The following is a 1,072,674-nucleotide window of genomic DNA, read 5'->3' on the forward strand; positions in this document are numbered from 1 at the left end:
TAGAAGAAGATAATATCTTTAAAGTTAAATAAATTCTTAAATATTAATAATATAATAATAGAATAGAGTATCTAGTTAAATAGTTAGAATATAATAATAGTAATAATATATAGAAACTAGATATAAACCTTATAAACTACTATTAATATCTTATAAAATACTACTAATATTAAAGAACTTCTAATAATTAAGTAGTAACTCTTTAAAGGCGCTCTAGATACTAGATAATAAGTTTAATAATAAACTCTTAGATAGCTCTAAGAACTCTATTATCTATCTAGCCTCTTTATATTCTAATTTCTTAATTTTATAAGACTTAACTACTATTATATCTTTAGCGCGATAATCTAATAGATCTATCTATAGCTTTAGCTACTCTTTATAAGAGCGCTATATATATAACTCTTCTAAGGCTTTCTTATACGCCTTTATTACTATATCTTACGTATTATAACTTTCTTTAATATAAGCACGTAACTTTTTCTTTTCTACTACTAAGCGTTTAAATTCTAACTCTATAATATAGATATTATAATACTAGCCGCGCTATAGATACTTATTATACTTCTCTAAATAAATATAAACCTTATATATACGCTTATTATATATATAAGTAGAGTATTTCTAAACTATAGCTTTTTTAAAAGAATTAATAAAGTTATAGAGATAGTAATAATAATTAGTGCTAGTAAGAGATTTCTACTTAGGTATAGTAAGATAGAAAATAAAGTAGCTAACGCTACTTATAACGTAGAGCTACTCTAGTTATAAGCTAAGCTTTGCTACTATTATATAACTTAAGAATAACTTACTAGAAGAAGAAAAGATAGTATTATAATCTAAAGAAGAAACTTAAAAACTAAGATTCTATAGGTATTAGCATACCTAAATAATAATCTAATAGCTATAAGTAGTTATATAACTTGCTTAGTGCTTAGTACTCTTAGTATAACTAATTAATACTAATTAGACTATAGAACTACTTAGTGCTTAGTACTCTTAATATAACTAAGTACTACTAAGCAGAGTAATACTTATTAAGTATATAGCTTAGGTACTAAACTCTTATAGCTTAGTATATTTAACTTTATATAAGACTCTAGTATTTAATCTAAGAATTATACTTCTTTCTTAAACTCTTATAATATTATATTATTCTACTAAACGTGCTAGTACACTACTCTATCTAATATACTTGCTTATACTCTAAGAACTAACTCTTAGGTTATCTTAGAATAATCTTTATACTACTTAAATAAAAATTAATCTACGTAGATAACTATAAAGCTTAATACTTATTATAAACTAAAAGCTAATAGTAAACTAAAAAGAACTAGTCTTATCTTTAGAAGACTATAATCTTTAGATTATATAAAACTTAGCTATAATATAATAGCGCACTAAGCTCTAAGATTACCTATCTATTAACTATTAAATAGATATATATATTTTACGTTACTAACTAATACTATATATTTTCTACTAGTTATATTATATATCTATTACTATATAACTAATATATCTTTTATAATAGTAACTAGCTTATATAAATAACTAAATACTTATAAAAAGAATATAGATAAAGAATATAATACTAATAGATATATAGACTATAGTAGAATAGCTAATAGAAGTACTATATTACTTAGCTTATATAGCTTTTATAATATAAATATTATATTTATATTATAATTATACTAACTTTATACATTATATAAAGTAAAAAAGTAGTTTAAGTATTAGAACTTACTTTCTTTTTAGAGAGAGGTAGTATTATAAATTAAATCTATAATCTTTATCTAATTAGGTCTAGCTTTAATTAGATAAGAAACTTTAAATATTTACTTCTACGCTTATATAGACCTATACATAGAATCTTACTTATTACTAAACTTAACTTTTATAGCTCTTTTACCTAGTATATACTAAGATTTTAAGAAGATTAAAAAGTAGATTTTATTATTATTAAATATATTTATATTACGTTAAAAATATATTCTAAATATTCTAGCTATTTAAGAAAAATTAAGATTAAAAAATCTAAGATTTATGCGCTAGTCTAAATTAGGTATTCTTAATTAGGTATAGTCTATAGGCACCTACAAAAATCCGATAGTTAGATAAGGTATAGCTACGGGCATAATAATATAGCTAGAACTAAGACAGAAGTAGCTATTAAATAATGTTAGGAGCGGCGTAATCTATAACTGTTATTTTGGGTGTAGATAGTGAAGTCAAACGCGTCGACGCGTCGTTTGGTCTAGCCTGAGGCGGAATGACAGATTAGTTAGCGGGAAATGTCGGGCAGGTAAGCCGAGCGGTTAATGCAGCACGCGTCAACATTGTCAACAGCTTCCATACACTTATCAGCAGATGCTTTATGTGCACGGTATCCTGTCGAGATATATTCCATTCTGTACCTAAATATCACGCACATGTGCATGCGAACAGCCTTTAACTACAGCCTATCCCACCCTTCGTCGACCCTTTCGCCGCTCCATCTCCGATCCGCGTCTCTGCGCTGTTGGACTTCTGCTATGACACCGTTTACATTTACAGTCATACACGAATCACATGCTCTCTAAGCACACTCCGTCCATCCACGCCCCTTCTCAGTACCTTCTTCTCCTCCAATCCTTCAACAACGCCGATTGCACCCAGATTCGAGACGTCCGCCAGTCGCGCGCCACCGACCTCTCCATAAAGATTGGGTGCATCTCTCACCCAAAAGATCAGGGTCGGATAATCGTCATCCGTAACGGGTTGCCGCGCTTTGAAGACTGTGATCTTGGAGATCATCTTGTCACCTCCTCGTTGCTGTTTGTGCTGGGCAAGGAAGAAGCCGACTGCTACACCGCTCGGAGAACCTGCAGTACAGTCTGCCAGCGCTGTATCCCTACAGCTTTCCCCATCAATAACAGGGGTATGGCAATAGCTTTCATGCCGAACACACTGGACATACCTAAGATAGCGACGGCTTCGACAGAGGTGATGTCGAAGTCAGTACCTGGCCATTCCTGGATACTGTCCACTTTCGTGTGCCACGGTGGCGGCCTATAGGTCTTGACGGCGAGGTTCAGAATGCCCAAAGTCTGCTCATTGTCGACACTCAGACTCCAAAAAAAAAGCTTTGATTGGAGTATCGTGAGGCAATCGATTCCAGAAGCCCCATGCAAAGTCAGCGTTACTTCGCAAAACCGGTAGGTCTCTCGATCGTGGTACGTTTGGTCGCCACGAGACTTTCGCAGATTCTCGATCGCTTTTTCTACTTATGAAGTATACCAGACCCGCGTCAGCGTTAACGCCGATGCTGGAGAATGCACCAGTGACCTGAAATAGCAGCGAGGTAAGAGAAAGATGAGGAGAGATGGATTTATCCTCCTGTTCCATCCATCGGGATTCAGATGAGTACTAACCCCTTTCTCTCCGGTGCCAGAGTGTTCAGTCCACCGGCTGTTTGATGAACAAACAAACATGCTGGCAGCGAAAGATCACGATTGTCACTAAGTGGATTCAGCGTCCGCGCGCCATCTTGAAGATGTGGAATGTATTCTCGTGTTATTTTCCACTGAATAATACTGCGCTCTAATGAATACCACCTTTCCTGCTTCGTAATTGTGACTGCGGTCACATCATCCATGAGAAACTTGCGGGCGCACTGTCCCAGCCCCACAAGCCAGTAACAACGGAGGCGGGAGTGTGACGCATACTTTGTAGTGCCGTCGTGTTGAGTTTTAAACACTCGCAATTAACGCGAAATCATCGATCGGCAAGGAATGCAATGCTCACAACAAAAGTTAGACGGCCGGGCAAGCATAATGTGTAGTCGTTCTCAACTTTTCCCGATGCAGTAGTCCGTGGTGTGTAATTCTAGGGAAGGTTTGCCGAACCCCGCATTACCGTGTACACACACGCGTCTAGCCAGCGCTCGCGTCGAGACCATTTCAACGAGCAATTGAACTTGGTTATAAGCAGCGATAAGTTACGATGTTCTTTCAGACAGTTGACCAGAATCCATCTTCTTACAAATCTCCATCATGAACGGCCATGCGGAACTGAGCAAGCGTCAACGCTTCGACGTGCCTGCCAAGATGAAGGCATTACAGTAGGCATGCTCGGCGCGTGACCTACGATGTCTCATTGCTAAGATAATCAAGATACTCTGGCCCCGAGAAATTCGCAGTCGAGACTATCGATGTTCCAACAATCGGTGATGACGATGTTCTTGTACGACACACTATTCATCACCCCGCGGTATTTGCTGCACTAACACACGAAAGGTCAAGATCTCAGCCTGCGGTGTATGCGGAACAGTAAGTAGAAGAATTGGAGAAAGTCTTTGGGTATACATCATACTGACCACCTTGAAGGATTTGCATTACCAGTAAGCTCCGGATCCGAAAAGCTTGCGACGCATGCACTGACTCGGCATGTTCACATCTGCAGCAAAGGCGAGTTTCTAGCAAAGGTGAGATCATTGGGAAATTATGTATTGGGCAAAGCTGATGTTCTTGAAGTATCCTTTGATACCCGGTACGAGCGATCGTTTACTTTCTCATACACCTCACTCACCTTCCCAGGTCACGAAGCAGCAGGCACTGTCGCCGCTATCGGCAAGAACGTTCATAACGTCGCGGTCGGTGACCGCGTAGCAGCCGATGCCTTACAGCCATGCCTGAACTGTTTCTACTGCACGCGTAGAAAGACCCAACTCTGTGAGAATGTCATCGGGTATGGCGGTAATGTTCCGGGTGGTTTCGCAGAGTACTGCAGATACCCAGCCCGTATGGTCTTCCCTATTGGTAACCTACCGGATCTAGAGGCCGTCTTGCTCGAACCCGCCGCATGCGCAGCCCATGGTATTGAGAGAATGCAGATGGAGGTCGGCAGCAGAGTACTGCTTTTCGGATGCGGACCCACGGGCATGTTACTGGCTCAGTTAATCAAGATGAATGGCGCTGCTCATGTATGCAGCACATCCAAAGGTTGCGCGTAACTACTGACACGGCCTAGTTGGCCATCGCTTCAAAAGGCGGCCCGAAACTCGATCTCGCGCGCGAACTCAACATTGCTGACTCCTACATCACCATATCTGACGATAATCCCGGAGATGACATGGCCGCGCTCTCGACCGATAACCCCTACGGCTTCGACATCGTCGTGGAGGCCACCGGCGCACCCACTGTACTCGAAAAGGCCATCGAGTACGTACGGAAAGGCGGCAAGCTAGTTGTTTACGGTGTATACGACGAGAGCGTCAAGATTGCATGGTCGCCCTTCCGGATTTGGGAGAACGAGATCACGATTCTGGCTAGCTTCTGCAGCATGAGTCACATACCGCATGTCTTGGAGTATGTGAATGCTGGGAGGTTGAAGTTGGGCGGCATTGCGAACAAGACGTATCGAATCGAGCAGTGGGAAGAGTGCCTGGATGCGGTGAGGAAACAAGAGGTTGTCAAGGCTGCCATTGTGTTCGACTAATACGGACGTAGTAGTAAGAGAATAGATAGAAAATTGCAAAGTCTAACAAACGAGATGTCTCTAAGCGGTATGGACAAGATGCTGACATACATTGGCGTAGCGCTACTAAAGCTATGACTATTCATGAGTACATCTGCTTGTGAAAATTGGTATTCGCCAGATCCACGGCCCGCTTCGTAGCCTCAATGAGGTCCTCCTTTGGCAGTCCCAATTCATCATTGTTCAGCTTATGATCCCTTTCGAACAGACCTGCCTCATCGATAAAGTACTTCGTGTACAAAGCTGTCGCAAACGACATGCGATCACCCATCATCATCTTCTCCCTAGCAGTGGCCAAGCGCTGCTTCAACGGCTCCGACGTAATCTTCCAGTCTTTCTCCGTGGTGCCAGTAACCTTCTGTACCGCCTCGAACATCTCGCGCTGGTTGAGGGCGAACGAGGATACGAAAGTCATCCGGTTGCGGTACTGCTCCAGTGTCGGCCCGTTGCCATCAGAGACTGATACTGGCAAAGATAGCAAGTTTGCCACAGCCAGCCCGGTCTGAGGCCATGTGGCAGTGTTCAGCCGCTGCTTTCCATCGTCAAAGTACACGACCTCTCGTTTCGGAATATCGATGCCGAAGTAAGCGCCGCTGAGAGAGTACTCATACCAGAAGCCAGAGGTCACGCCTATCCAAGAAGAAACTCCGAGCGACTCGATGAGCTTGCGAGCGATCGTCTTGCCAGGCCCGATGGTTTCGTTTTGGATCTCCTCCGTGTTGTACATGCCGAACTCGTTTGGTAGAATCCATGGTACGCCGGCTTGAGCTGCTCCGCGGATGAGCTTCTCCTGCGCATTACCACCGAACACGCTCATTGTGATGATGAGCGCATCTTGTCCAGTCAAAGCTTTGACAATGGTATCCGGGCTGTCGTAGTCGATGCGTGCGACGTGGACGCCGGATGGGAAAGTGGCCTTGGACTCCGTACGCGTGACGGCGGTGACGTTAAAATGGTTCTTCGCAAGGAGGGCGGAGGTAATGTATGAACCGACGTTGCCGTTGGCACCGACTACGGCGATGTTCTTGAGTTTGGATAGCAATGACATATCGCTAAGTGTGAGGGCGATGAGGATCTTGTGGTTATCGGTACCTACGTAGAGTGAGGAACACAGAAGCGTGTCATATTGTCACTTAAATACTTGGGAGTGACTTCCTCCTATGCACCTCTTGAGGTACATTAGGAAATATCGATGTTTGGGAGGCATGCGGTCGGTATTCGGTCGTAACCTTCTAACTCCGCCCATGCATAGACAAGGAGGTGCTCCTATGCTGCAACCAGTGTAGCTCGATGAGCCAATACACACAATGTCGACTGGCAACACTGCTGGATCCTTGTTCAGGCCTCCAGATCCATACAGGGCAAGCTAAGTATGCACCGAAGTCCGATCGCTGACATGATGTGTCCGAGCTGGATAGACGTTAAAGCGCGAGCGCCGAAGTGTGTGGTGATGTCATCTACAGATTCGGTTAGCGCGTGTGGCTATGGCCCGGGCGCCCATCTCCACATCCGCGGTCAACAATTCCGCGCATGGAAGACGCGTCAAAAGGAAGGGTGACGAATGTAGCTCTAGGATACCTAATGCAAACGCAGCGCGTCTGCTGTGTGAGGTAGGGAGGCTTACGGGCCGGTGCGAAAATCAAAACAACGCGACTACAGGACAATGAAACATCGAGCAACGCGAAACGTCAGCTTCGACGTGTTGTGACACTACATTACGCACCAGGTAACTTATGTGTATAGGCTGCGTTATTTGCAAATAGTAGAGGTAAACGTGCACGCACGTTCACCTATCTAGAGATAGCTCAAAGCATCGAAACAACAAAAAGGCTACGCATGTAGATTCTGTACATAGACACCTTACATAGAATAGTTACAAAGGATCCACATGTATGATACGTACACCGAATCCATACGTCGGATCCAGGTTTAGAACGCGCCCCGACTTCTCGTCATGCGAGTTTCCCCCTACCAAATCAAATGCCACGCAATGCTCGTTGCGCTCGTCATTCCGCTGGAGTCTTGCGCGGACGAATGCCACGCCGCATAAGTCTGGCCGCCTAAAGGAAGCAGCTCGGCTGCAGGCGTTCGCCAATCATGTGTCTTGCACAGCCCCTCCACCAGGGAACGACAGTCTCAGGCCAGCCTGATTCTCTCGAGCAATCGCGACAGCATTGCCTCGACAACGACGCAGAGCCTGCGACATGACGGCTATTCAGGACTATCAGTACCGACCACTCGTGGAAGATGACAACTCGCGCTTCATACAGTTGTATCCAGCGGCGCAGTTCGACGATCCCATACACGTAGATCTCGTCGAGCGGGCGTACGATGCCTCGAATACCGATGGCCCGACCGGCTACGAAGCTTTGTCCTATACGTGGGGCACAGATCTGGATTCGGCTTACATCTTTGTTGCGCAAGATTCTCGCTTGCTTGTCCGTCGCAATGTTACCCAGATCTTGGGGTATCTGAGGGACGGTATTGCCCCAGGATGTACTACCCGGACCCTGTGGATAGATGCTATATGCATCAATCAAGCGGATAATGACGAGAAAGGAAAGCAGGTTACCATGATGGGGAAAATCTACGCATGTGCTACGAATGTGCTGATCTGGACCGGAGAACCCGGACACGATTTGCAAGCGTTCAAGGTCGGGCCTCCAAATAAATACTTCTTCACTGGGGAGGACGACGACATCACTCGTGCAATGAAGTTCCTCGAGACTGGATGGTTTACTAGGCGCTGGGTAAAATACTACCGGTCTTCGAACGGATGATACCGTAGCTCATGCGGAGAGTATGGCGACACTCTTGACACGGTACTCTGTTACCGAATGTGCAGATGGCCGCGACAGGATATACGCACTGAGAAGTCTCAGTTTGACCTCAATTCCAGTTGACTATGAAGTATCAACGAATGAGCTATATTCTCGTTTGAGCCAGAACGAAGTGGTCCGATATCCAATGGGCATCATGAGCTGTGCTGGGGCCTTCGGTATCTTAGCAGCCTCTTGGATCCCGGACTGGAGATTGCCCATGCGACACAGCCCTTTTCAGTCTTCTCTCAAGATGCAATGCCCGACGTTGCCAGGAGAAGGGGTATTGGTTAGCGTTACAAAAAGTTTGCTCACGATACAAGCCACCTTTGGCGGCGTCATCAGCAGGGTTGTAGATTTGCCAGGCAACCCAGGTTTCAGATACGAACGAGAAGACGAGACCCTGTACAGGTGGGGTAATGTTTTCGCCCAACATCACAAGATCGCGATGTCGGAGCTGACATTGATGGATGAAGTGGTCTTGTGTTGTACTCTGAGAGCGATACTTATTGAAGATCTGGCGAACTCTCAACCCTCTGCCCATGTACAAGAGCGGCCATTACTCAGTGAAAAGATAATCCGCCGCTGGGGAACATACAGTACGCAAAGACTTGATGAGGAAGTTTTGCGAACGAAAGCAAGAAATATGGGACTCATTTACACAAGGAGAGGCCGATCATGCTTCTTTACCGACGCAGGGCAGTTCGGCTTGGGACCCGACTCAATACAAGTTGGCGATTGCCTTGTGAGCATGCCAGGGTGCGACTCCATGATGGCACTACGTCCGGTCGAAGTTGAGCAAGATATCAAGCCGATACATGGAGACATTGGACCATCTCAGTATCCGGCTATGACGGTCGTCGGTGACTGCTGGGTACCTGAGCTTGTCAAATCTAATAGTCAAAGTACCGCATCTAATCTTCGCACATTTCACATTGTGTAGAAGGGCAAAGCCTAGCAGCATCTGTACGTACTTTTCTCGATGAACATCTTGCACTAGCTAATAATGTAGGGACCGCGACAACACATAATCAATTCACAAGCGCGATCGACTGTCATGCGACTACAGAACAATCTCATCTCAGCGAGCTTCACCTTCATGATCAATCCCTTGGTGCTCTTCTTCAACATACTCTTCATCTTCCTCTTCCTCGTCCTCAGTCCTATCACCCATGACCTCCGCATTCTCCGCATTTCTCTGTGGCCTCGCCCGGCGAGGTCGTCTGACAAATATTGCACCTCTTTGCGGTGTGCGTGGATTGTTTGGCGCTCGAGTAATCACCGGTGTGCGATGTGGTCCACTCTGCATCGGCACTGACCACGCGGCTCTTGCACGCGCCTCACCCCTCGATTGATCCCGACACATACCCGTCGAACTTGCACCTCGCCTTCCTAAACCAGGTGAGGGTGGACGAAACTCATATCCCATATGCCCGCGCTCCCTATATTCGAAACCACCATACCCTTGGCCCATTCCACCGAAAGGCTGATTGAAGTTGTGATTGTGCTGGAATGTCTGTGGCCTTGGAGCTGGCGGAGCTGTACGGTATTCATCCTCAGAAGGTGTATACCAAGCTGAAGCGGCAAATGGGTCGGGCCGTCTTGGACGTTCGATTCCATAATAATGCGGTCCTGGTCGGGCTGCGGGCATTCCCAGCGGGGCTTGCGCCGTGATGGACGTGCTGAGGCCTGCCATGTTCCTCGCCCAGGAATGCAAAGCATCCAGTTCACGAAGGAAATTGTGAAGCTCGGTTTGCTCGATAAGGAAGTATGTTGACCGCATGTTGGATGGTGTTGTCTTATGAGCTTCGAGGAAGTATATTGATATAGTGATACCTTCTACTTGGGTTCATCGCAGTGAGGCAGAAGGACTTTCTATATACACGTCCAAAGTAAAATGCGCTGGTCTAGATTGGTGCGCTCGTAGGCCACGTCTACTAATTGCGTACTCCGACAGTGGAAACGAACGCTTCGCAGAGTGTTTGGCGAGCATACAGGATTTGTTTGGCATTGCAAATTAGGGCTGTTCGCTACATCGCACTATACAGTCACGATCAACACGGCCATTCGCTAAGACTCACAAAGCCACTGTCCAACAGACTCAATTAATCATCACAAGTATCAAACTATCGAGAAGATATTACGAACGCATAGGCCGTCGCAAGTACCCAATAACAACTGAACTCAACCACATCTTCCCGCACCACCCACCCACTTCATTCATCACAAGGCCTACGCCTACCTTCCTTCCCACTCTCTCATTCCATCTGCTTCTCCCATATCAGAAGCACCCTGAAAATCAACACAACCACAACAGGCAGCCAGAACGCTATCAAACCCCTATCCACATTCGTAAACCGCGACACATGCTCTCCATCATCTGGCTGATTTGGGTGTAGAAAATCCTGAGTATACACTAGCATGCGCTCGATGATATAGTAGGAGATAGAACCAGCAAGGCTGACCGCGAATAGGATTTCAAGCAAAGAGAGGGCGATTACGAGAGGTAGGAGGAAGAGGGGCGGATGGGCGCGTTGGTCGGGCATGTTGCTGAACGGATGACGATAGGTTCAGATAGTGTTAGTCAATTTGGTCAAGACGAGGATGGAAGTCATAGCAGAGCAAGATGTGGTGAATGTTTTATCGTATATTTTCTAGTCTATTTCCTCGTCCCCCGTTTCCGTGTTGATAATAGCGCCCTTTACATCAAGCGGCCGCGGTGATAATGTTGATGATGATGATGAACATGCAACTGCGTTCGCGTCGCTTAGCCGCAAAGCTGCAAACGCTACTAGCGATGATGCAGCCCGTGAAATGTGTGATGGTAATGTCGTCGAACGCAGAAGTAAACGCAAAAAAAAAAGATGAAGGAAAATGAAGAAAAGCAAACGCCGTGCTTTGTTCTTCCGTGAACAGTTTCCGCCCAGTATGGTATCGTAATGCGATTGACCAAACGCCTTGCTGTGTTCTTCCGTGCACCGCTTCCGCCCAGTGTGGTAATGTGCAGCAGATAATCAAACGCCGTATGCAAAGAGGAAAAGTGTATCCAGAGGCTGGTCGAGATATCCTGCAGCCAAACACCGAATGCAAAGACCGCGAGGTATCCAGACGCCGATCAGGATGTCCTGTAGGTAAACGACAATAGTGTGAGAGTGAGGTGTGTCGGCCTGCCATGAGGGTGTCCAAGCATGCCTCGAACGGATGTGGTGATATAGTCTTAGAACGAGTTGTCGGAGATGTTTGATTTCGCAGGTTCATAGCCAGGGTAAGGGCCAGCGTGCTTCATCTGCCAGTGCAATTCCGCAGACTGCTCGCTCTTCTGAGCTTCTTCCTCAGCCTGCTTGGAAGCGAGCCAGGTTGTGAGCTCAGTCTCTGATCGTCCGGATCCTCTGTGTTCTTCGGCTGCTGCTCTGTAGTTGGCTGCGCGACCTTGGCTACCTTGATGGCTGGGCTTGGCTCATCGTCGTCAGAACGAGGCCGCTTCAGCTGAGGCGCCGGTTGTGTTTGCTGAATACGTTGTGTCTGCGGCTCCTGATCTTGCTGAGCTTGTGGAGCTTGCAGAATACGTTGCGCCTGCGGCTGTCGATGTGGCTGAGCTTGTGGAGCTTGCAGAATACGTTGAGGCTGTTGCGCGAGCTGTTGCGGCTGCAACACCTGCTGTAGCTGCCGGGCTGGTTGATGCTGCTGCATTTGTTGCATTTTCTGCTGATGTAGCTGCCGTGCGTTTTGCATTCTTTGCTTGTAGACATTGCGAAGATGCAGCCCTTGCTGCAGTTCGGGCAACTGTCTGAACTGGAGCGATCGCTCAGGATTGAACGAGTTGACGTATTGCTGTACGAAGTTCTTGAAGTGTGCCTGTTGCGCTGCCTGTTGATGTGCTGCCTGTTGTTGCGCTGCTTGTTGTTGCGCCATCCGCTGCTCGCGCGCCTTCTGAATCTCTTGCTGTTTACGTTTCTCGATCGCGTTCCTAACGATCTCGTTTTGCTTCTGGGAAGGCAACTGTTGGAACTGTTGCTTTGCCTGCGGGTCCAACCTCTGGAAGTAGGCCATTCCAAACAGGGCAAATTGGCGGTTCAGGCGTGCCTGAGCCTCCTCGGAAGTGGGAGGCTGCGCTTGCATAGTGGTTGGGGGCGACTGTGACTGAGTTGACATGGCCAGAGGGCGCAAGTACTGGGCCATCATCTGCGGACTCATTTGCTGGCGCGTCTGAGTCTGATAGCGACCGAGTGCGCCCTGTGGGGTTTGCGGGCCGCTGGTGTAGCTATTCACGGAATCGCGCCTGACGGTGTCGTCGTTTGCTGCCATGACGAGCAACTGGTGTGGGCTGAAAGAGCAAAGGTAAAGGGTTGTAAAGATGAGAGTAGCGGATGAAAATACTCAAGGTTGTGGGTGCTGGTGATCAAAATAGAGGGTTGTAATAGTCAAGATGGCGGGATGTGAGAGTTCAAGTTGAAAGAAGGTAACAAGGCGGAAAAAGCCAGACTATATGGCCTCTGTGTGCGCATTACCACGCTCACCTAACCGAACGGAGCGAGAGATCTTGCGAGAACAGGTGACTCGATCGGACGGCCGGCCACAATAGAAGCGGAAGGACAAGTGAGAGTGAGAGGGAATAGCAATGGCCGCGCTGCTACTGGCTGCCCGAAAGTCGTCGACCACAGAATTCAGGGTCCAGTGATCAAGTCCCTTAACGCCGAAATCCCAAGAGTCTGGCAGTGTCCAGGAGGTTGAAGAAACAATTAGTCGCAAAGGGACCTACATATAATAGTCTTGCAAAACTTACGATTCCAACGATATCGATATTGAGCTAGTATGCGGGAAGGTGAGTGGGGGAGCACGGGCCTCCAAGCGACTTAGAGGGAAGTGCGCGCGGGTTCGCCTAGGGACAGATAGCAATGCAGGCACGTTTGTCAGCACATGCTGTACCGAATCCAAGGATCTCAACAAGTGGAGAGCTCTTGCACATCGTTCCGAAATTCTTGTAACCTTGCTAGTGCGCCAGAATACCACAAAGATGCCGCGGTGTTTTACACACTCCGGCAGCCCCAAAGCGCCCAAAATAGGTAAATCAAACAAAGTGCTCTCGTCTCGACCTGTGTGACAATAATCAATATGACATCTTCAGACTTCCAGTCCGAACCATGGTTGAGCCCCAGTCTTGAACGTGGACCAGCGTCTATACGTAGCCTGCCAACACGCGTCAGCCCACAGTGCCCCAAACTCCTCTCATGATGAGAGAGCTGTCATATAATACCTTTCCTGGCGCCCTGGAAAAAGAAGCGGACAATGAAGACCTGCAGTCCTGCCATGGTCATAATCAAGCCCGACTCCATCAAACTGAAGTTGAATATCCTCTTCTCGGTGCTCTTGACGGTGCTGAAGTTGCGGTTCTCGCGCGTGCGGAAGTATTTCTGGTTGCGGGAGATGGTGGAGAGTTGCGCGGAGAGCTTGAGGATGGATTCTTCGAGGACAGAGGTCTGCTCGGGGGAGGAGCCCTGCTTGGATGGGATTTTGGCGCGGGCGGCTTCGTTCTCAACCTAGAAGAACATGGAGTCAGCATTATGGTTCGGCGATGTCTGGGGAGATATGGCCAGGTGGTACGTACGGCGATCTCGAAATCGACCATCTTCTCGGCAAACGTGCTCATCTCATTGTTGAAGCAGAAGCGGTATTCGCCCACGTCAAGCGCTGTGAAGACAAAATCGCCCTGTCGCTCCTTGGTGCCGTCGAGAATGACTTTGTCTGTGGGGCCGACAACCGAGTAGTCGACATCGAAAGAGCCTCCGGATTGCACCTGTTCGCATGTCCGTCAGCTCGATTGTCCTTGGATCCTGCTACTGCTGTATGACAGTGTGGGTTTGAACAGCCCAAAGCAATTGCGCATTGGTCTTCTGGGTGGAACACATACTGCAAAGTAAAAGGCCAGCTTGGTCCCCTTGTTCTCAACGGTCGCGAAGAAGCATGCTTTCTCGTGTGCTTCTAATCGGTAGGTGAGAGCGGTTGCGTACACAGCCGTGGTATATGCCAGCAACGCGCTGAAGAGGGTGAGTAGTGACCGCATCGTGTTCGTTGGCGTGGACGACTGCGTTTGTTGATGCGTGCTCGTGTGTTGGAAGTTACAGCTGTCGACATCGAACGTCGGCGGTAGTTTTTGCCGACGCAACGCATGCAGGGAGGGAAGGCGCGGGGAACGAGCCACCAGCCAATGAAGATCAAGGCGACCGCGGACAGGTAGCGCGAAATGCAGATCCTCGACGCGTAGTCAAGTCATACTTATCATGTTGCGCGTTCATATGAACCTGTTGCGACAGCTAATAGTTTTTATCTTTGTTTTCGGAATTGAAAGCCGTGGTATATTGTTACGTTGTTCCTTCCCGGATAGGTGCGTGGTGTCTGGTACCATGGGATGGGTGGAAAATTCAGTCGACAATCACAGTGCAAGTTACACTGGTGACATGAAAGCAGAATGATGATATCTTTGAGACTAATCTACACTGCTTACTTACTGATCCAAAATGATACGCCATAATCATGTGCCCAACGCCTGCGCCAACCCCCCACGCACGCTACTCCGCCTATGCAATACTTGCAATATTTCAAGCTCCATTGCGCCATGTATGTTGGATTGTGCGCAACCAACGCTTTATTGCCACTCCTTGTGAAATGCTGGCAAAACTTTGCGGACAATCTCATGCCGATCGTACCCGTGCCGAGTAATGTCGCGCACCGTGCTTTTCTTCGTATCTTACACAGTCATTGCGCTGCTTCAACGAATGAAGATGGAATCAGTCTTTCCCCAAAGCGTCTTTGTCTTGGCGGGGTGTTCAAGACCAAGTGATACATCGTCACGCGCACCTACCAAGTCCCAAAGTACTTCATCTGTGACTTCGTCAGTGCTGCAATATCGCCATTGCCAAAGTGGCTTACCGTCATCGATTGGCTCAGGCTTCGCGTATTGACCCTTGCCGACAAGAGAAAACTTGATCTTGTCCAATTGCTTGCCCTTGATCTTGGTGAAGTCTGAGAGTCGTTGTTTTGTTTCGCTAAAAGGCTCGCCCTGATGTATATTAGTGCAAGTAGAGGAGGTAGGGTGATGGCTGCGCGTACCTCTTTCAGCGCAAACTGGAACGGGATACCATGTGCCTTCGATGGCTCCCTGTCAAAGTGGAATACCGAAATCTTCTTCGATGCATCGTCTTCGGGGTAAGGCGCAGCAAAGATTGACGTGTAGTCGTAGAGGCTCATGACAGAGTGATCTGGCGGGAGGACCCTGTGGAACTTGTTCACATGTGCCTCGTAGACCCGCACCTTTTGCATCACCTCGTCGCTGATGCCCGCTTTCTTTTGCAGCGCTTCAACGAGATCCGCAACTTGGGCATTCTTGGGTACCATCAAAACGTGCTCCTCCTGTATGACGTTAGTTTGAAGCAAAAACAATCACTGTGTTCAACTCACCTCTTTGCTGAGACCCTCAGGGAGCCACACCACCTTTACAGGTTTCCTCAGCTCTAATTCCTTCAGGCTCATATCCAAGACCTCGTAAAACAGGGCATCGTTTCGCTGATTTGCGCTTGCCGAATAGTTGTATGGGCCAGGGAAGAGGATGTTGTTCAGAGTTGACGTGGGGTTGTACTTGACAGGGTTTTTAGGCTTGCCGGCAGTGCTAACCGTCGAGAAGCGGATATAGCTAGAGTCGGTTTTGAGGTACTCAGCCACCTTGCTGGAGAACTGGTCGTACGCCATCTTTTTGCTGAGAGTCAAGGAGAATGTGGGTAGATCTGTATCAGGCAGTTTAGGCACGAACTCGATGCTGACTCTGTTCAAGAGGTAGTCGTAGAATTCCTTTGCCTCGGTGTAGCCTCCCGCAGTGGTTATCTGTGCGGTTTCCTTGTCGCTCAGTACGCGCTGGACCGTGATGATGTCACCATCTTGTATCTCCGAGGCTGCCAGTGTGACTTTTGGCTTCATCGCTTCGATCATATTCTGTTTGATCTCCTCAGAAAGCTTGATCTGCGTACCCGCTGGCCAGCCCAGCATCTTTGTGATTGCTGGAGTTAGATCGGAAACCTTGTCCTGGAATCCGGCGTAGAAGGTGCCAACACCGAATAGACTCTGCTCTTCTGCGTCGAAGTGCTTCAAAAAGATCATCAATGGTCGGTTGTTAGCCTGACCCTTGAGGTCCACTAGCTTCTCGCCAAACACTGGCGCGCCGCTTTCGTCGCGTTCTTGAGCTTTCTCGATCCACATCCTGAACTGCGACTGTTTCGTGCCATGTTTACTTGCAGCCTCTTCGACGGTCATCTCCGGGAATTCCAGTGCGGTATCGGGGCGAATCGTGCCGTTTTGTCTATTAACCATCGACCATGGCCGCAACATATCGGCTTCGGTTCCTAGATCTTGGGCGACCGTAACTGCAAAGTTGGCCATAGTTGTGCTTCGGAGCACACGGTAGACCCTTGGGCTAGCAGGTGTGTCTGCGTCGGCTTTCCATGGAACGATGTCAAAACCTTGGTGGGCCTTGAACTGTTCATCTGACGCGACCGCAACGTCCATGTAGAGATGAGCTTCCTCGCGTTCCTTCTTCCTGCGCTCAAATAATGCCCGTTCTTCAGCCAGTCGTTCTGCCAGATGCTTCGGTGGTTCTACCGCCTTGCTGTCTATAAGAACTTGATCAAGCCTCGTCTCCCTAATGTATACCAACATGTAGGCGCTCATTGAGCGTTTTGCGGACCAGGCTCTGGTGTAGGGATTGCGTTGGCCAGTGTTCCCGTTGGCCTGGGCGTAGTCACCACCAAAGTTTTCTTCCAGCGCCTCACGTAGTGTCGCTCGAGTCACACGGTCGTCGTCGAATTTGTAATAGTGGCCGTCTTTCGTTGGCTTCAGGAAGGCGTAATAGTGACCAGCGTTGAGATCACCGCTGTGAACCAAGACGCCGTGGAGGTGGTATATCCAGGATTCGGATCGATCGGCTCCGTCGGAGAGATATGGCGCAGCGTCCCACACTTCGGGGAATTCGTAACGGTCGTTCACCTTCATCATGGCGTCGCGCGTGAAGTCGTATTCGAAGCGCTTCAGCTGGAGATGTAGCACTGGCGGGAAACTTTCGAAGATGACACCCTTTTTAGCGTCTTGCAACCCAAAACCCTCTGCAAAATACTTATTTTCGCCGTCCATGGTCTCGACCTGCACGTAGTCTTTGAAGCTGTCGTCCAGGTTCTTGTTCCCGCTCACGTTCAATTGTATGTCCCAGAAATCCTCAACCCGGGACGATTCATAATCGACGTTGATACACGATATGTAGGTCTTCATCTTACCAACAAACATGTTGGTCAAGGCACCCTCGGCTTCAGTGCCCTTCATCCTCTCGTCGAGCTTGTCCATGAGCACACGGGACAACTCCTGTACGTCCTGCTGTTCGAAAATCTGCTTCGAGTCCCAACCAAACGAATGCGTCAGCTCTGTGGTTCCTACGGCGTTGTTTGATGTTTGGAGAAGGTAGAAGAGTCGTTGTAGGGCGTAGGCGCTATTCGAACGATCGGCTTCCTCGGCAGTCGGGATCTGGTAGACAGCCTGAAAGAGTCAGCTGTAGTTCTATGTGTTGAACTTCCTGGCATACCTGGCGGAAGGCATTGGTAAAGAAAAGCGACTGTAAGAGCGAGTTCAGGTAGCATGTTGCGCCCTGGTTCTTCAAGCCGACCATGCCGGTCTCTTTCTTGGAGTCGTAGCTTTACAAGTCAGAAAACATCGTCGGCAAAACTGTGCATCCGCGAACTCACTTGATGAAGTTGTGCCATAACACTCCCGTGGGGTCTTTGAGCACTCTTATGTATGCGGTTACATTGGCCGCATTGTCTTCTACCATTGGCCGTCCCCGGTCTTCCCAGGAGTTGCTGAAGAGTTTTCTGAGCTCTGCAAAGCGTGTGAAGCCCCAGTCGCCTTCGTCGGCAGTAAAGCGGTGGTGTGCGGTGTGTGTGGTGAATATGGTAGGGTCCTTGGGGTTCCAGAGTACAAGCATGAACTCGACACAGGCATACCAATCCTCTGGCATTTGCTTTTCTTCATAGGCCTGCTCCAGGTAGAAGGACGCAAAGTCGACGTTGTTACCGTACGGGAAAAATAGTATCCGCCAGGGATGACCGCCGCACTCGAAGATTGGGCCATGTTCACGTCGTGTGAGTTGGCGCCAGTCCCTGATCTCCCATGTGTTGTATACTTCGGCCTCGGTCTCGTACTCCGGGTTCTTGGGCATGTGTCTCTTCATGAAGGCATCGTACTCGTCGGCGCGGGGCTCGGGTTCGGCGTCGACCTCGTCCATTTGGTCGTCTGTGTCGGGCGTGATTATGGCCACGTCGGCCTTCTCGTCGTACTCGTGGTCCACGAGCATGTCGCTTTCGATCTGCGTGGGTGAGTGGGTCAGCGTGGCCGCGTCTGGCGAGACGCTGGCGAAGGCGCAAGCTTACCTGATCCATGGCGGCGTCGTTTTTCCGGCAGGTGCGGATGGAAGCGGGGGCAGATGGCACGAAAGAGCTGCAGAAACGCGTCGCGGGGGCAGTCACGACTGGGTGCGCTCGACACTACAAGGTGAAAAGGGAAGCTGCGCGCCTGTCGCCTAGAGAAAGGAAGGTACGGGTGGGCAGCACTTGCGCGGGCGGGATGCGGGTAAGGATAGGTTCCTCGCTAAAGGTGGCGGCAGTGGAGATATGACGATCGGATTATTGTCGTCTGGAAAACTCCAACATCAAGCATGTGCAAGGGCGAGGTGGACAGAGGGCGCACAAAGACAAAAGCTGGGGAGCAGCTCTCGAGGCTCAGAACAGCAGCTCTCTTTCGACGGATGCAGCCTTGGCGCTCGATACAGTGGAGTGCGTCAAAGCAAAGCCGCGGCCTACGACGTCATCCGTCCAACATCACATACTGGCAAGCGATATGCCACGCGCATATTTCGAGCTACAAACGCTCACCCAGCATGTTTGCCATTGTGCCGTGATATGACTGGCGGTGCCGTGAAATGCGCGCCCCTCTGCTTTTGCGACCGTTAATTAGAGGCTGTGAGTGAAATCCCCAAAAGTTACGCCGGTTAGCGGAGCCCGCCGTCACATGCCCCGTATTTTGCTACAGCTCCCTCAGCGAGCTCCACCACATGTGCGCTCTCGCACCAACAATTATGAGTATAGGAGCACGTAGTCTCGCGTCTTGCGCGCGACGCTCTGCTATTTTACGTAGAGCACCTCCAGCATCGCCTGTCTCTAGGGTACAAATTCGACATCCGCATGCCGCAGCCGTCGCGCCCGCATGGAGACCGTCTTCGGCCCTGGACGAGTGAGCACATAGGAAATGATCCGGCCAACTTCCACAGCTGACATGTGACTAGATGGGTGCAACGTGAAGCCAGACCCATAAGCTTGCGCCAGTTGACTTTCTTTGGAAGAACTTTGACAGAGTCTCGTCTCATCGACTCGGCCAACTACTGCCGTCTGGAGCTACCCACGAGGTGTGATCTTGGTATCTGACAAGCGAAAATATAAGTGCTGAACACGTGTAGACTTGCGCACCGCTTGCGTGATATCCAGACCCTACCATACGTCGTCGTCGCGAACCCTCATCTCGCCCATGTATACGAGTCGTATTTACGCGCCTTCGAACGCTTCCGCCGCGTACCCGAGATAAAATCGCTGGAAGATAATGAGAAGTACTGCAAGGTGCTGGAGGAAACATTAACCGAACATGCAACTGTCATACCCCGCCTCGCTATTGGCGTACTGGAAGTTCGAGGCCTGATGAAGGCTGAAGAGACGGACAAGTTCATGACCACCATGTTGCGATCGGTATGCTCCCCCCTCCATGCACAGCGTCGGGCAATGCTAATCGATGCAGCGCATCTCGCGACGCGTCATTGCGGAACAACATCTAGCACTGACCGAGACTTTCGATTCGCCATGGCATTTCCCACAGGCTGAAGTCCATCCCCACGACCAAGAGGCAGTCGGCGAGATATTTCTGCGTTGTAATGCGAAGGAGATAGTCGAGAATTGCGGCAAGACGATGCAGGAGCTCATTAGGACCGCTCAGGGCCCGCATGTCGAAATTCCTGAGATCAAGGTCTACGGTCACCTTGACGCGACATTCCCGTACATTCTGAGTCATCTCGAGTATATCATCGGCGAGCTCTTACGCAACTCTATCCAGGCTGTCATCGAGGAGCGCAAGTCGAAAGACGCCAAGCTGCCGCCTATTGAGGTATTGATCTGCGAAACCTCGCAGCACGTTATCATCCGAATTTCTGATCAAGGTGGTGGTATCCCGAACGAAGTCTTGCCATACCTGTGGAGCTTCAGCAAGGGTCCTAGGCGTGAGAAAAGGCTGCGAAATTTGGCGAGGGTACCAAAACTACTGGGAACATTGCAGGAGCTGCAGGTGCCTGGAGGTGAATCTGCAGCACAGGTGCAACAACGTCTAGATAGGAGGTCCAAGCACGGCGATTCGGGGCTGTATCACGGCTCGCTGTCTTCTTTGACTAGCCGCGCACCAGACCTGCGTCTAGGTATTGGACTTCCCATGTCGCGACTATATGCTGGTAGGTATCTCATGACAATGGCGGGGCTGCGCAGCTAACAATCTTGCAGAATACTGGGCTGGCAGTCTCGAAATCCACAGCCTGGAAGGCTATGGCGTCGATGCCTTCCTTCAGATCTCGAAGCTTGGCAACAAAAATGAACGACTTACTACACGAGCCTCAATGGACGCCATATAGATGGTGCACCCAGGGAGAATCTTGCGGGTGTCCCGCCCTGTCGTGAGGCAAGCGCAATCTCCACGCTGCTCAGTCACCACACAGTACCACGGCAGTCGCTCACGAGTGCCTTCTCAACGTCAACGGAGACCTTTGGCTGGATTGCGACCTTCTGTCTGACAATGACATTACCATTACATCCAGACCCCGCCCAATCATCACGACGACGTATTCTTTACGAGCATCTCTCACGACAACATGTCTGTAGAACATCTCGTGAGTACACTCAACCCTGCTTGCGGACTCTACTAAACCTCCCAGCCATCGCTACGCACCGATGTTGGCGCTACTGGCCATGCCCATCCATCGCCGGTAGCCGATCCCGTCTCATCCGACAATGCGGAACGCCAGCACTTGGAAAGCCTCATAGCTAATTTAGCTTTCGATACCGATTTGTACGGTCATGGCTTTCACAAGAATTGCCCGCCACAGGACATGCACTGTCCTCGCATGAGGTGGTCAGAGTTCGAGCAGAAAGGTAGGACCGATACCTTCGAGCATGTTGCGGTACTTTGCTAATGCCCAACAGCGACGGACGTCGATTACCTCGACGTGGTCATGTGCTGGAAAGGCATATCAACTGCCCAAGCTGTCGAGCTCACGATATGGGAGCGCGTCTTTGAGCAATCTCTGGTCCCACAATTCGAGAGTCACATGAGGCGAAACATTGTTGCTGAACTTAGCGCATTACGAGGTACGATACCCATTCTGCACTTTAAATTTCCAGACTGTTACAGACATCGCGCGGCCGTAGGAACTCATACGATGAACAATCTGAACACTCTGGAGCCTACGTCAACGCTGGATCACCTACTGTGCATGCTTCTATGCTGACGAACGTTGCAGATCATATTGCCGAGGACGAGCTCTGGCCTTGCTTGAAACAGATCATGCCCGCCAAGCACAAGCGTCTTGTTCGAATTGATCTTCCTAAACTCATCCACGACATGATCGACGCTTTCTACGATGATTTTCGGGCCGTCCCTACAAATACCAGATGGTCGTTCAGGTCTGGCGACCTACCAAACTTCGTGTATAATTACATCATGACGCAGGATTACCTCCTCCGCTTCTCAGACGGGTTATACATATCGGTCGATGTCGATATTGCCTGGGAAACAATGCCTGTGCTCATGATCTACGCCGCCGTCGTCTCGCAGCCACCCAATATCAAGCTCTGGCGTATGCCCTTTGGCCCGAAAGACCGGAACGCCTTTGTTCTCTACTTTGAACGCATCTTTAGCGAATCAGGATCTTCAAGCTACGAACACTTCCCCGAGGATGTTGTGTGCGAAGTGAAGAGATACGACACGAAGGTACGATACCCATGAGTCTCCCCTCACGTTACGTTGTCCACTTTGCGCTTTTTCTTCTTGATTTCGGTTGCAGACCTATCCAGTGCTTTCCTTTCTCACTGGAACGCAATTGCAGTTGTTTACTAGACTATTACTTACAGCATGGCTAGGAAGACACACAGACAGTGTCTGAGACAATTGTTCAAGCCAAAATGGTCACACAATTCCCAGGTCACGTACGCTACGAACGTGTATTGCGTCATGCGGTCAAGGGCGAAGTTATGGACATATATCAAGTCGTTGCAACGCCAGACGACTACATACCACAGCAGGAGGAACCGTCGACGCCTTGGGTTCCATCGTACACTAGTACGCCACTGTCCAAGACTCGCCCCCGTAAAGCACGTATTTCGTCTCTACATGAATGTTGGAATGAAGCATTTGCATACTTCAGACGACAGTCTGATGAGAGCCTCGATGACAAAGCGGACATCTCGGCCACATCGATTGCGGACGCATCCGTGCTGTCTGATCCTGAGCTGCCAGCCGAGTCGCCCAGGAAACGAAAGGCTCCATTGCGCTCCACAAGCCTGGACGGAGCGTCGACCTTGAACTCGGCGGACTACGAGTCAGACACTTGTCTCAAGCGTCAAAAGGTGGAGTCTTCCGGCCATCTCGACATGCTCACGACTTCTACGTCTACCGAGTTCATCGAGCTGCAGAAGAAGTGCGCTGCGATTGCACAGGACGTTGCTGCTATGCGCAAACAACTCGGCCCACTCGGTCAACCTGTGAACGGCAGTGATTATGATGTGTTGCGGCATAGTGAGGATATTGTGCGTCGTTTGAGGGAAGCAGTCGGCTCGTCACGCCCCTCGACTCCAACAGTATCTGCCACCAAGTCACCGCAGCCACAGGGCGAAGACCGACAGAGATCTCCTATTGAGAAAGGAAAGGCAGTCGTTTTACCTCCTACGCCTCCCATGGAACAACACGACTCATTGCTCCCCCGATCACCTTCGCCAATCTGTCTCACCAGCGAATCTGAAGAGAGCGGCAGTATTTCTTCAAACTCTGCCACCAATGCCAGCGGTCTCGGTGCTCAACAGCGCGGTCATGGTGATAGCGCAAAGCGGCACCGTCATTTGAACGAGCTTTCTCAAGACGAGATCCAGAAGAACTATCGCGAATTCGAGGCGGCTGCCCAACGCAGGATGACGGATCCTACCTACGCGCCCGTCAGCGACGTGGGTGACATGAACTTTGAACGCATTTTTCTGGGGGATAGCGAAGCGGAGGATTTGAGCCTGGGCGACATCAGTGGGTTGAGTGAGGAGATGAGTGGATTGGACATGGATGAGAAGTAAATTGGTGAATTAGGTTATTGTTCGTTGCGTGGACTCAATGCTTGGATTGGGTCATTGTCCATTGTGTTGTGTTGATGTTCACACTGGTCTATCCGTAGCGCAAGCGTAGTATCGAAGACTGCGTATCTCTTGAGCTTTGTTGCAGCCCGAGGTCTACTAAGTGACATCATTAGGGCATCCACTGCGTTTCATACCAACACGCGGAGGCAGCAAGCGACCACATACGCCTTCATAGTCCTGCCTGTCTGCAGCGTTCGACCCGGTAGAGACAATCTCCCAACCCTTCTCGTTCGAACTAGCACTAGTAACGAGTAGCAAACGCGTGCGAACGAAGTATCCTCTTCGCGCTATGGGAAAGTGCTGGTCCAGCCCAGCAAACATGGAACGAACGACTTGTCGGCACTATATGTACACTCTACGATAATCGCTTCTGCCTACTGCCTTTTCTGCTGCGATCATGGCTATCCATTACTTTGCAGATCAGTCTTGGCTCGATATACTACTGCTCACTCTGCCTGTTGTTGTACCTCTTTTGATCTCGTTCTACTTCGTCATGACTGAACAGCCGAGACCAACAGCACATGCCAACCCTTCTCCGACCTACAACGACACGAGAGATTCACGCGAACGGCTGGAGCATGTTATTGGTCCTGCTCTTCACTTCCTAGATACGCCAAATCCGCAAGTACGAAGACGCCAAATCGCCCGCCCAACCTCTCCGCTACCGTTTGAACATGGTATGTACACGCCAGATCCACGTCGCAGCTCAAGACATGAAAGACGGCGGATCAACGAAGACGATCTCATTCATCGTGAATATGTTCGTCAGCTGTTGACCCGAAGATTGCAATACCAAGACTTCGAGCCTAGCGACGTAGTACCGATGCAAGAACCAGACATCCCCGAAATCGTCGCGTCGCACCAAGACCCTTGGATTCCAGACAATTTCAGACTACCCGCCGCCGTCGAGGAAGAAGAACAATCATCTTCAGATGAACATACTTTCGTGTTAGTAGATCGCAGTCGTAATTCTTCCTGGGAAGTTGTATCTGATGCGGAAGAGCAAGAGTGGCAGCATGTTAAGCCTCATCTACGTGGTGGTGGGGGCGACGAGCCGGTAGCGCTCAGACCGGTTCGTGTTCGCATGACTGGGGAAGAACTTCGCGAGCATATTCGCAAGAATCGCGCTGAGACGTTGGCGATGCTGGAGTATTACAGTAAAGCTTCGGTAAGGGCGCGCGAGAGGGATGATCGAACTCGCCGGTAGACGGGCCGTGATGATGATCAGGAGGTTGTTAGTGGGGTGGCGACCTGTCTCATCGCATACTGAATAAGCGCAGGAAGCGACAGTAATTGATTGTTACCCAGCGTTTCTAGGCAGCTTGTTTTTGAGATTCAGCATTGCAGTGAATGGTTTTAAGATTCCACTTGCTTAATCGGAAGTACTACGGTGATATTCTCTTGGGTGCTGCGAGTCTGTGGCACAGTACATAGTATGCGCTGCACCTCACGATCCTTATAAGTATCGATACGCAAGCAAACTATAGAACCTATAGTGCTGGAAACTGCTTCGCGCCGTGCTGTGCAAGAGCTTCTCCCGTACTGCGTTCCCGTTTTGGCAAAACACCGACGACAACATGCCTTCTTCGTCACGCCCCGCCCCACTTGACGTCATAGGTACCTTGCCTCCTCCGCACCCATCTTTGCACAACGGGCGGTATCTCATCTGCCATTCTTTCGGATATTTACACGTTTACTACGTCAAATCTGAACACCCTTGGGACGCGGTCGTTGAATCAGCACAAACATGTCCTTATTGCGACGCAATCGTCAGAGGCTGCCGTGGCTGGCTGGATGAAGATGGCAAACATGACTGGACCCCAAAGAGCCTGCACTTGCGCTTTAGGGATGACAAATTGTACAAACAAATCCTGGAACCATACAAGGGTGGCGATGTGGCCTACAGATACGATGATTCTGACCAGGAAACGACGTCCATAGCAATGCCCGCTGAACGAAGCATCGAGATGGTTTTTGCGTCAAAGTACTTATATATAAGGATCTTTGCTCCCGATTGTTCGTAGGTTCTATATGTTGATGCCTACGGAGGACTAACTATTTCAGCAATACCAAACGCCATTTATTGGAGCCGCTTCGGTGCCTTGCGCCGCACGACTGGCTTCACTGGGTCGGCTGCTGCGTTTCAGAAAGCGAGAACATTGCTGCAAAACTGTATCCAAAACCATACAGCCTGTAGTAGTGATAAAGACCAGCATCTACCAACCCGGCTGCTTGATCTAGGTTCGCATGACGCCGACCTCGTTCAACTGGTTGAAACCGCTGGCGAAAATGGAAAGTACGCCGCTCTTAGTCATTGTTGGGGTGCTATTGCACAATTCACAACTACGAGGGCCACAATTCTTGAAAGAAAAAAGATGATTCGTCTCGGGCAGTTGACGAACACATTTCGAGAAGCTGTTCAAGTAACTCGGGCGTTGAACATTCGGTATCTTTGGGTAAGACCCTCGTTCATGATCAATGTTTCTGGATTCATCAGCTGCGTATACTGACATTACAGATTGATTCCCTTTGCATAGTGCAAGACGATTATGATGATTGGGCACAAGAAGCATCTCGCATGTCGACTGTATATCACAACGCGCTGATTACTATCTCAGCAACGTCTTCGAAATCGGGTGAAGAAGGTCTGTTCAGAAAATGGCCCGATCACGAGATCCGCATCCGTTCGGGAGACGAGAAAGCGAGCACCTTCATCTTCAGTGACCATCGACAACATTTCACCGGACAACTGCAGCCGGATGAACGTACAAAGCCATATCCCCTCCTGAATCGGGCTTGGGCTTATCAAGAACGCCTACTGTCTCCCCGTGTTCTACATTTCGGAGATAGCGAGCTAATTTTTGAGTGCATGGAAGAGCTTCGATGCGAGTGTCGTGACGACCGAACTGCGAGTACGCAGATCATCTGGACAAAATTTATCAAGGAACCGAAATTATATCTGCTTTCGAGGACATTGCTTCGCCAAACCGCAGGAGAAATATGGAAGAGTATGCTCAGGCAACACAGTTGGCTGCAATTGACCTATCCAAGTGATAAACTGGTGACTTTGGCAGGACTCGCAAAGCAACTCGCGGAGCCTGGCGACCAGTACCTGGCAGGACTCTGGAAAAGTCGGATTCTTGAAGACCTCACATGGCAACGTGCAACACACTTTGACGTGCATCCAAGACCGGAATGGAGAGCGCCTTCATGGTCCTGGGCTTCTATAGAGGCTCCGCTCGCTCCCGCCGGCGACTTTTCTAGAATCGAGACACCAATGCGGCATGCGGTATCAGCCCAATTGATCGACTACAAGATAGTTCCAAAGACTGCAGACGAGTACGGCGAGCTTCGGTCAGGCACAATCCGCTTACTCGCTCATTGTGCGTCAGTTACATGGGTAGAAGAGTCCGGGGAATGCGAGTGCGGTAGGACGGAATACAACGTCGTCTTCCCTAATGGCCAAGAGAGGCGGGTTAAGACCGATGCCATAGACGAAATCACGTCAATGCATAGTACAGAAGCTGTACCTGTAGAGACAGTATGCGTCTTGATTTCTGAACACCAAGATCTGCGTACCTCACTTGTCCTTCGGCGATTAAAGTCAGAAAAAGAGGACTTCCAGCGTGTGGGAATCACGGGCGAAATTGGCATTGAGGATCCTATGGAGGATGTATGGAATCTCTTCCCACGAGAAAAGCGCATAGTGACAATAGTGTAGCTATGTACATCTTCATGTGGACGTCGAACTGCTTCTAGTTACATTCTCCTCGATATCATTGTGGCTGCTATGCTGCTCGAGTCAGGAATAGAATAGGACCCCGTCACTGCTCATCGATCCACCGGACCTCGGCGTTGCAGGAAACATGTGGAATACCCATGTATTTCAACACCATTTTAGATGAGAGGAACGGTGAAAGAGTTAATTTTAGATGTGAAAAGTCTGTCTACGCGCGTTTGCGCCGTATCTGCTTCCGGTCACGGTGATAGTGAGCAGGGCCCCGATCTTCGTCTCGTAGGTGTGAAAGATGCTCGCGTATCAGCACACGTGGTGAAAACCAAACCGTTGACACTGTACTCACATGATACATCAGCTGGCGGAGCTCGTCACCCTGCTGGCTAGCGTCAAGTACCTTCTCTTCACCTGTTCTTCCTACGCATTCTTTCTCATTACTACGTACAGCAGAGCAACATCGCTCAACCAAGCTTACAACAACCCTATACCAACAACACACACGAATACCAAAATGAACACGCCTCGCCAACCACCTGCTCAGCCACAAGCCCCCGGCCTGATAACATCATCCCCTCACACTCTCCAAACCTTCGACCTAACCGCACCCATCCTGCGCTTCGACTTCCCCACGCCCGCCGCCCAAGCCACCTTCCACCGCGCCTTTCTGCAAGTGCGCAACGAAAAAGACAAAGCAGCTTTCATGCAGCGTTTCTTCGATAGTTATGACGGCCAAGTATCTATTCCACGAAGGGTTATCATGGATACAAGTCAAGATGAGGAAGTTGCGAGGAGGCTACAGGAAAGTCTGCCAGTGGAGCTAGATACAGGGAGGGATGAGCATATGGCGAGACAGCTGCAGGGGCAGATGGAGCAAATGGGAATGGGCGGATTTGGAGGAGCTGGCGGAGGTTCGGCTAATCGAGGACACGGTCAGATGAATGAACGAAACGACAGCACAAACGGTAGAAGATATGGTGAAGGAAGCAGAGGCGTGGTCGTACACGATGAAGATGAAGCGTACTGCGCAAGAAGACGAATCGAGCGTCAGAGGGAGATGCAAGAATGGGCAACCGCGGCGCAAGGATGGACGAACGCGGCTGACGGAGCCTACGTTGACACCATGGAAAGGTTAAGACACCAGTTTAGACGGGCGGGCCTTCAAGATCCTGGTGCGTATCCTGGACAACCTGGATATAGCAACGCGCCTCCTCGACGAAATCCTCGACTACCGTCTCGCCGCTCGGAGAACCAAGGAAATGAGTTCGAGGACTATCATGGTAATGGTGGGCAGGGCTCTTCAAGATATGGTCAAGGTAATGGAGGGTATGGTTACGGCTATGACCCGCGCCGGGATCACTGGGGTCATCGAGGTGGAGGTTATTAGATGAACGGGTGGTGATAGTGGTTCTTGGGTTTGGGCTCAGCAGATCGTTGTAGAAGTCTGCAGCAAGCAATCAAGAGATGAAATTGCGGGAGTACCTCCAGTTCTGTCCCAGTGAAAGTGAAACTACTTCTGACTCGAAGTATACCTACCAGACAACGACGATAGTGCTAACGCAGACACCGCCTCCAATCATCCATTGATGCAGGCCGGTAAATTACCCGCTCGTCAGCCTCGTACGTTAGCGCACGCCCTCGAAAAGGCTCTGGTGAAGCCGACGCTTCTCTTGGTTGCTTTCCCTTCTCCGCCCTGGGCGTGTCATCGTCTGGGGGCGTGATAGGCTCTTCGTTCGGTGGCGTGGAAGGGCTGTCTTTCGGGGGCGAGGAGGGCTCCTCGTTCATCAAGATGATACCCTCGCACAACATGCCGACATACTCTGTCTAAGTGTTATGCGTCATTGGCCGCTTGTGTACCTTCCTGACCTTCTGGATGTTGTATCCATTGGCACAGTGATCAAGGAGGTGGTCGAGAGGCATTCCGTCGTCGGAGAAGAGCTCGCCAAGTCTGCCCCGAAAGTCATCGCGGTCGATGGGGTCGTTGTGGATGACGTCGTCTGGTAGACGTTTGCTCAAGATGTGCAGAACGAGGGAGCAAAAACAGCGATTGGGGGCGTGATCCTGGTAGTCGGACGATTGTATCCATTGGACAAGTTCTGGGACAAAGATCATACGAAGATCCTCTTCGTTGGGCATACTCCACGGGATTGGATGTCGGCCAATGTGCAGAGGTGCCAGATCTTTGGGTCCCGCCTCGTAGCGTTTCTTCATGAACCTTTTTGTCAGAATCAATCTTAGCCTCTTCGGGTGTATCGCGTTTGGATCGATCGTGGGTGAGTCAACCGTCGTTGGTGAGTCAACCGTCGTGGGTCCGTCGGCGAGCTTTGGTGACGGAGGTCCTTGCGGAGAATCGCGTCGTATAGGCTCTTTGGGCGTCTCTTCCTTCTGTGTGTCCGGGAACATATCATGCGCGAACCCCGCCTAGACGCCCGGCAATCTCCTCGCACATACTTTTCCATAGCCTATGGGGTAGGAAAACGACCGCGCCCTGAGAGTTGGTATGGGCGGAGCCTTGTACTCGGAAGTATCCATAGCGATAGTATCTGGACTTTGGCGATGTGAAGGTGAGGATATGAAGATAGCGCAATAACGATGTGGTGGTGTGCTGGAGTGTGGTGACTGTGACTGTGAGTGGAGTGAAAGTGGTGTTTGGGTCAGCAAGATGCGCGACTGCTCTGACCACGTCGATATTCTTCCGCCCTTTCCATCTTGTGTAGCTTCCCTGCTCTTTCCTATCTTCACATGGGAAGGTGCCGTACCCGGACGAAACCATGCCACGAGCGACGATTACAGTTTCTACAGCCTCGTAGTAGCAGCCCGTCGTTGTTGTCACAGCGCATATCTGTTGGAAGGCCTTTGTACGATCGTAAGAGATGGTAAAAATAACTGAGTTCTTGTAGGTTGGTGTATATTACTATAAACGTAGGCGCTACCAAGGTATACCCAAGTTCGGCATGCGCCGGGCCGAGGTAGGATCGAGGCGGTATCTGAGCATCATTGGGGGACATCGTGGGAGCATGCCGACCCCAAATCCTCCTTGAACGATCTTTACAGCTCTCTGCAATAGCAGAAACAAGCATCTGGATTCTTCCTGTAATTGAAGTAAGCTTCTACCTTTCTCGAGTCTGCGACGTGATACATACAACTGTACTCTGTATACCTGAACTGCATCTGCACCAGGGAAGCAAGTGTCTGCACAGCCTTTGTTTTGGCCTACAGAAGGTTATAATTCGTTAGCGAGTGACCAGAAAAGAAAACGCTAGTACGAAAGATTGCTTACATGCTCGGTTGTCTGCAGTAGAACAGCTCCATTCATCTTTTGGGATCGCGTCTCCACCTTTCAGGCAAAAGTACCTTATCTCGGCAGCGGCGAGTGAGGTGAATAGCATTGCGGCAACGATTGACAGCTTCATAGTGAATGATTTTGGGGTGCTGAAAGTTTTGTGATTAGAGTGAATGTAGACTGCTGAGTAGAGATGTGATTCTCTGAGGCGGTCGGTGGGTAGCTTTTGTATGCCACGAGCAAGCCACAGTCTCCCGTCTCACGCATGGTACGCCATACCATTCCAAGGAACTGCTCAGATAGAGTTTGAAATTCAAATTTGGCCGGGAGTCTCCTGGTAAGATTTGTTAAATTTGGTGCTTACATTCAAGGGCATGAATTGTGTGCATCTTACTCCATACCACCTGCATAAAATTGGTATGGCGCGCTACGGCTGTAATGCTGCATAGTGCGTGACCTAACTACTTTGAATGATTCGGCACGCTGTAGACTTCGGCCCGTTCTCACCTCTTCTACCGGAAGTCTAGACTATGATTCGGAGTTTGGTCCGTTGATACAGCCCTCGAGTCCATGAAGTTCTGTCTTCGTGCACGAAGCCTGAAACCAGGAAAGCTACCACTCAGCACAAGAGGTAGTCATTGTATGGAAAGAACAAGAAACCGTACCTAACCGTTGACAGGAAAAGCCATACTGGCAGCTTTTACTATTCAAGAGTTATCTCAAACAGTATACTTAAAGTCGCTACACCGCCTGAATTGGCTCGTACCGGCTCGTACATCTGATACAGAATACGGCGTCTGGTGATGCTGAGTAGTATCTCCGCCTATCATTCGACTGTCTTAGTGATGCCTGGGTCTTTGTGTAGCAAGGATGGCAATGTTGTGGCGGCTGACAAGGACGGCACTCTCATACCAGAAACGGCCCGCGACGATCTGTTGACCCCTAATTCTCTCATGTAGATATTCGTCTTCGCTGTGTCTAAGAGTCGAGATCATGCCAAGCTTCTTTGTATACAATAAGCGGTGTGATAAGTTCTAACTCCTCGCAATACATCCTCCATCGATGCGTTGACGAAGTAGCGATCGTCGTAAGCAGCACGCACCTTCCTAGCACATTAGCCATGATCAAGCCGCGCGATGTACGCTTTGACCATCATTGTTGTCCAGTCTGGTTCAAGGTGTGGAAAGAGCGACATCGAGCAAGGGCAGTTGCTGGTAACATGCAGGGACGGACTTACATGGGGCAAGAACGGCTCAACCATGACAGCCCACTAAGGTACACATCGTCTTGAGTCTTGTCAACGTCTCAACGTCAGATACGGCGGATATCGGTGAGACCTTTTAAGTCTGAGTGAATTTGGAGCACATGAGCTCTTCCATAACGTCGCAATCACGATCCACTGAGCTCTTCGATATAACAGTTCGTCAAAATTCGTATTCGTACAATGGTATCACTCTTCAAAGCCCATCCACTCGCCTATATCCTCGCCTTCATCACTGTCAACCATCTCTTCATCCGATATCCCATTCTCTATCGCTTTGACCCCAAAGTCGAGTTGGGCTGACTTCTCCTTCTCCTCTAGCGGCTGCGCAAGCAGATATTCGATGCGATAGATGTTCTCATCAGCTAATCTCGCGAGCTCAGCCTGTATCCGGCGAACGGCTTTCTCAACGCTTCTCAACTCGGCCTCAAGTCCGCCCTTGTTGTCCTTCATCCATCGACCGTGCTTGCTGAGCAGTGCCTCGATCCACACTAGGTTGAATTCCAGATGCGGGGACTCGTCGGCTTGAAGGGCGACAAATCGTAGTAACCGACCGAGATATACTGATGGTAGGTCCTTGACTACTAGAGCGACGTTGCTCACGGGCGTAGCTTCATATACGCGGCGAATAAGGTTGCGCTCGTTTAGACGGAAAGCCATGACCAGTGCCTTGAGGTAGTCTTTCTGTGCGAGAGTCTCGAGAGTTGTCGCCGGTGTGACGGTGATGTCTAGGTCGAAGGGATCGAATTGGAACGTGTTGTCAAGTGAGTAAATTAGTAGACCTTCTGTTGAAGCGGCACAAAACGCTCGGCCAGTTGGCGAAAACGCGACAGCAGGTACGCGTACTTCCGGTCGTGTTTTCCGCGCGCCAATGCCCTTTTGCGCACCAGGTAATGTTGTGTCGCGCCGATCTTCCAGATCGGACGCTTCGCCTTGGTCGTCGATGAGACCTTGTGGCCCAGCATCTGTGAGCCGCTTGCTGTTGAGGAACTCTTGTGTGCCATCGAGAGAAAGGTTCACGGATACAGTGAACTTCTTGAGCAGCACACCAGACTGAACATCGTATAGACAGATGTACTTAGAGTTGCCGCCTGCCAATACACACGTGCCGTCTGCGCTGTACTTCACCGACGTAAAGGCCTTGGTGCCTGCTACGTTGGCTGCAGTGCGCCGATCTGACATCTTGCGACCACCGGAAACGTCCCTTCGCGCATCAAGGCCATTTTCTTGTGCAGCATCGGACACGTTCCAGAACGTCAGTTGTCCATCGAGAGTTGTGACGGCTATTTGCTTCGAATCGGGGCGGAATGCTACAGATAGGATGTCGGCCATGAGTTGTAGCGGCTCGCTTGTTTGGGTGCGAGCAAAGATGTTCCAGACGCGAACAGTCCTGTCCCAACTTCCACTGACCAGCGTACCAGCATCAGGAGAAAATGCTAGGGATGATACAGGGCCTTCGTGACCAGATAGTCTGTCAAGCAACTGGCCGGTCTGAACCGACCAGATGTGAATGTCGAAAGAATCGATCGAGCCCGCGCATACGACCTCGCCGCTTGGGTCAACCGCTAGGGACGAAAAGGAAAGCCTCGATGGCGCTGTGAAAGTGCGGAAGTTGCGATACCGGTGGAGATCCCAAGCCCTGATGGAGCCATCAAGACTGGCTGTGAACAAGACGTTTCCCTTCTTCGCGAATTCGCAAGCCGTTACACCGCCCATATGTTCTGTGAATGTGACGACACAGAAACCGGAGTTGACTTCCCAGACTTTGATCTTTCCATCGTCTGCCGCTGTTATTATCCGTTGACCGTCTGGCGAGTAGGCGATTGTGTTCATCGAATCGAAGTGTCCCTGCTGCTTCAAAATATACGATTCCGACTGCCATTCCCACACAAGCAGCTGGCCGAGTTTCGACGCGCCAAACGCTAGCCATTCTCCGGTCTTGTTGATGGCAACGTAATCAATGTCGTTCTGCGAGATGCTGAGGCTGGAGATTTGCGCAAACTCTGGTAGCTCGTGGATAAAGAAGGCACCGTGCGAAAAGCCTGTGACGAGCAGTTTCGACTCGGGATGGAAGCTGGCGCATGTGACGTGCGCATTGTTCTGATGGAAAAAGTGACGTTCCTGGATGCCCCACTGTAGGTTCTCGTCGTCGTCTGGGTCGGCGTCGGCGGGCGCGTCGTAGCGTAGCATGTATTTCCAGACGAACAGCGCTCCGTCCTTGCTGACTGTATAGATGGTCTCTTGGTCCTTGGAGAACCATGCGCCGACTACTTCCTGCCTGTGTCCGCCCAGTGTTGTCTGCGCATGTCCTTCTGCTTGATCCACGCTCCATATCCGCGCCGTCATGTCCTTGGACGCGCTCAGGAAAAATCTCGAGTCGCTAGACCATTCTATGCTCTGGACTGAATTGTAGTGTCCTGTGTAGATCCGGTGGCGCACGAAGGGCGCAAACTCAAGGTCACCCTCCGCAACGTCTGGAGTGGATGGTGTGTGCCATACTTCAATCTGCCTTCCTATGCCTACTGCGAAATGCCGACCAGAAGGAGAGAAAGCGATCGAGGTGACTTCGCCGCGGAGAGAAAAGTGGTAGAGTACGATGCGACGAGGAACATTGGTGAGGACTGCGCGACCGTCTTCATCGACGGAGAGGAGGAGGTTTCCGCGGGGGTTGAGTGCAAGACGTGCGATGTTCTTCCGGTGCGCAAACGGAAGCGTGTATGATTTGGAGCTGACTAATGATCAGCGCATATCGAGAGAGGCAGTCGCGACTGTGAGCCTACCTCACAAGGTCGAAAACCGTGACGCGGTTACCAACCGGCGACAGCAGACATGTGCCATCGGGTGTGAAGAGAAGATTGCCTCTGCTGTAGACGGTGCCCAGCAGGTTGGAGAACTGTGGGTGTCAGACGCGAACATTTGCACGGCAGCACTCAACTCACCTGAAAGTCAGTCTTCATCTTCAAAGTATCGTGGCTGCGGTCTCGTCATGTCGTGGCGGGCATGATGGTCGCATCTTGAACTTTTTCGAAGCTCGGATCATCGCTGGACGCGCTAGTGGAGTAGTGTGCATTAGTCGCGGTTTCCCCGTTCAGGGTCAGTGCTTGCCGAATGGGCGACTGGCAGAAAGGGGACCCAAATTGTCTACCAACACCACACCTCCTCACCAGACCCCATATCGCACCTCGTTCAGCAACCTCACTGCTGACTTGCTTTTCATCCGCCACCTCCACGTATGTTTTCACGCCGCACTCCCCGGACATCAGGCTGCATATAGCTAACACCACGCAGACCCCATACACACCAGCGGTCAACCACACATCAGCACAATGGCCGAGTCCGCGTCCCCCATTGGCATTGCCAATGTACGTATACCATCTGCTAAGCCTATGTCTTCAATTCGTATACTAACATGCATTGTAGCTGCCCAACCAGAGGTATTATCAACACAGCGGACACGCAACTTCGGCCCTAACGTAGCACAGGCACAAGATTGTTGCAAAGCGCGGTGCTGCCTTCACCATAATGGTACGCACACCATCCCCATGACCAATCGACTTCAATCTAACTAGCTCAGGTTGCTGGCGAGTCTGGTCTCGGAAAGACGACCTTCATCAACACCCTCTTCTCCACCACCATCAAGAACTACGCCGACCACAAGCGACGACACCACAAGCAGATGGACAAGACCGTCGAGATTGAGATCACCAAGGCCGAGCTCGAGGAGAAGTTCTTCAAGGGTATGCAGCGCCATCCTGCCATTCGTTCTCTATGCTAACGCACCTAGTCCGTCTGACCGTTATCGACACCCCCGGTTTCGGTGACTACGTCAACAACCGCGACTCGTGGCAACCCATTATTGAGTTCCTCGACGACCAGCATGAGTCGTACATGCTTCAGGAGCAACAACCGCGCCGCTCCGATAAGATCGATCTCCGTGTCCACGCCTGCCTGTACTTCATCCGCCCCACTGGCCACACCCTGAAGCCCCTGGACATTGAGGTCATGAAGAAGCTGTGCACACGCGTCAACTTGATCCCGGTTGTAGCCAAGGCCGACACACTGAGCCCAACAGACCTGGCCAAGTTCAAGGCGAGGGTAAGTTGGTCCATCTACATGTCAACAGCAAATACTGACCGCTTTTAGGTGCGCCAAGTGATTGATGCTCAGGGCATCAAGATCTACACTCCCCCCCTCGAGGATGACGACGCCGCCGCCATGCAACACGCACGCGGTCTCATCGATGCCATGCCCTTCTCCGTCATCGGTTCCGAGAAGGATGTCCAGACCAACGACGGCCGCACCGTCAAGGGCCGCCAATACGCCTGGGGTGTTGCCGAAGTCGAGAACGAGGAGCACTGCGACTTCAAGAAGCTCCGCGCTATTCTCATCCGAACCCACATGCTCGACCTCATCCACACCACGGAGGAGAACCACTACGAGGCCTACCGCGCTGGCCAGATGGAGACAAGGAAGTTCGGCGAGGCGCGCCCAAGGAAGCTGGACAACCCCAAGTTCAAGGAGGAGGAAGAGGCGCTCCGCAAGCGCTTCACCGAGCAGGTCAAGGTTGAGGAGCAGCGCTTCAGGCAGTGGGAGCAGAAGCTTATTGCTGAGCGTGACCGCCTCAACAAGGACCTCGAGGCCAGCCACGCGGAGATCAAGCGTCTTGAGACGGAAGTGGACAGCCTCCAGGGAAGCATCAACCGCTCTCACGGCCGTCGCTAGACGCACCTTTTGGCGTTGGTGGTGTTGCACGTACAGAGATGGTGCAGCGATTCAGCATGGTCGCACTAATTCTCCACATTCTTCCTTCAAGATTCCCCTTTCTGTTTCCGTAACTTCGGTTCTCATATGTCTGTAATGTCGCGCCGCCGTGGGGATCACTGTAGGCGACGCGTATCTAGGCTTGAGCTAAAACAGCATGTCATAGCTTATAGTTGTATAACTTGGTATTAATCTATTATGAAGACCGCTGGTCGCTAAACTCGTTGTTGGGTATAGTGATGTTGAGATGGTAGACTTAAACCTGTAATCCGCCAAACACCCTATCCAGCTCCTCGCCTTCTTGTGCCTTGCGCTCTGCCTGCGGATCTAGATCCATCAGGTTCTGCTCCGGCACCTTTTCTTCCTTAGCCGACTCATTATTATCGCCAGGTCCCTCCGGCTTGATGATATGCACACCACTATCCAACCACCCAGGCGCAACCCTCCTCTTCTCCGCGAGATCCTCCTTCCGCCTCCTCTCCTCCCACTCCGCCAACGTCCTCCTCGCGTCCGCTTCTAGCTTAGCAAGGTGCTCTTGTAGCGCGACACACGACGTGAGTATCTGGTCTGGATGCGCTGATGTGCCCGTTGATGAGGTGACGTATGCTGGCTTCGAGGTGGTGGCGTTGGGGTTGGACGGGTCTTGTTGTTGCTGTTGTTGGGAGAGGATCGACGGAGGCAACGTCGACGGAAGGGTCACGTAGGAGTATGGCAGGGGGACGGATGTGGGGAGGGAGAGGAAGGGCGAGAGTGTTAGGGGGACTTGGGCGAGGAGGGGGTGGGGGTCTGTGGAAGTGGTGTTAGTGAGGTTCGCGCTTGTTGTGCTGGGTGGAGGGATGCGATGCGACGGGTAGCCACACTGCAGAGCGCGCATGTCTGAATGCGACGATGCCGAGGTCCTTGTTCCACTCTCTTTATGCTCTCAAGCTATACCCTGGAGTTGGAGCTCACAAATGGTCGCATGGTCTGGCTATGCGCGCGCATTGCGCTGGGTGTGCATTGTAGCGGGGAAGAGGAGCACTCACGTTCGTCGTGCATATTCGATATGGCTATACGCGTACGTCAGGGTCCGTCGATTTTGCCAAAGTAGCAGTATCAGGGCGTATATTCGGTCTTGTCGAGTACGGTGGGGCGTAACTTTGCGGGAACGGTGTTGCAGGGCTTGGGGTTGTGGAGGCACGAGGTGTTGGTGGGGAAGCTCCAGGTTGAGTGGAGCTGCTGATGCAGGTACGGAGTTCCAAGGTTCCACGGTTGGAAGCTGCGGTCACGCGTTATGCATGTGAGATAGATGCGGGCAGATTGTTTGTGGGGCGCATACACGAAGACAGTCTTGGGGAACGGTTTATCTTGCGTGTTGATGGGGAAGTCATTTCTTGTGGCATTATGGATGGATCTTGAGTGTAGCGAAAGTGTATCTATATTTCCACTACCCTTTCACTAGATTGCATTTGGGTTGGATCTTGTATGTACTTGACGCAACAAGAAGAAGAGAAGTTTATGTATGTGCGCGTGAATGTCCCCCATGTTTGCCTACCTGATCTTGGCAGAGCAAGTGAATGGTCTCGGACCGGGAATTGTGTAGCTGGTCGGGATCGGCCAGTACAGTTGAAACTTAATCCCCGGGTCAGTCGCTTTGTATGCACCTGGAAAGCTGACAGTCGCCGGACTGGCACTGCCACCTCCTGTCACATTGATTTGAGCACACTCCATATAGAGTTGAGCACCGGGGTAGTTTGAGGCGGCATGGAGAGCAATGAGCTCTGCGCGAAGGAGGTACCTGGAAAGACCCGTGTCAGTCGACCATATAGATTTGGCAAGAACTTGGAGATGACTTACTGTCCACTGGGAATGCATGACGGCAGTACAAAGTCTACCAGGCCCTTGTTGTTATACAGTCTTGTAACGGCCCACTCGCCATTGGCATCCATACCATCCTCGTAGATCTTAAACCACTTGAGTCCCGTCACTTTGGTAGACAAGGCATCATCGACTCTGGCAAGGTAGACCATGATGGGTCCTAGATGACCGGGATCAATTGGATCTGACTTGTCCGTCTCGGGCTTGGAATCGAGCGTGTGGTGCCACTCGGCAGTGAGCTTGTCTCCAGCTTTGACCTGACAAGGAGTAAGCCGAAGCCATGTGGCGTTATAGCTTATTGCGCAACCAGCGTACATTGATGATGTCTTTGGGAAGAGGCGTTCTGTAGGGGTTTATGCTGAATGCGGGTCAATCTAGCGCTTGGTTCCACGCTTTGTAATGCTTTACCCGCCATTACAGATCACATCGTTTGATGTAACGTCCGTTATTGGTCTGGAAACGTAAGTGAGTTGGAGTTCAAAAGGCGATTGCGGGGTGCATTACCCGTCGTAGGTCTGTGTCGTGCTGTTAGCAGGGGAGCAACATGGGAATCGTGAACATGCTCACCGGCACTCGAATCCCCTTAGTGTGTCCTTGCGCCACGCCATTGACGTGTAGCTGGGTGAAAATTGTGTGTGCCGAAGCGCTGGCCAGTAAAGCATAAGTAACCGCATAAGCCTTCATCATGTAGGCTACTACGTTAGATCCTGAATGTCCTCATCAACGCGTCGATGAATCTTCCTATATGCCATTGTTGTGCACCGTTCTCAAGCTGTCCAAATGGAACACGGCATTATTGTTCAAATCTGGTCGACCTTCCAGTTCGGCACGCATGCGACTCGCGGTAGACTCGCGTGACCAGAGACACTTTAATCCCAATCTATTTCGCCCGCCGTAACGCACTTTTGAAAATATACTGTGTATGCACGAGACACGTGCTTCGTGGATTCTTCAGAGCATAGAACCCTCGGCATATTCCAAATAGGCAACGAGCACCAATGCGGTCGTGACTGCGCGTTCTTTGAACCGGCGGTTGGGTGGAAAAACCGCAGTATTAATTACAGGGAGGAGGATATGACCGAGACATGCCGCGACACCGTGGCGCGGCTCTTGGAATGTGGGAAGCGAGAGGAGGAATGCGTAATATAATAGATTGTGTGTTACTGGTCTGGTCAAGTGTTTCAATCAATGAAACGTGCGCGTCTTGTCGGTCAGCGAGAAGGCTTGGAAGCCGTCCTTCATCTTGGGGCAGCCTTGCGGAATATGCGGGAAGAAGCCGGTACCGAGAAGGCTGTGGCGGTTGCACGAGGTCAAGGGCACAGACTTGATAATCCTTCCGACGAAGCTGGTGGTGCAGATGGTGCATTTGAAGAGGCTGATGCGAGGCGAAAGCGCGAAAGTGACGGTCCATCCCACCAGCCACTAAACGATTGTGGGGAAGTCTGGGCCCGAACGGGCAAGGGGCACATGGCTAACGGCGATGCTAAGTCGCAGTCCCGGCTTCTGTCAATCTACATCAATCAATCCACCCATGCCGCCGTAGTTTCGACATATTAACGACTAACCTTGAATCTCGGCCAGATCACCTACGTTTTGAAACAGCCAATGACGATGTCGCCCACGGTAATCACGCTCCTCGCTTGGCCCATCCTAGCCAGCGCGCGTCTTCCGTACCTGGTTCAATGCGCACTTCTGCCGCCTCCAGAAGGAAGTTCCCCAGGTAGTGGCTTGGCCACGGGTGTCAACCCCATACACGGCGGCGTAGTCTAGCATAATGTTGATATGTATATAACACGTCCGCACCCTGGCATAGCGGTAGAGGCCACAGCTACAACTTGTGCTTGTCAATTCATCTCATCTTCGACGTGCTGGTAACAAGTCTCCAAGATGAAGACCTCTTCTTTCGTTCGAGCGGCTTCGCTGCTATCCTCTCTTTTCGCCCCTCTCGCTCTTGCGCAGGAAACATTCACCCACGAAGGCACCGGTATTGAGTTCTGGCGCCAGACAGTCAGTGACGCCCAGACTGCAGGTGGTTTCGAGTGGGGTTGGGTACTGCCTGGAGAACCTACTGGAGCCAACGACGAGTACATTGGTTACATTGTAAGTTATAGCAAGTCTGCGTCGATGCTGCAGCCGCTAATGTTCCCCAGAAAGGTTCGCTCGAAGCAAACAGGCAGGGATGGTCCGGTGTCAGCCATGCTGGTGGCATGCCAAACTCTCTTCTCCTCGTTGCATGGCCGGAAGAAGATGCCGTCAAGACCAAGTTTGTCTGGGCAGGTGGCTATGTCGCTCCTGAGGACTACACTGGCAACGCGACTTTGACTCAAATCTTCCACTCCGTCACCGACACACACTTCGAGATCGTCTACCGATGCGAGCACTGCTGGGTCTGGAACCAGGGCGGTGCTGAGGGCTCTCAGCTTCCCACTACTGAGGTCAACGTTATCGGTTGGGCCCAGCATGACAAGATCTATGACGGTACCTGGGTTTTCCACAACAAGGGACAGTCTCAGTTCGGCGCTCCTACCGCGGACGCGAGGAACGCAAAGTACACCGACTACCTCAAGTTGGTAGGTGGCCAGCCTTCTGGTGCACCTACACCGACCAAATCTGGTCAGCCATCGGCTACGCCCACTCCAACAGCACCTGTCAAGTGCCAGGGATCGCCTGCTCCTTCAGGCTCCTTCGACTACATCGTCATTGGCGGTGGTGCTGGAGGTATTCCCGTAGCAGACAAGCTTTCTGAGTCTGGCAAGAGTGTTCTTATGCTCGAGAAGGGCCCGCCATCTCTCGCCCGTTTCGGCGGAAAGATGGGTCCTGATTGGGTTACCAGCAACAACCTGACCCGCTTCGACGTTCCCGGTCTTTGCAACCAGATCTGGGTTGACTCTGCTGGTGTTGCTTGCACCGACATTGACCAAATGGCTGGCTGTGTTCTTGGTGGAGGCGCTGCTGTCAACGCTGCGCTTTGGTGGAAGCCTGTTGATATTGACTTCGACTACCAGTTCCCTAACGGCTGGAAGTCAGCTGACGTCAAGGGCGCAATCGACCGTGTCTTCAAGCGCATCCCGGGTACCGACACTCCCTCCGTCGACGGAAAGCGCTACAAGCAGGAAGGCTTCGATGTCCTATCCGGTGCACTTGGTGCAGATGGCTGGAAGAGCGTCGTCGCGAACGACCAACAGAACCAGAAGAACCGCACATACTCTCACTCTCCCTTCATGTACGACAACGGTCAGAGGCAAGGTCCTCTTGGCACTTACATGGTCTCCGCCCTTGAGAGGAAGAACTTCAAGCTGTGGACCAACACCATGGCCCGCCGTATCGTTCGCACCGGTGATACTGCTACTGGCGTTGAGCTTGAAAGCGGTGTTGGCGGCACTGGCTACTGCGGTACTGTCAACCTGAACCCTGGAGGCCGTGTCATCGTTTCCGGTGGAGCTTTCGGATCCTCCAAGGTTCTCTTCCGCAGCGGCATTGGACCAAAAGACCAGTTGAGCATCGTCAAGAACAGTGCCCTCGACGGCTCGACCATGATCAACGAGTCTGACTGGATCAACCTTCCTGTCGGCCAGAACTTGAACGACCACGTCAACACCGACCTTGTTATCAAGCACCCCAACATCTCCTTCTACGACTTCTACAAGGCATGGGATGCTCCCATCGAGAGCGACAAGGATCTATACCTCTCCAAGCGCTCTGGTATCCTTGCTCAGTCTGCGCCCAACATTGGTCCCCTCGCTTGGGAAGTCATCAAGGGAAGTGATGGCATTGACCGATCGCTCCAATGGACTGCTCGTGTTGAAGGCCCCGGTGCCAACGACACCCACCACCTCACTATCAGCCAGTACCTCGGCCACGGCTCTACCTCGCGTGGTGCGCTCTCCATCAACGGTGCTCTCAACGTCTACGTCAGCAAGGCACCCTACCTACAGAACGAAGCCGACACCGGTGTAGTTGTTGCTGGTATCAAGAGTATGATGAAGGCTATCCAGAAGAACCCGATGATAGAGTTCCAGGTACCATCACCCAACATGACGGTTGAGGCATACGTTGCCAGCCTTCCCAAGACACCAGCTGCCCGTCGCGCCAACCACTGGATCGGAACCGCGAAGATTGGAACCGACAGCGGTCTTACTGGCGGAACAGCCGTCGTGGATCTGAACACTCAGGTGTACGGAACGAAGAACATCCACGTTGTCGACGCGTCTCTCTTCCCTGGGTAAGCTCACCCTCAATATCACACATGATCGTCGAACTAACATAGCCCAGTCACATCTTCACCAACCCTACATCTTACATTGTCGTGCTCGCAGAACATGCTGCTGCCAAGATCCTTGCCCTTGGTGCAAGCAGTGGAGGTGGTAAGCCTTCGTCGTCCGCTCCGTCATCCGCCAGTACCGCTAAGCCCTCATCTTCCAAGGCTCCGACTAGTTCGTCAGCTGCCCCTGTGAAGCCATCGTCAACACCAGGAAAGTCATCGGCTGCGCCGACCAAGACATCTGCAGCACCATCAGCTGTACCTACCAAGACGGCAAACGCCTGGGAACAGTAAGTGGACAAAGAACTTTCATGCATTGAACACATACTAACTTCGAATCAGATGCGGCGGTCAAGGCTACACTGGTCCGACAGCTTGTGTCAGTGGATACAAGTGCGCAGTGAACAACACATGGTTCTCTCAGTGCGTCCCTAAATAAGAGGCGCACATCCATCTCCTGCCCCGGTCTCGACATTCGATACATCTGGGGCATCTTCTTTGTACATACTTTAGCTTCAGTGAATATCAATCGCTCATTCTGCAAAATCGTGTCTAAAATGCCTCGCTTGACCTCGTGAGCTGATGACTCCCGCAGAATGTCTAGGAGCCGAGGTGGCAGATGCGTGACGAATGCGGAATAGCGCGCGTCTTATCGCGCCCCGCATTCATCGGCCTTTCATCCCAACTGACTGACCATCTCATCCCAACTTTCTTTTGCGCTTCCAACAACATTCTTTGCGCTTAGCATTCCTCAATCTTACGTGACTTGGGTGTTGTATACTTCTTGACTGCTTCGCACGTACATGATGCCATCCAACTGCCCAGCCACTTCTGCCAAGCGCGCCGATGACGCGTCGAAAAACGTGACGGAACTGCTCCATCAGCGGCTTCAAAGTAGCCCTAAAGATGACTGGGGACGATTGTTCGAATGCTGGGGCTATGATGATTGTGGTGACTGTCATCGAAGTAAAGGCCATTGCGGGTGGTGTGCGATTGTATGTTCATCCCTAGGAAACCGCGGACTATCACTAACTCACTTTAACAGTCCTCGACGTGCCTTCCCTTGCCTACGGACGCTTTATCAAAAGCTTTTCCTCTCCTTACGCCCATTCGCTACGACTCGATATGCGCTTTACCATCTGAGCGCTTTGAGCTGCGTACCTCGGGGTTGGGCTGTCAAGTGTCTACAATCACTTTCTTGACGTCCATCGTGACTATCTTCTGTACGCTTTTTGGCGTTCTGGTACTGTACAGTCTTGCAAAGTGTATCAAGTGGGTTGGCTTTGGGGCAAAGGCAAGTAGAGGCGGCTACGCGCTCTATGAGGATGGAACGGAAGAGGTATGGGTGAGAAGAGGCGAAAGTTGGGGGAAGTGGTGGCGAAGAGTAAATGGCGAGCAAAAAGAATTCGAGGTTGAAGAGGTAGATGGAGGGACGCATAAGAGAGGCTTCTTCTGGTGGAATACGAGGGATGCAGAGAGAAGGCCGTTGCTTGAGTGATGGGCTATAAAGCTGATTATTTGGCCTACGTTGAACGACATTGATATACTGGTGGCTCATTCATTTCTGCACTTCGGCTATCTGCGTCATCATCGCCTGCTCGACACTCACTCGCCCCTCACCTCCGCGTCTGCCTTCCCAAATACGTCATTGTTCAGAAACGTCCGAGATTTCACTTCCAGTCCTCGAGCGATATCGCCTGCTCTCACCAAGTCCACGTCCAAGCTCTCACGCACTAAGGCCATATAAACAAGCCCTCCTCCGACCAGCTCTTTTCCTCCACCGTACACCCCGATAACACTGCGGTACCTTACCTCCAAGCAACTTTTATTCAATTCACAACTACGAAGATTCTACAGAAAGCTACTCCACTAGACATGTACCGGATGCGCCAACGCGGACGTTTCGGTCGAGCCAATCCGATGAGGATGCCCGGCTCCTTCAGTGACAGCGATAGCGGCGATCAATTCAGTCCCGCTGCTCACACCCCGCCAAGCTCTGACGAGTACCCATCGCCTTCCAGCAGGATGTCTCCCAAGGTCAACACCGCTGGTCTTCGACCACTCCAGGAAATCGCTGAAGAGGCTAACATGTGTGCGGCGTCCCAGCTTGCATTCGATAACGACGATGAGGCCTTGGCCCAACTCGAAGCTCGGATCGAAGAACTCAACGCTGAGTATGAGCAAGCTCTGGGTGGCCAACCTGGTAAGAACAAGGAACACGGTCCTGCGGACGCCTTCAGTAACGAGCGCGAAGAACACGACGAGCAAGATCCCGCTGGACACGGCGCACACGGCCGCAACGGACCCGCCGGACTCCGAGGGCTGGTTAACGCCCACGAGATGGCAGTGAAGAAGTCTATTGACAGTGCCCGTGACATGATCGGGGCGTTCCCCTCAGCCGTCGATCTTTTCCCCGTGTACAACAACATGCGCTCCGCGGTTCAGCAACCCAACCAAGTCGCAGGAGGTATGATAGATCAGACTCAAAGGCCCTACGGGAACTATCGACGTCAGGTTGAGACACATTCACTATCGCATACCGACACTGCTCCTCCTCGCTCGGCGGAAGTCAAGGCTTCTCCTTCTGCTACACGCGCTGATGATCAGGGTGAAGAGCAGTCCGTGAAGAAGAAGTGGAGTACTGTTAAGGTCAAGTCTGGAGATGATGATGGCAATAGCCCAACTGCAGACCGACCAAACCTCCATTCGACATTTTTCGACACTTTTGTCTGGCCGGCTGAGCTGTCCACGACATTGTCCCATGCTCGCGCTGCAACGAGGGCATCTAGGTCACCGCTTCCTGAGCTCAGGACTTTCGAGGACGTCCACCGCCAGATTCGCGAGCAGGATGTCGAAACTATCCTGGACGCCGACAACATGGCTACTCTACATTGGGTTAAACGCGAACTCGCTCCTGTTTCTTCCTCGAGCGGCCCTGCAACCCCAAAGCCCGAGCCCGCTACTTCGCTTCTAGACCGCATGCACCTAAAGCAGAACGCGCCTAGCCAGTCATCGCTAGAGGCCCGTTGCGGTGTCCACACGGGTCAAGATCACAACCTCGACTGTATTACCCTCAAGGAAGGTATCTCACCCATCGATCTTCTGAATCTTCTAGATAACTCCGACATTTCCGATATCGAGTTCGAGATCGAAGACGACTGTGCCGAGGTCAAGAACGGCGACGCGACTGCCGGGACTACTACTTTGGAGCCGCGTAAATTCGTTCCGACTGTTACGGAAGACAAGAAGCAGGCTCGCGTATCAGTACAAGGTCTCAACTATGCTCTCAGTATAGATGGAGAAGAGTACAGCGACTCTGACGCCGGTTCGATTCCCGACCTCCTCTCTATGGACAAGGGTCTGCCAGAGAAGTCTTCTGATGTCGAAACCGCTACCGGCTCTGCTTCTGCTGACAGCACCCCCGCACCGGACGACGCTATGGTGGACGAGTTCCTGGACTTTACTTCCAACGCCTTCTCGCGCGATGAAGTCTTCGAAATCCTTCGTATGTGTGGCGCGAATCTGGTTGTTGCTGTCTCCATGTACCGCAACGCCCGCAGTCTTGATCATATCCGACAGATGCTGAGGGCTTGGCTTGCGCCGCTTGAGAACGCTGGTTTGGGAGAAATGGATCGCCAGTCCATTCAAGACGGCGTAATGAACCCCTTAATGGTCAGTGATCCCTCACAAGCCTTCTCACCTGTTCACAACGATGAGCCTACTGGAACAACGATGGGTGTGCGAGATGCCGACCGTTTCAAGGTACTCCGACCTTTGAAGGACATCGCAAGCTCCACAGAGGAAGACGAGTCCAAGAAGGACCAGGACAAGGCCAAGAACAAGACGGGCGCTGTTCGTGCAGCCCCCTCTGCGATTAGTGACGGACATGGCGGTTCAGGTGGGCCAAGGGATCCCCTGTGGGCTCCGTCAAGTTGGGAGTACGAGTGTAATGACCTTGCTTGGTTGATAAACCCCAACTCCGCGCCTGGTAATCCGGGGTCTACTGGACCAGGCCCACAGAGCTCAGGAGACGACGCATGGGCTTCCATTGGCAACCTTAAAGACTCCAACAACGCTCCCGAACCAGAAGCTCCTGTATCTACTGACTATACCGTCACCTTTTGGGCCACCGTCGAGTCTGGCGACAAGACTGTCCACATTCCCATCAATAGCAGCGACGTCTCCGGTCCCGAGAAGAACATCATCGAGAGCAGCACTGGTATGAAGAAGATCTGGAAATGGGCTCAAGAGAAAGGTCTCAGCGACAAGATCAGCCTTCAAGACGCTTTCGATCTCGCCAAGGACATGCACTGCAAGGACGAAACCGACCAGCCAGTCATTAAGGAGCCTGAGCGCGCCACAGAGGCCCCACGTGCTACCTGCCGCAGTCGTAGCCGCAGCCGCAGCCCATATCCACGATGGGATGCTCCCGCTGTAGGTCTCCTCGGTGTGAACTATGTTTACCCCAACCCCCCGCGTGTTCACCCGATGACCTCTCCGATGAGTCCGGTCGATCCGGCCCACCAGGACGTGTGTGATGAGGGCGACGGGTGGTCTTGTTATTAGCCTTTTTGGCTTGAAGTCTTTTAGGGTGTGGAGCCTTCTATCTCATGTTTTACGGATTTAAGAGTGATTCTCCGCTCGATGGCCTTGCTTTGTTTGTTCTGGATTATGGGATTGCGCATATGAACAAGATCACGGTACAAGGTCATTGGCTTACAAGGCTAAAGGATGTTTGCGAAAGGCGGGTTTTCTGTCAGAATGGGTAGTACAGATAACTGCACTGCTTAGTGCTATGAACGTGGAGAATATTTGTAACTTTGTCTCTCACTGTATAGTGATCTTACTAACCCCAGCATTGATCTCTTAGGCATGAAAGATAAACTCGACACTAATATCCGCTCGCACCATAATCTTGGCCTAAACAGACTGCGAATTAGCTTGGGATGAACGTGTGGTGGATGAAGAGTAGTGCACGATGCCGACAAGCCCCACACTCTATTCGCATATTAACGTCCATGCAGGTCCATCCGCAACGCACCCATGCTCGAGCATGGTAGTCCAGATTATTTCCAACGGCAGTTCACACAGTCTAAAAGCTATTGTAATCTTTCATAAAGCTGAGAAAGATGCGAGGAACAACACCATTACCATCAATTGACTCTACATTGCCGCTCAATTGCAAGCGTCATCATCCCTCACTATGCGCCCTTCAACCGTTCTCAGCGCCACAGCGCTTCTTCCCTTCGCAATGAGCGCCTGCGAACGCGAATTCCTCGCGGCCTTCACATCACTCTACCTCTCCGCGCAAACCATCGGCAACTCCACGCTCCTTACAAACTACATGCTCCAAAACTTCACCTACACCGAGAACTTCAAACCCGCAAATCTCTCCGCCGCAACATCCATCATCAACACGCCCCTCAACAGCACCAACTCGCGCGTCTTCCTAGACCCGTATCTCTGCAGCGCATTCACCGAGATCATCGTGGCAGAGTCAAGCCACCCGTATGTTCTCGGCGTGCGCGTAGAGGGTAACGGCAAGTTTGTGACCAAGATGGAGACGCTGGTTAGTGATGAGGGAGATTGGCTGTTCAATGCTACGGGCACGGCGTACTGGAATGCGATGCAAGATTGGTCGCCTATTCCGCTTGCGGATCAGGATACCCGCGAGGTTATCAAGGCGGCCGGCGATGCGTACTTCGACCGTTTTGGCAACGTTAATGTTACTATCCCGTTTGGTACACCTTGTGCCAGGCTCGAGGGAGGTGCGTATACAGATACGAGTATGACGAATGGTGAGACCTGTTCTCTGGGCCTGCCGAGCACCGTGTATGTACAGGATCGCCGGTATGTGGTCGATGTCAAGATGGGGAGTGTGAATATCTATGTGGGGTTTCCGGGGTTGGACAGAGCCAGCGAGATACCGGCGCCGGATAGTCATACTTTCCGTGTCGAAAAGGGGAAGATTCGGTATGTGCATACTATCTCGACTTGCGAGAATTTCGGGTGTGGATTGAATGGGACATATGTACCGATTGGCGGTGGGAAGAAGACGGCGAGAGGTATCGCTGCTCCAAGGCTTCGAAAGACAAGACGCGCGTTATAGGAAGATGGTGAAACTGGTAAAATTCGCTTCGTTATAGCATGCATCGCTTAGTTTGCTATTCTATACTCGTACCTTCAGGTTCAATCCTGTGATACTCCACCGTCCCACAACCAGTATACAGCTTCCTAGCAACACTGCAGTTCCCGCGAAGATCTGCGCGCTAAGATAACCTCCACCATTACTTTGTATCAGCGCTCCTGCGATTGGTGGCCCGATGAAAGTACCCAGCCCTACTATGGCAAGGCCCTGGCCATTTCTCGTACCTACTTTACTCATATCCTTTGTCAGCGTAGTCATTACAGCCGGGAAGATTCCTTGAAATCCTGAGACAAAGAAGCCATAGCACACTGCCCAAGCGTAAAGGCTAGGCTCGCTGTTGACTAGAGGCCAGAAGTAAAGTACAAAAGCGGAGACGAAGCAAAAGGGTATTAGGATATTGTACGGCCCAGTATACTTGTCGGCGAAATAGGATGGTACGATACGACCAAGGACACCGACACCATTCAGTACTAGGAGAATGTTGATGGAGGTTGCGTATGGTAGGCCAAGGATGTCGATCGCGAATGACGAGATATAGTAGAAGGCGAAGTACTGCCCAAGGGCAATGAGGAAAACTCCCATCAAGAATACACTATACGGCATCTCTCTGAACGCGCTGAGTTCGAGCACTGGGCCAGACTTCCTTGGAGGTAATCGTGGTTTCAACAGCGAGCTGTAACAAATTCCCACGGCCAGCATCATAAAAGCCATGACCCTGACGGTCCATGGGAAACCGATTCGGGGAACTAGCTGTCGTGCGATCGTTGGATAGACGAGACCACCTGTCGCACTGCCGCTGGCCATGATTGCGAGTGCCACGCTCCGATTCTTCGCAAAGTATGTACTGACAAGTCCCAGAACGGGCGCAAACTGCATCCCATTCCCGACTCCATTCATTACACCCTGCGCAAGGAAGATCTGCCAGTACTTCGTACATAGACTCGTCATGAACATGCCGAGGCAGGAAACGAGCATGCCAGGTATCACGGACCAGTAGAAGTATCCCGCATCGAAAAGACGACCGGTCAACATGCCCAGCGAAAAGTGACCCAGCATCTGGAAGCTTCCGATCCAAGATACAGCCGATGGTTCGAGACCCAGGTCGAGCGTGTAGTACTGTTGGAAGACGCCGAATGTCGCAATCATCCCCCACGTGTTGAAGATAACGAAGTGGCCCATGAACGCCTGCACCCAAGCTTTTGTGCCGCCGTCCGGCGGTGGTCCAGGGTCGATGACGGATGCATTCGAACGAGCGGTAATCGTCTTAGCCAGTCCGATTACCGACTTCTTGGTACGAGACGTATGCGAGGCGTGTGTTGGAATTCTTTCGATCTCCTCCTCTTCGTGCTGGGATGCTGGTCTTGATGGAACCCTTATTGAGGCGTACGACGCGTCATGATGGCGTTCGTGATGGCGTTCGGTGTGCGCTTGTCCGAACTCCGATATCGTGGCTTTCTCGACATCGCGGTTGGCACTCATCTCAATGGACTGAAAAGGATGTTGCCAGTTGCCTGGATTGATAACGTAGACAGAAGACTACAGCTTCAAAGAAGTGGTGTGGCTGGTGTGTGGGTATACGAAAGAAGCGCATCCTTCGGTGTTTTATCCGACGGTCAACCATCTTTTCGACTCATCGTCCCCACTCTCCGGCCGCGGAGGCTAACTGAGAACCGATGCCATCTTGAGCTTGGTTGTTGGATCTGTATGCATGCTGCACGCAGGATGTCCAATTGCGAAGCTTTGCCTGGAGATATGGGGAAAGCTTGTGGCTGCTTCCCCAAAATTTCGGCAATAACACCGCGTTGGTATACTTCACGCTAACCTAACTGGGTACGCGTCTCGTCGATCTTCAAAGCGCGCCCTACGGCTCCATCAACATTGCCACACGATACCACAACCTACAGTGGATGGCGTGATGTTGGCATCGCTATATTTTTCGTACATAAGCAGGAATACCTAGGTAATTAACGGGAATAGAATGTTGCATACCAAGTTGAGACTGCGCATCAGTCTGGAACGTCACACCGCTGTTCTCGATAGCATCTTCAGAGGACACCGTTGAACTCATGGTAGGCGACGCGTCGAGACGTTTCTTGTACAGGCGTTGCTCGGGATCCTCGCACATCTATTGCGCGATGTTGCGCATCTCGTTGAAGATGGGAAGGCTCTGGCGAGCATAATGAGCGGAGACTTCGTATGGCTTCGATAAACTACTGCCAGCATCATGTATGCACTTGGCTACACCTGGCAAGAGACACCAGTAGTGTGATTGCGACATGCTAATTTGTGTTAAATTCCCAGTCAGATGAGTGATGTGAGGATATCTTAGGACATGCGAGCGTAAGAGGATGGAGCGCCGACGCCTTCTCGCTTGCAAGTGGTAGGACAGTCGAGCCAGGTCTACCGTAGCGGGTGGACGAGGTGACGAGAGAAAGAAAGGACCATATACGCGTAGGAGGCGATTTCTACAGGTCGATACACAGTAGATTTCTGACTAGCAAAGTCAGTAAGTAATTAGGTGACGTTATTTACAGAATATGGTATGCAAGAAGATTGACGTCCGAGTGTGACATCTACTCCCCAAGAGAGGCATATGTATTCAACATGGGTTGCTTGGACCACCGTCGATCAGACATGGCCTCGTCCAAATCCGCCTCATCAGCACTCCTCTTCTTATCTGAAGGTGGCGGCGTAAACGGAGAAAGCTCTTTCCGATTCTTCGATACGAAGTACACGACATCCTTCAGCGTTGGTTTGCCCTCTTTCCTACTTCCCAGCCACTTGATGTTGACCAACGGTAGCCCTCTACTCGAGAACAAGGCCGGCAGTTCCTTCGTCAATGATCTTATCTGCGTCTCGTTGATGGTCTCATGCTTCAGTGCAAACCCCAGATGCAGAAAGCGTGCGTGGGACGATATACTAGGGCTTTGCGTCGGACGCTCTTTCTTTGGCTTGAGCTTCCTGAACTCAATGTGTCGGCTACTGCCCCCGATTCGCCGCCATACTCTTGGAGGTGAGTCAAAACGTTCCTTTGCCATGCACTCGACAAGCTCGTGGGTGTCAAAGTAACTGCCATAGGTACCGGCACTTTTCACGGCTAATTCCTTCAGATGTCTAATGAGGCAGCGAGTGAAAGAGTTCTCGCCGGGCTCAGGGGTGGGTGCACCGATACCTGAGGCGGCTATCATCTCGAATGTTCGACCGTGCTCGGGGACGTTGCGCATAAGGTCGCCGGCGAAGCAGCAGTCCATGATAGTGAGGACGTTGGCTTTTACTTTCTCGATTAGTGTCCTCTCAGCGTGGTTCCAGACTGCTCGAAGGTCAATTTTTACATCGTCGGTCCTGGTATTGCTGTTAGCTAGACTCCGTATCCAGGTGGATTTTGCTTTGGGATACGTACGGTGAGAACTCGAGGACCTTGTGAGCCTGGTCGTAAACACCATGACCAGCGTAGTATACTACAAGCAGATTGTTTGGGTCATCGTTTTCGTACACCCAGTTTAGTACTCCCCTCTCAAGCTGGAGTTGCGGCCTCTCCTCCTCTAGTTGTAGCTCGGTCACTTCGTAATTGAAGATTCTTCTGAAGACATTCGTCAGGTCGTCGACCTAGTGAGTGTAAAGTTAGTATTGCAATGCCGAGATGATCAGACGATAGACTATTTCCATACCTCTTGCCGCACGCTCAGCTGATCTATCGCGTCTTGCCATTTGATCATCAAAACATGTACATTGCGGTATCCATCTGGCAGATCCAGATGCTTTGCGATTGACTTGTCCCAGCATTGTTGGAGTTTCGCTTCATGCTGATCATCTCGAGAAGAGCGAATTTCTCCAGGGTTGAGGCTCAACGGCGAAGGAAGGGAGCTAGTGTCGTTCACCGATGATCTAGGTGACAGTGGGTTGGGTATATCGCAACGACTTGGCGGTGCCATGATGCGAGAATAACTGGAGGTGCGAATGGTGATCAGGATTGACTCCTGTTGACGAACGTGCTACATGTTCGCATATCTAGCCTTGTCATACACATTGTGGGGGCCGCGAACCTGAGGCTGTGCTTGGTCATGGCCCCATCATGCCAGTCAGCCACTGAATATATTAATTAGCCAGCATGCAGATAATACTAGCCACACGATCGCATGGAGAGTCCTCCACGCTCCAAAAGGCTAATGCTTCTCGGACTCCGCCTCATAGAACGCCTAGTGTTATGCGATTATTGGCGGGGTAAGGGTAGGCGAACGATCAGTAACGATAGGCAAACTGCTGCCTGCGAAAAAAGCAACGATGGCTCACCGGCACGCTGCACCTCGCCCACTATTGCGGCAGTGAGATATCTTCAGCTGAAGATGGAGAGGGCGTTAAAAGCCTCGACTCAGCCTGATATGAAAGGCTGACAACGAGGCCCATTTCCGACTCTTACACGGTTCTTACTCGCAGTCATGACCGACGAAGGACGACAAACAACGCCAGAGGAGCAGATCGATAACCAACAGCAGGTATGGCCTTATCTATCAGTATGTTGTGTGTTGCGCACTAACTATAGGCAGACGGAAAAGGTTGCGAGGGATCGTGCAGCGACATTGAAAGGGTTGGGGGCTGAAGTAAGCGTCATGCACGCCCCTGTCGAGTAAGCCTAAATGCTGATTGGTCGCAGACTGTCGCAAAATACTCTCCCGGAGAACACGTTCAGATTACAGAAGTCATCGACAACAAGCAAAAGAAGAAGAAGCTTTATATAGCGTTTAGCCAGAAGATATCGAAGTCGAAGACGGAGTATCAACTGACTGAGACGAAAGGCGATACCACAAAGCTCTACATGGACAAAAAGTGGTTTCCTGAGGTTAAAATCCACCCAGTTTGAGACACCTGGACCAATCAATGTAATGAGGCTTGACCGGTGAAGAAGCACATCACTATTTAGTTTCCAGCTGGGAATGACAACTGATTTCGTCTGTTAAGGACATTTCTCATGTCTTCCATCATCGGGTAATATATCCATGTTTCAATCCCTTCCATCATGACTTCTCCCTCAGCATCACCGAGTGAGAAGGAGTTCTCCAGCCCATGTACACGGTACTCTAATGCATCTTCATCATCCACTTTTCGTTCCAGCACAACTCTAAACTCGCTGCGACATGTAGCAAACAGCTTCGGCCTGTTGCTACCAAGAAAAAAGCCAGCCGATGTAGAACAGCAGGCCAAGCCTGAGCCTGCCATTGGCGAGGACGAAGATGATGAAGACGATGATGGCCCTATCTTCTCACCCGGTGGATCAGGGCCGTATCCGACCAAAGTACGAACACTCGAAAAATGTCCGAACGGCTACGCACGACTCGCAGCCTACAATGCAAGTGAACAAAACTTCATGCTCTACCGCGGCTTCAGCAACGTCCACGCACGCCTCCTTCTAAACCTCCAAGCTAGCATCCAGAAGCTCGAAACCGAGCTAGACGACATTGACCGCTTCCACGACACTCTTCCCGAGGCCTCCAAGAAGCGCCTGCGATCCTGGGATCTCGACATCGCAGCCTGCAGACAAGAGAAAGAAGAAGCAAAAGAAGACGGCGACGAAGACGAAGCCCGAACGCGAGAAGACATTCTAGAGGAACTGAGAATCAAAGTGAACCAGTACGACGAGTTACTCATCAAAGCAAGAGAGCTCGTCTCTTTCCAACGACCAACCGAACGTGATTACCGAAGCGTGAGGAACTGGTTCCACAATATTGCGCCCCTCGTAGACGAGGAGCAAGATTACATACTCTGGAAAGAGGATATCGTGACGCTCAGACATGGGAGGGAGTGGGCGGGTTTCGACGGTATGGTCGAAGCGATGTTGCACAAGATGGATGGCCCACTTGTCCAAGTGAGTATTCTGCATTTCTCAGGTCTCCGGGCTTTACTTACAACCCGTAGTGGCTCTTCCGGACCGAGGATCAGAGGCGTAAATCCACGGATGAGAGGAATTACTACTTTGCTCCTTCGAGGGTGTCGACGCTGGTCAATCTCTTCATTACCATTGCGCTTTTCTTGCTACTGGTAGCTCCGGTGTTGGCGATGTATCGTCTCTCGACTATCAAGACAACGGAATGCGTGTTTGCGGCTATCGGTATTTTGATGGTTTTCACGCTGCTGTTTGCTGCAGCTATGTCATTACTCACGAAGGCGAAGAGGCATGAGTTGTTTGCCGCAGCCGCAGCCTATTGCGCCGTCTTAGTGGTTTTCGTTGGGTCTACTAACTTCAATTGACTTAGAAGATGCTAGAACTATGCTGAACATATCAAAGGCTCAACATGCCTCAAATGCTTCGTGAGCCCATGTTTTACAGGCCCCACGTGCTTCAAATACTATAAGTTCAAGCCTTTGTATGCTCCTCAAATAGCTTCTTCTGCTTCTCCCATTCCTTCTTGAGTTTCTTCACCCTTCCCTTAGCCACATCAGCACCATCCTTATCCTTCGTCGGCAGACCATCCTCATCCCACGCACTATACTCCTCAGTCCTGAACATATCCTTGGGGTTAATCTTCGCTTGCTCCGCAAGCCTAGCCTTCTTCTCCGCCTCCTCACGTTCGCGTTTGAGCTTAGCTTCAGCCTTTTGGCGAGCAATTTCCTCTTTCTGAGAGCGGGCGGCTTGCAGTTCGGCATCGACGGGGCGAACCATCGCAGGCGCGTTCTCGCGGTCTTCGAGGTAGATACCGAGATCCCAGAGGTGCGTGTCGCGGAGCTGGTCGCACAGGTCAAGGTAGTCCTTTGCTGGTGCTTGCTTCTTTGCGAGGTCTTGTAGAGACTGTTGGAAAGTGGAAAGGACTTCGGCATATGGGACTGCTTCTATGTCTTGTTGCTTCGCGGGGTTATGCTGGGCGATGATAGAGTCTAGGTTCTCGTTGAGGTCGCCGGCGATGGCATGCTGCCTTACTTGGTCGCGTTCGCGTGAAACAGCGTATACGTGCTCTTTGGCGGCCGAAGGAATGTCAATGCCAGCCCAGCCGATGCCACCGTCCCAGGGGTCAGCTGAACCGTCAAGGCCGAATATCCGGACCATTCGAGTGATGTAGCGAGCGACATCGAATGAGACATCGTCAGACAGTCCAGCCTTGTCGGCTGAGTTGTATTCGGTGATGAGGCTGGAAATCGCACGCATAGCGGTAGGTGTGTCGAACGAGTCGGCTAGCGCACTGATGTTACATTAGTAAAAGTTTCGAAGCCCATCTTCTCGTGTCTTACCTGTGCACTTTCTCCTTCGCAGATTCGAGAGACTGTTTTACCTTCTCGTCTTCAACACCAGTCGAACTGATGTTTGGATGTACTTCAAGATCCCGAACTTTGTAGAAGAAGTTGGTGACATAACTTTCCCATGATGAGCCCGACTTTCGCATGTCTGGTGTGATTTCGATGCCGTCATGCCAGCCTCCGAGAAGGAAGATGATGCGCAAACTCCGTGCATTCCAATCACCGCGACTCAGGGCTTCGCGGATTGTGGTGAAGTTCTTCAAGCTCTTTGACATCTTGGAACCGGATATAGACAGGTGACCCATGTGGAGGAAGTAGTTCACCCACTGCGCACCGCCTTCCTTTTGCCAGTAGGCTTCTGATTGTGCTAGTTCGTTGTCGTGATGCGGGAAGCAAAGATCGATACCTCCACTGTGTATGTCCATCTGTTCGCCTAGAACGGCCGAAGCCATGACGGAGCACTCGATATGCCAACCTGGCCGACCCGGACCCCATGGGCTCTTCCATGCTGGTTCTCCCGGTTTCGAAGACTTCCAGAGCGCGAAGTCGGAGTCGTTGCGCTTTTCCGAGGTCTTGACTGTCGACAGAGCACCTTCGCCATCTGCTTGCAGATTCGTGTCACCTCTGTTCCATGGCTCCAAGCGTGCGTAGTGGTTCCCCTTTCGCTTCTCGAAGCTCTCAATATCGAAGTAAACAGATCCATCCGATGTGCTGTATGCCATGCCGTTCTTGATAATCTTGTCCACAAAAGCTACGATATCATCACCGTACTCAGTCACGCGAGTGACGACATCCGGATCCAGGACGTTGAGTGCTCGCATGTCCTCGTTGAAGCGCGCTTCATACTTCTTGGTGAGTGTTGTGAAAACCGAGTGGTCGCTAGCATCAATAGTTGAGCCATACAAAGAGTCGAGGTAAGGTAACAGTACGTCCTCAGCGCCAGCATAGAAAACCTCCACGTCCTCAGGGGTCGACTTCGATGGAGCCAGCAACGACGTGACTGCTGTGCTGGCCGTCCGGAGATGCATCTTGATCTTCGCTTCCTTATCGCCTGGCGGGCCAACACCATCGACAGACTTGCCCTGGATGACATTGGCATACTTCTCTGCAGAATCGCTGTTGAAGCTACCGATGTTGACATCGTCACTGAGCAGAGGGAGGTTCTTCTTGACATATGCATCAAACGCTTTGATGGTAGTGTTGACAACTTCATCCGTTACAGTTGGGTTATCGGCCTTGAACTTGGCAAGAAGATATTGTTGGCGCCCGCGCAGGATGATCTTGTCGTCAACGTCTGTGATGTTCTGAACGAACTTCAGCCTGTAACCGTAGTAGTGGGCCAGAATTCTCCGCAGAATGTCATTTGTGACGTAGTTTCGAGCATGACCCAAGTGTGCATCGTCGTAGACGGTAGGACCGCAGCTGTACCACTTGACTTCTTTGCCTTCAGGGTCGATAGGTATGAAGTCATTTTTTGATCTCGTCAAAGAGTTCCAGACTTTCAATTTTGCTGGGCTTGAACCTTTGGGTTCCTTCCATGGAGGTTGGGTGCGCGCCGGTGTCGACATATTGGCTGCTAATCTTGGCGATATCTGACTCCGGTGTATCCAAGTGCAGTTGGTTTTCGAGAGTAGAAGTGGGGAAGGCGATTTGACGGTGCGGGACAAAGACCGGAAAGCAAGTACCATCAATGTGGCGGGAAACGGGACTGTAAGGAGTGACGAGAAACGGTGCTAGTAGTCAGGCCAGGTGTAAGTCCGGGAGCCGCTTACGGTGAGTCAGTAAGTGATGTTCTCGTCACGTTCTGTTGGTGGTCTCTGAGTGAGCAATAAGAATCCCTGTCAGTGAGGGCTTGGCGTTCCCCTCCAATAGCGTCTTCGAAAGCTCCCCGCTGAATATCTTTTTGTTCTCTCGAGCTCCGAGTCGCGATCGCATCATCTCCACATCTTTGGTCTGTCGCGACTTCTTACACTCATGGCGACGACACCTTCCCCGTTCCTTGACCCGGGGACTTGCGCGACAGCAGATAATCTCGGTATATTGCAATTGCGCCGCGATCAACTTATTCCTGCCGTCTTGAGACCCGAGGCCGATTCCGACTATCCTGAAGGCAAGGTTGAGAACACGCGATTCGGCTCTTTCCCACATAGCACACTCGTCGGTCAGCCTTGGGGTACGCAAATCCTTGCGTCACTCGTTGACACTGGATCGCGCGGAAAGAACAAGAAGCGCAAGAGAGACACAAAAGATGAAGGAGAGGGCACACCAGTTGCCGAGCCAGATACGGCGAAGAAGGACATCGTAAAGGCTGCCGCAGCGAGTAGTGGTTTTGCGCATCTCATACCACCTACGCCAGAGATGTGGACGATATCGTTACCGCACCGCACCCAAGTCGTATACACGCCCGATTACAGTTACATCTTGCAGAGACTGCGCGCAAGGCCGGGCGACCACATAATCGAGGCCGGCGCAGGCAGCGGAAGCTTTACGCACGCGTCGGTACGAGCCGTCTACAATGGCTACCCGGGGACACAAGCTACAGAGCCCGAGACAAACGGCGACGAGGAGAATGCAGTGGGCACATCCAAGAAGAGGAAGCGCAAGACACGGACTGGCGGCGTATACAGCTTTGAGTACCACCAACCGCGCGCAGAGCAGCTACAGCTCGAGATCAAGGATCATGGCCTGGATCCTCTAGTCACAGTGACACATCGCGACGTATACAACGACGGTTTCAATCTCGAAGATTCGACAGGCCCAGACGCCGACTGCGTATTCCTCGATCTGCCAGCACCATGGCACGCCCTCAAACACCTCACGCGCTCCCCTCCCTCCTCCGCCGCATTGAAGTCCGTCGCTTCAGACCCATCCACACCAGATGAACCCACAACCGACGCACCTGTGCCGACTACTTCCTCCTCGAAACCCTTCCGCAGCCCCCTCAACCCGCGCAACGCAGTCCGTATCTGCACATTCTCGCCCTGCATCGAACAAGTCACAAAGACCGTCTCCGCCCTCCGCACCCTCGGCTGGGTAGAAATAGACATGGTAGAGATCAACGCCAAGCGCCTCGATGTACGCCGTGAGCGCGTCGGTCTACAAGAAGAAGGTGTTCGCGGCGGCAATGCGCATCCCGCGAATGTGCAGGAAGCAGTACAAAGACTCAGGGACGTGGAAGGCCGTGCGGCAGTATTCCACAGCATGCAGCGCGAGAAGCAGGAAGAGGTCATGCGAAAGGCTGAGGCGCGGAAACGGGGGGAGAATGTGGGTGAGGGCGGGGAGGTGGGTAAGGGCAAGAAGAAGAAGATGGAAGGCGTGCCGCCGAGTAAGCATGACAGGCTTGCCCAGTCGAAGAAGGACATGGAGAGCCGGACACTGTTCAAAGAGGGCAGGCTGGTGCATAGGACTGAGCCGGAGCTCAAGACGCATACCTCATATCTTGTCTTCGCCGTACTACCACGGGAGTGGACCAAGGAAGACGAAGAGAAAGCGAAGAGGAAGTGGGGTTGAAATTGGAGCATACGATATCAATGGAAGATACCCAGATTACGAAAACTATTCTTCAAAACAGGAGCTCTGTTCCTCATTCCTAGAAAAGGACATCTGCCTAAAACTAACGAGAACACCTTCAACAGACACCCACTATCCCCACACAGCGTCCTTTGCCCTATGGCTACCACTCCTCCCCGGTGGTGTGCTGATACTGTGCGTCCAAGCCTCGTTTCCGTCGATGAACAGCCTGTAATTAACAAAGCTTTGTTCTCCATGCTCAGGTGTGGTAATCTCTACAGCACCAAACTTGCTGTTACCGTCGGGAAGGTACTTGAGGCATACATCCTCATCATCTGTCTCCTTGTATGTTCGGAAGGGTAGATAGAACATGCTCAGCGGGCTGGTGCTGAACTCATGTACCGTAGCGCTCGTAGGCCACTTGCCATCCTTCGGTGGTGGAAAAGAGGTAGCAGCGAATTCGTGACGGTCACCGCTGAGGACTACGACGCCGATATCGTGCGCGGAAGAGAGGTCCCATGCAGCTTCCAGGATACGTCTGCGCTCATATAGATGCCCGCCCCATGTGTCTTCCGACCCGAATTGCCAGTTCTTTGTGAAGGGTGTACCCGTGACAATGAACTTCCAGTGAACACCCGGAGGTGGTAGTTTATGTATCCAGTCCAGTAGATCGGAGAGCTGCTGGGCACCGAGCATAGTTTTCGTGGGGTCGGAAGCGTCTTTGCTCGCGGGGGTACGGTATCGTCGCGTGTCGAGGAGGAAGAACTCTGCTGGGCCTTGTGTGAAAGAGAAGTAAGTAACACCTTCGCGATGAGGAGGAGGGTTGGGCGCGGCATTGTAGTGCGTGAAGGCGTCGTAGGCTGGGACTGCTACACCCGTCATGTTGCTGTTCCAGTCATTGTGGATCTCATGGTCGTCAATAACGTGGATCCATGGCAGGTTCTCGCTCACTGCCGGCCACGATGGCGAAGAGTAGACCTGTCGGTACTCGCGCCTGTATGTCTCTACATCGCTGCCCTGGCGATGTGGTACGTCCACGTAGATGAAGTCGCCGAGGAACAGCATGAAGTATGGCTTGAGTTCGGGCAGCCAGCGCGCTAAGTGTTTCATGCCGGGGAATTCAAGGGGGTGCTGGAAGGGAGTGTACGGGACGCGAGGCTTGATGCAGCTTGAGTGCACGAAAGTGTATTTGTTGTCCTTGAGCATCGATATGCGACCTGGTTTCGGAGCGGTTGTGAAGGTGCCTGATATGTTTCCGCGTGAAGTCTCGACGATGTACTCGTAAGGCAGATCGGGTCGCAGGTGTTCGATGTTCATGACGGTGGTGAAGTCGGTCTCGTTCGTGAGCCAATACTCGGGTTGGCTGGCGCGATGGGTCTTGTGCATCCACGATCGTTCGGTTCCATCGATAGAGCGATAGAGGATCTTCACGTCAAAGGCGTACGGCTCTCGCACTAGGATCTTTGCGCTGTTTTCAGACACGTAGCCGACGCGTGCAAAGCTCGCATCGTGGCATTGATGGAGTAGCGGAGCGCGATAGACGACGTCTAAGGCCATGGCAATCAGAGCCATGTTGATGCCAAAGGTGATCCAGCTCCACATAGCTGATGAAGGACTCGGGAGCCCAGTGAGCAGTGTACGCAGCACCTTAGGCTCTCTTTCTTCATATTGAACAGTCTCCTGGACGTCAAGCTCTTTGAGTGGCCCATCATCGGCACCGTCAATGAGCTGTACTTCTTCGCCGGAGTCATCACCGCGTCCACCAACAGTTTCCTTCACGATGATATCAAGTTCATCGGATATGATCTTGTATTGCGCCGTGTCCTGGAAGCTGGTGAAGAAGGAGGGGATGTAGACGAGCGTGAGTGCGGTCGCAAGTGCAGGTACGATCGTTGTGGGTATCTGCAGAACGGTTAGCTACATGCATCAAGCAGTCATTCTCTCATGCATACCCATCGCAGAAAGATCCATATGCTCAGACGGAGTGTCAAAGAGCTAATGAGGGTAAGAACATCGCTCGCAGATGCCATGTTTGCTAGACCACAAGCATCACTCGGCAGAGGTTTGACGGGGAGAGATGCGCGTCTCGAAGCTTGTGAAAGTGGAGCCATCGTCACGCCAGACGCGAATTACCATGACGTCGTTGGCGCTAACGATGGAACAAGCTAGCGGTTCTGCGAACGCGTCTGTGACGTGTGACTTTGCCATTCACTCACACCACGAACTACAGTCATCTACGATACAAGACCCATCGCGTTCTCAAACTTATCATCACGTAGATATTATGGATAGGCTTAACAGCAAAGAAGGATGCGTCTTACCTATCTGAGGATGCATGCCCGGGCTGAGTTAAGCGACATGCATCTTCAGCTCCTCTACCCGTCAGGCTGAGATACTGGCACATCCTCTTTCCCCGCTTTCCAGATCTCCGCCTCCGGCATACAACATGCGTCTTATCAACACAAGGACTCGTAAATTCCAAGAGTTCATAGGCGCATCGATCCCCCCATACGCAATTCTATCGCACACGTGGGGCAATGAGGAGGTGTCGTATAGGGACTACGTTGAAACCCGTGATGCCTCCATGAGAGGCTACAGGAAGATTGTCAAGACGTGTGAGATCGCGAAAGAAGCTGGTATTACGCACTGTTGGATCGATACCTGCTGCATTGACAAAAGCAGTAGCGCTGAGCTTACGGAAGCGATCAATTCCATGTATCGATGGTACAAAGATGCAAAAGTCTGTTACGTCCATCTGGAGGACTTGGCTTCCGCTGCAGCGATAAGTGTCGATTTACCGAAATGCCGCTGGTACGCCCAATTACTCCATCTACGCTTTGCGTACTGAGCACACTAGGTTCACGCGTGGTTGGACTCTCCAAGAACTGATTGCTCCACGCGACATTCAATTTTATAATGCCAGATGGAACTACATCGGTCTAAAAACGGATCTTGTCGATAATTTGTCGACCATCACTGGCGTGGGCGTAGAGATCCTACTGCATAATCGGTCATTGGACCTGGTGTCAGTGGCAACAAGAATGTCTTGGGCGGCAAAGAGAAAGACCACGCGGACTGAAGATATAGCCTATTGCCTCCTTGGAATCTTCGGCGTCAATCTCCCTCTGCTGTACGGCGAGGCTGAAAAGGCTTTCCAGCGACTTCAAGAGGAAATCATTCGTTCGAAAGCCGATCTCAGTATATTTGCATGGCAATGCACGCGGCCTCCAGGGGTTGACAAATGGACGCTTACCGGTGTTCTCGCACATTCGCCAAAAGACTTTGTCAATGGTCACATCGTGCAACGTGTGTATGGGAGGGACGTTCGCGAGTTCTCCTTCACCAACGTCGGCATTAAAACGCGTTTGCGCAACCTTTGGGCTCAAGACTACGGCTGTGTTATGCAGTTGAACTGCTTTTCGATCGAATCGGGAAAGCACTTGGCGCTAAGACTGCGCAAAGTTGGTCCAGAAATGTACCTGAGAGAGGGGCCGTACGATCTTCTAGAGTATGCTACTGGTGCATTTCACGAGCGACGATCTGTTGAACGATACCTCCTTACTGCCATACCGGCAATACCAAGATATTCGGATCGATTGGATCCATCTGTAAGGTTCCATCCCGCAGAGAGGCTGTTAGGTTTCATGCGAGAATTTCCCGTGCGCGTCAAGCTACCACCGGAAGTTCATCTAGCCAGGATGTGGCCAGCTGACCGATGGGATGAAGAAGACCGGCTGTTCTTTGTCTCTGGCGATCCGCGTTGGGATTCGTTCCAGTTGAACCTGCGCTACGAACTCAATTACGATGCCAAGTCCTCCGACGGGACTGTCACTGAGGCTACCACAACCTTTATCTTTACTCTGTATGCGTTAGGATGGTCTCATATACAGGTGGATGCCGTAGATCGTGCTTCATTCGGCCTCGTAGACCGTCTAGAATATGGACCAACTGTGGACAAAATTCACCGATGGATTGTGGACGAGGAACCGACAACAGCTTCAATATCCATGTGGTTCGCGAAGGAAAACATGCCGAGACACCAATTTCTACGCTACGATATACCTCAGTCCCCTAGTAGCCTGGTAATAAAGATTGAAAGCACGCTGGATAACACTGTCACCTTGACAGCAGAGGAGATACCTACTATCAATGCGCCAGAGTGCGTCACACAACACTGGCCTGAGTTCAGGGACTACTAGATTAATGTCACGAATTGCTGATATGTGTACTACACAAGTCAGATCTCTCTTATCGTAGTCATTCCCAAATCTACATCTTCTACCAAGTGTCCATACATGATAGGCGATGCATCCTGTCCAACAAATTCCGCATCCTCAGGTGTCACATCATCGCCAAGAGAACCTATTCATTACCACCCCTATTACTCAGCTACGGACCGTATGAGCGAATCATTTGATCAAACTTGGTATCCTCAATTCCGTTCATCTCACGAGCAATAACACCCCGATCCTAGGAGGAGGATAAACACTCACTCACAACGGATATTAAAAGTGATAAATCTAGAGGCTAACATAGCATGACAACCGATCGAGCTTTTGATTTAACACCCGTGGAAATTTGCAAGGCACCTGTCAATTCTTTCGTTGCCTAGGGCACACACCTTCATCTTTGAGATCTTCGTGGAATTCATCTTCAAAATGGAAATGGGACTCCGCGACAGCACGAACAAACGATTGACGAGTACTTTCAGCGTGCATGTTTTGAAGGTTAGGCAGGAGCTCAATATTCGTCGGCAGATCAGAGTCATCATATAGCCGGCCACCCAAAGTGTCACTCAAAGTCATTGCAATCGAATCATCACGAGGCGAGCACGAACACGAACACGAGATGCTCACTAACACTCCGGGGCCAGGCATTGTTGTCTAAAGAACTAAAGAAATGGATCATTCTGCGTATGGACCTGTTTGAAGGGTTGATGCATGGTCTAGATAGAGGATGAAGTGCTGAAGAGGATTGGTCGTGATACATAGCGCTTGAATGAGAAGCCGGAGTGGAGAGAGATTTGACTGAAAGCAGGATGGTGGCACAGAAGCGCAGTTAGACCAAAGCGATGGGGAAAATGGCACGCCAGACGAAAGTGTCCGACCTGTAACGCAGTGATAGTGGGGTCTTATTGCTGCGCTAAGCTTTTCGCTTGAACAGACAACAAAGATGTCGATTAAAGAATCCGTTCGATAGAACTGCGATGACCAAAATGACGACGATATTTTCTTGCTCTTCCCTTACCTCATCGTCCGTCAATCTATCACCTAACTTCCCGTCCACCTCCCGTCTCATCTCCACAAGCATCCCTCGCGGCCGATCAAACAGCCCTCATACGCAGCCACAACCACATTCACATGCACGCCATCCATCCTCACCTCCGCAATCACAATCACACGTTCCTGCATCAGCATCCTCCTCCACAAGCTTATCTTCCTTCGACGTCGTTTGCCATGCGCCAAGTACCCTCTTTCCTTTTCCAGAAAATATGAGCGCATTCGCGGACCCTAACGTGTTTCACCTTGACGAAGGAACAATCATAACACGACATGACGGAACGCGACGCAACGCGACATGAGACGGGACGGACGACGGCAGATGTCAATACAGTAATCAACCCACCCCATTGTCGTCGTAGTCGTAGTCGTGGTCTTAGTCGTAGTCGTGGTCGTGAGATTAAGGCATATCCCGGCCACAACAACACCCAGGTACGCACGTGCCCCACGGAGAAATCTTACATTCGAAAGGAAGAAAGGCGGCAAGAAGGGCGATCACAAGGGTATCGTCGGAACGCTGTTTCTGTCTGGTAAGTTTGAGATGAACGGGTATCTGATCGGGGTCGGTGGTTTTCACGGCGAGAACAAGGGGAATGCGGCAGCGCCGAGTCAAGTCACGGGCGTGAGGGTCCTTTTTGTTCGTCAATTTCGGACGGCGGGTTATTGACAGGGTTGGGTCGGATATTGAGATCGCCTGAGTGAGGCTGTACTTTTTTTTTCTCTATCTCGTGTCTATCTGGTAGGTGGGGTGCGTCGTGGATGTGACCGTGTGACGGTGGAGTGGAGAAGGGATGGGCGGTGGGTGGAGTAAAACGGTCGTCGCGTCGGGGGACAGAACGGTGTTTATTGCAACTTAGTCAGGATAGCCGAGCATGGATGCTGAGAGTGAGTCGAGATAGTAGTCTCATTGGCGGTATGATTGATGGAGCAACGGAGGGGAACGCATGGACTACACGTGTACTGTGGCAAAGGCAAAGCAAATTCCCATCGTTGTTGCACTGCAAGTATACGCGGAGAGGGCGTTGTCAAGTCTTTTTCCTCCGGCTCTAGCAACTACTCCAAAGTACTATCGTTTGCATACCCGAGTAAAAAGCATACAGAGTTCACACATCCAGCCGACACGTACGCTACACATGTCGGGTGTCTGTAAACTCTCGGTGTTAGCCGATAGGCTCCATGTTTCGTGGTCCAGTTAGTTTCCTTCTGTTCGCCTCGTTCGTCTTCCCTAACAGGGACAAAACAAGGGTACCTGTCCCCACATCAGTCACCCTGCGAAAGCCAAGCCCAAAGAAACACAGCGCAAAACTGGGTCTTTGGACGCCTTCGGTCCGCGGCAAAGCAGGGTGCTGGTGGGGACGGCGGAACTCAGTCGGTCCTGGGAATAATGCCTTTTTTCCGGAGCCGAAGGTGTTGTAGGAAGAGGAAACTTGGATTTTGGAAAGTTGAGACCCAAGGTCCACTGTAGAGAGGGTCTGGCAACGTCATGTTGGACCGTGGTGTTGGGTTCACGAAGGTTTGTTGATGCCTGGTTATGCTGGGAAAGTTTGTGGTTGGAAACCTGGTGGTTGGGCTGCGTGATGTGGCGTCATTGTGCATGCGCGCTGTCGACGTCGTTGTCGCAAGTTGATGGCGTGATACTCCGGAGTACCATGAACATGTACGTCACAAAGCAAAGGTGTTAGCCATGATCTTGGATTCTGGAGGAGCGAAGTGACAGGCAAGGTGTTGTAAGCGAAGTAGATTCTATTCTTCTCGTCTCGCTAAGTGATGACGACTAATTGGGATATCGTGACTGTTCGTTCCGAAACAAAACAAAGTCAGGCTGCAAGCTGAGCGACAAATTGTAAAATGACAAGAAAATATGCATGCTGGATGCGATGATAGCGACAGATGGATGTGTGGCGGCGAACACTTCGCGATTGCCAACGACTGAGCAGCTGGGAGGGTATCGTAACCTCTAGAGGACAAACAGGAACGGAGAGTAGAGGACAAGGAAATGCCATGTCGTGCGCCATGGGTACACCGGGTATTATGCGCTAAGGTTGCTTAAGTGCCAAGGCGGCGAGCAGGGAAGAAGGTAGTGGCTGGTAGAGTAACATGTACAAGGTAGTCGCATGCTGGGGTGGTTCGTCTATGCATTTATGCGAGCGTTTCGAAACAGATTGAGTTCTTGATGCGTTCATAGGGAATCCATGAAATCCATTAGTGACTTGCGTCGTCGGATTGCGCGGCTCTTGATGCTGGATGTCGCGTCATCGGTCTCGCTGCCAGGAAACTCTGGTATGACGAGTGTAGGCTCACGCTCGTTGGCGCCCCGGGCGGTCATTCTGCCCATGGTGGTGCCCATGGTGGTGGAACGCTTTTGCTGCATAGTGCTGAGTTGCGGGACCGGAGGTGCGTTCTCGGGTGTGGGTGCCCGCTTGGACTCGCTGCCGCGAGACTTGGGTCGGAGGATGGTAGATGCGCGGCGGAGCTTGTTTGGGCTAGAGAAGTTGTCCGAGCCTTGGATGGGTGCAGTCATGGGGGTCATGGGCGCTGGTGTCAATGGTGTGGTGGGTCCTCCTGGGGCTCTGCCGTTGATGCGAGAGTCATATGGCTTCTTCGCTGGCGAGATGGCAATCTTGGCCAGGGACAGCTTCATAGAGATGGAGCGTAATCGTCGGTGCGCAGCGGGCTTCTTGATGATGGGCGATGCCGCGCTCTTGTTCTGGTTCTCGTAGGGGTCGGAGCTGAGGAAGGACAGAGCGGGCGACTGGGGAGTTAGCGGGGCGAATTGTGATTGCCTATGCGATTGGTATGATGATTGTGATGTCTGTATCCGTGACAGATCAAGACGGGACTTTGTGGGAAGGTATACGGAGGAACGAGCGGAGGTGGAGGGCCGGCGTGGTGGCTCGCTCGGTGCAGGGGAGTAGCTGCGACTTGAGCCGGTCTGGAAGGACGATGTGAAGGAAGCGGAGTCGGGGTATGTGCTAGGCTTCTGGGTGATGGGGCTGTGGCTGGTAGAGGGTCGTCGAGGCTCGGGGTCGGCGACGGGTGATGTGGAGCGAGACAGAGGTGGTGAAGCCAGGCGGCTTGTGGGCATCACCTTCATAGACAGGCGCTGTGCCTCGTCGGCCTTGCGTAGCTTGCTGGCTGTGGTAATTGGAAGCAGGTTCGCGACTGAGGCCGAGCGCGGCTGCACCGTTGGGCGATCGACAGGTGAGCGGCAGTCGACCTCAACGACCTTGGGACGACCTGCATTCGCGTAGGAAACTAGCACTGCCATGTCGCAGCTCTTTCCCTTGTCCCATCTCGACACAGACATCGTCCTCGCCTTGCACTCCTGTGAGAGGTCGTGGACAACCACGTCATCGTAGTCATATTCTGATTCCGAGGCGGAACCGTCGTCGGCAGTGAGGTCTTCTTCGCTGGAGAGGTATCGCTCCTGGAAAACTCTGCCTTCCTTCTTGGTGGAGGGACTCGAAGTTGGTGCAGCGGCGGAGTCTATGCGCAGGGTGTCGGGAGCATCGTCGCACAGGTTGGGGCTCGAGGCGGCACTGTCAGTACTGGAGCGCTGTGGGCGGGCGACAACTTCAGGCTTGGCGAAAGTCCACTGCTTCAATTGCGAAGTCACAGCAACGTCGACCATGATTGCAGAGGGAGAATGTAGTTGCACCGGCGTGGCGGGTCCGGTGGGTGATATATCGGACTGGCTATCGGACTGAGCGGCAGCCGGGACGAGTTGAAACCAAGGCGTGCAGGTGCTACGCGCCAATGGTCGGAGACGTGTGCGTGGCTTGGGAGCACCAGGCAAGCCGGCGCTGAGTGAGACTGGGTGTTGCACGGGGTGTTGTGTTGGAGCGTGAGATGTCAGAGGGTCAGGTGTAGGCACTGAGGGGCACTGTATGTAGGCGTGGTGTGCAGTAGGGTGGGTTGAGAAAGACCGACGCTATATTACGCACATTGGCGAGGGCTGTATATATTGCAGCACTTTCCAAGGCTGCCCACCCCTGGCAGGCGTCGAGGTTTCAAGTACAACCGAGGAGCGAGGGAACCCAAGAGTCAGTTCACCGTGTCGGTGCGCCATTCATCATCTCACGCTGGACTAGCACAGGCACGCTGCACTGACGCTTGGGGGCTGCATGGCGCAACTCTGCACTGAACTAGCAGATGCGCTCAGGAACCTGATGTGAGTGGCCCGCAGAGGGTTTCAGACGGCACACCCTCAGCAGCGACACTGCCAGCGAGCGCCATCAGAGCGCCTGCTGCGAACTCATGGCGTGCACACCCGACTGCTGCCGTTGCAAAAGCCCGTGGGGCGTTGCGATGGCAATGTCACCAGAGGACGGCACGCGTTCAAGATCGCCATCCTTTCATCTTCGCGCGAGGCCGCCTTTTCCCTTTCCAGCGCCCTCGACGGTGACCTGACAGGTGTTCCTGTGCCGCTCAGGGGCAGCACCACTCAGCGCCCGCCGTCGCCCACTGGGGTGTCCACCGTGTGGGGTTGGCCCAGGACCCGGCGACGCCATTGCCGAAAGGATCATCGATAACTGTCACCACGTCTTTTTTTCACTGCCCGCTCTAACCGTTGCTTGCCTTGGTTCAGTAAACCTTGACGGGATGGATGGAGGACCCTTCTTCTGCAAACTCTCCCATGCAGGCCTCCCCTCCCCCCAGCTGGACCTGCCTCCGACGCCTGCCGCTGCCCGCCCCCAGCCCCAGCCCCAGCACGCCCGTCGTCGCACTGCGCTGACGGCACGAGAATATCTGCCTCGTCACGCCCACGCCTAACTCTGAGCGCATGCAGCGGGCTCCGAATCCACTTGGCATTAGCCCTTCAGGAACACGCTGATCGCCTGGCTCTATTCTCGGTCCAACTGCCATGGCTCCAGTTTACCTGCAGTCTATCTGCAGACGGTGTGCACGGTCGCTGCTTCCCCATTCGTCGCTGCACTTTCTGTAGCCCACACCGCCAACACCACCATCAGGCCTCCCTGGGCCCCGCGCAGCCTATACCTACAGTTCATCGTGCCGCCCTCTCAATCACAAACCGCAGAAATTTCCATCGAGTCAAGACGTGTCCCGTCATTTGTCTGCGAGGGTCTTCTGATTGCCTGCAGAGTCAGTCACGTCGCCGAATGCAGCCACTAGCATCTGCTCGGCAATCTGTGTAGATTACACTACGCCTCTAGCAGCTTATCGTCGGAGTTTAGGACCGTACTAGTTGGCTGCTCGCAATACCGACATGCTTTGCAGAAGGCTGATCAACGGTTCGTTGGAGTTGTAGTCGCGGCCAGTCATCTCACGAGAGAGCCTCGCTGCCTGCTGTCAGCATATATCGCCCTGGAAGCATCGGACTACCAGTTCCGGACTCTCACTGCAGCATCGCTCGGACCATAGTCCATTCTTAGTCACTACCGCTGACTTCAGTGTGTTCTGTGGTAGCTTTGTGGTAGCCTTGTTGCACCTTGACAGTCCGGCCCCCTAAGCTTGCGTCACAAGGCGCCCCAAAAGGGTCCAATACTCCAACACCAACGACCGTTTCATCGTCTGGTTTCTTTTCATCAGGTTCGCAGCAGTTCAGACGATTGTCCGGTTCACGCCCATACATACCGTCTGGGCCCTGCATGGAGAGAAGCGTGTCTCACACGCAGTGTCTTCGTGTGCAGTGACGCTTGCGCACCCGTTGCCACGCTCAACCGTACCGCGTGGTACCAAACTCGGCCTCGGAAATCTCGTCCTGATCGTCTCGACGTGGTAACGACATTGACTGCTGGCGATACATGCACAGGACCGAAACACCCCTCCACCCGATCTGTTACCGTCATCGCATTGAAGTGGCTTCAAGGGCACGATCGATTCACAATAAGGCCACAGGCAAGCACAAGCTGAGAGACACGGCCCCATCGTAGCAGAGACATGCGTCTGCGTCTGTGATGATGCAATCCAGTTGCCCCTCCACCCTAGCTGGTTCAGACGCTTCCCTAGGAATCCAACACATACACGAATTTTCGGCCCCGTGGAGCCGCACAGGTATTGTCTGATGTAAGGTCTTACTTTGACGCAGCGATCCGCGATCGAGCACCAGTTGGTGTTCCCGCCGTACTACCAACGGAGGTGACAAACCCAAGGATTAGGGAGCACAGGCATCCACACGTCGTGCTGACAGACGACTCGCGGTGCGCCGAATCACTCTGGACATTTCTTCATTGATCCTGGTTCATTTGCGACGCCTGCGTATCTGTATTACAGCCGCAACAGTCGCGCCGTCATGCTTGGGAGTGAAGTACTCCGTGGGGGTGTACCGCTAAAATCAGTCGATTGCCAGGTAAGACGGGTCGGAAAAATATCAGTAGAATTTCAGCGATTGACGCTTGTCTATTAACGGCGAGCTACTTTATCTCCACGGCTAACCATGCAATTAATGAGAAGCCGTCAGTCGGGATCGGCGGGCCAACCCAGGAATTTCGCAGCCAACACCCACGGCTAAGCAGAAACCTTCTCGAACATCTGATCATCGGTCGTAATATTGCTCGCACACCACCAGTCAGTGTTTGCTTGGAAGCGAGTTTCACGTATAGTATCCTCGACCGACACCGCGGCATAGCTGTACCGGCTGCTGTGTCTTGACCACCATCGCGGGGTATGCACCAATCAGAACAAGACTCGTGTATGGCGCAAGCAACGACATCTAAGACATGGCGATACCGATATTACAACAGTCGGCAGGGATCGAAGATTAGCCGGTTCATGTATCGCCCGGGTAAGGACAGCAGAAATCCTGGACATTGACGATAGTGCAGACAGATGGAGAATCGAACAGCAACAGCTTGCGACCGGACCTTTATGGCTTGTCGTTAGCAGTCGTGCGACACTGGAGTCAAGCAGCGCGCTTGGTGACGACTTAAGTATTCACCTACACGGTGCACTCACAGCCATCTCTATGATTCATTGCGCAGACGCGCGCACTGGCAACTGCCACGTGCCATCGCATGATTAGTCGCGGTCGCATGGTCAACCGATCATGACCCCGAATGCAAAGTGCTCGCCTTCTGGCCGCTCTATTGGCTTCAGCTCGCGCGCAAGGAGCAACACAGAAGACGCAGACACCCGCAACTCACAAGGCGAACTGGACTGACTGCGCACTACCTACAACCTTACAGTATCATCTCCAGGAACAGCAAAGGAGTAACTGGATCGAGACTGAAATCTACTTCTCAACAGAAACGTCCAGATAAGACCCGATAAGCGACAAAAGCAACAGTGTATAACGAAAAACGTTCGCTTCGGATGTATGCGATCCGTATCCAAGCTTCCCCGCATGACCTCAACCCATCGGCGACATCACCGAGGCAGCAGCAGGGGAAGCGACAAGCCATGGGCGGTTACATATCAATTGTGCGACGACGAATCTGTACATCGAAAACCCTGAACGTCCACGGCATCCCCTTTTGTACCTGACGGCCAAGGTGCGTTTTCGCAGATCTCATGGATTAAACGTGGAAATCGATGGATTTAAGTTCCTAGCCGCGTACTTGGCGTGTCTTGTTCGAGACTCTCGTACCTTTTGTTTACTGAAAGCGCTCGCATCCCCGCGTGGTAGATGCCGATTGTTGGGGCAGAAGAAGAAAATATGCAACAACAAGCGCTCTGCATGTGACTTCGCATCGTTGGGACGAGATGTTCATATTACAATGATTATGCCTTTGGATTGACAAGTGTGGTACTCGCTCCAACATACACTCGCTTTTTTCTCTTCGTTTCCAGTTCGTTTCGAGTTCACCTTTTTCCTTATATTCGTTCGCGATCAATATACCCGATCTCTCAACAAGGAGAAGATGGCAACTATGCTCATGCAGACTGAGGTCCAGTACCAGGCACCGGTCATGATGGTGGCGGCAGTGTCTACGCCGCGCAAGCTGTGGGAGCATCCAGATCCGAAGTCCACAGCGATGTGGAAGTTTATTCAGGATGCGAACGCGAAAAGGGGGTTGCAGATGCAGGTATGTTTTGCTTGAGGACTTGGTGATACAGAGAGGGGTGCATGTTTGCGTGAAGCATCGTGCGCGTCTGGCATGTTCTTTTGTTTTGTCAAGAGGCCGTTGCCGATGGCCATACTTGGAGTACACGAACGCAAGAACATGAAACTCAACCAGACTCATAGCATGCCGCACACCTTCGTCATCGTCTATGATGAAGCCAACAATTTTCAAAGACGGTTGAACACCACTAACACGCTCTCTACAGACCTTCCGCGACCTCTACAACTGGAGCGTCGGCCCCTCACGCACAGACTTTTGGGAAGACATGTGGAAAACCAGCAACCTTATCTATTCCGGCAACTACACAACCGTCGTCGACACCTCGCTACCGATGGAAACAAATCCGCACTGGTTCCAGGGCACATATCTCAACTTTGCTGAAAACATCCTCTTCACCGCCGACCCCACTTACCCCGGCGTACGCACCACAACCCACAAAGAAGAAAGCAAGATCGCTCTTACAGAAATCCGTGAAGGAAACACAGAGATCCGTCATTTGACATGGGGTGACCTACGACGACGGGTTGGTGTCCTCGCGAATGCGCTTCGGGCTAGAGGAGTCGGAAAGGGGGATCGTGTCGCTGTCATTGCATCAACGAGTTTCGACACTTTCATTGCGTTCATGGCGACGGTTGCTGTGGGTGGCCTTTTCAGCTCAAGCAGTACGGATATGGGTGCCAAGGGCATTCTCGAACGATTATTGCAGATTCGACCCAAGTACGTTTTTGTGGATGACTGGACGGTATACAACGGCAAGACCTTTGACCTTCGACCTAAGATTGAGCAGATCGTTGCGGGGATGGAGATTGGAGGCGTGGAAGAGTTCGAGGGTGTTGTTGTGCAGCCCAGGTTTCCTGGAAGACCCGCCGATGTCGCAGATCTGGCTAGGACTGTGCGGTTGGATGAGTTTTTGCAAGTGGCCGGAGGGGACCACACATTGACGTTTGAGCGAGTGGCATTCAGGGATCCGTTCCTGATTGTATACTCGAGTGGAACGACGGGCGTGCCAAAGTGTATCGTGCACTCCACTGGTGGCGTTCTCATCAACGTCGCGAAGGAGAGTATACTGCACAAGGAGATGACACCCGAAAGCGTCGTTCTACAGTACACAACCGTAAGTCTTCCCCCGACCCAAATTTACCTCCCATCTGACTAATTAACGCAGACGGGTTGGATAATGTACGTCGTCTCAGTCCAAGTCTGCCTCTTCGGCACCCGCTCCATCCTTTACGACGGCTCGCCCTTCCAACCCACACCCGAAACCTTCCTCTCCATCCTCGAAGAACAAGACGTAACCGACTTCGGCACCTCGCCCAAATTCCTCCACGAGCTGCAAAAGCGGAATATCACTCCACGCACCCTCTTCCCTTTCAAGTCTCTCAAAAGCGTAGCAACAACCGGCATGGTCCTCCCCGAAGCTCAATTCGAATGGTTCTACGACACCGGTTTCCCCGCTCACGTCCATCTCCGTAACATTTCTGGCGGCACTGACATCGCAGGGCGCTTCGGCATCGAAAACCCGCTCGAGCCCGTATATAGCGGTGGCTGCCAGGGCCCGTGTCTAGGCATGAAAGTCCAAGTCTACGACTCCCTCATCGAATCTGGACCCGGGTGCGCGGTACCAGATGGCGAACCAGGCGAACTCGTCGCCACGGCGTCCTTCCCCAACCAACCTGTTTACTTCTACGGCGACGACGCGGCAGGCACACGCTACCAATCTGCGTACTTTACCCGTTTCCCTGGTGTATGGACACACGGCGATTTCATCCAGATGCATCCCATCACGGGCCAAATCCTCTTCCTCGGACGCGCAGACGGCGTGCTGAACCCCAGTGGTGTGCGATTTGGCTCTGCGGATATCTACAGCGTCATTGAAACGCATTTCCCTGCGATAGCGGATAGTATCTGTGTTGGGCAACGGAGGCCTGGCGATGCGGATGAGAGTGTTATGCTGTTTCTGAAGATGAATAAAGGGTACGAGTATACGGATGGGTTGGTGGATAGGGTCAAGAGGAAGATTGCTGAGGAGAGGAGTCGGAGACATGTTCCCCGGTTTGTGTTTCAGACTTGGGATATTCCGGTGAGTTTTGTTCTTATTTCTCTGACGAGTTTCTGAGAGCATGATGCTAACGTACGTCACAGACCACAGTGAACCTGAAGAAAGTCGAATTACCCGTCAAGCAAATCGTCTCAGGCAAGAAGATCAAGCCGAGTGGGACGCTAGCGAATCCAGAGAGTCTGAAGTTCTACGAGCAGTTTGCGGATGTCGAGGAAGTGGTCAGGAGGATGGCAATTGAGAGGTTGTCGATGGAGAGGAGGAGATGGAGAAGTAGTACTTTGTAGGTGGAGACTTCGAAAGATGATAGATAGCATGTGTGGCGTCCCTGTTTCTTTTCTCTTCTTCCCTTCTTTTTAGATATCTTTTCTTTCTTTGCATCTTTATACCTATAGGCCAGCTCTGGCATGTCGCGATGCATGTATAGCTTGGCTGTAATACAAATTATTCTGTCAACCCTCTTTACCGTCATCTTAGCTTTGAGCGTGGAACACATCTCGTCGACCATACTCCCTGGCCAGGCGGACACGTTGCAATATCTACACCTCACAGATCTCGGCATCAGCACATGGGCACATTTCAGCACCCCGAAAGATCAAGTGATTATAACCATCTCATTGAAAACCCTGACCTTTAACCACTGAAGAAGGGATCTCGGCGCTTCGTACCGCCATAAACTAAATCGGCGCGCGTCTGAACACTTTTCTTTCGCCAATACGCCGTTGAACGCCCTTGTCATGCCTCCACATCCTCCATCTTTCATCCCGTCACATCGCCTTATCTCCGACTATATCCCACACCACCATCTCCCCACTGCTTTGTCTCCCGCTCGTAAAATGCCGTTGTTACTGCGTGGTGTGCCCGCTTAGTTCTTCTCAGCAACCTTGTTCTCTGCTTCTCGTTAGCCCCAATTCCCCAGATCCACCCTCTTCAGAGCTATTGCAGGTGACCAAAAACATACTCTGCTGCGTCAAAAGCAGTCCATAGCGCTTCTTAATCGTAACCCTGTGCCTGCTGTACTTGTCGTCGGGCGAGAAACGGGCCGGGTGCGCGCTCTTGCTGACTTCGCCGTCGATGACCTTTTTCAGCGTGTAGATGCGCTTGGTCGGGTTCGCCGGGTCGGGGATGTACATGAGATGCATGCTAGATTTGGTGTTAGTTTTGCGCTCTTGTAGTCTCCGATTGTTTTTGTGCTGGAGCTGCTGCGCCTGTGGTTGGGATTGAGGTGGTGCTGGTCGCGCGCCGTGTGCAGATGCAGCTTCGCGCCGGCTGTAAGAGTGAGACTCACATTCCGGTATTTCGTATTCCTAAGATTTACAGTAGAAGATAAGAGTGCGGCTGAGCGAATGCGATAGGTGATGTTCAGTGGGTAGTGTTGTCGCGTAAGGATGTCGCGATAAAGCAGAGCTCGAAATTCCAGTTCCCGCCGGCGGAGTTTTTTGCGGACCACCGAGCTTTCCATGGTTTGTGCCAAGACACCACCCACCCCTGCCACTTTCCCGGACTCTCTTTGCAGCTTGTTTGGCTCGTTTGCATTGGTTGCATTGGGGAAACCGACACATCATCCACTTTGACTTACGCTTCACACAAGTTACTCTACGCTTGTCGCATACACACGAGATATTCCTGTGAATATGGCGCGCTTTCAAATTCTTCTCGCGGTTCTCGCATCGTTTGTCTGGGGCTCGAGTGCACAATTCGGCTTCTTCGATCAGATGTTCGGTGGTGGTGGTGGACAGCAGCATCAGGAGCCACAGAATGTGAGGAGTGATGCTAGTTGGTATCAGGCGCAGTACGAGGCTGGTATGTTGCACTCTTATTTTCTCTTGCATTATATTGCATCTATATCCCCAGCCTCATAGCTATCTACACCGCTTCCGTCGCGCATGCGCCTTCTACAATGACAGGAAAGAGCGGTACCAATGTCCTTTGCTAACAACGTCTCACAGCACAATGCTCCCACTACCTCTGCCCCGGTACCCTATCCTGCGTCCACTTCCCGCACCACTGCCCCTGCGCATGGGAGAACGTCGAAGACAAAGTCGAACTCGGTGACGGTATCGCGATTTGTGGAAGCAAAGGAGGATGGAACACTGGCGAGTTCGGCAGGAAGGTCGAATTGGCAAGGAAGGGGCTGCTATAAGAGGGTGATGCGCTGGTTATGTCATAAGAGAGTGTACGCAGTTGAGGACGGCGACATCATGGCTGGCCATGGAGAGCTCATGTCAAGAGGATACTATCGCATGAGCATGACTGGCACGGGCATACACATCGGTCGAGAGGGGCATGCGAGAAGCTTGAAAACAGGCCAGGTTGGCCAGGTCATGAATTCGTTAATTCGCAAAAATACCAATAACGCCTTTGCTATGCAATGAGTACTCCGACTTTTCATCTCTTGACGTACTTGTACCGATACGTCTGTTTCCCATCCTTCGCCTCCCTCTCATCGTCGATGCCAACCTCCTCTCTCCCCCATTGCCTCATCAAGACCTTTCCCAGCAACTTCTTTTCTTCCTCCAACTCCCTCACACTCTCCGTCCACTGTCCATCACGCTTGCCCACCACCGTCTTAGCCTTCTCCTTCATAAGCTTACTGAGAAGAGCGGCTAGCTTCTCGTCCATTTGCTGGTTGATAGCAGCGTTTTCAGCAGCTTGGTTTGCGAGACGAGTCTCAAGGGCTTCGTTCTCGGAGCGGAGGGTTGAAATTTGAGCTTCCAGGCTAGCTATCGTGTCTTGGGACGATGGTGTAGGTGTAGCCTTGAAGGTTTTGTTATTTCTGCGAAGGGTGGAGAGTTCGGATTTGAGGGTCTTGGTTTCCGAGACTTGTTTACGGATTATGTCGCGGAGGTTTGCAATCTCGGTATCTTTTGCGTTTGTCTCGGTTGCGGATGAGGAGATGGTAGTATCGTCGTCTGTGTCCTCTTCTGCAAGCTTTGCAATAGCGGCATTACGGAGCTTCTCTACCTCGTCTTTGGCTCGCTTCAAGTCTTTGGTAAGACTCCGCTTCTCGCTGCGCTCTTGCTCGAGCAGAGCACCGGCTTTGCGTACAGCGTCTTCTGCCTTGTCCCGGACATCCTCCATCATGGCCTCGTGTCCTTCCGCCATGTCTTCGTGCTGGTCGCGTAGCTGTTTGAACTTGCTCTCGGCTTCAAGCTTCAGCTCCTTCATCTTGTTGAGCTTCTTCTCAATGTCGTTTACGCGGCGATCTGCCTCCGCGCGAGCATCCTGCAAACGATCATTGGCATCTTCAAGGTCTTGCTCAAAGCGTTCCGCATCAGCTCTGGCCTTGGCACTATCGCGATGCGCTTCCGCAAGCTGTTGGCGAAGGTTCGTGTTGCCTGTTTCTAGGCTCTGTAATCGACCCTGGGCTGTGTTCAGACGTTGCTCAGCCTGTTCTGACGACTCCACAAGCTCTGATATCTGTTGCTCCTTCGCAGCAAGGTCGGCTTGAGTAGATCGCAGTTGCGACTGCAACGATCGAATACGCGTTTCGAGCTCAGCTACCTGTGGTTGTCCCTCAGTTGTCATCTTCGTAGTGCCGGACAGCTCAAGTTGCGACTGGGGAGACTCGGGTTCTCTGTCGGCAGCAACAACATGCTGAAGTTCTTCTTCCTTAGCAGCTAGGTCTGCAAGCGCAGATTGGAGCTGCGTCTCAAGAGAATTGATACGCGCCCTCAGCTCGCCTGCATCCCGGTCTTGCTGTTGTTTCGTGGTTGTATTCGCGCGAGCTGCGTCAAGTTGCAACTGGAGATCTCTCATGCGATCTTCAAGGTCAGCTGTACGACGACGTTGCTGGTTCGTTACAGTAAGCTCCCTTCGTGCAGCCTCCAGATCTGACTGCAATGTGCGGAGTCGAGAATTGAGATCGAGATTTGTATGGAACAATTGTTGTTTAGCTGCCACATCAGCATGCGAGCATTCCACTTCGAACTTCGCCGCCTGTAGCTGTCCCTCGAGTTCTGCAATGCGGGCTGTCTGGCTTCGAGCCTGTGTTTCGATAGTGGACCGCATATCGTCTCTCCTTCGGGCTTCCTCACGAGCTGTCTTTGCCTCGGACGTGGCCGTTTCGAGGCTTAATTGCAGAGCATCCGCGCGGGCTTGGACCGATGAGAGTTGGTCGGCCAACAAGAGACGTTTCTTCGCAGCATCCTCATCCTCATGTCCAGACTCGTGTAGTTGCGTTTCCTTCAGATCGTGTAGCTCGCGCTCGTGTATTTGGCGCACCTGGACCAGCTCTGCTTGCATCTCTTCCAGCCTCTGGTCTTTGTCTTCCACCTCCTCGGTGAGTTGACGCTTGGCTTGTTCGAGAACCCTTCGCTGCCGTTCGAACTCTTCGAGCATAGTCTCCAACTTTGTGAGGTTCTGGAGGCGCATCTGCTCTCCAAACTCATGCATCCTGGTCTCCAGTGCATCTTCTCGCGCCTTTACCTCGGCATCCGCAGCTGCGCGAGCAGCTTCATGGTCTGCACGTTGCTGCTCCAAGCTCTTCTCCAAACTTGACACCTTCTCCTTGTGCTTGTAGTTGTCGTTGCGTGTGCTCTCGAGCTCGGAGCGGGCATACGAAAGGATCGTCTCAAGTTCGGTAATGCGCGATCTCGAAGTAGACTCTTGCTGCTCCAGCTGATGTTGTAGCTCAGCAATCTTATTGCGCGCCACGTCCTGCTCACTCGTATCGATAATGGCTGAAGTGTGCCGTATAACCGTCTCTTGCGTGGGCTTCCGCGGTGTATCATAGTCTTCGACGGTAGGCTGTAGCGATCGCGCTTTCGGGGGTGACGACCGGGGGACTTGGAGGAAGCTGTGCCTAGGCGCATGTAGCGGTGTTCCTGTGAGCGCGCCCTCCATCTCCGTGTCTGGTAGATTGCTGAGAAAGCTCCGAACCTTCTCGTCGTTCTCCATGGACCTCTCGGAAGCTGGCGAGCTGTGCTGGCGCTCGTTCTTGGTGCCATTCGGGCGCCTGGTAGGAGAGGCTGTGCGAGATGTATTACTTCTCCGCCGCTCCGTGTCCTCCACCACAACTGCCGGCTCACCCACTTCAGTCGCATGTCTACTTTCACTCCCGTCTTGTATGGCGTCCATTCGTATTACTGGTCGTTTCGTGTTGGCCTCCTTTCGCGATTTTATCTGGGCCAGCGGTAGATCTGCCGTCATCCAGTAGGTCATATTCATGGTGAAGTCTTCCGGCCCCTCAATCTCGCTCGTATCCACGTGATCGACTGGCGGTTGGTGGCTATTTTCCAGTTCGGTAGACTCAAAGGTCGAGTTGAGGCCCAGGGCGTCCAGGTCCATCTCATATTGTGATCCATCTTGGGATGGGCGGCGCGCCGGACTGCGTTGGGGCGATTGGAAGCGCGTGGGGCTGGCCGTGTACGATGAATGTGTTCGGACCATGTTTGCTACATGCGACTAGGAGCTACGGATGTCGCGATGTCGTGATGCTGAGATGCGATAAGAATTGTGCTGCTCGTGTCTGTTTGTTGTGGTAACGCGCATTCGACGTGTCTCGCGAGTCAAGCGGCCATGCACGGGCCCTCAACACGATTCAGAACCAGGGTCCAGTGCAAGTTATGTTCTTCCAGAATGCTACCAAAAAAAGATGCTAAATTTACATCACTGAGGAGTAGGCCTTGAGATTTGAGATTTAGTGTACTGCTATACTGCAGTCCCGTGTGATTTGACACTCCATGGATAAAGGCTGCCCCCTTTGCCCTACTACAAACCCGCTGACCACCTACCTCTCAATTCGCTGTCTCACACATTGCGTCCACGGGCATTACAGCATATAGTTTCTAGAGTGAGCAGATCTCCGACAACACCATGCTACTTTTCCCAAGTGCAGAATCTCCACTCGTTATACCCTCCGTTTGTGTGGCCATGCTAAAACATTGTAAATCCGAGAACCATGCGAAGATAGACGGCGTGTTGGGAAGGGTGGCACCATGCGATTGAGATCGCGAGGTTTCCGCACCGCCAGAGCTCTAACAGATAGACTAGCAGGCCGTGCGACCACACTGCCCTTGTACGATTCTCTTCGTCCTTCTCCGTGCTGATGTCTCACGCCTTTCTCCCATCTGATCTTGGGTTACGCAGCATGGAATCCTCACTGGGTGAATCTCTAATACCTCGTTAGTCGGCCGGAACGTGCTTTCCTTTCTCTTGCTGAGTGAAGCTGGTGCTTATCAGATAGGCTCATCGGTCGCGCTTCGCTGAGTAGTCATCTGCTGGTGTAGCAGTCATGATCGGTAACAATTCGTATATGAAGCGAGCCGGCCATGGACGCCGCGCTCCAGTCGTGGCCATCCGGGTCGAGCTCAAACTCCGAGCAACCGCGTTGGATGGCAACAATGGTACAGAGATCGCATTATCTATGGACGCAGTGCGACCACATTGCTGTCAAACTGCACGCCATAGCCAGGCCGTGCCATGTCGTTTGCGAGCCACTATCAGACCAAGCCTTGATAGGCGGCCATAATGTCTTGAAGACTGCCCGTGTCGTACTCGACGTCTAACTGGCAGGGTCCATGTCATGCATGCATGGCGGGAGGTCTCCCGGCTTCCGTGAGCATAGAAAGAATAACAGCGACGCCTGTGACCTAGGGAGGAGTTGGATGAGCTGGCGAGGGGTAAGAGGACAATGCGCAGTAAGATGGTGAGCAGCCCCCACGCGTGCTACTTGAAGCGTCTCTCGCGCGAGCTTGTTTATTAGACGTGCTGCATATGCGGCGTGTGCTTGTGGGTCCGGGATGCTGAACCGAGAGGGGTCCTGCAGACGACATCATCGCATGGTGGTCATGTCGGTCGACTCCGAGCTGTCCAAGGAACGACCCACCTTGACAATGCTGCTCTCCCGAACTGCGGGTAGTCGTTTAGGTTGCCCTCTGACCCGCGTGCACGTCATTGCGAGGGGGTCCAATGAACGCGCAGGCGTGAAGAAGGGTGCGCAGGCGAGATGAGAGATGATGCGGGGTATGCGCCTCGTTGGTTACACGACAGCGCGCATCGAGGTACGGGCTGCTCTGACGTCCATGGTCGAATCTTCATCTGCCCGTGAGTAGTGCCGACTGCGGGACGTGTATGTAGGGTAGCATCAGCGCGTATCGCGACGTGGAGCAACGGGCGATTGATAGTCAAGCAGGGTCCGGTCGACAGCGGCGGCTATGCTCGGCTTCCCGCTCAGGGACAGAGGGCAGTGCTGCATGCACGCAATCATGTCCCGCAACACCCATGGACTTCGTGGGGCTTCACTCCATGTGCTGCTGTAGCTCGTGCTGAGAGGCATGGCGTTCGTCATCCGGTGCGAGAGGGAAGTCGGTTGTTGCGGTTACCACACGCCTTCGCGAGAGTCTGCCCGTCTGCGGCGCGAGAATATCGTCTTCGCTGCCGTGCAACTCAGTCATTGTTTTTGGCGTAGATCAGGTACCCTCGAGCACAAGATAGATTGGGTGCGCGTCTGGTTGCAGCGGCGGCATGGAGACTGTTCGTTGCCCGCATACGAGCACGGACGATCCCAAGGCTTGCTTGCAGCTCGTCGAGCGCTGCATGACACCAGCAACAAAGGGATGCACTATTGTGGCTGCTTCTGACGTCCCATCCGCATTGTTGAAGATGACATGCTCTGCTCGCCGCTGACTATTGTTTTGCCGCCGGCCACAGAGCCAATCTCCCAGCATCATGGGCGCGCCGTCGTGGAAAATTCTCGGGGTGCCTCATCGAGTCACCACACCCGGATATCAGCTCCACTCTTGCCCGTCGACTCACATAAAGCGTTGATGCTTCCTGAAAACCACCGGCCCACCCCGCCAGCATCGACAGCTGCCACTACATACACTGCCTTTTGACCGGGTTCTGTCCCACGCCTTCACAGTCGACGTCAGCAGCAGCATCCGCTCTACGCGCAGGACCGATTCCTGCGTCCAGCCGTCTTCCAGGCGTCCATTCCCGTCCAGTGTGCCACCCCACGCGCCCATCTGGCCCCGCGCATTGCGCACTCTGCCCTGAAATCCAACTATAAGGTTCATCCACCTGTACCATCCGTGAGCCTCCTAGCCAATTAGACAAGGATTACCTGCATCAATCCCCACGCCGCATCTTTTACCCCAGACTCACGGCATTTTGTCCTAATCCAAGCTTCGAGGTCACATACAGCAGCTTCCAGACCGTGCTCTGCCATTGTGTCACTTTCACGCATGCCATCGGTCCGTAACTGAATCGGTACGATTGCTTACAGCACCTTGTGTCATATACACCCGAGGTATCCAGGCGCCACACATCCTGCTCTCCAAGTTACACATCTCCGGCTTGTGGGATGAATTTCGGCTTCAAAAACAATACTTCGCACTGGCCCGTTGGACAAGAACACATCAACCGATAGTCTGGTCAGATCCCCCGCATTTTCATCTGTGGCTGCATGCCATCATCGCGATCCTAAGCCTCTCGGAATAACGATAAGCTTGCTTTTTCTACGGTTTCTGGAGGCTCCACGGACCTCTTAGCAAGCCTCGTCAAGCTTGACTTGCCGAATCGGAGAGTGATCCCGAGTCCAGCTACCCACGGGCACGCGAGCGATCGTCATCGAAAACGCCTATTCTTATCTATTTTTTGTGGCACGTAATGGACTCATCTTTGACACTGCTCAGTGCGAATATCCGTATTCTGGTACGTGGGCCTTCCCCTCATCTTTTTCTGCTGCATTGCATGGTAGCAAAAGTGTCCGTGTCTTACACCGGAGAGAGCCTTGGTGGCGCGTCCTTCATGCACGACATAACGGCAGGGCAACTCTTATAATTCGCCTCCCACACTGAAATTTTCTCTCCCATGGACATCAGCTAACATGATCACCTTCAAGGATACCCAACTCGCTCTCATACACATCCCGTTGCCTCTGTATCGCAACTTCCTCCAGTCCATTCTTCAACTAGTTCTGCCCAATGCGACGCGCAAGTCTTATGGGAACGGCTCTGGCGCCGTGCAGCCGCCCAAAGGCTGGCCCTGCGAACATCCCTTTGTGAATATCTCCATTACACCAGTCGAGTGCTCCATAGTATGCTCGAGGACGCTTGCGAGTGAACTATTTCTGCCTGTTCTCAACCTGCTGGATCCTGAGTCAAGAGCGTCTGTCAGTATTACCACAGATGACTATGTCGTAATGCAAGTCGATGGCGAGGGACTTGATGCAGGACAACGCGTCTTGGAGCTGACAAGTCCTCTTGCTCTGGCTGGAATGTAAGTAGAGGCCTTCACAAGGCTTCCGCACAAGGCTGACTCAATTCCAGTCCCATATTCTTCATCACCACTTACTTCTCCGACTACATTTTGGTCCCACTGCGACACCGATCGCAGGTCGTACAAGCGCTAGAAGAGCGTGGGTTCCAGTTCGAAAAAGACACTTCCTCATACGTCAACTCCTTCCAACATGCCCGCAAACACTCAGCCGCATCACTGGAAGTTCAGCCGCCCAGCACCCCTCCGCCAACCACAATTTCGGAGCTTCAAACCAGGACCTTCGCTACACTCAAGCGTCGTCACATCGTTCCCACGGTGGATTCGAGCATCCGGCTCGTGCAGTGCGCCGGTCGACGCGACAGTACAAATGGCATGTCTCAAGCTCGAAACCGCAACAGCATGACAACATCCGCCGACGACGCACTCCACCTCGGTCTCGTAAAATGCCTCATCACGCAGCCATATCCGAAATTTTTATCGCTCACACTAACTGATACCGAGTCTGCCGCGCTGCTGCTCGACCAAACTTTACTACCGCATTTCGCGCAAGATACTCTCCTAGGCTCCAGAGATGAGTTTTTGACACCCATCACCTTGGACCTGCGAGGTCTGCCAATGGAAAGCACCGGTATCGTGTGCGGTGTAGCTGGCAGATTAGTCGGCGAAACCACAGGGCAACTGGAGGATCCTGTTGAGATGAGTTATTTGAGCACCGCGCGTGCTGGAACCGTCATGGTCGCTGAGCAGGAGCTGGAACGTGCACTTGATGCTCTGCACGGCGCTGAAAATGGTATTTTATCGGCAGATGAGTAGTTGTGCTCGTGTATGGGTGCGGCACAATTCCTTTTTGGCTGTGACGACCGGTGCTGGCTGAATCGAGGTCGCTTGCGCCTGCCAAGTATGCGGCCTTCACTTCCCACTCGGCTTGCATCGGCTCCTCTCTTCCACTTCGCGACGAACAACGTCGCTACGATTTTCGCATTCGCTGTATAGGATAGGATTTGGCGACTGGATCAAAAGTTATCATTTATGCGTACAATCAGTAGCTGTGTAAATGCGTGACGCAGCGTCTTCGCCCTAACATCGATTTGTACAAGTGGCCGCGTATACCTCACGCCCGCGTGCTGCAAGGCAGGAGCGCCCCGCCGCTGCACCTCTCCTATCCTACCCGCATGTCGTCGATATGCACGACGACATTCTTCGAACTTCTAGTTTCCATAGGCAATCTTGTTGGTTCACATAGACGCAATGTGATAGCCGTCCCTTCTCACCAATCACGATTCATTAGCTCTTTTGGCCCCCACTGCGGCTGAGGTCTGACATGGTTCAGCTCAATCTCATCAAAATAAGCAGCGATGTTCTCACACTTCGACGAGTCTGTCAGTACTCTACCAGGGGAAGTTCCAGTTTCATTACAGCGTCTAAGACGCAAGGCCGACCGTGAGCGGCTTCGCCATCATACATGTCGACCGCTACGCACTCACCGCTGGCCTTTGTGGAGAACAAAGCTGCACCTGTGAAGCTGATCGAAGTGACCAGCGATGGCCATGCAAGGAGACTGGAAGTGACCGACGACTTAATTGAGGGATACATTGAGAAAGACTTCACGGCAAGTTGCACTGGCTTCCAGGATAGATGCATTCTAACGTGAGGAAAGACCCATGGTAGCAAGACTGAGCAGCCGGCCAATGTAGAAACTATTAAGCTCTTGTGAGTATGGTCACTAAATACACAAAACTTACCGCGCTGACCCTCTCTGTCACAGTTGGTCGAGGCGCGTAGGGGAGTACAATGGCAGTATGACACCTGTGCCTCTGTCGTCGCATGCATTTGCGCGCATCGCTCCGTATGCTCGGATACCAGAAATCTACGCCCGAGTTCTAGACTACAAAACTGCGACATATGTATTCGCGAATCCGCAGCTACCCTCATTTCTCTCGCGTACGTCGCCGAAAGAGTTGCGCAATAGGTATTTGAGTAAGCGGGAGACGCACACAAATGCCAATTATGCTGCTAATGCTATACTCCAGGCTTTATCCTACAGTCTGTACCCGGTACAGGGTCACTTGTATGCGTCAGCGCTTCTTTTACGTACGACTTCTCAGCACGACACATGTACATCTTTATGCATGGCCTTGCAAGCTATAACTACGACCGCTTTTCATCAGTCATTGAAGAAGGCGCCTCTAGCGCGTCTGCGTTCTTAGTTCCGAGTATCATCATCCGTCACAATCTCGTGAGGCGCGTAAAGGCACTGAACCTTTGGCAAGATAAGATATATTGGTTCGAGCGGAGGGTCGGCATTCGATACGATCACCAAGATAACCCTGAGTTATCCAGTATCGATTTCAGCACGCTTTCGAAGGGTCTGAATGGCGCCACCATCAATATCGCACACATAACGTGGCTGTGTAAAAGCACTACGCGTATGCTCGACTTTCTAGACGAGGTTACAAAGAGATACAGAAAGCAAGCTATCGCCAATAACGTGTCCGAAGACGATGCGATTGAGATAGAGCAACTGCTCAACGACTCTCATGCGCACATGCGATCCTGGAACACAGGCCTCGAAGATCGGGCAGAGTACCTTTCCAAGCGAGGACAAGCTCTGGTACAGACTGTGAGTACCACCTGAGGGTTATACTCAGTATACTGATATCTTGTACAAGATCTACAGTGGCATTGCTCAGCGCGACTCCGCAATAAGCCTCAAATTGGCGAACACAAGCACGAGCCTTGCACAGTCGTCACAAAGCATAGCGCTATCAACCTCACGCGACAGTAGAGTTATGAGAATCATCGCCGCCATCACCGTGTTCTTCTTGCCGGCAACCTTTACTGCCGTAAGTTCATAGCATAGTGTAGTATATCATACATCATACGTGCAGATCTAATACTTGGCAGACGTTCTTCAGCACCTCCTTCTTTGACTTCAAACCCGATCAAGGTGACAAGGTCTACTCACAGTGGATTTGGTTGTACTTCCTGGTAACAATAATCTTGAACTTGACTGTGTTCTTCGGCACATGGTATGTATGGCGAAAGAAAGAGCTGGAAATCATGGCATCTTTCAACTCAGCCGACAAAGAGCCAGAAACCCAGACTTTGGAAACATCCGGAAGAAGACTTGATCTTGACATGGCGCAGTATGTTGAGCAGGAGATTGGTCACGCGGCACCGGGGGTGAAGTCGCACACGAACTCATAATTTGATCAACTAGGCCAGCGACAAACACGTTACGCCGAACCAGAGGCAAACGCATAGCGAGAGCGAGAGGAATCCGGAGCACCTCTTACCAGAAAAAGATACCAAAGAGGCCTAGAGGCCTAGAGACTACATTAACATAAACACATGCAAAGTAGGCAATCTAGCGTCAACGTAGGCTCTGAGGTGTTTAGTCTTTTCCTAGGTTCATGTCAGAGAGCAATTGAAGACAGGCATTGAAGAAGTCATACAGGATTTCCCACTCTCTGATCACATCATCCACCTCTGAACTGCGCCTAAAACTCTCAACCCCGTCCATACGCAGTCAGATACGCCTTACTATACGCCGGGTCATTCACGCGCAGCAACGCAAGCTCAAGAAGTCTTTGCGCCCGCGCGATAGCCACGACAGCCTCCATAACAGGATCCTGCTTCAAACAACGACTACCAGGGCATACATTCTGGACAGCATCGTCTACCGCGGCATAAGCTTGAGCGAGCGATTCTTGCGCCTCCTTCACCCAAGCGCACTGGTATGCGCGGTCGCCATATGGAATACCGCGTTGGATGTAAAGAATCTGGGCCTCCAACTCATCGATACCAAAAGCTCCTTGCGCCATGACCTCGTCGACGCATCGAATGAGTTGCTCCTCGGGAATGGACTTGGGAGCTTCTGGCACGTCGTATAATGAGAGCAGAATTAAAGGCTTGGGCGATGCATCAGCCTCATGGTCAGTGTCGCTTGATGACTTGGCACTGGTGGCTACATCGGAGGTACTTGGTGGACTGTCTTGGTCGTATTCTTCGTATCTGACGTTAGGACTGAAGCTTACCCGTCGCGAGTGACTGGCCTTGGGGCCTTTCATATGTGTCTTGTGATATGGATCGGCTGCTCTCTTTGCCAGTCGTGTGAATGTGTCGTATCGATATAAAAAGGCCTCTAGAGTGGTAGTTGGCGGCCCACCTCGTGCGCGGAGTCCATGGCGTCCCTCGATTTGCGCCGTGTTTGGTGGCCTATTCTTTGACGGTTCGGCAGCTATCGTCGTGATACTAGTCTGCGTACCGCTATGACAGACTTTGTTGCCCTCTAATAAAGTGCTCTTTTCTACCGATTTGGACTGGCTATAATTCGATGGCCCGGCAGTTATCGGCGGGACACTGGTCGATGTATCGTTGACACTGGCTTTGTTCTCATCCAACACCTTTGTTCTTACTGGCATAGCCTGACCCGGCTCAGAAGGCTTGCTGTTCGTAACACTAGTGAGTGAACCGATAGCACCGGTTTTCTTCCCGTCCAACACATCGCTCGTCTCTGCGGATTTGGGTTGGCTATGCGGAGAAGGCTCAATGCTCGCAGCAACATCCTTCTTTACCTTCTTTACCACACCTAAACGGCATAGCCGCTTGATTGACTCCTCCAGGGCGAATGAAACAGCTGCCTGTTTGGTCTTCGGCTTTGCAGAGCATATGTCGGCGTCGATTTTGCTAGCCAACTCTGCTCGCTCTTGATGCACGAGACTTTCCTGCAAGAAATCAAAAGCAATCGGATGCAGAGCCAAAATAGTCTTGCCACTGCTTTTCGAAAGCACATAGCTGCGGAAATTCGGCTTGGTTCGAGCTTCTTCGATAGTGGTTTTGAGAGACCATGTCTGGACGGTCTGAGACTGGTTGTCCATAGTTGCAGAAAGGGCGCTGATGCGTTGAGATTTGTTGATGGATGGTGAAAGAACAGACCGAGGCTGAACAGTGGTGGCCGAAGGTCTCCTGAGTAGAGGCAATTTGGGACTCGATGGTCAGTGGAGTTGGTTCTCATAACAGTCAGGTGAGGTTTATGGCTGTTCGTGGGGCAGACTTGTAGACCGTGCCACCGACTGCCATATCAGGACCTTGTTGAATCGCAAACACGGATTTTCTGCGCCACGATGCAGCGATCGGTGTTGATTCACCAAGCCCTAGGGTCAGGGGACTTGTTCCCTGCTTTCACAGCAATGGAACTGATAGCGTTGAACTGTCAACGACCTTGTCAGGAGTCACGCTCAGGCGATGTGGACAACACCCTCGTAGCATTACGGATATTTTCGCTGCGACTCGTCCAAGATCAATACGGTGGGTCCAAAGTCCTGCTCCTCGAGCGTATCACTATTGATTCCTCTCCTGATGTTGTCGTTCTGAGCTTCTTCTTCCGTTGCAAAGCGGTAGCAACGCGTCTCAGCTAATCCAAAGCGCTTGCCCTTCACGAGGAACGCTTTGATACCTCGATGCGTGATGACAGCGATGTTGCTATACGTCGCGGCAAGTTCTTTCAGCCTTCTTCGCACTCTCTCAGCACGCTCAGTAGCGCCTTCAATGCTATGCTCTGGATAATCCCATTCTTCATGGCACTCTGAGAAGTCGAATTGCGGAAAGTTTGACGCTAGCTCTTTTCGCGACAAGCCCTTGTTACACACGGCGTCGTTGGCTTCTCGAAGATCGGGCCAAATCTGGACGGGGATGTGGAAGGAAGCTGCGTCCGTCAAGAATGGAAACATGTTTATCGCAGTTTGTATGGTGCGGGTCATGGGCGAGATGAGGATCAAATCTGGCTGGACTGAAAGATTAACGCGTTTGGTGGAGACGTTGCCGCCTTTTGTCAAGGGCGGATCTCGGTGTGGATAGCCGCGCTGAACGTTGTGCAGTGCTTCGCCATGGCGTATGATATGTACACGCGCTGTCATGGTGTTCTTACAAGCAAACCTTGGAATGGATGACGCGGGTGTTAAATGTAGGAGCACTGAAGAGCGCTGCTCAGGGTTATCGATAAGAAGGCCCAAAGGCTTAGCATCGCTTGAGTCTTTGAAGCTCCCCGGGGCCGCTCCTGCGTGCTCGACTTCCACGTCATTGCACATATCGTCGTCAACTTCCTTTCTGAACGCGCTCCGGAGCTACTGGCCAGAATAATGGATTCGCTGCTTCTCTGTCACATGCCCGAGGTATGCAGCTGCAGCTGGGCCCCCTTCGACGGCGCATGAACTTGTTCAGGAGATGGCGGCACCCACCGTCATCGATGCCAAGGTCGCCGAACGATCTCCGCTATCGGATGTTGCATCGATCTGCATCTGATAAGATGAGATTGATAAAATTCCCCACCACTTACTCCGCTGGAGCCAATCGCGAACACCGCACGTACGACGTCAACCTCTTTTTTAGGCAGAATGCTCGTACTGCGACAAGGTATAAGAAAACTCTGCGAGTGTCTATCGGCCGTAGCATTCGTGCAGTGCCCTGATGCTGATGGGTACGCGATGTGTTTTCGAGGCGTGCCGTGGGGCTTATAAGAAGCAAATTGAGGACTTTCATACCCTCAACATCTAAGCTTCTGCGGTGTTTTTCTCTGCCCATCACACCATGCGGTTCTCTGGCGTCGTTCTCGCCTCGCTGGCGTCCATCCTTGTCCATGCGCAGAACAACACCAATACAACCTCATCCTGGCCATGGCAAACCTTCAAATCTCGCCCGGGTTTCGAGCCCCCAGTACTTTCGGTCAACAAAACTGGTGACACCGCACCGGGAGTTATTACTTTCCCTCAGAGTGGAGGTGGGGCTCACAACTACAGTCTGAACATCTTCCAAGAAGATGGCGAGTTGGTTTGGCAATCTGGCTACGGCGACTACGCCGCCTTCAGAGTCTCTGAGCTCTTCGGCGAACCCGTACTGGCCTACTTCAGTGGCATCTCTCTCACAGAACCTTGGGGTTTCGGGTATGGAGTAATCTACATCCTCAACCAGCAATACGAGAGCATCTACAACGTCACTCTCTGGAACGAAACATACCCACTTGAGAGCATCTACCCGCTGTACGATCCTACCCAGTACCAACCTTTCAGCTGGGTTGATATGCACGAGAATCTTATCACGCCTGAGGGTACGATGTTCATTGCCGCTGTGAATGTCACGCCATGGGATTTATCATCCATCGGCGGCCCAAAGGATGGGTGGGTTGTGGATTCCATTGCGCTCGAGCTCAACGTTACGAACAGCGAGATCCTTTGGCAGTGGAGCCATCTTGACCACGTGGACGAAGTCTCGCTCGAAAGCGCTGTGCCAACGTATCCGCTTGGTGAGCTAGGCAAGAACAGCAGTTACCCTTGGGGCCCTTTCCACATCAACTCCATCGAAAGATTTGAGGATGGAAGTTACTTGCTCTCTTCAAGGCATTATTGCTCCATCTACAAGGTTTTCCAAAACGGCACCGTGGCATGGACTTTGAACGTAAGTTCTCATCCCAGTTCCCATCCTTCCGACGGTACGCACTAGTGGTGAGCGCCATGCTAACGAGACCCTAGGGACACTCCGGTGGCGACTTCGCCCTTGAGAATGGTCTTTCTTTCTGCTACCAACATGACGCGCGTATTCATCCGTCTCGTTCGCCCAACACCACCACCATCTCTCTGTTCAACAACGACAACAGCGCCGTTGTACCTAAAGTCAACGAAACTACCGGAATATTCCTCTCCATCGATGAGCGCACGATGACTGCGACATTGCTACAAGAACTCGCTGACCCAGACGATGTCATCTACTCAGTCAGTCAAGGCAACATGGAAGTTCTCCCCTCCAACCACTCTATCATGGGATACGGCAGCGTCCCGGCTCTGAAGGAGTTTGACCAAGATGGCGATGTTGTATTGACTGTGAAATGGGGAGAACCAGAGAAGGTGCAGAGCTACCGCGCTTACAAGGCCGAGTGGGTTGGTAAGCCGAGCACCAAGCCTGATGTGTACGCCTGTAAGGCGAGCGACGGCACAGAGGTCTACATGAGCTGGAATGGTGCCACTGAAGTTGACACGTGGACTGTATTTGGCGGTGCATTCAACGGAACCCTTAGCAAGGTCGCCAGTGTTGAGAAGTCTGGTTACGAGACCAAGACAGTCGTGGGTCACAAGCTTGGGTTCGTGAGGGTAGAGGCAAGTGGCGAGGAGATTGAGACTGGTGTCTCGCGTGTCGCAGCGGTATCGGAGATGTGCTAGGCATCATGTGAACGATGGAAATAGTAATCGATGCATTACGCATCTGTATGTATAAATCGACACTTCATAGTACTCTCAGCCTACCATGGGTAGCCTCCTGTATTATGAATAAACTTTCCACATTCCTCGTCTCTCTTGCCATCAACAAGCTCCATAATGCTCTTCACGGTGTCCTCCGCACTCCTCGCACCAAACTCCACCTTGTTGTAAGGGCCTAGATTGGAAGCTGTGAAGCCAGGGTCGTAGCAGAAGACCTTCATCTTGACATCATCTGCCTCTTTCACAGCATCATCATCGCCCTCCCCAGCCTTCTCGAAGTCCACCTGCGGTACACCCAGCCCGTACTCCACGTACATACACGAGCTGATCATGTTGAAGGCGACCTTGCTGGCGCGGTATGGGACGGCTTGGATCTTGTACATCGGGCTTTCAGTGGAGAGACGGCGGCCGATTGATCCAGCCCCTGACGAGATGTTGATAATGCGCGGATTCGCGCTCTTCTTCAGCAACGGAATGACGGCGTTGGTAAGAAGCCATGGGCCTGTTGCGTTCACGTCGAAAGCTGTGGCCAGGCGTTGGCGTTCCGTCAGACCATCTGGTAGGGCAACTGCAGCGTTGTTGAAGAGGATATCGAGTTTGCCGTATTTCTTCTCAATGAGCGTCGCCGTTTGCGCGATGTGGTCATCGTTCTGCAAGTCAAGATGCACGAGCTCAATGCTGCCAGAAAGCTTGCGTGCCTGCAGGTCTTCGAGGGCAGCCGACCCTTTTGTAGTCGATCGTGAGGCGAGGAGGACGTGATATTGACCCCGCTTGAGGAGCTGGTGAGCGATCTCAAATCCGATGCCGCTGTTGGCCCCGGTGACGAGAGCAATCTCTTTCGCGATGGACTGCATTGTGAGTGATGTGGGTATTTGAAGAGATCAAGATAAAAAGAGGAGTGTCTCAGTGACTTCAACATGGCTTAACATGGGCTTAAAGCCACTGTAATATTTATTTTGTACCTTCGTGAGAGTCTGGCTGCAGCCGGACTTATGATCTCAAATTCCGCAATGATGCGCTACAGTCGGCCTAGCGGTCGTGCCGCAGTCGTGTGCGTAAACTGTGTCTATACGTTGAGACGGTCATTTTACGACTAGTCGACGTTCTCGGGCGGATGAGAGTAGGCCAGGCCGGACTATCTGGACGCCTAAAGGCTTCAAGCCGGCGTTGGAGGCTCGGAGTACAGGTTTTGCACTTTCAATCGCCGGCGCTAGCATCGAAATGGACTAGAGAAATTGCACAAGCACCACCCCGGGGCCGTCCACGGGTGCGCTGTGGGCGTCATCAAGAGCTAGCACGCTGTGAAGCATCGTGGAAGAGTCAAAAATAGCTGAATTCGTTTTGCCATGTATTGATAGCATGCAAGTATATAAGATCCTTCGAATGTATCGTTACCTGACCTGCACTGCAACCCCATCATCACCCCGGATTTGCGGAGACAACGAATCGGCTCGCAACTCTCTCACTGCGACATCCGGGGACTTCAGCCAATCTTGCTGCACCAAACCCCTACCGCGCTCGGTCATCTGAAGATGTGGAAGCTCCTCCCGTAATGCGGTGATGCCACCTTTGACGCTACTTGCGGAGATGGCTTTGGCGCGGAGCACGCTCGTCGCGACGCGGGCCGTATCACCACCGTAGCAAACAATATATACATCTTTGCCAGCAAGGTCATGCGCACTAATGCGCTCGCTTGTGAATGTTGATTCCAACTCTTTCCATTGCTTCTCGAGAACCGCAGCATCCGAGAACGGGCTCGGTGTGGAGGCATTCAGGCTTTGTAGCGGTAGGTTGTACGATCCTGGGATGTGACTGGTGACGAAGTCCTCTGGCTTCCTCAGATCAAGCAGGACAGCACCGTTGTTTTTCTCGACGGATTCGGCAAACTGCGATAGCGCTCGTGTAGGTGTGAGTTCCCATGCTTCGTCGTAGCGGTACAGATCGACTGCGGTGAGATTCTGCAGTTATGTTAGCTATGTTTGACAAAGCGCGACAGCATGAGGGCCAGCCGCGAAGATACCGAAGGAAAAAGCGCCTCTTACCTCGTTGTGTATAGGTCGAAAAGCGGAATCTCCAAGCTTGTCGAAATATTCATCGATGTACTGATATGGGCCATCGCAGGCCACGAATGCGCAGTCGATGATGCCATTGGTGTTGGCGAGGTCGGATAATGTGCCGTCGCTCTTTCGTTTTCCGAGATAGTTGAACAGCCCTAACAATGTTAGCGGCTATACTTGTAGTGTCAGATTGTCCCACTCACCCTGCAAATTGAACCCCGAGGACGGACCACAGATCAAACCCGCGCGGCAAAGCGCCAGGGATAGACTGAAAGCATCCTTGGAGCCCACCTCCTCAATGGCATCCACGGAGTCGCGCCATGGGAACTCGACAGGGCTCAGAAGAGCGAGAGATCTAGGTCCTGGAACTCGATCGCCGGCGGCGGTGCACACGCTGGGCTCTTGGTCAGGCTACATCTCCATAAACTGTGAACATGTATCTACTCACCCTAATCGAACCACAGACGGCTTGGCTAACTTGAAATATTGGCCGAGCCCTGTCATGGTCCCAGACGTACCCATGCCCGCGCACACGAGACGAATGTTGGGTAGTTGTTGATGAATTTGCGGTCCGGTCCATTTGACGTGCGATTGCCAGTTCTTAAGACATTAGCTTATGCCGCGTCGACTAAAGGTGATGAGGTAGCTTACTGCGTCGTTTTCGTATTGATTGACGTTGAGGATTGCTTCGTCTTTTTCGGCCATGGTTCTAGCTCGATGTATGCCGCCGCGTTCGTCGTGTGGTTCTGGTTGAGAAGGACCACCAAAGAGCGTACTGCCAGTGAGTTAGATGACTTCGAGACATAAATGATTACCGCCCGTACATGTCCAGTCCAAAGAATTGCATGAGCCTGAGTTTTGGAGCCGAAGTCTTGTTACTCAAGAAGGCGCGAACATCTTGTATCCCGTGGTTGATGCGAGAGACCAAGGCCAGAGATATAACGGTTGATCCTGAACTGTACTCGACTACTGTCTTGGACTTCTCTGGGTGGACTTCTTTGGTCAACATGTTCAACGCTGGCATCATATCAGCATTGATCGATGCTGACTATGTCTGATTACTTCGCACTTACCAGGCATGATCTTGACATTGTTCGAGGGATGCATAGACATCATCTTCGCATGTATTCTGACACCATCGTTGTAGTACGGGTTCAAGCTGGGCGGAATCTCAACAAGAGGAATCATGGGTGTGCGGTCGGGATCGAAGTAGTTCTGGAGAGCATCTGGCCCCGAATAGGCGTTCAAATAATTCCGTGAGACCATACTGAAGTGAGCGAAAGTTGTACGAGACAGTACGAGTGCAGCCCAAGCGCTGGAACGGACTGCTCTTTAACTGAGCGCTTTCGCGGTGACACATCGGAGCCTGCCTGTCGAAGTCGATATTGAACCAAATGATCTACAGCACCGGGATATTTTTGCGTGGGCATCATGCAACATGCAACGATGAAGGTGCTCATCGGTGTCACTTCATGGGTGCTAGTGCTGGGGCGAAGATCAATCCCGAAGTGGGACTCGTACGGTAGGATTCCCGCTGCGGCCATGGGAACGTCCCGCATCGGCCAAGACGTGTTACTATAATTTACGGGCGAGAGCGCAACACAAAAATTTCCTGGATAGGGCTCATTGGACGGGATGGTGATGGTAGTTGATGGCTTCGAGGCACATTGAGGCACATTGAGCACATTGATGGCGGCGAGTCAGGACAAGACGCGCTTGTGCTAGTGTGGTTTTGTACTAGCGTTGACGCGACATGGGCCACCCCACGGGTGTTCTGGAGTTCCGAATGTCACAAACCTCACCATGTGTCTGCCTGACACGACGACAGGGTATGAAAGCACGTCTGACGTGCAGATATCGCAATTCTTCACCGAAGCCCACCGCTGCGTGGAGCACACGCGCATAGTCGCCCTCATTGTACTCAACAGCGTCCCCGATGAGCGCGCCACGAACTGGACGTGCTGCGACACCCTTTGCTTATTGCTTATTGCTGGTAGCTGTCAGTCATAGTACCTGGACTTAAGAATATTTGGCAGCCAACAGGACCCAAGAAGCTAGTGCACGAGCGTAGACCGTTACACATCTAGTTTGCATCGCATACTTTGCAAGGATGCATTCGGCTCCTTGCGTCTTACGTCTTCGGAAGTATACACAAAGTGGAAGATCAACCGATCGGCGTGGATGGACCAGGTTGAGTACTACATGTCAGATTGCGGTCCCAGACTGCTTTGGCATCTGCACCGACGTTGTCTCCACCGCTTCAAGTCGTAATCATATCTGTCGAACTCGGCCCGCGTTGAGTCGTGCTACTCTTTTATCAAGCCGTCCCAAGACACCACAGACTTCGTGAAGACGAAAATTCGAACCTTTCTGAACCATGGCGACAGGAGATCAGCCCCAGGCTGCCATGAGCACACCGGAAAAATCTCTTGCGGAGCCCTCCTCAATTCAGGCGCCGAAACAGCCTCCAGAATTCAACGAACAAACCAGTACGGTATGCGCAGATGACATTCCGAACTTTGCTGACTCCATACTCCAAAGACTATGTACCAGTCAAGACGATCATTACGGTGGGTACTTACCCAGCTATTCTCCCTTTCGGCACTTACGTATCAGCAGATTTTCCTTGCTTGCGCGAGCGTCGACTTGTTGGCCTTGATGGATCAAACAACACTTGCAGCTAGCTTGACCATCGTCAGCAAGGATCTCAACGCCAGTAACGAAAGCGCGTGGATCGCAGGCGCATACTTCTTGACGTCCACGTCATTCCAACTCCTCTACGGACGGCTTTCTGACATTTGGTCCCGCAAGGTGCTCTTAGTTATCGGCATTGGCATCTTCTTTCTCGGCTCGCTAGCTGCTTCCTTGGCAAAGTCCGCTCTGCAGCTGATCGTCTTCCGTGCATTTATGGGCGTTGGAGGTGGCGGCCTCATGACGGTTGCGCAGATGATCGTATCGGACATTGTGCCTCTTCGCGAGAGGGGAAAGTATCAGGGTATACTCGTAAGTGACGTTGCAATGCGTTCTGTGACATAGCGCTCACTTCATGTCAGGGCTCTGTTGTAGCTCTGGCGAATGGCATTGGGCCAGTGATAGGTGGTGCACTCGCTTCCCAAAGCCACGATTCTTGGTATGGACACCCTACTGACATGCAATCAAAACAAGACTAAGCCGGTTGCAGGAGGTGGATCTTCCGGCTGAACTTGTTCCTATGCGTTCTTACTACTGGCTCCGTCATGTTCTTCATGCCACTCAGAAAGGTCAACGGTAGTTGGAAAAGGTCAGTACTGGCTACCTTCGCTCATGTCAAACACTGACAATATCAGGAAATTAGCAGCAATTGACTTTTTCGGAGCGTTCCTGGCTCTCGCTGGGTCTGCATTGCTCGTAGTATGTTGCGCGACATCATCAGTCACCATCCTGGCCAACGCTAACCATCCTAGCTCGCCTTGACATGGGCTGGGGGAGAGTACGCTTGGGGATCGGCGCATGTCATTGCAACCCTGATAGTTGGCATTGCAGTCTCAGCTATCTTTGTCGCGTGGCAGTGGAAAGGCACCAGCGTGCCATTGATACCGAGTAAGTTTGCCCCAGGCAACAGGCAAAGCTTCGTGCTGACCTATACCAGTGACCATCTTCACATCCAAAGTCGTCAACGGTGCCGCGCTAACCATGTTCGTGAACGGCTGGAACTTTCTTGTTCAGGTCTACTACATTCCTTCATTCTACCAATTGGTCTATGGCTACTCAGCCGTGAAGTCCGGAGCACTACTACTCCCCATCACGCTCACACAAAGTAAGACAATGTATCTCAACCACATCGGTTCGTGTCTAACTCTCACATAAGCTCTCTTCAGTACCCTGTCAGGTCTTATTGTACACTGGACCGGTCGTTACAGAGAGTGCCTACTGGTAGGCTGGGCGATATGGGCGATTGGTCTCGGCCTGATATCGACACTCGATAGCCCATCTCTCGGAAAGCAGATAGGCTATGGCCTGCTCGCTGGTCTTGGTCTTGGCAACACACTGCAACCCTCACTCATCGCTGTTCAGGCGGGGGTAGAGCGCAAACACATGGCTGTCGTGACCTCGACGCGCAACTTCGTACGCAATCTTGGCGGCACCCTTGGCCTCGCGATCTCAGGCACTGTAATCAACAACGCGGTTCGATCATCACTGGTTCCATACGGGCTTTCGAGGCCAGAAATCCGGCTGTTGCTGGATTCGCCAGACATGTTTCGGGAGTCGGTCGGCCAAGAGCGTACCAATCTCGTCAGAGCCGCACTTGCAGCAGCGTATCAGCAGGGCTTCCGGATTGTTTTCATCGTTGGCGCAGTGCTTAATGCGCTCGCATTTGTCGCTGCTTGGTTCCTGATGCCTCAGGTGGAGTTGAGCAGAAAGGACGATGCCCAACTGAAAGAGGAAGGCAAGAAGAGAGATGAGGAAAAGCGCGGCACAGCTTCCCCTGCATAAAAGTTTTGATCAGGAAGACCGGAGGCAACGGCGAGACGCGTGATACAACACGATGAGCCAATTTTCGGACATCAAAGATCCAACAACGATTGCAACTACCGACGAAGCAGGATGGATGCCGGGTAAATAATAGATTACCATCCATAGAGTCATGATTACTATACACCCTAGCAAATCGGCCCCACATCGAAGAAGTACACTAATGCCCCGCGCAGTTACTATAAGTGCTTGTTTCGTTGTCAAGCATAGATAGTAACCGAGTAACGAAGCTTAATTGCACATTAATTCTATAATGTCGTTCAAAACCATAGTACTATATCAGTCGAGCATTCCTCCAAACATGAGTAGCATCATGATATTTCATTGAGACTATCGACAACCGCAAGCATGCTCACCAGTTTTCTCATCGCTCTCGCACTGACTGCAACCGGTCTCTCACAAGCACCAGAAGGCTACCGTTCGGTGTACATAACATCGGCGCAAGATACCAAATTCGTCGTTGTACCGAAGTCACGAGCCGCAGGGGCAACACTCGTGGTGTAAGACGATTGTCTCCTTTTTGTTCTTATGCCAATACATTTGGTTAACGTATGTATCAGGCAAACCCTCACGTCTACGCCGGCGCAATCATGGTACATTAAGTCGCCCAACAACGCCACCTCCATCCAGCTCGCATCCACAACACTCTGCATGGATGCAGGGCCGAAGTCTGGCTGGAAAGATATGGCCAACATCTACCTCCGCGAATGCGTTGCTGGGAGTGAACAGCAGACCTGGAACGCCATGGCTGATGGACGTATTGCTCTTGCTGCTAGCAGTGGAACGCAGCAATGTGTCGATCTACAGTATCTGCGTGCTGTTCAGAATAATCCGGTCGGACTGTATAACTGTGCAGGGCTGGGGAACACTGGGGCGGCTGACAAGGGGATTAATTGGCCTTTGAGGAATGCTACAGTTGTGTAGGCGAAACGAAGGGTGGTTCGTATAGCATCTGATGTAGCCTAGACGGTCGAGAATCTACTCGACTCAATCATCAATGGCATGTTCGGCGTTGGGCATAATCGTTTTGCTGATCTAATTGGATGTACGTTCTTTCTCGAGGGATTCGATGGTCTCTGGTCATGAACGGGCTGGCGGGTTCATCAGGCGGACGGTCAAGTGCAACATTGTGTGGAGCTGACGCCGGCCCGGTCGTCAATGTCGAGAAACTGCATCCGCAATGAGCCAGGAGATGGGGCAAATGCCGTTAATGCGTCATAGTGTCAGAGGGTCGTGAGAACGGACGGAGGGTTGCAGATCAGCCAAGGCGACCTCGGGAAGACGGCGGGGCTGCGCACGAGCCCTCTGTTCCACCTCAGCTTCCGGATGTTCAGTCCGTCCTGAACTTACATCTGGACTGTCCTCAATGTATCTGCATAACGCATGACTAGAAAGCCATACCGCTCTAAAATCTCACCCGATAAGCGCTCAATCGAAATGATCGCGATACCCTCAACGTCTCCACTCTCATCGAGGCTGCCACCCTGTTACGTCACAACTCAGCCGCAGTCACGAGCACCCACAGCACGCATGCGCGGACATCTTTGTATAGATTCAGAGTTTCGTAAGCTACCTAGAGTCTCCTGAGCCAAACGCTTACACATCAGCGCCCATAGTATGACACGGCAGACAGATGCTTAAACTGCAAAATCGCGCGCCCATCCTCCAAAGCCAACCCGCGGAACCTGTCCATGACCATCTCCTTCATTCGCTCCGCCTTTTCGCCCTGCAAATGGTAGCCAAACCTGTTCCCTGTGCTATCGTTGCACCAATTCCACAGCGCGTCCACGCTCTCGAGCGTACGCGTGCCAAAACCGCGCGACATCTTCATATCGCCAAACCCAGCGGCGCTCAGATCGCGCTGCATCTCCGGCAGGCTCGAAGGCCATATAAAATTATCTGTTGGCTCGCCGAGATCCTCTAAGACGTCATCGCGGACGTCCTGTATAGGCAGACGGAATGCGCCGTCCTGAGTCGCGATACCAATAGCAGTGCCGGGCTTGGCTAGAGTGGCGGCTTGAGCAAGGAAGAGAGGTTTGTCGCTGAACCAATGGTATGACATGTTGCAGTGTATGGCATCGAACTTCTGTCCTGCGAACATGGAGAGATCATGCACGTCGGCGACGTGGAGCTCTACGTAGGGCTTGAGCGCCGGATACTCCTCCAAGGCCTCACGCGCCCGCTTGATGCTGTACTTGTCTAGGTCGAACCCCACGACTTTCCCAGTCGGGCCTACAATTTGCGCAATGTCGAGAACGTCGCTTCCGGGACCGCAGGCCGCCACGAGGACGTGTTGGCCTTTGGAGATGTTCATCATCTCTGTCAGGGCATGGCCGTAGCCGCGCTGCATCGTATTCGTACGGCTGTAGCGATCTGCTGTTGTTTCGGTGGCTGTACCCCATTTCGTGGGTTCTTCGGCTTGGGTAGCGAGGACGGACATGATGTACTAAATTCTAAGCAGTTTCAAACAGATGGAAGAGGTGATGTCTTGAAATGAGTACGAGATGGTAACCTTGGAACTGCTGAGTACTTTCAAGTTATATGCATAGGATATGCTGCGATAAGCACTTGCGGGAGAGCACCCCATTGACACTTCGTACGAGCCGGCAGATCCCATCACCCTCCGCTGAATGGTGTATACTGAGCGGGGAAGCTCCGAAGATCCGCCGTTTCCTGGACCTCCGGTCTGACGGCTGCGTCATACAGTCACGGCTGCTTCGAGTGCTTTCTTGTAAAAGACCGCAATGAGGTCCGTACATTCGTCTACGCTAAGCATCCGGACATGGGGAGGGCTATACACAAGAAGCGGCCTCGGTGTCTCTTTCGCCACCACTCTCGCAATACATACGTGTTAAAGACCCATCGATCGCCACGGATACAGAGTGACTGCGATGACTGAGGCATTGACTTCGGCATTTAAGATTGGGCAGCCCAAGACGTATCGGACAAAGGGTTCTGTGGGGTCTCCCGGCCCGACTGTGTTAACGCGTGCTCTTGACAGATAGAGTTTACACTAGTGTGGGACGCCCATATGTCTCATCCAACCTTCTTCTCGATGTTCGAAACGCACTGGTATGCAGAGCTTATACTAGTTCGGCGCCTGGAGTTTGTTATCTTATCAACGTCAGTTCCCGTTGAGGCATTCTCAAACATCTTATTGAGTGATGGCAGCAAAGCTGCGGATGCATGATGGTATTGACGCCCATAGGTACAAACCCAATTGTCTTGGAAAAAAAAACCTTCTAAACCTAGCTAAGGACATTTACGTTAACTCTGACGAACAGACTCTAGAGCTACGCGCCAGTATAGTATCGCCATGAACATCTAGAAGCTGTGAGACGCCAAACCGCCGAGATCATCTTCGCCACCAAGGCCGAGATCAATCGCTATCTTCGCCGAAGTTTGATCACGGCCTGTTTGTCAATGACATCGTCGCCCAGTAAATAAGGTTGTGCACTACCTTCACAACTCTTCTCACCACTCCGACATTCTTACCTTCTTACCCTGATGGAGGGCGCATCTCGTCGCTGGGCCAAACAAAGACATTAGGTTGATCAACGCATACATCGGATCCATGACCGTCACTATATGGAGCTGATGAAAAGTCGAGAAGCAGAGAACTCATAGGTCTTGGTACCCTTCTTCGATGTTGCGGACCCGAACGTGACATGGAGGATAAGATTTACGTATACCGTGTCTTGTATATCTCAACTTGATCGGCATGGATAATACATCGGGGGAAAGAAACATGCCCATCCATATGCTGCAGAAGTTACTCTAATAATGCCACCTAGGCATTCACTCACACAAAGAAACACAACGCTGAGGTTACCGGCATCATGTACTAACAAGGCTCTGTCTCGATTGTCCACATCGTATCAAACACCACAAACAGTGTTTATAAACACACCACTCACCTCCAAGTCTAAGTACAAATCATCCCATCGTACCCAATACTGACATCATTAATCCTCACTACGCAAACAATCGCAAAACAACAACCAGCATGTCACTCATCACCATCATCAGAAATCTAGTAGATTCCGTGTCCTACAATTGGAACTGCCACCAGTGCGGTAGTAATAACGTGGCGAAGGAGCACCCGGCTCAATGCGCATCGTGCTCGCATTTCCATTGCTGGAAGTGTGAAAACATCATTAACTAATCTACGTACGATGTGCGGCTAGTGTACTTCATTTGCCGTCACGAACATATATCTCATGACCATCTGGGCAGTCTTTCTATATGCTAGCTGAGAATACAATTGTGGTTTTACTTGCGCTCGAAGAACCTCGTCTGGATGACATGTGAATGCCAATACTTGCACATGGATCATAGAGCGACAACTCTTTGCATTAGTCTCACACAATGCGCGCACACTTTATAGGGCAATGCTGGATACAACGCAGTGTACTCAATCGAAGTGATACAATGTTCTTGACATCTTTCAGTCTGACGTACCCGATTCTATAAAAGAGAAGTTCTCACTACCCTCAAAGCCTTCTCTCTCTATACCGCCATACATGATCCACCGTTATCACTTAATAACTGCACGATTGTCTGGTACCTTAGTTTGCTTCTCAAGCCATCATCTCTTTCTCACTTACTCGCGAAGAAACGGCTTGCGCATCTGCTTCGACCATACTACCCTCCACTATGCTCATTTGCAATAACTCATTTATCGGGCTACTTGCCGGTCTATCCTGTATCTCAGCAGCTCCTCTGGAAACCTTGGCGAGTGAAAGCACTTCGACAGCGGCACATAACACTAGAAATGTAAGTCTTATATCTTAGTCTATGCGACTGCGACTGCGACTGCGAGTAACCTTTACTAATACCAAGGTTTAACAGGCCCCTCAATTCTCCCTTCAACTTCTGTACAGCGTCTGGGATGAGGATAAATACCTCTACATCGCCCAACGAGGGAAGCAAGGAATAGCATGGGGGCCGTGTGGGGGCGACGAAAAGAACAATTCCTTTGAGCTAATCCATTATACAGAATTAGGCAAAGACTCCCGTCCCAACGCCATCGATCATCCTCCATTTCCCAGCAAAGAAGTAAGTAAACCTTCCCTCTTTCCCTCTTTAACATATGCTGACCTCGATGTTCTTGACAGGTTTCATTCCCTATCGAAGTACCCGGCAAAAAGGACTGCCGTTACGAAGGCAGTGGCGTCGACGCGGGCCAGATTCGGTGCAGAGATGAGGCTGTCGTTCAGTGTGGGAAGGATCCACAGTACGATGAGCCTACGATCACGTGTTCAGGGGGGAGCAAGTACCATCGCGGATATGTCTGCGAGTTCTGAGTACCCGTAGACTTGAGTTTGGGCGTTCCGGAATGGATGGTTGGGAAACAAGAGAGACGTATAGCGGACTGCAGTCGTGTGACGAATCCACTGGAGAGACGTCGCTTATGGTGTTTGTATGATGGCGGATGTTCATGTAGACAACACACGACTCTTAGCGTTATTGGAAGATTGTGCGCATCGATCGTGATTGCTGCTCTGGTGATTGCTCCTCGTAACGAGTAACCAACGTTTCGTCGTCATGTACGTCTAGAAACGTGGTGTTGATAATGTGAAGGGTAAAATGCCGGTGGTTACACGTTGCCAAGCGCGAGACTGGGATACGAACGAAAGGACACTGTGGCCCTGTAAGGGATGTGACGAATAGCAAACGAAAACGAATTGACCGGGCCGCAAAGAGTATCATATTTGCAGTGAAAACATGTTTGCGATAGTCAGGTCCCGCCGGAAAGAGTGAAGTAGTCCGGGCAGCTGTGATACCATTACTTCTTATATGTCGTGCAATCTTGGCGTCACTTCGGAGTTGTCATATTGTACAACATGGTAAAGTAGCGATACTTTGAATGCTTACTGTGATGCCTACGCAATCTGGTAAACAGGTCCTCTTACAGCGTACTGCTGCTTATAAGAAGGCGGGTAGTAATATGTCCACGACTGACCATCACCCAACACAGCAAGCTTGCGGAAGCCGAGATGATGTTCTACCCTTTTCTCCTCCTCTGTGCCAGTCGCTCCTTCGCTCTGCCGGCCAGCACCACCGATGTGTCGCGTTCGATAGACGACACAAACCAATACATGATCCTGGACGAGCTTGGCATACCATTGCGATCACCATTCATGCCAGGTCTCGTTCCTAGCAGCGATGAACGGATTCGGAAAAGAGATATCTGGAACAACACAAGGGTCAAAACCGAAGCGCCTTCCAACCCAAGCGCTTCAGACAACGCCTCGCAAGTCCGGAAACCAGCGGCCAAAGACCAGCTCACAGCTCTCGCCGAAATCATTCTGTTCCCAAGGACTTGCGAAATTGATCAGCAGTACGAAGTTCTCGCGATGGCTGAAATGTTCGTGAACATCGGTGTCGTCAAAGCTGATCTGGAAGGGGGCATACGCCGAAGCTCGTCCTTATGGGGCGAAGATGTTCCAGGCAAAGAATATATAACCACATGGATGTATGTGGATATACTTGACGATGGGCCATTGGTGACGTCGGATCTGATAGAGAACATGTTCTATCTGATGATATATGATGAATCTTGCTATGCTACACCAGGCCAGACCAGAGGCGGCAGACTGCGGGCGGTGCATGCGCGTACGGGTAGGGAGCTTGCCAATGTGGTCATAAATGCGGTGGACTCTAGAGACGCGTAGTATTAGGCGATGGATCGCGTGGATTGGGAAGGCAATGTATTTGGATGATCCTTTGGAGTACCCAGGCCCTTCAATCCTATTTCACCTTCAAGTCTTTCATGTGCGTATCCGGATCCGCTTCCACAACATACTCGTCCAATTGGACCAAGCCCAGCAGAGCCTCGTCGTCGACAACGTCTGTCATTGCTGGTCTCTTTTCTGTTTGCTGGCTACGAGCTGCCTTCAGCTTCAAGATTGTCTCTTCATTATATTTCTTGAAAGCCTTGGGGTTCTTCTTCTCCCTATGCGGATCATGCGACTCGCTCTTGAACTGGTATCCTCTAACTCGCGGACCTTGACCAGACTTCTCGGGAAGCGTAGGTTCGTAATAAGCCTGGAAATCGGCCATGTCAGCGTCGAAGGTACCCGCTTCGATGGAGGCGCGAATGCCGGTAAAGAAGGCCGAGAGAATGGCGTGGTTGTGTAGCTGAATGAGTACCCAGCCAAGCATTTCTTTGGCAGCGAGCAGGTGCTGGAGGAAGGCGCGATGATGCTTTGTGCAGGCGTAGCATGTGCAGCCTTCGGATAGCGGGGTGACGGACAAAGCATGCTCACCGCTCCACATGTCGATGCCTAGAGAGCGGCGCGCGCTTGTGTTGCCGTCTCCGACGGGCGCTGGGAAGGTGAAGTCGAGGACGATACCCGCGTCGGTCGCGTCGGCGAGGAAGGGCACGGTGAAGACGTCCACGCCCATGCGTACATGGCGGAGAAGCTCCTGTGGGCTGGCAGGGACGTGGAAGGATAGTCGTGGGAGGTGATGGAGCTGGTCGGGTAGGTTGTCGAGTAGATAGGCGTCGTAGATGGCGAGGCCGCTGATCTTGTCCACCATGTCGTCTAGCAGGTGATCCAAATACCATGACTGTAGGTCGCGCTCGATGGGCAGGATGGGCGCAAAGATGCTCCATGCTTTCTCGTCCTCGTCGATAGTGCCCTGCTTGGCTACCATGTCACGCAGCCACACCTCGGTCCTGTCGCTCATCCGGTCTTTCCGCTTGAGACTGATGGCCTCCTGCCCGACTGGTATATCACCCAGTCCCACGACGATGTCTGGTTGCAGCTTCCGTGCCGCGGCGGCATAGTACTCGGAGCTGAGAGTCGTAAAGCCGACCGACGTCAGGAGGCGTATCTCGGTGTCTGTATTCCCGTGAGGGCTGGCTATGGGCGGATTGCGACGCGCACCCAGGACGAGGAGCGTGTCTTCGGGGAGGGCGATGAACTTGCGCAACGGCTCGGGCACGTCATACTTGAAGACTGGCGGAGTCTTGTGCGGGCGCTTCTCGACGACTGCATGCTGTTAACGGGGCTTGGTGGCATATATGGGGAACGTTACGTACAGTCCTCGAGCGCGACGTAGACCCCGCCAACATCGGCGCTCCGTCGGAAGTTGTCCTGCGATACATGGGGTATGACGCCTCTGGACGTGTTGCCAATAAAGGCGGGTGTAAGGATACTCTTGCGTCCCGGGAACGACAGGCGGCCGAGTCGCGGCGCAAGCGAGCCTGACGTCTTGAGGAGCGTGAAATCCAGCATTTCAGCCGGCAGTTGACCAAGTTTCCTCGTCGAGACCCCGTCAGACATGGTAACACTGAAGATCTGACTGTTCAATGTCCAAAGCTTTCTCTCGGTCCATACATCAAGCGGCAGCTGTCGAATACAACTCCGAATGTCGTTGCCTATGGTGGGGCGTCCATGTTCCTGCCGACTCATCGTCGAAAATGTGGATGCGTGCACGTGCAAGCGTGTCAAACCGCGTAAGGCGTCCGACTACCTCTGATTTCTACATCTGTCCTCAATGTTCTTGAGAAATTAATGGCTGAATCCTCTTATTATCGCATCAGACGTGGTCATGGATCGCTGAAGCCGCCTCCCACAGCGATTGCCCATGTCTTCACCAATGACCAAGCACGACCACGATGAGCCACCTCGCCAGACTCTACGCGACCCTACCACGAGAAAACGATATCAGGACCCATTAGTCGTGTTCGTTGTAGTTCTCATCGCTTTCCTGGCCTTCTACCGCATCTACAGCCCTTCCGCTACCATAAGCTCACCATCACTTCACGACAATGACGTCGATATTCAGGTTGTCGAGACTTACAATGAAGACCAACTTCAGGAGGTTGCTGCCTTGATGGACGAAATCTACACCATGCTAGCAAATGCCTCGTTCATTCCGCATGACTCTATCAAGCGTGGCCCACACCAAATCAATTCTACAGCCAGTCCCTGTAGGCGCGATGCAGCCGACCTGTGCTTAATGGAGATCCTCCCATATGTAGACGTCCCACTACTCGACGATGACCATTGGTTATGGGGTGGCACTTTTTTCGATTTCCGGATAGATAAATTCCTGGGCTACGGCTGTGATCCTGACGAAGCAGACAAAGACCCTTCGTTCCTCATGCGGCCAGGAATGGTCCACTTGACCAATGGCGGCTAGGATGGCTGGGATCTCTACAGAAGTTGGCAACTCCAATATGACACTAGGAAGAATGCAATTAGGGTCTATGAAGGAGAGGAGAGGAGTGATTACCAGCCACAGGTCAATGGGTGCTTGGTTCAATTCCGAGATCCATACAAGAGCGAACAGTACAGATCTGGTCACAGATGGGAAGACACCCCTGTCATTGGAGCGATTAACTCAACGGGAATTCTCTCGGTGAACAGGCACAGCCGTGATTGAACGAGATGGGCCGATGCGCCAACCTTCTTGAGGAGGATCAGAGACGCGTATCGGAGCACAGCATGGACACCATGGGTGGCCGCGAACCCCGCTGATCGACCCGCTGATCCGCGCGTCCTTCCGCCTTCCCACAACATCACATCATCGCTTCTGATCAAGAACGGTTGGCCCGAAAAGCTTGACATCGATCAGTTTCGGGCTGACTTCATCCGGGCGCAGCACAAGCCGTCAGGACGAGGCTGGGCCGAAGGTGCTTTCCAACAGATCAGAACTTACCAGGATGATCCAGATGATCCAGCCAACATCTACTATACCAAGAGAGTTCTACAACGATACCAGGATCGTGAACTCGACGAGGAGATCAAATATTCCACTGGAGAATTGAACAGGATGATGATGGAGGCGGAAAGAGCAAAGAATGAGATTGATCAACACGACAAGAATTACGAAGAAGCGAAACGGCAGATACAGCGGCTGTGTCCAGACGGCATCTGTGTCGAGGCAGAGGATCTCATTCTTTGGGAGTTCAGAGGACTAGAACAGACATATGCAGAGGCACAGCTCAAAGCCGACACTAAAACACTGTGCGAACGCCGCCCTTGGAGGCTGGACGAAAGGTTTTATGATAGACATTTGTCGTCAGATCAGCACGCAAGTTGTGTCACCCGACTCAACTTGGAGAGACACTGGTTAGAGTTGGCATACCAACAGTCCCGCGCCGATGCCCTCGTTCATTGCGCTCGAAGCAACAAGGATCTCCTCCCCTCTGCCTCATTCGAGACCATCGCGAGTATCTACATTGCCGATTATGAAAGTAATTATTACGGGTGGAAGATTGAGGATATCAAAAAGGCTTTGTCTGGTGACATTGGCGATGAAGCCCTTCGAGAGCCCTGGAGCCGATTAGAGGTTCTGGAGGAGCCTCGTTCTTCTTCTGATGACAGATTGTACGACTAGAAGATATATGGTCCGGGTATCAACATGAAGAGCGATGGTCACTATCACAATGGTAAACGGTAGCGATTGTTCTCACTCTTTTCTCGATTCATATTGCATTCATCTTCACTTCACTTTCTTTCACTTCACCTTACTCGATCACATCACAACAGATTAAACCGCCAACTCCTTCCTCAATGTTCTGGCAAGCCAGAAACATTAATGAAAAAGCATAAGGAACACAACAAGTGAATGTTGTGGAGGGCCGCCCCACCTCGCGGCGCTCGATGACTCGCAACCATGCGTCGAAGAGTCTCTCTTCCAAGCCGTGCACGGAAAAAGCCAGTCGAGAAGGCGATGCTGGGGGTTAGCCAGCTGCTGTGAGTTAGTCGAGTATAGCCCGGGGGGCGTGTGGATTGTAGGAGGGAGGCAGGAAACGCTGTTTATATAGTCGGCTGCTGGCCTGCCAAGAGCGGCCGGATGAACCTGTGGGCCCGGATTTCACATGGACTGTGCTCACACCGGTATCCGTAGTTCTGCCGGCGGTATAGGGACGTGCGGGACGAGGTGAAGGCGACGTGAAGAGGACTTGCGACAGTCTGGACTGGTGTGGTGACGTCAGACCTTTTACAGCGGTCGAGACTCAATAAGCGCATAATCTGTCTCAGAAATGGAGTATGAGAGTCTCTGCCGGTTAGTGGATATTGCGCTACACCATGAGCCCAGTGGATGAATGTCAAAGTCACGTGCGGGATTCATGTGCGCCAACTTTCTCAATGCTCGTCCTGCGAATTTCATCAAACGGCATATGATGATGAGATGCGGCATAAGAATGACTGTACACTGTTTTGAAAGAATAGCCAGCGACAGCATATGTCTTCAGACTTGATGGTCGTCACATCGCTTGTCCAGGGTTGCCCCGCAACTGACACGCGATCCCACACGACCCCCACGCCAGTACGCGGTTCAGACTGCAGACCTCGGGAGTCGCGAAAAAAATCAGCCGCGACCAATCGTCACTTCATCATGACAGACCGCTTAGATATCGTCATCAAAGACGCGAAGGCGCTCGTGCCAGGTCGCAAGACATTCTTTGATCTCTCTGGCGAACTGCGAAACCAGATCTACGACCTTGCGCTCGACAAGCAATACCAGCGCGTACCCTTGAATCCGTACTATCTCAACAAACCCGACCCGTACATTGCTCTACTACAGACATGTTCTCAGATATATAAGGAAGCGCGGAGCTACCTTGTCGAGAAGCAGGTTGCTTACGTCCCAGTAATGACCGGTATGCAGTACAACTACGGAGGCGTCCTGGACGAAGACTACGGCCTGAGCAAAGAGACGACAGACACCATTGCAGCATCACTGACCGACTTCATGGAAGTGCATTTCCACTTGCACATCGATATTCTGCGTGTCTCGATAGACCGCCGGTGGGACGGCAGCGACGACTTCCGTCTTAATGATGCAAACGGAGAAAAATGGAACATAGTCGCCTTACTCGACACCCTTCACCACGCCATCAAGAACTATATTCCGCACTCTTGGAACCTGTATCTTGAACACGAGCTGGGAAAGCGACGTGCGACGGTCCACCTCGACCATCTACTCTCACTCTGGCCCAGGATCTCACCAGAACACCCTTGCGTTCCTATCGCTGCGATGCGCGACCTCGTCGATCTCATGGCGAAAGACACCATGACTGAATGGCAGATACGGTATTACATCCCGACTGGCCAGGCCGGTGTATCGATCAGATACGGATGCACGATGGACGACGATATGGCCCACGCGATTCGCGACACGGAGCTAGCGCAACTACGCAGTTACGCGAAAACGTGCGGACACGACAATGTCACCATCATCGCAGAGCTATATGGTGAAAACACCGCGTGGGAGTATGGGGACAAATCCGACAGCGTAACTAGGCTGCGTAGCCCCGCTACGGATTTCTGGCCAAACTTGCATTTCGACCCTTGGAAATACTCCATGCCGCATCACCAGCATTGGAACAGGTCTTATCCCGGTAAGTGAAGCACTATTTCGGTTCTTTCTGTGAGATCTTCTTAAGCTAGGAGGATACATTGATATGGAAATACATACTTGTCAACGTCCAATGACGTATATGCTGCAATACCAATTCTGCCACTAGGCAGTCCCCTCAATTTACCATTACTAACGACACATGCGTAGAAGAAATGCCCATCGAGAACTTTGAAGAAGCCGCCCTGTTAGCCACTCACGAAGATCGCCCGCGCCGGGCAGACTGGATGGAGATGCTGCAGCGGAGGGACGACCAGGCTGAGCTGAGGCGGCGGTACGAGGAACATAGGTCTTGGGGTGTTGGAGCGTCAAGCTGAGAGAGAGCGGTAGCAGGCATCCAACGCCTTTAAAGACGAAATGCATGCAGAGCAGACATGTACTGCCACGTTGACCTAGAGAGAATCCAAACACCCTAGAGCCAACGTTGACGTTAGGCCACCCACTTTGTATGTTTCTTTATCGCAACGTAGTCTGCAGACTCGTTTAGTTTTGTTCTCGTATGAAGTGCGGCGGATCTTGCATCAATCGCTGGATAATGACAACGTCATCTCTGATTTCATAGCCTATTGTAGGACTACCTCTAATACCCCAGCTTCGCCACCCTTTCCTTGCCCAAGATATCCGCCAGACTAACCAACTTGAAGCTCGCCTCTTTCGCAGTACCTCCGCCAGCCAACTCATTAGCATCGTCATGCGTGACAAAAAGCCCGTTCGGGAAGTCCTTGTTCAGCGCATTGCCCACAGCAGCGCATCCATCCGTGTTGCTGACGTGGTCGATGCCCTTTGCCTTGTTGTCAACGATAGTGAACGTCTCCACGTACTTGTGCGGGGGCGCGCGCTCGTAGATCAGATATGCGGAGATTCCCTGCGACGAAACGATGATGTAGCCGCCTGGACCTGACTTGGCTGGCACAAGCGTGATGCCCTCAACGTCGGCATGGAGATCACTTGCGTCGCCCACTTGCGCGATCTGAACACCGGTGTTCGAGCCAGTGGGTTCGGCTTCGTAGCGCCAGATGCCGAGTGGTTCTTCGCCGATGAAGAGGTAGCTGGCACCTTCGTCCGCAACGCAGCCTTCGACTTGGCCGCCTGAGCCGCCTTGAAATTCGCGGACGAGCGTGGTTTGTAGGGTGCCGTTCGCGGTCGCGCTGAGTTCGTACTGTAGGTATTGCGCATTCTTGTTGTTGACGAAGAGGTACTCTTTTCCGGTAGTCGGAGAGCGGTAGTTGCAGGAGCCGTAAGGTTCGTAATCTTTCGGTAGCAACTGTTTACCACCAGAAATGGTGCTAAGGTAGCCTGTGCTGTTTACTTCGACCAGGCTTGGCGATGTGTTAGCAGATGTTCTGAGAAGTCATGCGATGGTACTCACCACATGGTATTGTCACCGCGGCATGCTGCGAATGCGAGATCGACCTTCCGGGAACCGAGAGTGAAGTTGTAGATGACATCGACGTTGTTTGGCTCTTCAGCCGTCAGGTGCTGAAGGAGATTTCCCTGCAGATCGAAGACACCAAAGCCTTCGCCATCTTCAGACTTTGTTGTGGTAATGATCTTGCTCTGGTCTGGTCGAGTGGAATGGATCCAAATCGCAGGGTCGTCGCCGTCTCCGCCGTTTGCATCAGTCTCGAACTTTGCGGTGACCGCGACGAACGAGCAGTCTGGGCCAGTCCACCCATCTTTGCACTTGCAGATATTTGGGCCAGTACACTTGCCACGTCCAGAACAATCGTTTTCGCAGGTGACGTTGGAGCAATCGCGACCAGTAAAGCCGGCAAAGCAGAAACAGTCCTTGCCTGACACGAAGCCATTGTTGGAGCACTTCTTGGTGACGGAGCTTTCGCAGTGCTTGCAAGCCTTGTTCTTGGGACTGTACTGTGTGTTTGGCTTGATGCTAATGGATTTGAGCGCGCCGTCCAGAGAACCTACAGCTACCCCAGTATCGTCCTCTCCCTCAAAAGCGAAGGCGAATGCGCCAGATGGGTATCCAGCAACTGAAGATTGAAGGATGGCGAGCGAGCCCTCAATAGAAAGATCAGAGATGCCGCCCAATGCGATGCTTCCCTTCTGCTTGATGTCGGAGTCGTACACATCGATGACCTCGTCGTGGGCTACGAACAGATAGTCGGCGGATGCGCTGTGGTAGGTAGCAAGTCCCGCAACTTCGATTTCCTCAGTGACAGTCTCAATTTCGGGTGCCTGGATAGACTCCGACGCTTGGAAAGAGTACAAGGGTAGATCTTCGGCCGAAAAGAAGATCCCGCCATTCGCGAACACGGCGCAAGTTTCGCCTTCGATAGCAACGGGAAAAGTTTGAACCTATGACCTTTGTCAGTATTACTGCCTTTGGCCACGATCAATAGACAACAGTACCTCCAGGATCTCGACCCGGCTTTTGTTGCTCCGAATCAAGAATTGCACAACCATCTTCTTTCCGAAGAGGAAGATGTAACTTTGTCCGCTCTTGCCACTACGCCACACGCACGCAGTACTCCAGTCCCCCAGCTGCTTCTTGTTATTACTTTCGATCATCTGCCCACTCTGAGCGTCGAAGACCCTGATCAAAGAATCTGGAGCTGGGATATTGACGATCAGATCCCTACCGTCGATGTCGTGAACAACGACAGCAATCTTCGAGCGACCAGTCTTCTGATGCGACTTCTTCGCAAAGCTCGAGGAATTGGAGACAGAGAATGTCCGGAAGCCACCATCGGCAGCACTTCCATCATTGATGACCAGTACAGGCGATTTGCCGTAGACGAAGTTGGTATTGTCGCCCTCGAATCCAGTAGCGGCTGCGACAAGTGTGACGTTGGCGTTTTGGGCTGCGACGAACGATGTAATCACACTCGCCCATACGAGGCATCGCGCGAACGTTTTCATCTTGTGGCGGATGTTGTCAAGATCAATGAGGGCGGCCTGACTCCATGAGCCTGGTCGTCGAGGCCGTTTTATATCCCAACATGTCTACAAGTAATGGGCTGAACCTAGACTTCCCGCTGATCCATGTGCATATGCAGTCCATGTCGTTAAAGCCCTTCGGAGCACCGATGTTTCGAGGAAGAATCCACAAAACTACGCGACATTGTCGTTAGGGGCGCGATGCATGGTGTGCCTGCTGCTTTGGGTTAGGTCGGGATGGCTGAGCGGCCAATAACGATGTGTGCTATTGAAACGTGAGACGGCCGGGCAAGATTCGAGGCCGGGATCAACATGAGGAGAACGGAGAAGGATGGAGACCTGGCATGGTCTTGAGGTGTGAACATGCACTTGAAGAATTGTGGTGACATGCCAGGCTCGAGCAGAGGGTGATGGTATGTCTACCAAGTTGCAACCATTGGAGATTGTGTGCCACACTAAAGGCGATAAGCCTGATCGCGCTTTAGCTTGATCATGATTAGAATTGGTCCTTGTCCTGCGGGTGGACTCTGACACGGATGTAGATGTAGATTAGAAGTTGGTGGGTTGATACTTGGGCAGCTTCCAGTACCCAGTCTTCTACTCATATCTCGTTGGCATCTCCAGGCGCGTTCCGCAGGTGTTGTTTTACACGCAGAGCTGGAAATTCACGTTTCTGGAATGTTTGCTGTGCGCGAATAGAGGGCATTCTTAGTGTATCACTACGAGATTGAAAGACCTCGGGAACATTGTGAGAACGATGACGCGCGCTGTGCCAAGGCGCAGATCCGCACCCGTGGCACCAACAGACGCGACAGGAGGATAACACGACCCCGACGACATCGCGCAGCGATTCATTCGAATACATGCCTGCTGGCAGAAGAATCGCGAGTCCCTGTATAATTTCTCGGTTACCTACTCACGTTCATCCTAGGTCTCCCCTTCTTCCGACGCGCCGCATCCGTCCGCACGATACGCCATTTCGGCAGTACTCCCATTATCATCTCTCCACGATCAAGGGCGATGTTTACAAGAAGAACGATTGTTCCAAACACACTAGGGCTCTAGTCATGGGCGATCTATACATGCTCGGTTGAACAACGTACTCCACCAGGGACATACTGTAGCATGCGTCCATGTTCGGAACCGATCGCATGACTTTTAGCCATACGCTACAGCCATACAGTGTAGACGATCATCGCACGCGTCATGGATGTAACCTTCGGTCACGATAATTACCTTGGATGGACATACCTAGCAAAGCCGACACATGATCAAGTCGTGGAAGACTTCTCGGTTCAGTGCTCCTTCATGGCGAGCATACTGAACTGTAGCTGGCATATGAAAGACGGCAGACTTGAGGGGACGAAACACAGGACACAGTGATCGATACTTCGTCTGGAATCCATATGGAACAATCGAGCCCAAGCCCTCGGCACTCTATACCCTTTCTCCTGCGACGATGCGGCACTCTGGTGGCTCCAAATTGCATCTCCACGCGGCGAGAGAACCTGCTCTCAAGCTTGTCACACACTTGAGCATCCCAGGTAACAAAGGACCCCGTGGTCTTGATGCCAACGAGTAGTCATACAGCCCCGCCAATTGGATCGACGCGGTGATTGAGTTGATTACTCGCCATTCGCGACCCCGCCTTCTACGCGTTGCAGCATGCACGATACACCCTGGCCATCTGTGCATCCTTAAATTGCCCTTGCGAGATCCAAGAATACAAATTGTCCGGGGAAAGGCACCAAGAATGCTTAGCTATCGGTACATTCGCGATGGATTGAACCACTACCTTTAATTCGTTGCTCGCAAGCTAACCCCGCACTGTACATTTAGCGCCACGGCTCTTGACCTCATATACCGAAGTATAATCACTTGGCAACGTTGAAATATCCATACGAAGCGCACTACTCTGAGATGCATATGACGGGGAGACCATTTTGGGAACTTAGCTGTGCGACGAAGTGACAGCCTGATCGCGTCCAGCAATGAGCTCTCGACTCCCAAGGCGGAGTAGATGTCCATGAATCCGTCAGACATTACCGCATGATCAGTTCCTCATATTGTATGAGCTCATGGTCGGGCTTCTGGAGACTGGGCAATATGCATTGTGTACTTTGCACACAAGCATGGCTAGGAACGAAGCCATGAGACGATCCTATAAGTTGGCAGCATCATGTACTCCAATAACGGTGTGACATCCCACATCCTTCATTCAGCTCACAGTCTTCCCTTTCATCATGTTGTCGACTTCAAACCTTGCGGTGTTTCTGGGTGTTTGCGCCTCCCGCGCATCTGCCTGGGTCATTGGAACGGAGCAGTCCGAAACTCACCCAAAGATGACCTGGCAGCGCTGCACAGGCAGCGGGGGCAACAGCTGCACCAACGTCAACGGAGAGATTGTCATTGATGCTAATTGGCGCTGGCTACATTCCGTTGGAGGCTACACCAATTGCTTCGACGGAAACGAGTGGAACACCACGGCGTGTGCGACCAACGCCGCATGTACCAAGAACTGTGCTATCGAAGGCTCAGACTACCGCGGTACCTACGGTATTACGACTTCTGGCAATGCTCTTACTCTCAAGTTCGTTACCAAGAACCAATACTCCACCAACATAGGCTCTCGCACGTACCTCATGAAAGATGCAAACAACTATGAGGTAGGGCAGCGCACCATATCTAGGTATTACACAGACGCTGATCGTTGTTGTTTGCCGTTTAGATGTTCAACCTTATCGGAAACGAATTCACCTTCGACGTCGACAACTCGCAGTTGCCATGCGGTCTCAATGGAGCATTGTATTTCGTTTCCATGCCCCAGAAGGGCCATGGTGCACCCGGTGCAAAGTATGGGACTGGTAAGTCACAGGATTCGCCATTCATAGAGCATGAACTGATACATTCCAGGTTACTGTGACGCTCAATGTGCTCGAGACCTGAAGTACATCGATGGCAAAGCCAATGCAGAGGGTTGGCAAGCATCCGAATCTGACCCCAATGCGGGTATTGGCAGAAATGGTGCATGCTGGTGAGTACGTCAGTCTGCTCGGCCTGGCCCATTCTGACGTGACTCAGCACCGAGATGGACATCTGGGAGGCAAACTCAGTCTCCACGGCTGTGACCCCACACTCTTGTCAGCCTGAAGGCTACTCAGTCTGCACAGACGATACGTGTGGTGGAACATACTCGCTCGATCGCTATGCCGGCTCCTGCGATGCGAATGGTTGCGACTTCAACCCATACCGTGTCGGCGCGAGGGACTTCTATGGCAAGGGCAAGTCTGGTGTAGACACATCAAAGAAGGTGACAGTTGTCACACAGTTCTTGGGATCTGGAGGATCGCTCAGCGAGATTAAGCGCTTCTATGTGCAAAACGGCAAAGTCATCGCCAACCCGGAGCCCACAGTCCCTGGCATGGTATGTGCTCACGTCACCAAGCCTTATGAACTCCATTCTGACAATCGCACAGACAGGCAACTCGATCACCCAAGAATGGTGCAACACGCAGAAGGAAGTTTTCCAGGAGGAAGTCTACCCCTTCAACGAGTTCGGCGGCATGGAGTCTATGGGCAGGGGCATGAACCTGGGCATGGTACTCGTAATGAGTCTCTGGGACGATCACTACGCCAATATGCTTTGGCTTGACAGCAGCTACCCTACTGATAAGGATCCGGAGCAGCCCGGTGTCGCCCGCGGCGAGTGCGACGTCAACAGCGGCGTGCCAGCCGATGTAGAGTCTGCTAACCCGAATGCGCAAGTCATCTTCTCGAACATCAAGTTCGGGCCCATCGGCAGCACTTTCGCGCAGCCTGTTTGAGTTTATCAGGACGCATGATGAGCTTCGGGGTTGCTTTCACTGTCTCTCTGGTTCTGGCTCTACGCAGCCTCATTGGTTACCGCTTGTACATAAATCTGTCTGATCATGTCATTCGCTTCATTCTGATCAGATAGACGGAAAAATCGACGCTGTACAGTTTTAAAATACACTGTAGGCAATAAACATTCGTTCAAGAATGCGCACACTTGACTCTAGCGCTTTCACCTTTGGCGGTGTGTATTCACGGTGAAATACTGGTCGGGGCAGGATGGGCTGCTGTCAGCTCAAAGTGAAAATGCCCCTAACTTCTGTTTCTCATTAGCATGTCAAAACATCCTTGGAGCGAAGTAAGAACTTCTAAGTCATTATTCAACCCTCCCGAAGTCCCCTTGACAGCACATGATAACACCATGGCTATGGACCTACAGCTCGAAGAAACATCACAACAATCAATTGCGCAAAGTGCGTTGGCCATACCAGAGCTCACGGAAAACATCCTGAACCGTTTGCCGGATATTCACGATCTCATTCATGTTCGAGCAACTTCAAAGGCCTTAAAGACCATCGTCGACGGAACACCCAGCATCCAACGCCGCTTGTGGCAGCTTCCCACCCCAATCCCACATGACGAAGACCCACATTACCCAAATTTGCCACAGATCATGTCCACGTATCCTCTCAAGCTGAGCTACCAGGAGGTGGAATGGGCCCTAGAGGGGATTCGTCGCATGGAATGGGATTTTTATGACGCAATCGAGGCAGGCGAGGATGAGGAAACCGCAGCCGCGGCGCGAGAGCAGCAATGGGAACGTCTATGGCATCCGTTCGAGAAATTTAACTACACGTTTTCCCTTCAAACTTTCTTCATTCTGACACCTCAGCAACATGCGTTCAGGTGCGACAGTTGCCGGCGTCTTCACCCTCCATACGCTGCCTCGGGCTTGCATTCCTACACAACCACGAAATCTGCGGTCGAGGCTATGGTTCAGAATTGCTCTTTCGATTCGCTCTTGGGAATTTCGGAAGTGCAGATTACCGGATGGGGCCTGCATTGGACGAAATCGAGGGTCGCATGGCTGGCCGCAATAATGTGTACGTTCTAGCGTTGTTTGCCAGGGCTGTGATCAACGCTTACGAAACCGCAAAGCAACGCGGTGTTCTTCAACATTATTTCATGGCGCCCGTGTACACAAGGCTCATTCTGACTTGCGTCCAGAGTTACGAACCCGTGGATGTGGCGAATACCATTGTTCGCGATCAAGATGGCATCAAGTTGGGGCAAGTGCTACGCGCTCTTCTGCGATTTTGTGACCTGACCTTTACACGCGGTCGCGCTAAGGTACTGACTGTCAACGAGTTTTACGTCATAAGTGGAATGTATGCTGAGACATGGAAGGAGGACAAAGCCTATATCGCCCAGCTGTACGACAAGGCACAGGAGGAGTTGTCCTGCTTGCAGGAAGGTTATTCGGATGAAGACCAAGCAGCTCGTGATTGAAGTAACGAATGCGCCCAGAGATCGCAGCGACTGATCCTGTATCTAGAAGCAGGAACTCTCGCATCATGGATCAAGATCTTCTTTCTTTCAATCTTGAGCGTTCGCTTCGGTACACCAGAGTCTGTGTCGCATAGCCGAACCAAGTTCGTTTTCACTGAGATATCGAGATCCACGTCACAACGGCAAACATGAGCGTCTGCTTCGTATGGAGTAAACGCGATCTGTTCTCACATGGCCGAATACAAATACTCTCTTGTTCTCTCTTGTCATGTTCGTGCGTGTCCAACTTGTGTTCTTTCTTCCAAATCTTTCCTGATTTGGCCCCAATCTGTATTTATCATTGCCTGCAAAATTAGCGTACGCTCCGCCTAAGCCTCTCCCCCACTGTTAGCCAGCAGTGCCTGCAGCATCTACCGAAGATGCTTGAAGATCGTGTGGAAGGTGCGACACGTTGTTGGTTTCCGTGCCCATGCGACGACTTAAAGGAGGATCAGTGCGATTGCTGCTCGTGGTAATCGCATGCGAGGATGGGCCACAAACGCCCAGATGGTGTTGCATGAGGCTGCTTGGGCGGCAGTGGTGACGTAGCTGCCTCCTGAACCTGGCACTAGCGCAATTTGGGTTAGCTCAAACAGGACGGACTTTGACCTGGGCAACCACCGCAACTCCTTCTCGACATCCCGAGGTCCCATCACTACCACGTGCGCTCATCATAATTTCCCTGGTATCGTGCAATAAGTTGTCAGAGGCTTGTGACATGTCGTTCAGTCTGTTGGCTGAGCATGAGACCGAGAGATGCACACTCCAGACTTCGCTTGACCTGACCATGGCCGATTCGTGACCTAAAGCTTGTTAGCTGGTATGTGACTGCCTATTTCATCTGGCGAGTATAGTGGATCAATTGCTCTATATCTAACATCTGACTAAGCGCTAGTCGACGTGTATTACAAGCGAGTCTCCAACCCTTCGTTAGTATTACGTGTAAGGCGTTCACCCGCTGCGTATAAACCATCGCTTACCTCAATTGTCGCCCTTGTTCCTTCTTCACCGACTCCGTCCCCATCATGGTACACCCTAACGTCGAGTCGCGCTCGGCTGCACAGCAAGTTACGATAATACCCGAACTTCTGGGCGCGATCTTCATACATTTCAGCATATTCGATCTACTGCATGTAAAGCAGGTTTGCAGAAGATGGCGCGACTGTGTCGGAAACCTAAACGAGCTACAGCCAGCTCTTTACAAGCGCGCCACACCGGTGAAGCCAGGAGATAATCCGCACTTCAAGCCTCTAAACCAGGCGATTGCCGCAGCAATTTCCTCCGACGGGCCGCCATTTGGAGAGTTAGTCCTCAAAATCGGTCGTGAATTTGAGCAACGCTTGGAATTATTGGTCGGACCTGATACGGCGGATGGCAAGACCTTCGACAATCAACGTGGTTGGCTCCAGAAATTGGATTTCTACCACACCGCATTCTGGATGATTGCTCATTTTGATTATCGGAATCATGACCGCGATACCATAATGACCATAATGGAGCCCCTCGATTGCGGCAAATGTCACACGTTTCACCTCTGTTTCCAGTGGAATAACTTGCACCCGTTGCTTCAATTTTTGAAAGATGTCCCATTGTTATGTATCGACGGATACAACTCGACGGTTGCCATAAGACTCAGAAGTCCAATTTCGGATTGGTGGGAAGGCATCGAACCCAGATATCAGGTGTTTCAAAATGTCATGGACCTCGCAGAACGACTGGAAGACGTGGACTCGATCTGTGCAAAATCTGGGTTGCAACATGACATTGGCATTCAGCCTTCGGGTCTCCGGCTTTCGGTAGCAGTCGACCAGATAAACGACGACAGGCTTTTTTACTATTCCACGGGTACATTGAGACGATCAGGTGTGCTCATCCGGGACTTCTTGGAAGGGATCATGTGGGGCAGCCGTCACTTGGCTATCACTGTACAGACTGATGCCTTAACAGAAATCGAGCCAGACGCGCTTGCCGATGCGCAAGTCAGAGTCATGGCGATGAACGAGCGTATTGCTGTGATGGAAGCCCGCTCAGCACTCTGGCGACAACAAGCACAGAGAGGAACGGATCCGTTAGGCCGCAGATTCGGGACGCTCTAGGGGTTCTAGGAAACTAGAACGAGAATGTGCAATGATGCAGATCGTTCAACATGTGCTTTGTAATAAATCTACCCTACAATGAATCAGATTCCTTTAATCCGTAATCATAAGAGTCTCACTTCCTATGAGACACATTCGTTACTGTTTCGGTATGATGAGTGTTCTGGTGTGACTATGAAGAGGAGGGTTAGGGTGAAAGGTCGCAATGTGTGTAGTTATGAGGTCATTGAAAGCTGACTACTGGCTCGCAAGCGAACTGTGGTTTCCTGCAAACTGTATCTAAACGGTCTAACATACTCTATGCATATCATCACCGTTGCTTACCTCCGACCTATCATCCAGGAGACACGTCGGTCTCGCGTAGAACTCGTTATAACCCAACGTCTTCCATAAGCCAATTTAAACCTCTTCGATTGAGATCTCAACAGGAATCGCTTTTCGCAGTTCAGACCGACAAGTAATAATATGCGAACAAAGGCTGAAGAGTTCTTTGAGAAGTTTCGCAAAGTCGAAGTTGTGTGTCTCTTTCTGACCCTCCAACAGATAGCGATCGATAGCCGGATCTAGCTTGGCGATCCCATCTATAGCCTGCACCAGACGAACATACATGCCGCTTTCATGGAAATCAAGGCGCTGGTCAAACCCGAACAGTCTCTCACGACATACGGGACAAGTGGCTCTGCCTCTCTTAAGGTGATTCTTGAGACAGACGGTACCGTGAACGTGGCCGCAGGGAGTACGGATAGCTGGCTCAGTTCTATTCGAATGCGAGAAAGACACCCCGTAGTCGTAATAACAGGCATAGCAACGGCGGTCGGTCTCATCATTCGCTGCCATTGCTTCTTCGGTACAAGGTTTGGTGAAGTTCGATACCGCTGGGTAGATTGGTGGTCGTTTACTAGGTGAGACCTCACTGCTCGTGTCGGAACCAGAGTCGTTATCTTGAGAGTCGAACAGTACAGTGTCCTCCATATCGTCATTGTCTTCTTCAGCACCATGATCGTTTTCGCCTTCTGTGGCCTCGTTGTCGCTCCCGTCATAAGAGGACGTTTCGCTAAAGGCACCGTTTCGCTTATCAAGCACCGCATCTAACTCACCGATGAACTCTGCTTGCTTGTACCGACAGCAGGTCAAGTATGAAACCATACCGGTGAAAAGGTACCACTCCAGACACGTAGAGCTTCGACTTCCTTGTTCATCGAGGTACTCTTTGTGCATCCGATCGCTCAGGCCCTTGCGTAAGCTTTCATATTCCAATGTAAGCTCACGATAATGCCCTTCGGTTGGATACTGTTCTTTGCCTTTAGCTTGACGTTGCTTTAGCCATAGTATTCGGGCCGCGAGGTAGGGATGTGCGATGGACTCCTCGTATGTGTCGATGTCTAAATTGAAACGGGGAGGGTCAATAAGTTTGAAAAAGGGCTGACCTTCGGCGCGATACGCCAATGTCCGAGCGAACAGTGCTGCATCTGCAGTGTAGGCTCGATAGTAGTCTCTGGTCCTTTCCCGGTGCAACATCGGCCATCCGTCAGAGAGAGAAGCGATCTCCGTTCTCACTTCAGATGAGTAATTAGACGCTAAACCTTGATCTAGATTGTCTAAAGAGACATGATTAGCCTGGAAACAGGTGTACAAAGTCAGTACATGCATTGCATTCATTTGGCTTCGGGAATTGACTAACCACGAATGTAAGCAACGGTTGAGCTTCTGCCGTGTGTACTGAGTCAAGATCAAGGAGTTGCAGTCCAACGTGCTGCAAGACTTCGAACAATACTCGGTTGATGCGGGTTGTTGAACGATCCAACAGTTTGAGATGTTCTTCGAATTCTATTCGCGCGGCGACATCCATCGTGTTCATTGACTCTGGTTCAACACAAGAGCTTGATTGGGGCGCGTGGATGGGCCAGATGTATGGGGTTTGGATTGCTATTCTGTACCGTTTGTCGATCAAGCAGGCAGCGATCTAGCAAACTTGTGGTTTGATAGCATATCACACACCAAAAAAATAAACGAGTCTGCAGACTGAATTAAGACAGAAACCTTTAAAGTAGGTAACCTGGCGTTAACGTAGGCTCTAAGATATCTTGTCTTTTATTAAGTTAACGTAATAGTACTGTGAATAAGTCTGAACATAGAAGAACTCGTCAGAGAACACCCACTATGGAGCAATGAAACCACATGGTGATCGAGCCGAAGTAGCAAAGCAGCCTGAAGCCTAATAGCCCTGCGAAGAATCTCGGGCAGTGAAATGCGAAATTCATGTAAAAGCTTTGGTGAAACACCCCATCGCCAAGTCGTGTTGTCATCAACGTAAGCTATTTCGCATTCCTTGGGGTAACTCCCATAAGACAAGTATTGACCAAGATAGGTGCACATTTTCGTATGACGACCTAAGACGCACCGAGTAACCCGACGAATTTTTTCATCACGTGGACAAAAGGACAAAAGGCATCAGGCTCCAGCGCAAGAATTAGAAAAGACGAATGCAACGACTCCAACAGCCGCTGTTAGCTGTCTTGGTATTCTGTCTTGCATCAAGTACTGCTCCTCAACGGGGCGATAGCTTGGCTTTAGGTCGCATGGTCTTCGCCGACTACACGCTGCATTTTGAGTTCGCGATTGTTCGGTCCTTGTAGCCTGGTGGTGTCAACCTTGTTCAAAATGTTTCAAAGCCCAGTTACAGGCCAGGAAACATGTTGATCATGGTAATCGCGCCTACGAAGCTGGGAAGCTGTACCGAGTCCCACGTTCGTCGATAATCGTCGACATCTTGGTACCACCTGGGCAAAGCTTGAAACCGTATGGGAACGATGGAATCGTAGCATGAGGCATGCTGGTCGCTATATGGTAGATGGTCATGAGGCGTCGATGGAATACAGCCATCATGACGAGACCAACGGTGCGTCTGATGGTGATTAGGCAAGTGCCGGCCAAACAAGATACCAGTATCTGTAAATTATGGCAAGGATACTGCAAGGATGCAATAGACCAAATGTAGTGGAAGTACTGCCCGGGCACAATCGGAGAGCGCCAGCGCACCTCGTGACGACACGCCCGGGTTTGAGGGTCGCATGATCTGGTGTCGCATAAGTATTGGCTGCACCCTTCGCCGGATGATGATCGCAAGAACGTGATACTCACCGCCATGGTCACTCTATATATTGTCGCTAGCACTTACACTGTCTGCTAAATACGAAATCCAAGAGTTTGAACGCATCAGTTTGTCTGCCCTGTCGATGTCGAGAGCCTGAGGTGCGACATCTGTTTTGCCCCGCCACCCCGCCTCCTCGGCTGTGGCGCCCGTTATCGCTTATCGCGACATTTCCGCATCCGTCTTCGGCGCGTCATCTGCTCCTTCGCGTCGACACGCCTCAAAGGGTGGGCAGCCTCCCCTAGGAGCGTCTTACGTATCTCGAGCTTGAGGACAAAGAGCCTCGTCTCCTTTCACTCGCCCAACGCGTAGTCACTTCTTTCACCCTACCCGAGCCAACACCGGCCAGACGTCCATCAGGCGGCACAACTACACCATCCTCACGTCACGATCTCCACCAAGCAGCAAGAAGCGAGACCTCATAGATTAGCCGTCCGAAAGCCTCGAAGAATCTTTCGTCCCATAGCGCCAGGCGACAGTCGTATCACTATACCACCACTAATATTGCGATCGACCCTCTGTAGTACACCATGCCGAGCTCACCAACGCAACCATTCCCTCTCTACCTCTTCCCTAGTCTTCCCTTCCGCCGCCGCCGAAGCTCTGCCATCAGCACCTCGACCACCTCCGCATCTCCGTCCTCCTCTCCGCCCCAGCCGACCTCTTTCTTGACGGCCCAACCGAACTCACATCTGCGCTGTCAGAAGTGCCTAGCCGACCTCATCCCCACGTCGGCTATCATAAGCAAAGGGTTCACTGGGCGTCATGGTCGCGCATACCTTGTAGGACCTCCATCGGCATCCAGCGCGTTTGCTGGCGGTGACATGTCAGCGACAGGCTGGAAGGCGGGCGACCTACCGAACACTTTGACGCACAAAGCCCACGCTCGTCAGCTCGTCACGGGTGCGCATACCGTTTCCGATATTAGCTGTCGCAGCTGTGGTACCGTGTTAGGATGGAAGTACGTCGATGCTGCTGAAGAGACTCAGAAGTACAAGGTTGGCAAATTCATACTGGAGACGAAGAGAGTCGTCAAAGGCGCGGAATGGGACGAGAGCGTAGAAGAGGAAGACAACGGCATGGTGCTGGAGAAGGAAGGTGACATCGAGTTCGATTCGCAGGACGAAGACGAATGCGAGGACCTCTTCAGTGGCATCTGGAGCCCCCAACTTGCGAGCAAGAGGAGGAAGCGCCGTGCCTACGGTGACATTGACTTGTCGGTGTGAGCTTGTCGATCCTTCCACATCCACATTGCGAATGCTTCTGAGCGTATATTACGGCGCATACCCTACAACTCAACACGAGAAACGAACGAATACCCCGGAAAGATAGATACACTTCCACTTTTGATACCCAGGAAAGGCGCATGGTTATGGCGTAATGGCTTGCTTTTTCTCAACGACATGCGTGTGTACCTAGCTTATGAATCATGGTACACTGCGATAATTTGATCGTCACCAACTTGTCCACAAACAGATCTCTCCGTGCATTGATGTCTTGTGAGCCATGAATCATGCCAGTAAGCTGTCAAGGCTGCGATACTCTCGCTTCCCCGGGATAGCCAATATGCCGCGTTCACAACTTCGCACTTGCGCCCTTTTCTCCCTTTGCCACCTCAGCAACCTCACTTGAGCTCTCAGGATTCCACCCAGCAATCACGTCCTCCACAACATTGATCTCATCCTGTCCCCACACCAACCCGCCAACTGCTTTCCACTCTCCACCATCCGTCTGTCTCAGCACACGATACGTAGGTACGCCGCAAAGACCCAAGTCCTTAGCCTCCGCAGTCAAAGCTCGTAGTTTGGCTTTTACCTCGGGCTCGTTCGCACGCGCGATGAGGTCCGCACCATCGAAACCGCCTTCGTCAAGAACAGCGCGGAGTACGGAGTCGTCGGACACGTTCTGGTTGTGGGACCAGCATGCTTCGACTGTGCCTGATCAGCATGCTGCATGACATGTGTAGAATGTACCGAGAAAGGGCCAAAGTGCGACTTACACAATAACTTCGTCGTCTCCGGCTCTACGATAGCAACCCTCAACACAGTCGGCGTCCGAATGGGAAACGTATCGGCCCAATGAAACTTGACCTGCCGACCACCATCCTGCGCACTAACAGCATTCCAGTACTCCGTCCAGTCCGCGTGATCTTGTCTCGACCACTTCGCCTTTGCAGGACTAACCGCCGACCCTGGTAGATTCGGCGCGCCGATCTCTCTAAACAGAATACCCAGCAGGAATGGCTTCATGACAACCTCCAGTCCCGAACCAAAGTTACTCTTCAGTCTGTCCAGTTGTGTGTACCCCAGAAACGCCCACGGACTGCTGAAATCGAACCAAAACTCCACCTTGACACGACCGTGAGGCGTGTTCCTAGGGATGCAACGAGGCATCAAACTCTTGAGTCCAGGGACACCACTCCACGCTTTCCCAGCTGAAGAAGAAGAAGAAGACGAAAGAGCAATTAACGTCGCCTCAACAAAATGCATACGATCCTGTCCCCAAAAGAATCTCCCTTTCTTCTCCTTGCCATCAACCCCCGTCCAAACCGCATCCGGGATCCAAAACCCAGGAACACCAAACGCACCTCTCTGGATCGCTTCTTCAGTGCTCTTTTCCAACTCTTTCCTCGCATTCACATCAGCAAAACACTCTTCTCCCAACCCTTCCACCCCACACTGCCTCGCAATTTGTAGAAGCGTCGTGTTGGAATTCACATCTTGGCCGTCTACCCAGTAGGCTTGGAATAACCTATCCGTAAGCAGCCTCCTCTTTTCCTGGTCCTTCACACAGTACAACAAACGTAGTGCATTGACTGTTTTGCGGGGGTGCTGGGGCGGTGGGTTGTATCGGATGTTGTATCTGCGTAGTGTGCGCTGCATACCCTGTGCTGTAACGGCTTTTTTGGTGGAGTTGAAGACATCAGAGGCGGAGCCGCCGGCGCCTTGGGGCGCGGATGTTGCACGGTAGATGGCGCCTAGGAGGACGGGTTTGTAGATTAGAGTTGAGGATGTACGTTGGGCAAGGGATTGAACGCGGGTCGAGGCTATGTAGGCGAAGGGGCAGGAGATGTCGTAGTTGAACTCTAGGGTGGGGGCGGCTGGCGCCATGGTGGTCGGAGGTTGGGTTGTAGATGACGGCTAGTTGTTAAACTGCAGTACAGAAGAATGGATAAAGATGAGTTAGTCTACAGATGCAAACCATGAGTAAGCTTGGGCGACTGGTCAGCTTCAGCTCGGTATACTGTAGCGTTGATGTGGGGTAGATTCAGGTACAGCCGAGGTCCAGCTATGCGCCGGAACACCAACACCTTATATCATGGAAACTGACTCAGAGAATTGATATATTTTTAGTATCCACCTTTTACGAACGATGTTGTCGTCTACCGCACGTGATCGATGCCTCTAGTCTATGCATAGTTGAAGCTAGTTCTGCAGAGTGGACAGCTCGAGGCATCACTACTCTTGAACCACTTAAACAGACAAACGCCGTGGAACAAGTTCTTGCAAGTGTGACACTTCTTGTCAGGCAACTTGCGATCGGATCCGACTATACTATAGCAGATCGCACATTCGATCTGGCCCTTGAGCGCTCCATCGACGTTCCTCTTGAACGTGGTCAGCGCATCGATCAGGCTGCCGTTGAAGATCGTAATAGCTCCCAGAGAAGTTCTCAGCCATGATTGCCATTTCTGCTCGTTGACGGCAACGCGATTAAGGCCTTCGATGTGGGCATTTGCAAGAGGGAATGCGGCAGGCAGAGAGATCCTCATCGCCATGGTTTGTTCGTCGACAACGTAGGACGCAGTGATCTCGCGTGCGCGGTTGACGACCTTGACCGCGAATGCTGAATCGGGCTCAGATGCGGCCTGTTCCTCTGACCATGTGTTGACTGCGTTGAGGGCGGCCACAATCACAGGTGGTGACACGTACTTCTCCGTCCAAGGCTCGAGCGCGACGACTATGGCGCGCGACTTGCAGCTCTTGAACCAGGTCTTTGTCAGAGATGGAACGTCGCGCAGACACAAGAAGTACAGGTGTGTAAGTAGCCACTGCAGATCGCGCTTTGGAGGCTCAACATCTGCTTCGTATGTCGTGATGTCAAATTTGGAGACGTCGACCGGCTTGTTGTGCGCGTGGCCAAGAAAGTCGAACATGAAATCGAGCAGACCTGGAAGGTATTCACCTTCTCTGATGTGCTCAACGTAGTCGTTCTTGACCTTGAACGATGCATGTTCCAGGTGATCGAATACCAGCAACCAGCTCAATAGGTAACCGCGCAACGGCAACGGCACACTGCGTTCAAAGTTAGCGTCAGCAATCGCTGCAAACGTAGGCGCGTCGATGATCAGAGATAGCAACTCCTCGGGTAAACGCGCGGTAGTCTTCTCCAATGCCGCATCGATAGATATCTGCTCTTGAGCTGCGGGAATCTGCTTATGCAGGATGTCGAAGGCAGTTTGCTGAACAGGTTGCGACTCCACGTAAAGAAGAGGGAAAAGTTCTTCAGTGGACTCCAGATGCTTGAGCGACACCTTAGAAATCTGGCGCGCCAGCACATCATTAACCATCTTGAGTGGTTGATGGAACTCATCCGGAAAGTGCTGCGAATGCTTCAAGATATTGATAAGCCCATCAGCAACTGGTTGCTCGTTTTCTTTCCAAGCATCGAGAAGATCGTCGTTGGGCTCTTCGGCTTGCGTCAAAGTTCGGAGCTGTGCGTATAGTTTTAGGGATGCGTGCACGAGAGGAATCGGGCTATCCATGCCGGACTCGTTTGACTCCAGCTCTTTCGTGGTCGCCCAGATTCCGGCAAGTGCACCCAAGATGCCAGCCCAGTGCTCACCGTACATATCGCCGACCAATGGAAGCAATACTGTCAACGCGCGACACAGTTCGGCCTTGACAGGACGCGAGAGTGCGTCTTCTTGCAGCCACGGTACCACATGCTGAACAAACCGCATAAGACGAGGACCGGCGATGCTTTCCAAGATCCCCTCTTGACCCATAACACTGTTCAATAGAACAAGCTGCTGTAATGCCTCTTGCGACTTTTGCAGGGCATCGATACCTGTCAGATCGGCGATGACCTCATTACACATGCGCTCACAAGCCTTTGCATATGACAGTGGCTCCTTGAAAGCGTTCAGCAACGCAAGAATCTGGAGGGCGTTCTTTGAACTTCGCGTCGTTTTGAGCGTTTCCTGAAGTTGAGCAGTCTGTGAATTCTTCCAACCAGCGATCTCAATGGCATCAGCGATTATGACAGCGTACGCTCGTGCGTGATAGTAAGCTGGAGATGTCGCGCTGGCGTCTATGCTCGCCAAGAGTGTGTTGGCCCAGAACAACAGCGTAGCGTCGACGTCATCCTTCGACCACGTCGCAGCAAGGCTCTTTAGTTCGTGTGTCACAAGAGTTTGAGCATCCGTGATGAAGGTCATGGCCTCGGCTTCAACGTCTGAGTTGTAGTGCGCCCAGAAACCGTTCGCGCCAGCGAGACCAAGATTATCATCTGCAAGTTGTACAGCGATCGCAATGTTGCGGAGATAGGCAGCCCGAAGTTCAGAAGGAAGCTTGTCCATGGTGAAATAGTCGGGGTTCTTGAAAAGCCTCGCCACGTATTGCGTGATTCTGTATGCAGGAGAGTAGCCATCGGCGTCTCGGGACATGGTTCTGATCGTGGAGGGCATCTGTCCATCCTTCACAAGATATAAGGCGCCACCAAGGGGATTTGTGATGGCCAGAGATGACTTTGGTACAGCATTGAGGAATGGCTCTAGAGATGCATTCCAGTCGTCGATGCTTGGGAACACTTTAGCAGTCTCATCCCAGTCACTACCAGCTTTGACAGACTGCTTTGCCAAGTCAACCAGAGTCTCGACCGAGACCGATGTGGGCGTCGCGTCTCGCAGCCCTTGCTGAATGAGATTGTAAATAGATTGCTTGGAATCAGATCCGGATGATAGTATTGTCTGAATGGAAGCATTGACGGCTTTGGCGTCCTGTGCCACTTCGTCATCTGGAGACTCCGAGGCGAGAAGTAGGCCTTGCAGAAGGCCGGAGCCTTGAGGACTGGCGACAAATTCTCGGAGCATCGGCGGGTTTGACTTGACTATCTGACGTAGGCCCTGCAATGAGTACGGAGCCTGGTGCGATATCGAGAGGGTTTCCGTCATGTAAGCGAGGATCTCATCTGTTGTTTCTGGGGAAAGTATCTTGGCTGGCGATTGAAGCATACGGTTGAACGAGTCCCATTCGGTAGAGCCTTCTACGGCTTCGCGTACGTTGGCAGTAATGTACTTCTGCAACTCAGGGTCCGAGGTTGCAAGATCGAACGAGGGCGGGATCTTGGAAGAGGTAAGAATTGCTTCAAGGGCCTTGGTCTTCGCGGGAGAGTCGGTCTCTTTGAGAACAGTCTTGAGCGACGCGCTCCACGCATCCTTGAAATACGCGCGATCGGACTTGGTATATAGTATGTCGATCAGGTATGAAGACGAAGGAGATAGCACAAGACCCGGGAGATCCTGTTGTATGAATGACTCTAGGTCTTGTTCGGATTTGGTAGATGAGATCAGGCTAGGATTTCGTTTCGGCAAAACCGCGATGGTGCCCGCTGCGCCATATGGCTTTCCATTTCTGTTCTTGAGTACTTCCAGAGCTTCCCCAAGTATTGACGAGCAAGCTTGGGAACAAACAGATTGTAGCTTCGCCAAACTCTCGATCGTGAGCGCTCGGTCTTGTATAGTTGCGAAGCGTGTGGCGTGTTGAATGACGGTCGTTTGAGACTTCTCGTAGTCTTTCGACTGCTCGGGGGCCAGGGTTTTGATAGCATCAATCAATTGTTGTGAGAGAGTAGGCCATTGCTCTTCTAGCACGACGGCCATTCCTTCAATACCTAATGCTTTAGAAAGCAGACCTGGAGCATTAGAAGGCACAGCCCAATGCGAGGTCTCTAGCGTCGATCGCAAGTACTGCGTTATGATTGGTAGTACCATCTCCTGGAGGAGCTTGGTCTTGTCCTCATCACTCAGTCGCTGAACCAGATACCCAGCCACTTCCAGGTACGCTTTGAATCCCGCTTCGTGATTGTACTTTGGCTCGTCCTTGCGGATAATGCCACCGTGCAGGGCGTTCAGCAGCTCCACGGAGTCGGTACTGGTTTGTGGCAGGACTTCTTCTGGTATGATCTTTAACAGTTCAGGTATGCGGGCCCAGATATCACGAGGTCCTAGTTGAGAACCCTTCTTCAGGAATTGCCGTAGGCGTCTGTCCACCCCAGTCTTGCTCTTGTAGTCGGTAGTCCACACGGAGGGGTGTTTGGAGGTGAGAAGGGTCAGAGACTCGACGTAATCGCCGACAGAACCGGTCTGATCGGAGTTCAGCCCCTCAGCTAAGTAGGCTTTGCTCAGGGTATCGAGATTCTCCTGGACAGCAGCGTCCTCCTTCGCAACGCATGTCCTAAGAAGACGGTGCACTGCGCGCCGTATGCCAGCGTCATTGTATGAAGCAAATTGCCACAGCTTCTTGTCGCCAATCAAAGTCTCGTAGTCGGCGTGGTATTTAGAGAGCTCCTCGGGCTGCAGGTTGTTCAACAGGCTGCCCAGTAAGGATATGCAGGCCGAAATGACGCGGCTGTACTTTGCTTCGGCGTCATCTTTGCTGACTATCCGCTCGTCGCTCAGAGTCGCCGTGCTCTCCTTGTCCACTGCATCGCGACAGTACTCTAGTATGGGCTGTTGGTAGACCTTTCGAATGCTCTGTAACTTTTCGGGCGTGTTGAAGACTTGTCGGAGCGAGGTCTGCGTCGCGTCGACTACCGATCGATCGCTGTCATACAGACCACATAGCCAAGCTGCCACGCTCTTAGGCATGTGTCGTGCTATGCGCTTGCCGGCGGATACGGCGAATTGGCCGTGGACGAGATGGGCATTCTGGCGAACGGCTTTCGCGTTGTCGATCGAGGTTCGCGGGTATATCTTGATCCATGCCTCGAGCAGGCCCTCTTCGACTGGCTCTTGCAGTGACGATAGGTAAGATTGTATGTCCTCCAGCGCCTTGGCCTTGGTTGTGCTGTCTTTCTTGGACAGGTTGCGGAAGTAGACGACGACGTTTGGGTCCGAGATGGCGGAGAGGTCTGGGGGCTCAGACACGTAGGACAGGGGCGACGTGCTCGCGCTGAAGGCTGCTGATGCGCCGCCGAACGCGCCGAAGGAGGTCGTGGCCGCCCGCGCGCTGCTCGCCTGGGCCTTTGTTGCACGCTTTGACATGGCGGGGTTGGGTGAGGGCAGTGCCACTCAGGGTCGAGGTCGGAGGAGAGGTAGGCGGGATGTCTTTGTGGCGACGAAACAAGTGAAAGCCACTGCAGCTACGTATCCAAATACACAAAAGAAACACACGCTCGCACGTCAGTCACCATGGCAGAGGCTTGCGGATTACGCGAAATATGCGGCTCTGCTTGATGACGGCACCAACTGTGGGTAGCGGAAGACGGTGGGGACATCCCTGCCCTTTGGCCAGGCCCGATCGGTCCTAGCGTTGTCGCGCTGACCGCGACCGAACTTCGTCTGGAGGCAACGCACACTCGCAACTTCTCTTCATTTCCACCAACTCCCCTCCGCTACAACAAAATCCGCGCGGGCGGTGGACCATCAACATGAGGTTCTACATCGATAACCTCCCCGTGCTATTCCCATATCCCCGAGTATATCCAGAGCAATATGCCTACATGTGCGATCTCAAGCGCACCCTGGATCAGGGTGGCCACTGTGTCCTCGAGATGCCTTCAGGAACGGGTAAAACCATTTCTCTGCTCTCGCTCATCGTCGCTTACCAGCAGCACTATCCTGAAAAACGGAAGCTGATCTACTGTTCGCGTACCATGTCCGAGATCGAAAAGGCCTTGGCTGAACTCAAGGCGCTGATGAAGTACCGCACTACCGAGCTGGGCTACGAGGAAGAATTTCGGGGTCTTGGATTGACCAGTCGGAAAAACCTCTGTCTGCACCCGTCCGTCAAGCGAGAGAAGAGCGGCACCGTAGTAGACGCGAGGTGTCGCAGCTTGACTGCTGGCTTTGTGAAGGAGAAGAAGGAGCGCGGCGAGGATGTCGAGCTTTGCGTGTACCACGAGAACTTGGATCTTCTGGAACCCCACAATCTCATACCGGCTGGTGTATGGACTTTCGATGGCATACTGAAGTATGGTGAGCAGCAGAAACAGTGTCCTTACTTTACAGCCCGGAGAATGATGCCATATTGCAACGTCATCATCTACTCCTACCATTACCTCCTAGATCCCAAGATCGCAGACAGAGTATCGAAAGAACTATCCAAAGACTGCATTGTCGTTTTCGACGAAGCCCACAACATCGACAACGTGTGCATCGAATCTCTCAGCATCGATCTTACCGAGGATGTACTCCGGAAAGCCACTAAAGGTGTCAACAACCTCGATCGCAAGATTACAGAAATGAAGACCAGCGACGCGACCAAGTTGCAAAATGAATATGCAAAGCTAGTCGAGGGTCTCAGAGCTGCCGATGAAGCGCGAAACGAAGACGCCTTCATGGCTAATCCAGCATTACCAGACGATCTCCTCACAGAAGCCGTACCCGGCAACATACGGCGAGCAGAACACTTCGTTGCCTTTCTCAAGCGCTTCATCGAGTATCTCAAGACGCGCATGAAGGTTCTCAACGTCGTCGCAGACACACCACCAGACTTCCTCAAACATTGCAAAGACTTGACCTTCATTGAGCGGAAACCACTCCGATTCTGCGCCGAACGTTTGACATCGCTTGTCCGCACCTTGGAACTCACTAATATTGAAGATTACCAGCCGCTCCAGGAGGTCGCTACCTTCGCCACGCTAGTTGCCACATACGAGACCGGCTTTCTCTTGATCATCGAGCCTTTCGAATCAGCAACGGCAACAGTACCAAATCCTGTTCTACATCTCACTTGCTTAGACGCGGCCATAGCCATCAAACCTGTCTTCGAGCGCTTCTACTCCGTCATCGTTACTTCCGGAACCATGTCTCCGCTGGACATGTACCCACGCATGCTCAACTTTAATACCGTTGTTCAAGAATCGTTCACCATGACACTCACACGGAAGACATTCTTACCTATGATTGTCGATCGCGGTAACGATCAGAACCAAGTCACATCGCAATTCGAACACCGCAACGACTTGCAAGTGCAGCGGAATTTTGGCAACCTGCTCATTGAGTTCTGCAAACTGACCCCAGATGGTGTCGTCGTATTCTTCCCATCATACCTCTACATGGAGAGCATCATCTCAGCTTGGCAAGGCATGGAAATTCTTGACACAGTCTGGAAGTACAAGCTCATCCTCGTCGAAACACCCGACGCCCAAGAAACCGCCCTCGCGCTAGAAACCTTCCGCACAGCCTGCAACAACGGCCGCGGCGCCGTCCTACTTTGCGTCGCGCGAGGAAAGGTCAGCGAAGGAATCGATTTCGACCACCACTACGGCCGCTCTGTGCTGTGCATGGGTGTACCATACCAATACACCGAATCTAGGATTCTGAAAGCGCGATTGGAGTTCCTGAGAGAAACCTACCGCATCAAAGAAGCAGACTTCCTCTCCTTCGATGCCATGCGCCACGCAGCCCAGTGTCTAGGTCGCGTCATTCGCGGTAAAGACGACTACGGAATCATGGTCCTGGCGGACAAACGCTTCAACAAGAAGCAAACCCAGCTCCCCAAATGGATCCAACAAGGCCTCGACGCTAAGAGCACAAAGCTGTCCATCGACCAGGCTGTAGGCGCCGCAAAGGCCTTCTTGAAAGACATGAGTGTTCCGTTCAGCCGAGCGGAAACAGAAGGACACTCGTCGTGGTCGCTGGAGGATCTGGAGGCCCATCAGCGCAAGAAGGAGGCTCATGGTATTAGTGGGACTGATAACCCGGCTATGCGCGCGTTGGAAGGTAGAGCCGAAGTCGAGCGCATGGAGGTTGATGAAGTGGATGAGTTCGGGGGCACGGCGGATGTTGATGCTGAGATGGCTGAGATGGCAACTGTCGATGCATAGAATGGCGCAGACGACAAGCCAATCCCTCGTGGATATCCTTACATGAAGGGCGGTGTTAGTGAGACCGGCAATTCATCATCGTAGCGCTTGGGTTGGATAACGCATCTTGGGCGCGCACCAAAGGGTGATTTGAAGTATAGTAGAAGAATAGAATTGAAGGCGCATGATAAGCCGCGGTCCTAAGATCATCCACTTGACAGATGTATGCGTGACTTTACGGTGAGGTGCATGTCAGAGTAGGCATGTAGAATCGGGTTACAAATATCGCATTCAACTATGAACCTGTCAGGACATAACACCCTGCTAGGAAACCATACACATTCCAAGCGACCGGACTCCATGCGTGCTACTTAGGAAGAAGAACCAACGCCCCAGTCCGCCATGCAGAACTCCTGAGGAAAAGAGAAACTCGGACCATATGCTGTGTTGTAGCGACAGACACCAAGAACCCTAACCACGTTCCATCTTCTCAGCACGTTTATATCTCCATATCCATGAACAACCATTTCTTGCTTGTCAACTCTTCGCCCTGGCTGAACTCGTCGAGCGTTGTGAGGCCGAAGCCGATCCAGCCCAGATCCTTCGTTACGTTGGCCAGAGCGGCTTGGTCGACGTCGCGGTCGATGCACAGGACGAGACGATCGCAGGAGAAGTAGTCGACTTCACAAAGTTCGAGGAGGGCCATGAGACTGTGGAGCGTTAGTATATCAATACCGAGGACGCGAATATTGACTTACCCAGCCTTCAAATCTCCGTTGATGACGGATTCATCGAAGAAGATGAACATGGCCCTCTCGTCTTCCCTCTGAGCAACGAAACCCCGGAACCTGATGCCACCAACGTAGTCCCACATCTCAATGTAGTCGGCTATCGCACCCTTCTCCTCCTCGAACCGCACCATTTCAGGCGCAGCAGAGTCAGTCGAAGAGTCCGAGTAGCGACGAGCATCAATACCGTAGTCGTTGGTGATAGCGGTGGTTGCAGTCGTAGTGTTGTCATATGGCATACCCATCACTAGCGAGTTCTGGCGATGCTGGCTCCCCTCACCCAGGAATACAGATCGCAGTGTCTCGCAGAAGAGTCTCTCACACTCTCCCGTGATGGTGTATGCTGCCCCCCCTCTGCGCGCCTTGCCACCTTGGGCGGTGGACGCGTTTTTGGCGGCGAGGGGGGGACTTGAAGGGGGTGATGGAATTCCCTGTGAATGTTAGTAGTGCCACCTACATAGAACGTAAGGCGTGGACACACCGAGCTGACCTCAGGAACACCACCCGGCCCCGGCAGACGGGGTAGTGGAGTAATGGAAGCCGTGAAGGCTGGCAGTAGCGGCGTTTACGGAGTAGCAGCTAGCGCGGACATTGCTCGCGGACGAGTACGAATGAATGCTACTATTACTACTCATACTACTACTGCTTCGTTTCGTCATCGCCATTGCTACAGTATTGCCACGGTTGGTTCGGTATTGGTGAAGTGGGGTAGTGGTGTCGAAGACGGTGGTGCGTAAGCGAGATTGTTCTTTGAGGTAGTTGCGGTATTGTTGTGTAACAGAGGGCTTGAGTCGACGTTGGAGTTGGGCGAAGATGAAGAGGAGTTGGGTTATAGCGTTGTGGGGTCTTTGGGGCTCGTGCACGCGTCTCGCACTCTGAATGGCCCGCCACTAGCGCTAGAATCTTCGCAATCTCGGAAGCCTCGGTTCTGCATTTTATCGTAATGACTGACGTGAGTTTGCGAACGTCGGAACCGAAATGTGAACAGCAGGGTTGCAGCATGTCACCTCGATCATGTGGCACTTTTGCAGACATGGCGCGTTCTGGATGTTGCTTGAAGATTGTGTATTACTACCGCTCGTACATCTCAACCGGAACACCGTGTAACTTTTCAAAGTAGCTTCCTCAGCGAACCTTTGCCCTTTGGCAACATCGCCTTGCTATATCACTTACAGACCCGCCATATGGAAAAGACATTGGCGAAGAGGACTGAGAGATCCTTCCTCCTTGCACACATCTAATGAAACAACCCCAGATTATGCAAGTCGGATATCTCAGACGACGCGCTATGCAGTTGATACAGAGACAGAAACGGAAATGAGAATGGCGCGAACGCACGCACGCAGGCGGAGTCCTGCATGGGAGTGGATCCGATCCTGACGGGACCAAGTGGACCCTACTGCGCGTGGATTTTTGCAAGGTCGCGCTTAACCGACCGAGATGCACTTGATGTCGAAGATCAAGTCAGAGTTAGGAGGAATGTCCGGGGGAGCACCCTTCTTGCCGTAAGCCATCGCCGCAGGGATGGTAAGACGACGCTCGCCCCCGGCGGTCATGCCAGCGACACCGACGTCCCAACCCTTGATGACTTGACCGACACCAAGCTTGAACGAGAATGGCTTGCCCTTCTTGTTGGCTGCGTATTCGTTAGTCATGGTGGTACTATATGGAAGTCCGACAACTTACAGTCAAAGACCTTGCCGTTCTTCAGCTTGCCAATGTAGCGCATCTCGACGCGGTCGCCCTTCTTGGCGGCTTTGCCCTTGCCCTCCTTCTTGTCGTCGACGAGAACACCACTGACGGTGCGAGGTCCCTTGGCGGCCTCCTTCTTTGCCTCTGGCTTGGCGTCAACCTTGGGGGAGCCAGTTGGGCCCTGCTCAAGGTTCTTAGCGAACTGAACCTTCTTCTTGTCGCTGCTGGGGGTATCAACCTTCTCAGCCTTCTTCTCTGGCTCTGCGGCACCGGCAACAGCCTGGCCGTCGTTCTTCTTCAGCTTCTTAGCCTGCTTCTTGCTGAGCTTAGCATCACCGTTGGTCTTGCTGATCATGTCATCGAGGGTAGCATCATCCTCAGCAGCGCGCTTCTTGCTTTTCTTGCTGGCGTCAACAAGCTTGGGTGGCTCCTCATCGTCAGAGTCAACCTCAGTGATCCTGGGGTCGTTCATGCCATCGAGCTCATCATCCTCTGATTCTCCCATACCGTCGAGCTCCTCGTCTTCGGAGCCGAGATCGTAGCCGAGCTCGTCGAGACCATCGTCCTCGTCGTCTTCCTCATCATCCTCGTCGGGGAAGGCGAGGTAGTTACCGGTAACGTAAACGTCGTGAGTGCCGCTGACGGAAAGGTAGACCTCCTCACCTTGACGGACGGTGATGTCGAGCGGTTGCTGGTAGTGCTACGCAGGTATTAGATGGAGTCTGTTTGGAATTGTCATGATCAAGCATACCTTCTCGGGGTCGAGAGTGCACAGAACGAGCTCTTCAGGCTCGTCATCCTCATCCTCATCGTCCTCGTCGTCCTCGTCGCTCAAGTCGTCATCGGTGACCTTGGCCTTGCCCTTGGCCTTTCCCTTGCCGTTGGTCATGCCGTCGATGTCCATCTCATCGGCCTCAAGCTCTTCTTGCAGCTTCTTAGTGAGGGCTGCCTGCTTGGCCTTCTTTGATCGGGCAGGATCGCTGGGGCCACCGTTCTTCTCGCTCTCGCTATCGTCGGAGTCGGACATGTCCGAATCAGCTTCAGGGAGCGCACCAGCGGCACGCAGACGAGCAGCGATAGCCTCGATGTCACCCTCCTCGTAGTCCTCATCATCATCATCGTCCGAGTCAAAGTCCATGGGCACTCGGATGAGCTTCAGAGTCGCGCGAGGGTGCTTGTGCTCGTCGTCGATTTGAGGCTCGGCATCTGGGTCGATAGCCGCCATGGTGATGCGGAACTAATCATTATCAGTACTTTGCCGTGGAATTGCGCATGCGACAGAGTTTTACTGCGAATTTTCGGCGCATAAAACTTCGTAACGCGGAGCAGGTAGAACCGGGCGTCAAGGCTACTCACAGTGGAAGACTGGTCGTCAGCAGCCAGGATGGGAAAGTTTCCAGCTGGAATGCGACGTCCGTAGACGCCTACGGGAATGGCGGACGACATCTTGGAAGTGGTCGCAAGTCTATGTCTGAGAGAGCTGACGGGATTGTTGAGAATATGAAGTCGGCGCACGTTTTTGTTGCTCAGGAAGTTGCACAGCTCGAGAACAGCTGGTAGAGCAGGATGATAACGAAAAGCGAGAAACTGAAGAGCAGCGACTTCGAGAGGTAGAAAAAGTTCGCCAAGGCCTGCAGCTTTCTCTTAGCGTGCTTTCACCGCCGGCAGAACGATCCACTTAGCGTCGCTAGCGTGACGTATTCGCGGTCCTCCAACGCGCCACGGCACGCGCCTTTCACCACCAACACCGATTTCGACATGCGGCAGCCGACGAACCTCCGCGACGCCCCATCATGACCCCGGCCCCGATGAACGCTCTTGATCCACCACACCACTGTCACCATGGGCTCGCGTCTAGAGAAGAACTCCGAGTCGGTCCGCAAGCGCATCGCCAGCCACCAGTTTGACGGCGAGGATGGAGAGGAGTACCGCGGCTCGGCCTTTGGCGGCTTTACCGACTACTTCAGGCGGAAGAAGATCAAATTGCAGAATCTCGATGCCGACATACGAAACCAGGCCGGCAACAAACCTCAAATCTTCAAGGGCGTCGTGGCGCATGTCAACGGCTACACGCAGCCATCGCTCAACGACCTGCACACCTTCATAGTCCAACACGGCGGCGGCTTCATGCAGTATCTGGATGGGAAGACTACGGTCACGCACATCATTGCCAGTAGTCTGACGCCGAAGAAAGTCGTCGAGTTCCGGAGATACCGAATCGTAAAGCCCGCGTGGATCGTAGACAGCATACAAGCGGGCAAGTTGCTGCCATGGAGCGAGTACCGAGTAGTTGATGAGGGCGAGAAGCAGAATGTGCTGGCTTTCAGCAAGGGCGGCATGACTAGCACCGCGAATGTCAAGACAAGGGGTTACCGGGACCAGACTGATGCCAGCTGGTACACAAGTCAACTGAGGGGAAGTCAGGCCGGTCCTGCGAGTACACCAACACCGAGTAGCAGCATGCGCGCGCGCTTTTCGAACAAGAAGCAGCGGCTTCCTACACCGGACGGTGATATTGAGGATCTGCCACCCTCCCGCGGACCGGAAGGCCTGCCCGGCCAGGCTACATCCGGAGAGTCGAGTAAAGCTGCGAAGCTTGTTACACCACTCAAGACCAGCCCTTTGGTAGCCCCGGCCCGTATAGACGACGTGCCGGACGATGTCCACGATTGTCTCTATACGAACCCGAGCCCTCCTCCGCCCCAGCGCGCAGAGTCAAAATACGACACCGAAGACCAAGCTGAGCAACTACCTCCGGTACAAGACGCCCAAAAGCCTAAGAACCGGGAGCTGACTGCCGAGGAGCACAATGCAATACTTCTACGGGATCCAAAGGTTCGCAAATCCACCGTTGTCGATCCGAATTTCCTCGAACAATACTATCGTGAATCACGGCTGCATCATCTGTCGACATGGAAGGCCGATCTCAAGTCCCAACTGCAGGCACTAGCGAGCGAGAAGACCTCGTCGCAGAGGGCCAAGCAGAAGCGCGCCCCGGGCGCTCGGCGCTATATTCTCCACGTGGACTTTGACAGTTTCTTCGCAGCAGTCAGCTTGAAGAAACACCCAGAATACAAAGACAAGCCGGCAGTTGTTGCGCATGGCCAAGGCAGCGGGTCTGAAATCGCGAGTTGCAACTATCCTGCCCGAACATTTGGTGTCAAAAACGGTATGTGGATGAAGCGGGCTCAAGAGCTTTGTCCGGACCTTAAAATCTTGCCTTATGACTTTCCCGAGTACGAAGCCACCAGCCGCGCCTTTTACGATGCCATATTGGCTAGCGGTGGTCTAGTACAGAGTGTTAGTATCGACGAAGCGCTCATCGATGTATCGAATCTATGCATCGCTGCTGGTGGTAGTGATGGCAAACAATACTCCGAAGGCAGCAGTCATCGCGAGCAGGCGAAAGCCGAAGAAATTGCACTCAATCTACGCGACGAAGTCAGATCTAGGACTGGTTGTAACGTTTCCGTCGGCATCGGTAGCAACATCTTGTTAGCCAAAGCAGCCTTACGCAAAGCAAAGCCTGCCGGACAATACCAGATCAAACCCGAAGAGGTATTAGAGTTCATAGGTCAACTTCAGGTACAAGATCTGCCAGGCGTCGCTTGGTCGATTGGAGGCAAGCTTGAGGACCAGGGAGTCAAACTCGTCAAAGACATTCGCGAGCTTACGAAAGAAAGGCTCGTCCAGATACTAGGGCCCAAGACTGGAGAGAAGCTTTACGAGTACGCAAGAGGTATCGATCATCAAGAAGTAGGGGAGCAAGTCGCCCGCAAGTCTATTTCTGCCGAGGTGAACTGGGGCGTTCGCTTTGAGAACCAGGAGCAAGCTGATGAGTTCATTGCAAGCTTATGCGGAGAGCTCCAGAAGAGACTGTTGAAGGAGAGGGTAAAGGGCAAGCATTTCACGATGAAGATTATGCGACGTTCTCCAGACGCCCCTCTGGATCCTCCCAAGCATCTTGGCCACGGCAAATGCGACACGCATAATAAGAGCCTCACGCTTGGTGTCGCTACCAATGCCAAAGAAATTCTTACGAAAGAGGCATTAGGCATACTGCGCGGTTTTGGTTTCACCCCAGGTGAGCTTCGAGGCATCGGCATACAGATGACAAAACTTGAGCCTATGAAGAATGCCACGGATGGTAGTCTTGAAGGCTCACAGCGACGACTACAATTCAAAGTCGGCAACGCGGAAACAGCTCGTGTGGCGCGAGCCCCAAAAGCAGTTGAGGAAGACCCCATCCAAGACGATCCCGAGACCCCACGAAAGTCCAAAGCCTCGTCAGGAGAAGAGCATGTCCCTTTTGGCGCTCAGACACTCAATGCATCAACACCTTCACGCCGCCCGCTAAACATGTTAGGCACGCAGTTCATCATGCCCTCGCAGGTTGACCCCAAAGTACTGGCCGAGCTACCAGAGGACATTCGATCAAAACTGCTGCGCCAAACGCGTCAGTCTTCTCCTACACCTGCACGCAATGAAGACAAAAGAAGCAACCCTAGCACACCTACAAAAGCTTTGCCTTTCGCTATGACAGCCCTCCCAGCCCAGTCTCAACTTGATCCCGATATACTTGCTACGCTACCAGCCGAAGTTCGTGCCGAGATACTTGCACAGTATGACGCCAGCATCACTCCCTTCTCTCCCTCTCGCCGTCCAAAGGGCGCAGACCAAACGATATTACCCCAATCGCCACGCAAGAATAGAATCATAGGTATTCCTGCGAAGAAAGCCATTGTACCTGTTAAGCGTGGTAGAGGCCGGCCACCAAGATCTGCAATGCTTGCTGCCGCTGCTCAAGCAAAGTCCATTAGCATGACTGGTAAAACTCTCACTCAAGCCAATTTCATCTCTCTCAAGAACCCCGCACGAGAAAGTGAGAGTAGAGAGAATTCCGCCGGCCCAAGCGATGATGCTTTTGAAGCGCCCACCGTACCCAAACCACCAAAGGAAGATGACCTTGACCCAGCCTTCCTCGCTGCGCTACCCGAAGACGTTCGCAAGGAAGTACTCGCACAACACAAAGCCGAGAAAATGAACGCTTTTCGTGTCTCTGTATCACGCAAGGCTAAACCTTCACCGGTAGTCGAACCGCCTATAGAACTACCCACGATCAAAGTCCCTCGCCCTGTAAAGCCGACCTTTACAACCGACAAACTCTCGGCGCTGGCGGACTTGAGGGTCGCCATGAAGCAATGGATTGGCGAGTTTACTGACGAGGGGCCGTATAGCGATGATGTTGTTGCATTGATCAAGTATCTCAGAAAGGTCGTACTGGAAGAAAAGGACATTAGCAAGGCTGTTGGCATGGTGAAATGGATCGACTACGTCATTAATTACGAGGCGGAAAAAGACGAAAACTTTTCGAAAGAGCCATGGGAAACAGCTCTTGCGAAGATCAAGGACGGCGTCGTCAAGGCGGTGAAAGAGAGAGGTTTGGGCCGAGTGTCTTTTGACTAGTCTATGTATGTTTCACGACCTATCACGAATGAACGAGCCATGCCACGCTGCAGTATGTGCGCCAAATTCGGGTGACACACGGGGATGCTCGATTTGATCAATGGAGAATAACCAACGCAGAGCACGTTCTGCACAGCTTTGAAGGTGAACCATGCGGTCCAGAGAGATGCACACAGATGCGGTCTACGCTAAGACCTCGCAAGATATACAGTCATACCCTATGACTATGGACATATGACTCCAAATCACATCCGTCGCCATGCATCATCAAGAGGTTGGAGCTTTTCTTCGAACTATAAATTTAGGTGTCTCAACGTGATAGCCCTGTCTCTCTACCTCTTTACAACGCTGTCCCCTCAAAGCCTACTCAACGTTTACGTCTCGACGAACCTCGATCCCTATCAGTAATCAAGGTTACGGCATTGACACAGTGCTGACCACAATGATGCTCTTAGTCGCAATAACGATAGCAGCCTTAGTGAGCTTGGGGTCTACTTCAGCAGTTCTCCACACCCCATCGGTGGTTTCCACAGCTACTGGCGTCAGAATGCCGCCCACAACCGCTACGGGCCATGTTCCGAGATCAAACACTCGACGTCGATCTATTCAGATGTTGCTTGATCAACAAGGACTAGAGCTGGCTTTTGGGGTCTTCCTTGGACCCCCAAGGCAAGGCAGTTGAGCCCTGTTTAGCACCAAGCTTCGCCTACCTCACTCGATGGGCACCGACTCAGATTTCTACGTCTATAAGCTCTACTACGTCAGGCGCACCTATTTCAGTTCCTGTTCCGACTGCTCCTCTTTATCATGTACCGGAAGTAAGTCTTGATGTGCCGTATTGTCACGCCTGAAGCATCGCGCTGATCAATTATATCGTATCAAGTCCGATAGTATCGCGTTTATCGACATAAAAGGTCGAAAGGATTGCTGGTACAAGAGTGACGGTCATCAAAGGACATGGATCGATTGTGATAGTGGCCACTTCAAAGACTGTGAAGGTCTTGACCCGCAGGCTGATGACCCGGAGATAGGATGCGGTGATGGCCGCCAGTTCCGACGCGGCTTTTATTGCGAGTTCGAAGAAAAGACCTAGTGTTGGAGTTTGGTAAAGATGGGTTTGAACAAGATGTACGGTATCTGAGTCAAGTCTGATCGTAGCTGAGTAGCACTTGCTGGATGAAGCTCTGTCTAATCACAACGTCTTGGTTCGCATTTGCTACTACGAGCGCATGCTGCTCGATCGATCGCCTGTATCGTTTATCCGAATTCAATACCTCATGGGGGCGTGGGGAAACTCGGGTGAGGAAGAGCTTACTGTCCACACAGGTCTATCTTACCTTGATGCGCGCGCTCGCTCTTCACAGGTCACCGATTGCTCCCGCCCCGCTTACAGTTCCATGATACGCGATTTTTAGTCCTTCGCCAATCTAAGCTTAGGCGCTTATCTACTCGGCTCTCACCTTCACCCGCACTTTCTTTCTGCTTTACAAAACCTAGCCAAGCTACTGCCATCCAACCCCCCAACTTACACTCGTCATGTTTTCGTGGCTCCCTTTACTCGTTTGGCTTGTCGCGTATCTGGTCGCGCTAGGTATCGCGGTACCTCTCGAGGTACCTAGCCCGCACGCACTCTCGAACAGTACATCAACGGCAACATCTGATGGAGCTATGGTCAGTACTTCATTTCAGTGCTCCTCAACAAAGCAAGACTGACCTTAGTACAAGCATATCCGCGACCCCAGAAAACTGAACTCCATCCAAATTATCTTCAGGAAGCAACTTGCGGGAAAATATAGAACGAGATACTATTACCACTTTCTCGAGGGCCCTTCTGGTATCTCGGCGCCACTCTGCAGTCTGGGATATGGTATGAAAGACTTCCACTTTGTCAAATCTATGGGTCCATACTACTACAAAGGCGACCCAATCGATAAGCCCGTGCTTCCGCCGGAGGTGAGTCTGCAGAACGCCGGCATGATCTGTGTCTTTCATCGATTCGCCATGAGCAGGTACTGACTCTACGCGGTATAGATGACTTTCCCTCTTGATCTCCCAGGCAAATATGTCGGCTGTCAATATACCTCAACAGGCGGCGATGCAGGCTGGCTTGACTGCGGCCCGGGTCGCGAGATTCTGCATTTCAAACAAGACGCTCGGTTTCATGATCCAACCCAGGAATGCGACTGGAGAGAGAAGGCATGGGATCATCGAGGTTTCTTCGTCGATACTTAGGCGCGTGCATCGCTAAGACGTTGTGCTCGAGGATGGCTGAGGCTGGAACATGCGCACAGCGCAGAGCAGAGATACTCTTCATTGTGCCAAGAATTGCATGCACATGCCGCTCAGTCTTTCCTCCGTTTATCACAGTGCAATGTCTTAATGCTTCCATACTACGTCTACCATTACTAGTGAAAGACCCTGTGTTTGTTTGCAACATTCCTTTGTCTCCCGCAAACGCTCGACCGCTGCTCTTCACAGCTCACCGCTTCTCTACCTCACTTTGAAGACTGATTACTTCAGGTCATCGACAAGCATTTAATCTACATCGAAGCTTCTCATCCACCTCTCTTCCTCTCATCAGCGGAACACAAGACCAAGATCAACTTCCGATTCGCCATGCTCAACTGGCTTACTTCACTTGTCTGGCTATTTGCCTGCCTAAGCCTTGTCTTAGCAATACCTGTCGACACGCTTGCTGGTAATGTCACATCTATAGCAAGGCGCGATACTGCGAGTGTAGGTTCATCAGCCCTTTTGACGCAATCCTGTAGCACTCTTGCCAATGAAGCTAACTACGCACTTCAGTATCCGTACTCCCTCCAGCTCATCCTAAGTAAATTCCCTGTTCGCCGATACAACTGGTTCATCTTCCAGGGACCCCAAGGAATCGCAGTGGATCCTTGTCTGGATCCTAAAGATGATCCGAACTTCGAACGGGTTTACTTCGGAAGGGAACTTGCGGGCGAGGAGGACGACATCGCCCATCCGCCGTTTCCCCCTTCCAGTGTAAGTAGATTATTCTCAAACACTTTGCTGAGGATTGCATGCTAACTCGCACTCTCTTGTAGGTATACGCTGACATCGAGTATTCCGAAGACTGCCATTACATTGGTAGCGGCGTCGACGCTGGTCAGTTTCGATGCGGAGATTACTACATCATCGATTGTGCGAAAGATCCGCGCTACAATGAGGCAACCTTCAGATGCCCGGATGGTCGGGAATATCACCGCGGATATAACTGCGAGTTCTGAGGAGGCAGGCTAGATGGACCCGGGCTGATGGCAAGCGTATGTAAGGGTTGACCGCATGGTTTAAGTTGGCTTATCTAAGTGGTCATTTCACCCAAAATATGCACGTACGGTGAGGAATGCACTCGTCCTCAAGCAATATATTCGTCCTCAAGCAATATATTCGTCCTCAAGTGATGTGTTCGTCCTCAAGTAATGTATTTGTCCTCAAGCAATGCACTCGGCCTCGAAAAGTGTGAGCGTGAAGACAGGCCCGTGGGCGAATTCTGACGCCTTATTTGCCCTCTGACCATATCTTAGCGACTGCTGTTTGCTTCATCCGAGACTAACTGCAATTGGCTCCACACACGTGCTACTCTTGCGCGGTTGCCTACTTAACGCACTCACTTCTCACCACGAGCTTGTCGAGACATCGAACCCCAACGCCAATTCAGAACATCGCGTCTCCGTTCATACACACTTCATCAACTCGACACAGCCTGCCTACGAATCAATAGCAACTATGTCCTCCTTAGTCACCTACCTCGTATGGCTCTTCGTCGGCCTCGGCTTCGTTCTTGCCGCACCCGCTGAGCAGTTTGCAGACCACCCCACTGCCGTGAGTGCGCGATGATGTTGAACTTCAAGCATCGTACTGACTAAGTTCAAGGGCCAGGGTCCGTATCCCTACTCCCTCCAGATCCAGGTCGAGGAGGTAGATACCAAGTACTACGTGTGGGACATCTTCCAGGGACCTAGCGGCGTAGCCGTGAACCCCTGTGGAGACACTCGCTTCGAGAAGGTCTATCATGGCGAGCCCGGATGGCATACCAACAAGCCAGACATGGACAGCCCTCCTTACCCTAAGAACTACTTGCCGTTCGTTCCCGAGGTGAGTTGGCTGCTATCATTAGACGCGCACCGTACATGCACTGACTCATTTCTAGTTCGAGGTCCCGATCGAGTACGGCAACCGCGGCGACTGTGCCTACCACGCTACTGGTAAAGACGCGGGCCAGTTCCGTTGCGGCGACTACTACATAATCGACTGCGCCAAGGACCCTCGATATGGACAACAAGTTTCCTGCGGTAACCCGCGTCCACGCTACGCTGTGGCCTGGTACTGCGAGTTCTAGAGGTTGGATAAAGAATTTGATGAAGAGCGACCGTGAGGGTGGGCAAGGCGCAGCTTGAGATGTGACTACAAGTCCCCTGCCTCCTATAGATATGGGAATACTGAGCCATTCTACGTAGAACCAATGAATGTATGAAGAACGCTCTCACTATCGCTCTCAGTCTCACTCTAATTACCCTGTATGGCAAAGCGCGAAGAGCTGTCGCCTAACTTGGTCGTTCGCACGTCCCCTTCCGCCCGCCTTTTCGCCTGCCTTTTCGCCTGCCTTAATTTTGCCCACTAGAGCCGTCAGGTGCTCGCTTCTTAGCCAAGAGATCATAGAATATATATGTAGCTCACAATGGCTCTCGCTCAGCCTCTATCCCTAACACAAAGCTTATCCTGAAGGCCTGGACGAAACGCACAATAACATCTCCCTCAACATGCTCGCGTGGCTCACCATCCTCATGAGCCTATCCATCAGTCTACTATTTGGCGCGACCACTGCAACATCTGCCCAGTTCTTGAGCCCCGAGGCGCGGGCTAATCGCACCGCACATGGTCTGGTACGTATGCATTATGTTCTGGGACGCGGTGCTCTACTGACCTTATGTTAGCAAGCTGATGTGTTCACCAATTCGGTTCAGATCATCCTTGAGCGTTACTCGATTGCGGACTTCTACTGGTCGTTGTATCTAGGTCCTTATGGTGTGAAGATGAATGCCTGCAAGACAGGAGACTTCAAGCTCGGCTCGCAGCTAGGTGAATTGGACTACGATCACGATGACATCAAGAACCCCCCAAACCCGCCGGCGGTAAGTAAATCTATCGATTGTAGCTTGGAAGTGCATATGAAACTGACCACAGCGTAGGTGGAGCTACATGTTCCCGAATGGATGGGCCGCAAGGACTGCCATTGGAAGACCAACGGCCACGGTGATGTCGGTCAATTCGTATGTGGCGACTGGCTGATCTACGACTGCGAGCGAGATGCGACTTGGAACGATGGAGTGATCTCCTGTACCAGCCAAGGTTGGTCGTACCATCGGGGATACGCCTGCAACTTCTAGGCTGGGGTTCTTCGTGCGCTGCATAACTTGGCAAAAGAGTCTTTCGTCGCTTGAGTAATGTGCTGGACGGTCTTGGGATTGGGATCTTTCTGTCTGCAACAGGGCGGAACATTTGATTTCCTCTTAGAAGCCGGACAGCTGGTTACCATCTTAGACACTTGGTGAATCGAATTGCGTATCCCTTCCAGATACACATGCTTATATTCTACTTGTTTCATGGTGCGCTAGTGGGCGAAAGAAAGCGCTTTACTATTTGTTTGCTTGTATTTACTCGGTGTGTGTTGTTCGTCTCTCGAGGGTGTCACTGCCTGCGTGTCACCCAATCGGTTCACTTTCGCTTACAGTATATAAACCCGTCCTGCTGCTCGAGCCAGCCTTCCTCTCCCGAACGGCTCTCAAAATCAAGAAGCAAGTAGCACGTTCACTACTACGCCGTTAAACATGCGGACGGTCACCTCATTACTTGTCGGCCTTGCCGCTGTTCCCATTTGCACGACTTTCGCTACACCCGTCAATTGTGCCGGCGTACGGAGGTCAGAAAATGGTAATGATTGGCGCCCCTCGGTCGGTTTTCTGAATACCAAGATAGACTTCACCGCTAAATCCGAGGTAGGACTACTACGACTCCTCAGTCCAGATCCTTTCTCCTCCGATCATCCGGTACAGAATACTATTGGCAAATGTACCAAGGCCCAGCCCTAGTATCCGTGGATCCTTGCGGCTACCCAGACCCCTTCAAGGTCGCGGACTTCAAAGGCGTGTACCATTACGGACGAGACGCGATTGACAACCCTCCGCAAGCTCCTGCCGTAAGCCATGACATCTCTTGCGCAGGCTTATGCCAGATCACAGAGATACGCTGTAGCTGACAGCACATTCTCAGATGGATCTCAAGTTATTGAAGTGGATGGACCATGATGATTGCGTGTGGAGAACGCAAGGTAACAGAGACGTTGGGCATGTAGTGTGTGGTGATTGGTTGGATATGCCCTGCGAGGTGGATACTTCGTACAACCAAGGCGTGTTGAACTGCCATGGGAGGTCTTTCCATCGTATGTACGCTTGTAGGTACTGAGCGCGGGTGAACGAGGTGCTGGTTGCAAGCGGGTCAACTTCGGGGTCGCGTCAAGGAAACTCGGGGGGCTGGTAGGCGCTTCTGATCGAGGCCCCACATTCCACAGCTTTGGGTACTCGCAGTATGCACATTGCGATGGCGTGGTTTGCATGACCAGATATCCTGTTCATTAACATTTCCATGCGCACCTGACTATCGCTTGCCAACCTTTGAGAATTTCGAGGACATGCCTTTGGCCTCGCGGTTGGGGGAAGAAGAGACGTGAGCTGGAGCGTGGGCGATCATCAATGACGACACTTACTAAGCCCGGAATGGTTAGCATTCATAGCCATCTTTGCGATGTGAGTTCAATTTCGATACAGATTAGCTGTGCCATCGGCGCATTTCATTTCCAGCGCAATGCAGAGATCTGTGGCTTTGGCTATCCTCGTCTCAGTGATTGGCATATTCTGTCTCAATCTTCTCTTCTTCATCGACTTCTCCAACCAGTGTGTATCCTTGAGGTTCCTTCACAGCCGCAACGAATATAACGCTCCCGACGATCAATGCCGCGCCAGCGAACTTCCACCATCCCGGCTCCAGTCTCCATACAATCTTATCCGCTAGCATAGCGAACACCACCTGCAGGTTTACTATGTGAAGCGCTTTCTTTGAATCGCCGGTCATCAAGCTCGCTGCCATGAGCCAATGCATAGCAAACCCCAATATGCCCAGCACGCATACGAACAACCATCCTACGGCGGTAGATGGGAAAGTCAAGCCTTGTTGCTGTATGATGAGCGATGCGCCGCTGAGTAGCGTACATATGGGCGCAAAGTATGCAACCGTTGTCATCGGGTGTACGTGCTCTCCTAGACACGACATCGTTAAGAAGGAGACTGCGCCACCGAGGACACCGATAAGAGCCGCACCAATGGCCAGCGCGTGTTCTCTAGACGTATTTGTTACATGAGCGCTCCAAGGCTGCAATACGCATAGTAAGCCGATGACCGCAACTAGAGCTGCGAGGACTTGAGCGACAGAGCAGCGCTGCTGACCGGGTAATAAGCCGAGGAGAAGTGCAGCGAGAACAGGCGCGAGGAAGTTGATCAGAGTCGCCTCAGCTAATGCGAGATAACGCAGAGAGACGTAGAAGCCCCAGATACCGAAGAAACCCGCAACGCCTCTTACGACGAGTAGAGGGCGCAGCTTGGGAGGACCAAATGCGCCACCAGGGATGGCTCCCGGGGAAAGTAATATGTACGTCCACGACAGAATGGTGATTATCGACATCATTCCAATGAGCATCTGGAGAACATCAGTATTTTTGTAGGTGGGCGGGTAGCATATTTCCATACCTCGGAAGTACCGACTGTGGTGGTGCCTGAGCCGCCGCTACGCTGCGTTCCCAGGATGCGCCCCAATGTCGCCAGGATAGTGGAGCATACTTGCGCCAAGAGCATAAGAATGATACCGGCATTATTATGAACGATGTCATAGATTGTATTTGTCAATGATGTAGCTGAAATCATGGTGTTGTGATGAGGAAGGTGTACGGAAAGCTCTCCGATGGAAGACGAGCTCGGGATGCAGGAATGTGAGACTTTACGTGTATTTGAAGTGTTTCACGCCTCCTTTCAGCACAACCTTCCCAACTGCGCAGCGGAACAATCCCTGTATTCTTTACCCTTGGTCGCGTTATTTGAAGAAGGAAATATGTGCCTTGAAACTCAATAATGCGGCTTTGCTGCGTTCTGCCGCACGTGCATCAACAAATTGCGGTTTGCGCAAAGGCTGCATCATGATGTTTTTGTCAACAGACTCAACAGGAGGCCATTCCATCTGCCTCGCACGCGGTTGATGATGAAGTTGAGCTTGTCCTTTACTACCTCGTTAGCAAAGACGAGTGTCCGAAATGTATATCCAGCCCACTGCCGGTAACTGGACCCCAGCCATCTTTGCGGCATCGAGCAGGATTCCTACATGCGCCAGAAGGTTATCGCTAAATATGTGCGACAATCACTATGGCTGTGAATCTTCGCCGGTGACCCCTCATACCTTCTCTTATCCTTGGCCTCGAACCCGTCCTTGTGCAGAGTGCGTACTATCTTCCCATGCCTCCTTCGTGATGCGCCAGATCCACTCATTCCCAAACAACTTATCTTCTATTGCGTCAGCCGGAAATCCGAGCTTCTTGTTCATCAATCCCTTGAACGCAGTATTAGCATCTACACAAGCTATGTGTATCTCATCTATGCCCAGGACAGCAAAGCCATGATCAATGGCCATACACAACGACTCATAGCCGTAGCCTGAGCCACGATAACATGTGTCCAACATCAAGCCTGCGTCACCAATCAGCTTGCCATCAGTCTTTCTTCTGCCAATCCAGCCCAAGCCGCCGGTACCGACAGTCTTCCCATCTATCTCGATAACGATGTTGGCACGCTGCAGTGGTAAATCGACGACCTGCCATTGCCTTATCAAATGCTCAATGGCGTCACTACTGTCAAGACCGGCACACGACTTGTCGTGCTGGACATTGCGATAGTCGGTGAAGAGTCGTAGGAGTGCAGAAGCGTCGTTCGTGTTAGGAAGGCGGAGATGCAGTTGGGGAAACGTAAGCGATGTGATACGTAAGTCGCTTTCACCTTCGGACGATAGATTCGTCGAATGTGTGTAGAAGACGGTACTACCGGTAGCGACAAGCGCAGGGTATTCAGTGCCTGCAGGCATGGTCTCGGGGTTTCGACGGGCTAGGTAACACTCAGAGAATCGGAGGTTTGCGCAATTGACTAGTGGTGTATGCAGATGGGTGCGCATACATCAGCTTCTTCGTCGATGCAACGTACGTTGGGCGTGATTGTGCCCGCCTCCGATGACGTGACGGCGTTCACCCGCGTTGACGTTAGGTATGATGGCAGCCAACAGATCAAGGCCTTGTTTGTTTCTGCTGAGTAGACTGACTACTCTGCGATCACAATACTTGCCGTAGTCGGTGAAGCTCGGTGAGGCTCCGACGAGGGTGTTCCTGTGGGTGATGGTGTGAGGCACATTTGCGGCATGGGGCTTGGTGCCTCTACGCTATCCTGGAAATGGAAAATTGCACGTGGCCCCAGCTCAAACGTGAAAACAAAGGAGATGACGGCACCTGCATGCTTCAACACCACCTTCCTCCTTGTGCATATGCCGGAGTGGAGTATATGCAAACATCATCTCCAAGTTTCCAGAGCCCGATAGGGCTTGTTCTTCCACCAAAAATATGCTGTGGGCAGCTGGCAAAGGGTTTTAGGTCAGCTCAATTCTAGCTTTCACCATCGTGCTGAAGCCTGGACACATCAGAGCTCACGACAACTTCAACGACGTACAACGTCTTGCATTACAATATCTCTTCTCTGACCTTTGTACCAGGTTGTCCACATTGGGCTGACATAGTAACGGCTATTGCGCGCATGCTGGACGAACGGAGAGTGGCGGTGTCAGAGCATCGCTAGGTACCAGATTATCGCGTCGCCATCCCCAACATACTACGTATATGTACACCCATTCGTTTGATGCCTGTCGCACGGATCCCGGGGTACCAGAAGCCGTGTGATCATCGCCAAAATTTGTCTCGCATTCGCATTAGACTAGAGATAAACTACTGCGCGACTATGCGTGGAACTCATTTCCTCTACACAACCGCTGTGGCAGTATACTGTGATTCGAAGCAACGTGGATGGTGAGATGGGTCACAGTCTTGCTACTATAGAAGGATTGGCTCTCGCCGCAAGGGTGTCGGCTCAGATGCACTAAACGCGCAACGCAGATCTTCCAGTCGCCACTTGCAAGATAAGATACACTTTCAAAGAGATCTGTCAATGGAAATTGTTGAGGCTAAACCTGTAAAACCGCCTACAGACTTGCATTGCGTCGCTTATCTGAGTATGTGCTTCGTCTCTAAGCATGTCTTTAGCTGACAGCGTACAAATCCTTTGACGATGACGATGACGATGTTGAGGCCCTTCTTGTGGCTTGCAAGGGGCTTCTGATTCAAAGAAGCATCGGAAAAAGTAAGACATAGTCTACAGACACGGCATCCACTTGGCTAACAGCCATGATCGCTTGAGGTGATGATGGTCGCGGTGCAGCTGCAGGAAGCAGACATGTTCCAGCATATCCTACACCGCCGTATATAAGACTCAACCTCTGCGTCTATTCTAGCTAAAGAATTCTTCAGCATCGACCGTCTGATCGAGAGTACATAAAATCGTTTTCCACTGCATCCCGCAAGAAGTCATTGCCTTCAATCCCAGCTTCTGATTACTTGTGGAAAGACTCAACCAGAGTTTAGCCAACAAGGTGGCCGCATCACTATGGCCGTCACAAAATCACAACAACAGCGTACGCTCATTCTTGATATCGGCGATGTGCTGTGTCACTGGTCTATCGAAAATCTCACTGCCATCTCTCCTCAAAGTCTCCACGCCATCACCCGATCGCCAACTTGGAGCGAACTGGAACGCGGCTGTATTAGCGAGACAGAAGCCATCCTAGCTATCAGCAAGGAGCTCTCTCTCGATCCTGACGCCATCGATACCGGGCTCATGGAATGCCGCAAGACATTGCGCGTCGACCAAGAGCTCACATTCCAACTCAAAGAGCTCAAAGCTGAGCTAGGTGGCCATCTCAAGGTTTATGCCATGAGCAACATTGCCAAGGAACATTTCGCCTTTGTCAAGACCGTACTATCCGACTGGGATCTGTTCGACGGCGAGTTTTTGTCCTTTGAGGTTGGCATGACGAAACCTGATCTACAATTTCACCAGAATGTTCTGGATAGCCTCAACTTGAGCGACCCTTCTTCCGCGATCTTTGTGGACGACAAAGTCGCCAACGTCAATGCCGCCCGCTCCTTCGGGATTCATGGCATCGTCTTCGACTCCTCGACCGCTCTTATTCGTCAGTTGCGTAACCTTTTGATGGATCCTGTTGCCAGGGCACGCCGCTTCATGACCGTGAATGCGCACAAGCACACATCGTGCATTCAGGATGTCGCCCCCGTGATTTTTGATCACTTCGCCCAATTCCTCATACAAATTGAGTTGAATGATGATAGCGTCATCAGTCTCTCACCACCCGGCGCTTCCAACGCTGATGTCAAATCGGACATCCGACAGGCCCGTAGCCAAGGCAAAGCATGGAACTTCTTCAATGGCCCACCAGTCGGCACAACGAAAACGTGTAAGTAGAATCGATGAATAGTTGTGGTATATGTGCTGACTCCGTACGCCTGAACCTAGACCCTGATGATGTCGACGATACAGCTCTCGCCTTTATTGCGTTCTCTCCACCTGCAGCATCTGCCAATCCGATCTTGGACCGCATCGTCGCGAACAGGCACGACAAAGACGGTCTTATCATGATCTATCTTGGTGGCACGAGACCCCGTGTATGCCCGTTCATTATGCTCAACGCCGTCCGTGCCCTCTATAGATACGGACGCGGCGCAGAAGTACAGCCCGAGCTCGAACACATTCGTCGCGTCCTTCTGAAAGGCGGCCATATCGATGGATCGGAACACTATCTTGCCAGCGAGACCTTTCTGTACTTTCTGGCGTGTCTCATCGAAGATAATCCCACTGCACCAGAGGTCCAGTCGCTACGTAAGCCAACGGTTGAGGCCTTACGTCAACGCGTCAATCGCCCCGGGGATTCTTTCGTCCTCGCCTCACGTGTCTTAGCATGCCAGAAGCTCGATGTGGAAACCCAATCTGACCTGGCATCTTTGAAAGAGTTGCAGGAATGTGACGGAGGCTGGGAACTGGCGTGGATATCTCGTTTCGGTAGGAGTAAGAAGATGATTGGGAACAGAGGAATACCTACGGCTTGGGCTATCAAGGCACTGGAGTACGAAGCCCAGCCATAGTTACACGAGAATGCTCTGCCGGCAAAAGGTCGACATTATAGAATAACACTTTGTGTTAAAATTATCTTATCACGGTTAACGGTCTACTACTGAACTCAGCTGATCCATCAACTCAAAAGAGTCGATACAATGTCCCATACACGGCGACGGCGGTACATCACTGTATACCGACAAAGATGTGCACCCACTGATGAATACCTACACTGCCGATTGACACGGAGGTGAAAGATGTACCTATGAAGGTTGTTCGCTCTTCCATCACGCTCTTACTATCGCACTCTCACTATCAGTGACCAGCAGACAGATACAATCACAATTTTCGACATTCTAATCGCACCCTCAGCACCATCATACACCTCTCGGCCTTTGCAGTCGCACGAAATTAACAATGTCTACAGGATCTACTGGCGAGCGATTCAAGTACCCTGATGACGAATGTCTAACAGCGTACACCAAGGCTTTGAAAAAAGGTAGACTGCTGCATACACAGGCTCATTCTGACCAACCCAGCATTCCCCGGAGCGAGTTCCAATCCGTCTCCGACATTGAAGAGTGGGGCTATGTTCTGGATGTTAAAACCGACACCCGGATAGGGATTATGTGTTCGGCGCAACATGTGCTCGAAACTACCAGGAACGGCGAGACCTACCTGGCCACCGACGCCTGGTTCCTCAATAATATATATCTTGATGATGGCATGATCGAATCGGCGGCTAACTACGCGCCTCACGCGTTAGCATCGGGCTTGGTGAAATCCGTAGACCAGCCGGCGCGCGCAACAGTATCTACGCTGTTGCCCAAACTATGCCACTGGAGCGACATGGCATACCTCATTTGGCTGCATGTTACAAGCAAAGAGTCGCCAAAGCCTGTGTTACGCACCGTCTCTCACTACGGGGACAGTGTTGCGTCTGAAATGGTAGTACAGCATGTAACAGCTGGAGTACAGCCGCGCAAATCTGGGCCTTATCTCGAATACGAGTTTGATGCAGACTCAGACGAAGGCTTAGCGATACTTGGGACGCCTGAAGCAGCTGGTACCGCCTACCTACTGGTACAACATAGGGAGGGGTTGGGTCGTCGGGTTGTCGACAAGATTGTTGCTTCTGATTTCGCGGATCCAGAATCTAGGCACTTGCAAATTCTGTTTCACATCAAAGAGGCGGAGAAGGTAGATGGACACGGCATTTAGTTGAACGTAGTCGGTGTCTGGACGCATCATGTAGTTGATCGTATTCAGTTGCTAATTGATATTCGATAATTCGAATGTCGTCGCACATTGTTCGGCTCGGACAGTGCATTGACCTTCCACACTCTCCCCCTTGCATCTGACAACACGATCTAGTCATCTTGGCTTATCCTCTCTGCCATCACAGCCTGGTTCTTCTCGTTGGCATGTGCAAACTCCCTGTATCTCTGCTCCTCATCTGACTTGCTCGCCCTTACAACTCTTCGGTTCTCTTTGTTGAGCCCCATGCAGAGCCTTGGGTTCTCGTAGAACATAATGTCGATTTGCTCAAGCGTGCGTCCGGAAGTCTCGACGCCAAAGAAGTAAGTCAGCGGTACAAAGGACGCGCAGACAGCTGCCCAGACCCAGAAGTAATGGCCGCGGATGTTGTCAAGACCGATTGGGGTAACCATGACGACAACGAAGTTGGACATCCAGTGTGAGAAGACGCCAACCGCGGTTGCCTTGTTGCGGACACGGAGAGGTTGGATTTCGGCTGAGTAAGACCACGATACGGGCAATATACCGAGAGTGAAGCAGTCGAGATACAAGAAGATGAATGCTACAGCTGCTGCGGCACTGGCATAGCTGTTCTTAGCCAGACATCCGGCGATAATAGCCATGCATGCTGCGCAACCGGCTGAAGAACCCATGACTGACCACCGCCGCCCGATCTTGTCGATGTAGAAGTATGGTGGCCAAGAAAATACGGCATACTGAGTGAAGGCCACAGAAGCGAGGATGAGAGACATGCTCGGGGAGTAGTCGAGGTACTGCTGGAAGATGTAGGCGAGGTAATAGCACAGAGCGTTGATACCGCTCCACTGGTTCATCATGTATGGACCCATCCCAAGCACAACACGGTGTAGATTACGGGTCTTGGTGGCGTTGCTGAAGACTTCGCCCCAAGTGGGTTCTTCTTCGCTGCTCTCCGCCGCGATGGCGTCGAGAATCTCCTGGAGTTGACCTTGCACTTCTTCGTCATCCAGAGGCTTGTCTAAAAGTCGACTGATGGTGTGTTTCGCCTCATCAATCTTTCCACGGGATGCGAGCCATCTCGGTGTTTCGCACAGGAATGGGCAGAGCGCCAAGACCATGAGCGAGAAGAGGATCTGGCACGCGACGGGAAACCTCCACTGCAGTGAGCTTTCGGCGTACAGTGTCGCAAAGCACAGCCAAGAAGCGACCGCGACACCGATGATGATCAGAGCGGACTGAACGACGAGCAGCGAACCACGGTTGTGCGCAGGCAATGTCTCCGACTGTAGAATTGGCACCGCGACCGTTGACAGTCCGACGCCAATACCACCAATGATGCGCGAGACAAACATCTGCCAGTAGTCGAAGCTAGCGGTCTGTATAGCAGCACCGATTACGACGATGAGGTTGGCGAGGATAATAGAGCGCTTGCGTCCGATGCGTTCACCGAAGACGAAAGCTACGACGGCACCGAGCGCGCATCCAATATCGTAGATAGCGGTAACTAGTCCCGTCATCGTTGGGTTCGGGTTGCCGAGGGTATCCTTGAAGCGCTGGCCGCCCAAGATACCGCCGAAAAGTCCTTGATCATCTTCAATCGTGTTAGCTATCGAACCACGATGTAGAGTGAGTTGCTTCAGGCTTACATCCGAAGAGAAGGAAGTCAAGACCAGAGGTCAATAGAATAACCGCGATGAGGCTCTTGCCTCTTAGTTCAAACATGATGAAGAAGACCCTGAACCCAATAGTCTGGTAAGCAGGAAGGGACAGCAGAACAGTATGATCGTGAGCCAAACATGTGGGCCGCAATCATGTATCCTTTATACTCGCAACCCCGTAGAGATGTGCACCGGCATCTCCTCATTCAGTTTAACGTCGATGCTTCTAATGAAGCGCGAGGTATCCATGTGGAATCTCTTAGCGGACCGTGTCCGGGGAAATTATGGATACGCGGGGAAGCAAATGCGGAGGTGAGGAATGTCAAAGCTTGCGCAAGAACAAGGCTTCGAACAGGTACACTCATGGCGTTGCATCTGGGCTGAAGTCATGCTAGCTGGGCCGGCTGGGCGAGAATGCGGGGTTCCGCTTTAGGAAATGCCGCGTCCTGAGTGCGGAAGGTTTGCCGCGATTGAAGCACCAGGTGATTTCGCGGGTTCCTGTCAGCCGTCAGGATGAACTTTAGGTGGCTCTGACTATGACTCGCACTGTCTCGTTGTTCTTCGGTGATGAAACATACCTAGGTAGCAGTACACAAGCTTGAACCTCCTAATCGGTCGTCAAACCAGAAGCTTCAAAAACGCTCAATTGTATACGCGATGCGTGTGGGGAACGCTGATGCCGGTAATCAGAATCTCGGATCGAGATACTGCGAAGACAAGGGTACACATCCCGTGTATGATGCCCGGGCATCTGGGAGTATCAATAAAACTCTTTACCTTCCTGGATGATGAAAACGCGTTCCCAGGTTTTGAATACGTTGAGTAGGATCAGTACACGCAAATGTAAGTCAGAAGGATGAATTTGGGGCAGTATTGTACGATGGAAGCATATCTCGGGTACGTGTACAATGCAAACATATCACCTTGATGTCGCGGCAAGGCCGTTTTTATGAGATTTATGAGTCTCTCAGCGAAAGGTAGTCTTACTGCCCTTGCTTCTTTTCATTTCCACCATCTCGTAGCCTCTCCACCTTTCCATGAGCCTTGCAATTCTCTCACTCCAGCTCACCTAGCATTTCTCTTGTCGCGCTCAAGCTCTTGGTATCTCCGTAGATCGCCGCGATCAGACTTCCATCGATTTTCGGGAATTCGCGTTGGAGCACTTCGACGTTATCGTCATCATCGTCTTTTCTTCCTGCTGCCTCGTAACTCTGCATGACCTCGATTTGGTGAGAGCGGTCCTGTCCGGTGGGAAGTGCCATCTCCGTAGCTGTGCGACGAGGTGGTAGACCTGGTGGGACTTCGTCTTGTCCAGGGTAGGAAGACTGATTTGGATAAGAAGGCTGAGGCTGTTGTTGCTGATGGTAGGGTTGCTCAGAGAGTCCATGGGGTTGGGACTGCATGAATGGGTTGTGCGATTGGGCTTGGCTTGGCTCTTGGCTCCATGGAGAGGTATCCTGGTGTTGAGGGGGGTATTGCGCATACGGCTCTTGAGGAGGATGTTGGCCTAGCGGATTTGGGGGTGGCTGTTGAGCATACGGATTCGGAGGCGGGTCTTGCGCTGGTTGGTAGGCTTGGTAGGGGTTGTGGCTCGGGTTGCTCTGGCCTTGTTGGTTTCCTTGGTCCGCCCACGGGTTGTCGTTGTGGTTGGAGGCCATGACTGCAATCTATGTACTGCTCGATGTTCGTGTGATAGGGATTTCGAGGGTTCGAAAAGGAGTGCAGCGCGCTTGTTTGGCAAGCAGGAAATCTTGAGGCTCAGGGCTGACTGTTGGCTGACGAGTACGTGAAGGCGCGGTAGACGATGACGTACGCTTAGCGCACGTGCCTCTTCGCCCCGCTTCAACCAACAGATCCTTGGAAGCCAGGCGCGTACTTGCTGCGAGGTCTAGAGGAACTTCGTACACTGGACCACGGGTCGTATGTCAAAACTCCGTTGTCAAGACAGTCGCCTCGACTTCCACCACCATTGTGCTCCGTAACCATGTTCAGGGTGACAAGTAATCAGCGCGATGTGTGCAAGGAGCCTCGCCGGAAGCGGACACCCCTTGCATAACGCGGGCTGCTCCTTCAAGGTGCTTCTAAAGTACTATATATGAGCAAGCCAGGTAGGATGCGTAATTGTATCTTCATATTCACTGTATGAGAACACGTCCTCTCCATCGTTGCAGTCATGGCAGCGCTGAGCTTTCAGCCCTTTGTCCTCCGTTTGTTCAACGCGCCACTAGGTGTTGACTTCCTACGCAACTTGAGTGCCAAGATCTCACCTTTCTTCGACTGCGAGCGCGATCGATTGTTTGCGTATATCAGTGATTGTAAGAGGAGAACTTTGCGGCGAGAGATGAGAGAAAAGAGGCTGGAGGCCAAGAGGCATGGTAGGCGATGTCGCGCATCTTGCTCGCCGTGTTGAACAGGCTAACAACATATTAGAGAAGCAGCAACAACGCGCCGAAGAAAAGGAAAAACAGCAGAAAAACAATTCATGGAAAGAAAGGAACCGCGAAGCACAAATGAAACTCAAAGCCAAGATCTTGCAGAAGAAGAAAAGTAAGTCCATGTCTAGCGGATAACCATCGCTCGTGACGTTCATACATCAGCAAGATCATATCGTTGACGCTCGGCAGGCGGTAGTAATACCAAAACTCGTTAAGGTCTCAACTTTCATGTCAGATGGCGTTATTGATCGTAACATTAACCCGAACACAATGGATGTACAGACTGCGCTCAAAGTTCCAAAGACTCCAAGGTTATTCCAAAGCTATGCCAGCCGCTCTAACATCTAGCCAATATATTGCTCCAAGAATTGGAAGAAGTAATGATGAAAATACAGTGTTGGCTCGCATGCACAGGTAGAGTTAGAGGGTCTGTCTCTGCATTACATCGTTCTGCGTCGCTCAAGTTCAATGCCATTGATCCTCTCCACGTCTAATTAGTACCGTCAGCGAAAATTGTTGAAATACATGATGGAATAACGAACCCAGACTCCTGCTTCTACTTCCACATCCGTTCTTTATTAGATGCCATAACAGTAGACCGATCGGTATGCACGTTGCGAATAATGTGGCCAACGCGATGATGGCTTCAGCAGACAAGGAAAACATCGACGAATAGTTGAAACCGGTTCAGGTATGAAGGTGACAAGGTATTCACCGTTCGTAGGTTTCGAAGTATCTCGGTCGGAACAGCTTGGGCGCAAGTTTGAGAGAAGTGTCGGGACGCGCCTTGGCTGCGGGTGGTCTGGCATACATGTAAGGTCATGGCCGCGGTCGTATACAAGTCAGGTTCCGCATCATTGGCTGGACAGGTAGGACAGTATCACGTGTTGTTGCTGTTGTACACGTAATTATCTGGTTTTGCATGATTGGCTGGCCTTGTGAGTGACTGCATACGAAATCTCGTAAATGAGGCTAGCTCAGCATACTCAGGTTTCGCGTCATTGGTGCAGTCCCAGGCAGAGCCTCCAGCGCAACCAGTATATGAGCATGTCTCTCTCTCCTGCATTCGGGCTTCTCACTCCAGCTCCGATCGATCATCTACATCCGTAACCACGGAACCCAACTTCCACCATGATGGCGAGGAAGCTCTCGGAACGATTTTCTGACGAGGTCTGGACATCTCACAAGCTTGCTATTGGAGAGCTGTACATTGGAGAAGACAGGAAGCTCTGCGGCCATGAAGGTGTCATGGACATCATGACGAGACGTTACGGTTTCTCGCCCAGGTATGCATGAATCTGGGCTGATCATACTGCATTAGGCTGATCTTCGCACAGTGAATCGCAGTATGAAAGGAAGTTTGCTTCTTGGGGCATGCGCAAGAAAATCACCGGCAAGGAATGGAATGCGATTCTGCCTCGTGTGCAGGAAAGAGAGGAGCGTGGTCGGCAGACACTCGTTGCTTTCAACGGTGTATTTCTCGACAAGAAGCGTATGGAAAGAGAGCTAGATCGCCGTCGTTCCAACTCGAACATGCGCCAGGGTTTTGTGCAAGGTATGGAGTTCTTCGACATGCTTTCATAGGACTAGTTCACAACAGTCGCAGTCCCTCCAACCCCTCCTGGCTTTACAATACAATCGCCACCAAACACCACCGACACAATTGAGGATCAGATCATGTCGGATCAGGGAGCCCCTCCAGGCATTATAGTACACTCGATACCAAACACGGCCGCCACACATGAGGATGAGAGCATGTTGAACGCCGGACCTCTTCCGGGTTCTGGAGTACAATCGCCATCGGATACGGCCGATGGACATCAAGATGAGACAATGTCGGACCCAAGTCCTCCACACGTGGGTCCAGCGGAGGCAGCTGTTTATGGCTACCAGACCTTGAAGCCAATATCTCAGGTCGCGCCTACAGATACCAAACTTGGTCCATATAGGCCGTCAGTGTCAAGTGAACACAAGGTTTTCAGACAGACGCTGACGCATCTGCATCGTCCAAAGGGGTTTGCTGCTTCCTACCTCCCGCGCGAGAAGAAGCTGTGGTTCTGTTGTGCATGTAATGGAGGGTCAAATCTGACGGCGATTAATGAAGGTTGCTCATACTGCTTCGATCACTGGCGTTGCAGTCGCTGCTACATGGTAGATAAATGTTGAAGATTGATGTCGAAGCAATTATGGCTAGAACTGGCAGAGTGTGCCCAAGCAGGAGCTGGATCAACGGCTCGTACATCAAAGGTATTTCGCGCAGAATATGATCAATTACTGCTTTAGACCCTCGTACGTGCGGTAGCCCATGTTGTGTCTGAAGCAGACGTCGCTAGCCCGCGGCGGCGCGTTGCAGAGCCGTGTCTTTGGTCCAAAATATGTTTTGGGGGTTGATCGTGCAATCCAGAGAGGTCTTGTGCGGCAGGTTGAGCAAAGACGTGGTCAGGAATAGGTAGGTCTTCAGGAGCGGGTACATATGGATGAACGGCGTGAGGTCGCGGGGCACTAGGTCGCCTTGATCGTGAACGTGGTTGCTGTTCTGCAGGCGCAGCTCCTCTTACATCTCCATTCATAACATGTACCTCCTGTATCATTGCTGGCGCAATCATCGTCCAAGAATAGGGCGCAGGTAAAGCAGGCATTTTGTCATGACACCTCTGTGTACTGACTGAACTTGATCTACCACGCCTACGGCGGGAAGAACGGCGTCTATGCTTCTGGCTACTGCTTCTTTCGGTCTCATTGTCTTCATTTGCCGGCCTCCCAATTTCTGTGCTGTTGTTCAGACAATGGCAGCCACTAGCCGGTCTTCCATGTCTTTCATGTGGAATATCGCTAGGCTCGATCATTTCCGGTCCATATCCGCACGTGAGCAGTGTACCGTCTTCTTGCATATGATGTCGAAGCTGCGAGAGTGACCGGCGCGGATGACGGAGCAAGTAGAGCGCAGCGTTGAGCCTCCCACCTTTCTCTGAACCAGGTGTAAGTAAAACGTCACATCCCATCGATACCGAGTTCTGGACGACGATCTTTGCGTCGCCAGCAATGTAGATGCCATTGTTGCGAAATGAAGAGGGCTCATGACGATGAGATGATGAAGTGTGACGATTTCGTTCTGGCATCCTTGCGCGTACATAGATATCGAAGAGGCAGCCGGGAATGTGCTGATAGACATTCGAAACAACGTTGTGTAACGTGTGCAGATGGAAATGTTTGCGACGCACTGTTGGCGGTGGACAACGGAAGTAAGGCGGACGCAAACATCTATATTGTACGCTTAGCAGACGTAGGAAGTTATATTTATACTTCGCCGTTCGTCCCCAACATATTGAGACGTTTGAACACAGGTGGCACCGCGATATTGGCTTAGGATACTGGATCTCTGGGATGCGGTTAGGCATACTGCAACTGTGCATCGATAAGCATGATAAAACGGGACCATGCAGCGAAAACAGAACTGAGCATCTTCGAAGTGTTTCAAGCTAATGTCATCAATCAATCAGTTACCGTTCGTCGGCTTGGATGCCAACGGTTTTCGGTGGAGGGCTGATCCCCAAACCTCTCAGAGGTACCAAACATTGTTCGTCAACGCTCTGTGAACTTCTGACTAGCAAAGCAAGAGGTTTACGCAGGCTCCTCAGTCTTCGCCCGCTTTCCCTCCGCACCGCCATCATCGACTTCCAACTTTCTCTTGCTGCTGCCAGCATCGTTTGACCCTAAAGCTGCCGGTGCAGGCGCCTTGACCTTCTTCTTCACCATGCCCGAAACATCGTTTGCGCTCTTGGTAGCTTCCGCAATCTTTGCTTTTTGCGTTGCTGCGTCTGCTCCCAGAAGCCCACCTAGCAGTCCCTTGAACACCGACGAGTCGATGCTGTCGAACTCCTGCTTGTTCGGATCTGACTTCAGGTCTACAAGACGGGTCTTGAGATCCTCGAGCATGCCCTTTTTGTCTTCGATGATGACTTGCTTCTCCTTCTTCTGCTCTGGCTTCAACGTGTCGGAACCGAGTGCTGCCTCCTCCTTCTTCAGGCGCGCTTCCAGACTTTTGATGGCGAGATCTGTCTGTTCAGCAGCCTCGTTCCGCAGGTCCCAGTTTATGCCATCCTCGTCTTCCTTTCCTTGTTCCTGCTTAGCGGACGCATCGGTCGTTTGTCCAGTCTGGTCTTCCCGTACTTTCGAAACGGATGCGAATTCGAGCGCGAGGGATAGCGAGTAGTGTGCCTCTGTGACATTCTCGTGCTCGAAGGGGTATATTTCCTCTTGTAGTGCAAGCGCTTTGCGGGCGTCGGATATGGCGTCGTGAAATCGTTCGTTCTCGAGCGAGATCTCGACGAGGAAACCGTGGCAGTCGGCGATGCGCTCCTTGATGACGCGCGCCTTCAGGCTCAGCTCCGCCTTGCCTTTGCCCTTGTCTGAAGCGTCTCCTTCTGGGGCGTCTAATTGCCTCTCATACAGGACGCGGGCTAGCTCGAAGATCTCGTACGCGTTTCCGAGGTCGTCATCGTCCTCCTCTTCCTCGCCATCCTGCATGTCGTCATCTTCATCCTCGGAATCGGTCCAGTTCTCATCGCCCTGAAGCTGGAAGAATGGCGTCTCGCCTACTGGCTTCTCCTTCTGCTCAGGCTTTGCGGCGCTTGCACCTTCACCCGCCTCAGCTTTCGCGGCCTTTTTTGCCTTTGGCTTCTTCTTCTCCTCTTTTGCCACCTTGTTGCCTAGCACATCGCTCTTGGCGACTGCCGACCTGTAGAGCGCGCGCCCGTAGTAGAAGAGGAGCTCGGCGTTCTCAGGCGCCATCTCGCCGTTGAGTTCAGCTTGGATCTCGACGGCATCGGCGTAGTGCTCGGCAGCGGCGTCGTAGTTCTTAGTCGAGTAGTGGATAGAAGCAGCCTGCGACAGCTCTCCCATCTTCTCTTTCGTTCTGGGCATGTCTTCAGTCTCGGTGACGGTCGCGAGCGGTTCAGTGGTAGGGTCGGCCATTGCGTGAGATTTATCGTGTTTGTGTGATATATGCAGCGTATGCGACAACGATATCAGAGTTTACAGGCCGTAAGAGTAAGCGTGAAGGATGTCGAGTGTCGTGTTTGGGCAAGAGGCTCGGTGGTTGCTAGGAAAAGTAGCTCCGTCTCTAGCGCGAAATCGCGCTGGAACGCGTCGCACGCGTAAAGTGGAATCTCATGCGTGCACATTACCACATTGCGACACAGCACAACTTCACCTTCACCACACCCAATATGGCCACCTCAAGAAGACTGGAGAAGCCCTCGGCGGTACCCTCAGATCTAATCCCGTCCTCATCGCCAGCGTTCGGAACCCCGGTTCATCCCATCAATCCCCGCCGAACCGCCCCCATACGCGCCCCGCCTGCACTCAAGCCAGTCGGCAAGTCCACTGTTCTCCCTATACTGCTCCCTCCTGCGACACTACGACCGCTCGCATTTCGAACTTTCACAAAGAAACACAACCTCACCCTCACATCTTCCGCCCTCCAAGCACTAGCAACGTTTGTGGGGAAGCACTGTGGTTCGGGATGGAGAGAAGAAGGCCTGGCCGAGAAGGTCTTGGAGGAGATCGCCAAGAGCTGGAAGAAGTGCGGTGGTCAGGTCATCGTCGAGGGCGACAATGAGACGCTCAAGGGCATACTGAAGACCCTTGAGGGCTCGATGAGTGGAGGAAGGGTAGTGCAAGGCTCAAATCTGGGCAGGCAAAGCAGCTTCAACTTCGGGCCTGAGATAGCTGGTCAGATGAATCGCCCGAGTATCGACACCAACAACAGTTTCGGCATGTCCAGCCTGGAAGTAGAGGACAAGGACGAGGAAGATGATCTGTTGAAAGATCCACGAGAGTGGATGAAGGTCATTGGCGCCTTCGAGCAGCCAAAGCTGATATACAATGCCACCCAGAAGCACTTTGAGAAGTATGTACCAGTCGAGATAGAACGGAGTGTTTACTAATTATGCCAGGTCTGCCAAAAAGCCATCGCTGTTCCCAGATCCCTCACACAAGACCGAGCTCTTCCGTCAACGCTACCACATCGTACACCAGCGCATACTCCGCAACGAGACGTTCCAAGCACCTACCTTCTCTACGGCTCGTTCTGCTACCCTCAATCGGACGGGATCAATCGCGACGTCACAAATGAACAGTATCACCCCAATTGCCAACTTGCTTGGTCGAACCGGAAGCACGCATTTGCTGCTAGGCATGCTCACAGTCTCGGCCACTGGTGCGCTTTCACTCTCAGACCTCACGGGTACAATCACATTGGACATTCAACACGCACGCCCAATCCCCGAGAATGGCGCCTACTTTGCACCAGGCATGATTGTTCTGGTCGAAGGCAGCTACGAAGAGGACGCCGGAGCCACATCAACTCTAGGAGGCAGCGGTGGTATTGGAGGCACAATAGGCGGTAAATTCCTCGGCTTTTCGGTCGGACACCCTCCCAGTGAACGCAGAACAGCAACCTTGGGCGGCGCCGAAGAGGTCGACAAGAACAGCCTGGCTGGACCAGCGTTCGGATGGACAGACTTCTTAGGTGTCGGTTCTCAGCGTGCGACCGGCACCCGTATGAACAAGATCGCATCAAAACTTCTGGATCAAGAAACAGCACATAACATAGTCATAGCCTCAGACCTTCATTTGGACGTTCCATCGACGTTATCAGCTCTCCGTACCCTACTACGCACATACACACCCGATCCCACCGACGCCCATCCAGTCTACCCTCTCGCTATCATCCTGATGGGAAACTTCAGTTCGAAAGCCAGTCTTGCAGGTGTGCCAGGAACAGGTAGCATCGAATACAAAGAGCATTTCGACGCACTTGCCTCCGTCCTCGCCGACTTCCAACCTCTCATCGCACACACCACACTCGTCCTCGTCCCGGGCGACAACGACGCCTGGCCGAGTGCATTCTCAGCCGGCGCCGCTACACCGCTACCACGAAAGCCGATCCCCACAATGTTCACAAGCAGAATCAGGAAGGTAGTCGCTGAAGCGAATCGCGAAATCTGGGGTGCAGGCAAAGCAAAGGGTAAAGAAGGAGAAGTAATTTGGACATCCAACCCCTCACGCCTGAGCTGGTTCGGCGTAAAAGGCGAGATGGCAATACTACGAGACGACGTAGCCGGCAGGCTGCAAAGACAGTCGATACGATTCAACAAGCCACCAGCCGATGTAGACGACGAGATGCCATATGCACCAAGTCATCAGCAGCAAGAAGCAGAGCAGCAAGACGCCATGGATCTCGATCTTAGGATGCCGCCACCCCGACCGCAGCAACAGCAACAAGATGTTGATCTTGATACGCAAACTGCACGTGCGCTTACGCGGACTATTCTTTCGCAATCATATCTCAGCCCCTTCCCGCTTTCGGCGCGGCCGTTACATTGGGACTTTGCGCATACGCTGAATCTCTACCCGCTGCCGACGAGCTTGGTACTAGCGGACAGCGAGGCACCGGCGTTCGTGGTGAAATACTTTGGCTGCACGGTCATGAATCCGGGGAGTATAGATGAGAGTGGGGGGCGGGGCAGGAGAGAAGGGAGGGCGCGATGGGTGGAGTTCGATATTAGGACTTCGGCTGGTGCTGTGAGGATGGAAGGGTAATGTTAGATAATGTGAATGTTCATGATCTTCGTTTCATCGGCGTTTCTGTCTTTTCCACATAGGGACCACCCCATCCATGGGAAAAACTGGACAGATATCTGCACGAAGTGAATTCAAAAAAGCTAATAAGGCTACGTTGCCTAAAAACTTCTTAAACCCTATGTTTTTGTCGTGATGTAGACTTTAGCGCACCTGTTTAGTTGTTCCCTCGTATATGGTAGGACTACGGACTACACGGATGTTTTGTGTTGCGTTCATATGCACAAGGATACAATGTCTCCACCTAGACTATGCGTTACGACAGAGATGCTAGCTGAAATGTCAAGTATGCAACACAAGAGTTCCATTAGAAATTATCTACATCGGTTTCCGCTCTTCCGCTTCATCCATCCAACCAACCAACATAAACACACATCAATTCCAATCAAGTCATGTACAAAGCTCAAGCTCTTAAACTCAAAAAAGCGAGGGGTATTGCGGCACACGCGCACGTATGCCGTAGCATCACTGAAGAAAGCCCGCCCGCCCGCCTGTACGTAGTAAAAAAGGTAAGGAAACTGGTATCATTGTTCTTTTCGAAGAGCTCGTCGGAGCCAATCGAGCGCTGAAAAGGAAAAAGGAAGACTAGACAGACGTACAACACAGAGCGTAGATGGAAAACAAGAAAATTGATGGTCGTCGTGGTTTCGGGCTCAGAGGCGTAGGGTGGGAGACTGAGATAGTGGGGGTGAAGTAGATCGATGACAGGTCAACAATTTGTTCGAAACACGAATAAAGGACGCAACGGAAATGTGCGAGCGGTTCGATGCGGTAGACGACGAGTGTTCGACTCTGTGGCGTTTGGCATGAACGGCGAAAGCCCCAGGGTGGTCTTGATGTTTCCTCGCAGGTCTACAACAACGCGAATTAGCCATTAGCCAAACGCGCTCAATCGTTCAGTCCGAAAACCCGCCTTAGGCCTTGGAACTTCTTCTTCTTTCCGCTCCTGCCATAGGAGACCGAACGACCCTGCGCGTCCACGATGGGTGCCGAGACGTTAGAGACGAGGCTGGAACGGGTGGCGAAGCGAGGTCTACGGGGCGCGACACCATCTGAACTCACGGGACGATCGTCAGTGCCGATGGTGGGCGGAAGTGGCCATTCGGGAGTCTTTCGACGTTGCAGCTTAGGCGACCTCTGAGGAGAACTGGGTGTCGGGTCGCCGAATTCCTTGTCCTCGTCGATGGGCGTCATAGGGTGAGTCATGTCGCGGTTGCGTTGCGCGGGTGGCATGGGAATCTCGTCAGGCGCTGGGATGTTTTGCACAGCCTGGGGTTGCGCCTGGACGGCTTCTGGTTGGGCTGTAGTTTTCTTCTTTCCCAGACCGAAGAAGCCACGCTTCGTCTTGACTTTGCCAGCAGCTCCAGAGGACGAGGGCGCATACTTGCTGTCACGTAAAGAGCCAGCGGATAGGGCTGTACCTTGTGCGCCGGCGTTGCCAGTGGCGCCACTGGTTGTGTTCGTCGCTGGTGCTGATTGCGCAGCCACGTTGGGCGTTTCATCGTCGGCTTCTTCTTCCAGATCTGTGGAGTCGCCGTCTTCTTCGCCTGCTTTCCTAGGAATCCCTCGTACCGGCGCTAGACCTGGGGGCAGGGTGTAGTCGAGAGGCTCGTCATCGTCTGAATCATCAAATCGACTCTGGAAACGAGACGGCCGAGCGTCGTCATCTTCGTCGCTTGAATCAGCGAACCGACTCTTGAACGGAGCTTTGATGGCCTTGGCAGGTGTTGCCTTTTGCTTTGATGGTTTTGGTGGCTTTGGCTGCTTGTTAAAAGTAGGCATTGGCTTCGCCTGCGTAGGCGACGAAGGACGCACATCAGGTCCTTTCCGAAATCTGCCCATTGGAGACAGAGATCGGATGCTGAACTTGGAAGATCTGACTGGTTCTGGGGTAGGAGAAGAGGGGCGCATAGACCTTCGCATGGCGGGCGACGGTGATCCTGGAGGAGAGATTGCGCGAACTTGCTTTGGCGCTGGAGCACTTGCTCGCATGGTAGGCGCAGGTTCTTGTCTCATTGAGCCACGCATGGTGTATCGCCCACCTTGTTCCCGTCCGCGCTTCCTGACACGCTGGAAACTGCTTGCAGACGCGTCTGAGTCACTGTCGTACGTGGGTGCTGGGGCGGCCATCGGTTTCGTGGCAGGCGCGCTCTGTGGTCTTCCCTTGCCGACGGCAGCAGCAGGCGGGATGTTCTTCTTTTGAAGAGCACCTCGAGGTTTGGTATCCATAGGTACCATACTGTGGCGTGATGCTGCTAAACCCATGCCTGGCGCGGGTGAGGGATCGGCTGAACGCATGCTCTGTCGCATCTGAGGCTGTGCTCTAGAAGCTGCAGCTCGAGGGCTGCGCATACTCGATCGCATAGTTGATCCCATCTGAGGTTCGGCGCGTGGAGCCGTGTTCGGACCTCCTCTCATGGTTCGCTTCATGTGAATCTCAGGAGTATCTTCCCTCGGCGCCGCTGTTCGCAGCGATGTCTTATTCTGCGGTTCAGCTGGGCGCGCCGACTGCGGTGCAGGGCTCTTCTTCAAAGCGGACTTGAGAGGTTTTGTCGGTGTTCGATCGGCCGATGCAGCGGTCCTTGGGGGTGGTATAGCAGTAACCTTGCGCTCTGGTGTGGTATCCGGTGTATACTCGCGTGTAGCAGATGGTCTAGACCTTTCGTCTGAGACTGGGGCTTGTGTGACTCGAGAGATCACTTCTTTTGCATGCGATGCTCGCTCGGAAGGTACTTGGGTCTGCTCCGATTGAGAGTCTGGCTTCTTCAGAGACGCGTTCACACCACTCCAATGCTGCTGAGCAGCGTTCCAGTCTTGTGTTGGTGTAGTGTCTGAATCGCGGTTGTCATCCACAGACGTGTCTAATTGGAGCTTCGATGTAGGCTTGTCCGTGGAACTTGCATTGGCATACTTTGAATGCATCAAGCCAGAAGATGCCGGAACGGCCGGACTTTCCATAAGTGCATTGATGCTACCAAACCCGCCTTCGCCATCGGTGAGGTCTTCATAAGCATCGCTATAAACGCTGCTGTCATCCTCGGTAGTCTCGTCGTCTTCCTCAGTCCGTGTGAAAGACTGTTGCTGTTGACTCGTTGAGTCCTGGTCGGGCATAGACGTTGCGGACTTGGTTGGAGTGGGGGTAACTGTGCGTCGGTCGGACTCAGGAGCATCGTCGCCCCAACCCCCAGGTATCGCCATGTTCTGGTAAACAGGTTCAGGCTTCTCGTATGGGCTAGGAGTAGCAGGCTGGAGTGCGATGTTGGGCACCTCAACGATCTGTTCCGTGATTGGAGCAGCCGTTGCTGGTGTCTCCTCTTGTGACGTAGACAGGGACTTGGGCTCTGGAGCAGGGGGCTGCTTCGAGGACTCCATAGGATTATGGGTGTCTGAATAGTCGCTTGAGTCTGACACATATCCACTCCCTTCAACGGAGGTGACTCCAGGCGGTAGAGGGCTGTCTTGTCCGTGCTTCTGGGCAAAGTCTTCGGCAACAATGTTTCCAAGCGCGACGTCGCTGGAAGCGTTTGAAGTCGGGAAAGTCTCGGTGACCTTCTCAGCCATGTTCTCCTGCGGTCGTCGCTCCTTCTCGCGTATGCTGCCGAACGATGGTAGAGCAGGGCGTGGCTTCATGAAGTCCTCGAACTCGTCCTCTTTTTCGGCTATGGGACTCCACTTGGACACACTGAGACCTCCGTGAGGCTGCGCAACTGTATCGGCCTGTGTAGGTTTGCTTGGCAGTACTGGATCCTCCTCGAAACTAACACGCACAGTCTTCTTCTTCTTCTTCCTGCCTCCATCGTCAGACGCGGTGTCAGATGCATCGCTTGGGGCAACTTTGGCAAAGAGACGTCCGTTCGAAGTAGCAGGCGATTCGCCGCGGCGCGATACCGAAGGCGAGCTCTTCAAGGCAGATTTCGCAGGTGATACTGAGCGTGGCAGGGGGTCGTGTTTGGTGCCAGCAAGTTCGACAGCTACAGGCGCAAAATGGGCAGTGCGTGGTGGGCTCAGCGAAGTATGCCGATCGTGCGTGTCACGAAGGCTGCCACCACCATTAGAGCTTGCAGGTGTCGAGTTGGCTGGGGCGGCGATGCGAGGGTACGCGCTGTCCTGGTTGATAGCGAATTTGGGCGAAGGTACCTCGTCTTCGTGGCCGGCTATAGTGCCATATCCAGAGTCGTCCAACCTGCGACTGGTGTTTGCCTGCTCCTGAGGTGGGAAGTCGGCATCAACGAAGTCATCGGAGTGTCTCGTTACTGTAGCGGTACTGGGTTGCGGTTCGGGAGTGCGCGACACAGGTATCGGCTCTTCTCTTCTCTGTGATGCTGGCTGTTCCTGGCGAACATAGTGGCGTATAGGACTCGGTGAGCCGCGGCCCATCTGGTTCTCTGGTATGTGGACGGAGTGAAAGGTGTCGGCATGCTGTGACACGAATTGTCGCGTGGGCTCGGGCTCGGGCACTTCGTGCAGCTCTCGATGACGGGCCATGGCATCTTGCTTATGAATGAATTTGCGCGTCGAAGGGTCGTAAATGGCATCCGGTGAGTTCGGATCGACGGGTCGAGGGGCTTGTCGCGGCACATATGATTGCGTCTGTACAGCAGAGCCAGATGGCTTGGCGCGCATACTGCCACTCGACAGTCTTGTGCCTTGCAGACCCTGTGAAATCTGGTGCGTTTGCACTGGGCGCTCAGAGGCGCTCTGAACCGATCGTTGGGCATTCTGGAGGTCGTAGCTGGAGACACCACTGGACGTCTTTGGTCGCGATGTCGAGGCCATGCGCTGGACCGCATCCTGATTCACCACAGGGCCGCCAAACCATCCTTTGCTCGAGGGCGGAGAGGGGTTCTGGCGTGTGCCTACGGCGCCTGGGGACATTGGGCGGGAGAAGTTTACGGATCGCAACGCGTCGTCCTCCTCGGACACCTGAGCGAGATGGCTGGCAGGCCGTTGCCCTCTCCCAGTAGGATTAGCGCCCCTATCCAGGCTGACGCCTCTGCCTCTGCCTCCTGGCGCGGGTGATCCTCCACGGTACGTAGGCTCGAGGCTGGACGCACGCCGGTGAACGACGCTGCCCTGCTGCTGCACGTTCTTTGGCATTGGCGGAACCGGCGGCGCATCTGCATCCGCTGGACTTCCTCCGGCGGGTGATGGCGCGCGAAAGGAGCGCTCCGTCATGGATCCTGAGCTCGACTGCCGGCGCAGGGGGCTGGGCTGTTGTCGCGAGATGCTGCCGTTTGACGAGAGCGAGCCGCGGCGGGCCATGCGCTTCGTGACTGTGTCGCCTACGGGAGTCGGCGTCGTGACGTGGGTGCGCAGGGCGGCGGCGGCAGCAGCCGACGAGAGGTCGCCGTTGGATTCGGCATTCTTGATGAAGGCCTTGGAGGCGGCGAGCGAGGCGGATGCGCTGGGCGGAGGGGCTCGCTGGGGCTGCATGGGCGACATTTGTTAGCATCGCGTCGCCATACGCCTGCGGAGCGCGCCAGGAGGTTTGCGCGCACACGGAGAGAGCACCTACCGGATTCGACGCTGCCCGTCGTCGCTTGCCGAACATGGTGGCGGTGGTGAATTAAAGATTACTGCAGTTGCGGCTGGCGCTGCATTGCCGTGTGATGCGATGGTGTGGTGGCTTTGGAGATGCAGGTGCAAGGGTCGTCTAGATGATGTCACGCCTGCGGCGGAACCGTGCGGCCTGGGTGAAAGAGTGGAAAGCTACCTGCGTCAAACCGCCAAACGAAAAACAAATCACGGGCGTCTCACGTGTGGAAGGATTGGAAGGGTTGGAAGTGCGAAAAGGGCTCCGAGATGCTTCTGGGCGGAGTCGACTTGTTGTAGCTAGCAAAACAAGTAAGAGGATCGTCATGTTCCCGGACACCCCAAAGCTTAGGTCGGACGTGTTGGCGCCGCAGAGGCCCGCGAAGCCTCGCGCCGGCGCATTTGCATCGTCACAGAAAGTGTCAAACACCTCATCGTCTCAGCTACATGGTCAAACAGGCACGCATGTCGAGGATGCGGCTGTTGCACGCCCAGGGAAGGCGTGGCTTAACGTTGCCAGATGCAGTCTAGACGTGGCCCAGAAGAGACATGCATTGTTTACGTTCTAAGTCTCTTCACCCTCACGCCTGGTGCTTGCTCACATCCATCATCGCAAACGCGCACGAACTTCTCCTGAGACTCTGCCGGAGCGGCAGCAGTGCTTTTCCACGAGCCTGTTTCTTCTCTCACGCGCCGGTACTTTCACGGTCCCTGATTTGCACCTCTCCAGCTAGTAACAACCCTGAGCCCCAACACCATTCTAGCCAGTCCCTATCCGGCGCCACTGACGTAGGCGATATCTCCAAGAGCAACCGTCGTAGCGCCGGGCGCCGTACGCTTTGTGATTCGCGATTCTCTTCCAAAACAGACACAGACGTCTACAGCGTTTGCCTGTCAAACGTCGCACAGGCACCCATGTCCAGTTCCAGGGACTATTGCGACACCATGTCGAATACAGATCGATTTGATCATTGCAACGTGGAACGCGCATTTTTGCGCAAGGCCATGTGGGTTAGGATCGACGAACTGGCCCACCCAGAGCTCGAGAAAGATCGCCCAGACCGCACATCTCTTCCCCGCGCTAACTGCTAACATCGTGACGATTGACCAGCACTGCCACCTCCCGATTCATCAAACAGAAAGCGACCGAGTGTATACTTCATCCGTGCGCCTGCCCTACTCTATTTGTCTTCCGGTTTGCTTTCGTCTGAGACTCCATCAGCATGGCATCACCAGCGTCGCGCCTGCCGCCTTTGCCATTACCACACGGCATCGTCGAGAACTATGTCTACTGTCCATCAAATGGCATCACCTTCCACACGCTCGAAGCTGGGTATACTCCCCAACGCGATAAGCCTCTCATCATCCTCTGCCACGGCTTTCCGGAGCTTGCGTTCTCTTGGAGGAAGGTTATGGTGCCCATCGCTGATGCCGGCTATCATGTGGTAGCCTTCGATCAACGTGGCTACGGACGCACCACCGGATGGGACAACTCTTCGTTCCCCAACACCAACTTATCCCAGTTTGCTCTGACCAATGTCGTCCGTGATGTGGTTACCCTGGTTAATGCTCTGGGTTATCGAGAGGTGAAGTGTATCGTCGGGCACGACTTCGGTGCTGTCACTTCCAGCATGTGTGCTCTGATGCGTCCAGACCTCTTCAAGAGCGTTGTCATGATGAGTCATCCTTTCAAAGCTCCTGCACAGCTGCCATTCGATATAGCCCACGGTGGCGCTCGCGAACCTGCGCCATCGCCTGACATTCACGCTGAGTTGGCAAAGCTGCCCGTGCCAAGGAAGCATTACAAGTGGTATAACAGCACTAGTACAGCCGGGGCCGATTGGATCAATCCAAGCCAAGGGCTGCATGCCTTTCTTAGGGGCTATCTTCATGTCAAGTCAGCCGACCGGGAAGACAACTCACCACACCCTCTCAAGAGCTGGACAGCCGAAGAGATGGCCAAAGTACCCAATTACTACATTATGCCGCTGCACCAGTCAATGCCCGATACTATTGCTGACATGATGGCCAACCAAGATAGCTCGGCGACTGAAAGATGGATGCCTGACCAAGACCTTGATATCTACGTCCAGGAATGGTCAAGGACAGGCTTCCAGGGCGGTCTCAATTACTACCGAATCACCACCGATCCACTTCTTCAAAAAGATCTCGAGCTATTTGCGGGCAAGAAGATCGAATGTCCAAGTACCTTTATCTCAGGCGCGACGGATTGGGGCAATTATCAGCAGCCTGGGGCCCTCGAGGCCTATCCCGAGTCATGTTCAGACTTTCGAGGGATCCACTTGATCGACAACGCAGGACACTGGCCCCAACAAGAACAGCCGAAGAGAGTCGTTGAAGCGATATTGGGGTTCGTTCGCTATCTTTAAGTCAATTGCAGCTGCGGCGTATACGACGCTTGACGGAATATGCGATTCTCCCAACTTATCAATTATGCGGCTCCCGATCGTCCGCATATTTAAAATCCGATTCAAGCCACCAACAAAGGGGTTCCTTCCGTTTCAGATCAGAGATGACCATCTTGTTGAGGCTGCTACGCCGCTACGCCGCAATTCCTTCTCATCTTCGGTCGGCTAGAGTTGCCGCCCGTTTACTCGCCGTTACCCGAACCGAGGCCGGCAGTCAGGTTCGTAGTTCAGCACGACTCGAAAGACTCGTGATGTGCAGTATTCCAAAGCTTCGTCGCAGTCAAAATCCACTATCGTCGCAAACAGAGTTAAGTGCTGCAACATCAGTACTCCATCGCAGCAATCGGAAGGAAGAAAATCAGGCTGAATACCAGTCTAAATTTCACAACTTCTCCACAGTAAGTACATACGCGAGCTTCTATTCTCAAGAAGACGGAAGGTACATATGCATTGCATCAACGGCAAAGACGGCCTTTGCGGTTTGTTGAGCGAGAGGATTTGAAAAAGGCTGCACAATGACATTGTATTTAGCTGCTCAAGCTAGAAGTGAGTACGTCTACGATCGCTTAACTGCAGGCAGGTGGCGTGGGTATCCGATTCCCCTGATCTCGCATGCAGCTCGCGGCAGTGCTGACTCGGCGCTAGAGCCTATTCTTACCAGGTGCGCTTAGCATATCATCGAGCATCAACGTGCAGGATCACACTTGTCTCCTTATGAATGAACAGACGGCAGGATGGAAGGGATTGCAGTGTATAAGAGAACGGGACGGGCGGAGGGCATTGTTGTGTGCACAGAACTTTCACTACCGCGCAGAAATGACCGCCTCTCCTCCTCCAGCCACTTCGTCCCGTACTTCATCTCTTTCCTTTACCAATACTCTTGCAACCCTACGTCACTTGGTCAAATGCTGCCGGGAAAGCACGCAATCGCCACCCACTAATAACACGAGTGATCAGTCAATGCGTCCAACGGTCCACGCAATTGAGCAGTCTAACGCATCACCTAACTTGCTCAAAGGCTCGCTCAACCAATCTCCTTCCAGCTCCTCTGTATCGAGCGTGTGCGAAGATGGGTACATCAACAAGAATCTCGCTATCACTCAACATATACCCATCGATTACCAACCCGACACATCTCAAGAGACATCTCAACCGCCACTTGATAGCGACGCGAAAACCTACATACGCAGTCGCGAAGATACTCTCGATCCTTTGAGTCCTTCGAATCAGCCATGCAATCGATCAGCGCCGCTTCAAGAACATTCTCCTCCAGCAGAATACGCAGAGAACTATACAGCGCCACTGACGAAGCAGTTGGACGAGAAAGATATCGGTGTTGTGACAACAGTTACAATGTCTTCGCAATTGTCGTCATCGATGCTCTCGAAGCCAAAGATCACATTTCGACATCGAGTGCGGGACATCTGTCTCCATTGGTTTACAGCATACCGAATACTCATCGGGCTCACCTTCGCTGTAAACATCGCAGTGTTCGCTGTCATGGTCAGAGGGAACCGTCACGACCATCTCGGCCTCTCTGGACCCCTGATTGCTGCCGCCGCCAATATCTTCGCCGCCATTTTCGTACGCCAGGAAGATCTTATCAACGTCTCCTTCTCCTTTGTAGCCAGAACGCCAGTAAGCCTACCATTATGGCTCCGGAAGATAATCGCAGACTTCCACCACTACGGCGGACTACACATCGGCTGCTCTATATCATCACTTCTATGGTACTGCTACTTTGTCTTCTTGGACACCAACCACTTCCTCGATCACTTCGGGCAGCGCAAGGCTTCTGGCTGGATGTGGGCCGACATCATCACCTGCTACGCCTTCCTCACAGCCATCTTGTGCATCTGCGTACTAGCGCATCCACACCTGCGCGTAAAGTTTCATGACGCCTTCGAAAAGACTCATCGCTTTGGTGGATGGACAGCGTTGTTGGTACTGTGGCTCAACGCAGGTGTGTCGAGTCGCAACCCCGGCAGCCCACCCCTTTACGCAAACGCCGCTCTCTGGCTGCTAGCCGCCACGACTTTCCTCATAATCCTCCCATGGACGCGTATACGGCGAGTACCGATAACTACCGAACCCGTCTCTAGCCGCGAAGTCAAGGTTACCTTCCCGTACAAAGACATGCCCTACACGTCCACCACACGCTTCTCGCTAAGCCCCGTCCTCGAATGGCACGCCTTCGCCACCGTCCCGTGCTCACCGTCTCCTGACGACCCTTTCGCATACATTGTCATCTCTCAAGCCGGCGACTGGACAAAGGCAATGATCAAATCTCCACCCACACACATGTGGCTTCGCAAACCCGCCGCCAAGAACTTCCTCTCTTTCGCTCCACTCTTCAACTCCCTGTTGCTCGTGGCTACAGGCGCAGGGATTGGCCCATTGCTCTCACTATTATGCTCACCTGCGATTGCGAAGATGCGCGAACAGGGCAGACAGGTTAGGGTCATGTGGTGCGTGTACGATCCCGATGCTGCGCATTGGCAGTTCGTCCAGGATATCATCCGTAAAGTGGATCCCGAGCCTAAGATCTTCGACTCGCGCGAGGGGAGACCGGATCTAGCGTTCGAAGCTGAGTTTATGAAAGAGCATTGTGGGATAGAAGCTGTGATGGTAGTAAGCAACCCGACGGTTACGAGGGAAATTGTTGAGGGGATCAAGGCAAAGAATGGTGCTGCATATGGCGCGGTGTTTGACTCTTAGATGTTATCGTTGGTTTAGTCTGGTGTGAGCATGGATATGCTCTGCTATCTGCATTGATGGTTCTGTTGCTCTTTTCGGTTATGTTCACTTCGGCTTTGGCTTCGGCCTCAGTCTAAGAGCAGGCTCTTCCGTCGCAGTAGAGCTGCGATTACATTCTTTATCTGTATGAACACTTCCCGGGTCGGGTTTCGATGATGACCGTGCATGCAGATTGTCAGTAACGTCGTGCGATATATCATTTCTTATGTAGTAAGACTGTCAAACAATCTCATTGTGTATCAGTTTATCTTGTCTCTCACGATGTCAAAGGTAAAAGCAAATGAAGACTAAAAATTACAATTTAGAAGTACTACTACTATAGCTACTACTAGGTATTAGAGCTGCCATTACAAGTCACCAGTTCTCTCGATGCAGTAACAGTCTTTACATGACCTCAACAACGGCGGGGCCAGCGATGATGGTGTCATCAGTAGCGGCAGTGTTGCAGCTGGTAAGGACAACGTAGCTCTGACCGGCAATGCCCTTCTCGGGGACGGTAACCTCGAAGCCACCCTCGACCATGGTAGCCTCAACGAAGACGGGGCCGGTAACGGTGATGAAAGCGGCGTAGACCTTGCCGTCGACCTTGTAGCCGGAGGTGGCGAGCATGACTTTGCTGCCAGCCTTGATCATCATGCTACCGTCAGAAGCGGAGGCAGCAAGAGTAGGGAACGCCTTGACGGGGAGGGGAGCGTTGGTCTCGGGGCAGGACTTGATGAACTGCGCAGCGAGGGTGTAGACCTCGTTGTAGCTCAACGGGTTGTCGAAGGGAGCGGGGAAAGGCGAAGCACCGACGGTGTTGCGGATGTATGCCGAGTGGCGGGCCTCGACAGTGAGGATGGAGCCAGCGGCAGTGAGGTAGGTCTTGGACATGATGTCGGCGGCGGCACCGAGGTAGGCGCTGACACCAACGCCCTCGAGGACACTGGCAGTGGCAAGGAAGGACGCAACGTCCTTGTAGCCGAAGTCGTAGGTGCAGGCCTCGACGGGCTTGGCTCCAGCAGCGCTGAGCGCACCGGTCAAGAAGGAAACGTGGGTCTCCTCATCGGAAGAGATAGTCTTGATGCGGTTGTAGGCCTCCTCGGAGAAGTTGGCGGCCTTGAAGTCCTCGACGGTGAACTTGGCGAGGGCCTCGCGGTAGAAGGTGTCCTCGAGGTGCTCGAGAGTGAGCGCGTAGTTGAGGATGACACCGTCAGTTACGCCATCAGCACGCTTGATGGGGGATGCGGTGGAGACAGCCGCAAGAGCAGCGATGGCAGCGATGGTAGACTTCATGGTGATGATGGAGTTGAGTAATTGAAACCGAGTAGATCGAGTGTGAGGAAAGACTGTAGATGCTCAGAGTAGTGAACTTGGTGAACTGTGAGATGCTTCTTTCAATCCAGCGGCACCAATCCTGTCTTATACCTCCCGTGTCCATTCCTCCAGGCCTCTTTGTCTCCGCCTCAATCTCCCGTAACCACCTCCATCACAAAGCTTACTACCCCTCTTCCAGCGTTCGCCCGCACCACCTCATCATCTCATCTCCCAAAACCTATAAGCTAGGCACAAAACATCCCGTAGACGGACATGCTTCCATCCGGCGCCAGTCGAGATCTCACAGCCCAAGCTGCCAGCACCCCCGATCAGTCTAACCTGAATGACTCCAAGTAAGGCCGCCGTCAATCCCAAATCAGGCCGAGACCAACGATCAGTATTACCTGATCGAGCACTGCAGCAAGGGCTGTTAGTGTGGAATGAGGGAGAGTGAACAAGTAACAAGGGTCCAAGGGCGATGTTCCCCGCAGAAAGTCGCGGTAAGTCGTTTAGTCATGTTTGTGTACCACGGAACCTTCACCTTCCGGACAGACGCTAGCGCGGTTAAGCTCAGAAATGACGTCGCGCTACTGCGAAACCATACCAATGCCGACCTAGTGCCTAGGTAATCTTGACCTTTTTAGTCAGGGGAGTAGGTTGTACAATTGTCATCTTTTGACTACATGTTCTGCGGAAGGTTTTTCTTCCTTCGCTCGCGGCGACCGTGGCTTGGGTGAGATGCAGATCTACGAGAGATAGACAGGGGAGGTTGTGATGGTGCTATGGAAAGGTGAGCTTCCGAGGGGCAATGTCGGTGGGAATGACTTGGTGGACGGGATGGACAGGTGGGTTGTTACGTGATGTGAGCTGTACAGAGGAGCCCAATTGCTAGAGGCTGCGAACTGAATGCGCCTTCTGCTTTCGTTGTCTTTTCTAGGAATGTCATCGTTCAAAGAGTCGCTGATAGGTCAGCTCATTATTCCAATAACGGTTCTTTCTCTGCGGAAATTCCTATCTGGAAAGGTATCCAAGACCGTGACCCCGGAATCACCACCGTTAGTACAAACGCCTCCAAACATCACGAGCGGAACTTCCCACCTCCACATTCTTCCATGCCAATTACCCTGGCCTAGCCAGGTACAGACCATGCGTTGATCTAATATCTAGCCGCCTTCTGTCGACGGTAAAGTCTGTCTCCGTACTTTAACCCGTTAGTGACGCCTTAAGTTCAGATTAGTTTGGTCTAGCTGCCGTGATGTTTGTTGTCGCTGCACCCTTGCTAACTTGTTTGCCTGCTGATCAACACTCTTTTCGCGGGATATATGGCCGATGCAGCGGGAAATAGGCGCGGGAACGTGATCAACTGTTTACTCGGAAGACGTTTGATCCGATCAGAGTTGAATTCATCGACCGGGTTTTCGGCTCGAGGGTTGCCACTTGTGTTTGGAATGGAGGTGGACTAGTTGGTAAGTTGTGGATGTGACTGGTAGCTTGTTTGGAGAACGGACGAGGCCGTATGCGGAGTATTGGTTGGTGTACGCCAGTGATAACTGCCGCGTTTCGATATGTCCTTAGGTCGCAATTGAAATTAAGAAAACTAGGGAGGTGAACTGTGCGCGTGCTCGAAGGCGATAGGTAACGGGATGGAGTACAAAGAAGGGTGTCGAAGGTCGTTCCTTTTCGGATTCCTTTCGCTTCTCCCTCGCTTCCCTCAGAGTTGACATATAATCATACTTCAGTCCTTCCCGATCGAAACAAAAAAACTCAAACGTCTCCTACCTTCAACACCACATCACCTACACAATGAAGTTCTCTACCTCTTTCGTCGGCGCTGCCGTCTTGCTTGCCAGCACTGTCTCTGCTGCGTAAGTCAACCTTTATCCCTACCACTCCCACCTTTATCCCCTCTGCCCAACCTAAGCTCACTCAAACTAACACTCCTTATAGCGAAGCCCCAGCCGTTACAACCACCCTGACCGCCAAGCCCGGCTGCCCCTCCGCCGCACCCGCCGATGTCATGGTTACGCGCTCCGCCGTTGCCGTACCATCTTGCGCCGCCGGCGCCAACGAGACCAAGCCCAGCATTGTCACCATGCCTGGCTACGGAACAGGCATGATGGGTAGCGCCACAGGTACAGGAATGATGCCGGAGTTCACTGGTGCGGCGTCGGCGAACATGATTAGCGGTGTTATCGTTGGTGTGTTTGGTGGATTGGCTGCTGCGCTCATGGTCTAAAGTTCTTGCGGAGGTGGACCGTGACGTGGATGTTGGCGATGTGGGATGGAGATGAAGAGATGTTTGATGCTTCAGGTGTCTGGTGCATAGACATAGAGGTTGTAAGAGCTGTGTTTTCTAGTCAATACCTTTTCGAAGAGATGGGGGAGATGATAGTAAGTAATGCTAATAGTGGTTGGGAGAATGTACAATGACTTCTCGGCTGGAAACATAGTCGTTATCACACATGAAGCACGTACCTTTACTAAGTTGCCGTGATCCTCGCTCCATGGATTCTCCTTCTCATTACCTGCGAGTGACGGGCATGTAGTAATCATCCCCGGTGGGTCCAGTTGACGCCATCTTCCATACCCACATGAGCACATACCCGCCGTGGAGCAAACTTTGACGCAACTCCATGACGCGGCCAGGTAACGTAAACTCGACAGACTTAAAAGCCAAAACGATACGTCTCTTGCATTTATATTCCCGTACATGCCCTATCTACAATGCTCTTCACATATTTTCGTCTCCGTAGCTTACAAAGCGCGGAGGAAAACGCAGCACAAGACCTTCAGACCTTGACAAATCCACACACACAATAGCCAGCCGGTTTCATCACATCCCGGTAATCATATATATACACAAGTAGAGGGCTCCTTCCCTCCTGAGATTATCCAATGTAAAGTACCTAACATGTCTCGATATAGGCTCATCCAGACGAATCCATTCCCAGAACACTGGTGTGGCATTCAAGCCCACAAAAGGAGGGAGCAAAAGAAAAAGGGCAGAACTGTGCCCCGAGTATACAATTCGCGGAAAGAGATCGATGGAGCGGTCGGAAAGAGTCGCCGCGATGATGCCGAAGATGAAGAACGCCCGCCAACGCCATGCCGTCATGCAAGAACTCGTATGAGAAGGGATGCTATACGCGCTCGTATCGTATCTAGTTGTCGTACGTCGAGGGTAACGATTTGCCGCCGCAATCGGGGATCTTAAGCCCGGGCTTCAGTTTGCGGTTGACGTCCATGAGACCCCACTTGTCTTCCCACTCTTTGCCCTTTTCGTTATACTGGATCTTCCATGGCTCGTCAAAGGCTGAGAACCTAGGGAAGTATTAGCGGCAGTCTATCGAGGCTGGATCACAGGGAGACTTACCAAAAGTACTCTGTCCCGTTAGTTAGACTTGGGCAAACCCAGTCTTCCATGAATTGGTTCATTTCGTCAATACCGGCAACAGAGCCTCCGGCGCAAGTGTCAGCTGCACCACAGTCGGTGCCGCCTCCAGATGGCCAGCCAACCTCGGCGATTACCTGGTGGATGTCATTCTGGGTTGCGGTCAACGACACGTCGTGGGTTTGCCAGAAGTTCCAGGTCCAGGCAGCCGCTTCCTTGACATCAACACCGGCAAAGAAGGGGTGAACGTTTGACATGACAATGTCGACCTTGGTGGCCATGTCGCCAGTCCAGTTGTCACCCAGATCAGCCATTGCGACAGGCAGCTGGCAGCTGTGGTCCGAGATGTTCTTGCGGAAGTCGGAAATGTGTCCCAGCAGCTCGGTCTCAGACAGGTCCTTGCGGTAAAGCACCTCGTTACCAATGATGATACCCTTGAAGTAGTCGCAGCCATAGTCATCGAGAATGTCCCATGTTTGGGAAATCTGACGCTCCGTTGTAGTGTCGTTCTTGTCGAGCCATACACCAAGCCAGATCTTCATGGTGTCCTTGATCTCCAGTTGGTTGATGGCGTGGATAAGCATCTGTGTTTGGTTGCAGTCGGTTCCGTACAAGCGGACTGAGTTGGTCAGTTGCGACATGACGGCCAAGTCTCGGGTGATGTTGTTCTGCGATGGTCCGACGTGGAGACAGTCTGGGTACTGTGTGTTCAGAGGAGTGTAGTCCATGCCGGGAAACACCTTATGCAAATCGGCGTTGTTCATCAAGGCCTTGATCTCGGAAGAGTCCTTGCCGAGGTCCTCCTTGTTGTCTTTGGCGATATCGTCAGCAGATTGAGCAGACTTAGCAGCGCCGTCCTTTGCACCGCCACCCTTTCCGACAGTAGCACCGAGGACACCGCCCAGAATTGCACCTGCGAGGATGAGGGTGATGATGGCAATGGCGATCCACATGCGCTTCTTCCTCTTCTTCAAGTCGTCTTCTGCTTTCCAACTTGCAACCTTTTCTGGGACAAGCTCTCCACTTCCGTTGACCATGGGTACGGCGTCGTACTTGGTACCGTCGCGTGAGGCAGCAAAAGCACCAGCGCCCGCTGCGGCAGCAACGCCTCCGTTGTTTATCGATGACCCTGGCGAGCCATTGCGACTGCTGCCGTCCCGCGAGCCACCGAATGGCACGAAAGAGCGTCGCTTGTTTTGTGGAGAGTTGTGGTCTGGGCCCATTCCCCAGTCGTCATCGTTGTCGACATCGAGCGGGTTGATCTGGCCCATCTGCGGCGCGAGGTTCTGAGCGGACGAAGAGTAGCGGTTGTAGGGCGTGTCGGCGTAGGGGACGCCGCTGTGCGGGGAGTGTGGCATGCTGTACATGGAGCTGTCACTCGAGTACATGCCGCCGACGAGTGGTGCGCCGGAACCGTAGGAGCGTTGCGAGTACATTGGGCGTGGAACCATGGGCTGGTCGTGACCATTGGGGTCATTGAAGGGTGATGACTGCGAGTTCCTGTTGGGGACGCCCATGGGCCGTCCTGGGCCAGCCATGCCTCGTGCAGCGTGCAGGCCGCTCTCGCGTGGGTGGGAGCCAGCGACGCCGCTGGCGATGCCGTTGATGCCGCCGCCCGGAGCCGTCTCGCCCATGTTGTCTGAGCCGGGGGTGACGCCTGGGGTCGAGTAGTCGGAGTAGTTATTGGGGTCGGTATACTGGCGCTGGGCGTGGAGGCCTACGGGAGTGCGATGGGCTGGCGGAGGCGGCGGATTGTCGTCGGACGGGAGGGCGTCGTGCTGCTGTCCTAATGGCCAGGCCTGGGGTTGCTGGAAAGCCATTGTGAGTGCTTGTTCGAGGTTTTGCTACACACCTCGCGTGCAGAGGCGAAAACAACCTGCGCGGGCAACGCTTGGTGGAGGTCGCGGACGGCGGCGCGCCGCTCTGCGGATCGAATGGAGGCGGACTATGGCTGGGCCTGGCTAGTGTTTGCGGCGCGGAACACGGTTGGCTGGGTGGTTTGTTCTTCACGGCGTGGGATCTCGCAGGGATCCGGGCAAAACGAGCGAAAAAGATAATGCTGAGGCAGCGTGTCGCAGAGGCGCAGGCGCGGTCGCAGTGGTGGAGAGAAGGTCGGAGTCGTGCAGTGGCCGAGATGATGCAGGTGTGTTAGGCGGGTAACACGGCGCTGGCACGACAGAGGCTGACGGCTGCGACTGCGCGATGCGCTAGCCCGCTAATTCACCCAGGAAACCACCACGGAACCCACTGTGACGTCTCCGCCAATGCACCAGCCCCAAACACACTCAACAGGTTTTGCGACAAGATAACGCCTATACCGACTGCCCGCCTTTTCCCCCCGACAATGGCCCTTCTGGCGCCTACGCCGGTCTCGTTCATATCACGATCTCCCTCGTGTCTGCCTCTTCCTGCGCTGTGTTCCCTCGCGCCTGCCTGTGCGCCCAATGCAGGCAAGAGCGATATGCCCTCAACCAGAACAAGCAGTTGCAGTGAGGCCTTGGCGCAGCCGCGGGAAGCCCCATCCACAACGGCAAGTGCTAGGGTGGAGCCAGAGGCAATTTCCCATATCAGTTGGACCTTTCACGTTTATTGCCGCGAAGCCTCTCTGGTATCCTCCCTTTAATCCCCTGCTCATCCTGCACGCCTTGCACCTCGTCTGCTGTCGTCTCCGCTGCCTGCAACTGCCATGGACGTCTTGTCCGCGTTCCTTCCATGTTCTATTCCTAGCTCCTCGTGTCAGCCGCTACCGCAAACGGCTCCACCGTGGAATCTGGAGCGACCTACTTTAACCCATTTAGTCTGCATTCAACGCCGCATAGCCTCAAAGTCGCCTTCGTCTTTGCAACTTTTTCACTCACTCCCACCTGCTCATTCGAGGTCGTGTCTCAGCCTGGGCATGCGCGACATCCAACGCCCTTGTAGCGATCTGACCGCCGTGGTGAAACACAAACACCAGATCAAGATCGCCATCGGTCCCCGGCTGATAAGACATGTTGTGCTCACCACTCGCTCCTACCCCGCGCCATTGAGCGAATCTAATCCCGCCGTGCATTCGGCGCCGCGTCAGCGTCAAGTCATCCTACCAGACTCTAGCAGCCTCGACTTCTCTGGCTCGACTGTCAACACGCGCAGCCACCCAGCCTCCCGTCTGCTGCATACCTCATGTACCACGTCACGTCTCTGCAGTCACAGTATTGGCCTGCATGCACCACGCCGCGCAATACATCTCAGCACGTTCTCATGTCTATGTTAACCAAATATCACCGACTGCAGCAAGCCAAGCTTCAATGGTAAGCCGGACCATGTTTCACATCGCCCACACAGGCAACTAGGGCGATTCACCCCGATAAATTTAACGTCTGTCCACGACTTTCCACGTTCAAAGTCTGAATTCGTTACTTGCGAAGGCCAATTTCCATCATCTGTTTGACCTGCATGTGCTAGAAGATCGCCATGCTTCCATTTCTCGGTCCATAGATCAGGGTAGTGTTCGCGCTCCTTCCTATTCTCATCAGTTCATCTGCGATTCCTGCATAGTCTTTTACAATCCGAACAAGCATGGTTGAGTGTGCTATGGTGTAAAGGGTTGGCCTGATGATCAATATCTACTTATGAACGCGTCTACGTAACGGTACGGACTTGGCGCAAATACTACCTCATACGTGAACAACTTGAGATAGCCAATACTCCTCAGGGTCGGAGCAAGGCAAACTACAGCCTCGGCGCAATCAACCTCCGATTGTATCTACACGGCGCGATATTATTGGAAGGCACCTGGGAGAATGGACGCCTCGTCGAGTCTAAGCCCAGAAGGTGTATCGCTTGGCGCATGATTTTCCTAATTCAGACATCTCCATTATCACAACGAGGACATCAGCCTTGATGATAGAATGGGAAGAGGAACATCGAGCAACGTTTGCGTATATATGTTTCTCCCCTTGCACCTCAGTCGAATTCTTCATGTCAATTTCCCAGCTATTCCATTTTCCAATATCTCCTGAAGCAATGCCACCCCATTCAACAATCCACACCACCATCGCCAGCCTGACCACCGGCCCCCCTCTCGTCATCGCTATCATAGGCGGAACCTCAGGCATCGGATCCTACATTGCCAAAGCCTTCGCCTCGGTTTACCACAACTCGAAATCCAAACTACGCGTCTATATTGTCGGCCGCAACGCCTCGCGCGCAGAAACTTTGCTTGCAGAAGTGCGCTCCACAAGCCCAAGTTCAGAATGGCGATTCATAAAGGCCCATGACTTGGCGCTGATGAGCGATGTCGACGCCATATGTGCGCAAATCAAGAAGTATGAAGAAGACCCATTGAACGGGGGAGAACCGAGGATAGATATGCTATACATAACCCAAGCAGAGTCACCACTTGCACCATCGCCGCGTAAGTCTTTCCCATCTGCATTCGCTTCCAGCAAGAAGTGAGCCGAGAAAACCACCCTCCCCATCACCCCAACTAACCAACCTCACCAGCAACAAAAGAAGGTCTCGACACCCAAGTCTCCCTCCTATACTACTCCCGCATCCGCTTTATCCTCGCCCTTACACCCCTTCTTCTGCGCTCTCAAAATCCAAGCGGCGCCCACGTCATCTCCGTCTTTGCAGGCACGATCGAAGATCCCATCTCCCCGTCTGCCCTTCCAATCGGCCCACCAACGCCTGGAAAGCACGGCGTCACATCGGTCCGCACGCACGTCGCTTTCATGAAGACCTTCATGTTCGAGGCCCTAGCCGAAGAACACGCTGGCAAAATCGCTTTCATACACATTTATCCGGGGTTGGTTGACGGTCCAACGTTCCTTAGTAAAGTGAATCCACTGTGGTTTCGCGTGCTGTGGCGCATAGCTAAGGTGTTGATGGCATGGTACATGACGAGTCCAACGGTGTGTGGTGAGGTCATGGTGTTTCTGGGTATGGGCAGGTATCCCGCAAGGGACGTCGGTGTATGGGTCAAAGAGGGCGAGGGAGGGAAGACGGTGGCTGATGTGGCGTTTAGTAGTACACGGGAGAGGGGAGGAGGTGCATATACGGTGGGGCAGAGGGGTGATGAGAAAAAGCAAGTTAGTTATGCCAAGCTGAGGCAGAGTGACACGAGGGACAGGGTTTGGAAACATACCATGGGTATATTGGGGAGTGTTCCAGGTTTGAGTGAGTAAGTTGTGAGGAGGAAGGGGGCTTGTATATGACGAAACGTCATCCATGCATTGTTTGGAAAAGAAACGTGGGGACATCAGACTGATAGATGAAGATCGTATTTTGTATCTTGCACCACCTCAAACAGGGAACAGGCGTGTTTATAACGACCAGATCTATGTAGGACTCCTCTAACGGAACACAGTTGCGCAGCTCAGAAAGTAACATTGCAGCCATCACTGCCAGAGGTGTTCGCAATTCCAGTCTTGCACCACGCCACCACCGAAAGCAGCGTGGAGACTAAACGAATCAGTCTGGCAATCGGCAAACTCGGCGGCGAGCCCAGCAAAGTCGTTGAGGTATTGCTCGGCAGTCTCTCCACGGATTCCTGGCCCATGAGTTGCTGGAAGCGGGTTGGGCGTTTGCTTCGAACTGACAGGCCATGTAGGCGTAACTTTTGGAGGTGGGCGTATTGAGGACGATTTCGCGCGCTTAGCTAGTGACTCAGCGTCGTCTCGTTCATGCTGATGACCGCTGGCGGTAAGCTTGGGTGGCAACAGCTGCTCCATGCAGGCAGCCATTGTTCTCCTAGTGGTAGAATGGAGCTCGTAAAGTCGTCCTGGGGATGATTCAGGGAGCTGTACGCATTTTAGCGCCAACGAAAGGAAGATGATATCTTTGAGATCATCTGCTTCGCCACGACCCAGTCTCGCGATGAGGTAGTTGATAGTCTGCTCTATCTTTGCGACGAGTACATGTTCGTTGTGTCCAGACATCTGTTGCTCTAGGTGTTGGCCATGCGAGCTGGCCTGGCGGAGATGCTTGATGCGTTGGCATACTGTGAGAGCAGACCACAGGATATCTTTTTTGCACAACCAGAAGTAAAGATCCTCCTGTGACGGTGACGTATCTTCAAGCGCTTGAGGGTAATAGAAGTTTGAATAAGAGAGTATGGCCACCGATGAATCGACACATTGTACCCAGGCCTCTGCGACTTCTTGCTACCAAGTTGTTAGCACAAACTTTACCCCAGAGGAAGATAGGAGACCTCTAATTCTTGGAAGAACGTTCGACGAATTCTGCGTTCAAGATTTCATCGTCTGCGTAATAGCTAAGAAAACACGTACTGATTATAGGTCAGCTAGACATCTTACAAAGTATCCGCGGGGGCTAATTTACCTTGATAATCCTGATAGTCGAAGAGGAGTGGTCTGTATAAGCACAATAGCGATCGTCGAAGGTAAAAGTCTAGGAGAATGCGATGCAGAAATCCACCTCGATCGCCGGTTGCTGGCTGGCTGTGTTGCAGGCTGAGGGTCAACGGTAGAGAGCAACAAGATCTTTGGATTTCACGCCCTATTTCAATCGCCTCGCCCACATCAGGGATTGGGCGTTGTACAAGCGAGGAAGCCCTGATTCGATGCGGAAGAGACATAGCAAGATATATCTGGTAGAGGCTGTCAGTCAGATCGCAAAGCGGGCGGGGAGGAGGTAGCTTCGATGAAGACTCGTCAAAGTCCTCGTCATAGAGATTTGCCGGTACCGGACAGTAAGATCCGAGCTCTGGGATTACCAAGGGCATACCCGTCATGATAGATACTTGTACTTCCGTTTCCAAAACAGACGCCCATAGCCGCTTTCGCATCTCCATCTGGTACGGCGAAAGATGCTTTATCTTCGCAGGATCTATGTGCAAACCCATGGTCATAGCTGACCGCATTATGGCACCGCTGCGGCTCCAAATTCTATCTGGGTCAGAGTGGCTTACGCTACCAGACAGTAGCACAAGTAATTCGACTTGAAGAGTTGATAGCTCCGTTCGCTGCTTTCGTCCAAGTTCCCCGAGCCATGCCTGGATGTGGTCGATAGCTGCACCCCGCAAATAGGCTCTGTAATCGTCTGCTTCATCGGTCTTGGCCGTATCGTCGAGCAAGTAAGCCCTGGTCATAACGCTCGTGAGCAGTGCGAGGATGCTGGATGTAGAATCAAGCCCAGATCCGCTGTCAAGCCACAGTCTTTCATACTGACGCATGAAAGTGGGACGGTGTAGAACGCGCATGGTACGCTCAAAATACTGGAAGTATATGGAGATCAGCTTGTCACAATACGGCTTTGGTGGAAGAGACTCCCATAGCTTTAGTAACGATGGCGATCATCCAGAATCATGCTTCCGCTCAGGCGGCCGAATTGGATCTCCCTTTGACTTGCTTTGAAGAAATTTGACTTTCTTTGCAGACGCCATCAACTGCTCATCACTAGCCATCTTGTTGAGGAAGTCCTTGACATCGAGGAACTGTGTTCTGTCAGTATCATGTTTCACAGATGGTTTCCAATCCTCTTGCCTGATTAAGGAGCGTAGTTTTGTCATTCTGCCCAAAATACCGTGATCTACCTCCTTCAGCCACGACTGTGCCAACGAGAGGCAAGTCTGCTGTCGGTGTTGACTGCTCGACCTCTGCTTTTATTGGATGTTCGCGCGCACGTTCAAAGCAATACATGTCGACATCTGGTAAGGCTCAATGCCTGGGTAAGATAGCAAATCCTACTGGCACGGGCCAAAGAATTATTGATGCGCCGTCTGGCAAAGGATGTGAAGGATGCTTTGTGTCTACCGACTCTGGATGTAATTGCCGCATTGGAGTTTGCGGCTAAAGACATGTGAGGGATGCGCGGACGGGTCTTTCCTCAAACTGCAAGCAAGGCGGCAAGCTAATGCACGTCCGCGGCGTAGTCGAGGTGTCCACTAACCCCTGACAGGGACGGCACTTAAGCGTTGTCGAGTGCCATGATCCAAAGACACTCTCGAGTTATCTATCTAAAGATGGCTAGGTAGCTTCATGGTCGTGTAAGAGGAAGGATAGTAGTGACGAAAATATGCTAAAGGCCTACGGTGCACCTGAATAGAGGTGCTGGAAGGGTTAGCTAACGTAACCTAACAAAAGGCCTGTCATAGCATGCATGCCGTGATGGGACCACGAATCGAGGCACGTGACACTATATCAGCAATTGGCACGTGAAGCTCGTCGGTCGCACCGACTGTCGCGTGTGTTTGTGTTGAGAGTCGAGGGTGGTGAAGGAGTCTGGAAGGCGGTGGTGACGTCTAGCTTGATTCGCCTAGAACCCCACACCGAAGGTCCCTGAGAGCAACGGCGAGATTTGCCCGCCATAACAACACGTAGCTTCCCAATCCGCAAGTAGCAATTGGCATACATTCCACACATCAATTGCGTCTCCCATAACCACCCATTGGAACATTGACCGCATTTTGGCATCTCCTGCAGGTAAGTGCCAGGGAACAGCTGCAGGCCCCACCTGCATCTGAAGCTCTCTGGACACAGTAGCTAACAGCTCCCCTCGCGTTCTGCAGCTATCCGACGTCCATCATGAGCAACCTCTTCGAAGCCAAAGTCAAGAGCGTCCTTTCCGGCGACACCGTCGTTCTCCACAACATCAACAACCCAAAAGCAGAGCGCACACTGAGCTTAGCCTTTGTCACCGCGCCGAGACTGCGACGAGAGGGAGACGAGCCCTTTGCCTTCGAGTCACGCGACTATCTCCGCCGTCTGCTGGTAGGCAAGGTCGTCCGCTTCCAAGTCCTCTACAAGATCCCGACGGGCGCGAACCGCGAATATGGCCTCATCGTCACACCGAACAAGGAGATACTGCCGCAACAAGCCGTCGCGGCGGGCTGGGTGAAGCTGCGCGACGACGCCGGCCGCAAGGAAGACTCGGATGAGGCTGCCAACCTACTCGAGCGACTGCAAGTAGACGAGGCGCGCGCTAGGGCAGACTCCAAGGGCCTCTGGGCGGAGACTGGCGGCAGGATCAACTCGTCGTCAGAGCTGAGTGACGCGACCAAGTTCGTGGAGCAGAACAAGGGCAAGGACATCGATTCGATTGTCGAAAAGGTCTTGTCCGGTGACCGCCTCATCGTGCGATTCCTCCTCTCGCCCACCGAACACGTACAAACAATGGTCCTCCTCGCCGGTGTCCGCGCCCCCGCAACACAGCGAACAAATCCTTCCGACGGGAAGGTGCAGCCAGCCGAGCCGTTCGGTGACGACGCCCAACAATTCGTCGAGACGAGGCTGTTACAGCGAGGAGTCCTCGTCGAGGTTCTGGGAACAACACCGAATGGCCAAATTGTCGCAGACGTCAAGCATCCTACCCAGGGCAGCATCACACCTTTCCTGCTCAAGAACGGCTTGGCCAAATGTACCGACCACCACACCACCCTCCTCGGCCAGAAGATGGGCATACTTAGGGGCGCTGAGAAACAAGCAAAGGACGGCCGCCTGGGTGTATACAAGGAACATGTTGCGCCCAAGATCAGCAAGGCTGGAGAGCAAGAAGCCACCGTTAGCCGTGTCCAGAGCGCAGACACCATTTTCATCCGGAACAAGGCAGGCGCGGAGAAGCGCATCAACCTCAGCAGCGTCCGTCAACCCAAGCCTACCGATCCCAAGCAATCGCCATGGGTAGCCGAGGCCAAGGAGTTCTTGCGCAAGAAGCTCATCGGCAAGCACGTCAAGTTCCACGTAGACGGGAAGCGACCGGCGACCGAGGGCTACGATGAGCGCGAAATGTGCACCGTCACCTTTCAGGGCAAGAACGTTGGTCTGATGCTTGTAGAGAGCGGCATGGCATCCGTCATCCGCCACCGACAAGACGATGCCGACAGGAGCCCCATCTACGACGATCTTCTGCTGGCCGAGTCCACCGCACAAGCTGAGAAGAAGGGTCTCTGGTCAGACAAGTCGCCCTCTGTCAAGCAGTACGTCGACTACTCAGAGTCGCTCGAGAAGGCCAAGCGCCAACTCACTCTGCTTTCACGCCAACGCAAGGTACCAGCCATTGTCGATTTCGTCAAGTCTGGCTCGCGCTTCACTGTACTAGTCCCTCGCGAGAACGCCAAGCTCACCTTCGTCCTCTCCGGTATCCGCGCACCTCGATCGGCGAGAAACGACAGCGAGAAGGGCGAACCTTTCGGTAAGGAGGCCCATGAATTCGCGAACCGCCGCTGCCAACAGCGAGACGTCGAGATCGATGTCGAGGACTGTGACAAGGTCGGTGGCTTCATTGGCACTCTGTACATTAACCGTGAGAACTTTGCGAAGACACTGGTTGAGGAAGGTCTGGCTACTGTACATGCCTACTCAGCAGAGAAGTCTGGAAACGCAAACGAACTATTCGCAGCCGAGCAGAAAGCCAAGGACGCACGAAAGAACCTGTGGCAAGACTACGACCCGTCTCAGGAAGAAGAGGACGGCGAGGCAGCGGTAGCTACCGAAGCTACCAACGGTGACGCCGCATCATCAAGAAAGGCAGACTACCGCGATGTTATGATCACCCACGTCGAAGATGACGGAAGGCTTCGTCTCCAACAGATCGGCAGCGGGACATCAGCGCTGACATCACTCATGAGCGCCTTCAGCAAGTTCCACCTCAACCCTGCAAACAGCAGTGGCCTGCCAGACGCGCCCAAGGCGGGCGAGTTTGTAGCAGCCAAGTTCACTGCCGACGACCAGTGGTACCGTGCGCGCATTCGACGCAACGACCGCGAGAACAAGAAGGCCGAGGTTGTCTACATCGACTACGGTAACTCAGAGACAATCCCGTGGTCTCGTCTTCGCCCTCTCTCACAAGCCGAGTTCCTGCCATCGAAGCTGAAGCCACAGGCCGTAGAGGCTCAACTGGCGTTCATTCAACTCCCTGGCAACTCCGAGTACCTTGCCGATGCCGTCAGCTTCATCTCACAAGAGACAGCTGACCGTGAGCTCGTCGCAAGAGTCGAGGCCACCGAGAAGGACGGCATGCTTTGGGTGACACTGTACAACCCGGACCAGAGCAAGGACGGCACTGAAAGCATCAACGCCGACATTCTTAGCGAAGGTCTTGCGATGGTACCCAAGAAGCTGCGCCCGTGGGAGCGCTCGGCCAACGTGCTGGCTGCCATGAAGAAGAAGCAGGACGTGGCCAAGGAGGAGCGCCGCGGTCAGTGGGAGTATGGTGATCTCACTGAGGACTAAGCCTGTACATAGTTTTACTGTTGCATAGCAAGGAAAATAGCGGCACCGAGTGCGAATACTGTACCATAAAAGCATGTATTACGATTTGCACACAGGCAACACCCTTACATTTCACATGTGCTACCAAAAAATGCCTCGTGATGGAGGTCTGGCACCGAAGCTGCGAAGACGGCCAGGTGGAGGCTTAGGCGGAGATGACGACGAGGTGATTGGCGGCTTCGGCCATCCCCCACCCATCCACGGCAGCGCGCTGAGGCGGTGCCTGTAGGCAACCACCAAAATGCACCCCAGTCACGCTGAACACGGGTCTTGCGCCATGACGGCTACCTTCCAGGCAGGCGCATTGCAGACATCCTTCATGACTTCGTACACGCGCACTTAATACCCCCTCATCCTCGCTCGTCGCGCGTCAGAACACCCGTTGCGACACGTCTGAAGCAGTCGCGACCATGGAGACCATCAGTCGACTGCCCCGACGCCTGACACAGCTCTACTCCGACACCAAAACCACATGCGATGCCGTCGTCGAGCAGGATACCAAAGACACGCCCGAGTCGCACGCACTGCATCGCAAGTTCAGGATACAGAAGGACCGGCTGATAACATGGGGCGTGGACTGGAGCGACAACTCCAAGGGCAAGCAGGGCGACATCGACGAAAGCGTGGAGGAGGCAGGCATGACGGAGACGGTCACAAGCGTGCTCGGAACCATCAAGGAAATCCTCGACGAGGCAGAGCAGATGCACCCGGGCACGTCTGCTGCGGGTGGGGGAAAGACAATGTCTGGAGAGAAGAGCCGGCCTGACCTTCCCTCGTGGGCGGCCGCCGACAGGTCACGTTACGAGGACCTCATCAAGGACCTCACCACCTCTATCGACATACTCTATGATCTCTCACGGAACCGCAGAGTTCAAAGAAGCAATGAGCGTGGTATTAGTCCAGGAAAAGCTACACCGCATCACAGCACATCGACTCCCGTCTTCTTGTCGCCTGACTACAACGCCTCCGACCTGACGCTGGTCAATCCTGCTACCTTCCCTCTGAATGCACATACCCCCAGATCTCATCTTCCACCCAAGCTAGATCCTGCAGACCTAATCCTCCCCGACGAGGAACCTCCGCCATACGAGAGCGTTGGGACTACTTCTGTTCGCGTCATCGGCCGCCTGCGGTCTCGCCACAGTTCCACCAACCCCTGGAAGACGGATGGCAGCAGGAACATAGAGACTTGCGTTTTGATCGACTACGCGTGCTACGACCCCGCCTACCGTCTCACTGGCGTGTCCCCATCCACCCAGCGCCTCGAGAGCCTTTTGTCAATACTGACAAAGCTGTCCAACAACCAGTCCTTCCACGGCACCCTTAAGTGCCTTGGGTATTTCGAAGATCCAAAACAGCCGCGCTTTGGCCTGGTCTTCGAGCTGCCCACCTCAGTCTACTCAGGGCCAGCCGATTCCCACAAGCCAATCGACGAGCTCAAACCAGTGACGCTGCTCAGTGTATTGCAGACGGGCTCCAAGTCTTTGCACAACCCCAACAGTGCCACCCCGCCACTTGAGGACCGCTTTCGTCTAGCTTTCACGCTCGCCTTGACCTTTAGCAAAATCCACGGCGACGATTTTCTCCACCAAGACGTCAATAGCAGCAACATTATGGTCTTCAAGAAAAGCAAAAGGCAGTCTGCGAATAGTAGAGCATTGCAATACTCGCTGCGTTCGCCTGTAATATGTTCCTTCGATCTGTTCTCTGACTTCGACATCGACACCGACAAGGCGAAACCAACGCTGAACATCTACCGGCATCCGGAGGACCCCAAGTTCACTGGAAGTCAAGACCAAAAGTACAATGCCAACTTCGATCTCTATGGCTTGGGGCTGGTGCTACTCGAAATAGGATTGTGGCAGCCTCTACTTGACCTGTGGAAGCAAAAGTACACCCTGAGCGACTTCAAGCAACGGATAGAAGATGTGTACATCCGCAGGCTCGCTTCAAAATGCGGAACAGCCTACATGCAGGTTGTGCGCGACTGCTTCTGGGCAGCGGATGTCAAGGGCGACAATGCGATCGATGTTCCGCAGGTCTACACTCGCATCCTAACCAGACTGCAACGCTGCTGCATGCTGGATGAGTCGGAACCTGGGTTTGACTTGAGCGAATTGAGACCGGGTGCTACACCGGTGCAGCAAGCATCTCCATTGAAGCGCAAGAGCGCGAGCCAGCCACAGATCGTCACCGATGGCCAGTCAAGTCCATCCTATAGGAGTGCAAAGCGATGGGCGTTGGAGAAGGGTACACAAGCCTTGGAAAGGACCAAGTCTCTCTCAAAGAAGTCACCAGATCTTTCATTGGCTCGTAATCCATCACGGAGCTCGCAACACTCCATCCGGAAGAGCATCTCAGAAAGTCTTCGTATGATGAGCCCTAAAGAAGAAGCATCGGAGATGGAGTGGGAACAGAAAGATCCTCTAGATGAATCAGGCACTCTCGTCGCTACCCCACCAAATTCACAAGACCCAAGCGATAACTCTTCGCTGTACAGAGAGCGCGTGGCGACTGCCGCTTCAACGATTCAGCGTGCATGGCGACAGTCGCGCGCCCCCTCTAATGGATGCGCAACGCTACAAGACTACAAAGACAAAATTACCATCATCCAAAAGGCTTGGCGCCAGACAAAGCAGAAACGCAGTAATACCACCGTCTCGGCCCTTGTCAGTGACGGACTGCGACACTGGCCGCAAGCTACTCTTGGTTACCCAACACCTGAGCCAGAGATACAGAGTAGGACGGTAAATTCGAGTGAGAGCTACGTCACTTCGTCTATACAGATCGAGACCGATATAGAGCCGACCCCTCGACCGAAGCTACGTCTCTTCCCAGTCAAATTCACACCTGAGATCGTGGAAGAATGGCACTCATCCATGTTGCCCCGCCTTGAGCGTCTAATAGAACGGGCGCTCAAGGATTCTGAAGAGACTGTTAGCATTGACCTCGTCGCCATCGGAGAAGTACTAGAGAAAGCCAAGCCTACTGTGTTTGTTACCTGTACTAGTGTGGCAAAGGTCAAGGCCATTCTCAGCCGTCGCTTCCGCTTTGACGAGAATATGTATGACCTCAAGGTCCGTAGGGGAAAGATCAGGCGGTCCAAGATGAGCCGTTCGTCGCGCCGAACTAGGCCACCGCATCGATCCATGATGAATACCGACTCCTACGATGCGGACATGGCTGTGATGAACCCTTACCATCAGGATCGCCCATTATGCGGGGCTTCCATTGGAGCGTTCAACGGTGAACATCTGCCTCCGGTATCCTATGGTGGGGTCATTCTGGTTGACGATGAGCCATTGGGCATGAGTGTCCATCACCTACTCGACATACCGTCCGAAGACGAAGACGACGTTGGCGAAGAGCCCGATAGCCCTTCTCCGAGCGATGTGATGCTGTCCAGCGCAGCGAACAACCCTTGGTTAATGGGTATGGGTGCGCAACCAGATCTTCATCTAGAATCGGATGAGCCCGCTGGAATGTGGGATCTTGAACTATCAGACGATGAGGACATAAAGAGCGAGGAAGACGACGCTGACCTTGATTCGTTCGACTTCTCTGACAGTGAGCTTGAGTCTGACGATGACTCTGCGGAGGGTATGCCGATCCGACACTGCACACAAGTTACAAGCGCTAATCCCATTTCAGATATGGCAGATTCTCATATTTCACACGCAACCATGGGCGACATTGACGGCATTGCGCCAGGCGAAGGCGAGGAGATAAAGATCACACAACCAGCCATCGATGACGTGGGCGCTGACTTCTTCCCCTGCGAAGAAGATCGCGACGACGACCATCTCTCCTCGCACGAACTAGGCCACGTTCACGCCTCTTCCGGCATCCGCCGGTGGAAGCGCGACGGCATCCTCCACGAAATCGACTGGGCGCTCCTCAAGCTCAGGGAAGACCGCCTCCAGCCATATAACGTTTGCCAAGGAGGTCGCCGCTTCTGCCTGGGCTCCATGACGCCGGAACAACGCGCCATAGCCTCCAAGCTGGAGAAGCCAGTCAACCGCCGCACTTACACCCCCGAAGAGGACGAATACCCCAACGGCGTAGCCCCCGCATCCACCCTCGGTGGCATGTCCGTACACTGCTTCGGCCGCACCACCGGCCTCCAACCGGGCATGGTCAGCAGCGTCATGTCCGCCGTCCGCATCTACCACCGCAAATCCTTCTCCCGCTCGTGGCACGTCGCTGGCGGCTTCGGCATCGGCGGCGACAGCGGAGCCTGGGTCGTACAAAACGGTCATCACAAAGTCGTCGGCCACGTGCTTGCCTTTTGCCAAAAGAACAAGATCGCTTATATCTGTCCCATGGAAATTCTTCTTGAAGATATTAAGCGTACCCTAGGCGCCAAGCGCATCTACCTCCCTGGCTCTGTAGAGCAGACCCTGTACAAAGCTAAGAAGGCGAGGCACCACGATGTTATCGAAGACCTGGGGTCGCGGGTGCAGGGTCTAGGTATAATAGACTCTGCGGTCGATGTTAGGGAGAGTCTCAGTTCGGGACCGCCGGGCAATGGTGGTCTCTGGGAGAGACTGGAGAGAGGTGGGGATAGTGATAAGGAGAATACGAGGTCGGCTATGCGGAGCAGTATTATGCGTGTCAACGAGGGCAGAGATGGGGGTTTGGAAATGAGTGTCAAGTAGGAGTAAACGGATGACTTTGGTTAGGCGTTCAGGAGGACGGTATGGGAAGGGGGAGGTTATACCCTGTTGTTTTATTGATGTTCGTTTGAATCAGAAGACCTATCGATCTACTCATGTCGAAGTTTACAACCTCAGCACCAACGCTGAACAGATCCTCAACTCCAGACCCTGCCTCCAATGTCCTTGCACAAAGTCTTAACATCCTCTCCTTTACCTAATCTTGCCCAATACTCTTCTATCTCAGCCGGATAGCCCGTCTCATTGAACGGCCTCGTCCACTCACTCGCCTTACTCCGCGCTATACCGCCCCAGTAAGCCATCCTCTCCGGCCGCTTCCCGTCTCGATTTGAAGCGAAGTGGATGAGTAGAGATCCAGGACGGGCTAGTGATGGTTTGCCAGGCTTGTCTGGATTTGGTGGGAAGCCATTGAACCACCTTTGGGGCACGTAGGCAACGGCGGAAGAGAAGTATGGCTGTGAGTCGCACGATGATTAGTTGATACAGTAAGTAAAACGTGAATGAGGTTTCCACCTACACGTCTCATAGTCTCTTCCATAGCACTTTGCTCACTATACTTCAACTGTATATCAGGATTATACTCCTTCAGGCTCAATGCTGCCGAGAAGAGACGGATCGCCCACTCATTTACTCTGATGAGGAAGACGCCGTTGTTCAGACCATGCCGATCATTCGTCACCACCAAATTGATCTTTTCATCTGGGGGCAAGAAGGCTTGCAACGGAACATTAGGATTCATCAAGATGGTGTCGCGATCATGCCAGAAAAGCCACTCCAGTCGTTCCGCAGCTGGCTTGGCAAGTTCGGCTCCAAGAATCGCGAGCAGGAAGGCATGTTTGGACCAAAGACCAGGCAGCATGCGCTCGCGAAGTATGAACTCGGGGTACCCGTGGAGGTCATTGTGAACCTGGTGAGAAGCGATGGCGGCTTCGTAGACGGGATCTTCCGGCCCGAATGAGGCCGTTACTTTGCCGATGCGTGGGGAAGACTGTGATGACAGCGCGGGTGCAGACGAGGCCGGAACGGAACCAAGATGCGGGACATGTGTTAGTAGGATTTTGCTCGAAACCGATGAATTTGTCGAGAAGAGGACAATAGCAGCGAAGCCTAGAATAAGCAATGTGGCGTATTTCCAGAATCGAGAAGAGGCTCTTGGAAGAGAATACCGCGAACACGGGGCTTGGTTGTCGTCAGACCATACGCTGGATATGGAACTGCGCCTGCTTTCGCTCATGGTGAGTGCGCGTTGGTGAGTAGCGCAAAAGCGGGATGACTGTGGTTAAGAGGGGAGGAGAGCGTCATATGGGATTGGCTGAATGCATCGATGAGGAAGTGGCTGAGGGAACAGACACGTGTTGGCGATCTTGGATCTCGAGATTGAATTGGAATCTTGGAGTTTGACGATTTCGAGAGATGCCATGGTTAAGGTGGCTGCTACTGCCAGGGCAGACTCGTGGACGCCTGACATGATGCCAATCGCGCCTAGCGGAGGTTTCGCCGACTGCGCCTCCAGCTAATGCAGCTAAGTGCTTATGCTGGCGTCGCTGCAAAATGAAACGCGTACGTATGTCAATGCCTTTAGCTATTGAGTATGCGTAGGCTTGGAGGCTAGGAGCACATATCACGATGGAGCACGCGCGGATTTTGATAGTTATTGGTCTGTAGCAGCCATCCGGCTATGGAGGGTAAGTAGCCGGCAGGGAAGCTGAGCAGCGGAACGGGAACGCGGTAATTCGGTATGGCATTGTTGTAGGCAGTGGCAAGCTGAGTGAAAGCGGGAGCATCGTTTGACGGAGGTGTTGATGCTGCTTGCGTCGAGGCAACGTACGGCTGTCACTGCCTGCTGCAGCGGTTCTGCCAAGCCGCTAATGGTGTCTGATCTCTAAACACTGCAAGACACCGTCTGAAACCCCAGCCTCATGGCATGTCAACATCGCCAAGCCCATCAGAGCGAATAACATTTAGCTATGTGTCGCGTCTCTTTCCGTGTCAAAATTGCTTCCGGAGCCGGCAACGAGGAGATACAATCGGTAGAGCACACAATCGGCTGACCGTCTTTGGTTGATGATTCTTTACTCATTGATCTTGACCCGTCCTATCGACTCACCCCTTCAGCTTCGGAAGACGGGCTCGATATGGTCGAAAAAAAGGGACAGCAGGTAGCACCAAGTCCCATTGCGCTTGCGGAAAAGATCAAGGACATCTCAAGCCTCCTAGTATGTTGATCGTATTATCAAAGGATTCTACATGACATGCGGAGTCGGACATCCGGAAGAGTGGATGGGCAGTGAACGCTCGCTCCGACGGGTTGCAGCCGATGGAGCCTGGCATGACTTGTCTTCAACATGCTGATCATCAACAGTCAACAAAGATGCCCTTTCGACTTGCCTAGCTGGTTCGAACATGACCAAGCGCCTCCGTTGCGATACGTTCGACACTGACTTTGCCTTGGTCCTTGGCTCCTCCGAGGCTGTCAGATACAGTAGCTGATAGTCTCTTGTTGTCAATCGCAGGTGGTTTGCAAGTCTCGCGCAGCTCGCTACACGGTCAAGGTGTGCAGCAATCCTGACAGACGGAGCTGATACTAAACATGGTGGATACGAAGAGAGCTTGGGGAGCGGGCTTGAATGACAGTGTAGTCCATTGAGGCCGATTGGGAGCTGCGAGAGAATTGGTAGGGTAAATGGGGAAGACTTTACTGCTGACCAGAGTAACACCGAGAACATATGCGACGTCTGTACGAGGACATCCTGCACTTGGGGCTTTCATCCAGGCTTCCTTCGTCGAACGTGTCTCGGTCGTAACCTCAATTCTACTGTCACAACTGCGTCGACCCGTTGAGCTTGCATCTGCATGTCTATGAAGCTTTCATAGTGTAGTGGATCAAGTACGTGCTTCAGGGCCCACTTTGCGACGTCTTCAAAGCTTCGCGTGGCTGATCTGATATCTCCGTGTACGGATGGTTGGGCGCTATTTCGACCAAAGAGGAAGCGCTAGTGCGAGTGCAGATGTGGCGCAGCCCCTGAAGTGGTCTGTTCTTTGGCGAACACCACGAACATATGGGTCATGAACAGTCGGGCAGAATGCAAGAACAGCGTACGGCATATCTATGCGTTCCTTCAACGGCCCCTGGTATGGTGAGGTCAGAAACAGATGAGGTACTCTCGAGAGGCGTGTATGGGCTCATCCGCGGCAAGGTTTGCTTCACTATTCATATTCTGATGCACTCTTCTTCCGTGAGCTGACTATACTGCTCAACGGCTTACACGAGCTTCGCTCTGACGGTCAATGATCAGCCAAACTGGACGTGCGTCAAGAGGACGGGATCTTTTCGAAAACCACGCTATTGGACACGCAATGGCCACAAGGTCTAGAATGAAGTGTTAAAATAGACACAGGGATCTTATTGGATACTGGAAGCACATTCACCATTCTTACCTTAAACGCCTACAGACAAGCTCACCTTTGACAGCGTGTGCCGGGGTATCAAGCTTTCTGCCAAGTCGGGAAAGGCCCACTCAAACAGTACCCTTACTCCTCCTCCCGGTTCGCCGTTGAGGGGTTCAGCATGCATAAAAGTGCGTTTGAAAACTCGGTGAGCGAACTTCTAGTAAGGCAGAGTCTCACAAGTGTCAACTAGAGGACTTCTGCATGACTGCGTTCAAGATTTCGACAATGCCCTTCCTTTCAGACTACGTGCAGCTCACGATAGATCGGCCCAAATGGTACTGTATAACTCCGACGCTTGTACTTCGTATCCGTATGTACATTTGGGTCGACCTCTAACGAACGGTATGCTCATGCATTGCGCACGTGTCGCATTCTAGAGCTCAACACCCTCGGATTCAGGGTACCAAGTAAGCAAGCGAGCGGCAGACTCTACCGTCCCAGTATCTCAGGGGCGTGTGTCTCTCAGACCAATCTACCCACTGGGTGAGTATATATGGACGACGGTGTCTCGCAGTCCATATACTCATCCACATCTTCTCTCTAATCATCAACACCTCTTTCCTACACTCTTTTTTCTTATATTATCTCACCCCAGTCATTCGTTATACACGATCTTATTACATCTAATACCTAATTTTAACAACACTCATCATCACCATGAAGTACGCACTCATCTTCGTTGCCACTGCCGCTGCCCACGAGGCCTACGGTGGATACGGTGCGCAAGCAGAGTCCAGCTCCGTCGTCAAGCCGAGCACCTCCGCGAAGCCCATCGGATACACGACTATCGTGCCCGGCTATGGCAAGCAGCCGGTCACCGTGACCACTCAACATCAGCCGTACCCCACCTGCGTGTCCCCCGCCTATGGTGGTAAGGACTGCGCCAAGTGGGATGAGGATGCCTACGTATCAACTGTCATCAAGGACTACGACAACAACTACGCTACGATCACCAAGACCGCGCAGCCCGTTGTTGTTTACCACACCAAGAAGACCATCACCCACTCCGCTACTGCAACAGGCGGCTACGCGGCGCCCACTGGTCTGGCCCCTAAGAACGGCACTGACGGCTGCTGGTACGAGCTGTACGAGAAGATTGAGTCGGTCCCATACAACCAACTCGGTCCTCACGCACTTCCCGGATACCCCGGTTCCGGCCTTTACAAGGAGGGCGAGCAGAAGCAACCCGTCAACGTCAAGGAGTACAAGGGCGGAAAGTGGTCCGAGTACGTCCACGAGTACTCTTACGGCACTCCTAAGCCTGAGGTCACCACTTACGAGAAGCCTGGCGTCTACACTGTCCCAAGCAAGGACGTCACCGTTGAGCACCCCGTCACTTACCCAGCTGAGGCCACAAAGACTGCGAAGGCTGGCGAGACATGCACCTACGGAGGCCAGTACATCGAAGCCAAGCAGACTGGCTACATCACGGGCGCTTACGGTGCCTACGAGACAAAGGTCAACGGTGGCAAGACTGTCACCGAGACAGTGATCAAGCACACCACAATCTATGCCTCCACCACCGGCAACTACGAGGTCGCGAAGCCCACCACCACCGTCTACGACCACGACACCGAGGTCGCATACCCCACCGCTAAGCACTACGAGGCGGGTGTCTACCACCATGAAGCTCAGACTGTCACCATCACCAAGCCTGGACAAGCCTATACTTGCGAGTACGAGCAGACCAAGAAGCACGAGGCTACCTCAGCACCTGCGAAGAGCAGCGGTCATGCAGCCTACCCTACCTCCGCCTCCGCTCCCGCTCACGACAACTCTTACGGCCACAACAAGCCATCTGCTACTCCCAAGCAGCCTACTGAGGGTGACAACAAGTACCCCTCGTACCCCGCCGGTCCCATGAACGGACACTCATCTTCAGTCCACGAGGCATACCCAGCTTCCACTCCTTCTTACCCCAAGAAGTCTACTGAGGGCGAGAACAACTACCCCTCTTACCCTGCCGGTCCAGCCAAGGGTCACTCCTCATCTTCGGTTCAGGAGTCTTACCCAGCTTCAACTCCTGCTGGTGTCTACTCCAAGCCATCCTACAACGGCGGCAACGCCTATGGCAACAACGGAAAGTCTACCATGGCCACCGTCTCCACCAAGGAGTACCCACACCCGGAGTCCACCCCTGCTTACGGCACTGATTCATCAGTGATGGCCAGCTCCACGCCCTGCGAGAGCAGCACTGCTTCCGTTACCCCTGCTTCATCGTCCGTCTACAGCGCTTCTACCCCCGCTGCCGTCAGCTCTGCTCCTGCCTATGGCACTGATTCGTCTGCCGTTGCCAGCTCTACCCCTTGCGAGAGCAGCACCGCATCCGTCACACCTGCCAAGTCCTCCAGCTACAGCGCTTCTACCCCCGCTGCTGTCTACTCCAAGCCCTCATACAACGGCAACAACGGCTACGGCGAGAACGTCAAGTCGACTCTCTCCACCATCTCTACCAAGCCTTACCCTGCGTCCACTCCTGTAGAGCACTACCCCGCGAGCGCCAGTTCTACTCCTTGCGAGAGCAGCACCGCATCCGTCACACCCGCCAGCTCATCCGTCTACAGCGCCCCGGTCTACAGCCAGGCTACCCCCAGCCCAGCCGAGTCTTCGTCCACCAGTACTGAGGTCTACAGCCAGGCTTCCTCAACTCCTTGCTCTTCCTCTGTACAGTCGACCCCGACTCCCGTCCAACCGACTTCCACTCCTGTCTACGAGAACGCATACCCCGCTGGCGCCACCTCCACCCCTTGCGAGAGCGACAAGCCTTCCGCTACTCCTGTTGTTCCTGCCGCATACACCCCTGCCCCTGCTGAGAGCTACGGTAACACCCAGACTGGCTACTCCAGGCGTAGTGGAATGAGCCAGCGCCGCGCTGCGCAGTAAATTCCTGTTCTTCTATAAATAATTTCATTGTGTTAAAGATGTATCGAGAAGTAGTTAGAGGGGGATGATCGAGTCAGTAGATGTGTATGTAGGATTCAATGAGAAGTCTTGTATCAAATTACCTAGTGTCTGTGTATGGGATATGCGCTGGTTCCAATGTGGTTGAGCTGAGAAAGTGGGGACTCATTGGTTGTTGACGTCCACTTGTTGGTTGTTCCCTTCAAAGATCCCACATCAGACTTTAGAACGGCTGCTAATCTGAACGATACACGGAGCTAACTATTGACAACCTTGGAAGGCAAGACTTAGCGAGCGGGAATTGGTGTTCATGAAGTGGGGCGTTTAGCAAATGGAGAAAGCTAGGTCGAAGCGAGAGCGGGGTTCAATTGCAATTTCCAGCGTTGCAATGTTCGACGTGTCGAGGACGCTTCACTCATGAGTCCTGGCCGCATTACTAAGAATATGTATTATAAATTTGCTCGATTTCCCATCAAGCATTCTTGGTCCAACGGTAGGATAATTGCCTTCCAAGCAATTGGCCCGGGTTCGAGTACGTTCTATTCCACATCCATCATCATCAACACCTCACTAACACACAATAGCTCCCGGAGGATGCACAGCTCCTTCTCACGATTGCAACGTTGACTACTTTTTTTGCGTTTCCGAAGTCCAGTTTCGACTTTGCGATGGACATGTCTGCCGCGAACCAACTTTTTTTTTTGATGGTTTTAGATGTGAAGCCCTGTTGAGATGTTCTAAATGTGCCCTAAAATGTACCTTGAATTTGCTATCACTATGTATGTGCTGCAGGCCTAGAGCTGGCTAAACTCTTGGGCGCAACACAACAGTGCGGGGTGCTGCCTTTGTTATCAAGCAACATCTCGCTTCTGACTTGTGGCTGATTAGGTAGCAACGCAGGCCATCAAAGTGGGCAGGCCTAGAGCCATTGCTTGGTACTCGAGAGCTTGTTTTTTAACATGAGACGTGCACATCAGTTCAGCTCGCATACTGGACTGATAACACGTACGTTGCCGTCCTGGAGGACACGGATTCCTGCGGGACTTTGCAGCTCCGTGTCAGTCCAACGCAACATTGCGTGACAGCTATTGATGATCTCGCTCTACTCTGACGTTACTAGCGTGCTGGATAGAGAAGTAGTAGCTGGCACACTGATTGCACAGACAAGCTCCAAAGAGCGCAACTTAACTACTCTGGCGGGCACAAGCCTTCGCACCCCTCAAAACCGGTGACCCCAAAATCATGGTTCAGAGGCATATCATCTGCATTGATTGGCTTGCGGCTAGCCCTATATCGCCATCGGAGCCTCTGATGGTCTGGCTCTTCGGCTGGATGCGTTGGCTTTGCAGTGCACTGCGGGGCTTCAGACGCTCGCTCCGAAGTGGGGAGTCGGTGAGCTCACTTGAGGAACATGGCGAACTGGAGGCCCCGCCTGAAGTTTAAGGCGCCTGATTGGACGCCATGTTGCGAGATTGTAACAAGTCACCGACATCTTGATTGAGCTGCCATATGCGCCAAGTATGTGCTGAGGACACACATGAAAGGAAATGACGAGGATGTTTTGCGGCGTAGGTATTATATAGTGTGCTGACAGCCTGACCTTTGAGCCTCACACCTGGCCTCTGCAGTCATCCGTCGTCATCTTCGCCTGCAATACGCTACCACTCTCATACATCGAGACGAATACGACTCTGCAAACATCTCTTGATCTCTTTGTGAAGCCATCAACATGACTTCCCACAATCAACCCATGCCGCCACCAATCCGGACAAACACTGTCGATTCGCAGAAGTCACGGTCGTCGTCGGGCCAAACATCTCCACCCTATTCCCCAGCATCACCAACGGCCCGCGCAACAGCTTCACCGACCGAAGCATCTTTCTTCGGCGCCATTTCAGCACGCATCCGCGGTCGCTCACGAAGTCGCTCTCGTGGAGCCACGTCTCGCAAACGCTCCAAGTCGCCCATGGTCATGCCACCTGAACAAGCACCTTATTCACAAAGGCATGCTTCCGCTACAAGCCCTATCAGCCCGACACGACCAACCGCAGGACCGGTACAAAGTGACAGACCCAGCATACAGGCTGCAGGTCGGCGAAGCACAAGCGGAAGCGACCCATGGAAAGGACGGCATTCGAACGACTGGCTGTTCAACGGGTACTCGCTGACTGCTTCGGCAAAAGAGCTGGTCCAACGACGGAAGTAAGCAGTATGGGTGGCTGATAGTACTGCTGGCGGTACCACGCTCGCTAGCGAGTGTCTGACAGCGTTTGACGAACGTTACGAAGAACGATAATGATATGGCTGAACAAATTCGGTTAAAGGTTACCGGGTTTACTGGAGAGGCGGGCTGGGCAACTGGGCAGATCGCTGCGTTGTTGTCGCTACCCAGGTATCTTCACTCGCGTTCTTACTGTCATTACCTTGGTTGTACATTAGCTTTAAGCATGCGATTTGACATTACCGTATCGAACGCCATGTGTCGCATGCCGTGATGCCACGTTTGTCAGATGTGCTCGCATGCTGGAGTGGCGCGGCTCCACATTGAACCATACCACACAACAGAGTCGTTCCATGCTAGCAAAGATGATATGGCATGTCAGAGAGTTCGGAGTGGATTTGCGCAGCTTCTTTACATAATCAGCCCTACTGACTCGCGGCGTCTGCTCCGGTCCCGCACCTGCCATCCATGCCATGTACCAGGTACCAAACGATTTCACCGCTCCAGTGAGTACCTTCATGTCTTCCTGTGCTCTGTGCTTTTGCGATGTTCGCGACAAACACGCGACGATGATAGCGACATTTGATACGCGTTATTCGGCATCGCCTCGTCGCCATGTCCTATCATCGGAGTAACGACATGAGGCCCCAGGTAGCCTAATCTGCTGCGTCGAACCCCGAAGTATGACCCACCACCCCTCAGTCACGCCGCCTTGAGGTTGATCATCGTTCGGTACAGATATACGCATTCCGAACCCGGGGGAGTATCTTTCGTCACACCGCATCGACTTGTCCTTCAGTGCTGGCACCAAACAGCTCACGTACTTAAGAGTCAGTCGCAATCCGTTCCGAATCTCCAAACCTCCCTCCGCTACCTTCCCCAATCCTCGAACCCATCATGAAGCACGAACGCGCCACGCTTCCGACGCCTACTTCGTCAGACTCTTTCTGGCACAGCGAGCCGAATGAGTTTCTACTGGGTCATTGTACGACAGAGGAATTGCCCGCCGAGGCTGACATCGTTATCGTGGGATCTGGTATAACCGGCGCAAGTGCTGCGAGGTATCTTTCAGAGGAAGAAAGGGCTACTGGCAAGAGCATTGTTCTGCTCGAGGCAAGAGAGGCATGCTGGGGCGCTACAGGAAGGGTAAGACTACTGCGTCGATTCCACATACTTGACATGGGACAAACCATTTGGCGCACACTTGCTGACGATTGCGCAAACAGAACGGTGGTCACTGCCAACCTCTCCTCTTCGACCGAAGCAGCGACGTCGCTGAATTCGAACTCAAGAACGTCGCCGCAGTCAAATCATACATCCAAGACAATGGCGTGCCATGCGAGTGGCGCGACGTCACCGGCTGCCGCACATTCTGGACCGAAGGTGCGATGAAGGAGGCTGAAAAGGAGATAGAGCATCTCAGGGAGATAGCGCCCGAGATCGCACGCCACGTCACGATTATCAAGGACAAGGAGGAGTTGAGGAAGCATCGCGTCTCGCCCGACTGTGTCGGGGCGACGCTGAGTGAAGGAGCTGCGAGTCTATGGCCATACAAGCTGGTCACGTTTGTCCTTAAGAAGCTTATCAAGACTGGCCGGCTCAACCTACAGACCAAGACTCCCGTCACCGAGATTACCTCGTCAGATGGCACGCACACCCTCCACACACCCCGCGGCACCATCAGCAGCAAGACTGTCATCCTCGCAACGAACGGTTACACATCAGCCATCTTACCTCACTTCGCCGATCTCATCGTGCCCTGTCGTGGGGAGATGTCAGCCCTTTTCCCACCTGAAGGATCGACCCTTCTGCCAGACTCGTATGGCATGGTCGGAGCACTCGGTCAGCCAGAAAACAACGACGACTACCTCATCCAGCGCCCATTCGAGGGCGTTCCAAACCCAGGTGGTCATCTGATGTTTGGCGGCGGCCGCGGAGCTGGAAACTTCCCAAGCATAGGCATCTCGGATGACAGCGTGATTGACGAAGGCTCCGCTGCATATCTCCGCGGTGCGCTGTTGAAGGTCTTGAATTTGGGAGGGCAAACCGAGGGCTTACATGAGCTTAAGGCTGCGGCACAGTGGACTGGCATCATGGGATATTCTCGTGACGACCACCCATGGGTGGGCAAGGTGCCCGATAGAGACGGCTTATGGCTGGCCGGCGGATACACAGGACACGGTATGCCAAATGGTACATTATGCGGCAAAGCAGTTGTCGACATGGTACTGGGCGAAAGCGACGGCAAGGACCTGACCGCTGTGCACGAGGAGATGGTTCAGAAGGGAGACATCCCCAAGAGCTACATCATGACAAAGGAGAGAATTGACCGGGCAAGGCAGATGCTTACGGTACAGCAACAAGATGCGCAGGGCGTACACATGAATGGCGTTGTATAGATCTCAATGACAATAGTATTTCGTTCTCTTCGCATTGGCGTACTCGTATTGCGATCGTTGAACTTGCTCATCTCATGATCTTGTGATATACGTGTAGAGCAATGCTGCCGGCCGTGGAGCCATTATCACTATGTTTGCAGCACAAAGATGGCCTTTAGATCAATCGGCGCGCGGATATTAGCGTCTAAGGCGTTCCTCCGCTTACAAGGTTCCCCACTGGAGTACCAAGCCCGGCCGATTACCAATACCCTACTTTCCATGATTGCGCTCCCACAAGGTCTCAAGTATACAGGCCTATATCAGCGTTAATCACGAATAGTCAACATACCCATACCACTACATCACTACCCGACCAACGTCTCATCTTCGTTGACAATTGCACCTGCCAATACGGTCCCCTACGCCAACCTTCAACATGCCAGCAAACTCACTCCCTTCGAAGTTCGGAGTCATCATCTTCCCCGGCTTCCACCTACTCGACTATGCCGGCCCCCTAGATGCCCTCAACATCCTCTCCGCCGACCACCCTCTCACGCTCTGCACCATAGCCGCAACACTAGACCCAGTGCCAACCCAGAACTCCATGCAAGACAAGCAAGGCTCCCAGTTCTCACAATCCATAGTCCCAACTCATACATTCGACAACGCACCGGATGATCTGGAGGTGCTGCTCCTCCCAGGTGGGCTGGGATCGAGGGGACCAGGGAGCGACAAGTGGATGAAGCCACAGGTCGAGTATCTCAAGAGATTGGATTTGAGCGGCAAGGGGAACATAAAGTGGGTTCTCACTGTTTGTACGGGTAGTGAGATTCTAGCTAGGACTGGCTTGTTGGACGGTAGGAGGGCTACGACTAACAAGCGCGCGTTCGGCGATGTAAGTGAACATACTTTTCATTTGCTCACTTCACTTCGGACATGTTGTTTACTCTTCGCAAAGGTCAAAGCCAAACACCCGAATGTCGAGTGGGTTGCAAAGGCTCGCTGGGTCGTGGACGGTAATATCTGGACTAGCTCTGGTATCTCGGCTGGAATTGATGTGACATTTGCGTGGATTGCGGAGGTATTTGGCGAGGAGGCGGCACAGTATGTGGCGGATCGGAGTGAGTATGAGAGAAATGTTGATGCGGGGAATGATCGGTATGCTGAGCGATGGGGAGCTGTGTAGTTAGGTAGAACGACATACGCATGAAGAATGAGGACGTGACTCTATGGGCATAGCATGCATCACCTTGCATAGTATCTCTGGGTAGTGAAGTTGTTCATCTCATGTGAAATTAGGAATCTTGTCTATAATAAATATCGCTATGCTGTAAAGGCTATCAAGGTCGTGACGCTAATATGATACGGAGTGACCGCTGCAACAGACGCAAACATCTATACATCTAAGGCTGTCGACGAAGAAGGAAAAGGCTACTTGCGGTTGCGGAAAGCAGCGAAAGGAGGGAAGAAGTACGCAGGGTGGAAGCACGTCAGCACCGTGCAAGCGATAGCCAACATCCTGAATAATATTAGTATAAAGTCTTTGCGGTAAGGATTTGGACCAGTGAAACTTACATTCCATCGAGGAGCAAGAACTCCTTCTCATTCCTCATGAGCGAGTTTCCCCATCCACCAGCCATCTCGGGCAAGCGGTAGATACACCTGATAAGCACAGTCGTGTACGCGAGGACGATCATCCAGCCAAACAGCTTAATCTTAGCCAGGCGCACAGTTCCCGTCTCCTTATCCATTTCATACGAGCTCTTCTCGCCCATAGCCTGCTGGTTTCTCGCCTTGCGGTACCGGAACACGTAGACGACGACAAGAGCGCCACACACCGCCATGGTGACGACCTGGAACGCGATACCGGCGACAATCAGGTTGTTACCCGCGTCGATGAGCGCCTTGTTCGTTGTGCCACCCGCGGCCGCCATACCACCACCGCAAGCTTGGAGAACGATAGAACCGAAATCGCAGCCAATGAAGATCCAAGGGTAAAGACGCGGCTTGAGTAGCGAATGCTGAGGTCCACAGTACAAGACAAAGTGCTTGAGCGTGAGGTAAATCGCAGCAGCAACGAAACTCGGGCCCAGAACCAAGCAGCAAATCTGCAATTTGAATCCAGACTCGCTCCATGGGTTGTCATTCATGATAACACGGCCTGCATATCCCGCTGCTTCGAGGAAGGTTCCGACGGCCAGTGCGGCAGTGTAGGTCCATGTGCGGCTCAGAACGCCCACGACGAGCGTGCCGATGCAGAGGATGCCGAAGAGGGCGCAGAGGAAGGCGTTGGCGCCTAGATTAGGGCGGTACCCGTAGAGTGTTGCGAAGACGGGGCATTCGGGGCTGACTTCGAGACATTGGCGGAAGTTTCCTTTGGGCCGGTCTTCTTGTGCGGATACGACGACGAGGAGTTGTGTTGCTAGGGCCAGGGCGGCGATGAGGCCGGTTCGTGCGTGGGAACGCATGGGGGGCGAATGTGCAGGGACGGAGGATGCAGACAACGATAGACGACGAACGAAAATGTGGAATTATCAGAACGTCACTCTACAAAAGAAGAGCAAAGATCCAACACGAACGAGAACGCGGGCGAACAACGTGGGTAGGTGGACTAATTAATCCCAGCCCAGCAGCGCCCTCCCACTCGCAACAGCCTAGCCCTTTATCATGCACGTAGTATACCCACCGACCGTATACACCGTGTTTGTGCTGCCAGACGGCGCCTCTAATCTCTTTTGCCTCGCTAGAACGGAGAAGGCTCTAAGCGACGCAAGTCTTGCCGTGCTTGACCGCGCGCCATTGGCTCAAGGCCGCGGCTCCACCCAAAGTCATTGACGCTCACGCCTTGGCCTCGTCCGATGCATCTAAGCGAGGGCGTGTCGCGACCCGGCGGATGGGTCGTGTTGCGACGTCTTGTACCCGCGGACGCCGTTTCACCGTTTTCGACCGCACGTGGTGCGATAAGGATGGGGGCTCTGCCTTCCGTTTGCGGTGGCGGGGTGCGAGGCTTTCGCTGCTGCCTTCATTCTCTATCACATGGAAGGAAGGCCTGTGGATGATGGGGGGCTAGTGGCTTTGGGGGTGTGGCGTCGTTCGGCTTTGGTTGTCGGGCTGCCGTCTTCCCGGTGGTTTCTTCGTCTATCATCTGTTTTTCGTTTCGGCTGGCGAGGCTTCCGTCTCTAGTGTTTTGGAGGCGAATACTCGATGCTGTTTGGTTCTTGGGGCGAGACTTTTTTGCACGCGCACGCGCATGACGGGCGTATGCTTACAGTGTGTAGGTGGTCTCTATGATGAGTGGTTGCGTGACAGATGACATGTAGTTGCTTACTGGTAGATTGCGCTAGCCGACTTGGCTTTCATGACCGTTGCTTCCACATGCGTACTCAACGGTCGCTTTCTTCCTCACCAATCATTATTCTTGGTCGGATTCGCGGGGCTTATGGCTTCCGCTAGTCTTCAATGCAACATATACGATGGATGTTACCGATCGAATTCGTGATTCATATCAATACTACGCCTTCAAACTCCGCCTAATGCAAACCCGCTTTCAGTAAAGCGCCCAAACTCCCAATAATGCCAGAAATCAATATCTTCAGCCTGCCACATCCTCAACCCTAACCCACCGCTCCTCCAAAGCAAGAACCACCAACTCCTTTACGCTACCCAGACCCTCCTCTCTGCCCAGCGCGACGGGACACAGTAGTTCACTGACATTCTGCAACACCTTATACAGCCTCATAGCCTTCTTCTCCACTTTCTTCTTATCCACCTCGCCATGTTTAGAAAGGACAGGACGAGAAGAAACGTGGTGTGGTGCGGAAGAGAGAGCAGCGAGGTGGTTGAGCAATTTATGCAGGAGGAAATGCATCCATACGAGGTTTGTCTTGGGGTGGAAATCGCGCCAGACGTCTTCTTCGGACTCCTCTGTCGTTGGTATCGGTGCAACGTCTGGTACCGTTTCCTCACTGTGTTTCCTGGGCGATCGCCGAGGCATTTGTGGTTCGTCATCGCCCGAGTCGAAGCGAATGTGGGTGTTCTTCCTAGGTGAGCGGCGGGGTGTGACTGGGGCTTGCTCTGGCTCTTCCTCTTCCACATGTTCCTCTTGCGGTATATCCAACGGCTCGTATTGCAACGGATTGTCGAAGAGTGCTGCGCCACGCATATAGCGGTAGATCTCATATTGGTACTCTTCACTTGCATCGCCTTCGAAGAGCGCGGGGTCTTTGTTGAGATCCAGGTAAGCAACGTCCACCATCTCCTCACTCGCAGATGCGGCTGTGGAACTGGAAACATGAGACATAACAGACGTCCTGCGGGATCGGGATAATGAGGCGAGGATATCTGCACGTGACAAGGTGTAATCGATGACAGTCGTATCGAGGCCGGTAAAGCGGAGTTTGCGTCGCAAAGGGTCTTTGATCGAGGGCTGCAGCACGTCTCCACGTGAACGTGAAGACCGAACGCAGATGTTGCCCAGATGCAAGTCGCGGTGCTCGAATTGGCACGCCTCTTCTGCCTTGCCTACGCTGATTGCTACCCCCCAGAAGACGTCCCAAGCTTCCCATATTGACGACATGCCACCTGTTTCCATGATCTTCTCGACGTCCGTACCAGCGTCTTGCATCTCTACTACAGCCCAGAGCTGGTACTCGTCGTAACTGGTCTTCTTGCTGGGATCGGGGAATTCACTCTTCTTTCCGCGTGGCCGCGCCTTGTTCCATTCCTTCCACGCATCGTTGAAAGACGCTGAAGGTCTCCCCTGCACAATCGTGAGGTCGCGGAAGACGGTGAATCCAGGTATGTGGGTGAGATTTTGAAGGAGCTTAACCTCAGAAGCAACATCATCAACCTGTGACTTGTACGCGTCGTCCTGTTCACGCTGCTCCATCTCTTTTTCTAACTGCGCTTCGCGATCTCGAACCGCACGAGTGTGTAGCTGGCTTGGTAGGGAAACAGCTGGTGGTGTCTTGAGCGCTACGAGTTTGAGCACCGACTCCTCCTTGAGACCATTCGCAGGTGATATCGCAGATAACCGATATACCTCTGAGAACGAGGCCTCTGCAATCTTGGTAACTTGGAAGTGCGGCTCCAGCTCGTCTGACCACTCCTGGAACCCTATAAGCTTCTTTCTATCGCTGAGCGCCAGTAGTGGCGAAGCATAGGCGGTGTATATGTCTTCAGGTTCAGGTGTCGGCTCGGGCGTAGGAAGGCATGCTGCCTGTTGCGTCGAGGCTAGTTTTGAACGAGCTGAATCCGTGGGCACTGGAGGCTTTGCAGGTGTAGCTACTATATCCTGGGCGACGATAGTAGGAACCACGCGTTTCTTCTCTTTCTTGGGTTTCGGGATCGATCGAGCCAGTTCGTCAACGTTGTGTGAGGCATTGTGTAAGGCGTTGATGTTGCGATCGCTAAGCACCTTTCGCGGTCGACGTGGCTCTTTGAGCATATTGACTCCATCCTCCTTGGGGCCCTTGATAGATAGAGCCTGCATGCTCTCGTCCAGTGCATCTTCGAATGGGACGACATTCTCCTTTGTGGTATCCTCGTTGCGCCCAGGCTTCGTTTTGCGTGACCGCGATCGTTTCCTTAACGTACCCTCATCTTCCACAGGTGATGTTTTCTCTATCCGTAATTTGCTCAATCCTTGCTCCAATACTGACACATTGTCTCTTTCTGGTTCTGTTTGTCGCCGGAGGTCACGTGTCGGGCCGCTAACCGCAATTTCCTCCTCGTTCTCTCTGTGCGCAACTCCTTTCTCTGGTGACAAGAACGTTGTGAATGCAGTCCGCCCTCCATTCCTCTTCTTTCCGTATACGACTTTTGCGGGCATCTTCGAGGGCCTGAGCGAATGGTGTAGTCGGTTGTCGATTCGTTGAGGCTCGATGGAGGTGCCAGGGTTTGGAGGGGTCTCCACGACGGAAAGTTTAAGCGAGGCGTTTCCACGGCAACAACCTAACGCGTGGGCGAGACTTCCTGAATCACGACATGTCAGGAGTCATCATGCGCTCGAAGGATGACGTAGATCGTCAAATCAAGCGTTTCACTCAGATCAAGACCAGTAGTAATAGCACGGCAGCGACAGTTTAGAGAACCCCGCAAACGATTCCGCAGAATTAAAATTAAAATCAACAGGTACTCTGTGATGTTACAGAGGCCTCCTAGCACCTCCCAATGCGATATCAAATGAACGCTCTTCCAATTGAGCGTCTAAATCGTGTACATGTAAAGTGAGAGTCCAATCTCCCTTCTAGACCCAGAAGCAGATTGCACGAAGAAGTTGCCCAAGTGACCGGCAGACGGGCAGAAACTGGGTAATGGGACTAAACGCTGGAGACAACAAGGCGAGGGTACTAGGCAATCGGACAAAAAAGAAATAGGGTCCTTGAAAAGCGTTGGAAGGGCCTGAGGATGTGATGTTGGGACAATTTACAGCCAAGTGAATTTTGGTGATTGATAGGTGAGTGGTTTCGGGGATCGAGGAACGACGGAGCTCAGTTGTCGCCACTGTCAACCTCAGCTGGCGGTGTCTCAGCTTCCTCTTGTAGTATGGGTTGCGGTATGACACCGAGACTCTTGCGTTTACTCTTTCTCTCTGAGTCTCCGTCTTTCTTTATGCCATTTGCCTCGGAGGACGCGGAGGTAGGGCTCAGGGTGCTGCTCGATTTCTTGTTCGGGGCCATGCTCGAGTAGCCTACGGTGAGTTTGGATGTGCTGTCGTTGTTCTCGGACTTGTCGGCAAAGTCTTTCCACTTGCGCCAACCGTCGAAGTCGATGAGTGCTTGCATGCAGCCCCACTCCTTGACCTTGCGTTCAAGCCAAACAAAGTTGACAGGCTATTGTATGTGTTAGTAAGAATTGTACTAGATTAGAACATGATTCCTTACCTTAGTCAAAAAGTCGTTGCAGCCAGCCGCCAGAGCCTCGTGTCTGTCGCTCTGCAGCGAACTGGCTGTAAGCGCGACGATAATGACGGGGCTCTTGAACATGCCCTTGTCACCGAGGCGGTCATCCTCGCTCAGCTCGTCCTTGCCGTTGCCCTCTGATCCAAGTCTATTGTTAGGGGCCTCACTACTGCCACTGCTGAAGACGCCGATACTGTTGACACGCTCCAACCGACGAATCTCCTTGGTTGCCTCCAGACCGTTCATGACTGGCAGCTGAATGTCCATGAGTACCAAATGGAACCCGCCTGCCTTCCACTTGGTGACTGCCTCTTTTCCGTTCATTGCACGCTGCCATCTGACCTTCAGACGCTGCATGAAAGCACCCAAAACTCGCAAGTTAATGATGTTGTCTTCTACAATCAACACATTGATGGGCGGCACTGAGCCATCCAAAAGACCGGCTGGCAAACTCGGTGCTTCCACCGGCGGCTTTGGTCTCCGCTTTTTCTTATTGTTCGGTTGGGGCGATGATATGCGTGGGGTGGGCGGAGTCGACTCATGGAGGGTTTGTGAGTGAGAGATGGGGTCGGCTGAAGCTGGCGGGGTGGGTATCGCGTTGTTCGAGGCGGCAGAGTTCTTTGCTTCGGAGGCGGAGGAGTCATGGCGCGGCCGGTTTGGAGGGCGGACAGACGTGGCAGAGGAGGGGATGCCGCCGCCGAGGGTGGTTGGTGAGGCCGTGTGCGTTCTAGGGTATTTCGGTCGATGGGCGTGCAGCGGGCCTCGTCTAGTACCGCCGGGTGAGGGCAGTGCAGGCAACTGTCCGGTGTTGAGCACAGCTATCGAGTGGGGCGCATGAGGCAGGGGCATGCGGGCCTCATGCGGCTGGCCCGAGGCAGCGGGAGAGGGAGCGACGACGGGCATGGGCGGAAAGTACTCGGTCTGTGGGTGGACGCCATCTTCGTGATGGTAGTAAAAGGGTACGCGTGGTGAGGGCTTGGGGGTCCTCCGTTGGGGCACGTCGATGATGAGGGCCTCGGTCACGTTCTGGCCGCCGGGGAAGTAGGCATCCAGGGTGCGGCACATGTCCTCCTCGGGGCCCAAAGTGCGGTCTCCTCCCCGCTGGTTGTCGCGCGGGACGATGCGCAGTGTGACGTCGGGCGAGTCGAAGCTCCTTCCCAGCGAATTGGCGTACTTTTTGAGGATCATCTCGCGGACGTCATCGACCAGGTCGTCCTCGCGGATCTGCACCAGCGTGGCCGAGGCGCTGGGCCGCTTGACCCAGATCTTGCGGTGCAGCATGCCAGCGCTGAAGTTGGCGGGTGCTCCGCCAAAGTAGTCGGCGACGGTGGGCGGGCCGGTCTGGATGGCAGCCTGGGGGATGTCGGGGACGAGCAGCTTCTTAATTATCTGGGCATCGGTCTTGTTGACGACGGACTGGCGGCGGACGAGGGCGGGCGATGGGTTGTGCGAGGTGTCGTTGCTGCTCGCGGGGACAGGCTCGGTGGTGGTGTGGTCGCTCGGGGCGGAAGAAAGCGACGATGGCTCGGCGCGGTTGAGCTCGGCAGGCTGCTGCACTACGGGGTGGAGAGGCGTGGGCGCCTCGAGAGTCACCTCTGGGAGGACGACAGGCACGTCGGCAGAGGGCTGGCGCTGGTGGTGGTGGTGGTGGCTTGCGGTGCTCGCGATGCTCGTGCAGGTCGAGTGTCGATCTCGCGAGGTGTTCAGGCTGCCAGTGCTGCCGTTGCCGTCGGCCTGACTGTCGGCGGCCACTCCAAGCACATCCGACCTGACCATGCGCGGATCAGCTGTCTTGTCGTCGGGAGTCTCCGCGCCAGACACCTCGGGCAGCTGCTGCAGCGAGACGCTCTTGCGGAGGGAGCTGGTCTGCGGCGGGCGCGCATGCCTCTCGCTGCCATGCGAGGAAGTGAGTGAGCGTGCACTGCTCGACGTCGCGCTGCTGCGTCTCAACAACTTGGACCGCGCATTCTGCAGCCGCGTCTTGATACTGCTCATGCCAGCAACCAGCCGGAGGCGCCCAGCATGCAGTTTGGAGATGCGCTGCGAGGCCGTCGTGGTGCGGGCGTTGGGTAAATAAATGGCGGCCTGGCTGCTAACGAAGCTATGGGGTGCGCTTGGCCTGGCTGTCCATCACTTGCCGGTAATCCAAGAGGGTCGTGATGCGGCGGGCACACCAGAATGAATAGACAACTACGATTAGAACAAGAAGGAAAGGGGCATGGATCGATTACTACAAGACACGAAAAGGAAATGCGTCGTGTTGTGCTTCTTGCAAGCAAGTATTACCATGTTAATCTCAAAGCGCGCTTGGGCCTTGGAAAGAGGAGCGCATTCCCCATGCCCCCTCTCACTTATGCCGCCCAACTTCCAGGCCTGCCACCGGACTGTCTGCCCAGTCTGCCTACGTAGTTATCATGCCATCAAGGCCCTGAAGTGTCCAAGACGTGTTTGAACCCAATGGCAGCAGCGTCGTGCATCACAGCTGAGCGCCTGAACTCTGCTTCACAGGCTACCCCAGCGCGTTCATCGCCAGCTCATCTCCACCTCACCTCCTATCTCCTCTGGGCCGCCTGTACTCCAAGGCGTAGCCCCTCTGCACCCGCACACCCATCGTCGATTCCTCCGGATCTCGCGATGCAGCCTTCGCCACATATATGCACCTCGTTGCGATAACCTGATATACGGTATGGTCTATGCCAGATGTGGTGTGGCTGATGAGGGCACCACCACAGCCCATTGGCTGACATGTGCAACCGCACTTCCTAACACGTCGCTACCATACATAAGTAGTCGCCAACTGCAACGCTTATCACGAGATGCGACTATTATATTCACAGACTTGACGGACCTACTCGACTTGTTGCGGCGGTCAAACACCATCAAAGTTTATAGTAGAGATTTATGTCGCAGTTATGTTCCGTCGCTACGTCAGCTTATTGTCGCCAACTCAATCACCACGGCTTCATATATCACATTTTTGTCCCATTCTTCCACATACGACCACAGGATCATGAAACCAGCGCTTCCCGTTCGCTCAGCGGTACTTAAGCATGATACCGGCAGATTAGTACTCGGGTGGGTGACCACCGGGGAATCCCCGCTGTTGTATGTTTTTGCCTTCTTTTTTGCCATTTTTTGAACACGTAGATGCGTGCGTTCACACTTCCATCACCTCGATTAAGAAGAAAATCGAGCGCACCCTGGAGCCTACGTTAGTGGCGGTGAACCCACTTTGCATGATTTCATATTGATGTAGGCTGCAGACCTGCTCATTTTTTTCCCGTGTATGAGGTGCCATACACTTGCCTCCTTGAATGACGGCAGAGAAGAAGTGAAGACAGGAGCACGAAAACCAACAAGGGTGATTTAGTAGTGAACGTTAGCAATGCTTATACCTCATACATAAGATACGTTCACATTTCATAGAGCTGGTATGCGCTTCATACCAAAGCGTACCGGTATCGCTTTCAGCACGTATAGCGTGCGGGCAACGGGGAAACTCGTCATAACAACAAAATACCCCACCAAGCACAAAGCCCCCTTCGCCTTCCATTTACAATGCTTCGTGGTGGACCCGGGTTGCATATCCAATGCTCTCCCTCTAGCCCTCTGTCCGAGTCTCGATCCTCAGGCTCGACACATCACATCCAAGGCGACGACCCGTTCTCGGGCTTCCCCTTGTGAAGCCCAAATCCTCAGACCTAAAAGTCCTTGAAGCTCTCTTCCCATTTGTCGCTCAGTTCCTTGGTATATGGGTCTCTCTTCTCCGACTCGGGTTCGTATTCATCAAAGTTGCGTGTGTCAGCGGGCCCTCTTAGATGTGGTACGATGGGTCCCTGGACTTCGCGGTTGTACAGCTTCTGCCAGTCGATGTTCTTAAACCACTCATGTTGTTTCACACGTTGAGCGCCGCCTGCGACGTTACCCAGTCGCTTGGATGTGTCGACGGTGCAGAGGCCGGAGATGAGGTCGCGTGCAGTGGGGGACATAGCAGAAGGGAAGCGCACGCGTCCTTCTACGATTCTACGGGATGTTAGCTCTCTTCTCTCGAGTATCATGGATGCTTGCGTACTGCTCGTAAATCTTCATTGGGTTCTGGTCCCAGAACGGTGGTTGTCCCACGAGGAACTCGTACACCAGGATACCAAACGCCCACCAATCGACTGCTGTGCCGTGGCCTGTGTTCCGGATGACCTCGGGTGCCAGATACTCGGGTGTGCCACAGAGTGTGTAGGTCTCTCTATTCTCTACCTTCTTGGCAAACCCAAAGTCCACCAGCTTGAGGTGGCCTTCGGCGTCTATGAGTATGTTTTCGGGTTTTAGGTCGCGATATGCGACGCCTTCCCTCTCATGGAGGAACTCTAGGATGAGGACAATCTCGGCAGCATAGAACTGTGAGGTGGGCTCGTTGAAGCGCCGTGCTCTCCGCAGGTAGCTGAAGACTTCGCCGCCGGGGCAGTAGTCGAGCTGTCCACCATGTCAGTCATTGACGAGTGCTCGCAATAGGCGCCGCTACGTACCACCATGTAGAGGGAGTCCAGGGATTGGAAGCTGGCAACCATGGTGGTTATGAACGGGTGGCCAGCCACTTTAGCCAGAACATTGCGCTCGTTCCGGACGTGCTCGACTTGCTTGAGCCGGATGACTGGGCGACGGGCGTCAGTAGATGCAAAGGGCGCATGTCGAGGGCGCAGACGTACCATCGACTTTGCGCAGAATCTTCAATGCGAAGACTTTGTTCTCGTCGCCCGCCTTTGCGTCCTTCAATCGCACCAGCCACACGCGCGCAAATGTACCTGACGTAGAGTCAGCGTCCTGTCCTCGTCTAGCGGCGTGGACAAGTATGCGCACCGGTGCCGAGGGTCTTGATCAGCTCAAAGTCTTCCTCGCGCAGGACCTTGGACGAGTGGCCGACGGGCTTCTTCTCCGGGTCAATGTCAATCTCGTCGTGGCTGAGCGTGTGCTTTTGCGCCTCCCATTGCGCCAGGTGCTGCTTCTCTTCCTCGCGCGGCCGGTCCATGGCCGAATCGGTGCGGTCGTGTAGCGGGCCAGAATGCGACGGTGAAGAGGCCTCCTTCTTGTCCCGGTGGTGTTGCATGGGGTGCAGCATGTTCTTGAAGGTAGTCGCCATGGTGGCGGGTTATGCGCCTGCGACAACGGGGTAGGGGTGCGAGTAGTAGGCGCGATCGAGGGGTCGGGTGGGTTGCTCAGGTGCTGTCTTATCCGGAATCAGTAACGGAAGCAACTCATGGCAGCAGGCACAGGCAGCGGCGGGGTCAATCGTCGGGTTTGCAGGTGCGTAGTAAGCAAACGTATCGTGAAGGGCAGCCTGTGTTTAGGCGGGTCGGCCGGGCGTGTAGCACTCGACGACCGCGGCCAAGGGGCACGTTGGACTATAAAGCGGGCGCGACCAGGTGCATGCATGGCGGGGGCTTTTGATCACTCACTCAATGACGCAGGGCGTGGGGACTGGGCTTGCGACAAAGCCGACTTAAGCCTGATGAGACGGCACGCCGCTCCACTTGTCGAGTACGAACCTGATGTGTTTTTAACTTTCCGATGTGAGCAAACATAGTGCCTTTTTAGGTTCCTGTTAGCTACTGCTTAAACAGACTTCCCGTACTCGGCCGCACCAGACGTAATTGCACGCTATCGGCCGACGTTCTGCCATTCTGCCTGTTCGTCTCATTTCGATACGAATTGCCATACGAGGATATAACATGCTATTCGACTGTACTAGATATGCCCAAACTCCGAAAACTGTAACTCCAAGTATTGCATGCTCGTCAACTATATCTACACCATGTAGTCGTACAAATGCCCACCACCAAGTTTGTCTTTAACGTAGGAGTTAAGTGTAGACGCTTAGAAGAGACAAGTATTGTGTGATTTGCAGCTCAGCCACTTGCTCGGGTGTTGAGGATGAGGGCGACAATGAGTCTGAAGATGTTAGTTGTTGGCTAGTCACATCATTCCGTTGGACGTACCCGTAAAGACCCAGGACTTCGGCGAAAATGAGGATGAGGACCATGCCGACGAAGATCCTCGACTGGCGCATGAAAGAGCGTACACCCTACATATGTCAGTGTGTGCCGCCATTGTAGAACCAACGCTACATACGGCGTCTCCCACAATTCCGATCGCGTAACCCGCAGCCAGGCCAGATAACCCGACTGACAGACCGGCAGCCATGTGCATGAATCCAGCATACAGCGAGTATGTGTTGTCTGGCGGCGGCTTGATGTCGCTAGCGATGAGGACGGATATGACGAGGGCGTAGACGGCCAAGATACCGGACATGACGATGGGGATGAGCGACTGCCCTTGTTAGCCGGAGCTCCTACAGACACCAGAGACAGCTTCCCACCTTCATAATCAGGTCTGGCCTGTATGTTCCGATACCAGCGATGCCGATGCCAGCTTTGGCTGTGCCATAGGCAGCTCCAGCGCCTGCTGCCGTTAGCTCCTGCACGTCCAAGCGGTTGGGCCGGGTCTCGTACATCCAAAGATCATCTGGCCGCGGTTCGTATATTAGTTCGACAGCTACGTGGGAGGGGTGCTACTCACAGCAAACGCGATTCCGCTCTGCGTCGTAGGTTAGCTATGAAGTCATCAACACGGCGTGGCACTCACCATGCCAAAGAACGGCGCGAAGCTCGGCGCGAGCTCATTTGACGACATGATGCCTGCTCGGGTGGTGCGCAGGTCGGGCGGGTGGTGTAGTAGCGAGGGAGTCGACGCGTGATGGGTGAGGCGTTGAATGATTGATAGTCGTTGCGCTGGGCGTTCGTAGGAGAATGGCACTAGGCTGCTTCGGGGGGCAGCACGCCCCAGCGCTTCTAATACACACGATCGTGGATACGACTACACCATACCCGCCCATTTCGCACCTACACCACCTCGCATCCTCACGTATCTTCATTCAGGACGGCCCTGGGTCCTCGCTGGGCGGCTTCAACCCTTCCTGCCCCAGTCGCCCTCCTCCCCTCGGCCACACCCCGCGGCACTGCACCCCGACCAGGCAAGACTGCGCAGAGACATGGCCGACTACGGGAACCACCAACGTCCAGAGTATGCGCGCGGCCCCAACCATGGCCAGCCCTCGGGCGCACGGGAAACCGCCTTCACCAACATCTTCGGCGCCAGCCCCCAAATGGCCGGCCGCTCGCAGACCATGACCTCGCAGTCTCACATGCGCATGCCCGACAGAGCTGCCACCATGTCCAGCCAGACTGCCGACATGATGCAGCGCGCCCCGCCCATGCGCCAGCCGGTCAATGGCTATGATCGTCGCCCTCATCCCCAATACGACGCGCGCCCGGGCAGCAATCCCGGCGAGCAGCGGCCCATGGACCCCCAAAATGCCTACAATCGCCCCATGCCGAACGGCTACGGCCAAGACCCACGATACCACCAGGGCCCTCCGCAGCCTCAACGCCAGCCGCAGCCCCAGTATCTCCCCCAGCCGCTTCGCCCGGAGCGTCAGCCATACGGACAGCCCCAGCGCTTTGACCCGCGAACCTCCCCTCCAGGGCAGCCCCCCTTCACCAAACCCATACCCAACCGCTTTCCCGGCCCACCGGGTCCTGCAATGAACGCTGACCCGTATCGCTCGCAGTCACTAGCTCTGAATCCGCGCCCGCAATTCACCCCCGGAGGACCTTCTCACCCCTCGCAAGCAAACACCTTCCGCCAACAACCATATATGAACCACATGGCACGGACTACGGCCCAGGGGCGTGTTGTTCCAGAACGTCCCGACGAACGGACAATGTCTATGACCTCTTACACCAGAGACCCAGAGCACACTCAGACAATGAGCGGCAGGATCATACCAAACCGAAGACGTGAGTCTGGCGGATCGGAAATGGCACCTGGAGCGCCCGGCCAGCCCCAACATATGAACGCTGGACTCCCGCCAAATCCTAGGAGCATCAGCCAAGGCAGCGTGCCAACCCAGTCCCGCACCATGTCTATGGCATCGACCGTTGTGCCTCCGTCCGAACGAACCAACACCATGTCTTCGATGACATCGCGTCCTGATTCCACCCAGACTATGGGTAGCAACGCCAGCAATAACAGGACCTCTAACCAGTCCATGACCTCGCTATCACAAGGGCAACAGGTTCCTGCCGCCCAGCGACGCGCGCCGCTCGTGTACCCCGCCTTGCTATCACGAGTTGCCGAAACCTTCCAGGATCGAGTTGGGCTAACAGAGAAAGAGAAGGACGGTCTGGTGTACAAGAGTGCCTTTACCGGCGCAGACGCGGTTGACCTCATTTCGTTCATCATCAAGACGACGGATCGTAATTTAGCACTGCTTCTCGGCCGCTCTTTGGACGCCCAAAAGTTCTTCCACGATGTGACTTACGCTCACCGGCTACGAGATTCGACCAACGAGATCTACCAATTCCGCGAGACTATGGTAGAGGACAAGTCCGAGATCAACGGCGTCTTCACGCTTCTCACCGAATGTTACTCTCCCACGTGCACCCGCGACCGCCTGTGCTACTCCATTGCTTGCCCCCGCCGCCTCGAGCAGCAGGCTCGTCTGAACATGCGCATTCAGCCAGGTCTCAAGCGTGAGGAGTCCAGGGCGAGTTTGCATGAGGACAAGGACAATGAAGAGCAGAAACTCTGGATCAACACTGTGCCTAAGGAAGTTTCTGAGAGTGTGTCTGAGAAGGAGCAGAAGCGACAAGAGGTCATCTCTGAGCTCATGTATACCGAACGCGATTTCGTAAAGGACCTGGAGTATCTCCGCGACTTCTGGATGAAGCCTCTTCGTAACCCCGCGACTTCACCCATCCCCGAGCACCGCCGCGAGAAGTTCGTCCGCACCGTTTTCTCAAACTGCCAGGAAGTCTACATGGTAAACTCGCGTATGGCCGAACAGCTCACGAGGCGCCAGCAGAAGGAACCCGTGGTTCGGAATGTCGGAGACATCTTCCTCGAGTATGTGCCACATTTTGCGCCCTTCATAAAGTACGGTGCGAACCAGCTCTTCGGTAAGTACGAGTTTGAGCATGAGAAACGCACAAATACCGGATTCGCCAAGTTTGTCGATGAGGTAGAGAGAATGAAGGAATCGCGAAAGCTCGAGCTCAATGGTTATCTTACCAAACCAACAACAAGATTGGCCAGGTACCCGCTGCTCTTGGAGAACATCGCAAAGTACACAGCCGATGACAATCCCGACAAGGAAGACATTCCTAAGGTCATCAAAATTATCAAGGAGACTCTGTCAAAGGTCAACGTGGAATCTGGAAAGGCGGAAAACCATTTCAATCTGATGCAGCTCAACAAGGACCTTAAGTTTAGGCCTGGAGAGTTTGTGGATCTGAAGTTGACCGATGAGAACCGGCAATTGGTGTTCAAGGGTACTTTGAAGAAGACTCCCACTGAGACCACTGGTGACATTACTTGTTACTTGTTCGATCATGCAGTTTTGTTGGTCCGAGCGAAGACTGTCAACAAGCGCGAAGAGCAGAAAGTCTACAAGAAGCCTATACCTCTGGAGTTGTTGGTCATCACCCAGATGGAGGAGGTCAATCCCAAGTTGGGAATTTCCAAGAGACCATCAGCCAACTTGATCGCTGGCAAAGCCATTGCCGCTGCTACTCCAAAAAACAACGACCCCAAGCAGCAAGGATACCCTATCACCTTCAAGCATCTTGGAAAGGGCGGTTACGAGTTGACACTATTTGCCAGCACCCCCATATCTCAGCAGAAATGGATGGAGCACATCGACACACAGCAGCGAAGTCTGAGGGAGCGAAGTAACATCTTCACTAAGACGATCGTCAACGAAGGCTTTTTCTCTCCGACCATCAGGGTCACCTGCGCTGTTCCGCTGGGTATGTATCTCATCATTCTACTAATAATCTCGATACTAACTTTTGACAGACGGTGGTCGCAAACTGGCTCTTGGTACGGATGCTGGTGTTTATGTCGTGGAGCGGAAGCCAAAGGATGCCTCCATGCGACCTCGTCGTGTTTTGGATTGCAAGGGTGTAACCCAGATCGAAGTTCTCGAACAACACGCAATCGTGCTTGTGTTGGCCGACAAGACGTTATATTCATACTCGACAGAGGCTCTGGAATCCGACGAGACCCAGTCCATGGTCAAGCGGCCACGCAAGATTTGCCACGCCAACTTCTTCAAGGCTGGCATCTGCTTAGGGCAGCAACTAGTGGCTGCAGTCAAGACATCCGCGCTCTCGACCACTATCAAGGTGTACGAGCCAAAGGAGCAGATGGGCAACAAGAACAAGAAGTCAGGTTTCGCGAAGATGATGCTCTCCACTAGCGGAGCAGACCAGCTCAAGCCCTACAAGGAGTTCTACATTCCCACCGAATCGACATCGATACATTTCCTGCGATCCAAGCTATGTGTCGGCTGTGCACGCGGTTTCGAAGTTGTTAGTCTGGAGACGCTTGAAACACAATCGCTGCTCGACCAGGCAGATACCTCGCTTGACTTTGTCGTACGCAAGGAGAACATCAAGCCAATTCATATCGAGCGTATGGCAAGCGAGTTCCTGCTATGCTACACAGATTACTCCTTCTTCGTCAACCGTAACGGCTGGCGGGCGAGGCCCGACTGGAAGATCACTTGGGAGGGCACACCACAAGCTTTCGCCATCTTTAACCCCTACATCCTTGCCTTTGAGCCTAGCTTCATCGAAATACGCCATATGGAGAGCGGCGGTCTGGTGCACATCATTACAGCCAAGAACATTAGATGGTTACACACTTCGACACGAGAAGTAAGTCAATCACATAAGATCACATTCGTACAGAAAGCTAACAAAATACAGATCCTGTACTCCTATGAAGATGAACTCGGCACCGATGTCATTGCCAGTCTAGATTTCTGGCAAACTGCAAACGGTGGAAAGCAGTCGCTTGATGTCCAGCGCTCATACGAGAAGAGCTAGACTTGACAGTAGCCCGCAACAAAACCTTAACGTCGAGCCTCTACCCTCGAACATACGAGCACGAAACCAGTGGCAAGCGCATAATCACAGCCACGTATGCACCATCTTTTCTGCTGACGACTGCTTTGCGGTTCTCTATGTCATCCTACTTGTCAGCGGAGGCATGCGACATTGTGGTCAGGGACAGCTCAGGAAGTGCCTCGACCGAGCCGCGGGCGGTGGCGATGGTTGATCACGTTGATTATTACTCTCCTTCTCTGAGGTCAAGAGGAGAGAATACATTTGTATCATAATAGACTCGCACGGTGATTGATCTCGTTGGGTTTTTCAAAGGCAACTAGGCTCAAAATGTGTTGGAGGCATACCAGGTAGTGCGATTGTTGAAGACATAATCTGAAGATGCGATTTAGCGAGTTTGATTACGTTCTCTTTCTTATTTGTCATCTCTCTACCTCAATCCTGAAGAGTTATGTTTTGGTACTATGGCTGAGCCTTTTAGTTCGCTTCACTTGCTCGCATCCCGACACCATACCCGAGATGCGGATTAACCGCCGTTACCGACGCTGGAAGTGGGTATCTCCACCGTCACTAACACTATGGGAGGTCTAGTCGGATAACGTGTTCCTTAGTCTATGGCTAGCTTCATGGTCGGTCCTATTTCTCGAACCATCACATGACGGGGTTCAGCTCAGTGTAGTAGTACCTCCGATGTCGTTCCTTGTCACTATACTGCCGGAACATTATTATTCTCCTACCGGCATCTATCCACTGCTTCTTCACCGATCACACGGCCAAACAACTATCTGAATCGAAAGCATCGTTGCTAGAATCATGGCTCCCGGTGTACTATGGGTTGCTTCACGCGTCGTGAATCCTGATAAGCTTTCTACTGAGAAGTTCTGCGATTGGTACGAGAATGTATGTACTTCGATCCTTCTTCATGAGCAGTTTCCCATAAAACCACGAAGAAGCTGACAAGAAATGAAAGGAACACATCCAAGAAGTCATCAGCCTCGGCGGCGTGCCCTCCGGTGTACGCTACCAAGCCATACAACCCCAACCACCATCTGTCTACAGCAACGAATTCCCATGGCTAGTACGTCCCCAACTTCATAACCACAATGACCCCCATCTAACCCCCAAACGCCAATAGGTAACCTACGAATTCCCCGACCTCGCCTACAGAGAAAGCGAAGACTTCAAAAACATAGCCGGCAAGAACCCTCCCAGCCAAGAACTAATCAACACAATATACAAAAACTCCGCCTTCGCCATCCGTTTCTACGAAGAGATCCAGGCCGTCAAAGGAGCCACTTCATCCCGGACTAAATTCGTCATCTCGGCCGCTCTCCAACCACCCAAAGACGCTTCTTCAGATGCAGACTTCGATGCGTGGTACCGCGAAGAACACCTTCCGGTTCTTTCCCGCGCACCGGGCTTTGTGCGCTCGCGCCGGTTTAAACTAGCCGCTGCATCTACGCTGGAGGACTTCCAGTTTGGAGATGCGATGGATACGGCGCCGAGGTATTTGGCGTTGCATGAGTTTAGTGGGGAGGTACTGCCTTGGAAGGAATTGGAGGCGAGTGGGCAGACGGAGTGGGCGAAGAAGGTTATGGGGGGTTTGGTCAAGGAGGAGGTTGGGTTGTATGAGGTCAAGAGGGTGTATAGTGAGGAGGAGTGGGGGAGTGTTGGGAAATAGAGAGGAATAAATGATTTGTACATGTTTTGACTTTGTCTTATTGAAGTTGAAAGTGTCGTCTACGAACGGCTAGTAGACTTTGGTTGCAACGATATTCCTTGGGTGACTACCTAGGCACGTCTGCTTGTAAATGTAGATTGGTATCATTACCTAGCTATCTTTCCCATTGGCTGAAGGGTCAACGTTATCTGATATCGCTACATTTGATCAGAGCTGTCCTTCGAGATCGCTCCTTAGCTTCTCAAACATCTGCTGCCCCATGTGCGTCCACCAACGCGGTATGTGAATTCTTTTCGGTAGTAGCATCTGAGTTCAAGCTGTTCCAGAGTTTGCTCGGTTTCGAGAAAATACCGTTTGGTACACATCTTCCCACTATATCCAATAGATTGTAGACTGCCTGGACTTGGTTCTCGCGGGCGATAAGAATATCGTCTTCTCTGTACACTATCCTCGCCAATGCATCGGCATCCAGTTTGGTACTTCCCCACTTCAGGACGATCTTGAGTGCCTCGCTAACTGGAATCCACATATTTTCGCATTCATTTTCATGCGACATGTGAAGTTTGCTAGTTCTATCTGATTGCAGGTTGAATGCCCATCTACATTGTGGTAATCGAGAGACAGTGATGGTAATCTACTAACCACTTCCACAATGGCTTTGAGTTTGATGTCCTTACGGCCCCGGACGAGGAAGCGGAGGATTGATGTTGTCTGTCCCATCACTTCAGAATGTAGTGCAACCTCCTCGCTGGAATCATAGATGCGATTCTTCTCTTGCCTTCCCTCGTACGGATCAAAGGTGTCGGCGAATGCCCAATGCTGGATAGTATGGTGCTCTTCTATTCGTGCTCTTTGGCGTGGATAAGTGCGCCCTACTTACAAAAGAAGAGGGTTGAACATGCTGAGCATACAACCTAGGAAACTACTGAACACCCTGGAGCCTACGTTGACAGGAGATCATCTAATTTGCATGTTTTCATCTAGGTGGATTCTAGAGTGTTTGGTTCTTCCCTTGTATGAAGTGTGTGAATTCCAGAGATGTCGATGTCGAATGACGAGTTTCGACAACTTTGGTTCCAAGGAACCCTTAAGATGGCGAGCGGTCCAGAAAGTGTATTCCCGAGCACTCATCAATATTTCACGAGTTTATTTCGTGCTCTCGAGCGGTGCGTAATCTTAGGTCTTGCCCTTCGCGATATATGCTAGCCTCGCTCACCACTCCAGGCTCAAACTGTCAGCCCAGCTGCCCTTCTTTTCAACCTTGTACGCACTCTCGACATTTCCGTTACCCAGATCTGCGCCGTAGAAATGCGCAAAGTAACCTCTTCCGACCTCTTCCCACTTGAGCTCACCCTTCTTATCCGCATGAACCTGCCCGTCGCCATCGGTGCCCGCGACTAGCACATCGTACTTGATCTTCAGCAGCCACAGCTCCGAGACGTCGCTGAAGAACTTGTCGGCAGTGCCAGGTACTTGCTCCGACGTTGATAGGTGGATGTATCCGTCATTGCGGTCGAGGTCTGAGAGCGGGAGACGCGCGGGGAGAGGGGATGGCGGGGCAGCAGGGAGGATCTTGTAGAGGTAGGTTGGAAGGGGCGAGGGAGCCGGCATTGTGGCGCGTAGCACGGATTGCGATGAGTGGACAGATCCCGGTATTCAAAGTGCGGTGAGAACAGCTCGTGACAGGCGTGTGAGAAAAGATGGTAGTTCGGGCACAAACTAGAGAGCGTCACAAGTCGCGAGAAATGCACGTTATGCTCATGATTGGCCGACGCGAGATTACGTGAGACAGGGCGATTATCCACCCCAACCACGGAACCAACATGCCTCTTGAGCGCCACAAAAGTCAGCCTGGACGAGATTCATAGGCAACCATGTCGCGTCCGTCTTCGCACCGTGCCTCGACCCATCCGCAACATAACAGTAGGGTTTTCCTGCGCGCCCCGTGGTGCGGTACATTTACGTCATCTTTCGGGCTTCGCACAACCGCACGAGCTTTGGGTGCCAGAGGGCCACCGCAGAACACGTTGGCGACCAAAAACACCTACTCGTGAGACCCAGACACACGATTGGACGCGCGTGACAAGACCATCCTGTTTTCCACTCAAATCAAGATTCGCTACCACTCATATGCACCCACGATAGTCGCCAGGCTGGGTGTGCGCGCGGCTGGGTAGGATGCTCCGACCAGCAACGACAGTTTTAAACGCCAACGAGCCCGACCAACATGGTTTCCATACGACTCACCCAGGATGAAATGCACCACCTTTCGGAAGAGCAGGGAAATGGCCAGACGCGCTGCTGTGTACAGGCGACGAATGCGACACCAGCTGGGTCGCATGTGACTTTTGGTTATCTGAACAAAGGAGCTGCAAATGTCATATTCAAGATCAGACCCGAGACCAGCACTGTCGCGACACGTTTCCAGTTCGTCGATGTACTTTCCAAAGACAAAAAAACTGGCGTAGCAACATCAGTACCCCATCGAAGCCTGATGGGAAGAGTCCTCCGCGTACCCAGAGGCGGCCAGAAACATCTTTCGTCCCTAGAAATCCTGGACGGCTTCGAGCATGCAATCCGGCCACTCTTCCTCCCAGGTCCACGGAACAAACCCCAACAGCCCGCTCGCGATCTCACAAAGCACCTCATGGACCACGAAGGCGTATTGCTCCTACCAGACGTCATGAGCCACCTCTACACGCGCGTCGAAAAGCACACCTTCGCAACCCCCCAGTCGCGACGAAAGTGCTGGGGCATCCTCCTCCCAGACATGTCGCCCACACCCGGTACATCCATCACCCTCGAAGTAAAACCGAAATGGCTCGCGCAATCCCCCAACGCACCCGCTGGAGCAATCCGCTGCCGCACCTGCGCCATGCACGTTTCCGTACCCAAGAAACGGGATAACTATATCTGTCCCCTGCAGTTACTGCATGGAAACTCCTCGTCCCTACTACCATGGTCCCAAGCAACAGTTTCCCAGCAATTCGACAGCAATACTGGTAAAGAAACCCGACCATCCCCCGTCGTCATCTCCGCGCTTGTAAAAGCTCTTGTGGATTACCTTGCCATCGGCGACGGCCTCGCGCTCCTGCAACACCTCCTCAATCTGCAGAGTTCGCTTGATCCGCGGGGTGTGCTTTGTCGACCTAAGAGTAGTGCGGAGGCATTTGATCACAATCTTAGGCTGGCCATGACGCTGAGGGACTGTTCGATGTTCATCAAGGTTGCGTACGATAAGGCTGGTGTTACGGGGATAGAATCGAAATTAGGGGATTTGGACTTCAAGTCTGCGGAGAAGATTGTGGATTGGATGGATAAGGAGAGGGGGTTATTGCTGGATGGGTCGTATACGAAGAATGTGAAGGAGGGGCCGGTGTGTTGGCTTCAGAGGGGTTTGGGCGTTTGAGTATGTTTTATTAATGGTAGGAAAAGCTTTTTCGGTTTGTGTTATTATATTTTGGTTATGAGGGGGTATAATGTATGGACACTATAGAAGGAAGGGTCTCAAGGGAACGAAAACAGATCGATGGGTTTCGAGGTAACAAGCACATTTAATCCAGATATTTACATTGTCGCTAAAGAGGGAAGGAGGGTATCTATATAACGCCAATGCCCATGAGATCCTATCGTAGATGGCGGGGACTCCAAACCTGTCCCTCGCCAGAAGAAGAAGAATAAAAGCGCTATAATGGCGTAACGAGAACACACCGACAGTGTTTGTTCATTCAATCATCAATCATTCATGCCATCCACCACGCCAACACTTACGCGCCCTCGGGGGTAAAACAATGCACACGAACGGTACCGTCTTCACTCCCGCTGACGACCCTCTCGTCACTCAGCCCCACACAGGTAATAGGACCCGTATGACCCGTAAGCGTCCTCTCGTGTTTCCCCGTCCGGGGATCCCAGATCTTGATCGTCTTATCCTCTGCTCCACTGACCAGTCTAAGTGAATCGGCGGCAAGCGACCAGATACCTTCGACATGGCCGAAGAAGCGGTGGACGCAGCGACCGGAGGGGACGTGCCAAAGACGAATGGTACCGTCGAGAGAGCCGGTGAGCATGTATGAGGGCGGAGACGGACGGGAGGGGTCGTCGGGGAAGAAACTTGGTTCTTCGGGGTGACTGTGGTGGTGAGAAGAAGAAGACGAGGTATGGGCGAGAGGCGGGGCGGTATCCGAGGCTAGGGAAGCGGTATCAGATGTATCGTTGTTTGCGTTTGCGACAAAGTCGTCTTCGTCGATTTCAAAGGCTTGCGGGAGGGGCAGCACTTGTTGGACTTGGCCGACGTGGCCTTCGTACGTCTTGATGCAGCGGTGGGTGTCGAGATCCCATAGCTTGACGGTCATGTCGTCGGAGGCGGAGAAGAGGGTGCGCGAGGGGAGGTCAATCTTGACGGCGTTGACCCAGTCTGTGTGGCCTATTAGGGTGGTGCGCTTCATGTGGCTGAAGTCGTGCACCATGATGGTGTTGTCTGAAGATCCGGATGCGAGGAGTTTGTCTGCCATGTGTAGGCCGATTACACCATCGCTGTGCCCGTTCATGGATTTTACAAGCTGGCCTGTCCGCCAGTTCCAGATCTTGATCGTGTTATCCAAGCTTCCAGTGATCAACTTGCTGTCTTCGAACTGCAGGCACCGGATGCCTTGTGTGTGGCCTGTGAGGGTGCGGATTTCTTGGCCCGTTTTGATGTCCCAGACTTTGATCGTGGCATCGTAGGAGCCGGTAATGAGGACTTGATCGTCGAATTGCAGGCACATGACGCCGTTGGTGTGGCCCTTGAATATGCGTGTCGAATAGCGCCCATACTTCCAATTGCTCCCAACCTTGTAGCGATCCTTGTATACATCCTTCCATGGTCGCTTCTTAGGATGATCGAAGTATGATGTGACTTGGTCTTGACCTGCTTGGAGGCTGGTGCATGGTCGTTTATTCGAAGCTTCTGGGGAAGAATCGTCGTCCGGCACAGAGCGCTTGGTGCTGGCAGCGGGGTCGGGGCCTTGGGATAATCGATGGGCGAGTGTATCTGGTGAGGTCTCGGGCTGTGGGGTGATGTTTGGTGACCATTCGTTGAGGCCCCGCCCCGATGCGCGCAATTGTATCCGTCGCTTCTCATGGCGCAAGCGACGTTGGTCGAGCAGCGGGAGTCCCCAGCCACATTTTGTGCATTTTCTGTCAATGTGCTGCTCACACATCTTGTGCCAGACGACATCGTCGTCAGCCAGTTGTCTCCACCGCCGATTGACCTGCGAGGCCTTGCAGAGCGAGGTGGTGTCGAGATAGCAGAGGATCTTGAAGCCCAATTCGGTGGGCAGTGCGCCGAGAAAGTCGATCTTAATGAGGTTTCGGACGGAGGAGGATATGAAGGAGAGTTGAGGAAAGCAGCACTGGGCGAGAATGCCCTGCAGCATGAGGTTGCGATGGCGGGAGGGAGCCGCCGAGAAGAGCGACCAGACGTTGGCAATGCTCTGCTGGTCGGCCTGGGACTCTCTGCCGAGTTGTTCTTGCAGTTGTTCCATGGAAGGCTCGTCTGCTTGCCGTCGACAGAGTAGGTCGGGACGGTGTCGATAGCAGAACTTGGTGTTGGCAGTGCGTGGACGCTCGTCTTGCCCTGGGCTGTTGGCGCCGAGGGGGTTATATTGTTGGGGAATGTGCTGGGCGAGGTATGGCGTGATCATCTTCTCCATTTTCTTCGACTTGTTCGCCTGGGCCTCTTCGGCCTCGTCTGTGCTTGCGTGCTGGTGTCGTGTCCGCTCCGACATGCCTTCGTGGTCGTGGCCATGCATCAGGGCAGCGTGCGGGTCTGTCGAGGTGGCGGCGGTGAAGTCGTCAGGCGACGAGTCTCGGGGGCGCCATGAAAGACGTCTGGGTCGGGGAGGAGCGGTGGTGGCGTGGGTGGTTTGCGACGCCATGGTCAATTCATGGGCTGCGGCAAGATGCGAGGGCTGTCGAGATTCCGGGGCGATATCGCGTGCGTGCGGATGTAACGGCGACTCGATGGCACGTTGCGCATAAATAATGCTAGCGAGCGACAGAGTTTGGGCGCACGAAGAGGTGGAATGGCGCAATGGCAGGCTTGGATAGCATCTTCAGCACGCAATGCCAATGTCTCCGCAGCCCTGTGGACCCTGGCACGCTTGCACCCCATGCAGCCGCTCGGGCCATCTCTAGTCGCGCATGCCATCATTCACCATCACGAGCCTCGCATCGCGAACTACCACTCGACCGGCACCGCTGCCACTATGCCCAACACCCGCTGCCGTGGCCGCCGACACGATGGCCTCTCCACCCTCGCCCGCCTCGCCCACCAGCAGCGCTGCATCTAGGACGTCGCTGGACCAGGACCACGCCCAGTCGCTCACGCTCGAGCATCTCGTCAAGCACTTTGTCGCCGCCAAACGCTCCCTCAACACCCAGACGGTCCTATGGCGCGCCACCGACATCGTCAACACGGCACGTGACCTGCTCGAAGAGAACGCTGTCGTTTCCGCCAAGAACACGTCCATCCGCAACCTCGTCGAGCAGCAGGTGGATGCCCTGGAAGCCGTCCGCCGCGGCGTAGACGTGGTCGAGTCGGAAGTCCAGGCCGAGTTCAAGCAGCTGCTCCACGACGTCGACGCCTCCTTTGCCGGTGTCAACTCTACCCTCGCCGTCCTGCGCGACACGCCCATTGAAGGCGCCCTGCAGCCTCCGGGCACTCCCCAGAAGCATCTCTACGACTTCATCGACAGCGCCACCGTCTCCAACCTGCAGTCCACACTGCGCGCCTGCATAGACCGCTACAACGATGCCCACGCCACGCTCGACGAGAGCTCCCATGTCTTCGATACATGTCTGGATAATCTCTACTCCTCCATCGAGAACGTGCCCATGACACCCGTGTCCACGTCCACTCCGAGTCCCATACCCAGCCTATACCATAATCTTGAGGGCCACGCAAAAGAGGCTGCGCAGGCATTCCAGTCGCTTGTTCAGCACTATGACTTATGCATAACAGCCTTGCGCCACACAGAAGGAGGTTCCGCTGCTGCCACCCAAGCAACAGGAGATGCGCCAGTCCACTCCGAGGATAACGGTGCCGCGCCTCCCGAGCCCATGAGCGAAGACGAGCGCCGCGACATGCTCAACGTCTTGCAAAAGGACGCGCAAGAGGTGGAAGACGTCGTGACCGAGATCCAAGAACGGGGCTCTGAGATGACCTTCCTTCTGGGCCAGATCGAGAACCACATCCGCCACGTCCGCAGCGAGTCGTCAGCCCTGTCCAAGATACTCGAGATGATGTCGCAAATCACTGGCCAAGTCAAAGAGCACATTGTGACCTCACGTTCCTTCTATGCCTCATGGCTGGAAGACACACGGCCTAGCCTGCTCAGCGGCATCGACGAGTGGGAGAGCCAGCGCGACTTCTTCGAACGCTTCGACCTTGCCTACGCCGAGCTCCTCGTTGAGGTGTCGTCACGACGGAGGCGGCACGAAAAGGCCAAACGGAAGGCTGAGGAAGCGCAAAAGGAGCTAGACAGGATACGCCTCGAGGATGAACGTGCAAGGGAGCAGTTTACCGTGGCTCAGGGTGACTTTCTGCCCTTGGATATCTGGCCGGGTCTGAGGGATCCGCCGCGACAGTACGAGGTCAGAGTTGTACCCGCTAGTGTAGAGGGTGAGCAAGACGAGAATGACCAGGAAATATACGGTGGCCAGAGTATACCTCAACTAGGGAGGACCGTTGTTGAAAGGGCGCTCACGCGAGTTAAGCGACGAATGTAATTGACTGGTATCATATATACTTGCTATATAGCTCTCACGTCGGCTTCCGTCCATGAGTAAAGTAGAAGCGGATATACATATGCACATCCTTCCTCCTAATATCCGCAACCACCTTGGCGATCATGACCCGGCACTCGGACTCACTCCAGCCCATGACCTTGCCCAAGAGACCGAGAGTGTAAGGCTCGATGCCCATGGACATGTGCTCGCGCTGGTAGCGGCCGATTTCCTTCATTTTCGCGTCCTTGGCCCAAGGGCCGATAGGGATCTACAGGTACCGCATTAGCCTCGTAAACGGCATAGTGTAGGGGAAAAGGGTAGACATACCTTGATGAGCTTCTCGTGAACATCGATGAACCCTGCATCCGTCATCCGCTGCTTCAGGCTGTCCCCGGCCGTGATGTCCCTTCCCCACGTTTTAGCGGCAGCGTGGCACAACTCCTGCCACTAGAGGTAGAGGTACAAAGTCAGCATACGTCCCACATGCACTTCGTACAGTCAAAACTTACCTTGAGCATGTCGGTTGCCAGCTCCATGGTCCCATCGTCACACTCACACAACGCAAGCGGCTCCTGGAATTCCACCCAACCGCCGGGCTTGGTATGCGTGTATGTCTGTCGCACCAGCTTGTCCCAGTCGGAGATGCTGCCAGACATGGTTCGGCAGTGGATAAAGTCAAAGGCCTCGTCGGGACTGTAGACCCATTCCGACTCGGCATCGTCAATGTAGAACTTGACGTTGGGCGGCACCCACGTTGGCTGGATGGGACTGAGATCAGTGCCTATGACCTGTGCTCCTGGGTGCTCGTCGGCGAAGTCTATGGCCCAGATGCCGGTGCCGGTGCCGATGTCGAGCACGCGCTGGGGCGCAGGCGGGATGGGTGCATCGTAGAGCTTGCCGCCTAGGATGAGCAGGAAAATGTGGTGGAGGAGATCGAGGCGGTCTTGCTCCTGTTCGTCTGCAGAGGTGGAGGTACAAAGTCAGCATTGGTCTCACATGCACTTCGTACACTTAGGACTGACCGTTCGGTAAAATGTATGAACCGGACCGGTAGCCGTGGTATCGCCGCCCATTGGAGTATTCATAGTTGAGGATAGTCGATGCGATGGACGTGGATGCCGTGGATTCGCCGCCGAATGCCGAATCGCTATCGCTGTTGTTGGCCGTGTCGACGTCGAGATGCAGGACGGATTGCAGGTTGCCCTCGGCTGTTGGATCCTGCGGGGCTGACATGCTGTGTTCCAGTTCTTTTCCAAGAGCGTTTGCACTCGCGGGGTCAGGCCTCGCCTTATATCTTCCACCTCTCTACTTTCGTCGGCCATGCCGTAGGATCCAGGATGCCGGGTCAAACGCACCCCATTCCATAATCAGTCTGCAAACACCACATGCCTTAGCGACATGTAGGAGCGCACTCTGCTCTCTAAAGAGCGCTTCGCCGCCTGATCGACTTACTGCCTCTCTGACAGCCAGCCGTCATGTCTCTTCCCGCTCTGTGCCTGCTGGCGTACTTTGTGTACCTCCTCGCACGTGTCGTTTACCGCCTATATTGCCATCCACTATCCCGCTTTCCTGGCCCCAGGATTGCGGCAGCCACAAGCTGGTACGAGGGCTACTACGAAATTGTCCACAAGGGGCAGTACTCGAAGCAAATCTCCAAGCTCCACGATCTCTATGGCCCTATTGTAAGAGTGACGCCTGATGAACTGCACATACGAGACCCATACTTTTACGACCAAGTCTACGCCAAGAACGTCCACCTCGACAAGGAGGGTTGGGACAAGAGGTTTGGGTGTGCAGGCGGCCTGCTGCCGACCGTTAACGCGGAGCAGCACAAGCGACGCCGTGCTGCGTTGGCTCCCATGTAGGTGCTTCAACATGTAGTGCAAGGCACCTCGGCACGATTAACGCCTGTTGTCAGGTTCTCACGCCGCTCCATCCTCGACTTCATACACATCATCCACCGCCATGTCAACACCCTCTCCGTGCGCATGCAAGAGTTTGAGGCTCATGCAGAGCCGCTTAACCTATCCCATGCCTTCCCCGCCCTGACAGGCGACATCATCATGGACTACTTCTTCGGCTTCAACTACAACCAGCTCAAGCATCCTGAATTCGAGTCATTCCATGATGCATTTATTCGGGTTGGCGGTGTGGGTCACATCGCCACGCAGTTTCCCATGATACTTCCCGTGGGTTATATTTAGATCATTCAAGATGTGCACCAGTCACACGTGGAACTGACATGGTTTTTGCAGATTCTCGATTGTATCCCTGACCGTATCAGCGGCTGGCTGCAGCCAGCAGTGAAGCCAGTGCTCAAGTTCAAGCAGGTATGCGGCACAGCATTGCATCTATACCGTGTTAAGTCTAACATGCGAGTCAGGATAACCGGAATCACATTGCGCGCACCCTTAAGGGCGAAGACATCAAATCCAACGATGCGAAGAAGACCATCTTCCAAGAAATTGTCGGCTCTAAGCTACCTGACTCTGACAAAACACAGAAGCGTCTCGAGGATGAAGCGCAAATCATCATCGGGGGCGGCGTAGAGACAACCGCCTTCTCCCTCTCCACAGCCGCGTTCCACATCATCAGCACCCCACGCATCTACGAGCGCCTCCACAAAGAGCTCGTAGAAGCTTTTCCCAACAGAGATGACTTAGATTTGGCCCCACTGGAGAAGATGCCGTATTTCAAAGCCATCATCATGGAAACCGCGCGCATGTCATACGGCTTGAGTGCTCGAAACCCCAGAACACACAAGACGCCTCTGCAGTACAAGGAATGGGTTATCCCCGCAGACACTTGCATTGTAAGTCATTACCCCACTAAATGATCCATCTTCCCATCGCATCTAAACTAACCCCCAACCCTCACAGTCCATGACCATCCCCGAAGTCTCCCACGACGAAACTCTCTTCCCTTCTTCCCGCACCTTCATCCCGGAGCGCTGGCTCAACGATCCCAAGACCGCTGATGGTATTCCGCTGGAGCGCTTCATGGTTTCTTTCGGTCGCGGTACGCGCAATTGTCTCGGTATCAATCTGGCATATGTGGAGCTGTACCTCACGCTGGGTATGTTGTTCCGGAAGTACAAGTTTGAGCTTCACGAGAGTGATGTCAGCGATGTGGAGTTGGGTCATGATTTCTTCATTCCGGTTGCGAAGCTGGATAGCAAGGGGTTGAGGGTTTTGGTTACGAGGACGGAGGATTAAGGGTTTTCTTTCTTGCGACCAGTGGAGTTTATCTTGCGGACTCATTTGACGGGCCATCCTGAGAGGTCATCTTGAGATATCATCTTTGAGACATTGATCTGAGGCGAGATATCCAAGAGATACAGCCCCCAGGCAAATACATCCACCTACCCAACCAAAATCTCACATAAGCATACCCCCACCATCCGTCCTAACCATCGTCCCATCAACATTATAATCCCTCAACAACCCCAAAAACGTCTCCGCCACATCCTCCGGCCTCCCCACCCGCCCCGTCGCCATCCTACTCTCCATGCCCCGCATAATCTCCTGCTTCTTCTCCTCGCCGTGATGATCCCACATCTCTGTATCCACCGCCCCGGGACTCACGCCATTAACGCGAATGGGCTTCATATCGAGAGCCAGATTGCGCACCATGGAGTGCAGTCCGCCTGCATACGCGCCAATAACGCTCCAGTTGGGAATTGGCTTTTCGGACACAGCGCCCGTGGTGATGGTATACGAGGACTTATAGTTTTGGACAAGGTAGTGCGGGAGGTGTTTTGCAAGCAGGAGGGGCGCGAAGAAACGGATTTGGCCTGCGGCGAGGATGTTTTGCATCGTCTGGAGATCTTGTCAGTCATGCCACATACACCGATACGGAGATGTAAGAAGAGGATTAATAAAAGACATCAACACACCATATCCCCCAACTTAATATCCGCCAACTTATCCCCCGCAGTAAAAACAACATGATCCAACTTGCTCTCCGGCATGCTCTCCACCGTCTTCTCCAACAGCGTCTTCAGCTCTTCTTCCAGCGTCTCTGGCTTGCCTAGGTCAACGGCAAGGCCTCTGATGCGCGGGTTTGAGGAGTCAGCAGCAGAGGGGTACGCGGTTTTGAGTTTGGATACAGCGGCATCGATGCGAGATGGGTTGGAGGAGCTGATGGTTACTAGAGCGCCGTTTTCGAGACAGGCTTCTGCGACACTGTAGCCGAGGCCGGATGTACCGCCGATCACGAGGATGCGCGAGTTGGTCAGTTTGTTGGTGTAGCGTTTTTGGTCGGTCATGGTTTCGGCGGTTGGCTGTGTGTGTTGGTAGATGGGGAGACTGTAGGTAGTATACGGGTTGTTTAGTTACTGATCGCACGATCGGTCTTTCGTACGATGAGTATTGAGGTAGTACAGGTCGATGAAGATAGAGAGCTGTGTATTACACTGTTCCCCACATTAGCAGCATGGTTAATGGTATATATACGCAGATCTCAACAACGGCATTTACATCATTGTGCCTGACGTGTAGTTGCCGTTGTTATCTCCGTGATGAACAAATCGCGTTGCTAGCTCCTAAGCATATAGCGTGGTTTCTCCACCCGTTTTACTTCTGCTCGACGTCATTGGAAAAAGGTACAAACGTGCCCGTCAATTTCTTGCATGGAGATGAACGGAGATAAGGTCATACGTATATGCGGGTACAGCCGTCATGCATTACATCATCACAGTTGAGTGTCAAAAGTGAGCATTGACTTGATTGTTCATTTCAACATGCGCTGTATGAGGTATCGTGACCTCGATCAAGAGGGCTCAGTAAGCCGTGCTGATCGTGGGAGCTACTAGGCTAATGCAGCTCTGTAGCGTGAGCACCAAGCGTGCGTGTGTGTTTATCAAGTCTCTCCGAGACCTGAATATGTTCGATCCTGCTTCTTTTACGAAGCTATCGTTTGATAGCCGATCATAGTGTTGTCCACATGGTGTTGATCTGCTTTCGCTTGACCTGGAGTGCTGGTTAGTATGCCATGTAACACAACAATGCACAGAAAAGTATAGAGAGGGTAGACTTACCAAAGGCGCAACGAACAAGACTCCGACAAACAGTCCAACAACGGTCAAAAGCATAGAGATCTTATTGAAACCCTTGCCTAGGATATCGAACGAGAAACTGGGTGCGACCCGTGTTCCGAAGATATCCAAGCCATAGGCAAAGACCAGGCAAGTACTCTCGATTCCGCTCTCACTCGTGATAATATCTTCGATACCTAAGACTTCGTACTTGTGGGTAAGGTGCCACTTCGGGTCGAAGTTGATGAGGGGTGTGTACTTGACCAGACCTTCAGACGCTTCCTGCGCAGTAGGCTCACGACCGACGGGTCGGCGAGGATCAATCACCATGCGTGGAATGCCAACTATAGCGTTGAGTGCGGGTAAAGTGACGAGGAGCTCGCGACTGGTGATGCCCTGTCTGGTCTGTGTGACACTCATGTGTGTAATCTCTGCTGGTACCTGATAACTCTGCGACAGTACGTAAGGTTTCGCAGCGTCACCGTGCGAACCCGAAGGTTTCACGGTAGAAGAGTTCGACGAATCGCCCAATGGACCCCTGTCGTCTGGAAGGGGGGATTCGTAAAGGTCAGAGACGACAAGCTGGTAGCCGCGGGAAGAAGCGCCAGATGCAGCATCGATAGTTAGCGCATACGCGAACCAGTTCTCTGAGATAGTGGCTGGAATGGGTCGTGTGGTATCGACATCGTTGTGTGACATAGTATGTAGTACTTGTCCAGATGCAGAATCAAGTAGATAGACGGACGCGGATCGCGCTGATTCCACCACTGTTGTAACTAGGACGAGGTTGGGGTTCAGATACTTGTACAGCACCCTCCTGTCGCCTAGTACTTTGCCGATAGAGGCAACAGGGTCCTTGATCGGGCGAGCGACATAGCTGGCAATCTTCTCCTCGACAGGTGGCGTAAAGCTCCACACTGGTTCGGAACCAGGCTGGCTTTCCAGATATCCTTTCAGAGTGCCGTCAACCAAGGTGAATGAAATAAGGCTTTGCCCCTCAGCAACTAGCGAAGGCTCCAGCTTGATTTTGTCGGAAGTGATGAGGCCACCAGTTGTCGAATTGATGAACATGGATCCCTGGAAGCTGGCGTCTTTTACTTCAACATAGCCGCTGTGCGCCTTGAGAGTCGGGTGTTGGAAGCTCGTGCCGGGCGCGAACTGGCCAAGGTTCACGTTCCACATCACTTTGCCTCGCGAACCAACATCGAGAGCAGCAAGGCGACCCGCCTTAGTGGCGACGACAACAAGCTTGTGGAAACCGAAAGTGTCTTGTTGAATATCGTCGACTGTTGTCTCCTTTGTCTTGCCAAGCACACTACTCAGGAGGCGCTGGGGAATGCTCTGCGCCCACGCCGGGAAATATTGCAGATCCTGGAGGTGCCTCTGCACACGGTGGATGTAAGCGGAGACAGGGTTGCGATGACTTTCGTCAGCAAGTGCTTGTGCCAGGGCCTCCTGTTCGGGCAGACCGGCCCAGACTGCGGAGACTGCGCCAGACATGAATTCGGGCCGGGTCCAAGCGACTTCATCGTTCCGCAGAAGTGCCCACTGTCCGTTGGAGTACAGAACGGCCGATCGCACAGCGCTAGCAGCTCCTGACTTCACAACAACTTCAGATTGGCCATGTACAGGGAAGGCGCCCGCAAGTGCCGGAGAGCCTTTGGCAGTCCAGCGACCCAAGACACCGTGCGAGACTGAAGAGAAGACGGTAACTTCGTCTTCGGTAACCCTGGTGAAGTAAACGTTGGCATCAGATGTGCTTGTGGTGAAAGTTCCCTTTGTCCTCAGCTCCGGGAGGCTGTAGGCCTTGGAAACGGTTTGCTTGTTGAGGTCGACGTGGTAGACTTCAGCAGAATGGCCGATGGCAGTCTGGTACTCGACGAGGAAGTGGGCGAGCGAATTGATGTGGTTGGGAGCATGGAGAACGATGTTCTCGATGACTTCGTCGCCCGGCGTGTTGAAGGTCGACACAGCTTTGGTGCCAATAATGTTCACCTTCAGCACCTTGTTCGCCTTGTCGGTCCAAGCCAATAGTGGGGCAGCCGTGTTGGCTCCGGCGAAGAGGATTCGGTCGCGCGAGGAGATCTCTGTGTCCGAGTTGAGGGTGTACTGGTCGAGCTTCTTCCCTGTGATGGGGTTGAGCGACGTGACTCGGAGCTTGGAGCCTCCAAGCAGGGGCGCGTGGAGGGCGATGTAGTAGATGGTTGTCGGCGAGGTCGAGACCTGGAAAGGCGTGTCTCCGCTGTGGGCTGTCAGTGTCTGTTACATTGCCATTGATTGGTATAGCCACCTCGTGTCCTCGTATGTCCACTTGACGCGCCCAGTCTTGCCGTCAAGCCTCTTGACACTGTTGCTGCTATCGGTAGCAAGGACAATGGCGTCTTTGGCCGCGCTGATGGTCATGCCATCTTCCTGCTCTAGTATTTCCAGATCCTCGACTGCAGCCCCGCCGAGGCTGGTGTCCCACACGAGACGGCCGTCGGAAGCGCTCCACGACGTGACGCGGTCTCCAACGGCGCTGATTACCGTGTCCTGCTCGTTGCCTGAACGCAAATGTCCGCGGTGGCCGGGCTGCGAGGCCAGGTGTTGCCGCCATACGAGCGCGCCATCCTTGGGGTTGATGGCGCCGATGGTCTGGTTCTGCGATATCGAGTACAGGAGCGATGCCTTGGAGCCCGCATAGGGCTTCTGGAAGAAGGTGGCCTCTGGGGCAGGCAGGCCTAGCAGGGCATAGTGGAAATCAATGTGGAAGGCATCGTCCTCGAAGATGGCCGCAGCCGGCGCGAGACATGCTGCAATGGCGACAGCAGCACTAAAACGCATGGTCGGGTGGAATTGGAGCTTGTCGTCGGCGTCGTCGTCGTTCGGCTCCCATGCGCCCTGTGTCGGCTTCCCTCACACGTCTGCAGTGCCAGGGCGCACGTGCCCAGCCTGCTCCAGATCACGGGACCCTTATTGGATTCCCTGCTTCTTAACCCCAACCGCCAGCCCAGGCTCTTCACGACTCAGTTCAGGCGGCGTCGGGGAAGCGGGAGGCTCTCCATGGGCGATTATTACGTCGATAGGATGCTTGCTCGACAGCCTTGCGAACCCTTCTTGTGCACGACTCGACCAGAGGGCCACGCTATCATAGATTGGAGCTTGTCCCGGCGCCCTGGCTTTGTTTCGCGACTGGCCGCGACGACCTCGTCTCCCTCTCTCTCGCAGCATCTCGGCGCTTTGTTTTTTGGCATAATTACGGGCTGTACGGGCTGCACCCCAGAGCCGAACACCTGGCATATCTCCTGCTAAGCCCTACCAAGTCTACTGCATGCATGTGCCTTTCTTCGCTACCTCTTTGTCGCTGCTTGCTCCCTGATTATCGCGACGCCGTTTCCTTCTCCCACCTCGCCCTTCACGTGACGGAAAAATCTTCCCCAGCCCCCAACCTCGGCGCGTCAAACAGGTGCGTTACACAAACTTGCCCCGCGCATGCATGCAGTCGCTTTGCCTCTGTGGCTCGTCGCCTGCTGCATTCGAGGCTGCTTTTGTCTGATTGGACGTGGCTTGGTTTGGAAATCGATGCGCTGACGAGTGTGGTTGGCCCAGAGCGCAGTACGACGCGCACCGCCGACTCAGCCCTCTGGTACAGACCGACGCAGTGTCCAGGCAGCACGACGAGTCGACTTCCTTAGCCTTTACTAGACGGCGGCGGCTTTGAGCCGCTCATCCCTCTGTGGCACCCACCGCCACAGAAGGCGAGGAGCACTTCTCGTCAATAACCTCCTGGCCTCGCTGCAAGCTGCCCACGCAAATCTGAAGCATGTCGCAACGGGAGTACCACATAGTCGTCCTAGGTTCTGGTAAGCTAGTTAGACACCGTCAGCAACTAGGTCACAACTGACGAGAATGGCGCCTTAGGTGGAGTCGGGAAGAGCTGCCTAACAGGTAAGGTTACCGCCTCGAGTACTCGCCAACACCACAGCAGCGCTGACTTGTCCACAGCACAATTCGTGCAGAATGTATGGATAGAGAGTTACGATCCTACCATTGAAGATTCATACCGAAAGGTGCTTGATGTTGACGTGAGTGTGCTTCGACCCTCCTGCACTACCCTGTTGCTGACCCGCTGAAGGGCCGTCATGTCATTCTGGAGATCCTGGACACTGCAGGCACCGAACAGTTCAGTGAGTATCTACAGCCGCCCATGCACACGCGACCCATGACTAACCAAAAGTAGCTGCTATGAGGTAATACACCATTCGAGTCCCATGCCAGCTCACGACTTACACCCCCATAGGGAACTGTATATGAAAACCGGTCAAGGGTTCCTTCTCGTCTTCAGCATAACATCGGCATCGTCGTTCTGGGAACTGGCAGAGCTTCGGGAGCAAATACGACGAATAAAGGAAGATAGCAACGTTCCCATGGTCCTCATCGGCAACAAGTCAGATCTAGAAGAAGACCGAGCAGTGCCACGCCCACGCGCCTTTGCAATTTCCCGTGAGTGGAACATACCGTACTTTGAAACCAGTGCTCGGAGAAGAGCCAATGTGGATGAAGCCTTTGTCGACCTCTGCAGGCAAATCATCCGCAAAGATCAACAGGAACGGCAGCGCATGGCCCCACCCGATTCACCGAGACCTGGCCCAAGGTCGCGGACGCATACTGGAAGGCCTAAGCGCCGGGGACACCGACCGCATTGTACCATCCTTTAAGTTACGATACCCAACGACGGACGACTGCACGAGTGGCAATGGGCTTGCTGGTACAGGCGCCGTCACGATTCCCTTCGCATCGCTCGTTCCAAGTTTCTCGGTTTAGATTTTTGGTACCATAGAGGTATTAGATCATCCGCTCACAGCGGCAATTAATCCCCTTTTTCATACGGTTGAATCCATGACGCTTGTGTGCCCGTATCTGCGATTGTCTTTGTATGTTTGCTGGTGGGTGTTGGATGTCTCGTACGCAGACGTAACATGTGTCCACAACATGTAGTCAAGCAAGGCACGGGAAGAAGATCTGTCCTTACAGCTACCCCCACTTGGCGGATCTGCCAGGTCACTGGATCCGGGTGGAGACATCTCGATGAGGACTACGTATGACGTGTTGGCTGTCAGTACATGGCAACATGTCTGCTTCCAGGCCACAGTATGCAGCACCGCCAGCGGAGTAGACTCCTCCGGGAACAAGCACCTTCCGGAACCGACCCCCTCGGATCTCATCTGGCCCTGCATTCCTGCGGCTGCCGCCTATCCTCGGGCTGAAACAGGAGCGCGTGACAGCTTAAGTGTGGCTTCTTTGCGGCAAGCGTTTGCGTGCTTTGTTGGGCTGCTGTCTTGAAGCAAGCCGCGGTACACGATCTGACGTCACCGGCGGGGCAATAGAGGGGCATCATTCAGGCACGCAGCGAATGCCAGATGGTTGTCCATTCGCCCATGACGCGATTTGCATGATAATCCACGATCGACAGCGGAATTTTCAAAAAGTGCCACTCTCTTGCGTGGGTTTGTGCATTGCATGTGATGGTTCGTGGCTGCGGATACCCCATCGCGCTTGCGTGGTCTGGCCCTCATTCCATGGGCCCTCCTGTGTGACGTCACTCACCACCGGAAACAGTGACGTATGTTTGTTTGCACTCTGTTGGAGCCTAGCGCTCAGCCCTCAGCCCCTCACTAGCCTCCCTCACCTACCCCTCTTGCTCTACATAAATACCCTCACCCGTCTCCCCTTTGCTTCCTCCATCACACAATAAGCCTTCATCACCTCATCTACACTACCACTTCTTCCAAACCCAACCCCTCAAATACCAAACACTTCAAAATGTCTGCTCCCAACGCCAACACTCCCAACGAGGGCATCGTCGGCCAGGCCGTCAACTCTGTCAAGAACGCCGCCAACTACGTCGCCGAGACCGTCCAGGGCCAGACCGCTGAGGCCAACAAGGAGGCCAACAAGCAGCAGGCTAAGGGCAACGTCCCTGGCCAGGACTCCCTCACCGACCGTGCCTCCGGTGCCCTGAACGCTGCTTCCGACAAGATGAACCAGGAGAAGCACGAGGGTTCCGCTGAGGCCAACAAGCGCTCCATCTAAGTACTCAGCACTTGAGCACCGGTTCGACATTTCACTTCGGTATGTGGTCCACACCCGTCCTTCTTTGACACCTTTCTAACAATCACAAGGTTCAGAACGATACCACTATGGTTTGAGCGATGAGCACTACGACTCTCGCCGGGTTCACGATAGCCCCATGATAATGGATATGAGATACCAATAAATCCTTTAACTCTACAAACTCTACAGTCTCCTTGCCATGCCGTTGTGTGATTATGATGCTGGAAAACGTTTGTACGAACTTTCGCACCTAATTGCAGCTCCAGCCCTTTAGCCTTCAGCGCCGTTACCGATCTTTATGTGCTTTCCGGTCACGTCTTCGCACCCTGACTTCGAAAATATTCGTCCATTGTGCAAATCTCGCCCAAACGGTCACACGGTCGCTTTGTGACACATCATCACTCTATCCTCAATGAAGTGTGCTAGTATAGCAACATGAACGTCAAAAGGTTCACCCAACATACATGTATCATGTATCTCACCGGCTACCTCGCGCTTCAAATAGATACATACGCCTACATTGTCATATCTTGACGATCATGAGTCACAACACGGAGACATAGTTTGGCATAGTTGTTTCATAAGATTGTTCAATGATGTTACCAGTGATACTGCTAACTAAATGAACGCATTACTCAAGACAACGCTTCGCGAAAAATAAAGGGTATCGAATGATCAGGGAAATGAGAAAGCCAAGTATGAAAAGAGCTCGCAGAGACCTCGTCTGTGTCATCTCCAACAACTCTTTCCTCATTACTCGTGGACGCTGTGGAACATGCAGTGGTGGTGGGGTTCGTGTGGTACGTAGGCGGGGGCGTGGATGTAGATACATTTGGTAGTGGCGCAGAAATACAACGCTGGTTTCGAACGGAGAGATGGTGCTGGTGTTTGCAACAGGCAGTGCAAGGAATCGTGGGAAGAGGAAGAAAACTTCTGGAGTAGTGCATTGGAGGGTGTGGTGACTGTACGAGCGACGGAGGACGGGTTTCATCTGACACGGCTAGACTGTGAGACTTGGTCGTACCGTTCACGCTGGAACAAGCTCTTGATGTTGACGATTGTGGCCCCTAAGCAACCGTCTTGGGCGCATGAAGCCAGGAAGCATCGTCGCCGTGTCCGTTGTCGAATTCAAAGCTGATCCGGAACCTCTACAAACAGCACATCTTGTCAGCACACCTCTCGTTCCCAGTCCCTCACGTGAAGGGTAGGATAGGAGGGGGCTTTAGACGTGCATAGCGCCACGACCAGTATGCGTAGTCCTTGCCTTGAAGTGTTTCCAGAACATGATACCCCCAATGACAGCTGAGATGAACCAAAGCAGCATGTTCGTCAGTAGCACCCACACCCCGTTCTTCATCCTGGTGATACCCTTGTTCCCTTCTGGGTTCTCCCCAATGAACATCTTGCCGAATATGCCAAACGCGACGAGATAGCACAGGAAAACCAGCGCATCAACGGCGAAGAAGAACCACGCCTTGATAAGCGGTAGCATGGCGAGGAGGGAGCACAGCGCGCCGAGTGTACCGCACACAACAGCCCACACCCATTTCGAGTCGACGTATTTCCCTTGCTTGCGCGCGTTGTCCAGGTCCACGGCGTAGAGTCCGATGACAGTGAGGCCCATGACGAATTGGAAGAAGCGCAGGACGAGGCGCAGGATGGTTGTTGGGGTGAGGGACGCGCCGAGCGAGGTTCCTAGAGTGGCTTTCTCGCCCCGGAGAGTGCTACGCGAGAGGAATTTGAAGCCCATAGCTGCTAGGACACTGAGCATTTTGCGTTAGCTGGGCTCAAAGAATTGGTCTATATGTGCGTGCGGATGTATGTGAGTTAGGTAGACAATGTCTTACCTATTGTAAATGCGATGCGCGACTTTGTAGAGTTTGCCGGTTTAAACGTCGTGCGCGGATGTCTCTCTTCAATCTTCGGTGTTTCGCAGAGGATCTCGGTCGTTGGAGTAGTCGCAATGGATAGAGCGGGGAACAAGAAATAGTTGCGAACCGCAGTGATTAAACAAAAAGTCGTCTCTCGTACTGTGACCGAAACAACACCGCTGCGCTGTAACTTGGGCGTGCTAAACCTCGTTGGCACACAAGGTTTCTTTTGGACCCTGGGAACTTCAGGGTCTTGACAATGTCACCGTTCCCTCTTCCTTCCAAGCGCGATGACGTCGGGGGTTGATCCTGGAGTGGGATGTGGCTTCCAGGGATTAATTAAATTTGTGCACGCGCGCTTTCGGTGCGGATTGGGAAAGATCGGCAAAGAGAAGGTGTGACAGCAAGGCTATTTGGAAGAGACGCGATTAAAGGGGTATAGACGCTACTGGAACGATAGATAGGCAACGCGCGATAGAATGGAAGTACCAAGGGACTGTCCCGCGACTGTCAAAGCCGGCGGTGATGAGAACGAGACGTGGGAAGGACAAGATGCAACGCTGGAGACACATAATACGCCTCTCCATAGCCTCTCTTTTAAATCAGACCGTGAAGTACTTCGTGGAATCGGAAGCGTCAACCCATGCGTTGGCGCCTGACCACACGTCCAGCGCGTTGTGAACGTGTGGCTCTGGTGACCCTGTTTGAGGCGCCGACGCTGACGTAGTGGACCTCAAGTAGCGTTGCGTCCAGAGCAGGGGTGTTTCACAATGTGATTCGCTGGCAATACACCAGCATCTGCATCATGAAACTTACCGTGAAGTCCGAGGTAACTTCGCTGTCGCAGGAAATGGCGTGCGACGAGCAACATTGGACTGGGTGATGGGTTGACAGTTTCGCGCCTGGAAGCTATGTAGTTCAAGATGTCTCTGTGGTGGCACAGGTACGGTATCTGTCTAAAGAGTAATATTGTTTTAATCGCGGGGTATTAATCACCCACGGTTTGTACTACGCTCACGTACAGCTATCCAGCATACCAAAGACATGAAAATGTCTAAGGACTGGAGTACTTGTAACCGTACTGCTCCTTGGCAGCCTTGATCTGCTCCATGAGCTTGTTCTCCTTCTCCGCAAACTCCTTGTCATCCTTCAGCTTCTGCAAGTACGTGTCGTTTCCAAAGCCGCTCTTGCTTGGGATGTCCAAGCCGCGCTGGACTGCAGGTCGTGCCTGTATGCGCTCCAACCACTTCTTCACATTCGGGAATGAATCGAGGTCAACGCCGGAGAAGCGCAGCATGTGGGCCCATCCAAAGCTGGCAATGTCGGCGATGCTGAATTTGTTGCCTACGAGATAGTCGGTGTTGGCGAGGTGCGAGTCGAGGATGCCGACCAGACGTTCGGTCTCGCCTGTGTAACGCTGCATGGCATAGGGAATGCGCTCCTTGGCGAAGCGGTTGAAATGGTTGGCCTGGCCTTGCATAGGACCAAGGCCGCCGTGTTGCCATGCCATCCATTGTTCTGCGCGCGAGACGTCGAGAGGGTCGCTAAAGCTGAATTTGTGCTCGGGATCGTAGTGGCGCGTGAGGTAGGTGAGGATCGAGAGACCTTCTTGGACAGCGAAGCCACCCTGGTCGTGGTCGACGATTACACTATTTGTTGGCATCCATGGTCAGTACACGTCTCAAGCAGTTCGTAGGCTGGCATTGCTTACGGGATGCGTCCATTGGGACCGAGCTTGGTGAACCAAGGCTCTTTTTGTGTGTTCTTCGAGATGTTGATGCTTTGCCATGTGTAGTCTTTTCCGTAGGCCTCCTTGAGCTCCTCGAGCAGAATGCTAGCCTTCCATCCGTTGGGCGTGCCGAAGGTGAGCAGCTCGATGCCCTTGTCCGCCTTGAGTCCGGTGGGTTCGCCGTCAGCCATTTCGGGAAGTATGCGAAGTAGCGGTTGTGAGCTGTGGAAGTGCGATCGGAGAGGTTTGCGCGTTTGGGCAGGGAGACGTGTGAATTGTCGGAGTTGTGAGGAGATTGAGGGTCGAAGTAGTGACATGAAGAGGGGTAGCTTCAGCGCGTTATGGAGGGGTTATATGCGGCCAGATGCATGTGGAGAGCGATTTCTTCCCAAGCTATTGCTTAGGAAGCATCCATGACGTCGTCCTCGTAATACTGACATTGCGCACGCGTGCGCATTGACATGATTGGTAAGTGATGAAATTTTCAAACTCATCGGACAAGTATGAACGGGCGTAAAGTCCTTGAGTCGCGTTCTCTGCTCAAGCTCGCGACGCGCTGTACCTTGTCAGCATTATCATGACTTGCGTGACTAAGCGGCTTCGCGATACACCTGGGCATTGACCCAAGCCCAACATTGGATATTTCGAATCGAGATAATTTAAACAAGGTGGTTCTTACTAGCTGTACGCAACCTGGCAGTTTGCACTTGAAGAAACTTGTGTTTTACGAGAAGTCCAAGAAGATTATGCATGGGATCTACGCCTATATCGATGGAACACTTGTGAAACTTGTAGAAGGCAAGTCTTTGAGACTTTTCTGTTGAGTCACAAACTACATCATAACTCGACAGAGAAGCCTTAAAGACTCGCCTTTTACCAGTTTCACAAGTGTCCCACCGACACAGAAATGTACTAATGATCGAAAGATCATCGTGTCTACATTGTGGTATACAAGCTCTATCCAACTCTCCTACTATACAGCCTCCCTACCTGCTACCATACCATGCATGCATTAGCAAAACTGTCGAAAACAAGCTGTAGCCCCTCAACGAATGTTTAGTTGACCTTGTATTCACTTCCACCTCCACACCAGCACCGTCCCTCGCCTTCTTTCTCGACATGTATTACTACATCCATACCTCGGTCCTTCAGGAACTGGTGCGAGCGCTCACGCACGTCTTCTGGATCTGCCATGCGGTTGGCAATGATATGAATCACGCCGAGAATGCGGCGTTGCTTGGGTGCGTGGCTATGGTCGTGGTCGTGGTCGTGGTCGTGATGATCATGCGAGTGTGAATGCGCATGTCCGTGATCATGGCCGTGGTCGTGAGAGTGGCCGTGATCGTGTGAATGGGAGTGATCATGTTCATGATGATCGTGTGGATGGTCATCGTGCTTATGGCCGCCTCCACAATCATGATCCTCCTTTGCGTGTGCTTCCGCGTGCGCAGCACCTTCGTCTTCAAGCCAGAACTTTGGTACCGCGTATCCGACAACGCCTCTCAACGTACCCAGTTCGCCTAAGGTATTTCTAATGCTATACTCGAGGTCGTTGGGCATACTCAGCATGAGTCTTGCGCCACTCGACTTGACCAGCGGGATCGCTGACAAGAAGATTAGGATTGCAATGATGCAGGACGCTATCGGATCCCACCCAGACCAACCATAGTACTTTGTAAGAAGGGTAGATATGATGACTGCAACAGAGCCAAGCGCGTCAGCAAGAATATGCAGAAAGATTCCCTGCATATTTTCGTTGTCGTGGGAATGTCCATGTCCATGATCATGTCCCTCATGTCCGTGATCATGATCGTGTCCATGGCCGTGGTGGGCATGGCCAAAGGCTACTAGGCCCACGATATTAACGATGAAACCAAGGATGCTGACAATCAAAAGCTCATTAAGACGCTGGAGTTCGTGACCTTCCCAAAGGCGCTCAAAGGCGTCGAAGATAATCTCTAGACTGACCAGCCTGGTTCTGATTAGTATATACGCAGAGAAGTATCCGTCATGATAACTTACAAAAGGAACACGCCGTTTGCAAAGCCAGACAGCGTATCGACCTTACCATAGCCGTATGGGAAGCGGGCGTTGGGGCGCCACTTGCTCATCACTGCTGCTGCAAGTCCCACGGCGAGACCAGCACAGTCGAAGAGCATGTGGATACTATCCGTGAGCAGCCCCAAGGATCCACTAACGAAACCGTAGAAGAACTGAACCATCATGAAGGAAAGGTTAAGCCTATCAAAGTTAGTCAAGCTAGCTCGGAATTCAAAACATGCTGAGCAGGAGGAAGTGGACCTACACGCCGAAGTACGCAATGCGTCGCGAATCCCGCTCGATCAGCACACTATGCACAATCGAGCCTGGAGTTGCGCGCGCGATAAGGAATGCCGAGATCCTGGAATGATTTCCATGAAGATGATGATCGTGATTATGGCCGTGGTCATGACCATGCGAATGCTTGTGTCCTGCATGCCCATGATCGTGCGAGTGGGGTACAGACGAACGGGTGTCAATGGCGACCGCCGCGATAAGCATAGCGCAAACCCAAGGGAACGCGATGTTGAGATGATTAAGAGCCTGGTGTTCCAAGAAGCTCAGGGCAAAGATGAGAATGCCGCTCAGTCTCAATCCAACCTGCTTTTGACTCCGTAATGATGCGGGAAGTGACAGGAAAACGAGCGCCGTAGTGGATGCAACCGATAAAGTTGAGAAGCCCAGGGTGTGATTCGACAAATAGGGCGTAGCAGAAGAAACAAGTGAATACAAAATAGTTGTGACAGTAAGGACAAGGCCTGAGGCAATAGTGAGTAGCTGGTTCTCGGTACTGTTCACTAAAGGCGAAGAGGGTTTTGGCAGCGATGCGCGAGATGACTTTTGAGTCATGTATGAGTCCTGACTCTTTGGTCCGGTCATCAATGACCAGCCTGCTGTGGGAAGAGGTGGAGGGACCAGGAGTAGCGATACTAGAAGGGTTAAATAGCCGATCAGGCTGCCTGTGACGTTGCCAGAGGTAAATATGTCAGCCGTCATGCCCAGGAGAAGGGCCCCGCAGGTCACCTTTCTGGTCCTTAATGTTCGTCGAATATCGTCCCAAGGTGTGTGTTTCCCTGGTTTCTGGTCCAGGGCACCAATGCCTGCAGCGACTGCTACTAACATGGCTAAGGCTGTCTTCGCTCCTCCTATGTGTAGAGATGCGTAGAAGGGCAGCAGGACACCGAGTATGTTGCTTGTCACACGTTTCGGCGCATTGCTGATATTGAATGTGCCCTTCTCCTCCTTCCGCCTGTCGAGTGGCTGTAGACTGGAGTTAACTTTGGCTATTACACCGACCAGCAGCAGCGTGCCAGACGAGAGAGCGAGCGCATGTAGTAATGGGAAGCCACTTGTTGCGGTCGCGTATTCGAGTTCGGGTGATTTCTCTGACACGGCTTCTGATAGACTCGACGGTAGCTCGGAAGGCGGTCTGACGCCGCTGGGGTATGCTAATGCGGCGAAAAGGTACGGGAGAGGTATTAAGAGCGCGGTAAGGGCTTCGGGCAGTTCTAGCCAGGATCTAGACAGTGTGTTAGTTGTGGTTCTCTTGATCGTCGCAGGCGGTTCTTACGAAGAAACAGGAGGAGGCGGCACATGCGCTGGAGACTCCTGTATAGGTGATACCGGCGAGAAACCATACTTCTCAACGGCAGGTGTCTTCCTGGCCGGTGAGCGACCCAGATCCGATTCACCCCGCGCCCGTCCTTTCGATCTTCCATTCGAGAAAGGCTTCAGCGTGTAGGTGGAATCGTTGGAGCCCGACCTCTCATGCCCGTGCTCATGCTCATGCGCAGGGCTGTTGTACTCGGTATACGGCGAGCGCACAGCGCCCTGCAGATGCCCGTTGCCGTTCATATCAGACCGCGTGTGTCGATGGCCGTGGTCTTTGGCGGGCGATGAAGGGTTCACGGTGCCATTCGCGTACGACGAGGGATCCGGTGTGTATTGTGACGACGAGCGGCCATGGCTGTGTGTGTGCGAGGTGGGCGCGATAGGCAGCGCATACGTCGACGCCATTCGCAACGCCACGTTCGTCCGCCCGCTATGGGGTCGTCTTGACTCGGTGAAGGTAATTGGCCGAGTGGGGCTCGCGATGCGCGATGGAACGTTGCTCAATTGCCTTAAGATGGCGGTGTTGGAGGGGAAAAAGCAACGGGGATCGCAGCCAGCAAGCGTGAGTGTGCTGCAATGAGGCTACGCAGCGCTTTGGCGTCTTGGTGTTTCGATAGCGGCGCGCGTTGCTGCACTATCAATAAGTTTCAGGGGTCTTACAGATTGACATGACTGTCATTGAGCGCCTTCCCCTTTTGGTCCTACCCCGGCTCAGATCTCCGCATCTCGTGGCTAGCCCTTGGCGTTGACGCACGCGGCGGCTGCCACGGTTGCCCGAGCCGCCTTGCAATTGGACAGCACTAACACAACACCAAAATGTTCGACGAATACACCTCGCCCGACAAGGACGGCAGCCTATTTTCTGTCATACTAGGCGTCGTTGTGACGTTGTCGACGCTGTTCACTGCGCTGCTATTGACGTTGCCCAGTCAGTATGATCCCTACAAGGATAAGCCGCTTCGGTTTGTGGGCGAGGATGGAAAGGATATCAAAATGAAGATGAAAGATGGGAAAGAGCCGATGCTATGGAAGCAGGGCCGCTCGGTACAGGTGGTGGTATTGGGGGACATCGGACGGTCGCCGCGCATGCAATACCACGCTCTCAGCATAGCCAAACATGGTGGGAAAGTGTTTCTCATCGGCTATCAAGGTTAGTGGTGTTTGTCCTGAAGATATTGCTAGCGGCTAAACCCACAAAGAGTCGGACATCCTTCCTGAGATCGTATCAAATCCTCTGATCGAGATCATTCCACTGTCACCAGCGCCAAGCTTTCTGCGTTCGAGCAGCAAACTTCTCTTTCCAGTTCTAGCACCTCTCAAAGTCCTTTGGCAGATATGGTCGGTGTATCGCGCACTCGGTTACCGCTCTGAGCCCGCAAGATGGACGCTCGTGCAAAACCCACCTTCGATACCAACTCTCGCTGTAGCAAGCCTGGTATGCTTCTTGCGACGTACTGATCTAGTCATCGACTGGCACAACTTCGGTTACACCATTCTGGCTATGAAACTTGGCGACAAACACCCTCTTGTGAAGATCTCTGAGAAGTACGAGAAGATATTTGCAAAGGCTGCATCGCATCATTTCACGGTGACTAACGCCATGGCCCGCGTGCTCAAAAACGACTACGGCGTGACAGCAGAAGCACTGCACGATCGCCCAGCCTCTATCTTCCAGCCGATCGAACAACGAGATCGGGAGAAGTTTCTCGCACGACTACCAGAAACAGCAGAGTACGCCTCGGATCTTTCTGCGACTTCGAAGACGCCATGGAAACTTATCGTCAGCGCCACGTCCTGGACAGCCGACGAGGACTTCTCACTTCTCCTTGACGCTCTCGTAGCTTATTCTGCAGAGTGTACATCTAAGACCTATCTGCCAAAGATTCTTGCCATTATCACTGGAAAAGGCCCTCAGAAGGAGTATTACCTTGCGAAGATCCGGGAGCTCAATCAACAGAAGAAGCTGTTGAATGTTGTTATCAAAACAGCATGGCTCACACATTCCGACTACGCGCTTCTACTCGCGTCCGCTGATCTGGGAGTCTCTCTACACACATCGTCTTCAGGTGTCGACCTGCCGATGAAAGTGGTCGATATGTTCGGTGCAGGCCTACCAGTCGTGGGTTGGGGAAAGTTCGAAGCCTGGCCTGAGCTTGTCAAGCAAGGTGTAAATGGACTTGGCTTCCAAAGCTCTGAAGAGCTCGCCTTACATCTGGCTACTTTCTTCGGCAACGATACAAGGCTGAGAGAGACGTTGAAGGAGGGCGCACTGAAGGAGAGCGAACATCGTTGGGATGAAGAGTGGGATGGTGTAGGCGGGAAGCTGTTCAAGCTCACATAACGGGAGAGCGCTCACGTGAGTGTAATAGATATATTGTAGGACATGAATAAAGTACGTTGAACGCTGACGGTCCGAAACCTTTCTAATACCCAAGCTCAAGTACTCCGCGCTTATAAATCCATCCAGAAACGTAGGCCACCAACAAAGCTGGTATGAATAAATTCAATCGAAAATCACACCAGAGTAGCCACCGTCCCCAGTCATGCATTCACGCGTCGCACCAATGAATAGTGTATCAGCGCTAGGATCGTTAGGAAGCAGCACTGTGATTTCTTCATCTTTACCGTCATCGCGTTGACGGACCAGTTCCAGGCTTGATGAAGAGCCGTCATCGCTCTCGGTTGTCCCTATGCCGCTTCCACAAGTATCCACTTCCGAAGCGGCGGTGCAATCAACTTCCGCCTCATCTTCACCCGCGATACCCATTCCTCCCCGCCAAATCTCAGCCAGCTCCCTATCCCTTTCATCAAGATCCGTAGCATCAAGCTCCTCAGCCAAGGACCGCGGCGACGGCATCAAACTGAAACGAACGACTGACGGTGTCAAAACTTCGGTCGAGCATTCCTCCCACCGACCAATTTCTTCTTGAAATTGAGTTGTCACCCGCTTGTATTGTGCACGAGGACTTCTCAACTGACACTCCGTTTTCTCGAATTCCTTCCAAAGCGCAGCTTGCTTGATTCTTTCGCCAGTACCGCCCCATAGCCTAATTGCTCCCTCTCCACACGTGTGATGTGGTACTTTTCTCTCGTACTCGATGACGAGACTGTCCATCTCTTGATCGCATGCCAACATCGCTTGGAATAAATACTCGTGTTCTAGATCTCCGTACATAACTTTGTGGTACTGGTATTGTCGTTGTATGTCTTCGTGCAGGGTTGTGGTTAGATCTTCGATCATCTTGAAATGTTGTAGCGTGCGGGTGTGCAGTGGCTGAGGAGGGTGTTGTTGTATCTCTCCCATTCTGTTTCGATGGTTGGTGAGACTGGATGGTTGGGAACGCGGTATATGGTGACAAAGTATGTGTTTTGTGTGTGTGTTGACGAGCGTGGCCACAATTGAGCTCTCTTCGTATTCAATTATAGAGACTCCGTATCTTGGAATTGGTGTGTCGGTGGAAATTTTGGTGAAGCAAGAGAAGACCTCAAAACTTTTGTATAGCAAGAAATTGCAAGAATATTCAACTTCGCTACCAAGTTGAAGCGACCATGTAACCATGCACACATTCTAAATTTTTGTTCCCTTTTTGACCAATGTGCCTTGAGCTGAAAGAAATCAGAACCATGATTTGGTTGTCCAGAGAGGTTCACATGGTACAGATGCACATTGGGCCAATGGAGCTGATATTGTTGGTAAGAAGGCTTACCCAACTCCTGGTATACCAAAATCATTGATGACCAAGCTGCGATTCATCATACGTGCGCTCTACCGTAGCGGTCGTAGTGAGGCTACCGACTAAAGATCACGATATTCACGCTCCGCATCTGCCTCGTAAACCCGACTACAGCCTTAATGCGTTCCAAGGTTCTTCAGCCTTACCTGTTGAGCACGTGGATGTGGATACGTAAGCCTGTATGCCTGTGACACACTAAGTAGCCCACTACATTGCAACAGCCATCGCAAAGCTCAGAAGCACGGCCACGAACATTGTTGCCGGAGACATCCAATAGAAGGTAGGACAAAGGCAGTTTTATCATGGGCAGATCTACGCATGCCATGCGAATACAAGAGATAGAAACCCGGAAGAAGTCATGAGAGGCGGTGAAGTGCATAAAGACGATGTGGATGAACGTTATCGTGGTGTTTCGTTGGTCTGCAGGGTCGGCCCTTCCTCTCCCGGCGTGTCCGCGCCACCCTAGACCCTGTTTTATCCCCTATCGCTATATTTGGGCGTGCGTACTCGCCAGCACACGCGCAATCAGCCAGAACGTCACTTCACATTTCTTTCTTCGACTCTCAATCCCATTTTAACAAACTTCTATCCCCTCTTTCAGCATCTATTGCGCGTTGATCAAACGATCCTTTCTGTTCGAAATATTGATCTACACACCGCGACTCTTGTGCGACTCTCCCGAACAATTAATCTCGGTTTCTCAACAACTTACGCGACATGCTACTCCGATAACCCGAAACCGATACGATCTACAGTCGCCCCATCTGGAACTGTTTGCTGCAACTGCGACTGAACCATGATGGATCGGATCGAAGAAAGATGGAAGGCTTTCGAGGAGAACCATCCTAAGATACGCACGCTTGTTGAGACAGTGAAGCCATACATTCCGCCGGTCAACTTCATTACGCTTCACTATGCCTACTTCATCAGTGTTACCCTGTTGGGTACACTCATCTTCTGGGGCGCGTCAAACCCATCCAAAAGCATTGGGTGGTGGGACAGCATGTTCATGTGCATGAGCGTAAGTAATTGCCTATGTACGAACTGCATGTGAGACAAACACTGACTTCGTACACCCATCTTTAGGCCATGACCGCGGCTGGACTCAACTCCGTGAACGTTAGTCAGCTCACCACTTTCCAGCAAGTGGAATTGGCCGTTTTGATGATGATGGGAAGCCAGGTACTGGTTAGCTACTTCACCGTTGCTTTCAGGAAACACATCTTCGAGAAGAGGTTCGAGGATATCGTGGAGGCAGAGAAAGAGAGGCGGAATGCGCGGAAGGGCGAGGTTGGGGCTGTGGTAGGAATGACGGGAGCTATGTTTGGGCTGCCGATTATGGGGTCATTTGGAGAGAACAAGAAGGGAAGTAAGCCGAAAGCAGAATCCAAGTTGGCCACGCCGCTGGAAACATGCGTTGAGGATATGCCACCCAGTACGCCAATCCAGGATGACCAAGCGCAAACCGGATTATCGCCCATATCACCTGGTGCAAGAGAAAGGACCTTGGCCCAGCATGTCGGTTTTCTGGATCCCATACGAGAACGCGTCTCCCACGAAAGACCCATGTCAGCAACGACAACAGGACATTCAATCTACAACGTGCAGAGTCATCAGAGCATGTCAAAACGTCGTCGTTCGCTGGCCGAAGAGTCTGGAGTAGGCGATAGCTTCAACGTGAAGACCTTCGTGAACGAGCAAAAGCGCAACATTGGCCGCAACGGGCAGTTCTTCAACCTATCGTCAGATCAGCGAGAGTACCTGGGTGGTGTCGAGTACCGCGCCCTGAAGTTCCTTTCCATGTTCGTGCCGGCATACTTCATACTCTGGCAGTTCTTCGGCGGAATCGCACTAGGGGCCTACATGTCTGTCTACGAAAGAGAAGCGTGCGCTGTGAATGCGCAGAATCCTTGGTGGGCTGGTATCTTTCTCGCTATTTCTGCGTACAGTAACGCCGGCTTTACGCTACTGGACGCAGGCTTTATACCCTTCCAGTCGTCATACTACGTCCTCGTCATCGTAACGATCTTGTCGCTCGCCGGACCAGCAGCCTTTCCTGTCTTTGTACGCTTCCTCATCTGGAGCATGTCTACACTTCTCGATCTCTTCTCCAAAGACAAAGAGTATGGCGTATGGAAAGAAGGCTTCGATTTCATCCTCAAGTTTCCACGACGTGTGTATACCAGTATGTTTCCTGCGCGAGACACCTGGTTGTTTATCGCAACCTTCGGCTCTTTTGTGACAGTAGACTGGATCTTGATTCTGATTCTCAGTATTGGGAACCCGACGCTGGAAGTCATACCACTTGGGCAGCGCATCTTCATCTCACTCTTCGAAGGTTTCTCGATTCCAACTGGAGGCTACGCTATCGTCTCGCCCTCGGGAATGTACTTTGACGTACAGGTCCTGTGGCTCGTTGTCTTCTACACCGCGGCGTACCCTCATATCATCACTATGCGCAAAACCAATGTGTACGAAGAACGCTCATTGGGCATATACGAGGGCGATGAGGCTGAGCCAGAACAACTCCACTCGGCGTCCAGCTCACTCTTCGATGTCGACGCCGCGATGCCTTCTTTGACCACCGCTGTATCACAGAACGAGAAGACGTCTCTTGCGCCTATCAAGTCTCTGGGTAAAGTCGGCCGTCGCGGCACTGCATTCGTAGGCCGTCAACTTCAGCACCGCATGACAGCCTTTCAGGGTGTCGGTGTCGCCAACGTGCCCGCAGCCCCTGCACCCTTAAAGCGAGCAGTGACTATGGACTTTAACCGAATGTCGATTCATTCCCTCAACTCGCACCCGCCAACTCGACCTCCTTCCCTCATCAGCCAGCAAGTTCGCGGCCAACTGTCGCACGATGTATGGTGGATAGCCTTTGCGCTCTTCCTCATCGCGATCATCGAAACACACCACTCTATCGAAGACCCGCGTACATACAGCGTGTTTACCATGTTATTCGAGATTGTGAGCGGATACACAACTATTGGAATCAGTATCGGGTTGCCGGATCAATCGTATAGTTTCAGTGGTGGCATGTACACAGGAAGCAAGATTGTTATGATCTTGGTTATGTTGAGGGGTAGGCACAGGGGTTTGCCTGTTGCGCTTGATCGCGCTGTCAGATTGCCAGGGAAGAAGTTGGCGGAGATGGAGGAGGAGGATGCGGAGATCAGAAGCATGTTTTCTCAGTGAGCGAATGCGATTTAGCGAATAGCGATTTCTTTGAGCCTGGTCAGTAGATTAGCAAAAGCAATGGATGCAACTCCGGAATCAGTCACATAGGCTGGACATTATGTCTGATATTAGATTTCATTGAATTCGTCAACCAACTAGCCCAGAGCAGCAGCAACATCCACCTGATAAATTACCTCCACACCACCCATAATCTCTACTAACAAGCTTTGCAACGACCATATCTACAAGGCAAGTCCAAGAGCCGCGAGCAAACCACCAAGTCCCAAAGCCGCAGAAGCCATGTTGGCGGGTGCAGCATTGCCAGGGCCATCGCCGGAACCAGCAGCACCCGTACCCGAAGGACTGTTACCAGTGCCAGAACCACCAGAACCGGAAGCACCCGTCGCTGAAGCGGTGTTAGACGGCATACCAGAAGGACGCGAAGCAGTCCCTGACATGCTTGTCATGGGACCGGGACCGCTGGAAGAAGCGTTCGAAGCGTTCGGAGCGGCAGACGTACCGGAAGCAGAAGCCGGGGGTGCTGTAGAAGCGGCGGATGGGTTGTAGGACGTTGTGGTGAAGGCGCATTCACGGACGATGTCGTTTACGTCTGTGTAAGTGTTAGTATGGAGATTGAGATGGGAGGAGTAGGTAAGGAGAGGAAATCAAGGCGTACCATTGTCCATCTCTCCTCCATTCTGCATGATGCATGCTGCGCAGAGGGGAACGGCAGTGTTTGCGTTTTGGCCGTTGCAGATGCATTGGCGCTCGGCCATGTCGTCGTCTGCAATGTGAAGTTAGTATATGGGTGTTCACTGGCTCGAACTAGACTCATTTATGAAGGAAAACTTACTGGTGCTGTTGTCACAGTCGCGTGTCAGCCTGGTGACTGAATCGCAAACTTGGCGGCACTGTTGGGGGACATCGTCGCGGTCAACGTCCTGAGCAAGACCGATGGCAGAAAGGGCAAAGACAATAGCGAGCTTCTGGAAATGCATTGTTGTGGAAGGCGTTGGTAGTAGTAATCTCAAGCGAGAGTCGTAGAGTGTTGTATTGTTGTTGAGTAGTGAAGACGGTGGTTTGCGTTGGTGATGCCCTTCATCGTGGGAAGTCTGAGGGAACTATATACCAGCGGAAACTGCTCGCGTGCCTACTTTCCCTTCTCAGACAGCCTTGCTTGCGCATCCAATCAAACGTTGCTGTTCCTAGCACAGACGCAGGCTTGACATCACACCGGGGGGATTACGTCTGACAGCAGACTCCGCCCTGCGCCCCAGCCAACATCGGGCCGTTGTCGGTTATCACGGGTGGAGGTTTGCCATGGGGTAGATGGGGATCAAGGCCTTGTCGCCAGACGTCCAAGCATGGAGTTAGATGGCGTGCCAAGCCTCCGTCGCTTCCTAGATGCTTGGCGGGTGAGGTTATTGGGCTGCTTGTCCAGGACGATCGTCTTGTGTCGCACTCAGCACTGCCTGCCGCGACGCGACAGCTCTGCGAACAGCACACACGCCTACGCGTAGCCAAGTCTTCAAGAAAAAGTTACAAGAAACGTCTAAAAAAAGCAGGATACACCACATGGCTTCGGTAATAGTGGGTCTTGGCAGCCATCAACGTGAGAATGCGGAGAACTTGTGGGTTGCGGTTGAGTGATCAATGCAATACTATTGCATGAGGTCACGGTGATGTGGATCGAGTCAGGCCCTCTCGTCGACTGAGGAAATCCTCCCCGCTTCACCTGCCTGCCGAAGCGTTGGGATCCTGATTTGATCAGGCTTTTACCAAGCTCTGCGGATGTTCCTGCCAAGTGAGAGCCAAGTGAATAATGCACATGTTCCATGCCCGCACCGCCATCGATTACGTGGTGGGCAGTCGCACGTCGTGTGAGGCTGAGAAAGCGGTATGACCTGGTTTCTATCTTTGTGGAAGCTTGCAGAGATGTCGCATGGGAATACAGTGGCCAGGGAATAGCGAGAAGACTGTATGTTATTACCGAAATATGACAATATAGATGGTATCTTGATGCGCCGCTATGCTACATGCTACGTGGAATGGACAGAAGTGTCAAACTTCATTTCAGAAGGTCAGTACAACGCCAAACTCCCATGATAATTGCCTTGAAGGGACAACTCCGAGCAAGTCCTGATGCTGTGCGCCGGTGCGACGCGCTATGCTGCAGAGAAAAGCTTTGCAGAAAGCTACGGGCTGTTGATCAACACCGGCGGTGGGTATGAATCGTGGCTGTGCGCATGGGAGTCATGCTGACTTACGAAGAAACTCGTTTCTTATGAGTTGCACCTAACACTCGGAGTCTACACCGAGAATGTACACGCTGCTGTGTTCGACATTCACACACCATGGAACACAGCAAGGTGTACATCTCCAAGGTGCGAGGGTACAAATCATAAAGACGAGCTTCTTCGTATGGGAGAGCCTTTGGCGACCACCTGTGTGGGAGACGAAAGCCGGATCTCGGAATTATCCGGAAAGCTCGGGGCGTCACGAAGCGATGTCGGGTGCTTTGCCGCTGGGCGTAATGGGCCGCGACCCTGACACGAAGCCCCGTGATCCTTTTCTAGGCGCTGACTGGACCGGCACGCGCATGGCATCCTCTGGTTTAAGTTCTCCAGTAAGCCACTGACCCATGTGAGTTTGCCATCTCCTGAGATCCTCCTCTTTCGTCGCTTCTCTTAGCCTTCTATGCCGTACCAGTCTCTCCGCGACCTGTTGAAGAACAATTTTAGGAGGCCGATATTCGGTCAAGCCTCCTGGACTGGCGATATTGTCTCTCTCAAGATATGCCGTTGTCGCTTCTTCCATGATTGAAAGTGTTTTGCCACCAGGAACTTCTTTTCTTTCGTTTGTTTGGGGGTTCGTCCAAGGTCCCTTCACCCAGTTGTCGAGTGGCAGGCCTTCAAGTCCTTTGTCAACATTCAGGCGCTTATACCAGCGATGCTCTCCTTTAGCTATTGTTCGCATCATTTTATGACGGTCCTCGCCCTCGGTGTATTTGATCAAGACGTTCTTGAAGACAGCCAACTTCTCGCTCCACTTCTGCAGCGCCTTGACTTTGCCCAAAGGACCAGGCCAAACTGCCGCGAATCCGTCGTTCGAGGTATCTGGTCGTCCTGTTCCGATAGAAAGCAACAGTCCTGGCTCTGTGTCGTCGCCCTTCAGCGAGGCGTGTTCACTATAGGCAGCGTAGGAGGGGTTGTTCTCGCGAATTCCTCCATCTTTGAAGCTCATTCGCTTTTTATTCTTGCCGCTGCCAATGTCGGCCGTGAGCATCTCGAAGTAGAAAGGGGCTGCTGAAGTGGCCCGTGTTACCTGCCATATCTTCAACTTGTCGGCACCGGCGTTGTAAGACGTGACCCAAGGCGGAGCGATATCGGGGTCGTATTGGTGGTTGTATGAACGGAGGAGGTAGGCTTCGTCGATTTGGCCGGAGTGGGTGGCAGTGAGGCAGATTGATTGACATATCCGCTCTGTTGGCTTGCCTCTGAATGAAGGCGCACCACCACTTGACCACGTAGTCGAGCTCTGCAAGGAGCCTACCCCTGACTCATTCAATGGCACTCTTGCTGGTGTATCCTCTTCCTCCAGAACCCATGGATGCCAGTCGTCTCCTGTGCATTTGTTGTGCTCCTTACAGTACTGCTTCACAATATCTCGCACGGCCTTCTCCAACGGCTCGTGGTGGTATTTGGTAGCAAGTGGCAGCACGCTCCTTTTATGCCCAAAAAGCTCATGCCCTACTCTACGGTATAGTTCCAGACACTGTGGTACGCTCATTCGTAACCTAGCCAGCATAACCGCTATGAGGCCGCCCGTACTCGTCCCGTACATGTAGTCGAAGTAATGACATGGCAGTAGCTCGTTTTCGTCGAATTCGCGTCGTTGGCAGCCTTCTACGGGGCCTTCATCTTCTTGTATCCGGCGTTCGCATACGGCGATTTCGTGCATGAGACGTTGTATGATCAGGAGGCTCGAATAGCCGCGAATGCCACCCCCATCTATCGACCATGTTAGTATCTGCTCAGAGTTCCAATAGATGCCACAGCTGCCCCCCACATTCGACTATACATCTTCAAGCACTCATAGCGTTGCGCGCATTCGTCGCGCTACACCTCCTGGACCCTTCCCCACATAGCGAACCAACTTGACGTACCTAGCGTGAGTATTAAATCCTCCCAGCAATTCTCTTTGGTAACGTTCATCTTCCAGGTTTCTCCAGTCTTGTCCTGCTGGGTTGCACTGGTACCCGTCGTCCTTATACTGAGCGGCCTCGAGGCCGGCTCGGGGGGTTGCAACATGACCTCGGGACGGCGCGCTTGCTGTGTTCACGATGACGCCAACCCAAGGAAAACCTAAACACCCTGGAGTCTACGTCGACGTTGGGTCACCTACTTTGCAAGTTTTCAGCTTGATGTAGTCTGCAGACCTGTTTAGCCTTTTTCTTGTATGAGGTGCGATGGCGGTTTGGGACCTACCTAGGTAGGCGTGGTAGGGTATGGAGCCTTGCACAAATCGCGCACTGATGATCAGGCTGTGGACGTAAGGATGTAACGGATCGACGCAGGATAGAGTGGATATACATAAGACTGCGGAGAGCCTCCTGACAGCTCTGGCGCGTTCCTGCCTGCCGCAAAGGGCGCGACGGTCTGCTGCAGGCTGGTGGATGGGTGGGTCCCGAGGTCGCGGGAGTGGCTGACTCTGCACCTAGACGAATTAGGAGACCGGATTCGCGACCGAGCCACTGCTAAGCCTTTGGGGTCCAATAGAGCGCTGGGGCTTGTTTCTGATGGCGTTGTAACCCTTGAGGTTTGTTATGACGGAGTGATCAGGGGAATGATAAGTTTGTGTGACGGTAAATAGAGCGATGAGATCCGCCGGTCCCCCCGCAATCCTACCCAGAGTTTGGGATCGCGACGACAACTAGAGTGTGACTTTGCTGGTATCCGAACAGTTTGCCATGCAGGCATGCAGTTTCGCGTTGTTGCCTATGCCGAGCTGGAATCTAGGGCGGTGTACGAGCAGGCGGAAATCATTGCTCCAAGCTGCAGTCCTCCTCGAGCAAACCAGAACCTCCAGGGGTATGAAACGGAGTCCAGAGTGATGCTCCCTTGTGATACTGGTGATGGGCGAACGACTTTGTCGGACGGTGTAGTAAGAGCGAAGAACGTCCGAAAGAGTCACCTGAATGGCGTTCTGGCGTCGCAGAGTTGCAGGTGATGCACATGTTGTGTGCTTGCTAGTGCACGCAAGGTTCGCCGTTGAGAAGAATTCCAAAGGCGATATGTCATATGTAGAACAGTAGAATGAGTCAAATGGTCGATTTGGACTTGAGTAGGTATTTGGTTGGGGATACCTGGTCTCGGCATGCTGGAAGGGTTCATTTTTTGGTTCGTAGCAGGCTCTGCCGTTGGCCGACCGAGTTTCTCCTCACGAGACAACGGTTTTCGTCTCATGTTGTGCGAGACGAAAGAAACGCCACATGACCGAGGGGTTAGAACGCCCGTACTTTGCTTGTGTATAGCTCTTGCCTCAGGAACGATTCACTGCTTCGCATCAGGCCAATCACGGCAGTCCACAGCACAGCCGCATCGTGAACCAATCAGCGAGTGATTCGGCCGAACCCGACATCATCTTAGCACAGCCACGGGGCGCGGCAGGTCCGTGTGCTACGCCCGCCCAACGCTCTCTTGCGACCCAGGCCATCACCCCACCGGCTCTTGCTCTGTATTTCCACTCACACGACTGACCACTGCCTTCGCCTATACAAGCACCTTCCACCAGCTTGTAGGACCGCAAACATTTCTCAAGCGAGACAAGCACCCACTCTCGACACCCAACCTTCACCGTCCTCCACCATCACCGCCCACGGCAGCCCTATCCTCGCCTATAGAGACGTCTCAGCCTCACCCTATCCGGAACCGAACCGAAGGAATGTTACAGGAAAGCATGACGTTCAAGTCGGAGTCGACGTCTGGCACCACGTCCAGTAAGGCGAGTAGCCTCTTCGACCTGGACCAGAACGGCGACAAATCTATCCTCGTGTACAAGTATCGCTCAGGCGCAAAGGGCCTAGAGGTCAGGACTGAGCGTGATCTTTGCACTGAACTCGACCAAGGTAAGTCCTCTGTAGTCTGGTGGTGTGACTCCAACTAAAGGCAGCACCCAGATCCGTCATTACCCTTCATACGCGTTACAAAGAAGCCAATACCGCGCGGCAACAGTCGGCTTGACATACTCAACGAGGACCTACTCGCCCCCTCGGAACGCGAAAAGTACGCAGAGAAGCCTACGCTCAAGGCTTCCGTCGCAAATGTGGGACTGCCCACGCTCGCCAAGTGGAAACACATGATATTGGGCAGCTACGACGATCTCTATATCGTCTCGCGCTCGCATACCTTGTCGCCTGAGGCGAGCAAGAACAACAGCCCAGAGTCGTCCCAGCACGTCAACTCGTTTCCCAACGAAGCGTTGCACAGGGAAGAAGACGCATAAGTGCGTCGCAGGACTGAGGTGGATGCCATTGGAAAAGGCGGCTGAGCGATGGATGTGGTAACCCTCAGCCTTCACATGACTGCACACTCGTTACACGACTATACGTTTCTTACCTATCATTACGCGATACCCAACGAGCTCGGCGCTGGATGGAGTTTATATTGTTTTGGTTTCCTTTGTCCTCATGTTGTCTGTCGCTGTAGAGTAGGAACGAAAGTATGTTGCACTCCCCCCATTTGGTAGTGTGTAACTCTTAATAAGACAACCATGATCTTTAGCTGCTATCTTAACATGCATGGGCCTAAACAGTGAAGAAACAAGAGACCCCTATGTAATGAGTGCTTTTCAGCGCCGAGGAATGAACCGCTGCAAGGGTAGGTTGTCGAGAAACCAACGTCATCACACGTTTGATTCGCTTCTGGCGCATATGCCTGTCAAAGTTCGCAGGAGCGACCTGACCCAACAGGGAAGAGACGTAAAGCTTTTCTCTCCGTGTTGCAGCGAAGGAACATACTGCCTGCATTGTTTGTATACACGTGGGTGGCATCGGACCTTCTAAATGGCTGGGCGCAACGGCAGACCCATCTACGGCTCGTCCAGACGGCACTAGGACACGAAGGCCCACCAGGCCTGCACATGCAAGCGGGGAGCTTCACTCTTGGGCCCGGTCTCAGCGCGCTGGGGCCCTGCATCGACTTCTGAAGCTTCCGCCGCGAGCCCATATTGCTAACACTCCCATTCAATCGCGCAGTTGAACGCATTCGAGGTTCAATTGCCCGCAACTCGCCCAGCATGAGGTTCGTAATCCCAGCAATGCACCCGCGCATGCGCCCTCCAATCGTCGCACAGCGGGTGATGTCAACGGAAACTAATGCGCGTATCCAGGTTCGGTCAGCAACTCAAGCAGTCGCTCAACAAGGAGTGGATCTTCTACTACATCGACTACGAGGGCCTTAAGAATTCTCTACGCGTCCACCACATCTGGGATGAGAAGTCGGAGCAGAGCTTCGTCGAGCAGCTTGAGAAGGAGCTCGACAAGGTCTACACGTTCCAGCGCGTCAAGGCCGAGGAGATTATCCGCCGCATAGCAGCGTCCGAGAAGGAAGTCAACGATGCCGTCGCGCGCGCCCAGCAGGACCCCGAGAACGCCGCCAGCTACGAGGAAGACTTCGATCTGCTCGAGGAGGACCTGAGCGACATTATCGCCGACGTCCACGACCTCGCCAAGTTCACGCAGCTCAACTACACGGGCTTCCAGAAGATTATCAAGAAGCACGACGTACGTATGGCATAGCTGGCATTGTACCAGAGCTAACAGAGTCTAGAAAAACACCAGCTGGTTCCTCAAGCCCGTCTTCGCCGCCCGTCTGAAGCGCAAGCCCTTCTTCCAGGACAACTACGACTCCTATGTTGTCAAGCTCTCGAGACTCTATGACATTGTCCGCACGCGAGGAAACCCGGTCAAGGGCGATGCATCCGCCGGAGGAAAGCAACAGAACTTTGTGCGCCAGACGACCAAGTACTGGGTGCATCCGGATAACATCCTAGAGCTGAAGCTCATCGTCCTCAAGCACTTGCCTGTGCTCGTTTTCAACCCCAACAAAGAGTTCAACGAGGAAGACTCGGCCATCACATCCATTTACTTCGACAACACCGAAACGTGGGAGCTATACCAGGGCCGTCTGAAGAAGACCGAGGGCGCTGAAGCTATACGTCTGCGATGGTATGGAGGCATGTCGAGCGACACTATCTTCATTGAGCGTAAGACGCATCGCGAGGACTGGACTGGCGAGGAGTCTGTCAAGGCGCGTTTCAAGCTTAAGGAGAAGAACGTCAACGCATACCTCCGCGGTGAGCTTAGGCCCGAGCAGATCTTCGAGAAGGAGCGCAGGGAGCAGAAGAGGCCTGAGAAGGACATCGCTTCTGACGAGCAGCTGGCCCGAGAGATCCAGTACCGCGTGCTAACCCGCAAGCTCGAACCCGTTACACGCTCCTTCTACCACCGCACCGCTTTCCAACTTCCCGGCGATGCTCGCGTTCGTATCTCCCTCGACACGGAGCTTACCATGACCCGCGAAGACAACCTGGACGGCAAGAGGCGTGCGGGCGACAACTGGCGTCGCATGGACATTGGCGTAGACTGGCCGTTCAAGCAGTTGCCAAAGGAGGATAAGGAGCTCTTCCCTTATGCTGTCCTCGAGGTCAAGCTCCAGACACAAGCTGGAGGAGAGCCACCGCAGTGGATTCGCGACCTCACGTCTTCCCATCTTGTCGAAGCTGTGCCCAAGTTCTCCAAGTACATTCACGGCACAGCTACGCTGAACCCCAAGCGCATCAACTTGATCCCATACTGGTACCCGCAGATGGATGTCGACATTCGCAAGCCTGTTAGTCACAAGTTTGGTATTGAGCGCCCCGGAGCGAGCAACGACATCAGCACCAGCGGTAACCTCGATGACGATGAAAGCGAAGACGAGGATGCCGTCATGGGCCTTCCTGCTGCGAACGGCAACGAGGACGATGACCGACTGAGACGGCTGCGCGAGGCGAGGGATGTCATGGAGCAGAACGAGATGGAAAGAACCCGCGACTACGGCACTCTTACGAACGGCAACGATCCCAATGCGCTTGACATTGAAGAGCGTGTCGCCGCAGGACGCACTCGCGACGAGGATTACCCCATCTACGATTCTGACAGCGACGACGAAGACGAGGAGTACGAAGCAGCCAAGAAACAAGGAGGCCTCCGCTATGCGCGCAAATGGGTAGAGCGCACTGCAACCAACGTAGGCTCCACAATACTGTCAACAGTCGCCACGGTTATCCCCAAGCCAACTCCTACCGACGTTGGTGAGGGAGGCTTCTCCCTTGGTGTACCCTCATGGAAGCAAAAGGGAGAGGTCAAGAGGTTCAAGGCACCCAAGGGCAAGCGTAAGTTCCTCCAATCATCTCACACTACCAAAACGTACTAACATGATATCAGGCATCCACGTCCCCGTCCGCGTCGAACCCAAAGTCCAACTAGCTACCGAGCGCACTTTCCTCTCCTGGCTCGAATTCTCGATCCTCATCGGCTCCATTGCCGCTACATTGCTCAACTTCGGTGACCCCCTTGCCTTTGCGGCTGCCTGGGCGTTTACCATCATTGCTTGTATTGCGCTGTGCTACAGTGCAGGCTTGTACCTGTGGAGAGTGAACAAGATCAAGGAAAGGAGAGCGGTTACGTACCACGATCGCTGGGGACCTACGCTGCTCTGCTTCGGACTGTTCTGCGCTGTTGCCGTCAGTTTCGGATACAGATTCGGCAAGGGTGGTGTTGATGGTGGGTTGAAGGGTGATATCAAGGGGTGAGAGTGTTGGGATATCGGAACAAATACATAGCTGATGGGGTTCGACGTTTTGAAGTGGTCACGACTGATGGATGGACGGTTTCGAAGGTGACGGGAAAGATGGGAGTGATGCATTATTGGCGTTACGTGTACAAAAAAAAGTGTACATAATAATGGGCATTGTTGTACTTTTGACTGATGCTGTAAACCGTTGCAAGGAGCCATCCGATGGCTTAAACCAGTGACACCGAAAGAAAGGATTGCATGCACGTGTTGTCTCGCGCATGGGCGGAAGGTATAAATTGCTCTCGCCCAAGGCCCTGCTTCATGTCTTCTCTATCACACGTTACCCTTTTTAGAATAAAAAAACACGAGAGCATAACCCATGTCTCTTCCACTGTTTCCAAAAAGCACAGGAGGCGAGACCATGGTCAGCCTTGCCTGCTTCAGTTGCGCCAAAACTACCAGATCGATGGCGCATGTCTGCATCTGGACACTACGCTGGCATAACTCAAAGCCGCCCTGCACAAAAAACATGTTGTTTCCCGCCCTGAGAAAGCGCGACGCTACCTACGCAGTATCCGCCTGCCTCTTCTTGTCAATGTTGCCGAGAAAGCACGCATGTCTGGGAAGCGCTTAAAGTGCATACATCACTATGAAGAGTACCCAGGTCTTCGTCTTTCGACTTCGTGTCTACATTCCAGCCTTCTGCTCTTACCCTTTCCAAAAACAATTGAAGACCTCAATATGTCTGTTTCTCTCAAAACCGAAGCCTACTTTGACATGTCTTTCTTTGAGCTTTCGGTATCGAAAAGAGCACAATTGCGCAGCATGAGCAATGGTCCGCCTTTCAAAAGATCAACAGATACGAGAACATGTTTCTCTGTGAGCATTCGGCTTCGAAAATCCTGAAATTAGAACTGATGTGCCATCCCTATCCGCTCCGGCGCTCAAGATCAATGAAGCTCAGAGAAAGGACATGGAGATTGGGCAAGGAGAGGCGATTATTGAAAATTCACATGCTACGAAGCATGAGTAGATACAGAGAGATGAGAGCTCGGGTATAAAGGTACATCTTTCTCTGGTCTTGTATCTTCTTTCTTCACCCACACTCCTGCCTTTTGTTTGTTACCAGAAGATTTTACAGGGCAAAAATATGTGTTCTTTCCTGAAAACGACGACGACTACGACATGACTCTGCGGGCTCTGCGGGCTCGCTGTTCTTGGGGACTTATTTTGGTCGCATTTGGATCCAAATTTTGCATCTCTTGAGTGGTCTCTCTGGGGAAGATGAGGGGAAAGAGATCACTGAGAACTTGGAGCGCTTCTCTACTAAGAGAGTGTAACAAGAAGTTCATGGAACGGAAAGGAGACATCGTCTGCATTCTTCAGGTTTCGTATCCCTCATTATAGCTCTTTCGCTATTCACCCAGCCGCTCAGTACTTCGGCTTAAAAGGCAACGTAGCCATAATCGTCCCCACCTCCGCCTGCAACCCAAACAACTTATACAGCCACTTGATAATAACAAAGAAGCTCTCCGGCTCCCCCATATGCTTGAACCCCTGCACAAACCGTGCCTCCTTTGGCGCCCCATGCATCAACGCAAGATAATAGTCATCAATCGGGAAAATCTCATCTTCCGTCCCATTCACCAGCAACAACCTCGCACACTCCTGCTTATCCAGCGTGCCATCATTCAGCAACGAGAACTTGCTCATAGCTTCCTTCTTGAAGGCGTCGACGTCGTTGCCATAGCCCCATTTGTAGGCCAGTGTGTTGGCGAGGTCGAAGGGGTACTCGAGGTGGTTTACATTGTCCAGCCATTCGGGAGCGAACATGTGGTGGCAGCCGCCGCCGAGAGCCACGACGCCCGCAAGCTTAGAAGCGTGTGTATGCGCGACGCGCATGGCGTAGTAGCCGCCTGTGCTGAAGGCCCAGATAGCGATTTTCTTTGCATCGAGACGCGGTTGTGTGGCTACCCAGTCGAAGAGCGAGCTGTACAGACGGTCTGGAGACGTTGGGTCGGACGCCGTGGCTGGACAGTCGCCTGTGCCGGGTATCTCGAGGACAATGGTTGCGACGCCGACACGGCGCCAGCCTTCCATCCATACGGCTAGTTCGGTGCGGTATCCGTCTAGTCCGGTAAAGATGATGAGGGTGGGTACGGGGTTTTCTTTCGATGCGCCTTCAGGGACGAGGTGGTACACGGGTATGTGTTCGCCTTCGTCTTGGTTGCGGTGTTTGTGTGGGACCATGACTTCGTGGACGGGGTGTTCCCGCATTCCTAGGCCTTTGATGCATACTTCTTTGCCTAGTTTCCAGGCTTCGCGCTGGACTTCGCTGCGTGGCGCTGGGAAGCGGCTGATGCGGTACACGGCGCTGGAGCGTAGGTAGTACTCTGATGCTTTCTCTTTTTCGCCATTCTTCTCGGCTTCTTCGGCTATGGACTTGAGCTTTTCGGCCTGTGGGAAGTAGATTTTGGCGTATTCGTCCCAATTATAGGGCTCTTTCATGTCTTTGGATACCATCTCTTTTACTATCGGCTCGAAGTCGGAGGCAGTGCCGAACATGAAGGGGTAGACGCCCATTTCTGCCTATCAAGAATCAGTGAGTTTGAAATCATATGGTTGCAGTCTTCGTATGTGTAATTTGAGTGACTGGTGATGAACATACAGGCTTCTTCCACTTCGTCTCCCACAGCTGCTCATAAGACTCATGGTGCTTCGCCGGCGTCTTCAACTTCTCCTGGATGAAAAACTTGCCCCCTGGTGCCGCCATATTTGATATAGTCTTCCTCTCGATGTAGTGTATATCTATCTTCCTAGTATGCCGCAATCTGTATCCGGAAATGTAGCAAGGCGTTGACGAAAGACGGAGAGTTGAAATGGAGATTCATTAGTATTCGATTCCGAGTATCATATATGAGCTACCAATCTATTCATAGGCCTCCCGCTCGGCACAAGTTCACGTACGCCGATAATGTTGCGGCAATGGTGTCGCGGTTCACGGTTCGGGCATTAAACGCTGCGGCAGGGCCCGCGGGCGGGGAGCCGAAAACCGAAACCCATTGTCCACATACAGCACGCGATCACACTGTCGTGTTATACTCAGGAATTGGCACCGGTCTCTCGTCACGAATAAAACACGCGACCATGCCTGCACTCGTCCAAGAGAGTGCCTATTATATACGAATAGGCTCTTTCTCCTCCTAGAGTTGTCCTTCACGCCGCAAACCACCCAAAGGTATTTTCCGTATTCCAAGCAAAGCGTTCGCAGGAAGTGACTTGGTATATATCTCTGGGGTGCATCACGAGAACACTGTCAATTCGGAAATTGAGCTTCTTCGTCCGTCCCAGAGTCGTTCATGTTTTCATATTCAGTTGTCTAGATCTGACACATTCGTGAAACATGGCTCATGATCCGTATCCATTCCTATGATTGCCAAACCATCCCATACGCCAGTAATGCTACGTTGAAACTATTTGTGTGCTGAATTGCATTAGCAAACTTCAATTACATCAGACTAAGATGGACTTACGAATGCCCTCAGTGGGCTTGGGCGTTACATCGACGACCTCCGCCGCGGGCGTCTTGACCTCGATAATGTCCTTCATGAAGGGGAAGGTGAGCACCTCCTTGATGGAGTAGTGGTCGGTCAAGAACATGACCAGACGGTCAATGCCCATACCCCAACCACCGGTGGGTGGTAGACCGTATTCGAGCGACTGACAGAAGGTCTCGTCAATGAGCTGTGCTTCGTCGTCACCAGCCGCCTTCTGGTTCGCTTGCTCTTCCTATGTACATGTTAATATGCATCTTATCAACGCAAGTAGTTTGAACTTACGAATCGCAGGCGCTGATCGAAGGGGTCGTTAAGCTCGGTGTAAGCGTTGCAGATCTCTTTCTTGCATACAAAGGCCTCAAAACGCTCGCAGAGACCAGGGATGTCACGGTGGTATTTTGCGAGTGGCGACATGACCTCCGGGTGACCGATGATGAATGTAGGGTTGATAGCAGTCTCCTCGATGAACTCACCAACCAACTTGTCAATCATTCTTGAGTTGGTGCGGGGTTCTGAGCAGTCGACCTTGACCTTCTTGAGTACATTCTTGAGGAACTCATTGGTCTCGGCAGTGTGGAGCTGATCCGCTGGTGGGAACTTCTCGCCGGTGGCCTCCTCCAACGCCGGAATCATCTCGACTCGCCTCCATGGTCTTGCCCAGTTCACGTTGTAGACCTCTCCGCTCTGAGTGTGGTAGACAGTCTCATAACCGCCTGTAACCTCCTTGACTAGCTCACTGACGAGCTCCTCGGTCATGTTGAGGACGTCGTTGTAGTCGGCGTATGCCATGTAGAATTCGCAGGTGGTGAACTCGGGGTTGTGGGTAAGATCGATACCCTCGTTACGGAATTGACGGCCGATCTCGTATACCCTCTCCAGACCTCCAACTACAAGCTCCTTGAGGTATAGCTCGGGCGCGATACGCATGTAGAGCTCCATGTCGAGTTCGTTGTGGTATGTCTTGAATGGTCGCGCGGTCGCACCACCAGCAATCTTGTTCATCATAGGCGTCTGAACTTCCAGGAAGTCCCGTTCGTCGAGGTACTTGCGAACAGCCTTGATAATCCTGCTCCGAGTAATGAAGGTGTTGCGTGTTGAGTCGTTCATGATGAGATCGAGGAATCGGTTGCGGTGACGTTGCTCCTGGTCCTTGTAGCCACTGTACAGTTTTAGTATCACCATTGCTGAAGCTCTGAGGTAAACTCACAAGTGCTCCGTCGGCAACATTCTCAAGCAGGGTGTGAGAAGGATCACCTCGCGCGCGAAGATGCTCAGCTCACCCTCACCACCCTTCTTGGGGCTGGTGCGACCTGGGTATCCGATGACACCGATGATGTCTCCTCGCTGGATGTTCTCATGCTGCTTCTCGAAGGGTACGTCGGCCTTGGCTTCCTGCAATTGACACATGACCTGGATGTTGACACCCTCAGCCTTGCCTGAATGTTATCAGCTATGAAAGTATTGTTGTATCCGATGTACGTACAAACGTAGAAGTGCAGCGCGTTGGAAGCAGAGCGCTGTGTCATGACGCGGAGACCGATGCGAATCTCCTTGTCGGGCTCAGTCTCTCCCTTCTTGAGGTGCGAGTAGTCGCGAACATAGTCGGCGAGCTTGTAGTTGGTGTGGAACTTGTGCGGGTACGGGTTGGGTTGCTTGGAGGCGCGGAGAGCGTTGATCTTGTTAGACCGGATCTCGAAATATTGCTACAGTTGGTGAGTAACCAGATCAGTTGAAAGAGGGAAGTTCGATGCGCACGTTTGGGTTCAATTCCTCGACATCGTCCTTCTTCTCCTTCTTGGGCCGCGCAGGTAGCGACGCCTCCTTCTCCTTCTTCTTCTCGTCCTTCTCGCGCTGCTTCTGGCGACGCTTCAGTTCACTCTTGGAGATTTTCTCGCCGGTGACTGGGTCGGTGTGCAAGTCCTTGGTCTCGGCAGCCGGTGGCTGTTGTGCAGGTTGTTCGTCCGCCATTGTTGCGATGTTCGGTGTTGCTCGTGTGGGCTGCGCGACGAGATATATGCCCCGCCAACTTTTTGATTTGACTCACCCCGCCATTGACTGGCAACCCACGGGAACAAAGTTTTTCCATCCGGCTATGGGGACTCATACCTCACATCACCGCTGCACCCTTCTGCGGTCATGAACGCGTTAAAAATACATGCTGCTGTAGACATGGTGCCTTCAGCGTTGCAGGCATCGCACGTGTATCAATTCATTCTTTCACCCCGCATGCGACAAATGCTAGACATGGTTTCGTCATTTCGATTTGAAACACGAGACAGCCATCGCAGTTGTCAGCTATTCCAGATTTTCAACAAAGTTCGTGGTAGTATCTCTAATGCAACCTTTGGTCAAACTGTGTTACAAATTACAACACACGGTGTCAGACTCGACCAACACCACAGTACTTCTTTCTTATCTGACTTACTCGAAGATGTCCGAGCAGAGCTTCGTCGTCATCCAGACTCTACTCGAAGAGTCCACGATAAGGGGACAATTCACACGGTCCATGCCCGAATATAGCCCCCAAGGATCTTCTAGTGGCCGCAATATGCGCAATACGAAGAAGACGCGCAGCATTGGGCATCTACGGCAGCACATCTTGCGTCACCTTAGCGACGGGATGAACAGTGGGAACAGATCATCTCCAGACCCTGTAGATCCCAAAATGCTGGCACGGGAGGACCCTGTGTTCGCCACTCTTGACAGCTGTCGATGTTGGGCTTCTATTATTCGGCCCAAGTCCGACCGATACTCTCTTCTCCGCTTTCTGACGCGCAAGCAATGTGAGTTTTCTTAGACAAACTCCTGGGTGAAACCTTGATTGCTGAAGTTTTGTTGTTTGTGACAACAGCTTCAACAAGTTTTTGACGTAAAGTCTTACCTTGTGGCCGTCCATCCACGGTCGTGATGCTGGCCCCGAGAACCTCCTGTTGAAAAGCCAACTCATCTCCCCGCAATATCATCAAGTCTAGTGAGACGACTAGAAATAGTTACCATGGGAATCATAGACAGGGCGACAGTCCAGCAGATGTTACCACAGTGACTGAACAGGGCGACAAGCCACATGGCCTTGACAATAATCAGAGCCACGAAGTAGCGAACCTGAAACACGCGTTGAAACATCAAACTTGGGGTATCATAAGGCTGATGCCCGCTGCAGGTGCGGCTAAGGCTGGCTGCAAGACATGTCGCTGTATGCCCATAGCGCGTTTCTCCTTTGAATACCGAGCCAAACTCTGTCGATGCAATGTCGCGTCTTGCGGAACTGGTCAAGATGCAGGCTGCAGCAAATCTTGTGTTCAAGCGTGTTCAGGTTCATTCCACAGACCACTCTGCGAACTTCCTACTAGATTGAGGGCATGGGGTAATCCCGATGTCGGAAGGTAATAACGATAGATGACTATCAATGTGGACGTAGAAGGGGGAAGCGTGCGAGAGGCTAAGGCAGGTACGGCGATGATGAAACAGGAAAACATGGCATCCAGAGCGCGTTCCTGCAGTACTGTATGTTGAACGGTAGGCTAGCGGGGATCTTTCTAGTGGAATAACAATGAGGTCGCAGATGCGGCCACATGATGCAGATTTGCGAATTCGCGGTATTGGGAAGTTGTTTTTCACGATGACGCGATGATCTTGCCGCGTGACGGACGATGCCCACGTGCTTTTACGTCTGATCGATGAAGCAGGTACGATCCGTTACCGCACCTTCCCGGAGATTAGTGGTGAAGTAGTTGCAACCATCACGAAGCGTGGCCTCAAAGAAGGCCTCGTGAGCACGCTTCTCTCGAAGAGACTATCGAGCGGCACACGGTCCGCCTCCTAAAACCACTTATCAACAGCCTTTGTGAGGTTTTAGCGCGTATCATATCGATAGCTCATCCGCTCAGCGTTCACGGGATGGCTCTCACATCGAAAGCTGGGGGGAGATCACAAGACTACGTCATGTGTAACCAAGATTCTCGATCCCGACGCCATGGGGATGGACAGATGGCTAGGTGCAGACCAAACATCATGAGCAAAACCCTCGATCGCAGCAAGCTGTGCGATCGGACAAATTCGAGCCAGGAAGGGGAGTCCGGTTGTACGGCGCTGTTGACGCAAACAACGCGAAGACGCGTCCTGGGCAATACTCAGAATCAGCTGGAAGGGTCCTGATGACGACACCCATAAACTTTGCTCAGGCAGTCAGCTGAAACTGCAGGCAAAGCAATATGGACAAGCAGATGTTTCCCACGACTCGCAAAGCCTATCGATAGCTGAATAGGCGAAGATGCGTGCAATCGATAGGGAGGCTGCAGGCGAGCTGCAGAGGCAATCATAATGGGGAGGGCTAAGATTGTGACGCGGGCCGCCGAACTGGTGGCAGGCGGGCGCAAAGCTGGAGCCCCTATTCCGCGCGACTCGGCCACCCGATGGCATGAAGACGATAAGATTTGCTAATTTGGGCATAGAAGGGGGGATAGGTCGACGCGTGGTTCGAGCGCCCTGGTGCCGATACTGTGGTTGGGGAAGATGTGGTGGTGGCGAGGATTTGGTGTTGTTTTGATTCTGCTTGTTGATCAACAAACACGGCATGTAAACATGCGCACCTGAACGTGGCAAGAGCTCCGCAGCAGCGCCTCGCAGTGCAACAGACGTGCAGCAGGCTGGCAGCGGTGGAGCTCTACGTGTCTATATTTGCAGAGCCTACTCGGGTCGCCTCTATGACTGCTTCACTTTGTGCTGCAGCCGTGGATTCGATTGGCAGGCAGGGCTAACGGGCTTCGCTGCAGGGCGTCACGAAGTAATAGGCGGGTTGGGACGCACGGGCCCCGACGCCCCAACTTTCCTGCCACACGCCCGGCGAAAAGACACCCTGCACATGAGAGAACGCGTCTCTTCTCATATACCACTGCATTCCCAGCCGATCGCTATCGAGCGCAAGAAGGGTCTCTCCATCGCTCGATCGCTTGCACTCTCCCCTCGCCATTGCATCATCGCGTTGTGACGCGCCTGCCGTGTGTTGCGACTATACTTGACTAACGTGCGGAGGTAAACACGCGACGCCTGCGCCCTCGCTTCCCCAGTACACGACACAGCAAATCACCCTCCGACACGCCGTCAACATCAACACGCTCTCTCCACCTCCAGCAATCCTTTCCCCACCAGGACCCTCCATCACCAGGCCTTGTATGGAGCACCACCGGACTTCGGCCGTTGCTTGTTGAAGGTGGAATCACGGAACCCGGCCAGCATCGAGCACTACGCCATCGCGCGCCTGCCGACGACATTCCACGCATTCATACCACGGTCCGCATCCACCACGCGCCAGCAGGACTACCGCGCCATCGCTATCGACTGAAGACTGCACTCATCTCCATGCCCTCTGCGCCTGCCTAAAACACGTCAACACGTCACGGGAGACATCGCCGCCCGCCATCTGCCCGTCTCATCCCAAAACATCCCGACTCACTCCAGACGGCTCCCACTACGCGAGCCATGGATTACGGATATTCGCCCAGTCGCGAATGTGGCACCATGCACTTTCCCTCACCAACCGGACCCCACAGCTATCGACTCGACAGCACCCACTTCTCCCACCTCCAGGAGCTCCGCCGCTCTCTGTCGCGCTCACCCTCCAAACAGTCGCGCTTCCAACTCCGCAACTCCGACACGCCCCGCTCCCCCATCTCGCCCCTCGCCATTGCGCGCGCATTCTCTCCCAAGGCGAACAAGGTCACCAGCCCCATCGCCAACTTCCCTGAGTCACCACTAGCGCAAGCTGCACCGGCCAAGAAGAAGTTCTCCTTGCGACGCTCAGGCCCTTTCCGGTCATCGCCGCGCACGCGCAACAGCAACTCCAAGAGTCCCCGGCGACGCGCCTTGGCCGAGACCTCCGACGTGGGCAACGCGACGCCCTTCATTACGCGACACTCGCCCGGCCAAGAAAACATCCCGGCGCGACGCCCAAGCGCAGAGTCCCCGGACACCATGGACATGGACAAGCGACTAGAAGTCGACGACAAGCCCATCAAGTTCGAGTTTGCGCGCCGCCCCGAGCTGTCGCCCGCGCCACCAGCAAAGTCAAGCCCGCTCAAGCGCAATGATGGACTGATGAACCTCAGCGGTTCGCCCGGATCCAGTCCCATGGCAAAGCGCCGGAGCCTGCACGGCGTGTCGAGCCTCGGAAACGACTTCGAGAGCATATTCGACCCGTCCCCCGCACCGCGCATCTCTGCCGATGAGAGCTCGCGCTTGTACAATGACATGACGAACGGCTTCTCCTTCAACAGCTCACCTATTTCGGGTGCTACATCACCAGTCCGCCGCACAACGTCACTGCGCAGGTCGACCCTATCACAGCGATCCAACACCCCGCGGAAGCCGAGCAACGATGGCGAGTTCGCAATGCCTGGGCCGGCTGCCTCCAAGACGCGCAACCGCATGTCCCTCGACAGCACCGTTAACTCAACCACCCAAACACCGCCCGTCCAGACGCCTTTCCGCAAGTCTACCTTTGACGCCGGGCGCATGGGCTTGCCAACGCCATTCCCTCGCGGAGCCGGTGCAGCACAGCCGCACCCACTCTCACACGCGCATACACCATCTTCTGCTTCATCCAGCCTGAGCGGCACACCAATGGCTCCTCCCCGGGCTCCAGCCGTTCAATGGGGCGGCCCTGCATTCCCCCCGCCTCCGATGCCCAACAACCCACACTTCTCTCGCTCACTTCCCATCGGTATCGGGCGCCCGCATGCCCCAGATGGCGAGCAGTCGACGCAAGACTCGTTCGACACACCCTTCAAGATTGCGCCACCGGCACCTGTCGCCTTCTCGACCGGCCTTCTGTCCAAGAAGAACCGCAATGCGGATGAGCCTGCAGCAGGAGGCATCTATGTCATGCCCGACACGCCATCAAAGCGCCAGTCTTTCCCCCCTGCCGCAGCAGACCGCACTGTCAACCTTGACACACCCTTGGTCAAGAGGAGTGGCAGCCTCTTTGGCAATGAAGCTCGCCCGCAACATCAGTTCGGCACGCCTAGCACACCGTTCAGTGCAAACGTATCCAAGTTTTCAACAGAGGCTTTCGGCAGTCGACCAAGCATCTTCGGTGGTATGAGCGGTACCATGCAACGCCGAGGCAGCTTTGTGAGTATCGACGGAGATAACGATGAGGATGTCCAGCCGGACACACAATCACCGACAGCGAACCGGATGGGCGACAGTCAATCCAGCGCGGATGACATGCCACCCACACCGACCAAGCCCAGTCATGGGTCCAGCCGTCGTTCAAAGGAGAGCAGCCTGCGCCGTAAGACGTTCCGCTCGCGCCCTTCCATTGGCCAAGACACGTTTGCAGTACCCGATAATGATGGTCGGCCAACGAGTAAGTACACATCTCGTATAGATTCAGTGACTTTTCCGGATGAAGACAGCTTGTCAGAGGACGCTGAGTCTGAGTCAACGGTTAATAAGTCCCCCTCCGCATATGCCCTCAACGCGAATAGGAGTCGACTGCTGCGGCAAGCCAATACTTTGGCTAGCCCTCTGTCTCTTTCGCGGCGGGTTGCCCGCACATCTCTCCAGTCATCGGATAGCGAAAGCAATACTAAACATTCTACAGCAGCTGGAAGCCTCTTTGGCGCACCGTCACCACAGACTCCCGCGCACGAGTCTTTCGCCCCTCTCGATGCGAGCAAGCTGTCGATCTCCGGTAACCGACGGGGATCGTTCCCTTTCAACAGCAGCTTTGGCTCCTTTGCGCCCGCCACACCGACAACGCCACGTGACTCCGGCTTCTTTGGAAGTGTCCAAGGAGCCATCCCCATCGGTCTAACAAAGAACGACGTGGATGAGTCCTTGAGTGAACGATTCCATGAGATCAAGCCTCTCGATGGCGGAGAGGGCGAATTCTCTACAGTGTACCGTGTGAGTCAGCCGGTCAAGGTCTCGCCGCTGAGGTCGCCCGCCGGCAGCCAAGTATGGGTTGTAAAGAAGTCGAAGAAGGCCTACATTGGCGCAGGAGACCGTCAGAAGAAGATGCGTGAGGTCGACATCCTCTACGCTCTCCAGGGCCACGAGCATGTGTTGGACATCAAGACCCACTGGGAATTTGACCAACACCTATACATCCAGACCGAGTATTGCGAGGGCGGTAACTTGAGGAAATACCTCGACACCGTTGGCTTTAATAGCCGTCTCGATGACTTCCGCATCTGGAAGATCCTGCTCGAACTTCTGATGGTATGTCTAATTATAGTCTTTGTTCACAACACCACTAATCCTTTTGCAGGGTCTCAAATCCATTCACGATGCTGGCTACATCCATCTCGACCTTAAGCCTGCTAACATCCTCATCGACTTTGAGGGTGGACTGAAGATTGCCGACTTCGGTTTAGCGAGTCAGTGGCCAGCTCCAGCTGGCATTGATGGCGAAGGCGACCGCCACTACCTTGCACCCGAGCAACTCTCTGGTCGATTCGATAAGCCTGCGGACGTCTTTGCCCTTGGTATGATGCTGGCTGAGATTGCTGGCAACTGCGTTATTCCCGAGAATGGCGACTACTGGCAAAAGCTACGATCGGGCGAGTTTGAGAACGTGCTTCCCAGTCTAACTTGGAGCGCCGACAGTAGCACACTGAGTCGGGACTCCCATGGCGACCCGGTCTCTGAGCCAGCGAGGCCTTCTATGGATGGCTTCCTCATGTCAGATGCCGCAGAAGACTCAATGGCGTCCATTACAGTCAAGCCAGCCTCTAACCCTGAGGAGGAGCTGGCCCGCGCACCTTCATTCATGGTGCAGCGCAACGACCCTAACTCGATGGACCACGTCGTTTACGCCATGCTGAACCGGGACCCCGACATGCGACCAACTGCCGAGCAAGTCCTTCAATGCTACGGTTGCCGATGGGTTGAGTCAAGACGCCGCGCTGGTGCCACCATCTACGAAGGCAATTTCGGACCCAGCGATGAGGTCCTTGCCACTTACGCCGATGAACACCAGGACGGCCTCTTCGAGGACATGATGGATATGAGCTAAGCGCTTGCGCGAGGCTGCTCATCATTCACTATTGTTTTCTTGTTACTACTCCGCTCCGTTTACTCCGCGCAAACACTGTCTTGGTTACGACGTGCATCTGCAGCCATTTTCCGAATGTCCTGCGATACTGTGGTACCTCGACATCATCATCATCAACATCACCCTTGTACACTATTTGACGATCTGGCGTTTTGAGATCGAAAAAAGGGAAAAGCACTTCCGATGCTTCACGACTCACTCTGCGACGAGTTGTCTGTTTTCTGTTTTATACTTTTCCTTTGTTTTCTCACCACTGTTCTTATTACGAGCTTCTGAACGTTACGGCCACGATATCTTGGGGTAACAAGGTTGTCCCTTTTTCGGGCAGGTTTTGGGTTTGGCCATTATCTCGGAGTTTGTGCGTTGCATATGCATCCCCCCACGAGGATACCTTCGCAGCTGGAAAATAGCGCGAATGGGGATTGGCGTTCTTCTTCCTTGTTTTCTTCTCTTTTCGTATTGAATGACTGGTACGGCTTTACTGTATCAACGTAGGGGGTTCGAGTGGAGTTGTGGAGGCTGGGTCTCTTGGGGCCGGTTGGGTTACGGCGGTGGGGACGGCGGACATGGAAGGGTAATGTTGAAAGAGCAATATCACTCACGATTTCATGACCCAATCATTGGTCTTTTCTTGCGACTTGTGATGTGATGTGATATGCTGAAACTGTACTGCCATCGCGTCTATTCCAGCCCATGAAGGAAGATGGAGGGTGCGAGAGGAGGCCACGTGTTTTAGTCCCTTTCGCAAGACTGGGCTTCCGTCCTTGGCTTACACTGGGTATTGCTGCTGTGTATGCATCAAGACAATTGTTCAAATACCGAACATACGACAAGGATGATCCTTCCACGGAAAATACAAGGCCACCGTAATGACAGACAGACTAGCCACTGATTTCTCTCTGTAAGTGCGGTCATGTCATGCCTTGTGCATGGCGTATGAAGGGATAGCTTGTCAGGAAATTCTATTGGCATTCTTAGAAGTGCCGGTAATATAGGGCTCGCGTGCCATAGCAAACGTGGCTATGCGCGTATGCTTACGACTTTAGTATGGAAGACACACTTGGGTTGACTTGACAAGATATTCTGGTGTCCGGCGCTGAAGATAAGCTGACTATTGGGAGAGACGTGTAAGCTCCTTCTTGATAGACTTGCTTTTCAAGCACTTTTTCGGCTCTCCTCTTTGGTCTTTGGAAGTCAATTTGAAGTTGACTTATGCTGGAGTTCAATCACGCTGTTCCCTCTCATTCGCATCGGTAGAACTACGTCTTCCCTCCTTAATCAGAAGCAAAGTACCTAAGTAGGGCGTCGTAGTCTCGGACGGGCAAAAGCCGTGAGGGGCTTTCTTGATTCGAGTGACACGGAAAGCGTGCTTACCTCCTGGGCTAAGTGACAAAAGCGATGAGCTAGCTCTTCGACCAATGTTTGTGAGCTGACAATGACTGCCCGAAGCTTGGAATTTCAGGATCTAGAAGGCGTGGAGGCACTTGCATGTCGACAGTGCTGAATCCTACGGTCAAATCTGCACGTGAACGGCCGATCACATAGTATCCGTAGCTATTTTACCTGGGATGTATCGATAAGAAAAGGCTAAGCTTTTTGGGAGATATAGGGACATGGGCATATTGACCAGGAGTCTCCAATTCTGCGGCAACCCCATGCGGCAATGTATCTCCGCCCGTGGCCTTGGATACGAAAAGGTGAATCTAGGCTTCTGGTGCATTGTCCAAAGCACGTCGGTAACGGGTAGCGGGTCGAGTAACCCCGACCGGTCAAACTGTTGTGCCAAGAAGGCACAGCGGCTTGGTGTGCATCGGGAAGCAAGGAACATACGACAAGCGCAATCGAAGTACCGTACGATAATTTAGCCTACAAGTTGCGCGCAACAAACTTTCGGTATTGAAGAATGATCCAATGAGCGAAAGGTTCTTCGTCAATAGTCATGAGCGTGCTTCCTCTGACGCAATTGAAATCCGTTGCGCGACTCCAAGAGCGGGGTCGCGATATGCCGACACCTTCCAACCCCACGGGGTCATTGCGCTTAGCCTCATCGCCGGCCTCTCTAACCCTGGGCTAATTGAACGCCATCGGCCCTCTTCCACCATGCCATGCCGCAAATGGTTTCCCAGCGAGCCGCATGATGACGAAAATGCCGCTTTATGGGTTCTGCCGAGATAATCTAATATTCTCTTTGCCGGGACGAGAACGGTCAAGGGTTTATCCGGACAGCTGCTTCATATAATGGGGCAGTCTCCGCGATTGAGAGATGTACAGTCGGTCAATCTCACATCAAGATGCCATCTACATCCATCTTCCTGGCTGCTAGCGCAGCAGTTGGCTGTGCTTTCGCGCGGACAGTACCTGAGTCTGCACAGGTCGTTGACCAGAAGAGCTTCAATGTCTTGGAGACAGTCCCACCACCTTCTGAGGCTAATGCGACATCGGTACGTTTTTCATCTCTACATCCTCATGAAGCTCGAAATGATCTAACAACGACATAGCTCTTCGTTTGGCCCAGTGTGACGGCCGATTCTCTTCTGGAGAAGCCTTTCCACATTTATGATGAGGAATTCTACGACGTCATCGGCGAGAACCCTTCGTTGACCACCATCGCAACCTCAGAGTCGGACCCGCTCTTCCACGAGGCTGTTACGTGGTACCCTCCGACAGAGGAGGTGTTCTTCGTCCAGAACGCTGGTGCGAAGGCTGCGGGTACCGGACTGAACAAGTCTTCCATTATTCAAAAGATCAGTCTTTCGGATGCCGAGAAAGTCAGGAATGGATCCCTGGAGGCAGCACCTGTCACTGTCGTCGACACCTCAACCCCCCAGGTTATCAACCCTAACGGCGGTACCAACTACAAGGGCAACATTATCTTCGCCGGTGAAGGCCAAGGTGATAACGTGCCATCGGCATTGTACATGATGAACCCTCTGCCACCGTACAACACCACCAGTGAGTATCCCAATCACCCAGAAACAAAGATTGAAACTAACCATCCCAGCTCTTGTGAACAACTACTTCGGTCGTCAGTTCAACTCGCTGAACGATTTGGTCGTTAACCCAACAAATGGCGATCTTTACTTCACCGACACTCTCTACGGATACCTCCAGGATTTCCGTCCCGTACCCGCTATTAGAGAGCAGGTGTACCGGTACAACTTTGACACCGGTGCGCTAACCGTTGTTGCTGATGATTTCGGTCACCCCAACGGAATCACCATGTCGCCCGATGGCAGGAAGGCTTACGTCGCCGACACTGGTATTGCAATGGGTTTCTACGGTTACAACTTCACCGCCCCTGCGTCGGTCTACTCGTTCGACGTCTGTGCGGATGGTACCTTTAGCAACCGCAAGACCTTCGCCTACCTTCCCGTTGGTATCCCTGATGGTAAGTTTCGCACGTGGACATGCAACCTTGAATGCAATCGCTAACGTTCCATGACAGGTGTACACACCGACTCCGTGGGCCGTGTCTACACTGGTGCCGGAGATGGTGTATGGGTCTACAACCCTTCAGGCAAGCTCATTGGAAAGATCTACACTGGTACGACAGCAGCCAACTTCAAGTTTGCGGGAGAAGGACGGATGATCATCACCGGTCAGACCAAGCTATTCTACGCGACCCTGGGCGCCTCTGGAGCACCCATTCAGTGATCGACGAATCCGTCAATGTCACTGTCTAGATTACTGAAAGTATACCATAATGTGTTGTACCGCACAAATAGACAAATAATGTAATTTGAAATATCAGAGCTGCACAATGCCAGAGATTGAATACTGCCCAAGTGACAATGCTGCCCAAGAGGATTCAAAGATGCAACGTACTAGTACCTGCGTTCGGTGTGTTCTTGATCAGGTTCGCCTTGCCGAGGCCAGAGTTCGCCTGCAGGCCGCTGTTGCATGGTGGCGTTCACTAAACATTCACTAATTACCTATTGGCCCCCGGGGGTTGGAGTCCAATGCGCAGGTTCGCAAAGCTGCACGTGACCTTCAGGCCTAGCATCAGGGGAAGCTAAGCCCACGAGGCCCGAGAAAAGGGCCGCCACCTCCAGTCGGCGTAACCCCGGACCCCATGGAAAGGTAGCCTCCCGGCTCCTACATTGCTAAACGCCACCTCGACACCAGACAAAACACGAAGCGATACAGCACTGCCTCCTCTTTGGCACCTGAGCAGGTTGGGTCTCATCATGCAACGCTGCTGGAATACACATTCACGATTTCGAAGTGCGCAAATCTTTCACTGATCAAATGATGCAAAGACCGCATTTTGTTCATGCCGCGTGGCTCAGCGACTGAACAGCACGCCGTCTGCTTGGCACATGGTCACAGAAACTAGAAGCTCTGAACCGCGCTTCCCCCATACTGCAGGTACTTCAAACTTTAAATCACGTACTGCAAGCAAAGAGGTCCAAGCAGGAGGTATCAAACCGACGCGCTTTCTACATGACACCGGGAACCAAGTATTGGTATCGTCCGTTAGTGGAGGTCGAAGAAGCGCATGAAGCTTCTAGCCCTGTGTTTCCTTTTTTGTCGATCCGGAGAACCTTCCATCGACTGTGCATGGACAAGAAGAGGCACCGACGATGGTACCGAGATCATCCAGGCCTCACGTATAGTATCCGAACGCGAGATGTGAAGGGGTCAGAGGTTCATCGGCTGCTGGCCGTTGTAATACCCATGGCAATATCTTACAGATAATACGGTCCAGATCATCATACGATGCTTGATCGTAAAGCCAAGGGGTCTTTCAAGGAAAATAGAATTGGACGGGGACATGCTAGCTACGGGAAGCTGACCAGGCTACAGGAGCGAATCGCAACCTGACATCGCGTTGAGGATTAGCAGGAACGGACCGATATCTGATTGCGATTCAAGCTAGCGTGGCTTGAATCCCATTCAACTCCCACCAATGGGGGCTTTCACGCAAGCGAACATGATGTGTCGCCAAGCAAAGGAGGGTCTCATGAGATGTCTTCCGCCCTCCCCGGACGAAACAGACTGTCAGTGTGAGGGATTTGCTGGGTCGGTTTCCGCGTGGACCAGGATCGGTATGTCGTAAAGCCCCTGCGGTTGCGGCTCAGTACGGCTGAAATCGAGATAGGTAGCATGGGAAGGTTCAGATTACCCATTCATGGCGATACCCCGGTTACACCGAACCTAGCTGGACGCTGAACAAGTCTTGTGGAGGCGATCCCCAGATCCGCTTTCAAACTCCACCTTTCGCTTCGTTGACTGCTTTTTCCTCACACATTCTCTTGCCTCACGATGGCAGTCGACATCGTGGTCTCCAAGACCATTGCGGCCGTCTTCCTGAGCATAGCACTTTACAACTTCCTCGAACTTAATGTCTACATTTTCACCTTGTTCAAGAGACGGAGCGGGCTCTACTTCTGGAGCTTCACCATATCGACATGGGGCATCGTCTTCAACGCCATCGGCTACACGCTCATGCACCTCGCAAATATTCCGCAAAAGAACATTTACGCCACATTCATCCTGGTAGGATGGTGTGCGATGATCACCGGACAGTCTGTTGTGCTTTACTCGCGACTACACATCGTGATGCACAATAGGAAGAAATTGAAAGCCGTCCTGGTTATGATCATTACCAACGCCATATGGCTCCACATTCCCATCATCGTCCTGGTCTACGGAAACAATTCCGACAACCCCACACCCTTCGTACAGCCCTACCAGATCTACGAAAAGATCCAACTCAGTGTCTTCATCGCCCAGGAACTCATCATCTCCGGCCTCTACGTATACGAAACGACGAAGCTCCTCCGTATGGAACGTACGATTGGAAACTTTGGCACGAAAAGCCTACTCCAACACCTCATCTTCGTCAACTTGCTCGTCATCCTCCTGGACTTCAGTATCCTAGGCCTCGAATTCGCGGATATGTTCGAGATCCAGACATCGTGGAAGCCGCTCGTGTACAGCATCAAGCTCAAGCTCGAATTCAGCATCCTTAACCGCCTCGTCGCCCTGACTCGGAACGCTCGGAGTGGATGTGCTAGCTCGTACAGCAACGGAGGAAACAGGTCAGCGGCCGTAGCGCTAGGAACGGTTCGAGGAACGGGACATCAACGCTCCGTTTTAGCCACAAACACGGAGCACCAGGAACAATGGGAGGTACACGTTACCAGCGGAAAAGCAAACAACGACCAGCTCCCCTCGACCGTTATCAAAACAACAGAGTTCACGGTCCAGAGCCATAGTCGCAAGGACAGTGACGATAAGATTAGCTTTGCGGGGAGCAAGGAGGAAATACTGGCACACTCGGCGGCTCACAATACTCAAGGGAGTACGTCGTCGGCGTCGTCAGATCACATTCAATATAACGGACGATACGATAGCCAGCCCTGGCAATAACCCGAGACTGCGTGTCCTCTTGCGCATGCGGTTGTTACGAGTTTCTTTGATACCAATAGACTTTTACTTTGTTTCCTTTAATGACACGAATGTATGAGAATGCGATGTATTTACATTTAATACTGGTAGATTTCACTAATGTTGAATCTTTCCACACATACTATCCAGTTGCCTGACCTGAGCTCACAGTGCAATTATCCGGCTTGAGGGACTAGACACGCCCCCTTTACTAGGAACTATGTTTCCGACCAGATTCTTCAGTCGCTCACTATGTAGGCTAGGCTACTCTTCTGCAGTGTCGAACTCGTCAGTATCGGAGTCTTCGACAGCAGAATCATGGCGCTCGTGTTCAGACGCAACCGAGTCTGTAACGATGGGGCGAGGCGATGCTAGCGCCAATTTCCCTGGCTCCGAGAACTTGACTGAGGCCACCGAGCGAATAGGACTAGCCTGATTATGATGCGCTTCGTCCCAGGCCGACTCGTTTGACGAAACTGAGGAAGCTTCAACAGTCGAGACATAGCTCTTAAGCAGAGGCTCAGTATCATCACTCCACTCGCTGTCCTCGTACCCTGGAGATAAGTCGTATATTGGTGAGGGGTAAAGTGCTGATGAGCATCCCAGCTGTGGCGTCGCAAGACCAGGGCCGATGCGGGTTTCGGAGATTTGTGCGTTCCGACCGTCAAGCGACAGATCTAGAGGGTCGAATGTTATACCGAACGCGAGGGGCTCCGGGGAGGGCTCTCCGATATGACATGTTTCAGTGTCGGTGTGCTGTAGCTCTAGGAGTGATCGGTTATGCAGTGGGTCAGCTGAAAGCTCGATAGTGTGCTCTGTACATTCTTCGACGCCTGAGAGTGAAGCCTCGATAGACTCAATTTCAGTGTGGTCTCCAGAGTCCAAGAGCCAAGTATTGATGGCTTTAAAAGGGTTCCAGAATCCCGACTTTCGGTGATCTCCTTGTATCTTCGCAGCTACCTCAATACCGGATGCTACGGCTGTGATGGGATCCACCAGATCATCCGCGCTAACCTGTAGGAGCTCATCATCAAAGGACTCTGGAACGTTGTAGATACCCTCCTCATCAATTAGATTAGCGTAGTCAACAGGACATGAGAACTTCTCCGCCCCACGCTGTAGCCAGTCAGCAAATTCGCGGACAGCAATATCCGGCCTTCCACGATATTGACCGCAGTATTTGGCAAGCTCCGCAGTAGTGATGCGCGACTTGCTCGGAAACTGGGCCTGGAAGGCTAAAGCGAAACGATGGATAGCTTCTGAGTTGTATCGTTTACAAACGTCGTGATCAAAGAGGCGCTTGAAGGTCATGATTGAGCTGGCTTTGCTTGTGTAGGAGATATCGAACTTGCGCTCTACACGACCAGCGCGATACAGTGCTGGATCAAGCTTCTCTGGATGGTTTGTCGTCATGATAATTATTCTCCCTTCAGTGGCATTGACACCATCAATGACGTTAAGCAAGCCCGAAAGGGTTACTGATTTGGGTGTAGAATCCGTGGTTTCAGAGTCCTTCGTTGTCTTCTTCGGATCGGTTGCGTTAGCGAAGTCTTCAGGCTCACCTAGGACTTCTAGAGTAGCCGCCTTTATAGCTTTGACTTGGTCGAGCACCCTGTAGTTTGCGACACTTTGTTTTTCCATGAATTGTGCCAGCATGGTCTCCAGCGCATTCATCTCGGGCTTCTCTTCAGTGTTCCCAGAACCTGACGACTGAGACTTAGCTCCGGGTTGCGCATCTGACTTTTGTGCGCCTCGGTTACCGACGTCGACCCCGACGCAATCGATATCTTCAAGGCCAATGCAGCTCCGGAAAGGAACTCGACTAAAAGCTTCCCTTAGGTCATAGTCATCCATACCTTGTAAGTTGATGATATACAGGGGCACATTCATGTGCGAGGCAATCCCAGCCAACAGCGACGATTTGCCAGTACCTGGTGGGCCTGCGAAAAGGTAACCATGTCGGTAGGGTCGACCGCTGTTCTCATACCAAGCCTGGGAGTCTTTATGGAAGAACATCTCGATGTCCTGGGTAATATCCTGCATCATCTTTGGGTCAAGATCGATAGAGGAAAGAGGACGCTTGTTGCGCTTGGACTTCTTGTCTCCATGCACTCCCATTTCGACTACGGTCAATTTTGTGCTTTCCAAAACCTGCTTTTGAACATCCTCAAACAGCTCTGTGATAGGCTGTCGACTGTGTCCCCAACACCGAACGGTGATGGATCCCGAAGGATCGGGAAGACTTGTGAAGAAGTCATTAGTGCGCAACCGTTCGAGCTCTGATTTGTCCGCAGTGCCAGAGCGCTGAATCTCAAGCATGAACAATTTGCCTTTGTGCCAGAACGAGCCTTCTGTCTCTCCAGCAACAAGCGAAAGCTCGCCTGTAACCGCACGGAGTTGATGCTCTCCGCGAAAACGTCGAAGCTTCCGGCTTTCTTCAGCCTTTTCACGCGCTAGAGTCAGCAAACCGCCACAAAGTACACTGTCATAACCACTAATGGTAATAGAACTAGTGACCTGTGGCTTTACCTGATTCAAAAGCGCGCTCAGTATGACTGGAAGCTGTACACGAGCAGCATTGAGAGCGGCACATGTCATGATCAGGATCTGGACATCTCGACCTCCAGTGCGCTCTTTGATGGCATTTCGGGCAATATCATAGAACTCTGAGTTCATGTAGTTCATGATCCAGGAATCTTGACCTCCGCTGAGCACGCCAAACAACCATGACTGGAAAGTCGTTGGAGGAGTGTTGATAGCTTGTTCTTTTGCCGCGTCGTCTTTTGGTGCTGAGAACGAAGTAGACTTATCATGTCGGACTTCTTGAGGGGCAACCCCAGGAATTCTGCATGATTTGCACATGGTTTAGCGAAGATACCTCTAAAGCACTCACCAGGAGGGTCAGTAAGATCTAAAGTGGATGGCAGCTGCTGCCCGTCGAGAGCGAAGTAAGACCTTTGTAGTCTGGCATGGATCTAGACATGTTTGCAAACAGCAACGCAGCTTTTGACAGTGCGCTGACATTGCCTACAGTGTCATCTTGAGACGTAATTGGTGTTAACACAACGATATGCTGTGGCTTCGTGTCGCGAAGGTACTGTGAAGAGTTGGCAACGTCGACAATGTTATGTTAGTTTTTTTATTAGCACTGCCTCAAGTACTTGAGATGAGGCCATGATACGGGTCGATCATCTGCGGGCGTCATGGACTCGATATCGCGGTTTCTGCGCACCATGTCCACCTACAAAAAAGCTAAACAGGTCTGCAACCTACATCAACATGAGAACATGCAAAGTAGATAACCTAACGTCGATGTAGGCTCTAGACCTGTTCAGGTTGTTTCTTGTATAAGGTGGCGACAAATCTGAGCTCGTCATTGCTGTTCCGCATCAGGCTCGGCTATCTGTGAGGCCCGACAAGCACTTCGGGTGAGCGCAGTGCTGGATTGGACAGAGAGCTATTTAAGACGAGGTAAGACCGTGTTTCTACACTTCATCATCGGAGAGAAGCTAGGTATCATAAGTCGCAGAAGTGGTGAGTCCCGCCGATGCGTCGTGTTCGAGCGAAGGTGCCCGAGACACAGAAGAAACGGCCTAGCGAACAGCAGCCCCCACCGGCTGAACCACAGCCGAACTATCACTCCTCAGACACCACGCGTCTCGAAATGAAATTCGCATGCCTCATAAGGCATATTTCGTCCAATATTGCATGAAAGCCAGTTCTCGCCCTCTACCAAGCATCATGCAAAGGCCACTGGGCACTCGACACCTCCACCGGCTATCGCGGGTTACGAAGCCTCGCTGTAATTGCGCTTCCTTGATTCCCTGCTAACGACATATCCTGCTTCAGGCTGTCCTTCGCGCTTCTTTCCTTCTGTCGTTACTGCTGGTCAGCATGCATCGTTGTTGAGCAATGATTTCCTCTTCTTTTTTCTCGTTCCTTTCACTCTTTTCACTATGTCTAATGCACAATGCCGTCGGTGCGCAGATGCTGGGATCGTGGTCGCCAAATCATGGGGGGTTTGAGAGACGACAGAACGGCGATAATAATCGTAATGGACAAAACAATGGACCCGACAACAGCGCGTTCACGATCGTCAATGGAAGAATATTTACACCTGGCTTAGGAATCATCCTCGCAGTAGGTGGAAGTGTCAAGACGCGCGATGCTCCTGCTAACAAGAACACAAGCCCCAGCCATTTACGCCTATGGGCGGCGACTTCCTTCACATCGCGCTCGATGTCTCAGGCGATGGCAAACTCCAAGTGCCGCCACGCAATATCGCGGACCCGCTCACCCAGGTCTTTAACTTTACGCTCTTCCTTACATCTACGGTTACGCAGAAGAACTTCACTATATCGAACATAACGACGTCCACACCACCACTCGCAGACATACTAGATCAAGAGAGTGGTCAAACAGTCAAGCACATCAACTTCGAATGGCCTGAGTGTTTGGTCGGAGACAACAACGAGGATGAGGGTTCTACTGCGAGGGGGGACTACAACATCAGCATACACCAGAACTATCGACTGAATGGCGTGGACCGATACACCATCTTCAATCTTCCCATCAGCGTTACGAATAGCATTCAGCGTTTCCCTGGTGCCTCGCAGCTTACTACGAAACCCGCTCCCGGACCGCTCAGCGCAAATGGTGGACGAATGCCCTGCGCCATGATCGAAAACCCGTTGGTCGACTTCCAAACTCAGGTCAACAGCGTTAACAACCCACCGGGCACGCCTATGCAGGACATTGAGATTGAGACAAGCGGAAGGAGTGACGGTGGTCAAGTTGGAGGAAATGGGGCGGATGACGGATCGGGTGGGAGGGGAAGTGGGAACACCAATGGTAACGGCCAGGGTGGTACGAGTGGGCAAGGCGAGATCGCAGGTCCAGGCGGTAACGCTCAACTGGGAGCGGCTGTGCGGATGTCGGGGGAGCAATTCTCGATACTAATGATTGGCATGTTGGGAGCGGTCGTAGTGATGTGCACCTCAGTTAGTTTGTAGTCGCTAGGTAGTGGTCCGCAGCCATAACGACATGATGATACCACGATTCAAACGTGCATGCTTTGTGCCCAGTGGGTGATGAAATTTGTAATGATGCACAGTCTCACAAACTGCAGTACGAGGCTCGCAGCGTATGCGCTGGGCGGCAGGTTCACGCATTGGAGATTGTAACAACATCTGATGTCCACGACGAGTTTGATTGATTCTAGATGTCCGACATTGTGGTGGAACCTATCCAGCTCCTCCGATATATGCCATGATGCCGTAACTCGTTGTCGATCGTATCGCGTTCCCCGGTGGCGAGGCGCTTATTTGGCCTCGTCGAAAACGTAGGTGAGGTGGCACTTTCCGCAGTACTGGCGGTTGTGCATGGCGGCCATGAAGACACCGGCACCGCACTCGGCCTGGGGGCACTCGCGGCGGAGGCGCTCGATCTTGCCGTCACCGTCGACCTTGTAGTACTTGAGGACCGCTAGCTTGGTCTTCTTGCGCTTGTGCTTGATCTTCTTGGGAGTGGTGTACACCTTCTTCTTGCGCTTCTTGGCTCCACCACGGAGGCGGAGGACCAAGTGGAGGGTGGACTCCTTCTGGATGTTGTAGTCCGAAAGAGTGCGGCCATCCTCGAGCTGCTTTCCGGCGAAGATCAGACGCTGCTGGTCCGGGGGAATGCCCTCCTTGTCTGGGCGGTGTTAGACGCGAAACCGGCGGTGGAATGATGTGTCGCTACATACCCTGGATCTTGGACTTGACATTGTCAATGGTATCAGAGCTCTCGACCTCGAGAGTGATGGTCTTGCCCGTGACTGGGAGATTGTTAGCCGCTGAGTTCTAGGTGGCGCCGCGCATGCGATCAGGGCGATGATGGCGGCGCAGCGTGTGTGCGGGTGGTAACGTACGGGTCTTGACGAAGATCTGCATCTTGAACGCTGAGCCTCTCTTCGAGATGCTTTCCTCACGTAGATGCAAAGGTTGCGGGGAGAAGGGACCAGAGGAATTCGAAAAGTACCAAAATCAATGTGGGCGGGTCCGCGGACTGCCAGGCGCCCCGTGCGTTTCGCAGATGCGCTATCGCCGTCTCAGCCTAGCCTCGCTTCTGGTGCATGGGCGGCTCCGGGTAACCTTGGAACCATGTCGTTGCGGCGGCAACGCCAGATAGAGCTCAATGTTTACCCGACCCGGTAAGGCATTATACATCGTCATATCCTCCTCCGCATTTATCCTCCACTTTGCTACTCATCTCTCGCATCCACATCTCTTTGTTCGTTTCAACTATCGATTGCTGCTTTAGCGACTGCTACTGATCACATATCTACCAACACACATATACACACGCACAGGCTTCGGCCACACACTTACTTGACGCAGGCTACTGGGAGACTGCATCTGTACTGAGGATTCCATAAGGATACTAACCGCCCGGCGGAGCGCCGCTTGCACTGCGTGAGGTAAGTCGTTTTCTCTCAACTCGAGGCTTCCATCTCATCGTGGTCGGGCCATCACATGATATCAGTTGCTAACAACATATCAGTTTCGGACACCACAGGACTATCCCCCTCCTCCAGAACCGACTCCGGACTCCACCTGCATACGAAATGCTGTCCACAAATATGCCAGCCGGCATCCAGCGCCAACGGATTCAGCACCGCCGACAACTTTCGACACCAGCTGTTTTTGACGCACCCACAGTACGAGCACCACCTGCTAAACTACAACGACGCAACCGAAGCGGCATGAGCTTGGATCTACGCGGCCTCAACCTAGACCCCATCCATGCCGCCCGACAAGCCCAACACCAGGACTACACCCAACGACCAGGACCCTTCGACACACCCACCTTCCAGCAGGAGGACAGTACGGTAAGTAATACTAACAATCTAGGACAAATACCACAGCAATCTATGCAAGTAGCGCAGCCGCTAAGACAGCCCCAGCCGGGCCCCCAGGATTCCTTTTTGGCGTCCCCAGTACAGATCTCTCCCATCACACCGCGGACTCCACGACGGACACTCCGTGCGCAGTCTCCCCAGCAGCCTCCCTCATCCCCCTCTAAACCCCCCACTGCACAGCAACTGAAAGAACTCCACGAGCACATACAGTCAGTGTATGGCTCAAGTGGACAAGTCTTCATTAACATCCTCCCAACCCCCACTGCGACACCGCAAAAGCCAGCGCAGCTACCGAGCCATGATTCGTTTGGCGCAACTCAGCACCCAAGCTTCACTGCTATGGGTGACATCAACCTCGAGCCAACCTCCAGAGCCATGACTTTCGACTTTGACAACCCAGATGCCGACATGGGTTACGAGTCGTCCTCTTACTACACATCCGATGCTTTGTCGCCATCGCCAGTTTCTTCGCCGCAACAGCAGAAAGACATGCACTCTTTCCTAGAGAACATCGAAGAGCACCAAGAGATGATGTTTTCGCACACACCAGCTCTGTTGCCCACACCGCAAACTTCAATGTCGATCAACGGACTCCCCATGGACTCATTCTCCCAGCCTCAGATCTTCAACGACCTTGAGGTTGACGCGAGCTTCGAGTTCACTGGCATCGCACCTGAAGAAGTTGCGCGTTACATCAGCGAACAAGATACCACAACTGGCAAGTGGACCTGCCTCTACCATGGTTGCGGCAAGGTCTTCGGACGACGAGAAAACATCCGATCGCACGTTCAAACCCATCTTGGCGATCGTCAATACAAGTGCAATGGATGCGGCAAGTGTTTTGTTCGCCAGCATGACCTGAAGCGCCACGCAAAGATCCACTCAGGCAACAAGCCCTACAAGTGCCCATGTGGCGCCGGGTTCGCACGACAAGATGCCCTCACGCGCCACCGTCAGCGTGGTATGTGTGTCGGTGGGTTCCCTGACGCAGTCCGCCGACAAGCCAAGCGTGGCCGACCGAAGAAGAATCGTCCAGACATGGAGCAGCGTGTCGAGAAGGCCAGCAGGTCGCGGGCACTAGCATCCGCAGCACCATCCTCAGCTGGCTCGCCGTACTCAGAAGCCCGATCGCCATCACCACTCGAGGGCTACGAACCAGCTCAATCGCAGGACATGCCCCAGCTTCTGTCCCACTCGCAAAGCTACGACTCCATGAACGCTTCAGCGGATCCCTTCAGGTTAGTTCTTCAACCACACTTTGTCCAATACAATACTGATACATGTAATAGCTTTGAGGCCTCATCAAGCCCATTCGCAGACGACGCACAATCGAGCTTTGCGTCTGCCAACTACTCAAGCGACGCTGCGTCAATGAACATCCTCCAACAGCTCTCTCAACACTCGCATACGCCTCCCATGTCACCCGCCGACATGCGGCCCGCTTCCGCAGGGTCCGCAAACGGTTCGAGCGCGCCAGTCCAGTCCAGCCCTCTGAAGGCTTCGTCGTCACCATCACGGTCGTCTGTCCAGTCTCATCAATTCACAACACCACCGACATCGCCAATCGAGCCCAAAGACGCTCTCGATGAGTTGTTCGACACCATGCCTGACACCTCATACTCTCAGTTCGACCTTGAGATGAAGGCAATGGGCGACTTTACCTCATTGGACTCCTCATCCTACGACCTTTTGGACTTCACCGTATGAATATTCCTACTCGACGCGACGACGCCACTGCGAGGCTGTATGATAACTGTTATGGATTACGACGTATAATGACTCGGCGTTTGCGAAATCTCTGGAAGATGGTTCAACGCATTGCTTTCAATTCTTACTTCTGGGCAGGCTCTCCAAGATCTTGACAGGATCTAAGATCATTCTTAGGAAAGGATCATGTTTCGCTTCTGGTTTTTGTTACTATAGGGGCCGCACGACGTGGGGATCACGCTCTTTTGGCAGGCACAATTGTTATTTCAAAACGGCGTATATGGTTTGGCTATCTCGACGATTGAACGTCAGAACTAGTGCAGTATTTCTGCTAGCGATGCATCGATATGAACGATGAGCGTTTATGTAGCAATGCGACAATGTTGGACGTCTTGTCAATCGACAAATATAACTTCATCTTGAAACATCACTATCCAGACAGATTCTTTACATGTGATTCCCTGGTCAACCAACAAGCTGACAAAAAGCAAATCATGTATCTGATCTATCGAATTGGGGATGGTCGTCACAGGAACGCAGAAGCGCTAAGTCGTCACGGCAATTAGTTGACGTCACGACATCTGATCGCGCGCACCCGTGTTCGCGACGCGCCAGCCCCCGATCCCTTTCACCCCAACCTTTCCAATTTCATACAGTTTCAGATCGATACCCTGACGTCGATTCCAGATCGGATCTATTGACGCACCAGCACCTGCCAGCCACTTAGAATGGCTCCCGAAGGTGCCGTTCTCCACTGTCTCGATCGTACCTGCAGATCAGGACGACATCTATGATGTAGATGCATGGGTCAGACAAAGCCCCCTATGATGTGGCATGGCATTTGCTATGCGATTAGGTCGGCGATCCGGAATAGCGATGATGTCGGTGCAGGGATAGATTTGAGTCTGTGGGCTGTTGCGATGTCAGTATAGATGTAGTGTGCCGTCGTTCATGTTAGAGGCCATCCACATCCATACTCTCGGCGCTACTCCTAGCACCAATTACACACTCTTTGAAGCCATGGCTCAGACTACCACTAAAGCGCATACCCTACACTTTTCCTATGACAACGACGATAGTTGTGCCCTCACAGCTCTCATCAATGATGTCCGTTTCCACGTCACTGTCGACCCCAAGGTACTTCAGAAGTCCTCTGAAAAGCCTCTCTACTATGAATACCTCGACAAGATATCTGCGCTTCGCGAAGCCGACGAGCGCGAAGAGGAGCTAGCCGAAGAACGAGAAGCCAAAGTGAAGAGCAAGAAGAACAAGAACAAAGACCGACAGGGCTCAGAGGGAAAGGATAGCGGCATCGACGTCACAGCCGACTCTGACGACGAATATGTGGAGGACGACGTCTCAGAAGCAGGAGAAGACGCCGATCAAGACTCCGCGAGCGCAGGCGTCGAACTGCGAAACTGGATCCTCGCCTCCTTCTCCGAAATCACAAACACCTACGCACCACCGAATCGCGAACCCGAAGAATCCACCCTCTACGAATGGTACCACGGACCGACATACTTCTACACGTTGCAAATCGCCAACGGAGAACTCTCACCAGAACTCTTGGAAACAACATCCGACCTAGAAGCCCAAATCGAAGCCCTCGTCCCCCGCATGAAAGTCCCCAAATACATGCAAGATTACAAGCTCCCTTGGCTCAACGCCAACGATCTGACCGTCGAGTCAGAAGTTAGCATGCCACCCCCCGCACACCCAGGCCAAGTCCTCCACAAAGAAACAAACGAGACGTACTTCTTCAAACCGGTCGTAGCCGACCAACCCGACTCTGTCAAGCGTGAGATACAGATCCTGCGCAAGATCGAGAAACTAGATCTGGATATCAAGTTTCCCCACCTCCGCGGGTTTGTTGCTCAGGGCAAGAGCAAGACAGAAGTCATGGGCTTGTTGTTAGAGAACATCGATGCGCCAACGCCGTTGACCAAGTTGCTCAGGTCGTCGGTGGACGAAGAGAAGAGGCGTGTTTGGAGTGAAAAGAGCGCGGCGTATGTGTCATTGCTTCACGACAATGGTATCATTTGGGGTGATGCGAAAGCAGACAACTTCATGGTCGACGCGAATGACGAGCTTTGGATCATTGATTTTGGAGGCAGCTACACGGAGGGCTGGGTGGATCCTGATATCAGTGAGACGCTTGAGGGAGACGATATGGGGCTTGAGAAGATTCAGGCTGCGCTCGAGGATCCGGATAAGAATACGGCGGATCTGGGGTTGGTTGATGAGGAGGAGGATGGAGAGGCGGTGGTGGAGCAGGGGGTGAGTGAGCAGAGTAGTAGTAGTGTCAAGGAGACGGCTAGTACGTTGTTTGTTACGGAGAAGTCGGCTGGTGAGGAGGTTACGAGGACGGAGAAGAGAAAGAGGGCTGTGGACGAGGTTGAGAGTGAGGTTGGTGAAGATGGAACTGAGCTTGCTGGTGGAGATGAGGACGAACATGCGGAGAAGAAGAGGAAGAGCGAAGAGTGATACCCCTATGTAGTACTTGCGCATTAATACCATTACCCTTTCGACACAGTCTTGCTTCCATCCTCTTCATGTCATTTTTGAGTGGCATGCCTGGCCCATTGCATACACCTCTCGTACCATGAGGACAGCCGGGTTGAGTTGGAGTACTTTGTTGTTATTCAGTCATGAGTGGAAAGCTACACAATTGCACGCTTGCACCTCGCTTTTCCCAGAGATATTTATACATGGCGTTGTCTTCGAATAGTATTTCCTCAGAGACGCATTTCGCCTCATCTTCTTACTTCCTGTTCGCCCTCTGCTCCTTATCCGCTGTGGTTTGGCTGATGTCCAAACCAAGACCCCTGCTGTCGAGGTAGACCTTGTTTGCGCTCTGTTGCAGAATCTGTGCGATATTCCTTGCGTTCTCGAACTCCCTTAGATCAACGTAACTCCTGCTCTTCTTGATGGCGTCACCAATAAGCTCGGCAGATCGGGCCTCACCCTGGGCGCGGACGACTGTGGCTTGCTTCTCCTGGCGGGCTTTGTCGACGACGAAGGCGGCACGCTGGGCCTCTTGCTGTGCGACTTGCTTGGCTTCGACTGCGGCGGTGAACTCGGGGGAGAAGGCGAGGTGCTATTTAGTGTTAGACCATGGTGGGGTAAGAACAGGTGGGCGGCAACTTACTGTTAGAGAGACATCGTCGAGCATGATGTTGAACCTCGCTGCTCTTCGGACCAAGTTGTCGCGTACCAGCCTACTGACGTTCTCACGCTGTGTGATGAGCTGACTGGCATTGAACTGCGCCACGACGCTCTTGAGAACCTCGTTGACGATGGATGGCAGAACACGCTCATCGTAGTCGGTGCCGAGTGTCCTGTAGATCTGCGGCAGAGATTCGACTCGCGGTCTTGACAGTACACGGCAGGTTATGTTGACCATCTGCAAGTCCTTGGTGCCGGTGAGGGAGGCGACGTTTCGGGGTTTGGCGCGCACGTCGTAGGTGATGGGTGTCTCGAACCAGGGAATGCGGAAGTGGGTTCCTTCGCTGTAGATTTCCTTCTGGACGCCGCCTACTCGGGTGTACTTGATTGCTCGGTGACCACCGTCGACTGTCGCAAGTCAGCATCATTCATATTATGGCCATTGGAAGGCCCCAGGAGAGAGCTCTTTAAAGAAGACGTACCGTTGAACAGAGCATTGTTCGCCATCCAGATTCCACCACCAACTAGTACCAGTCCTCCAAGACCTCCAAAGAGGCCCTTCGGTGGTCCGCCGCCGCCCGCGCCACCGAATCGAGAGCCGCGTCGAGTAAGCTCATTCTGGATGCGCGCCCAGGCTTCCTTGGGATCCGGTGCAGACATGTTAGCCGTGAGGGTGAGGGGTTGGCGTGGGGTGCGTGAGACGTGTAGGCGGCGACGATGGCGGATGCAGCTCGGTCATGAGGTAGTCGACGATGAGAAAATGGTAGTCGGCCAATCACGACTCCCGACCGCACCGAACCGCCAAGCAACCTCCGCATTGCTGTATCGCGGTGGCTAGACCCTTTTGCGACTATATTCTCGGTCGTTCGTGCATCGCTTGAAACATTCCATCACTGTCGTACCCACAGGTCGAATGTCCTCGCGGGCTTGACGTCTCATCTTGGATGGTGGCTTACCAGAGTTGTCGCAGTATCTCGGCGCATAGACCACCCAATCAATGTCATAGGTAGTCCCGTCTTAAGCACAGCTGTCCATAAGCTCCCCCATCTCCATTCGGTTTCGTTCCTGCCCATCTGGCGGCGGTTCTTCTTTTCTTGTGCATTGCCATCGTTTCGTGATACCCGATTGTTTCTTTCACTCTCGATTAATTGACTTGCGACCGTCGCGTGAACCATTGCGACGCAGGTGAAGCTACTATCAGCCAAGCAGGAGGTACGTTGGTTCACTGCTTTAGCTCCCATTCGACAACCCTCTGACAAGACTCCAGATAGATAGACTACGTCGAATATAATCGAGCAACCAATTGCACCCCGAGTCGAGCCTCATCGTCAACCCGAGCACCGCATTGCGCCCCTCCAACATGCACATCACACCGCAATCGCTGCGGACCATTGCCTGGTCGACCCTCGCTCTCTCCACAGCGCACGCCCAATATGTCATAGACAACCTCAGCTTTGGCCAGAAAGCTGGCCAACAAATCTCGCCCGATTACACGACAGTCCCTCACTTCGTCATTCAGGGCTCAGACGACTACGTGCCCCAGATTCTTTCCGACAGAATCATCCTCACACCTCCCTATCCCGGAGGCAAGCGTGGTTCGATATGGGCGCAGGACCCGCTACACCACAGCGGCGACTGGACGGCCGAGTTGGACTTCAGAGCGACTGGCATGGAGCGTGGAGGCGGTAACCTGCAGTTGTGGTACATCAAGGATTCACAAGCGCGGGAAACACCAGCGAGCCTGTATACGGCTCCCAAGTTTGACGGACTGGTACTCGTCATAGATCAGTATGAAGGACACGGTGGCTCTGTTCGCGGTTTCCTGAACGACGGGACCAAGGACATCAGGGCTCACCCTGACCCTGACACATTGGCCTTTGGCAGATGCGACTATGCATACAGGAACCGTGGAGAGCTTACGCCTATCAAATTGCACCACGCAGAGGGTTTCCTAGAGGTCATTGTAGACGGGGAAACCTGCTTCAAGACCAACAAGGTATGCTCTCAAATCCACGCGCTCAGATACACACCACTAACTATTCCTCTAGGTCGATCTCCCTGAAGGCTACTACTTCGGTGTAAGCGCCTCCTCCGCCGAGAACCCCGACTCCTTCGAAGTCCACAAGTTCGTCGTCTCTACCACCAACTCGTACACGCGCGAAGAGCCCAACCTAAGCAAGAAGGACTACATCAACTCCCAGCAACAACACCAACAACAGCAAAACCTCGCCGCCCAACAAGGCCATGAGCAGCAGACACATAAGCAGAACCAAGGGCAGCAGAACTACGGTTCCTCCACCTCCCAGCAAGACATCCCCAAGATGCTCGAAGATGTCCTAGCAGGCAACATCCGCTCGCAACAAGACCAATTCGCCGACCTCCACAACCGCATCCAAATCATCAACAACCGCGTCTATGAAATCGCAGAAACCGTTACACTCATCCACAAGGAGAACATGGAGCGCTGGGAGGAACTCCATCGTCGCATTGTGCCCATGGATGACCGCGCCGCGGCCACAATCCGCAACATGGAAAAGGTTGAGCGCACGACTATGCAGATACTGCGAGACATCGAGAACAAGGATTACAAGGACATGATGCAGCAAATTCATCACGCCCTGGACAGGAACCACGGACACGTCATGTCAAGTTTGCCTGGCATGATGGGTGATGGTAAGTGACAATCCCCGATCCGATGCGTTTTGAGAGGACAGTAAAGCTAACTCGGTATCACAGTTGTTGGCAGCCACGGACCCAGCCTAATGACCTTCTTCTTCATCGCGGTCGCTGTTCAGATTATGATCACAGGTGCTTACATTGTTTACAAGAAGAGGCGAGGCGGTGCGCCCAAGAAATACTTGTAGACCATTCTCCAGGGGCTTGGTATCAGACCAAGGGACGTGCATCCATAGGGGTTGAGAGATGTGTACTATACGCTGTAGCCGAGAAAGGCATTGTTCTCGGTGTGTTGTTTGTTAGCTGGCATGGAATACTACATGGCATTGCTTTTATCGCAAAAGGAGCCGGTGATATGTACGCGGCGTTTGGTTTGTGACTCGCAAGGAAAGTAAGCTGAAGTACGAATTCGTACTCAGGTTTATATTCAGATTGTAAATATCTTCTATGCAATTCGTACCCAAATGAAAAACACCATCTATGCAGTAAAACAAGGAAAGACGTCAAACACTACATGCTCTATGCAGCGTCCCAACCATGTATATGCAGCCCACCCTTCATAACAACCAAAGCACATCCCCAACCCTTCATGACCTAAACGTTCATCTTGCGCGGCTCAAGCAACAACTTACCCTGCGGCCCAGATTTCTCTTGGAACCCTTCTGTCCTCGAAAAGACACGTTGACCGCGTAGCCAAGTCTCCCTCACAACACCCTTGAGCGTCTTGTTCTCATACGGCGAGACCTTGTTGCGGAAGAGCATGGTGTTTGGTTCGACCTGCATTACCGTTAGCCCACAGCCCATCCGTAAATAGAGGGAGGGAAGAAAAGATTGGAAATCGCATACCAAGAACTCAGCCTCATCGTCAAAGACAACAATATCAGCATCAAAACCCACACTGATATCGCCCTTGCTCTTCTCCAGCCCAACCTGCTTCGCCGTATTCCTACAGCACCAGCGTACGATTTCCTCGACGCTGAAGTCGGGATTGCGCTTTGTGCCTTCGGTCCACAGGATAGGTAGACCGAGGCCCACGCTTGAGATGCCGCCCCAAGCGCTGAAGAAATCGCCTTTTCCTTCTGGTCCTTGGACTTCGGTCTCGCTGCTCTCACCCGTTTTCTTAGGTGCTAGATGCGGAGGTAAGAGTTTGATTTCAGGCGTGCAAGGCGAGTGGTCTGAGACGACTGTTTGAATTACACCATCAGCCGTGTCTTGGAGCAGTTCCTCCCAGAGACCATCTTGGTTTGACTGGGAGCGGATAGGTGGGCAGCATTTATGTCTTGTGTCGCCTTCTTGGATACCTTCTGATGCGAGGGCGAGGTAGTGGAAACATGTTTCTGCTGTGATTTTGATGCCGTCGGCGCGCGCTTTACGTAGCATGGGGATGGCTTCTATGGCAGAGAGGTGCACGATGTGGAGTTGCAGGTCCGGGGCGAGATGGGCTAGCGAGAGGATTTCGGCTACGGCGCAGGTTTCGAAGGATGGCGGGCGGGATTGCAGGAATGTGTCGTACGAAGTTAATGGGCCTTTGGGGGCGAGTGGAGGAAGGGATTGTTGCACGTCGTCACCTACAGAGTCGGTGATGGGTGGGATCATTTCGGCGTGGAACATCAGTGTTGTTGTTGCGTCTTTGAGTTCTAGGAGTGCCTTTTCGATGTCGAGGGATGAGACGGCGGGGAATTCGTCGACCTAGGGAGTGGTTAGTGTCACGTGCTAGGGTGCTGAGGTAAATATGCTCACTCCACTGTCGCACAGGAAACCCTTGAAGCCCCGAACACCCTCCTTGACTAAAGCCTTGAGGTCTCCTGAGTTACCGGGAATGATACCACCGTAGAAGCCTACATCAACCCAGCACTTTCCCTGTGATGCTTCGCATTTGATCTTGAGGTTCTCAACAGTAGTTGTAGGAGGTATAGCGTTCAAGGGCATGTCAATGACAGTTGTGACACCGCCGAATGCTGCAGCTCGGGTACCAGTCCAGAAACCTTCCCACTCCGTCCGACCAGGCTCGTTGAGGTGAACATGGGCATCAACTAGGCCAGGTAGTAGGATGTGTGGCGAGTAGTCGGTGTAGGGGGTGCCCTCAGGGAAGTCTGTAGGAGGAAGTACTGAGTGGAAGATGGAAGTGATCTTTCCTGTGAGGTTTGATACAACGATGGTAGCCTCAGTTAACCGACCAGCAACAACTGCTCTTGATGAGGCAAGAACTATGATGGCTTGAACGGGTTGCTCGTGGGAGACGGGTGGAGGCGTAGTTGCGTGGGGTGCCATGATGCCAAGTTGGAACTGTAATCGACTGTGAGAAGACGAAGAGAAGAAAAGAGTGCGCAAAGAAGTCTGAAAGTGCTCAGCTCCGTGCTAACAGCAAGAGCTATATACAGGAACAAGCCCCGAACTCGGCAAACGCGGGGAAGAAGGTGGGCGTCTCCGGGTGAGCTGCAGATAAGCGTTGATAAGGCACGTTTGGTGTTGCGCCTAACAGATGTCAAAGAGGAAAGTAGGTTGTATCTTGCTGAAAGTTGGCCAAGCGGTACTTTCAAACAGAGAAGACGTTTGAGAGAAGAGATGCGCTCAGTAAGTCGTTATCAAAAACGCCAAAACCTGGGGTACAGGTCCTTATCTACCCGTTGGTATGGGCCAGCCCAAAGATCCTCTCGGGGCATTGTAGCCAGAATATGGGTCAACTAACATGGCGTCAGGGGACTGTGGAGCATCGGCGAACCCTGGAATACACGTTGCTCGATTCTATCGAGTAACTAGGGTGGAGGTAGTCTATCGCGGCCGCCTTAGCCATGCATCTCGACCCTGTCTCCCGTTGGTCGGTTTAGTGTAGATACGAGGCTATTCGCCCCGGTACTGTATGCTCTCTCAAGATCGGGCATGTGAGATATTTGCTGTCTCTATTGGGCGCGCATCATGAGCTGTTTCTCAGTCATCGTTGCTCGAAGATTAATTTTCCGAAGACTGGGTAGAGCGTTGGAATCGGTAAACTTCCTAGACGTGTTGCTGCACGTTGTGGATGGTGTTGGGGGACGTGCATGTGTTACTGATAAGCAGCTGCAAGGGTATTGCTGCACGCGATAGGCGCACAGTAGATCGCGCGATTAGAGCCCTCAGACTAGCGCAGGGTCAACGGCGGAGCGTCATACTTCTAGAATCTGAGACCCAGGGCCTCTGTGATATTTTATTCACTGCTTTCTTCACGGTTTGCGTAAAGATTGGAGATGGAAACACACTCTTGTCATGAAACGCTCGTTGGCATAGAAGGTGCGAGTTCGAAGACATCGGAGTAAGGCCCGATTCCATCGGAGAAGCTAAGCATATGTCAGCCAGCGTACCTCCCAACACGACCTTCCCATTACTCGATAGAAATCGAGTAAAGGAAATACGATGCGCCGAAGACTGAGGCCAGCCGTTGACTAGTCCAATGCGAACGCCCTGACTGTTCGGGGCTGGCCGACAGCCATATTATCAACCGAGAACCCGAACGCGCCCGGGTCATGCTGGTGCCGTTCTTCCACCTACTTCGTCCAAGCAAGCGCGACTACACCTGGACATTTTACTGAGACCTCGAAATGCGAGGATATGTATAGATGTGAAGAGACGGTCATACTGTGGTTTCGGGGGGGTCCGATGTTCTGTCATGCTATGATCGTCAGTGTGAGTCGTCTATCGCAAGCGGCGAACTACGGCACTGAAGCCCTGTCCTCAGGGTAACTATCGAGTAACGAAAACTCGACGCCTCTCGGTTTCTGGAATTTTCAGTAGCGCGCCAACACGACGGACGTCGCAAAGACGATCGCTGCTCTCGACTCGCTCTGGCCACCGGCAGGCTCTGCAGGCACGATGGGCCGAACTGCCTCTACATTGGCTGCGTGCGCCTACGGGCAACTCAGTGTACTCGGAGTAGCGGTAAGGACCCTGCAGCTGCGCTTCAACGCCGCAGACAAGTTTTGCTTACGTTTGCCCGGGTGATTCAAGGCCTGTTGCTCAGCATGGTACGCAATGGTCCTAGCCGGCATGTCAAACGGGCTGCTGCGTCCACCTCATACCAGATAAAAACTAAACAGGCCTAGAGCCTACATCGACGCCAGGTCACCTATCTTGTAGGTTTTTATGTTGATGTAGGCTGCAGACCCGTTCAGTTCTTTTCTTGATTGACGTGCGTCCGACAGCGGCTCGGTGATCAGCGTCGACAGGCATAACTGCATGTCTGACGCGTACTTGTTTGTCTGTGAACGGTGCCTGTAATATTCATGCACTGGCTGCCACATTCAGAACGGCAGGCAAGTGGGAAGATCAGCTCAAAGCGGTTCAACGAATATTGGTAAGCTGGTTTGTGTGACTTATGAGGGAGGGCCAGCAACACCTGTAGCTTCTTTGAGAGCTTCGCTAGCTGAATATGATGACCCCGTCCCCAAGCAGCCTAGCAGCTAATGATGTACACCCAACCTCACTTCTTCAGTGTCAACTGCTTCTTCTGCGGGAACGAGGATGGCTTCGACACTTTGTTAGCTGCCAACAGAGTTCGTGAGTTGTAAAGACTGGCTTGGAGTCCATATTCTGCAGCCGTCTCGCGTCTGAGATCCAGATAAGTGTAGGCGTCTGGTTTGTAGTAAATGGTCCTGCCGACGTTGATGAGACCCATGGTCTCAAGCTCATGGAGTACTCGCAGTACATCGTCAGCGTCCAGGAAGTCCTTTGTGTAGACACAGACTATGGAGGGTATTTCGTCAGTAGTTGTGCACTACCTGTCGTACGTCAAACTTACTTAGTCGCTCGTCCTTGCCGTCGTCTGTGGCCACCTTGCAGGTACAGCCAAGTCGATTATCGATCACATTCGCGACAACTTGCTTCCAGACCCGAGCAACTTCCACAGCTTTGGGGAACAACATCCACTAACACCAGTTAGTGATCGGAAGAAGTGAATAATCGGGCAGCTAATGGAACTTGCCTTTCCGGACAGAACATGCGTGTCCTTTGCAAGGTCTGAGATCCGTTCTTGTAGAGCTTTGCTCTCTTGGAGGAGCTGTTTAGTGACCATACCCCTAGGCCCCTTCGCGCCTTCTTTCTGGATGTCGCGGCGGGTCTGGAGCGACTGTTGAAGCAACTCCGTGCCACGCGATGTAAAGTCTTGAACACGTGGCGAAGGTGACTTGTCGCGAGGGTTGCGATACGGATTAGCAGCCCAGATCCAGGGACATGTAGAGATGGAGGTTGTATATGGAGGAAGTCGCCTGACAAAGTCATCAACAGGCTCGCCTAGCTGCCACGCATCATCCTGTCCTTCCAAAGGATTGAACAGTTCAAGGTTCGAGGCCGGCACAGGTGAGGGCTCTCGCTTTCGCTTGCCTTGTCTTGCCAATCGCTCCTGCTCCATAGCTTGGCGATCGAGACCCGACATGTCGAAGGTATTAGCCTTTACCGCAGGTTGCTTGTCTGACACAGCTCCATCTGACGGTGGTGCTGATGTTCTTGCAGCAGCCGCGATTGTGTTCAGGTCTTTAGCATGTGCGCGCCAGAAAGGCCCGGTCTTGAAGCTTTCACACTTTTTTGATTGGTGTTGTTTTTCATCCTCGTCACCTAAATCCACCGTCAGTCACATATGGAGATGAGCTTGAGGTGTCCAAACTTAACATAGAAACTGCTATCATCTGAGATCCACCCTTCTCCGGACACAGTATCCTCCTCCGCCATCTTCCGCACTGTGAGTACTGTCGCAGTTCATGCCCTGCCCAGGTGGGGTTTGAGCAATGTGGAGAATGTTTGCTCGACTTGACGCGATATGACGAGCGATGGTTACACGGATGGGGAAGGAACGAGGGACGGCGGACAAGGGTATCCCTGCAGCCCAAACGCGCCCGCGACCACTATACGCGAACGCGTCGGCCAACTCCTTCACCCCCAGCATCCGCGTCCTCACAACATACACCTCCAAATCCAATCGCATGACTTCCGAGATGCCGCACTCAGTTACGCCGGAATCGACGCCCGCAGCGGAGTCCTCAGCGACAGTGTCCCAGACGGATGCTATCAAACCCGAGCCGGAGACGCAAGATGTTGCAATGGAAGACGCACCCACAGCCACCGCGGTAGAGAAGCCCAAGGTAAACCTCGAGGAGCTCTTCGACGATGAAGATTCAGACGAAGAGTTTCCTTCGAGCGCGCCAGCACCTACGTCGCAGGAGGATGCCTCGCAACCCGCACCAATGTACGCCCCACCTACCGACACAATGTATTCATAACACTTGCTGACACCGATACAGCAAGATCACATCGAAATCCTCCTTCTCCGACCCAGACGTCATGCGCGCATTCTACCAACGCCTGTTCCCCTTCCGTCCCCTCTTCCAATGGCTCAACCATTCCGCAACACCCAGCAACGACTTTGCACACCGCGAATTCGCCTTCACCCTACCCAACGACGCATACCTACGATATCAATCTTTCCTAACAGCCGATCTCCTGCGGAAGCAATGCATAAACATGCTGCCTTCTCGTTTCGAAATCGGTCCCATGTACAGCACAAACCCGAGAGATAGGAAAACACTGCGGAAAGCGAGCTCGTTCCGTCCTTTGATGAAAGAGCTGGTCTTTGATATCGATATGACGGATTACGACGACATCAGAACATGTTGCACGGGTGCGAGCATCTGTCTCAAGTGCTGGGGCTTCATCACAATGGCCATCAAGACCATCGATGTTGCTCTACGGGAAGACTTTGGCTTCAAACATATCCTCTGGGTGTATTCTGGTCGTCGAGGAGCCCACGCCTGGGTTTGCGACAAGCGCGCACGAGAAATGGACGACCAAAAGCGCCGCTCCGTAGCCGGCTATCTCGAACTACTCAAAGGAGGAGACCAGGGCGGCAAGAAGGTCAACGCGCGACGACCTCTACATCCTCATCTCGAGCGCAGTCTGGCTATCCTGAAAGAGCACTTCCAGACCTCCATCCTCGCTGAACAAGATCCCTGGGCCACGGAAGAAAAGTCCGCGCACCTCCTCGACCTCATCCCAGACCCCACGCTCAGAGCAGCACTAAAGAAGAAGTGGGATTCTGCGCCCTCCCGCCCCAGCGCATCGAAATGGGCCGACATTGACGCGTTAGCCAAATCTGGCGCCTTGTCAAAGACGCCCAAAGACCTTCTCGAAGCCAAGCAAGACATCATCCTAGAATACACATACCCCCGTCTCGACGCCGAAGTCTCCAAGAAACTCAACCATTTGCTCAAGTCGCCATTCGTAATCCACCCCGGAACAGGACGTGTCTGTGTTCCAATCGACACGAGGACCGTGGAGGATTTTGATCCGTTGAGTGTACCGACAGTGACACAATTACTCCAGGAGATCGACGATTGGTCAGGCGAAGAAACAGATAAGAAGATACAGGATTGGGAGAAGACGAGCTTGAAGCCGTACGTAGACTACTTCCGACGGTTTGTAGCGGGCTTAGTGGACGAGGACAAACCAGCGCTGAAGAGGGAAAGGGAGGAAGGTGCCGATGCCATGGAATTCTGATGACATACCGTTCACCAAGAACATGAGGGCATGTAGGGCGCCTGGCGTTGGAGAAAGAAAGATTGCAATATGTATGATGCATCTCGACGTTCTCAATATTTACCGACTACCATTCTCACTCCAAGATTCCACACTACACATCATACCTTAACCAAGATTACCCAATGAACATACATTCCCTTCCATAGTACAATACGGCATCTGAATCGGCTCCGCCCCAATCCCCTTGGCCACCAATCTCTCTCTCATCTCACTCAACCTGGGCGCCGCATCAATCTGACTCCTGTTCTGACCCATCTCGTCCTTGGCACCCGACCATAGTACTTCCGCCGCAGCCGCAGCACGGGGCCAGATCATCCTATCGACATTGACGGGATCGGTTTGCTCGGCCCACATGTGCGCTTCGCCGCCGATGACGAGATGCTGGTTCTCCGCAGGAACGCCGTGTAACGGGTCGTACGAGTAGATTAGTCGCCAGTTGTGGAAGGGGGCGCAGTAGTCTTGGTAGGGGTAGTATTGCGCGCTGACGGAGGGGTAGAAGTTCAGCCATTGGCCTTTGCCGCAGTCGAGGTACTGTTTTGTGTTTGTTAGCGCACGCAAATTCCCTTCTGGACGAGCCAGTGAACGAGGGGGAAAGGAGCTTCGCCTTACCCAATAGTTGTAATTCCCAACTATAGCTTTATGTCCCTTTGACACAATTTGTGCAACTGCTTCGTCGCTCTGCCACGATTGCACGAGTACATCGGAACCGAGTGTTAGGTTCCACTCCAGCAGCATCTCTTCCCACACCACAGGCGTGAGTCCCATGGCGCGCACCTGGTCATGGTTCCGATCAACAAACTTCTGCATGAGCGGCTGCAGAATAGCCGAATCATTGCTCTTGACCGTGTCATCAAACAAATACGCGTTCTTGTTCACTTCATCACCACCAGTGTGGAAGTACGTCGAGTACGGAGACACTCTAGGTAGTACATCATCGAAGAGCTTCTCTAGGAAATCGTAGACAGCGGGCGAGTTCAGTTTCAATGTGCCAGAGGGTGGAGAGGCGGCGTATGTGTTCCAGTCTGGCTGGATGCCGAACGCAGCTATCAGCTCTGGGAAGCTGTAATGTATGCTTGAGGTGTGGCCTGGCATGTCGATTTCGGTGATCATTTCTACGCCTTGAAGCGCGGCGTAGCGTTGTATCATCGCGAAGTCGTCGGCCGTGAGGACTAGATCGGGTCGGTATGCTCCCTTGGCCGATAGCTCGGGCATAGACGGTATTTCCAAGGGCCAGGACTGGCTGTCTGTTACGTGCAGGTGGAATTTGTTCATCTTGTTGTAGGCAGCAGCGTCGATCTGTCGTTTGATGTCGGCTGTGGAAAAGTAATTACGTGACACATCAAGGTTGATGCCGCGGTGTTGGAACTTCGGACTGTCGGTAATTTGAACAGGTGCCAAGGGTGTGTATACATGCTGCTGATCGGAGTGTGCGTAGAAGAGCTGAGAGAATGTTGTCAAGCCTCTTGCTATCCCTACGCTGGTGTTTGCGCTGATGCTTGCAACCCCCTCTTTTGTCAAGGTCAGACGATAGGACTCGTCAACCTCCCCAGCTAGTGGCTTGGTGACATTAGAGTCGGCGGTTTTGAGCACTTTGACGTCGACGCGAGAGATGTATGACGTATTCGACTGGGTTGGAGACGGCTCATCCCAGTCTCTAGGGTGAAACTTCCATGGGTAAAAGTTGGTTTGAAAGAGTGTTGCCCATGTAGAATTGATAGCGTACACAACAATGTCGTCGCTGGTGATGCCTTCTCCCGTGGCTGTTTCGGACTTTTCGCTAGGTACCGGCCCCGTGTATTGCGTGCGTAATTTCAGATCGCTGCTGTCCTGTGCGTATGGAACTTGGTTAGAATTCAACCCGAAGAGAAAAGGGATCTGATCCATGATTGAGCCTACATTTCTTGCGCCAGGTTCATACCAATAGAATGGTACATCTTTTGCGATGAAAAGAACAGTATCGCCATATTCATGTGAGACAGGTACAGGCCAAATGGCTGCTACTGAGGATATGAGAAGAGATAGTGTAGTACATGTAAGAGGCTTCATGATGCAAAGAGATCAGATCAAGATTGAAAGAGTCAAAAGATCGTTGAATAGGAGAGAAGATACGAGTGGATTGCAAGCTATGTATAAGAGCGAAGACTGGCGCAAGGAATTATACCTATGTAGGCCCGATCCGGATGCTCCGAATGGTTTCTCGAAGCGTAAGCTCCTGCGGTATTCCCGGCGGTTGCAACGGATGATAATATATCGATGCCAGTAGAGTATACAGACCTGATCTGAGATAAGCAAGTCGTAACCTTGTGGCAGTATCGCGGTCCTTGACTGGAGATTTCGACAAATGCGAGCTAACCCTGAAGCGGGGCAAACCGTGGACTCGAGCAAAAGGTACGATGACGTGCGGGCGTTCAGCCGTCAGCCTCCTCTTCGTCGAAACTTTATCAGCTCCAACTTAAGTTCCAAGCTGCTATAATGTGCCACCTGTGCCACGCCCTCCACATCGCATGATCTTCTGGGGTTGTCCGCGGGTTGATGATGACGGGAAGATGCAGCCGACTCGGCAAATTGGGCGATCAGCGACAAGATGACAGGAGGTATACGCGTCGCATGTTTTCCCGCAAGCAAGTAGCTGAATCTTCGCCAGTCACGAATGTACCGTCTCCTGCTTTGTATGCTGTCCAGTATGACAACAGCAAGGTGGTCGGAGCTCCAAGTCTTCCAGAATTCGTCCGAGCGGCCACGATGCTCCCACCATCCCCACATGGTCCAGCTATCTCGATCGCTCTTCCCCGCTTTTGCAGGGCATCAGGGATGCGCATGAGCGCACGACAGCTACGCGAGCCCTTAGCATTGCTCCCTTTACGTCGAAAATTGCGAGTCTTGCGGCACGGGGGCTTTCAGATGTCAAGCCGAGGTGTCCCAAGAGCACACGACGCTCTGATTGCACCACGACGGGAGGCAGCAAGCTCGTGTGCCATGAAGAAAGTTTAGCATTGCGGCACCAATGCTCTTCACGTCTCCAGGCAGCTGTCAAAACTTGGCTTTCTTGTCGATCCGAGAGCTTTAGGGTAGGTCGATTACCCGCCGGTAGTCCACTCGGCGTTCATAGCGCATTCTCTTCCATGTGAATGCCACCATATATGCGGTGCTAATACCCTGCGAAGCGCCATCCGTCTTAGACGCATAGTCGCGAATCGCGACCGAGCTCACGGACATGACGAACTATTTCTCGACTCCCTACCTCCTCGGCGCCGCCGTTGTCCTGTACATCGGCTACAGGCTCATCCAGCAGATCAACACCGATGCGCGAATCCGCAAGCTGGGCGCTCGAGCGCCAGTCCGAAAGACATACTTCCCGTATGGCGTTGACATGGCATACGAAGTTGTCACACATGCTCTGAAAGACAGGTCGTACGAGCTATGGGTTGCCATGTTCAACAAGTGGTGCGGTCCAGGGCGATACACAATTGAGGCTGGCGTTGGCGAGCGCGTGGTCCTGACCGCAGACCCCGAGAACATCAAGGCTATTCTTGCTACACAATTCAAGGACTACGGCAAGGGAGAGCAGTTCAGGAAAGACTGGCACACCTTCTTAGGCAACGGTACGTACACCAGAGAGTGGGGTCCCAGGGCAACTACGCCGCATCAGACCGAATAAACGGACGATTACTGACTTTCGCGTAGGTATCTTCACTACCGATGGGCAACTATGGCACAACTCACGCCAGCTGATCCGACCGCAATTCGTCAAGGACCGCCTCAGCGACATCGATATCTTCGAACAGCACACTCAAATCCTCATGTCCAAGATCGCCGAGAGTGAGGAGATCGATACGCTTGATATGATGTTCAGGTACACGTTGGATGCCGCTACACATTTCCTCCTGGGCCAGAGTGTAGGCAGTCTGGACGAGCCACAAACAGTCTTCGCGGATGCGTTCTACAACGCTCAGCGTATACAGAGCTTCGTGTCTAAGATCGGGTACGTAGACTTACTCCAGCACATCAAGCTTGTTACTGATACCACATAGACCTCTAAACTGGCTTATTCCTCGCAAATACCTGGGCTTCTACGACTCGATTAAGATCATCAACGACTTCGTCAACCCCTTCATCGACCGCGCCCTCGCACTCTCCCCAGAAGAACTCGAGAAGAAGACGAACCACGACGAAGGCTACACATTCCTCCACGCGATCGCAGGATACACACGCGACCGAGATATGCTCCGCGACCAACTCGTCTCTGTCCTCCTAGCAGGCCGCGACACAACCGCGTGCACCCTAACATGGGTAATCTACCACCTATCCATCGACCCGACCATACTCGCCAAGCTACGCCAGGAGATTCTCCAGACAGTCGGCCCAGAGCGCCAGCCCACCTACGAAGACCTGAAGAACATGAAATACCTCCAACACATCCTGAACGAAACCCTGCGCCTCTACCCCGTCGTCCCATACAACATCCGCCTCGCCCTTAAGGACACCACGCTTCCCGTAGGTGGCGGACCCGACGGCACGCAACCCATCGGCATCCTCGCCGGCACACCAATCGGCTACTCAACCCTCGTCATGCAGCGCCGCGAAGACTTGTACCCACCCACGTCTGCTTCCTTCCCTCCGCCCTCGGTCTTCGCGCCTGATCGATGGGACAACTGGAACCCGAAGACGTGGACCTATGTGCCGTTCAACGGCGGGCCTAGGATCTGCATTGGCCAACAGTTTGCGCTTACCGAGATGGGGTATACGCTTGTTAGATTGTTCCAGAGGTTTCAGACAGTGGAGAACAAGATGGGTGGAGCGGATCCGGGGATGCATGCGGATATTGTATTGCAGCCGGCTAAGGAGATCAAGGTTGTCTTTAGGTAGGGCGCGGGTGTGGATGGAGTGACGGGGTGACGGATTAGTGGATGGGGAATGCGTACAGAAGCATTGGAGGTTGACGATGTATGAGCGTTCGCGTTTCTTCGATGTGCATGTCGCTCTCTTGCTCTGTTTAGTCTGCTAAGCTTAGTGCTTTGCGATGTACTGTCGTTGTCTAGTATACCCGTCAAGATACACCACCCTGCTGTTAATACCATGAAGTCTTCTGGATATATCTGCATCTATTCTTTAACTTTCTGCCAGCATCACGTCGTCTTATCGAGAAGCAAACATGGCATCTCTCAATGTCACAGGAGCCCAAGATCATCCTCAGTCTCCGGAAAACATTGTATAGTACCAACCCTCATTGTCTAATTAACAAGTCGTATCAAAAACGCCTGGGTATCTTATCATACACTTTCCGAACAGCAACAGTGGAGGAAACGAAAGAAAAGAAACGGGCTCATCGTGACTCGTAAGAAATGAGCGAAACAGAGGCGATACCAATACACCCTGTCCTCTTCGTGCTGGACACGGTGGCATGTCATGACGCAAGCAAAGCGGGTGCACAACAGATGAACCGATGCCTACGCCCCGAGCATGTTGTACACAGCAGAACGCATAAAGAGCTTCTTGTTCTTAGGCCTTTACGCCCCGAGTCCGCGGTGCGGCGCGCTTGGTCGTCGAGTCTGTGCCTCGTGCTTTGGCGGTGCCTGCGGCCTGGAAAGAAAAGGAGCATTAGCTGACGTGTCTCTGATTAACAAATACGGGGGATAATTTACCTTCTTTCCCGGCTTACCCTCCACATCACCAACAATCTTCTCGGCCTTTCCAACAACCTTATCAACAACCTTCTCCGTCTTGGTCCTCGGCTTCTTGACTGTCTTGACGTTGGGGCCGGTTGTCTTCTTTGGTGCAGCAGCGGCCTTAGGCTTAGTCGTAGTCGTCTTCTTAGTAGTGGTAGTCGTCGTGGTGGCTTTGGGCTTGGTGACGCGGCCAGAGGCTACTTTGCTGGTGCGGGGCTTGGATGTGTTGGCTTTGGTGGTCGTGCTGCGTTTTGTGGGCGCGACAGCGTTTTCGATTTGCTGGACGAGACGGGGCTTGGAGTTGCCTTTGGGAAGAGGTTAGTGTTTTGCTGCTTGGCTGAGAAGAGGTGTTCGCGTATGGAGGCGTGGTTGGGGCAGTGCAGGGCTGTATGCGTGTGCCGAGCTTGTGGAAGAAGGGGGAAAGCTTACCAGTTCTCGCGCGTGTAGTAGCGGCCATCTTGCTTGTTCTGAAGGTTTCGAGTAGTTTTGAGTGTTATTGTAGTGCGTGGAGTGGTGAGTCGAAGCTGGATGACAGGTTAGTACGCGTGCCGCGTAATTTGGAAGCAGTGCGCGAGATGCGAGGCTTCCCAAGAAGCTATGCTATCAAAAGTGAAGAAACATATTGAGGAGACGCAGGCGATCAAGAAATACACAAGAAGAAGGCAGAAAAAGCGCGTTGTGCAAAACGCGCGCGAAGTCCTGCTGCCATGCCGCCGACGTGGCTCGTGGAAGCGCAAAAAAGCAGGCGATCGCACAGATATTTGCGCTTCATAAGTACAGAAACGGAAGGAAAGGAAGGAGGCGACTTACTCACAGCTATCGGCGACAGTATCCTGGGTGTGGTGTGCGGACGCGACAAGATTGGTGTTGTAGAAAGTGGGAGGGTCGAGGTCAGAACGGGCGGGGGAAGCTCGCACTTTAAACTCTCAAGCGAGACGGAGGACGTGTCTCATCACAACAACACATGGCAAGGTCAGCTGGGCCAATGAGCGATCCGCTAAACCTGCTCGTATCATATGGGAGCTTCCTGATCAGGCTGTTGGGCTTTGAAAGTCTAGTCGGATTCGCAGCCTTTTGCTGCTTGAGGTGTGTGCCTGCCTACCTCGCAACACACCGCTCTCCCTCTCTCCGGGGCTACCGTATTACCATGATGGTCTGTCACGACCGCGAGAAAAAGGTTACAGGCATGAACGCGTGTCTGAACATTTTTGTAGTAGGCTAATGAATTTTAGCACTTGTATTCATCTATCATTCGTTCGTACAGCTAAATAGCCGCCCGTGTCAGCACCCATTCTATGGGATCCCTAAGCGCCGCCCATGTCCATGGTCGGGGCATATGTTTAAACCTCAGATAACTTTTGATCCCTTGCCCAAACGCCGTGCGAGCTCTGACGCTCATGCCCAATACTCATGACAGCCTTCTAGCGAGTAGCTGAGTTGCTACCCTTTGCCATGCGCTTGCTCATGAAATCGAAGAAAGAGAATTGACTGGCTGATACACCGTACTCGTAAACGAAGCGGCTGGCGAGGTAACTTCCGAAAATAGCACGTAGATAGTTGTCGGGTACCTGTATGCCTGTTAGTCCATGCTTCAACTGCGCAGTATTGGTTGTAACTTACTCTCTTGATAATCTTATCGAGGCCGATCTTCTCGAGTAGGATGTTCGGCAACGCCTCCTTGAGAATCGATTCCCGGAACTTAACGTCCTTCCACAGCTCGGTGTTCTGTAACTCCTCATCGAGCTTTGTGATCGCGGTACTGAGGGTGTCGCTGAGAATGCTGCGAGGCTGACCAGTCTCCTGGTGTTCCCTCCAAATGGCCTCGAACTCAAGACGCGCGTTGTTCTGGATAGTCTTCTGCACTTCCCGAACGTAGTTGTTGTAGAACTCCGGTGCCTGGCCATCTTCACCGACGCACATATGCTTAAGGAAGCTCTCGTCGTCGAATGCCAGCGATGCAAGGACCTCGAGCGAGGAAGAAGTAACACCACCCTTGTTGGCTGAAGCATCCTTGTACAGAATGCAGCCAGCCTTCTCAAGGCGAAGCTTAGCGTCTTGGGTGATGAACAGGTTTGCACCCTCCACAATGTAAGGGATCACCGACTTGCCGTCGACAATGAGCTTGTTGGCGGTTGACAGATCGATGGACTCAGGTCGGCCACCACATGGAACAAAGGAGTCGTAGTGCATGTCGCTGCGAAGATGGAACGTGTTTCGGAAGGTTGTGCCGTTGTACACGAGGTCTCCGTTCGGTAGTCGCTTGTTGGTGTCGTCGACCAGAATACGGTAGCCTTCTGACGAAAGCTTCGAAGCATCGAAGTGGTTAATCATCTTGCGCTCCCTGGCTAGACGTACCAGCTCCTCGTGGTTGATTCCGTTGTTGTCGACCAAGACACCGGAACCGTCAACGATAGCAACGTACTTCTCATTACTGAGCAGAATCTCGTTCGAGCCAAGATCACCATCGGGGCCACCTGTCTGCAGCTTGCGGACCTTGCTGGGGTCGAGGTTAAGCTTGCGGTAGATACCCAAGACGTACTCGCGGACAGACAGAGTTGTCATGCCGTATCGGTCGTGAGGGATACCACCCAACTTGGGGCTCTTTCCAGTGAAGAAAGATTTCCACCATGGCGCACCACGAGCACGCGCATGCTCAGTAGCCCAGTCGACGAGATCAGCAGTGTTCTCGTCGGGACCCATGAAGAGGATCTCCTCCTTGCCGTGGAGATCGACAATAGGATCCTTGATACCAGGACTGGTAGGAGGCAGGAGAAGATCGAGGATACTGTCGATGTACTTCTCAAAAGCGCCCCGGGCCTTGTCCTGGTGCTTGAAGTCAAGGAGAACGACACCCTTGGAGCCACCCTCTGGGATGTCCTTGTTCTTACGTTGCTGCGTGTTTGCGAGGTTGTAGTTCTCGTCAAACATGGAGCGCGCGTTGATGGAGTATGCCTCCTGACTCCTAGATTTGACGATACGGATGCCACCACGGGCAATGTCGCGGAAGCGAAGATGGAAACCACGGAACTCTGAGCCAATGACGAGGAACATTCCGTACAGCGGCTGGGGGTATTCTGTGGAGGGTAGGAAGTTGGGATTTAGGCGGAAGCTGATGGCGACCTTGGTGGGAGTGTAGAAGTTGGTCTTCAGCACTGACTGGTTGAAGACACGGAAAGCAGTCATCACCATCTCGTGGTGGTCGTTGACAACAGCCTTGTTAATGGTGTCGGTCAGTTCCGCATCTGTTTGGACCTTGTCGACCTGGAGGCGGAGATAACTCAGAGTTGGTAGGAAGTCATCCTCTTGACCCCGAGTCTGGACGTAGTGAGTCTTAGCGAATGGCAGATACAAGGTGTGAACCAGTTCCGGGTAGGTCATGATGATCTCGTAAATGTAGTCCGCGGTAAAGGTCTCGGCACGTAGCCGGCGCTTCAGCTTAGATAGCAACTCGGCATGTACACTGTTCTCTGGGTCCAGAATAGCCGACAGAGCAGTGTATTCGCTTCCAAGTCGGTTGAGGAAGTGGGTAATGAAGACCCAGACGCAGTGTGCGTAGATGGTCTCTTGTAGACTCAGTCTGCTCGTAGCAAAGAGCGTCTGGAACTTGTTCTGCGGAAGACAGTAGAGCAACGAAACCTCCTTGGTGATCTGGTGGATCGAGGCTTCAATCGGTGGGTGCTTGGCACCGGCAGCTCCTGGAAGCGGGCGCAAGTAGAGAGACATGACAGTGTAGCCGTTGGAGAACTGCTCGACATACTTTCGCGAGGTAGTCAGGCCGTAGTAATGGTACAAGTCGCTCAAGGCACTGAAAAGACCCAATGCACTTCCGCGCTTGAAGCCGACGACTAGGCGCTTGTCTCTTGAGCCTTCGATGTCGAAATGGTCAATGACGGGACCAGTACGCTCTACAGCGACTTGGAGAATCTGCTGGTAGATGACCTTTGTGTTTTCAGTCGCCTTCTGCAGGAAACGCTTGTCACCAATCTTCTCAATGTTGGTCTCTGTCTCGCTGGGGTTGGGGTCGACAAAGTCGCACTGGTAGACGAAGTAGCATCGCAATTGCTGGTCGTCGCTTCCAGGCAGCGGGCTCTCCGAGCGGAAGCTCTCTACGCGGTATGCGAGGCCAGGCTTGGATACAGCCAAGTACTTCTTGCCCAGACGCTGCTCGTACTGAGGACCGTCAATGACGGACACACCGGGTCTGCTGGTATCGATGTATACAGCGTGATCCGCGGCTTCCTTGTCGAGCCGGATCTCGAGGCGCTTGTCGTCTCTGGCGTATGCGGCGACCTTCGCGGCGTAGAGCGAGTGGATGTGGCTGATGATTCTGTAACCTCTGTTAGTGTAGTTCCGGGAAGATTGAAAGCCACTCTTACGCTTCTACCGTCTCGGTGGCAAAGTACATGTCGTCAATGCCCAGCTCGTTGTAGAACCACTTGGTTTCTGACTCTACGAGCTCTGGAGGCATGAAGCCCTTCTCCTCAACGCCGTCCATAACGGCCTCCATCTGCTGGGCCTTGCCCTCGAACACGGGTGCAACATATCCGGAGCCGCCCGAGCCTTCCTGTGGGATTGTTCGAGGTGTTGAGCTTCCTGAGCCCGGGGCGCTCAAATGTGTGGGAAGAGGTGAGGGTCGGCGGTCTGGAGTATGGAGAAGCTGCTCGAGCTGCTTGTGCTGGGGTGCGAGGCCATTGACGGCTTCAATCGGTGTGGAAGCCATGCTGGGCGTGTGCAGTTGGGGTGTGTGGTCTTCAGCGAGGTGCTGTTATAGCGATTGAGACAATGCTATTTGAATTGCGTGCTCGGTGAGACGCGTCAGGCGTGATGATAAAGCGCACGAAGTTTGGACGATCGGGCAATAGTGGGGCCCTTGATGATAGAGGGGCAGAACCCAAGCCTTGAGCTCGCAAAACACTAAAAGAAGGGCTCGTTAGTCGACGATTCAGTGCATCCGACAAATACGATGCACCGCTATTTCGGGCATCGTAATTGCCATGACGCAGGAACGCTAGCTTACCTCCTAGTACAACCAACGAGCCGCAGCCGTCGATCACCGCTTCGGATAACGATGGTACAGGCAATTGGACAGATGATCCACCGCTCTTCTGTATCCTGCCCTGGGGAATCGGGATGGCAGTTTGTGTACAGGTAGATGTGCAGTAGTCCGTATACCCGTCTAATGCATCCGATGCCAGTCAAGACGTGAGTGACAGCGACCCTGCTAGTACGACGCTGCAATCTTCGAGGTACCTGGCGGTGCAACAGCAACACCCTGGTCTGCCGATATCAAGGTAAGATGCGGGAGTAAGAATAGTAGAGTAGAATGAGGCTTGCAAAGAGGGTCCGGTCAGTGCCCCAGCAGCGAAAGCGGGCGCCCGTCATCTTTATAACCTTTCACGTCTTGTCTCATGGTCGTTGGAGGCTCGGCAGCGGCGTACCTGAACTCAACCGCGGAAAGCCGAGTCAAGCTTCCCCAGAATGTGCAGCCGCTAGCGCCTGCACCGCAGCGCCCACCTGGGCAAACTTCACGTAATTAGAAACGGGGCCACCAAGCCGGTGCTCGCAGTGCTCCAAGAACATGACCTGCAAAAAAGCCGCATCAGAGTTTTCCTCAATCCGCCGACCGAAACCTGGCCTTGACTGCATGAGCTATTGCACCATATGCGCGCGCAATGAGGAGCGCCGTCAAGGCCGCCGCATTAGTGCCTCCTCACCTCGCATCCCCACCTACGCGTCCTGCAGAATTGAACTCACGATCCTTGGCGCCGTCTCCAAACGGTTTCCATGACTGATGGGGCCTCCTGGGACTGGCTTGTCTGCTGCACGTGCTGCCAGTCCGGGCGTTACAGGCCACGTCTTCCAGGAGTTCCGGTGGTCGGTCATGAGGCGAAGGGTCATCCAGCCCGCGGACAGCAGGTCACGATGCCCGTCGCTTCCGAGCCATGGCCATTGCACGACCAGTGAAGCCGTCGTAATACACCGCTCTCCATGTCACGATGCTTCGTGTCAGCTGCAGTGCCATGGCGATTACAAAGTCTGGATTTCACGATCCTCGCCACAGTGCTATTTTCGTGCGAGCTGGCATCTAGACTATCTAATCACATAATAGGGTTCAGAACATTGGGTATTCTCAGTTATCCTCACCAAACTCCTTGCCGTTGATCGTCAGAAGCACTTTGTAGCCGTGTCCTCCTATCCAGTTCTTCTTCTTCCCTGCCTTTTCCACCTTTTTGAGCGCTGCATGAAGCCCTTCATCGAGTTCGTCCGGCTCCTTGGTAAACTTGAAATCGATACACAGTTTCTCGTTTTCTTTCTTCGTCATTGTCCACTGGGAAGTAATCTTCACCCTCTTCTCTCGTATCAGACCCGCAGGATAAACGCTGGCCAGAACTGCAGCAACGCGGCCAAGCAACATACACCACCATCGCAAGTCTTCTGGCACGAGCTGCAGCATTCGGCGGTAGAAGTCCTGCTCTGTTGGACTGATAGAACTGTAGCCACCGTAGCGCTCGCAAAGGAAGATGGCAAGTATCGCGCGGTCTTCGTGTGTCAAACCATGTGCAGAAGAGAACAAACCGGTCGTTGTACTTCGGAGCGCAGCTCCAGCTTGGAGGTCCTTGACTTGCCCCATGTGTGCAAACATAGCACGCCCAAAAGCTCTCTGCATCTCGTAGTTGAACAGTTCTTGACGAGACGCTGTTGGCGGAGGGGTACTGACTTCCTGCAATATCGCAGTAAACTCCCCGCTCGATGGCTTAGCGTATCTCATCGTAGTTTCGAACAACGGACTGGGCGTGAGCCACATCTCTGAGAAGTACATGCCTTCCCTCACACCGCCTTGGCAGAAATACACATCTTTGATGCTCGGCAGTGCTTTGGACAAGCAGTTCACCAGGAAAGCAACTGCTGGAACCTGACTTGCTCTGCGGGCCGAGACTCGAAAGATGTCGGGTGTATCCTCTCTTTGCACCGCCGCTTGTACAGCCTGAGTGTCGTGAAACGCGTCCTTGGTCGTCCGGAATCCATTGATGATGGGTATGGGATATGGCTGAATCGCATGCTCCGACATGAGTACAAAACCCCAGCCTCGGAAGCCGCCTCCAGACAGGTAAAGCGAGAGACCTTCGGGTAACTGTGAGCGGTCCAGCAACTGCTGTGGTACCTCTATGTATTGTACCGCAGCTTTAAGGTCCGCAATGACTTGGCTTTCGAACGTCCGGAATGCATCGCTATCAGGAGAGCCTGCTTCTTCGAGCCTCTTCGCGAGGGCAGCCGCGCCGTATGGTAGGCTTGCACTTCCTTTCTCGCATGTGTCAATTTGGCCGCGCTGTGACGGGATCATCCAATTAATCTGTGTAGAGCCTCCACCAAGGTCCATCATGAGTCCAATCGGGTTATGATAGGAGCTCGCTACACCGAAAGCTCCAATCCGGCCTTCCATCTCCTTCGACAAGAGTTGTACAGCCCAGCCAGTAGCATCCTTGATCTTGCTTTGGAAGTCTCCAGAGTTGCTGGCTCTCCGAGTAGCTTCAGTAGCTACAATCTGAATCTGCTTCTCGGGTACTCCAAAATCTTCACATGTATTCTTGAAGCGCAATAGTGACTTGACCACTTGTTTGATAGTCGGCTCTGGTATCGGCACCACCTGGCCATTTTCGTACTGCGCATCGTAGAGCGAAATTGCTGCCCGATCCAGGTACACAGTCGGCAACAGCCTACTCGTCGCGGGCGCCAGGTCGGTGATCGAAAAGCGGATCCCGTTGCTCCCCATGTCAACCAACCCATGGAGGTGTCTTGACTCGTCTGTCGTGACCATTTTGGTAGTGCAGGTTCCCCGGATTTGCGATTGGTGCCCCAGATGTCAGCCAAGAGGTAAGCGGAAGAAACGGTGCGAACCGTAGAATTTTGATGGCGTGATTAACGCGGTTCCAGTTCGAGACTTAGTTTCTCTTACCCCCAGGAAACTCCTTAGCGGCGCTGTTGTGTCCCGCCTTATGCAAGAGTGATATTGATTACCCCCAGCTTTCTGAAGGTAGTTTCTATTACCCCCAGATTACTTGAGAGGTTGTTACAGCAGTGTCTTGTGATGTGAAGTATTTTCTGGGCTGACTTTCTGTGTTCGCGATGACGTTGCGGGGGTCCCCACTACCTGCATGGAGGAAGAATATGGCGCTAGCAATCGCGACCAATCATGCGAGGGGTAGGTAGGACAGAGACTTTGGCAGGAACGTTCGATGACCGCGGCCGCGACGACGGTAGAAGGCGCTGTGGAGATCCAGGTTGCGGTATCGGTCTTGTCACTTAAGCGCCGAGCAGTGTGGTCGAAGGTATCGCCTTTGCTGTTCGTTACATTCCGTCAATTCTGGGAAGGAAAAGTCAAATGATGTCGAGCCAGAATCAACAACAATCCGGTCAGCCATAGACTCAGCCGACTAAACAGTAATGGGAACCCAGATATATCATGGAAGAGATAGAATTGACTGCCTGTTGCGCACTGCAGAAGGGCGCGAGAGATATCAAAGGGCGCTGTGAGGGCTGAAAGACGGCAATCGGCATCTCCAAAGTCGGAAGCGAATCATGCTTTGTATGGCCAACTCTTCCGCATCCAGTCTTCGATCAAGTCGACTTCGTGGGTGGCTGAGCAGACCGCGACGGCCGGAGCATGCGATAGCAGTCGACGAGAAACTGCCGTTCGAAGAAAAGAACGTGCAAGACGTAGACACCACCCACTGCACCCATACTGATCAGCTCTCCAAGCACTCCAAGCCGTCCGAGAAAGCTGATTGCAGGCTTCATTCGCATCAGGGTAGGTATAACAGCCGCGGGCGCCACGGCAGTAAGTGAGGGCAACGTCTCGAGTACATTGAACTCGGAGCCGTTCCTCGCGAAGAACCTGCCAATAAACCAGGTATTCCAGACGATGCGCAAGCCCATGTTGACCGTGTTTGCAAGAACCACGCCATTGCCTCCCATCTCGAGCTGCCCGATGAAGAACCAAGCACTACCCGCGAAGAGCGCAAAGAAGATGCCCATAGAAATGGACTGTGCGTATAGCTCTTTGTTGGTTGCCACTGCGGCTACAAAAGCCTCCGTGACTCCGTTGATAGCGAGAAAGGGTATGTAGTAGCAATACGTGGAGAGTACCTGCGAAGCAGAGGTTGCAGACCACTTTTTCCCAGCGACGATGGAGAGAAGCACTGGAGCTAGTACAGGTCCTAGTGTAACCGCGAACAAGGAGATAATTCCATAGAGTCGAAGTATGGTACTCAATACCCTAGAAGCTTGAGCAAGGTTTTGCTTTTGTTCGTCCGACTTCTTTAGATCCTTCTTCTCCGTTGCTGACGTCTCTACGTTTGCGCATAGTTTGGCGAACATGTTGCGACTACTTTCTTCAATGGGTTGGAAAAGCATGCGTGCAATGAGGCCTCCATAGTTTGAAGCGAGCGCATAGGCGCCTTGATCTGCGAGAGATGCCAGCGTTGTAATGAGAAGAGAGTCTCCCTGGGTGAGAACATACTTCAGCGCTGACTGCAGACTAAGAGATGCAGTCAGTCGCAGCAGAGGAGCTGAGAAGTAATTCATCAATGTCGGGTTTTCCTGAGTGGATGGTACTCTTTCCGGGAACAGCGAGAAGCCATCAGTCTTTGCAACAGGCCACGTTTTGTACGAATACACAACAAGCAAAGCCAATGCATACGCCAGCTGCCCGATAGCGAATGGCAAGACCCCAATGTCCAAGCCAGCTCGACTAGCCAAGATAGCTGAGCCACATGTACCAACGCAGCGCAGCAAAGTAGCTGAACTCTCAGCCGACGCTCGAACCTTGTAAAGTAGCTTCTGCTGCACAGCAGAAAACGCCGGCTCGCTCAGCAGTTCCAAGAAAGTAGCCAGGCAATACACAACCAGGGCCTCCATGAAGTACGGAACGTTTGGCGTATCGGAACGCATCCATAGTAGCGCGAGAAGATACGCCAGAGGCGTGCCGAAAAAGACAGCGAGATACGAAAGGTTGACGACAGCCTGCGTCCCATGAGCCTGACGCTGCAGCGCCACGCGCAGACTCTCGCGGGCAAAATACAACACAGAGATGGAAAACAGCTCCAGCTGCGCCGACACGCCCAATAGCTCTGGTGATAGGAACCTCAACAGAACCTGATTGACAGCAAACGTCAGCGCCCGCGAAGCCACCTGCAGGAGGATGAGAAAGGTGGCTCCCTTCGCGGAAGCGGAAAGTATTGAATTCGACATGGTAAAGGCTGGATCTGACCGGAAACGACGAAGAAGCTTTGAAAATGATGTAAAGCGCTCTTCAGGACGCCATCTTGATTGGTTGTGTGGTTGTATGCGGTGTGTTTGAACAGCTGGAGTTTTGGAGATGGGCGTTACATGTCTGTAAAGGGAATAGCTCTTGACGCGTGCTGCAAGGCACAAGCGCAGGCCACAGCGACAGCGACAGCTTGATGACATGACACACGACACAATGTGAGTCTTAATCAGCGCACAGTACAGCCGGCAATGGCTCGATATTACTTTCTCGTTCCGCACGCTCGCGACGATGGTGGTGGTTGACCCGCAGATATTCGCGAGGACCGAACGCCTGCTGCTGCGCCCGTTGCGCCTCGAAGATGCAGAGGACGTGTTGTTGATGCGGAAGCATCCGGAAGTGATGAAACATACGTCTCTTCTACCTTCAGATGACCTCGAAGGCACGAAAGCATGGATTCAAGGTGTAAGCCTACTACCCTACATAATGCATCCGGACGTATGCTAACCGTCTACAGTGTCACCAGGTTGAATGCAACTGGAACTTTGCAATCGTCCTCCTAGCGCCACACGAAGGCCCGCACGTCATCGGCTTGATAGGAGCAGTCCGCGCCCCAGAGATTGGCTACATGTTCAACGCCGAATACTGGGGACGAGGGTACGCTACCGAGGCGTTGGAAGCGTTCATGCCCTTGTTCTTCGAGCATTACTCGGGCCGTGATATCGCAGACTATGTGTCGGAAGACTACGGACTAGGCACATACAATGGCAAGGCAAACAACGGACGGATAGAGGGAGATGGGAGGAACAACAGGAACAGGCTGGCACCGAGGTACGACTTCGCGGAGGCACATACAGATACCGAGCTGGCAGCTAGTCAGAATGTCTTGACAAAGGTTGGCTTCAAGCTACATGAGAAGAGGGAGAACGACTTTGACAATCCTGTTCTGGGCATGAGGTCGACTTATATCTACAGGATGTATAGAGCTGCCGCTGAAGCAAAGCCTCCCAGGTAGACCCGGAAGGGCCGAATGTCTAGACAAGCTACCTACGCGCATACCATGTGTTCGTCTGTGGCATCACCAAAGCACTTTGACTCTTGTGTGCTCCCACCCATCTCCCGTCTTGTCTCGAAACCGTTCTGCAACCTCAAAAGCTGTAGTATCTGATTCTTTGATGCCCTTTCTTTTCTTGGTCCGTTCCATATCACTGTCACTGGATTCGTCGTCGCTAGACGGAGTCACGATGTTTCCTAGCATCTTCCGTAGCCTTGGGTCATCTTCGATTTCGGGACCAGCATCGCTATGTTCTTCTGCTGCGATCTCGGGATCGTCAGTTTGATGGGTAACGTGCTTCTCGGTATAGACTTGGGCGAAGTAATCTACCGCTGGTGTGGTAATTATGGGCTGTGTAGATGACATAGTGGCGGGTAGTGGTGGAGAGTCACCAAGCTTGTGGCGCCAATGAGGTATCTTCCACCTCGACTGCTGGTGACGTGCATTGTCTGCCGTCTCGGGCACATCGTCGAAATAGTCCCGTGTGACGATGAGATCTCCTCGTCCGCAGGCACGCATCATGCCCTCTTCCGAGGAAGCGGGGCCCCAGTTGGAATTTGGTGTAACAGAGGTGCGTCGTACCTCAGGGATTTGGAAGGTGTAGGTAAGAATACTGCCAATCGACGGGTCCGAGGGGTGACGCTTCCCGTCATGTGGGCTTTCGACAGGTATCTCTTCTTCTATGTCTGCTTCTACTTCAATGCACAGAGCAGACTGGGTATGCCTGAGACGATGTAACGAGGGTATACGTTGAACGGGCTGGGAACTAATCTTTTGGCGTTCCGCGCGATTGTCCGGCTTGTCCTCAAATTGTGTTCGTTCTTGCTTCTTTTGTTTCGAAGTCGTGCGATTAAAAAATATGGTATCATGTCTTCGCCGATAGTTCTTCGGTACTGCTGCCTGACATATCAGTTTGGAGAAGAACCCGGGTTCAGATGAGGAGCTGGAGCTTTCTCGTGATAAGGGGCTCCGTGAGTCTTCACGTGTGGTTATCGCTGGCGGCCCATCTGTCCATCCGCTCGCAGTGAAGTGTGGTATATAATCGCTGCTTTGCTTGCGTATCTTACGCCTCTGACTGACGTATTGCGCCAGCTTCTCTTCGGTAGAAGGCCCCGTATAAAGCCCAGGCCAAGATTCCGTCTCGGAAGGTGGGCGGGCTTGGTGACCGGCGGCTGGAGAATACCGGTGATGAGAATGTGACCGCAGGGCTGTCACGAATCTTCTCTCTTTGCGCTGCTGGAACAGTGGAATATGATTGGCGCTCGAAGGGGGTGAGAGGGTATAGCACGCTGCTAGCAACTGCAAAGCGATGAGTTGGAGAATCGTCTCGCAGGCGACTATGTTACTTGGAGAGATGTCTGTCATGATTTTGTCGTCATGAAGTTGTTCGAGTAGTTGGTTTGCAGTTGGAAATTTCTGTATTTGTCAGTTCGAAGAGCAGCCCCCGGCTCAGAGCTGCTAACGCGACGAGGCTGCCGCGCCCGAGGCGCCCAGAACTCATCACACTCTTGTGACTGCATCCAGTCTCCGATCTCTCTCGTGATTCTTGCTTCTGATTTCGCAGATGGGATGTTGTCGTTCGGTGTGTCTTGAGCGTAGTCGTCATTGAGCCGAGTGACGTATCCACCATCTTTACCAAACAGCCAGTGTAGGGACGTGTCGGTGATGTCTAGAGGCTGTTCTGGAATGATGCCGACACTCAGTCTGTCTAGTTTTCGCTGCATCGGGATGAGTAAAGGTAGAGTATGCGTAGGGGGCAGGATGATAGATCAGGTATGAGATAATAGAATGTGGAGGAGACGTGACCGATGTGATAGTCCATTGGAGTCTGAAGAGGTAGCCATGTGCGGTCTAGAACGAAGGCGCCTCGAGCTTACGTTTTGGCGGCAGGTACACTGGTGGACGACGAGGCAAGTGCACCTAAGTAGGTCTTACGCAGTGACAGCACTCTTGCGGATACTGCAGCATATCACTTTATCCTACTACGCTTAGAGTTTATCCAGCCATCTTCTGTCGTCGACATACGCTTTGAGACAGTCCTTCAAACTCGCAATGGTGCTTCGCGACTTGTTTGAATGAGGTAGCACGTGGTGGTCCTACCTCCTTCGGCTATCCATTGCCTTTCGCATACATCTCACGTGCCGCCTATGACCGAGTCGCCATGTGTCTGTGAGGCGCCAGTTTTTGCATTGACAGAGCCAGTCGTTGCCTTTTCCGCCACCAGACGCGAGCCCTCTGATGTCTTCGAGATTGCCAAGCGCGACTTCTCTCCTCTCTTGGCTTTGGCCTCATTCAGCCTGGCAAGGAAGCTCGACGAAGCGGGTGAGGCCTCTTCGTTGCTGGAATGCTGAACGTCTGGTATGTTGTTTACGCTTGTTGTAGTACCCTGGTTACCGTCTGCAGCAGACGCGACCTCCGCTGCCTGTTGCGTATTACTAGCGTCGTCGAAGAGGTCGTCGCGCGGTCGCAAACGTCCAACCTTTGCTACCAGCTTTGCGGAGCCTAGAGCTAACAAGTCGACCGACGGCAGAGATCGCAGCGTGTCTGATTGAGTTGATGGGTTCGCGTTCGGCTTCACGAAGAACATGTCGGTTCCGACGGTCGACGTCCAATGGCAACTCAGCAGCTGGCCGTTGTACATGACCAGTGGGTTTGGCGTGTGTAGGCCAATGATTTGAACTTCGCCCATGGTTGCCGTCTCTTGTCCATCGTTGCTGTCGGCGGCGAACTCGGCTGGTTGAGCTCGAGCGGCATTCAGTGCGCGCAATCGGCTCTTGAGCAGAGTCGGATGACCTGGTCTGCCCTGCGAGACCATGGGTATCTGCGCTGCAGGGACATTAGACAAATCGAGCGGGACGTAGAAATCTTCTGTCTCGTTCTCGTCGTATTCGTACTCCCACTCATCCTCCTCAGGCGCGGCCATGATTAGCGGCGTTGTTGTGCGTTGGCGCAGGTTGAAGGATCGCAAAGCTAACAGTGGTGGGGCCGGGTGAGAGAAGGGTGCAAATTGGTCGCCAACTAGAGGGGTTTGACTTGCACGGAAGCATCAGAGCCGACGGATATCGTTGCAATATGAATGTTATTGTTGCCCATTTCTCCATCGAAAAACCAAGCACGACTTCGATTGAAGTATTCTCCCCGTAGCTCAGTTGGTTTAGAGCGTCTGACTGTAATATCTGCTGTTATCAGAAGGTCCCTTGTTCGACTCATGGTGGGGAGATCGTTCTTTTTTTGCGTTTTGTCGCGAAGGTGGCAGAGACCACTTCTTTTGCTAGTGTGATGATCACGAGCAGATACATGATTCCGCTATATTCTGGAGCCGTGTTTTTGCGCGTCGTGGTAGGCTCGGAAAACAACAGACACAGTCCTCTACGCCACCCTTCACCAGATGACTGAACCTTGGATCCACCATGAAGTGGCAGGGACATGCAACAAGCCACAGCTAAGACTAACCTCCCCATGTTGTGGGTGTGCGATTGCTGCAGGCCGTGCCTGGAAGCCAAGTTGCGAGCCGCATGCCTGCCGAGGTCCCCGCGGCGTCTGGAACCAGGGATGACGACGTGTGCCCAGCCGGCAGCTGTGCAACATGCATCAAACACCAAACGTACGCGCCACCTCGATGCCAACTACTGTCGCGCTGCCTGTTCCATTGTCGCACTGAGTGTTTGCTCACATTGGCAATCCGACATCCTCTCAAGCCGGGTTCTTGCACGCAATCGGCTGGCCACGGCCGTCTACTCGCATCAGTAAGTGTCCTTCCGCCTATGTCCGGCCAGATTAGAGCATTCCAAGTCATCATGACCTTTCCGCTACCTCCGCGCCCTCCCCGCTTTTCCCTACACCATTAGCCCATTTCAAGCCTCTTTGGACTGTGCGATGGCCGCTCTACTGTCGATCAAGCCAGTCGCGCCCTGCACTTGCCATGTCCGGCATCACATAGCTCTGTCGACTATCGGATCTTGGGCCACGCCTGCCGTTTTGTCAGCCATCCGGCAGTATCGGCTTCAGATCTTTCCTACCTCGAGCCAAATGTCTCCTACTTTGCCTGTTCGAGCCTGTGAATAGAAGCTAACCAGTCAGTGCCCATCGTTCCATACCTCCAGCATGGCGGAGGGCAGGTCCCACTGCAGGCGGTCCTTCCGTCATCGCTTCCGTCTTCATCCATACCTTCAATAGATGTACCTGAGTACACTCCGATAGCAACATACTCTCCCGATCCTCCGACCGAAGTTCCAGACGCTGCGCAGGACGCTGCTCACTCCCACTTCCTACCTACCATCGATATTCCTACGCAGCATTCTTCCCAAACGAAACCATCTGAAGAGGCTACTACATCTCTCGCTGGTACCGACGACTCGTTAACCGAGGACGACGCTCAGATGAAGGGCAGGAAACCCGCCATCGCTGCTGCGGGTACCTTCTTTGGCTTGTTCTCGTTCTCGCAATTATACCAAAACGTTCTTTTCGAAAGCCTGACCCCCTCGAGCGAACGCGCAGACGAAGCGGCCTGGGTCGCGTCGTCTCAGTCATGGGTAGACCGGAAGGCCTGCAATTGGTTCGGCATGTGTGGCCTGGCGCATCTGAACAAGGCGCAATGGACCACACAGACTGTGAAAGCGCAGAGCCAGAGGACAACGGAAGATGGAAAGGAGGCCAAGGTCAATTTGACCGACTTCTGGAATGATGCGCGAAACATTCCAGGTGATTACAAACCGTCGGAGCAACTCGAGATACCACAATACGTGATAGACCACGCGCCCCTCATCCACCTCTTCTCTGGAGAAGAGTACTGGCCAGGTGACATGGCAGAACACTTGATTCACACTACACCGCATCTGAACTACACGCCTCTGCAAGCATCTAGCGACCACCCGAACATTAGTGATCTTGGTGACCTTAACAAGTGGGGACGGTTTGTGTACCTCCAGAGCGATGACAACGTCGAGGACCGCCCGTCCTGGCTGGGTGCGGATTACAACATACCCAACGCGCCGAATGATGGAAATGACGACGATGACGACAAAGAGTATCACAAAGTGCCTGGACATCTCACGGAGGACAAGAATGGCGAAAAGTCAAGCTGGTGGCATGTCGGTGCTGGCGATACTAGGGATCGAGGTGGCATCCGGCCAGATCCCACAGCTCCCGGTCTACCAGTCCCTTCGGAATTACCCGAAGGCGAAGAGCTCGTTGATGACGATGATAAACACTGGCGATCAGAGCTGCGTTATGCTCGACGCAGCTTCACTGGCAAGAAAGTCGTCGGTGGTCGAAGTGATGCGCCCGTACCGCTGGTTGTTGTAGACAAGGGTGATGGTGTGGTGGACGCTTTCTGGTTCTTCTTTTATAGTTACAACCTTGGTAACGCTGTCTTCAACATTCGTTTCGGCAATCACGTTGGCGACTGGGAACATACTGTGGTCAGGTTCCAGCATGGCGAGCCCAAAGCGGTGTTCTTTAGTGAACACAGCTTTGGAGAAGCGTACACCTGGGACGCTGTAGAGAAGAGTGGACAGAGGGTAAGTTCAATGTCTCAACACCGTAAGCGACACTAACATATCTAGCCCATCGGCTTCTCTGCTACCGGTACCCACGCCATGTACGCTACGGAAGGTGTACATCCGTACGTCTTGCCTGGTGGCATTCTCCACGACGTCACAGATCGGGGCCCTCTCTGGGACCCTGTCATGAACATGTATTCATACAAGTACGACTACCGATCCGACCGCCTTGTCGCATCGAACCTCAACCCGCGCGCACCTACCTCGTGGTTCTACTTTGGAGGTCACTGGGGCGATAAGTTCTACCCACTTAGCGACCCTCGACAATACCGCTTCTTGGGCCAGTACCATTACGTCAATGGACCACTTGGCCCCCGCTTCAAGAATCTAGGGCGGCAGGAAATTTGTCAAGGCAACGGCGAGTGTGTGCTCAAGGGACGTCCTGGAGAGAAATCTAGAATCACAAAGAGGTGGGTGAACATTGGCGAGGGCGAAGAGATGAATGAGGAAGAGGCAAAACGCGTCTTCGGCACAGAGTATGATTCGGCGTCTTGAAGATGCGATGACGAGGATATGACATTATTGATAGCGACCTTTTGTTGACACTCATTGTATAGCTGCACGGCGTTTGTGGCATCTGTACTATACCTGGATAGCGCCGTCCAATACCTACGTAACGCATACGTGCTTGTTCCTTTTACAGAATTTTTCTGTCTTGTTGACGGTGGAACTGGGTGACTCAATAGGCAAGTCGTCTCGCGACAGAATCTGCAGAGACGTGTTCCTTGTCATGCTTGGAGTACATTCACTTGTACTGCTGCGTTAGGTAAGTCTAGCGGGCGAAAGCGGGCGACAATCGCCGAATCGGGGCGATGATCGGAGAGGACAACATTCGGGGCACGACTGACTTGACGCAACATGTTCGCAGCATTTTCGGGGGATAGAATGTATGCGGTGCTTCATAATTGAGGGAGTCTGGCTCGGGCCTTGACGAAGGTTTTTCGGGATCATGTCATGTTCGTGATGAGAATAGCTTGCGACTGCACCTTGCCCGGTGCCGCACGCAGATCTGACAGTCTTCTAGCGTAAGGGGTGGAGGTTGCGAATCCATGAGCGAATATGGCATGCACGATTGCGTGACTGAGCGACGGCTAGAAAACGTCGCTGGCCCTTCTTCGGTTTCGCAGAGTCAGAGGGCAGGAAACATGGCGCGAATCAGTAATCGTTGGCTCATCACATCATCATCAGAGGGTGCGGCGTGTGTAGTTGGCATTTGTGGGACGCCGCGGGGGTGCTCTAGCTGCTAAAGCGGGCCTCGCTGGTTATCTCTTATCAGGGAAGTTCACCTCAGGGTCACTGAGCGCGCATCTCTATTCTTGTAACCCTCGCCGCATGCTTGACGCAGGTCAGCCTCCCTGACACATCTCTGTCGCCTTGCAAGGACGCTGCCTCCCCTATATCGCCTGTCTCCCGCGTGTTTCATTTATCTCTGGTAGACTCGTCACATCTTGTTTTACCGCACTTGCGCCTGATCACCCGCCGCCTGCAGTAGTAGCGTGTCCCTAGCGCACGACATACTGGGCATCATACACTCATCCCCTCCCACCGCTAGAAGTAGTGGTAAACGTCGCAACGAGGCATGAGGCCAACACGACGATAAGGAACACACCGCCCCCAACGCGACGCGTTGATACTATTCCATAACCTCACAATTTATCCTATCTGCCAGACGTCCACGTGCCTTGCCCGAGCACTTGACTCCTCCCATCGCCACTACCGTATACGTCGCGGCACACTTCAGATTACTACACCATGGCTTTCATACAGCAGCACAGACCGCAGCCCGGAAGGCAGATATCCTACCAAGCACCAGAACCCGCAACCGAACCCGCAACTACCTCATTACAAGCCAACAGACCTCTTGATCAATCGGAAGAATGGGTCCTCTTCTCGCCGACCGCGCCTTCTGCTACTACTCGCACACACACCACTTCTACCGACCGAACTCCACGGACAGCTGGTCTGTCACGCTTCAGCGAGTTTGGCTCGCTCGAGACTGCTGCGCGGTCCGAACAAGACGATGGTGCTGGCTCATTTCTTGGGACGGAAGAGGAGCTGGATAGCCTAGATGATGGCCTACACGCGTTCCATGAGCCATCGGAATATGGTGCACCAGTAGGCAGGCTGCAAGAGAGCGGTGATACTGTGCTACCAACCCATGACGGACTGGGCGAGTTCAAGCCGAATGCGACTATGCAGGAACACATGTGGCAGTTCGAGCGACAAAAGCGACGAGCACCCAGGCGGCGATCCAGTGTGCAGCGGCACCTCTCAGTCCTCGACGACCATGAGGATACGAACACGGAACACGAGAAGCGACAGCGCATTGAGAGGTGGAGGCTTGAGCAAAGTAAAGCATTACTGGAAGAGATTGAAAAAGAGACAAGGCGGAGGCGGCGAATGAGCATGGTCAGTACGGGAGCGAGTCGGGTTGATGCGCAAAAGGAGGTGGGCACAAAACCGCCTACTGCACAGTCTGTATCAGACGTACAGAGCGAATCTTCTGAGGAAGGCACGGAGAACCTATCATTGTGGCAGCGGATAACGCGACGGGTGATCAGGGATCTGATCGGCCTGGACGAAGACACACTCTCAGTCATTTTCGGAGAGTCTTTACCCGATGAGGCCACCACGCCTACGCCTGGAACGCCTGCCGATTTCTCAGCAGACAAAGCTCTGCAAGACGCAGGTATCGACGCGTCCAGGTATTCAGATGATACCTGGCAGACGAAGCTGCTTGAGAGGGTAGCTCAGGAGTTGGGAACGTTGGTGAACCAGCTTTCCGAGCACCCAGGAGCTTTCTCTACATACCAACGAACACAATCAGTGCCAGACTATGCAGGTCTTACACCCGTACTATCAAACACGACAGTCGCATCCGAACCCCTATCCTCAAAAACCGCAAGTTCACAACCTACGACCACGTCTCCCGCCTCGGCCCAGTTCGCACCCACCTTTCCCGCGCAGACTTCACACACCTATAGCGAAGCATCATTATGGGGTATTGAAGAAGAACCTACCGAGACCGAAGCCACAACCTCATCACACATCCCTCCTGCCCCCACCACAAACATCGCCGACGAGTTAGCGCGAGAGCGCGAGTATTGGGAACGCGATATTGACGTCAAGATGATCTTCAACTTTCTCATGAAACGCTTCTCCTCACGACGCCCCAGCATTCCCTCGTCTTCGCAAACCATCCCCCCACCACAACCCCTCCGCACCGCCAGCGCTCCTTCCACAACCACAAACGACAACCTGAGCTCCGCCCGCCGAGCAGCCATCATCCGCCAACATCACCCTTTGGTAAACCGGACGACGACCGATAGCAGACTCCCCACGTCGTCCGCGCCTCACTCGAGGGAGTCACGGCGCTTTGCTACATACTACGCGCCCCCGACCGGTGGCAGCAAGACTAAACTCCGGAGTAGCTCTAGTTGCGCCAGTCAGAGTACGAAGAAGAGTAAGAGGAGTGGCGGCTCTTCGAGAAACTACTGGGATCTTGGTGGTAGCGTGGGTAGCGGGAGTGTTGTTGGTGGCTGAGGTGAGATGGAAGATGAGATGAGACGAGGCATGGACGCACGATTACGATTGTTACCCTTTTGGCATTAGAATACCTTTATGAGCATGGCAGTCGCAGGAGCATAGATTATTGGAGTCGGTTTGGATGGCCCTTTTTACATGGCTAGTGTCGCTGCTGGATAGAGCGGCGAAGGAACGGTTTCTACTCTCACCTTGGCTATAAATCAGAATACCACTGTTTAGATCTTTTTCAGCTCAAGTGTATAAATACATTCTAACTCATTGTCATTGTCCTTGGGAGTAGACTCAAGCAAGGGGTCATCGGAAGCCTCATATTTGTAGGCTTCAAGGACCTCTACTATTACAGAGCATGTCATCGCTGGAATCTATTGTAGCAGGCAACGCGTTTACTCTTTCCCTGATTGAGGTGGACAAGTCATCATGTAGCGCACAACGTCACATCACAGCAACACAAACACATGAATACGTCGGTATAGCACCATACTACCCGCGCCAAAGTCAAAGACCCCAGCGCAGACTAGCTGGCACTTGATTGATTCTTCCTATATCCCATCCTCCCCAACCACTACCAACTTCGCGAACTAGCGCGCGAAACGACCTCACGTACGTGTTGACAACGTACTGCGGTCCAACAATTGTTGAAGCTCTGTATATCTACAGCCTGCCCTAGGCCGATCTAGATGAAAAGGAAATCCGCATAGGAAACTTTTGGAAAGTACAAACGGGCTGGTATCATGTGGGTATAGTTGTAATGCCCTGTGGACGCCGTTGAAACACTTGTTGAAAAGGCTCATTTACCCGCCTCCCAAAGATATGCAAATCTTTCTCACTCACTGACTGCGCGACGGACGCATTTGTCGTCGCGTTTATTAACTTTGAAAACGGTTGGGCTGAAGTTGATTCAAGCCCACCTTTATGTCTTAATCAAGGCGTTAGAATTAGAACTTGAGCTCCTTGGGCTTCTCCCATGTGAAGTCCTGGTTGGTGAAGTGACCGTTCTTGGCGGTCTGGAAGTAGATGGGGTTGATGAGGTTGAGCTCCTTGACGATGACACCGGGGCGGAGATCGAAGTTGTTCTTGACAATCTCGACGAGCTCGTCGGAGGAGCGCTCCGAGGTGCCGTAGGTCTCGACGAAGAGGGAGAGGGGCTCGGCGACACCGATGGCGTAGGACAGCTGCACGAGTGCGCGGCGGGCCAGCTTGGCCTGAACCAGAGACTTGGCGATCCAGCGCGCAAGGTACGCGGCGGAACGGTCGACCTTGGAGTAGTCCTTTCCGGAGAAAGCACCACCTCCGTGGGCACCCCAGCCACCGTAGGTGTCGACGATGATCTTACGTCCGGTGAGACCGGCGTCACCCTGAGGACCACCGATGATGAAGAGACCGGAGGGTTGGATCTGGCTATGTTAGTATGCCAGACGGACGTGTGGAAGTTTGTGGACATACGTGGTAGACGGTCTTGTCATCGAGCATCTTCTCGGGGATGACCTTCTTGATGATCTTCTCCTTGATCTCCTCACGGAGCTTCTCGGTGGTAATGTCCTCGCTGTGCTGGGCAGACACGACGACGGTGTCAACGCGGAGAGGGACGACGGCACCGCCATCGTGGGCGTACTCAACGGTGACCTGAGTCTTGGTGTCGGGTCGGAGCCATGGCAGAGAGCCGTCCTTGCGGGCAGCGGTCATAGCCGAGTTCAGCTTGTGGGAGAGGAGGACGGTAAGAGGGAGGAGCTCGGGGGTCTCGTCGGTGGCATATCCGAACATGATACCCTGGTCTCCAGCACCGAGCTTCTCGAGAGCCTCCTCGTAGTGGAGACCCTGAGCAATGTCGGGCGACTGCTGCTCGATAGCAACGAGGACGTTGCATGTCTTGTAGTCGAAGCCCTTGTCGGAGCTGTCATAGCCAATGTCCTTGATGGCACCGCGGATGATCTTCTGGTAGTCGAGGTGGGCCTTGGTGGTGATTTCACCGAAGACCATGATCATACCGGTCTTAGCGGCGGTCTCGCAAGCGACCTTGGAGAGGGGGTCCTCCTTGAGGCAGGCATCGAGGATGGCGTCCGAGACTTGGTCGCTGGCATACAGTCAGATATGTACCGAAGAGTTGTGGGGAAAGTCCCGGCCGGTTTCAGTAGGTGGGGATGCCGTCTATCGCGCCGAGCAATACGTGTCTTGTCGCGCACCGAACAACGGCCCTGAGAGCAATTGAAGGACTGGAAGAAGCGTACGTACCAGATCTTGTCAGGATGTCCTTCTCCGACACTGCAGGAGAAATTAGTATGTCTTACGTGCACCGTTCACTTAGGGACAGACCTCTCGCCTAGAGATATAGAGGTCAGCGTGGTCTCAAGGTAGTTCGCAAATGGGTTATGGGTTATGGGTTATGGGGTACGAACTTGTAAAGAGGAAGGTGGAGTTTCCCTTTCCGTTGATGACAGTCATTTTGGCGGTTGATTTGGGAGGAAGTGAATGGTTTGCTAGTTAGGGCTTTCGACCGACCACGCTCTTATAGAAGGAAGATGAGGATGGTGAGGAGAGGGAATGAGGGGCTAGAAGAAGTGGGATCAGATTTAAGCATGCAGCGAGCTTTGACGTTGGGCAACCTAACTGCCGACAAAGTGAAAAAAAGTGGATGGGGGAGGCAGGGCGGCCGAACCGCAGCTGGGCAGCGTGGGGACGCTATGTCGCCATTCGGCGTGCTAGATCCAACCACACGCGCTCCCCTCATATCCCTCACCGCCCGCCCGCAGAAAAGTGTCCCGCCTCGATTCTGTTAAGCCGAAGTGACGCGCCATAACAACTGAGAGCTCAACCGCGACGATGAGTAAATACGGCACCCTGGTTATGGTATGTGGATCGCTCTTTGGAGGAATATCCTAAACTAACAACACAAGGGCCCTGCGGGTGAGATGCATCTCTGTATAAACTGCACACGAGACATTTGCTGACTTCGTTCACCCATATCAAAGGCGCCGGAAAGAGTACCTTTTGCACCGCTCTAATACAACACCTCCAAAACAGCAAACGCCCCTGCTTCTACGTAAACCTCGACCCCGCCGCCGAAGAATTCGCCTTCGAGCCCGACCTCGACATCAAAGACCTCATCAGCCTCGAAGATGTAATGGAAGAAATGAGCCTCGGCCCCAACGGCGGGCTCATCTACTGCTTCGAGTTCCTCATGGAGAACCTCGACTGGCTGACGGACCCCCTCGAAGAAGTCACCGAAGACTACCTCATCGTATTCGACATGCCAGGGCAGATCGAACTCTACACACACGTACCCATACTACCGGGACTAGTCAAGCACCTCATGACCGGCTCCCTCAACATCCGCATGTGCGCCGCGTACCTCCTCGAAGCGACGTTTGTTATCGATCGGCCGAAGTTTTTCTCTGGTACACTGTCTGCGATGAGCGCTATGATGATGTTGGAGATGCCGCATATCAATATACTGAGCAAGATGGATTTGGTCAAAGGCCAGATAGCGAAACGCGACCTCAAGCGCTTTGTTGATGTCGATGCCGATCTCATTGAGGACGATCCTGCGCGCAAGAAGCATACACCAGAGGAGGAGAGGCAATACAAAGACCCGGCGTCGACTGAGAGTCTTATGAGCGGGTCATCGTTTCATAAGCTCAACAAGGCTGTCGCGGAGCTTATCGATGGCTTCAGCATGGTCTCGTTCCTTAAGCTGGACGTACAGGACGAGGATAGTCTCGGTGCGGTGCTGAGTTATATTGACGACGCGATTCAGTTCCACGAGTCGCAAGAGCCCAAGGAACCGAAGGATTTGGAAGTCGAGTGATTTTCACATCCCAACGTGTTTGCATTGAAGGTGTTTTGGCTACGGTAGGCATGTCTGGCATTTGCGGGCGTTTACGAATTACGATGGTTGGAGCATACATGGGCGGTGGGGGAGACGGACAACACGAGCAGAAATACGATACCCAATACAAAGAACAATCACGAGTATTCACCTAGTGCACTACATTGATCAGAATAATACGAGATACACCACTGCATGTACGGACGTACGTATGTTCGGGGCAAACGGCTTATTTGTATAGTATTACCCGAAACACGGCGTATTATGTACCCCTCGCATCAACGTACAGTACGGTGCAGGTGGTAAGCCAGCACAAGGCCTCGGTATCTGCCTCCTGTATACGTGTATGTCCGGATCATAACCTGGCGCAATCTAACGAACGACTCCCAATAGATTCTTGTCGTCGTCCGGCGGCTCGGGATACGTTCGGAGCCGCGCGGTGCTCGACTGAAGCGATGAGAAGACGGTGCCCGTTTTCCCTACTCTACGCTCCGCAAAGATACATCGTTGTGCGTTAGCGCCGCCGTTTCCGACCCCTTTTTGCATGGTGTTAGCCTTCTTTATGCCAACTCATGTGTAGGATCCGTGGCATCCGCGGCTCAAGGCATCGGTGCAGTGAGCTTGCATCACGCATCCTCACCTGCGCCGGCTCCTGTCACCACTAGCCTGCTGCGCAGCCTGCTGAGCGGCCTCGTGCCCCAGCTCACCGCGCAATGCCTTGAGCTTAGCCTCTACCTCTTCCTTCTTCTTGGCCTCCTTGTCTAACTGTCTCTCCACATCCTCCATCTTCTGCTTGAAGAAGTCCTGTAGCGCCTGCTCTTGTTCTTGACTGAAAGGAACCTCGTCGGCTCCCTTCTCCGGTAGCTGTGCGCTGCGCTCGCCGTTGGGCAGACCGCGTCTGAGCCTGCCGTTTGCACCGAGCGAGGCTTTCTTAGAGCCGCCCTTGCCGGCGGGTATGAGGTAGTTCCACTGGTCTTCCGATGTGAGGGCGTCGAAGAGGGCTTCGGTGGGTTCGTTAAACTGCACCACTTCGAGGAACTCGGAGCGCACGCAGCCTGTCCGCTCTTGCTCTGCTTGCATCTTCTCGTCGCCGTACTTTTCCAGTTGCAGGAAATGTTGCCGATATTGCGCCTTCTCGCCGGAGATGGGCTGGAAGTGCAGCCTTATGTCGATGTTGAAACCTCCCCATCCTGTTTCTGTCACCTCGAACGGCGGCTTCTCGACCATGCGCAAAGGGTTCTCGTATGTGTTAAATATCTTGAACGATACTTTGTTCAGCCAGGCTCGGATGTCGGGGTCGCCGTCGGGTACGCGCACGTATACGGTCCAGCGCTTCGTGTGGTCGTCGGGTACGCCCTTAGGGCGGTCGGGGTGGCCTACTGGAGGCAGCTGCCAGGCTTCGGAGCCGATAACTGCGCGGAATGAGCAAAATGTTCGGCGCATGGGTTGTACTGCGTCTTACTGAGGTTGCGACTGATGCGCTTGTTCTGCCCATCATCAGTATGCGCCTACAGCTGTATCGGAGCGGCCGACTTGCCTTGACGCGCTTATTTGAGGCGGGCGCAGGCATCTTGAAGTCGTGTGGAATGGAATCAGCAGACACGGTCTTGTATGTTTTGTGAAGTGGTTTGCGCAAATGATAAAGTCGTGTATTCCGTCAAAGGTCGAGCTACGACTGGCACCGATATGCAGGCACGCAGGCTAACAGCTAATCCTTGTCAGCCCGCCCCGCCTACTTGTCCTGGCCCTTTCCACCTCCCTTCTCGTCTCTCGTCCTTTGATTGTACAGTTTCTCTTGCTTTCCAGCATTCGGCTTTCCCTCGATCCTGTCCAGCGAGTCCTCGATCAGCCCAATGTGACCGCGCAATGTTCCTTCTATCTCGTCCAAGCGCGCCTCCTGCTCCTCCTCCATGTGGTCCAGCTTCTTCGTCACCCGAGATCCTGTAGAATATAACGGTTAGAACAACAACATTACGCGCTTTATACTAGGAGTGGGATTGAAGGGGGTGTGCCGTACCAAGATATGTCGCGAAGCCGGCTACAACGGTGAGGTTCGTGCCTACGAGGACTAGGTCGTTCTTGAAAAGGTTTCTGAAGGCCTGCATGATAGCTTGACGTATGAATATCGGTTTCGTCTAGAAAGATGCGAAGTACAAGCCGGCGATCACACTACCATATTGCATTTGGCTCTGGAGGAGGGCTCCCGTACGCTAATATGGAGCGTCATGACGACATGGACTTTCTTTCTACTGGTCAGAACTGCGGCTGTGACGTGCATCATAATGCCGTAGTGCTAATAACAGGTTCATCCTGTCTAATCCATATGTATGTCTCGTTGAAATACGTCTTGACATGGAGCAACGACGCGACGTATATGCAAGACGCGGAGGTGAACAGCATCTCCGCATATCCCTGTTCGATCTTACGCGACAGACGCGAAGTGGAGTGACATCAGCACTCGTCCCTTTCCATCAGCCATTGCTCTAGCAGACAACATTTTGACCATTTGTCTGATCAACCACCACACAACACAACAATGGCCTCAACAACAGCACAAGCTGCAAAGAAAAAACTCGTGGTATGCGGTGGCAATGGCTTCTTGGGTATGCAATTGAGGAAATCCCCCGAGCTAGCTCGAGCGATAGCTTTACACCAGCACGACAGCTAGCTAATGTAGCAAACAGGTAGCCGGATATGTAGAGCAGCAGCACACAGAGGCTGGAGCGTAACTTCAATCTCGTATGCCTATACCGACCTCCCCGCTCCATTCCAAGCCTCTATTAACACCCTCCCAGACGCTCCGGCACACCTCACTGGTCCTCCGTCTCGTCGTCGCAAACACCACCCGACTGGTCCGAAAAGGTCTCATGGCAAAAAGGCGACATCCTCGACCCAGAATCCTACACAAAGCACCTCGAAGGCGCAGATGCCGTAATACACAGCATGGGCATACTGCTAGAAGCCGACTACAAAGGCGTAGTCAGCGGAAGGGAGAGCCCGATCAAAGGACTCCAGCGCGCTTTCAGCAGCACCAAGGCCGGAACACAGAACCCGCTTACAAGAAAGGAGGGCGAGAAGTTAAGGTCGCAGGAGAGTGATGGTCAGCTTACGTATGAGATTATGAATCGGGATACTGGTATGTTGGCAAAGGCATTGCTGTTGCTTTCTCAATTGGCGCAAATGACTAACTATTGTGTGTGAACAGCCGTGTCCCTAGCCCAGGAAGCCTCAACCCGCAAAGTCCCAACCTACCTCTACATCTCCGCCGCAGCAGGCACACCCATCCTCCCCGCACGCTACATCACAACGAAACGCGAAGCCGAATCCCTCATCGCATCTACCTTCCCTACCATGCGATCGATCTTTATTCGCGCACCCTTCATGTACGATAGCAGCCGTACATTCACACTACCTATCGCGGCAGCGGGCGGTGTGGCTGCCATGATAAACAGCGCGGTTGGAGGAAGGCTGACATGGCTCATGGGTGCAGGTGGCATTAAACCTCTGAAAGCGGATCTGGTGGGTGAGGCGGTTGTGGAAGCATTGGAAGATGAGGATGTTAGGGGTCCGGTTGAAGTACCGGAGATTGAGAAGCTGGGAACGAGGGCTTGGAGGAAGAACATGCTATAAGGCAGACGAAAGATATGGATAATTTATGGAATGATACTCGATTCATACTACCTCAACAACTTCAATCGCATCTATCTAGCATACTGGGGTAGACTCTGAACATTTGTGCTCGACAAGGTCTGCTACAAAGCAGTTTCCCTTTCTTGAGCCGTGCCCAAGACCCTGGCCTGCACATGGTAGCATGTACCCTAAGGTGGCTGTGGATCAGGTACGACTCAGGAGAGCTGGACTTCTGCGTAGTGGGGTCGAAGCAGCGCTATAAGATGGCTGTTCAGGCTCTAGGATGACCCTTCTGCAATAGCCTATTAGGCTTCTTCTCTTTATGCTCCTTCTTTATGTCGCATGCGAACTAAGACATGCACCTGAATACAGTGCTGTCCTCATGCTCTTAGACAATCCGCGCGATCGCGAAAACACTGCAAGGCCAGATAATACCCAGGCTCACTTCTTCTTATGCCCACCCCCATTCACCAACTTCTTCTTCATATGCTTAGGCATCTTCTCCTTCCTCTTCTCGCGCTTCTCCTCCTTAATCGCCTTCTTATGCGCCACCTTCTCGTCATGATCGACATGCTTCTTTCCACGGCTGGGGCCCTTGTCGAAGATACTCTGATCAACCTCAGATCCAGAGCTACCGTCGTCGGACTCGGCATCTGAAGCATCAGAGCCGTTGTTAACAACGTTGTCGGCAAGGAGGGCTTGGTAGGGAAGGTCGGAGGCACCACCGGCGTTGACGAGCTCGGCGTCACGTTCGATGTCGTAGACTTGTTCGAGGGTTTGCGGGATGTATTGGTTGCGGAAGACGTCGTCGTCTTCTTCCTCTTTCTTCCGTTCCTCTTCGGTTAATGGCTCTTTGCTTAGGAGGCTGCGGATACTCTCTTCCATCTGCGTCTGCTCCTTGACGGTCTTGGCTCCTGCCGCGCTCGTAATGTAGGCATATGCCTTGCGCTCACTCAGCGTCTCGACGTTGCGTGAGCGGAAGAAGTCGGACACGTTCTTGACATCCATGCGCAGGAATTCGAGAGAGCGAGGATGGTCGTGCTCGACGGCTTGCGAGACATCGATGATCCACTGCTTGCCCTCGTGGTACAGAACGTTGTACTCGCTCAAATCTGCGTGTACAAGACGACATGTCTGGTACATGATGCGCATGTACGCCAGCATCTCGAGATATAGGCTTGTCCACTTCGCGTCCTCTTCATCTGCGGTAAGGCCCTCGAAGCGCACATCCTTCAGACGGGGCGCTGCCTTGCCTTTACGGTCGCCCACAAAGCCCATGACAAGAACGTGGTTCCGCAGCGCATGAGCCATTGGTGATGGAATGCCTGCATCGTGTATCCTGGCCAGATTCCTGCGCTCCTTGTCTGCCCACATCCGTACCATGGCGCGGTTGTTACTCTTGTTGTATCCCTGCCTAAAGCGGAACTCGCCCTCAACGTACTTTGCGCGGTCCTTGAAGACAAGGATGGACGTCTTGTACACCTTGACGGCACGGTGGATGGGGTCGGCGTCCTCTTCTGCGCCTTCCGTCATCGCATGATATACGTTGGCTTCTTTGCCCGTGGAGATGACACCGTGAATCTCTGAGATTACGCCGCGGTTTATGAGTTGCAGCAGGATCATCTGCGTCCTCCGATCCAAAACTTGTTCGGTTGTCGCGCGGTCCGCCTTGTCCTTGTCCCTTGCGTTGCCTCCAGATGCACCCGTCATGCGCCCGGTGAGGCGAATCTTGCCCGCATGCTTCGCGAGGGAGGCGACTTGGTCGTCGATGGAGGCATTTGTGTTGGCGGACGGCTTCTGTGGATTCGACTTGGGCTTGTGATCGTCTGGGATGTTCGTATCGTTTAGCTTTCGCTGGCGGTTGTAGGCTTTGGTGAAGTCGTGGTGGTCACCCGATATTAGTTCTGGCACTATCTCGTCTTCGTCTTCGAAAAGGTCGTCAATCTCGTTATCGTCATCGTTGGTAGGCGTTTCGTTTGTGACAGGCTTTTCAGCCTGGTCAACTTCTTCATGCTGTTGCTGTGGTAGCTCTACTCCTCCGTCGGTGGTGGCCATTTTGGTTGTATGTGGAATGTTTACAGGTTCTGAAGGATCGGCATGGGCATGTATATTTCGTCACACGTGAAATTCGAATAATTCTGCCACCGAGGGGCAACGGCGGGGCGAGCCTTGGAAGGCGGTGTAGCGACGAGTCACGTGCCGATAGTGAGCCCTGCCCATGGGCGCAAGTGAGCTTCGGCTTCAGTTGTGAATCTTGGTAGCCAGAAAAAATCAAGTGAAAAGCTTACTAGCTATTTCTGGGTAGCGCCCCGTTTACACCTGCATCTCACTTGTCTGGCACCGGGCGTCGGAGCGACTGCGCCGCCTACCAAACTGCACCTGTCAGACATGCCCCTTTGCAACCTCTCCGCGCGTCCGATGCGCCGACATGTTTGCAACCGGCCGTTGAAGAGACGTCATTGATAGACGGATGATCGCCAAGATTAGATAGGAGAGCGCGCATCGCTCCAGCTGTCAGGGCTGCCCAGGTGCGCATCGCAATGACGGGAAACGTCAATCCCTCCCACTTGCTGGGCGCAGCGGCACAGCCACATCCACGCAGCCGGCCAACTCCCAAAGCATAAGAATTAGTGGCTGGGAAGAAGAAACATGAGCCAGATGATGCCAGGCACTTCTCCATTCTGATAGGCGCCTGCGGCGTCGCCGCCATAACGGGCTCCGCGGCTCGACTATCCTGACACGCCCTAGTCTCCACAGACGGCTGGTGAAACACTTCAGGAGAGCCATCACAACCATTCAGGTCTACGCAGCGCTTGAACTGGAGACATGTTGCATGGGCTTGAGAAGCCGCATGGACTTCGGCCGCTGGCCGCTGATGCGCGTCCTGGCGCGCAGGGGAGATTGCTTCGTATAGCATTTCGTGACTTTTAATAGTCGGTGCTCCTCTGACACGCAGCACTGGCCTGCACTCTTTGTCTAACCTTTCATACATCACACTCTCTCAGTCGATTCTCTGGACGCAGGTCGACCTCAGTCACTACATTCTTTTCAACGCTCGCTTGCGAAGCACTACATTCCTTAACACCATTCTACGCATTGTTGACATTGTGTCTTGCGTGTGAAACGACTCCGTACAGCACATCTCGGACAGCTACTTCTTTTTGTCTTATCAACTTATCTCGAACAACTAGACTTTACCGAGATATCCACCATGCGCTTTTCCACATACACTACCGCGAGCGTGCTGGCTGCTCTAGCCACCGCTCAGACCTTCACTGATTGCAACCCCATGGAGAAGAAGTGCCCCAACAACCCTGCCATGCCGCAGAATTGGGAAACCGACTTCACTGCCGGAAAGGACGCTATCAAGGGATGGAAGCAGACTGCCGGTTCCCTGAAGTATGGACCCGAGGGCGCTGAGTTTACCGTTGCCAAGAAGGGTGATGCTCCCACCATTGGATCCGAGGCCATGCTTCACTTTGGATACGTTGAGGTCGTCATGAAGGCAGCTCCTGGCGTCGGCATTATTTCCTCCATTGTCCTTCAGTCTGACAACTTGGATGAAGTCGACTGGGAATGGATTGGTGGAGTAGACAGCCGTGTTCAGCAGAATTACTTCGGCAAGGTATGTGGACACGAATTGTACTTGTTTCTTTAAGAAGACTAACATCAGCCAGGGCAACACTACTACCTACGATCGCATGATCGAGGCCGATGCACTAAACAACCAGAACGAGTTCCACAAGTACGCTCTCAACTGGACTTCTGAATCGCTCACCTGGATTGTTGATGACAAGCCCACCCGTACCTTGAACTTTGCCGATGCCAACGGCGGCAAGAACTACCCCCAGACGCCCTGCAATGTTCGTCTCGGAAACTGGCCAGGCGGTGACTCCAAGGATGAAGGCACTCGCCAGTGGGCGGGAGGAAATGTCACCTACGATGATGCGCCCTTCACCATGACCGTCAAGAGCATCAAGGTCATCAACTACTCGCCCGGCAAGGAATATGAGTGGACCGACAAGACCGGCGATTTCAAGTCTATCAAGGTCATCGATGCCGGTAACACAGAAGGTGCTCCTGTGAACAGCGTAGCCATCGAAGACTCGGCTGCCGCTACCGGAGCTCCCATCGAGTCTGGCATCGACGCCCCAGCCGCCACCGGTGGTTCTGACAGCGGTTCTGACTCCAAGCCCTCCGGTGCATCCACCACCTGCACAGAGAGCGACGCAGCAAAGCCCACACCTCCCGCTGTCCCAGCAGGCGGCAACGGCGGATCCGGCTTCAACTACCCCACCGGCGGCGCCGCTGTCCCCCAAGAGTCAGGCAGCCCTGACTCCCTCACCGGCAGCGACAGCGAAGATGAGCCTTGCGAGTGCGGTACTGCTACTGTCACCGTCACCGGCGCTCCCCCAGCAATCACCAACGCACCACCCGCCACCTTCACGACTGAGTACCCTGCCGTGCCCATCTCCAGTCTGATCACTTCCGCGGCAGCTTCATCACCTCCTTACCCCACCGAGTCTGGTCTGGAGATCGACACGAGGTCCGCACCTGGTGTCGTTGTGCCATCAATTGCGCCTACCGGTGCGCTGCCCCAGCCCTCTGGCAACGCTACCTTCTCTGCCCCACCATCGCAGTTCACTGGTGCGGCGAGCCATGTCAAGGCGGGTGGTCTTGTTGGTGCTGTTATGGGTGCCGTCTTGCTTGCGTTCTAAATCGCTTGACGGAAGTTCTGATGATATAGGAAAATATATGCAAGGGGAAAATACGTTGGTTGTAAATATTATTTCTGCGGTAGAGCGTTCGATACGCACACTACATTTTTGACGACAAAGACATGTTTTGATCAAAGTCCTTGGTCCGTTGAAGGTGAATTCTTAGGGAGAATCGCTACTAAACTTTGCCATGCGTGAGATACTACCGATAGAACTTGTCCTTCCTAGCCGGCTTTCCATCCATAAGTCCAATCCTCCCTACATCATCATCAGGATCCATATCTGCCACAAAACCCGGAATCTCGTGCAGAGCTTCGCACTCTTCAATATCAGCAATCGTAGAAAACCGTTGAAGCTTCGCTCGGTACGTCTGCTGCAACTCGGCCCCAAGCCTGAAGACTGTATGCCCATCCAGAATCGCGCTCCATCGTCGCCGGAAGCCATAGACAAGGCAGAGTCCTGAGCTGATCAAGGCCCACAATCCGAATAAAGCCACAGGAACAGCGGCTGGCATGACGCCCGGTCCAATTACGGTGCCAGCGACAAAAGCCGTGAGGTCGGGGACGTGTGACTTGAGGCTTGTTCTGTTGATTCCGATGAAGTCTCGACCGTCATTGTACATGAGCTTGATGGCGTAGGTGGAGTAAGCTTGTAGAAGTACCTGTCGAAGTTGGTCGGCTTGCAGATATTCGAGTTGAGCAATAGCTCTCAAGTTGCCAACAGCAATCTCTGCAGCATTCACTATAGATGTGTCAAACGGTGACGGTAGGCCTATCGATTCAAACAGCCATCTCAGCCAACCATCGTCTTTGATGTTGAGTGTACACGCGAGTGTTTCTGCGCCAAAGCGTTTCGCACAATCATTCTTTAGAGTAGGTACCGGAGTGTCGCTCCGTTGGAAGTTGGAGTAGGTAGATCGCACGCCGTCGATGTCTGCTGAGCCTACACTGCTGCTTGACGTACAGGATGCACCAATAGCTTCGAGTTTCTTACCATAAACATTGACGTACTCACCAGTCAGCGACTCGATATTACGGATGATGGTGCTGCCCATAGAAACTAAAGACACGGGAAGTGTCTGCCACAACAGAACCTCAAAAGTAGTCTTGTATTCGATTCCGGGATACGGTTTTGAAGGATCCTCTTGCAGATCATGGTAGCAGTAAGACGTTGGTGGGTCTTCCCTCTCAATAGACCAACCGCAGGGTGGTTCGTCGTTTGAGCCTGTTGGTGGGGACAGGGATTGATACGCAGTCTCTATAACTCCACCGATATCTATAGCCCAACTCAGTAATCCGGGATCGAATCGTCCAGCGAAATTCCATCCGGACACTCTCTTTACCTCCACGAGGGTATTGTTGTCATGGAGGCGGTATGACTTGTACTTGAATCGGTCATCATCGTCGAAACTGGAGCTACACCAGGGACGTATGTCGGTCTTAACGGGAAGGCTGATGTTGGAGATTCGTCGATGGGAGGATCCTCATCCGCACTTCGCGCCGTTCCTGTTTGTTCGAAATTACGAAATATCTTGTTGCTTCGCCAGACGTCTGTTGAGAATCGACGGTCTTTTAAGAGAACGAAGTCAGACAATTCGTCTACGATGTTGCAGTCGTAATGTAGCAACAGACCCCAAGCTTTTCCTTCGATAGGAGTTTCACCTTGAGCGGTCAAAAATACTTCTTCGACGCTCTCAGTGTTCGGCAGTATCACGGGGATATTCTTCAAAAACTCCTTCTTCGATCGATTGAAGTTCTCAGGTGTATAAACAGCACCGTGTCCGAAAACACGTGCGCCGATGTAGGATCCTCTAGACGGCCTACGACCCCCAGGGTCGGCGTTGAACGTCGATTGAACGAATCCGGTAACATCCGCTCCTTGCCCTGGCTTACCATGAAGGAAACCACTGGTCATCTCAAGACAAAGACCTGATAAGGGCCAAGCGACGAAGACAACCACGCTTGGAAGTGCTAGAACGAACCACAGCCGAGAAGGGATCTTGCTACGCTGGTTGCGCGCCCTGCGTCTTTGCACAACCCATTTGATTGCTTTCATCCAGCCCCCAGGGCCAGACCACGTGTTGTCAGCATGCAACATAAGACGCATGGCATCTTCAACTCTCCAGGTTCGTTCCGTAAGCATGCCAGCCTCTGCGCCAGCCAGTCCGTAGAGACTTAAGCTCATCCCGATCACCCCCGCGACGAACCAACCGTAGAAGACCCATTTGGCACCCGGCGGTCCAAAGGCTGCTGTCGAGTCGGGGTGGAGTGAGGCGAGGTAGACGTGCCAGATGGTGATGAAATAAGATACTACGATTACCAGTCCAAAGATGCCGACTATCGTGCAGAAGTAAAAGCAGCGAAGAGGTTGACCGAATGAACCGAGGCCCGCTTCTGGCGAGATATTAGAATCCGCACCATCCATATACTCTGAGGTGAGACTGGCTGCGTGGTTTTGCAAATAGATTTCGGACGGGTGATCAACCGCACCCGCACCAGAACTCTGCGAGTAGCCGTTGACGCTCTCATTCTGGGGGTATGATTTGACGTTGCCATTGTGTTGATGTTGAGTACTTTCAAGGTTCTGTTGGTGATCGTATTCTGAGGCGAAGCCGTGCTCAGAGAGCAGGCTGACTGGGGAGACCTCAGTCGTGAGCCCCTGCGGTCTGCAATTGTCAGTCACAAACCCAGGTCTCATCGCAGAACGAAGCTTACCGGTACTCGGACTCATACTCCTCCATCTCCCAAGCAAGGGCTCCAGGCACACCGAGTAAGCTGTAACGTTGAGAACTCATGTCGACCAGACGGCGAAGATGAGACGCAAACTTTCGCAGTAAAGTGGGAAGTGGCAGGGGCTGGACAGCGAGCCATCTTGTATATGAGGTGCATTGCTACCCGTTTCTTTGGCATCGCGGTTTCATCCTTGTGATGTTGCACAAGGCTGTGGTCGAGGTGTGGGAGCGAGAGAGCGAGATTGAACTCTAGCCTTGCACCTTCTGTATTGGCAACCAGCTGTTCGGGGTCCACATGACAACACCGATCGCTCACTATTGGCAGGCACCATGGAGATCTTATCTTGATATTGCGCTATTATTCCTGCGACTACATGGGTATTGCTCCTTGTAATCCCGGTGAAAATTGGTGCAACCACCTGGCGAATCGCGTGTAGAGTATGTGTGCACAATACAGGACCAGTCCGCGCAGCACTAAATGCACCTTCCCAAGCACCTTCCCTGATGACAGAATGAATAGAGTGCGCCTTTGACTCAGAGTGCGGGTTGGTCATTGGGTTCCTGATAACAGAGCTGGCCTTTGTGCCTCAACACCACCCCCCGTTGATGGTCACTCCCACGAGACATCCAACCACCACTCCCCCGTAGTTCAGACATCCCGAACCGTAACCCTAAGATTAGGACCAATCTCCCGCCTCACAACATAAAACCCACTGTCTTCCCTCCTTTCCGTGGTGTACTGATGCTGTTTACTCCTCTGCCACCACTTCTTCTTAGCAGCACGCGAGCACTTTGCCTTGATACAACTAATCCATTTGGAGCATTTGCAAAGCGAAAGTCTGTACCATGCACATTTTCCGCCACTTCCAGCCCCGTCCGCTCCTGCTTGTTTAGCGTTTTGCTTATCACTAGCAACACCCTCGGCTGCGGGCACACCTCGTGGGTGCAGAGCTGGCGGCTGCCGCTTCGTCCGTCTATCTCTCTGGCCCCACTTTGTACGACGTTGAACTCCTTCGATCAGGGACCCGGGGATGAGGTATAACGATGGGTCGGGAGGGTGGGGGTTGACGAGACCGTAGGGGGTGCTGAAGGGTGTGGGTGTGATGGGTTGGAGGTAAGAGAACTTGGTTTCGGAGCGGAGTTCCGGGGTTGGCGCGGCGGTGCAGTGGCTTCGCGTACGTCTGAGGTCGGGCGAAGAATGTGATGCTGGATCATGTTTTGCAGGCGCTTTCTGGTATGAACTGGAATAGTCTGTGGGGCCGGGATGGCGGTGGTAAAGGTTTGTGGAGGAAGATGCCGCTTCATGCTTGACTTTGCTCGCTCCTGTCGGGATGTAGTATCCCTTCTCTGGTTCCTCTCCTATTTTGACTTTGGAGGCTGGGTGCGACGCATCGAAGTCACGGAACGTCTCGACAGCAAACCTTTTGTAGCTTGAGCTAACCGACGGACCTGAAGTTTGGCTCCGTAGTGACAGTACGTCTCTATGTACCAGAGAAACATCGCTCTCCTTCTTGACTACCGTAGACCGATAGAACTGTTCAGCCATGAGAGTTGGCACACGGAGTGGAGATTTGGACCAGGCTGTTGTGATGGATGGGTAGCGTGGAGGTGTATCGGGATCGGCTTTATCTTCGACCTTGATGTGGACTGTATGATGACGGGAGGAAGGCCCTCCGGGCTTGACTACTTTCGCTTCTTCCCTGTAGTCTTGACGTGGAGATGCTGGCGAGGTTGGGTATACCGTGTTATCGGGACTCTCGGGCTCAACTTTTACTCTTGCGCGAGTCTCTTGCTTCTTTCCCACTACTGCTATAGTGCTATCAGTTCCAAGCGCGCTGAACCGCCCAGGTATTTGTATGATTTCGGGAGTCCTTGAAGGCACAACATTTCTGCTTTGTGTACGAAGATCCCGTCCTGAAGAGTTTCGCCTGGATTCGGTGACCTTGGGGAGGACCATTGTATGCCAGGGCTATCTTGCTTGATAAGGTTTCGATAGTATAGTAGATGATTGCGACGCAGAACTCGTTCCCTGTCCTCGCAATCTTCGACGATGTTGCTGAATAATTGAATGCAGGTAGGCGTGCAGGACAGTTTTTAGACAATCGAAATGCTTGGTGAGTGAGTAAAGATAGAGCCCGGTGATGTGCCATCGGTTGCCGACGATGGGACAACGTGATCGGGGAGGGGCCTGGACGCGGTAGATGCTGTGAGGTCTGCAGGGCAATTACGAATTTCGCTGGTCGTCTACTCAGTGTGGCATGTCATGTGTGGGCGTACCTGAGGAAAGGGTTCTTGGTGGACCCGTACGCCCAAGATTCAATCGACCACCTGTTCTTCGCGGATAAAGACACGTAAGCTGTTTTGGTAATGATTTGATGTAAACATGCCCAAATGGAAATGTAATGAAGACGTCGGACCAGCGCAAAGAAGACGATCTTGACGAAGTTATGGCATTGTCTGTCGAATGCAAGATTGAAAAACCTGCGTCAGCTGACCACCCATTGACACTGACACTGGCTCAAATGCGTCTCTTCCCGTTGCTCTCGATGCCTAATACGTCCCATACGTTGCGATGTGGAAACTGGAACATTACCCTTGGAATTGTCCAAACGCAACATTACCTCCTCCGAAAGTGGAGCAAGGGTACCGTCCGATTCCATAGTCGTTTTCGAACAATAAGGGGTCTTTCCATTTGGCGTCCACTCCTCGACCAACTCAACGGCGTAGGGGAAATCCGGCAGCCTAGTGGAACTATCCACATCGACCGTGCCTGATGCAGTGTTGGTAGCGCTGGCAGTTGTAGCTCTGGTAGGGTAGATATGACCCTCAATCAGCGTCTCATTGAAGATGCACTGCCACAGACTATCTCCGGGTTGAAATAGAGTGTTCGAAGTCGCAGGATGCATCAGTAGCGCTTCAGCCAGAGATAGCTCATCCTCACTGAGCAATACAATCTTGTCGTAGGTAGTGCGGAAGTGATAAGCAAAATCATTTTCGTGCTCAGCATTGGTAATTGCTAGAAGCTCCAAAGGTGGAATGTTCGGTACGAGTTCGCCATGGCGGACAGTATCGTTGCTTCTCGATGGCCCCACCGCTATCATGATCGTCCCGTCGTCGCCCGCCAAAGCTGGAAGTATGCTTAGCTGAAAGGTTGTTTCAGACGCGCATTGCCATGCATTTATCTGATCCTTGCTTGCCAGACATGCCATACTCTGTTGCTGCGGAACTTCAACAGGCAACGCAAAGATTCCACGTCGGAGGTTGTTGGTAATGTTGGTACTTGAAGGGCCATTGCTAGCAACGTGTGCTGTCGCATCCTCATCACTGTAGGCTCTATGTTAACGGCGTCCTTATGATTTGACTTCGTACATCTTACTTGGTGGAAGAACGATCTTTGACGGCCAGAAGACTCAGCCCGATCGTAAAGAGCATCAGAAATTGTAAACTCAGCAAAGTTAAGATGCGTTGCCGCTGAGACATTCGCTGCCATATACATCTCGGAAGGCTAGGCAGAGGCTTGTTGAAATTATGGACTTCCTCCCATGACGGTACGAAAACTTCTTTCTCTTCTTGATCTGGGCTGAGTATAGGAGCCGAGAGGATGTTACTCCTTTCGAAAGGGACCGCCTCGATCCCATCCTCGATCTTTCTGATTAGGCATGTTCCCGAATGAATTCCAGATGTGTTTGTTGAGTCAGAGCCCCCGTAGTTGGCTGGGAAGGTGGTATAAATGCTAGGGAGTGGCTGAATGCTGCTGATTGACCGATAAGGCAGCCGCATGAGTGCAGTCCAAAGTTATTTTCGAATAAATATTGATAAAGAATGTATTCCCGGCGTTGGATCTGGACCGGCCAGACACGCAGGGCTGCAGGAAGCGAATGAGAGAATAGAGAGCGAGTAAAAATAATGAGTGCCGCATACCAGAAATAGTCCCACATGAAGGAATATAAACATTTGCTCACGACCTGTTGAGTTCATGAGAAGTATGTGCCGTGCTTGCATATCGCTTTAGCTACGCCGTGCTCATACTACAGCTCGATATCCAATCGAACACCCACCACAAGCAGGGTCTGCCTGTATCTCGGCTCGTGTTTGCTATCAGATCAAGGACAGATTGAGTAAGAGGCTGGAAGTGTAATCGTTAGCAGCCTAGAGTATTGGCTCTGCGCTACCCATATGCGATGGATTGTAGGTAGACTATACGATAGCCGCCCATCCTCATGCCGGTCCTCGGGACGGCCGTGGTGCCTGGGAAGCCAAAGCGCGGACCGGACCAAATGCGAACAGCTGTTGCGAAGAATGGGATCGGAAAACATTGTTGGATTTGTGCGCTATGCGTGATTCTGGGCCACGCATATACTTGCCGGCGTAGAGTATTATTGGCAAGCTGTGCTCGATACCGAGAGATTCAACTGCAGAAGTTGCGAGTGGAGACCTCCGTATTGAATCGAACATGGCTGTTGGAGCAAGCAGCGGGAAAGGTTGCACCGTGTGTCAACGCGCGTGTTTGGTGTGTGACGACTAGCCGCCGCCCAGACGTGCCGCAGGTCGCATCACGGGTCAAAGACAGCGATCGAGCAGAGCTGTCGGCCTGTATCTCTGCCGTCTCGTTCATTTACCGCCGAGTGTAGAATTGCAGCACGTGTGAAAGCTCATGCTTCGTCGATGGCCTAAGTGATGGGTCCAGGGTACGGAGACGCGTCGTGGAAATGTGGGTGGTTGGTTGTGCTAGCTCCACCAGCTCTTCCGAGGCGGGCAGGATCGACCCGAAGCGCGTCAGGAACCCGACCAATACGTTCACGACCCTCCAAAGACACCCCATCAACTCCCCGCCTCCTCTTGGTGAGGAACAAGACGCGCTTCGAATTGTGCAGTTGCGTTCCCGTTCAAAGAGTGCACTAATATCTACCCCGTTATACAGTCTGTTCCCCGGTGAACGCAGAGGCCACCAAGTTTCGCAAATATTGACATGTTTCGAAACAAGAAACAGTGCACCAGCGTCATCTCACCATCGTTTCGAAGACAGGCAATCTTCAGCATTTTATACTGAATTGTGCATATTTCCTACTTCGATAGAGCTGACCAACATGGCTCCCCTGGCGTCATCCGCTCTGTTTCCAAACATGCCAAGCTGAACGAGTAGGAGACTGAGCATCAAGATGCCGACATGCTTGCTGATGATCCCATGTTCTCTGCTAATATTAGACATCTGAGAGAGGTAGCGTGCCTGAAGTGGTTCAAGGCTGCGACAACTAAGCTGCAAAGGTGCTGAGCTCATCCACCCAGCCCGAATGTGTGCCACGATGACGGGAGGAAAAACTCAGCCCCAGATCTGAAGCGTATAATACTTGAGCATGAACCGCTGAGAAGTGCTTTTTCGTCCCTCTCCTCGTATTATACCCACTCCTACGCTCAGCCAATATGGAATTATTACAACCTTCTCCCCGCACAGCGCCCGCCTCTATGACATTGATGGCAAGACGACAAAAGATAAATCGGCTGCTGTTCGCATCGAGCGCTTTACTTTGTGCTCTATCCATCACCGTATTCGGATTGATCAGTTCTGTGGTGGCTTGGATACATGACCAGAAGCATCAGGTGCATGTGTATCATGTGAACTGGCCTGGAAATCCGACCCAAATCAATGTCGAGCCCAAGAATGTGTGGACGGACCAAGGGCACGAGAGCAACGGCGCAGCAGTATATGGATTCTTCCTGGGCATTTTTGGCATGGTGACAGCATGGAGGATGAGAAAGACTGGACAGGTACGGTAACAATGTTCACGGTCTTTTGAACAGGGTACTAAAAGTTGTGAATAGGGTCGAAAAAGTCTTAGCGCCCTTGCTATCCTGTCGTTGCTTGGAAGCGTGTTCTGCCTATCGGCGTTCATCTTCGTCTTCGTAGTCACATACCAGACGACTGGCCAGCACATCAAGGAACCTATCGCATCCAACACAGTCGGCATAAATTACCCATATTTGAGATGGACGCCCGAGACGTGGTTCAAGGCCGTCCTAGATCTTCCTCTGGCTGACAGAGCGCAAGCCGCCGAGATCAAACTAAGGGTTGGTTGCATGGTAGCCTGGCGGTGGATATTGCTTCCTCTCTTACTTGTATATATCATGACCTTTTGCGTCGCAGTGATGACTTGGTCAAGGCGGCGGAGAGACGACGTGCTGGTGCGGACGAGTTCAGGGCATTCTGTGGAGGAGAAGGGGTCACGATGAATGGCATGGCGGTACACATGACATTTAGCGAGTTGGCGAGGTGCATGTGCGAACCTCGGCGCGTGACAAAAAATGTCCCCACCAAGCTCCGACTCTCTTCAACCCGCAATACGAACACATACAAACACACGCACTCCCCTCTCCTCTCCTCTCCCCTTCTCTCCCCGACGAGAGCCTTCGCTATGGGCTGGCTCATCTACCTCGCCGCCATGCCGCCCGCGCTCATCATAGCCATGCGCCTGCTCTCGCTGGTGCTGCCCGCGAAGCCCGCCCAGCTGGTGTCTTACTACGCCTTCGCAATAAGCTCCATGCTCCTCATGCTCTGCTGCGCGCTGTACGGCACCCTCGTGGCTATACCTCTACGCCTTGTGGGCTACGGTGGACTGATCCAGTGGACGGTTGCGCGGGCGTTCAAATGGGTCATGTGGTTGTGCACCGGCGTAACATTCAGAGTGACGGGGAGCATGAAGAAAGAGGGCGGTCTCAGTGGAGAAGACGCCCTCAGGGACCGTCCCGCCATTTTTGTGGGCAACCACCAGACGTGGGTTCACCAGGTCCTTTGGCTAGGCCAACTCTTGACTGCGGCGCTGACACTTCCTGCAGCGAACTCGACGTCCTCATGCTCGGCTGCATGTTCCCCAAATACACGTCCGTCACGGCCAAGAAGTCGCTGAAATACGTTCCCCTACTCGGCTGGTTCATGGCCCTCTCCAAAACCGTCTTCATAGACCGCGCAAACCGCACGTCCTCCCGCGCCGCATTCGACACTGCCGCACACACCATGAAGACTACACGCCAGAATGTCTTTATCTTCCCCGAAGGCACGCGCTCCTACGCCTCGAAGCCTGAACTTCTACCCTTCAAGAAAGGCGCCTTCCATCTTGCCGTACAAGCACAAGTCCCAATCGTGCCCGTCGTCGTTGGCAACTACTACCACGTCCTAGACGTAAAGGGCAAGAGGTTTACCCCAGGCGTGGTGGATGTAACAGTCCTGCCGCCAATACAAACAAAAGGAAAGGGACCAGAGCACGTCGATGAGCTGCTCAAGAAGACAAGAGATGCTATGATGGATGAGCTGATTCGGCTGAGCCACGTCTCAGGCACGGGCAATGGCGAACCTCTTCCACGAACTAGCGGCATCGATGGGCAGGAGCGCAGTGAGCTGAGGAAACGGAATTAGAACTTCTGGCACATATGGCGTTAGGTGGTGCTTGGTATACATTGATATCCCAAATATGGCAGCTTCGATACTGTCTGGCTGGTTGGCGTGTACATAATCGTAGTTTTAGTGCAAAGATTGTTCATACTCAAGATATCCCAAATCAAGTGCGATGCCAATGCCAAATATGCCCTGTCCTTTTTGAGAGGAGAATATTTACTTGCAGCGTGGTATGATCCAAAACGACTCAGAGAATACGAGCTTCCATAGTGTACGAGGGTTCAAGCTCGGCAAACCTTCCCCGCCTACGAAAGTGCTCGGTGCGAGTTACCCCACAACTACCCCTCTCGTTACCCAATGAGGCAATCCCGCGCTGGTTAGACGCGTGAATGCTGGGCAGCGTGTACCTACGTAGCATATATAGCCATGTTGACGACCATGAGAGGGATGTTTTCTTGTCGTCATCCATTCGAGCAAGGTGAAAAGGAGGTTTCAAGATAACCATGGCAGCAAGACAACCAGGATTGACCAACCTAACGAAACCCGGAAATGCGTTCAGTGTCAAAGGCAAAAGCGCCATAGTCACTGGTGCTGGATCAGGTATCAACTTCTCTTTTGCAGCCTTGCTTCTCAGCCATGGCTGCTCTGTCCTTATAGCCGATCTTTCGCTTCGCCCGGAAGCAGAGCAACTGGTCAAAGAATACAGTACAAAAGAGCAAGGGAAACCACGAGCTGTCTTTTTCAAGACCGATGTCACAGATTGGCCGCAGCTGGAGCGCATGTTCGAAGTAGGCATACAAGAATTCGGCAAGGTCGACATTGTCTGTCCAGGAGCTGGCATCTACGATCCCTACTGGAGTAACTTCTGGCATCCTCCAGGCGTCGATGGCGGCGCGAGCAGAGACAAGGCGGACGGGGGACGGTACGCGACTCTCGATATTAACGTAACACATCCCATCCGCACGACCCAGCTCGCTATATCGCATTTTCTCAATCCGCCTCCTGGTGTAGATAGAGTGAGTGCGCGGAATCCCAAGAGAGTTGTCATCATCTCTAGTATTGCGGGCCAGAACCCCAACCTCCATGCGCCAATATATACGGCGGCCAAACACGGGATGAACGGTTTTGTACGGTCTCTGGGTACGCTCGAAGCGGAGATGAACATCCGCGTCAATGCCGTCGCTCCGGGCGTCATCAAGACACCACTGTGGACCGAGCATCCGGAGAAAATGACCTTCATCGACGAGACCAAGGATGCGTGGGCGACACCCGAAGAAGTGGCGGTCGCCATGTTGAGATGCTTGCAAGAAGCCGATCTGGGTGGAGGCACGATCCTTGAGGTGGGCGCGAAACAAACGAGACTAGTCGAGGCATTCGTACGTATTGATGGAAAACATCCACCCGAGTGTGTGACTGTGTGCTGACAATTGGCAATACAGAACGATCCGGGTCCGAGCGGAGCAGGTCATACTGTTAGCAATCTCCAGGAACAATACAAGGAGGTGTACGGATGGCTGAACCAAGACGGATGGGGCAAGACGACTGGCAAAGCAAAGTTGTAATATCCAGCTATCAACATGGAGAAGCCTGAAGTCGGCCTTTTGGCCGAAGCTGCCCTGGATATGTCCGCGGGAATTCACGATGATAAGCTAAGAATAACATCGCGATAGTGTATAGCCGTGGGTTGTTGGTAGAGCAAGCTTCCTCAATCGTATGACAGTGCATTACTCTGCTCCGAGTACCGCCACGTGGGATCTGCTCAGGCATCGCGTCCAGCCACGTTCATCCCGAAGCGCGTCTTGATGGATGGGCCGGACGACAGTGCTCCGAGAGCGGCAAAATTTCTGATCGCTAGCGGTTACTCGAAATGACCCTCACCGCTGACTGAGCTTGACTTCTGCCGCCATTGCCACCGGTGACGCTATTTTTCCATGGAGGGGCCGGAAGGTGAGGGGCGCTACGTATGAAAGGCCCCACCCATGCAGCTGGCCCAACAACACTTTTACATCACATCAGTCGACAACTTTCCTCACCTCTACTACATATCAAGTGCTCTCACAAACACTTGCAACAAACCTTCAATCCCAATTCCATACACATATACCCCTCACAATGCCTAGCTCCCTCGAACAGCTCAAGGCCTCCGGCACCGTATGTATACTCACATGCGCAACACCAAGCGTATGGAAGAATTATAGCTGACCGACTTTCCCTACAGACCGTTGTCGCCGACTCTGGTGACTTCGCTACCATCAAGAAGTACCAGCCCCAGGATGCGACCACCAACCCCTCGCTCATCCTCGCCGCGTCTAAGAAGCCCGAGTACGAGAAGCTGATCGATGCGGCCGTCGCATACGGCAAGAAGAACGGCACCGACCTCGAGAACCAGGTCGACACCACCCTTGACAACCTGCTGGTACAGTTTGGCAAGGAAATCCTCCAGATTGTCCCCGGCAAGGTCTCGACAGAAGTCGATGCGCGCTTCTCCTTCTCCACCGAGGAGTCGGTAGCCAAGGCCCTGCACATCATCGACCTCTACAAGGAGATCGGTATTGACAAGGAGCGCGTTCTCATCAAGCTCGCGTCCACATGGGAGGGAATCAAGGCTGCTGAGATCCTGCAATCCAAGCACGGAATCAACTGCAACTTGACCCTCATGTTCTCCCAGGTCCAGGCCATCGCGGCTGCTGAGGCCGGTGCTTTCCTCATCTCTCCCTTCGTCGGCCGTATCCTCGACTGGTACAAGGCCTCGACCAAGAAGGAGTACTCCAAGGAGGAGGACCCCGGTGTCAAGAGCGTCCAGCAAATCTTCAACTACTACAAGAAGCACGGCTACAAGACCATCGTCATGGGCGCATCTTTCCGCAGCGTCGGTGAGGTCACCGAGCTCGCTGGTTGCGACTACCTGACCATTGCTGTAAGTACTACGCGCAGGCTCTATCCCTGCACATGTGACTAACGAATACAGCCCAACCTGCTCGAGGAGCTGTACAACTCACAAGACGACGTTCCCAAGAAGCTCATCGCCGAGGATGCCAGCAAGCTCGACATTGAGAAGAAGAGCTACATCAACAACGAGGCCGAGTTCCGCTTCTTCTTCAACGAGGACCAGATGGCCGTCGAGAAGCTCCGCGAGGGTATCTCGAAATTTGCCGCTGACGCCGTCACCCTCAAGGACATCCTCCGCAAGAAGATCCAAGCGGCATAGAGTGTATAATCCGATAAAGGAGATACACCGAGCATCTGAACACTCTTACGGCTTTCTTCGGTTTTGATATGAGACATGACGGGCTGGCTTCCAATAAATAGATAGTAAAATTGACATCAGATGTAAAACACCATCTTTTCGTCCTCTCCGTGATATGCTGAAACCTTCAACGTCATGAAAGTGTAAGAAAACGATAGAAACCATGTCAAGTGATGGGCCCTCAGGGCTATTAATCATTCGTCGGATCTGGCCCGGCGTTAGAGACCGTTGCGTCACTACAGCCCCGCATTCGGCCGGTGGAGGCGGCTTCAAAGCTCACCTCTAGCCAGCTGTACATCTCCCTCCCATCTCCTCCCCAACAACGCCTCTTTCTGTCACAGATCCCAAAATACACAAGTAATACCATCAATACCCATCACATAACCGTCACAATGGTCAAAGCCGGTACGTATGTTTAGAGTAGCTTCACGAGCTTGCCCTGTTGCGGGAAGGTGGGGTCAGCTCCTTGCGTAAGATTGAGCAGATTATTTGCGACGACACGGTACTCAGGTGTATCGTAACGCTCGAAAAGGTCAATTGGACAGCTTTGGGACTCACAAGGAGTACCATGCTGTCAGTTGGTACCTGGGGCTTGTCGTTGGACTTCTCCAATCAGCTCACCGGCTGCAAGACACCCTGATGGCCTTCCGCTACATCGCACGCGCATCAACGCGCTACAGAAGCTTGGTGGAGCTTGAGGCTCAGAAAGAACGGATATGCTAATGCAAACGCTATAGTCGCCGTCCTCCGTGGAGACTCGAACGTCAAGGGAACCGTCACCTTTGAGCAGGCCGACGAGTCCGCCCCTACTACCATCTCATGGAACATCACCGGCCACGACGCCAACGCTGAGCGTGGCATGCACGTTCACGCTTTCGGCGACAACACAAACGGTTGCACGTCTGCTGGTCCTCACTGTGAGTACAGACCTACACCTACACCTACACCCCAACAGCCCTGCAACGGATACGCAGGAACACCCACCCTGCAGATCTAGCCGCCGAAATGCATACCCATACTGACACGCCCACCCAGTCAACCCCCACAACAAGACGCACGGCGCGCCCGAAGACGACGAGCGCCACGTCGGTGACTTGGGTAACTTCAAGACCGACGGCCAGGGCAACGCTCAGGGCAGCACCACGGATAAGTTGATCAAGTTGATTGGCTCCGAGAGCGTCATTGGCCGCACCATTGTCGTTCACGCTGGAACTGATGACCTCGGCAAGGGCGGACACGAGGAGTCCAAGAAGACTGGTAACGCTGGTCCTCGTCCTGCTTGCGGTGTTATTGGCATCTCCAACTAGATTGTTGTGTGTTAAGAACGTAAACGATGGGGAAGGATTAGGGTAGCTTGACGAGAATCAATCGCTGTATCCTATTTCTCGATCGATTGCATGATGTAAACGTGGAGACTATATTTGACATGATGAGTGTGCGATCGTGTGATAATGAGGATCGGACAGAAGAAATATGCATTCGTATTGCCTACGTAGACTAAGTCACTACCACGACCACCGCCCCAACCATCTCCCCGCAGCTGCCACCCACCCGCTCTTCCGCCGAGATGACCGAATCTCAATTGTCCGAGCGCAGCAGCTGGCAGCAATACGTACCAGGTCAGGTTGCTAGTGGACGGGCTAGAGTGTGTCCTAGTCCCCCATGTTGCATCCAATAAAAATAGATGGTGGATCGAAGAAACGAAGACCCGAGCCGTGAACTCCACGCCAATGCAGAGAAAGGGTATCGATGCTTACAGTCGAGAGATAGAGAGTTGTTGATACGCCCCCAATGTCGCAACTTTTTTTACCGATGAAGGGTACGCAAAGAGAAGCGGACTGCTGAGTGGATGTGATCAAGGTCAGTAGCAATGGAGGGAATGATGAATGAGAAGCCATCCTCGCTCGCACTAGGTGCAGACCTAGAACGGAGAGGGGAGCTAAGAAGGATTACAAGTTGACGACACGAGTATCGTCGTTGAGGAACTGACGGCGATATCTCGCTATCTCCACAGCGATGCCGTTGGGGTCTTTGATGTTCTTCTGACGAAGTTCCTTGAGCACGCCGCGGAGACCGTCATTCCAGCGCTGCTTTTCCTCGGAGGTCTTGCCTGGGTTCGCTGTGCCGAGCTGGACGAGCAGTTTGTCACCTATATGATTACAAGTCAGTTTCCGCGCAGAGGTATAGCCGTCATGAATGAAAACAAAACACAACGGAATTAAGACAAAAACGCCTCTCCCAACGCACCAGTAATAGCAACTTCCCTAAAGTGCTGATCGGGACATTCAGGGTCGTTGCATGCGCCGCCAGCTAGTTCGTACTGGCACAGCGGCTTCTCTGGGTTGATCTGATGACTAAAAGTCAGGGACAGGAAGCCACCATTTATATCTTGAGCATAGTTGGGATGATAGCGATAGGACTTGAACATTCGCAGCGGGCTTTCGTACGGAGTAAACCTGGCTGGCTCGGGTTCTTCGTCCTGTTCGGACACCTCAGGCACCTGGTCTGCATTAGCTAGGCCTCCGGTATGGTGGTTGACGTACAGGTCCGCCAGTGGCCGCCGAAGACGTTACCTCTGGTTGTAGCTCGAGCGCTAGATCATCAGCGATTCCAGCGTCTTGGTGTAACGGGTTGTACGCTGAGATAGACTTCCTCATTTCCGGCTCTGGGGTAGACTCGTCGTCGGATTCACTATCGTCAGAGCTTTCATCAGATGATGTAGCAATGTCCATAGCGCCATCTCCCGCCTCAGCTTGAGCAGTGGGCTCATACTGATCTGCGGTGGATTCTTCGCCGGCCTGGACATCCGGCATGTCTTCTTCGACGTCGGGTGGCTCGTAGGCTTCTTCTTCTTGCGGGGAGGCTTGCGAACTTTCGAGCGAATACTCGGGTTTGGTCTGCACCTCTATTTCTTCTTTCACGGGTGCTTCGGGAATAACGACAGATTCTTCTGGCTCGTATTCCGGCTCGTACTCTTCCTCTTCTTCCTCGTCTTCGTCACCTTCGGAAACAGACATGTCGACTTCTCCTTCTTCTGACGGCGAGGGGGCAGTGATAGGTTGCTGGACCTCTTGGTCCACAGCAGCACTGGCGTTGGCCTTAGCTACACCGATCGCATTTTGTATACTCGCATCAGCTTTCGATGAATCACTTCGCGTGTTTTCAATCTGGTCTTGCTGAGCTGTCGAGACAAAGGCTGGCGCCGAAGGATTCAGGGTCCGAGTGCCATTGGTAGGTGAATCCTGTGGGCTAAAATGTATCTGTGATGCTGCTGGGTTGAGGGCGCCTTCTACAGGCATGACCTGTTCTGGCAGCTCTGGGGGCTCATAACTCTCCTGTTCGGGCTGAACCGTATCCTGTCCAAGTCCAGGGAGTGCCATTGGTATTGAAGTTTGTTGGTTTGAAGCTGAAAGTAAAACCGGTGAAGCATCGTTGACTGCGGGCTGCGATGCAGGTTGCGTTTGATTAGGTGGGGAGTTCGAATCCGAGGACTGCTCGCCTTCGATTTCATCTTTCTTGGCTCGTAATTGCGCATGAGACATGCCCTCCGTGTCGACACCTAGATCTTCCAGCTCCTTGGTCAGCTGCTCCTTGTCCCTTGCAATCCTCTCGTTCTGCGCCGTTAGCTGCTCCAATTCCTTGGTCAGCTGAGCCATCCTACTCGCGTTACTCGCAATCTCGGCATCCAGGGTAGGCAGCTTAGACTGGATCTCCGCCCGGCGAAGACGATTTGTGTCTCTTGAATGTGATGGGAATGATACAAACTGGGTCGTGGATGTGGGAAGCGAAGCTGGAGTGGAGGCCTGGAGAGATGGCACTGGCGTCGAAGTCTTTTGGCTCGTGGACGGTGATGTCGCGGCGCTGGCTGCTGCTGCCAACCTATCCCGCTCTCGCTTTTCAGCGAGCTTCTTTTTCAGTGTCTCGCGCATGGCCACCAACTGCTTCTCTTTGTCCACTAGCTCCTTCTCGCGCGCGACTGTGTTGGGTGTTTCTGCGCCTGAGGTACCGATAGCAGCGGCTGATGGGGTTGCTGGCATCGCGCCGGAGTGGAAGTTGGGAAGGGTGCCAGGAGCCTGACGCGAATGCTGACCTGCCTGAGGAGCGGGCTGATCGTCGTCAATGTCCATATCGCTGCCGTTGGACTCGTCTTCGCTAACATCTATTATCATTGAATCATCTTCCTGGTCAGCATGCGGACACTGGCCCAGCGGCCGTGTGTGTGGAGTAGAAGAGTTTGGTAGAGATGCTGGCTGAGGTGCAGCCGGAGCAGGTGTATTCGATGTCGAAGACGCGCCCATGAAGAGACCTGGAATGGCAGAGAAGGATGGGGTGTAGGCGGCGCTCGTGGGTGTATGCGAGCCGGGTGTGATCGGCGGCTTCTGTCTCGCCTTGATGGCTTCCAAGCGCTGCTTAATCAACTCGGTGTTGCGCGCTCTCTGTTCGTCTGTCACAGGCGGCTTAGCAGCCGGCGGGGTCGCGGGCTGGGGCGTCTTGGTGACTGGCGCAGGCGTGGTGGGTTTGGCGGCGGCGGCCTGTTTCGCAGCCTTTGCGGCCTGGAGACGTGCTATGTAATCCTGACGATGGCCCGGAGTGCTTGGCGACGCGACAGACTTGGGCGCATCTTGCGCGACGGGAGTCACTGGCTGGACGGCGGGCGCCTTGGAGACGGCATCGTTGGCCTTGGGTGGCAGGATGGGCGCAGGCTCCGACGGCAGATTTGCGCTCTGGTACAGGCCCCTCAGCAGCTCGGGGTCTAGCTGCTCATTGGCCAGGGCTTTGTACGAGACGTTGTTGCTGTGCAGAAGCTTGATGAACTGCTTGGCCGCGTCGCGATCCTGCTGTAGCTTGTCCATGAGCGACGGCGAACTGTCGCCTTCACTCAGCTCGCCATCTTCGCGGTCGCTGTCCGTGACTTGCTGTACGCGCTCGGGCAGTGGAGGCTGGGGAGGCAGCGACGGTGGGGGAAAGGCCATGCTGGGGAAGGGCGGCGGCGGCGGGAGGTTTGGGGCACCTGGAGGGAAGGAGCCACTCTGGAAGAGCGCCCAAAGGTTGGCATCGGGCGGAGGAAAGGCAGGGAACGGGGGCTGCTGGCCGTTCTGCGCATACGGGGCGAGGTTAATGCCCGGGATGCCCGGCAGCTGCTGCATGGGCGGGGGATGCGCGTAGTTGTTTGCCATGACGCGCGGTGATGGAGGAGCGTGGGCAGTTCGTGAGATATTGTGCATCGCGACAGTATCGAGAAGTGTCCGTGCACGCGCCACCCAATCACGACCCCGGCTGTTGCTAGGGGCCCCAGCGGCTGTCATTGTTTACAACAACTTTACGTGCAGCGTCTGTACCAGCAAAGCCTCCCTAGGGTTCCTTTTGCATGTCTGCACCCGCGTCCCCGCATATCACTGTACATACTGGGGCAATGTCAATCAACTAAGCCCAAATGACCCCTTCGGCTACGACGACGACTGCACCACGACAACACCACCACCACTCACCACCATGAGCGCGAACGGGCCCGCGCCGAATGGCCGACCCTTCGCCCGCAACTCGCGCGGCACTCCCTTTGCCAGGAACTCGGTCTCCTCGCCGCTGCACGAGGCCGACGACTCCCCCATGGGCCACCTGCGCAACCGCTCCCTCACCAACCTCACCAGCCCGCCGCTGGGCCGCAGTGACTCGGCACGCCTGCGCTCCAACTCGAACCGCAACAGCACGCCCGTCGGCACCTTTGCCCCGCAGTTCATCTCCGAGGACGACGACGCTGCTCCGCGCCTGGGTGGCATCGTGGAAGGCGAGAACGACTTCTCCGGCAAGCGCTATGTCTGGCTTAGGGATCCCGTCACGGCCTTCGTCCGCGGATGGGTCGTCGAGGACCTGCCGGGTGGACGCATCCTCGTCCAATGCGACAATGGCACACAGCAGGATGTCGACGCCGACGCTATCGACAAGGTCAATCCGGCCAAGTTCGACAAGGCCGACGACATGGCGGAACTCACCCATCTGAACGAGCCCTCGGTCATCCACAACCTCCACATGCGATACCAGGCCGACCTGATATACACCTACTCCGGACTGTTTCTCGTCACCGTGAACCCCTACTGCCCGCTGCCCATCTACTCGCGAGAGTACATCAACATGTACCGGGGCCGGAGTAGGGAGGAGACCAAGCCGCATATCTTCGCCATGGCTGATCACGCCTTCCGGAATCTCATAGAGGAAGGCACCAACCAGAGTATTCTCGTGACGTGAGTTAGCCCAACATCTAAACCAGCCGTAACTGACCCTCTATAGCGGAGAATCCGGTGCTGGTAAGACGGAGAACACCAAGAAGGTCATCCAGTATCTAGCCGCTGTCGCCAACTCGGAAACCCCACGGGCAAAGTCAGGAGGCCGCCACCTCTCCAACCTATCCGAGCAGATATTACGAGCCAATCCTATCCTCGAAGCCTTCGGTAACGCGCAAACGGTGCGGAATAACAACTCGTCTCGTTTCGGAAAGTTCATCAGGATCGAATTCTCCCGCACCGGACACATCGCTGGCGCATACATAGACTGGTATCTGTTGGAGAAGTCAAGAGTCGTGCGCCTCAACTCAAACGAGCGCAACTATCACGTCTTCTATCAGCTGCTGCGCGGCGCACAGAGCCAAATGAAGCAGGAATTCTTCCTGGACAACAAAGACACAGACGACTTTGAGTACACAAGGCATGGCAACGACGTAATTTCCGGTGTGGATGACCGAGATGAGTGGAATGGCTTGATCGAAGCTTTCCATGTCATGGGCTTTACCGACAAGGAGCAATCGGCCATCTTGAAGACGGTCGCTGCAGTCCTGCATCTCGGCAACATCCGGGCCGTCAAGGAGAGTCGGCGGGCAGACCAGGCTACACTGAATCTTGCAGCTGAGCAGCAAGCCCAGATAGTCGCCCAATTACTCGGCATCTCCGCCGATGACTTTATCAAAGCCCTTTTGCATCCTCGCGTCAAGGCCGGCAGAGAGTGGGTTGAAAAAGTTCAGACGCCCGAACAAGTCAATCTTTCCATCGATGCTCTCGCAAAGGGTATCTACGAGCGTGGCTTCGGTGATCTTGTCGATCGTATCAATCGCCAGCTCGACCAGACCGGCGGTGGTGGAGACGACTCACATTTCATCGGCGTGCTGGATATTGCCGGTTTCGAAATCTTCGACGAGAACAGTTTTGAACAACTCTGTATCAACTACACTAATGAGAAGCTACAACAATTTTTCAACCACCACATGTTCGTTCTGGAACAAGAAGAATACGCACGCGAACAGATAGAATGGAAGTTCATCGACTTTGGCCGCGATCTCCAGCCGACAATCGACCTGATCGAGCTACCAAACCCCATTGGTATCTTCTCCTGCCTGGACGAAGACAGTGTCATGCCCAAAGCCACCGACAAGAGCTTCACAGAGAAGCTGCATTCATTATGGGACCGCAAGAGCACCAAGTACAAGCGATCACTCCTCACTCAAGGTTTCGTCCTCACCCACTACGCTGCCGAAGTAGAGTATTCCACAGAGAACTGGCTGGAAAAGAACAAGGACCCATTGAACGACAACGTCACTCGCCTTTTGGCTGGTTCTGCCGACAAGCAAATCGCTAACCTCTTCGTTGACTGTGCCGATGCGGACGATGGCATGGGTGGAGCCCGCAGCCGTGTCAAGAAGGGCCTCTTCCGTACCGTTGCTCAACGCCACAAAGAGCAATTGTCGACGCTCATGACTCAGCTCCACTCCACTCACCCCCATTTCGTCCGATGTATTCTTCCAAATCACAAGAAACGACCAAAGCAATTCAGCGCACCTCTTGTCCTCGACCAGTTGCGTTGCAATGGTGTTCTGGAAGGTATACGTATCGCACGTACTGGTTTCCCCAACCGACTTCCTTTCGTGGAATTCCGCCAGAGATACGAGGTACTCTGCAGAGATCTTCCCAGAGGCTATCTCGAAGGGCAGGTCGCGGCCAACATGATTCTCGAAAAGATCAACCTTGATAGGTCATTGTACCGTGTCGGAATCACAAAGGTCTTCTTCAGGGCCGGTGTCCTTGCCGAACTCGAAGATCAACGCGATGCGCTCATCCGCGATATCATGATTCGTTTCCAGTCCGCAGCTCGTGGATTTGTGCAACGTCGTCTAGCTCACAAACGTCTTTATCGAGCCGAGGCCACTCGGATCATTCAGCGCAACTTCCAGGTCTACCTTGACATGCAGTCGAACCCATGGTGGAGGCTCTTCGCCCGGATGAGGCCTATGCTTGGTGCGACACGTCAGGCAGCAGAGGTCAAGAAGCGCGACGAGATGATCCACCAGCTCGAGGAAAAGATGCAACAAGAAGCTGCCGAAAGACAGCGGGTCGAGGACGAGCGAAGGCGCGCAGAAATGGATATCCAACGTATCCAGAAGACGCTTGAAAGCGAACGTGCGCTTGCCTTGGACAAGGAAGAGATCTTCAAGCGTCTTCAGCTCCGTGAGACTGAGCTTTCCGAAAAGCTGGCTGGTGCTATCGAAGATCAGGATCAACTCGAAGACCAGCTAGACGATCTCATGGAAGCGAAGAGGAGGACTGAGGAGGAGGTCGAACATCTGCGCAAGGAGCTGGAACAAGCAGGGCAAATCATCAGTAAGCTCGAGGGCGAAACACAAGAGCTAGAGGAGCAGAACGCGCGTCTGGATCAGCAGCTCAAAGAGCTTGAGGTCAAACAATCTCAAAGAAGCCAGGCTGAGGAGACAATGAACCAGGAAATCAAGATGCTCAAGAGCCACCTGTCATTGAAGGAGCGAAAGCTCGAGGACCTCGAACATAAACTTCTCAAGACAGACCAGGACCTCGACATCAAGTTGGCAGCTTCACAGAAGGAGGTACAGGCCGGCAAGAACCAGATCAAAGAACTCCTCGATGAGAACCGGCAGATCCGTAACCAAATGGCGGATCTGTCATCGACATCGACTAGCTATGAAGATCTCATCAGACGTAAGGAGAGCGAGCTCGCAATCCTGAAGACCGACCTCAAGAACTACGAAAACGACCGCCGACTGTTTGACGATGAAAAGCGAACCCTGGCTTCCAAGCATGACGATCTCCAAAGTCGCCTCCGTGACGCAAAGGCGGAGCTGGATGCTGTACGCTCCCAAAAGCAACAGCTCGAACGTGAAGCCGCAGACGCGAAACGTTTACTTGAGGAGAAACTGTCGGAGGACGCTGAGTACAGTGAAAGTCGGAAGCTGTTGGAAGAGCAGACAGAAGCCCTCAAGGCTGAGCTCTTTGCTGTCCAAAAGGAGCTCAGTCGGGAAAGACAATCACGCGATGATGTTGAGATGCTTGGAGAGCACAAGTACGACACGCTCAAGCGCGACTATGATGCGTTGAACGAATCCAAGATCACTATTGAGAAGGAGATGTACGCCCAACAGGACGTTCTTCGACGAGCTACGGAAACTCGCACAGCACACGAGAACGAGCGGAAAGAGTACCAGAACGAACTCCGCAGCCTTCGCGAGAAATACCTTAAGCTGGAAGAGCAGAAGTTGGATGCCGATGCTCAAGCAGAACGTGCGCAATCAAGGCTGGCTTCCGAACGACAAGCCATCCAGCAACGCGAGCTGGAAGAAAAAGATCAACAGCTTGACCAACTCGAGGCAGAGCGTGACGACTTGGCCGAACAGGTTCACAACTTGACCCAGATGCTCGCCGACTCAGACTCGTTCAAAGAGCGCAACGACCAGCAAAAGGAGCGTCTTGAACGCGAGATAGTCACCATCAAGGGGAGACTTACAGCATCTGAGAACGACAACCGTGCACTCCTCAACAAACTTCAACAAAAGAACTTGGACATTGCGCGATCAAACTCGCGAGCTGGTGACACTCATCGTGTGAAGATCACCCAGTTGACTCACGAGAAGTCCAAGGCTGAGGAAGACAACAAGCGCCTCTACCGTCAGCTCGAAGACGCACAGCTCACGATCGCATCTTTGGAGAAGCAGAAAGAGAAGTTGTCGCTCAGCCTTGAGGACCTCAACCACGAGCTTGCAAGAGAGCATAAGACAAGTCGCAACGCAGAGCAGGCCTCCTCTACCATCAACCTACAACTCGCAGATGTCAACCGCAAGCTCGAGACTGAACGCCAGCTACGTACACAAGCTCAAGCCAACACAAAGGCGGTTCAATCATCGCTTGACAACACCAATCAGGAATTGGAGGAATGCCATCGACAGCTTATGCTTCTCCGCAAGGTCTTTGACCCAGACTCGGCCGATGTCGCAATCACTTACGATGCTGCGAAACCTGACATTGTTAGGACGGTGGACATTGCCGAGCGCCTGGAAGCTGCGAACCAAGCTTTGCGCGTAGCATCAGAGCGATACTCGCGTGCTGAGGCTCAGCTTGACGAGCTCCGAGAAAGGCATGAGGGCGAGCTTCATGACATGGATGCACGTCATGCCAACTCGAAGCGTGCTCTGCTAGAGGAGATGAACAGCAGCCAAGTCAATCAAGCCAATGCTCGTCAAACGCCTACACACAACCGCAAAGACAGCGAGAACAAGCGACCATTCTCCATTACGAACACCCCCACCAACCAGCGACACATCAGCAACGCTACACACGACTCCGCACGTTCTGATCGAACTGTTGACACAGTCGCGTTCAACAATCGCATGGACATGGCTGCCGAGCTTGAGATGGTGCAGAACCAGCTGCAGATGTCGGAAATGCAGAACAAACACCTTCAAGAGCAGCTTGGACGCTCGCCTGAGCGCAACGGCTGGCAGGATGATAGCCCCTCTGTTCGAAGGGTGCAGAAATTGGAGCGTGAGAACTACCGTCTGCATGACATGCTTGACGACTCTGCTACCAAGGTTTCTGCCCTTGAGCATAGCCTTCGTTCCGGCCAACTCTCCTACCAGGAAGTCCAGACGAAGTCTCACGAACAGCTGTTCGATCTCTTGACATCCCAAGAGCAATCGCGTAAATCGATTGTACAGGCTCACAACACCGCCATCAATGAACTCGCCGACGCCAAGACGGCCTTTGACGACATCAAGCAAGTCAAGCTCTCGTTAGAGTCTGAGCTGCGCGAGATGCAAGCTGAGCTCGAAGATCTCACTAACGAGCGAGAGGAAGAGCACGCCAACCATAACCAGCTTCTCCAAGAATTTGCTGATCTCCAGATCCGACTGGACAACGAGACATCGACATTGGTCGATGTACAGTCAAGCTTGAACCTGTACAAGAGCAGGGCCGACGAGTACTTCAGCAAGTTGGAACAAGCGGAGATCGCCGTATTGAGAGCATCTCGTGCTGAGCAATTCGCCAAAACTCAAGCGCGTGAAGCTGAGGAAACTTGCGCAACGATCATGGCTGAGCGGAAGGAGATGGACGGTATGGTTGAGGACTTGCAGCGAACGGTTCAACGGTACGACGAACGTGTTGAAGACCTCTCGACCGACCTACAGACAGCTCTGCAAGCCAAGAAACGACTACAGAACGAGCTCGAAGATTACAGAAGTCAGCACGCTCATGACGTCGAGGACAGCGAAACCTCGCTTGAGCAGACACGCAAGAAGTACCAGTCTGAGCTGGCATCCCTTACCCAGGAAATTGACCAGGAGCGCGAGAACGTAATCCACGTTCGCGAAGAGAATGGCCGACTACGGGAAGAGATCGAGGAGCTGAGGAACAAATGGGACGACGAGCTGCTTAACTCATCGACCTGGGCAAAGGAGAAGAGCCGTCTTGAGATGACTCTGCAAACCATCTCCAACTCGCGCGACGAAGCCGCCAACGCGCATAACGAAGCGCAATCCAAGATCGTCAGCCTGCTATCACAGGTCCGGAATCTGCGCACCAACGTCGATGACCTTGCAGCCGAGCGCGATTCTGCCATCGAAGAAAAGAAGCGTCTCGAATCGCGTCTGCAAGAAGCTGCTGATACGCTCGATGAACTCTCTCGCTCAGAGTCTCCAGCTATGCGCAATGCAGCTGCTTACGATCGTGACTTGTTGGAGCTCAAGTCCGGCTTGGCACAACAGGAGGACATCACTGCTGCTGCGGTGGGCAAGATGCGCCGCGCAGAGGCCCTTGCCCAAGAGCTGCAAAAGGATATCGTAGCTGAACGGGAAGCCAATGTGAAGCTTCACAAGGACAAGGCGGCTGTCGAGAAGGGTCTGAAGGACCTGCAACTTCGCTTGGTCGATCTCGAGACGAAGGGCTATAGCGGCTCAGCTGGCAAGGACGTCCGCTTCCTCCATGGACGCATTCAAGAGGTATGTTGACTCAGATCACACTAACCCACATCATCGATTGATGCTAACTCATCCATCAGCTCGAAAAAGCGCTCGAAGACAGTGAATCCACTCGTCTCTCCGAATCGCGTAGCGTCCGCAACGTGGACCGTACGGTAAAGGACCTACAGACGCAGATCGAGCGCCGCGACAAGCAAAACGCGTCTGTCATGGACGACCTCAACAAGTCGCGCGACAAGATTTCCGGCCTCCTGGCCACCATCGATGACCTCCAGTCCTCTGACTCGACGAACCAACTCGCCGCTAAGCGCGCCGAGCGCGAACTTCGCGAAGAACGAGAGAAGACCCTGCGTCTCGAGCGCGAACTTGAAGGCTGGAAGAATCTCCGCGTTGAACGCCGTAGCGCCCTCGGCGTCCCCGCAGCGCCAGCAAGTGAAGCTGGCGACACGCGCTCACGACGAGGCAGCTCCATCGGCCTCCTAATGGGCGAAATGGGCGAAGTCTCTGCAGCCGACAAAGGAAAGTACGGCGGCAGTCTACGCTCCAATCTCCGTCGTGTCAGCGGTCAGAAGGGTTTTTTGTAGTAGATGGGATCTCTGAGGGGAGGGGAGCATGGAGATCCCGGTATCCCATCATGAAGCTGAGCCCGCCGTTGGAAGAAGAAGAGGGCTTTGCAACGAGAGTTGTTGATGACGCAGTCAGGAACTATCAGTGGCGGCGCGCTGCTGCTGTTGCCCCTGCTGCACCTGTTACGCAAGTGGTCGAGTTGGACGAGAAGGAGTATAATACCCTGGCAAAGGTTCTGGGGAATGATACACCAGGTGGTTTCCCACTTGAGGGCGATCAAATGGATGTAGAGATTACGGATGACGAGGACGAGGCTACACCCGGTGACGATGGGGATAGCGCTGTTGGCGGTATTGGCGCTGCGGGTACTGGTACTATCAAGAGGAAGAGAACGGTTCGTGTTGTAATCAGGTCGAGGGCGTTTATTTAGGCGGCTGCTGGACTGTTGTGTTACGCTGCGCTACGAGCTCTGAATACCCTGGGTCCGGTTGGCATTCGCATGGTTTTGTTATTTTTTGCAAGGCGTTTCGCGTTAGCATCATGATATCTTTTGGACGTCGAGGATGAGCGCTTTAAGTGTTTTACATACATGTAATTATTTTGCAATTGTTCTTCTTCTACTTTGCTATAGTAGGCTTCCATTGAATGCTAGTCAGTGGAGTTTTGTAATACGAACGAGCTTCAGCATAACAACATGCACGCACAAAGTGATTCAGTGGTGTTAAAGTGAGCATTATGGCGTAGTGCAATGGTATCAATTAGTCGAAGATGTCAATATCTAATTAATATATCTGGCGAACCAACATCCCCAGCATCTAGAAGCAGAAGACTTGGTCCTCGAGCTTGCTGACTGGCTTTGCCTTGGCGTAACCCAGGCTCTCGGTTGCCTTCTTCATGGCCGCAACCATGGGCGGTGGTCCGCAAATGAGGATCTTAACATCGCTCGCAGGCGCGGGCAGCTTCTCCTTGATCATGTCGGCAGTAACGAAACCAGTGCCGCCGGTCCAGTTCTCGGGTGGGTTGTTCAGAACGTAGTGGACATTGAACTTGGGGTCCTTGGCCGCTAGCGCATCCAAGTCGTCCTTGAGCAGGATATCCTCGGGGTTGACGTTGGCGAAAATGAGGTCGACGGCGGTCTTGTCACCAGTAGAGCGTCCGCGCATGATGGCCTTCGCGATCTGGAGCATGGGCGTGATACCAGTGCCACCAGCGATCATACCGAAATGCCTAACCATGTTGGGTGTGTAGACCATAGCTCCCTTGGGGCCTTTGACCTTGATTGTGTCTCCAATCTTCAAGCTCGCGACGTGCTTGGAGATGTTGCCGGTTGGGTATGACTTGATGAGCAGGTCGACATGGCCCTTGTCTTCGTCGGATGTGATCGGTGTGTACGAGCGGACGACTTCTTTGGGCTGGCCGGCAATGGTAGCGGCGAGGGAGATGTGCTGGCCGATGGGAAGGCCGAGGGTGTCGGTTGGGCGGGGGAGGTCGAAGCGGTAGATGGCGGTATTGTGCGAGAGGACAGTCTTCTCCGAGAGCTTGAAGTCCTGGAATTCCGTCGGCTTCAGCACCTTGCGGCTTCCACCGCTGCTGCTGCTGTACCAGAGGAAACCTCCTATAACTGCAGCAAAAGCTACCGCGATAGGTAGAAGCTCCATGAGTGATGGCATTGTCGGCTCACGAGGGGGAAGGAGCAATTAAGTAAGGTAGGAAGCGGGGGGAGAGGATAAGGAAAGTGAAGAGGTGGGGAGAAGGAGAACTGACAGGGTCGCCGTGACAATTCCCCGACGACCTATCCCCCCGATTGGCTGCTGAGACGAGACTTGGCAGGGTTCAAGCGCATCATCGCATCGCATGCGCGCATTGGGGAATCGCACCCAGAATCTCTTCATTCCGCCAGATGCCTACATCAATTGACCAACCTACGACAACATTTTGCACTGTTTGCACAGCCCCAGATTTTTACATCATAATCCTGGTTCGCATTGATGCGAGCTCAGGCGCCTTGGCACGTGATTACTGAACTTCACCCCTAAACCATCGCATCTTGCAGAGCTTCAACACTATGGGGCCAGAGAGGTCCATGACGCCCTAAAATCCCCCGGAACGCGTGCGTCGATGCTAAACAACCCTTACCGAAAGCGGAAACATTACTTCCAGACAGCGCGTTTGAACGTACCGACTGCTAGGTACACCACGCGAGAGACATGGTACCTAGTTCAATGTCGGATGCGGGTGCTAGTTGTTCAGCGCATCCGACTTCGAGCTACCGACATGCTACATATCAAAATAGATCACCAAGACCACGCAACGCCGACGCTAATGCTGATCAGCGAATCCCCAGTGGCTCTGTGTCTTCCGCTCCACAGACTCGGTGCAACAACGTTGAGGGAACCGCGACCGAAGCACGACTCGTGAACTAATGTGACATAAGATCTACAAGGCAGACCCGTTCAACGTCGTTTCATCGTATTCATGGAGGTTTAATCTCTGTCATATTTCGGATGCATAGACATATCGTGGAATCTCTATATAGGTAGCGTTCCGTTCCGCAGTAGGTATTGATTCACACCACACTCATTTTTTGTTAATTCTATCGCCATGCGTCTATCAGCCATACTTTCGTTAACGATCGCTTCGCTATGTAGCGCACTGCCTGTCAATGAGACTGCGGGCAGCTGTTCGAACCCGCGCATCAGGAAAGAGTGGTATGTGTTTCGGAGCAAAAGCTACCCGTCTGTGGCTCCTACTGACATTCTCCTAGGCGCACTCTCAATGCTTCTGAACAGAACGCTTACATTGATGCCGTTCAATGTCTGAAGCGGGCGCCTTCCAAGGGTACCGAAGTATTCAGCACTCTGAAGACCAGGTTTGACGACTTTGTCGCCTTACACATCAACGCTACACGAGGTTGGTACTAGGCATCATCCACAAGCATACATGTCAGCTAACAAAATGCGACAGGCGGTCAAGATGTCCCCTCACTCGCCAATGATCCTGAATCTGCTGGTAAGTACCCTTTGGGAGACATTGCCTACCGAAACAACACCCATACTAACTGATCTTACTCTAGCCAACGTCACAATCTACGGCATTCACACGGTTGGTGTCTTCCTACCTTGGCACCGCTACGCCATCTGGGTTTTCGAATCTGTGCTTCGCTCCGAATGCAACTACACTGGTGCACAACCCTACTGGGACTGGACTCTCGACAACCCTTCCACCAACGCCAATGGCTCCATCTACACCTCACCTGTGCTGAAGGCTTTTGGTGGCGACGGTTCCGGCACAGATGGTTGCATCAAGGACGGCCCATTCGCTGGAAATGCGTCTCTGAACATCGGGCCTGTTGAATCTCTGGCGTCAAACCCGCGCTGCTTGACGCGCTCTGTTGACTTTGATCTGTTCAATGGAAGTACCGGTTGGGAAGACATCTATCCAGCGACCATGGAAGCAAAGAACTACTACCAGCTCCAGGCTTTCATCGATGGGCTGAGTTTCGTCAAAGATGAGGACAAGATCCGTACGAGCGCATTCCAGTCGCCGCATGGTCTAGGGCACATGGCTATTGGTGGTGACGTACGTAACCTTGTCCTATTGCAACCCTTTCTATGTGCTTCCATACTAACACCCTACTCAGATCAGCGATATCTACTCCTCCCCCAACGACCCGCTCTTCTGGCTTCACCATTGCCAGCTCGACTACATGTGGACGCTCTGGCAGAGCCGCGACCCCGTCCGCCTGACTGACATCGGCGGCCCAAGGACCATAGAGGGCTTTGGACCTCCCGCTGACGCCGTCGAGCAGACTACACTAGATACACCGGTCTGGATGGGGTTCATGGCCGAAGATGTTGCCGTGCGTGAGGTTCTGGATACGTTGAATCAAGAAGGCGAGGGCGTGCTGTGCTACAAATATGAGGACTCACCGTCGGTAGCTGGGCGGGAATTCTAGGCTCTTGTAACTGGAAAGCTGGCAGTTCTCTGTGCATTTATTTTATTCATTCTTTTCTCACATGGCGAACTGATCATAGCGTCCATACAGTTCAATTCATCATACTTCTTCGTCTCAAACATGCGTCGCGTATTCCACCGTTGCCAAATATGTCTATCAGCCCGATAAGCCTTTTTGTATCCCTTCCACCTCCTGTTGTTCGTAGTCAACTGAGCCACTCTCGACAGGCTGTGTGTGGGACACCTTCTCCCCAACCCCAAACTCCCTCAAAACCAACCATGCCGGCCATATCGCCACACCCCACAACGCAAAATTCCAATACACAGCTCCAACTTCAGCAAATACAGTCAGACTCGTAATACCGTAACTGACAGCCTGCCAAGCACTCTCACTCCCTCTCAACAACGCGGCATAACGAATGACCTCAGGCTCGTCTACCGCTAACTTGCCAATGATGAAGTATAGGAACAGGTAGTTGAGTTGAAAGCCAGCAGTCAGAAAGATGAAGACGGCGAAAGCGCGCCCAAAGCCAGGTGACGTCCAATCGTATGTTGGTTTCGAATCGCGAAACTCAGTGACGAGTATCGTTGCCCAGAGCCACCAGGCGCCTTGTAGAACGACGATGACCCAGAAGGTACTGCGTGCGCGGGCACGCAGAGGAATCTTGGTGCGGTCGAGGTATTGGCCGAGTAGGTTTCCACAGGTCACTGCGATGATGCCGGAGAGGAACGACCCGAGAGCGCGGGCACGCACGGAGAACCATACTGTTTTTCAATCAGTACTGGGCGCTCTTCATGTTTTCCGAAGGTAAGCGGTATAACTTACGAGCAAGATAGGTAAAGAATACTGCCTCAGCGAAGACAGCTTGCCCGATCCAAAGAAGGATGAGTAAGAAGCGCCTGGTGAAGAACAGCCTCGTAATTTCCTTGATCTCGACCCATGGGTTCTCTAGGATAGCCAAATTGACTTTCTTCCCGTCCTTCCTCTGGACTTTACCCGGACTATTCAGGAACAGTCCCACCACAGGTCCAACACATTGCAAAGCGATGAAGATCAGATACACGGTGTATGTGACTTTACCAGCTTGATCGCGATCTGCGTTTAAACCAAGGTTGATAGCTCCTCCAAGAATCTGGCCAGCAAGCCGGTATGTGAGCCAATACCCCAGTGCCTTTCCTTTGTTCCATGGTTCGGGGTATGCAATCGCGATCGCAGCTTCGGCCATCCAGAAGACCCCTGCTGAGATGCCGCAAAGGGAGGAGCCGAGGTAGATGAACCACTCGGTTCTGAAGCGGTTGTTTGTGTAGAGCGCTGCTGCGTAGGGGGCGTAGCCGATGCTGTCGTTCGCGTTAGTAATGCTATGCGCTCATACGGGGTGTGGTTGCTTACGTTCCAAAGATCAGTGCTCCTTTGATGCCCACGTAATGCACTATTACGCTACTGAAATAGCAGCTCACGACCATGAGACAGAATGTAAGTGCGTTGCCTGCGTTGACGAGATGTGGTGATTGGGCTCCGCCGGCACCGAGACTGTTCATTGCGCCCCAGATACCTGGTGCGCTGAAGTTGCAGAGTCCCAAGATGGTCATGTTGAAAAACGTTGAGCGGTACCATTTGACTGCTATCTGTGAGTCTATTTTGTTTGGGTATTGGATACTTTGATGCTCACCTGGATAGTCTCGCTTCTCAACTCCTTCGTCGCTGCCATACTCAATCGAGGTGTCTGAGTTGGCCATGGTCAACACTCCTGCAGAAAGGCGATGCCAAATGGATAGGAGTTCTGATGCCCGTCATACTCGGGGTCTCTGACCCATTCGATAGATATAGCGACTACACGTCGCGAAAATGCTTCATGCCACACTGCGTTAGTACAACGCGCCATACAGCTGCATACTCGGCACAGGAAGGTACCGAGCTCCACTCGATACAAAGCCTGTGCAATTAGTGAGCCGCGTCTCCGGTATTCCCAAAACATCGTCCCAGATTCATCGGAAAATCTCCAGACGCAGCGAAAGGCCTGACGGTATGCTGTCCCGGTCGTACCTCGGACACGGCATGATGATGGGATAGCACGCCATCTCCAAGGTACTTGACGATGCGATACGGGGCAGTCATCCTCAACGGTCGGTGTGGGTACGAGATAAGGCCTAGTCCATACTGACGAAACCGCGGTAAGAACAGTAGCGTAATCACGCAATCTCCATCCAAGATTATGAACCACAGTGCAAGATGTGACATTCGAAAAGAGTGTGACTTGTAGCGAGAAACCACGAACCTTTTGGAGCGGGCCAATTTGCGAGTAGATCGTCTGCAGGCGAGCGAGTATGCACTCATTTATTCGAACAGCTCGATACGAGTATCTATGGTTTCCTCTCTACACCCGGCACATCCCACCAGCGCTCATGAAGATCCCTCAAATCTACTTCCTGGCCAGGCGCCTTGAGATATGAGGTCAAGTCAGTCGATTCATCGAGCTCTGCCTCAGTGTACCCATTCCCAAAATAGGCGAAGCGATTGCCCTTGTGTTCGCGTTCGTACTCCCAATCTTCCCATCGGGGCTCCCGTCTAGCTATGGTAAAGTGTGCAGCTGAACCAGGCCATAAGCCGTGAATACGCTGTCCAGGAATTCCGCCATTGTTCCAAGACGAACACTTATCGGTCAAGACTGTGGTCGGGAAGAAAGCGTCACAGTAGTCGACAAAGTCATCCGTTGCCTCTTTCGATGGTGATAAGGACTTAAGTCCTTGTGAAGAGACTTTGCGAAGTACTTTGGCGAAGTAAGTGAGTGACGTCTCTACGCCATGTGGCACTGTACCCGAAGGCCCCGTAGCATGCGGTCCGGCTAGGAAGAATAGGTTGGGGAAACCGGGTGTAGCCAGACCTAAATATGTGTAAGGAAAGCCCCATTTACCTCCGGGCTTCCATGCTTCGTGGAGATCCTCTCCGCGCGCTTTGATCGAAAATGGTGGAACGAGATCGGTGTTGGCACCAGTCGCACAGAATATCGCATCAAAGTCGAACGTTCTGCCATCGCTCGTTTCGATACCTGTAGGTGTGAAACGCTTGATAGGCGACTTGACAAGCTCCACGTTCGCTTCGGTGAGAGACTCCAAGTAGCCAGGCCCCGGTGTGAGTCGTCTGCAGTGCGGGGCAAAATCTGGTATCAATCCATCCAGCAGTTCGGGTTTTTGCGCTACCCGCTTCTTCATGACATCGATGAATTGCTCTCGCATGCCCTGATTCTCGGTTGATCCACGAATCATGGCACGGAATCGTCTCCAGTATCTATCTTCAAGATCTTTCCTGAAGGCTAGATACACTCCAGGGTCTTCCAGAGCCTTGCGCTGTTCCTGCGAGTATGGCTGTGGCTCAAAGGTCCGCTCATCGCCTGCCCACGATGTCGCGATCCACGTTGGATTACGAACGAAGTGAGTGATGTGTTTTGCAATGGGCTGTAGGTTTGGCACGACCTGAATACCGCTTGCGCCATTCCCAATAACAGCGACCTTCTTGTCCGTCGGATCGAACGAAACGTCCCAGTTCGACGTGTGTCTTAGATGACCTTGGTAGTCGTTCAAGCCCGGATAATCAGGTAGCTTCCAAGAGTTGAACCGGCCAATCGCGGTGATGACGAAATCGAAGGTCTCTGTCGATGTGGTCTCATCTTTGAGGTTACGCACTGTCACCCGCCATTTGGAGTGTGCGTCATCCCATTCCGCTTCGTCGACGCGGTGCAGAAGTCTGACATACTTGTAGACGTCGTGCTTCTTAGCCTGCGCCTGCCAATAGTCACGTATCTCAGCGCCTTGCGCGAAGATTTCGGACCATTGCGTGTTGGGCGAGTATGTCGCTTGATACACATGAGATGGAATGTCGCATCGTACTCCGGGGTACACGTTCTCAAGCCACGTGCCACTCTGCACGTTGTTAGTGCGATTCTCCCACAACTCTTGTGTGCACTTACAACATCGGAGTTCTTCTCAAAGATGGTCAATTCGATGCCCGGCACTTTCGCCGGCAGAAGAATACCTGCATTGATGCCAGCTAGACCGGCACCTATGACAGCGACGCGAAGCCGTCGTACATGATCGAGGTACTGCGTTGGGCTCAACTGCAGCTTCGAAACGGGGTAAGAAGTTGGCAAGGCAGTGTGGGATTCATCTTGTTTCGTGCCCTCTGCTAACGCGAGATGTTCTGCGAGCTGTGCGACGCGTCGCGATGGTGCTGACTCTTGCCCCGAAGCCGTTAGATTGGCCGCGGTTGCCGGGACTGGTCTTGGCGACATTATGTAAGCGGTGGTTGTTCCTCGTTGTCGGAATGATACCCTCTTGTCGGACGCATGTCTTTACCCATGACGACTTTAAAGCCCCGGGGTAAGCTGCCTCGCTATCATCAACTTTGTTCTCATGCACCGATGCCGTAAGACGCTGTTAGATGCGCTATCTTTTCCCGGCCTGCAGAGCCGCCGGTCGGGCAGATGGGCAATCACGTCTTTTCTCCGCTTGCTGACGAAATCGGCTCGCAGCAATCGCGGTGGTTGTCGTGCTCGCTCCCCTGTACTGACGCGACCTTGCGCTCTAGAGAGAGAGACAGCAACTGGGACAGATTTGCAACACCCAAGAAGACATCGACGGCGTCGTTTCCCATTGCAGGATGCAACCCAGAGCAAGATCGCGTTACCTTGCACATCTTCAAGCTGACGCATACTGATATGACATCTCGGTCACTTGCACCAAATCTTAGGGCGTATCGAATCTCTTAGAGCACTTGATTTTGTTCCAATACACGACGTCTCAGCTTGCTTAATCGCATTTGCTTTTCACTCCGGAATGACGTGATCCTTAGCATCGACTCCCGCCTTCCACCGATACGTCGATGCCACGTGCTCCTCAAGCGGCCCTTTCTGTCCCTTCTTCGCATAGAAGTTTTCGCGATAAGTGCCACCAGGCACAGCATAATCGTCCCAGAACAAACCCCGCTTCTTGAGCTCGGGAAGCAACAACTCAATCATGTCCACAAACGACTGTGGAAAGACGGCGTACGCCTAGCTCGTGCGTCAGAGTCAATACTACCACAATAACCGGGATGCGACTCACCATGTTGAAACCGTCAACGTCGGCCTCGTCAATCCAGACTTGCAACCCATCCGCAACTTGGGTTGGGGTTCCAACAAGAATGGGACCGTTTCCACCGATGCTCACATGCTCCGCGACTGTATGCTTCGTCCATTTGGAGGTTCCAGGGGAGAACCGAGCGTAGCCTTCGACAGTAGACCGCACAGCGTTGCTCTCGACGTGACGCAATTCCTCATCGTCTCCGTATTTTCCGAGATCAATGCCAGTCCAACCACAGAACAGCGACAACGCTCCTTCCAAGGACGCATATTTGCGGTAATCGGCAAGCTTAGCCTGGGCCTCTTCTTCGGTTTGACCGATAATGGGTGTTACAAGGGCAAGAAACTTGATGTTCTTCCCTTCCCGACCAAACTGCGAAGAGGCAATGTGTCGGATTTCCGCGATGTTCTTCGCACAGACCTCGGGCGCATGGGCGGAAACAAATATTGCTTCTGCATTTTGTGCTGCAAAGGCTTTTCCTGCCTTCGACGCACCCGCCTGGAGGATGAGAGGCGTACGTTGCGGGCTTGGCTGGCATATGTGGGGGCCAGGCACGTTGAAGTACTTTCCCTCGTGGTTGATCTCGCGCACCCGATCGGGTACCGTGTATACACCACTCTTCCGGTCCAGTACGACTGCATCGTCTCTCCAAGAAGACTCTAGCAGTTTGTACATGACCCTCACATATTCCTCAGCCTGCGCGTAGCGCTCATCATGCTGAACTGTATCAGCAAAGGTCTCTAGCCAAGCCGAGGTACACGAAAAACTAACCGGCAGTTGCTCCTTCATACCCATGTTACGCGCAGCCGAGTCGAGATAGCTGGTCACAATCTGTATGTGTTATTATCCATGCAGCGATCGAGGAAGCACATTTCCTCACATTCCAACCAAGCCTAGATCAAGTCAGTCCCTGAGCCAGGTAAGGATAACAGATGTCTCACCTTCCCTTCGAAAGATGATCGACCGTCGATAATCTCCGAGCAAGGTGGTACGGCTGTTCATATGTTGTCGACACAGTCACACCGAATCCGATACTCTTGGTGACTGCTGCCATGGCACTTACAATGGCCAAAGGCTCATTGACTGGCCATTGCGCGCCTGATATTTTTGCAGCATCAAGATTGCCATTGTAGACATCATATCCACCGAGCACGTCGGCTACGAAGATACCATGAATTTTGGCATTTTCAAGCAGCTTCGCAAGCTCTACCCAGTGCTCGATGTTGTTGAACTCATGTGAACGGTCATCAGGATGTCTCCACAGGCCTGGTGACTGATGGCCACTGCCTATTGGAGGTTAATCGTTAGCTAATGTCAAGTTGCTCGATCGACTTGCTGCTCTCCCATGTAGATTGGCTTTATGAGGGGGCGTCACGTGAACTTACACATCTCAACGAAGGCATTGATGATCAGCTTCTTCTTGCCTTTCGGTGTCGCATCAGTCTTTCGCCTTGCATTCTTCGAATTTGCAACACCATTCTCTCGGTTTCGCTTCGCCATGGTAGGAATCAATGGTTGTTTCGCAAAGTATCGAATGGTATCGTGCGGAAGAAGTGTCGTGGTTTCTGGAGGTCGGATGATGTGCTTTGAGCGCTCTCAAACGCAATCGCTTAGGTATCTGCGGGATGCGTCATCACGTCAACTCCGAGGTATCACTATATGTTTGTCTCCGATGTAGGCCCTTCTATCTACGCTACGCGACGGTAAGTTGAGGCGGTAAATTGATAGTATGCCGACTACGCGTATTGTGCCATCTTAATCCACAATGACAACAGTTATTCGCGCACCTAGAGAGTCTTTATTGTAGACTTGCAGATCGCATCTAACCTACTTGAGTAATCTAAATGCGCATTCCCGGAGAAATCGCAAACAGGAACCCGAAAGTTGGCGATCAGAAGCCAGTTGAGGAGTTGCATTGTAGGAGAATCAATCTACCACCAACGCAAAAGGCACACACCCTGAGCAACCTGAATTTCAATCTTCATGATGTTGCAAGTCAAGCGGACTCGTAGTATCAAAGCAGCGTCTTCAAAAGAGACAATATCAAAGAGACGTAAAACAATCGAACGGGTCCAGCAAAAGGGCAAAGAAGAGACGCTTCCCAGGGTACAACCAGCATTGAAACTCCATGCGATACGCCAACCATACGAAGTCTCCGCCGATCACCCTCTTCCCAGCATCCAACACGACAGCGAACTCCTAGTAAAAGTGCAAGCTGTAGGCCTCAACCCAATCGACTGGAAAGCACCGTACGAACTACGCACCCAACCCCATACCCACATATCAACTAACAACCCTCCAGCGACTACAACTTCGGCATTCCAACCCTCCCCTACATCTCCGGCCGAGAATACAGCGGCACAGTTCTCCTCACCCCAACAACACCCTCGTCTCGCATCAAAAAAGGCGACCGCGTCCTCGTCCCCTCAACCGACTACCGCGACCCACGCAAAGCCGCATACCAACACTACAGCATCGCATCCACTTTCAACACCATCCGCCTGCCTCCCAACCTCTCTCTGAACTCGGGCAGTATCCTAGGCGTAGCTTTTGTCTCCGCCGCCCTCACACTAGGGATATGTCTCGGCCTCGATTTCTCCGACATTGAGGACGGGCCTGACATTCTCGGTATTGTACGGAGTCTGGATCAGGAGGATATACCGGGTGATATACGACAAGAATGTTTCCATAGTATCGGCGTCAAAGAACGTATCAAGGCCGGAGACTACCTGGTTATCTGGGGCGCGGGATCGGTGTGTGCGTTCGTCACGATGCAGACAGCGCGGCTCGCTGGGGTGAAAGTCATAGCAGTCGCGGACGTAGTGAAACACGGTTCCAGACTTCTGGCCTCGGAAGCAGCGCGACCGGATTATCTCGTTGACGCGCACGACCCAGGAAGAGCGGTGGAAGTAATCCGCGCATATACGGGGAAGACAGGCGCGCAGTTTGGCTTCGACACGCTGGGCAGAGAAACGGCGGGGCACTTGATGAGCGCTCTTGCTCATCCTACTGTTCCAGCTTCATCACAGGTCAAACTGCCGACTCCGCCGTCAACACCGCATACCCCCGTCTCTACGGCGCAGCGATCTCATCTCGTGGGCTTGACGGGTCTGCCAAAGGACGACGTACCGAAAGACGTTGTGCTGCACAGTGTGCCGATTAAGCTGTACCACGAAGTGCCGCAAGTGGGCGCGGCGCTTAGTGCGTGGTGCGAACGGCTGCTCGCCAAAGGGATGTTGGTACCGCCGGATGTTGTGGGTACGGTGGAGGGGTTGGAGGGCGTGAATGCGGGGTTAGATCGGATGAGGCGGCGGGAAGTCAGTGGTGGGAGATTGGTTGCTGTGTTGAAGTAGAGTGAGGTGAAGAACAAGAGAAGAAAGGGGGGTTGGTGCGAAATCTTGAAATGGATGAACATGTGTGTAGAGGTAAGGATATCCCAATGCATTTTGATATACAGTACAAGTCGCGAAAGTCCCTATCTCGCCTTTTTTCGCAAAAGACTAGACGATGAATCTGCGCAAAACGCAGTGGTGGTCATCCAGGGTATTGGTCATTCGTAGTCGTCTTCGTTACAAACTACGCCAATGTGATCCGCTTCGCTGCGCCAGCCCAACTGGGCAGCATCAATGCCAGCAAAACAAAGCACCGCAACGCCTCTTCAAAATGCATGATTATGCCAAAAGCCGTCAAGTTGTGGCTGCGTTATTGCTACACCCCTCCCCCAATGCGCCCATGATGCAAAGTCCAAGTCCATGATGATGGGTATAGAGAAAGAGAAGAAAAAGGCAAACGTGGAAACCTAGAAAAGGGTATGCGCTAAAAGACAAGGCTGATGAAGATGAAGATGATTGCTGCGTTGTCGTAGGGATAAAGAAGTCATTTCGGGTATTGAGTTACGCGGTTCGTGACAAAGGGTTTTGTTCAAAAAAGCGACAGGAGTAGCAACGTTAATGTTCGTCTTCGCTGCTCCACGCGCCATCGTCTTCTTGATCGATACTTTCCATGACTTCCTTGATGACGCCGTGGCTCTTCGGGTCCAGATTCATGGCTATCGTGAGGTGGCGGATGGCGCTCGCGCGGTCTCGCAACTTCTTGTAACACCTACCTAGCAGGAAATGTATGTTGGGGTCGTCTGGAGCAGCGTCTTTCAGGTAGAGAAGCTCGTGTAGGGCCTCTTGCGGCGCGTTCAACTTCAGCAGGACTTGCGATTTGCGGAAGCGTGCCATAACGGAGCGTGGTTCGATCTTGATCGCGTTTTCGAACTGCAGCAATGCGGGCTCAGTCTTCTTCATGCGGTCCAGAACCTGCGTACTCATGTTAGTATTCGACAGACAAATAAGGGCAATGATTACTCACCAAGCCTATCCGAACAAGGAGCATGGCGTTGTTCTGGTTGATCTCCGCCGCTGCCCGATAGTGCTTCTCAGCCACTTCGTACTTGCCCAGACGCTCGTAGACGTTTCCAAGACCGTACCAACCGTTGTAGTGCCTGTTATCGGCACTGATGGCGTTGCGATAAGCCGCCATGGCTTTATCAAACTCCTCATTTGCGACATGCTCATGACCTTGGAGGGTGAAAGCATAGGCGAACTTTGGATCCAACTGGGTAGCTCGAGCGAAGCATTTGACGGCTTCGTCATGCTGCCCGTTTATAGAGCTTGCATTGCCCAGTGCACACCAAGCTTGTGGAGAGAGACGATCTTGATCCATCAGCGTGTGTGCAAGATGACCCAAGGCCACCTCGTCCCTGAGCTGCCAGAGCGTATTGGAATATACTTCCATATGCTCTGAGGAAGCAGGTGCCAGTTCTCGTATCTTTCGAAACGTGCTGGCTGCGTCTGTGTAATGGGTGCGCTCATAGTGGGCCTTGCCGATCTGCGCCAGGACCCAAGGTGTTTCCCGCTGTGACTTGGGCACGAGTCCAAATGCCTCAAGTGCCTTTGATGCATCATAGCGACTCAGATGCCTGTATCCAGAAGCTATCTTGAGGAGCAGGTCCAGGAGCCAGCTCAAGACATCTCGGTCCCGTGAAGTATCTGCGGGCGGACCCATTCTTGGGGGCGGTGCGACAGTCGTCTCCGCCACGCTCCGTGGTCTCTCCGGCTTTGAGGGCTCAGAATTGTCGACATGCGGTTTCCTGTTGCCACTAACAACTCTGCCCACAGTCGAGCCTGTCCCTGAGCGTGGCTTGGGAGCTGCTGCCCTTGCTTTCCGTAGCTCGCGCCGCTCTTTCGACTCGAGGTCTCTGCTTGATGTGCCGCCTGGTCTGCTACTTGAAGGCCGAATCTGAGTGATGGAGTTCAGCAGCCGTACACTGCGCCGTGGGGGAGCTGCTGTGGGATCGAACGGTTGCGATTGCTGTTGTGAATGGGAGTGAGGTTGCTGCGGTGCTTGTGAGTGGGGCTGTGGCTGTTGCAGAGAATGGCCAGATACGGTTCTCTTATGTCCGTTCTGGTACACGGGCCGCGGAATGTCCGTCTGATCACTCTCGGGGTTTGTCTTGGTACGGGCTCTTGATGTTATGGGGCGCATTTGGATTGGGCCGCCAGCCTCGCCCATCATGGCGTGCTCGTCGTGCATGTTTTGGCCGTTGACAAAGGGGTTTTCGACGTCGTTGTATGAAGGCGGCTGCGCGCTGCGGCCATTCATTCTAGGCTGAAGGTTGTATGAGGAGGCGGGAGGGAGCATGTCGGGCGTAATTTTGAAGATGTTGTGAGGGCGGACGACGGCGCCAATATCGCAGAGACCGGTGAAGGCATCCCACATGAAGGAGTTGATCTTGAGCGCGGCGACAAAGTGTTCAATGGCCTTTTTGGAGTCGCCGTGGGCTGCGTACAGCTTTCCCAGCATGCAGTAGCAGGCGGCGGCGTCGGGCACATGGCGTCGTGAGGTCTCGGAATGCTTGTCTGTGCCGAATGTCAATACAAGTCACCAGTGTTTACTCCTATAATACTCACTCCAGTGGTTGCGCCCTGCCCAGGAACTGCGCATCTTCTCCAGAGCCTGGGCTCCCTGCTCGTAGCGGCCGAGGGCGAGACAGGCCTGGGCAAAGACGTAGGCGCATCCTAGATGCTGGGTGTGGTTGCCCTTGGCCCGCGCATCGTCCAGGGCTTGCTTGTATCTCCCCAGACGGAGGTTGCACAGGGCAAGTAGGTGCGCGGCATCGTGGCTGCGGGGGTCGAGGGCGTGCAGGCGGCCGGCAAAGAACAGGGCGTTTTCAGCGAAGCCGTTGTCGAGGTGGTAGTATACGATCTGGCGCAGCTGGGCATTTACGCCTGGGGGTGCTGACATGCTTGCTGGGCGGCGGCGGAGACAGGGCGGAGACTCAAGGTAATGCGCTCATAGTCGGGGCGGCGTTGGCTGGAGCGGCGGCGGTGGTGATGTTGCGGGCAGGCGGGTGGACGCGGTCAAGGTGTAGGTTTACGCGCTACGAGTGCCAAGACATGTAACAAAACAATGTCCCGCCTAGAGACGCACGACGTTTCTCTGCACACGTCCAGCCAGTCACAGCCACATCGCACCTTCACCATGGCCAAGGTACGCCCGCCCGCCCGCCGCCCACTCCCACGCACCCGTCACTGACAGTCCCCGTAGAAAGCCACCAAGACGCTCGCGGCTTCCAATGCCCAGCGCCTCAACCAGACCCTCTACATCACCCTCGCCGTCCACGGCCTCTGGTGGCTCCTGCGTGCCCTCGTCTTCCGCGCCTCACTGTCACGCAAGTCATTGATCGTCTATCTACTCCTCTCGGCTCCGCAACTGCTCATCCAGCTGTACTTCGAGCGCCTCTCGCGCCCCACCCTCGATGCCGATGGCGCCGTCAAGCGACCTGGCGAAGACCTCGAAGCCAAGGGCCTGACTGAGTACATGTGGGATGTCGTCTATTGGACGTATGGCTGCATTGTCATGGCTGCCATTGTGGGAGACTACGCCTGGCTCCTGTGGATTGTGATCCCCGTCTACAGTGCCTATTCCGCTTACACCACCTATACGGGCATGAGGGGTGGATACCAGGATGCAGCCGGTGTGCCCCAGCCGCAAGCAAGCAAGAGACAGGCCAAGATGGAGAAGCGAGGTGGCCAGAAGATGCAGTACCGGTGAAGGCCAGCGTCAGATCATCATGTATTATATATACAGCATTATACATAAATTTAGGCTTCAACCCGCGTAGGGATCTTCGGGATGCCTCGTTTGCGGTCCTGGTGCGGCACACCATACCGCCATCCAGCAGCCGCGGCGCCTCTGCCGTCTATGCCTGCAGCCTCTACGCTGACGTCCTTGAAGACGAAATCCCACCTCCGCTGCGGCACCACTTTCATGGCCCTCAGCTCCTCTTCCTTGCGCTTCTCTTCTTGCCTCTTCTTTGCTTGCTCTTGTTCAAATCGCTGCTCGGCAAGCTTCTTGCGCTCTTCGAACGAAAGTCCAGACTGCAATTCACGCTCAGCCTGCACCAGTTCTGGATGAGGGATGCGTGCGTCGGCTGGCAACAGCGTGTTGTCAAAAGCCTTGCCAGCATCTTCACGCGTGAATTGCCGAGACTCAGCAACAGGCACAAAGAGCTGCTGGCGTGTCGCGGGATGTACCGCGAGGTCGTTGATGGGCTCGTGCGTGATAGGACGTTTGTTTTTGTTCCCAGGGAGCGAGGTATCGATGTGTGGGGTTGTTGGAAGCATGGAAAGAACCGCCTTGGAGTAAGGTAGCGCGAGTGTTTTGCCCTGTACACATTGGATTAGCAATTGTAATACAGTGTGTTTCCGTTGTTTCAAAGAACAAGCCGACGACGTTCAGCAAGAGCATGACTTAAGTTTTGTAACCATGTGGATGTCTTAAAGACTAATCGATTTTTAAGAAGCTCATCATGTCGTGTTGTGGGGGAATTGATGAAAATGTGAGAACATACCTGCGCTATCCACTCTTTCTCCATTTGCTTCAGTCGCACAACAGCGCCGACGCGTTCATTGCTGACGCCGAACTCGACACTGGCGAGCGATACTGTCGCCCCATCTTTCTTGACTCTCCGCCAGATTGCTTCCCGGAGGTCTTCGCTCAATACTGGCTGGCTGCGGAACCACTGATTGAGGGGAAAGGGCCGCAAGTCCTCTGCCGTCTCAGGCGGAAGCTTGCTGTCATTGTCCGCTTCTTTCGGCTTCTTGGTGTCCTTCTCCTCAGCTGCACCAGACTGAATGGCAGCATCTAGTGCATCCAGGCTCTCCTGTCCTGCAGGTGTTGCCTTTTCTGTGATCTCCTCTGCCTTGGCCTCTGCTCCAGCTTGCTCTGCCTCAGTCGAGGCAGCAGCCTTTGCACCTCCATCTCTCCGCCATCCAGGGCCAGCGCGTACCAGATTGCCGTACTTGTCGTAAGCTCCTAGGTAGTTTGTGGAGTCGGGTATAGGTTCCTTGAGCTGCCGACCCGGCCCATTGAGCCACTCATAAAATTTCCGCCGCCGTAATGTGATTTGTGGACATGGTGTCTGTGAGAAATGTCGCGAATGCCGTGATGGGCTCCAGGCGACCTGTGGCCGTGCAGCTAAGCACTGAGTGGCCTGCGATGGGGTGGCCGGTGTTGAGAAATTTTGACACCGTAACCGAGGAGGCATGTTGAAGATGTGGGAGGCTACCGCATTGGCGCAGGTATGGGTTGGAGATGAAAGGAACAAGAAGGGAAGTCGTGTACACGTGAAGAAGTCTAGTGGTGGGAGTGGTAGGTTGGACTGCAGAGAAATGAGGAGCTCGCAGGAAATTCTAGTGACGCGCTACGTGCACTAGTGTCTTGGCACAAATGAGCATCGTGACCCTCCACCCGACGACTCCCTGGTGTACAATATGATCACTGAAATCTACTGACGCTTCTGAACTTGCTAGCAAGACATTTCAGGTGACAAGAGCGGCGTTGATTTCATCAACAACAGGACAGTTTTCGCTAATCAAAGATAGTTACAGAATAGGATGAACCTTAGAATCATCATGCCAACCCACATTTACATCAGTATCGTATAGAATACATGTCCACTGCAGATATGGACAAGTCAAGAACGCTTTCCATCGTGACGTACTGCATCATCGTAACTTGGCGGCGGTTCCTCACTACTGACCCTCTCTGTCTCCATACTTCGACGTCTCCTCTCGTACTGTGGCGCACTTGGTGACTCTTGACGAGCTTCATCCAGTGCGCGCTGAGCCTCCTCTCGTTTCTTTTCCGTCCTGCTATTCTGCTCTCGAGTTGTGATTGGCGGCGGTGGCGCCGATGATGAAGAGCCATAAATTGCTTCATGTTGCTATAAGAGCCGGTCAGCTGACATCATGACAAACGTTTCAAGATCGAAACATACAGCAATAGCCTTCTTCTCCTTGCGCTCGAGTCTTTTCTCGGATATGGTACGTCCCAGCTTCTCGGCACCAAGGCCGAGACTGATGGCAAGGAGGCCAGCCTTGGTCATGTCAGTCAGTTGTCTTGTGCAGCTTGTGCATTGTAAGCTTACCATGGTAGGTCGTTCGGAGAAGTTGGAAGTATTTTGGGCGCTTGTCTGAAGACGTACTCGACGTTGTCCACAACAGCCTCGCGCAGGTGGCGAATACAGCGCTTGTTGTTCGAAGTATCTCTGACGGTTCTTTCTGCAACACATGATGAGAGGTGTTTGAATTGAGTTTTTGAAGCGTTCAAGTTGTGTCTGTAGTGCTGGAATTCAAGAAGATGATGATTGTTTCATCGTGGTCTTGTGCTCACCTTTATACTATGTCGAGTACTATCACACAGTCTGACGTACGTATCGCAATAATGCCCTTTTGTGGATGCCTGCAGTAGAATGCGGCGTTTGCAGGATTGTATTCTCGCTTTCGGTAGTGTTAACACGCCAGATGAGTTGAGCAGATTGACCCGGTGCGGTCGATATGTATGATTTACGGCCGCAAGACGGTGACGTATGGCAATAGTGGCGTCGTCTACGCAGTGATGATTGGCTACTCAACCTACCATGAGGCATGCCGTTCTAAGCGAATGCGAACTGTTCATGTTCCTTCCAGCTTCAGAGACTACCATTTCTACAACCGAAACTTAGCGTGTCCTAGCCACAATCCGAGAGGTGAGATTCCTAACGGCGTTCACAGTTGGAGCTTGTTCCTACGTTGCAGGTTGCGCAGACCCAGGCAGTCAGGCCAATCGCTGCGATAGTCTAGTCGAACGTTAATCAAGGCCTTGGAACGTTCCCCACAACACGCGATACTGGAAGCACTCTTTCTGCCTTGCCTTGCGGCGGCCATTAGACCGAAGCAACAGATTACTTCAACAAATATGTGTGGAATTACATGACAATCGATCGTAAACCATTGATATGTGTCGTGGGGCCATGGATGAGGGGCAGAAGGATAGCGTAGGAAAAAGACGGGTGAGCACACCTATGATTGGACAAAGGCAGTAAAGAAGCATGGTGCATGGCCGAAGCAATGGGCGAATGAACGTCTCCGCACCTCTCACAGGTGCACAAGATGGGTTTCTTCAGACCCTTGGGCAGCGGCGCTGAGTATGTGCCATGGAGGGACAGACTGACTGTACTCGACGAAACTTGCTTTTGGCCCGGGGTGTGTACCGGCATGCCGAGTCTAGGCGCAAGGCACAGTGATTGGCAGAAAAGGCCGATGGTGCACGTCTGCCTGATAGACGATGGGACGGATAAGCAGCTTGGACGGGTGACGATGGGTTGGGCTCAACACAACGGACGTGCAATGTCAGCATGCCTTGGTTGCTGGCCCGCAGATAGGGGCCCGTGGATGAACGATAGTTCCGTGGATCGAGCGGTGCATCTTGGGGCCGATCTCTCTCGCCCAGGCCGCGACGACGATGGGGGAGAGGCTAAAGTCAGCCCTGGCTATACTCGAGGCCGCTAAGAGCCGGAGGGCCAACAAGACGGCAAGCAGCCCAACGAGACGAGTCCCGCCGTGGGAATCGAGCAGGCTGGTGTAGCGCAGCGCGTCGTCAAGTGGTCGAGATGGGGTACCTGTGTGACGGGTGAATCCAGGACTCGCACAGTAATCAAATTAGCTCCGACGCGCCTTCCCTGGGCGCATCACCAAGTGGGCAGTCGCGCCCCCGTCAACGCTATCCTGAGGGTTTCACTTGCACTTCTGCCGCCTCTCCTCCCCTCCCATAGCCGCCCCATTGCTTGCGCCTGCCCACTGCCTCTGCCTTGAATGATGAAGTGCTAGGCTGCCGCTATCGCCCTTCCGCCTCTGCTGCATTGCATCCCCCGCTGGCTGCGATTCCTGCCCTGCCGCCCATTGGCTTGACTCTTGCGTGTGCCAGAGCCTCGACAGCGCGCATCGCCCAGGCCCGCCGCCCGCCCACGCTCACGCCCTCGACCGCCGTGCCCTGCCTGCCACTTCCACTGCCCCCGACACCCACCACCTGCCCAGGACCCGCTGCCGCTGCCGCCGTCGCCAACACCATCACTGCCGCCATCCTCACCATCGTCGCCATCTTGACCGCCGCCGACGCGCAATTCTTCTGCGCCGCCGCGTCCTTTGTCGCAGCCACACCCGCCGCACCGCCGTCAAGACAAAGGCCGCCATGGCCGCCCGGCCGAGTCCCAGCAGCACAAGCCCCTCGAACCTGTCCAACAGCCCCTTCCCCCACGGCTCTCACGGCTCTCACAGTAGCTCCACCTCGTCGTCGCCGCCCAAGCCCTTTGCATCGCACAACACCATGACGGCCGACGTCTTCGCACCGCACATGTACGCCATGCCGGGAGCCGTCGGAGAGCGCAGGCCCCTCGACAAGAGCCCCGCAAACCACGCGCGCTACTCCATCCTGTTGCGCAAACTCCCGAGCAGCAGCGATCGCGACGCCGTACGCAACATCCTGCTGTTCGCCAAGGACCTGATCGACTGCGAGATGCTTCCACCGTCCAGACATGCCGACGACAAGGGCTTCGCATCTGCCATTGCGCATTTCCAGACGCTCGACGGCGCGAAAGAAGCGCGTCACCTCCTCGACGGGAAGCGCAATGCAACCAACGATGCGACGCTGGTCGTCGAGCTGACGCAGGACGCATCGCCTGGCGCAATCGGCTCGCGCCGCAACACAGTCGACAGCACGCCGGCGCGACAACCGTCTGGCACAAGCGCCATGACCGGCGCGACAATCAACGCCCGGCAGTCATCGCGATACAACGGCACCTTCCAAAACATGGAGAACATGTCCCCACCCAACGGGACCCCAGGTCTTGGCAACGGAGAGTTCCCGGTCACCAACCTTTTCTCGCCGACATCCCCCGTCAACACCTCCTTCACGAGCCGCAATCTGGGCAAGTCGGTCATCAATGAAGACGCCGACGACGACGATGGCCTGCTTAACGAGTCGATTGGATATGCCACGGGTGGCCCGCCAATGCACTCCAGCATGCAGCGTCGCGCTACCAACCCCCATACCCCTTCCATTCCCATACAGCGCTTCGGATCTCTTTCTCTAAACACAAACGGAGTGACGAATGCCACGTCCCCGCCTCTATCCAACTTTGCTTCTCCACGTTCTGGATCCAACATGCAGTCGCCCGGCCCAGCCTTGTCTGCCTTGTCACCACACAGCATTCCCTCCGCATTGAGCAGCGGACCCAATACAGGCTACCAGCAGTATACGCAGCATTTCGCACGGTCAACTTATCCCCCAGTAAACCCCGCTGATCAAAACCCACCATGCAACACTCTTTACGTGGGCAATCTTCCCATGGACACGTCAGAAGATGAGCTCAAAGCTGTCTTCTCCAAGCAACGTGGGTACAAGCGACTCTGTTTCCGCACCAAGCAGAATGGACCCATGTGTTTTGTCGAATTCGAAGACACATCCTTTGCTACCAAGGCTCTGAATGAGCTCTATGGATACATGCTCCACAACAGCGTCAAGGGCGGCATCCGACTGAGCTTCTCTAAGAATCCCTTGGGCGTACGTAGTGGCCAGAATTTCGTCATGGGCCCGCAGTCTGCCATTGCTCCTTCCACACCTCTTTCGGGTTTCGGTAGCAGTGCCGCAGGCCCGCCTGGCTTTTCCACGGCTACCGGCCCACCGCCTGGCTTGTCAGTACCTCCGGGCTTGTCCACCACAGTACACTCAAACAACAGCTCTGGCTTTGGCATGTATTCCAATGGTGGTTTTGGCATGGGCCACAACGACATGGCAGGTGCTATGCGCCAGCCTCTTGCGTCCAGTGGTGCTGGGAACGGCTTCTCAGGCTATTCCACTTACATGATGGGACGCTAGAGACACCAACAGACATTTGTTATGCCATTATGAGTCATGATTGAGGAGTTGAGGGTGCTCATCGAGGAGCGTTTGCATGTTCGGTCTTCATTTATTGTTGCCACTATATCCTGTCCTTTCAATCATGGCAAGGTGTTGAGTCGTTTGGGTTGTATTTGGCTTCATTAACGCACGGGCATGGGTACTGGCGCGGGGTGTCCAAGGCTATCATGCCCAGTGGGTGTGGCTCTCTTTGCAGCATACAGCGATGATTCCCCCTTGTGCGATTTGCTTGTTTTATCATTGTACCGGAGTATGGAGAACGGTCTTTTTTTTTTCGTTGCAATAGTACGCATTGCCTTGGCCTTGCGCCTACCTTCGCCCCTTGTTACCTTGGATCTTCTTGAGGAGCTGGACGTATCTTGGAGTATGGCGAGGAGTTAAACATGTCCTTTTCCCCTCACGTGCCAAGAACTGCATGTAAGACTTGTCGCTACTATTATGAATCCCTAAAACGCATGCATTGCTAGCTTTGTTCTTCTGAGTATGATAGTGAGGCGATTATTGTATTGCTGTGGCTTGCCGTGGGTTCTTTCCAAGTCATGAACCGTAATCAATTTCGGAGCTCCTTGCACTAGGTACATTCATCAGCTGAGTTCCGTGGCATATTGCTGTCACAGCAGGTGCTTTCTCTTCTCTGCGCGTCTACCTGGGCGTCGATACCACAGCCTCGTAACCTTCAATAATGTTTCGTTCCTGCTTATGCGCAAGATTTGTTAGTAAAAACAAAGTACCCCGGTAGTAATCTGTAAGACTCAGTTTGAAAGGTCGAAGCAAGATTTGACGATGCTGTGTGTCGACAGCTATGCATTGTTGTGCCCAGATACTTGGGTAACAGCAAATCTATCCAACCAGTGTTTCGCCGCTCCTCTATGAGAGTAAAGAAGATAACTCTGTCATCCTACCTCGCTTTCGGTTACGAAAGATCCATTTAGACGCGGAATGTTCAGGGGATGTTTGTAGAACGTCTTCAATTGGGCGAGGGCCACGATCTGACTGAAGCCCCACGCGCGGAATCATTGCGCAGCGCCAAGCGCGGCTGACTGATCGATTGCAAATCCTCCGGTACCACGGACTCCCGCACCCGGCATACCGTTAGCTACAGATTTCACTGTAAGGTCGATCTTCAGGAGTCAAAGGTTATTGTGATCAAGCAGCTTTCTCAGCATTGGCATTAAGTCCGGAGTCCCGTTGTTGTGATCACGTCATGCCTACCTTTGCCCCGCGCTCGTTGTTGACAGGACTGGTAACGGGCCTATTCCTCGCCTTGTTATTGCAGCATGTGGTGCCTGCTTTGAAACTGCCGACCTACCATAGTCACGACGCGTCTGTAACATCTACACCGCTATACCTATCCGAGTCGATGGCGCAGGTTGTGAGAAATAGCCTCCGCGCCGCTAGGCATCGTGCGTGGGTCGGCGGTGGATACAAAAGCGCATCGTCGCTGCTCTCTCCATCTCCAACATCTGCTCTTCGCATCCATCCAGCCTCTCCAACTACATCACGCACCATGTCTACCCAGAAGTCTTTCTTCGACGCTGTTATTGAGCGTCGCACATACTACCAGCTCAACAAGGAGTCGCCCATCTCCGACAAGCAGATCACTGATATTGCTGAGAAGGCTCTTCTTCATGTCCCTTCATCCTTCAACTCTCAGAGCACCCGTCTGGTCGTTCTTCTGAACAACGACCATGAGAAGTTCTGGGACTTTGTCCTTGAGGTTCGTACTATCTGGAGGACTCCATGCGAGGTGTAGAATGTTGTACTTAATACAGACTAGGTCCTGAAACCCCTCACTCCTGAGGAGCAATTCCCCAAGACTGAGCAGAAGATTGGAGGATTCAAGGCGGCGAAGGGAACAGTAAGTGCATATATCGTATTATCAGACACCATCTAACAAGATGCCCTCAGATTCTCTGCTACGAAGACCCCGAGCCAGTTGAGGGTCTCCGCAAGGCCTTCCGTAAGTGATCTCGATTATCCACCTAGCTCTCATGCTCACATCCATCGCAGCTCTCTATGCCCACCACTTTGGCGACTGGTCTGAACACACGAACGCCATGCACCAATACGCTCTCTGGGTCGCCTTGGAAGCCGAGGGCCTTGGTGCCAACCTGCAACACTACAACCCCATCATCGACCAAAAGGCTGCTCAGGAATGGAGCATTCCCCTAGAGTGGAAGCTTAGGGGTCAGCTGGTCTTCGGTGGACGCGCAGGCGAGCCCGGCGAGAAGAAGTTCCAGGAAGTGCAAGGCAAGAGACTGTTTGTGCACGGAGCGAAGGAGTAGATGCGAGTACTGAGTACGGCAACGCAATAGAAACAAGTCCCATCGCTTTCACCTATGAAAAGACGCCGAAGTTCTCAGTATATCATTTCCTTTCCGACACTATCTTCCGGTCGATCCCAAAATGCTTGTCTAGGAACAAGAAGCTTCTCTGGGCTAACAAAGGCCAGGCTCCAATGCTAGCCGACAACCCGCCATCTGCTGGCTCCGCCGGAGTCCAGAGTTCCTTACTTCCTTCCGGCACCTTGGTGAGTAGCTTGTGGATTTTGACTGCCCCACTTTCTGCGGAAGAGTACATCTCGGCACCCCCACCCGGTCCCGTAAGAAGTACAGGACACGTGACCCTGTTCAGGATCTTTCCATCTTTCTTGGTGTCCAAAGAGAAGTCCTCGAGGCGTCGCAGCATCATACCGGGCGAATCAACACCCATGCTACTCACACCTAAGCCTAACTCCCATCGTATCTGGAAACTCCACCAGCTCTGCAGACTCGCGATCAAGTTGAACATTTCCTTGGTGACCCAACCGCCCTTCCATAGGCTGACGAAGGATTGCGGCACTCGCGTCATCGCAAGATCGAACATGCTGAAGAACGGATCAATGGACACGCAGGCTTTGACACGGGAGTCGGTGGCTGCGCGCAGAGCAAAGTAGCCCCCAGTGACAGCGCCCGCAACAGCAATCCTATTCAGATCCAACTGCAACTCCGGCTGCGATCGAGCCAAATCCTCAAGGAACCCCAACACCTTGTCTGCGACGACCTCAAAGTCAGGCCGAAGAGGAACCCCCGACTTCTTCAACAGCAAACCCTGCCCCGGGCCTTCTAGTAGAAGCACGGCATAGCCCAGTTGCGGGCCCGAGTAACCGAACAGGAAATGCAGCTCTTCTTTTGTAGAATCAGCACCGCTGAAGTACAGCAGAAGTGGTATTTTGCCCGGCAGTCTCGCCTCTGGAGGAGGAAGGTACAAGTACGCCGGCATACTAACCCCGTTCTCATACGGAACATCCACCAACCTAACCGCCCCATCCATAAACGCCGTTGCTCTTACAAACGCTCCAACCGACCTCTCCGACAACGGTACAACTCTCGGGTCATCATTGAGAAACAGGTACGAAGCCGCGCGGAAATAGTTCGACGCGCGCAGGTACCCGTTCTTCGCCATGGCGCTTAGCCCGTTCTTAGCAGCATTCTCTGCGATTGCTTCAGCCCGCTCTCCTTGTTCTTTCCACGCCGAGTGCCAGGATTCTGGATCGTTTTTCTTGATTTTGGAGGTGGCGGTCAGGAACTCGGCTGTGTCGCAGCCGCCGGCTGAGGTGCTGCCGAGGAGACGGGTCAGCTCGAAGTCGAGGATGAGGTTGTTGAAGAATTTGAACATGGTGGGTTTTGCGCGAGATTGATGCGCGCTGTTTTGGGTTCAATCTGTTGGTACTGTGGACCTGTGTGATACTAGCAGATGATGAATCTGGTCGCTTCTCTGTTTGACAAACTGAAGCGCCCTGTCGAAGTATCCGCAGGTACTTTTTTCGCAACGATTTGGTGGGCCTCGAACTGCCTCGGTGCCTCAGCTCCACACCCGATTGGTTTCGATCTTTTTTGCAAGTTCCGATTCGGTGCTGACACGCCACTACTGAGTTCGTTGTGCTGCCTGTCGTGCATTGCCGAATTCGGGACTTTTGCAACCGGCACTTTACATGTCCGGCCAGTCCCTTCACGCTGCGGACATGGCCAACATGTCGACGAACTTTCGGTATTACCTCTGATCTCTCCATTCTTGGTCCTTATTGCCAGTTTCTTCATTCCACCGGCCCAGTCGAATCAAACGAGCTCATACCCAAACGAAGATGGCTGCCCCTCCAGAAGTCACAATGCATGACCTCACAGGTTCCTGGTTGCTAGTAAGTCACTCCAGACACTCTCTGAGTCGTCTCCCCAATCCGTCCAACCACCGCTAACAACCGCAGAACAAAACCTTATCCGACTCGCTCGACCCCGCCTTCGTCTTCCAAGGCATCCCATGGATAATCCGCAAAGTAATCAGCCTTGCCACGCTATCCATGAAAATCGCCCACTCGGTCGACGAAGCCGGCATCCCAACCATGATCTTCACCCAAGCCGCCTCCGTCGCAATCGCCGGACTGAGCGAAGAGACGGAGACGCGATGGCTAGACGGACGAGAAAAAATCCATTCTTCGTCCTTGTTCGGCACATCTTCTGCTCGGACTCGGATGATCTGTCTTGATACTGCTACAGGGTATGATGGGAAACCGCTGGACGCGGAGTTGACGAAGGATTTTCTACGGGAGGGGAAGAAGGGTGAGGAGGAACATCTGTTTGATCTTGTTGTGCATCAGACTAAGGGGTGGGTTATGGAACAGATATGGGGGTTTGGTATGCTGAATGGAGAGAGGAGGCTTTTGAGGGTTATGGGACTGAAGAAAGGGGGTCAGGCGGTTTATTGCATGGCTTGGTATGATTGGAAGGGGAGAGATGGTGGTAATTGAAAGGCTCTGTTGCCTTCACCCAGTCGCAAGTATCTAGATACTCAAAGCCGTTGTTCTATACTTCTAAGGTTCTTGACTATCAAACTATTTGTGACTATGCGACCTACATGCGACCAGTGTGCGTTACAAAGGTCTCAGTGTGTCAAGCTTTCTCCTAACTTGTATTCGCCATTCAGACCACTGCTGCTCATCATGAGAATATCGCTACAGAAGGGGCCGTGATGCTGCCGAGATACGTCATCATGACGTACCAGATGCGCTAGTGCCCTGTTCCAACAATATGAGATAGCAAAGTGGCATTGAAGCATACTACACTCCATACGGTATATACCCAGCCACCGCATCTAGCATCGCGCGATCATGTTCTCCCAACCTACAGCAATAATCAGTCCATCACCAGTCATCATGTCTCCCAGCTCCCTCACCACGGAGACCAGGCCCTGACAAAGTCAACAGCATAGTCTTTCTTCGTCCCCAAGAACCCTACGCCATACAGGAGCCAAACAACCCACTGAGGAATATACAGCGGAAACTTGGCCTGCTCCGTTAACCCACGCCCTTCATATTGCGGCCCACCAACCTCGCCGCCAACAACACGGTCCGCAAAGTCACTCATACCAAGGCCTTCACCGATGCCCAGCTCAAACCACATCAACATGTGCTGGGTCTCGAACCGCCACTTCTTGTCTCGAGCCGGCGACACAAACTCGAAGACTCCGCCGGTGTTGTTGTCGTGATACGATCCTCCGCATTCTCCACCGCTGTTATACGTGTCTAAGAAGTAGTCCTCGGTCTCGGAGACGTCTCCAACTCGCGTGCCCACTAGAAGCTCGTCGTCGTAGAAAAGAACGGCCGAGGTGAACTTCTTGCCCAGATCTTCTCCTACGCGTGATACCACGTGCCAGTAGGCGATGGTGTAGGGCCCTGCCCAGAGACGTAGAGCTACCCAGCTCTCTGTTAACGGAAGCCAGCCATCTTTGGCCCAGAGACGGGTTGAGCCGCCTCTACCGCTGAATGACAGCTTCTGTCCAGATCCCAGAACACTGTCCATGACCACTTCGCCACCGGCGACAGGCTGGCTGTAGTAGAGGTCGGGTGAGAGTAGCGCGGCGTCTGCTGCATTCTCACCCTCTGAACCTGGTGTCGAACCGTCGGCGTGGACTGGGGGTGTGGTGGCTGATAGCTTGTATGTGCCGCGTATGCCTGGCGAATCGAAGACGAGCTTGGAATGTTTGAGGTCCTTGGTGGTATAGAATGAGTATGATTTCCCCGTACTATTCCAGATGCCGTAGGTATAGCCAGGGCAGTCCAGAATGGTGGACTCCTCGAGGTACTCGAGTAGCTTGTGATGCTTGCCGTCCCCAGTGTTGGCGAAAAAGTCCACTCGTAGGTTGCCTCTGCCAAAGTAGTGCATCGAATAGTCGCGTGAGAACATTATCGCCAAGAGTGAAACGCCCGTGTGGGACATGCCATCGAATTCCCATTGCTCCCAGTTGGTCTTATTAATGAGTGGGTTGATCTTTATCGAGTTGATGGGATCAGATGGGGATGATGAAAAGTTGTTGGGACCGTCGAGCACTTCGAAAGCTGTGCTCCTGCTAATGGTACAGGACTCGTCGTCCCATTTTGGGTTCAGGTCGTCATCAACGGGAAATTCCGAGGGACCTAGAGGTAGCTGATGCAGGTTTGCGGCGGTGAAAAGACAGAGGAACGACGCAAGGATGAGTGCCGTGAACATCTTCGACATGGTACCGGAGCTGAGCTACTGCCTGATCACTGCGGTGAGTCGGCTGGAACAACGGACTTCGCTCACGTATTACCTTCATTATACGGGTCGAGCATGGGTTCAAGGTGTTTCTCTTTCTCACAGCACTGCAAAAAGTCCCGAAAAGTCCTGGTATACACTTCGCTAGCTCTAGAAAGTCCCGACCTTGCTCTGTCAACTTCCGAACCCCCGAAAAGCACCAATAGCTACCACGTTAGAGTCCCCCCGCCTGAGCTGAGAGGTATGTAGTAAGCTTACTATCAGAGTGAAAAGCAGCGAGCTGCATCTCGGGCACGCCATGAATCCAGGTGACTCGGCATACTAGGATTGCGCTTCTCTACAGAGTACCAAACCATGGCAACATCAATTCTCCCAACGCTGCCCCCATTACGGCAGGCTGTCGTGCAGTCAGCCACGACAGCCGGGTCCTTTGACCTCCGCACTGACCTGCCCATGCCAACCATGTCACCTGACCATGTACTCATCAAGGTGAGTGCAGTGGCAGTCAACCACTGGTGAGTTTTGGCTGTACGCAGTGCATGTGAGACATATACTGACTTCGCACGTCTATCTCTGTAGCGACTACAAAATGCCAGCCCGAATACATTGTCCCAACACGGTCGACGGCTGCGACTTCTCAGGCGTGGTCGTGCGTGTTGGCGACGCTGTTGCCAGTACTCCCGGCGGTCTGGAAATTGGCGATCGCGTTGCTGGCGCTCAGATGGCCTCTCAGGCTCGACGACCCTGGTCCGGTGCCTTCACTGACTACATCGCGGAGAAACCTGACAACCTGTGGCGTGTTCCCGACCACTTCTCTTGGGAGCAGGCGGCTTCGATAGGTTGCGCTGTGGCCAGTAGCGTGGGAATGGCGCTTTGGTGGGAGATGAAGCTGTCTGGAACGCCCGAAGAACCAACGAAAGACCCCAAATTCGTTCTGGTCTATGGTGGATCCACCGCCAGTGGAACCTTTGCCATGCAGCTGTTGAAGATGTGAGTGACCCATTGTTTCCCTTTCGCTACGAAGTGTCGTGAGCGTATGATGATTGATCTAACGTATTCGTAGGTCGGGCTATAGAGTCATCACGACCTGCTCTCCCAAGAACTTCAAGCTTGTGGAAGAATATGGAGCCGAGAAGGCGTTTGACTACCACTCGCCGACGTGTGGGGAAGATATACGAGCATACACCAAGAACTCGCTGGAATATGCACTAGATATCATTACCGAAGCGAGGTCTATCCGCCAGTGCTACGCGGCTATTGGACGTGGTGGTGGTAGATACATCGGTTTTGAGCTTCTGCCGGATGAACTCATGGCCACAATGAGGAATGCTGTCAAGCCAAGCTGGGTCATGGGTTTAGAAGTGGCCGGATTAGAGTTGGAATTACCAGGAGGATACTATCGCAAGGCAAACCCTGAGCTGCATGACTGGCTTCATGGGTGGATCAAGCGCTTCGCCGCCTTGCTCGACTCCAAAAAATTGAAACCACATCCCATGCAGATCAACCCGGGCGGATTAGCCAAGGTCATTGACGGACTGGGAGTCTTGCAGCGTAAGGAAGTCTCAGCGCAGAAGCTGGTATATCCTTTGTATGACTATTAGATAGTAATGATAGCCCATTCCGACTTGATCTAGTCGTCAAGAAATGTCATTGACTCCTTGATACTGGCTCGTATCGACTCTACGTACGAGCTGCTTCCATGCAGTGACTTGACATCCTCTTGTGCCATAACGGTCCAAAACAGCCGGAGTCGTTGCGCACTGGAGAAGATACCCGAAGCGGCCGCGGTGGATGAGGCAACTGCCTCGCCTGAGAGACAATATTCTGCTGGAATCCCCATGCAACACTCTAGGGTTTGTACCTGGCCCTGAATTGCGTCTAGAATGCCTATAGCATACGCCTTGAGGGGCATGTCTTGAAGCGCAGAGACACCGCCGATGCGGAGTACCGACTTGACCTTGATGGTCTTGTACGACTCTGGCGACACTTGGCAGAGATATTTGTGGATGCGCTGGAATAGGGAGTCGAAGAGCCTCATCAACGCAAGGTAGCTAGACAGAATTAGGAGTAGGGTTTCCGTGTTTAGTGTATGTTCGGTCTGCATGTGTAGCTGCCTCGCTGGTGTGAGGTTTTGGATAATCCCGGTGAACTCTTTGGTGCATGTCAGGAGTAAAGCTGCTGGATTCTCGACATCTCTTCCCGCAGCCTCATCCTTGCAACGCTGTTGAACTTTGGAAGCATTTGAGTAGTATGTGTCAATTGTCGCGATGCGCTGGTCTATCTCCTCTCGGAACATTACTAGAGAGCTTGCGGCGGTGGAGAATTGCGGTAGTGGCGTTGGGTCGGAAATCTCCCCACAACTAAGTAGCGGGCCAGTATTCGAATCAAGACCCGTGCTAGGAACTCCTTCCATATGAAGCATCATGTCGAATTCATCGTTTGCACCTGGAAGTCCCTGAAACTGATCCGCTAGGGAGACGCTGTCTGCCCCCGACATGGGACTATGATCCATCGAAGAGGGATAAGAGTCGAAGAAAGCGGAGATGTCGCCCGTCGCACCCCAGAAATCTGGTAATGGCTCATAAGCAGTGGGGTCTCTTGGCGAAGGGAGGTGCATGGCGGAATCATTCGCTTGTGTAGGCGTGGGAACCATTGATGTCGCAGTTGCATGAGCGTTTTCGTGGTTGACATCTCGCAACGTCGACGGGCGTTGGGCTCTGGGCGAGGCGACGGCATGACGCTGCTTGGGCGGTCTTCCAGGGTGACCGGCGGCGCCTGTTACGCATTGCGCGCCCATGTAGCAGCAGCGAGCGCACGCCGCCGTGCTGTCTTGGGCTCGAAGGCATCGAACCCGCTTTGCCCTGCACTGGTCGCAGGCGGAGCGGCGAACTGCGGACTTGTGCATAGTTGGTGTAGTGCTTAGATAGGCGCGGAAATGGGAATGCAACCCAACCGAGTTAAAGGAGATATTTCGTATGATTTGACCAGGCACGGCTGACTGTTGTTGCGTGAATTAGTCACGTGGGGAAACCCCCCGAGGAGGGTTTGTGATTAGCCAATCAGCAACGATTGTCCCACTTTAAACCCGGGCCATGTCGAGGTGCGTGTGAAGGAGCGTAGTAGCCGTCCTTTGGAGTTCACGGTGGCACGCGATGCATTCTGCCTCGTGTACTTTGATTTGAAGCTCTGGAACTCTGTATATCAGATAATCGTTGTTAATAGCACATAGTTGAGTTGTGGATTTAAATGTTCATTCCGCTAGGAAAGACTCTATGTATGCGGTGGCTTGCATCGAAGCAGGGAAGTTTCCCGCAAACTTCGATACCTGTAGCTAGTGCTGGGTTGGCCTTGGTCTATCAAATCCTATTCTGTTGGCATTCAGGTAATAGAATCACGATGCTGGAGCCTCAGCCTTTGTTGCACCTTTCGCTTCCTCCTCGGTGGGCTTGTCTTTACTGTCTGTCATGCCAAATTCAGTGTCGTTCTCCCTTCTAAGCGGTACTTGCTTCAGCAAAGCAGCAGCAATGAAGCCTACTCCACCAAAGGCGATGGCAACCTGCCAGGATCGCTGGAGCGCGGTGCTCTGTACAGATATTACTTGCGCACGCACCTGAGCGGACAGTGTGTCAAGGAAGTCGAGCTCGGCTGCCGCGTATGCGCCGCCCGTCATAAACTGAGCAGCTACCATCTTGTCGCTGATGGCACCTGAGCGAGCCAGCTGCGCAGCGCGGTTGGTGTAGGTGGTACCGGCGATGGCCACGCCCCACAAAACGCCGAAGCTTCGCATGAAGCCCCACGTGGCCGTCGCTACTGCTGTATCCTTGTCGCTCAGAGAGGCTAGTAGCGCGGGGAGCATGGCCCCCATGCCGAAGCCCGCGCCAAAGGATTCAATCACCTGGAAGCCCACCCACGCGCCTGCACTCGACCTCTCATCCAGGAGCGTGAATACGCCAAACCCGATGACGATTAAGGCGAAGGAAGTGGCGAGAATGGGCTTGTAGCGACCGAACTTGCTGAGTAGCAACCCGCCGCCGATAGCGCCTGGGAGAAGTGCGAGGATGGTGGGAAGAAGATAGATGCCGGCCTTGTATGCATCTACTGCGAGAACGCCTTGGAAGTATACTGGGAGGAAGTAAAGCGCCCACATAGTGACAATACCGTGGAGAAAGGCGAGGAGGAAGACGATGAGGCTCATAGAGTTGCCGAAGAGATGGAGTGGCATGATGGGATTTGGCGTCAGGCGAGCATTGCCTTCAAGTACGATGAAGCCCCCCAACGTGGCCAACCCAAGCAAGAGCGGTACGAGGACTTGGTAAGATGACCATGGATATTTTCCTCCTGCCCAGCTAACGGCAAGTAGGACCGGGGCACAACCACTGACGAAAAGTGCGTTGCCCAGCCAGTCGAGGCTCGAAGCCTTGGTGGCCCAAGTCTGAGATTTGTCGTATTTGACCTTCAGAAAGGCGAATAGCAGTACGACCGCAACGCCGCCGATGGGAAGAGCCATGTAGAAAGCCCAGCGCCAGGTGCTGTAACTCACGAGCAGTCCGCCAAAGAAAGGACCAAGAGCAGCACCGAGACCGACCATGCCAAACACGGCGCCCATGTAGGTTCCCCTCTCTCGAAGCGGTACTAAGTCGCAGATGATAATCTCACAGAGGACGGCGACTCCTGCTGCTCCAATCCCCTGTACCACTCGACCGCCGATCATTTGGGATATGTTGGTCGCTCTGCGCATTCATCTTCTCATCAGCAAAGACTTCGAGCTTGACACGAAGAAATTGGATCGCGAGTCGGATTTCAAGGGTGTGATAACTTACCCGCCACAAACGCCACTCCCTATCATGAAGACGACCGCTGATATGATCATGGGCCACCGACGACCGAATACATTGGCGAGCTGTCCATACATGGGCATCAAAGAGGTCCTATCTGAATCAGTTACGGGTTCGTCGCTCAGGCACAAGGCTCTCTGGGGCAGAAGCCTTACATGGTCAAGAAGTATGCATTAGAAACCCAGATGAATTCTTCGCCCCCACCCAGATCGGCGACGAGAGATGGCATAACCGTCGAGGTAACTGTGGCCTCCAAAGCCGTGAGAAGGCTCACTAGTGAGAGGACGACCATGATGGCCCAGAATCTTGGACCTTTCTGGAACTTTGGCGGGTTCTTTTCCGTTGTCGCATCCTGGGCATCGACCGAAGCTTCATTTGACTCCGAGTTCGGAGCGGCTGGGTTTTGCTGTGTCATCTCACAGAACAGGAAGGACGGCTGGAAGGATCGTTTGATCTTTTGGGCGATAGGCTGACCGTGTGGTTGGTACCAGGTTTGTAGTACGATGATGCGCAGGCAATGGGCTGTGTTGAAACCTTGGTACAGGAAGTTGATGGAACGTCCGGAAGTATTCGCACCTTTGGTTGCATGTGAGGAACTGTCTGTGACTACGTATTCAAGGCTGCAAGAAGCCTGGCCATCACCGCGGAGGGTTTTACTGGGTGGGCCATAGTCAACCTCGCAGGGTTTTGCGATCCTCCGCGGCTAGATGTTGGAAGTGGAATTATTTCAGCTCGGTCGACAGGCTTCCTGCAGGTGGCTTGGAAGCTACTGCTTTCAAGTGTGACAAAGCCCCCAAACACATGTTGGTAGACACCTCGCTGCCTTCCACCGGTGTATACATTCCGCACCTTGTTTTGGTTAGCGTTCCGGCAAAAGCGCCGGCACGAAGTAATATTGAGCCACATCTCCAGCCACAGATGGTCACCGCAACACTTTCCGTAAGCATCATATCTAGGTACACCCGCATGTCTCATGTACATATTCAATCCAACGAGCAGATGACGCAATAGATGACGACGGCTGTTAGCGTGACGAAGATAGGATAAAGCCTTAATCAAACCGTCGCGGAGAAGTCCATGTGAGGCCCCCTGGCGTGAGTTCGCAATCAGATCCCCACCCACCTGGGCAGCCCACGGGTGGCTCCTACGGGTGGCCCAACGGCCCGCCGCCGTATCCCGCGTTTGGGGTCGCACTGTAACGCAGGCTTTCAAGGTTGGGTCGCACCTTCGGGTCGTACTGTCACGCCTTCGCTTAATGAACGAATGGTTTGCCATGCGTCCTGCAAGTTCAAAAGTCTCGGCGACCTTGAATCCTTCACGGCAAGTCCCATTACATCCCGCCATTTGGACGAGGAGCCAAACGGGTGTCCTTAGAGACATTGGCTATATCTTCCATCCACTAACACATTGCATTCATGCCACAGCTGCACACCTCAGCTAGCATTCGGCTCCTCCTCGTTCAACGCTCGGGAGAGCAGGTTTCTTGATTGAGTGGTCGTTGGGTCTCCACCACCAACTCTCTGCCTGGCAGCAGCACGCCGCTCTGGGGCCTGCGATAAGAACCTATTCTGCGGGATAAGACAACAATAGAGTCAGTCCTATCATCTTCCTCGTGTTTTACAAGGTTCTCTGCTGTACATCATTAGCCTCACGTAAGCTGGTCATAGCAATATCGCAAGCTTGCCGAGAAGTCTCACTTGCTTCTTTAGCTGAAGACTAGCCTCAATCCATACATTGGGGAGTCACGGCATATAGTTCGCACTATCACCGTCGCTCGTCCTTACCTGTCTAGGTGCTACCGACCTAGCATGTCCTCGCATGATTTACTCGCGGACCTTTCTTTGTTCCCAACATGCCACGTCTAGATTCTTCCAGCTGCTTCTCGGGTTGCAAATCGGGTTCTATTGTGGAGACCCCAAAGAAAGAAAAGTCCCAACAGCTGGCATGTGACAGATGTCGAGGTCAGAAGCTGCGATGCATACGGAGCTCGAATTCCAAGGCCCCTTGTGAGAGGTGCCAGAAAGCCGGTGCAACGTGTATCATCGATACCGGGATACGGATGGGTAGACCGAGACGGGCAGACAAGGAGCAGTCTCGAGAGAGCAGCGACAGTGCTCACGACCCATCCAAACCCACGCGATCATCACCTCTTCCCAACGCTGTATCGCAAACGAGAACCGCTGTCGACTTTACCATGGACAGCGACGCTTGGCTAGTACATGATCTCGACGATACACCGATTGACCCAACGTTACAAAGTGTCACAGTTCAGTACCTGGACCCCTTCGACTTTGCACTCGCTGGGGAAGCCACACTCGAAGACGATTCGATGAATCTACCGACCGAACACTTCCTCCTTCCGACGATGGATCTTTCCACGGGCCAGTCCATTCCAACACTCACGGAAGACGAACGACCTACAATCGATTCTACCGAGCCACTCCACGGACGTGGTTGCTTTTCACTCATGCGCCAAGAGACAATGCAGGAGTTGTCAGACCTGAATATGCAGCTGTCCCGACAATTGGGGGCCGCAACCTCTACAGGGGCCGGGTCAAGGAACATCCACTCGGGTTTGGGTCTGACAGCTTTGGCTACACCACCAGAGGAGAACCGTACTCTCTGCGATACTGTCATCTCTATGACGCAAAGCCTTCAAACCTACCACAGGCTGCTCGTCGACATCGTCGGACCCAATCACTCGGCTATCTACGACTCACACGACAATCGCAAGTCTAGCACTGTAGCCAGTAGTTGGCTGAGTCCAATCGAAGGATTGGACGTTGATGAGTCAAGAAGCTACATGTCTGACACGACAGGCCGATCGCCGCTAAAAAGGCGTCGAACAGATAGCAGTGTTGACTTCGCTGTAGTGCACCAGACGTCTCATAGCAGTAGCGTTGACATGCCTACGAGCCTTCTTTTACTCTCCTGCCACGCAAATCTCCTACACCACTGTCGAAATACCTTTTCCGCCATTCGAGCAGCGCTACTCGCCACACGCCGCCAAATCAATCTCTTTACGATCTCGTTTCTCAACATAGTTGACGTCTCCTTGCCTCCCGATCCGGACCTGCAGATCATTGTTCTTATTCAAGCTGTAATTAGAATGGTAGATAGAATTGGCCGTTTACTGGGCTACCCGAATGATCGCGAGGCCGGCTCAGATGGCGATGGATGCGAGAGCGATACTCGCGACAGTGTTATCCCCCGGCACCTCCTCGAGCTGATGCTGAAAAGTGAAGGATGCGGAAATGGCTCGGCAGATAGAGCAGGGACCAAGGCGCTGAAGGAGGAGATTCGCAGACTACATGAGCTTGTGTACAAGCCAGTGTAAAGGATACCGATGTGTGACAATATCGAGCGGTATTGCGAGCAAATAGATCCTCATACATACCGTTAATGAAACGATAGATAAGGTATCACTGCCCTCTGTAAACTTCACAAATTGTATTCTCCGGCACTCAGTCTTGGCAAGATACCCCCACAAACTCTAAGACGCCTTCAGGTGTTACGAATCATTACTGAACATACACCACGCCCGTGAATATGACGCTTCCCAGATTCAAGGGGGTAATTCGAGCCGAATGGGCTTCGGTGGATTTTCTGGGACGTGGTAGCCGAGTGGCGTGATATGCACGCGCTGTCAGACGGTCAGACGTGCCCAGGTGTTCGGGACTTTCCAGTTTTCCCACAACACACGTCCCACACACCTTCGGAAGCAGAAAAACTGATGCAATTGCAGGGATAAATTGCGAGCAACAAGGTGACCTTTCAGCTATCATCTCCAAAGCGTCGCAAATGTCAAGGATTACTTGATTTGGAAGCACGGAAATCAGCTTCTTGAACTCTACCAACATTGAATTCTTACCCACTACCCATCGGCCAGCCATGTCACTCGCGGAGATTGCTCTCCGGCTTCTCCGCCTCAGTCCGGCGCTCGTATCCTCCATGACCCTCATGTTCGCCCTCGATGAGCACCTGATGTTCGGAACTTGGGTGCAGGACCCCATCCGCCCGTTAGCAAACTCTATTCTTCCCGCCTGGTGGACTAGGGGCGGCCTTCGATGGCAGTGGGTGCTGATCGTCTTCTACCCCGTCGGCTACCTTCTCGGCATTCTCAACCTGCTTATACCGGGACATCAGTTCGGCTCGACGACGTGGTATGCATGGGGACTATTCTTCAGTTTAGCTCATATGCTGTTTGCACCAACGGCTCTGCGCCGTATAGCAGCTATCGAGAAAAACATTCCACATGGTAATGTTGTCATCTCCATGGAGTCTTGGCTTCGGATGAATTGGATCAGAGCTTGGACTACAGATCTGCCGGCTTGGTTGTGCTTTATTATCGCTGCGCTTAAAGCGCTGTGATGGATGATTGCAAGCAGGTTGACGAGGACGATGTGAGCGACGGGGTCAAAGGGGGCGGGAGTGAGAGGGCGGAGTACGGGTGGGGGCAGTAGATTACAATCTCTAAGCTCGCAATATATGGCCAAGGCGGGTATAAAAAGAAATTTTGAACCACACTAAATGCCCAACAAGGTCCTTTTAGGCGTGCGATATGCTCACGATACGAGCTTTGTAGCGGATGATTGCACACGTTCACGGATATCTAAGGGATGAAGCTTTGATCGTTTGCGCCCCGACCTCAGGACCCACTCACTAGCCTCGCGCTAGCGGACCGTCTGCCGGAGGCTCTTTGATTCGAAGAAACTTTCTTACTAGATGATGAAAGGCTCGTCGCTTTTGGGGATAGGCGGTATACACGATTGGTATACATACAGCTGATATAAGCCAAGAGCTCGTGATTTATTGATAGGATACCCGACAAAGAGAAATATTGCACGCGCACAGCTACAACGATAACGCCAGGTCACCGAAGTGCATGGTACATTGTCCAGCACAATATCCATGGCCCTCATAATACCCCTCTCTACTACTCCAGATACAGCGCAGCGCAGCACATTAACAAAAGAGCAGTGTGCGGAATGAAGCTTTCCTTCAACTGCAAGTCAGAGTAAAGCCCTGTTATAGACAAGACGACGCCCATTGGCAGCCCGATACCACGGAGGCTCGGTACCCAGAGTACGACCGAGAGGAAGGCACTGACGCCGAGCATGAAAGCTTTCAGCTGCTGATCCGAAGGGTTCAGCCACCATGAAAACAGCACTCTATTGTGGTCCGGTAGTCTCTCTTCGAGATTTTTAGAGAAACCAGGCGTGAGCTTCGTGGTCAGGCGCGCTTGCATGGCGATAGCGAGAAAGAAGACTAGCGACTTGCAGATCCAGTCACTTATGACTGGTCCTGAAGGCATGTTTTCTGTAGGAAAGTGAAGAAGGCCTTGAAGAGATAAGGTTAGCATGTTGCACACGTTGCCTTATTGATGAACGAACTTACTATGCCTGATGCTGGTGTCCTTGCCTGGATGATCCAATGGATCAACGACTCGATTCGGCCTCGCTGGACTTGGTCACAACTGCGTGCTCGCTTGGATAGGTAGAGATGAACAGGAAGTATGTTTGCGGGTCGTGTTTGACGGTCGAATGGGCAAGAATGTGGAGGAAAGACCTATCCGTCTATATATTGTGTCATCATTTCGGTACTTACGATTTTCCTTCACTACAAGCGGGTGCAGCCTCAGCGCTACTACAGGATAGTACCGATACCGTGGCCCAGCAGACTATTCGGTATTTTTGTTGCCCATATTGAAAGAGAAAAGTACCGACGTTACATGCTCGGTACTGGTGCGATCAGGCTACAGTTTCTTCACAGCATCTTTGTCCGCTCCGATTCTTCCTTCGCACACTGATTCCATCTAGAGGCCCGAATCGGACTGGCTGTTCTTACGCGTCTGACACCGATCCCGAAATACATCAGCCTGAGAGACAACGACTCCAAATCCTCTCGAATGCTGATGTTGGGACGGGAAGCCGAAGTCAAGAACGCCACAGGAAATTTGGGGCCGCCCTGAGTGAGCATTTGTATGCAAGTTAGTGGGTGGTGGTGTAGTTCAATAGTACGAATGAAAAACATTAGTTGACCAAAAAACATTGACTCACCACATCCTTTCGCGCGACTTTGATCATTGACGAGTTTCAACACCGTGTCCCAAGCTATACGACCATCTTGCATTCGCAATGACTGCCCACCGCGAGACTTCACATGGCAACGGAGAGCCAATCGCCGTTGTTGGAAGCGGCATGCGCTTCCCTGGCTCTTCGAACAATTCGTCCAAACTCTGGGAGCTTCTGCTCAATCCGCGCGATCTTCTCAAGCGCATCCCAGAGGATCGTTTCAACATCGACAACTTCTATCATCCGGACCCGAACCACCACGCAACGACGGATGTTCGGGAGTCGTACTTCCTCGAGGAAGACCACCGTCACTTCGACGCGGGGTTCTTCAATATCAAGCCCGTCGAAGTAGCCGCCATTGATCCACAGCAGCGCCTGTTGATGGAGGTGGTCTACGAATCGCTGGAGGCGGCGGGAATACCGCTGGAATCCTTGATCGGCTCTCGTACCGGGGTCTACGTTGGACTGATGTGTGCCGACTACCACGACCATTTGCACAAAGACGTCGACACTTTGCCAACCTATGCTCCGACAGGAACGGCTCGAAGTATCATGTCAAACCGCATTTCGTACTTCTTCGACTGGCATGGCCCCTGTATGACCATCGATACCGCGTGCTCTTCCAGCCTGGTCGCGGTCCACCAAGCAGTCCAGCTGCTGAGAAGCGGCGACTCGGACGTTGCGGTCGCGGCGGGAGTTAACATGATCCTTGGATCCGGACAGTACATTGCCGAGAGCTCGCTGCACATGTTGTCGGCCGATAGTCGGTCACGCATGTGGGATGCTGATGCCAGCGGGTATGCGCGTGGTGAGGGTGTAGCTTCTGTGATCTTGAAGCGCCTGAGCACTGCGCTCGCTGACGGCGACAAGATCGAGTGCATCATTCGAGAGAGTGGAGTTAACCAGGACGGTCGAACGAAGGGTATCACCATGCCAAGTGCCTCTGCACAGATGGATCTCATCGAGCAGACTTACAAGAAGGCCGGGCTGGATCCAAAAGACCCCAATCAGCGCTGCCAATACTTTGAGGCGCACGGAACTGGAACTGCGGCTGGCGATCCAAAGGAAGCTGAGGCTATCAGCAAAGCCTTCTTCCACCCCGGCGATAGCACGTCCCATAAGGGCGATCCACTCTACGTTGGCTCCATCAAGACCGTCATCGGTCATACCGAGGGTACCGCGGGATTGGCTGGTCTTCTCAAAGCCTCTCTCGCAGTACAGCACGGCGTCATACCACCCAATCTGCTTTTCAACAAACTTCATCCTGCCGTGGAGCCGTTCTACACCAATCTCGAGATTGCAACAAGCTCCAAACCATGGCCAAGTCTCGCGGATGGTATTCGCCGTGCCAGTGTCAACAGCTTCGGCTTCGGAGGCACGAACGCGCATGTCATCATCGAGAACTTTCTGCCTTCCACTGGCACCCCTACACCGGACAGTACGACTCTTTCCACGCCGCTGTTCTCACCCTTCAACTTCTCAGCTGCATCTAGCAGTGCATTACGAGGAGTCTTGTCGTACTACTCGAAATACCTTCAATCTCATCCCACTGTCGATCTTGGCGATCTTTCCTACACCTTGTATGCTCGAAGATCTCATCATGCAATCCGAGCCAGCATATCGGCAAAGTCAGCAGAGGACCTCCAGGCCAAGATTGACGACTTGCTGGCGGCATCATCGGAGGGAGGTGCTGGCTCCAGTTTTGGCACCCGTGCGAAAGAACTCTCGCGACCAGTACAGATCTTGGGCGTGTTCACTGGCCAGGGTGCACAGTGGCCGACTATGGGCAAAGGCTTGATGAAGAGCCCGTATGTCAGGACAATAGTCGAAGACCTGGATCGTGAACTGCAGCGTCTTCCTGAGCCACACAGACCAAGTTGGACACTTGTAGACCAGCTCACCTGCGACGCGACTGAGTCTCGCGTGGCAGAAGCTGCATATGCACAGCCGCTCACAACCACAATCGAGATCATCTTGTACGATCTCCTTCGCAGCGCAGGCGTCAGCTTCCATGCGATCATCGGCCACTCCTCGGGCGAGATTGCCGCAGCTTACGCCAAAGGGTTCATCACCCGAGCAGAGGCGGTCAAGATCGCGTACTACCGGGGTTACTATTCAACCATGTGTCCATCCGACAAGCCTGGAGCCATGATGGCCGCTGGCGCATCTGCAGAGGACGCGAACGAGCTTTGCGACCTGCCTATGTTCAAGGGTCGTTTGTGCGTCGCTGCCTACAACTCGCCTACAGCTGTCACGCTTTCTGGCGATAGCGATGCTATCGAGCAGGCGAGAGAGATTCTCCAAGACGAAGGGAAGTTTGCAAGAGTCTTGAAGGTCGACAAAGCGTATCACTCGTCACACATGGAGAAGGTGGCAGCTGGTTTCCTCGAGGGCCTAAAGGGCTGCAACATCCGACCTCAACATGACACGCCGGGAGGTCCTTCGTGGTTCTCCAGCACGTATGAGAATACGGAGATGCGCGGTGATGTGCAGGGGGATTGCGATCTTTCTGGCTCATACTGGGTAAATAATCTGCTCCGGCCTGTTCTCTTCTCCCAGGCCGTACAGTCTGTTGCCACTGCCAAAGAAGGCCAATTCGACTTTGCCATCGAGGTTGGTCCACATGCAGCGTTGAAGGGACCAGTACTAGAGACGTTTCGTGCCCACAGTGATGCGGAAGCATTGCCGTATGTGGGCTTGCTGCACCGTGGGAAAGACGATATCGATACGTTCAGCAACGCCCTTGGCGACTTGTGGTCTCGGTTCTCTCCCTCTCCAGTCGACTTTCACACGATGGACCTATCGACATCCGGTGCGCTCAGCCGAGATCTATTGAAAGACCTCCCCACATACCACTGGGAGCACGACAGACTCTACTGGCATGAGTCTCGGATGTCTAGAGCTGTAGCCAGCGCCAAGAACCCTCACAATCCGTTACTCGGCGCGAGAACGACAGATCTGACCGAGAACGAGATTCGCTGGAGGAATCTGCTTAAGCTTAGTGAGATGCCTTGGGTCCGGGGCCATCAGCTTCAGGGTCAGGTCATCTATCCAGCAACAGCTTACATCGCCACCGCCGTGGAGGCAGCTAGATGGCTGTCGCCAGGCGAAAACATTGCTGTGATAGAGATACAGGACTTCAGCCTCGGTAAACCGCTCGTCTTTGGAGATGGCGATGCCGGCATCGAGACGCTCTTCACGCTGCACAACATCGCCAAGGAAGAAGGTAACAAGAGTTATGTCGCTTCCTTTTCGTATCATGCGTCGAACAATGCAGAAGTAGAACTTCTATCCACGCATGCGACGGGTAAAATCCGGGTGACGACAGGAGATTCGCACCCCCGATGGCTGCCGTCTCGAAAAGGTGACCCTCCCAATCTCACCAGCGTCTCAGAAGACCGGTTCTACTCATCTCTGGAGCCCATTGGCTACAGCTATAGCGGCGACTTCCGGACGCTCTCTTCGATCGAGAGAAGGCTCGACTACTCTTCTTCGACCATCTCAGTGCCTGCGCAGAATGATGAGCCAGTGAAGATGCTCCTACACCCGGCTATGCTGGACACGGCGCTGCAGGGCATCTTCTTGGCGTATTGCTTCCCGGGTGATGGCAGTCTTCAACAGCTGCATGTTCCCACTGGGATCAAAAGCTTCCGCGTCAATGTCGGTTTGTGCGAGCAGCATCTCGGGGCAGAAAGCAAGAGCGTAAACTCGTGCGCGCACCTGACTGAGAACCCGATGACTTCCAAGCAACTCCGCGGCGATGTCGACATCTATACCCACGAGGGCGCCGGCCTGGTTCAGATGGAGGGTATTCAAGTCGTCGCTTTTGCTGAGCCCACCGCGGATATGGACAAGAAGTTCTTCACCGAGCACATCTGGGCGCCGCTCAACCCAGATTGCGAGTTAGCCATGGGCGGTTTTAGGTCCACGGCTGAGGACTACGAGTTCGCTGAGGTCATGGAAAGGGTCGTTCTCGATTACATGAGGAACATCACTAGTACCTTCCCCAAGGACGTCAGACAAACCATGAACCTCGAGTGGCATTTTGAGTGCATGTTCGAGTTCTACCACCACGTCATTTCTACCACCGGTACGAGACCATACTCTCAGAGCAGATGGCTGGATGACACTGCAGACGACATCGCGGCCTTGAAAGTCAAGTATGTTCTACTCCTTCCTCCTCTCGTGACAAAGCGCACCTTCTTTTTCGGCTTTTTTTCTTGCTTCTACCCCCTTCGCTCTTTGATCAGGAATGCTGACTTGACTCTCGCGCAGATGGGCGCATAGGACCGAGCTCCAGCTAGCTCGCGCGGTAGGCGACAACCTCCCAGCCGTTCTCAGAGGCGAGACTACAATTCTCGAGCACATGACCAAGGACGGTCTCCTGGATCGCTTCTACGAGGTCGGTATGGGCCTACGAGAGTGGTCTCTCTTCCTCGGCCAGACTGTGAAGCAGATTGTGCATCGGTACGGCCGCATGAAAGTACTTGAGATCGGTGCCGGTACGGGTGGAGCTACCAAAGTGATCATGAAAGAGATCGGTCGCTCATTCGCCTCCTACACCTATACCGACATCTCTTCGGGTTTCTTCGAGACTGCACAGCAGGTATTCTCTGCCGTGTGCGACAAGATGATATTCAAGACTCTGGACTGCGAGAAAGACGTCGTAGCACAAGGGTACGAGGAACATTCGTACGACATGGTCGTGGCCTCTCTGGTCCTCCACGCGACGACAGATCTACGCCGCACTTTGAGGAACGCGCGCCAGCTCATGAAGCCTGGAGGCTACCTGGTCATGCAAGAGATCACCAACAATGACGTGAGCCGCACCGGTTTCATGATGTCTGCCACGACAGGTTGGTGGCTAGGTCAGAACGACGGGAGAATGCTGTCGCCTGGTGTATCGACGCTCGAGTGGCACCAGTTGCTCCTTGAATGTGGCTTCTCGGGCATTGACACGGCCACCCCCGAGATCGATGTGTTCCCTTCAACGCTGACCGTCTGGGTTACACAAGCTGTAGATGACCGCGTCTCGCTGCTCCGCGAGCCACTTTCCTCCTTTAGCACCTACAAGTCGGTTGGCGAAGAGGAATGGGACCTAGTGATCATCGGTGGTCAGACGTTGGGAACCAGCCAGCTTATTAGCCAGATCGTTCGGCTAATCCAGCCGTTTGGGGTGAAGCATGCCGTATATCGGACACTTGGTGATATGACAGGCTCTGCCAAGACGACACCTAACAGCGCGATTCTTTGCCTAGCGGAATTGGATGAGCCCATCTTTCGCTCCCTGTCCGAACAGACGCTCAAGGGAATACAGCGACTGTTCGAGACCCAAGGAACCGTCCTCTGGGTAACACAGGGTTGCAGGTCGGATGAACCGTATATGAACATGTCGATCGGTCTCATACGAACTGTGCTGCTCGAAATCCCCGACCTAGTTGCGCAAGTGCTCGATCTGGAAAGCGGCACCAAGCCCGATCCTCGACAACTCCTGGAGACACTCATTCGCTTGCGCTATGGCACCACATGGGAGAAAAACGGTAGCATCGACAAGATGCTGTGGACACAAGAGCACGAGCTCGCTCTTGAGAACGGACAGCTCATGGTTGCGCGTATCCATCACGAACACGTCATCAACGACCGGTACAACGCATCCAAGCGAACCATATACCATGCCATCGACACGCGGACCACGCCAGTCAATCTCTCGCTTGATTCTAGCAAGCCGGCTCTGGTTCATAATAGTTCTCTCCAGACCAGGATGTCCATGTCGAATCGGCAGGCTGCTGTTGAAGAGGCTTCGGATGTGGTGATCAAGGTTGCCTACTCGCTGTTGGCGCCTGTGCTTACGGCTCCTCTTCAGCCGACCTATCTGGTCTTGGGTACGAACATGGCCACGGCCAAATCTGTCGTCTCCATTACGCCGACCAATGGCTCGCATGCCCTAGTCCATCCAGAAGACGTGGTAGAGGTTGAAGTGCCGGAGGGTAGTGAATCTCAATTCCTCTCCCAGCTGGACAATCTGCTGCGCGTCGAGAACCTGCTTTCTGTGTGCCGGAGAGACTCTACCATGGTCATTCATGAGCCATCTCCGGAGCTGGCATCCAGTGTCATCGAGGCTGCATCTCTCATCAACGTGACCGTCTTCTTCACCACTTCCGCCACACCAGTCGCTGACGGCGCGTGGATCAGCATTGATTCTTACGCTCAAAAGCGCGAGGTCCGGTCTTTGCTGCCCTCTGCTGTCGCAATGTTTGTGGACGGCTCCAAGGATGCCCAACAGAGGCGGTTGGGCGAGATGATCGCCTCCACTCTACCCGACTCCTGCCTTCGGATGACGCTCACAGGGATACAAGCACTGCAGCATGCTCGTGGTTTTACCATACAGGATGTCCGCCCGAAACTCAACAGGGTAGTGCAGTGGGCAATGAGAGACACGCTCCTCTCAAAGCCTTTGAGCTCCAACCTGGCGCCCATAACATTGGAACAGCTGGTTGGTGGGTCCGAAGTAGAGGCTGTAACTTCAGCCGTCTTGGACTGGAACAGTGCCTCCCCAGTTCCAGTGCAAATTTCCACCGTCGACGGCCTCGTCCACTTCAAGAGCGACAAGACATATGTCATGTTTGGACTGACCAGCGACCTGGCACAGTCCACCTGCACTTGGATGGCATCGCACGGAGCGCGGAACATAGTGCTCACCAGTCGCTCACCGAAAATGGATGCCAGATGGCTGGAGAGCATGAAGCAAGACGGAGTGAAAGTTGAAGTCTTTGCGAACGACATTACTGACAAGGCTGCGCTCTCTTCGCTTGTGGACCACATCCGTCAGAACTTCCCGCCCATCGCAGGTATCGCTCATGGCGCCATGGTTCTCGACGATGTCTCATTCTCAGAGATGCCGCTCGAGAAGATGACCAAGGTGCTACGGCCCAAGCTTTGCGGAGCCATCTTTCTGGACGAGCTCTTCCGTGGAGGCGCAGATGCGCTGGATTTCTTTGTATTTTTCTCCTCAGCTGTCACCATTGCCGGCAATCGTGGGCAGGCAGCCTACAGCGCTGCCAACTCCTTCATGACGGCGCTCGCGAACAAGCGTCGCAGTCAAGGCCTAGCGGCGTCCATCTTCCACATTGGCGCTGTCATGGGCGTAGGATATATCAACCGCAATCATGGGTTCTTGGGGAGTGTGCACGAGGCCTCTTTCAAGGTCGGCTTCTTGCTGCTATCCGAGAGAGAATTCCATCTTTGCTTTGGCGAGGCCGTATTAGCGTCTCATCCGCTCTCTGGGCGAAATCCCGAGGTCATGACAGCGTTAAGAACGTCTGGACTAGACGATGTGATGATTCGTTGGCCTAAGTTCCCTCGTTTCCAGCACTGCCTTCAGAACGACCAAGTGGGTGACAGTAAGAACACCAAAAGGGCGGCCGACGCATCGATCAAGAGCCGACTGGTCGAAGCGGCTACGGAGGAAGAGGTTCGCGATATCGTGCAAGGTAAGCGTGTATATCCTGGCTATGCACTGCAGCATAAGACTGACGGTCTCTAGATGGCTTCATCCGTAAGCTGCGCGTTATACTCCAGATTCCAGAAGACAAAGAGGCGTTCCAGATTCTTGCATCACGAATTGATGATCTCGGCGTCGACTCTTTGGTCGCTGTAGAGATTCGTTCCTGGTTCTTGAAGGAGCTCCAGACTGAAGTGCCTGTGTTCATGATCTTATCTGGCGGTCTGGTTCAAGAGCTGCTCGATCACGCAGTGGCCAACACGCCAGCCCGCCAAATTCCAGACCAGGGCGACTCCTCCCCTGACCCCGAAGTGATGTTTCCGGATGCAACGCCATTGCCGGCCCCGGATGCCACTGACCCATCTCCATCAAGAACCCCACAGACAAGCACAGACTCGTCCAGCCCAAGCCAGTTGAGCGATGATGACTTGGATAAGCAGGAGTCATCGTCCGCCACCTCTGACTCGGTCGCAGACTCCAATGAGGTGACCAAGCCAAGCTTTGACAAGATACACCCCATCTCACCTGGCCAGTCCCGGTTCTGGTTCCAAAAACACCTGATGGAAGACCAGACGACGGCGAACAGCACTATATGCGTGGCGGTCAACGGCACCATAAGACTAGGGAACCTGGAAAGCGCCGTCCAGAAGGTGGCAGCACGGCACGAGTCTTTCCGGACTTCGTTCTTCGTAGATGAGAATCAGAGACCTGTGCAGGGCATTTCCGAAACTTCGCGATTGCGCCTCGAAACTGTGCTTCTCGCTGATGAAGCGGGCCTGGCACACGAATTGAAGAGACTCAAGAACCACGTCTATGATATCGAGCATGGCGACTGCATGCGCATTGTGCATCTCAGCTTGACACCAACGAAGAGCTATCTTCTCCTTGGATCCCACCACATCATTATGGATGGCATCAGTCTGGAGGTCCTCCTCGATGACCTACAGAAAGCCTACAACGGCCAAGACCTGAACGTTGAGCCAGCGTATCAGTATTCGTCCTACTCGGAGAAACTGCGCGGGGACTTGGCATCGGGGGTAATGCAAGGTGAGGTAGAGTACTGGCGGTCCGAGTTCGCAGCACCGCCGTCGCCGCTCCCTCTTCTTCCATTCTCGGCAGCCAAGAATCGCGTCCCACTGACCGCATACGCGCACAACTCAGTGAGTCGCGTCATCGACTCGCAGCTCTCATCGCAGATCCAAGACGCATGTCGCGAGCGGAAGGCAAATCTATTCCACTTCCACCTAGGCGTGTTTGAGGTCCTCCTATTCAAGCTGTTCGGCAATAGCGATGTTTGCATTGGTATGGCCGACGCCAACCGCTGGGACGACCGAGTCACGAAGAGCATCGGCATGTATCTGAACTTGCTGCCGCTCAGGTTCCATTTGGAGAATCAGCACTCATTCGAGGAGGTGCTGAAAGACACGCGCAAGAAGGCTTATCGAGCAATGTCCCACTCGAGGCTGCCATTCGATGTTTTGCTCGACAACGTAAGCTGCGAGAGGTCGACAGCAATCAGTCCTCTCTTCCAAGCATTCATCAACTATCGCCAGGGTGTGAGTGAGAAGCGACGCTTCGATAGTGCAGAGGCTGAAGTCAAGTCAATTGATCTCCCGGGGTCCGGTTATGACGTGTCTCTGGACATCATCGAGAATCCAGGGGGCGAAACTCGCGTCACTCTATTAGTGCAGCGCGGTCTGTACTCTGAAAGCGATGCATCCCAGCTTCTGGACATGTATTTCGCTTTGTTGAAAGACCTTTCTCGGTCTTGCGGAATGGCCTTGCAGGACGTGTCCTTATTCTCAAGTCAGGATGTCAGCACTGCGATCGAGCTTGGAAAAGGTAAGTCGGCTGTCTACACATTTAACACAGACCCGGAGCGCTAACAACGTCTTGCAGGTCCCGTAATGACTTCCAAGTGGCCGGAGACTCTGGCGCATCGTATCGACGAGATGATCGCCAAGCACCCGAACGAGACCTCAGTCAAAGACTGCAACGGCATGTCGTGGACATACCAACAGCTTGATCAACATGTCGGAAGGATAACATCCGCACTTCTCAAGGCAGGCACGAAGCCCGGATCGGTTGTGGCGGTCTTCCAGGAGCCGTCGCCCCACTTTGTATTTTCCTTGCTTGCCATTCTCCGAGTTGGCGCCGTCTACGTTCCCTTGGACTGCAACATCCCACCAGCGAGGCTCCGCGTCATGATGGAAGAGTCCAAGTGCTCTGCGCTGCTTGTCAACACCACGACGGCTCCCCAGACCGCGAGCATGGAACTCTCGCCATCCGTGGCTGTGCTGAATGTCCTCCTTCTCCAGGGTGGGACATCAATTCTTCCTCCGGTCTCCGCCCGAGCGAGCGAGCCGGCGGCTATATTGTTCACCAGTGGAACCTCGGGAGTTCCCAAAGGCGTGATGTTATCACACGGTAGCTTGCGCAACCACGTAGAGGCCTTGGTACACACGCATGGGTTTGGAGGTGAGATGGTCTTGCAGCAGAGTTCCGTGGGTTTCGACATGTCTCTGAACCAGATCTTCATGGCGCTCGCCAATGGAGGTACTCTCGTCATCGTTCCAGAAGTCCTCCGCAAAGATCCTGTAGCCGTGGCCAACATTGTGCTGGAAGAGAAAATCACATACACCAGCGCAACCCCGTCGGAATATCTCGCCTGGCTCAGGCACGGCGCGACTAGTCTTTTTCAAAGCACACACTGGGCATATGCCACGGCGGGTGGTGAGAAGTTCTCGCCTGAGCTCCTGCAAAGCTTCCGTAAGCTCGGTGCCCGCTTCGAACACGATTTCCACTACTTCAACGCTTACGGTCCGACCGAATGCGCCATGTCGTCAAGCGAGCTGGATCTCAGCTTGCTAAACCACCATGATGGCCTTGTTCCAGCTGGTAGGACCCTTCCAAACTACGGTGTCTACATCGTGGATCAAGATTTGAGCGTCTTGCCAATCGGTTGGTCCGGAGAAGTCTGCATCGCGGGCGCAGGCGTAGCCATGGGATACATCAACAGTAGCGATGAGTCGCAAAGCAAGTTCCTGCACGACCCTATGCCAACTTCGGTGGCTACACAGAACGGGTGGACTAGAATGTACCGAACTGGAGATAAGGGCGTCCTCAGATCAGATGGTTCCTTGGAAATCATCGGTCGCATCGATGGAGACACGCAGATCAAACTCAGAGGCCTGCGTATCGAATTGCAAGATATCGAACAGTCCATACTGGACGCGGCCAACGGACGTGTAAAGATGGTGGCAGTTACGCCTCGGGGTGACCCTGCCCTGTTGATTGCACATGCGGTGCTGTCGCCTTCAGACACGTCGATGGAGAGCGAGATCCAATTCCTCGGCAACCTCGCCGCCTCGCTGGACCTGCCGCAGTATATGCGACCCGCGGCCATTATCGCCGTTTCCTCGATGCCACTAAATGCAGCTGGCAAAGTGGACAGAAGAGCTCTCCGAGGACTCGCCATCCCAAGCACTGTGCGGGGATCAGGATCGACAGAGGAGCTGACAGAGATGGAATCCAAGCTGGTCCAGGTCTGGCTAGACACACTGCCGGAGCAGATGCAGGAGGTGCATCGTATCGACGCCAGTTCTGACTTTTTCCACGTTGGTGGCAACTCCATGCTGCTCATCGAGCTGCGGCAGCTCATCAACAAGACTTTCAAGGCCAGCCTGCCCCTATTGAAGCTGTTTGAGAACAGCACACTGGGCGCCATGGCAACTATGATGCAGGATGTATCTTCAGATGCTGACAAGCCGATCGACTGGGAGGCTGAAACCGCGATCCCCAGCTACCTTCTGGAAGGAAGCACACACCAAGCTCCGGGAGTAGCAGTGCAGAACCACACGTCTTCCATGACTGTGGTAATCAGCGGCGCGACAGGCCTCCTGGGCAGCTCTCTGCTTCGACTGCTAGTCCAGGCCCCCGATGTTGGCAAGATACATTGCATTGCGATTCGCGACATCAGCAAGTTGGCCGAGTTTGCAAGCTGCTCCAAGGTCGTACTTCACAAGGGTGATCTTTCTCTTCCGCGCTGCGGACTAACGGAAGCGGAGGCCAAGTCGATTTCAGCCTCAGCAGACGCCATCATCCACAACGGTGCAGACGTGTCATTCCTCAAGACATACCAGTCTCTCAGGAGCGCCAATGTTTCCTCTACAAAGGAACTCGTGCGGCTCGCATCTACTCGCCGTATTCCGCTCCATTTCGTCTCGACTGCCACGGCAGGCAAGTTCAACAAGTCCGAGACACTGGCTCCAGAGTCGCTCGCCCGCTTCCCACCTCATCCAGACGGTGGCGCAGGGCTAGCTAACGGCTATGCGGCTTCCAAGTGGGTCAGCGAGGTTTTCCTGGAAAAGGTCAGCCAGCAGATCGGCCTACCGGTGTTCATCCACCGGCCCTCAGCCATCATGGGCGACGATGCAGCTGAGGACATCATGTCCAACCTCCTCGAATATGGGTCCCTGATCAAGGCGCTGCCCGACTTGAGCCGTTGGACAGGCTATGTAGATCTTGTCTCTCTCGAGAACGTCACTGAGGGCATCGCTCGTTCGGTCTTGCAGGCGACTACAGGTGCTGACAACGACTCACTAGTCGAGTATCTGCACCACGCAGGTGACCAGATCATCCCCGTGCAGAGTATTCGGGAGCTGTTGAGCGGCGAGGCGGGTAGTGGGCTGGGATCGTTGCCCATAGGCGAGTGGGTGGATGGTGCGGTTCAGAGTGGTATGAATCCTCTGGTGGGCGAGTTCCTGCGCGACGCCGATGCGCATGGTGGACTGCAGGTCGGACAGAAGCTGTTATTGAGTAAAGAGAACTAGATGCTGCTTGTAGTGATGGTCATGGAGGGTACTTTCCTTTGCTACTCACTCGGAAGCACATATCAGGGAGCTAGGATAGGCGTTATGGAATTGCTTAGGTTAGGAGGACTTTGGTGACATCCGGCATAGTTTGGGGAGTGGGTACAAGGTAGAGATGTCATTAATGTTGTTTTCGTGCGCATACCTACTCTATGGAATCCGAGGCAGTTCCGGATGAGAACAAGATGCGCGTTAATCGTTGACGCGTGCTCGGCGCGTCTGGAGATTTGGACCACGAGAAGCGGCGCTGGTGGCGCACGGGCCGAGTTGACGTAATCACATTTCCAGCCGATGACTTCAGCATCTAGATTTCACTTCGCCCTGCGTCCTCTGACTTGAAGTCGCACCACACAATGTCGCTTCGTAGGGCAACCGTCTTGATCGCGACCGCAGCAATAGCACGTTCATATCAGCAAAACCTCCTCGCTATACCGAAGATGCCGATTGACGTAGCTTCTTCTTTCGTTGCGTCACCATCTAATTCACTGCACTTCGCGACTGTCCTATCATCTGGTTAAATCGACATCTCGATTATGTATACTGCAATACCCAGAGGAAGTGCCATCAATATGTGGGTTGTCATATCGTGGAGTAGCTGGTGGACGCCCCCGGATCACAGTCGCTAGGATCTACATCCGTGATCCTATCTCTTCACGACAACTCAAATGTAATAAGGTATACGGCGCATGGCTAGGCCAAGAAAAGAAAATCCTACTGACGACTTTCCAAAGTGGGCAGTCTTTGTCATGGCAACATCCCTTCGACATTCATTATCACTGGTCATGAAAACCCACGGGTCGCGCTGCCTGATCAATCATGAATTGGTTGCGACTCTTTCACTAATTGTTGTATACAAACATTCTCCTCCTTCGCGCGTGCCCTTCCGTGGAACTTATTAACCACTCCGCGAAGTCTGTCTCGCACTGTTCACGCACGCCGAAGTTGTTCCTTCTCTTCCTGCCCGCTACCTATATAACCTAGACCCATTCTTTCCTCCTTCTCTATACCCCGCCCTCTCATCAACAATCCCTAAAAGACTTAGAACTCTGGCTGTATTCTGTAAAAATGGTTGAGTTTAGATACAGTCGACCTGCCGGTAACCGAGTCTATCGTGTAGACAATGTCCCACGCGCCGCGACTGAAGACGACATCCGCGATTTCTTCCAACACCATATGATCCTCGATCAGGTTCGCGCAGCTCATCCACGAACAGGGGCGAATTCGAGTATATACGTCATGTTCGGGCATGTTCATCCCGTAAAGTGGACGAATGACTACATCCGTGGCAATCGTGTGCGCGTGGAAGCTGCTCCTTCTGGCAATTACATAGGTTAGTGTTCCATGTTGAGAAGCTCTTTACGTTCTTTTTGCTAATCTCTCCACAGTTAACGACAATCACGACGGTTTCGTTCGCCCTGGACTTTCTGGCCCTGATTCAGCCTTACCTGGACGGCCTTACGGTACTCGTGGGCTTACCGATTCGGACTTTCCAGCTCTCGGGATCACTCGCGAAGACGAAGCACGTCGACGCGAAGAAGAAGCCGTGCGGCTCTGAGAAGCACGAGAAGCAAGAGTAAAGGAGAGCCAAGCATTGCAAGAAGAACACGAAAAGGTCGTGCGGGAGCGTGAAGAGAAAGCTCGAAAGGAGAAAGAACTAGAAGCTCAGGCCAAAGCTCAGGCGGAGAAGAAGCGTTTAGCTCTTGCTGACCTGATCCCACGAGTTCTCCAAAATCTGGGTGACGTTTTGCCTCCGCATCGCGTCCCTTCTCCTGATCTCGATAATAGAGAAGATACGCGAAACCGAGTACTCTTCATGACCGACATCCCGCCCGAGCTCGATAACGATGTGGTCATGGCGTTTCTCCACCCGTTTCGCCCCGAAGGTATCGATCGTGCTGAAGTCGGAGGAAATCGCATGTTGTCTGGTATCGTCTTGATGCAAACAGCTGAGGGCCGCGACCAGGCTGTTGAGCAGCTCAATGGCACAACACTTGCAGGCCAGAGGGTTGTCCTCCAGGCTTTTAACAATGTCACTCAAGATGTCCTGGACCGTGTCCTAAACCCACCCGTTCCCAGCGCCCCCAGCTCGTCGAACCCTCCACAGGCCTCGAGCTCCTACTCCCCATTTGGCGCTTCCCAGACCACGTCGCCTGACCCGCCAGCTCCCGATATGTCGGCCCTCACGGCCGTGTTGCGCAACCTAAACTTAGTCCAAGACCCGACCCCAGCACCACCGCAACCAGCTCCCCGTGGACGTGGACGAGGACGAGGATCTTCTTCCAACCGCCGCTCGTCTGGATGAGGACGGGGTCGGGGCTCCGCGCAGCCTTCCGGTCAAGTAGTACAGCCACCATGGAATTACAATCAGGCAGGCTACAGCCTGACTCAAGCCGATGCTGACCGCATCAATGCAGGCCGGCAGCGTGGCTACTGGCGTCCCCGTGGAGGTCGTGGAGGCCGTGGTGGTAGACCAGGTGGCCGAGGAAACGGACGTGGTCAGTAGCTTGGAATGCCTCTTGCTTCGAAGATAGTGGGTGTTGTTACAGATTGGGATGCGTTTTGCATCTTTCAGGTTTTCAGCGAGATGTTTTCCTTTCTCAACTCTTTCTTCTTATGTTGCAAGAGCAGGGCAGTTTGGGTGGATCAAATCAGGTGCTCTACTATCAGCACGACGCGCAGCCTGTTAGATACCGCGTATATTCTTCTTTTATTATCCCAAAGTTTTTGAATCTCGAATCTGCTATAAGTAGGAAGACTGTTGTCGGGGTTGGAAGTACTTGGCGCGATGATCTTCAAATTACCAGAGCTCTGCCTTCATCATTAGTTCTTCACTAAAATGGCCTAAAGTGAACTTCTTCAATACTCTCCCAAGTCATTTATGTTCATTGGTCTTGACGACGCGTTGCGGCGTGGTGGTGTAGAGAATAAGGACATGCGACTTACTGCACCCGTGAAGGCAGATTGCTTTGTCGAAAATGCTGCATCGTAGATTATAAATTACGCAAGGGTATCAAAGGCAGTAGAAGCGAGCCAAGGGGTCAGTGTGTCTATAGCAAGTTCTCCAAAAATGGTAATTGAGACATGGAAACACGAGGGAAGTTGACGAAATATGCACATGAATAGACGATTCGCATGCTAATCACCCAAAGGTGTCGCTACTAAAACGCAAGCAGGTACAAAACCCAATCTACTATCCTTTTCCAAGACACGACTGAAAACACCCCAAGATCTCTCTACCGCTCCAACACCTCCATCTAACCAAAGTGAGGAGCGTTAAGCACAATCGCGCAAGAAACACCACCAATAGTCCCCGCAATGGGAATAGTCATAATCCAAGAAAACACCAGCAGACCCACTCTCTGCCAGTTAACAGCCTTGAGCGTGCCATTGCAAAGACCCACACCAACCGTCGCACCGGTAATACACATGGACGTCGAAACAGGAAGCGAGTACTGCGAGAAGATAAGCACCGTAAGCGCGGCACCCATTTCCATGCTGCAACCTCTGCTAGGCGAGTGATACGTAATCTTGTTACCCATGACCTTCATGATGTTGTAGCCGTAAGTAACGAGACCGAGTGAGAGGGTAGCAGAGAGGACAGCGAGTTGCCAGACGGGCACGGATGCTTTGGACTGCGAGGCTTTTCCTGTATTCCACGCGCCGTAGATGACGGCCCAGGGGCCGACGGCGTTTCCGATGTCGTTGGCGCCGTGGGCGAAGGAGGCGGTGCAGGCGGTGAGGACTTGGACGAAGGAGTAGGTGTGCTCGACTTCGTTGGAGTACTTCTTTGCGTGGCTGTAGACGCGCTCCATGCGGCGGCCTTCGGGTGTGCCGTGGATACCGGTTTGCGCGGCGTGAATGTCGTAGTTTACGCCGTAGAGGGCGCCGACGACGAGCATGGCGGGGATGCGCTTCAGAGTGATGAGCATGTTCTTCTTTTCGTAGATCTCGCCCGTTTGGATCTTGTTCTCGTGGAGGTAGCGCATGGCCCAGCCGAGAGGTCCCTTCTTGGCGCGGAGCTTGGAGTGAAAGCGCTCTTGGCCTTGGGCGACGAGTTCCTTGTAGCTGGGTTGTTGGTGCTCGGCGATGTCGGTGGAGACGGCCATCTTCTCGTGGTCGTGGACGGTGATGCCCTCTTCGGAGTCGTTGTTCTGCTCGGGCTTCTTCATCTCTTCGTCCTCCTGGACGACGGCGTAGTCGGGAACAACGGCAGCCTCGGCGCCATCCGGGACAGGGCGCTTGAAGAGAAGAGGGCCTTGGAAGACGTGGTACCAGCGGACGGTGTGGTCGCGCTTCACGACCTTGGCGTGTAGGTAAGGGACGAAGAAGAGGAAGGATAGGAAGGCTAGACCGACACCGCAAGACATGGTGACGGTTGCGACATACCACGCTGGCTTCTTGTTGAGACCGAGGTTGGGCGATCCTTTGTAGACGATGGAAAGCGTGCAAATGGTTCCAGCAACGAGGAAGAAGAAAGGCGCAGTCCAGATGGCCCACGGAATGGGGTTCTTGCGGACGTGGACGGTCATCTTGATCAGCATGAAGATGATGGCACCGAAGCAGGCAGAAGCGGCAGGTGCCATTCCGAGACCTGCGAAGATGGCACCAAGACCCTTGCCCTTGTTCCAACCCCATTGTACGTTAGCAGCGCCAGCAACGGCGACACCAACACCAGCGACGGAAGAGATGAGCGAGTAAGACGATGAGACGTGAGCGGAGTGCTTGGTACACCACTATATACGGAGTCAGTGTATGTTGCAAATGCGATTAGTACAGTGACACTTACCATAACCCACATAGAGGCACCAGCGAGAGCACAAGTGAATGCGAGCATCTGAACACCGGCATCGTCCTTGAAAGCATTGGGAGGGATAATGCCATTCTTGATCGTCTCAGCGGTACGAGCACCAACGGTGATGGCACCAACCATCTCGAAGATGGTACCCAGGATCATGGCCTGGCGGTAGGAGACCGAACGGGAAGAAACAGAGGTAGCCCATGCGTTGGCAACATCGTCTGTACAGTGTTAGTCTGGAGCATGATGGAGTGACAGTAATCTGCACGTACTGGCACCGTTGTTGTATGCATCGAGCATGGCAAAAAAAGTGCCAATGGCGAAGACATAGTTGTACTGTGTAAGACGCGCCATGATGACTGATCCTTGAGCAGTACAAGTCGCTCAATGACAAAGAAGGCTGTTTGAAGTTGGAGCTGGGATGCCGAAAGTAAGGGAGGGCCCTCTGTAAGACATGTATATATATTGAAAGAGACGCTTCAGGTCGCTCTTTGCGGCGGAGAAGGCCCGTATTGGCTTACGGCGTCAATCCCTTCGATTGATTCCAGACTGATGGGTGACATCCGACGCCCTGCATGTCCAGCTACTATGCAGCCACCACTCACAGGCCGCAACGTGAGAGCATTCGCCAAGAGAACGTGTGCTCGAACCGAAGTTGTGATTGGGCAGGGCGTAGAAGGATGGCGGATTCTTTGCCAAGGCCGTCAAGATCTCCCCACTAGCGCAGTCAAGCAACTCTGGTGAATGATGGCGGAGCTTAGCGCTTTCAGTTCGCAACCTCTCATTGAAGCTACCAAGCCGATAACTTTGACAGCCATGTCTCTTGGCCGCATCTTGGCAAAGCTCGTAGCGTTCGGGCGTGGAGTGGTCTCGTGTAGAAAGGTCAGCCAATGGGAGCATCGCACGTCAAAACGTGGGTAACATCAACGGTCGTCAGACGTCGACATCCATCTACCAGCTGAACCAGGCCCTCCCACGGCCCTGGGTCCTGGCATCTTTCCCACGCATCTTATTTGCTCATGCATTAATTCACCTTCCAGAACAGTGTCCGAAAGCTGACGGGCACGCCTAAGAATTTGCAACAGATTCTCCTTGGCGTTTCCAGCATGCAAGCCGAGAGATTAACGCCCATGGCTACGCGACTGACATCGTGAGGTCTGCCATCTCCGGAATATCGTCTAGCGGAAGTAGCTCCTGCGCGATTTTCGAGCCCATCCTTCGCGAGCGCCGAGGTTGCTGTTCTGACCAACAGTGTGTCTGTATGATAACACATGGTGTCGAAGAGTGTTGCGGATGCACTTGGATGGCATCAGGAGGGTGTTGCGCTTTGATGTATGAGATGCGGAAACCGCCGTACAAAGTTAGTGACCTGCATGTAGTTGGAGTTGTCGGCGACTTCCTGTGTCAAGCTCTTGAAGCGAACTGTAGCCTTGTTGTAGGTCAGACGATATATTGGATGTTGAAGTGCAAACCGGACAAAGGGGACCTCGCATGGCATCTCTTGGACCAGTTTGTGACTTGCGGGTCAACTCAATCAGAGTCCGGCTCGGTGGTATCATGCGTACACTAGGATCCGTTTACCAACAGAGGCGAACTCTTGGCCCGCCAACCGCTATGAGGAAGTACCTCCATGATGGACTCACTATCTGCATAGATGATGCTGAGGGGCTGTGTTTGCCATCAGGCTACACAAGTCCGGTCTCTTGGGATGTGTACATCAGATAACGCAGCGGTACCCAGCGTTGCGCGGCGATGTAAATCATATCGCCGCTGGTGTGGGATCCTGCCAATGCCTGCGTGGTGATCAGGACACCACGGGTGGTTTCGGAGACCAGATTAGTTCCGCTACAGTCGCCATCATCCACAGCTAGCCAATAGTTGCAGACAGATTGGTGCCTTCTTTTCTTAAGATCGAGGGCCCTCAAAGAGAATGTGAATGCGTGCGATCTCCAATGCATTGCGTCGGAAGCGTGACGCATCGAAAGTCGAAATCCCTTGTCCCTTCTCTTTCATTCAAATCGCGCTAGTCCAAATGGGCAAGCTCCTCTTCCTTACCAGAGAAGGACCGAAAGACACCGGTTGCCGCAACGACATCCAATTCAGGGCGTAAGATAACATCGTTGGAAATCGACAGAGGAGATAAAGTGCAAGAGAACGCGTCAGGAAGTTGCCAGAGGTAGTCAACTTAAGCTTGTGGATCGCGCTCCACCCCAGTTCGGTGTGTGCCCATCATTCTACAAAACAAGCCGCCTGTGTGCCGACTTATCCGGCTTCGCCCTGCACCTACGGCATCTGTGTGATGAAACGAGGGAGTGTTCAGGTACCCGCCTTGTGGGCATCTGCGATAGGTGGTTAGCTTTTGTTCTAAGCTTTTGGGTGGGCTTGAATGTGAAGTGGCGATCTTCGCAGTTGCGAGGTGATGGAAGGTGAGAGTCAAATTGCATCATGGGGCGTAGCGGGAATGCACATCTCAAGTATACATTAGACGAAGCTGCCGACGACGCTTGCTTGGAAAATAAATTACTATTATTACATGTAACATACGAGACCGCCCGTTTTGTCCCTTCCATTAACGCCAGATCGTAGCAATCCGAACCACGTTTCCCTAATATCCCACACCCACTTCGCCCGGGAAGCTAGCCCAGAATTCCTGTGTCGCATTGATCATCATAGCCTCTAACTCTTCATTCGTCAAGGCGAATGATTCGAACGAGTCAAGGTTGAAGGTCTCGTCGGCTTCCAACGGGGGCACCGCTGGAGGCGTGTTCCACGAGAAGTTTGATGAGTAGCTGTTGGGTGTGGGCGCTGCGGCAGGCATGGGGCTTGTAGCGGGCAAAGGGCTTCTAACGGGTGGGTTGGTGAGGTTGGCGATCATGGGTTTGCGCTGGTCGTTGTGCTGTTGTGAAGGGGACCTGCTGGAAGCGATGTCTCGAGCATCAGCTGGCTTTTGTACAGGCGAGGGCTGCAACGCGCCGTAGTCGATCATAGCATGTCGCAAGGCTCGTCGTTCTTCGGGTGATGCCGGGCCGTCCTGGCCAAGTATTGAGCGGTAGTATGCCTGCATGCGCCTGATGGTATCATACTGGGGCTGTCAGCGTGTGTTTTCTAGATCTCTTGAGTTACTCACCCAGGTCTCTGCCATGGGCCATTGCGTCTTCATCTCCTTCAGGAAGTTGCAGCCCTGGATGACGCTCTTACGCGCCTTCTCCCGCCAGCGAGGGTCATCATCACCACTCGGGAAGTTGAAACTGTACAACATTGCGCCGACTGCAGTGTAGATGGTGAAGCCGATCCACGGCACTAGGCCTCGCAGGAAGTAGACGCCGAAAGTGCGCATCTCCTCGAGCATGTCTAGGACCATGACGGAGTCTTTGAACAGCTCCTTGCGTGAAGTCTTCTCCCACTTCTTCCACATGTCACGGTGTTCGTCGTAGGAGTTGGGCGTCTCTTCAGGGTTCGCCCCGTTCTGTTGCGGTCCCAGAACGGGCAGGTAGGCGCGATGCAGGAACATGTAGCTCATGAAGTGTATGCAGTGCATATAGCAATACGCTTGGCCTTGCTCGACGGCATTGTGGCTGTGGAGGGTGAAGAGGTCGTACTGCAGGCGCTGTGGGAGCGAGGCCTTCCAGCCTTCGAGTTCGTATATGAGCTGCTGGAACTGCGACGAGGAGGCCCATGGCAGTTCGCTCTTGAGGTCTTCAGAGCACGCCCAGCGCGCGACCTTGCCCCAGATGTTGGCAGCGCGCATACTGTATCCGATGATGCCAATCTCTCCTACTGGCAGGGCTACTGGCGGCATGCGCTGTGTGTTGTCTAGCTGCGGTGTGCATACAGGCTCCCCGAAGACAAAGTCCTCGCGCTCGCAGGGCAGCTGAATCTTCATGTCGGCGGCCGTCAACGATCGCTTGCGCCCCTTGCCGCCACTGAGCAGCGAGTCCATGAGGAAGCAGGTCCAGGCAGTCCGGCGGCGCACTTCAGCCTCGATGAACTCCTCGCGCGTCGGCACGCGGTTTCGCGGTATGCCGGTCTCGCGCGTCAGGTCCATGACTTCGACGAGCCGTATGGCCATGCCCAGATATATCCACGCCCGCCTTCCATTGCCGGCGCCCCAGTCGTGGCCCGTCAGCATCAACAGGGCTTGGACGCGGCTTATCGAGGGCGTCTCGAGGTCCTGCTGCAGGATCTGGCGGGCGTGGGCGGCATAGGCATTGCTGGCCTCAGTCTGCGAGCGGAAGGGCGAGGGCGGCTCCTTGACGAATCTACGTCATGTTAGATATGTGACTGCCTGCATTCTGGGTGCGCGCATACCTGATGGCCAGTGCCAGGATCGCCCAGGCCATCCATGGCTCGAGGGTGCGGTCGCGGATCCGGCGCAGCAGCGTCGGCGTGTGGTGGAAACTCCATTTGTAGCTGCATCTGAGGTAGCTGTTCTTGACCTCGTCCGTCAGCAGCTCAAAGGGATCGAGGCCGTCGAGCAGCGCGGATGCCGCATTCGGCGACGCGTGCTGTGCCGGCTGGGTGCCGGTCGGCAGATGTGCGTCATGGCGGCCCTGATGGGGCGCTACAACCGTCGTACTCGAGTTGGCTGGTGTCGGCGTGTCTCCTGCATCTTCAGAGGGCCGTGGTCGCTTGGGCTTGCGGTGTATCGCGCTGGTTCCTGGCGCTATTGTCTGTCAACACGCGCACTATAGGGGACGGCAGGAGCTTCGACGCACCTGGGAACTCGCACCGATCGGCGCGCCCACACTGCTTGCACCTGTCGCACGGCGGCCGGTCTTCGTGGATGCACTTCTGTTTCGCGGACCTGCAGGACACACACGCCACGGGATTGCGCATGGTCGCGATGCCTTCCAATGTTGGAGAGGCCAAACATCGACGGGTGAGGGACGACCCTGCCTCGGTCGCTCTTCCCCGTCGCGATCTGCTCTCCGCATCCCGTGCCTGCCCAACATTTGCGCTAGGGCGGCCATCGCCGAGCCAGCAACACCTGAACCTTGTTCGTATTTCCTTTTTCCTTCTTCACATAGTTCACATATGGCCTTCAAGAACGCCAGGCCTAAGTGAAACAAACATTCGGCATGAGAAATCCCAGGAAGGAACGACCCTGGACATCAACCAGTGTGGAGTAGTCGCGACAGCATCGTTACAGCCACCATGCCATACAGCATTCATAGGTCTGGTCTGTGGCCCATGGGGAAGCCTGAGCAAGCTATCCCCTTTGCGGTTTGCTATCAAAACAGTCGTCCTATCTTGTTTCCCTCATGCGTCTCCCATTTCAAAGTCAAGTTCTCTACGTCCCTACATCGAGTATGTTTTCTAGCTCAGGTACCCTTCTTAGATTCTCTCCCTGTGCCCCAGCACTGAAGACTGGACTGTACCTCGATAATCACTAGATTCTTATTCTTCACCTGTTACCACCACAGCTGAAGAGCTACTGTATGCGCAAACCAGAACGAATATGAACCATCGTGACGCCTCTCATTCACCATCTACTCCTAGTCGCCCTTGTGCTGGTCTTTCAAGCCACGTCTTTGTCCAACACACATTCACTTCGCACGGACCCATAGCTATCGTTCTTCCCCTTCACGACCACGCTCTATTCGTAATACCCACTCGATACCTGATTCGGGCTTAGTGGCGTGTACAATAGCCCGTACTCAACCCCTGCTTGACTACACAAACTTGATCCGACATCCACTTGACAAATTCGCTGTCCAAGTCCTACTTTCGTTTTGAAAACACGCTTACTAGCCACAAGATAACGACAGCAACTCCATCGAGCTCTTCCTAATCACCAAGCGCAATGGCTCACTCCTCGGCCGCCAACGGCCCTGGCTACCAAACATACGCAGTTCCTCTGGCTGGTGGAAAGAGGAAGCGAGCTACTGCGAACAGCCAGTCAGAATTGGTGAGCCACTTATCTTCAGATCTCTTCCTTCTGAACTAACGCAGACGTCTAGCCTGAACCCAATGCGACTCCCATCGCAGCGCGTTCGAAGAGGAGTCGCCCCAACGAAAAGGAGTACAACGCCAAGTATATGGCTGAGATGTGCTTCAGCGCGTACAAGGCGCGCTTACACATCGCCGGCTATTCGCAGTATACTGCCGACGTTGCGAACGACTGGCGAGAGGATCTTGTCGAGTTGTTCAGCCACGCCGCGTTGAAAGGAACCATCAAGCAGAATGCAGCGGCTCGTCATGTCATCCCTCGTCTGACAACTCTCATCCCTCAAAAGAACGAAAAGAAGGGCGCGCTTGTGAAGGACTTTGCGAAGCACTACGAGACTGTGCGAAATGACATGATAGTCATCGACAGAGTCATGGGAAATGGCTTCAAGGTCAACGCACAATCCATCGTCGAAGTACGCGAGTGTCTCAACGGCCTACACTATACTCTCGCCAAAGGAGAGCAATGGCGCAACGTCATGCCTTACATATCGCTGCCAATATACCGGCTCCGAGCCCTCCGCGACCTGATAAAGTACTCACGGTCGCACCACCTCCTCGGCGATTTGGTCACCAACATTGAAGAAATGGAAGGCTGGCTCAGCCCGCCACCTGCGAGCTTTATCTTCCCAACCGGGTCGATCGACGAGACGATGGAGACGTTGCGGAAAGCAACCGAGGACAAGATTGCGAGGACCAGCATCGGCCCCGACGCACAGCAGATGGCAGAATACCGAGCGCAAAAGGCCGAAGCCCTACGTCTGCAGAAGGAGGAACGGGCCCGTCAGCAAGAGAAGCAACGTCTTGAAGAAGTCCAACGAGCCCAAGCGGAACGAGAGCAGCTAAAGCAACAGATCAAGTCGCTTGAGATGACCGCCGCGAAGGAACGCGCTCAAGAGAGTGTGAAGAAGGCCGCAAAAGCTGCAGCAACGGCTCAACGCGAGAAATCGTACCAGGACCAGATTTCGCAACAAACGACTGAGATCAACAGACTCAAGACCGACCTAGCCAACTTGTATGCGAGGCAGGGAGCCCAAAAGAAGCCCGAAGCCACTTCGACATTGTCGCTTCCAGCTACTGCAGGAAAGAGCGGCACTTCAATGAACTCTTCTTTCAGTAGTAATCAGACTGCCAACAGTAGCTTCTACCAGCCACAGAGCTCTCTAGGCACTTCCTTCGGAAGCTCTGTGAACGTTGGGTCATATGGTCAGCCAGGTTCATTCGGCCAGGTATCACAACATCCTACGCCGAAAGACGACGACGTTCAAATGACGGACTCTCGAGGATTCGATAGCTCGCAGCAACACCCGGGCTTTGGTCCGGTCGATTTCTCCACGTCAATTACACGCGGTGTGGGCCAGTCAAACCCCTTCAATACACGTGTTACCAATGGCGCTCCCTCACATCCATTTGGAATGTCAGCCGGCGACGGTAACTTCACGGCGGCTTGCCCAGCATACAAGAACGGGACCTGCACATTAGGCAGGAGTTGCAAAGTACCCCACACCGCATGCAAATTCTGGTTGAGCGGTAGTTGCAGATTCGGTGGGAGATGTAAACACAGCCACGATCCTTTCTTCCTCACAGAAGCGGCATCAAAAGGCCAGTCAAAGCAGTTTCCACGGGCTGACCAAATGGTTATCGATCCTGTCCCTGCACCACGATCCAGCAACTTTTCCCAAACGAATCCCTTTTCCAGTCACCTGCCGGGTGGTTCAAATCCTTTCGGTGGGCAGATGAAGGGAGATGGGCGATCTACCTTGCAACCTAAGCAGCAAGACCAGACTTTTGGCTTTCACAACAGCAACAGCAAGAACCTGTTCGCCCAAGCTACATCACCAGCGCCAGTAGTGCGCAAACCGACACTTGCTGAGCGTATAACAAGGGGTGAACAGCCCACCTCTTTTGATAGCCAAACGCCATTTGGTTACCATACCCCACCAACTGGTCCTCGAGGAAACCGTTCACTCGCCGACAGGATAACAAAGAACGATCAACCCCAACACCAGCCTCCTACCATTCGCATCGAACAGTCGCTAGAGGATATAATCAATGCATCTGGAGCGCGCAGGAACGAAAAACACTCAAAGCTACTTCAGTCGGAGACCCTTTGCAGGTGGCAACAGACTTCGCCAAATGGGTGCACGAATCCCTCTTGTGGCTACAAACACGATCCACCGAAGACGATGGGTACGACGGCTGGGAGGGGAGGGGGTGCGCGGGGTTTAAGGAATCCGTTTAGTCAGATTGGAGATATACTGAGGGGGAATCGGTAGGCGGGAGGCTACGTTGGAGAGGTTGACGTTTGGTGGTCATCATGAAGTGTAGGTAATGGGTCGACAATGATTTTATCTTGATTTTTCTGGGTCTCTTCGACTAATGCGTATACTTTATACTGGGTCGTCATCTGTTCTACTTTAGGCTCCTACTCTGATGTATGTTTATCTCCTGTCTATGCCGACCGCACCAGCGCTCCAAGATACGAGCCCATCCGCTGATAATGTTTCGACCTCAAGCTGAAACACGCCTCATGACTTCTATACTATGAAGTTCGCCTCTCGCACAGCCTCCGTTACGTCAAGTGCGGTCTGCGACACTGTTCTAGAGCCACTGGACAAAGCGCCACCAGACACGAGTTTTCGGACTCGATCACGGACAAAGCCGGGACTCAACCCATGACCTTTGTAGCCACCGACTCTTTGTTGTAGCACTTCTAGCTATGAATCAGCGTCGAGGCACATCTTATGATCGTGACATTGTGTCACAAACTGCACCCGCATTCCAGTATCTTCCATCAACCAAGAGCACAACACACGATAAGCAATATGGGAATGACAAACATGTCCAACACATCAAATTCCAACAGTGCAGCATGCCAGATAGACATCATAAACCACATCCAAGCCATCCAACAAAACTGGTTCATCCACCCCGCGACCTCAGAAGAACCCATCCTTCCACCCTCACTCCTCGCCGGCGTCCCAATCAACTGCCTCCCGGCCCCAATTATCCAAGCCATTCACGAACTCTCGACACTAACAATCGGCCAACGAGACCGAGCGCACAACCTCCTAAACACCTACTTCCAAGCGCGCATTCGCGAAGGCTCATACAGCGGAAAATCCCAAAGGATCTTCGCCATCTTGGAAATCAGTGATGTCAAAAAGGCATGTGAGAGTTTACGAAGAATGAGCCGAGGCCGCGAAATGCAAGGGCCCGTTCCAATCAAAGAAGATGAAACGAGGAAGAGGAAATACTCGATTAGACAGGAGATGAATGCCGTTACTGCGGATGAAGAAGACGAAGACGCACAAAGATTAGCGAAACGACTGAAAGAAGAACTCTGTGTCATCTCCGAAGACAACAACACTACCAACAACAACAACAACAACGAGCCTAGCACGCCAATTTGCATCAACTTCGACGATATACCCACGCCCCCGGATTCCCAAGCAACGATAACGGCAACACTTCCTTCGACGACCACCACACCCCAGACGCAGCGCCGCTCCCGACCCCCTCCGATTGTCATTGCTGAGATCCCCACGCCTACTGCTACGTCGCCTGGCATCGTTCCACCGTTCTCGTCTTTCACGCCCCTGTTCAATAGCCTAGCTCGGGAATTTGGAGGAGATCCGGATACGCCTTGTCCGGTACGACAGAACACTTACGAACCCCCAAAATCAGATCTCCTAAACATTGCGGATAACAGTTACGGTAGCGACAAAATCACCGGCAACGATGAGGCCAGCGGCACTCTCTTTGAATCATACATGCGCGATACATATCCAGCGCCGAGGATAGATCCTCGTGTCCAGGCAGCGCAGAGAGCAACGCATGAGTTTAACGTGAGGAGGATGGAGGTGATTGAGGCGCAGAGAGTGTTTGAGGAGGCGAGGAGGAGGTTTGGAGAGGCGAAACGGAGGATGGGAAGCATAAGGGGCGGCGGGATGTGGCCGTGATAGAGGGAGTGAAGTCGCGGATAAGGAGGTAGGAGGTTGTTGTTCGGGTAGAGACATGTTCGTAGGAGGTTTAGAGTAGATATGCACTAGGTACGCTGCATTTAGCATCGGTTACGTGGAGTCTTAAGCAGAATGTTTGGCGCCCACTTGTACCAACCAGAACGCGCAGCTCAAAGTCTGAATGAAAAGATCTTCTCAATTCCACTATGATTACAAGCAGGATATCTGCCCTGCCCTGCCCGCATGCCCATCACACCTCACCGCTTCTCCTCCTAATTTCCCCCAACTCAACATCATCCTCATCCATCTCAACCGCACACCCATCATCCTCCCCGTTCGTCTTGTTCACCTCGTCATCACTACTATCCACATTAACCGGTGTAGCAACCCCCGAGTCCACAGCCCCCGGCGTCGTACACGCACTGCCTCCCGTCTTCTTCGCTTTGAGCCCATACACAGTATTAAGTTCCTTCCGCATCTTGTACTCCTTCTCACCCCACGTAAGACAAAACCCGATTCCCGCTAGAACTGCAAAAACAATCCACACGCACTTGAGACTCTGGGTAAACGCATTGATGATCTCGGCTTTGATGGTGGATGACGTGGCTTGCGTGGCGATGAAAGATGCAGTAGCACGTTGATACGCCTGACCATTTTCCAGTTTGGCGCGAGCAGTTGCGGAGGAGATGGTAGGAAGGAGAGATGCGAAACGGACGTTGAAGATGGCACCGGGGATGGCGACACCAAAGAGAGAGCCCGTGCCGCGGAGGAAGGCCCAGGAGCCTGCGCTTGCGCCCGTTGTAGATTCGGGGAGCTTGACTTGTACGGCGGGGAGCATGGTGCTGATGACTATGCCGAGACCAGCTGCGGTGATGAGCTGGAGGGAGAGCCAGACGCCAATTGAGGACTTGGCGTTGAGTAGTGTGCAGAGGCCTAGGCCGAGGGTCGTCAAAGCGAAGCCGATGATGTGCATGGGTTTGTATTTGCCCCAGTAGCTGAGTAAGGGCCCGCCGACTGCGGCTAGGACAACGATAACGAGGGTCGTGGGCATGACTTCTAGACCCGACTGTGTGGGCGAGGAGCCCTTGACTGCTTGGAAGAAAGGCGGGAGGTAGAATTGGAAACCGTAAGTTATGAAGCCGTGCATAGTTGTTAATGCGAAAGCGATGTTTGTCGTGCGGTTCGAGAAGACGTGCGGTGGCATGATGGGGTATTTGCAGTAGGAGCAGCGTTCCCAGAAACCGAAGCCGATGAGACCCAGGATACCGAAGACCATGGGTATGACGACAGAGAAGTGAGACCAGGGCTTTGGTGCGCCGCCTGTGCTGAGGGAGACAAGAAGCATCAGAACGGAACCAGTGAGCATGCCGCTTCCGACGTAATCGACCTTTTTCAGTTCTTGCCGGAGGGTTGTTTCTGGGGTAGTGTTACTTCCACCGACATTTAGCCAGCGCCAGATGACGACCAGGGAGATAGCGCAGACGGGTATGTTGATAATAAAGCACCATCGCCAGCCGTGTTCAGCGAAGACTCCCCCGAGGAGTGGACCGAGTGTGGTGCCAGCGGCGAAAGCAACGTGCTTGATCGCCAAGTACGGACCTCTCTTTCTCAATGGCACGATATCGCAGAGAATCATCTCTGCAAAAAGGTCAATGCCACCGGTTCCTAGGCCCTGAACAATGCGTCCAGCAATAAGCACTGCGCCGCTCTGAGCGCCACCGCAAATAGCTGAGCCCACCGCGAAGACGGCAACAGCAGTCATCATAGGAGTTTTCCTTCCCCACATGTCTCCGAACTGAGAGTATAGGGGCTGGAAGATGGTGCTCGCAAGGAGGAACGCGGTCGCAACCCAAGAGAATTTGGTGCCGAGATCCAAGGCCTCCGAGATGGTAGGGAGGGCGGTGTTGGTTACACTTCCCTCGAGAGCGGAGAGAAGTAATGGGATGCATATAGCAACGAATGAACGCCAAAAGCCCTCCGATCGCTTCCATTTGGCGGAGGGTGTCTGAGAGGGGAGCGAAGGAGGAAGCGTAGGGCGACTGAGGCGGCGAGAGAGGGTATTGTTGAAGACTTGGGGCTGAGTGAGTGGTACACTTCCCAAGTCCTGTTCCTCAATGACGAAGTCGACTTTGCGCTCCGGTGTAGGTGGTGTCGTACCCATTGTAGAGTCGGATGAAGACACCTTCGAAGAAGAGCGAACGTTCCTCCGGTGCTCTTGGAAAGGACTGAAGAGTGAGAATAGCGATATGTTAAAGGAGACCCTGTTTAGTAAAAAATTCTCTCAACAAAGAAAAATAACTCTTCCACCTTGCGATTGTGGTAGCGAGTCCACGTAGTTTCCAGATATGTACACAGCTCAGCTCACACCGTGGCGCTGACCATGTTATATACCTCTCTTGTCCGTCAACAGGCTCAACGTATCCATACTACCCACTAGATAAACGAAGCATCTCTGATAGTATGTTGCATTACGAATGTGTTGTCGTGTTCGCGCATGATGAGGATGCGGTACCGCGGTAGAAGACCCTCTTTACATCTCGCCCAAACGGCGAGGGCGAATGAGCTCGTATGCGAGGCGGCGACCCTGACATATTTATGCTGCAGGAACGCGCAACTTAGCGGCACCTTCTTGTTGACGAAAGTTTGTTGTTGTCAACTTCGACCATTACGGATGCGTAGCCAGAGAGGGTGGGCTCATGCCGCGTGTGATCCAGTGGTGAGTGATTGCTGATCTCCAGCCACACCCATAACTTGGCCTGAACCGTTTCGAAGAACTGTTCCGTGCTGGTCTTGCATATCTGAAGGCTGGAGGCGTGGATCATGCACCTTGGAATGAAGGGCTGCGTCCCGGTGTGCCTCGGTGCATAGTCCGCGGGAGATACTGACTGTCTCTGCAGTCCCAAACTCTTCGAACGCCTCAATTCGGCATGGCGTTCTGTTCTCTTAGGAGATGCGCGTGTTCTGCTGACGTACACAGTACATCACCCAGCCTTGAACGCCACAGCGACGCATTTGCGACGCATGGCATCGACTATGCAGGTGCGCAGTCCCAGCTCTCACCTGCCACACGGGTCCACCAACTCAAACCCTGGCAACTGCATCCTCTTCAGATTCGGACAGCTTCTCAACAACAGACTGGCAATGCGCGTCGAATCACTCCCATCCCTAACCTAAAACATAGATATACTCAGTCAGCAACCCTCGCACACAGAATCCATACAAAAACACCACTCACCTCCTCAACCCAAACCCCCCAATCACTCTTCCTAACAAAGCACTCCACATTCCCTCTAATCACCGCATCCAAATCCAGCCCCTCACATTTCGGCCACGGATCCAAATTCCCGCCATACGCATGAACCACGGAAAAAGAACGGACTAGCTGGCGATGGGCCGGAGATGTCCAGAAGAGGAGAGCGAGCGGACGCAGGTACTTGAAGTCGGCGCCGTAGAGCGTGATGTGCGTGTAGAGGTGGGCGGTTGCGAGGCGGTTTAGGTGCCGCGAGACGAGGGTGAGGGTGTGGAGGGTGGTTCTGGAGGGAAGGTAGGAAAGGATTAGGTCGAGGAGCTCGTCGGGGAGGGATTCGAGGGGTGAGAGCTGCGTGTTAGAGGGAGATTGGTTTTGAGTGTACATTGTGGTGTTGGTGCTCATTTGGTGGTGATGACGACTTCGATAATGACGATGATGATGTTAGGTATGCGAGATGAAGTTTGCGATAAATAACATGAGGATGGATTTCAGGAGAATAGCTAGGGTTGTAGACAGGTAAAACCAGAAACATGCAGAGTAACAACGCACGTGATATACATAACGATGAGCACTGGCGTGGAGCTATGGATATATCCCATGTCATTCGGCATAAGCCAAGACCAGGGTCCATTCAGGTACAATGCACGGCAGTTGGCGATGTCGCGATCGTCTTCGGATATATCAGTCCTCTTTACCCCGCCCCCACCATTACTACGTACTTCGGCAATTACACAGGTCAAGGCATGGTAGAGATTGAATACTGACGAGAGTCGTAGTGTTATTCGTCAGATCTATTTAGTCCATACCGTATTTCATACTACAGTCTTCTATCCGCATCCAATCTCTTATCGACTATAAGATCTACTTGAACTCCTTCATAAACCCCTCGTGGAATTTGACAATACGCCCTGTCCAATCGGTTCCAGGAGCAAGGAAGGTGGTCCTGAAATGCAGTGTGCCTTCCTTCTGTCCGAAGCCTGTACCAGCAACAACACAAACACCTGTGGCGTCGAGCATGCGGAAGCAGTAGAACTCGTCGGGCGCGCGACCTTCCTTCTTGGCTTGTTGTACGGCCTTTTCTGGGAGGTGGATGGTGGGGAAGAGGTACATGGAGCCCTGATATTAATGTTAGCTATGTGATGTGTAGTTGGCATGGAAAACGTACCTGTGGCTCGTTGCACTCGACGCCCTCCATCTGCTTGAACGCCTCGTACAAAGCGTACGCGCGCTTCTTCAGTCCGTTGAAGATACCGTCGTACTCCTCCTTGTAGAGCTCGTAGCTTGGCTCGCCCTCCTTTGGTGGGTTGACCATCATCTCCACAATACACTGGCCCAGCACTGGCGGACACAGTTGAATAGAGATGAACTTGTAGACCTCCTGCGCGACCTCTGGGTCAAAGCCGATAAGCTCAAAGTAGCCACCTCGATGACCACACTCGCCGACCATGCCCTTGGAAATTGAGTGCAGAGAAGCCAGCTCGAGGTGGTCGTACTGGCCGGGTGACTCCTTCTGCAGGTCGCGTAGAGCCTTCTTGAAGGAGATGAACTCGCCGATGAAGACATTGGTCTGGTAGACCTCGTCGGCGACGACGACGAGACCCTTCTCGGCGGCGAACTTAAGCACGGCCTTGATGTCTTCGGCGGGCAGCGACGCGCCAGTGGGGTTACCGGGGTTGATGACGCAGATAGCCTTGACATCGGTGCCCTCCTTCATAGCCTTCTCGTATGCAGTCGCAATTGAGTCGAGTGATGTACCCCATGCTTGGTCTTCGTTGAGGTAGTATGGCACGCAGCGGGCGTCGAGGACGGAAAGGGTCGCGGTGTAGAGAGGGTACTGAGGGATTGGGACCATGATACCGGTCTCGGGCTTCGCGCAGATGGTGTGGAGGAGGGTGTTCACGCCTGATGAGGCGCCATTGCTGAGGTAGATGTCCTCGAACTTTGCTGGGTAGCCATCGCGACCTGTTTCCGTCAGTTTAATGTCTGTATTAGTGTAGTGAGATACGCACGCTCAATGTACTCTGCAACGCTCTGCCTGATGCCTGGCGCACCCTGACTCTGGCTGTATGCGCCTACGCTCTTGACCTCCTTCAGCAGCTTCCTTGCGCGGTCAAGCACATCCGACTTGTATCCCAGGCTCTTGAGCAGGACATCCTCGTGCTCCAACAGGCCGGGGTTTTCGAGTATACTCGCGACCTGCCTGAAGAATGTGATTGGCTTTTGGTCTAGTTGCTGGGGGTTTCCGATGTTGGCCGCAATGACAGTGTCAAAGGGAAGGTCCTTGCCCTCGCCCTTTGCCAGCTTGGCGCGGTACTCTTCCGACTTGACGGCTAGTTCACCGCGGACGGCATACTTGGCTGCCTTGACGTGCGGGTTGATGTTGCCAATCTGCAACACCTTCTGCGGGGCCTTGGACATGATGCTTCGACTATGGGGAAGGTGCGACGGGGGGTTGTAGAGTTGGGTCGTTACGCGTCCAGCGAGGAAGGGAGATAGGGTTTGAGGGGTGGAGGAGGTGAAGGGTCTATACAGGACTAAGGTGGTGAGCACACGTCCAGACTATAACTTAGCTCAGGCGAAAAGTGTATCTCCCAGCGCTACTCAATCCCGCGACGTACTCGAAACACGCAGATGATGTGCGTCAATGGCTGGTCTATATTTTTTATGCTGCGTCGCGTGGTGCCCCACTACTTGTAGGGTAGAGCCACTACGATGCTGCCCCTCGGTGGCTCGGCGCGTTGCGGATATGCCAATCTCTTACGCTTTACTCGTCGCATGCACAAAGGAGCAGTGGGATCAAATACCTCTAGAGCCCACGCTGCCACCAAGGCGTCGACTGGCCATGGCTGGAGGGCGTAGTGAACAGGCGCATTTCAGAGCCGATGACGGCGACATGTCGATGGACCCTGATTGATGCTTATCGGCGGCTGCTCGAGGCGATGACCCCACCCACGCGGGTCTCAACCAAGAGCTTGGGTTGGAGCTTGTTACGAACTATGTGATGTAAACGTGGGCGTAGAAATAGTTTTGAAGACACGGGACGCCGCGTGGGTATGTTGTACGATGGAAGGGAGCATTGCTTTTGTGTTATCTCACCGCACCTTCATAATACGCTCGTTGAGCCGCACATGCATCACGGAGATATCGGAGCTAGACCCGACGCGAATATGGCAATGCCACCCGGTGAGCCACAACAGGAAAGCGCAGACGGTCATGGTATGCTTTTGCTTCCATTCAGCGTCTTTTCGCTGGTATGTCTAAGTCTACAATGCCTCAAGATCATTACACGTCCACCTCATCGTGACAGTCTAGCCGCGCTCACTGCCCCTCAGCCTGACGGCTTGACCGTACTTCTGCAACTTGGTAATGAGCTGGTCACCCTGCTTGACTACGTCTGCGTACTGCTTGTTCTTGTCGTCGGGTCGGTTGGTCTCGATGATGCCCTTGACGCGGTCGATCGTGCAGGGTATGCGGTCGGCGGCGATGAATCGAGCGAGGTCCCTAGTTGTTGTTAGTCAAAGATGCTGGAACGGGAAAGATGGATATCACTCACTTGTCAAGGAAGTCAACGGTGACGCCAAAGTCCTTGGCCATGCTCTCGAGGCCGACGACCCTGTACGACTGGAGGAGTTGCTGGTATCCCCGTAGGCGCATCTCACGCACGTACCAGCCACGGTGCTCGTACATGTAGCGGTCCTGGCTGAGGAAGTTGGTCTCTACCTCACCAAGAGCGCCGAAGAAGGTCTTGTAGTCACCCTCGTACAGGCTCTTGACGAGCTTCGACAGTGGTGTGAAGTCAACTGGCACTTCCTTTTCTTGTTGTCCGCCGAGAGTGGTGAGGTTAACGAGGGTAGGCACTGGTGTTGCTGTCGAGCCTGACGCATCTGCCATCTCCTCGTCACCAGCTGTTGGTCCTGCCGATGCCTGGCCAGTGATTGCCGAGAGCTTCTCTTCTGAGGTTCCGACAATGGCCTTGATCTCAGGCGCATCCACAACCTTGGACTTGAAGTCAACACGCTTGAGTGACACCGAACCGGCGAGAATGGCGTAGACAACGAGATTTGAGTAGCTGCATAACTCGTAGCTGGTAAATGTTGACAAGCTGTCGAGCAGTAGCGGGGCGGCCTGCGAGTGTGATCGGACGGTGAGGTAGTGTAGACCAGTGTATGCCTTCAAGCGGTTGCGGCGATCCCAGTCACCACCGCTCTCTACCAATGCGCTTGCCCGGTCAATCGACTTCTTGGCCAATATCCTGTCGCCGAAGAAGAGCGCAACGCGTATTATGGCGAGGACGAGGTCGATCTTGGTGCCTAGGATGCCCGTCTTCTCGAAGATGGCCTCGTAGCTGGCAATGGCTTTGTCCTGGTCTTGTTAGTCCTATCATATAACAATATATACTGCTCTGCATACCTTGTCGCCTATGCGGTTGTAGAGCTCTGCGCGCTTGCCCCTCGCAGCCTGTACTTCGGTCTCGCCTGCCTTCTCTTCGGCCTCTTCCTCCTCCTTCTGTATCGCCTCGAGCTCCTTCTCGCTCTCCGCCTTGAGGCTCTCATAGAGGTTCTCGTCCCATGACAGCGGAACTTCTAACGAGGGCGTGCGTGTGGCAAGCATCGTCGCTAAGCTGGTAGACGGTCTCCGGTTCTTGTTTGGCTGGTCTGCGCTGCCCTCGCCCTGTGCATTCAGGACGCCGTCTACCGGGTGGGCGAGGTACCGGTAGAGCGGCGCCATCTTGTTCTCGGTGATGGCATCTTGGACCGACTTGAGGGCGGATTGCTTGGCTTGTTTGGAGGCGGAGGGATTGGTGAGCTGGAAGATGTTCTGCGACAGCTGGAGGTCGGGGTACTTGGCGAATTGCGGGTCACCCATCTTGGAGTTTGCTTTGCGGTGTGAGAGGATAGGCGGTGGTGGGTGGTGGTAAAGGTGGACGGGGCGTGACCGTGTGCGATGTTGCTATGATGAATGATGCCCGCCGCTCGACTTCCGCCGACGTAGTAAAGCTCGCGCACGGACAGCCTTTGAGACCAGCGCAAACTAGAACTACAGAAGCTACCTCACTCGCTCCTCCTATCTTCTCAGTCTCTCTTTCTGTTTCCAGTAGAGATTCAATTCTGCCTTTCGCATCAAAACAGTCCCTGGAAGATCTCAGCCGAGCCACTGCAAACCACCCATCCTCATCCAACGCGTCGGACTTGGAGCCGGCCTTCAGACGCGTACCACCAAACTTCACAACATGGCGAACAACGACCAAGGCAGAAAGCGTGCGCGCTCACCCTCGAGATCTCCATCACGGTCACCGCCCCGTCAGCGAAAGCGCCCTGGAGCAGGTGCCCGAGTGTCAGCCGCCGACCGCGAAGCCGCCCGAAAGCGTGCGCAAGCGAGAGAAGAAGAGGCGGCGAGGAGGGCCCAGCAGGAAGCCGCGCAGAGAGGTGTGCACGATGTCGTCAAGCAGCATTACAACGCCGTCCCGGAGCGAGGCCGCGAATGGCGCAACACAGACAGCAAGATCAAGGGCCTGCGCAGCTTCAACAACTGGGTCAAATCGTCCATCATTCAGAAATTCATCGGCGACGAGCGCAATATCAAGGTTCTCGATGTCGGATGCGGAAAGGGCGGAGATCTGGGCAAGTGGGAGAAGTCGAGGAAGGTGGAGCTATACGTTGGGTGCGATCCCGCAGATGTGTCGATCAAGCAGGCCAAGGACAGATTCGCCCAGATGCAGAGGAAGAACCGGCGCTTGTTTCACGGCGAGTTCTACGCCAAAGACTGCTTCGGAGAGTGGCTAGGCGACATACCCATCATCAAGGAAGTTGGCATCGATCCCGGAGCCGGCGGCGGCAATGCCATGAGCCAGCGCTGGGGCGGCGGTGGTTGGGACATGGTCACCATGATGTTCTGCATGCACTACGCTTTCGAGAGCGAGTCCAAGGCAAGAGGCATGCTACGGAATGTCGCAGGTGCGCTGAAGAAAGGTGGACGCTTCATTGGCTGCATACCCAACTCGGACGTACTATCGCAGAAGGTCATTGAGCACCACAAGGCCAAAGGTACTGCACCGCCTGATGTTGACGGTGCCGATGACGACGATGACCGCCCCGCATTCGCAAGCGACGACGAGGACGACTGGGACCCGGAGAAGAGTCTTGACAGTCCCAAGCCCGCCGATACCGAGCACGCGAACGACGACAAGCCAGACGAATCGAAGAACAAGGAGAAGGAGAAGGCACAGGACGAACAAGAGGACGGCGAAGTAGAGGACGAGGGCTTCGGCTTCGGCAACAGCATCTACAGCGTCAAGTTCCCAGGCAAGACACCTCCCGATGGCACGTTCCGTCCTCCGTTTGGCTGGAAGTACTCGTACTGGCTTACCGAAGCCGTCGAGGCGCCTGAGTACGTCGTTCCCTGGGAAGCTTTCCGAGCGCTGGCAGAAGACTTTAACCTCGAGCTGCAGTACCGCAAGCCCTTCAGAGAGGTCTGGGAGGAGCAAAAGGACGATCCTATCCTGGGTCCTCTCAGTGAGGTCATGAAGGTCAGGGATCGCTCGACTGGCCGACTCCTGACTTCGGAAGAAGAGTTGGAAGCGGCAGACTTTTATCATGCATTCTGTTTCTACAAGGTTTAGATGGGCAGCATTATCGGCGTCTGGGATTTGGCAGGAATGCCTGGGGTGATGATGGAAAAGTCATCTTCAACGTGTACACTATTTTCATATGGCAGGACAGGTCAGGCTTGTAAGTCAGATCTGGAAGGACTTCCTGATGTTCATACGGCATGTGATAGCCAAACAAGCTTATTGAGATTTTACCTTCCACGAATATTGTCCCCTGTGCTCCTGGGCATTGAATAGTCGGCTGCAACGAGTCGCGATAACAATGAAACATAGTAAAAGACTGCCCGCATACGCGTGATGGAAGTTCAAGCTATCTTGTAGAGAGAAGGTATCAATAGAAAAAAATACTTGATGTAGCCAACATTCACATGCCACCAGCAACCAAGTACGCGGGCCCCAGATCACGTTGCCCGTGACGCAGGCGGATCGAGTTGCCGAGGTCGGTCGCGTTTTCCCCGGCAAACGGGGCCTGGCATGGCATCAGATCCAAAGCCCGAACTCCCTGCGCTTCCGCAACCCATCTCCGCATTCCACTACCACGCCCCCCCATACGTTCCTTCCTTACTCGATTTCACCTATCTCGAGAGCAAGCGCGCGCCCTAGTACGACGGAAAATTAATTACGACGATTCGAAGCTGGACTTCTCTCCTTCGCGATACATACTAAGCGTATTCGTGGGCAGCGACGAAGCCGATAAGATGGTTGCTGATGCTTTGGTTTACCACCCGACGGTGTCGCATTATTTGAAGTTTGTTGCGACGACTGGTATGCTTCCTCTTCTCGTATCCTCCATACCCACTATTCAATCTGTCTTTCCCGCGTCATCCCATTTCACATCCGAAACCCCCGTCTCACCTTCCCCCGTATCATACATCCCAACATGCACATCCCTCACTAACCCTTCCTTTCAGTCGGGCGCGACAAGGTCCTCCGCACTCTCCAATACTTCTCCCGCTTCCTCGCCTGGTACCTGTACCGCACCAACCGACCCGCTTCGGCCATCGCCCCGTATGAAGCGACCAAGAAGACCTTCGGCGCGACGCGCAAGTTGATGCGCGTGGGCAAATTCGTCGAGCACTTCCGCGCCGCGGCTGTAGCCAGCGATGCCAAGAGCATGGATCCCGTATTGAGGTTCACAGCCGTAGGAAGACAGTTGGGATATGCATTCTACATGCTCTGTGACAATGCTTGTGTGGTGAGTCCACGCACCCCGATAACACCAGACACAACAAATCAGGAAAGCTAACAAAACCCCCCAGCTCGACGCTACATCCATCCGCAAATCCTCTTTCGCCCCGCGTCTCCTCCGCGAAGGCTACCGCGCCTGGTTCGCCGGCATCTCCTTCTCCATCGCCTCGGGCCTCTACCAATACTACAACCTGCTCCAGCACTCCAAGACCATCACTCAGTCCTCAGACCCGGAGAAGGTAGTTGAGACGAAGAAGTTGCAGAAGGAACTTAACGCTGTTAAAGTGCAGTTGGTTAGCGATCTTTGCGATATTACTATTCCGAGCAGCGCGCTGGGCTGGGTTGATTTGGATGATGGCATTGTGGGCTTGGCGGGTACGACGAGTTCGCTGCTGGGGGTTTGGGGGCAGTGGAGGAAGACTGCTTGAGTGTGGTAAAGTGCGCGGGGGTTGTGGGGTGGGAGAGGAGGGGTGGGGAAGATGTGTTGGAGGTTGGATGTATTGGATATCTTCAAGTTGCTGTCTGCGTTGTTCGGTTCGATTTGCTCAATACTCCTGTTCTCTGCATAATGTCATCATTCGAGACGTATGTTCCCCTCTCTCTCTGCTGTACCTTGATCGCAATTGTCAGTCTTCAACATTTTCCCCTCGGGCACTTGGAATGTCCAGGTTAAAACTGCGTTTCCATCATCGCATACCACACCTCAACGCTTCGTCCTTCCTGCCGCACTCCCTCTCCGGACTTCTATGGCGATGTCTTTCTTCTTTCGTCTCGCTTCCAAAGAAGCGTATTTTAGGCCTTGTGTGTTCTCATGTTCGGTTTGTATGCTATTCGGCTTCCATGGGACAACATCGATATGCCGACAGCTAGCTAGAAAACACAAATAAGGCATGTCAGCTCGGAGATACTCCATGTATTCAGGGTGTCAGTGCACGCTGAGGGAAGCGGATGTAAAAGAGACCTTCGACGTGACAAGACTGGAGGTTTCTCCTGGAGAATACGGCATAGCCTCTAGTGAAGCTTACGCTTTATTTGCAGTGCAATGAAGCTGCGGCATAGTTTCACCCTCTGGATATGTGGCAGCAAGTCACATATCACTGTTACAGCATAGACAAAGCGCATCAATGGAGAGACACTTGATATGACTCGCGGCGCTATGTCGGTAGGATGTCATCGCGCATTGTAGGCATCGTCGTGGACGCTGGAGAAGACTTGATGCTACTTGAGCTGTAGAGTGGATGTCTAGCTTGAGAAGAGGCATGATAGTAACGAGTCTTCGGCGGTTTTCAGGATCCAGTGCGGACTTACTTCTGGTCTCATGTGAGCTGTCTATGGACATCGGCTTACTTGCGTAGATAGACGACACAGGCACAAGAACAGAACCAGTGACATTACCTTGTCCTGGTGTACAGGATACTGTATTGTACATATACGCTAGGCTTTGTCTCTACTTTGAGGTCGCAGACTATTGAGCAGTCGTGTTTTTAATATCTCTCGGATACTTGGCGGGATTACTATGCAGAAGCAACGAGGTTCATCACGTACAGTTCGCACCGATGCAAAACCCGCCGATGTACCGCAGTCGCCCCGACTTGTCTCTTCTCTATCCCAAGATAGACAAAACGTCACCCACAGTGTAATTGTCTGTAACGCCTGAGCGATGATAAGCCCGAAGACAGCCATACCAAGGCGCGGGCATCGCTCAGATTGCCATGTCTTGGCACCGTCTACTTGCACCCTAAATGAGTAGCCACAAGCGGCAACTCCCCCCTTGGGAGAAGACCGTCCCACTGGATGTGGACATCAGTCGGGCCATGAGTCGGGGTAGTTCTGCCGCTTCCGTGGTCACGCAACGTGGACTTTCTTTTGGGTCGTACAGTGGATTATCAAGAGGGGCTTTTGTGGATTCATTCGAGAAGAATCCCGGCCGATGGCCTGTTCGAGGTAACGCTTTGCAGGCCCGCTTTCTGGTGGAGTCCGCGTGGGAAAAGGCTGAGGTAGGCGCAGAATCGATTCCGGAGTTTTGTGGGAAGAGGAAAATGGAGCGAACGTATATGGTCGGGTACAAGCGGTATGGTCAGCGTTGCTGGACTAAATGTTGTGATAGCCGTTGGCTGTTGGCTGCATCGATAGCTTGGCCTGAGGTCGGCAGCTACTGCCCGCGGAACCATGTTTGGTCCTAGCCGTCGCCGTTGAGGATAGCCACCGGATCTATGTCTGAACAGGGTCCAGGGCAGTGCGGACAAAACGGTGAAGCAGAACTGGGGCGCTTGACTGCATCTGCCATCAAGTTTACGAAGCTCTGTTTCGGTATGCCAGCCGTCGCGCAACGTCCGATTCAAATTTTCCGATGTGCTGTTTCACTGCCATCCATGGATCCTAGAGCCATACCAGGCATACGCGTTCACGTTGGGTCCGAGGAGTGATGGAAGTTGCAGAGACATCGCGGGAGGGTCCTATGCTTTTTTCATCGAACCGCTCTGAAAACGCGACGGATCCGGGGATGGATTCTGATGCAGTAGTGGGAGCGATGCTGCGTTTATCGATGGCCTCGAACGGCGGCGCGTTATCGCAAGCTTACTTAGGTACACGGTGTTGCAAGCCTCGAAGCGTTAGCCCTCTTCCCCAATGTCTCTACTGCGATAGGAAAGCAAACAAGCCGAGGCAGCTGTATTGTTCAGTATAGCTGAGAAAGAGTAATATGGCTTCAGCTAGATAAGGTGTTGCGCCTCATGGCAGGCGGAGGGTGTGTGGCCATGCGACGACGTTGGGCAACTGCCCTGTTGATCTCGGATGCTTTTTCAAGACCCTTGGCCGCTTACCATCACCCATGTAGAGTCGCGAACCCCCCTACACCCTCACGTTTCATCGCTTTTCATCTGACCTCATCATGGACCCGGAGAGGCTACCGGTATACGAGAGCTGCATTCCGAGGTTGCGTCGCTGCTACCAAGCGACATTGAGGTAGAAACAGGGCGCGAGGCGTGGTTATGGCTGCGGCGTGGGTTCTGATTAATCTCCTACCCATCATGCAGCACGCCCTTAGCCCAACTCTCTTATAGCGACAGATTCACCGTGTTGCGAAGTCGCAACATGCCACATCCATGAATCGCTCCACGAGGCCCAGCACCGCCATCAGATACAGTGGGCTGCGCTACAGACTTCCCTTGCCGATATCTGACCGAGGCGTAGTCCCCAAATGTTTGTTGCCCCGAGGCCCCAGGCTGGAACTGCCATGGCGGATAGGAGGTTAAAAAGGAAAGGGACATGGGGACAAAACGGGACGCTTCCTGGAATACCGCCGCGCCGCTACAGAACCATCGTCGCGTCATGCCCCGGTAAAGCACCGTGTCGCCCGCGCGCTCGACTAGAGTAGAGCTACAACCTCCGCGAAACTGTATACCTCGCGTGCAACTCGACTTAGATTTCCATTGGCCGGCTCCGAAATGCGATGCGAACCATACGGCAACACCGAGATCTCCATGGCCACTGTTGTCATCAAGGCCATGAGACTTTGCAAGCCAGGGGGCTGGCTCTATAGCTGCTCGCTTCGAGTGGTGTGGACCACGGAGAGTCGTGAAACGAGTCATCCACCCTTGCGAACCGTAGCTGTTCGAACGACCTGCGACCATTCATTCCGCATCATGCTCCTTCATCCCGACGCCACCAACGGGAGCTTCCTTTCCAAAGGATTTGATCTTCAATAGGATCCCCTGGATAAGACAGGCTGCACGCTCGCTCACAGATCGTACTCTATTGGCTCGCCTGTGTCCAGCCGGCTTTCTTTCCTTTGTTTGTGATGAAGCGACATTGCGGCACATCTATTGCAGGAACTTGAGCAAGGCTAGGAGAAGAAAAATCAAGAAAGTGGCATATATTCAGTATCTAAAGCAAACCTAAGCAACAAAGTTCTGGGCTATCTGGTTTCAGGCGACCAGGTTGCAAGGCTGTTTTGCGGGGTACCAATCAAACTCGACTGTCGGCAGACTATCCTGTTGCCACCATCGCGCGCACTCTTGTCGACTTTTTGCTCATCCTGTTCGTGGCTGCAACACAGGTGAACGACAAGCGATCAGACAACCTCCATGACTTGCTTTCGCCCCCCTTAATGTGGACCCTTGCGGCGCCCCCGCGTTGTAGTTCGTCGACGAATGTGTAAATGATAGGTCGCCAGCTTAGTCAAACGCTGTCATCTTCGAAAGAAGCGTTGCCAGTTACGCCAGTGTCTAATGTCTCACAAGGACCGAGTAGGAGAAGCCCTTGCGCTGCAACCCATCACACCTATCACAGCAGGGGTTCGGACATGTACAGGCTCACCTGCCGCTAGTTGCACGACCCCGTTTTTGATCCTCCATGCGGGACAGCAGGGGTTGCACCATGTGTCGTAGGGAGGGCAACGCACGCATGTCATGACTTGGACGTTCGGCACGAGAGACCCACCGTTTAACGTATTAGACCACTACACCTCCTCGTCTGATGCAGCCTCGAACGCGGCCTCGATTTGGATCCATTGTAGCACCATCTCTTGCAGGTCCATCTTCCATCTTTCCAGAACGTTGGCAGGACCATGTAATGGAGCTTTATCGCAACTAGCTATACTACCTTCACATATATCCGGACTCGCTAACCGACACGACGCTCGCTCGCCTCTACCGTAATACCTCCACATCGAGTGCGCAAACATGAGCACCGACACTGCTCTATTACAAGATCCGAAAAACCATCCTGACAATGCGAACTTGCCAAACGTCAACGAACCTGCGACAATTCTCGGGGTCACTGTTTCCTTCCTGGTACGTGCGATGATTGAGAAGTCATCCCATCAGACGTCATGTACTAAGTCTATCAGGCGCTTGCCATCTTCACACTGAGCTTCCGATTATGGTTCCGCATCAAGGAACGCCTTTGGGGTTGGGATGATGTCTTTGTTGTTCTCGCTGCTACGGCGAGTTTCATCGGAGACATCATGGTTTGCATGAGTATGTTTGTTGAGATCCCACGAATAATACGGTTGACTAATCATTTACAGTGCCCGAGGATGGTCTTGGGCTGCATTTGTGGACACTCGATGCTGAGCATCTAACGTCGTATTTTAAGGTAATACATCCCGACATAACATTGAGTTGCCAGGCTAACGCTGGCTTCAGCACATCTACTCGACAAATGCTGCGTACACCGCAAGCACAACGCTCATCAAGCTCTCTATCCTCATACAATATCTGCGACTGTTTGCCGAAGCCGCGCCCTCCACCACTACCGCTCAATATCGACTCGCACGCCGTATCACCTGGGGCATGATATTGATATGCTCACTCTGGGGGTTGACTTTTTTCATGCTCGCGCTTTTCCCCTGCAACCCCGTACGCAAGAACTGGAACCCTACATTGCAGGGCACATGCATTGGATGGGGCAGCAAAAACCCTGCCGACTTTTTCCACATGTTTTTGGGCCATGCTGTCAGTAACTGCTTACTGGATATCATGGTTCTTCTAGTACCTCTGCCCTTCGTAACCACGCTAAGGATTGCGGGTAAAAGCCGAGCAGGCTTAGTTGGTCTGTTCAGCTTGGGCTGTGTGTAAGTGCATAATGAGCTTCCAAAAAGGCTTCATACTGACAATCCACCAGTGTCGTCATCGTAGCTGTCGGTCGCATGATCGCTATGTCTGTTAACAAAGCTGGCACCAAGCCTGTCCTAGACATGTCCTTCCACACACCCATCGTCTATATCTTCGCCGTCCTCGAAGTCAACTTCGCTATCATCACAGCCTCCATACCCATCTTCTGGCCCGCCATAGCAACACTAGCTTCCAACAAGATCTTCGTCGTCAATGAAGTACAGATCCACGTCGAACATGTCACAAGAAACGATAGCTTCGACTCCAGCGGTGGCATCAGCCTTAGCGACCGAAAGATACAATCGTCAGGTGGGGATAGCAAGATGGGCGTTGTTACCACGATATCCGACCGAGCACCACCTCGAAAGTCAGGCGAGAAGTCATCCATTCACCATCATCACAAACCAAGCACCGCTTCATCTGTCGGTCCAACCACCGGCTTTGGAGGAGGACGAAAACCAAGCACCGCCTCATCCGTAGGCCGAACAATGGGCATGGACCTCGCCGGCCGCCCCAGCCAGGAATCATCACGCTACCTATACCGCATCCCGAGCAACGAAAACAGGAGCTCGAAAAGCCTGACGCAGAGCGAAGGCGACGACTGGTTCATGGAGATGGACAGGGCGAATTCACGCGGCCAAGTGACGACAACGGTCGAGAAGTCCTCGATCCCGTTCGAGCACATCAAGGCGTCGGATAAGAAGTAAAAAGCCAGCTTGTTTGAAGGGGAGATGGGGTGGGAAGGATTGAGTACATGTCTTTGGTAATGTCTTTCGCGTGATACCCTGCAGCAATGCAATATGCAACATATCTATTTCCTGTACGCAGCACATACGATAGATGAGTATGTAGTAATGTAGTCATCTAATTCATTCTTTCACGATTCACACATTGGGCACCTTTGTCCAACTTGCTCACGTGGATCGTTCGGTCTTGTCATACACTTCCAAGACGCCGCGGGCCGCAACGTTGGTTATCGGTCCGAACTAGAAACACGATGGAGTCGATGGATACTGTGTACTGATTCAATCACCGATGGTTCCCCCGCAGAGATGCCGTGTTGGATCTCAATAGAATCGCGCACGGTGCTGTTGTTCGTGTTCTTCCTGCTCCCCGCTTGCCGCGCTTTCTCCGTTGTATGAGCGTTGGAGTTTTGGGTCGAAGGGAGGGTCGTCCGCCAAGGAATGGACCTCGACCATCCATCATTCCTTGTCACCTACATTGGCGAGGAGTTGAAAAGTATGTAAGGCTGTGGCCCCGCTTGCGTAAAGTTTAACTTTACTTCCACGGTACTCTGATCGCCAAATGGGAAGCAGCATGTGGTACATGGAGAGTGTATCTACTGCGCAGTTCGCTCGTCGAATACAAACACATTTGGGCGGTAAGATACTGCACATTCGATTTCGACGCTAAGGTAAACTCTCGGGTTGCTGTCCCGATCGAATGTCGTACTTAAGATCGCGTGCTCACATGCCATTTCGCGCGGCAGCTGCAGGACAAGCTCTGCGCGGCGTCAGCGGCGTCAGTGTTACTAACCTGTTTGGGCGACGCGCTGAGGCTTCGGACGCCTGAAGAAAGCATGGCAAAGCTTGAGGCTGGACGCAACTTCCCCTTCAATATCGACGAGCAACTTTGTGTTTGACAACCGCTGATTACCGTTAATTCTTTTGAGCGGCAATAGAACTTAATCCCGAACGCCACAGCATTCCAGAAAGCAAAGGACGCGTAACCCTGGATAGAGTTGTAGCCCCAACGGCTGTCTTGCTCGGTACCCAGATATTCCCGGCGGAAATGTGCACCTGCTTTATGGAGTAACAGCCGCGTCGTGGGCCTCCAAATCCTACGCCACAAGTATTGGGAAAAGCTTTCTTCCATTGTGAGTGGTCTGATGAGTGCGACAGGACAGCACCAAACCCGATGCGGGTTCGAGTGAGGGTGATCACAGGGTCTTTTGCAGTGAGTGCCACAACAGCCGTACCAGGGTTGCAAGCAAGCTCCAGCTCAAGTGAGAGCCGTTAAAGTTTGAGCGGTCCGCCTACGAAAGCTTATCTTCTACTCCAACGACGCTCTTGCTATCCTACTACGCTGACAATCGTGACGCGACACCCTGCTTGATCGCATTCTGGTTAAGCCCCACGCGACACTACAATGGCTTCCGCTGCGGAAACCCAACCGGGTCTGTACAATGCGACTGACGCGAAAGGCGACATCGAACGTAGAGGCAGCGTCGCAAAGACAGAGAAAGGAAGGTGGGAAAGATTATGGCCCGTTATCGCATGCGGCGCGGGTCTTTTCAGCGATGGCTACCTCAATAATGTACGCAGAACACGACTCCAAGAAGCGACACCCAGACAATTCCCTATGCGACAACAACATTCCCCATCCCAAAGCACCACCATGATATCCGAGTCGAGATTTGAACTGCGAGGATGCAAATGCTGATAGAGGAATTCTTAGATTATCGGTCCAGTGAACACGATGCTCAAAAAAATCTACCCAGACTCATATGCGAACTCGTCCGCTCAAGCAAACGTCTCGAGTATCACTTTTGCGGGCACAGTTGTGGGCATGCTGTTCTTCGGGTATACATCGGATCACTTTTCGAGGAAATGGTCGTTGTTCACGTCAACCATCATCATCATCCTATTCGCCATCTTGGGTACGGCGTCATACGGAGCTGGAGGTAGTCCAAGTGGACTGTTGACGGCGCTCGTTGTGTACCGTTTCTTCCTCGGAATAGGTATGCACCGAAGTTTGTGCTTATTTCTCTCGATCAACGTACTGACTTGCAGCAGGTATCGGCGGAGAGTATCCAGCAGGCAGCGTCGGCTGCGCAGAATCCACCGGCGAACTCAAGCAAGGCACCCGAAACAAGTGGTTCATCCTCTTCACCAACGTGCAGATCGACCTAGCATTCTTCATCAGCGCTATCGTCGCGACCGTCGTTGTCCTCGCTACGGGTGAAGACCATCTACGAGCCGCCTGGCGCATCTGCCTGGGCATCGGAATCATCCCGCCCCTTTCGCTGCTGTACCTGCGATTGAAACTACAGGAGCCCGAGGCGTTCAAGCGCGAGTCGCTAGCCAAGGCAAAGACACCATGGCTGCTGATTATCAAATACTACTGGTTCCGCCTGAGTATCGTCAGCATTATCTGGTTCATCTACGACTTCAGCGCGTACTCATTCGGTATCTACGCCACGTCCATCTTGGCCAATCTGCTAGGAGAGTCGGCACCACTGTGGAAGAGTCTGGCATGGAACATCCTCATCAATTTCTTCTACATGCCTGGTTGCCTTGCTGGTGCTTTTGTCGCGGATCTGCCCTCTATGGGCCCTAAGAAGACGCTGTTCATCGGAGTGACGTTACAAGGTATCATCGGCTTCATCATGGCTGGATGCTATCCTTGGTTGAACAAGCCTGAGAACGTTGCCGGCTTCGTCGTGGTGTATGGTGTTTTCCTTGCGCTGGGCGAGTTTGGACCAGGCGATAACATTGGTCTGGTTGCTTCCAAGACGTGCGCAACGGGTATACGGTATGTCACTTTATCGCATTCCTAAAGCTCCAGTTTCTAACTTTTAGACAGAGGACAGTATTACGGCATCGCCGCGGCCGTGGGCAAGATCGGTGCCTTTGCCGGCTCTTACGCTCTGGACGCACTTCAGAAAGCTGCAGGCGATGATGAAATCGCTGCGGGTCGTAATCCCTTCTTCGTGGCTTCCACTCTTGCCTTCGTCGCTGCTGGACTGGTATTGCTCCTTCCTCATATCGGCCAGGACACAATCGACCAGGAGGATATACGGTTCAGGGAGTACCTGACAGCGAATGGATATGATACTAGCAGCATGGGCTTGAAGAGTGCAGACGCAACGAGTACTGAGAGCGACGACAACGGCGTTGTGCCAGTTGAGCAGACATATGGGAAATAAGGTAGGTTCGGCGTGAAGAGGAGACAGTCGATAACGACGCCAGTTTTAGGCAGTAGGGATCTATTTTCATCCGAATACAACTCGCTACAAACCACCATCTCAAGATCACTACCGTCCTTTGCCAACAATCTGTATGCACACTCAAGAACGGGACAGCTCCAGAGCTCCAGAACCGTAAGTGCAAGCACGTGCTAGGACTACACGCTAGAACCTTCCGGCCTAGCGTATTCTCACACTACCGAGGCTATCTGCAAAGCCGGAGAACCTGGAAAATATTACAACCCACGTCACTAGCAGCTCCCCACCATGCACGACAGACGACAGATATACCATATCCCAGCCCACTTGATCCTCCCTGTGCCGCCTTAAACTGGGCATCGCGCGTAATACCATTATACAACGGATACATGGACGAGCCCATCTCACGTGCAATTGGGCACATTGCCCAGGTACCTCGGATCACTGTTCAACCAAAGCAGGCTTAGACACCTAGGCAAAGACATACCGAGCCTCTTCGGTAATATGGAACCAGATGGCCTGAGAGTGGAACAAGCCGTGGTATCCCCACACGAAGGAAGAGACTGCGTCTTCATGTGGACCCTAGTAAGCCTGAATGCGTGTAGTTGAGCCCATCGTCCGGGCACTCTGATTCGAAGGGGAAACAATACTAAAGACCAACGAGAGACCTTTTATTGACTGACTGACTGCAAAAGCAAGCAGTGACCTAACATCCTCACCTCATACACACAGATCCGTCATTCCGAACCTCGAATCCAGCTCACCCGTCATGTCTCCCGCAGCAGTAACCTCGACCCCTCCCAGCACAACCCCCCACACAAACGGGAAATCATCTACCAAACCCGTCATCACCCCTTCTTCGACGGCCACCGCTCAAATCCCCGCATGGGTCCAACCCGACCTCGCCCGTCTCCTCCGCGTAGAGCACAACCCCGGCTCCTTCACCTCGCGCTCCGTCTCCCTCGTCAACCTGCCCCCCGGCGCAGTCTTCGCACGCATCACAAACCCCACACCAGCAACCGTAGCCTACTCCTCCGTCCAAGCCTCGCGCGACCTACACATCGAGCTGAACTGCGACCTCGTCTATATAAACCACAGCTGCAAGCCTAGCCTAGTGTTTGACATGCAGCGCTGGGAAGTGAGGGTTTCTGAACAGGGAGAGGGGCTTAAGGAGGGGGATGAGCTCACGTTCTTTTATCCGAGTACCGAGTGGAGTATGGCTCAGCCTTTTGAGTGCTTGTGTAAGACGGAGGCGTGTGCGGGTGAGATTAAGGGCGCGAGGGATATGAGCAAGGAGGTTCTGGGCAGGTATTGGTTGAATAAGCATATTGAGGAGATGCTTGCTGAGAGGGATGGGCAGTAGGCTTGTTGATGGGAACGAGGGTTGAAACAAAGAAGAGAATGGAGACAAGAATACTATGAATATCGATTTGAGAATTTATTACTTGTCGTACGGATTTCCCGCGCTTGCTTGTCGTACAACTCCGCCATCCTTACTTCCACCCCCTCAGTACCCGCCGAACATTCTCCACAGTCACCTCCGTGAAACCGTCTCCGAAAACCTTCCCATCTGTTATTTTTCCCTGCCACTTGTTCCCTTTCGCCCTGCTAGTATTAACATGATAGAGCACACCCTCAGTCTCATCCATCAGTACGTCAAAGCCGATACCGTTCTCCTCTTCCTCGCTATCACTATGGTCGTGTACCACGTAATACTCCCTTAACGCACGCTTCGTCCGCTCTGAAACATGGAGAGAAGGCCGTGAAGAGAATTCGTCTCTGAGGCGGTACAGCACTGCTTTGGAAGTGGAAAACGAGGTGCAGAGGCAGAGAGTGCGGAGAGTAGTGAAAACCACTCTTGTCTGAGTGATGACCCAGACTGTTGATGGGAGAGGGCTGAAGATTTCCTCGGTTGCAGTGGACGGGATGGGGCGTTTGAGGTTGGGAGTTGAGCATGAGTCTACTTCCGCTGTACATACAACCTCATCCTTTGGATCGTCCTCAGTAGATTTGCGCTCTTCTGGAGTCTGCGACATCGATGTTTTGTCCAGTGGTGCTTTCGGACGATCGTCTTCCCTGTGCTGCTCTGTTCCTAGTGGGCGTGAGAGTTCCATCTTCTCCAGTTCCTCCTCCAGGCGTTGAATGTTACCCTGTCCTTGGCGATGCGAAGACATGACTGAGATGGAGGCTAGGAATACCGGGTGTTTAGATACCGTCGTTGGCAGTAGGCCGCTGGTCGTAGTGCTGGTAGCAGGAGTAGGGGTTGATACGGTGCCGAAAAACTACAGGAATTTGAAGGGGAGGCGACTGATGGCGAGTGGTAAAGAGTGTTCCAATATCGAAAATCGTTCTACACATGCCTGCCGCCCAGATGACCAGCTCAGGAAGTACAACAGACACCACAGTCATCTGAGCACCAGCAAGACGTGATAAGATCATCTGTAAGCACTCTCCGGATGCGGCAAATCGACCTATTCCCCCATTAGCCAGCCCTTACACCCCTTCCCTCCCTACCAGATCAACATACCTCACTATACCTCCCCTGATAAGCCGTCGGCCTCCGATCATCCATCTCCACACTCCACACCTCGCCCTCATCCTCATCCTCCAACTTGCGATACCTCCCCTTCCTGCCCGGCAGAAAATTCAAACTCTTCTCCGCATCCATCTTGGCCGCTCTCTTCTTCCGGTCGCGCTTGTTCTTGCAGATGACGAGCGTGATGATGAGGCAGAACATGCCGACGGTAGCGAGGACGGAGAGAATGATGACGACGATGAAACCGCGTTTTTCGCCTGGGTTCTGGAAGATGGAGGAGTTGGTGTCTCGGGTGTGGAGGGAGGTGGGTGACATGGTGCGTGTGGTGTGGCGTGGTTGTGGTGAGGATATCTGGGTGGGATGGGATGGGACGAGGTTATGCTGTCGGTGTGTATTAAGGTTGTCTTCTGATATGGTCGCTACGAAAAGAAGGAACTGAAATAACAGGCTCACAATAGAGGAAGTCGCAATCCACCATATAAACACCCATCACCTCGCCGAAAGCACCGCCTACACAGCCGCCTCCTCACGACACCGCCTTGGTGGCCTCACCCTCTTCATGATCCCCCGCCAGGATGGCACTCCTCCCACTCTCCACCCGCACCGCCTTAAAATAGCGACGTGCGCAACCTCTCCTGCCAATCGCAATAGTCCAAGGTACGCATCGTTCAGGCGTGACGTGGCCGAGTGCGTGCTGCGTTTCCGTTCGTAAATTGGAATGTGCAAATGAGCACCGAATTGATGATAATTTCGTTGTCCGACTCATCGTTGTGTGAGTTGTGCGGCACAGCCGCGTGCCGGGGCAATGAGTCGTTAGGTTATAGGGGGCCTTGAACGCTCTGATCGTCGTGGGTGAGACGAGACGAGATGAGATGTGGGGGGCCTGGAGTCATTGTCAGCCTCGCTGAATCAGTGGTCATTTTGTATGTTGGAACTTTGACAACTACATAATTGAAGCCGGTGACGCTTATGTACTGTCTAATGGTCTCGAACAGAACAAGTTGAACGCGATGGATGGATACATGATTTGATAATGGTTCGCACCGAATTCTATGTACTGAACTGAATAACCATATTCAACGCCAGAAAATGCACAAGACCATGCTGTGTACGACAACAAAAATCATTTTCATGACCCCACCTTCCCACCCGAACACCCTCATTACACGTATGCTCAATGAAAGAAGCAGGCCGAAGCCCCGACACAACATCCACCCCCTCTCACCATCCCCATCTACATCCTCTTATAATTCTCCGCCAGCCCCTCAAACTGATCCAGCCCCTCAACTCCATTACCAGGACAACTCCAATCGCGCTCATACGCCTTATCGGGCAGAATCCCCGCCTCGCGCCCCCGCCTATAACTCCACTGCGTGCTGCTCTCCGTCTCCCACGTCCAGTAAAACCAGCCCCAACCAGCTTCAAACGCATCCATTTGGCCAATCGCAAACTGGTACAGCCACTTCTTGTACTGATCGCTGTAATTCTTCGGGTCGGCATTGGCCTGGTCGCAAGAGCACTGCGACGATTCCAGCGGACACTGCGGCTTGAGGACAGCGCCGGATTTGCCGTCTTGCGCCTGTAATGTGCCTTCCCAGCGTGTGCCTGTGTTGACGTTGTTGATGTATTGCGTGCAATCGGTGTCGGCCTGGGACCATTCTCCGCACATGGTAGGACCGAAACCGGTTTTCTTGTCCATGGAGCGCTTGCTTTGTTGGGTCCAGGCTTCGCAGGCGAAGTTGAGCTTGTCGCGGTGCTCGAGCTTGATTTGGTCCGTGTTGAAGATGACGTATTGATGCACGTCGAGGAGTAGGTTGTCGTTGCCTTGCAGCTTGCCTTGCCAGTTGTCGAGGCCCATGAAGCCGTCGCCGAAGACGATGATGCCTTCGATGCCGTCGGCGCGGATTTGGTCGATGGCTTTCTGTGTCCAGGCGACTACTTTTTCGGTGTCGAGCTCAACATTGCGGGGTTCGTTGACGAGACCGTACATGGTGACTACGTTCTTGTAGCGATCTTGGGCGAAGAAGACGGAGAGCTTGTGGTGGACGTCTAGGGTGCGTTGGCCGTTCTTGTCGCCGTCTGTGCCGTTCAGCCAGTTGATTTGGCCTTGACGACCAGAGTGGTTCCAGCCGTTTTGACTACCTGGTGCGCCGTGAAGATCAAGGTTGACGCGGAGCCCGTTTTGTCGACAGTACTCAATACCGCGGAGAAGGTAGCGCCATGCTACTTGCGGTACGTAAACGTCGTCGTCGTATGTCTCCACGATCCAGTAGCCGAATGGGAAGCGGACGTGATCCATACCAGCCTCCCTGATCTCCTGGAAAGTCTTCTTGTTGATGAATGTAGAGTAGTGCTTCTCCATAGTGTCTTTTGCCTTTGCAGGTCCGAGCTTGCTCAAGAACGTCCATTCGTCGACCACGTTGTCTTTGGACCCATATTGAGAGAAGTAAGACGGCGTAATGAAAGGCTCGAGGTTGAGCCAGCCACCGACGTTCACACCACGGATAGGTGTCTTGCCATACTCAAACGAGTCTGAGAGTTTAGGAACGGAAGGATTTGCTTGAACATCATCGTCCCAGGAGTCGTTGAGACCGATGACCGGGAGGCCTCCGACGAGTTTGTTGGTGTAGGTAACATTGAAGTCATCGGTATCGTACCATGCCCATGGGTCCAATATGCCACCTCGGTCCGCTTCTGGTACGCTGTTTCGGTCCTTCCCGGCCAGATTGTCGTTCTTTGGCCCCGATGAGGCGGCGGCGGATCCGCTCCCTGAGCTTTCGTCATCCTTGCCTCTGCTCGAGTGCAATGCAGCGACAGGTATGACGATAGCCAGGATGATCACGACGCAGACTATGGCGAATATTATGCGCTTTTTCTTCTTCTTTCGTGCCAGCTCCTCTTCTGTGTACACGGTTGGTGGACCACTGCCTGCACCTCCGCGCTTCTCCATCATGAACCGATATTCGGAATCGTCGTCGATGCCACCCTCTTCGGCCAGGGGTCCGCTGATCACGCGCCGCTTCTTCTGTTCTGTGCGGTGTTGCTTCTCTTGCCGTCTTCGTTCTCTCCGCTCGTCGGCTTCTGACGGTGTGTATTTGGACTCGTGTCTGCGTCTTCGTTCCTCCCGTTCATCGTCCGTGTATGCGCCTCTTTTCCTCTCAAGCTCATCGTCAGTCTGACTATGCTTCAACGCAGCAGCCTTCCGTTTCTCCTCTCGCCGTTTCCTAGCTTTCTCCTCAAGCAATGCGGCATCGCTCTCTGCAGCGCGTCGTCTGGCTTCCTCCTCTTGCTGCTCTTTTCTCTTCTCCGCTCGCTCATGCTTTATCCGGTCCTTCTCCAGGTCTTTCTCCTTCTTCCTGACCTCTTTCAGGTATTCATCGTCGTAGTCGTAGGCCCCCCAGCCCCCAGCCTTCTTCGCATTGGTCTTGTCAAGCTTCGCTAGCGCATCGAGACTCAGAGGAGCTGAGCCTCGACTTCCCCTCCCACTTCCATCTGTCGTAGAATTGCGCCGCGATCCCCGAGCTTTGCGTGGCGCCGGGGATTCCTGCTCAGTGTCGCTTTGGTGTCTCGATCGCCGGGGCGGCTTTGGCAGTAGGTCGCCTGAAGAGTCTGTCGCCCTGTGTCCCTTTCGCCGTCTTCCTTCCCGATCGTAGACTGCATCCTCACCGCGGGATTCTCTCCTCCGCCGTCGCTCAGGATCTACGTCGCCATGTGATTCTCTGCGCCGTCTTCGTTCGTCGCCCTGCGGTCGTCTTCGCGACGCATTGCGCTCGCGGTCGCTCATCGAAAAGATCGGGTGGTCGTGATAAGTATACGTGCTTCAAGCGAAAGCGCGGTGTAGAAACGTGGGGCTGGGATGCACTTCACAAGATAGCTGCAAAAGCACGCAAATAACAAAAATGCGTTCAGTCGTGTCTGCCACCACCCGGGCGCATGTGAATATCGGTAGCGAATATGTATAATCGGCGGCTGGGCACATGCACGAGGTTGGGCTTGCTGGGATGCCGTGTCGTTGCTGGGGTGATGAGGTGTTGATGGCCTGGCCTGACGTGGCCGAGCGCTGGGCGCCACAAGCCGCTTGGATGGCCATCTTGGAACTGCGACAAACTTGGACACAGGACGCGGAATCGGTCCTGTGTGAAGGCTATTGATATTTGACAAGGCGGGTATCACAGACGACCAAGTTCTCAGCTCACACTTGGAGTACTTGGTAACGCAAAGCTGCGTATGCCTTGGTGGCTGTGTCACAAACACAAACAGAGTGCACAATACAACCTCTAGAGTACAATGGCATGTCACATACCACCCAGAACTTCCTTGAGAATGCCATCGCGTCATCACAGATTACCCAATCTCGACGAGACCGTTGAGTCCCTGCGCCCTGAGATCAACAACGGCAGGGAAGGAAGATGTGCCGCCAACTCGCTTCCGCGGATGACATCATAGCCCCTGTAATGATGAGCAAGCCTGCCCTTGGAGGCTTGGACCTCCACGCTCCGTTACTTGGTGCAATTCGTAAAGATTATCGTGCATTGTTGCATCTGCGTGTGGTATCATAGCTGGAAATATACAAAAACAATGCGCCAATGGTCATAGGGCTCGTCCTGACCCTTTACCCTTTTCAGCCAACCATGCCTGTGAAGGCCCACCCGTGCCTCTCTAATAAGCCGGTTTTGGGTGATCGTGACGATTTAATGAGAGTACCGCTCTACAACGCCAATTCAGTTTGCCACCCAGGGATGACGAACGTGCATTCCTTGCAGCATGCGGCGTGGCAGTCCTGTCGGAAGTAGTGGTACATGCAATTCTCGAAATGTGAAGGCTTCATAGCAGTTTCGTGGGTAAGGTTATTCAAGAAGCCGAAACACTTTGTGAGGACTCAGTAGCTTCGGAAGATGCTCCCTCTTTCCCCTTGTCTGCCACTTTCTTCTCGTCGTCGCTGTAGAGGCCGTGTTCGTAGATGTAGTCGACGACCTTGTCGGGGATGTAGTAGCGGATGCTCTTACCCCGCTTGCGGAAGAGCCGGATCTTGGTGGACGAGACGTCGTTCTGGATGAGTTGCGGGATCACGCGAATGTTCTCTCTCCACTGCTGGAGCTGTACGAGCGCATCGTCTGTAGCATGTTAGCGGTTGTAGGGTTCGTGTGTAGAGGAACGTACCAATATCAGTACCACTGCGCTCGAGGATAAAAGCACCGTAGTGACCCAAGATCCTGCTCAAATCCTCGCGAGCCCAGAGGCCGGGCGTGCTCATCGTCTGGATAAGGTCGGCGCCTGCGAGGAGCGCCACATGAATGCGTCGCTTTTCGCCATTCTCGCTCGCTATTCCTCCCATAACCTCGTTAAGCTCGTGGTCAAAGTGGTCGAGCACCTTGACAGTTGGAAGATACTCCTTGTGCAGCGGCTCCCACGGGTCAACACCGATCCAAGTCGAGCTGTCCTGTACGGCGATCCTCGTCATGTTGATCCTGTGCTGTGCGGAAGCCAGTCCGGCTTTCTTGTATGCGTCGCCGACAGGGCTGAAGAAGCCGCCAACAACTTCATAGTCGGTCTCGAACTCGCAATAGTCGGCCGCCTCTTCAAACATGCGCAAGTGTAGATTGGTCGGCGGAGAGAAGGAACCACATGATACGAGCACGAGGGGCTGCTTCTTGGGGTTTGACAGCGTCTTCTTCAATCTCTCCTTGGGAAATGTGTAGTTGGCGAGCGACATAGCCTCGGTGTTAGGGAGCCCGGCGTCGAGCAGGATGTCGCGGTTATCCGTCGAGGACATGGTAGCGACGGCGATTTTGCGTGGAGCGATGCGCGGGCGGATAGCGATGGATGACTTCGGAGGGGTGAGCGGGCGGCTATGTAGTGATGGGTTGCGGAGGTGACGGCGAGGTGGGGTTGCGGTCGCAGCTGGGATGTGCGCGACAAAACTAAAGGACCAAATCAATTGCCGGCGGAAGGGGAGCATTTATGAGTGAAAGGCTTACGAATACCGCGATAAACGGGGTCACCGGGAGACTACTACGAGACTAGGCGGTAGTGAGAAGTGAGTCGATAGGAGCCTGGTTATGACGCGGGGGCAGCGAGGCGATACCCGACGGACAGTGTTTTAGGCAGTGGGCGCGACAAAGCGGATGGTTGGACTGTGAGTGAGACGGATATGGGGAAGCAGATGCACAGGGTGAGCCGGCCGTGGAAGAGGGGGACATGTTGTACCATGCCCTTTTACACTTTCAAGGTTGCTTCTAGGCGGCCGTTTGGCACTGGAACGCGGGCGGCGGGGCTTTCCAGGGTCACGATTTTGCCTGCCCTGCGACCGCACATCTCGCCGTGCATGGTGCCATAACTCCATAACTCCGGCGCGCCACTCGCTCTGCGCCGCAAAACTTGAGACGCCTTTTGCATCCGAAGACTCGCCAAATGGCAAGCGAAGTCTGCAACTGCGCAGAGAGAAGTGGGCAGCTCACGTGCGCGTGGGTGTGTCGGCATTTCCCCGACCCCACAGGTACCAACTCTGTTTTGCAATTAGGCGTGAGCCGTGGGATCCATATGCTGAACAATCCGTGTGCTTGGCTGTGAAGAGGAAGGGATTGCTTGTCTTGGTACTGAGTAGCCCTGGCCGTGACAGAAGGCGCTAAAGATGGCTAGAAATGGCCTGATTACTCGATGCGAAACCGCGGGAGCGACGTCGGAGGGCTGCGGCTAGCATAGCAGGAAGGAGCTAGATCTGTTCCCTTTGAAGCTGGCCTGGATTGCTAGATATTAGTAGAGAGTTGAACAAGACGTTGTGTAGTTAGTCCTCGACACCCCAATTGAAGCCATGCCGCGATGCTCTCATCTCAGCCTAGTCGGGCTGAATGGAATACCTCAATGGTCAGATAGGCTCCCTCACCTTGACAGATTTTTCACCGCAGTTATCGAACATAGGAAGAGAGAGTGCCAACTCATCGCCTCGGTGACCTCACCTCACTATTCTGCGGTGCTTCTGGCAGGCGCGGGCCAGCAGGTCGGAAGCGGCAACTGCGACTCGCTCTATCGATAACAACAGAGGCGCTAGGCAGGTCACGTAATTAGCTCCCTCTGGCATGCAGGTGGATATCGACGTCCAGTATTCGCCAGCGCCAGGACAGTATTACCATCTCTTTCTATTACCCATCGCACGGCCAGAGCAGCTCTCTCGTTTGCTTTGTTTGCTGAGACCCGCCACACTCGCCGCCGCTACCGGTCCCCGTGTGTTTGCACCTACCGCACTCGCTTGAGCACACGCCTAATGGCGCGTCCTTGATGGCCTCCAGAGGACCTCGTGAAAGGTAAATACCTTCCCACCCGACCCTTGGCTGCTGCAGCACTCTGCACCCCGCGGTTCAACACCACACGCTGCTGCGGTCCTCAACCAAGTCTCACTCTGCTCTGCCCCCACAGAAGTGCTGCACCCACCGGGGCCACAGTCTGCGCGCATCTCGATTTCACAAGCCTGTAGTCAGAATCTCATGTCGTCCAGAGTCACTCGCTCGCAAAGGCGCCAATCCGCCAACACCAACGACACCTCGCCGCCCGCTGCTCCCCCGACCGCAACGCAACCGCCGCCCGCCCCAGCGTCCCGCAAGCGGAAGACGTCAGCGCGCGACCCCAGCCCCGACCCAGCAGACAACCCAGAGTCTACTCCCAAACGCCGCGCTACCAAGACCAAGAAGGCCAAAGGCAAAGCCGCCATGTCTTCGTCTGGGTCTGTGCCAATTGCCCCAGCCGGCGAGCAAGCGCTGACCGAAGACAGCCCACCATCAGATCCTATCGACGAGAAGTCGACGCCACAGCCCTCGAAGCGATCCAAGAGCGGCCGCAAGACCAAGCCCTCAAACGCCGCGCCCGACGCCGATAGCCCCTCCACGTCCCGCCGAAGCTCGCGCAAATCGAACAAGGCCGAGGACGACACGACCATGGACGATGCTCCTGTAAACAAGCCCGAAGAGGAAACGCGCCAGTCTGGCGAAGACCATACCAGCGATGACGAGAACGGCGACGATCACGGAGAGCGATACGATGAGGAAGACGACGACGATGACGACGATCCCTTCACCAGCGGCTTCCTGGGACGCAACTCACACAGCCTGTCCGCGCTGAGGCAGCTCACCGGCATGATGGCAGGTACCACACAGCGTCTGCGGGGCATTCTGGACCAGCTGCGATCGCCAGACATGTCTATACAGCTGATTGCGCTGCAAGAGCTGTCCGAAGTGCTCCTCATCTCCACGGAAGACAACCTGGCCGGCCACTTTTCCCCCGATGCCTACGTCAAGGAACTGGTCAAGCTCATGCAGCCGAACGAGTTCACAATGGAAGAGAACCCGGAGCTTATGTTGCTCGCCTGCCGATGCTTGGCCAACCTGATGGAAGCCCTGCCTCAAGCCACCGCCAATGTCGTTTACGGTGGAGCCGTGCCCGTCCTTTGCTCCAAGCTGCTCGAGATCAACTTCATCGATCTGGCCGAACAGTGTCTGAGCACGCTGGAAAAGATTTCAGTTGAGTTTCCGGGAGTTATTGTACGGGAAGGCGGTCTTACAGCGTGCTTGACCTTCCTCGACTTCTTCGCCACAAGCACACAGCGTGTAGCCGTCACAACCGCAGCCAACTGCTGTCGGAACATCCCAGAGGATTCCTTCCCGGTCGTGCGCGATGTTATGCCTATCCTTGAGAATATTCTGAACAACAACGATCAAAAGGTTGTAGAGCAGGGCTGCATCTGTGTCTCTAGGATCGTCCAGAGCTTCCGGCAACAGGAGAGCAAGCTGGAGGAGCTGGTCAGCCCAGGTCTTCTCAAAGCTATCCTGCGACTTCTGCTCCCGGGCAGCACCAATCTCATTGGACCTAGCATCCACACTATGTTCCTGCAGGTTCTGGCGTACACCGCCAAGGCAAGCCCGCGTCTATCAGCTGAGCTGTTGAAGATGAACGTGGTCGATACTCTGTACCAGATCCTAACTGGTGTTTCACCTCCTAGTGGCACTGAGGACGTCGCAGCTAAAATTGACTCTGTCGTCATCATGCAAGCCTTGATTCACCGGCCCAAAGATCAGGTGTTCGAGACGTTGAATGTTATCTGCGAACTGCTGCCCGATGTCCCAACCGAGGGCCTGATGTACCTTGACGATCTCTTCGATGCCGGCTACCCAGGCGACGACCTTCTTCCACTCTCTTCCACTAACAAGAAGACCACCAATGAGAAACGCGTCGAGCTGTTGGAAGATTGCAAGGCAGAGGTTAAGCGCTTCGCCGTGATCCTTCTGCCTACTCTGACAGACGCTTACTCAAGTACTGTCAACCTCAGCGTACGCCAGAAAGTGCTTACCGCTCATCTCAAGATGTTGTCAAATCTGGACACCGATATCCTAGAGGAAGCTCTACGGCCGGTACCCTATGCTTCGCATCTAGCATCGATCTTTACGCAGCAGGACCACCCATCTTTGGTCACATACGCGTTACAGGCTGCCGAGCTATTGCTTAAGCGGCTGGAGCCCATCTACCGGTACCAATTCTATCGCGAAGGTGTCATATCCGAGATCTCACAGTTGGCGAACCGTCCCTGCAAATCTTTGGAAACCAAGGCCAAGGATCCCAAGTCAGCAGTAGAGACAGAGGCTGCAGCTGACTCAGGTGCTAGCACCGTCTCTACTGCCGAACAAGACGCTGAGCGGGAACCTGCCCAGTCGAGCGACGGTGTCGACGTGGAAATGCAGTCCGACGATGGCGAGGACGTGGATCCTGACGATGAACCAAATGAAAGCAGCCAGAACCGAGACGAGGACGATGAGTCGGATTCTTCGTCGTCCTCTGACCAGCGGGAGCCACTACCGATGCCCGACGTCGAAGACATCATCACGCTCCGTGCTAAGAAGTTCATCGACGTTCACGAGAAGGAATCTAATAATCCTATACGCGAAAAGGCGTCTGCGGTCCTGGAGGACTTGAAATCGCTTGCTGGTGAAATTAAGACGTGCGTTGCTGATGGTGCCACAAGGGACTGTATGAGCTTGTTCACTAGACTGGCATCTTACTTCGAAGGCGATGCGTTGGAAAGCATCACAAGCTACGAGCTCAAGACATCGAAGATTGTGGAAGTGCTCTTGGAGCTGTTCTCGATGTCTACGTCTGACAAGAAGGTCGACCCTAGGCCTATCTTCTTGGAAGCCTTCATGGGAGGTAGCGGCCAGAGCAAGATCAAGACCGCGAGCACTGCGTCTCCAGCTACGCCTTTCAGCGTATTGGTCCATAAGCTGCAAGATCTGCTGAGCAGGTCTGAACACTTCGACGTGATTACTGTTCATCAAAATATGTACGACAGCCGAGGAAGCGCAACTTCCATGCTGGCTAAGCAATTGAGGCTGAAGCTTGTCGCCGATGACGATTCAGGAATTCCTAAGACGTACCGCAATATCATGGTGTCTATTCACGCCATTGCTACATTCAAAGCCCTGGACGACTACCTTCGACCCCGCATCAGCCTGGCAGATAGGCCACGCCCGGCTAAGACTCGCGACCAGTTCCCATCTCGGGATCAATTTGAGGCCATGTATGCTCAAGCTGTTTCGGAAGGACGCGCGCCGCCACCACCCCACACCCCTTCAGATTCGTCACACCGGGCTTCAAAGAAGTCTTCGCGATCCAAGGCAGCCCCGACCGACGCATCCCAGCCAGGACCGAGCTCCGCCACACGAGAGAAGTCTCGTCGATCGAGTAGGCGTCAACAGGCGCAGCTTCCTCCACCCCCGCCACCACCTCCAGCCAAGCCTCACTCGAACAGCAGCCAAGATCAAGTTGAATGTGCTGACGAGGCGCAGCTCTCCGACCAAGATTCCATGGATGACGAGAGCGCCTTGAATGCCATCGTCGATGATCTTGAGGATGAGCTGGATGAGGATATGCCAGATCCATCGGCTGTCAGTGTCGAAGTCGCATCGACAGGGCAAGCCACGGCTCGTGAGGAGGACGGCACGCGGATTGCTACACCCGTACAAAACACACCGCTGGCAAAGCCACCTTCCGAAAACCGAACTCCAACGTCACGTCTATCTGCCTTATTACAGAGCTCGGCTGCCATGCGTCAGACTCTAGGTGGGGCGGGCGCTCTGTCATATGCTGGCGCTGTACAATCGACCCCTCAAGACTGGCATATCGAATTCAGCGTGAACGACCAGCCGCTCTCAAATGAGACAACAATCTACCGCGCTGTGCACTTTAGCCAGGCGCAACCAGCGGATGGATCACATCGCTCGGTTTGGAACGGTATTCATACTATCAAGTTCAAGCGGGTGCAGGGCCCTCCACCAAGCGAGCCTAGCTCCTTGACACCACCGCCAGAGTCGCGTTCGGACGTTTCGGGTATGCCGGCCTCACTTGATCAACACCCTGTGACATCTGGTATTTTGCGATTACTCAGCATACTTCACGGGCTGAACTCGCACCTTGACGACATCCTACTGGCGAATAAGGAACAGGTCAAACTGAATGCTGAGCCGCTTTCGCAATTCGTGAACACGAAGCTCACAGCCAAACTCAACCGTCAGTTAGAAGAGCCTCTCATTGTAGCTAGCAACTGCCTTCCTAGTTGGAGCGAGGATCTCGCTCGGTTCTATCCATTCCTTTTCCCGTTCGAGACACGCCACCTCTTCCTACAGTCTACCTCGTTCGGCTACTCTAGGTCGATGACGCGATGGCAGAACTCGCAGCCCACAAGCGACTCACGGGACAGCCGTCATAGGGATGAGCGGCCGTTCCTAGGTAGACTTCAACGCCAGAAGGTTCGCATTTCTAGGTCCCGAATCTTGGAGTCCGCCATGAAAGTCATGCAACTGTATGGTCATTCGGCTAGTGTCCTGGAGGTCGAGTACTTTGAGGAAGTTGGAACTGGTTTGGGACCGACGTTGGAATTCTACTCCACCGTATCCCGCGAGTTCTCAAAGAAGAAGCTGAAGCTTTGGCGAGAGAATGAGTCCAGCGATCAGGACGAATATGCTTTCGGCAAGCGAGGACTGTACCCCGCTCCCATGAGCACCGAAGAAGCAAGCACTGAGAATGGAGAGAAGCGTCTCGAGCTGTTCAAGATTCTGGGCAAATTCGTCGCTCGCTCTATGCTGGACTCTCGCATTATCGACGTGTCCTTCAACCCAACCTTCTTCCGCATCAGTGACGGTTCCAGCGCAGCAGTGGCACCATCTCTTGGAGCAATCAAGGCTGTCGATGAAGACCTGGCCAAGTCATTGGTTCTGCTCAAGCAATTTGCCGATGCAAAGAAGAAGGTTGACAATGACAATCTGAGCGCAGCCGCAAAAGCGGCGGCCCTGAACGACATTGTCATCCAGGATTGCCGGGTGGAAGACCTAGCTCTCGACTTCACACTTCCTGGTTATGGTTCGATCGAGCTTATTCCGAACGGTGCGGATACGTCCGTTACGATTGAGAACGTCGACACGTATGTAGAGAAGGTCATCGACTTCACCCTTGGCTCTGGTGTCCAGCGTCAGGCAGATGCCTTCCGTGCCGGCTTCACAGAGGTCTTCCCATACTCTGCTCTTAAGGCATTTACCCCAGATGAGTTGGTCATGTTATTCGGTCGGACCGATGAGGATTGGTCGCTTGAGAGTAAGTTTAAAACATCCACCACTTCAGTACCGTTACTAACCACGTCACAGCTCTTATGGATTCCATCAAAGCAGACCACGGCTACAATCTCGACAGCAAGAGCGTACGCAACTTGCTTGCCACCATGAGCGAGTTCGATGCGCAGGAGCGTAGGGACTTCTTGCAGTTCATCACCGGCAGCCCCAAGCTACCAATTGGAGGTAAGTTTTATCGTTCACTGTATACCAAACCCTGTTTACTAATACATCTCCAGGCTTCAAGGCTCTCACACCAATGTTCACGGTCGTTTGCAAGCCCAGCGAGCCACCCTACTCATCCGATGATTACCTCCCTTCCGTCATGACATGCGTCAACTACCTCAAGATGCCCGACTACAGCACCGTCGATATCCTACGGGAGAAGCTCAGCGTAGCCATCCGCGAAGGTCAAGGCGCCTTCCATCTTTCCTAGATTGTTCACCCGGTGGTGCAGTGAAGATGATTGAGTGAGTGGAGGACTGGCAGGAGAGAATATGGATACCCAGGGGTCTGTTTCCTTGTTGGGAGGCGTCAGACGCGTTATCCCACTCTCTATACGTGCTATAGATTCAACGCCTTTATTTAACGACACTATTTGTGTGGGCTTAGTATGCATTGCAAAGGTTCGGCTTCTGGGAAGCGGCGTTCTGAGTAAGGGACTTAGTAGTTAGTTTGCGCAATCCGATATCTTTTAGAATTGCACGAGAATCTATCGTGGTGCCTGTGATTTGTCCTAGTGCTGGTAACAAAGTCTGCCAATTGTCCGCTCTACTTACTATGGGCTGTGGAATCTCGCACTTCGAAGGCAGCAGATGTCTAGAGTAAATGAGAAGGCAAAAGACCTCGACGTTAACTGCTCACCGTCTTGATCACCATCGAAAGACTAAAACGATGATCAAAGATTGCCATCAAATCATCCGCTAAGAACACATACGTTCGCGTGAAATAAATTTTATTATCCGATAAATGATCGTGAGTCTCCAAGTCCTAATCCCAGTCATGTCCACATCTAAATCCAAATTCAATCTCGTCCCTATCATTACACATCCAGTCCAGGCTTGCCATACCGACAAACCATCTACTTATTCATTCATCCCTACACCATTGCTTTCTTGCATGTGCTAGATAGTCGCTGGAGCGATCTAGTCCTCCTCCTGAGAGTCAGCGAGAGCAGAGTCGGCGTTGCCAGACGAAGCGCCCTTGCCACCTGAGGCCTTTCCGTTGCCAGATGCAGATGCGGCGGAGGCGCCGTTAGAAGCGCTGTTTGCACCTGTGCCCTTGGTGCCAGATGTGCTAGTAGATCCAGACGCACCGGTAGAAGCACCGGTAGAGCCGGAAGAACCAGTAGCACCAGTAGCACCAGTAGCGCCAGAGGCACCGTTTCCAGTTGCTGCACCAGCTCCGGTAGCTGAACCGGCTGAGCCTGCGGCACCGGCACCTGTAGCTCCAGTTCCGGTAAGGCCAGCTCCTGCGGCGCCACCAGCAGTGGGGCTGTTTCCACCGGCAAGAGGACCGTTGGCACCGGCAGCGGGAGCAGCGCCACCGGCAGTGGGAGGAGTGGGAGGAGTAGCTCCGATGCCTGCGCCACCAGCGGTAGGGGGAGTAGGAGGAGTGGCTCCATTGGCAGGGGGAGCAGGGGGAGCGGCAATGCCACCAGAAGTGAGAGGTGCGGGAGGAGTCGCTCCGTTAGGACCAGGGGCGGCACCACCGGCAGTGGGAGGAGTGGGGGGAGTAGCTCCAGCTGCTCCAGTACCCGCGCCACCAGCGGTAGGAGGAGTTGGGGGAGTGGCGGCTCCGGCACCTTGTTGACCACGGCCTGCGCCTGATGTATGTCAGTGTCTACAATTGGAACCTTGTTGCTTGATATCACTTACCGGCTCCCTGTTGACCGTTGGCAGCTCCATTGCCTTGTCCCCTGCCAGCTCCAGCACCAGTTGCTCCAGTACCAGTAGCGCCGTTGGCAGTGGCTCCAGCACCAGCTGCTCCATTACCAGCTCCTTTGCTAGCGCCAGTACCAGTCGCTCCAGTACCAGTCGCTCCAGTACCAGTCGCTCCAGTACCAGTAGCTCCAGTTCCAGTGGCTCCGTTGGCAGTAGCTCCAGTGCCAGTGGCACCGTTGGCATTTGCTCCGGCACCAGCAGCTCCGTTCAAGTTGCCAGCTCCCTTGCCAGCCTTGCCAGTACCAGCGGCGGTAGCGCCTCCTGCCGCAGCAGTGCCGTTGTTTGCAGCGCCCTGGATTAAGTCAGCTTCGGGAATGTAGTCCAAGACGAGAGAGTACTTACGGTAAGAGTACCAGCACCAGCAGCACCAGCAGCACCAGCAGCACCAGCAGCACCAGCAGCACCAGCAGCTCCGGCACCCTTCTGGCCCTTCGCAGCGCTGGCGGCAGCACTAGTCGCAGGTGCCTTGGGGGTAGTAGCAGCGGCACCGCCCGCCTTTCCGCCAGCAGCTCCACCACCGATACCGAGACCGCTGAGAAGGTCGCCGATACCACCAGCACCGCCAGCGGCACCCGCCGCACCCTTTGCGCCGCCTGCGCCACCTGCACCGCCAGTCAAACCAGCGAGGAGCTGATCAAGTTGACGCTTGGCGAGACCAGGGAAAAGGGCAGCGAGACCTCCTGCACCTCCTGCGCCACCTGCACCACCTCCTAGAGCACCAAGTCCACCAAGGGCACCGAGACCGCCGGCTCCAGCTCCAGCTCCTGCGCCACCAGCTCCAGCACCAGTGAGAGCGCCGAGACCTCCAGCACCACCAGCCAAAGCACTCAGGCCTCCAGCACCACCGGCACCACCTCCCAGAGCACCGAGTCCACCAAGGGCACCAAGGCCTCCTGCTCCGGCACCTGCACCTGCCGCTCCACCGCCAAGGCCACCGAGGAGCGCGTCAAGTGTACGCTTGTTCTTAACCTTCTCGGAAGAGAGCTTGCGGACAGTAGCGACGTAGTGTGCAGGCATCCTCTGGCCACCAGTAGTGTCAACCCATCGCTTAGCCATAGCAGTGTGATCGCAAGGTTCCTGAGCCGGAGCCGCAACAGCGGTCGCCGCCAAGGAGGCGATAAGGATGGAGGAGTCGAACTTCATGTTGGCGGATAGAAAGGATGTGTAGGAGGATTAAAGATCAGCTGCCCGGCAGTGATGTAAGTAGAGAACGTGTAAAGATAAAAGCCGACTAGCAGCGATATATACAAGGAAGAATGATTGAATAGAAGTAGAGAAGAAGACTGAGTAAGCTGGATGAGTATCGAACTGATGAATAGTAATACTGCATGGAAAGACCTTCTCTATATATCATGCCCTCCATGGGGAACGGCCCGATGGGGTGGAGCATGTCCCGTATCAAACGGTGCATGCGTTCTAGCCTTTTCTTCGAACGTTTTGTCGATCGTCATGGTAGCTACGCTGTAGCATAGCGTGCGCGAAGACGCACATGCCTTTAGGCTGTTGTGCTGTTGCGCGGGCATGTGTCGTTTGGTACTGCAACGGGCGGAGGCGAAACACTGGTCGTGTAGCTGGTTCCGCATGCTATACGCAAAACATAATTGCTTGTTCGGTGGACGACTCGTAGCTTAGGCACGAAGTGTACCTTGGCGTCGCGTGCAATCGCTGGGGAAGCGCTTGACCTTGTAAATTCCTAATTCAAATCATATCGCGATGCCTTCCTCGCGCTGTCAGTAAGCCGTAATAGACGTGACAGCATATGATATCCAGATTTCTATTCTTTGTCAATCGTCGACGCGTCTTCCGAGTAATGGTGTCGCTGGTTCCGTCGCAGCACCCGTGAAACGACAGCTTGGCGCGTTAAGTGTCGGCTAAGTACGCGTGTTTTGGTTTCGAAACTAAGGCAGATCGTGAGTGCAGCCTTACGACTGGAACAGTGGATGTACGAGAGCGCCTTTGACAGGCCCCGGAGGTTTCGTGAGTGAACCTGGATTGAGGGTGAGTGATTAAGATGGGGGCCATGGATGGTGGGTGGGGTCCAGAGAAGCTTAAAACCTTAGCGCGCCGCTAGCCTTGGCTCTGAAAGACGGAAAGAGCGAACACTTAGGGCAGGATGTCTTGGATCCGTGTTTGATGATATCCAATCGCATCTCTTCTCTGTGATACGTTCCATAATGGCACTGTCGCTGTACATGCTCCAACATCCTGTGCGCCATACATCCCTGATATACCCCAAGATCTTGCCTAAACATCGAAGCTCACTATCTCCTCCTTGCCAGCCCTGTGACATACAGCTCACCAGGCTCTGCTTCTACTTTCCATCCTTCGTTGACTAACGTCTTCAAGACTGCAGGTCCCAGCTTTCCCCTTCCGCCCTCGCTGTGTCGGCCCAAACCTGTGATGATCCTGTATGCCTCGCCACCACCTCTGCGACCAGCACCGCTCCACTCGGGTATTCTGCGCTCGCCCAGACCGTTCCACCAAGCTTGTGTTCGTTGTTTGGCGATTCTCGTTGCGTCGGCGACAGTAACGCCATGGAGATCGAGGTATGTTGGACCAGATTGCGTGGAAACGAATGCGTCGGCTTCGGCTGCGTTCATCGCTTTCAGATTGGCGTTGAGGTCGCGACCTTCTTGTGCATAGTACGCGGCTGCTTGCCTCATGAGTGGCGTCGACTTGCCCTTGCGGTAGGCACCTGATGCTTTCCCGAATGCGTCGTTTCGTGCAGCAGCTGTGGACATTGCGTCGCGCGGTCGAACAGAAGGAGTCAAAGTAGGGAGTCTCGTAGCTTCGGAAGGGTCAGATAGATCGACAGGAGCATATCGTAAGTCGAGCTTGATACCACCCTTTCCACCTGTCTCGCTAGCAGGTTGTTGGGTAAGGGATTTCGCTAACTCTTGGGCTTTTATCGTCGAAGGAGCAGTAAGTCGCACTATGGCAAGGGCGTGCTCCAGATCCATAGATGGAAAGCCCTCATTTAGTGTGATCGCATCCTGTATCAGTGCAGCATCTGGTTCACCCTCTTTCTTGTGCGCTGCGATATCCTTCTTTACAATGGCCAGCACAGTCGCCGAAACGGACGTTCCATTCGCGTGGTAAAGCGACGACACCGTCTTCGCTGGAAGGCCTGTACGCGACGTTATAAAGTCTACATCTCGACTCGTGTTTTGCCAGCGATTGGTTGGCGCATCCGATTCGACGAGGTAGCTAGTACCCGCCTCCAAGGAAAGTCTCTGCTTCTTCTTGCTCTTAGCTTTCTTGCCCTTTTGCGGTACGAGATGGTCTTCTGAGAATGCATCAATACCCTTCGCGACTGGCCCTTCTCCAGTAGGGCTTTTCCTACTGTCATCGAAGAAGACTTGGTTCAACAGTTCATCCGTCGCTTTATCATAATCGTATCCGCACTTCTTCAGCGTGTACGTGACTTGCGCGAGCCGCAGACCTGGGAAAGTTTCGGCAAGCAACAGCTCTTTTGTGGAGACGTCCGACTGCTCAATGTCCTTGTAGTACCCATCCTCCAGGGACCCTTCTGAGCCACCCGACCGTCCGTTGACACTGAGTGTAGAGAACTCGTTCGAGAGCGTCGAGTGGTCCGTCGCTACCGTTTGCGTCGTCCACGAATCAGCATTGGAGTCGACATCGGTACTGTGTTTGTCTGGGCTGCCTTGAACTGCGCCTCCGCTGCTGCCAGAGGGGTCAAAATCGAGGGCTTCGGCGTCGGCCGTCAACTTCAGGGGTTCGAGTAGTTGTCTAGTAAGATCGATTGCGTTCGGTTCTCCTGCGAAATCCGAGTATATCGTGTAAAGAAGAGTGGGGTCTATCGTGGGGCAGTATTCCTGCTGCAAGTCGCATTCCCGTTAGCGACGTCGCACAAATGTCTACTCTCGCGCCGTTGCATACCTCGAGGAGACGGAGGTCTTCATCCATTTTGATTCTTGTAGTATTGACGTCTTCGTATGTGTCTATGCGGCGAGTGCATACTCAGACTGTATGTCGAGACTGTTGTAGTGTGTCGCACGATTATCTCCTATTAGAGACGTGTGCGTTTGAGATGACACGGCGTGGTGTGGTAGGTTGATTGTAGGATAGGCGGGCGCACAGGCAGAAGTGCGTGGGGTGTTGTGGCAGAGTCGGCGCGTAGTCGCGAAAACCATGGGTCGAGGGGAGACACAGCCGAGCTTGGCGATCAAGACACACCTCACCCTTGCTGCAGCATAGCGAATATCGTTCGACAGAAGAGATCCAGAGTTTGCAATGTTCGATTCCCAAGCTCACTGAATTCTTCGCGCTGGTCAGATGTCACACGTCATCTCGTCTTGGATCCAAATGCGCGTCATCTACCGACTGAATCGACGCTAATGCAAGCGCCACGAGGCTCAAGCGCGGGAGCCCTACCAAGCTCTCGACAACCTCAAGATCCGATAGATGAGCATCAAGCTGGACATTCTCTTTCGTCTTCTCTGAGCGGTTCTAGAGAGCGGTTTAGAGGGCCATCAGGAGGAGGCGGTGTTCGGCCTGAACAACGTCATACATGCTACACAAGAACAAGGACTGGCTCTACAGCAGGACACCTTTCAGTACTATCACCAAGTGTAAGACCTCATTCGATCTACCGTCTTCTCGTATCCTTCAATATCAAGCCCCGTCTTTCTGGATAGAGATATGCCGTAACTGCCGGTCTCGGAGAATTTGACTTGGCAGCATCGAGTGATCAGCCTCGCGTACCCGTTTTGGCCCCCAACAGCGCTGCGCCGCCATCACGTCCATGGCGGTGCACGAGATTTGTGCCTAGGCGTGCATGAGTTTCAGGCGACCTGTTGCATCCTTGCTATGAGTTTAAGTACACCTAAGGCCTCCCGGGCGTAATGACATTTCGCGAGTTTGATCCCCTCGCGTCCCTCATACTCGAAAACCGCATCTCCAATCCCGAATAACAATCAGACATCATGGCGCCCATCCAACGTCGCAACACCAATCTTTCGCTGCAAGGCACTGTAGCGGTCATAATTCTTGTTATTATGTTTGTTACAGGCATCTTCTGCACAGTCGTTTTTATGAAGATTTGTAGTAAACAGCGGAGGCGCGAAAGGGCTATGCGCAGGATGCAGGAACAGAACGCGCCGTATGTCGGGGTTCAGTATACTGCACCACCGGGCGCCCCAAGCAACGGAAGCGTGCTACCACCGTATGCAGGACAAGCGCATGTACCGACGGAGCTGCATGGAGACCAGTGCAAACACAATGGACCGCAGGAGTTGCAAGGAGAAGGGAGACCTGAATCTGCTCAGCCGCAGCAGATTGATGGGTATATGGCAGCAGTGAGTGCCATTATTGAAGCGAAGCATTGCGTTGGGGATAGAGAAGCTGATTTCCCATAGCCAACCGTTGACAATCGCGATCCTATCGAACTACCCGCGAACGCGATCGTGAATAATCACGGAAACAATGGAGCTGGAGGTTTTGCGATGGAAGAACCGCAACAAGAAAAAAAGACAGCGTTTGCGCGCATGCAAGCATTGTTCAAATGAAGACGTCAGGAGACCTTATAACGTAATAACGACCACCGGAATGATTCAAGGGCAAACGACAGATTCCAGGCAGCTATAACGACAGAGCTATCCACATGAGCTTGACGAGCGAATATTCTCTCCATAATAGGAGTAACAATGGGGAGACTACAACTCTGTCTCGCTTTCGCAGTGAGCGAGTCCGTCACCACGGCTTTGCGATTCGCGTATCCCTAGTCTTAATACACACCATCAAGGCTCCTTCACTGCGACTTCTTGATTAGCGCCTTGCCAGTCTATATATATATATATCGTCCACGACTACTGTACCTCGATCAATCCTACACCCCCGCTTGACAATCGATACAAGCTATCTTGATAACAATTAAGCTCGTATCAATCAATTGTACTACCCAAGACACATCAACACCTCAAGGACCGTCACCATGGACCTCATCGACGCCAGCAACGCCCCTGTACCCATCACCGTGGACCCCATCACCGGCAACACCATATCCGCCAACGAGACCGAAAACGCGATGGAGGACGCTCAGATGGCCGACCCCGAAGACCACACCAACGCAGCGGATGACGAAGCCGAGGACGAAGCCGAGGACTACTTCATCGACAACAGCCCCACATTCCACGACTTCACCACCCTCCCCCCAGACACCAAGGCCACAATCACCCGCCTTCTGGCGTCCGCGGGTGCCGCTTGGGAATTCCGCTCCATGGCTACCCCGTTCCCAGTCCAGTACCTCCCCGATCCAGACTGCCATAACTGGGGTCTAGCACTCATCTCCGCGCTCAGCCGTCTGGCGGATATGACACGCACTGGTTTCAAGTTGGAGGCCATCGCGTTCGTTATCAAGCACATGAAAGAGCGGAATGAAGTTCCTGGCAATACCGAGGATGCGGGTAAGATGGCTTCGAAACTTGAAAGATGATTGCGGTGCTAATGATGTGCTTGAAGATATTCCTGCTTCGGTGGTCATGGCGGGTGACTTTGTGATTCGGCTTGAGGACGTCAATTACAGCATCCGCAAGATGCGGAACAGGGTCAATAGCTACCGGCCTGCTCCACAAGGTCAAGGCCGAGGTCATGGACGTGGCGGCTACCGCGGTGGTCGAGGTCGTGGTCGAGGTCGTGGTGGTGGAGCGCGGGGACGAGGAGGTATGATGGGCTTCCACGGTTGAAGTGTTGTTGAGTGATTGAGTTCACCTGGCTGTTATCACGAGCTATGGAGGAATGTGACATAGATAGCCCTGGCGTGCTTCAAAGCCTTACTGGATGTACGTGGATACTTGAAGATGCATTGAATACCTCCACGCCTTGCTATGATGCGGAACTGTGTAAATTTCTGAGACGTGTTGACGACTACACATATACTACGCCAAACCCAAATCTACTCCTGCTATACCCACCGTATGCCGCAACCCGCCGAACCCGCACAATGATGAACAGCACCACTACCGCGCTCGCGCGCATAGCATCTCTACCAGTAACCCTACTCGGCTCTATTCCTCGGCCAAACATCTCCTACATCCCCGCCGCACATGTCAAGCTTAAAGCGCAACATATCGTAATGGTGTTCATTTGTGTATTACGACAGATCTGGCTGTACGTAGAGGGCTGGAGAGATAGCAGACGACGAAGGAACCAGGTTGATGAAGATAACGCGGAGGACAAAAGGCAAGCCAAGAGGCGCTCGAAGAAAAGGGGAGCGCTTGGGAAGGCGAGTAGAAATCCGGGTAATGGCCGGAGAGTGAAGATCGTTATGAAAGGGAGGTACACGCTGGTATTGCAGTAACGGACTGGTATAATATGGCGCATGAAGCCAAGTCTATATGCATTTCCAAGCTCTAAGACGTCGCCAGTGTAGTCTAATCAGGTTCGCAACACGTCATGTAAGCTCCGCTAGACGAGCAAGTGTTGCCCTTCACATAAAACGACGAGGACCTGAAATGCTCTCATCGTTATCTGACTCAATGTCCCTCTGCACCCTATAGCCTGCCTCGCCCTCCGATTCGCTCTCCGATTCGCTTTCCGATATCTGGGTCCTGGCATCTGGTTTTGCCCAGAATTTGCCTTGCGATCCGCTTTCCGATTCATTTTCTGATTCGTTTCCTGATTCGTTCTCTGATTCATTTTCTGATTCGGTATCCTCGTCCATAGCCCCAATGATGTCCAACTGTAGCCCGGCTGTCTTGCACGCGTTCTTGATTCCCCTCGATACTCCGTCTTCGCCCTCAACCACAACCAAAGTTTTCCAATTCCTAGCAACGATATCCTTCTGCTCGATGGTAGCCAGTAGAAGGTCTGTGACCTCGGCGTCGCTTCCTAGTTCATTGAAAAACTCGAGTGTGTCCATAACAGGCGGGAGACCAACGGAATGGAGACGCGGTTTCTTAGATGACTTTCCAAACAGCTGGTAATCCCAGTTCAGGCGCAATGTCTTGAGCGCTGCGAACTCGCGCATACGTAGCACCTTGCGCCCGGTAAGTGTTGGGTGATCGATCGTTATGCTCTTCAAGAACTCCGCTTGCGACTGAGCAGCCAGGATATAGTCCCCAACGTTATCAGAGCTTTCTTCCAGTTCTGGCTCCGGTTCTTCTGTTTGCGTCATGACAAACTCCTCCAGCGCCTCGGGCAATTCGAGGAGATCCCCAAGCGAGTCGTCGTTAATATCGCATTCGATCAAGTGAAGTTGTTTGAGCGCTGTCATGTGCGGCCGCTCGATGTGATCGAAGCCCTTCTCGTCTAGCTTAGCTCTGCGGATCGTCAAGGTTTCCAGCGTAGGATGGGCGAAGATATGTATGTTCTCGCGGAGGTCCCAGTAAGCATCATTAGCGCATTGGTAGAATAGTGAGCAGGACTTCAAGCATGCGAGATCGAAGGGTCCGTTGAACAAGGTACCGATACCGTGTAGGAGCACGTCTGGGACGGAAATGTCGAGCTTCTCCAAATTTGACATGATCGATAGCGTCCGTGAGAGGCTATCTGATCGCTTGGGATCCAGGTATGAACCGGCGACAGGTGCATCGAGCGCCAGCTGCGACAGCTCTGAAGACGGATAAGCCAGCTTGATTTCATGGATGGCTGAGCCACGGCGCGGGCGACGGCTTAATGACTCGCTGAATGTGAGGTGCAGCTCTGGAGTTTCGAACAGAATGCTCTTATATAAGACGGCGTCACTGAGGCGGTGGCATCGTTTGTTGACGCGCGATACGTTGCAGAGGTCGCGTCTGGAGAGGCAACCAACCGCCTCGAAGATGTGGAGCAGCAGCTCATCGGGCAGCGCACTCAGTCTGTCGCGTAGAACGATGTCGGTATTACTGTCTTTCTCCAACGGCATATCTGATACTAGTGTATCGATGCGAGAGAGAGGAGACGAGGAATCCATGCGCGAGGTACTTCGCAACCTTTGCTGCGAACACGTGGAGTTGGCCTGACTCGCTGCAGGTGGAATGCGGGGAAGCTTGTGGAGAGCCGCCGATCTTCAATCAAGGTACAATAGAACGATATAGAGGAAATGCTGCATAAGAGTAAAGTGTCAAAGTCGTTGTCGTAGACATTAGAAGACAATGTTGAAACACGCAAGTCTAAGAATGAAGGTACAGTGGTGATGCGTCCAGTGACGGGGCAGGAACAGCGATACGCGCACGGCCCGCCATGTGCGGCTGGTCCCATGACATCACCCAAAAAACCTCATCCCTCATCTGACGCTTGCATTCCCACAGATGACATCTCCATACGACTTGTATCGGCTTTCGGTTATATGCTGGCACGGGTCTACTCATGGAGCATGCATCTCCATCTTACACTGCCCAAACATATATCAAACCAGTAGTAGCAATTTTAGGCCAGGGGTGGACAGCCGCCGGCAGGTGGCGCACAACTGTATCGTGAACCTAGGCTCACAAGCAGACTTCGCGACTGGTGCTACGCTTTTCAAAGCCGCGGACAAAAAATAACGTAGATCTTTAAAATGATTTTTGAGTATGACATGGAACTCAGTCATTTCGACTCCGGCAGTGTTGCTCATCATGCCGCGTATTCGTTCGTCTGCGCCGCTCAGTTGATTATAATTAAGATTCGCATCGATCAGACATATGATGAAAATTACGTGCATTTAATGAGGATTCGTCTGTGCTAATAAACATATGTTTCGCACAAAGGAGCTTGCGTTAGCACTGTGGGACGAAAAACACGCTGAACAAAGAAGTGTTGATGTATTGGGTTAAGGTGCTTGGCCACCGGCGCGAAAACATCACAAGAAACCGTAAGGACTTGGAAATGTCGATTGTTGCCATGGCTTTGCTTTTCGATCCTATATATACCTTCTTAAAGATGGTGATTTGGATTGCTGAAGTCTTGACTGGCTCGCCTCTCACTGCGTAGAATAGTGGTACCGGCGAATGGCGACCATAGAAGGATTTAATGTGAGCTACGTTCTGAGTAGACAATTATCAGACATCTGGTTGGTCTCTTATTCGTGCTCTAGTTATATATTTGCATAACCGAAGTTGAAAGTTCTCGCTACCACCATCTTATCTGATTCTTAAAATTTGGAGTCCACACTCAGTTATGCAACACTTCCACACAGCACATCTACCAACTCCATTTTCATGCCAACATCTAGACAGACGTTTCAGCCTACTCAGAACTCTGGAGCCTTCTCTTCACTATTTCGGTCAAAACCACCGCCCTTCTTTTACGTCACAGTACCCAGGCAGCCCCCCTGCATCACATTCACCCTTGGCAGTGTGCTAGACTATCGTGATACAGCACGAGCCTACCCCCAGCACTAAGCCTTTATAAATACGTAGGGAATCTGCCGAAGAGAAACGAATTACTGTTGAGAAAAAGTCTCAACTTTCAGAGAAGTTCATCAGCGAGACTGAGCAGTCGACCACCCCTTTTTCCTACCAGATCATACGTGTAAGTCTTTGAAGCCCGGTTTAATAAACAAGACTGACTGACATGACTAGCTCTTGAGATCGACAAAGATGTCCGACTCAAGCTATTCCCGCTCCCCCAGCCGCGACTCCAACGACTCCTCCTCCCCTCCTCCTCTCTCCACAAATGCGCAGCTCGAGCTTGCCCTCGCCACCAAATCCAGCCGCGCAGTCCTCGCGCACTGCCTCGGCCTCTCAAGCCTCGACGGCGTGCCCCCCTCCGCCAAGAACATGATCGTCGTCAACTTTGACACTGAGAACTGGGAGTGCAAACAGAGCGCGCTGACCGAGATCGGCGCGTCCACGTTTGACTCTCGCGACATGCGCGCACTGGCAGGTCCGGGTATGCATGGTGAGGACCTGCTGAAGCAGGTGTACTTCTACCATGCGCGTATTCTCGAAAATGCGCACTTGTTGAACTTGAAGTGGTGTCCTGGAGATCCTGAAGCGTAAGTACCATTTCTTTCTTCCTATTGCAAAGGACTTCGGCTAACTGTAACGCAGCAACCGCTTCGGTAGCACCCGTTTCCTGACCAAGTCCGAGGCTAAGGAAATGCTTACCGCAATGTTCCAGTGGCCCGTCGATGACACAGATGCTTCGAAGGGCTTCTGTCCTGTTGTTGTCATGGGCCATGCTCTTTCAGGCGATATGTCTATGTTGAACTCAACGCTGGGCTTCAACGCCATGGCTCTGGGTACTGTTGTCAAGATCATCGACACCCAGTATCTAGCCAAGGAGTGCGGCTACGATTCATGGGGCGGCAACAAGATCGGGCTTAGTACCCTCGTCGGCATGTGCGGCTTTGCTTATCGGAATGCTCATACCGCTAGCAACGACGCCGCTATGACGCTCATTGCTGCTGTCCAGATGGTGCTTCCCTCCGAGTTCAAGACCGAAGACGGTGGCCATCTACAAGAGGTTGTCGATACCATCGAAGTGCTTAGTCAGCAGCAAGCGTGGGGCTGGGGCAGTGACCTCTTTTGTCTCCGCTGTGGCAAGTATGGCCATACCAAGAGGAATTATCAAGGCAAGCTTTGCTACGCAAAGGTCAAGTGTAACCACTGCGCCTCTTCCCAGTCAGACAAGCGCAAGCAGGCCAAGGGCACTCATATGACTGAGCGTTGCATCTCGTATGCTATGAAAGGTCCTGAGGTCTCCTCGATCGAGAAAGTCGCTAACGCGGTGGCTGCGCTTGATCTTGCAGAGTTCTAGAGGTGTAAGTAGTGTGTCAGACTGAGAAGGTATGGCACCCTGTGACGACCGCATCTCTTGGCGTATCTCCACACTGTGTGTAGGATACCTCGTACTTCGACCTTCTGAAATTTGCCTGGGCGTTTTTGAGGATGGCCGATGTTGTTCCAAGTAGCGATAGAATCATCTACAGGTGGTCCAAAAATGCAAAAATCATGTAAAAATCGTGCAAATGACCGTCTTTTTCAACATTGCGATATGACGTTAATGACCCATCGCAACGAGCGACTCACAACTTCCGAAATCCATATGTACCCATGCAATCAGGTCCTCTCGCGAAAGAGAAGTATCATCAGCAAAAGAGTTTGCGATACGACGTTGTCACGTGCGATTGGCGTGGGATATCGAAGCGGTGCAATACCGCAAATCTTAGCTCGTAGAGAAGACATATCGGTGTGTAGGCGTAGCTATAGGAAGCACGAGATTGGCTGATTTAGCGACCGTGGCTGTCGTACCCTGGATAGCTTTTTTGTAGACTAAGTCTCTTAATCCGCTCTAGTGGACATAGCCATGGGAGATTGAGCCATGGGAGATTGATATTGAAACCATGATCCGCTACTTCATGCGAACTGAGGCCATACTGTATAAATATGCAGCCATTGCCGACAACATTGCCTTCTATAGATTGCGAGCATATCCTCAACAACTTTCCTCCAAGATTTCCCTCCTCTTTCACTTTCACCACCGCCCCTCCACGACGACCCTGTTTGCGCGGCGGGGGCGGGCCAAGGTTCAAGATCGCTCACGCTCACTGATCAGCTCAATGAAATACGTGCTCACCTTGGCCTAGTGACCGTTCACACCTATACATTCGGCGTTTCTCGTACCTACCCCTCTGGTCTCCGCCGCACTCTCTACTTGTCTTTTCGCAACTAGAACCCGCGACTACATTCAACCCGAACGACATCGTCGACTTGAGATCGCTCACTCGCACGACATACTACGCAAGGTAAGTTCTGACTGTACGAAGTACATATGACACATATACTGACTCCGTACCTCTGCAGACAGCGGACTCGCCCACCGCCATGGGATACTCACCACATCCCAGTACTCTACCTCTCTTAAGCGACACCGCTATGTCCCAGAACTCCCAAAGTGGACCGGTCCCCGTCACCGCGGCCCAACCCGCAAGTACTCAACCTGATGCTCAAGATCCCGCGGTCGCCGCGGTCGCCGCGGTCGCATCCAGCTTCAACGCAGTCAGTATAACTGATACACCTGATACTCGAGACCCCAGGATCATCGCGCTCGAGGCCCGCTTCAAAGAAGCAAGCGACCTTGAAGTGTGGGAGCACTGCGTCGGCGGCAGGCGCGTCAAGAACATCCCCGACGAGGCCGACGACCTCGCCAACCATGTCATCGTCATCTGTATTGACTGTGAGCACTGGTCGAACAATACCGACGAGACCACCGAGGTCGGTATCGCTACCTTCGGTCGTCAGGATGTATTGCCCATCGTGGCCACTGGAGACTTCGGTGATCATGGGGAGAACCTGATGAAGAAAGTCCGCTTCTACCTCCTACGCACCATCGAGACGTCCCATCTCCCGAACCAGAATCCGGCATCGCGGGGAGTCGAAGGCAACCGCTTCGGTCAAGGCCGGTTCGTCACCTTCGCCGAGGCGCGTCAGATCCTGACCGACCTCTTTGTACAACCTATCAGTGACGTCCCCCGCCTCAAGGGTTACTTCCCCGACCTCAAGGGTAACTTCCCCATCGTCGTTCTCGGCCACGACGTCGGACACGATCTGAATAACCTCAAGTCCAAGGCTATTGCTTTCGACATGGAGCCAATCGGTACCGTGGTCCGCTACATCGACACCCAGCTGCTGGTTCGTGACAAAGGTTACTGGATGATGCCGAGGAACGAGCAGGTTGGTCTCAGGCGCATGGTCGAAGAGCTCTCCTTCGAGCATCGTGATTCCCACACGGCGGCAAACGACGCCGCTCGCACCTTGATCTCCGCATTCCAAATCGTTCTGGGCGGACACAAGTGCAAGAAGTTCGCACACAAGAGTATGAAGCAAGTGGCCGAGGATCTGGAGCGCCATAGTGTGGCGAACTTCGATGATAGCCTCGGTGGCGTTGAGAAGTACTGCTTCAAGTGCGGCACTATTGGCCACATGAAGCCAGATTGCACCGCCACAGACCTTCGTTGTGATGAGTGCGAGGAGAACAAGTGCAATATCGAGCCAGGCAAGGAACACGTCACCGAGCATTGCATCTGTGTAGCCAACAAGAAGGCCCTCATCCGGCGCGAGAAGGACGCTATTGCTCGGGCCCTCAAGAAACCAAAGACCAAGAATCCGCCTCGTGGGGGGTTCTACTCCAACTGGGGTCGTCCCATGTCACGTCGTGGTTCCACTCGTCCATCTGGTCCTACCATGAACTATGACGGTCTCCGACAGTACTTCGACTCTGCTGGTGGACATGGCTCCGCCCCGCCAGGCCCGGGAGGACACCCTTCAGTCAGGGGTTTTGGCGGACATCTCGGCCAAGGCGGCTATGGCAACGTTTCGTTCGGTCGTGGTCGTGGTGGATACCCTCCACGTGGAGGGCACGGAGGATACAACCAAGGTTGAGATCGCAGAAGGACTGCACAGGTGTTTCGGCGTTAGATTGGCGGCGCTTTGAACAGGCCGGGAGGTGACTAGTTGCTTTTGGAAGTTCAGATGACGGCTGAAAACGCCTTGAAGATACCTTGGGTCTAGCATAGATGCAAACAATATAGGATGAATGTACACTCTGCCGAATACGGTGTTGGTTGCGAGAAGTGTGATGCGCGGCTGACTAAGCCAGAGCAGCAGGCAGCTGCGTCATCGGCGGGCTGTAAGCAGCAACCCTGCCGTGTAGCCGTCAACAACTTCGACCATGATAACGATAATCCCCCCGCCATGCCTTTCGATGGGGTGCGGTTGAATTCCTGATAGCTAATATCCTGTCGCACAGTCGCCATGATCGAAAACACGCTCCCCAAGTACCTGCTCATCAGGACGTGCATCCTCGGATTCCGCGCTATCACGCCCTTCAGCATCTTCTGGGTCTCCTTCAGCATCGCAGAGCCCCCGCACTCGGCCTTCCGTCGCTTCCTCCTCACGTGGAGCATCATCGAGACTGCCTTCTGGCTGCTTGTCTACCTGCCCCGCAAGCGCGCGCTTCAAGCCTCTGCGCAACACCCGCCGCCCCTCGAGAAGGAGGAGAGGAAGGAGCTTTTCTGGCGATGCTGGGATAAGATCCCTCACCCCGAGTACTACATCAGCAGGTGGTTTCTGGGCGCGAGACCGGGCGAGATACGACGCGAGAATGTGCGCGAGTTCTTCGCGTGGGCGCTGCTGAACCGCGGCACGGAGAGCGACGAGGAGCGGAGGAAGAGGCGGCAGGCGCACCCGGAAGAAACCAACGCTGAAGATGACGAACTGAACGAGTACGCGGATGGCATAGAGACGATGCTTGGGAGGAAGCTGGCGCCTGGTATGGGCAGCGCAAAGAGCTTGCGCCTGACTATCGACCAAGTCAACATGGCCCATCGGCCGTTTCTGTGGTATATGGTATGTCTGCTGGTCTCGACATTATATGGGATACTGACGGCGACAGATCGTGATGCTAGTCGATACCCTTACCGCCGCTCGTCTGCGCTACTACGGCTTCATGCTCTTCCGCACCCACCTTCGCTCCTCGCTGGCCATCTTCCCACCGCGGCTCGCCAATTTCACTACGCGCAACATCTCATCTGCGCCTGATCTGAGTTACTGGTACCGACCACACACCTCGAAGACGCGACTACCCATTCTCTTCATACACGGCATCGGCATCGGCCTGCACCCATACGTCGAGTTCTTGAACGAGATAAACAAGCACGATCCGCTTGCGGTACAAGATGGTCAGGTTGGTATTCTTGCTGTGGAAATCATGCCTGTCAGCTTCCGCATCACTGGGGCGATTCCAGACAAAGACGACATTTGTCGCCAGATCAACATGATCCTGGAACGCCATGCTTTCGACAAAGTCGTACTCGCAAGTCACTCTTACGGCTCCGTCATCTCTACTCACCTTCTTCGGGACCCCATCACCGCTGCCAAAATCGGCCCGATGGTCTTCATCGACCCTGTTACATTCCTGTTACATCTTCCCGACGTGGCGTACAATTTTACCGCGCGTCGACCGAAAGGCGCAAACGAGCACCAACTCTATTACTTCGCTTCTACCGACATGATGGTTGCGCAGACCCTGGCGCGCCAATTCTTCTGGGCACAGAACATACTGTGGAAGGAGGACCTCAAAGACCGGGACGTGACTGTCAGCCTCGGAGGCAGGGATTTGATAGTTGACACCGAGACCATCGGGAAGTACCTTAATGGTGCTGACCTCAAGGGCGAGGACAGGACCTGGAAGGACTCCGAGTGGAGAGGTCACGGTACAGAGACGATTTGGTGGCCTACTGCAGACCACGCACAGGTGTTTGAGAGGCAAGACGGTAGGACGAGATTGGTGCATGTCCTCAGAGAGTACGTGAAGCGTAAAGCGGAGGAGGAAGAGGTAGAAGAGTTTCCCGGGCAATAATTCATATCCTCGTACCTGCATCCAGGGTCTTGCCACTTTGTCGCACCATCCATGTACATCAACGTCAGCTTCATCGGAAGTTTAACGTACGTTTGGTTGATGCAGACTACGGGAAGCCGTAGTTCATTTTGCGGGGGTCCGTCCGGACGGGCCTGAAGCAACTGGCGAGCCGGCCCCGCCGATCCCGAAACGGTAGTATATACAACGCTTGTATGCGCGACGACGACATGCAAATAGTCCGCAGCCTACCTTCAAGATACTGTTACATATTACCTCGAACAAATTGTTTCTATCATGCCTAACGGAAACTGGATCCTGGGCGACCTCTTCACCAAGGAATACGGACATCGCGGCAGCATTCAGAAACTCTGGGAACAACGATGGAAATTTCCCTGCACCAAAGGCGTTTACCCTTTCCACGATGGCAAGTTTGAAGATTTCGAACCAATCTTCAAGCATCTCATCGACAACAACATCAACGATCCTTACGACGATGCATACACAAATGCATTTTTGCCAACCGCACAACGCCTGGCGAAGGAAGCCAAAGACATGGAAAACAAGGACAAAGAGGCAGCGAAGAAGCTATACCTCAACGCAAACGCCGTATACAGATTAGCACGATTCCCCTACATCGGCACCGAGCTCAAGAAGAAGGTTTTCGAAGAGCAAAAGGAAGTCTACTTCCGCGGCGCACAACTATGGGACATTCCCCTCGAAGAAGTCGTGATACCCCACAAACAAGCCTCCAACGGCGACGGCACCTCAATACCCCTCTACATCCGCAAGCCCACCGGCTCCGGCCCCTTCCCCACCGTCCTCCTCATCACCGGCCTAGACGGCCACCGCCCCGACAACACAGAACGCACACAAGAGCACTTGAACCGCGGTTGGGCAACCGTAATCTGCGACATACCCGGCACAACCGTTGACTGCCCTGCTAACAAGCGCGACCCGCTCTCGCCGGACCGGCTCTTCACCAGCATCCTAGACTGGATCCGCGAAACGCCTTATCTGAACGAAAAGAAGGTCATCGCCTGGGGTCTCTCAGCCGGCGGCTACTACGCCATCCGCCTCGCGCACACACACCGCACCCAACTCCTCGGCAGCGTCGGCCACGGCGCCGGAACCCACCACTACATCGGTTCGGAATGGCTCTCGCAGATTTCCAAACACGAATACCCGTTCGGTCTCGAGGAAGCGTATATCCAGAAATACGGCTATTCGTCCTTTGACGAGATGAAAGAGAAGTGCCAAGACGAGTTTTCGCTCGTGAGTGGGAAGGGAGAGGGTGTGGCTGTTGTAGGGCAGGGTATGAGCAGCTGTAGGTTGTTGCTTGTGAATGGCGTGTTGGATGGGTGTATGCCCGTGGAGGATAGTATGTTGCTGGCGGAGTATGGGAGTCCGAAGGAGATGCGGTTTATGCAGGGGAGGTTGCATATGGGATATCCGGAGGCGAATGGCACGGTTTATCCGTGGATGGAGGGGATTATGGGCGGTGTTTAGGTGGGATGATTGGTGGGTGGGAGCGGTATGTTGAGGATGGTCGATCTGGTTGATCAGAGTTTCCGACATATTGGAGCTTTGTCAACGGCACGCTATATATATCGAGACATGTGCAAAATTCCGCTACCCGCTTGCGTTCGGTTAAGACGAAAAAGGGCTGCAATTCAGGGCGCCTGGTACAGTGACAAGGATCTCTTAGTCTTCTGACGCTTGGTTTCAATCACCATCAGAATACATGCAGCTATCCTACGACCCTACTGCGTAAACTCTCGCATACAGCGCCACAATCTTTATAGCGCTAAGAGTACAAGAGTTGCCAACTAGGATACTAGTGTCCCTCACCCCTTCAGGTAGTAGAAAGGAACATGTTGCCCAGTCCCCCCATCGATCCGAGCAGGATCAAAGCAACCCTCAGGGACATCTCGCATTACTACTTCGTAAGTGTCTACATCTGCACCGTCCTCACTCCAGGGATCGCGACTAATGCCTACTTGCCAAGTCTGCTATTGTGGGTATTCGTCCAAAGCCTCATGCAAGAAGTTTCCGGTCGTGACACGGAGACCACGGAAATGCGTGTAAGACCGATGCTCGTCAGGATGTCCTGCAAACATGACGAAACGCCTTTGACGAAAACCGCAGGATCGTCCGCTTGGGCAGGAACCTTCCTTGATGCACGAGGTCGACAAGTAGTGCTTCTCCCGGTCCTGAGCACTCCAGTCGGAGATCTCCCAACCTTTGCGCCCACTGGGAAACTGTGGTAAGCAGATGGTCCGATGGAGGTCCACCGGACGACAGCTGCAATCCCACCTTCTGAAGCAGTCTGATATCTAAACCTTCTCTTTGTCCGGATCGATCAAGGTACAGCGTCAAGACGGCTCCCATGCAGGGAAGCCCTCGCAAACTGAGGTAGACTGAAAATGAAGTAGTGGCCGGTTTACCACCTAAAATGAGCTCTTGAGCGAGCGCAACGGTTGCTTCGGCATCTTCCTTCCCATCTCTGGTGTAATAATAGTGAATAGCAAGGGTTTCCAGAGACAAAAGGCGTTCCTCGAGTATCGCCTTCAATTTGGCAACGACAGTCTTGTCTACCTCAAGGACGCCCACTGCTTCGCACGCCCAGATCCAGTGCCTCGTTCTCAATCTCGCTAGCTCTTCTGGCTCTAGACGAATGCCCTCGCCCGAGGGCATAGATACAGCCTTCTGTTGGTCGTCCTGGATCCGAATGGCTCTAACGTATTCGGCTAGCCGCGCACTTCGAGAGACGCCGTCGAGCTTTTCGAGATCGGACGCCATCAGAGTGGTCTTGAGGGTAGTGAAGAAGCGCTTGCCGACTACGCGTAGAGTCTTCGCGTCTGCATGTCTACATGTCAAGCGAAAGGACAGAAGGTCTGTATCGTTCATATAGCCTGCGGCGGCCTCGACCAGCTCGGTGGGCATCTCATGAAAGGCGCGGTGAGACATGACTGTGAACGCTGAGACAGGTCGATGAGGTAACACAGGCGTGTAGAGATGCTGGAGCTTGTCGGCAAGCAGCGGTAGTGCGTCAAAGATGCAAGAGAACAAGACTGAACGCAAAGCGGGAGGTGTGCAAAAGTGATTGGGATGAAAGGTGTCACATCCAGAAGGTACATGCCAGATTTGAAGAAAAGCGCGTAGGCAGCGACGTAGGGATATTTGTTTGCTTCTCACGTCACCGCTTCAACGCTGTGCGACATCGCTAACCTTGCAAGGCAGGCACGCTGCACCTTTCCACCCAACAAGACAGGTATCGCAGCGACAAGACGACCTGACGAATTAGGCCACACATGTACTTTCGATCAACCCGAGATTTCTACGAAGACGATGATCTCTGCGATCAAAATCACCCCAAACCTGCATACCCTACACACCTCATATCATCAAATGACATCAATCAGGACACACGTTATAAATATCTTAATCTGATTTTCTCATATTTTCTATCTACGCCACGCACAGTCCCCCGTCTTATGCCCATAAGCATTCTCATTGCAATACCTCCTCGGATCCGTACTCTCAATACAAAACTCACACGGCACAGCATTAGGACTACTCGAGCGCTTCGACCCACCCTGTCCATAACCCATGCTACCCTGTTTTTTTATCAGCGCAGCCTGTTTGACCACATGAATGCATTTCTGTGAATTATGGGTATACGCCATGTGTCGTGTCAGAGGGTCTTTTTCGCAGTGTTCACAGTGCCAGACACTCACGCGGCAGTACGGTGCGGTGTGGTGATGGGAATCACACTTCTCACAGAAACGTGTGACGCCATACCCGCGGCCTTCTTTGATGGCGGTTTGGCCCGCGTTGTGGAGTTGCGCTTTGAGGTCTACGTAATGCAACTTATTGAGCGGGGCTTCGGTGGGAGGACAAAGCATGAGGAAAGCGGCGATCATGGTGCATACGATGTCGTTACCAGCGTTGTGAAGGTATGGTTCTTTGATGTCGTATTCGGAGAGGAGGTGTGCGAGGCGGATTTTGCGGGATGGGTTTACGAGGCCGTGTTCTACGGCCAGCACTTGTGTGTCGATTGTTGCGACGATAGTGCCGAGTTCCTCAAGGTCGAGACCAAAGCGCGATTTTATGACTTCGTAGTCATTCGAGACGGCGTGGCCGACGAAGATGATTGGACGTAGATTACCGTAGATGTCTCGGCGAGTGAAAACGCTGCGCAGCATTTCTTTCGCTTCTTTCACGCTGACAAAGGTTGTGCTGCCAAACTGGAAGGCATCCGGGTGCCCTTCGCAGAGGTCTTTGTTGGTGAGATGTGCGTGTGGTTTGATGCGCACGTGGTAGTTCTCCATGCTGGTGAGAATACCCCATGGTGATGAGGAAAATGTTTGTGGCACGGAACGCGGATTGAGAACAGATATTCCGAGTTCCGTGATGAAATGGTCATCGTGCTCGTACCACTCAGCATCAGAGGCCACGATAATAGCGTCTTGGAGTGCTGCGGCTGCAGCGGCACTGCCAAGCGGGATTTCGCTCCCACATCTCTGCATCCAATGCTGGAGGATAGCTGACTGCGTAAGACCTTGGTGTAATTCGGCTGCAATGAGAGATTTCAACTCTCTTGGTGAGACTGGATAAGACATGTCTGACAAAAGTGTATTGTGCGTGAAATCTGACCACCAAGTAGGTATTGAGGTTGGTGCGTAGGAGTATTCGGTGGTCGAAACGGAGGGAAGAGCAGGAAAGTCTTTCAAATAGGCTGAAACCTTCGTTGTGTAGTCATAGGCGAAATCTGAGTAGTGAATGGCGTTGTAGAGCTGATCCGCTTCGAACTCGGTTGAGGATTGAATCATAGTAAGAGTCATGATGTCTGAGTTTCGGTAGTTGCTGCAATAGTTTAATTGTAGAGTATGATTGGAAACAGGAAGTTAATTGTAGAGATGAGATGAGAGTGGGAAAGCAAGCGCAATGTATACATACTGGAACTGAAAACGTGATCTTGATGCCTGAAGGCGGCAGACTTTCGGTACCATGGTTGCACACTTTGACCACGGTTCTCGCAACGTATACCACCAATAAGGCATCTATACTTGTAAGCAGTACCGCGACGTTGCGACAATATTTCCAAACATTTCTTACACATTTGTTTGGCTAGTGGTGAGTGGGCGCCGAGTGAGGTGAGTAGCGTGGCACAGCCAATAGGCGCACCCCTGACTAAATGCTGCAGTAGGACTGACTGGAGGATAGAGCCATCCGATCAATGACTGTAACCTAGATAATTCCAGAACAAATATCAGAACACGTCGCAGCCATGGTACTATGCTGCTACCTGCGTGTGACTCTAAGAACGCGCTCTATCCCCAGGCCGGTCACGCTTCAAATGTATCTGAAGTAGAGGACATGGGCTCATGGACCGCGACTAACGGATGATGCAGCGGCTTCAAAGTTTCGACCTGTTCCCCAACATCGTGATGATCCCCAAGCCCAAAATGGACTTTAACCATTCGTGCCAACTTTGGCCGCATCAAAATTGGCGCGTTTTGTTGCAGCTTGCCTAACGTGAACTGAAGCGAAATACTGCCACGCCTGACAATTCCGAACCCTTTTAAAGCTACATCCTTAGAGAATAGCCATTCTAATAGAGACCTTGGATACCCTATCGTGTAGAAGTATCGGATGGTGTCTAGCTGCCCGCTCTCGAGCATGGAGCAAAACAAGGAGACGGCAGAGTCGTGAACGGTGGCCTCACTATACATCTTACACGGTATCTCAAGACCCACCGTTCGCAGATTCGGGTAGTGTCTTTCCAACAGTCTTACCAGCAATGCCCTTCTCGCTTCGCCGACGTCGTCGTCGCCAGGCCAACGTGATATTGAGAGGGGATTCCTCTCTCTCATCAGCTGGCTAGTGATGCTAAGACGACTAAGACTATTCTTCAAAACCTCCGGTAAGGTTTGCAGGAAGAAAATGGTATTCCATGTACAGTTTTCGAGAATGAGCTCGCTGCGAGACCAAAGGTACTGGAAAGCCTTGCTCGGGTTGACAATCCGATGATAGTATATACTGGAATGCGCAATTTCGGTGTAGTAATCGATCCACTCCTGTTCGTTGGCTTCGAGTATTCTCTTCGCCTCTATACGCAATCTTTTGGAAACCAGAAGCAAGGGTGTCGATATGGAGAAGATTTTATACGTCATCATAATCTCGGGGTAGGGATACTGGTCAATGACGGCTCCATTGGGATCGTTGCAAGAAACGTGGTAGAGTTCGTCTGGGGTTTCCTCTTTGTCCACTTCTGGAGGATGCAGCAGATCGAAGGTATGTAACCATGCTTCTAGTCCATGTCAGTTCTACTCTAGTGGCGATGGACGAGGCTCCATACGCGTGCTATTACCTGTGTCCGGCTCGTTGTACCCCGAATCTTGGATTTCCACCTCATCTGAATTGGTGTGTCGAAAGACCGCCCTTGGCTCAAGCGAATAATCGTAGATCATATCGCGAATTTCTTGCGGAAGGTTGTGCAGGCGGAAGCTACACGTTGTCAGTCTGATAAAATGATGATTGAAATGGGCACTGACACATGCAAATGCGCGGCGGCATCATCACACTCCGACCGCAATTCTCCCGCCATCTCTCTGGTCATTGCTGTCGGTGCGTGTGAAAACGTTCGCGAAGATGGGGTGGCGAAGCGCTCGCGGACTGCCCAGGTGAGGGATTGGCACTAGCGCGACGCGCTAAGATAACCCCTGGAGTCGCTGGAGGTCTCCAAGGCTCGTCAAAGCTCGGACCTGCCTTCTCCAAGAGCCTCGTCGTAAGTCTTTTCACAAGTAACGTTGACTCCGTCACGCAGTGCTGACAGTCGCGCGGATGCATAAGCTTAAAGATACTGCATCTTTTTATACCAAATTCTTTTACCACTGCGTAAACTTACTTCAAGAAGGTCGTTCTACCAAACGCAAGGCTGTTGTCTGGGCAAGGTTTCGGGGCAGCGGGCACTTCATTTCAAACACATCCTGACGGTTTACGCCGTGGTTCAGATTAACGTCCTGCCTGTATCCTGACGACCAACAAGACGACCGGAAGCCTTGACAGGACACATCACGGCAGCAGTGGCTGCGACCTCGTGATCTTGACAACGCGGCATGCCCCTAAGTCGCGCCATAGTTGAGACGCCAGTGAGGTAGGGGATATAGGTTCCTCAACCCCAGTCAGTAATGACCGATCCTCCTCTTCTGTCCCTCTATAATTGCATCCCTCTAATGTTATGTGTCTAAAAAAGATGGAATCTGTCTCCCTACGTGCACATCCGTAGTTCTCGTAGTCTTTGTACCAGAATCTCACGGTGTCCAAACGCCCGTTCTTGAGCATCTCGCACAGATAGTCCGAAGCCCCGTTCCAATTCATTTCCATGACTTCGTCTATATCTGGTACCTCAATCGCCACCGTCCGTAAGTTGGGAAAATTATCCGAGATCCAGTTTGTAAATAAGGCCCCGCCTCTTGATTGCTCTTTGGTCCACCGCGAGTATGCAATAAGACTTAGGAAATCATAAGGGAGCACCAGCCGGCGTACGCAAGATTTCAGCGAGTCTGGAAGATCTCTCAGGAAGAATATGGACTTGCCGTACTCGTGCAGGAAGACGAACTCGCAGCTGGCCCATAGATCAATGAGAGCTGCGCTTGGTGATGCGATGCGGTGTAAATATATGGACGCCAACAGAAGTCTCTCATAGTATTTCTTGGTGGTGGTTAGTACCTTCGTAACTTCCTCATTGGTGGCTTTAGACACAGCGAGTAAAGGCGTCGCTATCAAGATCTTGAAGGCCAAGACGGCGGTGTTTCCATCATCACGCGGGCTACCCGCGATTGACAAGTTGGGATCCTGCAAGTACTTGTCTCCTTCTAAATCTTCTTCGAAGCTGTCGGATCGATCGTCAACATCTTGCATATCTTCTGTAATTGCGTCAACACCAGGAACGCCGATCTAGCATGTTTCATACCTGGATGCAGCTCGAGATTGGGCAAGTGGTACGTAGGGTGTTGGTTGCACAAGCAACTGTGCCAAAGAATGACCCTCGGCTCTAGCGCATATTCGTAGATATAATTGCGAAGCTCTAGTGGAAGGTCTTGTAATCGGAAGCTAAGTGCTGTCAGTTTCAGTAACGCAGAAGTCAGACATTAAAAGTGCGTACACTTCCAGATGATCGGCAGCTTCGCCGCGAGAAGTTGGCAGTTCAGTAGTGGACATTTGAGGCTTTGCGGTCGTGGTTAAGGCTGTTCCATACCTGGGTGTGAATCGGAAGATAGTGGTGATTGCTGTGTAAATATGTAAGAGAGATCCGAGGGCTCTACTCAGGTGTTGAGGGACATTTTAGGTCGACGCGCTAGGACGCGTTTCAGAATGATGCGACAACTCCTCCGTGTGTCGCAACGATTACTGACACCGTTAGCGTTTTGGAGAGAACGAATCCCTCCCTTGTATGGTGATATTCTTACTCGAATAGTATGGCAGGTAGATGCAAAGGATTTGATTCGACTGAACATCAATGCCATGGTGTCGTGGAAACTGCGATGTGGGCGACTCAGTCGTCGTTGATTCATTTTGCATCAGGAGAAGGCAGCGAAGTAGTCTGTTGGTCTATGTGACATCGGGCTTCGGTATTGCACTCGCGAACACGATGATCGAAGAGCGCTCGCGGAAGGAGGGGGTCAGTCTGAGTCAAAGGCGCACTCTATTCTTTCGGAAGGAGGGGATAACACTAGCGCGACGCGCTGGGACGCGTCTCGCAAACGCTCGGACCTCTTCTAGTTTCCTCGCTCGAGCCTGGCGAGGCTCTTCACAAGTACCATCGACAAACACGCAGCCCCAAGAATTGCGCAAACTTGTGAAATTTACTTTTCTGCATTTTTTCCAATCTTTTACTGCTACTGCGAAATTTCACTTCATGACTGAGTACGCTAGGATTTAGACCAATGCCAGGGCTGTGTGCCGACGACCAGCAAGACGACAGGGAGTTTTGACAAGACACGTCGCAGCCGCAGTACTAAGCTGGCTTCCGCTCTTTTGTGATCTTCACAATGCGAAAGGCATGTAGTTCTCGCCATACCGCGGATCGAGCCGACGTACGAGAGATGGTCTCTTCCACCCCCTTTAGATAGAAGTCCACCTCACTGTAGTCATCAGGGTTGTTCCCCTCCATCGCCACGTTCCACAAGAAGAGTCTATCTGTCTGTACTGATATACGGTCACCTCTGTAATAGAACCACACAGTATCCAAGCGGCCCTCCCAAACCATATCGAGAACATATTCCGAAGGAGGAGTCCTGCCGACAAGCCACGAGTCGTAGTATGTCGGTATGATCTCGATCGCCATCTCACGTACGTTCGGGAAGTAATCCCGTATACTATTGGTAAACAAGGCATCCTCTTCAGGATTATTCGGCTCCCATACTGCGCGAGAATCCGAGCGGGGATGGGTAAGTGTAACAGATAAGGTGAGGTAGAGCCGACGAAGCGATTTCTTGAGCGAATCTGGAAGAAGTCTCAAGAAGAGGAGAGATGAGCCGGGTTGATGACCGAGGACTAGTTCACTGCGGGACCAGAGATCAAGGAAGGCGGGGCTAGGAGATTTGATGTGGTGTAGATGATGGATAGACTCTCGGATGGTCCGGGCCCAGGTTTTCTTCACGATTTCAATGACCCTTTTCACTTCCAAGTTCGTGAGTTTGGATACAGCGAGCCAAGGCGTCGCGATCAAGATTTTGAAGGATAGCATTCCGATTTGGCGATGAGTTACTCCTTCGATCTTTACGTTGGGATCGCTCCTAGCATCGTCATCAATCTCTTCGTCTGTCTCATCTGTGGAAAGGTCAATACTGGTACGGTTACAATGACAGTAAACATACTGGGTGGCAGATACAGTTCAGGTCGCTCGTAGCCGTTAACTTTAGGCCCGAATGAGTCATGGCGGAAGATTGCTTTGGGCTCGAAGGAGTACTCGTATATCTTATCACGAAGTTCTTGCGGAAGATCGCATAGAGGAAAGCTTGCAGCGTCAGCGCAGATGGTACAGCAATTAAGGCTGAGAGGTCTTACGTCTCTGAAAGCATGGCAGCTTCGTCACGTGTGGCATGCGATAGACCTGTCGCCATCTTGAATTACACAATTAGCCTCTAGGGTAAAGTCGTTGGATATGGTGCGTATATAATGAGTTGACAAGACTTGGTATTGTGACGCTCAAGCATGCGAGAAGGTTCTATTGTTCCGTGAACACAACCACAGTCATGCTCGATCGCGAGACCCTGGCTTTAGCGTGAGACGCTAGCGCGGGTTCCCTGGGCACTCGGACCGATAGTCATAAGCACAGCTTGATCACTACCGCAGAGAGAACACTCAATCCATGTGGACTGCGATCTTTTCTTTGTACCACCGTAACTGCATGAGACTTGATTTGAAGTGAATGTTTGGCATTAAAGTAAGTAAACTAGCCATGACCAGTAGCCGACGCATCCAGCGAGCGGCACATAACACCTAACTAGCCTCCTAAGCGCGGTAACCAATAAATAGGTTTGAGGGGTATATCGTTCAACGGTGATTCGATAAGCGAATCACAACATCATGCATCAACACATCGCGATGTAAACCGCTTACATCTTCTCCTGAGCGACAAGGCTAGCGCGCCTCTCCTCGTTGACGCTCTGGCGCCTCTCGATGTCAGCAGCCTGAGCTTCCGTGCCGAGGTGACCGGTGGGCAGCAAGTTAAGCTGATCTTCGTTCTTGTCCATGTTACGGTAGGCGAAGTGGAACGCAATACCGGTGACGAAGGAGATGATGGCTACACTTCCGTAGTTCCAAACGATGTGGGGATCGGCGGTAAGAGGAGTGAAAGCCTGGGCGAGGGCGGCAGAGAAGGCGGTGGTGAAGAGCTGGACGGACTGAACGAGCGACCTCATGTTCTTGGGAGCCTTGGTGAAGGCGTACTCGAGAGTGGTGACAGAGGCGAAGATCTCGGAGATGGCAATGAGGACGTAAACACCGGTAACAGCCCAGACAGTGATGTCGGTCTTGTAGTCTGCGTTTTGGTTCTCGTAGTAGCCGGAGGTCTTGTAGATGTAGTGTTGGAGAACCGCAGCCCAGACCATGGCGAAGGCTCCGAGGATGAAACCAGCGGTGATCTTCTTGATCGGAGTGAAGCGGATACCTCGCTTGCGGAGGAAGGGATAGATGAGAGAGTCCATGATAGGCACCTATAGCACGATTAGCATTCGATCTAGACGTTGGACCATTGGACAGTACTTACGATGATGATGATAGCGATGGGGTCCAAGTTGGAGAGAATGTCGTTGGGGACGCCGCCGAGCTTCATGGTGGCGCACATCTGGGTCAGGTTGGAGTCCATCTGGCGGTATGCAAGCCAGAAGATAGGCACCCAGAAGAAGACGGAGCAGGCAGCGAAACCACGAGCAACCTCATCAACCCAGGCGTCATCAAAGTTGTACCACTTGGGTGCGGCGGAGCCAAGGACGGAAGGCTTGACAGCGGTCCACATGTTGCCGTCGTTCCAGTTTTTCCAGGTCTTGACGGGGTTGACGCTCATTCCGCGTCCAAGAGCCTTGAAGAGAAGCTTGAAAGCAGGGCCCATAACGTTGCCGCTCGGGGGACGGAGGATGTAGAACTTCTTGCAGAAGATCAAGACGGGGAGAGCGATGATGAACATGACGGTGGGGATCAGGTACGCGAGCCAGAAACCGACGTATCGCTCAGCGTAAACCATGCTGATTTGACCGACCAGAGCACCGATGTTGATGAAGAAGTAGAACCAGTTGTAGATACGGGTGACCGTGACAGCGGGGTCGACAATGACGCGCTCAGTACCGCGTGTCTCAACGCGCATCTTCTCCTGAGGAACTTGTTCGGCGATAAGAGGGGCAATGTTGGGCTTGAAAGTTCCAGTTCCAAGACCCATGATGATGAGACCGAGGATAAAAACGCCGAGAGCAGTGTTGGAGTTCTCCAAGACAGACGGCGCAGCTGAGGCGACGAGGATCAAGTGACCGATTTCAGCGACCAAGACAGAGTACAGAATAGTCTTGAAACGACCAAGGTAGGTGTCGGCGATCCAGGCTCCGAGAAGCGGGCAGACGTAGACCCAGAAGGCGTTGAATGTAGTCAAACTGAAAGCAACCTGCTTGCCCATGTTGAGGGCACCGGGTTGAGCCTCAGCATCATCTGGGTCGGTGGCGGCTCCAGTGGGAGTAGTGAGCGGCTTAGCGATGTAGTTGGAGTATACAGCAACAGTTCCGTAGTAACTCATACGCTCGACAAGCTCAACGAAAGCGATCTGAAGTCAAGTCAGTGTTTGTCTCACGTGCTCTGTGAGTGCGATCACGTACGGTGAAGATCTTCCATGGAATCCTAGCGGGCACACGGCGAAGCGTGGCGAGCTCCTCATCGGTGGGAAAGTCATCAGCCTCGTTGAGGTAGCTGTCCTGGAGCGTGGCCTTGCCCTCGGAGTGGAGGTAGGCGGGCGCAGAAGTTGTGTGCATCTCGGGGTGCTTGCGCGTGGGGTCGCCAGAAGCGTCAATAAGAGCGGGGTCCAAGCCGACAGCTTGCTGCAAGGGTTGTAAGCAAGTATGCAATGGAGCTTGGGAAGAGTATACTCACGACTTCACCGGCGTCACCAACAGGCATGATGGGCGTGCACCTAGGTCGTTTGACAATGAAGGTGGACCGTGGTTGAGTGGCTGGGAAAGCAGCCAGGTGATTGTTTATGGGGTGCGGCGAGGAGAAGAGAGACCCTGACGAGCAAAGAGAATGGGGTGGTGGTGCATTTAATTTGAGCACGCGAATCACGGGTCCGACGTCGTGCTCTACAGCTTCAGGCCCGATAAGGAAGGCGCGCACACCGACACAGGGATGGGCACCGTATCGACTCCTTCACCACCGTCTGTCCATCAGCAAACGCATTGCCACCGCGGCTGTTGTGCCCGGAAAGGCATTCGGCGCGTGCGCGATAGGTGCTGCACGATGCTCTTTTCGCACCGCATCGCCGAGGCGTCCTGGGCTACTCAAGCCTCGCCAAGTTGCTAACCACCACTGGCAAGCAGCGAGACAAGAAGAGCTTGCTGGTTCCAAGATAACAATTACCTGTGGCGCCCCAGTCGCATGCCATCGACTAACCTCCTGCCTAAAGCAGGTGGTCGCGGGGTAGCGATAGTCGTCCCCAAGAAATGCCCAGAGCCACTAGCTCGCGCCTCCAACGACTCTGGTCTTGGAGGCCCAGCCCATGGCCCATGCATTCTTCAATCGCGGTATCAGCGACCTTGCTCTTTTTGACCGCAAACGCGGTTATCTGCGGGTGATAGCGTTGGAATAGCGTCGATACAAACGTTCTGGAAGACGACCGCAGCGATTGATTCGGACAAGACATCGAGGAGGCTGGCGGGATGCAGGCCAGACGTTCCCACCAACAACCACGCTGTGGGGCCGCCTGCAGATAGACAAGATAATGGCTCGAAGCTTGGGATACGGACAACGGCTTAGCCAATCGCGCCATACAGCCAAGACTTCCTCCGAACGCTACCATTCGCTCCTCCGAGGGCCATCCTGCCAGGGCTATCGTCGAGGCGGGTCTCCCGAATGTTCTCTGCGTTGCCCAAGACCTGGGCAACGGACCCCGATCGTATTTGCGGCCACGGTAATTGCACGCTCAGGGGACGGACATGCGACATGCGACACCACGACACCGGGTACCGGCATCAAGAATTTCGAGCGACGAGACAAGCCTCGGCCAGCGGATATGAAGACGCCGTGGCAGCGGTTGAGGCTTCCTGCCCAGACGCGGTATGCAAGGGCTTATTCACGCCACCCTTTGAGATACGGGCTCAGTGGTGTGCGGTAATCATACGGCGCGCTGAAGTGGTGTCGCGCCTATCCTCGACGGACCTGGTCAGATGCGCGGTCCTTTTTCGCAAATAGAGCGTATCGACGGTGATGAGGTTGATAGGGTAAAAGACGGGGATTGGGGGAACTCAAGATCGACACGTCGCCTAAATTAAGCTTGATGAAGACCTCGGCCGGCAAGCGCGATGCCGCACGTGAGCAGGTACTCTACCGTTACGGTTCCGGCTTTATTGGAACGCCTCGCCACGCCAGAACCACGGATAAGCGTCTGCGGTGTTGGCAGTTGGTCCCAAGCTTTTTGCCGTCGCTTCTATGACGCGACGCTGAGCTTGTTGATTTTGCAGACCATTCCATCATGAGCATGCAGCACTCGCATACTATCGCCAGGGCTCTCTACATCTATCAAAAAGCAGGCTTAGCCGAGACATAGTCAGCACCGTATACTGACTTCAGGGCTGCCTTGGTACAAAACGGCTAAAGCCTACTAGGAGGACACGAGGAATAGTGCATGGTCCGTTTGTCGACTACGCTGGTACTCTCCATGTGCTCGGTACCACGCGCATGTCAGAGCGCTGAGTCTAGCCAAGGCCACGGTGAGGTAACAGAAAGGTTCGCACCTTCCCAACGCTGAGGTAGTAGCTACGGCTGGATCCCGCCCCGTCTGACCCCGCCGCCTGTCGCTTCCCCATCCGTTCTCAAACTCGACAATCTCCACCATCAGCGCCGGACATTCGTATACGTGTGTTACAGCACATGGCACGCCTAATGACAATTCTTAATTCCCACGTAACGCCTAATAGATGATCAGTCATCGGGATTCCTGGACTCCAATCTTTACTGGCAACAAGAGCGGCCTGAGCTACCTGCAATGTCTCACGGTAGAGATCATTGGCTCACTTGAATGCATACACCAATCGCTTCGACTGTCATCACGCCAGGAACCGGTACAGGTACGACTATCACGCGCAGACTGTACCGGGTGGTGCAAGTATGCGTGAGATCCTTAGCACCGACATAACTAACTTCCTTTGGTACAATTTGCTGACATACGAGTCACACGAGTACCTGCACTGCGCAGTGTCGAAGAACGTATACTGCACATGTTGCATGGAGTTTACCGATTGGATCCTTTTGAATCTCTAACACGCAGTACACTCCGCTTCTTGACTTCCGCTAGCACAGAGGTTGAGGATTGCGATCTCTCTCATTTGATGAGGAGTACCTTTGCGTATGTGGTTGCTTCCACTAGCACCTTTCCACATCTTTAGATCCCACCCCCTCAAAACACCCTCCCATTCTCCTGCAGCGCCCTCACCCTCTCGGGCGTAACAACACTCAAACTAACCGCCCCACCGATAACAATGCCCAACAACAAAACCACAAACAACCACAACACCTCCACCCTCCCATCCCCATCCTTCCTACCCCTCCCCCCAGGCGCATACGGCCCCACCATCTTTTTCAACGGCTGCACCCCATTCCTCTGCGCAAACTCATACCCCCTCTTCATGCCAGGTAACCCATCGATACTAAGCTGGCTCTTCCACGCCCAGTAGTAGTCCATTGATTCTTTCTCGTCGCCAGCCTGGTACTTTGCGTCTTTCTTTCTGAAGTGTTCGTTCAGAATGTCGCGGTGGCCAACAAAGTCGTAGTAGGGCACGCTGAAACCGCAGGAAGTGCCGCATTGGTGCACATCTACCATGATGATACTGCGGGAACCGGGGATAGTTTCGACTTTGTGCTCTCGTATGAAGCTTTCGTATTCTGGGGTTCCGTTTTCTATGGCGCGGCCCTCGCCCCAGATACGCACAATTTTTGGCGGACCAGTAAAGGCCATGAACATGACACAAATACGACCATTACCTGGCTCGTGCAGATGTGCATGCGTTTCTACGCCACTGCCGGTGAGATCCATATACCAAAACGTTCGTTCGTTCAGGACGCCAAAGTTCTGACCTCCTTTCGGGGAGATGTTGATGTGACCGTCGCCTGAGAGGGGCGCGGTGCCCACCCAAAGCATTTGTTGTTCTTTGATCCATGGGATGAGGCTGTTCGGTATGGTTTCGTAGAAGACGCCCATCTTGGTGGTGAGACGAGGTGTGCGGGTTTCGGGTGAGATGGAAGGTGGTGGATGATTGGCGGGCTTATTTGGTATTTCGGCTGGGATGAATTAGGGTAGCGGATGGGTGCTGTTGATGGTGATGGTAATGCTGAGGTAAAGGTTGATAGGGAATGAGAGTCCAGCAATCAGGAAAGCAGCAACCTTCAGTTTGAACAACAACCGACGTCCGCAGATAACACCCTTATTCAATGTCGTGAGACCAGACCTTAAATCTCACCCTCCCTATGATTCACAACTTCGCCAGTTCAACAGTCCAACCGTACAACAGTGATCAATCCGCGGCCGGTATCGGCGTTACGTAAGCCCGCCTGTGTTGTCGACCGTCTAAACTATACTTCACACAGACAAGGTTTCTCGTGTTCGTTATGACTTGTTGATCGCAGAGCACGTCTTCATGCAGATAGTGATGTATGGAGACGCAGGCATCCGAAGGGTTCGGCTAGTGGGTAGCTGCAGCGGGGTATGCGATTGGGGTAAGCCGAGGGTCTTGGAAGCTCTGACGTTGCATGATTGGTTGAATGGGATTGGTTGAATGGGAGGTACGGGGTGAGGATCGGGGTATTGCAGTAGATACATTGGAAGTGTGTATACATGGTTCATATGATGCATACGCAGTATGGCGCCGCAGAGACATGATCGTGGTTTACCAAACTCGAGGGTATGGATGTTTACATGGCACACCCAACATCGCCCTTCAAAACTCCTATACGTCCTTTACTTCTCGACTATAGAATGCAATCGAAGCCACTATTTCTTCGGCAGCTCCCGGAACACTTCCTTGAAGATCTTCTTGCTATTGTACAGGTTCACTAACCTCAAGCGCTCATTGTCCAAATGCGCGCTATCACTTGCTTGACCGCACGGCAGATGCGCGGCTGGAGCGTTGAACTCTTTCTCCAAGAATCTTATACTGGGGATAGAGCCACCTTCCCGGATGTACAGAGGCTTACGAGACGCTGCTTCGCTTCGAGTGTAGTCCGGGGTCGAGTTGCCAGATGATGGGACAGGTCCTGCAAGAGCCGGGTCGGATGAGTTGGCCAGGGTATTTGATGTTGCTGGTGCAGGCTTGTCTTTGGTAGTAGGCGTTGAAGGCTCGGCCGCTGCTCGTGATAATGGCGAGAAGTAGTCGGGCGGCTGAACTACAGACATGCTTTCCCTTCTCTGTCCAAGTGTTGGACCCCATACTGACATGATGGCGCGCTCAAGCGTCTGGAAGATCTCGTTGTTGAAGTCACCAAGCCACGGCTCGGCTTGGTGGTCGATTGTTACCTTGAGCTGGTTCTTTGAGTCCAGATCTTCGAACTCAGATTGCATGAAGGACTTGAGACTCTCTGCTACGTCGCCAGCTTCTTGATTCGGTACCAGTCGTATCGATAAGGCAGCCTTAGCAAGACGAGGGATGATAGTTGAGTTATCAGGACCAGAAGTCTGGAAGCGATGGATGGTGAGGGAAGCCTCTCGCCATCTGCGCATCAATGACTGTGCTAGCTCTCCTGCATCGCCGAGATCTGGGTTACCACGCAAAAGTGTTTCGGTAATCTCGGTATAGAGCCCCTCCTCATCCTCTGTCAAAGGAAGAATAGGGTCATAGAAACCTGGAATTTGAACCTTGCCGTGTCGTGCAGTCAATCGTGAAAGCAGCATGACAAGATCTTTAAGCGGTTCGTCTAGCAAAGCACTTCCATCCACACCACTGTGCAAGTCAGGATGCTTACTCTCAATCTGCACAGTAGCATGTATGACTCCTCGGAGTCCGTAAGTCAGGCAAGGTACGTGGTCGTCGAGCCAATAGCTGTTGGCCAGGAGGATCCAGTCAACATCACCAATCAAATCTTTCCTGGCTTGCACAGCCCTTTCAAAACCGCGAGAGCCACTCTCCTCTTCACCTTCTATGAGGAAGATGATGTCGGAATCCAGGCGCTGTTCGTTTGCAAGCTCATGAGCCGCGTAGATGGCAGCCATAATCGGCCCTTTGTTGTCAGACGTCCCGCGACCATATAAATAACCTCCCTCTCCCGTCAGCTCGAAGGGATTGTGTTTCCATTTGCGGTGATCGTTTTCTGCAGGGATAACATCGTAGTGTCCATAGAACAGAATTTTCTTGCGTGAGGCCGCTGTAGCCGGGTTGCCGCGAAATTTCGCAAACACAATTGGGTTGTACTCGCTTGTGTTGATCATCTCGGTAACAGCGCCAAAATTCTGGAAGACGGAACGCAAGTAAGACGCCCCTCTACGACAGTCAGCGCGATATTTGGGCAGCGACGATACGGTCCGAAAAGACACGAACTGTCTCAATGACTCCACCATGAGATCTGCGCAACGCATTAGTTGGGCAAATCAAAGTTTCGGATGTGTACAAACCGTTGTTGCTTCTGCGTGAGACGGCGTTGGGCTCCGCACAATCTCTGACTTCCCAGATAACCACAGTATTGTCATTGCCGCCGGTAACGAGGGTTGGCTTATCGTTGTATCTGGTAAACGCGGAAGCGAGAATTAGGCCGTCGTGTGCCTTGAAGGTCGTGATGGTTTCGTAATGCTCGTTGAATTTCTATCTATGTTAGTCATGGTTCTTACAAAGCCGTAAAGGAGACTCACCTGCATTACACCAGTTTTACCACCAGCGTACAGAACGCCGGCACCCAGTGTTAGGGTATGAACATCACCGGTAGTCGCTTTCAGACTTCGCACTAGTTGTCGGGTTTCAAGATCCCACACGTTGACCTCGCCGTCGAAGCGCCCACTGTATAGGAAAGAGCCCTCTCTTGCGAGTGAAAGTATGGATTCACCTTCCTCCCTTCCATCTTCCAATGTGTAAAGGCTTGTGATGGCACCCCGCTGTGCGGGATCTATGCGCCACAGCAAGATACGCCCGTCTCCTCCACCCGAGACCAGAATCTCCTCGGATGGCGCCTCCGGTATGATGCCGCTGCCCAGGAGCATGCAATGTACGTATCCGTAGTGGGCGAATTGGCAGATGTCATGGCTGTCGATTTGCAGTTCTTGCCCGCCTACTGCGTCGCGTGGTCTCGTATCTGCCCCGCTGGGCTTCGGGGTTTGCGCGCCGCCAGGTCCTAGGGAGTCGAAGAATTTGTTCTTTCGCTCTGCAGGATGCGATGACAGGCTCGGGGCCGGTCTAGTGTCTTTCTCTTTCAAATCGTACCACTGCTACTGTCAGCCCATGCATTTCAGTTCAGTCTTGTTTCCTACTTGGATGCTTGTGTTCTGGGCTCCGAGGTAGACGGTACGATGTTGGGAGGAGTATGCGACGCAGAAGATGTCTCCGATATCGTATGGCGACCAGAGCGCGTAGAGGTGTCTGAAGGTCGACGTGCACCAGACCTAACAACTCAGCATACACCGACGATGGACGTTCCAGACTCTCTCACATTGACGATCGGATCTGCTGCGCTCGAGAACAGCCACTTGCGGTCATGCGACAGACACAAGCCGAGCACGCTGCCCTTGTGCGCATGGATGACACTGCGTCGCTCGTAGGTATCGAGGCTGAACACCTGCACGTCATGAGCCTGGCGCCTCTGGAGCTCGCTTAGACACGTACTAGGATCTCCCCGCCCTGTGTTCCAGCGAAGATGTACTGTGATGACACTGCTAATGCGAGGATCGATTTGTCGTGCTTCATCCGATGCGCAAGGGCCGGCGTTCGATTGCCATCTGGGCCAGCCTTCTCTGCGCCCTGCGTCTCTAGGATGCCGTCATTATGCGGAGGCGCTGCTGCTGGCATGGTCAGCCCGGCTTGGTGTTGTGTCTCTGGAGTGAGTGCATGGTCGCGTGTAAAGGTTTCGCGACTTGGTGGGAGCGATGACGGCACATTCAGGGTCCAGGGCCAAAAGCGCCGGCTGCGGGGCCCTGATGCATCACCGATGGACGCAGCAACTCGACTAGACGTACCTCTTAGTCCTACACCTAGAGCTGTCTTCACTTCCTGCGATGTAAGCGACGCTGACAAGATGCACATGGTCCGTCTTTCTGCTGAGCTACAGCCTGCGAGGAGATGGAACGGAAAGATGGCAGAAGAAGAAAGTCCCGCGCTGTGCGATAGCGGTGCCTCCCTTACCGTGCTCGAAAGAGGCAGCCGTTGATCGGCTTCATCTACCTCGTTCAGCGTAATATCTGAGGACGTCTCGTCGTCGCTAGGTGACCTCTCAGGGGAGCTCGAGCTTTGCTGCTCGCACTGAGTAACGAGCTCACCGCTCCTACATGGCGAGCGATCTCGCTGCAATGACGCCATATCTCAAGGTGGGAGTGTGCTTCACAGTAAGCTGAGATCACGGAATAGCATCACTGCTTCCTTTTTCTCGATGGCCATATCAGCATATCTCACAGCAAGCGCAGTGGTGCCAACATATGTGCACCAGCGTGCAGTCGACGTATGCACGTGTCGTACAACTTGGCGGCGCGCTGTCAATCATGCAGTCGCTCCCTAGTCTGCGAGCTCTGAATAATAGATAGTTCACCGTTCGCAGGCCCGAATACGTGGTCGCAGCGTAGAGAGCGGCTTCCGACGTTGAGCTACCAATTGTAAATGACGCGGTTGGTGTGGCCCACCTCGAGTCGCTCCAGCTGCTAAGGAGACTTAGGACAGCCTCACGGGAACATGCATATCAGGGCGCGGGAGGCTGGAGGCTGCCGCATGCAGGTCGAAGAGATAGAGTGAGGATCGTCGGTGTGCATTCTGGAACACTCTGCCGCCAAGTTTGAGGATTGCGAAGCGCGGCCGAAGATTGGACAGGATGGGAAATCGGCGAGCAGAGATGCCTGTGTAGAGTGTAAATGGGACCAGTAGCCTTGATCGCCTGCGGGTAATGAATCGTCGATAATGCCTCACCAGCACCACCAGGGAGTGCCTTCCTGTCTGCGTTGAAAACGTGGGAAAAGTGGGTTGAGAAAAAGGAGCGTGGGACCCCAACCAAACTACAGCCATACTGCTGGCGATGACCAAGACTGTCCAACCTCCGACAGCCTCGATATGACGCAGCTTGCGTAATCTTCGCAGATTTTCAACCTTCTCAGCTCGACGTTGACAGCCTTTTGGAGTCTCGGCCGCGACGATAGAGCGCACCGCCACAGACGCCACAGCAGCACCGCCACGGCTGGCGCGGTAAGGGCAACCTTCCCAGCTGAAGGCTACCAGAGGCTGAACCCAGAGCCGATCATGCCAACTGGACAATGATTGACAATCTCGATTCCAGCCGGCTCCAGATTGGGGTTTGGGCAGCAACAGTCGGGTTATGGCTGCCAGGGCCTGCATCGTTGCATCAGCACGCGTGAGAACTGAGGCTGCCGAAAATTAGTTGTCCAGTCGCTGTCACGACACGTTCACGATGGCTGCAGTAATAAAGCAAGACAGCCATCCGCACCAATGGCAGGCGAAGCCGGGGCCTCAGTGCTGCAGCGTCTCGCTGCCCGCATAGCCGGCGCCAGGGAAGCGCCTCCAGTTACATGGCGACACGCGCTGCGACTATGCCCGGACTGCACTGGTTGAGTCTTCACGCCGCAGCCCACGAACCAGGGCGAGACGTCACAGACAAGCGATGCGAAGTATGCGGGCAGTCTCGTGAATGGCTTTGCTGCAGGCCGCTTCGGCCACTCTGGTCGCACCCCGCGCTCCACCACCATCATGGCTGCGTGTCGCGGTCGGTAGAAATCGCCTCATTCCGCGCGTAGTGTTCCGACAATAGCGCCGTCAGGAGTGACTCTGAAATTCCTTATAGTCGCAGCCTGGCCGCGACGACTTGGTGATCCAGGTGGGACCTTGTGGAGTTGCGCCAGCTGCCGTTTCCGCGAGCACTGACTGATACATGCTCACCGCCGCCTTTTAGGCCCAGGACACAAGTACCATTCTCACCGCAACCAGCCTCAAGGTCACACAAAACCCCTCTTGCCGCGCGCTGTGCAGCTGCTGCAGGAACACAACGCCCTACTACGTCACCATGGCCGTCGGACTCGGAGAGACTATCACTGTTATTAACAAGAGCGGGAAGGTCGTGAGCAGTGTGAGTGCCCGATAAGCTCGCTAGCCCCCCGATAAGCCCCGTACTCGTACTGACGCCCCGCCCAGAGCAAGCACATTGTCAACGTCTTCAAGGAAGCCAAGGCCGCCTACCGTGAGCGCAAGGCGGAGATCAAGGCGGAGCGCGATGCCGCCGTGAAGGAGAAGGAGCTCGCCAAGGGCGTCAAGGCCATCCGCCTGGACGACGACGATGCCCGCTCCCAGGTCTCGCATCGCTCCAAGGCGTCCAAAGCCCACACCCATCGCACCAAGGCCCATGACCGGCCCGTGATGGAGCGCGGCTACAGCGACAGCTTCTACGCCAACGACAGCCCACGAAGCAGCAAACACCGCTTCGAAGCCGACCTCGCCGGCGATGCACACAACAAGGAGATTGCGAGGAGGAATTCCGACCAGGCCGTCCAGCGCTCATCGCAAAGCAGCAAGTCGCGATCCAAGTCAGTCGATATGGATCTCTGCTACGGCGACGTGCCCCCGCCGCTGCCCGACAAGAAGTACAACGACGTCGAGCTGAAAGAGAAGGCTTCCAAGATTGAGCTGCTCCTGGACGAGGCCAACTGCTTACAACACACGGCCACGGCCATGATCGAGAACCTGCAGAAGAATCCTGAAGCGCTTGCCGCCGTATCACTCACGCTCGCCGAGATCAGCGCTATCGTCGGCAAAATGGGACCTGGTGTCCTCATGACGCTCAAGGGCAGCTTCCCTGCCGTTGCAGCTCTGCTCCTCAGCCCCCAGTTCATGATCGCTGGAGGTGTCGCTGTCGGCGTTACCATTGTCGCACTCGGTGGATACAAAATCATCAAGAAGATGCAAGTGCAGAAGGAAGTCGACGCACCCCTACCTGAGCCGCAAATGGCGATGCCCATGCGTGCCGCTACCATGCCCATCGAAGACTCCAACAACCAGCTCGACGAGCTCGAGCCCCAGGAGCTCAGCCGCGTAGAGCTGTGGCGCCGCGGCATCGCAGACGTCGAGGCCAACAGCTCCGGCACCAGTGTCGACGGCGAGTTCATCACGCCCGAAGCCTCCCGCACCCTTTGCGCCGCCGGCGTACTTGACGAAGACGATCTCAAGTCCCGCCGCAGCACCCGATCCAAGAAGCACAGCAGCGAATCAAAACACAAAGAGCACAAAGAGCACAAGCACCGCGCACCGAAGTCCGAAGTCAGCGTCAAGACCAGCAAGACCTCCGACTCAAAACGTCCCTCCAGCAAGGTTGCCTCAAGTAAAGTCGCTTCCAGCAAAGTCGCCTCGAGCAAATCCGGCAAGGAGAGCAGCAAAGAAAGCAGTAAGACCAAGAAGAAGGAGAAAGAGCCTTCCGGCCTCAAGATGTTGTTCCGCGCCCACACTGTCGCCGTCTAATCCCCCACGGCCCTCAACCAAATCTCCTCTATCATAGCGTTTGGCGTTTCCTTCGTCCTCATCATCCTTCATCATCGTACATCAGCATTTAGCGTTGCTTTGCTTCCTCACGTTTATACCATCTAGACGACATTACATGGGCATATCAAGATCCCGTCGTTGGCCGCTTGCTTGCTTGCTTTGGAGTCTTCTGGGTTCGTTCGGCGCAGGGGCGAACATTAATGGGTCATGACTATCGCGAGTACTACGAAGATCGATTTCACGCTGCTTTTATGTAACGCATACGTATCAATTACACATTTACGGACTCGAGAACGAATTAATATGTTGACAGTTATTCCTCACAGTTACTCCCACCCCTGCCGCTCTTACACTGATCCCCTTTATCGATCCATGATCATGCATCACGCACGTCCTCTTGCACCTCTCCCCTCCCACTCCCCACTCCCACAAATCGCCCGGCGTACTGTCAGACCAACATCTACCCCTCCTTCGCCCAGAGTTCCAGCCTCTCCCCTTTCCCTCTCTCCGCGTCATCTGACACACCTAACGACCCCGTCGACCAAATTTATCGCGCATTTATCCTTTACGATACTCATTCAACATGTCCACCAGCGTATCAAGCCTATCCTTAAGCGCGAATGAGTAACGAAGATTATGTCGGCAGCAGAACGATTAAATCAAGCGACGACGAACATGGACATGAATAAGACTTTTAACGTAAAAGTATGGATAAGACAGGAAAGAGAAGGGATTTGCAAGAAATCATATTAGCAGTAGTTCGTGCGAGAAATACGAGTGTAGAGGAAAATTTCGAACTGTTGAAGACATCTACTGCAATGCTTGCTCGCTCGAGGCCGCTCATTGAGACGAACACTAATACTGCAAGCCGGAAGATGAGAGCTGGTGACTGAACAAGTCTTGCTCAATACTGTAAGTTGAGAGAAAACTATAACAGAAGTTCAGAGGTGTTCTCCAACCTCCCGGGCCCACGCAAGATGCACCGCTTGCAAGGCATCATCACGTGTATCCGGCCATTGCCCCTCGTTTCGTCGTTTGAACCTATCGATCTTTCGCCGTTTATGACCTGTGGCGATGGGAACATCCTCGCCGCCACTGTGCAGTGGATTACTTGGTACGTCGATGTCGATGGAAAGACGCCGCTGGCCCATGTTTCTCCTCATCTCTTCGACCTCTTCATTGCTGAGTTGCATAGACGTATCTTCGCACCATTCTCTGATCAAACGCCGCTTTCGACGGGGTAGTAGGTCTTTGAAGTGTTCTGGTGCGGTGGTTTCATCTTGAGCTGCTAGTTGATTAGCGTGTATTTCGGGGCAATCTCTTTTAGTTGCGCGATCACGCCGGTTTGCATCCGAGAGAGCTTGCGATGCGTCCTCATACTCTTTGTCCGCTTCCTTAAACTTGCCCGTCATATCACGGCACTTCTGAAGCCATATTGGGCCAAATTCTTCTTCAAGTTGTTGCGGTTCTTTTTGTAGGTCTGGGTGAGTACTTCTCCGATGGAACAAGAAGGCGTCTAACTCGGTCTTGTATCGGTCGCGGATTTGGTTGAACTCTACCTCCACGCGATTTGCCTCTTGCGCCTTTTGTGTATATCTGTCCCGCAGCATGATAAGGGGGTCTTCCATGGGGTAGTCTTCCCATGCGTTGTTCCAGGTATTTTCTGGGTCTTCAAACTGCTGGAGCTCGGTAGCTTTTCTACCTTTCGCTACAGCCGGTGTGTCCTTCCACTCCCCTAGTATCTCATCGTTCCAGTTGTCTTCGGGCCAATCATGGTATGATCGCTCGCAAGATTCGTTTGCATCCTCCACCAGGACTGGGGGCTTGTTATTAATACTGCTTGTACTAGGCAATACGCCTATCTTGACGAGTAGATTGCTCAGCAGAACCCATAGAGCGTCCTCGCTTGCCTTGGTCCGGTCTAGTACTTGCTCATGTCGAGCAACAGCTTTATCTTCTCGATCTTGCAAGTTTTTGATCTCTGCGTTGTTCACATCAATACGCTGGGCGTAATCGCCGCGTCGCTTTGTAAACCACTCCCGTCTTTCTGGGTCGTCCTCGCATTGGAACAAGACATCGAAATCTTTGATTGCCTCTAGACACTTGTCACTGTCCTGGGCTGCCGCTGTGTACTTTTGTTCAATGTCAGCGATGTCGCCACTGTGCCGTGCCCATGAAGAATCCGCTTCACGACGAGCTACTGCTGCAACGAGTATGGCGCGAAACAGTTCATACGTTGGCATGATGCTTGCGAATGGATTTGGCCCGTAACCGACCAATAGTAAGCCACTCTCAGCGTTAAAGTTTTGTTTCTGTATAATTTCTGGATACCACCAGGTAGGTCGGTAAGGGGGAAGATCTGGTGGAGGTACCTCATTGAGAGTCTCATCGTCCGCACTATACGATCCTGATGGAGATCCACCGTGGGCCCGCGTTCTTGAGTGGGTGTTCGGCGTAACGTCTGGTGCTAGTCCGGTTATCGCAATATTGTGTTCAATTGGTGGTTTGTACCGTGGATGAACCTCCGGTACTAAACTGAGAAACCGCCCAGTGGCTGGAGCTTGGTAACTGATGGCATTCTTCGTCTCTATGAAAGAGGGATGGATCTCAGGAGAGAGCCAAAGCCAGCTCGAGTCGATCTTGACCTTCTTTGACCAACGACTTGGCTGGTCTTCGAGTATGGTGTTTTCGGTCAGACGAAGAAACTTATTGGGTCGTTCTATAGAGTGGTGAGCACTCGTTCGATAGCCATTACCGGCGTACTCCTGAAAGCATCTTTTTCCATGAGTAGCTCGAGTCATCGCGATTCCTTTGGGGATCCTGGAAAGCATCTTAGCTACTTAGACGACCTGAGGAGATATTGCTGATGCATGATAGCGGGAGGTTTCAGCGTAAGTAGTTGTTCAAGATATCTAGTAACGCAGTACGATATTGGAACAGGGGACATGCGAGTCTCTTCTGATGACGATTTCTCTCAGTCGAGAACACATCTGTGTAGGAGGTGGTTTTCAATTAACGAGTAGTATACATCATGACAAAGACATGTTTGTTCTGACCCGGGCCCGCCATTGTCATCCCAACGCCTTTGTTCTCTGACTAGCCTATATGAGCTAAACTGGTATGTGTTGCACTCCGTGGACGCCTTCGGGCGCCGTGAAGAGAAGGTACGTGCGTCTCGCGAGATTGCGTCAAGATTTACAGTAAAGTGGGGGAATTGGTCAAGTAGCTGCAGCTGTAGTTGCACGCCGAGGCCAACATGCAATCACCCTATTGCATATGGACGGCCACCAGTTGAGTGATGAATCCCAACCAGCCTCTTCTCTCGCAACCTTGCTCGAGGAAACCATTCAACTCATTATGGCAAAAGGCGATGACACCAGCCAGCATGAGTCGGAGGCTGATAGCGCGCAGCATAACAGTCGCGGTGCACGCGGCCGCGGACGGAGAGCAAGAAACGGACGTCGTGGTCGAGGACGAGGCTCAGGACGGGGGCAAGCCGTACCACCCTTTGCTCAACAGGACCAACGACAGCAAGACCAGATGTTGGTTCCAAATGGTCATCCCGGCGCACCTCAACCTCCGCCTGCGCCACGCTTTACTCAGAGAAATAACCAAAGTGCCTATCAGACAGCCGGCAACAACATAATCAATTTTCATCGTGATGGGAATCCGAACGATATACCATTAGGACCGCGACGCCTTGGAGGCTCTACGTCGGATAGTCAGACCACTGGGATACCTCGACAGCCTACAACAGCCCCAACCTTGGACACTGGCCCAAACTATGCCGCTTTAGATTCATCTCGAGGAGCGGGAACTGGACGACCGGATAATACTGGGGATGCGTCACTGCCCTTACCACAACTCGAAAATGCGCTGTCTTACAGCAACTCGACCAACAACATCCCACCTCCGAGTCAGCGTGGGCCTCTCCGCTCACGCGTTCACAACGCGACATTTCAGAATGCTGTTCCCCAACCTCGTCGAGGGCTTGTTGGTGCGGCAGCGGGTCGGGTGCGAACACAAAACCGTACTCATGAACGCGAACCACCTCCTCGTTTGGAAGCAGGAGACTTTGTCAACTTCATGATGGTCAAGAGTAGTGTAGCTGACGCACGGACGGAACTCGAAGATGGAAAGGTGAAGTTCAAAGACAAGGGCGTATATCCATTGTACCCGAGCGATAAGGTTTGCGAGGAGAACGGTTCGCCATTGGGCGTTTACTGCGAATACAGATATGGAGTTGTTGTCGCTGTTTTCCATGGAGACAGTTTCCCAACGGCGACTATCATACCCGAGTTCACGTATAGTGGCGTGGGAGCATGGACCGATGGGGACGAGACTGTTCCCAAGCCGCCAGCATTTTGCGCAGAGCATATCGGCATCATGAACCGATCGCAGGTCGATGAACGTAGAGCCTACGAGACCACAGTTACTAATACGCGCGATCGCGAAGGACCCGGCAGTGCTAAGTACTCGCGCGGCACCACTGCTGCCCAGCCGAACCCTCATCCATACGCGCCATGGGATTGTATCGCAACGATTGATCGGAATTCTTCGCACAAACCAAAACGCAATAGTCTGTTGAAGCTATCCGGCTCCATTACGGTCTACGAAGACGACCGTATAACAAGGGTGGGAAAGCTAGAGAATGCAAGTAAAGATTTCGTGCGAGACATCTGGTTGAAGTTCATAGCCATCTCTACTCTCGGCATGGATGAGCGCCAGAACTTCGACTTCGGCAAATACAGCTGGCTGAGAGGTCTTGATCCAAACTTCCAAGGTCCCTTGCAGCTCTGGTCTCCCGAGTCTGATACTACAGGCGCTTTCACCCAAGACAAAGACAAAGACAAAATCTCTCCAGAAGATGGTATCCCGCCAACACTCACAGGATTGGTAGGAAGCACCCTGGTGGATCCTGAAGGTAGCTCTGCCAATGAAGCCAGAGGGAGTACTCTTGTGACTTTGGAGAACAGCCCTACTACTGAATTGGGAGGAAGCAGAACCGAGGAGGACTTGCGCGCATCTGAAACAAGGAAGCGAACAGCCGAATCCATGCTCGCGGCGTCACCTCAGGAGCTTGAAGGACAAAATTCTGCGGAAAATGATATCTCGAACCTTGAAGACAACGCTTCTGGTTCTCAGCCCGCGAACGCTGAGGACTCTCATGAGCCAGCGCACAAGCGACAGAGGACTGACACGGCTGTTGATGACAAAAGTGAAGATTTGGGGGGGGGATGGACTCTGTTGAGCATGGCGATCCTGGGAAGGGCGAGTAAGGCCATGAACTTGCGCGAGATTGAATGCAGACGGGCTGCGTGCTAGGTGTTCTTCGCATGAATGAACACAAGCGGAAGATAAACTCAAAGAAGGGCTTGTTGTAGAAGCAGTTGATGGGCGCAGAATTGTCGTGGCTTCATGTCTCGAAGTTGGAGAGCCGGGCAATTGAAGTATGACACGACGCGTTGCCTCAGTCGATGTATTTTTCGCGTGCGTAAGTCATCGGGAGCTTTATGAACGCAGCTGGCGTTGAGAGTGTAATTATGTATGATTTGTTCGTGATTTCGCAATCAATGTGCACGTCGCATCCACGTGTGTTCAGTGCCCGAGAGAATTAAGGAGGCTGGATGCAGCCTTGAGATCGTGACGTAATGATGACATGTCATCACCGAGCTAGACCGCAACGGCACTGAGAATCTATCAACATGATATCCGATACCTCGAAATAATCTTTGTTCACAAAAGCTCTGCAGTAGCAACCGCCTTCATTTCTTTCCAATCTAGTGGCATCTTGCGATCTACAAAGATGGGATGTGTGCAGACGTCGGAAGGTGTCGCCTCTGCTGTGTAGAGCCCAAACGCGTCGTCTCTGCCGAGCCAGCATCACCCAGACTTTGTCTTCTCATCAACCACTTCCGGCACCTCATGCTCTCCAGACTCAGCTGACTCACGGTTAGCAGCCATCGCCGTCTTCCTATCGAGCTATACGGGTCGTTAGCACACGCCAAACATCTCAACGACGGACAGCACTCACCCATCTGACCACAAATGCCCATCCAATGAAAGCAAAGACCACCACGATCATGGTGATGCTTCCTTTCTTCCAGTACGGTACATCCGTCGCCGGGTACATAACAATACCCCACCACGTGTACAGGATCAGACCACCCATAGCCATTGTATACACGGTCACACCCCTCACCGCATCGTCGCCCGTTCGCTGGCAGATGGTTGTGGCCCAGCCGTACATGATTGGGTTTACGATGAAACTTGTGCCACTGAGATAATGCGCTGTGAAGATTCCCGCGTCTGGAAGGTTTCGCACGAGCAGAAGCGATGCGGTGATGAGCTGCATCGCTCCACTAAAGATGATCATAGGCAGACGATGACCTGTGTGGTCGATGAAGGCTCCGCCCAGAATCTGGGAGACGATCGCAACAGCTTGAATTCCGAGAGGGTACGTGTTGATAGCGGTTTGGGAGAAGCGAGACTTGTTGTGCTTGAGCCAGAGGAGGAACATGCCCTGGAAGGCGAAGGCTTCGAGCATGGCGCAGACGACTGAGAACGTTGTGAGGATGTATCTGCAGAGGAGTTAGTATGACTTCCTGGTTTTGACTAACACGATAGGTATCTACTCACATAGTAGGCGTTAGGAGAACACGCTTCGCAAGGCTCTTGAACTCAATGTTGTGGGTGTCTGCTGTCTTAGGTGGTAGACGAGTCATTGCGAGCTGTCTTTCCGCCTGAGTGATGTATGAGACTCTGGTCGACTCTGGAAGATCCGGGAATGTGAACTAGGGTTACTATCAGTCCTCAGGCTCGGGTGCAAGCACCGACACAACTTACGAATCCGAAGAGACCAACTGGAATTCCCATGAGACCGTCTGAACCACATGTATCAGCAACGCGCGCGCGACGGCCCTCGAAATCGCTCACGTACCAATGATGAACACCCATTGCCAGCCCTTCAAGCCGCCTTTGCCTTCCATCGTCTGGTGCATTGCCGTCATCATGAGACCAGCGCACATACTCCCGACCTGCCCGACCGCAGTAAAGATGGCAGCCCGTTTGGCTATCTCGGAAGGCTTGCTGCGGGCATCGTGAGAATCTTCCCATGAAAAGGAATTCGATCGACTTACTACCATGAACCCATCACATACACGCTACCACTGTACAAACTGGCTTCGATCAAACCTTGGAAGAAGCGGACTGAACAAAGCTGTGAATACGTCTTGCACCCAGCTGAACACATGGTCAAAAGAGACCAGAGGATAAGAGTGAACGGAAGCCATATGCTAGGGCGAACTTTCTGGATGATGAGACCATGGGGTATCTGGCCGACAACGAGACTGCGAAGCTGTCAGCTAGAGTGCTATGACACACTGGCACACTGAACGGACCCCGCAGTGAAAATCGACAGCAAGATGCTATACTCATTGCCTTTGAGGCCGATGTCTTCGCGGAGACCAGCGACGTAGGCATTGGCGAAAGCCTGGCGATCCAGGTAGTTGAAGAAGTAGGCTGCGCAGCAGAACACCTAGTCAAGACAGTCAGATATCATGAGTTGTCGAGGTCTGCGACAGTGCCGACCATGATGAAGATGTCTAGTCACATGAAAGTTAGCATGGTTGTGCCATGGGGATAAAGATGCTCATACCAAGCTTCACAACGAGCTTCCTCTCCAAAACTTTCTTCGCATCGCCAGAGTCGCTGGCCCTGAGCCCTGCGCACTAGCATTAGCATCCAAACAGCCATACATTTCTGGAACCATAAATTCCTCACATCCTAAGGCACCCATCTTCGGTTTTGTACGTTGGTGGATCAGATAAAGCGACGATTATCAGATTGATTAGTCGTGGTACCAATCGCCCAGTTTTAATCCATCTGATAGCACCCGCGTGGGGCCAAGGCCTGGCCTCGGAGCCGGCGTATTGGCACGGAAGATTCTTCGCGCTTGATGATCGTCGACCGAGCATCGGCCCGTTGTTAGGGTGAAATAGGGCCTTGGCCTCGTGTCGAGACCGGGTGTTCTACCAAGAACATCACTCTGGTCCTTTGATCTGCTGATTTCCCAGTCATGATCCATGCTTACCGTTCCCGTTGAGCCCAGAGACTTGAGCGGATGGAGTCACTTCTCCATCACGGCGGTCGAGCTTTGCGTTTATGTTACGTTCTCCGCGGGGTGTGGGCTGCTTTGCGTTTATGTTACGTTCTCCGCGGGGTGTGGGCTGCTTAATGCGAGCGAGCAACCCTCAAACTATTCCTCACATGTTTCTGTCCCGACGGAGTGGTAGCTGGGTCTGGATTTGACACGATGCATATGCGTTTGAACAGAATGGCCGCGGTATGCGCGACACAGGGAACCATCACTATTCCATTCGCCAACTTCCTACCTGGAGAACGGGAGAAGCTGTAAAGCTGTTCATGCGTACCGGAGTAACCTTCGGTGAGCGACTCTCTGCCTGTGGCCCATTTAACCCGCGTTTTAACCGCGTTTGCTCAGACTTGGCCTTGAGCGTAAGCAGTGACCCTCTTCATGAAGGCAGACTGCCGCGTACACCCAGTGCTAGGTGAGCGGTTGTTGTTTATCTCTCATAAGACAAGATGTGAACGCGGAGAATGTTCAGTCGGGAAACAACCCATGCCAACCACCTGATCTCACGACAATCTGTAACGCTTGTCTAGATGAAGGCCTCACCTTAGTTCCCCCTGCTCTTCAGCTGACGAGCACACGGCCGCAAGGTAGCAACCAAAGCGCATTCGCTATACAACACACAGAACTTCTGACATCTTCCAGCATATACAGGCCAAGATCTCGTCATCGTCAAAGCCGACATAGGCTTTTCAATCTCTGCTCCCATGAAACGACAAAAATCGCAAATGTGGTCTTTTCTCCAATACACTCATCATATCATCACGAGCCCTAGTCACCCTCCTGGGTTCCCATGACAATGACGAGGTTTGCTACAGTGAGATACGTAATACAAAGCTTCAGCCCACAAGCTAGACCAACTTATCAGTTCTAGCAATAGGGCTACACTAAAATGTCTTCTAATGCTCAAGGGGGCGCCAAGCGTGGCCCCTCTCCTGTACCTTCCAAAGACAATGTTCCCAAACTTGTTCGCCCTAAATCTGATAACTCTGACCATACCGATCACCCTAGCGAGGAAGGTGACTCAATGTCGACTATCGAAACCACGAGCACTGAGAGTGTCGAATTTGATGATGAAGACCAACCCAGCGATGAAGAAAGAGGGGTGCCGATCGCAGAACCACATGATTCGCCTAGACACGTCGTCCGCGAGGGTGATGAAGGAAATGAGGGAGAGATCCGGGAAGCAAACCAGGAAGCGAACCCCGGGGGAAATCCAGGAGGAAATGAAGAACGCGATTAGGGATTCCCTCGCTGTAGACTAGTCTGGTGATGAAGCCAGGCTAGAGCTGCAACAGGCGTCAGACCATCATAATCACGTTCACGTAGAAGAAGAATGGTTTAACGGATAAGTACAAGAGCTTGGTGATCTTTGTAGTGCATTGTGCTATCGCAGTCTCTAACACATTGCTTGGATATATTTACCTGTTGACTATACCGGTCATACACACGTCTGACTGTGATCTAGTCTTCTATACTAATCCCCGTCGGCTATCATGCCACTCGTCTCAGCGTTCGCGACGCGGAGTCCTTGGACCAGAACGATCCACGCCACCTGGTCTCGACCAATCATCTTCTGAATCATACGGAGCATCCTCATATGGAAGACCATCACGCCTCCCGTACGAACGATCCCGGTACTCATCCATAGCGCCACTGTCACTATGCGGGGCGACGCGGCGGCGAGGTGAGCGAGATCGACGGTGAAGCGAAGTTGGTCCATATGAGTACTGCGGCGAGGTCGGTCGATACTCAGGCGAAGTTGGTCCATACTGAGGTGAGGTTGGTCGACAGTGAGACGAAGCTGGCCGATAGAATGGACTACGAGGTGCTTCATTGTCGCGTCGCTGTGGTAGTGGAATTGCGTTCTGCCCGGTTGCAACTGCAAGGCCTTGAGGTAAAGTTGGCCGGTAAGAAGGACTGTGACCGTAGTGTGGGTTACCTGGTCCCTGATCGTCGCGCCACTGTGTTTGTGGGTTCGCAGGCTGTGCGACTGGGACTGCGAGATCTTGACGTGGTCGGTCTTTCCGCTCCTTTTCCCCAAAGTCCATCTTTCCGATGACGTCGATGTTCTGCTGTCCACTCCCAGTGTTGACGTTCTGGTTGTACACTGGCGCTGTCATGCGCATGTGCGTATTGCCATGTGGGCCCTTCAATGTCTGACTGCGACCACCGGGCTTACCATCGCCGGCCGTCTTGTTGGTAACAGTATCATTGATCGAGAACTTCTGCTGTCCAGCCTCTCGGTTTAGACGATGCTCTGGCTCGGTAGGGATCTCGTACTCGGTTGGCGCAGCGCCGGTAGCTGAGGGTGGCGGAGGTTCAAATACGCCATAGACGTTGATGTTCTGCTGGCCAGACCCGCTGTTGATGTTTTGGTTGTAGATTGGCGCGCTGTTGGTGAGGAAGCTAGTGGCGAATGGAGCCTCGATCGACTGAGAATGGCCATGGCCGTGTGGACCATTCTGGGAGTTAGTGACGGTGTTTTCCTCTTTAATGTGACGGACACGACCAGACTGATCCACAGCCTCGGCTTTCTGTTCTATCTTCCTGGAAGGCGGTGGTGGTGGTTGAATAGGCTCACGCTGTTGGCGCTTTGACGGATTCGGGGCTGGTGCCGTAGAACTTGATCGCTTCCCACCGTTTCGCAAAACCATCTCTTTGCCATCGGCTTCGTTCTCCCCACCTAATGACATATCGAAAGGTCGAAGGCCAAACATCCTCCGAGCATCTTGAGCGACGCCCAACATGCTGTTGCGAACTTCCTGAGACTCTTTCCAAGCTTCCTTTTCGACAGCCTGGGTGAGATTGTTTGCATATGAGATCTCTATCTGTGTCGGTCGTCGGACTTCTTTACGGATTTTGGCTATCAAAGACTGTAGATGACCTTGATTAGAGGTGGGTTGGTTGGTCGTTGTACCCATTGGAGCCGCCATATTTGGTGTACTTCTGATCTGAAGCTAGGCTGTGTATCGAGTTGGAAGCCGGTTGATAAAATGCTGGCGCAAGGTTAGAGGAAGGCACCAGAAAGCTTTTCTCCTCCGTAGGCAGAAGCGTGAAATGCGAAGCAAGAGATTTCACTTAATGAAGTCCCCCCATTGTTTGTTCATCGAGTGTTTCCTTGTATCGATCTAAATCCACGTGCGCTTGTTGAGGTTGTTTGACCAGATGGTATAGAATGGTAAAGACCGAGTTGGCGTACATCGCGTTTGGCCCATGTCGTTAGACATGTCTCAACAGCGTTCGCCACACAGGTGTATCCATTGTTTTGATCCGCAGCCTAAGTTAGCGTTCACCGTATAGGAGTGCCGCTCGTGTGCTCCATTCGTATGAGTAATCATCAATGGACATCTCGTCGTTGTTGCAGGGGATATTGCAATCAGCGATAGTAGATTGATGAATGGAGATGGAGTGAAGGCTGAGATTTGGCAGGATCGCTCCGGAGATGGCGCGGAGATAAGCACACCAGCAACCTGGACTTCGCAGCACTACAGCATCCATGAGTTATAGGCCCCATAGCATTGATCGCGGGATAAGTATGGAGATCTCGCGCCTCGATCAAATAAGCTCTTGTTGCTCCTACCAGCCGCCCTTGCTGCATCATCGCCGGCTTTCCCAAACCGTGCCTTCCTCGCGACGTCATCCCCCCTTGTCCACCTCCGCACCTGCAGATCACCCCATCCTACCCCAGACGCGCATATCTACGCGACCATACAACGCCACCAATAGCTCGGCAAGGCTTCCAACGGTACCATTGCGTCTTAATCATTCGCCAGAGCCTCTTCAATAACCCTTGCCCCGCAATTACTCCGTCAATTATGCGCGCAGGCAACTTGTGATAACGGCGATTTTGCCGACTGACCATCTTTTGTGACGTCGGGGTCAGATCTAGCATGCTGCGTCTATTCGGGTGATATGATCCGGGTAGCGAGCGGTGAGGTATGAAGATGTAGGTATAGATGCATGGGCCCGGCGCACAAGGTACTCCAGTCTTCTTTGCATACCCCATCACCTCCATTGCGCGCGTGGCATCCCGCCACTCAATTCCAGTGGACGTGACAAGACCCCGTCCACGATGTTTCACACCCCCCATTTCAACTGGTACGGTCGCGGCTTTAAACTCCGCGCCGCCATAACAATCGCCTGCCAACTCGCCTTCGTTCTTTTCGGCTACGACCAAGGCGTCTTCAGCGGCATCGTCGGCAACGAAGACTTCCTGAACACTTTTGATCACCCCTCACCCGGTCTTGAAGGTATCATCGTGTCGATATATAATCTTGGTTGTTTTACCGGATGTATTCTCAGCTTTATGTTTTGCGAGAAGACGGGACGGAGGCTGGCTATGTGGATTGCTATGGTTTGGATTATCGTAGGTGATGCATGGCCGGTGGTGTGGAGATTACGGCTAATGAGAACAGGTCGGCGGCGCGCTCCAAGCGAGTGCGTACTCGGTGCCGCATATGATGGTTGCGCGGTTCTTAACAGGAATTGGGACGGGCATCGAGACATCAACTGTGCCTATGTACCAATCTGAACTCTGCGAGGCGAATAAGCGCGGTCGTCTCGTCGCGTCGGAACCGCTTTTCGTCGGCGTGGGGATCGAGCTGGCGTACTGGTTCGACTATGGGATGTCTTTTACGGAAGGATCGATTGCGTGGCGTCTACCAATTGCATGCCAGGTTATCTTCGCGATCATCGTCATCGTGCTGGTTTTTGGCCTCCCTGAGTCGCCCCGGTACTTGTATGCGCATGGTCGCCACGAAGAAGCGCTCCAAATCCTTTGCGATGTCTACGATGGTACGCCCGATGATCCGAAGATTGAGAAAGAGAACAGAGAAGTGCTTGAGGCTTTGCAAGTCGAAAGAGAGCATGGGGAGTACAAATGGTCGCAACTTCTCAAAAAAGATCGTGTGCAGACTGGACGTCGTGTATTGCTTGCCTACGGCGCGCAGTTCATGAACCAGATGGGCGGTATCAATTTGGTGGTCTACTACTGTTGGATGAAACTAGAAGCTTCTAGTTAGAGGGTAGGTTTGTGTTATAGCAAACACAAACACTACTTCTTAGGTACATAAGGGGGGTAGGGCTTTACTCTACTCTATCATCTCATTCTACATCAATTCATTGAGTTCAACAACTACATCACCTCCGTCCTAGAAGACAACGTCGGCCTTGACAGAAACCTCGCCCTCCTTATGGGAGGCGTGATCAACCTAATGTTCCCGATCGGCTCCCTCTTCCCAACCTTCACACTGGACCGCACCGGCCGGCGGAAACCCATGATGTGGGGCTCTCTCGGGCTCGGCTTATCCATGATGATGATAGCCATCCTCTTGAGCTTCCGGTCAGAGGGAGGCGACGTGTCGCAAGCCACTGCGTCCGCCAGTGTCGCTTTCTTTTTCACTGTAAGCAGAATTGCGTCGCATTAGGAATGCAAAGCTAACAAATCTTAGTACATGCTGGCGTTTGGTATGACAATGAACTGCATTCCTTGGGTCTATGTACCCGAGATCCTACCGCTACATGTACGAGCGAAAGGTACAGCTGTCGGGATCTCAGCAAACTGGATTTGGAACTTCTTCGTCGTCATGGTCACGCCTACGCTTCTCGATAGCTTGGCGTGGAAGGGCTACCTTATCTTCATGGCGCTGAACTTTGCGTTCATACCGCTAATCGTATGTATTCGAAACGATACCGCAACCTCTATTCGCTAACGTGTTGTGTAGTATTTCTGCTATCCTGAAACTGCCAATCTTACGCTGGAAGAGGTCGACTGGCTATTCTACAAAGGCGATGTCGTGAAGCGAAGCCGACGTATTGCGAAGGAAGGATGGGAACAAGCGGTTGGCACCGATCCTGCGACTATGGTGGAGACGGGTAGTGTGTCCAGCGGTAATAAGGCCGGACACACGACGGAGAAGGCAGAGCACAAGGTGCACTAGTCCTCATTGGCATTCCAACTGGGACGATGTGACTGCGCTCCTACACCATCGAGTACTTGGTATCAGTCATCATACTCACCTTTGATCAATGCGATGGATTGATGTCTATATCAAGCATCCGCATGCATTGCGGTCAAGAGACAAAAGACAAGCGAATGAGAAAGTGAACGTAGAACCAAGGAAAGGTGATATAGTCTATATGATGTGCGAACCTACATATCGTACAAGGTGGTGATGTATACTACAATGACTTCTCGGCAACCTTGGCGGCCTCGAGTCGTGACTTCATATGAGGAGCAGTGTGGGATCCCGCGCTCTGCGGCTTCATGATCTGGCGAAGGATAGCGCGACGTGGCATGGTAATTCTGCTGCAGAGAACGACCGCTCCAGTCAACAAAGCAAGAGCTCCAGCTTGATGTGCGGAAGCCAACCACGTAGGGACCATGTAGATCAGCGTGCTGATGCCGAGGGTGACCTGGAGAGTGACGAGATGGACCATGCCTTGGACGCCCTTGTGGGCATCCTTGGTAAGCTTAGTCCGCACACTCTTGCCGAAGCGAGTGTATGCGAAGAGACTCATGATGGCAGTGAAGGTAGTTGTTGCGAGCATGCGGTGATCAAGCTGAACGAGAGACGGGTTCTCGAGCATGTTGCGCCACCATAGGTCTGATTGGTCTGGGACGTGGCTGTAGAAGGGGTCGAATAGTTCTTTCCTGGGTGGGGTGAGACCCATACCCATCCACGGGAACTCGTTATAGATGAGACCGGCATCGAGACCAGCGACAAGGGCACCTGACATGGCAGTAGTGAAGACGAGAAGAGTAAGACCGAAGACAGAGCGTCTGAAGATGCGGAGTGCAGGGTGCTGCAGAGTCTTGATGGTCTCTGCCGCCTTGACTGGGTCGGCCAGCATGCGATTCTCTTTGAGAATAGAGAGACCAGTGTATACCATTGAGCAGTAGACGGTGAATGCAGCGCCCAGATGGGCAGTCAGGCGGTACTGGCTAACACGGGGGTGGCTACCAGGTTCAAAGAGGTCGTCCTTGAGCCCACTCTTGACCATCCACCAGCCGATCACACCCTGGAAGCCGACCATGCCACAGATGCCGACGAGCTTCCAGGCCATTGAGGGTGCTACCCTGCGACGTGCGATGAAGTAAGCGGTTGGTACGAGCATCGTGATGCCAATGACGCGGCCCCAGAGCCGATGAGCCCATTCCATAAAGTAGATTTGTTTGAAGTCGGCCATGTCCATACTCGAGTTGAGCTGGGCAAATTCAGGTGATGCTTTGTACTTGGTGAACTCGCTGTCCCATTCGGCCTGGCTCATGGGCCAGAGGGAGCCGGTGACAGGGCGCCATTCGGTGATGCTCAGCCTGTTCAACTTAGCAGGTGCGGTGGAGGAGGTGACGTCGGTGCCTACCCAGACTCTGTGAGACGAGTCAGACCACCAAACACGACTATACCGAAAACGCTCGCAGCACTGCCCAGCAGCCAGTATGCGACGCTCTTGGAGGTTGTCTTGGGGAAGCTGCTCGACTGGCTCTCAGTCTTGGTCGCAGCTTCCGCGAGTATCGCCCGTCCCGCATTCGATCCCTCGATGGTCGCGGTACTGCGGAGAGGCTGGGTGGATTTCCACCTCACCGATTGCAGGACGGAGGGTCGGGATGAAGATCGTGAAGCGGAGACGGCGGCTCGAATCGGCGAATTGAGGCATGGCCTGCATACGAAGAGGCGTCGTGAGAGGCGTGGAGCAGCAGTCCGCAGCTGCGGAAATGCCTGGAATATTGAAGCCATTACAGCGACATCTGGGGAGAAAGGAGGAAGTTTCAAGGGCAGCGAGTGTACATGTAATCGACTTTGACTCTTCGGTGGTTCGACGGCGCGGCGGCGCGCCAAGAACGAACCCTGCATATCCACGCCCGTTGACAGGCGGAAGCGACGACCCACTCCGCAGGTTCGCAACTGCATCACCGGACCCCTCCTAGTGAAGATCGCCATTTGGCGTCTGCCGTGCTGGCAGCGTGATGCGCCCAGCCTCCACCGTATTTTGCGACCACTATCTTCCCTTCTCCTATATGACTTTCACCGTCTCTCCATTGCGTACGTGACCATCCCGTGTTATTAGATCCGGCGTGCACTGCGTTACCCCACCCGCCCCGGTCGCATACCCAGCCGTCGTCGACCACCACGCCCCATGTACTTCCAAAGCAGCTTATAGCATAGCATGGATCCCGCCCATCAACCACCCACAGGTCACGGGAACAACAACCTCGATCATGAGAATGAGCCGCAGATTGGTGGATTAGAGCGCAACGAGACATGGCCGTTGGGCGAGGGAGAGCGTACAGAGGGCGGCGCAGGCTCGAGTAGTACCCCATACGTCAGCCTCTTCTCGCCCAATGTACCCGCCATACCACCATCTGCGCCGTCCGACGTCCCCGACAGTCCCAGGGCACACGTGAGCCACTCGAGGTCTCTCAGCTACTCGCGCTCGATGCCGTCACTGGCCAACTACTCCAGCATGACATCGCGTGCGTCCAGAGCTCACGGTCAAGAGGAACGACCGCCCATAGTTCAGCTGCAAACCCGGATAGACCAAGCCCAAAAGAGCGCCGATGATCCAAACACCCCGTTGGAAGAACAAGGCAAAAGGCGCACGACGTTGGACCTGATGCGTACAGAGCACTCTGTTCGCACCGACATTAGTAGGTTGTTTAGCGAGAGCGCGGCCATGCCTGGAACCAGGGCACCTTCCTACAACAACGCGACGGGACCATTGTATTTGCGAGGTGAGTATCATTATGAAATTCCCCTGTGTACAGGCTAACATTGTCAGTTTCAGGCGAAGCCATACCTCTTCCTGACCACCTTTACACCCGCGGGCTGCTCGAAGGCCGACACTCGGACATTACTATCATCGCCTTTGGCCAGCGATATCCTCTGCACCGCCTCATCCTCGACCGCGCACCCTTCTTCACGACCGCCCTCTCTGAGCCTTGGCTCGAAAGCCGGTCCAAGGAAGTCAAACTACACCCGGAAGAGATCGATTCCAGCATTACGCAAGCATCGTTCGAGTTGGCTATACGTAAACTTTATGGCGTCGACATCTCGAAAGAATTGGACGCTGAAGCCATTGGTCTCTTCGCGACTGGCTGCTGGCTAGAGATGCAGGACCTCATCGACTCTGCGATCGAATCCATACTGCGGCAGATGGCACCGGAGACGCTTGCCTACCTCATCCGCTTAGTCACCTCCAACTACTATGGCCGATCTGGAGACCGCATACTTGAGTCGGCCAAGGCGATGCTAAGTAGGAACGGTTGGGAAATGCCTCTTAAATACTGGGACGATATGCCCGGCGACATAGTCCGTGAGCTTGTAGGGTCTGACGGGTTCTTTGTGGATAGCGAGTGGGACCGCTGGGTACTTTCCAAGCGTCTTCTCGACCGCCGGCTACGTCAAGCAGCCATCGAGGCTGGCCTTATCCAGCGGGGACAGAGGCCCATCCCACAAGCACCCAACTCTCTTCGTCTCATGGCAGTTCGCTTCGACGGTGTTTATCGACAGAACGCCTTGACAACGGCGCATTCCTCGTCCGACGCGCAGGCTGACTGGCTTGCTCTCTACACGCTGCCGGACATTGAGCGCATACTCGTGTTGCTAGACGAAGGTATCCACTACATTCACATGGAATACGAGCAGCTTGAATTTATCAGGAACGCTCGCGACGTGTTTGGCCTACCAGTGATGCCCGAAAGGGTCATCTCCAATGCGCTATGGCAGCAACTGGCCCTCCGCCAGAGGGTGCTCAACACCGATGAGTCTGCTCAGGAGCTGGGTCTATGTCAATCAACTCCAGATCCCGAAGAAGCGAATGTGGCGACGAAGACTGGGAGCGAGCTCACTAACAAAGGAAAGCAAAAAGAGATGGCAGATCCTATCGACGAAGGCGACATCGAGTCGGATAGTTGGGACGGCAATGGCAAGCCACGGAAATTTTGGATCCCAAGCTCGGACTGCAACATTGTCTTGGGCAACGGCGCAGATCCTGTTGTTACGACATCCAACTCTTTTCAGCGCCATGCTTCACGCCTATCAGCTACGATACAGCCAGAGGATGCGCAATGGGCCACCGACTTTGCCTCTACTCCGTCGACATTGACGAACCCAAATACTCGCATGGACTTTGCCCAACGCCCAATCTCTGCTGGTGGCGGCAACGCTGGTCAGCCAAAACCAATCGCTTACACCGAATTTCCACCATTCCGCTTCTCGGCTGAGTTTCCTAATCCACGATTCCTCAAAGAGAAGAAGCGCGTCTATTCGAGGACGGTATCCTACGCAGGCTCTCTGTGGAACATCTACATTCAGAAAGTTCGCTCTGCCAAGAATATCCAGTTGGGTGTATATCTCCACCGTGCCAAGGAGCGAGAGGTAGATGAGGCTGGACATGTCAGTGGTCTCAGCCAACAGAACAACGGCTCGGTTGATGAGCGTATCGGCCAGCTAGAGCGCGAGATGCTCATGCGTAGTGACCGACGTGATCGGCGGCGCAGCACCCGAGTTCCGTTCATGGATCCTGCTGCTGAAGAGGATACCTCTGGCAGTGGTGGAGATCCCGACCCTGCTCTCGGCTCTCTGGGACTGCGCAACCCACTCTTCTCTAGCGGCAGTCTTGGTCGCCATCGTAGTCGTCTACCCACTCGCGGTATCCCACAATGGGGCTTCCAGAATCTGGCCTCTTCACCACCCCAAGACGGCGATACCATAGACTCTCCCTCCTTCGCTAACGCTCCCTACTCGCCATCCGAACACGACTCAGACCCATCCGATGACGACGACGAGTCAGACGCCGCCGCCTACATCAACCCCTCTCTGGCCTCTAGAGTACAGCGCAAAACGCGAGCCGTCATACCCGCACTCCCTCCCTATGTCGACGGCCGACCCACAATCAAAACCTATTTCAAGATCTATAGCCCATCTAAGGGCGGAAGGATGCTCAGCATCTACGAAAGCGCGCCTGACCGCTTCAACTTCAGTCAGAGCTGGGGATGGAAGAGCAGCACTTTGATGCTGGACGAAATCACGATCAATAACGGCGGAGATGATACCCTGGCTGGTGCCAACCCAGCTGCAAGTAAGAAGACGGATGGCAAATTGAGATTCATGGTTGTTATCGGCAATTTGTGAATGGCGTATGTGGGTGGAATGGTACCTATGGGATGGATTGGGATGGGTTCTGGGTTTTGGGGGTATGCATCAGCGATGGGTGTTTTGATACAGGCAATAAGGACAAGGCGTCTCGGGTTTATGGTGGTGATGGTTTAGATACCGACTTCTACCTATGCACATTTATAGTTTTCGCATCGACTCGCGCACAAAAGTGAGGTAGTAGTCCCTGTGATAGCATGCGCTAGCAGCGGACCGAGGCTCAGAAAGATCGCGGCTGTGACGCGTTGACGCGACTGCTCGGTCCATCGAGACTACGTGCCGTCACGTCAGACACGACACATCTACTGATGTTCTTCTCCGCAAATCCCGACCCATCTACTGAAACAGCAGACCTCGCAATTGTACCCAAAACCTTCCGTCTTCCAGCGCTGGCGTACAACGGCGCGTGCGGAATGCACCGGGTGGACACTTGCAAGAACAATCACAGCAGTCCGGGACACGTCATCACGAAACTTGAGCCTTGAGAGGTCAACCGAGCTATATTTCATTGGTTCCAGCTTGTGCACTAGAGCTATCTGTTATCAAGTACATGATACCGACAATCGAGCTGTTGTGCAGAAGCAGCAAGCACTTTTGCTGGTCTCCCCCCACCAACTTCCACCTTTATCCTCACTCAAGCTTACAACACAGAAGGCTGTCTTCCGCTGAAAATCCGAGTACCCGGCAAATGAACACGGAAAATGAACTCCAACGCGTCGTCAATACGAGCCAGAGTCTCCTGCACACGATCGTTGAACTCAGGAGACCTGTCAACGTCCCATCGCTCCTCCTCTAAACCCGCACCTAGATTGTGCAGACAGATAGGTCCAAGATTTTGAAGCTGTTTGCGAGGAATCGGGTGTACGGCATGCACGACTCGCTCGGTGATCTCGCTCTTCTCGGGGAATTGGGCCTTTGCGCGGGGATCGACTACAATGGACGTCTTGGTGTAGAAAGGAGATTCGACGACGAGATCGCGGGTGATATATCTGCTCCACAGAGTGACGACTTCTTCGAAGTCTTGAGCGGCGAACTTCCGCAGTTGCATGGGGCGAGTGGGCGCGATCATGCCAGGCGCGGTGCCCGAAGCAACTCCACTAGATGTACCACGCGCGGAAGGGCGAGTTGGAAGTTCTACTAGAAGGCGTGCGGTCGAGGGCTGCGCGAGAGTCTCGGGGCCGGGAGTCGGCATGGGTGTGGTGGGCGGGTTGCTCATGTTGTAAGGTATTGCAGTAACGGTGTTTGGACGTGTGGTTGATGTTGGTGCTTTGATGCGTTTCGCAGTATGGTAATGAGTCTTGGTGCAAAGAAGTATTGAGGATGCTGGTTGTGTTGAGCAAGATGTTATCTATCTACTGACTTTATAGATCTTCTGCTACCGATTCGCTGTTGGTAACAGCTCACGATGCAATACAAGTGTTCGCGTGAGTTTGTTGGCCGCCGCTGCTTTGCTGGCTTTGCACGATTCGTTCCTGGTCTGGATCGAGTCAACCAACGCTGCCTCGACGGAATTTTGGTCGCCATATCTGCTGACTTTGACAACAAGAGCTTGGTACTGATCACTTCAGCAAACCAAACCAAAGTTTATCACGTTCCTTTCCAACGCTACTTGCCATATTACTGCTTTACAAAGGAAGCAGCCGCAGTCGATCTGCACAACTTCTCAAAACAAAACTTCACTTCCTGGCAATACGTAAGTCGGGAGCATGGCCTTCCAAGTTCGTCGCTGCATATAGCTCGTCTAACGAACGGCATCAACGAAAAGAGGAAACGCGCCATGAGGCGGTTGAGGCTCACAGCGAAGCATTCAAGGGATTGTTCAATTAAGAAGACACAGTACTTGACAACGCTGATCCAAACCCGACTCATTCATGACACTTAAACCTGACCAACGTAACCCACACAATCACATGAATACATCCTCCTTCTCATGCATAATTTGCCCAATAGATTCCACCGTCTCACACATTCGTCTAGCGAGCTCACCATCAGGCTGGATCCTCTTCTCAGTCCAGCAGCCGAACAAGAACTCCAACTGATCTTGCGCAAGGCTTCGTAGATAACGCGTTGGTACTGGATGAACGGCGTGGAGGGTTACATACTGCTCCGCCTGTTTTTAATCAGCATGTATATCGCGACTCTCAGAGCCAGCTGCACAGGGTCTTACCATAGTACATTCACGACTTGATGAAGACTCTGGAAACAGAGGAGGTGCGGACATGGTATCTGAGGACATGGGTAGTCGGATGCAGGAATAGTATGGTGAAGCGCACATCTGATCGAGTGTCTGGTATCGACCCCAAGACGCAATGATGACCCTCTCGACATCAAAATCTTGCAGTGGCTCTGCTTTGTATGCATTCTGTAGAGCCCCGCGATTTGCGCCCAGTGCCGCGGAAGGTAATGCAGGGCTCTCGGGGTCTGCTCGAATACTTGCTGTTGGCGGGCTGTTCATGTCGATATGGTACATTATGATGTTGTTAGAAACCTAGGTGAGATTAAGAGGAAATGAAACAGGAATGCCGTGCAGCATGAGGCAGTTATAGTTCCAGAAGCATGGGCCGTCTATCTTTATTCTGAGCTTGGAATGATGAAGAGTCCTTCCATTTTGCTGGCTACAAACTATAGTGCTGTCAACGCGAAAATATCAACACCTTTACACCAGTTATTGCTTGATAGGAACAGCTTGGCTTCGTTGGCTGTCATGGTCATTCGCGTAAAAAACATGATATTTGCTGTAGTGTTGGCGACAACAACCAACTTCGTCTAAATTGTCAAGCAAACCTTTTGTCACTACTGATGATGCGCTTTCGTATTTATAAAGTGATGTTACAGATGGAATGCTTCATTGACTAACGGAACATGACTATAGCTATATCAGACAAGGCGGGAAACTTGTAGAACCCTACCCAGAGATTTACTTCCTACCGGCAGCACCACTGATGCCATCTACACTCGTGTTGATTAGTCTTTGTTTCATTCATTCGGGAAGGTTCACTTACTCTTCCTCCTCCAAGCCTGCTGCTCATGAGGAAATATAGCACCAGCCTCATCATAAGCCCTCTTGTTCATTTCATCCAAGAGAATGGCCGCTGCCCACTTGATCTCGACCATACGTTTCTCGGCATGTTGTTTCTTGGAGTCTGACATCGCAGTATCGATAGTCTTCTGATGAATCTTGTTCAACACTGTTCTTGTAGTTTCGATATCTTTGACCGGTGTGCGCCCTCTGTCGGGCAGACCAATGAGTTCGTACGGATCTTTCCGCTTCTCCTCGTCGCTGTCGGAGTCATCATCGTCGTCAGAAACGAGTTGGTTCTGTGGAATCGGGGAGGACCGCCGTGGTCTTTCGCGTTCCGGTAACATGCGCTGCTGGTTGTATGATTGACTATTCAAGTCATTTGTTCGGTTTCTGGAGGCATCCAGCTGTCGCTGTCTCTCCTGATCCCGCCTCTCCTGATCCCGCCTCTCCTGATCCCGCCTCTCCTGATCCCGCCTCTCCTCCTCTCGCCTCTGCTGCTCCCTTTTCGCAGCTGCTTCCTGACGTGTTTGCTCAAACCTTCGTGCAGCATCAATCTTTGCCTGCTCTGTCCTCTCCGTCATCTCACGCGTCTTACGATCCAGCTCGTCTTGTCTGCTCTTCGCTTCGTCAATGCGCAGTATTGTGTCCTCTTTCAAATTGTTTTCAATCTTGGTCCTTTCGAATCTTTCCTCGGCCTTCTTGAGCTTACGAGCCTTCTCCTCCGCTGCCTCAATCGTCTTCTTCGCTTGAGCTTCCAACCTCGCTCGCTCCTTCACTGCTAGTTCATCCTCGTATCTGTTCTTCATCTTCTCGTTGCGATCGTTTTCTTTGTTGAGTCGGTCGAGATGGAGCTCGTTTTTATTTTGTTCGGAGGGCCCTTGGATTTGAGCGGGCGCTGAAGCTACGTGTGAGTGCACTACAACATTCTGGGTGGGAGCCTGGCCAATCATCGCTGGTGGTGGCATCTGCTGATTGATGAAGAAGTTTGGTTGGGGCAAGTTGAAAGAGTAATTCTGTTGCATCTGCTGGAGGAAGGACTGCTGGTGCTGTCCAAGCTGGAGGAAAGCCCATCCGCCATGACTTGAGAACACCAAATCCACGATGTTTTGAGCGGTGATCATCATATCGTCAGCCACTAACGAGAAGCCTTCCAGTCGTAGGACTTCTATCTCTTCCAGTAGGATATGAAAAGCCATGACCAGTTCCTCGTCAGACATAGCACCCAAGGCAAAAATTGAAATCGGGTGCCGGCGAGTCAGCACAGAACGGCGAAATCGGCCTGAAATACGGAGGGTAAACATGTCGCAAGCTGAAAAGATAATTCGGAATATGATACTGATGTGAGCACGATGATGATAGATAGAAAAGCAGGAAGTACGATGGTGAGGGCATGCGCATAGAAAAGGACGGCTTTGTATTGCGTGCGGGTGTGCTCTTCGTGTGATGCTTAATTATGGAATCCCAAGGGCGGCTTCCAATACCCACCACATGTCAATAGTTACGCATGTCAAGCGTCGGCCTGTGAAGATTCGATCATACTCGTACGTGTTTACCGCAAACATCGTGGACACTGTAACGCACCAGGCTTCTTGGGCCACGCCCAACCTTGGAAAAAATGTGGTGAAGCATGGTCAACCCGAAAGATTCACAGTCGTTGATAGCAAGGGCAGAGTGAGATCAGTGTGAGGTGTAGGAACTTGCAGCCTTCCCATCATTGAGAACGCGGAAGGATCAATAGCCAGTGATGTCATCATTACTAAGCAACCCGAGGTCCACTCGCTCATCACCACAGTCGTCCATAATCATAGCAACAAGCACGTCTGGATATGAATCTAGTACTATGTATCTCTACTACAGCAGCTCTGTATGGTAGAAGTTTCTGGCGATGTCAGCGCAAGTAAGTGCTCATCGCTCGACAGCGCCATAGCGTGTTGATCCACAGCAGCCTGAACGCGCACAACAGCATGACATTCTATAGGTCACATCAGACACGCTTTCTCTGAATCGATTTCGTGTTCATTTGATCAAGCTAAAATCCCTCGAAATCTCCATATGCGCAACAAATTCCGACTTCGGCATGCTCATCCTGCCCTCCTCCTAAACTATGTGCTTTCCCCTTTCGCCCAACGTAGCCTGACGCCTCCTACTTAGCTCCATGCTCCGCCTTCCAAGCTGCATACTCCCTGTCGTCCTTCTCTTTCTCCGTCTCAAGTCGGGTTCCGATGACATTACCATATGGGCCATATGATGTAACATAATGAATGTCCGGCAACGCTACTGGGGGCGGTAGAGGAGCTGGGGCTGGAGGGGGTACAAAGGTGACATTTTGCTGTGGCGCTGGAATGGACTGGAAGGTGATGTTTTGCTGTGGAGCTGGGATGGTCTGGATGGTAACATTTGGCATTGGCGCTGTCTGTGTGATTGAGAGAGATGACGACATGCGTGGGAATGTGCCAAAGTTTCCAAACCTTGAGCCCGGGAATATACCTATGGCATTGCCACCCCTTTGTTCAAGGATGCGCAAAATCCTGTTCCTAGTCTCCTCCCAGCTAGGCCCTACAAGGTCTACAAAGATATTGCCAGACATTGAGTCGTCGATTGCATCGAGAAGACCGACGAGCTGATCATCCGAGAGAGGGTTCAAGTGATGGTACGCCCAAGGATGGATGTGCAAAAAGGGGTCAGGTCCGCGCGATGATCGGAACATATCGAGTGTGTATAAGCGGTGTTGTGAGTGGGTTTACCGTGTGTAGCGAAGAGGACAAGTTGGCTTTGCTTGAAGTTGATAGAGATGCGCTTTGTAGTTAGCTAGAAAGTGTAGTGTTTGATAGAGAGAGTGTGTGTTCTAGGGAGGAGATTTATATTCTAAACAGACATTGAATCCTGGGCTCTTGCGTGACACTAACTGCCAGCGTGCTGTGGAAATGTGATCCTCAGACCGTGTCGTTACGCAGAAACACGACCAAGACTTGACGTAGAGAGTGCGATCACTGTGAACAAAACATTCCCTGTGTCGGCGTGTCATGATCTGTATGATGAACGAAGATGTCGGATTATCAACAACATACTTGTACTCACCTTACTGAGTGTATCTAGTTTCGCGACAGCCTCAACGTACATTCCATCTACTAAACACTGATGTACGTATGGACGAGTACATGAGCGGTAAAATTCTCATTTCGCGATTGACACCACCATTAGCAGTACTGGCGCCAACAAGATAAGCGTAGAGTGTAAATATGCATTGTTCAATGTCATCAGTTATGAAATATGTTCAATAAACTATCATCATCGTCATCATCATCATCCCCCAGCCTTCACTCAAGATCATCCACCGTACCAACTAGCCTCAAAAACTATCACTATCACTGTCATAATCGAAGAACCCTCGCCTTCCAAAGCTCCTAGGGCTTCTCACATACCCAATGCGTGGTGTGACAATCCCCCCAATCACAAAACTCTGCACCGGCGTAGATGTCATAGTGAGTGTGGCCACAGGAGCAGGAATGCTGAGCACCTGAGGTTGTTGTAGTTGCTGGTAAATCACGTTCTGCTGCGGCTGCGGCTGCAGCTGCGGCTGTACTTGCTGATGATAGATGACATTTTGCTGTGCGGGTTGTTGTACTGGTGGCTGTTGTACTTGCTGATGAACAAAGACATTCTGCTGAGGCGGCTGTTGCGGCTGAGGCGGCTGTTGAACCTGTATCTGTGTCTGGACTGGCGCTGGTGCTGTTACTGGCGCTGGTGCTGACAACTGAACGTTGATGTTACCACCCCCTCCCACTTCTCCAAGCATCACCGCGCCGTGCGCCCTAAGATACTCTTCGATCCTACTAGCCGTGCCTCGAATGTTGCTTCTTTCCGGAAACTTCTGCAGTTCTCTGTACATGTTGTTGTGTGTTTGAAGAAGGTAGTCCAGACTCTGCCTCTCGATCCAATCCAGGGGCCAAGGATGCTCAGGATAGTCATCCATTCCGCAAAAGTTAGGGGCATGCCTATATGAAAATGCCATTCCAAAAGGCATGATAGGCAAGGTGCGCGTAGATGGCCTCGAGATTATGTGCTATTGCTGTGGGTTTCCTTATCGGGTCGATCTGTCGTTGGCGAGGTTTTGCTGATGCTGGTGGCGGGTGAGTATAGTCAAAAGAAGGTTTGGGAAACATACTTTATGTACTTGGTAGCGTGCAAATTGTATCACGGTCTTGGAAAGCCGTGAACACAAAGCTGTTGCGAAATAGCCTTTTGTGACAGGAGACCTAGCACACTGACGACGGATACGATGTAGGGAACGCCATGAGTTGTCTTTGCCAACGGTGCATACACCACCTCTCGGAACTGTGTTTGCGAACACGATATTCGAATGTTCGATGCCTCTTCACAATAGTCCGCGGAAACGTTGTGCGTGGAACAGCACATGAGTTGAGGTGTTCCTGTCACGTCAGCGAGCCTTCACAGTTTCGCAACTAACGTACCCAACCCATTCCCCACTCTCCCTTACCCACATCCCCCATCCCCGTCCTTTACTACCTCTATACGTCAAATTCCACAGCCTAGGACTATCGCGATAATATAACAACACAGCATTAACAACTGAATACAATGTCAACCTCCCTAACCCTCAACGCCTTCACCCACCCCCACCCCTGGGCACCCACCACCATCCGGCTCTCGCCAACTCCATCTCTCGTCTCTGCCCAAGCCTCCATAACACACCAACTTTACATCCTAGACTGCCGCGGCCATGATGCACGCGATATGCAGCGAACGCTGAACTACATCACAGCCGAGCTACGGATGCGAGAGATCGAAGACTTCGCTCTAGCGGAGGCCAGTCGCAAGATCGCAAGTGCGGAGGGCAAAAACGACAACACGGAACCCTGGATCAAGAAAAAGGACGGAGGTGCACGGATGCGAGAAATGGAAGATGAGGATAAGCGCTGGGAGAAGGAGAGTGGTGGAAACCCGCGGTGGGGTGAGGGTAGGACCGCGCATCTGTACGGCAAGTAAGCGTTCACTTGTCACGGGACCAAGCCCTGATGTAATGATGAACTGGAAATGGATCGAGATCCTGCAATGCGCTATCAAGTAGTAATGTATATGATACATGTTGCGATCCAGTATTGCTTGGGTATCATACCTGTACGCCTGCAAATGCCCAAACTTTCGAGACGCTGTGTCTAATCAATCTTCCGCGTCTCCCCCACCGCGTTCCATGCGTGCTCTAATGTCTCTCACTAGTGCTTTCGCATCTTCTACCTCTACGCCGTCTTGGCAGAGCTCATTTGCCAGTTCCATGGCACGTTGGTACATGCCGCGCATATACTCCCACCGAGCGAGCCAAAGTCGGGCTTTGCTTGTCGTTGCAGTAACACCGACACCACCGGCGGCTTCGGAACCCATTTCTTCGTAGTCCGGCCCTTCTTCTTGTGCAAGCACTAGCTCCATGTATGCCGCGCATTCGTTCATGTTGTTTATCCTCTCATACAGCAGGGCGATCTGGTAGAGTACTTCGGGATCAAGGATACCTCCACCAAGACCAGTGACCTCACTACTCCCGAAAGAGGCACCGACACCGGCATCATAGTATGAGCCCGCGACCAACGCGCGTTTGTATGATCGAATGCCATTCATGATCTTGCCCACTTTGCCGAAACATTGGCCGACCGCCATCCATAGCTTCGGATCGTAGGGTCGCAGGGCAGCGGCGCGTTGGTGATAGAAAAGAGCGTATGAGTGCATCTCCAGCATTTCGTATGTCTGACCAAGTCCATACCAGGCGCGGTAGTCTTTGCGATTGACATCAACAGCGCGCCGGTACGATTCAATAGCGGCGTGGGTGTTCTTCATTTCGACGAACTCGTGTCCCATGAGCGTCCAGGCGGAAAGGAAGGTTCGATCCAGAGTTAGAGCTCGCCGAAAGTACATGACGGCTTTCTCATGCTCCGACTTGAGCGAGTAGTAATTGCCCACCACGCAGCACGTCTCCGGTCGGAATTTGTCGGTCGCTGTGGCGAGCTGTGCCAAAAAGGCAAGCTTGGGTCGCATGCCCATGACATACAAGATGTTGGAGTAGTTGTCGAGATGATCGACCCGATGTGGGTCTGATACGAGCAAGTCGGAGAAGATCTGTTCGGCATCGTCGAAGTCTTTGTTGTGGTAGTGGAGCAACGCCCGTTGGGTCTTCAGAAAGGCCGATGATGGGAAAATGGTCAGTATTTGCGACAGCGAAGTGTGGATCTGTTCGTTGACTACGTAGAGCTCCTGCGATGAAGTGACGTGGAAGATGAACGTCATGAGGTTCTGTGGTAGGCGTGTGACGATGCCATTGAGCTCTTCCATGGTGGTCAGTAAAGCTTGTAGCTCCTGCCACGCACCCCAGTTGTAGGTATATTGGTGGACACTTTTGATCAGGTAGTCGATGGCAAGCTGCTCGTTCTTTCCCTTGGCCAGGACCATGCCGTATAGGTACTCCAGCCAGCCCTGCGGTTGCCGCCCGCTGTTGGGCAGGTCTTTGAACCACTCTTCAAGAACAGCAGATACAGTGGGCAACTCCTTGTTCAAGGTGACACCTCCATCTTGAGGGCCAAGAATCATCTCGCTGTCCTCGTTCATGCGCTTCTCACCTGCGATGTATTTTGCATACAGGGCAAGGAACAGCGCCTTCTGACTAATGCCCTTCATTGTATCGTTGGAGAGCTTGGACTTTGATGGCGTGACCATCTTCGCCTTTCCCTTGGCTCCCTGCTTCGCCTTTGCTGTTGGCGTAGCAGGTGCCTGTGAGGCGTCCTTGGGTAGAGGGCCAGGCAGGAAGACGGCGGCGCATCGATCATATTCGCGGCAGTCGAAGTATGTCTTGGCGAGGAGGAACTTGTGCGTCTCACGTGCTTCTAGGCGTGCTTCGATGGGGTCTTTGCGTACGAGATTGGGAGTCTGCGGCGGTTGCGCATCCGACATGGGGGAGTCGACGTCGGTGTCCGAGCCTTCGTCATCGGCCGATGGGAGCGAATCGAGTAATTCTGCGGCCCTTGTCAATATCAGCATGCAAAAGTCAGTCTACGTAACCATTGGTACTCACCATTTCGCCGAATGATAGAGACAGCGCTCTGTGCAGCCGATGACGGCGTCCTGGAGCTGGGCCTTGAGCTGGGCCTCGTCGGCCGGCGATAGAGTTCCCATCGCGTCGCTATCAGGAAGAGATTGCTATTCGCGCGCTTCAGATCATGGTTCAGGGCTCTATCGCGTGATGTCGCTGCCGCCGATGCGCGTGTTGATGGGGAGCTTCCTGTCGTGGTAGGGTGGGGCACAAACAATGGCCCGGCGAGCGGTTAAAGGTTGCGCCGCTGCGCCGCGGAAATTAGCCCCTTCACCGCCCGCACCCCTACATCTGCTACTGCCCCTCTATCTTGAACATTGCTCTCCAGAGATACCCAATTCACTGCTTTCAAGATGCCCACCACACTCAAGGAGTTCGAGAGCGTATGGCCGCGCATTGTGGCCGACCTGCAGGACCACTGCAAATCATACAAATTACCCCAGCAGTCTCTTGATTGGTTCACCAAGGTAGATATCTCCCGAGAACACGTCCAGGGTCCAGCTCGCTCACCATATCCCATAGTCGCTGGACTACAACACTGTCGGCGGAAAATGCAACCGTGGCATGTCTGTTATCGACACCACTTCAATTCTGCAGAACAAGTCTCTTGACCCATCGTCAGAAGAGTACTTCCGTGCTGCCCTGCTCGGATGGATGATCGAACTCCTCCAGGCTTTCTTCCTGGTCTCGGACGATATCATGGACTCTTCAAAGACCCGTCGTGGCAATCCCTGCTGGTACCTTGCACCCAAGGTCGGCATGATCGCCATCAACGACGCCTTCATGCTGGAGTCGGCCATTTACGTGCTTCTCAAGAAGCACTTCCGTCAGGAGAAGAGCTACGTCGACATGATGGAGTTGTTCCACGAGGTCACATTCCAGACCGAATGCGGTCAATTGTGTGATCTGTTGACTGCACCCGAAGACGATGTCAACCTTGACAACTTCAGTCTCGACAAGTTCACTTTCATCGTCATCTACAAGACTGCCTATTACTCTTTCTACCTCCCAGTCGCACTGGCGCTCTACTATGCCGGTGCAGCTACACCAAAGAACCTCCAGACCGCAGAAGACATTCTCATCCCTATGGGCGAATACTTCCAAGCACAAGACGACTACCTCGATGCATTTGCTGACCCCACTGTTCTCGGCAAGATTGGCACCGACATCATGGACAACAAGTGCTCATGGCTGATCAACCAGGCCCTGAAGAAGGTCACTCCCGAGCAACGAAAGGTGCTAGAGGAGAACTACGGTCAGAAGGACTCGCAGAAGGAGGCCAAGGTCAAGGAGCTGTACCATGAGCTTAAGCTGAAGGAGTTCTACGAGCAGTGGGAAGAGGAGCGCGTTGCCGAGCTGAGGGCGAAGATCGACAAGGTTGATGAGAGCGAAGGCTTGAAGAAGGTCGTCTTCGAGGTTTTCCTCCAGAAGATCTACAAGAGGAGCAAGTGAGCTGAAGACTAATTATACCATAGGTGGAGAAACACCTCGGGTGTCCACAGAATCTAAAACTGTTCGAACTTTCCATGTGGCTCGCAATAACTTGTTCGCGTTGATCAACTAAGACGCCATTGACACATGTAAAGTAGAATATAACAGCTTGCAGTAAACCACCGGCGCAGATGCCATTGGAGGCGTGAGTGATGAAGGAACTTGCACTTCCAATGGCATCCACGTGGGCGAATCGCGCTAGGCGCGGGCCGGCCAAAGTGGAGCGAGCCATCCCACCAGCTGTCGCGAGATCCAGTGACGCCGCGTCGCGTCTGCGACCACGAACCTTTTGTCCCACCTCTACTAAAACTACAACACGCATGCCTCTCGTTCTCGCGTACTCACCCGTGCATCTGACGGGTACTAATATCTATGTTCATCTTCGCGCTAAGCGCAATCTGAAGGATGGTGGTACCTGACAATATGGGGGCCAGATTCTGCGACTCAGGCGCCCTGTCAATCAAAGTGGCGTGGTTTACTATGCCCTGTCCCGTGTAACCACCATACTGAAAGTACTCTTTCGTCTTCTGGTCTCTGTTACATTACTGGGCCAGCATGTTTTCCAACTTTGCCAGTGCAATATCTGGTAATGCTCCAGAGAGAGCAAGCAAAGATGAAGGAGCTTCACTCACGTCGGTCCTCGAGACACCCACCCTACGCGTGGAACTGGCACTCCTCGTCCTCCTGAGCATCGATGCCATGCGAGACGATCTCACGGCCACCTTTGAGCCATACAACAACCCCGAACCGAAACCCTCCATTGCGACCCGGTCGCCCGCACCCAAGCCTGGAAATCAAGCACCAGATCTCATGAGCTTCGACCAGCCGAGACAGACCACCAAACCAGCGTCTCCCACTAGGCAATCATCACAAGAACATGAGTCCACACAAATGCAGGCTTTGCGACGGAGCGCCTTGACATTCTTCGATAAATGGCGGGCAAGTGTCATGCATCGAATATGCGAGGTCCTCTCTGTTCGGGGGGAGACTGTTCGGCAAGCAAAAGCCAAGCGGAAGCAAATGCTGGACCAAGCCGACAGGCAAAACCAGGGCATCTCTTCGCTCATCGATTTCGACGACCTCGATCCCTTCGCAAACGCGGCTCCCACACGACCCAAGAACACAAGACACGGACACTATGAGGTGATCGAGACGAGGCTACTATCTCTTGAGGAAGATAAGCGTGTGCTGGTTCTACACTGCCTCCTGCTGCTCTTGCTGAGCTTGGAGCAATACTCGGCATATTCGCGCATCTTGTTGCTACGTCTGGCAAGCAGTCTTAAACTAGAGGCTGATTTGCTGGGCGAGCATGAGAAGTCGGTTGCACAAGGTCTGCTAGCCACGGCTGCCTCTCAGATGGACGCCGAAGCGACAGCCAAGAACCAAGCGTCAAATGATGCTGTGTCACGCCGTTGGAAGGTTGGTCTCGCGACTGTGGGCGGTGCGGTCCTGATTGGTGTTACTGGCGGTCTTGCTGCGCCTTTACTCGCCGCAGGCCTGGGTACTGTAATGGGTGGACTGGGCCTGGGCGTGGTTTCAACGTATCTCGGTGCGTTGGCGGGCAGCTCGGTGCTTGTTGGATCACTATTTGGAGCCTATGGTGCGAATATGACGGGGCGTCTAATGGACCAGTATGCGAAAGAGGTTCAAGATTTCGAATTCCTTCCGGTTCAAGGTATGTAAAGCGGAGATGAAGTCTTGCTTGAAGCTAATGGATGTACCAGATCCCTATCGACCGACGAATCAACGCGAGCTCGATTGGGCTGATGAGCAAGATGCGCGCGACCCACAGAAACGTGAACAGCATCGATTACGCGTATCCATTGGTGTTAGCGGCTGGCTAAGCTCTCCTTCCGACGTCAGCAAGCCTTGGGAGGTGGTCGACCCTGGTACAACTGAGCCATTCGCATTGCGTTTCGAGCTTGATGCAATGCTGCGTCTCGGCAACTCCCTCAACGATGTACTCTTCGGATACGCTTTCGATGGCGTCACATACACTGTCGTCAGTCGTACGCTTCTTGGCGCGCTGTACGCAGGTTTGTGGCCTCTTGGTCTTGTCAAAGCTGCCAGTGTCTTGGACAACCCTTTCCTCGTTGCACTTGCACGAGCCGACAAGGCTGGCAAGGTTCTTGCACATGCTCTTATCGATGGAGTGCAAGGGAAGCGACCTGTCACACTTACAGGTTACTCAGTGGGTGCACGTGTCGTGTACGCATGTCTGATCGAGCTTGCGGAACAACACGCGTTCGGTCTTGTTGAGTCTGCTGTTCTTATGGGCACTCCTGCCCCTGCAAACAGCAAGCGTTGGAGGCAAATACGGTCAGTCGTTGCGGGACGCGTTGTCAATGTTCACAGTACGGAAGATTATGTACTCGGCTTCCTCTATCGATCTGCCAAGCTTCAAGTAGGTGTCGCTGGTCTACAAAAGATCGAAAATGTCCATGGCGTGGAGAATTTCGATGTAAGCAAGCTTGTCAGTGGCCACGACCAGTATCGATACCTGGTCGGTACGATACTGGTCAAAGTCGCACTTGGTGATATAGACTTCAACAAGGTAGCTGAGCAAGAACACGCTCTCGAAGAGGCGGAAAGGCGAAAGAAACAGGCTCAAAAAGAGGCTAAGCGTAAGGCAACGACTGCGCAAACAAAGGAGCCTGTCGCCAGGCCTCAGCCCCGAAGTCGACCGGTTGCTGCGGCTCACGACTCTTCGAGTTCTCTGATAGATCTTACAGAGCCAGAGCCGACCAAAGCTCCTGCATCCAACAGCGATCTGTCTGGTCTTTCCTTCATCTCCACTGGTGTATCCGCGACTGATCACCCCTCTTCGAACGTCAAACCATCCACCCCGGCTCTGCATAAGACACCCATGGAAGAACCGAAGAGCTTTCCTGATACCACTACGAGATCGTTCCCAGAACCACACGATCTATCAAGCCCCGAGAACTCGGCTGTCCGGCTGCAGAAGAAAGGGACCGAAGTCGCAGTTACCGAGGTTCTTGTCTTGGAAGGCAGTGATACTGCTAAGGACAAGAGTATTGATAACGAGCATGATGACGAGTTTGACGACTTCGACTATGATGCCGAAGAAGTTAGTAGCGAGTTTGGAGAACTCAGCATGGTGGAGCCGCTGCCTATGGACGACTTCGATTATGGGTTGATGTAAGGGCGCATGGACCAATTACATCTTTCTGATAGCTCGCAAGGTCCACCCAACCTGACTAGTGGTTGTTAGATGGTACGCCTCGATTATGCACGTTCCTTGTATGACGGCTTACATGTAAGGCACCAGCTTGGCTTTCAAGTAACCAAGACATTCTTCTCATGCCTCGGATGATAAGCCGGATTAGTGAACGCGTTACGCGCGTAACGGTATAAAGTCATATGTATTCAATCAAGTTCAGGAAAATCTTTATATATCCCAGTTTGAATCGATCGGTAGAAGCAGGCACTGCGACGGAAACACCAACCATCTTGCTAACTTCAACCCATCCATCATGCTATTAGCAACACATCCTCCACACACATCACCGTCCCTATCCTTCTCTCAACTCGGACCGCGGATATCTCTCTATACCCCACCATCACACACCACTGGCGAACTCATTATCCTATGTACATGGCTCGGCGCCGCCCGAAAGCACATCGACAAATACATTGCAGCCTACCTTACCATCGCCCCCAATGCCAAAATCCTACTCATCCAAAGCGACGTAACATCCGTCACAAGCTCCTACCCAGCACAACACAAAGCCATCATACCAGCCGTCGAAGTCGTGCGCTCTGTACTGAGTGACTGCACTTCCACAGCATCTACCAACGTCCCTTCATCCCCAACAGCAAACACCACCAAAACGCACCCAACCCCCAAAATCCTCATCCACACCTTCTCAAACGGTGGTCCCATCTCCGCCACAGCCCTCCTTCTCGCTCTCCACGCCGAGAAGTCCACACCCTTACCCATCACCGGTATCATCATGGACTCTGGACCCGCAGCAGGATACTACTGGAAATCCTACAACGCTATGATTCTCTCTCTCCCACCAGGCCCCATCCGCTCAGCTGGCTACGTTTTCGTCCACGGTATCCTAATCATCTTGCGGGCGAGTGTGGCGTTGGGACGGTACGAACACCCTGAGGTGCTGGTTCGTCGGACACTGTTGGATGAGAAGTTTGTTGCTGGGGTGGAGGAGGGGAAGAAGAGGAGGGTGTGTTACTTGTATAGTAAAACTGATCGGATGACGGACTGGGAGGATGTTGTTGCGCATAAGAAGATGGCGAGGGAGAAGGGGTGGGATGTGGGAGAGGTGGTGTTTGAGGGGACGCCGCATTGTGGGCATTTTGTGGGTAATGAGGGTGTTTATGTTGGGCAGATGGACAAGATGTGGGAGGGTAAGACGTTTGGACAGTAAGAGTTTGTCTGATTTCATGATTGTTTGGAGGGAGAAGTCGCTATACGAAAGATCCGTTGCTGGCTTGGCGCTCATTGTCTTGTTTGTTATGACTCTGGTACTTCGTCGGCCCATGGTATACTCGACTGTGCTCCCGCTTTCTGCACTGTCATTGATGCCGCTCTATTGGCATGCACAATTGCAGCGTCGAGATCAAAGTCCGCTCCCCTTGACATTGCTTTCCAACGCGCAACGGCAACTGTGTACGCGCCCGCAAACGTGTCGCCTGCGGCCGTTGTGTCGACAACCTTGACTTTTCGTGCCGGCACAACATGACCTTGCTGAGATGTCTCTTGCTGCTTCGCAGTCTTGTAAAACACGCCCTGAACACTCAAGTAAGTACGAGTCCGATTGCACATCGGGGGATTACTTACCTCGCCACCAAGCGTAATAATAACATTCTTAACCCCACTCGCAATGAACACAGCAGCAACCTCGTCCCACGAACTCGGCTTCTCGATCCCAGACAGAATCATCGCTTCCGTCTCATTAACGATAAGATGACCCAGCCCATGATACGCTTCATCCGGCAACGGCACCGCAGGCGCAGGATTAATAATAGTCTCAACGCCCTTCTCCCTCGCCGTCTTCATATTATGCAGCACAACCTGCAGCGGCAATTCCAACTGGAAAAGCGCAACCCCCGCATCCTCATCCACAAGATCCTGCACCTCCACATCTCCATTCGCACCAGGACAAAACATGATCCTGTTCTCTCCCGATCCCGTCTCGACGATAATGACCGCAACACCCGTCTTCTTCCCCTTGAGAATCTGCACTTTCTCCGTCGACAGTCCATCTTCCCGTAAAGCTTTCAAGAACCCCTCGTGGAACTCATCGTCACCAACTGCACCCACCATCCTCACTTCGACATCGGATTCCTGGGACGAAGAAGCTTGCGCTTTGGTGCGAGAGAGGCGCGCACATGCGACGGCTTGGTTTGCGCCTTTCCCGCCCCAGCCAATGTTAAAGGATTCACTGGTTAGCGTTTCGCCGCCGACGGGAACGCGGGCTGTACGGGTCACGAGGTCGACATTTAGGGAGCCGATGACGGATATGACGGCTGGTTTGGAAGACATTTTTGTTGTTAGGTATGGGAATGTGAAGTTTGGTGAGGGTAGGGTGTTATATGGGATATGCAATGAGGCTCTGGGAGGTTAGCCGAAGACGCTATCTTGATTAAGCTAGCCGAGCCGACGATGTGGGGAGGACATTTAGCTGTAATGCTGGGGTGAGAGATCTTGGAACAAGTGACTGGACTGATCGAATTGCAATTTTTGGGAAAGGAATTGAAAATTAGCTTGTCGATACATTCGCTACGCAGTGTTTCATCACCTGATTCTACGAGTTATCCAACCTTGGACCCTCCAACAACGTTTACACAACTTCTCCGCCCAACGCATCAAAACAACATCACCAACACGACAATCATCCCTTGAAATGCCATTCAATCTGATCCTAGACCTACTTCCCGAGGATTTCGACCACCTCCATATATCGCCAGATCGCTGGCAAGATCAAGAAACCACAATGACTCTCATCACGAAGCAAATCCAACGAGAGGAAAACCATCCCTTCGATCCGCACCGAGATCCCGTCCACGTCTCTCTCAGTATCAACAATCCCCAAACCTTGGCAGAACTAGGCGAGCAGCTCTCCAACTTACCACCCAGGACCCGTGGCCTCACTCTCTTCTTGCCCGAAAACCCGCCTGGCGCGAAGCCTTCCATGTCAGATGTTTTCTTGCCGGTCAAATACATTACCGGACTCCGCGTCAAAATCTTGCCTTCCGACTTCCCCGAATATGAGCCCACGCCAGAAGACTGGGACGCGCTGGCCGAGGCTTGGAGGGATGCATTTTTTTTGCATGCCAGGGCGGCATCATATCGAAAATGTGCTGCTGGATCTACACGGCATAGATGCCTTCGTGATATTCGACATCGTTCCTCTTCTAGTGGAGGTGACGACGGGGTTGTATACGAGAACGAAAGAAGAAAGTGAAAGAGAGTTAGTTTTTGGCGTTGTGGGTGCGGAGAGACAGCGAAAGTGGATAGAGGCGCAGTTGCCGGGGAAGTCGGAGGATGAGTTGTTTGAGGAGGAGTTGGCTGCCGCGCGAAGGCAGCGTGGTGGGGCGTAGAGTTGAGTGGTATGTGGGGTTTCTATTGCAAGGCCTGATGTATGGTTGAGTATGTGTGGAGCTTGGGTGGCTTGCCGTTGCTTTCGGCCTTCGCATATCATCCACATCGTCTCCGCTCGCGACTTGCTACGTACAGGCTCAGTGCTCGTCACATCTTCAAGAAAATCGCGTTAGCTGATAGAAACATTGCAACATTGATATTCGTGTCCAAACGGCGAGACCGTCACCCTACAATCCTCTAATTCAACCAACGCATCAACCTGACATGAGACGAACTTTTCGCAATCCGCCTCAAGTCGCATCGCGCATCTAAATACCACTTTCCACAGGGATATTGACTCCCAAGTTCCGCAACTTATCCGTAGCAGCCTCAACCAGCATACTATTCCGCTGTATGAGCTCCTGCACCTGCTCATTCTCTGCCTTCCTCGAGTAACTCGGTACTTTGACACCGGTACCTCTCGCTTGCTCGTGTTCGCCTGCTTGCTTGGCATTCCTCATAGCAGCTTCGATTTGTTGCGCTTGCTCCTTCTGTACCTCCTTGAGCCTGTTGAGACGCTGCCAGGCCGGACGTTCGCTGCCATCAACAGTGTCGGTCAAGGTCTCGCTTGCAGGATCAATGGCGCTGTCCATTGTCTGCAACTCTTCGATCCAGTTGCTTTCCTTTTCGCTGAGTTCACTGGAGCCGATGCTGACCATCTTTCGTCGAAGAGCTTCGTAACGCGCGTTGATCTGATCTTGTCGCGCTGTAACCTTCTCCAAACGCTCGTCGATGTTGGCGCTGCCGTATGTCGATCCGTTGTCCGAGCCGACTTGATCGTTACCGGTAACACTGTCAATGTTTGCTGCTATCCCAGACGTCCTGTAGATTTGATCCCTGAACTCTTCCTGCAGACGCGTCGCGCGGTTGAACAGATCGGAGACAGCAAGTTGAAGTTTGGAAGTCTGCGCAGAGAGTACGCGGTGAACATCCATAAGAAGCCCCAGGTTCGCAGGAGATAGCCTAATCTCATCCTTGAGAGCACCTCTATGCCGTGCGGGGATGTTGATGGAATTGTAAAGATCAAACGGTTCGTAGAGTTCTTTTGGTGGTTGCCAAGCTTGACGCACTTCCTTGTTAGAGCCAGTGATTGCCATGTATTCGGCAATTTCTTCTTGGGTAGGGAGACCTTCTTCAGGTGCATCGAGCAGAGCAGCTTGGGGTTCACCGTCAACTGTGGTGAGAAGAAGATAACCGACGTTCCCGTCTTCAATAACGGCGACTGCGGTGACTTCTTGCTCGTCCACATCGCCAGTGACGCGTCGCTGTATGTATTGGTCCACGGAGGTGTTTGCCGATTCCAATACGCGCTTGATACGGAATGGTGAGCCCTCGGTCTGTGGCTGGGATAGCTCAGTCTCCAGCTTCCTGACCCAGGGCTCCATTGAAACGTAGAAGACCCCACTGGCGTGTGATACGAAGAATGAGAAGTCGGTGTGCACATCTGGCGTGATGCTCTGGTTGAACGAGGGTTCATCGCTTTCCACCAGTGTAATTGTTTCGGCAATGATCAGCTCGTGTTCGGTTGGTTCTGTGGTGTCAATCTCGTCTTCCGGTGATGGCAGCCATCGCCCAACGATGCCCTCAAGGTCTAAACAGACATGTACCTTGCTCGTTTCGGTGAGCAAGCACACGACAGCGGTCGGCAGACCCTCTGCAGCCTCCTCTTCTTCGCTCTCGGAGAGGGTCTTCAGGGAGAAAACAATCATGTCGCTAAGCTCAAAATCATCGACTTCAGGCGAGATAGTGAAAGGTCCCTGTAGCAACGGCACCGCAGGCGCACTGTGTGGGCGAGCGAAGACCTGAACTGTGTCACCCTGCGCCCGCTCCTCTGCGAGAGGCTCCTCGTATAAGATGTCCGACAGCCATGAGACCTGCTTCTCTGATGTTTTCAACTCGTCTTTGGGCGATGTCTCGTCTTCTGAGAGCTCGGCGTAGTTGATGTTGATGGAGGAGGTAAGGGTTTGGAGGAATGTGTGGCTGCCGGGCGACTCGACCAACTGCCACTTGCTCGGTAGCAAAGGACAGAGCGCGTATACGTCTCCAAGTACCGTCGCGATCCACAATGTCATCGGCGCCCAGCCATGGACACCTTCTTGGTCTGGGAAGTCGCCAAAGCATGCCGATGCAACTTCCAGCTCGACTGAGTCGGGAGAGAAGCCCTTGGAAGCTCCGAATTTGGAGGCGCTCAGATCGTCCTGGTCGCTGGTAGCGTTTGCGAGTTTGGGCAGATCGATGGAGAGCGATGGCTCACTGAAGGTAGACCTGTCGGCGCGGTTGATCTCCCACAGCCTGACTACGCCCGCCTTTGTGATGGTGACTAGACAGCGCCCGTGATAGCCCAATGGATGCCATAGTGTTGTTGCGACGGGCGACTCTTCGAGAACGTGTACGGTCGGTCCCAACTGGAAGGCCTTTGGCTTCAACGGGCCGTCGTCCTCTCCAGCTCCGAGCAGCGACGAGTCGGGAAGGTGTATTACGTGTACCGTATGCGAGGTGGAGACGGTGAGGTAGTCTTCTTCGGGCGAAATGACGAGACGCGTGATCGGGAGTGGTATCGAGACTCTGAGTGTTCGGTATGCGGGCTGTTGCTCTTCCTTGAGGTTGACCAAGTCTGCCCATCGTATTTCGTTTCCAACAGCGACAAAGATCTCCGATCCCCTCGTTGCGATCGTCTTTCGCGGTCCTGGTTCCTGCTTCTTCGCTGCGACTCCATTCCCGTTTGTCTGCTTTGGCGCAAACAGATGATAGCCTGGGTTCGGTCGGCTGAGCCAGTCCGGCGTATAACCCAGTACTTTTGGCATGACGGCGAGCTCCCTCGGGTAATATTGAGAGAGTTAGGAGTGGGTATGGAATAGTTGCGTGGATTGTAGAGGTAAGAGTGTGGACAAACAAAAGTTCCAGCCGCGCGATACAGCGCCAAGACCGACGCGTCTCGAGAGCTCCGAGCTCGACTTTCGACTTCCGATCCTTACACTCACTCCAAAACAACCCTCGATCTTCTCTCACTCCCCCGGGCCACGGTCGCTTCCTACAAATCTAGCCGACATCGAAGTTGAGGGCGCGCATCATGCCGGCGCTTCGCAGTACCATTGACCGCCTCGACAAGCCGAGTTCGTATGCGACAGCAAAGGTATGGGAGGCTACAACACATCGCATTAGTACGCAAATACTGACACTCTTCTAGAAGCGCAGACGCGACCGCAACGGACGTGACGATGACCGCGGCCGCTCTCCCTCGCCCGAAGACAAGCTCAAAGACGCAACCACCCTCTACGTCGGCAACCTTTCCTTCTACACCACCGAAGAGCAAATCCACGAGCTGTTCAGCAAATGCGGCGAGATCAAGCGCTTAGTCATGGGTCTTGACCGATTCCAGAAGACACCATGCGGATTCTGCTTCGTCGAATACTACACACACCAGGATGCGCTGGACTGCATGAAGTACATCGGTGGCACTAAGCTCGATGAGCGTGTTATTAGGACGGATTTGGACGAGGGCTTCGCCGAGGGAAGGCAGTACGGACGCGGAAAGAGCGGTGGTCAGGTGCGCGACGAGTACAGAGCCGAGTATGATCCTGGTAGGGGCGGATACGGCAGAGCTGTGGACGAATACCACGAAGCGCAGTAAGATGACAATAGACGACTACCTCTCGGACAACTAGGACGTTAATCACGAGGAAAAACCTAGGCCATATTGATCGGGAGAACCCAGCGCCGCTGCGCCCACCACACGTACTACGCTGAGATTGAAGACGACGAAGGGCACTTCATTTACATGGGGAAGCTCGCCCAACCCAAACTCAACTGGGTGTCCAAACACTGCAAAGAAGGCGTCTGGCGTCTATCATTCGGCATTGTTCATTAGTGCTCTAGTTATAAGCACATGCTCATAGGGGGTAAAGATACCATACTAGATACCTTCCCAAAACTCAGTACCATCTTCCAAACACCCTCTCTTATGCGATACAAGAATGCCGCCCAGCCATGCGCCCGTCAATGTCTAACATTTTCTGTCACTCATCTAGTCCGGTCCGCAAGTTCAAACTGCTGTCGCCTCTCCACGGCCTTTACAACCTCTCCCAACCACCAGGCATGTATCCGTGGGTCATCCGTCAGTTCAGGATGGAAACTGCACCCAAACACATTGCCCTGTCGTACAGCTATTATATCCTCCGCACCCGGATGGTCATGTACCTGGTTCTCCTGCAAAGGCTTCGCATTGGTCGACAGCGTAGCCATGACCTCAACCTCGCTTTCCAACTCCTTCCTCGCAAGATCATCCGCTGGCGTCTTACTCGGCGCAACAATTGTATCGTCCCTCTCGCTCTCCCCTTCTTGTATGCCCACTGCCTTCTTGCTCGGTAATAGCTTCTCTACGACAGGCGCGCGAATGAAGACGCATCGGTATGGATCGGTCCTGTTCGATTCGCTCGTCGATTTCAGGAAGGGCAGCTGGAGGTTTGCCTGGAAACTCTCGGTTTGCCGCCCGAAATGATTCCTGTTCACCCGCACGTCTAGACCTCCAATTAAGTCCTGGCCTCCCTTCTTAGTTCTATTGGCACTCTCTGCTAGTAGAATCAGGCCAGCGCATGTACCCCACGTTGGCTTGCGCTGCACTTTGACGAAGTCGCGGAGGGGCTCGAGGAGGGCGCTTCGTGCGGCTACGAGTGACATTGTTGTGCTTTCACCACCGGGGATGATGAGGCCGTCGCATTGTGCGAGCTGGGCTGGTGTGCGGACCTCAATGAAGTGGAAGGTTTGCGACGAGGGGATGTTCGAGGATGCTGCGCGGAGGAGTTGGATGTGTTCGCTGAAAGCGCCTTGGAGGGCAAGCACGCCGACCGTGATGTCCTGAATACCGTTCTTTACCGTCATAGTAAAAACAAATCAGATCCCAGGAACTCCGTGACTGTAGGAAAGAAAGGAATTGAAGTGTCAAGCAAATGTACAGTCATGCAACGGAAAGCGACGGCAATGGCGAAATCTTTATCGATAAGCCCAGCCCCCACTAAAACGCGGTAATCGCCCGCGCGAGCACATGTCACCTCACACATGCGTTTGGTTCAGCCCTATTGATCCGCTTACCCCGACACGGTGCCGCTCTTCGATCTACCTCTCCATCATCGACATCTCGGACCCCCATTGATGCCGTGAACGATCATGACATGTAGATCCCCACGCGTTCTACACATCACGTCAAGAAAGGTCGTACCTGCACTAAAGCTTCCAAGGCTCATATAAGGCGAGAGTCCTTCTAGTAGTCTAGTCTCACTACTTTAGCCGATAACGCAATCCGGCCCGGTCTAGGACAGTAGATGAAGGCGCCATGATCGACAAACAGGATGAAGAGCCAACGGGACACGGTCTCACGTGCTGGCTACTGGATACGCGATCGTTATGGCCTGGGGAAAAGATCACAGATTCAGAATCAGTATGTCGTCTCACAAACATAGGTCTGCCTAGAACATCAACTCACCATTCCTAGGCTAGAGAAGCGCTCTCCCTCGTCACCCCCGAGGAACAAGACCTCATAAAACGCAAATACCACATAGCAGATGCGCGAATGAGCCTAGGCTCCGCCCTCCTCAAACGTCTTTTCGTACACAAAACTCTCGGTATACCATGGAAGGACATCCGCTTTGGCCGCAAACGCGATCCTAAACACGGGAAGCCTATCGCCTTGCTAATACCACCGCAACATGGCCCGGCTCCCGTGGAATTCAACATCAGTCACCAAGCCGGTCTCGTCGCCCTCGTAGGCTGCGCAACCAATGAACTTGACGCAGAAGTCGGCGTGGATATAGTTTGCGTTAACGAGCGAAACGACTACCGTGTTGTCGACGAAGAGGGTTTCGATGGTTGGGTGGATATGTACGCTGAGCTCTTCAGCGGGGAAGAACTCTTCGACATCAAGTACAACGTTGACCCATTCCCCCTTCTCGACGGCACAATGGTCACGCATGAGATTCTGGGTCGACACGATCGCTGTTGTAGGCGAAATGAGCATCTCAACGTGACACTACCGAGTGGAGAAAAGAGGGAGTTGGACTCGGATCTTCTCATCGATGCGAAATTACGCCGGTTCTACACGTTTTGGTGCTTCAAAGAGGCATATATCAAGCTGGATGGCGAGGCATTGCTCGCAGAGTGGATACCACAATTGGAATTCAAGCACGTACGTGCGCCGAGGCCGGGGACGCCGGCGAGGTGTAGTACGCATGGGACCTGGGGTGAGAGGACGAGTGACGCCGAAGTTTGGTTCTCGATGAAGAGTGATGGGAAGGGGCCTGCGGGTGTGCGAGGGTTGAAGAAGGGCGAGTGTGGGAGACTGGAGGACACGAGGGTGGAGATTCAGGCTTTTGAGGAGGACTTCATGATTGGGGTTGCGGCGAGGGAGAAGAGAGATTCGGCGGTCAATGGGAGTAGGAAGAAGCTGCCGGATGTTTTGACGCATTTTAGAGGGCTGCATTTGGAAGAGGATGTTATGAGCGTTGCGAGGGGTGCTTGATACTTTACTTCTGATGAGAGCACCCATACCATGCAGGTCCCTTATCCGCTGCAAAGTGGCAAAAGAAAATTACATGCCAAATTCTTCTTTAGAACCAGATTCTGCGACCCGAGCCCCTAGCCCCCATCTACTGGTTGTGGCTCGCCGAATATTTGTCCAAGGTGATAGCTTTCTTTCTCGCGGTCACGGTCGTGGTTTGGAAGCGGCTTAGGTGCTTTCCTATGTTCAGACTCGCCATCCGGCGATGCTAATTCGGCGACAGGTTCACTGTACTGTGGTCAGCAATGATTCAAAATTATCGATTGTACAATATACCCTTGTACAGAAGATCGAGGATTTCTGATAATGTAGGGTGCCAGTGCAGATAGTGCTGTCTCGTCAAATGTCTCGGGTGAGATCAAAAACCGCATCATGTCGTGAGTTGGTGCGGCTGGTGCTAAGGCCGACGCTGCTTTGCCGTCCTGGGGTACTTGTAACAGTCCGGAACGAACGCATCCGTTGCAGAACAAATCCGGGCTACCCTTCCAAAACACGTTCAAAACATCTTCAGCAGATGGTCGGTTGCTGGGGGTATGGTTCAGCATGTGACATGTCAAATAAATGACGGCGCTTGGCCAAATCTGTGGGGAGATTCTGCCAGCCATATGTTCGATGGCCTCAATGATGTTATCTGCATAGTGATGCATGTCTGGCTTCATAGGATCTAGTTCCAGTGCGCATAAAATCTCGAAGTAGACACACCCGAGCGAGAACACGTCCGATTTCCGATTGCGAGGTTCAGAATTATGTACCTCCGGGGCCGCATACTTGCGGGTGATGGAATCAGGGTGGCCTGTAGTGTCACTCCGCGTATCTGCACCGTAGTCGAGAGAGGATCCAAAGTCCGTATATATGAAAGAGCCCTTGTGTACCAGAATGTTGTGAGGTTTGATGTCTTTGTGTCGTACCTTCTGGGCGTGCATGAATTGTAATCCGCTAGCGAGGCATCCGAAAGCATAGTCCAAGGTGTTCATCTCACTCTGTGTGAGGAGACCCTCATGAGCATCGTCGAGGAATTTGTCCAGTGAACCCCCATCAGCGACAGGTGTCAGCAAAATGCCTACTTCACGCTTCCCTACGTAAGTGGCAAAGATCCGGGTGATATGATGATGTGGAGCTAGCCGTTGGATGACTAGGATCTCGTTATGAAAGATTCGCCTCCTCTCAGCAGCAGAACCGCGGACTCTGAACACCTTGCGAGCGAAAACCCTGCCGGTATTTAGGTCCACAACCTCCTCCACGTTGGAGCAACCACCCTGACCTAAATTGCGGAGCAATCTAAGGGGCAGCTCGTCGTCAGGCTCAAGGAGGTAATGCTGACCCTCCTCGATACGTATAATTCGTTTGGGGTCGCTGTCGCCGTTCATCGCCGCGGGAAATTATACACGGGTGACGCCGCGCAGTCGCTGGGTGGTAAATCTTAGGCGTAGAGCGCGACTAACAAAGGTCAGCCTGCTCGCTCGATAATTATACTATCATACGTCAATGCGCTCACAAGTCGCCGCTAAGTCAGCGGCTTTACTGGCAATATCGACGGGTGCGAGAGGCTAACATGGACGCACAAAGCTGAGATAGTGTTGCGTAGATAAAGTCGGGATATGCAGCGTCCTTGGAACTCTCGGAGGTTGGTTTACTAAGTTGGAGAAGAAAAGAGGTCTTCCAATTTTTTCTAGAAGGCTGAAAGTGAAGCATGCATGCATGAAGTGAGAAGGCGGGCTCGCGTCACAATGCATGGCGCAGGCTGAGGGCAGCATAGGCGATTGGCTCCAGGTGGAGGCACTGCCTATAGCCATATCAACCCCCAAGACCGGCTTTCGACCGCAATTCTGAGCACTGCAGCGATGTTTGTCGGTGATAATGATATCTGAGATATCATAGGTATCGAGGTGGAGTATGGGCGTTCGCGTTCGTTGACAGGAAACAGGTCGCATATACCTAGTATACGCGATAGGACAAAGTCCTTCTCGAATCTCAACATAAGTGCCATGAATCGCCAGGCAGAAGGAACCTATTCATCACTCGTTTAAATCGGCAGTTCGCTGTTGTTGGAGTACAAGAAAAAGAGAAGTGCGGCGAGCCTATCACGTTTCGTAGCGTGGCTGAGTAAGCCCAGATCCCGATTCCGAGATGACCTCGGCGGGCGCGTCGGTCCATATTCCCTCAATGTAAGCTCTCTAGAACACTACCTGGCCCTCTCGCAGTACAACGAACTCTACGAGCGCGCCGACAAACTCAACATATCGGAGTGCCTCATGTTGATGCCTAGTCTGAAGATGCCGAAGAAGATACGCGTCATGATTGCTGGACCCTGAGCCCATAAGGTTTGATAGCTACGTCAACGCACCCGAAGTCAACCCGCAGCTATGCCCCGATGTATATTACACCCCTCACCAACTCAACATCACGCCCGCAGTTTCCGCCTTACTCTCACGCAGTCAATTGAACGTTATTTCGAAGCCCCCATCCTCAAAGCGATCCAAAAACCGCCACAATGTCTTCCAACTCGCTCAACTACCCGCTCCTCGCCATCCCAGCCTACTACGTCTTCTCTCTCGTCCCGCACATATACGCAGCTAGCCTTCTCACAGCCAATGGCTACAAGATTAACAACGCGAACCCCAAGGCAGCGTTGTCACCAGAAGCCGTGAAGGGCAAGGTGCCCGATGCTGTGTAAGGCGTCCCCACTCTCCCCACCTCAAGTCCCTTGCTAGTACGGTACTAACATGTTCACAGCTTCAAAAAGTACCAACGCGCCGAGAACGCCCAGTCGAACAATATGGAACAAATGCCCCTCTTCGCCGCCGCCGTTATCGCCAGCATCATCGCCGAACGCACCACCGCAACAGGCATAGGACGAGAGGTCATCTCAGGCGATGCAACAGGCTTGACAACATTTGTCACAGCTTGGTTCGCAGTCAGGGCAGCGTACTCTCTAGCATATGTACAAATCGCGACTTACTCGAAAAGCATGATCAGGAGCGGCCTTTGGGTTATCGGAAGCGGTCTAGCGATGTACCAAATCTACAAGGCTGCTGCGATCTTGGGCTAGATATCATGGATGATGAAGCGGTATGGTGAGCACGACAAATATTACAAAGACAACATGGAACAAGAAATTTAGTGTTAGGACTATCCTTTAGAATCGATGTGCAGTGAGATCAATTGCTACTCAATTCAGGTGTGCCAGCAACTAAGGACTTCCGAATTCACAGTACCAGCGATCGACACTTGCCAGTGTAACCTCGCGTCGCCGTCCCAAAACGGATGAAGTCCAGACACAAACACGCACAACGGTTACACGAGTATATCACGCGTGGTGGCGCATTCACACTGGGATTGGCCTAGAACGAACGACGAAACTCATTGAACGTACAAGTGACATAACGAATCTGCAGGAGACATTGACGACTAGCAGGTAGCCGTAATTCCACGCAGCCGCCGATATTTGGCCCATTAACTCTGATATCTCGCGAGCGTCATGCGATAACCAACCTTTCACTGCATGCGCTCACTTTCTACTGAAGATATAGTAGCTGCTTTCTATATCACATCATGATTCACCCCAAATCGTCGCACTCACTTCGCTTTGTATTGGCTTGTCTTCTACGCTGTGCCGCGACACAATCATCTTCAGCCTCTTTCCTTTATCCGGAAAGCGCTTCTCCCGTCTTGACAATCAACGTTTACGATTTTGTAAACATCAAATGGATGTCCAACTACGATCGAGCTTATTTGTACTTGTGGTGTGATCCCAATAGTGGGACCGGCAAACAGGCAGAATGTATGTAACCACCCTCGCAAGGTGTCTCAGTTACGGTCACCATCAAATCAGATGAACTTTCTGAAGCTGAGATACTATAGTTCATGAAGTGAATTCATGGGAGGTCGAATCAACCGGCGAAATGACCTTTTCACCTCAGGAAAAATTGGATACAAATAGCGGTTGGAGCGGTCCCATCGCATGTTACTTCGACATCCAATACTATGATCGCGGCAATGACGGGCTGCAGGGTCCACTGTTCACGGTCGTGTCAGATATCGACAGTGCACCAACTCTCTACGATCAATCGTTCACATCGCTCTTGGATCCTACGACCAGTGAGATGACGATGACCTCCCTGTCATCCTCTTCAGCCATCACTTCGTTGCCAGTCTCCGGCGTAGCAACGGTATACGATCAACCGTCTACATCACTCACCACATCTACTATTAGTGTGATGAAGACGACCTTCATGTCCACCTCTTCAACGACTATGTGGTCACCAATCCCCAGCGTAATAACGGAGAGGGACAAGAAGACACTCTCGGGTGGTGCGATAACAGGGGTAGCATTGGGCGCAGCATTCGCAGTAGTGGCATCAGTAACAGTAGGATGGTTCTTCTTTCGGTACCATCGGAGGATAAAGGCGTTAGAGACAAGAATGTCTGGAGCTGGCGGCCCAACGGGACATCCGTCGCATAGATCGATACCTATACTACCTGCGGAGAAGCGTGACAGGCCACAGGCTGAGTTGTCTGAATTGGTGGCATAGAATGCGGGAACCGATCTTTTATTGTTAAGAATCGGACTGGCCGAATCTCAAACTTTGTCAGCGTTACCTCCCCACGCTCCATGTTCGCCCTCCGCCTTTGGCTTCCCGATCCTCTCCAGCTGCGCTTTCATGCCCGTACTCGTCGCCATAGTCTTCATGCTCTCATCACAGTACTCCACCCCATCTCGAAAGTAGAAATTCTTGCCAAAAAGCTCCACAGTCAGACCCCAGTTGTCCTTGCCCGCCACCTTCTTTCCGTTAGCATCCTCAATGTCTCCTCCATCCACCACCTTCATCACGGCGTTAACGACTGTCTCCATGGGTGTCATGAAGCTCTCTGGGAGGGACCCCCATTCCTCTTCACTCAATAGGCCGGTGCGAACGATGCTTGGGCAGACCGTGAACGTTCTAATGCCAGCGTGGTGGTATGCTACTGTGATAGCACGGTTAAAGTGGATTACTCCCGCTTTAGCACCAGAGTACATAGGGCCGAACTCGGCTGGATAGAGTCCACCACAGCTTGCAGTCATGACTAGGGCCGCGTCGTTGTTCTCTCTGCCATGCTTGGCCTGGGATTTCCGGAAGTAGTGGAACGCGAGCCATGAGGTGTTTATCACTGCCGTATAATTGACGTCGACTACGAGGCTGTTCGGCGGTGGAGGCGGCGCGTTGAGAGCATGTTCTTCGTAGAAATCTAGGTGTTGGTGATCAAGTCAGTTGGTGTCTGATTTGCCATACGAATAGGTTTGCTACGCACTGTCTTTTTCGGCGATACCAGCGTTCGCGAAGACGAAGTCGAGACGACCTGACTTTGACCATGCTGATTCGAAAGCTGCTACCAGCGAGGCGTAGTCGGCTACATTCGCCTGGTGAGCATGCGTATTCTTGAGCAAAGACGTGGCTTTTGTGAGATTATCAGTGCTGAGGTCGACAAGGTGCAGGTCCCACTCTTCATTAGTACGAGCTGCGAGGGCCTCCGCAACAGCGAGTCCCATTCCACTAGCCCCGCCAGTAATGAGAGCTACTTTCTTGACCATGTTGAGATTGTCGAGTAGGGTAGATGAGTGATTCTTGTAGAGGAGGTGCCAAAGGCGACAGTGTGATAGTAAACAGCGAGCGTGTGAGTGTTCAAGATTGGGTGATTTGGGGTGCAAGAAGGAAGTCGTTGGAATTTATAGATTATGCGTACGAGGACGACCAAGCGCGCTTCAGGAACTAGAAGGGCTGAAATAGATAGTACTAAGGTTGCGATATCCCTGCTCTGCATCAACATTCCACAGTAATAAGGTTGCGATATGTGCGATGGAGGGCACTTCTGCGAGCACGTGATGCCAAGGTATACGCTAGAGCCACTCCGTGTGTGCATCGGCGTGAGGTGGCCGACGTCATTCTGACTCATTCTCAATCATTCAGCGCCGGCTTTACAATCGGCCGGTGGCTGAAGCGCATCTTCGCGTAGGCATCCGGGTCTAATGCGCGAATGTGCCCCGAGATGGTAGCAAATGCGGCGTCAAGGGTGCGCATCATGCTTTGGATGGCATCGTCAAGCGCCGGCTTTGTCGGACTAGACGATGCAGCGAGAAAGGCGCCTTCTCATATTTAGACAAATACCCCAGCCAAATCTGTCGGAATAGGGTCCTTTCTTGACGAACTTAGCCCATACTTGGACTTCAGCAAGTGAACCCGACGTTGGTTGGGGAGGTCAAGAGGCAGACTGTCCGTCATGCTGTCCTGTGCAGACTTCTTTTCCACCCGACCGCGCTGGTACTTATGCCGTCTCTCCTCCTTTCATAAATTCTGCCGCCTTGGCTCGACATGCAGCCGTCAAACGTCTGAGCAGGGCCTCAAGGCGAGCGCAATGAGGACTAGAGTGTGTTGTTGTGGGCAAGGCGTAGGAACTTCGGTGGTGAGAGAACTGCGGGTTGGGGCCTGAGCGGCGGTCGTGGGGAAGCGACGGTTTCGGGTAGGCGTCAGTGGCCAGAAAGTCACCATGGCGAGAGAGCGTCGTTGGTCAGGAAGCGGCAATCGCGGGTGAGCATCGACGAGGGAGCCGCGAAGTTGATGGCTGGTGTCGGAACAACGCCCATCGTGGGGCTCTAATGGCGATCCTGCGACGTCTTGGGCTCTCGTCCTTCGTTTGCTGACGAGTAGCATAGAAGCGATAAAGGTGCGCAACGAGCGGGTGCAGCGAGCGGATACATGCCAGCGGTGATGTCGCAACTCTGGCGTTGTTGTTGTGCGAATCGAGGGCGGGTTTGGCGGGCCAGAACAAACAACCACAACTGCGGTCGCATCACTCTGACAGCCGGGCCGTACAGGCGTTGGCGAAAGAGTGTGGACGCAACATTACGGCGCGCGTTCGGGGCGGAGGCGTAATCGGCGTCAAGGTACAGTCACGAAGATGTAGTGGTGAGGAGTAGTTATGAAATTGATGATATAATCGCAGCGGCTGCCTGCTTGGCGCAAAAGTGTTGTCGGATGTGCACGACGTCATTCAAAATAGGATGCAGGTGTGGCTGCATGAGCGGTGTCAGGTCGGAGGCTGCAGATAAACAAACGATCATTTCTAAAGTTCCATCCGAACCCAATGTCTGCCAAAATGCTTTTGCACGCATACATATCGGCATCGAAATGTCGCAAGCCAGCGTAAGCAGGGTGGAAAGGATGGGCTCGTCTATCCGTATCGAGTTGCGTTAGAGCAGCTGAATAACAAGACAGGATATCGGATAGACACGGACTACAAAGATACCTAGGTAGCAAAGGCTTTCCTGTGGAGGTATATTCGAGAAGACGTTGAAGACATCTTGTTGAGGAAAGACGACTTAAGTCGCTCGTGCAGATTGCGCTGCACATTACCAGTTGTTTGTATCTTTCTGGGCATGCATGGAGAGGCGGCCTTGCTCACACCTGCAGTAAACTATCGCAAGTGGTCGAGAGCCGCATGGCATACTTCTTAGATCAAGCAACGCGCAAAAGCATCAATTAGGATAGCGCGACCAACAGATTCAAGATGTTCTTCAAGGTAGGCCCGAACTTGAATCGTAAGTGTGGGACCGTTATCTCGGTCGTTCACGTCGGCGGTATTGATGCGCCAGGGTTCACGCATCCTAGCCCCCGCAGTATTTCTTCTGGAATCTCAACATCCCCGAAGGCTTGGTTCTGCATCCTCACTCGTTCGTTTTCCTTGTTCAATTCGCTGCAGCTGGTAATACGGGAAGAATGTTGTCGTCAACTCCCCTCAAGACAGCCGCATGGCTTGCGTTCACGGCTTCTTTCAGCTCAGCCACACCCCAGTATGGCACTTCTCCAAAGGTCCAGTTCAAGCACTGGCCTGCTGAGGCAGCGACTGCCCTCTCCACCATGATCGCAAAGAACGCCAATCAAAGCAACTATGCGGTCTTCGACATGGACAACACTAGTTACCGCTACGATCTCGAAGAAGCGCTTCTTCCTTTCCTGGAGAACCGTGGAGTCCTAACGCGCGATAATCTGGACCCCAGCCTCAAATTGGTCGATTTCAAGGACACTGCGAACTTTACTGAATCGTTGTACAGCTACTACAACCGCCTGTGCGAGATTGACGACTTTGTCTGCTATCCATGGGCCGCGCAAATCTGGTCTGGTTTCACACTGCGCGAACTCAAGACCTACGTGGATGAGCTCATGGCGTACAACTCATCCATTCCCACGAAGTACTGGGACGGTGACGAAGTCACATCCAGCAGCGTAAACCCACCGAAGGTGTTCCGGGGCCAGGTCGAACTCTACAATGCTCTCATGGACAATGGCATCGCCGTCTATGTTATCAGCGCTGCGCATGAGGAGCTTGTCCGCATGGTGGCCAGCGACCCGAAGTACGGATACAACGTACCACCCCAAAACGTCATTGGTGTTACCACCGTCCTGAAGAACGTTACCTCCGGCGAGCTCACCAACGCTCGCAAGCAGATCACAGAAGGAACCTACGACGAGACCGCTAATCTCGACCTGGTCGTGACTCCGTATCTGTGGACACCTGCTACATGGTTTGCCGGAAAATGGGCTGCTATTCTTACCTACATCGATCAATGGAAGCGCCCAATCTTAGCTGGTGGTGATACTCCCGGAAGCGATTCGTACATGCAGTTCCATGGGGTCGACACAGCAAAGGGTGGTGTGCATCTGTGGATCAACCGTAGAGACGCGTACTTTGAGCAACTGCAAGAGGAGATCAGGAACAACACTCAGGCGCAAATTGCTAATGGCAGGGAGGTTACGGCGGACAAGAACTGGGTCGTTGTCAAGCCCGAGGAGATTCTGTAAATATGTAATACAAAGGTGGAGAGGCAGAGATGCGATAGATAGTGGCGGATGAATGGTAGCCCACGCTCCGGGGCTGCCAAAGAAACAAACCACGCTAGTTGACGTAATCGCTCGGCTAAGCTTTCTTCCAGCCCGCTTTTAGTCTTCCCCTTCTCGTGCCTGTTATCGACGCGTCAAGCTCACCAACCACCTCACTCACCCACGCGCCGCCACTAACCATGCAAGTGACGCGTGAAATCAGAGCGCATGCATAAAGGGATAGTAAGTCGCGCTCTCGTTACCTTCCACCTTGTCCTTCCTTCCATGATGATCCCACATTACACTTGAACCGAGATTCTTTAGTTCCGGCCCTTCCTTCGTGCGCCTCGTGGTTTGCGAAAGCTAGCCCGGGTGCACTGGGTTGGGGCAGACTTTGGTTTCGATGCGCGAGTAGAAGATAGCTCTGATTTGCACAATATTGCACCAGTAAACCCATTTCCGATGTTACCAGTACTAACGGAGACCAATTAGTTCAACGTACAATAATGTAATATAGTGGTATCTAAAGCGCTGGCACAATGCAAAACGGATGCCGAAAGAAAATTCATCAAAAATAAAACCTAGCTGTTATCTTTCGATCAGAACCACATCAGCGTCTGGTTTACTCTGATCATCTTCCCGTACCTCATCCGGCTGCTCTTTTGGCATTTTGGTCTTCTTTTCCGGTTCCTTGTACCAGACTTCACTTGGGTCTGCCAAGATACTCTTTTGCAGCGCGTCGCTGAACATCTGCATCACACTAGACGCGCTCGCATCTTTGACACGAGTCTTTCCCATGGTTGTGTAGTGCCTAACGAAGTTCCCGTTGCAATCCGATATATCCTTGTTGGCGGTACCAGGACGAGACAACATATCCTGGCGGAAACCGGGCCACCCTACCGCATCGTCGCAGGGTATCGTAACGATCGTTTCTGGCGTCTTGTTGAAGTCGTAGCGGATGTATTCTGAAAAGGCGCGCTGTTCGTGGCTCCATTCGTATCTCCATCTCGCGCAGCCTTTGTAGCGTGTTTCGGATGTACAATCGTGCCACGCATCCAGTAGTTCCAAAGTCGTGGATGAGTTTTGCGCAACCACAAGGCCGGTATTGAGGACGCGCATCCCCTTGCTGTCTAGGCTAATCGAGCCTTCATCGCGGATTTCCTCGGTGTCCCATGGAAGAGCTATGGATGTGTGCTGTTTGATGCCCCAGCGGTTGAACATCCACTCGAAGGGGACATCCGGATGCGCTATCGTAACGTCGGCATCCATTACAATCACGAACTGATATTTAGGTATCAGTTCGCGCAGAACGTGGGGTAATATCCACGTGTTGTAGTGGTCCTTCATGTCGCGCGCTTGATAGAACTTGTAGTCGTAGCCATGGACCATGGCGTACAAATAATGGTTCATGATGGAGTTGGAGACCAGGCCGGCGTCTTCGGTCTTGAGATTTTCCCAATCTAAGCGTTCTGGGTTGAGAAGCTCGTTCTCGCCAGTCGGCACACGCGTGTCGATGTCCACTATCAAGACCTTTTTGCCCAGAGGCTTCGTCCAAATCGTCTCACTTCCACCTTCATAGTATGTACCGGACGGATCAACATATCTGGTCGCGCTCGGATCGTGTTTTATGGACGCAAACAAACTGGCAACCGTGTCTCGGAGGGTTGGGTTCGACGACCTACACTGAGTGTTAGTGAAAGAGGCTCTACACCAGGACCTGTATTGACATACGGACTTGTGATCCTCGCCACGACGAATACACTTTGGTCGCGGAATGCATAGAAAGAAAGTGTTGCCACTATTATGAAAGTAGCAATGGCGACAATATAGGTACGTTGCGCAGCGAGCATGATCAAGGGAGTGACAACCGGGGAAGCAAGAAAGATTACCTGTCCACGGAACCTACGAGATAACGAGTGTTCAAAGGAATGGGATGACGCAGGATAGCATTGGCCCTACGGGGAGCGAGTTGACTATCATCAAGTCGTGCCATTACGCCGAGCTCGCCAGCAATGCGCGTCGCTGGTTCCAACCCTGTCATTTAGCGGAAAGATACACGGTCATTCCATGTGCTACGAGCTAGGCAAGCTCCCAGCACAAGAGATCTGATGAACACCGCCGGCCCGTACGGTAAACCGTTGCGTTTCAGTTCCCTTCTGATAGATTTGGCGAGCGGCTTCCCAAGATCTGCAGGTAGCATCGAACTTGTCGACTCTACGACCGCATTGACATATCATTATAGGAATGAAACGCATCGCTCACTCGCTTTGGGATCGTATGGCAGATTCCCAAGGAGGTCCGTGGTATGACCGTTTACTGATCGCGATCACGGACACACCAATCATTGGTTTCTCGGCCCCATACGGTTACGTGTAACGGCTTCGCGATTGTGGCTGACGACAGGTCTGATGGAAGCTACTAGCGTCGTTGACAGCGTTCTCATCTGATCTCAACAAGGTATGCAAATGACTGTAGCTAGGAGCAAGTACGATGCGCTCAACTCCTTCACACACTTGGGTTGTTAGTATGAAACAGAGGCTTTTTGTCGCAACTCCATCGTACTGCCCTCATTTGAACACGTCCGACACACCAAATTCGGAACAGCTTTTCGACCATAAAACGTTGCGGACCATTGAACGTAGTATGATTACTTCGATACCTGGATAGGAACGTGACGGAGAAGAGGCCGCGCCGCGGATGCGAAGTAGCGCCGATTGATATATCCCGACGCTCCCGTCGCCTTATTCTTAGTTAAACTCAACTTTATTAATCATGTACATAATGCGCAACGCATGTGCAGACGATAGTCATTCGGCATACGCTTCCAGCATCGGTGTTGCAAGTTGTAGTACACTCAGATCAGCGAGGTGATGCTGAACTGAACGAACCGATGCTTGATTGTACAACAATTGCTATCTCGCGCGATGTTACAAATTGCTTTCACATGTAGACAACGACGTAAGAGCGCACGTAAGAATGATGGCATGTCAGCACTAGTGCGCAATGGTCATTTCCGCTCGCAAGACACGGCAATTCGCCATTTTGCATCTACGACGATCGCAATTGCGTACACCGAGATAATTCTGTCGCATTGCGCATACATGTTCCCGTCGCGGCATTCTAGTTCTCCCATTCTTTACTATTCAGACTCTATCGTCTTGCTGTAAAAGCTACCTAGGTACTGCATGTAGTACTCATCGAAGATGAACGGTCCCGAGGTCACGATGACCACAAGTCCTTTTGGAATTCTCGCCCCTAAACATCTCGTTCATTTGAAAAGTTCCCGTCCAATTTACCCAAAGTGTTGTCTGACCAGAGTCTAGCAAGACATCGTACGTTCTTGTTTGAGACGCATGTTGAAGAAAGTAGGCGAGATGACGGTGGGAGAAGCGCCAAGCATCTCGTGACCGAGGCAATTACATAATCCCGTTCAAACTTCCGATCTCCGCCCGCACTCGCTTTCGTTCTCGAGAGCGCGATCCAATTGCGCCACCCCAGCCCGCATTCATCCATCCACTCACGTACAGACGGTACGTGCATCTGAGATCGCGCGAATGCCTAGGTTTGGCTCCAAGAAGACGCGTTCGGGATGCGCACAATGCAAAGCCAGACGCGTCAAGGTAGCCTTCCCTTCCAAATCTGTCGCGTTCGCGTATACTTACCTACATTCAGTGCGATGAGAGTAGACCATGCGGCGCGTGCACGAAGTATCACGTCGAGTGCAGTCTTCTGGGGGTTGCAAGCCAAAGTCCAAGCCGTGTAGACACAACGTCTCCACGTAACGATCCTGCCCCAATAAACGCGTCAACACCCACGAATGGAAATGGAACAACGCCACTGGACACGGGCCTAATCCAAGAGGGGAGCGCATCTCCATTATTAGCAGGTGTCTCAGAAGAAGGCTGGATGCAGGACTTGGAACTGACGCACCATTATACCGCACATGCATATCAAACTATGCCAGGCGCCGAGCACGTGAAGCAAATATGGGGGCTCGCCGTTCCACAAGAAGCCTTCAAGTATCCTTTTCTTTTACACAGCATACTAGCCTTTTCCGCGAACCATCTCGCTTACATCAACACCTCCAGGGCCACCCACTTTCGTATGGCCGCCTCGACACATCAAAGCGCAGCACTGACAGGTCTAAATCATGCCGTCGCAAACATCGGGCCTCTGAATTGCCATGCTATTTTCGCTGCAGCATCAATGACTGTTATCAACGCATTTGCTGACGCGCGTGCGTACAACTTGGATGTTTTGGTGGAGATTTTGCAGTTAGCACGAGGCATGGATTATGTACTCAGCAGTGTGACCGACATGCTGAGAAAAGGTCCCTTCGCAGCCATTGTCCGGCCTGCTGAAGAGATGCCTAAGCCACCGTCCTTATTATCTGCCTTGCTCGTGGACATCCAGGCGCTGAGCTGCCCGACTTCTGCCGACCCATCGCCGGACGACATCAATGCTGCTGGGGCGGCTGAAGTACTTCGAAACGGTCTTCAATATTCGTTGGAAACTTCTACTCATCCAGCCTTGCGGGCGACGATGATATGGCCGATCGCTATCGCGCCGGAGTTCATCGAAGCGCTCAAATCAAGGACACATCCTGGAACTAGGGCCATCTTCAAGCGCTATTGTCAACTCGTGGAGTATGCAAGTAATGACTTCTGGTTCTACACAGGATGGAGGGGGATTTCTCAACACCTGTGATGTGTCATACATGGTAGTCTCTCTATGGTCTCCGCAATGAAGGAACGAAACCACTGATGAGTTAGTCTAATGAACTCTTCTTGGATGAACAACACTGACATCGACAGGTTTACAGACTCAAAACACGACGTGAAAGTACTCATGTCACTACCCGTATTCCACTTGCAGCTCAACGTATGTCTACTGCTTTTCACTGCAGCTTCTTATTGCCATACTGTCGGCTGGGTCAGTCTCTAGAAGCACACAGTGACTTCCACCCTATCAGATTGTAGTAGTGAATCAACATCACGAACGCATCGTGTGTATATAAGCTCCCTGGTGTTGCACCTTTCAACACTCACATCCATACACGACCACCCCCTACCTCTTCGCCCAGCCAACCTGCGCTCTCGGAATTCATCTACCCGACTACCAAAGTACAAGTCATTACACAGAAATTCGAATATGTCAGGCGCATCCTTCTTCAAGGTTTTGGGCCTTGCCACAACGGCATCGGAAACTTCGGTTCGGTCGAGGTTCAAGATTTTAGCACTGGCTTATCATCCCGACAAGACAAATGCAGTCAACAAAGCAGTAGCTACTTCCCGTTTTGTGGAAATACGACAAGCTTATGAATATTGTATGTCTCATCTCGGCCCGGAAGAGGAAGAGGAAGAAGACTACGAGGATGATGATGATGCGGACTGGCGAGGCAAGCTTCCTGCCGGGATATTCGATGCGAACAGCGCATGGTGGGAAGGAATACAGGGCGATGAGCCCATGGTTATCTTGAAATGGGCCGAGGCTTGTGAAAACGCCCATCGCTTCGCTGCCGTGAAGCTCGATGAGGTGGAGCAACGTAAGCTCAATGTCAGTTATCTCAAGGCCTACGAAAACTTCGAATACTGGCGTCGTAAGCATATTGAAAGATATGACGAAGAGGACCGCATACAGCAGGATATCAATGCTCTTCCAGAGCGTCTTCAGGTCCACGTCCGCCGTTCTCTCGAAGCTAAACGAGCTGAGCAGGACTATTGTTATGAACAATACCAGGAAGATCACGACGAGGAACAGTACTTTTGGGAGCAAGAGGCCTTGGAAGATCCCGATTCCATACCTATGCCGACCGACACGTGGCGCTACCGTCACAATGCGGTAGAAAATAGCGCCACCCCCAAACAGCACCTTGTAAATTTCAGGATACAGTGCGCGGCAGTCGAGAAGCGCAACATAGAATGGAAGGAACAGGGCATTGAGTACTATCCTCAAGCGGAGATGGATCGCCGTACCAGGAGGCGCAAAGCCACGGAAGCTAGGCTTCTCGAGGATGTTGCGCGCGCTGAGAAGCAGGCACGCGAACTCAAGCTGATTCAAGATATCAACTCCGCGAAGCGTGTTGACCGCCTTGCCAAAGCAACTGCTACTGAGTTGATAGACGGTATCATACCCCAGTGCCTGGAAGATAGTCCCGAAGACGATGCTGTACCTCACAGCCTGGAAGACCGTGTTGAGGATGAGGGCGCATGATTCATCTTTCCCTCAATTTGTAAGCCATCGAATTTGGACATGGAGGCAGCTGGCTCTCTTCACTCTCACTCCAGCATTCATGACTATCTTCAAGTGATCCCGAAGGAACGTCGAGAGCTCCAATCAGAAAGCATGGATCAGAAATTTTTGAATTCAGGTCTTGCTGCATTGCTCCAACTTTGTCTTTCCACCTTGTGTTGCGTGTTCTACGTGCGCTTTGTATTCCTTTTTCAAGTACAGTCAAATTATCTTTGCAACATTATCTACCTGGCTATAGTCTACGGTGGAGTCAGTCCCCACGCTGCTGGCCTCATGTCAAACTCCGAAACCTCCGAAACCATCTCCGCCGCCTTCGATCCGTAACACTGCCCCACAACCCATAGCGAAGTATCGATACCCGAGCTGACTCCGCCAGCGGTCACAATGCGCACACCCGCCTCGGTGGTACCCGCATCCGACCATCGTTGCCTCACAACGTTGATTTTCGAATCACCGCCCGCAGCTTCATCAGCGAGCGTCTTCTGCAGGTCGAGCGACAGATGATGTGTTGTGACGGTGCGGCCTGCAAGTACCCCAGAAGCCGCCAGTATAAGGCCTCCAGTGCAAACTGATTGCAGGAATCTCTTGCCCGTCTCTTTCCTTGGCTTCGTGTTTGAAAATCGTCGAATGAGCTCAGCCAACTCTTTGCCCTCTTTGCTGCTGATGAGTTGCTTGATGGTTTCGTCGTGCGCGCCGGGAATGACCAGGATGTCGTATTCTTCAATGCGGCTGGACATTTCGGCGAAAGTGGCGTTCGGCAAGTAGACCATGGCTTTGGAGATGGACGTGACGGGGCTCTGATGGGCGAAGGTGGTTACTGAGAAAGGAGCTGGTTTACTCATGTCCATTTCCATGTCGTGGTAGTGGCAGTATATCTCGGCTGGACCTGAGAAATCCAGGAGGTCGCCATCTGGGTAAATGTAAATTGCGACTTTGAATTGAGACATTGTTGCGTTTGGTAATGAGTGAGTTTCTGGCTACATGATTTTATATGGCCTTGCTTTCCCTTTTTATAATCCACCGGCTCATCTCTAGTGTAGTGGTGTGCCTGATCTTTCGTAACACGAGGTGCCCGGATCGGATGTAAGTTTGTGTCCGACTTCCGCGATCGTCAAAGACTCCGCTCCGTATGTTGTACCACGAGCAAGTATGCACTGATTACTGTAGCCTAATATCATCGTGCGATGTACGGTTGGTTTATTTTTTGCAGAGTCGTAGACCACATTTTAGTCATTCGTGCACGTGTCAACATCTGGTGCTGCTGATGTCTGCTACACAAGCACAGTGAATGCGCATGACCACGTCGCATGCTGATCGCGCTCGGACACGATTGTGTCGAACGGAAGATGCCTATATCAATACAGCGCCCACTGAGAGATTGTGTAATCGATCGGAATGAACGCGGTTGAAATATCTGGAGATTGCTGCGGCATATGTCACAAACCTAGCACTGAATTCTGCATGCACTGCTTCAACATGCCCTACTGTTCCTCTGCCTGCCGTGTCGCAGATGCGGAGAAGCATACACCGCTATGCAGTACCTTGCAATACTTCGGACAGAGCGCTCGCCCGTCCTGGTTGTATTCTCGTTGTATCTTCTTCCCAGTTGACTACTCACAGCCACGTTTTGTTTGGCTGAAGTATTACGGGTTACCTTGCCAGCGGCACATTGACCGCGAAGACCTGAGATTGTTTGTAACTGGTGTACCTTCCGGTGGGGACGCAACTTTTGACTGCTTCCGCGAAGGTAACAGGCAACTGCGTGATCGGATCACTGTTCGACATGACAGTAACGCTCTTGGTAACAAGCAACCCTACAACCAATGTGTAATGGCATTGCTTGGTCAGGTGGCTGGTGAGTATTGGAGAGGACCACTGTTGGCTCAGTCTTACAGGTATCGCGTTGATGACGACCTGCATCGATGGCCTACGGGGGATCGAACCGAGGCGAGTGAAGTTTTGATCCCCGTGGATCTCGATACTGCATCCCTGGCGCCGATTCTCTCATTCATGAAATGGAGGGCGACGTCCACGGATGACTATAACTTGACTATCGCTACGGAGGACGCGACGCTTAGAGCGACTATCGTAGGGAACGTTTCTCCAAAGAAAGCTTCACCGAAGAAGTCCTCACCAAAGAAGAAGAAGAAGAAGTGAAATGCAGTTGGTGGTATATCGGTCGAGGCGGAGGATGAGGCCGAGGGCTTTATTAGCTGCAGGAATACACCTGCCGGCGGTTGGGCGAGGCCCTGAACTAGCCGTCGGTCAGGAAGAGAGTGGATTACTGTACCTGGAATGGACATGATAACCGTTTCTAATGGTGATGTTGCGCAGTAAACGTCGCCTACAGTGTGGGGCCTGACGATGTGAAGGTCACCCTGATAATTCGCACGTAAGCTGACACTAACACTCTCAAATGTGATCGTCCTACCTGTGATGTAAGATAGGCGATGTCTGTAATGTACGAGGCGACAAAGGCCAAAGATTTCTCGCGGAAGATAAGTGGCGAACCATTTATGTCGCTGTGACGAGGCTTGTAAATTGATAAGTGTGCCTACCTCGAAGATGTAACATCTTGGCTTAGCACATATAGCGGAGCCTGCAAGCCGATTGCATATCGAAGCAGCTTATCTAGGCGCTAGAAATGGTTCTAGATGATCCTCACCCGTTGTTATGGGTCGATAAGCCGTGGGTATCGTTGCAGTGAGGCCTCGCGTACCTAGAATTGCCTGGTCGATCCGCAAATGCATGCAGCCGGGACTTTCATGGTCCACCATCCAGGCAGACGGAACCCTTATGATTATAATTTTTTCGACAACAAGTAAGCCAACCATTGGTAAGAAGGTGCCTGTGATCAGCATTGACTTCATAGAGACGAAGTGATGCCGTGTCATCTCCGAGTGATCTTACCTGCCTCGTGTTGCAGTGGTGCGCATGCTGACACGATAACGAGCTTGGAAGTCTTCATCCTTCCCACATCCGAGTATTCTTGAGCCGACACTTACCCTATGGCCTTATCATGTTCCTCATCTTAGCATACGCGATGGCAGCAAGCGCCCAGACGCGCTGCGCCGCTGGCCAAGCTTCCATGCACACGCGACGAAGGCACCAAGGCTTCGCACTCCTCCACACAAACGTGGATGATGATTCCCCACAGTGTTCTGTTATCCGTGTCTGGTCCAATAGCGTGTCATGTCTCGAGTGGAGTGGTGTAACCATGGCTTGGCAAAACGCTGCCGGTCAACCGACCCTTGTTCGGCCAAGACAGGACGAGACGGAACTCGGAACGCAACTTTGCTTGTAACCTTCCATTTCGTTCGATAGTCACCAGCGCCGCCAACAGTTCCAAGGGTCGAGTTCCAATGCCTGGGGAGATAGTCTGCACTACTGTCGGGCTTCCTGTCGCGACCTAGACTCAGACATGGCGAATCGATGCCCGCGGATCCAAGTGGCTTGTTCTTGTGATAGGCCGTGGAGACTGGGGTCGGGCGTTGTCTGAAAGTACGGTAGCATCCCGAAGTATTGGTAACAGAATCGTTATCTCTTGGTTGCCACACAAGTGATTTGCAGATACCAAGGGGCGGGGTTCGTGTATAAGATGTCCTGGCTGTGCGTGACCGACTAAGCTGCCTGCTCGACTGCTGTTCCACCACTCTCTCGGAATCCGAAGAAGTCTTTCATTCTTTCCGCCTGCCCAAAATCTGCCAATCATGGGCGAAGCCGGAGAAGTAAAGCACGGCGAGGCTGCTGTTCGCACCACCTCGAGCCCGAACAGCACACCGTCAGAAGACATCATGCCACGGCCGACCGTCGCTGAGGAAGAGAAGAAGACGTTTGTGCAGAGAGTCATGACGCCAGGATCCGTATGGCAGATCATCATCGCCGCTCTTCTGGCCATTGCTATTGGTTTGGCAGTTACCACTACGGTAGACGAAGTACCAGATGCGGCCATCACGATACTTGCCATCCCAGGTAACCTTTGGTTGCGCGCATTGAGGGCAGTCGGTATGTTGCGATGAAACCCCTCTAGATGCGTGAGCTGATTATCGCAGTCCTTCCAATGATCGTCACCGCCATGATCCTGGCAATCCAACGTCTGCGCAATATGACACAGGGAGGAGGTGCAGCGGGTAAACTCGCTCGCTGGACAATTGGCTACTACGTCATCACCACCATCATCGCTGTCGCACACTCTGCCCTGCTAGTCGGCCTGGTCTGGAGTAAACTCATGAACCCAGTCTCAGGAAGTGCTCTGGATCTGGACGACGAGAACAAGGAGCTTGTGGACGAAAGGAAAGAAACTGCCATCCACGATGTCGTCGAAGACATGTTCTTCTCGTTGGTTCCCAACAACATCGTCAACGCCCTGGCGACCGATGCCCTCCTTTCGGTACTTGTCACGGCCGTCGTCCTTGGATATGTCATCAAGCCAGGAGGTGCGATTCATCGAGCCGTAGAAGAAGTCGAAGTTATCGTCCTCAAGGTCATCACAGTTTTGATCCACCTTGCGCCTATTGGAGTGTTCTTCTTGATCATGCCGAATCTGTTCCGTCTCGATATTGCTGAGATTGGGACGAACCTGGGTATTTTGATTGGCGGTACCTTGGTCGGCATGTTCATCCACCTTTTCATTGTAATTCCCATCATTTTCTTCGCGATCACCAGATCCAACCCGTACACGTTCTGGATGAAGATGAGTCCAGCATGGATTACCGCTTGGGGAACCGCCTCTAGCGCTGCGACCTTGCCTGTTACCATTCGCTGTGTTTTGAAGCAGGGTATTCCCATCACAGGTCAGTCTCCATGGTTATAAGTAGTCGATCGCGATCACTGACACACAGTTAGTAACCAAATTTGCCGTACCTCTCGGTTGTTTGATCAACATGGATGGTACTGCGATCTACTTCCCGATCGTCGTCGTATTTTTGGCCGCCACTCAAGGCATCACCCTGAACGCTGCCGATTACATCATTGTCATTCTTCTCTCGACTCTCGCTTCGATCGGAACCACACCTATTCCAAGTTCGAGTTTAGTCTTGGTTGTCATGATTGCTTCCAGTGTCAACATCCCAATCACCGGAATGTACGCCGTCGTCATCGCTATTGACTGGTTCCTCGACCGCTTCCGAACTGCAATGAACGTCAGTTGCGATACTTTCGCAGCCAAGGTGGTCACGCACATAACAGGGATCAAAGACGAAGATGGTCAGTCGTACGATGAGGCCGAGAATGTCGAACCGAACTCGCTCGGACGAACAGATGAGTCCAAAGTTTAGATGCTGTCTCCCCGGTTTAATATAGCGGTCTTGAAATCTCCGAATTCTTCCGAGCTCAATCTTAAGTAATGCAATCCTCTTTCGCTCATACTCAACAGCGTTCCTTCTCTTTGTGATCGTGAATCAAGCTACTCATTTCACGCGATCTGACGGCGTATTTCGTAAGGCCATCGCATCGACCAGCCATGTCGGCATGCCGCGTGACAAGCGGACCTCGGATTGCGCGACTTGGACGATCGGGTCAACAACACAATGAAAAGAATACGCAAAACCAAAGAGTATGTTGTGGAAAAGATGAGCAGTGCTGCAGAGCGTTTGCCGTATATGTCCTCGCTCTTGATATACGCGCGCACGAAGTCTGGAAATGTGGCCGGTCCGGAAAATTAGCCGGCTCGGAAACGTAGTCAGTCCGGAAAAATAGCCTGAAAATCCCCCCTGTGGATCTAGCAGTTGTTCAGGACCGCGTGGTGCTGTAGAGAGACAGCATTCGTGGGTGTTTTCGTGATGACACAGTCGAACACTTCGTCGTGGCGGTCGAGAAGCTGCGCTCCTCTTCGCGCCGAACCACGGGTCTTGGCGCGTTAGCTACTTTCGAACCCAGCCATCATTACGTCATGAACACGAGGCATAATTGAGATGCCCAGGTGTGCCTGCAACAGAAACGAACGCGTTCTAGTCGCGACTCTTAGGCGGAGTGGGTCTATTGAGTGTTGAGGAGATAACTGGCATGGAGGGATGGTCCATGTCGTCGCGTATGACGACGTTCTGGTCCAGCACCGTCCAAGGTACGTGTTCTGACCCCTATCAGTCTTTACTTCCTCATACGAGGGTTTGCATCATCTTATGTTTTCGTTCGAACATTCTCGTACAGCTCAACGCTACGCGATAGTCAACTTTTCGTCTCTAGTCTATCACGCGACGTGGAAAGTCGCGTCGTTGCGCGCGTTGTATGGTATCGCCGACCCTGGTTGATGCACAACCCGTTCGCTTGCAGACCTGTCGCAACCTATACGAACAATATCCGGAGCAATGCACTTAAAAGCACGCGGTGTACATAGGAAGGCTTTCTCGACAGCCTGGTGCCTCGCTGCTACAAGCATCTTCGCCCTTGCTGACCGCTCGCGCATCTGCCATGATGGCTGAAGAAATGATACGTAGCTCAGAGCGCCCATGGCAAACAGGACGCAACAAAGCTCATACTTGGATCGTTGCGCTATCCGCAACCAAGAGACCTCGCCAACCCGATCAATGGCATGGCAAGAGTGCCTCCGGGTTCAAAGGGTACTAGAGCCAGAGTGATAACTAATCCTCATGCTAGCAACAATTTACTTCGGCACGTGGCCTGGAGCTCCAAGAGATGCAAATTGCTGTGAGCAATGGCTACAGGCCCGTTCTTCCACGTACTCAGTTTGCCATACTTCTTGGTAGGTCTCCCCGGATACCAATGTTCTGGAAGATCTGGTTCATGTGCGGAAGCTCTAATTAGTCCATTTGCACCAATCAGCAGCTAGATCGGATGCTTGGCCATTGCGATCACAATATATCGCGGGGAAGACTAATGCGGAGTGCAAGATGATCTCGTGAGATGGCTCTCCGTGTCCAGAGTGGTATAGCGTCAAAATGCTCAGAAACCGAAACGGTACATATCTTTGCAATACGCGTAGAAAATGAGGAAGCACACTCAAGCAGAGAGACCGACCAAGATGTTCTACGGCCTTGCTTCGCTTTTACTGCTAGCTACTAGTACTTCGGCTGCAGTAGTTAGCAGGAAAGCACCCGCTGGCTTTGTCACAGCCAAAGGCAACGCCTTCAAACTAGACGGAAAAGATTTCTACTTCGCAGGCAGCAATGCCTACTACTTTCCCTTCAACGACGTAAGTATATGTCACTTCAGAGTTGGCACACTTACTGAAACCTCACAGCTCCAATCTGATGTAGAGGCTGGCCTGGGTGCCGCTAAGAAGGCTGGACTCAACGTCTTCAGGACATGGGGCTTCAACGACCGGAACAGAACAACACTCGCGAACGGACTACCACAGTACGGTGGCGAAGGTGCCGGTCCCAGTCCAAACATCATGCAATGGTGGAGCAACGGAACACAGGAGATCAACCTAGTACCGTTCGACAAAGTTGTGAAGGCTGCGGAGAAAACTGGCATGAAGCTCATCGTTGCTTTGACGAACAATTGGGCCGACTATGGTGGCATGGATGTCTACACGACCAACCTCGGCTACAAGTACCATGACGATGTAAGTCACACAGTCTTTGCCTACATGATCATAGACTAACATAACCTTCGTTAGTTCTATCATGTCCCAGCCATCAAGAAGGCGTACAAGAAGTACGTCAAGGAGATCGTCAAGCGCTACGCCAAGTCTTCAGCCATTATGGCGTGGGAATTGGCGAACGAACCACGATGCGGTGCTGATGGTGTGCGCAACTTGCCGCGCAGCGAGAACTGCACCCCTGACATGATCACCGAATGGATCGATGAGATGAGCACATACGTCAAGTCACTCGACAAGGACCATCTTGTTACATGGGGTGGTGAAGGAGGGTTCAACAGGCCTAGTGACGATGGCTTCTACAATGGATACGATGGTGGCGACTACGACAAGGAGTTGGCGCTCAAGAACATCGACTTTGGTACCTTTCATACCTATCCCGATTGTACGTATATTTCATTCGACAGGCATCAACACTATCATTCTTTGAGCAACACTGATTAGACTTGCGATAGGGTGGTCCAAGAGCGTCGAATGGGCAAACCAATGGATCATCGATCACGCCGAAGCCTCCCGTGCTGTTGGAAAGCCAGTCGTACACGAAGAGTATGGATGGCTGACCGATGACAAGAGGCAAGAATACCTCAGCAAGACCTCGAATGTCACAAGACTTGAAGCCATCGGACTATGGCAGGCCACCAGCCTGAAGGAGAAGATGCCGGATATGTACTGGCAATTTGGCTACTCCGGCTACTCCTATGGAAGCAATCACGACGACGGATTTACGATCTTTCTGGAGGATGCGGAGGCCAAACAGCTTGTTTACGAGCATGCGAAGAAGGTCAATGCTTTGAACAAGAAGTGAGATGTTGCACTGTTTGGTTTGGCTCGCGCTTGTCTCGCAGCAAACACTTAGTGCCGTATGCACTAGAGCTCTATCTTCCTGCAAAAAGCGTATGTTTGTCCGGTAATGCGTCAGAACTGAGTGGTGTCTTTATGCGAATTGGTTCGGTTTGCGGAGTGTTCCCACAATGTATATAGTCGAATTCTTTCACTTCCTCCCCACGCCACCCATTATTTCGTTCGACATCGTGCGCTGAAAATGGTACAGCAATATACTTCATTGTTTCGAACTACACCAACGTGTTTCTTCGATCCTGCCAAGACGATTAGGTTGCACTCCCCTTCCGTCCGACTACACCACACTAGCTTCCGCTACTACAGCCGCCTGAATCTACACTGTCCTAGGCCTATTATTTTACACCTATTCTCAGGCCATCTCACACACAACCTCAAGTCAGCCACCCGATTCTGTCGACGATGTGCGGCTTCACATGCATTACATACAGCGAGTGCGCCCACACCGCGCTCTCAACGAAGCCCGAGCACACCTCTCTTTGCTTTAACGCGAAAGAAATACATTTGGTCCAAGGCGTCGACTGTGCACCTGCGAACTGTGTCCCGACTGATGACACAGAAACCCCGATTGCCGCTGAGAATACTGTCTTTGATTACTGCGATGACTGCCGAGCCGAAGCACGCGCTGCTAAACCGATTGAGCGCGGCGAAATGGACGACATCGTCCAGGCTCATGCGCACGTAAAAGATGGGGACCTAGGCGTTTATGATGAAGACGAGAATGAGCAGCTGCAAGATTTAGCCACCTACCTCGATACAAAGCATGCTGTTGGCCTGGAGATTGTCCCACAGCTCAAAGCTTTACCATCAAATCCGCTTGCGCTCTCGCATATCACAGACCCCGAGCTTCGCGCCCTTCTGTGTGCACCAGACGTGGAAAAACACTTCACTACTTTCAATTACTGCTCAGAACTCTTTCCAGTCATGGGCAGCTACATCCAACAGCTCGCTCCAAACAAGGTGTTCGTAGAGACATTCGTGTACCTGCGCGACAAGGCGAAGAAAGCAACGACATTACTAGAGTGTTTCCAAATCGTTCTCGAGTGCGTCCTCAACTATGAGCCCTCCCGACCGGAAGAACACTTCAACGGTAGCGAAGCCCGATTGGAGTTCTTTGGCGATATGCTCAAGTGTATGATCACCGATAGGGATCTTGAAGTCCCTCCGATCGCCTTCCATTTCCATGAGAACAGTTTCGCAGTTCCCGACGCCACCCTTCAGCAGCTTGAAGCGGATCAAGACGTGTCGCAAGCTTATACAGAGAAACAGGAGGAGAACTCGCAGACGAAACCATCGCGGAAGGAGCGTGGCATCCTGAACATACATCACCTGGCGTTTGATCCGGAGTCACTGAAAGGACTACTAGATGACGAACCGTCCCGTGACATCGAGGCAGTACATGTCGCGTTTTCGGAAGACGAGAATGCTGTGGGTATAGACGTGGAGGACGAGCAGGGTAACAAGCTCGTTTGGAGAGATGGCAAGTCGCATATCATCTTCGCTGTTACCAAAGCTGAAGACAAGACTGCTGTCAAAGAGATGAACGAGCAACCGACAAAGCCTAAAGATGAGCTTCAGACTGAGCCAACGAAGACGCCAAACCAAATAAAGGGCGGCTTTGGTTTCTATTACTCAGATGAAGAAGATGATACACTCGTTCAGACTGAAGAGGAAACTAAGGGTATTGCGGTCGAGGACAAGGACATCTCTTCAGACCCGTCTCCTTACCTATGCATACCCTCCTCCCCACCCGTATCGGTCGCAGAGTGTTCATTCCAGTCTCCTTCATCCAGTACGTCTAATCCATCCTCACCATCCCTTCCAGCTCTTCCGAACAAACGCGAGAACGAAAGCGCGGAAGCAAGTCAACCCAACAGTGGTTCCTCCTCACCATCGTCTCGTAAGCGCAAGTCGTTATCAAGCAAGTCAAGCGAAGACAACAAAGGCATCAGCAGTGACGAGGAAGAAGACAAACAACACTCCGACCCTCCCATGAAGCGAAGCTGCAGGACCAGTCTATCATCCGATTCTTCATCTTCACGATCTACGACGCCCCTAGAAGCGAAAATGCGCACTTCTCCAGCAACGCCAGCATCACCGTTAGCGGACCTACCTCCTCTACCATCTTCGCCTGCATCTCCAGATAGTTCGTCGTTGTCTTCTGTATCGTCTTATGTGAACTCCACATCATCGTCTCAGTCGCCTCCTGCACCCCTTCCGCCGCAGCCAACGACACCACAGTACCGCATGCAGACGCGTGCTATGACACGCAGTGCAAGTACCACACCGGTGCCTCCGGATGCGGCATCTACGAGAGCAACGCGTTCATCGAGGAAGTGATGAGAGGGAAAGAGCCAGCATAAGAGACAGAGGGGGCTGATGAGATGGATGGAACTGGGGGAGAAGAGGGGAACGAGAAAGAACAAGGCCAGATCTCAGGAAACTGCATAGGAGATATTCGAGCGGCTTGAGGTCTCGTAGATCAGTGTTGTTGTACAGGCTTCCGTCGACAGTTATTGTGTGTTTTGTTACGACTAGTTTCAAGACTATTTCATCCCTTTAGTCAACAAGAGTTTCCAAATATGTGGGCGCGGAAGTTGTGACAAAATTAACGAATTCGTATTCAAGAAGAACGGAAAAGCTTTTGTGGGTATCAAACGACTCACTACGCCTCGGCTAAACCATGCGCATGTATTAGATATGGTGCCGCATGCTCCATAATGACAAGCGTACGCAAGCGCGACGAAACACGATACACGTTGCAGACGTAGCTCATTCAGAGTCGTCACCTCCGCTGTCGCCGCTCTTATCATCCTCCTCGTCTTCCGACCCGCCCTGGACATCGTCGTCATCATCGTCATCGTCATCGTCGTTATCATCGCCGCCAGCCTCTTCCTCGCTGTCATCTTCCAATACAACCTTCTGCTGTGGTACAGGTTTTGCTGCTGCCCTTCGGCTGGGACGACCCGTAGCTGTGACTTCACTGGCCTTTCCCCACGCCGCTTCACCCTCTTTGATTGCCTCGAGGTCTTTCGCGAACTCCCTCTGCTCCTTGATCTTGGCTGCCTTTTCAACTGAGTATTTGCCATCCATGCCCACATCCTTCAGCCAGCCCTTGAGCACGCGGATCTTGTCCTTCGATGTGTCGCACTGGGACAGTTCGGGGTCGCGCGACCAGACTTTTCGGATGCCGCACTTCACGAGCCAGCCTTGGAGTCGCTTGACTTCGGCGGTGTCGGGATCGTCCTCGGTCTTCGCTTTGGGCGCGGCTTTCGGTTTCGCCAGGGCCTTTTCCTTTTTGCCCTTTGCCGCAGGGGCTTTCTTTTTCTTCTTGGGCTCTTCGTCTATGACGCTGGACAGATCACTGTCAGATACGTCGCCCTTTGTGTCTACCTTCTTCGCTGGCTCGGGTTCGACGTCGCTCTCATCGTCGACCGCGGCGCCGGGTCTGGACGTCGGCTTCGGGGAATCCTCCTCGTCTGAGTCTTCCGTCACAGTCTTCTTCCCCCGCCGTACTAGCTTCTTAGGTGGCTCGCTTTCTGCATCGGATATCTCGGCTGGTGGTTCTGAGAGCTCAGCTTCAGATTCTTCGGACTCGGTCTTCGCGCGCTTCTTGGGTTTCTTGGCAGGTGCCGCAGCCTTGCGCTTGGTGCCTCTGGCATTCTCGGTGGCAGCTTTGGTCTTCTTTTCGGCGGGCTTCGCTTTGGGTTTGGGGGCGGCTTTTTTGGGAGTAGGCTGTGGTGATGGCTCATCGGAGCAGAACTTCTCCTATATATTTTTAGTACCTGGTCAGGAATTGGAAGTCGGACTTCATACCACTGCATCTACAATGACTTTCTGCGATTTCTCTTTCCATGTCGAGTCTGTCTTGAAGAAGCCCTCGTCTAGGGCTAGTTCCTTCTCTGCGCGCGCCCGAACGCGCTTCACAGTCAGATCCTCGCTTTTTCCAGATTTGTGGATCGCGATGACAATGTCGCGCAGTTTGTTCGAAATGTTCGCCTCGGAGGGCCGGTCTGCTTCGGAATCCGACATGATGGGCGGCGCGTTCGTAGATGGTGTTGATGATCGACGGCCGTACGCGATAGACGCGGCGGTTAGGGCAGGCACGTCGCCGGTAGCGTACACGTGACTCCGCGGAGAGACCCAATGGCGTCAAGTGGCATCAGGGCCTGCGGGGGATTTGTCGTGTCGAGCCACGGCGATGTATCAGTTGAATCCCAATCCTTCCTGCTGATTGCATGAATCGCACGGTATTGCCAATGCAGATGCCCATAGATGATGCTGGGCGCCGCCCTTTGACGTCGAGTTGGTCTGTGAGCGCCCCGCGTCTGCTGGGTTGGGCAGCTCCACGACCGACGTCACATTTATTCCCAAGTTTCACACAGACACCGCCAGCTTCATTCAGTGTTTTCCAACGCGGCCTACACCTGTCAGCGACCGAGCTGCATGCCGCCAGTCCCGACCGCCCCTAGCCCCAGTCATCTTTAACTTTAGCATCTGCCCGGGTTGTAACTGCGCCCTGCCGTCTGCCAACTCTGGACGCTTGAGCTCGGAACCTGCGAGAAGCCGCCTCCACCTTCGAGCGGGCCTTGATCTATTATCATTCTTTCGTCACGCCAGCACCACAATTAAAATAACTGATCCCTCCCCCCTCGCGCCAAAGGAAACCTACCCACACCGCCTGCTCACCGGCCCCAGCCACGTTGCGGAGGTGAATGCTGACCTCGCCCAACACCCTACGCCGCAGATAAATTTCCTGTCAGGAGTTTCGCGACTCAACCACCTTACAACCCCCACTATCCAACATACCCACCGCCAAGATGTCTAACGCGCCCACAACCCTCAAGCAGCCCGAGTCGTCGGAGGGACGTCTGCTGCTCGTGTCGAATCGACTGCCCATCACCATCAAGCGCTCCGATGAGGGCAAGTACGACATGTCCATGTCCTCGGGAGGACTGGTCAGCGGCTTGAGCGGACTCTCCAAGACCACCACCTTCCAGTGGTATGGCTGGCCCGGACTTGAAGTCCCCGAGGACGAGACAAAGACCTTGAACGACCAGCTCAAGGAGAAGTACAACGCGGTACCTGTCATGCTCGACGATGAGCTCGCAGACAGGCATTACAACGGATTCTCAAGTGAGATAACCCTTGTAGAACCATATCGCTGCCAGCACTAACGATTGTAGACGAGATCATGTGGCCGCTCTTCCACTACCACCCCGGTGAGATTACCTTCGACGAGTCCGCTTGGGACGCCTACACCGAGGCCAACCGCCTGTTCGCAAAGGCCGTCGCAAAGGATGTACAAGATAACGACATGGTCTGGGTGCACGACTACCACCTGATGCTCATGCCTGCCATGTTGCGCGAGGAGCTCGGCAACACCAAGAAGAATGTCAAGATTGGGTTCTTCCTGCACACACCTTTCCCCAGTTCGGAGATCTACCGAATCCTCCCCGTCCGCAATGAGATCCTGCTCGGCGTTCTCCACTGCGACCTCATTGGCTTCCACACATACGACTATGCTCGTCATTTCCTGAGCAGTTGCTCGCGCATCCTGTAGGTATCAACCTAGTGGCGTAATTCGCACTTGCTAACTCAGACCAGGGGACTCGCCACAACACCAAACGGAGTCGAGTTCAAGGGCAAGGTCGTTACTGTCGGCGCTTTCCCCATCGGTATCGATCCCGAGAAGTTCGACGAGGGTCTCCAGAAGCCCAAGGTACAAGAGCGGATAGCAGCCCTCGAGAAGAAGTTCCAGGGTGTGAAGCTCATCGTTGGTGTTGATCGGCTCGACTACATCAAGGGTGTACCACAGAAGCTGCACGCTCTTGAGGTGTTCCTCACAGAGCACCCCGAGTGGATCGGGAAGGTCGTACTTGTACAAGTCGCCGTTCCTTCTCGGCAAGACGTCGAGGAGTACCAGAACCTCCGTGCAGTCGTCAATGAGCTTGTTGGTCGCATCAACGGCAAGTTCGGCACTATCGAGTTCATGCCTATCCACTTCATGCACAAGTCGGTCTCTTTCGACGAGCTTATCGCGCTCTACGCTGTCTCAGATGTCTGTCTCGTGTCTTCGACACGTGACGGTATGAACCTGGTGTCCTACGAGTACATCGCGACACAGGAGAAACGACACGGTGTCATGATCTTGTCCGAGTTCACTGGTGCTGCACAGAGCTTGAACGGCAGTCTTATCGTCAACCCATGGAACACCGAAGAGTTGGCGGATGCTATTCATGACGCAGTCACCATGGGCGATGAGCAACGCAGTCTGAACTACCAGAAGCTGTCCAAATACGTCCGGAAATACACTAGGTAAGTACCCACGATCGCATCTCGACTGGCACGTTCTAACTTCACATAGCGCATGGTGGGGCGAGTCGTTTGTCACCGAACTTAGAAGGATCTCGGAGACGCCAGACCGCAAAGTACACTTCGCTAACGCTCCGGTTGCGGGAGTTGATGACTCTACAAAGACTGCTGGTGAGACGAGCTCAGAGCTACCGATTCGTCAGGAGACCGGCAACAAGGACAAAGAGTCAGACCCGGCCGCTGCCGTCGATGCTCAAAAGGAGACTACGGACGGCGCATCTAGCCAATAGGCCCTGTGCCCTGCGGTGAGCACCTCTGATTATTACGACGGATGATTTCATGTGACGAAAGTTCGGCGTGATGGATTCGCTTGGGTTAGACGATTGATGAAGGTTCCAATTCTCACAGTACCCCCTCAATTACTAGATCTTCTTACCTAGAAGCTGTAGTGGAAACATCACTGCAGTAACAATATACCCCTTCTACACACGACCTTGTTCTTTGTACTCTGATCGTGACTGTTTTGTTCCGCGAGTGAGTTTGTACTTTCGTGGGAAAATAGTATGCGAGAGCGTGGGATGTGCCTGCCTCCGAAAGTCCCTGCCAAGCCATTAGCGCGTCATCATGCGCTTTCGCAAACCTCACACCCAATTTCGCGTCTTCTGCGTCCCCAACCCCCATCACGCCGACAGAAGACCTCACCGATAAGTTCGGAAACGATTGGTAACGAATTTGATTTTACGCGTCAATACGAGTCAGTCTTTGATGTTGACGCGCAAAACACAATCATGAGAAACCACAATGGAGCGACTCGCGTCTTTTATTAGGAGTCTGACACCGACATGACCGGATATCAGCAGTCGACGTACTCAGCACCGACTATCTACCACTCAGTCATAGCGCCAGAAAGCTCAAGCTCTACGAGTCGAACAACGCGTACGTGTGCAACTGTTGCGTTAACTCAGAAGAAACGCCAGACGCTCCTTCCAGATAGTACCAGTCCCCTCAAATACCGACATTCACTGCCATCACAAACGCCAAGTCACCGCATGCGCTACCATCATCACTTCTGCTTGAACATCGATGCCTCCCATCCATACGCACGCGCTAGTCGACGTCCATACCGTCTGGCCAACGCCAATGGCACTTCCCCGCTCGGATGAGGTTCGTGGAACTGGATACCGCGTGGCAAGTTCAGCTTCTTCGGTGTGAATTGCCACGCAGACCCGTGTAGCTTCTCGACGGCGAACCCAAGCTTGGTGAGCGTAGTCACAAGCTGGTCCCAGCGGATTTTGCCTGGAGGCTCGCTGTCGTTTGGCACATGGAAAAGCGCCTTGATTACGACATACGCGTCTTTTCCAACGTGGTACAACGGTTTCGACACGGCCACTGATTGCTCTTGTGCATTCTGATCGACGCCCACATCCTTGGCCCTGACAATCATCGGGCCATGTTTCTTCGCTTTGGTTTTCCCTGCGACCGCGAAACGATCGAACTTTCCGGTGATTTCTTTCTTCCGATCATGAAAGATCTCGGACATAGGCTGATACTGAAACGTGATGGGTGATGTTTGCAACTCATCATTATCTTCCGGATCATGCCACGGAGCTGTCCTTCGCATCGGACCACCTTCATCAAAAAGTCTGCGAATAGTGGCATGTTGAGAATAGCCTGTGAGCTTGCGGAAAGAGTTATCGATAGACCTCCAAAACCTATCCAGGTTGCGTTCCGCCTTCCGGCGTGTTTCGACGGCCGGTTTTGTGCGGAGGGTTTCGCTGAGATGGTCGAATTTTCCTTCGCTCGGTTCTCCGAGATCAGGAGCGACCCATTCCCTGCGACCATGTTCTACCATGTCCAGCCAGCCATCAAGGGTCTCCAAAAAACCTTGGATCTGTACAGGGATGACGATATTTTCCTCCAAATAGTCGAAAGACGGGCTCACTTTAGCAGAGCAGGAGGACACTCGTAGTTGATAGAGGCATTGAACGCTGATCGACAGTTTAGTCAAAGACTCCTCGATCAAGGGTGATAGCTTGGCTCTTGCCGAGGTCTCTCGTTCACAGTATGTCTCGAGGCAGTCCAGATAGTAGTGGGAGCTGTCGACCAATGTATCCTCTGTGATCACTCGGCCCAAAAGTTTCAGCACCCGGCTACCAACGACATCATCAGTCGTGACCAGCATAGCTGTGTAATCGGATGTTCCTTTTTTGGGTTCCCTGACATAGAGGTGACGCAGTTTGGCGCCCCCATCGAGAAGTATCGCAGAAATCCCGCGGCTGACTCTTTGCAGCAGAGTAACAAGTAGTACACCACTTTCATAGCTTCAAGATAGCGCTTTGATGTCTCCTCAGTTGTGTCTCCGCTCAATAACGATCTCTGGAGAGCTTCAAGTCTCAGCGATTCTTGATGGAGCTGATCCCAGGTGATAAGACTACCGTACGCGGTAGATAGAACCTCGCGAAGGACGCGGGAGTTGAAGTTCGTGGTTGCAAGCCTCTCGGATGGCTCTCCGGCCTTGTTGAGTAAATTCTCATGATGATGATCTGCATAGTCCTGTATAGTTTCCGCGAAATACGCAGGGTCCTCGCGTAAGGCCCAGGCATGATCTTTGATACTGCCCAGTACTGTTGAGATCAGATGTCGGATGCGCGTACAATCCGGCATACCACGTGCGCAGTATGCCGCCTTCATGCCTGCATCTGTGAGGACACTGCTCACGTTTTCTTGAAATGACAAGCTTGGTGGCACGAATGTGGTCGCGTTCATGCTAGCTATAAGCATGTCTTGGGGGACGTCATGCATGATGTTGAAACAGCAGCTAACGAGGAACCACAGAAGACCAGATTGAATGCGAAGGATCTGCAAGCCGATTCCCAGGAAATATATGGGCGGCACCTCATTGACAGCGACGCATTGGGATCCCCTTGGGTCCACAACGCGGCCATACAACTTTTCTTTGTACTCTTGTGTTTCGGGGTCCTGATCCGAGAAAGATATGCCGGGAAGCGCAAGTTGGTTGCTGTTCGATGGTGCAGCCAATGGTGAAAAGCTGAGTTCGGATGAAGTGAACGTAGCGGGACGGTTGAGGGCGCGGGCTTTGATGATATCGAGCAAAGACTTCGCGTCTGACAGGTCTTCCAAGTTGATATAAGGCCACAGCTCGCTGCTACGTGGTCGCTGGGTGGCTCCGCATGAGCAACTGTTGCAGCGACAGTAGAAGTGCGGATCCTCCATTTCAGGGCGATGTGTCGCGGGAATACCGGGGAGTATGGTGCAAAGCAGCTCTCGACGCTTCGCTGGCGACCTCTTCTTCCACCGAGCTGATATGGAGTCCCCATGTAGCTTCTCGATCACGTTGAGCCAATGCCAATCCCCAGCGATGAGGTTGCTTAGCTTTCTAGCTGTTTCGTTCACCAACTCCATCGGCAAGTTGAGCTCGGCGTCATCGGCTGCCAGAATTTCAAGGATGATGTCGACATCATGCAATCGATCGAGTCTAGGGCGCCGTCAGTGTCCTGAGGGCGATATGAAGAAGACAACCTACTTGGTTCCGGTACTGGCCTGTATAGCATCGGTGCGATCAGTGTAGTGTACTCGCTGGTGGTCGTGCGCCGCCATTGGAATACTCTCATCCATGCTTGCGGTGGAGGAGTGGGTGTAGAGTTTTCTAATTGAGTTCGTCCGCAAACGCAATGAGTGCGGCGCTATGACCACCAGTAGCTTGTCGGGGTGAAGCGCAATTTGCGCGTGTGTGCATCGATGAGACTAGATGAGACTACTGGACAAGCCAGCCTGAAATTTCAAAACCCCACATATTCAGTATGTGTTGGTATATCGTGGGGTATCATCATAGTCATGTGCCGTCACGTCTGTTTAGTGGACTACTTCGTGTCTTTCCCTCTATCAGTCACTGTTCTGCTCCCTCCTTCTGCATATTACGCGCATAATTGAAAACTGGACCTCTCATATTAGCTGTACGCTTAGGCGCTCTTCTCCCAAACGCTTGTAGTTCAAATTCGCATAGGCTGTTCTGATAGCGGTCAGACGTTCGTCTTATTTGTCTGCAAGTACTCTCGTGTCACACCTGAGCAACACGGGTGTACACGCCATCTGAAGAAAAATATCTACATAGGAATTGTTTTATCATCTATTGGCTAACATGCTCAAGTTGACTTGTCTGCTCGTTGTAATATTATCGGGCAATTTGATACTGGAATGCATCATCATGCATGGGTATAGTATGATTTGCGGAAGTCGTGAGTGGCTGATCGTGGCCATTATGCGTTAGCAAAGTACCCTTAGCTATAGTCTATTCAGATTGATGGCATCTCACACACTCTCGATTGAGCTACACAAGTAACGCAGGCAAAATAATGCCCAGGTGACGTACCTGATGGCTCCCACTTCCTCACCTCCCGCCGCGCCTCCCAAGTGAAAGGTGCGCTCTTTCCCCTCCGGTCCTGCACCCACCTTTATTTAGCATTACCAGCTCCCCCTACTGACCTTCTACACCACTCATCCACTTTCTCCACATCTCCACCATGAAGTACCTTAGTATCATCATCATCACGAATCTAAGCGTAAGCGCCCTCAGCTCCGCCGTACCTCATGGCGTACCCCCCGACTGCACCCATCGTAACAACGGCGCCTGCGTCGCCTCGCCCGCACAGTGCACAGAAGGCGAACTACAATGCCTCACTACCCTCCATAGTGGCTAAGACGGCATAAACATTTGCGAGCATGGAAAGTGGGAGGCGCGCGATACATGTCGCTGCACCGATAAGCCATCACCTCAGTGCATCGACTCTGCGCTCTCTTCTCGCGACAATACCTTAAGCCGCCGGTGCGAGGAAGGCGTCCCGAAGTGTATATTGCGGGAGAACAACGGGAACGGAGGCGTGCTCTTCAGGTGCAAGAACGGGTTCTGGAAAACTGCTATGCGTTGTCGGTCTTCTGAGCGTTGTCATGATGGGGAGCTGGCTACTTGTTCGTGGCGTCGTGCAGCTTAGGGGATGGAAAGGGGAGATTTCTTGGCTGTTGTCGTCGCTGAGGTCGGAGAGCTGGGTACTACTATACGCTCTGAGAGTCATAGCTGTGGGCAGGTCACAAACGGACGAGACGAATGACCGCTTTATCACTTTATTGTATTCTTAAGACTTCACTATCAACAGGAATGGAAGCATGCTATCACCATCTCGAGGTATCGCTACATCTCACCACTCTTCAAACGCCGTCAACACCTGCTCATTGCATACAACCCACCATCTACATGTTCGCCAACAGGTACCTCAATCCAGCCCACATCTCTTCACCACTGGGCAAGATCTGCGCAGCGGGCAGGACGAATCCATAGTTGCCCGTATCCCTCAACTCAACAGTCATGGAATAATTTGCCTTGGCAACCTCGAAAGCATAGTCAACAGAGTCGCCGCTGACCTGGTAAATGGTGTTGCAGATAGGGCCACCTGTGAACGTGGTTCCGTGCACAGCCTTGACAGCGGCGATGGCGCCCTTGGTGAGGGAAGCATACTTCGAGGAGTTGGGGACGACACCAGAGCATGTGTATCCGTATGGGTACATCCAAAGCTGGCTGTATGCGTGGATGTCCATGTACAGCGCGATTCCGCGGCCAGCGGCTAGGCTGTCAAGTTGGGCCTTGAGGAGCTTAGTCTCTACACCGTCGCCTGCAGACGGGCCCTTGTAATCTTGAGCGCAGGGAGAGGTCGAAGCGCCTTGGGGTAGGTCCCAGTGGGATGGCCAGTTGCGGTTGATGTCGCGGCCTACGCATGACGCGGAGGGAGTGGTCTGACGGTTCTTGCGCCACAGACGATCGGCTGACTGGGTGTAGGCGAAGCCATCTGGGTTCACGATGGGGAAGATGTAGAAATCGTACGAGTTCTTGAATCCAGCCGTGGTGGAGTCGGTGGATGTGAGGAGCTGGTACGCCGCGTACTCAACGACCATTGTTGTGATCCATTCTCGTGCGTGCACAGTTCCGTGCCAGACTACAGCTCTCTTGGATCCTTTGCCGCCGCTGCCCCAGATGTGGATACCCTTGATGTCGCGGCCTTCAACCGATTTGCCAGCAGAGACTACTTCAGCGTTCTTTGGGTACGCCGCGGCAAGGTCCGTGATCCATTGCATATGATCGGCAATCGAGTGGTACGCGTTGAACCAGGAGGCACTTGGTGCTGCACCGGCTGATCATCGTTAGCACAAGTTTTAGATCTCCCCTGGAGCCTACGTTGCCGCTAGATCTTGAACTCTGCGAAATCGCAAGACAATGTAGACTCCTGGCTTGTTTTTCCTTGCATGAAACATATCCAACGTACCGGCATATATGCTGACAGTCTGCTCGTCTGCGATCGAACGGCCAAGATTGTCGTGCATGACCTTGGTCTATCCAGTTGTTAGTGTCAAAAAACGATCGTAGCTACGAGGCCACATACTGTCAAAAAGTTAGTTAAATATTCTCAAAAGTACTCGTGGCGGCTACTTTACCCTCTATATCCTTCGTAGACGCCTCGAAGTCCTTGACTGCCGAAGGTGGCACCATAACGTCGACCACATCACTAGATGTCGGCTTGCCCTTCCACAAGTCAAGTGAAAGCTTGCTCATGACATCGTCGATTTTGGCAGCGTTGGCACCGACATTGACGCGGTACACCTTCCAGTCATCGTAGTTGATCTTCTTCGTGTTGACTGTGGCAGCAGACGCTAGGCCTAAAGAGGCAAGGGCGATGTTGAGGAGCTTCATGGTGTGTAGAGATGAGGGAGAGGCGTAAGGAGGGACTCCAGTTGAAAGCACCAACTGCGCTACCTATATATTCAGTGGTAGACCAGATGATATCGCGAAGCCCTGCTCTATACCGGCACTAAATGGTTAGCCCCGGCTCCTCCAATGCAGATGCGGAAGGTCGTCAAAGATCCCCAGATTCGCGCCGACCCGGTCACTAGCACTATGAACGGAAGGAACGAAACAGGTGCTGCAGACTACATTAGTATGAAAACCAAAGTTTAGGTGATCCCTAGAGTAATGTAGACTCCTAGGCCATCGTTTTGTTTGATTTCTGATTTGAATGGGGCCGACAAATCAACGTCACCATATACCCAACCGACCAAAGAACAAAGTAATTGTAATCGGACCACCACGAGGCGAGCACGACCACAAGAAGATCCTTGAATCGGGTGCTGCTAAATTAGAGACGGAGACGATCATAAAAACACCAATGCGCGACCATTCGTTGACGGTGAACCTTGGCGTTTACGTGCCTACTGGTTTAGGCAGTTGGCTGGCTATGGCGGTTTGGTCCCCTGCTGATCCGTCTAGGCGCATGATGCTTGGGTCGCCTTCGAGCTTATCGTGGCCTTGGGATATTAATTACCATCGCAATGGAAACAGCTTCCTGGGCGAGCCTTTGCTCCGTGGGAGATTAATGCCAGTCGGGCAGGTGGGCTGCGGAGGCGCTATTACCATTGAACGCGGTGTGTTTGCTGTAGAGTGTGAGTGGTCATCTGGTGGACTGTATAATCGACTCCACATCGTGGTTGTGTATTGAGCCATCAAGTCATGTGTAACGAGATGGAAAGGTTGTGCAGGAACAGTGAAGCGTTCCGAGGTTCGCTGTGGCGGGGCGGGGTGCACGTGTTGTCTTGGCGGCGATCATGGCAATGCCATGGAGCGCAACGATCGTTCGTGTTTCTATCCTGCACATCGATTCAGGTCATCCTAATGAAAACTAAATACCCTAGAGCCTACGTTAACGTTAGATTACCTACTTTACAGGTTTTTGTCTTAATGTAGTCCGCAGACCTGTTCAGTTTTCTTTTCGTGTACAAGGTGGATTGAGGCATCTTGGAGTATGGAGATGTCGACGCGCACCCTACTCCGTTCGCTCCTTCAAGCTCTAGCGGGTAGACCAACCAAGAACGTGCCATACTGGACGAATCGCTATGGCCTTCGTTGTAATCGTTCCAAGATTCGCCAAAGAATGGCTGTGGGGAAAATTATGTATACGCGAAACATGGTAGAGCCACCGCAAAAACTGAACATGATCTTGGCTAATTGTCACTCTTCGTCGCATTTCTTTCACGCAACGCTCTTCCCCTTTTCCTCAGACTCCCTCTCATCATCCACGATCCCACATCTTCGCCATGTCATCACTACTAATAAACGCCGCGTGCGCGTTACCGACCTACGTACAGATGGTAATACGGCCGACACCTTCACAAGAGCCCAGCGTAAAGATATTCCACACCTTCTACATGCTGGTACCACTGTGCTTGTGGACCGTATACTGCCAAGAGCGCTTGGTCAATTTGATCGTGGGAGAAAGACAAGGTGGAATAACGACGAACTTCAAACACTTTGTCGCATGGTGGCTGGTGTACTACTTGGTATACTTCATGGCGTGGAGCCCGACGCTGCTTTATATATACTTGCCCGTTTTGTCTGAGTTAGGTGTTAGATGGTCTATTTGACCTTCTTTCGGACCTCAAGCGGCTGCGAAAACCGCATTGGTGCTTTCCGACAGCATTCCCGATTAGTCGACCCTTTACTCTCTCTTCAGTCCGACCCTACCCGCCTTCCTCAATCCCACGACAGCGATCATCATACAAACGACCATATACCCGAACATGAGCCAATAGCTCGCCCTATACCCCTTCAACACAGCCACATCATCCTGGTCCTCAAACGCCCCGCCACCATCACCATCACCATGGCCACCAGTACCCGTACTCCCGCTCTTAACCTGCACCCTCAGCGCGACAACCTGGCAACTACCCATACCCAAACTCATACCGAACTGCGCAACAGTATTGAACACAGCACCAGCGAGCGCCTGCGTCTTCTCCGGGAAGTTATCACTCACAATGATGAGACCGACGGTGAACAAGACATCTGCACTGAATGGGGCGAACATCTGTGCCCAGAAAGCGAGTTTCCAGTAACTCCATGTTGGTGGCACGAGGGCCATGAGGAGGGGTGAGATGGCGCAGATTAAGGCGGAGCCGGCGACGAGCCAGCGGGCAGGAATGCGGTGGACGAATAGGCCGACGGATATCTGGATTAGGACGCCGGCTAGGAGGTTGGGAAGGAGGTAGAGGGATGTTGCTAGCATGGAGGCGTGCTGGACTTCTTGGAAACTGGACTTGGGTTAGCTCTGGACTTCCATTTTACGCAGCAAGATGGTGGATGATGTTGGAGGATACGTACTACAGGCTTGAGAAGAGTTCAATGGAGTTCATGACCCCGTAAGAGAGTGCGACCATGATGCATGTGCTGGTAAAGGGGAGACTGTTCCACAGCTTGTTCGGTACGAGGGCTGTTTTTCCACGTCGCTCGCGGTAGTGCATCCAGGCTGGAAAGGCGCAGAGAAGGATGATACTGATAGTGAGAAGCGAGGCTGTCTCGGCTGAGCGAATGCTTGTCAGGTCGGCGCTGATGATACTACATGCTGTCAGCTTTATTGGAATCAGACGATGAAGAGAAAACACATACGCAAGGACGTATGCGAGGATAACCAGTCCACCACTAGATATCATACCACCAACCCAATCAATCTCCCTACCAACCTTCTTCCAAAGCGCAACCACACCATCCTGATTCTGGGAAGGAAGTTTAGGTAGCGTCCAGATCGCAGCGACAGCGACCGCCAACGTACACCCTCCAGTCACGTAGAACCCCAACCGCCATCCCGCTCTTTCAATCATAACACCACTCAACACCAGCCCAACAGCAAACCCAAGCGGCTGGCTGAACCCCAAACACGCAAACCCAAGATTTCTCGCTCTTCCAGATGGCACAGCACCGGTAATGATAGCAACCGAGGCGGGTAAATGCAACGCCAGCGCCACACCTTGGAGAGCCCGAAAAGCTACGAGCTGCCCGCCGGTCTGCGCGAACCCGCATGCTAGCGTGAAGACGCCGAGGAAGGTGATGCCAGTGAGTTCCACGGGTCTAGCGCCGACTATGTCAGCTACTGAACCAGCGATGAGAAGTGCGGCGCCGGATGTCAGACCATAGACGGAGGAAGGCCATAGGTAGAGAGAGCGTTCGAGAGCGATGGAACGTGCAATTGATGGGAGGCCGACCGTGATGATGCCGTTGGTGAAGCTGGCTATAAAGCCGACGAAGGAAGGGGTGAAGATTGTGAGGAAGGTGCGGAGAGTCGACGGTTTTGCGAGGGATGGTGAGGTGGATGATTCGGTATCTGATATCCGGTGATCATAATTCAAGACTTCTTGAGATGGCGGTGATGGATGATAGATAGGTTTTATGGTTGTGGTCTTGGGTGTTGGCTGGAGCTCGAAGACCGAAGTCGCTGTTTGCGTCTGCGTCGCCATCTTCCAACCTTTTCAACGGGATATGAACGTACAATTGTCCCGGTTTTAGAGAGGAAATAAACTCTTGAGAAGACTTCAATGCTCATAATTTTCTAGCAGGTTCGTTGAAAATTGTGGTAGACAGAATTCTTTGGTGACTAGCTTCACGCCCTACGACGGGCGGGCGACATGTCAAAAGTCAGGGTCCACCATTTGGGTCGAGAATTTTCATCATCGGGAGAAGCATGGATGAAGATAGTGTATGCATTGTCAGCTGTCAGTGATGCAGTCGCATCCATCGAGGTTGAACGCATGGTGTTCATGGGTTGCCAAGGCTGTCCTGTATGCTTCGGATGCAGGTACAAGGGAAGGGATGAAGACGCTAATGTTTTTGCTGAGCTTACGACGGTTACTACGGTGCTACGGTATGCGCAAGAGATGAGACTAGTCCGGGGATGTGGACTTCCCGCAAAGGCGTGATGCAGGGCGCTGCAAGCCCTTTATGGGGCTCTTCGCGAAGGCGATCGTTGGCGCGCGTGGCCTCACCGCCGAGTCCATTTCTACGCGTCGCGTCAAAAAGCGGTAAAGAAAAAGAGGACAATTGTTGAGATGGTGTGCTGTACCGTCTGGACTAGACAGACTTCCAATCAATCGCGGGACGCCGCGTGGCGGTCAAGTTGATTGAAGTTGGCGGCCGTGCTGTTGCTGCATCAACGACTTTGTTTGGGTGACGTCGGCTCGCGTCCCCAACCTCGTCCTAACCTCCTGCATTTGCCCACCAGCCACCCGCACCCAACACGCTCCAAACCAAAAGTTAACGGGAGCCACGCTTCCACGCTCCAAACCCCACACTACACATTGCTACCAACACTACAGAATACTCTCTGACTACTTTCTGCCAGTTGCATTCGCTGTTCGACCCGCTATACTCGACCTGCACCTGCGAAAACACCAACACCACCTTCTCGCCTACCATGGCGCCCCATCCCGACATTGCCGCCGACGAGCGGGCACTCTCGCCCATGGCCGTGAATGCTCTGCAGCTGGCCAAGTCAATGGTCAAGCGTGACCAACCTGAGCCATACAAGAACCTCGCCTCAGCAGGCGCACGCCCACCCAACGACCTCTCCGGACCCGGCTTCCAGGCTCTGTTTGCTCTCATCGGTGTCGGTCTCGCCCTTGGAGCCATCTGGTTCTTCTTCTGGGCCAAGAACGGTGGCTTCAAGTGGCGCGACAACGACTGGGAGGACTACAAGTCAACGGTGCTGAGACGCAAGGGACCCGACGGAAAGACTCTCTCCAACGCAACCAAGAGCACCAAGCTCGGTGGTGGCAGTGTCGTCCACGGTGGTAGCTACTTCGGCGAACAGAGCGAGCTTAACTACACGGATGAGTCTGGTACCAGTGTCGACCCAAACGAATACCGCGACGCCGAGAGGGGCGAGGGCGGCCTTCGTGGCGGAGACGGACGAAGGCACAAGAAGCACCGCCGCGACCACACCAATGACTACAAAGACCCTGAGCTCCGCAAGTACCGCGAGGAGAAGGCTGCCCGTGTCGGTGGCCTCAATCGCGTTGGTGATGGCATGTACACAGACTACTCCGGCTCTCAACCCTCTGAAGTCGGCGGCTCCCAGGTCTCTAGTAACGCACCGCTGGTCAAGAAGGACGCCAAGGAAGTCAAGGACCCCAAGAAGGAAGCCAAAGCCAAGGAGATGCGCGCAAGGGAACGCATGCGCAAGGCCAAAGCCGCCGAAAAGGAAGCCGCCAAGAAGGAAGCCGCTGAAGCCAAAGCCCGCAAGGAAGAACAAAAGGCAGAGGCCAAGCGCGCAAAGGAAGAGCAGAAGAAGTCCAAGAAGCACGGCACACCCTCTGAGGCTCCCGAAATGGCTGAAGTTACCCGCCCCATGATCGAGTACCGTTCCCCCGAGAGTGACTACACCCGCGCCTACACCGAGTACACCGCCCCATCTGAAGCCGGCACACCCACACGCGCTCCCACAAGGAGCAAGGCCCCGTCTGGACCTCGCCGTGCTCCTCCTTCCGCTGCATACTCTTTCACCACCGGTGACGACGACACTGCTACCGTCTACACCGGCGTCTCTACCTCTGACTTCGCCAAACCGCCCCCTCCAAAGGCCGCCCCCAAGACCGAGCGCAGCGCCCCCTCCGAAGTCACCGAGTCAAGCTACTACTCCGACTACCGTCCCAACGCCGACAAGTCCCTCTACTCCGACCCCAACAAGCACGCGCCCCGCTCCCGCTCAGCCCGCCCGTCTCAAGACCGCCCTTCCCAAGACCGCACCTCGCGCTCCGGCCGCCCAACCTCTGAGTCTCGTCCCCGCCCCTCAGGCTCGCGTTCGCGTCCCACCTCTGAGTCGCCTCGCAAGCAACACCGCACTTCGCGTCCTGCTCCCCCTGCATCTGACATCTTCACCACTACCAACGGTGATTCTCAGGGCCACATGAGCTACCCGTGCCACATTCCCGGCCTTAGCCAGGCGGGTAGTGTGCACCCGATGGAGAGCGTGTCTCAAGTCGGTGTCCCGACTAACGCGAGGAGGGAGAGGGGCGGTAGAGATGTCATGGATGGCTACCGTCGTGGTGGTGTCCGCGCTGTTGGACGAAGGGACAGTTTGAGCGACAGCGACTAGACTCGCTCGTTCGCTTCTTTCTCTTCAGTAGTATGATTCGGCATTGCATACCCCCTTCTTGGCGTTGTTTGGGCTTTTTCTTGATAGAGCGACTTGACTTTTCTTTGAACCTCGGGGTTTCAACTTTGTACAGCGAGCGAGATGAGAGATTGATGTCATGGATTGGATGTACAGACTTTGGAAAGGGTATACCAGTGATGGATGGAATGACGATGGAGGTCTCCGAACGAATGAAGGTTAATGACCTTGTATGTAGTAACACTCAAAGCAATACATGATGACACGGAAGTCACGATGATCAAAGACATTCTCTCCCCACACTTTCACCTCAAACATATGTGATGCACATCGATCGCCAACCTAACTCTCGCTCAAAATACAGCATGGCAGAGCAGATAGAAAAGCACATCTCAATCGAACGAAAAGGGTATATCACATTACTCTGTTCCTCCCGTCGCAGAAAAACGAACTAGTGACTAGACTACAACGCTAGAGCTTGCTGGCATAAGAACAAAAGCGGAATCCAGTCGGCTAATCCTGTTGGCTAATCCTGAGAAAACGCAAGAGCAGATAGAGAGACAAGAGACTGAGAATGAGACTGGTTCATAGCTACATACATAGGCATTACCTCGTTGGTTTTCCGATTTTCCTTTCCTTTCCCTCCTGTCCGTGTTCCGTGGTTCGTGGGCCAGATCAACTGGCCGTGGTTGTGGGTTGTGGGTGATGTGTTTGAGATGATAGTGATGAGGTTGTGTAGGGGTAGTTGGTCGTTACGATTGTGGTGGTGGGGGTGTTTTTATGATATATTGGTGTCGTGTCGTAGCGAGGGTGCTATGTTGTGATGTGTTGAGAGTATGGTGATGATTTGGACATATGGGGAGCAAGCTTCCTCAACCAATAGTCTACAACTCATCCCTCACAGCCTGCGTGGCTTGAGTAGCGGCGCTGGAGATACTGCTCACAGCTTCCTCGGCGCTACCAGAAGCAGCCGCGTACATGGAGGCAATACGGCTGTTGGCGGCGGCTACGGCGTCGGCGATGCGGCTGTTGGCAGACTCCATGGCTCCTTGCTCAGGTCCATAGACGGCGGAACTGGCTGCTGAAGAAATGTAGGCTGCGTTCTCACTAGCAGCAGAGGCAACGTACTCGGCGTTGACGCTGGCTACAGACGAGATTGAGCTGTATACACCACCGGCACTGCTTGTGGCTGAGGCGACGTAGTCGCCTGCTGTAGGCGTGCCGAAGATGGCTTCGCTGATAGCAGCTTGGGCAGATGCCGCGGCTGACGAAAAGCTATCTTGAGCTGATTGTGTTCCGTAGAGCTTCTCGCTCACTTGAGACTGAATGGATGAGTAAGCACTCGCAACTGACTCGCTGGCCTGCTCAGCGGCACCCTTGGGCGTTCCGTGGAGAGCGACAGAGGCACTCTCAACAGCGAGATCCAAAGATGCGCTAGCCTGGCTCAGGACATCTTCGATCATAGCAGGGGGAGTAAAGACGGCGCTGACGACTGACGAAGCAGAAGCATACGCGTCAGCAGCCGCGTCGGTGACAGCATCGTAACTGTCGCCCGCGTACGAACTAGCAGCGTTGATACCTTCACTGGCATAGGACTGGGCAGAAGCCATGGCTGCGGGCAGACCCGTGGAGTAAGCGGAGGCGAAGCGGTTCATGACGCTCTCGGTGAAGTCGGGCTCCTTGCCAATGACAAGCTCTGAGATAAGGGCCTGGACCTCGGCATATTGTGCAGCAGCGGCAGCGGTAGCCTACGTGTACAAAGTCAGCACATGTCTCAAATGCAATTTATTCATCGGAAGGAGTTCTTACCTGAGCACCGTAAGCGCCAGCTTGAGAGTACACAGACTCTGCCCATGGTGTAGGCTGGCCATAGACCTGGCTGCTGGCTTGAGCGATGAGTGCTTCCCAGTTCTGGCTGGCTTGGGAGGCGACTGACTCAGTCCAGGGGGTTTCTGAACCGATGACACCAGAGCTGACTTGGGAAGCGGCTGACTCAGCGGCTGCTTGGGCGTTGGAGACAGCCGACTGTGCTGAACCAGACACATACGACGCGGCAGATTCGGCGGATCCAGATACAACAGACGCAGCAGAAGCGGCCGATGCGGAGGCGACCGAAGCCAAAGACTCAATCGTGCCTTGCTGGGGACCGTATACAGCGCTCGATGCAGCATCTGTAAACTCGGAATAACGGGCGTGCGCAAGGCCCACAGCTTCGTAGTACTGTCGGCGAGCGCTGTCAGCGACACCGGTGGATTGGGGTGCGGCAAACTGGGCAGAAGCCTGGCTGAGGCCTTCAGCGAGGCGAGATGATGCGATGGAGGAGACCGACTCGAAGTAACCCTGGGTGGGGCCTGCTGCATAGCTCCTCACTGATTCAGTGTATTGCATAGCATTCGACAACCTCTCACTAGCGACTGCGAGGGAGTCGGAGTAGGCCTTCTCAAAGTAAGAAAGCATGGTTTGGTGCGCAGGCTGGGGCTCTCCAGAGATCAGAAGAGACATCTGGGCCTTCGCATTCTCGAACTGCTTGCTCGCAGCGCTGACAGCATCGCTGTATCGCGAGTTTGCCTCGACTTGTACGGTCTTGATTATGGCTGTCGGCGTTGGGGTACCGTAGATTGCGTATGATGCCGCAGTCACAGCTTGAGCATACTTGTCGGCGATGACGCTGGTCGCACTCTCAACAGCCGGTTGCTCGGTACCGTACAGGACGCTTGATGCAGCAGCAAGAGCACTTGCGTACTGCTCGCTTGCGATCGACGAGGCAGACTCGACGGTACCTTGCGTCTTGGCAGGACCGAGGAGCGCTTCGCTGACTGCTCGGCTCATCTCAGCTGCTCGGTCGCCAGCGTCGGCAACCACGCTTTGCACTTTGCTGGAATAGGTGTCGACGACTTCGTCATCGTCTTCCAGCGGCTCATCAAGTACAGGTTCGCGGGCTTCAGCAATGATTTGCGCATTGGCTCCACCCCAGACCTTCTTAGGCGATTCGTAGGCTGCGGAGGCCTTCGATGCGGTGTCATCAATAACTTCAGACGCCTTGGATGAAGCTTGAGATAGCAGGCTCTCGGATGAAGGTTCACCATAGATAGCCTCAGACGCTTGAGACGAAACCTCAGATGCAGCTTGCTGGACAGAAGATGCCACACTCTCAGCAACTGGGGTAGAGCTACCTGATACGGCCTCAGAGACCTGCGATGATGCTTTGGATGCTGCCTCCTTGACGGAAGATGCGATACTTTCGGTAAGAGGTGTTGAGCTACCCTGAACAGCTTCGGACGCTTGTGAAGAGATGTCGGAGTACATGTCCTTGGCAGACGATGCGATACTCTCAGCAAGCGGTGTCGAGCTGCCTTGGATCGCTTCGGCAATCTGGGACGATGCACCCTCAACGTTGTCCATAACTTGTTGGGCAGCCTTGCGGACGCGAGGCGCGAAGACCTTGTCAGAGAAATCATCGCTAGCATCGCCGGCCCAGATCTTAGACTTGGAAACATCCTTCAGGCGTACTAGCTCGGCAACCATGTCCGACGCAATGGCCATGGCCTTGTCTTCAAGCTTCTTGGATTCTTCATGGGCCACGCGAAGGCCTTCGTGCCTGTTACCAACGGCTTCGACTTCGGCCTGCCATTCGTTGAGCGTGTTCCTCAGCTTGTGGTAGTTTTGCCAGTCCTTGTACGTGACGCCATCAGTCCACGCCCATCGCATGCCTACTTCTTGGAGGCCAAGGCTGTGGATCTTCTCAAGTACTTCGACAGTGCTCCTGACAGCAGCTTGTACCAAGGAATCAGTCTCTTGATCGTATGATGCTTTCCAGACACGGATGTCCTGGGCACGCTCCTTGACGGTGAGACCGAATTCGCGGGTCTTGGCTCCGCAGTCCTCGTACGCAGCCTCAAGATCGGCGTCTGAAGCATCCTCTGGAAGAGATTGAATAGTCTTCTTGATGTAGTTCTTCAGCTTAGCAATCGTCGCGTCGGCAGTCTCCTCTAGCTTGACAACCAGAGCCTTACCATGTCCATTGACGGCATTGTCGACCTGTCGCTTTGTGATTTCTGCGACGCGTACTTCGAGGTCTTCAGAACCCTTGTCTGCGGCTGTAGCGAACTTGGTCTGCCAGTCGCGGAGATCCTGGTTGAGCTTCTCTTGCAGTTCAGCGCCTGTGAGCTTAGGCTCAGAGGGCTTGACTTTTGTTGGTTTTGCCTCCAGCTCGTTGGAGGCTGTGCTGGCGGACTCACTGCCGAAGAACTCGTCAAGGACACCCCAGCCAGATCCCTCAGTAGAGCTAGGAGGAACAATAGAGGCGGATGAGCTTGCGATGGTGGGAGTGTCCTTGGTAGATTGAGATGGGAGGCTTGTCTCAGCATCGACGGCAGAGACGACAGACTCGATCTTCTGCTGGTCCCTGTAGCGGCCTAGACGCTCAGAGATGCGGACCAACTGAGGCTCGACGTTGTCTCCGTATAGCACGCGCAGCTGGGGCCACACAGTGCGGAGGAGGAAGGCCCAGGTGGCATCCTTTGCGGTGTGGACATGGGGATAGACGATGTCGACGAGGACGTGGTGGCCGTATGCGTGACCCTGTTGGAGGTAGGGCTTGGAGCGCTCGTAGGCCGGGAGCAGTGTCAAGTGGTAGATCTCTTCGGAGCTAGTCCTGAGGTCGTTGTAGTACGGGGCAGCAGCATCAGTCGCCTTCTTGACATGAGGGCCGAGGTATACGTCGTACTGGCCCTTGATTTGCTTTTGGGCATTCTGCAGCTGGGGCTGGACAGACTTCTCGTACTGGGCCTCTGCATATTTCCTGGCATGCTCAACCCTGTGTGCGCCGTAGGTTGCGTAGTTGTCCTGGGCGAATGTGGTTATGGGCGTCGTGTAGGGCTTGACCTTTTCAATCTGCGGGGCGACGTAGGTCTCGTAGTAGGGGTCGACGTAGGGCGCAGCGAAGGACCGGGTCTGCAAGTAGGGCTTGCACACGCGTGGAGAGTCGTGGTTGAGCTGGTGGAGCGATGTGGGACACCGGAAGAGGAAGGTGATGATGAGATACCACGTGGAGAGTCTCGCAACCATGCTCGTGAAGGCGCCCACGAGACTCCGCCTGGGCTTCCGCGAGCGAGCGGACCGTGAGGTGAGCTGCGTCTTCTCTGCGTGGCCATTGGCGGTGCCATTGGCGGACCCGTTCAGGCTGCCATTTTGTTTGGACTTGCTCGCCCTTCCGTTGGCCTGGGCGGCCATGCTCGCGTGTGGTGGACGATGAAGCGGTGACGCTGTGTGGCTGACCAGCTTCTGCGTGTGCGTATTAGTGGTACTGCCGCAGTAAGTCGGGGTCTGGCTACGTACAAAAATCAGCGACAGGCGGTAGCGTCTGGGTTGTTGATGTCTCTTGAATAATGGCGATGGCTGCTCGAAGTAACTTGTCTGTTAGCGCTGGGGACGACAACCGAGCTGCAGCAGTGATGTAATTGCACGTGCGGACGCGGGAACACGATAGCAAGATCAAGGTTTGGACATGCGATAGGCGGCAGAGAGCGCAGAATTACGCGATAGGGCGCGAGAGATGACAGAGGAAATAGAGTCTGCCTGTCGCGATTTCCCAGTCCCAGACGTGTAGAGTGCCTCAGGCTGCCCCTGCGGTTCGCGTCGTCTCATGTAGGGCTGGATGCCTTCACCCGTGCTGTAGGACCCTGTGACGCTGATCAAGCACCGAAGACACGCCATGCATGTGCAAATCCGATCGCTTGTCCCAGGTACCAGACTAAATAATTAATTGTCCCTACACGTGCACTAAGTGTGGCTAGGTGCCATCGCTCTGCCAGGGGCCCGGGGTGCTCGACTGCCAAGACCGAGACTGTCTGGCGGCGGCGACATCACCACTTCCGTCGCCAGAGCTGCTGCACGCAACCACGGTTCCGGCCGCATCCATCCTTGTGCGCTTTCCCCCCCAGGTCTATTCACGTCCCTAATTCCCTGCATCTGCATTGTCCCTCATCGCGCAGCACTGCACGCCCCGTCCTCTTCACGCCGCTCCCTCGCTGCGATTCCGATGCCTACTTGAGGTCGACTTGTGCGGCATCTGCCCGAACCCGAACCATATCTTCCGATTCGATACAACCCCCCTCTTACCACGTGTATACTTTTAATCCCCCTCCGCCATGGCAACCGATGCCGAGCCCCTCACCGCGGGGCTCTTCGACGATGCCTCCGCGCACGACAACGCCCCCCAGACTTCCGACGAGCGAGCCATGGACAAAGACGAAGCCGACACCTGCCGGATATGTCGCGGGGAAGGCACCGCCGAAGAGCCTCTGTTCTTTCCCTGCAAGTGCAGCGGTAGCATCAAATACGTCCACCAAGAATGCCTGATGGAATGGCTGTCCCACACCCAGAAGAAGCACTGCGAACTGTGCAAGACATCCTTCCGCTTCACCAAACTATACCACCCCGGCATGCCGAATCGCATACCCACGACCGTCTTCGTACGCCGCGCCGCTCTGCACGTTCTCAACATGTTCGCAACCTGGTGCCGAGGGGTCCTCGTGGGCGCCGTCTGGCTCTTCCTACTACCCTGGTGCATGCGCGTCGTATGGCGCAGCCTGTTCTGGGTCGGCGATGGTGGCTGGTCACAAGACATGTTTGCCGACACACCTGAGACGTCAGTAATGCCCGCGACCGGTAGAGGACTGGCCCCTAGCGACATCGACTTGATACGCTCCGCACTCGATACCGCCAAGAGCAGCAACTCGACTGTGCATGTCGCAAGTACCGTCGGGCCCATGAAGATAACGTATACTCCAAACAACTCCACGACTAGCGAATCCATACTCTGGACCTATGCCAAACGAGTCTTCTTCGGGGTCCCATTCCCCTTTTCCCAGCTTGCACAAGCCGACAGAATAACTACTCACGTATCTGTCGTTGACAAGAACGGCACCGTTTCCAATACTACCTCAGATCACCTCGGTATTCGGAGTCCGTCGCTTCTCTCCGATGTCCCCTTCTTCAACTGGTTCCAGTCTCAAAGCGCCAATCGCTTTATTGTTGACGTGATAGAGGGGCAGATCATCACTCTACTCGTTGTCGTGGCGTTTATCCTTGTCTTCCTGATTCGGGAGTGGGTGGTGCAGCAACAACCTGTCATCAACATGGTCGCTCTTGGTGACAACGTTGCTGCGCAGAGGGCTGCCATCATTGAAGAGGAGGCTCTCGTTGACAACGTGGTCGTTGATGAGGGCGAGCTGGAAGACGCTCTAGATGCTTTGGACGCCGAAGTGGCTGGGGAGGCCGCGGATGTGGAAGAAGCTCATGAACCTGAAAATGCTGACCAAAACGACCCAATTGCTCCTGAAGACTTCACTCGCGAGAATGATGAGCCCGAGGCTGCCGAACCTACGATACGCCGCGTTCGTCGGTCTTCCTCGCTCCGCCGAGAACGCGACGAGCTTGTTCGCAACATAGTACGGGAAGGCCTCTCGGGTGATTTGAGGTCAATGATGCAATCGGATGAGCTTGTGGATGCCTATGACGATGGATTTCCATCTCAGAGCTTTAACGAGGCTATTGAGCGAGCAATGGTGGAAGACGGCGAGGCTAGCAGCTCAAGCTTTCCTGCAAGAACCTCATCACTCCACCAACCTTCAAGCGTAGCGCCAGATCTTGAAGGTTCCGAGTCGTCTTCATCTTCGCACAGACCAAACATGCCAGCACGCGATAGATCCTTCATCGCGACAGAGATTCGTCGCGGCCTAGAAGAGGGTAATACATGGTCTTTCGAGAACGTACCACAATCGTCAGCTTCGAACGAGGAAAGTGCTGAAAACGTGCCCGAATCGTGGGAAGATGACGACAACGCAGACCGAAGAGCCGATCAAGGACCCGAGGCTGCATCGGACCACGAACCGGGTAGCGAGCACAGCAGTGGAAGCTGGCAGCAAGTCCCTGAGGCTGTGGAAGATGACTCCGACCAAGCGCTGGAAGGAGAACATGTTCACGACAAGGGTAAAGCCAAGGCTGTCGACGCCAGTGTGGAGGACAATCTACCCGAGTCGACGTCTTCTGCACAAAGCAGCTCTACTCATCTAGACAACTCAATTACGGTCGATACTACGATTGAAGTTGACAACAGCAGTAGCCAACCTGACCAAGACTCGACCACTCACGAAGAACAAGAGCATTCTGAAGTGGGTCAGCAAAACCCGGACGATCAGCCTGCGGTTCCAGTCAACGCACAACCAGCAGCGCCTCAACCTCCACAAAATCCAGTGAACCAAGTATTGGACTGGATGTTTGGAGACATAGCCCCGATGGCTCAGCCTGTCGAAGAGGGAGGCAACGATGAGCATATCGTGCGCGATCTGGCAGACGAAGCGCCTTTTGTGCCCTTCTTAGGGAACGAGCCGCGAGATCATGGCAATGCTGCGGCCCAAGATCCTGAAGTTGCTGCTGCTGCTGCACAAGCTGGCATAGATGTCAACGACCAGGAAGCGATTGAAGACGCTGAAGACCTCGAAGGTATACTTGAGCTCATTGGTATGCAAGGGCCCATTGTCGGTCTTTTCCAGAACGCCCTGTTCAGTGCCGTGCTGATTACCTGCACACTGGCGTGCGCTGTGTGGGTTCCTTATCTCTGGGGTAAATTCGTCATCATAATGGTGGGAAGTCCTATTGAACTCCTCAAAATCCCTCTACAGGCGGTCGCTGCAGTGACGGACTTCATAGTCGACGTCACGCTCTTCCTCGTAGCTGGTACGACATACTGGAGTTCTTATGCCATCTCCAGTCTGGTCAAGCTGTGTTCCTTGGGGAAACTGTCTCAAACCATAGATGGTCCACTCCGTGCAGTATCTACGCCAGCATACTCCCTTGCAGAGAGTGCGATGGTTCGTATTGGCAAGATGTTCATGGATTCGCCATTATCTTCTCAGCCCAGCTACACCCAATTCACGCTCAACGCACACGCTTCACTACGAAGCCTGCAGAACACGACCTCATTTGCGCTCAATGAAACGAGCAGTTTTGCAAATGCCATCATCGAGGAAATCTCAGCAGACTCGCTGCCCAAGCTTGTGCTGAGGGTCCTTGGGAGCCTTCCCTCGTTAATTCAAGATATCTTTACGACTACCTACGGCCAGTGCAGTTCTCTGCTTTCATGGCTTTGGACGGCCAAGTCGTACAAGATCACCATTGATCTAGACTCGAATAGCAGCACCGCTGTAGCATATACTGCATTGGAGCGATGGACGGCGAGTGACCGCCTGATTGCAATACTTGCTGGCTATGGGTTCTTCGCCTTTCTTGGTGCGATATATCTCAGGCGTGGCACACCTTTCAGCTCGTCACAGCAAGGACAAAGGATCGAACGCATTCTTTCTGATATACTACAACAAGCCGGAGGTGTCCTCAAGGTGATTCTTATCATTAGTATCGAGATGTTGGCATTTCCGCTGTACTGCGGGCTGCTTCTCGACTTGGCCATGCTCCCACTATTCCAGAACGCTACGCTGTACAACCGATGGCAATTCGCGAGAGAGAGTCCTTGGACATCTGGATTCGTGCATTGGTTTATCGGTACCTGCTACATGTTCCACTTCGCGCTCTTTGTGTCCATGTGCCGCAAAATCATGCGCAAGGGTGTGCTTTACTTCATCCGCGACCCAGATGATCCGACCTTCCATCCTGTTCGGGACGTCCTAGAGCGTAGCGTTACGACTCAACTTCGCAAGATCGCCTTCAGCGCTCTTGTGTATGGAGCACTCGTTATTGTATGCCTCGGCGGTGTCGTATGGACCTTGAGTCGTGCTACTACCAACGTGCTGCCAATCCACTGGACTACCGAAGCACCATCGCTGGAATTTCCGCTCGACCTTCTCTTTTACAACTTCCTCACGCCGGTCATCATCAAATTCTACAAGCCTAGCGAGGGTCTGCATACCATCTACAAATGGTGCTTCCAGAAATGCGCTGGGTTCCTTCGCCTGTCCAACTTCCTCTTCGGCGATAAGGTACCTGCGCAAGAAGGCGATGATGGTCGATACGTTCGTGCACCCGCTTCCGATCAAGCTCGCATCCCCAAGGGCCAACCTGTCTTCGTCGAAGTCGACCGCGACAACGTGCGCAAGGATGGAGAGAATGAGGGTGGAGTGCACAACTCTGATCTCGTGTCAATGGTATTCATCCCACCATGGTTCCGCGTGCGCATTCTCTGCTTCATCGTCACGATATGGATCTTCATGGGTCTATCAGGAGTAAGCGTAACGATCCTACCCCTCCTCTTCGGCCGCTACCTCTTCTCGCTCTTCCTCCCACCGACCGTTGAGATGAACGACATCCACGCGTTCTCCCTTGGCGTCTACACGCTCGCCAGCATCGGCTACTCCGCCTACCACGCCTTCAAATTCATCTCCTCACTCAACCGATCCATCCCAGATCCCATGTCGACACTCCACACCATCGCAGCAACCACCTCCCGCGTCGGCGGGCGAGCCCTCCGCTTCTCGTATGTCTGGGCAACCCTCATCTTCGCCATCCCCTTTCTCTTCGCCGTCCTCCTAGAGCTCTATTTCCTCATGCCCCTGCACGCCTATCTCGGCCCCAAGGAACCCCACGTCGTCCACGTCATCCAAGACTGGACCCTCGGCTTCTTGTACTCTCGTCTCGCCGCACGCCTCGTCTTCGCGAACCGCAACTCCCGGCCTGCACGTGCGTTCAAAGCTGTTATCAGAGATGGCTGGCTCTACCCCAACGCCAAGATCGCTACACGCTGTTTCCTCATCCCCGTGCTGGCGCTCTTCCTCGTCGCTATTGCCGTTCCATCCAGTCTGGCGTTTGTCACGAGTCGAACGCTATATCGTAATGCGAACGAAGCGACAAAGAACTTACTCTGGCGCTTCAGCTTCCCGGCTGTGGGACTTGCTTTGGTGGTTATGTGGGCTTCGTCGGCGGTTGTCAGGCTGCTCGTGAGATGGAGGTTGGTCGTTAGGGATGAGGTTTATCTTATAGGAGAGAGGCTGCACAACTTTGGGGAGAGGAAAGCGCCCGTTCAGCCTGCGTCTACTGCTACTCCTGCGGCGGGCGTTGAGGGTGTCGATGTGGGTACGCAAACTGCTTAGTTTTGCGGGGTCGTCGGTCGGTGTGTTGTTGTTTTGCGTGTAAGAGTGGAATTGCTGCATATCCTTTTCATCATGCGTTTGCTTTCGCTGAAAGGTTTGGAAGGCCTGTCAGTCGTTTTGTCAGCGGGCTAGCTAGATAGCCAGTTAGCATGAATCTCACGCTGCTCATCCTTATTACTTTCATCTACACTACTGACCTGTGAACTTGGTCTTCTGTTGATTGGTCTATCGACTAACGTCGTGGTCAACTACGCATGACGTGAGAGCCACTCCGCCGTTGTACAAATTCCCTTCTAGCACGGATGAAGATACGAAGCCCTCGGCTGCCACCCTCCTTCAGCCACAAGAACCTCTCCAAGAACTCTGCTAACCCGAAGAAGATGCCCGTCGCGCCCTCTTCCCGCAACAACAGAAACACCAACAGGCATGCCATTCATGCCCACCAAAGCGGGAATGTGTACCACTGGCACATGCAGACCCTGGATAAAAGTCAAACTCGTTTTTATCTACCACCTGTGACAAAGTCAACTTGGCGTCCACAGCGTATTGAAAACCGGACTCCCCATATCACCAAGGCCCACCGGCGCCTCATCTACAGCACTTGGCGCGATGATGACAGAATACTTGGCCGCTATCGCGTCGAAGAGCGTACGCAGATGCGTGTACTTTTCCAGAGCTTCTCTTCTTTTCTTTTCCGCATCAGCGTGTTTAGAGTGGTTTTCTACTAGATTCCGAATCGAGACGTCCAAACCATCCTTGTGTAGACGGTATTCTTCATGGAAAGCAAGTGCGGTCTCAGTGCCGATGATTGCGTTTTGAGAGCGCGTTAGAATGTCTGCATCGCCAAAGCCATCCGGTAGAGACATCTCTTCGGCTTGAACGCCGTGGTTTTGCAGTATCGCGGCTGTTTTATGCATGGCATGTATAGTACCAGGGCCGGCGTGTGACCACATGGGTGTCTTGACAAGAGCGACTGAGATATCATCCAAGCATACCTTCCTTGGGTGCTCGTCGTCAGCGAGGGAGAAGACATCTGCTAGTAACTGCAGATCTTCGATGCTACGAGCAAAGAAGCCGATGGTATCGAATGTAGAGGAAACGATCTTTTGCCCCGAGGTTGAGATGGCGTTGTGCATGGGTTTCATGGCGAAGATACCGCAATAGGCTGCTGGTCGGATGACGCTTCCGCCTGTCTGTATGCCCAAGGCAAGTGGAATCTGCATATCGGCTACGGCGGCGGCGGAGCCGCATGAAGAGCCGCCTGGGGTTCGAGATGGGTCGTGGGGATTGGTGGTCGGAGGTCCTGAGTTGGTGATCGTGAAGTCAGTTGTGGTTGTCTTGCCTGGGGGAGACGTCAGACACCATCTAGAAGAAGAATGTATTGACAGACCGAAGATTAAGGCTCCTGTAGCTCGCAGAATGGAAACAGCCGATGAGTCGAAGCCAGATTGTTGTCCCTTGTATGTTGGAGAGCCATATTGCGTGGGCATGTCTGGGGCTTGTCAACATCTGGCATGCAAAGGACTGTACCTTACGACCTTTCGTGTTCATCACATCTTTTATGCCTATTGCCATCCCATGCAACGGTCCTCTCTGGTTTTCTGGTATTTGATCAAGTTCTCGAGCTCGGCTTAGAACAAGCTCTTGATCTGCCGTTTGCTCAGATCGAATCATGTTTATAGGCAGAGCAAGACTCACCGAGATGGGCCCATGCCTTTACAATATCGTCCCGGTCGCGGATGCGGTCGATGAGAGATTGCGCATAGGCCTGGACTGTGATGGTATTGGCTTTGAGCAGTTCCAGTACTTGCACTGCCGTCAGAGTATGCAATGCAGGTGATATTGACATAGTCGATGAATTTTTCTGGGAAGGAACGGCCTAGGTAGAGCACGGAAAGATAGACGAATATATACGATAGCGTGCATAGCTGATCTGTATGCAAGGAGATGCCGAACTCGCTACTGATGCAGATTGATGTGTTCACTCAAGGAGCATATGATTCCAGTGCAGATTTGAGAATTCTGTATTGTTTTCTTCCCATAGCGCCGTATCTGATGCAAATTGTACAGTAATACATGGTATACACACGTGCGACCGTCGTTCCCGGTGGGGACCGTCTAGAAACCCGGAGGGTTGAGTCGTTGACTGACTCTTGTCCATTTTGGCACCTCTGTGAAATGTCAGCGATGGCAAGCATGATGTTTCTCCCTAATACCAGAGTTTACGAGTCTTTTCCTGTCGCTACAGCGCCGTGTCCAAATGCACAAGAAGCATGCAACTTACTGTGTATTCCCTTTCGATACCTCTTCACCTTACGGTCGAAGACGGTGTATTTGTCCTTGGGCAGCATCTCCGCCTCGGTCGGCATCTCCATCTTCCAGCGCTCCACCTTCTTCATGCTTTGTCCCATGCGTCGTAGTGCGGTATCGAGTGTGCCGACCACAGTGTCGACGTGCCGTAGGCGCTCGCGCTGCCTGTACTTCTGATGTCTGGATAGCCGCCATGGTATCTTCCTATAGCTTTGTCAGCACGGGCTGCCAGATATCGAGTCGCAACTGATAGAAGGTGCATCGGAGCGGGAAATGTGATGGCGACGACGAGCAATTGCGCGCGGGTGACAGTTCGGGAAACGCAGGGAGTCGCACCATAATAGACCGCCCGATAGCGGGTTTGTGAGGCGGAAAGGACCAAACATGGTGAGGTGCTGGGGTTGGCGATGCTGGGTTGCGCAATCGAAGTCGCGATATTCTTCGAAAGGCACTCCCGCGGACTTTCTTGGCGGGCATGCCGATTAGCGTGGGGAAGCTCACCAGCACACCCCACACGTTGTACAGCTAAACACCAAGTTACACTTACGACGATACGAATTACGAATCCTGGCGCCTTTATTTTCGACATCAGCAAAAGCCAGAAAGACTGTACTAGGCTAGATCACGCATCCCCACCTGGGCCACGCGGCGCACACCAAACACTCCACACGTATACCGACCGACTTCCCCATACCTCGCCATGTCGTACACATTCTCCATCCTATCGCCTCTCGACGTCCCCCTCTTCACGCACGACTTCGGTACCTCACGCAGCGGCGGCACCGGTGTCGCGAACTATACCCCCGCCGAGCGCGCCCTGGTCCCGTTCATTCTACACTCGTCACTTGATATCGTTGAAGAAGTACAATGGGGCCCTTCTACATCCAGTGGCTCCGCACCCATGTATCTTAAGCACATCGACAAATACCAGAACTGCTTCGTGTCGTGCTGGATCACCGGCGGCAATACACGCTTCCTCCTACTCACAAGACCGCGGGACGAAAGCCTGGGGCTGACAAGTGGAGGTGCTGGAGGTGCCAGAGGAAGTCTGGCTGGAGGGAGAGCTGCGTTGGGAGGAGGTGCTGGTCTATACAATCCGAGTAGCCCAGCCACGGAAGAAGCTGTTAAGAACTTCATGGTCGACGTATACGAGGCATGGGTCAAGACTATTATGAATCCCTTCTTTGCTGTGGGCAATGGCGAAGTCATCAAGAGCCCGGTATTTAGGCAGAGAGTTGCGACTGCCGCAAAGAAATATCTATGAAGGGAGAGAAAGCATCACGGAATCACCGATTCAGGAATGGAGACCACAGGCGCGAGGACCCATCTTATACCCGAGAGCATGGTGAACGGCACAAAAGCAGTTCAGATTATTGCGACCTGATTGGAGAGTCTCGACCAGACGACTGCTGAAAGGTCTCACTTCCCCTTCGCAGCGACGCAAATCTGAGACAAGGAAGGCAGCAATGGGAGCCTTCGAGCTAGTTGCAAGCTTTTGCATTGAGCAGGTGTATGGCTACTCATGCCCACGAGGCTATTAGACCTAGCCGAAGTCGACCTCGCGCTTTGTATGGGTCATAATAATTGAGAACAGGAGGATCAATACCTTGAGAGCCGATGCGATGGAGTCTCTGTCGCACACGCCATCTTTGGGGAAGCACTGTTCTGGATTAATATATTGCATTGGGCTTGCGCGCAACGAATTCCCTCTATATAGCATCCTAGGTCACAAACAGCTACTAGGTCAAAAAGTGGATACTCGTCGTTTGCGTCTCGGCGTTCCGTTTACCTATTATTCAAGGCACCCTACCTGCAAGCCTAAGCCATGAACATAGAGGTCTTACCTTACTTACGCATCCTCAAAAACTGTGGTCACCATGAGTTGCGCCTTTACCTTGGTCCCGTTTGTAATCGCGCAGATCTCTCACTCACCTTCACCTTGACCAAGCTGGTATATCACCACACCATCTACCCACCTTCTCCCGCTCGCAACGAACTCTCTTACCTCACAGTATTTAATATCTTTGCCTTGACTTCAGCGCGTTGCGACTCTCAGCATGGCATCGAAACCCCCCGAGGTCAGTGCTGCAGACAAACAGTGGCTCACTTTCCGACAAAAGCACGACGCTGAACTCAAGGGCTTCCAACGGTATGCGGCGGAGTCTTTTGCCAAATTGCAGGACAACGTCAACAAGGAGCGAGCCATCATCCTCGCAAAACACAAGAAAGAAGAAGAAGAGTTCTGGAGCAAGGCCAAGGCGGCAGCAGATAAGGAGAAGAAGAAGGTTGGCAACACGGCTGTCGGGCCTAAGACGGGTGTCCAGAGTCAAGCAAACCGTCGGGTAGCTGCTGCACCACCGAGAGCTGCTCCTACCATCAAGAAGACGCCGCCGCTGAGGCCCAAAGCTCCATCCATATCCAATCCAGCAAGCAACACAGCCACACCGGTAGCAGGACTCAGGAATAAGAAGGCCGCTGTCACGATCATTGATCTTTGTTCCGACGAGGATGACGATGAACCAGTTTTGGTAAAGCAGAAGCCTATTCTCCAGATAGCTGGGCAAAAACCTGTCGCAAAAGACCCTTCCAGCTTTTCTGACAAAATCGGAAACGTGGTAAGTCGGCGAATGGTACAAGCGTTCTTGTCCTAACACTGATTGATATAGAATACGCCAAAGCCAGAACAGTTGAATCGTCAACATAGTGTCTTTACTCAGCAACCACCACGCCCTCTTATACAACCACCTGCGCTATGTACAAGTAACAGTAACACTCCCGGTGTGCACGTCTCGAACTCCGTCGCCTCTCAGCATGCGCTGGCAGCTGTTCTCAGTACACAGCGGAACCTGGTCGGGGGCGTGGGTTTTGGCAATTGGGCGAATGTGCCTCGCATGCCAGATGCTCGTCGGGAAACAACGTTCAATCCTGGAGGTAGACCATTATCAGCTTCCTCTCCGTGGGCTACCCCCACAATCTCTGCTTCACAAGGCCTGCAGTCGACGAGCGGTTTCGCTTCTTCGAGGCTCTATCAAGCCCACCAGCCAGACAACCTTCAATCGCAACAAAGTGTAGGCTACCAATCAGGCCAGTCATCGATGTTCCGAGAATCGGCTTTCCATGGCCTTCCTCGAGACGACCACTCCGATTTGCGAAAGGAAGGCCATGCTTACTATTTGAATGGCTCAATCGAGTCTTCACAAGATCTCAGACGTAGCGTTAGGCTCGGTCCTGATTCTGTCCCGGATCATGCGACCAAAAGCATGGAGAGTGACCTTCGTAAATCGGTTTCGAATGGTATGGACACGATGATGCATGAAGCTCCGCGTAGTAAGCTTGCTGTCTTCCATCTTATAGTGACTGAACTAACGTACACATAGCTCCAACAAGACCACAGCAGCACACTCCAAACATGCTTCCATCACCTCAAGATACTGGTCTCGTATCCACTCAAGAGAGCCCTCGCACCCCAACCGCAGAGCCACTTACCCCTACCACTCCTAAGACTCCCAGCTTCAGACGGCCATTCCTCCCAGCCAGTGCCACCAAAGACAGTATTGCGGTTGCTAGGGGTGTTCGGGCTGGGTCGCAGGTATCTACTTTTACGCCTACTAATCGCGCCTCGAGTGCTTCGCAAAGTCAACGCGATGCGTCGGTCGTATCGCATACTTCTTTCTCTTCCCGTTCAGGCAGAGGCAAACGGAAGGTGGTGGATCTCAGCAGCGATGAGCAGAGTGACTATGCCCCGCCGTCTGATGATGAGGAGCCTAGTTCCCCTGTCATGATGGACGATGCTCCTGAGCCTGTAAAGAAGCAGACATCTAGGCCGGCGACCAAGAAGGCTAAACTTCCTCCACCACTACCACCAGCTCTTGCCTCAAAAGGTGTGTATAATAAGGGAAAGAATGGCTTTGGCTTCACGAGCTTGCAGAAATCGAAACCCAAGGTCAACAGCCAGACTGATGCGGCATCACCGACTACCCCACCGCGTGTGCCCACCAGAAAGCCTCAGCCGACGACACCATCTACACCGACACCTGCGTCTCAGAAGTCCAAAATCGTTACGTTAAAGACTCAAGGAGCAACGGTATCGCGCTCACCTCGAAAGGCCAAACTTGACGCGTCTGCAAAGATCACCCAACTTAGCGAAGCCGAATTAGAAACTCGGACCAGTATTGCTATCGATGAAGCGAACCAACGTGAGGAAGCAACAGCCGCTGCTGGAATGTTCGAGCAAGTCAGAGGTGGCATACGGGCCATGTCAATCACTCCTGCACCTAGCACCGCTGGCATTGCTGCAGAGGACGTAGAAATGCTAGCCGACGTTTCAGACTTCGAAATCGCATCCCCAGAACACGGCGCTGGATTGATTTCATGGACAGATTCTCGCTTCCATGGCGACAGGTATCTTGCCAAGTCTCGCGCTGCTCGACCCATAGTACAAGACGACTCGGACGACTACGATGACCCGGACATCAGTAAGTACAGCGTCATCGACGGCGTTATTGTGCATGAGGCGGATCGAGAGAGACTGAGACTGACGCAAGAGCAGGAAAGGCTTATGAAATCAAGAGGGACAGACGGTGGCAGTCGCGCACGTGTAGTGACCGCAGTTGAGATGCCGAAGCATGGTATGGCTGGGCAGAGTGGGAGGCGCGCGAGAAAGACTATGAGGTGAGAAGCATGGAACTGAAGTCATGGGGATACGCCTTGTACCATGTACCTCGAATGAGACTACCATGTCGCCGGAGGGTTCGGCTCTGGAGATGTTCCTTGCAGAGTAGGCAGTATCGAAGTATCTTTATCTTCGTCTACTCCCATGAAGTCGCGATATGCTTCGCACTAGCTACACTTCTATCGTTCTTCGAAACTCTATGCGGTTCTTACTTAGCTAGTGGTGACGAGAAGCTGGTACACAGTCCCGAATGGTATCATACTTTATTCTATCGAACATGCCATACCCATATCTCTTGCGAAAAGGCAAAACGAACAGCCCCTAGCTAGCCAACCCATCCACTGCTTACACATAGTAAAAGCATCCAGATCACCACAGACTGCAAACAGGGAGATGACGATGCGCTGCAGCTTATCAAAGCACCGAATCGGCCAGACACACTAGTTCGGTCCCCGTTCACGCACCTGCAACCCCACTCTCCTACGCGCATGACAGCAACCGCTTCATAGAACCCGATCTCGACGCGTCGAAAAGTCTCATCTACAGTAGTAGTAGACGCCCTAACAGTGTCAATAGTAAAAGGCAAAGCTTTTTGCCCCGCAATGGCTAAAATACTAACTCGTTAGCTCACGCGACCAGCCAGTCAGCCTCATTCAATCAACGGCGCTCCGTGCATTTAAAAGAAGACGAGCTCAGTCAACCATCCTGCACACGAGAGCCAAGACGGGGAAACGAGCATCAACGACGCAGCAAAAAAAACGGTCGGCGGTGCTAATACTTTCAACGGTTTGGCAAGTCGCGCCGAAGATTAACGTTAACGTCGGGTTAGCTGTTTTTAGTGCCGGAAAGTGGGCGTCACCAACTTGTGACTGGCTGGCTTTGGGTGCCCGGAGTTTTTTTGGAAAGTGGAGTAGCTAGCTAGTCTAGTTAGCTAGTAACATAGTTGGTTCGGATTAGTTAGTTCGCGCTTTCTTCTAGGTTGCAGACTTGCAGTGGAGAAGGTCTTGGGAGTTCGGTTCTTCTTGGTATTAGCAATCGGGGCGGCCGTGAGTGGATGGGATGACGAGAGTCTTTGATGGAGGCTGCGTAGTTGCGGAAGTGGCATTGGGGAGGATTGATCGGGGATACTGCGAGACGGGACAGAAGGCGTCGATTAGAAAGTGAATTGTTGCAGGTAGAGTGCGCAGACGGAGAAAAGCATCTGTTTCACACACGAGTATACCAAGAGCCTTGGAACTGCCGTCAGCGCGAAAAGCGACGATATGTCAGCCCATCTCTGGTTTAGTTTTGACAAGCCAACTAGGCATATCCCGCCCAGTGTGACATGCCCTCCAAGCACCATCGCTGCAACTTCGGATAGTTTTTCATACGTTGCTTTGGAAAGACGGAGGGAGGAAGGGAGGGGCCATTTCCGACTACTCCTAGGTTCGTAACGGTTTTACCGTTTTCGACGCCTTTCGGGGGGGTTGGCAGCAGTTGGGTTGGTTGGGGACCTTTCCGCGCGTACCTCGTCTCGCGTGCCACATGCCACATGCATGCATGGGTAATTTCGGTCTCCAACGGCCAGCCGTTCCGGCAATCGTGTCTAAACCGCAATCAGCCTGTTCTGCCCACCACCCCCAACAACCGTCGGGTAGCGTCGCGTCGCACAACATTGCATTGCGTTGCAGTCGTGTGCCTGGCCTTCTTTGATACCCTGCCCTGTTGCGTGCGGTGCGCCCCCCCCTCGCCCCTTACTACCCATACCTTGCCCACCCTGAAAAGCAAATCATCCTTGTGTGCCTGAGCTGGGTAGTCAGGCACCAGGCACGCAACGCGTAGACATGAGTGGTATTCAGCCACGCGAGACCAGGCTCTCCCGGCCTGTCACCTGTCCGCCTTCCGCTTTGCGAACGTATGGGGGAGGGATGTCCCTAGGGGAGAGTAGGTCGACCGAACGACTATCGACGTGATTTATTTGTCTCGGACAATATCACGTCGAGCATGCATGGAAAGGCTTGCGTGCCGTGCCGCTGTAAGTGATCGTGAGTGGCTACTGAGCGGTTCATGTGGGTTCTCTTCTCGTTCGGTGCTTTGAAGGATTGCGGGCGAACTGGTCAGCTGGCTGCATCTGGGATGCATCCTCCGGGTCTCTCTCGATGATACACAAAACGCCTCTTCCAAGGTTTGGAGGAGGGCAATTTACTCTGGACTTTTGCCGGGCTGTAAACACTCGCAAGTAATCACTTAATGTCAGACTGCATGTTTGTTTTTGAGATGTCTATTATATGTCCAGGGTAGCAACAACTAGCCCATCTACCGAATACTCAAAAAACATGCGCAATATAAACATATCCGAAGACGCAATCATAGCCGACAAGACGCCTTCCTCATGCCATAAACAGCGTCCTGAGTCATGCTTTTAGACGCTCCCTTGTCTCTTTTTACCGCAGACGCCAAAGTCCATTCGCACAAGAGATGATCGCTCAACACGCTATAAACAGACAGGAAAGAACAGACCGAAAACCGACCGAGTATGTCGCAAGAGATCATAACTTGCCGACGGGTATCAAGACGGTGGTGGGTGGCCGAGAAGTATCGAAAAGAGAGAGAAGCAGCCATCGGCAGATGAACGACCAGTCTGAAACCCAATACAGCCATGATGAAACATGGGTGTAAGCAACAGCCGGGCCTGTCGCGAAGGATTTGGTGCCGAGTCGAAAAGGGTTGTCAACCCCGGTCGTTCGTAGGGGCTCCCTGCAAGTGCCGAGAAAGTGGGTCAACGGGGCGGCTGCCTGCAACCAGGGCATCCGTTTGGAGCATGTGGCCTGAGACTTCTTAAGGAGAGCCATCGCGCCTCGCCTTCTTACTCTTCTCGATTCTCTCGTTCCACCGCCTCTTTCCAACGCGAGTCTCGAAATGTGGGGCTACTTGGGTCACATCTTGACCTTGGCCCATCATGCTACTTCTCATCTTGTTGCGGTAGGCATCAACTGTTGATAAGGTTAGTAAAACGTTCTTCTTCGTACCGAGCCATTGACTTACGAGACTTTTGCAGAAACAATGTCCTTCCTGCGAAAACACGACTCTGGCTCCAGCTCATGCGGTAACCAAGATCGTTGAGCGTAATCTCCTTCGACCGCTTCGCACGAGTAAGACGCGGCTTCGGCACACGAGTCTCGCCATCCAGCGTTGGAACAGGCACAACAGTAGAGCCGGCCAGAGGGAAGCTCGGGTCGCTCTCAACATCGGGCTCGTCAGCAAAGACCTTGCTGCCACGAGGGCTGGCAGGTGGAGAGGTCATTTGCATGGCGAAATAGCTACGAGGGAATACCGAGTTGGACTTGCGGTAAGAATCAGGCATTTCCTCCATCTTGACCGTGTCGAGAGTAACTCGCACGCGAACCCTAGTTCCTCGTTGCGCATCATCTACAAGGATGAATTTGCGGCGCTTTGAGTCAGGTAAGTCGCCAAACATGGCTAGCTTTCGCTCTTCTTCGTCTTGCTCTTGCTGCTTTGAAACGGGCACACCCGCTGCGTGCGATGGAGGCGGAGGGTGGCTCAGGCTGTCGTGGATCGGCGGCATGCCGCTGGAGCCTGCGACGGAGTCGCTTGATGGGTAATTCGGGTAGAAGCTCTGAGCGGGCCGCCCGTCGGTAGGTGATGATGATTGACCGTTTGGCGCTTGGTGATGGTGAGTGTGTGATTCCCCGTATTCATTGGCTGTACACAAAGAGAGTTAGCTTGCACGTCCAAACATGTCTCTCTACTTCCCGTCCTGCGCTGCTGAACCAAAAACATGTGTAACTATGGGGTGAGTATATATGCAAGCATGCATGGGGCAGTGGTATCGAAGGGGTATTACATCAAGGAGTATGTAATGTACATGGAGAAAGAACGACAGAGGTATCATTTAACAACCAACAACAATTGCGCCTTATCACATCACATCTGGTGAAACATACCGCTAACGTCATCTGGTCCTCCGTGGGGCCCTCCAGGTCCATCATGGTGATGGTGCATCTGAGGGCCGCCCATGCCCATGTTCGGTTGTCGGGGCGGTGCTGCTAATCCGGCAGAGTTGGGAACGCCAGGAGCACCTGGTCCACCTGGTCCAGCCATGTGGTTACCATGGTTAGCCGATTGGGCTTTCCTTGTGGTCATCTTGGCCATTCTGCGCACGCGTCGGCTCCTTAGTCGGGGGTCTTGGTTGCTGTTCCTCCAGCTGTCGACGGCGCGCTGGATGAGACCACGCTTTCCGCGAAGGCAAGGGTTCAACTGCGCCAGAGCCCAGCCGACGGTGTTGCATTCAGTCTCGTAGTGAAGACGGTTGCCCTTGTATTGATCCTTGGCGCAGCAAGCGCGAGGGTATACACAGTTCTCGGTCTTGAAGTCTTGCGGCAGCTCGTCGACATTGATAGACTCCACATCGCAGCGGATGGTGTACTCCATCTTGACCCTGTCGCGAGAGTACTCAAACGCGATCCATTGCACACCATTCTGGTCTTGTCGCACAACAAGAGGAGTGGTGGCAGGAATGGGACCAGGCGCGGCGTTAGGGTTGACGTTGGGTCCTCCGGGAGGGCCAGCGTGCATGTTGGGGGTGCCGACGGGAGGGCCTTGAGGCGGAGCTTGAGGCGGGCCGAGTCCTGACGGTGGCCGTTGAAGTGGCGTCTGCGACATGCGCGACTTGGGGCTTCCCGTCATTCCAGGAGTTTGGGGATGATGCTGCTGATGTTGTTGTTGTTGTTGTTGTTGCTGATGCTGCATCTGCTGGTTTTGCTGGTGGGACATGAGCAGCGATTGCGTCGCCATTGGTTGCTGTGGCGCGCTTGAAGGGTGCTGCTGGTAGGGTGACTGTTGGGGAACTGGCGCCGAAGCGTAGGGCGTGTAGTACATTGATTGAGGCATCTGGCTGGGCGGTTGTCCATAGATTGGCCGGCCGTGCTGGTCGTGCTGTGGAGACTGAACAGATGCTGGTGAGTTTGACTGCGGGGTGTGATATGAGATCGGAGGATAACCGCCCCTGTTCATTGTTGCGGCCGCCATGAGCTCTGGGGTTTCTGCGAATTGTTAGAATTCCATTTTGCGCCGGGGGTATATACGACGGGGGCATCCAAGTCGAGGCGTCATTAATGCGCTGGGCGCATGGACGAACGCGTGGTGATTTGTGTACACAAAAACAAAACATACCTGAGGACGAGTAGTTACTCGGCGCACTGTTGGTGCTGTAGGGGCTCTGGTGGTGCTGGGAGTAGTAGGGAACCTCTTGCTGCTGTTGCGGCGGTGGGGGGCCTTGGATCTGCTGAATGTAGGGTGATTGGTGCTGCGGCGGGCCCTGGGGGTTTGGGTGTTGTGGGGATGGGTAGTGGCCCTGTGCAGGACTCTGAGAAGGCACCGACTGGTGGGGAGAATCGGGATGGTGCTGGTGTTGATGTTGTTGATGGACTACACCAGGCCTAGGGTGGTGAACAGGAAGGTGACTAGGCGGTGGCAAGCCCTGAGCCGAGTGGGGATGATGCTAAGAAGACAGCCAGTCAGTAAGGCTGCTGGGGGCAAACAAAAGATAAAAAGCAAGCGTCGCCTTGAGGTGCTGTGGTGGTGATCGGGGCTGGGGGTGCAAGCAAGGTGAGAGGTGGGGGTGCGGGTCGCTGTGGTTGGCTGGGCGGCTAGGGTGTAGCGACGGATGTGCAGCAGCAGCGTGGTAGGCGAGGGGCAGGGTCTGGAAAAAGACAGGACGGTAGGGTATAGTTTATAGGATGGGAAGGGCAGACTAAAGAAAGCAGGGCGGGACTTCGCAACGTTGACAACACAGAGCGGACCAGCGGTGGGAGCGGAAGGCTGCTAGGATGGCAGGGATTCCGCTGCTGGTAGGCTGCGTGACAAGAGGCTTGGACTGGCTTCAGAGGAGACAAGGAAAGCTTTGGCAAGTGCGACAGGGGAGGCGGGTTTTGGGTAGCAGGGCTGCTTGGCGGGAAGGGCATACCATGTAGGCAGAGACGCGCCGGAGCTGGGGTAACTCGTTGTGTGTGGCCGCGACGTGCAGTGGCTGCTGCAGCATGCAAAAAGCGCGAGGGTGAAGCTACCAGCGGCGGCGACGGGTTTAGGGAAGGGTTCTGCGACGCGCACGACGAAACTCCAACGGTCGAGGGTGCGGCAGGGCCGATCAAGATGGGAGCGAGCGGAGGGTAGCGAGTGTATGGGATGATGCAGGTGGTCGAGCGTGCGTGGTAGGGGGTGCAAGGAAGCAGAGGCAACTCACCATCTTTTGCGACGCTACAGGCGCCGGGTCTTCCTTATACTTGCGGGCCCTATCTGGGATTTTTGGCTGCGACATTGTTATTATTGCGCGGTGGTAGACGTCGAAGGATCCGGGCTGCGAGGGTCCGGGCGCAGCGGTGGACGAGGGTTGGGGAGCGATGCAGTAGCGTGGCCTGCGCAATTTCACGCGCAGAGCAGGTGGCGCTAGCGACGTCTAGGGAAAGGCAGCGAGGAGAGTCTGCAAAGGCGGTGGGAGGGCCGAGGGTGGAGTCGGTCGTTAAATCAACCTGGAACAGCCACCTCCCTGCTCTGCTGCACGCTCGGACGGAGCAGCTGTTTCGAGCGCCCAAGCCGCGGATGCGAAGGGGCCGGGATCAGGGATCGCCGGCGGAATAGCCCTGGTCGATGGCGATGTCGTCGCGGAGGGTGGGTGCTGCTACTGCGAGGATGGAGCTGCTGTTTGATGGAAAAGGCGCGTCGCCTTAGACTCTTCTTGCTGCCCGCTGTCGCGTCCGGTGGAGCACGTGACGGTCAGGTTTCGGCGGGTGGGGGCTTGCTGCCCAGAGCATTCGAAAAGACAGCACTCGAGGACGAGCTAGCGGTTCCTTCGCGACGTGAGACTGATAGCAGCTGCCGTCATCGCCATCGCGCCTGCCCGTCGCAGGCTCGTCGCCCCTGCCTCGCTCGGCTAAATCCTCGACATGGCAGTCGCGACCCCGCGGTACCTCCCTCGCACCCATGGCACACCTGGCGTCTTAATCCGGCCTGCTATAGCTCGCACACGATGCCACCTGCTGCTTCTGCCATTTCATCTCGCCCAGGGCACACGGTGCTCCGCCCGCCGCTGCTCTGACGCGTCCTTCGAGTCCAATTCACCGCCGCTAGTCGACCGTTTTAGCAGTTGCACCACCCAGCCCAGCGCCCCGCCGTCTCGCACGCCATTGGCCCGTGGCGCCGGTGAGCAGACGCCCAAAACGGCTCACCAGCATGTCTCTTTGTGCCCCCAACGTCGCCCGCTGTGACTGGCCGATGCACGCCCGCAGCCTCCAATCGCCATCGAGGCCTGATCGGCACCGCCATGCCTGATGCTGCCACACGGAGATGCTTCTCGGGAAACGGGTCATGGGCTGCCTGCTCAAATCGCCGCTGATCGGCCCTGGGACGTCGGGTTCGCAACCTCTGCGGAGCCATGCCACCGAGCAAACTGCTGCTTCAGGGGCCGCATCGTGGCAGGACCGCCTTCAATGCGCCAGTCAGCCCTGCCATCCAATTGCTGCTGTGGCTATTCCCAGTAAAATTGCCCTCATGCTCAACGCGAGCAACACGCGTCGATAAACTCCGCTACAACATCCGGGCGAATAGCCGCTTGGCCCATCGCGATAGCAATACACGTCTGCAGCCGTCTCGGTGCATTTGCTCCATCGCTTCCGGCGTCAATTCAATGCTGTAATGCCGTGCCCTTCTCGGACGTCTCAAGCCTGCTTCTGCGCGCTTGTCCTCACGTATCACATGCACACTGAAACACGAGACGCGACCAACACAAATCCTCTTGTTCTGTTCGGCATGTCTCGCTGCCAGGCTTCGAGAAGATCGCGTTGGAAACAGCGCGCCGTTCCATGTTGTGAGCATTACCCTCCCTGTCACGATGATCGTGGCATGGGACCTGGGCTTGTAAATGTTCCGAGCGAGGCGTTCGCAGTGCGGAGAAACCCTGGGAGCACGCTTGCTGGCCTTGTTCACGACAAGGGAGATAGGTCAGGTACCGAGCGACCATCAACTCTATTCTGACGCCGCCCGCTACATTTCGATACAACACAACACTTGGTGACTACCTCCGCCGCCCAACTCGCGGCGCACAAGGGCGCGCGCATTCACTCTCTCACCGTCAGCATGCGCATCCACTGCGGATTTGGCAATTCAAAATCTTCACTGCCAACTTTGTGCAAGCCGAACTCCTCCTGAACACCCTCAGGCGGCGCCTCTTCACGCTTTGACGATTAGCCACGCTTGCACTAGTTGCACAAGATGTGGACATAGCCATGTCGATCTTGTCAGCGAAAACGATGCCGTGTTACATCGGGTTGCTCTTCTCACTCCACCCATATGTAATGATTAGCTGTGTGTCTCCGCAACGTGGTGCAAACACGGCTGACGGCGACGTGCATGACGGCCAAAGGTCAGCTGGGGTGGCTCGTCGACATTCTCGCGCGTCGCCCACCGCCAGGTTCTACAACAGCCTCCAACTCCGTTCGTGGTGTCGCTTCCATGATAACCGTTAAACAAGAACGCTCTGTTACGCCCAATATCGCGAGGGCGTCATGGTTGTTGCCTTCGCGTACGGTTATTTGGTTGACAGGCCATCGTTTTGGCCAACCACATTTTGCACACCGTTGTCCGCTCGCGGGAAGCAGGGATACATGCCTGGGCATCAACGGTCGACGATCACAAGGGACAAGGTGCGCGACGCTACCGTACATGGATCCGACTCGTCCCGCAAGTCTCTCGCTCACCACCAGCATTGCACACTGGATCATGCTGCACACCACCGCTACCACTACCGCATACCCCCGATTCGTGATTTCGCGCGTGGAAATAACGTCACATAAAGCTACCATGATATGCGCAGTGCGGTCGCAGGCCCCGATGGTTCATCTACCGAAGGTTCTCTGCTTATTGACTGACCGGGGAGCGATCGGCAGGTGAGCCCCATCACATCGAGCATTTTGACATTATCAAGTTTTCTCCGCTCGCGGCAGCTGTCGTGTGGAATAGGCTAGGCAGCTCTGATGGGCCTAGGCCTGCATTTGCTTATTACAACTCTATCGGCAGATATCAGTCACATCCAAAGAAGCGATGCAGGAATGTCTATCAGATTGTGCGATAAGATCTTGATGCTGGTGATGCGAGCTCCAGTCACCCACCCGGTTGGAAGATCTCCAGGCCCCCTCGACCTTGCTTCCCGCATCCCTTGAGGGTCGTGGTGCAGCTTGGGTGTCTATCCGACATCTGTTTCCCGGGGTATATCATGAGTGGGCTCCAGGCAAGCATTGTGCCGAACACGAGTACGCGCCCAAGATGCCGCAGTGCCACAAGTTTCGCAATTTGGGAGTGAAGGACTAGACCTTCTCGTCCTGCTTTGAAATCGCTATTTCTCCAGCCGAGCCTTCACTTGCGAACGTTACTGCATAAGCGGCATTTCTGACAGGCGACAGCTTTGTGCTCATTGGCTCAATGAGTACTCTCCTTCTGCCGGCTTTAATCATGAGACGGAGTGATCCGTGCCATCCCAGTCGATATCATCGAGCTGCAACAAGGTCCGGCCGGTCTCCCGTCCTTTCCCTGTTCTCACCAGGCCTTGCGGCGGCACTGATTCGAGCGGACACTTGTGGAAAGGATTCGACATGGGCTGATGGATGCAGCGTCACGTTAACCGCTGTTTTCCATGATGTCAGTCAGCGCTAGCTCCCGATGCACTGCATCAAGCTACCACCCTACTGTGCGAATTGGCCGCCTCGGCTTATCAGCCATCTAGGCCCAGCCTCTTCGATATTCTCGATGGAGAAGCCACAACAACATACACATCGAAGGACGGTGTGATCCCGCGTTCTATGTATATCTGTTGCCGTTATCCAAGCAGCTTGTAACACATTGATTTAATGACGCGTATGATTTATTTCTACAACGCATCTTTCCGAAGCGTGTGACTGGAATAGAAACAGCCAGTTCCATATGCGACCCACAACCCAGCCTTCTTGATATGCGCTTGGCAAAGTATCAGGAGATGGCCTTCTCGGTGGAATTCTTGGTGGCTGGGTTGTTGATATCATGCGGGTGCGTACTGCTGGCTCTATCTCGGCTCAAATGCGCTCGGTCATACATTCACCTTCTTCCGGATCTTACATGACAATGTCACTGGCGCCGATTTGGCTCACGATACCCGTACATGACTTTTCGGTCCACAAGCTGGTCGAGAGATTGCTCTTGGAAGGCATCAGTACGTGCGTCCATATTTGGTCCTAGAATCAGCACTGCATGAGGTGCATTGCCTTAGAGATTGGGACCATGCGAAGTCGGCCCTTCTGTCAGATGCAGTCCGCCCTACGCTGCAGAAAAAAATAACTTTGAGGCTTGCCTAACTGGAGCTGTGTGCGTACTCCAGTCGAGATACGACTTGTAATTGGCCCTTAGTCACGTTTCACGATCTTAGTATCCTTCTAGCGGCCTTCTGGAAGGAAGCGGTGACCATTGTGCTCGCCCTATGCTCCATGCTTTTTCGCGAACTCGAGTCAAGAGCTTTGACGCAACAGCCTTGCAACTGCATGTACACCGGATACGCTTGCTCTGTTCATGCGCAGTTTCCCATATCGTCATTTCAAGTCTGACTGGAGGGCCCTCATCAAGTCATCTCGGCGCGACCGAGTGTCGATTGATGGCAGAATTAACTGATCACGATCTGCAATCTCCTCCGTAAGCCCGTTCGGTGCACGTGAAGTGAACAAAGCGCCGAGCTCAGCCTCCTTTTGGTTGCATCTTCTTCACGTCCTTCTCCTTGCTGCGCATAGCACATCCAGAGCGCTGAACGCGACCACAAACGAGAACCGGAACTACATCCCCATGCGCCACGTGTAGCGTGTAACAGCAGATCGGACTCGAATAATCCCAAAGGACTGGTTTCACGACATTGAACCTAGTACAGCAGCCCCGAAACTTACACAGATATTTCGTCACTCGAAATAGCTTTGGGACCACCTCGTACCGCTGATACTTCTGCGCCTTCGGAACATGCGAAGACCTGCGAGCCGACGCATAGCGCATAGTTGTAGTGTATGAGATGCAATTGTCGGTTCGAAGATACCGAGATCTCATGAAACGTTGACATGTTCGAGAAGATGCTCAGACTGGTGTTTCACGATCGCGTCCCGCATTGACAGCCGGGCGCCTCCAAACTCAAACGATCGAGGCTAACATCTCTCTCGCCAACAGCCTTGTATTTCACCTAGGATCTGATTTCCTGGGCTCCCTCGTCTTGTTTCAACCTGGTCGTACGACCTGGCAATTATGGATCGGTTGTCGCGCTGGGAGCATCTTGCCAGTCAAAGATGTCACAGTCCAGTCTCTACAAGCAGCAACATCCTTCTGGAATGCCGTTGGTGGGAACTCATCGGGCTTAAGATCAGGGTTTTCCGATTAACAGCACGTCGCATGCGCGTGCCGCTGAGAACGCCCTCATAGATAACAACAACCGATGTGCCACTCTTGACATGCGCAGCGGAGGAATGCCCCGGGTTGGAACACTCGCATTGCGCCGCATGAAGTCTGAACGTTTCGAGATACTCGGACCGCTTGCTCCATTCTGGATGATGAATCGGAAGAGTAGTCGTCAGTGATTGCCTGATTTCGACTGACAACACCATCGCCCGCTCCCAACCACCTGTTTAGCTTGATAACCTTTAACGGCTCAAACCATCTCATCATCGACCCTCACAGTCGGTACAGCCAAACCCCAACATACACTGTAGTGTAGTCCTCATCAGATCTCAACGCTCTTTACCCTATCGGCCCACCTATTGACGCGTCACACTGCGGCTTACTATACATGCGATTGCTACCCAAGATCAGCATCAACCTGCCGTTGTTCTAACTGTCCGCCTTGATCCGAGAGAGATCCAGGCCTCGTAACGACTGCTCAAAAGCAAGTGAGGCGTGAAGCGAAACACAAGTGTGCGGGGAACATAGATGAGCTGGCAGTCATCCCGTTGGCCAATTTTGCTCACAGGATGTTCCTGGTCCACGGGAGGAGCAAGGGAGGCCAACTACCGGGATTGCCAGTGGCCTAAAGCAACTTGTTCTGAAGCAAGCCCAACTTGCGCCTCCAACCAGTCACAGGTTGGGCAAGGGTAGTAAACCGCAAGTCCGGCACCAGAGATGACTAGAATACCTGATTAGAAACTTTCTTCGCCACAGACTACTGCAGTGTTGAGGTGGGGGAGTTACTGCCTTGGGCGTTTCGAAGTCACGGACTGCATTGCGATGCACTGGAGGGGAAGCCTCGTCATTACAGTCGTCGGCCTCATTGCCCCGTTACAGAGTCGTCAGTATGAACAGCTGATGCGTGCAGCCATGACCGGCTCCGCGAACCTTTTGTGGTCTCGCCAGACCTGGTGAAGATCAGACTCGCTGGGTGTCAGCTTAATGTGGGCCGCGGAGGGCTTCCCCATACAATGGTGCTCAGGATCGATGACTGATCGCTGAATCCGAGGCGGAAGGGAGGCCCAGTAAGTGCCCATCCGATCCGCACTGGGAGTTGAGATGCTCTGCACAGCGATGCCTTGATCAGAGAGGTCATGAGTACCAGCAGTGCCAGCTGTTGACGTACAAGGACGTGTCCTGTCCAGAGGACAACCCGATGTTTACTGAGGTCATGGCCACGTCTCCCTAGTCACGACTCTTGTTTTCTGGAGCATTCTCTCCAGCCGGGTACCAGACCAGCTATCCCATCACGGCCCAATGCCTACGATCAGTACGAACTGGAGATCCAGTACGCTTCTAAGAACTAAGGGTAAGACCAGATTATCGTGATCCTACGGCCTCAGTCCTTGCACATCTACGTCCACCATACCTCACTCAAATGATTACTACATAGGATATCCTACCATGGGGGCCACTTCCAACACCTCATGGCCGCCGTATTTACGTCTCACACCCACCTCGTCCCTCGTCCACACTTCCCTCACGCCTACCATCGACTATAGGGCAACTGCTCCGCCGAGCTCAACACCTTGGTTAGACGAACATGAAGTTGATACCTGGGCAAGGACGCAGAGAGCAACGATCGGCTGGCTTGTGCTACGCACAGTACCACGGTCTCTCTTGTGAATGGAGAAGCGAATTGAGGGTGCCGCGCAGTGCGTACACAAATGATGCGGCTGCCTCAAGTATGCGAGGCTGCTACAATACTTTGATACGTAGAGAATCCAGACGGTGGGGTCATACGCTGTATGGCTCTCGCTCCACTTGTCGCTGTATAGGTATTATGATGTTGTAGAGACAGACGTCTCGCATGTGTTGTGCGTTATGCGAGACGTCTGCCTCTATAACATCCCAATGCCCATACATCGACAAGTCTGAGCTTGGTCGTCTTTACGGCACATCTCCCCATCGTCTAGAGTGCACTGGTTGAATATCAATATCTTGAGCACGTGTACGAACAATAGACTAGCTTGTGACAACATTGAAAACTTCTACTGCCATGATGAAGTACTTCCTGCGTGGTTTACATATTTTCCTTCATTTCCTCGTGGGCTACTCCGTATGAAGACGTGTAACGCCACAATTCAGTACATGTGTGTGACACTGGTATCTGGCAACATTATTTGTTTTCATCTCATCTCTGGTCAGAATGATCACCTAAAGTGCTTGTGACGTTGTTCAAGGCCTTGTGGTCGTGGCTTTTTGTTGATGTACTTGCCCTGATATTTCACACATTGTAACCACAATTACACTTGGAAAAATATTCTGCCTCAACACCACACTCTGAACCGAGCGACGTAACTCATAAAATCTCATATTTTCGCGCTCATATATACATATAAACTTTTTTCTGTAAACAAAAAATCACTCCTTCGCCTCCCCCTCCGGCTCCTCAAACTCCACCAACGCAGTCCCCGCCTTACACAAATCACCCTTGCCATGAACAATGCGCTTCACTATCCCATGACTCGGACTCCTGATCACAGTCTCCATCTTCATACTCTCGATAACGACAAGCGCCTGGTCCTTCTTGACCTCCTGACCCTCTTCGACTTCCACTCTGAGGACCTTGCAGGGCATGGGGGCGAGGACACTATTGGCCACGTCCTTGACGCCGAGCGCCTTCTTTGTCCACTCCGGCATGGCGAGTTTGAGGCGGTACTGGCGGCCGAGATGGAAGAGGGTGAGGCGGTCTTCGTCGCGGATGAAGGTTGTTGCTAGGCGGGTGTGGGGGTAGAAGGATGTGAGTGTGTTGCTGGAAGGGGAGAAGGTGGATGTGACGTTGCTGTATGTCTTGTCGCCGACGCTGATGTCGAATTGCTGGGGGCTGGTTTGTCGGATGCTGACTTTTGTTGCTGTGGCTTCGCCCTTGCCGTCGGCGGGGATCTCGATGAGATTGAATTCGCGCTGTTGGTATGAGCTGCTGAAGCCGAATCCTACGGCTGTCACGGGTGGCCCTGTCCATACGTCTCCTCTCGATGATGAGATCTCTTGTAGCGCAAGGCCAAGGGCGGCTTGTGCATAGACTTCTGGTGCTGGAGCCTCGGGTGTGAAGAGCTCGGCGTGGTGTTTTTGGATGTATCCTGTCTCTACATCACCAGCGACGAAGTCTGGGGATACACACATGCGCTTGATGAACTCGATGTTTGTTATAGGACCCGCGACTTCGTACTCTTCTAGGGCGGCCCGAAGCTTCTGGATTGCAGCCTCGCGTGTCGGACCTTGAACGATGAGTTTGGAGATCATGGGGTCGTAGTGAGAGGAGACTTCGTCGCCAGCAATGAAACCAGAGTCGATACGAACGGTGGACGTGGGGGTCGGTGTCTTCAGGTGGAGCAAGAGACCAGAGTCAGGAATGAAGTTCATGTCTGGGTTCTCGGCGTAGATGCGCGCTTCGATGGCATGACCCCTCTCCTTGATCCTCTGTTCAATCTCCTGTTGGGTAAGAGGTAGCTTCCCGCCCTCGGCAACGATAAGTTGCCATCTCACAAGGTCCTCACCAGTCACCATTTCTGTGACGGGGTGTTCGACTTGCAATCTTGTGTTCATCTCCATGAAGAAGAATTCACCCGTCTCGTTGTCAAAGATGAACTCGACTGTTCCTGCTCCTTCGTATCCCACTGCGAGTGCAGCTTGTCTCGCCTTCTCCCAAATGTCCTGCCTGATGGCCTCATCCAGATGCGGTGCTGGTGACTCTTCGAGGATCTTCTGATGCCGGCGTTGTATACTGCAGTCTCTCTCTCCAAGCGCGACGCAGTTGCCATGCTTGTCGGCGAAGACCTGGACTTCGATGTGGCGAGGCGTGGTGATGTACTTCTCCACTAGCATGATTTCGTCACCGAAGGAATTCCGCGCCTCTGATTTCGCCGACGCGAGTTGGTCGAAGAACTCGGCTTCGGTGTTGACGATGCGCATGCCCTTGCCGCCGCCGCCCTTGACGGCTTTGAGGAGTACGGGGTAGCCGATGCTCGCGGCCTGTTCTTTGAGGTACGCTGGGTCTTGTTCGGAACCGTGGTAGCCTGGGATACAGGGAACGCCAGCTTTGGTCATGATGTCTTTCGACTCACTTCTATTTGTTAGTTACGATGGCTTGAGTATATGCTGGTCACCTACCTCTTGCTCCCCATGGACTCGATTGCTTGCCATGGTGGTCCGATGAATGTGAGACCGGCGTCTGTACATTTCCTTGCGAATGTAGGGTTCTCGCTCAGCTATCTTTCTGTTAGCCTTATTCTACCTCATCGTGTACATGAGCTCTTACAAAGCCGTAGCCCGGATGTATGCCCTGGCATCCTTGCTCTTTCGCGATTTGTATTATACGGTCTCCATCAAGATATGCGGAGGGGTCCCCCAGGTTTACGGCGTAGGGCGAGCTCAGCGCATGTTGCGATCGAGCATCTGGGTCGGTAAAGAGGGTCGTGGTCTTGATGCCGTATTCTGAAGCTGTTCTTCCAACTCGTCTGCAACCGTGTTAGTTCTAGATTTGGGGATTTGGTCAAGAAGCTCACAGTGCAATCTCTCCGCGATTCGCTATGAGGACAGAAGTAAGCGGTTTGGCAGCGGGCGCAATGGTAGAGTTGTAGCGGGCGCCATTGGTAGCAAGAAGCTGGCGCGAGAGGTGAGTGGACTTTCTAAAGGCACGCATGGTCACAAATGGGTATATGGAGCAAAAAGATTGATTGAACAGCTACAGAAGCACTTTGTTCGTGGCATGGCGGAAGGAAGTTTGGGGAGCCTCGGTGTTGTTAAGCCGCGTGGAGCCGTTCGCGGGGAAGGCGCGCTTCGTGTTTACTGTAGCAAACAGATGCGGAAGTTGCATCTCGGGCCCCTCGATAGGGAAGGAGCATATGGCGGCATCTGGAGTTGCACGGGCAGTCACACATGCCGAGTTGCCTTCTCTCCGCTGGTCTTGACTCCCTCGAATTGGTGGCTTGGGGTTGCGCTGATGACCACCGTGCACTCAGGGAGGAGAGGAGCGCTCTGCACGCCCGCGTCATACCCTTACTCACCCCGACTGCGCGACCTCGACTCGACCCTACGCCCCAACCACGCAGAAGCGCAATCACGTCGTCACCTCTGCCATCACCTCTGTCATCACCCCGCCTTTCGCGCCACGAACCTGTACGGTCGCGCATCGCATCGCAAACGACGTCCTCGACCGCACTCAGCGCATGTGATCGCATACACGACCACCGGTCCTACCCAACATGAGCGATTACGACGATGACTACGATGATTACGAAGGCGACTTCTTCTACGTCGAAGACGAATACATGGCCGCCGACGACCTTGCAGAGCACGCCGTCGCCTCACCACCACCAGCGACATGCGGCGACGAGGACATGGAAGACGACTGGGACCGCTTCGACTACTTCAACGACCTCGAGTACGCGTCGGACGGCTACGATGATACCAAGTTTCAAGCGCTTGATGTCAAGGGCGCAAAAGCAGGCTTGAAGAGGAAGCGGACAGTGAAGAGCGCACCAGCCAGGAAGAGATTGGCCAAGGATAGCGTGAACACACATTCAGAGGCAACACCGCTGGGACATTCGCCTATAGTTTGGCGCTCACAGGCGAGCCGTGGAACTAAGCCCAAGACCCTCGACGACAACGCGCAACCATATGCTTTGTTCAAGAACTGGAGGGAGAAGCTCGCAGACATACCAGAATGGGCGAAAGGCTCACCACCAAGCTCACCAGGAGCGCTATCTTCGCGGCCAGGCAAAGGAAAGGCAAAGATGGCCTTTGTCACCGAGCCCGCATCGCCCCCATACGACGATGACGAAGACATCGACGACGAAGGTGACGACGGCATGGACCAGGGAGAAGGCGGCATACCACAGGACGCGCTATTGGCAGCATTGCAACGGCAACTCGCTGCTACTGGCGGACCGCTCACCGGCATGGACCCCCAACAGCTGCTCGAGTTTGCCATGCGCATGGCAACAGACAATGACGCGGGTGATGATATCGCAGGCGAGATGGCAGAGGCAATGCTAGGTGGGGAAGAGGACGAAGACGATGCGGAAGCAGAAGAGAAGCTTCTTTCGTGGGTAGCCCAACAGCGCAACGGGAAGAACGGAGAGACCACTGCGGAAGAAGAGGACGACACGATGGAAGGGACAACGCAACAGCCCCCATCACCGCCTTCATCCGACCTCAAACGCAGCGTTCATGTCGCCGAGACCAACACAAGCAAGTCCTCTCTTAAGCGGAAGGCAGAAGACGAGCCTACCGTCGAAGGCTCTACAAAGGTGCTCAAGAAGAAGGCAACACGGTCTTTCGATGCGCCCACAGCAGCAAGTCAGGCCAAAGCCGCTCCGTCGCGACCGACGACGCGGTCAAAGGCTGGGAAGCGCAAGTGAATACGGCCTGCATGATTGATCGCGGACAACAGGAGCATCGGCTTGCGTCATTGGCATATGTTTGACTACGGGTTTTCTCTTCTTTCTTTCTTTCTTGCATACGACACTTGTATACTACTTCCACAATGGACGAGATGATATGAGATATGGGGAAATCGGCCGGCTATCTTCGCAACCCTTTGCGGTATGCAAGGCATGTCACTTGCACGTATGGATAGCATAGCCTAACTTTCTCACGGAATGGCTTGAGACCCCACTGACGAACATCCTATTGACGTTCCGTATGAGTGAGAATTTTGACCTTCGAGTATGAAACTTCGTTGGAGGCGTTCAGAGGTTTTGAACAATATAACCAGATAGGATTTGCTGTTTCTTACAAAACCCATGCTTCATGATACACAGTCATTCGCCTTCCAACGATTAAAACACCTCAACTAGAACAACATGCCCAGCTCATTAGAATCAAACCCCATACCCTCAAATCCAAGCCCCTGAGCATTCCACCCCATATCCAGCGGCAAAAACCCATTCCACAACGCCGCATCATCCGCCGGCGCGTTCCCCCCACCACCACCCACCGCAAACTCATTAACAGCGCCCAAATCCGTCCATCCAAAATCGCCCATCTGCTCCGTAAGCGCCGGACTCTCCCCCGTCCCGTTACTACTCGCCTGCGGACTCGCGCCCACAATAGGATGTTGAGGGAACCCATTCTGGTCAACTGGATTACTGGCAATATGCGTGCCCGGGTGGCGGAAAGAAGAGCGACTCGCTTTATCTTTCTTTGGCACTTTTGCCCAGAGGAGCTTGAGGAGTTGTGAGTAGCGGGAGCCGGGGTGCTGGATGCCAGCGCCGGCTCCTACGGCGCTGCGCTCGAGGCGGGCGACGGTTTCGTTGATCATGGCGCGGATGGCGCGGTCTTCGTCTGCGCTTATGACGCCGGTGCAGCGGGCGCGGTAGAGGAAGACGCCGGCGTAGACGAGGTAGAGGTAGTATCTCAATGGCATGAAACGAAGGGAGCGCTCTGGATCGACAAAGTTGTTCACGGTTGTGAGAATCGCTTTTGCGGCGTCGAGACCCTCATAGATGAAGCGCGCGTCGCCTACTGCGCCGACGTTATTTACGAAGACGCGCTGGGGGACTTGCATGCGGCCGTTTGCCATGGTGGCTGGTGTGCCGACTACGGGGTCGGTGGATGTAGATGAGGAGGGTAGTGCGCGCAGGACAGTGGCTTGGAAGGCGAATGCGTTGGTGTAGAGACGGAGGTAGTCGTATGACATGAGTAGACATGCTTTGAGCGGTGGAGAGCATGTCAATGTGCCCCATACGCTCTTCCACCCGTAGATCGCTGACCGGAAATCGTCGATGAATTTGATGTAGCTGCCGCTCATCTGCGATCGAAAGCTTGAGCTCGGGTTCGAATACAAAGTATCGTGGACATTGCTGAAGAGTTGCGTGAGTTCAAGATTCGCTTGGAAGATGGAAGCATGGTCCTCTTCGTTCGGGCTCTTGGGGATCAACGATGGGTAATCCTCTCTTCGCAGCGTTGTCAAAGGCCCCGGTCCACGCGACCAGAACGCCTTCCCGATTCTGATGCTAATATGACGGTCAGACACATATGCCGCCGTCCAGATGAGGCGCTTGCGATGATGGTCCGGATCCTTGCCCTGATCCACGAAGCGGAACGAGTACCGATCGAGAGCAAGGAAGTACGCGATCCTCAGAGCAAGACCAACATGCATCCAGCTCTCCTTGTCTTCCTCGCCCTTTCCAACCTTGCCAGAACCACGCTGTGTATACGGCGCCCACTCAGCGAGCAGGAGTAGAGCTTCTACTGCTTCGATACCAGCATCGCCTCCCGCTGCCAACGTCGAGACAAGGCTCTTCATGTGCTCGGAACAGGCTTCGTAGATGTGCGGTTCGTCGACGAGGTCTTTGGAAGCGATGAGGAGGATGGCTGTGAGGAGGTGTTTCTCGTTGTTCACCATGTCTGATAGACGCGATGTTTCGAAGGCGTGCGCTGGCGCGAGTGGGTAGTATGGATGGTACTGCTGTTGGAAGCGCACAAGTAGCTGGCATAGAGAATGCACGGTAAGTATTCCGCGGTCTAACAACGGGTATGAGAAGGACAGCGGCGCAGGCATGCTGAGAGATGACCCTCGCGCATGTCCTATGCTGTTGTTCCTACCCGTCCCGTTGATCTCGTCATTCGAGCTCGACTCCCCAGCAACCCTCGCGAGTATGCCCAGCGCATCCGACGGATTCTGCAGATTTGAAAAGGGTAGTTCATCGGTATTCGAGGAGCCAGAGCGCGATGCTTGGAGCTCTTCGCCGAAAGGCTGTACGCCTGGGTCTTGCGACCATGTTGTTCCGAGATTGCCCAGCGTGTGAAAGCTTCCTTCGGGTGCGGTATTCGCCAGCGATGGGAGCGGCTGTTGTGGTAGCGATTCAGATTGCGACTGCGATTCATCGACGCGTTTCTTCTTGCGCTCGCGTCTTCCGCCGCGGTTGCTGCCACCTAGTACGCATTCGAGGTTGTCGCGCTTGCACCTTAGGCATGGTATCGAGTTGTCGGAGTCGCTGCAACGCCACGTTAGAACTACATACGATATGCAAGCGCATTTCGCGTCGCGACACAAGCTGTCCACGCGCAAACTTCAATCCAAGCAAGCTTCAAATCGCCGACGCGCAAACAAACAAGAAACCTCAGCCACTTACAGCAAACACCGACTCTTCCTCTTCCTGCAGTTCAGACACGCAATCTGCGTCCTCTTGATCTTCGAAGCTTCATCCTCATCCGGGTTGGTGGCCGCCTGCGCGCCAGCAGGCTGTTGTGGGGCATTTGCTTCCATGCCTCATCTCGAAGCAATGCGTCGTGTCGGTGTTTGAAGCTGTCGGGAATTGTGGGCACCTTAACAAAACGCGGGGACGGCAACGTTGGCATCGGTTATTGCTGGTATCGGGCCGAAGTCGTGAGCGGACATGGGCTTTTCAGTTCTCAAGGTCATCCCATGGTTTGCGGATCGTGGCAAGGGTTGGATATGGTTTGCTGATCTTCAAGATCCAGCTGCACTGGAAACGTAGTGACTATCATGGTAATGATGGCGTTTGGTGTTCTTGTCCGCCCGGGTAAAGGTAGGTTCGTGATCGCGCACCGCCGGCCCCTGACCCAACCACGTCTGCTCAGTGACATGTATTTCCCCACTTTGACCGTAGAACGCTTAGCTTTTCGGCCCAAATATCGAAATCCACTTCTTCATCGTCGTTGGCGCGTCTTGTAAAAATCGTACCACGCAAAAGTACATTGTTCGACTTGGTACATTATTTGGTCTTTTTGGCCAAAGTTCATCAAGCAAGGCTCGTTGGTGTAGTTGGTTATCACGTCAGTCTAACAAAGGCCCTCAAAAGCCCGTTAGTACACTGAAGGTCCGGAGTTCAAACCTCCGATGAGTCAAAGCCCAAGGGTTTCAGTGTATTAGTTCTGCGTTAGCGCAGGGCTATTCTTTTTGCCAGTCTAAGCTTCTGCAGTTGGCGAATCAGCAGATTCTTTGCCCATCTTTGACTGATAGCAGGATCATCGTTATCCAGAGTATACTGCAGGATACAAGTTGATACTGCCTAGAACTATGTCCTGTGTTCTCTTTTTTTGCACTATTATTTGCGGACGTTGGAGACTTGCCATACGTGAAAGAACAGTTACACTTTCGCAGTGAATCTGACGTCTGAGTTTCAGGTAGGTTGGCGTTCCCTTATTTTCGTTTCGTAGATCAGCGTTCTCTCCTCTTCATTTCGTACAACATCCGGTGGTACACCATCCGAAGACACATCATCCGAAAGGCACAACATCGGAAGGCCGCATGCAAGGCACCGACCTAGGTCAGATTGGCAAGCTCCAGTTATATAGCCGCTACTGTTCTGGTTATCGCATTTTCACATGCGCGTACGTTGTGGTCTATCATCCAACAACGGTCGCTGCCGCGTCTACCTATAGGTCCTCGTGCCATATCAAACGCCACAGCAACCTTCTACTGCAACAACACGACTCAGCCCTTGTCATCTCTCACAAAGACACGTATCAGTACATGCAATTCTTTTCTCGATCTTTACCACGCTAGACCGTCGTCGGCCCTATAGCGGCGTAGATGACGCTCTAAGGATAAATGTTGGAACCTTCCACGATTGGGACCCATAGCTTTCGAAATCAACCGGTAGTAACCGACGGTAACTAGCTGGATAGCTAATAGGCGATACGGACGTAAGATTTGGTAAGGCAATCTAGTGGCGATTATTCAGCTTTCTGTCGGATGGCTACTACAGTAGAACAGTTGTGATATAAAGAGGGAGGTTGCTGCTCGTATCTCATCACCACAACAACAACAATCTTTAAGCTGTCACTTCTATACTGGAGTCGTCGTCTCGATTTCCTTTTTCATCATCACTTAAAAAGCACATCTACTTCGACACACCGTCCAACCATCCCACACCAACGTAACAACTCCCTGACTCTCTCTTCAAAACCACCACGCCTAACAATTCACCCTACGGACAATGTCCTCCGCCCTCCTCCCCCACCTGACCCGCTTTACGGAGTTCATAAACAGCGGCGACGTCGCCATCGGAAAAGAAGTCATCTCACCTAACGCAACCTTCCACGTCCCCTTCGGCGGCCCTCCTCTCCAAGGTCTTGACGGCTACCTCCAAATCCTGGGCATGATGCGCAGCGCCTTCCCCGACATCCAATGGACGATCAAAGAAACCATTGCCGAGGGCGACAAAATCGTATGTCGCTTCGAAACACGCGGTACACACAATGGACCCTTTATGGGCGTTGCTCCTACCGGAAAGAGCATTTGCATGACAGCGCTCAACATTTACCGGTTTGAGAATGGCCAGATTGTGGAGGAGTTGGGACAGCCTGATATTTTTGGGCTAATGGTGCAGATTGGTGCTATTCCTGTGCCAGGACCTTGATGGTTGTGAAACAGAGTAATGAGAAAAGATGTCAGGTACACCGAATATGCTGTTGTGAAGATGAGAGTGATTTGATATGTACTCTTCGTAGCGACGCATACGTCGCCTTCGGTAATGAGATTAGTAGTCTGATATGTAAAAGCGACGATACTACATCGCGCTTGCCCTCTTCCTCTCCACGCTCTTCTATGCACCGCTCATTATGTTTAGAGCCCCACTAACCCCCTAAGTTATATACTCAAGTTGATCCAACGATAACGAGCTTTTCCCAATCCTGATACGCCAATGCTAACAAGCAGTTTGATAAACAAAAGAAACAACAAGTGATGGACAAAAATAACATGCAAGAACTAATATGTACGAAGACGGTACGTCGTGAAAATCTTCATGGCTCATAACTTCATCATTGCTTACGCAACGTAAGCGGGCGGTGCTTCGATCTCATCGTCGCTCTGCCAAAAGCCTCCTGTGGGTGCTGTCTTCGTCCGTGTGTGTGATGGTCGCCGAGACGATCGGTCCTTTTCTTCTTGGACCTTGCGAGCAATCTCCTGCGCCATCTTCGTCATCCATGCTTGTTCGAGGATGCCGCCGGAGCTGGCCATGACGTCAGCGTTCGGTGGGGAAGAAGTACGCGGCGGCGAGCACAGGGCTGAGAGCGATGAGACTTTGTCAAAAGACAGGGAGCGGAGGAGCGGCGAGGTGGATTGCTGTGCTTGGCGTAGCTTGTTGCGCGACAGCGGCGGACGTCTGGAAGAGGTGTGGGATATGAATGGGTCTTCGAGGTGAGCGGCTGGTGGGGTCTTTTGCTTCGATTTGCCAGGCTTCGATGACTCTGAGAGGACTGGCGCAGGGGCGAGAAGAGGGCCAAAAGCAGGAGGTTCTTCGGGTATCCGTTTTGGCGTACCGATGTCCAGACTGCCACGTCTACTCTCAAAGCGCATGCCAGGTTGTGCGGGGCTCGTTGGTGGGGTAGCGAGTTCCTCCTCTGCCTCTCTTTCCTCTGGTATGACGCTCGATGTCTCGGAGGCGTATGCGCTGGGCAAAGGGGTGTTGGCGCCTGTAGAGACGCCCGAGTCGACGCCGTCCTTTTTACGTAGATCAACAACACGCTTCTTCCGTTTCCGCATGCCGCCAGTGCGAGAGCGACTTGAGCCAAGACTGAGCCCCGCCGATGTCGAGTACGCCGATGCCATGGTGGGTCGCGAGCTCAGCGTCTCGTTGCCTGTGCTGCCAGACGCGACTGACGAAGCGCCAGACTTGAGACTGCCAAACGTCGACTGTATCCTTGACAAACTGCCTTGTGTGAGTGCCGGTGTCGCAGCACCAGACTCGGGCCTATCTGGGTGACCTGCCCACGCTCGAAAGACGGCATCGCGAATGCCAGGTGTGAAGAGGGAAAGGGTTCGTTGCGATTCGGAGAGGGCGGCTAGGCGAAGGATGTTCTTCTGGGAGAAGGAGGCGTGGATCTCGCCAGAGTCGAGCGACAAGGCCGAGATTTGGGCTTCGTCTAATGGATTGCCGAACGCATCGACAGCGTCTTGTGGCGGCGATGCGAGGGGATCGATGGCTGCGGTGGTATCGTTGGCGCTCTCTAGTCGCTCTTCTGTTTCGATTTCCTGGTACTCGGGCGACAGCATGCGTAGTGACAACCTGTGAATGATAGCTGGCAAATCTTCCATGAACAAGACACGCAATTGGCCCTCAATCTCCTTTTGCAGGTAGTCGCGCACAAAGGGGATTGAGTCAAACGTCGACGAGACCTTGAGCGAATCCAGAGGGTCGTTCCTGAAGACCAGCGTCAAGCCCTTTTGTTTGGAGAAGACCAAGATAACGAAACCGGACAGTCGGATATTAGACAGTGTGATTTGCAACGGTATAGTCAAGCCCGATGACGCTGCCAGCGGCTGCGGTGACGCAAAGTCTGGCTTGTTGGACAGATACGTCTTGAGCGGATTTGCCTGGACCTTTGTTTTGAGCGTCAGAAACGCGTCGCCCGCATACGACATCTTGAAGATGCCCCTGAACCGGTCCTCAGCCAGGTCTCCAATCTCCAGTATTTCGAGCTCGGGCGGGGTGGTGCCGAGATTGAGCTCGGTGACGATGATGTCGTCGACGATAATCGGCGGCTTGGGCGACTTGTTGAGAGCCGTCGTCAGCATGTCGCGCGCCCTCGACGTGTCGGCTATCAGCGGCGACCAGTTGAAGTTGAAGGCCATGGTGGGTGGTTGATGCGTGGAGCGTCGACGTGGTTACCGCGCGGGTGTTGGGGATTGGCAGATGATGCTGCTGTCGCGTGCATTCGCCATGCGATCACACGAGGCCAATTCTGGGGGGTGGGCGTATTTCGGACGGGACGGGCGGGGTGACGGGCGGGCAGTGAATATTGCGGGCGGTGTGGGCAGGTATAGATGGGCGTGTCGTGGTGGAGAGACCGTGGGAGCACATGCGGCACTCGAGGGGATTTTCCGGGTGAAAGGTACCGACGTCAAGGATGATGCCGCCAACTTTTTACACAACCGCTCGTCGGCCGTGCGCAGACAAGCACCCGCTCCTCGCATCCGGTTTAGTCTACCTGAACATCGCGACTGGCGGTGAAGAGCCTGGAGCCGTTGTATGCACGTCTACGTTACAGACTAGCATCCCGCTGCGAGTGATTCGCTGCCACCACTGCCACCTTGATCGACAAGTTTCAAAAAGCCCTACGTCTAGCCACATGTCAACACAATATGCTTCCATCGCTGCCGTTTGGCTTGTCAGGTACTAATTTCCCCATCTTCGCTATAGCCCAGCTACCCCAGCAGCTCCACGCCGTCGAGTAGGAAATTGCCCAATAATAGCAGCGGCCGATTGTCTGAATCACCATCCGAGCTTTGGCAGGCAGATCTGCCGTGCGCGGGTACATCATCTGTAGTCGTGAAATTTGTTTTCATGCATCCGTCGTTATCGCAGGTGGTTGGTACACGTGGATGACCTGGCGACCTTGGAACTGAGACAACACACACATTTCTTCAGTCACGCGCATCCTGATACTCGGCCCATTACAACGCTGCGCCTTGATCCTCCTTGAGCAGCTTCTCCACAGCGTCCACCTTGTCCTTGAATCCTTGCTTCTTGTCGGTCCTGCTCCCCACACGAATATCGCTCTGAATCCTCACAATCCCATTCTGATGCAGCATCGCATGGCATTGCCCTATGACCCGCATAACGTCGTCCCACGAGCCCTCTAACCATAATTAGCATGCACATTCAAGAATGTTCCATATACCCCTCCACCTTCCAAGCCACCAGGCCCGCATACCGGCCGAGAAGAGGGTTGGCTCGCACGCGAGAGCGTACAGAATTCAGAAGGTGGGGTGTGTGCAGGCACATACCAACTGTTGTCCCCGCGGAATGCATCGAATAATCCAAGCCGCTTTTCTTGAGGAGCCGCTGCACTTCCGCGACTTCCTTGGATACCGATGCTGTGGGGGTGCCCAGGGGGATCAGACAAAAGTCTGCAATGCACGCTGGCGGGGTCGCAAGACTGGTGAGGTCGTCCGAGGCTGACATGATGTAGTTCTGTTATTGCAGCTGTGGGGTATATGCAAAAGGAAAGTCTTGAAACAAACGGTCGTTGAATGAGTCCGGGTATTGTAGGGTGACGTCCGAATTCGGTGTTCGTCGGAACTTCAGCACCGAGCTCGCTACACTGCCTGCGCAACAACATGCCGATGCAAGCAGAAGAACTACTACGACCAATTAGCTGATGTGCGGGTTGTGAAGGATGTGAGATTTTAGATTTTACAAATGCACAAGGGGGTAATTACACATATCAGCTGCCACCTATGTGTCCATGGCTCTTATCTAGGTAAACTTCGCGATACATTCAGCTCCCATCAAGATATACATACCTATGATGCTTCATGAACTCCAGGAATCTGTCTCGTTCTTTGATCCATAGAAGAATTCCAGTCCTATATCGACCAAGCAAACAACCCACCACCACGCGACCCCAACAACTTCACGCCAGCACACTCATCCGTCACACTACCAAGCAAACGATATGTCGCATCCCGTTTCCCAAGCAAGCATCTAACAACCTAGGTACTCTGTCACTCCTACTCTCCCGCAATCCTCCACCATGCCACCGCACTTCACCCCCATCATACCCCCTCACATAGCCCCTCGACTATCTAGGCCCATCACAATACCGACAAGCCATCTCGGCGACAATGTCGGCATCCACCAAGACCGGTGGCGACCCTCCGATAATCATATCGATGGGTCCCGCAACTACTATCGTGACTACCATAAACGCAACACCCACTACCCCAACTGATTTGGAGACTTTCCCCATAGTCACGAGACCGGATCCTGTCACTATAGTACCCTCATCGATTCACGCGGGAACGACAACATCGACTACTAAGACTAGAGATGACATGTCAACTTCTGTGATGCCCACTACATCTACTGTTACAACGCCCCCTCTAGACCCATCGTCCAGTCTACAAACAACTCTCTTCTCATCTTCGTCTGATGCAACTCTCTCTTCATCCACCGCACTACCCTCAATTACATCGGAGCCTGACCGCGGTCTTAGTGTGCCAGCATCAATCGGTCTGGGTGTTTCTACGGGCGTTATTGCGATTTGTGTAATAGCCAGTGTGTTGTATGCGATATACGGCCGGCAGCTGAGAGATATGTGGAGGAACACTGGACGTGGTATCGGGGGGACGGATGGGAGGAGGTGGTGGAAGAGAGGGAGACGGGATAGTTTTTGATTTTGATTGGGTGTATTTGGATAGGTGTTCATACCTCCACCAAAGACATGAAGAACTCGATTTCCTTCCAAGCTCAGCCTTGACTTGACCCATTTGTGAAGCCGACTCAATCATTCCCTAGCTACCACCTGATCCATCGAGCGCGCCCACTCTAGACCTCAATATCCGGTAGCTGCCCCGGCAAACCCGCCGGACTATCCTCCAAAATCCTCTCCTGACAAAATACCTGGTCATTGGCAGTCAAGACCCACATGAAGCTCTCCCACAAAGTGAAGACCACCTTCGAAATCTTCTCGTACTCGGGGATGAAAGAACCCAAAGGTATGCCCGAAAACTCCGCGAGGGCAAGCACCATAGTCTGAGCAAATGCCTCTTCAAGAGAAATCTGAGACGTAGGGTTCATCACCGCGGTCGCGTTGTTTTCGACGAGGTCAGACCACGTCTGATCGGACCACATGAGAGTACCGGAACCTATGTGGAGTGGGACGTGGTTAGCAGCGATAAGAAAAAGCTACAATAAAGAGCGAGATACTTACTCCAAATTCCAAAACCTCCGCCTACGTACTGGCCCATTGACCTTGCGGACTCGGCGATGATATTGTGTAGGCTGGCTTGCCCTTTCCAGACAATGGTGTCGTAGTCGTTGTAAATATCTCGGCCGCCCTTGTCGTCGGCTGGCAGCGCGATGAAGTGGCGGTTGAAGCGTCGCAAATTGACGGGAATCAGGCCGATGTAGAAGTTCATGAGGTCGGGTTGGTACCAAGCGTCCTTGTGGCGGCACATGACCCATGGTTTCTCATAGCACTACCGACTCATTAGTACACCGTCATTTAACCACAGTAGACATCAGTTCAGACTCACATCTTCGTACTCAACCTCGAACATCTCAATGTCTTCGACTTTGTAGCCTTCTTTAGTGAAGATCTTCTTGCACGCGTAGTTGATCTTGCTGTCGTTCCACATTGTGACCACGTTTACTGTCTGGTGCTTGAGCTGTTTGACCAGGTACTCGCTTATGTCCAAAACTGGAGGGTTGAGAGTGGGCTTGTCGACGGGTATGGGCTTGTCTTTGTGGCTGAGAAAGACTGGCATCGGGTCGTTGGGGTCTCTTGCGGGGGCTGTACCGACAGCGACGCTGGTGAGTGCGGCAAGGCATAGAAAGATGGCTCTGGGGACCATCATATTGAGCAGATGGATCGTTTTTTGCTTGATTGTAAGCCTTATGTGATGAGGTCGAGACGGAAAGTGTGGTGTAGGAAGGTTTGTTACTGAGAAAGACGGGCATGATATAGATCTCACCTGTGCTCAAGACGGCGCTAGTGGTATCTGCAATGCGATGCTGACCGCTGAGGTGTGAGACTGAGATGGCGGTCGAGGTGAGAGAGATTACATCTTCTAGTGATAATCGAACAGCAATTACAGGACCATGCGCATCCCGATGGGCTCAAGAACGTAACAATCCATTTCGAAGAAACCCTACACTCCCGCAGAGAGCACAAAGAACCTACAGCACTAAGCACTCGCAGCAACTATCCCACCGCGTGTGATGTGAGGTCTTGCAGCGATCTTGTCCTCCAAGTCTAGCAACGAGAACCGAGGCCTGCGATAAGTGTAGCCCACGAAGGCACCTTTCTTCCTGATCTCCAGAACAGTTTGGCTGACATCTGGATCCCGAAGAAGCTTGTCACGGGGTCGTTTCTTTTCCCGTTTGCGTCTCTTCATGTCCCGCAATGACTTAGCGAACCCTTCTTGAGCGGGCGTAGCTGCACCATCATGCTGGGCAGCCGGCTGGGCCGGGGACGTAGCATCATCCTCACCATCTTGAAATTCTACCGCAGGGTCTGCCAGCCCTCCGAGAGCTTCGTAGCTTGAAGAGTCGAGATGATCAGACGCGCTCATTATCTCGGCCTCGTCGTCGAAGTATTTGGTAATCGGCTGACCGCCGTGAGCGCGTGGTACGAATGGTGGACGAGTCAGATGCAGTTGTGACCACTGAATGTTGCGGAAGAACGGGTGGGACTTAATGTCTTCGGCATCGTTGGGGTAAACAATATGACCGGTGGTGTTGACGTTACGATTGCGGCGCGCACCAGCAGCTTTGTCGCGGAGGACCCAGTCGTTCTCACGGTATCGCTTAGCTGAGAGACGATCTTGTCTGTCCTCGAGCAGTCGCATCATGAGGTCGATTGCGTTGCGTGAAACTGGCATGAGTGGGACGCGGTCGATGTTGGGACGGGCATAACGTTGGTCAGATGGGAATCGCAGCCACCTCCTATGATCCTGCGCGAGTTAGCACTAGAACGCAGCGTATCATAGCTAAACCTACGAGTATGCGCATCTTCGTAGCTTGGCGGTTATCGCAGAAGAAGGGCGTGCAGCCGTAAAGGCACTACGAAATCGTCAGTGTAAACAAGCATAACATCTCATGCCCACATACCTCGTATAATATGATACCAATGCTCCACCAGTCACAGCGACCGTCGTAGCTTTCGCCTCGTATGACCTCTGGTGCCATATATTGGCTCGTACCAACGACACTCTTGGCGAATTCACGCCTCTGCTCTCGATTTAACCAGTCGATGATAGGTCCATGCGTTGAGGCTTGTCTGGTATGGTAACGACCGCGGGCCGCTGCGCTTCCATTGACGAGATTCATGGTCTTGTGAGCGTCTGATCGATCCTTGTCTTCTTCAACGTCTTGTGCGTCGCCTTTGACATGTAGATCCAAGTCGCGGAGTAGACCATATCGTTGCTCATTGTAGTAAGTCTGGTTGTGAGCCCAATGTCCATCAAAGGCGAGGCCAAAGTCGGAGATCTTGAGATGGCCAGACGAAGTGATCAAGAAGTTGTCGGGCTTGACATCGCGATGGATCCAGTTCATCTTGTGTGCCTCCTCGATGCACAGTATCATCTCTGCGAGATACCACTTCGCGACGTTCTCATCAAGGATATCTTCACGAAGAAGGAGGCCCAGAAAGTCGCCGCCCATCATGTATTCCATGACGAGATAGAGGTTGTTGTTGTCCTGGAAAGCAGAAATTAGGGGAACTACCCATCGCGAATTCTCTGACGCGACTAGAAAGTCTCGCTCTGCTCGCAAATGTCCCTCTTGGCTATTGCGAAGCATATCCGACTTTCTGATGACCTTCATGGCGAAGACTTGCTTTTGTCTGCGGATGGTCGGGGAAGGTCTATCAGTTTTTGGCGTCAATGAGCCGTCGAGATATCCCATACTGCAGCTGCTTCCGCGTAGACTGCCGCAATTGTCACTCTTCTCGCGAACGAGACGCACAACACCGAAGCTACCTTTCCCGAGGACTCTTACGATGTCGTAATTGGAGATGTGTACGCCTTTCATCGTCTGACGCGCTAGTGTATTCGACTTCATGACACGGGTTTGACGCAGATGATGTGTCTCTGCAAGATACTATTCTCGCCTTTTGGAGTGACGTTGCTCGTTCGGTATGGCCATGGTGAATACCTTCCGCTCCATTTGGCGGCGACGCATAGATCGTGGTGTAACCTTGGTACCGAGAAGCTGATTGAAGTGTGACTCGAAGAAGATCTTCGCCGCTGCTGCATTCTCGATGGTCGCAACGGAAGGCTCACACAGTCGCGGAGCGTCTTGACGTGGAAAGACAAGGAACCTTGGAGGCAAACGTTCTGGGGTCGCCTCACAATAGAGCGCAGGTTGATTGTCGGTTACATGACGACCGTTCTGACTTCGATAGGTGGTTTCAGCAGACAGCGGCGCACCTGAAGAGACCAACGATGTCGGTGCAGTGGACTGGCTCAGCGGTGCGACGCTGCTGGAGGGGCTCAGGACACTTGATGGAAGCGAAGGGACCTCTGACATGGCGCTTTTGGGCGAGGTGGTAGTTCGCTGGTCATCGCTTGGATGCTTGAAATGGTCTGTTCGAACCATTGGCCGAGAGCTCAGCTTGGGTCGACGCACCACCGTATCGTTGTTCATTAGGGCGTTGGAGATCTTGGCGGTGAGTTGCTGGGAGAGACTTGGTGTCGACCAGCTTGTTGTCATGGGTGTAGGAGGCGGAGTGCGGGTTCTTGGTATAGGTTCTGATTCGCCATCGAAGACGGCAGCGTTTGTGAGTTGGAGTAACGATGAAGAGTCCGGATCTAGGGAGAGAGCTGGTAGAGTCATAGGTACATCGGGAACGACAGGGCATTGTAGAGGAGAGTTGGAGTAGGAATTGATGTTATCGACACGTGGTACGTCTGCTAGTTTGTTGACCGTTGACCCAGTGCTACCAAAGGTAGCCTCGCCGGAGCTGGGAGCGGAACCTGTTGGTACTATCAGTAGAAGCCAAGAGGTACCAGGCAGAAATGGGTAGCAACTCTTGCCATTGCGGAAGATTGAGAAGATTCTGATGCTTCCACGACGAAGTGTAGTAAAGGTACGGCTAGCAGGGGTGCTGTTGCGCCCCTGTAGGTTCTTCGTGGAGCCGCTGGAGTACCCTTCTGCTGATCGCTCGATGACGCGAACCTTGCCTTTATCACGAGATAGTTGTATCGCGTTATGGGCTTCCTTTCTCTTCCGCGCTGGGACGAGCGACAACATGTCAGTAGCTCTGGTGTCGGGTGATGATCGAAGTTAAAATCGAACTGAGTAATAATGTTCGATGAACGCCGCGGTCATCGAAGAATATCGATGCAGGACGGTTGGTGACAAGCAGAGCCAGAAAGACCTGTCAGGTGGATACTGTTTACACCAGCGATATTGGAAAGCATGACTTGAGTGACGAGGCAAGAGGCCCCATCGCAGGAAGGTGGCCAGGGTCTCTCAGTGCTCGAGGAAGGCGCTCATGGCACCACACCTGGCAGCATCAACAGCGGTCGTACCTCACGCAGCCGCTATCCCGGACGCCAGAATCAACGAACCCGTGCACCCTGCGTCCAACACGATCGACAATCTCATGGCGCTTGGCTAAAGCGATGCTTGTTCACTGCTAACCCCAGTGCGCAAAGATGTTCGTTCGACTCAAGCAAGGGGAGTACGAATGCGGTACCTCGCGCCGTATAGACAGGCACTAGCAGCGAACCGCAGGAAAGATGGCACTGCGCGGATGGTGTGCTGGTGCGCTCGGCACGACGCGGGCCCAGAAGGAATGCCTTTTCAAGCAATTGGTTATTGCGAATGGAGGCTTCGTTCGTCCCGGCGCAGTGGACACTTCCAAGCGACCAGGGGCGGCGAAACAAGCTCCCAATCAGCATCCTCGACACTCGGCCTTCCCCAGCTGTCGCACTGCAGCCCTCATGCAGCGATATGAGGATAGAAACATGCGCATGTTGACGGCTGGGGATTATATTGCGGCGAGGGCGTTGATCGCCGTCCGTTGGGGGCCAGTGGCGGCTAGCTGACTGTGCGCGCGGTTGTCTGCGTCTTTCAGCATTCTTCTCCCACGAACACAGACGTCGCCTACGCGGTGTAGCTGCGGCGTTTCAAGATTCTGCATCACGCCTTGGTCACACTATCACGGCCGAGTCGCGCGGATGAGGGCATTTTTCAGATCCGGAAACCTTCCTCGCTGTCTGCTGGTGGGCATGTGGACTCTGGAGTAGTTGGGCGCTTAGAGGTGCCTGGCCGGACTGCCGAGACTCTGCAAAGTCATCACACGCCTCTGCAAATCAGAGGCGCCATGCGCATGGCCACCTCGGACGCTATTCGCTCCGCCGACAGAGGCTTTCCCTCCCGCCCGACAAGACCTGCATACGCGAAGCTCAGTGGTCGCTGGCCCCTGTAGATTCAATATGCTAGCGACGTGCCTATTCGCTGCCTACTCAATGCTTCGAGGGCTGACATGCAAAGGCTGGCCATGCTGGCGGGCCCATTTTGCTCTGTTCATTCGCCTGAAGCGTCTCTTTGGCGAGCAATGCCATGGTTGCACGAGGCCCTCGAGGCCAAGTCCCGTAATCCATAAGTGCTGATGCCCCCCGCCACCGCACGCTGCCCGTTCTGCGTCGACTACCATCAAATCGTGTACCCCAAAGCTGACGGGTCACTGAATCGTTAAAGACAAGGACTTCCGCTACGCAACAGTCTTTGCTTTCCACATCGCACCGCCAAAATGTTTCGTTTTACCGAGCTCGTTTTTATCGCCGCTACCTGGTCACTCGCTACTGCACATACCGTTATCGTCTACCCAGGATGGAGAGGAAACAACATCCACACCAACGGAACCAAGTCTGACACAGACCCATCGATTCCAGATGGCTCGATCGGTATCAACTATCACGAAGACACCGGCACATATGGATTTCCATACGGCATGCAATGGATGTACCCATGTACGTTTTCCCGATTGGGTATTCCGCGCAGGAGGAGATAATTAACATGAACTTCTAGGTGGTGGCATGCCAATGTCGCAAAATCGCACAAAGTGGCCGGTGAACGGCGGCGCCGTCGCAATCCAACCCGGATGGTTCCCAGGCCACTCGCTCGCCATGTTCTACGTCAACATGGGTTACGGCAACGAACCGCTAAACTACTCGCACACGATGGTGCCAGTCTTCCAGATTACAGGGCCTACAAACCAAGAATACCCCGGTTCCTTCTGTCTACCGCAAGTCCCATTACCTGCCAACTACACACCCCAGGTTGGAGACAACGCGACTATCCAGATTATTGAGCTTGCGCAACACGGCGCTGCTCTTTACAACGTGAGTGCAAACGCCTGAACATGACAGCCGCATAGTTGCTAATAGATTTCAATAGTGTGCCGACATCACTTTCGCCGAACCAGAGGATGTTCCCGAAGTCAACAGCTCAAACTGCGTTAACACAACAAACGTCGACGACCACATTGGCTTCCAAATCGTATACTCGACAACATCATCGCCAGCGCCACACAACATGGTCGTCAATACCTATGCATCAATCATAGTACCGGCAATGCTTGCAGCGGCGTCGTGGATTACATGGGTTGTCTAGTGTACGAACCTGACTTTTATCCGCGAATATAGTCTTTTTATGGGCAAGGAGTTTTGGCGCGAAAGATATCCGGTCTCTTTTGAAGCGACGATCTCGATTTGGAGCGTACACGGTGGTTTGATCTGGGTGGTTGGTGGACCAGCTGTTCAGCAGCTATGACGGTCTTTCTTAGGGGCACATAACACGTTACTGTGCGGTATGATGTACAGAAGCTACACATGCAATACCATTCAATATCCCAATACTTGCATTTCCACTTGTCGCTCACTTGTAAGCCATATGCTGTCATGCTTATACCGACTGCAACAAAGAATAGCTTGTGTATCTAAGCCGTCAGCAGGAGGCCTGATCCGCGTGCGCAACCCCGACATGAGCGGATGGCTTGAACTACAGCTGCAGGCCAGATAGCAGACCCCTAATCAAGAGAGGCACAGTTCCCAAACGATCTTTACTGTAGTTTGCGGGCCACAGCCAAGGTCGCCGCCATTCCGCCTCGGAAATCCCGTTCCGAGCCTCCCTTTCCCCACTAAAACCCAACCAGACCCTGGCCTCTCACGATGATTTTCTACGCGCCCAGGTGGTCCCCTTCCCGTCATCGCCTCGCCCTCGATACTTTGGCCACGCCTTACTTACGCGCCCATGCAAGCCGCACCTTAAGTCGACGACGTGACGATCGGTGTACCTTTTTTGTGCGGTGTGCGTCATTGTGGGTTTGAGGTGCGCTTGTGGTGAAGGGAATGTGCGTTTTGGTTTTTGCCAAGACCGAGTAAAGAAAGGTGTAGTGGGGAGATATGAGTAAGAAAGGAAGAGGCCGCGTTAAGAGGAAGGAGGTGCAGAGTGAGGATGGGTGGACTGTTATTACCCATGGCTTGGCGAGTATCTCGCTTGATGGGAATGGGAAGAAGGAGGCAGATACTGGGTCCTTGCCTACGAGGATTGTGGAGGGACTAACAGCGGAGAAATTATTGGACGATTTTCGCCTCCTTCAAGAGCGGTGGGAAGATACGCTGCTTTCGAAGCAAGTCAAAGAGATTGTGGAGAAGAGGAGCGCTGATGGCAAATGGGGTGTTGAAGAAGCGGTATGCATTGGCATCGGCAGTTTCAGTCGGGACTGGGCGCATCGGTGGAGGAGTCTTTGGCAGCTTGTACTGTTTGTTGATGTAGTCGGGCGGCGTATGTCATCGTCTCTATCTGTTGCATGTACCCGAACTGATTATAAGATAGTCAAAGAAGAGAACAAGGACATCAAGATACAGTGCTTCGCCCAAGACCCAGCCTTCACAGCCCTCGACATCGAATTCCTATCTCACCTCTCCATCACGGTCCTCGACTCCGATCTCCAAGTCCATATCACGTCCAAATCCTTCGTCTACTCGCCGTTCGTGGACTGGTTCCTTCTCCTACCGACGTTCCTCAAATCGAAAGACCCGGTGTTGTATGTAGGCAACGAGATTCTGGATGACTATAGTGTATATGCGCAAACGAAGGAGAAGAAAGAGCGATTGGAGGAGTGCAATGAGGTGGGTAAGAGGTGGGTAAAAGGCAGGGAAAAGGTGGCGCTAAGAGAGTTCGAAAAGCATGGGAATGCGTTGAATGGGATGGTTGTGTATTTGAGGAATTGTGATGAGGACGCAGAGGAAGAGGAAGATACAGAGGCGAAGCTTGGAGAAGAAGATAACAAAGAGGCGACTCCCAAAGAAGAGATCTAGCCTATCATACGGATACAACCACCCGTGGATGTATTAATTGCAAGCCTTGGCTTCAATTGGTCCCCAACCTTGGTACGCAGCAAAAGTTCGGAAATCTCAACCAAAGTACATTCCTTGGAGGCTAGCATACAATATGTACATGAGGCCTTCATCTCGCTCAACTTATACTTCAAAACCTTAAGACCTTGACTCGCAACCCCCGTATACAACTCTAGATCTACTCTTAGCCGAGATCGCAACTTCCACACCAGGCGACACCAAAGCCTGAAGACTAACGCTTGCGAATACCGAAGGCATCGGAAAACGATGTCTCACAAAAGCCAAATGCGTGTGCGATTAGAGAACACATCGTCTCCTTCGCACCAAGAAGATGAACAGACCTTTCTGGTGCCAGATGACAAGCTAGCAATGTAAGATACCTAACCAACTCACTGCAGTCGGAAATTGCTAACTGAACAGCTCACAACGCAACCGATCTGTTTCACCTCTACTACGCTTACCGGCCGAAATCCGAAACCAGATCTGGGAATACTCCATGAATTGCGCCTATATATTAATAAGATATCGCCATGACAGCGACAGAACAAAATCAAAGCTCCGTGGGGTTCCCCAAAGCGATGATGGCAGGAAAACAACGGATATTGCCCTTCAATTACCAGCAACCTCGAGACAGATCCACTCAGATACGCTTTTCCTGATATTCTCACTCGCCACTTTCAAGGTCAGTCAGGATTACCAGCTTCGGCTTCTCTCGAAGCACGCGCTTCTACGAAACATCGAATCCCTACGTATGTCTACGGCATGCTTGCAGGACTTGACATGTCACTGTCTATTTACCAAGAGGCAAGGCTTGTATCAAGCATGCCAATCTCAGGGCGATCGTTTCACCAAACTGTTACCGCGTCTGACACACTTGGAACTCGATCCCCGCATCGTGGACGAGTTCCACGATTTCGACCACCTTGATCCATACGACAAGAGAACCCGCGCCATGAAAGGAGCCGAGTTTTACCGCAAGCTATTGGAGCAGCGGATACGGGATCGAGAGGATAGGCCGTCGTTGACTTTTAGTTGGAAATGATCCATGGAACAGCTGGCGCTTGCGATAGCTGCAAATGATAGCTATGCTTGTGAGCTTCTGTAATCGAGGTCGCTACGTCAACTTTTGACAACATGAGGCTCCGAGGACCGCAATCGGATAAAGTCTGGAAGCAGAGGTTCCGTTATGGGCACATGGTAGCTACAATGTAATGGACACAGAATCGAACAACAGTCGCTACCAGAACAGCTCAATGAAACAGGAACAGAAATCTTAGGTACTAACAGCGCACCGTGCACGAGCAAGTGCAGTGGGCACGCTCCTTCCAAATCAAGTATTGCACACCGCTGCTCAGTTTGTCCACTCCACCACACCAGCTCTATCAACAAAACTGCACTCAAACTCCAAACTAATATCCCTGGGTATCGCATTGGAACCTCCAACGAGCTCCAACGCTTCAAACATGGAACATGCTCCAGAACCCGATAATTCTGCGCCAATTTCGCTGCAGCAAAAATCCTAACACTCGCAGCTCGCTCTACTTAGAAGGCGAGCCAGGCTTCATGTTCTCGTATCCAGAGACAGGTCGAGATACCAAAGTGCTACTGTTGCTCTGCGCCAAATCCAACAATCTGTTACCACTTCTGCTAAAACTGACAAACCGATATGCCGGATCATCTCGCAACATTGCCCAGACCACCACTGGAATCCTGAACTCCAGCAGACTGGAATCTGTGTCATAGACACCAGCGAAGTCGACCTTCAGCTTCAATAGCTTTGCAGGCATACGAGTTTCGAGCCAGATCTTCAATTGCCTGACGGTCTCTGCTGTGATCTTCTCTTCGATGTGAGCCGTAATGATCACCCTCGGCTCTTCGCTCTCATCTCTGAGCGTGACAGGAGGAGGAGCTGCGATGTTTCCCAGTCTGCGAAGGAGGATGGGAGGGTGGGTGTCGTTACGGGGGAGATAGGTTGGAGTAACTGAGAGTCCGAACTTGCTTTTGTTATGGACAATCCGGCTGTAGATAGCCGACGTGGTCCAGGGGTTACCGTTGCAGATCTTGAGCTGCTCGATTAGAGCCTTCGTGAAACTGGTGGCTACGTCGGCCCCAGCGATCTCTGTCGCCGAACAAGCTGTCAGGAATTCGCTTTCGATGGACCTGAATGCTTCTGCAGCGCAGCAGCAGTCCAGTATCTGCAAGATGTCGCTTGGAATACCATCCAGCAGACTAACTGCCGAATTCCAGAAGAAATTCGGTGCTTGACCGTCGGAGGTACCCCTAATTAATTGTTAGTAGCTGATAAGAACATTACACATTAGAAAGATCTGAACTTACGATACCCGGAGTTGGTTTACTCCATTATGCTTGACCTTTTCTCCATGGCCAGAGTAAACCAGTATGATCAGATTGCCAGCAGAACCATACTCCTCGGGCTCCGCGAGATCACTCAGGAGAGAATTGACCTCCAGCGTGACAGATGCATACTTCGTATTTGCACCACCAATCGTATTGTATCTTACGTCGTAATGATACACCTTCTTGAAGATATCCCCCAGCTCTTTCTCTAGTTCTCGTACACCGACGATGTCGTTGTTCAGGAAGTGCATGAACTGTACGACTACCTTCGAGTATCCAGACGAAGAGGGGCTTCCGCGCAGAAGAAAAGCTCGCTGGACAGAACTCTCAATATCCTGCTGGTATGCTGCGATTTTGATTTTGCAAGCATCTTGTGTCGTTGTCGTCTTGAGGTTGGAAGACATCGGGAGGTGAAAAATCCTTTCGGAGGTCGGGAGTTGGTAAAAGTGAGAGGCTCAGAAAAATATTTTGAGAATTGTTCTGGGGATTGTGAAGTAGGAAACTTGGAACACAACCATGGTTGAGCAACTTAAATACTTGCGCGAACCCACAAAAAACCCAAAGTCCATAAGCTATGCAACCGCTTTTAGGCTACGCATTGCTCGTCTATCTTTACTGGCGTTGAGTTCGCCAAATTGACGCTTACAAAACTCATGTTCTCAAAGCCCGTACGCCTCACTTCATCAGCGTCTCAGAAAGTAAATGTGATTGAACATTTAACGCCCAGGATGAACGAGTACTAGAAGAAAAATGTTCCTTATCCGTTGACGCCTCTACACTGCTCCTGTGAGGAGTATATAAACTCCCGATTTCCTCGCCTTGTCTTATTTCTTACTCACCACCCTCCTCCTACATCTTTCCAAAATTGCGTGGTCAAGCCCTTATGCGAGAGTCCTATCTTTCTTTTCCACCTACTTCCAAAATCGCCAATACTTCGATACATGTGACTGTGTCACAATAATCGTACTGCTCATCGGTTTATGAGAGCCTCTCCTGCGGAGCCTCTCTAAAAACAAGGAAACATATGAGACCATGGCGCGTTCCGCCTGGAACTCGATGCTACATACTACTCAAAGCACGACTTTTGATTGGCGTGGAAGTAACGTATCCATGAGAGCAGAACATGCGACGTCAAAAGAGCAGAGCACTGTTTTCATATCTGCGTTCGCCTCGGGAGATGCGTATAAAAATGTCTCCGCACTGTCGTCTCTCTATTCCTTCTATCATACCAAACTTGTACACGATTCTTCAAAAGACGCATAAGGGACGTTCTATGTCCGCGTCTTCCCTTTCTCAAAAGCTTCAATGTCCAACACATGTGCCTGTCGTCTCCCCGATTCTCTACCCACGAAATGAGAAACCTCATGTACCGATCTCAAACATATACGACCGCATCCAAAAAGTGCTGAAGCAGCAGAACATGAAAAGAGTGTGCTTCCTTGTTCAAAACATATCGGAGACCACGTGATGAGTGCGCGCTCTGGATGACTCTTGACGCGTATAAAGCCGCCTCTTCCTTTCCTACCTTCTCTGTTTCCACACACCACAGTTCTCACTCCTTTTCCCAAAAGCTAGCTACAGTTGCTGCATGGTCCTCCTCTTCTCGCAGCCACCTCCCATATTCATCTTCATGGGCTGTCGATGTGCCCTATCCTACTTCCAAAAATTCTGGACAGCCTTTCCATGTGCAAGCAGGCAAGATAAGGAAGCTTTGTACTTTAAAATGACTTTCGGACGAGGGGATGTCGTTTTCTCCTCGTCTCTACTCTTTGAAGAGCTACTCTCAAAATGACGGATGGAAACTGTTATGTGAAGAGGACGGGAAGCCGTCCAAAAGAATGGATCCGCAAATCGATGTGCTGTCACTCTCCCCGCCTCAGCTATAAAATCTGCACTTTTTGCTCTTCCTTCTTCTCTTGTCCGCACATGCAAAACCCGATTTACCAAAGCACATGAGAAGTGGATTATGGCTGTGGTCTCGTGGCGTCTTCTAAAAATGAGCGACGAATTCAAAGATGTGTTCGAAAACTACATCTCTCTACCCTATGTTCTTGCGCGGAAGAAGCACCATAAAACACTAGAACGCGAGTCTCATGGAGTCAACTGTGCGAATACAGTAATGAAAAGAGTCAGGGTTGCTCTCATGTGTTGTGTGGAGAAGAGGCTGCTGTTGAGGCTGGAGTGAACAGTGATGATGATCATCATCATCGTAATGAGCCTCGATAGTAAAAGACTTCCGTAACATTGCATGTGTACTGCACTTAAGATATCCGTAAAGGGAAGGTCCATTTCTTAGGCCAGAAAGAGGTATTCTACTTCCTGCATATCCCACCACTCAGTGTTCACAAACAAAGCACATGCTTCCTCAGCCCCTCAGCCCACCACCTTCCCATCACCGTCTATTTGCCCATACCCTTAAGATAAGCCTCCCACCCATCCTCCAGCAACGCCTTATCCTTCCGCATAACCTCCTTCTCATTCCCCTCCATCCAAACCCTCAACCTCTCGCGAATCGTCTTATCCTCCGCACCAAGGATGCGTACAGCAAGCAGCGCAGCATTGGTCGAGTTATTGATACCGACAGTAGCAACAGGCTCGCCACGCGGCATCTGGGTCATGCTAACAAGACTGTCCCAGCCATCCATCACACTCGCCTTGACGGGCAGACCAATCACCGGAAGTGTGGTCCACGACGCACACATACCGGGTAGATGGGCAGCGCCACCCGCAGCGCCGATGATGACTTTTAGAGACGTCTGAGAAGCGGTCTTGGAGAACTCGCGGAGCCAGTCGGGGGTGCGGTGGGCGCTAGTGATGCGCGTGGTGAAGGGGATTTGCAGTTTAGTGAGGATCTCCAGACCGGCGCGGAGGACGGGGAGATCGGAGTCTGAGCCCATGATTACAGCGACGAGAGGCTCTTCTGTGGAGCTTTTTGAGCTTCGTGATTCGACGGTCTTTCCCTTTTGGGCGTCGACAAAGTCGACGAGGGGCTGGATCTCGCGTTCTGCGGCTGCGAGTGTGGGGGCTGTGAGGGTGATGTGGCCCATCTTGCGGCCGGGACGCGCATCGCCTTTTCCGTAGAGGTGAATTGATGCGTTTGGTGACTCAAGAGCCCTCTTCGCGACTTGAACGTGGGAGTCTGGTGTCTTGCCGCCAAGGATGTTCAGCATGATGGAGGGCTCGCGGAGGCGCAGGCTAGATTGCGAGATGGGTAGGTCAAGGATAGCTCGGAGATGCGCGTCGTATTGCGAGATGGGGCAGGCTTCGATGGTGTAATGTCCCGAGTTGTGCGGACGAGGTGCGATCTCGTTGATGAGCAGGCTGTCGTCTTTGAGCAGGAACATCTCAACACCGAAGACACCCTTGCCTTCGAAAGCACCGATAGCCTTCTTTGCGAGTTCCTGGGCTCGTTGTGCAGTTTCCTCTGCTACGTTCCTGGGTGGTGCGTATGTGAGCTTGCAGATACTGTCCTCATGCACAGTCTCGACAGTAGGGAATGTGAGCACGCCGTCCTTGGTCTTGACGACCATGACTGCGAGCTCCATCCTGAAGTCCGCCCAGCGCTCTGCATACAGCGGCCTCTTCCCTAAGGCCTCAAATGCTTCATCAACGTCCGCCTCCCTCTTCACCACAAAGTTGCCCTTGCCGTCATACGCCTCTGTCTTGCTCTTGAGCATGAACGGATAGCCATATGACGAACCTACTTCCTTCAATCCCGCAACACCCTTTCCTTCGAGATCGATGCTATCTGCGACATCCACTCCATGCTCTTTCAGGTACTGCTTTTGGGCGTATTTGTCTTTGATGGTCCGTAGTGTTTTCCAGCTGGGTTCAACAACGACCTGCCCCGCTACCTCTTCGAGCATATGGGTATCGACATGTTCGATCTCGACAGTGACGACATCGGATGATTCTGCGAGTTTCTTTACAGCCGCTGCATCCTTGAAAGATCCCTCGATATGGCCGTCGTGCGCTGATATCTGCTTTGCTGGTGATGCCCCTACGTCCAGGACATTGACTTGAACGTTCAATCGGTTGGCAGCCTCGATTAGCATGCGGCCCAGTTGGCCGCCGCCTAGCACTCCTACTTTTCGACTGTCGACCATTTTGCCAGAGTTGTTGTCAATGTCAAGTCATTCAAGTGATGCAGTGACTAGTCGGGGCATTACGTCGGGTGGTTTAGATTGGCTAGCGCTGGGTGGCTGAATGTGGGGGAGCCGCAGAAAATTTAGCACGCGAAAAACTTCGTCGTTCAACATCGCTATACAGTATTACCTGTTGCGGGCAAAATATCCTGCATGTGAAATTCGCGAATAACTAGATCGCTAACTCAGTTTTGAAGACATGCACGTCCATAGATGGGATGATTGTTCATGATTTAACCATGAGCTCGGGAGAGCCCATGTGTATGCTTTCATTTCATGTTGAGCATTGAGTATCTTTTTGCAGGCTTTCGAAGAGCCTTTGCCAGTCATGAAGCGCGCCTCGTAAGAATTCCCATGACCATGACCACGCCAACCCAGAGAAACCAAGAGTGCTGTAAGCACACGCTTAAACCTTGAAACCACGCGACCTTCTGCGTCCACGGGCACGCTCGAACTTGCGGCCCTTGCTCTCGACGTAAGGCTTCTTGTGGGAGTGGGGACCGAAGCCGAAATGCTTGAAGGCCTCACGGGCGTTCTTGGGTCCACGGAGGAGGAGGGTGTTGGATCCAGTGGGGAAGCGGGTAGCGACCTCGTCGATGGTGAGGCACTCACCACCGGCCTTCTCGATGCGGGCGCGGGCAGAGGCGGTGAAGCGGAGAGCCGCAACGGAGAGCTTGGGGACCTCGAGCATGCGGTTGTCGTCAGTGACGGTACCGACCTGACGGAATGTTAGCCATTGATCTTCGCTTCGGGTATCGCTTCACGTACAACGACGACGGTCTTGCCGGCGTGCTCCTTGGCGGAGTGCTTGTTGGCGGCGTTCGCGACGATCTTGGAAACGGAGACCGGCTATGCTGTGTTAGTTACGTTGTTCTCCTGTGATTGCGATCGGTCGTCTTACGGGGCGGTTGGTCTTCGACATCATGAGGCGTCGCAGAACGGTCTTGTTGAAGTTGGCATCGGTACGGCCTGTCCGCTGTTAGCACAAACAATGTGCGCATTTGCAAGGTGAAGTACTTACGAGCCAGGAACTTGTAAAGGCGCACCAACAGCCTGACGTAGGGGTTGGTAGACTTAGGGACCTCTGTATACTCGTCAATCTCTCTCCTTCGAAGGCTTCATGTTGCGTCTAAAAGACAGCTGTCGCCAGCGCATTGCTGCGCCGACTCGACGGGGGATCACATACTGCGGTGCCCGTCTCGAACATGGTGGCGGTCGAGGTCGATTCCCATCTTGACTGATTTTGAGCGTGTTGTGCTGTGGGTTAGTAACGACTGAGGGAGGAAGCTGAAGTTCGCGATTCGAATTTGGCAGGAAAGGGCAGCTTGGCGTGGTGTGGCCCGTGCGAAGCGAGAACTTCAGAACTCCACAGGGCAGGAGCGGCCGCGCATGCATCAGCACGACAACATGGAACGTCAAAATCGATAGTTGTTATCCAAGTCCGTGAGCGTACTCAGCATGCGGAGTCAACTAGTAGTCGTATCTGCTTCATTGTAGTTTGCCCATGTTATTCGTCGTAAAATGCATCACAAGTACAGTAGAAGAAATGCATCGGATGCTCCACGGCATTACCAATTATATAGCTACAAGTATATACTTTCGCTCGCAGTTCTGTGAATGCCTGCAAGATCTATGTGCCAAAAACGTGTTACTTAATCATTTCCTGTCATTGCTCCCTGACATGCGATTGACACCAGTCGCGTACCGAACCACAAAAAGCATCAAAGAAGGCTCCGTCGGCATGAAAGCTCCTGCTCGTCTATGCGTATAAACACCGGTCACCGTACACTCCAAGCCCGCTCCAAGCTACAGATAAAACGACAAGGGGGAAGGGAAATCGAGGTAGACCAGCGTAATGCAAGTAGGCCTACTCCCAGCTAGAAAATTGCCAAGACCGATTTTAGAAGGAACCAGTTCTTCATACGGCCTTGTCGCCAATGAGCTTGCCGATGCCGTTGTAGACCTGGTTGGTCGAGTCGGGGGCGTAGCGGGGTCCGAGAGAGCCAAGGACGAGGAACATGCCAATGATGACGGCGGCGAAGACCATCAACTTGCGAAGGACGGGGCGGGTGTGGCCAAACTCTTGCCACTTCATGCTACCTTGGCCGAGGTACTCTTTCAGCTTCTCTCCGCCGAGCTTGTAGTAGACGAGACCGCCAAGCGCGATGGCGTAACCGAAAGCCTGGAGAGGAGAGACGGGGTCCTTGAAAAGGAACATGGACGCAAAGACGAGGAGGATGTCCTTGAGTACACCGGAGAGAGTAAGGACGAGCGAGGAGGTCTTGCCAATCTGAAGACGTGTTAGTGATAGTTTGTGGAGTGTGTAGAAGGAACGTACCAGGAAAACGACGGAGACGTTGAGCAAGAAAGCGACGGATGCGTTGGCCAGCAGAGTGGTCAGACCAACACGGTCGATGTCAGCCATAGACATCTTGGGGAGCTCAGTGAACATGAGAATGACACCGTTGATGAAGGCGCAAGCAGGGGCGTAGTAGTAGAGGGAGACGAGCGGGTCCATCTTGAAGTCGGCACCGCTGAGAAGGCGCTGAACCATGACCAGACGGACAGCCTCGAAGACGATACCAGCGGCCTGGAAGAGGAAACCGACCATGACGAACTTGATCTCTCCCAACGAGGCAATGACTACACCGATGACGATGAAGGAGACGTTTCCGAGAGTCTTGAGGTTGACAGGCGCAACTCCGAGACTCCAGGTGGTGATGAGGACAGCGACGGGCATAGTAGCCTGCTGAGGTCAGTAGCTGCTACAGGTCCAAATCCGTGGAGAACATACCTTCAGCATCTGGATGAAGGCCACACTCAGGTACAGATATGCCTGGTTACCGCAGATCAAGCTCATACTGAAGAAGATACCGATGGGGACGATGGCTCGCAGGTATACGCGTCCGGTCATGGGCACCTTTTTCCGGGAGTCGAGGACGGTGGTGAAGCGGGCGAGGATCTGGGTCATGACGGTCGCGAAAACCAAATGCCATGTTGTGAGGAAGATGGGGTAGTCTGCCGGTGTGTTAGAATGCGGAGGTGCGGCGGAGCAGAGTGAACGTACGGAACTTGGCTGTGTCTAAGATGTACTTGTTGAAGACAATTGTGCTGGAACTGAGCGAGATCCATGTTGCAATGTATACTGCAGGATGGAAAGATGGCGCCTCGGGGGCTGGCTTCTGCGCATCTGGGTTGACGGTCGGCAGCACAGGCAGGGCTGTGTCGCGCGAGGCCTCGACCGAGGATCTCATCTTCTCGTCGGACATATTTGCGGGTGGTGGCTAACGAGGGACGGTAAAGGTGTTGAGTGAAGGTCAAAGGAGGTGGTTGCGGCGCTGGGAATGCAAGTTGCAAGGTTGCAGTAGCAGTGGGCTAGCGCTGCTGACTGATGGCGGGTGTTGCGCGTCAAGGGACAAGCGTGGCACAAGCAACACGAAGCAGCTGTAACAGCGCTGGAGCAATGAGGAGATAAAGAGCGACGAGAAGTGTTGAGAGCACTTGTACAGTAAATGTGACGGTACTAATACCTCGACTGCGCTAGGGAAGGGGAGGGGCGGAGCGGGAATCAGCCAGACGACTTCTAGAGCCGGTGCACAGGGGGGGTTCTGGTTTAGGCGTGCTATCACTGGGCAACGGCCGACTATGTACTAGAGCTGATATGAGGCCAGATGAAGATTTGCCAGGAGCCGCGCGGGATTTTGCAAGTGCTCGATGAGGTGAAACTGATCGCCCGTGGAGCCCTGAGTGGACGCGCAATCGACCACAGCGGCGAGCACTCCCATCAATGGCGCCGAAATTTTGAGCCGCCTCTTGCACTTGCTTGTGTAGGTGTGTACGCGTACTGGCACCCTGCAGAGAGGCGCCGAAGACACCGGTCCCACATATATGTAGAAAAGTGACAGCTTCATGCACATCGCGCACTCGCTGCTGCCACGCGCAGCGGTTTACATTGCAGGAGCTGTGCCGCGTCGCTGGAGCGCAGGGTGAGGCGCACCGTTAGGGGTATGCAGAGTACTTCGCACACAGGCGTCGTTGCACCGTGGCACTAGCACGACACCAAGTCGATGCGTCGTTGATCTGAGGCTGTAGTCCCCCAGAGATAGAGTCGGTCAAGCTTCACCATGTGCTGCAGCCCGCCAGATTGAGGCTCCACCCGCGGGAACGTGCAGAGGCCATGGTGACACACGCAACTCGAGGCCACGGGCAATGAACATGTTGCACGCACGAGTGGTGAAGCAGACGGCCGGCACCAATCAAGGCGCCCACGAGCAGCTGCGTCAAGCCCGATCGCCGGTCCCCATGGCGGCCTGCCCCTTTTCTCGCCGTTGCAGCGCGGCCGTCTGAAGCCCCCAAGCTCTCCCCAGCCGACTCCTTCGGCGGCTGGCCCTCTGTTACCCTGGACCCACTTAACGCAGCATCGCCTTGGCGTCCTTAGTTTATCGCCAGCTATATTCCTCACCACGCCCCAAACGTCTGGCCTCTGCTCCACACCCTCTCTATAACTACAAGTGCTGCTCGCCCGCAGAGTACATGCTCAACTACGCCCGCCAGACTTTGAAGCGCGTTCCGAGTTTCCAGGAAATACTACAGGGCAAGATGGGATCCGCCAAGGAAGAAATGTATGTTCACCGCCTGCTCACCCACACGGCATCCTTCTGAGCACGCGCTGACAATGCCATAGTTCGGTCGACGTGCTCGTTATCGGCGCTGGCCCGACCGGTCTGGGAGCAGCAAAGCGCCTCCACCAGATTGTATGCTCAACACAGAGTCCAAGTGGCGGGGCACATGCTAACAACAACAGGATGGCCCCTCATGGATGATTGTCGACTCCAATGAGACGCCTGGTGGTCTGGCTTCGACCGACGTCACTCCAGAGGGCTTCGTGAGTACCCCCACCGCCAATTGACTGCCCGCCTCTAACTCCTCCCCAGCTCTACGACGTTGGTGGCCATGTCATCTTCTCCCACTACAAGTACTTCGACGACTGCATCGACGAGGCCCTCCCCAACGATGACGACTGGTTCACCCACGAGCGTGTGTCGTACGTCCGCTGCAAGCGCAACTGGGTCCCCTACCCATTCCAGAACAACCTGTCCATCTTGGACAAGGACGACCAGGCCAAGTGTGTCGACGGCTTGATTGACGCCGCACTCGAGGCCCGCGTGGCCAACACCAAGCCCAAGGACTTTGACGAGTGGATCATGCGCCAGATGGGTGTTGGCATCGCTGACCTCTTCATGCGACCATACAACTTCAAGGTCTGGGCTGTGCCCACCACCAAGATGCAGTGCCAATGGCTCGGAGAGCGTGTCGCCGCCCCCAACGTCAAGGGTGTCATCAACAACATCATCCACAACAAGACCGCAGGAAACTGGGGCCCCAACGCCACCTTCCGCTTCCCCGCGCGAGACGGTACCGGTGGTATCTGGAAGGCTGTTGCAAAGACACTGCCAGACTCCAAGACAAGATACGGTGACCACGGCAAGGTCAACAGGGTTGATGCCGACGGCCACAAGGTACACCTGAACGACGGCACAGTTGTCAACTACAAGAAGCTCGTCAACACCATGGCTGTCGATCAGCTCGTCGAGTTCATGGGCGACAAGGAGCTCATCGACCTCAGCAAGGGTCTCTTCTACTCCACCACCCACGTCATTGGCGTTGGTCTCCGCGGCGAGCGACCAGAGCGCATTGGCGACAAGTGCTGGCTGTACTTCCCCGAGGATGACTGCCCATTCTACCGCGCCACCATCTTCTCCAACTACTCGCCATACAACCAGCCCCAGAAGGACGTCAAGCTCGCCACTCAGCAGATGGCAGATGGCTCCAAGCCCAGCTCCACTGAGCCCAAGGAGGGCCCATACTGGTCCATCATGTTGGAGGTCTCCGAGTCCAGCATGAAGCCCGTCGATGAGAAGAACATGCTCAAGGACTGCATTCAGGGTCTCATCAACACTGAGATGATCAAGTCGGATGACGAGATCGTCTCCACCTACCACCGCCGCTTCGACCACGGATACCCCACTCCCTCGCTCGAGCGTGAGGGCGTCCTCACCAAGCTTCTCCCTGCCCTCCAGGCCAAGGACATCCTGTCTCGTGGCCGCTTCGGCTCATGGCGCTACGAGGTCGGTAACCAGGACCACTCGTTCATGTTGGGTGTAGAGGCTGTGGACCACGTTGTCAACGGTGCTGTTGAGCTTACCCTCAACCACCCTGACTTCGTCAACGGCCGCAAGAACGAGGAGCGTCGTCTCAAGGACGGTGCCCAGATCTTCAGCCAGAGCCCCTTGGCTCTGAGGAACAAGGGTGTTGAGTAAGCGCAGACACATGAAATGTTCGATATGTGTAGTTTCGGGAATGTTTATGGGATACCACGTTTGTTATGAGAAGGGATGGGAAGACATGGAGTCGGCGCATTTGTGCGGAGACTCTAGGTAGATAGTTGCATATAGTTTGCATCTTGAGAAGGTGTTGAGCCAAAATTATACATTTAGACTTGCACTCCAACAAATATTGTCTTTCCACTTCGTGCATCAACTTTTGTCATCGCTTCTCTGAACGCTTTCCTGGCGCATCATCTACATTTCCACGAGACAATACCCTTCGATACCACCAAACATCCGCAATCGCATTCCGATCGATCGATCCCAACAACAACCCACCTCACTCTACATGACTAGCCCTAATCAAACCACGGACATTTACACCGTCACATCGTCATCTCATTTTCCCGCGCACCAAGGTTGCGCGAGTCGGCAGCAATTACATTCGTACACACCAACAAGCGTGAAAGTGGGTAACGACCCCCACCCCAAGTGTACAACGGGCCGATTAGGTACGGCATGCCAACCGAAAGCAATCTGCCCTCGTTACACCACAGCCGCTGCGGTGGAGTACTGTACATGCAATGCTTGGAAGAAGACGCGTACAACATTCGATAACTACGGTTGTACTACGGAGACGATCCGGGATCAAGAGGTAAATGGAGGGATGTAGATAGGAATGCGTGACGAGGTGTGAAGACTTTTTCTCGCGCGGGCAGGTAGGTAGAGAGCACAGTAGTGGGTATGGGGTAGGTGGAGCGAGGAGGTAGGTGCATGGGAAGGTGTTTGTAACGTGGCATTCTTGGTGATGTGTGTCTGCGGGTTGCAAGTCGGTGTATTTGGTGGGGTTGTAACGTGCACATACGTTGCGTATATTGGGTGTTGTATAGGTCACGTGTTTATCTTCTGTCGACGCTTCGATACTCAGTTGGATGCAATCAAGCCTTGCTTGCCCTGAACTTCCTCAATACCTCCCTCTCCTCCTCATTCCTCGCTACACTCTCTTCGTCACCAACTGGCAGGCGCTGATGTTTCCACTGCTTGCCTCCAGCGCCGTAATCTGCACTGACCTGCGCATCACCTACAATGACCCATTTGTAAATCGTCAAGCCTTCTAGTCCAACAGGTCCTCTAGAATGGATCTTATTTGTTGAGATGCCGACTTCGGTACCGAAGCCATATCGCTGGCCATCCGCCATGCGCGTGCTGGTGTTCCAGTAAACGGAGGATGAGTCGACGGCTGCGAGGAAAGTCTTCGCTGTGATTTCCGAGGTGGTGAGTATGGCATCGGTGTGGTGGGAACCGTGAGCGTTGATGTGGTTGATAGCTTCGTCGACGTTGGTAACTGTCTTAATGGCGAGTATGTAGTCTAGGAACTCGGTGTCGTAGTCTTCCGGTCCGGCTTCCTGTAGAAGCGTAGCGGAGTGTGGGTCTAGTTTGCCTCTGAGGGCGAGGAGCGAGGTATGGTCACAGCGGAGTGATACGCCCTTTTGTAAGAGTGCTTCTGCGACGGTGGGAAGAGTGGTGCTCAAGGCTGCTTCTTCAACAATGAGTTGCTCGAGGGCGTTGCAGCCAGCTGGGTAGCTTGTCTTTGCGTCCAAGACTATCTTAGTGGCCTTTTCGGCGGGGTAGTCCGCGCAGAGGTAGGTTGAACATATTCCATCTGCGTGGCCGAGGACGGGGATGGTGGTCGTGTCCTTCACATAGCGGACTAGTTTATTACCACCGCGAGGAATACAAAGATCGATGTACGTATCCTGCTTCAGCAAGTCGGCGATGACATCGTGTGTTTGGACTAGTTGCAGGCAGTCTGATGGGACCGCTGTTGACGTAAGAGCCTTGGAAATGATGGATGCAATGGCCGCGAAGCTGTTGCTGGATTCTCGGCCACCTTTGAGGATAGCTGCGTTTCCAGACTTGATGGCGAGCGCGGATATGTTCGCGATGACTTCAGGTCTAGCTTCGAAGATGATGAGAAGAACGCCAATAGGACATGTTATCCTTGAGAGGACCAAGTCATCATCCAGTAGGGTCCTCGCGGTGGTCTTGTTGATAGGATCCTCCAACTCCTTCACGTCCAGTATCCCCTGCAGCATATCCTCATACTTCCCCGGCTTCCCCAGATCCAGTCTTTTGACCAAACTTGCACTTAGCGTGCCTCCTGCTGCGGCCTTGTTCGCAGCTTCCAGATCCCGCGCATTGGCCGCTAGGACCTCCTCTTTTCCAGTTGCTAGTGCAGCATGAATAGCAGTCAGTGCGGCATTCCGCTCCTCGGTAGACAAGACAGCAAGTTTCCGGGATCCGAGTCTGGCCGCCTGGGCGACCTCGAGCGGCGTGGCGTTGGTGAGAGACATTGTCACTTGGGTTACTTCGTGAGGTGGTGAGACCTCGTAACGTCGATAAATTCTTGATGGACGTGTGACTCAGATTCGCCTAGAAAGGGACAAAGTCTTCCACGGTGTTCTCGGAAGGATCGTATGCAGGGTCTTGTGCCGCTGCAGGTGCTATTGGAGACTAGAAGCGGATCGTATGCGGAGTGCGCGTTGTGTCTAAAGATAGGTGCAGGATCTGGTGTTGCGGGGTCTGGATACTGGATGCGTTGCGCCACTTTTCGACGCCACACCCGAGTTGAGGTCTGGGATACCGCCATGTCACTTACACCGTGTTTTGCACTTTGCGCAATACCTGTTCACTGTGTAAACTACCACGGACTTTGTTGAGGAGAAGAAATTCGATTGCGTCATATTCGAGATGGATCCCTGCCTGGGCGCGGTGTTGGCAGCTGCGCTCGGCTGAGGCAGGGGTCTTGGTGTGGCTGGGAAACATCGTCTACCAGCCTCCCGGCGTCGCTCAGCCAACCTCGCCCAATTCCACCGAATCCTGTATCGCGACAAGCCCTGGCCCGCTCTGCTAGCCCGCGCGACACCTCATCATGTAGGTCATTGCTCAGAGATGGCTGGTACACTACATATGCTGGCCGGCAGCTGTGTCTGTCACCATTACACACCTCTACCACTGCCTCTCAAGTGCTGAGCGGGTACCCAACCAAACTTCTCTCTTCACCCCGATACTCACACGTGTTACTCGCTAGTACTCGTTTGATATCACAGCACATCTTGGACATCACATCGCATCCCGTCGCTGTACCACAACCACCGGCGCATCCCGTCGGCAACGCTCGCTACCTGTCATCTCCGCCGTCACATCGCACTCAAGATGCGCACCACCATGCGAGCACTCACTGCTCTGGCCTCGGTCGCCCTCATTGCCCCTGCCGCCGCTCAGACATGGTCCAACTGCAACCCCACACTACGAAGCGACTGTCCTCCAGATTCGGCTCTCGGAAGGACCGTCAACATCGACTTCTCGTCTGAATCTGAGAGTTTCACACCCCAAGGCAACCCCACATACGGCGACGATGGCGTGTCTTTCACCATAAGACAGTCCGGCGATGCACCTCAGCTTACTTCGCTGTGGTACATCATGTTCGGAAAGGTGGACATTGAGGTTCAAGCCGCACCCGGCGCGGGTATCGTCAGCAGTTTCGTACTGCAATCCGACACTTTGGACGAAATCGACTGGGAGTGGCTCGGAGCAGACCCCGACGAGGTTCAGAGCAACTACTTCGGCAAGGGACAAACCACAGACTACAACCGTGGTGCTTTCCACGACGACCCGGGCAGCCAGTCAGGCTTCAAGAAGTACACCATCGAATGGACTCCAGAACAGATCGTATGGCAGATTAATGACGTGACTGTCCGCACTCTGGAGCCTGCCAACGCCAACAACCAGTACCCCCAGACCCCCATGCAGATCAAGTTCGGTGCATGGAGCGGTGGTGACTCCGCCAACCCTGCAGGTACCATCTCTTGGGCCCGTGGACCTACCGACTACTCTCAAGGCCCCTTCAGCATGAAGGTCAAGTCTCTCATGGTTCAGGACTACTCCACCGGTACTCAATACGTCTATGGCGATCAATCTGGCACCTCGGGATCTATCAAGTCTGTTGGAGGTACCGTCTTCTCTGGCGGTAACGCTCCCATCGCAGACGCACCCGCCATCACTGCGACTGCCACCGGACAGCCTCTGCCCTTCACTCCTCACCAGACCTCCGACTACACACGTCCCAGCGTCTACCCCTGGATCCCCGACCCGTCGGCGACTCCCACTGCGCAGCCTACGTTTGCGAACTACCCCGGGCTCCCGAGCGGGTGGACCGTTTCGGATTCCGGAAAGGTTGTTCCACCCAGCTCAGCCACTGTCAGTAAGCCTTTTTCGAGCCCCTGTCTACTTTAGTGACGAAATGCTAACAATCACCTGTAGATGTTCCCTCAAGGTTCCTATACCTCATCGCCGCAAGCTTTGCCTACGGGTTCATCCGACAATGGGCCTAAGACAGTCACCGGATACGACGATCGCGGCTTCACCACTATCCGTACGATATACCCTGCCACAACCCCAGCGCCGACTGCCAACGGCCTGGAGAACAATGCTGCTAAGGACGCCGTCCCTGCTGCGCCTGCACAAGGCGCGTCGTGGAAGCTCATGGTCTCCTCCATACTTCCATGGGCCATCGTCCTAATCCACATCCCCGGATGTGTCGGCCTCTAGGCGGGCTGGACCAACTTATAGGATACGATGGTCTTCGGTCCAGCGTTCTACACCGTAGCCGTTGGCATCGTCGCGATGAGTGCATGTGTCAGGAAATGTTTTACAAAAGGATATGTCGGTTTCAAAGTCTCGATCAAGTTATGGGCTGCACCTTGGCCAGCTGCCACTTGGAAGTTGAGCTACCAGAACAAAGGCTCCAAAGGGAGTAGGAGGGAATATATTGGTTTTTGGAACCGGCTTCGGCTATTGTTTGGATATTGAATTGCATAGCGTTGGGTTGGGTTAGTTGTTGTATAACATCAGCATGGCATTGCATGGGTGGAGTTTAGATACGGGCTCAGGCTCTTTTGGACGTTAGACTAATGACGACTATGTCGTAATGTAATGAATCCTACATCAGTACATCATCACAAAATGTTTCTTCACTGTAATCATGTTCCCGAAGTCAAATACGCAAAAGGTTGCTTTACGAAAGTCTGACTCGAGGCGAAGGACCCTATGGCGTCCATCACAGCATGCGATCCGACTTTGGGAGAACATCTACGTCTTCGCACCAACGACTATCGCTAGCGGCCCTCGTGATCAAGTATCTGCATATAAATACCTCTCACTTCACTTTCTTCTTTTCTACATCGTCACTTCCAACGTTTATCGACAAAAAACAACGCTCTGCCAATGCTATGTCCTGCTGTCCTCCCTGAGCGGATCATCACAATGAAATCAAGCAGAATCGATGACTTCTGCGGTCTGGAATTCTCGCGTCGTTCCAAAAACAGGCCAATGATGTGAAAATGTGGTATCGGACCTTCTGCTTCGACTTTCTCCAAAGTTTGACAGTTTTCGGAAGAGCATTGCGCTACGCGGATGAGCAGTTCAAGTGGAAAAAGCGCAAAGTTGATGTTGTGGACTTGCGCGAAATAAACGCAGGCGCTTAGTATGTCCAAGGACTTCGCCTCCTCAAGGTATAAAAAGGGCCTCGACGTTTTCTTCTCTGCTACTCTTCATCCCACTTGAAAGGGCGCTCTACAACAAAAAGCAATCGCATCGACGGATGACTGGCGCTGTCTTTCTCTTCAAAAACACAAGTGCATCACCCAAGCCTCTTCTTGACACCTTGCTGTCTTCCATGTTTTCAAAAGATCTTTCGCGCAAGTGTTATGGGCTGTTCTCAGTCCACAAACACGAAAGACAGCACAAACCGATCAAATGTTCATTAAGACATTGGAAAACGATCTATTGAGCTGCGGAGTAGAAAAAGACGTCGATTTCTTCCGGATGTGCGTCGCCTACACGTATACAAGCGCTACCTGCATAGCATCTTCCGCGATTTGGCTGTCGCGTATAAAACCCGGCAGCTCAGCATCTCCGTTACCCCCGAAGACACATACTTCGATTCTCAAAATAAAGTTCGTAAACCGCAACCGCATGTTTGGCACTGCGGTCTAACCTACTGCAACCATATGTCTCCTCCTGCCGCTCTTGTCGTTGTAAAACGAGCAAAGATGTGGTCATGTGCTGTCCATAAGCTGCTGGGTATCTCACTCATACCAGAGAGGTCAAAATCTCATGCGAGTTTCATCGCGATGCAGGGTGCGTGGTTCGCGTTTCTTCGCCAACACATGTACCATACCATTCTTCTTTCGAGAAGCATGCAATGGTAACCAAAGACGGTGAATCAAAAACCATCTATGAGCTATGCAAACGCTCGTAGGCTACACACATATAAACAATGTCGTCTGCCGGATCATGCTCTCCTTCTTTAGCTATATCTCGGATCTCCAATACTAAAAATGGCGCACGGTACATACATGTCTGCGGGCGCTCTGGTTTCAAAATTAGACCAATTTCGTCACATGTGTTCGTTCCTTCCGCCGAAGTTTCTACCGCGAGCCCTATCAAAGTCCTTCTTTGCAGACCACACTTCGACTTATCGGTTCTTGTGAACCATGATATAGCTCCCAGAAACAAAGAGAACAAGGCTCATGCCTTTGCCCGTTTTGCCTTCCCGGGACGATCAAAACGACTCTATGTCAAGAACTATGTTGCCCGCCGTCCTGGTTCTGGTAGTGGAGACTACCGTAGTGTAGCCATATATAAAACCTCTTTTCTACTCCTCAGTCTTCTCTTCTCTACTTGTGCCTTCAAATTGGCAACTCCAAAATAAAACAACTGAGGACGACATGAGCTTGTCTGCGGTTGGGTTCTTTCGAAAAGACATCAAATGTGCTTAATGTCCGGTGTTGTGCGCCTCCTTTCCAATCTTCGAAACTACCTACCGTCTGCCCAGAGCACCAAAAGCCAAGTCTCAATACTATTCATCACTCAAAACGGGCCATGAGAAACGAATGGGTCTTCTTCTCTGTTTCTGAAAGTTTGGGGAGACACCAACATGAGCTTGTGTCGACACAGTCGCAGTCATTAGAGAATCAACATGAAACCGTTCACCGAAAAGAGATTACTGAAACTGGGATGTTGCTGTGTGTTCTGGGTCGTAGTATCAATATCTCAGCCTAAAGCCGCTCGCCCCACACAAGATGCTCAAGAACTGCTTCGAAGTATAAAACGGACTTGTCCAAGCCGTATAATTGCCCAAAAGACCAAATCGCTGTTCCAAAATCCGAATGAGCCCTCCGCATGTTCGGGGTGGAAAGACGAGAAATGAATTCGCGCCAACGGTGCCTAATGTGCTGCTTTACACGGGAGATATTCCGTATCTTTCTGAACCATGTTTTGATATGTAGTTGTTGTTCTCCTTTGACCAAAGATGTCTCCCCAGGTTAGTCATGGCTCTGCCTTTTCTAACTCATCGGTTGATCAACTCACACTGCGAGGGCGAACCTACAAAGAGTGAGGGAGTGGATGTGTTCATCAAGAAAAACCCAAAAGTTGAAAGACTTGAAATAATGGAAGGCCAACAACGCCGAAATAGACTTTTTTGTTTTTGAAAATGCTAGTATACAGAAAGAAGAAGACCACCTCCAACCTGTTCATGCAGCAAACCCCAATACCATGTCATTACCCTCCCATCCCATCCCAAAGAGGAAGAAAAGGAAGCGCAAAATCAAGATCTCGGCCATGCATATCACGAACTGAAATTATTCCACCATGTACAAACCCGACTCCACCCAGAAGAGTAAACACATCTCCGTTTTGACTTTGACGCATCTCTCAGGTCTCGTCTCTTGAATCTTCTTGAATCCACGTCTAACCACCACGGCCGCCGTAGGGCTGGTGCCTGAAGCCACCACCACCGCGGTGACCTCCACCACGGTAGTTCGCACCCCTGACACCAGCGTTCTTGGGTCCAGTGGGAGCGTTGATAGGAGCCTGACCACCACCAGCAGGGGGCTGGCTGGAGCCCTGGCGAGAGCGGTTGTTCCTAAAGCCGCCGCGGCCACCACCGGGACCGGAAGGAATGTTAGGCTGAGGCGCGTCTTCGTACATACCGTCCCAGCTCTGAGGGCCGCCCTGGGGGTTACCGAAGCCGGCGGGGCCGGAGAGTTGCTGCTGGCGGCGAGCCTGTTGTTGTTCGTATTTCTGCTGTTCGAAAGCGAGTTGATCTTGAGCGGTGTAAGCTGGGCGTGCACCGGCACTCTGGCCACCTTGAGGATTCATCATACCCGGACCACCTTGACCTCCTGGGCCTCCTCCACCTTGCATCTGTGCCATTTGCATCTGCTGCATTTGCTGCATCTGCATCGGGTTCATACCACCTGGGCCACCCATCATTTGAGGGTTCGGGGAGCCGTTGCCGCGGTTCATACCTTGGTTCATCATCTGCTGTTGCATCTGCTGCATTTGCATCGGGTTCATGCCGCCCATTGCAGCCATGGGGTTACCGGGCATACCACCGCCGGCTTGCTGCTGAGCAAGGGTTTGCTGCATGGACTGGAAGTACTGTTGCATTCGCTGCCAGTACTGAGCCATCATAGCAGGAGACATGGCGCTGTTGCCGCCTTGGCCTTGCATGTTTCCGCCGCCGTTGTCGTAGTTGTTGCCGCCACCTTGATTACCGTTACCGCCATCGTTGAACTTGTTGAACTTGTTGTTGCGACCGAACTTCTTGTTTCCATCGCCGCCATCGTCGTCGCGCATGTTGCCACGGGGTTGAGCGCGCTTAACCTCGATCTGTTTGCCGAGGATCTGGAGGGGCCCACGTAGGGTGGCGTCTACGGCTGCGTCGCCATCGAATGTAACGAAACCGAAACCACGGGGTCGACCGGTCTCCTTGTCCATCATGAGTGTGGCATCGACAACGCGACCGAATTGCTTGAAGAAGTTGGTGAAGTCTTCCTCGGTTGCTTCTTGGCTCACACCACCGACGAAAATCTTGCTGGTGCGTTCCTGCTCCTCACGTGGGATAGCACGCTTGGGGTCAATCTGCATGGTATTAGCTGATAGCTCGTTGTCGATTGGAGCAGACATACAATCTTGCCGTCGAGGTAGTGTTCCTTAACCATGACGATGTTGACGCACTTCGGGTCCTTGAACGTAAGGAAACCGAATCCTCTCGAGCGTCCAGTGGCAGCATCCCGCATTACGGTGCATTCACTGACTTCGCCAAATTGTGAGAAGTAACCCTTGAGTGAATCTGTTGTGGGGATTTAGTAAGTCCCTACGTTTGAGCGTATAGTTTTGTAGTAAGACTGGGGTATGCCTTGCTCTACTAATGTGTCATCACGTACCTTCTGTTGTCTCCCAGTTCAGACCGCCAATGAACATTTTACTATGGTTGAAGTTAGCATGATGTTGCTCCATATCATCAACTCCAGGGAGAGCAGGCGAGATTGATGAGGCGCATCATAGAGCATCCGTAGGTATATAGTTGGGTGGCCTTTGACGTGAAGGCTGGCGTTGGCCGTCATCATGATGCCGTCGAAACCATATTGGTAAGACTAAAGATGCAGAAAGTCGCAAGTACAGCATCCTCGCATACAGTCCACCGTATCTCCAGTTGTCATCCTTGGCGAGATATAGCAGGACACAATCTCAGTAGATGAGTGATTGGTGTAGGCTGGCGTCGCAGTCTTTGTCGAGTTGATCGCACTGCACCGCTGATTGTTGTTCGCCAGCGGGGCTATCGAAAGTGATTTCGCAAGTTGCAGTGTCGAGAAGTTCGAATTCCATAGCTTGTCGTGGTTGATTGATGACCGACAGGAACATGTATGTTGGTATCGTGAGGTTCCCTTGCCGCTCGCGAGGAAGACCGCAGCCGCTGACGAATGGCTAAGCGACACCAACTCCTGCGCCGCATCCGACCCTGGACGTGTCGACTTCGTGGCGTACACCAATCATATCGACCAAGAACGCACTCCACGTACTCATGTCCAAGTTTCGAGGTGCAAAAGTAGCCCTTGCAAAGGCACAGTTTGATTCGGATGAAACGTCTGTGTTCTGCTATGAATTCGAGTGTGGAAGTCTCAGACTATCTCACGACTCGGTAGCTATCCTCTGCTTGCGTTGCTGGTACGCGCTATCAAGTACCTAGGTATATATCGACATGAGGCGCTGCCAAAGTTCGGGCAAGCCGCGATAGTCCCTGCGTGAGGCGCGTTGATGGTTGCTCTGAGTATCGCTGAGCGGTTGACTTGTGTCTTCCAGCTTCTTCTAACAACCAACACTGGTGGCCCATTCCGCCATGCATCGAACGCCTCGCCAATGGGCGATGTGGACCACAATCTTTCGCAAGGTGTCTAGCTCCTCGACCTTCATCCCAGACTCTGCGCCAATCATGACCCCAGGTGCTTTTGAATGTAAGACACACACCGTGTCCAAAGCTTGTTCCTTGATTGTACATGCAAAGTGTCATACGAGAGCTGGTATCGCTCATGGTGTCTGATGCTCCAGCAGAATGTCTTATGCGGTCGTTGATGACTTTGGTCCTGGTAACAATATGTCCTCGGCGGATGCCCTTACACAGGGAATATGTGCTCTTTTACCTTGTGATGCGCCTCTGATAGATGGGAATCATGTTAGACATTGCACGACTTACCCATCTTCTTTCACGTTGATTGGCCCATAGTTGTCATCGTCCATGGGCGCATTGTCGTACGACTGCTCGCCGCCAGCGTTGTAACCGGATTGGTCCATGTGCGAGTCGCCGTCTGCCGCGCCTTGGGCTGGCCATGCGGGCGCGCTATCTTGACCGTTGTTCTGTGCAGTATCCTGAGGAGGCGCGCTTACGGGCTCGGCTGGAGTAGGCTCAGGTTCGGTCTTGGGGGCTGGTGCGGGTGCGGCAGCCGCAGGCTTCTGTGTGGGCTCATCATCGTAGCTGGTGGACCGTTAGCAAGTGTCGCATTACGCGCGCAAAGCTAAGTCGCGCTGGAAATACTGACAGATCGTCGAAGATGTCGTCTTCGTAGTTCTCATCGGCCATGGTGTAGTCTTGAAGAAGAGCTTCCTAAAAGGTATATCGGAAACGAGGGAGGAGCAAGCGCGCGAAAGTAGAGTCGCGATTAGTGGGGCGGGACTGTCGGGTTATTTAGAAGGAAGGGAGGTGATAGAAGGAAGAGTCTGTCGCCGGAGTGAGGAGATGAGAGCAGAGCAATGGGCAGGCGCGCTAGCATCGGGCTTGGCGTGGAAGGCGCGACGGATACATGCACGAGCCCTACGACATACCCAGTACAGCCATGTTGTATAGAATAGCTGTACTATTGATGGTGCGGTGATTCAAGAACAGGCTGTTATCTTGGGGATATCCAGAGTTCTTCCTTACGGCACAAAACCTACAGGCTCCTTCGTACTTTCCGGGTCGAGCGATTCGGAGCTCAGGTTCGCAGCGGGGCCGCCTCGAGGCACGGAACAAGCATTCACATATTCCAACATGGCGTCGAAGAAACAGCAGCAGGTTTGTCCACTCAGTTGTACGCGCAATCTGTGTGTTTGCTAACAAGTCGCCAGGAAATGGTCCAGGTCGGTGTGTGCCCATCCAAGTCACAGAGAGCGTCATAGTATCCGGGGTAGCTAACATATCGCTTCCCTGCATACAGACCGATCCTCGTACGTTGCACACTGCAGTCGCATACCCGTTTTGATTGCTGATATTCCATGCGCAGCTCTGGCTCTCCTTTCTGGCGAACGACGTCCAATTCCGCTTCCTCGCCGCCGCCGAACAAGAAGGTCATCGGCGCATCCTATTCCCATGCCGACATACTCAACTTCAGCTCTTTGTACGTTGCTTTGTATGCTATTAATGGCCTGTAGCTGATAGTCACAGGAGCGTTTCCGGTTCCAACTCACGACCTCGAACCCCGCCATCGGCAACCCACAGTCGCGAGTCAAGCGCTGCACCGAGCCGGTCTAGCAAGACCATATCGCCCCGTCCTGCGCGAGCCACGTACAGCTACTTCCTCAATGACACACATCAAGACTGGAACGAGGGGGACGAAGACGATGCCGACAACATGTTTGAGGATGACGAAGACGAGTTTGGGCTCCCGAGCATCGCAAACATGCGGAGGAAGGGCCGGCGGAAACAGCCATCCAAGACGAAGGAAACCGCCGGGCACGTCAGCAGGGAAAGTCTGGGCTCAACGGCGTGGCGTGGTATAGACAGTGGTGATATTGCAGAGGAGCGAGGCATACCCAACTACCCGACCGCAAAGAAGATTGAAGGGAAGATCTTACGGCCGCAGTACCAGGAAATTCTTCGAGATCCCGCAAACTCTCTGCATCTCATTTCGCATCCTAGTCTACCCCCGAATGCCTCAGCGAAGCAGGTCGAAGAGCACTCCGCGCGCACAACAAGGATCAACAAGTTCAAGAGGATACTGCAGGCGAGCACCATATCGCTATCAGACCTTCGCGACTCAGCCTGGTCAGGAGTCCCGTCTGAAGTACGCGCAATGACATGGCAGATCTTGTTGGGATACCTGCCAACTAGCAGCGAGCGGAGGGTCGCGACACTCGAGCGCAAACGGAAAGAGTATCTGGAGGGAGTGCGACAGGCCTTTGAACGAGGTACATCTGGTAGTGCTAGCGCCGTAGCATCTGGAATGGCAGGCGGCGCTGGCTATCCTTCAACAAACCGTGGACGAGGACGTGGCTTGGACGAAGCTATATGGCATCAGATCAGCATCGACGTGCCTCGGACGAACCCCCATCTCGAGCTCTACAGCTACGAAGCGACGCAACGGTCTCTCGAGCGAATACTATACGTGTGGGCGATACGGCACCCTGCGTCAGGATATGTCCAGGGCATCAATGACTTGGTGACCCCATTTTGGCAGGTCTTCTTGGGCGCCTACATTTCAGATCCGGATATTGAATTTGGCATGGATCCTGGACAGTTACCAAAGCAAGTTTTGGACGCCGTTGAAGCGGACTCCTTTTGGTGCCTTACCAAACTCCTTGATGGGATTCAAGACAACTACATTGCGCATCAACCAGGGATCCAAAGACAAGTGGCTAGTCTTAGAGATCTCACAACGCGCATCGATGATCAACTGGCGAAGCATCTCCAAAATGAGGGTGTAGAGTTTATACAGTTCAGCTTCCGATGGATGAACTGTCTTCTGATGCGCGAGATATCTGTAAAGAATACGATACGGATGTGGGATACATACCTGGTAAGCTACGTAGCCACACTCTTAAGTGCATCACTAACATTGTCTAGGCCGAAGAGGATGGGTTTTCGTCATTCCACCTCTACGTATGCGCTGCGTTCCTCGTAAAGTGGTCCGATCAGCTACGAAAGATGGACTTTCAAGAGGTCATGATGTTTCTGCAATCATTGCCAACGCGTCAGTGGACCGAAAAGGACATTGAACTATTGTTAAGTGAAGCCTTCATTTGGCAAAGCCTATTCAAAGGCAGTGGCGCGCATTTGAAGAACACAGGCTCAAGAGGAAGTGGCGTAGGGATGGGACCCGACTTCTGAATCAATTGCTGCAGCACAGTAGGTATTGCAATACCAAAGCACGTACGCAGCGCCTACACGAGTTGTCGTCTAACGAGGTGAATCAAGGAGAGTGAACTCCTGACTAAAGACAGCAATCAAGCTCGCGCTTCAACGTATTGGCAAGAATGCCCTTTCCGTTGTCCGAGTCGCGGTCGTCACTTCCGCCTCGTCAGTTACCGAGCGGCAGTTACCCCGCCCTTTACCCCACCATACGTCACACAGCTTCAGCAGTGTATCCAGATGGTGTTCAAAAGATCGACAAGTATTTCTACATCGTGGTTTCTCTAGAGTGAACTCATCAGCAAGCCCTCGAAGTTGTCACCTTCTGGACCGTTCCATATATACTTGACACTGCTATGGTACCATCGCGTCCTCCATTCCAGGATCTCCCACTCGACAAAAATGGTCCACCCGGAAACGCATGGGGCCTGTACGGCCCAAACGACGAGCTCGGCGCTCTAAACATGATTACACCATCAGCCGTCAAAGCAGCGGCCCGGGAGATACAAACCGGTGACCGGGTCTCACTTGACTGGTATCTCAACTTACCATCCCATCCATCCTTCAACCGTCCATCTTTCTCCTGGAAGATGAAGAACAAAGAACATCTAGATGGCGCGAAGAGAACCGTCAACGACGACCATCTGGATTTCAACACGCAGGGAAGTAGTCAGTGGGACGGCTTCCGCCACTACGGTTACCAGAGTGCAAAGAAGTACTACGGCGGGCGCTCACAGCAAGATCTCGAGTCCTCGGAAGTCATTGGCATCGATCGCGTGGCCAACTCTGGCGGCATCACAGCTCGGGGTATCATTTTAGATTATCCGCGGTATCTTGAAAAGAAAGGCAAGAAAGAAGTGTACGCGCTCGAAGCCAACAGCATCACGGCGGAGGAACTAAAAGACATGGTGCAAGAAACAGGTGTAAAGACGCGAGAAGGCGATCTGCTACTCTTACGAACAGGATTCACGCGTGATTACGCCAAGCTAGGCGAGGAAGAAAGACGGGCGATAAAAGACAAGCCACCGACGTTCTTGGGCGTACAGTCGGATAAGAACACGCTACAATGGATTTGGGAAAACGGGTTCGTTGCTGTTGGTAAGCATCCGCTCGTCTTACCTCATCTGATCTTCTCATGATCCAACGTCTCCTTGGCTTTTTCTCAAACACCTCCAACCACAACTCAAAGTACGCTCTCTAAAGATTCCGCAGCATCCGACGCGCCGTCGTTCGAAATGTCTCCGCTCGTAGGCCCACACAGCGCCCCAGGTGGTATCAACGCGGGTGAAACCTGGGAAAACGAGATGCAGGGCGGTGGCTTAGTACATCAATGGCTTTTGGGTGGATGGGGTGTCATGATAGGTGAGATGTGGGATTTGGAGCGGTTATGTGAGAAGAGTAAAGAGTTGGGCCGGAGTACTTGCTTTGTTAGTAGTGTGCCGTTGAAGGTAACGTCTTGCCAAGTTGCTGATACTGAGACATGAGCTGACTATTGCGTAGGTACCAGGTGGTGTTGCGAGTCCGCCGAATGCCGTTGCTATCTTTTAGCTGGGAGACGCTTCTCGTGGCACTTGGCATTGGAAAGAGGCGCCATGCAGATGAGAAGACGGGAATGCGCTGATATGGTGTTGTAGTATCAGTCTCGGGTGATAGAGTAATACGAGATACGACGTGCCAAGTCGGTGCTTACGCTCATCTCCTCTCCGCGCGGAGTTCTCTCCAGTGGCCAGCACACGAAACTGTCAGGAGTTCGTCATCGCGACCCTTGACGGGCCGAACTCTGCCGTACAAACAATCAATGCAGACGACTTCGCAATACTCCCCCATATCCTTCACGTCCATATTCATGACACTTCCTCCACGAACAACCACTCATTCCTTCACACCTCCACCCCAGACACATCTATTTTTACCCTAGCAAGCCCTACGCATGCAAACCATAAAATGCGGGGAACCCATGTCCCCGAAACCGGGTAAGCAGTATATTGCGCCAAGGCTGTTTGTACTTCATTTCCTCCTGCCACCCAACATCATCTCGATGGCTTGGAAAAGCCTATCGCTTTGACCACCACCGCCATCGCAGCCGTTTCACCCGCTTCTCCCTCAACGTCATCATGCTCATTTGCTGTTTTTGGTAGATCAGCCCCGTCAATTTGCTCAGCACGTGGAGGGAGCATTTGTGGCGTTTGTACTCGCGCCAAATATATAGATTTGGTATGTGTGGGATTGAGTTCGCATGTAAGCCGTAGTAGTGAAGCTGTCTGTCGGCGTATATGCGACGGCGACGGCTGAGGATCTTCGTGGACCGTGTTCCCCGGTGAAGCTTTTGGTGGGTGTTTGAGTGGATTGCGGTGTATATATTACCTCGTGTACGCCCGTGTTCATCTACATTCTTTGCAGCAATTACACATCCCTTCCATCGCTCGTACAGATCATCAAGCCTCCAACATCATCATCAAAATGAAGTCTTTCGTCCTCATCGCCGTCCTTGCCGCTTTCGTTGCGGCATCTCCTGTCGTACCTGCTCAAATTTGCACAAAGATCTGTCTCTTTGAAGAGCCAGACTGCCCAGGTGGGGTATGTTATCAACTTGCCACATTTGATATGAGTATTGTGCTAACGTGGAACAGGTGGCTGTCAAGTCTGGTGTAAGTATCTACTACACATGTGCTCTTCGATTGGCGAGGCTGGTATGTGAGCTAACGTGATGTAGGAATGCTGGTCCTGCTGCACCAGAGAATAGAGTGCACTTTTGACTCAGATTGGGGCTTTGCTTAGCTCGGGCAGATTGCGGGGGTGGCCTTGATGCACTGCTTAGAGAACATTTGGATGGAGATTCGTGGGATCTGGACTATCATTTGATGAAATTACGGAACGCATGGAAGGCGGAATAGATATGATGTCACACGACGAACATTGTCTTCCAATCAATACAATGCCAGAACCTTCGCATCCATGACCTTTGGTTTCCAACTGCTGCCTTCTTGCACCTTGAGTCATTATATTCCCGATGTTCATACGCTGATTGTAAATGGTCACATTGTCGCTGTTCCCGCCTACCCACTCTCTACACTACTATGCCACGCTGTTCCGAAGTCTGATCTTTCTCTGAGCTCTTACTGACCTAGTGGTAGCTACGCGTTGTGTTACTGGCCAAGCTCCCGCTGAGTACATCCTTTTGTTTGTTGGTCGCATTTTCCGTTTTCGAGTTAGATTCATAGCGATGTTTGCAGTGGACGTCAGCCATAAGCTGAGAAGTCGCACAAACAGGTGCGTTCTTGCGAGTCTAGAGCCTGCCTTCTCATGCCATCCTCTTCCGAGTAATTCCATTTGTGGTGGCGTTGGGCGCCTTTTTGGTAGCGATTATGTATATATCCTTACATGTGTCCCCTTGATTTCAGTCCTCATCTTTCACTCTCGTACACAAGCAACTTCAGTATCATACCATCAACATGAAGACCTCCGTCGCCATCACTCTGCTCGCCGCCCTTTTAGGTGCTGCTCTTGCTACCCCAGCACCCAGGATTTGCGATCGCAGATGCGAGGCCGGGCCGCCTACCAACTGTGGTGAGGGATGGGTATGTGAATTCGTCTCTAATACAAGAGTGACTGTGTACTAACTTGTGTCAGGAACCTGCACAGCTTGGTGTAAGTACACGTCGCTCTTCCGGCTTGAAGCGATGCTGAAGGGAACCGAGCTGACTTGTGTAGACTTGCTGGGCTTGCTGCCGTATTTGAGACTTGATATCGGGATCTGGACGTCGATAGCGATCTCAAACCGACTTCAGGTGGAAATGGGATGCGGATAAGAACAACGACGGTGTTGGGATCCTTGGCCGGAGACTTGCGAGTTGAAGAAGACGGCGACGACCTTTGGGCACATGTCAAGACATTATCTAGGTAGCGTATAGTCCAAAGAAAGAAGTCTTCTCTGTCGCATATAGACGTTTCCAGTTCCGCAATCCTTGTTCCATTTCTAAAGTCATGTGAGTACCTCAACTACTTCACGTGAAGACAAGCAAGATCAGTGTACGGATTAACGTGATTGATGTGCAAGCCTCGTACGCCCATCTTCAGCCAGAATTGTTTTCTATCCATGACTCTCCGATGCTTCCAAGGTTCGCTCACCTAAGCAGCCTCAGTCTGAGCAAGAAGGACCGTATCACGCAATACACGCCTTTGTCGACGAAATTCATGTCCTCCATCACAGTTACCAATCCTTACTCCAACATCAATACCCGTGGACATTAACCATACGGTCCGATTACCAGATCGTTGACTCCGCCGCGCAACTCGTCCGAGAAATCCCGTCACGACTACGGCACGCACCAAACACGGTACTTGGGAGCATACGACGTACTCGAAGTGTATCGTGATAGCGCAACATGCCGTTAAGGTTTGCGACCTTTGATAGGCACATAGATTGGGTGGTTGGTATGATAGTAACGCCGCGGTGAAGCCGAAAGGTTAAGCAACGGGCCGGCCGAAGTACCAATTCGATGCGACGGAGGAGTCTTGCTATCACGATGTAATTGAGTATATATACATATATCCCTCTCTTGCCATCTTCCCATTTAGAAACTACAATAACTTCAAAGTCACCATTGCCATCAAAAACACCACACCATCATCCAAAATGGGCCAACAATTCAGCCAATTCTTCCCCCCAGCCCCCGCCTTCACGGAGACCTCCCTCCCCAATCTCAGCGGAAAAGTCTTCATCGTCACAGGCGCCTCAGCGGGTATAGGAAAAGAGCTCTCGCGTCTCCTGTACACGCACAACGCGACGGTCTATCTTGCCGCGCGGTCCGCCGAAAAAGCGCATGCAGCGATATCCTGGATCAAAGAAGCATGCCCCGAATCCAAGGGAAACTTACAATACCTCCATCTGGATCTCGACGACCTCTCCGGTATCAAAGCCTCCGCCGAGTCTTTCTTGGCAAAAGAATCGCGATTGGATGTTTTGTTCAACAACGCAGGCGTCATGGTACCCCCCGCTGGAAGCACGACGAAGCAAGGGTATGAACTGCAACTCGGCACGAACTGCGTTGCGCCGTTCTTGTTTACCAAGCTACTCACGCCGGTATTGCTCGAAACAGCAAAGAAGGAGGCAAAAGGAAGTGTTCGCGTAATCTGGGTGAGTTCAATTGCGGCGCAGATGAGCGCACCACCTGGCGGAGTGGACATGAGCAATCTGGAGTATACCAAGAATGTGAATAATTGGACAAAGTATGGCATGAGTAAAGGTGGGAACGTATTCCACGCCTTGATGTATCAGAGGAAGTATGGCGGCGAGGGGATTGTTAGTCTGGTACGTTCTTCCTTCCAGGTTTTTTTTTGCTCGTTCCCCCTTTCCTCACGCTCTTCTTTGAGCATTGCCGTTCCGGGAGTTTCTTTGCATCGATCGACTAACGAAAATTTACTGCAGGCGCTTAACCCGGGAAACCTCAAGTCGGAGCTTGCACGCAACATGAATCCGGTGCGTCATGCTTGTTTGATGTGGCTCTTATACCCGGCTGTCAATGGTGCATACACCGAGCTGTTTGCTGGTCTCGCACCTGAGGCTGCAAAGCTCAAAGAGGGTGAGTGGGTCATTCCGTGGGGAAGGGTTGGGACGCTGAAGAAGGATTATTGGTCTGAGGCGGGAAACAAGACGGCGAGAGCGTTTTGGGAGTGGAGTGAGAAGCAGGTGGAGCAGTATGCTTGAGGATGTCGCGCTGCTTGTTTGTTAATTCTTCTGTCATTTGTGAATCACCTACCTCATCATATGCCGATTAATGCTATTAACTTCACTTGGAAAGTGTTCGCGGCCCTGTGAATGACACATTCGTATATACATTCTATCATTCAATCATTTATCCCAAGAAGATCAGTTATCAAGCCTTCTTCGCATCCTTAGGGGCCATAGCCAGAAGCGTGTCCGGATCCCTAATGCCAGCCAACTGACCCTGCTGCGCACGCTTAACGGTAAGCGCAGCAATCAGAGCAGCACCGACACCAGAGCCGTCCTCAGCGGGAAGCACCTCGACAGGGTCGTTCTTGCCCTTGCCGTACTTGGCGGGCCAGTCCATGATCTCTTTGAGCGCCTGGGCTTGGCGGATCTTGAAGTGGGGGTACTTTGTGAAGACGGAGCCATCGGCACCGACGTGCACTTCATCCCACTTCTTGTGCTTGCAAATGGCACCTACACCACACGCGGTGAGACGAGCAGCACGTGTGCCAATGAGTTCGGCAAGACGGCGGATGAGCTCGAGTTCGGGCTTCGTGCAGGTGATGCCGAGCTTCTCTTGGAAGAGATCTCCTGTGTCTTGCAAGTTCTCGAATCGGTCCTCCTCGATTTGAGACAGGAATCCGGCGTCGAGAGAGTAAGGCTTGTCGAGCTTGCTGGCGTTCTGGCCCTCAAACATGTGGCATTCGTTACCCTTGTGCAGATCCTGGAGGACGAGACGGAAGATCTCGCCGAGGTAAAGACCGGCGACCATCTTCTCGAAAGATTGCTGACCGGGTCGTGGTGATTCCTTGTCAACGATGACATCGTACTTTGTTCTTGGGAGGATCTGGTGTTCATTGTCGAATGCGCCCCATTCGCAGTTGATGGCCATTGGCAGGCTGGGGTCGAGCTTCATATCCTTCAACTTGGGGATGGAGCCGCAATCCTCCATGTAGGCGGCGTTGCAGCCGGTACCGAAGATGCAGCCGATCTTGATCTTGGTGTTGGTATACGCGGAAGCAATCATGGTACCGGTCGTGTCGTTGACCAGAGCCGCAAGCTTGATGGGCACACCGCGCTCCTCAAGAGCCGCTTTGAAGCCTGGAACAACATCCACGCCCTCCATGCCGGCGACGTCGAAGCCCTTTGTCCATCGCTGAAGAACTCCGTGGTCGATGGCGTCTTGCGAGACGGGGTATGAGAAGGTGAAGCCGAGAGGCAGGTGGTTGAGCTGCTCGCCCTCGTGGTGGTATTCGATGAACTGCTGGAGACAGTCGGCAACGTAGCCCCAAAGCTCTTCGGCAGTTCCCGTCTTGAGCTCCTCGGGCATGCGGTACTTGGATTGTATGATCTCGAACTCGCCCTTCTCCTCTGTCAAGGTGACTTCACAGACACGCAGGTTGGTGCCACCCATGTCGAGCGCGAGGTAGCTGCCGGTCTCGTTACCGTCGGGGAAGGCCATGCACCAGGTGGGAATCATGGGCTACCACAGTCAGCTCTATCCTGGAGAGCGCAAAGCAAACTGCGACTCACAATGCTTCCGCCCTCCTCCGACAAGCCCTTCTCAAGCTCCTTGACGAAGTGGTTCGAGATAGCCTTGAGCTTGTCTGTGTTCACCACGAACATCTCCTCGAGCTTGTCGATCTGCTCCTTCAGATCCTTCGGCATGTCCGCCATGGAGCCTAGCACGGTGTTATCCCATCTGTCCTTGTGTACGATAGCGAGGCCGGAGCATACCCCTGCGGGAGGGCGGTTTCCTTGCGCCGAGTAGAACCATGATTGCGGTTGTGAGGGTGGTTTAGGTAGGATTGGTGTTATCGCGAGAGAGGCGGTGGTGTCGCTGAAATCGAGGGTTCAGGACGACAGGTGGGGACCTTGACGTAGGGTGTTAGTCTCTGTATGACGAAGAGGCTAGAACACTAGAAAACAGCTCAATGGCCATGCCCAGCGGCCAATCCCACTTTTGTACACGATATTTGCTTCTCCACCCGCCCAGGTTGCTTTTGGACGTACGTCGGGGGTGCGGCGGCTTACCAAGATAGTGTAGTAACGGACCCCCGCTGTTGAGTCTGCCAATGGCTCGCGGGCTTGTTCAGTAAGCGGTGTAGTCGTCAGGACAGGCGTCGGATGATATGGGGAGACGATGCGCAATCGGGGGGCACGAGCGTAAAATCGGTAGCTGTTGAGCTGGCCCCCGCCATCCCGCGCGCCGGAGCAGGAGACGGCTCCGATGACTTTTGGTGCCATGACGCGCCTCTAACGTGGGCTGCACGAGGCTTGGTGGGCTGAAGCTCCTGGAACCCCTCGCTTGCGCTAGCCTCATTCCTCTCCACCACGAGAACCGCCCACGCAGCCCCGATTACTCAGCACGACACATCTCAGATGGAAGCACATTCAAACTGAAGCGTCTCTTCATTAAGCATTACACACTACATATGTACAAGAATTAAACCTCACGTCCCTGATATCATCTAAGATGCCGTGCAAGCCGCCGCACCCTTCGACGTCTTCGTCACCAGACTAACAACCGTCGCGGTACTCTTCGCAACTACCGTTTTGGTTTTGGGGGCCCCAGTAACGGTTTCCGTCTTTACTCCGCCACCTAGAGTCACCGTCTCAAACTTGGTGCTCGTAGAGACAGGCAGCGTAATCGTTGTCTTGGAAGTCACGTCGCTCGACTGGGTTACGACGATGGTTTCCTGCGCTGCGAGGATAGTCGAAGTCTTTGAAGCGGTCATGAGGGAGCTGACCGTGACTGCTGGCTCAGTGACTGTTGATAGGACAGTCTTGGTGACAAGGTCGGTGGAGTAGACCGTGCTGGTGGAGGCCTTCAGAGTCGTGGTTTTGCCGATCTTCTCTGTTGAAACAATTGTCGTGTAGTAAGTAGAGCCTGCCTGAGCGATCGTCGATGTCTTCACCACGGATGTGACTGTGACTGTGCTGGTGCTGGCCTTCAGGGAAGTAGTCTTGGTAGCGATGGACAACTCTGTGACAAAGGCGGTCGAGCCAGCTTGAGTTGCGGTAGCTGTGGCTACGTAGCTGCTCACGGTAGTGCTGACGGTGACCGTGGTAGTGCTAGCCACAGCGCGAGGAAGGACGGCACCTCGGCGGACCAGCTTCTCCGCGCTGCGAGTGGGAATGCAAGAGAGCGTGGTAGTGGACTTCTTGGTAGTTGTCTTGATGGACGTGCTACTGATCGTGACTGAGTCTTTGGGTTGCACCGTAGTCGTCTTGGTGGTGGTCGGCTCGATCGAGATGGTAGTCTTGACTATTGTGGAAGCTGCCTTTTGAGTCTTCGAGCTCGTGATGAAGACTGTGGATCCCTCGCTGACGGTGATTGATGTTGGCTTGGGCGAAGAGGTGGACAGAACGGTAACAGTCGTGGTGCCCTTGACCGTCGAAGTCGTAGCGCCCTTGGTTGTCACTCCAGCTTCGGTCACGGTACCCTTGACGACGCTGGTCTTGGTAACAGGTTCCGGGGTAACAGTAAGGCCAACATCCTCAGTTACTACCGAAGTGGCAGTGGAGGTTACGTCAGGAGAAACGATCGAGGTGGTGGCAGTGACCTTTAATGTGCTGGTCTTGATGATGTCGATGGCACTGATCGAGAACGTCTCTGTGCTTTTCACCACAGTAGTCGAAGTGACTTCAGGGGCGGTGACAAAGGTGCTCGCAGTAAGTGGGGCGATCACGGTAGTCGTGGTGTACGCTATGACCAACGGTAGACTACTCGAAGAGGTGAGACTCATAGTAGACATCGAAACACTGGCAGACATTGTTGATGATGATATGAGGGACGAGGATGCAGTGCTGCAAACCTGGGGCGAGCCCATACCAATCGCAAACGGCTGAGTATCGACGAATCGGAAATCAATGAACGCAGTCGTGGCGAAGAAAGAAGCAAGCTGAAACTGAGCAACATCGTTGTCCGAAAGCTGCTGGGAAAACGCAGCGCGCTTGCAGATATCAGAACCTGGGCCAGTGTTATGGTACTCTCCGTATGTGACACCATCAGTTTGCGGGTTGGTCTTTGACCACTGCGACCATCCAGCCGGGCTGATCATAGAGTCGAGGTAGCAGCCAACATACGCAACACGAGAGAAGCTATTCCATGGACGACCAAGACTGACGCTGCTAAACTTCCCAGATCCAGGTGCAGGCACGATTCTTGACTGATCGAACACGAAGCCCGCAGCAGTTGTGTTAGCCGTACGCTTGTGAGCTGTGATGCTGATACCGTCTTCGTTGGAGGCGATCGTCGAATCAAGGAAATACGCAGACCCGGAGCCATAGATAAAGTCCACGTTACCCTCAATGTAGGTCTTGAAGGTGAACAGGCTACCAGAGATGCTGAGAGTGTCCTGATTACCATAGATCTGGCATCCGTACAACGCGGCGAACTTGCTGCTTTGAACAGCGAAGCCGAGCGAAGCTATGTTCTGCTGCGTGCCGTTGTTGTTTCGGAAGTTGATGTTGAAACCATGGAAGTAGTTGCCCTTTGCGTAGACAGTCGCTCCGTCGGTGTTGCTACCAGAGGTACCTTGAGTATCCACACCACGGCTAAATTGAATGGTAACTTGGTTCTTGGAGTAATCATCGGTTGAATCGGAGTATCCACGGAAGATGGTGTGTCCGGACTTGGCGATGATGAGCTGCTCCTCGTAGATACCAGGGTAGATAAAGATTGTGGCATTCGTCTTGCTCGTAGTTGGCGCAGCGTTGAGAGCCGCTTGAATAGTATCGTATGTCACGACACCAACGATCGGTGTCTTGGAGACAATGAGAGCATCGGCCGGTGGGGTCGTGCCATTGAAAGTAGAATTGCCGCCGACGACGATAGGTCCAGGTGGTATGACAATGGGCGCGGAGGGTTGTGGAGTGACGATGGAGTTGAAGTAGGTCATGTCAATCCACTCTGTTGAGTCCATAACAGAAGCCAAAGAGTAGGTATCAGAAGTGAGTAGCGTGGCATATCCGAATGACTGACGGGCAGCAACGTTCTGCTCCCAGTTCGAAGGACCAGAGTTGTTGAACTCGGCAAAGGTGATGTGATCGGTACGTGGATCAGTTGCGGACCAGATTTTCCAAGCGGCAGGAATAATGGTAGCGTCGAGATACGAGTTTTTCACGACAACAAGCGCGTACTGGGAGTATGGACGGCCGAGGTAAACCTTCTGGGTTAGGTCGTCGACTGCATTGGGAGCCGCAGTGAACAAGCACTGATCGAAGATGTAGCCGCCAATATCGGTGCTCGACTTCCTGCTATGCGCCGTGATAGCCGATGACTTGCGCTTGGCACCGATCGTACATCCCTTGAAGTATGCTTTGGAGTAGCCCCAAATGAAGTCGATGGCACCTCCAATGTAGCACGACTCATAGTATTGGTAACCGGCGGTAGCTCCGTTCAGAAGGGTATCTTGCCAGCCATCAAACGAACAAGCGTAGAAGGCGATGTCATTGCCGTATATTGAGCCCGCGAGAGTCACGTAGTTAGGTTCGGCACCATCGAGGTTATCGGTGTTGATCATGTTGACGTTGTACATGCTAATCCTGCTTGATGCGGTAGAAAATACGGATGTTTCCGCGTTCGAGTGTCCGACGGGTAATGGGGAGACGGATAGACCACGAGCGAAGGAGACAGTGACTTGATTGTCCTTGTAGGCTTGACCTGGATTGCCCGTGGTGTACCCGATGATCCTTACGGCACCAGGACGGTTGACTGACGGGATTTGCTCATTGTAGGTACCCGGGTAGATGAAGATGGTTTGGTTGGTCTTGTCTTGCGGAAGCGAAGCGAGTGCGGCAGTGATGTTGGTGTACGCAGCACCGTTGCTGCCATCCTTGGAAACGATTACAGCGCCTAGGGGCGGCACAGTACCGCTGTCAGGATGAGCATTGACAGTTGCAGTGGTAGTCGGTCCAGTCACGGTACCGTTGGTAGAAGGGGACGGAGATGGTGATGGCGAGGTGGTCGTGGGGCCTGTAAGGGTGTACGAAGGAATCGCATTATACGCATCCATGTCCAACCATGCCGTGCTGCCGATCCATGCAGCAAGCGTGTACTTCTCAGCCTGGGACGCTGTCAACTTTGTGGCAAAGTCGGCCCGCTTGGCTGTGTCCGTCCAGCTGCCAGGGCCCGTGTTGTTGTATTCGCCGAATGTGACTCCTGATGTCTGAGGGTTGTTTGTCTGCCATACGGTCCAGCCAGCGCTAGAGATATGCTTGTCGATATACGAGTTCATGTAGATAGCGATGGAGAACTGGCTGTAAGGTCTACCGAGGTAGGTTGTGCCGAAGGTGTTGCCGTAGGTAGCACTGTATGTGATGACTGAAGAATCGAACACATATCCACCGGGGGCGTCTGCGGTGGCCCTGTATTGTGCTGAGATGAAAGCCCCAGGCGTGTTGCTAACGATCATGCACTGATGGAAGTATGCGGTGGAGAAACCCCAAATGAAGTCAATACTACCCTCAACATAGCAGTTGCTGAATACTTGCGTACCCTTATTAGCAAGTAGGGTATCCTGGAAACCAATAAAGGAGCAACCATAGGCAGCAATGTTCGCTCCATAGAAGTCGGCAGCCAGTGCTGCGGTGTTGGAAGTCTGAGGGTAGGTGTTGACAAAATCGATGTTGTATAAAGCCATTCCTGAATCGCCGCTAGGCTTGGAGTATACTACGGGTGTTTGCTCGTTCTTGCCAGCACTGGTAAGCTCGCCCCTGGAGAACTCAATGCGGACCTTGTTCATAGTGTAGTCATTGGTGAAGTCGGTGAAGCCCCTCAAGGTGACCTTCCCCTTGCGAGTGATGGAAAGCTGCTCAACGTATGTACCCGCGCCAATCTTGATCGTATATGGGTTGCCGTCGTTGGGGAGGGCGCTGATAGCTGACGTGACGTTCGAGAACTCGCATGGTCCGGGTGTCTTGGAGACTATCAGAGTCGGAGACGCGGCTGCGATTGTGCAAGAGGCTACTGGGGTAGCACTGGTCACTGTGGAAGCAGTGATAGTAGCGTTCGAGATGGGGCTGGCGGTACTGGCCAGCGAAGCCATCGATGAAGCTGATGAAGACACCGTAGAAGAAACAGTCGACGCAGCAGATGAAGCGGAAGCAATCTGAGCATCATACGATGCTTTCAATGACGCAACAATGTTCTGATCAACCCATGCAAGCGAAGAGCTAGCGTAAGGGTAGAACGCACTTCCGAAGACCTTGTCGATGGTAAATTGAGACACCTGATCGGCCGAGAGGAGGACATCGTAGCCAGGGCGAGCTGCGGCGTTCTTGCTATAAGAACCGGCACCGGTGGTGGCGAACTCGCCGTAGAAAGACGGAGTGGTAGCCGCTGAAGGGTGAAATCCAGCAGGGGCAATCAAATTTCCCATTGCTGTGTTCCGATAGATTGCCACTGCACCGTCGGCGGCTGGGGCCGCCAAAAATACGTTGTTGTTGGTATATCCTGTCTTCTGCTGTATCGAGCTCGAATCGAATACGACCGTGGAGTTCGTGAAGGTACCTCCGTTAGGGGTTCCACCCTTGCTGTACACAATAAGAGCACTCGAGCTGAGAGGAACGATGGTGGACTTGTACAGATAGATAGTCGGGTAGTTGTAGAAGAGATAATTCGAGCCCTCGATGTACGAATTGGCGAAGAAGGCCGTTCCGTAGGTAGCTGAGACTACAGTGCCACCAGGCGAGATGATGGAGCACCCATAGAAAGCAACATTGCTTCCTCTAAGCGAAACTGTCGCCGCATTGGCTCCTGGACCAACAGCAGCTGAATTGATGATGTTGATGTTTCGGACGGTTACACCTTTGATCTTATCCGTACCAATGCTGAATGGAACGGTAGTGGCAGCGATTGTGACTTTGTTCTCGGAGAAGTCATCCGCAGCCGTTGGAGAGGGACCGGCGATCGTAACAGTAGCCTGTCCGATGACAGTGACGGCCTCGGAGTAGGTTCCAGGGAGAACGGAGACAGTGGCGATGCCGCTATCTTGTGCAGCCTTTACGGCTACATTGATGGCGGTATAATCTCCAGATCCATCGGTGGCGACGGTGATAACCGACTTGGGGCCTGTCAAGGTGGCCGAAGTGGTTGTAAGAGGCGTTGGCGATGTCGAAGAGCGACTCGCAATACTCAGAGTGGCATTAGAGGCACTACTCTGAGCAGCCGCAAGCCCGAGCAGGGCGGCAACAGCGAACGAGCGCATAGCGAATGACGATCAATCGACGAGGGTGAGAAGCGAGCGATGGAAATCAGGAGTACATGATGTTAGATGATACTTAAGCTCGAAGACCCCCATCAAGGGTTTACGGGGCTCACACCGAATTGGGTATACTACGACAACGTGGTCTGGATCCCGATTACAATATGACATCCCGTTAAACCCGCTTTCACGCTTGTCGCTCGACTCGTAGGTACATCTGACAGGGTAGATAGCCGGTGGGTCTCTTCAGAGATGCCAGGGGACAAAAGCCACAATCGATAGCTGCTGCCGTGTGAGATACTCACCGTGGCAATCCGTTTTGATCAAAAACCCATCGCTGATGAGATGCCGCTGTTGGGAAGATAGTCTTGTTCATCAATATTGATGGTGCCGGCTTTAGAGCCAAGCGGTACCTACTAACGGGCATAGGATGCAGGAACGAAAGTAAGATCCCAAAGAACTATGGCAGGCTAAGAGCGTTCCTGCATGGCGTACACCTGGGTAGGAATAATCTTAGAAGTGTCGCCCGTTGCTTGACGAATTTCCACGCGTGTTAGCGCGACGTGGCTTACGCTCAGTGTCGGTCCGGCCAATTTCACCGCGCGAAAGAGCCACTAACCTGAACGCTTTGAAGGCGAGACTCCAACATCGAGCCGCGGCGGTACTCACGAGTAAACAGAGTTGGTACCGAGAGGGCAGGTCTCATCCCGGCGTTGATCGACTAAGTGGTGTGTTGTACATACGATCCACCCATGCATCGGCAGTCTGGAGCTCTAAGGGCCAGGGTGATGTGGATATGAAAATCTTTCTGGAGAAGGACCCTTGCACTTGTGTTAGACCACGAGGGCATTGCGAAAACCCAGCGTTTCCCAGATAAGCGTTCAGAGTCGACATTTTGGGGTTGGAAGGTCTATCCAGTGTTCTGGGCATCGGATCTCGTACCAGGTAGGACAAGCCTACGTCTAGCGGCAAAAAGTGGCGCGTCGGAAAGCTTGGTAACTCAGTTCCTGGCGTTCGGTAGCTGCGATAACGCGTTTAGGAGGCGTTGTGATTCAGCTCGCTATTCGCAGTCCATCGGGCGAGAGAAAAGAGTTGTTCCTCCAATGACTCTGGTCGTTTCCGCGGCGCGAGGACTGTCGGGAAGCTGCGACGGACAGATTGTTGTCGCGATAATATCCACAAACGCTCATCTGCTAGGCTGCGGCTGACATGGATGACAAAGGCCCGAATGACTTCGGGTACGCTTTACGGATGAACAAGTGCAGGGGCCTTCTGGTGTTCGAGCTCGAGTCCTGATGGCATCTGTTGGTGGACCGTTCATAGGGCTGGTAAGCATGACGTTGCGAGTGCCGGCAGGCGCGGTTCCGTGCGACGCAAGACGCCGCTCACCCGTCCGTTGTCCAGAACTTCGGGCTGCGACGCAAATTCCCAAGGGTCTGTTAGTCCAGGGGCATCATGCGATTCAAATTGCTCCGCGGGGCCAGACATGGTGTTGTCTCACACGGAGGAAAAGAAAGTTGAAGGTTTGAATGGAAGACGCGTATTAACCGAGATAGCCCGGTCGTTCCCCGAGATCGCATCCATGCAAAGCTCGTCCTTCCCGGAGCTGCTCTCTTTATCAACCCATTCACTACTTCAAGCTCTGCTGTTTCTTGGAAGTTGGATTTTCTCCCACGAACGCCTTCATAAGTTCCTGCTCGACCTGCTCATCAACAGTGGGTGGTGATGAAACGGCCGCTGTCCAACAGATCAAGCCGCCACCACCAAACAAAGAGAATGCTACAAAACCCATCGCCCGCAGAGGTAGCGCACGTGGCGACGACCAGAACGTGGGAATCAGATAGTAGGCTGTAACCATGAAGAAGATACTTATGCCAACTAAAGCATTGGTCAGCGCATGGTCGTAACTATGCCGACAGGTGTGGAGCATACTTAGGAAAGTGCGACTTTCACGAGGTAATGCACGTTGGTCTTTCTGGTTGAGGAGTCTGGTTTTGACTTCTCTATACACACACCATCCTTCTTCCGGACCGAATATCTCGAGATACATCTTTGGAGGGTAGTCGCGCATTTCGCGTCCAGTGCCAAGCTTCCACTTGTCTGCTATGGCGCTTGCATGTTCGCGCGAGAGTCCACGCGAGACTGAAAGAACTTCAGTCAGGAACTCGCGAATACCGGCCGGAGGAGCGTCGGGTTCTGGAATGATGAGCTGTGAAAGTGCGTACAGCGGCGCCTTCTCCTCGCGTCCACCGTGGTTTTCAAACGAATTCCTCGACATGTCTTCGTAAGAGGAGGATACATGTACTCACTCACTTCAAAGAAAGAAAGTATAGGGACGGTGACTCTAATTAACCACCTGAGCAAAGCCGGATGATCGGCGTTGGTTCTTACGTCAAGGCAACAACACAGCCCTGGACAAGGCTGAATTCTTGGCAACCTGAAACACGCGCGCAGTATAGCAGATAAACCTGCCAACCAGAGACATGTATCAATTCATCCTATCCCTAATCCCTTTACTACATTCCACTAACGAAACCATGTTGAATGGTCTGCGTTACACTACAGGCTTACACCGGAGGCTACCAAGGTACGTACATGCCCAGGTGGTTACTCTCAGCACAGTCACGTGCATCTCAATAAGCGAGCGGAGCCGGCACGTCGCCCAGCAAAGCCCGCTCGGCACGGCTGATAACTCCCGCTGACAAGCGACGAGGCGGGCGTGGGGCTCCACACTGGGGATCGATGTTATTGGGGAGGTATGACAGGCTCAACGCTCCCCGCTCGCCCGTACTCTCATCAACAAAAGTGCACTGGACATTGTTGGTCTCACCTCGACCACTGCTCGCTGCCACCCAGTTGATGCATTGCTCTGCTGTGTCGAGGGCCAGATTCTGACCCTGTGTACATTGAGCCGCCGGTGCGTCGGGCGTGTCCGGGGATGCTGGTATGTAGCGCGTAGCGATGTATGCTCCTCCTGTGGCAAGAAAGAAGGGTGAATTCAGGAAGGTCCAGAGGTTTTCCAAGGTCGATGCTCTCCATGCACGCTCGATCTGGGCGATCACATATTGGGTTGATCGGGGAAAGTACTGCTCAGGAAGGCCGCCGATAGCAATGAAGCATGAAGCGATGGCGGTGCAGTAGGGTTGAAGGTTGTCGAGCGGCATAAGCGCAAGTTCGACCTCGTACGCTGGGTTTGGGCTTCGCTCTGATGGGACAGCGCTCACTTTGGCGTTCTCAGCAGGGTTCTCGTTTGGATCTTCTGCAAGTTTGACAATGTGTATGTCGTCGAAATCGGGCAGAGGCTGTGTGTTGGCAATGCGCATGGTGGAAGACCACTCCTCAGCACGTATGCCTCTGAAAGCGTTCTCTGCTATCTGTTGGAGGCGCCATTGGACCTTTACACATGCATAGTTAGCGATCGCACACCGGAATAGGAGATAGCGCCATCGCTTTCGTCTTGCAACTTACACCGTCATCATCCTCGAACAAAGCCCCATGCTGGAAGTTCGAAGGGTCGTCATTGACCTGGGACTGGACAGAATCTTCACGCTTGCTGCGCGGGATGATGGGAAAAGCGTTGTAGGAATCGAACTGCTGGTAGGCACCGCCGACGCTAAGGCATGCACCAACATTCCCTGTTGCGACTGCGTTCTCGAGAGGACAGTTGTCACCCCCATAAAAAGCGATTTGAAGGTCTTCCTCGGTGTCTCCTTGAGCAATGTAGACGGAATTGGCGTTGATGCTGTACAAGCTGCCGTCCTGGCACCCATCATCAGGCGTCAAGCCAACTGCTCCACCAAGACGTTCGCCTCGGCACTGTATTCCGGTATAGAACTGAACATCGTAGCCAAGAGAAGGCACAATGAGGGTAAAGAAGCCAGCTGCGATGGTGATGCGCATTGTGACTGAAGTTTTTGGTGAAGAGATAGCAGTGTCAAAGCGGGTTGCTGTCGTGTCAATACCGGAGGGGGGTTGGTCTTTTATGTCTCCACCACTGCTGAATTGAGCCGAATATGAAACCATGAGGTTTACTCTTTCCAGACTCACCTCGATACCGAGGAGGGGATACGACACGTTGCCGCATACCCAAGAAACGTACGACATTCACGCGACAGGCCTTTAGGACCCAACGATGATACCATATGCTACTTAAGGAATGCCATGGAAGATCAATTGCAACCCAAGACATTAGGCTCGCAGTAGATTCTCGATGAAAGACTCCCGAGAGATGGCACCTTCACGTGGCCAAGATAGTAGAGCATAGGAGGATGCTCTAAGAGAACTCGAGATTACCTAGGTATGTACTAACGCACGATGATGTACTATCAAGACCGGATAAAACCCAAGAACCCGCGTGTTATATATGGAAGTTAAAGGAATTCTGTGCTGCAGCAAAAGTCACTTCAGATTAGGTGGTGCGGCGAAAGTTACAACTGGGCTGTACTCCACACGAAGTGCAAGGAGGCTGCTTTGTTTAGAGATAACACATCTTGCACCCCATGCCACCATGATAGGTGAACATGAGCCGCAAGCTCCCTTTTAATGAGCCGCACTAGATGCTGCATCAATACCACCCGGCAGATCTGCAAGCACTTCGGCTCAGCAGACGACGGGTCTTGGTATATCGATGCAACTATACTTCATGCTATCTCGTTTGACACCACCTAGACAGCCATACCTTCGGCTTGTGCATTTTTCTCCGTAGAAGTATACTAATTGGTCCATTTTAACAGCGAATCGGTCACCTGCATAAGTAACTGATCTTCCGGACGACGAATCGGTTTTTTTACAGATCATGAGAAGTGGCCCGCGAAGAGAGAAAATGTTGAGACAATCCTAGTACATGCCTGCATTAGAAAGCACGTCTGTTTTTCAACAGCTTCCCCTCCATTTCTCACCCGTTGTGTACTTACGCCATTGCGATACCTTCTCGCTTAGATGTCCCCTGTCTTATCCCGGTTCAAAACACGCATCCCACCAAGAGGGCGTAATCCGCGATCCGAGAAGGAACATCTAGACGTCTTTCCAAGCGATCCTTCTCGTTGCTCAAAGACGGATAGGAAGGAAGGGCCAAGACGGGCGAGCGGCAATATACTGTTGATCCCGCTTCGGCGTCGCCGTGGCTGGAAATGACATAGAACATGTTCTTGGGGGTGGCTGAAAATCTCGCCGTGTTTCTCAGACTGGAAGGTGACATTGCTTTCGGGTTTTGCAAAAGGAAACTGGAGTGGTGGTGCGATGGTTTGAAAGGGTAGGTCACTTCCACGTAGATGCAGTGTCAACCTTGATTGAACACATAACAATTCATTACTCATATCCTCATCCCTTCGCACATACACACTCTGGGTATCTACAAAGTGTACCTGAAGCCCTCAAGGCCCTCAATGATCTTGCCTCCGTTGTTCGCACGCTTGTTTGCCATCCAGAACTTCAAGTTGAGCAACAGCGAGATGATGATGATCATGCCAGACGCAATCATGCAAGCAACGATACCAGGGACGTAGGAAGGTGCGTCCTGGGTACGGAAGACAGTTCCACCGATGATACCACCGATACCGCCAGCGCCGACGAGTGTAGCGCTGCAGAGAGCGCGCTTCCACTGGCCGCGGATGTTGTTGGCTTGCCATGTGAGGATGCAAGGGACGTTTGCGTTTGCAGCGGCGGTGGCGAGGAAGACACCTGAGAGTGGTTGTTAGTGCATGTACAGAGAGGGCAATGGGAATGAATGACTTACCAAAGTATCTGACACCGACGTTGGTGCTGAAGCCGATCATGGGGAGACCGATGAGAGCGAGGACACCGTTGGCGATGACCCATGGGCTGCGGATGTGGTACTTGTCTCCTGCCCAGGCGAAGCCAACCATGACGAAGGCGGCGAAGACGTAAGGAGGTGCGATGAGGCAGTTTGCTGCGGCGGGGCTGAAGCCCATACCGTCCTTTAGGATGATGGGCAGGAAGTAGGCGATGGCGTAGGTGATAGTGGTCGTGAACATGAAGATGAGAGCAAAGCCCCAAACTTTGAGGTCCATGGCGCCCGCGAGGTAACTCTTGAGGTTAAACTCCTCAGCGATGACATCGTGGCGGTCTTCTTCGATGCGGGCGACGATGAAGTCCACTTCGTCTTGCTCGAGGAACTTCTTTTGGGTCGCGCTGGGCTTGGCTGCTAGCTCGGGGAAGTCAACGATGAAGTACCATCCTACGACGCCGATCAAGACAGTGATAACACCTTGCATGATGAAGATCCATCGCCATCCTGAGAGACCGGGTCCGAAGCTGACGGGTGTGGTGGGCGCCTTCTTTGTGGGTCCGTAGTGGGGACCAAGCCAGTATGCTGCTTGTACACCCTTGCCGTTGAGCAGAGAGAAGAGGTAGCCTAGAATACCTGAGAAGGCAGACGAAAGCATACCAATGAGGAAGAAGACGGTGTTGCGCTTCTGGAGTTCGAATCGCTTGTACCAGCATGAGAGGAGGTATGCAGAGCCGGGGAAGAAACCAGCCTCGAAGATACCGAGGAGCAGACGGAGTGGGATGAGTGTGTGCCATTCCTTGACGAAACCGAAGCCAATCATGACTGCTCCCCAGATGATGACGATAGATGGCAGGAAGAGTCTTGGACCAAGCTTCCTTAGCACAACGGTAGCTGGTGGCTGGAGTGCGACGTATGTGATGAAGAAGAGTAGCACGATGATGCTGTATCTCTCGCCAGTGAGCTTGAGATCGACACCCATGCCGGCGACCATGGCGACACCTAGGTTGGTTCTGTCCATGAGAGAGACACAGTACATGCAGCCGAGTGTGGGGATGAGACGAAAATCGACCTTGCGGACAATCTTCTTCTGCTCCTCGGGTGTGAAACGACTGATGGCGGCATTGCTGGCGGTTGTGTCGGACTCGATGCGTTCTAGGGTGGCGACGTTGCCCTTCTCTTCAGCGTAAGAGGCCATGATAGTCGTTGGAGACTCTCGGAGTCCTCTGAGGCCCTTCAAGGGGGTAAGATGTAAACCTTGATGAACGACGAGAAGATCAACAAGGAGTAAGGGAGAATAGAAGAGGAAATCTGGCTTGTGATGGAGGAGGATGAAGGAGAACTAAAACCACAACTGTAGGATACTCGACCTCATATACGCACCGGCTTCCCCAGACTACTGATCTCGCCTTCCCCAGATTCTTTGCGGCCTCGGCTCCACCGTACCCCAGACTCTCCAAAACTTAGCAATTTGCATTGAGTACTGACAAGCTCTCGAAGCTATCTCGCCTACGACCTATCGAATTGACACTGGTACGGAGCCTCAAGCCCATAGCTCCGGAGACGATTCACCACAGCGGTTAGCAGTACTCATGCCAAGCAGCTCCAAGCAGCATAGCATCCGCGATAGTGCTGTCTGGACCCGGCATTCTGGCGGTCTTGACTCCGGTACAGCGCGCAGGCGCATGTCAAGGCGTTTCCGACAGTCACGCCCAGCCTATACCCCGCGTGAACAGCCATTGTGGTGATGGAAATCCGGAGGTGGCTGCGACAAATGGGGTGGGCTTTTGGTGGTTTGGAGCCTGGGCAAGCACTTAGCGGGGTGTCCGCTGTCCGCTACGGGCACGTGGCGTGGGCCCAGACTCTCGAATCGAGGTCTTTTGCTAGACAACTTGCCGACAGCCATTGCCATCCAACATTGGCAGGGCATCTTCCGCTGGCTCATCGATTGATTATCGAGGTGTTGATGTACTACGAGCGGAAGCGTTCCACGATGTCTAGATACATGTGAAGACGATACCTCCTGGTCGAGCGGCGAAAGTAAGTGCGTGAAACTGTACTCCGTCTAGCTACACATACGCTGCTGCTGCATGTTAATACAACTGTTCGTATAACCAGACCGGTAGGCCTTCAGCTTTGCCACTGTGTTATCATCGTCTGAACTCATCTGGGTTTTGCACAAGATGCGGAATTGCTCATGGTCGTGATCTGATCATGCGCCTCATCGGCCCTTCTTCCGGTTCTTAGCTGTAATGTCTCCATGATTTGAGACATTCAATGGCGGATATTGTAGGATGTTGTTTCGAAGTTTGTTCTACTAACACAATCTTTGACGGGTTTTCCCGCTTGCATGGCCTCTTAGGCTCTCCAAACGCTAGGGGTATCAGCAGTCATGTTTTTGTTTGAATTTTCGTGTGGTTGACATACGTCTTGCAAACAGCATCTACTGTTGTTACTCCGGTGTGGGGCGTCGTGCGGTGATGGGATCCTTCTTTGTTGGATACTACGTCTTGCATAGCGTGTCGACATGCGAAAAGGCTATCGATGCAAATGTTTCCCATCCAAGGTGTGGCGGTCATCGTATGGCTCTAGCCCGTCGCTACTGGAAGACCAACCAGTGCGCTTTTTCTAGCTGAGCTGGCCGGGTGCTGCCCGAAGCCGTACCGAGGCAGGACGAGTTTGCTTCTGAAAATCAGTATCAGGATCAACAGGTGTGAGAAGTGAAATGCAGAAAGAAGATGTCGTCTGTGCAGGTCTATGTAGTTAGTTTACCGAAAGCTGGGGTCAGATCCGAGGGTGTGTTGCGGTTGCCGGCGTCGCTGATCAGTGATCCCCATGTTCGTGCCGAGCCGCACCTGAGTCGTGACAAAATCACGTGAGTCTGCGGCTCGAGTCAGCTACCTGGGTGACAGGCTTGGTGACAGAAGTCGCGACACCAAGCACCCCGCTTCCCGTCTTTGTCTATGCTGGAGTGTGGAAAATCTCGGGAAGCAAGTGGAAAGCTTCTCTGTGAGTGTGTATGATACCGAGTTTTCCGTTTCAGTCACGTCTGAACCTTTGCACGACGCTTCATCGGCCTCGGACAATGAGTGAGCCAGCTACATGAGGTGTGCTTTTGATTGCCGCGTAAAGGCTACAATCCCCATTATGGAAGAGAAGCCCCAAGGTGTATCTTCCCATACGGCACGATAGTTGACGTGGATTGGACGAGGTAGTTAGTGAGGCCAGTGTTCAGCAGTAGGCATCCCATGGCTGACGAGGCTGCCGCACGCACCACGGGATGACTGGTCCTACTCCCGTAGACCTGTATGAGGGTCTCCATTCAGGCCTCAACGGACACTAAACACCTGGAGTATCTGGGGAGCAAGTGACGTCAGCTGGACAAGGCCAGGACTGACGCCTGACCAGACAGGTGATCCCCCACGTGTACAGCAAAATTTGGACCAAATGCTGTTGAGCTGAGACATATTCCGACGAGACGTCCTCATTCAAAGCTTCCATTCGTAGATCATCATGGAAGAGCTCGGGATTGTTACTATTGCTTTTCGCTCCCCCGTCGCGTGGTACCTGTAGTTGACAGCGGAAGGTATGAATTTTCGCCCACAATAGCCGCTGGGTGGGTCTTTTGGGCATCCTAGATCCAAAAGTCCATGGTGTCAGCGCCAGAAGTGGGTCTGTAGGGCAGCGAGAGCCGCAAGACCAAGTGTTCGGGACCCAATTGGAGACACTTTGGGCAGCGAAGGATTCATTGCTGAGACGAAGTGACATGCCGCATGTGAGTCACACGTCCTGATGGAAACGTAGTCTCTAGAGAGGAATTGCTCGCGCGAACGAACTGAAGCTGGATAGCGCGGTGAAATGAAAGCGTTTGGAATGCCATTGTCGAATTTCGCTCGGGTTCCAACGAGATGGTGGATTTGTAGTGGGCTGTGCTTAGCGAGTTCCCACGCGTTCCTCCACCCAACCAGCGCTAACCAAACGGCGGAGACGACAATAGTTAGAAAGGCGCGACCACGATTTTGATATAACGAGAGGTGCAGTCTGAATTTCTGACAATAAAAAATAAGGAGTTTGCAGGAGTTCATGTAAGATGGCTTGTGGCGTAGATTATTTTGAGATTGTGGGTACATTACCTGCATGATGCTTAAGGCAACTGATACTGACATCCATCGCATGTCCACTGCGCATGGCGGCACCGAACGCCCATCGCGTCTTTACGTCGACGATCAATCGCAAGTTCTCGAGCATCGACTCCCAGCATCCCTTCCTGAGAAGTATGATGGCGTTTCACAGTTTCCATGCACATGACTGTGTCACTGTGGCACAAGAGCTGCCGATATCGCATCAATCTGACACAGGCTTCAAGCCAAAGATCTTGATGTCTGCAGGGCGTGTGCGATGTGCCGAAATGATTCAGCCCCGATGCTCTGCCGGTCACACCAAGAGTCTAAACGGACGTCAGTGGAAGACGATTGTATGCGGAAGCCCTTTCGAGCGTGTTGTCATGCCGTATCTGTCCGCTACCCCGCCGCAGAACTTGCTGGAGGTTGCGAAGAAGGTTGGCTAATCACTTAATGTGTGCAACAAGCGCTTTGCAAGACCTGGCGGTCGGCACAAACTGGTGTCGCGCAGAGTGCTGCATCTGAGCCGAAGCGAATGGTTCTAAGTGGCATTTATCAAGCATCACAGCACATATCTGGCGCAGGCGTGGATGAAGGGTAGCCACAGTTACACGAAACTCAACGTCATGCCTGGTGGTGTAGGAGCATTGGATGAGCGGCCACCCTTCCGTTACGGACCACTGCACTATTTCGTCTTACAGGACCGGGACGAGCGAATGGCAAAGCTGTCAATGATGCACCACATGGTAGCTGGTGGTGGGGTGTTTATGGCGAATGTCTGAAGCTTGATCTAGCAACGACGAAAAGTCAAGACGCTGCACTCCGTCTGCAGACTGTGTACCATGACGCCGGTCGAACACAGCATGAGGGACATGAGGGAGGAGAGCAGTGGCGAATACTTCGGAATACGATAACGGTCGTCGTGCGTGTGACATTTGGAGTCGCGGTGCCGTGGAAGCCGCAGGTTGCCGGATTGGGCGTATTCGAGAGCGCATCATTTGTTCTGGTTCTGGCCAGAACTGTTGAGGGCATTGCGCTGCTCGATGCGGTGCGTCTGTTCACCGGAAGCTTTGGTGGGGTAGTGTCGATGACTAGGCGAGTAAGCAACGCTTGACGGGCCGCGTGATGAGAGCTGCGTCCGAGGCGATTCGATGGGATTGTTACACCGATACGCTGTCTTGCTGGCAAGTGCGTTAGTGCCGGGCAGGGCAAGAGCTGAGGGGCTGTGATTTGCGTGGTTCTGAGGACGCAACGCCAGCCATGCTTGACACCGGACAATGAGGACTCGCAGTGGCGAAAGGACACATGTTATGCGTCGCGTCCTGGAGATTAATGAAGGTAACGATGGTGAGAGTGCTCTGTTGTTCCTGCATGGTAAGCGTGATTGACGTGGCCGAGCCAGGAGCAAACGAGTTAGCTGTTAATAAACGACGCAGTGCTGAGGCTCCATGACGTGAACCGTGAGGAAGCGAGGAAGCGCAAGGAAAAGTTCGATGGAGCTAGGAAATTCTGCCCTGCAACCGTTCACCGTGTGATGCTGCAGAGCATCGAGGGCGTCGTGGGAATACACGATAGACAGTGCCAAGGCGAAGTGTGATCAGCAGCAGCGGCCGCCAATTCCGTCTAGCAGGCGGGCGACAAGCTTTCATGAGGGCTGGATCGAGCGTGGAGCGCGTTGAGATGTGGTTTTGACGAAGTGTCGTGACGCGCGAGAGGGCGGTGAGGTGGTGCGTTGAGGTGGATTCGCCCATTCAGCCCTCTCAGGCGAACGGCTCGCAGCTACGAGGGCCGGGCAATCCCGGTTTCATGTCGTTCGAACGGAGACGATCCACGACCACTCAAACCGATGGATGTTGCGCATCTGAGGCAGCCAATGGCCAGGCGAATGGCTATTATTACGACCCGGACGACGTGATCAGCATCAGGGTGGCATGGCGGCAGGATGAAGCAGTGTGGACGCATGGCGAAACTGTCGCAGACTCGGCCTCGGAGAGCAGGCCTTCCCAGCAGACTACTCGGACGTGGTCGCGGTCGCGGTGCAGACAGCAGCATGGCAATGGCAGTGTTGCGGCTGGCAACGAGGGCGTCTGCATGCAGCCACCCAAAGTATGGTGTGGAGGCTGCGTCACCACGACAGCGACCACTTGACGACAGCCAGGAGCTTGAGGGCGGCAGAGCAGCCCCTCGGCCAACCACTAGGTGTTGGAGGTTGACTGGGCAGCGACGGATGCGGTGCGCGCCCAACGATTAGACGCATTGCATGAAAGAGCTAGCCCGCTATAAGGCAGTTTATAGTACCACGCCGTTTTGAATTTTACGGGCGGGGGAAAACTTTCGTGTGTCGAAGCCCGAACAACGCCTGCATGCCTGTCTGCTGCACACCAAGTCGCCCGTCATACTCTGCAGCGCCTCGCATATCCCTCATCCCTCTGCCTCCCTCGTCTCTTCGCTCTGATCTTCTCTCCCCTTCACCCACACCACGCCCCGCCGCCTTGATGAGACGGTAGCAGCCAGCCCTATGCCCGTGCGAATAATGCGCTTTCGCCGTCTCGCCTGATTGATTGCTTGTCCAGGATCGCCCCGCGACGCTTTATTATCGATAGAGCGCGCTGCTGGAGCCGCTAGATATTTTGCCGACTCCTGTCTTCTCTCTCCCCAAAACAAACGCTGCTACTACTGCTGCTGCTGCCACCATGGCGGAACTGCAGCCTACTGTCGAGGACTGCTACTCGGATGACAGCGAAGGCGGCTCTATCCCCTTCCAGGGCCGCCGGTCGCCCAATGCCGCTAACGTCTCCACCAAGCGCTCGCACCCTTCCGACTTGGATAAACAAATGCCGCCCGCGCAGGAGAGGGCGCCGACCAACATCGACCTTCGCTCCGACTCAGGGTACAGCAGCTACACCACCGCCACCGTCAGCAGCACTAATTCCGCTCAAAGTGCTCCTCCCCAGCGCAGCCCCCCCCAGGTGCCTGCCGCCGCTGCCCCAGCGCCTCCCCAGCCTGAAGCTCCAAAGGCCCGACGACGCCCGACGGATACGACCGAGAAGACTTCCAAGTCCTCTTCGCGACCCAAGCCCTCTCGCACCGCTTCGTCTGCCTCCAAGCCTCCTGCTGTTGTCCAACATCAGCCACCGGAACGTAAACGCAGGCCGACCGTTACCCAGGAGTCCCGCCCGGAGCGCAGAGATCGTCGTGACAGCAGAGTTGAACCGGATGGTGCCGAGCCTAGACGCACCAAGTACGACCCCAACGCCCCTGCCTCAGCTGTCCGTCGTCGCCCTGACATACTGCCATCGCAATCCGCTCGCGACGTGCGTCCCATTCCACAAGACACACGCTCAATGCATTCTGATCCCGCTTCCTATCAGCAGGCTCCGCCCTCCCCTACGCACTATCGCCAGTCCTACCACGCAGGAGCCGCCGTCATCCAGCCAGCCACAACACGTCCTCGTCGCCCGTCGGCCGCTACTCGACCCATGAGCTACAGCGGTGAGCCTGGGGCACAGTACCACCACTGGGCCCATGGTGCGCCTGGATACCCCCCTCCACACCACGAGCATGGTCCGCCTCTTTCCCAATCTGCTCAATTCCGGCAACCTTACCCCCAGATGGCTCATCCATCCATGCCCTATGGGACGTCGTCTGGCTACCCCCCTCATTACTTGCAGCAGATGCCTCAATCCTACGACCCAATGCAGAGGCCGGGAATGGTGCCACGGCAGTCATTCAATACCGCGCGCACAGCACCTCAACCCGCTGTCATCCAAGCTCCCCGCGATCAGCAGCAATACTCGGCGAGGCGCAGCCAGCCTCAGGGTACATACCCTAATCAACTCCAGATCCAGGATGGAGCCTATACAAGCGATAGTGAATCCGAGACGGGATCGTCTGATGGAGAAGGAGACTATGAGCGGGAGCCTGAGATCGATCCCGAGGACCCACGTGTCCGCCGTGCGCTCATGCCCCCGCCCTCTTCGAAGCTTTCGCGGACCAAGTCCAAGTCAACGACTAAGCCCAAGACCAGGAAGGCGGAACGGCCTATCTTGTCTCATGCTCACACTACCACAACCGTAGAGCAAGTTCGCAGCCACCGCCATTCGCTGTCGACTCCTCCTGTTGGCGTCGACGACCGCTCCAGCCGTCATCGCCCTACCAAAAGCACTAACGAGGCGTCTCGCCGACAGTCCATCAGCCGACCTCCACCCCCACCGCGCGAAACACAAACCGAATACCCCGCACGACGTGGTTCGGTTTATGTGGGCGATAGCACCAAGGCTGAACGGCGTCGATCCGCTCACTACGGACACTCTGCCCAAGAAAAAGCATATGCGGAGTACGCTCTTGTGAGGCAGCAGGAGACGCGCCTCGCAGCCGAAGAGCAAGCCAGACAAGAAGAAAAAGCCGCCAGACGTCAAAGGAAAGCTGAAAAGCTTCTCGAGGATCGCTTCCAGGCTGAACAGGCTGCAAAGACCGAGCAAGAGCGCAAACGCGAGAAGCGCAACTCGAAGGTTTACTACCAGACTCCTGCAGCGTTGTTTGATGACAGCGAGGAGGAGTACCACTCCGATGAACCCGTCGCTCCCTTCGTTCCCGAAGCGCCAGCTCCTCCCCGCCGGCGCCGTCCTACTGATGCGGGCGGCCGCAAAGCCAAAGAAGTTCAGGCGATAGACTACATTAACAACCAACGTGGCACGGATGTTCCGTTGAACGATCACATCCATCGTGCTGCAAAGAGGGCTTCGAGGGTACCTTCAATGCCCTCTCATTCCGGCTCCTCTGGAAGCGATAGGCAAAGCCAGTCTAATCGCACCGCTCTTACGAGCAACGGCAATAATGAGATTCGCCTCCGAGTTGATGCGAACGCCCCACTCAGCCTGCAGTTCAACGGCGACATGGAGGGTCGCACTATGCAACTCATCCCGACCGAGGACGGCATGGCAGAACTTGTCATCAGTGGAAGTCGTGATAATGAGAGCAACTATCACAGCAGTGAAAGAGGCAGCAACGCAGGTGACGGACAGGCACTTGTAACGCGGAGCCAGCTAGAGGAGATGACCAAAGCAAGCATGCGCAGCGACCGTAGAAGGCGCGAAAGCCGAACAGTACGGGAGTCTTACGATGATCGAATTGTTGAGGTGCCACGACCTTTGCGTCGCCGCGCCAACACCGGTTCGCATTATTACAACTAAGGATCTCCGAACCTCAGACACTCGCGCGCGAAAGGAAGATGCGTAGCTCGACTTTGACTCTATTTCCTGCTGGCCACACGTAACTTCCCATCCTCTGCCCTGCGCGGCAGATCTCTTTGTATCTTCCTTTTTTCTTGGGTGGATGATTTCCATATCAAAAGCTTTCTACGAGCGCGGACATGCCTCTCTGGCAGACCTGCTCAACAAAAAAGTTCGGATCGGTTTATTCTTCGCAAGTTCGATTTTGGCACTATTGCCCACTCGCATTCCATGTTTGTATGCTTGCTGCGTTCCCTGCGACAGTGCAGGTCACATTGTTATGGTTTGCTAGACTGGGAACGCTCACGCACACCAACATCCAATGCGTAAGGGCGGCCACCGCCATTGAACTTCTTGTTTGGACCGATCAGATTGTACGGTTATCTTCTTCCTGCCTTTCGTCGCGCCCTTTTTTGAGCGTTCCCCACATTATTCCCCCCTTCTTCTTACTTCTTCTTTACCCTGCACTATACCTGCTCCTCGCGGAGGCTTTTCGGCACTTTTTTCTCGATTTTGGCGGATGTAATACCCTTATCTCCTTTTCTACTTGTTATGGCTGGATCATGTACGTGGCAGAAATGTTTGGTGGGGTTTCCTTTTTTTCGTTCCGCTATTTCGCAAAAAAAGTAAGCAAGAGGTCGATGTGTTGGCAACGGCTACGACGCTTATGATGATGGACGTATGGATCATGAACTACGCAGCGATGGATCTTTCTCTCTGTTTCCCTTATTTACATAGCTGAGCTGGGATGGATGGATGGCCTGATGGGATTTATTCAGATCGGATACTGCGGCTAGCCTGCTGGTATCGTGTAGGATATGATCACAATCACATCTCTTCTACCCTCCTCACCGTTACCCTGTACTGGTTCACCGCAAATGTGATGCAGGACGCCAGCACTGACCTGAGCTTGCGTGCATGCTTTTGTCTGACTGCATAGGGCGACATCCTAATTCGGGCTACAGCACTTAGTCGTTTCACCCCCACACTACAACTGCGGGCATGACGCTACCCACCATTCCTTTTTCCCACGATTCCAGACCGTGGCCTCGGTACGGTAACGAAAATGGAAAGTGCCGGTACTGTACGCGTTGGCGTGGGCCTGGCTGCCGATTGTTTCCGGTGTGGCTGGCCTGTTCGCCTCGCTTGCCTCACTTGTGCTGGGCGAGTGAATGCATGTATCGTAGATTGATGGACACGTGTCGGGGTAGGAAATGGGATACACGTAGACAGCACCGGAATAGTCATGGCCAGTTAGTCAAGAGTCAAGGGTCTCATTGCTCTATAGCCTCGATGCGTTGTTGGCAACATCGCTGGGTCCCAGCATTGGCTCTGTCTGTTGCTCCTGAACGAAATGCCGTAGGGAAGGTGACCATCGTTCACTTTCCAGAAGCGCACTGTTCGCATCGACTACTTCCCCGCACTGAATTGATGACTCCTCATCGTGTCCAGCCGAGGCAACCTTCTCTGGTCCATCAACCCATTCCACACCCTCTGCATCCACGAGTTCAACACCCCACCTAACATCTCCCCGCGCGTCTCTGAACCGACCCAGTTTAGTCAGTCTACCACTCTTAGCAAAGCCTTCGATACCCTGCTCTTCAATCAAACCGATCAGCCCCTCGCTTCCAGCAACCATAGCTAGTACGTCTGCCAAGCACTCGACGCGATGTTGCATGCATGAGCTCGGATACACAATCTGCAAGCTCACAATGAGAACGATGAGAATGACGGCAAGTAGAATGAGTATAGCAAGCGAGAGCCATGTGGCCGTCTCGTTCATAGCAAGAACCTCGACACGTTTCGTAAATGTCCCATTTACGCGGTCTGGGTATAAGACTTCCTCGTAGACTGCTTTTTGATCTCTACTACCCATACGGGTACCGCTGAGATGGTTTGTTCCGGTATTAACAAAATGTTTGAAGAAGGTTTGCAACGTCTTCTCTGAGTGTCGCAAAAGTGTCGTTGCATTGAGCAGGGACTCGGTATCTTTATTGGCAAGATGCCAGTTGGCGTACGACATGAAGTCGACGTTGAGGCCGCGATCGCGGTCGCGGATGTTGAAGCGTTCGATCGCTGTTTCTTCGATGCTGCGATTATATGATAGCCAGGAATGCGGCAGGTGTGGTGTGATGATGTGTGGGGCGGTTAGGAGCTGCGTCATGAATAAGTGGCCGTAACTAGTAGCGATGATGATTAGCACTAGAGGTTTGGAAAGGTCATAGGTGCAGTGGCTGCATAAATGAAGGGCTTACCTAACATTCCCCCATCCGTCGTAAAATGCTGGGTCAGGGTAAACGATGTCCCAGGCGTACTCCCATGCGTTGAGAGCAGGCTCCGGATCAGCCAATAGAGTATAGTTCAGAACATTGCCTGAACTCCTGGCTACGGTAACGCTGGCGGTAGTATTTTCAATAACCGTGATGCAGTCCATTATGGTCATCTTGGGTTCTTCCTTGAAGTAGAGAAGCTCTTCGTCTGCAGGGCCGTACGGATTGCTGACTTCTTGTACGTCGTCGATCGCGGCTGGATTAGCTGCAGAGATATTAGTTGTCACGCCTGGCCCCACGATCCACTTGATGGTAAAGTTGCGGTACCAAGCGCCATGAACTACAACATCCGCTGGATAATCTTCACCGATCGGGTCCGATGGTAAATTCTCAGTGGTGCAGTTGCCGGTCTCAAGTTGTTCTTCGGTGCATGTTAGTTTGTCCCAATTAGGGTCCATCCGCTCAAGCATGGAACTATTGGTGCTCCAATATGCGACGACAGCTTGCCCATCTGGATCGGTGCCGTTCGCACAACACGACAACCGTCTCGGAATGGAAAAGACGGACGTGTTATATGGCTCTCCATCAAAAAGTGTAGTCGGTAGTGCGAATCCTTCCAGCGTTTCATTTGTCCGATCAGGGAAGACGTCCGCGGCTTGTTCAAGCCAACCAGACTCTGGCACAGTGATCGGAGAGCACTGCAATCGACTTCGTATCGCGGAGGTAGTGAAAATCACCTTGGCAGGTGACTCTAGGTCATTTGAGCTTGACTGTCTTCCAGGATCAGAGCTTACTCCTGGAGATACTGTGACGTTTGGCAATCTTGCCATATCGAGTGAACCAAACGTCCATTCGTCCCTGGTCCACGCCAGTGGCGGCGCCTTCAAAACTATCTCGTCTAAGGCGTTATATAGCCACACTATCTCGGATGACTCCAACATATATTCGTCTAAGTCGAAATTGCGTGTACGTTCGGCTGAGTGGGTAAATTGTATAGGCTCCTCTCGAAGCTGAAAAGGTGCTGTCATGGGGAGGTGATGCTTATGCGATGGGTCCCAAGTGTCCCGAGTGATCGATGTGGCTTGTCTTTCGAAGACCGCGGCCATGGTAATGATGACTACATGATTAGCTACACAACGCAATCGTGCGAGAATGCTTACGGATTTGAGACAACGTGGTGCCAGTAGCTACCAGACATAGTACCCAATGTCTGCGCGACGCTGCTTTGGTAGCAGCCCATATCCAGTGTGAAGACTGGTATGTCAAAGAAGCTCCTCGTGTCGAGACTGCGGGCTTCCGCGACAAAGTCAAGAGTGGCTGCAGAATCCGCATAGGCTTATCAATACCATCCCAGCTCAATCCGATACAAACAGCGATTAGCGTAGCAATGACGGAGTGGGGAGAGAACGAAGTGTCGAACAAGCCTAAATTGACCTGGTAGGTAAATGCGGTCTGAGAAAGCTTATTCTCTCGTGCGTATTTGCGAAGAACTATCATGGTTACTGCGATGGCAATGACAGTAGCTAGTAATGTAAGAAGCCATCTCTTGTGGAGCATTGAAGGCCTCCAGTCATTCTGGTTTCCATCTTGGGATTTGGGAGAGCTCAATGGGATCTCGCTTATCTTGGCGGTTTCATGCGGGTTTCTACCTGCAACATGCTCAAGTGTCGGCGTTTTCTCCGAAAGAATACCGTCTTGCAGAAAATAAACTCGTGATCCGATGAATTCTTGCGTGCGTGATCTGTCATATCCGATCAATGTATTCAACGTGGTAGAACGCAGCGAAGAGATGTTGAAGAGGGATGCTGTTCCAGCGATGGTGGCAGGATCTGATCGAAGGTTGAGCGGCCGCCTCCTAATCGATGTATAGAATACAGCCGTTGAAAGATAGCATGCCAACAGCAAGAATAGCACAAACAATGTTATCGCCACCTCGGTGACGACCAGGATTCGTCTACTAACGCGCGTCACAGATCCATTTGTATCCTCCAGCTGTGGAACGTCGGTTTCAGTGATAGAGGATAGTAAGAGCTCCCTTGTGAAGCGTTTTCGCAGCTTGCTAGCTTCTTCCTTTAGGGTGACGTTCTCCAGCATTTCAGACAGGTTGTGGGCGAAAGTTGAAGCAAGAAGCAACGATATACCCTCGAAAGAACCATGGACAACAGGAGGTACGGCCATGTACTTGTTCCAACTGCCACTGCGAAAATTAAGGCCATCCAACAAGTCGAAATCGATGGCTTGTTTCGACACCGGCTGCCTGTGCCGCTCAAACTCTGATACATCAAAGGACATGGAAGCTTCTGCGCCGTCGATGGATGCAGAGACTGGTAGACTAGCTGTATGATATTCTGGACTGCATACGTGTGCCCGTATCGTGAGGTTGTCCCATGAGTCTTTTTCCCATACACCCACAGGTATATCGGCAGGTGACGGCCGGACTATCCATTGAGGTGATACAAGTAGCAGGTCGCGCCCCATGCATTGATCGGAGAAACTATAGATGAACGTGCGAGACCATTGCTCGAGGACCTTCTCTCCAGTGGAGCGGATTGCTGGAGGCTGACCGTAATCTCTAATAAGCGTCTCCCACGACACGTAATTAGAAGACATGTTCGTCCAGAGCAAGCCACCGTCTTTCGTAAAGGTATCGGTGATGAAGCCATCGGAGGAAAACTCGGCTCCATAATTATCCCACTGAGCGATTGGACCTTGGATTTGGACCTCACATCCGTCTTCTGATCGGATTTTGAACCCCTTTGAGTGGACAGCACACGTGTCGTTTGGACACGCAGTCTTCGCAATGTCTGTGTACTTGTAGGTAATCTTGGTTATATTCTTCTCCACCAGAACCATCGATGAGCAACTATAGTTCAGATGAAAAACCTCAGTATCTGCTTGCCATATGCCGTTCGGAAGCGTTGCACGGCTCTTGTCGCCACTTGACTTTCCAAAAGGTACAATGACATGCGAATCTGACGACCAGATAGATGTAGAGACGTTAAAGAGGTATCCGCTTATAGTCCGGAGGTATGTATCCCTGCGAGGTGCGAGCTGGATAGGCGACAACTCTCTGGCAATGGCCTGGCCAGCGGCATACCGTTGAAGCTGCACATTTTCCTGGATCAAGATATCCTTTGCGACGAATACGGAGGATGAAAAGGTCGAAATGCTCAGTATGCTGATACCAGCTACAAGCGAAGACAAGGCCAGATTCCATCTTCGGTGGCCACCGCTTCGTACTCGAGAAAAGCCAATAAAGACACTCTTCCACCATACCTTAGGCAGGTAGAATAGGGTAAACTTGGCTTCGATAGGGTTGGGGTCGGCCAGGCGTGCATATGCCTCTGTTCTCTTTACATCTTCCGCAACCTGGACGATGGCCTGCGTGAAGAAAATTGCGATGATAGTGGGCGTATATCTCCATCCAACGAGTAGTCCAGTAGATCCGTCATCATCTCCGAGTCCAGAATTCTCATAAGACTGCCAACTAAGCGTTGCTAAGACGACAGATAGTATAAGCGATGCTAGGCTAAGAGTAATCAAGTAGGGGCTTCGCAACGTGTGTGGCACCCAATCTGTAGATGTCCGCAGGCTTTGATTTCGCAACTTTGCTTTGAGCTCGTCAGAAGATGTCGGACATAGTAACTTGGGGTACTCGGTATTGCACTCACGCTCATGGGAATCATCCAAGTTCCTTATTTGCGGCTCCTCCAGCGAGTGGTCATCGATTGCTCCACTGAGTGCGGTAGATGCTCGGCTGGAGAGAAGCGTCTCGTTTTCCTGAGCAGCATGAGGAGACGAATCGGTGTGTTCGCGTTGCTCTTGAGCTCGGGATTCAGGCCTGCGAGTGCGGTCGACGCCGTTGCCCTGTTCGGCGTGTTCATGCTGCGTGATACCGCTTAAGGTATCGCTCTCAGAAAGCGATATCCATGAATAACGTTCGCGCGGTTCTGACGATGGACTAGTGTTTGAATGCGACATGCTGTTTGCGCATTAAACTCCGGATTGCGGCTCCCACGCAGGTCATTAGGCAGTCTGACTGGAATATGTAGATCGCGCAGAGTACCTAGGTATTTGGGGAAGACATATCTAGAGGCTGAGTGCATTCAGGCAACCATAGTAACCCCAGGAAGACTTGGCTCCATGTTACGCGCCGCAGATGCAGCGGTCACAATCAGCAGCATAGCCTCGTTACGCCCGGCGACCCACTCATGGCGGCCCAATCTCCGTTGGTTACCTGGCAGAGCCTCTTAGTCTTGGAAGCCGTTAAGACATATAAGATGCGGGCTGTGATTGCCCAGTAATAATGCGAGAGAGATCTGTTTGTATGCGACAAGACGGAAGTCGCGAAGTGCGGAGGAGATGCCAAGGTTCCACAGGGGGTCAGCGTCAGCGCTAGAGCCCAAAGGGGAAAGCGTCAGAGGGTGGAATTGTCGATCGACGATCTCGTGAGCCATGATACAACATACGACTTCGAAAGCTTCTACCGGCTATCTTCAATTATACAGGCGTCTTAGAGGGCTTGGGTAAGCTAAACACTATAACAAAAGTTGTCACATCGCCATCCAGACGCATGTTGCACATCTATATTGCGCTGATCTCATTGGCTTTAACGCGTTCCACCGCGACCAGATGCTAGACATCGTCACACCTAGTGTGCGAATGTAACCTACTACTACCCGCAATTCGGTTTTCCAGATTTGTCTCGCGAGATGGACGCTGAGTTTTTCCACTCGCATGAGTACGAATATGATGCTATCCCGATTGCAAGTCTGCGTCAGCCTGCGGCCAAGGATACTCGCCATCTTGAGTGAAACTCGTTCATCGCGCGAGATTGATGATAGCGTACATCTCGCTGGTGTAAGATAACAAACCGCGTGTTGTTTATATCGACAACCTTATTGTTGGTTGAACATCGAGCCGTCCCAACCATACGCGCGAGTCAGTCTTGCACCCAACGTCCGCATCATGGCAAGCGACATCTCGTTGCCCGGATGAGGCTCATGGAAACAGATGCCCCTGTCAAGACCTCTGTCCTGTCTGAGCTGCTCCGATGGAGTGAACTGCCACGCAGAACCTTGCATTTGTTCAGCGGAGAAGCCGAGATGGGTCATCGTCGTACGGAAAGCAGCCCACTTGGTCACTCCTGGTACTTTGTCTTCATCTGGAATGAAGAATAGCGTTTTGAGAACCTTATATGAATTGTCTCCGAGACGGGTCCACGGCCGAAGAGGATCGACAAACGTATCGGGAGCGGGCTCATCTTCAATGTCAGGATCGTCGGCGGGCACGGCGGCAGCTGTTCCACGGGTTTTGTCTTTTGCTTTCTTTGCTATGGCAAATTTATCCAGGTTTCCCGTAATTTCTTTCGATGGGTCGTGGAAGATCTGAGATACCGGCTGAGGTTCGAAAACATCTTCCGCAGAGAGGTGACCGGTCTCTTTCTCGGGACGATTGTTCACCCACGCTTTTGTTCGCCGCATAGCACCACGCTCTTCGAGAAGGCGGCGGAAAGTCTCCTGGTCCTCTCCTCCAGATCGGTTCCGAAAATCCGTATCAAAGCTTCTCCAGAACCTGTCTAAATTGGCCTCTGCTTTACGCAGCGCATCAATTGCCTTCTTCTTCCGTCTGCTTTCTTCGTAAGGGTACCTGAACTTTCCATCGGAAGGATCACCAAGTTCTGGGGAAGTGATAAACCCAGTATCCATGGCCGCTACGAGGACACGGTCCCACACCTGCAAGGGCTCAGCCACACGTGAGTTGACCCTGGCTTTGACGCTTTCGATCACTGCTAGCATCTTCTAGACTTTGAAGTTCCACGATTGGAGTTCAAGGAGATGTGAGCACTCCGTCAGAACCGAGAGCCGTGCAATGGCCTCTTTGATTGGCGTGCTAAGCAGGTCTCGTAATTTGGGCTTCTTTTGAAAGAAAGTCTCTAAAATATCAAGACGTACTCGGATTTCAAGGAAAGGCATGATATGCTCGCTCTTGTTATTGAGTTCACCACATAACTCCTGAAGAAGAAGAAGGCAAATCTCCTTCTTGTTCTGATCTTTCATGAAGTTCTTGTGTGCTGACAGGTGTGATCCGGTTGACAGCGGAAGCCTCACAAACTGCGATCGAAGTTCTCCGCTAGCCGAATATTGACTCATTTCTTCGAGAACGTCTCGCTTCATGAGCTCGAGTAGCACATGGAACGACTGGATAGCCTCCACGAGTTCTTCGGGTTCGAGTGACCAAGCGCGCACACCTTCCGGGTGGAGAGAGAAAAGTTCACCGATACGCCGAGCATAAGCGTCAAGTTGATCCCAACATACCAACCGTCGGTGATGACGAGCCACTAGAACGTTCAGGGTGCTAGCGATGAAGTCTTTGCTCTTGATATTAGAATGCGCTTTTCCGTAGCGATCGACCACCTGAGCAACGTCATGGTCGACAGCACTAATGTAGGCTTTTTCGAACTGCGATGGATCTTCGCGAAGTTGCCAGATCTCATCCTTGGCCGTGTTAGCTGCGTCCGACGTCCAGCGACGTAGTCTATGTAGATGAAGACCATGGCGACCACGGTAAGGTGTCATAGCGGTAGCCTCGGAGAAGCCAACGTCCTTATCTTCTTCATCAACGATGATCAGCGCGTCAGGCTCTGGGTCATCAATCTCAGTGTCGAGTAGTCTCAGATGATCCGACAAGATAATCTGAACGCACTGGAGCAGGAAAGTGTAGAGAGTCTGTTGAGCGCATAGAACTTGAAGAGCATTGCCAAGGCCTAAACCAAGTCCATCGTCTACAAAGTCTATAGCCTCAGTAACACTCTCAAACTCTTCTGATTCGCCGTATTCGTTACTATCAGAGAGACGGACCACATGTGAGGGCGCGCGATAATCGTCCGTAAAGCCCAAAGGCATGAATAAGCGCTGGGTTGTGGCAAAAGTATGAGGCGGCTGACGACTACGAGACTCGACTAGAGCTGAGAGTGTTGTCTTGTCGCCCAAGTCCTCAAGGTTGATGAACGGTAGAGTTCGTTCCAAAGAGGGTACGCCAGAAAAGGCCACCAGGGAGTGGTAGCCGTCCTCGCCGAAGCACTCGGGACGATGACATCTGGGAATATCAGGGTATACTCGCTGGAGTATTTCAACTCGTTGGTGCGCTCTTTTCGCAGCCCAGCGTGTTGCGAAAACCCCAGACTGTGGCGACAGGATGTTGCGTAGCTGGATCTGTTTGTGAACGATTTCGGCTCCAAGGTTCTTAGCGTAGTACGTGATATCGCCGATGGGTTAGCCAGTTGTCAAGTTGGGGTTGTGAATGATAGCGAGGATCTCGTTCAGGCTCCTGGTTGGGGCGGAAGTGGGCATGTTGAGAGTGACTATTTGCCCTTCGTGAAGGCCACTGGCAGTGGGAGATATCTTCTGTCAATGACCGGGTAGATATTTTGATGATCGTTATGTATATAATACCAAGACTCTTAAAGCGAGTAGATATACACATTGTGGGTGATAGTGAATTCGACAGGCACCAAAGAGGTGGCGGCCTTGCATTACGACAACAGCGCCGTCTACCCCTCCTGAGGGCGACCCGCTGCTCGGAGGGGGTGGATAATTTAACTGATCTTGCACTAGTTCTATAGTTATTGGCGCTTGTGTATAATCGAGAAGAACACGCCAAAGAGAAGTGTTCAGTCATTCTTACAGAGGTGGCAAACAAGGACGAAGGCAGATACCCTGGCAACAGCAATCGCAGTGCAAGCGCTGCTAGGCATGACTTGAACAGGGGAATTGTCTCTCTTAGAATGAAAGCAATCGCCCCAGATACCCCAGATAATGACCGAAGAAAATACCGATCAAAGCAAGACAGAAAGAAAAGGGCTTGCCAACTTTCCAAAACGGAGCAGCTGGGTCGAGCAATCGTATGCTCAAGCAGCAGCACACACCACGTTGACTCCATGACCTGCAACAGCATCGATGACACCCTCAGCATCCAAAGCTTCAAACAAGCCGACGAATGTAGCCGTCCACTCACGTCCTCCATCTCCGGCACCTCGATTGAAGACGAAGTCTTGGACTCCGCCGCCAGCACCACCAAGGTCTTGCTTTAGTCTCGCGCCATCGTCGTCTGCCCACCCTGCCCCCCATACAGTATACTCCCCACCACCGAACGACGGTTTGACGCTGCAGCCAGCCGATACGGACTCTGGCTCGGGAGCCGGAACAACTAGCGGGGTTGCAGGTATGTATTCAAGACAGTCACTGGATCCGGTACCGTCATCCTCGCTACTGACCTCCGGGTAACAATCGAATCTGACGCGATGTGCGTCTTCGTCTGCTCCGTTCCAGATCATGCGAACCTCGGTCCCTGGTTTATGCACCCAGCTTGACTTGTCTAACTTGAGGTATTCACGAATCGCTTGGACTCGCTCAATTCCGGTTGAGTCACGGAACTCGGAAGGGATATCCTCCATCCCTAAGTATGTCGCAATGAGTCCACCAACAGCAGGAGCAGCTATATGTATAGTTAGCGATCCTATCATGGGTACGGGCAAAGTAGCTCACCGACGGAGGTGCCCTGGAAGGTTTCACTTCTGCTGTCCCTCGTAAGAGAAATAACCCGGTTGCCAGGCGCATACACAGATAGCTGAGGTCCACCCTGCGAGTCTTTGACTCGATCTCCCGAGATTGTCGCGGCACCGACATTGATGATGGGCGTCATATCCGGATGTTCCAAAACCTGCGGCAGCAAATCGATGTCCTCGCGCGTGCCCTCCTCTGCATCACGCTCATTACCCGCTGCAAGGACGACTGGTGTGCCAAGTGCAATAATATCGTTGATTGCGTTCAAAAAATCTTTTCCTTGCTTAGTTTGCAAAGCTTGTTCGCGTGTAGTTGACCCGGTAATGGCTTGGGAAACCACGACAACGCTGCTGAGAGCTCGATCCTTGTCGCGTATGTCGGCGAAAGCCAGCTTCAGACCTTCGAGGAGATCGTTGGTGGTATGAAGTATCTTGACAGGAACGATTTTAGCTTGCTTAGCTATGCCATATCGTTGTCCTGCAGCTTTACAAGCCATCATTGCACCGTGTGAGCCTTCTCCAGGCTGACCGTCAGGCGGTGCATCGTCGTCCGTTTCTTTTGACTGCCCATTCGCTTTTGACGTTTCGGTCTGTAGAATGTCCTCTACATCGACGATGAGTTCGTGTTTATCTTTGAGGTTGCCCTGGCGCGTCTAAGTCAGCGTAATCGAGAGGCAGACAGTAGAGTTACTGACATTAGTTACGCCAATTGCCACGCCCTGGTCAATGATGTATATCCAAGTGCCCTTTCCCGCGTTGGCATCGTAGATGAAGCTTTTCAGATTACCACCCAAGCCACTAGGAAGCTTCGTCAGCTGTCGCAGTGATCTCAAAGTTTTACAACACTTACTCGTACCTGCTGTCCTCCATCAAATCCTTCGTGGCTCTTTGTTGTCTCTTCCAAGTGATTGATCTTTTCGATCATCTTTGTTGTGTCGTACAATGGTGATGATACCTCGTCGTTCTCAGTGAGATTGAAACCGTGCGAAATGTCTTTAGTAACAGCTCGGCATTTGATGAGCGGCTGTGATATATCCAATTCCGGGAGGATGCTGGGATACTGTGCCACTTCCAGAATGCCCTCTGGACTCAAATGCAACGGGCCCCATCTTAGCCTTCCAAAAGACTTGATCTCATAGACATCCTCTACAGGCTTGGTCTTGGTTTTGAGATACGCGAAGATCTTTGCATTCGCCTCGGTGTCCTCTGGATCCTTGGCCACAGCCCACCACGTTGTCGGTTTTGGAGGTACCTTCCTCTTCGTGAATCTCAGTTTCCGCTCCTCGTAGCCCACACCGGGAATATCGAGGTCGCTCCAACCCCGGAGATCATCAACCGTCTCGCCTTCGATCAGGGACAACTTCCAACACGGCTTTCCATTGGAATCTTGGGTTTTTACGACACGATCTCCGTAGAAAGCCTCTAAGTTGCACTCAGTCTCTTCATCCTGGCGATGACGACTGAATTCATCGGTGGATGGGTATACGAAGACAGTGGCTGTAATTGGTTCCACGTTCGAAGAGATGTCGACCTCCCTGTTGTTCCCGTCAGGAGACGGACTTGCAATGACCGCTGGTATCAACGCAAGGAACAAGAAGCGAAAGCGCATGATGTGAAATTGATGGAACAAAGTTCTTGGGACAAAATGTATGGAGGAGTTTGGTAGTAAAAAGATCGTGGGATCTTTGAGATGTGAGATGGCTCAATGGAAGATAGCAACAGTTCAATGTGTGCCCGCTCTTATGAACATATTGCGACGCTCGAGATTGCGATTCTGCTATACTTGGAGTTTTACTTCGCCGTCTTTATGTCCAAAGAAAGACCATGTTCAAACGTAGAAGTCTGCGCCTAGGAGCTATGACAGCATACCTGTCTTGAGCACTATCCATGATGAGGTCGCTTTGGACCTGATTTGAATGAAGCACAATGAATCTGCGACCGGTATCGATGACAACCGATGCACACTTGTGGCGGCGACACCTACTGTCAGTGATGAAGTGGGGGGAAAGTGATGAGGTTCCGTGCCGTAATGTGAGGTGGTGAGCTAATTTTACCCGTGAACGCTAGGCGATTATGGCAGACAGCAAGACCGACGTGATTGGCCCACTGTGGCCCCACTCTGACACGCCCCAAAATAGAGTAGGCTCACTCATTTGCACTTGCATCTGAATCCTTCTCTCCGCCTTGCGTAGAGATAATTCAGGTGCATGGCACAGCAGCTTCGCGTGCGTTGAACTCGATGGCAATGTCAATTTGTAACGGACTACTGCCGTCAACAATGTGCCGCTGGCGCTGGCACTCATCAAGGTAGTACGAAGTCAGTCCGATGGCAGTCACCATGAATGGTACTTCAGGTAAATCGAGATCACTTTTCCGGGGCGTTTAGGGTCATCGCAATGCAGATAGTCACCGAGAACTGGCCAAATAATGGAAAGGATAACATTGAGCTACTGACGTCCGATATCTCCACAGATGATTACATGCCTACGTAATTTCTTCTAGCATAATGTTTGACCTTACACCCATCCAGCGCCGACCCATCGACCCATCGACCCGTCTACCATCTGTCTAGATCTTGAGTAAGATTCTTAGACCCAGAGTCTATGAACGCCGTAACCGTGAATGACGCCCCAACACAAGTGCGACGAATAGGGTTTCCTCTACATCATCCTTCAGGAAGAGATATTCAAGCGAGCTGAAACATATCACCTCTCCAGCCGTACGTCCTCGCAAGACGCCGACCGAAGCGTCGAGCCCATGTGAAAGGCAGCTTGTGTGTCGGGTGAGGCTCATGGAACTGGATGGGCTGCTCTACATCTAGGTTTCGCGGGGTGAACTGCCAGGCGGAGCCTTGCAGCTTCTGCGCGGCGAATCCAGTAGCTACCATGGCGTATAGGAAGTCGTGCCAGGGAATATCACCAGGATGGTCGCGCGAAAGTGGTGAATGGAACAGGACTCTGAAGACTTTGTGTGCGCGCTTATCGAGATGGAAGGTCGGTTGTTCGTCGATGATGGCGGGAGTAGCTGGCATGTCAAGGTTGTTCTCGTGACCATGTTCGGTGTTGAGGGCTGCCAGACCGTGTGATTTTGCTTTCTTGGTATTGCTCAGGTTGATCTTGTCAAATGCGCCGGTAACCTGCCTTGTAGGGTCGTGGAGGTCGTTGGATATTGGAATGTATACGTATTCGACGGGTGTAGATGGCTCCGAAGTATCGTCGGGCTCGACCCAGAGCGGTGTGCGCTGTAGTTCACGCTCCTTAATCAAACTGGAGACTATTTCGTGAGGCGTAGTACCGGTACATTCCCTGAAGCGAACGTCTGCGGCATGCCAGAACGCATCCAAGGCCGCCTCCGCACTCCTGAGGTTTTCGACGTTCATCCTGCTTCGGCGCTTGTTGATCGGATAGCGGAATTTTGCGCCTGGCTTTCCGAGATCAGCGAGGTTGGTTCCCTCGAAGGTTGTGTTCAACGTTGATTGCCACCTAGAGAGGTTGATAGCATAGGCTGTTATGAGCTCCGTCTGTCGCTGTTTGGCTAAGTACTGAACTCGCTTTGCCCATGGTAGGAAGAAGCTGAGTTGACGAAGACATTCCGAGACTATGGACAGCTTGGAAAGGAGTGAGGCTGCGAACGGGGAGGTCAAGTTTCTCGCTCGCTCATTGTTTTGCAATAGATTGTCCAGTGTTTCCACCAGAGTGTGCACCTTTAACGACTGTCGGACAGGCGGCTCCCAAAGATACTTGAAAAGAGTGAAAACACGCTCCAGTTCTTTGTCTCGTTTGCAACTACCTTTGCCGGTGAATTTGATGCCCACCACCATATCTTCAACACTGTGATCGCATTCTTGAGAGAAATAAGCGCGAATTTCCAAAGAGGATGACCAGGCTACCCTCAGCTCTTGTATGATTTCCAATTGGAAGAATTCCAGAAAAGACCAAGCTTCAACAAGTGACTCTGAGAAGTCTTCTGGGAGCTCTTCATTGCTACCAAAATTCTCAAATCCAAGCTCGTTTTTGTATAGCAACCTGAAGCGGTTGAGCTCGGACATATGTTGTCGCAGTTCGTTCCACATGAACAGGTCAATGTAGCAGTCGGTGGCCACACCATGTAACACACGAGGCCAAAGAACTTCGTCGCGCGCACTCTTATGTGTTTGCTTGCAACGAATACCTGGCAGTAGCTCCGGCCGATGTTCTTTGTATTCAAGTGTAAACTCTCGAAAGTATCCCGGATCCTCTCGGAGCAGCCAAATGTGATCTTCAGCCGCGTTTTGGCATGCAGATACTAGTGCTTCAAGTCGGCCGAGATCCGCTAATGTAGGCACCCGATAACATGCTTCTCGTACGATGGCGTTGAGCGAGGTGAAATCCTGATCGCTGCAAGTCAAAGCTGGAGGCTCGGACGGATTTGCAGCATCTTTGTACAGCCCATATAACTCTTCGCACGATCGCTTGATGATAGCTGATTGTACCATAGTGTTATCCGCCAAGATTTCGCCAACACAGCAGAAGGAACTCAAGTATGGCCGTCTGCATCCACACAATGTGTGAGCCAGGTAGAGGATGTATGGTATCTCCTCTACCCATCGATTCAGCGGCCTCTGCTTCCGTATCCCACTCGTAGACCTGGCCGTATCCGAGGTTGTTGAGCCCCATAGTAAACTTTGTCTTCTCCAGAAGCGCTGGCCGTAGGTGTATCAGAGGGGCCAACTCGTAATCTAGAAAGGCAAATTTCCACATTGCATGTCGGCCACGTGCGTTGAGAAGGATGAGCAGTGGGTTCGGCTTGGTGAGGTCCTCGAGGTTGAGATAGGGGAAGGCGTACTGCGCCAGCCCATGCGAATGCCTCTGGTGCGGGCACGCATTGAGAACGGACCTGTCGATATCGGGGCGATGATTCTTTGGTAGCTGTGTTGGCCAAGCCTTCTCGAGGATCGCTTTCCGCTGCGCCTTAGACTTCTTGAGCCAACGCGCACGAATCTCACCTTCGAACTTGATGATGATGAAACACAGAGTTGTCCAAATGATAAGGTTAACCACCACAGCATCGCACTCTGCATTGACGATGTGCTCCACTGGGGCCATAATAGCTTTCTCCCAGCATAACGGTTCCTTCTGTCTGTCGTTGTCGCATGGATCGTCTTCTGGGCAGCCGAAGAAATGGTGTACGTGGTCGAAGTAGTGGAAGATACCTGCTCTTGTGAATGTAAGACCGCCAGATCTTGTACCCTTGAGTAGCGCCTGGCGCAGTGTCTCCGAGGCTTCGGGTTCGGGCAAAGATTTGAGAGATTGCAGCCACTGCCGGTACTGATCGGCCGACTCCATGCTCGATGTGCGATGGTGCTGCAAGATTTAGAGCTTCCAAAAGAGAGGCGAGAAGATTAAGAGAGATTGCATCGTTGTGCGCAGACATAGAAGAGAACGACTCTAGGCTGCAGCACCGCTTCTCACGGAAAGGCGCAAGTGAGAGGGGGGTTTTTTTCCAACTCGCGACAGCAAACGGGCGCCAGGCGGGCGCTCTCATACCGCTACATCACTGCGCTCACCAACGCGACGACATGGTCTTGCATCAATGGCGAAGACCATGCTGCTGAGCTAACTGCGCAAAGCTACATGTCTCTACCTGCTATCGTCTACCAGAGCAAACATATCAGAATCGATCACTATTGACGTTTGGTGGTTGAAGTGAGTCCAGCGGGTAGGGTCGGTTGTGGTCCCTGTAGGTGTCGCTTCCCTCGACTACCAGAACCCACCCAAGGAAGGTGTGCCTGTTGACGCGAAGCCTCATTCCCCTCTCTTTACACCCCGACTACGATCTATCCCACTTTCTCTCACTTTCTTTCGTCGCGTCGTCGATCAAGTTGCGGTGAAAGCCCTTCAACAGTCGGTCAGATAACGCGCGGAATATCGTCGGGACGCTGCAGACGATCGGGAAACCACAGCGACATTTCCAAACCACCATCTCGCTAATGGCACAACCCGCTTTCGGATGCGACACGAATTTACGTATGCGCGACGCGGCGCGGCATCGTACGACTTGCCCTCCGTGGTCCGGGTGAGCAACGTTGCGCAGTATAGCGGGGGGAAGTTTGTTCCACCAAGGGCTAAGGCAAGGACGAGGATCAATTTCCCCAGATCAGGCTATAGGCCAGTCCGGGGAAAGCGGGCGGCGAGGATAAGGCTTGGACGAAACATGTCGGATGTTGCCAAAGAGCAATGGCTACGTCGTATTACCAACGATGAAACGACGTTGAGGTCGCGTTAGCTCGCGTCTAACCCGCGGCTTCCATGGCTTCCTATTCGGCGTCTCGACAATATGATGCCATGACAGGCGAGCTTGGCTCAGGCTATTGCTAGACACGAAGAAGCAAAGAAAGTTCGCGCCAGGAATAGTCGCCCGGTAATAATGTCGATATATATTCAACCACAACATGGACTCATGGTTCGGATGATGCGGAGAGAAAACTGTTTGCAGAGGACGCGTCGCGCATCGAGATCGCAACGCGACTGGCGCTGACACGAGTTTATGCGGCGCCAAACCTGTTCGATCAGTCTTCGATCAGCGATTCCTTGGACCTTTGGCGAGAACAACTTGGATTAGCCTTGCGCAGGGCGGCCAACGCAGGACGGAGAGAGGTCTGAGATCTGAGATGTCACTCTTCTGCCGCAATTTCGACCGGTAGAAAAGGGGCGGCACGATGGCACAAACGTCAGTGACGCCTTGGTCGTGACACCTGTCGGCTCGAGCGTCCTTCCAACAGCGTTCTCGAAGCCTCATTCCAGCCGGGCAACCGTTGCATTGCAGAGATTATTTTCCGCGTCGCAACCCAAAACGGCTTGCCTATCTGGGTGTGTCCGACTCACAGGGAGCATGAGTCGATGATAAGCGGTAGAAAAAGCCGTTGCGAATGCCAAAGGCTATGCCTGGATGGGCATCAAGAAATCAAGCAGTAATGCGCATCCCGCTGATCAAAGGTGGAGAGACAAAGTTCCAGACGCCTCGTCTTCCTTTTCGAGTGGGCGAATCCCAGCCTGCTGGTATCCGGGGAATGCAGCCCGGAAGCTCCACTTACCCCATCTTGCTCTGCCGCAAGCCCTCGCGTGGGATGTGCATACACTTGCATATCGGACAAGCGGTCAGAGAATTGACTTGTTCGGTCCGGCTTTGATGATGCCTTGCTTGCGACAGCCGCCCAAAGGACACTGTGGTGTCTTGCTGGCCCACGTCATACGCTTGTCGGCTCCTACCCGCGGACCGCCGCCGTGTATCGCAAGGTATTGGTTTGCTGGTTCGGGCCGTCTACGATACAGCGATAGGCATCCTTTCTTTACCCAGCAAGCTCCTGATGCCGTCGAGGAATGCGTAGGAGGCTGCAGAAGGCCTGAGGGTTTGTGCGCCTTGTTTGTCGCATCCTCGCTTCGAGAACATCGTCTCAGACACGTCGATGATGACAGGACGCCTCAGAACAGCCTTGATTCTGCGACCCTGGAACAGGATCAGGGCGTGGGGTGGACTCTGCGCGCCAGGTGCAACGATGGTTGCGAAGCAAGGAGTTGCAACCGTCCGCTTCCCCGTGTTGCCGCCGCATTTGATTGCTGATTATACTTTTGCTTTTAGCTCAAAACGTATGGCCCTTCCGACATTCCGTTACTACCCTGGCTAATGATGCGAGTCAGGGTTTGTCTTTTCGGCGGTGAATAGCGATCGTATCAGTACTTTGGTCTTGTACTCCGTCTTGTATAAGAGAGCTACCCCCTTCGGCGCGGTATCGCCCTCTCCAACACATCGCAAAGTACAACTCAGCCCAAAGCCCAATACTACTTGACACTCAAAAACCACATCTACGTCAAACCTCTTTGCCTTTTTCAAACACACCACCAAAGCATTCCTCACACACGAGCCTTCTACAACACCGAACTTGTGTAACACGCCTCGCCCAGTGACACGCACCTACCAAAAAGTAAGCCCAGCCCCCCACGCAACACTCTTCCCCATACCCGAGCACCTCAAGTCCGGGGCTCCGCCAAATCTGGCGGCCCTGCATGGCCAACGCACAAACCACACATCAGCCCTGTCGCAAACAGCCCCTCGCCCTCAGCGCATTCTACCCTGATATATTAAATCTGACTCACCCTTCCTTAGGCTCACACCCCCGTCTTCGTAACCGAGTCAGCCCCCCGAAGTTTTAGTTGTTGTCACAGCCCGAGACAGCACATCACATATCTTTTGCGCCTTCCCCCGAGCGAAACTTGCACTTCCTACCCTGCATTGCACCAGCGCATCAATACTTCCGGCCCGTACCAGCTTTTCGGCTTCCGTTGCGAACTATTTAATCGATTGTTCCGGACACCCTCCATTTTACCCGCCAGTCTTCCTTGCTACTCCCTGCAAGACTCCTCGTCGTCTACGTACCGAGTACATCGATCTTCACACACGAACCATCCTTCAACTTCATATAATCACACGAACAACCACCAAAATGCCCGCTTCAGCAGCCTCCGCATTCAACCCCCGCCAACGCCTCTCCATCTTCACAAACTCGACTCTCGGTCACGATGTCAGCGCAGCTTTCAAGGCATCATCAAGCCTGAGCTCGCGCTCCATGGAGGTCAACGAGACCCCCGCGCCACCGCCATCGCCCGTCGACTTCAGCTTCCCCAGCACACCAGCCGACAGCCGGAGGGGTAGCTCAGGCTCGAACTAGAGCGCCTCGCTCTTCTCTCTCATCTTCTTACTTCTTTGCACTTAGCGGGCTTGGTTTGGGTACTTGATGTGGCGTTGGATGCTTCGGGTTGTACATCGGCATGGCTATTTTGCGCGTTGACCGCCGCGTGTCTTGATTCTTGGTTTCACAGTATTCTTCACCACTCTTTGTTTTGCTTCTTATTCCCCTTTGACTTTGGCAACTTGCAATACTATACTATATTTTGGCACATTTTTCTTGGAGGAGGAGTTAGATGTGGGTTCCTGGGCAGACTGCTACATGGCCGCGAGGCTGGATGGCTTTTACTATTCGGTAACGAGATATGCATCAATCAACTATATACCCAACTTCACACTCATTTTCTACGCGTTCTCATCCCTCGAATGACATTATTGAACACTTTTCATTTCACGTAAAACGCAACGTGTCCTTCGAACACCGTCATCAGAAACTACTCGGTAAACACGCAAAACAACACATCCATCAAACGACGTCACGACAGACTATGAAGCTCACTCATAACACAAAGTGTCCCCCAGACAACGTCATAAACCCCTTCCCACTCCCATACCACGACCCCCCAGTCTCTCCAACAAACTTCACTAGTCCACACTCCCGAAACAGACGGACAGGTCTCTTCAGAACAAGCAATCAACCCTGAACTTCATACCCAAACCCAGCTTGTATCCGCCCATGCTACGCTACGACATCATACTGGTCATAGTAGCCTACAGTCAACATCATAATACCCTACTACCCCACATCATAACCTCACACTACCCCCACACTACACGGACTACCTCCACACTATGTGAACCAACTACCCCAACTACCGCCACACCATCTTCCCTGAATAATATACTAGATATAACCCTAATTCCATTTCTAAATCCTCCATCCACTCCAACGTCATCACCCATCCAACACCGTCTCGTCAGCACCCGTGACTCACAAGGTAGAGCCCAGTCAGCCGTAGCGGTACTTGTACTTGACGGAAACTGTTTACTACCCATCGCACGGTCAGTTGGTGTTTTGCTCGGGCCATATCCCGTGCCTGACCCGAGGCGAACGTTTTTCGGGAAACGTGAGTGAGGTGAGATTGGGATGGGCTTACCTGAGATTCTGGGCGTGGGCGTTGGGTGTTGGATGAAGGATGTAGGAGAGGTAAGATGACAGGGTTTTGTGAGCGTTGGTGGAAGTGAGTGTGCCTAAATACCTGTAAGCGGCTGAATCATTCGTGGGATGAGAGATGGATGGCATGGTGAAACGAAGGTTAGTGTGGACGTGAAATCATTCGGCGCTTTACTCGGCGTGTTGGAATGCTATATCGTGGATTGGTGTAAGAGCGAAGGGACTAATCCTCTTGTCTTAGAAACTTCAAAGGCTGCAGCAGTCTTGCTCGGTATCTGTACATCGTATTTTATACATAGATGAACGCGAAGTCCATGTTCGGAGCTCCAGGTAACTACTCGCCTTCCATAGTCCGACCTCAATTGTCTCGCGGCGAAGCCTGTGCCATCTCAGCCGTAAGTGCATCCTCTACTGCCTCGATACTATTGTCGTCCTTGCGTTTCGCCCTCCGTAGGAAGTTGGAAGGAGCATCGTGATTCGACTGAAGCCCAGCATACTTCCTAATCCTCGGCGCCCCCTTCTCACCCACTACAATTGGCTCCTCATTCTTGGCAAAGTGCTTAGAAATAGTAACCCCTTCGGGAGTCTCTGATCCGACTCTCCTAAAGATACTCACATCTTCCGGGCGGCTCGCTCTCAGCTCTTTGATTTTCAGACTTAGTCCAGCTTGTGTTCGTTTTGGACCGGGGTCTTTGCGTAGACGCAGGAGTTCCGGGGTACCTTGCAGTGGGGTTCCAGCTTTGATGGCGGAGTCGACGGCGTATTTAAGGTCAGATTCGTATTCTGAGGCTGAGTCCATCATCTCGTGGATGCTGACCCAGTTCTGGAATCGGAGTTCATCTAGAGGTATGCCGGTGGTGCTCATTGGGAGCTGCTCTGGTGAATCGGGTGCGGGTGGTGGTAGAGGTGGCTGATGCGGGTCAAGGGTAAACTCGTCGTATACTGCCCGCAGATCTCCCGTATTGCTTAGAGAAGGATGTTCGGGATCCAAATGCATGTACAATGGGGAGTTGCGGAGATCGAGTGGTTGGCCGGACATGACGACAGCTTCGATATTCTTCATCTGAGCCTTGAGTGCGTCCAGCTCTGCAGTTAGATCTTCCATGCTCGTGTATTGGTATACTTCGTGGAGTGCTGATGGAGTCTCGGGCATCTCGATCTGCTGGATGAGATAGCGCTCGGTGCTGTCGCTGATGGCATACGGCAACTTCAAGATCTGGCTTCGGAAGAAGTCGCCGAGGCCAGCTCTTCTGCAAGCTTTGGTGAAGGTAATCCAGTCCTCAAACGAGATCTGTGTACTGTCCGCTTCGGCTGTCAACACAATGTTCGACCAGTACTCCTTGACCATATTCTTGTCTTTGAGCAAGCCAGCAGTCGTCAAGGCTGTTCTTTTTCCAATCAGCCCAAATCTGAGACCAGCCGCTGCCATGTCTTGAAGAGTAGTTTCCAGTAGACTTGGGACACGCAGTTTGCCCGAGATGGAGATTAGAGCCTCGAATGGCTGAAGGCTAGGTGGCATGCCAGCTTGTATCAGCTCAGACAGCATCTGATGCGCTGTGGCAACAAGGGTGTCACGCATCTTCGCAGCTTCTCCAGTGTAGTCTTCACCCGGGATGGGTTCTGGCAAGATTTGTTCGAAGGCGCGGAAAAGAGAACCCACGTGGATACTTTCAATATTTCCTCCGGCTTCTAGGTGCCCATATATCGCATTTGCGATGACGCGAAGTAGCATGAGTCGATCGGCCATAGATTGTGAGGCTTTCATCGCAGCTCGCAGCTTTGTGATGAGGGCAGTGACATGCGTCGGCCTCATGGCGATGCCAGCTCGGCAGGCTATCATGAAGGCTGTGTAGCCCTCGGATATAGGCCTCTCCGTCATGAAGAGTTCAAAGTAGCGTGGCGGGGTCTGTGTGGGGTATATGCGCAGTGCCGTGTCCAAGGCCAGATAGGCATTCTTCCAATCACGCGCCAGCATACGTGCCGTGAGTATACCTTGAAGGAGAATGGTAGGAATGCCGGAGATTGTAGTGAGCCGTGTTCGGTCGGGGACAATGGCGTCGGGAGAGAGGTGGTATTCGGCGAAGGTGCCAGGGAAGCGCTTCAGTCCTTCGGAGTAGAGATTCTCCATGTCTGGCAGGCTCATAAGTCGTCCATATGCCATGAGCTCAATGGCTGCACCATAGGCAGCCTGCGACACGTGCTGCTCGTCCTGTTCGACCAGCCACTGCCAGAGGGCATACCCCTCACCGAAGCGCTTGCAGTCCTTGTAGATGCCGAACAGGTGGACGTAGGCGTAGGGATGGGGCTCGAGCTTTCCTCTGCGTAGATCGCTCACTACCTGCTGGACGAATGGGAAGATTTCGTCTCGCTTGGCTGGAGTGTTTTCGTTTCGTAGGCGAACGTGCAGGACTTGGGTGATGCGCCGGGTGTCGTAGGCAGTGAAGAGGCCTGCTGCGAGCAGTGTGGGGTAGCAGTCCATGACATGCTGAACATCTCGGAGGTCGCAGGCTTGTCGGAATTTCCTGACTAGGCGGAGTTGCTGGTGTTGTGAGCGCAGCCTCCGCAGGTTGTGACGAGTCTTACCTCTTGTTCTTCCTCAGATAGAGCGGGGGGTCTGGTCCCCAACTTCCCTTGTTTGTGATCAATCTTCCTGATTAGGCTTTTCTTCTTCTTTGCCGTCTTCGTTGTCTTCGCGGTCGCATACGTCGCCCTCTGGAAGCGTGGGCATGGCGGGCACTGTACTGATGCCGCTGCGGCGGGTACAGCAGTGCGGAGAAGACGAGGCGCAAGGAATGGCGCTGACGGACACACGAGAGACGCGAGTGAAGTTCGCGATATTCTGTGCATAGTTGCGGTATGGTGGCTTCTATGGTCGGGATGCGCCCGCTGCAGTCGTCAGTCGCATCCTCTCAAAAGTTCAGACGACGCGCTAGGCCCAGGCCCACGACCTCCGTGATTGGCCGCTTCTCCGCAAGCAGACACCTGTGCTGTCTCCCAAAACCCCCCACCGCGTCCACAACAGCGCCGACCCATTGACGCCTACTCGATCCAGTCCACACCTCCGCCGCCATGTCGCGCCCGCTTTCTCTCTTCAGCGTCCAGGCGATCCTGGTCCTCGCCATCGACGACGGCTCCCGCATCCTCACCAAGTACTACTCGAACCCGCACCCGCCAGCCGGCCACCAGAATGACTACCCCGGCCAGATCGCGTACAAGACGGTGAAGGACCAGAAGGCCTTTGAGAAGGGACTGTTGGGTGGGTACATCACGTGGTTGTAAAGCTCCCGGCCTGTTCGTCTGACACGTTGCACAGAGAAGACGGCCAAGCAGACGACGGACATTATATTATATGACGGCAAGGTCATTGTCTTCAAGATGGAGTCGGACGTCATGCTTTACGTTGTCGGAAGCGCGGACGAGAACGAAGTCTTGCTATACAGGTAAGGTCATGGCACGGCGGAGTGCTGGACTGGAGCTAACATGCCCAGCGTCGTTCTTGCGTTAAGAGACTCTCTCAACATCCTCCTCAAGTACGTCTACCTCGGACTGCCTCATCGACTCATCTAACACGTCGCAGGAACTCGGTCGACAAGCGCACCGTGATCGAAAACTATGACCTCGTGGTACGTAACAGCAGCCACGACTCCCATATTTTGCTTCAACTAACCTTCATAGTCCCTCGCCGTAGACGAGCTAGTGGACGACGGCATCATCCTCGAAACCGACCCCGTCATTGTTGCCTCGCGTGTCAGCAAGCCCCCGGCGCAAGACATGACCTCGATGAAGAACATCGACCTCTCGGAACAGGGTTTCTTGAACGCTTGGGAGTTTGGTAAGCGACAGCTGGCTGAGAGGATACGGCAAGGCCTTTAGGCACGTTCTGTTTGCTGGGCATGGCGTTGTCGGAGTTTGGGATAAAATGCGTGTGGCATTGTGACTGGTATGGCCGGACCGTGGCGCATGTAGAGTAGGTAGCGCACCGCACAGATAAAGACCCGATGAATATATCCAGCTTCTACTGACGGCTCGGATAGAGTGTAAGTTCTACCATGCAAAAGTGAAGGATGTTGTTAGTAAGCGTTTAGGCCAGGAACCACTTCCATTTTCCCATGACCCTTGCAAACGCGCTACTCGCACACCTTCGTCATCGCCGCAGCCCACCATCAATCGCCGACCCCACTAACCACAGACTCTTCACACATCACCACCATGAAGCAAAGGTTTTCTAGCTTAGACGTCAAGGCGAGCACTTCACAGTTTCCCAATGTAAACATCTAGCTAACAGTGAATAGGTCATAGCCCACGAGCTCTCCGCAAAACTCACCTCACTGCGAGTCACGAATGTCTATGACTTGAGCTCGGTATGCTTGGAATAGCTTAACACAACACACCCTGGAATTATCTGCTGACCCAAACAGCGCATCTTCCTCATCAAGTTTCACAAGCCCGATCATCGCGAACAGCTCCTCATCGATTCCGGCTTCCGCTGCCACCTTACCGAATATGCGCGAACCACAGCCGCTGCGCCTTCCGCCTTTGTCGCAAAGCTGCGCAAATACCTGAAGACTAGGCGAATCACATCCATCGCTCAGATCGGCACCGACCGCATCCTCGAGTTCCAATTCTCCGATGGATTATACAGGCTGTACTTGGAGTTCTACGCTGGCGGCAACATTGTTTTGACAGACGCGGATCTGAATGTCTTATCTCTACTACGCAACGTAGACGAAGGCGAGGAACACGAAAGGCTCAGGGTCGGTCTGAAATACAACCTCACCCTGCGACAGAACTATGGTGGCGCCCCGGAGCTTACCAAGGATCGAGTGCGCCAGGGGCTACAGAAGGCGGTCGATAAACAACAGGATCAGCCTGCGGCGACAGGGAAGAAAGCGAAGAAGGCAGGGAAGGATTCGTTGAGGAAGGCACTCGCCGTTTCCATCACAGAATGCCCGCCTCTGCTGGTAGACCATGCGCTGCACATCGCAAACTTCGATTCAACTCTCAAGCCCGAGGAAGTACTCGCTGACGACACTCTTTTGGAAAAGCTTGTCGTGGTGCTCCAGAACGCAAGAAAGATCACGGACGAGATCACGACACCAGACCAGATCAAGGGCTTCATCCTCGCCAAGCCAAACCCCTCCGCACCTCCGGCCGATGACGAAGCCTCCGAGAAATCGAGAGTCCTTTATGACGACTTCCATCCTTTCCGTCCAGCGCAATTCGAGAACTCGGACTATACCTTCCTAGAATTCGACGGATTTAACAAAGCGGTGGATGAGTTCTTTTCCTCGATAGAAGGACAGAAGCTGGAATCAAAGTTGACCGAGCGCGAACAACAGGCCAAGAAGAAGCTGGAAAAGGCGCGCAAAGAGCACGAAGACCGAATCGGTGGATTGCAGCAAGTGCAAAACCTCAACTTCCGCAAAGCAGAAGCGATATTGGCAAATGTACATCGTGTTACAGAAGCTACCGAGGCTGTCAATGGGTTGATCAGACAAGGCATGGACTGGGTTGATATCGCGCGTTTGATCGAGCGTGAACAGAACTCTGGAAACGCAGTCGCACAGCTCATCAAGCTACCACTAAAGCTGCATGAGAATACGGTCACGCTACTGCTGGACGAGACCAACTGGGAAGAGGGAGGAGACGAAGAAGATGAGGGCAATGAGACAAGTTCTGTCAGCGAAGACACCGACGATGAAGATGAGGCCCCTAAGAAGAAAGCCCCAACCCCAGCCGTATCCGCTCGGCCTCAATTGGCTATCGACATCGACCTCGCTTTGACTGCTTGGGCGAACTCAACCGAGTACTTTGACCAAAAGAAGACAGCCGCTGACAAAGAAGACCGCACACTGCAAGCATCAACCAGGGCGTTGAAGAGTCACGAAAAGAAGGTAAACGAGGACCTGAAGAAGGGTTTGAAGCAGGAGAAGGAGGTGTTGCGACCAGTGCGCAAGCAGCAATGGTTTGAGAAGTTCATATACTTCATTTCCTCTGACGGCTATCTGGTCCTTGGAGGTAAAGATGCTCAGCAGAACGAGATTATTTACCGACGCTTTCTACGTAAGGGAGACGTGTACGTTCATGCCGATATCAAGGGAGCGATGCCGATGATCATCAAAAACAAGCCCGATACGCCTGACGCTCCCATTCCTCCATCGACACTCTCGCAAGCAGGCAACCTCTGCATCTGTTCATCTGAGGCATGGGATTCTAAGGCAGTAATGTCAGCTTGGTGGGTTCGCAGCGATCAAGTCAGCAAAACGGGCCAGACCGGGGAGTTTCTTCCTGCTGGCATGTTCAATGTCAAGGGCAAAAAGGAATTCCTACCACCTGCTCAGCTGGTCGTTGGTCTTGCTGTGATGTTTGAGATTAGCGATTCAAGCAAGGCCAATCACCACAAACATCGTTTGCAAGACACTGCGGTGTCTGCCGCGGAGATGGACAATGAACCCGCAGACGAATCGAAGACAGCAGAGGCGTCAAAGACCGACAACAGCGATAACGATGAGGACTTCCCAGACGCCAAGATCGATTCAGATTCAGAAGACGACTTCCCCGATGCCAAGATGGAGCAGACTGAAGAGAGCGAAGCCGAATCTGAGGCTGCGGCACCAAGGAGCAATCCTCTCCAGTCCAGAACAGCAGACGCTAAGGACGACTCCGACGATGAGGATGAGCCGGCAGCTACTAAGGATGATGACGAGTACGCCATGTCTGGTGGTAGAAATGGTTCCGCTCTGAACGAAGAGCCTCAAGAAGACGCAGGCTCTGTGGCAGATACTGAGCGGGCGCCAAAGTCCACTGGGAAGCGACAGTTGTCTGCAAGGGAACGTCGCCTTGCAAGGAAGGGCCAACTACAAGACTTGCCTCAGGTCCCATCTGACGCAAAGCCTGCAGCTGATGATGCTGATGAAGACGACAACTCATCGGCAGAAGACGGTAGCGCAAAGAGTCCGCCTAAAGCACCCGGCACAGTGACGACGCAAAACAACAAGCCAAAGAACGCCCCACTGCCTCGAGGCAAGCGCGCAAAAGCAAAGAAGCAGGCCGCAAAGTACGCCGCACAAGACGAAGAAGACCGTGAATTGGCAATGCGCCTATTGGGTTCTAAATCCGGGCAGCAGGCCGCCGAAGCGGCTGCCCAAGAGAAGCGTCAGAAGGAAGAGCAAGCACAAGCTGACAAGCAACGGCGTCGAGACCAGCATCTGCGTGCCCAAGCCGCAGGGAAAGCAGCTGAAGAAGCACGCCTACGCGCCCTCGAGAACGCGGAAGACGACGACGAAGGCGATGAAGTCCTAAAGACAAACCTGCAGAACCTCGACGCGTTCACAGGCCGCCCCCTACCCAACGACGAACTCCTCACCGCCATACCCGTATGCGCACCCTGGTCGGCCCTCTCCACCTACAAATACAAAGCCAAAATTCAACCTGGCTCTACCAAACGCGGTAAAGCAGTGAAAGAGGTTCTCGCCATCTGGGACCACGCAGGAAAGGACGCGAAGGCGCTAGACAAGACAAGTCAAGATGTTGAGCGTATTTGGCCCAAGGAGATTGAGATGATAAGGGGCTGGAAAGAGACCGAGGTGGTGGGGGTCGTACCAGTTAGTAAAGTGCGGGTTATGATCGCTGGTGGTCGCCGCGGTGCGGATATCGCGAAGGGGAAGAAGAAGAGTGCGAGAGGCGGGAGGGGCTCGAAGAAGAAGTGAGTGATGTAGGCGATTGTACGGTGAAGTGGGGAGGTATTCAATGGATTCTGTGAGTAATATCGTGTGAGTGATAGGTACCTGTGATGCCGACAACACGTTTACGCATTGAAGATTGACTTTTGTGATTACAATGTAGTCATCACAGTACGTCGACTCACTGAATATTGACGACTGTGACCTACATTGTAGTCATGTCAATACTTCGACTCATTGAAGGTTGACTCCTGTGAAGACGATGTAGGCTTATAAGAATCTTTTCCTCGCGCTCAACGGTGGTCTCTATACTCCACAAAGCATACTACCAGGTCGGCGTCGATAGCATATTTCAACTCAATATACATACCATCTCGACCTGCGATACCATCTCAAAGTACTATTCCAGCTCGATCTACTTACGACACCACGTCGGCTTACCGTACAACATCCTTCACCCTCACCACATCTGACGCACGTCCCTCACGTTGCTTCCACTTCGCAAACGACCGAATGGCTTCTAATAACCACAAACCAGCAGGCCAGCATCCAGATCAAGCCAAGGAAACGCAAAGCGATAGCAGAATTACGGTTAAATACTACAACTGCTGTGATTGCAAAGCAATATTTACCCAAGAGAATCTGGGTACGGCATGTCCCAAATGTGGTCATGGACGATGCGAAATCTGTATAAAACGAAGATGACAACTTTATCTCTCTTCCTTTTCCATGTTTATATTATTTGGTGGTTAGGTAGCATAGCGGAAGAGAGATCGTGGCATGCAGACAGACAATGCGATATTTAGCTCTTTGGTAAATGTTGTTCATTTTTATTCTTGTTCGCACATGAATTGAGCCTTTAGATACGTTGGGCTGCGTCGTCGTGGTCTTTGCCGGATGTGCTGCATGAATGATCTGCACTACATAGTACAGCCTATCGCTTGTGGTACGATGCGGCACAGCAAACGTAGATATCACGGGGCCCATGTAAAACTCAGAATACTTGAAACTACAGCACCGTGAATATACTCCTGCTTCTGCGCGCACCACTCATCGCGTTTGGATGTTCCTTCCCGACACATCGAAGAAAGTACCTCGTTAGCGAGGATGACGTCATATGTTCCGTGCGCCACCTGTGAAAGCCTTCTGGTGAGACCTCACGAATCCATTCTCGACAAAACTCCAGTTCATTACGCGCATCACACCCTGGCCACCACAGCCACGGAATGCCCTCTCTGCTTCTGGATTCTGAAATGGCTCGACTCTTTTCGCGACGGGCCTAAAGCAGAACTCGCTGAAACTGGTCAAGTACGCGCAATCCTACACCCAGGGGAATATGAGGACGAAGAAGATGAATTCAATCAAAAGAACCCCGAAGCCTCTGGCACGCTAAGATTTCGCGTCGAACTTTGGTCAAACCAGTCAACCAAATTAGTGGCATCATTTGTTCTACTCCTTCGAGGTCTCATCAAAGGTCCAAACGGTTACCAGGCAGTAACACAGAAGTGCAACGATCTTTTCCGCAGGACACGTATACCTGCCACCGCAAAACCAGTAGCAGCAACCACGCGCGATCCAGAATGTTGGATGCAAGTACGGGCTTGGCTACGCGAATGCATGGAGAACCACACGTTGTGTCGTCGTCGTCTTGTCCTCCCGGGATGTGAGCGTACGACATGTTTCAACCCGACTCGTCTAATAGACATTCGAAATGCAAATACCCAATTCCTCGTCGAAACTAGGAAATGGAACTCTGCTGGATCGGTTCGATACGTTACGCTTAGTCATCGATGGGCAGCATACCAGATGCCAAAGCTAACCCGCTCTAACCTCGCGGGGCTGATGGCGAACATCGATGCAAACACACTCCCGCCAGTGTTCAAAGATGCGATAGACATATCGCGCTCTTTGGAAGTACCATATATATGGATTGATGCCTTATGCATTATCCAGAATGACGCGGAAGATTGGGACAAAGAAGCAGCATTGATGGGCCAGGTTTACAGCAACGCATTCTGTAATCTAGGAGCTTCCGCAGCTGCCGAGAGATCAGCAGGTCTGTATCTTAACCGAGACCCTCGGCAGGTCTCACTTTGTCGGCTGCGGGCGCAGCGCAGGGAGTTCAATAGGACGTACGGATCGTACCTGGAGCCAGATTCTGTCATGTCGGCTCGTGTTCTATTGAGCCGCGGTTGGGTACTCCAGGAGCGCCTTCTAAGTCCCCGATCGATCTATTACGGTGACAAGTTGCACTGGGAGTGCTCTGAACTTCGCGCTTGCGAGACATTCCCGCACGGCGGACCAGTCACGGGTGGAAATAACCCGTGGGGCAGAGAAGGCTTCCCTTTTCGTGCTGCAAATCTTCTGTACGACGATATGAAATACAAAGAGCTTTGTATCTACAGGGATCAGGAGTGCTCACCCGAAGTCGCTCGGATCCGAGAAGTATACAGGAAATGGCTGTGCGTTGTGGAGTACTTCTCGAAATGCCAGCTCACATATGAAGAAGATCGTTTTCCTGCGCTCATGGGACTTGCGAAATATTGGCAAGTCAGTACCAAGGATGAATATGTGGCTGGAATATGGGTACGCGACCTTTTATACGGTCTTCTGTGGTACCAGAAGAACCCGACTCACAAAAAACCTCAACCAAAGGACTATCGTGGTAAGTACATCCAAGCATCTAGAGGACTTACCCACGTCTGATCTTCATCCAGCCCCTTCTTGGTCATGGGCATCTGTAAATGCCGCAGTATGGTTCCCACTCATTCACGTGGGCGGCATCGCGTGGGGAGTGCAGGAGGATCTCTGGGCAGCGAGGGTTGTAGAAGTGGTCGCGCATTCGACCGGCACAGATCCAATGGGTAGACTGTCGGGTGCCAAACTCCGCGTCACGGCACCCATACGACGACTAAAGCAACCCTTGGACCTCTCCAAAAACACCGAAAAGCCATTGCATTTCCATTACCTGGATGGATGCGCATACAGAAACGGATATTCCGCCGATCGAACAGTGTTGCTTCTACTCACATATAGAGTTAAGCCTCTCTATGGAACTCATGAGATCTTAAGATTGACGGGTCTAATCCTTGAACGCGTTGCCGGTAAGAGGGTCTTCAAGCGAATTGGGATGTTTGAACACGGATGGTTTCAGCACCGTCTCTCAAACGGCGAGTGGCCTCTCTTCATCGACTGGGATCCGCTTCGCGAGAAGAAGACCACGTTGACCATCATATGAGTGGTAATACTTCGTTCGCAGAAAATAACATGTACTTAACTCTACGCTATTCGCGCCGCCATGTCCCAATGATAAGCAAACAATATCACACGTCCCGGCTTTCCAAAAACAGCAAGTTCAAGTCCACGCATATAAAGACTCATATAACAACCACAACATCTTACCTTATACAGGTCTGCAGACTATATTGACCTAAGAATATGCAAATTAGATGACTTCACGTTGATGTAGGCTTTAGGGTATCCAGTCTTTTACTATATTGACGTGATCACACTCACAAGCCTTCGACGCAATTCCACCCTCAACTCTCTAAGCGTATGCCAACAGTCGGCATGATATCATTATTCACTCGTAATTGGCGGCCCATGAGCAATCGAAATCACGATCGCAACCACTTCCCATCCACCCACGCCAACCCCTCCTTGAGCCACGCCTCCTCATCCTCCTTGATCGCAATGTCAAAGCCGTGATCCTGTCCAGATCTAACCTCCAGCCTAACCTCAACGCCATCACCCAATTTCTTGCACTTCTGCACAAACTTCTTGCTATCCTCCACACTAACCGCCCCATCCGCGTCACCATGGACAATCCACGTCGGCGGCAACCATTCCTTCTCCTCCACCAGCCCAATCGGCCACATCTTCTCGTCCGACCCGAAGTACGTGAGATAATGTCCGTAAGCTGCTAAAGCATAGCTCAATCCCATCCTTTCCGGCTGGATACCCGAAGTGACGATAGTGCCCGGTTTGACGGCCGCGAGATGCTTGGCGATAAGAGATTCAGGCGGAGAAGGCTGACCAAAGAACTCATCGACCTTTTCGATGCGCAGATAGTTAGTCATGGGATACTGCGCGAAAACGGCTTTGATGCTGTCTTTAGGCTGTGTGAGAGCGGACATCAAGGCCATGTAGCCGCCTGCTGAATCGCCCGTTACCAGAGTCTTTCCGTAATCCAGACTAATACCACTATCCTTGATCGCAGCCTGGGATTTGAGGAACTCATCGACAGCGCCTGCGTTGAACCATTTCCAGAAGTCGCTTAGGTCTTCGAGAATGTCGGCGCCGTTGTGTTCGGGGATGAGGCGGTAGTTGGGCAGCACGACGATGGCGTTGGTGCGGTGGATCCAGGGGACGAAGAAGGCGCCTATCCAGTCGGCGTAGAGGCAGTCTCCTGCAACCTGTGATGTGATGTTAGGCCTTTGTCGTCATTCTTACTCACATCTAGCGAAATGGGTACGACGAAGAGTGGGATTCAACATACCAGACCACCGCCGTGGAATTTGACCATGACTGGACATTTGCCTGGCTTCACGTCTTTTGGCACCAAGATGCCGACCTCGATATCATGGTAGTCAACCTGCTTGTACGACGTCTTGAAAACATTGAAACTGTCGAATCGGTTGTCCGGCGTAGTATCGTCGAGAGGCGCCATCTTGCTCTGTCTTGTTTTTGGCTCTTCTTGTAGAAAGAACAGTAGGTGAGCTTCTTGAGCTACGATTGCACGCGAAGTAGGACTTGTGGCAAAGTATGAGTAGCTTCAAGAACCGGAACTATGGATAGCGGAGGTAAACAAGCTTTATAGCGTCTTCTGAGTAGGTACCTGGATCTAGGCCACAAGGCGGTCTATATGCGGAAGCCAGGAGCGCTCTTCTGTGACCATCGCGCGTTTGTACTTGGCTGTTGCGGGCGGTGTTCCTGCGGGGTAATCTACATGCAGTTACGCCGGCTACGCCTTACAGATAACAGGAGCGTTTGTCCGCAATCCATACTATGGCTTCTACGGCTTCTACGGATTCTAGAGTTATGGTACAGTCCATGAAATCGGCCCTTTGATCGACGCTGTGTAAGGGTAAGTGCGTCACGTAATTTTGGGTAGATAGCAGAACTGTCTTGGAGTAGCATTAGAACTTTGAGGGTCTCTCTTTCGAAAGCATGGTATCAACCCTTCATGTATGATCCGGGGCGCATGGCGCAATAGCGGACTAGTCGAGATGCGTGCGCAATTTGCAGCCCTGCTGAAGAGATGAAAGGTTGCTCGAAGAAGGCATGATGTAACGCGTCATTGTGCAAGAAGAGGATTCCGCATTGCTACCAAACGCAAGTCTTCCGATACCTAGCCCAAGTCATATGCCCAGTATCTTCGCCGCGTGTCAAGCAACCTCCCTACAAACTCCAGCACCTTGGTACCAAGTATCCATTCTCCTCAGTCATCCCTCTGATATCCAGATACCCCCATGGTGCTACGCGCGCTTCCGTGAGCTGATGGTCGAAAACGTGCGACAGGAAAGTTAGCGCGCGCCTGCCCCAGGGTATGTCATAGGGTACGTGTCGGTAGGTGCGAGCGAAGGTAGGGTGGGTTCGGGAAAGGAGGAAGCTAGAATCCACCACGAAGAGCAAGTACCAAATGCAGTGTGGCACCGCCCTCGAGTTGGTAGTCCTGTGCGGTCTTCTCGTCGTTCCTGGAAAGGTTCATGTTAGCTCGATCTGAAGTAAGATGTGCACTCAGAGACACATGCAGAGATAGCCGAAAGGCGAAGGGGGTAATAGAGCAAGAGGTACATACATCTGCTTTCCTCCGTAGATAAGACGTTGTTGCGCTGGCGGGATGCCCTCCTTCTCCTCGACGCGCTCCTTTATCCTCGAGACCTGTGTACCGTCAGCTTCTCGCCCTATAAATTCGCTTTACATCGCTCTTGAAGCTTGAGGCCATTTGGAGCCGATCTGTTTCAGGTATGCGGCGACAAATTCGGGTAGGCGTACCTTGTAGTCTGCCTCGATATCGAGCTCGATCTCCTTGCCGGTGAGGGTTCGTACTCTGTCCCAGTGTTAGCAATTTGCCTTCCTACTGCTTCTTCTAGCCATATTTCAGACTTGATATGACGTACTTGATCTGCATCTTGTCTATTCTTCTCTTATTCGCGCTTCCGTGGCTTTCTCGGTGTAGCGGATGCAGCTGTGGCAAGCTTCGTGAAGCTGCGTCGGCGGTATGGCGAGCGTTGGCGAGAGCTCGTGAGCTTAGTATGTGGATGTAGGTGTAGGTGGGAGGACGCGACGGCGCAAAGGGTTATAGGCAGCAAAGTGGTTGTGAGTTTGCTTGGGCGGAACCGTCAGGCTGCAGTGACGGCGAACCACGGACCATCAAGGTGGGGTCCAGCCATGCGCCACGAGGCGGGGCAAAGGCTGTGGCTGATTTGTGCTAACCCATCGCAGAAGCATTTCCTTCTCGTCGCTGCAAAACGGCACCTTTACTCCACGAATATATCGCTTGTAGAAGTGATAACTCGAGTCTTTCGTCATTAGCAGATCAGAGATACCTGTCTCACTGCGAGCAATCATCTCCTAGTTGAAATCGGTTGGCTCAGCTCCACCAACAACCGCAGTACTACGGTAACGCATCCGATTCTCTATCGAATTACATGAGAGATGTTGTTCTTCTCACATGCACTCAACTACAGTTTGATCAACTAATGCAATGGTGTAGTACGTCATACCTAGGTACGATGAGTTGAAGGCGCGTTTTCTTTTACCAAGGTATCGAGGTTGCTAGGCAAAGAGCATACCATGATTGAAGCATGGAGCAGTTGAGCGTCTCGGCAAAGCTATAGTATAGGGCCTCAATTCTTGCATTGAAGTGCCGGTCAATGATCAAAAAGCATTTTCATGTTCAATACTTACACATTCAACCCAAGGCACCCGATTGGCAGCAGAACCTCAGTCCTCACACCGCCACTGCCGATATCCCAATTCGCCAACAAAGTTTGCAAAGGACGCTGCTCTTTCCTCAAACAACATCCACTCGCCCTGTGCGAGCAGAAGGAAACAGACAGTTACACAACTTGATCGGCACATCCGAGTATGCATAACCTTACGTGGCCAAAGTGCCTCCACATTCCGACCGATCACCGCAAAGACCAACACATTCGAAATCTCCCAATCAGGCCACTACTGCAAGGCCAAAAGTGAAACACGCAGCGCTGCAAGGCCCTCGTCTCACCGCCCTTGTACTCCTGCATACATAGTCGAGTCTAATAATGAGAAAAGAAAAGAACACGGTGCAGGAGTGATGTATAGTGTGCATGCAAACAGGGTGATATTGATCGGAGTAGGCCTCGCTACTGGATAGGGAAAGACGAAGGCGATCACCCGCCAAGTGCACTAAACACGGGGCAGTGGACATCCGACACCATGTCTAACGGGCGATCTTTTGTATACAAACAACACGCCGATGCAACGGCCTTGCCGCAAGCGCAAGGCTACCTGCTCGCTTGCCATCTAACCCATGCCGTCTAGCTTCCCCCGTTCCCCTCCTCCGCCACCGAAGATACTCCATAATGCAAAATCGCCGTCTCCTAAAAAGTATGTACAGATCTGAGAATAGAAAGAACGATAGTTTGCCGATGGAGCCAACTAACAAGCGATGCCGAATGTAAAGCCGAGTGAGATGCCGAAAGGAATGGCCCATCTAAAAATGGGTAAACAGGGGTATACGTGAACATTCTGATAGCCAACAGAGAAACCCAAAGGTAACATTTCGTGATGATGGTACTGGACAAAGGAAAAAAGATGTGATGTAGTCTGCGAACAGATAGGTCACCGTATACGGCGTGTTTGTAGCGTATCGCAATCCTGCGATCTGGTTGTTGACGCAATATCGAAAGATACCCGGTGGTATGCCTGATACCATAAACGGTCCCAACTCGATAGCGTACCTGCCAAGAGAGACCCGACCAAAATGCCGGTCATTTCTAACACGAGCCCCCAGTGCCCAACTTGGAAGAGAACAAGTCTAAAGAGGATTGCAACAGGAAGCTTACTCCGAAGCGAATATTGAAGAGAACACCGGGTATAATACGAGAAAGTGCGATACAATATTCGGACCAAGCCGTTCGCATGAGGTTATGCAATCCGCTGCGCAAGAATAAGCGTGGAGTCGGCGCTTAACGATGCGTGTTAAGGGCCGTGACCAAGAAAAGAACTCGATGCGAACCAAGTATAGCAACCCAAGTCGAGCTCGCAAAGGTAAGCCGCGCAGGACAGTGACCGACCAGCGAGAATGGGAATAATGCCCGTACTGCAGCCGTTACGAGATGCATCCAGAGTACCAAACGTCGCATGTTTCGCAACGTGCGGGGTTCGCAAGCGCATACTGAGTAACCAAGACGCGGTGGTGGTGGCGGCTGCTGCTGACCAGAGGCGCCAAGATCAAGATAGACGATGCAGCCGGGAGGCGGGGAAGCGGCGTGTGCAGAACAGGCCGCCGTCTGATAGCAGCAACCCTAGCTGCAGTATCCTCTTCGGCCATGCCAACGAAAGGAAAATGTTGAAGTCATGCTAACACTCGACTGGGTGCCGATGCGCCGCGATAAAACGCCAGATATAACCAGCATGTCTTCGATTGCAAAAAAGGAAAAGGCCTAGATATGCAGCCTGTACAGTAGATCGGAGCCTTCCTCAAAGGGGGTCAACGGCAGGATCCGGAAATAACGTCCGTTCTTCGCGATTGCAACAACGTGTTTTGCTGTCATCTCGGGCGAGGCCTGCGTCCTGTGCGAGCAAAGGGAAAAGACTGGGTCGAATGCGTGACGAGTGTATGCAGCCCGCGAACGACATTGCGATGCAATTTCAAGAGATGAGGGAAGAGGGTTCCTTAGGTGGGGTTGCGGGGCCGTGCACTAAGATTTTGAGATGAAGTGGAAAGGCCGGAATGTGAGGTCTGGATGTCTTGATGTTCTGTGTCTCATTTCGCTTGCAACTGCTGCAGATAATCGCAATCGCACCTTCTCTTGCCTTCGTCAGCAAGCGGCGAGATTTCTTGCTTGATGCCCGATTGCCGTGCCGACTTCTTCATACTCGCTTTCGCGTTCGCTCGGGTGAATTGCAAAAGATGTGAGCTTATCGAAGGACCGATAGCGATCGCAATAGCCGCCAATCCGGATTCGTGCATTACGATGCTGCAATCGCGTCCCAATCTAATGGTCACCCGCTTCTCTCTTGGGTGATGACGTATAACCTCGATTCCATTGCTGACTTGTCGCGTGATTTGGCGTTTCAAGTTGAGCAGATGTTGAGGCCGGCGCGTAGTTCTGCTGGCTCTGACCGCGAGCTTCATTCCGCTGAGGCGGTGTTGCATATGCATGGTCCGATTTGGACTGTACCTTGTCGTCTGCGTCCCTTGCTTCTTCTGCTATGTCGCCTTGCCGCACAATTGTCTCGTGCGCAAGCCCCGAGATAGTGCCTCGTCGGCTCAAGGAACCACTGGAGCCTTCCGCCGCTCTCGTGGATGCATCTGATCGGTTTCGAGCGTGTCCCCTTCTTCCAGGTGTCGATGTCGATGACGACGATATGTGCGAGAAGGATGGTGATGTGTATGATCCTGGCGCCGATGTAGGCGGCGGTGGAGGGGGGTGAGGGCCTTGAGCCTTGCGCTTTTTGGGGGAGCTGGTGTATTCTAGGTCAGACGCATGCGACGCAGCACGTTGCCGTGACTGGTGAACAGGCGAAGTTTTGTATTTACCTGATGGCGTAGCTGGCGGGTTCCCACTAGCACTCTTTTCTTGTGAAGCCGAGGATGGAGGTACCCAGTGATGAAAGTATATCGAGGGGGAGGATTGCTCTTGTTGTTGTGTCTGCGTCTGCTGTAATTGCTGCACGCCTGCAGGGGCGGCAGGGGGCTGTTGTACCGTCATCTCGTTCGTAGTCAATCGAGGAAGCTGTGACTGAGGTAATGACCGTGGAGCTGCTGCAGAAGGGCCACCAAGACCAGCTTGTGCAGCTCGTGAGTGCGGTGATGTTTGTCCACCACTGTACGCACTTGCGGAAAGCGGAGGAGGTTGAATTTGCTGCGGCAATGGTTGCCCAGGTAAGACCGATGTCGAAGGTAGTATGGGTTGGGCAGGTTGCTGCTGCCCAGGATACACTGCTGGTTGCTGCTGTCCGATCAATCTCGGGTCTCTTCGAAGGTCCGGGGAAAGTTGTGCCTGTGCCTGTGCTTGTGCCTGAACTTGCGCTTGTTGATGGGCAGCTTGAACCTGAGTCGTATACTGCTGTATCCACTCGGCACTGATGTTGGCGAGGTTCCCTCCGCCAATGCCAGCGAATATAATAGGTACGAGGTGAGGTGGTACTCCTCCCTGCATAGACTCCCGGAGCATGGACTGCTCGACCTTGCGTTGCTCAAGTCGTAAAGTTTCTTGTCTCGTCTTTTCCTCCTCTTGCTTACGTCTTTCTTCTTCAGCTTTGGCCGCCAACCAGTTCTTCATCCCGTCTTCTGCACCTTGCCATTGCGAAGGCGCTGGGGGTAATTGGCCCAATGACGATGACATTGGTGGAGGTCCTCGTGCGGGATCTGGCAGCGTCATCGCCGAAGGAGGAGGAAGTCCTCGATGAGGTGTGCCCATGGTGTGGGAGGAGTTGACTGCCTCTGGAGGTGGAGATAGCCCACGGTGGTGTCTGTTTGAGTAACGAGAAGCCGAAGAGGATGAGAAGGCTGGAGAGTAGGCATGAGGTTTGTATTCGAAATCGGACTTGACCGGGTTAGAGAGTGTGAGCAACATGGAGGTAGGTGGAGCCGATATGGTAGATGTCGTGGGAGCAATTCAACATTGAAATGAGTCGGTGGGTGGCGCCAAAATTCGTAGGTCCGGAAGGCGAAGGAACAGTGTACATACTTATTCACCAGACTACGTTTACCGGGACCACCATCCACAAATGGCCCGGGATAGGATCGTAGCCGTTGCCCTAGGGCCTAGGCTTAATATGTCCCTGGCACAGTAGCCCCGATGTGATTCGCCGTTAAAGCAGGGCGACAAAGACCAAATGGAAGAGTAACAGGCGACGCTGCATGCAACGAAGATCAAGCCCCGTAAAAGCTCGCGTGGGCCGGCGTGGTCGATCAAGTCCAGATTAGAGAGAGGCAAGTGAAAATGGGCAACGGTGGGGAATAGTGCACAAGAAGGGAAGAGGGCCGACTGGAATTGGACCAACCAACGGGGATGACGGCCGCAATGGCTTGAGAGTAGCACGAGCAAACGGCAGGCCGTACGTCAAGGACGGGCGATATGTGGCGTTGAGTACGCGAAGGTGGGAGGGGACCTTTGCAGGGATATGCATGAAACGGGATGGTTGTCAGCAAGTGCAATGTTGTTGGAAGTGGTAGTGCGCGTTCTCGTAGTCCCACCATGTGACGCGCCTGGAGAAGGCCTCCGGCTCATGCAAAATCTGGTAGCGGTTCCCACTTGTGGCGCTGGTATATGCCGCAAAACTACTTACGTCCCGTTCGCGAGCCAAGCAAGTTCAGCTCGAACTCAGCGACGGTAGTTTGATGATACATTGGCCTGAGGCTAGACGTTTAGAGTTGGCGTCGCGGATACTGCCACACTGGCCTCTAGCATCCCATGACGCCTGGATGCTTGGAATTGAACAGAATGATGTTCATATTCACCAAGTGCGACCGCCTTGTTCTGCTGCACAGGATGACGAACGAGCTCGAATACTTCGGCACAATTCTGGTCGCACTGAACCGCTCAGCTGTCGCGATCGTGAGGCCACAGCAGACCGCAAATTAGATCACAATGCCTCTACTGGGCGGAATGGCATCCAGCACGCATTCGGTAATTTGTCGTGCAGCTCTGCTCTGGACCACCATCGCTGCCAGGTTTGTGGCATCTGTGCCTGTGGCTGAGAGCGAGGCTCAAGGCATGTGGACTGGATGGCGTGGCCTGGGAAATCTGAGCCGTGCGCTAACACCAGCCAGCAGGGTCAAACGTCCGGGAGGAAGCGAGCGCAAGATTACCGCTGCCCGGATGGTGAACTGGCTCAACCTAGCTTGACCAACTTGCATGATAGGAAATGAAGGGTCGTCACCATCGTCAGACCTCAGCCATGTAATGTCCCGAAGTGGAAGGGTGAAATGAGGTTTTCGTGTTCTAAGAGCCGCCGTGCTTCAACGCGAAACCTTGGAATTGGTGGAAATGTATCCTGTGGCCCTGTTGCAGAACCTGTTCCCAGTTTAGTGTGATGCCCGAACAAGTATACACATGCCGTCATAGCGTCAACGGCTGAGGGTGCCTGGATGAAAAGCACAGTGGTGGCACGGAGCAAGGGACCGACTTCAACCTGTCAGCCTTGAGGGACCCCTCCGGATCTACATAGCGTGACAGACGGCATGCTCAATCGATAAGACGACCGATCATCGAGCCGACGCAAGACCCGAAAGAGTGTCACTTGGAGTAGTTGGAGGTGCTGGAGGTGCGCGAAGAGGCAACCAATCTGCTGATCCTCGCGTGCGCGCTGCTCTCCGTCAGTAGCTCTGTGTAATTAGCGACACGCCAGCACTGACTGTGCGTTCCCACCACAGCCCGTAATGTACACGCAGATGACAGCTCGCAAGCCATCCTTGGGAAGGGAAGGGTTAACAGACGCGGCGTTGCGCAATCCCCGAGCGCCTGGTGCTGGCTCGAACGATCGACTAGAAACGTAAATTTCCGCGTCGGCGCTTAAGCTATACCTATCTTGTTCATGCAGCGGATCTACGTGAAACTCGCGGCGCACCGGATCTGTACGAAGGATCTTTGAGTATGATTTCCGGCCCCGGCTGACTAGTCCTGGAACCAATCAAAGCGCTCCAGCGCTGCTTAGCATCATAACAGCAGTCGAAATGGGGACACCATGGCGAAATTGCTGTTGACAAGACAACATCGTTCTGGGGCGATTGTGCGGCGAAGGCTCTGCTTTTCTCACAGATTCGACAATCCCTCGACCTGAAACCGCCGGATTGGTCACGTAGGAGTCGGAGTGGGTTTAGTAATCGTCTTATTGAGGATTTTGCTTCTTCTGGACGGCACGTCGTCAAGACGGGTGTGAAGACCAACGAGAACGTGTGTCTGAAGGAAGACACGGACAAAATGCGGCAGGCTTTTGACAGCCAATCTGTGTAGCCTCCTCTGAGAAGGCCAGGCTTGCAGCCAGAACCATACCAATGGATTCTCAACGCTAGAGGGGTTGTGTCCACCGTCGCCAACAGCGTTTACATTTCAACAGGGGATGAGCGTTCTGTCTGTTTATGGCGGCATGCTTCAGGGACGCACCGGCAAAGCATATCGTTCCTGCCGTGCGAGAAGAGCCAAGCATCTCCAATCGTGGAAATGACGAGGCTTGCAGTAGGGGTGAATAAGAACAGAAGTAGAGCCTCCAATTCAACTCAAGCTTGCACCTTAGCTCTGTTGGATGATGGCCTCATGTCATGATCGGAGATTCAAAGACAAAGAGCTAGGCGCAGAGCAGCTGCTAATGCACTCCTGCAGCAGTAGTCAGTGGACAAGAGGAGCCGGCGTACTCTCTCTGATCGCGATGCTTTGCGACAGACGCGACAATACCAGGCGGGTAGTCGCTGACAGCTGCATTGGACGCACGTAAGCTGCAACATTGGGGTCGATCTGTCGTCTCCGTTGTGTAGGCCATTGGAGCCGTGGCTAGTCAGCCGATTAGCGTACCGAGATGTGAATGACTATTCACCGGCTAGTCCTCCAGGGTGTAAACCTCCGACAAAACTTGCATCTCGCCATCGGTTGCCTTTCCTCAGTTATTTGTAGCAAGTGGCGTAGTCGCGGGAAGGTTGTTGCAACCTGCACATGGTTGATGTCCAGATCGAGGGAAAGTTTTGCTGATCCTCGCTTCACATTGAGAAAATCAGACCATAGATCAGCGTCGAGTTGCTCTGGTCTTGTTGATCAAACCGGGTCTGGCACCCGTACACGGAAGACGACATGCTGTCCTCACATTCGGGGTAGCCGACTGCGACTTGAGACGGAAGAAGATAGTCGAAGGAGTCGCCCACTTACGAGGACGCGGTAGTTGAGGGGGGCAAACTTGTACGCGTAGTGGGAGGCAAATATCTTAGTCGGGGCAGGAGGTCGCGGCAGTTTGCCACCCGAATCGGCATCTACGACTGCCCCATCGGGCACCAACGCACCTCTACCCGGGCCACTTGGTTATTTTTACCGACACAACATACACAATTGTACACCGGACGAGCACTGCACTCGGGCAATACTTGCTCGCCCAGCACGAGTGTTGATCGTGTATTCTTCCACCATTAGGCTGTACGTCGGCTGAAGTATCTGCCCGAATGCAACACCTGTGCCTCACTCTTGTGCTTGTACGTCTTAGACACTCCTCTGGCTCCCGCTTTTCATAACCGGCCTGGTAAGAGGCATGGAGGCTAGGTTTAATCAGCGTTCCTTCTAGATCTATGATCACGTGCGCCGCTACACCTGCGAGTTTTGGATACCTTGCTTGAGCAGATGTTGTACTCGGCGTAGGAGTTACCGCGACTTTGGAAGATCGGCCGTCAACCTTCCCGATCTCTCTACCCTCCCGTGCGTGGAGCCACAACCCGATCAACCCAGCAGCACTCCCTGTTACCCGCCGCCGCAGTCCGTCCGCCGGGCTGTCAGTCAACCGCCAACGAAGCGATGATCACTTCCATTTGGTCTTGGATTTATCTTTAGACGGCGATCTTGCACCAAAGCGTATCTATTATGTGCAAATATTTTGCCCTTCTAGAAGCTTTCAATATTCGAGAACATGTTCTATGTATGGGCTGATCCTTAACGGTAATACATCCATGTTGGCAGGCGATTAACTATTATATTACTACATCTGGTCTCCGTTGTGCGGAATATATGTAATGGCAATGCTCCCTATGTCTTGACCGGTGAAAATGCAAGCAGAAAAGAAAAACAAGAGGTATCTTGATAAAGGGTCGTTCCATGCATGCGCCGCCGTCTGAGGTTGTCCTCAGATGAACAAAAGAAAAGAAGTCATCGCGACACAGGACCCAACCATCGGGCGAAGGGACGCTGCCCCGAAACACCCTCGGAGAAAGGTAGCCCAAACGTGAGCGAGTCAAGCATTCCTCATACCACGTTGATGGCGGTGTCGTCCACGTTGCACCGCTAATGGGCGCCCAAGCGGTAATGGGGAAGTGATATGTCGCGGGTAAAAACGTGGACGTGTAGTTGGAATAGCCGGAAAAAAACAAACATCAATGATGTCGCGAATCTTGGAAAACGTGCCAGCCACGTTGTAGCCATGCGTCCGGTGGAAAATCATCGCAAGCCACCACTTTGCAAGATCGACTGCCGGCTTCTAGAAAGGGTGTGGAAAGAAAAGTACTCGTTTGGATGTGCTTCCGTGTTCGGTAGTGTACCGCGCTGCAACTTGCAACGCAGCCGCTTGTGAGGGCACGCGCGTTTCCATCGGGTCGGTGTCAAGTTCCAGGAATCCGAAGCGCCGGCCTACCGCTTAGGCATTGGCTCGCTTCTTGCGCATCTTGTATTCAGCCTTCGCTACGCGCATCAACAGCTCTTCGTCTTTGATGGGAATCCAAGATGTCAACACCTTCATCGCATTCTCAAAGTCAGAGTCGAGCAATATCTCTCTTGTCGCATCAATGAGCGCAGCCGAGGTCGCGTGTAGCACATCCATGTCTCCACTGAACTTGGAGTTGGGCGAGTTGGAATGAGACTTGTCGCCCAGTAGCATAAACACGTCCCAGACCCGTAGCTGAGCTGGAAAAGGTAACGAATAGTTGAACAGGGTCAGATACCAGCGGGTACCGTACGCGGTGGAGGTAATGCCAAGGTCAATCTATTGAACAGTTTGGTTAGCATGTATGCCAGGACGTCAGCCTCTTCAGTAGTGACTTACTAGCTTCTTCGCGACATCGTCGCCCTGCAGCCAGTTCAGCTCGAAGTCATCTAGAGCGTCCATGAGCCCCTCAAAACCGGCTTCATAAAGCCTCTCCATGCCTCGGAGCTGCCACAGCCGCACTAGCATGACGAAGGCTCTGTCCTCCTCGTAATAGCAAAGAAGCGTTGCGGTAAGTGCCGCCATACCTTGGACGTAGCCCGTCTCGGGGAGGTAAAGTGACATTGCGTGGAGTACGCGGAACAGTAGTCTCTGTCCTCCACGGTATCGCCGCCTGAACATGATATGTCTGTTGATTGTGCGCGGCACGTCTACATCGATCTGCACATCCTCTGCAGAGCTTTCCAGTTGCAGCTCATAGAAACTTTCAATCAGCTCCTCTTCCGTCGGACTGTTCGGGTCGGCTTTGGCGCTGGCAGCAAGGAACGAATACCACGCAGTCGCCCTCCAGCGATCCGGGATGCCCTTCCAGGTGCGAGATATAACTTTGGGGTCTTTGGTATCGAAATCGAATAGCATGCCGCCTTTATCTGCCCCCGTTTTGACGACCTTGGCCATTCTACGCCATTTCTCGTTGCGCTCGATTTCCTTTGCTTTCATCGCCTGGGCAGCTCTTCCTCCTTCTTCCTGTTCCGCAACCTCAGCCAAACCCGGGGGCAGCTTGAGCATATCGCTCGCCTCGTCTCTTAGTCTGCGGTCTCGGTTGTGAGGTAGCCTGTTCGTCGCGTGTCGTAGGGGTTTGTGGTTGCTGTGCGAGTCTGACGTCCGACCCGAAAAGATGGATCTGGCGGGCCTAGAGGACTTGCCAGAAAGTCGCCGCTTGGGTGAGCCTGTGCGTGGGTCTACGGAGCGTGCTCTTGATGCGCTCCGACCTAGGCGCCGCCGCCTGGGCTCCTCAGATAACAGTTGTAGTGTTGTTGTGACCCGGTGCATGCGAGGTTCGTCGGGGCCGTCGGGGCCATCGCCGTTGGATTTCGATTTGGTCTTCTTGGGTATGATGAAGCCATAGCGGTCGACTTCTCCGCCCTCAAGATCCGCCCAGTCTTCGAGTCCACCAGCTGCCTCTGTAGGCTCTTTGACAATGACGCTTCCGTGCCGTGAGCTCATCAGCGAACTTGTGTCCTCGTTGCCCTCCGCGGCCACCGACGAGCCATTAGCCGGAGTGTTGGTAAAGCCGCTGTTGCCCAAGTAGCTGTTCTGGACACTGCTCGTCTCTCCTTCAGGTGTATCCCAATTAACAGCACTCTCATTGCCATGCATATACATGCAGCGGACCTTGCGCGACATTGTCATCTCGTCTGTCGACAGTACCCGATGGCTGGCCGATCGAGTTCGCGTCGAGTAGCGTGAGGTGGATCGCGGTGAGAGGTGTGTTGCGGCGGGAGCGGGTGGTGAGGGGTCGGGTTTGGGTGACTCGTCGGGTTGCGCCTGCTCCTTTTGTCGCGGTGGTGTGCTCGGTGCAGGCGCGCCTTCCACCAGGAGGTCCATCTGTTTACTCCGCCTGTTTGCCTTTTTGCCGCCCAACATCATGCTGCCCCGTTTCGAAAAGGATATCTGCGCGTCCGAGGAGAGGTCGTCGAAGCTGCCAGTAGGGATGTACGTGTCTATACCGGAGAAGTTGGCGTCGTCTTCGCACGTTGCGCCGGCGTAGAGTGACTGCCGCTGTGACGCCTGACTCTTGGTGCCTGAGGCGCGTTCATCCTGCACAACAATAGCAGGCAGACTGGGGGTCTTGCGCAGGCTACTCGGTGAAGGTGGCTCGTTGCTGGTAGTGCCATTTGGCGGTGCTAAGGCCGAGTCTCTGCGGTCGTCGTCTGCACTCAGTAGCGTGCGCTTCAAGGAGAAAGCGCGAGGTCCTGGCGAAGTGCGTGGCCGGCGTACACCGCTGAGCCATGATCGTGACGCGGGGCCCTTGGTCGACGTGATGCTGTGTACATTCGACGGCACCTGTGACAACGGATTCGAGGCCTCGGACGTCTCCACCGCGGCATGGCCAGCGGGATTCACAGCCTCATCACGCATCATGTGAGGCGCAGGCTGGTCCTGGTCATGGACTTGGTCCCCGGGGAGAATAGCGGCTTGCAAAGCGAAATGAAGGGGAAATGAAAGGGATGGGGCGAGACAGCACCTTGCGACTGCGGTCCAGAGTGCAGCGACGAAGGTATTCCCGGGCTATGTTTGAGCAACGTAACAGCGTCAATGCTATGGCAGATGGTGCAATTGAAAAGCAAAGACGTATGCGACGACACTGAGATCAAAAAAGGACCCTGGCATGGCTCGACTTTTCTGGGGAAAAGGGGCGTCGCTATCGACTGGTCGTGGGTCGCATGCCTTCTCCAGACCGGAGATTGCCCAGCGCGCCCGGTGGGAGGGTGACGCCTGCTCACTTGGCCGGCCCGCAGCTGCCTCAACCACCACAATCTGTGTTTCTTTGTTCCACTCACCGCATCGCCCCAGCGTATTGGATTGCTCTCCTCGTCGCTCCTACGGACTCTTGACGCGTAGATAACCCTTTGGTTACGTTTCATCTCAAGGTGCCCCGCGCTGAATCATGGCACCGTCAGAAAACCCCACAAAATCCAAAACCCGGCGACGATCGCTGTTCCACGCGTCAATAAACCTTCCGGTCATGGTTCCCAAGTGGATTGCGACTAACCAACCCGACGTCATTCTCCAGCTGAACTGACATCGTATCACTTGTCGTACGACTGAGGTTCAACTCGAGCAAGAGCCTCTTCGATACAGAAAGAGCTGCCAGGAGAGCACCTTCTTTCCTCGAGTTGCACAGGCAATTACGCCATTCTCGTGCTTACCACGCCGACGAACGCGCAACGTGTAATCTCGTCCGACACGCCAAGGGCGGTCTCACCGCAGTGGCTTTAACAGGAAGGTGGCTTTGATGTTGATATCTTCCATACTACAGTCCGACGAGTCTCACGGCATATCGCGCGTATCTGTACTTCAGCTTGGACCCTGAGAGACGTGGTTACGGCACTACACGCAAGATCACGTTGCTACCTTGGTGCAGCCCCCAGCTGAAGCGCCAGTTTGCGTCGTGAGGACAAAGTTGAGCCGCTTGTTGAGAGCCTAGAGAGCGCCATGGCTACGGGCTGTGAACGAAGGGTCATGCGCAAACTCTCCTCAGCCTCCGAACCTCTCTCGTACCACCCAGTGGTATCATGTCACAATGATCTCAGACTGCTCTCACAAGTACCCTTCGCGTGTCATACGATGCGATGAAGCCTGGGCAAGAGTCTCAATCCCAAACCATGCCCGACGGGAGGATATTACACTTATCTCTCGAAATCAGAAGAGATGTCTCGCAGGGCGCGTCCGATCTTTGCTACATGTTCAGCTTATCTTGGCATCCCGTCAATTTTTGAGTTTCTTTCCCTGGCCATTACTGTCCACATCCAACATCCGTGCCGACTATCGGACACACAGTAACTCGTTCTTTCTAATTCAAACAATTCTCCGCCCGACCGTTCCATGTACCCATTCCATTCGCCACTGTTCAGCATACATCTGTGGATGCGAGCTTGACTTCATGGTTTAATGGGCCATTGTTCAGTCTGTATGCCCTCAATCGGACCACTAACGGCCTTTGTGTAGCCGCGAGTAGGTGTCGCAGAATTGAAGGCTGACTCAAACTCAAGACATTGCGTTTTCATGATGTAAACAATACGTGATCTCGGTCATCGCAGTCATCATAGACAGATATGCGTCGGCCGCAGCAACGGGGTCTCAGAGCGAGCACATCCTGCTCAACCCCAACCAACCAACTCCGTTAATTTACCCAGCTATGCCAAACGAACGACCGGCTGTGTAAAGAAGCCCCACTTTACCTGTGAACCGTGGGGCATACATCCAGCTACCCCTCATCGCTTCCCTACCCGTCACGAATCAGTGACGATGGTTCTACGTTGACCCGTGGGGAACCTGCGCCAACCAGCACGCGATTAGCACAGAAGATGTACCTTTACAGAGAGTATTGGCTTAAGGGTTCATAAAGACGAATTTCCCCGCCAGACGTGTCTAGGTAGGTCATCCGGCATGGCATCTTCTCTGGATCTGATCAACCAGGCTCCCAATGTAGGCGATTAAGAATTACCGAGACACAACATGGTACTAACAAGTGACCCCAGGGAACCAAGTTATGGGTACGACGCAGTAAAATCTCATTACCAATTACACCATCCTAACACCACAGACATCAGGTTCTGCACCTGGGTACATTAGAGTGTGACGACGGGTGGTTTATCCGAGCAGCAAATGCGTCCTCATCGTCAAACCCAAACCCGACCAACAAACGCCGTAAATTGGTCATGCTCGGCATCCTCATCCAGCACCCAACCGAAGGCCTCATCCTCTACGAGACCGGCGCGGGGGAAAACTATCCCGAAGATGTCGGTCCACCAATCCAAGATATCTTCACCCGCATAGACCACGACCCATCCAAGAACCTGGATGCGCAAATTGCCTTGACCGGCCACAATATAAACGACGTAAAAATGGTTATAATAGGCCACCTCCACCTCGACCATTCTGGTGGTTTGGAACACTTCAAAAGAAAAGACGTACCAGTCTACGTCCACGAGCTGGAATTAAAACACGCCTTCTACAGCGTCGCCACCAAAACAGATCTAGGAGTCTACCTTCCCCACTACCTCACCTTCGACATAAACTGGGTCCCCTTCCACGGGTCGTACTACGAGATCGCCCCTGGAGTTAATCTACATCATGCGCCTGGACACACCCCTGGACTGACCATCATGCAGGTGAATTTGAAAGAGAGTGGGACGTGGATCTTTACGAGCGATCAGTATCATGTCAAGGAGAATTATGCGGACGGCGTACCGCAGGGGTGGTTGGCAAGAGATCACGATGCGTGGGTTAGGAGTCATCAGATGATCAGGGGGTTGCAGAAGAGGACGCATGCGAAGGTTGTGCTGGGGCATTGTTGGGATACGATTAGGGAGTTGGATATCGAGTTTGCGCCTAAGGCTTTTGAGTGAGCAGTGCGCAAGAGAGGCCACGGTGTGTTTAGGTTGGCTTGGGGAATGAGACGAATGTAGAGGTACAAATCTGGTATTAGATCTGACATGGGAATAGGATGGGAAAGCGCGATGTCGATCGATGTAGGAATGAGGATGGCGCGTACATAGTGTGGTGAAACTGGTGCGATGCCACTCAGGCATTGCGTGTGAAGAATTCATGCAACGAGAGGGTGCGGCCGGGATAACTACAGAAGGTAGCACAGAAACGAGTGGAATAAAAACGACAAGCAGCATCCGCTATTTCTATTCTGCGCGTTGCATCACATTTCTGCGGGCATTGGGAGGCCTCGTGCGCGATTCCTCTTTTTGGGTTTAGCGTGCGGCTTTTCCGGCTCTTCATCATGTTCTTATCCGAGCTCTTAACGTCTGACTCCACTTCCTGAACCTTAGCAACAGCCAAGGACGACGAACTGCGAAGCTTCAGCCATGAACGAGAATAATACTCCTCGAACGGCTTCTGCCGACGTGGAGCCGAAGCATGCATCGACTGCTAGATGGACACCCGCCAACGGCATCGAAGCAGTCACGACTGTGACCCCGGCAAGCGCAAGTTCGGATGAACCGAGATCACCACCTGCAAAGAGAAGGAGAGAGGAGCGTGAGAGGAGTAGGGTCAGTAGAGCTTGCGACCGATGTAAGAAGTGAGCTTGTGGAAATTTGGGCGCACATGCGGTGCTGCATAGGTTCTATGGATGCGCTAACGCTCAGAGCAGGAAAAAGGTTAGATGTACCGGAAGATGCCCTTGTGCGCTCTGTCTGCGATCTGGGTTGCCGTGCGAGTTCACTGCGTCGTATACTCGAGGAAGACTGCCTTCTGTCATTGTCGACGATCCCGCGATAGCCTCAGATGCACTAGCCTCAAGACGGAAAGAGAGCTTAGCCTCTGGGACGTCTGCGAAAGAAGAGACTGCGATATCGACAACACAGTTCCCACGCATCTATCCTAGTCCTCTGACTCCTATCGACCCGCAGAGTTATTCGAATCCTGAACACTCCGAATCAAACGCTCTAGGCATGGCTACAGACCAGATCAATCGCCCTTCCTCGCGAGATTCTCCGGTACCTCAGGGCGCCCAACGAGATCAAGAAGGCCACTATGTTGGCTCTTCAAGCGCAGCATCGTTTCTCATCCGTATTCAGAAGCGTCTGCACACGAATTCCTCCTTGTCGCATGACTCTACCATCTTCACCTTTGGCGACGCTCCCCTCCCTGAGTTTGATCTTTCCATCTTCGTTCCACCACCAAAGCCTGATGCGCAGAGGCTTGTGGAGCGATATTTCGACTATGCAGCACCGACTCATCGCTTTCTTCATCGACCAACGATTGAACAGCTGGTCGAGGAGTTCTATGACACCCAAGGCGAGATGAGAAGTAAAGAAGATGGCAAAGCAAAAGTTGCATTATTGATGGTAGTCTTTGCGCAAGCACAAGCATATATGCCACTCGGCAGTACGGTGCAGACTAGCAGGTTTGTCGACGCTGCCGCTGTTGTAGGCTCTGCTAATGTCGAATAGCGCTCGATACTTCCGCGCAGCCGAAGCGCAACTATTGCAAGAACGCGGCGCCGTCAGACTAGCGAGCGTTCAGGCACGACTGCTGCAATGTTTTTACCTTCTGACACAATCCCGTATCAACCACTGCTGGAGTCTCTTCGGCGAACTCTCGCATCTCGCCTTCGCTATCGGCCTGAATCGTGGAAGGAAATGCGATCCTTCGACCAAGGTGGACTATGTGGAGATCGAGAGCCGAAGACGCCTATTTTGGGTGGCATACTCACTAGACAAGTACCTCGCCGCTGCTCTAGGTCGTCCACGGACTTTCAAAGACGAGGATATCGATCAAGTAAGTGTATCTGGCGTCATCAAAGTTGGGGATCACTAACACAATGGGTCCAGGAGCTTCCTACCATCGTCAACGACAACGATCTCCAACCGAACTACATCAACCTACCCTCGCGGCTTACTTATTCCTTAATGACAGCCCCTGTTGAGCACATTAAGTTGACACGCATTGTGTCTCTCGTGCTACGAGACCTTTACTCAATTCGCCCGCCCAGCCTGGCCTTGCGCATCGAGCTGTCGTCGAAATATACATCAGAACTGCACGCGTGGAAGAATTCCCTGTCAGGATTCCTCTCCGGTTCGACCTCGATAGACCGTATCGACAACCAGCTGCTCATACCAGTCTACCAGCGTCAGCGTTCGGTGCTCAATCTGGCGTATCACCATGCGCTGTTGCTTATCCATCGACCCTTCTTACTCCGAGACTTCGCGAGTCTGACCCATATGGGCACCCATCCTAACTGGAGCGCCGGACTTAGCACAACGTATGACGCATCGGCGAACATCACCGCATGCCTAGAGGCCGCCATGTCAATTGTACGCTCGGTAGACGACGTTTTCAAGGCGTCGAACCTCTTCCGCTCTTTCTGGTTCACCCAGTACTACGCCTTCTGTGCGGTGGTAGTGCTATACATCCATCGCATTCAGCAGGGCTTGGGTGTGAAGACCAAAGTAGAATGCGAGGGATATTTTGAGGCTGGTGTCAAATGTCAGAGACAACTGGAGACAGTTAGTGATACCGACTGCCTTGCGCACCGTTATTGTGTCGTATTGGAAGAGCTTAGGACTGAGGCAGTACGCCAGTCAGGCAGACTATCAACACCAGTAGCCGACAATACCAGCTTCCAGGACACATCGCTCCTCTCGTTACCAATGTCGACGCCAAACCCCGATTCCGTCGCGCCTGCGGCGAATCTTCCACCTCTGATGTACAACAGCAACAACAGTAACATCGACATCTCCGACAGCGCAGCAGTATTCAACAACACTAACAACAACGCGGCCAACCCAACATTCTCGTTTGATCTACTCGACTGGTCCGACTTCGCTAGCTGGGGACAGTTCGAGGGCCTTGTAACGGCCGGCAATGGCTCCTTCGATCCGGTAACGCAGAGTGAAAACGACTTCTGGTTTGGGTCTTGAGCGGGGAATGCATAGGCGGGACAGAACTCAGACCAGTCCTTGGCTTCTCCATGGCCTCTCAACCTCTCTCGCACGTTAAACAAAAATAAACCGAACAGGCCTACAGCCTACATCAACATGGCAGCATACAAGATATGTGACCTAGCGTTGATGTAGGCTCTAGACCTGCCCAAGTGTTCAATTTTTCCTTGTACAAGGTGCTCGCTGGAGGCCGGTTTCGATACTATTTGTGTCATTGGATGCGCACCGTCCATGGGTTATGGCGCTGCTGTGAGATGGACTAAATGGAACAAGATTTTGAACTCGCGCATAAGCAGATGAGAGTCAGAGGCCAGATTCGTCGATAAACGATCGGATTCAGCCTGGAACGACGCTCATAGAAGGAGTAAAAGCATAATGATAATTGTCTTCATTCAATCGTGTAAGAAACGCTATGATGCGTCCAGTGGGTATCTCGAAAAGGAAAACAGGCTCTACTATGCATACCCAAGACCGTGAAATCACTTCAATCAAACCATCTTGTATGACGTACTGCTTACCGCCTCAAAAGTCTCTGCCACCTTGACCTAGACGGCTGATCTGGCTGCTGCACGGCCGTATCCACCGGACCCGCAGCCGCAGCCGCAGCATCATTCGCATCCCCACTCTGCTCACCCGTCTGAGGCGTACGATCCTGCAACTCCACTGCAGGCTGAGCCTGCGCTTGAGCCTGAGCATTCGTCCTCGCCTCAACAGCCTGCTGTCTCCTGATCCCACTCCCATGCAAGAAGTACTGCCAATTACTCATAGGCCGCGGCGTAGGTGTCTGATTCGCAGTCCCCGCTTCCAACGCCGCAGGCGTCGCATCGCCGCCTAGCGCGATCCTCTCTTCCTCGTCGTGCTGATCGAGTGCTTCTTTGCTCATGTACATGGACCGGCATATCGGACAGCTGGTCTTGCGGAGGACGAACCAGGAGACGAGGCAGTCGGCGTGGAATTCGTGGCTGCAGACGAGGAGCTTGAGGATGGTCTCGGAGTCGGGGGTGGTGGTGGGTGTTTCGTCGGCGGCATCCGAGGATGAGGGTGAGGTTGAGGGGTCTGTGGATTGGGGGAGCGAGGCGGGTAGGGCCGCGGCATCGGTTATGGGTGTTTCTGGGGAGAGTTTGGCGGGTTCTGGTGGGGCGGGGGCGTGGAGGGTTGAGAGACAGATTGCGCTGGATAGGATGTTAGTCAAGAGTCGGGATGGGTTTTCTCGCGTTCAAACTCACCATTCTCGTTCGAGCACGGAGCGTGTCTCTACTACTCCAAGTGTTCCCTCGTTATCGTCGTCCGCGTCATCACGATGTTGCGATGATGAGGATCCAGCGAGACTGACAACCTCGGTGACTTCATTTAACTTCTCCCTCGCTTCCGCACGCCTAAGCGCAGGCTTCTTTGCCTTTGGTAGTGGGCGGCGCACTGGAACAGGGACAGCTTGTCGTTTTCTCCGAATGCAGAATATACACAAACTATATCAATAACAATTAGCTCAATTCTTTCTCCGGCCATCTCAGTCTCATAGACCACATCCATTCCAAGAGTCCAAGTAGAATTCCGAACAAAACTTACAAAGGCGCCACAATAGCAACAACAAACACAGGAATCAAAAAACTAAACGCCGTAGGCGTCATCCCAGACTGGCCAACGGTATCGCGCCATTCGCGCGCTTCCAGACTGCGAACAAAACCGTGGCTCGAAACCGCAGGCATTGTTGTTTCCAAACTTTCGAAAATGCGGAATGCAGCGTTGGCTTGGTTTGACTGACGTGTGTGGGGGAAACGCAGCTCAAGCTTGGTAGCTGGGGGGGAAGGGATGCGTCTCGACCTCGACACTTTTGGTGCGGGGAAAGGCCAAACGTAGGCGTGGTAGGATCTGCGATGACGGGGGAACGACGGAAGAACAGCGCGGGTATACCGGCAAAACCAGCGAGGACGATTGCGCGTACAAATCGCACGTCCTTGCGTCTATCGTATGCGTCCGCTTTCGTGTCGTGTATTCGATGTAATGAATGATGTTTCCGCGGCCGTACAGAAGGTTTCAAGCTCACGACAAACAACATGTGCGTAGCGCTCACTTCTTAACACTTGTTAGCAACCCCCCATCTTACCCCGGAGGCCCACTTACCCGAGCGCTGTCGCGCTTCCTATGACACCTGCACCCACGCGCTCAGCCTCCACAGCCACGTCTTTTTTCGCCACTTCTTGATTGCGCTCAAGGAAGCTTGGCTCGGCGTTCTAGATGCGTGATGGGGACGGCTGAAAAACGCCGAGCTGCAGCTTATCCATCTTTATCACGGTCCGATAGTCTTGTAGGATGTTGCATGTGTGTGAACTGGTCGGGCTGATTTGCAGCGTCAGCGGTACCGGGGTTGGTAGCGAACGATGATGGAGAGCGCAGACACAAGGACAGCGGGAAACGGGAAAAAGCAACATCAAGCAACAAACCCGATCGTTCCCAACATCGCTGCCCACAGTCCTCCAGTCTCAATCTCCAACAGAGCCCCAGCCTGCGCTTCCCCAATACGCACGCCTCACGATCCCCCAGCCGCTCATCGGCACAACCTTTTTTCGGCCTGCTCAGGCCATTTCCAAGACTACTGCTGGAGCTGCATCCCTGGGCTGACGTACTCCACCAGAGCGCTAAATCCTTGGTGCGGTCTAGGCGCCGAGGTAGGACGCACTGTCTCGGTCTTGGTGTGAGTGGAGCGGAAAGGTTTGGCATGCCATGGCGGAGTGGGCAGCCTGTGGGGATATTGTGGGTCGGGCGGGCTGCGTGTTGCGCAAGCCTCCGAACAGACTTTGAGGGAAGGACGCCTGGAGGACTGTAAGTGACTCGTGCCGAGGCGGATTTGTGGTCGCGCTCGTCTCGTGATAGTTTGACTGCAATTCCTTTGGATTATAGTTTGGGTGGTTGGGTATGTGGTGGTGTGGATGGGCTGGACTCGCGTCGAGGTGCATGTTAGGTGCTGCTGCAGTGACGATACGCTTGAAGATCTAATTGGATGTCAGTTTCAAATGCAGGCAAATGTGAAATTGTAGATGTGGATGGTAAAACTTCGTTGTTCAGTTCGTTGTGGTATCTAGATTACTATGTACATGCTGTATGACTATAACAGCCTTTTCATCGCAGCCATGATGGCAAGAGGTATCGCGATCGCGTGCTATGCAAACAACTTCAAACGCCTTATCCAGGACCAAGCCTGGCCCTAAACATTAAGAGCTCTCAAAGAGATTACTCGAAAGATATCATACTTCCTCGTGTCATTTCTTTGCTCATGCACTCGACTTCTTCTCGCCATCCTCGCCGTCAGTGCTGATAGCCGTGCTGAGGTATCGCTCAAACACGCGCGACTCCAGATCGACGGAGCCCCTCCTGGCAACGCCATTCTTAGCATCGCGCTTCCTGAAGTACACGCGCTTGCCCCACTTCCAGGACTCGATGCCGAGGAAGAACAGGAATGTAGCGACGAAGACGATCGCCCATTCCCAGCTGATACCCTTGTGCCTGAAGACGGTGTCGTTGATGACGGGGATATACAGGACGGGGAAGATGGTGACGAAAGCGAAGACGATGGAGAAGAAGAGGAACTTGTTGCGCCAGACGTCAATGGCCCATTGTGTGAAGTACTTCTTGGAGTTGGGCTGCATCATGAAGAATGAGCGGCGCATGTCCAACATTTGCCATGCCAAGAAGACGGAGAACCAGGTAAGGCAGGCGAAGGTAGTCGCACGAGCGCGGAAGACGGTGTCGCAAGTGTCGTTGAACGATTCGTTGCACCCGTTTCCGAGGTTGCCATCACCGAAGCCAAACATGACGAGAGAGAACGCGCCGAGACAGAGAGCGGCAATCCAAAGTCCGTACACGAACATGTCCAGGATAACCTCGATGGTGAAGACACCACGCTTGATCTGCAACCTGTTAGCATGTGCCCAAAAAGTCGATCGAACGGGAGTGAACTTACATTTTGAGGTGGGCGAGTGAGAATGTCTGGTGCAGCGACCTCGAAACCGAGACCCATGTCGGGAAGAGAGGAGGTAATCATGATGATCCACATGACTTCGACAGGAGACACTGGGAAGACCGAGAGTCCACTCTCATCCTTGAATGCGAGACCAATGAGCAGAACGCAGGCTTGCGCAATGTTCTGAGCTAGCAGATGAAGAATGAACTTTTGGATATTGTCGAACATGCGGCGACCCTCCTCGATAGCGTTCAGGATAGAGGCGAAGTTGTCGTCGGTCAAAACAATGTCAGAAGCGTCCTTGGCAACATCGGATCCAGTTCCCATACCGATACCAACATCTGAGCGCTTGAGGGACGGGGAGTCGTTCACACCGTCACCAGTCATACCAGTGAAGGCCTTGCGTCGGTGAAGGGCGTCGATCATGCGGACCTTGGTGTTCGGGGCGCAGCGAGCAATGACAAGAGGAAGTAGGGGAAGAGCGTCGATTTCGTCGTCGGAGAGCTTGTCGAACTGCGATGCAGTCATGACCATGGCATCTGCGGTTTCCTTGGGAAGAGTGTTCATGTTCGATGGCACAATACCGACTTCAATGGCGATTGCGCGAGCGGTACCAGGGTGATCACCAGTGAGCATGTGGACTTCGATACCAGCCTTCTGGCACTGGCGAACGGAGCCGGCAGTCTCGGGGCGGGGTGGGTCGTACAGTCCAACAAGACCGCGGAAGATCAAGCCATTCTCGATGCTCTCGCGGTCAAGGTCCTGACCCTTCTCAGGTGATGGGCCGTCGTACTCCTTGCTTGCGAGCGCCAAAACACGCAGACCCATGGAAGCCAAGGATTCCATGTTAGCCAAGATCTCTTCGCGGTAGTCGTCGTCAAGGTCAACACCAGATTCGCTCTCATCGTTGAAGACGCGAGTGCAGGAGTAGATGACACGCTCGACAGCACCCTTGGTGAATACATATTTCTTGGAGCTGGCGGTTTCCTCAAAGATAACGGACATCTTCTTGACATCGGAGTCGAAGGGGAACTCAGCGAGCTGCTTCCAGGCAGGTGTGTCACCACCGGTGTGTTCGAGACGGTTCCACTTGAAGCGAGAGGCAAAGACTTGGATAGCGATTTCAGTTGGGTCACCTCGTGCGTTCCATTGACCTTCGTCAGTCTGGTGAACATGGGCCAAGTTGGCGAGCGAAGCAACCTTGAGGTAGTCGACCAGGTGCTCGTTGTCCTGCAGAAGCTCCTCCCATGTCTCCGTCTTCTCATCAACATCAGGGTCGATGTGGCGTGGCTGTTTGGGGTTGAACATCAGAGCGCCAACGGTGGGGTTGTGTGGCTCGTCGGACTGGCCAACCGAGTATGTGCCCTTAGCAGGGATCCATGCTTTCTTTGCAACCATCTTTCCTTGTGTGAGAGTACCAGTCTTGTCGGAGCAAATATCAGTGACACCACCAAGAGCCTCGAGCGACTTCAGGTTGCGAACAATAACGTGACGTTGCACCATGCGCTTTGTGCCGGCGGCCATTGTGATGGTCAAGACGACGGTAAGGGAGGCGGGAATCATACTGAGACCAGTGGCTACGGCGTAGATGATGACCTCGCTGTTGTTGGAGAAGCTGTTGGCGGCCAAAACGATGATTGCGCAGACGACGGCGACACCGAAAAGGAGGATGGCGAGACGAGCGAGCTTCTTCTGCAGGGGAGTACCGACGTTGACACCAAGGAAGTGGCCGACGGCATCAGCAGCAGTCAAAGACCATGCCTGGGCGTAGCGATGAGGTTTGGCTTTGCCATCAGGCTTGCGCTTGACTTCGCGGACGCGGGAACCCTTCTGTCGAAGAGACATGGCGATGGAACCGATCTCAGTGTACATTCCAGTAGCAAAGACGACACCGCGAGCGCGTCCCTTGGTAACGGTCGAAGAGCTGTAGGCGACGTTGAGGCGGTCACCAGGGCCGGTGTCCTCGTCGAAGACGGCATCGCCATCTTTGTTGACTGGGAGGGATTCGCCAGTAAGTAGAGCCTCGTCGGTTTCAAAGTTTAGGGCTTCGATGATACTGGATGCGAGTCAGTGACGTACAAACTGGTTTAGCGCAATTAAACGTACCGGATGTCAGCCGGGACAGTGTCACCTGTCTTTAGCTCAATCAAATCACCGGGAACAACCTCAATGGTTGGCACAGTAACAGTCTTTCCGTCTCGTGCAGCGGTAGCTGTTGGCGAGGAGAGTGATCGGAGCGAGTCCATTGTCTTTTCGGCATTGAACTCTTGGACGAAACCGATGATAACGTTGAGCAGAATGATGGCGGTTACTACACCACCCTCAATCCACGATTGAATAGCGAAGGACACAGCCATTGCAGCGATCAAGATCTGGAATTTGTTAGGATTGTTACATTGTGTGTTCATTGAGGTAACATACCAATGTCATTGCGTTGGCGACCTGCCTTAGCAAAATCTTGCCTGGTGATACACCTCCATCGTCGCCCAGATCGTTGTTGCCGTACTTCTCATGTCTCGACTTTGCTTCCGCAGTAGTCAGACCGTCTTCGTCGTTACACTTGATCTCGGCAACGACGTCCTTCCATGGGAGGGCATGTGCGGGTTTGGAGAGAGGCTCGTTAGCCTGGCCGGACTTGTGGCCCTCGAGAGACGGTGCCTTCTTGCCCATAGTGAGTGATTTCTGGTGCTAAGAAGTGAATGGGATGCAGACAAAAGATCTAGATCCGGGGACATGGCAGACTTTAAACAAGCAAGTTGGCACGCGGGCGCACACACCATGAGGGCAGCCAAGAACCGTGCGATATCGAGAGCTTGGCGTGATGGTGACTATCTTGGGACCGGTGCAGGGAACGTCATCGTCGGTAACGGTCGGCACTCGTCAACAAAGAGATGCATGCATGTCCGCAAACGTTTGGTTGTCAGCCCTCTGGATATAATCGATGGCACATCTGGCCCTGCCTGCCTTTTACCACACTGCACAACAGCATCATCGAGTAACGTTGAGACGATTGAGCGGCAGATGCCATCCCAAAGTGCTGTGAGTAGTGTCGGGCATGACGACAGCGGGGTTGGTAACACCCGTTCACCAGCACTGCGAGCGGGGATGAGTGAAAAGAAGTGGCGAGCTGTTCGGTCCCAGCCAAGCATCCCGCTCGCCTACGATCCGCCTAGCCGTGCTAATTTCTCGGCGCAGGCGTAATTGTGCCGACTTCCGTACCGAAGCCACAACACCAACGTCATTTTGCGCCAGATTCCAAGCACGCTGCCATCGACTACAGATGCTCAAGCCACTTACCTTCACGGACACCCTTGCGCCAAGCCTCGATTCTCTCGTATCGCTCCAGGCGCCCAACACCTTTCCGAGCGTCCTCCGTGGAACCTGCTGAGGTCGTCACGCCGCATGCTAACGGCGAAGCTTAACACCAACATGACAAGGCGTATTTCGCCTGGATATCCCCACTGAGACGGGCCCAAGCCAGCCTCTTGTCGCTCTTATCTGTCACCGGTGGCTTGACTGCAGCGCCGAGCTTTCCGTCGCGGGTCACGAGACTCAACAATCTTCCTGCAACCGCGCACCAAGCACCAAGGTCCGCTTACTCCACACCTTCCATCTTGATTACGGAAGGTTCTAGTCGCAAGCTAGATCGGTCGAAATGCTTGCGTCTGTAACATGCTCAGCTGCTTTGCCGTGGTTTCACAAGGCAGAATCCGGTACACTGTGAGCACAATAGCCTCAATTTCCGTCATGGAGATATCACATACCAGGGAAAATTTGCATCCATTTGACAGCCGTAATGGCCTCATCTCAACTATATGTGCATAAAAGTGGGCTTACCCCACTTCTACCACGATTCAGACAAGCACGCAAGAGATGGGTCTCTTGGAATATCCCACGCCTTGGCATGCCTCACGCCATTTCCCTGCCGCGGTCTAGTCTAAGCATCCCAGTCCTCCGAGCACCCATCGGAGAACCAAATTTTGTCGCTTGTATGTCTGTCTAACATTTCAACGGCGATGCGCTCTTTCACAGCGCGATCCAGGCTTGTTACTACCTCATCTCCTTCAGCTGCAAGCGAGAAGCCGCCGGTGAGATGCTCAGCTACATTGTCGGTGGTATACCTGCCGAGTTGTGGTATATTGTTGAAACGGGACTGGTATTGAGAGAGTCTGGCGAATCGAACGCTTGTCAGGCAAGGAGACATCGTCAACTGCTTGAAGATCGTAAACCAGGTTGCATCTTTTAGCTCGACGAGTCCCGGTTTCAGCTTTCGTCCATTGACCTCTTGAACCACTCCATCCTCGTCGGAATCAGAATCTTCGACATCCGCAAAGTCGGAGGGCTCAAATGCATCTTCGTCGTCAAACCAACCATACAGATTCAAGCCACAAAGGTGAAGGCTCTGCAGGGTTTTTCGGTGCTTGAACAGAACCCTCTTGAAAAGAGGTGATGCTATCGGACTACTACGGATGTCGAGGTGCGTGAGAGTAGGGAACTGGGTGTATCGAAGGAAGGTGGGCACATTCTCGTTACGCAACGTAAGTGACCTGAGATTACCGCTGACGGACTGCAGCAACAACATGATCCAATACTTCTCAAAGATTTCCAATGTCCGGATGAACTTCAAGTGTGTAACACGGTGCTGAACACGTGTCCAATCGGAGCTCGAGATATCGAACGGTTGTTTCTCGTAACGCAATACCATCGTATGCAGTGCGACTTCCAGAGTCCAGTCTTTGCGATCTTCGATACCTCGCAGCGCCGAGAGCACTTTGGCGATGTGGCCATGTAGCTTACCGCGGCAGGAGTCTCCTTCGTTGCGAAGTGCCCATTGAGGGCTAGCCCAATGTCCGTAGGCCCCCCAGCCCATTTCGCGAAGGACGCGCTTCGAGCCCCAAGCCTCAGTCCAGGCAGCAGCATCATCGTCTTTCCTCGGGTAAGAGTCTTTCGGGTAAGAGTCAATGCGTACATGCTTCAAGTTCGGGAAACCTCGCAGTGCCGACTTCAACATCTCCACTGCTTCGTCGCTGGCATCGAACTCTTCCTGCTCTTTAACAAGCTTTGCGTGCTTTGGCCCGTACGTCTTGGGCCAGTCTTCCGCCTGCTCTTTAGAATTGCAATTATTTAGCTTCCAAATAGCCATGTATCCGTTCACGTGCTCAGGTCCGATAGCCACTTCCTCGACGTAATTTCTCAAAACAGGATCGGTGGAGATGCTCAAAAGGCATTGGAGACTGGCGCGGGACAGCATATGTTTTCGGGTAGCAAAACAGCGTTTTGTCCAGCCGTCATATGATGTTTCTCTTATGCGCCGGCTTGTAGAACGGAGATTGCACAGGTCGTCGCCAGAAAGAACGACCTTGCCCTTGACATCTGTACTTTGCGTTACTAATGTCATGAGCTCGACGGGTAGAGCTTCTAGGCTTGGGTTTGAAGACGTCGTAGCTGCTGTGGATATATCGAGGCTCTTGAGCTCCTAGGAGAGAGCCTCTGGATCTTGTTGTAGAGACGCCATAGTTGTAGGTATACTGGAACACGTTGGTGGGTATGGATGGGTTGCGTCAATGTCGTGGTTGTAGTGATCCGGTTGATCAAGACTTTCTGTGGGAAGAAGGAAGAGTCAGAAGAGCTTTGAAAGGTAAATCTCGAAGAGTTCGAAAAGGGTACGAGCGTTGAGGGAACACAGCTGGAACGCCGCCACCGAAGCAATGTGAATGCAACAACTTCACGGTCGCTTCGCCTCACAACATGCCTTAGAGGGGAACCTCCGCAGAATACGCTATGAAGGAACACATCACGACACTCAACACAGTTTTCTTCACACTGTTACTGCTCGGATAGTAAAATGCCATATTCATGCTTTTGAGATATCTCAGTGTCTCCCCTCGACATGTTAGCCTATAGCCACGTGCAAATGCCTCCGCAACAAGCCTTGCCACGCTTTCAATGGCCGCTGCTGACGCTATTTGAGTGAAACCCCAGGATCGATCGAGTTGAGCCGACGCCTCTACCATTCGTAGAGCAGGGTAGTGGATGCTTCCAACAAGATATCTAGTTCGGCGGCGGTGTATTGAGCATCATGATTGAGTTCGACTGCACTTTCACTGTCCGCTTGCCCTTTGAGAACGACTGGCGGTGGGGCTAGCTCCGAGTCGTCACCAGGAGTGGGGTTGTAGACGGTGCCTGAGCGAACATTGTTAGCTCGATCCAAACCATGACTATCGTATCCAAAGCTCACCACGATACGAAGGATCAAAAGTCCTATCCATCCACGCAACTGCATCCCAAGCCCGGAGATCATAGTCGTCCCATGCCTGCCTCCAGCAACACTGTGGAATATCAATGCTCCACTCAATACCCATCGAGGAAAGCACGTCCAGCGCAGGGTGCGGATACGAAGTAAACGCAAAGTCAACATATGAGCCTCCAACCCAGCTTGAACACGCGATACCAATATGCTCCACCACAGGAAGCTGCTTCCGATAGTAAGACAAGGTGGTAAGCCAGTCAAGGAATGCGAGTTCTGGGAAATGGACCTTCAAGGTCTCAAGAGTTGGGAGCAGCATCTCATCCGCCGGTTGCTGGATATGCGCCCATTGTGGCTCACCTCGTCCGAACAGGCACTGATAAGGTACCAAAAGATGCCTGAGCGCCTTGAAAATAAGGAAGCCATCTCCGGGTAGTACGTGGTCTAGAAAGCTGGTGTCCTCCTCACTGCAGTGAGTGGATGTGTCTAGTTCCAGCCTTGTTAAGACGGGTGCCACTGACATGAGCTTCTGGAATAAGACAGTATAGCTACCCTGATCGTCGCGATCGAGATTGAAGTGTGAACGGGGTCCGGCTACTCCTTCGTCGGCATCGTTGAAAGGCATACGCAGAGTTTCCAAGCGAGGGAAGTGTGCGAGGAAGGGAGACAAGGCGTCGTAGTGGCTACAAGCTGGATTGAGAACGGCGGATTGTACTGGGAATGTGAGAGATTTGACAGCAGTATTGATCGCAGATGAGTCTCCGTCGGCCAGGATGTGGCTGGCACGCCTGAGAACAATCTCCTCCAGATTTAGGGACTTGGCGAGTACCCAGTGGAACTCAGTGCCTTCGAATCTGAGGCTTCGTAGCTTTTTTAGTCCAGGAAACGTCGTGAGATGTGCTGTGCGATTATCGAAATGGGAGATGAGTTTGCTCAAGCACTTGGGAACGAGCCTGGGCCTGCCCTCGTCGTCCTCGTCGGCATGTACAATCGACAAGCTAAGGAATCCGAGCTCGGTCATTTGCCAGAAGAGAAGAGCGCAAGCGATGCGAGTTTCCTCTATTTCTGCTCGGATGGTAGAGGGGAACATCGCGCACTGTGGTACAACACCAAGCGTGGGAACCTCGATACTCATCATGCGATCAACGACTTTGATGACGAGATATTCGGTCTTCCTGGACAGATCCGGCCGCGACTGGATTGTCTGGTAGAATGGCCATATATCTCCCGTGAAGTTCCAGCCTAGGACCACGTCGCGATATAGCTGTCGTTCGACAAGCGCGCGCAGCTCAGGGCTTATGCATGCGATGCTGGGAAGACGGAAGTGCGAGGAATAATCGATAACGGACTGAAGAAGCTCTGTAGGTAGTCTTCCTAGACGACTATCAGCATATGGAAGAGTGTTGCCCATAGCCTCGTCGTGGCCTGGTGGTGAGGTTGTTTCCATTGCCATGAGCCGCGCAGCTATCCACTTTCCTTATCGGGTGGTGTCAGTAGTAGGGTGTTCGATAAAGTGGCGTATACTCATAAGAGGTAGGAAGTGAGGTGAGAACGATACTATCCCTTTTTAACTTAACGCGGTGCAGGTAAGAGAAAAGGCTGCTTCACCTTCACTACTTGATGTAGGCAAATACTTCGGTTGCCATCCACTTCACCCAGTGGTACTGCGATGATACAGTGCGAGACGAGCCACTCATGACTCTCGCAATACATTAACCACATACGCAAAGGTACTCCTCATCAAATAAGAGAGATCGCAATCCTCATACTCTTTGATGTGGGCAACAGTACACTCATCCCGCTCAACATGCTGTATGATATAGAGATGAGCATTTGTGCATTGGCGAATCGAAGGCCGTCTATTCATGGACATCCTGGAATCGTCCAGGCACCGCGACAGTATGACCTATTCAGGCAATGCCCTTTCTTGTATGGCTTGATATAAACGCTGCTCCACAGCAGTGCTGTTAAAGAAAATTGCCGCGTCTTCGCGTGACCACGATACGTTCACAGACGCCGGAATCTGGTTTATAAACCATCTGCCAAAGCGCTCCAATTTCTCATATTGAATCCGCTGTGATTCTAGACCTTTAGGATTCGTAGACCCTGCCGCACTTAAACGGTAGATATCACTCTTGATGAAGGTGATACGGATACGCTCAAGCTTGAGTGCGTAGTATATGCGGCCCATGGGGTTCATCCATGATTCTGAGGGGTAGCTCTCGCCGCACATATGTTTACAGAACTCGAATTCCAGCTCTTTCAGAAGCTGCAGGGCAGTCGGGTTTATTGTAGTTGCCATGTGTAAACCCTTGAGGCCGTGGTCATATTTGATTACGAGTTCTTTGTCCATAAGGCCGGGCCCCACTTGAATGAACATTCTTCTGCTCCCGTAGAAGAGCTTCCTAACTTCATTGTGTAACTGCCTGTTGGTTCGCATGATGTTGAGGCGTGGACGCGTGACGTGTTGACGTGAAGGGTCAAGGACGATGCGAGGCCCGGGAGGAAGAAGGAATGAGTATGTGTGGAGCCGGAGCTCAGCGGGAAGTCGGAGGAAGGGAAAGGGCTTGGCTAGTCCATGTCAGCAGAGTCAGATTATGTGGTCCCTTCTGTACATACCTCTCTCCTCAAGTATGGCAAAGGCGCTCTCGAGGTTGGTTTCGCAGGCAATGTCAATATCTCGTAGTAGAGGACGTATCTCTGAGAATGTGGGTGTTGGCCCCTCCCACCCGGATAGCTTGTACTTGTTAGCATAGGGCCTGCCTTGTAGCACAGTCTTGTATGCTTCAGAATAAGCATCGGCAGTGGCGCGCGGCCCGCTGAGGCCTTTTACTACGAGGTAGAACCTCTCCGAGCCAGCTACGTAGACGGATCCTCCAGATGGGTTTGTTTTGCAGGCATCATCAATATTGGTAATATCACCTTCGCTAGGACTATCTGGCCGTATGCTCGATATGGCGCGATCGAGAGCTTGTAGCTTTAGCTTCAGATGACCAGCATCTGCGAGAGAAAAGCGCTCCGTGTCCGTAGAGGGTTTAGGCAGAGTCGGCCGCAAGATCTGTTGTCGGGCGTTCAGATCGTGGATGGTGCGAACAACCATGGTGTTGAGGGGTGGCGGTGTGGTGATGTCGTCGACGCGCGACGCGAGTGGGAGAGCAGTCGGTTGCCCCGCGCGTTGGCCAGTGATGTAACTAGCCGCTCCGGCCATGCTGCGGCCCTGGAATCAGAAGCACATGCAAGACACCAGCGAGCCCATGCAATCCCATGTTTCTGACACCTGCCACCGCCCGATGACTGTATAACATGCCTCTGCCCGCCATTACCCTCTGAGCCAGTCTCCATCGCCAACACGTTTCCTCGACGCGTCCATCTTCGCGTGCTTTGCCGATCGCCCCGCCCAAGGCCGCTGGCTCCACCCTTCCAAGCTTCACGATACAACACAAAGTCCTGGCTGAGCAAGCTGCGCGTTGGCGGCGACGCCCCTCCAGTCGACAGAATGGCTGCTCCGGATAACAAGCAGGGCTTTCTCTCCAATCTATCCCCATGGCCTTCACGCGCCGGCACTCCCAAGCCCCCGGCGACTCCCAAGGCCGAGGGGAGCGCGGACAAGGCGAAGAAGGCTGAGCAGGAGAAAGAGAAGGATAGAGCTGCGGCAGTGCTGGCTCCCCAGCAGGGAGGGGACCATGTGATTGATCGGAGGTACAGGCTGAGTCTCAAGCGGTACCCCAAGGACTGTCCTCCGCTGGCCGTAAGGTGGTTTCATGCTATAGATGTAAGTAGTCAATATACACCTTTGGGCTTTCGTCATCTCCACAGCGCTCCTGCCTTCCGTTGCGGCACTGACTTTGGCAGACGCCCAAGCGCAAACCCCTCTCGAAACATGCCATGGCCCCAGACACGGCCCTTCCCAAACCCAAGAAATGGATACCTTTCGGCGCCAGCGACTCTCGCGCCATCGAGGCCGCCTTCCAGAAGACTGCCGACGAAGCCGATGCCGACGAACTGCGGAAGGGCATCATCAGCCCTACGACGCCCACCCAAGCGAGCGCGACTCCTCCCAAAACCACAAAGGTGCCCGTCAACGAAGACTACCTGTTCGATGTCGAGATCGAGACACGCGAGCTGGCGCCATCATACTGGCTGGGTCCTGTATACGATGTGAAGCGAGGGACGTGGTTCACACCGGATGGGGAGGCCGTCGATGAAGGTCTAGCCATGCAGCTCGAGGAAGGCTACCTGAAAGTCAAGCCATGGAAGTTCGGGAAGCCGGAAGAGAAGCGAGCAGTCTCGCAACCCCGCGCTCGGCCGCTCTCTATGGGCCCAAGTGCTGGCGAGGACCACCGCAAGGAGCTGGCCAGGCTGAATCGCGACTCGACATCCAACCCAGTCACGCCCAAGTCGTCGTATGATAATCTACAGAAAGAGGCTTCGAAACAGTCGAACGATTCCAACCCCGGCGATGCATCTACAACCTCCAATGCGCCCGCCGACTTACCGCGCACACACAGACTGTTCGGCGCACATCTGAACTCCACCGTTACCTATCAAGACGAGACCACAGCCTGGATGTTGACCGATGATATGTGGTCGCGCATGGGCAGTACTCTGTATCAGCGCTTTGCTGGAGGAGCGCATTATGCTGGGTACAAGTACATCCGAGGGTACACCGATCCCAAAGAAAAGAAGAAACAACCGACCCTAGGGAAGGGCCCTCAAAGCGCAAAACAGGAGGACCGACCGGCTACGCCCGCCCTGGCATATGGTTCAGACCACGGCAAGCAGTCTGACTCTGACGCCGACGGAGAAGCGTCGGAAAACGAGCGAAGCATGTCGCCTTCCCAGACGCGCAGGCGTAATCTCGAACGACAGGTATCGTCGCTGATGACATCCTCGAAACCAGAATATGAGCAACAACAAGAAGAGGAAATGCGAAAGCGTGAGGAGAAAGAGATGCGTGAAGACTACAAAACCCAGCATGGCAGTGATCAAGACCGTGATATTGAGCATCTGCTCCTAGTAACACATGGCATTGGACAACGTCTCGGAATGCGAATGGAGTCTATCAACTTCATCCACGACGTCAACACGTTGCGCAAGTCCCTAAAGTCTGTCTACTCAGCTTCGCCGGATTTGCAAGCCCTGAATGCGGAAACGGACTCAGAGACCAAGAACAACCGCATACAAGTTATCCCCATCATTTGGCGGCACTTATTGGACTTCCCAAAGCAAAGCTTGAAGCACAACCGCAAAGAACACGACCTAGGCGATCTCGACCACGAAGATGAAGAGTATCCTAACCTCGAGGACATAACTGTTGAAGGTGAGTTAAGCGACCCGGTCCTGAGCCCGAACGGATACTAACAATACAGGCGTTCCCGCTGTTCGCAATTTCCTCACTGATCTCGCGCTTGACATCTTGCTGTATCAAAGCCCTGCCTATAAGGGCCATATCTCTCGGATCGTCGTTAACGAGCTAAACCGCACCTACCGCCTATTCAAGGAGCGCAACCCATCTTTCAAAGGCAAAGTGAGCTTAGTCGGGCACTCGCTCGGGTCTGCCATCATGTTCGATATCTTATGCATCCAAAAAGACCCAAAAGCCAAACCAAGCACACAATCGGCCAAACAGCGAAGATCTACCGAAGAAGGCCTGAAGCTGGACTTTGAGGTGGAGGACTTCTATGCTCTTGGATCGCCTATTGGCCTGTTCCAGATGCTCAAGGGGCGTACAATCGTTGGAAGACCACAGAACTCTACCACTGGATTTGTTCCGCCAAAGACGCCTGCGACATCGATTGACGACCCGTTCTCACAAGGCGGAGACGAGCATGCGTTCGACATCACGACTTCCTCGCCTCTCTGCAAACAAGTCTTCAACATCTTCCATCCGACTGATCCAATTAGTTATCGCATCGAGCCTTTGATATCGCCAGCGATGTCAGCCCTTAAGGCTCAGCCTCTACCTTATACCAAAAAGGGCATCTTCGGTGCGCCTGCATCGCAAGGATTTACTGGTATTGGACAGCGCGTTGGCCAGGGTGTGACAGACTTTTGGACTTCTCTAGGATCTGGTAAGTTCAGATCCTGACTACCTGACATGTTCGTTACTGGGAAATACATGCTGACAAAACATGTGCTACAGGCATCGCCAGTGGACTACTCAACCGCAGTCTCGGCATATCAGGAACCGAGATGACAGGCGCAGGCAGCAATACACAAGGACAGCGTACCTCTCGACCCCTCACCGCCGCGGCGCCCGCCCCAAATAGCGCTGTAAATCTCGTGCCAGGACTCAACGAGCCTACCAGTGCCTTCATCAGCGAAGAGCGTCGCCGCCGCCTCGGACAAGAGACCATTGCCGAGGGCACAGATGGCGAACACCCTCCCACCCTCATCGAAGGGGACATCGAAACCCTCTTTGCTGGTTTCCAAAAGCGAAGAGCGAGCCAACAAAGCGAAGACGGCGAGCGAGACGTAGAGAAAGACCTCGAATGGCAGGAGCTAGAAGAACGAAGTCGCAAGCTTAAGAAGGAGGAAGCTAAAGTCCGAGCACTGAACAGTAACGGTCGTGTGGACTACAGTATCCAAGAAGGCGTGAGTAGTAATTTCGTGTCCATTGTATGTGATGATATGTTCTGACACTGCGACAGGCTTTTGATATCTCGCTGCTGGCGAGCATAGCGAGTCACATGACATATTGGGCCGACGAGGATGTTTCGCATTTCATGATATCGCAACTTTTGGCGAGGCATCGTGTTTTTAAGCCGAAGGAGTGAGTTTTGCTCGAAGACTAGGCACTAGATTGATGATATACCCTGAATAGATTCCTGACATCTTCGATGACGGCTGCGAACACTACGATAGTGAGTATCATGGGATGACTTATATAGTCTGACCTGTCCGTGTTGTTCTGAAGCTGTTATCTTGGGCTAATGCACCCTTCCGCCGGTGATCATTCTAGAGACGACAGGGCATTTCTCCGCCAGGTGTTTGCTGCAACGCGCGGACGTGCGTTTGCTATGCGCGCAGTCTTCTTTGTTTGTTTTCCTTACCCAAATAGGGCAGTGTGCGCTTTCCTTGCTTTCACGCCCCGGAATTTGCATTGGGAAGCGCGTCGCACAGACTTTTCGAGTAGCATGATCTCACTGACCGCGAACAAGGCAGTCGTGACATCGACCCGCACAGCCACCTCTCCACCCGCACCCGCAACGATGGCCACTCCAACGACCAATTCGGCAACCGCACCCGCTACCACTACCGCCACTACGTTCAATCTTCTACGTCACATCAGAACGCGAGTCGTAGATTTCTTCCTCCCCGGAAACATCCGCCAAGAATATCGCAGGATTGTCACGCCCCTAGCCAAATACAGATATGCATTCGTTGCACTTGCCGTCAGCACCCTGTTTGCGATCGCAGAGTATGAGCAGCCCGGGTACTTCCCCAGACCCCAAGAGTTGACCAACGCAGTGGTATGTACGTCAAGGAAGCTGCGTAGATAGCATTACTAACCGCTTGTAGATCGGCTTCCTGTGTGCGAGCATGCTCATCTTCGCTGCGTTCGCGTTGATGGAATACACCGAGACGCACACCTGGCCTTGGGAAGACGAGGGCTTTGTTTGGCCATGGCAGGCGCTGCTGTGGAGTCAGACTGCATACGTCGACGAGACGATGGGAGAGAGCGTCGCTGCGTATCGCAACACGAACATGAACATGAACATGATGGCGCCCTCGATCCGGGTAGATGGAGGTGAAGATGCTGTGGTATTGGAGGAGACTGCATCTTTGAACGACAGTACCAGATCCATGGCTGATTCCACACTCGGCTCTACTACCCCGGCTGGCTCGCCCGCTCGACCCGACATCGTTATCCCGCCTACGCCCTTGCTACCTGGTGGCCTTCGACCCATCCATCTTCCACCACCGCCGGTGCATCATTCTGGTCTCTTGGGGGAGTCGCCGGCGCCGATCAAGTTCAAACACTTCAGCGGGCACCTGAGCCAGGAGAATGTTGATGAGGAGTAGATTGGGATAGTCTAGAGGTGTACGCGGACATTTGAAGCAAAGAACGAGGGGATCTTGGGATGCCGCGCTATGCTTCAGCGGCCTACAGGCTGGGAGATGTCAAAGTCCGGTGTAGTCGAGGATGTCAAGGGTAGGTATAATGAATCACTTCATCAGAGGCAAGCATAGTTCGGAGATGATATGAGAAGGCAGAAAAAGTACCATTCTCAACTATCTCCTAATCGTGAAGTACAGTACCCATTGCGGACCAGCCGACAACGAGCATACAAAAAAAGAGCAAACCAAAACGGCGCTCGCAAACAAAGCTGCACCCCACCGCCTCAATTCTGAGCGCCAGCCAGCTTCAGAAACCTCACCCAATGGGCTTGGTGCTTCCTCACCAACTCCTCCAACTGCCCAAACACCGCCGCGTCCAGTTCTCGCTGCAGTTGAACCTTGTTCTCCTGCCAGCCAACCGTCTCCAAGTAGCGCCACGCCCGCGCCCACAAGTAGAAGTTGCCCCCTTCGAACAGCTGCTGCTGACCCCCATTGTCAGCGACAAACCCAGTCACCAACCCATCAACACGTGCCAGCACGGAGATGAGTTGACCAAGAGCCACTGTCCCACCAGGGGGCAGCGACTGACCAGATTTGCATTGCCAACGCAGGAGGTTAGCAAACGAGCGAAGTCCGTTCTCTTTGCGACGAAGATTCGTCTCGAAAGAGGCGAGGGAAGAACCGGAGATGTAGTCGGCGATCTTGTCCAGACCGGTCGAGCTCACATACCCAAAGTCGGCTCCCATCACCAGCGGGATACTGTCGAGCCCGGCGTCGAGAGGGCTCTCCCGGCGGGAGGCCTTGTCGTCGGCGTCATCCTTGATGCCCGGGGCAGCGACCTCGCGGAGTTGGTAGATGACGTTACCGCCACGGCCACCACCGCGACGGCGCGAGGAGGGGCGGGAGGCGGGACCAGAGGAGAAAGACGGGGTTGGCGCGAAGGCCAAACCGGCACCAAAGGCGCCACCGAAGGAAGGAGCGGGAGCAGGCGCGGCAAAACCAGCACCGAAATCAGCACCGAAGAACGGAGCAGCAGCACCAGACCCAGGCCCGAAGGCGAAAGAAGAGGAGTGGAGAGGAGGGGCCGCGTTAGGTCCAGGAATGTCATCAGCCTGGGGCTTATGGTCAGCCCCAGCTGGAAGGGAGAGGGAAGGTGGCGGCACGACAAATCCGAAATTGTCGTTAGCCGGAGGCTTATGGTCAGCCTCCGCTGGGGGAGAGGGGTGTCGAGGAGGAGGGGGAGGAGCCGAAACCGAGGATGTGAAGCCGGGCAGCACCAATCCCAGGGAGCCCGAAGCATGGTTAGCAGGTGTCGCCAGCGACAACCCACCAAACAGAGGCTGTAGCTGTGGTCCTGGTGCTGGAACCGGGAGCGGAAAGATGTGTATGAGCCCTTCGGGCTTCGACGGGATGCCGGCCAGGATTTCAGCGACTGTGCGCTGAGGCGGCGGCGGTGCGACAATGGGGGCGGGTGGTGCCGAAATAACCACAGGAACCGGAGCGGGAACAGGAGCAGGAAGAACTACGACTGGAGGGGGAGCCGCAGCGACGAAAGGCGAGGGGGGAGGCGAATTCGGAAGGGGAACCAAACTCGCAGCCAATCTCTCACCACGAACCGCACGCCAGCGCCACCCACACACCGGATCCCAAGCTCTTTCTATCTGGCCAGAGGCCTCGGTGGACCTCACCTCCAGGAACGTGTCGTACTTGCCCTCAGCGGGCAAGTATTGCTGCTGTTGCTGTTGTTGCTGCTGCTGTCGGGGCGGCGACAGGAGGGAGCCAGGGCGAGCCCACTCAGGGACCGGAGGAGGAGACCGAGACCGAGCACGCGCAAGAGCTCGACGCTCTCGGCGCGGCAGTGAAGAGGAAGGCGAAGATGGGGCGGTATGCGGACCAGCCGCAGGGACCGAAGAAGAAGAAGAGGAAGGGGGAGAAGCCCAGAAGTCATCATGCTCGCAAGCGAGCCACCCCAGGAGAGTAAAGACGGCGAGGAAGAAGAGGAATGCCATTTTGGCAAAGATATGTGATGGTATGTATGTGTGTGTTGGAAATGTGTGGGCTGGAGAAAGAAGAGAGGGGACGGGGGAAATCGCTCTTTATATATTGGACATCTGGGAGCTGCAAAGCTGGGAAGAACGGTACAATAGCTATCTTTCTATTGTGAGGTGGATTGACAAGTCGAGGTGACTGCTGGAGACGACAATAGGAAAAAAGTGGAGAAGTGAAGGTGGAAAATGTACCTATCGTGTTCGCCTTCACCTCGGATTTCTGAGTGGGTGTAAGACACATGGGACAGCGGGGAGGTACTCACGTCGCCAGCGGGCTTTACAAGCTTCATACAGGCGTATGCGTATATCTCCAGGCCAACCCATGACGTCTCTGTTCATGAAGCAAAAGTATGCTACAAACCTCCAGGCCTCTTCGTGATGCCTGCATCCACACACTGCCAATGCGATGTAGACTCAACGCCCTACCACTCCCTAACCTCCCCTCCCGGCCCAATAAACCCCGGACTAACCCAAGCCTTCGCATCCCTACTCTCGCGTCTAACCATCTCCTCATCAACCTCAATCCCCAGCCCCGGTCCCTTCATCAGCTCAATGTACCCCTCCTTCACATCCCACACCTCAGGATTCTTTGTGTAAGACGTGAGATCCTGGCTGCCTGCATTATAATGTATACCCAAACTCATTTCTTGGATCGCGAAATTAGGTAGCGTGCAATCTACCTGAACACATGCGGCAAGGGCGATGGGACCTAAAGGGCAGTGCGGCGCGATGGCTACGTCGTAGGTTTCTGCGGCGGAAGCTATACGGCGCATTTCTGATATACCGCCTATGTGCGAGATATCTGGTTGGAGGATGTCGACGCAGCCGGCTTCGAGGAAGGGACGGACGTCCCAGCGAGAATGGAGGCGCTCACCTAGGGCTATGGGTATGGAGGTCTGGTTGTGCAAGGATGTGATACCCGTGATGTGTTCGGAGAGTAAGGGTTCTTCGATGAAGAGTGGGTGGTGTGGTTCTAGGGCTCGCGCGAGTTGCTTGGCCATGGGCTTGTGGATGCGCCCGTGGAAGTCCATGCCGGCGTCCATTCCGAGGTCTTTGACTGTTTTGAGACGGTCGACGGCGGATTGGAGGACTGATGGGGAGTCGAGCCAGCCGATATCTTCTGTTGCGTTCATTTTTACGGCGTGGAAGCCTTGGGCTTTGCGGACGAGACTGTATGAGACGTTTAGTAGCGCTATAATCTCATTACTTCGAGATACTTACGCTTGCTCTTTGACATCATTTGGTCGGTCTCCGCCTATCCATGCATACACTCTGAGCTTGTCGCGTAATTTGCCTCCGAGCAGTTGGTAGATTGGCACATTGAGTTTCCGAGCCTTGAGGTCCCAGAGAGCAATGTCGATGCCAGCTAGTGCGCTCATAAAGACTGGCCCGCCACGATAGAAGCTGGTACGCCAGCACATTTGCCATATGTGCTCGATGTCACTGTTATGTCGTCAGTATTGATACCGCTTCGTGTACTAGGAATTGTCTCACTCTGCTTCGAAGCCGACGTAACGCTCAGCCCAAGCGTCTAAGCATCCTTCGACTGCTTGTGTATGGCCTTCTAGTGATGCTTCACCCCAACCATAATTTCCATCTGCATCGGTGATCTTGACGAACAGCCAACGCGGTGGAACGCGAAAGTATTCGATCGTTGCTATTTTACCCATGGCTTACGCTCTTCGCTTTTGTATTCTACTATCTCTGTTGACGTTCGGGGTTGTCGATGCCAAGTTACTGTTAGAATCTCAAGCATGTTCTTCACTTGGAACATGGCATTGCCATCTGGGTCTACATAACTCCTAGATTGGCCAATGAGCACAATGCCGCCGCCATGTCCCCTTCGCGGTAAGCCGAACGGCGGCGCGGGGTCAAAAGGGCCAGAAGGGCTCCACCGCGGGGCGCATAGCTTCGGCAGCTGGAGTAAAGCAACCCGAGGAACGGCTGATCAAGACTTGCAATAAAACTCGCGGTACTCGCTGCGCGTGATAGCTGCTGCTTAACATTTGACTCCAAGAAGAAGAAGAAACGCATCACCAAGCGACAAGAACGCGATTCTACGCACGAGCCACAAGGATGACATCATCACCACCAACCGGCGTCTTCGTCCCCGTCCCGACCTTCTTCAAACCCCAATCCGAATCCAAATCGCTGCAACCCGCTGTCGACGTGCAGACTCAAGTCGAGCACTCTGTGTTTCTTGCCAAAAATGGCGTGCGCGGCCTCGTCCTGCTCGGCTCCACAGGCGAAGCGATTCACATGTCGCGACAGGAGCGCATCGACCTTGTCACTGGTGTGAGAAAGGGGCTCCACGAGGCGGGCTTCGAGCACTACCCGATCATGGCCGGTACATTAATCAACAGCGTGGATGAGACGCTTGAGTGGCTACAAGACTTCAAGCAAGCGGGTGCGCAATGGGGACTTGTCCTTGCGCCGGGCTACTTCGGAGCCGCGGCGAGCCAGGAAGGCATCAGAGAATGGTATACCGTTGTCGCGGACAAGAGCCCGTTGCCCGTACTTATGTGAGTCTCAACCACGTGAAGTTGTTGTATCGTACTAACGAGACGATAGCTACAACTACCCCGGTGTAACCAACGGCGTCATGGTCACCCCCGAAACCTACCGCATCCTCGCCCAACACCCCAACATCGTCGGTTGCAAGATGTCGCACGCCGTCGTCTCATGGCATAACCAAGTCTCCCTAGACCCCAAGATCGACCACAACAAATTCCGCGTCTACTCTGGCCTCGGCCAACAACTCGGTCCCATCGTCATCTTCGATGCCGCAGGTGTCATCGATGGTCTCGCAGCCATATATCCCAAGACCGTTTGCTCGTTGATGAAGCTGGCGGAGACAAGACCCATCACCGATGAGAACCTCAAGAAGATGAAGGAGCTGCAATACACCGTTAGTACTGCGGAGGAGTTCATCGGCAAGTATGGGATTGTAGGCATCAAAGAAGCAGTCAAGAGGGTCACCGGTTTTGGCACAATGGAGGGCGGAAGGCTGCCCCTCAAGGGTAAGCTTCCTGATGGCGAATGGGAGAAGTGGAGTGAAACTTGGGAAAGGATACAGAAGATGGAGGATTCGTTGGGCGAGAAGGACTTCAAGTAGAGTAGGCTTTGTCAATCTAAGCGGCCGTATTGACTCAGCTTTAGATGTCCTCATGTCTAGCGTAACATTGTTTTAATCTCTTCCATAGGAGTCAACGTCATCACATCGGCTAATCCAACACAGTGGCCCCCTTCTGTCAGCGCCAGATCAATGCAGAAGTTCACAACGTTGACTAACAAAGCATGGACCGTGTACAGAGACGGCGACCAAGATGTCTACTACATACACAAGTCTAACGAAATCCCAGTCGAACTGATCCTAATCTCACGCTTTACCACTCTCGAGCCTGCTGCGGGCAGTGCACCACGTCAGAATGGCTAAGTTGGATGACCTGCCGGATGAGCTGATACTCAACATACTCCACAGGATTACCTCCGATAAAGCTGACCAGACTGCTCTAGCAGGTTTCACACGTGTTGCAAAGAAATGGCGACCCGTCGCCGAGGAGGTTCTTTACCATGCGCCTATCCTTCCCATCGGATTGGATCATCATGGTGCTGTCATGCAATTCCTGCGTGCATTGATCAAGAACGCGAAACTTGCGAACTTCGTGCATCATCTCGTCCTTCCAGTCACGAAGCGACTGCACAACGACGAGTCAGAATGTCAAGATCAACAATGCGTGCACGGTCTGGAGGACCTCAAAGCTGATATAGATCGCCTAGTGGGCTTCGATTATAAGCTTTGCACTCAAGTTGAGGGTGAGAGAGAGATTTCCATCGACGGAAAGATCGACGGACAAACGATGCCTGCATGTTATTTCGAGCCGTCACTCGGTGGCCTTATCCTCGGTCTGCTACCCAACCTGAAAACGCTCGACATGCAAACCTACCAAGAGCCGTTTGGCCCGGATGAGCATGGTAAGCTACCGCCAAGAATCACTGAGACAACGGTCCAGGACTGGTTCAGTGCTCAAAGCAGTCAGGTTGGCGACAACGCCGTTAGTGGTCTTGCTGGTTTGCAACACCTGACTTGTGAAGAAATCACGGACTTTGATTTCTTTCGAGGGCCGAATCTAACGTCATTGGAACTAAAATGGGACACTTACTTGGGAGCAAACCCCATCGCAGCCCCGGTACCCGCAGTCATTTCTACAAGCATCACTTCTATACATCTTGAGATGACCATTCAAATGCTCGATGGCAGGAGGTGCATAAGAAGCGAGTATCTACACGCTCTTTTGCAGGGTTTGCCAGCGCTTCGAGAGATATCAGTATTTCTCTCCTACCCTGAACGGCACTCTCACCTTGACTTTGAGGATAGAGACGACCTGGGTTGGGATAGTATCATCGAAGCTCTGAAACACGCAGCACCAACGCTTGAAGAGTTGTTTATCGATGTAGAGGTACCCTTTACAGATGAGAGCGTATCGACACGGGCCCGGTCCATTGCCACTTCACTGCGGAATTACAAGTTCGATAGATTGAAGCGGCTACGCATCCCGAATGAAGCGCTATGCAGCGTACAAATGAGTCATAGAGTTGATACGGTCGACGCGCTTCCCTTGGGCTTAGAAACGATTGAGGTCGTAGACCCTGATTACCGTACCTTGGTTTGGGTGGATGCTCTCACAGTTCGTAAATGTGAGGGGAATCATACCGCACTGCGCGCAGTTGCGTTGAGACAGCGAGATTTTGTTGAGGCCGCGCAAGTCTGGTCAGATGCGGAAGAGGAGGGCATTTCGATTAGAGCCGTCTTGCCCACTCACTAGCTGCTAGAATATTGTAGCTAATAAGTCCTTAAGGGCGTTTTCATAAAGGACCAATGTATCACAAGCAACACCATGATGAAAATGATGAGATTGAATGAAGTGCAATGGTGAGTAGCTGTGATGAAGCGCGCCGAGGTCGGACGCGACGCGCACGCGCCTAGCAGCTGATCTAGATCAAGATAAGATAAGATCAAGCGAACTCATATTGGATGTTCTCCACCCGAATATCGAACCACGCGCAAATTTTCGCCAGCCACAACACGACTTTCTTCTGTGGCCGTCAGCCGCAAAGTCGCCTCTAACAGATTATTTGCGGATGTAAAGCTTGTAGCACCGGAAAAGAGCCGCAGATGGGGTTCAAGCCGTGTTTGGACCCGCTGAAGTGACCCATCTGATAAGATTATCCCATCAACACCATGCTTCGAAAGGCTAGTACTCCTTCAATGCGTACCCATCATGGCTAAGGCCTTACCCAACATCTCGTGTTCGCCGTTCAGTTTTGCTGTCGCGACGTCGTGGTCAAGCTCCGGGACAAGCTCTAGTTCAAGGCGTCCAGCGGAAGAAGCTTTGGCTTAGGTGTGTCGGCCCACATGAGTATCATGCCTAGCTGCTGCTGCCGTGTAGGACCCAGAGTTGCGGCAATGTATTTGAGCTTTGGTGCCCTTCGCGATAGGAAGATTGCGATGCGTTCAGTTCGTCCAGACAAATCATCAGATCGTTGAGACACGCCTACAACCATGGATTCTATCGCTGCTGTTCAGCCTGGCACCGAGCCTACGAGGCAGAAGAGCATTGACGTTGTCGATATCGACGAAGAAGATGCGATTCGCAAGGTTGAGGAAGCCAACATGCCTTCTGTCTCTGCGCAGGAGGGTGTTAGGGAAGTCGAAGCTGTGACTTTGGCGTGGACCAAGACATCTCTAGCATGCGCATTCTTATGGTACGTCGCTCGAACTTCCAAGTACATGTCGATGATGAGGCTGACACAACTCCAAGCATGTGGCTCTTGTACCTCACGAACGCGTTCCAGTCATCCATTACCTCGAACCTCACACCCTACGTGACATCCGGATTCGAAGAACACTCCCTTATCACGGTCATTACCATCGTCTCGAACTCTATGGCTGCAGCCGTATACATCCCGACCGCTAAGCTACTCGATCTCTGGGGTCGCGCCGAAGGTTTCGCTACGATGGTGTGCTTTGCTACTCTCGGTCTGATCATCATGGCTGCATCTACAAATCTAGCGACGTACTGTGCTGCGCAAGTCTTCTACACAATTGGATTCGGTGGTATGACTTACTGTGTGGACGTCATAACAGCGGATTCGAGTAGTCTGAAACACCGAGGTCTGGCTTTCGCATTCACGTCTTCGCCATACATTATCACAGCGTTTGCTGGTCCAAAGGCGGCGGAGGGTTTCTACAACAACATCAACTGGCGTTGGGGTTTCGGCACTTTCGCTATCATCCTTCCCTTTGTCGCCGCACCACTGTTCTTGCTGCTGAAGCTCAACCTGCGGAAGGCGAAACGAAATGGCGTCCTCGCAAGAGAGGCAAGTGGCAGGAGCCTTTTGCAGAGCGTCGTCTTCCATATCCGCGAATTCGACGGTCAGTTTATTCTACTATAGAGAATTTTGATGCAGGTAGGCTAACAGCTCTATAGCTCCGGGAGCCTTCCTGCTGGCCGCCGGTCTCGTCATCTTCCTCCTCCCGTTCACTCTCGCCGACTCAGCACCCAACGGATGGTCTACGGGATACATCATCGCGATGTTAGTCATTGGCTTCGTGCTTCTGATACTGTTCGGTCTCCACGAGCGCTTCACAGCCGGAAAGCCCTTCCTGCCCTTCGATCTCTTGACCAGCCGCTCCGTCCTCGGCGCTTGTCTCCTCTCTTTTACATACCAGATCTCGTACTACGCTTGGAACTCATACTTCACCTCCTTCTTGCAGGTCGTCACAAACCTCACAATCGCAGAAGCAGGCTACGTCGCTTCCACATTCGACGTCCTCTCCGGTGTATTACTCTTGTCAGTCGGTCTTGTCATCAGTAAGACCGGCTACTTCCGCTGGCTTCTTTTCATCGCCGTACCGATCTATATCCTCGGTCAAGGTCTTATGATCTACTTCCGTCACCCGAACACCAGTGTAGGCTACCTAGTCATGTGCCAAGTCTTCATTGCGATTGGTGGTTCTATCATCATTCTTTGCGAGCAGATCGCCGTCATGGCCGCCGCAGATCACCAACACGTCGCCTCTGTTCTCGCACTTCTCAACATCTTCGGGTGGCTAGGCGGCGCGGTAGGATCCACCATCTCCGGCGCGATCTGGACAAACTCCTTCCCTCAAGCACTAATGAATCTGCTGCCAGCTGAGGCTATGGAGAACTTCGATCTCATTTATGGTAGCTTAGATGAGCAACTAAGTTATGCAAAGGGTAGTGCGACAAGGTTGGCAATTGAGGAAGCATATGGTATTGCGCAGAAGAGAATGCTGATCGCGGGCACAGCGATCATGGGTCTTTGTTTGGTGTGGGTTTTCCTGATCAAGAACTTCAATGTGGCGAAGATGCAACAGACGAAGGGACGCGTGTTTTAGGCGGCAGAATGGATACAGCGCAAGGTTGCTACAGGTGAAAGAGAAGTTATAGTGAGAGGGAAGGCTTACGTGGAGGGACTCCTCTGCCTGCAAACGAAAGTCGTGACTCTATCACCTTCCCGTGTATACACGATATTTTAATCTCTGCGTCCATCACGATCGTAAGGCTATTACTGGCGCTCTAATCTAGGGTCGCATGCAAGATTTGAGTCTCGCCATCACGATGTCTCATGAACATTGGCTTTCCTCCGCATACCAATACCGAGTACTGCCCTACTACCACGCCAACTCCAACACAAAATCTTCCGCTCCCTCGAACACCCCAGTTTATCTTGCGGTACCCAAGCGCACTCGTAGGATCCAGTCACCACCAACCCCGCCAATATCCAAGGCCCAGCGCCTTAGTCGCGAGATCGAGATCAGGAAAAGAACAGGCTGGCTCGAAGTACTGGGAGCGCGAAAAGCACGACTACAAGCCGTTCAAAGTGGCTTATCAACAACTGTCCCGGAACCACTATTTGGCTTGAGGCGCGAGCTCATGGTGAGTTTGTTTGCGCTATATGGCATCGAGCACTCTGGCTAATGTGACACTAGAACAAAGATGCCGTTGGTCGAGATATACTGCGTCAAATTGACTTGATCGATGACGGTATCGAGGGGATCATCGAAAGGCGCAAGATGGAGGAGGCTGCGATGGCGCTCGTGCAGATGTCGAGAACGAGGGCTTGTTGCGCTTGTGTGCATGATATTCGAAACTCTGGAAACTCGAGATCCGAATGATGAAGTCAACGAGAAGGTCATAAGGCCGGCATCTTGGACGGAAGGCGGAAGTAATTGTAATGAGGGTGGCGAAACGAAAGCTCGACCTGCTAGAGGTGACATTTTACCTTGTGCCACAATAATGGATGGAGTTCAAGGTTTGGAAAGCATAATTTGTATTTCGGCAACCACTGTCGGTCGCCCCCATGTACTTGCAAATCTTCAAAACATGTAGATCTAGACCCAAGTTTTATCCAGACCTAAGTAGCGTGCAAAAGTCACATCACATAGCTCGGTCTACACGATGTCTCTTTCCACCCAGTCTTTCCGATGATTTGTGAACCATAAAAACTTCTGAGAACGCCACTAAGCCCCGTGCCACTTGTGGTGTCCTCCAACTCCTCTCCATCGAGCTGGAGGCCGCAAGTGGCTCACCAAAACGCAAATGAAGAAAAGTAGACAAATGGTAGGCAGCATCCAGTTGCTCTCCATGTAATGCTTCTGGCTCGGCTTGCTTGTATTGATGAGGCATATAAGGCAGACAGCGAAACCGATGAGGACGATGGTGAGGAGGCGCACGTATTGACGTAGATGGCGCTTCGCGGGTGTTAGGGAGACAAAGGCAATGATGGCCATGAAAGTAAGTGCGAGTCCAGCCTAGTGTGTGTCAGTAAAGACTAAGAGAGAAGGAGCGAGACTTAACTTACGGATAGGAAAACGTAGTCGAATACAAGCTCGAAGCGCGTTTCGTACTTCTGGAGGAGCGCGGCCTTGTCGAAGAACTTTCTCTTAGGCTCTTCTACCGTCTTCGGGGCAGTCTTCGGTACCGAGATGGACAAGCTATCGAACAGGGTCTGGATCGCCATGCTTTCTGCGGTGTTCAAGCTTTTGGTGATCATGTCCACAGCTGTCAAGTTCCGCTCGTCCGTCAGGTGATTATCGAAGCTCTGCGCCAGGACGATCAGAGTGCTGTTCCAGGTCTCGAGTGCTTTGCTCGCATCAACGCCCTTAGGGATTGTGTTCCACAGGTAGACGTCGATCTTGCGACGGAGCGCGTCGGCGAAGAAGGTGCCGTTGGCATAGGCACCAGTCAAGCTGAGTCCTTCAATTTCGCGGAACTTCTCATCGACACGGTCCATTCGAATGAGGGCCACAACCCACATGATGAGGTAAGAGACGCCCTGGAGGACGAGGACGAGCATGATGTGGAGGAAGAAGTGGAGTGAAGCCCAGACTTGCTGCTTGATCGTACCAAAGTGTTCCTCGTGCATGCGGTCAAAGTATAGCATGTATAGAAGATCTGAAAGGTATTAGCGGGACGCTCGAGAAGCCAGGTCGATGGTTGGTATCTTACAGATTATCAACACCGAAGAGACGATCTGGCCAGTTAGCTGAGTATCGAACTGAGATCCATTCTTGACGATCTTCGATATTGCTTTGCAGACAACGATGATTCCCTCTCCCAGGATGATCAAGGTAAGTAGCGACATGCGCTGTACGATGTGGGTACCCTTGAATGAGATAACGCGCCAGTAGCACGAGATGCCAACAGTGATGACGATTTCTGCAGCGCTGATAATGTACCATGCGTAATGTACTTTAGTCGTGAACTGCTTGCAGACACCTAACTCCAGGTTGCACGTCTCCTTGGGTAGAGCACCAGTAATGCTTCCGTACATTAGTGCCGCGATGAGCGTCGAGCCGATAACGAGCGATAGCGGCAGGACAGTCCTTTTGTGTTTGCGCACGAAGAACAAAGTGACGCTATACTGAGCCGCAAGTACTAGACGAGACACCATGAGGATGAATGAAAGCACTTGGTACTTCTGGAGTGAGCTTGTAGGTTTTCCAGGTTCCCAGGCAGGACCGACGACAGCGAACCCGACCATAACACCGAAGTGGAGGGCTTTGGCGATTCGCTCGAAGATGCAATCGGCAGTGAAGCGAACGTCATAGAGCGAGTTCGAGTACCAGGTGAGCCAGAGCAAGGCGAAGAACCCGACGTAGGCGCGCAGGGAGGCACTGTCGTTGATCTCCTTCAACGAAGTGAACGTGGTCAAGTTGGCGACGAAAACTGAAGGATGGCGTCGTTAGCAAGAAACATTCAAACTGTAGAAAGGTCTGAATGCTTACAGAGATCGAAGAACAGCTCTTGATTCGTGGCTTCGGCATGGCGCTTGAAAGATGGCATGTCACGCAGCTCCTGCGTGCACACCTCGACCTCGAGCTGAAGACCAGCTTCGGCATTAGGATCGTGAAACTCGCTATCGAGGACCGACTGTGTATTCTCTCGGGTCATGGCTGGGCTTTGATGTTCCTTCTCGCCGTCGTCTTTGACATGGTCTTCGACTAAAGGCGAAGCAAACCACTTCAAAGGCTTCTTTTCTTCGCTATGATGGTGGTACGTGTTGCCCATCTTGAGCTTGGAGATATATGAAAGAGTGCAGAAAGTGATGCAGTCTCTATGAGTCACCGGTATGAGTTATAAATGGCGAGTGTCCTCGACCTAGGTGATGGAGAGTGATGATGCCAGAGCTTATATGCAAGCAGGGCCGACTGTCTGTTATTGCGTGATTGCGTGCTACTGTGATAGTGTGGAGTCACGGGTAGCATGGGAATAACTCTGGAGATCTATGAATGTGACGCGTCAATATATTGGGGTAACTGTGAGTACCGAGTGCTGTTTGGTTGTAGACGTACAAACGCTGTTTGCACGTGCCGTGGTATGTGGAGATACAGCAGCGGATGTTGCGGTGACGATATCAGGAGCTGTGTCATATCTTCTTATCTCCGGTCCGTTACTTCACCGATTCATTCTGAGAATGCAGGCGATGCGACAGTGGTGTTGTTTGTGGAGTCTTGTGAAGTAGGCTGGTTGTAATATTGATAACGTCACCTTATCGTAACAGTAAACATCGCATTTACACCAACTTCAACTCGAAGTTCTTAACCATGACCTCCCCACCCAGCTTGCTTGTGGCAAAGTTGAACACACCGAATCGGTATCCTGTGAAGAACTGCCATGTATTCGCCATGTTGTACGCAGGACCGAGCTGCACGAATTTGGTGCCGTCAGTGCTGTACCAGAAGGTTGTTTGCCGTACCGCATTAGTGTTAGAGAAAGCTGGTGTGATATCCGACTGAACACGGAACCACAAATCAGTCGTGCCGGCAGCAAGACTAGGTCCCGTGGCAGCAACAGTACCGGTGGACTTCGTCGTTCGGTCTGCATTCAATTCCAAGCCGTTGACCATCACCAACTTTGCCACAGAGCCTTCCTTATGTATACCAATGTATGCTCCGGTGTCACGGAAAAGTACAGCGCCAGCACGGTCGCCACTGGCCATTTTGCTGATGTCGATCTTGAAAGTCCCCGATGACTTCGGGCCAAGGATACGGTGTGTCAGCGTATTGCGCGCCGCGTAGAGGTCGTTCGTAACAGAAGCAGTCTGTAACTTGATGCCACCAGCCCCGCCTACTAGGCTCCACTTGCTGGTATCAGGGTTGTGGTTGAATTCCCATTCCGCGCTCAAAGCTGTTCCAGTAAATTTGTCCAAGCCGGTGGGTGGGGGGACGGTCTTAGTGGTTGTGACTGGCATAGGGTATGTCTTGCCCCATTCACCATTCACTTTCTCAACTTCCGGCCATCCATCCGCCGTCCACTTCAAAGGCGCAGCGACAGGAATGCGTCCGCCAGGGTATGAGTCCATAAACGCAACATAATACCACTTCCCATCTTTCGTATCGACTACGCCGCCTTGGTGGCTGTTGCCTGCGTTGGGCAAAGGTCCTGCAATGCTGTCGACGAGGATGCGCGCCTCATATGGGCCCCAGGGACTCTTTGACTTCAACACCCACTCGTCATCGGCCGGCTTGGTAGCAAAGATGTAGTATGTGCCGTTGATCTTGTACATGCGTGAACCTTCGAGGTATAGGCCATTTGGATCTTCATAGACTTGTTGACTCCTGACTTCCGCTGTGCCGTCGGCGTTCAATTGGGCCACCTTGAGCTGGTACTTGTCGTACACGATGTACATGGTGTCATCATCGTCAATAAAGATCCCGTTGTCGTAATAGCACTTGGGGAATGAGCCCGCAGCAGTCCAATTCCAGCTCGACACTTCGCCATTGTTGGCGGCTGCATTGTTCCCGTCGGCAGTCCAGATGTACGACTTCCCGGTGGATTGAACACAACCAATCCAAATGAACTTGTCGGACGATTCGCGGTATCTCAGTGAGCTGGCCCAGATGCCCCTGACGTAAGCATGGCCTGCTGTGTTATCGAGGTCGTATATCGAGCCGAAGTTAAGTCTTGGTACGCTATGAGTTACTGGTGTCCAATTAACGAGGTCGTAGGACTTTAGGACCGGAGCTCCTGGCGAGAAGGCGAAAGTCGACGAGGAGTAGTAGAAAACATCGCCTATCCGGAAGACGTCGAGGTCGGGATAGTCTTGCCACAAGACTGGATTGTTGAACGTTGTAGCCCGACTGGTAAGCTCGTTGCTGGCGAGTGGGCTTCCCACGGCCGACCGAGACAATAAGCTGACGAGCGCAATAGCTGAAGAGAAGCGCATGATGGCTGGCGTATGCAATGAATGTGCTTGTAAATCGAGTGACGATGCCCCGGAGGATTTATACCAGCAATGGGCATTGCGCTATTTCGAGTGGCGCATGTCATCTCTGGAGAACCTTGTCTACTGTAACATGTTCATCAATTACCCCACATAGCCCTCTCAGGAAGTGCGCTATCGCTCAAGACGCCGTATTTACATTGGAAACCCGGGGTAATCACCGCACCAAGTTTGGGGTCATCGGACCGGCTTCGCAACGCTCTTCCCCATTGGTGCAGCTCGGCTTGAGTTCTTCCGACTGGACACAGGCTGAGTGATCGACGTCGTCATTGCCGGTGGCTATGCGTGGTGTTGTGAGTTTTACCGAGCATGAAGAGCTGCGAGAATGTCGTATACATAAGATGAGATGCGAGGGGAGATGACATCGAGCATGAGATAGAGGACGCAGGGGTAGATGTCAAAGCAAGAGGGCCCGAGCGTCAACCGTGTTTCGTCCGAGCTTCAAGACACGTTCCTTTAGACCCTGCACCAGCCTCGCTGCGGCGACGAACATAGCGCAGACGTCTACCTGCTCCAATCCAGTCCGGCTGGTGTGCTTCCAACAATGCGACCCCTCAGAATGACGTCAAAAGTGTTGCTGTTCGTGCCATGACAGCTTTCCAACCAGAGTCCGTTCCCAGAGTCGGCATAACCTTTCTCCGATCGCCTTAACCTGTATGTATGTCATCTTCGCCCTGCACGTCACTTGGATCGTCACACAGATGGACATGATCGGTGTGAAGAAAGAGCGACATTGCTTGTCTGCGCATATACGTAGACTGCTTCCCCGATTCGGCAATTTGTACAAACATAGAGTGCAGACACGGGATGCACAATGCACATGCCAAGAGCAGATAGGACTCTCTGGAAGACGAAGCAGACAACTGATGAGAGGACTTGATCGGTTTGTTTTTCACGTATTGCCTGGCGGGGAATCCATCTTGCCCGTGATTGCCACGGTAGACTCGATATGGTACGAGAACGGACACTACAGGCAAAGTTGGCTGGCTTCACGAGACCAATTGCTTCGATGCCTTTTCGCTGCACGGCGATCGGACATAAGCCTTCGCCCCCACCCTTCAACTACATGAACATTTGCTAACGCTCATCATAAATCACGGCTACCTTGTCTTGTGGCTTGGAATGCGATATGAATGCTAGTCAACGAAGGATGGTGGCCTAATAGCAACTGCATAAATAGTTGTCGTCATCTTACCAGGACGAAACGCCCACACAACAACTCGAACTCCTCGAAGATTACTGTAGCGGCCACTCGACCAAGATTGTTTGCTTCTACTCCTTTTCAATGGACGCATTTGAGAGATACCTCGAGAAGGCGACTGCCAAAGGCTCCGACATTGTGCCCGGAGCGGTGATGGCTGTCGTCGATAAGGATGGTACCTTCCCCATACTATCTCCAAATATACGTATCTCACACGTGCTGCAGGCAAATTCATCTACAAGAAGACCGCAGGTTACAATGGCGTCACTGAAGATGCGGAGCCTATGGACTTCGATCAAACCTTCTTCATTGCATCCTGCACAAAGCTCATCACCGCTATTGCTGCCCTGCAAAGCGTTCAACACGGTTTAGTCACGCTAGATGAACCAGTCGATCAGTACCTACCAGAACTGGCTTCCCAGCCCATCGTTCAGATGGAAGGCTCCGAGATCAAAGTGCGTCCAGCCACGAAGTCTATCACGCTGCGTCAACTTATCACGCATTCCAGTGGCACGACGTACGGTAAGTGTTTCTAGACGGACAGCACACAGCATGGACTGATTTCGCCAACTTGTAGACTGGGCTTCTCCAAGTCTTTACGCGTGGCGAGCCTCACGCGGCGAGCTGCCCGCTCTGATAACCGATGGCAACGTGGCTAAGAAGTATGCCTATCCACGGACCTTCGAAGCTGGAGAAGGATGGGAATACAGCGGTGGTTTCGATTGGACCAGTTTGCTCATCACGCGTTTGACCAACATGAGCTTCGAAGAATATGTCGAAACCAACATCGCGAAGCCTCTCGGTATAACTTCATTTACCTGGCATCTCAATCGCAAGCCCGCAGTGGAAGAAAAGCTGATGCGCACGAGCACTCGGCAAGACGACGGCAGTCTCACAGATGGCCCAACACCCTTTTGGTCTGGCGATCCTGTTGGAGAAGGTGGTGGAGCGGGCTTGTACGCCAATGTGTACGACTACACGCGCGTGCTTTCCGATCTCCTCAAACCATCGCCTACCATCCTCTCCAAAACCATGGTCGACGCCATGTTCAGCCCGCAGTTCCCCAAAGACAGTCTCGCAGCCAAGGCACTCGTCGATAACGCTGAGCTCGCTTATACTTGCACGCTGGACGCCAGTATGGAAGGCGTCAAACCGAACTTCGGACTGGGTAGCCTGTTGTTGATGGAAGATGTGGATCGAGAGGACTACTTCAAGCCAAAGGGTACATTATGCTGGTCAGGACTTCCGAATCTACAATGGAGCGTCAACCGTGAGAGGGGGATCGCGCTTTTCTTTGCCACGCAGGTGTCACCTTGGGCAGATCGCAAGACTTTCGATCTCGTCGCAAGATTTGAGACGGCTGTTTGGCGAAACCTGAAAGCGTAGAGTTGGCGGCAGTTTATAATTCGTAAGATGACTGATTTCTTCGCAGTGTACTTTTGCTATGCATGCATTGGTGTCTCTCACTTCAACGCTCGCGCTTATATAATTGAGTCTGTGCGCTACTGCGGTGGTCGAGGTGAGCGTGGAGATGACTACCTAGGTAAGTTTCCGGTGGCGCTAGTTCTCAGACTCGCACACCCGTCCTGCCTCGTCACCGATACTACACCACGGCCGACCCACCAACATCGCAATGGCTGCCAAAACACCAAACATGTCACTCACTGAAATCGGCTTGCCGGAGGATCCTGCTGCTCCAGGTACCGATGCAGATCAGCCTTCTGTTACGAACAAAAATCTCCTTAATATGGTATGTTTTAAGAATGTTAATTGGGTTCTTGCATTGCTAACTATCGGGAGGTTTGCGACGAGACCAGCGATGCCCACTACTGCTCCTCTACGCACCCATCGAAAGAAAAGAACACACACCAAACAACTTCACCCTCACCCGACGACACCGACAAGCAGTCGCATGCTGCGCATGACCATATGAAGGCCTCAGTCACCAGCAATACTGGATCCAACACCTTTCCGTTCATGCGATTACCCGCCGATATACGTCTTTGCGTCTATGATCAGCTGGTGGCCATGCCCGTAACTCGATTACTTGCCGGACCTCGCCTGCAAATATACCATACAAAGCCTTCTGTGGGAATACTGAGAGCCAGTCGACTAGTTCGCAAGGAAGCCTACTCTATCATAGAGCGTGGTTGTTTGGAGATACATCCATCAATTACCGTCGATGTTTCTGCGAACAGCAGCCCAGTCGATTTGTCACAGCACCTGAATCGGACCGAATATCTGTTAAATGATCTCATGTACTGGTTTGGGGTAGCTCAGCAGGAAGATAAACTACACAGTTGCAGTTCTGGCGAAATGCATCGATCGACTCTGCTTAGTCTCAATCAGTGGATCGAGTGCCAGTTCATCAATGACTGGGAAGATGCTCCGACACACTGCGACAACAAGGCTGTCACATTCGAGTTCATGAAGCGGGCAATACTTTCTCTGCGAAAAGGAACGTTTGTTATGCATCTCATATTGAACGACAGCAATCTCTTCTTGGCTCACCACGGCGATGACTGGTCCTCCCTTATCGGAACCTTGATCGAAATTTCAGCCGCGTGTCCCTCTTCTGTTCCCGGCATGCTTCGAATCTCGGTAACAGCAGATTGCACTGCTCGCATGCTAGACGTTCTCAGTAGTCCTGGCCTCTATGAAAGACGCCTGTCTCCTAAGATGTGGAGAGTTGATGTGGTTCAAGACGCCACTCAACTACTGGAGAGCTCATGAGCAGTGGCTGGAAGAAGTAATCTAGAAGGCCTTTCACTGGCGATGGGTTCCTCTCGGATTGCTTTCCGTCATGGTCGTTTTTCGTGGTGGCTATTTGGCAAGGGCTTACCATAGCAGTCAAGTCATACTTTGACTAATATGAACTGTATAAATGTATACTTGACTACTACAGACCTTGGCATCGACGTCGCGTCTTCCTCTAAACCTGCGGGAGGACCTTCTTCAACACCTCAACCAATCCCTTGATCTCCTCCTCTGTGTTATAATGCACCATACTGACTCTGGTCACTCCCTCCGGCTCCAGCTTCAGCAACTCATCGCAAAGTCTCTTTGAGTAGAAATGTCCCCACCTAAACCCGTAGTTACTAATCTTCTCCGCCTCAGCCACGATCGCCTTGCTGCTTATGCCCTTGACCGTGAACGAGATCGTTGGTACTCTTTCCTTGCTATCGCTCGAGGTAGAACCCAGGACCGTGACATCTGGTCGTGAGTTCAGGAAGTCGAGAAGAATAGCCTGCAGCTTTCCCTCATGCTCAGTGATGGCGGGGAAAGCGTCGGTGAGGTAAGCCGTGATGGTCGGAATGGACTGCACGCACTCGTAGTTTGAGCCTGCGAATCCGATCTTATCTTCGAGGGTCTTCGTGGGGTTGAAGAAGTGGGCCAATGGTTTCATGTGCTGTTGGGCTGAGTTGCTTGCGTAGAGAGCGGCGACATGTGGGCCGTAGACCTGTGTCATTTTGTCAGTACCCGCTGACAAGGAAGTAGAGTAGATGCCGGACGAACCTTGTACCAACTGAATGCGTAGAAATCGACTCCAAAATCCTTCACATCAATCGCACGATGCGGCGCGTAGCTAACTCCATCCACGCAGAACAGCGCGCCAACCGAATGCACCGCCTCTGCAATAGATTTCACATCATGGATCGTCCCCAGAATGTTGCTCACGTGCGTGCATGCTACGAACTTCACTTTGTCGCTCAACAGCGGCTTGAGGTTCTCGGCTGTGAGTTTGAGACCATCCTCCTTTGGAGACGCCCACCACTTCACAGTCAAACCGAGGCGCTCGGCCATGAAGAGCCAGGGCTTCGCATTAGTCTCGTGCTCCATCTTCGAGAGGATGATCTCAGAGCCGGAAGGAAATTGCAGGGATGAGCCGAGGTTCATAAAGAGCTGGGTTGTTGAAGCACCAAGAACTGGTGGTCGTTAGCAAAGGAGTGTGAATGAGCTAGAGGCTACGTTACCAATCTCATCGCGCCCAGCATTCATGTACTTTGCAGCTGCCTGGTAGCCCTCCTCGTACTTCGTATTCGACTGGGTGCCAGTATGGTATGAAGCGCCGAGCTGAACGTTGGTCTTGGAGAGGTATTGCACTATCCTAGGCTCATATCAGTTTTTCTATGTACCCACGATATGAAAATCAACTGACGAGTCAATCGCATCACCCAATGCCTGACTGCCGCCGGCATTGTCGAGGAAGACCTGATCTTGCTGAAGTGCGGGGAAGCGCTCCCGAGCTTTCGAGATATCGAACGTCATGATGCTAATGTCGGATTATCAAGAGCGACGTGAATTGAAGATACAGTATTGAGGATTTCAGGACTTTTGCTAAGATGATGTATACCTATGATAGCCGCCGGCACGCCCTATGCAGATAGTGCGGGGCTTTGCTCAATGCAGCAGGTGCTAACATCAACCAGTGACGGCATTGCCTGCCCCACGTTACGCCAGTAACTACAATGCGCATTCTCGAGACCAGAAAACCATTTCGTGAAATGAGTAAGATGAAATACCGAGAAGGATGTCCATGCGACAGGCCGCCACGCACTTGCAAGGCCATGTTACCCCAGGTGTCGACAAGCCCGATAGCTCCACCACGTTCGGCCCTTTTCCCGGAGCGACCGACTCTCAGTCCGCATCGGAGCGCACCTCGATGATATTTGGATGGGAGAATCCTTTGCCGAACCTCTTCCTATCAAGATAAACGGTACCTTGCGCCTGGAAGAACGCCAACAGAGTAGCCAAAGCCGACGTGTCAAGATCGCAGGATCCTCCCTCACCAGACTCGAACTCATCGTCAAGCTCAATGCCATTCTCGTAGCCGTGGGCTAGAAAAGGTCCACGGAAGTAGTTGCCTGCAGCTGGGCTCAGCGATTTGGTCAAACTCGGAGTGGTGGGCAGGTTCTCGTTCATGTAGTTGTCATGATAGTAGATACCGACCCGGTGCGAGGGTATGCGCTTGAGGGTGGGCCAGGTGTGTGATATGTGATTCAACATGTTGCGACCGAGGAAAGGCTCGCAGGATATTGATCCGAAGTCCTTGACGTTGCCGTATTCGATCCAGACGAAACGCGGCAAAGGCTCATCTCCGGGGAAGAGGAGACCGCGAAAGAAGGTTGCACCGGGTCGTGGCTCGAGATCTGCGAAGGACTTGCAAAGCATCTTGTGCATCTTCCAGTCTTTCTTTTGACAGGCGGTAGAGCAGTAGCGTGCGTTACTACAGGTGGAACAGCGTTGTTCAGCAGGCTGTTTGCAGACGAAGCAGGCATGGGGAGTTGTAGGCGGAGCTGGCGTCATATCTTCTGAGTTGATGATCGTTAAGAAGGTGCAATGGAGAGCAGTGGGTAGTAAAGTAGAGATAGAAAGTTATAATTCATAAAAGACTGCTCACTTGCGCATGACCTTCTCACTCAATCCATCGCACGGACCCCAGGGCCGACTTTGTCTCTCACCTCGGCTTTCCACGTATCCAGTTGGTCTGTCCCAAATGAGTCGAAATGTCCTTCCAGGCGTCCAGTCTCGGTAATCACACTACCTTTACCTTCTTCCAAGAACTTCCCCGTGACCTGCGCAGCGATCTTCAACAGCTCTTCCGAAGGCACACCGTCCGTCTCGATATCCTTTTTGCCCGCGGCCGTAGAAAAGACAAAGCCAACAACAAACGGCATGTTGCTCTTCTGTGCTTCCTACTGTTTTCCAGATTTGGCAGCAATGATGGGACTGAATTGTTCTTTCATCCTCCCCATCAACTCCCAGCAAAGGTCGTGCATGGTGAAGTAATCGAACGTGATTTCTGGAGCCTCGGCGTGGAGAGCAGTGGCTAATTTCTGGATGACGTGGGTTTGCCTTTGAATGGTAGGTGCGACGGCGGCGAGGGACGAATGATGGCATGCGCCGTCTTTGATCGCGTCTTCAATGGCTTCGGCTGTGATGAGTCGTTCGTCGCCATTTGTTGCAATACGTGAAGCCATCCAGGCCGATACTGGACCCTTGAACTTCAACAAACGTGCGTTTGCTTTGGTTTCCTTGACCTTCGTGTTCCTCTTCGAACTTGCCCAGTTCGTTGCTGAAGCACCAATAGCCATGAGGTAGTTCTTCCAATGTCCCTCAAAGTCTTTAGGGGGCTCGCCAATCAAGCAAGCCGAATTTCCTTGCATATCCCACAGCGTCTGAAGATCCTTCCACTCTTCCGAAAGAAACTCAGTCTGGCGCAAGGCATGGTATAATTGCGTTGCGCACATGACCGCACCGGGTGTTGCGGCGTACTTGACAGCTTCTCTATGGAAGACGGTTCGTGCATAATGGATCCTGCAATATTGGAGTTACAAAGTCAGTATACGTCTCACATGTACATCGTACTGTGAGGACTTACCAAAGACCACAATGTGTGGGGTTGCGACGCCACATGGTATAGTCCTTGTAGGGAGAGGTAAACGCCGCCCGGACAAGTGCGAGAGGATCGACCTTCATGATCTTCTCAACTGATTCGACCAATTTTCTCATGTCGGAAGAAGCTCTAGGGTAGACCTCAACATATCTCTGAAGTGTAGTAAACTCGTTGCGCATCTGCGTCCAACCCGCACCAACCTCGGTAGAGTAGACAATGTCGAGATATATTTGAAAAGCAAAGCACATCCAGATGGGTGGTTGCTTGTTTGTATTTTCCCTTGCAAAGGACTTCCGCGCAGCATCGAAAGCGATGACAAACTGATCCTCAATCACCATCGGATGATTGTGTAGCAAGGGAAGATCCTGAAACAGCTCTTGCAATGTCGACTTATCGCGAGCATACTTTTCCCTGTTCGTTCTAGGTGGTGGGCCTTCATTTTCGTCGAATCGACCCCATTTGCCATTGTAGTCCATAATGTGCCCGTTCATGTTATTGTTGAGGTAGACCAGGAGGCCATAACGGGCGTTGACAAACAGGGCATTCGCGATGTCGTAGGCTTTGAAGTTATAGTCGTCCGACCAGCAGAACCAGCCTTTCGCTTCGGGATCAGCGCCAGCTTCTTTGGCGATAGCCAAGAAGTACACCTCGTGGAATGGCACGCTTTCGACCAGATGCTTGATCACTGGGTAGACTTCATCTTCCATGCTGTGCGCAAGCTGGATCGCTGTGTTGGTCGCTACCGACACAGTTGCCAGGTCGAGTTCTCCCGCATGATGTCGACCCCACAGGTCTGCAATCTCAGCACGAAGGCGAGAGAGGTCATCCATCAACATGGTCATTGCCATGAAGGCTTCAATGACGGAGTCGTTCCACACTTCAGCAGTGTAGTCCAGTTCCACAGGCTTCGGCGGAGGTGCGACATCTGGTGCAGCGAGAAACTCGGCCGATGGCTCATACACATCCAAGACCTCGAAGACATTGCGAACTCTAGTCTGTCTGATTCGGTCTTTGTCACTCCTTGGCGTAGCATTCTTGATGCTGTTGAGATCGAGTGCATTGGTCCGTATCAAAGGCTTGAGTGCGTCGCGCACGCTTTCCAAGACAGTGACAAAAAAGCTGTGACGGTCATCAGACGGCTTGTCGACGGCTTCGCCGGCAGCTGCCAGCTTTTTCGAGAAAGCACTTCGAACAGAGATCACTCTATCAAGTGCAACGTTGAAGTAGTCTGGAACCTCTACGTTGCTGCCTTTGACACCAGCGATGTGAGCAGACAAAGGTACGAAATCCTTGATAGCAAGGGTGTATTTCGGACTAGACGTCTACTTGTCTGATCCACTCTGCGCAGTATTTCCGGCTTTTCTGGCTTTGCCTTTGAGTCTTTGCGTCTTCTGTTCCGCAGGAGCAGGTGGTTCGAGGGGCTTGTTGTAGCCAAACGACTTGGCTGTAGTCGCGACTACAGGAGAGCGGAATTAGCGCGTGCATCTCTCGTAACTCTAACCGCAACTTACGCCATGATGCCACGACATCTGTATCGTGTTTGTATTGCTGGTAAGTGCTTCGTAGGTTGTTGGCCGCCATTGTGGATATGCTACTGTAACCGCTTCTATTCCAGCCGAACTGACCTCAGTACGTAGGTACTCAGGTATGCAGACTATCCTTTTCTAGTGAGTAGAACTTCGGAGGAGATATTTTGAGTGTGTTGTCTTCGCTACCATAGATTGTCAATGGGTGAGACGGCTTTCTGGCGGTGCGCGGAGATATTGCTGGGTCCTTCCCCGCCACGCGTCGCGTCGCGATCGCGACAAATCGCTTTCTGAGGCACGCATCGAAAAAAGCAAGTCCCACCCTCTGACATCTTGCGTTGCAGAGTTTTCTAAGCGCAACCGGTTCTCCGCCCCGCCTATTGCTAATTGATGCAGACTGAAGTGTTGTTTGGGTGTACTCCCAGTGGTAATCTGGTGTTGCGCGCCTGAATGATGGGAGGCCGAGCCGTCCACGGGTGGAAAACCGCCATGCTAATTCCGGACTAGCTTGAATGACATGCTGTGCGGCACAGCGAGCACTTGCAGCAGTGCAATGCAGCCCATCTCAATCACCCTATACTCCATCAAATTGGTGCATCTAGAGAACGGCTCTGCACAATGGAACGGCTGCCACCGCTTCAAACATCCAGAAGTGAGTGTGCTAAACATTCGCCTTACTACGTCATCATCTAATGCTCTCCAGGCGACAGCACCAGCTCGTTGACTACTCTACCAAACGAGATACTACTCCAAGTCTTTTCGCATGTCGATTTGCATAGGTCCATCCGTGTATTGGGCTATATTCCGGATGATCCCCCTCCAAGCTCTCCGGACGAGTATCTCGTTTCCGATTTTCGCGCTAATTCTCGCTCGCTGCTCAACATTGCATTGACGTGTAAGAGGTTCACGGTTCTGGCTCGCGAAGTCCTGCTTTCTTCGCTCGTGCTCGAGGTCGGCTTCCCAGGAACATTGAATGAGCTTTCCAATTCGGACATCTACGGCCTGATCTGGAGATTGCAAGCACGACCGGAATGGAAACGACATATAAAGCAGCTGAGGTTATGCTTACCGTCGGAAGATCGTGGTATCATGAAGTTTAATGGTCGAGGTCCAGTAGAGCCTCATGTGAACTACCTCGTCTACGAGAAGGCGCGTGATATCGTCGCTTCCCTCGACCTACCTGCTTGGTGGAAAACAGGGAAGATTGCAGAACTGAAGGGCACCTTCGCACATGCTTCAGCTTCCGTGTTCTTGGCTCTGCTACCAAATATTGCGACCTTGTGCATATTCGACCCATACTCAAATCTTACCCTCGCTGAGGCGCATTTCCAAGACACGCGCCGTTGGCAGAAATTCGCTTCAACACAAGATTTTGCTTCAAGGCTACCGACCGCACATGTGCTATCCTATTTGAAGTACGAAAGCCCCTTACCGCCGCTATTAGGGGGTGGCTTGGAGCACTATCCCAATCTGCACACTCTCGACCTGAGCATCAGACTTCAAGGCCAAATACACTCGCAAATTCGCATGGCATCCGAGCATTACCTCAGCGGCCATCGTGTACAGCCAACAATCCGACATCTCCGTCTAGACTTCGAGGTCAGAACCGTCGGCGTATGGAATACCACCTCTCGAGCGTGTATGACGAACGTACTCCGCGCCTTTCCCAATCTTCAATCACTAGAATACTACGCGGAACCGTCGGACAGTAAGAACCCGTATCGGAGTGTCCGCGCGTTTCCTGCCTACCAGGCAAACATCCAATACTATCCTACCGGGCCGTCTGCTTTCGAGGACGATGTCTACGTGGATGAGCAGTACTGGGATCGAACGATATACGATGCGCGGAGCGAAGTTACCGACTACCAGAACCTCGTGGACGGCATGGTACATTTACGACCAAATCTGCAAACCTTACAGCTACCGGGTGGGTTCTGGACACTACCGGGTGCAATGCGCAAACCATTACCGCGATTCGACCAATTTGAGCAGCTCAAGAAACTGGTCATCCCTCAAGCAGCGCTCATATCGATCAAGCTCGACAACATGCGTTTTGACGCCGTCTTTGAGGGCGATTTTGAACTTTCACCGACACAAGCTCTACCAATATATTTGCAACACCTCAAGATCTTCGACGTTGACTTGACATTCTTGGAAAGCAGATGGCTACAAGATCTCTTCGGCGCGCAGAAGGCAGAGAACCATTGGCCAAGGCTGCAGTGTGTAGAGATCTTGATGGGGCCTACGGTCACAGGGCTGTGTCTTGAGGGGTTGAAGGCTAGACAGAGCAATGCGGAATTTTGGATGCTGGTGGATGGTGCGAGCTTTGGGGTGGTGGTGGGAAGGGATGACGAGGGGCCTGATGCGTGAGGTGGCTCACGACTGTCATGTACGAGGCGGGAATATGTTCACAGCGGCCTTTGTTCGATACAACGAGATCATGTAAATGCCACGCTGCTTCGAACGAATGGCAAGGAAGTCGAAGTCGTATAATGTGGGCTTTAGAAGGGATTAAGATGCACCTGTCAAACTCTCATCATTCAATGTAGGCAACTGGAGAGATCTCGCGCGTGGGATTCAACGAGGAGAAGATAAGTGGTAAAGTTAAGTGATTCGTATAAACAGTATGCAAGTCTATATATGCACAAAGAAGTCGTGGTATATACAAGACTCCGCCCGACCAAGCGAAGTCCGATCATCCCATCATAAACGCCGCGCTATCAGCGTTCAATCCTCATAGGTATCATCTAATCCAAAAGTAATCCCACCCAATAGTATCAAAGCACACACATTTAGACCTTGGTCTCAAACATGCGGGCCTCGACGTCCTTGCCAGCAAGCACAGAGTCGTTGTCAATAGCACCATCAGTAGTACCGACATGGCTCTCGCTGTAAGCATCGAGCTCGGCGCCCTTGACCATGTTAAGGTAGATGGGGTAAGACCAGGCAATCGCGAAGAAGATGAGCGGGATGCACATAGCCTTTCGTGTTCCGATGCGGTCAGCAACGTTGCCGAGAATGACGGGGCCAACGGCACCACCGCAGACGGAGGAGACGAGGAAAGAAGCACCGCGCTTGGTGTGGCGTCCGAGACCGCGGAGTGTAAGGGCGAAGATGATGGGGAAGATGCAGGACTCGAAGAAGAGGACGATCATCAGCATGCTGAGACCTCCCCAGTTGGGTCGGGTGGCGCTGCCAGTGTTGGTGCCGATCGCAGCGCTGATAAAGATCATGATCAGGGTCTGGAAAGCGAGGAGTACGTAACGGGGCTTGCCGCCGTAGTACATGAGTCCGGCTGCTGCGAAACGTCCGACGGCGAAAAGTGCTTGAGCGATGGCGTAGAAGTTGGCTCCCTCGTGGTGGCCTTCAGTGACGGAAAGGTCAGGGCGTGCCTCAGCGAAGTAGTTAATAAAGTAGGCTAACGAGGATATCAGTATAGGTCTATTGGAGTGGATATAGAATGTGGTGAGGGTGTAGGATGGATAGGGGGAATTTTGAGGAAGTTTGGGGAATTTTCGGAAAAAGTGTAAAACTTACCAGCAACACCAACTTGACCAGCGACGTAAGAGAACTGAGCAGCGGTACCCCAGAAGAGAGTGTACTGCTTGCGGAGGGGCTTGTCGACGTAACCAGTAGCAGCGGTGGTCATCTCAGCTTGGTCGGCCATGTCGGAGTCGGTGATCTCAGGAATGGGAGCGAAGTAGAAGACAACGGCGAGGATACCGACGAAGCCAGCAATACCAAGGTAGACCCATTGAACAGCCTCGAGAGACTTGCCGTCGGTACCAACATTCTTGAAGATGACCTGAGCAGCGAGGACGGGAGCAACGACAGAGCCGACAGCCTGAACGGACTGAGACAGCTCAAGACGGAACTCGGAGTACTTGGGAGGACCGCAAACAGCAATGTAAGGGTTGGCTGAAGTCTCGAGAGTCGACAGACCAGAACCAGCAAGGAACATGGCACCGCAGAAGCCACCGAAGCTTCGCTTGACAGCCGCAGGCCAGAACATAAGAGCACCGACACAGTAGATGGAGAGACCGAGAATGAAGGTGTATCGGTAGCCGAACTTGCGGAGGAACCATCCAGAGTATGTCAAAGGACCGATGAAGTAAGCACCGAAGTAAGCAGCCTGGAGACCAGATGACTCTCCGCGAGTGATGTCAAGAGCGACCTGGAAGCGAGAGTTGAGGACATCGAGAAGACCGTAGGCGAATCCCCACATGAAGAAGAGGATAGTGACCAAGGTGACGGGAACGATGGATTGGCGGACCGTGAGAGCGGAAGCTCCAGTGACGACACGGTTGTCGACAGACTTGCGGCGAACCTGTTCGTCGACGACTTCAGCGACTGAAGGGCGGCGAGCTTGCTGCTCGTGGACTTGGTCCAGAGTAGGCTCTTGCGAGCCGTTGTTTCCAAAGAAACCCATGGTGATGGTAGGGTAAAGATGAAGATTGGGAACGAAGGAGAATATAAGCCCAAGGATCAACAGATGATACGTCTGTAGAGGCAAATCCCAGATAGTGAGAGACGAAGAGCGAGATGCTGATGCTGTTTCAGTGAAGGGATACAGCGCACACTATATATCCGCTCTCCGCGTCTCCAGATACCCATCTCCATGGTATAGGTCGCGACATGGGGCTGGTTCCATCCAGACTGCAATAGCAGTCGGTAGCCCATTCGGTAGTCCCATGCTGGCGTTGGTTGAGCGCGGCGTATAAGCCGGGGTGTTGGGGTAGATTCTACTGCTAACGCATCGCCCCGTACGCTACACCCCAGTATCCGCAAATTTTCATCGGAGCGCTGCCGTGATGGGCTGGCTCCTCCTCGGCGACTCAGTAGCCTGCATATTCTCCCCGAGAGTATAGCCGGCAAACATCGGATGGTGCGTGTCTGTGTCCAATCACCACGTGCATAAGCATGCACTAACAGCAACGCATGGACGTTCTTCTCCGAGCAGTCCCACTTAGTCGTTGAGCCTCATGAGACAAATGCCTCGCAGATGGGGCTCGATAGCATCTCCGCGTTGCCAACCCCATGGAGAGACTGTAGCGCAGAAAAAAACTGGAATGCACACAACAGTGGAGTCCCCAACCCGCAAAATGCCCATCTAGCGAGCTGCTCCAGCGCCTTCTAGAGGGGCGCATCATCTGCACCCCGCTGTTGATCTCAGCGATCTCGCCTGGTGCCATGTCGTCAGGGTCCTTCGGTGCAGAACCTCTAGAAGGCGTTTTTACAAGCAACGGCAAGCGAGGCTTGTAGGGCCAGCGAGTGAACGACAAGCGATCCAGGAAAGATTCTGGGCGCCACCAAGCCTTCTTTGGGGAATTCATGATCTTGTTAAGCGTTGGTGCGCACCGTCTCTTGGACGCGCAGCCAGTAGCCTCTGGGCTCCCTTGGCATGTTTTAGGCACAATGACATGAGGCCTTGTTGAGGCTCCGACTGCTGGGCCAGGGTGGTCTCGCATGGCCTGAAGCTTGGGGTCTGTGACCTGTTTGCCGCGAGGCTGCATGCTGGACTGTCCTATGGCTGCGCTGCGATATCGCGATATTCGACTGAAGCATTTGGAAAACCGCTCAACATTTGCGGTATTGGTTTAGTACATACCAGCTATGCCTAGTAGCACGGTGGCTTTGCAGATGAAAAGATCTTCACATCGAGCTGAGAGTATCGACAGTGGCTTGCCATATGCTCAATCAGGGTGGATGGAGGGTCTTCATCTCTTCATCAGAAGGTGTAGATTTTGCACTTGCGATATGCATCCGCTGTACGCGACAGCCACGAACTTCGTCAAATGTAGTCATCAGACATGACGCTCACAGCTCAAAGGCCCGTCTCATTCACAGCTGGGCAACCATCAGCCTCCATCTCTCCATCTTTTACTAGCAACTCTGCCGCATGTCTACCAGGTTCACCATCTTTGCCTTCCGCGGGCACTGTACCCAAGCTGCAAGGGTGCCTGCACCACTGGGGTGGAAGCTGGGGTCGACATCTCAACGAGAGCTTCTAGTGTGCTTCTAGCGTGCTTCTCCGCATGCTCTTTCTTCTGCACCACGCGCATGTAAGCTCCAAAATGACGTGTCGCATGTCAGCGCCACTCCGCAAGTACCGTGTAATTGGTCACGCGAGGTGCTGGCGGGAGGTTTGTCGGGAGATCAAAGGCTAGGCGTCGGAGTTGTCTCACGTGAACATTTCTGGGCGCCACGGCGGCCTGGATCACGAAAGTGTCGGTTTTGGCCGTTCTGCTAACGGAGACGGGGTGTAGTGACGGGAACCATGCACTGTGGTGCGCTGGTAGAGGAATATGTCGCCGCACGGAGCCGGCTAGTGGGTGCCGCTTTCTGCTCGTCTGGCGGTTGTTGTGATATCGTCAATGCGTCTGGGGTGCCCATGGAGCATGGTTGGAGCGTAGGCGATGCCGAAATCACTCGAATCGTGCGCGCAAAGTGCCGGACACCCGTTTGTTGAAAGCGAAAGCGGAGGTGGAAACAAGCGATTGCCTGTGTCTTGCCCCTTCGAGGACTAGTCTTTCACGCAGTCTTGTGCATAGTGGGATGATGAGTCTGTGCAAGGGTGAAGAGGTCGGAGCATTGCCAGCGAGAGCGCCTATTACCTTTACGCGCCCACTCCGTTATCTACTCCATGCGTCTGAACTTTGAAAGGTGGAGCGTTGCCGAAATGGAGATGAACAGAAGAAGCGCAGCCGCATAGATCAGGCCTCGATGTCTTCACGAAACCTATCGTCCACCCTTGACAATGTACTCATCTCCCAACGTAAATCCTCCAAGTACGTCTTTTAACCCCTCATCATAGTCAGGCTGTACGTCTCTTCCCTCCTCGTCCAAGTTGCCCAGATAGTTCGTAATATCCCTCCCATCAAACTCTCTCACCTCAAACCCATTTCCTAGAAACGCCCACATGTTTCCTTGTCTATACTCAATCTCAAAGTCTTCATACCGCGGCGTTTCCATGATCTTGAGAAAGTGGAGGCGCGAGCCGGGCCACATGGTTGCTTGACCATCCGTCTTTCCTTGCTTGAACCAAGAACGGCATGGTGAAGTCCACGCGGTGCGTTGTAGAAAGAGATCGGCGTGTTGGCGGAATTGCACACAAGGAGCAAGTTTGGGGGCAAGAGACTTGATGTTCTCGACCTGGCATTTTGTAATGACGGAGAAGATGTAGCGGGTCCACACTTCGATCAATGGCATGAAAGAACCATGACCGAGAGGACCATACGGACCACAGAAGGAAAACGTGTTCGGGAAGTTGGGGATACCAACGCTGAGATAAGATGTTACGCCTTCCTCTGAACCCCATAGATTGCGCAGATCATGCCCATGGGCTTTGAAGGGGAACCGCGGCAGCCAGGAGGTGTCGAAGCCGGTCGCGCATATGATTACGTCGACTTCGTGGTGGTTGCCGTCTTGGTCTGTGAAACCTGTGGCTGTTATGGAGCCGATAGGGTCAGTAAAGACAGTGGCGTTCGGCGCAACGAGAGCTTCGAGATATCCCGGTGCTGGCGTTGGACGGCGGCATCCGGGATTGAAGTTCTTGGGTATCATCTTCTCGATGAGACGAGAGTCATGATTGAGCTTGTTACGCATTTCGGTGTCTGCGTATTCACGTGCGAGACGAGCTTCCTCACTGCCTTTGATGATGAATTTGAAGCGCTGGTTGAGTTCGTTCTCAATCTGTTTGCGATACTCCAGGTACTTCTTGGGATTTTCTTCGAGGTATTTGAGCTGTTCCTCGCTGTCTATGGAACGTCAGTACTTTCCTTCATATCCTGGAGGGTAGAGCTTACATCGAAAGTTTGCGCCGTTCTTTCCGGCCCAGGTTTGAGCAAAGCCTGCTGTGATCCATATTGGCGATCTAATCCAGTGGTACAGATGCTGGACCTTCTGCTGTATTGACGCGACAATTTGCACACCCGAGCTACCAGCACCGATGACGGCTACACGTTTATTGGAAAGGTCGTAGCCTTCTTCATAATTCGCAGAATGCATCAGCTTGCCCTTGAAGTCTTGCAGACCTGGGATCTCGGGCCACTTCCACTTGTTCAAGACACCTCCGGCGTTGACAAAGAACTCGGCACTGTCTTCAAACACGACGTCCTTCCCTAGATCACGAACACGGAACCGCCATAGACCGGCCGCATCGTCCCACTCCACATGCTCTAAGCGGTGTCGCAGCCTGATATACTTGGCGATGAAGTCATTTTCGCGTTCGATGGATTTCAAGTACTCCCATATCTCCGGCGAATACGAGTAGTAATGCGACCAAAGTTTGATTTTCCAAGAGAACTGATAGTTGACCGAAGGGATGTCACAGGCGCAGCCAGGATATCGATTTTCCAACCAAGTGCCGCCAACATCGTGGTTCTTCTCGTAGCACACTATTTCCAGGTTCTCCATCTCTTCTTCGGCCTTTTTGAGAAAGTTCAGAGTGGATGCGCCTGCGCCCATGAGGACAACTTTGACCTTTCTTTTCGTCCCCATGGGCTGTTCGTTGATTCGGTAGCCATGTTGGTCAGTTTCTGGTGGCAATTGATCACGGACCTTTACGTTGTCGTCAGCCGCAGTGCCAGCAGCAGCGTATAGTGAACTCGGCGGATCTGACTGTATGCCCATTTTGAGATTGTTGGCTCGAAAATGTATGAAAAGTGAGCTTGTTCGTAGTACACCGAGGAGCATTCCGGGTCAAACAACAACTGCACCATGTCATATAGTTGCGCCATAGCCAGACCTCGGAAATAGCAATGTGAGGGCGGAGATGGTGACAGCATCGCCAGCAGCACTGCGGGGTAAGATTAGGTTCACAATACCTAGGTACCTTACACAAGCTTCGCATGTGTTTTGACCCGTGAAAGCGATTTCGAGCCTGAGGTCAGAATTGCTGGTGCATGACATTCTCTAGTAGGCGCGCTCTGGTGACCCGGCCATGGGGCTCTTGGGAGATGGCTGCACGCCCAAAGAAACAGCGCCGCCGCTGTGCGCATGCGACATTGTAGTTGGCTGCAAGCATACAATGACTGATGTTAGTCATGTTTTACTCCGAGTTGGCGAACACGGGGGCCACAAAGGGTGCAGTGTGCGGAACAATGGTACGAGATGGGGGATCAGGCACACGGTAGGGCTCCGCTCCCGGTTGTTCTTGGCTCCGCGATAGTTGGACGGTAATGACAGCAACGCCGCAAACCAGCCATAGCCGTCTTCCCACCACCCTAATTCCTGCATCGCCATTGCGGAGTCCTGTGTTTCTCTTCGAATCTCGCAGTTCCATAGCAGCGTCGCCCAGCGGCCCGCACTCCCCGCTACAGCCACGCAAAACACGCTTGACGATCCGCCCGACAGCTGCCACCTACGCACAGGGAGGGCTGCTTCCCGTCCCTCATTCCTGCCCACCGGGATAGTTATCAGCGCCGGCGCATGCGAGCGCGCGACATAGCACGAGCCGCAGAATCGCCTTGCGTCTCCCCCCTCCCCGCGCTGGCTAGGTTGCTGGACTCCAAGCTCAGCTCAGCGGCCCTGGTCATGGTGCCCGCGCAACTTGGTCAGATAGCCTCGTGAATGACGCTTCCCACCGCACCGACTCCCAACGCGCCTTCCTAACCATCCTCGCGCCTTCCTGCCGCCATGTCGTACTACGGAAACGGCCAGAACTACTACAATCCCAACATCCCGCACTCCAATGTGGGCGCGCCCGGCCAATATCAGGATCCCTACAACCGCCGCACGCCAAGCGCTGACAATGGCGATGCCACCAACGGCGCGCCCACGGGCTATGGGCATCTCCAGCAGCTCGACCGGCGCAACAGCATAGCGGCCCGCCAGAACGACGAGCTCTTCATCGGCGCAAACAGCTCCCCGCAGCCACCTCAGGGTCCAATGTCCCCCACAGCGGGCGGGTACAACGGCGGCTATGGCTACCAGCGGGCGCAGCAGGCGTACAACCCCCAGAACTACAACACGCAGCCCATCGCTCTGCCCAACCCCCAGCACTACGGCGGTGTAAGCAACAGGACCTTCGCGCCGCCCGTCTCTGTGTCGGCCTCACACCAGCCGTACAACCCAGCTGCCTACGCCGACAGCAACATCGCACCCACCAACTCCCTGAGCCAATCCTATGGCTTCTCGCCCACCTCCCCGACCGCCTCATACCACTCGCCCTCGGTGTATCAGAATCAGGGATTTGGAAGAGCACCCTCTGTCCAGAGTCGCGCGTCAGCTTACGCAGCATCGGCCGCACCACCACTGCCTGCTCCTCCAGGGAGCGCGCAATCTGCGGGTGAGGACTGGGGCACCTACCCGAACCGACGACCCTCGAACGCGTCCTCGGGCTACTATTCCTCGAGCGCCTCGCATGCTCCACTCCCGTCTCCCCCGGGATACGATACTGGCTACGGCTCCCAGCGCGGCGACAGGTATGCCTCCATGTCTGGCAACGCCCTTCCACCCACGCCCGAGGTCCCTACACATGGCTCGCCGCAACGGACCAACACGGTATCATCGCGACCGCTACCCCCACCACCACCCCACGAGTCCGACAGCGACGAATACTTCGCGCCGCAGCAGAACGGGTATCAAGACGAACTATTCAACGACGTTATGAACATGACATCTGGCGGCGCCCAGGTCCAACAGCCAAACGGCCAATACTACAGCGAGTCTGCAGGAAGAAACGGCACGAATGGCGCAGTTGCTGGACGCGACACCTACCTTAGTGACGAGAGCGACGTAGAGGCGGCTGCTGGTCTGGCTGCACTTCAGATGGCCGAGGAACAAGAAAGAGAAGACGAAGCTCGTAGAGCTAGTGGTGGTACCGGGCTCTTCAGCAACTACACGTCGGTACATTCCCCGCAGATGCCTGCCGAGCCGATGCGACAGGAAAGTGCCAGCGATAGTGACTACGTGGGTATGGACGTGGGTACCTATGGCGGCGGATTCGCACCATCTTTCAACTACGGCGGAGACCCAAGCGTACTGGCAGCGGGTGGAAGTCACACAGCATCCACCTCAGGCTCTCAGCGACGATCCGACCCTCTGCGCGACGACTACGACCCGATCCATCCCTTCCCGTCCTTCTCGAGCAACGCGCGTGTCGATACATTTGGTACCGGTGGTCTGGAAGAGCCTAGCGCACGGCGGCGGAGCTACGACGAGGGCGATGAGGTCACACTCATGGATAGCGCATCTGCCCTATCCGGCTCTACACTCAATGGCCCTTCAGCAGTAATGCCGGGCGAGCCACCGGATATGTTCTATCACCCGGGCATTTCAAACCGGCCACTGCCCCCACCTCCAGTGAACACCGGCAGCCGGCGAATGAACCACCAGAGCAACAGCTCCACCGGATCTGGATCCTACGAATACTGGCGTAACGCTCCGGCTGCGCAGCGTTCATACCCCGTGGATGCGAATGCTATGCACATGATTTCTCCCACCGGGGCCCCTGTGCCTCGCTCAACCTCTCTACTCCAGCACAGCAATGCCCGAGATGCCATTCCCCTGCCTCGTTCCAAGACAGACGCTGAACAGGGGCACAGACCTCGACCTCCTCCCGGCAACCGGAATACCTTCTATGGCGGTGCCATGGACAGCGACGGCAACACCCTCACCCCTGGCAGTGCAGAAGCTGTAGCTATCGACCTACCCACGATTCCAGCCGGCAAGCGCTTCAATCCCGCAAAGCTCTCCAGCATCGACTTCAAGAAATGCACTGAGCCTTGGGCACTTAGCTCGATCATCTCCTGGCTGAAGAACATGACCGAAGGCGAGAATGACCTTAAGGAGGGTCCGATCCAAGAAGGTCTTATTGCGCTATTCACCCACAAAGTTCCAACTATGAACATTGCGGATGCCGAGACACTGAGTAGTCGGGTAGTGGCTGAGATGTACAAAGCAGGCACGCTTGTGCACGAGGAAGAATGGTTGAGATTCTCAACCGCGAGCATGACTGGAGTAATATTCCAGCTTACAGGGGCAGGATGTTACGCTCCCATGTTGCATACGCATGCAAGCCCGGGTCGATGTTACTCGCACCATTGCCAACGCACACTCAAGAAGATCGACCTGCACGCTCCGTCCGCCGCACCTCGATCAGAAGACTGGGCTACCTTCTATAAGCTGAAGAAAGAAGACATCGAAGGAGCAAACAAGAAGGAGATTGAACGTCAAAACATCCTACACGAGATCGTCCAAGGAGAAGACAAGTACATGAACCGACTCGACGTATTACGGCACCTCTACCGGGACCGACTTCAATCAGCCCAGCCTCCGGTCATACCTCCTAAGAAAGTCGACAGATTCATCCGCGACGTGTTCAGCAAGGTAGACGCAGTACGGAAAGCGAACGAAGACCATCTTCTTCCACAGATAAAGTACAGACAGCAAGAGCAAGGTCCATGGATTGTAGGCTTCAGTGATATCTTCCGAGAATGGATCCGAAAAGCGAAGCAGGCCTACATCGAGTACGCCGCGGCTTTCCCGTACGCATCCTTCCTGGTTCGACAGGAAGCTGACCGAAACATACTGTTCCGCACCTTCCTGGACGACGCTCAAAAGCACAAGCTGTCAGAAAAGCTTGGATGGGATACCTATCTCAAAGGCCCTATCGACAGACTGCAGCGCTATGGTCTTCTCATAGACACAGTCATCAAGTACTCGACTGTGGACAACGAGGAGAAACGAAATCTCCAGGTCGCCAAAGAAGAGATCAAAGCCGTGACACTAGAATGCGACAGCCGTGTCGCTGAAATGAGTCGGAAAGTCAGTCTCACCGACTTGCAAGCAAAACTCATCTTGCGGCCAGGTATGCAGCGAGTGGAGCTCAACCTGGATCACCTGGGCCGAGAACTCATCTTCCGAGGCGACCTGCAAAGGATGGGAGGCAGTCGTTTCAACTGGCTTGAGACCCACGCATTGCTCTTCGATCATTACCTTGTGCTCGCCAAGGCAGTCTCTTTCCGAGAAGCAGACGGTGTTACCAAGTCTGAGAAGTACGATGTGTCAAGATTGCCAATTCCCATGGATCTTCTTGTTCTCGAGAGCGAAGACGACGATCCCGTTGTGCGGTCTACCATGAAAGGTATCTCTACTGTCACCACCGTTTCTGGTCGGGTCGGTTCCGGGGCCGCTACACGATTGAACAACAGCCCTGTACCTGGTGGTCTATCACACACAAGCACCTCAAACTCGCTTGGGTCGACCAACACGAGCAATTCCGGCAAGACCATGGTCAACACCACCTCAAATGATGCTTCAAAGGATGAAAAGATTCTGTACCCCTTCCGCGTAAAGCACTTGGGCAAGGAGACCTACACGCTGTATGCGCCGTCGGCAACAAACCGTGCCGAGTGGTGCGACAAGCTCATCATTGCGAAGACGCGACACGCAGCAGCTCTCTTTGCTCAAAACGCCGAACCGTTCAAGTTGAGAGTCATGGCTGATGCGGCCTTCGCATATGATAGCGCGATGCCTTCACAAAAAGCTATCACGATCAAGGGAACGCCACTGGACCGCGCAGTCGACGAGGTGGAGAAGCTTTTCGTCAACGTCGGGCGGCCTGTCCCCATCTGCCGTGCACGGGTGAACTGTGCAACAGCCTTCAGCCAGCCCTACGGCAAGCACATGGTAGCCGTCGGTACAGATATTGGTGTTTATGTGTCGGAGTTTGATAATCCTCGAGGCTGGTCTAAGGTATGTAATTAATTCATAGTCGTATGATACGGTGCTAACAGTCGCAGGCAATTCAGGTACCACGCGTGACGCAAATTGCCGTCCTCGAACAGTTCAGCTTGATGCTGCTCATCTCCGACAAGGCACTCATTGCGTACCATCTCGATGCCGTATGCCCAGTGAGTGGCGTAGCCCCCTCAAACGACTCAACACGACGAGCACCCCAAAAGCTATCGGGTGCACGCGACATTGGCTTCTTCGCCACTGGCGTGATGAAAGACAGAACGCTAGTGTTCTATAAGAAGCGTGATGGTATCTCATCCACCTTCAAGGTGCTTGAGCCTGTCTACCAGAAATCATCCGAGAAGAAGTCCAGGATATGGAAGTCTGGACGCACAGAATTCTTCCGCGAATACGACGAGTTCTACATCCCTGCAGAGTGCTACACGATCAACCTTTTCCACTCGTCGCTTGCCATTTCCACAGCGAAGGGCTTCGAAGTGCTTACCCTCGACAAGAAGCAACCATGGTCCGTACCGGACCTAAAGCAATCACACGTCGCCACCATCGCTTCACGACTACAAAACCAGGACCCACTAGGCATGTTCCGCCTCTCGGATCAAGAGTTCCTGCTCTGCTACGAAGAGTGCGCCGTATACATCAACAAGAACGGTGACATCTCGCGGTCCGTCATCATGGAGTTTGTCGGCAAAGCCAAGTCCGCCGCTATGTATGGTCCCTACGTTCTCTTGTTCGACCCCGACTTTGTCGAAATCAGAAATGCGCAGAACGGTCGCCTACGACAGGTCATTGCTGGACGCGATGTCAAGTGCCTCGACGACGGGCTCAGCGGAGGTTCAAGTCACAACAGGACAGTCAAGCTGAGCTTGCAACATCCGCAACACGAGAGGAGTCAGGTGGTTGTTGAGCTTGTACTCAACGAAGGGCAAAAGGAGTAAGGCAAATATATACGGATAGATACTTGGATGGCCTGCTGTGCAACACCATCCTCCAGGCTATACTACGCTACATCTACGGCAAGCGGGCGGAGTTATGGAGTCAGGACCCCGGGGCTGGGTATACCCACCGCTGCACTACCCGTTGCGACAGAGCTGGGGCGATTGGCGCTCTTTCTTGCATATCATTAGGATTTTGATTCTTGTTCGCGTAAGGATACCTGGTTCATCTGTGCTTGGTGTTTTGGTTTCTCAGGCGGCTAGTCTTGCATGTGCTGCTTGGTGTCGGTGTCCGTGTTCGAGATTACGGTCGAACTTATGTAGTTGAAATGCGGTAATCATATCACAACCCACAAGCCATTTACTGTAAGAGTTGTTTGAGATTCCTCTTCTCGTATTCAATGCTGGTCCAGCCCTGTCATGACCACAATGAATATACCTCAGCAGCCTCAAACACGTATCCGATGTCTCTGCCGCTGTTCCCATCCCGGGCTGGGTATTTCGAAGTGATCGTCTGGAACGGCTGCAGAGGTAGAGGTACGAAGTCAGTAGATGTCTCATATGCACTTCGTACAGTCAGAACTTACCTCCTTTGCAGCGCGTCATCAGCCCCATCCACCACGCCTCAAACACGTCACCCTAAGTCGCGCCTGCCCAGTTCGTTTGGGTCATGAGTTGCACCATGCCCCAGTAGTGAATGTCGTAATCCTGGCAGCGCCGCGAGACCTCCGTCCACCAACCCTCAAATACTATGTCAAGATTTTCGCGTGTCCAGTCCATCGCTAGATCGAACTCGTCGTTCGTGCCCGGTCGTATCTTGTATCGGAGCCTGAATTGGACGCACGAAGTCAGTACATGCGCATGGGTTTCATACAATCGGGGCTTACTTCTTCTAGAGAGCATCTGCCCGCTGCATACAGGTCTTGATGACGTCCAGGTGGTCCAGAGCAAGGGCTAGTATGACCCAAGAGAGCGTTTTGTGGTACATGGGTCTGCTCGGGTGGTCGATGAGCTCTTTGGCTTTGTTGATGGCTGGGTAAAGCTTGCCGGCATCGAAGAGATCTGCGATTTCGTTGTACTCCGCTGCGAAGACGGGGTGGTTGATTTGTGCGAGACGCATAGCGATGGAGGTGGATAGCGATGTTTGTTGTAATGGTGAGATGTGGAAAGGTGAGTGGATGTGGTGGGTATGGTCCGTGGCTGCCTGTGCTGTCGTGGATGGCCACCCTGTTGTTTGTAGCATCACGCAACTTTGCAGTTAGGTGAGGAAGGAAGTACACGTGGGCGCTTCCACCTACATGACTTTATAAATCCGTGAATTACTGCTGTTGTAATAATGCAGCTGTCAGTACATATATCTAGCTTCTTCTACTTATGAGATTCTGAGTCCGTGTCCGAATTCAGTTCGGGTCAAACGAATCACGACCGTTCGTCGGCCAACAAAGCAATTCCAACGACCCCGACAAGCCTGCTGGATTTGCAAGAAGAGGAGGAGGAAATGGCTTTGACTTCGCAGCCAGGCTTGTTCAACCGTATTCGCAATGCGAAGGCTGCAAAGAAGTCTTAGCGGTCCAGCTCAGTGTAGTAGCGTGCTAGACATCTATAAGAGTGTGTTCTGAGCGATGATGAGCTTCATGGCTTCTGTTTGATAGCTCTACGTTGCAAGTGTACCAACGGTGTTCTTGAAAATGACCCTACTTCTCTTCTTGGTCGGCCAGTCTCGCTCTTTTCACATCTCTCAAGCTTTTTAACACTCTTCTCTTTCGTCAAGCACGGGAGAATGGCCGACATTGTTACTGAAACGCATGTTGTCTGGATCACAGTTATTGCGCCAATGGCAACACCTCCGTATCTTCCACTTCCAGAACAGCTCACATCAACGACGGAATCCAGTACATTTTACGAATGTGCTCCCGATGTACCAGAAACACCAGAAACCTCAAAGTCGGAAATAGCAGTATACATCACAGCAGCGGTAGGGACTGTGTTTGCTGTTTTAATGCTCGCGTCGTTGATGGCATATTTGAGGAGATCGAGAATGGATGGAAGGAGACTAGGACGTCAGAATTGAGTGCTGGGCGCGAGATACCGATAGGGAAACTTGCTTGATCGCATGTCATAATCGAACGAAGAAGATTCGAGAACACGACCACACTCACCATGTCACGGCTACATGGTAGAAGCTCGTGCAAATGCGCCGAATTTAAGGCTGAAATTCGTACTGCTTGACCAAAAGTGCAGTTCTCATTAGTTCTTCGAATGCGAGGCGTTCTCGTATGCGAAGTCACATGTCTGCCTTTGCAAGGCACCCCAGCGCCTTTCCGTCTATTTCGCGCATTTTCAACTAAACTGATGCTGACAAGATTACCAAGTGCTTGGATATGGACGAATGTCGCCGTCAAACATGGAGGTCGGCGGAATTATCGGCCAGAGCGGTCCAAAGAATCCTTTGGATGTTGGCCAAGTAGATAACGAGCATCGAGTGGCCCTCACGATCGCCAATGCAGCGTCGGGTCGTCATCCTGGGGTCTTCCAGAAGCATGGTGCTTAGCGCCAGGGTTTTCCAGGTCTGATGATGGTGCATCCGCTAACAGGACTAGAGAGCCCGGGATGGCCATTTCGTTAGTGATTCCATCGCACAACAGCAGAACTGGGTGCTCCGGTTTTGATAATGGTTATCGCTATGGGGATGTCGATCGGTCCGAAGCGTATCGGATGTGGAGAGTGTTTAGTATTTTCGTTCTTGGTGTGGAGCAGCTGAGCACGCGATATGTAATGCGAATTAAACGCGGATGTCGTAAGAAGGGCAATCAGCAGTAGGCCTTTGTGCGGCGATGGTGACGGCCTAGCTGTGTCGGGGAAGGGACGACACCGTCAGGCGCGTCAACTCCTGCCACCCGAACGAGGTGCCGGCCCGTGCACGCGCCGCCTAATGCGGGGGCAAAACCGCCGCGGCTGAACAGGTCCTCACGCAGCAATCAACTCAGCTGCCTCGTGATGCGACTGTCGCAGTACCGCCTCGTACAAGACGCATCTTCGTCAGGCAGATGCCTCGTCCGAAATAACAGGGCAGAATTCCTCCACGACTCGTAGCGGCAGGCAGCCGGGTGGCAGTTCGCTTTTTATCGGATCCCACAAACGTCAAATATCACCTTATCATGCTAGGAGCGAATTAAGGATAGGCAAGAAACTTGGCTCAGCATGCCATGGCCACCGCCAAGACACACAGAGCAGGGTCCGTCCCACCAGTCCAACTGCATCAAGAAGGAGATATACGCGGAGACGACAGACGCGCCAGCATGGCTCGCTGGACCGGGCGATTGGCGCTGCGCTCAAGACGCTCTAGAAGACACAAGTCGTCAATATTGGTTGGATCTGGCGGTGCCCGTTCCACACCATTCTTTCACTGCGGTCCTCTTTGCTTGGCCGTCTTGGGTTACTTCGCCCGCCGCGACAAGCCTTCCAACGGGTAGCTCGTTATCAGCACCGTTCCGTGGGACCACTATCTCGCCCTCCCCGCAGCCTCGGTCGTATAACAACCGGTGTACCCTGCTGCTTCAGCCGCTCAAGGCTCTCCGCTGCCTCACCAGTATTTTACGTACCAGCTGTCGATACAGTTGCTTTTCCTCGATACCACCAGGTTCGAGTCGCTTCACGTTTTCGGGCTTGCTTCCCGCGATCACCGCTTGCACTCACCCGTGTGCGGCTCTTCTCAACACGCGCCATAAAGTACTAGTCTACCTGACTGTACACACCACACCTCATTCAAAATGGCCATTTGGAACCGCAAGTCGGGTTCCTCGGACGGCGCAAGTCCTCACGCTTCTGATCCTGAGTATGGTACCAAGCCCGAGTACCAGCACGAGACGGGAGAGGTCTCCGCTGTCGACAGCAATGGCGTTGCTGTCCACTCCGACCATACGCATCTGCACCGTGGTCTGAAGTCGCGCCACATTACTATGATTGCCATCGGAGGAGCCATTGGAACTGGTCTCATTATCGGTACTGGTAAAGCGCTGGCACAGTCCGGGTAAGTAGCACGAATCTGGCGAATATTCATCCTCACTAACAACGACAGCCCGGGTTCAATTCTCATTGCCTACACTTCGGTCGGTCTCATCGTCTACGTCGTAATGACTGCTCTCGGCGAAATGGCCGCTTGGATTCCTCACGCTTCTGGTTTCGCCGGCTATGCTACCCGTTTCTGCGACCCTGCTCTCGGTTTTGCTCTTGGTTGGACTTATTGGTGCAAGTACATCATCACGACCCCGAACCAGCTTACTGCCACTGCTTTGATCCTTTCGGAATGGAAGTCTAGAGATGAAGTCAATCCCGGAGTCTGGATTGCAATTTTCCTAGTCGCCATTATCTGTATCAATTACTTCGGTATCAAGTTCTTCGGTGAACTTGAGTTCTGGCTTAGTTCTATCAAAGTCATCACGATTGTAAGTCTCCAGCGCTTTTCGATGCAAAACAATACTGACTACTGTAAGGTTGGTGTCATCTTCCTCTCGTTCCTCCTTGCTGTCGGTGCTGGGCCTGGTCCGGCAACTGGCTTCAAGTACTACAATGACCCCGGTGCGTTCAAGCCATTCATCGCTGGTGGCTCTGCTGGTAAATTCTACGGATTCTGGAGCTCCTTGGTCAACGCCGTCTTCGCCTATCTCGGTACTGAACTTATCGGTGTCACCGTTGGAGAAGCCCAAAACCCGCGCAAGACCATTCCTCGCGCCATCAAGCTCACCTTCTACCGGATCTTGTTCTTCTACTGCTTGTCCGTGTTCTTCTTGGGCATGATCGTTCCCTACGATTCCAAGGAGTTGGCGTTCGCAAACAAGGCTACTACCGGTGCTTCCGCTTCGCCTTTCGTCGTCGCCATCAAGCTTGCGAATATTCCTATCCTCCCCACTATCGTCAACGCCTGCATCTTGCTCTTCACCTTCAGCGCTTCCAACTCGGATCTTTACATTGCCTCCCGTACGATCTACGGTCTTGCTGTCGAAGGCCATGCCCCTAAGATCTTCCTCTGGACTGATAAGCGTGGTGTGCCTGTACCTGCTTTGGCCATCTCCGCTCTTTTCTGCTGCACTGCTTTCATGAACGCCGCAGATGATGCCAAGGTGGTTTTCGGTTACTTTGTCAATCTCACCACCATTTTCGGGCTGTTGTCTTGGATTTCGCTTTTGGTGTCGCACATCTGGTTTGTTCGCGCGCGTCGCGCTCAAGGCATTACCAAGGACATGATGGCGTACACTGCTCCGTTCGGTCTTACCGGATCTTACATTGCGCTGTTCTTCTGCATCCTCATCGCCTTGACGAAGAACTTCAGTGTCTTCACAAAGGATCCGAAATACGGCACTTTCGACTACAAGAACTTTGTTACTGGATACCTCGTAAGTCACTCAATTCTCTTATGTGCAAATAGCATGCTAACAAACGTTTCAGGGTATTCCGGTCTACCTGATTTGCATCTTCGGTTACAAGTTTATCATGAAGTCCAAGATGGTCAAGCCCCACGAAGCCGATTTCTACAGTGGCAAGGCCGAAATCGACCGCGAAGAGGAGGAATTCCTCGCTCATGCAGCAGAGAAGAAAGCCACCGAGGGCAAGGGTGGCAGCTGGTTCTACCGGACCTTCATTGCATGGTTGATCTAAACTGCGATTAGCGACTATATCCGTTAGTTTGGTTTACTAGATGCCATTGCTGTGCGTGCGCCGCAGAAGGTGTTGGTGGTGACCTCACCTAACACTAAGACCGGCAAGATATTCTCTGAAAATAAATATTGGATTCTCAACTTCACTGCCATTCAAATTTTGGTCTCCAGCTTTCTTGCCATCCCGACCAGAATGCTGCTTCCGTCCGTGACTTGATGCCGTTTCACTCCCATATAACATAAATTAGCTGAATTGACAAAGCAGTAGCAGAACGTACAGCTATCCACCTTGCTAGCTGAACATGTCACCCAATACCCACATTAGTGTACTCCACAGCGGGTATACACATGCCAAGACAAGTCACGTTACCTATCTTGGCTGCCATCCTACACCAACACTCCCAACCTTCGAGAACAACGTCGCATTAAACTCACAATTAAGCTTAATCGCCAGCGCGGATCCCAAATCCTTATCAGAAGCCAAACGATCAAGCAAAGCACATTGTCTTGGATTGTTGCCGTGCTTCCCGTCTGCGAGCTTCCTGGATGGGTGGGTCGATCGGGTATACGGCAACCGCGAGCTTGGGTGCGGGAGACCCTGGTGGTGGGTGAGATGCGTGTTGACACCGCGCCTTTCCATCGCAGCGTTCCACTGCTAACATCGACATACATGCCGCTCGCAGTCGCCGTCGGTGCCAGTGAGGTCCTCCTGGGTCACCTGCGTGTATGCATAACATTGCGACATGCGCGACACCACCTCCGTCGCTTCCACTGCCCTAGAGTGGTAACCCACGACCAGGCAAACGGTGCGCAGACCGCCTACACGGAGGCCCTCTCAAGCCCTTTCTGAGGCCAACATCGCCTTATGCAGTGCCCATCCTGCCTGCCGACGGAGCCGACCGGGCAGCCTTACTGCGCAGGCCTCCACGATGTTGGGAGATTCGTCACGACGAAGTTACCGCCCTCTACGCGCGCTTCATGACATCGATCGAGAGGACGGTGGCTATGTCAGCATCCTAGGATGTTTTCCTATGGTCTATTGGCCGAAATGATGTCAAGTCAATTGGCGAAGCGATGCGCTGTGTTGCTAATGACGTGATAGCATCGCGAAGGGCACGCTTTCCATGCGTCCGCGGCAGACTTCGACAACCGACTAGGATTCTCCTGCCAGGTCTGGACCTCGAAGAGGCAATACACCAACATATTGACGCATCTAGTGCTCGCTTATCGCCAATGGCGCGATGTTGCTGCATACCTCCATCAGAACGACGCCCGACATAGCTGCTTTACATGGTTGGAGCGAGAAGGATTCAAGATACCAACATGGGCAAGATGCAGCACCATGCTCCGCCGTACGACGATCTTCGCACATAGGGCTGGCCATCTTCTGCTCCATACCTTTCGCCTAATATGGAACGTCACCTGAACGTCACGATGCCCGTTCGTTGGAGTACCATAATGACTCTTCGGAACTAAACGTCCCTTCGAGGGCTTAGACAACAGCACTATGGCGTACGCGGTGAAGCGGTCTTCCTCATGATGTAGGTATTGGGGACATATCCCTGATACGCCGAGAACTAGTAGGGGGAACTGGGTGGAGAATGAAGGGCACCTCTAGTCTAGTACACGCCCCTTGGAACTCGCGGTCAAAAGCATCTCAGGTAATGTACGAGGCAAATGGTTCTTGTCGAGTCGTTCCAAGCTTCATCTTGTCTTGAGTTGCATATATAACACTTACTGCGACTCATATCATTGTCGACACAGCAGTCATCAATAGCACGCTCGATTCTATAACTCATTGCGATCCAGAGTCACAAAAACAGTCAGAAGTACTAGTCAAAGCTCCTACTCATCAAAAACTATCACAAGCAACAGTCATACACGATATAAAACTGCTCTTACAATCGCCTTTGTTCAGCATCACAGCCATCGTTCAAGCCATTGTAACAAGCACTTCCAGAGCAGAACGATCGATCGAAACGATTACGGCACTACTGAACTCCGCGATCATCTTACAAGACATGTCGATTAATCACGAAGCCTCCTTTCAGTTGCCCCGCCATCAGCTTCCCAGTCATCGGCACAGAAACGAAAGGCGTTATGATGCAGCAGCCCCGAAGCGTACAGAATCGATTTCAAGAGGATTCCAGGCACCTCAGCATCGCCATATCTCGTTCGACTCTTCCAATCACGCAACACTAGTCGAGCAATCTGTTGCGAATTGGGTGCACAGCAGCGTCGCTCCGATGAACAGTCTCCCTGGGACTCCACAAGATTTGTGGTACTGTGAGAATTGCAACGACTACAACGGAGACTGGCTGGATTTTTGCCCAACGTGTGGTGCTCCGGCGCCTGAGAAATCATGAAATACTCGTACTTTCTACGATACATCGACCGTTGTCCTAGCTAGGTATCGGATCTAGTCAGCCATCTCGCAGGTCCAATAACCCTTTTCGTCTACCACAGGCCCGATGTTCCCCATACAATGATTCGGTTATGGTTCTTCTTCCTTCATTTCCTTAGTATTGTATTTGTACCTTGATCTTTTTCGGCGTTCTCCTCCTAGATCTTTGTTTGTACACCATTGGTTTAATTTCGACATCGGTGCTTGCTTGTGGATCTTTTCCTCAATTCATGATCAATCCTTTACATGTACATTAGAAATGTTTACTTCCCCACTGTCGCTACCGGATTCTGTACGTTATCATTAATGTTAGCCTATACATTGTCACTACCATGTTTCTTTTCAGATTAAACATTGGTGGATAGAATCGATAGTACTGTGTGCTCTACAAACATCAGGTATTCTTCTATGAGGTCCGCACCTACATGCATGTGTTAATTATAGATCATCCGAGCAATTAAAAACATAGAAAGACGCAAGCATGCTGATGATGGCCATAGCTCACCCACGGAACACATTCCGCCTCCCCTCGGCACCTACCCAATCCAGCAACCGTCGGCGACCATCCTCACCCTCCACTCACTTGACCCCAACAAAGCAAAAACTACCGTCCATACCCTCCGCGTCTACCCCAGCTTTCCCCAGATCTACCTGCCTCCACAATCAAATCTTCTTTCTCGCACAAGACTGGACGGCAAAAGTCTTGACGCACGTCGAAGGCTTCCGTCACGCATGTTAAGTGGTGCGGGAGGCAGACAAGAGGGGTGGGCAGGGGCTGGGCGTGCGTCAATGGCGGACTTTTATCAATGACCGAGTTAAAGCGTGTCATGACGGGGTGTGTACCCGCGGAGCAAACTTTGGTTAACGGGTGAACGGTCGCTGGATAGTCACGGTAATCGTTGATCGGGCGCCCCATGGGGGTGGAGACGATGGTTATTCGGCTGGACAGGCGTGCAGTAGGCGCGCTCTCGCGACGGCGGGGATCAGCGTCTCGTGGCTTTTGTGATGTGGTATGGGATGGTCCCCGGACTTTTATGTTGCGAGTGACGGAGCTCTTACTTATCTGACATCTGTGGTCGTTTATTGCACGGTGTTGCTTGCATCTCTCTTCTTCCCCGCAAGCCTATCCGCCCCGTCTTCAATACTGGTTACTGAACCTATATCACCATGGACGAGAAGCCTGCCATTCACCGGCTGTCCCACGCCAGCGATTCCCCAGACAGCACATCTATCCATGCCGCACGCAAAGCATCTATCACATCCTTCGGCCATGGGAGAACAAAGGCAGAGGAGAGGGCGCGCATCGACGCGTTGGCTACTAGTCCAGGCGTGACAATGGCATCCTTTGCGCATCTCGACGAGAAGAAGATTCTACGGAAGATGGACTTGCGCCTCATCCCCATGTTGGCATTGCTCTACTTATTGAGTTTCCTGGACCGAGGAAACATCGGCAACGCGAAGATTGAAGGGTTGACGGAAGATCTCAATATGACGGGTGCGCAGTACAATTGGTATGTTCTTCACAACCCTTTCACACTTATTTGATAGTCTAACGGTAGAATAGGTGTCTAACAGTCTTTTTCTTCACCTATGCCTTCTTCGAAGTGCCCTCCAACCTCTTACTGAAAAAGCTTCGGCCATCGATCTGGCTCCCAACCATCATGGTAGCATGGGGCATCGTCATGACGCTCATGGGCATAGTGCAGAGCTATGAGGGATTGTTGATTGCAAGAATCTTCTTGGGCGTTACGGAAGCCGGGTATGTCTGTCTCGATTATAATTGAGCCGCCTAGGCTAACAGATGATCTAAATAGTCTCTTCCCAGGAGTAGCATACTACATCACAATGTGGTACGCCCGCCACGAAGCGCAATTCCGCCAAGCCCTCTTCTTCTCCGCTGCGTCCGTCGCTGGCGCCTTTTCCGGTCTCCTCGCCTTCGGCATCGCACACATGGACGGTGTAGGGAACCTCGCGGGTTGGCGCTGGATCTTTATCCTAGAAGGGATATTGACTGTCATCGTGGCAGTCATTGCATACTTCACGCTTTACGACTTCCCGGAAACCGCTACTTTCCTCACAGAGGAGGAACGAGCTTTTGTTGTGTACCGTTTGAAATACCAGAATTACAAGGAAGAAGCGGATGGAGGCGTTAGGGTCGCGCAGGATGATAGCTTTCAGTGGAAGTTTGTCAAAGCGGCGTTCCTCGATTGGCAGATTTGGACGAATATCTTGGTTTATTGGGGTATGTGTTGTGTCCTAACTCTTTTGCTGGTGTGCCCAACTAACATAGACAGGTATCGTATGTCCGCTATACGGCATATCCCTCTTCCTCCCATCCATCATCCGCGCACTCGGATATTCCTCTTCCACAGCCCAACTCCTCACCGTACCCATTTATATCACCGCCTCCGTCTTGGCTGTTGTTGTCGCGTGGTTCAGCGATAGAGTTGGCAAGCGGTATCCTTTCATCCTTGTATGCCTGTGCATCATGGCTGTCGGCTTTATCATGTGTATCGCGGGTGGCAGCGTGCCGGGGCTCGTATACGCGGGTGTCTTCATCGCGGCGTGTGCGCTGTACCCAGCGTTCCCTGGAAATATCACGTGGCTCAGCAATAATCTTGCTGGAAGTACGAAGAGAGCTACTGGGCAAGCTATCCAGATCGCCGTGGGTAATTTGGCGGGTGGTAAGTTGTCCATTCCTCATGTGCCACAGTCCTTGTTGCTGACATTCTCTAGCCATGGCCTCCAACTTCTATCGCGCAGAAGACGCGCCGCGTTATCTTCTCGGCCATGCCCTCGAACTCGGTTTCATCGTGGCGGGTATCGTAGCGTTGCTGTTCTTGGTGTTCAACTACAAGCGCATCAACGCGAAGAGGGAGCGACAGGTAGCCGAGGGCGCGCATAATGGGTATACTCCCGAGGAGCTGGGCGCGCTTGGGGATCGGGCGATTACATTCAAGTATTTCTTGTAGTCTGGATGGTGTTAGTCTCGTACTTCAGACGAATAAAATGTGTAACAACGTACCCGTTCGCCTGCGACTGCAGATATCCAATTCGAGGACAATCGCATTTGACCGTATATTCCTTCCTTGGCTACTCGTGCATCGCTGGTGTGTTCAATAGTCCTGTATGCCCGTCTCACCCGTCAACACCTTCTCCTTCCCCTCCCCATCTGAATCGAAGTCGCTCTCCATGCTCTCGAAATACGCATCTTCCAAGTCGCGTTCCGCTTCAGGGTCATCGTACTTGGCATTCTTGTCGACCAACTTGTCATACTCAAAATCATCGTCTCCACCTCTCAGGAAACGTTGTGTCATCTCGTCGATCCACCACGCTCTCCCTTCTTCCTTCGTCATGGGCACATCATCTTTCTCCTCCTCCATTATCTGACCCTGAGGCCCGCGGTTATATGTGAAGAGCGAATTCGGATCGGATTGCGACAGCGCGTCTTTTTTGGCCTCGGCGCGCCACAGATCGGTCGCCATCTGGCCCGAGAAGCCCTTCTTGCGGCCTTCGGCTTCACGCTCGGATGCGGTTTGAAAGCGACGTATGAGACGGTCGTATAGGAGTGGATCGGCGAGCTCGAGGGACGAGTCGGAGAAGTATTCGGGATGCACTTCGAGGTAACGCTTGCGCCGGTTCTTAGCCTGGAGTCGTTGCGCGCGTTCGTCTTGGTTCTGGCGGAGTTGGTCGCGGAGTAGAGATTCGTCTATCTCATCGTCCATTTCCACGTCTTCGGTTGTAGGGGCTGATGCGCCGCCATTGACATGGCCATTGGGGGTCGCGGGGTCCTTGGCTGCATCCGGCGCGTTGGCTGGTCGTAGAGCGAGACCTGGCGCCATTCTGGGTGATCCGGTCATGTATGGCATACTAAGAGGATTCAGACTCCAGAAACCCTCTCACTGCAGTCGCTGTGGTAGAAGTGATGGTCAATCGCAATGCTTGGTAATGACGCCACACGCCGTGCTCGGCGCCACACTCTAGTGCGAAACGCGCCCAGTCGAAACGAACTCCACCTTAATGATCGCCCGTTTCACCCGTGCATCATCCCATTCAGCCAGGAACAGCTGGCCTTCTTGGTTTTTAATTTCAACGTCTCTTCCTTTCCTTTCCCTGCCTTATACCCTTCTTTTGCACTTTGCTTGCTGCTCTCTATCGTTGTTCGCGGGCCGACTACACTATCGCGGATATACGGTCCGTATAGAGTGCTTGAAGAACCTGGGATTCCTTGGACCGTTTACGCGATATCTGGTCTTTTCCACGCTTCACACACTTCGCCATCTTTCTTTTTCGCGAAAGCTGTTACAGCAACTTGAGCAGAAACATTTCGATTTGGGTTGATAGAAAGAGATAGAACGGGAATTCTACATCATGTCGCCGAAACAAAAGACACCGAAGAAGCCAAAGGCAGCGAAAGAGGCGGAAACCCAGGCGCAAAATGCCCCAGCATCGACTATTCTTCTGAATGTTGGTAGAGCAGCAGCACTCCTACTTGTCGCAGGTCTTGCATCACCAGTCTCACAACTGAACCTGTCCCCTATCTATGGATCGATCCCAGCATCGCTGCATCATCAACGGACCATGACTATCACCGCTGTTGCAGCACTCTTAACGCGACGGGCATTGAAGAGCTACGTATCTGCGAGTGTGGCACAGTACATCGCTGTAGTCGCGTACTGGACACCCGTCATCCAGTTCCTACTATTCCCATACAGCGGAAAGATTGGGGTAGAATACGGACCTCTGCTTATCGAGTCTCTTACCTACTTCCCCCTGCTGTTCTTGTCAGTTTTCGCTGCCGCTGATCTACTGGAATGCATCGACATTACCGGAATCAATCCCTCGCCATTGAAGGAAATCGCTATCCCCACTGCATCCTACTTCACCGTATCGACGGTAGCCAAGATCAGCAGCGCTCTCATCCCCGGCTTCATCGGTACATCCGTCTACTTCACGCGCGTGGGTATGCAGATGCTTCTTGCTTCGGCATCTGCCTTCTTCAGCCCATCACGCGTCATCCTCCTCGCGTTCCCAGCAATCCTCCACACGCTCTGGACGAACCCGCATCATCCTTCAACCCACGGTCTACAATTGGCAAACTCCACTTTGCAAGCTACGCAGAACTACACGCTTCTCGCCCGCCATGAATCGGTCACGGGATATGTATCTGTCATTGAGAACCACGCCGACAATGCCTTCCGTCTTCTTCGATGCGACCACTCCCTCCTTGGAGGAGAGTGGCTCGTAACACCCCAAGCCTATGCTAAAGGCCAACGCCAACGCGAGTCGATCTTCGCCGTCTTTGTACTCCTCGAAGCCGTCCGCCTCATGGAACCCCCAGTCGATACCATACCCATCGTAGACGACAGCGAAAAATCTGCCTTGGTGATCGGTCTCGGAATCGGCACAGCACCAAACGCCATGATCGCGCACGGTATCAATACGACGATCGTCGAACTCGATCCCGTAGTCCATTACTACGCAACGAAGTACTTCGCGCTGGACCCAAAACACACAGCCGTCATCGACGACGCGACCGCCTACGTAGCACAAAAGTCCGTCTCAGCACCCGGCAGCTTCGACTACATCATCCACGACGTCTTCACCGGCGGCGCAGAACCCGTGTACCTGTTCACCACAGAATTCATGCAAGGTCTCTACGACCTATTGAAGCCAGAAGGTTTCGTCGCAATCAACTACGCCGGAGACCTTACCCTGGGTTCAACGAGACTGGTGCTGAACACCATCCACGCCATCTTTCCTGCCTGCCGCCTCTTCCGTGACTCTCCGCCTCAGGCAGAACACAAGGAAGGTGAAGCTGATTTCATCAACATGGTCATTTTCTGCGTTAAGAACGACCATGGTTTGGGTAAAGCGGCTGTCAACTTCCGCGATACGGTTCAAAAGGATTACCTGGGTAGTATCGCGAGGAGGAACTTCTTGCAGCCGCAAGAGAAGTTGGAAGTCAACTACGATTTTGTGAGCAAGGAGAATGGAGGCAGGGTCATGGGCAATGCGGATGTGGGTGAGCTGGAGAAGTTTCACGAGGATGGTGCGGTTAGCCATTGGAAGATTATGAGGACGGTGTTGCCGGAGGGGGTTTGGGAGATGTGGTGAGCGACTTATCGCGTTGTGGCTGTGGTGGTAGCAAGTAGGCGCAGATTTTGTAAGGGAAGAGAGAACGCGATGTATAGAACGGGATAGATTTCGCGAAGTCAATTGGTATACGACTATCTATAATCCAGAACGGTGTCGAGAGAAATCAAGTATTCCGAACATACCGATCCCTTAACAAGCTCAACCTACTTACCCCATACCGAACATTTCAATCTGTATCTACAAAACACCCGATCAACACCCCTCCCCTTCTACTCCAATGCACGCTCACCCGGCCCTCACCTCCGTCGCCAATGAACCCTTTACCCACCCCCACGCCTCCCACACACCACACGTCTCAACCCCTCCCCTCAGACATGTCGCAGGCTAAGCATTCGCCTTGCGTCGTCTTGTGCGTGATAAGCCATGCTAAGCATAAATCTCAATGCATGAGAACAGGCAAAAACAGAAAAGAGCACCTCCTGCGATGCAGCATAAGTCATCACACCGCGTTTTTGTGAGGGTGATGAGACAGGGGTGGGTGTGCATTGCAGCATGTGGGGAAGTGTGGAGGTGGATATCGGTGAAAGGTCATGGGGAGGGGAAGGGTCTTGAGAAGAGGTTGGGTATGGTGGTCGGGTAGGGAGTCATGGATTGGTGGCAGGGAGTACGTGAGGGAGAATTTGGTTGATTGATGTGGTTGGAAGAACTGCGTTGTTTTGTAATGTTGATGATTGAGCCTAATGGGTGAGTCCTATTACTGTCCAATGATTTTAGGCTATGAATCATATCGGACGTACATGTCATGCGAAGGGGATGCTTCAAGTCTGGTTGACGATTCTGTATGCAAGGACGCGGAAAGTCGGCATCAACACAACAAGACATGCTTGTTTCCATTTCCCATGAAGCGACACTTTGCATTTCAGCCTCACCAAATTCATGACAAACTAATCACCTGCTCCACCTCTTACACACTCGCTATTCAGTGCATAGTCGCGTGACAGCATCAAGCTGAGCTGCGCAAAACAACACACCTACAGCAAGGCGTTACCCCGCTATTCCCACAAGAGCTCAAAAGCCGAAGTATCCTGACCAGTATGAGACATGTCTATCGCCTACTCATTAGTCGAGCCAACGTGCTGACGATGACACGACAGTATCTCGGTACCACTCCATCAGCGGCTTAAAAGACACTCGGCGGTTGTTTGACAGGGTGCTGTGCGATGACTTCACACATGCCCCGCATTCGAGAAGCATGTGTGGAAACTGCCCAGCGCCGACCGCTAGTACGCTGCGCCAATGCTTTGTCTGATTCAAGCTCGATCCTATGTTGTGGGCGTATCATACTCCCCACGTGTTTGTTGAGATGGTTGCTTCGCGCTTTGTTGGAGTTCGTGTTGGCCTGGTTTGCGCCACGATTTGGTCCTTCTCTCCACGCTTTTGATGACTTGCAGTATCGTGCATGCGCAACATAGCGGGCGCAGTACCCGGAATCCCCCATACTACACTCCAGTTCGCAAACGCAGAACCAGCTCATTTTCGCGCGCTTACATTCCTTCATCGCCAAGCCTGTGGACCTCTATCCCTAGCGGACCAAATATCTCGGCGCCACGTCGGACAAGCGGGTCATTACAAACTTGCTTGCTGCCGTCGGCATGCATCGTAAGAGCGGGATTCGATAACCCATATCAGCGAACTTGGGATGACGAAATTCTGGAGATACGTCAGTCAGATACAGTTTTCCGATAACAGCGGAAGATCAGCGTAAGCTATTTGCTAGCTCGCGAGTTGCGCAATCATAATTCCTCCGAGACGAAGTGGAGCTGCTGCTTGGTGATCTCCGCGCGTCAAGGCAATTGCCGCGTTTGCACTTTCTGCAGGGCTGCCAATCGCGTGGGACGCGCATACACGTGTGTTGGACAGGGAAAGTAGCGAGAGACAGAAAGGGAAGGTGGGACGAGACAAGACGTCGATGTGGTATATGTGTCGTTTGAAGTGGCATTCGCAGAATGCAGATGGAACTGACGTGCTAGTAAGACAAAATACAATAATGCCTCCAGATTGAGAACGGGACAAAAACCGCCTTTTGACCCGCTATGCTCGACCTTCAAGCGCCGTAATGCAGTGATCGTGAAAACAATGGTCGTCAAAATATACAGTCGTGATTATCGTTCGCCCATATCGAACCTATGTGTGAATGCCTTCCCAACCTTGTTCTCCGGCTTGGGCGGAATGTGATGATGCAAAAACTTCTTCGGGGCGGCAGTCCTAGCACTCGAGGACTTGGAAGCGTCGAACATGATTTTGGGGTCGTCGTACGTCTCTGGACAGCAGCAGCCAATATTCTTGATGCAGCTTGTTTTTAGAACCTCGCCGATAGTTATGCGTTTCGAGGGTATCGGATGAAGCATCTTTAGCATGAGGCGTTTGATGGACGGGGGCTCGATGAGACTGAAAAGCTTGCCACACTTAGGGTGGCCATCGACACCATCAAAGATGTCACCGTCAGGATGGCGTTCCAGCCAAGAATCCCAACCCTTCTTAAATCTGGCGTAGTACTCAAACTCGGGCTTCGCAGCTTGCCACGGGCAACCACCAAAGGTCATAGTCAGGTAGACGATGGCGGTTGACCAGATATCCAGCGGACGTGGGTCGTAGCTGTGATCTTTTGCAAGAACTTCCGGAGCGATGTAGGGAAGGCTGCCGCAAATTCCAGGCTCGGATAACCGAATCTCGCCCATGTTCTTTCCACACTCACCGCCAGACGCGCGAAGTCCAGGATGCTCGCCAGTGAAGACTTCCGCTACGCCAAAGTCTGAGATCTTGAGATGACCCTCTTTACTAAGAAGCAAGTTTTCCAACTTGATGTCTCGATGAGCAATACCATGGCTATGCAAGTAGCTTACGCCGCGCAGTAATTGCTTGAAGAAGCACAACCGATCATCCCGACTGTAAAATCCTTCCGCGCCGCCAGCGAACAACTTCCGTTCTACTAATGAGTAGATCTCTCCATATGTACAAAACTCCATGACGTGATTCCAGCGGCCGCGGTTCGTACATAGGCGTACTGTTTCGACGATGTTCGGATGATGTAGACTCTTCGCAATGCTGTACTCGGACTTGATCTTCAACACGTAGTCCTCCTCAGTCTCGTCCTTGTCGCGTTCTCTAAACTCTTTAACAGCTACCAGGTCTTCTTCCCGTGTGATGCCTCCTCTTCGCGCCATGATCCGAACTTCAGACGTTGCGCCTTTACCTAGAATCTTTCCTCTCTTTCCAGGCATCAAACTCGAACTCTTGAACTCTTTATCTAGCTCACACCAGTCGATGATGAAGTCGTCCGGTAGGTTCACACTAAGTCGCCGTGCCTTCATACCCACGCCTTGGACAGCTGGCTTGGAAAAGGTAGCCAACATGCCAGCGGTAGGCTTCTCTGCACTCTCGTTGATGCGTGGGACCTGCTCTGTGCTTGCGGACCGTCGGCGTGAAAAGCCGACTTTCTTAGTAGAGCTAACGTTTCCACTACCCGCCCAGGTGATACCAGGCCGCGGTCGGCTCATGCTTGCCAAGCCCGTGGAAGAAGCGGGTTTGGTGCCAATTCCTGGTCGTCTGTCCGTCGATGGCCTGCTCATAGGTGATCCGGACAAAGGTGGGGAGTTTGCACGGGAGGATTTGTCAGAGCGTCGCGTCAGGGAGAAGGAGCTCAGTCTTCTGCTTTGCTTGGGGATGTCGACTGCCGGAGTTGCTACCTCAGCGGGCCCATCTACACCAGTCTTGACAATGTATGTGTTGGTCTCGGCCTTTGCTTTGGGCGATCTGTTCGGCGTCGAGATGTTTGAAGTGTCGGACTGATTGGCTCCATCTTTGCTCGAATGCCCTCTGTGCAGTTTGCCGCGGATCAGCGAGCCCACGCGCTTTCCCAGGCCGCGCTTCTCTGGTGGTGACTGGCGCTCGGCCTGTTGAGGCGGCTGGACATGTTGTTGGCTCTCGATATCTTGCGGCGCCTCTTGCAGCGGTGACTTGTTGGGCATGTCGCTCGTGACAGGGCGTGGGGTTGCGAATACGTCGTCTACGGAATCATCGTCACGGAAAGGATGTGAGAAGGGCGTGCCCTCACTGGTATGGCTGGTGGGTGTAAGAGGCTCGGCGGGCTCGCTTGCAGTGCCAGTACTCTCATCCTCCTCTTCAATAGCAAAGCGGTGGTCGAGCGGGCGTGAATCGCGGTGCCGAAGTCGGTCGGAGAGGGTTCGCTCATCGAAGGAAATTGACAGTTGCCGTGGGTGTTCAGCGACCATCGGCATGGTAATGGGGCGCTGCTGTGCTCCGATTGGCCGGCAAACGACCGAGCGCTGGTGAGGGTGAAAGTCGCCAATACGCGAATACGGCGAGGTGCTGGGGCTTGTCGCTACGGACGCTGGAGGGGGCTCGGACAGTTATACGAGCCTTCAAGCGTACTGCACGAGTGCAGGTGTAGGGTGGGCAGCAGGAGCGGGGTGTGGTAGAAGTGTTGCAATTGTGACAGAGCCATATACACAACGTAAGAAGGGGGACTGGGGAAGAAAAGTTAAGTTGCGTCGGAATGGCACCGACGACACGCGAGTGAGGTTTGCAGCGGCCGAGGGGTGGATGGCGAGGGTCCAGATGCAGGCAGGCAGCGGCAGGGAGATGACGTCCCTATCCTATCCGCCTTGCTCTCGTGACGTTGGAATATCAATCAGTCCAACTGCACGCAAAGGCGGCAATCGTCCCAGAATGTAGGAGAAGCGGCGCCCGGGGCCTTGCGCGATGATATGTGGGCTCCAGAAGTTGCAGAGAGACTAAACTCTCTTGATTTGACGCCAAAACACCCCCGGCCCAGTCCCCCTGCGCGACCCCCACAGCGCCAAAGGCCACCTGCAGCCCGGATGCACGTCTTGCGAAGGCCGCCCAGTAACTCTCGTCCACCGTGCACTCTCCCCCAGGACCCGGACCTTGCGCCCACACAGCAGCGCCGTGTGATGGATGATGTGCGTCGATGATCGATGTCTGCAAAGCTTGACCGCCCGGCTTGTCCGTTTACGGCCTTGCCTTTCATCTCCACCATGGCCAAACGAGCCTCTCCTCTAGCACCAACCCGCCCTTCCGCCAGATGCACCTACGTCGTTACTAACAGAACCATTGGACGCCCATCCACTGGCGGCGGCCAGCCTGAATTCAGCAGCGCATCCTCTCACCCTCCGCCATGCACACGACAGCCCTGGAGAGACGAGGGCATCATGCTGGCCTTGTCTCCCTTGTCTGACCTGTCTGGAGGGAAAATGCCGCAGCTGCCTTTGGATGTGGTCTGAGCTGCTGCAGTCATCAATGTGCTTCCAGGACAGCATGCCGTCGTCCGTACGCCGTGAGCGCCCCTACGTCCTGCGTCCGCCGAACCGATACTCGCTCCTGTTGCAGATGTGCTGCTTGTGCAGCTCTCGACGTCAACTGACGACAATCCAGCGTGATGCTGCCCTTCGATCCCAGCTCAGGGCGCCGTCAATCCAAAGCTTAGGCGGCCCTTTGCCGCCGAACGCGACAGGCGAACATCGTGGGGGTCACCAGCCGCTGCAACGCCATTTCCCCGCCATCGCTATTGCCTGTTGGAACGCCAGCTGAACCACGCCTCCGCCTCTCTGCTTCCCGGCACAAGCTGTATAGTACGACACCAAGGTCTCGAGGTTGCTTAATTACGTGCATAACCTGTTCCCTCGTCGCTGAGCCCATCGGCCCCAGTACTGTCCAGACTGAATGCGGGGTTCGTATCACCTCATGCAATCTGCAAGCATCTGCAGTGCTCTGGACAGGGACTCGTGCTGAGACGGCTCCCGATCGCGACCATGTGCACCCTGATCGCGTTGCACACATGCGTCTACCGCACTCCAAACGTTCGGCGACCCAGCTTGGTTTTGCTTTGCAAAAGATTCGCGTCAACGACCGCCATTGGACAAGTTGGCCTGCTCCTCCCACGCAGCGGGCTCTCTTCGCCTCATTCACTTGCACAGCTGACAGGTGCAACCTGGCCCATACATACGTGCTCTGACGTCGTCGCGCAACTCTGGCGGTGAGTCCCGCTGAGACTTGGAGTCAAGCGACTGGTTTCCTATCCCGTTATGTCCCCACTGTCACCCACTTGCACCTGCAGTAGTCGTGGTTTCTTCTTCCGACCGCAGAGCGTTCAACACGTCTTGCAGCGGAATGCGTTATTTCTCCATGTACGTGCGGCTCGTGCTTTTTGTGGGGTGGGCGCATTCGGAAGGAAGTCACGACCCATCACTCACTCTTGACCGGACAAACTCTCTATGCTGTACACACAGAGTGACAGCACTCGATGCGTTGTCGATCGCATTTCATTAATTCTCCGTACGACGGACCGAGTTGCGCGGATCACTGTACCAAACAAACGTCCCCTGAGACCGCCGTTGCTTTGCGTTCCACTACCTCCACGCCGCCGGATCACCAGTCTTGGCAATACTCTTGACGACTTGCTTTTATTGCCTACCTCTTGGCACCATGGAGGGATTGCTTTCCGCGCTTGGCACTCATTCATGTGCCGCTCATCATTCAGACAGCCAATCTACACGAGATTGACGATATGTGCGTCGGGCGGGATTTACTTCCCGTCGCCATTGCCGTTCATCGAATCCTTCACAACAGAGGAACCGTCCACCACTTGGCAGGCAGCACAACACAACCACAGGCACGAGACTAACGAACCCAGCGGTAGGCAATGTGGACACCGCTCCAAAGCTCAACAATTCATCTACATATAGTGACGTTCCGGTGGCCTACAAGACGTCCACTATCTTTGCGCTGCATGCATTGCCCAGACTAGACCAGTGCCTAAGACCCAACATTTTACTGTCCCCCAGGTACCAGCCTCGTTGACGACGCGCTAGGATGCAGAGAAGCTTCCGCTAACAAGACTCTGTGCTTGTTGCCATCAAGGTTTCGTCGAGGCTGGCCAAGCTCACACACGGCAGCATCTCGGACACCTCCTGACCTTCTATGATACATGCTTCGGGTGGTACAACAGCGCGGAAATGGCGCGCCAAGATGGGTAGATCACCTTGGCGCAGCAACGTGTGCCACTGGCAACTTTCTGTCGTGCATGATCTGCCTTCTCCGCCGGAATGGGGAGTTACAGTAACGTCTTGGTCTCATTTGGACGGGAACACCCGGAAGTCAGTCGGGCAAGAAAGCAATCACGTCCACGACCGGTGAGACTACAGTCTATACAGAGACCTGTGGTCCGTATCTTGGAATGCCATGCCGGTCTTATTGCGTTCTCGTTCGGGTCGACCCGATCCGATAGGCAGTCTGGTGCATTCCACGAGTGATTACATATTGAGGTATGCATTAGCTTAAACTCTATCAACACATCGATGTAGATCGTGTCGAACAAGTTCGGGACATATCTATCCGTGTGAGAGAGCGGACAAGCTCACCTGTCTACATTCACGAAATCTTTCGGATAGAGCCTTTTACGCTTTGATGATCATTGCGGATCCGGAGGCATTCTTCATCATACAGCTAGGAGGACGGTGACGTGCATGAAGTGCAGATCGGCTCTTATGTGCTGCACAGATCTAGTTCTGTGAAGGTTACGAAGGTAGTGATTTCGTCTCACCTCAAACCTTGGTCACTCATGTTTGTTTATGCCCGCTCGAGCAGCACCCAATAATCACCCGAGGACTTTGTAGTCAAAAATGTAGTCAAGGGATGCCGCGATGCACTACTCTTTGTTCGCGATTGTAAGACATACTCCACGAGGGACCACATATGGGTGAGATCGCTGCAAAAGGTAAAGAGGCGTCTGTGAAACTTTGCCATGCATGAAGAGCGGCTCCTGTCGTACGCTATACCAATACTAATGTCTCCATAATCTGCTCGCTCCTGCCGTAATTGTATGTCGGCGCATTCTCAATTAAATGTCGAAAATCGTGAGTAAAGTATAGATCTCGCAAGATACCAATCCTGCGGTAGAAACGAACACGTTCGCCTGTTGTGCCCTCGTCTTCCGTCTTGTGTACTTGCTCTACGATGAGTGCAGTATATTCGGTCGTTGGTCCCTCGTGTGTAAAATTCGTGGGTTCTTCGTGGTTCCAATTCATGGTTCGAATATGAACAATTTTGTACTCGTTCTCCTCTTTCGTGTTCCCTTGTCATTCATCCCAGATAACTGATCGGTAGAGCTTCGAGTACCACTGGTTCGCCTTGTCTTCAATCCTGAAAGGGGGATCAACTTTCGTCCCCAGGTTTGCAGTTGCTACAGATATGGAGACGGTAGCAACTTGAGCGACAAGCTTTAGCCTTCCATCTTTAATGTTGCCATAGGGGTTGATGCATTGTGAAGGAACCAAGTGAACATCTAACACTTGTACTGAAGAACTTGCACTCGGAAAGTGTCGATATCGTATCTCCCCTTGTAGAGAAGCCCAACTCCAGGAGGGAGCTATGCTCATCCGTTTGGGCGTGTCTGAGCTTGGTAGCTCCAGCCTCATCCACAGTAGATCATCCAGCAAGGAATTCCTCCACAGGCCAGCGCAGTACGAATCCTCATACTTGCGATTACGATCAACGACTCTTGCCAATGAAGATAGGGCAATCAAGCGGTCCTCTGGGTTGGTAAACTCGGTTCCGGAGTAATGTTCGACGAATGTCATCCATTCCTTCCAACGCCTCCCGTCGCCAAACTCAAAGCTACTGACGTTCCAGGACAGCGGGCAATAATCCCTCACGTGTGATACGGAGCTATGGCCATGCATTTTGCGACGACAGCATTCCCAAAATACACCTTGCAGAGTGAAGTGAAGTATGCGTCGTGAAAGAAGCTGCTCCTGGGTGACCCATCCGCGCTCGTTCAGAGCCGAGAAAGTGACTGCGTTGCCGAAGATTAGGTAAAATGGTAACAACCAACGAGTACGCGCGTCACCATCGTACATGTGCTGAGTGACTTTGCACGGGACGGCACGAATCCGCTCACTATCCGTTTTCAAGAGGAATCCACAAGTCGCGCTAAGGGCAGCAGTGGCAGAAATTGTGCATACGGCGTTGTGATATATGCTACCCATACGAGGGCCCTCCGCGTTCCAATCTACGTCGTCGCCGCAGGCATCAGGCTGGATGATACATAGTGCGTCTATCCAGAGGAATCGGATTCCGAGCCCTCGTGTCGTTTCTATAGCGTCTCTAAAGGTTTGTGGCATACTCTCTATATTGATGCTGATCTGCCGTGCGAAAGGTGCTTTCAAGACGCAGTTGTGAGCTGTGTCTCCCCAACGACAGCTCAAAGTGCAGTATCGTGATACCTCGGATAACGATAAAGTGCCGTTAAGAAGCCATGCCTGTACATCGATCACAAGGACTTCAGTGCCTTTAGAGAGCTCTAACATCCGACGCGGCAGGGACTGCTGTATACTGCAAAGGGCAGCAGAATCTTGGCAGCTCACGGAGCTTCTGTCAAGGCCAGCGTCATCTACTTTGCCGCATCCGCCATGAGATGAGACACAAATCGCGAGAAGCTGTTGAGCTTGTGATACCGGATCTTCCTTTGCTTCCAACATAGGCGTTCAATCCTCTGGGTCGTAGTCGTCTATGAATGGCATGCACCCACGCGCATGAAGCTCGAATTGTACTGGCCCGCTTGTGTTGTTCTCGCCGTAGTGCCGACAAAGCCGCATTGGTTGTTCTTTATACTCTCCCTCGGAGATCTGCGAAGCGACATGGTGCCAACAAAACGTACAAAGATCACAGCCAGCACGCGCTGAAGCAACCATCTCTGCTCCTGATGACCATTTCCGATCGAGCTGAGGCGCCGGCGGCACGTCCGCGAAATCAGCGAACGCGATGCAGGGAGCACAGCGAGGCATTGCGCCAGTGAAGACAGAGCGACAAAATGGGGGGTTTAAAGCGTAGAGACAAGCATGCAGAAATATGTTCTTGCAAGAAAGTCTCGATTCGTGCGTACGGTAATTGGCGCGAAATGAGTGCAGGAGTAAGACTGATTCAAAGGCGCATCCTTTTCCTTGTTGGGACGTTTGGATGGGTGAAAAAAAGCCTATAGCAAAAATGAACGTGTTGGAGTTCGACCACGCCGCAACCTTGCAGGAGCGGGGAAGGGCTCAGCAGAAGACAACAGAGCTTTCGTGTGACAGAAACGGTAACGGCGTAATTTATAATCCCGGTAGGGTGTGCATTCGAGTTCAGCACTAGACCCGCCATACTCGGAGAGGCACCACTCCTGAGACGTGCGAGGACAAGGCCAGTCCGGCTAACGGGTCAATGTTCTACATTTCTATGCTTTTACCCTTTAGTCGCACTACTCGGCGACGCTATATACACGCCATCGCTCTATCAAGAGTTTTACACCCCACCATCGCCTCTGCGACCCATGCCAGAGTCTCCAACACGTACCTCTTTCTTGACATACGCCATCTCTTTAGCAGGCACAATCACCCACTCCCTCTCATCCATAATCCTGTCCAGCCCACAGCTGCGTCCCTTCCAGCCCTCTCCCCTCAAACTCCTCGCCACCTGCCAAGACGCGGCGATGATATCGTTTACACTAACGCCATTGAATTGCGCGCCTACAACGCGTAACCGGCCCTTGAACTCGTTGGACATGCCTTGCGCGAATTGCTTGAGGCGTTCATCGTAGCCGAGTGTGTATTGAGGAATGCAGTCGCGAGAGAGGTTTGCGATGTGGGCGGTGGGCTCGTCGGTAATGTTAAGGTGTCGCTTGATAACGCTCCTCGCCATTTCTAGACCTTCTTCCTCTGTGGGGAAACCCTTCCAGCCGTCCCACCAGTGGCCGCCCATCATGACTGTGAGTTTTGTGCCGCTAGCTGTGTCTTGACCTTTAACAGCAGAGGAGTCCCAGATTACGCCAAGAGCGCGCTCGGGGTTTTGCTCGAATGGAATTCCTTGTGGGATGAGGTAGCCGAAACCTTCATAAGGGAGAAGGTTTGGATTGGGGAAGTAGAGGTTTACTGTCATGACTGTGGCGAAGGGGGTAATCTCGTCGTTCTTGAGGGTGGAGATGGCGAGATCAAATGATTCAGTTGATGTTGAGACTTCAGCCTGTATACTGTCAGTACTTGCGGTTCTAACTGAAGACGATGAACGTACCCCAGAGACAACCTCGACACCCAACTTCCCGTTCTCATTGAGAGGCTTGAAAGTCTGAATGGGCGACTCTGTTCTGATCTCAATGTTACCTTTCGCCTCCACAGCATCCACTAATGCTCGAACCATCTGCTGCAATCCGTTTCTGAAAGAAAACATAGCGGAATCCTTCAGGTTCTTCGCAAAGTCGAGTTCCAGATCAATCTCCTCGTTCATAGCTTTCGCTACTTCCCGATCATGTGGGTGGACGAGTGTAACCGGCTGCGATTGTCCGTGTTCATTTTGCATGCGGAACCAGCCTCCAATAGCACTGCCGTATCGCGCCTCCAATTCCCAACCCGTATTAAACAACGTCTTAGCGCTCAGCTGATTGATATCGCCGGCATATATGCCGTGGAATACCGCTGAGACAAGATTGTCCGCTATCCTCTTATCCACCCTTCGTGCGAGCCACGAGCCAATTGTCTCATCCGTCAGGGAGTCCGGCCGCTTTGGCCTCAATGGTTCTGTGATCGCACCCAATATACCCTTCAGTATGCCAGTCCGCCATAATGTAAAGAAGTCTGCGAAGGTGGGTGGTGGAGCGGGAAGGCGGTTGAGCTGGTCAGGATAGTAAATGAAGCGGTTCTTTGCGCCGGGTTCGCTGCGCCTCGTATATGTGATGTCGTCAACGAGACCGAGTTCTTGTACCTATACACACTCCATTAGCAATGCCACCATGGTTTAGACATGTTCGACTTACCAGTCCTGCAGTGACAGTTGCGTTTCTCAATGTCCTCGGGCCCAATTCGAACAGCACATTCCCCTTCTTTCCCTCTGAATCCACAACGTCGACTCGTCGACTCTTGATCCAGCCACCCGTGTCCTTCCCCGCCTCAAACACCACCACTTTAGTCTGTGGGAACTCCTTCGCGATGAAGTGGGCGCTCGTCAACCCCGCTATGCCACCGCCGAGAATGGCTATCCGCTCAGGGTACGAGGACTGGTAGCGAACGGCGCATTGTGCCGTGGAACGGAGGAGCAGACGTTGTGATGATGCGAGAAGTGGCCGATACGGATGCAATGGGGATGGCGTGTGGGATGCAAGCGCGGGGCGCGCGGCAACGGTCTTCAACGTCTTCTGCGAGACATTCTGGAGCCGCATTGCCGGTTCAATTGGTCGCAAGATCGATTGGATGGGCGTTGCGACGACGACCAACAAGGTGCATTGGGAAGTTCAATTGATGTTCCTGCGGGAAAATGTCCGAGCTTGGGCCGCTTCCTCTCCGCAATCGATGGCTGCTGCCGTCATTGATTCAGCCCTACACAGGCCATACCATGCACGAGCAATTCAGTGCACACAAGAGATCAGCCACGACATCGGGTACACAGCTTAATAACAGGCTACACGCTGAGGGATTCAATTGTCAAGAAGTTGTATTTCACAAGCTACCGTATACATATAAAGTCACTGTCACGGCAGAACAAGTCTATCTACTGGCGCAAAGTATACAAACCTTGAATATCGTATATTTTCGCATCGGGGTGGGGGCGTCGGGGGAGTTGCGTGAACGTGATTTCGGAACGGGGATCGAAGGGGGAAAGTGAGGTTGGAAGACTTCGAGGTACTACGGACCGACCGAATAGTGTACAGGCAAGGAACTCGAACCGCATCGATATCGACCGATCGACCGAAACAAGGCGAGAAGTCCGAATCGAATGGAAGTCGCCGTAACCGTTCGCAAAGAAGATCCGAATCGAGCTTTTCGACTGCTGAATGCATTAATGTCGTGGCAGGACATAGAAGTAAATCTAGCCTCCACTTATGAAAGTAACAAAATCCCAGAAACCATTTTCCTCGCAACAAAACACCGTGCTTGAACCAATTTGAGCACTCGTGTCAATACTAGCCTTGGGCAGACAGTGACAGTGAACCGGAAGCTGCTTGCTAGACGCAACGCAACTCGGCTCTACTCAGCCACGTCCAGGTCTTCGTGAGCGGGAGGGGGAGGAGAGTCGACTGTATTTGTGATCAGAGTAGTTCGTCGTAGAAGGGGTCGGTTGCCTCACTCTTGCGGACTTCGCCGACCGGGTCAGCCTCGCGCTCACGCTCGCGCCTCTCATCGCGATCGCCACGGTCACGGTCGCCACGGTCGTCCTCGCGATCACGGACATCCTTCATCTCACGGTCGCCGTCAATGGGGCTCCTTGACCGGTCGCGGTCACGGCGGTCGTAGTCGCGCTCGCGGCGGTCGTCCTTGCGAGGAGAAGCTCCGCGCTCGCGACGAGGAGAGGTGCTGCGACGGCGAGGAGAGCGGACACCTCGGTCTGCACGGTCACCACCACGGTCGGAACGGTCGCCACGGTCGCCGCCACGCTCAGAGCGCTCGCCACGGGGACGGTCACGGCCGGAGTCAAACCGCCATGATGCCGAAGGAGGCGTACGGGCCCACTATAGCTGGTTAGACAGACCCACGTCATTATGCGGTTCGGACATACCTCGATCTTCAACAAGTCATCGCGGCCGATGCGCTTGTTGTGCATCTCGTGGTAAGCGTCGTCGGCGTCACGGCGAGACTCGTATTCGACGAAGGCGAAGCTGCTGGCCTGTTAGAGCCTGGGTCGTTTGCTACCCGGGAGGGCCAACTCACAGTCTAGAAGAAGCCGAACGGGGCGCTGGAATGTCGCAACGGACGAGTCGGCCATAGCTTGAGGATTGTCAGATCGTTTGTTTGGAAGGGGCGTGTGGAAGAAGGGCGGAAGGTGCAGATCGTCGTCGACGCGCACGGGTGTTGTGGGAAGGAGGAAGCTGCGCCGCGCAACAGCGATCGCGACACCCGGGGCGCGTGAAGTGTACAAAGGCTGTGGAATCGAGGGCTACGATGCGGAACGACGATGCGATTGCGATCGGATTGGGACGAGGCGCTGGAAGACATACCGTTCGAACTCGTAGGCAAGGTCGCGAGCGCGTGTGCCGTGGCCGAAGCCGGTGACGTAGAGCGTGGTGCCGCCGCCGCGAGACATGTTTGTCGTCTAGTTGGGTATCGTGTATGGAGGTGTATGGTTCAAACTTGCAGCTGTGACAAGTCGAGGGTGACAGTGACGGGTGTGGTCGATGATGGAAGGTCGCAAGCCGGCAGGAAAGTACTGGAGGCAGCTACAGCAAACGCTTGGACTAGCGCGCCTTGGCATTCTCACGCAGACGTCAAGTACCTGAAGCTTCGACATTCACTCGACATCTGATCCTTGCAATTTGCGCTAATCGGCGGACCACTGACGTTGCGCATATTGTCGCACTGTTTTGGTGGTCCTGCCTCTTCGAGATGGTCGGTGCCAAAACTACCTCAATTCGACTGATGGGGAGAGAGCTCACGAGCGCGACATGCGCAAGGGCAACGCGTTGTCGAGCAACTGTCGATTACATATTACACTAGTGGTACATCTATTGTTGACTGTCTACATTTTCACTACGCAGGAAATGCTCCGTAAGGTGCTCCCTCGAGCTTAAAATACCCTGGCTGGAGCACCTGGAAGACTCCCGTTGGGTCGTACTCGCCAGAGATGCTCTTCAACCTTTGCTTGTTGGCAGCCCCATAACTAGCAATGACATCTTGGTACGGCGACGCGTAGTTCATATAGATGTAGTCGTGATTGAGATCCTTCTTCGCCGCTTCCTCGACAAGCCGCTCGTACAGGCTGTTGCTGAAAGACATGATCTGGGCATTATCCGCAACGTCTGTCCAGAGGATAGCCAGATTACAGATGAAGATTGGGCCATCGCTGGGGTCAAGACCGAGCGCGTTACCGCCGTTCTGTTGCATCTTCTCCATGGCAGGGACGGTGATTGCCTGGAAGGAGAGAACGGGCAAGATGCCCGCAGCGTCTTGAATCGCAGGCACCATCTCGAAGAATATGTCAATGAACGCCTTGAAGATATCCCGATCCACCTTGAAAGTTCGGTCCCAATAAGTCTCTTGGACGCCATCGGGTGCCCCAGCACCAAGTTGGTTGGCCAAGGTTGACATGTTCGCAATGGCGGTTTGGTCGATGATCGCTGGGATGGCTTTCCAGTCGTCGAAAACTGCTGGCCATGGCGTAGGCTCGGAGTACTCTAGATCCTCGGCCGCAATCTTCATACCAGCCTGTAGCGCAAAAGACACGATCTGAGCTTGTTTCGTGTCCTTCTCTGCGTTGACAGCATAGTTGTAGTATGCTTCGTACACTTTATCCCACTGATCCTCAGTATGGGCGCGCTGCCCACCCCACATTTCACCTTGAACAAAAGTTCTCATGTTGAACTTGGTGACAATACCGAAGTTGTTGCCACCACCGCGAAGAGCCCAATAGAGATCTGGAGATTGGGTGGCACTCACGTCCACAATGATGCCCGAGGCTGTCACCACTTCGAAAGACTCAATGTTATCGCAGGCCCATCCATGGGCGTTCGCGTAATGGGAGATGCCTCCTCCTAGAGTTAATCCAGACACACCGACGGATGAGATCTGCGTACTGTTAGAAGAGTCATGGCAGTAGGGAGCTATAGAGAAACAGGAAAGAGAAGCAACGTACGCGACCACCAATAACTTCAAGGCCATACTGCTCAATCCATGGATACACGTCCGCCCAGCGATTTCCTGAGCCAACAGAGGCGATCTTCTTGTCTGCAGATAGGGTCTTTTCGGTGAATTTCTCCAGGGCAATAGTAATGCCTCCCTCAATGCTAGATCCACCAGCAAAGGCAGCGTGTCCACCTCCTTTCACAGCGAAAGGACATTGCGTGAGTCGGGACAGGAGCACAACAGTTGAGACTTGCGAAACACTACTAGGTTTGAACACACAGAACGGGTTGACAACGGCTTGCTGAGCCGCCCAATAATCGCCGGTGAAACTGTCGTATCCTGCACTTCCTTCCGATAACACGGTACCGTTACCAAAGGAAAATCTTAGTGCTGCACACTATACGTCTTGTCAGTATCGATCTTGAGCAACATGCAAAAATGTGTATCAACATACAGCTAGCGAACAAGCACTGGAGGAAGATCGCTCCGCCAGATCTGCCAGACCAGGAATACCAGTGACATCGAAGCCGTTGTTTACCAATGCTTTGGTGACATTGAAGTCGTCAGGCTCGAAACCACTCGCCAGCACGCAAGCCGCAAAGGCGCTTGTCGAAGCAGCTATCGTAAACTTCATGCTCCCTGTTCGCCGGTATACGGAAGATGCCGGACGATGGTAAATAGCTGGTACCGAGAGAGTGGCTCACTGACTGAGTTGCAGGGAGCCACTGCACTTAATGTACTTCGGAGTAGGTTTACCATATTCGTTCCAGGCCGCGAACGACACTACTACGGACGTGTTGTCAGTACTTGTCCGACGGGGCCTATAGCACCCTAGCGGCGCGGAACGGACAGTTCGGTCAAATTTTTAGTGGACAGTAACCTCGAAGTTTGTGGGGTAGAGACTAGTCTATTGACGCGAGGCGCGCCGTGGCAAAAGTATAGCATGGTAGCTGATAGCGGTATTCATCTGGAGCTGGTGTGGCTGCATGGCAATTTCGACGTAGCGCAACATCGGTGGAAGCATGAAAGACATCTTTGTTCTTTTTCTCCGAGGGCTCTGCGGGTAGACGCATCGCTTCCGATGAGCTGGGTTGCTGTGCCTCAATCCTGCAGCGATTCGTGGTCTCCACTTTGCAGCGTCTGAAGTGAGACATAAGAATTCACTTGCCAAGCAAGCGTTCGCGGGTTGTGTTGGGAGTGGATGAGGCAGGAGCCAGCCGTGCCGCTCTCTCATCTTTGCCACGGGACGGTTCAATGCGGCATGTACGCCACCACCACGCCAGCTGTACACTACCTAGGTACTATCCGGGCATCCGCCAACCGCAAGACACCTATTTGCACCCGCACCTATCGACCGGGAGGCAGCTGATCATATTCATCCGACTTACCACTGAGCAGATTCCTAGGAGCAGCCACTTCTATGGCTGTCCAAAATCTCACCGTTTAGGTTCGCACCACGATAAAGTCTGTGAGCCAATATGTGATATATGCTAGTCTCTTTGTGGCTTGCCTCGCCGAAGCCTGCTCTCCATCCACGCTGCCAGGTGGTAATCTCCAGGCACATGTCGGCATTGACAGAAAAAGCATGCTGTCCGCTAGGTCCGCGTCAGGCACCGTGCCGCTTCGGACGCTGTAGCGCAAATACGAACAGCACACGACGAGGAGTAGCGCGAGCGGAGAACTGCACCTCCTAAGCTAAGGGTTATTTAGCCAGGAGGCGTTTTGGGGGCTTACTGACTTACGTCCACCACGGAACACCAAACGTGCGCGTCAACACTTGAATAAGGCCATCACAACTACTTTCGGACTTCTTGAAAAGAGTGCGCGACGTCGCGTAAGAGGAAACGATCGGGATACCAGATTCCAGGAACCGGGAACTGAGGACCGGGGCAATCCAGTCGCCGTCTAACCCTTACCCACACTCCGACACGCGATGGCCCCCATGTAAATCAATTTGCATATGCGTCTTACGGGCTTTTGCACCCCTACGCGCACTGTACTTTGGGTAATCCCTGGCAAATTCCAGCTGCGAAGTGCTTTAATCCAGAGTGTCGGGCTTCGTGGATCAGAATCCTAGGTTCATTCCATCTTGACAGCTCCAACGGCACGGTCTTGTCGCGACACACAACTGCTTCGAGGAACGTATCCTAAGGATTCTGTTATTCTTTGTGCGAGTTTGAACGACAACTGGAAACACACGCCTCAGCAACCATGTCCACGGGCGCTGACTGGATCTCGCAGCATGATTTACTCCGGACAGACTACGCCATGCTGGCGATGACATCGACGGTCTTTATCGCACGGATCGGTGTTCAGATTTGGCGGCGCAAACCCGTTGAAGCACAGGACATCTTGCTTTACATTGCATTCGCTGCCTATCTTGCTTTTACCATTCTTTACATCGTCATTACGCCCATTTTCTTCAAACTCCAGGCTCTCCAAGCTGGTCGCATTGCACCATGGCCCACCATGATGGAAGACATTATTCTCGCCGCGAAAGTCATGTGGCAGAGCGGAATGGAATATTGGACATGTCTTTGGTTTGTCAAGTTCTCACTATTGGCACTATACAAGAAGCTGTTGTCTGGAATGCCCAAGAAGTATCTTTGGATCTGGTGGTTCACTTTGATCTTTTGCGTTGTGGTATGTAAGAGTTCACGTCGCTTTGTCTTTACGCACATAGCCTCCAGCAAGCAAGACTAACTGGGCACAGACATGGGCAACGTGCATCATTACGGGCCCTGGTCTAGCCTGCAACGACACCAAGAGCTTCTTGGGTGAGGGCGTTCTATGTTCATCGCCTAGCGAAACACGCCGACAAACTGCGAATCTCTATTATGCATACGCAGTGGACACTGTAACCAACATGATGGGTGTGTTCAAACGCGTAACTTGATAATATTCTTAGTACTGACAAGTGGCAGTCATGTTCCTACCCATCAGGCTTATCTGGAACCTGCAGATGGAAAAGCCAAAGAAGATCGGTTGCGGTCTACTGTTCGCATCCGGCCTTGTTTGTATACTGTTCTCAACTATCCGCATTGTGCAGGTTGGCCAGGATGGAAGGCCTCGCTCGCCAGATCCAAAGTGGCTGACCATGTGGACCATCATCGAATGTTCGACAGGTAAGTCCAACGCATCTCAATACACTCTACTCGGCTAACTTCATGTCAGCTATCATCATCGGTTGCTGTCCAGGGCTCGCGTCTGCGGTACCAAAGAGCCGCTTCCGACGAACAGACAGTATCTCCTACGACACACAGGGCTACGTTCGCCAATCGCCTAATCGTTCCAGTGGAAATGCGCCGAAGAGTCATGGCTTGAGGAACATGCTCGGTTCCAGGAATCGCGACAAGAACAGCGAGAAGATGTCGGGAGACATTAGTATGTCGAGGACTGGGCATGAGAGTGAAGAACAGCTTCCAGAACGCAGAACAACAGGCTCCGGTGTTCTTATCACAGATGAACTACGCGAGCAACAGAGGCTTCGGATGGAGGAAGATGAACGGATGGAAGAGGCACGCCTCAAGTTTGAGCAGTCGCATGCGTGATCTTGATCGGCCGAATACATGAATTTCTTGATAAGCGCTCTAGATGCTGTGACAGTCCAATTGGAGTATTCAGTGAACAGTATTACGTTGTACTGTCTTTCGAGAACGATGACCATGAGTTGGTCCACGACTGTTGAAAAACACGATCACCTATCATTAAATGTCAAAGAGAGCCTCTCTTTGATCGCTGGCGCGCGTTACTTCTGTTCTCACCATCGGCAGAGGTGATGCAACATCTTACTCGTCTCCAAATGCAACATGTACTGCAAATGTCTGGTTGTATTCAACAGTGACAACGGCTGTTATGACAGCACGGTCCGAGTTTTGAACAAGTTGCATCACAAAGCAGCTACCATCCGCTTTGATCTAGCACACAACGTCTCTGGGTGCTGTTAGAACAACTCCATAGCGCACATCCTGATGTATAATCGGGTGGCGAAGAAGGCGGGCGATGGAACAAGACGCAACGCGAGGCGCTAGTGGGAGCGGCAAGTGCCGAGCTTTGATTGCGCAGAACTTGAGCAGGCGCTCCGAGACAATTGCTTCCTTCTCCACACACACCCACGCTCCAACCCGCTGCACTTGACGCGCACCCATCTTCACGACTGACGACACATCTCTTACGACCGTCGCACTCCGTATCCGCGATAGCCTTACGTCACACGTCACGGAAGTCGCGTTCCTCGTCGCTCTCTTTGTTTTCCACCCACCGCCAACCTCGAATTCACGCGACAAGCCCATCAACCAACGCCTGCCTTCACCATGGCTGTCGATTTCTCGAGCGAGTCGCCGCTGGCGATGCAGCTGCAGCAGGTAGTCCAGCCCAAGCTCGCCGAGTTTGGGTGGACGACGGGCGGCGAAGACACGACGCTCTTCGAGTACATACTCCTTATGCTGGCCAACGACAAGAACGAAGCGCAGGTCGCATCAGAACTGTCAAACGATCTGCTCGACTTGGGCCCGGAGAACACAGAGACACAGCAGTTTGCGCAGTGGTTATTCGAGCAGATCGAGCACCTCAAGCAGTCGAGCGGCGGCAACGCGCAGGTCACACAGTCAATCGAGAACCAGATGGACAGCACCTCAAACGACAACTCGGCAGCTGCGCAAGATACAGATATGGAAGGCGCGTCCGAAGGACAAGGCAATATGTATGTGAACCCTCCACTTTCCCGCCCCTTTAGGGCAGCTCCACAACCGTGGAAAAACTGCAAGGAGACCGCGCAATCACGCGCATGCCAAATCAAGGCGACGTCGAAGCTTGCCGTGGCTCCTCCGCGCTCACGTTCCTCGTATCAAAACCTGCAGATTCTAACCGTAAACAGTCCTACAGGCCCCAAGGCTATGCGCAACGGCAGCGGTGCCCAAGCAGCACGTCCAGCACGAGGCGGCCGGATGCTCAACCAACTTAATAAGAATATGGACCGCAACAGCGACTCGGTGTTACATCGCGTACGTGGCGCCGGCGGTGGAGTTGGTCGTGTGAACGCGCACGCCCGCGATCCGCCAAAAGGCCCACGGGGCCAGAACATCGGTCGCGGAATCGAGGCAATGGCAAATGGCCGCGGTATGGGCAACGCCAACATGAACATGGGCCAGAACAACATGAACGGTATGGGTATGGGTGGTATACCAGGAATGCCTATGCCGGGAATGGGTGGTCAGAATGGCATGCCTGGCATCGGCCTGAACCCGCAACAGCAAATGGCCCTTATGCAGATGTACGAGCAGCAGGCGCAGATGATGCAGCAGATTTTCTCCGGTGGCCAACCAACCGGCTTCGTCAACCCCAACTTCAATGGCAACAACCGCGGACCTAAGAAGTCGTTACATCAACGCATAGACCGGTCACACCAGGGCGGCAGAGGCATGAACCCGAATGCTAAGACTTTCACCAAGAAGGAAGGCGAGGACGAAACAATGGCAGATGGTCCAGCTGGAGAGAGCGCCAGCGGTATGGACGTCGAACTGCCTTCCGGCCGCCCAGATCCCTCGTCCACCATGTGCAAGTTCAACTTGCGATGCAGCAACCCCGACTGCCACTTTGTTCACCAGTCGCCCGCTGCGATTCCCGGAACCCCGGTCGACATGAACGATACGTGCGACTTCGGTGCGGCATGCAAAAACAAGAAGTGTGTCGGCAAGCACCCATCGCCTGCGCAGCGACAGAAGTTCCAATCAGAGCAGGAGTGCGCCTTCTGGCCCAACTGCCGCGATCCCTCGTCGTGCCCCTACAAGCATCCCACATCAAAGCCTTGTCACAACGGCGCCGACTGCGCTGTCGAGGGCTGCAAGTTTGGACACAGTGCCATCATGTGCAAGTTCAACCCATGTCTTAACGCGCGCTGCTTGTATAAGCATGAGCCTGGTCAGAAGAAGATCACTACAAATAAATGGGTCGCCCCCAAGGAGGGAGAACACGTTAGCGAGAGGAAATTTGTTGACGACGAGCAAAAAGAGGAGCTGATTATTCCGGGCAAGGACGAGGAGATGCAACAGGCACCGGCGAACGAGGGCCTGGACGTGCAGGCATAGAAGGATCCTGAGCTATTTTACTGGGACGTAGGTGGTGGATATGATACCATTGAGATGACGGGCAGGTGATGTTGGGTGGAACGTAGAGCATTGTATTATAGTCTGGATCTGCTGGACGAGGCGTTAGGGTTGGTGGCATGGCCCCAACGAGGAGGAGAGAGAATTACTTGTTTCTGGCGGCCCGTGTTGGCTGCGCTCTTCTTCTCACATATTCGCATCCTCTTACGCGTGACATTTGTGACTTTCTGACATGTCCCCTGGATGTACCCGCTGTTTTGCAACGATTACTCACCAGGCAAAGTGCTGCATGCATTTGCAGTCAATACATCTACCCTGTGTACTTGATCTAGTAGGACTACGAAATACTGTAATAGCTGCGAAGCCGACTATATGCATGATCACGGATAACACGGTACCACAAGCCTTGGGAGTATAGCGATTCGCGCTCACGGTGGACTATTGAATGGAGACTATTCCGAACAAGGCTTAGCCGGTCCGCCACGTTTGCTCAGCCACCCTCTTTCGTACGCCGCGACATCTGGTGTGTGATCAACTCCGCATTCTACTTGTACTTCTGACCACTTTGTCGCTCCTTCCTTTTACTCCAGTAAACCTTGCCTTCCCTACTTACCCTTCATTCCTTCCTTCTTCACACTTTTCCCAGAGGATCGCCATTCACACCTGGCACAAACCCCCAACAAAGTTCGATCGACAGCTGGAAGAGATTACCCAGCCTTGCCGCCCAGTAAACGACGTAACAGTCTTTTTGCCTTCCGAGGAGTCCATCACACTTACACCACACTCTCTGTAATCCTCACAAACTACCAACATGTCTAAACCATACGTACGTCTGCCTCGCATCCGCTAGCGTCTCCTGTCGCAATGCGCGCGACGTTCCCATCTCCTATCCAATCCAGTCGCAACCACAACCACGTGCTAACCCTCTCTCAGGACCAAGGCGCACCACCCGCCTATCCCCCACCAGCGCACCAAGATGCTGGCCCAGCCCCCGGCGGCATGCAGCCCTCATACTACAACCAAGGCGGCGCCCAACCCGACTACTACGGCGGCAGCCCGAACCCCTACCAACAAGGCCAGCCTGGCCCCTACGGACCGCCACAGGGCCAGTACGGTCCTCCTCAAGGACAATACGGACCTCCCCAAGGAGGATACAACGGCCAGCAGATGCAGTACCAGCAGGGCCCACCGCCTCCAGGCGGCTACTACCAGGACGACAGGAGGGCTGATGGCGGTGGTGGCGGTCTATTTGCGGGATTGTGCGCTGGTTTGGCGTGCTGCTGTTGCTTGGACTGCTTGTTCTAGACGCGTTGTCGAGACAAGCAAGGCTGGATGGGATGATGGAGATGCGACGCGCAAGAGGTGGCATACCAGATGGAGCAATTTGGCTTTTTGACCGCCCGAGATGCGTATACCATGCGAAGACGGATCGAGAAGACGAGGATTCCGCGTACAAGCTATAGAACGAGGTTTCTTTTGTTTACATTGGGGTCTCTTTGGATATGACTGATTATCGATTTGGAGGCATATCGAGGAGTGCTGCCAGCTATCAACTTACCTAATTCGACGATTTCTTTCTCAGAATTCCGTTCGTACTTGTTCCTGTCTCGAACGCCCATGGTTATGGTTATTGGCTGATTGTACAGATATTTGCGTTCGAGGACTGTTTGCCAGCACGCCGAGTGCGGCGACTTGAACGAACGTCGTGATTGCGTGCCACGCAAGTAAAGTCCGAGGTGCGATCAATCACCACAATGCGCCAATGCGCACTCTCCGAGTCGAACGAATTGCAATTGATTGCTGGCACGCAAGCACCGGTGTACACTCACCTTCGGCCCTTGATCTCTCAACTATAACCGCATGATTCCCTGCACTTACTCTAGAAAGGCTGTGAAGTATCGCCGCTACGGGTATATAGATAAGTTTCTGACGACGGCTCTGTCACCGACATCGGATCGCCTGACCGGCGCTCACTCACCGTACTGAGGGGGCTAAACGAGGACGTTGGAAGGTGTGGAAGTTGTGAATCAACAAACATCTCTCATCACATCTTTCTTCACATCTTGAGTACTTCACTGCTGCAGAGTTGAGACATGGCGGACAACAACAACCCCTCAGGGTACACTCCTCCTGCTCCTGATGCCGTTTCCGCTTCCGATACACCAGCGCCAGCATCTCCCACCATGGACCTGCCTGGATATGTACCGCCTGTATATGAAGTATGTGGAATTTTGCTATGTTTTTTGCTGCAGATCAGCTAACTAGCTCAGATATCCAAGCAGTGCCAGGAAGAAGCAGAAGGGACCATGTACCCAGACCAGCCGGACAATCCGAACAACGAGCACAAATGGCTGTACTGCGAGAACCACAGCGGGGACACTCTTGGGTATTTTGGATGCGTCTGTGACAAGACACAAGAGTTTGGCCGCAACCAGTACTTCTCCGCCGATTGCATATTGAGGGAATTGGTCGGTGACGACAAAAGAAGGCGTGCGTACCGTGCCCGCGCCCCAAGTAAGGGAATTAGGAAATGAGTGAGAGAGCTAACCCACAATTGGCTAGTATTTCTCAAGCAGTACTCTTCAGGCTGTATTGGTAAGACCTTGATCGATCTCACTGGAGCCTGGGCTCAGTACAATCCGCATATCCCAGTCTCCACTTCTACCACTGCGCAGCCCACCACCACCACGAGCTCTCAACCTAGTACGTCTACTCAACCGGGTACACTGACTCAGGCTACAAGCGCGACCACTTCCGCGGCGTCACGGAAGACTACTACGACGCGACTCACCACCACGATCACCAATTCGACAGCTACAGTCATGCCAACTCCGACGGGTCCGGCCGATGGGCAGATACCAATCTGCGGAGTATGCGCCACCGTTTGCACTCTTCGACACAATTGCTAATATATACTAGATCCCACAGAAATGCATGACGACAAAGCCACAGGGCGAGGCGTTATGTGTCATGGGCGATTTAGACTGCATCTGCAAGGCCAGCAACTCGCTTGAACACAATACTGAGTTCAACCAGCAGTGCGTTCTCGACGCTTGCTACGGTGACATTGGCAGGGAAGGTAAGTCGTGTTATGTGAAGTTCAAATCGAAGTCGTTCACCACTAACTTCGCTACAGAGTTCCTGGATAGTCTCTTCTACCACTGTAAGAAGGTGGACAAAGAGCTCGTCGATATACCGAAACGATGGGAGCCCTATCTTCCAGTCACCTTCCCTTCCGCACCCGACTCGACCGCTAGTGACCCCAAGAATGCTGCGCCTGCTCCACCCGGTGTCAAGCTCAACGTCCAATCCATTGTGGGAATCGTCATCGGCGCCCTTCTCGTCCTTGGTATTGTCTTCGTATTGCTGTGGCTCTGGTGGAAGAAAAAGAGGGAGGCCAAGAAGCTGCGCGTCGAAAACGCTCAGATGCTAGATGCTATGAACCCTGACGGCTTCAGCAACAGGATCATCACCCTGAGAGGCCACTCATCAATCCAGGACTTCGCAGATCTCCGGGGAACCGGCAGTGCAGGCTCGGACGCCGCAGCATCAAGGCACGGTACTGCATCTACCTACAACGACGCGACACTCGTTGGTTCGCCGCGGAGCACGACTGCCTTCCCCCTCAGCCCTACAACTCCTAAGAGCCCAATTCCTGAGTACGGTACAGCCGACGAAGACTGCGCCATGTCGACGTTCGTCAGGTACCCTGGTCATAAGCCATACAATGACGGCCAGTTCGAGCTACCCAACAACCAGCTTCGCGGCAGTCAAGTCATGCAGGGCCAGTGCAATACGCAAGATGACTCGGCGAGTGAGTACAGTGCACGCCGGCCTAGCTACGGCGATGACTCCATCGACATTCGGCAAGACAGGGAATCGCGGGCACAGTTTGAACGAATGCAGCGGGATGAGTGGGAGAGAAATGGGGATCTGGAGCCACGCCACAACCGGGGAGGTGCATTTTGAGATTGCGTGTTTTGGTTTTATTGACATCTCCCCGTTCCCACCGGTGAACTGCTTCGGAATATATCCTTGCGACTCGTGTAGCAGTTCCTGCGGACGCCCGTTGGGCGACGAGCTAGGTTGAGGCTTATCTCCGTTGACTAAGTCGTACGGAACTAGGTGGTGCATGCGAACTGGTAGTACGAAACAATCTCAAGTGCGGCTTTTATGTGGCTACCCGTTTACGAAGTCTCGTCGAGTGTGTGTTTGCCGTTGGTTCGTAAGAGGTGAGGCAAGAGATGTGCTATGATTGGGCAGCAGGGTGAGTGAGAGGTGAGAGAGCAAACGCGGGCGACTGCACTTAAAAGCGAGTAAGGCTGAATCTCTTCTGCTCTCGATGGGCTTCTTCTTCTTCTAATCGATCGAACCACCAACGTTCACGTTCGACATGATACTTTACGTGCTATTCTTGCTGATCAGCATCGTCGCTGCTCAAGCGCGTGATCCATCATGTGTGCCTCCGAAGCCACCGTTACCGCTTCCTGACTGTACAGTAAGTATTTTTTGCGAACGCGCAGTCATTTCGGTAGGGCCTATTACTTACCTCAATACTAGCGACAATGTCTCGTCGGGCAGTACAAGGTCCTCGATGGCACTTGCGCTGATGACCTCGGAGGCATTTGTCACCTTTCTAACACTGTTCATATACACTTCCAAGTATACGGCCCATGTCTTTTAAGTGCATGTCCGAGTTTGCAAGACAGACAAGGTGAGCCTTCATTCTGCGCCAGACCTATGCCTCAACGATTACTGAACTTAGGTCATAGATTACGTCGCTATATTCTCCGCCGCCTGCAAGGACAATACGGAGGACTTTTTGCGTCTTTATGACGATGAGTTTACCTATGAGGATTTGCTCAAGGACACAACACCGAGTAGTACTGCGGCAATCACTGTCACTATACTCTCATCTACCACTGATCAACGCACGTCAACGAACTCTGACGGAGATGCGTCTAGCACGGTACCAACAGTCTCGATCGCTACTTCTACAGACACAGAACAGTCTGCAGAAGCATCATCCCAGCCACCACCGTCAGCGACTTCAATACCACCGAGCTCTACAGAAAAAGGAGAAACGACTTCAGTTGGGCCGGCGCCGCTCCCGAACGACACTCGCCTCGCACAATCTACGTCAAAGGGACAGAATGGCGTGACTGTTCACTCACATGTCACTGTCACTGCGATCTCCAACGGCGCACCTAAATCTACTACCACTGCCGCTGCTGCGCCTACACTCAGTACCACCGCTATCGCTGGCACAGCAGCAGGCGGTACCGTGGGTATTGCGCTCATCATCGGCCTCATATTCCTCTTTATGCGTCGTCGCAAACGCCAATCTTCACTCGCGTCTCCAGCAGATATATGGGAGCCCTCTCGCAACACCAGCCCGAAGCCTAAACTACCAAACATCCAGCATGATTCGAGCTTCGGTCGATACTCGGAGATGGGAGCCGGTGTACCGGTACGTCAACGCTCGAGAGCCGAATTACACAGCGAGGATATACCAGTGCCACGTCCCCAAACAGGTTACTTCAGACCTCCGGAGATGCATGGTGGAAGCAGCGAAAACGCGCGATACTACCAATCCACTCAGCGACCAGACCCACATCATCATGGTAGCAATATAGACTCTCGATATCCTGAGATGAGCTCGCACGCGGTAACGAGCCTATCATCACCCACCTCGCCCATCTCTCAGACCCCAACAATGCAAGGCTGGCATGCAAACTCGCCTTCCGGCGGACCTACTATCAGGACAAGCAGCACCGATCTCCGCAGTGAGGGGGTGAGAAGTCCAGTGAGTGAGCTTGGCACGAATGCACCTCTACGCTCCACACGCTCGGCTGAACTACATGGTGCGGGGCCCATGAGTCCGATGAGTGAGCTTGGTACTGATAGCTTTCACGGTGTTGTTCATGAAGCGGCTGAACTGCACAACGAGCCTCTACTTCCGCCGCAGCTTGATCCAAGAAGTCAAGGAAACGTACCGGATGGCGTCGCGGAGATGGAGGATTCGGATATGCATAGAGGACATCGACCTGGGGTATCTACGAACTTCTGATTTTGCGCTACCAGAGGTGAACTGGAAGTAGTAATACAGTCAATGTACGATTAAAGGTAATTAGTAATGAAGAGCGATATTGTATGGCAAGTTTAAAGCCACAGAATTTAATCCGCCGTTAGGCTTGAAGTTCGCGATGAATGTTCATTTGAGTTCTCGTCACACCCTCCAATTCAAAAGCATGTATAGACAAGGATACGTCCAGTAAGCATCTCGACTGCAGTGTCTGTAAGGGTCCGTTTCACCGGCGCTATGTACGAACATGCATCGCGGTTGCGGTGCCACGTTCGCGTAACATTTCGTGAAGTGACATCCGCCTTATTGGATCGTGGAACAATGTTGTCGCAAGGCAGAATCGTTACAGCTCAGGACAAGAAGGACGCAACGAGGCCCGACATAGGATCGAGAAACGCCGTTGGATAACCATCTTACTCTGAAAGATATTGAGTGTCGCTCTACTCAACGAGCTACAGCTCCTTTTCATCCTTCTTCACCAGGACTAAGGTCACACCACCTTCTTCCCACGATATCTGAGCCTTCTACCAACCTTCCATGCAGGTTTCCGTTAGTGTAAGTATTGACGGGTCGGCCGTTCAGCCCTATCGGGCATTTTCTCAACTCGTTGGGAGATTAGCAAGCGCTGAGGCCGGCCTCTTTGTGGCTATGGACCTGTTTGGAAGGATAGCCGCATGTTATTCCAAAAGATCATTGCTTCTCGCGAGAAGTTGTGTAAACAGCGCGTTTGAATAACCGAGTTCAATAGGTTGTGTACGTTGAGACAGAATATTGAGGAGACCTTTGACCATGTCAAAGTGGAAGTCGTGAGAGGATACCGTGCGCAGAAGCCTTTGAGTCCACGGATAAAAGCACGCTGTAGCTCTATGCGTACTGACAGCTCGACCTCACACACCTTAGAGGTGATCTAGCATTGAAGAAGCTACACGTCAGACTGGCATTAGATCAAGGCATTCACAGGTACGAATTCCATCATTGTCAGTCTATAGCCATGACGACTAACATCAGATATCACAGCAATCTATCCCAAGCAAAAGCCACCATGGCAACTACAACGTTCGCTACCTCTGTTATCGCAACCTCCACTGCACCAGCAGAAAGCGCCACTTCCACCAACCCCAACGAGTATGTCTACTTCGGCGTTCACGGCAAAGCCATCATGATCGGCCTCGCAGCCACAGTTGCGCTTCTCTTCTTCATCCTCGTCTGCATGGCGTGCTGCTGGCCTAAAGAGAAGAAAAGGAACGACCAAGGAGGATATGTGACGACAACTTATTGGAATGGAGCTGGAAAGAAGGGGAGGTGCTGTTAGATCGGATGATGAATGAATGGGATTTGAGGTCGAGCGATCGCGCGGTTGGTGGGGAGGGTAACATCTGGATGCGGTGATATTCGAGATAAATTGAGGTGTCAATACTATACGCTGCGATACAAATAATGCAGCTTGCTGAACTGAAGTGACAACTAAGCGACATCTTGAAGAAATAGGGAGGTTAATGCCCGTCAGCCCACCAGGCCTCCACCAACACCCCATCGGTAAACATAGGATCATAAGACGCGTGCAAGCAGCGCGATCATGCCGCTTGGAAGACTTACTCCTCACCCCTCTTTCTATCTTAACGAACTTTTTCCTGCATCCTGGCTGAACAAGATGGCTGGCAACCTTACATTCAGTGCACCTTCTAGGCAACCCAAATGTCACAACAGTCCCCTTACTATCCTCAGCGACACCGTTCACAACGTCCTGCAGCGAGCGGGTTGGGTCGGTCGGCAGCGAATTCTTCAAGACCATCTGTACGGCACTGATGATGGTGTACGCCGCATCGTTACTAGCTGTGTGACCATCGCGAAACTCCACGCCGAAGTGTTGGATCAAAATTGGAAGTCCGATTTGCTGGCCCTTTCCACGAATACCCTGCTCATTCGCGATCTTCTGGGTATCGATGATAGCGACGACGTTGCTGTCGAATTTGGGGTCGATACCAAGGTCTTGTTGCAGCATCTGCAGGTCGTTCTTGACTGAGTGGCCGAGAAATATGACTGGGCACTTAGGACCATCCTCGTTGTCATCATCAATAGGCCACGCGAGTGTTTCGACCAGGAACTCTTTTGCGTCTTCCTTCGTGGCAAAGCGCGTTGAGCCGAAGTGATTTCTCTCGGGGTTTCCTCGGACGAACCTCCAGTTGATAAGGTGTGCGTTCTCGCGTACACGAATGTGATAGTAGTAGATATTCCGCAAGATATTTTCCCCATGTATACCGGGACTTCTGAGAACTGGCGCCATTTCTTTCCGCGAAAACGTATTGAGCCCATATTCTGTCAGCACTCGTGGCTCTATCTCGTGCATTTCGCAATCCATGGTGACAACGATGGTATGCGCCGCTAGTGGTGGTGCGCCAGGTATCTCCATACCAAGGCCATACTGCTATATCTGGGTATGGCTTTTGCCCAGGAAGAAGCGTCGGACCTCTTCCATGGGCGTTTCAATAACATGCGACACGGTAGCTGTGTTGGTGCCATAGAGTTCCTCGAGAGAATCAACGGAGTTGATTGAAGCGCTTGAAGACATGGTAGGCGATGAATGTATGTATGCTGCTACCAGATGTTGGGTTTCTGGTCGGGAAGTTTTGTATCGTGAATGCTGTGATCTCGTTGAAGCGATTAGAATCGCTAATGAAGAAGATTTTTACGGGGTTTGAATAAAGTCGTGTGCCTTCATAGACCCGTGATTATTGTTAATGAGGTGCGATTGAGCACGGTGGCCCCATATGTGGTACCAGGGTTCGCGGCGTCGCTACCTGTAACCTATCTCCAGAGATGCCAGTAGAAGCTCGAATGTTACCACGCTAATGGCGACCGCATCATGAGTAGAGCGTATGATAATGCTGCATTGCCGAATTATATGTACCAGCTTGGTCAGCCCTGCATACTGGAGGAATAGCATACGCGGGCATGGCGAAATCATGCATTGTACTGTCTGATACCTCATTGGAGTGCTTACCCTTCTTCGCCGAGTTAGTGTTCTGCATTGGTAAGAGTGAGAAATCGAGTAATGTAACAACGTCATCATGCGATCTGAAACTCCGCATGTAGGCGCACTCGTTGCTCTACTCAGACGCACATGGTCGATAATCGCATGTTGCGATAGTACCAGAAGTGGAATTCAGCGACATTACTTGACTCTGGATGGTGGCTTGATTCCAGGAGAGTTACAATTACCTAGGTCATGACTGGAGCTACAGTCGGGCCCTCTTTTCCTACCCAAGTTCGTCGAGTTTGCGATGCTAGCGCTTTCAAACAAGTAACTCAAATAGCAGCTTCGTAACGTACTTCTTTGCACCTCACCTTGAACCCATAGAAGCGGCCGAGTTCATAAAGTTGTTCAAATTTGATGCCACAGATATTTTATGGAGGAACCTCGAAATGTACTTGCCAAAATGTGATGTCTCGACCCGAAAGAAGCACTATGCGCTGCATCGCGAAGTCTAACATCGAGCGAATCTTCTCGTACCCTTTGGCCTTCAGCCGATCAGATGTGAGTGACTTAGAAGCCCATGAGTATGGCGCATTGCTAGACATATCGAGGCCGCCTTGTATTTCGAGCTGCTCAAGCGTAACACGCCCGAGCCGATGCATGTCTTTCATTGCCACAAATATGTCTCTCCATGCTGCTATGTTCGTACCTGTGACTGTGACATGCGAAAAGCTCACATCTTCCAGTGTCGAGCGATGACGGAGAAGCATCCGGAGCAAATTGCGCCCGTGACTACGAGATCGAAAGAGATGTAGCGTCCGAAGACTGGTCCAGGAAGACTGCACAAAGACAGTCCGCAACATCCGGTACTCAAAGTCACAGCTGCGTCCATAGAAGTGCTCGACGGCAGTAGCATAGATCATCATCTCCGATATCCATGTTAGCAAGGCAGGAACCTTGCTGCCATCGATATCGCTCATTGCGCAATCGAAGGTTAGATTTCGTATCCGCAGAGCTATGGCTCTCCAGCTTTGATGACCAGGATCATAAATCCTGCCGTTCGATGGAAGGTTCGCCGCAGTGATTGTCAGGTCAACTGTAAGCTTGTCCAAGTCAACCGTGCTCAGTATTCTCGAGAGATTCTCCAGCATGATGACCTCGGCGTAATACTCCATGAAGAGAAGGCCATCGAGGCTAAAGTCCAATAGAGTTTTCGAACCAGATGGGGCCAAATCGGTGGTCACTTCGATGGCGTGTGCTCCGACTGCGCGATAGAGCGACATGGTACCTCTACTCCGTAGTATGGGCTTGGCGAATCGTTCTTCGTAATATACCCCTATAGGACGGGGATTGATCTTGATACTCTTCAAGTTCGTAAGCTTTCCGATGGCATCTCGAACGTACTTGGCTGCTGTGCTAAAGCGGTTCTGATGCTCGACCAGTCTCTTCAGCGTGCCTTCGTACTTTTGAAGCCAGTGGGTATAGCCACCTCGGACATTCCAACGAACCACTAATGCTGATCCTGAACCTCTTCCAGTAAGGCCTTTCCATAGCGGCTCCGGAAGCTTGACCATGGGCCATACTGGTCGGGCAGAATCCACGTATATGTAGCTTTGAGGATGTGGACATCCCATAGACGGCTCTTCCCATGGCTCTTTGATATATCGAAGGTCCGCATCCAGATTCGTGTTTAATACCTCTGGGCCGAACTCCAACTCTTCCACATATGTGCACAAATGCTCGTTTTCAGACAGGTCTTTCAGAATCGCCAGACTCCATGGCATCAGGCTGAACTTGGAGGAAGCGAGATGACGCTGTAAGAATGCGTCTTGGGTCTTCGAATGGATGATTCGACTAGTGAGCCGGAGACTAGAAAAGCTTATGGGGTCGAGGATGAAGCTCTCTCCGTCTGCGTACGACGACCGTGAGTGGCAAATCTGCGTCCAGATCTCAGGAGGTAAACCTTCAAATGTAGGTTCTGGTTTTCCGGGGAGTGGCGGCTGCGACATCGCTCGTGCGGAAGGTAGTCGAATGTGTGCCAAGCTGCGAAGTGGTGGTCAAGAAAGGCATTTAGCGACGTATAACATGGAAGTGAGATGGAAAGGTTTGTCCATCTCCCTGGAATCGCTTTCTCACAGGTGGGCAAGCGACTATGACACGCGAAAGACGATCATCGCTCCTAATACCATGGCTTCTATGGCGGTTTCGAGAAGAGACCATGACCAGATGTCAGGAAACCAATGTCTCCTGCAATATGTTGCCAAACAGCTGCGAAATGGGTAGGTAAAACATATGTTTACGTCTCAGAAACTCCACAATGTTGACTGGACCCATTAGTAAAGAAGGTTCTAGAAAATTACCGTAACTGTTGCACCAGAGAGAATCGGTCAACCCAATCGCCTACTTGCAGTGTTAACCAGTGCCGGTATCTATGCAGTGACAACGCCCAGGGTAGCTTGAGGTTGCGTAGCCCATGCACATAGTTGAGTTGCAGATGGATGCTAAACCTCCGCGTATCTGCCCAAGGGAGGCGCACTCGATCAGCCACACGTTGGGCGGCCGTATTGCATCCGGTTTGGCTGTCGAAAGAGAAGGAACCTAATGATATCCGAATGATGTACCTGAAATGCGCAGAAGTGATAACGTGGTGGAGATCGCATCTACCTAGGTAGCTCCCGACGAGGTGCGAGGCATTGGGTGCCCAGGGTGGGGTGGCAAAATCCCGGTCAAAGCTTCTTGGCGTCGCGTCTCCTTCCAATGGTCCCGCGACGCGAAGATGACGCGTCATTCCGCCCTCAGCTTTCTGACCACCTGCGCCCACTTGGGCCCGACAGCAACACCTCGCATCGTCGAGCAGTCCCAGGTCTGGACTTAAACAACACACAATAATGGTTGCTCAACGCAAGAGAGCCTGCTTATTGGGTCACTTTAGACACGGAGGAGATAATTGGCGCATCTGAACAGGTTTTATTGAAAGCATCGAATCACGCTCATCGAATACACACGGCCGTCACGTCCACCAGCGCATAAGCACGCTTCTGCTTCAACCCCCAAACCCGACGTGCTCAAGACCTCCTCGGAGCCGCACTCGTCTTTCCAATCCCGCCGCCACCTACGCCAAAAGTACCCGGCCTCTTGCTTGGCTGGAAGCTCATCTGTCTCGTCTCATTTGTGGCGGGCTGGATGGGCGCCACGGGAACGGGATCCGACAGAGCAGGCGGGAAGGTCTTCGCCGGACATGGCATTGCTGGAGGAGACTTTGAGGGGGCTGTGAAGCCGGCAAACACAAATGGAGAGGCGGCAGGGGCGACATGCTGAGTCGCACAGGAGGTATTCCGTGCGTTCTGCATGATAACAGGAGGGGCACTGAAGGTGTTGTAGCCGGCGGGGGGTTCCGAAGAGGCAGTGGCCACGATGGCTGGAGTGGAAGCGACGACGACACTGGGGCCAGCCTCGACAATCCTGTTGCCAATGACGCGCAGCCCAGACAGCGGATACCGAATGCCACGAAGGCGCAAGCCACCTAGACAATGATTAGTAAATGGTCTTCAAATCAGTAAAGGATATGTTAGGAAAACATACCTTGTGGAAGGAGAGGACAGGGGAGGCCATCACAGACCGCCATGGCGTATTCCAAGTAAGTCTGGAACTGGGTTCCGTCGATACCGAGCTCCGCAAGGTCAATGCCAGCATTGCCCGCAAGAGCCCCAAGGAACAACACCACGACGGTCATCTAAAGATCCCCCGCCTCCACCATCCGGCGGATATACTCCTTGAGGGCGTTGAATATGGCGACCTGGAGAGCGAAGAACATGACTGCGACCAGCGCAAAGAAGAGGAAAGTGGACGACATGTCAGTTTGTTTTGAGGGTTTGTATGTCGTTATGAGGAAAGTGTGAGATGGACGAGCAAGTTAAGAGCAGGAAGTTGACTTTACATGCTGGCTGAGGACTGCAAAATGTGCTACTGAGTGCTGTACGTTGCGACAATACGACAGTCTCTATTGTCTGTAGGGGTTGAAGAGCGCAATACCCTCACTAACACCGCGACCACAAGGACTACAATAGCTTCCATCAATCTGACCGTGTCTAGTCGAAGTGACTGCAGATATCTCACAACAGTAATAGCCAAAACCTGGCTCTGCAATAAGTCCATGACGATAGACACGATCACATACAGGTTTCACCTTCACCTCGCGAACAGCCAACGTCAGCCGCAACACTACGTTTTGGCTTACTCTTGGCTATCGTACATCTTCTCGTAGGTACCTCGCATAGATTCCTCCGCTCAGCCACCGCATGAGCTCTCGCATGACAGCGTTGCTCTGAGACTCGGCTTTGATGACATAATCAGATCATGACGCTATACCCAGTTGGGTTAGATAGATGATCACACCAAATCCGCCTACGATGCAGAGCAGCTAGTTCGATGTTGATACATGAATCTTTACCAGCTCTTTCAGGTGGATATGGTCGCTTTATTGACCGTTGCATGCGTAAGCATGTGGTTGTGTGATCCAGTCTTGAGCAAGCGTGGTGGGCGTCAGAGCGGGGAAGTCTCAGCCTAATGTCTTTCCTGTTGTATTATCCACACGCCTCTTCCATGACCACCACGTACAAATCATACAGCACAGAGGTACCTCGGAAATGCGCCTTATTAATTGCATAACTTATGAGCTCGAGGAGTTCATTGGCAACAATACCCCAAAATACGCCATCTTATCTCATACGTGGGGTCATGAGGAAGTCCTGTTCTCAGATTTGCCTTTGCGCCAGCCTTCAACCACAGCGAAAGCCGGGTACGAGAAGATTAAATTGACCTGCGACCAAGCGATACGCGATGGACTGGCTTATGCATGGGTGGATACGTGCTGTATCGACAAAACATCAAGCGCGGAGCTTTCGGAAGCTATCAATACCATGTTCTACTGGTATTCAAACTCTACCAATTGTTACGCTTTCTTAGAGGACGTCTCGGCCGATGAATTTGAGAGAGAGCTCCCAGGAAGCCGATGGTTCACCCGCGGCTGGACGTTACAAGAGCTGATCGCGCCTACCAAGGTGTTGTTCTATGACAAATCTTGGCTGTGGTTTGGAGATAGGCAAACCCTTGCGCAAACGATCTCGGATATTACGAGAATAGATCTAGCAGTACTTCGCTACGGTCTAGTCAACAGAAGGAATGGGTACAATGCGTCGCATTACAAGGCAATATCGCTCGATACCCTGTGCATAGCACGAAAGATGTCATGGGCATCTAGCCGAGTTACAAGTCGCCCGGAAGACGTTGCGTACTGTCTGCTGGGGATATTCGACATCAATATGCCACTTCTGTATGGAGAAGGCAAGCGCTCTTTTGCACGCCTGCAAGAAGAGATCATAAGAAGGAGCGACAGCGATGACTCAATCCTGGCCTGGGATCTGAACAGCGAGGCAGCTCTCTTTTCACCGCAGGAGCTGAGAGCCGTCTTCGGGGGAGTACAAGCGGAGTCGCAGGAGCTACTAGCGACGTCACCAAAAGCATTCGAGAACTGCAGGGATCTAATATTACCGCTTGCCTCAGATGTGTCTCTTTCCCTTACAAATACTGGGATAAACTTGCGAATTCCGACGATTCGTATGCAAGTACCACAAAGCACATCAATGCATGGTTATTGCCTTGTCGGGCTTCTTAGCTGCTCGGCAGGTGTTGCTATGCGCTCTCACATGCTTGGTATTATCTTACATCCCCTCCAAACAGACGATGACCAACAGCCCCTACGGTCTGTGTACAGAGGTGCAGCCCTGAGTGCGAGTGGACGCGAGGCCTTGAGAACGGTATTTGTGAGTACCAGAGATGCCATCAAACGCACCGAGAGTAGCGTCACTATCGTTCGTTTCAAATTACAGTTTGGCTCTCTCAATGAGTCATATGTCATCAATAATTCAAAGCATTTCTTCGAAAAACTGGGTTGGCGCCTCGCAGATGTAACAGGATGGTCTCAAACCTATGATGCGGAATACGTACCAAGAGATCCAAACGATTGGGATGCGACAACAATGACTTATACACGTCTCATCCAAGAGACCCCACTCGATATGTTGTCTTTGGAGTTCTCGAGCAAGGATGGACCATCCTCGTCATCGTATACACTGGATATCAAGGTGGAAAGTCAAAGTCGACGTCCTGAGGCAAGATCTGAAGCTATCTTCGAGTGTAAAGATGGAAGTCATGTTCAACTTACCGTTAACTGGGTTGATGAAGGCATGATACACCAATGGAGAGTATTCAGTATCAACATCGGTATCGTCGCGGTCTTCTAGATAGTGCTGGAAATACCACGCGTGATGAGATGAAAGGGACGCGATTCAATGTAGCCGTATTGTACCTTTTTCCGACATTCCCTTGGCTGGGGCTCATCCTGGAAAAATTGAAATTGCTAAGATGGATAATTCTAGCAGCTGAGTGCCGCAGCAAAAGCCACAGCCAAGACCGCCGTGACACTCGCAGCGATCGTCCCTGCCGCGCCCGTCTCTTTGGGCACTTCAGCTCCAGATGTACCCGACGCATCCCCACTCTGCGTCGCGTTGTCACCACCGCCAGCTTCCGTCCCATTCGAAGCGAGCGGTTTGGCCTTCGAGAACAGCAAGCTTTGCACTATTGCCAGCGCACTGAACACCTCACCTAAATTGCCGTCGCTAGCAGTTTCCAAATTATCCGCATGATCCCATGAGTTCGAGCACTTGACGTCTTCCGAAACTTCTTCGCACATACCGGCGGCGGCTTTGGCGGACGCTTCGAGCTTCTTGATGAGCGGCTCTGTGAGAGAAGGAGCGGCGATGACTGCACGGGCATACGAACGCGCGGTAATACCTTTGAAAGAACGCATATCGATAGTGCACTGGCCGTTATGTTCGCAGGCTATCTCGGTGAGAATATCGTCTTCGAAGAAGATGTTGGAAGAGTTCACGAAGCCTTGTACAGCATCGGTCCATTTCTGTGCGCCGTTTGTCTACCGGTAGCTATTAGTATGAGACTGGGTCAAACAATGAGAGATACTCACGATGTTCTGCATGATAGCAGAGCCCTCCGTATATACCGAGTGGATGTACGACCACTGCACGCGATTGGCATCCTCGCAATTATCCAAGTTGGTAGAAGTACCGTCGTAAACATCATAATCATCGCTGATCAATCCCCGGTCCTTGGCCCAGGTGTACGATTTATCCGCCCATTCAGAGTAAGTTTCGTTGCCGGTAAGCTTGGCTAGGCGGGCAGCCAGGAGGAAGAAGTCGCCGGTGGCAGCATTGGACTTGTAGTCGTATCCAGACTGGAACGTGAAGATTGTATAACGAAGACCTCCTCCACAGGTTTCTTCGTCCCATCTTAGAACCTGCACATCGAATACCTCCGCAGCGTACTCAGCCCACGATCTGTTCTCTGCGGGTGAGAAGCCAGTTTCAGCTGCGGTCAGGGCTGCTAGAGCCCAGGTGGTTTGATCCTCGTTGGTGATTTGTCCAGTTTGATTCGCCGGCATAAAGGCAAAATCCTCACCAAGCTGCGCTTGGATGCCTTCGGAAACAATGGAATCATACTGGCTATCGCCCGTTAGGTAGGAATAGTCGATCAGCGCGTTGAAGACGAGACCGGCTTCCCACCAGTAGTAGGGATCAGGGAAAATGCCGGGGATTCCAGATTCGGACACGCTCTCATTGTAGAAGGTAACGAGACCGTTAGCAAGCGTCTTTGCAGCACTCTTGATGGAGTCTATCGATGTTAAGCTTTAGTTACGCAAGTGGGGACGACCGCCGTTACCCTGGTTCTGAACATCCAAGTCTAGCGCGGCGGTAGAGCTGACGATGCATGACAAAGTGAGTAACAAGACGCTAGCGCGTGCGAACATGACGAAAGACGCAAAGAGTGTAGTTGGGCTGCGAAATAGAAGTTGACAGTAGAAAAGCCAGTACTTCAAAAAGCAACAAGACAAGAAAAGCAGTTGGTGAGGTTTGTCAAGTGGCACAGGATCAGCGCTAGTATTGTCAATCCAGCCGCTGTGCTATGCGTCCAGTCACGGTTCATCGGCTAGCTAGCGCAGAACGCCTGAACCCACATAGCCTTGTTGCTCATCTCGCATAGCCATTCAGGGGCAGAGCATCGTATGAGACGTGTATACGGGCGTAAGGCTGCCTTGCGATGGACGTTGGAAACAGCATAGCCCTACGATAAATATAGGTGCGCCAAGGTTGCGGGGCCAAGAGCAGCCGCAAGATGTCATCTTTCATGCTTGAATTTGTCCGTGCAGCTCGCCATGCGCATGGAGATGGTTGAACAATCTCTTTCTGTGCACCCCAAAGCCATACGGCATCGCATCAATTCGCCTTCCGACCGATCTCCATCTTCGCGACCAGAGCCTCCGCGATGTCGCGCGCGAAATTTTGATCGTTGATCGCGCGCTCGTCCTCGATTATGTCGACTTTACTGTCCTGGAGTCCTCTTCTTATAGCATCGAAGAGCGCCGCATCCGCCTTCTCGTCTTGAAACGGCCCATCAGGGACCGCGATCATGCTGATACCTCCCTTTGGAAGCCATATTTGAATCACCTCAGGGTTCTTTGCATGAGTTTTCATCTTCGTCGCAATGAAATCGCCGACTTGAGTCGCTTCGTCTACGGATGTCCTCATCAGGGTGACGACAGGGTTGTGCTCGTAAAGTTTGCGGTCCTTGTATCGTTCCGGTACCGTGTTCATGGGGCCAAAGTTTGTCATGTCAGTCGCGCCTACGGAGACGATATATGGTATTCCAGCTTCTGCAGCAGCCTCGAGACGATGCTCGCCCGCGCTCATCACACCGCCGGTGATGTGGTCGCATATTTCGGTAGTGGTAAGATCCAGCACTGCATCAAGGCCTCCTTCTTTGACAAGTCGCTCCATTGCTTTTCCACCGTGGCCGGTAGCGTGGAAGACGTACGTTTCAATATCGTAATTTGCTTCCAAATGTGTTCGTATATAATCGACGGCTGGGGTAGTAACACCGAACATGGTAATACCGACACGCTTCTTCTGATATTGGAGGGCATCTTTTTGACGAGACGCGTATGCTCGAGCCATTCCTGCGATGGCGGCTCCGGCGTTGCTGAGCACGTTTCGGAGTACCTCGTTCAGACCAGCGACGTCAACTACGCTGTACATCAAAGTGATATCCGTTTCTCCAACGATGGGTCCAGTGTCACCGCTTGCGACGGTAGAAACGATAAGTTTGGGGAAGCCGATGGGAAGTGCGGTTCTCATCACTTCTGCCGCTAGAGATGTGCCACCCGAGCCTCCTGCGTTGATGACAGCGTGTATCTTTCCTTCTTCAAACAATTTCATAACTGCCTTGGTAGCGCGGGCAGCCATCGTTTTGATGACTTCGCCTCGAGGCAACTCACTCACATCTTCCACGCCACCCTGATCCTTCAGCAGTTGATCCTGGCTGATGCTGATGGAACTGTGCCTTATACGCTTTCTACCCACATCCATCAACGTCACGTCGACATTGTTTTGTTCTATTTCTTTGCGGAGGAAAAGAAGCTCCTCCAACTTTGTGTCGCAAGTACCGAGAAGTACGACGCGTGGGTGAGACGACATAATGATACAATCATCTGATAAAGAATGCAGAAGGTTGATGTATAAGTATCGAGTGGGTCGTGGATGCGCATGCTCGTGTAATGGACCCCCGCGCTTGCATTACGTCATCGTGCATACTTCAACAGCACGACCCAGCATCATCGCTACGGCATCGAGACTTCCGATTATATCCTCTGATACCAGACACCTCATCTGGACTTCAATCAAGAGCTGAAGTACGCTCAGTGCGCAAACATGTCACCCCCAAGCGATCGTGAAAGCATATTACAAAACCTCCGCTCGCAGATTGACAATGGCAAGATCATTGTTGGGGCGGGCGCTGGCATCGGACTGAGCGCGAAATTCATCGAAGCCGGCGGCGGTGACCTCATCATAATATACAACAGTGGAAGGTATCGAATGGCTGGCCGCGGTTCGTTGGCTGGCTTGATGCCGTACGGAAATGCCAATGATGTGGTCTTGGAGATGGTATGTCGGATGCAAAAATTGTCGCCTAGATTGAGCGGCTAACGATCTCAGGCTGGTGAAGTTCTTCCCATCGTCAAATCTACGCCGGTTTTAGCTGGCGTATGCGCGACCGACCCGTTCCGAGATATGTCTCGCTTCCTGAAGCAACTCAAAGACCTCGGCTTCGCCGGCATCCAAAACTTCCCGACTGTCGGATTGATTGACGGAACTTTCCGGCAGAATCTCGAAGAGACGGGAATGTCGTACGACGCCGAAGTGGAAGTCATGAAGATGGCGCGAGAGATGGACCTCCTGACGACGCCGTACGTGTTCAATGTCGAAGAGGCGAAAAAGATGGCGAACGCAGGCGCGGATATTCTGGTCGCTCATATGGGTCTTACAACAAGCGGAAGTATTGGGGCGAGCAGTGGAAAGAGCTTGGATGATTGCGTTAAGCTGATCCAGGAGATACGCGATACTGCAACAGGTATCAAAGAGGACGTCATCATCTTGTGTCACGGCGGCCCCATCGCAAAGCCAGAGGACGCGGAATATGTGATTAGCCGAACGAAGGGTGTACATGGTTTCTATGGCGCAAGCTCTATGGAGCGCTTGCCAGTCGAAGACGCGATAACCAATATCACGAAAACATTCAAGGGACTAAAGCCTGGGTCCTCTGCATAGCCTAATAATGGGGAAATGCATTCGTTATTTCATGGTTGTGTATCTACAATGTATACCGGAAGTCGGGATGGCGATCGCCAAGTTTACCTGAGTCGATCTGTCGGATTCGCTCCTCGATAGACATTACCTCTCTCTTCTTATTCATGCCGCGCAAAGTGAAGTACATGAGAGCGTAGCCACATGCTGCGATTGTGATCGTTGTGATGGAGACAGCGTGACCAATCACATAACGACCATCGTCATTCGTAATACGGTAGATCTGGCCGGCCATGATACCTGCCGAGTTGCCGATCGTTTGTTGCAATCCTATGGCGGTGGCGCGCTTGAAGTATCCCGCATTGCTGTTGATCACCCAGGTAACGTTCAAACCCACGACACAGTAGATGCCAGTAGCAGTGACAAAGGTCGCAAAGTACAGCACCCCGGTCGAGGACATGGAGACACCCAGCATCATGGCATAACCAATTGAGGTAACTAACGCCAAAGGAACCATGAAGAACGCTCGTCGGTTGAAGTAATCCGAGCAGAAAGCGACGAAAAGATATACTGCCGAGGCCCAGATGTACACGGGCACGGTGAGGAGCTGAGTGCGAATGCTAGAGTATCCAAATCCACGGATGATGACGGGGAGGAATGTTGAGAAGCCGAATGAGCAGGTATTGGCGCAGAATTGGCAAGCAGAGCTGAGCCATACTTTGGGGTCACGGAAAGCAAGCTTTACTTCCGACTTGTCCAAGGCATCTGTTGTCATCGACTTGCCCTGGTACAATCGTTCGTTCTCGTGTCGGGCGCGAAGCAGAGCCTTTTCGTCTTCGTTCAACCACCACGCGGTCTCGAAATTGTCAGGTAGTAGGAAGATGGTAGCGACACCGACAATGATGGAGATGAGACCCTCCACCAAAAATAGCCAACGCCATCCAGCTAGTCCTTTTGCGCCATGGAGATTTGTGAGACCGTACGCCAGTAGCCCGCCGAATGCACCGCTTAGTGCAGATGCAACAAAGAGATACGACACCCTCCGCGCTTGCTCCAGAGGCTTGTAGTACATACTCAGGTACAACGTCAAGCACGGAAACAAGCCAGATTCGAAGGCACCGAGGAGCAGGCGGGTAGCGATGAGAACGGCGTAGTTCTCGATGAAAGCAGCCCCGATAATGACAGCGCTCCAGCCGATGATGAATGTTGGAATTAGGCGGGATGGTCGCAGCTTCTTCAATAATAAAGAGGCTGGAACCTCGAAGGCGATATAGGTGACGTAAAAGAGCGTCACGGCAACGTTGAGACGGTTGCCGGTGAGTCCCAAATCCTCGTTCATGCCTGCGATGGCAGCATTTCCTGAGCGCTATCAGCAAATGACCTTGGGAATTATTATTGCGAGATGTGTGTACCGATGTTGGACCGGTCGAGGTAGGCCACCTGAAGCACACTTGTTAGGCTCGTTGTAGTGGATGAGAGTTTTTATGCATACCAGAAACACCAAGACCATCATCGGAGATAAAATGAGGTCTAGTTTGCGAATGAGCTGTTGATCTTAGTTAGCACGTGATACCCAGTTTTGCGTGCATTGCTTGTACCTTCTTCTCAGCGACTGGATCAATATGAATCTCTTCGCTAGCGCCAATTTGGGTATCCTTCTCGTGAACTGAGCCATCAAAGGTCTTATCATCCGGGGTTGGATGCGACATGGTGTCGGTGGTGTCGTCTTCCGCGGCTAGACGAGACGGAAAGCTCATGATACAGGCTTGCGATCCAAACCAGACCCATCTGCCATGACATATACCTTATACCGTTCATCTTGACCTGGGACAACATTATTGCCGATCGGTGCCTAAGGAATTGTCCGACGCGGGAAGATAGCGAGCCCTGCTAAAGTGGGCATGATACGCATGGAGGATGCGCTAGGAACATTGGCAGGCAGGCGTCCGATAGAGATACTATCGGCTAAATCCCAGCGTTATCGGGAATCATCAACATGACGGAGACGCGATACGAGGGAGATATGGACAGAGGTGACGAAGGTCCGTCAGCGAAGAAGAGGAAGAGAGGTCGACAAACGAAGAGCTGTGTCGCGTGCCATCGGCGGAAGCAAAAGGTGCGTATGACGTAAGCAGTCGCTCCGAGCTTCGCGGCGCGATAACGCGTTGTGATGACGACCCTCCAACCCAGCCATCTTCGCAGTGCTTCCGTTATGAACGATTGCAATCATTCCACGAGCAATGCTCAATACATCGGATAGATAGCTGATGGCCTACGCAGTGCGACGGAGAGCTGCCATGCTTCAACTGCAGCAGACGCGACGTTGCCTCAAGCTGCACGTACAGCGACGAGGCTGAAGCCCGTCGTCGGCAAACTTCACGTGTCGCCGCTATCCCTCTGAATGACGATATATCGTCAGAGAATCCCACAGGTACGTTTCTGTCGGCGCTGGCCTTCACGCAGCAGAATGCGAGAGCCTTGTCGACACGCTCATTGCAAAGATCGGTGCTAATGTTACCGCGAAGACACACGGACCACTTCCACGCGTGCCAGAAATTCGCCCGAACCCAGAGACGCACAAGTCGGTAATCTCTTCCGCAGTCGAGATGCCCCATCCTTTTTCGGCTCATCCTATTTCGGACCTCAAGCTGCAGCGAAAATAATCGAAGAGCCCGCACCAGATCTTTCCTCCGGCATACGGCATGCTGCGGCCTCAGCGCAATCTTTCCGCGATGTTGGAGGCCCCTTTTCGCAGATCTGGGATCTCCTAGGTTTGCTGCCGCGCAACAAGGCCAGCGTCGATCGCCTCGTGCATGTCTTCCTCGACGAGCTGAACTGGACCATAGACGCCATCCATCCCCAATCCTTCAAACTCAAGTATGACGAGTTCTGGGAGCGTAAATTCGGCTTCGATGACTATGCATCTATCGATCTGAGGTGGCTGGCATTGTTATTCATTGTCCTTGCGTACGGTGTTTTCCTCGACTGCCCCCATCCAAAGAATGCCGAAGTGCAACGTGAGCTTCAAGAGACATCACTACGCTTCTACTGGGCAGCAAGACGCGCTATAGTCATTGCACCAACATTTTACGGAGAGTCGACAGATCTTGTTCGTGCCGGTCTTCTGGTCACACGCTATCTGATCCATTTGCGAAGAGTACCAGAGGCTTGGCTTACGACCAGTTTTGCCATGCGTATGGCCCAAGCACAAGGCATGCATATCGATGGCGAACGTTGGCGTCTCTCGCGAAAAGAGACCGAAACCCGAAGGCGTTTGTGGAGCCATCTTTACACCTTGGATAAAACTATCGCGCTTGCCATCGGTCGTCCCTTCGCCATAGTTGACCAGCAATGTCTCGTCAAGAGAGCCACCAACGTCTGGTTGGACGACCAACCGGACGAGGACACGTCCGCCATTCCAGAACTACCAACGTCTGAGCCGACTCTGAGCGTTTACAACTTTCTCGCACACGATCTGGCAAAGATTATCGGCAGCATTCAAGAGCGTTGCTTTGGTCTCTTTACCGTTTCGTACGACACCGTCATTTCGCTAGACCATGAGATTATCGACTGGGAGGCAAGGTTACCAGACTACTATCATCTGAAAACCCCAGTTACATCTATGGATAGCATGCACCCCTTCCTTTACTGGAATCGCTTGCATCTCCACTCCATGTACCACTTCGCCCGCGTCACGCTTCATCGACCGTACTTGCTGCGCCAAAGTATCACCAATCGCTTCAGATATAGTCACGATGCGTGCATATCGTCGGCATGCGCAGACCTTGCCATGCGCATCGATTACTTCCAACAGCCATTGAATGACCGTCTGAAGTGGACTTTGGGTCCACACCACCTCTTCAACAGTGCTTTAGTCCTCGGAATAATCGCTGTCAAAGATCCACAATCGCCTAAATGTCACGCGATACTAGAGGACCTCTCCGCATATTGCGAGATGCAAAGAGCCGATATCTGGCTCAATGAGTTCGCGCTAGCTGAGGTCAAAATAATTGAACTCTGCATCAAGAAAGCGAATCAGTTTCGTGCTAGTCGTACTGAAACACGTCCCAACACAGCAGACAATGCACCACCTGCCGTGCATGGTGCCAATACCATCGACCTAACATCACCGTATACGGAAGATAGCTCGGTAACGGTGCCAGATCTGCCGGCGATAGGCGCAGGCGGGCCCTTCCAATGGCATGCGCCTCCATGGGGTGACCCATCTTTTACGACCTTGTTTGAGCCAACCGATCTACAACACTGGGAGAATGTACTGGATAACATCACACAAGAGCAGATGCTGTTCGGCTTCCAATAGCGCATCACGCTCTGTAGATACTGCCGACCCCGCCAATTGTGCAACCATGGTTTTGGTATATCTCGTTGCCTTTAAAAAGATGGTACTATTGTTCCACTTGTATGTCATGTAGCCTCGCTGTCGGTATATACTCTAAGCTTCCTCATAAGCTACGGGTGTAACCAGACTTCCCATACCATGACTCATCACAATCCTCAGATCATCTCCCGGTTTGAGCCATACCTTCGGCACCTTGCTCACACCGATTCCATGCGGCGTACCCGTCATGATTACAGTACCTGGCTCCAGCGTCGTTCCCTGGCTCAGATATGCCACTATTTCTGGTATGCTGAAGATCATATCGTTCGCCAGCGAATATTGCATAGTCTCGCCGTTGAGTACCGTCTTCAGCTCAATGTCGCCTGGGTTTGGTATCGAAGACGCCGATACCAAGCATGGCCCCAGTGGCGCGAAGCCATCGAAGCCCTTGCCGAACCCCCATTGCGCTCCGTTAAACTGGTGGACTCGCGCGGTTACGTCATTCGAACATGTGTAGCCCAGCACGTAATCCATCGCATCTTCTTTACTCACGTTCTTGGCTAGCTTCCCGATGACAACCGCAAGCTCGGCTTCGTAATCAGCCTGGCCATCTGTCGCCTGATGTGGAATGACCAAAGGTGCGTTTGGCGAACCGAGGCATGTTGAAGGCTTGAAGAAGAGAGTTGGGTGGTCGGGAAGGTCCAAGTTCATCTCTTTGGCATGTTTCCGATAATTCAGGCCTATACAGCGGATCGTTCCAACTTCGGCTTTTGAAAGCGGTGGCAGTAGTCTTGATATCGTGTAGGTCACTAGTGTTGGCTGGGTATCCACGGAGAGTACGGTCGACCCGGTGAACACGCGGACTTTTACTTCTGATCCTGAAGCAAGGGCTGCGCCGACTGCAACGTATTAGTAACAACGGGCAATAAAGACAAAAGATCGACATACCATCCAATTCGGCATCAAGGGGCTCGCCGATGTGCTCAGCACCGTCCTCGGTCGCGACAAACCGCACTAAACGACTCCAACTCTATGCAGCGTCAGCAGAGCTCTTTGACTATTTCCTTTGATTGCCTACCGTCCTAATACCACTTGCGATATCTATAGACCCCATGCTTTCAAATTTTGAGAAAACGATCGATAGGACTTTGGCAAATCATTCAACGAGGTATTTCGTGCCTGGCTCTTGGATACTTATTCCCTTTTAGTTCGCAGCGCAACAGTTGGTCTCATTACGACGGCATGCATCTCCGCTGCTTATCGATCGGGAATTGATGGAGAGGCCGACACCCCTGCTCTAGCGGGTCACTACCCCACTGCTCACACGCGCGATGTCGGGTAACGTTATCTGAGGCGTTCTTTTCCGGTTGACAAGCAAACCAAACGAGTAGCATTTGAGCTGCAAGCCTATTGGAGCCGTGTCACGACGGAATGACGATGCGACAACAGCACTGCAAACCTTTCCGAGACGAAAAACAATATACAATTATTTGCGATACTCAATAAAACGTCGCTGAAATAGTCAGATAGGGGCTCTCCCTCTACTCCAGGCTTCACTCCTTTGCGCCTTTCCAACCTTCAAAACTGCCTCCGTAAAGCCTTCTGGGTGTCCTTCTCTTTTTTCCTTGCCCTCGCATCCGAGTTCAGCCTTTCCTGCTGGACGTGCGATGGACGGGCATAGGTCTGCTCGTACTGTCCACGCAGTGGCTCCATTATCGCAGGATTGCCTACTTGGCCCATCATGCCTAGATCCATCATTGAACGCGAGCTGAACTCGTCGATGCGACGTTCACCATGAGGCACGTTCGCCAGGCTCGTATCAATAGGCCCAAATTGACTGCGCCGGTTCAAATCTACGTTGATCCGCCGAGGTGTTGGGGGTGTCACCGTCATGGAATCCGGTGAGCCTATTGTTGGCCCTTGCGTCGGATTTGATATTGTGAACTGCACTGGTTGATGCAACCACCCAGACCCTTCTTCTGGTTCGCTGAGCATACGCCTCGTCATCGGGTTGCGGCTCGCAAGAGGAGGCGGAGGAGGAGGTTCCGTGCGCGTCATAGGGCTCGCCAACTCCAAAGGCTTTGGTGGCACACGAGGAGGCTGCTTGCGCACGTTCAGGGGCTCAGGCCGGAGTTCAGAACCGCACCTGAAACTATCGTTGTCCATCGAGCTTCTCACTCTCGATTGACAGACGCTAGGCGGAGTCACGGCATTACCGTTCACGTCGGAGATCTGGGACACAGTTGACTGATCCAGCGATATTGGTCTCGACTGTATCATCGCTGCCAGCGGAGGTGACGTCACCGACCGCTGAAATGTAGACGGCCGAGGAGTGGCGAGCTCATCACTCTGTCGTCCGGGTAATTCTGATTGCAGCGGCCTTCTCGTATGAGCCATGCTCAGGTCGGAGCGTGGTGACCTTCGAGGTGTAATTCCTGTCGTCATCATTTGATGTGAGGTCTCAGGTACCTTTGGCGTCGCTGGGATCGTGGGAGTCGACCGCGATGGACTTGGGTTCACGACGTGCAAAGGCTGTCTCGAAGGCAAAGGACTAGCAATGCTGCCCGTGTCCACGAATGGGGGTACATATGCTCGACCTGTTCCCTCAAAATCCCTGAGTATAGACTGTTCAGCCGTAGAAGAGGATTTGGGCTGAAACCAGCTTGTCTTCTTATTGACATATGTTGTGCCACTCTTTAGTGCTGCTTCAGCTATACCCTTGACGTAAAACCCTGGCCCTTTCTGCTCGACAACTTTAATGCCCTTGTTAGTCTGCCTGCTCTTATTAAAGACTTGCTTTAGTAGATTCTGGGAGGGCTTGGGCGCTTCGGGAAAGTTATTGATGGTCACGCTGACCGGAGCGTTGAATATGTTTGTCACCGGGTCCTGCCGCAAGCCAGACGAGATCACGTCAGACGAACTGACAGCATCGGCAGCAGTGGCTGGCGGTGGGTGCTCAGCAGCAACGGAAGTAGCGTGCTGAGATCTTGCAACAGGCTTACGCGTAAAACTTCCCTGAGACGTGCGAGACGACGGCGGTCGAATAGCAGATGAGGCTTCGCTTGAACGTGGAGATGACGAAACGGGTGTGAACGGACGGTGGTCTGGTCCTTCCCGCTGAGAAATATCTCGGTCCCGATGATTCCAGAGATCGGAGAGAGTGACCTGTGGTGTTGAAACGCGCTGAGGTGCCTGCGTTTCCTGGGCTGTGAAGAATGTCCCTCCGGACGATACCGTATTCAGCCGACTCGGTACACCACTTGCTTGCGACGATGGCGGATATGCGCCAGGGAACGATTCGCTTCGCGTAGACACATTGGTTCCCTGCAGATGACTGTTACCCGCAGTTTGGCCCTGGAATGAGGGCACTGAAGACACATTGCTGGATCCCCTATTGCCCAACGGGCGTCGAGACACGACACTTTCTTGCACAGGCGTCTCAGAAAATGCTCTCGTCACGCTGCGAGGTGCTCTACTGCTCGCGTACGAAGGGGGGTATGCTCCTGGAAGTAAGGGCGTCCCAGCAATCGGCCTTGAATCGAGCACCGTACTAGCAGCCGCCGAACCGGTCTGGGAAGGAGACGGAGGATAAGCGCCAGGATATCGGGGAGGCTCTTCGCTAGTCTGCGACTCGTTCGGGATATCATGGGATACCTCAAACGACTCCACTCTCCGCGCAGGATTCTCTTCTACCGTATGATACGATGGCGGACGGCCTGATGAAACTGATCGGATGGAAGATCTGCTTCTATCAGAGGCTGGTGGTGTAAGAAGTGCACCAGGTGGGTATGGCAGCCTGATATCTATCCTGCTGTGATCCGTCGTGGTTGTGGCGGTGACGATGTTAGAGCGTCGGGCTTGGTCTGCTGCCACTGATCGAAGACTTGCTGGTCGCGATGCAGATGCCTCTGAGATCGGTGTTAAAGGCCGATAGAGTACATTCGGGTTGTCAATGAACTCCTGAGCATCGGCCACGCTCCTTTGTTGCTGCTCAGTGACCGGACCTGGAGGATATGACGCCATGGCCCCCAAAACTGGACGGTCTTCTGAACGCTGGGTAGCCGATGGCTCGCCTGGTGGTCCAGAGTTTTGTTCTTGCTCGCTCACCCAGCGCAGCATATCCTCTCGAAGTTGCCCGACCTGTGCAACTTCCCGAGAATGTTCTTCATCTTGACTTTGTCTTAAAGCCATCTGCAGCTGCTCGTCCTCGCTCAGGCCACGCACAGCGTATGCCTCCTGAAGGCACGCAAACTCTTGTTCATGTTGCCGCTGCTCAGTCTCGGCTGCCACCTTGCTCTCGACGATGGCTTGATCAAAGATCTCTTGGCGTAATCGTGCAGCTTGAGCCCGAGCACGCTCATCCTTTAGAGACTGTAGTTCAGCTTTTCGGGTAGCATTGCGTTGCTGATCGGCAGCTAGGGCCTCAAGCTCCGACTGCTTTTGAGCTTCGAGAAGTCGTTGTTGGTCCGCCTCTGCGTCAGCATTGCGTTTCTGATCCGCCTGTTCGGCCTCTACCTGGCTGATGGAAAGCGCAGCAAGAGTATCCTCGCGTTCCTGATGGACAGCCTGTGCTTCACGCTCAGACTGCCTTTGAGCCTCGAGAAGGCGTTGGTGGTCCGCCTCTGCGTCAGCATTGCGTTTCCGGTCCGCCTCTTCTGTCACTACCCGGCTGACGGAAAGCGCAAGAAGGGTCTCCTCGTCTTCGTCCTCGGGCTGACTGGCGGCCCTAGCGCTCGTAGGACGAGGTGGCACTCCATCTCCCATTGTAGCTCGGCTCGCCTGAAGAGCGCGATTCATCTCTTCTTCCTCGTTCTTTGCGACGTCGGCCGCGACCCAGGCCAAGTCTTCAGGAGCGAAGTCCTCGTTTTCGTCGTACATTTCGATGCTTGGGCCTTGGTCTTGGAGCTAGGGGATATGGATATTGAGTTGGGCGGGCCGGCGCAGTCTTCTAAGCGATTGTCGGAAGAGGTGAGGGCGGGGCGATGTGCGAGGAGAGCGGTAGTCGCGGTACAGCCGGTGAAACCAAGACTTTGGGAGCGCTGGTGGGTGTAAGGGTGGAGGGGAGCCAAGGTGCTTGAGTGTAAGAGACGGGCTATTTATCAGTAGACGAAGCACCCTCTGGGTGCCCGTGCTCATTTGCATCTCCTAAACGGGCCCATGGCGAGGTGATATAATTTTCGTAACGTCATAGCAGCTCTGGAAAGCCTGCAATGACAGACGCTGGCCATGTGTGGTCATAGCATTTTCCGGACAGTGAGCCAGGGAGCTCACTTGGCGTGAAGACCACTGGAAGAACCCCGAACATCGTAACCGATAAGTGATCTGAAAGCTTGGACTACCATATACTGTTGTATTGTATATACTGACGAAGAGGGTGGACCGACTCAACCGTTGATGCGAGGTCGTAGCGCCAACATATAGCATACGAAACATCACTTTCCCCGCCCAAGAGGTTTGTGTGTCGACACATTCGTTGCTGTTTGCATGCGCGCTTGTATTTGGTGTTTGGCGTAGGACTCTTTCCGCTGACGCCGTTGCTCTGTTTGCGCGACCACTCCTCGTCCTCAGTCGCTAGTATTTAATCGCTCTCAAATTTGGTATTTGTCGCAATTCGACTGGGTTTGATGTCCAGAAGCAGTCCACCAGCTATAATCCACATCCTGTAGTCAACACGTCCACGACTTGCTTTCGGAACTCAATCATGCCTTCGACTGGATCTTCATAGTGCCAAGTAAGACACTTTGACACGACTTGCGCGTAAGCCTTTCCCATCTCTCTCTCGATTTCGGTACTGTTGGCCCAATCTAGTATCGCATTGTGTATACGATTAAAGAGATCCTGCTGCTGTACTATGCCGAAGATTGGAAACTTCTCTATGCGGCGGGCGAAGACTTTCGCCATCGTCCGCCATAGTCCAAGCTCTAGAAGAACCACGCCCAGTGAGTAGATCTCGTGCTCGTTGGAATATTCTGAAGATGGTCGGCCAAAACGGTCATGGTGGCGGTACAGGTTCGGCTCCAACGGGAAGTGCGTGGCCTCGAGGGGTTGGAGGACACCCCAGCCAACAAAGAAGGGAGACAACTCGAGATCGTTAAACGATCTTGGCAGCATTACGATACTGCGCGACTGTACGTTCCCGTGAACCCAGCCGGAGGCATGCGACTCGAGTAGTGTGCTTGTCAGCGCTCTTGCGATGAGAAAGCGACTTCCTATTGAGGGTCTCGCGGTCGGACCCTTCGAGATCATGTCATACAAAGACGGTGGGTTTGATGCCCAAGGATGGCTTTGCGGAGCGCGGTAGATGATCAGACTCCTTCTGTTGAGTGGATCATCGATGAAACCCATACAGCTTAATGTATGCAGCTGGTAGCCGTTCTGGGCGTCGCTCTTGACGGATACGTCAGTCTGATGAGGAGCTTGTAGCAACCACGTCAAATGACACATGTACTCAGCAGGCGTCTCGTCGTCCGATCGCGTTTCAACAAGAACGTCGACTTCATCTCCACCGTCATCGTATATCGTCTTGATAAGGCCATGCGATGGCTGCCCAGTGCTGATCGTTTCTCTGAGCGCGCCAACGAGCGCAGTATAGTCGCCCGAAGGTTCTGCACCTGCTCGATGCTGGCGTTCGAGTTGTTCTGCCACGCCAAGAATAGCAGCCTGCCTGGAATTACCGAATCCTGGATCCGGAGGTCCGATGCCAAGGAAGACAATTTCCAGAGTTTGACGAAGCCGATGTGTCCATTGCAAGCAATTCAAGGTGAGTGTGGCCATCTCCTCTTCTCCGAACAATGCTTTGTATAGCCCTGGCCGCGCCTTTTCCCGCCAGAGTTGCGAGCGTTCTTTCATTTCGTCTCTCCAGCTCTTCTTTTCATGCTGAACATCTAGTGACGCAGCACGACCGCGCTTCAGATCCTCAATGCTTCTTTGCCCCGCACCGGGGGTGGGACTCTTGCCGATGTACCTCCACGCCTCCCGATGTGCGGCTAGAGACTTGTTGAGCGAGTAAAGAGAGTGCTCTACATCACTTGGTAAGATACGATGTAAACGACTGTCGCGTAAAACTCCGGTTAAGTCGCTGAAGCAGACATTCGAGAACACATCCAGGAACACAAGCGTCTCGTTTAAAAAGTTCGTTGTATTAGTTACGCCGCTTGTGTCTTTCGTGACGTCGCGGACAAAGATCAAAGTTGCGCAGATGACTACAGCGACGTTAGCATCGTGAATCTAACTCCATTGTCTCCTGTTCCGTGTTTGAGAGCAGACAAACGATTAGTCAAAACCTTTTTAGTTCAGCCATCTCTTGCACAATGTCGTGAAATACACGAAGCTTAGAACGTGGTAGGTCGTTGATCGAGGAGTTCAAGCGATTATTGACGGTGACACGTACGATGAAGGAGTTCGAGAGATGCGCTGACATGGTCCATAGCGTCCTCTCGTGTTTGAATGGCGTCGCAAACTGCCCAACAAAGTTTGACCTCAATCGCCGCTGATGGATTGCAATGAAGTCGCAGGAAGTGAGAAGTGCATTAGCGGCGCAAGCTGTCACGAGGGTGAGCGAACGGCAGTGCGGCGTCCCATCGTCGCGCTAAGCCACCACGCGGGCGCGTTGCACCCAGCTAAGATTAAGTTACCCCGCCGCCGCATGGCTGTTACGAACGACTACGAAACGTGATAGGCAGAATCCTGACGTGATTTGACGAAAACAAGTAGAAGGAGATGAGGAGCTGAAAGGGAAGTGGGAAGATTGGCAGCTATCCAAGGTCGGGCGCGCGTTCGCGATGGGGACGTCATTGCCCGTGCACAGTTTCGAAGACACTAAACTCACCTGGGCAGTACGTGCGGACTTGACAGGACATTCGCTTCTGCGCCGCGTCTTCTCTTCTCACGATTGTCAGTTTGCAAGATGCGAGACAGTCCACTTATAGGGTTTGGATTAAGTACATAGTCAATCTACACTATCTTGGTACCCGCCAAATAGACAGCACGTGACTGACGTCATCGATCGCGCGACGTGCGGGTCCCCTTCCTTCTCGACCTGTGTTCTCACGATGCCAGGAGACCACCTTACGAAAAGGTCTTCATAAGCTCAATATCTACGCGGCTTCTATCCTGCGATATGGCGGCTGTGTATCATCTGGTCATATGCCCATGGTATCACGTGGCATATTTCTAAGCTCCATTTCGATTAGAAGCCGAAATTGGTACTCCTTCGTTTACCACGTCTCACTCTGTATACATCTCCAGTGCTCGGTTTGCTTGGCTGGTCTCTCTGCGCATCTACATCGGAGCTTGTGAAGCGTCCAATCAGTCTCCGTGCGAGGCCAGGCCGCGTCTCTCTTTCCCGTTCCCGTTCCCGTTCCTTACTCCGCCCTCTTTGTTCGTGATCGATTACCTCGGGGACGCCCTCACCTCTATCTGCATATGAGTCTGTCATACTCGGTCCTTGTGGTTTATCGCAAAGTCGACCGTGCACGCCTGCTCTGCCAGAGCGCCAAGAATAGCTAGAGCCGATCGACTCGGTTGGAGAAGTTGAGCGTTTACCTGGTGGCGCGAACATCCGCGTGGGAGCGGACCGGAAGGGCTTCGCTGGACGAACATGTATCGTTGAGTGTCCTTGTGATGACGAGCCGATCAAGCCAATTGGGGGCAATGCTGTAGCCAAGTCACCCAGATTGAGGAAGTGCAGACTCGAAGAGGTCGAGCTGTGTGTTGAGCTGCGGATTAAGTCGTTGTTTGTCATGCTGGTGTCTACAGCACCTGCTGATGGTATTGCGTGAGGTCGATTTAAGCCAACTCTCTGGTTGCGGTCATCGCCATGGCTCTCCTCCGCACTCTCCTCGCCAGTGAAACTGGACGTAGTCGTGTGGAATCCTATTTCTAGCCCGGGTACGAAGTTTTGCTGCCTCCCGTCTGTCGAATATGTTTCGGTCTGCGAGCGCGTTTGCCATTCTTGCGAAGACTGCCGCGACATCTGCGCTGCCAAGGAAGGTGTGCCAATGACTTGGAGTTGTAGAACAGAACTCTGGGTGTTATTGCTAGCTCCCAGTATTGTTGTCAAATCGAGCGATGCGATCAACACATCGTATGAGCAGTGTGAATGAATGGTACGGTCCATAGTACAGTTGCCGGAGCGATTACCCACATAGGCGATGGCGTGAAAGATAATGAAACAACTCTATCAGTGCCATGCTCGCAATGTGAGCAAGGTAGCCCAGCCAAGTGTGTCGAGTGAAAGAAAAGACATATCTGATCCACCAACGGTCTTACCGTGTTCCATTCTCGCGCAAGAATGAAATCAAACCAATGTTCTCATGCTACTTCCTAGATGCACTCTAGCTTTCGATACACTGAATTTCTCTCATCGAGGAGCCTCAACTTTTCGGGTTACTACTGCAAAGGTTCAATATCACAAAGCTCTTAGTCGGGATGAGAAAACTTTCTCCTAAGATGTCGCAACCAGCGTTATCAGGAGGGCTCTCATATTTGTCTGCCTCCTCCGGCATCCTTCTCGACAAAAGCGGGTATATCCTAAAGAAGTCTCTTCATGATACATTATTGCGCTCGCGCGACATATATTTGGTTGTGTGAATTTTGGAGTCTCTCGACGCGGGAACCGATTCAAGAGATGTGAATATCAAATTCGATCAGAATAATCGAGTTAGCATAGTCTAGACAGTAGTACGCATTATCCTGGGACCCAAATCGAGACCCACATCCTAGCATCAAGGCCGCGAACGTTGAGATTAGGCCACTTGCTGGTAACACTAGTGGAAGGGCATACCCGTGCGCTGTTGAGATCGTAGCCTCTACGTCGAGTGTCGAGCAGACGATTTAGTTGTTTGCTTCAAGGTCGAAGCTCAAATGCGTCCTTGACTGTACTTACTGTTAATGTGTCGGAGACCATACCTAGGTACCTAGGTATGATGATGTTGGTAGGATATTTTATGTGTATTGATGAAACTTCGAAGACATACCGTGAGCGATTGGAAAGAGGCATATCCCACGCGACTGTTTGAGCGACGCGAAGGTTTGCCTTCTCAACAGTGGCCTGAGTAACGACCAGCTCTCACCCCAATTCCCACAAGACGTATATTCAGAGACGAGATCATGGGCGAGAAAGACGTGCGATGAATCAAGGCGGAGCGAAGTGCGATTGCTTGTTGTGCTGTGTTCATATGACATTACATTATTCGTGTGGTAGGCCGACGCGTCGATGACGTCACGGCCCAAAATCTGCTTGATCGTCCATAGACGCGAGCTCCGCTACCTCTCCATCACCACGCCCCCTAGCTACCACCAACCACACCCGCGGCGATGGCGGCCGTTGAGTACGAGACTGCGCGGCGCTACGCTTCGGCTTCTGAGGCTCGAGACGAACCGCGCCCTACCACGAGCTGACGACGCGATGGGTAGCACCCGACACCTCCGCTCCATCCCGCACGCGCCGACCCGATGCAGCCGCACTGCAGACCCCGATGTATTCGGTCATGGACACCTTCCACCCATATATATATACAAGAGGCTCAAGTCTAGTGAGGCTTGATGCCACCGGGCGGTGCCGGTTTGCTGGCGATGCGCTTATCCTGCTCTTCTTTAGGGAGCGTATCCCATTCGGCGACGTTCTTGTCCTATGCGATGTCAGTAAAGATGCGTGTATAGAAGGTCGCTGTCAGACTTACCCATTCTGCTACACACTCAGGCTTCCAGTTACATTGCTCTACCTCGCCGTACATGGGGTGATTGCGGCGCGGGTGGAGTGTCGGCCATCCCGAAGCATGATAGTGATGCTTTACCAAAGCCCCCCTTGAGTCATGGTTACCGGAGTCCGAGTGGCCTTGGCCGGCTGCGAAAGCTTCCACATTCAACACTAGGATGCCATTGACGAGTCTCGACTCCGCAAGATTGTGGAAGAGGTCCCAGGTAACCGGCTTGCCTTGATTCTGTGCAGTCATCTGCTCCAATACAGCCTTTGTGAACGCAGAAGGACCCGTCCCGCTTATGACCTCGTCGAAGTCTAGCTGCAGCTCTGATATCTCGACCTCTTTCTGATGCGACAGCTCATGTAGCCACGCTTGTATGTTCTCCATGAGCCTCATCATGACTGGCAGTCTGGGCTTGGCGGCGAACGTCCATTGGCAAAAGGACTTGCACTTGCCACCAAGGATGGGGTGCTCGGCGAAGGTTGGCTCGTCAATCTCGACACCAATAATCATATCGACCTCCTCCTCAATGTACCGCTCGGGTATGAATCGATCGATAGGACGGAGACATTCCACATCTATGTCGGCATACACGCCACCCTCGGCGTACATGACGAGATAACGAAGCAAGTCAGCCTTGATGATCGTTATGTTAAGCTCTCGGTAAAGGTTGACAAGGTCTGGTCTGTTGATACCGTGAGCGCCGTAGTGGAATTCGAGGTAATCGTTCGCGTTATCGTCCGTCAAAACCTCGTACCGATACCGGGGGTTCTTCGCCGGCCAGGTCTTCGCTGAATCCGAGTCGCGTTTCTCGAAGCCTAGAGGGCCGACCTTCCATGTCTGCCAAATCTTCCTCGGAATCACATCACTTTTTAGCTGCAGTGGCTGTTGATATCTGAGCTCGCGCCTGTAATTGTTGGCAGCCCGAATGGGTGTAGTAAAGAAGTGTGTATTGGCGAAGAACAAGAAGATGAAAAGCAGGGCAAGATATGCAGGCAGGACCCTTCTCACTTGGCTCGTGAGCTTGCCCGAGAAGTGCGCTGCAATTGGGGAATGGGGAGCCATTGCAATATTGAGGTGAAGCTTGGGTGGAGGTGCCCTGGGTCGCGTGCGCATGCTGTGGTTATTACAAAAAGCAGGCGACTATTTCGATCCAGCCATCCTGAGTCTTTGAGAGATTAGCTCACTGACTATCTTTTCCAAGACCCTCCTGTCGTTTTTACATTCGGCCCTTGCGCCCACCAATCCCCGCGCAGCTCTACTTCCTCGGTACATCGGTACAACTGTTGAATGCAGGACCAGCCTCGTGACGGGTGTTCAATAGCGCATGTGCGTCGCATGGCTAAGGAGCCGCCTGCATCATTGCGGCGGCGATGTTGGGTCAAGACGCCTAGGCTAAAGCTTCTCTAGATGATCCCTGCAAGATGGTCGGAGGCGTCGACACAAACGGTAGTATCCCCACTCAAGCCCCGCACCGGACGTCTCTCATCAGGAACGGCCCAACTGTATTGTCTATGATATCAAACTGTCTTGATTCGTGGGCTGTTGACTTCACAAGATGGTGCAACCTCGGATCCTTCTGGGGTATGATGCCAAGTTCAACATGCCCCGCTTGCATGATCGACTCGACCTGGACGATCGCTTTATTAAACTTACCGTTGTGAACCACACATGCTGCCTCGGTTGAGGGAAGCTAAAGGCATAGCTCCCGTCAGAAAACTACGCGTTCTCTAGCCTCGCGCGACACCCGCACCATTCGCTCGTGTACCAAGCGTTTGTGGGATTCTTAGATATTGACCTTTACATTCGATTGAAACCACAGCTGCCATCACTTCTGCTACCGCTTCGGATTCAGCTATGCCAGCCACACACCAGGGCTTGCTCGACAAAGGTTGCCTTGACGATGTCAAACTCTCGCCGACAATATGGAAACCAGTACGAACAACGAAATTGAGTCTCAACGCAGTGCGTCCCGAATTCTTGAGCTTACGCTCAATAACGAAGAGCAAGCCTGCAAGACCAACAGCATGGCTGGATGGCCTTAGGGGCTTTGCGGCGTTCTTGGTGTACCTGCACCATAACCAACTTTGGTCTCATGGAGGCAAGGGCAATCAAGCATTCGAAACTTCGTTTGGCTACGATGGGAAATACTACTCGGCAGCATTCCCATTCTTTCGACTCATATTCTCTGGTGGTCACTTCGCAGTGGCTATCTTTTTCGTCATCTCAGGATATGTCCTTTCGCTCAAAAGCCTACAACAAATCCATGAGGGCCAGATCTCAAGTGCGTCGAACACCGTCGGCTCTGCCCTTTTCCGCCGCTGGCTTCGACTATACCTTCCCATCATCGTCGTCACCTTTGCGTGGATGTCGTTCCGCCATTGGAGTGGAATATCTGTCGATATGCGCAATATGGAACCTACGTTCCGCGAGGATGTCATCAGCTGGTATCGAACTTTCAAGAACTACAGCTTCGTCTTCTCTACGAATATCTACGAATTTACAGAGCCCTACCACCCTCATTCCTGGTCAATTCCGATTGAGTTCAAAGGATCCATTATCGTCTACACCGCACTCTCCGCTCTTTCCCGATGCACACGCAATGCTCGCCTCATGTGCCAGGTGGCTCTGGCCTTCTACTTCCTGTACGTGGTAGACGGCTTCTACGGAGCATTGTTCATATCCGGAATGCTGCTCTGCGACCTCGACCTGCTGGCCGAGCAAGACCAGCTTCCACGATTCCTCAGTGCGCTGGCTGGGTTCAAGGAGCTCATATTCTTCCACCTCTTCATCGCTGCACTTTACCTCGGCGGTGTACCAGCATTTGATGCACCCGACATCGATCACACAGTACTCATCTCAAAATCTCCTGGATGGATCTGGCTGTCGCATCTCAAGCCTCAAGCTGTCTTTGACGCCAAATGGTTCTACCTCTTCTGGGCTGCGTTCTTAGCCGTAGCGTCGATTCCACGACTACCATTGCTGAAGCGCTTCTTCGAGACCGGGGTTTGCCAGTACCTCGCGCGCATCTCATTCGCGCTGTACCTAGTTCATGGCCTAGTCATCTGGACAATAGGAGACCGAATTTATGCCGCGGTTGGGCTTTCAAGACCGTTCCACCAGGACGGTCTCCCAGGATGGGTCGACAAGTTCCCGCTTCCCAAGGGGGGGCCCATGGGGCTCGAGCCTGCATTTTGGCTATCGCAGCTAATTATCCTACCCATTACGCTGTATGCAGCCGAGGTTGTCACGAAACTAGTCGATGAGCCCAGCGTCAAGCTGGCAAATTGGCTTTACAGATGCACCATCCAGCCACAAGTCTCCCCTCCAAAACACCAGCGCAGCTACTCTGTACGTTAGAAGAAATTGAAATAGTCTTCATCCACAAATCTTCGTTTGTGTCATCGCAATGCGGTGGCCGACTATCGACTCCTCTAGACACTTTTGGCTCGGCTTCATGTGATGTTGGCACGCCAGGGGCAACCCGTCACGGCGCTACTGCAGGTGCTAAACGGGTAAGATGCATTATCATGTTGGTGCAAATGTTTATTGGTGATCCAAAGTGGAGATTGCTCCGAAGCGGCGCCCCATGGGGTACTTGCTCGGCATGGACTGGTGGTCCTTGCTCGCCTGCCGATCATGCTGACGGCAGCACCCGGAATTGGCGACATCACCGTGCGTGATTAACTCGACCCTTGCTCTCAATTGTGTTGGGACTTTGATCAGGATCAACAGGTCGTCGTCAGTGTCACGGTTCCATTCAGGCGACATGCACCTTGTTGTCGGCTGGACTACGACACGGCTCGGCGCCCTAGCAGTTTGACCAAATGCGCATGTGAAGTTCCCCTCCTTTTCACGAAGGTTGCATCTAGACCTGACTAAAGGTCCATCGCGAAACCTGAACTGTACTTCCGTACACAATATGCGACGGCGACACAACATTACCCTAGCGACACTTGCTTGTCTCGGAACCGTATACCTTGTCGCACAACACCGATATGGTTTCTCATATGCGCATGGAGACGGGCACATTGACGGGATCGAGATCCTGCCATCTGACGGGCACCGTGTCTCCAACCATGACGATGCATCCGCAATCGGAGAGAAGGGCTTACTAGACGGTATTCGGCCGTCCAGTTTAGCCAACGCACATTCCGATTCTGGCCTTCACCCGGAACCTTCCTTCGCAGGAGCCTCGCCACCGTTTAGTACGGAACACGTACCCGGAACGAAATACAACTTTCAAGACGAACTCCAACTCGAGCTTCCCACTTCAGTACTCCAAAAGTACCTGGCACAGAAGCCTCGCAACTACAATCCCAATGGTCCGAGAGGATATGCGTATGCAACTTTTCTCGCTACTCGCAATCCTTCCTTGAAGGACCCATATTTCCTCGCCATCCACTCGCTCATCTACCGACTACTCTGGTCATCCCGCACACGTAGTAAAAAGTACCCCTTCATCGTCTTCGTAGCCGAATATGTCACAGAAGAGCAACGCGCACTCCTCAAAGGAGCTGGCGCCCTAGTCCGCGAGCTTCCACCTCTTCATTGGGAGTGCAATGTCGACGGCGTAGAAGACCGATGGAAAGACCTCTTCGCCAAGCTCAACATGTGGAAAGAGACGGAGTTTGAGCGCATCCTGTTTCTGGACGCTGATGCTTTTCCGCTGTCGAACATGGACGAGATGTTTGAGCTTGCGCCGATACAGGAATGCATACCTGAGAAGCTGCATCTCGATGACTTCCTTGAGGACGGCCCGGTATGCGAACCTTATATCTTCGCTGGCGTCGCGCAAGATCTCGATGCTAAGCACCCCAACATCAATGTCGGTTCAATGGTCTTCACTCCTTCTTTGCGTATGCACGCTCGCCTTCTCCAGAACTATGTCAAGACCGACAATTACAACTGTTTGATGGCGGAGCAAGCATTCCTGAACTGGCAGTTTGGTCCTGAGGGCGCATATCCCGGGACGAAGTTGGAAAGACAATGGGGCGGTTTCTTCCCCACCGAGGGAGAGGGCGATGGCTCGTTGAAGGTTGTGCATGAGAAGCTTTGGGTCGCAGAACATGGGTGGATGAAGGACGAATGGGAGAAAGTCTGGAAGGATATGATTGCGTTCTACGAGAGTAAGAATTTTGCGAATGCGAGGAAGAGTGATGGTGTGATTGCTGAAAGCAAGTGAGGCGGTCGAGGCTTTGATATGCTTGCATTTATTATGCGCATCATGCCTCTCGGTTCCAAGACTTTCTCATACCTACTAGAGTAATGTAAATGTTAATGCTACGCATTTCTGGATTGATCTCGTTGTCAAAATACCATCAAAGCAGGTACATACTTCCGTTGCCTCTCCACTGGTCTCGCGTCCCGAAAAACGAGCTGCAAAGATAGTCTGGGTCACACGCAAAAGAAAGTACTCTGAGTACGATGGTCCACACATTCCCAATGACTACGCAACAAAGAAGGCGAAAGCGAGTGCCAAAACCAGTCAGTCTACAAAGAGCCCTGAAAAGACGCATGTACCGTATCCAACACCCTCTTTACTAGGCCTGCCAGGCGAACTGCGCAACCTCATCTACACATTCGCACTGACTGCTCCTTCCAAGCAACTATCACCACTACCCACATCTCGGTGGCGAGGGCTGCGCCAACCCCCAAATAAACACAGCACCTACCCCCCCGCTGTCAACCAACTCAAACACGTAAATCGCCAACTCTACACAGAAGCAGCTGACTTGGAACTCCGCTACAACACCGTCCAAGCCAAATATGCCTCGGATCTCGATCTGCTCCTCGCAGGCTGTACCCCGAAACAACGCGACTGGATCAACTTCTCACTACACTACAAAAAACTGGAGGATGCCATACCTATCTTGCAAAAACGCTGGATCAGCCCGATAAAATGGGACGACCTCGTCTACATAGCACGTTTCTGCCGGAAACACCCACACATCCGTGTCGCTATCACTTTCGCCGACTTCAAGTATCCCGCCAGCTCAAAGGAGAATCGTGATCCGCTGGAGTACTTTCTCACAACCGCCATGTACATTTCCATGGTGTATAGGCGGATAGATCTTACGCATCTGCTACCCAGGGCGATGGCGGACAGGCCCATGTATGGCATCACAGTGAGCGATGTTATACTAGATAATGGGGAGAATTTTGGGAAGACGTGGCCGGTGCCGAAAGAGGCTGTGGATGAGTTTGAGGCGGAGAATATGCGGTTTTTTCCGAGGTGGAAGGGTAGGAGAGAGGATGTGGTGGATAAAATTGCCAAGGGGTGGGCGAAGGCGCATCGAAGGGAAGGCGGGGCTGGGGAGGATTGGAGAGAAATTTGCGAGGCGGAAGTCAGACGGTGGTTTGAGGAGGGCATCTAAGAGGGCGATGCTTCTCGATGATACCGCAATGTGAGTCACATGCACCAGACTGTGCTTGAAGGTGGAATGTGTTCGTTATAGTTTTCACAAGATATACAAAGATGTCTTCTACGCACTGGCCTCCGCAGTGCTCTGCCTTCCGGCTATACTTCCGCCCTTCCAACTGCCCTTAGGGTCAATCTTATCCTGCACCCTACTTTGCTCGCCCTCTTTGCCCCAGCCACCGCCACCAGGTGTGTGGATGATGATGCGTTCACCAGGCCGCATGGCTGCCGTGTTCTTAGCACCCATGTTGATGTATCTGTACTCCACATCTTCCTTCCTGATATCGGCATCCTTCTTCAGCAGCGTTTCAACTGCATAGGAAGTGGTAGGCGCATGCGCATCCTCCACAGACTCCGCTGGACGCTTGGAGTCGGAATTTTGATCGATGGCTTTCTTGTCAACCTTCTTCACCCAGATGTTCAGACCGCATGCGGCATCTCCTCCTCCTTCCATACCATACGGATGGTAAACTCTTCGTTCGCTGAGGATACTGACTTGGACAGGGATGCGGAACTCGATGTCGCGGATTACGCCCTCACCACCGATGTGCATGCCCTTACCTGCACTATCTTCCCTGAGTGAGAACTCGCGGAGAAGAACGGGGTATCTTCGCTCGAAGACCTCGGAGTCGGTAATTCGGGTGTTGGTCATGTGCGTATGAACACCGTTGGTGCCGTTCCAGGTCGAGCCTGCACCAGATCCTCCTGCAATTGTTTCGTAATATCCAAAACCCTTCGTGTCTTTGCGTTCGCCGCTCTTTTCGCCTTCTCCGTATGTTGTACCGCCAAATCCAAAGGTAAGATTATTGCAATCTCCCTGACTTGCAGCACAAGCACGGAACGCTTTGAGGACGACATCTGTCACGCGCTGACTTGTGAGCACGTTGCCACCCACAACAGCGGCATTGTCAGACGGCGAGAGGAACGACTTCTTGGGGATGAGAACGTGAATAGGCTTGAGACAGCCTTGGTTCAATGGGATGTCCTCGCTGATCAGACAGCGAAGACAGTATATGATGGCTGAGTAGGTAACGGCTTCTGGCGCATTGATGTTTCCGTACACTTCAGGCCCGGTACCAGAGAAGTCGAAGACAGCTTCACCCTTCTCGGGATCAATAGAGACCTTCAGTCGTATTGGACTACCGTCATCCATGAAGTCCTCTGCGCTAAGATCTTGGCCCTCGAATCGCTTGTATACGTCCTTTAGCAGCGCGCGAACGGACTGCTCCGCATTGGCTTGTATGCTTGTCATGTAGAACTTGACGACTCGCTCGCCATAGTCCGACATTAGTGTGTTGATTAGGTTAATACCCTTTTGGTTAGCGGCGACCTGGGCCTTCAGATCATTGATGTTGTCACTGAGACATCTCGTACCCGAGCAGCCAGGATATTGGCCTGGTTCATCAAAGAGTAGCTCGGTGATGCGCTTCTCGTTGAAGTGTCCTTCTGACACCAGCTTCTCGGATTTTATGGCCGCACCTTCCTGGTAAAGTTCCTTTGACGCAGGGGGCATGGAGCCAGGAAGTATTCCGCCTATATCGGCATGATGCGCGCGGGAAGCGACGTAGAAGATGATGTTGTCACCACTGAACGCGGGTGTGATCACAGTGATGTCTGGCAAATGGGTACCGCCGAACATGGGGTGATTAGAGACAAGGACGTCGCCTTTCTTGAGCTTTCCCTTCCAAATGGCGGCTTGTTTGCGGACACAGGTTGACATACTTCCGAGATGCACCGGTAAGTGGGGAGCTACACGAGTGTTAGCTGATTCAGTTTACTCCAGCGATCAACTTACCATTAGCGACTAGTCCGCCATCCGCATCGAACAGTGCGCAGGAATAGTCCAATCGTTCTTTGACGTTCGTTGACACACTGGTTTTCTGCAACGCGCGGCCCATTTGCTCAGCAATAGCCATGAACCGATGAGCAAAAATACTGAGCAATATCGGGTCGACTTCTTTCGTGTCAACCTGCTTATCTTGGTCTTCCGTCTCACCAATGTTGATCACCACATGAGTATGGATGACAAGCGCAGTGGCACCAGGCGTCACGACGATGGTCTGCGTGCCATCTGCGATGATTGCTGGACCCTTCAATCGATCGCCCACTTCCAAGTCTTCGAGCTTGTAGACGGACGTATCTTGCCGGCCGCCTTCGAAGAAGACCTTTCGGGTATCGTAGCGCTTTGTGCCTCCTGAGAGGTCCTTTGGTTCGATCTCCTTGAGTTGCTGATCTACACTCTTCTCGAGACCTTCAAAAGTCTTGCCAATGCCGCGAGCTCGTACGTCATCGACAATGATGTCGCGATCGGGTAGAGTAAAGCCGAACTCCTGGTCATGTTGCTTGACGAAAGCCTTGCCAAAAGCCCATTCATCGCCGTCGTACTCTTGCTCTGCCTCCTCCTTCTTCGGCTTGATGATCATAAGTGCCGACTCTGTTCCGCGATACCTCAGGTTGAGATACTCTTCGAATTGGACATGCTCTTCGTCAAAGCCCTGGTCTCTAAGCGTAGCTGTTGATTTGCCCTTGAGGTCTGCCATCTTGTTCTGCAAGTACTCTCTCACATCCTTCTCGTCCGACCATACTGTAGACTCTGGCTCTTGTCTTTCATCGACGACATCAGCGAGAGCCATGCCATATGCTGATAGCACTGATGAGTAGCGATGAATCAGGATTTGCGAGATGCCAAGTGCTTCGGCGATGGCGACGGCGTGCTGGCCACCCGCACCACCAAAAGTGGCGAGCCTGTGCTTGCTTGTATCGTGTCCACGGGCTTCTGTTAGACTTCGAATCGGCCGGGTCATGGTCTCATTAGCGATCTTGATAAATCCGTTTGCGATATCGTCCAGCGACATCTCCTTCTCCTTATTACCACCTGCGACCTCTTTGTTGATCTGCTCGGCCAGTTCCTTGAACAGTTTCTCGCTCGCTTGCGCATCGAGGCCTTCGTCTTCATTCTTGCCGAAAATCTTGGGAAAGAAGTCGGGTAATAAGCGGCCAAGGAACAAGTTTGCGTCTGTGATGGTAAGTGGGCCACCCTTGCGGTAGCATGCTGGCCCAGGGTGTGCGCTTGCCGACTCGGGGCCTACGACGAACAGTCCGTTCCTCCAGAACAGACGCGAACCACCACCTGCTGCGACAGTGTTGATGTCGAGCTGTGGAGACTGTATGGTAACGCCAGCTGTGGTGGTCTCGAAGACGTGGTCGTAGCGTCCGGCGCCGTATCTGCTCACGTCTGTACTGGTGCCGCCCATGTCGAAGCCGATGACGGGAATCTTGGTTTCGGGGTCGTATGACGTGAGCGCATAGCCAACCACTCCTCCAGCAGGACCAGATAGGATGGCTTTCAGGCCAGAGAAGATGTCGACGTCTACCAGGCCTCCGTCCGACTGCATGAACTCGCAGCGAGCGCCCTTGGAGCCCTCTTCGCGCTTCACACTCTTGGAGCCAAGACCACCTTCGAAACCCTTGGAGAAGCCATCGATGTATTTCCGGATTGCGGGGGTGAGGTATGCGTCTGCGCAGGCCGAGGTAGCGCGCGGGACCAGTTTGATCATGGGCATAAGCTCGTGGCTCAAGCTGACGTGTTCAAAGCCAATGTCCCTCGCGATCTTGCCCACCAAGGCCTCGTGGTTGGGGTATGTGTATCCATGCATCAAGCAGACGGCGATGCTCTTCAGTCCACTATCGTAGACTTCCTGCAGTTGCTTCCTTATCGCCTCCTCCTGCGGTCGTTGTAGTATGCGCACAGTCTCGCCCGATAAGCCCTTGACCAGTTCTGCGCTGTCTCCGGCCTCTTCTATGCTCTTTGCCTGTGTCTGGTTTCTCTCCGGATCTTCCGCGTAGTCTTCCAGGGTGACGCGCTCATCGATCTCGACGACCTTCTTGTACAGCACCTCGGGCTTCCGGATATCCAGCGCGAAGATGTTCGGCCTGCTCTGATTACCAATCTCGAGACAGTCCTTGAAGCCCTTTGTGACCACCATGGCGATGTCCTCGCCCTTCCTCTCTAACAGCGCGTTGGTGGCGACGGTGGTGCCCATGCGTATGCTCTCGATCTTGGACGTGTCGAGCGGCTGTCCACGGGGGATCTCGGTGCCGGTGAACTTGGAGAGGAGGCGGCGGATGCCTTCGAGCGGCGCGTCATCGTAGTTGGAGGGGTCGACGGAGAGGAGCTTGATGAGAATGTCGTCTTCCATCTTGCCCGTGCCGGGGTTACCTACGCAGTCCGTGAAGGTACCGCCGCGCTGCCTTGTCAGCTACAGTTGTACGCACGATAGTGAGACATACATCAATCGCAATGCGGATTCCCCGCCCACTGATCTTGGGAGTGGCCATGTTGACGATAAATGGTGAAGCTCAGGGGCGCAAAGGCATCAACAGGCACGGAACGAATCTTCGAAATGGACAAAAGATGATGCTAGGTCCTGCATGGCCCGATGCCGGCCACGCGCGACTGCACCACCCATGAGACTCGAGAGTGGGGTAGCTCAATCGCTGCTGCCCCTCGACGTTTTGTCATCATTCGATTATTGATCCGTTGCAGGGCGCCATTGCTATCTCCGCGGCTTTCGCTGCATTGGGACTAGTGGCCGTCTCCATGAGCTAGGCCAGATATGTGCACAAGGCCCCCAGATAACCCCACCTTACCTTCGCCCAGCTGGCGCAGGCAAACACCTACAAGCCAGCTTCACTGATTTCTATCAGTTACAATAGCATTGATACCCGAGGAGCGTTTGGAAATTCGACATGTGGACGCTGGCGCACGTTCAGTTTGCCTGCATCCGAGCAATCGCTCATACCTCGCTCTATGTCCGGACCTCACCCTGGCTAGCGCCCGCAACTCAACCCGATTTTATCAAGAACTACCCTTGTCGACCGAGTCTTTATGGCTGCCGTACATTCATACCAAAAGACTCTCAAGGCAAACAGACTCCGCTGCCCCTCGTCATCAGAGCTCACGGTGGTGGCTTCATCGTCAACTATCCCGCAGCCGACGATGTTCTGGCGCGACATCTTGCTGATCATGCAAACTGTATCGTAGTCAGCATAGATTATGGCAAATCGCCCCAAAACAAGTTCCCCACTGCCTACGAGGATGTCATCGCTCAAACGCTCGCCGTGATTGATGATCCAGAATTGCCTATCGACAAGTCAAAAGTCGTCCTCTGCGGCAGTTCAGCTGGAGGTAATCTTACCCTTGGCGCGGCCCAAGACTCGCGGCTACTGTCCAAAATTCTGGGTGTCGTATCCATCTACCCTGCCGTTGACTTCGACTCCGATAGCGATACAAAGATGGCAACTCGGCCAGATCCTCAAGTCCCTGACTTCATCGGAAAGAGCTTCGATGACATCATGAATTTGTACCTGGATGAAGCCCAGAAGCCCTCCATGCAGGATGTGCGTTTGAGTCCAATGTATTTCGCTACAAGAGAAAGGTTGCCGCCGGCGCTTCTACTCATCGGAGCTGAGCATGACATGTTCTGCCGCGAGGTCGAAGTCATGGCTGAGAAGCTTGCGGGCGGCAGGGCTAAGATTCCGAACAAGGAAGGCTGGTCGGCGCTGGGGGTGCAATACTATAAAGTATTTGGCCAGCCACATGCATTCGAAGGCTTTCCCGCTAAGGATCCCGAAGCGGAGAAAGCGAGAATAGCTGCAAAAGATGCCATGTTTGACACCATCTCAGAGTGGCTGAAGACTACCTTTTCTAAAGTTGACAGCTACTAGCGAGACCTTGCTCGATGTTAGCGCTTGGGTTTTTCTTGACGTCTCTGTTCACAGTACGCGATTGAGATCGTTGTAAGCAAATAGTGAAGCAAATGACAATAGTGCTCTTGACGACGTTCATAAACGGAATGCTTGTCGACGCGCGGCATACATAGGATACAGCGAGGTATTCATTTGCTATTCTCGTCTTGTTTTCTCCCCTGTTGGCTTTTACTACTTTCTGTGTCGTAACAGACTTTATGTTCGTTAGCAAATGTTGATGCTCTGGAGAAACTGGGCTTGTTACATTACTTCCGATAGTAAACGGTACCTTGTCGAAAGAGTCGGTGAAGCGTGCGTCCAGGTTGATGCTGTTTCATTACCTGGGCGTCGCGCCGCAGACTTGCATTGGGCGGACGCTCACGTCATGTCCTTGACGTATCAACGACACGGACTGGCATGGTGTTTGTACAGAATCAGATCGACATCTTTATCGGACCGTCCAAACCTGAAGATTCCCATGTCCCGTACAACAACAAAACAAGGACTGAAGATACCCTCGGCAGGCGCCGGGTAGCGGATACCAACATGCTTTCGGCTGTGGGAAGGCAATGCAGTCAGCTTACAAAGGGGTCGGTGATGACAGGCAGCCGGAAATGGACAAACCCCTGACAATCTCATGTCATATACTGCGCAGGTACTAAGTATATTTATGTGTGGCTGTCGAGAATATTGATGAAAGATCACATTCGTGCTATTGGGAGTGCGACGCGCTGGAGCGGCTGCAGCATACCTAGGTACGTGTTCCAAGGTTGGCCGCCATGTTCGCTTCACATATCTGAAACCGCAACCTTGGAATGCCCCTCGGAAACCTCATACGACTTCATCGAGGCGTCTCGTGGCCGCCATGCTTATATTAAGGTTGCGGTCCTCGCCGGCTTCATCTCCCGCATGTCAGCTAATGCCAATCCAGCTAGCGGCATGACATCACAGCACATGGCGCATCCACTTTGCTGGCGCGGCTCGCAACACATCGTGAAACCAGCGGTCAGAGCACTGCGTCCATGCCCATTCCGATATTTGCGCGACATTTGGTGCAATCAGCTGCCGCTATTTCCCATGCCCGGCTGATCTAAGGTCGGGCGCCGTTTGGGGGCTCGACTCGCGTGTGTTACAGGACGGGCGGAGGACAGAGTGCGTCATTGGCAATGCGGAGGGGGTTGCGCTTTATTCTCCGCGCTTTTCTTTTCCTACTTCACTTTGTTGCATTACCGATTTCTGATAAGGCGGCTACTTCACGAGGCTAGAAAGAGTTGGGATCGTATTCTGTCAAGCACGCACGTGTCGTCTTTCCAACGTGCAACCTTAACACGCCATCTCCTCGGCCCTTTCCGCGGTTCGATACTGAAGCGGCGTACGAGCCTACTTGCTCACACCACCAACGCGACAATGAATTACGCATCATGGATCGAAGAGGAGAAACTCAAGGTATGCCCACTTAGTGCTTACTATTGATCGCAAATCTAACACGTGCGGCTCAGAAAACCTTCATCGTGGCCACGTTGGCGTCCACGCTTGTCGGCACGTTCACGGCGTCTATGGGGCTATGGGAGCGCGTCTCAGACAAGCGCCAGCAGCACCGACAAAAACAGCGCGACACGAAACAAGATGGCGAGATCAAGGAGCTGAAGAAGCAGTTCGAAGAGGCGCAGAAGAGAGCCGATGGTAGACAACAGGAGATTGACCGGCTAAAGAACGGTGGAGGGCGCGACGACGTAGGAAACAATTTTGAGAGGGATGGTATGATGGTTCAGAGGATGTATGACCAAGGCTATGGCAGGATGGGCAGCCGGTTCGCCCAGGGTGATGGTAAGTTGATTGCTCTGGAGAACTGGGACAAGACTGACCCCACGCACAGCCATTGTCGAGAACAAACTACAAGCGCACATCATCTCCCTCCAACAAACCGTTATAAACGTCCTCCAAGATGCCCTATACAACGACCGCCAATTGACTCGCGCCGACATGTCCAAACTCATCGCCGCCTCAAACCAAGCCAGGGAAGGCTCCATGATCGCTCTACAAGAAGCGCAACAACGATTAGGAGGCTCGCAAGTCGGCGCACCACCCCCACCCCGCCCTGCATCGCCTCCGCGCTCCCTCGTCCCTTCGCAGCGCGCGCCTAGTGCTATTATGCCCATGGATGGCCCCGAGCAACTCTTCTGCCGCTACGCACTCGATCTACAATACATGCCCGGAAACCCCTTGGCAGCTTCCTTTGCCCCTGGAGGTAGCTGCGCATGTCCTGCATGCGGCGTGCGCCTCGACGTAACCAGCGAAGACTTCTGGATGATAGGCAAACGAACACCCGTCACCATCTGGGACAAGACAACTGGCTATGAGCACGACATCATGGACACGCGCGAGTTCCGTCTTGCCCAGCGCTTCGTCATCAAATGCCATACTCCAAATGGCGAGTACGCGTGCACAATTTGCAGCAAGGGCAGAGATGTCGACGCGATTTGCCGGACAGTAGACAGCCTTGTCAAACACGTGGGAACATACCACGATGTCGGCGAACTGGAACAAGAAATCGATCTGCGCGAGGTCAAGGTCGAAACGAAGAGGTTGAGTCTCCCTGCGCCACACGTACCCAGTCCGCCGAGGAGTGTTCTCAGGGAAGAGATGATCTATCGGTGAGCACTTGGCAATCACCATGATGAATCCTGTATCTTTGGGGGTTATTTGTTTATGTTACAGCAAGGCGTTGGGTCGCAAGTATACCTTTCTTGGGAGCGGTGGGCTGCATGCATGCATATTGCAATTTCCTCTTTTCATGATGTATGAGTAAACGATGTAACGGCAGCAATTTATACCATCAACAGTATACTTCTCAACGTGAAACATGAGTTCAGTCCAAGCTTTCATATCAATCAGCTATCAAAAATGCTAACCTGAGCCCTCCCGTGGTACGCTTGGAGTAGGGAACCAGTCTGAATCGACATGTCCGAAGTCGATACTAGATATGCACCAATCCTAGGACCCAGCCTCGCACTGTCACCAAAATTCTCAAGTCCAGTCTCGCACTAGACGTCGATCAGAAAGCTTGTGCGAACGTCGACTGCAACAAGGACGAGGCTCTGTGTTGGGTGAAGCCGTCTGATCCGAGCTGAGGTAGTGGTCTGTGCACGTGGGGACAGGAGTGGATACGTCATCAGGGTGCTGCAGCTATGGGGTGTAAGGTGTCCACAAGGAGCACTACACTGCAACCTCAACAACGACTCTTGGTTTCGTTGAATCTTTATCAGATGCTTGCGATGTTCTTGCGGTCTTTATTGCTACATTGCACCAATACATTGAGCCACTCTCAGTTGATCCATCGCTCCCCCGGGTAGCTGCCTCAGCCTAACTGCGTCGCAACATGCGCCCATTACACACCTAGTGCACGTAGCACATCAAGAACAACTACATCGATCCGACCCGGACTTCATTGCTGGCGTGGTGCCTACGCCAGATCTATGAGTCCAAGCAAGGAGCGGTCTGGAGTTCATAAGGCGTGCCTAGGCAGGGCGTGCGACTGGACTGTCATGAGCCCCTATTTACACTGCAGTAACTAGCCTCGCGATCTCAACGCCGAGTGCCAGCAATGTCATCTTCCCGTGTGTAGCAAGTGGTAAGGCAGGGATACCTGACTTCAGGAGCTCGCTGTTGGTGGTGACACACGTCGTCGCAGCATCGATGCCCGCCGGACGCCCCTATACCGCGACTGAAGTATGGGTTGCAAACAATTTCCTTCCCTCCGTAACACCAGCAAATCCTTCCGAACAGTAGAAGAGCGTCAGCATGATCGTTCTCGGTTGACAAGTCATGTAGGCTACACGCACGATGTTCGCCGGTCCTCCGCCGCCGCCGGCCCCACACGACCGCAAGAAATTTTCTTTGCTACCACAACCACCAATCCCAAACTTGAGCAATTTGTAGCCTGGTTTGCTATAGCCTGAACGTTACCATCAGACAGCATTATCCGAGTATACAGGCGTTTCAATCTCGACTTCTTCCATCAAACAACAGCATCGCCCGGCTAGCTCAATCGGTAGAGCGTGAGACTCTTAGCTTTCACGTCCTAATCAGACTCGATTGGTTATCTCAAGGTTGTGGGTTCGGTTCGTATACCCTCCAACAACTGCTCAACTACAGTCCCTAACAGCTTCTAGACCCCCACGTCGGGCTTCCTTGTTTTTTGCGCTCTTAGGGACATGTCGTCGTCGTCGCCCAGGAGTTGGGGTGTTGATCTTTTGGCGAACCTTTTTTGCCAAACACTTCCGCGAGCGCTGACTACGACGCCCTATATCGCTAAGTCAACGTCTATAGGCTCTTTTCATACCTTCTATCGTCTCCTATTATGTCTATTGCTAACTGTTAGGTGTGGCATAATGGTTATTCTGTGTACTCAGGGTTACACGGCGCATTTTCACATCTTGTAGGTTTACAGCTGACGAACACGCTACTGTGACTAGACGCTGTCACATCGACGAACGCTATGCACGTCAGAGCAGCTGTCCTCTCCATTGTGATCGTGCGCGACATTCCCATGATGCCTTTGAAAGTACAATGTCGCAGACTTTAGATTAGAACAACACATGCATCTGTCAGAATGTCTAGCATGAGGATAGTAACCGCTGATATACACATTGTACTTGAGTGTAGGCCTGGGAGCTGAAGTTCTTCTTTCGGTCTTTACATAGGCCGGTATCGGATGCATTGTTGACTTCAAATTGTCTGGTGCAAAACCGCCCGGCAAGATTTGCCATGCTTGTAAGACGCATCAGCAGAGCCCTCATCAACGCATGTCATGATTACAAAACGGTCTTCCTCCAGTGAGTACCCGCGCCACCTTTCCCCGCCTGTAGCGCCAGGCTCGTCGGCCCCATGATAAAAGGGCCGAACCTTCCATGATGCATATAGTACTACATGGATCTTACATCCTTCACGCGTAGCTGTGCAACTGACCATATCCGCTGCAGGCGCTGCCAAGCTTGGTGTCACAACAAATTAGTAGCGACGAGCGCACTCTTCGTGCTTTGGAGCAATGTCAATATGACGTCCAGGTTGTGTCGTGCGATAGATGTTGAACTCCCTGAAATACCACATTTCCGCTTCATGAACTGACACTAGCCATCCAACGGGCGTGCCGTACCGCAGAAGCCTTGGCAGCTCCACAGCGGTGCCATTTCCGAAGAACCGCGTACCAGAGTAAGCGGGGCACGCAATGTGTTACCACCTCTCACCGATCTAGTCTGAGACTGAGCACAAGGATTCGTCGGGGTATGGCCTGATGAACAAGACCAAGAATTGCAGAATTACTCTCTCGCGCGTGATGCGCTGTGCCAATACATCCCGGATGAACTGCAGGTTATTCATTTAAGTTACGCAAGGAGTCCAGCAGTCTGCTATCCGTGTAAGCTTGCCCTCATTGTCATCTCTTCCCCAGCTACACCTGCAGTGTAGTCAACATCATAGCGGCTTCATCCTCCACATCCGCCAGCGCTGCTGTGGCTCAGGTTATATATCAACATGGGCTCCATCGAAGATATCCAAAAACTGTCCCTCAACGGCAGTGCTAACGGCACCAATGGCACGCACATCAACCAGCTCGACGCCCTGATAGTTGGCGCAGGTTTCTGCGGTGTATACCAGCTGAAGATACTCCGCGACGCAGGCTATAACGTCAAGCTCGTGGAGCACGGATCCGATTACGGTGGTGTATGGTACTGGAATCGGTACCCAGGCGTTCGTGTCGACAGCTCCATTCCCCACTACGAATTCTCCGACCCAACGCTTTGGAAGGATTGGACATGGAAGCAGAGGTTCCCAGCAGGCTCGGAGCTTCGCGCTTATTTTGCTCACGTGGAGAAGGTGTGGGATCTGCGGAAGGATACCAAGTTTGATACATTCGTTTCATCTGCGACATGGAGTGATGACGAAGCGAGGTGGACAGTGAAAACAAAGGCAGGCGAGATGTACAAGGTGAAGTTTCTTTTGTTGAACACTGGCTTCGCGGCGAAGCGACACATTCCCGACTGGAAAGGCATCGACTCTTTCAAAGGTCGGATCACATTGCCGTCGCAGTGAAACTCACTAACCTTGGATCAGGCACCTTCCTCCATCCCTCGTTTTGGCCTCATGAAGAACCTGATCTCCGCGGCAAGAAGGTGGCTGTTATTGGAACTGGCGCTACCGGCATTCAAATAGCGCAGGAGCTGAGCAAGACTGCCAGCCAGCTCACAGTCTTCCAACGGACACTGAACATGTCAATGCCAATGCGTCAAGTCGACTACGACCTTCCGCAACAAGCCATCGCCAAGCTTGAGTATCCGGACTTCTTCGCAGCGTTGAAAACACGCTTCTCGGGCTTCTCGTTTGAGTTCATCCCCCGCTCTACATTCGACGATACGCCAGAACAAAGAATGAAGGTTTACGAAGACTTGTGGAGTGAAGGCGATTTCAAATTCTGGCTTGCGGCTTATCAAGACATGCTTTTTAGCAAAGAAGCCAACCGCGAAGCATACAACTTTTGGCGAGACAAGACGCGGGCGAAGATCAATGACAACAGAGTCGCTGATACACTCGCTCCCATTGAGCAACCCTATTCCTTCGGTTGCAAACGTATCGCGCTGGAGAATGGGTACTTTGAAATGTACAATAAGTCCAACGTCTCTCTTGTTGGCATCAGCGAAAAGGGTACGCCAATCCAAGAGATTACCGAGAAAGGCATCAAGACCACAGAGAAAGAACACGAGTTCGACTACATCATCAGCGCGACCGGTTACGATGCCCTTACCGGTGGTCTGAAACAGATCGATATCCGCGGTCCGTCAGGCGAGAGCTTGAGCGAGCATTGGAAGGACGGCGTAAAGACGTATCTCGGAATGGCTGTCGCAGGCTTCCCGAACATGTTTTTCACATATGGGCCCCAAGCGCCGACTGCGCTGTGCAATGGTCCCACGTGCGCTGAGCTGCAAGGCGGCTGGATCTTGCAAATGATGAACCATATGAAGGAGAAGTCGCTTCGTAGGATCGTAGCCCAGAAGGAGAGCGAAGATCAGTGGAAAGAGCTCATCTGGAAGCTTGCTAATGCTTCGCTGTTGCCCAGTGTAGATTCTGTGAGTCGCAACGAGCCGATGAATCAAGAATTGTGGTATACTAACGCTGCGATAGTGGTACATGGGAAGTAATATTCCTGGGAAGCCTAGAGAGCCATTGATGTACATTGGCGGCGTGCCGACTTATTACAAGACCATCAACGAGACGGCGGAGAACGGGTATACTGGATTTGATCTGTCGTGAGGTGGCATAATAAGCGATGAAGATGCGAAACTCTTCATGCTCCCTCCCGGGAATGGATGGGTGCATGACCGCGGGTATTCCTAATTTCTTTACAGTCCGGTTAACGGGGAATCAATTAAGAGTGGCTGTTGAGCGAAAACCCGGGAGTAGTGCGGTATCCGGAGGTTTACAGAAGGTGTTAAGATTTTCCTTATTTGCGGAGTGCTTGATTTCCGAGGTCAGGGGCCCGAACGAAACGCGCTAGCTGCTAGCGCGCTATTATCACACCCACGATCATCAGACTATGCCATCCGTCATTCCATACCTTTGGTCAATGGCATTCAGATTTTTTTGACCATGGGTCTTGAACGAGCACTGTTCATGAGGGCTATCGCAGTGTATTGAGAGTAAGCACACATTCCGGGCGAGTGCGTATGACGCGACTTCTTCGCACAGGCGCTTTTGTAATTGCTAACCCTCGGTCGGAGAAGACGGCATCATCGTCACGAAGCGCGGAAGCTTCCGCCATGCCGCAATCGAGGCTACTATCTTCATACATCCGCTCTCCGGACTTGCGACTCTAACAATGCATTCTCGTCGCAATAACAGTGGCTGCACAAATTTTTGTTCATCAAAACTCCATGAACAGGACGAGGCAGCCTAACTCCTAGATGGCTTTGCGGTCACAGCCACACGCGGAACATCTGGACGGTTCACTGGACCAGTCGGCAACTCGAAACTGAAGTAACTTCGTATAGACTCTTCCCTCTCAAATTTTACCTCCTCTTTCTCCGTTTCGGCTTTCACTTCGGAGCCTCTCGTCCCGGTGCTACCACTCACGGTATGTTCGCACCCGGTAATGCGGAGTAAACGGGCAAACCAAGAACAAGTGCGCTCGATGCGATGTAGCAACGGTCGTAGAAGGGGAAGATTGGCACCCACCACGGCCAATGAGCTTTCCACCATGCTCCACGCAAAGATCGGTGTAGTGAAATCTAACCTGTCATTAGCTATGGTGTTCAGGCCTTGAGAGCTCATCGGACATACAAGTTATGTCATCATAATGCGTCGCTATTTCTTGGCCTATCCTTACGAATTGCACAAGTTGCATGACACCAGCCCCACACACACTGTTCTTGGTCAACGTTTGCTCTATATGGGGTTCGATGGGAATACTTACACCGCTCCAAGCAACAGGATGCAAACTGCCGCAAGTCGGATCTTCCAATGCATCTGCAGCTGGTATATCACCGGTATGGGTGTGGCGAGAATAACAAAGTCTAACATGAAACCGCTGGTTGAAACAGAGAAGTAGAAGGGTACCTGCTCCACACACTCGACCAGGCGGATTGGTGCGTACTCAAACGTCGTCCAAATAATCTGCGGATGTCGGCATTGGAACAGCATCGCAAACAAGAAAGATACCATCCACACCGCCACGACGATGATCAAAACATTGTTAACGAATAGAAACCGCGGATAAACCCAGAATACGCGACGGTAGAAGCATAGTATAGAGCACTTGGTAAATCCCAGGGAAGCTACTGAAAGCAGTTGCAGGGTATAGTTGACCTGTAGCTGTGAGTAGTTGTGGAGTTGGCTGGAAGAGGTCTTTACCTTCTCGAATACCGCTAGTTGCTTGGTGAATATCGGGCCATCAGGACCGTTTATGTTTGTCTGATGCTGGGCCATTTCTCCAAGTTCGGCGCCTAGAGCTGAGTGAGACAACGGCGATTTCATCATTCGGTAGTCACTGACCAACAACCATCGCAGCAGCCATACCGACTACACATATCTGTGTGGCCGTGAGTCAGCGTTTGGTTGAAGGATTCTTCGCGTCGCTTACCAAAGCTGGGACTATCAGCACATCGTCAATACCAGGTTTATTGCCGGTCTTCGTATGCGCCCAAAACCTCAACAACACCGAGGCAATAGCGAACAGCGCTAACGTCAACGCTAATGCGATGAACTTGGCAGCGCTCCACGCCATGCAGCTCCTTCTGTACTGTATGCAGTAGATAGTGCACGTTCGCTTAGGCAAGAATGAGGCACAGCACTCCAGCTTCTGATCCACCGGCGTGTCGCGATCTGTACGTGGTTGCTGCGATAAGAAAAATGTTCCGTTCGGGTTGATATGTTGTGCAACAAGCGTGAAGCATGGAGAAAGACAGCCGTAGGAGGTACCTATGAACTTTCCCTCGTAGGGTCGCGCCGCAGCTGACTGTGCCGCAACCGTAAGCAAGCCGGCATGCCACGCACGGCTACAAGCAAGGGCTTGCTAATTCATTACCACTCCAGCGGAAAGCATTATCCCACCTTTCGTCCGGTGCCGCTTTACCCAATGTTCAAGCTTGTGATTGTTCGTACAGCGGGCGAAATGTTAAAGCATTGTCAGTTAGAGAAACATAGCAGCGTCATTCACAATCCTACATTTGGTTTCAAGCACAATGTCGTATCGCAACAAAGAAACAGATGAGGCTGATTCCACATACGTTCTCTCCGATGACGAGACTATGCCTTTCCGAGGGATGAGGACGCACAGCCATAGGCCTCGATCTCTCCAGTCATTCGTTGTCGTCGCGGCTATCGCAATTGGATACATTGTCCTAGGAGCCCTCTACATCAGTCTCCGAGTTCAACATTCGCGCCTGGAGTCGGAGGCTCGCAACTGGAGACCGGAGCTCTTTCCTTGTATGTCGTGTCAATCTCTGCTGCTTGTCTGTACTGATTTTATTGTCAGCTCTTGCCGCATCAAGTGCGTATCGCAAAGACACTCGTGTGTTCCCATTGACCGTAGCGGGAACACCGTTTGCAGGCTTTCCGAGCGCAGAACTCGATCATGCGTGGCATGAACTCCTGGAAGGTTTGCATGACCGCAAAAGCCGAGACTGATTTGTAGCTAAATTACACGACTTGATAGGTACTATCATCAAAGTCTCCGAAGAAGACTTGGGTTACTACAATGTCACGTCTTTACCCCTAGCTGACGGCTCCGGCTTCGCATCTGAGATCTTCATGACACATGAGCTGCATTGCCTTGTAAGTACGTCTATCAATTTGCAGTCTCACAATGGAGATTGACATCAAGACAGAAAAAGATCAGGCAGTGGATATATAAAGAGACTTATTTTGAGGACGTGCAAGGACTGTCTCGCAATGAATTGGAGCGGCACGTCAGTAAGTCAAGGCACTTATTGAAACAGCCACGTGTTCCGAACTGACATTTCTCGAAGACCATTGTATAGAGACTCTGCGCCAGGGCATCATGTGTAGAGGTGATGTGTCGCTCGGAACGTACACATATCTCTCTGGAGGGGGAAATGATGTGACAGCGCGAAGCTGGGCAACACACCAATGCGTGGATTTTGATGCCCTTATGGGGTGGACTAAATCCCGTGCCATTGATATCTTCGCAGATGGGGTTCTAATGAAGCCCGAAGATGTGGGCCCAGAGCACATCACTGAGAGAACAAAGCCGCATTGATCTTCGCACGTGTGTCGTAAAGTCGCATATCAACTCTAGTTATCTATTATTCACAGCCCTCGCGTCTCATTGACAAAGTTTGCATGAAGATCATGATTGTGTAGGGCCTCTGCCCTGGAAATGCCCCACTCATTAGCCCAATCGCTCAGCTCGTCAAAGTTCCTGCATGTTCTCTCAGTCTGCCATCCAGAAATTCCTCGTGCGGTGTAGTTCATCATCTCCAAATTAGAGTCGGCGAGACAGATAAGTGATTGCCGGAGGTATTCGAAGCAGTGTCGCACATGGTGATGGCTGGTGCGGTGGTTCTTCTCCCTCGATTCATCACCCATCTCCTCAAGTTTGCCATCTACGGAAGCCCAGAAAGCTTGACGTAGCATGTTCTAGAACACCTTCAGTCTCGTGAGAGCTGGAAAATAAAGTGGAGGTACTTACAAGGCAGTGCAATTCGTGAAAGGCAGCAATGCCAGCTACGTTTGGTGCAAGGACTGGATGCTGAACGAAACCAAGCTTCTCCGGGAACAGAGAGGCCCATGCAGCGTCACTCTCCTCATTAGGTCTTTGGGGAAATGTTTTGTCGAACTGCATGTAGTAGTGAACATCGCCAGCTGGGACTGCACTCTTTTAGTAGTGTATTTGGTTGACAAACGTGTTGGTACTCACGTATAGTAGTCGGAACTTCAGTCGCATTCCGAGAGCCCAGTGTATATCCAGTACTCAAGGCCCCAAGCACGGACAATGCGACAATAGAGCCCTTAGCAATCTTCCGCAGTCGCGACTGAGACCTGTTCACAGGTTCCATGGCATCAACACCATCTTCCGAAGAAGAGACAGGTAGGTATCCTTCGCGTTTTGCCATGTTGGAGACCTCGAGGTTGCACGATCGAAGGCGTGTAATGGTCGCAGAGCGAGCGAGTTCTCGTCCACGCGTAATCTGATCACGGCTTCGACTGCCGCATGTATTTGGAGCGCACAAAAGGTATTCGATATCCTTCCAACGAATGGCATAAAAGCAGCAAGTATTCGACCGGTGCACTGGGTCAACCCGTAAGCGTTCTGCAAGGAGACTTCCCAAACAGAATATGCGAGCGTCTGTCATTGATCAACCCTGCATGCGGATGCAGTCGGCAGGCCACGCGAGTGGCGCGAAGAAGGAGATAAAGCTCGGCTGTTGTGTCACCGTCCATTAACTGACTCAATCGGTTAGTCGCTTGCGCCGCCATTGCGGCACAGCAATCCCATAATGACAACAGATGCGGTATATCCGGAACTATTCAACTTTCGCATCGCGACGAAGGAACAGTTGCAGTAGCTCATTGACGTGTACGATGCAATGCAATGCGATGCTATGCGACGTGATCAGAGGAATAGATGGTCCGACGAGCCGTGATCATGTACCAGTATAGAAGTTCAACGCAGTCCATGCCCAGGGGACGGCGAGACGCTCTGATAACACGTTTGATCCAAATACTTCCGAGTTCCATCAAGTCACTATCACACTATCAACTATGCGTTTCAATTCCTTGGTTCTTGCCGTCTTGGCGTCCAGCGGCTTCTATGCCAGTGCCTTGCCCGTTGAGCCGAAACGAGGTAAGCCGAGATCTAAAGTTGGCGGTCAATATGTCTTACTGAAACGCGAAACAGATGCTGCTGCTGTTGCCAAATCAGAGGCAGCTCCAGGCTTCAAGCCCGTGATCGTATGGGAGCACAAGAACAGCGACGATGACGACGGCATGGTGTATCAATGGCGTCGCAAGGAGTAAAGAATCGGGAATGAGACCATCAAAAGTCAAGAACCACCGTCTTCGGTACTGAATGGAGGGACCGTCTCGATCCCGATCGTTAAGTTGAGCAAATGGAATGAACTCATAATGTAACGCTCAATACAGACACCATGCTCTGAATGAATTGGACTCAGCTGTATTGTTTGCATGCCCCACTTACTCTTTCCACACTACCTCAACGATTGATAACGTCGAGCCTGGTGGTTGATATACCTCTCGCAACTGATACCTGGTATCAATTTTCTCGAGTAAGCCTTTCCAATCATTCAGATCGCGCTCTTTGGCATTTCCAATTTCCAACATAGTTAGATCCATGGCCCTGTGAGTCCTTGGTGAGAAGTACGCTGGCGTGAAGAGCTGCATACACGTACCTTAGCTTACGATCAAGATCATTGGGAAGCGCGCCAGGCGGAGGCATCAGCATATCCATGATCAGCAGCCTGGCGCCTGTCTTCAGTGCCGGTATCAACGCCTTTAACGTCTTAGTGCAATATTTGTCTGGCCAATTGTGCAATGTGTGTCGGTAGTAATAGACCTCAGCACCTTTTACTGGCTGCTCATCGAAGAAGTCGTGAGCCATGAACTCCACATTCAGGCCTTCCAATAATCTCGCATTCGCAACCACTCCAGGCAGATCTTGCACAATGAAGTGAAGGTCAGGGTACTTCCGCGCTAGTGCAAACGCTGCGTCGCCGTGAGAGCCACCGAGGTCGACCACCGTACCAGATGGCGTTGCAGCCCAGGGATATCCGTCCGTCAAGTGACATAATGATAAGCCGTCGCCCTTGGTAAAGAAGCTCATGGCGCCACCAAAACGACGTGCGCGCTGCGGGTTCTGCGCTAACACGGCATGAAGCGGCAAGTTGGTATCATTGGCGAGCGCGAATCCCTGGGAATTTGGTCAGCTTGGATCGGTAAGTCGCTGTATGAGCTCACTGTTTCAGTAGGCTCCGCTGCCTGAGGCCATTTTGTGAGCGCGTCGACCACTTTATGGGCTGCAGGCCACATATCGTCCACTGACGCGCCAATCCAGTCTGCTACGCAGGCATCGTCCGCGATCTGTCTTGACGCTGCAGAATGGGCTATGACGCCGTACCTAGGCTCTTTGAAGATGCGATATGCAATGCCGAGGCGAAGGATCCGGGCTATGGCTCCTTCGTCCATGCCAATGACAGTTGCCAGGCGGTTAAAAGTAATCTCCCCATCCACCGGTACCTTGGATGCAATATCGAACCGAGAGATGAGCTGAAGATATACCAGAACATTGTGCTGCAGCTGAGTTAGAAAACTGACATATGTCTCAGACACGGATGGTGCAGATACGGACGTGGTGGTTGAACAGCAAGTCTCGAGGATGCTGTAGGAGGTCGTTTAGCTCTTGGCTGGCGCGAAGAACAACGGTACGTGAATGCTCAATGTCAGGCTGCAGTCCCAGATCCGAGGGGCTCTCAGCATGGAACGAAGGATGTGGTAAACCGTTCTGGTTGAGGTAATCGTCGATACGCTGGGTATGTTGTGCTACTTGGGCTGCCAGCTCTGCTATGCGGCTCTGCGTTCCAGTCATGGTGCGTAATACACGATAAGGTCATCTCTCAACAAGGACGTTGACCGCATTTATAGCCCACACATGTGATGCGTGGAGCATAGTCATCCTAGCTTAGCTCATGTGGACATATTAGGTATGCTCTCAGAGCTGCTTGACCAGGCGCGATGACTGCGCACAGATACTTCAATCCATGGATGTGTGCCCCCACCTGATCGAAGATAACATCAGTATTCGCTGTCAGAAGATGTGCGATCAAAACTCCTGCTTATAACTAGATTTATCTGTCGTTGTAGCGCAGATGACCTCGCTGTGTGACTTGTGCGTAAGTTGGTAGATTGAAGGTTCTGGGTCACGGAAAGGGTGAACGCCTGGGCCACCATCCCGAGGTCTGGATACAGTGGGGCAACCAATCAGGAAGCGCTTTTGTCCGAACCGCTAGCCGCCGCGGAATCCTCCACCCCCTCTTTGCGAGATGTACACAATCTTGGAACGCTCACCAAAATCATCATTGCAGTAGCGCGTAAGCTAGTCTATCATCCTTTGCAAGGTTTCTGGATAGACCGGAGACGGGAGGTATATCGAAGATGATACGAGCAGACCGTAACGTCGGTTAATCACTTGGGTATGATGAAGATGGGTGGCCTAAGAGAGGCGCAATGCAGCCTCGGACGTACACATCATCCTCGCATCAATTGCTTGTCGCGCTTTTCCCTTTACTGTGCCGTGATGACCGCACTGTATGGCGTTATAAACGCAGGGATGTACCGCCCTCCATCCTTTGCGGCACGGCGGTCAATACCTAGGTATGGAACACGAAACACTTTTACCAACTTACACCGAACAGTCAAAACAAGCCCATGTTGATCCGGACTACGATCGTGATGCTCTAGAAGACAGTGGCAGGATCTATAAGGATCGGAAGATAAGGACGAAATCGCCTCTTGTGTTGAGCTTCTGTCTCTGCTTGATCAGCCTACTCACTGGCTTCTTTGCGAGCTCGTTGTTAGAGAAGACAAATCGAGACTCTGCAAAACATATTTGCAGCGCACCTTCTATACGGCGCGAATGGCGAAGTTTGAGCGACTCGGAGAAAGACGTATACGTCGATGCTGTACGGTGTCTACGTACGAAGCCCTCGCGCATTGGGATGAACCATACGCTTTACGACGACTTTGCCTACGTGCATTTCCAGTCTAATAAAGAAAGTAAGCATACTTACACCGAAGAAGAAATACTCGGCTGCTTATGTTTCCTGATAGTACATTTCGCGGCGGCATTCCTTTCCTGGCACCGTTATCTCATCCATACCTATCATCAGCTCCTCGTGAACGAGTGCCATTACGCTGGAGAACTCCCGTGAGTGCGTGAGCCAGAGATGACACATCTTACTAACGTCATTCAGATACTGGGATTGGACGCTCGACTGGCAGAACCTCGCCGCTGCGCCAGTGTGGGATCTCGACCATGGTTTCTCAGGCAATGGTCGTGAAAGCTCAAAATCCAGTGTTCTCTTCCCGCGCTCACATTGCATTGAAGATGGTCCATTTGCAAATTTTGAAGTCGCCCTTGCAGATGCTACGTACGCGCCGCATTGCTTGACGCGCGACTTTGGCTCTTTCAAGGATGAGCCTGTCGCAAATCTATCGCAGCATCTTCGTCCGAGTGCTATCGAAGCTCTTTTGGTAGAAGACGACTACTACAAGTTCCTCGTACGATTTGAAGATGGAGCGCACATCGCTATACCTAAGTTCATCATGGGAGACTTTCGATTGTTTACTTCACCTAATGGTACGTCGGTTTAGCTTTGCTGGCTTGCGGTCGATCGCTAACACCTTGAAAGACCCAATATTCTTCCTTCACCATGCGCAAATTGACAGGATCTGGTGGAAGTGGCAGCAGTATGGCCCGCCACGGCGACAGAATATGTATACAGGCAGCTTCAAGCCTAGGTCGGAGGAGCAAGCAAGTCTCGATGACATCGTCTCGATCGGAGGTCTAGCACCGGATGTCAAAGTCTCGGACATCGTGGATGTACGATCGGGCATCTTTTGTTATACGTACTAGAACTGCCATACCTAGAACGATCAATACGATGATGGAGTGGAAAATGCCCTAGGATCCGCTCAAACCCCAACTGTTACAACGGCCCTGTAGTCACGACTGCTGGCTGCTACATGCATCAACCCAATCACAGGATACTGTAGACATGGGATGATGAGAAAATGATGGAAAATTATTCGTTTGTTGATTCTAATGTTAGATGTCTTCTAGATAAACACGCTTGTACAAGGACAGAAAAAGGGGAGCTCGCGAGCACGTCCCATCCTTGACGTCACCCGCTTGGCTATGCGGAACTCGAGCCGCGTCGTGAGCTCTGACTATCCTCCGCAACCAAACCACCGTTCGTTCAAACCTGCTCTCGACTTTCTGTTACACCCTTTCTTTCTTTTAACCTTATCCACTCTGCCAAGTCCTGCTGGCTTCTCGTCATCGATTCGTATCGCTGGCCGTCAATGGCGGTGTCGTCATGACCCTGCAGGTGCAGATACCAGTAGAGGACACCAACAAAGAAGCCGCCGCCGACGATATTGCCAAGTAGTGCAGGAGCGATACCTTTCCAAACATACATGCCGATGGTAATGTCTGGTGAGCCATGGAAGATGGCATTGGGTATCAAGAACATGTTGGCGACGACGTGATCTGATACACAGTCAGCTAACTTGTAGATATGCACACGAATGTGTGGTACTCACCGAACCCCAGGGATACGAACGCAAACGTCGGCCACCATATCCCCACTACCTTGGAAACATAGTCGCGACCCGAACACCCGAGAAAGCAGGCCAGACAGACCAACCAGTTGGCGCCGATGCCTTTGAGAAAGATTTGGTACCACTCTGGCTCGACTTGCTTCTTGTAAGCAAAGTGGAGCGACTCTTCTCGATATAGTTTTCCGTCGAATAATCCACCGTCTATCACAACAGGTCAGCTTCAAACTTCCAAGTCGCTGCTGCTATCAGAGACTTACATCCGACGATCACACAAGACACGAACAAACTTCCTGCGAGATTCCCAAAAAAGGTTACCACCCAATGCCTCAACATCCGCCAGATGCTGAGTCGTCGATGTAACGCAGCAACGGTCGTGTACATGAAGCTGCCAGTACACAGGTCGCTGCCAGTCATCTGTACGATAACTAGACCGTACGGAAATACGAGCGCGGCAATTGTCTTGATCAGGCCTGGAGCATTCTCCTGGTACCATGGCGAGGTGTTGGTCGAGATGAGCGTTGCGCATGCGAAAGACAAGATCATGCCAGCGGAGCAGGCACTGAGGAAGCTCTTGTCGACACGCATATACGCCTTCTTGACGCCCATGCGCGAGACTATCTCGAAAGACTCCTGAGGAGTATAGGCATTGTTGGTTGGTTGGTGCATGTTGTGAGCCCGGTGTTGATATGGCATCGATGAAAGAGTTGTCGGGACTGCATTAATAGGTGTTGCTGTCCCAGAGGAGGGGTTCGATTGGACATGCATTGGCAAGAGGTTATGAGGCAATACAGGTCTTGGTGATGTTGATCTGTGGGCCATGTTGATGTCGTGGCTGAGGCGATTCGTAACGGAACTCACGACGCTGAGCAGCGGAGCCGAAGCAAAGTAATCAGAGTTTCAGCACCGATGAAGAGACGGAAGTATCCATCAAATTAAATACAGGAAGTCAAGTGTGACTCCTTACAACCACCCATCCCGAAAACCATCCGCGCGATCTCCACAACATCACCGAGGACCGAAACACCTACGGATACAAAATGGTTCAATTTTGGCGCGCAAACACCTTGCTTATCACAAAGATGACAAAAAGTGCCAAATAGGGAATGCGGTACCGCAGGCTTGCGGCTCAATCCAAGACCTTGGCGGCTCAACCAGCGTCAATGAGGCCGAGAAGTTTGTCGCCAAGGTGTCTGGGCGCAACGACGCACGAGAAAGAGCCGCAACACTACCACTGCACCCGACGGTCGATATAATGGTGATGTGAGGGTGTGAGTAATCGTCTTCAACTTTGGGGCCCCGCACACACTCCGCATACACTCCGCATACACTCCGCATGTGAAAGAAAGGAGTGGCTGCGCAGGCACAACACAAGGTTGGGCATCATGCTCTTTTCGGGCGACCTGCCACACTATCGTCATAGAGCGCCTGTATAGTCATAATACACCGATCTTGGTGTACCGACTGCTAAGGTATGTAGTGTGAGTATACAACAATCTTACACGTGGCATGGAGCTCATTTCCTTCGACATCTCGTGCTTTCGCAGCTCTCATGCGGGTGCTGCATCTGGTTTGGCATAGCCGCCGGGAGCGACATGATCCTGTGCCCAAGATTAGAAAGAAGCTTCTGGGAGACGGTCCCGACCGTAGTGGCTTCGAAGCGTGAAGCCTTGGGATCGATTCGCACTTCATCTTGAAAGCGGAGTCTACTAATGCAACTGCCTGCCTTCTTGACCCATTTACTTACCTTATGCGCTGCTGTAGCCGTCGTAGCTTGAGGATCACTGCGGGTTTTATTTTCCAATGCTCTTTGTGTACCAAATTAATCTATCTTGCAGTTGCAGAGGGTATCGGGGCAGGGAAGGCGCGTTCGAATGGGTTGGAGACGACTCCAGAGCGAACAGATCGTAGCTAAAGTGATCGTGATTATGATGAGCGATGACGAGCCTCGAAATCGGAGATGAATCTGGCATTCGCGGTCATTTTGCGGAGGGTTGATGATGACCGCCCCGTGTGTCCTCAAGGAGCTTAGTGTTATCGATAAGACTAGCGTGAACTGGACGCGTCGACGCGCTCAGTCAATTAACGGCAGGCGCGCCCCAATCATCGCCAACTTTTCCCTTCTTTCCTCTGTCGTCCCACCCCGCAATTGTCTTTCTATCGCATATCAACATGGCATCCCGACCGGAAATCAAGGAGGAGGATGAGTCGGGTTTCTGCAAGTTCTTCCGCAACTTGCCTGAGAAAGACGATGAGACGGTGCGCATCTTCGACCGCGGCGACTACTACAGCGCCCACGGCGAAGATGCAAAGTTCATCGCAAACACAGTAAGTGCATGCGAAAGCATTGGCTTATGTTCAGTATATTGAAACGCTATTAGGTATACAAGACCACAGCCGTCATCCGAAAGCTGGGACGAGAACCCGGCCTCGAATCTGTCACCATGACTATCACCGTATTCCGCAACTTCCTCCGCGACGCACTCTTCAGACTCAGCAAACGTATCGAGATATGGCAATCGACTGGCAAGCGCATGGATTGGAAGGTGGTCAAGCAGGCCTCACCCGGCAACCTGCAAGACCTGGAGGACGAATTGGGAGGTCAGATCGAGAATGCGCCCATCATATTAGCGGTCAAGGTGTCCGCAAAGGCATCGGAAGCACGCAATGTGGGTGTATGCTTTGCAGATGCAAGCGTACGGGAGCTCGGTGTTACAGAATTCCTTGATAACGACCTCTACTCCAACTTCGAATCGCTGCTCATCCAGCTCGGCGTCAAGGAGTGCCTGATACAAGTCGACTCTACCAAGAAGGATGTGGAGCTGGGCAAGCTTCGGACGATTGCCGACAACTGCGGGTGCGCTGTGGCAGAGCGGTCGCACGCAGACTTTGGCACAAAAGACATCGAGCAGGATCTGCCGCGGTTACTCAAGGATGAGCGAGCAGCCGGCTCGCTGCCGTTGACAGACCTGAAGCTAGCTATGGGCTCAGCTGCATGCCTAATCCGGTATCTAGGGGTCATGTCGGACTCGTCGAACTTTGGACAGTACCAGCTCTACCAACACGACCTCTCGCAATACATGAAGCTCGACGCTGCCGCGCTGAAGGCACTCAACCTCATGCCGGGACCACGAGACGGCGCGAAGAACATGAGCTTATACGGACTGCTCAACCACTGCAAGACACCCACCGGTAGCCGACTGTTAGCACAATGGCTCAAGCAGCCGCTCATGAACGTCGAGGAGATTCAACGACGACAGCAATTGGTGGAAGCCTTCGTCAACGATACCGAGCTAAGGCAGACGATGCAAGAGGAGCATCTGCGGTCAATACCGGATTTGTACCGTCTAGCGAAGAAGTTCCAACGCAAAGTCGCAAACCTGGAAGACGTCGTGCGCGCGTATCAAGTCGTCATCCGATTGCCGGGCTTCCTCAGCTCCCTCGAGGCGGTCATGGACGAGCAGTACAAGGAGCCGCTTGATGCGGAGTACACGGATAAGCTCCGCCAATACACAACGGCATTTGCAGGCCTGCAGGACATGGTAGAGACGACGGTGGATCTCGAAGCGCTCGACAACCACGAGTTCATCATCAAGCCTGAGTTTGATGAGTCGTTGAAGACCATCCGAAAGCGCCTGGACAAGCTCAAGCGCGACATGGAGTCAGAGCACATGCGTGTGGGCGATGACCTCAACCAAGACACCGAGAAGAAGCTATTCCTAGAAAACCACAAAGTCAACGGCTGGTGCTTCCGACTAACCCGCAACGAAGCAGGCTGCATCAGACAAAAGAAGCAGTACCAAGAGATCTCTACACAGAAGAACGGAGTCTACTTCACCACCAACACACTACAAGAAAAGCGACGAGAATTCGATCAGCTTTCAGAGAACTACAACCGCACTCAATCCGGCCTCGTCAACGAAGTCGTCTCAGTTGCATCGTCCTACGTTCCTGTGGTCGAGAAGCTCGCCGCCGTCCTCGCACATCTCGATGTCATTGTTTCCTTCGCCCACGTCTCCGTCCACGCACCCACCTCATACACTCGACCTACCATGCACGCACGCGGCACCGGCAACACCGTCCTCAAAGAGGCGCGACACCCTTGCATGGAGATGCAAGACGATATATCCTTCATCACAAACGACGTCTCTCTCGTTCGCGACTCGAGCGAGTTCCTCATCATTACCGGTCCCAACATGGGTGGTAAATCCACATACATCCGGCAAATTGGTGTCATTGCCCTCATGGCACAGATTGGTTGTTTCGTCCCTTGCTCAGAAGCCGAGCTCACGATCTTCGACTGCATCCTGGCTCGTGTAGGCGCGAGCGACAGCCAGATCAAGGGTGTGTCAACCTTCATGGCAGAGATGTTGGAGACAGCAAACATTCTCAAGTCTGCGACAAAAGAATCCCTCATCATCATCGATGAGCTTGGTCGTGGCACAAGCACATACGATGGTTTCGGTCTCGCATGGGCCATTTCTGAATACATCGTCAAGGAGATTGGCGCTTTCGCGCTGTTCGCTACGCATTTCCACGAGCTGACTGCGCTGGTGGACACCTACCCACAAGTCCAAAATCTACACGTCGTAGCACACATATCTGAAGGCAGCGCTCCTGCACCCGACGCCGACGGAGACGCAGACATGGACGCCGCCACCGCCGTGCAAAAGAAACGCGAAGTCACCCTCCTATACAAAGTCGAACCCGGTTTCTCCGACCAGTCCTTTGGTATCCACGTCGCAGAGCTCGTTCGTTTCCCACAGAAAGTCATCAAGATGGCAAAGCGAAAGGCCGACGAACTGGAAGACTTCGCTGGAAAGCACGAAGAGGGTTACGTTCAAGCCAGTAAAGAGGAAGTGGAGGACGGAAGCCGAATGCTCAAGGAGGTACTGGTGAAGTGGAAGGAAGAGGTAGAGAGCAAGGGGCTGACGAAGAAACAACAAGTCGAGAGGATGAGGGAGCTGGTCAAGGGAAACCCAGAGCTTATGGCTAATGGGTTCTTCAAGGGTATTCAGGCCTTGTAATCTTGAGTATGCAAGCCAACGGTGTTTCGGGATGTAGTAAAACTCTGTACCCGGATAAGAGGCCTGTCGTAGCTTTAGTCAGATTCGTGAGCGTATTAGCATGATACCAGTAATTTACATGTACCACCTATTCCCTAGTCCTCAGTATAGGCATCGAAGATGTCTGAAAGTTCAACATGGGAAGCCGTACAATGTGATACCATATGGGAGATTTGTGGAGAACAGGAGCAGTTTGCATCGATAGCATTACGCGCAGCTCAGCAGCTGGCTATCTTGAGGAGTAGGAGACTTAAATCACGACCATTACTATCGTACGCGGTCCCTTACGTCTGGGCTCATACCCTTGATACTGTGCCAAATAGTCTTACTCTTAAGATGATTCGTACGCAGTCTGGGACACTCCTGCGAGACTGATACTTGCAGTGGAAGGCTTGATGGCAACTCCATTAGAATGCGTGCCAAACAACCAGACCTTCGCTCTCACCCACATCACCTCTTCAACTCCGCAAACCGTCTGGAAAGCTCATCCACATCCGGAATCTTACCCAGCCCGTCCTCTTTCTTAGCCGGCTTCTTCGTATTCGCCTCGCTCTTCGCTACTTTCGCCGCCGCACTGCCCGGTAACTTCAACCTCGGCGCGACATTATCTGTACTGGGGCTGGGCGGAACGACTCGCAGCGGACTTTGTGGACCAAGCTTCTTGGGTGTCGAGGCTTTCGCCAGCGCTTCCCGCTCTTCTGCCTTTTTGCTCGTGCTGTCGTCGGTCGATATGGGATCTTCGAGATCGGCGTCTGCTTTCTCTGCTACGCCACCTGATGGCTCGTCGTCGTCGTCGTCGTCTTCGTCTTCGTCTTCGCTCTTGGCGGTGCCGTATGGTACACCGTAGAATCTCGCAATCTCCGTCATGTATGCCTCGACCAGCTCCTCCTTCGGTGTCTCAACCTTCAGCTTCTTCATGACCCGTTCCGCAACACCCTCTCCCTCCATACTAGCGACTGCGACATCCTTCCCGAACTTGTCCACCAACAGCGCCCTCACGGTATGCAGTTCCTTGATCTCGGTTCGCGGCGCGGCGTATATTATGCTGCGGACGGCTTCTTCTAGCGCTGGGTCGAGGAGGGTCGAGGTGGATGCGGAGGTGGTGTTTGAAGAGGATACTTGCGATTCGAGGAGTTGGGAGCGCGCGAGGAGGAGTTCGCAGTAGAGTTCGAGGATCTCGTGCAGTTCGGTCGTGATGTCGGTGCGGATTATGTTTTCGACGCGTATGCGCGCTGATTGCACTTTGCCGACCTACATAGACGTCAGTTCTGGGACCTAGAGGAGAGTGTGGTGGTATTGGATACGCGCAGTTGCCTTGCGCCTGGGCGAGGCGATGCGACAATTGCTTGTAAGGAGCTACCGACGTACCTCGATCAGTTGCGCCATTTCTCTCCTTTGTTGCTTTACTTTGGCGCTGTCTTTCTGCTGGACCATGCGTAGTCGCGATATGGACAGCTTGAGCTGTACCTTGAGCTTGTTCTGCCCCGCATTAGCTGGCAGTCGCGATGGCAGTATGTGGTGTCGCCATGGAACGTACGACTAACGAGACTGAAGGCGCCATCTTGTATATTTGGCGATAGTATCTGAGTACGTGTAGTAATTGCAGTTACGGCGTCGTTGATTGTCGTGTCGGCGTCTGGTGTTGGCTGGAGCTAGTGGTTGGGCTGGGACGTGGAGGCGGGACACGCGCAGGCGTAGGGATGTCTTGGTGGGGTTCAGCGGCTTGGGTCGTGGCGGTGCACGGGGTGACAATGACATCGCGCGTGAAAAGAGACCACACGTAGACATACATAGCCATCGATCTTTCGCTTCAACGGAACCCATTCAAAGAAGGCTTTTTATAGAAGGACTACACCTTGAAAGTGTGAATTTGAGTTGAACCATATTCGGCTTGCACACTACGACCCGTTTTCCCAAGCAACGTCGCCTTGCATGTTGCCTCATCCCTGGTACTCTTCTTGAGATCAGAGCAATGTTACAATTTCTGTATCCATCTCTTCAAGCATCTCCTTGAGACGATCATTGTACTTTTCCGTAAGCCCATCGACATGGTAGCCTTCCACATACTCAGGATCTCCTGGTCGGAGAGTAATGGCCCACCACCCAGCGTAATGTACATCGACGATGCCAAGGCGAACATAGTGATCTGGACGATCTTTCTCCATCACAATCAGCGCGCGTTGCCGATCGCCTGGCCATATAGATGGCCCTTGTTTGAGAGCGAGAAATAGCAGACACAGCCGAGCTTGGATGTCATGACAGGGAGCCAGTCCCACGTCGTCCCATTGGGGATTATCATGGGTCATTTCGTTTGATCCCGGTGAAATTCTTTCATTTATTGCTTCCTCGAGCGATATTGGCACATCCAATCGGTGTCGGATGTCCCAAAAACTGATCAGAGGGCAGCGTAAAGTGATCGCAGCTTCAGTGATAGCACCGGAAACGGTCGGCCCATGCACTGTATAGCGGACTTCGAGGATCTCAACATTGGAAAGAACCGTGTCCGCTACCCCCTATTCAACGCCTGCACTTATGGATGCCCAAGACCAAGTAGGTATGCTTCCAGCCATACGCTTTTTGACTGCCGCCAGCAGACCCTCGGTCCATTCAGCTTGCCCGAAACGAGTGCGCCATAGCATGTCAAAGAAGAGAGTCGATCGCCAGATTCCAGCAATATATTCATCGCCTGGTCGGAGTGACTGCATTGTCTTGGCAATTGCGGCGATTGCTGGCAAGCGATCTTTGCTGTAGGTAAGTCTCCGTTGGCTGTACAACCTCACCATCTCATGCCATATCGCTGTAAGATTCGAATCTTTAGATTGGAGCTTCTCCGTCGCGCGACTTATCATATTGAGATCATGGATCGATGTTGATATAACCTCTTCTCGCTTTCGACCTTGGGACTTGACTGCGCGTCGACATTGCCATATAATCTCGTTGGGACCAAAGTGTACAACGCGGGGAGATAATACAAGCTCCTGGAACACCCATGCTCGTTTTAATAGCGGCCACGTAATGCCCGAGTCTTTTAATGGCCGTACATACACTCCTGGGTGGCCTGGTAGTGGCTCTCCCCGAAAGTCGGGATCAGCAGTTCGAAAGAAACCCTTGGTAGCGTTCTTGGAATCCGATGCGGCGACCGTGAGGAACGCGTTCGCATAAATGTCGGCCATGGTCGCAGACTGACTGCGCCAGTCTTCGTCGCTATCTTGAATAATACACAGACTGTCGATCCATAAGTAAGAAACCTTGAGAATTCGGCAGATAATAACGGCGTCCTTGAAGGTCGCGGGGAGGCTGCCCATGGGAATGCCTTCATTCGAGTGTTCAATGAAGTTAGACTCTGTCGTCCGGAGTATACCCTCACCAACTCCCCAGCAGTGACTCAGACAAACGTATTGCGCGGGACTTATATCTCGTAGAAGGAGTAGCCGATCTTCTTCGATTTTGAGGAATCTTGCGCTTGTTTGACTGCTGAGGTGTGCGCTAAGAACTGATTTAGCGCAACCATCGTGGCTCTTTGAGCAGTCTTCCAGCCAACTCCCAATGGCTGAGAAAGTGCTGTCTGAGCCAGTCGAGCTTGGCATGAATCTTCCTGATGCTGGGGAGGTCGCTGGGGAAGTTAGTGAGCACCCTCTGGAAGCTGTCAACTCCCGTACCGCAGAGATCGAAAAGTTCCACGTCGAGCGCCGCCGATTCTCCGAAAGCCATCAACTGAAATGGCCCGCTGTATTGAATATCGCATATGGGGGCATCTGGACCTAGTCGTGCTAGAGCCCACTCCACACAAGCCAGTCGCACAAGAGATAAAGGACATTGACTCTCAGCGCCTGCTCGCAGCTGTTCAAGGGTTTCAGAAAGCTTGTCGCATACTTCGCACTTATGTCCATCGCATACAAGTTTGAAGTCTTGACTTTGCGATGCCATTGGGATTATGGTTTCAAGCCCGGTCGAGCCTTATCGGGACGCAAACCTGCGCAAATGACTTGTAACGTTTCGCCTTCTGAGCTTCAGCACGAGTATAGATGGGGAAGCGGATCTCGGAGTCCAGATTCGATCGAGCTTTGTGCGCTGTTGATAGTCATCGCTTGCTTGGATGCAATGAAGATGAACGAACCCCACACGTTCGTTGTGAATCGGCGAAACACCTGAGATGACGTCATCTGGTCTCTTCAACTTGGTCGCATCTCACCTTCCAGAATGCCAAGATCATGATCCTGTTCAGCAGGCGGGATTGGTAGGTGATTTAGTGGCAATTTGGTATTGCACATAGGTGTGACCCTTATCTTGCCTATCGATACTCATGTCGTTGGAGCAAACTATGGAAGCAGCCCATGCAGGTTCCATAGGGTTCTGGTGTATCAACTGGAACACAAAGCTGTAAAACAAATACTTTCAGTCTTTTGGCGATTGCCAGTCCATCAACTCAAGTTACGTCTATTTCGTGATAACGCAGCTGGTACATATGATCAGAAATATGCCGCTACATGATAATATTGCTTGACAGATACAGCCTTGTGTGTATCGATGCTCGAAGGATACGCTGAAGGCAGTAGGCACCGCCTGCCGGCTTAACGCACCTAGAGATCTTGATGTTCCATTGGGGTGGCCCATTTTTAGTAGACATGTGGTCGTTATGTATGATGTAGAAGCACAAAGCGGGGTGTTTCATGCACCCTCCGGTTCGTCCAAAAGCGGTACACACGTCTAACAGCAGGAAACCCAGGTTTCGACGCATATCGACTAGCACTCGAGATCCCAGGTATGATAGAAGTGATCGGCATGCAAGCAGGCGCATTAACCGACGTTTCAAGCTGACAATGCAGCTACCCACGCCCAATAGGTTGCGCCACTAGAATGTTACTCCAATCAGGAAAACTGCTGCTATCACGATGCATGATAGTACGAGAAATCTCTTTGGGCGTCGGTTTCGAGGAGCACAACCTGCGCCCGGCTTACGTTGCGCAAGCTGGTTCCTTTGTCTGCTTACCTCCTCTTCTCTGCTCACCGACTTGACCTTGATGCTCCTGTGAGACGAGCCGATTCTCCTGCACATGCTCCAGCCCGCTTCAATGCCATGGCTCCATCATGGCGCACAAGATGTAGCTTCACTCTCAGCCTTGCTGCCCTCGTCTTCTTTAACTCTCGCCTGATAGCAGCGCAATGCGAAATCCCGCCTCTGACACTCACCTGGTCGAACATCACCGTCACACAGGACGGTCTCGGTGTCGCACGTGGTATTGAACTTGGTATCGGAACTCCGCACCAGATCTTTGCTTTCCGACCGTCGACTACGCTCAACAATACGCGTATCAACAATGTTATAAATTGCGGATCTGCGAGCAACGACAGCTGCATCGGTGGTCTAGGCGGTGCTTTCGACGCGCCAAAGTCTACATCGTATGCGGTTTCGATCAAGAGCCAGTGGAATGGCAGCCAAGTCGACGCTGAGGACAGCACCGGTGCATACGTCTACTTCAACGATGATGTCGCGTTCCAAGAAAATGGCAATGTCGACGGCTTTCCATTGGTCATGGATAGTGAAGTCTGGGGAGGTGAGAATCCTGGCTTGCGTCTCGTCCAATGCGGGTTGTCGAGCTATGAATGAAGCTGACTGATGGCAGGTGTGCAATCTGGTCTACCTCTCGGAACCAACTCTTCCTTCCTCCGCGCTGCAGTCGCAGGTGGTGTCGCGCCATCTCAAGTATTTGGTCTGTGGAGTGGTAGCAGGGGCATCGATCCACATGACGGCCTGCTTGTTGTAGGAGGATACGATCGTGCGCGGGTCGACCCAGCATCCAACTTCACTACTTTCCCGATCCGCGATTGGAACCTCGAGCGCGCCTGTCCTCTACAAGTGACGGTCACAAACCTGACGTATCAGGATAAACCGCTCATACCAGACGGAAGCGATGGGCTGATTGCTTGTATTGAGCCATCGACGCAGCGCTTCGTCTTTCCTCCAGCGATTGCGCAGGCATTCGGAAACTCTACTGGCCAGAATGAGACCGCATATCCGGCGAAGATGCAATACAACGTCTCGAATCGTCCCGGCGGCGATCTCATTGTAACATTGGCAGGCGGCTATCAGTCCAGGATACCTAACAAGGAATTGTTCGCGCCACTACGCGGATCTGACGAGTACGGCCGGTATGCCATCACCAACGACAGCACACTCGAAGCCTTCGTGTCGGATACGCGACAAGATGATCCAGGCGATGTTGACAGTACCCTGGGAGGGCTCTTCTTGACCTTCAACTATCTTTTAGTAGACTACGCGAAAAGCGAGTTTCAACTTGCGCCAGCTGTCGCAGCCGATGCGCAAAACCTATCGCCGAACCCTACCACGATCTGCACACCTACCAGCATCACGCCCGCGAGCCCGGCTCCGACAGCCGAAAGTAAATCGACCAATAAAGGTGCAATAGCAGGTGGCGTTGTGGGAGGTGTTGCTGGACTGGCCGTGCTTGGAGCCATAGGCTTCCTGCTGTTTAGGCGGAACCGCCGAGCCAAGAACCCTGCTGTCAGCGAGATCGATGGGCAAACAATTGAACCAGTATCGCGGCAGCCGTCAGAGATGATGGCGCATGAAGTTACACCTGTGCATGAGATGTCTGCGAGTCGATACGCAAGTTTCCGAAAGCCTGAAGGGAGGGGATGGCATTGAGCGTGGGCGTGGGCGTGGGCGTGAGAAAAGGGGAGGCGGGCAGATCCGCTTCGGCTGTGTAATGACATAGTTCTACACTAAATTTCTGGGCGCTATCTCGAGCAGTGCATGTTCGCCCAAGTCGCCCTTATCATTCCATCATGCCTTTCGTCCTTTCATGGCAAAAGCTTCGCTTTCCTAGTCGGCTCATACACGGGAACCTTCATAGGTACCACATCGCTGTCGCGACAATAGCCCACTTCTGCCCACCTCAGCCAACCCGCATACGTCCTATTGGCACAGTCGCTGCCACGATGTTTTCTCCACAGCATACCGAGAGTGTCGCTTCCGAACAGCTTAGCCGAAAACCCGTGCCCAAGCTTCAAACACCAGCTGTCTGCCACTACTTTCTCTACAATACGCCTCGCAAGTGCTTGATCGTCTGTCTCAATCTCGCTCTCCTTGGGTAATCGAAGGCTCAGAAGATCAAATTGCCTCTGACCACTCCATCCAGTCATCTGCTCGTGTGCGAATGCCCCGTCCATCATGCTGAGCAGCCAGCACTTCTCTCTGACATACTTCGGCCCGTCCCATCCACCTTCTTCATCCACCCAGCCTTGCGCCGATCCCATGCATTGGATTTGAATCGCATAGTCGGTCATGGCTTCGTCGTTGATCACCATCTTCTCTTGTCCTTCTTCTTCTACAACAACCTCTTGTGGCACACGCATAAGCGGGACGTGGGACACCATTGGATGCGCATGTGTGCCGATCGTGTTGGTCTTGCCTTCCCAGACCTGGAGCAGGATATAATGTGCGCGTTGCACAAGCGGGTTGTTCGCTCGACACATGAGCGAGAAATTCACGATCTGCGGCTCATCTGCTCCCAGCGTGAAGCCGGCGAAGTCGTAAGGCGAATCTGCGTTGGTGATGTGTTCGGTCCAGAGACGATTTAGGTCGCCGAATTGAAGGACACCAACATCGAGATACACACCACCGTACTTCAACAGGAGCGGATAGCGGATTAGATCTGAGGTGTGTTGTGCAGCATACTGTCCGTCTAGGGTGCCGTTTGTGAATGCCGCCGGTACAATCGAGGAGGACTTGGTGTCGATGTAGTTGCCTACGTTTAGTGCAGAATTTGGCACGTTGTCAAGGACATAGATAGTCCATCCCAGTGGTGAGAAGCGGCGGTACCAAGCAAGGACGTTGCGTAGTAGGACGGGTGGGATCGTTCGGATGCCAGAATGCCAGAACGCAAATATGGACTTTGAGTCTACAAGAGGTGGCTTCGGCGACAAGAGCTCTTCGCGTAGAGGCCCTTCTGTTGAAATAGGCTCCAGAACCTTGGAGGGAATTTTTGAAGTTGCCGGAATAAACGGGTAATCCATGATTCGGCTTTATCGTAGACGGTCGATCTTGATCTTTGAATTGATCTCTTTGTTGATAGGGAACTGCATCGTCAATGCCAGGACAGCTCTAGTGATATGTAACGGGGAAGGTACGCAGGTGTCACCGTTCGCCGTCCAATAGTCATTTCGACTCATACACGCTAATCTACGCGTGACGTCATCGTGCATATATTCTTCACCAGCGTCTTGCGAAGCATCACAACGTGGTGTCGCGACAATATCACATTTTATTTGCTTGGGCAGACACGTCTGAGTAAGAGTGGTCATTCTCTGCACTCTGATCTGCCCAGGAACATGACTACAACCAGCACACGACGATGTGTACCGAATCGACGATCGAGCCCAAGAGCCAACTCTTGTAGGGTGCAAGATGATCGGATACCATGCGCTGACGATTAATTAAGTGGCTGGGGACAGGCTTGAGTCTCAAATCTTCGGTCGCTGTCTTGTCCACTCCAGTCTGTAGGGGAATTGATCACATGCGTTGGGTAAACTCACTAGAGCAACGAATAACACTCAAGGCTCCAGAGAACGCACAGCAGGTGCAGGTACGGTAACTTGGTCATTTTGACGCGAAATTGGACTCGCTTGTATTCACAGTCGTCACCGCGCCATCGAATCGCGACTTCCGGTTACCGCCAAGCACGCGACCAAATGTGCTGAGTCTAGACTGCTACCTTCACTGCCTGACTATCGTCCTCCATCGACACACCATCAACATGCAGCAACCCAGATCCGCTCTCTCGCCCCTTCCCGACATCGTGCGCGGCCCATCCGCACCGCCGCGACTACCACCTCGCCCTTCCCCACCACCGCCTGCTCCAGACTTCCTCGTCATCGGCTTGTTCGCCCTGCGACTCACCAAGCGGTTGATTGAAAGCCTCGAGTACTATCCCGGTCGTGATGCCGACATCATCTGGCTCGTTAACTTCCTCTCGCCCTTCCACAACGAATACGAACTAGCCAAGATCTCAGGTGCTCGGAGAGATGACTACCTCGCGACGTATCAGAGCATTGTCTCACGGATGAAGAAGCAGCCAAAATACCCTATGCGGTTCATGCAGATGAATCCGGATCAATCGGCGCAGCCAGCAAGGCGAGTGAGCGAGATGGAGCGACCGAGGGACATGACCGATGGTGAGTAGATCGGTACGTGTAAAAAACATGCTGCTAACATGATCCAGCGAAGAGACTGGAGATCATCAACTTCTGTGACGCAGCGGGCGAGTGGGGATCTATTCTCCCGATACCAGCGCGAGAGGCGGAGAGAATGGTCGAACTGGCTGACCGAAGGAAGATCGCAGATCTCGATGAGTCCCACAGGCAGCGGCCGCGCTATGAAGAAAGAGAGGAGTTACGAGATCACAGGCAGTCGCGATCCGAAGACAGAGAGGAGTTGCTAGATCGGAGGCCATCCCGATTCGAGCCACAGTCTTTGCCTCACGATACAAGGCGACCACTGCAAGAGGTCAGGCAGCCGGACCGCGACGACAGATATCGACTACATAATACTGGGGTGTGGCGTGGCGACGAATACCTTCCGCCTGACACAAGGCAGCAGCCAGTGGATACGAGAAGGAGACGTCGGGTATCTTTCGCGGATGATAGGCAGTACTACGAGGTAAGAGTTTTGCGTTCGCATGGGATTTGTGCACCCACTGACTTGAGTAGGATGAACGCTGTTAAGAAGATATGAGATGGCACGAGCGTTAAGACTTGAGTAACCGGGTGTGCGCTGGAATGTTGGTTTCCCAAGATGAAGGCACGATCGTGATGGGAAGATTGTCGCGGAGGTGTCTGATCCGCTTGTTCTGAGTCCGGCACATCTTGTCTACCTTGATTAGACTTGTGCAGTGTTAGCAGTGATTTGTCAAATGAAGCCATTGGATACTACCGATTGCGCAACTCATACTTTGTTTGGGTGCAATTCGTGACATGATAACGCGTCTTGAGATCCAAATCGTATTGTGACCCTGTCAACCCGCTCAACAGGCCAAAGGTCTAGGCGAGGACGCTTCACTCCTTCCATCTACAGCTCTTTCGGGACTGATCGTTCACTTTGGGGTTGGACTCGGAAGGGGTCCAGAGGAAGCGGCAAGCGCGGCTTTTCGCATGATACGGCGCAATCCAGTCTCTACCATGGTTTGCATCCCTCGCTTGAACGAACCTGACAGTCGAAAAGTCGTCTACGATAGCTTTTCAGCTTATTCCAATGTCCTGGGACAACTAATTTTGCGAGAACATCAAATCAAAATCGAAATAATTTCCAACGAGGGCACAGCGTGACTACCGCTGCGAAGCACGATCAGCTACCATCCACCGCGCGAAGAGACCAACCACCTGAAAGAATGGCGGACCGCGACCCTGCCAGCACCGGTGTTGTCGACTACTGTATACGTGGCGAGTCTAACCACCTCTATGAAGAACCAGATGTCGACGAAGACATCGTGTATCGCATTATTCCCGGAGATGCAGTGACGGACGAAGAACTGGACATATGCGCTGGTAACTTCTCTTCTGATTACGGTGTGTGGAGTTGGAGAGCGCATCTTGAAATGGGGATGATGGCCGAGTACGGTAAGTCCTCCTACGTTGTTGGAGTGTGTAGGACGGCAGCTAAGGACGTATCGCTGACTCTGATACAGGCAAACCAATACATATAAGTTGCGTAAGACTAAGAGCTCAGTGTCTACCTGAGGGCGCGAACAATATCCTAGTGACGGTTGTTACTAAAGACGATCGGCACGTTGGGCACTGCTTCGTGAGCCAGTGGATGCATGGTGACGATCGAGTGTGGTGGATAACGCAACTGCTCGTGGTGAAACGCTATCGCAACCAGAGACGAGCTACACGAGTGAGCGTCTATCACGTATCCTGATTAAGGATTTACAACTAACATGTAGTAGATGCTGCAAGCCCTGGCCATGCACTATGATATCGGCAGATCTACACAAAGGGATCTTGTCGGAATAGCAACCGTGAACCCGTATAGTCTTTGCGCTATGCTTCGCGTTTTTGGTCGCGGTATAGAAGTACTGCCGTCGAAGCCGGATTGGGAGAAATTTCGCATTCGACACACGCCGCTGCTCAGTGCCGCATGTGAGCCTATAGTCAGCGCCGCACCACTCAGCTACATCCGTAATGCCAAAGTATCGCAGGGGAAGTTAATTGCGAATACAAGGTTCTTTGTAGATCACGCTACATCTGAAGAGGCAATGAAGAGAATCATACACAGTATGAACCAGCAGGTGTCCGGGCCGTGGGAGTGGTTGTTCGGCTGCTTGGAACCTGGGCACGAATATGTGTGTATCCTTGACTATTCCTACGATCAGGAATACAAGATGGATCTAGCACTCTTCGACACGCCATCGGTTCCTAATGAGCCTTGTTTCGGAAAGCACGCTGCAAGCCCGTCGAAGGCGCTGTTTAGAGCAGCTTTTGGCAGCTCCAGGCCGCCTGAGCAGAGCCCAACTCCGGTTCGATATGCTGACATCGATCGGTACTTGCTCGAAGTGCCTGAGAGTTGCGTACTCGATCTGAACCTTAGCAATCGTGCCCATGCATCCCTGCATGGCAGTATGCGCAAGTTTATCTATGAAGCCAAAGAGCTAATTGCAAAGCATTTGCGTGTATTGCCCACCATCATGGGCGCAAAACGGATACCAAGAGACCTTCGGAGAGTCTATCAGACGGCGAACATGATCTTCCCGTTACCAGGACAGATACAGACGTGGGAAGATTTTGTGCCGTACGTGCATGAGGTCTTCGAACACGGCATTAACGCTGAAGCTCGCATGTTGATCCTGCAGGCGATTCATTTCCAGGAGCTCCGTGAGCTCGATGAGAGGGAACAAAAAGAGAGGGCGAAGCATGCCTCAGCATTAGCCAAAACGACCAGGTCGAAAGAGAAAAAAAGGTCGTTGATGGACACGAAGGAGAAGCCTGGGACTGAATTGTTAGCATACGCCGCATACTCCCTCAAAGACGAAAACGAGGAACTATCCGCAAAACCGCGAACAAAGCGTAAGCTCACGCCGACAACGCCTACAAGAAAGCCTCTGGCTCCGAGGTCTCAAGGGCTATTTGGAGCAGCCAAGGCGACAATAAACACACCAACATCTACTCCTAGATATCGGGCAGCATCAATGTTCTCTTCCTTGAGTCCCTTCCGGAAATCTAAAGGGCCAAAGTCACAGTCTCGACACTCTAGCATGGCGATGCAGGCACACAGCCCTACACCAGCCACACCCGTGACGGCACCTAAACACAACTCCAGTCCGATCGCCCACTCTACCGTCTGGACGCCAGCTTCTGTGGCTCCCATAACACCCACCTCTACAGCTTTTGTTCCTGGAGGACAAGGTGAGATACATGCCGTGACGACACCACCCACAACTCCACCATCCGCTCAATCGCAGCGGAGTCTTCCACACTACATGGCCCCGACCGTGGGCTCAATGCAACGGTACGAGACCCGCAGCCCTCAGCTTTTCTATTCCGATGAGTCTGATGGGTGCAGTAGGTCGAATGTTTTTGGCCGGCGTTCTCTAAAGAATAGTGCGAAGACGTTGGATCGGACGCAAGGTATGAGGGGATGAATCATTCGCTGGGGTTAAATGGGTTGCGAGCCATGTTGGTGACATGGTCCTCCTGGTTTCTTCGAACAGCCATTGATGAGTATTAGTTTGTGAATTCCAACAGAACAAGAGGCTGGTGGAGGATGCGGAGTCAGGAGCGATGCTACGGCTGAGTGTGCATGTGGGGCATGACGCGTCTCGATGAGCTAGTGCGTGGATGGCACCCGTGGACCTTTCTTTTCTTCCTCCTCAATCAATGTACACTTCACTTTCATGATTCGCCTAGTCGGCGCTCGAAATACTGTCAACACAAAGCCATCTCATTCTCTAGGCATATTACAAGACCTTAGTGTTGCGAAACCAGTCGCTCGAACTAGGTACGAGTGTGATCCACTCGCCACTCTATATGAACGCATCCATCTATCTTACACTGACGCAAAGAAATATAGCATTTGAGCTAGTTGTAGAAACTTGATCTACGCTTACAAGGCCCAGGCAGCAATAGCGAAAACGACCGACAAGCCCATGGCCATCGAGTTCACGACAGAGACTGAAGTAGCAGCTCCAGCTCCAGTACCGCTAGGGGCGGCGGTGCCAGATTGCTGAGCACTCTCACTTCCACCGTCACTTCCGCCATTGTTACCGTTGTCGCTGTCGTTACCGCCGTCGTTGTTGTTACCGCCAGTGGTAGTGTTGCCGCTTGAAGAGCCACCAGATGAAGTGCCGTTGTTAACGGGCTCCGCCGATGGCAACTCCTTCTGCTCCTTAGGGCAGCTGATGTCGAAGCGCGGGGTGGTGGAGAGGTTGTCAGAGACGGCGAACTTGACCTTGTTCGCGGGGTTGGCGTCGCGGAGTGTGTACCAGAAGACGTTCTTCTTGCCGAAGAGCGCGCAACCGACATCCTTCCAGTATGTCTCGGCGTTGTCCACAGTCGACTTGGCAGCACCAAAGTCTGGACCGCTGTATGCCCAACCGGTCTCGGTAACCCACACGTCCTTGCCTCCAGCAACACCTTCGGTTGCGCTGATGGCGCTGCTCAAGAGCTTGCCAGCGTTGTCAATCTTGTTGTCCAGCTCGGACTCGTAGAAGGGGAAAGCGTTGACGGCCAAGAAGTCGATCTCGTCGATGACAGCGGCGTTGGACTCGTTGACCCAAGCAGTCCACGTGTCGACGTGGGTGATCTTGACATCCTTAAGAGGAGTGTCGGCAAGACGCTCGCGCGCGGCCTTGATGAACTCGACAATCTTCTCAGCGCTGTTACCGACACCGGCCTTGTTCCGGATGCCGGGCTCAGACACGCGGTAGAGATCCTCGGAACCGACCGACAGTCCAATTACGAGATCCGTCAGCTTGGTGCCGTACTCTTCGACGGCAGAGTTCAACGCCTTTAACTCGTTGTCGATGTCGTCTGTTCCCGAGGCCCAGATACCAAGGAGGAGCTTGGAGTTTGTCTTGATGGCAGCAGGGAAGGCGGCGATGGGAGTGTCGGTCGTCTGCCACTGGATGTTGGAGTACAGGCGGATGGCAGTGAAGTCGCCCGGCGCGCCCTCGAGGTTCTGCGCTGTGGTGAACTCCTTCTCAAAGTCCGCCTGTGTCTTGGCCTTGCCTGTGTCGTCCGAGGCTCCCGAGTTGAAGCCCAGGACGAAGTCTTGCGCAAGGGCGCCGCTGACGGTGGCCGCCGCGACGGCAAGCGCTGATACGAAACGCATTTTTGGTAAAGTGAATTAAGGGAGCGACTGTAGTTGAAAAGTTGAAAAAGATTGCAAGAAGAAAGGTGTCAGAGAGTGTGGGGAGAGTGTGGAGAGTGAGATTGTTCAAGAGAGAGCAGGGCAAACCCCCGTGTAGGTTCGTGCAAACACGCGCTGGCGATCATTCACGAGCGGCTTACCCCGTAATTGCGCTCTCGGCGTCCGGAACCGTGTGATTGGGCAGCGGTCGCACCGCGCTGGTATCAGCCTCAGCAAGGCCTTGGCGCCAAGAATGACAAGTGACTTCGTCTGGTGAGTCTTTGGTGCACAGCCACGCGCCTGAAACGGCGCGTAGAATGAAAGCGTTTCGGAAGCTTTTGCACGTCACGTCATAATAGGCTATCCTCCTATCGTCTCCAGGCTCTGGCGCTTCTTATTCCCGCAGCACGTACTAACCCGACATCATATCTACAAAGCGAATACTTCTTTGAATGAAGACATTCGCTCCAAGGACGCACCAGACATCAGCATCAGTCCTGCAGGCTATGCCAGCACCTATCGCGTACTGCTACGGCTCAGCCGTTGTACGACCCTCATCGCAGCGGACATGTGTTACGATGCAGTTGGGATACCCATACCTACCTACGAGCGTGTTCATCCAGAGACTGCTCAGGTGAGGATGGTGAGTAATCGACAGAGAGAGGGTTCAATAAACATGGAGCACGTCAAGCAAACGCCATGCCACCGGAACAATCCCGGAATACCTGAAGTCTTGTGCTGAGCTGTGCCTCGAATATGTTGGAACATCCCCCTCTTCAACGTTACACAATCTCGCTCCATGATGTAGCGAAACAGCTGCTTACATGGTGACACGCGGTATAGCTTGTGCCAGAATCTTCTAGGATGCGCTGTTCTAACAGCCGTGCATTCCGCGAAGATACAATACTAGCTTACATTGCCCAAATATCACTGCATAGTTAACCATGCGTCTCCTAATATAGACCCCATAACTTCCTGCCTGAATAGTAATCGTTCACCCAGCCCACCTAAGCGATCTTCCCAACTGGTGGCCGGTTGTCAAGGATTCAGATAACCGATCACCTGGATTAGGATCTCAGAACGCCACATTAATCTGGAAACTCTGCTTTCCTACGCTTATCAAGATGATTCGAACTAGGCAAGAGAACTGCCTGTTGGAAGTGGGGTCCACTGATGCACGCAGGGTACAAACCATGGCCATTGGCGCACTCGTCACCATGGGATTGCTTGATGGGGACTAGATTGCTACATACCAAGCTTGTGGTGTGCGGAACTATGCCGCGGGAACGACAATAGCGACAGAGGATACCTCCCTTGATGTCGTTCCTTGTAAAGCCATCAACATGACTAGCAGATGTATTCACATACTATATGAGCCGTTTGACATCAACTGACTACGATTTCCTGTTTTGAGACTAGCGTTGTGTGAAGGACCTGGAGGACAATTCGAGGGGTCGTGATGTTCCAGCACGCGGACGAGGACGTCTGTGCCACTCCAGGGCTTCCCCGCTTGGTCGCTCGCTGTGCGACATCAAGTAAGCAGGCTTCGTTAGGCGGAGTCGGGATGTTCAAAGTGATGGGTAAGCGCTGAGATGAGCATGAGGACTTGTAGAGTGAAGTCCTGCAGTGGCACAAGAGCGCTAAGAATATACCATTACTCGCATCACACCGGTCACTGTCTAGGTACTTACCAAGAGCCACGGCTGGTTGAGCCTTAACCTGTTTTCTAGATGTGACCCGTCCCTGACGTACCAACAAACCTTTCCAACCGGAATACCAGCCTCAGATGTCCCGAACAATGTGCCTGACACACGCTGTACCCGCTGTACAAACACAACATCCACCTAGTGTGACGGGAAATTGTAGAACAAGAGCCCGAAATTACGCGCTGGGAAACGCCACTTCATGCCAACCCCAGCAGATAGTCAGTTGGCTGGTACAGATATACATGCAGAGGTTACACTGCATTGCAGAAGTTTCCTCGGGAATGTACATGTACAAGCTACCTAGGTATGAACGGAGGCAGTTACGACACTACGTCGTTTGGCCTACACATCATATTCGTACACGCTGAGCGATGGAAGAAGTCTCGAGAGAATCTAGAGCACGTGTGGCTGTCTGAGGCCGGTATTGTAGTGGAATCAATACCAAACCAGTGGGCAGTAGAGGGGCGAAGCATGAAGGTGGGGGCTGTACGACATGTTAATGCTGACTTATTGTGAAACAGGACCCCCAGCCGCGCAGTGATGATAACGAGCGCGGCAGTGGATGGGTTATGGTCGTGAGTCCACGCGTGCAAATACAAGCGGCTGATTTCCACTGGTATCACTGTCAAGTAGAGCATAACACTGGTGCAAAGATAGGGTAAGAAGATCTGGAAAGAATCGGGAACCGGCGTATATTATCCTGTTCGAGCGTTGGCCTCTTAGGTAGCCTCCGCTGCAGATGGAGCCGAATTGTCGTCAACATCCATCGCTCGCAGCTTAGCCTCCACGGCTGCCACGACCTGGGAATCGAAATGCTCCCCTTTTTCAGGTTTCCTGACACTGTGATATGTTAGCGATAGATGCTTGTGAGTTCCTGCAAGATGTATACTCACGGTGATCTTGTACACTTATCGCATCTCTCATGCCCACAACCAGGACACTGCGGCGAGTTATTGTGAAACAGGCCATTGCACTTCTCACACTGCCAGCGCACCCTAGTCCTCGGCTTTCGCCAGGTCCGTCTGAATTTCTCCAGCTGTTTCTCCACCTCCGTCTCGCTGTCAGGCTCAGCATCGCCCGGGTAGCCATCAGGCCATTTGCTGAGCTTGGCTGGCTCGCGCGGGCATTTCGTACACCGGACATGCTGGCAGGAATTGCAGACATTCGCCGTTGCGGGAACGAACAAATTCTCACACACATGACAGTTGCGTCTAATGCGTTGTCTCGCAGGTTGATATACCAACTCGTCGCCGCCACGAGTCCGGATGGTGAGCATTCTCTTTCGCTTGGGTTGCTCCATACCCTCTTTCTCGGCTTGCTTCTCTTCCGGCGTCTTCTTCTTGGGGAAACGAGGGCACTTCTTGCACCGTTTGTGCTCGCATTGCAGGCACACCTTGTCGGAGCCGTAAAGGGTTCCGCAGCGGTGGCAGCTGCGGTGGACACGCATACGGATCGATTTCTCGACACGCTGGACGGTGGGTTTTGGAGCTGGTGCAGCGATCCACTCGTGTGACTCAAGGGTGAGGCCATACTTGGCGAAGAGGGCGCGGGCTCTCTCCTGCTGCATGGCGTTGCGGTCCATCTCCTTGGTAGTTGGAGTTGATGGCACTGACACGGCGGGAGTGATAGGTCTTGTTAAATTAGTACGCATGTTTTCAACGACACGGCGTTGTAGAACTCACGTGGCAGGTGCGACTTCCGGGATGGTTTGGTCCGGCTGCGCAACTTCCTTCTCGACAGGCTGTTGCTGCGCGACTTGAGGAGTTGACGATGCCTCGGGCGCCAGGGTCGGTACACTTTTGTTTGATTTCTCCCTCTTGAACACAGTGCTCATCCGCTTCACATATTTGCCCAGGGTGCCGCGTTCCACATTCTTGCCCTTGTCCACCGCTCCAGTATCTGCTGGTGTCGTCATGGTTGGCGTCGCAAAGATGTGTATGCGAAATGGTGATGCAACAAAGGGGCGCTGCTAACTTATGAATAGAGTTGGCCTGGACCCGAACACATGCGATCCGGTGACGAGGTTGCGCCGTTGAAAGTCAGCCCTGCATGCAGCTCAACTAAAAATCCCTGGAGTCTGGCCACTGGAACGTGTCGGGACACCGAAGGTTTGGTAGGCGGCAATCTACTCGACGGCCAAGGACAACCCTGAGAAGTGTAAATGGCGTACTGGCAGTTTTAACCGTTTGTCAAAGCTGGCCGGCGAGACCTGGCGATGGCGATGTGACGAAAGGTGGCGGTCCACAAGTTATGTATGTATGTGCAGAGCGGCGCGCATCAGACCATGACCCGGCTTCCCAGTGCGCTGGAATCGACCCCGAACTACACAAGCGTGGCTGAGAAAAAGCGCGAGCCGTTGGTTACAAAAGCGGACAACATCAGGGCACTGCCTGCTGGACTGGATGCGACTTCTGCGGCTGACTACGGCGAGGGACGTTTTATCGCTGGGAAAACCGCCGGGGAAGACGAATAGCAACGAGCAGTCCAGGGCTCAGGTTGTGCACGGGGAACAGTCGCACACGACGGCTGCATGCATTCTGGCTGCAACCGAGCCTGCGTCGCTGTTTGGTGCCCACGGCTCGATGTCTGCTGCGGGATCGCGGCGGCGCTGCATCCATTCCAGGCATCGATCAGTCGGCTTGCCAGCGGCCACCATGACGGAACCAGGGCCTGCGCCGCTCCGCGGAACATTGTGCCCGCATCCTGGGGGCCTCCACCCACCACAGTTTGGCAGGGCTCAAGAGCCTCTGAACCCACACATCAGGTCGACACTGTAGCACGTTGGAACTCTGCCTCAGCAGACCCTTTCCCTTTCACCTCCCACCGGGGAACATCCAATCGATGGCTAGGCACACCCCACACGGTGCGGCGTCGCACTGTACTGTCTAGACAGCCTGACCCAACACGCTTTACCCAGCAAATGAGCGCCTGGATTCCGCGACGTATATTGCATTTATCTGCAGCGCTGGATTCAGCAAATCCATGCGCAATCACATCGCTCCATCGGTTGCATCGCACCTGCCAAGAGGCACAGTGCAGCACCTTCAGCGGCCGGCTTAGTACGCTGCAGTCGGTAATGCACTTGCAGACAATCCGCTTGCTGCGCTGGCAGCCTGGCACACACCTGGGCACGTCGGCCGTTTCGTCCTTGAGATGAAGAGGCCAAGCGACGATGTCATCGACGCTGCAAGAGGTGCTGTACCGCCGAAATTCTCGCCGCTGGTGGGCTTTTGGGCATGTATGCAGCTCTACCCATGGGCTGGATCGGGGCTTACGGCGGACAGTTGGGAAGCCATGGTGCCATATCGAGTCTGGCAACGACGACTTCCCAAGTGCAGCGCCGATCCGTGCTGTTTCAACCAGCCCATGCCATCGGTGGAGAAGCTTATGTAACTATGGCTGGCCCGATGACCTGGGTGATGTGGGGATCACGCCCCTCTTCGCTTGCCGCTTGAAGTGTCGGCAGCAGCAAGCTTTCATTAGCAGTCGAGCCGAACTCTAACTTTCCCTCCCCGGTGGTTTCTGGGTCTTCTATCAACAGCCCATCATTCCCTTGCTGGTACCTTGTACTGCAGCACGTGCGGGCGTGTACCGCGCGCGCGAGCAATCAACGGCAACTTCCGCCGCCGGCCGAGCCGGCATCACCGCTGCTGGCCGCCGTTGCTGCCCTTATCGATCGCAGTATTCCAGCATTAACATGCCTCGGGCCGCGCGCGACGCGTACTAACTCTAGACGACTGCGACATTCCAATGCGACGTCGAAGCCGCTCTGCATCTCGGTGCACATTGCCGAAATTGCATCCCATGTAGGCGCTTCGTGAGATTGACATGGCCTTTTTCTGGCGGAGGCTCGAATTCATTAGGTTTGAGTAAAATGGCATGTTGTTGATGCACCATAATACAGAAGTCCCAACAACAGAAATGCCTAGCAATTCCGATATCGTGAGACGGAGCACAGCACAGGTCTATCAGCTACACATTACAATACGCCGCAAGCCTCTAATACTAGGGCCCCTCAACATCATGAACGGTTCCTCTGGTTCGACTCAGTCTTCACGAGATCCTGTCACATGGAAAAAAATGCTGGAACAGACCCATCACCACGTCTCACGATAAGCAACTTCCCCTCAAAGCCAAGCGCGATCGACTTTGGAAGGAGCAGACAACCTTGCGAACAAATGAATACTAAACATCAAACCCGGGTATAATTGTTGTTATGCTCCGTCGTGAGGCTACAACATTCGTCTACCAACGTCGCCTCGCTGTGCAAGATTTGTTGCAGGGTCTCTGAAACGCCAACAAGTACCGTGGTGGAGATGGCCCTACGGCAAAGCTTGACTCAGTCGTCTGGGCCAGAACATCACCGTAAGAGTAAGTTAGGGGGTAGGTCCCCGTGCGCCGCGCAGCGCTCAGTCCTCTTCCGCCTCCGCACCATTCCGTCCCACCCTTTCCCGGTATTTTGGGTTGCAACGGTTGGGTGTTGAGCTCGCTTTCGGAAGCTGCTATAGGAAGATCATCCACGTATCGCTCGAACGGGCAGGGTCTGTCACCGAGGCTTCCGGAAGGGTGACGCGTGCTCGGAACCGCCCATCTCCGCTGTGCAAGGCGTGGAGGATTGAATGGCTCGCAAAGTACTCGGAGATGTGACATTGTGGAAGCATCACCGGTTGGACGCTACGACTTCGGTCAATATTCGATATGCTTGCATCTCGTCGCTTTCCGAAGCAATGATATCGGTTTCCATGATTACGAGTCTCACATTAGGTTCCAGGGAGTCATCGCGCTATTTCATTCGTATTCTGACAACATGAGCAACCAATAGAGCAATCAAGAGAAGACAACAATGAGATTATCAGGAATACAAAATGACTAACATCATCGACGATAGTGACACATACGGGGTACAGGTACGTATTGTCATGAAAGATCTTTCGCACATAAGATTCGTTAGACCACTTTTCAGCATTCGATCTTTGTGGTCACAGTACGAAGGGTCCCATAGCATAGCAATCTAACACTCAAAGGCTTCACAGCTTACACCGAGGCGGTTCCGGAACTGTCATAGACATCGTTCGAGTGTTTTCGGCGCCGATGAAAATGAAGGCTGAATGCCACATGGCAGAAGGTGTGTGATGGGTAAGTCTTGAGCGAAGTCGGGAATCTTGCCGCGATCGACTTGAGCATGCCCCTCATCACGAGCTATGTATCGTCTAGCTACAGATCATGACGCTGACATCGTGGGAGCCATAGCTTCTCCGTCTTCGCTTTTAAGATTCCACATGTTTTGGTACTCTGTTCCGCCTTGAAACCACTTCGCTTCTATGGAAGGCATTGGTATGGGTCCTATAATTAGTGGATAATGGTAAACATAAAAAGATCCAAAGGTCTTTGATCCGCGCAACGCAAACCAGTGCTGTGAGTATACTGTAACTTTTGCGTTCATTCATCGCGCTGAGCGCACGAGAAGATGCTACTGAAGTCTGGAAGTGTGTTATGAGAACTAGAAAGCACCACGGTCAGCATGTGAGGTTCTTTGGGTGAAGGAAGTCGTCCGTTGCCTTCATAATACTGTTCCCGGCAGAGTTCCAGATCGCTAGCGGAAGATTCTGGTATTTAGTCATCATGTTGAATGGTTCTTACCCTAGACACGCGCCCATGCCAGGGTGGCGGACATATTTCGGAACAAAACGATGTGGTATCGAAAAGATGACTGTATGCCCGGGCAGCAGGAAGCTTTCTTCCTTTCAGCTGATCACATAGCGTTATGTTTTGAATTGAGAAGGTCGCAATCGTCACAGATCGTGCGTGAACTAGTATCCTCGACGAGTTTTCAATCTGATGAGCAGGACAGCAAGGCTAGGGAGAAGTATCTCAAACAAACGGAGGTCGGGTGAGATTAATTTGACACACAACGGCCAAGGAACAGCAGTAATGAGTAATGTGAGAGATGTGAGTATAGGCAGCTAATACAGTATACACAGACCGATAGTAACGAATGCAACGCTAAATGCAAGACCCCAATCCAACTCCTTTCCGACCCCACCAAGACCCATCACTCAGACAATCTACAGTCTACAATCTGCTCTCCCAGCCCCGCCTTCCGTCTTCGCCCTCCCATCTCTCGGGCCAAACCTTACCCAAAGCCTCCCAGATGTGGCCTACAAACTCAATCTTGAGACCCTGGGTAACTTCCAACGGTAGATCCCTAGCATCCTTCCTGTTACCCTCGGGTAGGAGTACTCTTTCGACGCCCGCCCTGAGCGCCCCAATCAGCTTCTCTTTGATACCACCGACAGGCAGTACCCTTCCACGGAGGGAGATTTCACCAGTCATGGCCAGTGTAGGTGGAACAGGCTGGTTAGAGAAGAGGGAGATGAGGCCGATGGTGTGCGCAAGACCGGCACTGGGACCGTCTTTGGGAATAGCACCAGAGGGGCAGTGAACGTGGATGCTACGACTCTTCATGATGTCTTCGTCGTGGCTTGCACTCAGACCGAGATCAAATGCATGCGCCTTGACCCAAGTCAAAGCTACCTCTACACTCTCCTTGAGTACGTCGCCCAGCTTGCCGGTGAGCTGGACGCGGCCTGAGCCGGGCATATCTGCAATCTCGATGAACAGGATAGAGCCTTGGCCGCCGGTGCTATATGCGACTAGCCCTGTAATGACACCTGGGCGGGAAGATTGCTCAGTGAGCTCTTCGGCGAACTTTTCGATGCCGAGCGTGGTATCGAGGTCTTCTAATGTGACAACAGGGGAGTATGCTGCGAGAGTATTTGTGTCTTTCGCCGTGGCGTATTCGACGGCTTTGGAACGACAGACGGAGCCGATCTCGCGTTCGAGATTTCGCACACCGGACTCGCGTGTGTAGGATGTGATGATTTTGTCGAGCACGTCGGTCGGGATGTTGAGGTTCTCGTGGTGGAGACCATTGCTGGTGATCTGCTTCGGAATCAAATGTCTTGATGCGATGTGCCTCTTCTCGAGTGTAGTGTAACCGGAGAGCTGGATGGTCTCCATACGATCGAGGAGCGGTGGAGGAATGGTATCGAGCGAGTTTGCGGTGGCGATGAAGAGCACCTTGGAAAGGTCAATAGGAATGTTAACGTAGTGGTCGGTGAAGGTATGGTTCTGCTCTGGATCGAGCACCTCGAGCATGGCTGCACCGGGGTCGCCATTGTGGTTCGACATGCCTAGCTTGTCGATTTCGTCGAGCAGGAAGACTGGGTTTGCAACGCCGACCTTCTTCAGTCCGTTGACGATGAGACCAGGCATAGCAGCGACATAGGTCCTACGGTGGCCGCGGATCTCTGCCTCATCGCGCACACCACCAAGTGAGATGCGATGGAACTTGCGACCAAGTGCGGTAGCAACTGACTTGGCCAACGAAGTCTTTCCCGTTCCTGGCGGCCCGACGAGCAGCAGGATTGGCGACTTGTCGACCATGCGCTTCTTCTCCAACAGCCGCAGCTCAGCCTCTGATGGTTCCTTTGCAACCTTGTCTTCGGGGTCTTGTTCCTTGGCCTCCTCATCTCCCTCTGGTGTATCGGCGAGAGCGCGGATCTGATCGTCGATGGTCCTGTTTGCCTGCTCCTTGAGCTTGAGCACTGCCAGATACTCGAGTAGTCTCTTCTTGATCTTCTCAAGACCATAGTGATCGTCGTCGAGCTGCTTCTTTGCCCTTACCAGTGTAGTGGCATCGAGTTGATCGACTGTCGTTTTGGTCCAGGGGATTTCGGCTAGGTTCTCGAGGTAGTTCCTGCAGACCTGGTATTCTGCTTGGGCGGGGTTCATCTTCTGCAGCCTCGACAGCTCGCGCTGAGCCACCTTGTCGGCATCTGTTGACAACTTGGCATCTTGGAGCCTTTTCTTCAGCTCGTCAATCTCGTTGGGCTCTTCTTCACCGGCCTGTTGCTGCCCACCGCCTGGGAAGCCGCCAGGAAATCCGGCTGGGAGACCGCCACCCATCTTGCCTCTCCTTGTCAGGGCTTCCTGCTGCAGTCGTCGCAGTGTCTCCATGTCCAAGCTGCCGCCCTGCGTCTGTGTTGTTGTGACAGTCATGCGTGTGTTGCCTTGGATGCTGCCGATCTGGCGCTGGAGAATCTCGATGACCCTATCCACTCTCTCTTTGACGTCTACGGCTGCCAGAACGCGCAGCGTCTCCTCGTGTGTACTCTCCACCACGTTGGCCATGAAGTCGGCCAGCGCGCCAGCCTCTGACAAGTCTTTCCTTGTGATGTACATCTCGAGTCTCCGAGCGACAATTGGCGAGAGCGTGACTTGTGGAGTGCGCGGTAGAATGGCGGAGAGGCGGACGAGGGCGAGCAGCTCGCGCGACAGCTGCTTGAGGAGGTTGAACTGGTTCAGGAGGTCTGCACTCGCGATGTCGACTGTGCTAGTCAGTATGCGTGCAGGCCCAATTCAGACGGTGTATACGTACTGTACTCGTCGACGGCCATAAGCTCTCCCTCGAAGTACGGCCTCTCCTGGACGACATCGACGACCTGCACCCTCTCGAGGCCCTCAACCACCAGACTCAGATCGCCCTGCCGCCGTCCTTGGACACCGCTGACCTTGGCGATGCAAGCATAGCCATAGATGTCTTTCTTAGTCGCCTGCATGGGATCGCTCTCGAAGGCCGTCTTGTCCCCCTGATGGCCATCGTCGATCAGCAGCTGCCCGTCCGGGCCCAGCGTGTTGGACTTAAGCGGCACGCAGGCGACCGTGATAGCCGCGTCGGGCTTCGCGGTAGGGCTAATGCTGTATATCTTGGCGAGGATGGCGGCGACATCGGAGCGGTTGGTGATGGGGATCTTGAGGGTTGTGCCCGGGAGGACGGCGAGCGGCGGCGCGAGCGGGATGAGCGGGAGCACCTTGGTGCTGGTCTTGGAGGAGCCTTTGCCCATCATGAGGTGCTAACGGCGAGTTGCTGGCTGGATGGGGCGAGCGTGTGAGCGAGGAAGGCGCAAGGTCGCGTGGTGACGTGCGGACCCGCTGGGCACTGTCGCTGGTGCGGACTCCCGAAGGAAGAGAGGCTGCCAAATGGACGGTGCAGAACAAAGAGACGGCGCACCAACGTGTTTCACGTAATCAAGTACACCAGGATGTCGCACTCGCAAGCTGGATTGTCCTGTAGATAAAAGCGTCAATGCGACGGCGACATGGTCGGCGCAGGAGGCGTGACAGCTTCCAGAAGATGCTCTCACGGGCCAGACCGAGGTTAAACCAGCCGGCGCGAATCACGCCCATCACGACGCCATCGCCATCACCATCTGATAAGATGGCCTCCGCATCCAGCTCGCAATCTTGCCGTCATCGCACAGCCTTGACACCTTGTCCACAAATGCATTGGGCATTAGTTCTCGAGCCATGCGCTCTCCATGCGTTTGTCGGAACAGCAAGCCCAAACCGGGCAACGAGTACGGTGCTACACACAACCATGTTTGACTAAGCTCTGCATGCAGTCGCAGAGTGGCCCCCATAGGACTCCTTTGGCTATTATCATATAGGAACGACTGTTTACCTAGGTACTCAAAATCAATCGATTCTTTTTATGCTCATGTACACCTCCTACTCTACACTGTACATCGCGTGTATTCACAACTCTAACGCACCCTCCATGTATATGGGTCAACCGCCCCAAGACGCATGTCGCCGTCTGTGTGCGCCACGTTAGTCTTCGCAAGACGTGCATGACACCCTACCCTTGTTCATTACCACGATGAAGAGCCATTTTCTAGAGGCCTCCTCTATCCAGACAATGCCCAGCTTCTGCTAATATCTCAATGAACCAATCGCGGGTGTGCCGTACAAACTTTCCTCAACCCATGGTTGGTGTGTTCCTACCGTGCGTAGCGGACGACATACTGTAAGGGGCCTGCCAAAACGTCGTTAGTGACCCAATCTCCATGCTGTAGCTCGCGAATGGCTCACCAAGACTTTCTTGGCATTAAGGATCCTCCAGGCCAGATTCTTGACCGTGCCATCGGCTTGTACCACCTCAGGAGCGAACTCGATACCGAACCTGGATATCCTTAGTCACATGATCCAGACAACAACGCACCAAGGGAGAGAACTTACATTTGGTGGACTGCGAAGACAACACGTCGCGCAAATTTGCCATCTCGCTCAACCAAACTGCCAAACGTTTCTTCGGCCGTCGATGGCGCGATTTCAGGGTCGCGGTCAAAGCAGTTCTGGATAACTGGAAGCAGCGCTTCCTCCACCGCACGCTGAATCGTGCCGTTGGCGTCCGCTTCAACGTCCGTCTCATCAAACTTGGGGATTCGGATCTCGAAGGCTTGTGAGAGCGCCATGACGTGATGTCGACCACCATGGTGATACCGGAATTCGAAGACACCAGTAGTCCACCAGAGCTTGTCTCCACGGAACTCGACCTCGCCAGTGTAGCAATCAGATGACTCCTCATCCGTATTATCGGCCGCTACGAGCTTGTCCGAGACCATAATGCCATCGTCAGCTCTCGTAGAGTCAAAGACATCAGGGTTGGTGGCTACCCATCGCCCGTTGGAACTGATGCGCGTAACTTCCCGAGACTGGTTGTCAGCAACCATGTACAGGCCAATCCAGTCTTTCTTGCTGTGGTTGATAGGTGCCTGCCAGCGAACCCTGATGGGTGCACCGTACTCAAGGATGAGTGTCTTGAAACCATTTGCACGAACAGCTGGTGTTCTTGCCAGCTCTCCTTCGCGACCACCGCTCTTTTGCTGCTCCACTATCGGCGGGGAAAGGGTACCCTCAACCTCGAGCCTGTATTGCTTCGCATCCAGACCTACGGGCTCCGACGAACGGCCGCTGACGGGAATGCGCGTTGGGTAAGATTTGAATCGGCTTGTTGTGTCCTTGACCAAGGCGTCGACACGGGCAGCCACTTTGGGCCTTACATTGTCCAGAAATTCCTCGATGAATTCCATAGTAGAGTTGAGATACTCGTCGGCTGCCGACTGCCACTGGCGTACTGGGTCTGGTAGTGCTTGGCGTACGGTTTTACTGACTCCCGACATCTCACGTAGGTTTCGCCCATACAACTAAGCATACACTGTCAGTAAAGTTCTGGTCAAGCACCGTATTGTACGTCGAGAAGAATCACGACTAAAGGAAATGTTGACCCACCTTGATGACATGGGGCTTCTCGACAAACTGGAGGAACGCGAGGTTGAGGACATGGGCGGTCGTAGCAAGATAGAAGATCGCGGGGTTCCAAGTAATGAGAGCTACGCCCCAGACGCCAGCCAATCCGAGAACTCGTTCAGGGTTGTTCAGGAAACGATAGATACCGGAGTAAGTCAGTGACCTTGAAGGCGGGTCGAAGAAGAAGTCGCCGCAAAACTGCAGAGATGAAGATGCAGTGTTAGCGTATATCCTACATGCACTTCAAACTTCCAAGACTTACCCATCCAAACTCGCCCAGAGACTCGTAGATGCTCATGGCAACCCAAAGCTGAAGTACAATCATACCCGAGCCAAGGACATGTCGGAAAAGCGTGAGACCATTGAGACCATCAGCAGGAAGACTGTACATCTTCCATGCTACGGCGAGAAACGAGGCGTGGCTCATGGTCATGCTCATATGGTATAGGGATTTCCATTGGCGCCAGGCCTCCTCCTTCGTGTCGCCGTACTTGATGAAATGTTTGGTCCAGTTCTTCTTCTTCGACTGTCGATCTAGAATGTAGCCTAGTCCCAGCGCGTACCAGAGCCTCCACCCGAAGGCGTTGATGAAGAGAAATGTTCTTACCAACCAAGTGTTGGGTGTCAGCGTCGCCAAGCACATCATGTAGAACGAAAGCAATACTACCGTGAGATCAATGGATCGATGAAAATCCGTGTTCAGGGGCCCTACAATGTGGTGCGTTTGGGCTGGTTGGTGCTTGGTGGGATCGTAGGCGGTATCAGAGAAGGCGACATCAGACTGGCTAGTTTTGGGCCGGTCTTCGAGCTGGAGATCTCCAGAATTATGGCGCGTGCGGCGGGGTGGCGGTGGATTGTACAAGCGGTTTATGTGAGGCTCCTCTACTATGGAAAGGAAGGCAAATTGGGCTGCATGGGCGATAATCGAGATTGCTAGGACTTTGTAGCTTGCCATCATGAGGGCGATACCATAGTATCCAGCATAGCCTATTGAATACATGGGACTGGTGAACCGGCGAGTTAGTGTCTTTTTCAGGCTGAAAGTAACATGGAGCCTCTTACTGCGGTGCCATCTCAAAGACGCCATCGAAGGTCAGGCTTTGATCAATGAGGTAGAAGAAATCGCCCCAATACCTGTCTCGCATGTTAGACGTCTATCTTTCAGAGTCAGGGAGGGGTCCCCAACCAAGCGAAGTCCTTGACAACTCTGTGGGCGTCTAGCTTCACCCACAGGTTGAAAAGGAATAGAACAATGCCAGTCGTCCAGCGCAAAATCCACAAGAAGAAGCTTTCTTGGGGGCGGTTGAAGCAGGCGAGGGCGAACAGGCAGTATGAAACAAAGTCACACATGAGTATAAGGTCTACTACACGCCTAAACACGAGCCACGTGTTGTACTCAAGCGGCGCTTCGTCGAAGTTATAATCGTTGGGGATCTTGGTCTCTAGTTCCCGCTTGAGGAGCTTGTACAGGGCGGGGTGTGGGTTCTTGCCAGATTCAGGCTTCTCGAAGACATGGCTCTGTTTCGCCCAGAGGACGAGACGGTTGTGTTTAGACTGGCCATCGAGCAACCAGCCAATACCGGCATTGTAACCGGCGCGCCAGAAGAGGAAGATGATTGCGAATATGGGTATGCGGGCGCTTTTGGGCAGTACGAAGAAGGTCAAGATCAGGGCAGCAAGCACGGCGAGGACTGCTATATCGGACAGGTTCTTGGGTTGCGAGGGCGAGAGCAGCTGCGAGACCATGTCGTGAGTCTGTGGAACGATGAAGACTAGACGTGTAGTGTTAGTATGAGTAGTTCGTGGTACAAGCAGACACGCTATGCATGCATGGTAATTGCTTTTTGCGTCGGTGCAGCACCAGGGGAGACATACCTGTACCGTCTGGAGTTCTTCCATAGGTGCGTTTCTTGCTGTCATCTTTGTGGTTCTTGTCTTCCTGGTCGTTCAGCTCCAAGACCTTTTGCTTAGCATCGTCTGCGTTGTTGAGATGCAGCGGCTTAGCCGACGGCCGCTCGCGTAGCTGGCTATCGTCGGCGCTGGAGCCATTGCTAACATCAGCCATGTTGGATGAGACGAAGCAATGGAAAAGGTGTCGATTCTTGCAGCACCCGCCAGGTGAGGGGTTCGTCGGTTGATATTGCTGCAACGGCTGCGGCGCGAGCTTGCCGCGACGCTATGCAAGCACTGCGCAGTGGTCTGCTGTAGGAACTGCCGGGATGGCGTGGAGGCACTCGTTGGAGCCACACAGCACGGCTCTAGGTTCCGTCTTTCTAAGACACCAAGAAATCGCGCTTCTCTTCTTTGGGCCGACGGACGGGCGTAGAGTGTTGAACTCTAGCTAGCGTGCAGATGTTGAACGTGGATCTGAGGGGAGAGGTGGTTCGGTTGTCTGCAAGTCGCGCAAACACGGGTGCGCTGTGATGACGGCACAGTGTGGGGCAGCCCGCTTCACCAAATACGGCAGCGATGGGCCGAGGCCAGATGACAAGCGCAAGCAACCAATTCTTGTATTTCACATGGTAAACATCAACAACCTGTAGCTACATCCTTTCCTCCCGCCCAAACGCTCTATCTTGCATCTTCCCTGAACAGCTTTTGCTCCGATGAACCCACATTCGCCAACCGTGCCTGCTGCCGAGTAGAAGAAAGGCGCCATCGGAAGCGATCGAACGTGACGGAAATGTGTGGATCCAATTATATATACTGCTGACCGCACCAATGAGTGTGGGACCCTGCCAATAGTATTATGTGCCGTGGGGTGTTATGGAACCTGCCTAACATGCCAGCGTGGTCTCATCATAGGGAGCCTCTTCTGTACTTGAGCTTGCCACCCGTGACAGTTGCGTCCGAGCTGGGCTTGGCCAAACGCAGGCTACCTAAGTGATCTTCTATGTTCCCAAGTGAACCCTGTCGTCGTGCTTGGCCCATGCCCGCATAACTGACAAGGCATTTGTCCAGAAGCTCCAACACCACTATACTTGACGTTGTTACTGCCATTGCCGAAGGAAGGCTGATTCCGGCTAGTCGTGTAGCTACAGTCCCTTTCTGATTCGTATACGTGGACTGAGGGCGGAATATCGGAGCCTCGGGGCTCAGCAGGAGATGGGTCCGCGTGTTGGACGATTCAGATTGTATAAGGTTGATCTTTCGGGTATGCTGGGCATCGAGTGGTTGTTTGTAGTCATCCGATATCGTTCCGTCGGTACTTCTGGCTTCGAGATGCTCGTCCGGGGCGACATCGAAGGTGAAAAAGGGGCTGATGCTTTCTCTCTGAAATGGCGAGAGGACTGACTCATCCGTCCAACCGTTCCAACTCGTTTCGGTAGGCGCCGATTCCAAGTCTCTTGGGTACGAGCATTCTGTCGAGATCGAGCCAAAGTCTGGTAACGTTGAGGATATGGCTGTAGATGGCAGAGAGACGGTCTCGGCGATGTAAATGTTTGCTTTGCAAGCCTGGAGGTTGTTGAGAAAAGCCTGTTCATCCTGCTCTCGGTGCTTTATTTCTTTCTCCAATTCACGTTTGACCTGCTGGAACCGCTTCTTCTTCTTCCGTGGTAGTGAGGGATCTGATATCAGCCGGCGTTCCGTTCGAGCTTGCTTCTTACGTAGAACCTGCAGGTAGGTAATACAGTTGGCGAGTCCATCCTCCAGGATTTCCTTCTCGGACTGCAGTGTCGAAAGATCGGCATTCCAAGTTGGAAGCTCGTTCGTAGGGAAGAAGCTGTTGGTAATGGGAGTGACCCACAGCTGAGAGGGGGCCATGTTGCGGGTGGTACAGTAGTCGCTTTTTGCGGGCTTAGTGAGCAATAAATCGGGTCACAACTGATGTCCAGCACATGAAATAGGAGATGTTGTAAATGCAAGGCTTCCGCTTCGTCTGATTAAGAGACTTATTTGATCGCGGGCGAACTCAGCAGACCGCAACGTCTAGGTTCAATAGAGACTAATCACATTTAGCGCGGGCTTGTTCCATACAATATGAACGCTGTCGCGAATAACGGGAACAACAGGTGCGAGCAAGGCTCGGGAACAGCAGTGGCGTAACGCCCGACTCGACTGTCAGCGCGGTTGGCGGCCAGACGCCCATCTCGTAGCCATCACGGAGCAATAAGATTCGTAACCAGACTGCGACAAAGCCATCTGCCCGGAGACAATTGCAACCTTGGAAGGGCCACCAAGGGGTGTCGGGAGGCTTGCCGCAGCTGGGCTCTGTGCTGGGCTCTTCTATCATGGGCTGCTCAAGCCGCTCAGGCCGCCCAGGCCGCCAGACCCATGAAGCACGACATTCATGCGGGGTGCGAAGGTTTGCACGATTGCTGCTTCGCCGTCTTTGTTGACAACGTCTTCAGTCCAGGTCTGATGACCGTGTCAGACGCATCGAGACTTCGTAAGCATTCGCGTGAACTGGATTCAGTACTTGAGACGTTTCAAAAGGCGTGCGGGGATGGGCGGTGGTGATGGAATCAGGTACGGCTCTAGCGGATGCCGTTCGTTTGTTCGGCCGTGGTATTGTGATGTCCTATGCAAGGGGGAAGCTACGGTGTGCTTCTGTGCTTGGTGCGTAGCGTCATTCGAGGCGACTCAGCATCGGTGAGATGATACGACAGCCCGTATGCGCACATCAAAGGGGAGTCCCAGACGAGCTGTGTTTGCTTGAATCATTTGGCAGCCCTCATTTTGAAAGAGACGTTGGATATTGGCAGACTGGTGAGTAAGGAGCGACGGATGCGCCTCCAGAACAAGCATTGGCCCTTCTGCGCAGAACGACCCAGAGTCAGCCATCAAATGCACTGCGATCGTTTCGTGGTATGAGGGCTGAGCTGATATTGAAAGGGAGCGTGGTTGACCTCAAAGCGGGACAGCGCGTAAGTGAGAGCACCTACATGCGTGTCATGTCACAGCGGGTATGCAGACGATCAAGGTTCTTGCCTGGCGTGCGGATCGTGGCTTTTCAGCACGACCTCTAGCGGACGATTCATGGATGACTGGCATTGATGGTGAATGTGCAAAAAGTCAGATGATCGTTTTCTGACGCGCAGACTTTTCCGCGCGCTGCTGTTCCGCGGCGGTGTTGCACCTCGCGTCATCGTAACCTTATTGCCCAGTCGTGCATCGGCTGAAGCCAAGGCCCACAGCCGATCACGTGATGATCCTGCACCAGACGGTCCCGTCGTCACTGTTGCTGCCCACATGTTTCTGCTCGTTAATACGCTTGTACCTGACACTCCCCATACCGCCTACGCCAATGTCAACCGCGTCCAACAAGCCGCCCGCCTTCCCAATCACGTTACCATGCCCAGCCATGGTTGAGCGCACGGTAATGTGTCAACAAGTTCGCGACTCCACTGTGACGGCATCGCTTATGCAGCAAGGCATCGACCCCGCAGCAGGCAGTGTGGTCATTCACGAATATGTTACAGTCGGCGAGAGTTTGCGACCGAAGAACAGCCTCAGCCTGCCCTGCAGCGTGTTCCTGAACGCCGTGGTTTGGCGTCGGTTTTCGAGACCTTCTTTGCCTTTGCTCCCGGACTTCCGTCCTTTCCCTAGCCGGCACACATTGACGTCATCATTATGGTCTCATAGCAGTGCTTGACGTTCCAGCTACCATGCCTCCGGATGGCATTGGTACCAGAGTAGATTGCCTCGGTGGGGTTGCTGCCGATGATGTGCTCGACTCGAACAAGCGTTTTTCTCGCACCGCCGTTGACCGTGAGAAGAAACCGCGTCTGATTTGTCGCGCGTTTGCGAGTGATATTACCACCACAGCCGCTAGCCAAACAGTACACGTTCTGACGGAGCATTGCATTCTACACTATTCCGTTTGAACAGTTACCGGCCCTCTAGTTACCGTCAGCTACCGCACGGCATAAGCGTCCGAGTACCCACATTACGTACTTTTACGCGCTGTATAAGTATCGCGCGACCCTCGGCATAAGACGCATCTAGTAGACCGGCTCTTGAGGGGCATACCGATTGACTACAGCATCCAATACCAAACACCCCAGAGAGATGGCGACCAAAATAATCGACATACGCACGGACACTGCCGAGTCGGATATCCTCGCTGATATCAAGAAAGGCCTTCGGCCTGAGAGTGGCGGCGAAAAAAAGCTGCCTACGTTGCTGCTTTACGAGTAAGCATCGAATTAGTCAGCCCATGATGCACGCTAACCTTTTGTCTCTCCTCTTAGCCAAGAAGGCCTTCGTCTATTCGAAGAGATCACGTACCAAGAGGAGTGAGCAGCTTCACGCTTGGTTTATATAAACACCAAGCTGATAAATGTTCGCAATGTTAGGTATTACCTAACGAATGCCGAGATTGAAGTCCTTGAGACGTATGCGGAGAAAATCGCCGAACGAATCCCGACGGGGTCCATTGTCGTGGAACTGGGGAGCGGGTACGGTCCTGGCTCGCACTGCGCAAGAGATTGGAAACGAGCCCTGTGCTTCGTGAATACTAATGTGTTTGCAGCAACCTCAGAAAAGTCAACATACTCTTGCAAGCCGTCGACCGTCTTGGCAAAGACGTCGAGTATTACGCTGTCGATCTTTCCCTGCCGGAGCTGGAGAGAACATTTGGGGAAATACCTACAGGTGAGGGTTCATCCTATCATGCTTAACATTGAGGGGAGTCGTGGGGTTTGTATAGTGCGACACGCTTGCATCAATTTCCTGTGAAAGTGGCTTAGACCTACATGAGCCTGCATACATGCACCTCAACATAGTAGTGGCCCGGACACTTATCTCCTTATCATTGCGCAATACGGGGCAATCCGAACGCCCAAAACTTGCTAATCAAGCACGCAGAAGGATACAAGCACGTCAAATGCTTTGGCCTCTATGGCACCTATGATGATGCTCTTGAGTGGCTGAAGACTCCCGAAATCGAAGCGAAACCGAAAACAATCCTTTGGCTGGGCTCGAGCTTGGGCAACTTCAAGCGCCATGAAGTACCGCCATTCCTTGCTGGATTTGGTGCGGTTCTCCAGACTGGCGATACCATGCTTATCGGTATCGATTCATGCAAGGATCCCGAGGTAAATCTATTGTCCCCACAGGCATGCAAACATCCACTGACCAGATTCCCATACTAGCGCGTTTACCATGCATACAACGATCGCGGCGGTGTAACACACAAGTTCATTCTCAACGGGCTGAAGCACGCAAACGCACTCATGGGCGAGGAAGCTTTCGACATCCAGGACTGGGAAGCCATTGGAGAGTACGACGAACAGGCTGGAAGACATCACGCTTTTGTCGCACCACGCAAGGACACTGTCGTCGACGGTGTTCATATCAAGCAGGGCGAGAGAGTTCGTATCGAAGAATCCTACAAGTACAGTCGCGAGGAAGCAAAGGAGCTCTGGGAATTGGCCAAACTTGCAGAGAACGTTGTGTGGGCAAACTCGAAGGGCGACTATGGCCTACATTTTGTCTCGAAGCCTGCAATGTTCTTCCCTACCAAACCCGAGGAATACGCAGCGAACCCGGTGCCATCTTTGACCGAGTGGTGTGAGCTTTGGACGGCCTGGGACGCGGTCACGAAGGACATGATACCCGAAGAAGAGCTACTATCTAAGCCGATCAAGCTTCGCAACGAGTGCATCTTCTACCTTGGCCATATTCCTACATTCTTGGACATCCACATCGCCCGTGCCACCGATGGCAAGCCGTCAGACCCCGCCTACTTCTGGAAGATCTTTGAACGTGGTGTTGACCCTGATGTTGAAGACCCAACTCAATGTCATGCTCACTCCGAGGTTCCCGAATCGTGGCCCCCGCTGGAGACAATCCTGAAGTTTGAAGAGACTGTGCGACAAAAGGTTGAGGCGCTGTACACTTCGGGAGAAGCAGAGTCGAACGGTCGCGTGTCGCGAGCACTGTGGATCGGCTTTGAACATGAAGCCATGCACCTGGAGACATTGCTCTACATGCTGATCCAGAGTGACAAGGTTTTGCCACCTCCAGGAACCAAACTCCCGGACTTTTCGGCGTTTGCGGCGCAATCTGAGACCCTAGCAACCGCTAACGAGTGGTTCACAATCCCCGAAGCGGACATCGACATCGGTCTCGAAGACCCAGAGAATGACTTTGAGACCAAGCGTTACTTTGGCTGGGATAACGAGAGGCCTCACCGCTCAGCACATGTCAAGTCCTTCCGCGCAAAGGCTCGGCCAATCACAAATGGGGAGTATGCCACATATCTGTCTAAGACAGGAAAGACAGGTATGTAATCTGTGCCGCGAGAGTTGTCGCGCGTATAGATCAAAATTCTGAGCTTATCTGCTAACTTGTCGAATCCAGCCATACCTGCGTCGTGGTGCGAACAGCCATACTCAAACTCCAAGGACCTGACCACTGGAAAGAGAGACAGCGTGGTAAACGGCCACCATGAAGGTGTTGATGCATCACCTCAGAGTATCACCGAAGGGAAATTTGTACGCACTGTCTACGGTACTGTTCCCTTGAAATTTGTCATGGGATGGCCTGTAGTCGCCTCCTACGACGAATTAGCTGGTTGTGCGCATTGGATGGGCGGTCGCATCCCTACCATGGAAGAAGCACGAAGCATCTACAGCTATGTCGACAGCATGAAGCCGGAATTTGAGAGCTCGCTTGGAAACAGGATTCCAGCCGTGAACGGGTATGAGGCCTGTTATCCATCCTCGTAGACTCTTGACTAACAGTCTGCAGCCATTTGATCAACGAAGGCGTTTTTGAGACACCACCATCCCGAGCTTTGTCAAACGGCGACTCTGGCGCAGTATCTAGTCTCAACCCACGCAATCTTTTCGTTGACCTCGAGGGAACGAACGTGGGCTTCAAACACTGGCATCCAGTTTCAGTTGTCGAGAAGGGCAACAAGCTCTGCGGCCAATCTGACCTGGGTGGTGTTTGGGAGTGGACTAGCACTGTGCTGGAGAAGCATGACGGCTTCGAGCCGATGAAGCTGTATCCAGGCTATACAGGTATGATGCAATGCGACGGGCTTCTGCTCCTCAACACACGATGAAATGATATCGCTGACAGCAGGCAGCCGATTTCTTCGACGGTAAGCACAATGTCACGCTGGGTGGATCATGGGCAACGCATCCGCGCATCGCTGGGCGTAAGACCTTGTAAGTGGACGACAGTGGCTGCAGATGAGGCCACATGACTAACGTGTCGAAGCGTCAACTGGTATCAACGCAACTATCCCTATGTCTGGGCAGGTGCGCGCATTGTGTCGGATGTTTAATAGTGGTACTTGATTCGTGGTCTTCGCGTTTGTATGGTGTCAAAATCCTGTCTAATCCTAGCCGTTATGATGCAACAACGCGAAACCTCGCGGATGGTCGGTTCACTGCATTCTTCACCGCAACGACGACGAGTCGTTTCCTTACAACGACCCGGAGGTACTCTTTTTGATCGAACACAATTGATATTTGCGCAAGTCTCGTTGGTTGCTGTCTCTACAGAAATCTTTCATTGTCGTGTTGTCGCAGTCACTCGCTCTTTCCGCACAATTACGTAGCCAGCCTCGGAGCAACCCTGGATGCGCTGTTACACCAGTCAACAGCCATTGCACCTCGCCCCGCTACGTTGCCACGCACAATCCCAAACTATTGCGCGTCTTCTCTACTGCACTCCGTGTCCAAGCAGAATTATCCTCTCAATCGCGCGTGCATTTCTCGCTCACACTCTCAAAGCAGCCAATCCTAGCGGCTCTGCCTTCCCGCCATCAGCCTACCCAGGTCGCGATCGATCTCGAAAGCGCAACCAGAATTAACATGGTCAACAGTCTTCTTTTCAAGTGGGAGGATTCGGAGGCGCTCAAGTGAGTTGCTGAGCCCGGTGTTTGTTTGTTTGGGCCACCGGAACGCAGTCCGGAGGCAACCACCCAAAGCAGACGGTCGCTAACGATAATCCAATAGACACCACTGCGGCTTTTGCGAGCGTCCGTTGAGCCACCCCGGCGCGAGGGCGTCTTGTTTCGGCAAGCACAGCGAGCCATGCGTGCGCTTCCACCAGGTTAGTTGCATGGGAAATACCCAAGGCGAACGATGCACTAACCTCTCCAGGCTATGTTCATGCGACTTCGCGGTCATACTTGCAAGTACTGCATGGGCATTGATGAGCAACACTACAAGCGTCATCACGACATTGCCGAGCGCTTACGAGCCGTCTATGAGAGTTGTGGCGAGATCGACTGGAACATCGTGCCGAACGAATCTGAGCTGGACGAACGTGGAAGAGCGAGAAATCTCGGCGATGAGGACACTCCATCCTCAAAGCGTGAGCGGAAGGATGCAAAGCGTCTGGCAAGAGCGGCTAGTAGATCTAGAGTCATTACGCAGGAGGAGATTAGATACATCGACTCCGTTGTACATTCAGCTGAGGGCATAACGAGCAACGACGCGGACGGGCCGCGGAATCCGGAAGAGATCGAGGAGATTGAGCGACAGCTTCGTGTAGGTGCCGAGTCTGTTGTTTTGGTATCTACTCTGTCAAATTACTGACTACTCCACAGTACCACGCCCATGTATACAGCACGCAAGTCGGCCGCAAGGGAATCAGAAAGCTCGCCGAGGCACCTGTCGAGTCTCTAAACGTTGACTTCGAAGCCGAAATGGACCGCATATTGGAAACCTTCCGTATCAACGAGCTACTCAGGCGTAACACAAAAACGAAGGGTCTACAAGGGAAAGAACTCAAGCTGTTCCAAGGCCTCGTCGACACGTTCAAGCACGCGATTCTGGAGGACATCGTTCTGGTCAAGAAAGACAATGCCGAAGTGCGAATGCGACGAGCAGGCTATCTCCGATACACTAGTAAGACCGCGTACGGTATTGTAGAAGAGAGGTATACTGGAAAGGACTGGAAAACTGGAGAGAAATTCGCGTCTAGTCTGAGTGATTTCAGTGGCGGTATCACCCCCACGGATGAGACTGCTCCACTGGTCAGGTTCGTTGCCCTTGCCCTCATCTTTAGTCCCGCAAAATCGCGACAAGACGCTGCCCAAGTTCGTTACGCAACTCATTCATTTTCAAAACTGACAGAAATCCAGTGATCAGGACGATGACCAGTCGCCGCCGCGGTCTAGTACCCTTGACATCTCCGACCGAAGGCATCTTGAGAGCAACCACAAGCGCGTGAACGGCGACGATGGACTCTACCATACAGATATCGAGCCCTATCATACTCCGCTATTACCTTTGCCGCCCGCCCCAACCTTGAACAGACAGTCGGCTGCGGTTCTGGTGATCAACGTCAAGGCTTCAGAGCGGGGGCCGACTACAGTACCTGGCAGGATCAAGAAGTCACAACAAGCTCTTGATGGATGGCAAGTCGTCACAAATGGAGTGACGCCAACAAAATCGGTAGCAAAGACGCGCGCTTGGGGTAACATTCCAAGTAAGCCTCCGGCTCGTGCTCCTCGGCCTGGACCGACTCCATGGCTTTCCGATTCGCGCGACTTCCCAAACCTCTCAGCCTCGCGGAGCTCTTCAGGAGAGCCTTATAGCCCAGCTCCAGCAGTAAAGCCTCCAAAGGCTTGGGGTATGTCAGCACCCGAGAGTTTTACGACCGAGACGGAAGACTCTGTCAACGGCCATCCCGCAATCTCGCAGAGGAAGAAGGCTAAGAAGGCACGAGAGGCAAAGCGCAAGGCAAAGAAGCAGTCTATACCGGAGGCAGCTATCAGTCTTCCTGATCTCCGAAACGAAGCCACTGAAGACGACTATGACGTGGGTGACGTCTTAGCACAATCTGCTTCCATGCTACCTGAGACTATACTCTACAACAAGGACCGCGATAGTTCTCAAGATGTGCTATCGTACACGGAGAGCGTCAATGATCACGATGCTTCTACCGAGGTAGTATCAGAGCCAATCTCCACGGACACGACGTTCGCTAAGGGAGTGTCTCCAGTACCTCTGCCCGAACCTGTACTACCTATCACAAAACACGGCAAGCACATGCACTGGATTAGGTTTGCCCGCAAATTTATTAGCGATCAACTCACAAATCCGTTCCCGCCGTCATGGAATGGTTGTTCACACAGCACATCATGTTCGTTTGAGAACAATAACATTCTTGATTGTCCCTTCCATGAGCCTCGTAGGTGCATCGCAACTGGCGCTTAGCAGCAGATACTGACTCTGACGTAGATTGTCCCTGTGTTGACCCTCTGGGAGACCAATGCTACCTGGTGATGCCATGCCTAGAATTATTTAGCACCGGGCCTTTCAACCGCCTCCGTGGAGAGAAACTACTATCACTGTACGAGAAGGATCATCGGACCAAGGGCCGCTTGATGCTAGTAGACGATGACCTGATCAACTATCTCATGGAAGACCCTACTATTCGAGCGCGCAATCGCAACCCAGATGGCGTACCTGATCGTCTGCAGAAGGAGTACGAGGACGTTAAGAATGGCTTCAAACCTGGAGCACTAATGGCTCAAGAGCTTCGATTCGAGCGACTTTATGCAAAGAACGGATTCAACAAACAGGAGCTCACTCAGGTCATGTTACAGGATATTCAGCACAACGAACTCGAGCTTCCAGGTTCGACGTGCATTTGCTACTGTCGTGCTACCGCACCAAAGGGTGGATTACCCGCGAAGGATACTGTCGTTTGCTCACATCGCGACTGTACTACTACGTACTTTCACAAGTCATGTGTAAAGAAGCTCGGTGTGGAGAAGGTGTCACGCTGGTACTGCACATCATGTGAACAGCAGATGAAGATACTTGCATGTCAGACGCTACGTGGACTAGGCTATACTGATATCCCCATGGAGCATCTTTGCAGCTCTTCACATGGGCTGAACGAGGAAGATTTCGAAGGAATGTTTGACGAGAAGTTTAGGCAGATGATGAACTCACCCGACATGGACTACCTGACACTGCTACCTCCCGAGATTAGAGAGAAGGTTAAAGAACTTGGTGGGCTGTCTTCCATGCCTGCACAGTTACAGAAGCAACTGAAAGAGAAGGTTAGGGCGCTTGGCATCAAGTTAGCGGGAGCCGACGTTGACTTCCCGATATCTGATGAGATGCGACGCGTGCTTTGAGGCTCGTACCATACGAGTGGCTGTTTTGGCGTACAGTCGGTACATCTGACGTAAAGTTTTCGCTTCCAATGAGAGATGAGGGATGAGTAATGTGAAATAGGAGATGGCATGTTTGGAACCAATGTATGGGCACATCAAACCAAGGTACCATCATCATGGCTCCCATAGTTTGAAAGAAAACGAAGCCGCAGGTTCTGACTTCTCAATCTGCTATAAGTCGTCTGCTCTTGCTCTTAATTTTAATTCTCTTCTCTCAACATCCCTTCTGCCTCTGCTACACTCTACTTGATCTCAGCCCTCCACGCTACCGGTTATCTCCAGCCTTGATCAAAGCGGCAGCCATATCAACTTTCAACTACTACCGAGCACTTTCAAATTCCAAAATCCAAAGATCAAGCGCACATCACGCAGACATGTCATCTCCAACCGACTCCGCACACAGCCGTGTCCATGCCTCTACATACCCACTCACACGCTGTCACGCAAGAGCGCCTTCGTTTCCACGACCAGAGACACGACACAACACAGCTGAAGAGGAGATCGAAGACGTTGAAGTCACCTCTTCCCTAGCTCTCCATGCAATCGACAGTCTCATCGTCGAGAGAAGAAAGAGGACGAGAATGGCATTTTGTTCTCGTCAGAGCAATCTAGAACAAAGGTGCCATGGGGAATTTCCGGAAGAGGGCGAAGAGGATGTGGATGTGGAAGGCTTGGGTGGTCTTGCTTTGCGCGCCGTCAATAGCATAGAGCTAATTCGACAGGAAAGCGATAAGCTAAAGATGGGTAGTGCGAAAAGCAGGATGAGTAAGAGGGAGAGGGTCAGGAGTTGGATTTTTGGGGTGTGGTATCGCGCATGAAGATTGAACGTTCCATGGTAACAAGAGGATCTGATTGGTAAGCGAGTTATTGGTTGGAGCTACGTAATGAATGTGCGAAGGCGAATAAACAGTCTACCAATGAAACCAAAGGCATTCGCAACACGCACTTTGCACTTAATAGTACTTGCTGCCGTATGCCAAGAGCGAAAACCATTTGGATTGCTTTCCCTTCCTTTCCCTGATGAGCTTGTAGCGCCGTTCTCCGCTATCCGCTATCGCTCGAACAGTCCGGTTTGAGCGTCCACTACTACCACCCTGAGCATGTGCAGTCGTACTGTGTTTGTCGCCATAGTGAGTGTGGTTCCCGTTTCCATGAGCGTTATCGTTGTGCTGCGTGATTTGGATGATGTAGGGTGATGTGGTGTCATGATGATAGTTGGCCGGGGAGGGTAGCGATCGTGGGCCGCCTGGGCCTTGACCTGTCAGACGGATCACGTTAACACCAGCGCCAGTGGGACGATTGGGATCTTCGAAATTGATGGCCTGCAATGTGTACCCTGGATCAGGATCACTGGGGTCTCCAGGCTGCGTGCATACCAATAGACCTGAGCCATGGTCGAACCGATTGGAAAGCGGGCTGCGTGGCCGTGGGTACATGAGTTTCGAAGATCTACGGTGTTGTGGAGGCAGGTTCCATATGTCGTCCCTGGTAATTGAGCATGACGCCCCGGGGGGTGACCAAGACCCATCATCCATACCTGCATCGTTACAGTCTTGCTCAAGGGGTCGATATTTTGGTGGCTGTTGGGGGTTGACACGGAACGTCTGTGGCTCATGTTTGATGGGATCCGGACCGAAGGATCGTGCTGCCGTCAATATTTCATCTCGTATAGCAGAGTCATGACGTTCGCGGTTGAGATTTCGTTCCAGGTCGCTGATGAACGGTGCCGTTTTACCGACAAAGCATATGAGGAATTTTTCGGCATGACTATTCCGATCGACCTGTTCTCGAAGATGGAGGAAAGCTTTGACGAGAGACCCATCGGCAGTGTTCTGCCAGCGCGAGTCTGTTCCGCTCCCGTTAATGATTCTGGCGTGAATATCGGTCATAACCGATATGAGCTCATTCTGCAAGATAGGAAGACCAAGTCGCGCCGCGAGCGCCCACGTTTGAGCGAAGAGGAGCAAAGGCGCACTACTGTCGACGTGACTCGCGAAGACCGATGGGAGATGGTCGCCGTCCAGATAATTCGTCACGACCTGAAAAGGCTTCACTTGCACGTTTGGTAGTATGGTACCCGAGGGCATTGCGTTGATTACCGGACAGTTTCTGAGTACCCGATCATTGAGCTCGATCGGAACAAGGTGCCCGTTGTCGGATTTGACCGTAATAGTGACACTGTCATTCGGTATCTTGAAAGGCATGTTTTAGTTTCGGATGGTCGTGTGAGTCTCTGATGGTTGCGATGTCTTTTTCGAGAAGACAATGGGCTTGTGAGATTCCTGCTCTTATAAGCTATCGGCCACAGTATCATCGGTTTGTACCACGTGAAAGAAATGCATCGTCTGATGTTTCCGGTGTAAATACGACTGCGCATCCATTGGACAGATGTGGAGTTTGATAATGTTTGTGTTCTTTGTCCTAATGCATGTACTGAGAGGAGTGTCCATCGTGGATGTGGCTTGTTAGGACTTTCGACGCCGTTGTACATTGTCTGAAAGTTTGCAGCTTTCCAACTGGTCGTTTGATTTGTCCTTCATGATTTTCGATCCCCCAACGATCTAGGACTGTAGGCGGCGTTTCCAGTGGCGCACTAGCGGTTTCCAAAGGTTTGTTTTACCATCAAAGTATGAATATGCTATGCCAAGCATCCCGCCGGCGAAGTGAGCCTAATGATGTTAGTAAGTCCCGTGGAGTCATGCGCGTTGAACTTACTGCGTGGCCAAAGTTCACGAAGCTGTAACCGCGAATGATGCCAACGAGATCGAAAAGAAGGATCGCAGGCAGTACATATTGCGCATCGAAGTGTACTGGAATGAACAATATCCCTATTCCAGCGTTCGGGTATTGCATGCAGAACACCCCTAATATTCCAAAAAGTGCTCCTGATGCACCTCCGGACTTGATGAAGATCTCGGGGATGGGCCGTCGATGGAAAGGTATGCGGGTACTCCATGTCTGCCAGTGTTGAGCAAAGCCCGACAGCACACCTGCCGAAAGGAAGAACGACAACGTATGATACGGGCTACCCTCGAACAGTCGCGAGTATCCGACTGGTGCCATGAAGTTGTTCAAGAAATACATGTTGACGAAAAAATGCAGAGCTCCAGCATGTACAAACATGGATGTAAATTGAGTGTAGTTGACGTTGCGAGCGGGTGTATGCCATAGTGCATCCCAGGCTTTAGGCACGAGAAAGCTGCTAAGATGAACACCGCTATTGGCCCCGATAAGTCCGTACGTGACTCGCGAAATGGGATCGAGACCGGTCCACGCTCCAGTTATGACTTCAGTTGGGGTTGGAGGTCCGCGTTGTGTTGTGTTCCATTGCGGTGCCTGAAACCACCCTCCACTAGATGTCGGCTTTGTTTTGAGCTCCCTCTTGGCCTCTAGATAGGCGAGACCGTAGAATATGCCGCAGGATACCGAAAGAGCCCATAGTGCGGGGCGCAGATACCTAACCCTCTTAGGACTTTCAGGTGTTGCGTTTTCGGCAGTATGATCGATGGTTGGTGATACGTCTACCAAGACAGTTGGTTGCTCGTGTGTAGGCTTTTGGGCATCATTCCTTTGCTGGTCACGATGTACGAGGTTTTTGGAAAGGTGACGGAGTTGTGATACAGCAGGACGGAAGGTAGAAACTGCCGGAAACCGAGATGCGTAGCACGCGGACCGCAATGACGACCCGGCGATCTTGGATGCAAACATGAGGCGCGAGTAACTGTTGCGCGTGGTTGAGATGTAGGGGCAATGACGCGAGGTTTGCATTTGGCATCGGGCCGACTAGCGTGTGGGCCGTGCACATTCGTCTCCTGATCCTGGCGTGCCGGCTCCCTTTGCCCCCTTCTACACCTGGGCATCAGCCTCCATCACCACTGAATCTTTGCAGATCAAGAGTGCACCCCTTCGCACAACAGTTACGTCTGCGTATCCGTAGCACCGCCTTCTTTACCAACGCAAATGGACCGTGCATTCCGAGGAGCTTCCCAATTGGGATCCAGCAATCGCTGTTGGTAACTTCGAGCTGCTCATAGGTCACGCAGCAGTATTTTACTGTGGCTCCCACGACACCATGCTCGCCGTGCAATGAATCTTCGCGAACGTTCGTTCCATCGGCCAACCCAGATGCCAGCATTACACAGCGGATGAAGTTTGCGGTGCTACTCTCACAAGGTGTTGTTTACACCCATCCTCGGCGTTCGCAACATCTGCAGGCACCCGTATGATATGGCTTCCATGAGTACGGAGACTATGCGGCTTCATGTACACCATGCTGAGTTATTCTTGAAAGGATGTGTTCAACATATGTGAGCTTCTCCCGATGCCCAACGTCAGACACAGCTTGAAATAAAGCAAGATGTGTAGATAATGAAACGAAGCATGTACCTTGGTTCGCTCACCACTGAACCAGAGGAATCGCGAATCCTGAACCTCTCAAGTCGTATTGACAGGCCTGCCCATGGGACCTCTCATACAGGTCATGTGTATTAATGCTGCACCACTTTCTCATTCACTTCTCCAGCTTTCAACAAACATTAGAAATTGGTGGCACTATCTACCCGCCTCAATATTCAACTCCTGCTACCCCACGCTTTCAACCCGAACAGAACCCCTAATTGAATCTCGACAATGCTCACGTCACTTCAGGCGACACTCGGTGATCGGTCTTACTCTAACGGACGGTCCTCTACGAGCTCCTCAAGTGCAGACATTACCACTGTCTATACTTCTCCGGCGAAGGTGCGCATTAGAGCTCCGGATACCAACAATATCCAAGTTCGAGTGGGTACACCACCCTATGCGCGCTTTATCCATATCCCTGGCTCGGCCCTGAAGGCATGTCCAGTACTGCGCGCGCGTCTCGTACAGGGATGCAGAATTATGAATACCGACGCCGATGTCTTTGAGATCATCTTGGATTACCTGGGCAGCAGCAGTCTTTTACGGCGACTGCGACCAAGTGCAAAAAAACCTTTAAAGCAGCTCACAGGTGGCTGCGATACGATGCTTAAGCTGGCGAAGGCGTGGCATCTCGCAGACATGCTCGACGATGTGCGATTACAAAACAAGCTTGTAGATACTTATCGCGCATTCTACCTTGAGCTACTGAACGCTCACGCCCAAATACCCCTAGAACACGAACCCTTCATATATTTGGAGGACCACATTGGCACCCACACGAAAATCGAAAAGTTCATGATAGACTTCTTCGCCGGACTCACTCGGCACACGGGCGACTTCAGCGCTGAGGAACTCCTCCCATTTCGACATGACGTTGCGCAGTCTCTAAAGCTGCGACGTGCGCAGTTGGTGGTACTGAGACTTTCTGACGATATGATTGCTACCGGCAATGGATGCTTCAATGTCAGTAAATTGGACATGACAAAGCATGCGTCTCTACATGTCACAATGCCGATTAAGGTTTCCTCAAGCACGAATCCCAGTTCTTCATCATCAAAGCGCAGTTGCTCAACGTCTACATCGTCATTCTCGGTATCTCCTCCCGTAACACCAAGGGCTCCTATCTCCATCAACTCGCTCATATGTGGCCGCGGACATCGGATGCGCCTGCCACTTCCAGGGACCACGAGCTTGACCGGAAGGTCCGAGGTTATGGGGTCTCATACGCTGAGAAGTGCGTTACAGCCAAATTTTGGCGCTGCTCTTGGACCCTCTCATACACGGTCGGTGTCTCTAATGACTTCACCTTCCAGTCGGGCGCCCTTCGCAGGATACCGACCTATCGCCAGACGTCGAGAGACTGTCTTTGGGCCAGACGATGATTCATCAGACGAAGATACAGTTTATGATCTGTTTCCTCCCAGATTACCGCCGCTACCACGCAGCGTCAAAGAGTTATTCGAGACTAGCGTAACAACAGATGCATGATGAATTTAGGAGCTACCGCTTGTGAACCGTTTCGAGAAATGTTGTTAGCATATTCAAGCCTGCTGAACACGAGCTACGCTTTCAGATGGGTCAATACAAGGTTCTGCAGTTGTCACAGCTTCTCCCCCTGTACTTTGCAAGGATTCTCGTACAGTACGCAGAGTTGAGGCTAGGGAATGGAAGATGATTAATATACCTATCAGTGATAAATCTATGGATTTGATAAAGTCTCTGTCTACACCGTGTGATGATCGCCAGTTGAAGAGCCTTCGTTTTGGAATTGTTATGCAATTTTAACAGCCAACTGCAGCGCTGCCCGCGCTGCGCCAACACCTAGTACTAGGCGCTCACCACCAACTCTTACGATTGCTTTCCAACCGCTGCCGCAGGAACAGATGTAGGCACATTCTGGCTGCTTGAGCTGCTGACATTCGCCTCGTAGTGGTTCTGGTCCATGATACTCCAGTCACCAATTTGCTCGCCGCCAAACTGGTCGTAGTCCAGACCCATCATCTCAGCCTCAGAGGTGACACGAAGATGCATTCCAGGAATGAACTTCAGGATGTAGAGAAGAATGCAGGAGACGACGAAAGAGTAGGAGGCGATGGCAACGATCTCGGCCAATTGGCGACCGATCTGAACGCCCACACCGTCCATGCCACCGAGGCCGTCGTAGGGACCCATGCCGTCAAGGTCGTAGATCCAGGCTTGGCCGAAGATGCCGGTGAGGAATGAGCCAACCATGCCACCGATTCCGTGGAGCTTGAAGACATCCATGCCCTCGTCGATCTTGATCCACTTGTCGACGTTCTGGCAAAGAGAACAGATGGCCGCAGTGAGAAAGCCGATTAAGGCAGCGATCCACACAGAAACGTAACCTGCAGCGGGGGTGATACCAACAAGACCGGCGATGGCTCCAGAGCAAGCACCGACGACGGAAAAGTGACCCTTGGTACGGACGTACTCAACCGATGTCCAACCAAGCACGCCAAAACTGGCGGCGGTGTTGGTGTTGAACGCCGCCAGCATAGAGCGGACTGTGCCATTGAGAGCACTACCTCCGTTGAAGCCGAACCACCCAAACCAGATGAAGACAGTGCCTATGAAGACCAGTGTGGGGTTGTGAGCCTTTCCGTGAATCTTGTCACCCTTGTGTAGACGCTTGCCGAGGACGAAAGCGTATGCGAGGGCGGACCAGCCGGACGCGATGTGAACGGGACCTCCACCGGCGAAGTCAAGTGAAGGAAGGTTGAATAGCCAACCGTTTCTATAATCCAATTAGCTCGGTTCGATGATCATAATCGCAAGACTTACGCGTTCCATGTCCAGCATGCGATGGGGCAGTACACGATAGTCGCCCAACAGAAGGCAAAGACCATTGAAGGTAGGATGCGACCGCGTTCAAATGATCCACCGACGACGAGCTGCACAGTGCATGCACAGAAGAGCATCTGATACAGGCAAAAGACGATCTCGGGCAAGAACGATGAGCCGGGAGATGGCGCAGACATGACGTTCTTGAGGCCGAAGTTATCCATGTTGCCAATAAACGGACTGGCAGTGCGAGAATACGCGAGCGTGTAGCCCCAGAACATCCACTGGAAGGTAACAACTCCCATGACTGCAAAAGACTGGAATAGCATGGAGAGGGCAGACTTGCGACGTGAAAGACCAGAGTAGAGGAAGCCGATTCCAGGTATGATGAGGAACACAAGGAAGGCCATAATCATGAGGTAGATGTAGTGGAACTCCAGCCCTGTGTACTGAAGGTTGATATTCTCGACATCTGGATTGCCTCCATTGGGCTTCGCCGGATCGAACTCGGGCTACACAATTGTTATTCATGCTGCATAGCAGGTTGCCCCTAGCTGGAGATACTTACGGTGGGTGGTGGCTCCATGATTGAAGACATGTCGGTATATCGACCAGGACTGGGACCTCTGGGGTATTCTGGAAAGCAAAGACGGGATGGGCAGGGGCTCTCCAGGCTGATATATCTTCCCACCCGTTCTTTCACGCCATTCCGCCAATTTCAAGGGACCGAGATTGATGCGCCGTCGAGCCCCTGCTCGCCTTTGACGCCCACACATGCGAAGCTGCTGTGCCCCCAACGTCGAACATGGCCCGTCTTGGCAGCGATAAGCAGGGCGTTCCAAATCCCATAGTGATGGAGCCGAGCTTATAATGTGGAGCTTCTGGCTTGGGTGGCTGTATTTGGCCTGAGATTCGGTGCCGCGAAGGAATGCGAAGAAATCAAGCGCGCCGGACTGGATGTCTCAAAGGGCCAAGGACCCGTAAGCCACGGTCGCGCTTGTACCAAAGGGTGAGGTAGACTCTCAGGGTCTTGGTGGCTGATAAGAGACAGGATCAAAGCGGTATAGTCGCTTTGGCCTGAATGATAAGCCAGGATCGGGGTTGATTGGATAGGACAGGCAGCCTGCCGAAGGCCCTATGTATGAGAGTTTACGACATCGTCCTGTGTAACGCAATTTGGCGATAAGATGGGCGGATATTATCATCCTACTCTTGCGTGCTGCGGTGCAGCCGTTGTTGGCGGCTGATTTAATCCCGGCGGTGGTCCGTGTATCCGAACACTAGGTCCATGCCAACGCCGCGAGGCTGATCTACTACCAGGCTTCTCTTTGAATCAGTCCCTGAAGGTGTCTCGACTGCGCAAATAGATCGGCGACCGTTGTAGTCCTTTACGAGAGCGTTGCAGCATCGGGCGTTGCGCGAACAATTCGCTCCTTCTCGAACAAGCGCCATGCATTCCAAGTGTCGCCATATGCTGTGCCGCAAGGACGCGAGACCAGATGTACTGCACCGTAATTACCTGCTTCCCAAACCAACACGCGGTAAGGGGTACCTGCAGAGTTAAAACAGGCTGCTGGGTGCCGTAGTTCATACACTATGGATAGCGGTGGCTCATCTACCAGAGAGCAACATATCCGGCAGCACTGAGCACTAGGGCGTCCTTGGCTACTTCTGCCGCAATACTATTTCCGTTTGATCGTACGATGATTAGATGTGCCTATTCTGATGTCGTCTCGTGTCGTCTCATGAGCTGCTGAGATGTTTTGCTGTTAGTAGCAGGAGCCTTTGGGATACGCATCAGCTCAGTCATCAGCACCAGCACCATCAAGGTCTCCTCGTGTAAGGGTTTCTAGCATCTACCATAGTTTCCAGGTTCCTGCCAGAGCCAATTCATTGAGCCAGCAATGTCCTTTCCTCGGCATGTGTAGTGAAGCGCGCGCCGCGGCGTTGAAGGCGAAGAGGGCTACCGATCATGTGAAGGTGCATACTGCCAAGTTCTACATGGCCTGCAATTTGTCTGCATAGTCGTCAGAGCATGTTGAATGCATTATGCGATGGTACATACATTGCACGAGAAAGTGGCGCGTCCGTCAGCCTGCGCCGCTCGTTTCGATGCTAACAGCGTTGCAGGAAACACATCAAGATACCTAAGCCTTCAATCAGTTGAGAAGGGGATGATGACTGTACTGTCTTGTGTCGTGTTGGGGAGAGGGTAACGCTTCAGGTGGCTGCGAGGGCGTGGTTACTGCCAAGAGGACCGAGGTAGCTGGAACTGTCGTCATTTGGTTCCAACACCATCTCTCGCCCATCGTACGCACACGCGCGCACCCGCCGTGTACGAGCAGACCGGGCCGGACGGCACCCTCCGGAGAACATTCGAGATCTAGAGCACCGTCGACAGTCTCGATGCGACGCGCAGGATCCAAGCCGGACCCTACGACTTAGCGGACCAGAACCACTCTGCATCAACCACTGCGAGCCAACTCTACTGCTGGAGCCGGCTATCGCAATGACAACATGCAGAACCATGGTGCGACACCCCGCAATGCTTTCCTCTTCACCCCTCCTCCAGGCAGCCCAACATCAACAGCAGGTGGGCAACTCCAATGTGGCCGTTCAATGAGAGCTCCCAGCTGCCTTCATCTGCTAGTAGCATTGGAAGACATGCGAGAGTGGATGCCTTACGAGATGAGCTTCACGCTATGATATTACACGACGCGACAACCCTACCGCCAGGTCCCATTTCGCCCGATACGGCCCTTCCTTCCTCTCCTTCCTCTCCTTCCATTCAGCCTTCGCCTCAAGCCCGAACCCTCGCAGCTATCGCAGATATACCCGAAATACATACAGCGGTACTTGAGTCTGGGCCGCGGAGAAGGTCAGCTCATAGCAGTGGTGTCAGTGATGCACGGCGGTTTGGGTTATATCTTCCAAGCGCTACTGCGAGCGAGAACAACCTTGCGCTGCATCGACCTGGACCATTTATGCTTCACGGCTTACATCAGCGCACTACCAGCCTCCCACTCGCTTCTTCAGCGGCAGCGGCAGCGCTTGAGCACGGCGCTCCATGTCGACCTCAAACATCCCCGCATCGATACGACGACGCAACCAACCACGATCCTCCGCCAAAATACGTAGCATTCGATCCCTATCCCTTCTTCGGTGTCGAGCCAAGAACCCGTCGCCGGTCAACTATACAGGTCATCGAGACCGTCTGCAAAGATGGGTTCAAGGCTACAACAGGCAAGGTGGGCAAGAGTGTCGTCAAGCACGTCGAGGATGTAGGCAAGATAGCGAAGGACGTACCCAGCGCCTTGAAGGGGGCTCAGACCAAACTGAGTTCGAAAAGGGCCAAGGGGAAACTTCGTTGGTTGGAAAAACGCAACTACCTGAGTGGGCAGGAGAGGCTTCTGACGCAAGCTCTTGTTGGTTGAGGCGTGATCTTCTCCTTGGTGGAGAACCCCGGAGATATATCATGTCCACAAGAGTCACCACGTGTGGGAGGATGGGAGATGAACGAAGGGCGCATGAAAGGTGCTCTCTGCGCTTTTCAGTAAGTTCGCCACAGCGGAGGCTATCTTCGGCAAGACCGAGTGGATACTGTCGAGGGGCTGTGTTGCGAAGAATGGCTTTTGGATGATTGTGTCGAAGCTGTCAACCCGCCAAGGCTATCGACTCAATTCCTGAAAGTGTGCGGGTAGGCAGGGAGCTTAGTCTGTCAATCAGATTTCTCAATTTATCCCATGATCTCTACTACACCAGGGCGCTAATCTGAAAAAGATAACTGCCGCTCTTTCCATTGTCCCTTCTCTATCCTAGCCTCCTCTACTCCCAACTCCATGTTCTCGGCTTTCGTTACATGCGTGTGCTGCAGGCAATTTTCTTCCACAACTCGACCTTGTTGCTGCCGAGTTTGCTTTCGTATGTGCCATTATTCGCCTGACACAGGCTCAATTGTTGCTCGAGGAGAAAGAGATGTGCAGCTCAACCTAAACGCATGTCCGTAGAGAGGAGCAATGTTGAGTGTCATGAGCCCGACATCTCTTCTGACCACTGCATACCGAAGCAGAACCCCTATAGCGGCCTAGCTTCCGACCGGCGGCCGTTTCCGAACCCCCAGGCCAATTTGATCTAACGCGTAGCTAATCATTTCGCGTCAGCTCGCGAAGCGTAATACCTAAGTAGGTCAAAGTGCGTCTACATTCTCCACCGCAGTCATTCACCTTATTACGAACAAGCAGCTACCATCATTGCAAGCTGCGAGTTTCGAGGCCATCTTAGGACAATATGCCGCCGGCCACCGAACACAACAAGTCTGGTGCTCCGAGAGTGGATCTCCGCAGCGCGATAGGCCTGCTACAAAGCTACCAAACGGCCATCGACGGCAAACCGGATGCGGAAAAGCTGAGCCTTGTCGACTACCTTCGACAGCGTCCAGATCTGCTTGATGTCAACGAACTGACTATAGGCGACGTGGACGAGCTAACAGGTCTCTATCGCGCAGCCGCACAGCAATACGATAGCTATTTAGGTCAAGCGTACGATGAAGCACCGCTCGGGGCGATACATAAGGCTCAGAAGAAAACAGATGCGGGCGGAAGACTGTCACCAGAGGCTGAACTACGACGACCATACACCCAACAGGCAAGTAGCGTAGGTTTTCGAGCAAAGCCGTCATCCTCATTGCACGACCGTAAGAACGAGATCGAGGTACCGGATGAATGGGCGCAGGGGTTCTCCCAAGTCATACAGGACAGCGTCATAGTTGATCAGCTACCGGGTGACCTCACAGACGACCCGGCAGAAGACCCCAACGCGCAGTTCTCGGTGGGAAGGAGTTCAGCGAAGCGTCCGCAGCCGGCGTTGGACGTTAAGTTTAACGTGCTCAACTTCGCAACTCCCATTGCGTTTACTATTGCGATCAAAGACTTCAGAACGGGGCGTAATCTTCTCAACACGTGGATTGAACACGGAGGACTGACCGCAGACGAGATGATTGAAGGGTATCACGACAAGTGTCCAGATGGATGCCAGCTGCACAAGCGCACCGAGAATGGGTTCGATTTAACACATACCAGACATGCGGAAAAGACTAACCCAGCACAGCTTCAGAAAAGCTTTCCTGCGTTATTATCCCGGAGGTATGGGTTTCGGTACCGAATTTAGTGAGATGCAAAACGTTATCTTGAAAGCAGGCTTCGACCCAAGAACGCACGCCGTCATTTCCTACAGCACAAATCTCGAACTTCAAATTTTCTGGAAGGTATTATCTGATCTAGATTTGACAAACCACTCGTAGCCCCGACGGTCAAGGAAAACTTCCAGTTGAGAAACGGTTTGAACTACTACACATGCCTGCAGACAGTCAACATCCAACATGTGGCGGAGAACATGCTGAAGAGCGCGCCACGGGACGGCTACAGCTTAACGGGAATATACAGGATATCATTCGCAATCGAAGAACTCGACATCATCCGCATAATCACCGCGTTTGGACCGGTAAGTCACTGGCGACAAGCGCGGAGCGTTCTGGTGGCTTCTCCGACCACGTCTGGTCGTGATACAGACAGAATGGTGATACCTGCTCAACCCACCCCATCGCACCGGAACAGACAAAGAGTTCGCAGGTGGAAGGCCACTAAACGAATACAAGGGTAGCATGGCAGCTATCGGAAACTCTAATGCAATAAGTCCTTGAACTAGGTATCCTAAGACCTTGGCGAAGGCCGGCTTTCACGGACCCGAACGCTAAACAGAAGATCGGTACATCTGGCTACCTGACTGCATCATCAGAAGCGTACTCAGGCTACTCAAAGTATACCCCAGATTTACTACTTCACTTGTAAGCCCCACATTTTCAAGATTGAAAAGATTTCGGGGAACGGCACAGTGCCGAATACGCGATGGGTATTCTCAGCACGAAAAGTGGGATATTGTTATGGTCCAAGTTCATTACCTCAATGAGTGACATAAATGGAAGTGGCCTTGCATCGATCGATCGCGATGTCTTCCCAGCCGGCGCTGGGAAGCCAACATGGTCTGACTTATTCGCTCCTTCCAGGTTTTAGCCTCTGCGTGGAAGACAATGAGTAATTGGACATTATGCACTATGCGACTTAATTGCAGAGCCAACGCCAATCAAACAAACCACTACTGCTAGACTGTATGTATATTTGGACATAAATACAGGCCTGGATTTGGCAGATCAGCCACGTCGTGGTAGCCTCTTGAGACCTGGGCAGCCAAGACGATCTACGGCTTTAGTATCGAACTATTAACTCCAGCACGGTGTTCAAAGCTGAGATGTATTGCACTCATTGAAGGGGGCTTGCTGCGTCTACGACGTCGACGTCAGATTTACTCAAGTACACTCCGCAACTTCGCCCGGCCGCAGTATTGACACATGAGTTGATGAAGTTAAAGTGTAAGTAGTCTCCACGCGTGTTGATGTATGCGCCGACGAGAGTTCGTCGGTAGGTTGTAGTCTGGAGTGCGTACCTGTTGATCCGTCAGAATGGGTAATCGCCCACCAAAAGACCTATTAGAGGCCGTGACGAGGGAAGGGGAAGCAGTGCCGACCCAGTCCGGCAATTCCATGTGTCATGTCGCCAAGGCACTACCCCGCGTATGGCTTTGTTCGCGTAGAGGAGCTTCACTCCTCAACCTCTCAAATAGCTCCTGTTCCCTTTTCCGATGGTGGCTTGGAAGATGGACTCGCGCGTGGTGAACGAAAGCCCCGTATAGGATAAATGCAATTGCCCTGACCAACAGCATGGCGGGCCAAGGCAGCTATACGAGCCAAATGAACCTTTTGCTGCAGTCGCAACGACAAGCTGCCGAAGACATCTCAAGATGAGCCGTGTGTATGCCTTGGAGTAAGGTCCGGACCACGAAGCAGCGCTGGGCAATACTTCCCCGCGTCGCAGTCACGACACTTACTTCACCACGGTGCCAGTTGACGACGTTCATCGAGAAGTTATGACTTCATCACGTTCGTATCGAGCTCGTTCGAGATGGGCTAATGTGAATAGCTTCAGGACTGGAGTGCCATGACGGTACTTCGGCTGTGTGGTGGAAGCCAACACTATGCTCTCCAAGACAGTAGGGCGTCTCCAACGTTGAAAATCAATATTGTGAGACGTAATTGTGCAGGCACTTGCCTAGAAGAGGATGAATTCGTGGGAGCGAGACGGGATAGCTCTATTACAGCCCATCTATCTATATGAGAGAGGTGAAGTATGCTGTTTCGACATCAGTCACCAAGCGGATATCCATCGTTCAATTTCAATCGGTCGCTGCAGCCATCTAATATTCAACTTTCGCTCACTACGAACTCAGTCGTTTGATCCCTTGGACCGACCATCATCATGCGCCTTACACAAGCCGCTGTCGTTGCCATCTTGGCCTTCACAGCCGCTGCAAAGCCCATCGCCGCTCGTGGTGATGATGTGAAAGCCCACGAGTACCAGAAGTGCTGTGAGCAGCGCGACAAGTACGATCATGGCAAGGTCTGCATTCCGCCCAAGGTGGAGGTACCCCACGTACCCGAGCCGCCTAAGGGTGACGAGCACAAGAATGAAGAGCCGCCAAAGCCGAGCCCGGAGCACCCCGAAGCACCCAAAGAAGAGGGGGAAAAAGACGATCATGATGATGGCAGCTACAAGCCTCACCCCCCGAAGCCACGACCAGAGCATCCAGCTCCAGAGGACGACAAGAATGACCATGATGACGGCAGCTACAAGCCTCACTCACCTATGCCGCAGCCAACACATCCAGCCCCGCAACCTGAGCACCCAAAACCCGAGCATCCAGCTCCAGAAGAAGACAAAGACGATCACGATGACGGCAGCTACAAGCCTCACCCACCTATGCCGCAGCCAACGCATCCAACACCTCCGAAGGAGACGACGCATCCAGCACCCCCCAAGGAGACGATGCATCCGGCGCCGCCCAAGGAGACCACGCATCCGGCGCCGCCTAAGGAAACACACCCAGCTCCTCCAGCTCCTCCAAAGGAAACACATCCAGCACCGCCCAAGGAAACACATCCAGCACCTCCCATGGAGACACATCCAGCACCTCCCATGGAGACACATCCAGCACCGCCCAAGGAAACGCATCCAACACCGCCCCAGGAGACGCATCCAGCACCTCCCAAAGAAGAGCACTTACCTCCATCGCCAAAGCCGGTCCCAGAGGCTGACCAACATGGGTATTACACCTTCGGCGAGGAGATTAGTCTGAAATGTGAGGGTGGCAAAATCGTAGTCAAGGGCCACAAGTACTAGATTGGTGCTGGGCGAGAGGAATGAAACAAATAGCACTCACCTTTTACCATCAAATTGTTGGCATAATACTATACCTGGAGCTGCTAACCATGTACTTGTCTCATGACGTCTATCATGTTTGTGTTGTGTGTTTCGACTACCGCCTTAATGTTGGTAGGTGGCGGCGAGACCGTTAATGATTCGAAGAAGCTTGAAGCATCCGCCTGCAAAGTTGATCAAGTTCGCATGTTGTGATGTTGGCCTTGAGGCGAAGGTAATGGATAAAGTAATCCAAGTCGACAGAGCAGCGGGTGTAATCTGCGATGCCAAACACGCGAGTGCACTTGCATCACGGGTTGTGAGGAATACCTCTTAGAAGCTCTTCAAGACCTCTGGAGACAAAGTCAAGACTCTACTGGCTGAGTTGGTCGCTTCGGCCGACGCGCACAAGGACGCCAAAGATGAAACCCACTTGCATAGGTAGAGCATGAGAACTCTAGGTGTTTTGCGAGACGAGGTCCGTGATGCGGCATGATCGATCGGGCAGAGGCAGTCGGAAGAGTGGTGATGTTCGCTGTCGAGAAGGCCTCGAGGCTGGCTGTGTGGCTGAGGCCAACGCGCCACTCACGCGTCTCTCGAACCCTTTCTTTGCTTGTTTGGAGGGCGACGAGAATGCGAGGAGTAAGCACGGGTACAGACGCGCTGCATGTGTTAAGAATAGTGATATACCGTCTCTCCTGCGGGATGATGCATGTGTACCTTGGAAGAGTGTCGCGTGACAGTGGGATTTCCAGTGACGTAGGTCCGTGCGGATATCAAACAGCTCGAGCTCCGCCCCGCCGCTTTCATATACAAGGCAGCAGCCGTCAACAACGCAACACTCGCCTTTTCTCTCTCACTGCACCCATTCACGCTTCATATTGTCCATCCCAGCCTTACATCACCCATCACCGCCATCATGATGAACTTCGTCCTCTCCCTGCTCCTCCAGCTGTCCATGTTCATGCTCGCCGAGGCAGCTCCCATTACGGCGCAGTCAGCTAAGCCCTGGCAAGCTGGCACCGGTGGCGGCATCATTGGATTCATCGTCCTCGTCCTCGACATTATCGCGTGGAGTAAGTACCCACAATGTGCCTAATAGCACGGTTGTCGCGCATCGATCAAAGCTAACACGTGCTCTAGTCGAGATCTTCAAGTCCAACCGTCCCGTCCCGAACAAAGTGCTCTGGGCCCTCGTCGTCTTCCTCTTCCCCGTCGTCGGCATGATCATCTACTACCTCTTCTCCAACCGCCAAGCCCATAACACCTACGAGCCCATCCCGGCATAGACGAGCCAGACAGGCTACGCGCATACAAGGCTTCACGCAACCAAAACGACCGCGCATCTGTATACGCTTACGCGCCTGTTGGGACGAGCGCATGTGCCGTCACGAGGGCAGATCGGAAGAGAATGGCTACCAAGACATCCTACATGAGAGGATCGGCTGCCGCTGATGCTGTACAGGTTTTCATTACGGTTATCTGGCGTAACGGGTTCAATGTTTCATACCCTCTGACATGACAATCAATTCAATCTATGACCACCTAATTACTTCCCTTCAAGCTGAAGCCCCTACATCTATGCTAACAATCCTCTTCGCCTTCCACAAGACAGATCCCTCGCCACACCCTTTCAAACCTTCCCCAAGATACCTTCCGTGGTGGCGAATTTAGCAGACAGTGCAATAAGCCCACCCATCAAACTCATCACGCCACTGAAAATCGACACTTCTTTGAACCCGCCGTATCGATCGATGAACGCGCCGTTGATTGGAGGGCCGACGAGAACGGCGAATGCTGCAACACCCATACCCATACCCATGTACGTGCCAAGATTCCTCGGGTCCTAAAACAGTGAAGAGACCGAGTCAGCGTATGCCTCATGCATTTCGCACAGTTGACTTACCTTTGTACACTTGGAAATGGCTGCTGAGCCAGCCGATATGATGGTACCCGATACAAAACCGAACATGACCGAGTAGACAATGATACCAGCGTTAGTCGTTGGCTCGTTGATGCAGAACACCACGATGGCGGTGCCAATGCCGGCGAAACCGAACATATTCATTCCGCCCAGCTTATCCGCGAGTATTCCCGGAATAATACGACCAAACGTGGAGGACCCGTTGATCATGGCGAGGAGGTACGATGCGAGTAAAGGCTCCATACCTCGGCTGACGGCATAGACTGGGAGGTAGAAGACCGGTATCCACATGCCCATCATCATGAAGAACAGTCCTGCAACGAGCAGTACGTATCGCTTCATCTTCCATGCTTCGCCAAGGAAGACTGTTGTCTTGCGGGGTGGTATGCGCGGCTTGATGACGAAGCAGGCAAATATCATGAAAGGAAGCATGATGAAAGCGATGATACGGATGCACCAGCCAAAGGACAGAGACGAGTCGTTCAGAAGTTTGGACAGGACGATTGGAAAGATGACACCGCCGATGGAGGACCCTGATACCACGATACCGAGGGCGGCGGCGCGTCGCTTGTCGAAGTAATGTCCCATTACTGCAAAGGCAGGTGTCTGAAGGAAGACTACGCTGGAGCCCATGAGGATAGACTGCGCGAGGAAGAACTGGTAGTACTCGCTACACAACGACAGCATCATGAGGCCAAGGACGTATGTAAGTGTTGCAGGCCGCATCATCTATTCGTTCAAGTCAGTACGAGATCAGTGTCATGCCATCAGAAAATACTCACCCAAACACCAAAGCGATCAAACATCGGGCCCCCTACAACACCTCCAGCAAACTGGATGAAACTTGTCAGACTGCCTATCCACGCAATCTGGTCCATGCTGTGGTCTCTCAGTTGATGAGTAGAGTAGTATTGTTGCAGGACGCCGAAGCAGGAGGTAAAGCCGAGGCAGCAAAAGAAGATGCAGAAGCCGCCTAGAGCGTTCAACCAAGCTGTTAGGCCACCGTCAGGAGCAGGGCCTAAAGCAGCGATCTCGGCGTCAACGGTTGCTTGGCCGTCATCGTGGGCTGATTCGATAGATGCTTTTTCAACATCGTAGGAGGGAATGGAAGGAGTGCTGGTACCAGCAACGGCGCTGGGTTGAGCTGTTGATGTGGGCATTTTGACTTTGTATTGGAAGGGCTTGGATTAGAGTTCTGTGGCTCTAAGACAGTCGGGAAGTTGATGAGGGCTACAACACTCATCCTGACGGTTTATATGTACAATCTTGTTGCTTGTCATATCGTCATGAGAAGGGAGAGCAGAATCCGAGGTCGGATGTAACCTTGCAATTTCATTGGTCAATACTCCGAGAAGGCTTGGTTTGGCGTTTGTGAGGTAGGGTACATGGACATTCTAGGCGCGCCACTAGATAAATAATCCAGCTATATCCGAAAACTTATCCCCGCCTCGCTGTTATTATACTTGCACCGACTCCCTCCGGGCCGTAGATCTAACTTCCGTTTATCGAACAAAAAATCTACACGCACAATGACTGACTTCAGCCGCAGACGCAAGAGGCCTACTATGTGAGTCCATCCGGTCAACCTAGGAAAAGGCTGTATACCGTGGAGCCCACATTGACGTCAGGTCGCCCACTTTGCACGTTTTTACCTTGCTGTAGTCTGCAGACCTGTTTAGAATTTCCTTGTATAAGGACAGAAGCTAACACATCCAGCTCTTGCGCATTGTGCCGGAAGCGAAAGCTACGCTGCAATCGAGAGACACCATGCAGTAACTGTCTGAAGAGCAAGACTGGCTCTTGTGTCTACGAGACTGGAGTGCCGGATAAAAGGCAAGTAGCATCCAATATGACGTGCGATGAGACATTTACTGACTTCGTACATCTGTCTTCAGGCCTGCCACATCGCCTTTCACACCCATCCAACCGTACATTGGAGGCCCAACATCCAGGAGCATACCTAGCATACCCTCAAGCTCATCCGTCACAGCGGCCAATACCGGCATCGACCGAAGTCCTTTCGAACTTGATGCTATGAGAGCACGTATCGCCGAGTTGGAAGACAGGTTATCGCGGGCTGAAAGCTCTACTACCCTCTCGCCATCTTCGTCGACTCCTGCGTCGATGCACACTGTACAGACTGTCAGCAGCTTTGCCTGTACAGTGAATGTCCTCCAAGACACCCGGATGCCTAGCGGTACAGCTATCTCTCGAGGCATTGCACACAAAAACCGAGTTTTCGGACAGAGCCATTGGATGAATGGATTCGTGAGTAATTGCCGATGTACGAACTGCATGTAAGACAAACACTGACTTCGTACACCCATCTTTAGGTGATATTCCGTGATATCATCGAGACAATTGAGCCCTTTCTACAAAGCGGAACGCCCAACGTAATCACCAGTATGCAACGAGCAAAGCCTTTAGCCCGGATCATCAAATCGCAACGCTCCCCAACATGGCCTACGCCTCCAACACGAGACCTTCCTCCGAAGCATGTTTGCGATGACCTCATCGCTGCATATCTTCGAACCATGGAGACTCTCTACCGCGTGCTGCATGTTCCCAGCTTCCAACATGCATACGATAACATGTGGAAAGACAAATCGGAATCTAACATGGCATTTGTGATGATGTTGAAGTTGGTCTTGGCGATTGGAGCCATGATATACGACGACAAAGTGTGCATGCGAGCCAACGCGGTGAGATGGGTCTTTGAGGCCCAGACCTGGCTGTCATCACCCTTGTTCAAATCAAAGCTCGGTATCCAATATCTACAGATCAGCATCCTCCTCCTGATCGCACGAGAGCTTGTCGACGTTGGCTCTGAGCTTGTGTGGATCTCAGCGGGCGCGGTGTATCGAGCAGCGGTATATGTTGGGTTGCACAAGGACCCGTCGCAGCTTCCGAGTACGACGGCTCTTGAGACTGAGATGCGCCGCCGGATATGGAATACAATCCTGGAGTTGTCGCTTCAAATGAGCATGGGATCGGGTGGTCCGCCATTCATCTCATCGGACGACTTCAATACAGCGCCACCAAGCAATTTGGACGATGAACAACTCTTGGAAGCAGACCCTGTTGCAAGAGCAGATCATGTGTATACGCAGACGTCCATTGCTATAGCTCTGCGCAAGACCCTTCCGGCTCGGCTTGCGGTACTCCGATTTCTGAACGACGTCAACTCGAGCGGGACATATGAGGAGACGCTTCGCATCGATTCGGATCTGAGAGCTGCACATAAGTTCTTGCGTCGCACCCTACATGCATACACCTCACATACCAGCTCCTTCCCCTCACAGTTTACTCTTCAAGCTGTAGAGTTCATAATGCAGCGCTACGTTACCTGCTTACATCTTCCATTCTTCGCTTCCGCACTCAAGAATCCGGTCTATGCCTATTCGAGGAAAGCTACTGTTGACTCATCGCTCAAGATCTGGAGTATGGCTTGTCCGAATGCAGGCGGAAGCTCATGTCGTCCGAGCGAGACCGACTTTGTACGCATGTGCAGGTGCACAGCGGGGTTCTTCCGAATGTATACTTTCCACGGGTCGACATTTCTGGCTGCTGAACTGCGGATGCGAATACAGGAGGACGAAGGTGATCTCGACGCATTGCCATCATCATTAAATAATATTGTCGATGACGCTGCCAATTGGTACCTCCGCTGCATGGAAGCCGGTGAGACTGGTATGAAGGGCTACCTTCTTTTACGGCTCGTCGGTGCTTGGATTGACGCGGAAAGTCATCATGTAGATAAATCAGATCTGCCTGCATTGCTGGCGGGAGCCGCAGAAGACGCTGCTCAGGTTTGTATACCGGTTCTGGAAGCATTGGCTGGTTGTGAGGAGCCGCGTCCTGGTGGTGCCGGCATGGAGGGCAGCGGTATGGAAGAATTCGACTTCCAGTTCTCACCGGAGTTCACGGAAGACTGGGACATGCTCATGTCGGGGACATTCAGTCTGGACGACGCAGGGGTCTTCGACGCGTTCGTGTCGTGATAGTACTATTTCGCTGAGCCATCGAGTAGGAGCGTCGATGTGCCGCATCGCGCGGCCTGAAGAGGAACAGTGGCTCTGATCAAGTAACTGCCGTTTCGCACAATGACAGCGGCTGTCACATATCAGACTGAGGACGCCAAAGAGGGAGATTTCTGGGGCTGTCGCTAGACCCTAATGCATAAAATACCCGTGCGCGGATAACGATCATCCGCACTAACGCCGTTCCCCAATCATTCCATCATCACGCCGCAACCCATCTTACCGCCACAGTCTCCATCGCGACTAACTATTTCATCGCAGCCACGCTCTGTAGCTCCGATATTGCCCACTGGTGCTTATGCTAATGACGGCGAGATGGCGCGATCCATTGAATACCACGAGGCACCCTAGCGCCTGCCTAGGGGCGCTTAAGAGCCTCCGTGTGACCTGACACACCGTGAGCCTCATAACCACCCCTTATCCGGCAATCCACGTCGCAGCGCAGTATGAATGACAGCCATCATCGTTCTTGCGGCCTCATATATCACGGTAAAGTGGCCTGATTTCTTTTGCTTCCCTTGTCGCCTTCTTTCCTATCCCGAGCTTCTGGTATACCTCAGGCAGTGGTACCAAGCCTCACCACCAACGATCTTTCTTTCCTTTTCGTTCGTCCATTCATTCACTTCTTGAGGCGTGCCGGTCACCAAAATACTCTCCACCTAATAATACTTTACTTCTTTTACTTGCTGTTCAACTTCCGAGAAATCCGCTCACGAAAACATCGACAACGACATCATGCATTCTCCGCTCCTCACAAGCCTCTTCCTCGCCCTCTCGGTCTTCCACCTGGTGGCTGCCGGCCCTAATGCTGTTCCTATCGTCCCCGGCGGCCTCCTCAATACCAAACTTGAAGTTCGCCAAGTCTCCGCCACACCCTCGCAAGCCGATCTATGTCTCGACTACGAACGCACAGCCAACATGTCGACAGTGGGCGCCAACGGCTCCTACCGTACAGTCGTTATGCAAAAGGCTAATGTCGGAACTCTGACCAGCGCGCGCATGATGGATGCTGCCATCGCGAAGCTACCTGCGCTCACGGCCGATCCGGATTTGAACAACCGATGCGGAAACTGGACAGAGATTGCACTGGCGGAGGCGGAGAAGAACTTTACACAGGGGATTGTGGCACAATTTACCACTGAGGGGTTGCCTGTTGGCATCAAGGCTGGACCCGAAGTGTTGGTCATCGTGGGTGTTATTGCCACGCTCATGTCGATCGTATGGGTGTTCCCTGGTTAATCTGGGATGGATGCAAGATGCATGCTAGAACAAGTGGGAAAGAAGAATCCGGAGCGCACCAGAAGAGAATCAACTATACCCAAACATCAATACTACAATCAATCGTCACATGCATACCGCTGCGCGAGCTTTTCTTACTGCTCTTATTGAGTGTTGAAACATGTTCAGGAACAACAGTTTGATTGATGGAATGTAAGTATATACACAAATGAAGCTATGTACAAAACCAAAACACGCAACTACTTCAGCGCTCCTCCCTCTGGCCAGCCAGTATGTATCACTAGGGCTGTATCTCCTCATTACCCTTCATGACCTAAAAGGTGACAACCCCTACACCGGCGCTCTTCTGCACAATAGCGCAAACACTGGCCGCTGGGTCCACAGTGTACTTGTAGCTGGGCGCGAATGAGCCCTTCTGCGTGATCTGAGTAGGACTGTTAGTGAAGATGTTATCCTTCTCGACCGCAAAGCCCTCCTCGTCAGAGTCCAAATTGGTAACAACAGCCTTGTCGACGTTGGTGAAGGAGTTGGCTTCAACCAAGACTTGAGCGCCCATGCGCGAGTTGACACCAGAGATACCACCGGAGTAGCAAGAGCTGTAGATGTGGCCGGTACCAAAGCGGATCGAGGGCAGACGCGAGTTGATGCCAGTGAAGGAGTTGTGATGGTAGGTCACGTGGAGTTTGCCCTTGTCCTTGGAGGCATTGTTGTCAGAGTGACCGACAAGCGAGCCCTTCCACTGATAGGCATTAGTACTGAGTTTTGCATAAGCGTAAAGGTGTTATGGAGACTCACGTGGTCGTGGAACTTGTTCCAGGAGAAGGTAAGCATATCGGATCCAGATTTGGCGTCAAGCAGGCCATCGTACGTATCCTTGTCGCCTGTCACACCCACGCTAGAGAAGTCGTTGTGATCAACCCAGACATTGGTTGAGGCCTCGATGTCGATGAGATCCTTTCCCTTTGGCGCACGGTAGAGTTTGAGGTTTCTGATGATGATGTTGGACGTCTTGAAGACCTGGAGGCCACTGTCTGTCAGGCCGGCGTCCTTGCCAACACCGAGAATGGAAGTGCCTGCAGTACCGACACGGATGATGCCACACCCAGTGAGCATGCCCTTGATCTTGATCACACCGCCGGCCTTAGCTGCCGCTGTGAGCTCAGCACAGGAGGCGACAGTGGTTCCAGCCCCGCTGCCTCCTCCGGTGGTGCCTTGGGCGAATCCAACAAGCTCATCGACAGCTGCAGCGCGCTTTTCCATAGGTGCACCGTACGCCGTAGAGGCAGCGGTCATGGCCACTGTGGCGATCTCAAAGAAGCGCATCTTGGTGTTTTTGTAAGGTCTGATGAGACTGAAGGTTGAAGAAAGAATGTAAAAGAGTGAATAGAGATCTACTCTGATCTGATGGAAGAATGTATTGGAGGTGACGATAGCTGATGGGGTCTAATGGTGTCTTTATACCAGATGGTTTAGATTGCTACGATCTGTACAGGCTCCATGATCGCCAACTTGGCCGCCCTTTAATACTGCGAATCGCGGAACCATCTTTAGCATACCAGATGTGGAGTTTCTCCGCGAATATACGACTTTTGTCTTGGCCTCCAAGACGTTTCGAAGAAGCATTCATAATCCACCAAGGACATTCATGTATAGCGGTCTCGTGAGCCAGTATGTGGTTGTGGCTCGAAGGCCGGAAATGTATCGCAATTCTGGGGTGCATACCTGGGGAAGTCCCAAAAGCCGACGGCCCTCAATGACTGCATTAGCGCTGGAGCCTCGGAAGAGTTCCTGGAAGCCAACTGAAGGAAGGAATCAATATACAAGTCGGCGCTACCGTTTGACAGCATCGTCCAGAATGCTTGGCTGGCTGTGGAGAAAAAGACCACCAATGGGATAAACTTGAGAAACAGAAGATCGCCATGCTCGTCACAAAGAGGACTGCGGTGGCTGTAATTGTCGCAGTGATATCGATACCTAGGCATCGATGAGTGGGCGGAAGAATTCTCGAGGCGCCACAGTGTACCTGACACATGAGGAGGTGGTAAAGTCGTTGTAAGCTAGGGTGAAGACGGGAAGGAACAAATTGGCTGTATCTAGGCTGAATTGAGACTAGCCTCGCGAACACGCCTGTCGAAACTCCCAAGATATCGCGTCAAACGAAGAAGAGTAATCACGTTCAGCCCATACTGCTGCCTACACCTGTTTCTCCTCCAGGACAGTCCACGGGTCGTTCGAATGCATGCTTCACCCACTGACGTCTCGGGCTATGCCCGCAGCAGACTCCACAAGATCACAGTCAGGTCCGCCATGAATACAAAGGCAAGCTCAGGCAAAGAAAATGTTCAGCCTTTTGGTGCGTATTTAGTGTCGAGTCGAGATGTTTGAGGCATCTGGATGCCCAAGATCGCCAAGGCCGTATCCGACAATCGTCGAAACACCCGTTCCTAGGCGCATTTCCTTTCGACCCCAGTTCGGCAGTATACTCTCCGCGCCTGAACATCGGCTATACCGCGGTGAATGAATCCTTTTGCAGCTCTGCTGGAGAGCATACTTCCCCTGACGAATTTATTATCGTCCTCCTCCGAATATTACTTCGCAGCAGTCGAGGACACGACTGCCTAGGTGGCGTTGGCTGAGATCGGTGCCACCTGCGTGTTTTCCCGATGTCCGACATGCGCCCCAAGACCCAGCCGAAGATAGCCATTGTCGAGATGCGCAGGGTGATCAAGAATGCATCGTTAGCAGAATTCTTCGTCGAATCGTTTGCGCAACTTGGCATAACGCGTTATTGTGACTGCTCATTCACAGAGTAGATCAAGCGGCAGGTATTCACAAAGTTGCATGGGTACACCCAGTCGCGAAGAATCTCTCTTAGCACGTTTTCTACCCTCGCTGACCGCCAGCCCACAACTCACCTGCAGATCGAAATCGGCCATGGCTGGTAACGTTAGCAGATACCTGCAGGTATCACCAACGTGCTTCCTTTGTAATAGAGCTTTCGGTCCAGATCACGCGCCGGCCGCATTACGAGCCTGTGGGCATATATTTGGCTACCGTTGTCTCTCGATCATCCTTAACGGTGGCGACGTCGACTTGAAGAGCACTTGGCCTGACATACCCAGCATTGGAATCAAGGGTGCCGAATGCCCAGAATGTCAGGTTCCGATCACAAACCTCGATAGCGAGCAGAGAGCGCTGTCAATACTCGGCGACATTAGCTCTGCTATACCGGACCACCGGGACAAACTCAACGCCTTCGTCGAACAGCTACGCGATAGCGTCGCAAACACCGATCCTGATGTCGAGCGTCATGACACCCTACACTTCTTCAAGAAATGCTACACGAGCGACGGAGACGACATCCTGCAGAAAGCTTTGCAAGATGCAGCAAGCGCCGGCGATTACTTCTCGCCGTTTCATGACGCGATTACGGCTTCTCGCGGTGCCAGTCCTCAACCCATGGCTTTTCCGCTCATTCGATTTTGTTTCCTACTCTGGGACGCTCACAACGCGATCGAGAGGAAGACAAGCCTGGCGATCAACATACTACTGTGGGAAGCCAACCGCTGCTTGGGTGTCAACAACCCATTGGTTCAGTGGGAAGATGTAGAAGAAGCTGCCGACTTGGAAAATGCTCGACTCTTCCCATTGCTACATGGACTGACGATGCTGGTGTCCCAAGGCCTTGCACGCAATGGCTTAATGGACCCCTGGCCTGAAGAAAAGAAGCTCGATCTTGCGCAACAGTTTGCATGTGAATTTATTGGTCCGCACTTCGAGGGTCAGCCTTCAGATATGTGGCTGGCGAAGCTGGCGCTTGTTGTGAACGAACTCAAACGCCATCAATTCGAGATGGGTAGGAAGCCATTGACAGGCGTCGCAGCCGAGAAGAGCATCGTTCGAGGGTGGTGGGCGATTGCGCATGCAGAGGTTGACGAATCTGATTGAGCTGGTGTAAGTGCTGCTTCATGCATGTGAGCTACATTTTGTATAGGACCCCGTTACTTGTCTAAACAATACAGGTAGTTTTCCCCAGTTCTCTCTTGGTCTCATGTGAGGCCGATTCCGGGCTCAGCCCGGCGTGACGCGTCTTGGAGCGCTAGAATTATGGAACAGGCTAGACTTGCGGGAAGATCCGAGATTCCACACTAGCCGGAGACGGGTCTTCGTATATCGTATTTGCGTAATCTGCGTATTGCGTAGTAAAACCGTGATGATAAAAGTCGCCGGCTGCCAAAAATTGAGTTGGTCAGAAGCAATACTTTTCACTTCACCCAATTGCCCTTCATCATGAAAGCAAGACCAGATAGCACCCAAGCGCCGATACCAGTAGACTCTGAACGCGACGATGACGTATATCATTTCGGCGCACCACCGCCGTACACTGCGGAAGAGCTGACGGGCTCAATACCACAGCCAGGAGATACTGGAGTGACGAGTAAGCGCAACCCGTCTTATTATCTGTAACTAGGCTGACTGGGGGCAGATGACGGTCGCATCGACATTGACTTGAACTCGCGACTGACCAAAACACTCGTCAAGCTTGTACCGAAGCATGACAAAGATGAACCAGAACTAAGCCGAAGATTCACTGTTAGCCGACTATGGAGTATCCGTCTGAACATTGTCATCCAAGTCGTAGGAAGTCGAGGCGATGTACAACCGTTCATTGCCCTCGGACAAGAGTTGCAAAAGTACGGCCACCGTGTCCGCATAGCGACACACAACACGTTCGAAGGCTTCGTAAAGGAGTCAAATCTAGAGTTTTATCCTATTGGCGGGGATCCTAAAGAGCTCAGTATGTTATGCTGTAAAGGTCCGTACGTACCTTGTTAACATGCAGCAGTGGCCTACATGGTCAAGAACCCAGGGTTGATACCGTCCATGAAGAGTCTTCGCGAAGGCGATATCCAAAAGAAAAGGGAAATGATCGCCGAGATGCTCTATGGCTGCTGGCAGTCATGTATCGAACCGGACCTCAAAACTCAACAGCCATTTGTGGCAGACGCAATCATCGCCAATCCGCCTAGTTTCGCGCATGTACACTGTGCCCAAGCTCTGGGCATTCCACTCCATCTCATGTTTACCATGCCTTGGAGCAGCACCCGAGCCTTTCCGCATCCGTTGGCAAACTTTAAGAGCGACGAAATCTCGACCGCCCTCATCAACTATGCATCGTATGGCGTCGTCGAATTTCTAACGTGGCAGGGTCTGGGTGATGTCATCAATGGATTTAGACATTCCTTGGACCTTGAAGAGGTGCCGCTATCAGTCGGACCTGTACTTGCTTCTGTACTCAAAGTGCCTTTTACGTACTGCTGGTCTCCGGCTTTGGTTCCGAAGCCACCTGATTGGGCAGCGCATATCGATGTTTGCGGTTTCTTCTTCCGCGAACCAACGCCGTACACGCCGCCTCCGGAAATTGATCAGTTCCTGAGAGATGGGCTCCCACCGGTCTACATCGGCTTCGGGAGCATCGTCCTCGACGATCCTGCAAAGGTGACATCAAGCATCCTGGAAACCGTGCGCGCCCTGGGTATCCGGGCGATCATCTCTAGAGGATGGAGTAACCTTGGGGGCGACTTACCAAACGACAACAAGGACATTCTGTTCATCGGCGACTGTCCACACGAGTGGCTGTTTCAGCATGTTGCAGCGGTTGTACATCACGGCGGTGCAGGTACGGCTGCGTGCGGACTACGTAATGCATGTCCTACTGTTGTCGTTCCGTTCTTTGGAGACCAGCCGTTCTGGGGAGAGATGATAGCAGCAGCGGGAGCCGGTCCACAGCCTATTCCCCACAAACTTCTGACAGCCGAAAACCTTACAGCGGCTATCCACTTCTGTCTCACGCGCGAGGCAAAGCAGGCCGCACGGGGATTATCTTCGCAGATGGCGAACGAGCGAGGCGTCGAGGCAGCAGTACAATCTTTCCACACCAATCTGCCTCTCGAGACTATGCGATGCGCACTGCTACCTACACAGGTGGCATCGTGGAAGGTCAAGAAAGAATCCATCCTTCTTTCCAAATTAGCGGCACAGATACTCATCGAGAATGGTTCCATCGATCCCACCGATCTCGAAAACCACGAAACCGATCCTTTCATCATCACCAATCAACGCTGGGACCCCATAACAAGTACAACTTCGGCGTGTGTTGGCATTGTCGGAGACATGGGTATGGCAATGAAGGGCATGGTTGTGGATCCCTTCGTTGAGCCTAAACACCCTGCTACATTCTCAGGAGCCTCAGCGTCTTCAGGAAAGCCGGGTTCAAGCGGCGCAGCTGCCGCAGGTCGCTTTGCCAAAGGCTTTGGTAGATTTGTAGGTGCATTCTATAAGGGTACCATCGTCGACCTCCCTCTCGCTGCCACAGAAGGTTTTCGCAACGTGCCAAGGTTGTATGGTGAAGAAGTCAAAGACCATGGGGAGGTCACTGGCGCTCTTTCTGGCTTCCAAGTCGGTGGCAAGACCTTCATCCATGGCTTTGCCGACGGCCTCTCGGATCCCTTCCGTCAGACGTATGAGGGTGGGAAGAAAGAGGGTGCGATCGGGTATGCAAAGGGCTTCGGCAAGGGAATGTCCGGACTGATTACGAAGACTGGCGCAGCAACCCTTGGGATTATAGCATACCCTGGAGATGGCATCGTGAAGAGTATGAAGTACTTGGCGAAAGGCGGCACGAGAAAGCGCATCAAGGCGGCAAAACGGGGAGAGACTGAGTGGATGGGCCGGAAATCCGAGGCTGACCTGAGAGCTGTGGAACTCATCCAAGAGTTCGACAGGCTAAGGAAGGGCAAGGCAAAGGTGAAGACGTAAGGGGCGGGATGATCTGCGGCGTTAGGAACTTTGGAGTTCGGACACATACCCTATTCAAATGATTATTTCTTTGCTTCGCGAAACCAGCCAGTTCGCATTTGGAGTCAGAGATGCCTACTCACCTTTGTTGTGACGTGTCGTAACGGCGAACGGTCCCCCTTGTTTAGGAGAACGAAACGGGAAATCGGGTCCACTTGGTTGCCTAATTTCGGTCATTCCGCTCCGAATCCCGTCCTTTCGCGCGCTGCGCGTGCACAGCCAACCCCATCATGCTCGTCTTTTTCGCATACAGATCGAGTACCTGGAATACAGACGAAATCCTATCATGGAAACGGACGCAGTAGGCAAGACCCCTGCGCCATATGGTCAGGCATGTGGCAACTGCGTTAAAGCGAAATGCCGATGTATGTTACGCGACGGCGGTGTTTGCGACAGGTGCGCCATCCCTTTGATCAATACGCTCACTATGGAGCAATCACACTCTGGGATGCACGTCAACCTAAGAAAAAGCCGAACACCCTGGAGCCTACATCGACGTTAGGTCACCTAGTTTGCATGCTTTTAGGTTGATGTAGGTCCAAATCGCTACCTTCCGCGCACTCGGGCTAACTTGAACGCAAAGATGTCACCGCCTAGGTAAAGAGTGCAGAGCTTCATCAGCTGTGCGCAGGAGGGCACCCAGATCAAACCAAGCGCCGAAGAGGTCAAAATTGGAGGACAAACTCGATGAAGTCGTCTCTTTGCTTCGAACACAGCGCACAGCACCCCTCACGACATCGCCCAATGATCAGCTCGTGCTAACACCCGACTCCTCCGTAATTCCCCACCAGGGGACTGATGGTCTTGACAACGACAAGTACTTGTATAGTGATCAGTTGCACGACTTCCGGACGAGTTATCTATACTATTTCCCCTTCATGCCCATGTCGGAGAATGCTACCACAGACGAGCTTCATCTCAAATACCCGCTATTTTGCCATGCTATCCGCACAATACTCACTAAAGCAATAACGAAGCAAAGCCAGTTGAGCAAGCACTTACGAGAACAACTGGCTTCCAGGATCATTGTGCAGGGAGAACGGAGCATTGACTTGCTCTTGACTGTCATCATGTGCATAGCTTGGTAAGGACGCAGATCATGTGTAGTGTTTCCATCTTTAATGCTGTTAGGTCACCGTACTTCACGCATGGGAAACAGTTCCTGGGCTCCATGTGCGGTCTTGCAAAAACGCTGGTTAGCGATCTCCGACTCGACAAGCCTACGCAACCCGCGGGATGTCCAAGCCTAGGCCCTCGTGTTGATAACAAGGAAGTTCGGAAGACCGAGGGTAGTAGAGCATTTCTATCTGTTTTCATATTATGCGCCAAGTAAGTTTGCAAGTAACCTCATCGTAGCTCAACTGACGCTAGAAGTGTTGCTGTTATCTTCGAATATGACCTGATGCTCTGGTCGTCGCAGATCGAAGATGCGTGCGATCACCTCAGTAAGAACAAAGAATGTGAAGGAGACGTCATACTGGTCGCCGCTGCGCGTCTGGCAAAGATTGTTGTCAGCGCCGCCGAAGTATCACGAAGAGCTTCGGATGACCACAATACAGCAAGGCATGCTATGATGGCTATTGACCCTCTAATATTGGCGCTTAACAACTTCAAAAGTTCACTCCCTATTGAGATTCTACAGCACTGTAAGATCGTCTATCCGTCACCTCTTCCAGCGCTCAATTACTCCAGGGTTAATTATCGGTCTCACTCAAACCGCCCAGGTTGCCATCTACGATCTTGCGCTCTTAACAAAGCCTACGGATGAGCTGTCAGTGTCGAATCTAGCGTTCGAGCCCAGGCGCATCGAGTACTTTATGGAGCTTCTAGAGACCAGTAAAGCCTGTCGAGAACACGCTTGGAATGGCGGCGTCATAGGTCTGACGGCTCCATCGATGCTCGTATTCTCGTATTGTATCAAGACCTTGTACAGATTCGCCAGCCTCAAAGGAATCCCAGACTGGATACCACCCATCGTCCAATCAAGCTTCGACATCGTGCAATGTCTAGAGAGGTTTGCCGAGATTGCTGAGCAGGCTAACATGGAATTCAAAGCCAAGACAGGCGAGGATACTCTATTTGCTGCAGCTGCGGAAACGCTAAGGGGTATGGCACCAAATTGGAAACTCCCTACGAGCGAGCACGATGATGCCATGGGCAGCACAGTGGACGGATGGAATGACGGGTTTGGTGATATGGGGGTAATGGACTTTGCGAGCGACTTCTGGATGCCTAGCGTTTTCAATCTTTGAGCTTTGAGCTACGGGATGTGGCGTCCTCGCAACTTCCGAAACCCGCAACATCAACAAAGCAGCAGGCTAACGTGCGACTTCCTGCTATGCACAACGTTCAAATACGCTCTTGCCTGATCATTTTACATCTTTGTCGCTCGTTGTCCTTTTGTACACAAACATTTTACTGCCTTCCGCCCTAAATCTACCACACCCTGGACCTGTTCTACTTGAACCGGAATATACCTACATAATAGCCAGTCAACATGGACAGCGATGGCAACACTGCGCCGCCGGTTCAATATCTTTGTGGTCTTAAACTCTTCACCCTTCTCGGCAGTCTGACGCTCGTCACATTCCTGGTCTGCCTCGACACCTCCATCATGGGTACTGTATGTGTCACCTGCGTTGCTGGTATGATGTTCCGATTCTGATGGTATTAGGCAATACCACGCATTACATCCGAGTTCCACTCGCTTCCAGATGTAGGCTGTAAGTGTCACTGCGACACCGCAATGTGAGACGTGTACTGACTTTGTATACCTGTAATTAGGGTACATTGGTGCTTTTACCCTCGCTTCGTACGTCGTCTTCTTCAAACAACGTTTTGTTTCCCTTCCAAGTATGGGTGAACGAAGTCGAAGCCTTTACTGATGTCGCTACCAGAGCAACATTGCAACCACTTTCCGGCAAGCTCTACACACACTTCAACAACAAGATTGTGTTCCTCACATTCGTATCTTTGTTCGAACTCGGGTCCCTACTATGCGGTGTCGCTAGCTCTTCAGCCTTCCTTATCGTTGGAAGAGTGGTTGCAGGTTTAGGAGCGTCTGGTATCGTGAACGGCGCTATGACAATCCTCGCATGGGCTGTGCCGAAAGAAAAGAGTCCAGGTGCGTTCTCAGGTGCATGAATTTTCCAATGGTGAACGCTAACAAGATGCGACAGTGTATACTGGTATAGTACTTGGGAGTATGCATACCGAATGGTGGAAGTGGGCATGACTGGATGCTAACCAGATGACAGCCGCACAAATGGGCATCGTAGCAGGACCGCTCATCGGGGGTGCTCTCACTGAGCATGCAATCTGGCGCTGGTGTACGTTGTTCATTCTATTACCTCTTGCTCTTCTCTTCTAAAGCTGACGGTAACCCAAACCCAGGCTTTTACATGAACCTACCCATCGGCGGAGTGGCAGCCGCCCTCATCGCCTTCGTTCCAATTCCCGAGCGCACGACGAAGCCGCGAGTTACTCTGTCCCTCGTCCACAAAATCATACCCGACCTCGATCTGCTCGGCTTTGCTCTCTTTGTCCCTCCGTCCGTTATGCTGCTCCTCGCCCTCCAGCTAGGCAGTAGTGGCAAGTACGCCTGGAGTTCCCCTGTCATTATCGGACTATTCTGTGGTGCTGCAACATGCGCCGCCCTCTTCATACTTTGGGAGAGAAGAATGGGCGGCCAAGCCATGCTTCCAGGTAAGCTGCTTGGACAGCGCATCGTCTGGACGAGTTGCGTGTATGCCAGCTGCATTATCACTTGTATGATGACAGCGAGTGTTTGGATGCCGACATACTTCCAGGCCGTGAAGGGCGACGGACCGACCGACAGTGGTGTACACGTACTGCCGAGTATATTGAGTCAACTTCTCGTTGTTATCGCTACGGGTGCTGCAGGTATGTCTCCACACTATCAAGCTCATGCTTTCGGTAACTTATCGTTCATAGTATCTCGCATGGGCTACTATCTTCCCTGGGCACTCGTCGGTGGTATCATCACCGCAATCGGCAACGGTCTCGTGTCAACGTTCACAGCATCTACGAGCGCCTCGATCTGGATCGGCTATCAGATTTTGTTAGGCGCTGGCCGAGGATGTGGCATGCAGATAGTAAGTCCAATTCCTGCACAGGTTGGGGCCGCATCATTGACGCTTTCAGGCCATCATTGCTGTGCAGAACGCGGTATCTCCGGCCCAATACCCAGTCGCGTTGGCCAGCGTCGTCTTTTTCCAGAACCTCAGTACATCTATCGCTGTCGTCGTCGCGAACACGATCTTCGCGCAGACACTCCGTTCCGCCATCACACGCTACGCGCCCATGATATCGCCCCAGGCGGCGGTTGATGCTGGATCTAGTGCCAGTGCCGTGCGAGCCCTCGTTCCACCTGGAGAACTAGATGGTGTGCTGAGAGCATACTCGGAGGGTCTGCGCGATGTCTTTTACTTCTTGGTAGGCATAGCATGTCTGGCTACCCTTGCCAGCTTGGGTATGGGCTGGAAGGATATCCGGAACAAGCACAGCAAAACGGACATGAATGTTGAAATGGATGAGAGATGTGAGACCATGGACAAGTAGGCGGGTTATGTAGATGGCTAGCTGAAAGAGTAGCTTAAAGACCTTGGATTTGTAACTCAACACGCTGGTACTGAGGAGTGAGCATCTTGATAGGAATTTACTTAGCAACGCCCATCCAATCATGAATACGTTTCCATATCTCATCACTGTTCTTCTCCATAAACATCATATGCCCATTGCCATGAATGCCGACTTTTCCAAGCTCAAGATGTTCAGCCTTGGAACAGCCAGCTTGCTTGAGAAAGTTGACAGTGCAGTAGTCGTACGGCGCATGGTAGCTAGCTTCTGACGTAACGGTGAGAATGGGCAGCGGCGCAAGATTAGGAAGTCGTCTCGGGGCTGGCTCGGCTGCTTGCAATACGCAGGGAACAGTAGCATTGTTACTTGTCAGGTTGGTAGGCTGATAAACCTGTTGTACTAAGTCGATCGCGGGGTCAGAGACTGGAGGCGAATAATTCATCGGTATGTCTGCCAAGCCCTGTAGGTTTTGAAGTCAACAGCCATTTCAAATGAGACTGAAAGATTGGTGAACCTACCCATTTCCTCGCTGGTGCAGATCCAAAGACTGCTTCCTGAAAGGGCGGACCAGTCGGCTCCACCAAGAGGAGGCCCTTCGTGAGATGGGGCCGTGCATCAGCGATGAGCAACGGCAGAAGACCTCCTTGGCTGTGGCCAAGCAACCACGTGGGAGTACCGATGGAATCTAAGAGCTGTGCTCCTGCCGATTGCATGGTGCTTTGTTGATAGGTGGCATTCGAGATAAACTGGACGTTGGAGGAATAGAAAGCGTCGAAAGTAGGATCGCCCATGATGCCTGTTCCTGGCCATTGAGTGTGAAGGGTAGATTGGGGCCAGAGACGATATTGCTGTGGAGCAGTGAAGCGTTCTTGGATAAGCTCAGCAGAATAGGTCGACGGCGCATCAGCACCAGCTCTCGGTGCCCAAGCGGAGCGTCCGCGGAAGGTTTGATCCACGATGTAGACAGTATGGCCAGCCTCAAGGAATCGAGAGCTCCATGATATCCCTCCGTCTGGCTTCACGAGAAAGTTTGTGCCCGTCTGCGCTTGTCCGTGGATCAAAACAACAGGGTCTGTATCATGTTGTTTGGTGGACACTGGCGTTAACTTTTCGACGTACATTTGGTCCTTGAATATATGACCACCGTTGCCATCTTCACTATAGCCACCCCCAACGTAGAAAAATGTCCGGACTGCAGGTGTTTCCGTTTCCGCATGATGATGGTTGTGCGCCGCCGCAAAAGAGATGAGCAGCGCAAGGTGATGTAGCAACATCATGACGTGCTGATTTGAGGATTTTTTGCTGAAGGAACGGATAAAAGATGTCGATGAAGGATGCGGCGAGCCATTGCAACCGAGGTCAATTGCCGTGTGGAGTGGGCTTGGCTTGCAGCTTGTGGAGCTATGCCTCGATGATCTTTCTTGCAGGGGCCCATGCAGCTACGAGGCATAAGCGGCACCCTCAATACTGAGAAGTCAAGCGTGTCGAGAGGAAGCACCGAATTGCCACCACACGTAAGGACATGAGAGTCAAAGTCAAAGCCATGAGCTGGATTTCCTGGAAACATGCTGTTCAGAGTCTCCGCGTCCTCTGTGCCTGCGGTTGTACCTCTACTCGCATAGCAGCAAATCTGCCATCCTTGCCCGTCTCCGGGTCAAATCCACCATACACCGTGTCCTGCTCTTCGCTCGTAACCCTTGCCAATTCCTCTGCACTCCCTGTGCTCTTCAACGACGTGTTCCTGACCAACTCAAAGTTATCGCGACTATCGTCGGGAAGACGTTCGTGGTGCGTAACGCGGACCTCGTTGGTGACAAAGATTTGGGTCCAGGAAGCCATGACGGTGGGCCAGAATATGGGCATGGACGCACACATTATCGCGAAGTCGATTTCGAGGCAGGAGATGATGAGGACTTCGGGGTACCACCATGTGAAATCGAAACTTTGGGTCATGCTTTGACTGTTCTTGAAAGTGCTCCAAAGGCGAAGGATAGCCATGAGTACGACACTGCGTCTGTCAGTGGTGACGCTGTAGTGTTCAGAGTCTGCACTTACATCGAACCGAGGGCGAACAATCCAGTCATGGCAAGCACCTGTTTCCGTCTGAGATCTTTCCTAAAGTATTCCGTGATCGGGACGAGGAATATGGCAATATCGAACGCCATGTTCGTCGCAGCAAACGCGAGTATCGTGAATTTCGCCTCATTGATAGTGCGATATCCGAAGCCGTAGCATTTAGAGCCAGGTTGTCGATCCCAGAAGTTCCTTACTGGAAAGCAGGGTACCCAAGCCATGAATGAGAAAGTCAGGCCCCATGCTATCACCAACGCGAGAAGTACGATACAAATGATGCGGCGAGCGCCCTGCTGAAAGAGCCTCAGGTACTGTAGGAGTAGGGATATCTTGATGAAGACAGTGGTCGTATGATACGCGGCATTTGTGATATACAGCCAGATCATGGTTGGTTGCAACTCTCGTAAGGTGTAGATAAGATGATGACCCATGCCATAATTGGTGCCTGCGCGAGAAATCAGTACAACGACCACGAGTTTAGAGTCGTGCAGGCCTACCGTGGAGGAAGGCTATGATAGATATCAAGTTGAATATAGCCGCTAGGACTACGAAGAGGTCATCGAGACCGGGTTCACGAACAACTCGCAGGCGAGTATGAAGACGGAAGCCTACGACAACCCAGCACAAAACCTATGACGGTGAGTTTGTAGGACGTTTGTATTGTCGTGACGTGAAGGACCTACGTGGAATGGTATCGAGACACCAAACATCGTGCCTTTCTTGTTCGCCAGTGGTAAGGGCGCATTTGGGTTCGGGGGAGTTAGCATCATCTCCTCGACAATGCGAGTAAACTCGTCGGCCATGGCGGGCAAGTATCTCAGATGAGATTCGTTAAGATAACTGTGTGACAGGTGTCGTAGTCTGCCTGCGTGCGAAAGGCATCGATTACTCAACCTGCGAGCTGAGGAATTGCGACTTGCGCATCAGGTCATATCCCTAAGAGAGGCTCTACCCCATGCTCACAAGTGGCAGAAACGCCCTTACGCATGCTGGTCTTTCAGCCGGCTCTGCTAGTGATGCCGGCTGAGTCGCGTACGGCTATGGATGAAGGCGGCCCTTTCTCCGCCAAAACTTAAAATCCAGGAAACTCAAAGTTGACCCTATACGACTCAGTGGAGCGAAGCCCGCACCCTCGTTCGAGCGCGGTGAGAAGCCGTTCGGACGGGAGCGAGTCTTATTTCCTGAACTACCTAGGATTGCGTGTGGCCAGGATAAGCTGGCGGCGATGGTGCGACACGCGAGGCACCGGTAACCACAAGAGCCGGAAAGCCTACTCGTAGATTGCGCAAGGAACTGTAAATTAGAATGACAGAGAACACTCGTGGAACACTGTGGCATTGAACTTTCGAGCTCACGGAGAATCTCGACATCGCCACGCAGGTGCCCAGGTGGTTAGCTGTTGAGTCGGCCGCGCCAACTCTTTCGCTGTCCTGAGTAGCGCATGACACATGGCGCAACCTTCAATTGCAGATCCGGATCGCCTGCAACATCAGCAGTAGGCAGCACACATCCGTTGACGTGATCAAGGATATCCCCGCGGAAGGTGCTGGGCGTGGGCAAGGGGAACCATCAAGCCCTGATCAAAGTTCAGAACCGGGCCTATCCGTGCCGATCTTGTGTAAACTGTTGAGCTGTGTGAGGCCTGAAAATGAACCTCCAGAGAGGCTTGAAGCAAGCTGGTGAAACTGTCGCCATCACTACCAGCCGCACTGAGCTAGCGATACGGCACCTACGTCGCCGCGCTGAGGCCACGAGAATCATGATAGCGAACGATGTCAATTCCTGCTTTCACCGGCAGCAGTGGAATTGTCACAACCTCTACAGCCACAGCGACGAGCGAAATGGCGAGGTGAATGAAAGTATTTTGAGATTGAAGGACAAGATGCCCAGTCGACATTGGATGAAATCGACAATTCTATAAACGTGGTACTTCCCGTCCCTTTTACCCGCCAAACGCCCGTAGATGCAGCAAGCCACAACGCCATAACTCATGCGACATTGATCTCGTCATTTTTAACTTCAGTCGTGCATCTTCATTTCCTCGAAATCATCCAGCAGTTGATCCATCGGAATCTGCAGGCCTTCATCCTCATCGTCACCAAGACTGCTCTCGGTCTCCATGGCATCTGCATCGCGCTGCTTCTGTTCCTGCTGCGCCTTGTATAGCGCCATGGTAGCGCGCAGGTCTTGGTCCTCCTCGACGTCCTGCAAGAACATCTCGAAGTCGCGCTCCATCTTCTCTTGATCTTGCTTACGGGGCAGCATCTCGCCTTCATCCTTGTTGATGCGCTTGACGCGCCAGTTGCGCTTGTTCTTGTTCTTCTTGGAGCGCTGGTAGTACTTCTTGACAAGCATGACATCTGGAATAGCGGCCGCGTATTTGTTGTTGTTCTCGAGAACGTCAAAGAGATCATTGTTAAAGTTGGTGTTGCTGAGGAGATAGCCCATGACCGAGTCGCCAACGTGCAAGATACCGCCAAGATGTGTTCGGCAGTAGTATGTTGTGTCGTTGACGCCCATGTCGGAGGAGCGGGCTACGGTGGCTTCGGCGAGGAAGTGGCGGCCGACTGACTTGCCCAGAGGCTCGATGTCCAGGACAATGAACTCGGTCAGTTCCTGTACGTCTGCGAGGGGTCGGAACGGTGTGCGCCAATAGATGTCCGTGGCGACATCGGCTGTCTGGAGGGTAGAAGGGTCGAGTAGTTGTATGGAGGTGCCGATGCGGGTGCAGAGTGTGAGGGGCGAGATGTTGCCGATCTTCTTTGCGAGGGGAATAGGGAGGACTACAAGATCGTCTTTGCAGATGGGTACGATTTCGCAGGAGAAGGAGAACTTGTAGTTCTTGGTCGAAGTGTGGATATCGTGGGAGATGAGCTCCTCGGAGCGCTTGATGTTGACTGGGATAACGGCCTTGAGGAAGTCGCAGAAGCCTACGGCATGATTCCTCTGGGAGAAGAAGAAGTCGATACCGTCGTGAACTTCCTTGATATTGATCGTGTCCTTGTGGGCTCCGTGCTTGAGGATCAACTGCTCCAAGTACAAGAAGGTCCTCTTGTGTGGCACCTTCTGGCGGATCTGCACACAGGCCCTCCATGTGTTGTGGGTGTAACTCTTTGCGCAGTCTGGGCACTGGTTGTAGTTTTGTGTGTATTCGACCTCGAAGCTCTGCTGCATGATGGCGCCCTCGTTGATCTCCGACTGCACGGTAATCTTGACCTTGATCCTCCTGCTGTGGGGTTCCGTCCAGATGAAGCCGGCATCGATGATTCGCAATTTGTTCAGTCCGCGCAGTTTCTTCAGGCAGAGAGCGAGCAGTTCGCGCGATTCGGGGGCAGCGACGACCCAGGTGGTGGGTGGGGAGAGCCATCGGTCGCAGTCGCGGCACATGAGCAGGATTGCCTCGCGCTGAATGCCGCCCGTCACGTCCGTCTTGAGTTTGATGCAGTCGTAGCAAAAGGCGCCCGAGAGTGTGCCGTCAACCGGCGCGCCGCAGTCTGCGCAGAGAATGGTGGCCGAGTTCTTGGGCTCAGGCGCGAAAGAGCGCTGAGCATCCATCATGACGCCCTCCATGTGTGCGGTAGTGTTTGGATGTGAGTGGTTTCGATATTGCGCGTCACTCTAGGTATCAGAGGACCAGGGAAGGATATACAAGGAGAGAAGTAGCGGTCGGTGTGAGTCGGACAGGCAGTGACTGCTTTGAAATTGATGCCCCGCGTGCCCGATGATTTTCAAAAGTTCGCCGCAAGCCCTCTTTCGCCCCCACTAGCTCTCTTGGCAGATGCATCCCTCCAGCGACCGCGACATCATATCAGTATTAGATTATAGACACACAATGACCAGGCTTTCACTCCGTGGTATTGTCATTAACAACTCATGCGAAGAATACCCTGCATACAAGATAGCGTACTGTCATCACAATGCTGGTGCTACAAGGCCAGACATGTGATGGGGAAGTTCAGAGGACGCTAGTAGTGGCCCACAGTCGGTGCTGCGAAACACCGATGTCATCAAGAAAGTTGAACTGCGCAGCGCCATGCCACCATTCGTGTCTGCTCTATCCCACACCATGTCTTTCTCCAGGGCTGCCTCTTCTAGGTTCATCTGCAATGCCTGTCGGGGTACCCAGGTTCGCCAATCCACCTCAGTGCCCCGACCCAATGGCGCATCTTTGCGCACCGCGCCTTCGACAGTCTCACGATGCGCCTTCAGTACGAGTGCACTTCGGCGGGTAGACAAGAACGATCCTTCCACCGACGATCCCGGGTTCGCCTTCCTCGACGACAGTTCCAAGCCTGTTAACGAGGACACCGTATCCCAGGAAGCCGCAACAGACCCCTCCGAGGGCTGGAAAGAAGCTGCGCCAGAAGTCGCGACCGAAGCCTCGCCATCTACAACGCCACCTTCCCAACAAGACAATGCAATCCCGTGGTATCTCAGACAACAGTCATCGGTCCCGTCGCCCGCATTGAATCCCGCCCAGATCCCAGACCTCCCCCCGAACCCGCCACCTCTCCTAGCGACCCTTCTCGAATATGTCTCCATCACGGCCGGTCTCGACGACTTACAATTGCTCGACCTGCGAAACCTCGACCCTCCTCCTGCGCTCGGCCCCAAGCTGATCATGCTCATCGCGACAGCGCGCTCGGAAAAGCATCTCCATGTAGCAGCCGACCGATTCTGCCGATACCTTCGACGCGAACACGGGCTGAAGGCAAATGCCGCCGGTCTGTTGGGTCGCAATGAGCTGAAGATCAAGCTGAGGCGAAAGGCCAAGCGCATGAGGATGTTGGCAAACGTGGGTGGATCCGCACCCGAGGGCAACATTGACGATGGTATACGCACAGGCTGGATCTGTTGCACACTTGGCAAATTGGAAGCGCATCCCCATGACACACACATGCCAGGAGATGATGTGAAACAGTTTGTCGGTTTCAGAGACATCAAACCCGGCGTCAATGTAGTCGTGCAGATGTTCACAGAAGAGAAGAGAGCCGAGACAGACCTAGAGACATTGTGGGGTGGAGTGCTGAGGACACATCAAAGGAAGGACAAGACCGCCGATGAAGCACTGAAGGAATTGGAGCAAGACATCGAGGATCTGGAAGAGGATGCCGAAGACCTTGATTATCCAACACAAGAGTCGCCGCAGGCAGTCAACAAGTCGCCCTCCGAGTCTAGCAAGACTGTCAGTCCGCCGACACCCGCGCAACAGATACACCGGCCTCGTCCCACTCCTGGTGATTTCTTTCCACCCGCTTCAACCCCGGAAAAGAGGAAACAAATACGCCGGTTACACACAGTTGGTCTTAGATGAGTGCACGAGCGCTACGATTGAACGACTTGTACAACATGTAGAAATACTGTAGAACTCGCTCCTGTGCGAATTGAAATGGTGCAGGACGCTACACTAGAAGACTTTTCAATGACACACTACAGTAGTGTTATGGCAAACAATTGGCTTCCATGGTGTACAGGGAGCATAGCAATGCGCGCACGTAACATCGAGTATGATACATATATAAACTAACAAAAGCAGAAACTACATACTACAAAGACATCAGCAAACCCCTCACATCATAACAGCCATGCCTTGCGCGGTTCTTCCTGCCATGCCACCCAAGTCGAAATGCTGGACCTGCTTCATCGACCCTTGACCACCGGAAACATCGAGCACTGTAATCGCCGCGTTGGCGGTTCCATTGCCAGGACTCAAAGCATAGACAAAATCGCCTGCAGCGCGGAGATCAATGAGACCAGGATCGCTATTAGCAGACAGATCGAGCTGCATGATGATGCTCGCGTCATCCAGGCTCATCTCCACGACACGATTGACACCGACGTCTGTAACGAACGCGCTGTTTGTTGCCTCGGAAATCGTGGCCCAGCAGGTTGCTGCTTGACCGTCGATCTTCTGGGAGCCTTTGACTGTCGCTTGGCCTTGAGAATCTACCGATAGGACGGTCGCGCCAAAGGAAGCGTCGGTGACGAAGAGGGAGGATGGATCATTGGGCATGACAGCTGAGCCGAACAGCACGGCGGTTCCTTCGGGTGAGCTGCGAACGTCTTTCTTCGAGAGAGCGGCGGCGCCGTTGGAAGCTTGCACTGCGTAGGTGGAGAGGAACCCCGTGTTGTTCACGGCTGGATCGCCTTTGACGGTGGTGAAGAGAGCGGACTCATCGGATGAGAAGAACGCCTGGGACACGGTGTTTAGGGGTCCAACGGGGGGAGTGGTCTGTCCGAGGTCGAAGGGCCGGAGGTCGTCCATCTGCCCAAGCCCTTGCTCGGAGAAAGGTGCGCATGAGATTCCAGCTAGTGCACCCGTGGTTCCCACGCATGCGAGCTTGTTCTTTGCAGATGCTGCGACGGTGTTGGGGAATTCTCCAGGTATGGCTACAGGCTTGCCGGCGCAGGCGAGTGAAGTGGGATCGTTGGCTGATATAGTCATCATGGTAAGCGTGTTGGAGCCAGCGTTCACGGCAAACAGATTCTGGAAATCGTTAGTCATACTTTCTTCTCGATGTTGTCCGCGTATCCGTGTGTGTAAACTTACGTTCCCAACGACAGTCAATGCCGACTGGCCAACCAATGCATCAGGCGTCGCGGGTTTACCATCTGCATCGACAGCAACAGAACCCGCACCACCCGTCTTCATAACTCTGCCTTGCGAAAGCATACCGTCGGCTCCAATGGGCAGCGCAACGACAGCGTTCTCGGCATCGTTAGTCAGCATGTAGATGGCTTTGCCGACAGCAGGTTTTCCAGCACTCTGCTGCTGCATGCAACTCATGCCACCTTGTTGTTGTCCCTGGTGTGCGCCTGGACGAGGACGTTGGTGTGGTGCTGCTACCGCCATCGAAGGAAGGAGAGCGAAGAGGAATGATTTTGTGAACATGTTGGCGGTGTAGAATACGGCGTCAAAACAGAACAGAGATTAACGGCGAAGTGTCAATGGGTAGCTTGAGAGCGAATGTATGGAGAAGGTAAGATAGAGAGTCCAGCTGATCTGTTGAAGGCCCCATCATCAAAGACATATCCTTCTCTTATAGAAACTGCCTTGGAACCAAATCCTCATACCATTGCGTTCCAAGAGCCCGCGATTATTCGATCAAGATTGCCTGATCCGGAATGGCGTATGATTTCAGAGGACGACCGGGGGAGCAAGCCACTTCTACAGCCTCAGGCTGAAGATGACAAGGATTCTCCGCACCACCCGTCGCTTGGTTTCAAGGAAAATGCAGCGCGAAGAGATGGCACATATCGGGTATGCGGTAAATACGAAACGGTGCCTGTGTCAAGCGAGCGCTTCGTCGATCTATTGCCTGAACGAGTAAATTTGATTCTGAAGCAATTACTAGAGACGGCTAGCCTGGAACTCCCAGCTGAGGACAGGGCCAGGGCGCGCAATCTGACTTGTGACACCGTGTCTCAACTGCGCCCGTCAGACATGTCAACCGGGCCGTCGTCATTGGCGCGACATTTGGGATGGATACGGCATAATGGGAACACTAGACTTGGCATCTGCGCAGCACGCGCAGCTTCGTCGCCTTGATCGCTCTTTTCTTCCGAGAGAGACTGATTACCTATCGGGCTTCTGCACTTTGGGACCATAAGCACAGTGGTCCATTTCCGGTCTTCCTATCGGGTGGCTGACAGAACACCATATCTGAACACCTGAGCACCATAGGCTGTGCACGTGATGAAGTTCACCTTCAAGCCCTTCAAAGGCGACAAGAGTTCTCCCGACGGTATGTCCAATCAGGACCTATGAAGCTCCAGATACGGGTTGCTAAGCATGCATCTCGCTGTGTTCAGACGATGGCGATACGCGTAATCCAGGACAAAGGCGGCGAGAACAGGTTCGACGAGCGCAGAAGTACGTTTCGATTCCGTGTTCATACGTCAGGTGCTCTACTGAACATGTATTAGAACACATCGCGAACGCAAAGAAGCATACACGGCTTCTCTCGAAAGTGAAGTAGTCCAGCTCCGCGCGAATGAAGCTCGATTGTCGCAGGAGACGAAAACACTGTATTCTGAAGTCGCTTTCTTGAAAAGTCTGCTGACTCAGAACGGGATTGCGATACCCGATAGATCAAGAGTGGGGGTTGGTCAACAGGAAGAAGGAGCGAATGTAGAGAGTGAGAAGAGGATAGCTCTGACCGTTGGGCAAGAGGAGAATAAGAAAAAGAATCGACGGAAACAGATATACGTACAGCAAGTGCCTCAGGAATCGTTACGTAAGTACACTACGGCTCGATTACGACAAGTGTTCTCAATCCGTTGTAGCTGACACTTGTCATGCAGCCGGCTCGGCACAGCTCATAAGTCCGCCGTTGTCTGGCTCCGCATTATCAGGATACACATCCACCACGGGTTCGCCTGGTGGCTCTGCGATATGCATGGGTAACATGGACCCAGAGATCGTTGGGATGGACTTCGTCTTGACGTATGAGCCCCCTGTTTTCTTTCCTCACTACGCCGTCACTAAACTCATAAGTATAGTCTCGAGTCTCCCTGTTTACCACATATCGATGTGGCTTCGCCCAATACTGGCAGCTCCGACACAGATACTTCTGCTTCGTCCGGCCACGCCTTGACGGTCTCAGCATGCCTCTTTCATCATCACCCTTCACCACCTGGGCAACGACAGTTCTCTCCTTCGACTTGGGAGGTGCCACAGGCTAGTATAGACCAGCTTTTGGCACTGTCTAGTTGTGTTCCGCTCCAAGACGGCGAAGTCACGCCAGTACAGGCGTGGGATTATATCCGGCGACAAGAGGGATTTGCGGGACTGGAGACATACAGGTGGGACAGCTTGAAAGAGAAATTGGTGGCATTGGTGCGGTGTTATGGCTTTGGCGGTGTGGTTGAAAGAGAAGCTTTTGAGAACGCGGTCTTTGAGGCTTTTGTGGTTGGGAGGGTGTTCTGAGGAAACGGGAGCATCTGGAATGATTCTCTCTTTGCGGAATACGAATCACAAAGACCGCAGATTGCGTACACCATTACGTCGGCTCTTTTTGCGCATGGAGATGTTAGTGCGATAGCGGCGAGGTGAGCGCTGCAGGGCCGCAGCTAGTTGCCGTGGTGAGGGTATTATTGTATTATTCCCGAACGCCCAGTCACCGCTGGCAAATGGCACGGAGGTCGTGTATACGATACCTATCTCTTTCCACTCAGTTGGCATTCCATCCGATCTTGTACAAGTCGCCGATAATAACAGCATTGTCAAAAAGGCCTGCTCCTTCTCTTTACTGTTTGGCGGACCTCGGCACTGAGGAGCCATCCTTGCATCATCCATCGTAACAAGCGAGATACGGATACGGGATCTGCGCGGCTGAGTGGTTCGGTTGTTGGCGGACCTCTGGACCTGCGTCGCGTGTCGCTTCCCCAACTCACGCAGCACGCAGCAACGGACAAGTCAAATGTCTGCCCGATTTTGAGCAGCACAGCGCGACGCCAACCAAGAATGAAGAAAACTGGGGACGACAAACCCCACTAAACGCTCCCGAAAAGCTTAGCCCTCGACTAATCGATAGATCGCCCAATCGACAGCCCCACACCAAACAACGACAGCAGCGTCATCAGCGCCTACGTCGCCACCTCGGGCCGGGCGACTTGTCAGCATAGCCACCCAAGAGATAGAAATAGTATAGTACCTGCAGCCAGCCCGTAACCCGTGAGACACGCGTCCCGGGCTTCCTAAATCCAAGGAAAACAATAACTCTCCGGCTGCCCCCGAAACACTGCGGTTCTTTGTTCATTATCCACTCACTCCGCAACCAAGCTTTTGCGCACTGCCTACCAAGCACTGCGCTGAGAAAGCTTCGAATACCCATTCATTCGTTACCTACATTCGCTATCGACAATCAGCATGGTAATGTGGAAGGGTATTGTTTCTGCTGCCGTGGCGGCGCTAGCCACCAGCGGGGCAAAGGCAGCCAGTTACGACGACATACCAGACATTGAGGTCTATGGCCAACATTTCTTCTACACAAACAATGGCTCGCAGTTGTGAGTACACGCCCATTCTGCCAGTCTAGAGCACGATACTGACAGCATCCAAGCTATCTGAAGGGTGTCGCATACCAGCAGAACTACTCTCCCAATGGCTCGACAAGCGCCGATACCAAATACACAGATCCATTAGCCGACGGCGACGCCTGCCGACGAGACATTCCCTACCTCAAGCAGATCTACACAAATGTCATCCGCGTATACGCTATCGATCCGACCCAAAACCACGATGACTGCATGGAGCAGCTGGCCAGCGCAGACATCTATGTCATCTCCGACCTGGGAGAGCCTGGCACGTCGATCGAATCGAACAACCCAGAGTGGGACGTCACGCTGTATCAGCGATACACAGGGGTTATCGACGCGCTGAGCAAATACAAGAACGTCATTGGCTTCTTTGCTGGCAACGAGAACGTCAGCAGCGACAACCAAACGGCTGCTGCCGGATTTGTCAAGGCTGCTGTCCGCGACACCAAGACGTATATCCAAAACCAAGACTACCGCAACACGCTAGGTGTGGGTTACGCGACTGCCGATGTGCCGTCGCGCAATGAGCTTGCGCACTACTTCGCATGCCAGCCCGGCGACTCAGGAAACAAGACGTCCATCGATTTCTGGGGCTACAACGTCTACTCATGGTGTGGCGACAGCAACTACGCTTCTTCTTCCTATGGCGAGCGCGTCGATTTCTTCTCCGACTACCCCGTCCCTGTCTTCTTCGCTGAATACGGATGCATCGAAGGTTTGGATGACGGACCCACCAGCCGTCCATTCACCGAAGTCGAGGTTCTATACGGCAACATGACTGACGTCTTCTCTGGAGGTATCGTCTACGAGTGGTTTATGGGTGAAAACGACTACGGACTCGTTTCGCTCGTTGACAACGGCGCCAGCGTATCACCCTACCCCGACTTCACATCTCTTCAGAGCCAGCTTGCCTCCGCCACTCCAACTATCACTCAGCGCTCTGAATACACACCCACGAACTCGGCGCCTGCCTGCCCCTCAGTCGGAGGATCATGGCTCGCGCAAGCCTCGCCACTGCCTCCCAACGTCAACCCCCAGCTTTGCGCTTGCATGGTCGACAGCCTGCAGTGCGTCTACAAATCCGACGATGACGACAAGTACGCCGACGACTTCAACTTCATCTGCGGCGAGAACGAAGATTACTGCAACGGCATTGCACGCAACTCCACAACCGGTGACTTCGGTGCTTACTCCGGCTGCGACCCCAAGGACCAACTTGCTTTCGTCGCAAACCAATACTACATTGGCCAGAAGAAGCGCGCAGATGCTTGCAGCTTCTCAGGCAGAGCTAGCATCCAGAGCGCAACCACTGCTGGCAACTGTGCCTCGCTACTGAGTGCTGCGGGCAACAAGGGCGATGGTAGTGTACCTGAGGCCACGGGCAAGGGTACTGCAGCTGTGAGTGGTGGCAGCGGTAGCGGTGGTGCAGCAAGCTCCAGTTCTGAGGGTGCTGCTCCCAGCGTCAACGCGCCTGGTTTCTTCCCCCACGGCGATCTAGTCATGGGCGCGTACGCTATTCTGGCTGCGGGAAGCTTACTCGGTATGCTTGTACTGTGAGTGAGCGAGGAGTGACCTGGTAGTGTAGTATTCTTGGATGATGTCAATGAGCATATGTGGCTAAGGTGGGGGATGTCTTCTGGCGTTTATCATTCAGTGATACACATGAGCAATGTAATTCAAATTCTTTCTATACTTCGATAACTGTACATGCTGCGTGTGTCAAGTCGAGGTTCACCTGGTCTATGAACATGAGCACGTTAACCCTATCAAAACCGTCTTGCATGATTCATTACAGTGTCATACCAAACTTTCAGTCACATGCGTATCACAATCATCGGAGATGTCAAGTTGCACCAACTCCAGATACATTCTATGATCTACGAGCTGGCCTTTTCTTCTTGTTTCTTTCTTTCTTCGTGTAACTACGCTGCAGTAGCGCAGTACATCTTTGTTCTTGCTGCAATGGCAGCGTCTCGTGCCTCGTTGCCGCTCTATACATTAGAGTGCCCAAGTGACCGTACGTACATAAAACCCTCAGAGATCAGACATATCACATCTGAAATCTGACGACATGCCAATCCTGTCCTTTCCAGGGAGATATCGCTGTAGAAAAGGGAAGGCCCAGACCCAAATATACAGCATCCCCGACGCCGACGCTACGCTTGAAGCCAAGAACTGACATTATAACATTCTGCTGAAATCAATGTAAAGTTGATGGTTTGTGAACCCCGAATACATCCAAGCTCGAAGATGAGCCCTTCAGCCGAGACTGTACAAGAAGCTAGTACATGTTGGGTGGCCCAGGACGACCTGGCTGCTGGCGTGGAGGTCCGCCGAATTGGCCGTCGAACATCATGCGTGGATCTTCACCACCTCGCATACCGGGCATTGGGGGGCCGCCATAGCCAGGAGGTGGGAAGTAGCCAGGTGGGCCCTGCATGCCATTACCACCGGGTCCTCCTGGTCCGCCTGGAAAGCCTAATCCGCGGATACTGCCACCGGGCGGAAAGCCAGGAGGATGACCAAGCGGTGTGTTGCCAGCTGAGAAGCTCGGTCCTCCAGGTCCCATTTGCTGAGGGTTGGGACCATTGAGGCCAGGTGGCTGGCGCATTGGACCGCCGAATCCTGGTGGTGGAGCGATGTTCGGCCGCTCTTGCGGTGTTGGCGGCATTCCTGGTTGACCTCGTCCGCCCATATATGGCATATCCGGTACAGGCTGCGAAGGTATACCCATATTGGTTGGCATGCGCGGGTCACCTCCTGTGTTACGGCGCTGGAGGCCCATGAGTGGATCTTCTGGGGTGGGATATCCCATTGGCATGCGCTGGTTCTTGGCTCGCATGGACTCCTGTTGTTGCTGTTGCTGTTGTTGTAGTCTTTGCATATGCTGAAGCTCCAATTGGCGATCGGCAGCCTCACGACGCAGCATCTCGTTCTCTGTGAACATACGAGGGTCTTCCATGAAACCTGGGGGCAGACCGCCACGACCCTTGGCCTGGTGTTGAGCAGGGTGCTGAGGCTGCTGTCTTGATTGCTCGAAGAAGGGCATGTTGTGAGCTTCCTGAGATGGGCGAGGCAAGTTGTGACCCTGTACCTGCGGTGGTGTAGCGCGAGAAGGTTGCTGCATCAAATTCAATAGGAAGTCACGCTCACGCTGCTTCGTGACTTGATCGCGTTGCGTATCCTCGCGCTGACGACTGTTCAACAAAGCTGCGAGATTTGCATCTTGCGGGGCGTTACGTTGCGGCGGGGGCTGGTGAGGATAGTGATCTTCTGGATGGCCAGAGTCAGGGCGTGGGGGTCTGAATTGTTCAGAAAGCGCATTCTCTGGCGACATGCTGTTGAAGCGCGATTGCTGTGAAGGTCGAGAATTCGGTGGACCGGCACGTGGAGCCAGAATGTGCTCCAATATGCTCTGCTGTTCGAGTGTCCTTGGAGGTGGTCTACCGTGCTGCAGATCCGGCGGCGGCGATTGCTGATGAAAGTCTAATGAGACGCCTCCACCCTGCCTCATACCGTTCGTTGGGGTTGGCATACTCGTAGGGGGTTGGGGTCCCGGGGAAGGCCCAGTGCTTACTTGACCAAGCATCTGGAGGATACGCTGGAAGCCTTCTTTGTCGGCGTTGGCTTCCATGGCAGGTGCTGGCGATGCAGGTGCCGGGGCCGGCATTTGGCTGGGCGCTTGCGATTCTTCAGGTTTCGCAAACATTGTCATAAACCTCGATTTCTTATCTGGCTTGGGTTTCGCCGAGATGGTCTCTGCTGGTGGGATCTCTGCCGACTTGTCTCTACCCCAGTTGCCGAAGAGGATTCCCTGTGTAGGTTCGGCCGCAGAAGGCGCGTGCAGGGGCGCAGTCAACATAGGCGGAGCGGTGATTGAGACAGCCGTAGATATTTCTGCGGGAACCTCTCTTGATTCCTCCTTTTCGCCAGCCGGGGTATCTTTAGCCCTCATTTGCTCCTTCCAGCGCTGGAAGTCCTCTTGTGTGCGAGGCTTGAACTCCTTCTTCTCCACTTTGGTGTCCATCCATTCTGGGTCTTCTTCACCACGGTTACCGCCCCTGTTCCATTCGCGGCCGTTGTCTCGCTCGCGATCTCGGTCTCGTTCGCGCCAACCGCCCTGGACGCCGGTCTTTGTACCCTCATCTTTATCGTCGCGACGACCCCAGCGCGGCTCGTTTCGCTCGCGATTGCCACGGCGTGGGGCTACGTCCATCTCGGGGTCCCCCTCGTGCTTGTCGCGGTTGCGATCGCCATTACGGTGGAAGCGCTCAAAGTCTTCTTGGCCCAGACTCTTGCGTCCTTTGACATTTGTCCAGCCCTCACCGTCCTCGCGTGGAACGCGACGGCCATTGGCGTAGCCCTTGTCCCGGTTCCGGTCGTTTTCGCGGTCCCGTGTCCACCGGTCGTTCTTTGGAAAGCGGTCGCCAACGTTGTCTCCGTCTGTAGAGGTGAAGCCTGTGCGTTCTTTTGTATCGCCTGCGCCCTTCGCTGGAGTGCGCGCCGAGAGGAAGGCTAGCTTTGGCGGACCGAGCACTGTCTCTTCGCCAGGTTCTACAAAAAGCGCGTCAATAGCGGCCTTGATACCCTGAACATCAGAAGACTTACGCATGCTCTGGCGCCGACCGAATTGGCCCATGGGGTTGATCAGCGGTCGCTGCTCATTTGGTGTAGCCCCTTCTCCGTCTCGAGCGGCCCGAGTGCGACGCATAGTTCCATTGTTGTTGGCGTGGGCATTGTTGGTGTTTTGGTCGGCAGGCACATCCATCCATTGCTGGATTGAAGGTAGCCCGTCCGGCTTCTTGACGAGGGGAGACTCTTTCAAAGCCAACAGGTCAGCCTCCGAATAGGTAGGCCCCCGCATTCTCGCGAGCTCAATGCAGCGCGGATGAGCAGGTGTGTGTGGGCTAGGCGAGGCTTGCTTTACTCAGGGACGAGAGGCAGACCGAGAAGCAGGCGGTGTAGTGTTTGGTTATTGGTGATGGGTGAGGAGGCCGTCCTGAAGCGGGCGGGTGGTGAATCGCTTGACTCGCTTGCAATTGAACAGTGCCCGCTCTGCAGCCCTTACGAGTACTAAATATGCGGCCTCGATGACGGTTGCGCTTTGAAGAGACGTGTACGATGGTGTGATGCTGAGCGGTGGCAATGTGAAAGTTGAGCAGACGCGTGCGTGTCGCAATTCGTTGAAGGAGGTGAGGGAGCTCGAGGTGGGATGCAACGTGGTAGGGGTGTGCGGCGACAGAAAGCGGAGAAGAAACGGTTGCGAGCTCACTGCTGACAGCAGAACAGCAAGGTTGGGGTGCAAATGTCTTGGAGAGCTCTGGGATACTTGGGGGTAGGCAGCGGGTGTGCGGTTGATAGCGCAGATGTTTGTTGTGGTTTTGAGTCCAGGTCGCGAGCGGTGCGGGCCTCTTCGAGAGAGCCCTGGGAGATGCGCGCCAAGAAGTGCTGCGGGAACGAGTGCCTAGCAGGTGCGTCATATTAGGGTCCAGCACATGTAACTTCAGCCTGCACTTTCGCTGAAGCCGCATCTTTACAGTAATCACGACATGATTGCGCATGGGAATCAGCCCATATCGCGTGATGGTGGCAGCCTTGATTTCTTGCCAGGCAATCGCGCCACAAATGACCTTCAGATGACCTCTAGATTAGGAAGTCGCAAACAACGCCCTGCAATGCTTCGGAGTGGCTTCCCCAACGCCGCATACGGTTTACAGACATGTACAAAACTACAAAACTCAGACCTTGCATAGCGAAGCGATCGTTTCGCCTAGGCTGTCACTGCTCCATGCAGCTACCTTCTCCCGGTCGCACGTGTCGTAGACACGCCCGGCCAGTGTCCTCAGAGCGCGATGTCGCGGATCATGGCCATCAAGCATCATCTGTATCCACGGGATAAGCCCGCACCTCGTGATGAGCGTCGTACTGCCTTCCACATGTGTTGCTCGCAGCAGTAGCTTCACGATCTTGTCCTTTGCCGACGCAGGACATGATCGGGAGCCGTAATGAGTCAACAGCTGCTCAAATATGTTGCTCCTCCTAAACAGTTCCATATCTGCAGGTGTCCGCAGACTGTCCAGAAGATAGTCGAAGTACCAGTCCACTTCCTTGTGGTAGGTGGTGTCGTCGTCTGGTTGACTGGCAACGATGCGATGCCAAAAGAAGCGCAGTAATGAATGGACATCCCAGGCGGGGGATGCCGTAAGGAAGTTGTTCACTGTGCTGAAGAGCGTGTGTGTGGGATCCGCTACAATGCCAGCACAACGAGCGGCTAATACACCTCCAACGTAGGGAAAAGCTTCAGCACCTGCCGGATCCACCGACTCCAAGACCTCGCAGAGGAGAAGGTAGAGTTGCTGAAGATCCCAGTCCGGAGTGAGTCCCTGCTGTCCAGTAGCTGTGTCGTCTGCTTCAGCATTGTTACGACTGCTTGTCATAATAGTCGCAATGACACGTCGAATGTTGCTGATGGCTTGTATGCGGATCTCGGGGTGCTCGGAGCAAAGGCACAAAAGTAGTTCTCCAATGTCTCCATCATCAATTGCTTCACTCAGCTCTTTCTTCCTCCAACGTGTGAGTCCAGTGTGCTTCTTGTCTTCGACGGGTGGCCTTTCAAGATCGACGGCAGACCTGAGCTTGGCATGCTGCTCAGCCTCTTCCGAAGGCCTTGGAACCGGCGATGTCGATGATCTATCTGAGCCGCTGAAGTCTGCCCCGGTTGCCAGCTTCAAGGCCTCCTTCGCTCTTTCTTTGCCCATTTTCCACAAGAAGGCATCCTTCAGCACCTCTTTGTATGCTACATTCGCTGATTCTACCAGTGCGTCGCGTACGTGTTCCAGTGCTGTCTCGTCTTCGCCAATTAGCTTGAGGAGATACAGCAGTCTCGACAGCCACTGAGCAATGGTATCCGCCGTGTTATTTGTGGCGGTCTCCCCCCCTTTAAAGGGCCATTGTTCTACTAGTGTCATGAGCAAGTTACTGAATGGTCCAAGCCCAGTTGTAGATTGCGCAGTGCGACCACACATGACATCTAAATCATCAAAGTACTTGATAGGCACCTTGGTGAACCGCGCACAGCAGTCGTCCAGGAACTCGAGGACGTCGGTAGAAGGTGTCACTGATCCAGAGGTTGATCCCAAACTAGCAATCAGTGCATCGAGCGCGTCGGGCGAAGTCTTGGTCTGCAACATTTCCTGGTCATTCAAGATGTCGCTCAGGAGAGACCTAATGCCTGTATACAGTTCGCTCTCTTTCGATGTCACCAGAAGCTTGAGAAGTGTTACAAATGGCGAGTATTGAAGTGATTCTGCAAAGTCAGTAAGGGCAGTCCAAAGAAGAAGAGATAACGTACTTTGCTTTTGCCACCAACGCATAGCTGGTGAAAGTTTTGCCATCTGTATCCAGTGTTCTAGCTCCATGATACGGAAAACCTTGTCTTCGGGCGAAGCTGTGGGCTTATCGACCTCTACCAATGCGTTACACAACGGTAGCGAAACATCAAATTTCTCTTGTAGCGCAATTTGGGGTGTGGCTTCATAGTAAAGCCGCAGCAGCCTGGTGATCGATTCCCGCTTCATGTCTTTCAGACCAGGTTTCTTCAGTGCCAAAAAGACTGTGCGGATCGGCGGGCAACGTCTGCTGACCTCTGAAACTAAGCGCTTGGCTGCTTGCTCCCACTGTTTCGAGGATCTGGTGGCACTGGCATTGTTGAGCTCCTGGAGGACGGCCTGTAACTTCTGGAGCGCTACGATTAGAACTCGGATGGCGAACAGCTGGATGAGGTCGGAGTTGTGGTTGAGACATTTAGTGAGCACTTGCTGATTCAGAGGCTGTGGAAGGATGCTGTTCATAAGGACAGGTACCGGCGGTGGATGGTCGCGGAAGTTCCTTTTCGCGCCGAAGTATTTGGGCACAGGGAGCTGGATAGCTTGATACAAGAACGCGGAGTATCCTATCCATGTCGAAGTAAGCTTTGGATCGTAACTGAAGTCGCGTCGTTTGACAAAGTAGTCTGCTACAAGCTCAGGACAGGCTCGAAAGATGTCGACGACAAGCTCTTGGTGAAAGGTATTTGCGTATGGCCTCTGGCTCTGGATGAACTCTGAAAGAATGATGTTCCGCACTTTAACAGTCTTGCTGTAGTTGTCAACTGATTCCAGGCCCAGATCGTTGCCATAGTCAGCTGCATCGTCCAGCTCGCCTTCGTCGTCATCAAAAGTAGACGGGTAGAAGCCCTGTGTTGGTAGCATGACACCATAAGCAGGGTCGGTGCAAACTAAGCGAAGGAAATCGTGAGCGAGCTGATCGGGTGCTTTCTGTCCTTCGGAAAGAGCGCCTTCCTCCACCTCATAGCTGTACAGACTGGCTATACGCGAGAGTGCCTTGCCGTTCAAAATTCTACTCTTGGTGTGCCTTGCAATAGTCTTGTCTTGAAAAACATGGCTTGTGAATACATCGAGGATTTCGTAGATAAGGAACGGCGGGTCCGCGCGGATGTGATCGAAGACGGCACGGACGACGTTGGTGTTGGAGAGTATTTCGCTCTTTGCCCGCTCGTCCTGATACCTCAAATGCATGAGAAGATACCTGATGGCCGTAGTGCGAATGCTGGGTTTCTTGACATGGTCTGCCGCCGACTGCTCTCTTCCGAGATTGATGTTCCTTCCAAGTATCTTCGGCTCGAGCGTAAAGTCTCTCTTGGCGTATACGGCCCTCGCATGCGCACCTTCATTGAACCGAGTAAGCTCTGTGAGCAGTCGCAATGCCGGCGCGATAACGCTCTCCTCCTTGGGTGCCGCTGAGGTACTTCGGACGAAACGACGAGCGACCGATGGCTGCAGCAGAGTCTTGGCCAGCAGAGTGCCGTACTCGAGGAAATCGCCATGGGTCGCAAAAACCTTGAACAGGAGCGCGAGCACAGCTGTTACCTGGGAGACAACGGCGCTGTAGTTGGTTTCGACAGCATGGTCCCACCCGTGAATCAGGTTCTGCAGGAACGTCTTTTCCTTCTCATCTTGGCCTCTTCCTTTCTGTGTGTCCAGGTATTCACGGAGAATGGCTCGCTTGCGGGGCACGTCGTGCTCATCGGTCAGGTAGAGGATCGAATCGAGGAATCGCTTGAAAGTACTTAGGCCTAATTATGTCAGCCGTTGATCATATATAGCATCTGGTTGCACCTACCACTTCGGAAGCCGCCTGAGGAGCTCTGGTCGAAGTACAGCGCATTCTGTAAGTCGCGCCCAGACGTGATATCCTCGGCGGCGCCATTCGGTCGTGGTGAGTTGCGCTCGTGGGTGTCGTCAAATCGCTGACGCTTCGAGTCGCGGTCAGAGTGCGCACTCTTGGTATTGGCCTCGAAAGCTGACCTTTTGCCCATGTCTCATATCCTGTCGCAAACACGGTCGCATGTGTTCGACCTCAAAAAAGTTCTGGAAGTTCTCAGCGGGAGCATGCAGGGATTAACGCGCTAGCCAGGGTCAATGCGCGCTCCCAATCGGCCAACGTCAGTCATCACTCCGCAATCCACATCTCCCACATTTCCAGCACCTCACCTTTGTCTCCTTGCAACACTGCAACATCGCCCAGCATTTGAAACACGTATCCGTCCGTGGTACTTGGCTATTTGGTGTCTTAAAACACCGCGAGGACGAGTCTGTGACGTTCTCCGGATGTCTCAGAGCCTAGAGCGAGGCAAACATGACCTCTCTTTGTGGCCACGGTAAGGGACATGTTGCAGGCTGCTCTCCATACAGACCTGAACAAGATTCTTCAAGACGCTGGTATGACAACGCATAGATTTGATGGCTTCAGTCAAGCCAGACTACTACTAATACATGTCAATCGACCGCGTCGACTTCCAATCTTTCTCACCCACTGGAAACTGTCACCAGCAAACATCCACCCAGAAACGCGCGCTCTGCAACTGTCTACCTCCAAAAAGACTACCTATTCGCGATCAACCCTTGGGCTATAAACTTCAACTCCAACGCAGCTCTTGAGCGGCAATAAAGCGAAAAGAAAAGGTCATACCCACCGAAGACAAAAGGGCAAATAGAAATAAGGGCCGCAACCAGTCTCGAACCAGCACCAAACTCAAGCCAGAGAAAAGGGCAAAAATAAACCTAGGTACGAGAGGTATCTGCTGGAACCATGCGCCCGCGGCATGATCAGCTACTTCACAGAGGCGAGAAAACTGGGACAAGCATCTGGAGGAGTGAGTCTTTGCCATCGCCCTCACAAGCCCGTCGGAATGCCATTTTTTGCTCATTCGGAAATTCCTCAATGTTGCAGTTTAAATAGGCAGGGAGGGGACAGATGAGCTTGTGAAGGCAGAGCGATACTGCGAGCGCAAGTGCTTGTTTGTGGGGTTAAGGCAGACAGCAGTAGGTGAGAGTGCGCAGTGCCAGATGCAGTGGAGAGTCACCTTCACCTCGAACTTCAACCTGATGGCAAAGCGCATGATGCGAAAGCGGAAGCTCCTCTAGTCGAAAGGCTCTCACAACTAGTATCTTAAGAAGTGCCGAAGGACTCCGTATTGATATGAGGACATGCTTTCTATAGTTAGCAAATGGACTCTCATCTGACAAGCTTTCTAGGCAGCAGCGAGACTCAACCACACCGCGCAACCTAGATTTATGATCCAAGAGTCTCCTACCTGAGTAGAATTTACTGCGAATTTTGTAGCAATCGAGTTTATTTCATAGTGAGAGTTGATGTCAGCCACACGCGCTTCAGTTGCCAACCAGAGCTCTGGCATATAGTTCGGCGTTTTAATCGAACTTAACACATGCAGCAGCACACCACACACTTCCATTGTTCTTTCGATTGTTTTATTGTATTTGTTATATCATCTACTTGTTCCGAAGCAAAACCATCCATCTTCTCTTCCAATTACAAGATCCTAGGGTGACAATACCAAGATGCGACCGTTACTCTATTGGGCAAACAGGAGGGCTCAACGTGTTTCTTCTAATGGTGATGGGGGACGGGACAAAGACCACGTTCATGATGGTATTGACCAAGGCTGGAAAATGCAGATATACAAGGAAAGAGCAAATGACACAAACGCCAAATATGCCGCAATGTCGCGATACCATGCAGATGATTTGAGCGATGGGAGATGATGTCGTCATAATGGCCCGAAGCCCTGCGCAACGAGCAAAGTATGGTCCGAGATTATAACGCCGTATAAAGTTTTGGTTGTATGTTTGCCGCTAAACGAGAAAATCCGGGGTATCATGCAGCGACGTGAAAAGGGAAATAAGAGGTCAAGGAAAGAGCGAAAACGGGACAATTGGTGGGTTTGGAAAATTGATTTGTGCGTGTTTTTGGCATTATCGTTTTAAAGGCTTGTGGTACTTTGAGCCGGAGCTTATCGAGTTGTTCTTCTCGCGAATCTGTATGGTCGGGGGTGGTTCTTGGTTCTTGACGGACAGGATGGCGGAGATGGCGAGAGTGATGAGTGTGAGAAGCTCTGCGGAGGCTGCGCCAATGGCGGTGTAGAATGCGACGCCCTGGGGGATTTGTTAGCGGCATGGAGTTGGACTCGGAAGGGGCGCTGTCTTACCTGCTCTTCACAGACGGCGCGGTATTGGTAGCGGCCGTTGGTCAAGACATTCGCGTTGGTGCACGAGTATCTTCCCAAGCTAGCCTTGCTAGCCTTGTCCAAGAGGTTGAAGACGACCAGCGCTGTGATCCACATGATGACGCCAAAGCTGCCAGCGACAATGCGGTAGACGTCGCGCGAGCGGAAGGGCCGGCGGAAGGAGCGCTTGAAGGAGAGGGTGAGGATGGCGACCGAGGCGAGGAAGTTGCCGGCGGCAATGGCGAAGAGGATAATGGTCGGCGCCAGGTTGGTATGGGCAGGCCAGACCATGGGCAGTTCTCCTTTGCGCAGGTCGATGTAGCGATTGCCGCGGTAGATCTCAAACGTGTGCATGAGCATGCAGACGACTGCGCCGCTCAGGACAATGATGAGCAGGCGGAGACATGACCGGACCCGACTGAGCCAATGCGCCCGCGACGAGATGGCGAGCTCGAGAGGCATTGGCAACCTCTTGAACCTGGAGTCGCCGTGGTCCTCGGCCTTGGGGTACGAAGAGGAGGAGCCGACGAGGCGCGCGAAGTTGTAGGGAGTTGGCGGGGGCGGCGACGCAGCGGAGGGTAGGGTGGTGGTCGTATTGCAAGTCTGGGCAGAGCTAGCTAGACAGGTCGTCGTGGTGGATGTGGAGGGATTGGACGCGAAATAAGCTCTGGCCATGATCTTGGGAGAGGTGTCGGCACAGGCGTGGCTGCTGGGCGGCGCGCACCCCTCGAGCTGCTAATGTCGCCGTGGAGATGTGCCGCGACGAAGTGTAGAGAGAGTCACGGCGGGCCCGGAGCAGAGGACATGTGTCGGAGCAGGACGAGGTGCAATGGACGCGGCGGGAAGAAGTGGCCGTGACATGCCCCCTAGCCCTAAGCAACCACCTTAACGAGGCTGAGTCCCGCCCACGCTTGTTGAGCGCTGCCGATCGGCTTTACGTCGAGACTCTGCATGCGCCAGACGCGTCGGGTTTAGTATTTGCGAGTCTTCATTCGTGCGCCGCGGTCGCGAACCACTCATGCATCCATATCTACGCCCGTCTTCTCGGCGACGTAGTCACTTGCCGTCGAGCATCGTGAAGTCGCTCAGGCAGATTTCGGGGAAGCGCCACCTGCACTAGCGAAATGATCCAGAATAGTCAGATTGCGCCCTCTTCATTGGCCCCGCGTTTCACCCACGCCTCCAGCATATATCTCCGTCAGACGGATGCGCCTCCGTCTATAATCATCCAGCGCAGCAGCACCGCAGTCGCGCTTACTTGGAGTACACTCTCTGATGTGCATGCGACAGTGGCCCACTCCAAACCCATGCCGCCAAGCAACACCTCTTCTACATCACGGGCATCATACTGAGATCACATATCCCCAGCATCGTCTTATTGAGCGTGAGACGCGCGTTCGTCGAAAAAAGGCGTCCAATGGCATCCTCGTCCCCGGCAGGGGTGTGCGGGCCGCTATTGACTCGAGTACAGTAGCCAGCGCCCAGGAACCACTTTCAAGAACACCGCGCGCAGTCTCAAACGGCCCTCTGCCCGTGAGTAGCATGTGGAAGGTTGCAATGTCTACACAGCATTGTTGCAGCAGTCAGGACCCGAGTTCGTATCTGACCTGACATCTGGGCTGTGTAAACACCGATTACACGCCAAGCTGTCGCCCCGCATAGCCACGGACCCCACGGCAACGCAGGCAGACTTGACGTTGTCGCCTGATGCAACTATTCGCGAATGCCCACTCATACGTTCGACGTGTGCGGCATCGTCTTCCGAGGAAAGAACAGCTTCCTGTTTCTGACACTCGATGCATGGCTAAAACCGTTAGCCTGCATGTGGGCCATCTGAATCAATCGCTGCAGGCGGTACCCACGTGCCTGTCGTCACTGTGCAGCAACCACGCTGTGCAAGGATGTGAAGAACTCGATCATCACAAAACATCCATCCTGCTTTGCTGGTTCCAACGCGCTAGCTTTGTATGATTTTGTTACTGCCCAACATACTGCACATCACACCGTAAAAGGACGGAATGAATGCAGCTTCTTCTGGCTGCTAAAGTACTACTCATTGACACGCAGAGAACGTGTCCTTACTATTGTCCGGTCACACACTCGTCAAATAATTCCTCAACTCCAGATGAGGCCTGCATCAAATCCTGCTTTTCCTGCTCCCAGACTTTCGCTAGTCCGTCCGTCTCGGTAGCCTGCATAATCGCGTCCAGCATAGCGACCGATTCCTGTGTTTGGCTTGTTATTTCCTCGATGTCCTGACTACCGGCCTTCTTTCGCTCTTCTACACACCGAGCCCACAGCAAACATATGCCCATCATGATTGCTCCCCTGTACCCCGGTAGCCTAGGCCACGCATTAAGTAGCACGCTTTGCAGCGCTTTCAGCGCTGAAAGAAGGAGGGGCTTGTGACTAAGTGCGAACGGCTCCTGCAGTATAGCTGAGATCAGAGGCACAAGGTCGCGAAGGTGCTTGACGCAATCAATGCCCATGTGGCCTAATAATACGGGGACGTGTGACATGATCAAGGTGGCCAATTCCGGGTACGACGAGGGTGTAGGGAAATGTGCAAGAGGAGAGAGGACCCCTTCACGCAAAATTTTGTCCAAGAAGCGTTCTCGGGAGGGGCCTTTGCTGGGGTCTGTCGGAAGGAGCTGGGCGAGTGAGATGATAGTAGGGAACACTTCTCTGAAAAGCGTGACAGATTTGTTTTCCGGTGTGATGGAAGGGATGTAGGTGAACATGGGGAACAGAGCCTCAGTAAAGATGTTGTGATACCCAGTGCGCTGCAGGAAGCTTGTGGAACTCTGCACGGCTATCGATGAATTCTTCCCAGCGTCTATCCCGATCTTCTGGTGCAGATTCTCGAGTAACAGACCGAGCATGTGGCATCCTCTCGCTTTCCATTTCATATCAATGTCGTCCATCATCTTCAGTATTGGAGGCATCAGCAAATGCCATTTCCCTTCTATCGTTTTCCGATCGAGTGTGCTGATCGCCCATTCCAGCAGGTCCAAGGCATACTGATTCCCAGTGTCTTTCCAAGGGGCCGGTTGCCGCGAAGCTTCCAGCGCATTCGACGTGGGCTTATTCTGCGGAAAGAGAGGTGGGATGGTAAGCTGAAGAAAGTGATGTGCCAGGCGAAGGGAAAGCTCACTATCAGTTTGTCCGTCCTTAGAAGCCTTTACGGCCTCAATGGCAGCGGTGGGATCAGTTGTGTCGGGATTACGTAGCTGCCAGGCCATAACGACATCGAGGGCGTCCTTCATCCAAGGGCCAGGCTTGGTACCAAGTGCCTTGGCAAGGTCTGTACCTTTGAGAAGAGGTCTGAACGTGTCGACATCAAGAATCTTGAGCTCGGTAACCCGGGCAAGGAAGCTGTCATATGATCGAAGAATTTCTAGAAATAATTAGCAATGTCCAAGTAAGCAAATTGGCAACACTGACCATCTTTTGACACCCGCCCAAGCACAATCTCGTAGACGAGGTTCATAAAGACTTGCGTCCTCCAGCTCGAGCCCCAACGACGGATAGCCATGCCCAAAGTATCCCTGGCAGTGGCATCCTCTGTCGGGTTGATGGTATCCGGTCTCCGAAGTCCCTTGGCGCACCGAGCGACGACGTTGCGAATTTCCTCGCTGTTGCTCAAAGCAGACGCAATGACGTCGCAGATCTTATTTGGGGCCTTGAACCCTTCGCGAGCTACTAGATAAGCAGCGAAGTAAGGTCGCTGTAGTGGCTTCTGATGAGGTATTGTGGGTGCATCCATCCAAGGCATCATGGTTGCGCAAACCCAAGCTAGATACCTCTCGTCCTCGTTTCTCAGCAGGGTATCGGGGATAGCAGCTGGTACATCGGCATTCTTCTCGATGATGGTCTCAACAAAGTTGTATGCTGGCTTGAAGTAGGCTGTATCCGGTTCAGATAGCTCGCGGGTAGGATCTGTGAAGACTGTCCTGTAAAGGCCGAACTGGTCGATCAGCTCTAGAGCCATACGTGGTCTGGGACCCTTCAACATCTTCTCGAGCTCAATTCCGACTCTTTCACGACTGATTTTGATCTTTAAGACGTCTTGTATCTCTGCGTTGCCCATTGCCTTTGCTGTCTCCGGCTCGATCGTGTAATCGAGGCGGCTAGCAAAGCGGATCAGCCGCAGTACCCGGAGCGGATCATCTTTGAAGGTCTGGTAAGGCTCTAGTGGAGTACGGATGATCTTGGAAGCCATGTCTTTGTGTCCCTGTCCAGTAAAGTCTTCGACCTGACAAGTGTGGAGATTGTAGAACATGGCGTTGACGGTAGCGTCGCGCCGCATAGCGTCCTCTTCCGCTGTACCAAATTCCATCTCTGGGTTACGAGAGACTTCGTTATATATCTCTTTCCTCAGATTGACAAGGTCCAAGTCGATACCCATGATCTTGGTAGTTGCGGTCTCGAGGTTCTTTGACTTTTCGGGGTTTGCCTGGATCTTGTGCAGCCCCGGTGCAATCTTCTTCGTCTTGTCGCGTCCGCTGAGGTCGTCGTTTTTGTCGATCAGACCGTGCTTTTCAGCATTGCCTGGTATCTCGAGATACTCTTGCATCTTTAGGCCGAAATGCTCACCAGTCATCTTGTTGATGGCAACGTCGATATCATGACTGCCAACTTCGAGGAGCTTGTCGCGCACCCATCCGCCAGTCCAACGCAATACAATCTTTTCCTTCGCTAGCTCTTCTGGAACCTGCTCACCAGTGACATCGCTGCTTGAGGGTGCTTCGTCTATGTAAGCAGCCACGTCCAGTAGAAGCTGTCTGAGCTTAGATTCGACCTCGGTGAGTTCCAACTGGGCTGATTCGGCATTATCCGTCGACGCCATAGTACCGTAGGGGTGAATAAATTTGGGTGAGGGCCGGCCAATTTTGCGCCGTTTAGCGTTTGGTTGTTGGTCTTCGGATGGTGAGCCGGTCCGGGACATACGAGTTGGCTGTAGAGTGAGAGCAGAGAAGGTTCTGGAGAGCAGAAGCGATCGTGATAGTGGCCGAAGTGTGGGTGCAGGGAAGTCACGTTTGTATAGTAGTGAAATTGTCCGCGTTGAACAGAGGAAGGCTCGACTCATCAACGACATCCATATGAGTCAGAAGGATTGCTGCGATGAGGTTCTAGCTCGCAAAGCGCCGTAAGGACAGACAAGAAGGTTGAAGTATGCGTTGTGTGCTATGTCTGCAGACACATGTGCGACGATAGGGAACGGTTGTGTGCTGATGGAGATGCCGCATTTCGTCCAGTCACAAAGCGCAGCGGCCGCAACCGCGATGATGCACCACCCAACGTCGTCACACTCGCGCAGCTACAAACGGGCGGCTGAGTAAAGGAGCGCTTCACTGCTGCCAAGTCCAGCACACGACAATCAGAATACATGCCGACTGCCTCAGAACTTCCGCGCGCATCCAGAACCCCGCGGGCGCCGCGCCCTAGCCTCTCATGACGCCGCCTCAGGATGCCACGCCGAAACCCCCAAAGTACCCAGCCGATGTGGAGGCGTCGATGATACTGCCCAAACAGCGCGCATCCCCGGCTTCCTCTCTCGCCAGCCTCCCCTACCGCCGCTCCAACCCAAGCCTCTCCAAGCTGTTCGAGTCCACCACGAGCATATCCACGTCGCGCCCCAACTCCGGCGCCGCAACCCCCACCCAGAGCACCGTACAGGGCTCCGTCTTCTCGCCGGGCTCAAGACTGAGTGGGACAGGGACGCCAAACAGCCTGCCGCCGGGAGTATCGGACGAGTACCGCGCGCTTATACAACGGGCGTTTGTGCCATGCGTCGCTGTGCTTGCGGACGCGGAGACGGAAGAGCTGATTCGGGGCAAGGGATTGGAGGGCGGGTTACTACAACTTCTGCGGCCATTCGGGGAGGCAGTGCCCGGAAAGGTCACGATACGAGATAGCAATGGGGCAAGCAAGAGCTGGGAGGACTTTGGTGTGCGCTTCATAGGCGTAGACGATGCATATCCAGACTTGCGCGTGGACACAGGTGGCCAACGGACATCTTCGAGCTCCACACGGCGACCGCGACGGTCAGGAGGCGATGTGTCACAAATCGAAGAGCTAGTCGACCGACATCTGCAGTACTCCGAGTTCAACAAACAATCCCCCGTGTCCGACTACATGAGCAAGGGCGACGCAACAGCCACGCAGACGGACGGCACCGCTTCACCATTTCATACTCTATATCTACGAAGGCTGTTATCAGGGCTACCGGTAGTACCTCACGAAACCTTCTCCCACCCAGTGGCTGGCATAATAGCCATCTCATCACGGAATCCACACCCTATAGAAGAGCTGCGGAGGCTTTACAATCGCCAGCATGACGGCGATCTCCGTTTTCCGCAATGGGTAGAGAACGACTTTTTACGATATTACGTCCTGATACACGATGAGGAGACTGGGGACATCGCCAAGTCCAACCAGACATTCGATTCGATGAAACGACATTTTGGTCTGCACTGCCACTTACTGCGACTGAAGAGTCAGCAATGCATAGCTTCAGACGATGACAGCGTACGTTTGCCGACGTGCGAATGGATGTCTGCAGGAGAAGAGCTAGCAGAGATTCAGAGGCGAGGTAATTCTGACAGTGTAAACCTAATATTAACCTTGCGTGCTGACTATGCAAATAGAAACCACGGACGACATAACAGACCCGACACCCTACTTTCCCGATTCCGACATCAGTAGCTTGCGTACCTTCATCCGTGAACTAGTCACACAGTCCATAATACCCAATATGGAGCGCAGCGTCTCAACCTGGAACGAGCAGATCCTGTCCCGACGCCGCGGTCTGTCTGGCCGCTTCATGTCTCTATCAAAACGTTGGACACCCTTTGGCGGCTCAAGAACCTCCTCATCATCCTCGACTGCATCAGGGAACTCCAACTACGACAGCCTACAGGGATTCTACCGTCCCGACGCCCCCGAAGCCATCATGCGACGGCTAGCAGATTATTGCTTTATGCTGCGCGATTGGAAACTGGCATTGAGCACTTACGATATTCTAAGGACAGACTTTCAAAACGACAAAGCATGGCGGCATTACGCTGGTGCTGCTGAAATGGCCGCTTTGTCGGCTCTCATGGCACCCACACCATTGTCCTCCAAATCTCGCGCTGAAAACATCGATGCGTGGATAGAAGCTGCATCGTACTCGTATACCGACCGCCAGCGCAGCGCAGCGCCGTACTATGCTCTCCGCACCCTCGCCCTCAGCTTCGAGCTCCTGCGCCTCCGTGGCTCCTCGGCCGCAGACGACGCCGCACGCTGGGCAACCCGCATTTTAGAAACAGGTCTTGTGGGCTCGATAGGCCACGCCCTCATTACAGAACGCATCTCAGCTTGCTATGCTGTGCGCACTGGCGTCGGCATGTACAAACTAGGAAGCCGACGTCGGAAAGCAGCGCTTTGGGCTGTGCTTGCCAGCGAGAACTGGTACAGACTGGACAAGTCGCAACAAGCGGAACGCGCCCTCGACACAGCGCTCAGGCTATACAACACCCAAGCTGAGAACGCCGATGGAGGAGCCGTTAGACTACCGTTTGAGGACATGCAGCGATTTGTGGATGAGTTGAGACAGCAGATCATGGGCTTGAGGCTGGCAAATCAGGGTTACGGTAGTGAGCATGGAGAGGGCGATGAGGACGGTAGGCAAAGTCCGGAGGTGGAAGAGGAAGCTGAGACGTTGGATAAGAGCCCGCGGTTGCATAGGAAGAGCTTAATTGGGGTTCAGGTGCCACCTGTTGATATAGTGGGGCCTCTAAGTCCAGCGCTTGAGAGACCGAAGGGCGAGGTGGACGCCAAGGGTGAGGGATTTGAATAGACGGTAGATATGCATAATGCTCATAACGATCAAGACGTACTCATCGATAGCTTCACGCATGCTGAACATCACACACACAAATCAAGCAAAGACAAGTCAACAGCAGTAATGGTTTCTCATTTCTAGGTTCAGTCATATCCCAAGAGATGAGCCATCATCATCCATGTGGAAACGCAAGCGTAACCCCCAAACGCCAAAGCCAGTGAACAGAGCGCGGCCCAAGCACTTTGGCACCCGTCAGTCATGCTGGCATATGCAACGATGTGTAACAGACAGCCCCTGCCAATGCTCGTATGCTATGCAAAGAAGGAAAAGGAAAATAACCCGGGAATAATAAGCGCCCAATGTTATGCTGGGGTATCATCATCAGCGTCATCAATGTGAACCGTGAATCGGTGTCCGTCGTCGTAAGGCCATGATGCTACCAAGCCTACTAGGCGGTAGCAGCGGGTGTGGTCTCTGCCACAGCAACACTCTTGGGTGCTGCGGGAGCCGTCTTCTTGGGCTCTGATGGGGTTTGTGTGGAAGGTGGTGCGGGCGTAGGTGCGCGAGAGGTCGTGCAGGATGGAGTAGGGGAGGAGGTATCTGAGGTGCGAAGACCGCGGAGCTTGATGGTGAGCTTAACCTTCACGGGCTCTGGTTGAGGAATTTCAGTGTTGGACCGCTGCGACGCTGCGAATCCGTTTGATTCATCTGACGAGCTCTCGGTGCCCTCTGGTGTAGAGTCGGAGTCGAAGAGCGGCAGAGGCGAGCGGCGCTTTCGTGAGCGGCGGCGCTGGTCATCATCGTCACCGTCGACACTAGGGCTAGGTCGCTTCTTGGAGATGACCTGGGGTACGATGTTGACGTCAGGGGGGCCGCTGTGAGGTCCGGCGATATTGCGGACGGAAGAGTAATGCTCCCAAGTCTAATTGGCACGTCAGTACTGTGCCAGCGGGGTAGGCAGTGGTGGCATGACTTACGTGATAGGCAATGTGAAGTGTCTGGCGGCTATCCTGAGCAGCCAGGCCCTCGTTCGACGTGTAGCATGTGCGGGGCGAGAAGAGGTAGGTGTAGTCAGCCTGCCAGAGGCGGACATTGACGTTGAGGGCAGAGGCAAATGCTGAGACTTCCATGTTGTCGGCCCACTCGCCGGGCTGGCCCATCTTCTCGACATGCTCTTCAAACTGCTGTTGCAGCTGCTCGTCGGTGTAGCAAGTGGTGTCAAGGCGGTTGGCGGCAGCTGCTGCAGTCTTGCGCTTGGGGTTCCGTCGCACCGTGTTGCAGGCCATGTACTGGCGGTAGAAGTCGGCGCTGTCCTTCATGTGCTCTATGGTGGTGGTGCGCAGCACCTCGTGCATATCTTGGTTGCCGTAAAGCTGGTCAGACAGGGCGTTGAAGAGGCAGTTGCCTTGGGCAAAGTCAGCCTTGAACATGGAATATGGGGTAATTAAGCTCACCATCGCCGCGGATCTGGCTGGCATACAGGGCATTGGCCTCGAGTATGGGGAATTCAGGCGAGTTGGCCCGCTGTCTTCGGGTAGCCATATTGGCGGTGGTGTATCAAGCGTGCGTGTTGGACAGGAGAAGTCGGTGTAATGCAAAGAGGAAGGCACAGGAGTGGGGTGACGGGGTCATGGATGAGGGTTGAGCTTAGGTGCGACAGTTGCTATTGTAGAGAGGGCTGGGCCGGCCACGCCAAGTTGGTGAAGGTCGTGGCCGGTGAACGTGAATGATGAATATCTTTGTGACGCGCCCGAACTCTTGAGGCTCTCGAAGGGACACGGCGACAGGGATGGCTCAGCTTGGCGGGTCGCAGGAACAACGATCTCCGCCCCGAGTCAGGACAGCTCGCGCTCAGGAGCCTGGAGAAGTACAATCAGACGTCAGCCAACCAGACACCGGGACAGCGCCTTCTTGTACTTTTCAAACGACAGAAACTAAAGCTCCAGATGGTACGGAAAAATCTTCGGCCTACATACCTCGGAGCCTGCAATGATGTCACGGACCACAGAGCTCCCCCAGCTAGCCGATGGGGCAGGCCCGACTGTTTTTCGCGATATATCGGCGGTGAAGGGCAAAAAGCGCGTGCAAGTGGGCGAGAACCGAGTTTGCTCAATAATCTGGACAATAGCACAAAAGTGAAGGGGGCCGGGGCCAGCGTTATAATAGCTTTAGAATAGCAAGCAGGCCAGTTGGTCAGTAAACAAAGCTCGCATGTGCGCACGCGTTTTGTCTCGTGTGCGGGAAGGAGCCAATAGGCGAGCCGGGGATACAAGGCATGACCCCGCCATCCTCATCAGGCTCCGCATCCACGGCGATAGCAAGTCCTGTTCAGTCACCCCACGGCATATCACGGGTGCGTCAAGGCAGCCATCGCTCTGACTCTGAGCTGCCACCATGGCCAACCAGAAGAATGTCGTCGTTGTCGGGTAAGCTCGCCTATCAATGCTGTCATGATATTTTGTGTTGCCCCTCCACGTCCCGTAGTAATATGTACTCATCCTCGCCTATGACTCTCCAACATGTCTAATCCGTCTTGGGCGGCAACCTCAAGACCGCACTAACACCACCCCAGAGCAGGCGTCATCGGCCTCTCCACAGCCCTCGTGCTCTCCAAGCACAAGGACCTCAGCATTACCGTCGTAGCCAAGCACATGCCCGGCGACTACGACATAGAATATGCATCACCCTGGGCTGGAGCAAACTACTTTCCTGTCGGCAAGCCAGGTTCCAATCTGCAAAGGTTCGAGAAAGCTACCTGGAGTGAGCTCGATCGAATCTGTCGTGAAATACCCGAAGCAGGCATCCACTACCAGGCGACGAGGGTCTATGGGCGGGAGAAAGATGCAGGCACCGCTACAGGGCAGTGGTTTGAAGAGCTGACCAAAGAAGACGCATGGTTCAAGGACGTTGTGCCGAATGTATGTAGAGCCTATCCCAACTCGGTGTCCATACACTCACCTACGTTGCTTGCGTGAAGCCATGCTGATGCTTCTTAGTTCCGCGTACTGTCCAAATCTGAACTCCCAGAAGGCTGTGACAGGGGCACGGAGTTTACTTCAGTATGCATAAACACTGCTGTATATCTTCCCTGGATCGTGGGACAGTGCGTGAAGACTGGTGTGACCATCAAGCGCGGTATCCTCTCCCATATCTCTGAAGCAGGCAGCTTCCATACCTCGGGGCATGCAAATGCCGTCGTGAACTGTACTGGTCTTCTAGCCTCCACACTCGGAGGCGTCATGGACCGTAACGTTTACCCTGGACGTGGTCAAATTGTTCTAGTGCGGAACGAGCCTGGTGTCATGGTCACAGTAAGCGGAACCGACGATGGCAGTGAAGAGGCTACGTATATTATGCAGCGCGCAGTCGGTGGTGGGACAATCCTCGGAGGCTGTCTACAACACCACTCTTGGGAATCGCAACCTGACCCCAACCTCGCACAGCGCATCATGCAACGCTCCATCGACCTGTGTCCTTCGCTAGTACCGAAGACTGGAAAGGTGACCGAGCTGAGTGTCATTAGACATGGTGTTGGTCTGCGCCCTATGAGGACTGGAGGTCCAAGGGTCGAGAGAGAGAAGATTGATGGAGTTGAAGTAGTGCATAGCTACGGACATGCTGGCTATGGATATCAAAGCGGATGGGGAAGTGCGTGGGAAGCAGAGAAGCAAGTCCTGGACATCTTGGATGGAGACAGGATAAAAGCGAGACTGTAAACGTGCCCACAGAGCCTAGATTTGGCCGGCCATGATAACGGATAGTAAGAGACAGCTATCGAAAGGACGGGCTATAGTAAGACTGTCCCCGTCAAACTCCTACTCACCTGAACTTCCTTGGTTTCTTCGACCCAACGACGTTCAAGACTGTCTTACTTCTCCGGAGATGACCTGGTCCCAGAGGCCGTGTATCTGCAATCTCGCCATCGTCTACCTTTTCCACGTCTTTTGGCTTTCGTTTCCATGCACGTCGCCCGCGCGATAGCTTCTCTGATCCCCACATAGCATCGCCCATCGCGCGTACCTTAGCCCACATGTACGTTCCATGATATGCGATCATCAAGGAGAGTCCTCCAATCAGCGTTGTGGCAGGAATGGCAATGACCCAAAAGAGAGCTTGCGAGCTGCTCATGTCTCTTATATCTGTAGTGTTCGTGCCGAATACGGAAGAGATGAAAGAAAGAGGAAGAAACACGATTGTCACTAGAGTAAATACCCTGATGGCTTTCGAGTTGCTTTCTTCTGAGACTTCAACGTTGTGGCGGAGCACCTCCTTAATCTTATCGAACGACGCCCGTATTTGTTTTATTCCTGTAAGGGTTGCCCCCATACCAACAGGATCATCAAATATGTGTGTCATGAGGGGAAATGCGATGTCTTTGTAGGCTCTGTAGCACTCTTTGGTCGCGATGCGATAGCTCCAGGGATAGATGACGTCGTAGCAATCATTGATCATGCGGCGTTGTTGAGCACATATGGAGGCTACCATCTCGAATTCCTCTTCCAAGAGGTACAGTTCTCGAAGGGCAAGCTTCGACGGCCGCCGGTTAGCTTTGTATTGCTATGTCTTGTTAGGGTGTAGTTCTCTGGCTGAGGTAAAAGGTGCACATACCATGACCGAAAGATTCTCTCTGTACAAGTCAGGCACAGATAGATTCTGCGATATTGTTCTTGACCAAAGATGGATGAGACATATGAACAGAGTAACCTTAGGAGTACTGCGGAAGTTTTGCACCGCTCCCCTATGGCTGCCGGTATGCGCCATGATCATTAGCTCTTTACGCGCTGATGAAAGCGCGGTAGAAGCTGCTGAGCCAAAGTAGGAAAGCAAACTCATATGAGTTTTGAGTTCGTTCCGTGAAATAGAAGGCATCGTATCGGCTTTGTCGAAATTGTGCATTTCTCGGACACTATACCCGCAGGTATCGATCGTCTGGAGAATCTTCTCTGCTGCTTTCACAAGCGACAGCGGTAGGAGGTATTCGCTCGGCTTTTCGTCTCTCTCATTTGCGACACTGTTGCGAATATCAATTGCTTTAGAGCGCAACGCCTCAATACGCAGTGCCAGGGCACTGAGATACTCGAAGATGAGATCGTTTTTCTCCTCCACATTAGCCAGCTGAGACGACATAACCCAATGAGATAGCTGTGTCCGGGAGTAATGTGAAGGTTGATCTGTTTTGCTAATGTGGTCGCGTCGCAGATGTTCGAAAGCTTCATCCGCGTTCGAATAATACCTCGCCCGCTCACAAATGTCACACTGACCTATGGGAGAAGGCAGGACAGAAATCTTGTGTAGCTTCGCATATTCTTTGTGAGGAAGTTCACGGATTGCGTAAGTCGATTCTAAGCCCAACTTCTCCCGATCTTGTAACATAGAGCTCCTGATGCTCATGAAAGCAACGATCTGCGGAGATTGTGTAAGTAGCATTTCATAGTGTACGGCCCTCTGACGCGTTCAGAAAGATTAATTACCTTGATGATGTACCTGAGCACACCCCAGCATCTGCGCAAGAGCTGATGGTCGTAGTACTTTGGTACAAATTGGTCCATAACCTCCATAGTAGATTGGAAAATGCGTTGTGTGTGTTTGTACATCAGAGCTGTCTGCCATTGTGTGACCCTTCTCGCCGTGACATAGGTCTCACCTTCTGCATCGATTTGAACATCACCTGACATGTCGCTGTTGGCAATGCCGGTGCCCGAAACAAGTACCTGGATCAGGCCATTTGTGTCGTCCATTACAGTTAGCTCGTTGCAATCGGTGGTGCCTTTAACGACTCTGGTAGAGGCCTCGTAACAGGACACTAGTGATGCCGAGACATCTTCTAAGGAGGAATCTTCGACATCGGTGAAGGGCGCACCTGATTGATACAAGTGTACGAATGGATGCGCAGAGTCGATTGGTAATCTTGCTACATCCGTTCGCGTCCTGGTCAGCTCCTGTTCAATAGCAAAGAGAGTAAGCTGTATGTAGATACTCTCATCGTTATTCTGCTCTGCTGCGTCTTCTGTTGTTTGCCAGGCAAGAAACGGTGGAACACGAAGACCAGTATTAAGTCTTGTAAACTTGGGACTTGGAGAAACCTCTCGTGTTCGATACGTCTTGGCTGTGCGATCTTTGCCCCCCGAGCTTTTACGTGAAGCTCCACTATTCTATTGCAGTCAGCGCTGACACAGCTAAGCGTTTCGATCAACAAGTGCTTACACGGTCAGATCGAACAGTGTCCATGGGCGGACGTTGCTCTTGCCGCTCTTGTGTTTGAGCGCGCGATCGCTCTTCCCGCTCGCTTTCGGAATGTGCGTTCAGATGACGTTCGCGTGTGTGATCAAACATGGGCACTAACTCATCTCTTGTCATATGTGGGAAGATGATCCAGTAGTTGGGATCGTATGTCATGCTTGAATCGGACATTGAAATGAAACAAAGTGGCCTCGTCGAGCTGACTCGTAGGTACTCTTGTATAGTTAGATAGGGGTTGGTCTTCCCCTTCCGTTGTTGTCTCATTCCCTTGTTTGACGATAGCTTCAATAAGGTCTGGAAGAGAGTCAGCTTTGGCGAGTCGACCACGAAGCTCAGGTCCCAGTTGCTTCTGAACATCGCGGTTGACCTGGTCAGTGTTTTGTTTTAATGCAGTAGCAACTTCTTCGCTTATCAGCCCTTTGAGATCTTTGACCTGTAGTCACACGAGTGCCCTTCGGTCCCCATGGTTCTCTTCGGCTTTGAGACGTCTCTCTTCTTCTTGTGTCATTTCTAGATCATCCTGTAGCTACGGATCTGATCCAATGAGCTCCTCCTCCTTTATGCCTTCTTCCAATGGTCTCGAGAGATCTTGCGTGGTAACGAACGACTCTGTTCGACTTTGTGGAACGACAGTTCTGGCTTTTATTCCGGGTCTCACGCCATCTTCACTGTCTGATATCGCATTTCGTATCGCTCCTAATGTCGCCTCTTCCTCTCCAGACTCGAAATGATCTCGCTCGTGGGTTGAGTGAGATGATAACGACAACGAACTCTGAGCATCTTCCTTTGTGTATTCTCGCGTATCGTAGACATCAGCCGTAAGTTCGAAAGGGCTGGGAAGCTTTTCGTTGTCTTCTACGTCAATGCTGTTTGGTAAACAAGATTCCTTTGGACTGTGGGACGACCCGACTGGATCATAATTCGACGACGCATTACCGACTCCCTCCGCGCACGATGAAGCCTCATCAGAAGTTTTATTGCTGCCAACAACGGACCCATCCAGACTCCTGCTAATATGAACAGCGTTTTCGCTCTCATATGTAATGGCCCTGGCGACATGAAGGCCGTCATATGCGAAAGACGGCCTAATCATACGTGTTGGACGGCGGAATATGACCGGTTTCGGACCAGCAATACTGTTGCTGCGATCCATGAGTAAGCTGGGGTCATTCACCATGTAGCCCTGCCTTGCTAAACTCTCACTCGGTCCAACAAAGTAACTGGCTTGGCGACCTTGCTCGGCATCGTTGCTGTATATAAATCAGCAGTAGGCCAAGAATGAATCCGTCCGGCCAGTAGTCGCTTACAGAGGTCGCCTTACGATAAGCGCCTGAGTCTCGTTATCGTCTGTGGAGTCACAATCAGAGCGCAGATTACCGTACTCAATCGTTCTTGGTTCACTACGCAAACCATCGACCGAAGAGATAGCCCGGCTCGCGAATTTCCGGCTGAGGCGCAGAACAATCATTGCAGATCGTTCGCATTTCATGACGTGTGGCCATTGATCTGCCTCCAATGCTGCTTCGTCTGACCCAACATGTATGACATAGTCTTTATTATCTCTTTCGCTGCCATCGAGACACTTACTCTCGATATTACGACAAAGTGCGACGTATGTTGAGCACAGCTTGAGTGGGAGGTATGCGACTTGTCCGTAAAAATCGGTAACATGAACCAGACTTGGTCCGTCTGCAACAAGGTAGTTCTCAGAGATGAACTCGACACCGTCTTCGAAGAGCTCCTGAAGAGCACTTGGTCCGCAGGTGATAATCAGGTGGGACTGTACGACCATAGACCAAAATTGAGGAACTCGCAGACAGTCTCCCTTTCTCACATGCTTAAATTTTCGAAACACTTGTTCGTCATCCCGACCCTGCGCGCCTTCTTGCGGGTATCTATACTGGAACAATCCTCTATCACACCATCCGGCATCATGTCAGTGCATCGTTTCGCATATACAGCCAATGGAAGTTATACACTTACCGGGTTTCGTGTAGTGATGTATCTTTTGATGCACGAGAGGGATTGAGCGCACTGATGTCAAAGTACGGGAAAGAAACAAAGATAGCAGATATGTCAGGTTTATCGGATCGTGCATGATCGATTCCGTCGCATCGCAGAACAGTGTCCGATCGTATATAGCTGCCGTGGGGGGTTCGCTCTTCGAATTCATCTTTTATGTGCCTCAAAAGATATCCCACGACCGGAGTCGCGTCTTCGTCATAGTCGAGCACAAAGTTGAGTGTGGCGCTCTTTTATAATTGTTAGATTGGCATCAGTAATCTTGGGGTAGAACTTGTACCTCAAACGCCTCGAAGCTTATACAGTCAGTCTGAATGTGTCTGCATATCGTCAGTAAGTGCCAAGAATTGGAAGAATTGACTCACAGCCAGCGCTCAGGTGTCGCATCCTTCGTCCCAAGGATATCCCGTTCTGACCTAGTGATGATCCGAAGCCGCTGAGCTCCTCCATCAGCTGGCGGGTAGACCATTGATGCCGCGACAGCGAATTTGTGATGATTATGCATCGGGGCCGCTTGAAAACGTGTCGTTGCTCTTCTTGCGGCCAGAACGCTTTGGTCCAATCCGTCATTGTCCAGCCTGATCTTGATGATCTTTTCATCATCGTCTGGGCTGTAGCTCAAACCATCTGCGTCTTGCGCCATGGTATCGGCTTGTTGTGGATGACAAATAACTTTCGGTGTCAGAATTGGAGTCAGAGGCGTAGGTAGACTCAGGATGGTGATAGAGGAGGGAATGCGCGTTGACACAAGCGCCCGTCCATCTGTGCCACCGAACACTAAGCGGCCCCCAGCCCCCACCTTCGCAGCAGGGTATAGCGCCCTGCAACGCCTCTATAGTACATAAGAATTGCAGGGTATAGCGTCAGACTTTGATAGGCCAATGGTTAAATGCCCATGGTCATTCGCGCCACTCGTCACAGCTGGAAGACAGGGGCGATTATCGTACTCCGTGTAAGGGGCAATCAAGGACATAAGACGTTCCAGCTTGAGTAATGGACCAAAAAAACAGATTCAAGATGAAAGGCATAGAAATTGCGTTAAAGACCAAGAGTCGTATGTTAATCCCAGGTAACATGTACTCAGCATGGCGGTTGAGCCGCTGTTGTCGCGAAGCATGTCTTGATCTCATCTACGGCTGGCTTCAGACTCTTCGATGGTAATGTCCAGTCGTGACGCTTCAACCCTCCTTCGTGAGCCAAGTACCAGAGAGTCTCCGCTGTTGTGATGCGTACCTAGACATCATTAACGTAAGCCAGCGACAATAGATTGTCTTATGCATACCTTCGGGAACGGATGTAACAGCATGCTCACAGCTTTGGCTAGCGTATCGCTCCTGGTCATTGGGATGACACCTAAGCCCCGATACACATCCAGCGCGAGGTGAAGCTTTTGCATATGCGTGGACTTGAAGTGTGCTTTTTGCGTATATGAAAGAAGTGATCGGAAACTAAGACGATTAGCGCATGCGCATATGGAACACCAAGAGAGAGCTCTTACTTGAAAGACGTCGACTGAAGACGCTGCATGATCTGCATGTCAAACAAGAAGGCGATGACCTCTAGTAGCGGAAGCAAAACTCTGTCGTTGGTGATGTTGTTCTTCAGGAGTGTCAGGACGCAGTTTGCAAAGTCAACCAAGGCAAACTGCGTAACGTCGGATGTATCTTCGTCTTGTAGCATATCGACAAAGTCTAACAAAGCTGCTCGTGAGTTCTGCACCACAGATTCGGAGCCCATCCCCGCGGAGCTGACAAAACCAACACAGATAGCTTCCCTGATCGCGGGGGTTTTGGTTTTTTGTAATGACATCAGTGCATTCAGGAAGTAGGTCCGAGAGGAGACCTCGTCTGTGGTCGCGGCGCCAGCTTCTCTCAGCTGGAGGACTTGAGCGGCGTTCATGCGCATCTTATCAAGCTTTTCGAGAGATAGTCGAACGATGTCGGCGTAGATATCGTACTCGCGTTCATTGCGTTTCTCGGTGAGAATTCCATTTGCCCAAGCCAAGCGAACGGTATTCAAGGCCTCGAGTCGGACGAGTGACCCAACATCTCCCCGTTCTGTAATGGTATAGTCGTTAAGTGCAATGTGCAAGGCGCTCGCAATCTGGTCTTCTTCGTCGGCAGCAAGCTGAGTTGATTCAGGGTTCTTGCTCCCAAGCAAACAACGCAAAGCACGTAATGCCACCGTTCGGGCCTCGATAGCCACAGCTGATGTGCACCTGAACGTAAGCACCTTTACAATGCGCCGCTGGAGGACGTCCCTTTCAGTGTCGGATGCCAGGCTGTCCAAGCTGCCATGCGCAGCTCCCAGAGCGATCGCATGTCCGGAACATCGCGACCCATTGTACGATGCTTCGTTCTCCAAACGAAGCAGCCATGACATAACGACGCCAAATGTGTCAGACCCCGGTAACCTAGGTAATAATGAGACTATTGCAGGGATTGCGGCAGCAATAGCATCGAGGACTGACTCCTCATGACGCGCGAGACAAAGGTCCAATACATTACAAACCTGTGCCACAGGTAGGCTTCGGGGCCAGAGCTTGCTGGCAGTTCCATTGGTGAGTCTCGAGATTGCCCCGATGAATGTACATACTGATGATGCGGTGAACTGGGGTCGCAATGCCGGCGAAGTGAATGCCTTGTCCTCAAGATCTAATTCTCGTGAGAATAACGTCCAAAGGGCCATCAAGGACGCACATGAATTTTCGGGCGCTTGGTCCACATGCATAGCTACTGCCGTGTCAACGAGGGTCGCAAGAGCAGTCACTAAACCTTGACGCTCTTCAACCTCGCGAGGTCGCAACGCCGTAAGCTTGCCGCGGACCTGATCAGACATCTTCTGCACTACCGCAGGAGACCGAGCCTTGGAAAGAGACCCGATGGCCCCAGCTGCAAATAGACGTGAGTCTGAATCTAACGAGCCGGTTCCTCTCCAATCTAAAAGACCACCGAAGAGGGCCTCCCAGTACAGAGATTGTAGTTCTCCAGCCTTGATCGCCACGTCGCACATTGCGCGCTGGCGGAGCCCGACAGCGTGGAAGTCGACTATCTGTACGAGCGATATGCCCTCTTCTATTGTATTGGGGTGGCGACCTATAAGTTCTTGAAGCGCAGCAGATGAGCCTCTTCTGATGTTGCCTGCTGGATCGAGACAAGCAGCAACTACCAATTCGATTGCCAACACTTGAGGCACGTGTAATGATCTGAGGTGCTCGGAAGCTCTTATTGTCGCGGTTTCGACCGCAAGGAGGTCAGTGGTGGGGTAGCGGCGAGAGAGCGCCCAAATGCCGAAGCAAGCTGCATCGCGTACGTTCGTACCGATGGACCCTCCAGTAGGCGACCGTTGTTCAAAGCCGAGGGAAAGTAGGAGAGCGTTGAGAACGTCCGCCAAATGACTGGTAGAGATTGCTTTGCGATAGAGAAGCTGAGCCAGCGTCAAAGTCAAACCGTGCCATCGGAGTGGGTTCACGCTGTTCAAATTGCGCTTGGACCCCTGCCAGTAGATGTTCTCTGTGAGCGAGCCAAGTATTGCTTCGACAACCTCGCTGGCCATCTCCGCGTCCAATTTGAGAGTGATGATGCTGAGCGCCTTGCTAGCACCGTATCTGACTGGTGTGTCACCATCCGCGAGTGCTTCAAGGAGAAATTCGATGACTTCTTCCAATACCACGGTTGAATCGAGTCCAGGAAGGGTTGACGTCGCCTGTAGGCAATGCAAAACGACATTGCGCAAGCTTTTCACAACTAGCTTTCGAGCCACAGCTGATGACTTGACAAAAGCGAGACTCTGCTGATCCAGTATCTTTCTGCAGGATAGGTATATGGCAGCGAGGAAAGGGCCAAGCTCCTCATTCGTAGCGGAGGCCAATAGCCCTGACAGGAATGAGAGAACTCCGAGACACTGATGTATGTCGGTCTTCTCTTCGGATATGTCTGTGAAAAAAGACAAGGACCATTGGACCATGGCATCCAGTAAACCTAGCTTTTGCATATCTGGTCGCACGCATGTCCTCACTAGGAGACTTGCAGCGGCGCTTCTTTCCTTTGTTGGGGATTGAAGTCCTGACATGCAAAGAGAAATTACCCGAAGAGTGACACCAGGAAGTTCATCCGGGAGCTTCAGCCCAAGAGCTACAGGTGTTTCTGCAGAAACTTGCAACCCAGACATGGACTCCAGGGGAAAGGGCGCGAGTAGTAACTGTGAGAGCCATAATAGCAGCACATAGCGCTGTATCCAGGGACGAGCTGTGTCCTGCAGTAGGGCATCGGTATTTTCAGATTTAACAACTCCAGTCGCTTCTAACTCGCCCAAGATCGCTTCGAGATGACGTGGTTCGTTATTGAAGAAGCCTTTGACGACCTTTTCGCCTCGGACTTTACAGAACGTGTTCAAGACGGAGCATACGGCGTATGTAAGAGTCACAAATCCTGGTTTCGGTCCTTCTGTGGCGCTCGCCGATATTGCTTCTAAATAGGCGGCGACGAGTGGAGGTATGAAGGTTTTGAGGTGGGTGTCTAGAATCTGGGGGTCCTCCTGGAATGGCTCTATCTGGGAAAGGTCAGACAGCCATTGAGAACAGTGATTAATAGGGTTCATACCAAGCCGCATGCCTTGTACATGTCTGCTGTTCGGACATGTTGGCGGACGGGACCAAGGGCAGAGCCATGCTGCCGTTTCCGCAGTAGTCGCGGTAGCAGCCTCTCGAAGTCAGACAGAAGCGATGCAGATGCTCGCTGTAATTTCAGGTCGTCGTCCTCTCCGGCGCTCATCATGGAGTAAGGTGGAGTTGTGACGCACTTTGCAGGCGACAATGGGTGCCTTGTTCGCCGAGTCAGTTCTGGCAGGCACGACGCGTGATTCTGAGTCAACCCCGCGACGCGCTTTCGATACTTCTTCCACCATCACCACTGCGACGACTACGTCAGCCACGACAACGCACAATGGCGGGAGAAGACTACAACGACTTTCTCGTTGCACGGGTGATTACCGAGCAGAGGCCTGTCACCTACAGGCTGCTCAGTAGAGCGACCAGCACCAATGTCAACACAGCGAAACGGTTCGTGCAGCTCTTGCCAGCATCTGAATGCCGGCTCACATGATACAGGATGCTCTTCGAATTCCAAAGGAACCAGAACGCGCGGAAACCCAAGTCGGTCCACGCCACCTACCTCGTGACTGGCACACCTAAGCGAACCGTGAAACCCAATGGTGCCCCCCGTCAGAAGCGCGAGGACGCCGACATGCGCAGCTCGCCCTTTATGAGCTCCATGCCCGAACGAGAAGAGCCCGAAGACTCTGATTACGCTAGCGACTCCGATGACGAAGATACACCCGCACCTGAAGGTGTCAAAGAGACAAAGATTGTATTGGTAGGAGAGGAAGCCTTGGAAAGTACGATTGGCATATGCTATTGGCAGGACCCAGCTGACGGCTTCACTAGAGACTCGGTCAGAGTTTGAAGATGGATCCACGGCTCACATTTACAGTGTGGAGCCCGGCCCGCTCAAGGTACGAGATCCTGGGAGGCTTCAGGTCCAATACTAAGGCATATAGGCTGTCGGCGTACTGTCTTTGTGCAATCATGAGGTCGTAACAGAGTACGCAGACGAAGATCCTCTAGAGCGGTGGAGAACATATGGTTCCATTCAAAACGAACACATCAAGGTACGCGCATGGCTACAGCTCCACGGGCGCGCTAACATCATTGTAGCGAAGAACTGCAAAGTATGCTCCTCCTACTGCTACATCGAAGCCCGCTGCGAAGACCATCACGAAGCCTGCCGGGAAGGGCTCTTTCGCTTTCGCGACGAAGGAAAAAGAGACGTCCGCGTCTACGAGAAGAGGCAGCGCGTCCGAAGATAATACATCCGGTCGCTCGACGCCACAGCCCTCGGCGGGGTCTACTACACTGAAAAGGAGCGATTCGAAGTCCGGGGCGAAGAAAGACAAAGCGACAAGCGACCTATTCAAGTCCTTTGCAAAGGCTAAACCGAAGGCGAAAGAAGCGGAAAAGTCACAAGAGTCCACACCAGCGCCGGTTGAGGATGGTACGTATACAAACAGTCTTTTCTGGTTATACAACTAATTTCGCTAGAACCAATGGAAGGCATGTCTGAGGATGAAGGTGATCCCGATGATGAGCCCGAGATCAAGATCGATGAGGAGAAAATCGAGGCAGCCCGCAAAGTCCGAGAGGAGCGAGCCGAACGATTGCGCAAGATGATGGAAGATGACGGTAAGTCTTTCGAGCTGGATATGATCGCAGCGTCTGACGTGTGTAGATGAGGAAATGCCGGATGCACCAGCCACAGCAGAATCTCAGCCTGAAGCTCCTTCAACAGCGGCGACGGATACCACAGAGCCAACCGAGGGCGAAGCTACCGTCACAGTGGAGAACGGTCGCAGACGCGGCCGGAGACGAGTGATGAAAAAGAAAAAGGTCAAGGACGAGGACGGCTATCTTGGTAAGTAGCCAGTGCACTCTGATTGCCCTCCCACTGACTGTGCATAGTGACCAAGGAAGAGGCTGTCTGGGAGTCCTTCTCAGAAGAAGAAACTGCACCAAAGAAGGCTAAGCCAGCGCCAGCCAAGCCAACGAGCTCGGCAAAAGCGAAAAATGCTGGCAAGAAAGGCCAGGGAAGCATAGCCAGTTTCTTCAAGAAGGCCTGAGAGATCTACGCATGTGAACAAGAGGAACAGCGTTACTACAGCTCCAACCAAACAAAGCAATATTCGAGCATAGTGTACAAGTCATTCGAGTCACAACCGTGTATGTGTTGACCAATATATCGCTCGTATCCACCAAATGTTTCGTCCATCTCGCAAGAGCAGATTGTCCTACCACTTGAGCAGTAAACTCCAGCCGGTTTGACGAAGCGACGTTGACCAGGTCGCCGACTTGTGTTGCCCCAGACGCCTACTGTACCATGTTGTACACAGATCTTGACTTGTTGAGCGGTGTCTGGGTATCGTGATGCTGTGTGACATGATTAGCATGTGCTCGAGTGCAATCCTTCCTATAGACAAGCATACTAAGCTTGGGTACAGATCCAGCTGGTGCCACTTTCAAAACTGGAGCTTGGATGAGTTTCTATTGCAAAGGTGAGAAATCGGAACTCCCCATCTTCTGGGTTCGCGTTGTCGCTTATGACGGGCGCGGTCTTATTCGGATACCCCGCAACCCCACAGGAGCGATGATTTGCCAGTATACAGCTCTGTCGTACACGGTGTGCTCTCAATGTTCACGGATACCATCATTCTTAGTTACTTTTCTACAAAATACATGTCGAAGAGCCGCACAGGTACTTGCACTAGGCTAGACACAGGCTACTGACCTCATTGAATCTGCACGATTGCGCAGGTACCGATCTAGGTGATGACGACATCATTCTCCGACACATCAAATAGTCTGTAGCTTCAGAGCTCAATTGACTTCCATCATCACGACTAACACAGTATCATCTACTCATTACAGCCATCATAGCTTCACGCACAGCATCCCGCCGCCTTTCGCGCTTCCTACGCACCATGTCTACCACCGCACCCTCAGCATCGGCCCTCCCGCCTGCGCCATGGAAGTCCCTGTTCAGCGAGCATATCTCAAAGATGAAATCGCCTGAATTCGTATTGGGAACGCTCGATGCAGCCCCCAAGGGCTCGCCTACACCCTTCGTGCCCCGCGTGCGATACTGCATCCACCGCGGTTTCTGGGCCGAGCTTCCGGAGAACAAGCACAACGATGCAGAGCGCAATCCTCAGGTCTACCAGAGCGATTGCCCAACATTCACAACGGATGTTCGCATGGAGAAGGTCGGACAGATATTCGCGACGAGTGCGGGGCACGCTGAGAGCAGCGAACAGGTGCAGGGCAGTGGTGGTGGAGGCCCTGTAGAGGCTGTGTACTGGAACGCTGATACCGGTACACAATGGCGGATCAAGGGAAGGGCTTTCATCATTGCACCCGATATTGAGGGCGATGACGAGAGCAGTGGTGTAAGGACTGTCAAAAGCGAGCTGGGAAAGAGGATGAGGATCGTCGATGAGGGCAAGGAAGGCGACTTCAGCTGGAAAAGGGAGCTGACTGGTTTCTTTGGTAACCAGAGTCCTGGCATCAAAGGTAAAAATGGCCGCTGTCTACTGTACTTTGCAAATCGCTAATAAATCATCTCAGGCTCATTCAAGAACCCTCCACCCGGCCAGCCAACCTCCAAACCATTTGACGACAAGAACCTTGCCCTTGGCTCAAAGGTCGACGATTTGCAAGACCCCGTGGCACGCAAGAATTTCCGCCTTGTGGTGATTGTGCCAGACTCAGTGGAGCAGACGGATCTCAGCGACCCAGCAAAGGCACGGAGATTTAGATACACATTCGACGAGAGCGCAAGGGCCAACGCTGGATGGAGGACTGAGGAGCTCTGGCCGTAAGGGCGCTGTCCAACGGCACGCATGAATATGGTTTCGAAAGAGTTCTAGTATTTCGAATGTTCGAAACAATACCACGAGTTCCCAGGCATTATTCGGTGCCTTGATCGGGCCGAGCGTATGTTGTGCTGTGTAACTCGTTTGTCACAGAGACCGTGGACCCTTGCTGGATGCACATGGGTGGTTCCGATGCAGTCTTCCCCAAAATGTGGCTCAGGTCGGCGACCACGACCATGGCCCTTGTTGATTTGAATAGTCGCCTACAGATGGCAAATTTGTTGAGCACGGTTTAGCATTGCCGGGTAAGAGGAGCTGCTTTTAATTGCGTAGGGCAACATACACAGGCAAGATGTTTTTCTTCCTCCTATACGGAGATGAAACCTGGGCAAGAGATTTGTTCATCGCAAGTCGTCGGGCTGATGACATCAAAAAGCAGACGTGCGAAACGAAACGCGTGTTGAGCAGGCCCCTTACCCGCATGACAAGGGTGCGCTATTTCAGTCGCCAGGTTGCCTGAAGGAGTAATCGATGCGGTGCGTAGTTGTCAACTGCCTGGGATCAACCTAGGCGGCCAATCTAAATAATGATGTGTGCGTTAACGTTCAGGCGCACAGCTGTTTGTGTGGTAAGCTTCAACGGTTAGCAGTCCAACGGTATTGGGTACGCATTTCAACAGGTCAGGTGCGCGCACCCGCCTTCCTAGCCGGGCATCGTTCGCGAGCACAAGCAGGTCGGTCACTGGACTGTGCACAGCAAGTCATCATCTTACACAGGACCAAGATCGTGGACGTGTCTGCGTCATGTGCGTGGACACTTTGGGAAGAACGGATGAGTACGGACGACGATACGGACATGTGGGATGCTCGTTGCGACTACCGCATTTGGTAGGCAATTCGCAAAGTTGCAAAGAAGCCAAAGGGCACCCTGTTTTCGTTTCGGCTGAGGCGCTGCGGCACGGGTATAGGACGCGCCGCCATCGTGCTTACTGGAGGTAATAGCCGCCGGGCGGAACTCATATGCGCGCTATCGCCAAGGTCGATGGATGGGGGTGAGCTGGCACCGTTAGACGGGCGGCGGGTGTGCTCCGAGATGGATGTTTCGCGCTGTCATCGCAACTGGAGGAGATCATGTGCATGCGAGCCAGTCTATCAAGCGGTGCCCCTGCCGGCTAGTATATTGCGACAGGTGAGGTGTGTAGGTGCGTTATCGTGAAGCCATGCGAAACACGGTGACAGTGGGATCGATCTTGTACGGCGTCGGCCATGTGGCCGCGCAACGACGACACACGCGGGCGCGCAAGGGGTGAGGCAATTGAATCTTGTAATCAGGCGACTCGTCTGCAATAAGGCCGAGCGCCCTGTTCGATCACCGCCAAGGGTCGACGAACCGTTGCTGCGGTACCCCATACCTCTTGCAAGCGGAGTATCCTCCCTGCACCTTGCACCCGCGCCCATGCAAGGCCGTCTCGTTGCTTTCTGGCTGCCCCCTCTTTCTTCTTGATGCAATGCACCGCCGTGGCCTTGTACCACCATCGTCCCACTCGCATGCCGGCAGACACGACTCCGTTGGGTCTGTGAGTCTGGCCCCGTTGATCGCATCTCGTAGCAGACGCACTCCCTGCCCGTCAGCCGTCTCTCCCCATAAGTAATCGCTGATCGTCTGCCACTATTTCTCCGCCCAACACTGCACACGTACCCCGACCACGCCCTTTCTGCTCCCCTAATCCACATCCACCGCCTCACTGCTCGCTGGTCGACACTCACGTCAACTTCGTCGCCGTCGTTGCTCTATGCAATAACCCGTCTGCATCCGTCCCTGCCACCACCACCACTCGTGCCGCTTAACCCCGAATCCCCGATCAATCCTCGCCCACCATGTCCGACATTGAGAAGTCGTTCGTGTTCCTCCAGGACAACCTGCCGCAATGGCTGCAGGACATTGCCAGCATCCAAGAGAAGGTCACGGCCATGCAGGCCGATAATACGAAAGTGCCCGTATCACAGTCGCCGTTCGGGAAGCGGACCGACTCCACCGCGTCCATACGACCAGCACTAGACGCCATCGCAGAGGACGCAGCGCCTTCGAACGCAACACCTCCAGACGCCGTCACAAGTCGCAAACGAAAGTCACATTCCGTCTCGTCCGGCCACGAACCTGGCACTGCCCGCCATCGCCCTCGAACCATGGTGGTTGTCGACTACGATGGAGACATGCAGAAGTCGTTTGAACTGCTCGTGCGGGCAATAGGGACCGGACGCAACATGTTACGTAAGGCCAAGATGGAGGCCAGAATGAATGAGATGGCCACCCAGGCAGAGTCAAGCGCAGAGGAGGACGACATGGACGACGACGACGAAGAGATCGACCTATCCAAAATCAACTACCGAGCCCGCATGTCATCATTACGCGCAAGATCGGCGGCGAGGAGAAGCGGCAGACTGGGTGTCACCAGTGGTGTAGAGACACCTGTCGTGCTGTTCGATACCTCGGACAAAACATTAGAGCAAGCCCAAGAGCTGTGCGAGAAGTCGGCGCATCTCACCTTACGTGACGGCGACTGCAGAACAGAGCTGGAAGGAGTGCGAAAGAACTTTGAGACTGTGTTGGAGACGGCAAAGATGGAGGTGGAGAAATGCAACGCACGCAAGGCACAACATCCACCTGAATTACAGGCGCACGAGACCTCCGACACATCCGTGTCTTCCCTAGAGCCCGAGATGACATACCGGAAAGACACTTCGCAATCAGTACCACCACCACCCGAACTCGATGCTCAACCCAAGACCACATTGGCAACACAGCCTGTGACTACCCCACAACCACTGAAGATCGTCGACATTGAGGTTGATGACGAGGACGATGATGACGACTTCGTACTGCCGCCTGTACGGCTAACTTCGCGACTGAATCGTCGAGGCTGATCTTCTTGGTTCCATCCTTTTGTCATTTACTTTCATGCGTTCAAGCGATTTCCATCTCAGCCATTCCTCTCATCACGGCGTTTCGAATGCATTGCGGGTGCATGTGTCTGTTTTCATGCATCATGTTGGGGACGAAAATGGAGGGCAAGGGCTTATATCCACATGCATCATTAAATATCTCTTGGGTGTCGGCGTCTTACAGCGAAGCATCGTTGCTATCTTCTAGCGTATTCAATCTATCTCCAAATTATTCATGCATTCTGTCGCGAAGACAATTTACGTTCGTTGGGAGACTGTTGATTTGTTCATAGTGCATTACCATAGTTATTGTTGTCCGACTGATGTGACCGATTGCTCCACGTCATACCGGCTTCAAGCATAGTCATTGTTCTATGATAAGTCCTTCGAAGTTGTGCTCAGTGAATCCCGGCATCTGCCCGGGGCGATGTTTTCACTCGCTCCTTCCTCAGAACCACAAGAGTGCAAAACAGGGAAGGAACGCTGGAGCGCGTGTCCGACGCGTTCAGCGCACCTGCCTTGCGATGCATATTCACTCCCCACGCGTTATCATCTCTCAGTTTCTCCCCCGATCTCCACTCGCATGAGCTTCGCTAACCTCCTCTACGATCACTACCCTCAGCTACCCAAATGGCTTCGTCGCATGCGAGTACAGCTGACTCGATCAATTTCTCCTCATTCATAGAAGATGACCCTCAAGTGACGGGTGAGACTACACAAGGAGATAACGTTGTGAGTGAATCATTCACTTCCCGCGTAGGCTACACTAACGCGACACAGTTGCTTGTCCAAGCAGATGCAAGCATCACCCGAGAAGAAACCGCTAATGGATCGCGTCACGCAAGTGAATCGCTCGATGATGCCAGGAAACCCCCGATTGCGTCTGAAGAAGCTTCCGAACGACGCGGCTCCAGTCATTCCAGCGAAACAATCAGCAGTGGCAGTACTGTCTTTCTCCACCCAGAGGAGAGCGGTCAAGGTGTTCCCGATCCTGTGAAGACACCGGTAAGTCCGTCCCTCATTCTGTGGTATAGTTTGATTAATGTATACAGCAAATCACGCCATCTTCTGGAAACAGGGACAGCAGCACCAGTCCTCCGCCTGGTGCTGGCGTTGAGAATGTCGTCGAATCCAATAAGTCACCGATGACACCACCCGCTTCCGCCGTACCTACCTCGTCTTATAGCTTGCGCAGCCGAACACAGAGTAAGCTCGTATACGATGTGAAGTACCACCCCATGGACGATGCCGTTCGACCCTCTCAGGCTGCCAAACGTCGCTCGGCACACGGAGAAAAGCTAGTCCCCGAGTCGGGCGATTCAAGTGAGGCTTCTAGCATCCTCGATACTGACGCTGATAAAACCGAGTCGGACGATGCACAAAGCGAGGGAGAAGATGAGGAGGAGATACCGAAGCGAAAGACGAAGAGCAAGGCGCGCAAGGAGTCCAAGTCGCGACCAGTACCTACCGAGGGTACGAGACGGTCTACGCGCAATGTCTCGGGTATCAAGGCATCGTATGATATGGGTAAACACCCTCAGGACAAGTATCTTGTCATCTCGAGCGATGATGACGACAGACCGATCTCGAGCAACAAACGCAAGAAGCTCTCTCGTAAGCGTGCAAATTCCGGACATGATGCATCTTCCAATCCCAAAGGAGCGAAGAGGTCCAAAGCAGTCCATGGGTGGCGATCGCGCCCCGCCGACTACGATACATCCGATGCGTTGGACTTAGACTCCAGTGGTGCGCCTGTATTCGCTAGTGTGGAGGACGGTAACAACATTGAGTCCAGCGCTTGTAGGTGGCCAGCTTCCTCTCGACATTCAGACTTACTGACAGAATGCAGCTACTGTCGCCCTCTCACCCCCGCGCTTGCTGCTTATAGCTGATGCTACTGGCCATGGCATTCGACACCGCGAAGGGATGGATGTCTGGCACTATCCTCCAGGAAAGAGATACCTCAACCACGATCGAGACTATTGGCCTGTCCTTCCAGGCGAGGCCTTCGAAATCTTTCAAGAGAAACTTGAAGACCAGCTAGCGCGCGAAGCAATGGAAGCGTCACCACTGAACTATGAGCATGATGATAAGGAAAACCCCAGCAACACAGGCCCCGAGCCACTCATCGAGGAGAATGAAGGGATGTCCATCATACCAGTTGCGCAATATCGACAGTCGAGCGCCGAAAAACAGGTGGCGGACCGACACTCCCTCGTCTCCAACGCTCTTTACTCTGACGATCCTCCGCAATCGTACGGCCTAGACGGTACTGATAATATCTATGAATCTCCTCAGGATGACCTCTTTGACGGCATGAACATACTCGCGTCTGGACAATGTTTGCCTCCGGGTCAAACCCAACCCGAAGCGCAAACTGAGACGCAGGACTCAGTGATCGGACCCAGCCTGATCAGCGATATTTCAGGGTCTGATTTGTGAGTCGATTATCACGTAAGTCAATCTGGTCGGTCAGAGTTTATCGGCTGTCTCTTCATTAGCCTTTACTGACTACCATCTATAGATCTTCGCTATGACTATACAGGCATACGTATGAGAAGCCAGATCGTTACTATTTTCACCAGTCTTCTGCAACCGCCTTATAGATGGACATTCTCTTCTGTCGATTATCATTGCACGCCTACCTGTCATTGCAACTTATGCATGATCCTAGGATTGAGATATGTTCCTTTATGTTCTAGTCCAATCTACCACAGTACAGGGGGCATGGGTTTACCAAGTACGATGATTTATGTCTAGCTTGTTGCAGGCAGATGGCAAAATCCGAAGCACCCCAATATATGGGCGTGTCATCTCAAATGTATACAGTGTACGATACAATAGCGCATGTAGAAGTGCAAAAAAGTCTTTCAGTCTTCCACAACACAAACTTTGCCGAGTATGGTTGATGGATACCTGTGCAGTCACCGATAGAACCAAGGCCCAATATTGTAAAAACTCTCGTCATACCTGCCATAGTCCTTCATAACGAAACAGGTCGCCGGCCGAGACATCCGATACGTTCCTTCCCCTCTACTTCACAAAAGCTACACCAAGAGTAAACTTTGTAGCGACGACTGAAACGTAGACGCTTCATATCTCGCATCGATATCCCGTACGAATCTGCTACATCTACAAACTTGCTTCATCTCGATGTGTCGTCATAGTAGAGCGGTGTCTCTTCGTGACGATCTTAGGGAGCAGTCTATTATGTTGGAGTGGGAGCAACAAGATTGGGCTGTTTCAGCCATGCGTTGATCACTCCTTGACAGAACGTCATTGGTAGATGGTTGCAATCTTCCCGAAAACAACGTATGGTGTTACTCCTGCTCTCGGCCCGTGCTCACAAGAAATATAGGCTGTGATGAATGCCTTGAGCCAGCCGTTGAGGCGCAGTCGTGTTAGATTTGAAGGACTGCATAGATAGCCTAAGTTGTACTGTGTAGGAGTGCGGCCGGACCACGGGTCGCCTTGCGGTCGCAAGTCCCGCGGCCTGGCTATGCTTGTAATGCTAATATGCTGATGATTAGAAGATGGTTTACCTGAACCTACTTTCGCCCGCTGAACATCGTCGATGTTCAATGTAAGTTCTTCAGTGGATGTAGACTACCAAACCTTAATCACCAATGACGTTTTCTACACTGAAGATCTTCTGCTCAGTCGGCTTCGATTCGCGATTTGACCCTCGATCCCGCTCGGCTATGGCCCGCCAGCACGTACCCTGTGCACATGCAAGTGTTTAAGCTCTGTACCGATGCATCATTGCAGTAGTATAGACGCACTTCAGAGTCCCTGCATACACTGCCCTGTCCACGAGACTTGTAAAATCCATCTCAGAACTGCAATGCGCCGATGTATAACCAAACTCCAGGCTTGTATACGAAAGCGAAGCGCAGAATCTATAATTGATCGTCCGGGCGAGCCCAGACGCCAGGTCACCAGGTTTAAGCGACAGCGCGCTATCGCCAGCGGAGCGGCCACCTAGCGCTGTTCTGGATGCGATCTACGCTGCGATCCAAGCGCAAGGCTGGCTGAAGACGATCTTGGTGTTGGTGTTGATGTTGTTCGAGCGCAGAGGCGGAGCTGCGGAGGAGGGCGAAGCTAGATAGCGAGCATGATGCTGATTGCTGCAGGTTCGTGAAAGATCAACCTCGGGAGCACTCGAGCTACCACACCACGATGCGTGCAGGCATAGTGCTGACAGTGCAATCTTCTGTCCAACGCCGATAATGCGGCCTTTTGCCCCTCTGCGCGAACCTGCAGGTCGTAGCACGTGGAGATGGCTTGCGTCCCGTTCAGGTATAGGGGACATGTTGCAGCACTTGAGCCGGTGGTTTAGCGAGAGGGCGTAAGCCACGGAAGTTGATCTTGTCCCGGTCAGACACACCACATCCTCTCCTTCGACTAAGGACCGACCAACACCACGATGCCGTACGCCGCCGATGATGCTGGCCGGACATTCAAGTGTCCTTTCCCGCGGAGTTATCTGCGACATGGCTCCCAACTTGATGGTACGACAGTCTCGTGAGACACATTGTCCTGCAGCGCGACGTCGAGAACGTGAGTAGCTTGCTTCAATACGATGGCGCTTGGATGCAATCCTGCCTCGAGAATTCGGTCTCGAGGAATCTAGTCCGTCATCAGCTGTCATTGTAGGTTTCCACCCCCGCCATCGCATCGCGGAGCGGCCGTTCTGTCACGGACAGTGTCACGCACGTTTCCTGTCGACCGCAGAAGTGTTCCAAATCCACCCTTGCTCTTTTGTTTTCAGCAAAGTGGTAGCGGCGCAACGTCGCAAAGACCAATGGGAAGAATTCCTTCTACCATACCCTTGAACACATCTTCGCGAAGTGTTGTGCTCGTGCTCCGTTTTTTTCGTACGCTTAGGGTCCCTGCAGCTATCTTAAGCTCATCTGCCGACAGGCTTTCTCGTATGGTTAGATTGCTAGGAAGCTCCACGCGCGGCAGGGTTCTATGACGGCAGAGGCTAGACCTCTGAGACCCTGTAGGCTCAATTTGGAAGACCTCACGAAAGTTGTTGCGACCGGGTCCTGCTACTGGCTGTGGCGTGGGTGACTGCGGCGTGTTGTCTTTGTTGTTGTTGTTTATGACTGGCTTCACGTCCTTCGATACTGAGCGTATAGCATGGGGAGACGCATACCGTTCACCGCATTACCAACAACGCAAAGCCCCCCGAGCGGCACAGTGTAATCTGGACCTACAATCTAGTCTCCCGTCTCCCCAAACCGACCAAGCGTTCTGACTACTCTAGCGTCATCTATTCCCGATACGGTCTTGACAGGGGTGGTACAGCCAGCCTTCCTGAGCCAGGCACAGCCGCTTCCTCCTTCCACGGCGACCAGCACATGTACGCCGCACCCGGCCTTTTGTTTCTTGACTCTAGGCGACGAGCAAGGGCGGGGTGGGTGGGGCTAAGGCCTGGAAACAGCGGCCAGTCTACTCCGCCGTCGTCGTCTGATCACGTCTAGCGTGCACCGTACTGTGTCTGGGAATTAGATATAAGGTGCCGGTTCACATCCCTGGATGTTGATATCACAAGCAAGCAACATTCAAGGTTTACTTTGCTACTACTGCTACGAACTATCCATAACTTATATTGCTTCGCCCCCTGGCTCACTATACTTTTTCGGAATAAATATCTACACGTTCGCGGAATCTATCATAACGGCCCTTTGAACTCGGTGATTGCTAAATACATTGGCCTCATTTCACGGGTCACGCAAAGCTCCTGCCGCCTTACGCTCTGGACCTTACCGGGCATCGCGATAACAAACGGGACAACGCACGAGGGGTTTCCCACGCGCACGGATTTCCACAACCGACGGCTCGACTGCGCGCTGCTATTAATACATAATCCCGCGGCCTTCCTCTTCTCGAATTCTTGATTACCGGTCAACTACTCAGACAACCACCGAACAATCTTCACCACTTCTATACTCTATCCATATACAAGATGGTCAAGATCTCCGCCCTCGCCCTCGGGCTCCTGACCCTTGCCAGCGAAGTCTGCGCTCAAAAGACAGTCAAGGTCATGCCATTTGGTGCTTCCATTGTCTCGGTACGTATCCCACCTTCCTCACTTCAAGTTTGCATCCACTGACTCATATTCAAGCGATGCTGGCGCGCAAACCTCCAAACCAAGCTTAGGGATGCAGGTGTGACGAACTTTGACTTTGTCGGTGGCCAAAAGAGCACCTGCAGTGGGACCAACATCGACCAGGATCACGAAGGTCACCCCGGATTCCAAGCCGCCGACATTGTCAAGAACAGTCAATTGCCTGGCTGGCTCGACAAGAACCCTCCGGATGTCGTTCTCATGCTCCTCGGTACCAACGATGTTCTCATCGGCAAGAGGCCTATCAACGACATAATCGCCTCGTACGACATTCTTATCGCACAAATGCGGAAGAAGAATCCCAACATGCAGATCGTCGTCTCCAACCTACTTCCATTGGACCCCGCGCGCTTCAATGCCCAGGCCGTTCAAGGCATCAAAGACCTCAACGCTTACATGGCTACGCACATGCCTAAGAAGAGCAATGTGAAGAGCCCTGTCTACTTCGTGGACAACTTCGCCGACTTTGACGCAGTCAAGGACACAGACGATGGTGAACACCCCAACTTGCAGACGGGTGTACAGAAGATGGCGAACAAGTTCTTCGACGCTACCAGGACAGCAATCAAGGGAGCTGCTGCAGTCAAGGCAAAGAGGCAGAGCATAGTTGAGAGGAGACTAGTAGACTAGAGTGGAGCGATGAGGTAGACTGTTACGAATTCATGACCTTTCATATTGCTTAACTAAGCCTGGGTATCTTTAATGCCATTCCTTACTCCAAAAATCAAGTTTCGAATGTGATATGCCGCCAGACAGATGCCACCAGCTTTGATCAAGCTTGGGTATCGTTCTTTCAATATCAGGTTCCAACTTTTATACTGTCGCCAGACGGGTACCATGAGCGGAGGAGAGACGGTCGTCCGCAGGTGTCTTGGTGGTGCGCGGAAGTCGTCAGGGCTTTGTGGTCTTGTCTGAGTCGCCCTCCGACTCGTAGGCACCCGCCTGCGAGGTGGCTTTGTCCTTGGCGGCCTTGCGTGCGGCCACGATTCCACGAGACTTCTTGCTCCTGATGAATTTGGCCTCTGCAGCCTCAGCAGCCTCGATGGCCGCGATCTTCTGTTGTACGTTAGTGCCATGGTAGTGTCAGGAGGTGCTGATGTACTTGCGGCTGCCTCGGCCCTCTTGACCTCGTGCATGGCAATTGCGTCTGCCGCCGCAGAGTCCTTGTCGCTGCAGACGTAGGTAGTTTCGTACCCTGCTCGACCCATCTTTTCTGGCTGGTGGGCGAGGTGGTGAAGTGCTTTGATGACTACTGTGTAGTCTGGTGTGGCTGATCGCCATTAGCAAAAGGTACGCTGAAGCTGTACAATATACTAACTGGTGATGGGAGTTTGGTGGTTGGAGAACCAAAACAAAAGCTCAAAAGTTTGTATATAGCTTCTAGCTTTTGTTAGCGCAGAGGTGAAGGGCAGTCTGGGGCTACTGCCCTTCACCTCGAGTCCCGGTGACCAAGACATGGCTGCACAAAGAGGTTCGGCAACGGTGACGGAGTTCATGAAGGAGAGACAGAGACGGAGGGGCAGAAAAGATTGATATATGGCTAGCGGCTGTGTGCGTTTGCCTCGTTAAATTCGACGTCAATGGGGATTACGACGGCCCGGTGCAGTGTTCAGACAATAAGGAAATTGCAAACGCGTCAGGAAGAACGGTGTTGCGGCGGCCAGGCAACATGCGGGACGCTCGAACATCAACATCAACATACGGGGCATCCAGGAGGAAAATATCTTGAAAATGTAATTCAATGCAGTATGTACACGTGCTGTTTCGCGCCTGGCCAAATCAAACTCTTACTTGGTTGTTATGATCTTGAGCTTCTTTGGGCTGTGACTGAACAAGTTGGCATATGCCTTGGGGACGGTCTTCCGCTTGTTAGGTTCCTGGACAAAGTACTCGTAGCCTTGCTTGTTAGCGAATTTGATGGCATCCTCCTTGGACTTGAACTGTATCCGGTGGCCGTTCATGAAGTCGGCAGACGACTGCCAGCCCATGAGCGGGTTCTCCCATCGGTGGCCCTTGGGGAGGACGTCCCAGTCCATCAGCCAGTGCGAGGCGTTCCAGTCGCCGGATTGTGTGGCTGTCTTGGAGGGCTTGTAGATGCTGGGAACAATTAGTATGAAGGCCGACGTCGGGTGGAGGATGTCTCGTACCGAACAGTACGCGCCTGGAGGTCGGTGGGGGCGCCGGATAGAACGGCAGCCGCAACACTGTCACCGGGCTCGCTGCCGTCCATGACGCGCTTGGGAACCGGGGAGAAGTTGCTGGGGACATGTTAGCCATATGCCGCCTTATCCTGATCCACGGTTGACGCACGAGGTCCGGTAGTCAATGGCGACGTTGTAGTCTGGCTGGTGCCTCATGCCCTCGGCGGCATTTTCCTCGCGGATCTGGGTGGACTCGCTCGTGAGTTTGACGGCGGGCGCATCCTCGGAGCTCGTCTTGTGGCCGTGGGGAGTGGGCTCGTTGGTCGCATAGGTGCGGAAGGAGGGGGCGATGACCCTCGTCGCGGAGGGCCGCAGGGCGGGGGCGAGCAGTCGCGATGCAATTGTCCTCGGTAGGGCAGCCATGGTGGTTGTGTCGTCGGCGTGGCGAGCGGGAATGCTGGTGATGTCGATGCAATGGGATGAAGCTGGGGTGGTTGCTTGGCGAAGGCGCCGGCATAATCCGTCCTGCAGCTTTCTTCCTCGAACCTCACCACCGACCGCACGACCTCCATCTCCACTCCATCGTCTTGCCCGCCCTGGTACGTCGCCCGATCCGATCCACCACGCAGAGAGAGTGCAATTGATGCTAACTGGCCCGCAGCTGTCAAGATGAGCTTCATGCAAAAGCGCGGTCTCTCGACCCTCATCCCCCCCAAGGTACGGCTTCTGTCTGCCCCTCGGACCGCGCATGGCGCTGACAATGCTCTCTAGATTGCTTCTCCCAATGTAAGAGCCCTCCAAACGCTATCCTAGCACGCCTTCGAACCCCCGCAATCGCATACGCGCAACTTTCGGCCCACCGCAAACGCCTCCACAGTCGCAGCACCCCGACTGCGAACCTTGGCGCATCCCGACGACTCTCAAAATGGCGATTCCAGACCAGGGCTGATGTACGAAACAGGCTATCGGCTCCTCCCCCAATGCTGTCCGCATGCAGAAGGTCGTGAGCTTCTACGAGAAGCTGCCCCGTGGCCCAGCTCCCGAGCCCGAAGCCAAGGGCCTTCTCGGACGCTACCAGAAGAAGTACATGGGAAAGAACCCATCGGCAAGGCGTGAGTGCACACGGCGGGACAGGAGACTACGCGAGCGCTGTCCTTCAGCCTGCGAGATCGGATGGGAGCACCAGACTGACCCTGTACAGCCCTCGTTCACGTCATTGGCTTCCTGATCGCCATCGGCTACGCGCAGAACTACTACTTCCATCTCCGTAAGTCGATTCAGATGCGCTGACGAGATGATGTGACTCACCACTTGCAGGCCACCACAAGAACAACGAGCACTAAGCGGGTCCTCTGAATGCGCTGCATCGTCACGGGCGAATAGACCGGATGTGTATATGTAAAGTGTAGTTGGTGAATCAAACATCTAGCCAAGACAGTCTCTTCTCCTATCATGCAAATGACCCTGCCCTCTTCTTTGTCAACATCCACACGTGTGCGGTGGCGGAGGCCTGGTCAGCTCTCATGGGGCCGACAACGTCATCCCGGGCGAGGATAAGGTAGTACATCATGTGCAGTACTACGGAAATGTAGTGGGTCTTGTCGTCTCGTTTCTGAAAATACACATGTCAAACAACCTCACGTGCACGGAGTGAGCATGTGTCAGTAGATGTCTGTCGACCAGTCTTCCCAGCAGGCTTCGTCCAGCCCGCACCTCCGCAGCTCAGGCTTGAATCGTGATTGTCGCTGCAGCCGTGTGACGCATAGCTCCCAGGGCATTCTAGATGTCAGAATCGATACAAAGAGGACCCCAGGCGTGTGCCAAGACTAGCGCCTCTCACCATCGTGGCTACTCAAGCTACCCGCCTCAACCTCCTATACACCCACCCACACCCGCAGTCCGCCCCACCACGAAAGGGCCCCTTCTTTCACGCCGCCCCCTCCCGAGCGCGACTCCACGCCGTTCGGTGAATCAGCGCGACCCAGCACGTGTTCGCGACTGCCTCCAGCCCGCGCATCCATCCAGCGAAACACTCCGAAACCTCCGCACTCGCCGCGTCACCTCAGCAACTTGCAGATAGCAACTCTGCGGAAGCGCCGACTTGACATCCGTGGCGACTTGTAGCATCTGACATTAGGTGATTATCCCCAACTTTTCTTAGCTCCCATGTCGCATGTGGAGGACAGCGGGCGTCCGGCCGGGCTCGACTCGCAGCAGTCGGCGCCGCTTACGCCCACGTCCTTGTTTGGATCAGACCAAGAACATCTTTCTGACATTGAGTCTTGCGCCACTTCAGTTCCGGAAACTGTTATGGCAGAGCAGGTTGCCAACGATGTGGTAAAGGAAGCACAGTCGGTGGGTCGTTCTGCGCCCATCGACGACTCTGCGTCAACTACCAACACCCCCGCCGTCAACGGCGAACCGCCCTCGGGCACAGCGACCACGAAACCGACCCCACGAGAAGCGTCTCCTACGAAACCCACTGTGAACGGCACAGGTGCACCCGCCACTGGTAGTGCACACGTGTCAGACAAGGCCGATGGAGATGTGGCAGCTGTAAGTAGCGAGGAAGACGCATCCGGACGTGGTGTTAATAGTAGCAGGGCGAGAACAAGCAGTCGGATGCATCACGGCACGATTCCAAACAGCCCCACCTCAATGGCTTCTCGAGCGAACATCTGGCGGCGGAGTCGCAAGCCGTAGCAGATGCCAGTGGTGGCTCAGATACCGACATCAGCCGCCCAGGAAGCGTCGACCAGTCCAAGCGCGACGGAGTTCACGTGCGGACCAACTCAGCAGCCAAGAAACAGCCGTTCAAGTCAGTATCTGTGACCAAGAGCTTTCTAGCCAAGACTGTTCCGACCACGCCTGCTGCACGACCGGGGGAGAAAGCAGCCCCGGCAGCTCCGCCCAAGACATCGATTCTCACCGCGAAGCCCCGCCTCGTAGCGAAATCCGGCGCTGGCAACGCCCCGCGTGCGCTGGGACAGACCAATGGCGCAGGTGCAGGTCCAGATGCGAGCAAAGTCTGGAATAAGAACCAGCCTGTCCCAACTCCCCCGCCCAAAACCTTCACCGACGAAGAACTGAAGCAGCAGTACGGTATACACCTTGCAACACGCCTACAGGCAGACGAAGGAGGCAAGGAGGCCAAGTGGGCAGACATCGACGATGACGAGGAAGACTGGACCCCGGAAGCAGTGCAATGGATGGATGGAACCAAGTCCTCGGTTGCGGTGCCACCGGAGACGCAGCCACCGCCCGCCGAAGAGCCCAAGACTATTCTCAAGCCTGAGACGCCCGCCGAAGCACCCAAGCCTACCACGTCCCCAGCTCCAGCCACGAACCCACCCAAACTGAGCGTCACTGGTGGTGCCAAAACCATCTTGAAGCCTGGTGCGCACACGCAGCCCAGTACTGGAAAGTCGAGCCTGGTCCTCAAGGGTCAGCCAGAAAGACCAACTCTAGTAGCCAAGCCATCAGCGACTGAGAAGAAGTCACCATGGGCGCCTCTGCCCCCAGTCGAGAAGGTGTCGCCGATACAAATCAATCCCCCTGCGCAGCAACCACCCCCACAGCGTTACACACAGCGCGATTCCTATGGTTACGACTCCATGCCCCCACCTCCCGCGAAGGAGATCGCCCCCGATGACTTTAATCGCAACTGGCGCAACGAAAGCGGCGGCCGAGATACTAGAGACGGCCGGGAATTGTTCAATTCGCAAAGTGGTCGTTACGAGCCTGTACACAATGACATGCGGCGGGGTTCTGGACGAGATGCTGGGGGTGGTTACCGGCAGCAGCCGTCCGCCGTGCTACAGAGGCCTTCTCAGGACGGCGGCCCAGCAGAGCCCTCAGCGGCGTTCCAGACTTCACGGGCAAGCGCGGATGGTCCTACTTGGGGCAGGAGGAGGAACTCGTCCAACGTTAGTGGAACTATGCCTAGGCGCATGTCGATGGACCCACGGGGAGTAGACATGCCTACTGGTCCCATGAACATGGAGCGACGCGAATCGCACTCGATCAACGGTGTGGACCCTTCGGATCCTGCAGCTTCCAGACAATCGCCATTCCA

General features: G+C 53.0%; 383 protein-coding genes and 3 non-coding genes across 386 annotated transcripts in view; 186 read left to right on the forward strand and 200 right to left on the reverse strand.

The window, feature by feature from the left end:
- Positions 1–4,037: 4,037 nt before the first annotated feature.
- J4E86_000001 (uncharacterized protein) lies at positions 4,038–5,481 on the forward strand (the record flags this gene model as incomplete). The annotated part of the gene is made up of 6 exons (XM_051440578.1): positions 4,038–4,105; positions 4,158–4,227; positions 4,281–4,313; positions 4,518–4,533; positions 4,581–4,966; positions 5,014–5,481. The coding sequence occupies 6 exons, from the start codon at positions 4,038–4,040 to the stop codon at positions 5,479–5,481; spliced, it is 1,041 nt and encodes a 346-aa protein (XP_051306749.1).
- Positions 5,482–5,602: 121 nt separating this feature from the next.
- Positions 5,603–6,568, reverse strand: J4E86_000002 (uncharacterized protein; the record flags this gene model as incomplete). Its single annotated transcript, XM_051440579.1, has 1 exon — positions 5,603–6,568. The coding sequence occupies one exon, from the start codon at positions 6,566–6,568 to the stop codon at positions 5,603–5,605; it is 966 nt and encodes a 321-aa protein (XP_051306750.1).
- Positions 6,569–7,724: 1,156 nt separating this feature from the next.
- Positions 7,725–8,300, forward strand: J4E86_000003 (uncharacterized protein; the record flags this gene model as incomplete). The annotated part of the gene is made up of 2 exons (XM_051440580.1): positions 7,725–8,001; positions 8,146–8,300. The coding sequence occupies 2 exons, from the start codon at positions 7,725–7,727 to the stop codon at positions 8,298–8,300; spliced, it is 432 nt and encodes a 143-aa protein (XP_051306751.1).
- Positions 8,301–11,621: 3,321 nt separating this feature from the next.
- On the reverse strand, positions 11,622–12,644 carry J4E86_000004 (uncharacterized protein; the record flags this gene model as incomplete). Its single annotated transcript, XM_051440581.1, has 1 exon — positions 11,622–12,644. One exon carries the CDS (start codon positions 12,642–12,644, stop codon positions 11,622–11,624), a length of 1,023 nt encoding a protein of 340 aa, XP_051306752.1.
- Positions 12,645–13,582: 938 nt separating this feature from the next.
- Positions 13,583–14,400, reverse strand: J4E86_000005 (uncharacterized protein; the record flags this gene model as incomplete). Its single annotated transcript, XM_051440582.1, has 3 exons — positions 13,583–13,876; positions 13,945–14,133; positions 14,248–14,400. 3 exons carry the CDS (start codon positions 14,398–14,400, stop codon positions 13,583–13,585), a joined length of 636 nt encoding a protein of 211 aa, XP_051306753.1.
- A 705-nt stretch (positions 14,401–15,105) lies between these two features.
- On the reverse strand, positions 15,106–18,808 carry J4E86_000006 (uncharacterized protein; the record flags this gene model as incomplete). Its single annotated transcript, XM_051440583.1, has 7 exons — positions 15,106–15,218; positions 15,267–15,396; positions 15,447–15,746; positions 15,795–17,909; positions 17,956–18,064; positions 18,116–18,735; positions 18,800–18,808. 7 exons carry the CDS (start codon positions 18,806–18,808, stop codon positions 15,106–15,108), a joined length of 3,396 nt encoding a protein of 1,131 aa, XP_051306754.1.
- An 823-nt stretch (positions 18,809–19,631) lies between these two features.
- Positions 19,632–21,090, forward strand: J4E86_000007 (uncharacterized protein; the record flags this gene model as incomplete). Its single annotated transcript, XM_051440584.1, has 5 exons — positions 19,632–19,658; positions 19,751–19,830; positions 19,882–20,164; positions 20,214–20,913; positions 20,963–21,090. The coding sequence occupies 5 exons, from the start codon at positions 19,632–19,634 to the stop codon at positions 21,088–21,090; spliced, it is 1,218 nt and encodes a 405-aa protein (XP_051306755.1).
- Positions 21,091–21,327: 237 nt separating this feature from the next.
- Positions 21,328–23,791, forward strand: J4E86_000008 (uncharacterized protein; the record flags this gene model as incomplete). Its single annotated transcript, XM_051440585.1, has 5 exons — positions 21,328–21,345; positions 21,391–21,607; positions 21,659–21,823; positions 21,976–22,445; positions 22,607–23,791. The coding sequence occupies 5 exons, from the start codon at positions 21,328–21,330 to the stop codon at positions 23,789–23,791; spliced, it is 2,055 nt and encodes a 684-aa protein (XP_051306756.1).
- A 5,617-nt stretch (positions 23,792–29,408) lies between these two features.
- Positions 29,409–30,116, reverse strand: J4E86_000009 (uncharacterized protein; the record flags this gene model as incomplete). Its single annotated transcript, XM_051440586.1, has 2 exons — positions 29,409–29,969; positions 30,036–30,116. The coding sequence occupies 2 exons, from the start codon at positions 30,114–30,116 to the stop codon at positions 29,409–29,411; spliced, it is 642 nt and encodes a 213-aa protein (XP_051306757.1).
- Positions 30,117–32,317: 2,201 nt separating this feature from the next.
- J4E86_000010 (uncharacterized protein) lies at positions 32,318–35,085 on the reverse strand (the record flags this gene model as incomplete). Its single annotated transcript, XM_051440587.1, has 3 exons — positions 32,318–34,856; positions 34,909–35,021; positions 35,068–35,085. The coding sequence occupies 3 exons, from the start codon at positions 35,083–35,085 to the stop codon at positions 32,318–32,320; spliced, it is 2,670 nt and encodes an 889-aa protein (XP_051306758.1).
- A 369-nt stretch (positions 35,086–35,454) lies between these two features.
- Positions 35,455–36,850, forward strand: J4E86_000011 (uncharacterized protein; the record flags this gene model as incomplete). The annotated part of the gene is made up of 5 exons (XM_051440588.1): positions 35,455–35,490; positions 35,606–35,653; positions 35,703–35,865; positions 35,913–36,223; positions 36,272–36,850. The coding sequence occupies 5 exons, from the start codon at positions 35,455–35,457 to the stop codon at positions 36,848–36,850; spliced, it is 1,137 nt and encodes a 378-aa protein (XP_051306759.1).
- A 295-nt stretch (positions 36,851–37,145) lies between these two features.
- Positions 37,146–37,927, reverse strand: J4E86_000012 (uncharacterized protein; the record flags this gene model as incomplete). Its single annotated transcript, XM_051440589.1, has 2 exons — positions 37,146–37,675; positions 37,915–37,927. 2 exons carry the CDS (start codon positions 37,925–37,927, stop codon positions 37,146–37,148), a joined length of 543 nt encoding a protein of 180 aa, XP_051306760.1.
- A 492-nt stretch (positions 37,928–38,419) lies between these two features.
- On the reverse strand, positions 38,420–39,430 carry J4E86_000013 (uncharacterized protein; the record flags this gene model as incomplete). Its single annotated transcript, XM_051440590.1, has 6 exons — positions 38,420–38,666; positions 38,726–39,003; positions 39,062–39,104; positions 39,155–39,199; positions 39,251–39,261; positions 39,314–39,430. The coding sequence occupies 6 exons, from the start codon at positions 39,428–39,430 to the stop codon at positions 38,420–38,422; spliced, it is 741 nt and encodes a 246-aa protein (XP_051306761.1).
- Positions 39,431–40,633: 1,203 nt separating this feature from the next.
- Positions 40,634–43,446, forward strand: J4E86_000014 (uncharacterized protein; the record flags this gene model as incomplete). Its single annotated transcript, XM_051440591.1, has 4 exons — positions 40,634–40,846; positions 40,897–42,968; positions 43,019–43,297; positions 43,350–43,446. 4 exons carry the CDS (start codon positions 40,634–40,636, stop codon positions 43,444–43,446), a joined length of 2,661 nt encoding a protein of 886 aa, XP_051306762.1.
- A 467-nt stretch (positions 43,447–43,913) lies between these two features.
- On the forward strand, positions 43,914–44,505 carry J4E86_000015 (uncharacterized protein; the record flags this gene model as incomplete). The annotated part of the gene is made up of 2 exons (XM_051440592.1): positions 43,914–44,002; positions 44,262–44,505. The coding sequence occupies 2 exons, from the start codon at positions 43,914–43,916 to the stop codon at positions 44,503–44,505; spliced, it is 333 nt and encodes a 110-aa protein (XP_051306763.1).
- A 377-nt stretch (positions 44,506–44,882) lies between these two features.
- Positions 44,883–47,445, forward strand: J4E86_000016 (uncharacterized protein; the record flags this gene model as incomplete). The annotated part of the gene is given in 2 exon segments (XM_051440593.1): positions 44,883–47,379; positions 47,396–47,445. 2 exon segments carry the CDS (start codon positions 44,883–44,885, stop codon positions 47,443–47,445), a joined length of 2,547 nt encoding a protein of 848 aa, XP_051306764.1.
- An 813-nt stretch (positions 47,446–48,258) lies between these two features.
- On the forward strand, positions 48,259–48,947 carry J4E86_000017 (uncharacterized protein; the record flags this gene model as incomplete). Its single annotated transcript, XM_051440594.1, has 3 exons — positions 48,259–48,775; positions 48,850–48,857; positions 48,921–48,947. 3 exons carry the CDS (start codon positions 48,259–48,261, stop codon positions 48,945–48,947), a joined length of 552 nt encoding a protein of 183 aa, XP_051306765.1.
- Positions 48,948–49,176: 229 nt separating this feature from the next.
- J4E86_000018 (uncharacterized protein) lies at positions 49,177–50,634 on the reverse strand (the record flags this gene model as incomplete). Its single annotated transcript, XM_051440595.1, has 1 exon — positions 49,177–50,634. The coding sequence occupies one exon, from the start codon at positions 50,632–50,634 to the stop codon at positions 49,177–49,179; it is 1,458 nt and encodes a 485-aa protein (XP_051306766.1).
- Positions 50,635–51,728: 1,094 nt separating this feature from the next.
- J4E86_000019 (uncharacterized protein) lies at positions 51,729–53,087 on the reverse strand (the record flags this gene model as incomplete). Its single annotated transcript, XM_051440596.1, has 3 exons — positions 51,729–52,497; positions 52,556–52,761; positions 52,824–53,087. 3 exons carry the CDS (start codon positions 53,085–53,087, stop codon positions 51,729–51,731), a joined length of 1,239 nt encoding a protein of 412 aa, XP_051306767.1.
- Positions 53,088–53,591: 504 nt separating this feature from the next.
- J4E86_000020 (uncharacterized protein) lies at positions 53,592–54,013 on the forward strand (the record flags this gene model as incomplete). Its single annotated transcript, XM_051440597.1, has 2 exons — positions 53,592–53,648; positions 53,843–54,013. 2 exons carry the CDS (start codon positions 53,592–53,594, stop codon positions 54,011–54,013), a joined length of 228 nt encoding a protein of 75 aa, XP_051306768.1.
- A 156-nt stretch (positions 54,014–54,169) lies between these two features.
- J4E86_000021 (uncharacterized protein) lies at positions 54,170–55,398 on the forward strand (the record flags this gene model as incomplete). The annotated part of the gene is made up of 3 exons (XM_051440598.1): positions 54,170–54,225; positions 54,265–55,015; positions 55,066–55,398. 3 exons carry the CDS (start codon positions 54,170–54,172, stop codon positions 55,396–55,398), a joined length of 1,140 nt encoding a protein of 379 aa, XP_051306769.1.
- A 106-nt stretch (positions 55,399–55,504) lies between these two features.
- On the reverse strand, positions 55,505–57,947 carry J4E86_000022 (uncharacterized protein; the record flags this gene model as incomplete). Its single annotated transcript, XM_051440599.1, has 2 exons — positions 55,505–56,324; positions 56,374–57,947. 2 exons carry the CDS (start codon positions 57,945–57,947, stop codon positions 55,505–55,507), a joined length of 2,394 nt encoding a protein of 797 aa, XP_051306770.1.
- Positions 57,948–58,353: 406 nt separating this feature from the next.
- Positions 58,354–59,889, forward strand: J4E86_000023 (uncharacterized protein; the record flags this gene model as incomplete). Its single annotated transcript, XM_051440600.1, has 1 exon — positions 58,354–59,889. One exon carries the CDS (start codon positions 58,354–58,356, stop codon positions 59,887–59,889), a length of 1,536 nt encoding a protein of 511 aa, XP_051306771.1.
- A 132-nt stretch (positions 59,890–60,021) lies between these two features.
- J4E86_000024 (uncharacterized protein) lies at positions 60,022–61,919 on the reverse strand (the record flags this gene model as incomplete). The annotated part of the gene is made up of 2 exons (XM_051440601.1): positions 60,022–61,791; positions 61,842–61,919. The coding sequence occupies 2 exons, from the start codon at positions 61,917–61,919 to the stop codon at positions 60,022–60,024; spliced, it is 1,848 nt and encodes a 615-aa protein (XP_051306772.1).
- Positions 61,920–62,930: 1,011 nt separating this feature from the next.
- On the forward strand, positions 62,931–64,088 carry J4E86_000025 (uncharacterized protein; the record flags this gene model as incomplete). The annotated part of the gene is made up of 2 exons (XM_051440602.1): positions 62,931–63,087; positions 63,121–64,088. 2 exons carry the CDS (start codon positions 62,931–62,933, stop codon positions 64,086–64,088), a joined length of 1,125 nt encoding a protein of 374 aa, XP_051306773.1.
- Positions 64,089–67,347: 3,259 nt separating this feature from the next.
- J4E86_000026 (uncharacterized protein) lies at positions 67,348–68,799 on the reverse strand (the record flags this gene model as incomplete). The annotated part of the gene is made up of 1 exon (XM_051440603.1): positions 67,348–68,799. The coding sequence occupies one exon, from the start codon at positions 68,797–68,799 to the stop codon at positions 67,348–67,350; it is 1,452 nt and encodes a 483-aa protein (XP_051306774.1).
- Positions 68,800–72,997: 4,198 nt separating this feature from the next.
- J4E86_000027 (uncharacterized protein) lies at positions 72,998–75,535 on the forward strand (the record flags this gene model as incomplete). Its single annotated transcript, XM_051440604.1, has 4 exons — positions 72,998–73,153; positions 73,398–74,306; positions 74,358–75,272; positions 75,335–75,535. 4 exons carry the CDS (start codon positions 72,998–73,000, stop codon positions 75,533–75,535), a joined length of 2,181 nt encoding a protein of 726 aa, XP_051306775.1.
- A 578-nt stretch (positions 75,536–76,113) lies between these two features.
- On the reverse strand, positions 76,114–76,390 carry NOP10 (snoRNP complex protein; the record flags this gene model as incomplete). Its single annotated transcript, XM_051440605.1, has 2 exons — positions 76,114–76,139; positions 76,210–76,390. The coding sequence occupies 2 exons, from the start codon at positions 76,388–76,390 to the stop codon at positions 76,114–76,116; spliced, it is 207 nt and encodes a 68-aa protein (XP_051306776.1).
- Positions 76,391–76,882: 492 nt separating this feature from the next.
- LCL2 (Long chronological lifespan protein 2) lies at positions 76,883–77,391 on the forward strand (the record flags this gene model as incomplete). Its single annotated transcript, XM_051440606.1, has 2 exons — positions 76,883–77,051; positions 77,198–77,391. 2 exons carry the CDS (start codon positions 76,883–76,885, stop codon positions 77,389–77,391), a joined length of 363 nt encoding a protein of 120 aa, XP_051306777.1.
- A 245-nt stretch (positions 77,392–77,636) lies between these two features.
- J4E86_000030 (uncharacterized protein) lies at positions 77,637–80,639 on the reverse strand (the record flags this gene model as incomplete). The annotated part of the gene is made up of 1 exon (XM_051440607.1): positions 77,637–80,639. The coding sequence occupies one exon, from the start codon at positions 80,637–80,639 to the stop codon at positions 77,637–77,639; it is 3,003 nt and encodes a 1,000-aa protein (XP_051306778.1).
- Positions 80,640–84,078: 3,439 nt separating this feature from the next.
- J4E86_000031 (uncharacterized protein) lies at positions 84,079–85,283 on the forward strand (the record flags this gene model as incomplete). Its single annotated transcript, XM_051440608.1, has 2 exons — positions 84,079–84,470; positions 84,521–85,283. The coding sequence occupies 2 exons, from the start codon at positions 84,079–84,081 to the stop codon at positions 85,281–85,283; spliced, it is 1,155 nt and encodes a 384-aa protein (XP_051306779.1).
- Positions 85,284–85,932: 649 nt separating this feature from the next.
- On the forward strand, positions 85,933–87,677 carry J4E86_000032 (uncharacterized protein; the record flags this gene model as incomplete). Its single annotated transcript, XM_051440609.1, has 4 exons — positions 85,933–86,117; positions 86,613–87,090; positions 87,140–87,313; positions 87,375–87,677. 4 exons carry the CDS (start codon positions 85,933–85,935, stop codon positions 87,675–87,677), a joined length of 1,140 nt encoding a protein of 379 aa, XP_051306780.1.
- Positions 87,678–87,979: 302 nt separating this feature from the next.
- Positions 87,980–89,350, reverse strand: J4E86_000033 (uncharacterized protein; the record flags this gene model as incomplete). Its single annotated transcript, XM_051440610.1, has 1 exon — positions 87,980–89,350. One exon carries the CDS (start codon positions 89,348–89,350, stop codon positions 87,980–87,982), a length of 1,371 nt encoding a protein of 456 aa, XP_051306781.1.
- Positions 89,351–89,740: 390 nt separating this feature from the next.
- J4E86_000034 (uncharacterized protein) lies at positions 89,741–90,388 on the reverse strand (the record flags this gene model as incomplete). Its single annotated transcript, XM_051440611.1, has 1 exon — positions 89,741–90,388. The coding sequence occupies one exon, from the start codon at positions 90,386–90,388 to the stop codon at positions 89,741–89,743; it is 648 nt and encodes a 215-aa protein (XP_051306782.1).
- A 670-nt stretch (positions 90,389–91,058) lies between these two features.
- On the forward strand, positions 91,059–92,680 carry J4E86_000035 (uncharacterized protein; the record flags this gene model as incomplete). The annotated part of the gene is made up of 2 exons (XM_051440612.1): positions 91,059–91,922; positions 91,997–92,680. 2 exons carry the CDS (start codon positions 91,059–91,061, stop codon positions 92,678–92,680), a joined length of 1,548 nt encoding a protein of 515 aa, XP_051306783.1.
- An 80-nt stretch (positions 92,681–92,760) lies between these two features.
- Positions 92,761–93,573, reverse strand: J4E86_000036 (uncharacterized protein; the record flags this gene model as incomplete). Its single annotated transcript, XM_051440613.1, has 1 exon — positions 92,761–93,573. The coding sequence occupies one exon, from the start codon at positions 93,571–93,573 to the stop codon at positions 92,761–92,763; it is 813 nt and encodes a 270-aa protein (XP_051306784.1).
- A 537-nt stretch (positions 93,574–94,110) lies between these two features.
- On the reverse strand, positions 94,111–96,042 carry J4E86_000037 (uncharacterized protein; the record flags this gene model as incomplete). Its single annotated transcript, XM_051440614.1, has 7 exons — positions 94,111–94,677; positions 94,762–94,931; positions 94,980–95,170; positions 95,225–95,376; positions 95,428–95,551; positions 95,601–95,793; positions 95,850–96,042. The coding sequence occupies 7 exons, from the start codon at positions 96,040–96,042 to the stop codon at positions 94,111–94,113; spliced, it is 1,590 nt and encodes a 529-aa protein (XP_051306785.1).
- Positions 96,043–97,153: 1,111 nt separating this feature from the next.
- Positions 97,154–99,249, forward strand: J4E86_000038 (uncharacterized protein; the record flags this gene model as incomplete). Its single annotated transcript, XM_051440615.1, has 9 exons — positions 97,154–97,265; positions 97,318–97,346; positions 97,396–97,779; positions 97,830–97,906; positions 97,958–98,056; positions 98,103–98,166; positions 98,220–98,355; positions 98,405–98,572; positions 98,624–99,249. The coding sequence occupies 9 exons, from the start codon at positions 97,154–97,156 to the stop codon at positions 99,247–99,249; spliced, it is 1,695 nt and encodes a 564-aa protein (XP_051306786.1).
- Positions 99,250–100,891: 1,642 nt separating this feature from the next.
- Positions 100,892–101,728, reverse strand: J4E86_000039 (uncharacterized protein; the record flags this gene model as incomplete). The annotated part of the gene is made up of 1 exon (XM_051440616.1): positions 100,892–101,728. The coding sequence occupies one exon, from the start codon at positions 101,726–101,728 to the stop codon at positions 100,892–100,894; it is 837 nt and encodes a 278-aa protein (XP_051306787.1).
- A 3,562-nt stretch (positions 101,729–105,290) lies between these two features.
- On the forward strand, positions 105,291–105,916 carry J4E86_000040 (uncharacterized protein; the record flags this gene model as incomplete). The annotated part of the gene is made up of 2 exons (XM_051440617.1): positions 105,291–105,766; positions 105,868–105,916. 2 exons carry the CDS (start codon positions 105,291–105,293, stop codon positions 105,914–105,916), a joined length of 525 nt encoding a protein of 174 aa, XP_051306788.1.
- Positions 105,917–106,041: 125 nt separating this feature from the next.
- On the reverse strand, positions 106,042–107,582 carry J4E86_000041 (uncharacterized protein; the record flags this gene model as incomplete). The annotated part of the gene is made up of 2 exons (XM_051440618.1): positions 106,042–107,288; positions 107,339–107,582. The coding sequence occupies 2 exons, from the start codon at positions 107,580–107,582 to the stop codon at positions 106,042–106,044; spliced, it is 1,491 nt and encodes a 496-aa protein (XP_051306789.1).
- A 316-nt stretch (positions 107,583–107,898) lies between these two features.
- J4E86_000042 (uncharacterized protein) lies at positions 107,899–108,444 on the forward strand (the record flags this gene model as incomplete). The annotated part of the gene is given in 2 exon segments (XM_051440619.1): positions 107,899–108,232; positions 108,248–108,444. The coding sequence occupies 2 exon segments, from the start codon at positions 107,899–107,901 to the stop codon at positions 108,442–108,444; spliced, it is 531 nt and encodes a 176-aa protein (XP_051306790.1).
- A 37-nt stretch (positions 108,445–108,481) lies between these two features.
- Positions 108,482–109,644, forward strand: J4E86_000043 (uncharacterized protein; the record flags this gene model as incomplete). The annotated part of the gene is made up of 2 exons (XM_051440620.1): positions 108,482–108,554; positions 108,749–109,644. The coding sequence occupies 2 exons, from the start codon at positions 108,482–108,484 to the stop codon at positions 109,642–109,644; spliced, it is 969 nt and encodes a 322-aa protein (XP_051306791.1).
- A 1,005-nt stretch (positions 109,645–110,649) lies between these two features.
- J4E86_000044 (uncharacterized protein) lies at positions 110,650–111,989 on the forward strand (the record flags this gene model as incomplete). The annotated part of the gene is made up of 2 exons (XM_051440621.1): positions 110,650–111,655; positions 111,823–111,989. The coding sequence occupies 2 exons, from the start codon at positions 110,650–110,652 to the stop codon at positions 111,987–111,989; spliced, it is 1,173 nt and encodes a 390-aa protein (XP_051306792.1).
- Positions 111,990–112,252: 263 nt separating this feature from the next.
- On the reverse strand, positions 112,253–114,552 carry J4E86_000045 (uncharacterized protein; the record flags this gene model as incomplete). The annotated part of the gene is made up of 3 exons (XM_051440622.1): positions 112,253–112,991; positions 113,042–113,988; positions 114,043–114,552. 3 exons carry the CDS (start codon positions 114,550–114,552, stop codon positions 112,253–112,255), a joined length of 2,196 nt encoding a protein of 731 aa, XP_051306793.1.
- Positions 114,553–116,912: 2,360 nt separating this feature from the next.
- Positions 116,913–118,394, forward strand: CEL1_1 (Esterase/lipase/thioesterase; the record flags this gene model as incomplete). Its single annotated transcript, XM_051440623.1, has 5 exons — positions 116,913–117,236; positions 117,299–117,434; positions 117,484–117,604; positions 117,652–117,994; positions 118,047–118,394. The coding sequence occupies 5 exons, from the start codon at positions 116,913–116,915 to the stop codon at positions 118,392–118,394; spliced, it is 1,272 nt and encodes a 423-aa protein (XP_051306794.1).
- A 4,032-nt stretch (positions 118,395–122,426) lies between these two features.
- Positions 122,427–123,876, reverse strand: J4E86_000047 (uncharacterized protein; the record flags this gene model as incomplete). The annotated part of the gene is made up of 2 exons (XM_051440624.1): positions 122,427–123,572; positions 123,709–123,876. 2 exons carry the CDS (start codon positions 123,874–123,876, stop codon positions 122,427–122,429), a joined length of 1,314 nt encoding a protein of 437 aa, XP_051306795.1.
- Positions 123,877–126,002: 2,126 nt separating this feature from the next.
- Positions 126,003–126,404, forward strand: J4E86_000048 (uncharacterized protein; the record flags this gene model as incomplete). The annotated part of the gene is made up of 1 exon (XM_051440625.1): positions 126,003–126,404. One exon carries the CDS (start codon positions 126,003–126,005, stop codon positions 126,402–126,404), a length of 402 nt encoding a protein of 133 aa, XP_051306796.1.
- A 349-nt stretch (positions 126,405–126,753) lies between these two features.
- J4E86_000049 (uncharacterized protein) lies at positions 126,754–128,288 on the reverse strand (the record flags this gene model as incomplete). Its single annotated transcript, XM_051440626.1, has 2 exons — positions 126,754–127,109; positions 127,178–128,288. 2 exons carry the CDS (start codon positions 128,286–128,288, stop codon positions 126,754–126,756), a joined length of 1,467 nt encoding a protein of 488 aa, XP_051306797.1.
- Positions 128,289–128,587: 299 nt separating this feature from the next.
- On the reverse strand, positions 128,588–133,444 carry J4E86_000050 (uncharacterized protein; the record flags this gene model as incomplete). Its single annotated transcript, XM_051440627.1, has 1 exon — positions 128,588–133,444. One exon carries the CDS (start codon positions 133,442–133,444, stop codon positions 128,588–128,590), a length of 4,857 nt encoding a protein of 1,618 aa, XP_051306798.1.
- Positions 133,445–133,830: 386 nt separating this feature from the next.
- RAD15 (DNA-dependent ATPase of the nucleotide excision repair factor 4 complex) lies at positions 133,831–136,230 on the forward strand (the record flags this gene model as incomplete). Its single annotated transcript, XM_051440628.1, has 1 exon — positions 133,831–136,230. One exon carries the CDS (start codon positions 133,831–133,833, stop codon positions 136,228–136,230), a length of 2,400 nt encoding a protein of 799 aa, XP_051306799.1.
- A 478-nt stretch (positions 136,231–136,708) lies between these two features.
- On the reverse strand, positions 136,709–137,242 carry J4E86_000052 (uncharacterized protein; the record flags this gene model as incomplete). The annotated part of the gene is made up of 2 exons (XM_051440629.1): positions 136,709–136,919; positions 136,968–137,242. 2 exons carry the CDS (start codon positions 137,240–137,242, stop codon positions 136,709–136,711), a joined length of 486 nt encoding a protein of 161 aa, XP_051306800.1.
- A 1,182-nt stretch (positions 137,243–138,424) lies between these two features.
- J4E86_000053 (uncharacterized protein) lies at positions 138,425–140,135 on the reverse strand (the record flags this gene model as incomplete). The annotated part of the gene is made up of 4 exons (XM_051440630.1): positions 138,425–138,633; positions 138,684–139,389; positions 139,441–139,926; positions 140,046–140,135. 4 exons carry the CDS (start codon positions 140,133–140,135, stop codon positions 138,425–138,427), a joined length of 1,491 nt encoding a protein of 496 aa, XP_051306801.1.
- Positions 140,136–140,531: 396 nt separating this feature from the next.
- On the forward strand, positions 140,532–144,155 carry J4E86_000054 (uncharacterized protein; the record flags this gene model as incomplete). The annotated part of the gene is made up of 1 exon (XM_051440631.1): positions 140,532–144,155. One exon carries the CDS (start codon positions 140,532–140,534, stop codon positions 144,153–144,155), a length of 3,624 nt encoding a protein of 1,207 aa, XP_051306802.1.
- Positions 144,156–146,771: 2,616 nt separating this feature from the next.
- J4E86_000055 (uncharacterized protein) lies at positions 146,772–147,419 on the forward strand (the record flags this gene model as incomplete). The annotated part of the gene is made up of 3 exons (XM_051440632.1): positions 146,772–146,891; positions 146,961–147,161; positions 147,252–147,419. The coding sequence occupies 3 exons, from the start codon at positions 146,772–146,774 to the stop codon at positions 147,417–147,419; spliced, it is 489 nt and encodes a 162-aa protein (XP_051306803.1).
- Positions 147,420–147,905: 486 nt separating this feature from the next.
- J4E86_000056 (uncharacterized protein) lies at positions 147,906–148,518 on the forward strand (the record flags this gene model as incomplete). The annotated part of the gene is made up of 3 exons (XM_051440633.1): positions 147,906–148,001; positions 148,059–148,274; positions 148,330–148,518. 3 exons carry the CDS (start codon positions 147,906–147,908, stop codon positions 148,516–148,518), a joined length of 501 nt encoding a protein of 166 aa, XP_051306804.1.
- A 421-nt stretch (positions 148,519–148,939) lies between these two features.
- J4E86_000057 (uncharacterized protein) lies at positions 148,940–149,566 on the forward strand (the record flags this gene model as incomplete). Its single annotated transcript, XM_051440634.1, has 3 exons — positions 148,940–149,066; positions 149,118–149,311; positions 149,369–149,566. The coding sequence occupies 3 exons, from the start codon at positions 148,940–148,942 to the stop codon at positions 149,564–149,566; spliced, it is 519 nt and encodes a 172-aa protein (XP_051306805.1).
- A 1,507-nt stretch (positions 149,567–151,073) lies between these two features.
- J4E86_000058 (uncharacterized protein) lies at positions 151,074–151,928 on the reverse strand (the record flags this gene model as incomplete). Its single annotated transcript, XM_051440635.1, has 1 exon — positions 151,074–151,928. One exon carries the CDS (start codon positions 151,926–151,928, stop codon positions 151,074–151,076), a length of 855 nt encoding a protein of 284 aa, XP_051306806.1.
- Positions 151,929–152,684: 756 nt separating this feature from the next.
- J4E86_000059 (uncharacterized protein) lies at positions 152,685–153,356 on the reverse strand (the record flags this gene model as incomplete). The annotated part of the gene is made up of 1 exon (XM_051440636.1): positions 152,685–153,356. The coding sequence occupies one exon, from the start codon at positions 153,354–153,356 to the stop codon at positions 152,685–152,687; it is 672 nt and encodes a 223-aa protein (XP_051306807.1).
- A 1,619-nt stretch (positions 153,357–154,975) lies between these two features.
- J4E86_000060 (uncharacterized protein) lies at positions 154,976–156,528 on the forward strand (the record flags this gene model as incomplete). Its single annotated transcript, XM_051440637.1, has 2 exons — positions 154,976–155,843; positions 155,903–156,528. 2 exons carry the CDS (start codon positions 154,976–154,978, stop codon positions 156,526–156,528), a joined length of 1,494 nt encoding a protein of 497 aa, XP_051306808.1.
- A 388-nt stretch (positions 156,529–156,916) lies between these two features.
- On the forward strand, positions 156,917–157,720 carry J4E86_000061 (uncharacterized protein; the record flags this gene model as incomplete). Its single annotated transcript, XM_051440638.1, has 2 exons — positions 156,917–156,948; positions 157,039–157,720. 2 exons carry the CDS (start codon positions 156,917–156,919, stop codon positions 157,718–157,720), a joined length of 714 nt encoding a protein of 237 aa, XP_051306809.1.
- Positions 157,721–157,869: 149 nt separating this feature from the next.
- J4E86_000062 (uncharacterized protein) lies at positions 157,870–159,457 on the reverse strand (the record flags this gene model as incomplete). The annotated part of the gene is made up of 2 exons (XM_051440639.1): positions 157,870–159,326; positions 159,382–159,457. The coding sequence occupies 2 exons, from the start codon at positions 159,455–159,457 to the stop codon at positions 157,870–157,872; spliced, it is 1,533 nt and encodes a 510-aa protein (XP_051306810.1).
- Positions 159,458–160,448: 991 nt separating this feature from the next.
- On the reverse strand, positions 160,449–161,051 carry J4E86_000063 (uncharacterized protein; the record flags this gene model as incomplete). The annotated part of the gene is made up of 1 exon (XM_051440640.1): positions 160,449–161,051. One exon carries the CDS (start codon positions 161,049–161,051, stop codon positions 160,449–160,451), a length of 603 nt encoding a protein of 200 aa, XP_051306811.1.
- Positions 161,052–161,566: 515 nt separating this feature from the next.
- Positions 161,567–162,169, forward strand: J4E86_000064 (uncharacterized protein; the record flags this gene model as incomplete). The annotated part of the gene is made up of 3 exons (XM_051440641.1): positions 161,567–161,768; positions 161,824–161,940; positions 162,111–162,169. 3 exons carry the CDS (start codon positions 161,567–161,569, stop codon positions 162,167–162,169), a joined length of 378 nt encoding a protein of 125 aa, XP_051306812.1.
- A 790-nt stretch (positions 162,170–162,959) lies between these two features.
- On the forward strand, positions 162,960–163,412 carry J4E86_000065 (uncharacterized protein; the record flags this gene model as incomplete). The annotated part of the gene is made up of 2 exons (XM_051440642.1): positions 162,960–163,114; positions 163,166–163,412. The coding sequence occupies 2 exons, from the start codon at positions 162,960–162,962 to the stop codon at positions 163,410–163,412; spliced, it is 402 nt and encodes a 133-aa protein (XP_051306813.1).
- A 2,037-nt stretch (positions 163,413–165,449) lies between these two features.
- On the reverse strand, positions 165,450–166,802 carry J4E86_000066 (uncharacterized protein; the record flags this gene model as incomplete). Its single annotated transcript, XM_051440643.1, has 1 exon — positions 165,450–166,802. The coding sequence occupies one exon, from the start codon at positions 166,800–166,802 to the stop codon at positions 165,450–165,452; it is 1,353 nt and encodes a 450-aa protein (XP_051306814.1).
- A 254-nt stretch (positions 166,803–167,056) lies between these two features.
- J4E86_000067 (uncharacterized protein) lies at positions 167,057–169,433 on the forward strand (the record flags this gene model as incomplete). The annotated part of the gene is made up of 2 exons (XM_051440644.1): positions 167,057–167,739; positions 167,786–169,433. The coding sequence occupies 2 exons, from the start codon at positions 167,057–167,059 to the stop codon at positions 169,431–169,433; spliced, it is 2,331 nt and encodes a 776-aa protein (XP_051306815.1).
- Positions 169,434–170,360: 927 nt separating this feature from the next.
- On the reverse strand, positions 170,361–175,023 carry J4E86_000068 (uncharacterized protein; the record flags this gene model as incomplete). Its single annotated transcript, XM_051440645.1, has 2 exons — positions 170,361–174,899; positions 174,988–175,023. 2 exons carry the CDS (start codon positions 175,021–175,023, stop codon positions 170,361–170,363), a joined length of 4,575 nt encoding a protein of 1,524 aa, XP_051306816.1.
- A 1,204-nt stretch (positions 175,024–176,227) lies between these two features.
- J4E86_000069 (uncharacterized protein) lies at positions 176,228–177,394 on the forward strand (the record flags this gene model as incomplete). The annotated part of the gene is made up of 1 exon (XM_051440646.1): positions 176,228–177,394. The coding sequence occupies one exon, from the start codon at positions 176,228–176,230 to the stop codon at positions 177,392–177,394; it is 1,167 nt and encodes a 388-aa protein (XP_051306817.1).
- A 1,416-nt stretch (positions 177,395–178,810) lies between these two features.
- Positions 178,811–180,151, forward strand: J4E86_000070 (uncharacterized protein; the record flags this gene model as incomplete). Its single annotated transcript, XM_051440647.1, has 1 exon — positions 178,811–180,151. One exon carries the CDS (start codon positions 178,811–178,813, stop codon positions 180,149–180,151), a length of 1,341 nt encoding a protein of 446 aa, XP_051306818.1.
- Positions 180,152–180,574: 423 nt separating this feature from the next.
- J4E86_000071 (uncharacterized protein) lies at positions 180,575–181,465 on the reverse strand (the record flags this gene model as incomplete). Its single annotated transcript, XM_051440648.1, has 1 exon — positions 180,575–181,465. One exon carries the CDS (start codon positions 181,463–181,465, stop codon positions 180,575–180,577), a length of 891 nt encoding a protein of 296 aa, XP_051306819.1.
- A 1,824-nt stretch (positions 181,466–183,289) lies between these two features.
- Positions 183,290–183,722, forward strand: J4E86_000072 (uncharacterized protein; the record flags this gene model as incomplete). The annotated part of the gene is made up of 2 exons (XM_051440649.1): positions 183,290–183,351; positions 183,434–183,722. The coding sequence occupies 2 exons, from the start codon at positions 183,290–183,292 to the stop codon at positions 183,720–183,722; spliced, it is 351 nt and encodes a 116-aa protein (XP_051306820.1).
- A 925-nt stretch (positions 183,723–184,647) lies between these two features.
- J4E86_000073 (uncharacterized protein) lies at positions 184,648–186,697 on the reverse strand (the record flags this gene model as incomplete). The annotated part of the gene is made up of 2 exons (XM_051440650.1): positions 184,648–184,807; positions 184,860–186,697. The coding sequence occupies 2 exons, from the start codon at positions 186,695–186,697 to the stop codon at positions 184,648–184,650; spliced, it is 1,998 nt and encodes a 665-aa protein (XP_051306821.1).
- Positions 186,698–188,882: 2,185 nt separating this feature from the next.
- J4E86_000074 (uncharacterized protein) lies at positions 188,883–190,045 on the forward strand (the record flags this gene model as incomplete). Its single annotated transcript, XM_051440651.1, has 2 exons — positions 188,883–189,273; positions 189,363–190,045. 2 exons carry the CDS (start codon positions 188,883–188,885, stop codon positions 190,043–190,045), a joined length of 1,074 nt encoding a protein of 357 aa, XP_051306822.1.
- A 213-nt stretch (positions 190,046–190,258) lies between these two features.
- On the reverse strand, positions 190,259–190,798 carry J4E86_000075 (uncharacterized protein; the record flags this gene model as incomplete). Its single annotated transcript, XM_051440652.1, has 1 exon — positions 190,259–190,798. The coding sequence occupies one exon, from the start codon at positions 190,796–190,798 to the stop codon at positions 190,259–190,261; it is 540 nt and encodes a 179-aa protein (XP_051306823.1).
- A 2,607-nt stretch (positions 190,799–193,405) lies between these two features.
- J4E86_000076 (uncharacterized protein) lies at positions 193,406–196,051 on the forward strand (the record flags this gene model as incomplete). Its single annotated transcript, XM_051440653.1, has 1 exon — positions 193,406–196,051. One exon carries the CDS (start codon positions 193,406–193,408, stop codon positions 196,049–196,051), a length of 2,646 nt encoding a protein of 881 aa, XP_051306824.1.
- Positions 196,052–196,500: 449 nt separating this feature from the next.
- Positions 196,501–200,748, forward strand: J4E86_000077 (uncharacterized protein; the record flags this gene model as incomplete). Its single annotated transcript, XM_051440654.1, has 2 exons — positions 196,501–199,690; positions 199,742–200,748. 2 exons carry the CDS (start codon positions 196,501–196,503, stop codon positions 200,746–200,748), a joined length of 4,197 nt encoding a protein of 1,398 aa, XP_051306825.1.
- Positions 200,749–201,046: 298 nt separating this feature from the next.
- J4E86_000078 (uncharacterized protein) lies at positions 201,047–202,000 on the reverse strand (the record flags this gene model as incomplete). Its single annotated transcript, XM_051440655.1, has 2 exons — positions 201,047–201,130; positions 201,284–202,000. The coding sequence occupies 2 exons, from the start codon at positions 201,998–202,000 to the stop codon at positions 201,047–201,049; spliced, it is 801 nt and encodes a 266-aa protein (XP_051306826.1).
- Positions 202,001–204,873: 2,873 nt separating this feature from the next.
- On the forward strand, positions 204,874–207,099 carry J4E86_000079 (uncharacterized protein; the record flags this gene model as incomplete). Its single annotated transcript, XM_051440656.1, has 1 exon — positions 204,874–207,099. One exon carries the CDS (start codon positions 204,874–204,876, stop codon positions 207,097–207,099), a length of 2,226 nt encoding a protein of 741 aa, XP_051306827.1.
- A 3,136-nt stretch (positions 207,100–210,235) lies between these two features.
- On the forward strand, positions 210,236–211,737 carry J4E86_000080 (uncharacterized protein; the record flags this gene model as incomplete). Its single annotated transcript, XM_051440657.1, has 2 exons — positions 210,236–210,484; positions 210,565–211,737. 2 exons carry the CDS (start codon positions 210,236–210,238, stop codon positions 211,735–211,737), a joined length of 1,422 nt encoding a protein of 473 aa, XP_051306828.1.
- A 415-nt stretch (positions 211,738–212,152) lies between these two features.
- J4E86_000081 (uncharacterized protein) lies at positions 212,153–212,902 on the forward strand (the record flags this gene model as incomplete). The annotated part of the gene is made up of 2 exons (XM_051440658.1): positions 212,153–212,611; positions 212,675–212,902. The coding sequence occupies 2 exons, from the start codon at positions 212,153–212,155 to the stop codon at positions 212,900–212,902; spliced, it is 687 nt and encodes a 228-aa protein (XP_051306829.1).
- A 245-nt stretch (positions 212,903–213,147) lies between these two features.
- On the reverse strand, positions 213,148–214,184 carry J4E86_000082 (uncharacterized protein; the record flags this gene model as incomplete). Its single annotated transcript, XM_051440659.1, has 2 exons — positions 213,148–213,235; positions 213,292–214,184. The coding sequence occupies 2 exons, from the start codon at positions 214,182–214,184 to the stop codon at positions 213,148–213,150; spliced, it is 981 nt and encodes a 326-aa protein (XP_051306830.1).
- A 1,124-nt stretch (positions 214,185–215,308) lies between these two features.
- On the reverse strand, positions 215,309–217,546 carry J4E86_000083 (uncharacterized protein; the record flags this gene model as incomplete). Its single annotated transcript, XM_051440660.1, has 1 exon — positions 215,309–217,546. The coding sequence occupies one exon, from the start codon at positions 217,544–217,546 to the stop codon at positions 215,309–215,311; it is 2,238 nt and encodes a 745-aa protein (XP_051306831.1).
- A 661-nt stretch (positions 217,547–218,207) lies between these two features.
- J4E86_000084 (uncharacterized protein) lies at positions 218,208–220,613 on the reverse strand (the record flags this gene model as incomplete). The annotated part of the gene is made up of 2 exons (XM_051440661.1): positions 218,208–218,549; positions 218,601–220,613. The coding sequence occupies 2 exons, from the start codon at positions 220,611–220,613 to the stop codon at positions 218,208–218,210; spliced, it is 2,355 nt and encodes a 784-aa protein (XP_051306832.1).
- Positions 220,614–222,319: 1,706 nt separating this feature from the next.
- On the reverse strand, positions 222,320–223,749 carry J4E86_000085 (uncharacterized protein; the record flags this gene model as incomplete). Its single annotated transcript, XM_051440662.1, has 5 exons — positions 222,320–222,641; positions 222,691–223,085; positions 223,139–223,263; positions 223,319–223,414; positions 223,470–223,749. The coding sequence occupies 5 exons, from the start codon at positions 223,747–223,749 to the stop codon at positions 222,320–222,322; spliced, it is 1,218 nt and encodes a 405-aa protein (XP_051306833.1).
- Positions 223,750–224,515: 766 nt separating this feature from the next.
- On the reverse strand, positions 224,516–225,299 carry VMA11 (v-type proton ATPase 16 kDa proteolipid subunit 2; the record flags this gene model as incomplete). The annotated part of the gene is made up of 7 exons (XM_051440663.1): positions 224,516–224,558; positions 224,606–224,691; positions 224,739–224,936; positions 224,986–225,068; positions 225,119–225,131; positions 225,186–225,203; positions 225,252–225,299. The coding sequence occupies 7 exons, from the start codon at positions 225,297–225,299 to the stop codon at positions 224,516–224,518; spliced, it is 489 nt and encodes a 162-aa protein (XP_051306834.1).
- A 358-nt stretch (positions 225,300–225,657) lies between these two features.
- J4E86_000087 (uncharacterized protein) lies at positions 225,658–229,558 on the forward strand (the record flags this gene model as incomplete). Its single annotated transcript, XM_051440664.1, has 3 exons — positions 225,658–228,475; positions 228,525–229,387; positions 229,439–229,558. 3 exons carry the CDS (start codon positions 225,658–225,660, stop codon positions 229,556–229,558), a joined length of 3,801 nt encoding a protein of 1,266 aa, XP_051306835.1.
- Positions 229,559–230,389: 831 nt separating this feature from the next.
- On the forward strand, positions 230,390–231,257 carry J4E86_000088 (uncharacterized protein; the record flags this gene model as incomplete). Its single annotated transcript, XM_051440665.1, has 3 exons — positions 230,390–230,476; positions 230,547–230,654; positions 230,712–231,257. 3 exons carry the CDS (start codon positions 230,390–230,392, stop codon positions 231,255–231,257), a joined length of 741 nt encoding a protein of 246 aa, XP_051306836.1.
- A 1,212-nt stretch (positions 231,258–232,469) lies between these two features.
- J4E86_000089 (uncharacterized protein) lies at positions 232,470–232,868 on the reverse strand (the record flags this gene model as incomplete). Its single annotated transcript, XM_051440666.1, has 1 exon — positions 232,470–232,868. The coding sequence occupies one exon, from the start codon at positions 232,866–232,868 to the stop codon at positions 232,470–232,472; it is 399 nt and encodes a 132-aa protein (XP_051306837.1).
- Positions 232,869–233,484: 616 nt separating this feature from the next.
- Positions 233,485–234,666, forward strand: J4E86_000090 (uncharacterized protein; the record flags this gene model as incomplete). Its single annotated transcript, XM_051440667.1, has 1 exon — positions 233,485–234,666. One exon carries the CDS (start codon positions 233,485–233,487, stop codon positions 234,664–234,666), a length of 1,182 nt encoding a protein of 393 aa, XP_051306838.1.
- A 358-nt stretch (positions 234,667–235,024) lies between these two features.
- On the reverse strand, positions 235,025–237,175 carry J4E86_000091 (uncharacterized protein; the record flags this gene model as incomplete). Its single annotated transcript, XM_051440668.1, has 1 exon — positions 235,025–237,175. One exon carries the CDS (start codon positions 237,173–237,175, stop codon positions 235,025–235,027), a length of 2,151 nt encoding a protein of 716 aa, XP_051306839.1.
- Positions 237,176–237,440: 265 nt separating this feature from the next.
- J4E86_000092 (uncharacterized protein) lies at positions 237,441–239,027 on the forward strand (the record flags this gene model as incomplete). The annotated part of the gene is made up of 1 exon (XM_051440669.1): positions 237,441–239,027. The coding sequence occupies one exon, from the start codon at positions 237,441–237,443 to the stop codon at positions 239,025–239,027; it is 1,587 nt and encodes a 528-aa protein (XP_051306840.1).
- Positions 239,028–239,061: 34 nt separating this feature from the next.
- Positions 239,062–240,260, reverse strand: J4E86_000093 (uncharacterized protein; the record flags this gene model as incomplete). Its single annotated transcript, XM_051440670.1, has 4 exons — positions 239,062–239,295; positions 239,355–239,474; positions 239,537–239,985; positions 240,050–240,260. The coding sequence occupies 4 exons, from the start codon at positions 240,258–240,260 to the stop codon at positions 239,062–239,064; spliced, it is 1,014 nt and encodes a 337-aa protein (XP_051306841.1).
- Positions 240,261–240,502: 242 nt separating this feature from the next.
- On the forward strand, positions 240,503–242,242 carry J4E86_000094 (uncharacterized protein; the record flags this gene model as incomplete). The annotated part of the gene is made up of 5 exons (XM_051440671.1): positions 240,503–240,888; positions 240,946–241,216; positions 241,283–241,357; positions 241,411–241,839; positions 241,907–242,242. The coding sequence occupies 5 exons, from the start codon at positions 240,503–240,505 to the stop codon at positions 242,240–242,242; spliced, it is 1,497 nt and encodes a 498-aa protein (XP_051306842.1).
- A 162-nt stretch (positions 242,243–242,404) lies between these two features.
- J4E86_000095 (uncharacterized protein) lies at positions 242,405–243,294 on the reverse strand (the record flags this gene model as incomplete). The annotated part of the gene is made up of 2 exons (XM_051440672.1): positions 242,405–242,845; positions 242,923–243,294. 2 exons carry the CDS (start codon positions 243,292–243,294, stop codon positions 242,405–242,407), a joined length of 813 nt encoding a protein of 270 aa, XP_051306843.1.
- Positions 243,295–243,955: 661 nt separating this feature from the next.
- Positions 243,956–246,885, reverse strand: J4E86_000096 (uncharacterized protein; the record flags this gene model as incomplete). Its single annotated transcript, XM_051440673.1, has 3 exons — positions 243,956–243,997; positions 244,066–246,304; positions 246,353–246,885. 3 exons carry the CDS (start codon positions 246,883–246,885, stop codon positions 243,956–243,958), a joined length of 2,814 nt encoding a protein of 937 aa, XP_051306844.1.
- A 979-nt stretch (positions 246,886–247,864) lies between these two features.
- Positions 247,865–248,759, forward strand: J4E86_000097 (uncharacterized protein; the record flags this gene model as incomplete). The annotated part of the gene is made up of 5 exons (XM_051440674.1): positions 247,865–247,904; positions 247,963–247,989; positions 248,047–248,126; positions 248,177–248,232; positions 248,342–248,759. 5 exons carry the CDS (start codon positions 247,865–247,867, stop codon positions 248,757–248,759), a joined length of 621 nt encoding a protein of 206 aa, XP_051306845.1.
- Positions 248,760–249,864: 1,105 nt separating this feature from the next.
- On the forward strand, positions 249,865–250,134 carry J4E86_000098 (uncharacterized protein; the record flags this gene model as incomplete). The annotated part of the gene is made up of 1 exon (XM_051440675.1): positions 249,865–250,134. The coding sequence occupies one exon, from the start codon at positions 249,865–249,867 to the stop codon at positions 250,132–250,134; it is 270 nt and encodes an 89-aa protein (XP_051306846.1).
- Positions 250,135–251,377: 1,243 nt separating this feature from the next.
- Positions 251,378–251,926, reverse strand: J4E86_000099 (uncharacterized protein; the record flags this gene model as incomplete). Its single annotated transcript, XM_051440676.1, has 1 exon — positions 251,378–251,926. The coding sequence occupies one exon, from the start codon at positions 251,924–251,926 to the stop codon at positions 251,378–251,380; it is 549 nt and encodes a 182-aa protein (XP_051306847.1).
- Positions 251,927–253,080: 1,154 nt separating this feature from the next.
- Positions 253,081–253,946, reverse strand: J4E86_000100 (uncharacterized protein; the record flags this gene model as incomplete). The annotated part of the gene is made up of 2 exons (XM_051440677.1): positions 253,081–253,675; positions 253,738–253,946. The coding sequence occupies 2 exons, from the start codon at positions 253,944–253,946 to the stop codon at positions 253,081–253,083; spliced, it is 804 nt and encodes a 267-aa protein (XP_051306848.1).
- An 865-nt stretch (positions 253,947–254,811) lies between these two features.
- On the reverse strand, positions 254,812–257,811 carry J4E86_000101 (uncharacterized protein; the record flags this gene model as incomplete). Its single annotated transcript, XM_051440678.1, has 4 exons — positions 254,812–255,727; positions 255,778–255,996; positions 256,061–257,314; positions 257,366–257,811. 4 exons carry the CDS (start codon positions 257,809–257,811, stop codon positions 254,812–254,814), a joined length of 2,835 nt encoding a protein of 944 aa, XP_051306849.1.
- Positions 257,812–258,222: 411 nt separating this feature from the next.
- Positions 258,223–259,747, forward strand: J4E86_000102 (uncharacterized protein; the record flags this gene model as incomplete). The annotated part of the gene is made up of 2 exons (XM_051440679.1): positions 258,223–258,556; positions 258,606–259,747. The coding sequence occupies 2 exons, from the start codon at positions 258,223–258,225 to the stop codon at positions 259,745–259,747; spliced, it is 1,476 nt and encodes a 491-aa protein (XP_051306850.1).
- Positions 259,748–261,936: 2,189 nt separating this feature from the next.
- J4E86_000103 (uncharacterized protein) lies at positions 261,937–264,335 on the forward strand (the record flags this gene model as incomplete). The annotated part of the gene is made up of 2 exons (XM_051440680.1): positions 261,937–262,161; positions 262,227–264,335. 2 exons carry the CDS (start codon positions 261,937–261,939, stop codon positions 264,333–264,335), a joined length of 2,334 nt encoding a protein of 777 aa, XP_051306851.1.
- Positions 264,336–264,559: 224 nt separating this feature from the next.
- Positions 264,560–265,315, reverse strand: J4E86_000104 (uncharacterized protein; the record flags this gene model as incomplete). The annotated part of the gene is made up of 3 exons (XM_051440681.1): positions 264,560–264,927; positions 264,994–265,101; positions 265,171–265,315. The coding sequence occupies 3 exons, from the start codon at positions 265,313–265,315 to the stop codon at positions 264,560–264,562; spliced, it is 621 nt and encodes a 206-aa protein (XP_051306852.1).
- A 1,498-nt stretch (positions 265,316–266,813) lies between these two features.
- J4E86_000105 (uncharacterized protein) lies at positions 266,814–268,627 on the reverse strand (the record flags this gene model as incomplete). The annotated part of the gene is made up of 2 exons (XM_051440682.1): positions 266,814–268,327; positions 268,483–268,627. 2 exons carry the CDS (start codon positions 268,625–268,627, stop codon positions 266,814–266,816), a joined length of 1,659 nt encoding a protein of 552 aa, XP_051306853.1.
- A 1,648-nt stretch (positions 268,628–270,275) lies between these two features.
- On the forward strand, positions 270,276–270,821 carry J4E86_000106 (uncharacterized protein; the record flags this gene model as incomplete). Its single annotated transcript, XM_051440683.1, has 2 exons — positions 270,276–270,444; positions 270,496–270,821. 2 exons carry the CDS (start codon positions 270,276–270,278, stop codon positions 270,819–270,821), a joined length of 495 nt encoding a protein of 164 aa, XP_051306854.1.
- A 792-nt stretch (positions 270,822–271,613) lies between these two features.
- On the forward strand, positions 271,614–274,172 carry J4E86_000107 (uncharacterized protein; the record flags this gene model as incomplete). The annotated part of the gene is made up of 4 exons (XM_051440684.1): positions 271,614–271,618; positions 271,707–272,100; positions 272,147–273,752; positions 273,805–274,172. 4 exons carry the CDS (start codon positions 271,614–271,616, stop codon positions 274,170–274,172), a joined length of 2,373 nt encoding a protein of 790 aa, XP_051306855.1.
- A 1,415-nt stretch (positions 274,173–275,587) lies between these two features.
- J4E86_000108 (uncharacterized protein) lies at positions 275,588–276,929 on the reverse strand (the record flags this gene model as incomplete). Its single annotated transcript, XM_051440685.1, has 2 exons — positions 275,588–276,745; positions 276,825–276,929. 2 exons carry the CDS (start codon positions 276,927–276,929, stop codon positions 275,588–275,590), a joined length of 1,263 nt encoding a protein of 420 aa, XP_051306856.1.
- A 700-nt stretch (positions 276,930–277,629) lies between these two features.
- Positions 277,630–279,681, reverse strand: CLA4 (Protein kinase; the record flags this gene model as incomplete). Its single annotated transcript, XM_051440686.1, has 6 exons — positions 277,630–277,640; positions 277,690–277,945; positions 277,996–278,872; positions 278,921–279,149; positions 279,197–279,416; positions 279,469–279,681. The coding sequence occupies 6 exons, from the start codon at positions 279,679–279,681 to the stop codon at positions 277,630–277,632; spliced, it is 1,806 nt and encodes a 601-aa protein (XP_051306857.1).
- A 3,549-nt stretch (positions 279,682–283,230) lies between these two features.
- Positions 283,231–286,732, forward strand: J4E86_000110 (uncharacterized protein; the record flags this gene model as incomplete). The annotated part of the gene is made up of 3 exons (XM_051440687.1): positions 283,231–285,079; positions 285,317–285,936; positions 285,986–286,732. 3 exons carry the CDS (start codon positions 283,231–283,233, stop codon positions 286,730–286,732), a joined length of 3,216 nt encoding a protein of 1,071 aa, XP_051306858.1.
- Positions 286,733–289,062: 2,330 nt separating this feature from the next.
- Positions 289,063–290,425, forward strand: J4E86_000111 (uncharacterized protein; the record flags this gene model as incomplete). Its single annotated transcript, XM_051440688.1, has 4 exons — positions 289,063–289,212; positions 289,270–289,723; positions 289,773–290,159; positions 290,217–290,425. The coding sequence occupies 4 exons, from the start codon at positions 289,063–289,065 to the stop codon at positions 290,423–290,425; spliced, it is 1,200 nt and encodes a 399-aa protein (XP_051306859.1).
- Positions 290,426–292,036: 1,611 nt separating this feature from the next.
- On the forward strand, positions 292,037–293,146 carry J4E86_000112 (uncharacterized protein; the record flags this gene model as incomplete). The annotated part of the gene is made up of 2 exons (XM_051440689.1): positions 292,037–293,078; positions 293,100–293,146. 2 exons carry the CDS (start codon positions 292,037–292,039, stop codon positions 293,144–293,146), a joined length of 1,089 nt encoding a protein of 362 aa, XP_051306860.1.
- Positions 293,147–293,428: 282 nt separating this feature from the next.
- On the reverse strand, positions 293,429–296,026 carry J4E86_000113 (uncharacterized protein; the record flags this gene model as incomplete). The annotated part of the gene is made up of 1 exon (XM_051440690.1): positions 293,429–296,026. The coding sequence occupies one exon, from the start codon at positions 296,024–296,026 to the stop codon at positions 293,429–293,431; it is 2,598 nt and encodes an 865-aa protein (XP_051306861.1).
- Positions 296,027–297,372: 1,346 nt separating this feature from the next.
- On the forward strand, positions 297,373–298,176 carry J4E86_000114 (uncharacterized protein; the record flags this gene model as incomplete). Its single annotated transcript, XM_051440691.1, has 1 exon — positions 297,373–298,176. The coding sequence occupies one exon, from the start codon at positions 297,373–297,375 to the stop codon at positions 298,174–298,176; it is 804 nt and encodes a 267-aa protein (XP_051306862.1).
- Positions 298,177–299,304: 1,128 nt separating this feature from the next.
- Positions 299,305–301,769, forward strand: J4E86_000115 (uncharacterized protein; the record flags this gene model as incomplete). Its single annotated transcript, XM_051440692.1, has 4 exons — positions 299,305–299,354; positions 299,720–300,032; positions 300,069–301,300; positions 301,352–301,769. The coding sequence occupies 4 exons, from the start codon at positions 299,305–299,307 to the stop codon at positions 301,767–301,769; spliced, it is 2,013 nt and encodes a 670-aa protein (XP_051306863.1).
- A 1,020-nt stretch (positions 301,770–302,789) lies between these two features.
- J4E86_000116 (uncharacterized protein) lies at positions 302,790–304,253 on the forward strand (the record flags this gene model as incomplete). Its single annotated transcript, XM_051440693.1, has 1 exon — positions 302,790–304,253. One exon carries the CDS (start codon positions 302,790–302,792, stop codon positions 304,251–304,253), a length of 1,464 nt encoding a protein of 487 aa, XP_051306864.1.
- Positions 304,254–304,530: 277 nt separating this feature from the next.
- PHB2 (Prohibitin-2, subunit of the prohibitin complex (Phb1p-Phb2p)) lies at positions 304,531–305,594 on the reverse strand (the record flags this gene model as incomplete). Its single annotated transcript, XM_051440694.1, has 3 exons — positions 304,531–304,866; positions 304,918–305,342; positions 305,417–305,594. 3 exons carry the CDS (start codon positions 305,592–305,594, stop codon positions 304,531–304,533), a joined length of 939 nt encoding a protein of 312 aa, XP_051306865.1.
- Positions 305,595–306,294: 700 nt separating this feature from the next.
- Positions 306,295–307,798, forward strand: J4E86_000118 (uncharacterized protein; the record flags this gene model as incomplete). Its single annotated transcript, XM_051440695.1, has 3 exons — positions 306,295–306,930; positions 306,983–307,607; positions 307,671–307,798. The coding sequence occupies 3 exons, from the start codon at positions 306,295–306,297 to the stop codon at positions 307,796–307,798; spliced, it is 1,389 nt and encodes a 462-aa protein (XP_051306866.1).
- A 406-nt stretch (positions 307,799–308,204) lies between these two features.
- Positions 308,205–309,881, reverse strand: J4E86_000119 (uncharacterized protein; the record flags this gene model as incomplete). The annotated part of the gene is made up of 3 exons (XM_051440696.1): positions 308,205–308,387; positions 308,457–309,299; positions 309,351–309,881. The coding sequence occupies 3 exons, from the start codon at positions 309,879–309,881 to the stop codon at positions 308,205–308,207; spliced, it is 1,557 nt and encodes a 518-aa protein (XP_051306867.1).
- A 2,182-nt stretch (positions 309,882–312,063) lies between these two features.
- J4E86_000120 (uncharacterized protein) lies at positions 312,064–313,014 on the reverse strand (the record flags this gene model as incomplete). Its single annotated transcript, XM_051440697.1, has 3 exons — positions 312,064–312,326; positions 312,382–312,415; positions 312,514–313,014. The coding sequence occupies 3 exons, from the start codon at positions 313,012–313,014 to the stop codon at positions 312,064–312,066; spliced, it is 798 nt and encodes a 265-aa protein (XP_051306868.1).
- A 544-nt stretch (positions 313,015–313,558) lies between these two features.
- Positions 313,559–315,128, forward strand: J4E86_000121 (uncharacterized protein; the record flags this gene model as incomplete). The annotated part of the gene is made up of 2 exons (XM_051440698.1): positions 313,559–313,821; positions 313,877–315,128. 2 exons carry the CDS (start codon positions 313,559–313,561, stop codon positions 315,126–315,128), a joined length of 1,515 nt encoding a protein of 504 aa, XP_051306869.1.
- Positions 315,129–315,275: 147 nt separating this feature from the next.
- J4E86_000122 (uncharacterized protein) lies at positions 315,276–317,216 on the reverse strand (the record flags this gene model as incomplete). Its single annotated transcript, XM_051440699.1, has 2 exons — positions 315,276–315,701; positions 315,780–317,216. The coding sequence occupies 2 exons, from the start codon at positions 317,214–317,216 to the stop codon at positions 315,276–315,278; spliced, it is 1,863 nt and encodes a 620-aa protein (XP_051306870.1).
- Positions 317,217–318,384: 1,168 nt separating this feature from the next.
- On the forward strand, positions 318,385–320,036 carry J4E86_000123 (uncharacterized protein; the record flags this gene model as incomplete). Its single annotated transcript, XM_051440700.1, has 3 exons — positions 318,385–318,772; positions 318,855–319,152; positions 319,202–320,036. 3 exons carry the CDS (start codon positions 318,385–318,387, stop codon positions 320,034–320,036), a joined length of 1,521 nt encoding a protein of 506 aa, XP_051306871.1.
- Positions 320,037–320,669: 633 nt separating this feature from the next.
- Positions 320,670–321,293, reverse strand: J4E86_000124 (uncharacterized protein; the record flags this gene model as incomplete). Its single annotated transcript, XM_051440701.1, has 3 exons — positions 320,670–320,750; positions 320,813–321,141; positions 321,266–321,293. The coding sequence occupies 3 exons, from the start codon at positions 321,291–321,293 to the stop codon at positions 320,670–320,672; spliced, it is 438 nt and encodes a 145-aa protein (XP_051306872.1).
- Positions 321,294–322,257: 964 nt separating this feature from the next.
- Positions 322,258–325,556, reverse strand: GDH1 (glutamate dehydrogenase (NADP(+)) gdh1; the record flags this gene model as incomplete). Its single annotated transcript, XM_051440702.1, has 3 exons — positions 322,258–322,404; positions 322,457–325,163; positions 325,213–325,556. 3 exons carry the CDS (start codon positions 325,554–325,556, stop codon positions 322,258–322,260), a joined length of 3,198 nt encoding a protein of 1,065 aa, XP_051306873.1.
- A 1,410-nt stretch (positions 325,557–326,966) lies between these two features.
- J4E86_000126 (uncharacterized protein) lies at positions 326,967–328,652 on the reverse strand (the record flags this gene model as incomplete). Its single annotated transcript, XM_051440703.1, has 1 exon — positions 326,967–328,652. The coding sequence occupies one exon, from the start codon at positions 328,650–328,652 to the stop codon at positions 326,967–326,969; it is 1,686 nt and encodes a 561-aa protein (XP_051306874.1).
- A 2,850-nt stretch (positions 328,653–331,502) lies between these two features.
- Positions 331,503–332,115, forward strand: J4E86_000127 (uncharacterized protein; the record flags this gene model as incomplete). The annotated part of the gene is made up of 2 exons (XM_051440704.1): positions 331,503–331,565; positions 331,618–332,115. The coding sequence occupies 2 exons, from the start codon at positions 331,503–331,505 to the stop codon at positions 332,113–332,115; spliced, it is 561 nt and encodes a 186-aa protein (XP_051306875.1).
- A 2,173-nt stretch (positions 332,116–334,288) lies between these two features.
- On the reverse strand, positions 334,289–335,077 carry J4E86_000128 (uncharacterized protein; the record flags this gene model as incomplete). The annotated part of the gene is made up of 1 exon (XM_051440705.1): positions 334,289–335,077. The coding sequence occupies one exon, from the start codon at positions 335,075–335,077 to the stop codon at positions 334,289–334,291; it is 789 nt and encodes a 262-aa protein (XP_051306876.1).
- A 211-nt stretch (positions 335,078–335,288) lies between these two features.
- J4E86_000129 lies at positions 335,289–335,374 on the forward strand. Its single transcript has one exon. It is a non-coding gene; the product is annotated as a tRNA-Tyr (tRNA).
- An 884-nt stretch (positions 335,375–336,258) lies between these two features.
- J4E86_000130 (uncharacterized protein) lies at positions 336,259–338,210 on the forward strand (the record flags this gene model as incomplete). Its single annotated transcript, XM_051440706.1, has 3 exons — positions 336,259–336,295; positions 336,331–337,673; positions 337,719–338,210. The coding sequence occupies 3 exons, from the start codon at positions 336,259–336,261 to the stop codon at positions 338,208–338,210; spliced, it is 1,872 nt and encodes a 623-aa protein (XP_051306877.1).
- A 1,257-nt stretch (positions 338,211–339,467) lies between these two features.
- On the forward strand, positions 339,468–341,258 carry J4E86_000131 (uncharacterized protein; the record flags this gene model as incomplete). Its single annotated transcript, XM_051440707.1, has 1 exon — positions 339,468–341,258. The coding sequence occupies one exon, from the start codon at positions 339,468–339,470 to the stop codon at positions 341,256–341,258; it is 1,791 nt and encodes a 596-aa protein (XP_051306878.1).
- Positions 341,259–342,196: 938 nt separating this feature from the next.
- On the reverse strand, positions 342,197–343,700 carry J4E86_000132 (uncharacterized protein; the record flags this gene model as incomplete). The annotated part of the gene is made up of 4 exons (XM_051440708.1): positions 342,197–342,655; positions 342,705–343,332; positions 343,487–343,520; positions 343,655–343,700. 4 exons carry the CDS (start codon positions 343,698–343,700, stop codon positions 342,197–342,199), a joined length of 1,167 nt encoding a protein of 388 aa, XP_051306879.1.
- Positions 343,701–344,078: 378 nt separating this feature from the next.
- On the forward strand, positions 344,079–345,063 carry J4E86_000133 (uncharacterized protein; the record flags this gene model as incomplete). The annotated part of the gene is made up of 3 exons (XM_051440709.1): positions 344,079–344,105; positions 344,153–344,162; positions 344,228–345,063. The coding sequence occupies 3 exons, from the start codon at positions 344,079–344,081 to the stop codon at positions 345,061–345,063; spliced, it is 873 nt and encodes a 290-aa protein (XP_051306880.1).
- Positions 345,064–345,720: 657 nt separating this feature from the next.
- On the reverse strand, positions 345,721–346,654 carry J4E86_000134 (uncharacterized protein; the record flags this gene model as incomplete). The annotated part of the gene is made up of 3 exons (XM_051440710.1): positions 345,721–346,496; positions 346,547–346,571; positions 346,628–346,654. 3 exons carry the CDS (start codon positions 346,652–346,654, stop codon positions 345,721–345,723), a joined length of 828 nt encoding a protein of 275 aa, XP_051306881.1.
- A 162-nt stretch (positions 346,655–346,816) lies between these two features.
- Positions 346,817–347,189, reverse strand: J4E86_000135 (uncharacterized protein; the record flags this gene model as incomplete). The annotated part of the gene is made up of 2 exons (XM_051440711.1): positions 346,817–347,025; positions 347,102–347,189. 2 exons carry the CDS (start codon positions 347,187–347,189, stop codon positions 346,817–346,819), a joined length of 297 nt encoding a protein of 98 aa, XP_051306882.1.
- A 431-nt stretch (positions 347,190–347,620) lies between these two features.
- J4E86_000136 (uncharacterized protein) lies at positions 347,621–348,714 on the forward strand (the record flags this gene model as incomplete). Its single annotated transcript, XM_051440712.1, has 4 exons — positions 347,621–347,687; positions 347,769–347,823; positions 347,880–348,220; positions 348,290–348,714. 4 exons carry the CDS (start codon positions 347,621–347,623, stop codon positions 348,712–348,714), a joined length of 888 nt encoding a protein of 295 aa, XP_051306883.1.
- Positions 348,715–349,155: 441 nt separating this feature from the next.
- J4E86_000137 (uncharacterized protein) lies at positions 349,156–350,769 on the reverse strand (the record flags this gene model as incomplete). The annotated part of the gene is made up of 1 exon (XM_051440713.1): positions 349,156–350,769. One exon carries the CDS (start codon positions 350,767–350,769, stop codon positions 349,156–349,158), a length of 1,614 nt encoding a protein of 537 aa, XP_051306884.1.
- A 1,156-nt stretch (positions 350,770–351,925) lies between these two features.
- Positions 351,926–353,432, forward strand: J4E86_000138 (uncharacterized protein; the record flags this gene model as incomplete). The annotated part of the gene is made up of 2 exons (XM_051440714.1): positions 351,926–352,339; positions 352,392–353,432. The coding sequence occupies 2 exons, from the start codon at positions 351,926–351,928 to the stop codon at positions 353,430–353,432; spliced, it is 1,455 nt and encodes a 484-aa protein (XP_051306885.1).
- Positions 353,433–353,634: 202 nt separating this feature from the next.
- Positions 353,635–356,226, reverse strand: J4E86_000139 (uncharacterized protein; the record flags this gene model as incomplete). The annotated part of the gene is made up of 3 exons (XM_051440715.1): positions 353,635–354,847; positions 354,877–356,097; positions 356,147–356,226. The coding sequence occupies 3 exons, from the start codon at positions 356,224–356,226 to the stop codon at positions 353,635–353,637; spliced, it is 2,514 nt and encodes an 837-aa protein (XP_051306886.1).
- Positions 356,227–356,812: 586 nt separating this feature from the next.
- Positions 356,813–358,120, reverse strand: J4E86_000140 (uncharacterized protein; the record flags this gene model as incomplete). Its single annotated transcript, XM_051440716.1, has 1 exon — positions 356,813–358,120. The coding sequence occupies one exon, from the start codon at positions 358,118–358,120 to the stop codon at positions 356,813–356,815; it is 1,308 nt and encodes a 435-aa protein (XP_051306887.1).
- A 4,480-nt stretch (positions 358,121–362,600) lies between these two features.
- J4E86_000141 (uncharacterized protein) lies at positions 362,601–363,571 on the forward strand (the record flags this gene model as incomplete). The annotated part of the gene is made up of 2 exons (XM_051440717.1): positions 362,601–362,932; positions 362,995–363,571. The coding sequence occupies 2 exons, from the start codon at positions 362,601–362,603 to the stop codon at positions 363,569–363,571; spliced, it is 909 nt and encodes a 302-aa protein (XP_051306888.1).
- A 482-nt stretch (positions 363,572–364,053) lies between these two features.
- On the forward strand, positions 364,054–365,112 carry J4E86_000142 (uncharacterized protein; the record flags this gene model as incomplete). Its single annotated transcript, XM_051440718.1, has 2 exons — positions 364,054–364,926; positions 364,990–365,112. The coding sequence occupies 2 exons, from the start codon at positions 364,054–364,056 to the stop codon at positions 365,110–365,112; spliced, it is 996 nt and encodes a 331-aa protein (XP_051306889.1).
- Positions 365,113–365,662: 550 nt separating this feature from the next.
- On the forward strand, positions 365,663–366,758 carry J4E86_000143 (uncharacterized protein; the record flags this gene model as incomplete). The annotated part of the gene is made up of 3 exons (XM_051440719.1): positions 365,663–365,701; positions 365,769–366,467; positions 366,519–366,758. The coding sequence occupies 3 exons, from the start codon at positions 365,663–365,665 to the stop codon at positions 366,756–366,758; spliced, it is 978 nt and encodes a 325-aa protein (XP_051306890.1).
- A 431-nt stretch (positions 366,759–367,189) lies between these two features.
- Positions 367,190–368,104, forward strand: J4E86_000144 (uncharacterized protein; the record flags this gene model as incomplete). Its single annotated transcript, XM_051440720.1, has 3 exons — positions 367,190–367,202; positions 367,535–367,714; positions 367,833–368,104. The coding sequence occupies 3 exons, from the start codon at positions 367,190–367,192 to the stop codon at positions 368,102–368,104; spliced, it is 465 nt and encodes a 154-aa protein (XP_051306891.1).
- A 642-nt stretch (positions 368,105–368,746) lies between these two features.
- On the reverse strand, positions 368,747–371,974 carry J4E86_000145 (uncharacterized protein; the record flags this gene model as incomplete). The annotated part of the gene is made up of 3 exons (XM_051440721.1): positions 368,747–368,946; positions 369,045–369,297; positions 369,341–371,974. 3 exons carry the CDS (start codon positions 371,972–371,974, stop codon positions 368,747–368,749), a joined length of 3,087 nt encoding a protein of 1,028 aa, XP_051306892.1.
- Positions 371,975–372,290: 316 nt separating this feature from the next.
- J4E86_000146 (uncharacterized protein) lies at positions 372,291–379,643 on the forward strand (the record flags this gene model as incomplete). The annotated part of the gene is made up of 3 exons (XM_051440722.1): positions 372,291–373,036; positions 373,083–379,080; positions 379,140–379,643. 3 exons carry the CDS (start codon positions 372,291–372,293, stop codon positions 379,641–379,643), a joined length of 7,248 nt encoding a protein of 2,415 aa, XP_051306893.1.
- Positions 379,644–379,693: 50 nt separating this feature from the next.
- On the forward strand, positions 379,694–380,033 carry J4E86_000147 (uncharacterized protein; the record flags this gene model as incomplete). The annotated part of the gene is made up of 2 exons (XM_051440723.1): positions 379,694–379,991; positions 380,017–380,033. The coding sequence occupies 2 exons, from the start codon at positions 379,694–379,696 to the stop codon at positions 380,031–380,033; spliced, it is 315 nt and encodes a 104-aa protein (XP_051306894.1).
- Positions 380,034–380,441: 408 nt separating this feature from the next.
- On the reverse strand, positions 380,442–381,296 carry CBR1 (NADH-cytochrome b5 reductase; the record flags this gene model as incomplete). Its single annotated transcript, XM_051440724.1, has 1 exon — positions 380,442–381,296. The coding sequence occupies one exon, from the start codon at positions 381,294–381,296 to the stop codon at positions 380,442–380,444; it is 855 nt and encodes a 284-aa protein (XP_051306895.1).
- Positions 381,297–382,227: 931 nt separating this feature from the next.
- J4E86_000149 (uncharacterized protein) lies at positions 382,228–383,581 on the forward strand (the record flags this gene model as incomplete). Its single annotated transcript, XM_051440725.1, has 5 exons — positions 382,228–382,334; positions 382,391–382,536; positions 382,591–382,635; positions 382,700–383,205; positions 383,267–383,581. The coding sequence occupies 5 exons, from the start codon at positions 382,228–382,230 to the stop codon at positions 383,579–383,581; spliced, it is 1,119 nt and encodes a 372-aa protein (XP_051306896.1).
- Positions 383,582–383,737: 156 nt separating this feature from the next.
- On the reverse strand, positions 383,738–385,317 carry J4E86_000150 (uncharacterized protein; the record flags this gene model as incomplete). Its single annotated transcript, XM_051440726.1, has 4 exons — positions 383,738–384,345; positions 384,407–384,918; positions 384,971–385,199; positions 385,251–385,317. 4 exons carry the CDS (start codon positions 385,315–385,317, stop codon positions 383,738–383,740), a joined length of 1,416 nt encoding a protein of 471 aa, XP_051306897.1.
- Positions 385,318–385,941: 624 nt separating this feature from the next.
- On the reverse strand, positions 385,942–387,866 carry J4E86_000151 (uncharacterized protein; the record flags this gene model as incomplete). The annotated part of the gene is made up of 2 exons (XM_051440727.1): positions 385,942–387,498; positions 387,546–387,866. The coding sequence occupies 2 exons, from the start codon at positions 387,864–387,866 to the stop codon at positions 385,942–385,944; spliced, it is 1,878 nt and encodes a 625-aa protein (XP_051306898.1).
- Positions 387,867–388,400: 534 nt separating this feature from the next.
- On the reverse strand, positions 388,401–390,195 carry J4E86_000152 (uncharacterized protein; the record flags this gene model as incomplete). The annotated part of the gene is made up of 6 exons (XM_051440728.1): positions 388,401–388,625; positions 388,678–389,412; positions 389,467–389,526; positions 389,576–389,588; positions 389,637–389,982; positions 390,081–390,195. The coding sequence occupies 6 exons, from the start codon at positions 390,193–390,195 to the stop codon at positions 388,401–388,403; spliced, it is 1,494 nt and encodes a 497-aa protein (XP_051306899.1).
- Positions 390,196–390,681: 486 nt separating this feature from the next.
- J4E86_000153 (uncharacterized protein) lies at positions 390,682–391,608 on the forward strand (the record flags this gene model as incomplete). Its single annotated transcript, XM_051440729.1, has 3 exons — positions 390,682–390,944; positions 390,998–391,452; positions 391,535–391,608. 3 exons carry the CDS (start codon positions 390,682–390,684, stop codon positions 391,606–391,608), a joined length of 792 nt encoding a protein of 263 aa, XP_051306900.1.
- A 1,034-nt stretch (positions 391,609–392,642) lies between these two features.
- J4E86_000154 (uncharacterized protein) lies at positions 392,643–394,986 on the reverse strand (the record flags this gene model as incomplete). Its single annotated transcript, XM_051440730.1, has 3 exons — positions 392,643–392,999; positions 393,052–394,601; positions 394,653–394,986. The coding sequence occupies 3 exons, from the start codon at positions 394,984–394,986 to the stop codon at positions 392,643–392,645; spliced, it is 2,241 nt and encodes a 746-aa protein (XP_051306901.1).
- Positions 394,987–395,223: 237 nt separating this feature from the next.
- Positions 395,224–395,796, forward strand: J4E86_000155 (uncharacterized protein; the record flags this gene model as incomplete). Its single annotated transcript, XM_051440731.1, has 2 exons — positions 395,224–395,232; positions 395,290–395,796. The coding sequence occupies 2 exons, from the start codon at positions 395,224–395,226 to the stop codon at positions 395,794–395,796; spliced, it is 516 nt and encodes a 171-aa protein (XP_051306902.1).
- A 50-nt stretch (positions 395,797–395,846) lies between these two features.
- Positions 395,847–397,291, reverse strand: J4E86_000156 (uncharacterized protein; the record flags this gene model as incomplete). Its single annotated transcript, XM_051440732.1, has 2 exons — positions 395,847–396,410; positions 396,596–397,291. 2 exons carry the CDS (start codon positions 397,289–397,291, stop codon positions 395,847–395,849), a joined length of 1,260 nt encoding a protein of 419 aa, XP_051306903.1.
- A 429-nt stretch (positions 397,292–397,720) lies between these two features.
- Positions 397,721–398,131, reverse strand: J4E86_000157 (uncharacterized protein; the record flags this gene model as incomplete). The annotated part of the gene is made up of 2 exons (XM_051440733.1): positions 397,721–397,969; positions 398,024–398,131. The coding sequence occupies 2 exons, from the start codon at positions 398,129–398,131 to the stop codon at positions 397,721–397,723; spliced, it is 357 nt and encodes a 118-aa protein (XP_051306904.1).
- A 2,123-nt stretch (positions 398,132–400,254) lies between these two features.
- On the forward strand, positions 400,255–401,940 carry J4E86_000158 (uncharacterized protein; the record flags this gene model as incomplete). The annotated part of the gene is made up of 1 exon (XM_051440734.1): positions 400,255–401,940. One exon carries the CDS (start codon positions 400,255–400,257, stop codon positions 401,938–401,940), a length of 1,686 nt encoding a protein of 561 aa, XP_051306905.1.
- Positions 401,941–403,489: 1,549 nt separating this feature from the next.
- Positions 403,490–404,267, forward strand: J4E86_000159 (uncharacterized protein; the record flags this gene model as incomplete). The annotated part of the gene is made up of 4 exons (XM_051440735.1): positions 403,490–403,699; positions 403,760–403,840; positions 403,891–403,942; positions 403,993–404,267. 4 exons carry the CDS (start codon positions 403,490–403,492, stop codon positions 404,265–404,267), a joined length of 618 nt encoding a protein of 205 aa, XP_051306906.1.
- An 82-nt stretch (positions 404,268–404,349) lies between these two features.
- J4E86_000160 (uncharacterized protein) lies at positions 404,350–405,639 on the reverse strand (the record flags this gene model as incomplete). The annotated part of the gene is made up of 1 exon (XM_051440736.1): positions 404,350–405,639. The coding sequence occupies one exon, from the start codon at positions 405,637–405,639 to the stop codon at positions 404,350–404,352; it is 1,290 nt and encodes a 429-aa protein (XP_051306907.1).
- A 490-nt stretch (positions 405,640–406,129) lies between these two features.
- J4E86_000161 (uncharacterized protein) lies at positions 406,130–406,765 on the forward strand (the record flags this gene model as incomplete). The annotated part of the gene is made up of 2 exons (XM_051440737.1): positions 406,130–406,159; positions 406,226–406,765. The coding sequence occupies 2 exons, from the start codon at positions 406,130–406,132 to the stop codon at positions 406,763–406,765; spliced, it is 570 nt and encodes a 189-aa protein (XP_051306908.1).
- Positions 406,766–407,186: 421 nt separating this feature from the next.
- On the reverse strand, positions 407,187–408,512 carry J4E86_000162 (uncharacterized protein; the record flags this gene model as incomplete). Its single annotated transcript, XM_051440738.1, has 1 exon — positions 407,187–408,512. One exon carries the CDS (start codon positions 408,510–408,512, stop codon positions 407,187–407,189), a length of 1,326 nt encoding a protein of 441 aa, XP_051306909.1.
- Positions 408,513–408,992: 480 nt separating this feature from the next.
- On the forward strand, positions 408,993–410,131 carry J4E86_000163 (putative secondary metabolism biosynthetic enzyme; the record flags this gene model as incomplete). The annotated part of the gene is made up of 3 exons (XM_051440739.1): positions 408,993–409,045; positions 409,110–409,520; positions 409,594–410,131. 3 exons carry the CDS (start codon positions 408,993–408,995, stop codon positions 410,129–410,131), a joined length of 1,002 nt encoding a protein of 333 aa, XP_051306910.1.
- A 29-nt stretch (positions 410,132–410,160) lies between these two features.
- Positions 410,161–411,183, reverse strand: J4E86_000164 (uncharacterized protein; the record flags this gene model as incomplete). The annotated part of the gene is made up of 1 exon (XM_051440740.1): positions 410,161–411,183. One exon carries the CDS (start codon positions 411,181–411,183, stop codon positions 410,161–410,163), a length of 1,023 nt encoding a protein of 340 aa, XP_051306911.1.
- A 738-nt stretch (positions 411,184–411,921) lies between these two features.
- Positions 411,922–413,241, reverse strand: J4E86_000165 (uncharacterized protein; the record flags this gene model as incomplete). Its single annotated transcript, XM_051440741.1, has 1 exon — positions 411,922–413,241. One exon carries the CDS (start codon positions 413,239–413,241, stop codon positions 411,922–411,924), a length of 1,320 nt encoding a protein of 439 aa, XP_051306912.1.
- A 275-nt stretch (positions 413,242–413,516) lies between these two features.
- J4E86_000166 (uncharacterized protein) lies at positions 413,517–414,004 on the reverse strand (the record flags this gene model as incomplete). Its single annotated transcript, XM_051440742.1, is given in 2 exon segments — positions 413,517–413,961; positions 413,976–414,004. 2 exon segments carry the CDS (start codon positions 414,002–414,004, stop codon positions 413,517–413,519), a joined length of 474 nt encoding a protein of 157 aa, XP_051306913.1.
- Positions 414,005–415,559: 1,555 nt separating this feature from the next.
- On the forward strand, positions 415,560–416,702 carry J4E86_000167 (uncharacterized protein; the record flags this gene model as incomplete). Its single annotated transcript, XM_051440743.1, has 2 exons — positions 415,560–416,170; positions 416,486–416,702. 2 exons carry the CDS (start codon positions 415,560–415,562, stop codon positions 416,700–416,702), a joined length of 828 nt encoding a protein of 275 aa, XP_051306914.1.
- A 2,800-nt stretch (positions 416,703–419,502) lies between these two features.
- Positions 419,503–431,772, forward strand: J4E86_000168 (putative Hybrid PKS-NRPS biosynthetic cluster; the record flags this gene model as incomplete). Its single annotated transcript, XM_051440744.1, has 4 exons — positions 419,503–423,599; positions 423,715–426,929; positions 426,983–428,782; positions 428,840–431,772. The coding sequence occupies 4 exons, from the start codon at positions 419,503–419,505 to the stop codon at positions 431,770–431,772; spliced, it is 12,045 nt and encodes a 4,014-aa protein (XP_051306915.1).
- A 1,104-nt stretch (positions 431,773–432,876) lies between these two features.
- Positions 432,877–434,113, forward strand: J4E86_000169 (uncharacterized protein; the record flags this gene model as incomplete). Its single annotated transcript, XM_051440745.1, is given in 3 exon segments — positions 432,877–432,999; positions 433,197–433,384; positions 433,396–434,113. The coding sequence occupies 3 exon segments, from the start codon at positions 432,877–432,879 to the stop codon at positions 434,111–434,113; spliced, it is 1,029 nt and encodes a 342-aa protein (XP_051306916.1).
- A 952-nt stretch (positions 434,114–435,065) lies between these two features.
- Positions 435,066–436,960, reverse strand: J4E86_000170 (uncharacterized protein; the record flags this gene model as incomplete). The annotated part of the gene is made up of 3 exons (XM_051440746.1): positions 435,066–436,544; positions 436,598–436,827; positions 436,879–436,960. The coding sequence occupies 3 exons, from the start codon at positions 436,958–436,960 to the stop codon at positions 435,066–435,068; spliced, it is 1,791 nt and encodes a 596-aa protein (XP_051306917.1).
- A 2,251-nt stretch (positions 436,961–439,211) lies between these two features.
- Positions 439,212–441,442, reverse strand: J4E86_000171 (uncharacterized protein; the record flags this gene model as incomplete). The annotated part of the gene is made up of 4 exons (XM_051440747.1): positions 439,212–439,688; positions 439,734–440,865; positions 440,915–441,269; positions 441,322–441,442. 4 exons carry the CDS (start codon positions 441,440–441,442, stop codon positions 439,212–439,214), a joined length of 2,085 nt encoding a protein of 694 aa, XP_051306918.1.
- Positions 441,443–442,409: 967 nt separating this feature from the next.
- Positions 442,410–446,514, forward strand: J4E86_000172 (uncharacterized protein; the record flags this gene model as incomplete). The annotated part of the gene is made up of 3 exons (XM_051440748.1): positions 442,410–442,514; positions 442,567–443,983; positions 445,436–446,514. The coding sequence occupies 3 exons, from the start codon at positions 442,410–442,412 to the stop codon at positions 446,512–446,514; spliced, it is 2,601 nt and encodes an 866-aa protein (XP_051306919.1).
- A 250-nt stretch (positions 446,515–446,764) lies between these two features.
- J4E86_000173 (uncharacterized protein) lies at positions 446,765–448,675 on the reverse strand (the record flags this gene model as incomplete). The annotated part of the gene is made up of 1 exon (XM_051440749.1): positions 446,765–448,675. The coding sequence occupies one exon, from the start codon at positions 448,673–448,675 to the stop codon at positions 446,765–446,767; it is 1,911 nt and encodes a 636-aa protein (XP_051306920.1).
- A 920-nt stretch (positions 448,676–449,595) lies between these two features.
- J4E86_000174 (uncharacterized protein) lies at positions 449,596–450,148 on the reverse strand (the record flags this gene model as incomplete). Its single annotated transcript, XM_051440750.1, has 2 exons — positions 449,596–449,649; positions 449,894–450,148. 2 exons carry the CDS (start codon positions 450,146–450,148, stop codon positions 449,596–449,598), a joined length of 309 nt encoding a protein of 102 aa, XP_051306921.1.
- Positions 450,149–450,625: 477 nt separating this feature from the next.
- On the reverse strand, positions 450,626–452,182 carry J4E86_000175 (uncharacterized protein; the record flags this gene model as incomplete). Its single annotated transcript, XM_051440751.1, has 3 exons — positions 450,626–450,880; positions 450,930–451,726; positions 451,774–452,182. The coding sequence occupies 3 exons, from the start codon at positions 452,180–452,182 to the stop codon at positions 450,626–450,628; spliced, it is 1,461 nt and encodes a 486-aa protein (XP_051306922.1).
- An 890-nt stretch (positions 452,183–453,072) lies between these two features.
- J4E86_000176 (uncharacterized protein) lies at positions 453,073–454,630 on the reverse strand (the record flags this gene model as incomplete). The annotated part of the gene is made up of 3 exons (XM_051440752.1): positions 453,073–453,265; positions 453,318–454,126; positions 454,175–454,630. The coding sequence occupies 3 exons, from the start codon at positions 454,628–454,630 to the stop codon at positions 453,073–453,075; spliced, it is 1,458 nt and encodes a 485-aa protein (XP_051306923.1).
- Positions 454,631–454,994: 364 nt separating this feature from the next.
- On the forward strand, positions 454,995–456,383 carry J4E86_000177 (uncharacterized protein; the record flags this gene model as incomplete). Its single annotated transcript, XM_051440753.1, has 1 exon — positions 454,995–456,383. The coding sequence occupies one exon, from the start codon at positions 454,995–454,997 to the stop codon at positions 456,381–456,383; it is 1,389 nt and encodes a 462-aa protein (XP_051306924.1).
- A 686-nt stretch (positions 456,384–457,069) lies between these two features.
- J4E86_000178 (uncharacterized protein) lies at positions 457,070–457,987 on the forward strand (the record flags this gene model as incomplete). The annotated part of the gene is made up of 3 exons (XM_051440754.1): positions 457,070–457,136; positions 457,283–457,566; positions 457,631–457,987. 3 exons carry the CDS (start codon positions 457,070–457,072, stop codon positions 457,985–457,987), a joined length of 708 nt encoding a protein of 235 aa, XP_051306925.1.
- A 4,254-nt stretch (positions 457,988–462,241) lies between these two features.
- Positions 462,242–463,881, forward strand: J4E86_000179 (uncharacterized protein; the record flags this gene model as incomplete). Its single annotated transcript, XM_051440755.1, has 5 exons — positions 462,242–462,352; positions 462,409–462,538; positions 462,589–462,656; positions 462,707–463,134; positions 463,185–463,881. 5 exons carry the CDS (start codon positions 462,242–462,244, stop codon positions 463,879–463,881), a joined length of 1,434 nt encoding a protein of 477 aa, XP_051306926.1.
- A 1,441-nt stretch (positions 463,882–465,322) lies between these two features.
- J4E86_000180 (uncharacterized protein) lies at positions 465,323–467,102 on the forward strand (the record flags this gene model as incomplete). The annotated part of the gene is made up of 4 exons (XM_051440756.1): positions 465,323–465,490; positions 465,632–465,914; positions 465,970–466,708; positions 466,760–467,102. The coding sequence occupies 4 exons, from the start codon at positions 465,323–465,325 to the stop codon at positions 467,100–467,102; spliced, it is 1,533 nt and encodes a 510-aa protein (XP_051306927.1).
- Positions 467,103–467,889: 787 nt separating this feature from the next.
- J4E86_000181 (uncharacterized protein) lies at positions 467,890–468,483 on the forward strand (the record flags this gene model as incomplete). The annotated part of the gene is made up of 1 exon (XM_051440757.1): positions 467,890–468,483. One exon carries the CDS (start codon positions 467,890–467,892, stop codon positions 468,481–468,483), a length of 594 nt encoding a protein of 197 aa, XP_051306928.1.
- A 130-nt stretch (positions 468,484–468,613) lies between these two features.
- J4E86_000182 (uncharacterized protein) lies at positions 468,614–469,971 on the reverse strand (the record flags this gene model as incomplete). The annotated part of the gene is made up of 2 exons (XM_051440758.1): positions 468,614–469,402; positions 469,648–469,971. The coding sequence occupies 2 exons, from the start codon at positions 469,969–469,971 to the stop codon at positions 468,614–468,616; spliced, it is 1,113 nt and encodes a 370-aa protein (XP_051306929.1).
- A 919-nt stretch (positions 469,972–470,890) lies between these two features.
- On the reverse strand, positions 470,891–473,440 carry J4E86_000183 (uncharacterized protein; the record flags this gene model as incomplete). The annotated part of the gene is made up of 1 exon (XM_051440759.1): positions 470,891–473,440. The coding sequence occupies one exon, from the start codon at positions 473,438–473,440 to the stop codon at positions 470,891–470,893; it is 2,550 nt and encodes an 849-aa protein (XP_051306930.1).
- Positions 473,441–474,507: 1,067 nt separating this feature from the next.
- J4E86_000184 (uncharacterized protein) lies at positions 474,508–475,429 on the reverse strand (the record flags this gene model as incomplete). The annotated part of the gene is made up of 2 exons (XM_051440760.1): positions 474,508–474,770; positions 474,817–475,429. 2 exons carry the CDS (start codon positions 475,427–475,429, stop codon positions 474,508–474,510), a joined length of 876 nt encoding a protein of 291 aa, XP_051306931.1.
- A 1,708-nt stretch (positions 475,430–477,137) lies between these two features.
- Positions 477,138–482,733, forward strand: J4E86_000185 (uncharacterized protein; the record flags this gene model as incomplete). Its single annotated transcript, XM_051440761.1, has 3 exons — positions 477,138–482,283; positions 482,334–482,483; positions 482,537–482,733. The coding sequence occupies 3 exons, from the start codon at positions 477,138–477,140 to the stop codon at positions 482,731–482,733; spliced, it is 5,493 nt and encodes a 1,830-aa protein (XP_051306932.1).
- A 709-nt stretch (positions 482,734–483,442) lies between these two features.
- Positions 483,443–485,383, reverse strand: J4E86_000186 (uncharacterized protein; the record flags this gene model as incomplete). Its single annotated transcript, XM_051440762.1, has 3 exons — positions 483,443–484,122; positions 484,175–484,532; positions 484,583–485,383. The coding sequence occupies 3 exons, from the start codon at positions 485,381–485,383 to the stop codon at positions 483,443–483,445; spliced, it is 1,839 nt and encodes a 612-aa protein (XP_051306933.1).
- A 1,118-nt stretch (positions 485,384–486,501) lies between these two features.
- J4E86_000187 (uncharacterized protein) lies at positions 486,502–488,167 on the reverse strand (the record flags this gene model as incomplete). Its single annotated transcript, XM_051440763.1, has 2 exons — positions 486,502–488,079; positions 488,141–488,167. The coding sequence occupies 2 exons, from the start codon at positions 488,165–488,167 to the stop codon at positions 486,502–486,504; spliced, it is 1,605 nt and encodes a 534-aa protein (XP_051306934.1).
- Positions 488,168–490,193: 2,026 nt separating this feature from the next.
- Positions 490,194–490,927, forward strand: J4E86_000188 (uncharacterized protein; the record flags this gene model as incomplete). The annotated part of the gene is made up of 2 exons (XM_051440764.1): positions 490,194–490,665; positions 490,806–490,927. 2 exons carry the CDS (start codon positions 490,194–490,196, stop codon positions 490,925–490,927), a joined length of 594 nt encoding a protein of 197 aa, XP_051306935.1.
- Positions 490,928–491,687: 760 nt separating this feature from the next.
- Positions 491,688–493,151, reverse strand: J4E86_000189 (uncharacterized protein; the record flags this gene model as incomplete). The annotated part of the gene is made up of 1 exon (XM_051440765.1): positions 491,688–493,151. The coding sequence occupies one exon, from the start codon at positions 493,149–493,151 to the stop codon at positions 491,688–491,690; it is 1,464 nt and encodes a 487-aa protein (XP_051306936.1).
- A 1,606-nt stretch (positions 493,152–494,757) lies between these two features.
- On the forward strand, positions 494,758–495,919 carry J4E86_000190 (uncharacterized protein; the record flags this gene model as incomplete). Its single annotated transcript, XM_051440766.1, has 2 exons — positions 494,758–495,155; positions 495,211–495,919. The coding sequence occupies 2 exons, from the start codon at positions 494,758–494,760 to the stop codon at positions 495,917–495,919; spliced, it is 1,107 nt and encodes a 368-aa protein (XP_051306937.1).
- Positions 495,920–496,505: 586 nt separating this feature from the next.
- J4E86_000191 (uncharacterized protein) lies at positions 496,506–498,543 on the forward strand (the record flags this gene model as incomplete). The annotated part of the gene is made up of 3 exons (XM_051440767.1): positions 496,506–496,540; positions 496,835–496,907; positions 496,966–498,543. The coding sequence occupies 3 exons, from the start codon at positions 496,506–496,508 to the stop codon at positions 498,541–498,543; spliced, it is 1,686 nt and encodes a 561-aa protein (XP_051306938.1).
- Positions 498,544–498,915: 372 nt separating this feature from the next.
- Positions 498,916–502,027, forward strand: J4E86_000192 (uncharacterized protein; the record flags this gene model as incomplete). The annotated part of the gene is made up of 3 exons (XM_051440768.1): positions 498,916–499,509; positions 499,556–500,497; positions 500,759–502,027. The coding sequence occupies 3 exons, from the start codon at positions 498,916–498,918 to the stop codon at positions 502,025–502,027; spliced, it is 2,805 nt and encodes a 934-aa protein (XP_051306939.1).
- Positions 502,028–504,149: 2,122 nt separating this feature from the next.
- Positions 504,150–505,365, reverse strand: J4E86_000193 (uncharacterized protein; the record flags this gene model as incomplete). The annotated part of the gene is made up of 2 exons (XM_051440769.1): positions 504,150–504,183; positions 504,323–505,365. The coding sequence occupies 2 exons, from the start codon at positions 505,363–505,365 to the stop codon at positions 504,150–504,152; spliced, it is 1,077 nt and encodes a 358-aa protein (XP_051306940.1).
- A 5,781-nt stretch (positions 505,366–511,146) lies between these two features.
- J4E86_000194 (uncharacterized protein) lies at positions 511,147–513,190 on the reverse strand (the record flags this gene model as incomplete). Its single annotated transcript, XM_051440770.1, has 4 exons — positions 511,147–511,746; positions 511,800–512,840; positions 512,893–513,111; positions 513,164–513,190. The coding sequence occupies 4 exons, from the start codon at positions 513,188–513,190 to the stop codon at positions 511,147–511,149; spliced, it is 1,887 nt and encodes a 628-aa protein (XP_051306941.1).
- Positions 513,191–515,681: 2,491 nt separating this feature from the next.
- J4E86_000195 (uncharacterized protein) lies at positions 515,682–516,482 on the reverse strand (the record flags this gene model as incomplete). The annotated part of the gene is made up of 1 exon (XM_051440771.1): positions 515,682–516,482. The coding sequence occupies one exon, from the start codon at positions 516,480–516,482 to the stop codon at positions 515,682–515,684; it is 801 nt and encodes a 266-aa protein (XP_051306942.1).
- Positions 516,483–517,271: 789 nt separating this feature from the next.
- Positions 517,272–520,266, reverse strand: J4E86_000196 (uncharacterized protein; the record flags this gene model as incomplete). Its single annotated transcript, XM_051440772.1, has 6 exons — positions 517,272–518,836; positions 518,886–519,072; positions 519,120–519,686; positions 519,732–519,863; positions 519,911–520,036; positions 520,084–520,266. The coding sequence occupies 6 exons, from the start codon at positions 520,264–520,266 to the stop codon at positions 517,272–517,274; spliced, it is 2,760 nt and encodes a 919-aa protein (XP_051306943.1).
- Positions 520,267–522,475: 2,209 nt separating this feature from the next.
- J4E86_000197 (uncharacterized protein) lies at positions 522,476–523,920 on the forward strand (the record flags this gene model as incomplete). Its single annotated transcript, XM_051440773.1, has 2 exons — positions 522,476–522,538; positions 522,604–523,920. 2 exons carry the CDS (start codon positions 522,476–522,478, stop codon positions 523,918–523,920), a joined length of 1,380 nt encoding a protein of 459 aa, XP_051306944.1.
- A 962-nt stretch (positions 523,921–524,882) lies between these two features.
- J4E86_000198 (uncharacterized protein) lies at positions 524,883–526,184 on the reverse strand (the record flags this gene model as incomplete). The annotated part of the gene is made up of 1 exon (XM_051440774.1): positions 524,883–526,184. One exon carries the CDS (start codon positions 526,182–526,184, stop codon positions 524,883–524,885), a length of 1,302 nt encoding a protein of 433 aa, XP_051306945.1.
- Positions 526,185–528,030: 1,846 nt separating this feature from the next.
- Positions 528,031–529,266, forward strand: J4E86_000199 (uncharacterized protein; the record flags this gene model as incomplete). The annotated part of the gene is made up of 1 exon (XM_051440775.1): positions 528,031–529,266. The coding sequence occupies one exon, from the start codon at positions 528,031–528,033 to the stop codon at positions 529,264–529,266; it is 1,236 nt and encodes a 411-aa protein (XP_051306946.1).
- A 558-nt stretch (positions 529,267–529,824) lies between these two features.
- Positions 529,825–531,739, reverse strand: J4E86_000200 (uncharacterized protein; the record flags this gene model as incomplete). Its single annotated transcript, XM_051440776.1, has 10 exons — positions 529,825–529,923; positions 529,976–530,522; positions 530,581–530,735; positions 530,788–530,825; positions 530,882–531,030; positions 531,081–531,290; positions 531,342–531,478; positions 531,532–531,545; positions 531,599–531,664; positions 531,724–531,739. 10 exons carry the CDS (start codon positions 531,737–531,739, stop codon positions 529,825–529,827), a joined length of 1,431 nt encoding a protein of 476 aa, XP_051306947.1.
- A 1,831-nt stretch (positions 531,740–533,570) lies between these two features.
- Positions 533,571–535,029, reverse strand: J4E86_000201 (uncharacterized protein; the record flags this gene model as incomplete). Its single annotated transcript, XM_051440777.1, has 2 exons — positions 533,571–534,013; positions 534,036–535,029. The coding sequence occupies 2 exons, from the start codon at positions 535,027–535,029 to the stop codon at positions 533,571–533,573; spliced, it is 1,437 nt and encodes a 478-aa protein (XP_051306948.1).
- Positions 535,030–536,168: 1,139 nt separating this feature from the next.
- J4E86_000202 (uncharacterized protein) lies at positions 536,169–538,035 on the forward strand (the record flags this gene model as incomplete). The annotated part of the gene is made up of 5 exons (XM_051440778.1): positions 536,169–536,462; positions 536,512–537,075; positions 537,178–537,498; positions 537,547–537,768; positions 537,820–538,035. 5 exons carry the CDS (start codon positions 536,169–536,171, stop codon positions 538,033–538,035), a joined length of 1,617 nt encoding a protein of 538 aa, XP_051306949.1.
- Positions 538,036–538,276: 241 nt separating this feature from the next.
- Positions 538,277–539,832, reverse strand: J4E86_000203 (uncharacterized protein; the record flags this gene model as incomplete). The annotated part of the gene is made up of 2 exons (XM_051440779.1): positions 538,277–539,411; positions 539,459–539,832. The coding sequence occupies 2 exons, from the start codon at positions 539,830–539,832 to the stop codon at positions 538,277–538,279; spliced, it is 1,509 nt and encodes a 502-aa protein (XP_051306950.1).
- Positions 539,833–540,262: 430 nt separating this feature from the next.
- Positions 540,263–543,228, forward strand: J4E86_000204 (uncharacterized protein; the record flags this gene model as incomplete). Its single annotated transcript, XM_051440780.1, has 2 exons — positions 540,263–540,827; positions 540,875–543,228. The coding sequence occupies 2 exons, from the start codon at positions 540,263–540,265 to the stop codon at positions 543,226–543,228; spliced, it is 2,919 nt and encodes a 972-aa protein (XP_051306951.1).
- Positions 543,229–543,889: 661 nt separating this feature from the next.
- J4E86_000205 (uncharacterized protein) lies at positions 543,890–544,441 on the reverse strand (the record flags this gene model as incomplete). Its single annotated transcript, XM_051440781.1, has 1 exon — positions 543,890–544,441. One exon carries the CDS (start codon positions 544,439–544,441, stop codon positions 543,890–543,892), a length of 552 nt encoding a protein of 183 aa, XP_051306952.1.
- Positions 544,442–546,166: 1,725 nt separating this feature from the next.
- J4E86_000206 (uncharacterized protein) lies at positions 546,167–547,488 on the reverse strand (the record flags this gene model as incomplete). The annotated part of the gene is made up of 2 exons (XM_051440782.1): positions 546,167–546,198; positions 546,252–547,488. The coding sequence occupies 2 exons, from the start codon at positions 547,486–547,488 to the stop codon at positions 546,167–546,169; spliced, it is 1,269 nt and encodes a 422-aa protein (XP_051306953.1).
- Positions 547,489–550,870: 3,382 nt separating this feature from the next.
- J4E86_000207 (uncharacterized protein) lies at positions 550,871–551,278 on the forward strand (the record flags this gene model as incomplete). Its single annotated transcript, XM_051440783.1, has 1 exon — positions 550,871–551,278. The coding sequence occupies one exon, from the start codon at positions 550,871–550,873 to the stop codon at positions 551,276–551,278; it is 408 nt and encodes a 135-aa protein (XP_051306954.1).
- Positions 551,279–551,452: 174 nt separating this feature from the next.
- J4E86_000208 (uncharacterized protein) lies at positions 551,453–553,447 on the reverse strand (the record flags this gene model as incomplete). The annotated part of the gene is made up of 2 exons (XM_051440784.1): positions 551,453–553,295; positions 553,347–553,447. The coding sequence occupies 2 exons, from the start codon at positions 553,445–553,447 to the stop codon at positions 551,453–551,455; spliced, it is 1,944 nt and encodes a 647-aa protein (XP_051306955.1).
- A 270-nt stretch (positions 553,448–553,717) lies between these two features.
- Positions 553,718–554,816, forward strand: J4E86_000209 (uncharacterized protein; the record flags this gene model as incomplete). Its single annotated transcript, XM_051440785.1, has 2 exons — positions 553,718–553,831; positions 553,887–554,816. 2 exons carry the CDS (start codon positions 553,718–553,720, stop codon positions 554,814–554,816), a joined length of 1,044 nt encoding a protein of 347 aa, XP_051306956.1.
- A 594-nt stretch (positions 554,817–555,410) lies between these two features.
- J4E86_000210 (uncharacterized protein) lies at positions 555,411–558,018 on the forward strand (the record flags this gene model as incomplete). Its single annotated transcript, XM_051440786.1, has 2 exons — positions 555,411–556,530; positions 556,580–558,018. The coding sequence occupies 2 exons, from the start codon at positions 555,411–555,413 to the stop codon at positions 558,016–558,018; spliced, it is 2,559 nt and encodes an 852-aa protein (XP_051306957.1).
- Positions 558,019–558,349: 331 nt separating this feature from the next.
- Positions 558,350–559,264, forward strand: J4E86_000211 (uncharacterized protein; the record flags this gene model as incomplete). The annotated part of the gene is made up of 1 exon (XM_051440787.1): positions 558,350–559,264. The coding sequence occupies one exon, from the start codon at positions 558,350–558,352 to the stop codon at positions 559,262–559,264; it is 915 nt and encodes a 304-aa protein (XP_051306958.1).
- An 86-nt stretch (positions 559,265–559,350) lies between these two features.
- J4E86_000212 (uncharacterized protein) lies at positions 559,351–560,382 on the reverse strand (the record flags this gene model as incomplete). The annotated part of the gene is made up of 2 exons (XM_051440788.1): positions 559,351–559,626; positions 559,678–560,382. 2 exons carry the CDS (start codon positions 560,380–560,382, stop codon positions 559,351–559,353), a joined length of 981 nt encoding a protein of 326 aa, XP_051306959.1.
- Positions 560,383–561,749: 1,367 nt separating this feature from the next.
- On the reverse strand, positions 561,750–564,284 carry J4E86_000213 (uncharacterized protein; the record flags this gene model as incomplete). Its single annotated transcript, XM_051440789.1, has 1 exon — positions 561,750–564,284. One exon carries the CDS (start codon positions 564,282–564,284, stop codon positions 561,750–561,752), a length of 2,535 nt encoding a protein of 844 aa, XP_051306960.1.
- Positions 564,285–564,550: 266 nt separating this feature from the next.
- CBP20 (Nuclear cap-binding protein subunit 2) lies at positions 564,551–565,111 on the forward strand (the record flags this gene model as incomplete). The annotated part of the gene is made up of 2 exons (XM_051440790.1): positions 564,551–564,613; positions 564,668–565,111. 2 exons carry the CDS (start codon positions 564,551–564,553, stop codon positions 565,109–565,111), a joined length of 507 nt encoding a protein of 168 aa, XP_051306961.1.
- A 389-nt stretch (positions 565,112–565,500) lies between these two features.
- On the reverse strand, positions 565,501–566,358 carry J4E86_000215 (uncharacterized protein; the record flags this gene model as incomplete). The annotated part of the gene is made up of 1 exon (XM_051440791.1): positions 565,501–566,358. The coding sequence occupies one exon, from the start codon at positions 566,356–566,358 to the stop codon at positions 565,501–565,503; it is 858 nt and encodes a 285-aa protein (XP_051306962.1).
- A 451-nt stretch (positions 566,359–566,809) lies between these two features.
- On the forward strand, positions 566,810–567,991 carry J4E86_000216 (uncharacterized protein; the record flags this gene model as incomplete). Its single annotated transcript, XM_051440792.1, has 2 exons — positions 566,810–566,914; positions 566,969–567,991. 2 exons carry the CDS (start codon positions 566,810–566,812, stop codon positions 567,989–567,991), a joined length of 1,128 nt encoding a protein of 375 aa, XP_051306963.1.
- Positions 567,992–568,107: 116 nt separating this feature from the next.
- Positions 568,108–569,397, reverse strand: J4E86_000217 (uncharacterized protein; the record flags this gene model as incomplete). Its single annotated transcript, XM_051440793.1, has 2 exons — positions 568,108–568,258; positions 568,307–569,397. The coding sequence occupies 2 exons, from the start codon at positions 569,395–569,397 to the stop codon at positions 568,108–568,110; spliced, it is 1,242 nt and encodes a 413-aa protein (XP_051306964.1).
- A 1,124-nt stretch (positions 569,398–570,521) lies between these two features.
- On the forward strand, positions 570,522–571,079 carry J4E86_000218 (uncharacterized protein; the record flags this gene model as incomplete). The annotated part of the gene is made up of 2 exons (XM_051440794.1): positions 570,522–570,700; positions 570,764–571,079. 2 exons carry the CDS (start codon positions 570,522–570,524, stop codon positions 571,077–571,079), a joined length of 495 nt encoding a protein of 164 aa, XP_051306965.1.
- Positions 571,080–572,093: 1,014 nt separating this feature from the next.
- J4E86_000219 (uncharacterized protein) lies at positions 572,094–573,599 on the reverse strand (the record flags this gene model as incomplete). The annotated part of the gene is made up of 4 exons (XM_051440795.1): positions 572,094–572,183; positions 572,229–572,536; positions 572,630–573,256; positions 573,320–573,599. The coding sequence occupies 4 exons, from the start codon at positions 573,597–573,599 to the stop codon at positions 572,094–572,096; spliced, it is 1,305 nt and encodes a 434-aa protein (XP_051306966.1).
- A 2,182-nt stretch (positions 573,600–575,781) lies between these two features.
- Positions 575,782–576,864, forward strand: J4E86_000220 (uncharacterized protein; the record flags this gene model as incomplete). The annotated part of the gene is made up of 1 exon (XM_051440796.1): positions 575,782–576,864. The coding sequence occupies one exon, from the start codon at positions 575,782–575,784 to the stop codon at positions 576,862–576,864; it is 1,083 nt and encodes a 360-aa protein (XP_051306967.1).
- Positions 576,865–577,470: 606 nt separating this feature from the next.
- J4E86_000221 (uncharacterized protein) lies at positions 577,471–578,732 on the reverse strand (the record flags this gene model as incomplete). Its single annotated transcript, XM_051440797.1, has 2 exons — positions 577,471–578,560; positions 578,614–578,732. The coding sequence occupies 2 exons, from the start codon at positions 578,730–578,732 to the stop codon at positions 577,471–577,473; spliced, it is 1,209 nt and encodes a 402-aa protein (XP_051306968.1).
- A 3,301-nt stretch (positions 578,733–582,033) lies between these two features.
- Positions 582,034–583,095, forward strand: J4E86_000222 (uncharacterized protein; the record flags this gene model as incomplete). The annotated part of the gene is made up of 1 exon (XM_051440798.1): positions 582,034–583,095. The coding sequence occupies one exon, from the start codon at positions 582,034–582,036 to the stop codon at positions 583,093–583,095; it is 1,062 nt and encodes a 353-aa protein (XP_051306969.1).
- Positions 583,096–583,373: 278 nt separating this feature from the next.
- J4E86_000223 (uncharacterized protein) lies at positions 583,374–584,081 on the reverse strand (the record flags this gene model as incomplete). The annotated part of the gene is made up of 1 exon (XM_051440799.1): positions 583,374–584,081. One exon carries the CDS (start codon positions 584,079–584,081, stop codon positions 583,374–583,376), a length of 708 nt encoding a protein of 235 aa, XP_051306970.1.
- Positions 584,082–586,844: 2,763 nt separating this feature from the next.
- On the forward strand, positions 586,845–588,410 carry J4E86_000224 (uncharacterized protein; the record flags this gene model as incomplete). Its single annotated transcript, XM_051440800.1, has 3 exons — positions 586,845–587,139; positions 587,187–587,927; positions 587,980–588,410. The coding sequence occupies 3 exons, from the start codon at positions 586,845–586,847 to the stop codon at positions 588,408–588,410; spliced, it is 1,467 nt and encodes a 488-aa protein (XP_051306971.1).
- Positions 588,411–590,113: 1,703 nt separating this feature from the next.
- J4E86_000225 (uncharacterized protein) lies at positions 590,114–591,500 on the forward strand (the record flags this gene model as incomplete). Its single annotated transcript, XM_051440801.1, has 4 exons — positions 590,114–590,284; positions 590,333–590,659; positions 590,714–591,080; positions 591,151–591,500. The coding sequence occupies 4 exons, from the start codon at positions 590,114–590,116 to the stop codon at positions 591,498–591,500; spliced, it is 1,215 nt and encodes a 404-aa protein (XP_051306972.1).
- A 455-nt stretch (positions 591,501–591,955) lies between these two features.
- On the forward strand, positions 591,956–593,916 carry J4E86_000226 (uncharacterized protein; the record flags this gene model as incomplete). The annotated part of the gene is made up of 3 exons (XM_051440802.1): positions 591,956–593,345; positions 593,552–593,652; positions 593,827–593,916. The coding sequence occupies 3 exons, from the start codon at positions 591,956–591,958 to the stop codon at positions 593,914–593,916; spliced, it is 1,581 nt and encodes a 526-aa protein (XP_051306973.1).
- Positions 593,917–594,325: 409 nt separating this feature from the next.
- Positions 594,326–595,585, reverse strand: J4E86_000227 (uncharacterized protein; the record flags this gene model as incomplete). The annotated part of the gene is made up of 2 exons (XM_051440803.1): positions 594,326–595,321; positions 595,370–595,585. The coding sequence occupies 2 exons, from the start codon at positions 595,583–595,585 to the stop codon at positions 594,326–594,328; spliced, it is 1,212 nt and encodes a 403-aa protein (XP_051306974.1).
- Positions 595,586–596,373: 788 nt separating this feature from the next.
- On the forward strand, positions 596,374–598,158 carry J4E86_000228 (uncharacterized protein; the record flags this gene model as incomplete). Its single annotated transcript, XM_051440804.1, has 4 exons — positions 596,374–596,689; positions 596,740–597,112; positions 597,161–597,871; positions 597,921–598,158. The coding sequence occupies 4 exons, from the start codon at positions 596,374–596,376 to the stop codon at positions 598,156–598,158; spliced, it is 1,638 nt and encodes a 545-aa protein (XP_051306975.1).
- A 773-nt stretch (positions 598,159–598,931) lies between these two features.
- Positions 598,932–601,504, reverse strand: J4E86_000229 (uncharacterized protein; the record flags this gene model as incomplete). Its single annotated transcript, XM_051440805.1, has 3 exons — positions 598,932–600,052; positions 600,535–601,364; positions 601,413–601,504. 3 exons carry the CDS (start codon positions 601,502–601,504, stop codon positions 598,932–598,934), a joined length of 2,043 nt encoding a protein of 680 aa, XP_051306976.1.
- A 1,629-nt stretch (positions 601,505–603,133) lies between these two features.
- J4E86_000230 (uncharacterized protein) lies at positions 603,134–604,625 on the reverse strand (the record flags this gene model as incomplete). The annotated part of the gene is made up of 3 exons (XM_051440806.1): positions 603,134–604,068; positions 604,201–604,267; positions 604,365–604,625. The coding sequence occupies 3 exons, from the start codon at positions 604,623–604,625 to the stop codon at positions 603,134–603,136; spliced, it is 1,263 nt and encodes a 420-aa protein (XP_051306977.1).
- Positions 604,626–606,423: 1,798 nt separating this feature from the next.
- Positions 606,424–608,215, reverse strand: J4E86_000231 (uncharacterized protein; the record flags this gene model as incomplete). Its single annotated transcript, XM_051440807.1, has 3 exons — positions 606,424–607,015; positions 607,086–607,319; positions 607,371–608,215. 3 exons carry the CDS (start codon positions 608,213–608,215, stop codon positions 606,424–606,426), a joined length of 1,671 nt encoding a protein of 556 aa, XP_051306978.1.
- A 953-nt stretch (positions 608,216–609,168) lies between these two features.
- Positions 609,169–610,848, forward strand: J4E86_000232 (uncharacterized protein; the record flags this gene model as incomplete). The annotated part of the gene is made up of 1 exon (XM_051440808.1): positions 609,169–610,848. The coding sequence occupies one exon, from the start codon at positions 609,169–609,171 to the stop codon at positions 610,846–610,848; it is 1,680 nt and encodes a 559-aa protein (XP_051306979.1).
- Positions 610,849–611,750: 902 nt separating this feature from the next.
- Positions 611,751–616,098, reverse strand: J4E86_000233 (uncharacterized protein; the record flags this gene model as incomplete). Its single annotated transcript, XM_051440809.1, has 2 exons — positions 611,751–612,614; positions 612,676–616,098. The coding sequence occupies 2 exons, from the start codon at positions 616,096–616,098 to the stop codon at positions 611,751–611,753; spliced, it is 4,287 nt and encodes a 1,428-aa protein (XP_051306980.1).
- Positions 616,099–617,015: 917 nt separating this feature from the next.
- On the forward strand, positions 617,016–621,968 carry J4E86_000234 (uncharacterized protein; the record flags this gene model as incomplete). The annotated part of the gene is made up of 1 exon (XM_051440810.1): positions 617,016–621,968. One exon carries the CDS (start codon positions 617,016–617,018, stop codon positions 621,966–621,968), a length of 4,953 nt encoding a protein of 1,650 aa, XP_051306981.1.
- A 524-nt stretch (positions 621,969–622,492) lies between these two features.
- J4E86_000235 (uncharacterized protein) lies at positions 622,493–624,664 on the reverse strand (the record flags this gene model as incomplete). The annotated part of the gene is made up of 6 exons (XM_051440811.1): positions 622,493–623,310; positions 623,359–623,460; positions 623,667–623,780; positions 624,095–624,139; positions 624,253–624,482; positions 624,615–624,664. The coding sequence occupies 6 exons, from the start codon at positions 624,662–624,664 to the stop codon at positions 622,493–622,495; spliced, it is 1,359 nt and encodes a 452-aa protein (XP_051306982.1).
- A 314-nt stretch (positions 624,665–624,978) lies between these two features.
- J4E86_000236 (uncharacterized protein) lies at positions 624,979–625,542 on the forward strand (the record flags this gene model as incomplete). Its single annotated transcript, XM_051440812.1, has 1 exon — positions 624,979–625,542. One exon carries the CDS (start codon positions 624,979–624,981, stop codon positions 625,540–625,542), a length of 564 nt encoding a protein of 187 aa, XP_051306983.1.
- Positions 625,543–626,335: 793 nt separating this feature from the next.
- On the forward strand, positions 626,336–628,953 carry J4E86_000237 (uncharacterized protein; the record flags this gene model as incomplete). Its single annotated transcript, XM_051440813.1, has 4 exons — positions 626,336–626,893; positions 626,945–626,983; positions 627,275–627,572; positions 627,707–628,953. The coding sequence occupies 4 exons, from the start codon at positions 626,336–626,338 to the stop codon at positions 628,951–628,953; spliced, it is 2,142 nt and encodes a 713-aa protein (XP_051306984.1).
- A 2,814-nt stretch (positions 628,954–631,767) lies between these two features.
- J4E86_000238 (uncharacterized protein) lies at positions 631,768–633,744 on the reverse strand (the record flags this gene model as incomplete). The annotated part of the gene is made up of 3 exons (XM_051440814.1): positions 631,768–631,922; positions 631,975–632,652; positions 632,895–633,744. 3 exons carry the CDS (start codon positions 633,742–633,744, stop codon positions 631,768–631,770), a joined length of 1,683 nt encoding a protein of 560 aa, XP_051306985.1.
- Positions 633,745–642,804: 9,060 nt separating this feature from the next.
- J4E86_000239 (uncharacterized protein) lies at positions 642,805–645,085 on the reverse strand (the record flags this gene model as incomplete). The annotated part of the gene is made up of 4 exons (XM_051440815.1): positions 642,805–644,506; positions 644,554–644,651; positions 644,702–644,900; positions 644,949–645,085. 4 exons carry the CDS (start codon positions 645,083–645,085, stop codon positions 642,805–642,807), a joined length of 2,136 nt encoding a protein of 711 aa, XP_051306986.1.
- A 562-nt stretch (positions 645,086–645,647) lies between these two features.
- J4E86_000240 (uncharacterized protein) lies at positions 645,648–646,805 on the forward strand (the record flags this gene model as incomplete). Its single annotated transcript, XM_051440816.1, has 1 exon — positions 645,648–646,805. One exon carries the CDS (start codon positions 645,648–645,650, stop codon positions 646,803–646,805), a length of 1,158 nt encoding a protein of 385 aa, XP_051306987.1.
- A 3,356-nt stretch (positions 646,806–650,161) lies between these two features.
- J4E86_000241 lies at positions 650,162–650,259 on the forward strand. The gene has a single exon. It is a non-coding gene; the product is annotated as a tRNA-Val (tRNA).
- A 1,094-nt stretch (positions 650,260–651,353) lies between these two features.
- On the forward strand, positions 651,354–651,776 carry J4E86_000242 (uncharacterized protein; the record flags this gene model as incomplete). Its single annotated transcript, XM_051440817.1, has 1 exon — positions 651,354–651,776. The coding sequence occupies one exon, from the start codon at positions 651,354–651,356 to the stop codon at positions 651,774–651,776; it is 423 nt and encodes a 140-aa protein (XP_051306988.1).
- A 410-nt stretch (positions 651,777–652,186) lies between these two features.
- Positions 652,187–653,992, reverse strand: MDM34 (ERMES complex subunit; the record flags this gene model as incomplete). Its single annotated transcript, XM_051440818.1, has 1 exon — positions 652,187–653,992. One exon carries the CDS (start codon positions 653,990–653,992, stop codon positions 652,187–652,189), a length of 1,806 nt encoding a protein of 601 aa, XP_051306989.1.
- An 822-nt stretch (positions 653,993–654,814) lies between these two features.
- J4E86_000244 (uncharacterized protein) lies at positions 654,815–655,325 on the reverse strand (the record flags this gene model as incomplete). Its single annotated transcript, XM_051440819.1, has 2 exons — positions 654,815–654,999; positions 655,148–655,325. 2 exons carry the CDS (start codon positions 655,323–655,325, stop codon positions 654,815–654,817), a joined length of 363 nt encoding a protein of 120 aa, XP_051306990.1.
- A 1,365-nt stretch (positions 655,326–656,690) lies between these two features.
- Positions 656,691–657,721, reverse strand: J4E86_000245 (uncharacterized protein; the record flags this gene model as incomplete). The annotated part of the gene is made up of 3 exons (XM_051440820.1): positions 656,691–657,010; positions 657,076–657,343; positions 657,401–657,721. 3 exons carry the CDS (start codon positions 657,719–657,721, stop codon positions 656,691–656,693), a joined length of 909 nt encoding a protein of 302 aa, XP_051306991.1.
- Positions 657,722–658,051: 330 nt separating this feature from the next.
- J4E86_000246 (uncharacterized protein) lies at positions 658,052–659,927 on the reverse strand (the record flags this gene model as incomplete). Its single annotated transcript, XM_051440821.1, has 3 exons — positions 658,052–658,819; positions 658,866–658,928; positions 658,977–659,927. The coding sequence occupies 3 exons, from the start codon at positions 659,925–659,927 to the stop codon at positions 658,052–658,054; spliced, it is 1,782 nt and encodes a 593-aa protein (XP_051306992.1).
- A 39-nt stretch (positions 659,928–659,966) lies between these two features.
- J4E86_000247 (uncharacterized protein) lies at positions 659,967–661,118 on the reverse strand (the record flags this gene model as incomplete). Its single annotated transcript, XM_051440822.1, has 2 exons — positions 659,967–660,841; positions 660,896–661,118. 2 exons carry the CDS (start codon positions 661,116–661,118, stop codon positions 659,967–659,969), a joined length of 1,098 nt encoding a protein of 365 aa, XP_051306993.1.
- Positions 661,119–662,625: 1,507 nt separating this feature from the next.
- On the forward strand, positions 662,626–663,488 carry J4E86_000248 (uncharacterized protein; the record flags this gene model as incomplete). Its single annotated transcript, XM_051440823.1, has 3 exons — positions 662,626–662,845; positions 662,904–663,217; positions 663,273–663,488. 3 exons carry the CDS (start codon positions 662,626–662,628, stop codon positions 663,486–663,488), a joined length of 750 nt encoding a protein of 249 aa, XP_051306994.1.
- A 791-nt stretch (positions 663,489–664,279) lies between these two features.
- On the forward strand, positions 664,280–665,197 carry J4E86_000249 (uncharacterized protein; the record flags this gene model as incomplete). The annotated part of the gene is made up of 2 exons (XM_051440824.1): positions 664,280–664,661; positions 664,713–665,197. 2 exons carry the CDS (start codon positions 664,280–664,282, stop codon positions 665,195–665,197), a joined length of 867 nt encoding a protein of 288 aa, XP_051306995.1.
- A 1,577-nt stretch (positions 665,198–666,774) lies between these two features.
- Positions 666,775–667,998, reverse strand: J4E86_000250 (uncharacterized protein; the record flags this gene model as incomplete). The annotated part of the gene is made up of 2 exons (XM_051440825.1): positions 666,775–667,516; positions 667,574–667,998. 2 exons carry the CDS (start codon positions 667,996–667,998, stop codon positions 666,775–666,777), a joined length of 1,167 nt encoding a protein of 388 aa, XP_051306996.1.
- Positions 667,999–669,993: 1,995 nt separating this feature from the next.
- Positions 669,994–671,700, reverse strand: J4E86_000251 (uncharacterized protein; the record flags this gene model as incomplete). The annotated part of the gene is made up of 1 exon (XM_051440826.1): positions 669,994–671,700. One exon carries the CDS (start codon positions 671,698–671,700, stop codon positions 669,994–669,996), a length of 1,707 nt encoding a protein of 568 aa, XP_051306997.1.
- A 445-nt stretch (positions 671,701–672,145) lies between these two features.
- On the reverse strand, positions 672,146–672,971 carry J4E86_000252 (uncharacterized protein; the record flags this gene model as incomplete). Its single annotated transcript, XM_051440827.1, has 5 exons — positions 672,146–672,457; positions 672,508–672,588; positions 672,641–672,708; positions 672,761–672,823; positions 672,926–672,971. 5 exons carry the CDS (start codon positions 672,969–672,971, stop codon positions 672,146–672,148), a joined length of 570 nt encoding a protein of 189 aa, XP_051306998.1.
- Positions 672,972–673,657: 686 nt separating this feature from the next.
- J4E86_000253 (uncharacterized protein) lies at positions 673,658–675,008 on the reverse strand (the record flags this gene model as incomplete). The annotated part of the gene is made up of 4 exons (XM_051440828.1): positions 673,658–674,029; positions 674,078–674,485; positions 674,534–674,757; positions 674,807–675,008. The coding sequence occupies 4 exons, from the start codon at positions 675,006–675,008 to the stop codon at positions 673,658–673,660; spliced, it is 1,206 nt and encodes a 401-aa protein (XP_051306999.1).
- A 1,264-nt stretch (positions 675,009–676,272) lies between these two features.
- J4E86_000254 (uncharacterized protein) lies at positions 676,273–678,059 on the forward strand (the record flags this gene model as incomplete). The annotated part of the gene is made up of 4 exons (XM_051440829.1): positions 676,273–676,361; positions 676,424–676,493; positions 676,544–676,624; positions 676,674–678,059. The coding sequence occupies 4 exons, from the start codon at positions 676,273–676,275 to the stop codon at positions 678,057–678,059; spliced, it is 1,626 nt and encodes a 541-aa protein (XP_051307000.1).
- Positions 678,060–679,003: 944 nt separating this feature from the next.
- On the reverse strand, positions 679,004–680,419 carry J4E86_000255 (uncharacterized protein; the record flags this gene model as incomplete). The annotated part of the gene is made up of 1 exon (XM_051440830.1): positions 679,004–680,419. One exon carries the CDS (start codon positions 680,417–680,419, stop codon positions 679,004–679,006), a length of 1,416 nt encoding a protein of 471 aa, XP_051307001.1.
- Positions 680,420–681,293: 874 nt separating this feature from the next.
- J4E86_000256 (uncharacterized protein) lies at positions 681,294–682,676 on the forward strand (the record flags this gene model as incomplete). The annotated part of the gene is made up of 2 exons (XM_051440831.1): positions 681,294–682,325; positions 682,389–682,676. The coding sequence occupies 2 exons, from the start codon at positions 681,294–681,296 to the stop codon at positions 682,674–682,676; spliced, it is 1,320 nt and encodes a 439-aa protein (XP_051307002.1).
- A 3,204-nt stretch (positions 682,677–685,880) lies between these two features.
- J4E86_000257 (uncharacterized protein) lies at positions 685,881–689,052 on the reverse strand (the record flags this gene model as incomplete). Its single annotated transcript, XM_051440832.1, has 5 exons — positions 685,881–687,056; positions 687,104–687,267; positions 687,362–687,402; positions 688,669–688,947; positions 689,012–689,052. 5 exons carry the CDS (start codon positions 689,050–689,052, stop codon positions 685,881–685,883), a joined length of 1,701 nt encoding a protein of 566 aa, XP_051307003.1.
- A 447-nt stretch (positions 689,053–689,499) lies between these two features.
- On the forward strand, positions 689,500–691,554 carry J4E86_000258 (uncharacterized protein; the record flags this gene model as incomplete). Its single annotated transcript, XM_051440833.1, has 6 exons — positions 689,500–689,523; positions 689,577–689,592; positions 689,666–689,675; positions 689,732–689,845; positions 689,893–691,243; positions 691,291–691,554. The coding sequence occupies 6 exons, from the start codon at positions 689,500–689,502 to the stop codon at positions 691,552–691,554; spliced, it is 1,779 nt and encodes a 592-aa protein (XP_051307004.1).
- Positions 691,555–691,931: 377 nt separating this feature from the next.
- Positions 691,932–693,123, forward strand: J4E86_000259 (uncharacterized protein; the record flags this gene model as incomplete). Its single annotated transcript, XM_051440834.1, has 3 exons — positions 691,932–692,673; positions 692,788–693,023; positions 693,076–693,123. 3 exons carry the CDS (start codon positions 691,932–691,934, stop codon positions 693,121–693,123), a joined length of 1,026 nt encoding a protein of 341 aa, XP_051307005.1.
- A 3,088-nt stretch (positions 693,124–696,211) lies between these two features.
- Positions 696,212–697,282, forward strand: J4E86_000260 (uncharacterized protein; the record flags this gene model as incomplete). The annotated part of the gene is made up of 2 exons (XM_051440835.1): positions 696,212–696,886; positions 697,004–697,282. The coding sequence occupies 2 exons, from the start codon at positions 696,212–696,214 to the stop codon at positions 697,280–697,282; spliced, it is 954 nt and encodes a 317-aa protein (XP_051307006.1).
- Positions 697,283–697,451: 169 nt separating this feature from the next.
- Positions 697,452–699,062, reverse strand: J4E86_000261 (uncharacterized protein; the record flags this gene model as incomplete). The annotated part of the gene is made up of 3 exons (XM_051440836.1): positions 697,452–698,768; positions 698,819–698,967; positions 699,023–699,062. The coding sequence occupies 3 exons, from the start codon at positions 699,060–699,062 to the stop codon at positions 697,452–697,454; spliced, it is 1,506 nt and encodes a 501-aa protein (XP_051307007.1).
- A 694-nt stretch (positions 699,063–699,756) lies between these two features.
- On the reverse strand, positions 699,757–705,498 carry J4E86_000262 (uncharacterized protein; the record flags this gene model as incomplete). Its single annotated transcript, XM_051440837.1, has 1 exon — positions 699,757–705,498. One exon carries the CDS (start codon positions 705,496–705,498, stop codon positions 699,757–699,759), a length of 5,742 nt encoding a protein of 1,913 aa, XP_051307008.1.
- Positions 705,499–707,125: 1,627 nt separating this feature from the next.
- J4E86_000263 (uncharacterized protein) lies at positions 707,126–707,773 on the reverse strand (the record flags this gene model as incomplete). The annotated part of the gene is made up of 2 exons (XM_051440838.1): positions 707,126–707,343; positions 707,428–707,773. The coding sequence occupies 2 exons, from the start codon at positions 707,771–707,773 to the stop codon at positions 707,126–707,128; spliced, it is 564 nt and encodes a 187-aa protein (XP_051307009.1).
- A 355-nt stretch (positions 707,774–708,128) lies between these two features.
- On the reverse strand, positions 708,129–709,395 carry J4E86_000264 (uncharacterized protein; the record flags this gene model as incomplete). Its single annotated transcript, XM_051440839.1, has 2 exons — positions 708,129–708,869; positions 708,964–709,395. 2 exons carry the CDS (start codon positions 709,393–709,395, stop codon positions 708,129–708,131), a joined length of 1,173 nt encoding a protein of 390 aa, XP_051307010.1.
- A 1,450-nt stretch (positions 709,396–710,845) lies between these two features.
- On the reverse strand, positions 710,846–712,439 carry J4E86_000265 (uncharacterized protein; the record flags this gene model as incomplete). The annotated part of the gene is made up of 2 exons (XM_051440840.1): positions 710,846–711,174; positions 711,230–712,439. 2 exons carry the CDS (start codon positions 712,437–712,439, stop codon positions 710,846–710,848), a joined length of 1,539 nt encoding a protein of 512 aa, XP_051307011.1.
- A 5,616-nt stretch (positions 712,440–718,055) lies between these two features.
- On the forward strand, positions 718,056–720,554 carry J4E86_000266 (uncharacterized protein; the record flags this gene model as incomplete). Its single annotated transcript, XM_051440841.1, has 1 exon — positions 718,056–720,554. The coding sequence occupies one exon, from the start codon at positions 718,056–718,058 to the stop codon at positions 720,552–720,554; it is 2,499 nt and encodes an 832-aa protein (XP_051307012.1).
- A 1,321-nt stretch (positions 720,555–721,875) lies between these two features.
- On the reverse strand, positions 721,876–726,844 carry J4E86_000267 (uncharacterized protein; the record flags this gene model as incomplete). Its single annotated transcript, XM_051440842.1, has 3 exons — positions 721,876–722,683; positions 722,849–723,284; positions 724,822–726,844. 3 exons carry the CDS (start codon positions 726,842–726,844, stop codon positions 721,876–721,878), a joined length of 3,267 nt encoding a protein of 1,088 aa, XP_051307013.1.
- A 917-nt stretch (positions 726,845–727,761) lies between these two features.
- Positions 727,762–729,768, reverse strand: J4E86_000268 (uncharacterized protein; the record flags this gene model as incomplete). Its single annotated transcript, XM_051440843.1, has 2 exons — positions 727,762–728,598; positions 728,818–729,768. The coding sequence occupies 2 exons, from the start codon at positions 729,766–729,768 to the stop codon at positions 727,762–727,764; spliced, it is 1,788 nt and encodes a 595-aa protein (XP_051307014.1).
- Positions 729,769–730,772: 1,004 nt separating this feature from the next.
- J4E86_000269 (uncharacterized protein) lies at positions 730,773–733,035 on the reverse strand (the record flags this gene model as incomplete). Its single annotated transcript, XM_051440844.1, has 4 exons — positions 730,773–731,359; positions 731,410–732,070; positions 732,122–732,241; positions 732,283–733,035. 4 exons carry the CDS (start codon positions 733,033–733,035, stop codon positions 730,773–730,775), a joined length of 2,121 nt encoding a protein of 706 aa, XP_051307015.1.
- A 1,077-nt stretch (positions 733,036–734,112) lies between these two features.
- Positions 734,113–736,750, reverse strand: J4E86_000270 (uncharacterized protein; the record flags this gene model as incomplete). The annotated part of the gene is made up of 2 exons (XM_051440845.1): positions 734,113–735,802; positions 735,942–736,750. The coding sequence occupies 2 exons, from the start codon at positions 736,748–736,750 to the stop codon at positions 734,113–734,115; spliced, it is 2,499 nt and encodes an 832-aa protein (XP_051307016.1).
- Positions 736,751–739,905: 3,155 nt separating this feature from the next.
- Positions 739,906–740,130, forward strand: J4E86_000271 (uncharacterized protein; the record flags this gene model as incomplete). The annotated part of the gene is made up of 1 exon (XM_051440846.1): positions 739,906–740,130. One exon carries the CDS (start codon positions 739,906–739,908, stop codon positions 740,128–740,130), a length of 225 nt encoding a protein of 74 aa, XP_051307017.1.
- A 1,489-nt stretch (positions 740,131–741,619) lies between these two features.
- Positions 741,620–743,989, reverse strand: J4E86_000272 (uncharacterized protein; the record flags this gene model as incomplete). The annotated part of the gene is given in 3 exon segments (XM_051440847.1): positions 741,620–743,800; positions 743,845–743,949; positions 743,966–743,989. The coding sequence occupies 3 exon segments, from the start codon at positions 743,987–743,989 to the stop codon at positions 741,620–741,622; spliced, it is 2,310 nt and encodes a 769-aa protein (XP_051307018.1).
- Positions 743,990–744,330: 341 nt separating this feature from the next.
- J4E86_000273 (uncharacterized protein) lies at positions 744,331–745,134 on the forward strand (the record flags this gene model as incomplete). The annotated part of the gene is made up of 5 exons (XM_051440848.1): positions 744,331–744,517; positions 744,575–744,701; positions 744,750–744,791; positions 744,839–744,884; positions 744,937–745,134. 5 exons carry the CDS (start codon positions 744,331–744,333, stop codon positions 745,132–745,134), a joined length of 600 nt encoding a protein of 199 aa, XP_051307019.1.
- A 336-nt stretch (positions 745,135–745,470) lies between these two features.
- On the forward strand, positions 745,471–748,970 carry J4E86_000274 (uncharacterized protein; the record flags this gene model as incomplete). Its single annotated transcript, XM_051440849.1, has 3 exons — positions 745,471–745,527; positions 745,554–745,622; positions 745,680–748,970. 3 exons carry the CDS (start codon positions 745,471–745,473, stop codon positions 748,968–748,970), a joined length of 3,417 nt encoding a protein of 1,138 aa, XP_051307020.1.
- A 3,590-nt stretch (positions 748,971–752,560) lies between these two features.
- On the reverse strand, positions 752,561–753,612 carry J4E86_000275 (uncharacterized protein; the record flags this gene model as incomplete). Its single annotated transcript, XM_051440850.1, has 2 exons — positions 752,561–753,358; positions 753,442–753,612. The coding sequence occupies 2 exons, from the start codon at positions 753,610–753,612 to the stop codon at positions 752,561–752,563; spliced, it is 969 nt and encodes a 322-aa protein (XP_051307021.1).
- Positions 753,613–758,149: 4,537 nt separating this feature from the next.
- On the reverse strand, positions 758,150–759,733 carry J4E86_000276 (uncharacterized protein; the record flags this gene model as incomplete). Its single annotated transcript, XM_051440851.1, has 1 exon — positions 758,150–759,733. One exon carries the CDS (start codon positions 759,731–759,733, stop codon positions 758,150–758,152), a length of 1,584 nt encoding a protein of 527 aa, XP_051307022.1.
- A 4,750-nt stretch (positions 759,734–764,483) lies between these two features.
- J4E86_000277 (uncharacterized protein) lies at positions 764,484–766,913 on the reverse strand (the record flags this gene model as incomplete). Its single annotated transcript, XM_051440852.1, has 2 exons — positions 764,484–764,828; positions 764,889–766,913. The coding sequence occupies 2 exons, from the start codon at positions 766,911–766,913 to the stop codon at positions 764,484–764,486; spliced, it is 2,370 nt and encodes a 789-aa protein (XP_051307023.1).
- Positions 766,914–768,941: 2,028 nt separating this feature from the next.
- On the forward strand, positions 768,942–769,903 carry J4E86_000278 (uncharacterized protein; the record flags this gene model as incomplete). Its single annotated transcript, XM_051440853.1, has 3 exons — positions 768,942–768,980; positions 769,034–769,048; positions 769,106–769,903. The coding sequence occupies 3 exons, from the start codon at positions 768,942–768,944 to the stop codon at positions 769,901–769,903; spliced, it is 852 nt and encodes a 283-aa protein (XP_051307024.1).
- Positions 769,904–770,959: 1,056 nt separating this feature from the next.
- Positions 770,960–772,930, forward strand: J4E86_000279 (uncharacterized protein; the record flags this gene model as incomplete). The annotated part of the gene is made up of 3 exons (XM_051440854.1): positions 770,960–771,414; positions 771,461–771,788; positions 771,842–772,930. The coding sequence occupies 3 exons, from the start codon at positions 770,960–770,962 to the stop codon at positions 772,928–772,930; spliced, it is 1,872 nt and encodes a 623-aa protein (XP_051307025.1).
- Positions 772,931–773,465: 535 nt separating this feature from the next.
- J4E86_000280 (uncharacterized protein) lies at positions 773,466–774,657 on the reverse strand (the record flags this gene model as incomplete). Its single annotated transcript, XM_051440855.1, has 3 exons — positions 773,466–774,123; positions 774,178–774,393; positions 774,518–774,657. The coding sequence occupies 3 exons, from the start codon at positions 774,655–774,657 to the stop codon at positions 773,466–773,468; spliced, it is 1,014 nt and encodes a 337-aa protein (XP_051307026.1).
- Positions 774,658–776,220: 1,563 nt separating this feature from the next.
- J4E86_000281 (uncharacterized protein) lies at positions 776,221–779,579 on the reverse strand (the record flags this gene model as incomplete). Its single annotated transcript, XM_051440856.1, has 4 exons — positions 776,221–776,856; positions 776,910–778,965; positions 779,016–779,281; positions 779,331–779,579. 4 exons carry the CDS (start codon positions 779,577–779,579, stop codon positions 776,221–776,223), a joined length of 3,207 nt encoding a protein of 1,068 aa, XP_051307027.1.
- Positions 779,580–780,846: 1,267 nt separating this feature from the next.
- On the reverse strand, positions 780,847–782,160 carry J4E86_000282 (uncharacterized protein; the record flags this gene model as incomplete). The annotated part of the gene is made up of 1 exon (XM_051440857.1): positions 780,847–782,160. The coding sequence occupies one exon, from the start codon at positions 782,158–782,160 to the stop codon at positions 780,847–780,849; it is 1,314 nt and encodes a 437-aa protein (XP_051307028.1).
- Positions 782,161–782,916: 756 nt separating this feature from the next.
- Positions 782,917–784,603, reverse strand: J4E86_000283 (uncharacterized protein; the record flags this gene model as incomplete). Its single annotated transcript, XM_051440858.1, has 2 exons — positions 782,917–783,092; positions 783,148–784,603. The coding sequence occupies 2 exons, from the start codon at positions 784,601–784,603 to the stop codon at positions 782,917–782,919; spliced, it is 1,632 nt and encodes a 543-aa protein (XP_051307029.1).
- Positions 784,604–785,062: 459 nt separating this feature from the next.
- Positions 785,063–786,364, reverse strand: J4E86_000284 (uncharacterized protein; the record flags this gene model as incomplete). Its single annotated transcript, XM_051440859.1, has 2 exons — positions 785,063–785,727; positions 785,776–786,364. The coding sequence occupies 2 exons, from the start codon at positions 786,362–786,364 to the stop codon at positions 785,063–785,065; spliced, it is 1,254 nt and encodes a 417-aa protein (XP_051307030.1).
- Positions 786,365–786,652: 288 nt separating this feature from the next.
- J4E86_000285 (uncharacterized protein) lies at positions 786,653–789,932 on the forward strand (the record flags this gene model as incomplete). Its single annotated transcript, XM_051440860.1, has 5 exons — positions 786,653–786,904; positions 787,009–788,476; positions 788,526–789,227; positions 789,299–789,750; positions 789,807–789,932. 5 exons carry the CDS (start codon positions 786,653–786,655, stop codon positions 789,930–789,932), a joined length of 3,000 nt encoding a protein of 999 aa, XP_051307031.1.
- Positions 789,933–790,367: 435 nt separating this feature from the next.
- J4E86_000286 (uncharacterized protein) lies at positions 790,368–791,181 on the forward strand (the record flags this gene model as incomplete). The annotated part of the gene is made up of 2 exons (XM_051440861.1): positions 790,368–790,628; positions 790,678–791,181. 2 exons carry the CDS (start codon positions 790,368–790,370, stop codon positions 791,179–791,181), a joined length of 765 nt encoding a protein of 254 aa, XP_051307032.1.
- Positions 791,182–791,501: 320 nt separating this feature from the next.
- J4E86_000287 (uncharacterized protein) lies at positions 791,502–793,226 on the reverse strand (the record flags this gene model as incomplete). Its single annotated transcript, XM_051440862.1, has 1 exon — positions 791,502–793,226. One exon carries the CDS (start codon positions 793,224–793,226, stop codon positions 791,502–791,504), a length of 1,725 nt encoding a protein of 574 aa, XP_051307033.1.
- A 461-nt stretch (positions 793,227–793,687) lies between these two features.
- Positions 793,688–794,935, reverse strand: J4E86_000288 (uncharacterized protein; the record flags this gene model as incomplete). The annotated part of the gene is made up of 3 exons (XM_051440863.1): positions 793,688–794,435; positions 794,487–794,708; positions 794,760–794,935. 3 exons carry the CDS (start codon positions 794,933–794,935, stop codon positions 793,688–793,690), a joined length of 1,146 nt encoding a protein of 381 aa, XP_051307034.1.
- A 406-nt stretch (positions 794,936–795,341) lies between these two features.
- On the forward strand, positions 795,342–796,380 carry J4E86_000289 (uncharacterized protein; the record flags this gene model as incomplete). The annotated part of the gene is made up of 2 exons (XM_051440864.1): positions 795,342–795,787; positions 795,837–796,380. 2 exons carry the CDS (start codon positions 795,342–795,344, stop codon positions 796,378–796,380), a joined length of 990 nt encoding a protein of 329 aa, XP_051307035.1.
- A 313-nt stretch (positions 796,381–796,693) lies between these two features.
- Positions 796,694–798,091, forward strand: J4E86_000290 (uncharacterized protein; the record flags this gene model as incomplete). The annotated part of the gene is made up of 1 exon (XM_051440865.1): positions 796,694–798,091. One exon carries the CDS (start codon positions 796,694–796,696, stop codon positions 798,089–798,091), a length of 1,398 nt encoding a protein of 465 aa, XP_051307036.1.
- Positions 798,092–798,828: 737 nt separating this feature from the next.
- On the forward strand, positions 798,829–800,688 carry J4E86_000291 (uncharacterized protein; the record flags this gene model as incomplete). Its single annotated transcript, XM_051440866.1, has 3 exons — positions 798,829–799,031; positions 799,088–799,701; positions 799,757–800,688. 3 exons carry the CDS (start codon positions 798,829–798,831, stop codon positions 800,686–800,688), a joined length of 1,749 nt encoding a protein of 582 aa, XP_051307037.1.
- Positions 800,689–801,813: 1,125 nt separating this feature from the next.
- On the reverse strand, positions 801,814–803,863 carry J4E86_000292 (uncharacterized protein; the record flags this gene model as incomplete). The annotated part of the gene is made up of 4 exons (XM_051440867.1): positions 801,814–802,104; positions 802,155–802,747; positions 802,802–803,521; positions 803,581–803,863. 4 exons carry the CDS (start codon positions 803,861–803,863, stop codon positions 801,814–801,816), a joined length of 1,887 nt encoding a protein of 628 aa, XP_051307038.1.
- Positions 803,864–804,368: 505 nt separating this feature from the next.
- Positions 804,369–806,021, reverse strand: J4E86_000293 (uncharacterized protein; the record flags this gene model as incomplete). Its single annotated transcript, XM_051440868.1, has 1 exon — positions 804,369–806,021. One exon carries the CDS (start codon positions 806,019–806,021, stop codon positions 804,369–804,371), a length of 1,653 nt encoding a protein of 550 aa, XP_051307039.1.
- A 1,342-nt stretch (positions 806,022–807,363) lies between these two features.
- J4E86_000294 (uncharacterized protein) lies at positions 807,364–808,665 on the forward strand (the record flags this gene model as incomplete). Its single annotated transcript, XM_051440869.1, has 3 exons — positions 807,364–807,454; positions 807,505–807,801; positions 807,857–808,665. The coding sequence occupies 3 exons, from the start codon at positions 807,364–807,366 to the stop codon at positions 808,663–808,665; spliced, it is 1,197 nt and encodes a 398-aa protein (XP_051307040.1).
- Positions 808,666–810,211: 1,546 nt separating this feature from the next.
- J4E86_000295 (uncharacterized protein) lies at positions 810,212–811,548 on the reverse strand (the record flags this gene model as incomplete). Its single annotated transcript, XM_051440870.1, has 4 exons — positions 810,212–810,739; positions 810,796–811,205; positions 811,254–811,387; positions 811,439–811,548. The coding sequence occupies 4 exons, from the start codon at positions 811,546–811,548 to the stop codon at positions 810,212–810,214; spliced, it is 1,182 nt and encodes a 393-aa protein (XP_051307041.1).
- A 369-nt stretch (positions 811,549–811,917) lies between these two features.
- Positions 811,918–812,957, reverse strand: J4E86_000296 (uncharacterized protein; the record flags this gene model as incomplete). Its single annotated transcript, XM_051440871.1, has 2 exons — positions 811,918–812,472; positions 812,742–812,957. The coding sequence occupies 2 exons, from the start codon at positions 812,955–812,957 to the stop codon at positions 811,918–811,920; spliced, it is 771 nt and encodes a 256-aa protein (XP_051307042.1).
- Positions 812,958–812,975: 18 nt separating this feature from the next.
- On the reverse strand, positions 812,976–815,257 carry J4E86_000297 (uncharacterized protein; the record flags this gene model as incomplete). The annotated part of the gene is given in 4 exon segments (XM_051440872.1): positions 812,976–813,597; positions 813,662–814,990; positions 815,003–815,132; positions 815,188–815,257. 4 exon segments carry the CDS (start codon positions 815,255–815,257, stop codon positions 812,976–812,978), a joined length of 2,151 nt encoding a protein of 716 aa, XP_051307043.1.
- Positions 815,258–815,820: 563 nt separating this feature from the next.
- Positions 815,821–817,572, forward strand: J4E86_000298 (uncharacterized protein; the record flags this gene model as incomplete). The annotated part of the gene is made up of 2 exons (XM_051440873.1): positions 815,821–815,854; positions 815,906–817,572. The coding sequence occupies 2 exons, from the start codon at positions 815,821–815,823 to the stop codon at positions 817,570–817,572; spliced, it is 1,701 nt and encodes a 566-aa protein (XP_051307044.1).
- A 422-nt stretch (positions 817,573–817,994) lies between these two features.
- Positions 817,995–819,631, reverse strand: J4E86_000299 (uncharacterized protein; the record flags this gene model as incomplete). Its single annotated transcript, XM_051440874.1, has 2 exons — positions 817,995–818,620; positions 818,740–819,631. 2 exons carry the CDS (start codon positions 819,629–819,631, stop codon positions 817,995–817,997), a joined length of 1,518 nt encoding a protein of 505 aa, XP_051307045.1.
- A 2,309-nt stretch (positions 819,632–821,940) lies between these two features.
- On the reverse strand, positions 821,941–823,833 carry J4E86_000300 (uncharacterized protein; the record flags this gene model as incomplete). The annotated part of the gene is made up of 2 exons (XM_051440875.1): positions 821,941–822,959; positions 823,008–823,833. 2 exons carry the CDS (start codon positions 823,831–823,833, stop codon positions 821,941–821,943), a joined length of 1,845 nt encoding a protein of 614 aa, XP_051307046.1.
- A 1,005-nt stretch (positions 823,834–824,838) lies between these two features.
- Positions 824,839–829,838, forward strand: J4E86_000301 (uncharacterized protein; the record flags this gene model as incomplete). Its single annotated transcript, XM_051440876.1, has 2 exons — positions 824,839–828,900; positions 828,948–829,838. The coding sequence occupies 2 exons, from the start codon at positions 824,839–824,841 to the stop codon at positions 829,836–829,838; spliced, it is 4,953 nt and encodes a 1,650-aa protein (XP_051307047.1).
- Positions 829,839–830,474: 636 nt separating this feature from the next.
- On the reverse strand, positions 830,475–830,955 carry J4E86_000302 (uncharacterized protein; the record flags this gene model as incomplete). The annotated part of the gene is made up of 2 exons (XM_051440877.1): positions 830,475–830,584; positions 830,754–830,955. The coding sequence occupies 2 exons, from the start codon at positions 830,953–830,955 to the stop codon at positions 830,475–830,477; spliced, it is 312 nt and encodes a 103-aa protein (XP_051307048.1).
- Positions 830,956–833,605: 2,650 nt separating this feature from the next.
- J4E86_000303 (uncharacterized protein) lies at positions 833,606–835,490 on the forward strand (the record flags this gene model as incomplete). Its single annotated transcript, XM_051440878.1, has 4 exons — positions 833,606–833,865; positions 833,914–834,280; positions 834,329–835,228; positions 835,281–835,490. The coding sequence occupies 4 exons, from the start codon at positions 833,606–833,608 to the stop codon at positions 835,488–835,490; spliced, it is 1,737 nt and encodes a 578-aa protein (XP_051307049.1).
- Positions 835,491–839,060: 3,570 nt separating this feature from the next.
- Positions 839,061–840,865, forward strand: J4E86_000304 (uncharacterized protein; the record flags this gene model as incomplete). The annotated part of the gene is made up of 5 exons (XM_051440879.1): positions 839,061–839,404; positions 839,458–839,652; positions 839,708–840,135; positions 840,188–840,577; positions 840,630–840,865. 5 exons carry the CDS (start codon positions 839,061–839,063, stop codon positions 840,863–840,865), a joined length of 1,593 nt encoding a protein of 530 aa, XP_051307050.1.
- A 144-nt stretch (positions 840,866–841,009) lies between these two features.
- On the reverse strand, positions 841,010–841,735 carry J4E86_000305 (uncharacterized protein; the record flags this gene model as incomplete). The annotated part of the gene is made up of 1 exon (XM_051440880.1): positions 841,010–841,735. The coding sequence occupies one exon, from the start codon at positions 841,733–841,735 to the stop codon at positions 841,010–841,012; it is 726 nt and encodes a 241-aa protein (XP_051307051.1).
- A 529-nt stretch (positions 841,736–842,264) lies between these two features.
- On the forward strand, positions 842,265–844,010 carry J4E86_000306 (uncharacterized protein; the record flags this gene model as incomplete). The annotated part of the gene is made up of 1 exon (XM_051440881.1): positions 842,265–844,010. The coding sequence occupies one exon, from the start codon at positions 842,265–842,267 to the stop codon at positions 844,008–844,010; it is 1,746 nt and encodes a 581-aa protein (XP_051307052.1).
- A 2,144-nt stretch (positions 844,011–846,154) lies between these two features.
- Positions 846,155–848,284, reverse strand: J4E86_000307 (uncharacterized protein; the record flags this gene model as incomplete). The annotated part of the gene is made up of 1 exon (XM_051440882.1): positions 846,155–848,284. The coding sequence occupies one exon, from the start codon at positions 848,282–848,284 to the stop codon at positions 846,155–846,157; it is 2,130 nt and encodes a 709-aa protein (XP_051307053.1).
- A 6,085-nt stretch (positions 848,285–854,369) lies between these two features.
- Positions 854,370–856,275, reverse strand: J4E86_000308 (uncharacterized protein; the record flags this gene model as incomplete). The annotated part of the gene is made up of 3 exons (XM_051440883.1): positions 854,370–855,086; positions 855,135–855,821; positions 855,874–856,275. 3 exons carry the CDS (start codon positions 856,273–856,275, stop codon positions 854,370–854,372), a joined length of 1,806 nt encoding a protein of 601 aa, XP_051307054.1.
- An 805-nt stretch (positions 856,276–857,080) lies between these two features.
- J4E86_000309 (uncharacterized protein) lies at positions 857,081–858,134 on the reverse strand (the record flags this gene model as incomplete). The annotated part of the gene is made up of 5 exons (XM_051440884.1): positions 857,081–857,130; positions 857,181–857,562; positions 857,610–857,709; positions 857,762–857,818; positions 858,049–858,134. The coding sequence occupies 5 exons, from the start codon at positions 858,132–858,134 to the stop codon at positions 857,081–857,083; spliced, it is 675 nt and encodes a 224-aa protein (XP_051307055.1).
- Positions 858,135–861,880: 3,746 nt separating this feature from the next.
- On the forward strand, positions 861,881–863,220 carry J4E86_000310 (uncharacterized protein; the record flags this gene model as incomplete). The annotated part of the gene is made up of 4 exons (XM_051440885.1): positions 861,881–862,312; positions 862,383–862,542; positions 862,594–862,794; positions 862,844–863,220. 4 exons carry the CDS (start codon positions 861,881–861,883, stop codon positions 863,218–863,220), a joined length of 1,170 nt encoding a protein of 389 aa, XP_051307056.1.
- Positions 863,221–863,982: 762 nt separating this feature from the next.
- J4E86_000311 (uncharacterized protein) lies at positions 863,983–865,755 on the forward strand (the record flags this gene model as incomplete). Its single annotated transcript, XM_051440886.1, has 2 exons — positions 863,983–864,371; positions 864,546–865,755. 2 exons carry the CDS (start codon positions 863,983–863,985, stop codon positions 865,753–865,755), a joined length of 1,599 nt encoding a protein of 532 aa, XP_051307057.1.
- An 829-nt stretch (positions 865,756–866,584) lies between these two features.
- Positions 866,585–867,078, forward strand: J4E86_000312 (uncharacterized protein; the record flags this gene model as incomplete). The annotated part of the gene is made up of 2 exons (XM_051440887.1): positions 866,585–866,599; positions 866,707–867,078. The coding sequence occupies 2 exons, from the start codon at positions 866,585–866,587 to the stop codon at positions 867,076–867,078; spliced, it is 387 nt and encodes a 128-aa protein (XP_051307058.1).
- An 878-nt stretch (positions 867,079–867,956) lies between these two features.
- J4E86_000313 (uncharacterized protein) lies at positions 867,957–868,307 on the forward strand (the record flags this gene model as incomplete). The annotated part of the gene is made up of 2 exons (XM_051440888.1): positions 867,957–867,992; positions 868,044–868,307. The coding sequence occupies 2 exons, from the start codon at positions 867,957–867,959 to the stop codon at positions 868,305–868,307; spliced, it is 300 nt and encodes a 99-aa protein (XP_051307059.1).
- A 436-nt stretch (positions 868,308–868,743) lies between these two features.
- On the forward strand, positions 868,744–871,409 carry J4E86_000314 (uncharacterized protein; the record flags this gene model as incomplete). The annotated part of the gene is made up of 4 exons (XM_051440889.1): positions 868,744–868,852; positions 868,910–869,731; positions 870,546–871,243; positions 871,308–871,409. The coding sequence occupies 4 exons, from the start codon at positions 868,744–868,746 to the stop codon at positions 871,407–871,409; spliced, it is 1,731 nt and encodes a 576-aa protein (XP_051307060.1).
- A 1,470-nt stretch (positions 871,410–872,879) lies between these two features.
- J4E86_000315 (uncharacterized protein) lies at positions 872,880–874,217 on the reverse strand (the record flags this gene model as incomplete). Its single annotated transcript, XM_051440890.1, has 2 exons — positions 872,880–873,084; positions 873,550–874,217. 2 exons carry the CDS (start codon positions 874,215–874,217, stop codon positions 872,880–872,882), a joined length of 873 nt encoding a protein of 290 aa, XP_051307061.1.
- A 1,491-nt stretch (positions 874,218–875,708) lies between these two features.
- Positions 875,709–876,841, reverse strand: J4E86_000316 (uncharacterized protein; the record flags this gene model as incomplete). The annotated part of the gene is made up of 2 exons (XM_051440891.1): positions 875,709–875,714; positions 875,789–876,841. The coding sequence occupies 2 exons, from the start codon at positions 876,839–876,841 to the stop codon at positions 875,709–875,711; spliced, it is 1,059 nt and encodes a 352-aa protein (XP_051307062.1).
- Positions 876,842–877,897: 1,056 nt separating this feature from the next.
- J4E86_000317 (uncharacterized protein) lies at positions 877,898–878,457 on the reverse strand (the record flags this gene model as incomplete). The annotated part of the gene is made up of 2 exons (XM_051440892.1): positions 877,898–878,355; positions 878,415–878,457. The coding sequence occupies 2 exons, from the start codon at positions 878,455–878,457 to the stop codon at positions 877,898–877,900; spliced, it is 501 nt and encodes a 166-aa protein (XP_051307063.1).
- Positions 878,458–881,265: 2,808 nt separating this feature from the next.
- On the reverse strand, positions 881,266–882,714 carry J4E86_000318 (uncharacterized protein; the record flags this gene model as incomplete). Its single annotated transcript, XM_051440893.1, has 3 exons — positions 881,266–881,823; positions 881,875–882,578; positions 882,603–882,714. 3 exons carry the CDS (start codon positions 882,712–882,714, stop codon positions 881,266–881,268), a joined length of 1,374 nt encoding a protein of 457 aa, XP_051307064.1.
- A 466-nt stretch (positions 882,715–883,180) lies between these two features.
- Positions 883,181–884,437, reverse strand: J4E86_000319 (uncharacterized protein; the record flags this gene model as incomplete). Its single annotated transcript, XM_051440894.1, has 1 exon — positions 883,181–884,437. One exon carries the CDS (start codon positions 884,435–884,437, stop codon positions 883,181–883,183), a length of 1,257 nt encoding a protein of 418 aa, XP_051307065.1.
- A 234-nt stretch (positions 884,438–884,671) lies between these two features.
- On the forward strand, positions 884,672–885,568 carry J4E86_000320 (uncharacterized protein; the record flags this gene model as incomplete). Its single annotated transcript, XM_051440895.1, has 2 exons — positions 884,672–884,905; positions 884,957–885,568. The coding sequence occupies 2 exons, from the start codon at positions 884,672–884,674 to the stop codon at positions 885,566–885,568; spliced, it is 846 nt and encodes a 281-aa protein (XP_051307066.1).
- A 43-nt stretch (positions 885,569–885,611) lies between these two features.
- On the reverse strand, positions 885,612–887,253 carry J4E86_000321 (uncharacterized protein; the record flags this gene model as incomplete). The annotated part of the gene is made up of 2 exons (XM_051440896.1): positions 885,612–886,910; positions 887,143–887,253. The coding sequence occupies 2 exons, from the start codon at positions 887,251–887,253 to the stop codon at positions 885,612–885,614; spliced, it is 1,410 nt and encodes a 469-aa protein (XP_051307067.1).
- A 287-nt stretch (positions 887,254–887,540) lies between these two features.
- J4E86_000322 (uncharacterized protein) lies at positions 887,541–889,865 on the forward strand (the record flags this gene model as incomplete). The annotated part of the gene is made up of 3 exons (XM_051440897.1): positions 887,541–887,660; positions 887,825–887,975; positions 888,070–889,865. The coding sequence occupies 3 exons, from the start codon at positions 887,541–887,543 to the stop codon at positions 889,863–889,865; spliced, it is 2,067 nt and encodes a 688-aa protein (XP_051307068.1).
- Positions 889,866–889,997: 132 nt separating this feature from the next.
- On the reverse strand, positions 889,998–890,997 carry J4E86_000323 (uncharacterized protein; the record flags this gene model as incomplete). Its single annotated transcript, XM_051440898.1, has 3 exons — positions 889,998–890,782; positions 890,832–890,913; positions 890,962–890,997. The coding sequence occupies 3 exons, from the start codon at positions 890,995–890,997 to the stop codon at positions 889,998–890,000; spliced, it is 903 nt and encodes a 300-aa protein (XP_051307069.1).
- Positions 890,998–893,686: 2,689 nt separating this feature from the next.
- J4E86_000324 (uncharacterized protein) lies at positions 893,687–894,761 on the reverse strand (the record flags this gene model as incomplete). Its single annotated transcript, XM_051440899.1, has 2 exons — positions 893,687–893,791; positions 893,823–894,761. 2 exons carry the CDS (start codon positions 894,759–894,761, stop codon positions 893,687–893,689), a joined length of 1,044 nt encoding a protein of 347 aa, XP_051307070.1.
- Positions 894,762–895,529: 768 nt separating this feature from the next.
- Positions 895,530–897,310, reverse strand: J4E86_000325 (uncharacterized protein; the record flags this gene model as incomplete). Its single annotated transcript, XM_051440900.1, has 2 exons — positions 895,530–897,085; positions 897,274–897,310. The coding sequence occupies 2 exons, from the start codon at positions 897,308–897,310 to the stop codon at positions 895,530–895,532; spliced, it is 1,593 nt and encodes a 530-aa protein (XP_051307071.1).
- A 3,105-nt stretch (positions 897,311–900,415) lies between these two features.
- On the reverse strand, positions 900,416–901,702 carry J4E86_000326 (uncharacterized protein; the record flags this gene model as incomplete). Its single annotated transcript, XM_051440901.1, has 2 exons — positions 900,416–900,514; positions 900,566–901,702. The coding sequence occupies 2 exons, from the start codon at positions 901,700–901,702 to the stop codon at positions 900,416–900,418; spliced, it is 1,236 nt and encodes a 411-aa protein (XP_051307072.1).
- Positions 901,703–902,443: 741 nt separating this feature from the next.
- On the forward strand, positions 902,444–903,946 carry J4E86_000327 (uncharacterized protein; the record flags this gene model as incomplete). The annotated part of the gene is made up of 1 exon (XM_051440902.1): positions 902,444–903,946. The coding sequence occupies one exon, from the start codon at positions 902,444–902,446 to the stop codon at positions 903,944–903,946; it is 1,503 nt and encodes a 500-aa protein (XP_051307073.1).
- Positions 903,947–904,508: 562 nt separating this feature from the next.
- J4E86_000328 (uncharacterized protein) lies at positions 904,509–906,963 on the forward strand (the record flags this gene model as incomplete). The annotated part of the gene is made up of 2 exons (XM_051440903.1): positions 904,509–905,750; positions 905,917–906,963. 2 exons carry the CDS (start codon positions 904,509–904,511, stop codon positions 906,961–906,963), a joined length of 2,289 nt encoding a protein of 762 aa, XP_051307074.1.
- Positions 906,964–907,071: 108 nt separating this feature from the next.
- Positions 907,072–911,345, reverse strand: J4E86_000329 (uncharacterized protein; the record flags this gene model as incomplete). The annotated part of the gene is made up of 3 exons (XM_051440904.1): positions 907,072–908,756; positions 908,803–911,254; positions 911,298–911,345. 3 exons carry the CDS (start codon positions 911,343–911,345, stop codon positions 907,072–907,074), a joined length of 4,185 nt encoding a protein of 1,394 aa, XP_051307075.1.
- Positions 911,346–911,895: 550 nt separating this feature from the next.
- Positions 911,896–912,734, forward strand: J4E86_000330 (uncharacterized protein; the record flags this gene model as incomplete). The annotated part of the gene is made up of 2 exons (XM_051440905.1): positions 911,896–911,904; positions 911,940–912,734. The coding sequence occupies 2 exons, from the start codon at positions 911,896–911,898 to the stop codon at positions 912,732–912,734; spliced, it is 804 nt and encodes a 267-aa protein (XP_051307076.1).
- Positions 912,735–914,162: 1,428 nt separating this feature from the next.
- J4E86_000331 (uncharacterized protein) lies at positions 914,163–915,413 on the forward strand (the record flags this gene model as incomplete). Its single annotated transcript, XM_051440906.1, has 3 exons — positions 914,163–914,201; positions 914,255–914,582; positions 914,632–915,413. The coding sequence occupies 3 exons, from the start codon at positions 914,163–914,165 to the stop codon at positions 915,411–915,413; spliced, it is 1,149 nt and encodes a 382-aa protein (XP_051307077.1).
- Positions 915,414–916,792: 1,379 nt separating this feature from the next.
- On the forward strand, positions 916,793–916,898 carry J4E86_000332. The gene has a single exon. It is a non-coding gene; the product is annotated as a tRNA-Lys (tRNA).
- A 1,389-nt stretch (positions 916,899–918,287) lies between these two features.
- Positions 918,288–920,060, forward strand: J4E86_000333 (uncharacterized protein; the record flags this gene model as incomplete). The annotated part of the gene is made up of 3 exons (XM_051440907.1): positions 918,288–918,819; positions 918,867–919,876; positions 919,932–920,060. The coding sequence occupies 3 exons, from the start codon at positions 918,288–918,290 to the stop codon at positions 920,058–920,060; spliced, it is 1,671 nt and encodes a 556-aa protein (XP_051307078.1).
- Positions 920,061–925,028: 4,968 nt separating this feature from the next.
- J4E86_000334 (uncharacterized protein) lies at positions 925,029–925,283 on the forward strand (the record flags this gene model as incomplete). The annotated part of the gene is made up of 2 exons (XM_051440908.1): positions 925,029–925,110; positions 925,165–925,283. The coding sequence occupies 2 exons, from the start codon at positions 925,029–925,031 to the stop codon at positions 925,281–925,283; spliced, it is 201 nt and encodes a 66-aa protein (XP_051307079.1).
- Positions 925,284–925,566: 283 nt separating this feature from the next.
- On the reverse strand, positions 925,567–926,868 carry J4E86_000335 (uncharacterized protein; the record flags this gene model as incomplete). The annotated part of the gene is made up of 3 exons (XM_051440909.1): positions 925,567–926,193; positions 926,241–926,573; positions 926,611–926,868. The coding sequence occupies 3 exons, from the start codon at positions 926,866–926,868 to the stop codon at positions 925,567–925,569; spliced, it is 1,218 nt and encodes a 405-aa protein (XP_051307080.1).
- Positions 926,869–927,956: 1,088 nt separating this feature from the next.
- On the forward strand, positions 927,957–928,914 carry J4E86_000336 (uncharacterized protein; the record flags this gene model as incomplete). Its single annotated transcript, XM_051440910.1, has 4 exons — positions 927,957–927,974; positions 928,169–928,206; positions 928,253–928,638; positions 928,784–928,914. 4 exons carry the CDS (start codon positions 927,957–927,959, stop codon positions 928,912–928,914), a joined length of 573 nt encoding a protein of 190 aa, XP_051307081.1.
- A 343-nt stretch (positions 928,915–929,257) lies between these two features.
- Positions 929,258–930,386, reverse strand: J4E86_000337 (uncharacterized protein; the record flags this gene model as incomplete). The annotated part of the gene is made up of 3 exons (XM_051440911.1): positions 929,258–929,550; positions 929,604–929,822; positions 929,879–930,386. 3 exons carry the CDS (start codon positions 930,384–930,386, stop codon positions 929,258–929,260), a joined length of 1,020 nt encoding a protein of 339 aa, XP_051307082.1.
- Positions 930,387–931,790: 1,404 nt separating this feature from the next.
- On the forward strand, positions 931,791–934,645 carry MSH2 (MutS-like protein; the record flags this gene model as incomplete). The annotated part of the gene is made up of 2 exons (XM_051440912.1): positions 931,791–931,946; positions 932,000–934,645. The coding sequence occupies 2 exons, from the start codon at positions 931,791–931,793 to the stop codon at positions 934,643–934,645; spliced, it is 2,802 nt and encodes a 933-aa protein (XP_051307083.1).
- A 489-nt stretch (positions 934,646–935,134) lies between these two features.
- Positions 935,135–936,245, reverse strand: J4E86_000339 (uncharacterized protein; the record flags this gene model as incomplete). Its single annotated transcript, XM_051440913.1, has 3 exons — positions 935,135–935,935; positions 936,053–936,163; positions 936,222–936,245. The coding sequence occupies 3 exons, from the start codon at positions 936,243–936,245 to the stop codon at positions 935,135–935,137; spliced, it is 936 nt and encodes a 311-aa protein (XP_051307084.1).
- Positions 936,246–939,761: 3,516 nt separating this feature from the next.
- J4E86_000340 (uncharacterized protein) lies at positions 939,762–941,351 on the forward strand (the record flags this gene model as incomplete). Its single annotated transcript, XM_051440914.1, has 2 exons — positions 939,762–940,239; positions 940,309–941,351. 2 exons carry the CDS (start codon positions 939,762–939,764, stop codon positions 941,349–941,351), a joined length of 1,521 nt encoding a protein of 506 aa, XP_051307085.1.
- Positions 941,352–941,506: 155 nt separating this feature from the next.
- J4E86_000341 (uncharacterized protein) lies at positions 941,507–942,721 on the reverse strand (the record flags this gene model as incomplete). The annotated part of the gene is made up of 1 exon (XM_051440915.1): positions 941,507–942,721. One exon carries the CDS (start codon positions 942,719–942,721, stop codon positions 941,507–941,509), a length of 1,215 nt encoding a protein of 404 aa, XP_051307086.1.
- Positions 942,722–943,461: 740 nt separating this feature from the next.
- J4E86_000342 (uncharacterized protein) lies at positions 943,462–944,145 on the forward strand (the record flags this gene model as incomplete). The annotated part of the gene is made up of 2 exons (XM_051440916.1): positions 943,462–943,879; positions 944,066–944,145. The coding sequence occupies 2 exons, from the start codon at positions 943,462–943,464 to the stop codon at positions 944,143–944,145; spliced, it is 498 nt and encodes a 165-aa protein (XP_051307087.1).
- Positions 944,146–947,801: 3,656 nt separating this feature from the next.
- Positions 947,802–949,028, reverse strand: J4E86_000343 (uncharacterized protein; the record flags this gene model as incomplete). Its single annotated transcript, XM_051440917.1, has 1 exon — positions 947,802–949,028. The coding sequence occupies one exon, from the start codon at positions 949,026–949,028 to the stop codon at positions 947,802–947,804; it is 1,227 nt and encodes a 408-aa protein (XP_051307088.1).
- Positions 949,029–951,471: 2,443 nt separating this feature from the next.
- On the reverse strand, positions 951,472–952,667 carry J4E86_000344 (uncharacterized protein; the record flags this gene model as incomplete). Its single annotated transcript, XM_051440918.1, has 3 exons — positions 951,472–951,592; positions 951,646–952,383; positions 952,435–952,667. The coding sequence occupies 3 exons, from the start codon at positions 952,665–952,667 to the stop codon at positions 951,472–951,474; spliced, it is 1,092 nt and encodes a 363-aa protein (XP_051307089.1).
- Positions 952,668–956,824: 4,157 nt separating this feature from the next.
- Positions 956,825–959,661, reverse strand: J4E86_000345 (uncharacterized protein; the record flags this gene model as incomplete). The annotated part of the gene is made up of 2 exons (XM_051440919.1): positions 956,825–959,142; positions 959,193–959,661. The coding sequence occupies 2 exons, from the start codon at positions 959,659–959,661 to the stop codon at positions 956,825–956,827; spliced, it is 2,787 nt and encodes a 928-aa protein (XP_051307090.1).
- Positions 959,662–960,572: 911 nt separating this feature from the next.
- CHO2 (phosphatidylethanolamine N-methyltransferase) lies at positions 960,573–963,968 on the reverse strand (the record flags this gene model as incomplete). Its single annotated transcript, XM_051440920.1, has 8 exons — positions 960,573–960,629; positions 960,686–960,776; positions 960,833–961,800; positions 961,886–962,101; positions 962,166–962,907; positions 962,966–963,037; positions 963,090–963,675; positions 963,779–963,968. 8 exons carry the CDS (start codon positions 963,966–963,968, stop codon positions 960,573–960,575), a joined length of 2,922 nt encoding a protein of 973 aa, XP_051307091.1.
- A 734-nt stretch (positions 963,969–964,702) lies between these two features.
- Positions 964,703–965,668, reverse strand: J4E86_000347 (uncharacterized protein; the record flags this gene model as incomplete). Its single annotated transcript, XM_051440921.1, has 1 exon — positions 964,703–965,668. The coding sequence occupies one exon, from the start codon at positions 965,666–965,668 to the stop codon at positions 964,703–964,705; it is 966 nt and encodes a 321-aa protein (XP_051307092.1).
- A 2,247-nt stretch (positions 965,669–967,915) lies between these two features.
- On the forward strand, positions 967,916–971,029 carry J4E86_000348 (uncharacterized protein; the record flags this gene model as incomplete). The annotated part of the gene is made up of 9 exons (XM_051440922.1): positions 967,916–968,040; positions 968,098–968,142; positions 968,203–968,304; positions 968,379–968,500; positions 968,714–968,943; positions 969,001–970,132; positions 970,211–970,550; positions 970,601–970,875; positions 970,944–971,029. 9 exons carry the CDS (start codon positions 967,916–967,918, stop codon positions 971,027–971,029), a joined length of 2,457 nt encoding a protein of 818 aa, XP_051307093.1.
- Positions 971,030–971,970: 941 nt separating this feature from the next.
- On the forward strand, positions 971,971–974,963 carry J4E86_000349 (uncharacterized protein; the record flags this gene model as incomplete). The annotated part of the gene is made up of 4 exons (XM_051440923.1): positions 971,971–972,357; positions 972,417–972,908; positions 972,946–973,877; positions 974,123–974,963. The coding sequence occupies 4 exons, from the start codon at positions 971,971–971,973 to the stop codon at positions 974,961–974,963; spliced, it is 2,652 nt and encodes an 883-aa protein (XP_051307094.1).
- A 992-nt stretch (positions 974,964–975,955) lies between these two features.
- J4E86_000350 (uncharacterized protein) lies at positions 975,956–977,206 on the reverse strand (the record flags this gene model as incomplete). The annotated part of the gene is made up of 1 exon (XM_051440924.1): positions 975,956–977,206. The coding sequence occupies one exon, from the start codon at positions 977,204–977,206 to the stop codon at positions 975,956–975,958; it is 1,251 nt and encodes a 416-aa protein (XP_051307095.1).
- Positions 977,207–981,251: 4,045 nt separating this feature from the next.
- Positions 981,252–982,803, reverse strand: J4E86_000351 (uncharacterized protein; the record flags this gene model as incomplete). The annotated part of the gene is made up of 3 exons (XM_051440925.1): positions 981,252–982,158; positions 982,206–982,717; positions 982,774–982,803. 3 exons carry the CDS (start codon positions 982,801–982,803, stop codon positions 981,252–981,254), a joined length of 1,449 nt encoding a protein of 482 aa, XP_051307096.1.
- A 3,689-nt stretch (positions 982,804–986,492) lies between these two features.
- On the forward strand, positions 986,493–987,847 carry J4E86_000352 (uncharacterized protein; the record flags this gene model as incomplete). Its single annotated transcript, XM_051440926.1, has 4 exons — positions 986,493–987,262; positions 987,318–987,346; positions 987,505–987,704; positions 987,818–987,847. 4 exons carry the CDS (start codon positions 986,493–986,495, stop codon positions 987,845–987,847), a joined length of 1,029 nt encoding a protein of 342 aa, XP_051307097.1.
- A 1,725-nt stretch (positions 987,848–989,572) lies between these two features.
- Positions 989,573–990,493, forward strand: J4E86_000353 (uncharacterized protein; the record flags this gene model as incomplete). The annotated part of the gene is made up of 1 exon (XM_051440927.1): positions 989,573–990,493. The coding sequence occupies one exon, from the start codon at positions 989,573–989,575 to the stop codon at positions 990,491–990,493; it is 921 nt and encodes a 306-aa protein (XP_051307098.1).
- A 937-nt stretch (positions 990,494–991,430) lies between these two features.
- On the forward strand, positions 991,431–991,800 carry J4E86_000354 (uncharacterized protein; the record flags this gene model as incomplete). Its single annotated transcript, XM_051440928.1, has 2 exons — positions 991,431–991,587; positions 991,655–991,800. 2 exons carry the CDS (start codon positions 991,431–991,433, stop codon positions 991,798–991,800), a joined length of 303 nt encoding a protein of 100 aa, XP_051307099.1.
- Positions 991,801–992,144: 344 nt separating this feature from the next.
- On the reverse strand, positions 992,145–993,595 carry J4E86_000355 (uncharacterized protein; the record flags this gene model as incomplete). The annotated part of the gene is made up of 3 exons (XM_051440929.1): positions 992,145–992,357; positions 992,418–993,164; positions 993,218–993,595. The coding sequence occupies 3 exons, from the start codon at positions 993,593–993,595 to the stop codon at positions 992,145–992,147; spliced, it is 1,338 nt and encodes a 445-aa protein (XP_051307100.1).
- Positions 993,596–994,840: 1,245 nt separating this feature from the next.
- Positions 994,841–996,436, forward strand: J4E86_000356 (uncharacterized protein; the record flags this gene model as incomplete). Its single annotated transcript, XM_051440930.1, has 1 exon — positions 994,841–996,436. The coding sequence occupies one exon, from the start codon at positions 994,841–994,843 to the stop codon at positions 996,434–996,436; it is 1,596 nt and encodes a 531-aa protein (XP_051307101.1).
- A 774-nt stretch (positions 996,437–997,210) lies between these two features.
- On the forward strand, positions 997,211–997,714 carry J4E86_000357 (uncharacterized protein; the record flags this gene model as incomplete). Its single annotated transcript, XM_051440931.1, has 1 exon — positions 997,211–997,714. One exon carries the CDS (start codon positions 997,211–997,213, stop codon positions 997,712–997,714), a length of 504 nt encoding a protein of 167 aa, XP_051307102.1.
- A 313-nt stretch (positions 997,715–998,027) lies between these two features.
- Positions 998,028–999,037, reverse strand: J4E86_000358 (uncharacterized protein; the record flags this gene model as incomplete). Its single annotated transcript, XM_051440932.1, has 2 exons — positions 998,028–998,453; positions 998,510–999,037. The coding sequence occupies 2 exons, from the start codon at positions 999,035–999,037 to the stop codon at positions 998,028–998,030; spliced, it is 954 nt and encodes a 317-aa protein (XP_051307103.1).
- A 1,611-nt stretch (positions 999,038–1,000,648) lies between these two features.
- On the forward strand, positions 1,000,649–1,001,662 carry J4E86_000359 (uncharacterized protein; the record flags this gene model as incomplete). Its single annotated transcript, XM_051440933.1, has 1 exon — positions 1,000,649–1,001,662. One exon carries the CDS (start codon positions 1,000,649–1,000,651, stop codon positions 1,001,660–1,001,662), a length of 1,014 nt encoding a protein of 337 aa, XP_051307104.1.
- Positions 1,001,663–1,002,004: 342 nt separating this feature from the next.
- J4E86_000360 (uncharacterized protein) lies at positions 1,002,005–1,004,533 on the forward strand (the record flags this gene model as incomplete). Its single annotated transcript, XM_051440934.1, has 3 exons — positions 1,002,005–1,002,152; positions 1,002,201–1,002,512; positions 1,002,561–1,004,533. 3 exons carry the CDS (start codon positions 1,002,005–1,002,007, stop codon positions 1,004,531–1,004,533), a joined length of 2,433 nt encoding a protein of 810 aa, XP_051307105.1.
- A 1,612-nt stretch (positions 1,004,534–1,006,145) lies between these two features.
- J4E86_000361 (uncharacterized protein) lies at positions 1,006,146–1,006,824 on the forward strand (the record flags this gene model as incomplete). The annotated part of the gene is made up of 2 exons (XM_051440935.1): positions 1,006,146–1,006,218; positions 1,006,265–1,006,824. The coding sequence occupies 2 exons, from the start codon at positions 1,006,146–1,006,148 to the stop codon at positions 1,006,822–1,006,824; spliced, it is 633 nt and encodes a 210-aa protein (XP_051307106.1).
- Positions 1,006,825–1,007,069: 245 nt separating this feature from the next.
- J4E86_000362 (uncharacterized protein) lies at positions 1,007,070–1,009,153 on the forward strand (the record flags this gene model as incomplete). The annotated part of the gene is made up of 8 exons (XM_051440936.1): positions 1,007,070–1,007,195; positions 1,007,357–1,007,696; positions 1,007,752–1,007,775; positions 1,007,830–1,007,901; positions 1,007,945–1,008,277; positions 1,008,353–1,008,475; positions 1,008,527–1,008,687; positions 1,008,737–1,009,153. 8 exons carry the CDS (start codon positions 1,007,070–1,007,072, stop codon positions 1,009,151–1,009,153), a joined length of 1,596 nt encoding a protein of 531 aa, XP_051307107.1.
- A 97-nt stretch (positions 1,009,154–1,009,250) lies between these two features.
- On the reverse strand, positions 1,009,251–1,010,448 carry J4E86_000363 (uncharacterized protein; the record flags this gene model as incomplete). The annotated part of the gene is made up of 2 exons (XM_051440937.1): positions 1,009,251–1,009,631; positions 1,009,690–1,010,448. The coding sequence occupies 2 exons, from the start codon at positions 1,010,446–1,010,448 to the stop codon at positions 1,009,251–1,009,253; spliced, it is 1,140 nt and encodes a 379-aa protein (XP_051307108.1).
- Positions 1,010,449–1,010,743: 295 nt separating this feature from the next.
- Positions 1,010,744–1,012,047, reverse strand: J4E86_000364 (uncharacterized protein; the record flags this gene model as incomplete). The annotated part of the gene is made up of 4 exons (XM_051440938.1): positions 1,010,744–1,011,179; positions 1,011,227–1,011,689; positions 1,011,742–1,011,874; positions 1,011,928–1,012,047. The coding sequence occupies 4 exons, from the start codon at positions 1,012,045–1,012,047 to the stop codon at positions 1,010,744–1,010,746; spliced, it is 1,152 nt and encodes a 383-aa protein (XP_051307109.1).
- Positions 1,012,048–1,013,263: 1,216 nt separating this feature from the next.
- Positions 1,013,264–1,014,814, reverse strand: NMD3 (ribosome-binding protein; the record flags this gene model as incomplete). The annotated part of the gene is made up of 1 exon (XM_051440939.1): positions 1,013,264–1,014,814. One exon carries the CDS (start codon positions 1,014,812–1,014,814, stop codon positions 1,013,264–1,013,266), a length of 1,551 nt encoding a protein of 516 aa, XP_051307110.1.
- A 496-nt stretch (positions 1,014,815–1,015,310) lies between these two features.
- On the forward strand, positions 1,015,311–1,016,558 carry ATP25 (ATPase synthesis protein 25 mitochondrial; the record flags this gene model as incomplete). Its single annotated transcript, XM_051440940.1, has 1 exon — positions 1,015,311–1,016,558. One exon carries the CDS (start codon positions 1,015,311–1,015,313, stop codon positions 1,016,556–1,016,558), a length of 1,248 nt encoding a protein of 415 aa, XP_051307111.1.
- Positions 1,016,559–1,016,813: 255 nt separating this feature from the next.
- Positions 1,016,814–1,018,136, reverse strand: J4E86_000367 (uncharacterized protein; the record flags this gene model as incomplete). The annotated part of the gene is made up of 2 exons (XM_051440941.1): positions 1,016,814–1,017,731; positions 1,017,795–1,018,136. The coding sequence occupies 2 exons, from the start codon at positions 1,018,134–1,018,136 to the stop codon at positions 1,016,814–1,016,816; spliced, it is 1,260 nt and encodes a 419-aa protein (XP_051307112.1).
- A 2,979-nt stretch (positions 1,018,137–1,021,115) lies between these two features.
- J4E86_000368 (uncharacterized protein) lies at positions 1,021,116–1,022,842 on the forward strand (the record flags this gene model as incomplete). Its single annotated transcript, XM_051440942.1, has 2 exons — positions 1,021,116–1,021,255; positions 1,021,309–1,022,842. The coding sequence occupies 2 exons, from the start codon at positions 1,021,116–1,021,118 to the stop codon at positions 1,022,840–1,022,842; spliced, it is 1,674 nt and encodes a 557-aa protein (XP_051307113.1).
- Positions 1,022,843–1,023,566: 724 nt separating this feature from the next.
- J4E86_000369 (uncharacterized protein) lies at positions 1,023,567–1,026,149 on the reverse strand (the record flags this gene model as incomplete). Its single annotated transcript, XM_051440943.1, has 1 exon — positions 1,023,567–1,026,149. One exon carries the CDS (start codon positions 1,026,147–1,026,149, stop codon positions 1,023,567–1,023,569), a length of 2,583 nt encoding a protein of 860 aa, XP_051307114.1.
- Positions 1,026,150–1,027,023: 874 nt separating this feature from the next.
- On the reverse strand, positions 1,027,024–1,030,661 carry J4E86_000370 (uncharacterized protein; the record flags this gene model as incomplete). The annotated part of the gene is made up of 3 exons (XM_051440944.1): positions 1,027,024–1,028,591; positions 1,028,637–1,030,418; positions 1,030,466–1,030,661. The coding sequence occupies 3 exons, from the start codon at positions 1,030,659–1,030,661 to the stop codon at positions 1,027,024–1,027,026; spliced, it is 3,546 nt and encodes a 1,181-aa protein (XP_051307115.1).
- Positions 1,030,662–1,032,618: 1,957 nt separating this feature from the next.
- Positions 1,032,619–1,033,544, reverse strand: J4E86_000371 (uncharacterized protein; the record flags this gene model as incomplete). Its single annotated transcript, XM_051440945.1, has 2 exons — positions 1,032,619–1,032,798; positions 1,032,852–1,033,544. 2 exons carry the CDS (start codon positions 1,033,542–1,033,544, stop codon positions 1,032,619–1,032,621), a joined length of 873 nt encoding a protein of 290 aa, XP_051307116.1.
- Positions 1,033,545–1,034,950: 1,406 nt separating this feature from the next.
- J4E86_000372 (uncharacterized protein) lies at positions 1,034,951–1,037,817 on the reverse strand (the record flags this gene model as incomplete). The annotated part of the gene is made up of 2 exons (XM_051440946.1): positions 1,034,951–1,036,266; positions 1,036,314–1,037,817. 2 exons carry the CDS (start codon positions 1,037,815–1,037,817, stop codon positions 1,034,951–1,034,953), a joined length of 2,820 nt encoding a protein of 939 aa, XP_051307117.1.
- Positions 1,037,818–1,038,323: 506 nt separating this feature from the next.
- On the forward strand, positions 1,038,324–1,040,712 carry J4E86_000373 (uncharacterized protein; the record flags this gene model as incomplete). Its single annotated transcript, XM_051440947.1, has 2 exons — positions 1,038,324–1,039,464; positions 1,039,520–1,040,712. The coding sequence occupies 2 exons, from the start codon at positions 1,038,324–1,038,326 to the stop codon at positions 1,040,710–1,040,712; spliced, it is 2,334 nt and encodes a 777-aa protein (XP_051307118.1).
- A 433-nt stretch (positions 1,040,713–1,041,145) lies between these two features.
- J4E86_000374 (uncharacterized protein) lies at positions 1,041,146–1,042,239 on the reverse strand (the record flags this gene model as incomplete). Its single annotated transcript, XM_051440948.1, has 3 exons — positions 1,041,146–1,041,619; positions 1,041,675–1,042,102; positions 1,042,152–1,042,239. 3 exons carry the CDS (start codon positions 1,042,237–1,042,239, stop codon positions 1,041,146–1,041,148), a joined length of 990 nt encoding a protein of 329 aa, XP_051307119.1.
- An 852-nt stretch (positions 1,042,240–1,043,091) lies between these two features.
- Positions 1,043,092–1,044,413, forward strand: J4E86_000375 (uncharacterized protein; the record flags this gene model as incomplete). The annotated part of the gene is made up of 3 exons (XM_051440949.1): positions 1,043,092–1,043,123; positions 1,043,270–1,043,615; positions 1,043,694–1,044,413. The coding sequence occupies 3 exons, from the start codon at positions 1,043,092–1,043,094 to the stop codon at positions 1,044,411–1,044,413; spliced, it is 1,098 nt and encodes a 365-aa protein (XP_051307120.1).
- Positions 1,044,414–1,044,516: 103 nt separating this feature from the next.
- J4E86_000376 (uncharacterized protein) lies at positions 1,044,517–1,047,294 on the reverse strand (the record flags this gene model as incomplete). Its single annotated transcript, XM_051440950.1, has 5 exons — positions 1,044,517–1,045,254; positions 1,045,306–1,045,868; positions 1,045,959–1,046,100; positions 1,046,169–1,046,849; positions 1,046,902–1,047,294. 5 exons carry the CDS (start codon positions 1,047,292–1,047,294, stop codon positions 1,044,517–1,044,519), a joined length of 2,517 nt encoding a protein of 838 aa, XP_051307121.1.
- Positions 1,047,295–1,050,039: 2,745 nt separating this feature from the next.
- J4E86_000377 (uncharacterized protein) lies at positions 1,050,040–1,053,731 on the reverse strand (the record flags this gene model as incomplete). The annotated part of the gene is made up of 4 exons (XM_051440951.1): positions 1,050,040–1,050,192; positions 1,050,242–1,050,407; positions 1,050,458–1,053,510; positions 1,053,561–1,053,731. 4 exons carry the CDS (start codon positions 1,053,729–1,053,731, stop codon positions 1,050,040–1,050,042), a joined length of 3,543 nt encoding a protein of 1,180 aa, XP_051307122.1.
- Positions 1,053,732–1,053,902: 171 nt separating this feature from the next.
- J4E86_000378 (uncharacterized protein) lies at positions 1,053,903–1,055,631 on the forward strand (the record flags this gene model as incomplete). Its single annotated transcript, XM_051440952.1, has 8 exons — positions 1,053,903–1,054,018; positions 1,054,067–1,054,353; positions 1,054,415–1,054,470; positions 1,054,516–1,054,626; positions 1,054,673–1,055,009; positions 1,055,057–1,055,197; positions 1,055,244–1,055,426; positions 1,055,474–1,055,631. The coding sequence occupies 8 exons, from the start codon at positions 1,053,903–1,053,905 to the stop codon at positions 1,055,629–1,055,631; spliced, it is 1,389 nt and encodes a 462-aa protein (XP_051307123.1).
- An 858-nt stretch (positions 1,055,632–1,056,489) lies between these two features.
- Positions 1,056,490–1,057,386, forward strand: J4E86_000379 (uncharacterized protein; the record flags this gene model as incomplete). Its single annotated transcript, XM_051440953.1, has 2 exons — positions 1,056,490–1,057,078; positions 1,057,133–1,057,386. 2 exons carry the CDS (start codon positions 1,056,490–1,056,492, stop codon positions 1,057,384–1,057,386), a joined length of 843 nt encoding a protein of 280 aa, XP_051307124.1.
- A 1,871-nt stretch (positions 1,057,387–1,059,257) lies between these two features.
- Positions 1,059,258–1,060,304, forward strand: J4E86_000380 (uncharacterized protein; the record flags this gene model as incomplete). Its single annotated transcript, XM_051440954.1, has 1 exon — positions 1,059,258–1,060,304. One exon carries the CDS (start codon positions 1,059,258–1,059,260, stop codon positions 1,060,302–1,060,304), a length of 1,047 nt encoding a protein of 348 aa, XP_051307125.1.
- Positions 1,060,305–1,060,952: 648 nt separating this feature from the next.
- On the forward strand, positions 1,060,953–1,062,764 carry J4E86_000381 (uncharacterized protein; the record flags this gene model as incomplete). The annotated part of the gene is made up of 4 exons (XM_051440955.1): positions 1,060,953–1,061,054; positions 1,061,103–1,061,327; positions 1,061,375–1,062,122; positions 1,062,172–1,062,764. 4 exons carry the CDS (start codon positions 1,060,953–1,060,955, stop codon positions 1,062,762–1,062,764), a joined length of 1,668 nt encoding a protein of 555 aa, XP_051307126.1.
- Positions 1,062,765–1,066,296: 3,532 nt separating this feature from the next.
- On the forward strand, positions 1,066,297–1,067,088 carry J4E86_000382 (uncharacterized protein; the record flags this gene model as incomplete). Its single annotated transcript, XM_051440956.1, has 2 exons — positions 1,066,297–1,066,401; positions 1,066,456–1,067,088. 2 exons carry the CDS (start codon positions 1,066,297–1,066,299, stop codon positions 1,067,086–1,067,088), a joined length of 738 nt encoding a protein of 245 aa, XP_051307127.1.
- Positions 1,067,089–1,067,349: 261 nt separating this feature from the next.
- Positions 1,067,350–1,067,666, reverse strand: J4E86_000383 (uncharacterized protein; the record flags this gene model as incomplete). The annotated part of the gene is made up of 2 exons (XM_051440957.1): positions 1,067,350–1,067,514; positions 1,067,586–1,067,666. 2 exons carry the CDS (start codon positions 1,067,664–1,067,666, stop codon positions 1,067,350–1,067,352), a joined length of 246 nt encoding a protein of 81 aa, XP_051307128.1.
- A 579-nt stretch (positions 1,067,667–1,068,245) lies between these two features.
- Positions 1,068,246–1,069,022, reverse strand: J4E86_000384 (uncharacterized protein; the record flags this gene model as incomplete). Its single annotated transcript, XM_051440958.1, has 3 exons — positions 1,068,246–1,068,555; positions 1,068,606–1,068,716; positions 1,068,769–1,069,022. The coding sequence occupies 3 exons, from the start codon at positions 1,069,020–1,069,022 to the stop codon at positions 1,068,246–1,068,248; spliced, it is 675 nt and encodes a 224-aa protein (XP_051307129.1).
- Positions 1,069,023–1,069,268: 246 nt separating this feature from the next.
- J4E86_000385 (uncharacterized protein) lies at positions 1,069,269–1,069,942 on the forward strand (the record flags this gene model as incomplete). Its single annotated transcript, XM_051440959.1, has 5 exons — positions 1,069,269–1,069,316; positions 1,069,371–1,069,385; positions 1,069,561–1,069,711; positions 1,069,801–1,069,866; positions 1,069,917–1,069,942. 5 exons carry the CDS (start codon positions 1,069,269–1,069,271, stop codon positions 1,069,940–1,069,942), a joined length of 306 nt encoding a protein of 101 aa, XP_051307130.1.
- An 823-nt stretch (positions 1,069,943–1,070,765) lies between these two features.
- The window catches only part of J4E86_000386 (uncharacterized protein), a gene marked incomplete at both ends in the record, with an annotated part of 4,205 nt that continues 2,296 nt past the window's right edge, over positions 1,070,766–1,072,674 (forward strand). The window contains 2 exons of the mRNA XM_051440960.1: positions 1,070,766–1,071,155; positions 1,071,203–1,072,674. The exon at positions 1,071,203–1,072,674 is cut by the window's right edge and continues 2,296 nt beyond it. Coding sequence (XP_051307131.1) covers positions 1,070,766–1,071,155; positions 1,071,203–1,072,674 — 1,862 coding nt within the window. The remainder of the gene's footprint in view (positions 1,071,156–1,071,202) is intronic.

The sequence above is a fragment of the Alternaria arbusti genome (genome assembly GCF_024043155.1).
Source record: "Alternaria arbusti strain BMP 1465 chromosome Unknown scaffold_1, whole genome shotgun sequence".
Taxonomy (NCBI): Eukaryota; Fungi; Ascomycota; class Dothideomycetes; order Pleosporales; family Pleosporaceae; genus Alternaria; species Alternaria arbusti.